The sequence below is a fragment of the Cydia splendana genome, chromosome 1 (assembly GCF_910591565.1).
Source record: "Cydia splendana chromosome 1, ilCydSple1.2, whole genome shotgun sequence".
Lineage (NCBI taxonomy): Eukaryota > Metazoa > Arthropoda > Insecta > Lepidoptera > Tortricidae > Cydia > Cydia splendana.
This window is the reverse complement of record NC_085960.1, coordinates 29,845,112-30,959,343: the sequence shown is the minus strand read 5'-3', so window position 1 is coordinate 30,959,343 and position 1,114,232 is coordinate 29,845,112. Positions and strand designations below refer to the sequence as shown.

Sequence of the window (1,114,232 nt, the reverse complement as noted above, 5' to 3'; positions counted from 1 at the left end):
GACGTTTGATTGAAATCTGCATTGGCTAGGCCAGATAGGAACATTCGGCTCGATTCGGAAAATGAATTAGATTTCTACTAGACTTCGACAAGTTACTATACGGATAATTTAAATATATTTGTAAGATAGATATGTCAAATTTGACGTTTCCGCGATTCTGGAGATCCTCTTGAACTATTTCGACAAGTTATGACTTAAATATCCAAGTCACTTCTAGTCGATATCTAATGTAGATCTAGTTGATCTCTAAATCGTCTCAAGATCTTGTGATTATCTCGAAATCCGAATAGGCCTGATTGTTATATTTTAGAGACGGTTTTGTCTTTTGCATGAATAGTGATATTATAGTGCGTGTGCATACGTGACTGGTGACAGTCAGTCGTGACTGAATGTGATAAATTGATAATCATTTGTGTAAAAATTTAATTTCACTCAGGGCAAAATTTTCTGATACTCTGGATACGTCAAAATAAGCAAATCAGAGGTTATATACATAATAGGACAAGATATATGTGGGACAAGTTTAACTTACTATGATTCCCTAGTTTCGGCACTTTGCAGAAAAAAAAATGTTAATAAACCATAGTCCACAAAACCTTATTCTGCATACAAGACTTGATTGCCTCTGAAACACCGTTTGACGGAAACATTACAGCAATTTTTTCCAAACAAATCCCAGCAACGTACTACAACGATAGCGAACGCAATTTGATTACTCACAAACTTTTCAAAGGCCAAAATTGCTCGGTCCGCGTAACCTAAATGGCAGCGAGGGTCTCTTGCGTCGATTTATTGTTATTGTTCAGCAAATCCGGCAGACGTGTCTGCGGTACAGATATATATTACTTACGAATATTTAAAAAAAAACGTTCGTTAGTCAATCTTTGTCTGGCGCCAAATGGCACGATAAATGCGGATTTATGATAGTGACGAATCGATATACCGATAGCAGCAATACCTATGCCATGCGCTTTTGAATGGTGGATGGCGACATCGCTGAAGTAACGTTTTTCTATTTGAAATGCATTAGGTACAATATGTGTAAATAATGTCAAGTTATGAGTTATGACCCATTTTGTGGTATCACTGTATTTATACAACTTGAGTGACGCTCTCCATTGTTAAAGTGCTGTTACTTCTGTCCGTCGGTTTCTTACTAATATCACAGAATAACTAATAGTACTACCGCTAATATACAATGCTAAGCCTAAAATTTTTTAGACATATTAGTTTAGGATTATATAGTTACCTCCCTATTTAATATATTTATAATTGTGTAGGTACTTCGTAGAAAAACTTATGATGATAATAAGTGAACCAAATGTGAAGAACATTTTGCAGCTCTGTAAACATTTGGAATAAGTTGAATGTATTTAAAAGCCCATCAACGTGCACACTAGCGCCACTGCTAAATAATCATGAGTATTTAAATTTAATGATAGGTATTTAAAAAAGGGGGCCGCTACGTACCTACTGTATTTTGTATTTAAGTACCTTTTGAATACATCAAACTAGTTTTTATATTACTGGATTCGTCAATCTATGCGTCCAAAGTTAAAACGGCCGTTTTTGTTTTGAGTTCATTTTTAAAATCGGCCCCCATTTATAAATATATTTCGTTAAATTTAAATAATCACGATTATTTTAGCAGTGGTGCTAGTGTGCACGTTGATGGGCTCATAAACGAAATGAGCATATAGTAAAATTGAAAGTTTCAAATAATGTTCAATATCATATTACTTACTACAATTATTTCGTAACATAAAGACTATCTTCACTTATTTGTATTTACCTGATTTTCCTCGGATAAAGTTCTTATTCTCGTTACAGCAACAGTACTGTAGCTTTCTGCGACTTCCTAAAGAGTACAAGACAAAAGTATTAAGGAGCTTCTGTTTTCAGATCGAGTTCTATTATATTCCGAGCTAGCCACCGCAGACTGCAGCATTTTGTATTTCCACTACGGAAATAACTTTTCTGTGCCCGTGTGGGATAACACTATCTGGCAGATTTTCAAAAATCGGATCTAGTTTCAAGTACCTACGCTTGCTGATATCGAGTCGTATAATTTTAAACCGCTTAAATTCTCCTCTCCGACAGCGTTGCTCAATTTCATGATTACGTAAGTTGACGATTTAGCGGCAACCCTAAACGCCGCCTGCACCTACTTCTGCAAATGGAGTCTCCGGCACTCGGGAATGAAAAATAAAGTGCAATTTACAAGTCGCAGGAAATCCGGATAATGCGCGAGTCTTAGAAGTTCCCCTTTGAAATCAAAACATCTTTTCTTTTCGCGGCTATGGAAATAAAGGCAAGAGAAATGTTCAAACAACTTTGGGGAGCGGAAAATGAAGACGGTAGTGTAGACGTTTTTTGGCCAAAAAGTATTTTTTGTTGCTGTTACTATATAGCTACATATATGGTACCTTTGATACAAAAGTATAATTCATTTCAGAAATTTAACATAAAAATTTCCTAACGTAAATAAATGGTACACATTAAAAGTTGGAAATTGACTCATAAAGGGTAAAGATATCGCGTATTGATAGATTATTGTTATCGTGCTGGTCACGCACAAGCACCATAGAAACATTAATTTTATTATTTTCCATATTCTCGCGCACTAAAATTCAAGGTAGAAACTGGTTTTCCCATAGGCTTTCCAACTGTAATGCGTGGCAATAGTCAATAGCTTTTCTTTTTCCAAGACCAACGAATTACGCTATATTTTTTAAGTCGATTAAAAAAGTAACGACAAGTAAGGACGTAAGCGCACTAAACCATAAAAACCGGTCAAGTGCGAGAAGGTATTAGTGTACCGAAAGTTCCGTATTTTGAGTGTACATATTTTGCCATTTGCAAGCGCCCGCCATTGCCCACAACGACATACCAAAAATTAGTACCGGGCACAGATCATATAATACTAGTACAGATACCCAATCCCATACTAAAAAAGCGCACCGTCCTAAGTATCTTATACTTGTAGCTAATTTTTTAGTTCACAGTGACAAACTAGATGGCGCATGGAGCTAACAAAACTCTTACAACAAACATGAGTTGAAATAGCGTCGAAACACCTCTCTTGCGACATCTGTTGTAGCTTTCATGCACTAAACCTACATATCACATTCATTTTAAGGTTCATTGTTACTAGATGGCGTTTCAGACATCGGCGACAAAATTAAAATCTATTTACATACTTTAAGTCAATTTACGATTATGAAATCAATTTGACATTTTTGTTTTTTTGGTTACATTTTTTGTATTGTAAATAGAAGTTTGATTGGGTACTTTAGTAAGGGGTCAAAGTTTCCTTATAAATCACAGGTCATGTTCTTATCGCTTACCTTGCTTCGGCACGACGAGCGTTCGAGTAAACCAGCATAACTGTGACTTTGAGATACACAATAATGCATAATCAAAGAGCGACTCTTATGCTGGATTGAAGTTATCTAGTAGGTACCTACGCATCACGTTAGGGCAAAAAGAACAAGGCATTGCGGTACGATCAGTTTTAATAAATAATTCTGGGCGCTAAGCGTTGCATTGGTTGCCGTGCACATGGCCTTGAGAGGCCCAAGGTTGCGCCGATACAAACTATTTGAAACGTTCGTTAAATAAAATTGTAAGTAAAAAGTATGCGCATATTAAATTAAAAATTTATATTGGTAAATAGATATATAATTATAACGCGGTATTGTCTTAGATTTATTATCAAATAGAAAAGACCATGACCATTTTGTGTCAAAAAGGAAAGGCCAACACTTACAACAAATACCTAAATACCTATGGAAGTGTCTCCTTAGACAGTTTACACACTCTTGCGGTTTCAGTATGTGGGTATAGTGTCATAAGCGCTTAATACCTAATCCCAATTTCAAGTGAAATAATCAGTTATCAGGCAAGTCGGTGCCACACGGGGTTAATGACCTCAATCATTCTGCTGATACGGATATGCAGTGGGCATTCCGGGATTCGTGTTATATTTTATATTAGGTACTTCCTACTACAATGTTTCTGATTTTAATAAATTAATGAAATATTTTTATATTACAGTACCCATAATAAATATATTAATGAACGTGGGTGAAGGTTCTAAAATAAACACTAAGCAAATAAATTTAAAATCACAACATGCGAACGTAATGGTCCGAGGAATATAAATAAACATATTTTCTAATAGAAATGGGTTAACAACGAATTCCTTATCATTAAACTCGAAAAGGATACACGACTCAAACAATAGAAAATCTCACAGTGACCTTCGACAAGCCAGGTAGTCGGGTAAATGGTTATTTATCATTTTAGATAAGTATATTTTGAACAACACTATACTTATTTAAACTTTCACAATTTATTCATGTATTTAAGTTTTAAGATTTACCTCCGAAGTCCGAAGAGGACGGCGTTGACGGCGGCGACGGGGCAACGCCGTCCTCGAAACGTCGAGGTAAATCTTGAATGACTTATAATTTATACGGAAAATTGAAACAATACGGTTAAAGTGTATCAATGATTTAGGAAAGTTAGGTAAGGTAGGTACCTATTTAATTTGTTATGATATCAAACATCAGAGGGACTACCATAACGAGCGAAATTTAAAGAAATTTCGATGTCGATGATAGGGCCTCCCGATTCAGAAATTAGGTTAGTTTAATTTGAATACCTACCTACTTATTATATGTTTAGTTAGAGGACGTTCAAAAAAGTAACCTTGACCTTCTTGAGGGGTCGATTTTTTTCATATTGAAAATTAAAAAAGAATTGTAAGTGTAATTAGGATTTCTTTTTAGAAAACAATCAACTTGTAACTTTCGAGTTCATTTCATTATGCTCAGCTCAACTCACCGAAAAATCTAGGTATCGGAATAATCTCAATGCTTCTTTTACTTCATTAAATAAAGAAAAAATATTCTTGTTCATTAATTGTTCTGGTTCTTGCCAATCCATTCAAACTATTAACCGATTTCTTAACCCTTATTTTGGCATTGTAACACCCGTGATACGTGGAACTTTAAACAATCTAGCAGGTTCACTTTATTATGTAATAAAATATTTTTCCATTAATATGTCGAGCTACCCTCCTTTATTATAGAAAAAAATAATGGACACAAGTGTCATTTTAAATTAATTAGTAATAATCAACATGGCGCCGCGGAAACAACAGATTTCGTTTCGCACTGAAAGTTTGGCACTTATTTCTTAGATACGTACTTATATATTTTTCCATAATCTACATTTTGATGCATTTACTATCTGTTAGGGCATAAATATTTACATTGTGGTCTAATCTAAAAACATTTAATACACAGAATATTTACATGAAACTGTTATGTAGTATATTTGATACATTGCCAAGAACTCAGAAGTCATATCAAAAGGATTGTATTACATTTAATACATTGCCAAGTTGTCATCAAAATAGGTTTACTACGCCGTAGCCTGTAGCGCGGAAAAATATGTTTATGGCAAAAAATGCTTCCTAAGTATATATTTTTTTTACTTTTTAATTATTTGTTTACTTTTCCTATTTTACACAACTTTTTTTTGGCGACTTTTTTGTAACTTTACGGGATCAAATTTTTCTTCCATGAATGTGTTCAGGTATTCGTAGATATAATTTATATTTACAGGTGTAATAGTCATCTGATGCTTTAGATTGGGTTTAATTAGCAATAAATGATGATTTCTGCTGCATTACATGTTTTATTTTTATTAAAACCCACATTGTTCTTCTAAATAGTATGTCGAGGGATTGGCATTGTATCAAATATGATACGTATGATTTTCCGAAACTGGAAAATATTGGATTTTTTCTTTATTTTTGAATAGTCTAGTATGCTCAATAGGTGACCAAAACTAAAAAAAAAATACATATTTAAGATATTTTGATCCCTGCAAAGATAAAGGTTTACGATCTGTCTGGCCTAGTGGGTAGTGAGTAGTGACGCTGCCTATGAAGCCGAAGGTCCTGGGTTCGAATACCGGTAAGGGCATTTATTTGTATAATAAGCACAGATATTTGTTCCTGAGTCATGTATGTTTTCTATGTATTTAAGTATTTGTATATTATATGTATCGTTGTCTGAGTAGGTACCCACAAAACAAGCCTTCTTGAGCTTACCGTGGGACTTAGTCAATTTGTGTAAGAATGTCCCTATAATATTTATTTATTAAAAATTTACTTCATGTTAAAAATTTGCATTTTCGTACAAAAGGCATAACACAATTTATTTCATAGTATTTTAAAATTCAAAAACGCTATACTCCTATTTGCTCTAAAAACAAATATTTACAGGCATATAACGTGCTTAATAATTTTCCGAATGAATATAGGTACAACGTATGTACCTAATACTTAATAGTTAGTTAATGTTTTAAATTTGACGTAAGTCGCAGGTATCAATAAAGCCTAAGATACAATTGTAAGTTTAACTTAGGTAAGTAGGGACAAAGGTATTTGGTAGAATGCGATAACAATATTTATATCTCATTCTGTAGTATAGCTGTGTCCCTATTTACGTAAGTAAAACTTACAAGTGTATCATATAGTGATAGAGCTTAGCGAAAAGAAACTGCATTTTTGGCAGAAAGCAAGCCGCTTTGCCCAGTGATACTAGGGACCAATCTGAATGATTTCATCCGAGGAAACACAAATTTCATTCACTAGAATTCAAGATGGCGGACCTTTTCCAAAATGGCGGCTGCAATATTTAAAAAAAATATAGACACAAAACGGCTGCACCGATTTTAATGATTTATATATCGATCAATTCGTATTGACACTTGTAATCGAATAAAAAATATGGCGTTTAAGAAATTAAAGATGGCGGCCGAATATTAAGAAAATTGTGTTTTTTTTCTTTAATTTTTTTCCTTCTAATGAAAATAACAACTAAATATTCTATATTATTATCACATATTCTTTCATTTATATGAAACCTGATAATATTATCTGCAAAATAAAAAAATAATCTTAACAATCCGTTGAGTAGTTTTTGAACTATACGCATTTCAAAAAGTGCGTAACTGCCGTCCGAAACGGCCCGCTCGCGCGGCTCGCGTCAAAACTGAGAATTTTGATGATTTAAGGCCAAGCCACACCGGATGCGTGTGCGTAGACGTGCACGTGCACGTACGCGTCCCGCTGCGTTGTAGAATACGAAAACTCATAAGAGAGGACACACCGCTTGCGTGACGTGTGCGTGACGTGCGCGTACGCGTGACTTGCACGCAACGCAGCTCCGACGAGACAAACCGGCTGCGTGCCGCATGCACGCGTCACGCAGCGGAGCGGCAACGTCGCTTCGTTGCGTGCAGTGATGACGTTGTATTTACCGGCGTTTCCTATGAGACGGCGAACCGAGCAGGTTCGGACACGCACCGCTCGGTGCTGCATAGGTGCTGTGCGTGTACACGCGCGGCTCTCTTGTATTTATTTACAACTCGGCCGGTGCGCGTGGAGGTTTTTATAATGGATTGCGAAACAAAAGAAAAACTTATTGAACTAGTGCGTAAATACGAATGTATTTATAACCAAAAACACAAAGATTATAAAAATTCGTCCTATAAAAGCTTGTTATGGGAACAAATTGGTGTCGCAATTGGAATAGAAGGTAAGTTTATGTTTTGTATTGTGCTATGCTATTTGTCTTGTGTATTTTGTGCGTGCGTCGTATAATAATTTTATTCTCGATTATCTCGATTAAAATAGGTGACAAATTTTTCCCTAATTGCAATTGCGGCATTAGGTGACCTTGCATTTGTACGACGCAAAGGCATTAATGCACCGCCTTCCAAGTTTTGACTCGTTCCTGCATTTTCGGGCAAGTTTTGACTCCAAGTCGGTTCATTTGGAAGCATTCGCATCATGTCGCCGTGTTTAATTCTAACAAAATTGTGCACGCAGCCTGCACGCAGAGCTGCAGCGTGCGCCTGCGTGACGTGTACAGCACACTGCGTTGCGTGCGCTGCGTTGCGTGCGCGTCCCCCGGTGTGACAGGGGTGCTGTGCACGTCTACGCTTACGTCGACGCACACGTGCTGCGCACGCAAGCGGTGTGGCTCGGTCTTTAAAGGTAAAAAAAGAACTGAAAACATATTTACTTTATTTATTGAGCTATAAATAAATAAATAAATTGTATTTCTGCTTATTATTTGTGACCATCACGGGAAAAGTTATGGCGGCTGGCGCTTACGTCGCTTAGCACCGCAATAGTATTGGAGCGGCGTTAATAATAGCGTAAGCGCCATCCGCCCTAAGGTACCTCTACCCGTGGGTTCAAATTTATTCCTCTTTATCATCTTCGTCCGATGTGGATGAACTGAAAGAAAAGAAAATTCATATGAAATCAGAACAATATATACCTAATATAATTAAATTAAATATATAGAGATGAACTACGCCAAACTAACTTCCATTACTATTTCAATGTGTGTAGTATTGAAATAGTAATGGAGGGGCGGGACAGTTTGGCGTGGTTTATCTATAAGTACCTTTCGTTTTTGCAGTTGCCTTTGCAAGTGCTGCATTGCACTGTACAGGGTAGACCCACTCTCCGACACGTGCAGCGCATTGTTTCGAAGCCTTTTTTACAGCCGCAATGGTCCAGGTATGATAATTCACGCCATCTCCCTGGCATCAGACCATTGCGGTTCTCAACTGCCATTAGATGACTTCCAACCCATTCCCTTCCAACATAATAAATCACCCCACCACCTTATTCGCGGATGATATATCCCTTGTTATATCATGTAAAGATGATCATGACTTGAAAAATCAACTGGACACTGTGTTAACGGATATAACAACTTGGTTAGCTGACCACAATCTACAAGTTAACTTCACAAAAACAAAACTGTTAGAATTTAAGCCACATCAACGTAGTGCAATAAATATAAATTACTCTTTTGAGGGCACCCAGTTAGAGCTTGTGGACACTTTCCCTCTTTTAGGCATTACTATAGACAGTGGCGTAGCTAGCATGGGTGGCACCCGGGGCGGAAATTGTGGGTGTCACCCCAAAATTCAATCAAAATTGTAAAATATGTATAATATTTTACACTTATAAAATCACGTTTATTAAACAGAGACAAGTGGCGGGAAAGAGGGGAGGCCTTTGCCCAGCAGTGGGACACACTAATAGGCTAAAGAAAAAAAAAAAAAAAAAAAATCACGTTTAATATTCCATAGCTCACAATTTACTCCATCGCTTTCATTTTAGATTCCATGAACTCTCAATAGTCCACACCCTGGCGGGTGTTGCCTCTGCGCGCGTTCTATGACACGGGCAAGAACAGCATCCGCTCGGTGTAACCCACATTTCATAAGTGTCATAAGGGTCTACATGTCTGGCCTGGGCTCCGCGCACGCCTCCCAAAGGTCCGAGTCATCATTGTCACGTGAAAAAACTTTTTTTTGCCAAGTGCGCGATTTCAAAGAGATTCTGTAAAATCCCATTTCACAATGAATTTCAAATAGTCCAGAGTCACCCAATTAGAAATAGTGACATAGCTTCTCAATTACAGAAATAATCACATAATAAAAAAAAACTTTCTGAATAAAAAACCTACGAGGCACCAACATATTATTGTTACATACCAGGAACCCCGAGAGATTTTAACCATGCATTTCTGAGGCCACAATAAGGAAAAAATACTAAAAGAGTTTACGTCAATTTCGCCAAAATAAAATTGTTTTTCGATTTTTTGTACATAAAATGTAAATGCTATAATTTGTAAAACTGACACCCAAAAATATTTTTTACTTATTTTTGTCAATTACAGAAATAATCACATAATTAAAAAAAAAACTTTCCAAATTTGCGAAACTTTCCACATGAGAATTTCTCGTTTTTCGATTTTTTGTACATAAAATGTAAATGCTATAATTTGTAAAACTGTCACCCAAAAATAATTTTAACTTTTTTTTGTCAATTACAGAAATAATCACATAATTAAAAAAAAACTTTCCAAAGTTGCGAAACTTTCCACATGATAATTTCTCGGTAACTTCTGAGAATGTTCTCGAGAACGAGAATTTATTTATTTATCGTAGTTTATACCATGAATATTCACGATAGTTTAGGTGTAGTATCCTTACCCCTAGAAAATTCCGACTTTTGGTCTACCGCTTCCGGTCAGAAAAAAGTATGACGGCCCGGCCAAACGGTCAGACCTAGGTGGGGGGTGCTCGACCAAATGTCATAGAGGGACCCTGGTAGTTTTTGACGCCGCCATGTTTTTTTTTCAATATGGACGACTTTTTTTTTAATTTTTTCAAGTTTGCACTAGCGCGCTGAAATTTTGGCCACGGAATCTCGGGGTCCCCTAAATATCTATGAAAAATAGTTTTTTTGGAAAAATGCTACAATTGCGGAAAAACTGGCCACTTTTATTTTGTATGGCAACTTTTAAACGGTGCGTGATAGGTGGGGGGTGCTCGACCAAATGTCATAGAGGGCCCCGAGATAAAACAAACTGCATTAAAAAAAAACAAAATGGCCGACTTTTTTTTTTATTTTTTCAAGTTGGTGCGAGCGCGCTGAGATTTGGCATGGCGGGAGATAGAGGCCTCTAGATTCCTATGACAAAAAATTTTTTTTGGAAAAATTCCAAGATGGCGGAACAATAATTTCCATGTTCTGAGAACATTCTCGAGAACGTTTCCGCTTTTTGGGAATGTTCTGCAATTTGTACATTGCTATGCTGGTGGTACTGGACTATGAAACTAGGCGAATTCCAAAACAGTTTATAGGACATTTTAGTCTTTAAATATGATCAGGAATATTCTGTCAAAATCTCTCGGGTTCCTCATGGGCATGTTGTATATTATTTCCTTAATGGCGGTTGTGCAATCTGCCACAGTTTTACGAATTTTTATAGATGGCACTACTGATGTTCACGGTCGGGTGTCACCCCCCAAATGGGTGACACCCGGGGCGGGCCGCCCCCGCCGCCCCCCCCTAGCTACGCCACTGACTATAGATACCACAATCAACTGGAGAGAACACATTAACAAAATAATGTCAAAACTAAATAGATTTATATACGCTCTCCGTAAACTGAAAATGTGTACAAATACAAAAACCGCCACGTGCGCCTACTATGCGTACGCACACGCTTGGTTGTCGTACGGTATAGTGCTGTGGGGAAACAGCTCAGATTCTATTCATCTGTTTAGGTTACAAAAGCGGTGCGTTAGAATAATTTGTAATATAGGCATGGGAGATAGCTGTAAGGATTGTTTTATAGAGCTAGGAATTTTAACTCTGCCATCAATTTATGTCTTAGAGGCGAGCATGTTTGTTAAAGGAAATATGCAATTATTTCCGCAACATTCGCGACCAGAAAACTTACGTCCACGAAATAAATTGGAAAGACCAACCTCAAAGTTACAAATGGTACATAACGGCCCGTTTGCAATGTGCGTCAAAGTTTATAATAATTTACCAGCTAACATAAAAAATGAAACTAGTATACCCAAATTTAAAACCCTGTTAAAAAAATATTTATTACAAAAGAACATTTATTCCACTGCAGATTTTTTTTCGGAAAACTGATAATTCGTCTTTTACTTCCATAACTAATTTAATGAACACTATAATCTCAGTGTATAATTCTAATTAATTTGAATGTTTGATGTTCATCCAAAATTAAAGATATGTATTATTGTATTATTGAAAATTAATTTTTAAATATGATTTGCACCAATTTTTAATGCTATATGTTGAATTTTTTATTTTTTTTTTATGCAAGAATGGTATTATGTAAATTATTAGATATAAGATATAGTTATAAGATTGCTATGCCCTAACAGGGTTCATGTTTGATCCAGATATAAAATACCTGAACACCTTGTAAAAACAACATGATGATGCAATAAATATACTGATACTGAACCCCAAGAGGATGGCAATGGCACAGAGGCATCATCAAGAATAAGGGCATATCACCCCATAACTGGCCTGCTTGATGTGTGAGACGGAGCGCGTGTTTATGTAATGCTCCCCGATGTTGGTGGGATGCTGGTTACCAATTTCTTTTTAGTAGCAAATAGCTCCTTGCGTACCAAGTTGTCCGACGAATGTGCTATTTGTGGGTCATATAGGTAGCAGGTGAACTTTTCCGGCATAGCCATGATTTCTTCAGGAAGGCTTTGTAATGACTGCGATATTTGTTTCAAAGCTGGTGTAACTTCAGGGTGTGACAACTACGTTTTGAAGCAAGACTTATTTCCTTTTGTATGGAAGTAAGAAGTAGTGTCACACCCTGTAGAGATCTTATGAATAGGAACACATGCGGAAGAAGCTGATGGCCGCATCGTACTTCACGCAAAAGATCAGGCAGAACAGGGAATTATGCGTATTTTGATTAGATCTTCCGATACAGATGTTTTGGTGTTATTGATATCATATCATATCATCAATCTTCAATTGATAGTGGCCTGCAAGAGTTATGGCTACTAACTGGGACTGCAAATAAACGCCGTTATATCGATGTTCATAAATAGCAAATACTTTGGGTCCTGACAGATCAACCGCTCTTCGTGGCGTGAACGCCTCTACAGGGTGTGACACTACTTCTTACTTCCATACAAAAGGAAAGAAGTCTTGCTTCAAAACGTGGTTGTTCCACCCTGAAGTTACACCAACTTTGAAAGAAATATCGCAGCCATTACAAAGCCTTCCTGAAGAAATCATGGCTGTGCGGGAAAATTTCACCTGCTACTTATATGACCCACAAATATCACATTTGTCGGACAACTTGGTACGCAAGGAGCTATTTGCTACTAAAAATAAATTGGTAACCAGCATCCCACCAACATCGGCAGCATTACATAAACACGCGCTCCGTCTCACATATCAAGCAGGCCAGTTATGGGGTGATATGCCCTTATTCTTGATGATGCCTCTGTGCCATTGCCATCCTCTTGGGGTTGGAAGTCATCTAATGGCAGTTGGAAATCCCAATGGTCTGATGCTAGGGCGATGTGGCCTGAATTATCATACCTGTACCATTGCGGCTGTAAAATAGGCTGCGAAACAATGCGCTGCACGTGTCGGAGGGTGGGTCTACCCTGCACAGTGCAATGCAGCACTTGCAAAAACAAAAGGTACTTATAGATAAACCAAGCCAAACTGTCCCGCCCTCCATTACTATTTCAATACTAAACACATTGAAATAGTACCTATTGGAGGGGCGGGACAGTTTGGCGTAGTTCATCTCTATATATTTAATTTAATTATTATTATATTAGGTATATTCTGTTCTGATTTCATATGAATTTTCTTTTCTTTTAGTTCAACCACATCGGGCAAAGATGATAGAGAGGAATAAATTTGAACCCACTGGTATAGAGGTACCTTAGGGCGGATGGCGCTTACGCTATTATTAACGCCGCTCCAATACTATTGCGGTGCTAAGCGACGTAAGCGCCAGGCGCTATACCTTTTCCCGTGATGGTCACAAATAATAAGCAGAAATACAATTTATTTATTTATTTATAGCTCAATAAATAAAGTAAATATGTTTTCAGTTCTTTTTTTACCTTTAAATCATCAAAGTTCTCAGTTTTGACGCGACCCGCGCGAGCGGGCCGTTTCGAACGGCAGTTACGCGCTTTTTGAAATGCGTATAGTTCAAAAACTACTCACCGGATTGTTAAGATTATTTTTTTATTTTGCAGATAATATTATCAGGTTTCATTTAAATGAAAGAATATGTGATCATATTATAGAATATTTAGTTGTTATTTTCATTAGAAGGAAAAAAATTAAAGAAAAAAAACACAATTTTCTTAATATTCGGCCGCCATCTTTAATTTCTTAAATGCCATATTTTTTATTCGATTACAAGTGTCAATACGAATTGATCGATATATCAATCACTAAAATCGGTGCAGCCGTTTTGTGTCTATAATTTTTTTAAATATTGCTGCCGCCATTTTGAAAAAGGTCCGCCATCTTGAATTCTAGTGAATGAAATTTGTGTTTCCTCGGATGAAATCATTCAGATTGGTCCCTAGTATCACTGGGCAAAGCGGCTTGCTTTCTGCCAAAAATGCAGCTTTCGATGTAAATATCGCCGTAAGCCCTACTACTAATAAGCCTAAGGATCGGTATTTCGCGGTGCACCACTAACCGACTCCAGTTTCATTTCAAACCGTGCATGCTGTTCCTGTCGCCCCTATTAGAAAGAAGTCTGGTTAGAATAGGAGGGCACATGACGGCACCACAGAATAACTAATAGTACTACCGTACAGAAAATTCACTCGTTCACAAAAGTCACATTTAGGTATAAAATTATACCTATACTCGCCGCCTGCAAGCAAAATTGAAACTTATATACCTACGTAACCGCGCACGAACCGTGAATCTTCCTTGCGCGTCGCAGTTTTATGACCGAGCTGTGAGCGTCGGCACAGGGACCACAGGGTTGAAACTTGACAAGTTTTTGTACCTATACCTACCGATTTATTATTTTTAAGATTAATATGTACGAATACTACGAATTACAAACGTTGATTCTGTAAACATATTTTTTTATATCCGGAGATAGTATGTCTGATTCTTCGGAAGTAGGTAGGTAGGTATGCCACAGCCGTATTCCTTTGAAAATATGTTGGTCAGTTCCTAATATTGTTTTGGGCAACCAATAATCATTTTAAATTGGTCTAAAGCGCTTTAGTTTTATGCAAACAAAACGAATTAGTTATCGAATTTGATTACTTAGTATTTATGTTATGTTTTAAAGTTTAAATTCACCTTTCAATATCGTCCGGAATTTAATAAAATGTTATTTCTACTTCCTTCACTTCCTTGTTCTTCAGACATCCGTAAACAGTACAATAACAACAATATCTTTTATACGGATTAGATCGAGATATAGGTTTCGAAGCCATTGTGTATTTTCAATTTTGCGCGAGCGCCACATCGTGCGAGCCGAGCGGCAGCCCACTGCCATAAACCGGCCCGCGCGGCGCGCCGGCCAAATGTACCTAAACTGCGTAGTGACACCCCCCTGACGGCACGCATGACTGGCGTTCTCGCCTATCAATCAATCAATCAATCAATCATTTATTTCAGGCATAAAAGCCCATATAATTTGTTAGTAATACAATATAAATTAATCTTAATATGCTAATGTTAGTAAGTACAAAATTAAAATAGAAATAATTATACTAAAATATCTTATTTAATAAATCAAAGACTGCCACATTCCAAACCACTTCCAAACACTACCGCTGTACGTGCATCAGCATCCAGTGGTGTTGGAACGGGCAGTCTAGCCTCTCGGCCAGCACACGTAACAAGCTGTTGGAGCTACCGCGCAACCGCCCCATCAGTGATATGTATGTACCTAGTTGTATAGTAGTTTACTTACGCACACAGGCGCACCTTATAAATCTGAGTGTGCAGTTTTGGTCGCTGTGCAGACGCGGTCTTGAGAGGCTGCGCAAGGTTGCGCAGGCGGCGATACGAACAATTTGAAATCGAAAATAAGCACATATTAAATTAAATATAAATACAAACCTATAGAAATAATACGCCGTATTGTCAGTTCAATACTATTACCACTAAAGGACTAATAATATAATCATATAATCGAGTGATATTGATCACTCGTAATCGTAATATTCGTATTACAAGTGATCAATATCACTTAAGATTCTTAATTTCGCTCATCTATTTCATAAATAGCATGTCATCGTTTTGAGAACCGGTCTGGTATAGTAGGATTAGTAGGTAACCCTGCCTATGAAGCCGATGGTCCGGGTTCAAATCCTGTAAGGGCATCTATTTGTGTGACGAGCACAAATATTTGTTCCTAAGTTTTGGGTGTTACGTACGTATATGTATTTTAGTATTTATAAAAACATATTTATATATTAAATACTGAGGTCTTATTGCTGTACTGTGAGATTTGACTTGGTCAATTTGTTAAATGGTGTTCTATCTAAGATATATCATTTTCAACAGACTATCGAGTAACAAAATCATGCGCCATAAATGTGCTCAAAATTAATAAATCGGCCCGTACTCCCCGTCGCGTCGTAGTCATGAGTGCAGTAAGTAATTGTCGGAGTCCGTCCGTCAAAAAAGTTCGTCTGAATACCAGCGGGCCCAGCGGTAGGCAGGCCCCGCGACCCGCGAACACCGAATATTGCATGGGCATCTTTCTCTTTTACTCATCGTAATTAGAGTGGCATCAGTCCTACCAAGCTATTTTATTAGTGTTATTTAAACGTCAAACTTCTATTAAATTATGAATTAAAAAAAACTCTTGCACAGTCTGTGCTATCAAAATCCCTGTCAATTTAGCTTGGTCTAACTCTCGAAGTCTTACAAACTTCGATTTTCGCGGTTAAAGCCGATCGTTGTTTACAACTTAACCCTTCGAGTGGCATTGTCCTCCTCGAGGTCTCTACGGTAAGTGGCGGTGGCCGCGAGACGGACAGACATAACAAGCCGGTTGAGTGGCGCAGCCATTTTGGAAAAATATACGTCAAGTGGCGGGGCCTCAACGGGTGATCATCGCGAATTTGGCGCGTGTTAGAAATATGACAGTTTCCCAAAAAAAATCTATGAATGATATATACAAACTATATATCACTGAATTCAGCATAAAATGGGTTATTTGATTGTATACCAATGAATTCTATTCTATTTATGTGAAGTATGCTAGACTTGTTCTAATCTCATATTACCAATTTTTTTCTACTTTCATGTAAAAATACGTATAGTTACGAAATAAAACAATTGATTGAAGAAAAAGCAGTCTTTATGACAAAACAATACATTTAACACGATTCACACAGTTTATTCCACTTTTTATCAGTGCGTATTCCGTTTGAATGTTCGCGGCTCGACGACGGTCGGCGCGTAATGGACTAGGTGGGGCAGGAACATCACGTCATTTCTAACAAACTTTGTTTTACGCGGGAATTCGACCGTTAGGGAATACCATCCTTGTTTATTGACGAATGCATCTTCCGCGCCATTTGTCCTACCGTTCAACCGGAGGTGCTGCCACCCGAAGGGTTAAGGAAAATTAATAAACTAGTGGCGCTGTGAGCAACGTGGTTTCCGGTAGGCCCTCTGTAGACCTCGCGAGCATAGCTTTAAACTGAATAAAAAAATAACGCTACGCCGTTTAGAATAATTTGGAAAAACTAAATTAACAAAAAGTTAAATAAAATATTGTATGCTTTGCACTCGCTTGATCAATCAAAAATACAAAATTTACGGTTGAGAATGTCTTTAGGCATTAAGTCCGCCATTTGTACTTTATTTCTGCAATAAAGATTAAAAAAATAAATAAAAATATAAAATTTAAGTGTAAAAAATTACAAAAAGTTCACACAATTTACTGGGGATCGAACTAGGTACCTCTATGCATCAAAGCAATTGTTTGCCAACTGCGCCAATATAGCACTTAGCTAAAGATACGAAATTTGGATACTTATTCTCGAGTACTACATACCTACTTATCTAAATACCACCTACACCAGCGTTACTAATTTTTACATTTTTGACAAACACTGTAAATATCTCTCAAAAAGAAAAAAAAAACTCTTATTATATTGATACGACTATTTGTTTCCGCCATTTTGAAAAAAAAATCAATAATCGAATCGAAAAAGAACTATTTTATTCTAGATTTTGGTCACAAAATTTGATAAGAATCAGTTGAGAATTGAACCGAGGAGAACGTCCGAACATACGAAATTTGGCCCGAGTTAAAACGGAGATCTTAGCAAACGCTTCGGTCAATAAAGGAGTAAAATGCGCGTTTGACTTGGACACCAAGCGAAATAAAAACTTGCATTATGTTTAAAAACAAAGCATTCATGTGTTTTGAAAGACATCGCCCTGTGATGTGAGTTTATTCATTTGTATTTTAACGTCAGGCAGGCCTACTTTAAAATAAGTAGGTACTCATTTAAATTAGGTATGTTTATTCACCGTACCATTTTTTTACATTTTATACTAAGTACTTAAATTCCGAAATTTATAACTAAAATGTAATTATTCTAATCTAAATCAAACTTCACATCATGTCTTAAAACGAAAATTAAAACGTAGGAAAAGAAACCCACACTCGTTTCGTTTTGGAATGATTAGGTACTAGAATCGTAGGTCTTACTAGAATCGTGGTGGCTCCATCTAGTGACATTATTCAATATTACTTCGACAGCTCGACATAATTGTCCTGCGCTGTTGCTCATAACGTAGCCAGTCGCAATATAATTGTGGTTTCAAATTTTGTAAATTATTGCATTGAATTCGTGTTGTTATTAATGTTTGTATTTCATTTATAATGATTTTAATTTATGACACTTTAAATATCTCTTAATTTATCTTAATATGTAGTATAAAAATTTCATAATGGCTGATTGTGACATTTAGCGCCATCTATGATATCGATTTGAGAATAATTATAACGCCTTCGGGATGGGAGGGCATGGTACCGGGTGTGATAAAACCATAATTTCTAACTTTAGTTTTGGTACGAGCATACGGCACCGCGTTATCTAGGTAGAGAGGTGTACAGGGGCCCACTGATTAACAGTCCGCCGGACGGTATCGGCCTGTCAGTTAGAACAAAATTTTGACAGTTCCGAACAACTGACAGGCCGATACCGTCCGGCGGACTCTTAATCAGTGGGCCCCTTAAAAGAGCACTGGAGTATAAATTGCATCATGCTTAAACATCGCAAATTCTCTCTTGATAATATTATTCAATCTACAAATAGTTCCCCTATCAGGATAGGATCTTTTTCGTCCCCCTATTTCAAATAACCTAAATTGGTAGTTATTTATCATATAACATTAGAACCTTTCTGATCTAGCGTAAGGCCTGAGTTACACTTGTAAGTTTTACTTACGTAAGTAGGGACACGGCTATACTACAGAATGAGAGATGGATATCGTTATCTCATTCTAACAAATAGCTTTGTCCCTACTTACGTAAGTAAAACTTACAAGTGTAACTCAGGCCTTGTATCGCATCGTACAGTCGACGTCAAAGATATGTTTACATTTTTGCACCTTACTCCTTTGTCATTGCGAAAAATGTAAACATATCTTTGACGTCGACTGTACAGTTGCTCTGTAGTCGCGCCTAGGTAAGCTATAGCTGTGCATGTGCTTACGAGATCGCACACACCGAAAGAGAAAGAGACAAGCTTATGTTTAACAACTACTTTATAACAACAAAAATTAATCAACAATAACAAGTTGGTAATGAAATATATGTGAAAGTATTTTTTGTGTATAAGTAGTATAACCTATCTACGGTTATGATATAATTTTATGTGGGTATATGGACGTTTATTACGCAAGTACGAAGTCGGACTCGAGACCCCAAGTCGGCTATCACCGCCTACAGCGATATGGGACCCTAAAACCAAGCGTCGCACAAACTCTCCAGAAACAGATACATATAAATTGATTGCTGGCTGACGGCCTGGGTTCTCGACTACAGTCGTTTACCATAATGGTTTTCTTTTTATCTCGGCCCGCGCCAATACCGCCGTTGTTTCCGACTTGTTAACGGTTATTTCGTGCACTTTCTCAGCGTTAGAGGATGAAATATGGCCTATTAATTATATTTTGTGGCTTGACCGTTTATCGGTGGGATTTTTTACCCAAGATATTGGGTGTACGTAATATTCAGTGTAAACCTAATAATAATAGATTTTTTAAAGGCGTGTACATATTATGTTAGTCAATTTAATCATAGCCGAGTCAATTTCATAGTTAATTTTGAAACAATGTCTTGTAATGTAGAAGAATTATAAAAAAAAGATCCAATATAAGTGATCTAAATAAAGTTATAGTTTTCACCTATTTTAAATTTTCTTATTAACTGCTATTATATTGCACACAATTGTACCTATCAAATTGCTTGAAGAGACGCCTGTCTATACTGGCTCTAGGTACCAACTCGTACGCTATACGCTCCAAAGTGTATGTGACCACGTGGCGTCTAGTGTGAAAGTTGGGCAATTACCTGTCTCCGCGGCGAGCGGACTGAAGTTCGCACTTTGTGGCCCCAACGCTGAATGACTTCACTGTAGATCACCTTCCTCTAGATCTTGCATCATAAGATTATTATGCGACTTAGACTGCATAAAATTTCATATCTCATTTCACTCTCACACGGACGTTCCTTTCCTTTTTTAATAGAATAACAAGATTATTAAATAATGGCTAACAATATCATGATTCGGGGTATAACTTGTCTTTGTGAGATAAGTATTAAGTATTCAAAAACTAAGAAATATCCGTATAAGTATAAGTAACTTACTCACTTTCTTATAAGTACTTACTTAAATACTTACTAGCTACTTCAGATTAGGCAGTAATGTAACGCCGTCAGGGTATCAACAGTCACCGCTTATATTATCGAAACCCCTAAAAAAGAGGCATGGCGCCTTTGCATTTTTGTTTACGACTTTTATACGTAACACATTATGTACACAATTCGTGTTACATGCTCCATCTAGTAGTCACTAGTGATCTGTGGTCCAAAGTTCGCCCTTGGTGGGTCCAACGCAGAATGACTTCACGCAAACTGGTAAAGTTTCTCCGATAGAATGTGTAATTATAGACCATGTCATTTAAGTTTTAAAACAAACAAATGCCCAAGAAACCCAATTTCGCTTATCATGTGCGTGTAGTGTGTAGGTACCTAATTAAATTAAGGTGTAAGTTAAAATATCGAATTATATTCTGTACTGGGTGCCTAGCCAAGGTGACAATCGTTTGCGCTAGGATAACGAAACGCTTTGTGTCTCTCTATCATCAGCATCACTCTTCCATATTAATTCGACACTTAACGACATTAAACGCAAACAATTGGCGTTTTCGCTACGCACCCTGTAAATCATGCCAATTATCAACAATTATTAATTATTGGTAATGCTTTGCAGTGTGTCAAAGGTTCATTGTATCCTACTATACCAGCAGGTTTAGGGGTCATTATCGCCGGCTGTACTTTATTGTAGACTGCCGTATAGGTACAGACGTCGGCAAAGATATGTTTACATTTTTCGCCTTACCACATGGCATGAGTAAGGAACAAAAGTATAAACAACTTCATCTTCCACTGTAGGTACTCGAGAACCTTGCTTTTAAGTTTTGACCTAAATAATCTAACAAACGAAAGTTAAAAAAAAAAACTTAGAAAAATACAGAATAAGACTAATACTTATTTCGCCAGGAAACGTTTTAGCAAAACTACAGGCAATTAGGTCTTTACGGCTCCTAACCGCGCCTAGCACTGCCTGAAATCCGGCCAGCAACGATCCAGGAACTTAATTTCCCTACCGGTACGTGTAAAATGTAATTGGCGGCCTCGTGTTTTCCAAGACAGGCTTGGGGTGTGATTACAATGACTTGCCGAACAAGGGCGGGACGAAGTATTTTTGGTAGACTTTAGTCTGCGGAGTCCTTTTGAAGACTCTACTCTAGTTATTTAGGCAATCATTGGGCTGGGCGGTTGATTTTTTTTTTAATTTATTAGAGGGTATTCTGTAGAAACGCTGACTGGACGTCGTGACAGTGGACATGGGGGAGAACAATCTCACACCTGAGGATGCCGAACCGGGCAAAGTGGAGAAGACTGAGCAGGAAAGCGGACCCCGGCGCCAGGCCGGGAAAACGCTAGGTCGAAGCAGAGGGTATTCTGTAGATAGTCGAGTCCTTCCTAGAGCAGACTCAAAGGTTCATTAGACTCATTGTTACGCAACTATTGATTTTGTTTCACAATAAAATTTGTAAGTATTACAGGGAAATCGTACTTTTCGTTAGGCAAATAGCTCTTATTATATTACGAAGTCTTACGCACTTAAGGGAGAGTGAACTTAAAATTGGGTAGCACCATACCTTTACTAGACTCGAGTAAAATGAACCTTCTGGCTGTGCTTGATTTATTAGTCTTCTTTTTGATTAGACCAATTTTTCATACTCTACACGGTACGACCGAAGGCGAAGCTTCGATTTTAAACCACCACACTCATAGGAAAGGTTAACACAACACTACTTTATTCTGGCGAGCAAGAGGCGTTAAAGCTAGCAAGGCAATTGGAACGATGGCCGGGTCGTTGCCGTTTTTCGACCACAAACCGCCGTCCTCGGCCGCTCGTTTGCCAAAATGACGGACGGACCTTTTTTATCTCGCCACACCGCAATTCGTTGCCGATCTCGACTTGCGATACACCAAACCCTGCATTTAAAATTCGTTTCCTATAAATATTTAGATAGCGACGTTAAATTTTGATGTCGATGCATTTAGATCTGGAGAATGATATAATTTTATGTCTTTGAAGCTGAGTGTGTTCATTGTTGGATCGAACATAAAATGTAATAATGTCGCGCTTCCCGGAGTGAAGTTCCCTACTCGTATTCAGAGATCGAAACTAAATCCTTTCCCGCGCTTCAACTCAAGGATTGTAGGACGATTCTTCTTACTTTCCTGTCGATATTGGCTGGGACGTAATGAATGTCTCGTGTAAGGATATTGTTTCCTTTTCCACGAAAGCAAGTTTTGTTCCTGCTCCGTCCAATTTCCTTCAATCTGTATACAGACAATGGGAGCCACAGACTGGAAGTGATTTTATTAAAACTTCAGAGCAGTTATAAAAATACAAACTGGAATAATTGAATGGGACAGGTAATTTCCCGTAAGGCCCTAGAGTTAGACCAAGATAAGTCTACAACGATTTTGATAGCACACGCAGTGCAAGAAGTGTGTCATAATACTCATAATTTCATTGAAGTTTGACGTTTAAAATAACACTTGCACTGCGTGTGTTATTAAAATCGTCGCAGACCGACAGATCTTGGTCTGACTCACAATACACTTACAATAACAGCTTGTATCACCAAAAATATAGTCAGAAATCCGGTCACGACCCTGTGGATGATGATTTATATGAAGACTAGCAGCGTCGCGTAAATCACATTTGTAGGGTAACCTACTTTTTCTTCAAGAGCTGTAAGGTCCGCTCCGTTAGTTTTAAGCAGGCGAAGATAATAAAAATGTTTGTCTTACAAGTTTAAAATCAATTTAATTTTGTATTAAGCAGAAGTCTGCAAACGTTACCAAAATGATTAAAAATAAAGAAAAATTGGAAAACTCACCGTCTCGGGCGAGTCTCGAACTTGCGATTTCGGGATACCAGCCCGTTGCTCTACCAATTGAGCTACCGAGACGCAGCCAAAGAAGAAGAAAAATAATTGTAATTCTTTTACGGTAGATGTCGCTAGGTTCCCCTCTAAGTCGCATATGAAAGATATGGTGGAAATATGCGCTCTCAACGTGGAACCAGTTCCGCAAGCCGCCCTAGTACGTATGCTCTCACACTATTGTGACATGCATCGCTCTATTTACGTGCACTCTAGTATCACTCTCTATTACCATAGAGATATAAAGTAAGAATAGTGCTCACTCCAGTTTTGGTATCAAAACGACTATTATTTTCGTAGTCGACATCTAGCATCGAGTAGCGGAATTATCAGTACCGCTACTCGATACTGATGTCTCTCGTGTGGCGACTCACGAAAATTGTATTGAACAACAATTTACAACTTATTTACAACTTATTTGCAATTTATTTTAGAAGCAGAAAGAATTGAAAATAGAGTTCCGGTTAATCCGGTTATAATATTAGCTGAAAAATGTTGAGAATTAGAGTTTTCGGTCGCTGCAACATCTATTGTCAAGTAGCAATACTGATAATTCCGCTACTCGATGCCTAGATGTCGACTACGAAAATAATAGTCGATTTGGTACCAAAACTGATGTATGGAGTGAGCACTCTATGTACTTTTTTCTCTATGCTATTACACACCGCGCGATAGCCGCGTATGATTATTTCCATTGCAGGTAAGACTTACTGTTGCATCCTTTAACAGCCGCCGACGGCGTCAGGCAATCCGCCCTGACCGCACCCGGCGCACTAACTAAGGCTTCATTTACATAGCAAACGAGCGACGAGCTGTCTCCAGTCAGGCGATTGCTCGGGTTAGGTTTTTTTAGAATATATACAGGTTTTAGGAAATTTAAGGTCGGAGTGAGGTGTGAAGGTGTGAGCGAGGAGTGAAATGACCCCTAGCCGCTCCACGTAAGGACGACAAGCATGAAGAATTTCGTACAATGACCTGCCATTTTCTATCTCTATCGTATGCGTATAATTATACTGCTGTCTCGCTAGGTGGGAAACGGTGGGTCAATGTAAGAATTATTCGTGCTGAGAGTCCTTACTTTGATCCGTTGACAGTGTATCGTTGTACGGTTAACTGACTAATTTTAAACCTTATTGAAAAGGGATAAAGTCTACCATTGGTCAGTCAAGTGTGTAAGTACCTACTCTCCAGCGAAGGCAATCTTCTTCCGCCCTGACCGCGCACCCGGTGCAACTAACTAAGACTGCATTACCATAGCAAACGAGCAAAATGCTGTCTCCAGGAGTCGGCGGTATTATAAAATCTTACCGAGTGATAGCGAAGCCACGCTATAGCCTTAGCTCAATTGTGGAAAGACGGTGTCTTATTTGTACAGCCGACTTTATGACGTCACAGCAACTACCCCCACCACTTTCGCGCTTGTCATCTCATATTTATGTTCAGGGCATTACACTGAATGAATCTATATCATATTCACCCATATCTGAGACGACATGAGCGAAAATCTAGTCCACGCTTTTCGTCCGCCTCTATTAATTAAACCTTTTATTTTTATTCCCGGTTGAATAGGAACTATTCGTCGCAATTATACAATATAATTTATTCTGTATAGTATTTGAACCTGTACGTGAACGTGGTATATGAAACGAATTATTTCAATTGATCAATCTACAATCAGTGGTTATAACAGATCTCGAGTATTCTCGAGGTTTTCTTTACACTGGTCTTCTTAAACACTTGACTTGCCAATGCTCCGTTAGCAACTGAAATTAAAGGCCAACGAGACATGTTTCTTGGGTTAGACCAATAATTATTCATAGTTTGCAATATGAACATTATTTAAGACTCCTTTGACCGAGAGTAAAATTATATATTCATTTTATAAGTAGGTTTTTGAAATTAAATAGGCACTTACAGCCTACTCATTATTCCGAAGTTTTTAATTCAAATAGAATCTACTGCTCGACTTCCAGTCAGTCAAGCAAGTCTTCTTATAACCAGTGATCGTACATTTTCCAGCATTTTTGGTGGAGCGGAGTGGTGTTAACGGAATTGGTATAAATAATTTCAACCCTAATGATTAATTAGCGTTAATTACGTTAATATTAACCTTAATTTACCATTTCAGTTGAAATTATCTGTACCAATTCCGTTAACACCACTCTGCTGCACCAAACATTCTGGAAATTGTACGATCACTGCTATAACAAAAATTTTACCCCACTTGGTATTTTAAGATAAAATTAGATTACTCAAAAGAACACCGCAATTTTCTTCAAACAATGAAATTGAATCTCAAATCAAAACCCCATTAGTAAAGTCACACAACAGATTCAGTTTCTTGAATCCACGACTTGTGTATTTATAATACATTAGTCTTCCGTCCCGGTATTGCGGCTTTTTATTCCCCGGGGACCATATTCATCTCTGAATAGACTTGATTAAAGATATCCATCAAGAAACTTTTCCTTTTCATATAATAAAGAGAGTATTATTTATATCAATGAGCCGTGGTTAAAAGAGAGTTCGTGATTGCTTTTTGATACATATCCTGAAACTTATTTATACAATTGTAGAAATCAGGGCTTGCATTTAGGTAGGTAACAACTTTGTATTATTAGGTTGTCTCATTAAAAATGAAATAATATATGAAAGAACGAGAAGAACGTAATAATACCGGTATTTTTTTATGGAACAAATACCGGTTTCCGACCCCGGTAGAAATGTCGTTTGTTCAGGTTATGCTTGACTAGGGGTTCGATTCTAATATAACAAGTCGTTATAGTTTTGAACTGGTTTTGACACGACCTAGACGATTCTCTTTTTCATTGGCGCGCCTCTCTCGTACGACTTTCACTTCAGTTTGCATGCACCAATCAGCGTGAAAGATCTTGAAGGTCGTATCAAAATCAAAACCGTAAGAATTTGTTAAATCTTAATCAGGCTCCAGTTTTCACTAACTAAAAAAAAACCCGGCAAGTGCGAGACGGACTCGCGCACGAAGGGTTCCGTACCAGAATGCAAAAAACGGCAAAAAAAAAGGTCACCGATCCAAGTAGGTACCCCGCCCGACATTGCTTAACTTCGGTCAAAAATCACGTTTGTTGTGTAGGATCCCCACTTAACTATATCTTTATTTTATTCTGTTTTTAGTATTTGTTGTTATAGCGGCAACAGAAATACATCATCTGTGAAAATTTCAATTGTGTAGCTATCACGGTGCGTGAGATACAGGGACGGACGGACGGACGGACAGACGGACGGACGGACGGACGGACAGCGGAGTCTTAGTAATAGGGTCCCGTTTTACCCTTTGGATACGGAACCCTAAAAATCCGATGTGATGTCATGCACCTCGTAGGTAATGTTATACATACGCTACCACTTTTACACGCGGTACTTTGTATTTTAAACTCCCAGATGACCTTTTTCATAACAATCTGGTGTAACTGTCTAATGTACTAACATTACTATATAAGTGCGAAAAGAATTACATTTTCGCACGTGTATTGTACAATGTTTTACAGTACATATGGCCCTTGAAATCTTTGACACAGGCACGTATTGTCCTTAATCCCGCCCTAGGGCGGTAATGTACTACCGTACGAGTAAAAGCTTTAGTTGGGTAATTCTTATTCTTATGCATTTTTTGTGTAATACGTAAGAATAGCATTTTTGTAAAAATAAGTAAACTATATCAATATACTTAGCAATTTACCTCTAGTTTTAGGTCAACCTATGTCCTAAGAGTATTAGAAAAATATTTAAAAAAAATTACAAGTGCGAAATGTCACGGACCGTGTCGTATGACTTCCCCAGATTTTGTGATATTTGATTTTTTTTTGGAAAAATATGAAGTGATTTTGAAATAAATTATATCAAATATAAAACCTAATCCTTGTTCTACAACACTGTTTAATAATTGTACGGATTTATAACGATTTTATATAATTTTAAACAACATACATTTTGTGATTAGTTTTCGCGTCACCACCGCGCGTGGTAATATAAACATGCGGTACTTGGTAGAAAATTATCTTTACTACTGGCAGCCATATTAAAGTTTTTTTAGAACAGTAACACTGTATTGTTGTCAGGTTTACAATTGGCTGAAGGGAGAAGCTTTGTCGAAAATTATTTATTTGTGTTCATTTGAAAAAACGGTCAACCTTAACGCGTCACCGCCGTGTTAGAGTTTTAAAAGTAAGTTGCAGTTTCACGTTATTGTTTGTAACATAAGATATACCTCATACATTGCAGATTAAGCTAATTATTAAATTAAACATTTGCAAAATCAAAGGAAATGTTTATGTAATATCGAACATGTTCCAAATTATCACGACCGTGGCCTCAAAAATCTGTCACCGCTACGGACTTTTTAGTCCACGTTCGTGACATATAGATACGTGGTCGTGTCATTCTTAATTCGTTTGATTAATTTAGAGGCACATACACTTTTTAGAAATGCATTTTTATTAGCTACAGATCATATTTTGCTATTATTGCCCGACTGCCAAAGCAAAAAAATAGTTATTTGTACAACAAGAGATCAAAGTTTGATATTTCTTCGAGTGCTTATTTTGAGTCCCGTGCAAGCGAAAGATTCTATAATATAGAATTCTAATTTAGAATCTTGAGCGTAGTAAGGGATTCAAAAGCGCACGAGATGTAAATAACTTTGATCTCGTGTAGTACACAAAATTTTTCACCCTAAGCAGTGAGAACATACCTAGAGGGACAGAGATAATAGAACCCAAGTATATCGAACTTGTATTAGACCCCGCATGTTGAAAAGATCACTTGAATGACATTTTGTCTCACTCAGTGAGCAAAATCGCATTTTGCTCACTGAGTGAGACAAAATGACTTAGTGAGCAAAATCGCATTTTGCTCACTGTTTTTAAGAAGCAAAGTACCCTTGTTCGAGCTGCTGAGGTGAAAATGTTTTTCGCTTGTATGTATGTATGATGTGTATCGAATTCTTTGTCACGCTCTACAGTCTTTATAGTTTGACGGATTTCAATGTCTGAGCTGTCATTAGGTTTGTCGTAGTCATATGAGTGACTTAGGCTATGTTAAAATAACTATAAAAATCAAAATAGCCGAGTTGGCCACCAAAATGTCGAAATGTCACGACTGAGGGACACTTTGTCACAACCGTGTTTATGTACTCATTTTATTTACCTTTCCTGAGGGTATTAAGCTATATGAATCAAAAAATTGCTTTTTGTATGAACTTTTGATATATGTAATAATATGTGAAAAATAAAAACGTTTATGAAAAAAAAAATTTTTGAACACAATTTAAGAATCACCCAGTTGTTTACGCTAAATTCATACACATAATGTGCTAGCTCATAAAAAAGAAAGCCTGAAACTCTTCATAGGTGAAGGCAAAATGCATATACGTATAAACTAACTTTGACCGTTGCTGAAATTTTTTTTTATATGGTCCGATCCGATATCGGATGTCGGATGACCCTTGGAGATAGACAGCTACTAGACAGTGCCCCATTGCATCGAGTCCTTTTATTTTTGCACTAACTTTCTTTTTAACTATAAACATTTATAAAATGAGTAAATATTTAAAATTTGGCTCCGTTGTAGTCGTATCCGACATCCGATGTCGGACCGGCTAATGTAAAAACGCTTTCAACAACATTTTATTTCCATGGACATAAAGGGCACTAATGGATACTAGTCCCGTAAACGGTATCGTTATGTTATAAATAGTTAATGTCTTTTTCTCGATAAGTGAAATAATGTTACTTTTACGATTACAAGCACGCCATCTTGATATTACCTACCAAAGTACTTAGTTTGAAACTTGAAACGCGAATGCTGTTATTGCGAGGTCTTTAGACGATAGGGTTTCTTATGTTTTACCCGAGTAATAATAAAACTTATTTATTAGTGTAATCTGTACTTTGCTCATGAATTTAAGAAACTTTGGACTTAACTTAAAAGAAGGAATGTGTCTTTATGCACGTTTCTTCATGAGACTTTCTATTTTTTAAATTTTGATGGAAATTACACACGAGTCTTCCACACTATGACTATGGGCCCGATTCGGATTTTGAAATAGACATCTATTAGACATCTTTTAGACATCACCAAGATACGATAACGATATGTTTAAGATCTAACCTTTCAAATTTGACATTTGCGCGATTCTGGAGATACTGTTGAACGATTTCCACAGGATATGACAGACGGCTCGATTCGGAAAATGAATTAGATTTCTACTAGACTTCAACAAGTTACGATACGGATAATTTAAAGATATTTGTAAGATAGATATGTCAAATTTGACGTTTCCGCGATTCTGGAGGTCCTCTTGAACGATTTCGACAAGTTATGACTTAGATATCCAAGTCACATCTAGTCGAAATCTAATGTAGATCTAGTTGATCTCTAAATCGTCTCAAGATCTTGTGATTATCTCGAAATACGAATAGGCCTGTTAGATCCAATTCACATCTAATAGATATCTTACTCTATCTAACGTAAAAGTGATATTGGTTTCCCGAATTGCGCTGCAAAAGAGAACTAGTTGATATCTAAACTATAACGTATCTAGAATGGATCTAGTACGTGTAATCTCTTGTGAATATCTTGAAGTTCGAATACGCCAGTAGGAGTTCTACACAAAAACTCTTCCATGAATTTACTTATCAGTTAACCCATTCAAAGCTTATGAATTGACGACTAGGGCATTCAATATTTACCAATTTTGTGTCCGGATATTACGAATATGTTTTATTTTTCAATCCACATATCCGCATAAAACGAATGAAAATCGAGTGTTTACTTTTTAGGTATTTAATAAAATTTACATGTTCCATCAGCCATAAAAATGCATGGCGACTTTATCAATGAATTCATTCATAATTTCTCCATGCAATTTCGCAGCTCTTTGTACTTTGTAGGTAAAATGTGAAATATCATCAAATTTAATGTCATAAACGATTTTCGATATACTACAACCAAATAACGTTTATTATCTATGCAGTAGCGTTAGACATTGAATGAGCTACTTTATTTGGTGCAGGTACCCTAAGTTATTATTACCTACAGAATTTTATTTGTTCAGCCATGCTTTCAAATAACTACAAAAGAGATGTTTTGGAAAATAGGTAGTGTGGTAAGGGACTGAGTCAGTCATTTTAAATCCCTTGAAAAAAGAAGGTAAACTTTTTTTGCCATATTGTGTTTCAAGTCAGCTTAGGTGGGTGAGAATAAGCCCCGGAAAGTAAGTGAAGGCAATTCATGCGTTCTTTTCGTTAGTAAGCATAAGTTACTTTGACTCTATTTATCCGTTTGGTTGGATCAAACTTTTAACTAGTCAAAATATAAGTATTTTTTTTTATCTTTACACTTTGACATATTATTTGCTACGCTGAAGATTTACAAGACTTAGGGCCACTTGCACCATCCCACTAACCCGGAGTTAACCCGTTAAACCGTTAACCTAGTGTAAAATTGTACTGGTAACCATTGTAACTCCAGGCTTAACCTTAAAAAAAGTTTAGGTACCTACTTGTATTCATCTTTCAACTAGATCATTGTTTTAACCTAAGATTTGTCCTCACACTCAAACAGCTTTCTCATAAATGCTGTAAACAACGCGTCCTAATGTACTTTTCACTTTTCTGCCACAGTTAGACGTAGTTACAGTACCTAACTTCGCACCAGTTTAACAAGTTTCGAGTCAGCGAGCCACGGACCAGAGCGGAAATCGAGCTTTCATCATCTCATCTGGATTTGATATTGCATTCTTTTTTGCACCCCGCCCTAATTATTTTAATTAAGAGTTTCGTTTCTCCACTACCTAAAAGTTGACTGGAAGTCTTTAGCGATAAGACCGGCTGTTGTTAACCTCTGTCTTTGTGTAGGTATGTTATTGTAGGTAAATTTGTTTTGAGGTTATGCAATAAAGAGGATTTGTATTGTAACAAATGTATCATTTAAATAAATAAATCAAATCAAAACAAGATATTAAACGTTCGAATGCCGCTCCGGTATGTGTACGACAGATTGACATGACATTCCAATCAGGCCGGTTGAAGCTCACAGAGGGTGTTTCGATATTGTATCGGTCACGTTTTTAGTTAGTCGGGATGGGGATCAACATTTAGATACCGAGGGACGTGAGAGGGTTAAATTTTTATATTTTTTCAATTTGAACAAATGTTCCAAAATAGTCGAAAAATGTGACACATTTTGTACAAACAAAACGTGGGTACCTATGCTATTTGATGAAGGAAATGGCGCCGTCTGCCAGGTGTTGCCTCTGCTGGTGTTAACACAAAATATTACAATACGCGTAAAGTACTAGACTATTGATAATACGAAGGAAATATATTAAATTCTACATACTAACCTACAGCACTTGAGTTATCAAAAAAAATTCCCACCCCCCAATTAAAGAAGCGCCCACTCAAAACTGCCTGCACGTCAAACCCCGTACTTTTTCATTAAACTAAAACGCTCATATCGTCAACGACGCTTTTACAAACTGCAATCTCCCCTTAATGGGAACAAATTTTAAAATACAGTTTCATAAAAACTAGTTTTGAGCTTCAGCTCCGCGTAGAAGGGAACTCATTACCGAACTCCTTGAGGTACTATTTCGGGTGAATAGGGGAGCAGCGTTGAGATAGCGGCGCGCTTATGAGAGATATCGCGACAAACGAAGTACCCCACCCTCCCCTCGCTAGATTGAAGATTGAAGCGAGCTAGCAACAAAACCTGCCTACAGACCTTATCCTGGCCTCTTTAAACTTTATGGATACTATCAGTTTTAGCGCGAAGTGCGGCTTTCTGCGGAGAGCTCTTTCGAGACAATCTGCGTGCTTTTAAGATTATGTAAGTGTTACACCCTGCTATATTTCAGCGATATAAATGTTGTCATGAGTTTATTAAGGAGATTAAGCCGAGTACTTTGTACCAACTGGCTCTGTTTTTTGTTTAATATTTGCCAGACAATAATTATGTCGGTTGTGAAATTGCTTTAAAGAAACGCATTTAACAGATTTTCAAGACCGAGTTGATCCCATAAGTGCTCCGACAACCAAGTGTTGTACAGATCTCTAAAAAAATAAGTTTAATATCAACTAGTGTGTGTCCAATTTTGGAAAATGGTGTTTCCAGGCCGCGCCGTATAAAAAAAATACCAAAATGATAAATTGTAAAATATTTTATGATAAAATATTAAAGCGAGTTCCTCATCTACACAGAACAGGTTTAACAAAAATGTTACGTACTTATTGCATTAAACCTTACTATGTTTTAGCTAATCCAACCGACCGTCACGACATTATAGAATCAATTCCAGGCAATCGCAGTAAAAACCCAAATAGTCCCGGAACTAACCCACCAGTTAATTTTCAGAAAGCAAGGGATATTCAAAATAGCGTCCGTTGCGGTTCGGGAAAATAGAGCGAGCAACAAATTGCAGCCCGACTAAGATAAAAAGGGCCCGTCATTTTGTTAAACGAGCCACAGTCGGCCAAATAACCAGACGGGGCGCGCTCACATCGCTGCTCTGTCTAGGCTGAGTGTTCTCGTCGCGTGCGCGAGCGGAGACCCCAACCACGCGTAACAGCCGTAAGGCACATTGAGAAACTAATTCTAAATTCAATTTTAAACATTATTCTCCTACTAGTGAAATTAGTTTCTTTTTTAGAAGTGTCAAAACGATTTTCCAATATGGAATTTATATGAAAACTGCTATAGTGACGTCACGGTCAAATCAGCTACTATCTAACATAGGATTTATTAAATTGAAATTGTGTCAAAATATACATGCTAGCTATGTTTTTTTAATAATTATTTAGTGCTTTTTTTCGTGCAGGAACGAATTTATTTTAAATACAGGAAACATCCCTATGGAATGAGTTTTCGAATGTCTATTTGTTTCGGTTGTTATGTGTGGTGGGGCAGAGCTGTAATCACACATTCATAATCTTCTGAACTTACTTTGTAACGTGACCTTTATTACTTTAGATCTGCTTTGTTATTGGGCGTATTACGTTGGCACTTAAATAAGTTATTTAACATAGAATTTGGCCCCCGAGAGTTTACTTTTTTTTTTAACATCGAAGGCGATCATCATTACTACTTATTATAATACATATTATAAAGCAGCATTTTTTTTACAATTTTCGGATTGTACCATACTACAATTCTGAGGCGGAGATGCATTCGTTGGTGGTTTTAGTTGGTTGGTGGTTATTCGGACCACGTGGCAAGCGGAAACGCATTTTCCCAAGGTTAAAAAAGTACATTTATAAAAAAAAGGATTATTTCCATGGTAAAATTTGTTGGTATGACTTACATCAATTTCACCTTACAGAATTATGATCAAACGTAGGTACCCTTATAACTCTTATAAGCCGTTGACGATGATAATGCGTAATCAGAGCTGGCTTGACTCATTCTAGCTAGGTAAGCGTTTGGAATGAAACCTAGGTTTCTGCTTCATTTCGGTTTAAAGTGACGTCTATTGTCGGCGACAATGATGGATTGGTGTGTGTCTAGTCTAGCATAGGATAGGATAGAACCCGGTAACATCTGTTATCTGAGAAAAACTTGCTTTTAAATGGGTTTCATTGACTTGGAGGTAAGATTACGCAGGAGCGTTATCCTTGGAAAAATCCAAGTTAAAGCTGAACGTCATTAGTAATAGCCAATTAGTGGACTCTCTGGTCTTGTAAGAACTGCCTCGGCGGTTTAGTTTCTCATATCGTGTTAAGTACCTATTGAAAAATCATGAAAATGGTTTAAGTATCCTTATGTTATAGTGATGACTGGGACTGCCTACCGTGTATGCCTCATTCTTTAAAACCGGGAATTTTTTATAGGGACATTATCAGTCATAATGCTGGATTTTTGTAAACTCAGTTACAAGATATTGTTAAGATGACTTTTCATATACGCTATACTTCAATATATTTAAGCCACAAATTTGTCAGTTCATTTGATGTGGTGTAAAACGGCGCCAAACATTTTGTGGTACCTTGACTTTGGCGTTGGCATCAATTATATAGAGTAACAGAGAGTAATATTCTGTACCTATGATGAATGTCGTCCCAGTGCCAATCAAGATAACTAACTTCCATATCGGAATACATATGCTTTACCTGTTCTAATAAGCTAATTCTAAGCTATGTCATGCTCTAATTTACAAGCTAACAGTACCTAGTAGCATTGGAAGATCAAAACTATAGTACAGCTGCTAGATACCAGTTAATAACATTAGCGACTGATAACTTACTTCAGTTGACGATCTTATTGTTAAATTCTTATTACTTATGAATGATCTGTATCTAATTACGATCTGTGTAATAACAATTTTTTTTATATAAATTGCTCTGATAATTAGCTTACGATGATATTGTATATTTGACTATCCATAAGTGCTTGTTGCTAAGCCTACTTGAGTATACAAATTTTGAATTCAATTGAGACTTTCATGTAGGTTATTTGCGTCATCTTTTCTACTGAAGCAATTAAACCTGCAACATAAAATTACTTCTAATCTCAAAAACCGCTAATTACGGCCAGCGTAACGATAAACTGTTATATTACAACAAATTACTTATCTGTGAAAATGTTATTATTGCGCTTTAATAACGTCGATACCGATTAAAATAATGACATTAATTTCTAGTATCAGTCGAGATGACGTTTTATTGAGTGTGTGATCAAAGGCCACAAAGGCGGCCATAACGGTTCCTGAACACATTATAGATAGCTTATAATACGTGTGTAGATAAAGCAGTGTACTTACGTGATTGTGCATAATTAGGCATTAAGACATTCTTTTTTTTATAAAACTCGCTTTAAGTTCGTTTCGTAAAACCACACTCGTATTTTAATGCCATTCATTATGTGGCGGCTACAAACTACTATTATAAACTGACAGCGACGGAAATCTCCCTAACCCCGCGAAATACGTAGCTACATTCCGACGTAATCCATTTTTGGAATGATCGGTTTGGAATTCGGAAACTCCGGTGCATTCAACCCGATCGTCGTAGATCGCAGTAGGTACCATGTTGCTAACTGGTACCGTAAGTTCGATGGACTCTATTGAAACTCTCGGCCTGATTCTAACTTTAAGATACGTCAATTAATAGATTTAGAAACGATATGGATTAGATATATGTCAGTGTCAAATGTGACCTTTCTTCAAACAAATAGGTACGTCACTTTTGACACTGGCACATATCGTTTTTAGATCTATTAATTGACGTATCTTAAAGTTCGAATCCGGCAGTCTGTATTTTGCTTTATGAGCTATGCAATGATGCAACCTTTGTTTGTAACATGATTAAGTTCGTGCTTGACAGTCAATATTGAACGGAGGAGACATATCGATGATGTGTCTATAAAAAAGCTATATTATGTATTTATTGTTTTTTCGTATTAACGATCGAATTAATATTCTTTTATTGATCATCCTTCTTAGGCTTGGGTTTTTATAATATTAATATAAAAGTAAAATATATAACAACACAAAACAATAAAAAAAATACTTATTAAACACATTTTAAAAAACCTAACCTAGGATGCCGTCAGCAGCGGGGCAGGGCCCAAGCTGCCGGTGGTCAGGGCCGCAGAGTGAGGAACCGACGTACTCTTTATACGCGCCCTGTCCAAAATGACCGCCTTCTACAGCTGAAAATTAATATTATTTTTACGTTAAAAAGTACCTAGTTTAAATGATATTATAAAGCATACATTTTCCAAGTTTCCATAAATAAAACATCACGTTCCCTATTTCATTTAAATTGAATCAATACCACAATTTTATCACAAAAACCACATAGTCATAACCACTCTGTAGCTATGACAAACTATAACAAAACATTTGAATGAAACTTAGTTCCCCCTTAATAAAAAAACTTGTAGACGTTCGCGAATATTCAAAGTTGGGAACTCACAAAACAAAGTGCAGGCGATGTGAGTGGAGTTCATTGTGTGGGCTGCGACAGTGCGCAGACAAAGAGTGGTATGAAAGGGCCTTTCAGCGCGCAAGTGTGCGCGCCGGATAACGCGGTAACCTCGTATGGGAGTTGCCGACAACGCATATTCAAAATAGGGTTAGACGGGATTTTTCTTTGCTTAATATGTTTTTTTATATGTAGGAATATTAATAACTTGCATATTGAGTTTAACGGTGTTTTTGTTGATTAGAAAGACTGTAGATATATGGAGATTTAATTTTAAGTGTTTGCATCTAGATATTTTCATTCCTATACAAATTACCTGACTTAATTAAATTTCTTAATTAAATCATATTCATATTTAGTTGCCACTTGCTGGTGGCATATGGCAGGTATACCGGATGTTTCCTGTAACAGGAGCAATAAATTAATTAGGCTGTAATCCTCAAACTGGCCTACATTTGTTCAGCAACTATTAAATATAACTTATGTTTTGATTTGATTCTAAGACGCAATGTATTGCAAATTTTGTTGTTTAAAGCGTGATAACCAATGTAAAGCACTCTGATGTCAGCGTAAGATAAAGGATTCATAATTTTTAAAAGTTGATCGTCAAAAATTATATAGTTTGAGAAGTATAACATATGTTTAAAAAATTTTATCGTGTTACAGGCAACACCCGGTATAGTTGTAATAAATTTCAAAAACGTATTCTTACCTAATTAGATACTACAACGAGTGTAACTTTATTTTAATAGGACTGCTTTCTTGATACCAAGGAAAGTATGTTCGGCAACTGCAAGTTGTCAAAATAACCTTTCAAATGTTCCTTTAGTAAGTGTGCGCGTCTGATAACAAGCTAGCCGGATTCACATAGAGAAACTTGCAAACAATACAGGCTGTGCAACATTTCCTCATGTTACATCGGTATACCTACATATCTGATATGATATGACTTTATTATTAAGGGGATTCCATGCCCCAATGACCTACGATCTGAATCCCTTAGTTTTCTAATGTTTTTGCAGCTTAACATATTAACAACAACGACTTTAAGCAATATAGTATCACATATTTACTTCAAAGTTCATTGTCTTTGAGATATTTGGCATCAAAGTTGAAAAATTTTAGGCCTAAAAACTGGTTTTCTGGCCATAACTTTTGTGTTAATTAGTTTAAAATTAAAACCCTAGACACGTTTTTAAAGACGTCAAAGATGAACCCAAATATGTAGATTTCGTATATAGGTATTAGATCTTTCACAGCAATCGAGATACTAAAAAAGGTTAAAAAAAACAGAAATAAATAAGTATTCATTTCTTTCAAAATCCGGAAGACAAAAATGGAGATAAAGATTGAAAAACCGATAGCCGTTTGCCTTATAATTCTATCTGTAGTGCAAAGGTAGGAGATATAATATACGATTCAAAACTGGTCAAAAAGTCGACGAAAACCCCTTAAAAGAAAGCTCTGTCAATACAAAGCTTGAGAGTCTCACGAACTCGTCGCCAAAAAGCCGCTCCCACACAATCAAAGTTACGCTTTTATTTTAAAACGTCATGCTGAAATAACATCACGGAACTTGTAAACGTTTTACATTAAAAACATCTACTTGCTTTATTTTCCATGTTTTATAATTCTTAGCAACAAAAACGAATACCAGACATACGAGTAAATATATGTTACTTGAATATCCATGCCAAGTTTTACGTCATTCCAGCAATTCGTTTGAGAATGAAAGCCTAACTTCAATTGTATGGTAGCGGCTAGGTTCGGCTAAAAACGTAGCACATTTGTGTATCTTTGCAGAAAAAGAGACCTTATGGCGATTGGAGGTTACGTCGCGCCTCATATTTATGAGAGCCTCGTTTTAGCGTAACCGCTATCCAATCAAAAGCTCCTTTTTAACCGACTTCAATTTCATAGAAGGAGGAGGTTCTGTATTCGGTTGTGGCTATGTTTTTTTTTTTTATGTATGTTCACCGATTACTCCGAGACCCGTGGGCCGATTTGACTAATTCTTTTTTTGTTCATTAGAAGGTACTTCCAAGGTGGTCCCACATAAATCTGGTGCTGTTCTGATGATGGGATCCATGAGGAATTGAGGGAACTCCTCAATTTTTAAATGCAAATGTATGGTAATTTGGGTGTTTTCTTAAGCAACTCGAGCATTTTCTCTCGAATACCATCAATTTGATGAAGTTGACCTGATGATGATGATTGTTTTGATGATAATCATGACGATATCTTAAAATGTAGGACGTTCAGCGATTACTTCAAGACCCGTGGTCCGATTTGAGCAATTATTTTTTTGTTTGAAGGGAACTGCCTCCAAGGACGTCCCACATTAATCTGGTGCTGTTCTGATGATGGGATCCATGAAGAATTGATGGAACTCCTCAATTTTTAAAGGCACATGTATGGTGATTTGGGTATTGTCTTAAGCAAATCAAGCATTTCCTCTTGAAAACCACTAATTTGATGGAGTGGACCTGATGATGATGATTGTTGATGATAATGATGATGATTTTATAAATGTAGATTACTCCAGAACCCGTGGTCCGATTTTAGTAATTCTTTTTTTGTTTGAACGAAGTTACCTCCAAGGTGTTCCCATAATGTTATTGGTTCTAATCTGATGATGGAATTCATAAGGAAATGAGGGAACTCCTCAATTTTTAAAGGCACGAGTAAGGCGACATCGTTGTTTTCTATAGTAACTCAAGCATTTCCTCCCGAAAATCACCAATTTGATGAAGTTCAACTGTAGCCTTACCACGAGTTTGACACTACATATTCGCTATAACGTCTTCGTAACTTTCTATACATCTCGCTCGCACTAATGGGATGCCAGTACGAGCGAGACGCATAGAAGTAAGTTATGCACACGCTAGCGAATATGTCAGTGTTAGACTTATGGTAAGGCTACTGAGGACTCGGGAAATGGCGGTTGAAGGGTTCGTGGTTCAGGCTTCAGGGTCGAGGGGTTCCGTGATATGGATTGATGTGCTGTGAGGTTGAGTGATCGGGGGGTTGAGGGATTGAGTCAGTGACGAAGACTCACGGGGCGGAGGATCGATTTTGTGTTTGTGCAGTGACAAGAATGATTTCGAATTTAGTGATACGCATTATTATGCTTTTCATTCATGCGTCACGCGTCACTCATAAGCTTTTAACAATGCCATAAAACTAAAAATGGAAAAATAAAAACTTTTACAAAAAAAAGTAAACCGACTTCAAAAAGGATCAAATAAAAAATTATCCGTTTTAAGTATATGCGTTACCAACTGATATGTTTGAAGTCGGTGCCAAGACAAATATTAATAATACCGGTCAAAAATAATCAGCTTTATATCTATAAATCATATTACAACTGTACTAATATTATAATGGTGAAAGTAATTCTGTCTGTCTCTTTGTCACCTTTTCGGCTAAACAACTGCCATGTTAACTGGTGAAATTTGCGATGCAGGTAAAAAGTTAAAGCCCTGTAGATGCATGGTCCTTGAATTGTTTTATAATTTGAAATCAGTTCTCTGGATAAGAGACGGGAAATAACTCAGTCCCAATCCCACATCTGTGTACTGACTATGGCCAGTTCGAAAATTAGTAAAAATTGCTCTTTAAAAAACATGTCAGCAATCGCATTAGTTTTATACTAGTACGGACAAACATGGTACGAACTCCGCCAAGGTGAATTGACAGTTGGTTCTTAGGTATCTACAGAAAGTATGATCATTGCTGTCGTGTAAGGCAATCTAACGTACATACATATAGCCACATTCTTATCAAATCGCCCTAGAAAATCAATTGGTATCCTTCAAATTTGTCTTGGCACCGACTTCAAACATATCAGTTGGTAACGCATATACTTAAAAACGGATAATATTTTATTTGATCCTTTTTGAAGTCGGTTTACTTTTTTTTGTAAAAGTTTTTATCATACACGACATTTCCGTGGACGAAGAATCAAGATGGATACCCATTGTATACATATACAATTAATTTTATTTTATATGTAAAAAATAAAACATAATATTTATAAACACATTTATTACCTGTCTTTTGGCCCCAACTATGAGCTCAATCTTAAGTAGTTCTATTAGGTATAAATGAGCGATCTAACATTAGCCACCAAAGAGTTCCACTATCCATTTTCTTGTCCCATTATCATCAAATTTAACCAAGTTTGACCAAATTTATATATTATATATTTGTCATCTGTATATTCAAATCTCTGCGGCTAGATGTAGGTTAAAATCGACTTGCGAGATTTCATTACATTGTCAGTTAGTTGCAAGTCAAGGTAATTGTTATAAAATGTTAATTAATTAACAAAAGGACTCCAATTCGTGCTTCATGCACGAAAATAATAGGGTGTTTCATTATTCCGAATTTTCGATTTTCATCTGACTTTGCTCGAATTCTTGTTCTAACTGATAACATAATATTATACGTTAAAAAAAATTAAAATCGGTCAACATTTAGAGGTTGCATAACATCAACAAAGGTTTTTCAAATAACCAATGACTCTACATCGGAGGGTAGAAAATTGTTTAAGCGGCTACCATCAAAGCGGAGAGTAGTGTGATACTGAACCTTCTACATATAAATAAATTTTAAAATTAGTAGTAAACTTGGATTTTGGTTACTCGATAAATGTTCTAATTAAGATTTTTCAGTTTTTCCACCTGTTCCCAAAGGAAAAGCGCTTTTATCGTGTTTTAGACGCAAAATTCAGTTTTCTCATTCGATTTTAGTATCAGTTCATTATATTTTGTCATTTTAGAACATAGTTCATTTTCACGCAATGTATGGGGTTCTCACTCTACCTTTTCAACTTGTGCAACCTTCGATTCGATTCTTTTGAAAATTGAAATACATATATAGTTTTTAGTGTGGGGAGACTCCATTGGTGAGCAAAGTCAGGAAATATATTACAACTTTTTTTTCTCCATACAAAAGTGAATCAGCCTAGAAAATAATTACCCTTAGTGTGTTATTAAATATGAATTTGTGTGTCAGACCACTAAAGCTGGATATATAAACATTGTTTTCCTTTGAGAAATTAACTGCATTTTAATTAACACGGAATAGTTTGCGTCACGAACGTGAGGTTTCCTACGCAGTTATCTCGCTGGGAAAATTGTTGAGGTTGGGCGGCATTTCTAGTGGGACATTTCAGGAAACATTTTAGCCTATTACTCCTATACGTAAGACTAGTGACCCGCCCCGGCTTCGCACGGGTTAACAAATTATACACTTAAACCTTCCTCAAGAATCACCTTTATTGATGGATGAAAACCGCATGACAATCCGTTCAGTAGTTTTTGAGTTTATTGCGAATATACAAACAAACACACAGACAGACGCGGCGGGGGACTTTGTTTTATAATGGCTCCTCTTCACGTTGGGTCAACGCCAACGCCAACGAGGGACGCAGCCATGAGGTAGTATGAGATAGCAATATCACTTGCTCCCTCTAACGCATAAATGCGTCCCTCGTTGGCGTTGGCGTTGGCCCAACGTGAAGAGGAGCCTTTAGGTGTAGTGGTTTAGTGGAGTCATGCGCTAGCAACTGATATGGTTGAAGTCGGTTCAAGCCAAATAGTTTCGGTACCGGGGTCAAAATTCTTTTCGTTGCTGTGTGTTTTTGTCCCCAAATAATGTGACGGAGTACAGCTTTTTATAATTATGGGATGAAAATGGAAATTTATTTTTTATTTTTTGTCATTTAAAATATAATCTACAGCTACAAAGACATGCGATAGCACTCGACTTTTTTTTTATTTGATATAAGACGGAAATACAAGCGTGACATGGTGGTCAGAAATAAGACAACGAAAATAATTTTGATCCACCGGTAATTTGTTTTTTTTTTATCGAGCCCCATCAGGGTCAGCAGGGTTTTGTCGCTTTTATGTTTTGGCTTGGCACCGACTTTAAGCATATCAGCAGCATAAATGCAGCTGACTGCATTGCTGCAGGAAACGTCACAAAGACACGAAAAATGTATTTAACATTAGACGTAAACAATTAAGGAACTGTTTTAAGGATGACTCACGCTAGACCGAGCCGTGCCCGGGCCGAGGAGACACACATGACATTTTCTATGACGGCTGATCGGTGATCACGTGGTGCTTTTCATAGAAAACGAAGCGCCGGAAGCGCCGGCCTGGCCCCGGCCCGGTCTAGCGTGAGTCATCCTGTAAGCGCCAAAAGCGCTAACGGTTTTGTCGTTCTATTCTATACGCGCTTTTAATTGAAAGCTGCCAGAAATGTTCTTTGTATACAAATCGGAAAAGAAACTCAAGAATTAGGGATGTCAAGACTTTCAATCAAGCTGCGTAAATAAATTAAAACGGATTTACAGAAACAAGCTTCGCAAAGATCCCTTAATTGGAATCATTTGTTCCAAAAGTCCGCTAAATGCTCCCCGAAGATGAAACTATTCATTGGGTCACAAAGGATAAACAAATGGGTGCCGTTCGCCTAACAAATGTGGGTGGTGGATGGGCCAGTGTATCGATAAGGGAAACTAATATGTCAAAACAAATTGTGCTTTCTTTGGCTTGCGGTGAGATTGGAAAGATTTGTTTTGTTAATGGAATCTGATGATGATGAATATGATGATCATCTCGGCCTGACAGAGGCAATCGGCCCGATTCGAACTCTAAGATACGTCAAATATTACGTCTAGATACGATATGAATTAGATATGTCAGTGTCAAAAGTGACGATTTTGTTTGAAGAAATGTCACTTTTGACACTGACATATCTAATCCATATCGTATCTATACGTAATATTTGACGTATCGTAAAATTCTAATCGGGCCTAATTTCGGCTTGATACTAAATAGTACGAGGACAAATGAAATATTCTTTTAGTCGATATCGATAAACTTTACCATACCAGACCACATGATACCAACACTGATTTAAAGTTTCACAATTTTTACTCATTATTATACTTACGGCTCGATTCGGGAAATAAATGAGAGGTTCACTACATATGAAATAGTAAAGATATCCAGTTCCACAACAAAAGGTACCATTGCCCCGGCTGAATATTGGCGCGGCGTTAATAATAGTGTAAGTGCCAGCCGCCATAAGGTACCTTTTGCCGGAACGTCACATAACTTTGCTATTTCATACCTAGTGAATCTCTAATTCATTTCCTGAATCGCGCCGCTAATCGCTTATAATTAAGTTTTACAATTTACCTCCGTCGTTTCGAGGACCCATCGTTATGTAAAAATATTATAATCGTGATTATATTAATATGAACAGAATTAATATTATTGCCACCATTTTGAACATTTTCCAAAAGAAATAATTGACAAAAAAACTATGTAACTATAGAACCAGCATACAAAATTTCACTAGAATCGGTTGAAAAATGAGACCTCTGGAAAAGAACATCCGGACATACAAATTCTTTTTTGGCCAAGCTGAAACGGAGACCTTTGCTTTTCGCTTAGTCAATTATTTTCCCCAGGAATCAGTAGGTAGAAAAGTAAGATTCATAGTCATAAAATATCCTGTCATAAAACATTCTCTTATCCGCTTACGATTACATAATAACATGCCTCAGAAGGGTAACTTGATCGTTATTATTGAATGTAAACACAAAACAATAGTTCGGGTAGTAATAATTTCCTTTTCACTCGGCTCACTCCTAACAAGGGTTTGATTCTAATGTAGACGCTACTGTTTATGTAGAAGTCTGACGTCATTATAAATAAATATTGAATATGTAGTTATGCAGTTAATAAGTTTGTGTGAGTACCTACTGATATTAGTTGTAAGATTAAAATGTGTCACTAACGAGGTTGATCCTTTGTTGGTTTTAAATAAAATGAATTTAATTTTAAATTAAATTTAATTATTACGATAGTACAATCGCCTGCGCTTGCGGTGTTCCAGTTGAGAAAACATTGCCTTAATCCTTACTACCTGCAAGGCGTTCAAACGAGTATCGCCCTAAGGGTTTCCACCGCGACCTCAGGCGATTGTACCTATTATTTAAAATTGTTTGTTTATTATATTTTATGGATAAACGACGTGTAGAAATAAAAACTGTACTAAGTATTAAGTATTAAAACATCATTTTATCGGGAAGAAATAAACAAACATAATAAAACAGTTACACCGTAACGATGTTTGTGGAGTCGGTGTATGCGGGCAAGTTTGCTGTGTACTAATTACTACGGCGATGGATGTCTTCATAAACGCCTTCCCTACATACTCAACAGCCTGCCCTCTGACATCAGACAGGAAGCCAATAAAGTAAAATTTGGTAAAAAGTTGCGTAGTTACCTCGTAAATCGCGTATAGTAATTGTTGAGCATTATTAGTAATGATAGATGTAAACGATTTTGTTATAAGAGAGTAGAGACTGCACGATCCCACAGTCAAACCGTGTAAACTGTTTTGTGGGACACTGTACTTGTATAAGCTGTATATTTTTATGTTAATAAAAAAAAAATCTTAAAAACCTACAGATAAAAAATTTGGCCAGATCGCCGTCAACGGGCAAGGTGCCCAGAAGGCTGGCCGTATTTCCCTGCTGTATGGCGATACTAATTCGCTGGGCGAAATAGTGGCCAGCCCTCTGGTCACCAGAAGCCTATTAGGCGCACCGAAAAGTCTTTGTACAGTCGACGCGCACTCCCCATGGCCCCAAAGTTTCGACACCAAACGCCGCAAACATGTAGCTGCTTCCCAGAGCGGCATATTTGCGGCGCTTGAGGCTTTCGGCTTTTCGCCGCCTTTTATCGGGTCTGGCGAATTTGTTTTGTTACCTATAATTCGGACATCATCATCATCATCCGCTGCAACAACCAGGAGTCCAATTCGGATTTAACAACTTGTTATAAGGTTTTTGATCTTGTTTTGATACGACCCTGAAGATCGTTCACGCTGATTGGTGCATGTGAAATGAAGTGAAAGTCGTGCGTGAGATACTCGCCAATCACGAAGATGATCATCAAGGTCGTATCAAAACCGTTACAAACTGATTAATTAAAATTCATCATCATCATATCAGCCAGAGGACGACTGCTGGACATAGGCCTCCCCCAAAGAGTGCCACAATGATCGGTCTTGCGTCACCCGCATCCAGCGGACTCCCGCGACCTTTACCAGGTCATCAGTCCACCTTGTGGGGGGTCTACCCACGCTGCGCCTGCCGGTGGTCGCCACTAGAGAACCTAAAAAAAAATTTACCTTATAATTTATTATTGGTATGAAACGACTTTGATATGATCAGCAGAGTGCCTTTTACGACTTGAATCGTAGTTTTCGCGATCGAAAAGATTGCAAACCGTAAGCGAGTTTAAAATCTGAAACCGCTCCTTTAGAACACTTTAATTATATTATTTGAGTTTGTGTTTAAAGTATGCAATCTCAAGGTTGTACTAATTACAAAACAACGCACGTCCATCCCGTTTCCAAGCAATTACCCTTCACTTTTAGCGTTTCAACTGTGGCAACTACAGTTACCGAGTCGTTTAACCGTGAAGTTCCGCCCGGAGATAAACGCGGGATGTAATTAGCAGCCTCGATAGTGGAGGCACAGGTGCGAATGTTAAATAGGACATAAATTGCCTAGGAATCGTTCATCTTGAATGTGGGTCAAACAGATCACTGTGTTATGTCTTTCCTGTAGACATACACAAGAGTTAAGGGCTATAAAGGTTAATTTTCTTATTTAACCCTTATCCACGTGAAAAGGTCCTCCTTTTATTTAAAGAACTATGATAAAATCATTACTTACATGCCCACAAGCTGTTAACTATTGCCCACAGGAGAGAAAACTAGCGTGTTATCGCGAACAGCACATTTTTCTCTCCTGTGTGCAATAGTTAACAGCTTGTGGGCATGTAAGCAATGATTTTATCATAGTTCTCTAAATAAAAGGAGGACATTTTCACGTGGATAAGGGTTAAATAAGAAAATTAACCTTTATAGCCCTTAACTCTTGTGTATGTCTACAGGAAAGACATAACACAGTGATCTGTTTGACCCATGTATCTGTTTAAACCTCGTAACGCCCAATGAGAATTGCAATGTACACCCATTTCAATTTAATTGGAGCCTTTCATTAACCGAATAAAGTACCACTACTTTTGTTTAATTGATTTCTGAAGCAAACGAATTTATCTCAATTTACTGTACGAGGATGAGCTCTAAGAGAACATTAAATATTATATCAGTTAACACATTCACTGCCAGCGACTGGGTTCTCTGTTCGTAGGCCCTTTTTACTACAAATAGGAAAAACCGTTGTATCGGCTACGCTCGTAGCGCGGTAGCTCGCGCTAGCAGTGAATGTTATGCTAACGCACTATCGGTGCGATTCGGGAAATGAATTAGAGATTCACTAGATATGAAACAGTAAAGATATGTGACGTTCCACGGCAAAAGGTGCCTTATGGCGGCTGGCGCCGCGGTTCGGGAAATTAATTACAGATTCACTAGATATGAAATAGTAAAGATATGTGACGCTCCACGACAAAAGGTACCTTATGGCGGCTGGCCCTTACGTCGCATAGCGCCGCAATAATATTGGAGCTGTGTTAATAATAGCGTAAGCGCCAACCGCCATAAGGTACCTTTTGCCGTGAAACGTCACATATCTTTACTATTTCATACCTAGTGAATTTCTAAATCATTTCCCGATTCGCGCCGTTTAATACTTTTAATAATCCTACATATAAATAAGAGTTACACGGCCCGATTCTAACTTTAAGATTTGACGTATCTTAAAGTTGGAATCGGGCCGACAATAACATGCGCAACATCGTAGCAGTTCGTAGCAAAGAGCCTCAATATTTCCTATTCAAAAGTGTCTAAGCAGCTACGCTCGCTAACATCACAATAAGCTATTACCGGCCGGATTCGAACTTTAAGATACGTCAAAAATTTGCTAAAGATACGACATGGATCGGATATATCAGTGTCAAACGTGACGTTTCTACTAAAACTTCACTTTTGACACTGACATATCTAATCTATATCGTACATAGACGTAATATTTGACGTATCGTTAAGTTCGAATCGGGCCGTAAGCTATTAACGGCCCAATTCCAACTTCAGTCAGTGTCAAAAACGACGTTTTTGTTTGAAGAAACGTCACTTTTGACACTGACATGGTCCATGTCGTATCTTTAGCAAAATTTTGCCGTATCTTAAAGTTCGAATGCTTCGTTCGCGAATTGCGCAGAACGCAGACCGAAGTTCAGTATTATCCCCAGACGTGCGCCACATCTCATGCACGAAGTCTTATTTAATATACTGCATAACTCAGCCCGAGGGGAATTAGTTACATTCATAGGGTTTCCATGACACTTTGCTGTAATAAAAGTGATGTGAGCATTTTTTCTATTAAAACTGTGTTATGTCAAATGAAATATACTTATACTATATTCCATATTTATTTTAAAAATGTTCTAAGAAGATGTTCTAATGTTCTTGTGTAGATTAAGAGAATAATAAGAATATATTACCTAATATACTCCTACCTTAAAGGCTGGCAACGGTCTTGCAACCTCTCCGGTCTTGCAGATATCCATGAGCGATGGTAATCGCTTACCATCAGGCGATTCGTCTGCTCAGTTGCTTCCTTTATCATAAAATAACACCATAAAAGCCACATTTTCATAAAAAAAATTACTGACTGAATTAAAGGAGTATTTTTCTGCAGGTTTAACATAGACATGACTCTAACAAAGAAACTTCTGTTTAAAGCAGTACAACGGTATTGTGACATGTATTCTCCGAGCTTTATTTTATTTTCTGTACCGTAAAATGGGGTGAGTAGGGACAAAAATGACATTCAAACCTCGATTAACATTTTATTTTTATAATTTATGCAAACGTTCCGACCGTTTGTATTTTAGTTTTTTTTTAATGATTTTAGGTAGTTCCATTTCATAACTTTAATGATAAACACAAAATCCCTCCTCACCCCGTAGTACCTCGTAGTTGGGGTGAGATGGGATTTCATACAAAAGGTGACTTTGAAACGTTGTTGAATCGATTTTTTTTATTATGATTATTATTATAGATCAATTTGTAATAGAAATACATTATTTACGTAGCAATAGCCTTTAAAAACCATCTCATCCCCCTGTCATCCCTTCTCTCCCCATTCATAACCCGACTCTCCTCGCAATCCCTACTCACCCCATTTTACGGTATATAGCACACCCCAACTTTTTAAAATACCAAGGTAAGAAACAGAGACGGGGAAGGTTTATTTACTTAGTAACCGGTTTATTTATTTAAATTATATACTACAGTAGCGGCTGCAGAGCGTATATTGAGTCATCTTTTAAGCGTGAAAAGTTTTAAATATACGTGCTTCCACAGCGCCGTAGATATAACAGAATATTGCTAAGGTACCTCTTTTCTTGTCATCTCTCGCCCAAAGATTTACCTTTCAGGGATTCCGCATTATAAAATATATTATGAACATCCGTTCATATTTATCGCTAGAAGTTAATTTATTATTCTCATAGGTTTGATGATCAATAGACTCAGTTTCGGAAAAAAATCAAATAGATGGTCAAAGGTAATGTGCATCCCCGCGGCAAATTAAAGTATTAACGTATAGTTATTACAACAATTTTCACAGATCGACCTAGTCCCACAGTACAGTTACATAACTCAAGACGGTCTACCAGGATTCGAACCCAGGACTTGCTGCTTTGTAGGCATGGTCACTACCGACTAGACTTCGTCATATAAGTCTGCCATGTTCTTGAAATTCCAGATGCAAACTTCCGAAACTAATATGGCCAAAGAAATGCTTGTTCTACAACAATAGTTGGTATAAAAGGTCACAAGAAAATATTGTAGCTACCTACATAATATCCGAAAGAACCGGATTCTTAAATGCCGCTTAGCTTTTCAATTTCATCAAATATCGGTGAATAATACAGAGCGAACTGTTAATTTTCACCAGCCGAAGAGGTATTAGCAAATGAAGTATGGAAACGCCAACGCATGAGGAACATGTGTCCAACATAAACTAAGTGCTCCGACACATGCTATATCACATATACTATTTGGGACAACAAACTGCATACTTACGTCACATGTTTAACATCTGTTAATTTTAAGATTGTGTTGTTACAAATAAATTATCTTTCATTTTCATTATTAGTGATATGTCTAATAGTCTACGTAGTATGTAGTATGTAGTATATCATCTGTAGCCTTGTTTCATTTAACCGATAATATCCAAATGCCGCTCCAGCGACTTTCTGCATTCTGCATCTCAATTACTTACCTTCTTTAAACTGTTTTAGTAGTCTCACGATTCACCGCAACTCTAAAAACAATTTTATTCTAGACCCACTTTACCCAGTTGCGAATCATTGCGCATTTTAATTAAAATAATTTTTCCAGTGGGAACCCAGTTATTTCCATATAATAATGCAAATAAAGCTGCTTTAAAGTGGCACTTTAGTTGGTTGTGTTAGTTTGTTGACAGTCTAAAATCCGAGCGAGAAGTTAGTTGGTTGGAGTCCGGCGCAGCCACTCCATCGAGCCATTTCCTGCGGCCGGGCGCGGGCGACCTTAGATTGTAAATCATAGATAGGGATAGAGGGAAAATCGCTGCTGTTATGAAATCGATAAATAATCTGATTTATTTTTTTGCAAGGAATGAAGAAGCATTCCTAGTTATGGGTATACTAAGGTGACATAAAAAAGTAACAAAATACCGTGTCCCCATCTTGTTGGTCGCTACTCAAGAACATACCTGCACAAGGTATTTATTACAGGTTCAGTCACATAATTATATTGATACTATATTGGTACATATTATAATAACAGTCCATTCGAAAAAATAAACAATATCACATAGAATACAAGTCTTAAACGGGTGATACTGCACACAGCCGGTTGAAAAAACTGTCGGCAGAATACTCAGTAAGTTTGTCTCTCACTAAACTTTCTTCGAGGAAGCTGAAAATATATGAGAATATTTCCTACATATAAAAAGTCCATTCTAGTCGCGTTGCCAACGCTACGTTTAGCTAGAGCCGATAAAGTTGAGCGAATTCAACACAGTTACCGCTCAACAAACGTGAAAGTTTTTACACAGATATTGGTAGAATCACCCAGTTCAAAATTTGTCACGAGTCGTATATATACGACTGGACTCAGTACAAACAGCAACAATCCTAACTGTATATCGGTGGACCTTATTACAAAAGGCATAAGGTCCACCGATGTACACTTAACAGCGTGGGCAATAGTACCTAGCTACTGTATCAGTAGGTATTAACACTTATTTATAATGCGCTCAAAAACGTAAGCGTAATACATTTATTTTAACTGAAATGCATTGATAAACAAACCAAACATAATGTTAAAATTTTATATCCCAATAAACGTTTCATTTAATTTCAAAGTAATTCACAATGTTAACATAGGTAATAAACAAATTAAAACCATATGCGTATACGTAAAAGGTATGCGTATTGGGCCAAACAAGGCATTAATTACATTATAATAACACTACTAGGAAGTAATGGAAGTTACATCATAATGTAATTATTACCTATAATAAATCATATTGCACAGATATTGACCACATTTGAAGGTACATTCGGGCATAGATTAATCATGGATATATTATGTAAATAATAATAAAAAAAGAACATTTTGAAGTCAGTAGAATTTTCGTCTGTCAGACAAAATAGCATCTCAGGATGACGTGGAGATGGCTACTGCAGCTGAATTGCTGTTTCGATATTACTGCTGCGGCATGTTGCAGGTGTGACACTCATTTTATCAAGGAAATTGACAGATATAGCGGCGATATCACCGCTGCTGCAGTTGATATGAATGTCACTTCAGCACTGCAACGTAGTGTTCTAAAAATTTGCCTTTTGGTCTTGAAACTCTGGGTTACCTATGAACCCACTATTCGAGTTTGATACGGTGATGAATTGATATTAATTTTATCGCATTTTTGCACACATAGTTACATTGGTGTGAGAGGAACACAATGATTTTAATATCAAATTTAAGATAAAATAAATATCATGTGTTCGCATTCCGAGTACGGCTACTGAAAAGCTAGTGTACATTTCATTAAAAGCGTAACGGACGTACGCCTATGCGTTAAAGCTCATTTTATATGGGTTTTTGAATAGCGCGCCAAGCGGGACGTTTTGCAAACTCAAAATCCCATAAGTAAAAAATGAGCGTGACATCCGTCACGCTATCGAATTAAATTTAACTAGGGGTCCTGTATTTCACAGTTTGTTTTTGTAACCAGTTCACGCGAAAATGTAAACTGTGCGATTAAAGGGACCAGCCAACGTTAACTATTCATGTCACACGTTTAAATTAAACGGGAAACTAAATAGAAGACGGCCATTTAATTGCCTGCACTGTTTGAATAATGTAAATGGGACATTGATGTAAAAAGCAATGGACTTTGTACAAATGTTTAAATACCCTACACGTTTGCAGATTCATTGTAACAAAGTAAAATAGTTGGTAGTATGTATTTTAGCATTAAGTCTGCCATTTGTTTGTTTTCATTATTTGTGCATTAAAGTTTATACAAATAAATAAGATTATCAATACAACAACACAACGACGATTATCAAAATAGTCAGCAACAGAAGTTGCTAAGCGGGCCAGGTGACGCGAGTTTATTGTTAAGAGAATAAGAGGTTACTCGCCCGCTTAGCAACTTCTCCTGCTGACTGTACAACAATACAAAAAATATTTATAAGGCGTCTTCATCATACCACGCAGAAGTACCTACTTAGTTATTTAACCAAGAATTTTTATTCTAATACTTACTTCCCATTGTACGTTTAGCATAATTATGATATCAATATTGATGTGAGGTATGTGGTTAAAACCACAAATAATATTCAAATAACACTCTCAAAATATAACTAAGCCGTTTCAAAACCGGCTCTTAAATTCTCTCGCATACTGCCATTCCATCGCGTCGCGAAATCAGTGTTACTCACAACCGTAAATAATTCTGATTGTGCAACGTAATATTACTTGGAGTGTATAAAGGAGAAATATGCGGTCGCTCGTGTTTTGTTTTAGCGTTTATAAAGCGGCCCGCTTTTATGGTTTATAGCTCAATAATAAAGCTCGTAAAAACCCACAGACCCTCGTTGTAACTTCCCCTGTTACACAATTGAGACATAGCCTTCGACTGAGTCCCCGGCCTTCCTTAAGGGACTGGAGTACTTATGCTTACATAGTTTTTTCAGCAACGGGTCCCTGAATTTTTATCTGATTGGCATGCCGTCCGAGAAGTTTTCCGAGAGTATATAGTGAGTATAGGCCAATCAAATTAGATTTTTTCAAAATATTAATTCACAGCAAGCTGGAATTCGTTTTAATACCTTCATTTGGTCCTAAATGCGTGTAATCCGAGTTATAAATTACATACTAATACATGTAACACAATATATCAAATACATACTGCTGATATAATAGGTACACCTACTTTCTTTTGGTTATGCCCTAATCAGGTGAAAATAAAAACACACCAAAAGAAAAAATAAGTAGGTACCTATTTGTACCTCGAAAGAATACATAATAGTCCCGAATATTATAAAAAGAAAGTGTAAAATACCATCAACCGGGGTGAATAGGGATAGCTGGGGGAATAGGGTCAAAACTTAAAATGTGAATAACCTGACAAATTCTTAAATAATACCCACACAAATTGTATCATTTGATTGAAAATAACATTAGATTTTGTATGATACTATTTTTGTGGGTAGTTATCACGAAATTGTCAGGTTATTTACATTTTAAGTTTTGTCTTTATTCACCACAGTCATCCCTATTCACGGTTGACGGTACTTATATAGTAGTGCCTCAACATGCATTACAGCCGTATGAGCTCTTAGAAAACTACAAATTAATATCTGTCGTTTGACGCGATTCTTACCTCTCTATCATGAACATTTTAAACTTCATTCAAATATGAACTCCTAATAGTACAGTTTTAATTGTCAAACAAATATTTCCAATGTAATTGTAATTCAAGAACAGAACTAAAACTAGTTTCCTGCCCAATTTATAAACGATCAAACTTTAGAAAACTAACAGAAAACTTGTATGGCTTATATAAACTGAATGACAATCAAATAATACATAAGAAGTGTGTTTACTACCTACTTACTACAACGCTCTCCCTGTTTATTGCGCGTAGCGTCCAACTTTGCACGCGTTTATTGAATTTTGCTATCGCTGCATGCAAATTAGGCTTCAGCTCGTACTTGCAACTTGCCGGCAACTTTGCGCAGAGATTCAGTTACTCGTTTAATATAATTTAAACATGAAACATGCGGTATGAATTTATTTTCACATTGCAGTTTTTCCCAACGTTTAAAGGAGTATATGTGTAGCTGATATCATAGAAAAACTGTTTATGATAAGGATAAGGATCTCTGTAAGAATGAAATGGCAGTTCTATAATTACCTTTTTTTAAATTTAATTGATTTTTTTTAAGTCAAAACTTCTTTAGCGGCGCTGTGCACTTTTTGAGGTGGGGAAAAAATGATAAACTCGAGACAGCGTAAGGCGTAACGCGTAAGGCGTCTCTCCTCTCTTTCTACCGCACGGCGAAAATGTATGCCTGAACCTGCTGTTTCATGTAGGCTGCGCAGGGCGCTTGCGTGACTTATGATATGTGTGACGGACAATGTCATTGTTTTTTGATTTAAATGCCATCTAGTGAGTTTCCCTCAAACTGGTACTAATATAACGGTAGTACCAGTAGTAACAGTGATGTGCTTAGGGGTTTCAAGTAATGCGACGATACAACGCTAGATGGCGTTAACCTCAATTATACATAGTGCTGCAGACATTTTACACTATGTGGCCCTGTTATTAATATACTGTCATTGAGTTTTCACTTCTGACGGCACTCCCGGAGTGCAACCCGTTGTTTTTTTATTTAATTTTTGAATACTTTGTATTTTATTTGACATGTAAATGAGATGTACATTTATCAATAAATCATCTGAAATCTGAAACCTAACGATATAATTAATAATAATCTGATTTAGGTTATAGTAATGTGTATCGTATGTAAGCATCAGTAGTTTACGACCACAACCATGAAAATTAAACCACAAGGAACGAGAACGAAAAAAGATTTGTTTTCCATCACAAATTAAGATAATGAGAAAAACAAAATTTAAAACGTAGAACGACAAATAAAATTCACACTTAACATATCGCCACTACAAGCCATATTGCCTTCATAAAGATGCATACGTCGTCATGGCAACTAACACGGAATGCGTTTGACAGAAAACGAATTTAATATAGCAGACGCAATATCAAGACGAAGCGCATAGGTGTGCACAGGACTTTAGTTGGCGCTCCGTTTACTAAACCTCTAAATGTAGAATTTTCGTACCTGTATTTGCGGGTGTTTTTTAAAACAATATATCTTAAGCACCGTCTAGAATCCTATTATAACTTCCACTTTGCATACTATGCAATTAATCATGTCGGTTGTTACTTAATTCCGAGCTGCAGCGCCCAAGGCAGTTTCATTTATCCTCCCAGTTCCATTGTGTTACTTTCTTAAACTTTACGGGAACTAACGATAATGCTAATACATCATTCTTTTGTTTTTGTTTTGAATTCGCCGCCACTCTTTTTGTTGTTAAATTAATTTATCTTGAAGTTTGGGACGTTGGCGTTGGATTTTGAAATACTACTTTACTTTTATTGATGAAAAAAAAAACAGACTACTCTATAATAACTATGTACAAAGAGTGAAAAGTAGTAAGTACCTAAGGTTTATAAATTCCAATACTAACTAGTATAGCAAAAAATTGTGACTTTTCCGAAATATTTCGAGTGCAAATTTCTCAAATTTGGAAAATTTCCAATGGCACCCCAGTTCCCACCACGCATAACAACCAAAACAGCCATTGGAATATCTGTTTGAATTAGGAATTTCACGAAAATATGGTTAAAAATGGCTGTCTGTTGCGGGTGTTATGCGAGGTGGGTCAGTACCTGTAGACCATTATTTTTCGTACACGAGACAAGCCACGGGTAGCAGTGAGACAGGACGAGCTGATAATGATTATTATTTTGACTGGTGTAGGAAAGCCGCGAGTATTAGGTACATTTTACGATCTATTGTTTTGCTTAAACAAAGGGATCGGTGTGATTTTAAGGCTTCCTTTTGTAATGTTAAAGTATCTCAGTGGACATAAAATTCCTGTACTTACCTACCTGATAAATACCTACTTACATGAAAAATATTTTTGAAACCGTAACTATCAGAATGATATATTTAAATCATGTTATTGTGCGGAAGTGAAATACCAGATAACTGAATGACATCAGTTAAATGTCATTCTAATATCAGTGTACATTCGAATTGGCCTGAAAGTCTCGAAAATGTAATTTTCAGTACGAAGATAACGTACGTTTAATCTTCAGTAAATGCATTTCACATAATCTCTGCCATGTCTTACTAGACCCACAACAAAACTTTAATAATATTTTCTACTAAAGAAACTCTATCTAGAATACTATCGTAACTAAATATGAACCAGGCGAACGTAGACTCACACAATAATGATGTGTCATTTCCAGAGAAATTATTTGAGACCCGCGGGAAATTTTGCTAGCAATATTTGAAAATAATAATGTCATTTAGAAAATAAATTCGTTTAAAATTGTTTTTGTAGTTATCATATTGGCGGGTAGACATTCACTACAAGGCATAGGATAGGATGTGGAGGTTTCCGCAGTAATCTTCAGCAACTCATAGTACACTGTCATCTTACTTCCCTGCAATGCAATCAGATCCTCAGTCCACCTTGTTGGAGACTATTTCTTGCTACCTACGTTCTCCGGATTGGAATCGTTTACTGTTTCAATAAATACTATCAATGCTGTAATGCCACACTACTGCTTTATAAACCATATCTCTTTTGCGTTCCAGAATATGAGAATACTACCGGCTACAGACTGCCCGGTTCGAACTTTAAGATACGTCTATTAATAGATCTAGAAATGATATGGATTAGATGTGTCAGTGTCAAAAGTGACGTTTTTGTTTTGTAGAAACGTCACATTTGACACTGCCATATCTAATCCATATCGTTTCTAGATCTATTAACTGACGTATCTTAAAGTTCGAATCTGGCCTAGAGAACATCACCAACAGCACGGAATTACAGAAGAACAGACGTCAGTAATATTTTCTCGTTCATAGCAATACTTGTGGCAGTATTTCCGTACAACAAAATCTACTCGCAGCAGGACGCATCACTAGCTACAGGGACATAGAGACGTTTGTAATACCTGCTCGATTGCTGGTAATTACCTAACGGTGGCAGTATTTTATCATGTACAGTCGCCATCAGATATATCGGAGCGGCCAAGGTGCTCACAAATATCGGAACACGCCTCTATTGTCAGGGCGTTAGAGCGCGTGTTCAGATATTGTGAACACCTTGGCCGCTCCGATATATCTGATGGCGACTGTACCTACCTACAACTGGCGGCAGCAGGGTGCCTCATTAGCTGCATGCAATTTCAGTGGACATATACTTCAGTAATATTGAATCCTTTATGGCAATCCTTGCCTGTGGCAATATTAATACTTACACGATTTTTTAAAAGGCCACTTTTTATAATCTCTAAATTGGCAGCGCTGTTGTGGTTATAATAGTGTACAATTGTACATCACTAGCGGCAGAGTTACAGAAGGAACTTGGGAAGAGACGTGAGTACCTAATATCTCATTGTTTACGGCAATACTTACACGTGGCTATATTCCCTCACAAGAAAATATCGCCAACAGTCGTGTGCATCACTAGCAACATGGAAATACAGAGGGGACGGACGTTTATAATAAAATCCTAATTGTGTACGGCAATATTCTCTCATTTGTGGGGTTCGTCACTAGCAACATTGAGTTACAGAGGGAACACGGGAACAGACGTCAGTAATATTTGCTCGACTACGAGTGTAATTAAGTGACGTGTTATAGCGTCACATGCGACAAGTATGTGAATAGAGCTCACATGTACAGTCAGCTGGAATAGCATCCGATAAGACAACGACTTATCTCTATTTGAGCAACTATTAGAGTGTGACAGATGTTTCTGAACGTAAACGGTAGATATAATTAATACATAACGGTAGATATTTGTATAGTTATTTGTTTTACAAGGGGGCAAAGTTGTTGTTTAACCGCTCGTGCTAATATTGATACCCGAGCAAGCGAAAATTTCCAAAATTGAACCACGAGCGTAGCGAGTGGTTCGAAAAATTGAATCTTGAGCGTTGCGAGTGTTTCAAAGCACGAGGGTTAAACAAAATTTGCCCCCGAGTGAAACACAAAATTTTTCACCACACCAACCCGAAGCAAATATTCAATGTAAAATATCATACAAAATCAAACCAAATCAAATTCAAATGAATGTTATTAAATATTTATCATCCAAAATCATCATTTAAAAGTCAATTCTACCAGCAAACATAAGAAAACAACTCAAAATTTGCATTTGATTACTTTGCCTCACATGTGAATTACTGATAGCAAAGTTGCACTTTTTTGAAGAGCAAAGTAAGCCTTTCCGAGCTGGTGTAGTGAAAAAAATATTAAAGTGTTGCAGATGCTTTTGGCGCACAGATACTTCACCGCGATCTGTAGGAAATGCAAACGTATCGATAACTTAAGTTGCATTTAAAGTATTTTAGTCACGGATTAAAATATGATAACTATAATTACAAACATTTGTATACATTTAGAAATGTAATATAAAAGCGTCCATTTTTTTCCAGATTTGGAATCTACCACAAATCTATGGAATAAACTTATTTACTTGTACATAATAATATTTAGATATAATAATAAAAGTAACTTTCACATTGACGACTCGAATAGGTCTAAGCCTAATCGATTCAAGCTAGTTTGAAATCACCGCTCCATTTTGTAAATTTACTGCTTTTTTCTACTGACAAAATATGTTAGACAGAAAAAATTATAAAAATAAATAAATGAAGCATGTTATGTGCGTTACCTATATCTCAAAAATGCAACATATCGCTACGACGAATTTTAGCAACATTATATACAGCGATACGCCACGAAACGTCTCACGTATAGTAATCGTTATACTCGGAAACGTCTCAAAATTAATATTTTTTGCGAATGAGTAGGTACAAAAAATTAATTTTTCACTTCTCATGCTCATAAAGTTCTAAGATGCACCAAAATTGATGTCATAGTGGTATCACATTTTGAAGATACAAGTATACCTACATAAGCAAGCATAAAGTGCGAACAACTACAGGGTGAACGCCAATAACTCGGAAGACTTTAACTATATATCAATACGATGAAAATTAATATTAATTTGCACCATTTGTGCAATTTTAATTTGCCCTGTGATCTTTTGGAACCAAATAATTTAATTTTGCCATGATTTGTAAACAGCACTTACGCGCTACGGTAACAATTTACAGCGAGATCTAGATATTTTTAGTTAATTAAGTAAGGAATATTTCGTAAACTGAGCGTTTTCTTAACTGTTTTTGTTCTAATTAAATTGGGATCTGTGTTAAAGTCGGCCATGTAATTCAAACCCACTCTGTATATGTATTGTAGCGTAGCTCGTAGAAGAGTGACATCGCTTTAAATAACGGATGTGGCTCGGCATAAAAATGAGTACACAACTCCAATTTTGTCATTTTAATTTAGTATTTTTTTGGAACAGAATAGCTCATTTCAGTAGCTTTTTCCCACAGGCATTGTTTATTTTGCTAAATATGGAATATCTTAAAAACGTGTTTGTTTTTGTCTGCTCCTCATACATTTTACTCTAATTAGGCATTGGGATATATGGTTAAAGGTCTAGTTATTCACCACCCCGTACACTGCGTAGCTTGTGGGAGAGTGACGATAAACATAGGGTTTTTAGAACATAATAAAAGCTCATGTCAGCATATTTTTAAATCAGTGCTCCATGCTTATTTTGTGGCTTTGTAAAAATCACAAATTAAAATATTTTTATAGAAAGTAGGTATTTTAATTTGTTCTTAGAGCATCTAGCTCGAATGTTAAACCAACATGAAGTAAAATTGTGTTATTCCAAAATGTATATTTTTTGGAACTGAATATAATAGTTTTGCTTTATTTTGATATTTTTGTCTATCAGCCATCAAGCTCTAAGTTCAAAGTTATCCAGGTTACTCTAGCCCACCCTGTATGCGAGCGTAGCGTGGGAGAATGACGTTGCCTTAATTATTAAACGCGCGTGGCCCGGCATAACAAATAGCTCAGTTAATTTATGCCTTCCGATCTTATGAGTGGGACATTAAAAGATCCTCGTGGGAAACTCTGCCGTAGTATAATTTAATTTGGAGAACGAATGCGTTAATTGTTTTGCGAGTCGTTGTCACCCAACACGAACAAAGGCTGCATTCGGGAAAGGAATTGCTAATTAGATTTGGTGCCGTATTCAAACGTAGACATACTGTTTCGCACCGCAAACCTTTAACGGATTTAAATGACGAGTTTGTGTCAAACGTTCTTATGTAAACACGACCGGTACGGTTACCATCAGTTTGTCACTGACATAAACGGCGTCGAGAACGTAATTTACTTTCTATACATCTCGCTCGCACTCGCATATTAGTGCAAACGGGATGTATAGAAAGTAAATTACGTTCTCGACGGCGTTTACGTCAGTGACAAACTGATGGTAACCGTACGGTTCTGACTAGCGGTAAAAATATGAGTAACCGGTTTAAGAGCGAGCAATACGTGCTTGCACTTCCTACACGAGGGTAGGAAGAAAAATGTACTGTTCGCGATAACACACTAGTTTTCTCTCCTGTGGGCAATAGTTAACAGCTTGTGGGCATGTAAGTAATGATTTTATCATAGTTCTCTAAATAAAAGGAGGACCTTTTCACGTGGATAAGGGTTAAATAAGAAAATTAACCTTTATAGCCCTTAACTCTTGTGTATGTCTACAGGAAAGACATAACACAGTGATCTGTTTGACCCCCGAATTCCTTAAGCGCGCGGTTGTTTTATGCGATAAACTCGATGCGTTTGTCGCACACCCATTTTACATTAGATAATCTAATGACACTTGTAGTAGGCCAAGTTTCCCCTCTGGATTGGAAGGTCAGATGACAGTCGCTTTCGTAAAAACTAGTGCCTACGGCAATTCTTGGGATTAGTTGTCAAGCGGACCCCAGGCTCCCATGAGCCATGGCAACATGCCGGGATAACGCGAGGAAGAAGATGAGGAGAATCTAATGACACTACATTTTTTTACGTGGGAAACGCATCGTTTCTCGTGGTTCTCGACGTGGAGATGTATCCATAGAGCGACTGGTGGTGCAGGGCAGAGTAGAAGGTACCCGAACGCGAGGAAGGTCGCCCATGAGGTGGACGGACCAAATAAAGGCAGCAATGGACGGCCCCTTGCACGAATGCGCTAAACGCGCAGCCGTCAGGGAGGAGTGGAGGCGAGCCGTCAAACGTGTCACAAAGGGGGAGTTCCAATGATGACCACGACCGCTCTGTCAAGAGTGTCCCATCAAGAAGAGAAGAAAGGCATCGTCATTTTTCCTACATTCAGCTAGACCGGGCTGGGGCCGGGCCGGAGCTTCCGCCACTTCGTTTTCTATGGAAAGCACCACGTGTTCACCGATCAGCTGTCATAGAAAATGACCTGTCGGACGTTAGTCGCTACCTACTCATTTTATGGGCTGATATAAACATCGACACATTTCATCATTTCAACTTAGCAACAAGAAAAATTGAATTTTACATATTTACGTAGAAACGGGGTCCGCTCATCAATTATGTTATATAATAAAAGATATATGTTGCTTGGTAGCAGGGAAATTCTACATCGTTGATGGATTATACGGGCAAAAAATTCGTATCGCAAAATTCACACGTTAAAAGCAAAGTAGATCTATAACGCGGACGTCAAGTAGACTTTGATAAAGTAATTTTGAGCCTAAACCCACTCCTGAAATTAGAGTTGCGAAACAGAATTCGTAAATCTAAATTAAAGTCACTTTGGTAATATCGGCTTCAACAATTTCCAACGATTTAAATAGCTGAAACGTAAAATGTAAAATGCAGTTTTTTTAGGTAAAACAAAGAACGAAAGTCGAATATACCTAGTTGCAGCAATGAGACCGGGGGGAAAAATAAACCGGGGCCAAATAAAAGAGTGTCTCAGCCTATTTCAAATGTAAATCTCTGTCGTTGTAACGGGTCGGCTCTCTTGAAAAATAAGACGTAGGTCGACGAGATTGTCGCTTCTTGCTTTCGTTGACTCGGAAAATTCCGGAGACGACGCTCAAGCCCTGTGCCGGATTTGCGTTGACTTTATGTTGTTCGAGGGAAAAACTTAAACAATGTACTCATGTGAGTGCCGCATGTGACTTCGCGAAACTCTCGAAACTTACTCTGTAACTACAACTGATTTATGTTGTTAACTCGGTGCTCATTTATGTTTAAAGAGCATGTTTATATTGTTAGTGTTTATGTCGTAGTTGGTTAACGACGCCCCTGCTCTGAAATAATTCGCGTCAAAATGTTGTCAAAGAAAAGAATGAAAATTCCTTATCACAAAGCAATTTGCAGCGTTTCCTAAACTGATATCCGAATATGATTCACAAAATGATACCAGTAACGTACCTACATATATATATTGGATCTTTTTCCCAGTCATTCGGGTAGTAATATGATTTACGTTTAATTTACCACGTCCCAATGCTTTAGAGATAAAATAAATTAATTTCCTCCCCGCAATTTCCGCGGGACATTGACTGCACGAAGCTTTTCAAAACATTTTTTTTTTCTCATTTGTAAGGAAATGACGGAATTCACTTGCTATATTTGCTTGTTTTTACATTAAGTTTCTTATTTACTTTTTAGAACTAGAACCTTTTGTATTATTTGCTAAATAAGTTTATATTGTAAGACCTATGTATTTATAAGTACTTTCTTATACAGATTTGCCTAGCTACATAGGATTTAATAACTACAGCTTGAGCACTAGAGGCTCAGTCGACAATAAAAGCCAGTTAGAGCAGTGTTTACCACCACGATACCCCGATAGATAACTCCACTAGTAGTTATCGGACCGCAGGCAGTAAGGCTAATTGGCAGGGCCGTAGTTACGGCGTTAGCTGCCCGTCCACTGGTCATAATCCCTTTGCAGCGCGAGCGAGAGTGACTTGTGGGCACAAGAGAACCTCGGTAGTAGAACCTCGAAATGTCTATGAGACGAACTGCATTAACATCTATACAAAAGCATAGATACCTAAATAGTTACCTACGGAAGCTTACATAAATCTCAATGACAAAAGTCAAAAAATATGAGACAAATATGTAATAGTGAAATACAGCCTTACAAACAGCTTGAACACAAAATACTGGTTAACATGTGACGTTACTGCCTTTTAAACCTCGCAAAAGTTTATAGGATACGAATAAAATTACTGTATTATTGGTATCTAAGGTATGCTATAATCTTTATATTATAGTTGGTAATTTTTTAACTATTTAGGTAACTTAATTATGTTTATCTCATCTTAACTACATTTGAGATCACACCTAAACTGGTTTCCCGACTACTAAACCTACTAAACCCTCGACTCGCCCGTATGTACTCGTTAAGCAATCGTAATGTCACGCCAGATTGGGAAAATTAACCTCTTCCGAGCGACCCAATTGGTGGCCTATGATTAGTTTGTAATTTGTGACGGGCCTTTGTGAATTGCGGCCGATACCGCAGTTAAGAGTTTCGGTTCGATCAACCGTGCCTACGTTAAATAGCATTGATTTAGGGAACAATGGATGATGTTTGATCGGCCAATTTTACTATTTATGGGTCGTGTGATAAAATAATAGGTTAGATACAAATCAGCCTCCTTTGTGTAGGTGGTGGGAACGATGTAAAAAGCAATATAAGAGAACAATACTATAATATTATTACCATAGGTAATTAAATAGCTTCCTGACTGTTTAACTAACAACGACCTAAATAATTTACAGAACAGACATGAAAATAATCTCGACGATAGAAACAATACTATTTTTTAATTGCACAAACGGGTCTACCGTGATATAATTTCATTGTTTTTACCTTTAATTCCGACGTTTCAGCTGAGTTGCACCAGCTGAAACGTCGGAATTAAAGGTAAAAACAATGAAATTATATCGCGGTAGACCCGTTTGTGCAATTAAATATGTGTACAAAACGCGAGAGTTTAAAGTGTTATAATATTATTTTTATTTTAGAATAACATTATTAAGAGTTATCGTGACATATTTACTCAGTCCTATACCTTTTCAATGACATTTGCATGTAAAATATTACATGCAATTAATGTTATCAGCGCGATTCGGGATTTCGGCAAGTAAGTATAATATATCTAATACTACCTCCCTATCTATTCTACCTCCCATTTTCTCGCCTGTAATTCGACTGTCACAAAGCGACGCTCTATTTTATTCCTGTTTTTACCTGACAAAACATTAGTAGTAAATTATTGGAGATTTTGTACTTAAAATTAATACCAAGAGTACAAAAGCTACATCCAGAAACGTCGGATCTGATCACAATAAATATATCGTAGCTAAGTAGTCCTTAGCGTTTATTATTTTAATCTCTCTCAGAGTTCAAAGGTTTAATCCTTCTCTTAACTGGAAGCAAGTTTAAGAAACAAAATTAAGTTTTAGTCCCCCACCAGAGAACTGGGATCACGATTAATCTTCATACTTTAGTCTCAGCAGCGTGGTGTTTGTATTTAAATCGCCTTATTTGTTGCACAACTGCTAGAATTTATAGGCCCTAAGGATTTGCATATTTTTCTGTTTTGACAGTTTGATTGATGTTCATTTAAAAACGGAAGGTAGCCATTGGATTGCGCTTTGTTCCAAGTTTTTATTCATCGCCTTTAGATGAGAATTGCGGCGAAGAAAAGTTATTTTTTCCTTAAGTGACGCCTCGAATAATACCGGGTGGAATGAGAAAAAAGATATTCTCACTATTTACCTATTTAATTTAAGAAACTACGTTAATATTGTTTGTGTGTAAAACTACTTACGTTAAGCTAACGTTAGCCAGTTAGGTAGTCTGTAAAAAAATATATATAAATAGCAAATATATATTTTTATTTTATTTTAAAATATGTTTTATTTGCTCTTAACAACATAAAATGATTTAATTGACGGCGAAAACCAATTAGTATGAAACGTTCGCTAAAGCACTCGCAGCTATATTTTATTCTGTAGGTATACTGGTATTTTCCGCTAATGTACTTACAGAAAAAAAAACGAAATATCAACTATAAATTGGATTCGTGCAGAAAGGAATTTAATAAATGTGTTTAATATACATTTGGGTAATAAACAAAATAAAATGTTTATTTATTTATTGATATTATTATTTATTATAGACATCAACGATGTTACATATCAAATATAAAACATTAAATTAGCTTATAATAATAATACAAACTATCTCTAAACTAAATAAACTTAAAATAAAGAGCCTATAAATAAAAAACGTCCCCCAAGTCACTGCCGATGGGCAGAAGACTGGCCGCATTGCCACGTTGTATGGCAATACTAATGCGTTGAGCAAAATACTGGCCAGCCCTCTGGTCCCTTGTGGCATCTATAAGGCACTCCGCTAAGGCGCTATAAACAAAATTAAAATGATATGTTTTAAACTTGAATATCTTTACAAAAAATGTTACAAACAACTACAGATTTTACTTTAATTTTAGGGTGCTATTGTACAAATAACGTGTTTATTGAACAAACATAATATAGGTACTTATAAATCTTATATGTTTTCATGCATGTTCTCAATTATAGCAAATTAAAATGTTACTACACTAATCATAATCTTAGTGTCAGATATAATGTTTCATATGTTTTATTTAGAAGGTAACAAAAATAGTTAAGTATATCCTGGTTAGGAATATAAAAAAGAAGGATATGAAATCAATTGTTGTTATTAGCAATTAATTTCTTTTAAATTGTCATTATCATTTGTGGGCGGACCCCGTGTATGGAAGACGATTGTGTTTTTTTTTAAATTCTGAATTCATTTTTGTATTAGGTAGGTAGGTACTTACCTACTTTCATTGTCACTTTAGTGTAAACACCATTAATTAGAGGTATATTCACATTAATTACTTGCCAGTTTGTTAATGAATTATTAAGGCAGTTCCTGGTCATTATTTACACTAGGCAGAATGTTTGATGGACTAAGTTCCGACACGGCTGCTCCTTGCTTGTTCATCTGATAAACAATAATAGGTAATGGGCTGGATTTTATACCTTGCGTACTGCCTTAATATTAATACCATGCCTACTAAAAGTAATAGTTAAACCACTCACTTTTTAAAAACAAAAGTAAAAATACATGTCGTGAATAACAATGAAATTCATGGCAATTTAGTTGCCCCGAAGTGAGGTTTTGAGTAGAAGACACACTCAACAAGTTTGCCGTGCCAGCCACTTATTAAAACTTTGTGCATCACTGTCTTTGTCCTTTTGTAGTCTAGTACTAAACGAATTTCCAACTTAGTAGTTGAAACTGTTTTGAAACAAAATAAAATATCAGATATACTGACTTAGAATAAGATTATCCGGTGTCCTTGGGCTTCTAATTCGTCCTGTGGGTGAAGTATTTCTCAAGTTGGTGTCCAAGTTTTCGCGAAATAAAAATTACAATTATATTCAGAATTAGAAAGAATACTTTGACGATTGCGGATGTACATTAACTGAGATTTTAATTACTGCGTTATATAACCGATATATATAATACTGTTTTTGAGTTAATGCTCCTTTTATTCTTATGGTTCACAAATATTTTCACGGTAAAATACCGATGGTACCTATCGCAAAATATTTAGAAAACTTCTGTATTTTTACTCTTTCTATTTCTTAATATTATTGTAGACGAGCGCACTGTGGAAACATTTAATTAACTTTGAGTGTCAAAAGCTAGACAAGTAATAATCGTTGATCACACTTGAAATTATTCGTGAACGCACGTTGTGTCACACACAACACAATACGCATTTTGATTAGTCACCCAGTAAGCGCTTCTCATTTGTGTACTTCGTAAATGTTGCAGTTGGCGAAATCGGATGCGAAGGATATGCAATCAAGCCCGCTTTAACTGTATCTGAATGGGCTAAAACGAGCCAACCCATGCACAATGCTGTTCTGCATGAGACTATAATTCCGTAACACTTAGGCTGGAACAATGTTACAAGAGCCGGTGATACCTACTCAGATAATACTCTGTTTTACTAAATGCTTACATTCATTTCACAGTGTTTACGGTTTAGTGAATGCCCATAATACCACAGTAATTAATTACTATTTCTCGCCGCAGAATGGGCGCGCGTATTAAATGATTTGCATTTTTGACGCTCGGCCCTAGCATGCGTCCCCGAGGCAAACATGGTCGTTAATAATAATGATTGTTTGGATCCCATGCACTAGTGTTATAGCTGGTATTCAACAGTAATCTGTGCGATTTGGCAGAGGGCCTAAGGCAGACCCAGCTACAAACTGGTGGAAATTAAATAGCGCATGAACTGACTCGGATAATGCATAGCGCTTTTTAAGATATCCATATTCACATTAACACTCTCAATGTGTCTGGGCCGACGACACTTGAAAAAAATTAGGAAGCCACGTATAAAAAATTGTGGTGCTATAATTCGTTAGCAGCAATAAGTAGGTATTTCCAGTAATTGGCCTGATGGGCAGTGCGTCAGCTAATTTCACAAAAGGCTATGGGAGCACTTTTAATAAGTCTAGAAATCTATTTCACACTTATACACATATTATTTAATCTTATCGTAACTTATAATTGAAATTTTCTAAGAGTATTTTAGCTACGCGAAACATTCATTTGTTATCAAACTTTGTGTAAGCAGTGCAGTCGGGACGGCGAACTCAATAATTGAATCTTGATCCGAGAGTTCGCGTCTATTCCCGTCACTAATCTCCTCGTTTAGCTACAAATACGTCTTGGCACGAACCTTGGCATGGAACCGCGGATTTAAGCAAAGGACGAGCTATGAAGCCTGTGGATTTTAGTAGGCGCGATTCAAATGTCTGCACATAATGGCTGACGCATTTGAAGAAAATGGCGCGACATTGCATGGTTATGGATACAAAATTAATGGCATAACATAAGATCAATAAATGGACGATCGATGTAAGGTAAAATTTAACTGTATTCATATTCAATGGTTTGGAGTTATAATTCCGCTACAGTCAATATATCAAATAGATAGTGGTGGCCATAGTGGCCAAAAATATAGAAATATCCCTATTTTTATATCAGTAAAGGTCTGTTACAATATGTGTATATTTGGCCCTTGCCTACCTATGTGATGTTGACTGTACCTACTGTTCTTTTAGAAAACCTCTTTTATAATGCAGGATATTTAATGCTGCGCTGTAAAGTCGAACGTTGAAGTTAGACATTTCAGGAAATTAAATTTTCAGATCGCGTCCTATTAATAATCACGGCAAACAATGAAAATGTTGTTTCACGGGTCACGGGTGACAGAAATTTGACTCGTTTCATGTTTCGATAGAAATGTCGACACTAAGTGGAGAGCAACTCAATAGATACCTACGAGTAATATTTGCTCGAACTATTCGTCGACCGACGAGGAGATATTGAATTCTCAGTAGCAATTGAAGCACATACAGTCATTCCGGGGTCATGATTCGAAATGATAATACTTACCTAATGGTGAAGATGGTATATGAACAACTTTTTCCATGGGACCAGCCATCAATATAGAGATCATAGTTCTTTCACTCATAGTATATATAGGCAAACACGGTGGTGGAAAGGGACCAGTTACAATACGATAGGTACAACAATCTCTAATCCTACTTGACAACATATAGCAACCGTAGTCCCAAATACTTTTTAAGACATTATTCGCAGAACATTCGGACTCCTACTTCAATTGCAAGAACCAAATCAATTGAAGTAGATTGACCCCTATCTACTCCAATTGATTTGGTTCATAATGGATTAAATAATGAAGTGATTAGTATCAGTGCGAAAATTCTCTGATATTTCTGATAGATATCCTCTAAAGCGAGTACTTAGGAGAGCCTATGTACATAATGCGGTTGCGATAAAACCGTAGGTCACATGTTCATACTCAGCCCGGACCGTATTACATTTTAAATGTTTTCACCTTTCTAAAATCTAATTCAGGTGGCGGATGTCTCTGTTCAGTTAAAATAACAAGTTGTTATTTTGAAATCTAAGTTTAAGCTTCGTCCATAAGGTGGCTGTATCCCATCCCCGAGACTAACAAAGTTACGAACTTGTCGGGAGCGAACAAAATCTAATTGTCAAACGCGTCTGTATAATGAGCTTCCCCTAAACTGCTTAGTAAGTTAAGCAGATATAATTAAGTATTATAGAAAGCATTGTCTTTAACTGGAGTTCGATATAATTACATAATAAGTCAAAGTGGAATTAGGATGAGCTGATTAAAATTAACCGTATTGATCCTACAAAGAAAATGTATTATTACGTGCGAAGAGTTAAATATAGAACACTCCGTTTCATTACTTTTGCGTGTACATATCTGACTATAGTAAATCTATAGTACTGTTTAATAATTTATCAAGTATCATCGTCAGTCAACACCCTCGTCTTCAGTATGAATATCTAACTGTAAGGTTTATTTCTAATTGTAATGAATTCAAATGGGTAGTTTTCACTGTTAATTAATTCTGATCGTAAGTGGTCGGCCGCTGCAACAATATGTAGGAATCACTGGGCTTGTTTGAGCCTCTAGGCGAAAGTAGGACGCGTGAAAAGTCATATGAAAGCTGCCAAGTGACGTTTGTTTTGCTATGTTGAGTTTTGTTCTCGATTCTTGAGGGTGTTAGAAGTGTGAGAACTTTATTAGTTAGAAAATAAATGTTATTCTGAAGTCATGTTTTTCATGCTGAAAAGCAAAAAAAAAGGTTAATCAATATACAAACACACACACTAACAAAAACTAACATAATTATAAACACGAATTCTATAAGTAGTTATAGGCACTGATAAATAAATCTTATTATAGTAAGTATGTAATATAAAAAACGAAGTGTATTGAAAGAAAATATTAAAAATAAACTATATTCCGCAGACTTTGTGCCAGCAAGACTACAATCTCCTAATGAATACAAAATGTAGCCATCTTGCCGCAGTACCGCCACACAAAAGGAAAGAAAAGGTCACAGCGGAACAGTGGCGGCGCAAAATGTGTCCCTTAATTCAATAAATTAAACAAGACGTGCCTTGTTTCAACTCGTAAACTTCATCCCATTTAATAATCGAGATGCAGTCCACGGCTTGCCTGCGTAATGTGGAAGTTGCGGTACTCTTTCAGTGCCATTGAATTCACTTGCCGAGCTCGAGTGAATTATAAGTCCGGTGGTAGTTAGCAACAAAATGTATGTCCAATTGCCATGAATTCATGTAATGAGTGGTGGCAATTAGACTCAACTGCAAATATTTTTCAAAGCATGGCCTCTCTCCCGGTACAAGTGAAAATAAAATTTGAAATCAACTATTTAGGTATTTAAGATAAGTACAGTTAAACTTCAAATCAAATCAAATCCCCAAAATATACCTATAAGTGAATTTTCCGGCTCTTTCAGGAAAAAATGGTACCTAATTTTATTGATTTATTTGTTGTGCCTAATCGTTTGATATTTTAAAATACTAGTCTGTTTCAACGCACGCACATGTGATATTTTCAAACAGATGAAACCGTAGCCAAGTTGAAGTTTATCGATAAACGCTAATCAAAAGTTAAAAACGTATCGGGGTGATAGATGCGAGCGAAAAATATGTAACAGTCTGAACAGTCATAGTTCATTCTTTAATTTAAATTTCATAATCATTTATTCAATGCATCCATGGTATTTTACAAAGGTGTTTAAGGTAATAAGTACAAACATGGACCCTACTAGGGTGTAGCATTTTACATATACATACATATTCTTACCCAGTGGGTAGTGGGTGAATATTGGCTTACAACTACAAAAGGAAGACAATCTTAACATTTTTCATTATTATACAAGTTCTATATTGCACACATTATACATCACATCACATAATCGAGGCTAAGCTTGATCTTCGAAGAATCAGAAGAGTTAGAAGAAGAGTCATTGACCTTTCCTACAAAAAAAATGTTACCCTCATTTTAAGGTCATACGCTAGCTCGCCTGAGCCTGTTCCCACGTATCCAATAAGAATGTGTTGCGAAGCCAGCAACAAAAAGCAAGTGCAAAGTTTACCCCGAGCGGCTCCAAGTTCTGCATCCATTGTCAGAGGTTAACACACTGTTAGGCCCACTTGCACCATCCTACTAACCCGGGGTTAAGTGGTTAAACCGTTAACCCAGTGAGAAATTGTACTGGTGACCATGGTAATTCCAGGTTTAACCGGTTAACCACGGGTTAGTGGAATGGTGCAAGTGGGCCAGATGGCTAAAGGTGTAATTCCATCTGTCCTATATTTTTGTCCAATGTGTATTTCGCCTCACATTTTTGCTAACCGAGAGAGTGAGACGCAATGACATTGGACAAAGAAATTGGACAAGTGTGTGCGCAAGAAATTGGACAAACCTTTATGCTAGGTTTTCTTTGTAGAGTAGGTACAGTACGGATGTCATCACAAGCTCAAACAATAAATTTCGCGCCTTTAAAAATGTTGTAGCTCTGAAGGCCGTGTTCAAACAATGTTCATCAGATGTGAAAGCGATACGATGCCGATCAGTCAGTGTCAAAAGTTACATCACTTGTAAAAAGAACTAAGCGACTTCCTTCTTATTTAGCAGTGCTTTGAAAAAATTAATAATAAAAATAAAATTGTAAATAAATTTGTGGTTATAATGTGGGGTAGTGTAGTATTTAAGTACCAATTCCATTGTTAATTAGAGGTGTTCGAAAAGTTCTCAGAATAATAAACTCATCGTTGATCCAATCTAATCAAATTATGAATATAAATGTAATTAGTTTTTTTTGGTGTGAAGCGGGGTAGGTAATCTTTTTGTGTCGTTTTTAACATGCAGTTACTCTTGACCATATAAAGTGTGCAAACAATGAACTATACGGGAGCATTTTTTTATTTAAGAAAAAACTTTTATTGGCAAAACGTATGAAGGTAATGGTGACGGATAAGAAAAAAATATGTACATACTCGTATTAAGTTTTTGCTACCCAACCCTAAAAATTGGCTTCGGGATCTGAAGAGATTTTTTTATATTTTATGACACGTAAAAATATGGTAAAAAATTATCAATTATTGTGTGTGAAACTATATTCACCAAACATAAAAACAAATACAATTTTGAATTTGATCTTCTTTAATTTTATTTTAATCGTACCTATTATGTCACTTGAGCGTTTGCGGCATAGTACTCAGGGTCAATGTTTCTCTTTGTATTGTCAGAGGAAATCTCTATTGTTTAACGGATGTATTGATACGATTAATAATATATATACTTTCCACGAATATAATAACTATAGGTTCTTCTTAACATGCCTTTTGCACGGAAGCTCACATAATAACCAATCAATTACGTCTTAAAATAGAGTAGCTCGAAACTGCTTCTTCGTAAATCTTATGGTTCGTTTCCAAGTGTACCCGTAGTCCCGTACCTATGCTCTAATGTGATGTGTGATAAATTGCTCATTGTTGCCGATGCACTGCAGTGAACTAGGTTACTCTCCTGAGTATTTTTACCTACTCTTTCTTCTTTTATATTCTCCCGTAATACTAGTTTAATGGATTTTATCTTATAGTAGAATATATTGTTATTGATTAGGTCAGAGTTATTGTTATAAATGTTATAATGCTACAAAATTAACTTTGTGTCAGTATTATTTACGAAAACGGGATTTAATAGCATATAATTAAGTTATTATATTATTTCCTACGTTCAAATCATCAGTACTCTGTACCATATGCAACACTATATAATGCTCGATTTTTATAATTTGTTTGCACATGCCAAATGTCTTTGTGAAAACCTATAATATCGTACTTATAGAAACTAAGATCCAAATTAAAGTAATAAATATTTTATACTAACGTGATAATTTCCGCCAATTTTATGAAAACATTGGACTTAAAAAAACGAAAATCTTAAAAGCGGTGTACAAAAAATAAATCTGGCTTAATCACGCCAACACACCATTATCGAAGCTGAGATATACTAACTACACAATTCCATTAGTATTATTTTAAATTACGTCTATCTATACGTACAACTTACAATTTGTAAGTTATAAGGAAATGTGCGACGATTCGAGCCAGTCCCGCTGAGCGGGGTTCCTGAATACACCCCCAAACAACCGTTTAACGTACCCGCATTTCATCATTGATTTTCCTCTGAGACATAATATTTTCGCTCGGGGTAATGGGCGAACGAAACGAAGGATAAGCAGGGAAGTACTGCAACTACACGGCGAGCAAAATTGCTCACTCGATCGCAGGGCTGGCGTGATTAAAAAACGTGACGTCACTGAGCACGTCTTGTCATGCAGCGAAACAAGAGTGAAAAAGGGGTTGTTTTTTTTAATTTTTTTTCATGAACCTGTAAAAGCTGTAGTGTTTTGCTTACATACGCATAGATATTATATCTCTTCTCAAAATGTAAATGATACTCTTAGGTAAATTGAATTTTACTCCGTGCGTTTATATCTTTCTTTAATATTAAACAATAAATAATAATTCAAAATGACACTTCCTATGTTGTCAATGGATGTTTCCCAAGACTGTCCATAAAAAGTTAAATTACTAGCCGATATTGAAAGCTTGATTTTTGCTCTTTTTGGAAGCAAATCCTTGCTCCTCATGATTTCCATTAAACCTAACTGCTGCATATATACGATTCAATTTCTGTCGCAGCCTCATACGCACTTTACGTAAACTTTGCGCTTGGGTGCGCAGTAAAAAGCCTCCAATTTTAAGAGCAACACTCGCAGCCCTAGCGCTGCGTGTCGTCGGTGATATTACGTCATAAATCCAAGACGCGCCGGTCGCTGTCGCCTGTCGATTATCGCGCGGGATTCAGGAGGGGCGATTCGGCCTGAGATCAGATCCAAGTTGAAAGCGTTAGCCATAGCATTAGGCTATGCTGTGTAGGTTTAAATAATAGAATAGAATAGAATGATATTTAGTATGACTATATATAACCCATGAAATTTCATGTGTTTTAAAAATCTCTTGAATTAACAAAACTTTACAAAAGACTCAGATCTCCATAAGAACTCAAGTATAGACCTACGGCTCGATTCGGAAAATGAATTAGATTTCTACTAGACTTCAACAAGTTACGATACGGATAATTTAAAGATATTTGTAAGATACGAGTAGATATGTCAAATTTGACGTTTCTGCGATTCTGGAGGTTCTCTTGAACGATTTCGACAAGTTATGGTTTAGATATCCAAGTCACATCTAGTCGATATCTAATGTAGATCTAGTTGATCTCTAAATCGTCTCAAGATCTTTTGATTATCTCGAAATCCGAATAGGCCTGTTAATGACTTGAGTCTGAAAAGCTGAGTCGAGTCTAAAAGCAGAGGACTCAAAGGACTCGAGTCTGAACCAACACTACCCGCTGAATCCCGTGGCACACACTCGAGTCACGCGCCGAATACATCCCATAGGTAATCGGATACGGGCTTTCAACGAAATTTTTGTCTCTCCGCCCAAATTGATGTTGAGTTTATGAAGCTCTGCCGGCGTGATAAGATTGCGTCCTTAATTTATTTACTGTGCATCGATCATTCTAGCCTGTAATTTAGCGGGAGAAAGAAATTGCTTTGTAATTAGTTTTTAGAGGATAGTGGATATATATTTTTGTAAGTAATTCGACCGATAATTTATGAAATATTATTAATTTAATTCTTTCAAAAATAATTAAATGGAGACTTCTTCTTTCTTTTATGGGATCCCATCCTCGTCGCCAATGTTGATTAGCTAATTAACTTGGTGTAATGAATTAATACGGTCAGATAATTTTCGATATGCAAAAGCTTTATTTTAGAACACACGAACAGAACATGACATTGACAGATGCTGTCTATAATGGCGGGAGACTGCTGCTGAGTTGCCAGCTCTTATACTTAATATATATACAACACGATCCTTTTCTTTTTTGTTAAACTTATTTGCCGAGAATTCTGCGCATAATATTTAGATTACTAATTATTGCAATTAAAATAATACCTAATCATTCACTTAAGGTGCAGTGGGTTCAGAAAACGGAGTTTTATAAAAGCCGTAGCTCTTTTTTGGATCACAATACGGCTGCCATACATTCAATTAGCAATCTTGAGGGCTTTTTCTAGGGACTTCCGCGATTCGAATCCTAAGTTTTTGACTTTTGCTCGATAGAAATCAATCACGAACATAGGTCTAAAACGGACTTTAAAGATTCGTAACAATTTGTGCACAAAAGATAAAAATATGAAACCTGCTTCTAATAACGCGCAAATTTTTGCTTGAGGGAATTCCACGATTACTTTTTTTTTAATTTAACATTAAATAAATAAGTTCAAAAACATGATATCAGCGGTCCCGTGCACGCAACTTCTTTCATTAGATGCCCGCTGAGCTTGAACGAAGGCGGTCGTATCGCTGGACGCAGTAAAGTGACACTTGGGTTTTGCAATTATTTTGACATTAAATCATATGTCATATATATTAAACAAAAAGTATACCAGTAGACAAATTGTATTTAAAAAAACAGGGTAAATAAATTATCATCACATGGAGCTCGAGTCTCATCTTAAATTTGATTTGTTGTTGTTTACGGGGCATAATGGTTGAAAGACGCAGTAAAATATCTTAAAACAATACGATTCCAATATCATTCAAGTAATTTGCTCCTTGAAACCCCGCTTAAAATGAAAAAAGTTTGAAGACTCATACTTACTGATTGGAATTAACTTTCATTATGCTGGTATTAATATTGCGTGATTTTAAAAACGTACCCATGTGACTTCTGTACGTCAATGTCAATGAACTGTGATGACAATTTTGTGATCTTGTATTTATGTTAGAGAACTTTTGATCTTCAAATATTACCTATTAATACGGAACGTTATGTAAATATTTCGTGTACTACTTGAAAATCTTGTAGTGGTACACCTATTTTGTTGCTGTGAGGTCCGCCTAGATGTATAAATGCGGTTCCGTGCTGTCCTGCAAACCTTTATGAAATTAAGAATCATAAATAAACGGCTATGGTCTAGCCTCAGTCCTAGCGAGTTTTTACGGCTTTTGAGACCGAGATATACTTACCTACGAGGCTTGCTGGCCAATACCGCTGCGGCCTGGTTTGTGTTTGTCTGTATGTATCGAGTGTTATACAAATTTACTATCAAATAAAACAAAGTTTATACTTCAATGATATTTTGTGCATTTTTAATTGTTTTTTTATACCACGTCGACGACAAACTAGCATACGGTCCGTCTGATGGTAAGCAGTCTCCGTAGCCTATGGACGCCTGCAACTCCAGAGGTGTAACATGCGCGTTGCCGAGCCTAACACTCCGCACCCTCTATGATAACTGGCAACCTTACTCATCGGCAGGAACACAACACTATGAGTTATTTTGGCTGCGGTTTTCTGTAAGGTTGGGCTCTGCTCTAGATCTGGAGTGACATCCGCTGTGTTGTGCCCTACCACAGTATAAAATAAGAATAATAATAGTATTTATTTGAAAGAAAAAAACCTTGTTAACAAATATCAGTATCCTGTTAACAAATATCAGTGTATAATACAATTTAAATTTTGATAATAGCATTTTAAATCATGCACAGGTATTTTACACATTATCATATAGAAAATTTGGCGTAGCTGTACAGTCAGATGCAGAGAAAATCAATCCACCAAGATGAAATTTTTCACCCTGCCAGGACTTTATCTTCTATACAATAAAAATGTAAAGCTGTTGGTTAACAGCTTTACCGATTTGGTTAAGCTGAACCGATTTGGTTAATTTTGGTATTGAATTATTTGTAGAAGTCTACGGAAGGTATGAACGGTGAGAAAATATTGAAAAAATCAGAGAAAGATAGTAAAAACAAACAATTTTGATTTCCCATACAAACTGTTCCTACCAACCTACCTGTCAAACATGATATCAGTCCTGTCGGTACGGTACACTCGATTTTACCCTTCGGGTACGGAACCCTAAAATGCAGCGTTAAATCCACTGACTGACTGATCAATGCAGAGCCGAAACTACAAATGCTCGAAATTTGACATTTGCACACCAGGTTACATTTGTAATGTGTACAAGAAATAAGAATCGATTTTGAAGGGTTAAAACGGAGATGAAAGTTTGTATGGGATTTTATTTTAAGCTAGGAACTTTCTTTAAATGGTATTTTATAAAAATAGAAGCAAACTAATTTCAGCGTTTTTAAAATTTCATCCCCTAAAAGGGTTAAAAAGGGGATGAAAGTTTGTATGGTGTTCAAGTTTTATTTTAGAATAGATATTAGAATTCAAGAAAAGTAATTCCATCGTTTTTAAAAATTCACCCCCAATCTGGTGAAATGGGGATTAAAAGTTTGTATGGAGCGAATCGTTTAATTTTTAGAAAAAAGAAAGGGATTTCAGCGTTTTTATTAGAGATGTATTCCCTAAGGGTTAAAATGCCTTTCAGTTTGTATATATTAATCCCCAATTTATGGTGAATAAACGGTTGAAAATTTGCTTCGGGAGCGAATTTTTGTTTTTTAATAGAGGGGGATGAGAGGGATTATAATATCTAGAACAATTTTTCTCAGGCCTGGCCGCAGACGTTTGGAATTTTCATTCGGTTTCCGCACGGAATGACAGGTGGGAACGGGACGTCGCTCTACAAATACATAGTGCTGTCTCGCGGGGCCAGGCTAATCCGTGACGTGCCAAAAGGAGACATAATATAGATAGGTGATACGAATTATTAATACAGATATGTTTATTTCCAAAAATGTAGTGATGAACATAGGTGGACAGTAATTTTGGATGATTTTAGTGGACGTACATTGAAGAAGCATGCAATTTTTTCTTATTACCTAGGTACTATATTAGTATGAGATCCGGTATACATGGTCGACCTTCACCGATACGTCTGATGGATGAAACTTATATTTTATGAAATAAAATATGTTCCAGAACATAAATAAATAGGGTTGCCTAAAGAAATATGCTCAAGGCTATTTTTAATAAATTTTTGAAAAAAAAAATCTTCAAATTTCACCGATTTGTCTGATGAACGAAATAAGTTCCAATGGAAAGTATACATCTTCTACAACATGAATCAACTAGGTTGCCTATCTTTTTCCGATCACTATTACATGGTTGCCGTGTTTAAACAGTTGAGTTTATATCGATAATTGCACTCATCTGTCTGACGCTTGAATTATATATCAAAATGATGGTAATTTTATTGCGAATACAGTGGTATAGGGTTGCTTGCGAAAATCTGGTCACAAATAAAGTTTGCCAGGATTTTAAATAAAATAAAAAGGGAAGAGAGATAACTCATAAACGGCTTAACCGATCAAGACTGTTTTAATTTTATTTGAATGAATTTATTAGACACTATTTTTACCATTTTTTTTATATTTTTTGGATCGATGGGTCAAAAGTTAGAAGGAAAAATCCTTTTTTTTTCTTAATGATTATTTCCGAAATGATTCACTTTATCAAAAAATGTTGTTTAAGGACCCGTATTTATTTTGAAAGACCTATTCAACAACACCCCCATACTAAAGGGTTGAAAAGTTAAAAAATATCACATACATTTTGTTTCGATAGAGCGATTATTTTCGAGAATGTTCACTTTATAAAAAAAAGTTTTTTAAAAAACCCTATTTATTTTACAAGACCTATCAAACGACATCTCACAACATAGGTGTGAAACGAAAAAACGAATAAAAATGTATGAGACCATTTTTTTGCGCTTATAGTGTAACATGTCGTTGGATACGTCTTTTAAAATTAATACGGAGTTTAAAAATCATTTTTTGATAAAGTGGATATTCTGCACTCTGGCGGTAGAACATTGCAGTATTATCCCCTATTATCGATATAAACTCACCTGTTTAAACACGGCAACCACATAATAGTGACCGGAAAAAGATAGGCAACCTAGTTGATTCACGTTGTAGAAGTTATATACTTTCCATCGGAACTTATTTCGTTCGTCAGACAAGTCGGTGAAATTTGAAGAAAAAACATTTTTTTTATTAAAAATAGCCTTGACCATATTTATTTAGGCAACCCTAGTTATTTATGTTATGGAACATATTTTCTTTCATAAAATATAAATTTTATCCGTCAGACGTATCGGTTAAGGTCAACCATATATACCGGATCTTAGACCGTAACTAAATATATACAAATGAAGCTAAGGTAAGTTATATAATAATAACATCATCGGAATACACATGAGTTCATTGAAATTGACATTGACTTGATTTTGCGCCTTATCGAAAGCCGTATAGAATAGAGTAGTACCTACTTACCTAAATAACGTTTTACATCTGACGACTTCTGTATTTATTCGGTTTATTTAGTACGCGTATCTCAACAACAATCAAATGAATTCGATTATTTACATTTAAGTACCTACGTCACGTGTGACATGAACAGACAAGGAAAGCAAGATAAAATATTATATTGTATCTGATTGTGTCTCTTCCTTCTTTCAATAGAATTTTTTTAGTTTCTCTTCCTCAAAGGAGGCCAGTGGTTAACACGAAACTCAAAATACTCTCATTTGCATCTTAAAATAAACAGGATGGGTCACTGACCTGGCCCAGTAAAGTGAGGTAGTGTGCGTGAAGTGTGCTTGTGTGTGAAATGGGGTAATTTGACAGAATCTGAAAATTTTCCATGGGCATAGCTCGCCTTAAATCGAAAGCACAAATATGAATTAAATTGTATTACCATATTTTCCAAAATGTCATTCTCATTACTCACAGAGGGATTAAGTGATTACGTGATTAGGTTTGTATGGAGAAAAAAGTAAGTGGATTAAATCAAATATATGTACGAGTGTGTGCGTTACCTTATCAATAAGAGACCTTTAGCCCATTGCCGCATTGAGCTAATGCGAAATTTTTGCGTTAAATGGATTAATTTTGACATTCAGAACGGGACGCGGGTCCCGTTGGATTTTTTGTGCAAAAATAATGTGACATTAATAAGCCCCGACCCTTTTGGCGACCGGCACGTTCGCATTTAGGCCGCTACCTATTCGTTTTCCCAGTGTGTACTCGTACAATTGTTCGTGCTTACGATGTTTGCTGGTAAATAAATTGTCGTCGAGAATATAATGCGTTGACGTTGGAATTTCTTCTATGTTTTAGAGAACGGTAATTATGAAATTATATTTGGCGATAATATGTAATCTAGATAAAATCCGGAAGACTTAAACCGTCGTCGAGAGGGTTCAAACACCTCTTAATAAATAATTTAAATTTACGCTTATAAAACAAAACAATGCAAATGATAGTAATTGGTTGAATGACGAGGGCGTTTTGAGTGATTAATGATTACCAATGTCTGTTTTATTACCAGTTAGACTTAAATTGAATTTTGAATGATGGTTCATCTCTTCTAACGGTTCTCTCTGGTTTTATCGTAATTTGAATAGCCTTCTAAGTAATTATTGCATTTATAAACAAAATAATATGCCTTTTTTTATTATATTATTTATTATACTTTTAATTTAAAAGTAACAAGTGAGCGATTCGACGAACTGTCGAAAAAATACAATAAGCTTTATTAAATAAAAAATCTTAATTACGAGGCCTACAACGTAAAGTTACCACCCGAATTCCGCCCATGGCATTTCTACAACTTTCTACTCTTAATACCTAAAAAGTTAATCGCTAACTTTTGATTATAGATGTATAGAATACCATCTTGCAAGTCCGAGTTGGTGGGTCTATAGTAATACAATAAACTATTATGAGTATAGTAGATAATTTAAAAAGACAGAACAATCCATTTTTTACCAGATTAGCAAAAAATCAATTAAAAGATAACGGTCTCGTTTTTGACAGGCAACATTGTGGTCATATTGTGGTCATTCCCGATGCGTCCTCGGTATGATTGAGGTCAAAAATAAATCTAATTCGTTATGAAAACAGATCCTTTTAGCTCTGGCAGGCGAAGGTAAAAGAAAACACGGTAATAACATAATGCACGGTGCCGAGCCGGTCCTTGAATTTCGTGAACAAACATGACCTGTTTTGAAATATTTTTTTCGGTTGTTTAGGGACAACATTGTTCCATTTTTTTATCCATTTAAATTGATTTCAAGGACGGATAAATGATTAAAAGGTAAAATCAATTACTAATTTACGTTGATAAAAAAAACGTGTGGTGACTATAGGACAACTTTCTCAACTTATTGTTTAAACACAATCCCTCTTAATTTCACTGATTGAGTTAATTTACGTTATATAACTACTAAGTAACATTGGATTTAAGATATATTAGATAATCCATTGGTTTTATTTATGTTTCAATTGTAATGGCTTCAAAATACTAATTTGTTAAATTTTCTAAGCCTACATTTCGTAATATTATGTTTCCCTTATGGAAGAGTAGAGCCAGCCCAAAAATTAATGACATATATTCCGAATATTATATTCAGGCAATGCAAAAATACAAGAAGGATCGAAACGTTTGCGAGAGGATTTCACTTATCTATATCTACAGCCACACATATCTCAACTCAATTCTGTTCAAATTTGAAACATGAAGCTCAGAACTTAAGAGTGTTTTTCAAATGGCCGGAATATGTGAGATAAGAGTTTGTGAAGTTTATCGATTTCCCTCCGCTTATTCCAACAGCCTTTATTTGCATTGGAGCGAAAATATTTAATCAGGCGTAAAATCTTAGCGTTATATAAGCTTTGTGGTATGTGTATGTATGTATTTGCGTGTGTGCATTACTAACGGTGAAAGGTTTTTATTACCTATACATACAATTGTACATGTACAATCGGAGGCAAAGTTGTTGATATAATCAGTCGTTGACACTAATTTGTAGGTCTAGGTATTACATTCTGATCATGTAAATTCCTGATTTGATCTGATTTATTCTACCATCTGTTCCTTTTTTGTCAGTTCATAGCCTACAGGGAACTGAGGGCCTACAGCCAACATAGAAAAATCGAAAATCATTATTATGCCTCTCTATCGCTCTTGCATATTCGAACGACAAAGAGGCAGCTAACGTTTTTAACATCACCCGAGCGTGTATCTCGCTTGTACATATTAGTATGATCGAGATACGTTGCGAGTTATTACTCGCAACGTATATCTACATTTAAAAAGAAAAAATATTTTTTCATGGCATACATTTTTCCTTGAGTTACTAATGTTACTATTCACTAAAATAATAGTCCAATAGTAGAATTTACATTCTTGCAACGCATTGTAAGCCACTAAATAATACATTCAAATTGCGTAAAATATGGTCTAGTTATACAGTTAATATCCAGAGAGGAAAAGGGGGATTACGTTTGTATGGAGTAGCATTTTTGAGCGATCGTCCTCTTTCATCTTAAAAGTACTTAGTTTAGTTCGCGGAGATTTCGTTCTTACATTTAAATCCATAACCTAAGTCATCCGGTATAAAAAACAAGTCTGTCATGGGATAACACGGGTTCACCGACTTTATCGGGGCCGTTTGCAAAAAAGTTATCCCGTGTCCCCCTGGAGCCAACCCGACCCGAAACTGCTAAAATTGACACGGACAGGCAGGGATATTAGTCTTCGCCGTTGAGATTGTATCGAATCTGTGTAGCTGTAGAAACGGGATCTCGATCTTATCGGGAATAAACGACGCGGTCGCACGATAGCTTTATTTCTAGTTTGAGATTAACAGATACCTAGAGTCCGTCCTAGCTAACTTTGCAGTTTGCACCACTTGAACAGAACAAATCGTCATAATACTTATACGTCACTATTTTCATAGTTTGACATTGTCACGTTTTGTCATTGAAGATGCTTGCAGAATTAGCCTGGTCCGACTCTAGTTTTTTAAATCTTTTATGATCCTCCATGATTACAAAATGTCAAAGGAAGTATACTTTTTTTTTTTTGAAGCGATAAATTTTATCATTTATTTACATACAATATATATATATACAGTGGTACTACTAAACGAAATTAATAACTAGCTTAAATCTAAAATAGGCCCTTGAGGCATTGTACCAAGGATGCTGGCGGCATTTCCTCGCTGCATCGCAATGCTGATACGTTGTGCGAGGTAGCCGCCAGCTCTTCGGTCACCAGTTACGTCAACCAGACGCTTCCCCAGCCTTTTTGGCGTCCACTCATAGCACGTCTGGTCTCATAGGAAATATCTTAAGGGCTTTGCCCACAAACTGTGAGATCGCGGGCTTTGGGGACGCCAAAAATGCTTTTAAAATTGCTTGCCCAGGCAAACAATTTCCAGACAACCCAAATTCACAAAGGAGTTGGGATAATGTTTACTGTGATTTAACTTACAATACTCTCCTAAACAACTGTACAGGTCCAGACCGCGCGAGGCTTTTGGCGGTCGGAGCCCGGGAAGCCGGTTACTGGCTACATGCCCATCCTTCGCCCAATACTGGTACTTTCTTGGATCCGGCCTCCCTTAGACTGGCGACTGGTTTGCGACTCGGGGTTTCGGTGTGTACGCCACACGTATGCTCTTGTGGCACGGACGTGGACCGACTGGGACACCACGGATTATCTTGTCAAAAAAGTGCAGGCCGTTTTTCGAGACATGCGTCGCTTAATGACATAGTCCGTCGGTCTCTTGCCACCATCAATGTGCCTGCTCTTCTTGAGCCGACTGGCATTATCAGAGATGATGGCAAGAGGCCCGATGGGGTGTCTTTAGTTCCTTGGAGCTTGGGACGGATGTTAGTGTGGGGTGCTACCTGCGTAGACACACTGGCACCGTCCCACCTCCAACGGACTACTGTAAAAGCGGGCGGAGCGGCGGAAAGCGCCGAAATTCTAAAACGTAACAAATGTAAGAGCCTCGGTAGAGAGTACCATTTTGTACCATTTGGAGTTGAAACTCTAGGTCCATGGGGTCCCAGCGCGCATAAGTATACTTTAAATTGCAGCGATATTTCACTTCTTTATTATTTCTTCGTTTTTTTATCTTTATAAAGAACTTCGCATTTTTTGCGGTAAAATTTTGAACTAAATTATAAGTATTGAACATGCTACATTGGATCATTCCATTATTATTCTTCAGCGGAGTTCTTTTTAATGCTAAAAAAACGAAGTCTAGGTACAATTTGAGAGTAAAACTGAGAAATTTGGAAAATGTATCGAAAGTCAACATTGACTGACTGCGAACATCAGTATTAATATCATAGTAGTAATTCACATAGCTTATTGTATTGAGCTTTGGTCAAAATATTCAATCAATGTTCCGTATTACAGCCCGCAGGCGCGTTACTCCCAACGCATAGTAACATAAAATTACATTCAATATCTTGGAATTTAGGGAGTAGCTTATGGATTAATTACCACGTCACCTTTAAATAAACCTATTAGCGCTTTAAACTCAAAGGAAAACACATGTGAGTTGAAGAACTTGGACACATTTTGAAGTAGGTACCTATAAAGTGTCCCTTTAAATGTAGGAATTTCGACCGGTCATCAAAAAGGTCATCACAAATCCTACAATGTCAGTTATCGACGGTGGATAACGCAGAAGTCAAAAGCAGCCGTAGGAAATTGGAATTGTTTGATATGATTGTCAAACAATTTTTTTGAGCACAAATTTACATAGCGAAGGATAACATAACATATAAGAACTTTAAATTATGAGTTTGGGATCGAAGATGATATCGAAAATTTCTATTTCTATTTTTTCTTTTCTATATGGATAATTTCATCCATATAGAAAAGTCCAATAGCTGCCTCTTTCCACAGTGTAATATCAGTATCCAATTCTGGCTCGCTTCTCCTCGGGTCACATTAGTAGTACTCTGTAAGCGTTGCTAATAAAATGCCAGGTAATCTTGCCCAAAGGCGATTGGATAAGGATAACTGATCCTATAAAGACTGAAAATTGACTGCTAAGACTGAAACCATAGAAAGCGGATTGATGTGGTTCCCGGTGGCTTGCGCAGTCTTGACTTAAACATTTCCAAATATTTTTCAACGGTTTAATAATTTCCATTACATAAATATGAGATTTTTATTTGTGTCTCGATGTTTTAGTGCCAATCAGTATTTTTAAATGTATCATCACGAGGCGAAGGAAAAAAATTACGTGTATACGTCTCCAACAAAATTAAAATGTGTGTTAGAAGTGTATGGCCCAAATCCTCTTCTGCAATGAGAAGAGACGTATTTTTAAAGTGAACCCTAACATCGAGTTTCGAAACACTGATATAATTTTAGGAAATAGAGGAGACCAACCGAATTAAACAATTGACTACAATTATATTTTTTTTTTACTTTCATATTAAAAAAATCTCAATATAAAAATATTCAACTGTAGGTACTCGCTTGCTAGATATCAAAGTTGTTATTAAAATAAAGCGCATCACCCGTGTATATGTTGCAGTCAAAAGTGTGAACTGGTCAAAAGAACTTTTAACCGACAAAAACAGGCAAAACTGCTTTTGACTGAGCATGTTGGTCAAAAGTAGTTTTACCTGAAAATCATACCTATTTCTGGCAGCAGTTTCGTTTTTAGGGCGTAGCAAAAAGAAATAACCCTAACCTACCTATCTCTGGGAACAGTTTCGTTTTTTGGGCGTAGCAAAAAAAAAAACCCTAACCTACCTATTTCTGGGAGTACTTTTGACTGATAGTAACAGTCACAATGACTATTAACCAATGATTTTCAGGTAAAACTACTTTTGACCATTATGCTCAGTCAAAAGCAGTTTTGCCTGTTTTTGTCGGTTAAAAGTTCTTTTGACCAGTTCACACTTTTGACTGCGACATATACATTGCGCATTTCACTCTCACCGCACGCACCAACTTTTGTTTCACAACTTTCAGTTGAACGCGAAAAATTCAGAGGTTTTCGTTCGTTCGCCACTCCGGTTGTTTGTAATGATAAAAATTTTGAGTGCATATTTCGGGAGTGACCTTTCAGTCAGACCGTTCTAGTTTATATTTTTTAGTTTTGAAACGCGAGAATAAATAACTAGAATAGAGTTTTCTCTGGAATGTAACTGAACATATTTTTTTACTATAATTCTTGAATTAAGATTTCTTATACCAAACTGCAATTGGGTATTTTTAATGTGTGGGCTCCTAACTCAACTATAATATTCATTTCGATACAGTTTAGTCAACTATAATAAAATTGACCAATCACAGCTCGCCGCGATCAAGAGGACGAAACAAAACCATAGCTCAAATTAATTATTTATTTTAGGTTGTATAGTAGAAACAATTGGTTCATAAGTCAGAAACGCGCATGTGACACCCTTAATATAGCAAAACCACTTAGCGTTGCTTGTTAGTCTCCATAGGCTATGGTGGCCAAAATCAAGAAAGAACTGTCTTAAAATTGAATTTAGCGCGGAGCAAGTACCAGGGTCTCGTGAGTTACGAAAAGGTGTCGTTGACCAACCCGCCGTGGGGCGCGGGGCGCGGCGGCCGGGTCGCGTACGAGTATGAAGGACATGAAGGTATCGCGGCTGTTCGCGTATCTTAGCTCTTTTGGTTTGTTTACCTAAATGATTCTACTAGTTTAAAGTATTATTTTTGTTGACGCGTAGAAAAAGTATTGTATACAATAGTGATATAATCAAGCTTTTCAATCTCGTACCTTACTTAGACAACTCAGCAAGCTTCGTTGTCTAAACACTGTACTCGACTGAAAAGCTCTCTATTATATCACGATTGTATAAAATACTATTTATTGCCATAGGTTTTACACTAATATGTATAATGTATAAGACATTAACGTATTGGATACTTGTGAAATAATGATACGTGGCAAGCGAAGAACTCTTATAAAAAATATAAAAAATCCCCTTAGAAGCACATGAGCAGCGAAAATAAAACGCTTTTTGTAAAATGTGCTTGTGAAAGGACTTTTTAAATTGATATTAATTTCCTAACTTTTGGGGACAGAGCAGTATTTAACTTACTAAGGCCCACTGGCACCATTCCACTAACCCGGGATTAAGCGGTTAAACCGTTAGCTTAGTGTCAAATTGTACTGGTAACCATGGTAACGCCAGGTTTAACCGGCTAACCTCGGGTTACTGGAATGGTGCAAGTGGGCCTTAGATGTTTTGACGCTTTGTAAGGATTCTAGCTTTAAAATGAATGAATGAAGTATATTTTTTTGTTCGTGGGTGGATCTCATTAATCACAAAATACTAAGGGAACAAACTCATGTGGATTATGGCCTGACACATTTTACGGAGCATTGATAAACGGAGTTTTTGCATTTTGCTGGCGCACTTGAAGTTGATTCTCATTCCTTGTATCCTGGTGTATCATCACGAAACGCACAACTGTATCGCTGCAAACAGTCGCCGCGTGCTCAACAAAAATCTGATAGGTAAGTACTTCTATGAATCACTATAAATGAAAACATGAGAAAGCAAACCCATAGCCATTATAAATGGAACAGACAAAAGTTTTCCATTACACTCAAAATCCGATCAAGGTATGCGCGCCCATTTGATTCCGAAGATAAGTGTGACACGGGACTCGAGTTAAAGGGGCGAATAAGATTGTTCAATCTTTGAAATCTCGTAATGGATGAAAACGACATCGCGAGTACAAACGGCCGTTTGTCACATCACTAATGGTGGAGAAAATCGGGAAAGTTCCGCTTCCTGACGCCAGTGACTACGTTTATTATCTGAGACAGATAAGCCACTCGTTACAATTTTCGAATGTAAAGATTTTTTTTCATTTTTGTACATTCGAAAAATGATTGTTCTTCCGAATGCATATTATAAAAGTCACGACCTCTCTGGTCAATGCACTGTAACGCCATAAGTATCAATAGTTATCTACTTTTTTCGCCAGAATAATACATGAAAGTAAAAAAGCCGACTTGCCTGTAAATTTCAAATATGTAGCTAGTCAGTAGTCGCATTCAATATTCTGTATGTAACTGATATTAGAGTGCATTGGTAGGTTACCTTTACTAGTATTCGGTATAGCAGTAAAGTACAGGTACAGTTGTGATGACTAGGTTTTGTTAACGAAGTATCAGAGCGGTTCAAAGGCTGAAAGCCTCGAGGGCGACTGACAAACATTGTTATTTCCATTCACTTTCAAAGGTAGGTAAAACGCACCTTCATAAACTAACAACAAAGATATACGGCCTGATTCTAATTTTAATACACCTACGTAAAAAAACATAACCAGGCATCGGCCTGATCTGTCGAGATATGTATTATTCATCACACTAATAGGTAGGTACCTACACACGTTTCAGAGTCTCACGACTTCTTACCGATGTGTTTTTCGAGTGCCTTGGCTGCTGTATACCTCTATGCCATGGCCTCGTGCCGTTAGACTGCACTCGAATAACGCATATTATGCCTCAAGTGAGTTCGATATATTTTACCGGTAATGGGACAGGCTGGTAAACGGTACTGCGATTAAGGGCAGGTTTACACTGCCTGTTACCGTCGCTGGATTGCACTAGCCACATTTTTAGCGACCTTGACGCTCGAAAAGGTAATCATGCAGTGGCCTTAAAAAAAAGGTAATGACAGGCGATAAAAATGGAAGTCCATAAATTGATTTATTTGCAATAATAACCTCATATAAACATTTAATTAGGTCGACATCTGCGTAATAATTAATTTAATTTAATGAATGATCCCACGGAGAGTAATCAGAGTGTTTTACGTGAAACGTAATGTAAATCAGTTTTGCGGTCCCCGTAAAGTTGTTTCAAACCAAACATGGACCCAATTTGTAGAAACGTAATTAAATAAATAAATACTAGGCGATTTTGATGCTAAGTGTTTAAAATTTTCCTAGGCACTGTAATCAGTTGTATCGTGATCAGAATCCGGGGACGGGTTACAAAGAGTCAATCACTATTTTTTGTAGATACGACCTCATAAAAACCGTGAAATCGAATATAAGTAAAGTCCATATTAAATATATGGACATATAAAATGAACTAACATGTAATGTAGGTAAATAACCTATCCATACCATTCGTTTTAAGTTTCTGATTGTTAAATTTTTGCGGGGAAGTAGGTAAGTGTAGGTATATATATATTCTGAGTGATTGGTATATATTCCAATGTAAACTGTTGTAAGTAATACTGAACTGATAATAAGCTAATTTTATTAAACACGGTTGAACGTATTTTAGTCACTCGCGCGACATGTGCGAGTGCGACATGACATGAAGTGGAGACTCTCCGAAACATGTCGCTGAGTGAGTAAAAACCGTGTAATTAGCTTAATTGGTATAATTATACCAAAAATTATTATTGTTATTATTTATATTGGTATTGGTATAATACTATTTAACTGCTACTTACCAACAAGATTATATAAATAAATAAATAATAATAAATAATATAGGACAATTTTACACAGATCGACCTAGTCCCACAGTAAGCTCAATAAGGCTTGTGTTGTGGGTACTGGGCGATGATATACATAATATACACATATATCTAAATACTTATTATACATAGAAAACATCCATAACCCAGGAACAAATATTTGTGTTAATCACACAAATAAATGCCCTTACCAGGATTCGAACCCGGGACCTCCTGCTTCGTATGGGTCACTACCGATTAGGCTAGGAGGCCGTCTATATAAATACTTGACTTTACCAACTGCTACACTATACCATCTCAATGACAATATATCGATCGAGAACTCAGTGTTCATAGTTGAATTATTAAGTTTCCTATTTGCCATCAACAGTCCAGCTTGATGCCAAAGCGTCTTTGTCATCGTAGATAGATTTTCATTGAAGGAGGCATAGAACGAGTCCTGTCTTAAAGACAGTAGCAAACTGTAGCGTCCTTCAAGAGTTAATTGAATAAGTTTTCAAGCTGAGCGTTTCCTTTGCGAAGTGGTCTTAAGAATGTTGAATAGCTAATGTTGTTTGTTTTTATACCTACAATTTTATTTTTAATTATTCAAAACATGTTAGTTATACTAGAATAATAATTTGGAGGGGTGATAATTACATTACGTATGTTTACTCTTTACAGAATGACGATAGAGGTGCAAGTACACATTGCTCGACACTAACTGACCCAGAACTTTTTAATACTGTTTAATGCTGCTCGAAAATGCAGTTGTACCAACAAATTTGATTCGCAGCTATACCTAATGGTCTATTTACGATTGAAAACTGTTTATATGTGTTCGAAGTCACTTGGGGTTCTAGTGCGATACACATTAAATTAGCCTAAGTCGCGGTTTATGTAAAACGTCTAGGTATCTAACGGCCCCACAGACCCCAGAGACCGAGTCGGAAGGAAGTGACGTAATGCCGGGGCCCGCTTCCGCTCCGCGTCGCATCCGACCGGGGGGAATTATTTTAACGCCAGTAAAAGCTTACATGAGCACCACTCACCAATTATATTAAGGGTTTCCAGTTCTTATACACTTGGCCTGCATTCCATCTTCATCTATTCAGAGCTTATGAAAAATTTGTATGGATTTTCCATACAAAAAGAACAGGGTATTCATAGCAACACGAGTATCTGTATTGCGATTCGGCTTATATTGCGTTATCATGGAAATTTCTACAAAGTATAAGCATTTTCTTAAGTATGGTTTCGCTTTAGCATTTAGCAATTTGTTTCCGAATAAATAGAAAAAAAAATACTAAAGAAAAATGTCCTTTGGTGCCCGGGGCGATAATCCTCTTAAGGTTGCATATTTAAACTCTGGAAATTAGGACGGTTGCCACCGTGACCGGGAAGCCGAGGGGTTATGGAGTCAGCCGCAAATTCTGGAGAGGTATGTTCCATTCCAGCCCTGAGCAAAGGGAGCCTCGATCAATTTTATTTGAGTGCATAAAAAACTTCATTTTACTAATACGGTTCCAAACCAAATACACAAATTAGGTATTATTCCGGAATTAACATTCAGGTTCCAATGTTAGACTAAAGGGCGCATTAGTAATATTCGTTTTCTCTTTTTAATTTTTTACTTATATACTTTGAATAGCAATGATGATAGCTTCAGTCTCATTCATCATATTTTTTACCGGAGTATTCCATCTGTGAAAGTGATTTTTGAAATCGCGGGAATTTGTTAATGGAATACATATAGTCAGCACTTTCATTTAAAAGCAGGGAATGTTGAATGGAGATTGCGGATTGCGCATTGAATGTGCTCGTCAGATGTATTTTAATTTTAGGTCATTGCTTCAAAAGTAAAATATGTTTTATAAAAATGCTCCAATTTTTATTAATAAACTCTGATGGATCTTTATGGTTATGACCGGGTTTTTATACTAATTGACACATTTGTTTTACGTATACCTACATCAGTGTCTACACAGTATAGGTATTAACAGATAGGTATCAAACAGTATTTTTATTATCTAACCGCAGGTTAGTGACATTTGAAAACTCAATTGTTTACGGTATTCTGGTGTAAATAATATACCTAGGATTTAAATTTAGATATATTGCAAATAATAATAGGGAACTTTCAGCAAATAAATACTTATCAAACGACAGGTATTTTCTTGTTTTAATTTTCTGTATTCTTATATTTATATATACCTACTGAAGGATTTCAAAACGTAGATATAATAAAATCCAGCAGATTTATAGCCAACATGCTATTATTCTTTTAGAATTTACCAAGACACGAGACCGTTAGTATTCAATGCGAGAAAATTGCAAGAAAAACGTAATAAAGAACCAGAATATCAAAACCTTAAAATATAAAAGCCCCTTTCTCCCGTTCGTAAAAACAGATACTTATTTCTATGTCGCTAAATTTATAGTCCAATAGCGCAAACAAAGGAATCGCGAGGTTTTTATTCTATTTCTTTATAAAGGAAGATGGAACCAATTCCTGCGAGATTTATGGCCGGGGCTATAATAATTTCATCTGACCTGGGAAAAGTATCACGTACATGTAACACGACGTCACTCCTAAACGGCTAGCCACTGCGTGGCCGCGCAATAAATAAAAAAGACGATTTACCAAATCCCGACATGACCCGCCGGATTTATACAGAGTGTTCGAGACGCAAACTTTCCTTGAGGTCATCGGAATTCGCCCCTCGTACGGACGATTGAATGTTATGGGCCGCGAGGAGCTCTCCACTTCTGAGTTATGGCTTGTTACCCCTGACATGCTTACGGCTACTGATTTAATTCAATGACTACCTGGTTACGGCACTAATCAGGTTTAGCTTGCTGGACTATTTTTAGTGCAGACTTGAATTTTTTGTGGTTCTATTTTTGTTTCAGAATAGAGAAAACAGTCGATAAAAAATACGGGCACTGCTGTGTTGCGCTTCAAATGCACAATTGGAAACTGCAATGCGAATATGTTAGGGGTTTGGTGCATTAAAATGTAATTGTGAAAAACATACTTGCATTTCCAGCTTGTTATTAAGCGAAAATGAAAAAGTGTCTTGTTTTAACAAAATTGGTATGGACAGTAATATAAAACGGATAAATCAATAGTATTAGTTCTCATTTAGATTATGTCACTGTTCCATTCATGACAGCAACGTGCTCAAAAATGTTTAAAACACATTTATTTAACTCACTGCAACAAAATCTTACAAATTTTATGATGTCTGAATAAAAATAACAATTAATAAGCTACGTTTATTCCCCTGTAGGTACATATTACCAGTTAAAAGTGCAATATAGGTCAATTAAATTCGCAAACTGTTTAATTTATGCGATGAATATTAAAATGATGTCCACGTCGATATTCGTATTTGCCATAAATAAAATATAATTAACAGCAAAACTATAAAATTAAATTAATATTAGAGCATATTTAATTAAGTACAAATATTTTAGCATCTATGAATTGTTAAATTATGTTATAGGCGAATAAATAATACACATATTTTGGAGTTTAACAGGGTTCGCTTGGCTATCACAGTCACAGAAAAGTAGTAGTATTTCATATTAATGTCTAAACATGTACAGAAATATTTAAATAAAGGCATACATTCATACACTCGTAAAACAACAGTCTTCCTGCTTAGTTCGTACGGTAATAAAACCAGCCATGAGCACGTTGGACCACGCTCAGTGCAGGGGTTCCGCAGACGCTTTGGCCACTAGGTACTATAAACAAAACTACAAATAAAAACATTAACAAAGTCGTAAAAGGCTCATTATGCGTAAACGCCAAACGGCCGCATAGCTCATTTATAAAGTGATCGTTCAATTTTGCAGCTGAGTCAAAACAGTCAGCATCAAAATAGCTCATCAAACTACGCGTCAAATTTAAAATAATTAAACTGGAATACTTTTGAACACGACCTCTCATTTGTAGAGATCTCTCATTTGGAAAAGTATTCGTCGGTGGCAGCTAATTTTGGTGCGTTGCCATTCGCTTCTATTGATGTTGACTGTGCCTACATGGAAAAGTTAAAAAGCCAAAACATATACTGAGAATAACAACTAACAAAGAAACAATATCTAGAAAAGATTGAACCCCTTTGCTGCCACGGCCAGGGCTCGCTTGATATACCCAGTATAGCCACTTGAATGCAGCCGAGAATGCGCCACTTGGCATGATCGTTTTGAAAGGAAAATGGACTTCGTACAGCATTCACGAGTTTGGTCACGTCTAGATTGCTCGTTTGAGTTTGTGACAGTGGATGTTTTGGATTCTACTTATTTTGGATTTAGTTTATAATTTTCCCTTTTTACGTGTACCTACATGTATGTACGTACTAAGCAAAACCTTATTACATGAGTTACAAATTGTTAGGAATTAGATTTAATCAAACGGGTATAAGTATAAGTACGTAATCTACGATTTGACGTGAGTACTATATCTTTTAAAATAATTTAAATTAAATTTGTAACTTTTCGTAACAATGGTATTGCAGCCATAGAACTTTTTTTTTGCATTCGTTAGCGTCGGAAACTCTGCTTTCACAGTTTCAAAGTTTCAAAAGTCTATTGAAAATAATTGATGGCGATTGGCAACCACGGATTTCTCCACTGCAAATATACCTAAAGGGGCCCACTGATTAACAGTCCGCCGCACGGTATCGGCCTGTCAGTTGTTCGGAACTGTCAAAATTTTGTTCTAACTGACAGGCCGATACCGTCCGTCGGACTGTTAATCAGTGGGCCCCTTTAGTACTTGTAGATTTAAAATCATCACGTACTTGAAAGATTGCAAATACTCATAGCCATATCGCGTGATTTGGTTTGCTAACCGTGTGAGACACACGAGCGCTGTCAGCGACTGACCGTATTCTATGCACACAGATGCTCACCCACTAGTTGGGACTTTCGTTGACTTAAATATTAACACAGTAGTACCTATTCTATGCTTGGTGAGCACCAAAAATGTGGCGGAGCGTGCCGCGACCGCTGCAGGGGTCCGTCGAGTGCGTCGACTTCTGGCCGAAGCCTCTCGGAGGTTCCGGAGCAAACTGCCGAATCCGACACAAAAGCAAACGATTCAACTGAGTCACGCCGTTCTGTCGCTAAAATAGTGGTTAGTTTTAAGTTAATGAAATAACATAAATAATTGTTAGTCTATAAGGTAGATTAATAGATAAGTAGCGCATCTGGAGGCCTAGCCAAAATGGCAATCGAAACTTAAATAATGTATAGAGATAGTTGTTTAGTTCAATTGAAGTTTTTAACTGTAATATTATTATTTTTTATTTTTATACATGTACATAGGTATTGTGGATGACATTCAAAATGTAATAAATCCAAAATAAAACTTTTTAGAACTATGCCCAGTTTCTATGAACCTAAATATCAATAACAATCCAATGAAATCTATTTAAAACAACCTGTGCAAGAGAGCTTGAATACTTATTTCGTAATTGGAGGATCTATGTGAGGTATCTACCAGTGTGTAGCTCTCGTTGTAGATAAGACCAATTTATACACCCGCTCCATGCGGACATTACGAGGAGGCGCGATAGCGGTCATATTTTGCGAGTGAAACAAAACGTGGGCGAAATGATAAAAATGTCCCGTTAAATTTCAAGTCGCTACGGTTAGCCGTTTGAAATAGCAAATTAACCATTTCACCTGGTATTATTTTTCCAAGAATCTGTTTCTAGGTAAATTTAAATACTATTATTATTTGTGAAAATGATTAAGTATTTATTTGAATCTATAGACTTATTACATCTACTTTCTGCGCTAAAGCGTGTAGGTAAGTAATCACATTTCTTATTATTTAATAAATCACGGTTTTTAAGCCGGGTCAAAAAGTTCAATCGCAATACATACTATTAGGCTTGAGTCGGTCCTGAACTAAGAACTATTAAGAATGAAATCCCATCAAGGACCGAAAGGAACTAAATCTTTTTGCACGCCCTTAATCGGTCTTTAGGTCCTTTACTTCAGTGGGATTCGAGAGCGCTTGACTGAGTGAAACGGCTAATGGACGGAACGAAATGGTTGTCAATGTCGCTGGCACGAGTGTGAACGAGATGAAAGAACGACGTGACACTCCTAAGCCCGTAAAATATGAAGGAAAATCAAATGTATTTCGATATATTTGACATTTTTTAATTATGTTAAGGTGTTTTAATTTTTAATACCGACACATCGTATCGTACAAGTTGAATTGTATTCAGTTACCAAAGATTGGAAAGAAACCAATGAAAATTCGACTCCTATTAATTCCCGGCTCTCAACGACCGAACTGAACTAAAGGAACTAAAAGACCGAACTAGTTCGTTTGACCGATTGACCGAGAGCGGAGCGCTCTCTGTAGTGACCGAGCAGGCACAAGCCTTATACTTATTTAGGTAAGTTAACGCTTCGTGGCAGTAAGTACCGAACGTAAAGTGACAATTGCAAATTGTACGCGGGCGAGCGCGAGTACGAGCGCATGCGTCTGTATGCGTGCATTACACACATGGCCCGATTCGAACTTTAAGATACGTCAGATAATAGATCTAGAAACGATATGGATGAATGACAGTGTCAAATGTGACATTTTTTCAAACAAAAACGTCACATTTGACACTGACACATCTAATCCATATCGTTTCTAGATCTATTAATTGACGTATCTTAAAGTTCGAATCGGGCAGACAGAAATACAGTCTCTCACGTCGCGGTTACGCACCGTCAGAGCGACGGGTATATTCACCTTGAAATCTCAAAATTGAGAACGCGCTCAGCTCCTGTTTCGTCTTTAGTTATTTGTACAACAAGAGATCAAATTTTGATATTTCTTCGAGTGCTTATTTTGAGTCCCGTGCTAGCGAAAGATTCTATAATAGATTCACGAGCGTAGCGAGTGAATCTAATTTAGAATCTTGAGCGTAGTAAGGGATTCAAAAGCGCACGAGATGTAAATAACTTTGATCTCGTGTAGTACACAAAATTTTTCACCCTAAGCAGTGAGAACATACCTAGAGGGACAGAGATAATAGAACCCAAGTATATCGAACTTGTATTAGACCCCGTATGTTGAAATGATATTTGACTATAAAGGTCACTTGAATGTCATTTTGTCTCACTCAGTGAGCAATATCGCATTTTCGCTCACTGAGTGAGACACACTCAGTGAACAAAATGCGATTTTGCTCACTGAGTGAGACAAAATGACTCAGTGAGCAAAATCGCATTTTGCTCACTGTTTTTAAGAAGCAAAGTACCCTTGTTCGAACTGCTGAGGTGAAAAATAATATTCCTAATAATCGGTACCGTGAAGCCCTTGAGCCGCCGGCTATTTTTAACTACAAGACTTACAATAGTTTGTTTTTCAGACATCGAATAATTAAGTAGTTCTTTTTTTTATAAAATCCTTCCGGAAAATGTTTCCTTCTAGGTATTTATTCTTCAAACATAGGGAACAAATGTTTGACCGGTAATTAAAAAGTAGTAATAAAAAGAAATAGGGGGAAACGTAATGCAGAAAAATGATCTCTAATTTACTTCCAATTTATTTAAGTCGTTGTAATACGCCCGTATTAGCTTCTATTCACTTAAGATGGCAATTAAGTACATTTGACCGCTCGCACCAAACGCATTTAGCATGTAGGTATTTTATTCGAATCAATAAGACGAAGTTTTAAATATCTCCAAGACAAATGGTAGGCAGCATATTATAAACGTAAATATTTTACAATGACAAAAGTCACAGTTAAGTTAAATTTGGATATAAAAAAATATTTTAGGTAAATAGGTAGGTACCAGATTTTCATTAAAATACTCTTAATTAAGAACTTTGAGGATATTCTCACTTAAGTCAATTTATTTTCGGGGCAGAAATAATAAATTAATTTATTTTCTCGATTGGATGGTAATAAAACGAAAATATAGTTTTCCGTAATTGATGTATTTGGATACCTTGATAATGATTTTCGTTTTTTTTTAGATAAGAAAGCCTGTGTAACTAACATTAAAAAGATTAACAGGATTTCCATATTCGTTATTTTTTTTGATTTGAGATATTTCAGAAAATACTACAAAGTTACTGTTAACGAAAAATTGTTTTTTGTTCAAAACAATGAAACAACATAACTTAAACAGTGGTTATTTGTGTATTTAAACCAACTAAAGGTATGCTATAAAGAATAGTGCATCTTCTCGCTGTTATTGTAATAAGTACCCATAGCGCCCTTAACCAACGTTGATCACACACGGGGAAACCAGTTGAAGTAACCCTCACGCAATATCCTGAGTACCTACACTTGAGCTGCGAGTTCCCCGAACTTCCTAGATCTCTCAGACAGTTTTGCTTACGGTACTTAATACATACTAGAGCTTAAACTAGAAATCCCTGAGTTAGAATATTGCAAACATCGGTACATAACGTATCTCTCCTTATTCGGTAGGTGGACGACTGGTGCTGCCCTCATGTTGTGGGTTTTTCTCCGTTAAATCTTATGGACTAAAAAAAATTAGTTCCAACCATGGTATAATAATATACTCCGCCTGGTACTCCATTCCCGTCTTTTCTAGGTCACCTAACTGACACGGGCCTACGTCATCATGCGACAGCGCTATATGATAATATGCGATAGCGCTATATATAGCGGCCATGTTGTTGTGACGTAGGCCCGTGTCACTCTGGGAATGGAAGACCATGTTTTATTAGACTATGGTTCCAACGGCTGCCGCTAGTATTAATGTGTGATTACGTGTGCTTGTGACAATCAGTGCTACTTAACTCTCCACCGACTTCGCACGTTGACCACCTAATAGTTATGTTTTATTGAACTTGATGTTTACTACTATCACAAAACAATTAAAAAAAAAACATGTTTACAAAAATCTAACAAAAATGTGACTGGTGTTGCCACTGGGTTACGCCTATAGTACCAATTTATTTAATTACTACATTTTCTTTTAGCACTGTAGGTACTTACCGTTCTTATAATCGGCGGACCGCCAAAATTCTAACGGTTTAATATTATGTTATTTACTTACGGTATACAGGTAATCTTGTTATACATAATTATTATTTCCCAAATAGACCCTAATATTAAATTATACTCTCAAAAATAATCAAGTGGGTGTAGATTGCAGACGGCTCTTACTAAAATTAGCTTTTAAATTTCCTTATTGAAGTCTCACTTCACGGATTTTAATTAAAATTCAGGTCAAGATGGTCAGAGGGGGGTAGATTCCGAGGTTGTCTTTAATTTTAATAATAAGTTTAGGATGCCCCGCGGTGATGCTTTAGTTAATACTCTGCCACAGTAAATTGCTGTAAAAATAAAATACCTAGGGATTGATAAAACCACCTATTTAAAAAAAAAATATTTCCAATATTAATAATTTTGACGCTCATTTGCACAATTATAGGTACCTACCTATTTGATTCTAAATAGGTTAAAATTTAACTTATATGCTAGCTAAAAGCTTTAAAATTACATTCATCAACAGAATATAATAATTGCAATAGTTAAGCTTTGTTTTTGCAAAAAAAAAATACATTCAAAATTTGGTGATATTCCTAGAAAATTAATTGAAAATTACGAGCAAGGATGCAAGGAGTTGCATACAAAATAATAAAGCGTGTCTGTCGGTAAGAGAAATGTTTTTTTTTTTGTTTAATCTTGATGAGTGAAAACCATAAACGGTAAATGAAAAGTACATTTTACAAAGTTGTAAAATATTTATAAATAACATTTGTAAAAAAAAATAGAACAAAATAAAATAAATAAAATAAAATAAAATAAATAAATAAAGTTTTATTTTCAGGCATCACGTACAGTAAATAGTACACCCATATCAAACTAAATATAAAAACTAAAATAAACTAAAAGCAAAGTAAAACAAGTTAAATAGTTAATTGTTACTATTTTTTGTTTTTGTTTCGATGTACTGAAAGCCAGTGCCTAAACATGTTACAAGTAATGTTGCGGCACACACACATGATGATGGTGTTATGCGAGCGGCGCATCCCTTCCCAGAAGGAAGCAATGCGTGCGCGTACCACTGCAAAGAAGTCAGGGATTCTGGCTTCCGCGAACATGGTGGAGGCACTGCAGGAACGCGGCAGCCCCATCAGTGTCCGGAATATATTATTATACTGCACACGGATGGCGCTGTACGATTTCCTGCTGTACTTGACCCACAGTTGACAGGTGTAGAAAGAGAGACAATATGCATTAAATAATGTACGTTTGACTCCCCTGCTACACCCGGCAAACCTGCGGGCTATCATGTTGCCACGGACAGCCAAAGCTCTTCTTTCGCGTTCCATGTCACTGTCGTCCCTCATGTCTTCCGTCAGTATATGGCCAAGATATTTGAACCGCTGCACAATACGTAGCTTCTCTCCATTTAATTTGACTTCCGGTATGTTATCCGGACCCCTTCCAGCCTTGAAAACCATCAGTTCTGTCTTAGCCACGTTGTAAATCAGCCCATGAGAATTAACATAATTTTCACAGACTGAAACCAGCTTTCTCAGACCCTTGATGGAGGGGCTGAGCAGCACCATGTCATCAGCGTAGCTGAGACTGTTCACACAGACGTCACCCACGTGACACCCGACTCCAGTGCTCCTCAGCCTCCCCATCAAGTCATTGACGTAAAGGTTAAAGAGGTCCGGAGAAGTAAGTCCACCCTGGCGTACCCCGCATTCTAATCTATAACTATTAGATGTCGTGTCGCCCCATTTCACACAGTTGGAATGGTTTCCGTACCAGCACTTGAACACGCGTACCAAGTCCTCAGGTACTCCCGAGCCGCGCATTTTACCCCACAGAATTTCATAATTCACAAGGTCGAATGCACGGCTAAGGTCGAGAAAGCATGCGTAGACCGAAGTATTGTTACTCACGTAATGGTCCACCGCATGTTTCAGACTTACGATCGCGGAATCGGTCGAGAGACCGGGACGGAAACCAAATTGCGCGTCGTCTATTCTGAGAGCCTTGAGTAGTCTGGGCTGCAGCAACCGTTCAAATATCTTGCCCACCACCGTTCCAAGGGAGATATCGTTGGTCGGTAGTTAGCCGATGATGACAAATCTCCTGTTCGGTTTTTGACAATCGGGACGACAATGGTATGTATCATGTCTGCAGGAAGATGAGAGTACCGCAGACACAAATTAAATAAAATAATGCTTAACTGTTTCAATATAAGAATACTTGTTAAGTATATAAATTCTTTACAAATTTAAAGTTAAGATTATGATTGCATAGGTATGTAATTCCATAAAAATAAATACATGATATTAACTCACATTTATAGACGTGTCTATCACGAATTTATTTTATTACCTTTATTTACCGTCGTTTCGGCACAGGTTTCGCGATAGACCCGTCTATAAATGTGAGTTAATATGTGTTCAAAACGCGAAGGTTTTAAATATAAATGCATGAGTTGTAATTGAAAGTACCCAAATCCCCATGCACGGATCTATAAAAATTTAGGAGTTACCTCAATTCCTCACGGATCCCATCATCAGGTCCTCAACCTCCTGTTATACGACCAATAAAATTGGACGGCAGAGCTCAGAATTATCGCTGCATATATTTGAGAAACCAATAGCCAAACCTGAACAGACCGCCTTTTTGACCGACTGTATAGTCCTTCCGTAGTTAAAACACTAGTTTACAATGAGCTCCAGGTAGCATTTCTATAAAATCGTTCCACCAAAGAGCATCCTAGGCTCTCGTATTAGCAAGTGGATTACACTGTAATTGGTTGGATTTTCCGCCATCGTCCTAAATTAAGTTTGAATTATTGTCCAAATGGTTAGCAATTTAGATTTGACACGTTATTTATGGTAATTGCCTGCACGCTGTTATCCTAATGGACTTGAATCAAATTGATTCTAATCCTGCACCATGAATTTATCAATGCATTATCTTCTACGATTGATGTTTCAGATTCCATGCCTAAACAACTGCTTAATCTTGGCAGAAAATAGAATAGATCGGACCTAAAATATTTTGACTAAGTTTTTTAGGAATAGTTTTCTTACAATCATGCAATCAATCAATTAAAACTACAATAATTTAATTAAAGCAAACATATTATCTTTAAAATAAATTCTCCTCACATTTGGCCTTCAAAAAAAAACACCGTCCCAAGAGCTGCCTTTCTACCTACCTACTCCCAAATAACATTAAAGTTAGTCTGAAAAAAAGTACGTCAGAGTTAAAACGCCGGCTCCAAATTATTATGTTAAAATGTTTTCCGAAAAAGGTTCCGAGTTAAATTGTTCCATTAAATCTTGTCCGTGGTCCGAGCAGTAATTAACCCCGGGTATTTATCATGTCCTGATATCCGGTAACAGACAGGAAACCAAGACCAAGTGCCGGAAATGGTTTTGTTAAATCAGGAAGGACATTGTTAGTGTTCTTGTTACGTTGCTAATTGACGATCTATTTTGTTAATGAATATTCTATCAGGGATTAATCGAAACCCTTTATATGAGATATGGCTTAAATAAGAAAAGTACCTGTTTTTTCTCTAGTTGTTATTAGATACGAATAGTAAATATAAGTACTGGATGAATCGCTACCCCATTTGTGTAATTGTAACCTGACTACAATATTTTCAGTGTTACTAGGAAATATGGACGACAGACTACCTAATAAGCAATGATGGAATTAATTATTAGGACTAACTATTAATTTTCCTGATATTTGTTAGATGTTGTCTTATAATGTGCCAACATTATGTAATGTAACTAATTTTGAAAAAGTTTAGGTACGTACGAACGGCTCCATAAATTAAATTCCCTCCATTCAATTTCTCTGAAGAGCCAGACCGGATATATACCGTTTCGAAAAAAAAAACCAAGAAATGACTTTTTTATCGCGGCTGGCGATAAGAGGGTATAAGCAATTTGACGTTCGGAAGCGACGGCGCCTATCTCAGGCTCCATCTAATGCTGCGGCCGCCTTGTGGTCTGCCGAGTTTCTAAATTCAAATAATTTGTTCTTACCCTTTCTGGGTGTATATACATATATATGTATACATATTTAAAGTCATCAAGTCATCATGAACTTTAATTCGTTGTTACTAAATATATATGGGTATATCACAAGAGTTATACAGGAATTACAAAAAAAAGAGGTACAATTAACATCAAAATTCACAGAAACTCAGGTCCAAGCAAAGTTCAAAAACTGCAGCTGCTGAGCAAGTTGCTCAGTATTTATATTCAAAAGCGCTTACTTGACTTCAAGTTAACTACAATCCAAACTTTGAAAACTTACTCCTTGTGCCGCATTATCTACTCTCAGTTGATATCGCTGCTGTATTGATAAGCTTTTATTCCAGGATAGAATTCTTTTTTACAGAAAATATTAATTTATCTTTGTATTTGTGTTCCAAAAATAAACGATAAAAGCTACTTGTATTAAAAACGGAAACTTTAAGGAAACTGATGATGTCAACGTTCTGAATATCTACTCTTGACGGCACCTATTTTATCAGAAAGTAAGTACCCACTTATATGTGAAAGCAGTATAATTATCTTTTGTAGGTACAAAAGATATATTTTAAATTCAGTATAGGGGAAGTACGAACAAAATGACAGGGTGTTTTGATTTTGAATCATATATCTTTATTTATTGTAACTATAATCAGTCTCATACATTGACAATCATCTTAGGTTCATTGACTACTAGTAATACAGTCTTTTAATTGAATAGGAACTATATCAAATTAAATATTAACAAATAAATGGACAAATCAAAAAAACCATTTTGTCCATATAGTATGGACAAAATGACACACTAAATACCTATGGGTATAATGACATACCAAAATTTTAAGAACAAAGCTTTGCAAATAAATCTTTTAGTCTTCTTTGAAACATCAGCACAAGAAGCGTGAGCCCAACGAAAACAACTCACGCATCTTAACCAGCTTTCTCCCAGCTTAGACCGCGAATAAAGATCATTGCAATAAATGCAGGGGCAGTCTTCTTCATCCTCGTTTTCGGCGGCAAATTCTTCATTATTAGAGCTGGAATCGATAGTCTGCAAATTGACGCTCCCGCGGCATCTCTCCTAGAGAGTGACAATCAAAAGTAAATAATCGAAACACTACGGACAAAACGACACACGTCACGGACAAAATGACAAACACTATGTCGTTTTGTCCAGCGTATAGGTATGTCATTTTGCCCAAATGTACACAACAAACATTAAAAATCATATTTAATTAAATCGATTGAAAATTGTATTAGCAGATGGTTTTTGTTCAATTTCTTGCTACTATTACGCGGCCTTATCCCCTTAATGGAGTAATTTTAATGGTATTATAATGCTCTGAAGTGTTATTTATAATTCCAATTCATATATAGCGGAACCTGCCTAATACGAATTCGTTTAATAAGATTTGCCGCATATTTCGCCATTTTTACCGGTTAGGTACTTAAAGTGGGTTTATATACATTGCTCTTCCGCTTTCCCGCTTACTCCTTTTTTTATTTATTGATCTTTTGGAATCGTATTAAATTGGCGCTTCAAAGCATTTTTACCTTAGAATTTTTACAGTCTCGTATTCATTAATTCATCTAATCTAAATCTTTGACATATAACACTGCACTATTTACCAGTATTTAACTATTCACTTAAACCAATTAGTGTCATCGATCTTGTTGCGCTGCAATAAAGCTGTCAGACTAATTAATTTAAATTCATTTACTCTTATCTTGAATTACACCACGCATCTTCGCGTAGGTTGAAGTACTTCAACTAGTTTTATTAGCGAAAACTGGAATTCTGAGGCCATTCAAGTGCGTATCGAAAGGGATCATCGGAAGCTTTGTTCTGGCGAAAGCCCGGATCTCACAGCGATCGCCGCTTTCAAAGCAGTGAGTGAGGTGACCGTGGTAACGATACTAGTGAAAAATAATAATAACTCAAATCACAATTTTATATCATAAGTCTTCAATTTTAGTAAATATAATATACAAATGTAACACAAAACTCACCATAAAACCGGAGAAATCCATAAATAAAATAAATATTTTTGGACACGAAACACGTTCTCACTCGTAACTTCAAAGAGACTGACCCAATGGCGCTGGGTTTCTCGCAGGATTGTAAAAATGGCCGCCGTCACGTGTTGTTATGTTCGTAACCTCGCTATAGCCCGCCAAATTCGAAATAAACCCGCTATGTCGTTTTGTCCGTATATGCCATTTTGTCCGTATTTCCCCTACGCGATATCACTTGATATTTACCACTTGCTTCGGTGAAGAAAAACCTCGCGGGGAAACCTGCATACATCTGCGAAGAAATTCAAAGGTGTATGTGAAGTCACCAATCCGCATTGGGCTAACGTGGGGACTATAGCCCAAACCCTCTCGCGAGTGAGAGGAGGTCTGTGCCCAGCAGTGGGACGTACAAACAGCAACACTCCTAACTGTATATCGGTGGACCTTATTACAAAAGGCATAAGGGCTACTAATGTGCAGTTAACAGTGTGAGCGATGGTATAGGCTGATTTATTATTATTATAAGCGATATAATCTGTTTCCATAGTTTTATCCTCTAGCCGCCCCCGCGTCAAAACTTGCCCAGACAAATGCAATTTTGATTTGTCAAAATAACGATTCAAATTAGAATGGAACGGGATACCTTTTTATAGGCCTCTGGGCGGCTAGAGGTTATTTCAGATCAAAAGCTCAAGCTTTGCACAGTGTTCGGGACTCATATCCTGTAGTTATTTGGTGTGGATCGCACGTGATTTACCTGTCCATTGCAGCAAAGTGGGAGCTTCCTGCTCGCGGAAATGAGGCGCCACGCTGGGACGCTGCTTTACCGAAGATTGCTCAGTAAACGTGGAATCCTATTTGAACGTCTTTAGCGGGTACAGTTACCTGCAAAAATGGTATCGTCTTGGGTCGTCCCATTCGTTTTTCGTCAAGTTCTTAAATTAGTCCTATTCTGCTTTCGTCACTCATTCTACATTCGTCACAATCGTCGGGGGCTTTCAATGTAGAATGAGTGACGAAAAGAATAGGACTAATTTAAGAACTTGACGAAAAACGAATGGGACGACCCAAGACGATACCGTAAAAATAATTATGTTACTCTTCGAAGGCCGCAAAAATATGTGACACGCACGATATGGCACCACAAAATATAAGATCTTGTCAGATATTTTTTCGGCCTTCATTGAGTAATATATTATTGCAGGTGACTGTAGGTACACATAAACGAATGTTTAAGGAAGTGATAATAGAGAAAAATAAATAAAATTCCTGCTTTGCTTTGCATTCATGTGAAATAATATGGTGCGGAGTTACACAGGAAATATCTTTCTAAAGAGACCGGTTCCTGTTGGATTGTAAAAATAACAAATTAGAATGAATTGTCATCTTAACGCCAGTTTGCACTTTAAAAGGCGGCGATAATTAATAGCAGGTAAAGTAAGGAGTTAAAAAATAGATGTCCTCAGAAAGGGGAGTCCATCATTAACCGTAGCGAGTGTTGACATATTTATATCAAAAACTGAATTAAACTGCGCTAGTAAATATCAACGCTTATGCAATATAAAAATACAAATATAAATTATTTAACAAAAAGGGGTTTACACCAGTTCATCCCACCGCGGAAAGTCTGCTGAACTCTCTCATTCCTAGACACAAGGGTACTGTGTAATAGCATACATTATATAAGCTTGTGTAGCTGTTGAGACGTTAAGCCGGTCGCCACATATTCCGGGTTCAATTTTCAGACTCATTGCCTCATCATGACGCATTTTTATTTTCATTTTGATCTTTATCTCATTAGACCTTCGCTAAATAATCATTTCCCACCAACTTAATTGACCGATAAAACAAAATCATCAAATCGGATAGTTGTTTATCTTCAATTAATTACGTACGCGGCCGCCATTTATCTAAATTATCACCCAAACAAGCGTCACCAAGAATGATATAAATCAAAAATAACATGAAAAATCCACATCGGAACCTTTTCAGAGCATGACTAATAGGCGCGCGTCACGGTACAGAAAACTTGAAAGTGGGAAAAAATACGGACCAGCTGTTCCAATGAAAAATATTCTGTCATTAATCATAAAGACTAAAGAAAGGCGACAGAGTTGGAGACGCTTTCCATCCGGCCTTAAGTTGTAAACATATTGCTTTCAGTGGGTACATACAGAGATACACTTGTATTAAAAACAGACGGTTGGTCAGGGGCCTAGCCAAGTGACAATGGTTTAAAGAAAACGCCAGTCGAAATATATATGGATCACACGAACTCGCCGCCAGAAAACTGCTTCCATATAATCGGAGGTACGCTCTCATTTTATAAGAACATACTTAAAGTGTCATTCTATAGAACTTGCTAACTATGTAAACAAACCGCCATATTGAAACTGTCACTAAATGATGATTTCAGTATGGCGGTTTGTTTACATAGTTAGCAAGTTCCATAGAATGACACTTTAAATAATTTTAAACTTGGCATGAACATTTACTGTACCTAACATATTTCTATGTCTGGTACTAGTTATCTTTACTAAATATTGACAAATAAAATAGAGCCAGTAGAAGACTCCTATAAGTTTGTAAATGATCACTCGATTTTTAGTCGAATCTGTCATCCCGATACATTTTTTTGCCGTTTGTCTTAATTATAGCTTAGTTAGAAATCAAATTTATCTAAGTTATGTAGTTACGGAGTTTAATAAAAATATGTCGCACGCAGGGAAACTCGTAGTCAACCATAATTACTAATAACATCTCACGGACCGTCTGGGTTAATACGCAGTGAACCTACAGCAGCTTCATAATTGTAATATTGATGACAATGACTTCTTGACAAAACAAGAATTTTTCACGTTCCTTCGGTAATCATAACTTAAAACATAATGATGATTCCAGTACGGATAGATATGATGGTCGTTCTTGTCTACGTGACAGCGTGATAAAACGGTGTCCGTCACATTCTAATTCTAGACAGTTATTTTATAACGTGGATAAAGCCATCCATAATAAGTCGGCAGGGAGTTTAAACTCGGCGATCTTTCGTTGTTTTGTCGTAGAATTTATATATAAACTTTTGATCCCTCATTTTCGGATCAATTTACGATAACATAAGAATTATAAACATTGCATTGTCACTGATAAATACATATATATTTATGCTGTATAAAATTTCGACCTGTCATTGGGAAGTGAGTTAAATGGGTTTGGATATAGGATATTACTATACATACAAGTGATCTCTTTTACTTTCTACGTATTTGTATCATTTCATGTGCATATAATTATGTTTTTTTTTTAATCAAATTTCTATAAAGTTATATACCTACTGAGTATAATTACATGAATTCTATAGTAATTTAAATTGTATTTTTCTAATTTACCCGTAATAATGCATGTTAATTATAAGATGTAATCATGTTTTGCAAAGATGTGTCCCGACGAGTTTGTTGCCGGTCCCATATTGGGATACCCTCCTCCAATTGAGGGGGGATTTAAATCTTCCCGAGGCAGAGATGTAGAGTTGGAGCCGGTATAGCTTTATTTGACGTTCATAAGCGCATTGTAATATGCCTGCTTGAGTAAACTATTTTTTTTTATATTTTATCTTTATCTTTTTCCTTGAGAAAAATGTATGATTGTTAAAAACGTGTCTCGGCATATACAATCATTGTTGTCATTATTCTTCAGCGTATAAAAACATCACGTCCAGTGAGGTACCATTTAAAAGTTCCATTTCGCAGAAACCCTTTTTGGAGCCTTCCAATCATGCACCTCTACTGGTTTTTACTGTCCATACGAGGCCACAGATTACTTACCTTAATTAGCAGATGGACCATTAAGTCAACTCGCGGTCACTACACATTTCCATTAATTTAGCACTTCAATTGCGTCCATGTTCGTTATTACACAATAGAAGTATTACAAATCTACTATTTCGGGTAATCTCGGTTTGCTGGACTTAAGCTGGCCATGCCTGCGCAGTTTTGCCTGAACAGTTCAACTGCACAGTTGAAGCTGGTTAGAAAACTGCACAGTTGAAAGCAGATGGCAAAAGTGCGCAGGCATACCCTTTTGTGTATGGCCAGCTTTAGGTATAGTACCTATGGTGTAAACTGTAATTGACCTGCGGTGGCTGCGGTCTAAATTTTACAGGTAATAGAGAAAATGTCCCATAATGTGGAGTCTCGTTCGGAGGTAGTTTATGGTACGAGACTATTATCAACCGTGGTTCGAGCTCGAGTCGAGTAATCAAGTACTGTCCAGAATGAAACTTTATTACAAACATATACTCTCTTTGAAGCTAAGGCTGCTCTCATTGTGGATGTGAACAGCTTTTGGCGAAATACCAGTCTTTAAATATTTGTGTCGAACTCTAGTAAAAGGTTCCACATTGTCGCTTACCATAAGGACGAGATTTACTTGTATATTTATACGAATAACCTATCAAATCGTCCTTATAGCAAGTGACAAATTGGGACTTTTTGTTTGGAAACTACACATTTAAGGGAAAAATTGTCTATAAAAACTGGAGCAATTAAATCAGACACAGAATGATTTGAATCGACAACCTAAAATAAGGTACTTAATTCACTAAAAGGTAGGTACAGTCAGCTGCAGAGATAAAGTATCCTCCTCCCCCTGCATAGAGGTTTGTATGCAGGGGGGACAGGAGGGTACACAATTAGAATTTTGCGAATACTTAAGCAATTTTGATACGTCGCACATCCTTTAATTTAAAAAGAAGATTCCATTCGTCATTCCATCGTATTTTGTTAGTCACCCACGTGCCAGCATCAATTCGACATTCATTATCATGCAAATTAAGCAAAACGAACCAAACGCAGACAAGTTGCAATACAAACCAATTTATTTTTCCCACTCAAAAGCGTTCGGAACTTAACGATTTAACTTCGCAATTTAGCGGATTAACTTCACGCAGCTAAAAGATGTTTAAATTTCCACTTTGCGGAAAAAAACACCCTTTATAATTATGACTAGTCATTAACAAAACTGGCGGAACATCAGGACCACAGTGTTTTGAGCTGGTATCAATTTTCGCTCCGCGGGATTTAATAGCAGCTTAAAAACAAAATTTGGAGTAAATTACGGAGAACTAAATGCCGGGATCGCTTTATTTTGGTGTAAACAGGGCGTTGTAATAATTGCTATTAAGTTTATGAGTGTTCGGAACTTGGTAACGAGTGTTACAAGTTTGGTGAGGCTGCCGCCCGGTGGAATCTAAATGGGTGTTTAAGGTAAGCCGCGATGCTCATCATAACTATTTTGAGGTGTCCAAAGTAAAACTAAGCTGTCTAGGCAGAAAGCTGCGTATTCGGCCAAGATTAAAAAAAAAAGGGACACTGCAGTACATGTATATGTAGAGTCTGTGTGGAAAGAGAAGAGTCGTGGAATGTATGGGGCCCAATACATTTCACGACTCTTCTCTTTCCGAACAGACTCTATATTTAAATATTTATACGGACCCCTTCCTGGCATATTTTCCCACCTCCGTAATACTTTCCCCGTCCAGATAGACCATTCTACACTATCTATCTCTGTTCTATTCTCTGTTCTATTGAGACCATTAAACACTGTATGTAAGTATGTAGTGCGCTTGGCACGCCAGTGACCCATCATGGTCTACGTCATTTTGATCAGTCTCGCCGGTTTAGACTTATGTATAGTTTCTTAAGAAAGCTTTTAAACCTTAAACTTAAAATTAAGTTTCAAGCAGAACGAGATGCTTAATACGACAATCGTCATCCTTTAGAACACTTTTTCAGAAAATTCAATGCATAATCCTTTTGGACATTAGGTATGCAGAGCTTATCTAAAGCATCTCATACTTTTGAATGTTACGGGAACTCGCAAATAAGTTAGCAATATTGCGATTTTTAGATGTTGAACATAATATATTTTTGATGTTGCATTTAAGTTTATTTATATCAAAACATCCAGCTTAATCCGCCAGAAGAAATTCAGGGAGCGATCGATCTTAGGGCCTACGATTTCTTGAATAGCAACTACGCACTGTTGCCCAAACCTGCACCATATGGGAAAGTTCCCACGAATGACTGATCGTGTGCCGTTGGTAAGAACTTGTGTCCTGATAGACTAAATTTGTAATCGACACAGATTTACAAAGTACATCGTTTAATGAATTTAGGGCCTTCTAAACCGTAAAGAACTCGAGTCCTAGAAGTCCTAGAATTATTATTTCGATACACTGAAAAAAAATTGCCGAACTAATTAAGTAATAACCACTGTATATATATTGTATGTAAATAAATGTTTTAAACTGCAATAACTTTGCATTGAAAAAAATTAAGTAAGGTCAATGCGGCCAATTCCGTCAACAAGCGTTTTTTTTTCTAAATCAGTACACAATTGGTAATTTCTAATTATTTATTTCTAACGTGGAATTATTCAAAAATTATTATTGCAAATCCTACACCGGAACATGCGACACAACTGAAAACCGCCGTGTCGCCGAAATCATTTTTAGCTTGTAAGATTTTTACTATTGTATGTATGTTAGTTTCTAAGGTATGTATCTATGGGCCTTAGTTGTCTGATAATAAATGATATTTAATTTAATTTAATTTAATTATTAATTGGTAAATTCCTCGACAGAGCAGCGTGCGGAAACTAAAAGCAATCGCTGCTTTGTCGAGGAATTTACCAATTAATAATAATCCTAATCTAATCCTAAAACCCATCCTGTAACAGGTAACACATAGGAGTTCGTAAGTTCCATTTTTTGTGTAAGTACATATTTACAACATAAATTGTATTGCTGTTATGCAAACATTTCATTCCGTGTATCAAAGAAGAGATAAGACGTTATTATATTTATCTGCCACGGCACGTGTCAGGCACGCCCGATGTTTGTAATATGCTTAAATTAGCCTCATGCTTAAACTTTTCTAGATTGCTGCAAATTATATACACAATCCTCTCTCACATAAATTTTAATATTGAAGTTACTAAATTGTAAACTCGTATTTATCTAATATTATTCATGATCCACCTTTCGCTATCTACCTGAGATACAGGATTTTCCTAGTTTAGGTAGAAGTCATACTATAAATAAGTACTTGATATTACTAGCCTGATGTAAATGTATACTTATGTTTCCTCTCTTCTTCCTCGCGTTATCCCGGAATCTTGCCACGGCTCATGGGAGTTAACTAAATTAAATTGAAACACAATTCCTTTGTAATATGAAGCAGATGAAAATAGTAAAAAAAAACATACATAAGAACGCAATGCATTTACTTTAGCCGAGAGTGAATCCTGCATTCAGTGCCTGGAATTTAAGTCTATTAAAAATCTGGAATAAACACAAACATTACGAGCTAAAAGCCTCCTATCTAAACTACGAAGTGCTCTGTTATGCAAAATGCAAAATACAAAGCCCCTGCAATTCGAGATTTTCGTAAATGTAGCCGTTTCGTTTCGTCACGAAACTTCTTGAAAAGTACATTAAGTACTTTAAAATAAAACAAAAAAACTGTATTTTTCTAGGAAGTATTGAAGAGGAAAGCAAAGTGACGTGAAGTGACGGCTGGTCTGGCCTAGTGGGTAGTGACCCTGCCTGCGAAGCCGATGGTCCTGGGTTCGAATCCTGGTAAGGGCATTTATTTGTGTGATGAACACAGATATTTGTTCCTGAGTCATGTTGTTTTCTATGTATATAAGTATGTATTTATCTATATAAGTATGTCTATATCGTCGCCTAGTACCCATAGTACAAGCTATGCTTAGTTTGGGGCTAGGTCGATCTGTGTAAGATGTCCCCTATATTTATTATTTAATTTATTTAAAGTGATGTGATACAAGGATAATTCTAGAAGGAAGGAAGCGAGTGCTTCAGTGCCCCAAGTCACTGAAGAGATAAATAATTTTGCTGCTATACTACGATAAAAAAAGAACATACAAATATACGTACAACATACCTACGACACAAACGTGTGTTAAATAAAAACAGTATTAAAAGATTCGTCAAGCACGTATTAAATTTGTATTAAAATGACTTACTGTACTTGAATAAGCAGGTTTTACTTTAGAACCAAACCGTTTTTTTGTTTGTCTAATATGTATTCATTTATTGTATCTGTTTATAGATACTTAATTAACGGTAAACTAGTTACGAAGCATTTTTATGTAGTGCCATTTAATGAAATAAGCTCATAGCTGAAACGGTTCTTTTCTCATCTTGAATTAAGTGCTATTTATGTACAAATGAAGTATGCAATCGTCTTGCTGCGGAGGTACAGGTCTTACCAGACTGAAAGGACTAAATTTAGCTTTTGAAGCAAAATGGTGCATTCATCTAAATGAATGACCCAATCCTACACTCTAAGCACGTGTGTCACACTTTGGAGCTATATTCAGAAATACGCAGTTGAATTTGAATATGATTTAAATATCTCTCACTTGCTGGTAGCCGAATGGCTTAGACGCATCATGTCTATAACTTGACAAATATGTACAGTAGTGCCATCTCCTAAAATTATCTGGGTATTTTCAGACGGCTATATTGGATATGGGCCTGGGGTCTGGAAACTTTATTCCAAGAGTGGACATAGGTTCTAGTTTTTATATGTTTAATAGATTTATTTCCTAGTTAAACTGAACATTTTAGAGGTAAACATTGGTATAAAAATGTCTGCTTCCGAATACACCTCGCTAAAGCTCTATTAGTTGATGCAGTTCCTGCAACTCTTCCTGTAATTTAAACTGCACTCGGAGATGTACCGACTTCCTACCTACCGAAAATTTATAGCCTAGTAAACCTAGTAAACCTAGTGATTTACTCGACTAAATAAAGTTTTGAACTTACGTCAAACGTTAGCTACATAAATTAAATATTGGTGAATAGTTCGTATTCACTTTGTAACTGTTTAGTTTAATCATACCTACAACAACTTATAATCAAACCATATAGAACATCAGGAATCCTGTTTCCAACGATTGAACATGTAATTCTATCTAACCAAATTGACAATTTGGTTATGTAATTTAATCTAAACTACTTAATCAAACATTGCCTATCATTACTTGTAGTGTATCCATATAGTAATAGTAATATTGCTTGAGATTCGAGGTGGTATGATTATACTCGTAGTTAGGAGACATTTTTATTTGGGCGTTTCTATTTAAAGTTGTAACAATTTTTCAAATGCATTTGGCTTCGTTATTTACTCGAGTTACAACTGCAATTTTTGAACCTCGTGCATTTAACTTTGGGAACAAATCAAATTATTTTATCAAATAGGTACATATTTTAATTTTTGTTTTTAAAGTAGTCAACTAGTCACTCTATAAACTGAAACTAGATATTATAGTACTTACTAAAGAAAAAAACGCTCATGCATTTAGCTTAAACAACAAAATAACAGAAAAACTAAGAGATCTCAGTTTTGTGCATATACCTAATGGACATAAAGACTCAACTACAGCATTGTCTTCCTCACATGCTTCTCAGAGTGCAAATCACGCTAAAGTTAATATTGGGGAGGTTACCACGTTCTGGGTGGGGTTTAAATATACCCCTACTCTATAAATAATACACAAGGAGCTCACAGACGTGAATATCTCACTCAGGCCGATGTTTAACATATAAATTGCTATCAATTTTTTTAGATATATTTGCGGGTGTTCGTGCGGAGATAAGAATGCGGTAGGTCTTTATTGGCTAAAATGTGGAGTGATATCCGCTCGGGTAGTCAAGGTCTTTCTGGAAATATGGTAAAATATACTCGATAAATGAAAAAAGGAAAAATTTCGTTTTGATATTCAATAGACGGACTCTTAGCCTATACATGCAAATACCAACTGGTGACTGAGATCATAATGCTAACTCCTTTGCCCTTGTTAAGACCAACCGAGATTGAAAGAGAGTCATTAGTGACCCTGCCTACGAAGCAGGAGGTCCCCGGTTCGAATCTAGGTAAAGGCATTTATTTGCGTGTTTATCACAAACGAGATAAGGTCTACAATATAAGGCAACCCATGCATGTAATGTTATATTGCTGTTAGTACCCCGTAATACAAGTTTACCACGGAGCGCGGTACAGAGTGGCCCCGTGTATTCGTGCCATAGGTATGGGTATGACAGATCGCTTGAGGCGTATAGTGCGGCCTCACGTTAAACACCCGATTACTCCAGTTTGATGGATTGAAGTGTAATGGCAGAGTGCTTCGGCTAATGGACGAATGGCTTAAAGTGGAAGATCGGGTAAGATGAATTATATATAAACTTTATCGTTCTCAGGCGTAATAAAAAACGTACCTACGTACTACATTTCCTTTTAATGTGCTCAAATACCTACATAACTTAACGTCACGTCACAATGGTTAAAGTGGGTACTATACATGTCTAAATGTTTATTTAATAAAAACAAGATAATTTAGAAAATAAAAAAACCCGACTGCAAAAAAGCTATCTTTAGAAAAAAAAAAAAAAAAAAAATTAATTACCAGACTGCGGGACGCAAAGGAGGGTAATGTGTTTATCTCTTATTTATTTATTTATTCCAAATGAAGTAATATCTCACCGTAAGCTGTAGCCTGTAAGTTACGCTTTAGGTCGTTAAAACTATCTTTCGAAGCAGAAGCACTCTGGGTTTGTCAATAGTATTTTATACAATCGTGATCTAAATGATCTAATGACAGCTTTTTCAACCGAGTACCGCGTTTAGGTCACGAAGCTTATTTAATTTTTTTCTTAGGTAAATTCTAATCAAATTTAATGATAAGGGAAACGTAAAAAATATAATTTAATAAATAGGTACTTACATAACGATATGACACCACTTGACATATAGTATGTCAACTTTTTATACTTGCATACATACATACATACATACTTAAATAAATACGTACGTACATATAGGCTTCATTATAATATTTTTATTTATATTATAGGATAGTCATTAGTCACATAGTCACATTGGCCTCCTTTGCGTCGTGCAGTGCAGTATTAATACTGAACAGAATTACTATAACTTTATAACGTTATAGATTTTAAATGGTCACTCTAAATGAAAAACTGTAAAAGAAACCTATAACTAATTTTTAAATACCTATTCAGTGATACCCCACTCGACATATTTCGTTAACTTTTTTTTTTTTTTTTTAATTTTGGCGTCTGGTTGTCGCCATATTGAATTTTGATTACTGTCATGTCTTTAGTGACACACGCAAAAGTAAGACGGTTCGATTGACGTAAGAATTATCAAAATCGGTTCACGCGTTTGGTCTCTGGAGTGCCACATAGGAACAAACATCCATACATACATACATATATAGGCTGATAAACACATTACCCTCCTTTGCGTCGCGCAGTCGGGTAAACATATATAGGCTGATAAACACATTACCCTCCTTTGCGTCGCGCAGTCGGGTAAAAAGAGCGGGTATTTTTTATGGACTCGCAGTCCTTTTAATTCAGAATTTCTACGAAATATTCCTGAATATACGCGACGCACCTTTTTGAATTTTGCGCTTTATAAAAATGCTAAAAAGTCGTACCATATACAAAAAGGTTGCTAAAGTATTACTCGTTTTTCTTCATAAAAACGGATGCAATTTTGAAAATACAACTGCCTACTCTAGCTAATTATTCACTACGTCCATATAAAACGGCAAGAGTATACAATTGCGTACAGGTAAGGTTGACGAAATACAAAATAAGCCGATCTTGTTCAAACTTGTTCGAGATATCGGCTCACTTTATATTTCGTCAAGGCCAGGCCGGTGGACAATGATGACTTTACTGCATTCTGAACGCGAACAAACTACATATACTTCTATCCTTTGTCTGTCTACTTCAAACCCGTGTAAGTAATGGAAACCTTCACAAATTGAGGTGTAATTTGAGCTAAAACAACAATAGGTAGCACTATTTATGCCAATATCGTAAAATATGTTTTCGACATAAAACATCACACATACGGCCTCAGTACCTATTTTTGTTATCTGTTCATTGTCTCATGTTCTAATATTATCAGGTTTCAGCAAGCCGTCGTAATGTCAAAACAAATGTGTAGACTGACACAACTCACATTATACTCGTATTTGCGAGCACGTTTCTTCGATATTGAATTTGTCACATTTTTCTCCATTGCCTCGAACAGGGTGTCATTCTGATCGCAACTGAACGCACCTACCTATTGAAAGCTCAGTGTTAGCGTCAACTTTAAAATCTTAAATTAGTATTTCCTTTCCTTCCTTTAAAAACATGTTTGGTGTGTGCACCATCGACAACTTTTCTACGGAGCTAAAAGCGTTCCTGAAATGTGACAATGACAATTTAGCATTCATATAAAGTTCTAGTAAAGGTAAATACATTTAGATGTAGCAAACAAGCTATATTATTTTGCTTGGCTATTTGGATGTTCGGAACAAGATTCATCATTAGAAAGGTCATTTAACTACCAATAACATTAAACCATAAATGAATAATTGTATTGTATCGTATTTTTTTATTTCAGACTTTGTTGTCCATAGGGTTATTAGTATTACACAAAACTTACAACTATGTTAGTAACAAAGACAAAACACTTAATAAAGCAATATAAACATTAAACTTATATGACTTATATGATTGAAAATGTGTAGGGGCTAGTACAAAGGACCAACTTGCGTCAAAAGCAGGAAAATTTTATGTTTTTGAGCAACAAAATAAATATGTTAATAAGTAATTTTATCTACTATACGTAGATTAACGGCACTCCGATATTGTCAATTTCTTATTTCGTCTTAAGAATTCTATACGCACGGAAATCCAAGTTTAACTTCTACACCTAAACGCAATTTAGAGCAATTGATGAGCTTGATTACAATCAAGTTTTCAGCCATTACTAATAATCTTAAGTAATTACCACCACCTTTTTCATACATTTTTCTTAGCAAAGTCATTATCCTGATGATACCGAGCATATGAAGAAGCTATTTGCAGTTAGTGCCATAGTTATACCAGCTTTCAGATTTTATCGCATGAGAGACAACAGATAACATAATACAAGAGATATGCATTTCTGAGGGTGGTATTCCACCTGTTCAATTTCTTGGTCCAATATTATTGCGTCTCACTCTATCATTAAGCAAAATGTGAAACAAAATACACATTGGACAAATATATTGCACAGATGGAATACCACCCTGAGAAGCAGATTCTAGACTCAGTGAGTCCAGGAGACCGTTCACACCACACATTCAAGGCTCCATTACATTTCTTAAAAGATGGACGCGCGTATTTATTTTGCTATCCCGCCCATGATGCAGGCGGTCAATGCCACTGTGCTAGCGGGACAGCGACAGCAATATAATTATGCGCAACTGTGCCAAAGACTAAGGGAGACGCATCCAGAAAAGACCCGAAGTGTCGGTACACTGCTGGCAGGAAAATGTTGAATTATTAGGGCTGCGTGATCGGTCGTTGTAGAGGAATTTGTCTTCCAGTTGATATGATGAAAAAAAACATATTTTGAAAGCCAAAACTTTTACGAGTACTTAATAAGTATGAATGTATGATAGTTGACTGTACCGCATATATTGTACTTTATTTAGTGATATAGATTAAAAATATTTATTAGCAAAGAATAAATTACAAAACGAAATTACGGAAACGGCATATCGCTCGCATCGTTCATCTATGAAAATGTCCAAGCGTACCCTGGCGCCAGGTGATGCTTGTGAGCCGATTCGTTCAGATAACACGAATGATCGGCATACGCTTAAATTGCTTTTAAAATTTCAATACATTTAGCTTCGCTGACTCGACGTCGCCGTAAGGTAAATATATTTTAGGTTAGAGCTTTATTTGGTAGGTATCGCTTATGCTCTGGTTTCCTAGCATGGTTTGTAATTTGACCATCATTGTACTACCATATTCTAAGAAATAAACATTTGTATTTGTATAGCGGTGCCGTCATATAGCGGCCGTCTCCATACAAATACTACGACATCCATATTTAGCCGTATTATTTAGTATGGAGACGGCCGCTATATGACAGCACCGCTATCCTAGGAAAACCGATCTTTAGTAGACGCGAGATATACTCGTACATACATAATTATCATTTGATCGGTGTTATCAATAAATGACTATTAGGACAGACGCTATTTGAACGCCGCCGTTCAGAAATCGTCATTAAAATCACATCAAAGTCGAATGAACTTCTTGCTCTGTACTTATCTGACTCTTTATTTATATGAGTAATAAAATTGATTATGAATCAACCTTAAAATTGATTAAATGGACCTAATGTAACTGAAACATTACACAAAAAAATGTATATCATGACTTTTGTTTAATATATAAATCACCTGTTACTAATGTGTGTGTTTTTTTTTCTTAGTATTATATATCGAATATCCCCGCGGTTTCAACTCCGTAGGTATCGATTAGTATATAACTTATTTGACAAAAATATATTACATCATTACATAGTTTAATTGTACCTTAAAATCACCCAACTAAAGTCCAAAAGCTACCAACTATGGTCTAAAACTAACTCAAATGATATATTCATTGAGGTGTGAATATTATTATAAATTCGCAGTGAACATTATCACAAAAAGAAAAATAAACGCAGGCAACACCAAAAATAAGATTGGTATTGGTACTTTTAAACTTTTGGTTTACCGTGGTTTTACGGTTTATGAGAACAGTTTGACAATAAAATCGATTGATGCCACGGTAAAAAAGTCATCATGCGAATTGCAATTTAGCTTCAATAGTTCGGTTACGGCCGAGCTCCGGCGCTCGTTACGGTCCACAAATTGCTGCACTAATATGATTACTCCTTCGTACTGCGGGGTTAGTTAAAAAGCTATAGTGCCAAGTGCACACGATAAACTTATTAGATGCTTAAGAAACAAAACTTTTTTGTGACATTTTTTTATTGCTGACTGTAATTCTTTTCATTTACATGTCTAAATATAAATAACTTCTCGAAATCTTTCTGAATGAACCTAAATTCGATGTGTTTGTGTTTTTCTACTTTTTCTAATGATGAGTTCCATTGGCTACCTTCCGATTGCATCATCAAATAAGCACTAAAGACAAATAAAAGCGTGTAAAAAGGAATAATCATTCCCATACTCATATATTTTATTGTATTTCATACAGAATTAAGTAATAATTAAGTATGTAATATAAATAAAGAATACATAGTGCAACATCTGTGCCTGAAACTGACAGTTGACCACGACATTTTGCCAATATTATTAACGACTGAAGAGAAGAAGAAGAAATTAATAATGTTAAGTTAGTATCTGACCCTGAACTGCAAGTTAGATGGCACTGTTGCATGAATGAGAATAATTTGAATTGCCCTATCAAGATATTTTTCAGAATATAGCATTGGGCTCATTTATAGTTTCAGTTGAGTAAGTTGTTGACGTTTTAGTGACCGGTATAAGCATGAATTAAGTAGTTGAGCCCCGGGATTTTACCGCAAGAGGATTCAGTCTACCTATGTAATTTCCCGTCCTATTTCTAAGGGATGGTAGGAATGGAATAGATTTCGGAAAACAAAATAAGCATTCTGTCTATCGGACAATTTAAAAATAGTTCGAAAATCGGTTTCCTAGAAATCATACGACGAATAATGCACGACCTTTCTAGTCTGAAAAAATAAACAAACTGTAGACTCGAAATTGTTCGCATGCTCTACCCTACCACGTAAAACAGCCGTAAGAGCCTTTGAAAAACCAATTTGAATATAGAATTTGTTACGTGCGGATACGGTAAAAAATTTACTGAGCTTTCCAATCGCTTTCACGTCTGTCATGCATTGGCAGCGCTTGGTGGGGAACTGAAGCGTTGTGTCAAGTATATTTTCACTTATTGCACGGATGCAGCCATGCAAAATAGAATCGGTTATTGTAATACCCATTGTATGCCCATTTTAATAACAGTTTTCAGAAAATATGTTGTATTTAAAACTAATCGCCATTTAGCTAATAGGAGTACATTCATGTACACCAGGCTTATAGGCTAGCGGCGGTGTGGAAAATTAACACTTTTATTGCAATACACAAATGCACGATTTTATGATCTGAGTCTAAGTAGTATTTATGAAAATTACCTTTACAATAAACCATACCTATATACTTTACAGTAGTCAACGTAAAATGAAAATATTTATGTTTGTTTATGTAAATAGTACTGATTGTATGTTATTTCAGGGCGTGAAAATTGGTTTGTCAGAATATTATAGATAAGTGTGTATTGTCACACACTAAAAATATTTACCAAATGTTATGATTACATATCGTACTATTTATCGAATATTGTGATCAGTGATAAATATAATATTTTAATTTTCTATATTTTGTAACATGATTTATACTAGAGACGCTATAGAGTGGTTTTATATATTTTCAACTTGTTTGAATCGTATATATGTATTGATAGTTATAGTTGTACGTAATTTATCAGCATTTTTATCGCTGACCAAAGGGTATCGTTGGGTATCGTTGAAAGAAAGCTGTTATCGCGTCAGGATCAGGATGCAGTTAGGCAATCATCATCATCTACAATAATTCACGTAACTTCTTATTGATTATCAACATGAAATCATATTGCACATGTTCCATGGCTCCTCTACACGATGGGCCATCACAAACATCATCACTAAGCTGGGCCAGCGTGTAGAGAGGATATAGTGGTATCGGATGGCTTATGGCACGGCGGGATGGCGATGGAATGGCCGCGGTGTCGGTTTTTCGTCCGCACATCAAAGGTAGTGGGCCAGCGATGGCGCGTACGCATCTACACGTGGCCCATTCCATAGTGCGTGCTCTCTATCATGACCATCTATCTGGTCCAGCGCTGGGCCATCGTGTAGAGGAGCCACCACGTGTGAAGTAGGTATTTAAAACGCTGACCCTCCCGCACCAATTTTCATCTAGCTCTGTGGAAATGTACTTCCTAAAACCAGCACCTAATTGGATATTCGATATCCAGATTTCGGACTGAAAACAATAGGAAGGTAAGGACGACTAGACAACACGAAAATGCTATTACGGCATTTATTACTAAAACAAGAGCTAAATTTTAGTTTCAGAGCAGTCTTATAACTTTGTACATTGCACATATGTAGCCTACAGCAAGAACCAAATTGTGAGTTTTCTTTTATAATTGACCGAAACGGTCTCCATTTTAACTCGGGAATTTTGCAATATGCTCTATAGGTTGCAATTCTGAACCGATTCTCGTGAAATTTTGTGACCAGATTCTATGATTAAATAGAGAGATTTATGCCGATCCAGTTTTTGGATTTTATTCAAAATGGCATAAAGAACTTAAACACCAATATGATCTATGGCGCTTAAGACCATTGTGAGTTCAAGTATTTTTCACATTTACGTTTTCTAAGCTTAACGCGAGGTTTACAGCTCACAGAACCACTAGTTTCTAACTCAATATACTAAGTTTAGTATATTGAACTACGCTCATTTATAAATGTCTTGAATCTGATGTACATAGAACTAACGACAATGTATTAAATTTTATATCGGTTAAAACTTCGAACTTCGCTTTCACTACCAAATTAAACTACGCAAAAGCCTCGTCAAATCTGGTGTTTGCCCACCAAATGTAGTAACACGGGATCTTAGTTGCGTTGGGTGTTTTGATCTCCACTAAACGAAGTTAGATGGAGTTCTGTTATTTATTGCCCGCTCGGAAAATAAACCCAGCAAGTACACGTTTCATCTGATATCGTGTCAGATGTTGAGAAATAAAGATTTATAGTCGGCTTATATGAGAGCGATTGGCAGGGATGATTAATATCTGCTAGATTATGTCGTAAATTACATACAAAGAGTTAAATATATAAAAATAAAATATTATTATTGACAAAAAGCAAGTATATATAGGTGTTGAATTCCCTGAATTCTGAGCTAGGTAAAAACCTGTGTTACAGAAGACAGTGTCCTCTCCCATGCTATATAGATAGTGATTATAAAGTCACGAAACGTCGCCATTGCATTACTAAATCGTTACTAAGGACAAATACATCAATAAAACTAAGAATTATTTTATACACAATTACAAATATCAGTATTGTGAGTATCTGACACCTGGTGAAGTACAAAGTATCTCTACAATGTTACAAATAAAATCCTACATTCATAATACTTTAAAACGTGGAAAACAAACATCACGCATCAGCGTCGAAAGAGACATCGGTTCCCTTTTGGGAGCGAGCACTGTTTATACTACGAAACGGCATGCTCCGTTCTTTACTGTTCGTAAATTTATATTTCATGGACAATCTTGATATAAAATGCAGTCATTAAGCCCAGGTTTTTGCCTTCAGGATGTTTTATGCGAAATCAATTCCCAGTAAAATGATACCTCTTGAAGTGTGATTGATACGCGAAACTAATAGTTGATCTTATTAAGAGGGAAGTACTGAAACGGACCAGATGATCTCTGTGTTCGTTCAATAAAGTTATGGCCACATAATTACAAATAAAGATGTTTTTACATAGAATGGAATTGTTGGGAAAAACAAATTTAGTCATAAAAATGCTCTTTGTCATCATTAAACTAATTAATTATAAGCTAGATTGTATGTAGAAATGTTTTATATAAACTGAAAACATAAATAATTAGATAGAAAGATATATGGTTTACATAAAACATTGTAGACATCACTTATGTCTAAGTGTGACAATATTAGTGTTCGCTTAATAAAATAAAAAACTTAATTTTGTTAATTACTATAAAACTAGAGGATTGATATACATAATTTCAATGTAAAATGAGTCATTATATGTGTATAGTACATAGGAATTTAATAATTAGTCGATCCATTAAAATAAATATTTTCAATATACACTATACACTAAAATGAGACTTGTACGAGCCCTTGTATTTCCAATATTTATGTATGGAGCCGAAACGTGGACAATCAAAAGCAGAGAGAAACAACGGATCGATGCCTTTGAGATGTGGTGTTGGAGGCGTATGCTGAGAATACCATGGACAGCTAAGCGCACGAATCACTCCATACTGTTGGAACTCGACGTGAAAGTGCGATTGTCCACAATCTGTGAACAACGCTTCCTAAGTTACTTTGGCCATATAATGAGAAGGGGAGACGAAAGTTTGGAAAGGTTAATCGTTGTTGGTAATACTGATGGCAAAAGGTCACGGGGCCGTTCACCAGCACGATGGACTGACCAACTCAAAGGCGAGGAACCATCTCAGAAATTCTATGACGTGGTGAGGAAAGCGATGGACCGGAATCGATGGCGAGAGTGTGTTCGTGCCCGAACAAAACCCACCAACCACGATCATCAGTCATGATGGATGCGATCAAGAAGAAGAAGAAGATATGGGATAAGCAAATAAATTGGAAAAATGAGAACCTGTTCTAGTTAATAATCATTAAAATTATAGAAGCATATCATGATTCATTTATGTAGAATGTAATTAAATAAGGCATTGAGATTTTATAATATTTTTATAAGCTAAAATTTACATAAGATTCTTGAGTGTAATTATGTATGAATATAGACCAAGAAAAGTCTAATTTTGTATGCCATTGTGAGATCAGAAGGATTTGGAGGATTAAGGGAAGTGTATTTTAGTCAATTTATATAGTATATTGTATATAAGGTGGGTCATTTAGTTAATAAATGATCATATCTTTACTAGTACTGATGGAATTTTGCAAGGAAAGTTCAGTTGTAAAAAAACATGAAAAATAGTGTTTGTAAATACTAAATGATGCAGTAGGAAAATAGATTATAAGCTTAAGAATTAGTTTTAGCCATAAATAATAGTGGAAATACTAGAAAATTCCACAAAAACATGCAAATAAAATGTTAGGTTATTTTTGTCCATTACATCAAAAGTATAGAGTTTTGATGGAAGAAATTTATTGAAATACGTAGATAAAAAATAAATACATCCATATTTATATATATAATCATCTAAAAACTGGTATTTTATTCAAAAAGAAAGAAAAATATTTCCCATAGGCAAATTTTCAGTATACAGGGTCATTGAAAAATGGACTTTAAATTCATATATATTAAGTTCAAATTTGCTTGCACGCCATAGTAAAAAAATTCGTATTAGGATTGATAGAAGAGTACAAAGAGATTTTAGGCGACGATGAGGACGAAGGCGACGTTCGTAACCAAGGAAACAAACAAAACAAAATAATACCAAATAATTAGGGGTATAAATAGAAGGGCCAAAAGCCTAGGAGGACATTCAGTCTACAGCAGCCAAACCAAGAAGAGCTCCAGAAGAAGAACTAAGAAGAGGATCCAGAGGAGCCCCAAGGACCGAAGCGGAGCCCCAGAGGAGCCCTGCGCAGCCTGGGACGTCAGCCTCCGAAGAAAGAAGACCTTCAGCGGAGCCCTGGCAGGCAATCTCCGAACATCTTCGAGCGACTTCAGCGGAGCCCTGGCGGGCATTCTCCGAACATCATCGAGCGACTTCAGCGGAGCCCTAGCAGGCATTCTCCGAACATCTTCGAGCGACTTTAGCGGAGCCCTAACAGGCATTCTCCGAACATCTTCGAGCGACTTTAGCGGAGCCCTAACAGGCATTCTCCGAACATCATCGAGCGACTACAGCGGAGCCCGAGCAGGCATTCTCCGAACATCTTCGAGCGACTTCAGCTGAGCATCTTGCAGAGCTACAAGGAGCAAGTAGCTGAGCATCAGAGCAGGTTCCAGGGAATCCTGAGCTACCCACTTCAAAGAAGCCTTCAAGTCTCCGGGTGAGTGTTTATATATTCATAAAGTAGTGATTTTTATTGATTTGAAAAACTTAATACTGATTTTTATTTTAGATTACTGTTGGCAATGCGAATTCTTTATTGTTTTCTATGATTTGCTATAAATAGAGTGACTTATAAAGTATGAATAAAATTAGAATGAAGCCTTGATTAATGAGAAAGAGTCTGGTATAGAAAAATATGCCAAAATCCTGTTCAGATTTCATGATGTGGTGAACAACGGATAGCTGAGCGATGCCGTAAGTTAGCAGTTGTAACAAAACTTCAACTGCTCTCTGTGTTCTATACCATATAGAATGAATTGAAACTTGAACAGTATATAATTTATTTATATTTATTTATTTTTGGGCTTTAATCTGGTTTTGTTTGTCGGGTAGATGTTTTCGAAGCATGTAAAAATTAGGGCTTAGATATTGTCTATCAGAATACTACTGCTTAAATAATTTACAGGGTCTGTGACGTCATGGAACCTTCGCTCCTACAAGACCTCACGTGAAAGAAATACAATTTAAATGATTCTTTTTATATTCAACTTAAGTATAGACTCATAGCTTTGCAATTTTATGTACATTAGCTTTGTTTTAATCAAAGTTTTTAAATATTTTAGATTGAGCTTTAGATTTTCGTTCCGTTTCATAACAAATCGCGTTGTTAGGCATACTGGTCAGTTTTTTTTCGTGGGATTTTTCTGCCAGTCCAGTAGGTTACAAAACCATAGTAGAGACTATTAGGGCTAGTTGTTAGGCAGGTAACATCATAGGGCTAAAAATAAATAAACCAAAATCAAAACTCATCATCCAAAATAGTATAAAGTTAATTTTTCCGTTAATAAATGTCTTAAAACTTATTCTGTTGTTTGCTTTAATAATATGCCTCTCTCTCTCTAAAGATCCTGAGTTACTACTCTTCGCAATGTAGATTCCTACCACTTGATCACAAGCCTGGCGAATTTAGTTTATAAGATAAGCCACACATGCATGAAGCCCTGGATTTGATAAGGTTAGAATAAGGATCTTCAATTATGGTAAGTATTTAGAGTTAGGAAAAATCTAGGCTAACTTTCAACTGTTTTAATTAAAAGGGTCATGAATTTTTGAGGGATATTCATTATAATCTTGGGCCGTGATTGTCTAGATAAGCATAGATTAAGGGGTTCGTTTCAGTACTACTTTACTGACAAAAGGTACTTGTTTCATACAAATTCCATTTCGGGAGAAAACGTTTTCCACTTACTAAGTCTTAACATATCACTTTAATTTTGATGTCGATCGATTCAGCATAATATAATATTCTTAGGTTAATAGATTTCTCTTTTTTTTTATAAAAATATTTGTTTTGTATTGCAAATTTTGAAAAAAGGAAAACCTATACTTAAACCTAGTTTTTCATTGTGTCAATAACATAGTAAAAAATCATGGAAAATGGAAAATATTTAGAAGTGGAAAAACGTTTTCTCTTTTTGATTGGACGTTCACGTGCTATTTCCCTCTTAAGTGTAGTAGCTAAATCTAGTGTAAGTAGTAAAATAAATGCCCAATTGCAGCACTTTTAACGTAACGATTCCACTCATCACTTTCAGAGTACCGTAAAATGGGGTGAAAAGGGACGAAATCGAAGTTTAAACCTGGATAAATGTTTATTTTTATATGTGGCACATTGATTTATTTACAAAAAAAGTGTTCCGGATGTCTGAATTTTAGTTTATCAATGATAATCTGTTAAATTGTTTCATTTGATAACTTTAGAGATAAACACGAAATAGTAGGATTTCATACTAAGGTGAGATTTGAAAATTCTTGGATCGACACTTTGGGATTATGAACATTATAATAGCTTGATTTGTTATTAGAATATATAATTTACGTAGCAGTAGCCTGTAAAAACCAACTCACCCCTCTGTCATCCCTCCTCACCCCATTCATAACCCAACTGCCCCCGTAATCCCTACTCACCTCATTTTACGGTACTTAAGTATTCAGTTCAGAGCATGTTTCTATTTCTATAATTTAATTATTTCTCACTAAGCACAATGCGCTCGATCGTGTATGGATAGCGACGAAGGATGTTGGTCACGACTATGTTACAAATGTATATAACATGAACTTATAAAAAAACATTGTTTTTGAAAGTCTTTAAAGTCAAAGCGAGTTTTCAAGGACTTAAAAATAACTTTTTAGTAGCTTTCCAAAATTCCCGAACAAAGAAAAAGCGGAATAAATAAGTTCCTATTTCCCGGAAACCCGAGTCCCGGTTACTCGTAGGCACTGTATAAAATCTCTTGTGACTACTTATGAAGAGATCTAAACGGAGTAAAGCAAAAAGTGGCAGACTAAGTATATAAGCGACAATTTGAGAAGCAATTCCTTTTTGAAATTTCTTTACATTCTTCAATAAAATGATAATGTCGAACGTAATTTATACATACATTAATGTAAAAATAACTATAGCTTTACCACATAACAGAGTCTGCGTGCGTATTGGGTTTCGCGTTAGCCTAGTTTTGGACTACGTCTAGTTTAAGTACCTACCTGTATTAATTTTAAATAATAAGGTACCTATAAAATCACTACCTACAAAAAAAATTAAAACCATAGTACCTAAGCTATAATAACTCCTCCCGAAAGTCCAGAATCGGTTTCAATGTCTTAACACGGTGACAAGGTTGAGTCCAAATATTAAGTTTATTATTAACTACCAACTATTCCTATTATCGCCAATGTTCATGACTTACTGTTATCCTTCGCCTTCCACTATCCTACCCTCCCGTCTAAATCTAAATAATGTAAAAACATTATAAAAATGACGTCATTATCCCCATCATTTTTCACTAGGAAGTAAACATAATAAATATTATGGAGTTTCTTTTATTCAGGAAGGCAATAAAGGCAGCCCACGTAAACCGGTTACAGTAATTCCCGTTGTTCAAACACCCTCATTAGAATGACATCCACGTTCATCACATTAATAATACAAAACGTTGCGGGCAAACTTAAGGATACACTGCTAACTTATCTATATACAAAATCCGCGCGCAACTAAGCTGAGACACTAATGGAACAACGTTAGATGTGATTACAAAAGTCTTATTAGTTCATTTGACATTATAACTGCGGCGACTAATAGAATGCTTTGATGGAATAATTTCCTTTACAGCTCAGGGTGTTAAGGGGCCCACTGATTAACAGTCCGTCGGATTTGATAGCCCACGCAGTGTAAGTGTTATTTATACGTCATAATTTAATAGAAGTTTGACGTTTAAAATGACACTTGCACTGCGTGGGCTATCAAAATAGCTGCAGACTTTTCACGGTCTGACTCTAATCAGTGAGCCCCTGTAATCAGTAAATATTACGTTGAATCACCAAGTCGATATCACGCTCGGAGTTAAAATAACACGGCAGATACTACGTTATGCGACTGAAAAAATACGGTGGCTGTATCGTGGATTCCACTCCAGTAAATAGATGTTTCACGCTGATTGCGTTGTTCGCATGAATTACTTAGAGGATAATTAATAAAATAAATAAATCTATGGTTTTAATTAGTGTTGAATAAATGATTGAGATAATATTTATCTCGTCCTGAACGTACACAGTCAGTTAATAATGAGATAATTTTGGTGTGATTTAACAAGAATTTGCGCTTATTGTTTTTCAGTGGAAAAGTTTTTTAGCTGACGTGGCAATTTCTACAAAAGAAATGTTATTTTTAGGAGATTTAGTTCTATTTTGTACACAACATTGGTGGATATTGCAAAATTATAAACTTACTGAAATGACCGAGGGTGACCGAAAAAAATCAGGAAAACGAATTATTTCGATAATGGATTTTAGCTTCATCAACGTTTCGCCTTTGAAGGCTCTTATATTGCAAATTTTGTAAATGTAGTTTCCGAAACATGATTTGCAAAGTTATATAACTTTGTAATGTATAGGGTGACTGCTATAGTTATTGGCCACTACATAGTAATTGGCATTTTCTAACAAATCAGAAAGAAACAAGCGAAAAGAAGTCTTAGTGTTAAGAGTGTCCAGTCGCCATCAGATATATCGGAGCGGCCAAGGTGCTCACAAATATCGGAACACGCCTCTATTGTCAGGGCGTTAGAGCGCGTGTTCAGATATTGTGAACACCTTGGCCGCTCCGATATATCTGATGGCGACTGTCCAATAACTATATAGCAGTCACCATACTACATTTATATTGGTGGTTCTTTAAATATTTTCTTAAATTTCAAAGATAAAAGTTATTCTTCCGCTGCAAGACAATGACCCCATGAAAGAAGATTGTAAGAAGTGTTTAAAAATGCTAATGTGCGACGATTCCGCCGGCTTTACATCGGTCGGATCGCGTCAATTTTAATTAGAGGGGAATCTTCCCAATCCTTTTGTCATTGGGTCCAAGATCCGAAACCATTAAACACGGTTCTGAGTGCTCGGCGGGTACATATTTACCAAACGGGTGTTCAGCCTGAGACACATCGCAGCACGTAACTAAATACTAGGGGAGACCGAGGTGAGTTTTGACAGAGGAAAGTTTACATCGTTGATTTTTAGGGTTCCGTACCTCAAAAGGAAAAAACGGAACCCTTATAGGATCACTCGTGCGTCTGTCTGTCTGTCCGTCTGTCACAGGCTATTTTCTCGGAAACTACTGGATCAATTAAGTTGAAATTTGGTACAGATAGGTAAATGAGTGACCCAAAGATGTTTTTTTATAATTTTAAAATACATAGGTTCGACGTTATTTAAGAAAATAGCCAAAAAATGACCATTCCCTCCCCTTTATCTCCGAAACTACTGGGTCTAAAATTTTGAAAAAAATACACAAAATAGTTCTTTACCTATAGATGACAGGCAAACCTATTACAAATGTGCAGTCAAGCGTAAGTCGGACTTAGGTACGGAACCCTAGAAACGCCAGTCCGACTCGCACTTGGCCGGTTTTTTTGGAATCTAATGACTGATGTTAGCGAGCTCGCAACAGTGTGCGTTTGTTAGCTCATAACTTGAACTAACAAACGCGCGCTATTGCGACCTAGTTTTTAGTTAATAGATTCCAAAAAATCAACGATGTCACAACTCTCCTCTGTCACAACTCATCTCGGTCTCCCCTAATATATGTAGGTAAGTAATAGCATTTTTTAAACGTAAGTAGCATGATGATACCTATGTTTTGAATCATTGAAAAACAATGCGACCTGCTCTAAGAAACAGAGAACAAAACAAATGAATTTGGTCAACCTAAATACACTAAATATGTGTAAGTGCTGTGACAATAACAAAACAGAAATTCTAGTTTAAAAAAAAAATTGATGTTTGTGCCTACCGAAGGGGATCCGTATACGTATAAATGCTTAGTCAAGTCCCGAATTGTCATTTGTGTAACAGAAACAATTATGTGAGCAAAGCCTTATTTACAAAGCCCTACGCTCCACTAAGAAGAGGTCTGCAAAATTTTAATGCATATAAAATGAGCGAATGTAGCTGGTGATTTTAATTATCATTTCTTATGAGCTCACTCCAGCCACGCGCACTTCCACAAAACGTAATGTTTCACCAGAATAACTTAATTCCAAGGCGCGAGTGTGTTCATACAATTAAGTGCTGCGTATGAATAATTCAAAATCATTATTTTATTAGAATATTTTGTTGTTTTTTCCCGAAGATATGGGTAAATTATATTCTATTACCTGTGTAGTTCGTAAAAAATATACCAGAAACACCAAGACATTTTATCGCCCCTAGAAGGTTTTGGTGCTTATATTTTAACGAAATTTTAAGCTTATAGTCGAGGCTAATGTCATCACGAGTATAAATAAAAGAATCTGTACAAAAATAAATAATTAAACCTCCGTATACACGAAAAAAATCCCTGTAATTTAACCTTATTCAGAGATGTCTCGAAATAATTAAATTAAGTGTATCTCTAATTCAGCGCTTATACAGTTTTCATTCGAAAATCAGGCCGCTGTTCCACGGTCCCTCGAGAGTTTTGCAAATAAATACTACGGTCCTTGCGTAAACAAGATCCGTGATTGCAGCAATAGAGTTGTAGATATATGGGACTTACCTGTATTTCTGTTCAAGGGTAACTAAACTACTTAATTGATTTACCTACTTACATGTAAATACTTAAATATGATACTAACTGCCGTATTAGAACTTCAAGATATTCACAAGAGACGACACGTACTAGATCCATTCTAGATACGTTATAGTTTAGATATCAACTAGTTCTCTTTTAGATATCAGCGCAATTCGGGCAACCAATGTCACTACGTTAGATAGAGTAAGATATCTATTAGATGTGAATTGGATCTTTAAGTCATATCCTGTGGAAATCGTTCAACAGTATCTCCAGAATCGCGCAAATGTCAAATTTGACAGGTTAGATCTTAAACATATCGTTATCGTATCTTGGTGATGTCTAAAAGATGTCTATTTCAAAATCCGAATCGGGCCCTTAGGCACTTGTATTTTGTATCGAACGCGTATTTATTTTGAACGTGAACGTGTACTGGCCAAACCGGCAAGCAAGCTTGATGCACTACAAGTCGTGTCACAGTCATATCATAACAAGAAATTATAAATCAGAATACTGCTTTTTAAAATACGGAACCTTCGAGCAACACGGAAGGGAGCCGGCATTCGCACTATTTCCCCTCTGCCGAGGTACAAGATTAGCGCGTCAATCTAATCTAGCGCGGGTAATAAAACTAGTTGCACTTGGATTTTTCACTAGACCGAGTCCAGACGCGCGCGTGAACACTGCTGCACAAAAATGCCTGTTTGCTCGGTTTTTTGTTATAAAAAGAGGTCGGGGACATCAAATTTACAAAAAGAAAGTGTTACATTTCACATGTAATATTTTTTTTACACATCATACGTTTAATTACATTCAAACACAATTATTATATTTTAGTCTCATGTAATTGTTGAATTTATCGATTTTGCTCGCTCAGTACAAATTGCGGATCGGTCGAGCGACAAATCCGACTTCTCATCTCTCAGAATACAATACATACTTCAACGAAAATGTGTTAGTGTGCGTGTTGTGACACTTGTCACTCGTCCGTACACAAAAAGAGATCGAGGTTTGCAAGATTTGTCTTTGACGTGTGTCATTTTCTATGTATTTGTGTCGTCATTACAGATTGAATTTTGTATGTAAGTGTGTGAGAAGTGCGACTGAGTGCACCTTTCCCCCCCGCGAAAAATGGCAGAAAGATTTGTGCGGTGAGATATCGCTTGGGCCCCTCCCTTCCGATGTGTCGGAAGCCGGTGTTGCTCGAAGAGTATAAAACTTTTGCGGTAATAATACTACCGAGATGTTCCTACAGCATGTTTTTAGGATTCCGTACCCAAAGGGTAAAAACGGGACCCTATTACTAAGACTCCGCTGTCCGTCCGTCCGTCCGTCCGTCTGTAACCAGGCTCTCTGTATCTCATGAACCGTGATAGCTAGGCAGTTGAAATTTCCACAGATGATGTATTTCTGTTGCCGCTATAACAACAAATACTAAAAAGTACGGAACCCTCGGTGGGCGAGTCCGACTCGAACTTGTCCGGTTTTTTTTACTATGCCTCAGTGACAGCAGTTTTTTTACTACGACTATTTTTATGTGTATTAGGCTGAAATGTCAAACATTGGATCGAAACGGATTCTTAGATTCTTACTTTGTTTTGTTTTGTTGGAGAAAACGAACGCAACCAAAAAAGCTTTTGAGTTACCTAGTAGCAAGGCTCGGAACCGGTTTATTCATCATACAAAAAATACCGGTATTATTACGTTCTTTTTCGATCTTTGTTTTATTATTTAATTTTTAATGGGACAATTTAATAACACGAAGTTGTAATAACTAACTAAATACATGATTCATTTCTACGTAAAGAGCATAAAATAATATAAAATATTCGGCTATTTCGGGTTTTACAAATAAACCGGTTCCGTTCCGAGCCCTGCCTAGTAGCGTCTACCGTGGTCAGTGATCATCTTGTATGTAGGTAATTACTAATTAATTAATACGCTTAACGTATATCATATGATTATACCTGATGATTAGGAAATTATTATAGTTATAGCGTAGTAGCATAATTAGCAATAGTAGCGGAGCGAGTAGTTGTTATAGTTAATTATTTCTTGTTATAGCGTGACCTGCGTAAAGCATTCGAAACACCTCGGTCGAATATCTAATTACTTCTTAACTTGTTAATACTGTAAAAAATCCTATTGTCTCAATTTCACCAATAGTTGAACCCAATAGTTGAATTTTGAACTGTATTTTGTAGCAGCAGTGGTGATTTTTGTATAAAAATAAGTGCCAATGACTTTCTTTTCAGTGCCAAGCATGAGGAAAATTTACCATTAACCATATGGGCAATATATTGACTTAACTTCTTATTTATTTCAGGTGTGACAGTTAATACAGTTACTGAAGCGGGACTTTTACTTTGTTAAACTTTAATGTAAAAAAATATTTTTTTATTTCATAGAAGTCACATGAAACTCGACCAAAACATTAAAAACCTTTTTTGTTTACAGTCTTTGTCTCAGTTAAAAAATATTTTGTGTGTATTCTTAATCAAAAATTGTATGTGCAAAAAAAAATATTATCGACGCTGGAAAGGAGAAATTGGTTAAGCGACACGCAGCTACCTTTACGAAGGAGCCAAAAAACTGCAAGACTTTCTAAAAAAAAAATCATTAAAATTCCTAATGATGACGTATTTCCTAAATTAGACATTTTATATGGTTATAGTGATGTATTCTACATTATCCTATTATTATTTTACCTTCAAATGAGTTATTTAAGAATTTAGTGTCGCTTAAGCAAAATGGTCGTAAAAATAAATTTAGGTAAATTTATCTTACCGACATATTTCACAAGAAATTAGTCAGGTAAAAAACTTCAAGGTAAATTTATTGTCAGAATTGATGGAGTAAAAACTATCTTATTGCCAAGTATGCTTATTTTATAGTCATGCAAAAAAGTATATACGTAAAAATTTCCAAAAAACAAATCAAGATAAATTATCTAACAGTTTATAAGGAGCAATTTCAAACTCGATAAGCTGCTTTATGCGACACATTCAACCTATGATACATCTACATTCTATGAGTTTTATAGTTATCAACCACAAGGAAGATTGTCATACCTACGCAAGTACGCATATAAAAAACACCTTTTAAGGAATTTGTATAGCTTTATTTCAAATAAGAAGTTATGTTAAGTTAAGTTAAGATAACAAGTGTAACATTTCTATTTGAGATCAAAATTGCTTAAAAGGGTCAACTTAATTATGAGGTACCATACCAGTAAGAATGGGAAATTTATATTAGAAACCAAAATAGGAAAAAGTATTATCTCGTGTTTTCATACCTTAGATTAATATATTTTTTTCCGTTACTTGGCATTTTCTGATATTATGAAAAATAACAAAAAAAAGAAAGTACTTAAGTTAAAAAAATTACTAGGTATCTATCTTCCAACAAATTTCAGGTAAAATGGAATAAACGACAAAAATTTTATATCTGAAATTAGGTAAATAAAAATAAACGCCAATAATTCACATTTGACAGTTAAGTAAATTTATCCATATGATATAGAAAGCTATTATTCGGTCAGGTAAAAATAGTTAACCGACAGTGAAAGGTTAGTTGTCATAAGGCAAAATTATCCAAGCTAAGGTTAAGCTGAACCGGCAAATAAGTAAAAAACTCTAAGGTTCATTACATCGAATAATTTTTCATCTAATCTCCACTTTTCAAAAAATTGTTGAAACCTAAGTCGCTTAGTAACTTAAATGTACCAGTGATTTTCCAAATCACCGACTGGATAAGCGACACTAAAGTCGTCAGATGGGTACGAAACCTAGTTCATTCGATGCAGAAAAATCTGGCGATTCCAACGATGTATATAACTAACTCAATATCTCTGAAAATGTCGCTTATCCAATTTCTCCTTTCCAGCGTCGTTATTATTATGGATTTTACTTTCAAATCATTGTTGTTTTATTTAAATATTTAATATAAGAGGTTTTATGGAAACAAAAATACGTCAAGACTACATGCTGAGTCTAAGTATAGTTTTTCTAGATCGTTGTTCTTAGCCAAGCTGAAGTTTTAGGAATAAATCATTGCGCAGACTGCAAAGTTGGAGGGAGCTAGCAGCAAATTTAGCTTTTGAACTAAAATTAATCGCCCGTTGAGAACAAACTAGTTTCTGTAATTGTTTCCTAGTCTTTGACCCTCCGTTTTGTCTCGACTATTGTAACTGTTCTGAATGTTTGATTAATAATAATTACTTTAATCGCCACCTATTATTGTCGGCCGCCGCTTATAGTCGGAATAACATAAGAATTTAATTTTGACAAACTATTTTGACATATTTTTCAATTAATGTGAAATTTGACTGGTGTTTCAAAAGGTCGCAAGTTCGAGTCTTGCCCGAAGCGGTCTAGTTTCTGATTTACTTTTAATTGAAAAAAAAAATGGTGTTGCTTTCAGACGTACATTTATCTTCTTGATAAAAAACATGATTTTTGGCAATTATCAATGTCATGTGAAAGGACGAAGCCCTCCAATATGTTTGATGTAGCCAAACTATATAAAGAAACACCTCCGACCGACCGACCGACGACCGGTCTGGCCTAGTGGGTAGCGACCCTGCCTGTGAAGCCGATGGTCCTGGGTTCGAATCCCGTAAGGGCATTTATTTGTGCGATGACACAGATATTTGTTCCTGAGTCATGGTGGTTTTATATATATTTAAATATTTATATATTATATAAATATATCGTTGTCTGAGTACCCACAACACAAGCCTTCTTGAACTTACTGTGGGACTTAGTCAATCTGTGTAAGAATTTCCTATAATATTTATTTTTATTTTAAACTAAATATGTTTGATGTAGCCAACCAACCTACAAAGTAAATTAATTACAATTCCTAAAACCTAAATAAAACCTTTTGATACGAGACAAAATGAATCTCTTGAATGTCTAGTTAGTCTGCGGAGCCTCTATTGACGACTGAACCTTTGCCTAGGCCCAATTAGGGGCGAGGGATGAGTACAAATTAAATTGTCGATTTCGTAAAACCGCCTTTGGGCTCGTGACCCTTTGCGCTGATTGCGGAATAGTTTTGTACATGTCCTGTTCAAGTGTAATTAAATTACTTTACTTGTGAAATGAAATGAAATGAAAATCTTTATTTCAGGCAATTAATGGCCCATACATAAATACCTTAAAACTAGCATACATATTATATAAAAATATATTTTATAACTAAACTTTAAAAAACTAAACACTACATATCACATTATGGCTGCGATGCATTACGCAACCTTATATATGATCCTTATATACTACTACTCGTACCTGTCTACCTACTTCCTCAAAGAGTGAAAGTCAAATATACGTTCACTTACTGGTTAAAAACTGAATGTAGATTGTTAAAGCAACTGAAATAATTAAAAAATAAACTCTTTTTTGCTTTGCTTTGCTTGCCGCCTGACATCTAGTTTTGATATCGTTTTCTTTTAGGGAGATGTGTAATTAATATAAAATATTATGTTATGTAACTTAGATACTAGGCTAGAATACAGATCAGAATATAAGTAAAGATTAAACGTCTATTCAAACTTCCAATCTTTTATTCTCATTTATTTATTTTTCTTCATAGGCTAGGTCATTTATAATATGAATATAAAAATAAAATACAAAAACACATAACAAACAAAAAAGAATACCTACATATAAACACATTATAAAATATAAAACAAAATAATATGCATGTATAATGGGCATGTATAATATTAAACATTACTTATAAGCGCCTTGGTTTATTAGACTGTAAGCTTATTTGTGAATAAAATTGAATTTTTATATGATATTACCAATTAATATGATTGTTAAACTTACTTACTTGCATAAAACGCTTGCAAATTATGAGCTAAAATGATCTCTTGGAATCAATTCTAAAAGCCATTTTTACAGGAAGAAGCGCCCTGAAAATTCAAAAAACATTTACTTACGTCCCTTTGATAAAAGCAAAGGCACTAGTTACAGAGCCGGAGCACTAGAATATACGCAAAAGTAGCATAAAGCACGTTTTCAAAATTTCACCTGCCATTTCCCTTCATACGGGAAGCATAGACTTGGATTGAAGCTGGTTAATTCGCAGTACGGCAAAATGGAAAAAAGAAATACAAAAGTATAAGCCGACACATTTTTCCGTTACATCAATGTGTTAAAAAAGGGAATCTTACTGCCTTACAATAAGGTATAAGTGGTATGAATATAGTAGCTTGGTAGTCGAGCACGTGAGCTTCATTTGGGCAAAGGGAGGTCAAACACTTAAACTCCGGAGATACAAGATTGCAGGCAAGTAGAAGCAAACGAAGCAAGGCTTCTGAATCGCTCGTGTGTATGGAGACTTATGAGGGTAGTCTTCGGGGTGCATTAATAAATCTTGCGGTTTTTACATGTCTGTTATTAAAGTTAAAAGATAAACCAAAATCATTAATATTTTGTTTTCTAAATCCATGCAGGTGAATAGAATAAAATTAACAATTACATAGAAGTATGGTGGTCTTTGTTAGTAATTTATGTACCTTAGGTTAAATGTTCGATTATCTTTTATAACGTTTGCGCTCATAGTGAAATTAACGAATACTTATATATAGTTACTAACCGGTTGATGGGGTTAATTGTTTTATAATCGGTAAATTAAATACGGAGCTTATTTAATTTATTCGTGCTAGTTTAGATTTATAACTTAAAAATCTTTCCCATACAAATAACAACGAAGTAATTTTATTATTGAGTGAATGCCCTTGTTTTCCGAGATTCACGATAGGTATTTCATGTTTGTTGAATCAACTTTCGTTTTCAGGCCAGACTGAAAAATTCCATTTACAACGACAGCTCGACAGTTATAATGAAGTTATGACCTACCAAACAAAAACAGGAATCATCAAAATCAATTCATGATTGGTGGAGTAACCGCGTAACCAATACCTATACGAAGTCGAATTAAGAACCTATACATTTTGTTTTTTTGAAGTCGCTTAAATAAATTGACATAATTATTTATCTTACAAATAAGTTTGCAAACTATTGAATACTTGTTATAAAACTATGTTCTACCTTTCTTGTGTAGTCGTTTTGTTATTGACCAGTGCACACAAACATCAAGAGGCAGTCATTGAAAGGAACGGAAAATGGTGTGAAAGTTGTCTGAGCTCCCCATCTCATTATAAAACGTAGTATCCCTACGTGATGTTGACATTCCTAAAGTATACGGCGAACCAATATGCTTATTGCGCTCTGATTAGGTAATAATACTACGAATTTCGTAGTTAAACTTACACTGGTCAGTCTTAATTGAGATCCCGGTTTGCGACGGGAAAAATAACCTGGGCAGATACAGCTTTTTACTTCTGCGATATTAGAGCGGCGCGAACCAACGCATCATCTATTTCTAAAGGCGTGTGAATACTCGCAAATACACGCACCTTAGTGCGTTGAATCGACTGCGTACTTTATCCCGACAAACGGGGAATAGTGTGGAATAGTGAGGAATGGTGCCACTATTCCTAAGCAAAGTAGCTTGTGTGAATGCGTATTCTGAGCGGAGAGGATGTGATGACGCATGTGTAATTTTAGACAATATGCAGACGAGCATTGTTGAAGCATTTTATTTATACTTACTAGCTGTGCCCGCGGCTCCGCCCGCGTGGAATTCGGTCTGTGTCAGTAAGCGGCTTATTTCTAAGCCTAATTTCTCTCTCTCTCCCCTGAAGGCGGAACTTGAAGTAAAGTTGACAGATGGATATGCTAGAGGACTGTAGTCCAGATAAAATACTTTACAATTAGGTACTACTAAATAAAACTACACTCCAAAATCAATAGTTTTTTCGCCCTTATTCAAATTTTACACGTGATTTAAACGACAGAGTAGTAGATGTACCTATATCGGACGATACAGTAAGGTATACGCGCGCGAGCGAAAGCGAAGCGGCCTGCCTGGCTAGAGCGCCACCCACTCACCGTGGTATTCTTCAGACTCCTGAGGAAGATCACGTGCCCCTTGTAACCTCAATGCGTTGCGAGACTTTCGCGAATGATTTTTTTCGAGAAGGCATGGTAATGCGTATAAAATGCGAGTCCCAAATCGTTTCACTCCGCAAACGACCAGTGTCGGATTAAGATATTTTGATGCCCTTAAGCATTTCTAGACCATGGTGCCCCCTCTCCCTAGGGTCATCGAGATTACATTGAATTTTTTTGGTAAGTTGAGTGACATTCATTGCCGCATTACATGCAGCTGAGAATGGAAATCAGTCACATAATTTTATCACGAAAATTGACAGTGCTGCAGCAGTAACGTTGCAACAGAGTAATGCTGCTGCAGTCATTATATGTTAGAAAGGTATATATAACGCGAGCGAAGCGAGCGCGAAAATTTTTCGATATAAAAACGCAATTTGATAGACAGTTGTAGATTTTTACTTTTAGTATGGAAATCAGTCACATAATTTTATCACGAAAATTGACAGTGCTGTAGCAGTAACGTTGCAACAGATGAATGCTGCTGCAGTCGTCATATCTTAGAAAGTAATTGAAAACGCGAGCGAAGCGAGCGCGAAAATTTTTCGATATAAAAACGCAATTTGATAGACAGTTGTAGATTTTTACTTTTAGTACCTATGGAAATCAGTCACATAATTTTATCACGAAAATTGACAGTGCTGTAGCAGTAACGTTGCAACAGATGAATGCTGCTGCAGTCGTCATATCTTAGAAAGTAATTGAAAACGCGAGCGAAGCGAGCGCGAAAATTTTTCGATATAAAAACGCAATTAGATAGACAGTTGTACATTTTTACTTTTAGTATGGAAATCAGTCACATAATTTTATCACGAAAATTGACAGTGCTGCAGTAGTAACGTTGCAACAGAGTAATGCTGCTGCAGTCGTCATATCTTAGAAAGTAATTGAAAACGCGAGCGAAGCGAGCGCGAAATTTTTTCGATATAAAAACGTAATTTGATAGACAGTTGAAGTACATTTTTACTTTTAGTATGGAAATCAGTCACATAATTTTATCCCGAAAATTGACAGTGCTGCAGCAGTAACGTTACAACAGAGTAAAGCTGTTGCAGTCGCCACCCGAATGTCACCTTTATTATATCTTATAATGTAATTGTAAACGCGAGCGAAGCGAGCTCGAAAATTTTTCGATATATAAAACGCAATTTGATAGACAGTTGTACATTTTTACTTTTAGTCCCAACCAAGCGCGAATCCAGGATTTCATACAGAGAAAGGATGGGACAGTTTTCTATCAGCCTAGCTTCGCATGGGGCTCGATATTTAAGGGTCTCAGCGAGGTTGTTTTCATACAGAAAAGATGCAAGAAAGCAGAGCTTGGAATTTACCAAGTGAATGTGAAGTGTGAGCAAGGCAGAAGGCCCAGCTGCGAAAAAGGAAAGCTTGGATTTGGATCCACGCCCAAGTGTAATTAAGGCAGAAGATCAACTTTGCCATAAGGCAGAAGACCTCGCATAAGACCTTACGCCGAACTGCAAGAGTGGCTTGAAATCGAATCTATGCATGTAATCACGACTCTTCTACTGCTCGCTCTTTGGCTTCACTCGAAAGCGCTACTTGATAGGATGCTTTTAGTTTTCGGCTTTCACGGGGCCCCTTATAACACTTTGACAGTTAGGTCTCAGGATCGCGGCTAAGGAGCAACTCGGCTTGGCCGACAAATCTGGCGTGCAAGAGAGCAAAATTCGCTATAAAATCGGTAACCTATGTCGAAAAAATCGGCTGGCCGCAAGCCCGAAAGCAAGATTTTTTTCCATGACTTTAAGGGCCTCCGCGTAAGGTCAAATCGAAAGCGTTGGAGATGTTCTTACGTACCCTCACTCTCTTACTTGATCCCTACGACCCTTCGTTATTAGATGGGTAATTGTACACGTATAAAAGTTTCATGTAGGTACCTACTCCACGACGACTGCAATGCTGATGCAGCCTGCGCGTTTTTTTGCCTATGATGGTTGGTTAGGTGCCCCCTAGACGTGGTGCCCTAAGCATGTGCTTATTTTGCTTAAAAGGGTTAATCCGGCACTGCAAATGACAGAGGTCAATGTTTTTTTTTTCAAAGTACCCACCTTAGTGGCCATTATTAAGTGCGAGGCGATACCTCCGTATGAATATGGATTTGATATGGGTGCGATATAATTACGATTAGGTATATTGATTTAAAATAATTATGCAATTATACGCGTGTTGATATGTGTGTTTATTTTACCACTACGTAACTATGTAAACTCATTTTTAGTTTTCTTGATTACTTAATGTTTACTCAGTTCCCCAAAAGAAGGCACTGTGCAATAAGGGGCAATTAATTTACTGTCGTTTAATTTTGTTGTAGTATTAATTTATTAAATCAACATAATTATTCAATTATTTTTGTTGATGTCCGTAACCCCTCTTCTAAACTTAGAGTTCATTTGGCAAAATCTTTCCTCGGTGGCTTATTCATGTCACAACGTATTAGATTCAGCGCCATCTGTTAGTTTACCAGGGTACTCAATAGTGGTAGCACATATTTGAAAAAAGTTTGCCCCTCCTTCCTAAGTAGCGCCATAAGATTCAGGGGCAAACTTAAGTCAATCGAGTGTTGTGCCTACCCCCCCTTTTAGGGGTTGAATTTTTATAGCCTATAACCTGGCCGGGAATTTTCTCGACAGATCTGTAAAGTTTTCATCAAAATCCGTTCAGCCGTTTTCACGTGATGCGCGTTCAAATAAACAGACAAACAGATAAACAGATAAACAGACAAACAGACAAAAATTCTAAAAACTTTTGGAACGTGTTATCGATTCTAAGTATCCCCAGCCAACTTTTTTTCAAATATCTTCCATGTACAGACTTTCGACCGTCTTCAGCTTTATTATATGTATAGATAGATAGATAGTTTGCCATATTGACTCAATCTTAATATTGTTCTCATTATTTAGTTTTAATTAAGATTAGGTTTGTTCATATATCTTCTGCAATTGTCATGCACCTAGCCAATTCGTCATAATATTTACGTAAATTGCTAGACCGATTTTCAGACGAATGTGTGTTCATTAGTATAGTGAAAATCCAAATACATACATTTATTGAAGTAAAACCTATGCTTATTATCTTCTCTAAGCCTCGACCGAGATAAATCGATATTAAGATAATGAACATAATATTTATAAACTTCACTTGAACTTAAACTAAGTACACTCTCGCTAATCCGCCACTAATGCTGACTGGCACAAGAGAGCCAGAATACTGGAAATTCTGCACATTTGTTTTGAAGTATTTCGTAGAAATACATTGTACTAAAATAATAAATTCAATAAAAAATTCGACTGTTATCTGGTTTTTAGCAATTTATAAAGAGAATTTGTAAGCGCAGATAGTAAAATTGGACATACGTATAAGTATAATGTTCATTTGCACCCCTGGGATAGCCCAGTCGGATGCCCAGCCCAGATTAATGTCGGATTACTGCATGTAGTTACCTACTACACCAGCGACAAGATTTCACTGTACCCATACACAAAGATATCAATATCATTAAATCTTTAGTTAAACTAGGTAGTAGCTGAATAGCTGATATTGATTTTGTCAGCACCGAATGACAATGATTCATATTTTGTCGAACATAAATTATTATGCCAACTAGACTGATTGTGCCGCTATCGGCGTGTAAATTGGCGTCAATTTGAATCGGTTTACCACTGGCATCATTAAATGCGCATTGATAATATTCGGCACATGAGTCTGTAGTATAGATTCGTAAAGTAGGTAGGTATTTTTTTTTAAGGGTTCCGTAGGTCAGCCGACAAAAACTTATTTTCTTAAGAACGCGTAGGGGTAACAAGCTGAAATTAATATCAAATTGGTCAGCTGTGAAAAAATCAAACTTGTTTATTATTTTCCATCATAATTTCACGGAAACGTACAAACGTGTCTTGCTATTTCAGTCAGTCTCTGTACAAAAAGTACTTGAGGTTGACTGAAGTAGCATGACAAATACGAACGTTTCCGAGAATATACGATGGAAAACAATTATGCACTACATGTACTTGCATTGCTTTCTATATTTCGTATTTGCAACAACGTCGGGTGCACGGAATATTCCCGTATCGCATGACGTCTTCACCCCTCCAATTATCCGGAGCCGCCTCCGCACACACCATCAAAGATAGTTGACATTGCGACGTCAAACGACGCTTCCGACACACGTCCTGGAGGCGCATTATTTGCGTCAATATCGTACAATGCTACTTTGTAATGTTTATTTAGCATTAGGGGATATTTCAGCTTTAAGCTTAAGACAGCTTTAACTTAAGACGGCGACGTGCGGATTTCAAAGAGGTCGTAGGTTCGAACCCCGGTTCATAATAATGGGTTTCTTAGATTTTGTCTGTCTGCTAAATATATTTTTTTATATTTTTTAACTGACTTCAAAAAAAGGAGGAGGTTATCAACCAGACCGGTTTTTTAATGTATGTTACTTTAGAACTCTGTTATCTCCTCATCCCTGAACCGATTTGAAAAATTTTTTTGTTAGAAAGTAGGTATATATATGTAGTTCTAAAGTGGTCCCTATTTTTGCCACAACCTATTTCTGATAATGGGATCCATTCGGAATTGAGGGAAATCCTCAAATCTTAATATTGCATTTTATCCTTTTTGAAGTCGGTCTTCTTTATTTTTAATTCAGATGCTCAGCGCAGTGAAGGAAATCAGCTTGTGGAAAAACGTTACTTTCCTTTCTGAGTTAAAAAATCGGATGGAATTCGCTATCGTAAAAACCAGTGCTTGCGTCAACTCTGGAGATTAAGTTCCTAAAATGCACTAACGGGAATAATGACCTAAAATGCCTAAAAACGGGAAAGCGCTAAGAAGAAATTTATAGATAAGTATACCTTTTTAAATTTATATATACACATTTTTGTTCACAGTTTGTCCGTTTTCAAGAACAAAGTTCGACAATTTTTTTTTTCTATAAATTGATAAATCACTTTCGTTACTTTTTGCGTGTAGTACACAATAGTACACAACTTAATAGGTTGTTCATAATTAAATAATCTACAATTTTTTGTAATAGTTTTCTTAGTAATGTATGAAACTTTAGGCCTATTTTTAGTTCATTAATGTATGACATATTTATAAAAGGTTGTTTGTTTTATAAACAAACTAGCTTTTGCCCGCGACTTCGTCTGCGTGGAATTAGTGACAGCAGCTAAAGTAGGTATAGCGCCTGGATAATGATAATAACAATCATTCAATTCGCGCATTGCTTACTTCAATTATTAGGCAATTCATTAACTCTTTCAATTCCACCCCCCTTTGCACTATCTTCAGGGATGATTTCCGACATAAAAACTATCCTATGTCCTTCCCCGGGACTCAAACTATCTCTATACCAAATTTCAACTAAATAGGTTCAGCGGCTTAAGCGTGAAGACGTAACAGACAGACAGACAGACACACTTTCGCCTTTATAATATTAGTATGGATAACATTAGAAAAGAAAACTTCTCTTATTGGAAATATCCCCATTATTCGCCATGGTTATAATACAACCCGACGGTACTAAAACTGCGACCCAAAAAAACTTACTCGACTACAATATTACGGCTCGGTTGGCGTGAGTTTAATGAAGAGCGTGTAAATTTTTTTTTGACAACCCTTTCATTGTTTTCTCGCGCTCCGCTCGCCGGCCAGCAATCTACAGGCTTATTGTCCAGAATGCGTTTAATATTTTTTTTTAATTAAGTACGTAGGCATAAACGGGTTAGTTCCTTTTAGATGTCACGCGACGAGCTCGTGACATGATTAAATGTTTTTTGCTATGTTTAACTAGGTATTTCTGAACATGTATATTTCCCATTCGAGGCAGTTTATTTTTAATATCTAACGGAATAAAGGTTAAATGGGTTGGTATATTAAAACTTAATTTATATTTATTTTTTTAGAACTTTTTTCATAAAATAAAATAAACGTCCTAGTGAGTGTATGATATTTTTCCATGAAAGCATACTTCGAGGAGAATTCATTTACATTTTATGGTCACAATTATAATCTAAAGCTATGGTTATAGCCAAATAAAAATCGTTTCTTTCATAAATAAAGCAATTGAAAACGTGACTAGACTGTGAATAACCTTTTTAATGTGTCATCGCATAGATCTGGAAGCGAATTCCAATTACATAGAAGAACAATGAAAACGGATAAATCTGTATGGAGTTCTATATATGTAAAGGGAACCGTTTTCACAAACTACACAACATTATGGCAAACTAATATAATGACAATTGAGAATTAGGTTATTAAAAGAGTCAATATAAATTGCGAGCAACACTCTTTAAAACCATAAATAAAACGTATTAAAATCAATTTTTGAATTTCTAGAGCTGAAACAAAAAGTTTGTGAGAGTCAAAGTCCCCTCCCAGCCCCCGGCCACCCTTTACTCTTAGAAAATTCTTCTTAAATCCAATTTATACCTATACTGAATCCATCGAACCCGCTGATTCTGCCTACAAAGCTCTAGCAAACGACGGATTTTTCTGAAGGACGACAAAATATTTCCGCTTTTCTCGTTCGTCGCAAAGGATTACGAAAACCGTCGTAAGGTTGGCATGATGAGGCCAATGAGTGTACATAAGCAATTTTGTAGACCTTTTTAACTAAATTACGCAGAAGAGAGTTTTTACTTACCTACTTTATTTTATTTTTGTTGTTTTATTGTAAATTGACCACCGATTGATCGTTGTCTCACCACATGGAAGGCGATGACAGAAATATGTCTAGTCGGTAACAACAGCCTTATCAGTGTACTTTGTAAACTAGGTAAACCTAGGGGGCTTAGGCAAGAAACAAATAAATTTTTTAATTCAAGAAAAATGGAAAAAAAACACCGATTTGGGCATGACTCAAACATGTGACATTTTGGAAAACCGGTCCAATAGCCGGAGCGAGTTTTTCCATTCCTTCCTTTTTAAGGGTTTGAAATTTTCACAGATGATGTATTTACGTTGCCGTTATAACAACAAATACTAAAAAGTACAGAACCCTCGGTGGGCGAGTCCAACTCGCACTTGTCCGGTTTTTTAATTTACACTCCTTACGCGGCTTACGCCAGTCTTTGTAAATATTTACTATTTTTTTTTATTAGCCTATGTGTGTGTCCCACTGCTGGGCAAAGGCCTACCCTCTCCCTTTCCAATCCTCCCTCTGCTGAGCAAGATCCCGCCAATCCCGCTGGAATGCATCCAGGTCGTCCCGCCATCTCTTTCTCGGTCTGCCTCTGCCACGACTACCCTGGGGATGCCAGCTAGTGGCTATTTTGGCCCATCTGTCATCATGCATCCAGCAGACATGTCCAGCCCAGTCCCACTTTAGCCTGGCGGTCTTCACCCCAACATCAACGACTCGGGTTTTGGAACGAAGCTCTGTGTTCCTCACCCTGTCAGATCTTCGGACACCCAAGATACTTCGCTCCATTGCCCTTTGGCAAACCTTGAGCCGGGATTTCTGCACCTCAGTTAGTGACCAGGTTTGGGCACCATAGGTGAGGATGGGCAATATTTACTATAGTTTAAAAAAATTGTAGTTTCGCTTGCACGTACCTAATGTACCAATCTGCTTGATAAAAAATAAAATGACAATCGACACAAGCCCAACGAAAAGAAATAAATGTATCGGGATGACAGGTGCTACGAAAAGTTTCCATACATTTGTCATCTTGGCTATTGGCAAATAACGTTATTAACTATTTATTTTTGTTATAAATAAATATATATTCTTTATTGCACCAATAAGTAATATGTAAAAAACAAAGAAATAAAAAAGACAGATAACAACAGGTGATCTTATCGGTAATAAATAATATATTTAGTGTGGTTAATGTAGTAAAAATTTAAGGTAGGTATAGTTAAAATGCTACAAATACTTAGTGAAATACGGAATCAAATGCTAAAAGCATTTCAATGGTTAAATTGAATGTCAAATAACTATTGAAAGGGAACCCAAACGAGCTAGGCAAAGAGCCCGCTCGACGCATTATTAGTAAGGATCCCATGTCATCCTAAGTCGGTCATTTGTAACTGAAATGCGACATATACGTGGAGAGATTCCCAGAAATGAGTCTAACATATGGAAGTGTTTTTTCAACGGCATGTAAGATTTCCACATTCCATGCTTCTAAGAATGTTAAAGTAAGTTGCGGGATATAAATAACGTTGATGAGGAAATATCACCGGTGCTTTGTGCAGTCTCACAAATCAGAGCAAAGTGCTGCCGAGGCGCGGGAAGTGGCTCCTTTTGATGGCTGTAATCTAAACTTGGGCTTTCCGCGGTGAATGAGTGACAGCTTTCATGCAAATCCATTTCTTTAAAAGAAGTGGGTTATTGTTACCGCTGGCTTCAATCAAAGAGAATAACTGTTAGGTATGCCTTTATTATTAGTTTTGAAAGAAGTTATAGGCAGTTGAAAGTTGTAATATTCATTAGATTTGGTCATGAAGGGTGTTGCCATATGTAAAGAAGTAATGGCTTTTACTTAGTAAAAGTATTTTACTAAGTCGAAGAAGCAAGATCCGAATTAAAGGATGACTCACTTTAGACCGGGCCGTACCCGGGCCGACGCGTCCGACATGTCATTTTCTATGAAGGCTGATCGGTGATCACGTGGTGCTTTTCATAGAAAACGAAGCCGGAAGCTCCGGCCCGGTCCCAACCCGGTCTAGCGTGAGGCATCCTTAAACCGAACATCTTTTAAGTCACGGGAATCATCTTACAGGTTTTTTTAATGTCGTGGTTGGCACATCATTTGAATATTTACGTCTTTAATTAATTTTTTATCTATCTAAATTCGAAAAGATCTTGAAACAAACAAATTCCGTTCAAGATATTTTTTATCCGTGTATACATCCGGTGTCACCCGGTGAATTGCCTACAGTTTCTATTTTCACGTGGCTATCAGTTTCCCGGCTCAATTACTGAATACATACTCGTGTTACTAATCAGTAGTAATCAGCCACGCTATGTGTGATCACCGCATCAATACGCTCGTTCGAATGCGGTCTGTTTAATATCGTTAGAACATTGGGCATTCGCACATTCTGATAGACTGGCCGCATTGCGTGTCGATTTCGCTTGAAGGACTTGTAGGTATTCTATTTACCCAACATTTTGGATCGTGTATCTCAAGTATGCTTCTTGTATAGTAATAATATAATTGGGTATTAACAATTGGACACCATGATTCGAGTAGTTTTGAGTTACAGTTTAAATAAATCGTTAAAAACTCATAAGAGTCGAAAGTCTTTCAAAGCGCAGTCTCGCAAAATTGAGTCAAGCTCTGAAGAATTTGAATATTTAGTCTTTAAAACAGTTCCCGTCACCTCTAATAATTTTAATATACAGTTAAGTATAGACAATGATTACTATTTCAAATGAGTTTCAATCAAGTGAACTTCCAAACAACACTTTGAAAATTAAACCCCCTCAATTAAGTACACAGGCCCTAGATTCAGGTAATCCGGTATTCCGTCTACCGGGCGCTTCAGAACAAAGCGGGGTTAAATATAAAAGTATTGTGATTTCACGTTGAATATGCAAGAATATTCATGGCTCGTTAGCGAGCGGCCCGGTCGTATTTATGTAAAATATCCCTATTAAATACTTAACAGATTTATATATTGAAATCAAAGGCATTTTGGAACATTTAAAAGCATAGCGCTTAAATGAAGCGGTTTGGTAATCAGCTTTTTGTGTTTATTGAGTTCATTGTTGCCTTGCTATCCGGTAAAATATATATAAAAGTATTAATCCTGTAGGGCTAAGATGGTCGCCTATTTATCGTCTGTCACCATGCCTGTCACGTTCTAACAAGTATTGTAAGTGCGAAAGTGACGCATGACACCACAGACGATAAAAAAGCGACCATGCTACCGCTGCTCACTGACTGACACTTTAATGCACAGCCGAAACTACTATAAAATGGGGTGAGTTGGGATTACGAGGGCAGTTGGGTTATAAATGGGGTGAGGAGGGATGGTAGGGGGGTGAGATAGTATTTTTAGACCAGAGTTATCACATTGTTACGTAAATACTTTATTCTCTTGAAAAGTCGAGCTTTTGTAATATTGTGTAAATTCTAGCAACTGTCCCATCTCACTTAATTCCTATCCTCCCTAACCCCGACTACGGAATGAGCTGAGATTTCCTACTAGGTATTTTGTGTTTATCGTTGAATCTATGAAATGAAACGACAGATTATCATTGAAAAACTAAAGTTCATACTACCGGAACACTTTTCAAGTATGTAAATCAACGTGCCACATATAAAAATAAACTTTTACTGAGGTTTGAACTTCGGATTTGTCCCAACTCACCCCATTTTACGGTACTACAGCTACAGGCTGCTTATATTTATATATGTGTAAAAAAGTATCAAGGGGATTAAATTATTAATAATATTTGAAGTAAGCATATTGATTCTTTGTGTGTAGACTATTTTTATCAAAAGAGAATTGCTTTCAAAATCCTTTCTCTAGAAAAGGGTCAAAAAGGTTTTTACATTTTGTATCGAGATTGTGTAAATTATATTATTATTTTAGTGAGAGGCTTAAAACTGAGTAGGTACCTATGTTGGCTTTTTATTGAAATCTGTATAGTTTTAGCGTTTTGTTTAGTCACAATTAAACATTATGAACGGAGTAGATAATTTGTATGATGAATAAAATGTGTAACTTCTTAAGGTACCTGAAACTCCGTATTTCACGAATATGGAAATAATGTAAACTGTTAAAAATAGGTAAATTCATTTGTGTATGTTTAGATACCTATCAAACATTTGAGATACCTTTCAGCCTTCATTTTTACGCGCATTACTTTCAAACGCGTATTCAAACCAAACTAAAAGTACATATATTGATTTAAACATTTGAACTAACACAAAAGTACATGCCTACATTATGCTGAATTCTATAAATCAATTTCGATTGGAGGGCATTCTTCGGCATTTTTATGAAACCATTATTGCGGCAGCTACAACGCCACGAGCACAATATTCAAAAGGCCTGACACATCGGTATTAAAACTTGATTGTGATTGGCGTCCAAAACCACAGCCTGGCTTACTAAGTAACGTTTGCATTCGACAAAAATGAATAATCGAATAAACGGTCGGATATTTTAATAGTTCAACAGCATTCCGCTGACAAAAATGGCATTTAAAATCAGTTGGTTTGTTGCTTCGAATTTTTTTTATTTTTAATCTTCTTGAAACTAATTTAATGAAGAACACGGCGATGGAATCAATATAAACTGAGAGACTTGGCAGTCAGCAGTAGTGGACGTGCGACATTGCTCTGCTTCTGAGGTAAAAATATCTTGAGTGGCGTCTCAACAAATAACCCACGCAAATTAAAATTAATCTCCGAATGAGAGATAATAAGCCGGAAACTCATATACACCTTCGTTATGGCATTCTAAAGGTTCTCTTGATCGCGAAAAACCGTGAATTACTTCCGACGCGTATAGTGCGTATACACGAGATTTTCTGTGACTTTTAGGACAAAATTTACAAGGACATAAGGAAGGTGTAGATCTCTCATTCTGAGTTCGACCGCCGTTTAATTTTACTGGGTTAAAAGTGGATCAACGATCTAGTAAACCAAGGTCTAGGTGACCAAGATAACAGAGAACCGTTGGATGAGGACAAAGCATAACCAGACGTTGCGGCGATCCTGTAGATACATTAGTAACATTCACGGTCAGACGGCCAATATATGTTCCGTGCACTATAATTATAAGTTTTTAGGGTTCCGTACCCAAGGGTAAAAACGGGACCCTATAACTAAGACTCCGCTGTCCGTCCGTCCGTCCGTCTGTCACCAGGCTGTATCTCATGAACCGTGATAGCTAGGCAGTTGAAATTTTCACAGATGATGTATTTCTGTTGCCGCTATAACAACAAATACTAAAAAGTACGGAACCGTCGGTGGGCGAGTCCGACTCGCACTTGTCCGGTTTTTAAGATAAACAACCCCTCCCAACTTTTGACTTCAAGAATAGTTAACTTTAAGTGCCTTAGCAACATCTTTTCTTTACACAACATTTCCACAGAAACCTTATTGCAACAATTGCGCAACCAAATGTTCTCTATATTAAAATTAGCACAACTGCAGAGCGTTAATAAGTGCTGTTGGTGCCTTGCCAAGGTCATGACAATCCCATCGCCTCTAATTAAGAAAATAAAAAGATAAGAGATACGTAACTGCAGTACTGGCGAAGTTCCAAATGATAACAGCTCCCACTTTGGCTAGATGGAGTCTTAACAGCGTGTTGTGGCGAAAAAACATTGGAAATGCCGTGCCGAATGTAAGGAAAGGAAACTGGTGCCCAATTTGAGTAGAGAAGGTGATGCTTATGTGGCTACCATTATATGCGCATTTCGATTCCAACTTGTACATTAAACTACTACTAATGGTGCATATTACTGGTGTGTATTAAATATATAACTTGTAGTATTTATGTAGAAATCTTACTTCGCTCTAAAGTTACGTTTTTTGTTTATTTCCACCGCATCCACTTTTCTGTTTTGCCCTATGGTTGACTGGTACAGAATTCCTATAGTGGCATTAAGTCCGCCTATTGTACTCTTTTTATGTGCAACAAAGCTTAAAATATATATATATAGGTACTTATATAGTATATATTTAAAGTTACACATGTTATTTTTGTGACTAAATTGACAGATCTTTTCACTTTTGAGACTATCACCCATCATTATAACAAACATACAGGCCTATTCGGATATCGAGATAATCACAAGATCTTGAGACGATTTAGAGATCAACTAGAACTACATTAGATATCGACTAGATGTGACTTGGATATCCAAGTCATAACTTGTCGAAATCGTTCAAGAGGACCTCCGGAAACGTCAAATTTGACATATCTATCTTTAAATTATCCATATCGTAACTTGTTGAAGTCTAGTAGAAATCTAATTCATTTTCCGAATCGAGCCGATAGTTAAAGCAAAACGCTCTTAACCGGTGGCGGTCGTGATGTTACTATTGAACTATCAGAAAGGCGACCAATCTAAGTACAAAATTTGATCCAGCTGCGACCTCGCCAATTAGTACAAAAGCGAGCCACACGTCACACTTTCACAAGAATCAAATTGGGTCGCAGGTATCAAAATGTACAGGCTTGCTTACAAAGTAGAACTACATTATTGGATTAAGTACTTATGGCGCTGGGCTGTCTGTATAGCGAAATGCATTATCCCGCCGTAGATATACGTAAGTTGGGAGCTCATAAAATTGCTTTGTGTTGTTTTACGGGATTCGTTGCAGCGGAACGAGCAGTTGGAGAAGATTTGTGTAATGTGATAGTTGACGAAAATGTGTGTAAAAGTTTTTCTGATAGCTGGCGACGCGGCGAAGAGTGTGTCGTGAATACGAAACTACTTTTTTATACCCGTACTACTAATTCTTGAAGTGACCGGAACTACATACACTTGACTGTCGGTCTACATACACTTGGAAGTCGGTTTTAAAAGAAAATAATGGTATGTGTGGTTACACATACCATTATTTTCTTATAAAACCGACTTTAAAAACTTTTATTTCTTAAAGTAGGCATTTGATTTCACTCGTGCTATACAATATCTATACCGTCATTTGGAATTCCTGGTTACTTCTTTCAAGTCAAGTGTATGATTTTCATCGTAAATAATTAAGCATTATTGTACTTAGGTACAAATTAATGCGCCCCATATGAACTGATACAAAATATATAAAATATCCGTAATTGTATCTAACACGTTCACTGCCAGCGACCCGCTAGGCGGGTTTTCTGTTCGTAGGCGCTTTTCTCTACGTACGTAGCTCACGCTGGCACTGAATGTGTTAATAACGGATTTTAATCCAATTTTCGTATTGATAATCCTTTGTTCAAAAAGTTTAGTTCATAGTTCTGGGTCAACGAGAAGTACCCTATCAATTTTGATTCACATGAGAGTGTCGAAACATACGTTTTTTACGGCATAAACGGCCGTATCTTTTCTTTACGTTAATTTAGAAGTTTGATTTATTCTCAGGTTCAATGGACCGTAGACTGACTAAGTATATGGTTTAAATTTCAACTCGATACCTCCACGTGTTCCCGAGATCTGGGTCTTGACAGACAGATAGACGGACGGACGGACAGACGGACAGATGGACGGACAACGAAGTGATCCTATAAGGATTCCGTTTTTTCCTTTTGAGGTACGGAACCCTAAAAATTGCCAAGTTATTTTTGGGCCACCTTGTAACTAAGCACGAATTGTAGGACGTTTATAAATAACACCACGAGTTTATAAAGTTTCATCACCCTTACCAATAGCTGATGAATATATCAGTTACATCCCAGTTAAAGTTTCCCGAGGAGGGTAACCAAGCAGGCGTGAAGGCCACGGTACGCGTTTCTATTGCAGCGAGTTGTGTTGTGATGCCTACAAACAAATTAATTCTGCCCGTCTCGGCTTTCACAAGTAATTATTTGAAAACAGATTGTGCCTGTCACTCGACAAAAGGTGTGTACAGAGTTTGCTGACTGTGCATTTCCTAATTCGCTAAATAGACTATATCTAGTCTTAGTCATATTTTAGATCTCACTATATTTTAAAATATATATTTTTAACTTTATAAATGCTACGTGCATTTTTTATAGCAGGTGACGTGTCTGTAGGTATGACCTGTATTTCAGACCGATCTAAAATAGGAAAAATAATGTACCTACATTCGTTTTTACAGAAAAGCAGCGCTATATGACTTGCCGAAGCATTATGCAACGTAGGAAATATTCTAGCCGCGCGATCACGTGATGTTTATGTCAACTTTACCCAGTCTTCTTCGAGACCACGGTGACAACGCCTTTCTCGAAACGTCGGAGGTAAATCTTAAAACTGAAATACACGATTAAATCCCGTTTTACAATTTAATAATGCGTAAACATTGTGAAGGTCTAAATCAGTGAGAATCCTTTTATTATAAAGTTTACACATCTCTAGCTAAATAAAGCGATCAGAGAATTAAATTTAACAAATGCGCAACAAAAGGCAATCGTTGCACCAAATTTAAATAAATGATTTTCATTGAGTGACAAATTATACATTGAATTTATTGTACAATTTGCATTTTATTACTGATTATATTTTACCACTTTTAGTTTAAACAAGGCATTAATGCCTCGGGCATTGATGAATAGTTTATACTGATTATTTAATATGGTTCATATTTTGATGAAGTCATTTTATATAGATTTCCATAGATTATAAGATATGTAAAGTAACTGGCATTGTATACAATTTTCACCATAACCAAGATGATGCAAAGATTATAATCGTGATTTATAGGTAGACTCATAACTAGGCCAAAATTAGTTTAGTACCTATATATATGCAAGCTGCATTAGAAAACAGAACGATGAAGTACTTTAAGATACCACCTAATTAATTTACATATTTATAAGAAATCTAATACTTGAATCTAATAATGACACCTCAGACGCCATTACTCACGACACCAAGACGTTATTCTAAGACATGTGCTACTAGTCTGTTCGAGAAACGGAAAACGGTGAAAAATAGAGATAATGCTCCTAAAAATACGTGTGATACCTCATTAGATTCGTAATGATGTCTAGAAAAATGTATTCGAAGCGTGTATTAGCACACAAAAAATTAGAAAAGTTATTAACAAAAAAAGGGAGAAAAAAATAGATTTTTCTTATTTCCCAAATATCTCAAAAAGTATTAATATTTAAGAAACCAAAAATTAATATTATAAAAGAGGAGGATATTTCCAATCAAACATTCCATACTTCCAGAACTGTATCTCCATTATTTATACTTTTTATTCAACGCTGAACACAGCCCTCCGCGCCTCATTTTCGGGAAACACGCGCGGCGTGAAAAACCGATTACGTAACATTAAATATAATTTTAAAGGTATTAAATATTCATTGAAAAATTTCAAAAAAATATGGTGTATTTGAAACATGTCAACAAATGTAATATTTGTAGAAATTTATCTTAAAGTTATTTTTTCAACAAGTTAGGCAATTGTTAATGAACAAAATTTTCTCGAAATTCCTTCTTTACTAAAAACGAAAAAAAAAATGTATAAATAACTATCTATTTCCTCGCTTTCTAGAGCTCTTCTCATATATATGCTTAATAAGATCACGTTATTAAATTTTTGAAAAAATTAAAAGTTTGGTTATAATATTGTTTTATATTTTACAATTTTACCTTGATTTTTCGTTTATCGTCAATTTTCTATGTTATTCTAAAACTTATTTTAAGCAAACTATTAACTTTATTAAAAAAATTATAATGTGATCTTACTAAGCATGTATATGAGCAGGGCTCTAGAAAGCGACAAAATTTTACAATAGTTATTTATACATTTTTTTTCGTTTTCAATAAAGAAGGATGTTCGAGAAAATTTTGTTGATTAACAATTTCATAACTTATTGAAAAAATTACTTTAATATACATTTATACGAGTAGTATATTTGTTAACATGTTTTAAATACACCATAACTTTTTTTAAATTTTCAATCAATATTTAATATCTTTAAAATTATATTTAATGTTACGTAATAGTTATTTCACGCCGCGCGCGTTTCTCGAAAATGAGGCGCGGAGGGCTGTGTTCAGCGTTGAATTAAAAGTATAAATAATGGAGATACAGTTCTGCAAGTATAGAATGTTTGATTGGAAATATCCTCCTCTTTTATAATATTAATTTTAGTTTCTTAAATATTAATACTTTTTGAGATATTAGGGAAATAAAAAATACCTACTTTTTTCCCCCTTTTTTGTTGATAACTTTTGATATTTTTTGTGTGCTAATACACGCTTCGAATACATTTTTCTAGACATCATTACGAATCTAATGAGGTATCACACGTATTTTTAGGAGTATTATCTCTATTTTTCACCGTTTTCCGTTTCTCGAACAGACTATACGCGCTTATCACGACAGTGTATCGTTTAAAATGTTTAAATTGATGATATCTGGGAGACCGAGCTTTACTCGGAAAACATATAAAAACTCAAAAATGCGCGTTTTCCCAGAGATAAGATCTAGCTAGATCTATTGATCGCCCCCGAAAACCCCATATAGCAAATTTCATCGGAATCGTTAGAGCCGTTTCCGAGATATATATGTCACTGTAAAAGCCCGAAGTACGACAAAACTTAGGATTTACCGGTAAAACCAATGTTTTACCGATGCCGATCGGTAACAGCCCGAAATATTAAATCTTACTAGTTTACTTCGGGCTTTTACCAACACTGATATGGTAAATCCTAGGTCTTACCACGGCGGCCGGTAAAGTTTGAATCATGCACTGATTCTCAACCCCTCCCGCTCAAACCCCCGTACACCGCACCGCATGCGCCGTTAAGTGGGTTAGGTTAGGTTTGAACTGCGATCCTCACAGAACCGAACAACAGTGGGTTAGGTTAGGTTAGAACTGCGAGCCTTACAGAAACGAAATGCTACTAGAAAAGTGGGTGGTTTTACCTCCTTTTCTACATAGTGCACCATCTACCATAATCTTTCATCGGGCCCCATAGAAGTCGGTTTTTTTTTCTTAAAAAATATTATCTAATAATCTCAAGAATCAGTGCATGATTCAAACTTTACCGGTCGCCGTGGTAAGACCTAGGATTTACCATATCGGTGTTGGTAAAAGCCCGAAGTAAACTAGTAAGATTTAACATTTCGGGCTTTTACCGATCGGCATCGGTAAAAACTAGGATTTACCGGTAAGACCTAGGTTTTGCCGTACTTCGGGCTTTTACAGTAACATATATATAAATAAATATACATATAAATAAATAAACAAGAATTGCTTGTTTAAAGGCATTATTATTAGATAGATTGATTGATGACGGTGCATGGCGTTAGAAGTGTCAATCGACTATTTGTATTATTCAATAGTAGCATAGTCTGAACGCTCATCGTCTCGCGTTGCAAAATCTTAGGAAAGTTTCCAACTTCTTTCAGTAGAGAGTACACAGACGAATAAACTTCGCCGTCTTTATTAAAACAAAATTAATTAGGTAATAAGGGATACTTGCTTCCCTTAGTATGGCAACTTATGTCTCAACTTTATTGATGATAAATGATGTGGTAGGCTTCCGTATATTACGTTTACATTGAATACGGTACTGCTACCCACACTCGAACCAACTCCTACGTTCTTAAACTCAATTTAACTTTTGATTAAATTAATGGGTTTCATCAATTAGATACTGACCTTGGTGTCATGTTCAATTTTGCTGACTAAAATTGGTTTAGGAACAATGTGTTATTTAATGATAGGTACTTAATATAAACTATACTGCAATATATAGGGAACTTCGAGCAACACGGAAGGGAGGCGGCATTCGCACTATTTCCCCTCTGCCGAGGTACAAGATTAGCGCGTCAATCTAATCTAGCGCGGGTAATAAAACTAGTTGCACTTGGATTTTTCACTAGACCGAGTCCAGACGCGCGCGTGAACACTGCTGCACAAAAATACCTGTTTGCTCGGTTTTTTGTTATAAAATGAGGTCGAGGACATCAAATTTACAAAAAGAAAGTGTTACATTTCACATGTAATATTTTTTTTTACATATCATACGTTTAATTACATTCAAACACAATTATTATATTTTAGTCTCATGTAATTGTTGGATTTATCGATTTTGCTCGCTCAGTACAAATTGCGGATCGGTCGAGCGACAAATCCGACTTCTCATCTCTCAGATTACAATAACATACTTCAACGAAAATGTGTTAGTGTGCGTGTTGTGACACTTGTCACTCGTCCGTACACAAAAAGAGATCGAGGTTTGCAAGATTTGTCTTTGACGTGTGTCATTTTCTATGTATTTGTGTCGTCATTACAGATTGCATTTTGTATGTAAGTGTGTGAGAAGTGCTACTGTGTGCACCTTTCCCCCCGCGAAAAATGGCAGAAAGATTTGTACGGTGAGATATCGCTTGGGCCCCTCCCTTCCGATGTGTCGGAAGCCGGTGTTGCTCGAAGATAGGGAATGATCTCTACAATTGATAACTAACTACAAATACATTTTACAGTACATGTGGTCCTATTTTCCCGCACTAGTGCGTAAAATAGCACTTTTCGTGCGTATGTCAAAAGTTTAAAGGGCCATATGTACTGTAAAACGTTGTACGATACACGTGCAAATAGGTAATTCGCAACTCGTGTCGATTTGAAACACTCCTTTTCCTCTTTTCCTCTTTTCCGCACTTGTATCGTAAATAACTATGTATTACCGGCCGCTTATGTGTTAAGTTCCATTTAGAAGTTTGTCTGCTGACAGTTTGCCGGAGGAGACAACCAGATGTGTAAGTGACAATAAAGGTTCCGTCACATAGGCGTGTTTTCGCCGCCCGCAAAACGCGCCTGTGTGACGGAGCCATAAAACTCTAAAATTCTTCTAGATTTGCCTAGTGATCCTCAGGTCTAAAGTGTTTGTCTGTCAGGCAAATAAAATATTCCGGCCTTTTTAGGGATGATATAGACAGTCAAACCCTGAAGCGCAAAAGGAAATTGGGTTCATAGGCCTCTCGTTTCATGGAATTCCTCACGTGAGTTATCCCTCGACTAAAAAAACAACGGGTTGCACTCCGGGAGTGCCGACAGAAGTGAAAACTCAATGACTAGTCCAAAATGTCTGCATCACTATGTATAATTGACCCATCCTCCTTTCTATTGAAAAACTTTAGTTCCAAATTGCTGGCCAGTGAGCTTAAATTTGTAGCGCTAATTGTTTAAAATTCGAATAGAAATTGTAAAGTTACCTTGCAGACCTCGCATCTAAATATATTTGGTCATGATATTTTGAGTTTTATTCACCAGTACTAGAGTTCACTTTTATTAGCGATTTCATCAAGATGTAGCTTTATTGGATTATATTGGAGTGATATAAAGTTAGAATGTAACTGTGAGATCCTCGTATTTCAGCCCGTACAAGATTAGAACATTGAGCTTTATTGCTTAATATAAAAGTCCAGTTTTAAATAATTGACCTGATTATGATACGTTATGACTAAAGTTCTTTGGTGAATAACATTGTCCGTCACACATGACGTCAGCGTGTTACGCTGTCTCGAGTTTATCATTTTTTCCCCGCCTCAAAAAGTGCTCAGCGCCGCTAAAGAAGTTTTCACTTCAAAAAGAAACTTTGAGAACCTCCGAATGCTCAAAATCAGATGCCGATGTGACCATTTTTAGCGTTTGTCCATCCACCCCCGAGTGAACAGTAACTTTGTCTTTCTCTCTATGTTTATTGGCTGATTGAGAAAGTTACGTGATTGTTTAATGTTAACTTGCTTATTATTATGTATTATTTATGATGTTCCTATTCCTTAGCATCTAATTATAATAACATACTATTTAGGTATTGATAGGTGTGTCGGCACATCATGCCTTTATATATTTATATAAACTTTACTGCACAAACATAGGAAAACGGCGAGCTTCATGCCTAAAGGCATTATCTATCAGTCAACCATTGTGCCAAACAAACTTAATTGTGCCTTTAGTTAGAACATACACTCGAAACTTAAATTATCTCTAAAGAAAGGTCATCTATCTAATTGTACGTACCGTAAAATGGGGTGAGTAGGGTCAAAACTGAAATTCATACCTCGATAGCATTTTATTTTTACATATGAAAACTCAATGGTGTATATAATAAGTGTTCCGGACGTTTGTACTTTAGTTTTTATTTTATTTTGGGTAGTTCCATTTCATAACTTTGACGATAAAGAAGAAAACCCACCTCACCCCGTAGTGCCTCATATTTGGGGTGAGAGAAGTTTTCATACAAAGGTGATTTTGGAAGATTGTTGGATTGATTTTTTTTATTATGCGTATTACTATATAGCTCCATTTTAAATTGGAATACATTATTTTTGTAGCAGTAACCTTACCTTCTCACCCCGCTCTCAAACCTTCTCTCCCCATTCATAACCCACCTCTCCCCGCGAAACCTACTCACCCCGTTTTACGGTAACGCACTGATAATAAAGAGTTCCTTATGAATGATCACAAAACATTCCTTGCCTACTTGTAATATTTAAAATCACTTTGAAGTATTTCAGTTAAAACAGAATTGAAGCTTTTAATATTGTTTTAAGTAAATAAAAGGACTTTTTTCTTGAAAATTCCATGACATCCCGAAACAATGAAATAATTAAAAGCTGTGAAAGGGTACATGAATATTTAATGCAAACCTACGGAGGGGCTGTTTAAAAGCATTTTATAAAGACAAGTCATCCTTTTTCTCGCGATAAATAAAAGAATATGATCCAGCAACCTTTTTAGGGAAACGATTTGTATAATTCTGGTTTTCATAAGATCCGTATGACGAGTAGGTATATTTTTTAGAGAGCCACATAGCAGTTCTACTTAGTGTCACCTTAAAGTACGTTAAGCGGCGGTCTGGTTGGAGTCATAATGTGGTTATTATTTGAGCGCGGCTCGGCACAGAGGTGCTGCCGCCGACATGGAAGCCATTTTGGCTAAATTATCGCTACTCGGCCGCGCCGCGACAGGCTTGCCCCTAAACTTGCACCGGATTAACAGAAAAATGTTCCAAGAAATACTTTTGAGAACTGCTATTTACACGATGGAACCGCTTTACAGATGTTTATGGGTTCTTGAGCTAACTTTATATTATTGTGTTACATATACACTTTTAGTAAGAAATACCGTGCGTTGAAAAGATACAAAACCGAAACGTACCTAAATGAACCCATAAGCGTTCCGTGAACAAAGTTTTGCACAGATCACTAAAAAGTACCTACCTACACAGAATCGGGCAAAGCGTATTAAAACAAGATTAAGTACAACAAATTAAAACAGAAAAAATAGGCCTTTCCGTTCTTGAATCTATATTACTAATTAGTTTAATACAGTAAAACTTGGTTAACCCTAGAGTAGTCGCGCCTCTCCGTGTAACGCGAGTGCTCGCGTAGGGAACATTTTGCCGCCCATAATTAACATGATGTTTTGTTTAATATAATAACTAAATCACTTCGTAATCATTTTTATGGGATAAAATATATCAAATACTGTTTGAAAAAGTAACTTTTGATATAATTTAATATTTAATAGTACATTAAAAAATAATCAGGAAATCTTAGGTATAATTTTTCGAATTTTAACACGGCCTTTGCCTTAGCGGACATAAAAAAAAGAAATATTGATATTTGTAACAAAATTAAACGTTTTGATTATCGTCTATATACATTTTAGCAAAACAGTCCTGGTACATGGGGATACAAAGTACGTTGCACAGTAATGCACTTATACTTGTTGTCTTTTTGGCCCTTCTATTTTCCTTGGACGGGCATAGTGCACATAATGTATCTTCTCTACCTGAGGGTTTATTTTGGTGTTCAAATGACACAAAACAGGAGATTTGGTTCCCCAATTGTTTTTGTAAAATATTCACGTGAGATCTTTTGATTATATGCGGTATCAGTAATTTCTTTCAAAAAGGTTCGTCAGAGTAACATGTGCTTAGCATGTGCAAGAATAAATAATAAATAATAATAAATTAAATAACATTATCTTGACATTATCTATTATTTTTACTTTGTTAATATCAAAACAATAATATTAAATATTGTTAATATAAAATTTAATAAAAACTATTAATATTTTGAGTTAAGAAAAAAAGGACCTCAAATTTTACTATTACGTGAGTAATTAAAACCAAAATATTATTTTGCTAATCCGCGAAAAGATAACGTGCTAGTCAATCAGTGCTAACGGAACAACCGTTTCCGTTGCCGGGCGTCAGACCGTCAACAACTCCTGAGGATGCCTCGTAGAGAGGCGAAACACGTGTCGAGGTTTATTCTTTTGGTGGTGGTTTGTTATATTTATTTGCGTATTTATTTTTGCGGTGGGAGGGTGGGAATATTAATTGCATGTAAAAATACGCAAGTAAGTATAACGGGTTAGCACTGATTGACTAGCACGTTATCTTTTCGCGGATTAGCAAAATAATATTTTGGTTTTAATTAGTATGGATTTCCGCAAAGTAACGCCTGATTCTATTCACTATTACGTGAGTAGTCGCGCGGTGAGCAATTTGCCGCCATACGCGACACAGCGGCAGCAACATTTGCTTCCTGCAGTCAACCACGCACTAAATTTCTCTAAATTTGGAAAATAGAGAGGTAAAGAACGGGGGGGGGGGGGCAGCTACTAGGACGCATGGCCTTGACAAACGAACCGTTTTTATGTAACCACAGTTTTTTCGCCAAGGGCGGCAAAATGCTCATAGTGCGAGCACTCTAGGGTTAATTGGGACCTGGATAAGTGAGAAACCTCCATAGCTGGAACTTATGCTGAGGTCCCGACACTTAGTACTGAATTTACCTCTGTTAATGGGACAAAACAAACCTCTATAAGGTTAAATGGGATAAGAGAAACTATGGGGCGAGAGAAACACTTGTAGGGAAAATAAACCGTTAGAAGATATTAATCTATATATTAAATGATTATACTAAAAATAACACTAATAGATAAACATAATAACTTAAAAATACTTAAGTTACGTACGTAGAAGGACTTTCCTCATACAGTCACCACACGGGATTGTTATGCCAATTAGGGTTTTTGCTAAATTGGATTTTCTATAGCGTAAGTATTGAACAACCAATTTAGCTAGGACCCTAAATGGCGCAACAATCGCGGAGCGTGATGGTAGGTACGATGTTTCTTGCCTCAAGCAAAATAAACTATGTTTCTCTTAGCCCACCTGACCTTATCAAATTCCATTGATTGATTGATTAACTGGAAATGACCATCGGGCGGAACGAGGCTATAACAGAAATTACCTCTATTAATGGAACCCACCGTAAATGAGACAGCTATTTTCTTAGCCCCTTATTCATAGACGCGCTACAAACCTCAATTACCTAGCTAATAATCGTTTGTCTTTATCTGTGGCCCGTAATAACAAACTTATATTTAGTTTCACCACTTTCACCTGACCGTTGTCTGTAATCAAATCTTGCAAGTTAAATTTGATCCACTTCCCGGTTTCCGATTGAGCTGAAATTTTGCATACATACGTAAGTCGGGTGACAATGCAATATTATGGTGTCATCGAGCTGATCTGATGATGGAGACCGGAGGTGGCCATAGGAACTATGTGATAAAACAACGAAACCTAATTGTGTTTGGGGTTTTTAGAATTGTCTCGATGAGATTTAATTGCCTGTGGAAAGAAAAGTACAGTCAGCGATAAAAGCTTGTACCAAAAATGAAATTTTTGCCAAAAACTTATTTTTAACAAGCTTTTATTAGGTCGACCTGTATGTAACTAACTATGTAATGGAATCTAAGGTAACTAATTTAACCATCTTCCAAGGATCGTAGCGTCATGAAAATTAGCAGCTGTATGTAGTTCTGAGGACAATACAATAATATGGTACTGTCGAACTGATCTGATGATGGAGACAGGAGGTGGCCATAGGAACTCTGTGATGAAACAACGCAACCTAATTGTGTTAGGGGTTTTTAGAATTGTCTCGATGAGTATTAGTTGTCTGTCGTAAGAAAAGTACAGTCAGCGATAAAAGCTTGTACCAAAAATGAAATTTTTGCCAAAAACTTATTTATGAATAAGGGGGTTACAGTTTTACCTAGCTATCTGAGATACCCAATATAAACACTAAACTATAGTTCCCTTAACTACCCAGTTATCCAAGTTTCACTGTATCTAGACAGGGGAAAGCATGGAGGTTTGTTTGAGAGAAAATGAGAGAAATGTTCCAAGAAAGCAACAACAATACCTCGTAGACCTGTCGTTTGCAACCTGTCGTCTTAGAAACGGGCGTTTTATTGTTTCGGTATCAAATGCATTTCAGTTTAATTAAACCTTTATTAATAAATGAGGTAACATTGTAACGTGCACTTAAACTAGTCAAGTAGGTACTGTCTAAATCAAGTTACATATTTAGTGGCAGCGTCACCGGCAAAAAGGCGTTTTTCACTGAGTTATTAATTTATTATTAGTGATTACAGAAACAAATTTTTACAAGAATTGTCACTAAAACAAGACCGATTTCAGGAAACTTTGTATGACATTTTAGTCACTAATTGCGGTCAAGAATACACCTTTAAAATATGTCGGGTTATTCGAACCCACGTATAGCCGGAACGTTGACCTCGTTTGCCTCCCTGGATATTGACATTATGGGAAATATTGTTCGTCAAGTTTTGTAAATATACTTGGTCAAGCAAATTTTGTCAGTAGAAAAAGGCGGCAAATTTAAAAAATGTAGGCGCGAAGGGTTATCGTCCCATAGAAAATTTGGAATTCGCGCCTTTTTCTACTAACAAGATTTGCTTGACCAAGTATATTAATTTAATCAACTTCACCGAATCTCACCTGGCCAGACTTTGGGGATGAAAATTGCCAGTCGCTTAAATTTTTTTAACACACACACACACGGCACATAAAACGGTTTAAATTAAGGACATGTTCATTGGGTACGCTTAAATTTAGCATTCTATAAATGAAACTTTTTAATTACTTTCGCGTTTAATATTCCTAAAATGTTTGCATCGAAAAGCCTCATTAAATACCAAACAAAAGTCAATTCACAATTTATTGAGCAGAAGTTTTCGCAATTTAAACTCAATAGGTATATTAATTAATTCATAGAATAGTTTGTAGTTATTTATTTTAAGATTAGTTTTATTTATTTTTAGATTTAGTTTTTAAGATTTATAGGTTTAATAGATTTAATTGTGTTTTAGAATCTCAAATATATTTAATAAATATGACAGACTTAACTTTGACGTACCAGTGACCAATCTATTTTGATTTTAGTTTATTTTATTTCTTACTGTGCAATTATTCTTGAGTAATTTAGAAACATTTTGCATGTTGGCTTTATGTCGACTGAATACTGCTCTTAAAATTGTTTTAAGACCGAATTGCATCGTATTCTGCATTTCTATTTCTATTACAGTTCTGTCGTAATATTAAGAGAGAGTAAGGTAGCTTAAACTCATCCAGTCGCTACCTTCTAAAGTCTCTAAACTATCATATTAAAACAGTCTATTTTAGAAATTATCCGACATTCAGAACTTACCCGAAAATACCTTCATGTTGATTGATACTCGTTTGTTTAAGAAAATACTCACTTTTCTCCTATAATTATTTCGCCTTTTTTCAACCAACTGTTTAATTTAAATAGCTCAAAGAGCAAGCGAGAAGATTTAGAGCCCATAATGACAAAGGCAGGCTCCGGCCAGGCCTGTGCTGCGGCCTCCTAGATGTAGAGTCATTACCATATCGTCGTTAAACCATCGCGGAATTTAGGAGAAACCATTAGGGGCGTTTAACGGCTTTTTGAAGATCGAATAACTGAAGAATAATAAGGAAATAGGCGTGTAAAACGTAAGGCCCAGTAAGCGGTATTCGATTATGTTTTTTAGCTTATGCTCTCAAGCTATCTTTGGTGAAACGTATATATAAAACGTATATGTAAAATGTAAAGTTAGAACAATTTACAATAAAAACATGTAGATTTGATACACAGTAATAGCTTAATTAGTATAATAATATAGCCAGTCAAATCCTTTACGACAATTTTAAAGACCCTGAACTTTTAATTGCAACGCATAAAAGTTTAACTATGTACATAATGAACCCTCAACATTGACAAACGTTATGGCAGATAAGACTAAGTTTGCGCGTCTATGAAAATATTAAAAATCTAAAACTCCATTTTTAAATAAGCTCTTGAGCGACGAAAACAAAATTCACAAGCGTGCATCTACTTAGAGCGAATAAATCGTCTGAATAACAGGACAAAGCGTCTCCAATGTGACGGTAGTTATGCGCTGAGCTTAAAAAACATTCTTTGTTTTGGCTGTCATCCAACTGCTTGTTAAAGGAAACTAGGTACTCGTGGAACCACCATTGTTTCTTGTTACTTACACAAAGGCACTTTGTCTTCAACTCGATGACTGTGAATGTATTCAATCGAAATAATTTCTTTTGCTAGAACAATTCGCTTTTAAAAGAAAATGAACAGCCAATGAAATGAGAATTGTGTAAGAAGATTATTAAATTTTTTCGTTGGGAAATTGTAACTGTGTTGGTATGTGTGTGTAATTTATTGAAAATTGAAAAGTTTCATTATTTCAATTGTTATTTTGACAAATTAAATCGTTAAAAGATATATAATTGATTTGCATTTGTGTTTATTGATTGTTTGTTTTTGTTTGACATTTGCATACCTATCATTATTATTTTTTATCTGGTTTTGTGTTTTTAATTTATTGGTGGCTGTGTTCGTGTGGGTCCAATTTTGCAAGCTAAATTTTACCCACTTCCCGATTTCCGATTGAGTTAAAAATTTGCATACATATGTAAGTCGGATGACAATGCATATTATGGTACCATCGAGCTGATCTGATGATGGAAACAGGAGGTACGGAGAAACAAAAGTAGGCCCCAATAAGAGTTTAATCATTATTTCAAGAAATAAGTTAAACATACAAACAAAGCTATTTAAACTAACTTTCTCTTAGCTACATTTTATTCTTACCTCGTAATAGCAGCTCGAAATGTAAATAAAGATACAATTCGCCGGTACCCTATTGTCCCGTACACAGTAATATAATTATGTGGGAGGGAACCGGACCATTTATTCATTTAAATGAGACAACAGCGAGCAGCCGAAGCCTTCCCTGATTGAATCTCACTCTACGAGTACAAGCCCGCTACGAGCGTCTCACTTGGCGAATTTGAATTTTATTCGAATCATGGAATACAATTTCATTGAAATCGGAATGGTTAGGATGAAACGTGGGGGACGCTAACGCAAACAACCCTGGTAAGCCAACAAAATCATGTATTCAATTTGTGTAAGGGATTACTTCTTATTTTACCGCAAACAGTTTACCAATATATTCCACTCCTATTTTTATCTTTTACAAATCCTTTACATTGCAAATGGGTCGGTGATATGATAACCAATAAGTATTCAATAACTTCCACAGCGTGATTTAGAATGAGTTTATGCGATTATCTATTCATTTCATACATTGGCTTCAATTATGAGTGTTATGACATTAGTTCCAGGTAGGTACAGTCCAAGGAAAGTCTTATGTATATAACTATACCTCTCGCGTCGAATAATGACATGGGCTTTAATGGGCGTAAAACCTACTTTTTTTTTAAATTAAATTAGGCCCAACTAAAAGAGATTTGAAGGAACGACATAGGAACCATCATTCGACGCGAGAGTCCATAAAAGTCGTGACTGTCGTGAGTAATATTTCCTCAAAATGATTAGTTCTCACCATGATATGTTCGATTTACTTGAGTAATACAATTTCAAAATTATGTTTATTGAGCGTAGTTCAGAACGTAAACATAATTTCAATATTTGCTGTATGCATGTGATTGCACAGACAGGTCTGTACTGCCCTCTTAAAGCAATTGGCGGTATCTCAAAAAAAAGCATTTTTGAGTTAGTTATACCATCGTCTACCTTAAAACATTCTGCATAAGGTGTACGAAACAAAAAAGTCGTATTTTATCTATAACATGACTAAAAACCGCAAAGAATATTTTGCATATCTCAATTTTCCCACAGTTTTCGAAGCCATTTAGCAGTAGTCTAATATTCCTAAGGTATATAGCAGTATATAGTCAATTACTGCCAAACTGCTACAAAAAACTATTTTTTAAGACGAACTATTAGAAGGCGAGTGACCGTATCTTTAGTTACGGCCAAATCGCTAAGTATTCTGTATGCAAGATACCTACTGTCCTTCGTGCAATTAGTACCTACCTATCTAGTAACTCATTGTCATTACGAATTGTTGTTAACACAGCGAGGAGAAATATTTGCATAATTCTTTGAAATTACCATTCATGCTTAAAAAAGTAGATTAAAGAGAATTAAAGTGACCAGCTTAATTGAACAGATTTAAGGTAAGAGTCATTTTTTATAATTAGCACTTGATAGAATTTCAATGGATCACAAATACATAAATACAATCGGAATGTTAGGTGTTTAGTGAGTTTCGTATATTTTATATAGGTTAATATTATTCGTTATGGGTATGAGTACGAAATACTCTTCGTCAAAAACAGATATTTGAAATAAAGTTAAAAATTAAAATTAAAGGATGTCTTAATATCGACCTATAAGTATTTCGTTTTTTGTGCTAATTACGCAGTATTAATTTATTTATACAAAACGAAGCGCCGGAAGCTCCGCCCCGGCCCCGGCCCGGTCTAGCTTAAGTCATCCTTAATAGATATGTATATTATATTTTATTTAGACGCACACGACCTTACGTAACTCTTACGTTGCGATTTTCGGGCCAAATTATTGAAAAAAAATATATTTCAGATTTACTATGTCTAGCAGGAAAATAAAAATGTTAATGGAGTTGGCCAGGAAAAATAAACTGCTCAGAGAAAGTTTAAAACTTCACAAAAAACTAAAGCAAGATATAGAGATATTAATTTATTTATTTATTGTCTTTGTTTATGTTATTGTTCATTTATTGTAAACTACGTGTATGTGAGGTGTGCAATAAAGAGTATTGTATTGTATTGTATTAAAATCAAAAGTGCTCCCACCTCCAAAGAAAAAGGATAAGCCTGCAGGTATATTCGAAAATAAAAAAGCGCAATATAATAAAATCAATGAAAAATATAATACCATCCAATAGAATGAAATTTTGGTACGAATTACCTGTATCCAGCGCATAGTTTCATGTCATCAAAAACATAGAAAATGATTTATTTTCTTTAAATTTTAGTTACAATTTCTATCTTTGACTATTAAATATATTATTACAATATACCAATATGTTTTTTGTATGCAATTCTTATTCATTTGCAGCCAAAATATATACACTTACTTTTGTAGGGAGCTTTATATACCGACGCTAAGGGAAACAGCGACAACTAAGAAATAAAACCTAATAATACGTAGCGTAATAGCGGTATCTCAAATAAACGACAAAAAAATAATATTTTTATGATAACAACCCTATATATGATAAAAAAAGACACATGATTATATGAAAATTCTGTCGCAGTTAAAATTAACTCACTCTATCGTGACGCGAAATCAATTTTCACGTTTTCTCAAATATCTCGAAATGTCTAAAAATTAGTTACCGCCAATTGCTTTAAGAGGGCAGTGTAGCTTTATTCAGAAATTTTGGATACGATGTATTAAAATAATATTAAGAACAAATTGGATACATGTGAAGTCAGACCATAAATAATTACCTCTAAGCATAACTTTTAGATGTTCGTTATGACAAAACATTAAAATTTGATTTTTAATTAAGGCTCCCTTGTAAAAAAAAGTAGGTAGTACATTATTGTAAAATTTATACAGTTACGTTTCTAAGAAGCGATTTCAAAATTAGACATAACGTTAAGAAGTAACGTTTAATATACGAGACAAATTGTAGGTGGGACTCAAAACTTTTGACGTGATAACGTCTTAGGGTAACATTCCATTTCCGACCGCAGCTGCACTACTAGTACGAACGCGTCGGTGTTATTGTCAATTTCCTTAGTACAATGAATGGTTGTGCTGCTGTCATTGGAAATGGACTGTCACCTTTATAAATCGATGAACATCGGTAGCATGCACGAAAAAGTGTCACGTTGTTGACAGATCTGCATGGTAACGTTGTGGATATATCTCCATGGTAACGTTACGTAATGTGAAGCTAATGTTTTCTTATGACGTTATCACGCAAAATTATCGTACGTAAACCGACTTTACAGACAACAATTTTTTTTTCGAACGAACGAATGGCACAAAGTGCCGTTTCTCGAATGAGTATTATGCGTCAAAACCGAAATACTCATTGATATTGTATTGTTGTTTTTTCAACCGTTCCTGAATCAAGTTCTTACGAATTAATGCAGTACGTATGAGGAAAACTCATTACGCTCCGAGTGATTACGTTATCAAATAGATATTATATGTACAGTCAACTGCAATAATATGTTACTCTTCGAAGGCCGCAAAAATATGCGACACGCTCTTATGGCTCTACAAATAAGATCGTGTCAGATATATTTGCGGCCTTCGTTGTGTAACATATTTTTGCAGGTGACTGTACTGTTAGTATACGGAATACAAGAGGCATATTATAATTTTTCGGTAGTAGGTAAATATAGTTCATATTATTTGGTATTTCGTATTTCCACCACCACCACCACCACCACCATTTACATGCAATATTCAATCACAGAAGAAGAAGCTTGCTATTCTTAACAATCGTGCATTCTGCAACTATGAAGAAAAAAGGTTTAAGTACCTATATTATAATTATGATGATACAAAATATAGCCGGTCAAACAAATTTGTCAGTCAAAAAGGCGCGAAATTCAAATTTTATGGGACGATAACTCTTCTTGTCTACATTTTTTAAATTTGCCGATCTTTTCTACTGACGGAAATTGCTTGACAGAGTATAGAAGAAATTTTCAATTTAATAGTCGTAGCTACAGATACAAACTGAAATAGGTCATACAGGTACTAAAGAAAAAGTACTGAATTCGAACCGGCATCTTCAGCTTACGCGGCTATAGCCCTGACGGCCTACCGCGAACTACGTTCGACGTGTTGCCTCTCTGACGCACTTGTAAATTCGTACGTAAGTGTGACAGGGAGGCAACACGTCGAACGTGGTTCTTGGTAGGCCCTCTGGACCTCTAGACTACGGGACCTCGGACTGATGTGGCAATATTTCTTTAATATATGACATCTGTGTGTTCTGAGGTTATGCAATAAATATGTTTTGTATTGTATTGTATCTGTACCTAACTCAAATATAGTAGTGTAGAGTTAGGCCAAGAAAAATCTGCAGCGATTTTCATAGCCCAGTGCAAGTGTTGTTTATACATCATAATTTCATAGAAGTTTGACGTTTAAAATGACACTTGCACTGCTATCAAAATCGTGCAGACTTTTCTCGGTCTGACTTTATCTGCTTAAAAGCACATAGGTATAATTTGTTTTAATAAATTAGTTTGATTTGTCCCCTAACTTGTACAGATACAAGTTTGAAGTCCTGATAGTAATCGACACACTGCACAGGGTCTTGTGTACAACTCCTCGGTCCCTCGGGGGCCGCGTCTAAGTTTGACCGCGGTAAATCTCGCCACAGTGGACCCCGAGGTCTTGTTTTAACGCAGAGACAGCTATACCCTGAGGACCCATCCCTATTTGTTGCTAGCTCTTACTCGTAATATTTGTCCCTCGTATTTATTGGGTGGAGTTTATTAGCTCGATAATCGCTCCCTGTGGAAAGCGGGCGATAAAAGTCTAAACATAAATGAAGTTTCATATTATAAAACAAATATAAAAAACTTCCAAAGTGGAAGTTTGTGTTGCGATAATTTTACTGTTCAACTTTCTGTATTAGGCACAGTATACTTACAAGGGCCGTTCAGAATTTTCTTTTAAACCATTATAAGGGACGTATTTTTAGCGTCCAGCGGGCTCAGCATGGTTCCATTTGTATCGACTATCACTATGCCCGTCACTTTCGCACTTACATACTTGTTAGAACGTGACAGGCATGGTGACAAATGATAAAAATGCGACGGTGCTACTAGGGCAGGCTAAATAGGAATTGTGTCATTCAACAATTCCATCATTTTTTCCCCGCATCTATCATACCAGTTCCGTTTTATACATGCATGCAGTAGTCCTCCACTTTGTAACCAAAACTACCACCAAGATTATCTCATGATTATGTTTTGGGATCCCTCTAAATCGCATATATCATAAAAACTGTCTTCTTCGACGAAAAACTATTTATACAAACAACTTTTTAAATATTACTTTGCGTAGATTAAATAGTACCTACATAGCTGACCTAAGAAAAGCATTCGCGCCGAAATTTAATTGCTGAAACAGGTAAAAAAAAACACCACGTTATGGCAAGGCGGACCCGGCGATGCGCACATCGCCTTAACGAAGGATACACGACAGCGACAGTACAAAAATGGCGGTGGCCGTCATTAAGCCGAGTGCCCTTACATTTAGCGCCGCGGCGCGTTAACAGCTACGGAAGAAGCTAAAAGCCTGGTTGCTACTTGCAAATTAGCCGCGCCTGCTGCATAAAACACGTAAGCTAAGAGATTACTTCCTATGCCATACGTTGGTTTTTAATCCGACTCACAATGCGCCAAACCTGCTCAAATTTAACCTTTATTCCAAAAAACATAAATCTAATTTTAAGCTGGCCATTTTTATCGACATGAGAGGTTGGAAAAGTTGGTTAGATTTGACATTTTCGCGGGGATTCAGTGAGGCGAGCCGCCCTAGTTACCTACATGGCTTTAGCTTTTCCGATTGTGTTCATGTTATTCGCTGACCCGAGACGCGAGCAGGTATGAAAGGCAATTGACTTTTTGGGAGTTAGACCGGTGAATGTTGTTAATACAAACTACGAGTACATTTTTTGACACATTTACATAGTTGATATTGTACGGAGCACTATCCCAAAAAAATAATTTAAGTAGGTACCCATTATTCCTAACTAGTTCAAAAAGATAGCTTTTTACAAAGAGCTTTAGGTTGTAAGTAACAATGAATGGTGTTGTTTGATTACATTCGATTTCGGCTTGCCCCATGACATACAAAGAATGCTGCCAACACTTCTGTTTTGAACATTGACGACTTCTTAAAGACTCCGCGCTATACAAGTTGACTTCAAATTGGTAATACAAAATCAATGCTTTAGATACATCTTCCCTTAATTAAGCCCCTCCATTAAGGGTCGGTTGCACCAAACTGTTCTTATCGTTAAAGAGTTCGCGAAATTTTTATGTATGGAAAGTTTCATAGTAAAGCGCCGGGGCGCGCCGGCTGACGTTGATCAGTCTGTCAAATGTGGTTGGTGCAACTGGCCCTTAGTCTCATGCTTTTAAAATAATCAAAAGTATTTTTTTATTTTTTTTTTATTTATCCAATTTTTTAGGCTTCACATGGTTATCCTAACACAATGATTAACAAAGAAGGTTAAATAATTTCAAAAGAACACTTTCCTCTTTGGTTAACAATCACCTGTCACAATATTTATGAAGTAAACGTGTTTTGATTAGTAATTGTCACTTGTTAATCGAAAATTAGATTTTCCGCAAGATTTTGATTTTACAATAGAATTTTAAATAAAACAATTCCTGAGAAACGTGTTACCGATTTTGCTACAAAAGGTGCCAGAGCAAAATTTAGAGAATCTCCATTTCCAGCAAGATGGTGCACCAGCACAGTTAGCTCTAAGAGTGCGATATCATTTGAACCAAGAGTTCCCTGGCAGATGTTCACATAGCCGCATCGAAGTCCCGATCTTCGCATGGCCGACTCGACTTCCTTTGTGGGGCGAAATTAAAAGGAGAATGTACCCACGGAAATCAAATACCCTTGATGAACTTCGCCAAAAGATAATTGAGGCTTTCAATTCTGTGAAAGCCAATGAATTTATTCTTGGCAGACTCAAAAATCTCAAGATCGATCATATGAATCAGACTTATGTGTCCAGGAAAGCGGTGGTCATATTGAACACATCTTAAAATACGTTTAGTTAAAGTAGGTGCACCACTTGTCTACTTATTGAAACGTAGATATTTTAAGATTGTGTTACATTCGGTAGATTACGTACATTAATAAATGATTTAATTTAAATTAATTCCCTTATTATTACCATTAAATGTATCAGGGTAAGTACTTAAGACTAAACAGCTTAAGGCCACTCCAGACGGGAACAGTTTTGCGCCAATCTGATTAAATTGTCTGATCAAATCAGGTGGTGTGGATGCAAACGCCAATTTGGCTCGCAGGTTCCCCTTTTATTCGATTGTTAGATTATGACCGATAAAATGGAGGCGCGGACGCAAGAATACTAATTTGTGACGATAGTATGCGCGTTTAGGGGCATTATTTTTAATTTACAGCGGTTGTCACCATAGTGATATCGATAATAGGGTATTATACTGTATTTAAAATTAATTATTTTACACCATGCATGAAATAAAGCACCAGAGCCTCTACCATCAGTTTTAACATTGACATAACGCTCACGTCTACGTAATTTACTTTCTGTACATCTCGCTTCCACTATTGCTCGCATATGCGAGTACGAGCGAGATGCATAGAAAGTAAGTTACTTAAACGTGAGCGTTATGTCAATGTCAAAACTGGTGGTAGCCGTACCGATAATTATTAGAAAAACACAGATAGAAGTTATTTTTAAACACAAGTTCTATTTAATTAATCGGATAGAAATATAAAAAGTAGGTGAGTTGACCGTGACGTCACGATGTAATGTTTCATATAAATTCCATAATAGCAAATCGTTTTGACAGTTCTAAAAAAGTAACTGATTTGACTAGTAGGAAAATACCCTATTAGTATAATTACTAACTTACACTGATAACATCGAGTGACAGGTATGACAGTTAGGTATTTGATGTGGGGTAACCACACTTCGGGACTTTAATTATTTGTTTTATTAGAAAATTAGCGATAATTCAATACAGCTAATTAAGTATAACTACTGTTTTGAAGCGCTGGTGGCCTAGCGGTAAGAGCGTGCGACTTTCAATCCGGAGGTCGCGGGTTCAAACCCCGGCTCGTACCAATGAGTTTTTCGGAACTTATGTACGAAATATCATTGATATTTACCAGTTGCTTTTCGGTGAAGGAAAACATCGTGAGGAAACCGGACTAATCCTAATAAGGCTTAGTTTCCCCTCTGGGTTGAAAGGTCAGATGGCAGTCGCTTTCGTAAAAACTAGTGCCTTCGTCAATTCTTGGGTTTAGTTGTTAAGCGGACCCCAGGCTCCCATGAGCCGTGGCAAAATGCCGGGATAACGCGAGGAAGAAGGAAAGGAAGTATAACTACTGTTTTATATAGGTAATGCGTTTAGTAATCTCATTTCGTATTACGTTAGTCCTCTAAACAGACGATCCAACATTTGCTTAAAGGTACTAAGTAGGCCTTATACATATCAAGACGCAGTCTACCTTTTTGATCCTGGCTTTGCCAAGGGAAATTGAGTAGTTATCCGCGAAAATCGGAGGGTACAAGCCATCGCCATGCAATTCCTTTACACACTGTTATTGAGATTAACCTCAAGGACTGGAATAACTAAAAGTGGTTACAACAACCTGAATTATGTAAACTAAATTGAAGTTTTCGGATACATGTAATAATAGTAGCTACGGACTGCGATTATCATCACACGCAGGATAATGATTGATAAAAACTATCCTATGTCCATCCTCGGGCCTTAAACTACAATTTTCATACCAAATTTTATCTAAATCAGTTCAACGGTTTAAGCGTGAAGAGATGACAGACAGACAAAAAGGAATCAGAGCGCCTGATGTGATGGTAGTTTTTTTTTTACTTTTGGCCTCCAATAATTATATTTTACAGTATAACTTTATTCGATCTAGGGGCGGACTTAATCTTTTACTAATTTTTAGAACCCCCTAATAATTTACAGGTCGCGTTTACCTCCAGTTTCATCTAGAACCTCATCATCATCTTCCTCGCGTTATCCCGGCATTCTGCCACGGCTCATGGGAGCCTGGGGTCCGCTCCGAGAATTGGCGTAGGCACTAGTTTTTACGGAAGCGACTGCCATCTGACCTCCCAACCCAGAGGGTAAACTAGACCTTATTGGGATTAGTCCGGTTTCCTCACGATGTTTTCCTTCACCGAAAAGCGACTGGTAAATATCAAATGATATTTCGTACATAAGTTCCGAAAAACTCATTGGTACGAGCCGGGGTTTGAACCCGCGACCTCCGGATTGAAAGTCGCACGCTCTTACCGCTAGGCCACCAGCGCTCCTCATCAGTCATCTATCATCAGTTTCATCTAGAACCTATAACAAATATAATAAATAATAATATAATAACCATTTGGAGTTGAAACTCTAGGTCCATGGGGTCCCAGCGCGCATAAGTTGTTCGCAGAAATCGCGAAGCGTCTGGTTGACGTAACTGGTGACCAAAGAGCTGGCGGCTACCTCGCACAACGTATCAGCATTGCGATACAGCGAGGAAATGCCGCCAGCATCCTTGGTACAATGCCTCAGGGGCCTATTTTAGATTTAAGCTAGTTATTAATTTCGTTTAGTAGTACCACTGTATATACAGGGTGTTTGGTACATCGTTTGCCAAATTAAAACGGCAGATAGGTTGAGTCATTTGCTATCTTCTAAGGCCTAGAAATTTTTAATTTTGGGCACTTTTTATTTTTCAGCTCTATGCCAATTTTTCGTAAATTTCAAATTTTTACTTACGCAGTAGTAAAAAAAACCATGGCCAATTTTTTTTTCTAGGCATGAGAAGATAGTAAATGACTCAACCTATCTGCCGTTTTAATTTGGCAAACGATGTACCAAACACCCTGTATATTGTATGTAAATAAATGATTTTTTCATATGTATAAACAATAAAATAAAATGTATAATAGCTTAATATTAATATTATGCAATTTTGTACAGGCAAGCGTCTAACTCTAAAAGCGTCTAACTTGGAGTCGAGGCATTACCAAGAAATCAAGTTATTCATAAACTAAAGTATTAAAGCAATATAATACATATTCAATGTGTCTCGCTTACACGTTGTGGTTGTGATTTAAGAGCAAGCGAGCTCGCAACTATTAATAAATGTTTAATATAATTTTATACATCTGCAATTACACAAATAAGATCTTCATATTTACTGCCGCTGTTTTATACATATTATTGGAATTTGTTTCTCCATTTTGGAATTCACGGGCCTACAAATCCCGGTTTTTTGATAGGCTTGCGTGGGGATATAGATCCAACACGTAGAGGCCCCTTGGAGAGCTTTAATGTCATGTAGAACGCCTGCTGGAACCCGTTCACAGGCGCAACAATAAACACCCATGAACCGGTCGCAGCACGCATTGGAACTATTGTAGAAAAAGTGAATAGTATACCGGTCTATAGATTGAAGTTTGGATGGACAATGAGACTGGGCTATTGTAGAGAAGTCCGGACACCTGCCATAACAATGCTACAACACGTTATCGAGGCAGGTGGTGACTTGCCGCTGACTAGATGGGCCCCTGCAACTGCCGCCGCGAAGACGACCAGGAGCAACATCGGTGTGAGCGGCTCAGGGTTGTCGAAAGGTGTGCGCCGCTTTCTACCCAGTGGCTGTTACCAGCCACTGTGCCAACTCGCGTCTTATGCATCTTTCACTTCCACCCCTGGAGCATATAGCTCTAAAGACTCCTCTCTGGACGGCCAATTAAGGCAAGCCAGAGCTGAGTCCTGCGGGTCCCCTTGGGGTCCACTCCGACCGACGAAGACACGCCGGAGACGGAGACCCTGACCCTATTAGAATTTATTATTAGGGCCGTGTTATATTAGTTTAGGAAAAATATGATTAGTTTTAGAAAAATCGTCTAATGCTATGATTACGAATGTGCAATACAAACAACGAGTCTAAATATCTTGTTTATTTGGCAGTTGCTTTAAGTATGCTTGGTTTTTCAATACTAACACTAAATTTAAATTATTTTGTTAATTACTTAATGACGCAGTGTGAAATGCGAACGAGATACTTTTACGATATTTGAAAATATAATACTTAAAATGGAACGAAATGAAGTAATGAAAATATTAATTATCCTTGTTTCTTCCTAGGACTATGATATGAGAGTTTTTGAGAAGTATGTAAAACTCAGGTCACATAGCAGCTTTCTGCTCGAATCGTTTTAAAGCTACGGTCTGAAATGCTAAAATTTCCATTTCGCGCCAACTGTCAAAGTTAATTAAACCGTCCAACGCATAGCTCAACTCACCAAAGGTATGATAAAAAACTTAGCTTTTAGTTTCAGTTTAATTGGCTGCCAATTTATGAGAACATTATGTTATTATATATACTTACCCTATATAATGTTAAGTCCCATTTTGAGGGCAAACTATACCTACTCAATTTTTTGCGTTAAAACTTTATTGCACTAAATTCTGTTAGCAAATCATAGAGCTAAATAAAAACCATCTTGTTCAAATAAACAGTTCATGTAAACATTTATTAAGTCGCGTAGGTATATTTGCATTGGACAAAAAATCGTATGCATAATATTTTTGTCTACAAAAAGTTCCCCAACATAAAAAAATTCTTGACGACGCTTCCAGATTTTATTAGTTATTTGTTGTTACCTATTTTTTATAAATTAACATAACTGTTTATTATTTAACAGTCAAGCCGCTACAATAAAACATAATTAGTATGTCTTATTTCAACTGTTTATTTGTTACGGTTTTCAATTCTATAGTGTTTTGAAGACAAAAGCGCGGGTATAAGGTTAACAAGGGTCCCTGTGGCACTCTTCGGGTACGTGCCCCAGATAACTTGCAGTAGCTATGTAGCTAAGCGTACAAGTTTCCCGCCCTGTTCTGGAATTTCTGGATTTGAAACATATCTCATTCCTGTCCTGGTCCTGGTAGGCTTCCGTAGCTCAATTGGTTAAGAGCAACACACGGATTGTGGAGGATGCGGGTTCAAGTCCTGCCGGAAGCGTAACTTTTTCCATTTTTTCCTTTAATATAAAATTTGGAATATCTCATTACAAATTATTATTTTCGGAATAGAAATCATTACCTATATATCTTAATAATTGTATACCTACTAAAAACAGATCATTACCCAAACTAGCCGCCAGCTTTAAGTTCGTTTTAGAAAAAGAGTTTAGGTAAATGTACCTACTGATATACTTTTTTGAGATACCTACGGGATTATCAAACTACACAACGGGACTTAATCGCGTTTTTAAGTTTTAAGATTTACTCCGACGTTTCGAGGACGGCGTTGTCCCCGTGGTCTCGGAGAAGACTGGCTCAAGTTGACATCAACATCTTCTAGTCGCGCGAGTTTTTCGAACTACCCGCACTTGGTCTTATTTATCAGTTTGAACGTTTTGCGCACTAGGGATGTTACTCTGTCGACACACAACACTAACGATATTCGATTTATCGACTGTCGATATTCGTTTCCGCTTACACCGCTTACTCGCGCGGCTAGAAGATGTTGATGTCAACTTGAGCCAGTCTTCTCCGAGACCACGGGAACAACGCCGTCCTCGAAACGTCGGAGGTAAATCTTAAAACTTAAATACGCGATTAAGTCCCGTTGTGTAGTTTGATAATGTTTAATAATCGTGAAAGTTTAAATCAGTGTTATACCTACGGGAATCCCAATAAGTTAGCTTCCTTTATTTCTGGCTGGATTGGAAGTAATCCCAAGGCAGGAGCTTTTGTCGCCGAGCATCTGCCCCAACATGCATAACAACGGTATGTGTCATTAGAAAACAAGTTTGAACTTGTATTATTTTTTCGCGCGAAAAATATGCGAAAAACGATAAACAGCCGGCGTAGCCAAGGTTACAATCGCTATCACCTCGACAACGAAAAGCATTATGTCTCTCTATTACTCTTCCATGTGACAGTGACAGTTGCGTTTCGATCGCTGCGGAGCGTAAGCGATTGGTATCTTGGCTACACGGCCAGTTGAATTAATTTCCGAATAAAATACGGTTGATGTTAAGCGTGGTGGCTCTCTTAAAAGAGCACTTAGATTTCTACGAAGAAACAAAAGAAACGCGTAAAATAAATGCAACACGAGCACCCTCGTATGGGTGCTACTGACAGAAAAATGTCACTAATGACTAATTGGCTTAACTTTTTAATTGCTTAACTTTGTGTCGCCCGCCTCACGGTAATCGCAGCTGGGCATGTGTTCCATTTGCTAGACGAGCGCACGTGGCAGAACCAGTAGATACATATGACCACTTTATAATTCAGCCCGAATTATAAGATTTTGTAGGGATATTTTCTCTCAGTACCTACCGAATAGGTACAAATTTTTGATTCAGGTTGGTAGTGACCATGATGGAAGGATGGAAGATAAAGGGGCCCACTGATTAACAGTCCGACGGACGGAATCGGCCTGTCAGTTAGAACAAAAAGTTGACAGTTCCGAACAACTGACAGGCAGATACCATCCGGCGGACTGTTAATCAGTGGGCCCCTTTAGAAGAGTTCTGGCCTGAGGGCCTGAGCCTTCATCTCTTTCTCATTAAGCTCGATATTTCTCGGTAAGCGTTTGTAATTACAACCCTGACCGAGGGAAAAGATCCGTGGGATTAATTTGCGAGGAATTAGCCGGTGAGGAAAGCTTTGCCGTAGGCTGTTAGGGTTCTAAGCGACACTATTTTCTCACCTAAGTACTGTCTGAAGCGTACAGCAAAGGTGGAGAGAAATTGAGGGGCGAAGGAAGTAACGTCTTCCCGCCCGACAGTACTTTATGATTTTAGCGACCGCTAAGCTCGGCGGTACTAGATAGATATTTTCATTATCAGATACAGAGGATCGCTACTGGTCTAATTTATATAAAGCAGATACGTCTTCGAACGATGCTACAATTTTTTTTTATTTAAGAAAAAAAAACCGAGCCAGAGCTGTCGGATCCGGGGTCCGAAAGGTCGCAAGTTTGACTCTTGCCTGAAGTGGTGAATTTTTCCATGTTTCCTTTAATTTAAAAATTTATCGCTACCTACTAGGTTAAAACAAAAACGTGCACAGTGTGTTAGCTGCCTATGCACATTCATACCATTTTGTGAGGACTTTATGTAGCAATATACCTAACACAAATTATATAGGCACAGTACACTAAGAACAGTAGTGAATCTAAGGCCGCTCGGCAAGTTATTTGCCTACTTTTGCGTTGGCGCTTAGGGTTGTCACTTTTATTTTTAGTTAAATATTATTTGCGTATTATGAGTAGCACTACGTTTCTATTTATTATAATATAATGAAATGTTCTATCAATCCATAAATGAAGTATAAATAAAACGCTTTTTAAATATTTACATTAGGAAATGGCAGTTATTAAACAAATTATAAATTCGATACAGAAAAAAAATCCTCCGGTTTCTGCATGTTCGGAACGTTTTATTGTTTGCGGTTCTTAAAGTAAATTCTCATCCTTACGTATAACTTTAGTAAAAAGGTTGTAGGGAAGCATGGGCAAGTAGGTATTATGAAGAATGACAAGTCCGGGTTTGAGGAGTCGTTATTGAGACACTATAATATTTTTTTACTACTCGTCGACTGTAATTTTTGAATTAAGATTTCATATACCAAACTGCAAATGGGTATTTTTAATGTACGGGTCCCAACTCAACTATAATATTCATTTCGATACAGTTTAGTCAACTATAAAACCATAGCTCAAATTAATTATTAATTTTAGGTTGTATAGTAGAAACAATTGGTTCATAAGTCAGAAACGCGCATGTGACACCCTTAATATAGCAACATCCATAGACTACGAAAACCACTTAGTGTTGCTTGTTAGTCTCCATAGGCTATGGTGGCCAAAATCGAGAAAATAACTATCTAAAAATTGAATTTAGCGCGGAGCAAGTACCAGGGCCTCATGAGTTACGAGAAGGTGTCATTGACCAACTAACGCGGTGGCCGGGGCGCGTACCAGTATTATGAAGGTATCGCGGCTGCTCCCGTATCTTAGCTGTATACTTTTGGTTTGGTTTGTTTGTATGATTCTACTAGTTTAAAGTATTATTTTTGTTGATTCGTAGAAAAAGTATTGTATACAATAGTGATATTCAATCTTGTTTTACTTATACTATTGCCTCTGTTCATAGTCATGATCAAAAAAATTAAGGCCTACCGTCAGAGCAGACAAGTGCGAGCGGGCGGGTAGCGTACTCGAATGCGCGCGATTACAGTCGCGGTACGGCCCACACTGCCGCCACCGTATTCCCCCGTATATTATGCTAATGTGTGCGTGGCAGCGCGTGCGTACACGGCGCCCGGCGCGCACGCACACATTCAAGCCGGCAGCGGCACATTTCTATGAAGATTCACTACTGTTCTTGTACTGTGATATAGGTATGAATAAATTAGTTTGTGCTCGCACTCAGTTGCTCTAACGCGGTTGAGCGCACGCAACTTTAACGTTTTCGATATCATTATGATACGTTTGAAATTTACAGACGAGAATAAGGCCCCAGGACTGATCACTTACTTACCTGCTAGATGGACCATGTGAGCATGTGACAATACGGAGTTTTAAACAGATTTCGACTTTTTATTTATGCTGATAGATATAGGCACTATTTTGATATGTACGCACTAGGGATGTTGCGAATATCCGCATCCCCATCCGCAACCGAGAACTTCCGCATTATTTTCAAAATCCGCATCCGCATCCACATAAAATGGATGCGGAGCTTAATGCGGATGCGGATGTCAAACAAGTCGGTACAGGAACATCTTAGCGACGGCGCAAGTGCTAGGTAATTTCATCATTACCTATAACGAAATCGTCTAGATCCAGAAAATTCGACCTAAAATTACAGTTTATTAAATATAACGCACCTATATTCTTGCTCAAATACTAAACGTTTCGTTTTTTTTAAACAAAAATTACTAAAATGTAATATTTGACGTTTTTTATGTACCTAATCTTGACATCGGCATCCGCGGATGTGAGTGTTTAAATATCCGCATCCGCATCTGCATCCGCGGATGTCGAAAAATCTGCATCCGCAACATCCCTGGTACGCACTTGAAATGAAACCCGACCCGTACCGAAAACCTTTCACCCAAAAACCACGTTAGGTCTGCGGGAATAGTTATGGCCGATTGTCAACCTGCAGAAATTAGAATCCGTTATCCTTAACTTTCAGGTATAAAACAGATACATGTTTGCCTTCTGTGTACAATACGTCTCAAGGATCTTTAATTTACCACTCAATACTAATTTTTATATTTGAACGCGACTGCTATTTTCAGTTGCGTCCTCGTTAGAATTACAAAATATCAATAAAAATTTACTTCAAAAAAAACTTTGGCATTGTACCTGTAGGTACAATGTCTTAAATTGCTACTAAGTTGTGTGGCGCGCGCTGGAGGAGGTACACACTTTACTTAGTAACCGCGATTCTTTGTAAATGTTTTACGATACGGAGTCTGGTAAGTATTAGTCTGTCCTAGTAAGCATGAGTGTAATAGATGGCGCAGCTGAAGTGTACAATACAGTATAAAGCAAACGGATGGACGCTTTCATAAACTCGACGATGTACAAATTGGTTGCATTCTGCAATATCATGGACGTACTTATATGATCACAAACAAGTAAAACGCGCGGTTGTTATTATGCGATAAACGCATAAAACAACCGCGCGTTTTACTAACATTTAATTTCGTACCTAGTTTTAATAAATTCATTAATTTCTTTGTTTTGCTTCTAGTTACATTATATCGTCACTCTGGTGCCCGATCGGAACTAACAAAATAATTTATGAGTGTTCACATATACTCATAAAAATATGACACACTTAATTTCGCAGTAAAAGAGCGCCTACCCGCTTTAGACGACTCGCGCCCATGTGGTTTAATGCATGGTCTAATAAAACATGGTCTTCTATTCCCAGAGTGACACGGGCCTACGTCACAATAACATTGCCACTTTATTTCAACATAACATGTTACATGGGTACATTATAGCTATGGTTAATAAGTTAAAATATTTCTTTATAATTTTCATTTATAATGTATTTTATCTTAAATTTTACAATAACACGTCATTTTTAATTATTCGTTAGCAATATCTTCCGATTCACGAAAGAAATTTCAGACGTTCGGGTAATTCTGTTTACATTACTGGCAACACAGGATAGGGCTGTCACATTTGACAATTCGGATCTAGATAACTTCATGCCCTGACCGTCATCCTTGTCGAACGCGTGTTAATTGTTATTTCCTTCTCACTCAGTGTCAGCAGTCGCAGTGTTTTCCAAACTTTTCACGTCGTAAGCTTGGTAATTAATGTGTAACTGTGAATTAGTTTTTTAAACGTTTGTCTTGTATAGATAAATAAAGTTTAATTTAATACATTAGATTTGTTTTATTTTACTATGTTTCTACATGAATAACTTAAAATTAATGCCGTTAAAATAATTTTCACCGTTGGTTAAAATTCTCCCACATTTTAAAGTTTGAGAACCTGTAAACAGCATGATGACGTAGGCCCGTGTCAGTTAGGTCATACGCGAATCTCGGAATAGAGTACCAGGCGGAGTATATTATTATACCATGGTTTAATGCACTTCCACAGAGCAACACTTTTAAATGGCTTCGCGGCCCGGCTAGTGTTGAAAATATGAACACAAACTAAACGGCTGATTGTTTATTTAGTTGGCTGGAGGCGAGACCGCAGCACTTTTAAAAAAGCTTAAACTTTGTGTGCTCCAAATAATGAACACCTGTTCTAATATGTACGGGTGTTGTTACAACTTTTCTCACTTAAAACTTGTATCAAAGTAAAAAGTGCCTCTTTTAACTTGGAAGGAATGTAACTAAAATTGACCTGGAGCGCTCACATTAAACTTTTATACAAGCCAGACACTAGCAGCAATTATGTAATGATATTACGCAGTGTAGCGATGGAAGTGGAACGCAGTAATGACAATATTTGTGTCGTTGTATAAGTTTTCCATTACAATTTTGTCATTTGTAAATATTGTGATATGCCCAGTTGTACTAAATACATATTTGTAACTTGTCACTTGTAAATTGTAATTGTAAGTTTCGTGGGATAGGCCCCTGGTCTGTAAGTATATAACACAACCTATTGCTTGTATTACTTATGATTCATTATGTATGTTCTGATAGGTATTTTAATCGCTTAATAAAACCTAAATATATTGTTTGATATGTAGATCAGACATTTGATTTAGGAGTTTCCGGATAAATACCATCAAAACCAAAATATAACCTCAAACAGGCACGCGTTCAAAAAAGCAACAACGGTATATTTTAATTTTAACTTTATTTGCTGCTGCAAATGAACAATATTTCAAAGGAAATTACCGACGTCTCTATTTTTGCCCCGCCTGCAGCAAAATAGGAGTGCTGAAAATAGCCGTGTTGTACCAAAGTTCACACTCAAAAATGCAAAGACTTTGCCGTGTTTCAAATAACGGGGCAGAATTTACTTGCCGTGAAAAAGCGGCTAAAATACACTACCTGATAATTTTTACCTGATAAACAACTCCAAGTAATTTACTAAAACTTCATTGAATTGTATATATAAATATTTTGAAGTGTATTTTATAACTTTTGTGTTTTATTTTTATTGTTAACTTGACGTGTATAAGTGCCCGTGTGGCCTATTTGCTAAATAAATGATTGGGTTTGAGTATAAGGGATATATTCTAAAATTTTATCACATCACATAACGCGCCGACGTGCTTACATGAGGATCCAGTAAGTACTTAATAGAAAAAAAAACGTCTTAAAAAATTTGAAATTCGTTATAACTTTATGTCCGCTGAAAATACTTTAACATTGAGTTAAGTTTCTTATGTTTGATTATTTTATATTTTAAACGAAAAAAAATTGCGGTAAGAATAAGATGGTCGGTTCCTTAACAATCTTGATCAGCGGCAATTCTTTGAAAAATACAACCAAGAGAAAAGAAGCAGTTTTTAGAAGTGAAAACTTCTTTAGCGGCGCTGTGCACTTTTTGTGATGGGGAAAAAATGTTAAACTCGTAACAGGTGTCACGTGACCGTAAGATTCGTAAGACGTAAGACGGACACGTGACCTGATCGAAAAACTGTTACAATGTCATGGAGTTTTTCTTTATTGATTTAAATGCCATCTAGTGAGTTTCCCTCTAACTGGTACTAATATAACTCGAGTACTAACAGTGATGTGCTTAGGGGTTTCAAGTAATGCGACGAAGTAACGCTAGATGGCGTTAACCTCAATTATACTTAGTGCTGCAGATATTTTGCACTAGATGGCGCTGTTATTGATATTTTGACGTGAGACGTAAGACGGACACGTGACCTGATCGAAAAACTGTTACAATGTCATTGAGTTTTCACTTCTGCCGGCAGTCCCAGAGTGCAACCCGTTGTTTTTTTTATAAAAAAGTTCAGCTTTTGACATGTTTAGAGGTAAATAGTACAGTTAAACAGGTAAAGGCAGATATTACATTATTTATAAAGACCGATTTTAATTTTTTCGTCGTTTTTTGTTGAACGGTTTGAAGAGGTCCTCATTCTGGGATACTTACAAAATCACATATGTATTTTTTCCGTTGAGGTTACCATACGTTTTTGTTACTCAGAGAAAGTATTTTTAATGATATACAGAGAAATTGTGGTTATATTGTACAGAATAGGGGACTCTATCTATCCACCAAATTGTATCGAAATCTGACGAAAATAATCGACAACAAAATAAAATCGGCCCATAAATAGTTCGCAAGCAAACTTATATTTTGTATGTTTTGGTATCATATCACGGCAGATATATCTTTGTCATCTTTTCAAGTCGAACCCATAAGCTATGTAAGTATGTTATACGGACTGAAAGGAGAGGGATCGGGGCCGGACTCGGGCAAACTCCGAGTTGCGATAACTCACTTATTGATCCTGTTTGATATTTTCCATTTATATAATATCGCGTTCGGATCATACGAGCTATTTGAAATCGTAATTGGACTATTTTACTTTTCTTATGGCCACTTGCGCCATTTACCTAACCCACGGTTAACCGGTTAAACCTGAAGTTACCATGGTTACCAGTACAATTTGACACTGGTTTAACGGTTTAACCGCTTAAACCCGGGTTAATGGAATGGTGCAAGTGGGCCTTAGTAGGAAAGAGGAATGTCAATATAAAATGTGATTTGCGATTTTAAAAAAATATTTATATGTATCTGACCTGACGCAATTTGATGTTGTTTTCTGTTTTGTTTATTCTCTAAATCGTTTGTATTCTCGCAGCGAAATTTGACAGACGCGTCCACATCCTACGTTGATCAATTGATCAAATATGTATATTATAAAGTATTAGGTACCGTGTAATTAGAGAACGTAAAACATATAACTATTTAGACCCAGCCGGGCTAGCACATAATTGGTTCCACAGAGAGTTATCTCAAAAAATTACGGTCACACGTTAGTGTGACTTTATAGTTTTTTGAATTAAGTAGCAGGCTCTGGAGATGATTCTCCCCAATGTAAAAGGTGCAGGCAAGCCGGGTGGTTCGATGTATGTTCCTACACACATTGAAACCGAAGCGTGCTTTAGAATACATACTTTATATTAAAAAAAAAAACTTTAGTTGCCACTTTTTTATTTGAGATCGAATTTTCGTATGTACCCTACTGATAAATTGTCACATAACTAGAGTTAGACCGAGGTCAAGTGTCAAATGTCATTTAAACGTCATCATTTTATAGAAGTTCGAAATATAAAATAACACTTGCACTGCGTGTGCTACCAAAATCGTGGCAGACTTATCTCGGTCTGACTCTACAAAATTAGAGATTGTAAATTGGCTCAATATGATAAACAAAGTTTTTAATGAATAATTTCTGGTGTGTGTAATTGTTCCAAAACTAGGCAAGCGACAGATTTGTTATAAGCTTCAATTTAACTTACACTTATAAATATTTGTTGTTACACTTCCAAAATGGTTTATTTACCCTTAACACACCGGCGGCGGAGCTTTGACCGGAAATGGAATTTAAACCCATTCTAATGAGAAAGGAAATTAAGGAAACTTTGACAGCGCCGCGTCCTTAAGCTGTCAGAACGAAATTAAAATAAAATTGTGGGTCAATTAGCCATCCAAAAGAGATATTTGGAAAAAGTGTAAGCTGGCCAGTGGCGTAACTAGGCGTGGCCGAATGGGGCCTTAGCCCACGGCCTCGCACTTAGGTGGGCCTCGCAAAGCCAACCTTTTTATTACCTTGGGAAAACACATTGAAAAGGGCCTCGCAGTTCCCAGTACAGTCGCCATCAGATAATTATATCGGAGAGGCCGAGGTGCTCAAAAATATTTGAACACGCACTCTAACGCGTTGACAGGCGTGTTCAGATATTTGTGAGCACCTTGGCCGCTCTGATATTATTTGATGGATCCAGAGTGTCATTGGGCATTAGTATGTCGACCACCGAGTTTACCTTACCTGTTTCTAGTCAGTATATGCCTCAATTAAGCGTGAAATGCACACACATTACTGGCACAAGATATTTGGGTAATTAATGGTTAGAGTTGTGATCGATACCGGTTTGTAATTAGTTTGGTTAATTAGCTATATGTATTAATTAAGCTGAGTTTGAATTATAAATTGTGCAAAATGTTTTGCTTATTGACACTTGTTTTTAAGCATCTAGCCTAGTAATATTGCGTTGTCATCGGTCCATCATACGCAGACATAGAGGTTTTTGTGGCAAAAAGGAGTGTTTGAGAAAATGAAACTACGATAAATTTGTTATCAGAGTCAGAAATATTATAGATTACAATTAAAAGATGTAACTTTTACTTGCTGTAAATTACCGAGGAATTTATTAATTATACATACAGTCACGTGTAAATAAAAGTAATGATCCTCACACTTTAGATTTTTCCCAGATAAGAAGTTTCAAACGGACCCTGCACTATAAGCATGTACATTAATAAAAGTACTATATGTATTGCAATACCTACTCTAGCTACATCTATTTCCAACTATCCCATTCCCGGTCGATTGTACCAGGTAATTATAACCGTGTTTCCACTGATGACAATCGAAACCAATATGGCGGATCACGCGCTTACATTCATACGGGTAATTAGTAAAATTGAAAAACAATCGATGATACACGATGTATTTTTGTAAGAGGGATTATTGAGCAATATTAATAGGATGCGCTGCACTACGATGTCTACGATACGTAATTAATCTGATAAAATGGCATACGAGGTGCTTCAAATTTGGAATGATCGATTTTGTTCTTGGCACTGAGCATCAGTGTTTTTGGGTCAAACAGATCACTGTGTTATGTCTTTCCTGTAGACATACACAAGAGTTAAGGGCTATAAAGGTTAATTTTCTTATTTAACCCTTATCCACGTGAAAAGGTCCTCCTTTTATTTAAAGAACTATGATAAAATCATTACTTACATGCCCACAAGCTGTTAACTATTGCCCACAGGAGAGAAAACTAGTGTGTTCGCGCGAACAGTACATTTTTCTCTCCTGTGGGCAATAGTTAACAGCTTGTGGGCATGTAAGCAATGATTTTATCATCGTTCTCTAAATAAAAGGAGGACCTTTTCACGTGGATAAGGGTTAAATAAGAAAATTAACCTTTATAGCCCTTAACTCTTGTGTATGTCTACAGGAAAGACATAACACAGTGATCTGTTTGACCCTTTTATATTCTTAAGAATAATTATTTATAGATCTTATTAATTAATCTTGTCACACATACTTATTGTACAGATTTATATCGGTACCGGCACCTATTGTGAAATTGATGCTGCTTTAGGTAATACAAAGGTGTTTCACGTAGCCAAACACACATTAGATACACAACTCACCACCATAACAGTTTTTTGCATAAAATATCAAAAGGTAGGTACGCTTTTTGACAGCATTGCCACTAACCTTTGCGCACAGGTAATTAATCTACATTATAAAACCCGAACGTCACTATTTCAAAAGCCAGAAACCAGTCTAACCTCAGTGGGTTACCAAACGCGAAATAGGTTGCAAACTTACACGCAAGTAATATAGAAAGGGGCCGTGATGATTCGGCCCCTAATGGGCATACACTCAATTAGGTTTTATTGCCGCAGCGCCGTTCAATTTAACGCCTACTGCGGCCTCGCTTGAGTACTTCTCTATATTTTTTTTATTGACATCGAGGGAGACGATGATTTCGTTTTCACTGAAGTAAATGTGACCCGGTTTGTATTCACCCGGTATTACTTAAATATAGTCGGGTATGAAACTCATTTTTTATCGGAAGGCGTTGATTCCTTTCAATGGAACTTGTTAACATTTTCGACTGCTGAGGGGAAGTTTACAAAAACATTTCATTGTATCGTACATCGTTAAATATTACATTTGACAGCTCAACAATTCATAACACCTAGTACCTACATAATTAACAAAGGTATAATAGTGGAGGATAATTGGTGATATACAAATAATATTTATTTGCTTCACTTATATCTTCAGAATCGCAGTTACTCTTTAAAAAAATATTTCAAAAGAGTATATCCATCAGGAAACTCGTAAACTTCCTACTTATATCATATTTACATTTGCACAACTACATTTGACTAGACTATGGTAATGGCATTATTGCCTACAAAGCTCTCGACTCTGATATTTAACCTCGGAAGTCCCCGCGTACTTGTACAATGTACAATACAAATTAAATACAAGTTATGAACTCTTATAGACATAAAAGAAAGTTCCAAATTAAAAAGCATAGAAATTGGCTTGGGTCTTAGTTACGAGGTTAATTACGGTAAGTATGAATAATTAATTTGTGTTTTCTAGTTTCTAGCTAAGTATCCCTGTATAAGCATAGAGTATGAGTGTGCAAAGTATTTTCTTGTCTAGTCTAGGCTTTGCTTAGGTTAATATGTACAAGCTTTTTTTTTTATTATAATAAACAATGTTAAACTATATTTACTAAAATTTGATCAAGTTAAAAGATATAATAAATAATTATTACGCATGGAGCTACATCAATTAAAAAAACTATGAAAATATTAAATAGCCTACACATTAAATAATAAATTATAGTTAAACGTATTTTTCATATATGAAAGAAAACCATTAGTATTAGGATCTTTGATGTCGTCTAAACTTCAAAAGTTGGTTGGCATCTTAAGGGGGCTTAAAACATCAAATTTAAAACAGATCTCGATATATAGGTATATCGACCCTGTGTCATCCACATTAGCTTTTCCTACCTGCTATATTATGTCTTAATCAAATTCTTCTATTTCTCAATTTACGATTGAGTATGCTCATTTTACACCGTATATCCATTTTCATCATAATATATCAAATAAAGCAAGGCTTTAAGAGCAATTTCAACATGACACGCTATTTAAAGCCAAGCCGAGTTCTGCGTTACTACGCACGCTCCAATATCATACGAGCCTCTTGTTTTTGTGAAGTGTATTGAACTGTCATTATTAAAGCAGGTACCTAATAAGATTGACATGACAAATCCCTATGTGTAATTCAATGTTAGTGCGTGTATTAAATAGGTATCGCCAGGAGAGTTGAGATGAATGATTATAGAGTACTAGTTGCAAAAACTTAATTGAATGAATGAATGAGTGAATGTGACATCAGCGCACGATATTAAGCTAAAAAAAAACCTTAGAGAAACTTTCTGGTGCAAGATGCAGTTGGCGGTTCAACTTACTATCGGTAGGTAAACAAATAATCTTTAAAAAAAAAGTAAAACCGACTTCAAAAAGGATAAAATAAAATATTATCCCGTTTTATATGCGCTAGCAACTGATCCGTTTGAAGTCAGTGCCAGTTAGTGTTAGTGCAATTTCTTTTTATAATACTGTCACGCAAGCGGTGGTGGCCGAGTGGACATGACGTTTGACTTTCGATCCGGAGGTCACGGGTTCAAATTCTGGCTCGTACCAATGAGTTTTTTCGGAACTTATGTACGAAATATCATTTGATATTTACCACTAGCTCTTCGGTGAAGGAAAACATCGTGAGGAAACCTGGATACATCTGCGAAGAAATTCAAAGGTGTATGTGAAGCCCCCAATCCGCATTGGGCTAGCGTGGGGACTATAGCCCAAGCCCTCTCGCGCATGAGAGGAGGCCTGTGCCCAGCAGTGGGACGTCTATAGGCTGAAATTATTATTATATGTTATACTAGCTGTGCCCGCGGCTCCGCCCGCGTGGAATTCGGTCTGTGTCAGTAACCGGCTAATTTCTAAGCCTAATTTCTCTCCCTCTCCCCTGGAGGCGGAACTTGAAGTAAAGTTGACAGATGGATATGCTAGAGGACTGTAGTCCAGAAATTTTTTTTTATAATTAGGTACCACTAAATAAAACTACACTCCAAAATCAATAGCTTTTTTAGCCCTTATTCAAATTTTACACGTGATTTAAACGACAGAGTAGTAGATGTATATCGGACGATACAGTAAGGTATACGCGCGCGAGCGAAAGCGAAGCGGCCTGCCTGGCCACCACCGCCACCCACTCACCGTGGTCTTCTTCAGACTCCTGAGGAAGAAGACGTGCCCCTTGTAACCTGAATGCGTTGCGAGACTTTCGCGAATGATTCGATTTTTTTCGGGAAGACATGGTAATGCGTATAAAATGCGAGTCCCAAATCGTTTCACTCCGCAAACGACCAGTGCCGAATTAAGATATTTTGATGCCATCAAAAATGTAAAAAAGTGCGAAAATTTTTCGATACTTATATAAAACGCAATTTGATAGACAGTTGTACATTTTTACTTTTAGTCCCAACCAGGCGCGAATCCAGGATTTCATACAGAAAAGGGATGGGACAGTTTTCTATCAGCCTAGCTTCGCATAGGGCTCGATATTTAAGGATGCAAGAAAGCAGAGCTTGGAATTGACCAAGTGAATTGAATTGGCGAAGTGTGAGCAAGGCAGAAGGCCCAGCTGCGAAAGAGGAAAGCTTGGATTTGGATCCACGCCCAAGTGTAATTAAGGCAGAAGAGCAACTTTGCCATAAGGCAGAAGACCTCGCATAAGACCTTACGCCGAACTGCAAAAGAGTGGCTTGAAATCGAATCTATGCATGTAATCACGACTCTTCTACTGCTCGCTCTTTGGCTTCACTCGACAGCGCTACTTGATAGGATGCTTTTAGTTTTCGGCTTTCACGGGGCCCCTTATAACACTTTGACAGTTAGGTCTCAGGATCGCGGCTAAGGAGCAACTCGGCTTGGCCGACAAATCTGGCGTGCAAGAGAGCAAAATTCGCTATAAAATCGGTAACCTATGTCGAAAAAATCGGCTGGCCGCAAGCCCGAAAGCAAGATTTTTTTCCATGACTTTAAGGGCTTCCGCGTAAGGTCAAATCGAAAGCCTACTTTGGAGATGTTCTTACGTACGCTCACTCTCTTACTTGATCCCTACGACCCTTCGTTATTAGATGGGTAGGTACTTGTACACGTATAAACGTTTCATGTAGGTACCTACTCCACGACGACTGCAATGCTGATGCAGCCTGCGCGTTTTTTTGCCTACGGTTTTGGTGTCCCCTAGACGTGGTGCCCTAAGCAAGTGCTTATTTTGCTTAAAAGGGTTAATCCGGCACTGCAAAATGACAGAGGTTAATGTTTTTTTTTTTTTCAAAGTACCCACCTTCGTGGCCATTATTAAGTGCTTAAAGGAGGCGATACCTCCGTATGAATATGGATTTGATATGGGTGCGATATAATTAAGATTAGGTATAATTCATGATGGAGAAAATTTATTATTTTAAATAATTATGCAATTATACGCGTGTTGATATGTGTGTTTATTTTACCACTACGTAACTATGTAAACTCATTTTTAGTTTTCTTTATTAGTTAATGTTTACTCAGTTCCCCAAAATATGGCACTGTGCAATGAGGGGCAATGAATTTACTGTCGTTTAATTTTGTTGTATTATTAATTTACTAAACCAACATAATTATTCAATTATTTTTGTTGATATTTGTAACCCCTCTTCTAAACTTAAGAGTTAATTTGGCAAAATCTTTCCTCGATGGCTTATTCATGTCACAACGTATTAAATTCAGCGCCATCTGTTAGTTTACCAGGGTACTCAATAGTGGTAGCACTTATTTGAAAAAAGTTTGCCCCTCCTTCCTAAGTAGCGCCATAAGATTCAGGGGCAAACTTAAGTCAATCAAGTGTTGTGGCTACCCCCCTTTTAGAGGTTGAATTTTTATAGCCTCTAACCTGGCCGGAAATTTTCTCGACAGATTAGTAAAGTTTTCATCAAAATCCGTTCAGCCGTTTTCACGTGTACGCGTTCAAATAAACAGACAAACAGACAAAAAATCTAAAAACTTTTGGAACGTGTTCTGTTATCGATTCTAAGTATCCCCAGCCAACTTTTTTTCAAATATCTTCCATGTACAGACTTTCGACCGTCTTCAGCTTTATTATATGTATAGAAGATAGATAGATAATACTGTCACACCCTTAAACAATGGGACAAAATAACAAAACAAATGTTGTTATTTGTAGGTACTTGTTGTTGTTAGGTATCTACCAAAATAAATTTACACGTCAGCGGGCAAAATAATTAAACAAGTCAAAAGATGTGTAAATAAATCGCGTTCTTAATAGAAATACGAGTAGTTCGCTCTGAATGCATTTCAGCACAAACAGCAGGAAAGTTATTTCACAAATTCGCGCTCGATTGGACTAGTAGGTACTCACGGCGCAGCGTTTCGAAAACTCCGAGAAGTACTCTTTACAAACTTTTCAATTGTATTTGTGCCACAGACTTTGTTACAAGTTACAAATTTGCTCGGATGAAAAAACAAAAATGAAAGAGTCATTCTTATTGATCGAATTGTTGTTAATAGGGATTTTATCTCTTTTTAAGTGATGAAGGATCTGCTGCAAATAATATCCTTTATTTTATTAACGAGCATGGTTTAGTACGAACAGTGAATATGTATTCACATAGTATGTCCCTCTTATTTATCTATTTAAACTTCGTTGCAGAAAATACAACAAAGTGCAAGAGTGATTGTCAAGAAAGTGGCATCGACAGGTTAAAGTTAATGAAAAGATATTTTTTGTATTTTTTTACTTTTAAAAATGAAAAATATGTTTTACTACTTCATTTAAGTACCCCATATTTTCAAAAGGGAACGGAAAATGAAGAAGTTATTTTCAAGACTTACAATACGGCTACCACCAGTTTTGACATTGACATAACGCTCACGTTTACGTAACTTACTTTCTATGCATCTCGCTCGTACTCGCATATGCGAGCAATAGTGGAAGCGAGATGTACAGAAAGTAAATTACGTAGACGTGAGCGTTATGTCAATGTTAAAACTGATGGTAGAGGCTCTATACATTGAACACAGGTTAAAGTTAAGCAGGTTACAGTGAAAAATATATTCTTTTTTATTTTTTCTCTTGAACGGATAATAATACGAATGTCTCACTTTTAGCATAGATGAATAAACCTTCATACAATATTAAAATGATATTATTACATTAGGCTCCATACCAAATTCGTAAAATATTTTTTTTTTTTTTTTTTTTTTTATTTATTTATTTAGGATCACCAACAGACAATACATCAAGAAAAAAGAATCAGTAGCTTACATAACATTAAAGGTAGACGTTTGTCCAATTATAGGTAACCACAGCTTGCTCCAGTATCTTAGGACATACAATATAGGTACATAGGACATTTAGACTTAAACTATTAATAAATAAAATTTAACAAATATATATATATATATATTTTTTTTTTAATAATCGAGACAAGTTAAAGTTAACATTCTGTTACAAACCCCAGATTCCTGCCTTGAACCACTTGTCTCTACGAAGCTACGATACTTGGGTCATGATGGTACCATCAGGGCTCGGAACCGGTATTTTAAAAAAACCCCGAAATAGCCCAATATCTTGAATTATTTTATGCTCTTTACGTAGGACTGAATCAAGTATTTAGGTAACGAGTTTGTATTATTAGATTGGCCCATTAAAAATTAAATAATAAACCAAAGAACGAAAAAGAACGACATAATACCGGTATTTTTGTATGGAGCAAATAACGGTTTCCGACCCCTGGGTACCATACGGTGGTTAGCTTGATACTTACCTAATATTTTGCCATAGTAATAATCTAAATAAAATTTTCTGTGTATGAGTCAGATGCAATACCGCGGATGTACAGGTTACAGTAAATATATCCTTGGACAAACTTCGTGCGTGAATATTGTTGAAAAAAAAATATAAGGCCCGTGCAATGTACATTTTTAAAAGGTATTGTTTAATAAATTGGTGCTTATAAAATCTAAAGAACTAAAACTGGAAGAGCGATGCTTTTGGACAAGACAGGTTACAGTGAAAAGTGCTCTTTATTTTTTATAAATATAAGTATTAAATAAAAATAAAAATAATGACTTGGCCTCGATAAGCATTGTTTTAGTTTATCTAGATACATTTTTGTTTCATATGAAAAAGAGCAAATAAACATACATTCAATTCAAAAACTCGATGACAGGTTAAGATGCCACTTTTTTGAGAATTACTCACAAATAGCAGACTTAATTCCAAATGCCATTATACACTTACATATCAAACACAGGGCTAAACAGAGATACTACGTACAAATCTTAAATATAATTTTAAAAAACTGACAGGAACGCAGCCATGATCTTAGCCGTCCTGTAACTCTCCCTTCTGTGTCGATTTTTCTTGAGTATTTATATTTTAAACCTCTTTGAATCTTCGTTCATGCTTACTCGACGCATATTTTAAACTAAAACCTGTTTATGTCGTCGAAAATTTAATGCGGGCTGAAAAATGGGCATAAATGTTAATCGATCCGTTAAATTTTGTTCGTGCAACCACAAAACCATAACATATTGGTTACAGCCAACCACAAGCTAGCCTAATCATAATTATAATCGCCATTTTGCACTGGTCTCTGTAACTTTTTTTTCGTAATTTTTTTCCAATAAATAATAATACTTAATAAGTTTTTGTGCTTAAGATTCGGTCGCAAATCCGGCTTAAGAAGAACCGGGTTTCACTGTACTTACCTATAACAAAAATATAGCTTAACATGAATAGATCTAGTTAAACAAAAGCTTGTCAAAAACGGTCCACGGTGGCTCGGCTTGTATGGAGAAGGGGTCATAAATCGATTTCTCCGAAAGTATCAAAGATATCCTCAAAATAAAAATATGTTCGTGTTTATTGTTTAAATATCTACTAAAAAAACAGTAATAAATAGTTTTACTTTGTATATTTTAGCATAAAAAAAATCTAACTGATAACAAAAAAATATGCAAAATACATACTATTTTAAAGCCTTATAAAAATACAATTAAAAAATAAATTATAACGTATTCTTGAATAATATAATAAAACAAATAGTTTTTATCAATTATATTGTAAAAATCTATATTTAAAATTAAAACTTATATATTTACAGAGATGCTAATATCGTACAAATTATACAACGCAAAATATTTTACGTCACGTGTCAGTCACCTTAAAAAACTAACCTAGGTCAACTAATACTTTAGATTCATCTAAAATGTATTTTAAACATCTAGTTAAATAAGTACACATTGTGACAACTATTGATTTTTCGTTTTTGGTAGTTTCCTACAGCCCGTCCCGTAATCATAGGGTTCGAATTTACTAGAAAATGATTTAAGAGATTCGTATTTGTCTTGGTGCGCGCACACAATTACTTTACCATACGAAGGTAAAACAGGATAAACCCGAAAATTTTATAAAAGTACGTAGTAACAAATTGGTGTATTGTTAGTATAGCTTCTGTGAGAAGAGATAGCACGTGCATCGTAAGGATTTGATTGGTCTCTAAATTAGCTAATATTCGTCAGGTTGTTGACTGCTGATGCATCCAAGGATGCTAGTGCTGCTAACCTTCTGCGTTTTGACCGTTTACTACAAGCCGATAATTCCTTTTTTCGCCATCTGGCTGAAGTAGAGGGTTCCGAATTGCCCGATGATGACGGTTGTCCCAATTCAATATTTAACGTCTTTTCAGTCACCTTATTTTTAATGGCAAATTAACACTTTGCTTCTCACTTAAGCAGTCCAAATGTTTCTTAAGAACTAAACACTTAGTTCCCGAAGAAGATTTCCAATAAAATACATGTCGACTACAAAAATGTACTTTATGATGCTATCCAAATTACTTGTATCCACATTTTCTACATCTGGCACCATTCCTATTAGTTGTTGTAGCACTTGACGACGTCTTTCTGTATCTGAACCACTAGTAGAGAGCCATAGTTCAAATACGAATCCCCTTGTAAAAGATTCGACGTACATATCACCTGAAAAAAGAAAGAAAAAGGTAAATTTCCATTCGTAATATTTTCGTAGTAGGTGCTACGCCTTGGCCTACGCAGGCGTAGCAGTCTTATAAATACTAAATAGGCAAATTGCGGCAGAAACAAGTTTATGGCCGTTAATCTAGAAATATCGAGCTTCAAAATAATGCTAATTTCGTATTTACAATCGTGTCTTAAATTAACTAAAAGTTTAAGTCAACAAATTATTCTAATCATGATTCATACGACTTTTTGCCGCGGCGTAGACCCAGTATTATGAATATATATTTTATTGTAATGCTAAGCAATCTACGTAAATCAAAACAACATACCTGATTCTTTAAGCTCCATATTAATAATAGTCACTAACATCACTATCTAGTCAGGAATGCACCACTAATCACCGATCACATAATGAGTCTCTGATAAGAGAGCGCGTACAAACGGGAGTTATGTTCACTTTCTAGGTTCATTATAGAATGAAGGTAATTACTTATACAGGATCTATTTATACCTAATTAAAGTACGTTTATCGGCAAATAAGAAACAGCCATTAGAAATTTAAAACTACCACATGCATTTTTTGAATCATGGCCTAAGGCCAGCCCACCGTGCGGTCCCGCAAGTAACGAATGTCTGGGAACTGAGAGTAAGTTTTAAAGCATATTCGGCGGGACAAACCCTTTCGCAATTACACGCTTGCTGTAAGCTACCGAATAAAACCACAGGTCGCTAGTTATCACTAGACGCAGCATATCATCATTATATCTTGTAACCGGACTTTTTTTAGCTTGGACGTCTAGGCGTCCTCGGGCCGATGCTCTAACGCCAATTCAATGACCTTCGATCTGAATCCCGTAGTTATCTAATGTTTTTTGTAGCTTATCATATTAACAGCAACGGCTTTAAGCAATATAGTACCCCATATTTACTTCAAAGTTCATTGTCTTCGAGATATTTGGCATCAAAGTTGAACAATTTTAGGCTAAAAAACTGGTTTTCTGGCCATAACTTTTGTGTTAATTAGTTTACCGTAACCCTAACACGTTTTTCGAGACGTCAAATACGAACCCAAATAATATGTAGATTTCGTACATGTAAGATCCTTCACAGCAAACTGTTAGGAAAAAAGTGTTTTTTTAGACAATGTTTAAACAATTCATAAATAAATAAGTATCTACAGACAATAAACGAATTATGAATTATGAATTATAAGTATTCATTTCTTTTAAAATCCAGTAGACCAAAACGGAGATAAAAGATTGAAGAACCGATAACCGTTTGTCTTATAATTCTATCTGTAGTGCAAAAAAGGAGATACGATTCAAAACTTGTCAAAAATCGATGAAAACCTCGGGTAACCCCTTATATTATTATTTTTTTACTAAAAAAACTACACTGTATTACATATACTACATAATTTAGCCAAACTGCATGACCGTTCCTTATTATCGACATACTGCGTAGTCACTGGACTTTAAACATATAGCCACCTCGCCACTATACCTTTCCACATCTACCCTCGAGAACGTAGCGCTCGCGACTCCACTCAGGACGGCCGGATAAGGCAAGCCAGAAGTACACAATCCTGTCCACCCACACTCCTTTCGGGTGACAGAACTCCCCAGGAGCAGCCAGCACTCTGGTACGTGGGGTCACTACTCCCCAACAGCTCGCCACAAGCTGCCCTGCGTTGACTGAGTGCACGGGTAAAACCAGCGGGCGATGGGGTCGTCACATCCCTACGCCTAAGTATTAGCTGTTTATTATTAGAGATTTGAAATTTATAATTAGGTAGCTTTGTCATATACGTCTGTGTATCACATGTCAACGTGTTTCAGTTCATGAGTTTTAATATTTGGTAATCTATGACACCGAATACAACCACCGCTGGCGTGGACGGTACTCGTTATACGCTAAGAAATTAACGAGATTACGGCTGTTACTTTAACGACACTTGTTTATTGACCACTAATCCTGCTCCGCTATATTTAAAACAAAAGGACGAAAAGTTTCCGTGCAAATCCAGAAATCTTTTCATTGCATTCGTAATACCTAAATTTATAAAATAAGTCATGAGTATTTTCGTAGCATCTGTCATCCCGACACATTTACTTTTCATTTGGCGTTTGTGTCCCAGTGAGCTGCGAAATTGCATGGAGAAATTATGAATGAATTCATTGATAAAGTCGCCATGCACTTTTACCATGGTGACATGGTACCATGGTACCTACATCTTTCATCTTGGCTAGGCTAGTCAACTGACAATCGTTTATCATGTAAGTATGAATGTATGGAACATAATCACGTGACTATTTGCTCACATCTGTTATACGGCGAAATTTTTAATTTTTAAATAATATGTCGATAAAAGAATGTCATCTCGGGAATTGTCATTATACGGGCGTTTTATTGACTTGACGGTTTGATCTGAACTATCTCTTCGACCGTTTCCCGTAAGGCATAGTACTATCAAAGAGAATAGATAGTATAGAGGGGTCCTGTCATAGTATATTTTGTAGTCACAGTAAATTTACTGCCATCTATCGATACACGACTAAAACTCAAAATGAAAACGTATAAAACTATCGAAAAAATTTATATATATGGATAAATGATTTTATTATTTTTATATCATTTTACCCATGTTCATTCACTGATACCTATGTGTTAAAATTGTTAAATATGAAACGGTGTCGTCAACGCCATCTATCCGACCATAGGCCAAAGGTGTGCGCGCCATCTATCCGAGAATGACTTTTTCTTGATTTCCGAGGCACGTTTTTTTCTTAGACTTTATTCATCTTATACGGAGTTACATATTATTATGTCTTTGGTAATATAAAGGGGGCTGCAAATAGGTAACTAGTTTCTAGTTTAGACGTATTTGTCTTTCTGTCTAAATTTATTTACTTTTTAAAGGCCCTGTATTTGCCGATATCCGGTTCATTACACTCACGAGGCACGCACACAGCCATTTTAATGAAGCTCACCACGCAGGTACAAAATGTACATCTGATTGTGATTTATTTCGGGCCCGTTTTCTCTGGTGTGGAAATTGAATTATCATTAAAGCTCTCTCGAACTCCGAGGCGGGTTCCATTATCAAATAAAATATTTATGAATATTTTTACAATTTACAGTTAAATGAATTCTTACCGAGAGAGATATCTCGCGAGGCTTGGAGAGAGATGAAAAACGAGGTTTCAGCTCTTTTTTATATTGCGATTTGTAAAGTCCTTAATTCTTCGCTTTGCTTACGCTCAACAGTTTTTCTTAATATTAAATGGCTGGATTTATATGGAGTTTTTAATATTAACGACTCGAGATGAGGGGAAATTAATGAAAATGAAACCTGGGGCACGAAGGATTCGGTTTATAATCAAGTCGAAGTGCCGGTTATCATAAATAATAACCAACTGACGGGAATCACCATTAATTAATGAGTTTTACAAAATATACAAATAGTTATATTTCTTTTTAACAGTGAATTCTTCTTTCAATTTAAGAGCTAGGCTCTTGTCGGTGCAGCGTGATGAAGTTGTCTCCACCTTGGTCGGTCCAAAGCCAGCCCCTTAGTGTCCTGGTACGACACGGCCCCTACATGCTCCTTTACTTGGCTCATATAACTCTTCCTTGGTCTTCCCCTCCCTCTCTTTCCATTTATTTTCCCTTCTATGATGTTTCTGATGAAGTGGTCGTGTCGTAGCAGGTGGCCTATCATTCTTCCTCTTCTATTTTTAATAACACTCATTAGACTTCTCTTTTCTTTCACTCTGTTTAGGACAGCTTCATTCGTAACTCTTTCAGTCCAACTTATTCCTTCCATCCTTCGCCAACACCACATTTCAAATGCTTGTAGGTATTCTTCATCTCTCTTATTTAGAGTCCATGTCTCACATGCATATAGTGCGATGGACCATATATATGTTTTCATAAATCTCTTCCGTATGTTTAAGGATATTCGTGATTTTAAAAGGTTTTTCTTCTTATAAAAAGTCTGCTTAGCCATTGCAATTCATGCTTTTATATCTGGAGTACATCTTGTGTCCTCTGTTATGATACTTCCCAAATATATGAAGTTCTTGACTTGTTCTATATTTCTTCCCCTTATTTTTATCTCACTCTTTATATTAGCTGTCTAAGACACTTCCATGAATTTAGTTTTATTGACATTAATTTAACAGTGAATGATACTCTCAAAATATACCTATTACGTTTTTTATATTTATTTAATATTTATTAAAGGCAGACTTAGGCAGGCAGGCAAAATATTTTACACAATTTATTGTATAATAAACTATGCTCTTTCGTTTGACTACTTTTCGATATTTTAAACATTGTAAGAGTTAGGAGCAAAAAACAAATTCCATACATATTCGAAAAATTACATATCTGTGAATAATATAAATCAAGTTGCATAGAAGTATATTCTATAATATAAATATCCAGAGAAGAAAATGGGGACCACGTCGTATGAAGAAGCGGTCACGTGACGTCATCCCCTTTCGTCATAATATGTACAATATGAGTAACATAACGCGGGTGAGTTCTCTGAACCGCCATAGCCACGCACTCGGCCGGGGTGTGGAGTGTGCTCGGCGCTAGGTACTCAAGTGCCGTTGTTCCCCGCTGTCCTCGCAGCGATAGCACACGCCACACGCCTCGACGCCGCACCTACTATTGTCGCTACTTAGCGAGCGCGGCGGTCGCTCTGAACCAGTCTGACTCACAAGTACACTTGCAAATATAAACAAGTATTATTATGTACAATATGAGTAACATAACGCGGGTGAGTTCTCTGAACCGCCATAGCCACGCACTCGGCCGGGGTGTGGAGTGTGCTCGGCGCTAGGTACTCAAGTGCCGCTGTTCCCCGCTGTCCTCGCAGCGATAGCACGCGCCTCGATTAGGGCTTGCATTCCGGAATTTCGAAATTCCGGAATCTCGGGCAAATTTTCCGATATTACAATTCCGAAATTGAGACCACTGAATATCGAAAATTCCGGAATTAGATTTTAGTACATTTACTATTGAAAATTGCCAAGAAACTAGACTATGCTGGTGGTATTATCCGTGGCTGACAAATGTCTGATGTCTAGCAACATGCATTAACATGCCTCATTAACTTAACCCATTCAGGGCCAGCGACTCAGCGTATGGGTCATGCTCAAACAGTTCCGCAGGGCCAGTGACTCACATGTGAGTCTTGGATAAATTCTGATTTAAACTTAAACGAAACGTAATTTGAAGTAATAACGTAAGTATCATATAAGCTAACAACCATTTCTATAAGGTATATTAGGTTAAAAAATTATAAACACGTATTTTTTAATGAAAACAGGGTCTAGAATATTCAAGTTTGGTTTACTATCAGTGCAATATAGTAAATATATTCTGACATTCTATTAATCTGTAATCTGTAATTACTGTAGATGAAGTGTTCGATATTGTTTAGTCTCAAGTGTTGATTTACTTGTTTTTGTTTAGTTTTAAGTGTATGTGTAAAATGCATTTTCAAACACAATCCTGTATTGTTTATGAATAAATAAATACTAATACTAAATACTAAATACTGAAATTCTAGATACATATGCGATGCAAGCAAACAGAAAAATCCATATTTAAAAAATACAAAAAATATATAATCTTTCAGAAGTTATTGTCATGGCTCAAGGTATGGGTCACCGTGGCCTGGCGCTACTTGTAAAAACTACTAATGTTTCCGTAGCAGGCTAAAATAAAGTTTATTTTTGCTGGTTTTAAAGCTTATTTCATGTTGAAGCTGTTTGATATTGTACCATTTTACAACCGATTACTGTTTGGATGATGGTAAGCCACATTTTGTAGGAACCAAACCGTAGTATAATAATATTTTGTTTTGTATGAGGGGGGTAAGGCAACTAGGATTTTCTCCCACTGTACTTTTATGTCATAATATTTGGTGATCGTTGTATTGTATCTTAGGCAATTACCTACTAACAATGATGTTAAGGTTCATTTTTTTTTCGTTTCAATATAAGACAAGGCGGTTGAAACAGTCATCACTAACTAATATGTATTGTATTACAAATAGTTTGTGACAAATATTTACAAGTTCTTTAAAACATCGTGGTTTCTACGGCAGATTAGAAAGTAAGTACTATAATACATTTTAAGTTCTCTATTGTTACTAATATAATGACGTTTACCAAAACAAAGATAAATAACCGACCAGGTGTAAGCTTATCGGACACACTTGGACAATAAACAAGGAATGCATCCGAGCGGCAGCGGTATTATCTTTCATGTGGTATTTGTCACAAGAGTTCAAGAAGTGATTCATCCCATCCCCCCTATTAGAGATGTATTTTGGAGTAACATGGGAAATATTATTTAGTCACGATTTATTCGTGGGCGACTTTATACTCCTCCTGTGCTGTTTAGTGATTTCGTATTTTGTGACCATGGCTATGGATTACCAGAATTTGAACCCGCCTAACCAAACTGCAGTAATTAGTTTTTTTTATAGGCACAGAAAAACTGTGGTTAGTAAAAATGTTGCATAATGCTGTTCAACTGGCCGGCTTCATAAGCGGCGATTTATTTACCGTGCGCGCCAGGCTCGAGACCCATAAGCTGAGTCATACGTTTTAGCTAAAGACGGTTTGTATGGTGGCCCGGCGTATTGTGTACGCTCAGCGGTTCGTGGCCATGAATGGGTTAACCATATTTTTTTTTACTTTTGATACTTGCTTAATCAAAGATATATTTACTTGCCCAGAATTCTATACCTACGCGAAACCTTTGAATTAAAATGTATAAATATTTGGATATCTTATTCTCAATGACAGATTTCGGATTTTATTATTTTACACTTAATAAGAAAAAGCAATCAGGAAATTTACTTGATGCTTCTTTTTCTCACCAGGCTGTAATGAAGCGCTAATGAAAACATTTAGCCCATTTGGTTTAATCTCAATAAGGCTTGCGTTTTGGGCACTAGTCGACAATGCGTAATAGGTATATTAGGTATAGCCGAATAAGTACTTTAATATGTAAATAAAAAACAACCTTAACCCAGGAACAAATAATCGTTATAGGTACCTTAACACAATAAATGCCCTTACCGAGATCGGAACCCCATCAGGACCTTCATCTACGTAAACAGAGCCACTAGGTAGTGTCTACGAACCCGTTATATTTAAACATTATATAAAATTAGACATCAAATGGTTTGCCAGCATTCGTAGTTTCCCCAAATAAATACGCCTATCATTGAAGTGAATAAAAGTGACCATAGTAATTAGGTGCTAAAATAAGAGGTGCAAAGACGGCACTAGGGCACTACTCAATTTATTAACATTTTTCGATTAATAATACTGCAAATTGAATTCCACTACAACAATACTAGCTTTAATAAACGTAAAGTATCAGAATTTCAAATTTTTTGTTGTTTTTTAATTAAAAAATCGAATAGAAATATGATTAACCCGAATTCCGGAACCAGTTCCTGAATTCCGGAATTGGGACCCAATATCGAAAATCAGTTCCGGAATTGGAAACAGTCCGATATTGCAAGCCCTAGCCTCGATGCCGTACTTACTATTGTCGCTAAGTACTAAACTTATCGAACGTTCTGATCCATTCTAATCACTTCCATTCAGAGATCTAACACAAGTATACGTAATCAAACTAATGGTGCATGTTTGTATTCAAGAGAATAGTTGGTTGATCAAAAACTTTTCAAAAAATGGTACTGCACGAAAGGAACAATAGCGAGTGTGAATTTGACAATTCCGTTGACATATTTTCGCAGTACTTGGACAAAAAAGATTATTTTAATAATTTAAATATCGAAAAGAAAACTAACTATTTAAGAGGCTTTCAGGGAAACAAATTATTTGGTATAAGTTGGATTTTTTTAAGATAACTGAATGTTGTCAAAACATTTATTGAGTAATATTCGGACACTTTCATAAACTCGAACTATAATCAAATATTTTCCATAGATATATCTCATTAGTCATTATCTACGGAGTAAAAAGTTGACTAGGTATATAGAAATAAGCCCAGTGCCAGTAAGAATGTTCTATTCGTGCCCCCCAATAACGATGATGTTTCCAAATCAGAGCCCTTGTACCTTGGCTAAGCCTTCATTGTCAACTCGCCTAAGCAAGGGGAATCATAGCCCTTATTTTTCATTCGTTTTTAAGGTTCAATTACCTGCAATGGGAACCGGAAACCCTACGATGCTTCTATTATGCAGCGTTATAACACCGGCAAATCGCACAACGACTCCCTGTTATAAGATACCCCACTCAATTGAGTAAGATGCAGAATTAAGTATGCTCAGGTTGCAAAATGAGAGTGTTTTTGCTAGATATACACCGGATATTCAGTTACTATCCGATATCCGGCCTACCCGGCCCCCATTTGATATCCGGCCGGATACCGGATAGTAACTTTGCTTGATTTCGGAGTAAACAAATTGGATTTAAAAAACAATCACGGTCATAAGTACTTACGTACGTACACTTGCACGCGCACTAATTTCGAACCTAGATATGAGTCCGCGCAAACGAAACAGGTCAAAACCTGCACAATGCGCACCTGAAAAACCGAAATGTAGATGTAGTTCAGCCGGTCGAATATTCGGCGGCCAGACACCGAATATTCGGCAGATGGTCAGGCCGAACATCCGGTATCCGGTATCCGGCCAAACAACTATCCCTTGCATCTCTAGTTTTTGGCTAATATGCGAGTACTTAGTATTAAGTAATAAAGTAGTTCTAACAATTACCTACGCACCTGTAGCCGAGCTGTAAGCTGTAGCTGCTGTATTTAGGTACATTTAATATTTCTAAAAGTTTGAACATCAGTTATAAAACTATGGAATAAAATTACATTTGTAAGATATTTTTGCTTAAAAAGTAAAAAGACATTTCTACAGAGGACCTCTGATGCTCGCGCGGGTTCGTACCTGGTGCAAAGGCTGGCCATCGCTATCCAACGTTGTAACGCGGCAAGTGTGATGGGCACCTTTGCACCCGGTACAACTCGCGGAGGTCTTTTAGATTTTAATATTTAGATATATTTAAGTTATTTTTATTTGATTTTATGTACCATTAACCTCTTGTATAAATAACAGTAGTATATTTCTACAACAATTGGTAACATAATTATTTTTGCGTTGTTTATTCTGTAGAATAAACATGGGGTGGTAGTGTTACATCTAGTGTAACTGCGTGATTAAATGTACTTATATACTAAAACGCAATAAAAGTGATCATAATAACCGATTTAATACCGAGTTTGTCCAAAGGGCTCATTCCACTTCATTCTAATGTAAAATAAATAGCTGCTTTGTTACTGCACACCATTGTATGGGGACCTTGCACTTTGAGACTATGCGCTGAAACTTGGCACAGTTGATTCTTAGCTAGTCTTGAGCAGATACAGACCGGGAGCCGTCGAGAGCCACCTCTCATTTAGTGAGGGGGGAGGGGGAAAGTTCGACGCTGCCGCGCTTCACTTGGAGCAACATTTCTCTAAAACTATACCTATTAGGGAATGTAATATATCATTTTCGGATAAATTAAGGATGAGGAATCTAGTTTTGGAACAAAAACAATGCACTTTCTAACAAAAAAAAGCATAAAGTAGAAAAGACTAAAAAACGTATTTTTGATTTTTTCATAATTACCAATTTTTTTTTAAAGTGTAGCAGGAATCTGAAAACAAAAAATACAGTCGTAAAGCTACACTTATTACGTTTAAGAAAATATATAGTTTAATATACAAAACTGTTGATAAATGGGAGATAAAAAATAATATTAAGCGTGGGTCAGAGTGATCTCAATACAAAATATTATGAATGTGGGAAAGTTACTTATAATTTGTTCTACAATCGTTTATTTTTCTTGTTTTTCGTAAATAACTCGTAAACGGTAGCCCACAGCAAAAAAATATCTTTTACGTAAATAATCTGTTTCAGATTTCTTATAAAATAAGTACTACTGTTTTTCGGTACCATCAATATTAAAAAAAATATTGAAGGAAGAAAATAAATACTTAGGTCCCCTTTTTTAGTCATTCGTAAATAACTCGTAAACGAAGGCCAATAGCAAAAAATTTTTTAGTACATGAATAATTTACATAAAATTTCCTACAAAAAAGGTCATTCGAACTTTTTCGCTAAGCTCAATATTAAAAACGATATTAAAGAGAGAAAATAAATTCTAAGGTCCCCTTTTTAAATATTGATCCTAGCGAAAAAGTTTGAATAACCTTTTTTGTAGGAAATTTTATGCTAATTATTCTTGTGTTAAAATATTTTTTGCTATTGGACATCCTTTACGAGTTATTTATGAATGACTAAAAAAGAGGACCTTAGTATTTATTTTCTCCCTTCAATATTTTTTTTAATATTGACCTTAGCAAAAAAAAGGAGCACTTATTTTATAAGAAATCTGAAACAGATTATTTACGTAAAAGATATTTTTTTGCTGTGGGCTACCGTTTACGAGTTATTTACGAAAAACTAAAAAATAAACAATTGTAGAACAAATTATAAGTAACTTTCCCACATTCATAATATTTTGTATTGAGATCACTCTGGCCCACGCTTAATATTATTTTTTATCTCCCATTTATCAACAGTTTTGTATAATAAATTATATATTTTCTTAAACGTAATAAGTGTAGCTTTACAACTATATTTTTTGTTTTCAGATTCCTACTACACTTAAAAAAAATTTGGTAATTATGAAAAAATCCAAGATACGTTTTTTTGTCTTTTCTACTTTATGTTTTTTTTTTTGTTAGAAAGTGCATTGTTTTGGTTTCAAAAAAAAATTCCTCATCCTTAATTTAACCGAAAATGATATATCACATGCCCTAATAGGTACAGTTTTAGAGAAATGTTGCTCCAAGTGAAGCGCGGCGGCGTCGAACTTCCCCCCTCCCCCCCCCCCACTAAATGAGACGTGGCTCTCGAGGTCTCCCGGTCTGTATCTGCTCATGACCAGCTAAGAATCAACTGTGCCAAGTTTCAGCGCATAGTCACAAAGTGCAAGGTGTCGTGCACTAACAAACTAGCTAAAAGAATAAACATCTCAAACAAACATATTTTTCTCAAACATGTAATGAAATGTCGTCACTCCGGGCGTTATATCAGGCTTCGAAGTATCACGTTTAGGGCGGAGCAACTCCAGAGAACTGTAAAGGAATTTCATACAAAATTTAAGGCCTAGGCCGGGAAGTAATTTTTTTTTTAAATTTCCATTTCACAGATATGTGTGACACCATCGTGGCATTCAGCCATTAAAGTGATAACACACTATCGCACCGCTTTAAAAAAAAAACTATAGGCAGTTTATGCTTTATGGTTTATGGTACGGTTTCTTTTTTTTTTAATCTTTATAGGGCTGTATCTCCTAAACCGTGCGTCGCAGCGCAAAAATAATAAAATGTTCGTTCCTCTGTAAGAAACCCTTAATTAATATTTAAAAAAAAAACACACAAAAAAGAAAAAAAAATAACAAAAAAAAACTTTATAATGCTGTATCTCCTAAACCGTACGTCGTAGCGCAAAAATAATCAAATTTTCGTTCCCCTTTCGGAAACCCCTTATTAACATTTAAAAAAACACAAGGAAAGAAAAAAAAGAAGAAAAAAGCAAAAAAAGATATTTATAGGGCTGTATCTCCTAAACCATGCGTCGTAGCGCAAAAATAATAAAATGTTCGTTTCTCTGTAAGAAACCCTTCATTAATATTAAAAAAAAAACAAAGAAAAAAAAAAACTTTATAATGCTGTATCTCCTAAACCGTACGTCGTAGCGCAAAAATAATCAAATTTTCGTTCCCCTTTCGAAAACCCCTTAATATTTAAAAAAACACAAGAAAAAAAAAATATATATAGGGCTGTATCTCCTAAACCATGCGTCGTAGCGCAAAAATAATAAAATGTTCGTTCCTCTGTAAGAAACCCCTAATTAATATAAAAAAAAAAACTAAAAACAAAGATAAAAAAAAACTAAAAATACTTTATAATGCTCTTAAGCCGTGTGTCGTAGCGCAAAAATAATAATATGTTCGTTCCCCTTATGAAGCCCACGAACTGAATAACCTATCACATTAGGACATGAAACAATCATAATCATCAATTTTTATTATTATTTCATTGCATGTTTAAGAAAAGCACTCTACATACCTCGGCGTGAAAAGGGGTTGTCGGCCTCATAACTATCCGGCCTCACTACGTTCGGCCGTCTATATGCATTCGGCCGGCAACCCCTTACTTCCCAGCCTCTGTAGTAATGTACTATTGTTTCTAGTATTATTGTTGTAAAATACTATAAATTGTAAAATGTGTCCGAGCTTTGATATTTCCCGCTATCACTGTTGATGCAAAGGGATTGGATGTCACGGCTTCATTTTTCATGTCAACTGGATTTATTTTATGCTTTGTTACAATGCCGTGTTGAAAAAAAAAACATTGCGTCGAGAGTGTTGCTACCAATAGCTCAAGCTACATTATCCCATCAAAGTATTAAATCAGGGACCTATGAAGTTAGCATTTGTGCAATTTTAATCCTATTTTTCTTTATAGCAATTTCATATTTCAGGAGATCAATCGATTTAAATTTAATCATTGGGAAAATGACTCGCGCGGGCAAGCATCAATAGATACCTACACTCTAGCTTATGTCGCTTGGGAAAACTAGTGCCTGGGCCCTACAGAAATTCATTAGTGTTTTAGGACTTATTTTATGGCACAATTCAGTTATTTTATTTTTGCGCTTCCCATTAAAAGTGACCCGACACTACACAGTCGGAAAACCAAACCGTAATACGGTTTTACATTATGATATAATGTCCCTACGTGACAAACAAGATTCCGAGGGCGAATTTTTGTCTACTATTTGCATAGATAGGAAACTTTGTGATTAATTAGCAACCGTTGTACTGAGAAATGGGGGCTGCGTCTGACCACTTCATTCTCCTTTGACAAGATTAATGGTGTTGCGTCACGCAACCAATGTTACTATCTGTCTGCCCGCTTTACTTCATATTAAAGTAACACCCTGTTTAGACTATGAGAGGGAAGTACCTACATGTGTAACTGTTAATGATGTTTATGTTTAAATGAGGATATCGCTACAGTGATTCCAGAGTAATATACTGTAATTAAAAATATAGATCGAGATATTACGTAGTTGGATAACTAGGTATACTATCTGTAAATAAATATGTAGGTATTAAATACCTACATAAAATTACAGCACCTTGTTTTCCAAATATTTGGTAAATAAATAAAACTGTATAAGTATGACGTAACTTTGGTTCGTACGACGATATTCCGCTTCATAATGAATGACCTGTAGGTTAATGATGGCCACAGATCAATTATGGTCAGGTAATGTGTGCTATAAAGTTGTTCAGAAAATTCCTTATCCCTAGAGTTAGAAAAAAATCGAGTCTTTTTAAGTCTCGATCAGTTTAACTGAATCCAGCGCCGTCACTTTTGCGCTTAAAAGATTTCGTTGCCTTTTGAGATGTGAATCAAGCTCTTTTTCATGTCAATGGAGCATGCCACAAAAAAAGTGAGGCGGAGGCCTTGTAACAAACCTCCATCATCAAATAATTTTGAATGTTAATCGTAACAAAAATAGTCGTCTTATCTATATAATAAAATATGTAAAAACCAAGCGTTTCAAAATTTTTGCAATAATAATGATATTTTCGCTAAAAATTTTAATGCTGAATTCTGTAACAAATGTAAGATAACATAATTTTCGAAGCAAGGAAAATTACTACAGTTTTATAAAACTTAAGAAACTAAAACCCGTTCTGAGCCATGCCGGGTCCAAAGGTCCCCATCACACTAGCAGCGTTACCCCGCTGTATGGCGATGGAGACCTGTTGGACAAGCCATGACTCAGAACGGGGGTCATTCCCCTTTTCTCTGAGGCGCTTTCCAAGCTCCCTGAAGAGGTCTCGTGCCTCCCGTCCCCAGGGCCCAGCTGTCTCGACAGCGACGGGCACGAAGTCGTACGTGGCTCCCAAGGCAGAGTATTTCTGTCGCTTATTTTTGGCGGCAGTCTCTGCCGCCGAACCTGCCAACTTTATAAATACATAATATGTAAAATGTATCAGATAATGTAAATAAATACTACAGTTTTATAAATGAGTCCACTCCCAATGACAGCAAAGATTCGAGTCTTTTACCGCACTAGTTAGGCCTGGCTCGTCCCACAACGCCCCTGACGAGGGGTGAACCTCGGTCGGAGCTGACAGATCGAATTATTATTTTCGTGTTATTTGACCAGTGGAACAAAAACTACCTCCTCCCAGGTTAGTTAGGGTTTTAATTGACAGCAGTACCTTTTTGTCGGTGTTTATTTATAAAGGTTAGGTTTGGTAGATTTCTATATACCATGACCGTGGATAACAAGCGCCCAGCATAGTGTGGGTTTTTGGCATTGACGTATATCTCAGGCGTTACGGGCACTAAAAACTAAAAGGAAATAAAAAACCGGCACTAACACGAAACGAGTCGACCAACAAAAACAATAGCACACTGAAAAGAAAAAAATAATTATTTTGTCTTCAATAACGCAAGTGAATACCTATGAACTATGTATATACATACTTCTGAAATCAATCACACAAATCTGCGTATTTATATATTTACAATCTGTTATTTTTGGAGTCGGTGCAGGTGCTTCACTAAGGTGCTCAAGTTTGTTTGAGGCTGGCACTGACTCCAAAAATAACAGATTGTAAATATATAAATACGCAGATTTGTGTGATTGATTTCAGAAGTATGTATATACATAGTTCATAGGTATTCACTTGCGTTATTGAAGACAAAATAATTATTTTTTTCTTTTCAGTGTGCTATTGTTTTTGTTGGTCGACTCGTTTCGTGTTAGTGCCGGTTTTTTATTTCCTTTTAGTTTTTTTTCGGCGGTTATTTTTTTTGTTAAAAAGTTTTTATTTTTTAATTTTCTGTGGCTATAATTTATACAAATTATTACATGCTTAATTTTTGATTACTTTTAAAATAGCTACCTACCTTGCTTTAGCTATGAACTGTTATAGTAATAATCCTACTTTAACTATTATTTTGTTCTGTAATATAAATAAATTACCCCTATTTTCCCACCGTTAGGGTAGGATTTTTTCCAAATTTTTATTATTATTACGACTACTCTGTAAAAGGTTATGCGTGGTCATACGTTACAATCGGTGAGTGAAAAAATCAATTATCCCCTATTTTCCTACCCTTAAGGTTGGATTTTTTTTTCCAATTTTATATGGGACCAACTTCGGGGTATACCCTTTCCAATAAAAAAATAATTATCAAAATCGAACATCTCTGTAAAAAGTATGCGTGGTCATACATAAAAAAAAAATATATATACGCGTCGACTTGAGAACCTCCTCCGTTTTTTTTTTCGTCGGTTGAAAATGGTACTAGTTCAGCGGTGTCACTCACGAATTCGAACCAATCGTGCAGTCTAACGCAACTAGTTGCGACCAATCGCGCACGTGATGCGAACTCATCAACCAATCGCGTCGTAGCGGTGTCACACCGCTGTACCAGTACCCCACTCATGCCCCATTCTTATTGCCCGGTTTGAGATAAGTATACGTCAATGGTTTTTGGATATTTGGGCGGCACATTAAATAAATAGAATACAAAATTAGCACCAGATAACTTTGCTACACATGTGGGTAAAATGCGTTCTCATCATTTTTTTAAGTACAAACAGAGCCTGTACGAGCTGGTATAGTGAAAATACATAACTCAAAATGCTCGAGCAAGAGTCGGTTTCTCGCCTGAGCTGTACTAAACTGAACTAGTGCGCAATAGTAGGTCAAATTGAGTGCCCGGTAGAAGATGGCAGGCAGCTGTGTACGAAGAGCTGTTTAATTAATAATTCCTAGCTCCATCAATTCGCTCTCATGCTTCGGCTCCGACAGGTGGCGCTACCTAAATGAGTAAGCACGCAGCACGGACCATTAAACGAAATCCATACGTTACCGCAATGTATTACCATGTGACTCGGCACAACATTCGTATTAATCACTCTGGTGTAATACGTCGAATGGTTTCGCATTCGTTATTTAATAACACTGAGGCGTATTCTGATTGCAATAACCGGTTGTTAATTTGACTTGGATTTTGTAATGGATATTTTCAGTCGGTGTCAGAAGTAATATTTTTTTCAACCAGAAAAGTCACTTTTAATACTGAGAGATCATATACCTAAATAGCAAATCCAGATCAAATGTAAATGTTGCTGTTATAACAATCAGAATACGCCTCAGGGTTCGAATAGGTGATGGTCGTTACGTCGTACATAAAAATCAGTTGATGTTTTTTGAATTACGACTGCAGATAAAAATGAATTTCAGTTTGTTCAGTAATATTTTTCAGATTCTGTTCGCTTTATAAAGCCCATGAGATGGAATGTAGATCGTTGGGAACGACAGTAAATATTTATTTACCACGCCAGCTCGTAATGACTCTCTTTGTACTTCAAAAACTGATAAGAAAGTTGCATTTTATCCACATGTGTGGCAAAGTAATCTCAAATTTTGAGTTTTTTGCTCATTGTTGGCTGATATAATTGACTTTTAAGTTTTTTGAATGATAAATATTTAATAAGAATAATGTTGATTTGAATTTAATTTGTAATTTTTTTCAGTTAAATAATATTTTCTTCACGTGTCTTCAAACAAAAACGTCACCTTTGACACTGACATATCCGATCGATATTATCCGTCTTTAGCAAATTTTTGACGTATCTTAAAGTGCGAATCAGGCCGTTTTGTGTTTCGAAGCACATATCGTAAAGAAACACTGAATTTCCTCAAGTTTATAGCATTAGTTCCGATTGGTAGTTAGGTTTAACTGAGTCAATACTGCGGGGAAGCTCGATCCGAGGTGGAGCCCAATTCAGGTTTAACTTGTAACGGTTTCGATACGACCTGGACGATCGTCTTAGTGATTGGCGAGTAAAGATGCAACGGATAGTTGTTTGGCCGGATACCGGAGATTCGGCTTCACTATCTGCCAAATATTCGGTATCCGGCCGCTGGAACTGTGCGCATTGTGCAGGTTTGACCTGTTTCCTAGTGAACGTTCGCGCTGACTTATTTCGAGGTTCGACATGAAACGAAAGGTGCGCGTGCAACGTGCAAGTCAGTTGACTGTTTAAATTGTTTTAATAGTTATTTGTTTTACAAGGGGGCAAAGTTGTTGTTTAACCGCTCGTGCTAATATTGATACCCGAGCAAGCGAAAGATTCCAAAATTGAACCACGAGCGTAGCGAGTGGTTCGAAAAATGGAATCTTGAGCATTGCGAGGGTTTCAAAGCACGAGGGTTAAACAAAATTTGCCCCCGAGTGAAACACAAAATTTTTCACCACACCAACCCGAAGCAAATATTAAATGTAAAATATCAAACAAAACCAAACCAAATCAAATTCAAATGAATGTTATTAAATATTTATCATCCAAAATCATCATTTAAAAGTCAATTCTACCAGCAAACATAAGAAAACAACTCAATATTTGCATTTGATTACTTTGCCTCACATCTGAATTACTGATAGCAAAGTGCAACTTTGCTATCCGTTTTTGAAGTGCAAAGTAAGCCTTTCCGAGTTGGTGTGGTGAAAAATAATAAACGAGTACGATTATGGCCGTGACTGTTTCTTAAATCCTGTTTACTCCGAAATCAAGCAATGCCGGCATCCGGCCGGATAGTAGGTCACTATCCGGTATCCGGCCGGATATTAAATTAATGGCCGGATAGGCCGGATACCGCATAGTAACCGAATATCCGGTGCATTTCTATTGGCGAGTATCTCACGCACGACTTTCACTTCATTTCGCATGCACCAATTAGCGTGCGCAATCTTCAAGGTCTTATCAAAATAAGATCAAAACGGTAACACTTTGTTAAATCTGAATGGGAATCCTAGAATCACTTTGCGGCGACAGCGGACCGCAGCGGTTAGGATTCCCTGTCACTTCGGGGAACGGAATATATGCGCTGATGCATACGCTGATAGCCGAGGTGTAAGGCGTGAGGCTTACAAATCGTATGTCCTGGTTCAATTCACGCAGCTACAATAGTTATTTATTTACAGGGCAAAGTTGTTGTTTAACCGCTCGTGCTAATATTGATACCCGAGCAAGCGAAAGATTCGAAAAATGGAATCTTGAGCGTTGCGAGGGTTTCAAAGCACGAGTGATACACAAAAATTTTCACCACACCAACCCGAAGCAAATATTAAATGTAAAATATCAATCAAAATCAAACCAAATCAAATCCAAATGAATGTTATTAAATATTTATCATCCAAAATCATCATTTAAAAGTCAATTCTACAGCAAACATAAGAAAATAACTCAAAATTTGCATTTGATTACTTTGCCTCACATGTGAATAAAATGCAACTTTGCTATCAGTTTTTGAAGTGCAAAGTAAGCCTTTCCGAGCTGATGTGGTGAAAATGAGTTTAATTGAACGTAAATAAAAGGTATTAAGTACAAATTTTTAAATTAAAAGAATAATGGAAGGAAAAATTCACCGCTTCGGGCAAGATTCCAACTTGCTACCTTTTGGAACACCGGTTCAAACGCTCTCAACCAACTAAGCTACAGAAGCTTAAAAATGGATCGCATTTTTCCGTTAATTAAAAAAATTGTAGTATCGTTTGCTGTCGTATGTTTCGTAAAAATTTGTTAATTTCACTTAAATTGAATTTCAATAATATATTATTAGAAATAAATAGCTATTTTTAACTTAGAAACTTATAATTGGACTTGACTGGCTGCTGGCACAAGCACAAATTATAACAAAGACAGTTCGGGCATTAAGTTCTGAATTAGCAAAGTCAATACAGAGATCTACTGGTAGAATCGCTCTGCGGTGACGGCGGACCGCGGCGCGGATAGATCCCTGCCACTTCGGACCAAGTTACTAAATAATACCTAATATAATGTTTAACCGAAATGAAACAGTTAGTGAAAATCATAAACTTAGATAACTTTGTTGTTAGGAACTACCAGGCCAATTTAATACAAAAGTTAAGGTACGATAGGATAAGAGAAACTTTGAGAAATTTTATACTGTTCCTCTTGCCTCGAGCAAAATAAACTATGCTCCTATTACCCAACCAAATCATTTTATTTGCTAGGATATAGCGCTACAGCCGTAGCTTTACAGTGAACGTGTGAAAAAAGTTTTACATTCGAATAAAGCAGCATCGTTAGATGTTTTAAAAACCGGACAAGTGTGAGTCGAACTCACCCACCGAGGGCTCCGTACTTTTTAGTATTTGTTGTTATAGCGGCAACAGGAATACATCATCTGTGAAAATTTCAACTGCCTAGCTATCACGGTTCATGAGATACAGCCTGGTGACAGACGGACGGACGGACGGACAGCGGAGTCTTAGTAATAGGGTCCCGTTTTTACCCTTTGGGTACGGAACCCTAAAAAGCAGCATCGTTAGAGGTAGGAAAAACTAAATGTCCGGTCCCATAATACCTAATACATAATAACCTACTACGATAGCGGTACAGCCTGAAATTCGGGAATCAGCTGCAAATGGTGTTAAAGGTATGAAAATCGGCACGATTAATCTTTAGGCCATTTGAATCAATTTGACCCGTAGCACCAAAAAAAAAGCAAACGGAAAGGAGTTATAACGACTTCTTTTTTTTTGTATGGAAAAATATAAAAAATTGTTAAGAAACCTATCGTGTGTGGTATTAAATGAAAGGGCATTTTGAGCCGGTTCTAAAAATATATCACATTGCTATATTTCCGTCACTTGCATTCAATTAAAATAAAAATAATTTTCAAAACATACCAAGTTTGGGCTCCTCCAGATACGAAACCGTTGAATTATTTTTTGTAAAATATACCTCAAGTAATACCCAATATCCTCATATCTAACACCAAGAAATTAATTTCGAAAATATTAAGTTTTAGTATTTTTAGACGCGAAGCTGAAGCAGATCCACCGCCACACTGTCTTCCCAGCGATACCTGGGCCGACCCACCGGAGGGCTACCAGTCGATCTTCCCAAGAACGCCCTCTTGACCGTCCTCTCCAAAATCCAAACAAGAACCAAAATTTAAGAAATTTCTTAATCAGAATTAGGCTTAAAGTTCTTTAGTTTATAGTTTACAGCTAGTGTACGGACAAGTGGTGGCATTTTGAACAGAGCGGGAAATGGAGTCGTTATTATCTACTAACTTTTTATGATTGAATGAATAAATTCAAATTTTATATGATATTTACTTTACTTATAAAATCTATTTCTCTTGATCTCTCACATTCAATCAATATACTTTTTAACCATATACAACAACCTTAATTAATTACTGGCCAAAAACTTTATAAACTGTAGATACGACAATATAATTTGATGTTGTCGATTTAGACAACTGTTTGCTATATTTGTTGTTGTAATACGCTAGGCTAATAATTGAAAACAGCACGACAGCAGAAATGTAAATGAAACAATATGAATGACCCACCAGAATCGTCAATTTTGAAGTGGATTGAACCATACGATAATCTTGTATAAAACTATAACAATAGCGTGTACTGTATATCATGTGAAATAATTGTGTTAGCACAATTAGGTAAACATCGCAGCAGATACTTGAATAAATAAATAAATAAACTTTGGCACTACTTGAATAAGAATTAAAAAGTGTAATAAATATGTTTTCGAAAAATCATTTAATCGTTGTTCATCAATCATAAAATGCACCTAGGCGACTCCATTTCCCGTTCTGTTCAAAACGCCACCACGTTTCTTTAAATAAACACGATTACAAAGGGGTTGAAAAAAGTGTTAACTCTTAATTCAGAGAGACTATAGCTATTTAAAGAAATGTTTATTTTTTTTACTTTTTGTTTTATTCACGTAAGGCTATAAACTATAAACTAAAGAACTTTAAGCCTAATTCTGATTAAGAAATTTCTTAAATTTTGGTTCTTGTTTGGATTTTGGAGAGGGCGGTCAAGAGGGCGTTCTTGGGAAGACCGACTGGTAGCCGTCCGGTGGGTCGGCCCAGGTATCGCTGGGAAGACAGTGTGGCGGTGGATCTGCTTCAGCTTCGCGTCTAAAAATACTAAAACTTAATATTTTCGAAATTAATTTCTTGGGGTTAGATATGAGGATATTGGGTATTACTTGAGGTATATTTTACAAAAAATAATTCAATGGTTTCGTATCTGGAGGAGCCTAAACTTGGTATGTTTTGAAAATTATTTTTATTTTAATTTAATGCAAGTGACGGAAATATAATAATGTGATATATTTTTAGAACCGGCTCAAAATGCCCTTTCATTTAATACCACACACGATAGGTTTCTTAACATTTTTTTTATTTTCCATACAAAAAAAGATGACGTCATAACTCCTTTCCGTTTGTTTTTCTTTTTTGGTGCTACGGGTTAACGGGTCAAATTGATTCAAATGGCCTAAAAGATTAATCGTGCCGATTTTCATATTTTTAACACCATTTGCAGCTGATTTTGATCAACCGCTACTACTATACCCTTCGCTGGGAAGACAGTGTGGCGGTGGATTTGCTTCAGCTTCGCGTCAGTAACTGGCAAGAAGTTGCGCAGGATCAAGACAGGTGGCATGCTCTCGTTTCGGAGGCCAAGATTCTCTTTGGATCGCTGAGTCAAATTATCATACGAAGTTGACATGACTCGAAGTGCACCCCATGCGCACCATTAAGAGGAAACAGGAGCTGAGTTTTAAATATTTTAGGTAAATATACCCGTCTCGCTAACGGAAGCGGCACCTAAAAGTAGTGCGATAAGGACAAGGCGAAAAATCCTGCGTAAAAATCTCAAAAATCGAGGTTTCGTACTCCTCTGTTTCCTCCTCCAAAACTTAACCAATCGTAACCAAATTTGGAAATCTAAATGATTATGAAATTATCTGTGTCGGACCGTTTTGCTTTTTTGGCTAATTGATATCAGTTTTGAATGCCACGCCTCTCATTGCGGCATAGTCAATTAGGCCATTTTTGAAGGGCTCTAGCGCCTTAAAAAACAAAAATATCAAAAAAAGCAAAACGGTCCGACACAGATATTGACAATATTAATTTGTGTTAAAAAAAAACAATGCTCTAGCTTCAAAAACCACGGAGGAAAACGAGGAGTACGTTTGTATGGAGAAATGACCACTCCCGTTGGCTCTTAAGCGCGAGCGAAATCCCTAATGACACGCGCGCGCGGTGGTCAGTCAAGGTTATATCAAAACAAAATGAAAACCATAACGAATTCTTAATCTAGAATCTGCTTCCTGTTGATGTTCAGTTGGAAATTGGAATCGTAGTGTTCGTGGGAGTCACTTCCCTTAATTTTCATTTTATGAGCGTGGAGTACTGATAAATTAAAAACGAATGCAAGCTTGATTATAAAAGATAATATAACATTGGCAATATATTTACATTTCCGAAAATGGACCGTAAATTTAGATCGAAACTCCCTCGAACTTGTTTAATTGCCCATCGTACGCAAAGTCCCTTAAAATAACACAATGGAGCTAAAATTGTCCGTATTGATGGCCGTAATATTAATCTCCCCGTAATCGGCGTGTTGTGGTGTAGCCATCGCCCCATCCGACCCAAATGAGAAAACTTTGATACCCTGAAACAATGCTGGCTTCGAGGGTCGATCAGGGCCATCAGGGCCGTCGATACAATTGCTTGCCGAGTTGATCGGTCTTTCTAAGGACTGGTTAGGTGATGACGAAGCAATAACGATAATTGTAGTTCCTATAACTTAACTGCCGTCAGAATTATTTAAAAGCGATTAAGGGATCCCACCAAACCTGTCCCTGTTAGCTCTCCATAAGGCACAATCTATACATATTGTAAAGCAAAAATGATGCTCTGAAACACCATCTTTTTGTATTTTCTCTTATGCAGAATTTTTACAACTAGTTATGAAGAAGCAATGAGGCTTGAATCGTGGATTTATTTTTACATATTATGGTACTTCAAAAGGTTTATAATGCGTTAGCAAAATTTTATGGTATTGGAAGTTTCATAGTTCACTGCTGAGCGAGTCCGCTAATAGTGGTCGGAGCAACTGGCCCTAAGTTTCATTTTAATTAATAACAAGGCATTTACGGAGTCTGTACTGCTTGAGTAGTGGGCTCGTTTGACAAAATATAAAACTTACGGTCTTTTTTTCTTGAAATTTACGCTTAGGTCAGAAGGATTTCATCGTACGCAAGTTACGATCCCAAAGGGTTTAAAATTGCGTTGTTTAAAAATCTCCTTAATCCAGCCCCCTAATCAAGGTTTGCAGTCAAAAAACGTTCTACTTTAGTAAAAACACAACCGAACCGGCTGCAGCCCGTACACGTAGCTCATTTCCTCGGTAATGGCGTTATACTCCGCCGCCATTTTCAATTTCCTTTCACCCCTTTCTGCATTTTAGGTAGATGTCCGTTTAGGCCGACGCGGGCAGCGGCGGCGCGGCGGTTGTAATTGCCCTATATGACGAACCTGCCGAATGACTTTAAATATACGTACTTACTATACGTTAATATATATACATATAGAGTGTATACTAATACGAAATTTAAAAAACCGGCCAAGTGCGAGTCGGACTCGCGTTCCAAGGGTTCCGTATATTACACAATTTTTAACAATCAGTGCCGGATTAAGATATTTTGATGCCCTAAGCATTTCTAGGTGCCCCCTCTCCCTAGGGTCATCAAGATTACATTGATTTTTTGGTAAATTGAGAGAAGTTCATTGCCGCATTACAGCTGAGAATGGAAATCAGTCACATCATTTTATCACGAAAATTGACAGTGCCGCAGCAGTAATGTTGCAACAGAGTACCTAATGCTGTTGCAGTCGCCACCCGAATGTCACCTTTATCATAGCTTAGAAAGTAATAGAAACGCGAGCGAAGCGAGCGCGGAAATTTTTCGATATAAAAACGCAATATGATAGACAGTTGTACATTTTTACTTTTAGTATGGAAATCAGTCACATCATTTTATCACGGAAGTTGACAGTACTGCAGCAGTAACGTTGCAACAGAGTAATGTTGCTGCAGTCGCCACCCGAATGTCACCTTTATCATACCTTATAAAGTTATTGAAAACGCGAGCGAAGCGAGCGCGAAAATTTTTCGATATAAAAACGCAATTTTAGTTTTAGTCCCAACCAGGCGCGAATCCAGGATTTCATACAGAGAAGGGATGGGACAGTTTTCTATCAGCCTAGCTTCGCATAGGGCTCGATATTTAAGGGTCTCAGCGAGGTTGTTTTCATGCATAAAATATGCAAGAAAGCAGAGAGCTTGGAATTGAATTGGCGAAGTGTGAGAAAGGCAGTAGGCCCAGCTGCGAAAGAGGAAAGCTTGGATTTGGATCCACGCCCAAGTGTAATTAAGGCAGAAGATCAACTTTGCCGTAAGGCAGAAGGCCTCGCATAAGACCTAACGCCGAACCGCAAAAGAGTGGGTTGAAATCGAATATATGCATGTAATCACGACTCTTCTACTGCTACCGATTGTTTCCCAAAGAATTACGCGCCATTATTTTTGCAAATTAGCTTTTGGACAGCTAAAAAAATCGTGTGGTAAAAACGATGTGTCTGTCCCTAATTTTAAAATTTGTTCACCTTTTTCAACCTGGCATTTTGGTGCCCCCCCTGAACGTGGTGCCGTAAGCACGTGCTTGTTTTGCTTATTGGTTACAAAGTCTTTATTAATTCAACCATTAAAGTCGACGAGTACAAAAAACTTTGAGCTAGCTCTCAATTTAACATATTTGGGTCAAACAGATCACTGTGTTATGTCTTTCCTGTAGACATACACGAGAGTTAAGGGCTATAAAGGTTAATTTTCTTATTTAACGTGTGGGCAATAGTTAACAGCTTGTGGGCATGTAAGCAATGATTTTATCATAGTTCTCTAAATAAAAGGAGGACCATTTCACGTGGATAAGGGTTAAATAAGAAAATTAACCTTTATAGGCCTTAACTCTTGTGTATGTCTACAGGAAAGACATAACACAGTGATCTGTTTGACCCATTTTTTTAAACATTATTTTTAATTTGACCTTACAATTACTCGTAAGTAGGTAAGACCGTTAAATATTTAAAATGATTATCTTATCAGAAAATTATCACCAATTACTCTAAGAAAACTACTACTCTAAGTAATCCGGCACTGTTAACAATGTATTTTTTATGTGAAACGTGAGTGAAATCTCTTTAAAAAATCCGTAGGGGTCGGATCAAAAACTGTAATTAAGTCCGACTCACGCTTGACTGTACATTTCTAATAGGTTTTCCGGTCATCTATAGGTATAGACCTATTTTATACAATACAATACAATACAAATACTCTTTATTGCACACCTCATTACAGAAAACAATACAAATAATACAGGAAGAAGAGGTTAAACAACAGGCGGTCTTATCGCTAAAAAGCGATCTCTTCCAGACAACCTTTAGGTAGCTTTAGGTAACTTTTATGTATTTTTTTAAAAATTTAAGACTTAGTAGTTTCGGAGATAAGGGGGGGGGAATGGTCATTTTTTGCCTATTTTCTTGAATAACTTCTAAACTGTTTATTCGAAAATTATAAAAAAAAAATATTTGAGATCCTTACAATAAGCTCTTTCATTTGATATGTAGCATGATATAGTTTAAAAAATTAAATTTTTTCATTTTTTCATTTACCCCCCAAAAGTGGCCCCCATGTTTAAAATTCATTTGTTTGCGTTACATGTCCGTATTTGGGTCACAAACTTACATATGTGTACCAAATTTCAACTTGATTGGTCCAGTAGTTCCGGAGAAAATCGGCTGTGACAGACGGACAGACAGACAGACAGACGCACGAGTGATCCTATAAGGGTTCCGTTTTTTCCTTTTGAGGTACGGAACCCTAACAATAGAAAAAGACTGCCCTGTTACGGCAAAACAGCGTAGGTATCTTATGACATATTTCCTACCTAGAATTCTAGATAGGTACGCTGTTTTGTTATAACAAGACAGAAGAGAGGAGAGTAACAAAACTAATAAATAACAAAAAGTGCCTATCGTCACGATACTCATGCCCATTAATTTTATGGAGAGTATTTTTGGACTATAATATCGGTTGAGTTAACATGAATTAACATCGCATAAATAACTTCTTTGTTTAAGTCTTTCTATTTTAGACTAGGAGCTCCTGCATTTTTAAGGGAAAACGTCGTTTATTCAGCGCATTAGTGTTACTTCGAGGTTGCACTGGAATTACCGACTGAAACTAATGCTACAGTAAAACAAACGCAAACTGTAATTTTACCGTTTTCAGGGGTTCCACTCTACAAGACCTACAATTTAATTATTTATATTGCCAGCGTTACTTCCTAATACATAAATTCAAACTGCGTTCACTTGGTTAAGATTTGTAGCACTAACAAATTGATAATATTTCATATTTTTATTACTTATTCCTCAAATCTAAATAAAACAATTTCGAGCGCAAAAACAGAGTGCATAGGATATATTATGGTATCTTAATTTATTTTCTATATTTCTGGAAAACGAATATGAAAGTAATTACCTAAAGTGAAAGTGAACGTCACAGCTTAGGGCCTCGGTGCAATATTGCCTAAGGATATTTATTTACCGTGGTCCGTGGTAATTCAAATATCTGAATATTATTAACTAAATTAAATAATCTTAATGCAGTTAAAAAACACTGTATAAACAATCATACTTAATACAACGGTGTCATATTTATTCTCTTTCGTACCTACCTGTGAACACATTAAGGCAAAATATTTAAAAAACGAAAGAATTTTTCTCGTATGGCAAAGGGCCTTTTTGCGAAGTCTCTCACTTGTTAAAAATAGTCGTACCCGGTCGTGACGTTCGTCAAACAGCCGCGTATTTCCTTTTAACCCCTTAGAATATATGTTTTCAACAGCGGTCAAATACCTACTTATTTTTCAGTATCCTGACGGAAAACCTTTCTAAAGACAACGTGGTTGACTCCTAAATTACCTATGTCATAGTTGTTGTCACATAGTAAACAGATTTAACATTCAGACGATCTATATTTTCATGGATTTAAAAGATTTAGTAATATTTCATACGCGCTGGTATATTATTACGTTCGAAACCCACTCCGGGTGCTATTAGAGATCCGTGGAAATATTAAAATGTAAGAATATAACTTTTGTAATGTTTTTATGAATATAGTAGCAAAGAGAATTTAGACTAGAGGAATATTGTCAAAGTATATGTACGAGTAGTCAGTACATTTACTGCCATCTTTCGACACAAATGATTAAAACTTTTAGAACGCCATTTGACTTTGATCCTTATTCTTTCACTGATATGTGTTAAATTTATTAAATATCAAAAAGTATCGCCTTCTACTCGAAGACAGGCCAGGTAGTAAAGAGATAGGCCATCTTTTCGAACGATGGCGCCATACCTTTGGCCTATCCTCTTTGATACTAGTAATATTGTCGACGATTACCGCCATAGTTACTCATGAAATATTGAACGGTAATTATATCACGTAGAATGAATTTAACATACACACATACGTTCCGAACGCCTTACACAGTTCGTGGTCAATGGAAGCCTATATGGAGGACAAATATATACACCACTGTCGAAATTACAATGTGCAAACTACCCACATACAAAATAGTTTTCCAAAAATTATATATTTTTGTCATAAAGCTCGTTATACATTACAACGATGTATTACGTAACGCTATTATACTAAAATTTCTACACCATTCAACAAATAATCTCGCAGTCCTGTCTAGCTTATTCCTTTATCAAGTAAATTGTTGTATGTAGGTAGAGTCAGACCGTGAAAAGTCTGCAGCGGATTTGATAGCCCACGCAGTGCAAGTGTCATTTTAAACGTTAAACTTCTATGAAATTATGACGTATAAATAGCACTTACACTGCGTGGGCTATCAAATCCGCTGCAGAATTTTGTTGGTGCGACTATACCTAATTATTTTCATTATACGCGATAAATGTAGTTATATAAGTACCATCAGTTAGGAAAATAAATTCAGACCGGGACGTCTTTAAGGAAAAATAATCGAAAAAAGAGTTAATACAAAATTAGTTTACAAAACAAGATATAAAAAAATGTAAGGAAAAATCAAGTTATATGTAAAACATTCCTATATTTACAAGGCAAAATATATGTACTCGTATTTTCAGACGTATTGAGATGGGGGTAATCCATCGAATCGAGGCCACCTGGATACTTACCTCACACAATTACATATCCCTCCCTGGATACTTACCTCACACAATTACATATTCCTCTAATTTGGTGAATACAGACCTCACAAAGTAAAAATCTAACGGCAACCTCGAGATACCAATACTAATTTGATAAATGATCAAAGTAACTACGAATACCGACAAACGTTAAGCCCTTCTTCATTCAAAGAAACAAGGGAGGTATTCAGAAACGTACAATAGTATACTAAACTTACTATAGTATTATTGCGTCGTGCACACTCTCAGGTTAAGTTCCATTCTTGTGTGCGCACTGATTATCGTCATACTCAGTATAATTAATATCAGACAAAATAAGACTGCAACTGGACAAAGAGGTATTTGCTGTATGCTGGATGGATATATGATAAATACAAAGACTGCCATGTGCCGCTCTCATCCTTCAGTTTTCTACGAACTTGATTCTTGCGATTCCAATGCTGCTATTTCCTGGCCCCTATTTCACCAAGCCGACATTTGTCAGTGACATATGTCGAGTGACAATTGTCAAGTGACAGGTGACAAGTGACAATTTCATAAACTGTTTTTGTATAGAAGTGCTTATAAACTTGACAGGCATTTAGTTACAATTGTCAATCTTTCATTTAATGACAATGATTTGATGAAACAAGAGTAGTTTTTATAAGTCGACATTTTTGTCAATTTGTCGGTAATTTTTGACATGAAATCGGAGCTGTGTCAGGCTTAGGTGACAATTGTAGTGTTTTCGTTGTTAGCAAACCCCGTTATTGGCAAACATTGGCAAAACTTTGTACCCTAAATTCGCCTTTAGGGTACAAATAAAAATCGCTTTAAATCGCTTTTAAATTCTTTTTAACAAGCATGAAATCATAATACCACTATAAATAGTAATTGTAGCCTACGAAGGCGTTTAGTACTTCAACATTTAGGATTTGGATTTGGAATAAGTCTCAGTATAGTTTTGATTAAGTTGGGGACCGGTAGCGAAATTAGGTATGTTTAGGTAGGTATTGTTTTTTTTAATAATTTACTTGGGCGAAGTTGGGCACTAACGGTAAAGTCAGAGTTTTGGTTAGAAAATGAATCTCCGCGAAAGCAACAGAGGTGATATTCTTATACAACGGAATATATAAAGTAGGTACGAATAGATTTCTGCTTTGACGTCACTGCACTTTGCATTTGCGGAAAAAATAACTTAAAAGTAACAAAAAAATAATTCTTTCACGCCTTATCAACAAATAATGTAGGTATACGCTGCATTAGATGGGGTTGGGATCTCAATCAATATCATGTTAGTGATGACAACACGGCACATTGAAAGCAATTAACGATCTCTTGTCAAGAATTGACAAATATATCGACTAGTAAAAATTACCCTTGTTTCACAAAATAATTGTCATTAAATTTAAGATGGACAATTGTACCAAAATACCTGTCATGTTTATATGAAATTCTATACAAAACAATTTACGAAATTGTCACCTGTCACTTGTCAATTGTCACTCGACATATGTCACTGACAAATGTCGGTGTGGTGAAACAGAGGTCTGTCATTTTTTGACAATTGTCGTACCTGTCGTACTTGGTGAAATAGGGGCCTGGAGAGCGATTCGACATTTGTCATGAATCGGTTAGGGATATGATCCGTCAGCTGTCAACAGTGACATAAGTGACATTTCTTCACCGAGAAATTCAAAAGCAGGGGTGCAAAACTCCTCCCTTTGGGCAAACTCGGCTCCATTCGGCTCAGCATTGCTTCGAGCAATTATTAGGGCAATTATTGACGTCCCTTTGCGTGCACGACCACAGATAAGATAATGGCTTGAATTTTGACAACACTAAATAACCGAAAGGGATGGTGCCATATATTTAGGAAGTTTTCTTTTTGTAGGTAAAGTAGTACTCTTATTCGGTGGCAAAATTAAGTAATTAAAATCTGGATTCCGCAAATTGCTACGTCAACGGCATACTGATATTGACATCAAATTTGTGTCATCTTATAAATACGTTTCTGAATAACCCTCAAGCTGTCTGGGAGGCAAATTAGTCTAATTTATCCGCAAAGGCACTACAGATTCAGAGCATGAATGTGGTGTTAATTCAGTATGTTGCTGAAAAGAAATTTGTTTTTGCCCGCAACGTTACTATGTTCCCTTTTTCATGATAGGAAAAGCTTTTTCTTTTTCGAATTTGGACCTCGTGGATGCATGGTTCGTCAGTTATAAATCAGCGACGGAGATGGGACTACGTAATTAGAGTACCGTATCACCACTTATATTAAAAATATAAATAAATATTTTATGTCATCTGTAGAAACGATTCCAGCATTTTCTAAATAAACCGACTGAAAGTAAAAAGATTATGCAAAAGCTACGGAACTCTTCATCCGCCGTTTATACCGACGACTGACTAACACCGGTATATAAAGCCAACTCTGCAAAGTTGAGCCACATTTAACCGCAAACATGTCTGAATTTACGAATTTCGAACCAATGTTTCAAGAAACGTATAAGTTCATACTGGATCGTATAAAGTCGAATCAGGTATTTGTGTTCTATTTTATTTGCTCTTGATTTGTTTTATTTTTGTTTGTAGGTAGATATTATCGTTTCTAGGCATTTTTGATAAATATTTAGTTTATGAGTGTGTGTAACTGATCTTCTGTGTTGCTACTATTCTGATGTTTAGAAACATTTCCAGGTGAAAAACAGAACTAAGACTTAGGTGCAGGCAAACCGTGATACCATACAGATTGGAATCCATCTGGACGGTTTTAGTATAGTAATGTAATCGTTTGTTTTTCATTGTGACTTCTTTTGGAGCTTAGATAGTGTCCTTTTGCAGGACTACGAGTTTACGAGTAAGATCTCTTCCTTAACCCCCATCCTCCCTATTTATGACAACTTCTGACCATTTGTTGAGAAATGCGTCAAAGAGTCCTCCTACCGAAATTATTATTTTTCCTCTCTTTCAGATTTATATAATGGATGAAGAGTCGCGGCGGGGGCGTTTGTGTTGGATTAAGTTGGTAGTGAACATCCTGGCGGCAATCAGCCACACGGCTGGCGTGTTAGAGAGGATCGGTCAGGGAGCTGACTTAGTACAGCTGTCCACTGATTTATCAGCTGCGCTTATCCTTTGGCAAGGTAACAAAAAAATAGGAGCGCAATTCGTTTTTTAAATAACATCATAATTAGTTTTATCTGATCACAGCCTTGTGACTTCGTTTATTATCATGCTGTAAGTAACAAATTTAGTGATTAACAATTAATTGCAACTTACGGTTGCGGAAGCTAAGATTAGTTTCACAATTTCTAACTACGCGAACGAAGTCGCGGGCCTTAGCTTACATAAAAATGACTAGACCGCTTAGTATGACTTGCATTGTCACGCGCGACTCCATACTTGAAATCCCGCTAGACATATGGAGTCGCGCGTGACAACGCAAGTCATGCTAAGCGGTCAGAATATGTCATCTTCTTTTAGCGTCCCTCTTGTACATACAACTCTGTTTAAACCGAAAGTTGCTTAAGAACTTCCTTGTACACATGGGATTGAATTGGCGGACCGACGATCAGCTGCGCCCGGACATGGTCGCAGTCAAACATGAGTACGTTACCACATTCCTCAGGTGGATTTCGGGTAAGAATTAAAATATATTGTTAATAATCGAGAGGCCTGGAGAGCAGTGGTAGGAAGAATAACCCATAGGAGTCACGTCCCTCAGACATGAGGTCACAACCACGAAGAAGACCCAAAGGGTAAAAAACGGGACCCTATTACTAAGACTCCTCTGTCCGTCTGTCTAGCTGTCACCAGGCTGTATTTCATGAACCAATGATAGCTGCTAGAGAGTTGAAATGTTCACAGATGACGTATCGCTGTTGCCGCTATGACAACAAATACTAAAAAAATAATATTTAAGTGGGGCTCCCATACAACAAACTTAATTTTGCCGTTTATTGCGTAATGGTACGGAACCCTTCGTGCGCGAGTCCGGTAGTTCACACTTGGCCGGTTTTTCTTCTTCTTTTATATTAATATAGGTGCTACGGAATAGTTAAATGTAAGTACTTATAAAAATATTTTTTCGGTAATTGCTGGTACTTTGCCTTCCTATTTGTAAGGTCTCCCGGAAACTAATAAGTATTATACCTATTTACCTAATAAGTAGAAAGGCTGTAATTCAAAAATTTTAAAATTGAATAAATTGTGACGATTCTTCACACTATTAATTCATAGGCCAATTACCAATAAATTATAACATGTTTCTTTATTGAAAAATATACATGTTCATCGCAATGCACATACTACGTAAGATTATTTCGTCGCCTCCCGACACGTTGAATGAATCGGAGACATTTTGAAGATTTTTCGATTTGCCGCTTCACACGCGGGCGGCGCGATTGATTGACTCCATGATTCGACGACGTAACGTTTCCCATTTATATGAAGATCTCCGGAGGGCGAGCGATCTCCTAGAAATGGGGGGTTCGAACTAGGGATGTGGGGATGAAACATGCCTGGAACCCTTGTTCGATGCAAATGGAAGATTTCCCAAGACAAGGGAACATTCGAACTGGAAGGCTTGGTCACTTTTTCTTTAGTATAGATGACATATGTTTCAGTTATTAATTTATATACATATAGTATAGAAGTGTGTCTATTTAAAAAACACAAATCAAACATATTTAATAAAATAGTTTGATTTTTTCTCTAAGTTGTAAGAACTTGCTAATTAAATCTATTCATGGTAAGGTGCCCGAAAAGACACTCAGCCGTATTCGAACAATGAGATACGTCAAATACTACATATTGAAACGATATGGATTGGATATGTCAGTGTCAAAAAGGTGTCAAAAGTGACGTGAAGAAACGTCAATTTTGACACTTGTATGACACTGACATATCTAATCCATATCGTTTCTAGATCTATTAACTGACGTATCTTAAAGTTAGAATCGGGCCGACTGCCTTTGCAGACGGCGTGCGGCAGTAGGAAAAATTAAAATCCCCCAATATATCTTTAAGCGAGCAATATTCCCAGGAAAAGCACGTCACTAACCAGCATTCCGTTTCTTACACGACACGCCTTCGTCATGTCGTTTCTAATTAGTTATTGTTCAGGAATTACAGTGGCGATGAGTGAAAGAGCTTTTTTATCATTATTTTCCGCAACAAAAATAAAACAAAGAAAAAGCAACCCTCTATTTTCTGTTTTCTGATGTATTTCCTGATCTGTTGCGCTGACAGCACTGCATACACCCGTACGTTCGTAAGTAATACGTAACGTTCGAAATTCCAGCGGAGCGGAGAAGAGATGTAGATTACAATACAACCAATGCTATTATTGGTTGAAACCTGCACGTCTGCTCTCATCTCCGCTCCTATCCGCCTCAATGCCTTTCCATTGAGCTGCTCACCTTGTGTTTTTCAGTAAAATTGATAAATTATCAACAGTGTGAACAATTCTTACACTATCTAATACAATTCATTTCTTTGCAGTTTTCTACAAAGCGGTAAATACGTACTTGTTTCTGTACCTAATGCCGCGTTTAGCGTATACAGCTGTGAAACATTTCATCTTAAAAGACAGTGTGACATTCGTGACGCCATTCTATGTGAAGATGCCATTCAAATTCGATGACAACTTCTTACTGTACAGCCTCGTATATTTGGCCGATTCTAAAATCTGTAAGTACTCCAAGGATTAATTGAACTTCTAGTAAATTCTCACAGCGAAATTCTACTAAACTACCCGACATTTTGTAATCAGTTTTGTTTGAGAGAGATAAAAGATTCTATCTCCATTGTTGAATTGGTACAATACGAGGGTTGGTTTGTAAGTTTTAAACAAATACTAGCTACTGTCTGCGACTTCTTCTGCGTGGAATAATGATGATTATAATTGATCAAAACTATCTTATATCCTTTCCTGGAATTCAAACTATCTGCATGTGAAATATCATCTAAATCGGTTCACCGGTTTAAGCGTGAAGAAATAACGGACAGACAGACTGAAGTCACGTTTGCATGTATAATATAAACAATAAGCAGGGATAAATAAATCCCTCGCATTTGCAATTAAATGTTTAAATATCGTGCGTAGTACCCGTCCACAAAACCACATATCATTATAGTAAGCACTATCACATACACAGCAGTGAGTCTGACATGGAACTCACGTGGTGAAAGTCTGGCCGAGACAATTACCCATTATGCACTCTCCGTTAAATCGTAGAGTGAAATCAGAAATGTAACTTGCTGCTATTACTACATAGGTACTCTGATGTTACATGCAGTTTTATATTCTGAAATAAAATTACCCGAAGGGCTATCCAAGATGTCAATCGTTTACGCTCCGTAGCGAACGAAACTCCAAGGCTCTGTTGCACTAATATGGAAGAGTGACAGAGAGAGAACCGTATCGTTCGCTACGGCGCGACCGATTGGCATTTTGGCTAGACACCCTGAACTGATTTCATAAAGAAGTAAAACCAATTTAACAAAAATACAATAATCGCTATTCAGCATTTTTCCCTACTTGGTTTTTTAGTATGACACTATAAATAAATAAATAAAATAATAATTTAATATAAACATTTGACAGTACAGGATGTAGGCTACCTAGTGACTTTCGACCTGTTATTCATGAACGCCGCCCTGCACCACCTCCGCGTGATGTTCGTGATGCTGCAAGACGACCTGAGACACGTGCATGAAGAAAGCGTTGAACAGGCGCAGAACACTTTGAGAAAAATCATCCCGCTTCACCAAGATTTACTGAGGTAAGCAATAATGAAATCACGGTAAACATTGCACCGTACATAGTTAAATACTCGTACAAGCTAATGAAAGCTGGCACTGAGACTTATTGATCACGTTAGTTGAGGACATACTTGTATAACTTGTATTGTTACATTTTCGTGTAAATCACGATAAAACTATCAAAAGTAATCTGCTTCAAATATATTTTATAATTATTGATTTATTTAAATAAAAACAAGACTGAGACGATGGATATGTCGAAAATCTCGAATCAAATACTCTTCGTCTGACTAATGAAATCTAAAATTAATGAAAAAACAAACATTTTTTATTTCATGAAGTCAAAGTTGGGCCCATAAATAGTAGAAGTTGTTGAATACCTATGACCTTCAGATTTGGTAAAATACTGATTTACTAAAGCTGATACTAACTTAATGACGTCGAGAGGACTTTATGTACGAGGGGCGTTCAATATATAATGAGAATGAGATGGAAACTCTTTAAATATTAGGAAAGTAAATACTGGCCAGTAAAGCTAATCTACCTAGATGATTGCCATGAAAAAAAAACTAACTGTTTTTTGTTTAAAAAAAAAAGTATGGCGATTTCTTTGCGATGCTATTGAGTACGTTAGCGAAAATGGAGAAAATTGAACTGCGCGCCGTTATCAAATACTTGTGTTTTAAAAAAAATTCTACGGACCAAGTCAATTTAGATTTACGGGACACTTTAAGGTCTAATGCTTCTCCGTATTCGACAGTCACACGTTGGTGCGCCGAATTTAGACGTGGAAGAACATCGACCATGGATGACCCCCGCTCCGGACGTCCTACTACAGCAGTAACTGAAGAAATTGTGAAAAAAGTCGAAAACTTAGTTTTGGCGGACCGTCGTGTCACGGTTCGTTTTATTGCTGAAAATGTAAAGATTTCAACGGGGAGCGTGCATAATATTTTACATGAACGCTTGGGTATGAAAAAGGTATCAGCGCGTTGGGTACCCAGAATGCTTACTGATACGCAAAAACAAACTAGAGTCGAGATTTGTCAAGAAGCTTTGGACCTGATACAGCAAGACCGGGAACTTTTTTTGGCGCGATTTATAACAATGGACGAAACATGGCTCCATTATTACGACCTTGAAACGAAACTGCAGTCTATGACATGGAAAAGGCCATCATCTCCAACTCCGAAGAAATTCAAGGTGGGCCCATCTGCCGGTAAGGTCATGGGCTCTGTTATTGGGATGGTAAAGGGGTCGTAATGATTGAGTATCTCGAGCATGGAGCCACTACCACGGGCACTTTATATGCCAAACAAATAGCAACATTGCGCAATGAGATCCGTGAAAAACGGCGAGGTAAACTCTCGAAAATTGTGTTGTTCCATCAGGACAATGCACCGGCACACAAGTCCGCCGTTGCAATGGCTGCAATACGTGATGTTGGTTTCGATATCCTTAAGCATCCTCCGTACTCACCAGACCTCGCCCCTAGTGATTTCTACCTATTTCCGAGATTGAAGGAATTCCTAAGAGGCAAGAAATTTGAAGACGACGACGCGGTAGTCGCTGCAGTACAAGATTTTTTAAGTACTCAAGATAAAACCTTTTTAGAAATGGAATTTTAAGTTTAGAAAAAAGATATACTAAGTGTATTATGCTAAAAGGTGACTTTGTCGAAAAATAAAATAACATTTAATAAAAGTTGTATATAACATACTCATTCTCACTTTTTATTGAACGCCCCTCGTACCTAATAATTTAAAATAAATATAGCCCTATTTAATATAATGCACGAGTATTGACTGCGCACGAGCTCGAAAAAATCGAAGGGTAGCTTTGCTCACCCCCAGCGATTTTGCGCTAAGTACACACTCCTCCCTCTGTCCCCTGGTTTCTAAAAACGTTATTCATAAACGTCTGTCAAATCTAATTTAATAAGCCCTGCATAATCTTTTATCCCTTCCGTCATTTTGACACCATCAGTGTTTGTAAAAAAGGGACAAATTTTCACAGAGATTGGTCCAATTAAGCACTGCAATAAATTAATGCCGTGAGTTAAAGTAAGTTAGCCTATTATACCGTTTCATATGCAGTAAATCTTTAAATAAATTATTTGATTCCATACAAAATAATTTGTTTTTTGCATATTATGAAATTCATCATATTAGTTTGAGTTTCTTCTTTTGATGATATTGTTACAGGTTGATGTTTGAGCTCAGCGACGCGTTTGGTGCCATTTTCATAATTCACTTGGCTTTCTTTTCTGGAACCATGTGCTTCTTTGGTTTTGCTGCTCGAGTAAGTAATTTCCAATAATAAATCCCTTTTCTGATTTTCAGAACCAGAGGTGGTTTTTAAAATTAGGTATCCTCTGGCACTAGCACGTGGTTATTTTTTCCTTCCGAATATTTAATCAAAGCATAATATATTAATATATTTGCCGAGGTCAACCCCCTTTATCATATTAAAACTCTATAAGCCTCAATTTGTTAATTTTCGTTTTACCCCTTTCTTACAAATACATTCGTTTAAATAACAGATTAAGACAGATAAATAGCTAATTGAGACTTGTAGCTAACTTTTATGAAGTAAAGAAAATATTTACAACTCAAGCGCAATTTTTAAATTTGGCGCCCAACGTGGGTCCGCGGCCGTGGTGTTGTTGATTTGATTGGGTTCACTAACGGTCGGTATGTATCACTAAAAATAAAAACGTTTGGCGGGTGGCGTTATTTATTTCGACAATAGTTGTTGGTGCAAGAACTCATCTTGCCCGCGCTCACGCAAGCGACTAGAAATTTGACCATTAGAACACAGCGGTAGTGAGGCGTCATACAAATCTCTACAAAACTGAAGCCTATTTCACAGCAGCGGGTAGGAAATACAAAATAAGCAAACCGGTGCAAAACAAACGCCATAGGTACACAGCCAGGTGTGGCATTCAATCTTTACAAATTGATTTTATTTCGACATCATTCGCAGTGCAGCAAGCTTTCGCTGCGCTACGTGTAATATCAAGTTCATATCGATATATATACTACGAATGCAGTTCCTAATCAGTGTTGGCAGTAATCATAGAAAAATATTTCAGATACATTGCAGCCCCGAAAGCATCAAAAACTTGTTCGCGGCAAATATAATTTTGGTTTGCATTTATACATGCTGTTATTATGGCCAAAATCTCACTGATGCGGTAAGTTTTAGTTGAAAATAATCTTACTTAGGTCGTCAATTTTTGTCTTGGCATAATTGTATCTAAATCGATTGTCTGTTGTCATCCACTTTTATCTAAAATAATCGTAGCCGATTTCGAAAACTTATTTACAAATTCATATATAAATAAACAATAGTCCTCCATGTCGTATCCGACAACGGAGACCTTTACATTTTTTTCTGATGAGCACGTATACCTATGGGTGATGACCCATATATAAATTCATAGAATACGCAACAATCACAACAATCCTCACGCAACAAGAATATGCAATCCTATTTGACCCATGTTGAAATTTGAATTCATTTTCAGAGTGTCGACATCGCTCAAGCGGCCTATGAAAGTCAATGGCATCTGAAGTCACAAGAATACAAAAAATGCATTCTTATCATCATGCTGAGGTAAGATAACTTATTATATCGAACACGGTGTCGATTTCACTACGAATCAAACGAAGGCCAATTTGGCGTTTAAGAACTATTGATTTGACCCTCATATAATTCGATACCTTTGGGTTCAATTGGCGTAAAGGACAAAATGCTAGTTTTCAGGAGAAGCGAAAAACTGCGAGTTTTTTTTTAATTTTGATATATTTTTGTTGTTTATCGAGCTATATTTTTGATGTGTATTAGAAAAGTACTCAAAATGTTAGTCTCTTTAACCTAAATTAGCAATCATATCTATAAATTAAATAGGAAAGAAGTTAATGTCCTTTAAAATTGGTCAAAAACAGTATCAATGTCCTTTCCGCCCATGAAATTTTTGATAATTTAGTGAACCTTGTTTAGTAAGGGGTCGTAAGGGACGTTATCAGACTATTTTATTCCAAATTTGGGGTGTATTAGTTACCACCCACGGTACACATGTTAACTGTTTTCAGCATAGTTTACTGTTACGAAGCTTTAAAATATATCAAACGGTAGTTAAATATGCTAGGTATATCCCGATTACAGTTGTTATTATTATTTTTCTTATAACATAGTAATAATAAAGAAAACACAATATTTTTAACCGATTATATAATAAAAAATAATTAAATGCTCAAAAAGTTGCTAACATTCGGGAATGAAGATAAAGTAAATGTCCCAGTGCTTAACACTAGCCGCCTTATATTATAACAATCATAACATAACAGCTTTTAATCATAACAAGGGAAGTATTAGATCCATTAACTATGATTAGAATTAGCATATCAAGCATTTGAACGTTTACTTAGTGAATAAACGTCCAAAGACTATAATTCAATACAGTAAGTTATAATAGGTAATAATACTGTTATTTTTTATTCCTTCTTCTTTATAAATTAATAAGCGAGAATTACATTAATGTCAATTTCACTTAAGAACTAAGAAATAAACTATCAGTAAACTCTAAAACTATAAATTACAACTAAACCCAAACTAACCTATAAAAACTAATCAAATAACCCACCCCGTATCGCCCCCGGCGCAAAGGTGCCCATCACACTTGCTGCGTTACCGCGTTGAACCGCGATGGACAACCTCTGCGCTAGGAACGATCCGGAGCGGGGGTCGAGACCCCTCTGCTGCAGGCGACGCCCCAGCTCCCCGAGAAAAGTTTTCGCCTCCGCGCACTAACACCCAGAAGTCTCCACAGCCAAGGGGACGAACAAGTAGTTCGTTAGCCCCGAGTACTTGTCCCTTTTTAGGGACGCCGCCTGCTCAGCGGCTGCACCTGCCGACCGCACAGTGCGGCCAAGGTGCGTGGCGGCAAATGTGCTGACGCAGGTGGCGTCCCACAAAAGGCACTTTCCTTTCTCCCACGGCACCAGAGTCAAACCGTCCGGCCTTTTGCCATCTGACCGACTAAGGCCCGGCGGCTCCAGCACACACGGGACGTTGGCTGACACCAGCGCCCTTCGAACAATGTCGTTCAACGCGTGGTGGCGTGGAAAATTGTAGCCGAGCTCAAGCAATGACACAAATAATTAAATTACGCACAAATAACCACTTCCACCGCTCAGGGACGGATAATAAACAGTCATAACATAACCCTGCGCTGATCAAGCTGCATGCCCAATGAGAATCGGGATAGTGAGGCGATGGGCAGTCGCTGATACACCTGTCTCGTTCTCCTAATCAACAAGAAATGCGAGTCGGAAAGGTACAGAGTGAATTATTTGTGTATAATTGCACAGGCTAGTACGTTGTCGCAGGACTATAAGAGATTCCACTGCGAGTAAAACAATGATAGTTGCGGAAAAAACACTGAACTGAGGTTTCATTACATTACATTTTAGTAGTAAAGGACCCATAAAACGATTTATTTATTTGGCATTATAGACCTTTACGCCCATGAACAAAGATAACAGCGGAAAAAACTCTTAGCGTAAATGTTTTCAAATTTAAGTGCAAACATTACATTATATTAATAAAGGTCCCAGAAAACGATTTATTTGATATTATTCACCGCTACGTCCATGTTATTTGTTTTAAATTTAGAGTTTAGAAACTAATTTGAGGTAGTAAAAGACACAAGTATTAGAAAAGTCCTTTACAACCTTGTTCACTTCTTATACTTATAAAAAAAATATTTTTAGACCGGGTCGTAAAGGGCAAGTACAATAATATAAATAGTAAAATATGTCCTTTACGACCATCTTGACCATACGATATGAAAAATCAAGACAAATGAAGGGCTTAAAGGACGACAAAAGACATGTAAGTCATTTACAACAATATTTATATTTAGCGGTAACCTTTACGATAATACCTTTGAACATTTAATTTGTAACTGGTCATTTACGCCCCTTGAGCTAAGCTGTTTTTGCAAAATCATAGTAAAAAATTGGGTCGTAAAGGTCACTTTTTAAGAGATATCGAAATTTTAACTATACAGAACGATAGCGCTTGGAATTCTGAACAAAACTGTATATATAACTCATTTTCGCCAAAATGTCCTTTACGCCAATTGAACCCAAAGGTATCGAATGTTCAGCGAGAATTAATGGTTTAGGAGAAATCATTCATTTGTATTCCTGATAGTTCGTGCCCACCTCAATTTTGTACTTTGATTATTTCAAAAAGTATGAATACATGTCGAATATACCCTTACAGAATTATGTCACAAAACCGGGATCTTCAGGAGATTTTATCTGTTCACATAGATATCAATATTTGAAGCCAAACTTCGATGACTTCTCAGAAAACTATAAATTTTCGTTGAACTCGGCCCTCTATCATACCTGGGCTTTCGTTTAATCGATACTGAACGCGACAACCTGTATCTTTTCACTTTGTATGCTTTATTTAAGCTTTCGTTTCTATTTGCGTATTCTTTTAAAGGGCTGGCATTGGCAACGAACGTAATGACACTGCTGGAGTTGCAAGCGTCCAAAAACTATGCGTCCGCTTCCATCAATCGCCTGTTTATTACTGCTGTAATATTAAAACATAGAAGGAACCTACATAAACTGCCTACATACAAGCATACATTTAAAGTGAGAGATTTAAACAATTGCCACACCTTAGTTTTCCTATTTTGTCAATTTCGTTAGGTACGAAAAACTTTTTTTCACTTTTTGAATCAAACGAAAACGAGGGCTAAAAGATTGGGTCTCAAATGTTTAGGAAACGATTTTCGTATTTTAGATCGACTTTCTATTCGCGTCAAGAACAGATTCGATGCCGAATTGCCGACGAGCGTGAGCCCGGCCTGACAGCCAATTAGGATATTTGGGTATTATTGTAATCTAATACGTACAAAAATATAATATATCGTAGAATGGGTAATAGTACTTGACGCTTCTCGTAAATATTTCTAGAGTTTCAGACATGTGTGCCTACGTCAAACACACCACGTATTTAAATGTTTCTCGTGCTCATTCTGCTCAATCTGACGAGAAAACTTCCTCGACAAAGTCAAGTTTGTTGCAGGTCGCAGAAGGCTCAGTACATCAAATCCACGAGTTTCAGCGACGTATCGTTGGAAACTTTCACCAAGGTACTTAACGCAGACGTCTGGCGCGATGCAACCTGTGTATTTAAACGTTTGAATTATTCCTTATGATGGCGGTAAATATGACGAGGAAACCCAATTAGCTAAACAAACATAATGAAGAAGACAAATCGCCAAACGCGAAATATGTGTCGTTGAGAAGTTCCGTTCTAGTCTCCATTAGCAGTTGCACTTCATTAAATGTCACTTATTGATGAAAATACAAAAATCCCATCACCAAAAGTAGATTTTGACAAAAATAGGCCAATTTGTAAGTATTCTTTAAAACAAAAAAATATAATTCCATTTTGAAATGATGGAGTTCAGAGTTAACAAACATTTAAAAAAACATGTAACCGAATCGAGAACCTCCTCTTTATAAAATTTCAGTCAGTTAAAAAGGAAATCTGTTAACTGTAACTGTTAAAAAGCATAACAAAAATACATCACGCTAATTCGGGCTATGTTTTGAGTTTACATATGGTTTTTTTATTTTATTTTTATAGGTATTATCTTTCTCTAACAAATGTAATTGTAATTATTTATCAAACTGACTGATATTTTTACGCAATAGTAAGTTCGAAAGACGTAAATTGTAGTCCGGAATAGGTACGTATTCATTATTATTCACAACGACGGGGCTTAATCGCATAAAATTCAGTTTTAAATTACCTGTAGGTACCTATTGGTTAAAAGGGGCCGTATGTCGGCAACTCGGCCACATGCAACAGCTCTATGACAATTTTATTCACTTGCCAATATTAAAGATTGGATATCTTAGCCTCGGGCTGTTTCCCTAGCCCGATATTAGTTAGTTCGAGCCACAGAGCTCTGTGCTCACTTTTTATTGCGCTTCTCTACAAAAATATTACATTTGAGAGTATTTGAACTTAAACGCCCTCGAGCTTTAAGCAAACGGAACTCCTTGGTTATTTGAAAGACATTAGAACCAGTTTTTTATTGAATGTGCTTGTCATTTTAGAATTTTAACATAGTATCATTTCATAGCATTATTTGCCAGCCAATGGTGAAATCAGTGTAATATACTGTCCTCAAATAACTTGCTTATTTTTTTATTTGCAAAGTTTATATTTTACAGTAAGTACCTACTTATAAAGAAATATCACCAGTTTAGCAACATCTGCTGCTGACTGTATTAGTTTCAAATTAAAAGCGATAACGAATTCCCTTGATTGATAAGTAAACGTACCCTTATCGAATCGAATACCGGCTTGTAGCCGTTTTGCCGCGGCGTTGACTAACTTTCAAGTTCTTAGAAGTTTCCCTTTGACGCCAAGGAACTTAGTTTTAATAAGGGACAACTTGTCAAAGAATATTATAATACAGTTTGTTTCCTACCTGCAGCTCTTATACTTTTGCATAATAAAATCAACGGCCAAGAGCATGTCGGGCCAATGGCCATGTTCAGTGTAAAGGGCTCCGTAGTAACCCGACCGTCAAAATAGGCAGCCTAGTAAATGAAAAAAATAAAAATGAAAATGAAACTATTTATTCAACTATCAAAAATGCAGCTAATGGAATATTTTTAGTTATTTTTCATTAAATATTTTTTTGTTATTATTTCACCACGTTTTCGGCGTGATTGATACATACGGGTACCTATATCCGTGCCAAACGTGGAGCTACTAACGATCACTGAGCTAAGCCGCGGTCAGACAGGCAGACAGGCGGACATGGCGAAACTACAAGGGCACCTAGTTGACTACGGGCCCTAATAAAAAAAGGGTAAAAATTAGGTACTCGTTAGGGCTCCGTACCCAAAGGGTAAAACGGAACCCTATTACTAAGACTCCGCTGTCCGTCCGTCCGTCCGTCCGTCCGTCTGTCACCAGGCTGTATCTCACGAACCGTGATAGCTAGACAGTTGAAATTTTCACAGATGATGTATTTCTGTTGCCGCTATAACAACAAATACTAAAAACAGAATAAAATAAAGATTTAAGTGGGGCTCCCATACAACAAACGTGATTTTTGACCGAAGTTAAGCAACGTCGGGCGGGGTCAGTACTTGGATGGGTGACCGTTTTTTTATTGCCGTTTTTTACATTATGGTACGGAACCCTTCGTGCGCGAGTCCGACTCGCACTTGCCCGGTTTTTTTTAAGTTACTCATGCTACAGAAGAAAGTAGCGGCTCCATTCGGGAAATGAATTAGAGACTCACTAGATATGAAATAGTGAAAATATGTGACGTTCTACGGAAAAAGGTACCTTATGGCGTCAGCCGCCATAAGGTATCTTTTCAGTGGCTTTTCCCGAATCGCGCCGTAGGGTTGAAGTTTTTTCAGGAAATAGTGTTATGTTCGTGGAAACGCGTATACACGTTGTTGTTCTAGTCGGGATATAGTGTTTGTATTTGTATTTTGTGATTCTGAAGTGTAGTAATCTCTTCCTTTTCAAATTACTTCATACTTCAGTAGGGTTGATGTAAAAACATTCGAATTAAAACCACCTTGATTTGCAAGAAGTAGTATCGAAATTATATATTATTCCTCATTGTAGTCGCGTCGAGGGAGTACCTAAATAAATTATTTTCTTTCATAATGAATTGTGTATTGATCACTTTCATTTATATCATTTCCAGATACTGAACGTGACTTGGTCGTTCCTGTCGCTCATCACTGAAGTATATGAAGCATAAACACCTAAAGGAAAACTACAGATCAGATACAATACTCCTATCGTCACCTTTACTGCTTAGGCCTGCCTGCTTAAGCAGTGTCAAACAGACATATTCGCTAACGTCTGCGTAACTTATGTACTTTCCATACATCTCGCTCACATGCGAGTACGAGCGAGATGCATAGAAAGTAAAAATGACGCACACGCTAGTGAATATGTCAGTGTCAAACTGATAGTAGCCGTACTTCGGTGGTAGGTCAACACTTGTATTTTATACCGATATTTTACCAACAGTCGTCACCTGAACACACGCTTAAATTTTATATAATGTGTCATAGTCTCGTTAAAAACATTATTAGCATTAAATAATAGCACAATAAAAGATTTTTCTTTATATTTAAACTTTTCCTGTTTAAAGAATTAAAATTAACCATAAAATCTTTTTCTATTTTTTTTCATACATAAGTTCCGACAAACTTCGTACGTGCTAGTACTTATCAAGATACAAGTGAAATGCAACTGGTCGCATGCAGGAATTTGTAGTTCATGACGTCTGATTGGTAAATTTCCATACAGGATAATGAACGGGACAAAGTGATCCTCGAGAGTAGTTTGTAAAGGAACATGGACTATTTTCTCTTTGTGTCCTACTTAACGTTAATACGCATACGGCCCAGGATTTAAACCAACGATTTCGGCTCAAAATCGCTCCTGTCACGGCTTATAAGCTTACTCGCCAAGCCGTCAAAATATAAATCCGAATACTGTCTGAATTTATGCACTACCCCGAAAACATGAAAATGTTGCACAAAAAGATCGTGGAGACTATGCGAAAACGTAATCGTATTAAAGGATTACTCCCTCCATTAAGATATGCTGTGCAATTAACCGGGTTCCCCGTACAGAAAAACTTGTTTAAAAAGAACAAGGTTCAGTGATTACCATGCCTCCCTACTAACCAAGAGGAAAAACTTGGCCTCATTTGGACCCACGACTTCTGGTTTGGAAGGCGCACGTGCCTTTTCCAAAGAAATGTCTAGTCTTGTAATGCCCACGGTCCACGGTCCTGATATCTGAACACGCATCTATTGTCAAGGCGCTAGAGTGCGTGTTTAGATATTTTTTAGCACCTTGGCCGCTTCGATACATCTGATGGCGACTGTACTTACAAGTGTAGGTACATGAATAATAGTATGGTACTTACATACTTACTAAAGTCTGACCAGGAATATATGATCACGCGCCATGTTGCAGAATTTCACTGGAACTTTTCTTTTTCATACTATACTGAACTTTCACCCTATACATGAGAATAACACAGCGCCCTCATGACAATGATCATATATTACTGGTAAGGCGTTACATACCAACGCGCGTTGACTACATCGATCTGTGTTCTAACAACTTCATCATAGTGGCAGCTAAATTTGCCTGTTAGCAACATTTAAATTGACATTTCCAAGTTGGGAAGTTAGGTTGACATGGGTTGACACGTTTCCGCCGCCCGGTTTCGGTCACTTCTCGCTGCAGGTCTACACACAATGCCAATTAATACGTGATTATCATGACGTACGAGAATTACATTGTGATAAAATGACGTGAGTTTGAGAAATTAATTTAACGTTCTTAGTAGGGTTTTACCAGCCTTTTCTCTACTTGACGTAAATAATACGGAGGGTGTATGAGGTTTTAAATAATGTTTTCTATATATATTTTTCAGAATTGTACAAAATTCGCCTTTTGTTAATTTTATTTTCAATCGTTTTAAAAAACAACATCACCATTTTCATCCTTCCTCCCGCTGTGAATACCCGTTCCACGCCAGGAGATTTGCCTCTATTTTTCAACCTTATATACCCGCAACATTGTTTTAAGGTTTGTCTTATACATATGAATGCTTTGTTAAACCCAAATAAATAACTTCTCAAGAGAAAAAAAATTAGTACGTATCAAAAGTGTGAACAGTCAAAAACTCAAATATTACTCAATAATCGTACCAGTCGTACAGAACTCTAAAATAAACATTGGGCGGAATATCATTTTCAATAAAATACGTGTTCATTAGCATGGAACTTATCGAGAGGGCCGGGTCGAGCTTCGTTACGAGATGGAAAAAATACATTCGTCTCCGCTTACGTAAACTTTTAATTGATAGGGGAAAGGAATTTACTCTCGTATTTTATGACAGCTGTACCTACTTTACCCATAGACTTTTGCGAGCTGTTTTTTACCCAACAGTGGCAAAAACCATACAGCTCGCTTGATAGTCAGTGGTACCAGTAGCTTAATAATACTTGCATGGACGCAAATTGCAGGACCTTTAAAACTTATGTATATCAACACTCCTTTTTTTATAAGAGCTCCATACTGTAGCTCCTGGAGAAAATCCCGCGGCTTTTTTCCTGCAATTTACAGTAGGAACAAATACCTACCTGGTTTTAAACATTTTTCATTAAGCATACTGCACTGTTTAGTATTGTATAACTTAAATTATTATAGCACACTTACTTCCTTATACGTACTTTAGACAATCCTGTTTATGTTTGTATGTAATACTCATATTTTGATGTCTACTAAATTCGTTTTCATGATTGTTAAGCGAAGCAAACTTTTTAGAATTTTTATTTTTATTATTTGCAGTGCATAGGTTCACATTTAAGTTAGGAGAAGAAACTGCAAAGTCTCATAACAGTGTCGGCCATAAACCGGGTATGCAAATAAATATTAAGTTTTAAACTGCGCCTGACAACAGCTTAAAGGGAAGTTTTCGCATTATTTTTGGAGAGGATACGGAAAGCGTTTTTCCATTAGCGGTTACGAAAAACTGTTATATTTTGAAGTAACGGAGAAACGGTTTAAATACATGTTACTAAACTGAAAGATAGAATGTTTATGTAGAAATTTTATAGATATAGAAAAATCGTAATATCGATACAAATATTTTCGCGTATCATTCTATACATGTCTACGTACACACTAGGTACACACGTAGAAAAACTCTCGCAACGCAATACAAAACTATTTAACGTTTCTCCCTGTTTCAGTTGCAGCACAGCCTCGAAGCAATTTGGAAATCGATCTTATTTCTGAAGTTTTCCCGATTCTAAAAGACCAAAAATTTTTTCGCAAATCAAAACGGTTACGTTATGTTTCATGCAAAACTTGAAACGGCTCAATTTTAATGCAAACCAAGTCCAGAGCGTAGCCAAGCACACCAACTCCTACTAAACAAAATAAGGTATTTTTTAAATAATTTATAGATTGTACCCGAGTACAATGCCATTAAAAAGGCTATTAGAAATAACAAGGTTCTTTATGTTTTTGAAAGTAGGTCACAAGGGCACGGAAACAATAAAATTTGATTTGGTTTATTGTTTAAAACATGTAACTTAGCTAAGTTTGATATCACGTTATATCTTGTTCAAGATAATAAAAATAAACCAACTATTATAGTATTTTTCATTTACCTTATATATATTATGTCATTTTGTGATATAAAAAAAACCGAACAAGTGCCAGTCGGACTCGCCCACCGAGGGTTCCGTACTTTTTAGTATTTGTTGTTATAGCGGCAACAGAAATACATCATCTGTGAAAATTTCAACTGTCTAGCTATCACGGTTCGTGAGATACAGTCCCGTTTTACCCTTACGGGTACGGAACCCTAAAAATCGAATCGAATGATAATACGAGCGTGCATTTCACTTGTACTTGTCCGTATATGTATTGGCGCAAGCGAGACGCGCGGGCGAATGATACCTACATGAAATAATAATTAAATAGGTACGAGTATATGAATGATAGAGCGCGTAGAAGTTTTACATAGGTGTACAAACTGCTACTAACCCTATTTTCTTTGTATTTATCGCAACAAAAACTATTAGGTACAGAAGTTTTTGTAATTTAAGGATGTCGTTTGAATTTGTATGGGAGCGGCTTTTTGGCGGCGGGTTCTTTCGTGTGATTCTTAATTGCTACAACCAGGTGTGTTTCTGAACAGAAGAAAACTAAACAGACTTTGCACTTAGTAACTACCAAACACTACTACTTATAAACACAAATACCAAAATGAACTTCAGTCGTTCTCGTTCAGTTAGTAAAGACAATTAAGCATAAGCGCTTTCACTATAATTTCTTGATAAGTTTTGGACATTGAAGACTTAAATCCTCAAGCTACACATACATCAAGAGAAGATTGAATGTAAACTTTACATAACACTGCGCGAAAATGGGAGTATTGCATTAGGTTAGCGGCGGGCAATTTGTACGTTTCAAGGAACGCTGGGCGGGTGGCGTCGCGCAGCTGGTGGCAGCTGCATCTCTAGGTCCAGACAAATACCGTTTTGCCTGAAATTTCCATCTCCGTGATATTTTTCACTCCCATCAAACTACATACCATAAAACTAACTACCGTAAAATGGGGTGAGTAGGTGCAAAACTGACATTCAAACGTCGATAACATTTTATTTTTACATATGCAAACTGAATGGTGTATATAATAAGTGTTCCGGACGTTTGTATTTTAGTTTTTATTTTATTTTGGGTAGTTCCATTTCATAACTTTGACGATAAACAGGAAATCCGACCTCACCCCGTAGTCGCTCGTATTTGGGGTGAGTTGGGTTTTCATACAAAGGTGATTTTGGAAGATTGTTGGATCGATTTTTTTTTATTATGAGTATTACTATAGCTCCATTTTAAATTGGAATACATTATTTTTGTAGCAGTAGCCTTAAAATCCCATCTCACCCCCCTTTCATCCCTTCTCTCCCCATTCATAATAAGCCATCGCTCCCCGCGAACCCTACTCCTACTCACCCCATTTTACGGTTTATACGGGCCAGATATTATAATGAGTAGTGATATTACTTTAAAGAAATGACAGTATTATAGTGACAGTGCAGTGATTGGAATGAAGGAATAATGACGGGAAAGTTTTTGTTTGTATTTTTTTATTTGCCCGTTACGGGAAACATTTATTTCGAGAATTATTTTTATAAAAAATTACACTTTGTGAATAGTTCAACTACTTCCGGTTTAATAAGACACAGCTTGCAGCCACACAGATTCTGAGTTTATTTCTTGTTAAAATGACATTTCTGGACCAGTGTTGACTGCTGACAGATCAAATCCATAACAGTTTCAGAACAAAAAAATAAAAAGCTCCTGCTCTGCTATAAATAATGAACAACGTGTAAAAATTTTTTAAGCAATATTTCGTTATTCACACAGACTAGTCAATATTAAAGACTGTAAATCTAGTTATAATGTTTCGACTTTGTTTGTGAAAACACGCACATTGACTACTCATAAGTCGGTAGTATTTTTTGATTTAATTTAATGAAGCTATTAGGTATACTCGTAGTGCTGAAATATTTAGACGAGTCATAAAAAAAAAACATGGTCTAAGTACATCGTAATAAATACAATTTCTCACAGCAGCCTAATAATAATAATTAGTTTTACTTTTAAAATATAAGCTAATATCAGCATTTTATGAATGTAAACCGCCGTTTAAAACTATGATACATTTCCTTTTGATTATGGCCAGAAAGCTTCACGATTTTATTTAATTAGTAATTAGAACTTCGTACACAGTTATATGAATCATGGAACTAAGACCACTCTAATGTGACGCCATCTACAATAATGATGTGAAACAAAACTTTGTTCAACCTGTTAGGCCCTGGTCTCCTATAAACGCCATCGGCCGCTTACAGCGTCTGCGTCACGATGCTTACTATAGAGATGTACTGTTGTGGTCTGTTTTAGACGTCGACGTCAGCGTCTTTTTTGCTCAAAAACGTTGACGCTGACGCCAGACGCCGCGTACAGCATAAAATAGGAGACCAGGGCCTTAGCAAACACGGCCTCCGTGACCTATAAAAAAAATTATTTGGTCCGGTATTAAATAGTAGGTCACTCAATTCAGCCGAAATTTGGTATAATTTAGATAACCGTTATGTTGAACAGCATTGTTGTACGAGTAGCACTTGCGAAACACATCATTTCCACACACATATATGCCGGGCCACACAGAAAACCGTGGCAGGTCATAGCGGATCCACATCAGTGATCGCGTAAGATGTGGTCAAAACGACAAATAAATAAGACCTCTGCTTCGTTAGGCAGGCTCACTGCCGACTAGGCTAGGCGGCTGTTAAACAGCTTACAGGGTGTAACCATTCAAAAATACACGGACATCAGAATGATGTAGGTATTTTAGTTATCGTGCATCTTGCTCGCGCAAATACATGTACGAGCGAAATGCACGATAACTGAATGACATCATTTAGATGTCCTTCTGACACTAGTGTACGTTCGAACTGTTTGATTAGTCTTTCTAGTTTACCTGTCTCTAGTATTGGCTTCATTTGCAGCCGACATTATGAATATCGCAAACAGCAGCCTTCTCGCATGCGAATTACCATTTATAAAATGCACGGCGAGTACGAAGTTGCATTTCAAGTTAATTTCAATTTGCGTAACGGACGTTTAAAATTAACGGCGAGACAGCTCTTCTCTCTTCATTTCAAAATGTACACGAGCGGTGTACATCTGCTCTTGTTGTTTAGCGCTTGCAGTTTTACTTTTAGGCTACCTACTTATAGTGAGTATATTTCCTAGAATAATTTGCGGATTAAAATTTGCGAGTACGCGGCTCGCAGCTGTCGTGAACTGCTGCTCATGCACTATGCTTGAAAATGGCCACCAACATTTCTGTCTCTCATGTCTCTCTCTATTTCCTTCGAAACATGTCGCGTGAGTGACTAAAATACGTGAGTTAAACCGAATTATACGTATTTTAGTGTTAGTATGACTCACGACAGTTTAAATTCGATGAGTACAATCGGATTTGTTTTTTTTTTATGATATAGGAGGCTCGTCGCTGAAAACATCGTGAGGAAACCGGACTAATCCTACTAGGGCCTAGTTTCCCCTCTAGGTTGGAAGGTCAGATGGCAGTCGCTTTCGTAAAAACTAGTGCCTTCGTCAATTCTTGGGATAGTTGTCAAGCGGACCCCAGGCTCCCATAAGCCGTGGCAAAAATGCCGGGATAGCGCGAGGAAGATGATGATGATAGGAGGCTTGTCGCTCATAGACATCCGCAACACCAGAGGGGTTGTAAGTGCGTTGCCGGCCTTTCAGAACGGTCCGGAAATACCGCAGGTAACAAATTTATTTGATATCACAATTTAGGACTCTATAAATCAATATCAATTAACTACATCATAAATTTTGAGATGTGGCCGTATGCAGGAAGGCGGCTAAATTTGATCATAGAAAAAGTGACCTTGACATTTAAAACAATATTTAAATTCCCGCGCACGGATCCTTGCCTAAGCATACGAGTGGTTAAGGTTATATTCTTATTACGAAAAGCATTACCGCGCAGCGTTGCAGCAACGGAAATTGGTCGATGTCAGTGTCAATCTCTGATAAAATGAGTGACCGAATTGAACGTTTCAATCACCACAGCAACACGGCAACGCCAGCAACTCAATTTATCAAGAAAATTGGCAGACATCGCCCGATTTCCGTTGCTGCAACGCTGAGGGCCTACCGCGAACCACGTTCGAAGTGTTGCCTCTCTGTCGCACTTGTAAATTCGTTCGTAAGTGTGACAGGGAGGCAACACGTCGAACGTGGTTCGCGGGAGGTCCTCTGTGCCGTAGACAGCCGATTGGCAGCGTGGACGTTCGATCGAATTAAGAGTCACACTTTGTGTCCTCTGCTTTAAGACTCGACTCTGTTTTTCAGACTCTATTCATTAAGTCGAAACTTGAGTCCGTATTGAAACCTAAGTGCCTAAAGAGCCCTTTAAAGAGAACTCAAATCCACATTAAATTCATCGGTTATGCACAAATCATTAAAAATTGAAATTTTTCCTTTGTGTTATTCGTAGATAAAACCTGTAATATTTTTTACGAACTCTTTATTCGAAGACTCGAGTTCTTTTAAATTGCACTCAAAAAACTCAACAAAGGACTCGACTCGGGACTTAAAAGACTCGGTAGTTTCATAAGCGCAGAGTCGCGTAATAACGACTGGAGTTCTTCAAGACTTAAAAGACTCGAGTTACTTATCAACTCGACTCCCATACCGTCGAAGTTAAGCTCTAATTTTAAAAATATATGCTTAAAATACTACTACAAAATAGCTACTAAAATGTGATTTACTATTTATTATATCGGCGTAGATAAAGAAACGAATGGAACAGATTTCCATGCATTTTTTATTCTTACCTCGGAAACAATCTATAAAAATTATGATATAGAAACGAGTTTAGTGACGCAGTTGTGGGTAAAAGCTAGATTATTGTATAGTTTTAAATAGAGATACATTAAATTCTAAAGCGTAAGAATCCTTTAGTAAGAATCTCAACGCTTTCCAGTCTAAGTAGGTCGGACGCAAATCGACGACAAAGGCACGGCACCGCCGTCACAGCGCTGACTTTATTGATAAATATTTTTAACCCTTTTCCTCATTTTGTCTGATTAATGGTTCGGAAGGATCATACCCTAAATCAGCGAGAAGAGAACTTTCCTCTACACTGGCGTCTTAAAGAAAAATGGCTTTAATGGTGTTACCGTTTCAAACATCGTTAGTCCTTTTTTCGTTTGAAAGAGCGACGATACAAGGGTGCCTATTCATTAAAGGAGTCTGTAGCAAACTTTAAGGGAGATTACATTGCGGGTTCGCGCTTGCAAAGTATCTGAATATATTATATAGTTTAAATAGTGATATACCTACTTACATTACTTATCTATCTATAGGTAGGTACAAAACATTACAAAAAACACCGGTCAAGTGCGAGTCGGACTCGCGTTCCAAGGGTTCAAGTCCAACTCACGCTTGACTTCACATTTTCAATAGGTTTTCCTGTCATCTATAGGTAAAGAACTATTTCGTGTATTTTTTTCAAAATTTTAGAAGCAGTAGTTTCGGAGATAAAGTGGGAGGGAGGAATGGTTGGACAGACAGACAGACAGTCAGAGACGCACGAGTGATCCTATCCTATAAGGGTTCCGTTTTTTCCTTTTGGGAACGGACCCTAAAAATTACCAAGTTATAATAGCGTCCTCGACCCTTTTATAAAAGGCTATTTACAATAATTCTCGTAATATTATTTACAGTCGACGTCAAAGTTAGGTGTAAAAGTGCAAACATATCTTTGACGTCGACTGTACAAAAATACTGCACAATCTTTGTTTGCATTTTAATGTCTTCTTTTTTTTAGGCACTTTTTGTAATCATAATTTAATTCGGAACCTTTTATTGAAAATTTTCTAGATGCCGTAGTTTCTAGTAAACTAATGTACCTATTACTTAATTATCAAAATAGTAAGGTTTAGAAGTTATTTCTAAATTTTCTAGATGCCGTATTTTCTAGAAAACGAATGTACCTATTACTTAATTATCAAAATAGTGTGGTTTAGGTTTTTATTCGTATTACTTTATCTGTGTCACTTCAGTGTCAAGAAGACTGAAGTAATGTCTCTGGACGTGCTCAGTCAACAGACACTGGTCGTCAGACTCGGCGAGGACCAGCTAAAGCAGGTTGACAAGTTCCGCTATCTGGGGAGCACGATAACCTCCAAGTGCGATCTTAATGCTGAAGTTAACAGCAGAATCGGGGCTGCGGCAGCAGCTTTCGGTAGGCTAGATCACAAGATTCTCAGCTCACATGACTTGAAATTGGCCACTAAGATCTCCGTGTACATGGCAGTCGTGTTGCCTAACCTCCTTTACTCTGCTGAAACGTGGACCATTTATCGCCGCCATATTCGTATGCTGGATCGATTCCACCTCAGATGCCTACGTAAGATACTGAAGATCCGATGGTCTGATCGTGTTCGGAACACCGAAGTGCTGCGTAGAGCAAATGTGGGTGGAATCGAGGTATACCTCATGCGACGTCAGCTTCGGTGGTGCGGTCACGTTTCGCGGATGAACGACCGGCGTGTGGCTAAGCACATCTTCTATTCTGAGCTTGAGGAGGGCAAGCGGAAACAGGGCGGCCAATTCCTTAGGTACAAAGATGTGCTTAAGCGTCACATGAAAAAGTGTGGCGTAGAGCCCTCGCGATGGGAGCAGCAAGCAGCCATGCGTACGGAATAGTGATGGGTCGTTACCAGTAACTTACTCAAAGTGGGAATATTCCCGGTAATGCTACCAGTAACATTACCCCCGATCGGTAACATTGAGAAACTTTGGAAAAATTATTAGAATTGTATATCTTTTTTCGTGTTAAATACTTAAATAAATAACAATGCTATTATTTACAGTCATATAACAGTCAAGGATTCTCTGAGAGAGTAAATTCCCAATGTTACCGGTAATATTCCCAATATTACCAGGTATTTTTCCATAGTTACTGGGAATAATACTATCTGGAAATAACGATAAAGTAATGCTTAACTGTGTAAAATTAAAGAAAATATGTGTATAAATCAGTTTAATTATTAAAATATAACAATCAACATTTTGTATAATAATGATTACAGTTTTATGTAAAATATTAATTAAATTATTTAAAATAAAATGAGCTTTGTACATTTTTTATAATAATACAGATCATGATCAGGTACACAAATCAACAACTAAAAAGTTACAAAAGAGCTTATTTACTATAATTTACATTAATAAAAATATTTTACTTTCATATTAAAATAGGGACACAAATCAACAACTATAAACTTACACAACAGGTTATTTAGTATAATTTACATCACTAAAATATTGTATATTGTTATTAAAATATTAATATTCAATCTGCAGATAAAACGTCATTAGATGTACTTGAATCTAAATCTTCCACATCTTCAACGTCTGAAAAATCATCTTCAGATTCAGAAGTATCAGCATCTGGAATATCCTCATTGGTCGTAATACTTCGGTCTATAGGTTTTTGTGATGCTGATTGATGAGACAATTTCCAGTTATGGGATATATATGTCAATTTTCCCACTCTGTTTGTCTTCAACCGATTCCTTCGTTTCGTATGAATGTTGGAAAATGTAGAGAAGGACCTCTCTACCGCTGCAGAGGTGGCAGGCATGGTTAGTATTTTAACAGCAATTTTACCTAAAGCTGTATGGGAAAATAATGTTTCCCACCATGTGACTGGCTCTGTAGTCGCTGCCATTTTCCACACAAAATCCTTTGCCCAGATGTTTTTGTGAGTCTTGTAGTCAGATAATTCCATTAATATATTAGTTGCTTCATTCCCAAAATTAAATATGATTTCGCATCCATCAACATTTTCTTGATCTGTTAATTGTCCTCCTTGATTCTTCGGGTCCAGTATTGTCGCTGCAAAATGGATAGGTTTCAGAGCATTTGCCTTTCGTTCTTCAAATTTCGCTTTTAAATCTGTTAAATTATTTTCAAGAAGATTTGTCGTTTGATAATTGTTAAGCAATGCATCTAATTCTTTAAATGCTTTGTAAACTAAGTGTACTGCGAAATAGTCCCCTTCTAGAATGAATATCCATTGGACTATGGGGTCTAAAAACCATTCCAGGCTGCGAAGCTCTGTCCATGTGTCTTCGTTTAATATTTTATTTTTGTATGGTCTTAAAGATGTTGTGGATTCATTTATTGTGATATTTTGTAAAACAATTTTTGATTTTATAAAACTTTGAAGGCATGCTAAATAACTGCCCCATCTTGTTCTAACTGGTAACTGAAGAGATGTATTGATACATTTTTCTTCCGCAAGTCTTCGGAATTCTGCTCCAAGAATATGAGATCGTGTAACTGTTTTTATAACTCTCACTGTAAATGCAAAAATCCGACGTATTTTCATGATTTTTAATAAGTCTCCAACAAATAAATGTAGGGTATGAGCCAAACATCCTGTCCATATAGTTTGTTCATATTTGTCGTGCAAGAGCTTCCCAAATCTGACCATGTTTGCAGCATTGTCTGTGACAACTGCAACGAACTTTGACGGGTGAAACTCTTCGATTATGTTTGTGACTTCTTCACATAAATATTCGGCTGTATGTCTTTGTTCCTTTGTTTCTATAAATTTGTAAAAGTATGGTTTCGGGGCAGAAAGAATCACATTTAAAATAGATTCTTTTCTTAGGTTAGACCATCCATCAATGGATAAGTGAATAACACTGGCTTGATTGATTTTGCTCACTATGTCACTCTGAACTTCTGAATATTCTTCATCTAATAGCGATGTAGCCAATCTCTTTCTCGAAGGCAGACCGTATGAAGGGTTCATCAAATGAAATGCTTCTTTCCATAGCGGATGCTCGAAATGAGAGAAAGGTGTGCCAGTTACATACATTGCTCTTGCAACAGCTTTATGTATATTCATCTGAAACAATAAGCGTCAAAAATATAATAAACGCCCTGTACATTAAGAGTACTAGTGGTTATATTCGCAATAAATAAATACCACGCTGTCCTGGCCATTGTTACGCTATGTCTGCGCTGTAGCTAGTCATATTTAAAAAGAATCACCACGCCTTTAGACAATGACCACTTCATAACAGTGAAAGAGTCGTGGTATTTATTTGCACATGGCCATTAACTTATTTTGTTTATATAAAATAAAAAAATAAAATGTAAATGATAGAAATATAATGCAATTATTCAGTATGAGTAGTCTATCGTTTCTAGCAAAACCATTGATATGGAATTTATGAAAAGAGAGTCAGTTTTTTATGGTACGATCCATATTAAGATAAAAATATATTTACCTGCTCATCTTTGTCCATCAATGCTGGTCTTACATCTCTTGTATGTTGCGATGTAGAGGCACGGTCACTGTCACTTGATAGTTGAGTGTCACATAATGTTGTTGATTTTTTGTCATATTGTCTAAAACTCTCCTTTACATCTTGGGGACTCTTTTTACATTTCAGAATATGACATGCAAATTTTGTTGCGTTTCGAAAGTTGTACACAACACTGCAAAAGTTGCAAGTGAAACTTTTTTTATTGTTTATAGTATTTTGGGTAAAATGACTATACACTTGACTTTTCGGCTTCATTGTAACATATCCAGTCCTCCATCCACTAGTTATCACCTTACCACAAATAATACGTTCACTCTAACCCGTGTTCTAGATAAGACTAACCCCCTGACTAGGGGTCCAGGTAACAATTGAGATAAGAAACAGATTGAGTGAAAGAGAAAACATATGCCAAGTGTGAAAGAGAAAGACATATTTATGTACCTACATAACTCGTTGTACTATGATAATAACTTTTTAACCTTATTTTATCTCATAGAAATCATTACTATCATCAGTTTCGTATGTTACCACCTTTTGGGAATGTTACTGGTAACATTGGTAACTTACTAGTAATATTCCCAAATGGAAACTTACTGGTAGCGGGAATGTTTCCGCAGCCCATCACTAGTACGGAATGGCGGGCTGCAATAAATGCCAAGATAACCGATTTTGAATCTCAGCGGCGCTTAGAGCTTGATGCCAAGCGTGATAGAATAAAAGCCAGACCACCTGCGGCAATACCCTATAACTATGTAAACGGTGTGCTCACATGCCTGCAATGTTCGCGAACTTTTACTAACAAGATCGGCTACATCAGCCACTTGCGAGCACACCAGCGACAGCAACGGAGTTGACAGCAGTCGCCGTGGCCGAAGTCGGCCGTGGAGTTATTATTATTCTCTTTATTTATTTTTCGTCTTACGTTAGGTTTGTTATAATATGAATATAAAAGTAAAATATAAAAACACTTACAAAACAATAAAAAATACATATAAACACATTATAAAAAACCTAACCTAGGGTGCCGCCGGCAGCGGGGCTTGGCCCAAGCTGCCGGTGGTCAGGGCCGCAGAGTGAGGAACCGACGTACTATACGCGCCGTGTCCAATTATTATTATTATTATTATATGTCTGTTCCATATCTCGGGACCATGGGGTCCCGGACCTTTGGGAGGCGTACGTGGGGCCGAAGCCAACAGCGCAGAGGCCCTTTAAGACACTTTAATCTAAAATCAAGGGATACACGTGGCGGATACCATCCCCGAACGCACAATGTGATACATCCGGAGATGGTCCCCGCCAGGTGCAAAGACTATTGCAGTGCAGCACTTTTGTGCTGCGATGGAAACTAAGGTCATAGGCTATTTGATTTGAATGTTGGATGGACTGGATATAGGGCTATGGGAGGAGACTAGCGGACACCTGCCGTGACAATCAGTCTCAAAATTGTATAAGACAGGTGGTGACTCGCCAACTCATTGAGTGGGCCCCGCAATGGCCGCACGCACAGTGCGACAACAGGGCAACACTTTGGAGTGGCTGTGAGGTTGTCGAGAGGTGAGTCTGCGGTAGCCAGATCCCGGTAATCCGTTCAAGGGCCGCCGGCGTTATGACATTTTACACTTCCAACCTGGAGCATAGGTCCCGCTCTTGCGACTCCACTCTGGCCGGCCAATCAAGGCAAGCACAGAGGCGAGGGCCTGATGAAAGTGCCCTCTGGAATAGGGGTCCGCGGTGTCGCCACTCACCGTCAGCTCGCCACAAGCTGCCCCCGCGGGGTTATTATTATTATTATTACTTTATCTGTCTGTATTTTGTATTAATAATTGATTTGATTTTACCTCACCCTAAGTATAAAGTTTCCTCTTTGTTTAAAAAGGATAATCCCTTACCTACGCGAAATCTAATATTCATCATTATGAATTTATTAATATTTTACGACATGAAGTAGCGATGAGAGTGGGTGTTAAAGAAAATGGATAAGATATTAGATACGCCACTCAGTAGGTAATATTTATTTCGCTATATATGCAATAATATAGACCTGACATATTATAAACCTGCTTTTATATAAAAAACCACCGCCGCGGTTCACTAGTTTAATATCTACGGTGCCACAGGCAGGCACACAGACAGACACACGCACGTAGTGGTCAAACTTGTAACACCCCTTTTTTACGCTGGGGGTTACAAGCGAAATATTACCACGGTTTGTAAAAGTTTAAATGAGACTGGAATAGCTAATTTATTTAACACTTTTCTTCGAAAATAAAAGAAAATCGTGAGTTCAAGCCTCGGTTGCACCTGATAGAGCAAAAAAAATATATACAAAAAATACAAAAAGAGAATGTACATAAATCAATATATCTTTTAAGATACATTGCCAAGAAAAGGGTTCGTAATTCTAATAAATGCCTGAACAACAGGAAGTTAAAGTTGGGCAGTTTAAGTCCCATTATTACCATTAGTAAATCTTAATAAAAAAATCACTAGTGCCAAATCTTTTAAATAGTCATTTACGTGCTATTTTATTTCATAAATACATACTTACTTTATTAAAACAACGTCACTTTAACGGGTTAACAAATTATAAATCTAAACCTTCCTCAGGAATCACTCTATTGATAGGTGAAATCCGCATGAAAATCTGTTCAGTAGTTTTTGAGTTTATCGCGAACATAAATACACACAGACAGACAGACGCGGCGGGGGACTTTGTTTTATAAAGTATAGTGACATACTTTATTAAAACAACGTCATTTTATTAACCCTAATGCCATCTAACGGAAACATTAATAAAAACTTTCCGCGACTCCTGAAACCACGGCATTCGTCAGAACTTTACAAATCGAGAGCACCATCTGGCGCAAGCGTGGGTAAACTTTTACCTCTGCTTCGCACCAATTTCAGGACGCACCCGCCCTTAGGGTTAGGCAATGTTCGAAAATTATTAATAGATGGCGCCACTAATACAATGAGGTTAAAACGCACGAAGCTCAACGCAGATGTCACTGTAGCAAGACGGGTCCAAGTAGGTATTAAGATTTCAAAATGTCTATAAACATCGAGTTTTTGTTATTTAATTGAAGGACCCTTTTATATAGCACAATTTATATTGTGTCAGGTCACTATTACCATACTTTAATCTAATATCAAATCTCAGCACAAAACAATAGGTACCTTAAATTCGATTATTTATATTTAATTGATGATCAAAATATGTATTGTATCGATCAGTCGCCCAATTTCACGGTACATCGTCTTTGTTAGCTAACTACCTATGTGACTATTACAAATAGGTATAATTATTATGATAGGAAAGCCTAAATTTTCCGTCACGAGGTTCGGAATTGTTCCAAAAAGCTTTTCTAATACATTCGGAATACTTTATTTATACGTAGAGATCTCACAAAGCGATAAGCCGTAAGCGATTGTCCGTTTAGACTTATGACGTCATCATTGTTCGTCGGGGTCTATTCGGTCCACATCAATGTAATACAGTCAGCATCAAAAGTAGCGCATCAAACTATGCGCCACAATTATCTACCATTCCTAGATAACACCTTAACCAGGCGTGGCTCACTCCGCGATTACGTCGCTTTCCACACCAATTTTGGTGGTTAGCCATAAGCCGCGCGTGGCGCTGTCGCCACCTAGCGGCCATATCTGTCCTGATCGTAACAGACGCGTTTTGTTAGAGTGAGTATTCTGTACCTACTTACCTAGTACTATTATTTATTCTGTGCCTTAACAAAAAGAGTATCTCCTATGTTTGAAGAACATCTATAATAACAGGTTTAAGAACAAATTTAAAAGCAGAAAAATTACAGGACAGTAATTTTTCCACTTTATATTTATTCTAAGCTTAATAGCATCGTTCGCACACATCGTTGTTAAAAATTAAATTAGGTTTAAGAACACTACAATAATTATCAAAAGAACTAATATTTGCTGTTACTACCAACTTCAGTATCTGAAAAAGGAGGAGCCTTTCAATTCGGAATTAGAATTTCGGTTAGAATGCACGAGTAATCGCGGTGATTCCTCAAATCTTTTAGGCATAATAGCGATTTTCGTCAACAAAATAGCATTGTTAGCCAACACAGCATATTTTTGCTTACCTACAGGGTAGCTCCATCCCTTGCATCATATTTCACGTGTATTTTTTGCAATAAAGAATTTTGTATTTATATTTTATGTTGCATACATAAAGAGCCATTTGATGAAGTGGAATTGCTGATGAAGGCCAGTATAACATTTCTCAACGTCAATTATTTTACTTTTTTGAGCTAATGAATTTGACGGCTTTCAAATAGTTCTGTGAAGTCGGTATTTTTTTTAAAGATTATTTACGGAAATAAATGTAATTTGTTTACAATTTTATATGTTCCATAGTGGCCTAATCGCAAGGCTATGGTACCCTTATTTACCTAACCTTATGTACCATTATAACTATTGGAACTAGTTTGATCTACAGATGTTAGACGAATGATTACAATCGACCTTCATTTAATGGGTGAAGGGTGCCGGAGTTTGCGAGTCAAGTTTAGTAGGCCAACATGGAGGCCAATTCGAAGGTACATCTCTGACAACAAAATGATATCTAAATGATGTTATTTAGATATCATTCACGCATGCATTTCGCTCGTACTTGTATGTACAGTTGTCGCGAGCGAGACGCACGAGCGAATGATAGAAAATATAGCATTAGATATACAGCCGTATTCGAACAATGAGATACGTCAAATACTATTTTCATTCTTTTAAAATTATGGCTTCAGCCCATTGGGGCTATTTCGCCAGTGTCAAGGTCGTAGTAGCAGGGTAAAACGATTGAAATTGTACGGTTAGTACAAGACAGTGTACGGTGATTTAGCTCTTGTAAAGCGATAGCGGGCTTTACAAGAAACACGTGGACAACCGGCCGTCGACTCCAAAATGATGGTTAAACGTGCTTCAAGATAAATTCTCCATTCACTGCACACTACCACATTAGTTTACTGTATAATAGGCTATCGATATTACACTTTAAACAATATTAATGAGCAAAAAAAGAATCAATTAATCTCGCCGCGTGCCATCAAGATGGCGCTCGAACCGGAAGTCACGTCAAATACTAGATATTGAAACGATATGGATTGGATATGTTAGTGTCAAACAAGTGTCAAAAGTGACGTTTTTGTTTGAAGAAACGTCAATTTTGACACTTGTTTGACACTGACATATCCAATCCATATCGTTTCAATATCTAGTATTTGACGTATCTCATTGTTCGAATACGGCTGATAGTTTTGATGTCAAAGTGTAAATTTGAATTGGCCTCATGTTCACGGCAGCGGTTATTTAGAGCCACCCCACACTAGCGCCTTTTGAGCGTCGGCGTCTAGTCAGCGCTACGGAAAATGGCGTCGCTGCGCAGTTGCGTCAACGCTGCGTCGACCAGCAGCCATAGAGTTGACTAGACGCCGACGCTCGGGAGACGCTAGTGTATGGTGGCCCTTAATATGCCACGCGTAGTGGTGTTTTAATGAGATTTTGCGTATGACTACATTTCAAAGAGAGATGCTCTCCCTGTGGTCTCTAGGATCATTCATTTTGTATGTGGAAAAAATAAGTAGATACGTTTTATTTTGGATGTTATGAAGAAAGTGTTCTTTTTATGTCGAACTTCAACTTATATTCCAACGAGATAAACTTTTATTTGGACACTTTTTTTTAGAGTTTAAACTTAAAACCTTATTGCCAAGCGAAATAAAACTAAAATATCAACCGTATTGTATTTTTCATCGTATTTATGCTAGTCTGAACATTTTTTATTTAATAACACGCTGTCACGGCATACTGTCATTTTACTTATCACATTATCTTCTTAGCCAGAGAAAAAGCTGCAGCTTTTTAAAGCAAGGTTGAGAGCAAAAGCACTTTAAGATTTTCAACGTCCGCGTATGAAATTGTAATAACGTCGCATTTTATTTATTTATGTTTTAATTTAATGCTTCAAATCGTTTTTAGTATTTCTCAAAAAATATAAACTCATAAAAACCATGGACTCTTTCTCTCTCTGTATCTTAAAAATGTTTCAATGTAGACCAACATTTTTTGTTAATCTACAAGTCAAGAAATACAGTTTTGTGTATTAATGTGAAAATGTATCAAAATATCTCCTAAGTAATCACTGTACTCATTCACTGTGACAATGATAAATATGATTTTGTAATTACACACCACATAATAGACGTTTAATAAAAAACTCTTGTACACTCGTATTTAGTTTTACCCCTTTTTAAAAACAGAAAGAAATTTAATGTAGCGTACATATATGCAAACACACATAAATAATTTATAAACAATAAATTACATTTAAACCAAGTATACCTAAATTTGTAAACAAAAACGCTCCAGCTCAGCATTATGCTACAGCTTAGAGGCTGCAGCATTGATTTTCACCTTGCTTGTTTTAATGTTTGTTTATTTGGGCACAAACGGTACAATAATACTTACAGATATTAATATTATTCAATACATGAACCAATGAAGTTGCCACTAACTACTAACACGTATACAAAAAATAAACAACTGTTTTGGTGCCAACCAACCAATAAACTAAATAGGGGGTATTACCGCAATGTTCTGCCGCCAGAGTGCAGCACTAGCACCCATCGTAAAACATAGAGTAACTTATACATACTGTGCCTTAAACTGTTTTTGACAAGTTTTCGCAGACCATAAAATATGGCATTGATACATCAAGGCGGTTTGTACGTGAAAATCGAAACTCAGCTATCTACCTCTTTATCGCTCGAATATGCAAGAGTGATAGTGGTTAGGTCTGTAAAAACAAAATTTCGACTCTCTCGTTTGCGGTAGACCCTTAGATTGTGACTGATTGGGGTAGTGGCGCCCCCTACGCAGAGTTTCGCGTAATATTCCCTATTATAAATTAATTTTTAACTAACATTAAATTGTGTCATCAATTCAATAGCTGTATTATATAAAAAATATAGCTATACTATTAATTTTGATAAAATAAAGCAGAATAAACTGGACCTCATTAAACTTTAAATCCCTACACGGCTTTAGCTGAATTTCAGAGTTACAACCTTCTAGCGCGCATCGCAACCTTGTACGGAGGGCGTATTAGCGCGACACTAGCGCTCCTCAGGCAGTTTTCCGTCGGGCCTTCACCACGCCACGCGTATACAATCTCCATTAAAAAAAAAACAAGTCAACGCACAGTGATGGGACCAAAAACAAGTGAAGTTAACGTTATTTAGTTGTGGAAATTGTAAATTTTCCGGATATCGGTAAGTGTTACTGTTTTATCGACTGATGTGCTTTTATATTTAATTGTTTATCGACTATCATTGGCCGATAATATTTAAAGTTGACCTGTGAAGATATCCGCGAGCTGATTTGCAGATTAATTTTAGCGTTTTCCATTAATTTGTTTGTTATTATATAAGGTAATGATATACAAGTATACACCGTGTTTTTTTTGATTTCCGTTAATTTCAAGGGTGTATTCCTGAGCTTAAATCAAGTAACTTTCTCAAAGACACCGATGTTCTAATTAAGTCCATTTCGGAGATAATCCATAATTTATTTTTTTCCTATAAGGCCTCTACAAGCGTGTACACTTGCCTTAGGGCCGGCTTACATATTGATTAGTGTTTAGAATGAGTTCATACATTTGCTACTAAACTTAAGTACAATCTCGGTCGATTGATGTACGAAATGACATTGATATGTCACAGATTTCAATTGTTTGGTTGAGTTAAATGTAATGCCCGTGTTACAACAACGCTATATGCTACATTTAATTACTTTTTAAACAAAAAAAAAACAAAAAAGAAAACAAAAAAAAATTTTTTTTTTGAAAATTAACTATGCCATTTAGTTCTTATAAACGTACTTAACTATACCCCGAAGTTAACGGAATTCAATAAAAACACGGTGTATGTGCAATATGTGCATATAAAGTCAGCATGATATTATTTTGACCACTTTGGCTGTCACTATCTATTTGATGCTGACTGTGCAACATATCTACATGCGGACACGATAATTTTTTTTTAAATCATTGAGTAAACCGAGTAAACCGCCGCTTAACCTCGGGTTAGTGGGAATAGTGGGATGGTGCAAGTGGCCCTAATAGTACTTTACAATAAGGAGATTCAAAAGTTTAGAATTCCGTGATATTCTAATCGACCTTCATGATAATATACCATATTACAATAGATACGCAACATAATTCCATAAGTTTTATTCGTTGATTTTTTGTTCAAAAGTAGTTGGTACGGATGGTCCGATAACAGACTGATAAGAAAATAAATAAACAATTCCTCACTTCCTTCACGTAATTCAATGGAGTCTAATCAAAAAAGCAAATAGAAACATTTGGATTCTAATACTGTTAGGATCTAGTTCTAATTGTAAGGGATCTCAACTAGGATAGGGTATAGGATTACAAAGCACTATTGTTAGTCTTTGTGTCCTTTATCTAAGACACAAAAGAGACTCAGGGAAAGAAATACTTGCTAGTCTAGATCTATCATGTAGTCTAGTCTAGATCTGTCAACGTCAAATGTCTATATCATATACAGTTAAAAACTACGTCGAGACCGACGTAGTTTTTAGACGATTTTACTCACAGCCTTATTTTTAGTAAAAGTGAATATTTTCGAAAATAATCGCTCCGAAAGGAAATAGAATGAATAAATACCTACCTACCTAGCGAATAAAGATCTTAAATTTAATTTGACTTTAGTAATTTCAAAACCGTAACTAGGTATTACATATATACATATATAGCCTTCGTAAAAAAAGTAACTAGGTATTACATATATAGCCTTCGGACCCGTTAACTTTAAGTGTACTTTAAGTTCTTTAACTTAAATAATACTTTTCCTTACGCACGCCATACTCGTATGTTATAATAAGAATAAGGATAGATCGGGCATACTTGAGACCACCACTGACGTCAAAGATTAGAGGAGGGTGGAGCCATAGTCTAATAAAACATGGTCTTCTATTCCCAGAGTGACAAAGGCCTACGTCACAACAACATGGCCGCTATATATAGCGCTATCGCATATTATCATATAGCGCTGTCGCATGATGACGTAGGCTTGTGTCAGTTAGGTGACCTAGAAAAGACGGGAATGGAGTACCAGGCGGAGTATATTATTATACCATGGGTGGAGCAACACATAATGTAGGTACATACAGCTACTCGGGAACTCTCAAATTAGCGCATTTACTTCGTTATACATAAACTTTCTAAGCTGAGTTTAATATCAATATCAACGAGACGCGACTACTCGTACTTCTACTTATTTTTCGCCCCGAAAGAACGCAGTGAAGGTAATTATTTAAACTATTTCTTGTGACAATCCTGCTACTATATTCTTAACTTAACTACTATGAAATAGTGTGGAACACCCATTTGTTTTGTGTATAGAAAATGTATGGTGTAGTACTTTACAGTTAAAATACAGACTAAGTATCTATACTTAGTTACAAAACGTTTAATGCCATGCAGCGCCACCAAGCTGTCGAAACGTTTAATTCTTCCACTGCGTAAATTTGGCGTATATCAGCCATAACTATAGAGTTTTTGATGGCTTTAAGAGTGTGAGTGAGTGTATTAGTTTCAATTGACAACAAAGACGTTGTAGTATTAGTGCATTTCAAAAGGTTAGGTAGGGTTGAATTAAACAATTTTCTCGATCTCCAATAAAATTTATATTTTATTACTTATGAGTAGGTAAGTACCCAAATAAATTATGTTTTTGAACTAATTTTATTTCTATGTTTTTTCTCGAACTTAAACTAAAATTATTAATTTGTTGTCATGGAAACCAATAAGACAAAGGGCTAATTTTTCCAACGATATTGCACTGATATTATCCATAAACTATCAATTGTGGATAATATCAGTCCAATATCGTTCGAAAAATGAGCCCCTCATGACCCTGTGCAACATATCGAAAGTGTACCGAATCATAAACAAGTTAGCAGTTAAAATCGAGACGTCAAAATACAATTACCAAACAAAGTCAAATGTGCCGTGCTAGTGGCTCTGCTTACGTCAAACCAACCCCGTTGTTTGTTCACTAAGTTTATTTTGCGAACGCAAATTCGAATTTTCGCCCGTCTACCGAACCCCCCAAGGAAAACCGACTAAGTAGTGTATTTAAGTTTGTGTTTAGTTCTTTGGCACGCCATGTTTGATTCAGCTCAGATGTTCACACAGGCCCACTAGCTCACTTACTGCGATGTTACAAACTATGAAAAATAAGTGGATTTTTTTTTCTTCTTCTACTCCTTCAGCGAGTATGCACCTGCTCTTGGACATATTCCTCTCCAATTATCAGCCCGATTTGCTGTCTTAATTTTTCAATGTCGTCATCCCTTCCATCTGGCTGGAGGTCACCTTCCATTTTTGTCACAATAAATGTACCTCAAAGTTAAATTAAGAGTTAGTACTGTTGGACATTTCGCGGTAGATGGCTGTTATTATTTTCAAGTGTGACCTTGCGTATCTAGCTGATCAAATAACACTATCACACTATCAGTTGGCAAACACCTAAATATTTGATTTCGTTGGGGTTATCTCGACCAAAATAATAGTCATTGGATGCATGAAGCGGTCTAATAAACAAAATATATTTAATTATACATTTGGTATAATTGAGTATTGCGGAGTGATTGACACATTTAATTTTGAATTTGAACAAATGTCACTATTCAGAATTTCAAATATGGTCGCTTTTTCCGGTCTAAAAGAGAAAGACTTCGTCACTAAACTTTATTAGGTTGGTAACACGTACCCTCCATTCCCTAGCGCGGGACGATCTAGCGCAGCGCAGCTAATTCTGGACCCTTTGCATAATTCAGGTGCGGGGGTAGATGTAACGTCAAACAGGCTTAATGCCCGTTTCGCACTTTAAGATACGTCAAATACCACGTCTAGATACGATATGGATTACAATTATGTCAGTGTCAAAAGTGACGTTTTTGTTTAAAGAATTTTAATATGGATACCTGGTGTCTGAAATAAATATTTTCATTTCATTTCATTTCATTAATTCCCTGGAATATTTTGATTTTATCAGATAGTCACAAATATCTCCTTTCAAATGTGAGATTAATTAGTGATTATACAACAAGCCCTTGGGAAATAGCAGCCAAGGTGGCACTCGTTAATCGAAAGGTAAATAAATAAATAGCCAGTAAATAAGAGAGGCTTTCCACATAGATATACGGTACTTTGACCCGCCTCTTGCTATCTCTATTGCACGAGCATAATTATATTTCTGTCAATCTCGCACAGTGGCATTGACAACCGGCATCATGAGCGGGACAGCTATATAATAAGCAACAGAGATAGGAACAGGCAGTTGTACGAAAATCTACGTGGAAAGCGTCTTTTCTTTACAATTTTCTTTTCGATTAGCCGTTCTTTGACTATTAAGGATGGTAATCTTCCCTTTTACTTTTAGTGTAATTACTTCGATAAAAACGGGAAATTGGTTCCGGAGCAGTCAAAAGTAAAGTAAAGCATTTAAAACTAATAAATGAAATGCGTAGGTAAGTAAGTAAACACTTTATTGTACGAAAAGAAAGGAATATTCATTATATCAGATAAGACAATGTCGTTTGTCTTTGTAATTGTGTTAACCTGTAAACAACGAGAAGATCCAAAATTTAATCATCTTAATAAATTTAATAAACTTAACATCAAACTTCAACTTAACTCGACTTAATTCTTCTTAACAGTCAGACTAACTTTCAAACATATCAATTTCCTCAGTAAGTTCATAGCAGTTGTAATTAATTTGAATTTTCCAATAAACAACTAAGGTTCTAATTTTGAACGTAATTGGTAGGGTCAATTTTCAAATAGGCATTTTTTGCTGTCAGTCGGCTAAAATTCGAAGTCCATAAGACTAAAAGAGTGGGTATGTATATATTTTCATTCAATGTATTATAAGCTTTAAAAATCATTTACAACTGTACCTAAAATATTATTAGTTTCTGACAAAATCGCATTTAAAGTTCCAAAAACGGCGAAATTTGCCGCTTTTTCGCGTGTCCCAGTGGCGGCATAGCGCAATAAAAAAAATCATAACTTTGGATGTAGGCAACGTATTATAAACAACTATTTATGTATTTTTATAAAGAGCATTTTGTAGAGAATTGATTTAATCGTATTGATAAATTAATGCGTTATTTAATAATACAAGGGAAGCCTTTTTATCGCTGTCCCGCGCGGCACCTGTTTTGTTATGACTTAAATATACCCCCTGTAATCTCCTTTGTTTATTGAATAACGGTTAGATTAAATTTACGACACAATAGTGCGGTTAGTTGGGCAATGGTTGGGCATCGATTGACATCGAATGTGGATGCGGAAACAGTTTAATTTATTTAAAAACAGGTAAGAATCTCTTTCGATATATTTTGGTACGACTACAATGACATTTGCATGGACGCTTAATACGTTGGTACATAGTTGAAATAAAAATGTTTATTTTATAATAATAGTTGCTAATAGAGTGTTAAAATATATAGTAAATATAAATAAGTGAATCGGTTGTATTGTGTAGTAAATATCGCTAAAAAATATTATTGGCGACATGTCGCGACATTTGTATGGCGACATTTATACGGCTATTTTGACCGTAAAAATGTCGATTGTGGCATACAAATGTCGACATAGTGTCATACAGATGTCGAGAAGGTGTCATACAAATGTCGTCAGGGTCTTATAAATGCAACAAAAATAATAAATAGTGGCATATACATGTTGATACTGCTATACAATGTCGAAAAAATGCCTTATACATGTCACAAGCGCCTTACAAATGGCTAAATAGTGCCAAAAAATGTCGATCTTTAAACGTCCATATAAGCAGCTAATAAGCTAACTATAAAAAGTACAGTGGTGCCTCTTACAGTATATTTTTTGTTGTTAAGTACCCTTCCTAAAACGATGATTATAAATCAGATTTTTCAGAAATAAAAAATTGCCATACAAATGTCGAAAAAACACCCTCTTCAAAAATTGACCCGGTACCACATTGTATCCAATTTTTTACCTAGAAAGTGAGCTGTAGATCCCGTGGACCCCCATGGATCCACCAGTTCGAAAATATTCTAAAAACTGAACCTAATACATAAAAATCGATATACTTAACTAATTATCAAACCTTACAAAATTTCACTTCAGTCGGTTGAGAAGTGCAACCTATAGGAGACCAGAAGCGGTATCATGGTCGCATTTTTACCACCTGTCATGCCATGCGTCACTTTCGCACTTACATATTTGTTAGAACGCGACAGGCATGGTGACAAATGATAAAGAGCCGACCATCTTAGCCCTACAGGAGGGCATACGAAAGCATTTTTACCCAATACAAGCTGAAACAGAGACCCTTTGTTCTCGCTCAGTAAACAATTTTCGTTAAACCAATTTTCACTCGCTCATTTGCCGTAAATATGTGGCTGTTGTAAATGTTATAATCAGTAAGCATTTTAATTTGTACATTTATTGCAAATGTGTACTCTTATTATGGCAGCATATTTTTCATACAAATTGACGACCGGTCTGGCCTAGTGGGTAATTACCCTGCCTGCGAAGCCGATGGTCCTGGGTTCGAATCCCAGTAAGGGCATTTATTTGTGTGATGAACACAAATATTTGTTCCTGAGTCATGGGTGTTTTCTATGTATATAAGTATGTATTTATCTATATAAGTATGTATATCGTCGCGCCTAGCACCCATAGTACAAGCTTTGCTTAGTTTGGGGCTAGGTTGATCTGTGTAAGATGTCCCCAATATTTATTATTATTTATTATAATTAACTGGTGTTCAATTTCGGTATTTCAGTTGTGTATATTTTTGCACGCATTTCGTCTGCCTAAAATTAATACTTCAATATACTCATTTCATATTAAATTACACCCCTCTTTAACCCCATTAAGGGATGATTTTCGATGACTATTGTATGTCCTTCCCTGTAGGCCAAGCACATGATTGGAGCGACAGTATCTCGCCGCGAGATAGAATACCCGTCTTTACCTAACTGTATTAATTAAAGAGGGACGGGTAGTCTATCTCGCGGCGAGATAATGTCGCGCCAATCATGTGCTATCCCGGCTGGGCTTCAAATTATCTCTATACCAAAGCGTGAAGAGGTAACAGATAGAGTTACTATTTATCACATTTATAATATGATAGTAGAGATATTTAGAGGCCCCCCTTTCAACAGCGAGACTGAAGCCTGAACTCGCCTCTTTGCCAAGGCCACGCTATCTCAGCAGATACTTGGAATCATTCCAGAGGGCCTACCGCGAACCACGTTCGACGTGTTGCCTCCCTGTCACACTACCGTACGAATTTACAAGTGCGACAGAGAGGCAACACGTCGAACGTCGTTCGCGGTAGGCACTCTGACATCTCTAACTGATTACGTAGTTGCCTAATACACAAATCAATAGAATAAGGTAAAATTCGCTCGACAGTAACCAAACTAGTTACTATGCCCCGACTTCTGCTCGTGGTGTATTAATACACCACGAGCAGAAGTCGGGGCATAGTAAAAGTTTTTAAAGGTGTCCTATATTACGCTTGCCATGTTCGGTGTGAATTATTTAGAATCTAAAGTAGGTAGGAATCTATCCCTTTGACTTTATAGTACATTTTGCAACGAGGGGGATATGTGAAATATTGCAAACGAGGTCTTTAGATTCACGGCAGCCGCAGGCAAGCGTGATGAAAAAAGCACAACGGAGCAAAATGGCGAAGGCAAACATTGAATCCTGATTGAAGCGAAGGGTTCTAAAGTATTATACCTGAGGAGGGATTCAAGAGTTAACACCCAAGTTGGAAATAATTTTGCTACCACGTGACACATATTACTGCTTTTCACATCACGTATGAGGAATTATTATGTTCCAAGATATTTTAAGCTAAAAAAATAGTATACATAAAATAAATAAATCGTGCCTAGAAGAGAAAATTGTCACTTTGATCCCACTTGGCAGGGAAGAAAAAGCCCTTTTTCGAATGGGTGACGTGAAAAGATTTAAGTAAAATAGTCAATAACATAAGTTTCAGTTTTCAAATTATAAGTATTATAACATAATGTGTGTAATTATAATATAAATAATTATTTATGATTTCGGTAATACTAGACTTAGGTACGATAACATAAGTTTCAGTTTTCATATTATAATTAATTTTTGAGGCGTTGTTTATGACATGCTCACAGCTCCGTGTTCACAGTTATTAAGGAACGCGATAGGTACAGCTAATGTTATTTCCAACGCTTGACGAGCGATACAATATGTGTGGGGTCCCTCTGAAAACGATTAAGTACAAAAGCAGCATTATTATACCTATTTAAAAGGACCAAAGGAAATAAGTATGTTTTGTTAGCATAGATACCTATTGTAAACTATTTTTATTTTGTTTTCATTTTTAGGGTTCCGTACTAAAAAAGTACAAAAGGAACCCTTATGGTGCGACTCTGTTTCTCATGGCAATACATACTTACTACTAAGTCGTATGAACTACAAGTTTCAAGATTGTATGTCATTGCTTATTTTAGAATTGAGAAGTAATTTTTTATTTATAGTTATGAAGGAATACGAAGGATTTCCAGGAACTTTCATTTTGGAAACAGAGAAGTTCGATCCCCGCACAAAAATATGAGAATTTTCCGAAAACTTTCATTGTGGAAATTTCGCAAATTTGAAAATTTTCAACAGTATGCACGACGCGACGCACACTCTCGCGCTTCGTCGGCTCTAAAACAGACTGTCACCAACAACATTTCCCGTCAAGGTGACCTTACTGGCTTTCAACCGTAGACGACCTCCGACTATTGTCAGTGTGACATCTGGCCCACCCTTTAGGGCTCAGTTACACTGGTTCAGTAGAATTAAGGGCCCTCTGTGCGCTAGGATTATAGAACTAAGGCGTCTGGCGCGTGGGACGTAGGCGACACGTCGGCGAGGCCTCCTGAGACATTCTGGGACATTCTATAAATAGATATTATTGCACTCCATCTTTTGAAAGACGACACTTTTTACTTGCTTGAATTATCCCTGGTCAAGCGTATCAAAATACAAACTGGAATTAAGGAGATCAGAATAGGAACGCAACGTAGGAAGACCACAAGGTGGAGCAAGAAAACAATATGGACTGACAATCGGTAAGATTGCAAGGAACCTCAGCAGTATACATCTCTTGGAATGACATAGCAGTGGGCGTCGTATATCGTTATCATGATGATTACGCATTTAGGTTACATATCCATTATAGGTTATTGGCTCAAAAACTTTTATGGACATCCCAAAGGGACCGGACGAAGGACTTTCCTACGTAGTACCTATATTATATAAAGGCATGGGATCTGTTTGAGAACCGAAGGTTAACGAAGCTTATAAGCTTCGTAACAACACATCAACACGTGCAAACTTTAATGATGACAAAGCTTGCCCGGGAGCGGCAATCGAAACATACAAATGAATCTCAATTTGATCTCGTTTTGACATCTCACGTTTGCACTTATATATTGGTGCGGGCGAGCCCTACAAATTATATCAAAACAAATGATCTGCACGAGTTTTTATTTTTATATTATATTTTTAATTCGTTCTTTTATTTTTATTTTCTTTAGTAATTAACATAGCTTTTAAGTTTATACCTACTAACAACGCTATGGATCAATGAAAAAAGCGTTTTTTTGTAAAGTCTTAACATATTCATTGCCATTAAGTTTTCGCTGTACGTAGCGCGAAGTCGCTACGAATAGTGTACCCGACTGTCGGGTTCTTGGCCCTGAATGTGTTAATGCCGCCCTTGCTGGCACAACGGTTGCTTAGTAATCGTAACATATGAAAATTAACGACAATCATAAACCACAAACCAGGCAAGAAATTTCAATTTAAATGTCCAATGATAACAAATGTGACTCATCCTTGAAGTAAACAATATTAACTAAAGCGCCACTTGCACCATTCCACTAACCCGGGGTTAACCGGTTGAACCGTTAACCCAGTGTCAAATTCTACTGGTAACCATGGTAACGCCGGGTTTAACCGGTTAACCCCGGGTTAGTGAGATAGTGCAATTAGCGTTTAGAGTGTTAGTTCAACCAACGAAATAACCCGACTGTTGACAAAGGAAGGTAAACTGAAGTGTGTGTACGTGTGTGTATACGATGATATGGTGGTCTTTCTCTTTTGCAAACCCGATAATAACCCAGACGGCTTGAACAACTTTGACGCGTGACGTGTCGAAACGAAACCTCTACAATATTACATATACCCTACTTATTTTCGAGTACCGACGTCCTGTTATATTTTACAAGTAGGTACGTAAAAGTCCTCTCTTAAGAGCATCAAACGAGTTCGGCGAACGTTTGAGATTCGCCGTAGCCCTACTGATCTTTGACAATTTTTAACATTTTCGTATGTTTATACTAGCTTCTGCCCGCGACTTCATCTGCGTGGAAAAACTACATGTCCTTCCCCGAGCCTCAAATTATTTCCATAATTTAGTAGTTTCATCTAAATCGGTTCAGCGGTTTAAACAGACAGACAGACAGAGTTACTTTCGCATTAATAATATTACTAGCTTCTGGACACGACTTCGTCTGCGTGGAATGATGATTGATAAAAACTACCCTATGTCCTTTACCCAAGTAACCTCTTAAAGGATGACTCATGTTAGACCGGGCCGGGTCCGGGCCGGAGCTTCCGGCGCATCTATATGAACGTTTTCTATGAAAGGCATCGCGTGATCGCCTGTCATGTCATAAAAAAGTAAGCGCCGGCAGCTCCGGCCCCGACACGGCCCGGTCTAATGTGAGTCATCCTTAATACTAGGTCTACTTCCATGCCGAACAAAGAGTAAATATAATAATGGACATTTTTTGGTCTAAGTAAGTGTAGTTTAATGTTTTTTGAGGAATTTATGAAGAAAGTCCTTTGTTATGTTCTTTCGCCCACGGACAATAGTCCTTTTTCAAATAATAGGGCTTTTCCAATGAACAATGATAAAATGTATTGAATAGAAACCAGCATAATATATATTTACTTAAGTAATTTCAAATGCCGTGAGCATTATAGGCACTTTTGCATCGGAAGCGATAAAGAACGGGTTTGACTAAATAGTTAGTTCGTGTAATTATTTGTAGAAAACTTTAAAATATTTTCTGATTCTACTAAGAGTTAAATACATGTATGCCGTAGGTAAAGTGTTTTCTATTCATCTTTATAGGTACTTATCTACTCTAAATACCTAATAAAGATACATAGGTATTTCGTTACCTACACGTTTCCCGGGATCTTTTCAGAAACATTTGTTTTTTGTGTAACCCCTAATATTGAACTCAGTAATAACTAAGTCTACTCCTGACTCCTGACTATAGTTACTCTTTAAAGCTAGTAGCAATGAAACTAGGTTAATGGATTAATATTATCCATAGAAACGTATATATTGAAGGAAATATTTATTAGGTATATATATATATATTTTTTATTAGCCTGGTTAAGTGTCCCACTGCTGGGCAAAGGCCTCCCCTCGCTTCCTCCACTCAACCCTGTCTTTTGTAGTTTCCCGCCAATCCGGATAAAATGCGTCCAAGTCGTCCCGCCATCTCCTTTTCGGTCTGCCTGCACTCCGGCCAGCACCATCTATGGTGTTCCGTGGGTCCCACTCCGTAACCATTTTGGCCCACCTTTCAGGGTGCATGCGGCAGACATGTCCAGCCCAGCCCCATTTAAGCTTAGCGGTCTTAACACCTACATCTACAACTCGAGTTCTGGAGCGCAGTTCCGTGTTTCTGATTCTATCAGTCCTGCGAACACCCAGTATACTGCGCTCCATCGCTCGCTGGCAAACCTTAAGTTTGGACTTTAAAGCCTCAGTCAATGACCATGTCTGAGCACCATAGGTTAGGATAGGCAGGATACACATGTCGATGAGTTTGCGCTTGAGACACAGGGGAAGGTCACCCTTCAGTAGCGCCTGCTTCTATTAGGTATATACTAGCAAAAAGCAGAGCTTTGTAAGGGCTCGCGGAGTTTTTCTACCTAAACGTACCGGACCGCGACTTTGATCCAATCCGAGGCTTGTTTCATGTTCGATCGAGTGGGTACGAAAGGCTCCAGTACAGTGGTCAAGGATGGTCCATGCCAAGCCATGCTTTGCAATGCGCAACTGTAGGCCTATATCACGTAGATGTTCACACAATGGTGCATATACATATACATGCATATACATACAATATACACAACAGCGGGTCTCTGATTGATATAAATCTATAAACTGAAGTCTTTTCATTGCTCCACGATAGTGACATTTTGTGCTATCAACATTTAATCAAGCGGTCAAAAATTCAAACTGTCAGTGATAAACTAAACAAACAATGGCAACTGATGTGTGAACACCACAGACCACGGTACGCCACGATTCCTTTGAAGTGTGCCAAAAAAACCGACAACTTCCCGATTGCCCACCACGGCTGACAACTGACTGCCAGTCGTCCGCCATTGTATATCATTGCATTGCCCCCTGTACACAATGGCGATGGCGTGGCATGGCCCATCCTTCTCCGCTGTGACCTGGAGCCTTAACATCCTACACGGTCGCCCAGTACCTTTTGTAAGGAAGACAACTGGCTTTCCTACATAATGTTAGGTCAGCGAGCCAATGTCCTTGAATTTATTTTTGCGTCCACACCACACAATCTGGCCACCCCACTATCCCGTCTGGACACCTACTGGCGGTAATCACGCTGCTCCGCAAATAAACACACACACACAGTTACACTAGGTACAGCCAGGGTTCAGCATCAGCTCTATCTTGGTTGGGTACTGCTCTTCTAAGTGCTCATTAAAACGTGTCAGATGACCAAAACAGCATGTGCCTATGTTGCACGTTGCACCAAACCTGAGTTCCACTAGGAACTTCCAGGGTTCTGGGTCATTTTGTTGACCTGCACGCCGACGACGTTGCAATTGGCGTGCAGTCGGCGTGTAGTTCCCCTGCAAGTTGCAGTCGTGTATCGGCCTTAAGTCACTGAAGTTTGTATTAATATGCTTTATATCTTTATTTATAATTTTAGCAGTTCCAAGCAATAGTAATTCATTAATTACGTAAGACAATTATTGCCAGTTTTTGACCCCCTCCCGCCCCTATGTAAGAATAATAAGAATAGGCTGACGCCCTCCCCCTCCCACCCCCTATATTACCATATATTACGTAAGAATCTAAAGGAAAAAATGAGTTCACGTTTGGTTTGTTTTAAATAGTGTTTATTTTCCATAAAAATATTTTTATGAATGTTTATTTGTACCTGTACAAAGGTACTTGAGCTCGTTTAAGCTAACTCTGCACCGTGCTTGATAGCATAGAGTGTGAAGTATTATTATTATTTTAAACGTCATAATTTCATAGAAATTAAAAAAAAATGCATCTTTGTGATCTTACGTAAGATATGAAAACCCCCTCCCTCCCCCTTGTAAGAAAAATAAGTTCGACCCCCCTCCACCCCAAAATCGTCTTACGTAATAAATTAATGGCGCCAAAACTGTTTCTCGAACTGAAAATACCCGATTTAAGTTTGCTAACACAACATGACTGATCAGTTCATCAGCGTCACAAAACATACGAGTAAATTGACCTCCGCAGTGAATATACCTACAGCAAGATTGATTGTTCTTTCTAGTAGGTATTCACAGAAACTTAATTGCTAAATTGGGAATCAAACTAAGCGAAGCGAGGTGGGTCTGATCCAAAATTTTAACCCACATCGTTGTTAATGGCGTAAGCGCCATCGACATTATTGAAATTGAAAACACCACATAGGTATCGTTGTCTGAGTACCTACCCACAACACAAGCCTTCTTGAGCTTACTGTGGGGCTTAGTCAATTTGTATAAGAATGTCCAGTATTTATTTATTCATTTACTACTAACGCCATCTGCTAGAGAAATAAATAATTAACATTAGCGCGAATGTTAATTCATTATTTTGCCAACAGATGGCGCTAGTAGTAATACAAAGTGTTATTACTTTATTTTATTTTATTTGGTTTATAAAATGATATTTTTATGTTCGATAACACATCTAGACATGAATTAAAATTACTATGTTAAATCTCAAACCTAACGGTGCAGTAGTTTTTCCGTAAAGTGTACCACAAGAATGCATAGTTTGTCGAATAGTAATAGGGCTCGCTTCGCTCGCCCTAATTAAAATGTATTTTATTATTACTTCCAAATTCGGCGATGGCGATGGCTTGTCCTAATAATATAAAGTAATTAAATTCATATATCTAAGTATTTAATTGCAAAGAAAAATGCTTATTAATTTAAATGTGTATCAAATAAAAAAAAGATGTTATTACCAATGAATCGAGAATTAACATTTATCTATTATTTTATTTATTTTAAAAGTTAAACCTTATTTATATTGAGTATTACCACTACAAAATACAATATTAAACAACTTGATGTTAAAGTATAAAAGGGAAACCACAGGGAAACGGATTTTCTACGAATTCCTTCTTTGTATGTTTTAAAAATACTTACCCGTCCAAAAGGCAAAGGTCAAAGCACTTTTCATTTCAAATATATCTCGAGTTGGATGAGGGAAAGTATAAAAGGCACGTGAACGTGACAAATGATCCCTTTTACATCACACAACACAATATATTATGTTTATGCAAAACACATTTGATATTTTAAGTTAGAATCTCAATAACTCTTTCAAAAGCAAGATTTTATACTCGGACTTGTAATTATAAAATAGTTTATCTGATCTGGCGCGCCTCAAAGCCGCTTCTAGGGTTGAGTCGGGAGCGTGGCTACACGCATTGCCTTCCCCCTCACTAGGCACACTTTTGGATAACGATTCTTTAAGAATCGCGGTTGCCTTGCGATTGGGGTGTAAGGTGTGCGAAGCGCATCGGTGCATTTGTGGGGTCATGGTTGAAGAAGACGGTCACCATGGCCTTAGCTGCATGAAGTGCGCGGGCCGTTTTTCCAGGCATCATGCCATCAATGATGTCATCCGCAGGGCTTTGGTGTTGGCCAATATTCCTTGCGTTTTGGAGCCTCCAGGGTTGTGCCGCACGGATGGCAAGAGGCCTGATGGTCTGACATTGGTTCCATGGCAGAAGGGACGATGCCTCCTGTGGGATGCAACGTGCGTGAGCACATTTGCGCCTTCCCACTTGAGTCTCACTGTCAGGTCTGCTGGGACAGCCGGCGGAGTATGCCGCCAAAATGAAACATGCCAAATACTCTGCCCTGGAACCAATGTACGACTTTGTCCCAGTTGCAGTCGAGACTGCAGGACCTTGGGCTGGGGAGGCAAGGGACTTTGTGAGGGATTTGGGTCGGCAGTTGAGGGACAGGGGGTGCGACCCTCGGTCCGGATCGTACCTGGACCAACAGATCTCATTGGCCATTCAGCGCGGTAACACTGCCAGCGTAATGGGGACATTTGAGCCAGGTACGATTCGTGACGGTTAGATATTGTTTAACTTAGATTTTATAATGACGAAGCCTGTTGCGGATATCACCCTTGGTACCTATGTTTGGGACGAGGCATGTTGGTGCTTTACATTTGTAGCCACCGGACGAAGCCTGCGTTGCGGATTTCTACGAACATATGTAAGTACATTAAGTGAAATAAGCTTGATATGTTCTAAATAAACTAACTTTAGACAATAGGATACATGTAAATAGTTTATAGTCTATATACAACTACATTATGATCAAAAACCGGCCCAGTGCGAGTCAAACTTGCGCCCCAAGGGTTCCATATATCGTATTTTTTTAACAATTTGTAAAATAAATATTATTATAGATTCTCACAATGAGCCCTTTCCTTTGATATACAGGGTGTCCCATAAGTGACACGTCACAATGACACTGGAGGTAGACCAGGCCAAGAGGACCCAAACCAACTTAACAAGACCTCAGTAAAAGTGGCACGGTTTTCGAGTTATTGCCAAATTAAGGTTTTTCATGAATTTTGACCGTTTTTAACATTGTTAGTGCCAGTGTGCACTCGGAAAGCAGGTCTCGAAGTTATTTTTTTTATGTGTACGGCATCATGAATAGTTAATTCAGGTAACAGAATAGGTATTTTATCGATAAACAATGTAAAATGCAAAAAAATACTGGTTTAATCTTGAATTAAATTCACAGTGAAACATTAATTTGGAATTTGACCACCTATCGTGAAAAAAAATTACTAGAAAAGTAATGAGCAAATAACGTCAAGATATTGAGCATGTTATGCAGAGAACAAAACCGTGCCACTTTTACTGGGGTCATGTTAAGTTGGTTTGTGTCCTCTTGGCCTGGTCTACCTCCAGTGTCACTGTGACGTTCCACTTATGGGACACCCTGTATATATAACACACACGATAACACGATCGAGTTTGCAAAACCTTTTTTTTTTATTTCAACTTAATTCGTCCAGTAGTTTCAGAGCAAATAGGTTGTGACAGACCCACAGATAGACGCCCGAGTGAGTATGAGTAAGAGTAAAGTTTATTTCCATTTAAAGTACTTACGTAACCCTAAAAATATTACTCGATAGTCCTGGACAAGACGGAACAGGGAACCTACCGCGAAAACTGAAATTCGCAAATTGCGGGAAATTATTAACCTTAGTAGATATTGTGAAGTAATCTTAATCAGTTTAGCGCAAACTACGTAATATTGTATTACACCTCTAGGTAGCGGCTACGACGTAGCGCTACGAGCGTAGCATAGTAGCTAAAGCAATACTGGATATGCTACATGCAACTCATGCAAGGTGCATGCAAGTCTTTTGCCACAGTCGACAACTAGCAATTTAAATAAAACTTATAAATCAATAAGTTTTGGCAAAAAAAAAACATTTTTGGTACAAACTTTTATTGCTGACTGTACTTTTCTTTCCACAGGCTACTAAGGGCTTATTTAGATTTAGAATTTAGACGGCGCGCGAACTCGCATGCGATTTTAGTTACATTGCGGACTGTTGGTTACGTCCAATTCAACCGACCGATCAAAAACCGCAATGTAATGAAACTCGCATGCGAGTTGTCGCATCGTCTAAATGAGCCCTAATACTCATCGAGACAATTCTAAAAACCCCAAACACAATTAGGTTGCGTTCTCTCTTCCTCTCATCTCGGCATCGGGGGAAAGGCAGCCTAAACGCGACATTTAGTACGTCATCGTCACATTCATTAAGTACCTATTGATGTTAAAATATCGAACGGTATCAAACTGCACTCGATACTTAATCGCGTATTTAAGTTTTAAAATTTACCTCCGACGTTTCGAGGACAGCGTTGTCCACGTGGTCTCGGAGAAGACTGGCTCAAATTCACATCAACATCTTCTAGCCGCGCGAGTTTTTCGAACTACCCGCACTTGATGGTCTTGTTTATCAGTTTGAACGTTTTGCGCACTAGGGATGTTACTCTGTCGACACACAACACTAACGATATTCGATTTATCGACTGTCGATATTCGTTTCCGCTTACATTTACTAATGACTAATGACTGGATTCCATGTGGAGTCCCGAGTGCAGTTTGATAATGTTTAATAATCGTGAAAGTTTAAATCAGTGTATATCGAACGGTGTTTAGAATGTGTAATTTTGATTTTTCAATGATACGACATTGGCAATTGCTCACGCTGATTGGTGAGCGCAAAATGTACTCGCAGTCGTGTCATTACTGTCATTAGGCATCTCGCTCGCTCTTGTTGAAACCAATTACAAAAACCGTGAGGTGGTAAGGTATTAGTCTTCTTCTTCCTTGCGTTATTCCGGCATTTTGCCACGGCTCATGGGAACCTGGGGTCCGCTTGACAAACTAATCCCATGATTTCACGTGGGGACTAGTTTTTACGAAAGCGACTGCCATCTGACCTTCCTACCCAGAGGGGAAACTAGGCCTTATTGGAATTAGTCCGGTTTCTTCACGATGTTTTCCTTCACCGAAAAGCAACTAGTAAATATCAAATCATATTTCGTACATAAGTTCCGAAACACTCATTGGTACGAGCCGGGGTTTGAACCCGCGACCTACGGATTGAAAATCGCATGCTCTTACCGCTAGGCCACCGGCGCTCTTCCTGAGGTGTTAAGGGGCCCACTGATTAACAGTCCGCCGGACGGTATCGGCCTGTCAGTTGTTCGGAACTGTCAAAATTTTGTTCTAACTGACAGGCCGATACCGTCCGGCGGACTGTTAATCAGTGGGCCCCTTTAAGGTAGTATCATAATCATAACTAAATTTAGATTTTAACAAATATTTTAAAATCAGAATGCTGCTTGTAGGAGTTTTATGGATTATTATTTATTACACTAGAGGTCATTAAGACCAAACAGTAGCATATGTTACTTTCATTGTAATTGCGCCGTGGGACTCACAAACGTGTCCTTGCAAACGTAGAGCCATATGTTATCTATGCTTACTTTAACATCGGTACTAATTAAAATAATTGTTTACGTCGTTCATCACGCCATATTCGCAAGGCAAACGCGCGTCTGAGGCGTATTGTGATTGTTACAAGTTATGAATTCGATCTGGTTGTCTTCAACTAGAAACAATCAGAGTTACCGCAAAATGTATGGAACGGTACAGCGCCATCTCGTTTAGATGTCAAATTCGAAGCACGAAATTGTCTTAGATTTTACACATCTTAATCAATTTAGTGACCCAAAAAAAAAACCACATAATAATAACAGCATAGGTACCTTCAGATCCACAGCACAGGCTTCGTCGTCTTAATCAATCAATGTATCTTTGGTAGGTACTATTATGGAGCAACCGAAATTCAAGCAGATTACGATGCTGTCTATGAGACAGCAAAATTGATTTCGCCAGTTTCAATTTTAGGTTCGTTACTAGTGTTCAGCATAGTATACACAAATTAATAAAAAAAAAGCTTTGTATTTCTAGTTAAAAATAGCCTGATCTGATCGAGATCGAGGTCAAACGTGTCTCCAGCGTCCTGAAGTGGCCATAAATACCGTGAGACCACGACCCGATTCATCCGTATATTCCCAATATTCCCATAGCACAAGTGCAGACCAGTAAGCGAACTAGTACCAAGTCACCACAAGATTTGAAACTCCCGAGCGTTATTAGTGCGAATTGCACGAACAATCTACATCAGACTGACTGACGTAACTCAGAAGTACTTTCTTCCCATATATACATCCAAATTTACCGATTAAAAATGGTTTGTTGCAACCGGTGATTCTGAACAGTCAACTCGCCCGTTCGATTGGAACGTGGCCCGTGCCCCGTCTGGGGCAGTAGGGATTAAGCTAAAACGCCCGCTTACGGGTATGATGTACTTTTTGGTACGTGGCTTAAAACTAGCCTTCTGGTGAAACTAGGCCTGTAACAGAGTTATTTTTATTGACATGCACTAGACATAAATAGAATACTTATTTGCTGTTAATATCAGCTGTTTGCATAAAGGGGCCCACTGATTAACAGTCACAGTAACAGGCCTGTCAGTTAGAACAAAATTTTGACAGTTCCGAACAACTGACAGGCCGAACCGTCCGGCGGACTATTTCATATTTCATCAATCCATTGTCTTCATAATATTTATGAACCAACAGCTAAATCAATAAAAACCATCAACTTACTTAAAATGCCCACATCTAATAAATAATAAAATATTTATAGCTTTATCGAATTTATGTATTTTTAGTCATGATGATCATGCAATACCTATTTAGGTACAAAAAACGGATCTGTTAGGATAGATTGAATGAGGAAAATGAATGGTTTTCCCATTTAAGGCAAAAAGGTGAGCTAGAAAGCCGTTGAAGCATATTTTTTCTGACTACGGCAAAACTAAAAAATAATAAGAAGGAATTTTAGCAAATAGGTACATATTGTATATAGGTGGGATCCGTTTGTACCTATATGGTAATTAGTAGTTTTGAGCGACTACACTTTTTAAAGGATTTCCAAAAATGTTTTGAACTTTGTTTCATCAAAGTAAAACCCGCAGTGTAGAAAGTTTTGGAAACGTTTTACTTCTTGAGATACCTAACTGCCTAAATCCTATTGGAATACATTAAGTTATTCTTTAATAGCAAAATTATATTCTAATACGTATGTAATTAAAATGGTAGGGCTTCCGAGAAAAGCTTTTTAAGTCGTTGCCGCCACAACAAAGCTTTACAATTAGAAGCCCTAAGCCTTAAGGGCATACAAACTCAAGGGCAACATGCTATGAAAGACCAGGTGGGTCTTACTTAATAAACGATTTGTATCACTTAATTATCGATACTCGTAGTAATGAGGCTTAATGAGGAGGATAAATTAATAAGATTAAAAGGAAATATTATCGGTGTCTTACTAACTTTAAGCTTGTATAGGATTCCAACAGGACCCTGTTACTAAGCTCCGTCAGTAGACTACATACAGTAGAATTTTAAGTCCTACCCATTTTGTACTTTGCCACAGTGACAATAGTGTGAGGTCTCTAGCGACTTTAATATTGATTGTCAATGTGACAAGGTATAAAATAGGTCGGAAATTAAATTCTTTACCGTACAATATAAATGATTTCTTCCGTGTTTTGTAGGGTTTCGTAGGTATACTTCAAAAGAAAAAAGTAATTCTTACATGATCATTTGATCACTTGTGTGTCTGTTTTTCTCTGCCACCTTACATAGAAAATTTGCTCCAAAACTATTGGACCGATACATACCTATGTATAAAAGTGACCCAAATACGGACGTGTGTAACTAAAAGATTTTTTTAATATCAGAAAGTTAGCGAATTTAAAGAAAGTCCTAAAAAGTACATAGGTATGTCGTGTGACAAATCGAAATGAAAGGGATTGTTTTTAGATTAATCATTTTGAAGTTATTTAAGAAAATAGGCATTTTATTTGTTGATAAATTCCTTGGGACTTAGCATTTCCTCTTGAAAACCATATATTATAGTCCTCGAGGAAATTGTAGTAACATTTTATTTATGTAAAAGGAGTTTTTAGACGTGATAAAGTTTATGTTGCACGTTAAGCAAAATGTGCCCAGCGGCGGCTAAATTGCTGTTATCAAGCAATTAACACGTCAGAGGCGATGACAAACCCAGAAATTAAGAACTTCCCGTCCCGTCCAGCAAAATCTAATTCCGTTTTAATTTCCTATCTAGCATACCCGTTCCATACATCTTTTTATTTACTAAAGCCTTACCAAGAGAGGATGATCGCGCATGTTTATAAGCTAGGCTCGGATCGGCGTGGACTCGGCAGCAAGCACCATTCAGTAGCTAACATACTCTTCAATGTACGCATTGAGTGACGTAAAAGTCGAAACGAGCTCGGATCGGAACCTTTATATTATTCAAAGTAGAAAGGAGTGATAATGTATGAAGGTCGTACGCTGTTAAGTCGTTTTCGAGTTAGCAGGTCTTGCTGGCCCGTCGCCTCGCGCATCGTCATCGATCGTATGCGCGCGCACCTCCGCCATTCTGCTTTCAGTACCGACCGGAGCCTTCAGTCGAATACTAAAATCGACAGAAATGTACCAAACCCGTGTTAACAGTGGCTTCTCTAAACGGAATTGATCGGTAGAAACAGGACCGTTGCGGTACAGGATCGGAAACTAAGGTCAGTGGTCTTGATCAGAGCCCGTCTCCGTGTCACGGTACGTGGTTTCTGCTAATCTTCAGAGGCCATCACTTATCGGGATTAGGTTTCCAGTGACACCATGTTAAGCTAACACAATTGAACCTCGGAATTGTGCATACTGCCAACATCTACCTATATTTCTACGTTATATGGATGTCTTAACGGAGTATACGAACCTACATACAAGATTAGGTATATCAGTCTATACTCGATACGTTGAAATTCATCTTGACTACTTCAGGGTTTTATTGGTGCGTTTTGTTTCTGTTTACTACACATACAAATAGGCAAATATAATGGGTACTTACATTCTAAATGTAATATTTACTTGCTGCAAAAACAAAGTAAAAGATTAATTTATAATTTAGGTATAACATAAGGCTCAAATTAAATAAGATTCATTTTATGCGATAACAGTGGTAACTGCATATGCCTCTGTCAGAATCTTTATGATCATGCCAACGTCAAAACTATTTTCTTTCCAGCAAATAAGATTCAAATTTGAATGTAGCCATACTGACCTTAAAAGCTTTATTCTACTGGAACTGATTATTGATTGAATATGACTGAAATGGTAATCATTAAGGACAAACATGGATAAACACCAAACGGCGTAGGTTATTACAATAACAATTTACACATAACGACCGACCCGTTTACATGATACTAGGTTCTCGTACTGTTTGGGCGAGGAATAATATGGAAATAGCGTAAGCGGTATTTTTTAAACTGTTGATTTACATACTCGAAATAAAAACTCACCTGCAATTATGTTATGCAATAGGACTCGTAACCGTTTCTAAATGATCCAAAATAATTGTGCGAATAGATTACATTTATGTGTAAATTTAAACATATTATTATCATAATTATCACTATTTTTTTAGAATAGTAATAATAATTGTATTTCTGAGTTTTTAGTCTCATATCTACTCTTTGGTTTTTAGTATTACAAATATTTATTCATATATATGGTACAAAAACAAGTCAAAAAACAATAAATAAAAATAACTTAAATTACAATTAAACTAAATACAAACTATTCTAAAATAAAATTAAACTAAACTAAACTAAATCTAAAAAAGGCCCCTGTGGCAAGGTCCCCAAGATGCTGGCTGCGTTACCCCGCTGAACTGCCAGACTGAAGCGTTGAGCGAGGTAACTGCCAGCTCTTGGGTCCCCAGTTGCGTCCCTGAGTCTCTTTGAAAGTTCTCCAAAGAGACTCAGGGCGCCAGGACCCCACGGACCCAGGGTCTCGACGCCGAAAGGAACAAAACAGTATTCGGCGCCGAGACCGCGATACTTCCCAACCTTTGCGTTTTCGGCCGCCTCTGCAGCAGCTGCCGCCCTCGCAGAGGTTCCGTGGAGATGTGACGGGGCCAGCGTGTCTACGCAGGTTGCATCCCACACTAGCACCCGCCCCAACTCCACGGAATCAAAGACATCCCGTCAGGTCTCTTGCCGTCACTTCTCAATATGCCGGTCGGCTCCAATAGAGCAGGCACATTGACCGATGCAAGAGACCGACGGATGATGTCGTTAAGGGCGGCATGCCTGGAGAAGCGGCCCGCGCTCCTCTGGCAGGAGAGACCGTGGTGACCTAACTGGTTTACGTCCGCACCGCAGGGGCAACGATGAGGGGCACACACCGGGATACCTAAACGGAGGCAAATCGAGAGCCGGAGCGTGTTGGGCTGTAAAAAAGTTCCGATTTTAGGAGAAGGATGCGCGCGGAGCCAGTGCCCTGCCTCTCTAGTGCCTACTGCCAAAAGTCTAGCTCTTTCCGCAGCGCCGCCGCACTGGTCGAGAAGGGTAGCTACAGCCAATTTACACACTGGGTCGTCCCAATTTTTTTGTGCCTCTGGATCTTCAGGGATGTCTTGACCGGTACACGCACGCAGCCACGCATTTTTTGCGTCTTCCACGCCCGAGACCTCATAGTTTGTGCGAAGGATTTTACCTATGAGACCCAACGAACTGTGGACCGACGACAAAAAAGCTGGCAAAGCTACACCAGACATCCTACGGATGCCTAAGCCACCGTGCCTGATGGGAAGGGACCCTTGACACCAAGTCCGGTCACTAAACTTAATGTTAAGGACTCTCTCTAAATTATTTTTAATTAAATCATCTACTCGCGATAAAAGATCTTGATTCTTCCACATGTTAACTTTGGAATGAAGAGACAAAATTTTATAATAGAGAGTGCATAATGGGGACTAATTTCGAGTAAACGATGAGAATTATCCTGGAATTTTGATACAGAATTTTGAATGTTATCAGGATAACTTTCCTCGAATATTGGGGATCCTAGGAGGCAAAGTGTACGTTTATCGAGAATTTTAATATTGGGGGCCAGCTGATTGAACCTTTGTATCAAACTATTGACATCGAGGACGTAGGAATCTGGAATATAAAGTTCGCATTTATCGAAATTTAAAGTTAGGCCGATGGATCTGAATTTATCGTTTATCAACGAAAGATCGCCCAGTACAGAGTCCACGTCACCTCCTAGGGTCCCATCGTCCAAACATACATTGATTTTTGATGACAAATTTTTAATTATTTGGTTTATACCTACACTAAAAATTGCCGGCCCCAGGGGATCTCCCTGCTGGCAACCGACTTCAGACGACAATTCGTTCGAACGATACATTAGTTTTGAAGGATCCCCATAGCAATGTAGTAGGTAATTGTATATTTCAGGGATGTGAGATTTTACCTCAGAAAGCAAAGTATCTCTGTTTAAAGAATTTTTTTTTTTTTTTTTTTTAATTTTTTTATCAAAGGCATATATACATAATCAATTGAATGCATTCTTGACATCGATTTTCAGTAAAACCTCACACTGTCCAGCCTCCAGATAAGACCGGAGGGCATGCACACTTGCACAGCAGCCTCACAGCCTCCCCTAACCCCGAAAACTAAATGAACAGATTCAAAAAATTTTTGCAGCTTTGCCAAAATGTACCGAACTGCTATTTTAGACGCCAAACGGCGAAGCGTTGAACCCACAGCGATTGGCCGTACACCTCCGTCTTTTTTAGTAAGTGCAATTAAATTTGCTCCGTATATAATGGGTACAACATCCGGGTGGACGCCGCCTGAGTACATACATAAAGTTTATTAATTTAGCAATGCATGCGATGAGTTGCACACCTGCATCTCCAACAGACGGGCACGTCAAATCCTTTAGGTGTTGAGGAGCCAGTCCGTCCAAGCCAGCCGCCGAACCAGTTTTAAAAGAAAGGACGGCGTTGTAAACATCGACGTCTTTGATGTGCAGGCATGACTCGGTCGGTACTGGGGGATCAAAGAAAAAGGGGGTTGCCGGAGCGGTAGGGTGCTTAGCCTGCAGGGCCAATAGCGTGTCAGGGTTGTCCGGAGACAACACATCACTAGAGAAGAGAAGGCGAGCGGCACTTTTAAGATCTCCGTCAATGATCTTATTTTCAATATTCTTATTTTTCCGATACAAAGTTGACGGACGGTCTTCTTGTACAAACGGCGGGACAGAATGGGGAGAGCAATTATTTTTAATTTTTTGCGTCAATGATAGATTCTGATCGTCGTCTTTAACATGTAATATGGTATACGGAAAAACAAGCAGGTTGTGCCAGTCTTGAGGTGAGTTTGACTCGTAGCACTTTTGTACCAGTTGTGCGAGGTGAGTCGCCACGACGATTCTAGCCCTGCGAGGGATCCGCTTAACCACCTCAACGTTGTTCTTCAGTTGGCTTAGCTGTACATGAAAAGGATGGGTATGACGAGCCGGTAGCGCATGACCTAAGTTCAGTGGGACATCATCTTGACTAACACAGGTGCGGTGAGCCTTGGTTTTGTGAATGTTCAAAGCCTTAGAGGTTAGAAACGATTTCGAACATAAATTACACGAATATGTTGCGGTAGGTTGGGATGCGGCTTGCATAGCAACATATACAAATATATATACGATTTCAAAACACTCTGACCTAAAAAATAATAATAATACTATCTCTAAATGCAAAGGAACACAGAAAAAGGGCACAACAATGACAGCAAAAAAAGAAAAACAGTGCTTAATAACATAAATATAAGAAAGAAGCAATTTAAAATCCCAAAATACCACAAAAATAGTACATGCACAACTGCAGTTAAAACGTTCTAAATTCACATTCAAATCTATACTTTTATTACTTCCATTTGTGTGGTTCCATGTGAATTCATGAAATGTCGTCCGGCTAAATGACGGTTGCAGAATAACTCCTGTGGCTCTATTTGGTGTATGTAAAAGCGCGTTGGCTGATCACAGATGCATACATAACCATGAACAGAAGCTTAGGCGATTGAAATCCGTAAGATTTTAAGTTATATGTTGATATTGACGATGGTCATAAGTCATGGTTTCGATGCTTCTCATGTAAAAATATAATAGATAGCACTGTGTGTTGTTACTTCAGTTTAAGTGTTTTAAAATATCACTGAGTTGATTTAGCACGATATTTTAATTATTTTCTGCGGAGTAAACAAATATACGTTTTCCTCTTGTCAATGTCAATCAGTATCACTACATTACACGACTTTTTGGTTTTAAATAAGGGTGTGACAAGTATTTAATATGATTATCACATACGCGTTATATAATATCTCAAAACATTACCCGTCATATTTTGTAACATGAAGACATTCTATCATCAATTTATCGGCTTTCGAGGCGCAATGTCGTAATTGGCTTGATGATATATTTTTCTTGTTCTGCGCGCTTGTGTAAACGGCTCTTAAATGTTTATAATTTTATGGAACAATACGCGTAAAACCAGACTATTAGGTATAGCGTTACACGGCCGTATAACTCGTCAAGAATTAATGTTCCGTAAAACCACAGTTTATATTCAGTAGTAATTTTCATTAGCTCTCTTCAGACGAAAGTGGAGGACCCGCTCAAAATCACCTTTTCATACGAACGTAGTCCTCATTTTCCTCTCCGGATATTAACATTATTTAATTACACAAACGGGTCTACCGCGATATAATTTTATTGTTTTATGTTTTATATTTCCGTTGACATTTGCTGGGACGTCAGTCTTTCCGTGACCACAGCTGGTGCAACTCAGCTGAACGTCTGAATTATAGGTAAAAATTGTGTAATTCAATTTGTGTACAAAACGCAAGAGTTTAAAGTGTTAACATTATTTATTGAATATATTTCGAATTTTTAATTATTATAAATGTTAGGAGCATTTAAAAATGTATATGAAATATGTTTTAGCTCCTAATTTTTACAATAGGTAATCAAAAAATCCAAAAAACTCAAACTTAGGGACATAGTGGTAATATACATGAAATTATGTAAAAATATTTTCCACAATGTAAATATCCAGCGAGGAAAATGGGGACTACGTTTGTATGGAGAAGCGGCCGTCCCCTTTCCTCTTAACGAGGTGTAGGCATCTCGCACGTGTTTATCGCGACCTTTCCGAATTACGCCTTCATACAAAGCTTAATCTATTTATAATTTTATGTTCTTATACTCGTGTCTTTTAATATGTGTGTGTATAAATACAATACAATACCATTTATTTCTCTCATATAAGCTTACAGTAGTTTACCAATTCGCTTACATGGTAAAATAGAAGATAAGACACATTAACAAATTATAAAATTAAAAGAAGTAAAACTCAATAACAGTAAAAAAAAAGCGTAGCCTATAAACATTAGGTAAAATTAAAATTAAATATTAACTACCAAGTTGAGTATGGTTTGATAAGGTCAATACGGGTTTGTGCGGCTTTCACATTGGGGCCTGTTTACACAATTACACATTGATTAGTGTTTATCGCCAATTCATACATTTGTTACTTGTTACTTGCGTTTAATGTCAAATGTAAGAACTGGCGCTACACACTAATCAATGTGTAAACAGGCTCGGGATAAAGGCCAGTTACACTTACCTCGCAGCCACACGGTATTAACCTTAGTTCCTTTGTACCGTAAATGTTAGTTATATTGGCATATAAAAAGACTTGGATCTACGCACTTATTGCTGAGAGGGGCAACGAATGAGATTTAAAAATAACAGGGATCAATAGGCGTAAATTCGCTGATCTTATTATCCTTCTTGAGAACGTCGACTTTTCATTGCTTCCAACGTAAAGCCGACCACTGACTAACAGGCCGCCGGACGATATCGGCCTGTCAGTTAGAGCTAAAATTTGACAGTTCCGAACAACTGACCGGCCGATATCGTCCGGCGGACTGTTAGTCAGTGGTCAGCTTAAGTAAAACACCCAATCTGTATCTAAAGGTTAAACTAAAACTAAACTAAAGATCAAGTTTATGAAATCATCCAAGCATACAAATGAGAACAAAAGTAAGCATAAAACAAGCTGTACCTGAATAAACATATCAAATATTATGCTTTACATGGATCGAAGAATTTGTATTCACGCAAATAAAAATGATATTGGGGATTGTGCGAATAAAAGAGCTACAAGAGAAGTCGAAACATTATTCTTTGAAGTTTCATTTCCATTTTTTAAGCATTACGTGTAAAGCCAAATCGTACTTTTACGGAATCTTATTGAGCAAACTTTTTTAAAGAAGTTGAAGATTTTCCGCTTTAAGGGCCTTACGAGTATAAAACAGGTTTCATTTTGCTATAACACCCGGTAATCTCGTTTTACTTTTTTGGACCTTATTCCACGGGAATAAGACATCAAATGTAAAGATATTTTTGACGGCGACAATACTGGCAAATGTCACCACGGAAGGTATTACGAGATGGACCTTTTCTTTGTTAAGTCTGATTAACGACTCAAACTCAATGGACTAACATCTTTCGCAATAGTACCTACTTTAAGTAATACTTTTATTTATATCCCGTTTAGCGTCTGTTACATTTGCTTTTGGCTCTTTTATTTGTTATAGCTTAATTTTTCATGAAATTTCTGTTAACGTACAGTCAGCATCATAGTAGTTAATGAAACAACGCGCCAAAAATATCTGTCACAGTTGAATTATTGTTCTACACATAGATACTTATCTCATCTCTTATTGGTAATTACTTTTGGCGCATATAGTCTGATCCGCTACTGTACCTACCTACCTCTTGACTCACATATACATGGTGTGTCTGACCATGGGGCTTTAAATCCAGGGCTTGATTTTACTCGCTAAACTAAGCTACTTTTACTATGGGACCAACCCTCAAATCGGGGATTTTTTTTTGGCTTTTCCATAGAAAACGTCGACATCTGATCAGCCAAAATGTATGAAAAAGTAAAAAAAACAACGGGTTGCACTCCGGGAGTGCCGACAGAAGTGAAAACTCAATAACTAGTCCAAAATGTTTGCAGCACTATGTATAATTGACCCATCCTCCTTTCTATTGAAAAACTTTAGTTCCGAAATTGCTGGCCAGTGAACTTAAATTTGTAGCGTTAATTGTTTAAAATTCGAATAGAAATTGTAAAGTTACCTTGCAGACATCGCATCTAAATATATTTGGTCATGATATTTTGAGTTTTATTCACCAGTACTAGAGTTCACTTTTATTAGCGATTTCATCAAGATGAGACTTTATTGAATTATTGAATTATATTGGAGTGATATAAACTTAGAATGTAACTGTGAGATCGTATTTCAGCCCGTACAAGATTAGAACATTGAGCTTTATTGCTTAATATAAAAGTCCAGTTTTAAATAATTGACCTGATTATGATACGTTATGACTAAAGTTCTTTGGTGAATAACATTGTCCGTCACACATGAGCACATGACATAAGTCACGCAAGCGCCCTGCGCCGCCTACATGAAACAGCAGGCTCAGGCATACATTTTCGCCGTGCGGTAGAAAGAGAGGAGAGACGCCTTACGCGTTACGCGTTACGCTGTCCCGAGTTTATAATTTTTTCCCCACCTCAAAAAGTGCTCAGCGCCGCTAAAGAAGTTTTCACTTCAAAAAAAAAATCTGAATTTCGGGGTTGGTGCCATAGTAAAAGTAGCTCAGTTTAGCGAGTAGAATCGAGCCCTGGATTTAAAGCCCCATGGTCAGACACACACAGTATAAGTACTGAAAACATGTAAGCACGTGTAGCAAAGCCGATAAAAATAAATACATCGGACTATTACTCTTCAACCCTTACACCCACGCAATCTATATTTACTACAAACATTTTGTACACAAGTGGGCAAAATGTAACACTCTGTACTTAGTCACATTATCCTTTATTAGCGTACAGGGGACCAATTCTGTTTTTATAATATGATATGGTGTTAATCTAATTTTGAAACGACCAAGACCGTGAACACCAACCAACGTTAGCGGCGCACGCTGATTGGTGCACGTTATCGCTACGACGTAGCACCACAACCGTAGCTTAGCATCAATCAGCATCATCGTATTTGTAACACATAGTCGTGTCAAAACAAGATCAAAACCATAACAAATTGTCATATCAGAATCGGCTTCTATGCCAACTTCCTATGAAGGGTATACAAAAATAGTACAGTTTGTAAAATATTTCATATATTTGGGCTTTTTTGTAAACTTTTAAAGCATTATACATGCTTTGATAACTATAATATAATCTTTTATTTTTCATTCATTGATACTTCAACTAAAAGTAAATAAAACCACTATAATCTCTTTGGCTAGTTTCAAACAAACTGGAGTATTCTCGGCTGGCTACGAATACGAGTATAAAAATACATATATTATGTTCTTATGTCAAAGGGACTAAAAATAGCTGTAAGCATATTAGGTATATTTATTTATGCATTTAAATTCAAAGCTACTTACACTCAAATAGGCCGCGAAAGCTCTTATACGAGACTTCAAAAGCGCCATTAAAGGCTGTATATAAACTTGATCTGGCACAGATTCAGAAAACCCGTCAGATGGAACGCTGCCACGGATTCTAATAAAATAGGTTTACGATTTCAAATGTATTTGTTCAAATAACTTTTTGTTTAATATTTTCGTTCAAAAATAGCCCAAATTGTCATCCGGGTGGCCAGGGTTTAGTATGATTTTAGTGCTCCGTACAAAACTTTGTGCACGGAGCTTCGGTCTTACAAATGGGTTAGTTGTTTTTGTAGTGAAAACTTCTTTAGCGGCGCTGTGCACTTTTTGTGATGGGGAAAAATGTTAAACTCGCGACAGGTCACGTGACCGTAAGATTCGTAAGACGTAAGACGGACACGTGACCTGATCGAAAAACTGTTACAATGTCATTGAGTTTTCACATCTGCCGGCACTCCCGGAGTGCAACCCGTTGTTTTTTATTGTGCGTGACCGAATACCTACCCTAATAATGAAAATTGCCCAGATATAACTGTTCAAATTAACTTAAAAAATGTAGGTATAGTAAGTTAAAAGGTGTCAAATGGAACAAAACCTTTTTAGTGCCCGAGTCTTTGCTGTATTTCAACCCCATAAGTACTCAATCAGGAATAGGACGTTAATATAGCCTTATCTTGGAATAAAGAATCTTTAACCGTATTATAACTCTGTCTTAGTCGAATCGACTGGAAATTTTATTGATTGTTGTAAATTTTTCATTATTTGTAGCATGAGTGGCTGTAATCAATTTATCATTTCAAAACTAGTGAATACCGAACGTTGTGAAGAGTTGAACCGAATCTTGCATTTAAGCCCCCTTGGCCTACGCACTCTGTATAGTAAGCTAATGTTAACTGAACCCCACACGACCCATTCCGGTCGAATAAAGAAAGCCTTCCGCATGGCTAAATGCTTTGAATACGAATTTCGCAAACATGACTGACATTTAATTCCATATGCGTTAAACATCTCGAAATGGTATTTTGTATGTATTTAGATATTACCCAGCAGCGTGGTATAGGACCTTAGAGCATTTAAGTAGTTACCAGAGACGCCTTGGCTGTCATTTTCTGTACAAAACAGTCTACCGATTTTTGCGGGGCAGGGGCACGTCAAATGTATTACTATTTGTACATGATTTGTACGTAACTGTTAGGTTTAAGATATCGGGTAGATGAGATTTTCACGCCAGCCGGTTGCACCCGGCAACAGCCTTGTCAGTCGGAATATAGCTATACGATAAACGGCCGTGTCTCATTTCTTGGCACCCTTTTCCCTCCAAAATAACAGTGGCGACGAGGATGAGGATGGGGACAAATAGCCATGTCAGATAAACATCAGTCCATACAAAAGTTTGCACAATTGTGCAAGGTTTTCGGCAGAGGGGTAAGCTCTTAAAAGCGGCTCCGGTTATTAATACTTTAAGTATAGGACATGTGCAGTCAATGATTTACGAAAGATCCGGTCCTGCAACCTGAAGCTTCTTAAATATAATTATTACTTATATTGTTATCCGAGATGGATCACCCATTTTAGAAAACGTGGTAACAGGATGAGCGCGAAAGATAAGAAACTACAATCATACAACCGACTGCCATCTATCCAATGAATACCGACTAACTACAATAACACGTTGCTACTTATTTTATTCACTTAGGCCCACTTGCACCATTCCACTAACCCGGGGTCAACCGGTTAAACCTGGAGTTGCCATAGTTACCAGTACAATTTGACACTAGGTTAACGGTTTAACCGCTTAACCCGGGGTTAGTGAGATGGTGCAAGTGGGCCTTAATCTTAGCTACCTCGTGCGACAGCCTATTCATTTTCAAAAACTGCATTCCACGGGGTTTCCGGGGTGTTGTAAAAATGCATTTTATTTCGTGTATTCGATTTTTTTAATTACTATTCTTCTAAGAAGCATTTTAGATCTTTTGACATAGAAAAATAAACTAACATGCTCCGTTCGCAATGTTCGCATACACATATTATGGCGCGCCATTACCGTTAACCGATCCCAGCACCACTCAGTAACTATTAACAATAAATAACAATAAAGTCACAACATTCATTCCCACAATATACAGTAGGTACCATTATATTTGATAGGATTAAGTTAAGTCGTTTACCTACTCGTTCGTACCTACATGACATTATATAACTATGAGTCACATTTTAATACGATCCAACCATAACGTGTTAAATTAAAGTCTAGACATAATCATAAAAGTCAATACACCTGATCACATAAAGGTACAATTTAACACGTAAAAAAAACTTACTTCACATACTTACGCGACTACGGCTAGCAGTTACGTATTTACCGGTCTATGTATGTTAGGTCGTTTATAAGCTTTGTTGAATGAACAGGCGACAAGTCTGTTAGAAGGTCTTAAACATGTAAGTCTAATTTTACTCCAAAGCAAAGTTAAACTAAAGGCAGATAAAAATGCGGTCTATGGCGTATGAAGCACAACTTACAAACATGTTACTTAACTTATAAACATATCACTGGATATCCCTTCGACATGATGGAACTTCTCTAGTGGTCTAATGGTTAACTGGAGTATAATTATGGTGTTGTTGCAGGGATGTCGCCGCTCATTAAACTGCTGCGGCGATGGCGCCGGCAAGCCGCGGGAGAGCCGACTGCCGAGGAGGAAGCAGGCGAAGAGGCGGGCGGATCAACAGGTAGTTAATGATTATTACCATAGTATACCTCAGTGTTGGCCGAAACGTTAATGCAATTGAATATTCTTGACCATTAATCAGTACAAATTGAACCGTCAACTGTAACCGTCCGTTACCGTTTACGGTTCAATTTGTACTGGTTAATGGTCAATTGCAATTAACGTTCGGCCAACACTGGTATACCTCCGCCACGTCACGGCGCAAACGCCAACAGCCATACATTGGATAAAACAAATCTGGATCCAGGATCAGATAGTAATTTCTTGTTATATTTATTTATCTATTACCAGATCATAACCATAATAAAAATATGTTTAACGAAAACTATGTTTAAAAGAGTTTTCTAGCAAATAATTTTGCCCGTAAACTGCTATATGAAATAATTTACGCTAGTCATAAACAAAAGGCCAGGTTCCATCGTCAAATCAAGTCTGTGGTGCCTAATTATTGTATTTCTAGGTTCTGTTGCCATCTGGATTAACACATCGTACAATTATAAAGTTTCACATCGATACCACTATTATTAGACTATTATGACATTTAACCGTTCGGTTAATCCTCCTTGCATATCACAGGCATCTTTTCTGTGTGCAGGATAACAAGCGCAATAATGTGTTTAACGTAAAACGTTTATGACACAATTTTCATAAAAATAAAGTAAAACAACTGCTATAATAAATGTATTGTTGTAGCATCGCCCGGCACCGAAGCGCCTACCGTCCCGGCCACCACAGAGACGATAGGCGAGAAGACAGCGGAGATCGCTCACAAGCTCAACCTGGAGACGTGGCAACTGGTTGCCATTCTCGTGGGTAAGTTACTTTTCTATTTATCACATCGGCGGCAAACAAGCATACGGAAAGCGATTACCGTTGACTATGGACCCCTGCAACTTTAGAGATGTCACATGTCCCTTTCCGCTCACTTAGAAAGCTCTTCCTTTCTTGAAGAACCCCTTACGACATAATATTATAATTATATACACTCAAGTTGATAATACAAACGATAACAGGAAACAGTTATGTAATAACGCCCTCGGGCGCGTAATTGGATTTGTTTCCGATATAACATGCGGAGAATTCTCTTCTAAATAGCCGCGCCTTTAGGCTGTTTGACAACGTTCATTATTTCAGTAACGGCTATTTTATTTAGAAAACTTAACATCACGCATTTGTTTGAACTACGCTTCCAGAATTACTTGAAGATTTTTATTAAATGACAATCATTTACTAGTTAGCAGGAAATCACCAGAAAGTAAATTGATCTAGTTCACTGAAGTCAGAATTCACCGTAGAGGCTGCGTCGCAAACAGTGATGTTCCAATAAATTTTAACAGAAGAAAGAAAGACAATATTTAAAACAGCATAACGTATGATACTAGAAAATGAAAGTTACTAAAAGCAAGACCAATATCACTTCTAAGAGACCGATAGTTATATATACTAAAACATTTAGAGACTGCAGCTTGTGGTTCGTCTAACCACAACGGGCTATTCCTGATTTTTAGGGTTCCGTACCCAAAGGGTAAAACGGGACCCTATTACTAAGACTTCGCTGTCCGTCCGTCCGTCCGTCCGTCCGTCCGTCCGTCCGTCCGTCCGTCCGTCCGTCCGTCTGTCACCAGGCTGTATCTCACGAACCGTGATAGCTAGACAGTTGAAATTTTCACAGATGATGTATTTCTGTTGCCGCTATAACAACAAATACTAAAAACAGAATAAAACAAAGATTTAAATGGGGCTCCCATACAACAAACGTGATTTTTGACCAAAGTTAAGCAACGTCGGGAGTGGTCAGTACTTGGATGGGTGACCGTTTTTTTTTTGCTTTTTTTTCGTTTTTTTTTTTTTGCATTATGGTACGGAACCCTTCGTGCGCGAGTCCGACTCGCACTTGCCCGGTTTTTTTTCTTATTTTTTTGAGTGCCATCTATCTACTTTGGAAATTATTCCAGTGATTTCGCTTTTAAAAAGCCTTTATGAATAGTAACCCAAAAACATTTTTGGTACCACTGGCGTAGATTATAAGCCAATATCTTCCCCCAACGGCACATCACTAATGAGTGATTACAACATCCAGGAGTCGCGGTGGTGGTCCTCGGCATATGCTTCTGCTGCATCAGACGATGTTTCCGCAAGAGGCGGTCCAAAGACGGCAAGAAGGGCATGAAGGGCGTCGTCGACCTCAAATCCGTCCAGCTCATCGGCTCAGCTTACAAGGAGAAGGTAAATGCCATCTGTTCTGACTAGCACTGTGCTAAAGTAAAGTATTGGAGAACTCTGATTGTAATTAACGGTTAAAGTGATCCGAAAGGGTGTTATTTCGGAAGTATGAATCGTTATTTGTGTTTGCACTATCTTTTAAAATAAATCCAAATATCACGACAAGTATTCAGAGAAACCCATTGTACAAAGTTGAATCTTTGAGAAACGAAATTACGTTCTGAGAATAATTACTTTTTAGAGAATTTTATTAACACGTGACGTGATTACGAGTTTTAATATGAAATGTTTTCATTGTGTTGAACCAATACAAGGCTACTTGTAAATTGAAATGATTGACATGAATTGGTTCGTCAAACCGATCACCTTTCAAGAAAAGAAATCAGAGATTTTTGGTCCTGATCAATAACACTGTTGTAAAACAAATATCGTTACAAACCGAACCGTACTCAGTTGGATTAGTGATTTAATAAAAATTCTTAGTTTTCATTTTAATTAGTAGCATTAATAATAATTTGTATTTCGCTTAGATCCCCACGGCAGCGGCACAGGCTAAGCCTAGTGTGGGGGTCACTGTAGGTAGGTACTGCTCCTCTGTAACATCAAGTTATGAAATAAATAAAATAAATAAATAAATAAACATCAGCAAACCACCCCAACAGTCCATTTTCAGATCTATTCATATTTAATGTAAGGCTAACAAGAACGAGAATCGGTTCGACTTCACTAATAATTTATAAGCAACACGGATACTCGAATGTTGTGGGCGTAGATTTCGCCATTCAGCCTACAAATTTTCTCGGACGGGAACAATCGCCGGCAGATTCGAGACGGATTGGCGACAGGCGATAGGCGATACCCCTGAAAGCCTACTGCCTATATAGAAAAATCGAAAATCGTTTTCTGCCTCTCTGTCACTCGAATAAGCAAAAGAGATAGAGAGGCAGATAACGATTTTCGATGCTGGAGATAGGCCCTCTATTTGTGTCTGCAAGCCTATTGAACGAGTTTAAAAACGTTTAGTGCGTAATCAGCAATATCAATACTTCCGTTTTGACATTATTAGACAAATCTTTAAATGAAACGGTATAAAATAAACTTTGTAAATAGGTGCTGCGAATTATCTGCAAATTTAAATATTATCTTAAGACTCAATGTGCAATAACATATATTATAATACATATAATACTTCTTATAAAAAGGGTAAACAATCTTAACGTGTGTTTTTTTAAATGATTACTTAATATGAAACCAAAAAAAAAAAGTAAAAAGTTAATAAGCTAGCCCAACAAAAAGAAGAGTGGCGATTACTCCACCGACAAGAGCATAGCTCTTAGATATTGATGATGATGATGTTGATGATGATGATGAAACCAAAAAAAATCAAATGATCATTTAGGCTATATATTTTTTACACATTTGTTGTGACTCAATTTTCAAAAGCCTTTTTAAGACACGTCATGACGTCAATACTGTTTACCTTTTTTCTAATGCTAAAAAAACGAAGTATACAACTGTATTATCCGCAAATCAAACTGATGAGTCGTAAAACTTGCATTCATACTTGCAAGGTAGTAACATGACAGATAATAATAATATGCCCCTAGTCATCAGTTTGGTTTGCGATTTTAAAGTACCATTGCAAAGGAACAAAGTTAAAGGGTTCATGTTATTTATAAGAAATGTGATTTTCATGTGAAATTTGCCGCGGGACGTGAATGTAGGTTCAGCCGGACATGGAGGAGCTCACCGAGAACGCCGAGGAGCCGGACGACGGCGACTCCAAGAAGGAAGAACAGAAACTAGGGAAGCTACTCTATAAGGTGCGTGACTAGGCCAAAGGGACGAGGCCCAGGTTTGCTAACTGTGTGGTATGTTGCTCCTGATTGTACATACCAATCATAAAATTAGAGAATACAGGAAAAAGGGAAAGATGCATGTGTCATTTACATACAAGCAACAACCTCATAAAATCCGTCGTATGTAGAATATATTGTTTTCCTGATAGCTATTTTAGAGCTAGCGTTCCGTTTTACGTTTCATTAAGGCTTCATTTACTGAGCCCGTAACTCATTTCGCCAGTAAACACATTACGATTAAGCGAGTTTATTCTATCATCAAGTGTCAGGCATGTTTACTTTATGTGTGTCCATCTTTATTAGACATCCAAAAGAATATTCCATTTATTTGTAGATATTTTGTTGAAATTCCATCGCATTAGCTACAACTAACTATTGAAGTCGCCATCGCTATTTTAATAAATACCGTAATATTCTTTCAGCTCGAATACGATTTCAACAGTAACAGTCTCTCTGTAACTGTGATCAAAGCAGAAGATCTTCCAGCTTTGGACATGGGAGGAACTTCTGATCCCTACGTAAAGGTGTACCTACTCCCCGACAAGAAGAAGAAATTCGAGACCAAGGTCCATCGGAAAACTCTCAGCCCCGTCTTCAACGAAACGTTCGTCTTTAAGGTAAAAATACATCATGTTTCTTTATCGGTTGTCATATAATATTCAAAGGGTACCAATTATATTTCGCGTCACGTGTGTGGGTGGCTGGAGATGACGGCGCCCTTAAGCCTACAATAAGCGAGTGTCTCGCGTAATATTTATATTTCTGTCCAGAGCGTTCCATACGCCGACGCGATGAACAAAACGCTAGTGTTCGCGATCTTCGACTTCGATCGGTTCTCCAAACACGACCAGATCGGCGAGGTGAAGGTACCGCTGTGTCAGGTGGACTTGGCACAGACCATTGAGGAGTGGCGCGAGCTGCAGAGCGTGGAAGGCGAAGGGGGGCAGGTGCGCACATTACACACACTGCCAGACGATAAGCCATACAACCCCTCATAACTCTTTTGTAAATAATTATTGCCAGTCAACAGTAAAAAAGGGTTTATACAAATTTTTGAAAGCAGTGAAAGGAACGCAGTTTTGGCCTGACTTTATTGTCCGAAATATCAGTAATGCTGCTTGATCTTACAAACGATTTCTGTTTTTCTTTGTATATTTTCCAGAATTCGTTTTCTATATCGTGAGTTTCCTAATTTTTGAACAACAAGACTTACAAGTAAACTATATTTTTTTTATTATTTGGGCTTTTAGTACCAATTAGAAGGTTGATTACTCAGACACGTGTGCTTCTTTTATCTAATAAGCGTTTTCTTCTAAAATGGGCTATATTTCTGCAAATGTTTTCTATAGGTACATGGTACACCCTATAAAGCGAAAAAAACGTGATTGGTAAAGTTAACAATGTTAACTCTTACACCCAGGTCACATCAACAGCGTACTGACTGATGTACGAAACACAAACTATATCAACATGTAGCACACAAAACTGAAAGGTTTTCATAATACATAATATAAGTAGATTAAGGATGATACAAAGGTACATAAGATACGGAGAACTATCGAGACTTTTATAATTTTTTTCTTAGCTTAGGCTGGACTGTCAAAACCCACTTAATGATTGCGTTTTGGCAGAACAGCAATATTTTAACTACTTATAACATCTTCTCAATGAGTATGCCACATACATGTAATTGGGCATTTCCAAATGACTAAAGCCGGAATTCACTGAAAGTTCATATTCATTGAAAGGACGATTTACATTTTTTGAAATCTTACTGCACTTTTTTGATAAGAGGAACCTTGACAGAGCAAACCTACTTCATAACCAATTCTGACTTTGTAATATTTTTTACTTAGTACCTACCATTGTCACTGGAGAGTCAAGGCACCTCGACGTGGATTGATTCGTCATTTATTTTTCTGATAAAATTAATTTCGACAGCAGAAATGTATTTACTTGGTTTTTCTCTTTTTCTCCATATTTTCTCTGCTCTGCTTGGCTGTGTTTGATTGTGTCCTGAACAATCTTGCATGCCGCTTCAAAACCGAAATGATCATTCACGTAAGTATTATTTTGAGACACATCAAGATATATATATTTGGAATTGTATTTTGAACACGTTATTACTTGGACAATATAAATACACAAAAGAGCTGCTTGTACATTTTTATGTTCAACAAATAATGTTTGGTTGAAGTTTTGACGCCAGAGCGGTCGCTGGCGCTAGGTTCCGCGTAGGACGGTAGGGCGTTACCTACTTTCGATCCACACCTAATTTGTAAGATTCACCTTATACCCGATATCACCTGTCGTACCATTTTTGATTTCGATTTCATTTGTTCCATCCAACACTTTGTTTTGGTTTTATATTGCGGCTGGGGAATGTGCATGTCCGTCGTCTCTAATTGTGCTCTTGTTATCTGTCTTGCCGATTAACGGACAACATGTTCCTTTAAGATTTACTGTCACGTACAAAATTTTACGTTCTTTTACGTGTGATATTAATGGTTTACCTTCGTCAAGCATTCTAAAAATGTCTTCAAAATTAATCGAGAAACAAGTTGTCGCGAATTGGCAAACAGTAGTAGATGGTGTGATTGGCTATACAGTGGGCACTGAAGTAATTGGCTATGTAGTTGAATATTATTATATATTGCTTTAATCACATTCGCATCCGTCCGGTATATACAAAAAGATATCCCATAAGCTACTAGAAAATAGCAATAGCAAAAATTTATTGCTATATATTAATGTATAATATATTATGAATTGCAGTATTATTATAATAGCGATCAAACCGCCAAAATAATATAATCTAACAGTAATGTACCCAATGCTGCAATGTCGTTTAAGCGTATGTCACCCTAAACTGTTGTGCAAATATGTTACAGGTCCATTGTCCGATGACTGAAGGATCATGCCTTACACAATGCTACCAACTATTTAAGTAATAATATGCATGTCTAGTGAAGGAACGAGTTATGTCCTGTGATCCCCTTAAAAAAATAATGTCCCCTACATTATTTTTAGGGGACAGAATTTGGCTATAGAAAATAGCGTATATCTTTACATCCCGACAAATGATACATTGTACTTAGGTACGTAAGTACAATTTCTTTAAAGTTATATACTTCTTTTTTGAGAACGGAACCGTATTGTGTACAGTTCTACAGTTTGTTAATTGGAGCTAACATAAATTGTTCAACACAATTAACTTGTATTCCGAATCTCGTTCCTTTATGTTTATTTTCTTAGTACCTACCTAGTAGAACTTACGCGTGTTTACAGATGTGTAATGGTTTTAAAACATTATAATTTACAATTTCACAGATAGTCTTATAGTGGTATAACTTCGATAATGATTTTCTATTTTAAAGTTATTCTGCAAACTCGCGTAACTTTAACAAGCTTTGACTTTAGATCAACACTTCACGACTGTGTTATTAATTGGTGTATGTGTGTTATGTACTACCCTACCCATCTGTGCCAATACATACTAAATACAAATATGTGTGCCTGGATACCTATTTTTCAGTGAAGAAAGTAACATAATATTATTGAACATTGTTTTATGGAATACTCTAATAAATTGAAGGACATAAATACATTTAGGTAAGTACCTCAATTTTGAAAATCGGTGTAACTATGAAATGTTACTTTCTTTATCCAGTGTGTTGTGGGTACTTTATGTATTTATGTATGTTTTGTACCTGTCTTAGATAATTGCGATCTGTTTCTAAAATGACTAGTCTTACTACAGATTAGTCTACTAAGATTTTATGGTGTGATAGGGTGCAATTAAATCTAAAAAGTAAATATTGTAACTTTCGAGTTGCTGAAAGTCACAGTCATAGTAACAATGTTCATTTTTCACCACGCATATTTGCCAGGTGTGGGTTTATTTTATTTTAAAAGGTTATAAAGGTGTGTCTGATATGATATGATCTGGGTGTCAAAAACAACAATTGGCTTCATTTCGGTAACAGATCGTAATAAGAACCTTCACTAAATGTTACAAATATTATACATATTATATTTATTATTTCAGCGGATATCTTGCTTCATGTATGCGAACGTTGGTGTTTTGTGTTTTGTCTCATAGTGTACCGAGTATGTTAAAATAATATATGTATCATGTTTATTTTTATACCTTAGATGGAATATCTATGTGCCAAAACGTTATTATGTAACGCAATGAAAGTGTCGTCAATTATGTCCGTATGACTAGCTGCAAACGTTGAGGCTATCTGCCCGTAGGCTGCGTCCTGGCACGAGACGTCGATACAGCCTTTCAATGTCGAAAATATTAAGAAAAATGTTTTGCTTTGTTTCACAGATTTTTTAACACATTTAACCAATCCTTACAAATGATCACTTTACGCACTTAAACCACACTGGGAACTTAACAGTAATATTAGCATCACACATTAGTATCCCGCATTGAGAGAGAAAACGAATCAATAAGGCCTAGTTTCCCCTCTGGGTTGGAAGGTCAGATGGCAGTCGCTTTCGTAAAAACTAGTGCCTACGTCAATTCTTGGGATTAGTTGTCAAGCGGACGCCAGGCTCCCATGAGCCGTGGCAAAATGCCGGGATAACGCGAGGAAGAAGAAGATTAAGAGAGAAAACGAATTACTTTTTTACAACACAATATTGAGGCACCCGTTTTTGCGCAATAAGCATTACATTGAAATACCTACGCATTTTTCGTAAGGTAAAACACAAACACCTCTACTGAATTGGACAAAAGAATTAAAGCAAAACATTCTAAAACATTAGAAAATCTGTATCGATATACCAATAAACATAATTAATGATACGCTTCTAGGTGAAACACGAGGCTACTGTTCTGTTTTTTTGTTTTGGTTGAGTGTCAAGGTATGAGCCCCTATGCCGCGGTATGGCCCGATTGTGTTACTACAGCTTTTACCCAAGTTCTGGACGTTATATCCCTGACACAACTCCCTCGTCTATCTTCCACAATGTCACATCCAAATACCAAACAGTTCCAAATGAGCAAGTGAGCGATGGATGCCTTCGAAATCGCTGGGTTCATTTTTAACACACGATGGAGGAATAATAACACTTTTAGAACATTTAAATATTTTTAGACTTAACTGTTTCAACAATGCATTTCATTAGTAACAACAAGGTTAACTTCGGTGAATTATCACAAAAAAAAAACGTTACGTTTTTGAAAATAATGCAAAAAAATAATATCTTTGATATTAAAATCAACACAATTACAAGTCATAACTGTTCTAAAATGAATAAAGTTAACTTGTAACATTTTTCTTAGTCGTACATTCGTTCAGAAACTAATATGGGAGTAGAAGATTACCGATAATGCAATTTCCAGGACAACAAGTTGGGAGACATATGTTTCTCCCTGAGATACGTGCCCACGGCCGGCAAGCTCACAGTCGTCATCCTCGAAGCCAAGAACCTAAAGAAAATGGATGTCGGCGGCCTATCAGGTAACCTTCGCTTTAACTTCCCACCCAATCTGTGTAACTCTCTTATAGCCTACAAACCACTATTGATAACACGCTGAAACCACTGGGATTAGGGTAACGAGTTAATCTTGTGCGTTTTTATATTTGCTTAAAGTTAGAACCCAGAATAGTTCTCATTGAGCATGTTTTAATTACAGTCACTTTCCCCTTTTTACATACCTACTACATGACATAACTCCTAGTAGATTAATCAAGTTTGTCCATTCTCACTTTTTAAACTAGATTGAACGCTTATAATAACTCCAAGCATTAACTGATTCATTATTTAACACTAGGCTTTGAACCACCATATCACTAGCATAAACCATACATTGCACTTATTAAGATCTAAAGAAATTAAACTGTATAAAACTGTCATTTCAATATCATTTATTTTAAACTTGGCGTTTCGTACTTATTTAAATAAGACTTAACTAGTCTTAGCATTTTCCGAAGTTTCTTTAGATCTGTCCTTGTGGCATAACATGTGTTAAATATGAATTTTTACGATGTTATAATGACAACTTTCTCTTTTTCATATCCCGCTCCGCTGGGCGACTACAGATCCGTACGTAAAGATAGCACTCATGCAAAACGGCAAACGACTCAAGAAGAAGAAGACTAGCATCAAGAAATGCACACTGAATCCCTATTACAACGAGTCATTTACTTTTGAAGTACCATTCGAACAAATACAGGTGCGAGCCGAGATTGGAACAAAATCGATGTCGTAGCGCCTCAAGCTTAGGCAATTTTGATATACGAGTTTAAAAGAGACAGCATTAATGTATTACTAGAAGACTAGTTCAATTTCAATTCTAGTTTATTTAGTAATACTTTGATGTCGTTGTTTCTAAGACTGAAACTGGCAAATACTGCTTTGTTGTAAAATTGCCTAAGTGATGCGCAGTTTGATGTTGTGTCATTGTTGTGAATATGGGTACACACACCACTTGCATCCAAGCCAATCCTACTCCTAACATGGACTGAACAAAATTTGCTTTCGGATTTTTCGTTCCTTTTTTTGCAAAGATGTGTAAACAGAATACTTAACAAAGTAAAAACAACTCAATATCATTAGAAACACAGAAGAAGACAAATTTTGGCAAGGAGGTATACATATTTTTTTTATAATTTCATTTGATGTTGTATCGAGAGACCCCAAAGACACGAACTGTGTAAACTTCAGCACATCATAAAAGGTTGATTTCTCTCGAAACTTTTTTAACAATCAGTTATCGAGATGTGCGTCGAATTAAAACTGCATCTTTGTTTCGTTTATGTTATTGTTGTTTGTGATGCTAGCTAGTAATTGACGTAGCAACCTCATGTTCTGTGTCTGTATCCTGTTATGCGTTCATGATTGTCTCTGGTCCTCTCTTCCTGCTCTCCTGCATCCTTTATCCTTCGTTTGAAGCCAACTTCGTTAGGACATCTATTAGTTAAATGTAAACCTTTTGCTGTAACTGGACGTCTCAGGAAAAGGTATCATTTGCATGAATCTCCTAATCAGATTGGCTTTGAATATCGCCCTCTGATATCTATACCCAAAAAAGTGGTGTTATGAATCTCCCCTCGTAACTGCATTACAATTTGGTAACTTCAGATTGTAATTACTTATGGTTTAAGGAATCCAGTCCCACGATCTTCTTCTGCTTCTATCTACGGCTTAATATTTACCTTTTTTTATACTATATTCCATATAATATTTATACCCACGGTAAGTTTGCGACAGACCCAGTAGCTAGTATTGGGCATGACATGGTACGCTTATACAATACATACTTAAATTTAGAAAATAAAAATATTATATAATAAATAATAAGCTTGGATCGAAACATACAATACTTATATACTAAAACATATATTATAATTTAATACCTAAAAATATAATCATCATTTTATTTTAATATTTTCTGGCTACATATAACTAGGTAAATCTAACATACTTTCGATCACTGCACAATCTGTCATAAGTTTCGAACACTGCATTATCTATAACACTGCCAAGCTCCTACATAGCTCACATTTATCATCAACTAATACATTAGAGACAAGTACTATGGAGTCTATGGATTTTGAAAGCACGACTAAGTAGGTAATCGATTACCAAACTTTCCATTAACAAAACTGTTTTATACAAAACGTGCTGAAAACGTTTTATTTACCATTTGAACATTAATCATTGACCTTTGCGCAGCATCGCGTGACCACAGAAAGTTTGAATCAATACATCTTTTCGTTTTAACGATAATGTTCACTCGCTACTAAGTATACTTACCCTTTTTTCATTAGTCTTAAATCATACCTTGTCGATGTTTAATATCTGAACTTATTTTATTTCATTGAAAAAGACAGTAAAAAGGCAAATAAATAATTTATGAACTAAATTAAAACTAACAACCCTAAATATACCTAAAATAAAACAAGGAATATAAAACTACTGAAAGAGGCCTCCCCGCGCTACCCCCGGCGCAAAGGTGCCCATCACACTCGCGAAATAGGTACTTTTAACTTTTTAGAAATTAAATAAAAACCTTAAGCTCATTTATTTCGTATCATTACATAATTACGCTCATCGTTGTTTTATCGCAGAACATAATATATTTATTACAAAGTGTTTATTGCTGTTCTGTTCAACGCTATATGAATTAATAGTTTTATATATCTACTTTATATTTTGCACGTATTTTCTTTCTAAATCCCTTTTATTAGTAACAGTGCCAGTATCGCACTTAGGTAATTTTGGAAAAGTCATTTTTAGTTAATATTACTTATCTTTATGTATTACTAATTATACATTCACAATATTTATGACACGCTATTGCTCTGTTACCAAATCTTTGCTTTTTTTATGTACCTATTTAATGCATCATTACCCAAATCCAATCCATACAAAAGTTGATTGGCTAATGTTGCTCGACTAGTGTTTTTCGCTAAAATAAAACAAAAAATTGCCTATATACGTCCCACTGCTGGGCACAGGCCTCCTCTCAAGCACGAGAGGGTTTAGGCTATAGTCCCCACGCTGGCCCAAGGCGGGTTGGGGACTTCACATACACCTTTGAATTTCTTCGCGGATGTATGAATGTAAAATGTTAGTCGAAAAACATCATAGGCAAATTCATTAGCGCTAATTGATTAACGTACATTTACTTGAATTGGCGTGAAATCACTTGCGTTATTTTCAGTGTTGTGAGTTAGGGCTCGCGCTCGATCAGGCCCAAAAGCGGACACAGGCTAAAAGCTTCTTTCAACTAAAAAAATGTTTTAGTCTTAACAACGTGAGCCTTTAAAGTTTGTGCCCCTTACTCACAATATTAGTTAGGTATCGACTTTTCGAGCAACAACTGTAACAAGATTCCGTAACCATTTTGACCTGAATTTATACAGTTTCTGGTAAGTCCAGCAATATTTGAGGGCAATTTTAAGAACATCGAATGCCGCGCCAGTATTACCTACCTACTGTAATTAAAAAATCGTTGCTTTAATATGGCCCTCTTTGTGACCAATTTTGAAGAAATTCACTTACATTTGTTGTTTGATGAGTCGATAAAGACCAAAAGATAACCGCATGCGAGATTCACGCCATTATATGTCGGAAGCCGAATATATTTTATATCACCCAACTTGTTCTTAATCGGACTGCAGAAAGTGAATCTAGTGGTAACGGTGGTGGATTACGATCGCATCGGCACGTCGGAGCCGATCGGCAAGGTGGTGCTGGGGTACAACGTGCAGGGCACGGAGCTGCGCCACTGGTCAGACATGCTGGCCAGCCCGCGGCGCCCCATCGCGCAGTGGCACACGCTCAAAGATCCCGACGATGGAGAGAAGAAGGACTAAGGTGTCTCAGGTACAATGTTGCTTCTATAGTTTATATTCTTATAGAATTATTTTTATTATACCAAACAAGGCAGCCACCGCAGCATATCGGCGCTCGCAACGGGTTATTCCCACTAGTTACCACCAAGTTCTTACCAGTGGTAACTACTGGGAATTTTTTTCCCACCTTTTACCACTGGTAACTACTGGGAAAAAAAATTCCCACTAGTTACCACCAACTCGGCTTGGTGGTAACTACTGGGAATTTTTATTCCCAGTAGTTACCACTGGTAAAAGGTGGGAATTTTTTTTCCCAGTAGTTACCACCAAAATATTGTTAGAATTCAATACTAATAAAAACAGTATAAATAGTATAGTATAAATGTAGCGTGCTGTAATAAATAATTATGTATCAGTTAGTGATTCAGTAAACTTCTTTAAAAGTGATCAAAAATATTAAAACAGTTTTACCGGTATAAGTGTAAAAACTAAAATAGAAGAGTCTCATTCTAGTTAAGTAGAAATTAACTTATTATCCGGATTCAATTTATCTTATTAACTGTAAATTGAATTACATATTTATACAAACGAACAACCAAATCAGTCAAAAACCGACAGAACTGATTTCGTTTTATTATTTACAGCTACTTCATTTCGTTCTATTATAACACGACGCAGAGCTGGAATATGTAGGTATTCATAATTCGTAGTTAGGCTAAATAAGTAAAGAGCATGGTGTTATTAAAACCGCTTAGGGCGCGCTTGGGATGGGCTGACTGCTCGGACTAACCAGCATAGGCTCGCATTCCAATTACGCTCGGGTAGTACATCGCTCGGTCATGTTACGCTGGTTGGCTCGATTGCATAAACACCCACGCTAGCGGGATGGTAATAACAGTCTACCAGAGGGGCATCAGTACTATTACTACACTTCGTATTAAGTTATTTTTAGTATTTAACTTTTATTCTTTTGGAAAATATGTTTATTGGAAGATCGTGTAAGTGATTAAAATCACATAAAACAACCTTAAATTGAGTACGTCGAAGGGGCAAGAGTGCGTCAGGCTAAAAGCAAAAATCAGTAAAGAGTAAAATAATCATTATGTACTTTATCTGATTCAAATGGCGATGGCGTGCGAATGCGAACGTCTATATAACCTGGTAGAGATGGGAATGTTTTCGTTTCGCATAATATTCACATCCTGTATGATGATGTCCGTCGCCCTCGTTTAATATAATGTAACGCGCCCGTGCCCACAGTTACTTCCAACATACTTAAAAGTGGACTGATTAGATTGTCGTATTCATTCTTTGGGCCAGGTAAAAAAGGATGAAAGTTTGGTGGGAAGTCACGTGTTTATTTTTAGCTTAGCTTAAATTTGTTCCAGTATGATTATCAAACTATGTCAACCAATACCATTCTTATCGGCCATAAGGGCTGGCAGTTATGCCGAACAAAGAATATTTCGCAACGGTCAGACACGGGCAACACGGCGGTTAAGAACAAAAGGGTGCGCGGTGCGCGCCACACTCGGTTCGGCCTTTTTGCACTCGTGTTATTTAATAAGAACAGCACAAAGGATATTTAGGAACTAAACGATTGTTTAGCAATTAGAAGGCATAGGTACCGCTATTATTCATATTTATATTGCGATAAACCAACCTATCAAATATGCATAAGGTATTATCATAAATCTTATTTCATTAATGTTGATGGTCCTACATTGTTTCGTACTTTACCGTGATAAATATTAAGAAAACTTAAAAACATCTATACCAAATTTAATTGCAAGACCACATTCACATTCCCAACTCTATCAGGTTTTATAGACGTTCGCATTCGTATGCCATCGCCATCAGAATCAGACACACAATTATTATTACATAATTATTGGTACATAATTATGATTTTACTCTTTTTCTGATTTTTGCTCTTAGCCTGACGCCCTCTTGCCCCTTCGTCGTACTCAATTTAAGGTTGTTTTATGTGATTATAATTACTTACACGTTCTTCCAATAAACATATTTTCCAAAAGAATAAAAGTTCAATACAAAAAAAACTTAATACGAAGTGTAGGAATAGTACTGATGCTCCTCTGGTAGAGTGTTATTACGATCCCGCTAGCGTGGGTGAATCGAGCCAACCAGCGTAACATGACCGAGCGATGTACTACCCGAGCGTAATTGGAATGCGAGCCTATGCTGGTTAGTCCGAGCAGTCAGCCCATCCGAAGCGCGCCCTAAGCGGTTTTAATAACAACCATGCCCTTTACTTATTTAGCCTAACTACGAATTATGAATACCTACATTTTCCAGCTCTGCGTCGTGTTATAATAGAACGAAATGAAGTAGGTGTAAATAATAAAACTAAATCAGTTCTCTAAATCGGTTTTTGACTGATTTATTTGTTCGTTTGTATAAATATGTGATTCAATTCACAGTTAATAAGATAAATTTAATCCGGATAATAAGTTAATTTCTACTTAAAAACTAGAATGAGACTCTTCTATTTTAGTTTTTGCGCTTATACCGGTAAAACTGTTTTAATATTTTTGATATTTTTTTAAGCAGTTTACTGAATTACTAACTGACACATAATTATTTATTACAGCACGCTACATTTGTACTATACTATTTATACTGTTTTTATTAGTATTGAATTCTAACAATATTTTGGTGGTAACTACTGGGAAAAAAATTCCCACCTTTTACCAGTGGAATAAAAATTCCCAGTAGTTACCAGTGGTAAACTGTGGGAAAAAATTCCCAGTAGTTACCACTGGTAAGAACTTGGTAGTAACTAGTGGGAATAACCCCTCGCAACTGAGGAGTTATGCGCGTTGCCGACCTTACAACTATTTATCCTTGGGAACACTGAAAACGTTAACCTTTTGGTATTCTAACACCGTTTTGTTTTATTAATTCAAGCGTCAACGTTACTAACTACATCGTAACTTATACTTACCTAAGAGACTTCTTAATTTTGCAGCGACTCGGCTTCAGTTTCATAAGTTTTAATTATGTAAATAGAAGTTTTAATTAATAGAAGTTAAAAAGTCGTAGAAAGACTAGTGGGCGGGTATTCTCTTGACGTTAGGTACAAAAAAAATCTTTATATAAAATATAACTTTTACCAATTGTAACAAAATTTATTATGCAACCAGCTTTTTTAGAAAGACGCAATTCTCTGGAGTAAATGTCCTTTGGAAAATCAGTTGCCTGATTAGTTATTAAGAATTGTGTGCAGAAAGTATAAAACTTATTTAAACTTATTAGATTCCTATGTAAATTAAGGTTTATAACGGTTTATTTTATAACTTACGGTTGCTTTCATAAAATGGCTGCAAATAGATTTCGTTTTACAGGATTTCATCGGTTTCCATAATGGTGATGAAGATCTACGACAACTTCGGAGAGAAGACGTACCATCATACAAGATCGAAGAGTATTTTAGTTCGTACTATAAATTTAAATATTTTGCTAGTTACAAAACTATCCAGGATAATTTGAATGAGAAAATATCTATATTATATTGGGTACGGTAATATTTTTCGCTATTGCGTCGGCGGCTATAAAATTGGCTGTTTAATGTCGTTCCTTTGTTTACAAATATGGCTTAATTAAGTAGGTGTTTACCTATTGGCTAAGTACTTTCAACAACTTACCCACATGTCTTTCAAAAGTTACCGGTAAACTTGCAAAGTCCTTGAATTCCATCGTATTCTAAAACAAAATCTAAATAGACAGAGCAGAGGAATGATGGCCGTACCGGATGAATGGGGGTTGAGATAAGTCATGACTATTGCAATAGATGTCAAAGTTTTGACTCCCCAGAAAATTAAAACTTAATATGAAATTGATATACCTAAGTATCCAAATTCACTTGAAAATTAATTCCGATTGGTTTAACGTTTACATTTTTTTACTTAATTAAAATCTAAAATGTGAAGCCGCTAAGACCTAGTCAAAAATGGACATTCATGTCCACGTAAATAATACTCGTATAAGTAAATTGTTGTGAAACCGGCGGGGATAGAGTGCGGAGTAGGGATCATAGTCCGGTAGACCCCCTTGCTTCCACGATAGCGTACGAAGTTTGCAAAACAGATGAAAGCCCTTCTACTGCGTTACGATGCGTCCAGATCTATGCGTAATATTCGTAACAGGATCGTTAACTGCTGCTGCGGCGATGGCACACGAGCGACGCATTCTCCAGTTTTGGACGGTTCTATACCAACTTAAAAAGCGGTATGGATATAATAATATAAAAACTCCATTAAAATCTACTACTTTTTAAATGGTGTGGTAGGTTTGTGAATTAAGCCTATTAGCACTAGCGTCTATGTACACACTGGCATCTCTCTCAATCGTAAAAAAATCTTCTTAAAGAGATAAATGTAATAAACGCTAGTACTAGGCATGGGAGTTTGGGCTTTCGTGTGACATAGTTTTAAGTGGAAAGATTCACTTGAATTGCCTATTTGTATATTTATTTCATGTAAAACGCTGGGTTGTGGGACAAAGACCTAAATAATTTTATTACGTAAATTAAATGCTATAAGTATGTAGTTACTTACCAAGAAACATTAATCCTGAAAAGCTTACACTTACCTGTAAGAAAATAGACAGGTAGCTCTTAACAAATGTACATAATTATATTACCTACATTGTTTTAGAGACGGGGTAACATGGGGTAAGTAATAGAGATACATACTAACAAAGAGAGCTTCTAAAATTATCTATCCAAATTAGAATAATGAACGTAAAACCTCGGTTCTTTCTTACTATACGTACAAAATGTATCAGTGGAAAAGGGACAGATGCTCCACGTCAACAATGTCGAGTAAACATGTGATAGTGTATCCCTGAGATGAAAAGATCAACGCTCCGCATTTAACACTTTTCAAGGCGGAGATTGTATGCGATGTGCTACGTCGTAGCCCGTAGCAAGTAATCCCGCATGTAGAGGAAAATATCGCTAGAGTTAGACCAAGATTTTGAACACAGTTTTTTTTTATCTGAATAAATCTCCTGAGAAAAACACCGTAAAATTTGATAACATCAGTGGTTTCATTAACACCTACAATGAACGGAGGCACAGCGCGAGTGCGCGACGCACGATATCGGTATCAAATAGCTATACTTTCTAGAATTTAAGGTCTCTGCCCCATCGACCTGGGGCCCGATTTTTGAATTCCGATCGCTCGATTTCGTCACTCGAGGCGGTGGAAAACGGAGAAATGCCAATTTTTGAAATACGAGCGATAGAAATTGGGAATCGAGTGGTATTGACATTGACCACTCGTTTTCAATTCTATTAGTAGAATTTCAAATTTAGAATTTGAAATTCTACTAATAGAATTGAAAATTCTGAATTTGAATGCCTAGGAGTGGAGATATTATTGAACGAAATACACGAAATCGAGCGGTCGAAATTCAAAAATCGGGCCCCTGGCGCTAAAATCTTTATGACGTACTATGACTATGTAAATAAGTTACATCGTGTTAAATTTACAACATTCTATTTTACTATCGTAAGTGTTATAGTATTGATACCCTTTTATTATGGTAAAGTTCCTCCGTGAACGAGAAAATCCTTATTGCATTTTTTTTAATTAGCAGAGCCCAGATACTTCTAGAACTTAAGTGCTTACACTCAATCGCCATGAAAATAGGTTTCATTGTATGAACATTCCTATAAATTAGACCTCGTTTCTTTGCCTTTGAGTGTAAAAAGGGTTCTGTAGAGTTTGCTCACTTGAGATCTCTATGCTAAAACTTGTACCAATCAAACGTATTTATCTAATTTAACTGACTACAAAAAAAATAACATATTTCCAAAAAGAAGCTACTCTCAGAATACATTTTTTGTTACTATATTTTTTGGATTATTTCTCTTTCTGCGAGGAACAATTAGGCCTATTGAATTTATCTTTTAATTTTAAGTCATTTCATAACATTCCCACAGCATTTAAAAAAAAGCCCATCAAAATAGTTGAATTTATAATTATGTTAGTTAATTCAATCTAGATAATTTTATTATGTTCGCGAAAAATTTCGTTCATAATAATTATTAATAATACATAGCAAATGGCGACTCAAGACCGTGGATCATCGAAACTAGTCAAACTTACTTATAGACCACGATAATAAACTTATAATATATTGTTAAATAGTTAGAATGTAATTATTGATCCCAGGTTACATGGTTAGACTGGTTTATTTCTATTTATTTTAATGTGTTTTTAATCATAAGTAACTATTCCATTTTAGGCTCATTACATCATATCCAACTAAACGAGAGGGATGCAGTTATATGTCAGAAAGAGAAGACTATATTTCTATCTTGCACTAATGTGGCTGGATCTCTTTATATCGGACAGTTGAGAGATATGTATTAAAATCTTAACGTGACGTCTGATAAGTGAATCAAAAATATAACTTATACCTAGCTAAAGCTTGACTGTTGTTGATCTCAAACGTATGTGTTATCGTGTATATAATGTAATCACATGTTAAATTTCACAATCACTTTATATCTATGTATAGGAGTAATGAGAGGGCTTCAAGTACATTAGCTGTGCACCAACACGAAACAAGTAGGAATAGACGAGGTTCCAAGCGAATAATAAATATAACTATTGTTAATATAGATTGTACAGCCGACCCCGACAGATTCACCGTACACACTTTACACAAAACAAAAAACCTTTTTTATTTCCAACATTTTTTTACTTCGGTTACGTTTATATTATATCGGTGTAACGGTGAATGTTTTGGGGTCATTCCTATTAAAATTATCAAGGCACGCCAGTACAACGGTCGGGCCTCAGTAGTATGACAATATGGACATTCAGCGCTATTTATGAAATTTTGTAATCGTAATGGTAAATTGCAATATGTGAATAATCTCTAATATTAAACAACACTTTGAAATTATAGGTGAGACATTTGTATTTTCAAGCTGTTTATGTCCGTGGTCTTATATAAAATGGGGACAATTATATCTGTCAACATTATTTCAAGTAGATGTATTTCTCAATACCTTTAAATTAAATATTGTACATGTTGGCATTGGTGTGTTGAGCAGTTGTAATATTACTTGCTGTTTGTTACAAAATTTAAAATTAAAATTTGCTGAACTAGAATTGTATAAATGTAACCAAAACTTTAAAATATAATTTACTGTAAACTTGATTGAATCTAAATTAAAGCAGGGTTTATCTTATATTCATTAACAAGTCATCTTGCACTGCACATAATACCCTATTTGCTGATTTCGTTTACATGTCATCAGTATTGTTATTGTAGCCCTAAAAAAGGTATATATATATATATTAGTAAAAATTGATAAACTTGTCATATCACTTGCCACTTAAATAAAAATCATTATTAATTTATGTTGCATTTGTTTACAGTTTTTGTAGAAATTATAGAATTTTGTTATAAAACATATTATAATTTTAACTAGAGTTTATATTAGTAATGAATTATGTAAGCTACAAAGAATGTCTATAATACATAATTACATAGATTTGTTGTTTTTCTTTAACACTAGCATCTGCCCTTAACTTGGTCTATGAAGAATGATGATTATTATTCAAGCATGAAGAGGTAACAGACAGAGAGACACAGTTACTTTCGAATTTATCATATATATGTAGGGATAGGGATAGACTTCCACCTATAGGATAGGGCAAACTTAGTGATTTCCTGGTTGAATCATAATACAGCTCAGAGTTTAATGTTTGCCCTACATTTTACCCCGACACCTGCTCAAGAAAACTACTAGCATTCCTACATCTAAAGTATGCCAGACCTAGTTGGCTATATGTATATTAACTGTAAAGCTTAGAATAAATATTAAACCATATTTTATGCATAAGTTTGGAGTACCTTATTGGCATGACCCAGAATTCAAACACAACTTTACGGTTCCAAAGTAGCAACTACAAATTTTGGATATACATAAATATTGATGATTATATCCAGTAAGCTCAATCGAATCATGAAATTCAAGTTACCAACCTTTGTCTCACAATGCCACAATCTGACTTCATCTTCAGGTATTTTGAACGGCCACCAAACCTTTTTCTGGTGAAATAAAGACACAAAACATTATTATTGCTCAATATTTATTGACAATAATGGAAATTTAAAGTACTACTTACATTAAAAATATATTTCCAAATAGTACTTACCTACTTTTTAAACTATTACAACCGTTTTTGGGCATTTTTATTTAATTTAGCACTATGCTGGTTTGCAGATGTTGCAACAAAAAGAAAACATATATAAGTTGGGATGTAGTGCACAGGTTGAAATAGAAACACCCTTTATTTAACTAGTAAAACAACAGTACCAACTAACTACTAGATACATTTATACACTTTAATACATTATAAATAGAGTAAGCTATCTGTATGATGACAAAGCCTGCGCTGTGGATCTGAAGGAATAGAGTAAACTATAACTAGTGCTGTAAATTGTAAAACAATATTATTATCAAAAATAAACATCATCTGAGGATGTAACAATACAAGACTTATAATACCAATATAGTATTTTACTCTGGTGCCTAAAATATTATAACTACCTACATCTCAAAAATATTTACCATCGTAATATCTTCGTTTCATTGTGCGGTATTTTTTTAGCATATACAAAGCCTCTATTTCCTTTACAACGTAGTGTCCATGTTTAATCATCATGTCGATCTTAGCCGGATCCGTTTCGTTGCTGTTCTTGGTGAACACGTTGTGCAGTCGTTTTCGAAACAGATCGTAGCCTTGAGGCCAATCGCGACCCAGGTACAACAGCTGCAAAAATATAACATATATCGCATCATAACTCACATAAGCAAATCATGTTATCTAATCAAAGTACCAATAACAATTTTGAAAACAAATGACGAAGCGATATAATATTTGTTTTAGTAAAACTATACCGTTTTGTAGAGATTGATTACAGCTGCTCTTTGCGATTGAGACATGTTTTGTTTTGGAGAATTCAGAACAAATAATAATAACAGTTAAAAGAAAAATAAGAGACTTAAAAGTTCATAGTCCAAACATCAACACAACACGGCCTGACATTGACAATGACAGATGACACTGAAGATAATAACAAATGGGCAATGCTGCCAATAGTATAAATCGCATGAGTTGTATTTTCCTAATTAAAAGTATTAAAACATCGTACAGCAAAAACCACGTGCTCTGTGTGCAAGGACCCTTTTGTTCCAATCGAAAATCGCATGAGATTTGTGGCAGGGTCTATAGAGCCCTAATATTTAAAAACTATATTTTGTTTTATTTTTATTGCCTATGGTGCATTTAAATCTTGGCGCTTGCTTCATCACGCGGGCCATCGGTTACTAGGCAACAAAATATAGTTTAGGTAGATTTGCATTTATTGTAAGTTTACATTAATTAGGTTTGCAATAAACTAAGGGATATAATTTACGCCTTGTGATGGCTGATGACGAAGAATTACCCGCATACGGTAAGTTTATATGGATTTTCATTATGTAGGTACCAATAATAAAGTTCATGAAATTCGCATGGTGTCCAACAGCGCCTGGTACATAAAAGTATAAGTATGCGATTGCTTTTCAACGTAGAAATAAGAGTGTTTAACCCTTTGTATGTATGTTGCCGCTATGGACTAAAGAGTCCATAGCGGCAACATACTTGCCGTTATACTTCAAACAAAAACGCTACTATAAGAATTACGGTTCGAAATTAAATGACTAAAAAGGAATATCAAATGGTTAAAGGGTTAACTAGATTGTTTCTATCGCAGACGGGGAAGAAGAAGAAGGATATATCGAGCCGGAAGATGAACACGTAGAAGAAGAATCCATACTCACAGAGTATGACCAGGATGATTTCTTCTCTGGGGCGGTCAATTCACCAGACTCCACTGTACCTCTTGATTTATTCGAGTTTGAGTATCCTTTGGAAAATCGTTGTTTTTTTTTCATACCTACTAATTTTCCATTGGTACCTATCTGTCTAACCGACAATGATGTAGCATTGATGGCTAGTTGCTTTCTCGTGTGCCATTTTCTCTAGGTATCCGAGGTAGCTTAATAGTGGAGTAGTATGATTTTGACTTCACCAATTATGCATACCTACTTTTATTACCTTTACTTCTTGACTCGGTCTTACCCAGACATTCTTACGGCTACGACTGCCATAAGTACTTCAATCTGTGCGCGTGTGATGAAACTGTGGTTTGTTGGGCGGCTGGCAGCATCGTCACGTTTATGGACGTCGAAACTAAGCAGACCTGGTTCCGAAGGAGCACAACTGGCGGCTCTATTGGACATATGACCGTAACAAATCCCTTACGCCATTATTATGATCCCTAGAATTTATAACTGAAGACGATTTCGAGTATCTGGACGTTGATTTCCTAAACCTAATCAGATTAGGTAGGTGTAGGTTCCAAGAAAAACCAGTCAAGCTATTGTATCTATTAGTTACATTAAACATTATAAAAATGTTACTTCTAGACTTACAGAACAGACCCCAACTACCGACTAGCCATAGCCGAGGGCAAGGAGGGCGACCGCGAGCCCCTGATCCTGCTGTACTTCTGGCCTCAGATGGAGATCGACGCCGTCCTACGCGATGGCACCACTAATGCTTACTCTATACTCGACTTTAGGTAGGTAGTTTAAGAGCTGCTATTCTTCAGGGGCCATTACACTAGTGTGTCGCTTACGGACGCTACACTTTAACCCCCTTATTAATAAAAATTAACAACCTCTTACAAACCGTTGTAGGTAGGTATATGTTTTTCTAATAAACCGAAATGTCAAAGCGACGGCGATGACCTAACCTTCAACTATCGACAGTTTGTTAGTTGACAAACGTTTACGATTATGAATAACACCATGAGCTTAACAATCTCAAAACATAAGTAACTCAGCTTCGTACTAAGCGTTCTCTGAAAAATTCAAATACCTACTTATAGTTTTCGGTATTGACACTTTAGTGGATAATCCAGGGCCCATATCCCTTATTCCAACGTCTTTAGCCCAGGGCACATCGCTGCATGATATCCGAGACTTTCATTGTCTCTATTTAGCCTATTCCCGGCCCCCTTTTTAATAATAAAAAGTGGTTAGTGGATATCAACCAGTGTATTGTACCTACTCGTTACTTCGACACATTTCATGAAGACAACAATAAATTTAATTACTTAAGTATTTTAATTTCAGTCCCGACGGTGAACTCCTAGCATCAGTAGGCAAGGAACCGGACTACAACATCACGATATGGAACTGGAAGCGACACAAAATTCTCCTGCGCACGAGCGCGTTCACTTTCGACGTGAATGCAGTTAAGTTCTCACCATATTGCCCGGGACAGCTGACCACTGCAGGTAATTGAAGGGCTCTAGGGGAATTCCACGAGTATGTCGCTTACGTAACGCAATTCTTATAATACTTCTGGAAATGCTGAGTAAGCGATATTGGGTCAGGTAATATTTCATGACTTGGCTAACAAATTGGCAGTATATTCTCGAGATTCACGTATTTTATTGAGGTAGCTGCCATACAAGGCAAAAGCGTTATGTAAGCGACAGTCTCGTGGAATGCCCCTCTAGCGCCTTAAAAGACAAGAATATCAAAAAAGCAAAACGGTCCGACACAGATATTGACAATATTAATCTCTGTTGAAAAAATCATTGCTCTAGCTTCAAAAACCACGGAGGAAACAGTCGAGTACGTTTTTATGGAGAAATGACCACTCCTGTTGGCTCTTAAAGGTGATCACAACGTCTGCGATGGTTGTAAAGCCCTATACCAGAGCGGCACCTTCTGTCTGCCACAGCAATCACAAATATGATGAGAGTCCCGAGGAGGAGGTCTGGCAGTACGGAGTCTTTTGTGTCTAAGATTCTCACACCAGTCCAACCAAATTATTCTTAAGTCTTAAACTTAGTAGTAGACAATCTTAAGCCCTAAGGTTTTTCAATCCGTAGAGTCGTTAAGTGTACAAGTTTTTTATAAAACTAAAATGCAAAATGTTCTATGTAGGTACTCTTTGTGAAGCAAACTTATATAACTAATGATTCAACGTAAAATAACTTTTCAGGTGCTGCACACATCAAATTTTGGAAAATGGCTCGCACATTTACCGGACTAAAGTTGAAAGGAGAACTTGGTAGGTTCGGTAAAACTGAGATTTGCGACGTGCTGGGCGTATATCCTATGCCTGATGAGAAGGTCAGTTGAATTTATTTCTTTTAGTTTTAACGCCCTAACGGAGGTCGACGACAAATGCAATTTCGCTTATGCTTTCTTTTTTTCTTATACTCTTTCGTGATATACTTAAATCCACCCAACATGTTGCCATTTTGAAAAATGCCTTTTTTGCGCACATATTGCAGATTTTTTCGTATTATTTTGCACTTCAAGCAGGCGTGGCTCACTCCGCGATTTCGTCGCTTTGCTACAGGTAGCTAATAAAAGTACATCCGTTCCACACCAATTTTGGGGAAAGACATAAGCCGCGCGTGGCGCTGTCGCCACCTAGCGGCCATATCTGTGCTGATCGTAACAGACGCGTTTTGTTAGAGAGTGAGTCTTCTGTACCTAGTACTATTATTTATTCTGTGCTTCAAGTAACTTCCATTTTACTACTTTACTTGATCCTTGTTCCATACCATGTACTTACCTATCCCGCCAGTGAAGACGACTGGCGGGAAGACTTACCCAGTACCCACTGCAAAACAGCAAAAGAATATTTAAAAATTAAATGCACTTCAGAAATTAAGTACCTAAATTGTTTTTGATGCCATGCAGGTACTCTCGGGCTGCGAGTGGGGCAACGTTCTGGTCTGGGAGGCTGGGCTCGTCAAAGTAGAAGTGACTCGACGTGGCAGAAAAACATGTCACAAGGGACCAATCGTTAGTATTATTCGCCTTTTTAGGGTTCCGTACCCAAAGGGTAAAAACGGGGCCCTATTACTAAGACTCCACTGTCTGTCTGTCTGTCTGTCTGTCTGTCTGTCTGTCTGTCTGTCTGTCTGTCTGTCTGTCCGTCCGTCTGTCCGTCAGTCTGTCTGTCACCAGGCTGTATCTCATGAACCGTGATAGCTTGACAGTTGAAATTTTCACAGATGATGTATTTCTGTTGCCGCTATAACAAATACAAAAAACAGAAGAAAATAAATATTTAAATGGGGCTCCCATACAACAAACGTGATTATATTGCCGGTTTTTTTGCGTAATGCTACGGCACTCTTCGTGCGTGAGTCCGACTCGCATTTGGCCGGTCTTTTAGTTACTTTCACTTAGTTATCCTGGGCGTTTTCCGCAAATCGACGGCCATGATAGGCACTGTACAAATAGGTACTTATACATTTTGCGCGTTACTAATATCACTGTGGAGTGTAGACTGTAGCTTTTCGTGATGTGGGGGTTCGTTGGGAGAAGCGTAGAAATCCGCCGCTGGAACGCGCTGGCCGCTGTGCTGTCTCGAAGTCCGCTATACCTCCATTTACCGGTATATGTGTTGTGTGAAATGAAAACACATATATTTGATTTATTCACTTGGAGAGTGTTCAGGCTGGTATGAGTGAAGCTCTCTTGATGTCTCTGATATCTCTGAATAAGCCGATGATGTGTTGTCATTCGGCACCCTTTTGAAGGGGTGCGAGTGGCCTCTTCCGCCTTCCGGCTGCGGAGGCTGTATCCGGTCGCGCCCCACCTTGTGGGGCGGTCGATCGCACGTCTTTTTGGGGACGGCTGTGTGTCCAGTGTGGGCCAGCTTTTTCGCCGCCGGCCGTTATCCAACCCCGCGACCCCTAGCCTGGTGATACCGTTTGAGCGGGGACACTGAATAAGCCACGAAACGGCTCTGCCTTATATAGTAAAACACAAGGCCGTTTGGTACCTTCTTCAACTAGTGGGTGTATCATGCAGAGTCAGTAATGTATATTTTTGCCAATCTCGTTAATTATAAGCACGTATGAAAGGAGCACGAATCCTAGACTTATAAATAGGTACAATATTAAGCACGTATGAAAGGAGCATGAATCCTAGACTTATAACTAGATATAAAACATTCCACGCAATTCATTTGACATAATATACGAGCACAAAGTAAAACATGATATACAAAAGTAAAAATAGTAACCTAAACGTAGAGACTAATTAAACACATACATGAACCCTAATAGCTATTTACGACAGTCTCCCCCACGTGTGTCAACACCGTCTTCATGCGCGGAGTAAATGGGGATAAGTCTAGAAACTGGGCGGCGGACGTCACCTGCGCGTGTGCGAACAATGGCCACTCTCACATGACCATCTGGGCCAGGAAATAGCTGGGCGATTACGCCTCTGGGCCACGTTCCTCGTGGCATGGAGCTATCCGCAATGATGACTACGTCACCTTCATGCAGTTTTCTCACGTTTTGGTGAGCACCGGGCCTGGGGAGGAGGCTGGGTCGGTATTCCCGCTGCCAGCGCCTCCAAAATTGGTCGGCTAGCGTTTGCGCTGTTTTCCACGAAGAGAGCGACATAATTGCGTCTGTGAAGACACCCAGTGGCGACATGGCACTTGATCGACCGATAAGAAAGTGATTCGGCGTCAGGGCTTCGATGTCTAAATCTGGATTCACTGGTGTCAGCGGTCTGGAATTGACTATGTGCTCTGATTCTAGCAGTAAAGTATGTAGAACTTCTTCGTGGGGTGCTCTTTCTTTCAACTCGTTGATGACGATCGCGTGGTTGCCGTGACTGTAGAGTGCATGAAAATGCTGTACTAATAACTTGACGAAATCTTCTTTTGCATGTAAAACAGGCATGTGCGTGTTTTTATCGATTCTAGCATTTAGTACGATGATTCCGTTTTTGTCAAGTTGTACAGCGATTTTGTATAGCGGAGATTTCTTCAGGAGTGGCCGCCCAGTTTCCAGAAGCTTGATTTCCTCCGGAAATGCAGCATGTTGACTCCGTCGGATTAGTAATATCTCTGCTAAATCTAAATGCCCCTTATTTATCTCTATATCTGTTTTCTTAGCGAACAATGCGGCTTTGAAAACCTCGGCGGCAACCAGAATACTAGCGGTGGCGCGAACTAATCGTACGTTATTAATAATGAACGATCGCCACGCGGGTGCGAGTGAGACGGGTATAGGCGAGTCCCAATCGGTCCCTGTCCACCAAACGAAACGTAACGTATCGCGATCTTGCTCAATTATTTCGATCTGTAAAGACTCTAACAGGTCGGGGCCAGCCAACAGCGCGCTGTTAAACGAACGTCTGTAAGCTGTGGCTGCCGTGTCCCAAACTAATCGCGTTTTCCCGCTTTGCGGCTGAAAAGTTGGGAAGTGCGCCAGAGGCCACGTCCGGGGTGCCTCGGGGGGCGGCGGCGAGTCCATTTTCTCCGCGTAACCTTTGTCGAGCAAGTTGTTCATATGCTTTGCATATTTGGCTTTAAGTTTCGCATCGCGGTCTAGCTTTCGTTCTAGACTGTACAGCCGTTTCAATGCTTGCGCTCGGTTATCGGGGAGTTTCTCGTCATCTGACCGCCAAAGTAAGCCCGAGTGATACCTTTGCTCCCCCGGTATCTTCTCGCAGGTGGCTTCTAACAAATCTAGCGCACGTTGGCCGGGGTCGGCCCGAGGTACCTTCTGCGAAACGCCTAATGATTCTGTCTCAGAATGTCGTTTCGCAAGTTGTAAGGCCTCGTCTTCCGCGGTATTAGGCTTTGCGTGCCCAACAAATTGTACCGCAGGTGCGATGCTGTCCGCAGTTTCGTGTATCGTCAAAGCCATTGCCGCGCCTTCGTCAAATAGCGCGAGGGTTTGGACGGTACCTAACGGTTCCGACACCTCTTCAGGAATGACTTTGAGACACGTCTGCGGCAGCCTAACATTGAGTACTGCAGGTGCCGCCGGGACACTATTACCGTTCGCGGATGCGGCCGCGCTTAATCCGTGTAATAGTTTATTATGTCCGGCTTCGCACTGACTCATGCCACACGCGACATATTTACATTTAAAACGCGTACGGTGACTCGCGCCTAAACATCTATAGCACAATCTAGTACCCTTCACCAAGTCCCATCGCTCAGATATAGTCGCGGCTAGAAATTTCGAACACTCGCTAACTTTGTGTTCTTTGCCGTTCTTACATATGGCGCACGCATCGCGCGAGACAGAGACAGACGATATCTCCCGCTGGGGCTTAGCTCCGGTTGACGCTGGCTTTTTTAAATTACCATCGCGGCGCTTTACTTGAGCTATAGTTGATTTACTAGTACGCGATCTATTTCCCGTATCACGTGTATATGACTCGTGGGGATCTGACTCCGAATCCGAACTATAGTCGCGAAGGGACGCGGGGGCGCGGGACCTAGCGAGAGCGTGGCTCGATCGACTGGGCTCGCGCACAGAGGAAACCGCGTTTCGTTCATTTCGCGATCTATCATACGTATCACGGTAGAACGCGGGGTCGCGAGACCTAGAGAGAGCTTGGCTCGATCTTCTGGGTTCGCGCGCAGAGGAAACCGCGCTCACTGCATTCCGTGACCCGTTAGACGTATCACGCGTGTACGTTTCGTGGCAATCTGCCTCCGAATCAGAACTAACGTCGCGAGAGTACGCGGGGGCGCCGGACCCAGCGAGAGCGTTGCTCAATCGACTGGGTTCGCGCACAGCGTTTACCGCGTTTCGCGATCTATTAGACGTATCACGGTAGAACGCGGGGGGACGAGACCCAGAGAGAGCTTGGCTCGATCTTCTCGGTTCGTGCACAAAGGAAACCGCATTCACTGCATTCCGTGATCGGTTAGACGGCTTATATCGGTTTATGCGCTTGGCCGCAGTACTAATTTCGTTAAGAAACTCGGAAATTGCTACTAACCCGGGTGATTCTACGTTAGACTGCCTGTATTTGGCCCATTCATAGCGCACTATCAGATTCAATTTATCCACGATTTTATTCACGAGCTCAGGCGCGTGCAAGTATTTCTCTTGACGCAAGGATCTAATGGTGGCGACGGCATTCGCTACATGCGCGGCGAATGAGGCTATATTCGAATTGTCTTCGGATAAACGCGGCATGCGTTTAACATTATGAATTTCCGTAAGAACAATCTCCTCAGGGTCGCCGAACTGCCGTTCCAGCGCTTCCATTATCTCGTACGGATCCTGAACTGTGTACATTATTGATTTTACGGCCGTCCGAGCTTCGCCCTTAAGTGCGCGCCTAATCCGACTGACGTTATTGACGGCACTAAACATGGGCGACGTATCTTCGAACTCTGCCCTAAATGATATCCACTCGGTGATATCTCCGCCGAATGCAGGTAATTCCGGCGGTTTATGGTACATTGGCGCGTAGGTACCGTGCGGTACCTCTACAACGCGCGGGGGTGGTCTGCTAGCCCGGTCGGCGGCTGCACGCGGCGGCGGCTGCGCGGTCTTTTTCGGCGGCGGGAATTTAACGTTTTCTTTCGCGACCTCGTGCTGTAACCTAGCTTGTCGTTCTACCCAACTTCTAGTACGTTCTTCGACGGTCGCGTCACTGCTGCCGACAGACTGCGCCTTCAGTTGCGCAACCTGCGGCCGTAAATTTGCAGTGACGGACCCTGTCTTAGAAGCTTCGACGGTCGCGTCACTGCCGCCGCGAGACTGCGCCTTCAATTGCGCAATCTGCAGCCGTAAATTGGCAGTGTCGGACTCGGTCTTAGCAACGACTAGACGGGCGTTATGAACCTCGAGCTCGGCCATTAGCACGGACAATTTATTGTCGCGTTCCCTAACCGATTTGCGATTCTTTAATTCGCGATTAGACGGCGCCCGCGACGGCGGCGGCGGCGCATCGGTGTCTTTATTCACTAGCGTATTCGACCTACTACGATTTACTACGGTGGCGTCTAACATCTCCGAGTGTACCGACTCGGTTCCACCGGTAGCATTCGGGTTGCCACTGGTGCCATTGCTCCACGTATTAGTCTCGTTGGACGTAGTCTTACCAGACGAGGGGGTAGGGGTATCCATGTTCGGTGCGGGCGCAGGTGGGCCCTTGGTGCGTGGTCGTAGGCTCCTTGCTTCCTTTTCGGACATCTTTCTGGCTGGAACCACTTCACTTAACACACGCGGGGGTCCCTAACTTGACCTGCCTATGCCTATGACTGACCGTTGCCGTGCGCAACGTCAGTGCCCTAAGCGTGGATCCCTCGTGGCACTGAATCTCCCGCAATGGCAAAGTGCAATGCCTAGAACGTTCGAAAGCAGTGTGTGGGCATCAACCATGTGACACATGCAACGAAAGTTGCCAGGACACGTGAGCGGAGGTGGTCCTACGACGCTGCACGGTCCGTCCGGCAAGCCGGTAAATGGGTTACGGAAAGGTATAGGGTTTGGGTCTAAACCGAAGCGAACTTCTAGGCTCAGCGCGTCCTTTATTCTTTCTTGCCGTCTGAGTCAAGCAACGTTCGCTTAAAACTCAGCGCGTACTTGTTTCTTTCTTGCTGTCTGAGTTAAGCAATGTCGCTTGAAACTCAGCGCGTACGTTTTTCTATCTTGATGTCTGAGTTAAGCTATGTCGCTTGAAACTCAGCGCGTACGTTTTTCTATCTTCATCCGGCTTCAAAAGGACCAAACTGTGGAGTGTAGACTGTAGCTTTTCGTGATGTGGGGGTTCGTTGGGAGAAGCGTAGAAATCCGCCGCTGGAACGCGCTGGCCGCTGTGCTGTCTCGAAGTCCGCTATACCTCCATTTACCGGTATATGTGTTGTGTGAAATGAAAACACATATATTTGATTTATTCACTTGGAGAGTGTTCAGGCTGGTATGAGTGAAGCTCTCTTGATGTCTCTGATATCTCTGAATAAGCCACGAAACGGCTCTGCCTTATATAGTAAAACACAAGGCCGTTTGGTACCTTCTTCAACTAGTGGGTGTATCATGCAGAGTCAGTAATGTATATTTTTGCCAATCTCGTTAATTATAAGCACGTATGAAAGGAGCACGAATCCTAGACTTATAAATAGGTACAATATTAAGCACGTATGAAAGGAGCATGAATCCTAGACTTATAACTAGATATAAAACATTCCACGCAATTCATTTGACATAATATACGAGCACAAAGTAAAACATGATATACAAAAGTAAAAATAGTAACCTAAACGTAGAGACTAATTAAACACATACATGAACCCTAATAGCTATTTACGACAATCACCTATCTCTATGTTTGTAATAAAACCTAAAACCTTAGAAATTTTCGACCTACTTCCTGGGCTTCGATTGACCTAGAACACACAATTCGAATCGCATTAAACTACCACCTAATAATCTGGTGATCAGAATAGAGTGCTGATGGTGAGACCAGTTGGGATTCAACGGACTACCTCAGTAGGTATACCCATAACTTTAGAAGTTAATCAACTTGATCATCTCAATGTATTGACTCTTCCAGATCCAATTCATGTTAAGCCCAGCAGGGGACGAAGTAACCACTATAGCTCGCGACGGTTGCATCCGCGCGTGGTACTGGGACACTGTGGAGCAGTCAGACCCACCTGAAGACGACCCTTTCGTGGAGCTCAACCCCGTAGCAGAAACTTGCGTATGTTGCAATATTTTGACACATTTATATTTACCTACTTCAAAAGAAGAGGAAGGAAGACATTATTTTATTTAATCTATGATCAAAATTAAATGTAAAATCTGGTATCTTCTGTTTTCTGATTCGCTGTTTTATCTTTTAGGTGCCTGGGTGCCAAATAATGTGTCTAAAACAACAGAAAGACTTTTATTGGTACGCTCAAGTGAGTTGAGAACATAATGACGACTATACCTACCTCTCGCGTCGAATGATGGCTCCTATGACAGTTAATTTTAATATGGAGTAGCTGTCACGTAAACTGCAGACATGTTTTAGAAGTAAAGCACATTAATTTATTTAGAAATGTGACATTTAAGTAATAAAAATACGGTAACAATATTTTCAAACATGCAATGAAATGTCGTCACTCCGGGCGTTATATCAGGCTTCGAAGTATCACGTTTAGGGCGCAGCAACTCCAGAGAACTGTAAAGGAATTTCATACAAAATTTAAGGCCTAGGCCGGGAAGTAATTTTTTTTTAATTTCCAGTTCACAGATATGTGTGACACACCATCGTGGCATTCAGCCATTAAAGTGATAACACACTATCGCACCGCTTTAAAAAAAACTATAGGCAGTTTATGCTTTATGGTTTATCTCCTAAATCGTGCGTCGCAGCGCAAAAATAATAAAATGTTCGTTCCTCTGTAAGAAACCCTTAATTAATATTTTAAAAAAACACACACAAAAAAGAAAAAAAAATAACTTTATAATGCTGTATCTCCTAAACCGTACGTCGTAGCGCAAAAATAATCAAATTTTCGTTCCCCTTTAGGAAGCCCCTTAATAACATTTTAAAAAACACTAGAAAAGAAAAAAAGAAAAAAAAAAGCAAAAAAAAAATTATAGGGCTGTATCTCCTAAACCATGCGTCGTAGCGCAAAAATAATAAAATGTTCCTTTCTCTGTAAGAAACCCTTAATGAATATTAAAAAAAAAAACACAAAAAAAAAAATAACTTTATAATGCTGTATCTCCTAAACCGTACGTCGTAGCGCAAAAATAATCAAATTTTCGTTCCCCTCTAAGAAACCCCTTAATAACATTTAAAAAAACACAAGAAAAGAAAAAAAAAGCAAAAAAAAGATTTATAGGTCTGTATCTCCTAAACCATGCGTCGTAGCGCAAAAATAATAAAATGTTCCTTTCTCTATAAGAAACCCTTAATGAATATTAAAAAAAAAACACAAAAAAAGAAAAAAAAATGAAAAAAATAACTTTATAATGCTGTATCTCCTAAACCGTACGTCGTAGCGCAAAAATAATCAAATTTTCGTTCCCCTTTCGGTGAACCCTTAATAACATTTAAAAAAACACAAGAAAAGAAAAAAAAGCAAAAAAAAATATTATAGGGCTGTATCTCCTAAACCATGCGTCGTAAAGCAAAAATAATAAAATTTTCGTTCCCCTCTAGGAAACCCCTTAATAACATTTAAAAAAACACAAGAAAAGAAAAAAAAAGCAAAAATATATATTATAGGGCTGTATCTCCTAAACCATGCGTCGTAGAGCAAAAATAGTAAAATGTTCGTTCCTCTGTAAGAAACCCCTAATTAATATTTAAAAAAAAAACTAAAATAAAAAGATAAAAAAAACTAAAAATACTTTATAATGCTCTTAAACCGTGCGTCGTAGCGCAAAAATAATAAAATTTTCGTTCCCCTTATGAACCCCACGCACTGAATAACCTATCACATTAGGACATGAAACAATCATCATCATCAATTTTTATTATTATTTCATTGCATGTTTAAGAAAAGCACTTTACATACCTCGGCGTGAAAAGGGGTTGTCGGCCTCATAACTATCCGGCCTCACTACGTTCGGCCGTCTATATGCATTCGGCCGGCAACCCCTTACTTCCCAGCCTCTGTAGTAATGTACTATTCTTTAATATTATTTCAATTAACCGAAAGACACTTGAAGGAACTGTCACGGGGACCATCATTCGACGCGAGAGAAAGAGAAAATAATCACATTTTACTCCTACATAGTTGCACATTTTGATATTCAACGATAGACATTAAGGTAACAACAATAAGTATAACACTTAATAATTTATAAAGCTAAATCTTTTGTCTCTATAAGGACGGCAACGGCGGCGTATGGTGTGTGGACACAGAAATCGATAAAATAGAATGCGCACACCGAAAGGTATACACGAGTCATGCGGGAGGTATCGTGGCTATGGCGCCGCTCCGTGGTTACCCTGTTCTTGTGACGGCTGGGGAAGATGGCGCCCTACACGCCTACAGGTACTGATTACATTAGATACTGATGTGCCGCTGGAAAGTTTCCAATTTCTTCAAGGGAAATTATCGAAAACTTCTTATATGATTGTATGGAAATTAATAGAAATTACCATGAGATTTTCCAGACATTTCCAAATACTAGAAAAAAATCCGCAACTTACACATTTGTCAACAATCATGACAGTGAGGATTGAAGTGACAAATATATATATCTCTAAATCTTACTTAAAATATTATATCCTTTCGTCCAAGAAGAGGACCCTTAGGAGCCCCCATCGTCTGCACTATTTTGAGTTTGATACTGTTTTAACAGCGATTTTTGAAAGACGACACAGGGAAGAGATAGTTCCAAAACTCTAACAAAAGAGTCTATTTTGCGGATTTTGTGTGTAAACTTCAGACTCTAAATATTGAATTGATATCATCTTCCTAAAAAGCTTTTTGTACATTATTCTACAGCACGGAGAACCATACTCTGCTAGCCAGATACGTCTTTCTGAAGCCTGTGACCTGCATGTTCTATCCTCCCATCGATGTAAGTTTGTGAGAATTATAATCTTTTGATCATATATTTTAGCTTTTGCTTCAATTCCACCGTTTAAAGTGATGTAAATATTTAAATAGAATTCGAATATTCTTTCGTTTTACAGCCCATGTAGGCTTCTCGTAGCTTGGATTAAGCTTAAGCCATAAAAAAATCTTCTTTCTTCATTGTTCAGGTAGACCCAACATCCCGGATAATCATGCTGGGTTTCGAAGACGGTATCATGCGCACGTTGCTGCTGCACCCGGAGAGATTGGAGTCAGTCACCAGCCAGATCAATATAAACGTGCATTCCTCTCTCACCATCCATAGTGACACCTCGCTGCACCCTGACGTCATCGACTTGATCTCGGTAAATATGTTACGAGAATCACATTCCTTCTTACCAGTCACTGCACCCAGAGTTCATCTACTTATATTTTGGTCGCAATCTCAAGGTTTCTCGAGGATTTTCAATCTCGGTGTCATGGATTCCATGATTCGAATATTATTAGGAGACCTAAGTTTATTTACCATTGTGCTTGAATTGTGGATTTTTAAATGTGACCCGGTAATCCGGTTTAAACATTCTACCTGGAACCAGTATTTAATTTAAATGGAATTACACATAAATTAGTATAGAGTTAGGAAATTTATATTTTAAATTAAATTATGCGGACAGTTTCATTCATATAGTACATGAATGTTGATGTGTATGTGGCCTCTCTCCGTGGTGCCTAAAATAAATGTAAATAGTATTCATTTTGAATGATTTCAGCTGCTTAAGCCACATTCGAAAGCCATAAACCAAATATCGATAAACAACCAGCGGACGTTATTGGTGACTTGCTCTAAGGACGAGACTATATTTATGTACAAAGTCAATCTGGGCGCGCCGTTCACTCTGGAAAGACTGGGGCTCATCAACACACCGAACAATATTGTGTATATGACTTGGAAACCGGAAGAGGTATTTAAGACTTTAAAAATGAGTTTTGATATCATCGAGTATGGGGTCATGGTTTATAGGAACATTTTATAATTTATAATATAAATCACATCTTTAATTGAACATGAAAATTTTAGGAATACGTGCTGCTGCTTTGCGGTCAAGTGGGATTTATTATGGAAGCTGTGCTTCCACAGATCCAAGTGCGAAAATACACAGAAATTACCACATTCAAACTGGATTTTGTTTCCTATAAGGAGATTCTCGTGAAGAAGCAATAGTAAGTCCATCAGAAGTGATCAATAAAGAGGATTTTGAGATAAGTTTTTGGCAAAACTTTCATTTTTGGTACAAGCTTTTATCGCTGACTGTACTTTACTTACGACAGACAACTAATACTCATCGAGACAATTCTAAAAACCCCTAACACAATTAGGTTGCGTTGTTTCATCACAGAGTTCCTATGGCCATCTCCTGCCTCCATCATCAAATCGGCTCGATGGTACCACAATATTGCATTGTTATCCAATTTATACATGCATGCAAAATTTCAGCTCAATCGAAAACCGGGAAGTGGATCAAATTTAACTTGCAAGATTTGATTACAGACCGACAGACAGACAACGGGACAGGTGAAACTAAATAAAAGCTTGTAAAAAAAATGTGATAGATGTAAATTACGTTCGTGTTTTGTTTAACAAAAGAAAAAGATTTTTCAGTGGTGACTCTGACTAGTACCGGGCACTCCCAGTGTAACAGTCCCCAACTAATATATAGGATCGCGGATCAGGACTGTAAGAGAGACTGGCGTACGATGGTTTATTGTGATCTTTGGAGGACGTAGCCCAGCTGATACATCGATGGTTACAGATTGATTGACTATATGATACATTTTTTGGTTTCGTGTCATTTTTATTATTTGGTTGGCAGTATGCGTCATCGCCCTTTCCCCGAGGAAGAAGATCTAGCCAGCATCGACGAAGAGGCTCTAAAGGCTAAGGACGAAGCCGCAGGCAAGGACGACGAAGACGAAGAGGAATGGATTGGGGAAATACAGCTAAGTAAGTTGTTCGTGAAACATAGAATATAATGTGAAACTGATTGTCTTGGGTCCTAATTTCTTACTTACGTAGTATCATTGATCCAACAAAAGTGAAGTCTAAATTAAAGAAGGCTTTTTTTAATTTTTGATTTGAAAGATCCTAAATTGTATAGAAAGATTAATTTCTTTCTATTCTTGTATTTATTTGTGATATATCTTTACAACTTGGGTGAATTTTTAAGTATACACTTATGCAAAACATTATAAAATTAAGTAAGTACCTATAGTTTTCGTGGTTTCCAAAAATGTTACAGTATCTTTCCTTCCTTCTCACAATCTCTTCTTCTTCTTCTAGTGGAAAGCGAAAGCATGCTAGGAACCACGATCACCTGGGCCGAGTACTGCGACGAAGGTATATGGATAGTTCAGAAAGGGACCGGTGCGTTGTTGCTGGTGAAGCCTGGTGTGAACAAGATCCTGAAATACGGCCCTATACCAGGTGCTTGGTGTGACGATATTACGACTTTGCAGTTTGTGTAAGTTTCATTTCAGTTCAAGTTCAACTTGCACTTTCGTATGCTCAAAATCTCGTGCTTTTTAGGGTTCCGTACCCAAAGGGTAAAAACGGCACCCTGTTACTAAGACTCCGCTGTCCGTCCGTCTGTCCGTCTGTCCGTCTGTCCGTCTGTCCGTCTGTCCGTCTGCCCGTCTGTCCGTCTGTCCGTCTGTCCGTCTGTCCGTCTGTCCGTCTGTCCGTCCGTCCGTCCGTCCGTCCGTCCGTCCGTCCGTCTGTCACCAGGCTGTATCTCATGAACCGTGATAGCTAGGCAGTTGAAATTTTCACAGATGATGTATTTCTGTTGCCGCTATAACAACAAATACTAAAAAGTACGGAACCCTCGGTGGGCGAGTCCGACTCGCACTTGTCCGGTTTTGATAGCCATAGCATAGCCGCCGAAAGCGTGTCATTGTCGCGCGAGTACCTATTTCAAAGGTGGAAGTTATATCGTCTCAAAAAAGGCAAAGACAGTTAATTCTAGAAAAAAGCGCCTTCGGCTCAAGAAAGCCGAAATTATACGAAAGAACCTACTGATGTCGTCCATGTATTATGAATAATTTTTTGCAGCTGCGATCATCGTTACTTGATAATAGGAACAAATACAGGCTACATTCGAGTATTAAGAATGCCTACAGAAGAGGAAGATTCAGACGAGCATCATTACATGACGTGGTTCACCGCTATGCAGAGACTGCTTAAGGAACTCAAAGGCCGGCGTTTGGCTAAAGACGAGGTAGGTATATTATAATTTATATCTAACATATCGTCAGGTGACAAGCAAAAGTAGCAAAACTCACTAATTACCACCACAAGTTCATAGCCATCTTCTTCAGTCGGTCCCTCAATACTGAGGATCGTGACATCATATCCTTCTGTTGAAGACCAGGTTCCTCCATAGGGTTCTGTTCCCCGCTAAGCGCATGGCCTCGTGCAGTTTTAATTGCATATGTGCCGTAATTTGAGCACACCATCTAGTAGGAGGAGGGCCCTGAGGTCTCGTGCCTTCAACTTTGCCCGTCATTATTACTCTTTCCAGGCTATCTGGAGAGCGTCGTGAGAGGTGTCCGAAGTATAACAGCATTTGGTCCTGGCATATCGTTGACAACCGGCGTTTTATGCGTAGCTCCTCTAGTATGGACTGATTGGTACGCATTGCCGTCCACGGAATTCGTAAAAGTCGGCGCCAACACCACATCTCAAACGCGTTAATACGCTTTATCATATTGGCTCGTTTGGTCCATGTCTCCGAACCATACAGAAAGATTGGGAAAACCAGAGAGCGCACAAGTCTAACCTTTGTCTGTCTTAATATACTACGATCCTTCCAAATCTTATCTAGCCGAGCCATAGCTCCCTTCTATATTTGAATCCTTCGAATAATTTCCTCGTCACAACTACCATAAGTGAGCCGAGGTAGGTGAAGGCACTGACACAATCGAGATCTTTTAGTTGTAAGCTTCGTGGAGGAGGGTTTTTCCGATACACAAACATCAGCTTGGTCTTTGCATGGTTGACGTGAAGTCCTAATTTGATGCTTTCGGCTTCTATTCGTTTGAACAATCGACTCATCTCCTCCTCATCGGAAGCCAAGAGCGTTGTGTCGTCAGCATAGCGCAGGTTGCATATCGTCTTCCCGCCAATCGATATGCCGCCGTCCCAGTTCTCGATGGCCTTGCGTACAATGTATTCGCCGTAGATATTGAAAAGCTTAGGAGACAATATACAGCCCTGTCTCACTCCTCTTTCCGGCTTGAACTGACCTGACAGCGTATTCTCGATGCGGACTCTGGCAGTACTTTCGGCGTATAGATTTTCTATGAGATGTGCTAAATGAGCGGGGACACCCATCTCAGAGAGCACGTTCAGCATGTTTTCCCATCTGACACAGTCAAATGCTTTGGCATAGTCTATGAAGCATAAGACGAGCGGTTTGTTCCATTCACGGCATCTCTCGATGATCTGGCGCACGTTGAAGATCTGCTCCCGTGTCCCCCGCCCAGGTACGAATCCAGCTTGCTCAGCAGGTATTTGCCGGTCCAAGAACTTTGCTAATCGCGAGTTTATAATGTTCAGCAACACCTTACTGGCATGGGATATGATAGACAAAGTTCTATAGTTGTCACACTTGAGCGTTGAGCCTTTTTTATGAAGAGGTATTACCAACGATTCAGTCCAGTCTCTTGGCCACTGACCAGTCCTCCACACCTTGTGTAAGAACTGTGTTCCCTCACTGCCTAGATTTTTAAGGAGACCCTGAAAACCAGCGCCGTGTCTTACAGACACTGCTTATGCTGAGCGGCATCCTATTTGGTGTACGTTTTTTTTGTACTTATTTAATTTGCTGTACCTAATGTATGTTTTTATGCCAAATAAATATTTTCTATTTCTATTTCTATTCTTTTTCTACTAGCACATATACCGTCAGTTCCTACGACATTTATCTTCAGGCGCTTGATGGAGTCTTCCACTTCGGAGAGAAGGATGTCCGGTTCCAGAGCATGCTCAGCGTCCCTTCGTACCAGAAGATGTTCAGGGCTTTCTCTATAGAGTTGTTCCGAGTACTCTTTCCATCTTTCCAACACTTTGCCCAGATCTGATAAAGTTTGTCCATCAGTGTCGGCTATGTGCCAATTTCTGGGTTTATAGTCGCGAGTAAGGATTTTGACTTTCTGGAACAAGTCTTTGGTATGGGCTGTTGCAGCATGGCTTTCAATTTCCTCACACAACGCATGAATTGAGTTATTCTTATCACGTCTGCATGCTCTTTTAACGCAAGCGTGTAGTCTGGAATATTCCTTCCTTGTCATTTCCGTATTGAGGCCTTGTTCTTTAAGAGTTCTCTGACGCTCAATAAGTTCCCATGTAGCATCAGTTATCCATGGTTTCCGGTTCGCTGAACTCCTAATAGCGGGGGTGACTTCTTTCGCTGTTTTTGACACAGCGGCCTTGAAGCTACACCAAGATGTCTCTGTGTTTTCAAAAGGATCCCTGACAACGTCCTTTTTTCTTGAGAGGCAACCTTTTATTGAATTCTCGCAAGGCACTACCGCTCAACTTTATGCATTTCCTGCCAACTGGCTTCGGGATACGCTTAAGATGGAGTCGGAAGTCAGCTACGAGTAGGGATTGCAAACCGGATTGATTTTCAATCCGGCCGGATCCGGCCGGATTTTGGCTCCAATCCGGCCGGATCCGGCCGGACCGGATCCGGTTAGGTATAAGGATATTAAAGTTAATTAAATGACATTTTTCAAGTTTTATGTTTTATATGAGAAACAAAGGGTATTTTTACAAATGTATTCATAAAACAACAATTTAAAGTTAACAAGACATAACTTTTTAACATAGTGTACTCGAGAAACTGAAAACGGCGAAAAATAGAGATACTAATCCTAAAAATACGTGAGATACGGTTCTGAAAGTATGGAATGTTTTATAGGAAATATCCTCCTCTTTTATAATATTAATTTTGGTTTCTTAAATATTAATACTTTTTGAGATATTGGGGAAATAAAAAATATCTACTTTTTTTGTTTATAACTTTTGATATTTTTTGTGTGCTAATACACGCTTCGAATACATTTTTCTAGGCATCATGACGAATATAATGAGGTATCACACGTATTTTTAGGATTAGTATCTCTATTTTTCACGTTTTCAGTTTCTCGAGCACACTAAATAAAATAAAACTAAGTATTAAAAAGTGTCACAATGTCAATCTCAATTTAAAAATAAAACTTGAAATCTAAGTCATTTATTAATTTCTGCTCTAATTTACGTTTACAATAAAATTATAAGTTTGATTAGATTCCAAAGCCTGTTAATGGGATAATTATGGGATGGGAATTGGAGAACTCCTTGAAAGGACAAGTTATCGTAACTGTTATTTGATGGAATTATTTTATAACTCTGATGTCCATTCTAATAACAAGATATTTTACTTTTAACCAAAATTATATAAAATGCGCTTCAATATTATCTTGCTTTCATTTTTTATCCGTGTACATAGTTTTATAGCCTAAATCACAAATAATTAAATAATTCATGAATAAATATTTGGGGACAATCTTATACAGATCGACCTAGTCATAGCCCCAAACCAAGCAAAGCTTGTACTATGGGTACTAGCTCTAGGTAGTACTACTAGGCGACGATATATACGTATAGTACATAGATCGACAAATACATGCTTATATACATAGAAAACACCCATGACTCAGGAACAAATATCTTTGTTCATCGCACAAATATATTAACCTTACCGGGATTCAAACCCAGGACCATCGGCTTCATAGGCAGGGTCACTGAATGGTCACTACCCACTAGGCCAGACCGGTCGTTACAAATGCCTTCCATAACATCTCCATCCTTTAATGCTTACTTCTAAGTATATAAGTAATCGTCGTATTGTGCCGATTTGTGCCACCAACATGAAAGAAGAGGAAATCCTCTTCTGTTCAATCATTGTCATATTAAATATGTTCTTATTTTACTAAATCTTTTGACTTTTTCATTCGTTCTTTATTCTGTTTAACTTCTTTTTTCCATCCGTCGCCTTTATCTCACCTAAAACGCACAGTGGGTGCTGTGTGCGGTCTTTTTTTCTATTTTCCCGGATCCGGTCTGGATCTGGTGATTTTAACCGGATCCGGTACCTCCTAAAAAGTGCCGGATCCGGCCGGATTACCGGATCCGCCGGACCGGATTGCAATCCCTAGCTACGAGCAGCTGGTGGTCGCTGCCACAATCGGCCCCCGGAAATGTTTTGACGTTGATAATCGAAGAACGCCATCTCGACTGAATCGCAACATAATCGAAAGAAGAAAAATGTACAGTTCGCGCGAACACGCTAGTTATCTCTCCTGTGGGCAATAGTTAACAGCTTGTGGGCATGTAAGTAATGATTTTATCATAGTTCTCTAAATAAAAGGAGGACCTTTTCACGTGGATAAGGGTTAAATAAGAAAATTAACCTTTATAGCCCTTAACTCTTGTGTATGTCTACAGTAAAGACGCGAACACAGAATGTTTTTGACCCGCCCCTCCCGGTGAGATCCAAGTGTACAGTCGTCGTGGGTGATGTTGGAAACATGTGTTCATAATAGTGAAATGATTCTCCAAGCAAAACTGTAGAAATGATTCTCCACGCTCATTCCTCTTTCCCAAACCATATTTCCCGAGGACTTCCGAGGAATCGCCACTCTCATCCCTCCCCACTTTAGCATTCAGGTCTCCTATAATAACTTTTATATCCTTGTTTGGGATAGAGCACAGAACTGAATCAAGGTCGTTATAAAATTCTGTAAGTTGTTCCTCTGTTGATGCTGAAGTAGGTGCATAGACTTGAATGACGTGTAGAGCGCAAGGCCGAGTTTCAAGTCTGAGTTTAATGATGCGATCACTCTTGGTTTCATATGCAGTTACCGATTTGTACAGTTGACGGGACACCATAAAACCAACTCCATTACGACTCTGCGTGCCGTTTCCGGAGATGAGAATGACATTGCCATTGTTAGATTCAAAATGACCCGACTGACGCCAATGTGTTTCACTCAAACCCAAGATGTTAACATTAAGTCTCTTCATCTCTTTCTCTAGTATCTCAAGTTTCCCCGGTTGGTGTAGACCTCTCACATTCCACGTTCCTATTCGTAGCCTTTTCTTTAATAACGGTAGGTGGTGTGTTTTATCAGTAGCATGATTTCCACTGGCTGCCTGATGTCGCACAGCACAGTGGCCGGTAGCCCATTTCACACCAGACACCCCGGACGTGCCGTGGCGCCGGGGGTCAGCCGGATCGCATGACATCAATCTACTGTTTATTGTACCTGGCATGATGTTTTCTTGGGAACATAGTCGCAGTGGTTTCCCGTTGCCTTCTGCACCATGCTTTTTGGGGTGATTTGCACCCCAAGGTTGATGAAACCTCTTCCAGCCGGTTGCCCGAGCTAGGTGTATGGTTATACCGCCATTTACTCGGTCGCCAGAGCCTCGTCCGTTGTCTAGCAGGGAGCACCCCGGCACGGTATACGCCGCGCCGCCGCCATCCGGCGCGGGCAGGTGAGTTTGACATTAAGGCCGGAAAGATGTTATATCCGTTCTCCCCTTACTCCTCATAGCCATAGTGAACCATATTAGTAGGTAGGTACTAAAAGAAGGTCGATTTTTGTTTAATTTTTTTTTAGTAATTAGTGACTTATTTTGCTTGTCATCTGACGATATTATCATTTAATCACTTATGCACACAACATATACCTACATTTATTTTTTCTACAAAGGTTAAATTCACAATCAACATTATAGAATCTGTCGTATCTTATTACTTATTTCCCTGTATCTACTCCAGCTACCTCTTATCTAAGAAATAATCTTATTTTTTAGGGTTCCGTACCCAAAGGGTAAAAACGGGACCCTATTACTAATACTCTACTGTCCGTCTGTCCGTCTGTCTGTCCGTCTGTCTACCTGTCAGCAGGCTATATCTCATGAACCGTGATAGCTAGACAGTTGAAATTTTCACAGATAATTTATTTCTGTTGCCTCTATAACAACAAATACTAAAAAGTACGGAACCCTCGAGGGGCGAGTCCGACTCGCACTTATCCGGTTTTATTATCATCTCCAATTAAAACGAAGAGGTTTCCAATCAATCTTCATATTACTTTTATTTTAAATTTGTTATGTTGCGTGTCTGTTTTGATGCTGCCACAAACTCGTTTTTACCTATTTCAGCTACAACCCACGCCACGCATCGACTTTATAGATCATTACTATCTGCCGATGCATGATCGGTACACTGGAACCATCACCTGTCTGGCCTTTAGTTCGGATGGAAAGTAAGGATATACCCCCTTATTCATAAACGTTTACTAAAGTTAACAAGCCGATAATAATCGTTTGTCCCTTTTGGGGGGGTTTGTCCCTTAAGGGACAAACGATTATTATCGGCTTGTTAACTTTAGGAAACGTTTAGGAATAAGGGGGTTAAAATTTATTCATTTACGGTTTTTTCTAGCTGTAACTCACCTCAATCGTCCTAGGTACCTCAGATTTGTGATACAATCACCACACGGGATTGTTATGCCATCTAGGGGTCCTGCTAAATTGGAAATTCTATAGCGTAAGTATTGAACAACCAATTTAGCTAGGACCCTAAATGGCGCAACAATCGCGGAGCGTGATGGTACATCGAAGTATTCTTGGTGATATTTAGTGATTGTAACATTTGTAACGCTACTCAATTCAAGATCACGTATAGTTTTGGGGCTAAGTATGACGCGGCCTCTGTCCTCCGTCCACCAGTTTTCACAACTTTTTTGGATGGTGATGATGGAACAGACGTCGAAGGGTGTTGAGGTCGCGTTGAGTTCACAACCAACATTTTTTTCATTTATATATCCGTTGTGTTTGGCTTTCCCGCTGTTTTCTCGTACCTGTCCCCCTGCCCCATCGTGATATTTTTCTGATCATAAACGATTACATGACGATTCCTATCTTGCATTGTAGCACATTATTTAAGTTCTGTATTTTCGCAACTGACTGACTTAATTATTTCAGACGATTATACACTTGCGGTGCTGATGGCAATATTTTCTCCTACATCATCAACTTCTCCGAACCACTTTTGCCAACACCAGAACTACCACCTGTTCCAGAGATGCCGGTATGACAGATTATATGTTAAAATAAGTTGATATAACTCAACAAAACAAGCTATATCAGACAGGACATTTATCATAGGGCCTATCGAAAAACTCGAAGTTCTATATTTCGTTATCTGACTCTTTATTATTCTTGCATATTCGAGCGATAGAGAGGCAGATGACGAGTTTCATATTCCGCGACCCCCTCTGGAATCTCTGGATCATATAACATGAAAGACTTTGGTAAGTATTATAACCGAGCTTTATTGCTTTACGCCTGTAGAAAACCGAGAAAGTAAGGGAGCCAAGCACCGTCGACGGTGAACTGATGTCGCATGAGCAGCTGAAGCAGAAAGAGGAATACGACAAGATGATGGCGATCGCCAACGCACACAAGAAACGAGTGCGGGACCAGCTGGCTGAACTCGCGTTTGAGTACAGCAAGCTCATCAAGTCGTATGTATTACTTAGATTCATATACATATAAAACAGTTAATATCTTCCAGCAACAACTTTGTATTATAGTAACCCACACTCTACGCGGCGTACCTACAGTGCTAACTTAGCACGTCTAAGAGTACAAACATTTTTGGTATTTGGTACTTCACCTTTATGGTCGCTCACAGACAAAACATCCTCCAGACTGAGCATAGTCGCGCTACCCCCTCTGCCACGCATACGGTAATTTTACTCCATGTTCGAGTCGAAAGTGTCTTTGTGTGACGTCCGTGAACTCGTTCGTCGTTTCAACGGACCGATCACGGCACGGGACTTCGCTCACCTCGTCCCGCGCACCCCCGCATTTTTGGCAGCATCGGTTGCATGAAATAATTGCTCTAAACTCCGTCTAGAGGATTTCTAGTCTATGTGGTCGCTAGCCTGAATACGGCTCATAGCAAGATAAGTTGGGCTGTTAATAGTGTTAATGAGACTTAACTCGCACCTTTAAATTTCCTCTTAGTATGTGTAGGTTACCTCTCGATGATGTCTTATACCCTAAATAACTGCTAAACATCAGATGATGTGTCATACATAAACCCCAAGCAACAAAATGCTTTGAGTCTCTCCGACAATGGTATAGTTGAAATTATCTAAGGTCATTATGTCATAAAAAAAAAATTCGGCTTACACCCTATTCTGTTAAACAAAAGCATTGGTTCTTTTATGCAGCGCGGTTAGCTATTACCGAATAAGCCCATTTAAAAAGCAATTTTACCATTTATATGGTTCAAATTCATATAGCGATCTAATTATGTTATGAATATTTACACAACCCATGTTTCAGTAACAAGCTCCTACCAGTATCACAACAAATCGACGTCACTCTGGACCCGAGGCCCCTAGTGGTGCAGGAGAACGAATTAGAAGTAGCTAAAGCCCTAACCATCAGAAAACTGGCGCACCAACTAGAAGCTTCGGATCTCGGTTATAAGAAGATGCACTCACGGAACATCATACAGTTGGACGTCTTTCCTTTTATTTTAAAGGCCATCAGGTTAGTTTTTCTCAATAAAAGTAAATAAACTTAGATTTAAATAAAATAAGTTAATTTCCAAGATAATTAACTATTACTTATCAATTTGATAGTTGAGATTCAGAGTTCAATGACCTGCTCTCGAGTTCAGGGAATCGCTTAAGTTCACTACTACAGGGTCATTCTCGCATTTCGTGCAAATCGGTATTATTTGCAATTTGCCAAAAATGTGATGGTGTTTTCGAATATCTGTTAATGCAAGGTTGTAACATAGGACCTAAAGTATATTGGCCCGCCATGAACAATTCTAAAAAGGTGGTTATTTTCTTTATATTTACAATTAACCCCCACTATTTTCATTCCTCTCTGCATGTAACGCGTGAAGTTAAACTTTGACCTCCATTTGAACCTTAAGATACTAAAAATAGAAAACTTGTTGTTGGTTCAGTAAACAAGTAATTTAGTTATGTTTTATATCCTATAATATTATACGCTAAGAAATTAACAATAAAACTATACAGCCTTATAAGTGATGGTCCAAGCAATTTCTTCATTACCGACGCGAGAAATGGATTAGCTATATTTTGCTATATAGCAAGGGTATATAGCACTTCCCGCGGATACAACACATTGTTCGTCAGTCAGTTGGCCGCGTGCTACCACAGCGGTCGTCCGTATGTTGCTTTTGACGAAAATACCTACGTTCTCTCGTGTCGGGAAGGAGTGTGGTTCAGATAAATCTTCATCGCCATCTAGTGATTTATACAGTAAGTACCAATTGTACATTATTAAAATTATACCTAATTGATGTGTTTTAGGGTTGCCTTTCGTGTGGCTTATTCTGCGATATCAAGGTCTGATATCAACCGACCTAGGCGACGAAAACTTCCAAAACTTCATTCATATCTGTTTCATTCATTTCTTTTCCTTCCAATATTGCCAGGGAAGGTAATGAACGAATTTAGAAGGTAATGATAATGTATATGAGGCAGTGCATTTAATGGAAAGAGGGTTAAGTTATTATAAATAGAATGTTGGTATAAGCATTTAAAACTATGTAATAATATATAGGGGAGCCCAACTGGTGATTTTTTGGATTTAACTAGAGCGCAGTAGATTAACATAATCTGCCGCTCTATATATAATACCAGTCCGCACTCGAGGACTGTGCTGAGAAATTTGACACGTTACTAAGAGACTAAGTGAGTTGGAATCATCTGATACCTGTCGACGATAAGGTAGAGAACGGGGCAAATGTTTGGAATAAAGGGCAGAAACTACAGAAACATAAACACAGGCCGATAAGCAATAATAGTGCCTCCGTCGTCAAAAGCGACAATTCCCAATCCGTGCGTGATAAATCTCAGAAAACTGATACCAGCAGTAAAAAGCGGTGTAAAATCCCTCTCAGGGCGGTGGACCATCGCAAGTTCATCCATCTGTGGAATATAGCTTGAGGATCGGAGGACATACGGGCATATCTGCTGTTATTCATGGTGCACTGTCGATGAACTTAAGCTCAAAGGGGACTCCAAGACTTTCAAAATAGGAGTACCCTTGACAATGTATGAATCCTGTATATTTCCAACTATGTAGCCCGATAATCGTGGTCATTTCGTAAATCCAACGTCAATGGGAGTCAGACAAAAACCAACCAGTAATACTTAGTTCGGAATCCTGATTTGAAACCTTCACTGGATCGAATTTACCAAAATGTAAGGGGTCTTAACACCAAAGTAAGTTTTTCGGGCTTCTATGCTGTTGGTCCAGACTACTTAGGTACCTGCATAAGGGGTCTTAACACCAAAGTAAGTTTTTTGGGCTTCTATACTGTTGGTCCAGACTACTTAGGTACCTGCATATATCTTAAAGGGGTGTTTAGAGCATTTGAATGGTCCAATACACTCCATGCTTAATCTGGTACCTACTCTCCACAAGTACATATCATCACCATTGGAAGATTTCACGGGTAAGACCGATCCCAAAGTCAAGGTATTCTTTTCTTTCAGCTTTAGCAAAGCTGTTTGAGTCCATACTCCATGGCACGTTGTCGAAACAAGTGAAACCATTATTCCTGTGCAACACTCAGAAACGGTCTGTGAAAACTAACCTGACCTTGGTTGACAGTGACACCATCTCAGAGCATCTGGATATGGGTATCCTGATAGACGTCCTGTATTATGATTTCCGAAAAGCCTTCAATCGTGTGGGTAACGATGTATTCCTACACAAACTAGACGCTATTGGGTTCAATCCACATTTGCTTAACATTTTTGCCAGTTATCTGCGTGATAAACCGCAGCACGTAACGACCAGCATGGCCACTTCGTACCAGATCCGTACCATACTCGTTCTGGTGACAGCCAAGATTCAATCTTGGGGCCTTTCATATTTGGAATAATGGTCAATGACCTGCCCTCGGTTATCCATAACGCTCGTTGTCTACTCTACGCCGACGATCTTAAATTGGTATATTGAATTGAGAAGGAGGAGGATTGTAAGTTGCTGCAGGAGGATGTTTCATCATCTCTGTTCCAATGGAGTCGGGGTAACAAACTGACTTTCAATGCGGCTAAGTGTCAAGTGTGTAGTTTTAATCAAGCCCTATTTCCTACACATGCTCAAGAGTCGTCTCAGTAAAGGATCTTGCGGTCATATTCGATACGCGGCTAACATTTCACGACCATATCAAAGCACTTGGTACTGTAGCTTCAGTAGATTAGGCTTTGTCACTCGCATTGTCAGAGAATTCCATGACCCTTGCCCCATAAAAGTTTTTTACAATGTTCTGGTCAGAAGCAAGTTGGAGGCGTCAGCATTAGCCTGGATCCCTTACGAGTCAACGTACATTCTACTATTGGAAAAGGTCCAAAAGAATTTCCTTAGGATGTATTACCTAAAAATATTTATTTTAGGAACCCTGGGCTTCATTTCTTTGGAGGTGAGGCACAACTTAAGCCTACTACTTTTAGCTAGTTGGGCTTTTCGTGGAGACTCTGGCTGCCTTGAACTAGTAGAGAGGCTTGTAAGACTTTTTGTACCGGACATTAGAAATATAACCCTTAGGCTTCTCCTGGTGCATCTCCTGTTAACTCATGAGTGCTTGAGATTTTGCGAGTTTATGGAGCTACGGTGGATGGATTGGCAGTCGAGTGTATTTGGATGTTAATTTTAAATTAAAGTATGTAGTTTCTCAGTGTGTTGGTGACAAGACTGATGTAGTGCTGTGTAATCATTAAATAAATAAACAATACGAAATACGTCTTCAATCACGTAAATTATGCTTGACAATCGCTACAAGCTAGGTGGTAAATCATAAGTCGCGATTGTCAAGCCGGAGTATTTGTTAAGTCGGCTGCACAGCGCTTAAGACACGTGATTTTAATGCTGTTCATTATATTAATGGTGTTAATTTTCATTAACTAAAGTTTTTTATTGCGATTTCATAAGTTTGTTTCATTACCCTCCACTGATAAAATTACCATCCATGCCCATTTCATTACCAGCGCGTAGTTCATTACCACCAGTCTTATTAAATGAAAAGGAATAAGGTTACGAAGGTGCCTTTAGCATAAAAGTGTCAATAAATGAATCCACAATGCATCAAAACCCAAAAATTTACCATTTAAAAGAAAATTTACAAATCGAGAGAACATCACCGATTTGCACGAAATGAGAGAACGACCCTACAGTGCTTCGACTGCATCGTATTTTCTTAGGCAGTATTATTATTAAATAGGTTCAGCAAACAATTTATTTTCACCCAAACAGGGCAATAAATATCCATTTGGCATCAAGTCTACATACTTGTTTTTACAATAAAGTATTCTATTTATTTTAGAGACCCTGAAGTCATTATAAGACCGCTGAGGCAGAAGAATTTGTCTGGAGATTTTATCACGCAACTCGAAGAAGTCTATAGGATGATGGCTGAAGCTGCTTTGCGGGGGAGGTAAATCGGAAATACTTTTGAACATATACATACTCGTATTCTTAAAAGTCTTGAATGACATGGTAGCAATTAAGTTTGGAAGAAAGTGCTTGTACTTGTCTTTTTTTACATTTCGCCTTATTTCACGCAAACAAGGAACCAAAACGTTTTGATACTAGAAGACTCGAAACCGATGTAAGTACAACATAGATAAGCTTGTAAGCATGAACAAATTAAACGATATGAAATACTCATTACATAATATAAAAAATGCTTTCCATATGTTTGCTGGCGCATGAAAATAACGCTTTACTCTGAAGTCATGGTGCGCTAACATCGGAATGCTTTTTGCTAATTATCTTAATCATAGGCTGATAAGTCACTCGGCCGTAACTACCCAATGTTCTTGTTGGGTTTCCTCCCTTTTGAAGAAAGCAAAATATTCAGAAGATTATTTCCTCAAATACGGCCATGTGAGTTAACGCCGTATTTTATTTCCCTGTTTAGTTTCTTTCGAGTCTAATAACTAAAACTATATGCAGGCGAGCAGAATCAGTATCCCGCCGCGCTGCAACCCGCCGGCAGTCGATGGCAAAGCCAAGAGTGGCTTCGTTTCTTCTTGGCTTGCCTCCAAAATACCCACATCCACTGAAGAAGGCGCTACGGAACTACCACCAGCGCTTGAACAGACATCACCTTCAGTTTATCGAAGTAAGTTATAGATAGTGTAATCTTCGTACGTGCGATTCCATATCACAGATACTAATTAGACCTAAAATGAAATGTAAGGGGTACACCGAGCTGATGCTGCCCTTGCCCGTGTCATGGGACACACGCATAGGCAGCAACCGCCAGGGTGTAAGTACTATTAATACTTGATGAAATCTAAAGTTAACTTAGGCTCGGTAAAAGCGATGGACTAAATAATGGGCTATGGGATAAAACACCGTACGCCTGCCTAATAAAACGGTATGTAATTTTACTTCCGGCAGATGGTAACTTGCCCCCACAATATGGGTTTCCACAAAAAGCGACTGGGAGGAAAAGGCAACGATTACCATAAACCTGCCCTAACCAATCGTCTCTGTTTCCAGTAGCCAAATGAATTGTGAAAATGCTGCGGTTTGCTTATGTAAATGCGTAAGAAAATATTTGAAATCCTGGTCACGGCACCAAATCAAAGGACTAACTATTTTGCCAGCTACTGAGGCATAAAATTGTTGTGATCAGATTGAGACATTTCATTTCACTGTTTCAGTGGCAAGCCCATCTTTCCCGCAAGCCCGATCCAAACGCCATGCCCCCAGGGGCAGAAGCTGCTCTAAAGGAAGCAGAGGCAACAATCGGCAATCGAGTGCTGAAGACTCATCCCGACTTTGTGGCGCCTCCGGGACATAATACTCAGTTGCGTGTATGCCTGCTTAGAAAAGAGGTAAGAGTCAAAGTTAATCAGTTAATCTATAAACTGAAATAGATAACATACCTACTCGTATGTAAATAAAAAGTAACTAACTTTTAAAATAACAGAAAATATTTAATAAAATCATGTGGTTTTTCCCTAGTTAGGCTAAGCTCTAATAATGGCGTTGGCAACTGTCAAAGATTTGATCAGTTGCGCTACGTACCGGTGAACTATTTATTGGTGTGAAACGTAACTAATAGTGCCAATAACCTTTTTCACCTCAGATATACGACATCAAACACGCGTTCAACGAAAAAGTGGTAGAGCTGCGTAATCACAAGGTCAATCTAGTGAATCACATGAAGAAAATCGGCGAGCGGCTGGCTGAAATACGACTCGAAATCCCACCGAAAATGGTGCGCCCTCCACCCGAAATTCCCACTATTGATGAAGACTTGGAATTCCCAGAGAAGAATTTAGAGGTAATTTTGTATAACAGTCATGTCTCCAAACGGTCTTATTTATTCTCTATTCTCTCTTTGTTTATCTCCTTTTATTTATTTCCAACGTCCGAACTTTTTCGACCGTCCGAACTTGAACGACTTTTTCGAACTACCCGATCCAAAATGCTAATTGACGTTGATGTAAGATTCCTTGTCTAAGTTTTGCAACGTGTTTAATTTAAATCATAAAGATTGGCAAGTGTAATCCTTTTTTTTAACCGAATAAGTCGAAGCATCTGGCAGATTACTTTTTTTACTTTTTATATGTAAATAAAATGTAATATCCTTGTTTTTAACTGGACATATCACTTCTAGGTAAAACCAGAGGTAAAACTCCCCACAACCAGAGAAAGGACCAGGTCTAGAGCTCCGTCAAAAGGTCCCTCCTTAACCTACCCGCAACCTCGAGTTCGTCAGCCAAGAGTTGCCAGATTCAGTCCTCTTTCCGGTAAGTTGAATTTATGTAAGTCATACATTTTCTATAAAAATAAAAAACCGGGCAAGTGCGAGTCGGACTCGCGCACGAAGGGTTCCGTACCATAATGCAAAAAAAAAAACGAAAAAAAAGCAAAAAAAAAAACGGTCACCCATCCAAGTACTGACCACTCCCGACGTTGCTTAACTTTGGTCAAGAATCACGTTTGTTGTATGGGAGCCCCATTTAAATCTTTATTTTATTCTGTTTTTAGTATTTGTTGTTATAGCGGCAACAGAAATACATCATCTGTGAAAATTTCAACTGTCTAGCTATCACGGTTCGTGAGATACAGCCTGGTGACAGACGGACGGACGGACGGACGGACGGACAGCGAAGTCTTAGTAATAGGGTCCCGTTTTACCCTTTGGGTACGGAACCCTAAAAAAGGTCAAGTGCAAGTCGGACTCGCGTTCCAAGGGTTCCGTGCGTTACCTACTTAATTTTTAACAATATATTTTTATATGTAAAACTTGAATGACATGTCTTTAAAAAATCCGTAGGGGGCGGATCAAAAAGTTTCGGAGATAAAAGGGGAGGGGGGATGGTCGGACAGACAGACAGACGCACGAGTGATCCTATTAAGGATTCCGTTTTTTTTCCTTTTGAGGTACGGTAATTTAAGCAATTACCATTTTTTTGCAGAAACGCGCCCTCTCGCAGCATCTTGGGAATTGTTCAAACCAAGGCAAGATATGGAGTCTACACCGATGGAGGTGGAAATAAGGGAAAGGCGTATCGAAAGGTCAATTTTACATATAATTATGGTCCCGGTGATAGTTCTATAAGAACGTTTGAAACGTTTCCTTGTATTTCGTTATACCTACGTATACTTTTCATTATCATTCATTGCCTCATGGCTCATGACAACATCATTAGGTAGGTACCTATTATGCATAAATAGGAATTCGTTGAACATCAGTTTTGTGGTAGGTAATTTCCGACTTCATCACAAATGGTGTCCAGACCTCTACCTACTGTGCGTTTCTCCAGACACTTCCTGCCTGTCGCCGCGGTATTTCTGGATCGATATGATATTCAAACCTTCAAAAAAAGAGCGTACTCTCATCTCAAACTCCGGCAACGCACTTGCAACTCCTCTAATGCAGGTTGCAGGTCTCCTTTGGCGACGGTAATTGCTTACCATCAGGCGATTCATCTGCTCGTTTGCCGCATAATATATCATGAAAACAGGTAGTTATTATCTACTATAACTACTTACTGATGCTAATGGGACAGAATGGATAAAAAAATATATGATGTCATTAACTCAATTCAGCATACCAATTCAACCAGGCACCTGTACGAGCAAGACATGCTGCTCGCAGACGCAGAGGCGGAGGTCCAGAAGTTCGACTCCCGACTAAGGCAGCTGCAGCGCGAACGAATCAGGGTCCAGGAGAAGAATCAACTCCTGGAACTGACACTGTGCCAGCTCCACAGGGAGATGAATGTGCTCAACCGGTTTGAGGCGCATGAGGATAGGCTGGCTGAGAGGGTCTACGTTAAACTGATGCAGGTGAGCATTTAAGTGTCTAAACCCTCTATATAAAGATACAATAACATGTTTCGCGCAGCTACGCGTGGAATAATACGACACGGAGGTTTTCTTGTTGCAACTGTAAATTACATCTTACATCATTTTGATATCAAAATGTACGTTGTGCTAATTATCCTACCGCTTCTAGAGCTCTGAAAATAAAATTATGTCAGATATTTTTACGAAGACCGGAGATAATATACCTAGTATTTAATGTAGGTATCATGTTCATTATTGTGAGTTTACATTTAGAGACTGACCGTATACATACTTATATACAGAAATAATTCACTAATACAACAGTTGGTAAGCGCCTCGTAAATTTAAAATTGTTCATGAGATAGTCTAGCTAGACAATTCAAATACCGAAGCGCTGCTCGACTTGTTAAATGTTTCAGTCACTCCCGTTCCGTAGGTATTAACGCCTAGCAATCATACATAATATACATAATAACATTTATCAATTTTATCATTGATGATAACAACGCTTAAAATATTAATCCTTGATGCAAATTAACTTACCTAAATATATTAGGTACGTGCCGTCCAAGAAATGATAAAGGATTGCGAGCTACGTATAGAAGAGCACTTTGCCGAGAAAGAGAACCTAGATGCACTCTGCCAAGAGCTACAGAGGCAGTTCAAGAAACTGGTCCAGGATAATAAATTCGCAGACTTTCTGAGGAGAATCTTTAAGAAGAAGTACCGTCCGCCGCGGGAAAGGGGTGATGATGGTGAGCTTCTTTACTATATTCACCTGATTTAAAATATCCTGAGCCTGTACCTAATACCTAATCATGCTTGGTTTCCCTATATTTATTTTGTGAACCATCTTTCTTATTTCTATTCTATCTCAATCTTTGTCTTATTGTACGAAATATAGAAGAATAACATCAACAATTAGCTTCCAGGGGCCTTCCCCATAAAAATCATTAAATGTGGCTTTACATCACAGAAACCCCTTGTGCCTATAGTGCCTAGCCTATAGGCCGCGCTGCAGGTGGCCGTGGTGTGCTGCGACCTCTCGCGCGCGTTCGATACCGCCGACCACCGCCTTATCGCGCGCAAACTAGGGCACTATGGTGTTCGTGGGCCGGCACTAGCATTACTTATGTCTTTTATGTCCGATAGATGCCAAGTGGTCGTAGGTGATGGCGGTCGCGTTCGGTCAGAGGAAATGAAATGCCTACTCAGGGTACCTCAAGGCTCGTGCCTCTCGAATACCCTATTCAGTATTCTCCTCAATGACCTCCCACAGGTCATAAAGGGCCCCAACATTTATATGTATGCTGATGACGTGACAGCTGTCGTCACAGGCGCATCCCACGAACAATTGGAAACAAACGTCAACAGTACCCTTCACCAACTGAGCCAATGGTTTAACGCGAACGGGTTGACCCTCAACAAAAGTAAGACTTTCTGGATGAAGTTTAGGCTTAACGGTCACGTGATCCAACGATCGACGGTGTGCGCCGGTGATGACGCTGTCCAGCAGGTAACCGAAACAAAACTTTTGGGTTTCACTATAGACAGCGGGTTACGGTGGGACGCGCACATCGACCAGCTGTGCGCCAAGCTGCTGGGGAGCGCGTGCTACGCGCTGAAGCGCCTCGCTAGTACTGCGACCAGATATGTCGTCAGGAGCTGCTACTTTGCCACAGTACACGCGTATATCACGTACGGTACCGAACTTTGGGCTACAGCAGCAGACTGGCACAGGGTATTTGTACTCCAAAAGCGAGCTGTTCGGGCAATAGCAGGTGTCCCTGACGATGTCTCTGCTCGCGAGTACTTTCGACAATTTAGCATACTAACACTTCCATCTTTATTAATCCAAAATGTGGCAATATTGACGCACAATAATAGCAAAGAGTTTGCAACTAAATCAGCTAACACAAAATATAGTCTGCGTAGCAATAAAAACGCGGGCCAGCTTGCCCCCGTGCCCCACAAGCTCGCGAAATCCAAACGATCAGTCTACGTCCTCGGCCCTCTAATATACAGTAAGCTACCGGACAGTATCAGGACTATCAGGGATGCACCTTCCTCACATGTATTTAAAAGCAAACTTAAAAAATGGCTCCCGCAGGCGCAATTTTATGATGTAAATGAATTAGTAAATAATAAATAAATGTATGAAATATATGTACAAATTGTAATACGAGTATCTACATTAATGCTGATGTTATTTACGAGTATACACTAATACTTATAATGATATGTTAGTTATAACTATAATGCCTTAAATGCAAATTTACAAACCGACTTGTAACGATGTTAATAGGTACTAATAAATATTTTCTTTTCTTTTCTTTTCTAGTGCATTATGGTCCTTTTTATCTGAAATTCCAACAGATTTTCTTATAGAAAGGTCCTTATTGCACATGACGCCACAAATACGAAGAAGAATAATGAAGACGTTTGACGTTGACATGTGTAACATATTTTTTCATCTCTGCTTAAATTTTAATTAGATAAATTATACTAAATTATTACGTATTTCATCTAAAATACCATTAAAGTATGCCGCCGCTTACAAGTACTAAACCGCAATGCGCGGGTTGTCGGGAGGACCTACCGGACGACCTATTAAGTACCATTAAGTGCAAAACGACAAGATGTCACAAACTATACCACATTACGTGTATTAGCGCAGTAAATTTAACCCATGTGCAAATTAATTCCTGGGTATGCCCAGTCTGCAAAGCCTCAGCCAAAAAAGGCGGTGATAACTCCCAAACGCCAGTACGAGGAAACATACCACCAGACGTGAGTCGGTCGCAGCTGCAATCAGACAATGTTACGGTACGTAATAAAAAACCTCAGTCCGCCTGCGGACTACACACATTGAACTCCAAACCTACAGATTCGGAGAAGCCACAGGCGCAGCTAGATAATACTTCTACACTAACTATAAAAGCTCCACTTACTCTCCCGGGGCCTCCAGACAATAACTCGGAAATCTCAGAATTAACTGCAGAAATCAGAGGCCTACGCTGTGAGGTGACTACGATTCAGTCCCAGATTAAAGAGGTACTAGACAAGCTTACGTTTCATACCGAACGCCTGGAAAATATCTCCAACAGAATATCTGACAACGAGACAAAAATCAAATCTCTTGAAGACCAACAAGCGCAGACTGCTGAACTCCAAGAGACAGTATCTAGGCTTCAAGCCCAGTTGAACAAACAGGAACAAGTTGCATTGAGAAATGAAGTTGAGATAGTTGGTTGCCCTGAAAGCTCTAATGATAATCCCATCCATATTGTATTAACTACTGCAGCGAAAATTGGTGTGACTCTCACTCACTGTGACGTAGATGCTGCTTGGAGGGCGGGTCCCCGCCTTCGCTCGGCCAGAACGTCGGGCATGGAAGGAGTTAATCACCGCATTCACCCTCGACCAATAGCCGTCCGCTTCATCCGTCGTGCGACGCGTGACGAGTTCCTTAAAGCTGCGAAGACTAGGCGCAATGTAACAACGGATGATCTCATTATGAATGACAAAAATCCCCAAAAGATTTTTGTAAACGAGCGGTTGACCAGAGAAAATCGACAGCTTTTTCGCGCCGCTAGACAACGGGCCACGGTCGCTAAATTTAAACATTGCTGGACATCTTCAGGGTCGGTGTATGTCAGGAAGCACGATGGTGCGGCTGCTATTCACATCCGCAATCCTCTGGACTTGGATCGTATTGCCGGGGATTCTAACAAAGAACCTGAGAATCCCTATGCTACTCCTGGCATCGGAAATGCTACGACTGCGACGACTGCTGACCATTCAGATCATTCAGAAGAGAAACCTGTGTGATTGCCTCCAATCCTCAACCTTTAGCGCTTTCTTAGGAAAAAATAGCCCAATATGTTCATTTTTTCTACCATACTCATTTATTTTACGCTTAATATGCACATTAATTATTCTAAAAAAATATATACAATTATATCTACACCCACTTACGTACACTCACACACCAATTATCATATACACACTCAATATCATAGGCTACAATTATATTTATCAAGTGCATCCGCCGCCGCAATACTGCAACAACCTCGCACTTAACCGCCGCTTTATTAAACCATGGCCGGACTAGACATAGGAAATGAACTTGACAACTCATTCCCTGTCAACTGCCATGTTGCAGAATCTGCGGAGCACTGCTCGAATATCATTAAACCTAATTTTTCTATCAAAGTTCTTACACTTAATATCAGAAGCCTTCAACACAATTTTGATCAGTTTCTTGTAACATTCAACCGACTACAGATACTTTTTGACGTTGTTGTCTTAACAGAATGCTGGCTGAAAGAGGGCTCGGTTATAGGACAGCTCGATGGTTACTCCTCTTACCGGACTGTAAGATCTCACAATCAAGCTAGCGGAGTAGTCGCTTATGTAAGGAAAAATTTAAATGCCACAGTCACCGAGCCAGTTATACAGGATGCAGACAGTCTTTTTATACATGTTCCGGAACGCTTTTCTTTGCTGGGCTTATACCGTTCCCCCTCTTTTGTAAATCCTATCCCATTCATACACTCATTAGATTCTTTCATTAATAATTACTCTCTAAATCAAAACTGCTTTATAGTTACAGGAGATATTAACATTAACATCAACTCTCCCTGTACTGATACCCATGCATCCGAGTACTTATGTGTTTTGGCTAGTCTGGGGTTTATGCCTGCAATTGATAAACCTACGAGGAACAACAGCTGTTTGGATCACTTCTTTGTAAGGTCAGTGAGGAATTTTGCGTCAGTGGTCTGTGTCTCTGACATTACAGACCATGACCTAGTTATGATCGGTATCACGGCCCCCGATAAGATTAATCACACCAAGCCATCCAGAACTGTGATCAGTCAGGATTTTGAAGCCATCGGAGCGGAGCTTAAAGAAGAAAACTGGCAGACGGTCACTAGTAAAACATCAGCTACTGAAGCCGCAGAAGCCTTTTACTCCATATTGACTAACTTAGTTTCAAAACATTCTTCATGCAGATCAGTAAGTAATTCAAAATTTATTATAAAACCTTGGATGACTCCAGGCTTGATTAAATGCTCTAAAGTCAAGGACAAACTACATGTCAATTACAGGAAACACCCCCAAAATGAAATAGCCAAAATAACTTATACTAGATATAGAAATTTTTATATAAGCATTTTACGAAAAACCAAAGACGATTATGACCGAAAACAACTTTTGGATAATAAAAAACACCCGAGGAAACTTTGGAGAATTATTAGAGACATATCTCACCTCAATCGGGATAGGCATACACCCCACGAACTAGCCACCATCAAGCCAAATTTTTCTGACTCTTTAAATCACACCAATGAATTCTTCTCTTCAGTGGGCAAAAACCTAGCAAATGTTATACTCACTGAAAAAAACACGAGTGAGGCCACACTTGCGACTGAAGTAGCCTTAGCCAACTCCCCTCTTAGATCTATTTTCTTAAATCCTACCAACGATGCTGAAGTAGAAAAATTAATCATGTCCTTAAACCCTGATTGCGCGTCCGGCATTGACAAAATAAGCACACGTATTTTAAAAAATCTAAAAAACTATATCGTCAAACCACTCGTACATATTTTTAACCTCAGCATTTCATCTGGTTCTTTCCCGGAGTGCTGGAAAGTAGCTGCAGTAGTTCCCGTTCATAAAGGTGGTGACAAGAGCTGCCCCGGGAATTATCGCCCTATTTCTCTTCTTAGCAGTCTGTCTAAAATGCTGGAAAAGATTATTAATAATCAACTAATCAACTTCCTTGAATCAGAACACCTACTCTCCCAAAGACAATATGGCTTTCGGAAAAAGAGATCTTCTGAACAAGCCGCCACCTTACTTATTAATCTTGTCTCTTCCTACCTTGACAGAGGAGAATCATGCGTGGGAATCTTCCTAGATCTGGCCAAGGCGTTTGACACTGTCTCAATCCCCATATTGCTAAGGAAGCTTGAACTGTTAGGCATTCGCGGTATCGCTTGGAACTGGTTCCAAAGCTACCTTACAAACCGGAAACAGTGTGTAAGACTCGGCACTTTAGTCAGTGATTCAGCCCCTATAACCTTCGGTGTGCCGCAGGGAAGCAATGACTTAATTTCTCTCCCCATCAATCAAGCCGAAATTATCTGCTACGCAGACGACACTGCTCTGCTGTTTCACGATATCTCCTGGGCACGTTGCTTTGCGGTAGCGGAGACAGGTTTGACTGTGATTGCCAAATGGCTCGCTAACAACCTGCTCTCACTTAATATTTCAAAAACAAAATACTTATGCTTTCATAAAACGGCTTCTTCTGCCCCCAACTCGCGGCCAGATCTCAAGCTTTCTTATGGCAGTGCAGAGGATGTCCCAGCTATTCACTCGAGTAGAATTCTCGATGTAGTTAGTAATTGTACCACCGTAAAGTACCTGGGCATTACGCTTGATGAAAATCTTAATTTCAAAAAGCACATCGAAGCGTTGTCTGCTAGAGTCAGAAAGGTGGTATTCATTATGAAGCTGCTACGAAATTGTGCTACGAGGGAGTTGCTTAAGCTTGTATACACTTCTATTTGCGAATCCATTCTATCATACTGCAATGGTGTGTGGGGTGGCTCCACGAGCTCTGCTCTGCTGCCTCTCGAAAGGGCCCAAAGGTTTGTGCTCAAGGTCATGCTCGGCAAGCCCCGGTGGTTTCCGACGGTATCCCTTTATAAAGACGCGGATGTTCTTAGTGTAAGGCAATTATTGATCCTACAAGTCGCAACTCACGTACATCAAAAAACCATAAATTCGGAAGAATACCTTACCCTAATCCGTAATCGAGTCTTTAGAATTCCTACGCCCATCACTAAAACCACATTCGCGAGGCGTCTTCCTAACTTCCTGCATCCGTATATTTACAATACAGTAGTAAAGGCATGCAACATATCTGAAAAGTCTCCTCTTGAAGCAAAATTCTTAATTAAGAACTGGTTGAAAGGTCTTAACTACAATCAAACTGAGATGCTGTTGAAGGTCATCACCTAATCACTTATAACATTCTCTGTAGCCTTACACACACTCGCGCACACACACACACACACACACACACACACACACACACGCGTACACGCACACTTTCTCATTCCTTTTTCTTTATTTGAATTTCATAATTTCATTAACCACCTATTAGATTACTTTTAGTTTTTCTTAACCTTAGCCTACGAACTGCGAAGTCGGCTGCCACGTTACAGGCTTGCCTAGTGTGGGGCCACAGGATACGTAAACAATTTGTAAACAAGGTTCTTTCAAATAAATATATTCTTATTCTTATTCTTATTCTTCTTATACCTTTTCATCTCTAGGTATACATATAATACCTGTGTCAAATCGATCAACCATACTTTTCAACATTTATTTTGTTTAAAGATTAGTATTACTATTTAGGCTTTGAGTACCCTTTCATTCTATTTTTAATTACTTCTCCTTATAGGTATTAAAATATAGCGTTCCTTTGTGATAAAAAGCTTCTCTATCGAGATCTACGTATCACGAACTATTCCGTAGATTTTGTAAGACAACGGAAATTCATATAGATAAAGAAGTTTACCTAGGTAATAATATCAACGAGTCTTCATTAATAATACAGAATCCGAATCGGAATCTGAGTCCTCATCTTCAAGCGAGGAAGAAGACGAGGGCAGTTTGGACAGCCGCGACATCGGACCCATACGGCTGGACCCCAACGTGTGTCCCGAGGGCTGCGACCCAGAGATCTACGAGAAGACCTACGAGCTAAGGACCACCAGGTACAATCACCAAAACGTCTTTACTATAGTTCGTTTTTTTTAGCATTAGAAATAAGGTAAACAATCTTGATGTGTCTTTTAATTGAAAAACACATTTAAAAAATAAGTTACGGCAAATATGTAACAATTATGAATCTAATACGATCATTAATATTCTTCTGCTTTCATAAGTAATAGCTAAGTATTGATTTTTAAAAAGCGTTTTTCAATTAAAAGACATGTCAAGATCGCTTACCTTCTTTCAAGTTCTTTCTAATGCTAAAAAAACGAACTATAGGGTGATGAAAGATTCTTTAGCCCTTCGGTTCTCCGTAACATCATATGATCCGGGTAAAGTCCAATATATAAAATACTTTTTAAAATAAAATCCTATTTTTTGGACTTATTGCAGACATAGGCATGAACAAGACATGATAGAGCAGGACCACTTAGTGGATTTGCTGCGAAAGGACATCGACGCCCACAATAAAGTGAAGCGCAAGCTGTCTGTGCAGCTAGATAAAAGGAAGAACGAACTGAGGGAGTTTATGGTATACATATACACATTGTCAGTAGCAGGTTCTAGGTAGGGAATGCTCCCGGTACTGAGTTAGTATGGCGAGAACCGGGAATTCCCGGTTCCGGTACTGTATTTGTATAGAAAAGCAGTACCGGGAGCATTCCCTATATAGTTCTAGGGATTAGGGATATTCCGGATTCCTGGATATTACAAAATGAAACACTTCCTCTTTAATTTTAAAGTAATCAGCATTCACAAAATCGATGCGGAATATTCAGATCCAACCAACGTTACAATTACAAGTAGGGGCTTCTCACTGAAATCTACCTAAACACTGTCAATCATACAGACATTTTTTCTATACTTAATTAAAGATGGAGCACGAAGCTCCTCTTATAGAAAATATTATTACAGCAGGATATATTTTGTTCTACAGTTGGAAAAACAAAACTGCATGAACGAAATCGACCAAGTGGTGATTCTTCGCTACGACCAGATCAGAGCTTCGGCTCTACGCGGCTGCTCGACTCCCGAGGGCCTGTCCAATACTGTCGTGTTTCCCGAAACCGTTCTCATGAGGTTGAGGAACAGGGTCCTGGAACTGCAGGATGAGATCAGGCTGCAGAAGCAGAGGCAGAAGTGAGTGACTATTATATTGCATCTGATGCTTTCACGTGTAGGTATATCTCTAGTATGAGTTGGAGCTTTGAGGATGATATTTGACTGCAAAAGCAAGGTAATGAATCATTATTCTCATTAGGCTAAGAAACAGGCGTTAAGACGGCGCTGAATGCTTCAAGATTATATGAAACAGTCAAACCAAAGGCAGAAGCCAGTGCTGCAATTATTTTTTCACCACACCAGCTCGGAAAGGCTTACTTTGCACTTCAAAAACTTATAGCAAAGTTGCATTTTATTCACATGTGAGGCAAAGTAATCAAATGCAAATGTTGAGTTGTTTTCTTATGTTTGCTGGTAGAATTGACTTTTAAATGATGATTTTGGATGATTAATATTTAAAAACATTCATTTGGATTTGATTTTGTTTGATATTTTACATTTAATATTTGCTTCGGGTTGGTGTGGTGAAAAATGGTGTGTTTCACTCGGGGGCAAATTTTGTTTAACCCTCGCTACGCTCAAGATTCCATTTTCGAACCACTCGCTACGCTCGTGGTTCAATTTTGGAATCTTTCGCTTGCTCGGGTATCAATATTAGCACGAGCGGTTAAACAACAACTTTGCCCCCTTGTAAAACAAATAACTATTACCACCGTTTTCGAAACAGTGTTCTTTCCTTAGGGATTTGTAATTTCTTATTCGTTTTCATTGCAAGAAAACTTAAAACTATACATATTTTTAGAATAAATCGAACACATCTATTCCGCATGAACATCGACATGAAAGCAATGGAGGCGCAAGCTGAAGAGATTAGGGCCGAGATGCGCGAAGTACTGACACACAAATTGGGGAAGCCGCGTAAAGTGGACAAGACGCTAGACGACATGCTGCGCCAGATGGCCAGGAGGCACAAGTTTAATGCCACGTTGGGAGTTATCACTCAGGTTCTGCAGCAGCTGAGGAATTGGAGGGTATCTAGATCTTTGATTAGCTATGCTACTACTTCACCAGTACTTCTAAGTATGTATTTATCTATAGACGTATGTATATCGTCGCCTAGTACCCATAGTACAAGCTTTGCTTAGTTTAGGGTTAGGTGGGTATGTCAAGATTGTCTCCAAATATTGTATTTATCAATTTTAACACTGTCACAGATCTTCTGACCTACGAAGGATAGTTTTGCTGGTGGTTCATACTCATGAAACAGATTGGTATCGTCGGTCAGAACTTTTATTTTTAATATTCTATGTGCTTTGTTTGTAGGACCGTCACAGCAACCTGGAGAAAAATTATCTAACGGTGATGAACGAATACTCGGAGCATCTCCGACAGGCGGCAGCGTTGCAGAGCAGCGTGTTGGCCCAAAAGGTACAAATGGTACAATGTTTTATCGTTTATCCTATTAATGATTTTTAAACTAATTTTTTTCGAAGCCACATTCTTCAGAGACATTTCACCGGAGTGTCGCTTACAAATGCTTCTCTGTTAACTTCTAAAGATGCTAAGAAACCGATTTAGAACTGGTGATACTCTGCTTGTGGCTCATTCATAAAAAAATCAAAAGAATAACTTTCGAAATTAATACTTATGTTGGTAGAATGCTCTTTCACTGTTCATAAATACTTTACTTGATTGTATTAGGAGCATTCCACGGGCTGTCCCGTACAGACGCATTTTATTTCCTGTGTTGCGAGTTTTTTTTTTCGGCATTTAAAGCAGGCCATTATTTCTCTGTGCATATTTTTGGCCATTTGTCATAGAAAAGGAAACTCTTATACCTGCAAATCTTCAGAAAATTCGCGATCTACGGGAAAACGGCAGACAATTTCATGGAATGATCCATCACGAGTACGACATCAAATGACACTAGCCAAAACAATCCAATGGTGAATGAATTCCTAGATGAATGAACAGTTGTTTGTTTTGGAGGACAGCAGCCGCGGGGTGCCTGTGAGATGGCCGGTGACTACGAGCCCGAGGTGTACCAGCGCGATGTGGTGCGTTTGCGCATAGTGCGCGCACAGCAGCTTGAACAAATCCAGGTAAAATCCCCCCTAACATACTTATAATATACTGACTACGACTGAAAAACCACACCTTCCTACCTATAAATAATAAATAAATATTATAGGGACATTCTTACACAAATTGACTAAGTCCCTAGTCTAGAAGAAGACTAAGTCAATAAAAAAAAAATAAAAAAAAGTCCCACGGTAAGCTTAAGAAGGCTTGTGTTGTGGGTACTCAGACAACGATATATATAATATACAAATTCTTAAATATAATAGAAAACATCCATGATGACTCAGGAACAAAATATGTGCTCATCACACAAATGAATACCCTTACCGGGATTCGAACCCAGGACCATTCGGCTTACCCACTCGCCACCCACTATGCTCTTGGCTCGGGTACCCACTATGCCAGACCGGTCGTCATATGGGCTACACCTATAGGCGACACACAACCATTTCGATTTGCCGCGGTGAGCAGAAAGAAAATTTTAACAATCGTTGCGGCAGATCATGGTGTCAGTGTATGCATAGCCTTAATTCATAGATAGAATAAAATCCATTGCCCTTGATTTGTAATTAACTGTACAGAATTCATTAGAGCTTTTTGAGAACATACTCGTAAATACTGAATTGGACAGCTATCCTAAAACCCTCGGACATTTAAGTAATTGACATCGTACCAACCATGAAAAATGTTAATGCAAATTTCACATTATACAACAAGACACTCCGCGCTGAGATTCATACTCTGCACCTGAAGCCGTTGTCTCCGCGCCCGCCTCTGCCGCCCGGTGCCCCTCCGCCGGATAGACGCGAACAGATCTACCTGTTCATGGCGCCCCGAACTATGGCCACGCCTAGGAAGAAGTACTTCCCCATGTAAGTGTACTGCAAACAATACTTTATCCTTACCAAATCAGAGAGAATGATGATGTTTTTTTTAAATATAAATATAACCGTTATTTTCATCTTTTATAACCTTTACAATAGATACATTAGAGTTATTAGACCAAAATACTACGTATTTCATCAATACATAAGTAATTGTACATCGATCCCTTGATCTATCAACATAAAGTTATGTATTAACCTTCAGGACGCCAATGACCGATATATCCGCACCGCAGGTCCAACGCCAAAAACGGATTAATCGGTCACAGACCACAGAGCAACATAGACCTACGTGCATATGCATAAAGTTGAATTTCAGTTTTCACACTTCGGTGACGTGCTTCCGAGTGACAGCTTGACACGGATTCGAAAAGGTTAAGAGATGCTTACCCGTAATATCAGCAGATCATTCAAAAACATCTTTCAGACATAACAATCTGCCAATTTGAAATGTGGTTTAACTGCTAAATGACTTGTTCAGAGAGATATCGACTGCATCAGCACCCTACGACGTGAACATCATGAAGCTTCTTTACGACGCGCTGGACTCGCTGCACACGTCCAGAGACGAGGCCACGCAGCTGATGCGGGAGCTGACTGCCGTGCTGCCCGAAGTGCTGTCCGGGTACGTGGACCATCTCTGAATCCTCGACGACAGGCAACAGGGATCGCTCAAGGGCATTATGTAGTTGCTGTACGACCTATAAGCGCTTGCTGGTATCTGTGTAATTTAAGTGGAAGAGCCTAACAAATGAAGTTGAGAAAAAATTCCACATAGGGGAGAATTGGGTAATGGGAGTCAGCGGGCAACCACCCACACATCAACGAATTACAACAACTACAGACGCGTCAACGGTGTCCCCGCCCCGCAACCTTGTCGGTGCAATAGGAGTCTGGGAGAGATATCAGCGATCATGGTGCCAATTAACACTTTTCAATCCCCTTTGTTTCAATCGATTTAGTTTTTATAAGTTGCTTTTTACTGACTGCTATTCAAAAGCATTTGACGTTAACGTGCAGGTATTTGTATTTATCTTTGCTTCTATCGTCAGAGCCAAATCTCGCTACGAAGTGGTAGACATGATGGTGAAGAGATGGCTTTCAAAACATGGAGGCGACCCAAGGCAGTACAAGAAGCAGGTCCGGGCCTACGACACCCTCGCCGCATTGGCTGACAAACTGCTGCGACAACATGTATGTGTATTGTGGGGTCCCTTTGTTTCCCATAAAGTTTTAAGTCGTAATGTATTGTTTGTCATATTATCGTTAGTCACAAAACTGAAACTGTTAACTTTTCAGGATTTTCGTAAGGCTATTCTATAGATAGGTTAGGTTAGGTTAGGTTTGTTTTATGGCAATCCTGAAAAGTTACGCGTTTCTGAGAAAAACCAATTATGACTAACGAAAATTCGGACAAACAATACATTATGACTTAAAACTATTTGGGAATCAATAGAGACCCATGTATTGTATATTAAATAAAGCTAGATAAAGCCTGACCAGTAATATATGATCACGCGCCATGTTGCGGAATTTCAATGGAACAAATTTTTTCATACGTATACTGAACTGTCAACAGCGCCCTCTTGACAATGTTAATTCTTATGTTACTGGTCAGGCTTTAGATTTCGTGTGGAAGGTGGTTTATATTGGCATACAAGGTGAATAGAGTTAGGCCAAGCTAAGTTTTCGATAGCATCTGAGGTGCTGTGCAAGTGTAAACTTCTAACTTCTATGAAATTACGTTTATAATAACACTAACTCTACCTACTTACTTATATCACATAAACTGGGTAGGTTTCGTAGGCAAGAGGCTTGATAGGTATTGATCCATCCATAGTGACTATAAAGGTAGACATTCCAAACTGTTCACAATCTTTTATTTAACTTGCAATTTTTGTGTGTATGTAATGTATGTACTTATATGTATGTTCGGGTCAAATCTTGCAAGCTAAGTTGGACCCACTTCGCACTTGCTAAATATTGAGCATCGAGCTGATTTGATGATGGACACAGGAGGTGGCCATACGAACTATCTAATAAAACAACGCAACCTAATTTTGTTTGAGTTTTAATCAAAAGTACAGTCAGCGATAAAAGCTTGTATCAAAATTAATTATTTGATAAGAAACGTTCCCTGACTTGACCTACAGGTGGAGACGTTAGAAGGGAGTGGCGGTCACGAAGTGATGGGCCAGCTCGAAGGCGCGCTGAAAGACGTCTCGGGCGAACAACTGCAGCCGTTGCGGCAGCGGCTCGGGCCTGCGCTAGCCGCGCTCTTTCATACAAGCGATATCGCTGATATAGGTATATAGACATCTCTACCCCACCACACCACAGCCATTGGAAAACTCATATAAGTGTTTACTGCTTTTTCGTAGGTATAGCAAATTCCAAAAAGGATTTTTAATGGCATAAGTAGGTACATGTCGTAAACGAAATTATCGTTTTAGCTCTAATACTAATTACCTTTAAACGACCAATTCTTGTTTATTTATATATATATTTCGGGGATCTCGGAAACGGCTCTAACGATTGCGATGAAATTTGCTATATGGGGGATTTCGGGGGCGATAAATCGATCTAGCTAGGTCTTATCTCTGGGAAAACGCGTATTTTTGAGTTTTTATATGTTTTCCGAGCAAAGCTCGGTCTCCCAGATATTACTACTTTTACCAGAGCCATTGTGTGATGAGTTGATGACCTCTTGTAGCGATAGCACCTTACTCCTATGTAATTATTTATTTATTTAAATCATAAATTCATAAATCCGACCATATATCCCTAAAAAATAATTTTCTAACGTATTGCAGCTACTAACGAAACCATGGCGTCCCTCGTCAACGCTCTGACGGGAGACGGCCAACCGCTCACCGCGACGTCCATAGACCAGATAGAAATATCTGAAGTGGTTGCGGATATCAAAGGTAAATTAGGATAGGGGACGACCGCTTCTCCATTCAAATTTAGTCCCATTTTCCTCTCTGGATATTGACATTATGTCTAATATTTTTAATCGTATTTTACAATATCGGATCAACACTCGTTAGGAAGACGACCCTTCACATTAGATCCTCACGCCGCATCAAGGGTAAATCTAGATATCACTAGCTATAATACGCGCATACCGTTCTCTTGCTCACACACCGGACCGGCGTGTGGATCCGGATCAGCGTGCTAGCCGCGTCAATTTCACTCTTTCGTTACAAGCTATTATTCACGTACAGATAGCACCAGAGAAGAATAAAGAATTTGGGGTCGCCCATTAATTACATCACACAAAAAATGTTTGACCTCCCCTCCCCACTGTGGGCTGAAATTCGGCTCTCATTGACATTGAAACCGAAGTTGTTATTTTTATGTTGTTTTGATTGAAATAGGTTTTGCTAGGCATTGTTATGGTAGGTAACCTATGAATTTTAGACGATTTGGAATGAAAATTGTCGAGTTACGAATTTTTTGAAAAAAATGTATGGAGCAGGAACAAGAAATCATTATTACCCAAGAACCGCAAAACAAACCGTGATATCCTCGCTGGTGGTTATACTATGCATTATTTGTGATTTTTTGGCATACTACATATATCCGTCACGGGAGCGGCTTTTTTTTTAATCATTAATTGTTTCTATGGAAAAAGCACAAAACCCAAAGGCAACATTTTAAGATTTTTTAAATTAAAATGGGTTTTGCTTAGTATGTTTATGCTAAGTTATAAGTTTCAGACGATTTAAGTCGAAAATAGTAGAGTTATGATTTTTTTTATGTATGGAGCCGGAACAAAAAATCAAAATATCTCAAGAACCGCAACAAATACGGTAATATCCTCGCAGATGGTTATACTACGAATTATTTATGACTAGCTGAGGTACCCGGCTTCGCTCAGGGAGCTGACATGAGAATTGTGTGGTGGTTGTAATAAAATAATAAACTTTAAAATATATTTACTACTACTTACTACTTACTGCCGTGGCGCAGCGACCCGAAGTGGACCTTGGCCTCTGACACTAAGGAACGCCATGCTTCTCTGTCTAGCGCCGTTTCTGTCCAATCGACGGCACCGAGCTCGTTCAGATCTTTCACGACCTCATCGCTCCAGCGATACCTAGGACGCCCAACTGGTCGTCGACCATCCGGATGGCGCATCCGGTTTTTAACTACAATACCTATACCTACTTCTATATGTAATTTTTTTTTATTTCCAACTCGAGAGCAACCTACGTATAGTTGACCGTGAGAAAAAAGTAGGCTAGAAACAGTGCTCGATTTTTTGGCACCCTATACATTTCCGTCACGGGTGCGGTTTTTTTTTTAATCCTTTAATATTAAATATTTTAATTATTGCTACGATTTTTTTATATATTTGATTACAACTAATCTGAAATTCATAAGTTAACAAAAGAATGCTGAGCAAACCCTATTTCAATCAAAACAACCTTAAAATGTCAAGGTCGATTTCCGTGTCTTTTCCAAAGAAACAATAAAAGATTTTTAAAAAAACCCGCACCCGTGACGGAAAAGTGTAGGGTGCCTCACAAATAATTCGTACTATAACCATCTGCGAGGATATTGCCGTATTTGTTGCGGTTCTTGAGATATTTTGATTTTTTGTTCCGGCTCCATACATTTTTTTTTAATAAAATCATAACTCTACCATTTTCAACTCAAAACATCTGAAATTTATAACTTAGCATAAACATACTAGGCAAAACCCGTTTCAATCAAAAACACCTTAAAATGTTGACTTTGGTTTTTGTGTTTTTCCATAGAAACAATTAATGATTACAAAAAAGAACCGCACCCGTGGCGGAAATGTATAGGGTGCCAAAAAATCACAAATAATTCGTAGTATAATCATCTGCGAGGATATTACCGTATTTGTTGCGGTTCTTGAGATATTTTGATTTTTTGTTCCGGCTCCATACATTCTTTTTGAAAAAAAAATCATAACTCTACTATTTTCAACTCAAATCGTCTGAAACTTATTAGCATAAACACACTAAGCAAAACCCATTTCAATAAAAAAATCTTAAAATGTTGACTTTGGTTTTTGTGCTTTTTCCATAGAAACAATAATGATTTTTAAAAAAAACCGCACCCGTGACGGGTCTATGTAGTATGCCAAAAAATCACAAATAATTCGTAGTATAACCACCTGCGAGGATATTACGGTTTGTTTTGCGGTTCTTGAGTAATAATGATTTCTTGTTCCTGCTTCATTTTCATTCCAAATCATCTAAAATTCATAGGTTACCATAACAATGCCTAGCAAAACCTATTTCAATCAAAAAAACATAAAAATAACAACTTCGGTTTCTATGTCAATGAGAGCCGAATTTCAGCCCACAGTGCTCCCCCTTGTCACACTTTTTCATAGGAAAAGTCGTTAATACGTACTGTCACACTTGGCATAAACCCCCTCCCCCTGTTGCTGTGACGTAATATGTGATGAACCCTTTTTGGTGATGATGGCTATAGGGATATTGCTTGAAGGCGCAACTTGTCTCAGAATATTTCGACTCGTTCGGGATTTACTTTCCACTTGTACAGACTATTACTTTCGTTCAGATTGCGGCGTGGAAGCCCCCGATGAGCATATCGAAGGTGTGGTGGAGATGGCCAGGGATTGCTTGAAAGCGCAACTTCTCTCGGAAGACGAGGCCAAGTCGTTGGAAGAGGAAGTCGAGAAGGCCCTGGTACGTTTTATGGCATGTTTGCTTTACGGCTTTATCTTGAATTCGGTTAGCTATCAAACTATTTTGTAGTTTAATTTTTTTCATTCCTAATTCTAATAAAGCAGGGTCTTTTCTGTTCCCGAAAATTAACAACATTGTATATTGTATCTGAAACATATACCTACACTGGGTGGATTTCATCACCAAAAATTTCACCATACAAAAAAATATTTTTTTTAAATGTTTAATTTAACACGATTCTAGCTGGGTAAAGTAATAGGGGGCTGTATATTGAGGATATTTATGGCATTTATACAATCATTTGTGGCTTATATTTGAAGTAATCGCTTTCGGAAAATAAAAACGCAAGATGGTGATGACAATCATGGTATGGTAATGACTCTTTTATAGACGGTAATGACACTGCATGTACGGTAATGACGATTTGGGAACTAATTTATATATGTATTCAAAACGTATTAAAAAAACAAAAACTTTTTTTAATTGTAAGGCTTTAGAACTTTAATAAACATTACAAATAACATGTTTTTGAACATAAGACTAGCTACATAAATTATTTTTAGAAAATTATAAAAAATACATTTTATTCATATAAATAAATATATAATAAGTATTTTTATTGTATAATTTTAAATAATTTATATTCCGAAATAGGCAATTTATGTATTCATTTATTTTTTTGGGTTTTTTCAATGTTAAATCATATTAAAAACATTGTACTCTTATTATCAGTTTAAACCCGCATCTTCTTTTATCTACTGCATAACTTGGTATTTATATCATATTATAAAATTGCTGGCTTACCAGTGAGCTTAATTTTTATGATATATTACTTTTTTTTGATAATTTGATTCATTGCATAAGTTTGTATTTTTGTTGTTTTATAAATTTACTTTAAAAATAGCTATAATGATTTAAATCCATATATATATTGTTTAATAGCTAAACATTAATATATAATCAGTGTTTTATAAGTTGCAAGACCCCTACTTGTAATGCATGTCATAAGTTACAAAATGTTAGGTATTGGGTCCGGTGACTACCCAATGGTATAATTATTAATTGCTGTAATTATATACACCAATTAATATAATATTATCAAAAAACATAAGGCCATTACGATAGTGAGCCAGTACCGTAGCCTATGGTCGCTTAAAACTTAATATATGTTGCTTGTTTAAATACTTTGTTTTAACACGACTAACATGCAATTACAGACTCTAAGTTGCACGATTTACATTATTAGATAATAAAAAATAAACATTTGTATGTTCTAAGTTCTAAGTGACCTAAATTTTGCCTACTTCAGTCAAAATGTCATTTAAAACTAACCATCCTCTAGTGTGAAAAAAATAGTCATATCTTCTTCTACATTTATAAGGTAGACATTATATAGTGTTAGAAGACATAGAGAACGTTTTTCAAACATACAGCTTAATTTCATAATGAATTATAGCAAAATAACTAGAAAAGTTTCTGAGAACCGTCATCACCATACACATGAAATCATCACCGGTCGTCATTTTTTCCCGGTGATGATGGGTATGGTGTTGACGATTTGAGAGTTTCTTGTTTTTATTTCTAGAATACGAATAATAGTAGTTAATGTCTATGGTACACAATAAACTTCATGTAGTTTGCCATTCATTTCAATAATTATTTCTAATATATCATTTGTAACTTTTTTAAACCAAAGCATAACGGTGATGATGCTCTGTCGTGACAAACTACGTTTTACAAATTTGTTCGTAATATTTCTCACGATTCAATGATGTGACTTTATAGTGAAATCATTTTTGGCATTCTATAATAAAGTGAAAAATAGGGCAAGGACCTTTAGCGGTATTTCGTTGTTCATACACGGAGATAAGCTCACATTGACATTACCATGACGGTGTTGACGAATATTCGTGACAAAATTTTAAATATTTTTAAATGTACTTTCTCGGTGAAGGAATTATTGCATATTTTTTCATGTGTTAAACAACAACATGGAAAAGATATAAGTAAAAGAAAAATCGCAATCGTACGATAGGTATGCTATAATTTTCACTGCAAACAAAAAGGTTCAGATTTTTCCGGTAGACGGTGATGATTTTAGACACATAAAACATTTTATATAAAAAAAACTATTAAGTTATTGGAGATGGTAATTGAAGGAACATTAAGATAATAGTTCTTAAAAACATATAAAAAAGTTGCAACTCGCACAACCTACTAGTTTTTTTTATAAAGACCGAACCATAAGTTTTCGCAGGATTTTGAAATCCACCCCACTACAACCTTGGTAATGGGGAAAACTCAGAAATTGCTCGTTTCAGTATCCCTAACTTTCGGGACATTAGGGACATGATGGGTGCGCTTTTATAGCGTATCGTATCTGCTTATTCTCGTACTTACTTTTTTCCCGTACATCATAATAGGCCCGCAGAACTTAATCAAAACAGCTTAGGTATATACAAGGTTTAATTTGTATATTTTCCAAACCCCAGAAAGAATCCCGATCCTCCAGCGCCTCTAGCAGACACAGCGTCACCACGGACCGCTCTACGCACAGCGGCATGGGCACCCGCACACCGCACAGCGAGCCCGGCTCGGGTGACCGGGGCACCCGCACACCGCACAGCGAGCCCGGCTCGGGTGACCGCAGCGCTTCAGCCGCAGGGAGCGAGCACAGTCTGCGGAGTCGCGCGCCGAGTGACAACAGCAAGACTAGCAAACGGTTCACAATGCCTAGCGGTGATGCTTCTGAAGCTGGGGATTCAGATCATGATCAATTGTAATGGGCTTAGATGGGATACGTATGTTATATTGTTTAGCAGGTATTTTATTTAAGACTGTTGGCACATTTATTTGCCTATATTATGTCACTGTGTTCTACTTTTAATTAAAACGCTAAAATATAAAATTTTATTTCACTTCATTCACTATTTGATAAAAATAATTTAAAAAGATTAAGAATATGGACGGATAAAGGGACCGTGCGCGTTGGAGAGTCTGCCATATTGTGGCATTTGTGGCCTGAATCGAAACAAATAAATTGTACATTGACACTTCATGCCTTCGAGCAACACGGAAGGGAGGCGGCATTCGCACTATTTCCCCTCTGCCGAGGTACAAGATTAGCGCGTCAATCTAATCTAGCGCGGGTAATAAAACTAGTTGCACTTGGATTTTTCACTAGACCGAGTCCAGACGCGCGCGTGAACACTGCTGCACAAAAATGCCTGTTTGCTCGGTTTTTTGTTATAAAAAGAGGTCGGGGACATCAAATTTACAAAAAGAAAGTGTTACATTTCACATGTAATATTTTTTTTTACATATCATACGTTTAATTACATTCAAACACAATTATTATATTTTAGTCTCATGTAATTGTTGGATTTATCGATTTTGCTCGCTCAGTACAAATTGCGGATCGGTCGAGCGACAAATCCGACTTCTCATCTCTCAGAATACAATAACATACTTCAACGAAAATGTGTTAGTGTGCGTGTTGTGACACTTGTCACTCGTCCGTACACAAAAAGAGATCGAGGTTTGCAAGATTTGTCTTTGACGTGTGTCATTTTCTATGTATTTGAGTCGTCATTACAGATTGGATTTTGTATGTAAGTGTGTGAGATGTGCGACTGTGTGCACCTTTCCCCCCGCGAAAAATGGCAGAAAGATTTGTACGGTGAGATATCGCTTGGGCCCCTCCCTTCCGATGTGTCGGAAGCCGGTGTTGCTCGAAGCTTCATGCCAATGCTAATGCTGCCCTCTTGCGAGCTACATCGGAAGCATAAACTTCATATTTACGCCTCGCGCCAAAAATCTGACGGCTCCATAGAGGTACAATAATATAGAGATGAAACGGGGGAGGGGCCAAACGACCGAACGAGATGCACTTATGGAACTTTCAGTAGGAGTAGCAGAGAAAGCGGTATTATTGCTTGTCCTTGTCACAGTCTCACCTTTTTAATAGTATGGATTATGGTGGGCAACAAATGAATTCGACCAATCACAGTGTCGCATTTGCGTATGTTTTGTCCCTCACGGAGGCACGCGTATACTACTTCTATACGATCCTACCTTCTATGGACAGCTCCTGTGCTGCCTCCTACAGACCCTACAGTTCATGCACGCTCCTTAACGCATTCACTGCCAGGGGGTGTGGCCTAGGAACAAACTTGTATGATGGTGAACCAGCGGTGAACGCATAATTATATGCGTTGGTGGCAGTGAATGTGCTAAGGGGTCATCCATTAATTACATCACACGTTTAGCATGTTGTGACAAGGGGGAGGGGGGAGTCATAAACTTTGTGACGTCACTTTAACTTCATCACTAACCGAAAATGTATTTAAATTATTTTATACGCTAATTATCATTTAAATAACAAGGTTTTCATAGGATAATCGTTTTTATTCGTTTAATTTTATTTCTTAATCTTTTGTGTTATAAAATTACTAATATTTCTTTTGGCTAAAATATTTTGATAAAATATTAAATAAATATTTGCCGATTTCGTTGAAGAAATGTGACGTCACACCAGGGGGGGGGTTTGCCAAATGTGACCAAGTGTGACAAGGAGGGGGGGAGGGGTAAGAAAACCTAGAAATTCGTGTGACGTAATTAATGGATGACCCCTAAATCAGCGGTCGGCAACAAGCGGCCCGCGGGCCGCATGCGGCCCGCGAACCTCTCACTTGCGGCCCGCGAGCCTCCCTGGCTAATTTGTATGTAATATTGACAAATGACAATGTCTGATAAAGTCATAAATATTACCAAAGTGCGGCCCGCGTCCACTTTGTTAACTGCTATGTGGCCCTTGGTTGCTAAAAGGTTGCCGACCGCAGTGCTAAATGATTAACAATCGCTTGTGTTGCTGGTTGATTATGATACAGGTAATGCGAATAATGTACGCCTTTCTTTTTAGAAGAAGTTTAGTACCTATAGAAGAAGTCTGATAGTTGCGCTAATGTCTTGTACTGTCACACCTGCCATGGTAGAAAAGGTCCTGCCGAACACCTTAACTTACCTATTGAGTCTGTTCGGAGAGCTGCTGTACGTTAGTCGTGGAATAGTAAGTATAGTGTTATAGGGTGGATTTCAAAATCCTGCGAAAACTTATGGTTCGGTCTTTATAAAAAAAACTAGTAGGTTGTGCGAGTTGCAACTTTTTTATATGTTTTTAAGAACTATTATCTTAATGTTCCTTCAATTACCATCTCCAATAACTTAATAGTTTTTTTTATATAAAATGTTTTATGTGTCTAAAATCATCACCGTCTACCGGAAAAATCTGAACCTTTTTGTTTGCAGTGAAAATTATAGCATACCTATCGTACGATTGCGATTTTTCTTTTACTTATATCTTTTCCATGTTGTTGTTTAACACATGAAAAAATATGCAATAATTCCTTCACCGAGAAAGTACATTTAAAAATATTTAAAATTTTGTCACGAATATTCGTCAACACCGTCATGGTAATGTCAATGTGAGCTTATCTCCGTGTATGAACAACGAAATACCGCTAAAGGTCCTTGCCCTATTTTTCACTTTATTATAGAATGCCAAAAATGATTTCACTATAAAGTCACATCATTGAATCGTGAGAAATATTACGAACAAATTTGTAAAACGTAGTTTGTCACGACAGAGCATCATCACCGTTATGCTTTGGTTTAAAAAAGTTACAAATGATATATTAGAAATAATTATTGAAATGAATGGCAAACTACATGAAGTTTATTGTGTACCATAGACATTAACTACTATTATTCGTATTCTAGAAATAAAAACAAGAAACTCTCAAATCGTCAACACCATACCCATCATCACCGGGAAAAAATGACGACCGGTGATGATTTCATGTGTATGGTGATGACGGTTCTCAGAAACTTTTCTAGTTATTTTGCTATAATTCATTATGAAATTAAGCTGTATGTTTGAAAAACGTTCTCTATGTCTTCTAACACTATATAATGTCTACCTTATAAATGTAGAATAAATGTAGAAGAAGATATGACTATTTTTTTCACACTAGAGGATGGTTAGTTTTAAATGACATTTTGACTGAAGTAGGCAAAATTTAGGTCACTTAGAACTTAGAACATACAAATGTTTATTTTTTATTATCTAATAATGTAAATCGTGCAACTTAGAGTCTGTAATTGCATGTTAGTCGTGTTAAAACAAAGTATTTAAACAAGCAACATATATTAAGTTTTAAGCGACCATAGGCTACGGTACTGGCTCACTATCGTAATGGCCTTATGTTTTTTGATAATATTATATTAATTGGTGTATATAATTACAGCAATTAATAATTATACCATTGGGTAGTCACCGGACCCAATACCTAACATTTTGTAACTTATGACATGCATTACAAGTAGGGGTCTTGCAACTTATAAAACACTGATTATATATTAATGTTTAGCTATTAAACAATATATATATGGATTTAAATCATTATAGCTATTTTTAAAGTAAATTTATAAAACAACAAAAATACAAACTTATGCAATGAATCAAATTATCAAAAAAAAGTAATATATCATAAAAATTAAGCTCACTGGTAAGCCAGCAATTTTATAATATGATATAAATACCAAGTTATGCAGTAGATAAAAGAAGATGCGGGTTTAAACTGATAATAAGAGTACAATGTTTTTAATATGATTTAACATTGAAAAAACCCAAAAAAATAAATGAATACATAAATTGCCTATTTCGGAATATAAATTATTTAAAATTATACAATAAAAATACTTATTATATATTTATTTATATGAATAAAATGTATTTTTTATAATTTTCTAAAAATAATTTATGTAGCTAGTCTTATGTTCAAAAACATGTTATTTGTAATGTTTATTAAAGTTCTAAAGCCTTACAATTAAAAAAAGTTTTTGTTTTTTTAATACGTTTTGAATACATATATAAATTAGTTCCCAAATCGTCATTACCGTACATGCAGTGTCATTACCGTCTATAAAAGAGTCATTACCATACCATGATTGTCATCACCATCTTGCGTTTTTATTTTCCGAAAGCGATTACTTCAAATATAAGCCACAAATGATTGTATAAATGCCATAAATATCCTCAATATACAGCCCCCTATTACTTTACCCAGCTAGAATCGTGTTAAATTAAACATTTAAAAAAAATATTTTTTTGTATGGTGAAATTTTTGGTGATGAAATCCACCCTATATTCTCATTGCCCAATTGGCTTATGGTTTCATTGCACCTAAATATCAAAATGCCTAAAGTATCAAAAATGCCCAATAAACTACTTAATATAGGTTCCTTAGAAAAGGGAATCCTAAAGCTTGCATTCGCGTTTATTGTTGTTATTCTTGCTAAGGCGTTATAATAAAAATAATTTCGATAGAATTATAAAGTTATAATAAAAAATCAAGCTACTTCATATTTATCAAATCTGTTTATTCCTTAGATTTTTTATTTTATTTCAATAGGTTTGTTTTTGACCCGCCAAGGGTTAACTTATTTTTAACACTGGCACTCAAAATACCGTTCCGTTCGTTACTCTGTATTTTTCTCTTGGCAACATTATACGTTTACTCGCGAATAATGTTTTTTCTTTCATAAATTTCGTTTCATTCATTCGTTTTTGTGTTGTGAAGACGTGTGTTAGCTTTGTATATATAGAATATTGCAAAATAGTTTATCGTTAGTGTTAAGCACACAGTTTGTTTGTGATTATGTGACAATAAACGAAAGTTCGGCTATTCATCATGTTGTGAAGTCACTCACTGTGTACGTCTCAACATCGTAGTAATTCGTGGTATTTACGAATGTATTTTAATTAGTGTATGGTCAGTGAGCGCTTCAGTGTTCTTTTATTTATTTGTCGTGAGTCGAGAGCAAACTGACACTCGTCGAAATATGCCATGTACGCTCCGGATCATCTCCGACGGAAGGAAGCCAGAGATGTTATGTATCGCAGTAACTCGAGTCTCGACTTGATATACGGCGAACATCCGTCCGGAAACGGGTTGCGGCGCGAGTATGGGAGTCACGGTTCGATCGACGTGATCGGGGGCGCGAGCGACAGGCTCCCCGCAATGGTGCACAACTACAACGTGACAGAGAAGGCTCAGGGCTTGAGCGGTGACACATCCGACGGCCCCACGCCCCGGGCCAGCGCCAGCCCGAAGCCTCGCCTCAAATTCAACAAGCTTTGGGGTGGCGCGGCTCCCACACACCGACAACCCATGGACGATGGATCACTCGACCGACCTGAAGGAATAAAAAAACAGCAGTTTGCTCACTATGATTGTCAATCCTTGATGGCTAACTTGAGTTATGCAGCTGAGATTAGAGGAGCACTGCTGAGCCGCAGGAGGAACACAACAACAGGGGCCTCGGCTGCTTCTCTTGCAACCCGGGGCCCTCCGCTGGGAGAAGACACAGTACCTGACATGGGGGACGGAAGATCAAATGAGTTGCTGGAAGCCTGTCCCTTCTTTAGGAATGAATTGGGAGGTTAGTATAGTTTGTTTATCATATTCAACCTACCCTTGAGATGAAGAGTATACAAATTTACAGTAGGGCCTCACTAGTCCAGATAGGTTAAAAACCAGCCATTGATGGATTCTATAGGTTTTATAATATTACTTTGATGAATCCAAGGATACAGATTACTAGCAGTAAAAAACAGTTAAGTTACTCTTTCTTATTTATATCTTCATACTTCTTTTTAAAGCCACTCTTAGTCAGGGAAGGAATTTAAAACTTGAGTCACTATCAAAGTAATTTTCTTGAGCCTGAGACTCTGGATTACAGGGATCACCGGATTAGCAAAGGTCCAGATTAATGAGGTTCTACTGTATTTCCCATTTTTGTAATAAAACATTTTTATTAACTGTTACTCCGTCCCATCAACCAGGAAACAACAGTAACATCAATAAACAAGTGGAGTTACAGTTGTCTTCAAAATATGGGCTATAATTAATAGAAAAATGCATGTTTGATTAATTAAAATTTTGAAATAAGACTTAATAAATAAAATCTGGTTTTAAAGAGTGACTTGGTAAACCATTATGTTATTTGTATGAATATAATTATTGGCCCATTTAAAGTCATTTATGACTAAATTTCCTCTGCATGATTACTTCTTTGGTGAAATTGATGAATTCAAAATAGCAGGAAAATATTTAATAACACCAATAAATATTTGCTAAGCTAATGCAGGCAGATAATTAGATAAACAAAAATAGCAGAACATGCAATGCTTGAAACCAAAGTATACAAAAATATCCAGTAACAACATATCATATTTCTTATCACAATTCAAAATGAATACATAAGTGTATGTTTAGTATTTGTCTGCAACATTAATAGAGCACCTAAAGTGTAATTACTCTGGTATTGGTACAGAGTAAGCATTACAACTTACTATGGAATGACCATTGTGTGGCTGAGAATCGGGTGACACCAATTCTACTCTCACATCTGACATTGTTCTCCCAGAGCTTGCCATTACTTCACTCATAATTATAATGGTTTATGGTCTTGTTGTTTACAAAATAATTTGGCTCTTTGCATTTTATGATCTTAGTAATGTTCATAAAAAGAAGCTTCACAATTAGACTGTTTTTTTTATGTTCTCACCTCAGATTTCATCATTGCTTAACCAACTTTTTTATTTTATTTAAATCTATGAATCCTCTTAAGAAGTACCTTTAAAATCTACTTTATGAACTAATGATCTTCCCCAAAACTACTCCAATTTTGTATTGCACTCTTTTTTCCTTGTTTTGTTTCCTTTGATTAGTAGTAATGGAGGATAGAAACCTTTACAGTGTCCTAATCTCTTCAAAAACACGATGAAATCATGCACCAAGGATACTTAATGAAAATATCACAATAAATTAACAACAAACATGTTAATCCAACACATGCTTCCATTGAATGATTCCTCAATTACCACAATCATGCGCAACAACCAGTGGAGCATCACGCTGTACACTCTGCTTCAATAATTCTATACAATTACATACGGAATTCTTCAATTTATGCACATAATTCAATTCACTGACTTTCTTGTAAATTGTGATACTAAGTTTTCATAATTATGTTGCTTAGTGATTTTCATGCTTCAAATAGCTCATAATAACATGTTATTTGTCAATTATGACATAATTTTATGGTGTCTCATCTCGATTTCCTCCTTTATAAGACATTTTTGATGTTCTCTTACATCATAAATCAGTCTTCTTTTCTTACAATCAGTGATTGCATGAATGAAGTAGTGCATTGCACTGATTGGCTCATTGATTGGTAGTAATTAATTACAACCATTACTGATTTATCTGCTGATAAGCAATCAAGTTTTTATCTGTGTGCGCTTTTCACATTTTGCAAGATTATCTTTTGTTTTTATACCTTCATAAACGGGAGAGCTCTTATCACTGTTGATAACTAGGTACATGTATGTTTATTCTCTTCTTCCTCGCGTTATCCCGGCATTTTGCCACGGCTCATGGGAGCCTGGGGTACGCTTGACAACTAATCCCAAGAATTGACGTAGGCACTAGTTTTTACGAAAGCGACTGCCATCTGACCTATGTATGTTTATTAATGAATAATAATTGATTTATAAGCATTTTTTTATTAATGCCACGCTTTCTTGGTCTCGGAAATGATAAGGCCACTACTAATTTTACTTGATTCAAAGAAGTAACTAAACTTACCCCCACCACCCTCAGGTTATGACCCTGTAATAGGTTTATAGCAAAAATATAAACAAAGAAAAGAAAGAGAGGTAAAGATTTAGCTTCCAATTTATGCGTAAACTACATTTTCATCATATGAGTCATAAAACAGGTTTAGGGTCATCAGAGAGCAATACACTTGCGAACATCACTCATAGTTTTCTGTGAAAGAATGAGAGACTGTTTACCTATTGCATAATTCAACTTAGTCATTTAGGCAGGGATTTTCAAAATGCCAATTAGTGTAAGGAAAAGTATTACTTACCTACATGTCCTACAGTATTGAGAGTATTAGTAATTGTACCTAAAACATAAATGAACGAATTACCTCATGCAGTGCAATCCTGAAATATATTTGTTACAATACATTCAAGAGTAGAAGTAGCTAAGTGATCCAGGATCCAGGTGTTTAAAATGTTTAAAATGAATGATAAAGTAATAGAATACAAGACTAGTTTCTGCCATGATTTTGTTTACCTAGAATGCCCAAACTTCATCTTAACCAGTGCAGTGGTTTATGCATGAAAACAGACACATACAGAGTTTATTGCATTTGTAATATTATGCAGTAGGGATGGCTACGTCCCAATCTGTCCCAAATGGAATTACCCCACCATACGATGGCAGCTTTAGTGATACTTGACCAATGTCAGTGTGATTGCTGATTGGCAACATGATAATGGAATATTTAATTGTGAAATGTATAGGTGCCATGTGCCCCTGTGCTCATGACAAACATTCATTGATTGTATTTGATGTGTATAGTTTAAGACAAATTCTTCAAAAGTGGTAATGCTCAATATCTCTGAGTACTCTCAGAGGCATTATTTTTTCTTAGTCTTAAACATCTTGGGCTATCAATGAATCTGTTGAACCACTTAGCCAGTTTTATATCGTTAACAAATACCTATAAATTTAATTTGCAACCCAGTCCTGGCGGACTAGCATGAGTTGTGTTCTCGCGCGCGGGTCCATACTTGAAGTCGCGCTAGATGTATGAAGTCGCGCGCGAGAACGCAACTCGTGCTAGCAGGTCTGTGTAATTCAAATCAAACCCTCATAAGTATTCAATAAAATTAAGTTTGTTGAAAATGTAAGTAATGCCTAATTGCTCATTAAGATTACCTGTCTTATTTTGCTACATGATACTGATAAGTTTCACACATTTAATTAACGAAGTGTGGCTTATCAATCACAATCACCAATAGAAAAACTTGTAAAAACTATATTTACATTGAATATATCTTTTCTCTTACATTATCTTTTGTAATTTAGCTAGCCATGCATCAAAACTAGATTTGTATGTTGATTTAAAACATATGTCATGCCATCATAAGATTTCTAATTTTTTGTGATTGCAAAGTAGGTACTCACGCTCACACTTATAATGAAGTGATATTGTGATGAAGAAAGTTACAATGTCAAGACTAATCTCTACTACTTTACTAAAATGACAGTTTGATTTTCCAATCAGCCTGATATTGTACTAAAATGATAGGGTGGGCAAAGTAAGGGTTATTTTCTTTTCTTAAGAAGATTCAATTAGTGATTAAACCAGAAAATTATTTGTTCCACAGGCGAAGAAGAGCGCTGCGTATCCCTATGCCGGAGGACATCACGCGGCGCGATCCCTGGACAAGCTGGCAGCTGGCACCGGCCTCGTGCGGCCTACGGCCTCTCCGTCCTCGAGTTTCCGCCTGGCCACACTCATTGGCGGCATGGGTGCCCGTTTGCGAACACCCTGACGCCCCTGCCCGTCGAGAGCCAGGATTTAGGAGCGCTGTACTATAGGAACTACTTCTATGGGCAGTGTAAGTTACAATATTAGCGCGGCCTACAGCCTCTCCGTGGCCCACCAGACCACATTCTTTGGTGTCATGTAATAAGAACTGCTTTAATCGTATGACATTGAACTGTAACAGATATAGGGAAAATCATAAAGGCATGTGCACACCGGAAGCGTTGTCCATAGACATTAGACATGCATGTGTAATGCAATATACAGATCCTTATGCGAGACGGCTCAACGCTTGCGTGACGTGTGCATACTCTGTCACCACAAGATTCTGTGAAAGCAGTGAAACAAGTATTACTTTAATGTGGATTACTCTTTGACATTATCATGGAGTATGCTCTCTGTACCAGAAGTCTCTGGGCCACTCGCTTGACGGCGAGATTTATAATCTAGGACCACTATTGTACTATCACGCTCCGCGATTGTTATGCCATTTAGGGTTCTAGCTAAATTGGTTGTTCAATACTTGCGCTATGGAATGTCCAATTTAGCTAGGACCCTAAATAGCTTACCATTCCCGTGTGGTGACTGTACCTACAATATAATATCCTTCTGCTGACACTATAAATACAAACATAAATTTATTGCAATGAATAGGAAGAAATCCATCCTCGATGTTTTTAAGTCGTAAACTATATAGAGCGCAAAATGCTATTGGGAAATACACGCGCTGAGGAAAAGTTGCGTGACCGCTGCTGTGGTTTTCATGATTAGTTAAGTATACATTAATACTAATTTAAACATGCAATGTAGTTGAAATTAGTAACCCTAATACTTACTAATGTTTTCGTTAAAAAGTGACACATATCTGCGTCACAACGGCTCTCCGTACAAATAAGCAGAATACTATTAGAAGTTCCTGTACGTCAAAATGATTTGCGGCAAAATTCACCTTAATCTCTTTATGCTATTGGTACATGGTATGCGTTGCGTAAAACGCGACGTATTCGTTTCGTTACGCATTAAGTTATGGATAGGCTATGTAATGTGACAGCTGACATCCGATTCTTATACAATACAACCATTCAATGTGTGCTTGTGTTTAGGATTAGGAGTGTTACATGCTGTGTATGAGCTCTGACCCTAAATGAGACATCTGTATTTTCAGTAGACCATGTAGGACACTTAGATTTGTAATTGATTGAAATTTTTTTATGATCTCACCGCAACTGCATCAAAATGCCTTTGATGCATGCTTTATGAAAATATCTGTTTAACTCTATTAATAACGACTTGAGGAAAAGTCCAGTTAATAATAAAAGTTCTGAATTTGAATTTTCTTTGACAGCTCACCAAAACTGGTTCGGCATGGACGAAACCTTGGGTCCCGTCGCGATATCCATCAAGAAAGAGCGAGTGGAATTAAGAAGGGGAGGTTCTGACGCGTCCGCGCCAGCGTCACAACTAGCGTGGCAGTATCGGCTCGTCGTCCGCACTTCCGAACTGTTGACGCTACGTGGGTCCGTGTTAGAAGACGCGTTACCTATCAAACCCAGCAACAATACAGCTACTTACAATACTAAGGAGGTGCTGGAGTATGTCGCTCCGGAGTTGCAACTGAATTGTCTCAGGCAAGTTACATTCATATTTCTATAAAACGGGCCAAATGCTACTACTGCAGTGCAATGTCCAGCAACAATTTCGATGCTTTAATTATCTACAATAAGCTACACTTATTTTCACGCTCGGTGAAAACACCACGCGCCTAGAATGTCCTGATCACGATACCGATAATCCCCGATCGCTGTATTTAATAACTAATTACTAACCGCTTTAATTACAGACTGGGCACCAACGGCAGCGGCGCCGAAGAACAACTCCTAAGACTCGACGAACAATGCGTCACGCGCCACTATAAAGTAGGAGTTATGTACTGCAAGAGCGGCCAGTCCACCGAAGAAGAAATGTACAACAACCAAGAAGCTGGCCCGGCCTTCGTAGAGTTCCTCCAGACGCTTGGACACACGGTCCGACTAAAAGACTTCGACAAATACAAAGCGGGTCTCGACAATCGCACAGACTCGACCGGCCTTTACTCCGTCTACACAACCTATCAGAACTGCGAGATAATGTTCCACGTGTCAACTATGCTGCCCTACACGCCCAACAACAGGCAGCAGTTACTCAGAAAGCGGCATATAGGCAACGATATAGTCACTATAGTGTTCCAAGAGCCGGGAGCGGCGCCGTTCACGCCGAGGAACATTCGCTCGCAGTTCCAACACGTGTTCGTGGTTGTGCGAGCGATAGACCCGTGTACGGAGAACACGCATTATAGCATAGCTGTGAGTCGGGCGAAGGAAGTGCCTTTATTTGGACCACCGATCAAGGATGGTGCTGTATATCCGAAGGGGGAGGCGTTTACCGATCTTCTTTTGAGTAAGGTGAGGCTCTTGGTTGTAGGTTGTAGTATGCATGTATTGTATATATTATGGTATACTTACTGTTTTATTTACAACTCCTGCCTCTAGCTTCAGACAAAATACAGTAAGAACCATTGAATATAGGCACGGACTACAAATCCATCGTTTATTATGTAAAATCTGCATGAAAATACATATTGCAATAATACTTTATCGAAACATCAGCAACATTCGGAGTGGCACTTTCGTTTATTGCATAAATACGAGGTTATTTATAACAATGCAGGAAAATGTTAAAAAGGTATGAATAAGTTTGGTATGTTTTCCAGCAATCATTAGGTATTTTGAGGATAAATATAAACTTTACTGTGTTTTCTGTAATTTTATGCATTCCACATATTATCAATCAACTCATGCAAAAGGGGCATGGACTAAGGCATGTTTAACGAATGTGTAATTTTGCACACTGAGGGCTCAGTTACACCAACCACAATCAACTTTTCATACAATATTTAGCGAACGCTAAAACGGTGACAAACGGTTTGGTGTAAGGTGCAACCGACCCTAACTGATCAGGGGACACGGTCATTGCATTGTCGAAAAGGGCATTGCCTCCCTTTTCTCAACGCGGTTCGTCGTATTGTCCAAACCTTATTATCACGATTCTTAGAAACGGACATCCCTGATGTAATATGATTGATGACTCAATTGTTTTTTAGGTGATAAATGGCGAAAACGCAGCGATACAATCACCAAAGTTTAGCACGATGGCCACACGCACGCGGCAGGAGTACCTCAAGGATCTGGCCAAGAACCACGTCTCCGCCACCACGCTCGAGACCGGACAGAAGTTCTGTACGTACCATCAGCCGCAAAAGTGCATGGCGACTTTTCATAATTTCTGCATCTTTTCGCAGCTCACTGGACATTGTTCATGATCAAATGAATCAATTCATTAACCGTTTGCCCGTTAAAGACGTCAACTGACGCGCGCTGTTACAGCCCAATATCAACCTTCGTGCAGTACGACAAAGTTCACTATGACGCGCCGCACACAATCGGCGTGGCGTTCAAAGTCGTCTGTTTGTCGGAATGCACTACAATAAAGATGATTCAAATTCATCTGATTATTATAACAAAGAAAATTTATTGTAATAGAGAGGTAAGGTCTAAGAAAAAACGTACCCTCCTTTAGTTGGACATCCAAAACAGATGGCGCTGTACTGCGCCATATGTTTTGCGGTGACTGAGTTATCAAACTTTTGACAATCGAGTTACCGCAAAATGTAGGGAGTTGTACAGCGCCATCTCGTTTACCTGTCAAATTCACGTGCACGAAATTGTCTTAGATTTCATACAATTTTACTCAATCAATATATCTTTGTTATGAATATCTAAAATAAAATAATCTCTCTATATTTTTATTATTTATATATTGTTCTATTGCAGCAATCTTCTCGTCGCTGCTCATGAAAAGTGGCAGCAACAACAACACGGCGGTGCTGCCGCGCCTCTACAGCTGTCCCAACGACGTACTCGTCGGCGGTGCCATGTGCTTTCACGTGAGTAACTGTCTGTCTCGCTCTAACCTTGCTGTATGAAGAGTGAACGACGTACTCGTCGGCGACGCCATGTGCTTCCACGTGAATAACTGTGTCCCGCTCTAACCTTGCTGTATGAAGAGTGCGGCAACAACACGGCGGTGCTGCCGCGCCTCTACAGCTGTCCCAACGACGTACTCGTCGGCGGCGCCATGTGCTTTCACGTGAGTAACTGTCTGTCCCGCTCTAACCTTGCTGTATGAAGAGTGAACGACGTACTCGTCGGCGGTGCCATGTGCTTCCACGTGAGTAACTGTCTGTCCCGCTCTACTCTTGCTGTATGAAGAGTGCGGCAACAACACGGCGGTGCTGCCGCGCCTCTACAGCTGTCCCAACGACGTACTCGTCGGCGGCGCTATGTGCTTTCACGTGAGTAACTGTCTGTCCCGCTCTAACCTTGCTGTATGAAGAGTGAACGACGTACTCGTCGGCGGTGCCATGTGCTTCCACGTGAGTAACTGTCTGTCCCGCTCTACTCTTGCTGTATGAAGAGTGCGGCAACAACACGGCGGTGCTGCCGCGCCTCTACAGCTGTCCCAACGACGTACTCGTCGGCGGCGCCATGTGCTTTCATGTGAGTAACTGTCTGTCCCGCTCTAACCTTGGTGTATGAAGAGTGAACGACGTACTCGTCGGCGGTGCCATGTGCTTCCACGTGAGTAACTGTCTGTCCCGCTCTACTCTTGCTGTATGAAGAGTGAACGACGTACTCGTCGGCGGTGCCATGTGCTTCCACGTGAGTAACTGTCTGTCCCGCTCTACTCTCGCTGTATGAAGAGTGCGGCAACAACACGGCGGTGCTGCCGCGCCTCTACAGCTGCCCCAACGACGTACTCGTCGGCGGCGCCATGTGCTTCCACGTGAGTAACTGTCTGTCCCGCTCTAACCTTGCTGTATGAAGAGTGAACGACGTACTCGTCGGCGACGCCATGTGCTTCCACGTGAGTAACTGTGTCCCGCTCTAACCTTGCTGTATGAAGAGTGAACGACGTACTCGTCGGCGACGCCATGTGCTTCCACGTGAGTAACTGTGTCCCGCTCTAACCTTGCTGTATGAAGAGTGCGGCAACAACACGGCGGTGCTGCCGCGCTTGTACAGCTGTCCCAACGACGTACTAGTCGGCGGCGCCATGTGCTTCCACGTGAGTAACTGTGTCCCGCTCTAACCTTGCTGTATGAAGAGTGCGGCAACAACACGGCGGTGCTGCCGCGCTTGTACAGCTGTCCCAACGACGTACTAGTCGGCGGCGCCATGTGCTTCCACGTGAGTAACTGTGTCCCGCTCTAACCTTGCTATATGAAGAGTGCGGCAACAACACGGCGGTGCTGCCGCGCTTGTACAGCTGTCCCAACGACGTACTAGTCGGCGGCGCCATGTGCTTCCACGTGAGTAACTGTGTCCCGCTCTAACCTTGCTGTATGAAGAGTGCGGCAACAACACGGCGGTGCTGCCGCGCCTCTACAGCTGCCCCAACGACGTACTCGTCGGCGGCGCCATGTGCTTCCACGTGAGTAACTGTCTGTCCCGCTCTAACCTTGCTGTATGAAGAGTGAACGACGTACTCGTCGGCGACGCCATGTGCTTCCACGTGAGTAACTGTGTCCCGCTCTAACCTTGCTGTATGAAGAGTGAACGACGTACTCGTCGGCGACGCCATGTGCTTCCACGTGAGTAACTGTGTCCCGCTCTAACCTTGCTGTATGAAGAGTGCGGCAACAACACGGCGGTGCTGCCGCGCTTGTACAGCTGTCCCAACGACGTACTAGTCGGCGGCGCCATGTGCTTCCACGTGAGTAACTGTGTCCCGCTCTAACCTTGCTGTATGAAGAGTGCGGCAACAACACGGCGGTGCTGCCGCGCTTGTACAGCTGTCCCAACGACGTACTAGTCGGCGGCGCCATGTGCTTCCACGTGAGTAACTGTGTCCCGCTCTAACCTTGCTGTATGAAGAGTGCGGCAACAACACGGCGGTGCTGCCGCGCTTGTACAGCTGTCCCAACGACGTACTAGTCGGCGGCGCCATGTGCTTCCACGTCGTGAGTATCACAGTAGGCCTTGTCCCCTACAAGTCTTGCGCGTTGAAGGCTCTGCCACCTTGCGGCATAAAATTATACTTGGCATTATTTCATTTCAAACCAAGGGCCCAACGTTTTCTGTTCTCTTTCACGGCGCAGCAACTAGTATCATTTCTCTCTCCTCGCTCTTTTAAAAATGCCGTTTGTCAAAAAAGGACAACCATACTGTTGAAAAGATGGACTTCAAATCAAGTGTTGCCTTTTTTGATGCGCCCAGGCTGTGTATGTGTGCGTAAAAGTGTATATGTGTGCTCTTTTAGGGTTGTGAAAAGTCGATTTTAATCATGTTATATATCGATAAACGCTACACAGCGGAACGAAATAGCGATTAATTGAAGCTTCAACATCTTCGTTAAACATAAACATAATTGAAATGCTAATGGATAATTAATATATTATAATGTAATAAAATAATTCAATTATTGCGGAACACATATTTTAGTAGGTATTTATGTATTTTAATTAAATATCTGAACTTTCCCTTGGTTCCCTGCTGGGGCGTGACGATAAAATTGTGATCTGATAACCACAATAAAGAATAAAAGCGTTTTTGTTCATTTTAGGTATCGTTAAACCTTTGAAGAAAAATTAAAATTGCAAGAAATGTCGATAGTTAATCGATATGACTTTATCGACATGGCTACAGCAAGGTGGGCCTCATTGTTAATCGTACACTAAACAAAAGTGGCAACAGTGACAGCTCGCTGAGACACCGTCTCTATATATTATAAGTCTATGTTTCAAACAACAGACGCTCCAACGAAAATTCAACGTTCCAACTCTATTGACGTTTGATTTTTGCCATGAGCAATTCCGCCCTCTGGTCATGTGTGTTTTGTTGCAGGTTCAAGTTCAAGATGAAGGCGCGGGCGGGGCGGTGTTGGACTGCATGCTCGGCGTCTCACCCGACACCATAGTGTTGGTGGAGGACAGCACGAGGCAGGTCATACTCGTCATACCGACTAACACGTTGTTAGGTGAGTTGCTTAGTTTAGGTTAATTTTTGTAAAGGATGGGTTAGATTAAAAAGGTTAAGGTTAGTTAGACGGTTTGGTCATTGACATGTTAAACGCAGTTTTAATTTAATTTTGATTTTGCGATTATTTATTTTTCGTTTTTATTGGGGAATACATTTTACAACAAAATATATTTTTCCTGTTAAAAGATACTATTTGAGGTTTGGTTTGGTTATAAGTAAGCATGTGGCGTGTCGTAGCGCGGCACACTGCGTGCCATGATCCCGGAAAGTGTATCTGGTCGGAACGTTGGACGGCAGCTGCCGATTGTTTTTACAGGCAGTTTGTCTCTGATCGAGAAAAAATCTCGTATCATCCAAATTTTAACAAAGATTTGTAGTTACTCATGTTTTTTTCTTCAGGTTGGGTGGTGAGCGGCGGTTGGACGCGCATATTCTACCACCGCGGCGAGTCAGTACGTTTACGCGACTGTCCCGCTCTACTGCGGCGCCTGGCCGGCGTGGCGCCGCCGCACGCCGAGCTGCTGCCCGAGCGGACGCTCGCGAGGGGAGCCGCCGCGCAGCTGGGTATGTACCTTATGTCGTAGCCATAAGATCTGTTGTCAATTAACAGACGACTGTATATCCTACCACTGCGGCGAAGCAGTACGTCTACACGACTATCCGGCACTTTTACACCGCCGTGGACACTGGCGTGGGGAGCCGTGGCACTGCTGGGTATGTACCTACTAACACCATCAGTGAACCTTATGTTGTTGCAACAAGGACTAGGTCAGTTAACAGTGGTAGGTACAGCTGGAAGTACAGGAAGTTGCAGAGACAAACTGACACCTGCAAACGAATTTCTATGCAGGGGTGGGGGGAGGTCAGTTATCGCTGCAGCTTACTTTACATGCGACATCCGAATCCACAAGTGCAATGTCAAGGCGTGCCTATCGCACCACCGCCTGACCCCTAGGAACGCCTTTGGCTTTGATCCTAACGTCCTGTTTACTTCCAGGGTTCCACGTGCAACCCGACGGGCTCATAATAGCGGTGGAGAGCGGCAGCACGGCGGACAAGGCGGGCGTGAAGCGCGGCGCGAGGCTGCTGGAGGTGTGCCGCGCCGCCGTCGTGGCGCTGCACCACGACCAGCTCGTCGACCTGCTCAAGACCTCCGATCCCGTCACGGTGACCTTACACACTACCTGACCTTTTACTAGTCCAATAATAACATTATACAACACTAAATAACCCAAAAGCGAACTATAACACAATAATAAACACTTATTGACACAGCAATGAAAGTCTCTCTGTATTTGCGGGCCCAACATATAGAAACACACCGCTTTTTGATTTATTTTACTTTATTTAGAGCCAGTTGCACCAAACCGTCTGTGACCGTTAAAGCGTTCGCTAAATTTTATTATATGGGAAGTTTCATAGATCTCTGTTGCGTGACGTTGATCAATCTAGTATTCTATTAACTGTCGGTGGTGCAACTGGCCTTTACTCATACATTGTTGTACAGGTGACAACAACAAACGCGTCCAGCTACAAGTGTCTCTGCGAGACGGCCGGGGAGGAGCCGACCGCGCCCGCGCGCGGCGACGCGCAGCGCCCGGGCCGCGGCCGCCGCGCCTACGAGCGCGGACACTCGCCGCCACGGTCGGACAGCTCCGGATACGGCACCGGTCAGTACCACAGACAGTAGCCCCAGCGTAACAACCATACACTGTTCCGGCTTCAGTCAACGACGAGAGGTAAGCAAGTGGTTTTCTCATCAGCTCCCCGCGGATGGTGCCTATGTGAAAACCCCTCGGTGCGGTCGCGGGCGGACGCGCAGTGCTCCGACCGCGGCCGCCGTGCCTACGAACACGGACGGTCGACACTTGTCAACAATACTCCGAACTTTGCGAGGTGATTGAGACCTCATCTATATTCGCTACAACAATCGTCTCGTAACTCTAGTAAGTAAAAAGGTGCTGGAAAATTACTAAACCACAAACATAATTCTGGTTTTACTGCATTTGATTCAATGAACGTTTCAAATTTCTGTCCACGAGTTTCATATGAATGTAATTATTTTAGAGTTGCATAACCTATTGAATGTTGTAACAGGTGGATCGGGTCGCAGCGCGCGTCGCTCGCCGCAGTCGTCGCCGACGACGGAGAGCGTGCGGCGGCGCTCGCACGACGCCTCGCCGCGGCACGCCCGGCACAAGCGCGCCTCCGCGCACGGCAGCCTCACGGTCAGTTCACGATTACACATGAAGGGGTAAAATGTATCATACTTGATGCTTCTTATCCGATTGCAGTATATCATAAGCTGTGATTTTAGTAGTATATTGGTAATTTTTTTTTTACTAGGGTACTGTGAGGAATTTGACAACCAAGAAGGAAGAAGAATGTCTTAGAGATCATTGTCCGTGTCGGGCCTCGTGGGAACAATTTTAATAGGGTCAACATTTTGATAAATTGTGATGTAAATGCTGCGTTTCTTTCAATTAATCTTTTCTTTGGTTTGAAAGACACTATTTTTGTTGGATAGGACATGAACGAAAAAACAGGTTTTATTATTAATGAATATGAGTTTGTCCACAATGTCGTACAGGACGAGTTAATGCGACTAATGGACGCGGAGCTGGGCGGCGACGGCGACAGCGCTCCGTCCGCGCCGGTCTCTACGCCGCCCGCACCCGCCGCACCGACCGCGCCCGGCCCGCTGCCGCTGCCCGACGCGGCCGCGCTAGACTGGGCCACGCTGGTGCACACCGCCACCCGCGCCATGCTGCAGGTATACCACAACTCCACTCCACCGCCCGCTACTAGAGTACGTAAGAGGCTGTAGCCAAGATGAAATAGAACATGCCGACCTCAAACTCGCAGCCACCTCAGTGGACACGAGACAGTTTTGTATCTCAGGACCGGATGCGAATCCTTTTCGATGCATAACAGCATGAGAATATCTCGTTGCAGTAAAGTACAAATTATCAACTATACTTGCCGCAAAACCTAAGTAGCGAGTCAGGTCATAATGTCATCTCTTTCACTCTTGGTTGGTCTTAACAAGGGCAAAGGAGAATACATTATGACCTGCCTCGCCACTTAGTTTTACGGCAAGTATAAATGTTGAGATGGTGGTGCCATCATATTTCTTCATATTTCATCATATTTCTTATCACTCGTTGCTACGGTTACGGTCTACAGGTGAATTATTATTTTCCCCGGGCTAGTAGCAGGAGATCTAAGGTCCACCACCTTGCATTTTGGAGACAGCAAACCGCTTGGAACAGGTGTTTCTGGGGGTGATCTGAGCTGATTAAGCCCGGTTGCCAAGAGGTTCCCCCCAGCAGGTGGGCAGGGGAGGGGGGGTAAAAGTGCCTCCGGCACGCCTCACTCTAAGCTTTATATCTGCATACGTCTCGCAACTATATCAAGTTTGGTGTCTTTTTCGTGTAATTCGAGGATGAAGAATTCATTTCTGTAACTAAATGTTCACTCACCCATACAAAAAAATCGTGAAATTCAAAATTCAAAAAAAATCTTTTAATTTTTTTTTTCGTAAATCCTCTAAAAAATTTAAACTATGAGGATTTGCTCTAGAAAAAAAATACCTGTGAATAGCCCAGTTATCCTACTATACAGAATAGTAAACTTGTCAAATTTTTTTTTTTCATAACTCTGTTAAAAAAAATGTTTTGTGTCGCGCGGCGTACCTGCATTGTAAGAGCGGTATGCAGCGTTTAGGATTTTTAAGTATGTTTGGATGATTTCTGATAAGTTGTTATTCTTCTGGTTGTAGATTACATTAATAAATTACTTCTGGACGTGATATATATACAAATAAAAATTAAATATATAAATAAAGATGTTGGGAAAACTTTCGCCAACAGAGTTAAGTATTATAAATGTGATAAAATTAACATTATTATTTGTATGTCTTTTTCATATCTCGGGACCATGGGGTCCCGGAGCTTTCCGTACGTGGGGACGAAGCCAACAGCGCAGAGGCCCTTTAAGGCACGTTAATCTAAAAGCAAGGGATACATGTGGTGGATACTATCCCCGAACGCACAATGTGATACATCCGGAGATGGTCCCCGCCAGGTGCAAAGACTATTGCAGTGCAGCACTTTTGTGCTGCGATGGGAACTAAGGTCATGGGCTATAGATTTGAAAGTTGGATGGACTGGATAATGCCGTGACAATCAGTCTCAAAATTGTAAATGACAGGTGGTGACTCGCCAACTCATTGAGTGGGCCCCGCAATGGCCGCACGCACAGTGCGACAACAGGGCAACACTTTGGAGTGGCTGTGAGGTTGTCGAGAGGTGAGTCTGCGGTAGCCAGATCCCGGTAATCCGTTCAGCAGGCCGCCGGCGTTATGACATTTTACACTTCCAACCTGGAGCATAGGTCCCGCTCTTGCGACTCCATTCTGGCCGGCCAATCAAGGCAAGCACAGAGGCGAGGGCCTGATGACAGGTCCCTCTGGAATAGGGGTCCGCGGTGTCGTCACTCACCGTCAGCTCGCCACAAGCTGCCCCCGCGGGACATTATTATTATTGTGGTGTTGTGGGCCTTTGAGTGTCGCATTGACCAGCATTGATCTATTGTGACGGCCCTTTAAGTTCATTACTAATGCCCGTTGCATCCAGAAAGTTCCAGATTCTTTGGGCCGTAATGTTTTGTACCTCATAGGGTTGCACTACGTGTCGCCCTAGGTAGGTACTTCTTTTTGACATTAGTAGTCCACAAGAACAGAGAATGTGCATTGCAGTCTCCTCCGACTCCTGACAGAACTTGCATGTCGCATCTTGTTTCTTGCCAATTTGAAACATATGTTTGTTCAACTTGCAGAGTCCAGTCAGTATTCTGGTCACCGCGTAGGTTTTGTGCCTTTTGAGTCTTAAAAGCTCCTTAGCAGTTTTGCTGTTGAACCCTTTGAGTGTTCTTGTCCTTTAACGAACTTCCACCAATCGATTGCTCTCGTTTTTTCTAAGTTGCTGAGCAGAGAATATGCATCTCGTTTTGTGCTTCCACAGAAGGGTTCTGGGCCGACCAGGGGTGTGTCTGCGCCCTTTCTAGCAAGTTCGTCCGCTTATTCGTTTCCGTTAATGTCGGAGTGCCCTGGTACCTTCTCACACTAAGTGTAACTTTGTTGGAGTAAGCCGGTGCATTTAGGTTTGTTTTATAGTTCTGGACTAGTTTTGAGTTTGACTCAAGGGATTCTAGTGCCAGCGGAGCAGCCTGGCTGTCTGAGTTGATGTAGATAAGCTGGTGTCTTAGGTTTCTATCCAGGCTGATCTCCGCACATTTGTTGATGGCGAAGACTTCTGCCTGGAAGATTGAGGCCAGTGTGCCCATGCTGACGCTAGCTCTGAGCTTAGATCTCTCACCATAGATCCCACATCCTACATCATTGCCTCTCTTGGAAGCATCTGTATACCAGATGTGGCTTCCCTCTTCGACGTACATTTGGTTGTTGATCCATTTGTCTCTAGGAGGTATTTCTACTGTGTACAGTTTGGTGAGATGACATTCGGTGTGTGTGTCATCAGTGGGCATGCTAAGGGCTCTATTCGCAAAAACCCAGGCCTTTAGATTGGTTAATGCCTGAGAGCGCCATTTTGGCCTGTTTAGCGTGCTTATTCTGTAGACGCACTGCTTGGCCTCCTTTTGCACCTGCCAGTGGAGTGGTATGATGTCCAGCGGTGCATCTAGGGCCGCTCCCGGTGTCGAGGAGTAGGCGCCAGTTACTGTTAAACAAGCCGTGCGTTGCAGGCTGTTTAGAGTGTCTATTGCTGTCTTTTGGCTGGTTTTGTTACACCAGACTGCGGAGGCGTAGGTGACAATTGGCCTCACTACCGCTGTGTATAACCACATAGCAATTTGGATCTTAAGCCCCATCTTGCTCCTGCCATTCGACAGCATGACCACATGGCCATTTTCGCTTTTTATATAATGTTTCTCAGGTGAGGGTTCCAAGTTAACTTTTGGTCAAAGGTGACCCCTAGATACTTGACCTCTGCCGAGAACGGTATTATTTGTCCATTAAGTCTTGGTTTTGTGAGTTTATCGAGCTTCCGTTTCCTTGTGAATGGTTAAATGGCTATTACAGTCTTGCTCGGATGAATGGACAAGTCATTTTCTCTACACCATTTGAATATTGTGTTTAGAGCTCCTTGCATTAGGTTGGATATTGTGTTGAGGCAAGGGCCTTTGACGATGACTACAAGGTCGTCGGCATATCCTTGTGTATCAAAGTCTTGGCCTGACATGATTGCACGAAGTTGGTCCACTGCTAGGGTCCATAATAGTGGGGATAGAACGCCTCCTTGTAGGCACCCTTTAGTGGTATAAAATTCATGCTCAGAGTATTGATGGTCAGAGTGGCTACTCTGTTCGAGAGCATGCTATGTACCCATCTGGTGGTTTCGTCTACTCCCTTTGATTTCATACCATTGAGTATGGTCTCTGTGGGCGTATTATCAAAAGCACCTTCAACATCAAGGAACGCACATAGAGCGGTTTGCTTTTCCTCTAGGGTTTTCTGCACCTTGTCAACCTGGTTGAAAATTATTTCGGCGACACGGCGGTTTTCAGTTGTGTCGCATGTTCCGGTGTAGGATTTGGTCTATGTTTGGGGATAGATTATAGCCCCTCAGCAACAGCCACCATGCCCTGCTGACTAGGGCTGGTCCAAACAACATGGTTATTGGGAGCCCATATGGACAAGCCTACCTGCGGCGGCTGCTGCTTGTTTAGAGCTTATTCGTTGCCGCTGCAAAACAAAATGCGCAGGGAGGTGCAACTGCGTTAAAAAAAACCTAAAATGCACAGTCCCATGGGCATGTAATGGCAATTACGAACAATATATATCTTATTTTAACCCGCATTTTTTGTCAAACATGTCCTATGTTAATTTTATCACATTTATAATACTTAACTCTATTAGCGAAAGTTTTCCCAACATCTTTATTTATATATTTAATTTATATTTGTATATATATCACGTCCAGAAGTAATTTATTAATGTAATCTACCACCAGAAGAATAACAACTTATCAGAAACCATCTAAACATACTTAAAAATCCTAAACGTTGCATACCACTCTTACAATGCAGGTACGCCGCGCGACAAAAACATTTTTTTAACAGAGTTATGAAAAAAAATGTTTGACAAGTTTACTATTCTGTATAGTAGGAGAACTGGGCTATTCACAGGTATTTTTTTTCTAGAGCAAATCCTCATAGTATACATTTTGTAGAGGATTTTCGAAAAAAGAATTTTGAATTTTTCTAATTTTTTGTATGGGTGAGTGAAAATTTAGTCACAGAAATGAATTCTTCATCCTCGAATTATACGAAAATGACACCAAACTTGATATAGTTGCGAGATGTATGCAGATATAAAGCTTAGTGTGAGGCGCGCCGGAGGCACTTTTACCCCCCTCCCCTGCCCACCTACTGGGGGGAACCTCTTGGCAACCGGGCTTAATCAGCTCAGGTCACCCCCAGGAACACCTGTTCCAAGCGGTTTGCTTTGTCTCCAAAATGCAAGGTCCCCTTAGAAAACGGGACCTTAGATGTCCTGCTATAGCGGAACAAAAACGACAAGAAATAGCTGTCCTACCCGCACACGAACATTATTTTTTCTACTCGTCGACTGTAATTCTTGAATTAAGATTTCGTATACCAAACTGCATTTGGGTACTTTTAATGTATAGGCTCCCAACTCATAGTAATATTCATTTCGATACAGTTTAGTCAACAACATGAAATTGACCAATCACAGCTCGCCGCGGTCAAGAGGACGAAATAAAACCATAGATCAAATTAATTATTTATTTTAGGTTGTAATGTAGGAACAATTGCTTCATAAGTCAGAAACGCGCATGTGACACCCATAATATAGGAACATCCATAGACTGCGAAAACCGCTTAGCGTTACTTGTTAGTCTCCATAGGCTACGGTGACTAAAACGAGAAAAAAACTGTTTAAAAATTGAATTTAGCAAGGAGCAAGTACCAGGGCCTCATGAGTTACGAGAAGGTGTCGTTGACCAACCCGCCGGGTCGCGGCCGGGGAGCTACGAGTATGAAGGTATCACGGCTGCTCGTGTATCTTAGCTGTATACTTTTGGTTTGTTTACCTATATGATTCTACTAGTTTAACACTTTCGCAACCGGGCAAAAAACGGCGCACTACCCCAGAAACCGGTCGTCTATATCTGCGTACAAAACAACCCGCTGGGCGGGTTGTCCGGCATCTGAGTAAAGTTTACGAGTGCCCGAGAGTCGGGTACGCGGTGTCGAATGTGTTAAAGTATTATTTTTGTTGACTCGTAGAAAAAGTATTGTATACAATAGTGATATAATCAAGCTTTTCAATCTCGTACCTTACTTAGGCAACTCAGCAAGCTTCGTTGCCTAAACACGGTACTCGACTGAAAAGCTCTCTATTATATCACGATTAGGGCTTGCAAATATTCGAAACTTTCAGGTATTCGAATATTCGACTTTTTCTGACGACATATTCGAATATTCGAATAATTATTCGAATATTATAAAAAATAAGAAAAAGAACGAGAAATCGGTTTATTATCGTTTTATTCAAAAGCTTATTTCACATATTGCTAAAACTAATGATATTTTGCAGAAATCCACTGAATTGACTAGATTTTATCATCCTACTATGAGATGTCCACATTTATAAAAACAAGTAAAACGCCAAAATACGACGTATTCAATATTTCTAGATAAAACTTTTATTATAAATGCGCCGTTGAGTGAAATAATATAACTTTAATCATCTAAACCAAACCTAGGTATGTAAGATATTTTTTTTAGTAGGTAATTATTTTCTGATTTAAATTAACTTGTAGTCACTCAGAGGCCTTAATTAATGGTCGGCTTAATTATATAATATTGGAATATTTAAGGGAAAAAGTTAGTTGACTACTGGATTATTCGTCAGCTAAAGGTGCATAGTTAGATTACCTAGTTGGGCAGGTTTGGTATGATCAAATTTGAGAATTGCGATAAGTGCGGGCAAGGTTTAGTCTTAATAAACAGAATGACCCTTTAACTTAAAACTTATGCACCGTAAAAATAACATACTTTTTGATTTCGTTTTCTTTCAAATTGAGTTAGGTTTCACTGTATTCACGAAGTCTATCGAGAGGAATACAGTAAAAATATTATTTCCTTCGTATTTGGGTACCTACCATTACTCATTCACTGTAAATACCCGGAAAACACACAGAAACTGTAACTGCAGCGGATTAAATAGATTTTTATAGTAATAAAAAATATTCGAATATTCGAAACCTGAGCGGCCGAATATTCGAATATCAAAACAGGCCGAATATTCGACAAATTCGAATATTCGAATATTCGAATTGCAAGCCCTAATCACGATTGTATTAAATACTATCACAGGTAAAGCTAGACGAAAGAACCTTTTTCTACTCGTCGACTGTAATTCTTGAATTAAGATTTCTTATACCCAACTGCAATTGGGTATTTTTAATGTATAGGCTCCCAACTCAACAATAAAATATTCATTTCGATACAGTTTAGTCAACTATGTATAATGAAATTGACCAATCACAGCTCGCCGCGATCAAGAGGACGAAACAAAACCATAGCTCAAATTAATTAATTATTTTTAGGTTGTATAGTAGAAACAATTGCTTCATAAGTCAGAAACGCGCATGTGACACCCTTAATATAGCAACATCCATAGACTACGAAAACCACTTAGTGTTGCTTGTTAGTCTCCATAGGCTACGGTGGCCAAAATTGAGAAAACAACTGTCTAAAAATTGAATTTAGCGCGGAGCAAGTACCAGGGCCTCATGAGTTACGAGAAGGTGTCGTTGACCAGCCCGCCGGGCCGTGGCGTGAAGGTATCGCGGCTGCTTGCGTATCTTAGCGGTATACTTTTGTTTTGTTTGTATGATTCTACTAGTTTAAAGTATTATTTTTGTTGACTCGTAGAAAAAGTATTGTATGCAATAGTGATATAATCAAGCTTTTCAATCTCGTACCTTACTTAGGCAACTCAGCAAGCTTCGATGCCTAAACACGGTACTCGACTGAAAAGCTCTCTATTATATCACGATTGTATAAAATACTATTATCACTGATCACATCCATATTATAAAACCATGTTTCCTTTTCGTCGTATCTAATATGAAATTATTTAACAATTTTATATCTCAGCAAAATGTATGACACCTTTAAACCTTGTTTCAGATTTGCGAAGAACATCAATATCCGTCCATAGACAACCCTGACCCTACGCTAGAACCTCTTCCAAGTGAACCGACCCATGACTCCTGGTCTGAACTACCGGTAAGTACATAACATTAGGGTTTGTTACATTAGACGAAACAAAATAAATGCACACTACAAATTAGCCTAAGCATAAGGGTGACTTCCTACATATATGGACGTAAGGCTTCGAGCAACACCGGCTTCCGACACGTCGGTAGGGAGGGGCCCAAGCGATATCTTACCGTACAAATCTTTCTGCCATTTTTTGCGGGGGGAAAGGTGCACACAGTCGCGCTTCTCACACACTTATGTACATACAAAATCCAATCTGTAATGACGACACAAATACATATCTTAAAGACAAATCTTGCAAACCTCGATCTCTTTTTGTGTACGGACGAGTCACAATCACAAGTGTCACAACACGCACACTAACACATTTTCGTCGAAGAATTTTATTGTATTCTGAGAGATGAGAAGTCGGATTTGTCGTTCGACCGATCCGCAATTTGTACTGGGCGAGCAAAATCGATAAATCCAACAATTACATGAGACTAAAATATAATAATTGTGTTTAAATGTAATTAAACGTATGATATGTAAAAAAAATATTACATGTGAAATGTAACACCTTCTTTTTGTAAATTTGCGATGTCCCCGACCTCTTTTTACAACAAAAAACCGAGCAATTAGGCATTTTTTCTGCTGCTGTGTTCAGTGAAAAATCCGAGCGCAACTAGTTTTATTACCCGCGCTAGATCAGTAATTGATCTTGTACCTAGGCAGAGGGGAAATAGTGCGAATGCCGCCTCCCTTCCGTGTTGCTCGAAGACGTAGGGTGTTAATAATACATTACTATAGAGGCCGGGAAACAAAGAATTGCAGGCCAATTAGATATAGGCGGATAGGGATATGCGACCCATGGTATAATAATATACTCCGCCTGGTACTCTATTCCGAGATTCGCGTATGACCTAACTGACACGGGCCTACGTCATCATGCTGTTTACAGGTTCTCAAACTTTAAAATGTGGGAGAATTATAACCAACGGTGAAAATTATTTTAACGGCATTAATTTTAAGTTATTCATGTAGAAACATAGTAAAATAAAACAAATCTAATGTATTAAATTAAACTTTATTTATCTATACAAGACAAACGTTTAAAAAACTAATTCACAGTTACACAATAATTACCAAGCTTACGACGTGAAAAGTTTGGAAAACACTGCGACTGCTGACACTGAGCGAGAAGGAAATAACAATTAACACGCGTTCGACAAGGATGACGGTCAGGGCATGAAGTTATCTAGATCCGAATTGTCAAATGTGACAGCGCTATCCTGTGTTGCCAGTAATGTAAACAGAATTACCCGAACGTCTGAAATTTCTTTCGTGAATCGGAAGATATTGCTAACGAATAATTAAAAATGACGTGTTATTGTAAAATTTAAGATAAAATACATTATAAATGAAAATTATAAAATTATAAAGAAATATTTTAACTTATTAACCATAGCTATAATGTACCCATGTAACATGTTATGTTGAAATAAAGTGGCAATGTTATTGTGACGTAGGCCCGTGTCACTCTGGGAATAGAAGACCATGTTTTATTAGACCATGATGCGACCGGCAATCCCATTTCTCGCCGAGATTTGTATAGTACTTTTCTCTAACTTGTAATGAAACATCCATAGGCGAGTAAGTATGAAGGTATCGCGGGCCTCGGCTGCTGTTAAAAACAAAAGTAAACCTTCTTTTGTTTTTAACAGCAGCCGCGGCCCGCGATCCCTTTACACGCCTAGGTGTGTAAGGCTGTATGAAATTCCTTTACATATCATCTTCAGTCATCGCACTGGATACATAGTATTTCCCGACCTAATTTGAGTGTCAACATTTCATTGCAAGTTTGAGAAAAATACGTTGTAAGATTTTTGCAGCTTGACCTTTTGAATTTAATCTTTGACATTGATGCTTTGATTGAGCTGTAATTTTCTCCCCGTCGTATGCCCTTCAGACGCCGTCCTACGCGATCAGGGCGGCGACAGATGAGACAGGAGTTTTATTCCAGTTTATCCCCGCCCAATTGACCGCGGCGGGGGACACGTGGGAATAGAGATCAACCATTATAAGCTCTCGTCTAATGACGCTCGCACACAAGATGAATAACGCTTTTAGGGTTCCGTACCCTAAGGGTAAAAACGGGACCCTATTACTAAGACTCCACTGTCCGTCTGCCCGTCCGTCCGTCTGTCTGTCACCAGGCTGTATCTCATGAACCGTGAACCTAGACAGTTCAAATTTTCACAGATGATGTATTTCTGTTGCAGCTATAACAACAAATACTAAAAAGTACGGAACCCTCGGTGGGCGAGTCCGACTCGCACTTGTCCGGTTTTTTTTTAATGCGTCTATAAGATTACTTTAAATGTAAGCGTAAGTGCTCTCGACACGTATCGCCTCCTTGGTTGTTGGAGCTAAAGTTATAATGTTGTGCAGACACCGGACGCTGCGCCGCCACCGTCGGCGTCGCCCCTGGCGCCGTGTGCGTGCGGGCTGGCGGCGCGCGTGGCCGCGCTGGAGGCCGAGCGCACCGCCGCCGTGAGGCACCAGCACCAGCTCGAGGAGGAGGTAGGCTACATTACGAGGATCCAATCCAGGGTGGGCCCGGAAACCTCAAACACGACCACTTTTAGATGGTAACGTAGAGGCGAAAGATTTTGGCTTACGAGTAAGACGTTGCCAGCTAATGGCCTAGAATCTAGTCCATCCCCCGCTCCCCGACCTCAATGATATAGGTAATTTGATGGGAGTAACTATGAATCGATGGTGCGGAGAAATTTGTACTTTGATGGTTGTATTTGGCTCCAACTTTTTTACCAATGGTCCTCCCACGCTTCTGTCTTATGACAGCTCTGACTCATTGTACAAAATTAACAAATCATAAAATCTCGTAGCAAAATTATCCTAGTTACAGACCTATAATCCAGTAACTTTGTCGAATTTTGTAACCTGGCTCTTTTGCGTCAAATCCAGTAGTTCTGATTTTTCGCAGACTTGTTGATGATGTTGGCCCAATGAATAATCTAAGTTTGTGACTTCGAGCGCCGAACGCAACTTTGTCAACCCTATTTTGGGGGGGTACGATCTTGTGGTTACCGGGCCAAATCAGCTTTGATTGACCTCAAAAACAATTGTGCCAACCGGCATCGCCTGAGACAAAAGTGTATACTCACTGCACTTACTTAGCCTACGAATCCAAGTTCGAAAAAATTATACATTTTGAAAGGCTTTATCTCAGAAAATATTAGATGTACAGAGACAATTCTAGTGTCTTATTGTAGCAAATTTAGTCTACTTTAAAAACACCCTAGGAAGTTACTATCAAAAACTAGAACTTTAGGGTTGTAATCGCCCATATCTAAAAAAAATTGCGGTAAGTATATTCGATTTTTGACAAAGTTGCGTTCGGCGCTCGAGGTCACAAACTTGGATTATTCATTGGGCCAACATCATAAACAAGTCTGCAAAAAATCAGAACTACCGGATTTGACGCAAACACAAAATGTATAATTTTACTGTATTACTAGAGGTGTTTCTTAAGGTACTGATATAACGTATTGTAACAGGTCCGTCGCTTACGTCGTCACAACGCGCGCCTCCGAGAAGAGAGCGCCCGCGCCGTTTGGCAGTTGCGACACTTCACGCAGTGGCTCAAACGGACCGTCGACCGGCAGTGATCCGGCGTCTCGCTCGCTCCCACACCGGTGATCTGCTGTCACGCTCCAACACGAGTGTACAAGTAACATGACTCGAGACTTAGGCAGCTGTGACACTTCCTGCAGTGGCTCAAACGGACGGTCGATCCCCAGAGTTCTGGCGTCTCGTTCGCTTATTCGCCAGTGGTCACCTGTCCCACTCCAACACGACGTCAAGTCACACAAATCGAGAACGCTGAGACAGCTGCGGCAGAAGCGGACCGTTGAAATGATGTCCTGTTTACTCAAACAGCAGTCATCTCGCTCCCACACCGGTAACCGCCCTTCCTGCTTTGGCAACAGCGACATACGTAAACTAGGTACAATTAACATATAGCAAACTCTACTCCTAGTACTTGGATGCCAGTAGTACCCTCACCATGAGTTTTAAGCGGCCTTTAACACTAGCAAGAGCGTCAAATCAAACGCAGTGCATCTCGCTTGTACCAATGTCAGTACGAGGGAGATATATTGTAAGTTTAAGCAGTCGCTAGCGAATATGTCGGTGACAAACTCATGGTAAGGATACAGTAGTACTCTTGCGTAAAACGTCGCAATCTTTTAAATTGTAACGATGGGTACATATTTATCGCTGACACAGTTAATTGACCATTCATAGACTTTACTTCGTTGCAATAAAGATTACGAATGGACTTTTAATTATTGTGTTAGTGCTATAAATACAAATGCGACCTGTTTCTAGTCACAGACTTCTTATCTTTACTAGTATTCTTGCCGTAATATGTGGCTTTGCAACAGAGAAGGGTTCTTATGCTTCATGTGCAATAAGAACCATTCTAACAGAATTCCTGTTGGAAATTCAGATAAAAAGACCCTTATTGCACGTGAAGCATAAGGACCCTTCTGTTATGGAAGGCCACATTGTCCTTCCGGATATGAGATTAGCTGTAGATACGTAACCAGAGCTATACGTTAAAACACAATGGTACAGCGGCGCTTATAGGGCTATTCAAGTTCTGTAATTCGTCTACAGTAGTCGATTCTATCTATGGACGAATATTTGCCCTTATACGACTGTAACAATTACTTAGTAACACAGAATAATACATTGTAGACGAATTAAGGCTCTCACTATAAAAAATTCAGCCTTAAAAGCTGATCAGAAATGCCTGATACAATTCTGTATATAATTAATATTATAATATGTATTTATCTATATAAGTATGTATATCGTCGCCTAGCACCCATAGTACAAGCTTTGCTTAGTTTGGGGCTAGGTTGATCTGTGTAAGATGTCCCCAATATTTATATTTATTTAATTACATTTATATGTATATTGGTGCGAATAAGTGGTGCTAATCCGTCGCTACAATAAATTCGTATCATTTAAGTGTTCTTACACTCTTTGAAGTATAAGTAATTTAATATGTAGACAGATTAGTTATCGTAACTGGTGATTACCTATCGATAATTTTTGATTGAATATTTGGACGCATTAAATGAAACTTCCTGCCTTGCACTGTGGAACGAACTGTATTTTTGGTAGGGCGAGGTATTTCTGAACCGATACGACCTTGTAGAAAAGAGCGTGCTCCCATCTTAAATGCTGGCAACGCTCTTGCAATCCTTCTGGTGTTGCAGGTGTCCATGGGAGACGGTAATTGCTTACCACCAGGCGTTTCTTCTGCTCATTTGCCTCCTATATCATAAAACAAGAAGAGTGAAAGGAATTTCAAAGAGATGACAATATGCAATAAACATACCTACTCTTGTATTGTTGGAGCTGTGTCGAATACAATCAGTTTGACGATAAGAGCAAAATGTTTGAAATCAAACAATAAATTTAAAAATTCGTTGCCTCGGACGAGACTCGAACTTGTACGATTTGTTTTTTGTACATTTGGTACGTTTATATTTATTTAACAGTTATTTGATAAATAACTTATTTGTAATCACTTCATACTTATTTATTGCTTGTGCTATTATTTACACAAAACGATTAAATTTCGTAGTGCTAAAATATTACCTTAAAATCTCTTAGCATGTATTCTAGAAATTATAGGCCTATCATATTAATATTATTTGACAAGAGGCGTTTTGCCTTAAAACTATCAAAATTATGGCATTATAAAAGTAGATATCGGGTTAGGGTATTATACCTGAACCCTATACTCTTCCTTAACTATTGTTAAACCATAATGGGTTGGATGTGCGTACCATACCTACGGTTAACGTAGTAAAATTTCTACCTTGTAACTCTAACTTGTTGTCAGGTCAGTCGTTTCTTAACAGGTCTCTCTAAAGTTGTTAAAGATGTATCAAGAAGTCCTGTGGAAGTCAGCTGCCGCTCCGTTAGAGGATTGAGGAATGTCAGCCACCAAACATATAGAAAAAAAATTGATATCCTCCACTCTATAGAGTGGTGGAATACGTCAACTGGTGATGGTCAGGTATTTATATCAGGGCCGGCGTATATTTTAAAGTAATAACATATTTATCCGGTATTCCAGATATAAATTGATTTTGCCAAACACGCCACGGCTCATTGGTTACGTTGTAAGGATAAACCCAGTAGGATAAAATCTCACAAATTGATAAGATTACAGCTTAACTTACCTGTTGACGCACCGTATTTAGATTTTCCGATGATTACATACTCCACAAAACATGTTTGTCTTAGGTAATTAGTAGAAAATAATTTTTAAATCCTAATCATGACGGTATAATTTTTAATCTACATGAGACAGTTTAATATCATGCTTAACTTTATCAAAATAATTAATCATTAATCAAGTACAATGTACTTGTACTGTTAATACATATGAATCGCGTAATCTGTTTCGTTCCAATACTTCGTCGCATTTTAATCGGTGCAAAGCTTCCAACATTAGCTTAAAAAAAACTATGGCCCACAGTCGGTCGTTTAATTGTAAGTGGTATACACCATGTAACTCCACATTTTACTACGACAACAATCTTCTTCAATGTTGACATATTACAATGCGGTTATAAACTGTCGGAATGAAAAACTTCCACGGTTCTATCCTTCACGTCTGACTCGAGAAGAAGCCGCACTTTTTTTTTTACTTGATAGTTTCAGCACAAAAGCGATGATTTCATTTATTCTCGTTGTACATACATCGGGGTCAAACCGGTTGTTCGTAAGGTTTTATATCATAGACCTTCGTTTGTCCCTTACCTACTGAAAGCGACACTGTATATTTGCCGGGGCGATTTTTATTTAGCTATCGATTTTTTTTCGTTAGATTTGGATTATCCTTATTATATTCTGGGCGGAATAAATACGAAAACACGACTCTTCCTGCAAAAAATGTTCCTCTTCCTTCCTCTTGAGTTCAGACATTTTGTAACTCAGTGGAAGATTTTGTAAGACATACGGTGAAATTGCGCTTATATTGTACATAGGGCTTATATTGTAGGGGCGAAGAACAGAACCCTATGGAGGAACCTGGTCTGTCACGATCCTCAGTATTGAGGGACCGACTGAAGAAGAAGATTGTAGAGGAGTGGCGAGGAAGTAGGGATCTTTATCTATCGATTAAAAGTTTATCGAAATCTGACGCATAAACAATTCGACTACAAAATAAAAATCGGCCCTGATGGCAGAATTTTCCGTAATTAATAAGTAAACAGTGCGCTTTACACTGGTGCTTGTTTACCTACGGGTAAGTAGGTACGCACCGAATCTATGACGCGTACTCCTATCATATTTTAATCAAACGTATTAGCAGATAATGGCATTGGTTTACTTATATATGTTAAAATAAAATTAATCACCAGCTTATAGCTTAATTATCGTTGCGTTTCGATTACCTATCTACGTTAGCTCAAGTCATATGAGATAACCTTTTTTACTGAATGGACTCGTTATATTTCAATTTCAATTATTTATTTCAGACATATTAAGCCCATATTATTTGTTTGTAATACAATAAAATTAATCTTAAGTTATAAGCGTTCAATGACACTAAATCGACCAGAAATCAAAATCATAGCTACCATACTTGTGGACTAAAAATATCCATCAATATATTCAACTTACTTGTGGCCTAAAAATATGCATCAATATATTCAATTTATGATATTTCTTAAAAAAAAAGAATATCAGTTCTAATCCTTTTATTGTAAGGATTTTATATCTAATAATTATCTACAGCATGTAATTACCGTTATGTAACTAGGATAAATAAGTATTGAAATATTTGTAATAATATATAACTAATTTTCTGTCAAATGGACTTAAATAGGATGTACTCTTGTGGAGCTTATCTCCACAACAATCGAAAGCCTCTTAATTTACAGTATATTTCGAAGGTATCTCACTAAGTATCTCACATACATATATAGTTAGATACTTAGTGAGATATTTATATCACACTAAGAAGTAGAATAAGCTATCTATAGTTGGTCAAGCAGATCTTGTCAGTAGAAAAAGGCGGCAAATTTGAAAAATGTAGGCTCGAAGGGATATCGTCTCATAGAAAATTTAAATTTCGCGCCTTTTTCTACTGACAGGATTTGCTTGACCATCTATAGGAATGAAACAGTGTCGCATTTGTTTTGAGTTCCATTTTTAACACGGCATATTCATATATATTATTTTCACCTCAGCAGCTCGAACAAGGGTACTTTGCTTCTTAAAAACAGTGAGCAAAATGCGATTTTGCTCACTGAGTCATTTTGTCTCACTCAGTGAGCAAAATGCGATTTTGCTCACTGAGTGAGACAAAATGACATTCAAGTGACCTTTATAGTCAAATGTCATTTCAACATGCGGGGTCTAATACAAGTTCGATACTTGGGTTCTATTATCTCTGTCCCTCTAGGTATGTTCTCACCGCTTAGGGTGAAAAATTTTGTGTACTACACGAGATCAAAGTTATTTACATCTCGTGCGCTTTTGAATCCCTTACTACGCTCAAGATTCTAAATTAGATTCACTCGCTACGCTCGTGAATCTATTATAGAATCTTTCGCTTGCACGGGACTCAAAATAAGCACTCGAAGAAATATCAAACTTTGATCTCTTGTTGTACAAATAACTATTGCCTGAAGGGCGTTAGCAGGTTTGAGTCACGAGCTATAGGTAAATAAGTTCTAATTAAACGTCAGCTGCAGATACTTGTAAGGCACAAGTTTCTCTGTAGCTGATTGATGTCATACAGATGTATGTATCTTATGAAATACGTGCCTTTTTACGCTTCAAACGAAGCGTTTGTGACGTCTAACGACTAGCATTTAATGTAAGATCTAACCTAGTTAATATACAGAATTGGTGCTACACTTGCAACGGAAGACATGGCCATCAAGCGGATTATAACCTTTTATTTAAATTACTCTGAAAATATACTTCTGTTTAAATTTAAAGTCTTGCTCATCAGATCCCTCCGCTATATTACTAGTTATTTTATACTAAAATAATACTGCTATGGTATGCAGAGGAACGACATACAACAGAAAAATTATACATGTTATCGTGATTTTTTTCTATCAAGCCAACTTTAACCTTATAAAGTTTTGGTTGGAGTCTGATTAAAACGTTTAAAATTTCTATATAAAAACTACAATTTTACGTTAGCCCATCATCTTTAGTTTTCATTGATAATTTTTAACTTTAAATGATCATTTAGGATCTAGACCGATTTAATATAGCTGTTGGTTTTTTTTTATTTGTCTATATATTTTTAAATGCTAGTCGTTATGAAGGCGTGGTTGTGATGGTGTTTGCGTGATGACGTGTTTGTTATTTCCTGATTGGGTAGTATATTTTATTATGTTGGGCGTTGTTGTTAAAATGTTTTGTTATCATATTTAGCGATTACGCCCACAGTACATAATTTTCTTAAATTAAGTAAAAATTACGTTGATTAAGTATCTATAAACTGACTGCGTACCTATGTACTTCCGTGGGTTTCAATTATTTTAAATGAAAACAGAAGTGTTTGTTTATATAGTATTTGTAATACATACGCAATTGCTGAATTATTTTTGTTTTGGACAACATTGATTAAAATCTAAGCCAGATTATGTATACATATGCTATCCGTATGATAGCTTATAATTAGGATAATTAATGGAATCTTATTTATAATAATCATACGTATGTATGTAATTGTACGTTAGTGATAAGGATATCCAAAATTGTAAGGTGAACACCAATTAGTTTAAGATTTTATAGCCGGCCGTATTTAATATAGAGGGACAGCATTCGAAAGTAGGACCTAAAATATACTAATTATGACAAATTACTTTTGAATGTGCGTATATTCTTAGCAATTAACATTTATCCTTTAGTAACCCGCTGGTTCCCTAAGTAGCGTCTATTATTTTGTTAATTTTAATTTAAAATGTCGTTTTCAAACACATGCTCTGAAACTAGGGAATCCAGCAGGCATCCAGTTCCGAAAGGGTTATATATAGGATATACCTAAAGATGTAAGATTAAAAGTTTACTGAAAATTACTTTATCGGTCTATGTCCTCTATTCTCTAAGATTATATTTCGTGCTGCGGCGCGATCCAATTGTCTTGAGATTATGTGTTTATTTATTTATCAGAATTGATTGTGTAAAATGTCGCACCGCATCACCATGCCCGATGGACTGAGGTGTACTAATCGTTGTAATATCGTCGGGTGACAAGCAAAACTCACTAAGTACTGTCAAAAATTTAAAGTAACAATGCACTTTATTACACTTGTAACACGGTTTATTGTCCAATAATTTCAATGGTGTTAGTTAGTGACTTTTTCTTGTCACCCGACGATATTATCTCTGTAAATAAATACAGTTTTAAAAACGTCAATCCTGCTTATATAATACAGAAATTCCGTTATCGGAGATCAAGTTCTTAATGTTATCGTGTTTGACCGAGGTTTTGCCTGAGCTTGTAATAGGTACATAATATAATATTATGTACTTGATCGTTGTCTATAGGTTTCAAGAAACATTCATAGTCACCAGACTAAATACGTCCCAGTGCTTGGCACATGCCTTCTCTACATGTACAAAAAATGTTTGTATAAAGTACCTCTGTATGCCTTCGCAGATGTAGGCAGGTTTCCTCATTAGATTTTCCATTACCGAAAGCAACAAGTAAACATTCTATTAAAATTATTCAATATATAGTGCGATGAATAAATATCGCTAAACACACCTCAGTCAAATCTAGATTAAGTACCTATTCGTAAGTTAAATTAATCGTTATTGAGTTTAAACCTGCCAAATATACTGTAAGAACTACGTACGCATCCTTTAAATTATAAAACACTGTCTGGCAATATCTAAACAATTCAACTTGAACCCTAACTTTTCATATTTACCACCAAGCCAGCCAGCCCTAGAGAAAACTAGCGAAACTCACAAAATCAGCTTTAGGTATCCTTCTTGTAACAACTGCTTAAACAAGAATATTCCGTACCTATACATTTTTCGGCTAATTAATTAGACACCTATATAGTTTTAACTATTAATTGGTAGCTGTTTTAATCAATGACAAAATAAGAAAAAAGGTTAATTTAGGTCAGCAGCTACGGATCAATAATCTTTACCCTTCCATATATAGTTTTTTTTTTATTAAACGTGTAAGCACCGTGTCTATTACTTCAGGTAAATATCTCAGTTATTAGTTATTTCTAGTAAAGTCAAGTGTAAAAATATTGGTGCCCACATTTTACTCAAAAATATGTATCATCTTGCTCTTATGTCGGTCGATTAAGAACTATGGGACATATTTTTAAGTTGTATGCAACCATATGTTTACACTTGACCGCACATGATTATTATGTAAATAGATACTTGATACGTAGATTTAATCATCATAAAATGAAAGCTTTATTAGTGTAGGCCTTGTAGACGCATTACATAGTTGTTAATGAAGTTAAAAGGTATCATATTCTATAGATTAAGATATAAATCAGTGCCTAGAATAGTTTTTCTTTCAGTTTAGTATTTTTTAATATTTATTTTTGTACTATATTTTTGGTTTTGTTGTGTATTTATCGTTGTAAGCTGTTTTGAATCATATAAATCAATTAGATTGAGTATAATATTAAATCATTAGGTGAGTAATAGATTGATAGATTCGTTGGTCTGAAAAGCTTTCCTGTTATGGTTTATGGTATACCTACGCAGTATGCACAGTCAGCTGCAGAGAATTGAAGTATTATCAAACTGTATTGTCAGTAGAGTATGCGTTGATCATTTTGAGCACTTTGTCCCTGTAGCTACTTCAGCCGCGGGCTGTACTTCTACAAATACAGACACGATTCTTTAGACATACGAGGGCTGATCCGAAAGTTGTTAGTTGCTCCGGCTCTACTCATGCGATTGCAATATGATTTATACCATTGTGAGGGATATTTCAATGCTAATTATGGCCATTATTATTTTTTTACTTATATGTTTATTTTTTATATAATATATTTTTTACTAAAAGCTGTTTTGTATGGAGTTATAAATTACGATTTTTTTCTTAGTAACTTATTGAATTTCGTATTGAAATCTTTAAGATTCAACTTATATTTACCCGGGTTTAATTATTCGGTTCCTTCTGCTATTTTCGATGTATAATGGATAAATAGGTAATTTTATATGATAAAGCACATTTTTTGAATAAGTATCTGAAATTACTACTTTTGATGAAATGACTCATTATTGACACCTATTAAGTCATAATTAGGTTTACTCAATCAAAATGATTTTTACGTAAAAAGACGATCGAGATTCGCAATTAGCAGCACCTAAAAAAATTATATGTTTTAAACTAAAAATGTTTATAAAATGATACCACATAATGGAGTCTCAATTACTAATCATCCTGGCTGCTGGCCATAGGCTTCGGCACGTCGCAGAATAAAATATTGAAAAAAAAACTATGCGTTTTCTAAAAACGAATTGACGTCACCTCTTTACATACTCAAATATCCCTCACAATGGTATAAATCATATTGCAATCGCATGAGTAGAGCCGGAGCAACTAACAACTTTCGGATCAGCCCTCGTAGTACGGTTCAGCATTATCGCGTCAAAAGTATCTACCACCCTCTAATAATTTAGTGTTACATGATAGTAGTGATGGTCTCCTTTAAATCGTAACAGTCTTTTTTAGGGTCCCGTAGCCAAATGGCAAAAAACGGAACCCTTATGGATTCGTCATGTCTGTCTATCTGTCACAGCCACTTTTTTCCGAAACTATAAGAACTATACTGTTGAAACTTGGTAAGTAGATTTATTCTGTGAACCGCATTAAGATTTTCACACAAAAATAGAAAAAAAAAACAATAAATTTTGGGGGTTCCCCATACTTAGAACTGAAACTCAAAAAAATTTTTTTCATCAAACCCATACGTGTGGGGTATCTGTGGATAGGTCTTCAAAAATGATATTGAGGTTTCCAATATCATTTTTTTTCTAAACTGAATAGATTGCGCGAGAGACACTTCCAAAGTGGTAAAATGTGTCCCGTCCCGTCCCCCCCTGTAACTTCTAAAATAAGAGAATGATAAAACTAAAAAAAATATATGATGTACATTACCATGCAACCTTCCACCGAAAATTGGTTTGAACGAGATCTAGTAAGTAGTTTTTTTTTAATACGTCATAAATCGTAAACCGCAATTTTATTATGTTACTTGCTGTTGCGGAACCCTTCGTGGGCGAGTCCGACTCGCACTTGGCCGCTTTTGTTAATTAAGCTATTAGAGAATGATGCTGACTGTAAAGTAATAAATACTCGTCCGTATGGCGTCCAAAACATCACGGAAAAAATGTAGTGCCTAGAAATTTTTCGGTGCCTTTAAACCACCTACCTACTTTCCTTATGATTAAATTTGTCAATGGGATCTCGGGATTCTAATAATGAGACACATTCTGATACGGGACTCGTATCAGAATGTGTCTCATTATTGATTACTATGTTTTGGCGGCCCTAAGACGTAACTCACGGGAATATATGTAGAACCCGGGTGTCTGTTAGAAGGAAGAATGATGCTGCGCTGCAGTGGCTTTGTTACCTTCGTGTGAATACTTAAGCCTTGGGCGTTTAAAAATCAATGCCTCAACTCAAGCAGAATTTTGCAGTTTTTGAAAAAAGCTTAGTAGAGAAAACACGCCTATAAGTATTGAACAACACTGACTGCGTTACTGACTGGCGACTGACCGTTATAAATACAAATCGGCCTACATCGTGTATTTGTCCATAGTCGCTTGGATTTAGTTATTGTCGACGTCCATTTAAAGCTTATGGCGACGTGTAGGTATATGTTCACTCGACACAATGTTTACTCTGTCTTATTATAATTCACATGTTTTCCGTGAAAGTTTCTTTATAAAGCCAGTTTTTAATGTTTTTGATACATATTTTTTTAGTTAGGTAATTTTACAAAATGTTAAGTAAATGTTAAGATTGATATATTGTCTTGGTCCGTTTGTACAATGTATGGATTATAAGAATCCTTCCCACCACTCGTGTAAGCGTAATTTATTCTAAATCAGTGCTTGCTTTACGTATCGTTAAGAATCTTTGTATTAATAACCAAAGCGTTAATATACAGCCATAATTTTGGATTTGTGAGTTGTATACCTACAGATGTATCTATTTGTTTATTCCCGGTGAGTTTGAAACTTTTTGGTGGCGCCATATGCGCTTAAATACATCAAACCATCCATCCATTGTAGTAACTTTCGGGAATTATTTTTGTTTTTGGTGTGTTATGACCTGTAAATCGCATATAGGGTAATTCGCCAGTAACTGGCCACCTTATACTAAAATGAATTCTATTTGTAGGTAAATAGAATTCATTTTTAGTTTAGGGCGGCCAGTGGCGAATTACCCTAATATTTATTTGGTTTTGGTTATCACGCGACGAATTTGCCGCCTGAGACTTGTGTAATTTTACAAATGTCTTAACAGGTGATCAAGAACTGGGGGTCTAGCCAAGATGACAATCGTACATCGACAAACGCCAAACGAAAAGAAAAAAAATATCGGGATGACAGATGCTACGAAAAGTCACGTGACGATTCCATACATTATTTTAATTTTCATAGACTTTTCTATCAACGATTGTCGTCTAGTGTGTGTGTGTGCTAGCCCTCAAGGTGCCTAGCCAAGATGCCAATCGTTTACGTCGTAGCGAGCGATAAGCGAATGTCTCTCTATTATGCCGCACCACAATATGGAAGAGTGATAGACAGAGATTAGTTTCGTTCGCTACGGCGCAAACAATTTGCAACTTGGCTAGACCCTCTGATCTATTTACTGCGCCGATGCCAAGTTAGTGAAGCAGGCTGTTGGCTAACCGTTACATTCCAATTGAATTAAGTACCAAAGGAGTTTAATTTTGAGATCTATATCTTACCTCAATCGTGTCTTTCTTGTTGTGCATAAATTCAACAAATACATCATAATTTTAATGTGAAACAAATCTTTTATTTCAACAGTCATTTACCCTTTACACTGTTTAACCCTTTTCCAGGCATAGTACGATTTATCGACCACATACGCGCCAATAGGATTTCAACGTTAGCATTCCGATTTAAGGTTCAAATTAGATTGATTTTCGGGAATATGTGTCTTTCCCTCAAATGAATCATCAAAGCTGGATTAACTGGAATATATTTGGATTTTTGGGGAAAACCTTGTAGATTGGTGCGGCCTGGAATAGGGTTAAAGCGTTCTTATTTTATTGAAATTTTCTTTCAATAAGTACGTATTTATCGTTTTTAGTAGAGCTGAAAATACTAGCATGCTCTTATTGAAAATAGTACAGTCGACGTCAAAAATATGTTTACACTTTTGCACCTTACTCCTTTGTAATAAGGCGAAAAATTTAAACATATCTTTGACGTCGACTGTACCATCGCCCACACTATTAACAGACAGTTCATAAACCTTATTACAAAAGGCATAAGGTCCACCGATGGACAGTTAAGAGAAATACCTTTCTAATGACCTAACTCTCATTTTGACGCGTAGTCCTTTGAAGGTTTGTCATTTTTGAACCTTAATACTTAATATTCCGTGACTGTACCTACCTGCCTGTACTGTATACCTATGTACCAATTAGTATACAGGGTATAACTTTTCTCAAGTCTATAAAAAGTACTTAACTAATGAATGAATGAAAAATAACACTACTAGCAAAAAGCAGAGCTTTGTAAGGGCTCGCGGAGTTTTTCTACCTAAACCTATGTACCGGACCGCGACTTTGATCCAATCCGAGGTTTATTTCATGTTCGATCGAGTGGGTGGGTATGTAATAAGTCAGTTAAGGCCGTAACACACTATCGCACCGCACCAAGGTCGCGGTACGGTGCGATAGTGTGTTACGGCCTTTAAGAACGCAATTATAAGTGATAGCAAGAAAGACAAATACTAACCGGACCCCGGTTGCTGTCAAGTACGCCTGTTTGTTACAGCTTTTACTTTGTCCATTAAAAACGTCTCCAGACGACAAAATCAAATTGCCAATATCATCCACACGCAATATACAATTTCATAAGCGCTTATTAGATCCTACACGGTCGCCCAGTACTTTTTGTAAGGATGCCAACTGGCTTTCCTACATAATGTTGGGTCAGCGAGCCAATGTCCTTGAATTTATTTTTGCGTCCACACCACACAATTCAGCGAAAATCTATCCCGTCTGGACACCTACTGGCGGTAATCACACTGCTCCACACATAAACACACACACACAGTTCCACTAGGTACAGCCAAGGTTCAGCATTAGCTCTATCTTGGGTCCTGCTCTTCTAAGTGCTCGTTAAGACGTGTCAGATGACCAAAACAGCGTGTGCCTATGTTGCACCAAACCTGAGTTCCACTAGGTACTGCCAGGGTTCAGCATCAGCTTTATCTTGGGTACTACACCTAAGTGCTCATCAAGACGAGTCGGATGACCAAAACAGCGTGAGCCTATGTTGCAACAAACCTGAGTTCCACTACGTACTGCCAGGGTTCAGCATCAGCTCTATCTTGGGTACTGCTCTCCCAAGTGCTCATCGTGACGAGTCGGATGTCCAAAACAATGTGTGTCTATTTTGCATCAAACCTGAGTTCCATTATACCTAATGGAACAATGGCAGTACCCTGCCAGGGTTCAGATCCTCTCTATTTTGGTTACTGCTTTCCCAAATGCTCATCAAGACGAGTCAGATTACCAAAACAGCGTGCGCCTATGCTACACACCACCTGAGTTCCACTATGTACTGCCAGGGTTCAGCATCCGCTTTATCCTGGGTACTGCTCTCCCAATTGCTCATCAAAACGAGTCGGATGACCAACAGCGTGTGTCTATGTTGCACCAAACCCGAGCTCCACTAGGTACTGCCAGGGTTCAGCTGCGTTCAGCATCACCTCTATCTTGGGAACTAACTCTCCTAAGTGCTCATCAAGATGAGTCGGATGACCAAAACATAATGTGCCTTAGTTGCACCAAACCTGAGTTCCACTAGGAACTGCCAGGGTTCTGGGTCATTTTGTTGAACTGCACGCCGTCGTTGCAATTGGCGTGCAGTCGGCGTGTAGTTCCCATACAAGTTGCAGTCGTGTGTCGGCCCTAAGTCACTGAAGTTTGTATTAATATGCTTATCTTTATTTATAATTTTAGAAGTTCCAAGCAATAGTAACACTAAAGGCGCCATTCATTATATAATTACGTAAGACAATTTTTGCCAGTTTTTGACCCCCTCCCTCCACTATGTAAGAAATAATAAGAATAGGCTGACCCCCTCCTTCTCCCATTCCCCTATATTACCATATATTACATAAGAATCTAAAGGAAAAATTGAGTACCTACACGTTTGGTTTGGATTAGTGCTTATTTTTCAAAAAAAATTTTTTTGAATGTGATATATGTACCTGTACAAAGGTACTTGAGCTCGTTTAAGCTAACTCTGCACCGTGTTTGATAGCATAGTGTGGAAGTATTATTATTATGTATTTTAAACGTCATAATTTCATAGAAATTAAATAAAAAGTCGCATCTTTGTGATCTTACGTAAGAACTATGAAAACACCCTCCCTTCCCCATGTAAGAAAAAATAAGATATGTTCGACCCCCCTCCACCCCAAAATCGTCTTACGTAATAAATTAAAGGCGCCAAAACTGTTTCTCGAACTGAAAAGTTCCCTGATTTAAGTTTGCTAACACAACATGATTGATCAGTTCATCAGCGTCACAAAACCAAAATTGACCTCCGTAGTGAATAGGTATACAGCAAGATTGATTGTTCTAGTAGGTATTCACAGAAACTTAATTGCTAAATTGGGAGTCAAACCAAGCGAAGCGAGGTGGGTCTGAATCCAAAATTTTAACCCACTTTTGTATTCATCGTTGTTAATGGCGTAAGCGCCATCGACATTATTGAAATTGAAAACACCACATAGGTATCGTTGTCTGAGTACCCACAACACAAGCCTCCTTGAGATTACTTTGGGGCTTAGTCAATTTGTATGTCCAATATTTATTTATTTTTTTACTAGTAACGCCATCTGTTAGAGAAGTAGATAATTCATTATTTTGCCAACAGATGGCGCTAGTAGTAATACAAAGTGTTATTACTTTATTTTATTTTTTTAGGGTTATAAAATTATATTTTTATGTTTGATAACACATCTAGACATGAATTTACATTACTATGTCAAATTTCAAACCTAACAGTGCAGTAGTTTTTCCGTAAAGTGTACCACAAGAATGCATAGTTCGTCGAATAGTGATAGGGCTCGCTTCGCTCGCCCTAATTAACGGTAGTTAGGGGCCCTATCAGTATCACACTAGCGATTTGCAAGCGACTTGAATGCGGGGCGAGCGCGCAACGAGTTCTAGGTCGTATCAAAACCATAACAACCATTTATCTGAACCGGGCTCTTGGTCTAATCAAAAGCAGTTTACAAGTATTTGTATTTATTTATTGTATTGTATACATGTACAGTACAGTGATGCATAAGAATACATGGTGTTAATTATATATCTTAGGAATAGTACATGCTACCCTGTGAGGGCATTACAATGACTTATTTCTATACTTATGTTATGTTTTGTAACATCTTATATGTAGTACTAAAGATTAATGAATAATGGTATTATAGAATTTAATTACATACATTTAAACTTATTCTCATTAATTATAATAGTATTTGTCACATCTAATTGAGTGTCTAGTCAATTTAAATATTTGTCATTAAGGAATTCGTCTATACTATAGTAGCATTTTTTAATCAGTAGGTCTACAAGCTTTTCCTTGAATACGCTATCTCTAATCTCGGTCGTTATACTGTGGGGTTATTTATTATATATTTTAATGGCTCTTACATGGGGGCTGTTTTGATACATTACCAAATTGCACGTCGGGACAGCTAGTAAATTTTTACATCTCATATTGCCAGCTACTAGATTTTTGCGCATTTCATATAGGTGTAAGTGTTTTCTTACAAACATGGTTGATTCCAATATGTATATGTCGCAGTCAAAAGTGTGAACTGGTGAAAAGAACTTTTAACCGACAAAAACAGGCAAAACTGCTTTTGACTGAGCATGTTGGTCAAAAGTAGTTCTACCTGAAAATCATACCTATTTCTGGCAGCAGTTTCGTTTTTAGGGCGTAGCAAAAAATAATAACCCTAACCTACCTATCTCTGGGAACAGTTTCGTTTTTAGGGCGTAGCAAAAAAAAATAACCCTAACCTACCTATTTCTGCGAGTACTTTTGACTGATAGTAACAGTCAAAATTACTATTAACCAATGATATCCAGTTTGATCCACTTCCCGGTTTCCGATTGAGCTGAAATTTTGCATGCATGTATAAATCGGATGACAATGCAATATTATGGTACCATCGAGCTGATCTGATGATGATGGAGACAGGAGGTGGCCATAGGAACTCTGTGATTAAACAACGCAACCTAATTGTGTTAGGGTTTTTTTAGAATTGTCTCGATGAGTATTAGTTGTCTGTCGTAAAAAAAGTACAGTCAGCGATAAAAGCTTGTACTAAAAATAAGTTTTTGACAAAAAAATCATTTTTTTTTTTTAATTAATTTCAAGGTTATGATTACTTAGCCAATTTGAAACGGACTCTAATATAGTTTTTAGGCGAGTATTACATTCCTGGTCGCTGGTAGTAGTGGTAGTATCAAATAGTATGGATATATCGTCCGCAAAAAGTATGCATCTATCGTTAATGGCCTTTGGTAAATCGTTTATATATGCAATAAATAGTACACAAGCATCCCAAAACGCTTCCCTGTGGTATGGAACACGTGGTACGTCGCATTTTGGATCTTATTTCTTCGATTTCCCCTGTTGCGTGGTTAAAGTATTCTATTTGCACACATTGTTCGTGGTTTTCTAAATAAGATTTAAGCCAGTTGTGTGCTTTTCCACGTATCCCCATATTATATAATTTTGAAAGCAATATTTTATGGGACACCCTATCGTATGCTTTGGTCATATCTAGTAGTAAGCTTACTCCGTATCTCTTTTGATTTATAAAGTCTAATAGAATTTCCTGTATAAATTTGTAAACTGCTAGCGTGGTTGAATGATTTTTCCTAAAGACATTTCCCACAAAACATGGCGCAGTAGCGTCAAACTGGGGGCATGTTTTTTTTCGTAGACTTAAAATCTCTCCTAAAATCAATATGTATATGGGCGGGACTGCCGGAACATTAGATACAAATTTATTTAGCAATTTAAATCAAACAACAAAATTACAAATACCATAAAAAGTAGGTAAAAGCATTTTTTGGAACGTAAGCTCCTTAGTTACCAGACGGTTTGCTGATGGGGGCTAAGCGAAAAAACCGGCCAAGTGCGAGTCGGACTCGCGTTCCAAGGGTTCCGTATATTACACAATTTTTAACAATCAGTGCCGGATTAAGATATTTTGATGCCCTAAGCATTTCTAGGTGCCCCCTCTCCCTAGGGTCATCAAGATTACATTGATTTTTTGGTAAATTGAGAGAAGTTCATTGCCGCATTACAGCTGAGAATGGAAATCAGTCACATCATTTTATCACGAAAATTGACAGTGCCGCAGCAGTAATGTTGCAACAGAGTATACCTAATGCTGTTGCAGTCGCCACCCGAATGTCACCTTTATCATAGCTTAGAAAGTAATAGAAACGCGAGCGAAGCGAGCGCGGAAATTTTTCGATATAAAAACGCAATATGATAGACAGTTGTACATTTTTACTTTTAGTATGGAAATCAGTCACATCATTTTATCACGGAAGTTGACAGTACTGCAGCAGTAACGTTGCAACAGAGTAATGTTGCTGCAGTCGCCACGTGAATGTCACCTTTATCATACCTTATAAAGTTATTGAAAACGCGAGCGAAGCGAGCGCGAAAATTTTTCGATATAAAAACGCAATTTAAGTTATAGTCCCAACCAGGCGCGAATCCAGGATTTCATACAGAGAAGGGATGGGACAGTTTTCTATCAGCCTAGTTTCGCAGAGGGCTCGATATTTAAGGGTCTCAGCGAGGTTGTTTTCATGCATAAAATATGCAAGAAAGCAGAGAGCTTGGAATTGAATTGGCGAAGTGTGAGAAAGGCAGTAGGCCCAGCTGCGAAAGAGGAAAGCTTGGATTTGGATCCACGCCCAAGTGTAATTAAGGCAGAAGATCAACTTTGCCGTAAGGCAGAAGGCCTCGCATAAGACCTAACGCCGAACCGCAAAAGAGTGGGTTGAAATCGAATCTATGCATGTAATCACGACTCTTCTACTGCTACCGATTGTTTCCCAAAGAATTACGCGCCATTATTTTTGCAAATTAGCTTTTGGACAGCTATAAAAATCGTGTGGTAAAAACGATGTGTCTGTCCCTAATTTTAAAATTTGTTCACCTTTTTCAACCTGGCATTTTGGTGCCCCCCCTGAACGTGGTGCCGTAAGCACGTGCTTGTTTTGGTTATTGGTTACAAAGTCTTTATTAATTCAACCATTAAAGTCGACGAGTACAAAAAACTTTGAGCTAGCTCTCAATTTAACATATTTTTTTAAACATTATTTTTAATTTGACCTTACAATTACTCGTAAGTAGGTAAGACCGTTAAATATTTAAAATGATTATCTTATCAGAAAATTATCACCAATTACTCTAAGAAAACTACTACTCTAAGTAATCCGGCACTGTTAACAATGTATTTTTTATGTGAAACGTGAGTGAAATCTCTTTAAAAAATCCGTAGGGGTCGGATCAAAAACTGTAATTAAGTCCGACTCACGCTTGACTGTACATTTCTAATAGGTTTTCCTGTCATCTATAGGTATAGACCTATTTTATGTATTTTTTTAAAAATTGAAGACTAAGTAGTTTCGGAGATAAGGGGGGGGGGGGAATGGTCATTTTTTGCCTATTTTCTTGAATAACTTCTAAACTGTTTATTCGAAAATTATAAAAAAAATATATTTGAGATCCTTACAATAAGCTCTTTCATTTGATATGTAACATGATATAGTTTGAAAAATTAATTTTTTTCATTTACCCCCCAAAAGTGGCCCCCATGTTTAAAATTCATTTTTTTACGTTACATGTCCGTATTTGGGTCACAAACTTACATATGTGTACCAAATTTCAACTTGATTGGTCCAGTAGTTCCGGAGAAAATCGGCTGTGACAGACGGACAGACAGACAGACAGACAGACGCACGAGTGATCCTATAAGGGTTCCGTTTTTTCCTTTTGAGGTACGGAACCCTAAAAAGTGTAAGATTTTGCCGTCACAAGCCATACTAGTGCGACATATGCAAGAACAGAACAAAACAAAACATGAACACGTCACCAGCCTTTCTTAACTTCGTTCCAACCGAACGTTCCATGACACTTACCACTTTTTTTGTTCCGCGTAGTACCTTTGACCGAATGACCCAGTCGGTTTGCTTAAGTATTTTCAATCTGTTAAACACACTTAAATCCAGAATAAAAATAAAAATAGAAAACAATAGTGGCATGAATGTCTTGAGGCAAAATAAGGTTCTTATCTTCTAATACGTATCTCTTATCTTCTAATCGATACGAGACATACCTATATAAATGCCCATTAATCTCCATTTGACCGCATAACGTCAGGTACCCAACCAGAACCATGCGAGCTTTGATTCTTCTCGCCCTTTTGGGCTTCGCTGCCGGTAAGATTATATTTATTTTTATTTAAGTAATTTTTTCCTTGCCAACTGTATCATAAACTCTGGAGACTTTTATGCAGATTTTTATGAATTAATAAAAATCAAATAGAATAGATAGTATAGACGGGTCCCATCATAGTAAATTTTGTAGTCACAGTAAATTTACTGCCATCCATCGACACACGACTAAAACTCAAAATGAAAACGTATAAAATTATATATTTTTTTTTTATATATATGGATAAATGATTTTATTATTTTTATATCATTTTGACCCATGTTCATACACTGATATCTATGTGTTAAAATTGTTAAATATGAAACGGTGTCGTCACGCCATCTAGCCGAGTATATTAGGCTAAAGGTGTGTGCGCCATCTATCCGAGAATGACTTTTTCTTGATTTCCGAGGCACGTTTTTTCCTTAGACTTTATTCATCTTATACGAAGTTACATATGTCTTTGATTAAAATATATAACAGTGCCATCAAAGTGGATTAAAAGGCTAGTCCAGACTGGACAATTTTTCGCACAACAACCTTCGATCCACTATGTTAGAAAGTCGTGAAATCCTTGTGTGAAATAATGATCGTGCTCTTTCTAAAGTCTCGGCACATCTCGGTGTGGGGTCAGAACAATTTAATAAAATTCAGGCCGGCTATTCGTCAACCGCCATAAATATTATAGGTACTTACAGAGAAAAAAAATTAATTGGTCAGTACCGTTGCTAATACTGGATCCCGTATCGCTAAACAAAACAAATTGTGGAGACATCCCTTAACTCCGACACAAAGATATGTAGGTACCTACTTAAGTATAAATTATAATAATTATAAACAATACATATGTGTCAGCCGTCATAATAAATAATAATTATGTTTTCAGCCGTGCCTAGGAACCCACAACGCATTGTGGGCGGCACTCCCACCACCGTGGAGGAATACCCTTACATGAGCAACATGCAATACGGGTGGTGGGGCATCTGGTGGAGTCAGGCTTGCGGGGGCTCCCTCATCAACTCACAGTCCGTCCTCTCGGCGGCGCATTGCTACTAGTAAGTAATCTAATCAACTTCATGTTTTGAACAGCCTGAGAAGAGGGCTTAATTCTTAAAAAAACAAAAGGCAAGATACAGTCGTTTGGAACAATAATTAAAAGACTGAACTAACAGGGTGCCTAGCCAACGTGCCAATCGTTTACGCTCCGTAGCGTAGTCATCTCTCTCTATTATGCTATAGAGACAGTTGCGTTTCGTTCGCTACAGAGCGTAAACGATTGGCACGTTGGCTAGGCACCCAGATCCCGAGTATAAAAGTAACTTGCGATCAGCGTACATCCGGCTAAAAACTTATCATTCCATTTTTAAGATCTAACTTCGCAGATAGGTACCATCACGCTCCGCGATTGTTGCGCCATTTAGGGTCCTAGCTAAATTGGTTGTTCAGTACTTATGCTATAGAATTTCCAATTTGGCAAGAACCCTAAATGGCATAACAATCACGTGTGATGACGATGACTGTACCTACATATCCACGCGAGTGGACACTCAATCGCTGTTTTCCTTGCTTCTGTGCGGTAATGCAATCATTTTTATTGTGTAGCGGCGACCGTGCTACCGATTGGCGAGTTCGCCTCGGCACCTCGCAGGCGTCGAGCGGTGGCACCGAGCACCAAGTGTCCCAGCTGATCGTGCACGCCGGGTACAGTGACAGAACCCTCGACAACGACATTGCTATCGTCCGCCTCGCCACCGCCGCCGTATACAGCAACAGCGTGGCTCCCGTCAGCATCGCTGGTGCCAACTACAACCTCGCTGATGGCACTGTAGTTTATACCATCGGATGGGGCACTCTCACCGTAAGTTAATATAGGCGATCTTGCATATTTTTTTCTATTCTCTGTTGCCGCTTTTCGGCTGTCGAACCGAAAAATAGTATGCACACCTCGGCCAGTAAATAAGATACTGGGGAAGTACCTCCACCTTACACAAAACCGCAAACAAATAACCCTCATAGTTTTGTGTTCCTGCCGCAGCCGGTGAGTAAGGTTGCCAGAGCTCAACGAGGGTGCAGAGAGTTAGAGCTCTCTGAGCTCTTATACTACTCTAAAAACGAAATCCTGCAGAAACCCGTACCCGCAAAAAACTGGACGTCAGTGGGAAAGAGCTCTTAGGGTTGGCAACGGAGTTGCAGGCGTACATGCTTATGTACGCTCTTTCCGTAGCTTTACGGAGACTGCTTACCATCAGGCGGGCCGTATGCTTGTTTACCACCGACGTAGTATTAAAAAAAAGCCTTAGATTCGGCCTTGGCCGGTAATTCCATGTGACCTGAGACATTTTTAACTTTACTGCCCTTGGTATGTAATGTACTATTTCAAACCACTGCTCGCAAATACGGCAATAGACGGTCTCAATCTTGATTAGAAAGTAATAGAGCTTAGTTGTACACCTAAACAAACAGTTCAACATTATCAGAGGAGGTCCGTCAATAACTCATGGATTCCATCATCAGATCAGATCCAAAAATATTATGGGATCACCTTGGAGGTAACTTCTTTCAAAGAAAGAATTACTCTTTCTAAAGGTCTCTGCCCACTACACCCTATCATACCATGACCGTAGTAGGAACGTGTCAGGCAAAAAAATACCTATATTCCTTGTATTAAAAAGTATGAGACTATGCCCACTAGCCGGTTCCGACACCGACCATACCCGTCGCGTGCCATACACGGACCGTCAAAAATTGTCGGCGAGGATATTTTGCCTCCGTGCCTGATACGTTCGCAGCACGGCCATGGTATGATACGGTGTAGTGGGCAGAGACCTTAATCCGATTTGCTACGTATTTGACGCACGAGCCCTCTCGGACCGCGAGGCCGTAGGCGGTCGCCCACGTCACCCACGCCTAGCGCCGCCTCTGTATTCTAAGTAGGCCTAGCAACGACCACTTTCGAATCGAGCCATAATCGTACTCTTCCATTTCCACCACTCTGTTTGATTTATTATGTTGGATTAAACTGTTAACTTTTCGCAGAGCGGCGGCAGCGCCCCTGAGCAGCTCCAGCACGTAGACATCAACGTCATCAACATGGACTTCTGCAAAGAAAGATACGCGTACCTGAAGAGTCAGCCCGGTTTCTCAAGCTGGCCCGATGTAACTGACAACATGCTGTGCGCCGGTATCCAGAACGTCGGCGGCAAGGACGCCTGCCAGGGCGACTCCGGCGGTCCTCTCGTCCACAAAGGCGCCACCGACGTCCTCATCGGTGCCGTGTCCTGGGGCTACGGGTGCGCCCACCAGGACTACCCCGGTGTCAACGCTCGCGTCAGCAGATACACCGACTGGGTCGTCGCCAACGCTTAAAAACGTAATACGAACAATAAAAACACTTTATTTATAATAATGAAACGTAGTTTTACTTAAGTACATTTATCCTTATCTGCCAATGAGACAGCTGTGTACCTATCTAATAAAACCGGACCCAATCCTAAATATAAGGTAGAGTCCAACGAAAGCGTTTCATACACCTTACTTAATTCAGTAACTGATGACAAGGACGCACCTATACATATGCCACACACACACACACGGTACGGTAACGGTACGGTTAGACACGGTAGACATATCTGTATCTCACTTCTTCGTGTTGCTGCGTCCCTGTCGTCAGTTGCTGAATTAAGTAATAAGGTGTGTGCTCTTAACCTTTGGTATGCTTAGGAGCAGATCTGCTCCATATATATTCAACTTAAACATGTATTCATTAATTTCATTATGATTGCAATATAAATGTCAAATTTTTGACATGACAAGTGATAATAACGCGACTATGATACCGCTGCAGAATTAGCTTGATCCGAATGTACTCATTTATACAGGGTCTCCAAAATGTTAACCCGTGGCCCACGGCCGAAGATTGTTTCCTTTTCGCGGGTTGGATTGTATAGAATCTGGCTCTTTTTGCTGGCCGGCTTGGCCGTAGTTTGGAAACTCAAAACCCAAATTATGACTTTTTAATTTTATCTTCCATTTAAACAGTTTAAAAATTAAACCAGTATCCGACTTTCAACTTAATCGGTCCAGTAGTTTCTGAGAAAAGCTGTGACAGACGGATAGATACACGAGTAATATCAGACCGTCTGTCTTATAAGAATAAGCAGCAAGGGTCGGAACCCTTGCTGCTTATACCGTTTTACCCAAAGGGTAAAACGGGACCCTATTACTATGACTCCGCTGTCCGTCCGTCCGTCCGTCCGTCTGTCACCAGGATGTATCTCGTGATCTGTGATAGCTAGACAGCTGAAATTTTCACAGATGATGTATTTCTCTTGCCGCTATAACAACAAATACAATACAACAACAAATAAAAACAGAATAAAATAAAGATTTAAGTGGGGCTCCCATACAACAAACGTGATTTTTGACCGAAGTTAAGCAACGTCGGGCGGGGTCAGTACTTGGATGGGTGACCGTTTTTATAGATAATGGTACGGAACCCAATCCTTCGTGTGCGAGTCCGACTCGCACTTGGCCGGTTTTTCCTTTTGAGGTACCTATTGGTACTCTAAAAATGAGAAACATCACATTGGAAAATGCAGATATGGATACCGAAAAGTGCAGGTAATAGGTAGTTATTTGTTTTACACGGGGGCAAAGTTGTTGTTTAACTGTTCGTGCTAATATTGATACCCGAGCAAAAGAAAGATTCCAAAATTGGAATCTTGAGCGTTGCGAGGGTTTCAAAGCACGAGGGTTAAACAAAATTTGCCCCCGAGTGACACAAAAAATTTTTCACCACTCCAACCCGAAGCAAATACCTATTAAATGTAAAATATCAAACAAAATCAAATCCAAATGAATGTTTTTAAATATTTATCATCCAAAATCACGGAAGAAAGAATGAGCGCGCCGCGCTCTTCCAAAAATAATCATTTAAAAGTCAATTCTACCAGCAAACATAAGAAAACAACTCAATGATTTGATTACAATGATTACTTTGCCTCACATGTGAATAAAACGCAACTTTGCTATCAGTTTTTGAAGTGCAAAGTAAGCCTTTCCGAGCTGGTGTGGTGAAAAAATATTATCGACACATCATTTTCTAAGAAAGCATCACGTGATCACCGAGGCTGGGAAGTGCCTACATATCTTTGTATAGGTAGAAAGTGTCAGACGCCTCGACTCCGACCCGGACCATTCTAGCGTAAATGAAATATTAGGGATAAAAAAGGGATAAGATATCTTGACTTAGATACTTTAAGAGTCACGCGAACCCGAAAGTTTTCGTTGCTAAAAATCATTGACGTATATCTGAGGACTGGCCTTACATGCAATAAGAATGGGGCATGAATGGAGACAGTATAGCGGTGTGACACCGCTACAACGTGATTGGTTGATACTTAAGTTCGCTTCACGCGCGCGATTGGTCTCAACTAGTTGCGTTATGGCTCCTCTACACGAATGGCCAACGCCGGCCAATCCAAGGGACGCATTTATGCATTAGAGGGAGCAAGTGATATTGCTATCTCAGTCTACCGCATGGCTGCATCCCTTGGATTGGCCGGCGTTGGCCATTCGTGTAGAGGAGCCATTAGACTGCACGATTGGCTCGAATTCGTGAGTGACACCGCTGAACCGTAAGGCCCGTCCTGTTATATACGTCAATGCTAAAAATAGTACCTAAATATGGGTACACTACATAATTCCGAAATATTTTATGCCGAATTTTAGAATATCGAATTTTATTATTCCGATTTTTAAATGCTCGACCCATCAAAATTCCGTAATTACCGAACGATGAAAATCACGAAGTTTTATATTTCCGAATAGCAAAACCGACGATTATTTTAAATTCCGAAAAACATAATTCCGAATATAACAATTCCGATAGTGAGAAACACCGAATTTAACATTTACGATTTTTGAAATCACGAATTCCGAATTGTCATTATTCCGAATTTTTGAATTCCGATTTGACTTGATTCCTATTTTAAATATGCCAATTTTTTAAATTCCGAATAACGAATTTCCGAATTTGTTGGTCACAGTTTTAACCTAACCTACACCTACTTTTCTAGTAGCAGTTGGTTTCTGTGAAGGTCACAGTTCTTACCTAACCTAACCCACTTTTCTAGTAGCAGTTGGTTTCTGTAAAGGTCGCAGTTCTAACCTAACCTTACCCACTTTTCTAGTAGCAGTTGGTTTCTGTAAAGGTCGCAGTTCTAACTTAACCTAACCCACTTTTCTAGTAGCAGTTGGTTTCTGTAAAGGTCGCAGTTCTAACCTAACCTAACCCATTTTTCTAGTAGCAGTTGGTTTCTGTGAAGGTCGCAGTTCTAACCTAACTTAACCCACTTTTCTAGTAGCAGTTGGTTTCTGTAAAGGTCGCAGTTCTAACCTAACCCACTTTTCTAGTAGCAGTTGGCTTCTGTGAAGGTCGCAGTTCTAACCTAACCTAACCCACTTTTCTAGCAACAGTTGGTTTTGTAAAGGTCGCAGTTCTAACCTAACCTAACCCACTTTTCTAGTAGCAACTTACTTCTGTGAAGGTCGCAGTTTTAACCTAACCTAACCCACTTTTCTAGCAACAGTTGGTTTTGTAAAGGTCGCAGTTCTAACCTAACCTAACCCACTTTTCTAGTAACAGTTGGCTTCTATAAAGGTTGCAGTTCTAACCGAACCCACTTTTTAGTAGCAGTTGGTTTCTGTAAAGGTAGCAGTTCTAGCATGTCCAAATGATTGCATTTTTTTGCAGATCAATTTTAAAAACAGCTGACCATTTAATTATTTCCCTTTTGAAAATCACGAATTTCATTATTCCGAGTTTACAAAAGATCGAATTTCTGAATACCGAATTATTTAATTTCCGATCGGTCAATGATTTATCGGAATAGACAAATTCGGAAAAAAAAATTTCGGATCTTTTTTAAATCAGAACTTTAAGCTTTCGTTCTTAAGACAATCGGATTTTAAGAGCCAACGGGAGTGGTCATTTCTCCATACAAACGTACTCCTCGTTTTCCTCCGTGGTTTTTGAAGCTAGAGCAATGATTTTTTCAACACAGATTAATATTGTCAATATCTGTGTCGGACCGTTTTGCTTTTTTTGATATTTTTGTTTTTTAAGGCGCTAGAGCCCTTCAAAAATGTCCTAATTGACTATGCCGCAATGAGAGGCGTGGCATTCAAAACTGATATCAATTAGCCAAAAAGCAAAACGGTCCGACACAGATAATTTCATAATCATTTTGATTTCCAAATTTGGTTACGATTAGGGAATGCAAATCGGTTATTTTCGGTTATTTTTTGTATGGAAATTATCGGTTATTAACCGAAACCGCGGTTATTTCCATACAAAAAATAACCGATTTGCATTCCCTAGTTACGATTGGTTAAGTTTTGGAGGAGGAAACAGAGGAGTACGAAACCTCGATTTTTGAGATTTTTACGCAGGATTTTTCGCCTTGTCCTTATCGCACTACTTTTAGGTGCCAATTCCGTTAGTGAGACGGGTATATTTACCTAAAATACCGTTACCGTATACCGTTTTGTCGACTAAATAGTGTTTAGTTTTAAGTTTATAAAATACATATGTATGTTAGTCTGTAAGGTATTTGTAATATGGGCCTTGTTGCCTGAATTAAATTTCTAAATAAATAAATAAATAAAAATAAATAAAATATTTAAAACTCAGCTCCTGTTTCGTCTTAAGTATTCGGAAATAGCGCAGTCGTGATTTTCTTCTTTCGTGGTTTTCAAAGTCGTAATTTCGATATTTCGGACGTATAAAAAATCGTGATTAAGAAAATCGAGGTTATGAAAGTCGGAAAAACATATTTCGGAATATTTGGGTGTTCCCCCTAAATATACCTAATAATTTATGTGTATTACAATTTCTAATTACTTTACTACCACACATAGTATATGTAATTGAATATTCAAGTCAAATTTCATGGTATTTCAGAATGTCATTTTAAAATCGGAGCGTAATTTCGATTGCATGGCGGTGTCTTTATTAGGTTCGTGTGTCTCTTAAACACCAGTAAGTAACTACATATATCTTAAGTGCAGTAATTAGTACCTATAACATTTTAAGCTGATTAATATTTGATAAGAGGTGCATTTGAGTGTATAAATAGAAATTACTTTTCACCTCATGCCAATAGCAGGTAGCTATCCAACTAGAGCCATGCGTGTTTTGGTCCTCTTCGCCCTTTTGGGCCTGGGCGCAGGTAAGCTGTCGAATTTTTAATACCTATTTAATTTGTCCATCTGTCCAATTTAGGTACCTACCTATTTAGAATCATTTTATTTCGTTACCTCACTTTAACACCATTGTGTAACCAGCAGACATCGTAAATCTTATAGCATTTTTGGTGCAGCGGAGTGGTGTTAACGGAATTGGTATAGATAATTCCAACTGAAATGGTAAATTAAGGTTAATATTAACGTAATTAACGCTAATTAATCATTAGGGTTGAAATTGTTTATACCAATTCCGAAAATTGGCTCTCCGCTGCACCGAAAATGCTATAAAATTTACGATGTCTGGCTAGCCAGCTACGAAATACCCAGTCAGTAATCGGCTAACCGGTAACCAAATGAAAGTGTGTATTTTTTTTACTAGTTTTTAACCAACTTTCGAATAGATTATGTGAGCATTTCCCAAAGTATGGGTGTGGGTCGCGAGCGAATATTGAGTGGGCCCTGAAAAGTGAAACTACTGGGTATCTGAGCGTTACAAATTGTGGCGTAAAGCCAATGGTGGTGGACTGTATTTTTGATGTACCTATTCTAACACTATGCTGACTTACAAGAAGGTAAACGGGCTTACCGGTAGTTTTGTGTTCTGCAGCTGGCAGAGGCCTCTGCGGGTTGATGGCTGCCTCCGATGTAACTCTCACGCACTTGAATTAAGGTTTTGCTGTTTCTTGCGAATTAGGCGATCATTTTCTTCGCGATTTTGCTGTGACCCTAAATCTATCAGTTGTTATTTTTCAGACCTTTTTTCCTGTGTCGCCGGCCATTAGCTCGCTATCTCTAATAAGTCAGTATAGCAGTATTAAGGTGGAATACTAAACACCCCCCCACCGAAAGCACTATGTGACTTTCTCATAATATGAAAAAAAAGAGAAAACAGAACTTGCACATGTATAGACGCGGAAAATAAAACATATGCAATTAATGAGATAAAAAGAGGGGATTTACTGAGTATAGGGCAGAGGGCACAGTTTATTAACAGGTCTCAAAAAGGTATTGTTAGCTCTTGTGCGCAGTATTAACCTTGCGCACAATGCCGTCTAAACCGGGTTGTGTTTGTTGGACAATTGCAAGTGGCCAACTGCAAGGAGAAACTCGGTCGTGCGTGCTTGACCAACACTAAGTCTCCTACTTACATTAATATTGGGAGGCGAGGTGAACCAGTTTGACATTTGCTGTAAGGTATGTAAATAATCTTGGCTCCATTTCTTCCAAAACAGTTGGGAGCAATTTTGCAAATATTTCCAACGTGATAGATGATTTACAGGTACAGACTGCAAATCATACTCTGGTACAGCTGTCAGACTCTTGCCTATCAAGAAGTGTCCAGGGGTTAGGACATTAAACTCATGACGATTATCACTAGCCGGCAGAGCGCATAATGGCCGTGAATTCATTATGGCTTCAATTTTACAGAAAATTGTTGTTAGCTCCTGAAAAGTCAAAGTACAGAATGCACGCTGAGCGCCGCATATATCGGGCTACGCCCGACTCCTTTGGAACACGTATAACGCTTTGAGTATGAGGGCACTGAAGGCGTCTTGGCAAGCGTACAGCGTGTCACGTACGTCGGGCTACACCCGACATTTTAGTATGAGAAAGTCGAAGATGCCTGGCTTTGGACCGCGTGTAGCGCGCCACATACGTCGGGCTATGCCTGACTCTTTTAGTAGGAGGGCGCCGAAGGCACCCGGCTTTGGCAAGCGTACAGTGTGTCACATATATACGACGGGGTATGTCCGACGCTTTGAGTATAAGGGCGCCGAAGGCGCCCGGCTTTGGCAAGCGTACAGTGCGCCACGTACGACGGGCTACGCCCGACGCTTTGAGTATCAGGGCGCCGTAGGCGCCCGGCTTTGGTAAGCGTACAGCGTGTCATGTACGTTGAGTATGAGGGCGCCGAAGGCCCCCGGCTTTGGTAAGCGTACAGCGTGTCGTACGTCGGGCTATGCCCGACTCTTTTTGTATGAGTTAGTCGAAGACGCCTAGCTTTGAACCGCGTGCAGCGCGCCACATACCGCGGGCTACGTCCGACTCTTTTAGTATGAAGGCGCCGAACGCGCCCGGCTTTGGAACTGGTACAGCGCGTACTGGTACGTACGTCGGGTTACGCCCGACGCTTTGAGTATAAGGGCGCCCAAGGCGCCCGGATTTAGGAAGCGTACAGCGTGTTACGTACGTCGACTCTTTTAGTATGAGGGCGCCGAAGGCGCCCGGCTTTGGAACGCGTACAGAGCGCCACTTACGTCAGGCTACGCCCGACGGTTTGAGTATGACAGCGCCGAAGGCGCCCGACTTTGTCAAGCGTACAGCGTGTCACGTACGTCAGGCTACACCCGACTCTTTTAGTATGAGGGTGCCGAAGGCGCCCGGCTTTGGAATGCGTAAAGCGCGCCACGTACGTCGGGCTACGCCCGACGCTTTGAGTATGAAGCGCATGCAAGATTTCGTAGTACAGGCCTCGACACCCATAAACAGTACTACAAGGACTTAAAAAGCATAGTTAGCACTGCCCTTTTCACCGAAAAGTCGGCCTTTTTCAAGTCTCGTATTAATCATAATCAAAATAATCCCCGACTTCTTTGGCAAAATATTAAAAGTAACATGCCTTCAAATTTCAATAACCCAGACCAGATTAATAATCATTTTCTAAATCTTCCAGGGGGAAGAGGCGTCACCATATCCAGTCTAACATATTATGAGTTCCATAGATTTGGCCCCATTAGTTTTAGGTTAAAACCAGTCGATGAAAACGCTGTTCTCAAAGTTATTAGACCTTTTTCAAGCAACGCAGCAGGTACTGATGGCATCACATTAAACATGATTGATTTAACTTTACCTAAAACTTTGTACACTATCACTAAAATGATTAATCAATCTATAATTTCCGGTATTTTTCCAGACGACTGGAAATCGGCTATAGCTAAACCAATACCTAAAACACCGGAGCCTACGGATTTAAAGGACCTCAGGCCAATAAGTATTCTCTGCTTCTTGTCAAAAGTCTTGGAAAAGATCGTTTGCCTGCAGTTGACTGCGTTTTTAGAAACAAATAATATATTGCCGAATAATCAGTCTGGGTTTCGCAAAGCGCGCAGCACAGCCACGGCCCTTCTGGACGTGATCGATGATGTACTAACAGCACAGGATAAGGGAGAAGCATCCATCTTAGTCCTACTCGATTTCTCCCGTGCCTTCGACGGCTTCGACACAATAAATGTCTCGCTGCTTTTGTCCAAACTTGCGTACTATGGTTTTGATAACGGAACAATAAAGTGGTTTGATAGTTATCTCTCGGGTCGTTCACAGAGAGTTAGGGCTGCGTAACTCTTCCGGATTGACAGATTTCTCTCTAAAAACCTTTGTAAATTGCGGAGTCCCTCAGGGATCGATTTTAGGACCGATTTTGTTTATTTTGTACGTGGCGGACATTACATGTTGCATAAAAAATTGTAACTATCACATGTACGCAGATGATCTGCATATCTACAAAACATTCCTTCCCCGAGAGACTGAAGCTGCCGTTGAGTTGCTAAATCAAGATCTTGCTCGTATCGTCGACTGGTCCGGACACTGTGACTTAGTTCTCAACCCCAATAAGTCCAAATTTATAGTGCTTGGTACTAAAGGCCAAGTTCAGAAGGTCACCAGTATAGACCCCAAAGTTTTACTTGGTAGGGATCTCCTTGAACGAGTCACCATAGCACGTAATCTCGGACTACTCGTTGACGAACAGCTACGTTTCGAACAACATGTACTACAAGCTGCTAAAAGCTGTTTTTATAGACTGCAAGTACTTTACCAGGTCCGTAAATACCTTAGTGTTGACATTAGAATAAAATTATGTGACACGCTTATATTATCCAGGCTTAACTATGTCGACACTGTCATTAACGGTTGCCTACTAGCTCACTCTAAGGCACTCCTTCAACGCATCCAAAATGCCTGCGCTCGGTTCTGCTTCCCCATCCCTCCACGGACTCACGTGACTCCCTATCTTAATAGTGGTAGGATGTTGAAAAAGGATGCACGACGTTCGTTGCATTTTGCGTCTCTGCTTTTCGGTGTTGTCCATCTTCAACAACCTCTGTACCTCTTTAACAAATTAAAGTTTTCCACCCGCCCGACTAGAGAAGCCATTCGACTTATCTGTCCGAGACACGGCAGTTCTGCTGCATTTCGTGGCAGTTTTCGCTACTCTGCCACGAAGTGCTGGAACAACATACCTCCGCCTATACGTAACTCCAAGACACTATCCACATTTAAACTCCAGTTTAGAAAATATCTCTTTAGCCTGCAATTGCCGTGCTCGTTGCGTCCCATGGATTTCTCAAATTGTCAGACGTAAAAGTTTTTTTACCAGAGTTTACATGAATTTAAACTAGATTTTTCAAATTTTCCAAATATGAGTATGATAAGTTCTATTATATTTCAACCTCTCAACCTCTTATAATGTCTTATACTATATATAATACCTACCCTTACCATCATAACATTAAAGCCAATTTGTAACTTTATTAGTAATTATATTATCTGTATTTTTAAATATTTTTCAAATGATTATGTTTATTTTTCTGCTTCCATTCTGCAATATTGTATGGTTGCCACTACCGTTAGGTAATAAGTTCTAAACTACCCTCCGGCCTGAGGCTCCACAGAAAACCAGCGCTGTGGTATTTATACCAGAGCATATGCTGAGTGGTGTCCTTTTGTAGCCACTATAGCGGCGCCAAATTTTATTTTAGTAGTTATCTTACTCCTTTTTTCTTTTATTTTTCACTTTGCTGGTGGACTTGTCTATTTTTGTGTAACATTTACTTTAACAATTACCCTGTATCTAGCTTTAAGTGTTTTAGTGAGTTCTTCTCTCTTTTTTGTAACTGAAGTGGCGCTGTATGTAGAAGGTTTTTACAATAAATGTCTTTCTTTCTTTCTTTCTATGAGGGCGCCGTAGGCGCCCGCCTTTGGCAAACGTACAGCGCGCTACGTACGTTGAGTATGAGGGCGCCGAAGTCGCTAGCCTTTGATAAGCGTACAGCGTGTCACGTACGACGGATTACGCCCGACGAATTGAGTATTAGGACGCCGAAGGCGCCCGGCTGGCTTTGGTAAGCGTACAGCGTGTCATGTACGTTGAGTATGAGGGCGCCGAGGACGCCCAGCTTTGGTAAGCGTACAGTGTGTCACGCATGTCGGGCTACGCCCGACACTTTTTGTATGAGAGAGTCGAAGTCGCCTAGCTTTGGACCGCGTGCAGCGCGCCACATACCGCGGGCTACGTCCGACACTTTTAGTATGAAGGCGCCTATAGGCGCCCGACTTTGGCAAGCGTACAGCGCGCCACGTACGTTAAGTGTGAGGGCGCCGAAGGCGCCCGGCTTTGGTAAGCGCACAGCGTGTCACGTACGTCGGGCTATGCCCGACGCTTTGACCATGAGGGCGCCGAAGGCGCCCGGCTTTGGCAAGCGTACAGCGTGTCACGTACGTCTGGCTACGCCCGACATTTTTAGTATGAGGGCGCCGAAGGCGCCCGGCTTTGGAACGCGTACAGTGCGCCACGTACGTCGGGCTACGCCCGACTCTTTTTGTATGTGAATGTCGAAGTCGCCTAGCTTTGGACCGCGTGCAGCGCGCCACATACGTCGGGCTACGCCCGACTCTTTTAGTATGAGGGCGACGAAGGCGCCCGGCTTTGGAACTGGTACAGCGCGCCATGTTTGTCGGGTTACGCCCGACGCTTTGAGGATGAGGGCGCCGAATGCGCCCGGATTTGGGAAGCGTACAGCGTGTCACGTACATCGGGCTACGCCCGACACTTTTAATATGAGAGAGTCGAAGGTGCCTGGCCTGGCTTTGGAACGCGTACAGCGCGCCACGGACATCGGGCCTTCCTTTTATTTTAATGAGTATCCCTTTCAATAATAATATTTAGTTTAATGAGATTAGCTTCTCTTAACATTTTTGTCAATTCTTACTTTCTTAAACTCAAACTTAAACCCACATGTTGCATATATATATTATTAATCGGCTATCACAGCCCTTCATTTTGATACCCTACTCGATAGGTGTGCACGATATTTTTTCTAAAAGTTGCGTATGGCGTATTAAGTCCGCCATATTGTTTTTATAATGACGTCACATAGCCTATGTCCCCCGGGATGACGTAAGGATTCTAATGATGTATCATATGTCTAAATCGGTTAAGGCATTCTATGTTTTTGGGCAGTCGTGTAAAAAGTTTGCCCCTCCTTCTTAAGTAACGCCATAGGGGCAAACTTATCTCAATCGAGTGTTGTGGCTCCCCCCCCCCCTTTTAGGGGTTGAATTTTTATAGCCTATAACCTGGCCGGGGATTTTCTCGACAGATTTGTAAAGTTTGCTTCAAAATCCGTTCAGCCGTTTTCACGTGATGCGCGTTGAAATAAACAGACAAACAGATAAACGGACAAACAGACAAATATTCTAAAAACTGTTAGGACGTGTTCTGTTATCGATTTTATGTATCCCCAGCCAACTTTTTTTCGAATATCTTCCATGTACAGACTTTCGACCCTCTTCAGCTTTATTATATGTATAAATAGATAGATAAAAATATATAACAGTGCATGCCATCAAGTGGGTTAAAAGGCTAGTCCAGACTGGACAATTCTTCGCACAACAACCTTTGATCCACTGTGTTACAAAGTCGTGAAATCCTTGTGTGAAATAATGATTGTGCTCTTTCTAAAGTCTCGGCACATCTCGGTGTGGGGTCAGAACAATTTAATAAAATTCAGGTCGGCTATTCGTCAACCGCCATAAATATTATAACACACTGAAATTTTTTTAATTGGTCAGTACTTAACCTTGCTAATACTGGATCCCGTATCGCTAAACAAAATAAATTGTGGAGACATTCCTTAACTCCGACACAAAAATATGTAGGTACCTACCTAAGTATAAATTATAATTATTATACTTAAACAATACATGTGTGTCAGCTGTCATAATTAAGTACCTATGTAGGTAAGTATACATTATAAATATAATAATTATGTTTTCAGCCGTCCCTAGGAACCCACAACGCATTGTGGGGGGCACTCCCACCACCGTGGAGGAATACCCGTACATGAGCAACATGCAATACGGGTGGTGGGGCATCTGGTGGTATCAGGCTTGCGGGGGCTCCCTCATCAACTCACAGTCCGTCCTCTCGGCGGCGCATTGCTACTAGTAAGTAATCTAATCAACTGAACTTCATGTTTTGAACACACTGAGAAGACTGCGTAATTTTATTCTTAAAAAACAAAAGGCAAGATAACAGTCGTTTGGAACAATAAAATTAAAAGAATGAACTAACAGGGTGCCTATCCAACGTGCTAATCGTTTACGCTCCGTAGCGTAGTCATCTCTCTCTATTACTCTTCCATATTATGCGATAGAGACAGTTGCGTTTCGTTCGCTACAGAGCGTAAACGATTGGCACGTTGGCTAGGCACCTAGATCCCGATCGTATAAAAAGTTAAAAAGTAACTTTCGATCAGCGGACATCCGGCTAAAAACAATTATCATTCCATTTTTAAGATCTAACTTCGCAGATAGGTACCATCTAGGGATTGCAATATTTGCAATCCGGTCCGGCGGATACGGTAATCCGGCCGGATCCGGCACATTTATCAAGATACCGGATCCGGCAAAATTCACCGGATCCGGTAAAGGGAATCAAAGCGCTAAAATATAAAATAACAGCTTAAAACACTGCTAAAATTTAAAAGCTCTCGCCAATATTCGAATTTTATCGCTCGCAAACAGCAACACAACTTGTTTGTTAGTTGACGCCAGTCTTCTAGCCGACGAAATATGTGTCGTCGTAGCGTTGAGATTTCCGTGCACCGTAAGTTATTTGGTTTATATTCAATGTATTGTGTTGTTACATTGTAATTTAATGTACATGTTCTTTCGTTTTATTTTGTACAAACCATTATAGCCCAGTTATAATAAGTGTTACCTGCATTTAAAATATAATGAATAAATATTTATAAAACATCATTCAGCACTTCAGTGAACTTAATTTAACTGTTAAATGTTTTGTTGAATTAAAAGTAATTAGAGGTATATGTGTTGACTTTTGACGACCGGTCTGACCTAGTGGGTAGTGACACTAGTGACCCTGCCTGATAAGCCGTGATCCTAGGTTCGAATCCCGGTAAGGACATTTATTTGTGTGATATTTGTTCCTGAGTCATGGTTGTTTTCAATGTATTTAAGTATTTGTATATTATATATATCGTTGTGTGAGTACCAAGTTACCAACAACACAAGCTTTCTTGAGCGTACCATGGGGCTTAGTCAATTTGTGTAAAAATTTCCTATAATATTAATTTATTATTATTATTTATTTGTTATTTTGTTTTTATTATGCTACTAAATAAAGCGGAAAAATGTAGTAGTAGTAGTAAATACTTTATTGCACAAAACAAGTACATAACACAGAGAGAATACCGTAAATGTGTACAAAGGCGAACATATCCCGTTAAAAATGTTAAATGTTTTGTGTGAATAAATGTTTTAATGTATACTTGTATAGGTATGCACGTTCATTGATTTTGTTTGCTCAAACTAAAATGGTTGAATTGAAAGCACCTTTTTGTGGGAAATCTGGGTTGGGCTATAGATATTTTAAGATAAAAAGAAGATTTCATTTGTGAGACTGATTATTGTAATAAGACTTAAATAAATAATAAATAAATAAATATCTATTATAAGACATTCTTACACAGATTGACTAAGTTCCACAGTAAGCTCAAGAAGGCTTGTGTTGTGGGTACTCAGACAACGATATATATAATATATAAATATGTACTTAAATACATAAAAAACAACCAAGACTCAGGATTTGTGTCATCACACAAATAAATGCCCTTACCCCAGTAAGGGCCGGTCGTCAAAACTTAGTGGTTAGTGGCCAAGACTTAGTGGAAAAGTATTAAAAACGTTGATTTTTGAAACTTAAAACAGCTGTTTTATTAATCCATTAAAAAATATCCTTAACTTCGCATAATATAACGCTAAAAAACATAATAAAATACGTGACTTGATGATTTTTTTATCCGCAATACCAATCCGGCCGGATTCGCCAGATTGAGGCCAAAATCCGGCCGGATCCGGCCGGATTCAAAACCAGACCGGATTGCAATCCCTAGTACCATCACGCTCCGCGATTGTTGCGCCATTTAGGGTCCTAGCTAAATTGGCTGTTCATACTTATGCTATAGAATTCTCAATTTGGCTAGAACCCTAAATGGCATAACAATCACGTGTGGTTACTGTAGGTAGGTACATATTCACGCGAGTGGATGTTCAATCGCTGTTCGCCTTGCTTCTGTGCGGTAATGCAATCATTTTTATTGTGCAGCGGCGACCATCCTACCGATTGGCGAGTTATCCTCGGCACGTCGCAGGCGTCGAGCGGCGGCACCGAGCACCAAGTGTCCCGGCTGTCCGTGCACGCCGGGTACAGTCCCAATACCCTCGACAACGACATTGCTATCGTCCGCCTCGCCACCCCCGCCGTATTCAGCAACAGCGTGGCTCCCGTCAGCATCCCTGGTCCCAACTACAACCTCGCTGATGGCACTGTAGTTTATACCATCGGATGGGGCACTCTCACCGTAAGTTAATATAGGCGATCTTGCATATTTTTTTCTATTCTCTTGTTGCCGCTCTAGTTGCCGCTTTTCGGCTCCGTCGAACTGAAAAATCGTATACACACCCCGACCAGTAAATAAGAGACTGGGGAAGTACCTTCACCTTACAGAAAACCGCAGACAAATAACACTCATAGTTTTGTGTTCCTGCCGCAGCCGGTGAGTAAGGTTGCCAGAGCTCAACGAGTGTTAGAGCTCTCGGAGCTCTTATACCTACTACTCTAAAAACGAAATCCTGCAGAAACCCGTACCCGCAAAAATCTGGACGTCAGTGGGAAAGAGCTCTTAGGGTTGGCAACGGAGTTGCAGCCGTACATAGGCTACTGAGACTGCTTACCATCAGGCGGGCCGTATGCTTGTTTACCACCGAATTGGTATAAAAAAAGCCTTAGATTCGGCCTTGGCCGGTAATTCCATGTGTCCTGACACATTTTTAACTTTACTGCCCTTGGTATGCAATGTACTATTTCAAACCACTGCTCGCAAATACGTCAATAGACGGTCTTAATCTTGATTAGAAAGTAATAGAGCTTAGTTGTACACCTAAACAAACAGTTCAACATAATCAGAGGAGTTCCGTCAATTACTCATGGATTCCATCATCAGATCAGATCCAAAAATATTATGGGATCACCTTGGAGGTAACTTCTTACAAAGAAAAAAAGAATTACTCAAATTCGGTTTGCTACGTATTTGAGGCACGAGGCCTCTCGGACCGCGAGGCCGTAGGCGGTCACCCACGTCACTCAAGCCTAGCGCCGCCTCTGTATTCTAAAGCAACGACCACTTTCGAATCGAGCCATAATCGTAGTCTTATTCCAATTCCACCTCTGCTTGATTTATTATGTTGGAATAAACTATTAACTTCTCCCAGAGCGGCGGCAGCGCCCCTGAGCAGCTCCAGCACGTAGACATCCACATCATCAACATGGACTTCTGCAAAGAAAGATACGCGTACCTGAAGAGTCTGCCCGGTTTCGCAAGTTGGCCTGATGTAACTGACAACATGCTGTGCGCCGGTATCCAGCACATCGGCGGCAAGGACGCCTGCCAGGGCGACTCCGGCGGTCCTCTCGTCCACAAAAGCGGCTCCGGCGTCGGCCACGTCGTCTTCGGCCACGTCGTCGTCGGTGCCGTGTCCTGGGGCTTCGGGTGCGCCCACCCGGACTACCCCGGTGTCAACGTTCGCGTCAACAGATACACCGACTGGATCGTCGACAACGCTTAAAAACGTAATACGTATAATAAAAACCCTTTATTTATAATAATGAAACGTAGTTTTACTTTTAAATACATTTAAGGCCCCATTTCTATGTAGGAACAAGCCATCCGTCTTACGGCTATGTATCTAATGAAACCGGACCCAACCCCAAATAGGTAGGTCCGACGAAAGCGTTTCATACACCTTACTTAATTCAATATTTGCATGACGACAAACGACAAGGACGCACCTACTCGTTAGACACGATAAACATATGTATCTTAACTTCTTCGTGTTGCTGCGTCCCTGTCATCAGTTGCTGAATTAAGTAATAAGGTGTGTGAAGCTCTTAAGCTAACTTTCACCGACTTGAATAGTTGAATAGAACAAAGTGTCATTATAAATGTCATTACAAATGGCATGCAGAATTAGCTTGGTCCGAATCTACTCATTTATACAGGATTTCCAAAATTTTAACCTGAGGCCCACGGCCGAAGATTGTTTCCTTTTCGCGGGTTGGATTGTATAGAATCTGGGCTCTTTTTGCTGGCCGGCTTGGCCGTAGCAAAGACATATGTAACTTTGGCCGTAGTTTGGAAACTCAAGACCCAAATTATGACTTTTTAATTTTATCTTCCAATACACAGTTTAAAAATTAAACCAGTATCCGACTTTCAACTTAATAGGTCCAGTTAATTTCTGAGAAAAGCTGTGACAGACGGATAGATAAACGAGTAATGAATGAATAATATTTATTTCAGGACTAGTCCCATTTATGTTAGTAACAAGTTAGGTACATACTTAAAATTAGTGTTAGAGCAAATTCAAATTCAATTCAAATAATTTAATTCAGAATAAAATTCCATATACATTCTATTAACAATAAAATTAAAATTAACTAAAACTATAATTAAATATGTTAGTAACATTAGGTAATTCTTAAAAAAACTATGTTAGCACACAAGATACAAATTGGTAGAGAAATATGAAAGAGACCTACCTACACTTAATTAACTTTATTTCCCATTTATTTCCCCACTGTGGTGTGGAGTTGAATCCATCAAACATCATCAAACATCAACATTTATTCAGCAAATAGGCCACAAGGGCACTTTTACACGTCATCATTGAATTTACATACAAGGAAAAATAATAACATCAACAATTTTATAAAATAAAACTAACAATTCAATCTAACGTACTCGTATTACAATTACTAAGAGATGTATATGGTCTCTTAATGTCGAATTACATAAAAAATACAGATACAAAACACAAAAAAAAATCTATAATATTTAGAGGTGTAAATGTCTCTAGGTGTCAGAACTATAAGATTATATAGTTTATCAAGTTATCCTTAGAGATGTATAGGGTCTCCAAGAGTCAATATCCTGTATAATTAATACATTCATTAAGAGAAAAGAAACATACGAGAGCAGAATGAGGCGTCTCACTGTAATTAATTAATAAAAATAAAGTTACTAAGTATAATAGCTTGTGTTAGCTTAAACAGACCAGTCTCCACAAACAGCACCCGTTCACGAGTATGACGCGTATCTCAGCCATCGCCTCCCTCAACCTTCATTCGGGAAAGTGGCGACCCGATCAACGACGCCACCGTAAGCAAAGACTTTTAAGCGAGCATGACATGTTCAAGCTACAGCATCGCCACAGTATCGGGGAGTCTCACCTCTAGGCCAGTTTTTGTAGGATGGTGTTCGTGGAGCCGCGCACACGTCTCATCATCGAGGCGGCCCGTTTCCTAATTACGGCGTAAAAGCCATCAATTTGCCGCTCCGCAAACATCGTGGAGGCGCTGCAGTGTCGTGGCAGCCCGAACAGCACCCTACACGCATCATTATACTGGACACGCAGGGCGCCGTATGCACGCTGCGTATATCTGACCCATTGGCAGCACGCGTAAAAAGATTGGCAGTACGCCCTAAAAAGGGTTACTTTGACTTTATCAGTACAACGTGCAAACCGCCGGGCCAGCATATTACAACGCACAGCCAGCGCCCTACGTTCCCTCTCTATATCAAGATTGTCGCTTAAGGCGCGGTGTGTAGTAAAATGCGCTTTTTGTCACCATATTTACAGACTTTTACAAGGATTTCATGCATTATTTTCTAGTATGTATAACTTCAGTCCTTGAACTATGTTATTGCTTGTCAGAAACACGACGGCTCATTATTTTCTCGATAGAATCTTAAGTTGAAAACATGCCTAACACTGTCTTTATTTCCTTATGTTAGAAGTACTACGTCGAAAATGTATATGAAACTTACTTCAGTCGATAGCTTTTAAGTAAATCTTCATTATTGCTTGTCCTTTTATCGATACGTTAATTTTTTCATTCATCATTTGATGAATTCAACATTTTGCCTACTAAATTACACCCTACGCGGCAATACCTTGCGCCCATTCCTCACGCCAGTACGCCCGTGACCACTGTCAGCGTCGGACCTATGCTAGTTTAGCGGACGTTTCATAAAATGGGTAATCACAGTATAAATATGCAAATATGTTATACACACAATGTTTTTCAACATACTTACGAAGAAAAGCAAAATAATTCTTAAATACGGTGACATTTCAGACATTCGTCCGTCATATTGTCATTTTATAACAAGTTGGGCAAAGGCACACACCCATCTAACCAATCCGGAATTCAGTCACGATTGATAAATTGTGTAAACATATTTTAAAAGGCTATAAAATTGATCAGATTGAATAATTTTTAAACATAGATATACAGGATTCAAATATGTGGGAGTGTTTAGTGTATGGTGGTAACCATTTCAACACTTTTAGTTTCCGAGGTACCTACATGCGTTTTTGTGGAAGTGGTCGAAAAATGGCTATAATGGTTTTGTGTTTAATTGGATTAGGTATTTACATTCTAAGGAAAATAAGTGTAAGTACAATTCTGCCGCCTTAAGGAAAAAAACCATAAGTGACAATTTTTGCGAAATTGAGTTATTGACACCCTCGAAATCAGGAAGAAAAATGTGATTTTTAAATCTAGCAGTTATTTCTTTAGGAGCTACAGGTTGAAGTTAACAAAGAGATAAAAAAAGACGAATTAAGAAAACGTCGTTTTTTCGTAATTGTTCATCATAAATCATTTTTTGTGTTTAGAATAAGCAAGCTTAGCGACCTGCTCATGAAACATAAAAAAACGGTCAAGAGCATGTCGCGCCATGATCAGTATGGGTTCCGCAGTTACCCGTACGTCAAAATAGTCTGATTGAGTGATTGCAAAAACTCAAAAACAGCTGGAGCGTTCAGGTTTGCTATATTTTTCCTTGAAAGTATACTAACCACGTTCACGACTTTTTCATATTTTTTGGGCATATGGTTCAAAAGTTAGGGGAACTAGACGGGAAAACACTTTTTTTCTTTCAGATCGATTATTTCCGTACCTTCACACCCCTCCCCCCTACACCCTCAGCACACCTGCTAAGCATGGTTATCTGGACACCACAAGGTATAACTGTGCGTCTTCCTTATTTTCACTACCTACTCGCCCGAAATTGAGTGCTAGAGTTAGACCAAGTCTGCAACGATTTTGGTAGCATAGGCAGTGCAAGTGTTATTCATAATTTCATAGAAGTTTGACGTTTAAAATAACACTCGCATTGCGTGTGCAATCAAAATCGTTGCAGACTTTTCTTGGTCTAGCTATATTAAATTTTTAATGTCTATTAGTAAGTACTATTTTTTGTCTCATATTAATTTGGTATCATTTGATTAGATTCTCAGTTTGTCGCGGTATACACTCATATTGTATATAATTAATAATTATTTACACTCACCGTCTTACCTACCATTTTTAATTTCATTAAGTACTCATCAAAATTCGAATTTGCTAATAAATCTTATTCAATATTAATTGCCGGAAAAAATCCCGGAACTGACAATTCAGGCCGCGTAGCCAAGATGCCGATCGCTTACGCTCCGTAGCGATCGAAACGCAACTGTCACTGTCGCACTAATATGGAAGAGTGATAGAGGGACATAATGCTTTTCGTTGTCGAAGCGATAGCGATTGTAACCTTGGCTAGGCCGGCAGAATACCGATGTCGTCAGAATAAGGACGTAGACGTGCTGCGCGGGAATGGTGCGGTGCGCCGCGCGGGGCGCCCGCCTGCCTGTTCTACCACGCGTCTGCTTCACCCCCTTGAAAACGTAAAACTCGAGTATAAGAGCGCCGTGACCCAGTGGCCTAAATATTTAAATTGCTGTACCTGTTTTAACGGCCCATATAACCATTCCAGTCGCAGAATCACAAAGTGGTAACTAAATGTCAGATGTGTCGTAACAGAGTCCACACAATGTGTCTAGAATTGTTTCGAAACAAAGTGTGGTCGCCGTGTCTACACTTTTCCGTAACAAGGTGTCGACACATTTGTGTGCACTTTGCGTGCGGTTTGCGACTAAATCTGACAGCAAATTTGTGACAGCAAATGTCAATATAAAATACCTCTTGAAAACCAAGGTTTGTCAAACTACTATTAGTGTCTCGTGTGCTCGTAATTCTAGTAAGTCATCATGGGCAATGCAAATGATAATAATCGACCGAAACCATATAAACACCCAACACCCGTCAACCTTTTACAGAAAAGTTTTTAAAGAAATTCAATAAGCTACTTAGGTCAGGCAACGAATGCTCCAAAAGTTGTAGAGGGAAATGCTCGGAACACAATTTTTGACTCCGTAACTCGGTTTGACAAGTTAGGAGGTGAACATATCAAAAGTCCCCGGCCGTAGCCCTTGAGCGGGGGGGGAGAGAGGGGGCTTTGAAGGTCCCATTTTCCCGTTTTTCGATTATATCTCGGAAACTATCATCTATCTATCATTATATCTCAGCGACATGGCCACTTATACAAAATGAAAGTTAATTTAATTTGTTACAAGTTTATTCAGTCAATTTTTTCGATATGTTGAATAGTTTTTGAGATATCCGCTCTTGAAAGTTTATTTAGGGCTCTCAATTTTATCTTGATATATCTATATCAGTGAAGGTGCTAGGCCGTGTTTGGTATCGTTTTCGTATAAATCTGGGGTGCTGAATCCATTTAAGATATCACATTGACACCATTCCACAAAATAAAAATAAATCTTTTTAGGGTTCCGTACCTCAAAAGGAAAAAACGGAACCCTTATAGGATCACTCGTGCGTCTGTATGTATGTCCGTCTGAATACACAAAATAGTTCTTTACCTATAGATGACAGGAAAACCTATTAGAAATGTGCAGTCAAGCGCGAGTCGGACTTAATGTACGGAACCCTTAATACGCGAGTCTGACTCGCACTTGGCCGGTTTTTTTGAAACTCTTCTTGACGCTTAACCGCTGAACCGATTTCGTTGAAATTTGGTATAGAAATAGTTTGCGTCCCGGAACAGGACATAGGATAGATCTTATAACCAAAATCATCTTTTGAAGGTGTGAAAAGTGGCGTGGAAATTTGTACGGGAAATCAATAACCGCTGAACCGATTTATATGAAATTTGGGATGGTCTACATCTTTGATTTAGTTAAAAATGATGAAAAAACATGACTTCAAACCTAAACTTAAACAGTATTCTTCAAGAAGTCAATTCTGAATTCCCCCCTACACCTCATTTCACACCTTTAAAGGATGATTTTTGAGATAACTTATTATATCCTGTCTCGGGACTCAAAATATATGTGTACCAAATTTAAATTAAAACTGTTCAGCAGTTTAAGCGTGAAGAGGAGTTTAAAAGAAAGTATTTTAATAAGTTTATATGTTTTTACTTCGGAATGGTGTCAATGTGATACCTTAACTAAATTTGGTACTGCGAATTTATACGAAAACGATACCAAACATGGCCTCGTAGCTTTACTGTTGTAGAAGTCAAAATAAAATTGAGAGCCCTAAATTCTTATTACTTGGCCAAACTTGTGTAGAAGGAAAAGGTAAAATAAAAGTCTTCGGCAGGAATATCAGACACAAATATATTTTTTTTTGCGTTACTATTTCATTCATCAAATATAAACATACCTTGATTATACTATTCTAGTGAGATCCTCATAGATAAACAAAAACATTTACTTAAAAAATTACAAGGTCGAAATGTCACGGAACTTGTGAGAGTAATATGTGAAAAATATAAACTTTTATGACAAAAAAAATCTGGACACAATTTAAGAATCACCCAATTGCGTCGAGGAATCATCTGTATTTTTGCTTGTTTCATTACCTCCTCGCTTCTTTTTTGTCCTTTGTATTCTGTAGCAATTTGTTAGATCTGAAAATAAAGATAACTTGCGTCGTCACGGATGTCGATTTATAGGTTTTAGGGAGTGCAGAATTCGAAAACGATGATCATTTTATAATCCAAGATGGCGGCTACGTATTTTGTCATAAAAGTGGAATCCAAAATAGTCATCATTTTCGAAATCTGCGCCCCCAGAAACCTATAAAACGACATCCATGACGACTTTTATGACATAGTGCATAGCCGCCATCTTGGAATCCAAAATAGTCATCATTTTCGAAATCTGCGCCCCCTAAAACCTATAAAACGATATCCATGACGACTTTTATGACATAGTGCATTGCCGCCATTTTTAAATTGAAAATGTTATCATTTTCGTAATCTGCGCCCCCCAAAACCTATAAAACGACACCCATGACGACTTTTATGACATAGTGCATGGCCGCCATTTTGGATTCCAAAATGGTCATCATTTTCGAAAGCGGGGCCCCCTAAAACCTATAAAACGACATACATGACGACTTTTATGACATAGTGCATGGCCGCCATCTTGGAATCCAAAATGGTCATCATGTTCGAAATCTGCGCCCTCTAAAACCTATAAAACGACACCCATGACGACTTTTATGACATAGTGCATGGCCGCCATTTTGGAATCCAAAATGGTTATCATTTTCTAAATCTGCGCCCCCCAAAACCTATAAAACGACACCCATGATGACTTTTATGACATAGTGCATGGCCGCCATTTTGGAATCCAAAATGGTTATCATTTTCTAAATCTGCGCCCCCCAAAACCTATAAAACGACACCCATGACGACTTTTATGACATAGTGCATGGCCGCCATTTTGGATTCCAAAATGGTCATCATTTTCGAAAGCGGGGCCCCCTAAAACCTATAAAACGACATACATGACGACTTTTATGACATAGTGCATGGCCGCCATCTTGGAATCCAAAATGGTCATCATTTTCGAAATCTGCGCCCTCTAAAACCTATAAAACGACACCCATGACGACTTTTATGACATAGTGCATGGCCGCCATTTTGGAATCCAAAATGGTTATCATTTTCTAAATCTGCGCCCCCCAAAACCTATAAAACGACACCCATGACGACTTTTATGACATAGTGCATGGCCGCCATTTTGGAATCCAAAATGGTTATCATTTTCTAAATCTGCGCCCCCCAAAACCTATAAAACGACACCCATGACGACTTTTATGACATAGTGCATGGCCGCCATTTTGGATTCCAAAATGGTCATCATTTTCGAAAGCGGGGCCCCCTAAAACCTATAAAACGACATACATGACGACTTTTATGACATAGTGCATGGCCGCCATCTTGGAATCCAAAATGGTCATCATTTTCGAAATCTGCGCCCTCTAAAACCTATAAAACGACACCCATGACGACTTTTATGACATAGTGCATGGCCGCCATTTTGGAATCCAAAATGGTTATCATTTTCTAAATCTGCGCCTCCCAAAACCTATAAAACGACACCCATGACGACTTTTATGACATAGTGCATGGCCGCCATTTTGGATTCCAAAATGGTCATCATTTTCAAAATCGGCACTCCCTAAAACCTATATATCGACACCCATCTCGACTTTTATGACAAAGTGTTTTGCTACCATCTGCATGCAAGACATTTCTATTATTTTTACGTACAAAAATGGCCCCCTGTCAACTTTCAATCGAGATTTAATCGATAATTTATTCGATTAATATTCAGATTAATTCAATTTCAATCTATGTTAGGTCGACTAAACTAATCGCGATTAAAATTTGAGAATTAACTTTTTTATTCCATTAATTAGTCGAATAAACAGTTAATCGATTAATGCCCATCTCTGACCACGGCATTTTTACACTTTGAGAATATCTGAAAACAAATCAACACAAGGAGCCATTTTGCAAATCCAGTAACTTTGTTATTACTTTTGACAGCGCGTGTCATGTGTCAACACAGAGTCGACACAAAGTCGAAACATTGCAACTACTTTGTGACTGCAATATTTCTCAGCCTTAAACCATATTTATACATCATAATTAACAAGTTTGGTAGTATGTAAAGCGTTATTTCTGTTATTTAAGTATAGTATACGCATCGAAGTACTAAAAATGCTTCAAATAATATAGTTATGAACACAGGCACTGAGAAGTAAACAATTTCATTTCCGGCTAAACTACAACAATGTGGTGGCGCGTTGATTATATTACACTTAGTTTATCAAATCACTCGAGCAGTTTAATTCCCCATAATAATTTAAGTCATATTGTAATATAAATGCAAACAATATATAATTACGTCTTGTAATCCGTTTAAGAGATGGCGTATTAATGTCACTTATTTTTATTTAAGTATTTTTCCATCTGACAGTTTCCATTTGACAGGAACAAAATGAACGAATGAACGAATGATTTTGGCATAAAGTAGTCGCAAACCCGAAACAATGTGTGCACACGGCGACCACACTTTATGTCACTTTGTGTCATGTGTCGACCCTTCCCCATTTCTGGTAACTGTGTCGACACGGCGACGACTCTGCGACTGGAATTGTGACCGAAACAGACGGTGTCGACACAAGATGTGTCAACACCGCGTCGTAACGGCGACTGGAAATGGTTGTATGGGGGGGCCCCATATAACCTGACAGGTGGTACATCGATATATGTTTTAGTGCCAGCCTTGAAAACCATGAACTCGCTCTTGTCTGCGTTCTATTTAAGCCCATGGGCCTCCGCGTATGACTCACAGATGCGCAACATTTTCTGTAACGCACTAATCGAGGGGCTGAGCAACACCATATCATCGGCATAAATGATGTTGTTTATGCAAACTCCGTCTACTGAGCATCCTACGCTGGGGTTGCTGAGCTCCTCGATGAGCCGGTTCATGTACAGGCTGAAGAGCCGAGGCGAGCTTAACCCCCCTGCCTCACCCCGCACTTCCGAGTGCGCACCCGCCCATTTAACATTGTTTTTCTGCCTGCTGTACCAGTACCTCATAATGGAAATTACTTCACCAGGTATGTTAGTCTCTTCCTTCATCTTTAGCCACAGCCTATCGTACGATAACAGGTCAAAGGCCTTTGATAAATCCAGATAAACGGCAAATAGAAGAAGAAGAAGAAGAAGAAGAAATACATTTATTTAACATCTGGGTATAGAATAACATACAGAACAAGTTACATAAACTACTTAGATGCTAAACAGGATCCCCACTCAGCATAATGCCACGGCAAGCCATGACGCTGATTTTCAGTGGGTACCTGACTTAAAACTAATCTACATCTAAACTAAAACTAGACGAGTGACAACACGCACTTCAACACAGATTACAAAATACAATCATACAATAAAAGAGGGAAACTACAACAAAAAAATAACTTAAATTAGACGGTAGTTTATCATTTTTTAGCAAGCTTAACGTTGCGGACTGTGAGATTATTGGGTAACGTATCATAAGCAAGCAGGCAAACAGAAAAGAGAAAATTAAGTGATTTGTTCGTTTAACAAGTATGCTCGATATTTAGATTTAAAAGTGTAAGGCGATTTCAGTGCACGGATAGGCGGCGGAATTAAATTCCAACACTTCGCGGCAGCACACCTAAAACTACCACGAAACGCAGCTGTCTGGTGAGGAGGACAGACAAGCTGAAGAAACCTTGCAGACCTAACCTCGTTGGACCTGGAGTTACGTGACCATAAAAGCTTGTTGTAGAGGTAGGATGGCATCTGTTTGTTGATAACACCGAAGAGCAAGATTGCTAAATGGAGTCTTTGACGAGTAGACATTCTTAACACACGATTTTGATTTAAATATGGCGTCACATGAGCTCGCGGCGGAATATTATAACAGAAACGCGCACAGGCATTTTGTACTCGCTGAATCAGCCGCTGCGTGCGCGACAATAAGCGCGGCCCGTACACTATATCGCCATAGTTCAGTGTTGAGAGCACCAGCGCCTCACACAGTTTAACTCTAAGCTCAACATGTAAGAATTCGCGTATTTTGTACAAGACTTTCAGCCGGTAGAAGCAGTTGCGTACTGTGTTCTGCACATGTGTTTCAAAGCGGAGTTCCCCATCCATGACGATTCCCAGATTACGCGCCTCCTGGACACGTTCCAAGGGTTCGTTGTTTATATGTACTAAGAAGTAAGATTTAGATATGTTATCAATTTGATTTTTAGACCCTAGAATAATGTATTTTGATTTTGTCGGATTTAAATGAAGTGAGTTTGAGTGTGACCAATTAAATACGCGCTCCAAATCCTCATTGAGCTTATTAATTTGACTCACGCAGTTTTTGCTGTTGCAATGAATATAAATTTGGAGATCGTCGGCATATATATGGAATTTGGAGTGCATAATTACACTAGTTAAATCACTGCAATATAAGATAAATAATAATGGGCCCAAAATGGAGCCCTGAGGCACTCCTCTAGAGACTGTGCGTATATCGGACAATCTGCTCTTACCATTAGCTCCAGGTATTTCAACTAGCTGTTTTCTATTGGTTAGATAGCTCGCAAACCATTTTACAGTACCAATATCAAAACCGTAGTACGTGAGCTTAGAAAGCAGTAATGAAATGTTAATGGTTTCAAAGGCTCTCGAGAAATCTAAGAGCGCTAATACAGGTGTCTTTCTAGCTGTGTAATATTGAACAGTCTGCTTGAGACTCAGGATGGCACTTTCAGTGGATAGGCCAGGTCGGAACCCGAATTGAGCATCATGTAAATGTATGTGCCTATCCTAAATGTCTGTCAAGCAGTCTGTCCAATATCTTAGCTATAACGTTTGCTAGTGAAATAGGCCTGTAGTTAAGCAACATAAATAAAATTTAACAAATAAAACTTAAAACTTAGGTAGGGATGTACCGACTAGTCGCTGACTATCCGGCCTCATTTGTAGTCGGCGGTTGGTCGGCGACTAGTCGGCAAAAATGGCCGATTAGTCGGCACTTTATAAGTGACAGAAAAACAAAGCAAAAAGCAATAAACAGCTAATAACAGCTTTTCACCTATTTTACCCAAATTTCTATTTAGGGTGCTTACGAAAACTTTAGTTCGAATTATTGACAGTGTGGTCGCTTTCTTATGTCCGGTTGTCGTATGAAATATACCTAGCCTTAGGTTTTTTTTAGCTTTACCACCTTTTTTGCCCTTACAATTTTTACATAGATGAATAGCGCGACGATAGGGGTAAAACGATTGTTTTTAAGTGCATTTGTACCGAACTTAGAGGAAACTAATGATCGACTAATCGGCTATCCGAGCGCCGATTATTTAGTCGGCTAGTCGGCCAAATCAATAGTCGGTACATCACTAATAAAAAGTAACTTGCGATCAGCGGACATCCGGCTAAAAACTTATCATTCCATTTTTAAGATCTACCTTCGCAGATTGGTACCATCACGCTCCGCGATTGCTGCGCCATTTAGGGTCCTAGCTAAATTGGTTGTTCATACTTATGCTATAGAATTTTTAATACGCCTAGAACCCTAAATGGCATAACAATCACGTGTGGTGACTGTAGGTACATATTCACGCAAGTGGACGCTCAATCGCTGATCGCCTTGCTTCTGTGCGGTAATGCAATCATTTTTATTGTGCAGCGGCGACCGTCCTACCGATTGGCGAGTTATCCTCGGCACGTCGCAGGCGTCAAGCGGCGGCACCGAGCACGGAGGGTCCCAGCTGATCTGGCACGCCGGGTACAGTCACAGAACCCTCGACAACGACATTGCTCTCGTCCGCCTAGCCACCCCCGCCGTATTCAACAACAGCGTGGCTCCCGTCAGCATCGCTGGTCCCAACTACAACCTCGCTGATGGCACTGTAGTTTATACCATCGGATGGGGCACTCTCTCCGTAAGTTAATATAGGCGATCTTGCATATTTTTTTCTATTCTCCGTTGCCGCTTTAGTTGCCGCTTTTCGGCTCCGTCAAACTGAAAAATAGTATACACACCCCGGCCAGTAAATAAGAGACTGGGGAAGTACCTCCACCTTACAGAAAACCGCAGACAAGTAACACTCATAGTTTTGAGTTCCTGCCGCAGCCGGTGAGTAAGGTTGCCAGAGCTCAACGAGGGTGGAGAGTGTTAGAGCTCTCGGAGCTCTTATACCTACTACTCTAAAAACGAAATCCTGCAGAAACCCGTACCCGCAAAAACCTGGACGTCAGTGGGAAAGAGCTCTTAGGGTTGGCAACGGAGTTGCAGGCGTACATAGGCTACGGAGACTGCTTACCATCAGGCGGGCCGTATGCTTGTTTACCACCGACGTGGTATTAAAACAAAGCCTTAGATTCGGCCTTGGCCGGTAATTCCATGTGACCTGACACATTTTTAACTTTACTGCCCTTGGTATGCAATGTACTATTTCAAACCACTGATGCTCGCAAATACGTCAATAGACGGTCTCAATCTTGATTAGAAAGTAATAGAGCTTAGTTGTACACCTAAGCAAACAGTTCAACATAATCAGAGGAGTTCCATCATCAGATCAGATCCAAAAATATTATGGGATCACCTTGGAGGTAACTTCTTACAAAGATAAAAAGAATTACTCAAATCCGATTTGCTACGTATTTGAGGCACGAGGCCTCTCGGACCGCGAGGCCGTAGGCGGTCACCCACGTCACTCAAGCCTAGCGCCGCCTAACTTTCGAATCGAGCCATAATCGTAGTCTTATTCCAATTCCACCTCTGCTTGATTTATTATGTTGGATTAAACTATTAACTTTTCGCAGAGCGGCGGCAGCGCCCCTGAGCAGCTCCAGCACGTAGACATCAACGTCATCAACATGGACTTCTGCAAAGAAAGATACGCGTACCTGAAGAGTCAGCCCGGTTTCTCAAGCTGGCCCGATGTAACTGACAACATGCTGTGCGCCGGTATCCAGAACGTCGGCGGCAAGGACGCCTGCCAGGGCGACTCCGGCGGTCCTCTCGTCCACAAAGGCGCCACCGACGTCCTCATCGGTGCCGTGTCCTGGGGCTACGGGTGCGCCCACCAGGACTACCCCGGTGTCAACGCTCGCGTCAGCAGATACACCGACTGGGTCGTCGCCAACGCTTAAAAACGTAATACGAACAATAAAAACCCTTTATTTATAATAATGAAACGTAGTTTTACTTTTAAGTACATTTATCCTTATCTGCCAATGAGACAGCTGTGTACCTATCTAATAAAACCGGACCCAATCCTAAATATAAAGTAGAGTCCAACGAAAGCGTTTCATACACCTTACTTAATTCAGTAACTGACGACAAGGACGCACCTATACCTACGCCACACATACACACACACGGTACGGTTAGACACGGTAGACATATCTGTATCTCACTTCTGCGTGTTGCTGCGTCCCTGTCGTCAGTTGCTGAATTAAGTAATAAGGTGTGTGCTCTTAACCTTTGGTATGCTTAGGAGCAGATCTGCTCCATATATATTCAACTTAAACATGTATTCATTATGATTGCAATATAAATGTCAAATTTTTGACATGACAAGTGATAAAAACGCGACTATTATGATACCGCTGCAGAATTAGCTTGATCCGAATGTACTCATTTATACAGGGTCTCCAAAATGTTAACCCGTGGCCCACGGCCGAAGATTGTTTCCTTTTCGCGGGTTGGATTGTATAGAATCTGGCTCTTTTTGCTGGCCGGCTTGGCCGTAGTTTGGAAACTCAAGACCCAAATTATGACTTTTTAATTTTATCTTCCATTTAAACAGTTTAAAAATTAAACCAGTATCCGACTTTCAACTTAATCGGTCCAGTTGTTTCTGAGAAAAGCTGTGACAGACGGACATACAGACAGACGGATAGATACACGAGTAAGTAATATCAGACCGTCTGTCTTATAAGAATAAGCAGCAAGGGTTCCGTTTTTAGGGTTCCGTACCCAAAGGGTAAAACGGGACCCTCCGCTGTCTGTCCGTCCGTCCGTCCGTCTGTCACCAGGCTGTATCTCGTGATCTGTGATAGCTAGACAGCTGAAATTTTCACAGATGTATTTCTGTTGCCGCTATAACAACAAATACTAAAAACAGAATAAAATAAAGATTTAAGTGGGGCTCCCATACATCAAACGTGATTTTTGACCGAAGTTAAGCAACGTCGGGCGGGGTCAGTACTTGGATGGGTGACCGTTTTTATAGATAATGGTACGGAACCCAATCCTTCGTGTGCGAGTCCGACTCGCACTTGGCCGGTTTTTCCTTTTGAGGTACCTATTGGTACTCTAAAAATGAGAAACATCACTTGGAAAATGCAGATATTGATACCGAAAAGTGCAGGTAATAGGTAATAGTTATTTGTTTTAGACGGGGGCAAAGTTGTTGTTCAACCGTTCGTGCTAATATTGATACCCGAGCAAAAGAAAGATTCCAAAATTGGAATCTTGAGCGTTGCGAGGGTTTCGAAGCACGAGGGTTAAACAAAATTTGCCCCCGAGTGACACAAAAAATTTTTCACCACTCCAACCCGAAGCAAATACCTATTAAATGTAAAATATCAAACAAAATCAAATCCAAAAGAATGTTATTAAATATTTATCATCCAAAATCACGGAAGAAAGAACGAGCGCGCCGCGCTCTTCCAAAAATAATAAAAGTCATTTAAAAGTCAATTCTACCATTTCTACCAGCAAACATAAGAAAACAACTCAAAATTTGCATTTGATTACAATGATTACTTTGCCTCACATGTGAATAAAACGCAACTTTGCTATCAGTTTTTGCAGTGCAAAGTAAGCCTTTCCGAGCTGGTGTGGTGAAAAAATATTTTCGACACATCATTTTCTATAGAAAGCATCACGTGATCACCGAGGCTGGGAAGTGCCTACATATCTTTGTATAGGTAGAAAGTGTCAGACGCCTCGACTCCGACCCGGACCATTCTAGCGTAAATGAAATATTGGGGATAAAAAAGGATAAGATATCTTGACTTAGATACCTTAAGAGTCACGCGAACCCGAAAGTTACGTTGCTAAAAATCATTGACGTATATCTGAGGACTGGCCTTACACGCAATAAGAATGGGGCATGAATGGAGACAGTATAGCGGTGTGACACCGCTACAACGTGTTTGGTTGATACTTAAGTTCGCATCACGCGCGCGATTGGTCTCAACTAGTTGCGTTATGGCTCCTCTACACGAATGGCCAACGCCGGCCAATCCAAGGGACGCATTTATGCATTAGAGGGAGCAAGTGATATTGCTATCTCAGTCTACCGCAGGGCTGCGTCCCTTGGATTGGACGGCGTTGGCCATTCGTGTAGAGGAGCCATTAGACTGCACGATTGGCTCGAATTCGTGAGTGACACCGCTGAACCGTAAGGCCCGTCCTCTTATATACGTCAATGCTAAAAATAGTTCCTAAATATGGGTACACTACATAATTCCGAAATATTTTATGCCGAATTTTAGAATATCGAATTTTATTATTCCGATTTTTAAATGCTCGACCCATCAAAATTCCGATTGTCGTAATTACCGAACGATGAAAATCACGAAGTTCACCCACTTTTCTAGTAGCAGTTGGTTTCTGTAAAGGTCGCAGTTCTAACTTAACCTAACCCACTTTTCTAGTAGCAGTTGGTTTCTGTAAAGGTCGCAGTTCTAACCTAACCTAACCCACTTTTCTAGTAGCAGTTGGTTTCTGTGAAGGTCACAGTTCTAACCTAACCTAACCCACTTTTCTAGTAGCAGTTGGTTTCTGTAAAGTTCGCAGTTCTAACCTAACCTTACCCACTTTTCTAGTAGCAGTTGGTTTCTGTAAAGGTCGCAGTTCTAACTTAACCTAACCCACTTTTCTAGAAGCAGTTGGTTTCTGTAAAGGTCGCAGTTCTAACCTAACCTAACCCACTTTTCTAGTAGCAGTTGGCTTCTGTGAAGGTCGCAGTTCTAACCTAATCTAACCCACTTTTCTAGTAGCAGTTGGTTTCTGTGAAGGTCGCAGTTCTAACCTAACCTAACCCACTTTTCTAGTAGCAGTTGGTTTCTGTAAAGGTCACAGTTCTAACCTAACGAATTTTAGAATATCGAATTTTATTATTCCGATTTTTAAATGCTCGACCCATCAAAATTCCGATTGTCGTAATTACCGAACGATGAAAATCACGAAGTTTTATATTTCCCAATAGCAAAACCGACGATTATTTTAAATTCCGAAAAACATAATTCCGAATATAACAATTCCTATAGTGAGAAACACCGAATTTAACATTTACGATTTTTGAAATCACGAATTCCGAATTGTCATTATTCCGAATTTTTGACTTCCGATTTGACTTGATTCCTATTTTAAATATGCCAATTTTTTTAATTCCGAATAACGAATTTCCGAATTTGTTGGTCACAGTTTTAACCTAACCTACACCTACTTTTCTAGTAGCAGTTGGTTTCTGTAAAGGTCGCAGTTCTAACTTAACCTAACCCACTTTTCTAGTAGCAGTTGGTTTCTGTAAAGGTCGCAGTTCTAACCTAACCTAACCCACTTTTCTAGTAGCAGTTGGTTTCTGTGAAGGTCGCAGTTCTAACCTAACCTAACCCACTTTTCTAGTAGCAGTTGGTTTCTGTAAAGGTCGTAGTTCTAACGTAACCTAACCTACTTTTCTAGTAGCAGTTGGCTTCTGTGAAGGTCGCAGTTCTAACCTAACCTAACCCACTTTTCTAGTAGCAGTTGGTTTCTGTAAAGGTCACAGTTCTAACCTAACCTAACCCACTTTTCTAGTAGCAGTTGGTTTCTGTAAAGATCGCAGTTCTAACCTAACCTAACCCATTTTTCTAGTAGCAGTTAGTTTCTGAGAAGGTCGCAGTTCTAACCTAACTTAACCCACTTTTCTAGTAGCAGTTGGTTTCTGTAAAGGTCGCAGTTCTAACCTAACCCACTTTTCTAGTAGCAGTTGGCTTCTGTGAAGGTCGCAGTTCTAACCTAACCTAACCCACTTTTCTAGCAACAGTTGGTTCTGTAAAGGTCGCAGTTCTAACCTAACCTAGCCCACTTTTCTAGTAGCAACTGACTTCTGTGAAGGTCGCAGTTTTAACCTAACCTAACCCACTTTTCTAGCAACAGTTGGTTTTGTAAAGGTCGCAGTTCTAACCTAACCTAACCCACTTTTCTAGTAACAGTTGGCTTCTATAAAGGTTGCAGTTCTAACCGAACCCACTTTTTAGTAGCAGTTGGTTTCTGTAAAGGTAGCAGTTCTAGCATGTCCAAATGATTGCATTTTTTTGCAGATAAATTTTAAAATTAAACAGCTGACCATTTAATTATTTCCCTTTTGAAAATCACTAATTTCATTATTCCGAGTTTACAAAAGATCGAATTTCTGAATACCGAATTATTTTATTTCCGATCGGTCAATGATTTTTCGGAATAGACAAATTCGGAAAAATATTTTTCGGATCTTTTTTAAATCGGAACTTTAAGCTTTCGTTCTTAAGACAATCGGATTTTAAGTATTCGGAAATAGCGCAGTCGTGATTTTCTTCTTTCGTGGTTTTCAAAGTCGTAATTTCGATATTTCGGACGTATAAAAAATCGTGATTATGAAAGTCGGAAGTCGGAAAAACATATTTCGGAATATTTGGGTGCTCCCCCTAAATATACCTAATAATTTATTTGTATTACAATTTCTAATTACTTTACTACCACACATAGTATATGTTATTGAATATTCAAGTCAAATTTCATGGTATTTCAGAATGTAATTTTAAAATCAGAGCGTAATTTCGATTGCATGGCGGTGGCTTATTAGGTTCGTGTGTCTCTTAAACACCAGTAAGTATCTATATCTTAAGCGCAGTAATTAGCACATATAAAATTTTAAGCTGATTAATATTTGATAAGAGGTGCATTTGAGTATATAAATAGAAATTACTTTTTACCTCATGCCATTGCCAATAGCAGGTACCTATCCAACTAGAGCCATGCGTGTTTTGGTCCTCTTCGCCCTTTTGGGCCTGGGCGCAGGTAAGCTGTCGAATTTATAATACCTATTGAATTTGTCCATCTGTCCAATTTAGGTACCTACCTATTTAGAACCATTTTATTTCGTTACCTCACTTTAATACCATTGTGTAACCAGCAGACATCGTAAATTTTATAGCATTTTTGGTGCAGCGGGGTGGTGTTAACGGAATTGGTATAGATAATTCCAACTGAAGTGGTAAATTAAGGTTAATATTAAAGTAATTAACGCTTATTAATCATTGGGGTTGAAATTGTTTATACTAATTCCGAAAATTGGCTCTCCGCTGCACCGAAAATGCTATAAAATTTACGATGTCTGGCTAACCAGCTATAAAATACCCAGTCAGTACCTAATCGGCTAGCCGGTAACCAAATGAAAGGTGTATTTTTTTTAACTAGTTTTTAACTTACTTTCGAATAGATTATGTCAGCATTTACCAAAGTATGGGTGTGGGTCGCGAGCGAATATTGAGTGGACCCTGAAAAGTGAAACTAGGTACTAGGGCATCTGAGCGATTATAATAGTACATTGTAGGAGAGGACGGAAAACCGCTAAGTGATGGACGAGTGACTTTGAGGGCCGACACGTTAGTGGAGGCCCTCAAATAATACGAGTCCATCTTTAGCGTTTCCGGCCGAGGCATTACATAGTGCTTTTCACGAATACTGCGAGGAAATAAATAATAAAATAAATAAATATTGGGGACATCTTACACAGATCAACCTAGCCCCAAACTAAGCAAAGCTTGTACTATGGGTGCTAGGCGAAGATATACATACTTATATAGATAAATACATACTTATATACATAGAAAACACCCATGACTCAGGAACAAATATTAGTGTTCATCACACAAATAAATGCCCTTACTGGGATTCGAACCCAGGACCATCGGCTTCGCAATAAATAAGAAAACATTTGCATAACTATAAGTACTAGCCCGCGATTTCTCTGGTAGCAAATTACTAGCCACTGCCTGTGCTGTCTCTTGAATTTCGATAGGCGTCAGCGTAAGAATATCATTTTCTTCACTAGAAGAACTCATTTTTATAGCAAGCGTAGATACTTACGTGTTTCTTGTATTTTTTAGTCAAACACAATTTACACTATCCAATTCAGTGAGTATTTTCCGATCCCGCCTTTTTTACTTTTTTTATCACTTTTAAGAGGCGTTTTTCTGTTGTTTGCTTCAAACCGACTCTAAACTTAGAAGCGTTTTTGCTAAAAAACCACAAACAGCTACAAAAGTACCTTAAAAACGCCTTAAGCGTGAATCGAATGAACTGACTGAATGAATGAATGGTCATTTCTTTTTTTTTTAACAAGAAATTGGTCCTATAAATAACCTAATTTTATTTTTGAAGGAAAAAGTTACGCCAAAAAAGACCTTTTATTGATTTTTATGTTTTAAATGATAAGCCCCCTCCAGACTATGCGCGTGAATCGCGGGCGAAGCGGCGAACACGAGTGTGGAGTCGATTTCGCTGTCTGCGAAAATCGACTACACACTCGCGTTCGCAGCTTCGCGCCGCGATTCGCGTACGAGTGTGGAGGAGGCTTTACTCATTGCTGTAGCGAACCGTCACCAATGACAGATGATGATAACAATGAAACATTGTAGTAGTGGTGGTTCAGGTGCTACAGCTATTGCCTACTTTCCAGCTTGGTTTTAGACCATCTATTGCCACATTTCCGAACAGTGGCGTGAAAATAATATTTAATGCCCCCGTTTTAAAGGTGGCCACTGACGAGCCTTCCAACAGTCCAAATAGCGTGGCTGCAATCCAAAATCGGCCCGTGAATGTCAAAAACGTACAATGTTTAATATTAGGATGCCGTCCATTTAGATGAATCCATTGTAACGGCATCCATTTGGAAGGCTCGTCAGTGGCCTGCTTAAGACGGCCAAGAGGTGGGTGGGTCCTGAATTTGGCAGTTTTTGTTAGGTCGGAATGGGAGTTTTTAAAAGTTAGGTAGGTACGGTCAGCCAAGAAAGTGGTCTACCACTTTTCGACTCTATCATCTGAGAGTACAGTCATCAAATGGACAATGACAGACAAAGTGGTCAAACATATCGGAACACATCCATTACTATGGTGTCAAAGTTGTGTTACGAGTTTTGGTCACTTTGGCCGTCACTACTTATTTGATGCTGACTGTACTATTTTGAATGGTTTACCTGCTCGTATTTTAAAATCTGTACCTTTTTCTTTGCCCACGGTAATGAAAATATGGTAAGTACCCATGGTAAGTACTTAATGTTAAGGACTCTTAGAATCCGTTAAGCTAACTGCACCGACTTTGAGAAAACTAAGTATTGTATTAGTGTCATTAATTAATAACGTCATATTTTCATAGAAATAACGATGACTTGATGACACTCCACACTTTGTCATTGCAAGTCTGTGCAGAGTTAAGTGGCCCACTGATTACCTAGTACCTTAAGGCCTCATTCCCTCGAGCGCTTTTACAACGCGCGTTAAAAAGCGCTTGAATCTGTCAGCACTCTAAATTCGATTTAACGACCAAGGCTTAAAGTCGAAAATCCAACAACGCTTGATAAAAAGCGCCACCGCCGTCGTGTGAATAAATCACAGACCAACACCTATAGACCGAGCTTATAGGACGACTCGCGGCCACCGCCCGTATGGTGTATAGGTCAAATATAAGATTGTTCGCGCGCCGCTCCGATCAGTTGCGCCCAAGGTTACGACCTGTTAGCAGTGTGCACGAGTCTAAGAAAATAAATCGTAAACTATTGAATTCATTGGGAAATCATGGGATATTGCAGCGTAAAATGGTCTGGCAAGTCATCTAAGACATCTACTTACGAAACAGATGGAATAACATCCCACAGGAAAGTCAAATTCATTATTTCATTGAATAATGTTTCTTGTCCGCGGGGTTCATTTTATACTGGTCGTAAGCAGAGGCGAAGTATGTCCGTCCCTTTTCGTCAACTTGAAAATGCAATGCGCTATCCCTTACCCTTTCGACTAGTGATGTGACGATGATGGTTTTTCAGTTACGGAAACTTCGTGCTTCGTCATACCGTATTGTACCATTTTAGACATAATATATACGTAATATGTTGTGTAAATTTTTTAGAATTCTCTAGGCCAGCGGAGCAGTTAGGCCGCATGTCACGAGATGGACCTGATGTTGAACTTCAAAGAAGTGCGAGGGCACTCGGTGTTGGTTTGTGATAGACATATGTTGTATGGGTTTTTTAGAATCCTCTAGGTGAGCAGTTAGGTCTCATGTCACGAGATGGACCTGATGATGAACTCCAAAGAAGTGCGAGGGAACTCGGTGTTGGTTTGTGATAGACATATGTTGTATGGGTTTCTTAGAATCCTCTAGGTGAGCAGTTAGGTCTCATGTCACGAGATGGACCTGATGATGAACTCCAAAGAAGTGCGAGGGAACTCGGTGTTGGTTTGTGATAGACATATGTTGTATGGGTTTTTTAGAATCCTCTAGGTGAGCAGTTAGGCCGCATGTCACGAGATGGACCTGATGATGAACTTCAAAGAAGTGCGAGGGAACTCGGTGTTGGTTTGTGATAGACCTATGTTGTATGGGTTTTTTAGAATCCTCTAGGTGAGCAGTTAGGTCTCATGTCACGAGATGGACCTGATGATGAACTCCAAAGAAGTGCGAGGGATCTCGGTGTTGGTATGTCTTAGACATATGTTGTATGGGTTTTAAAAGTTAGGTAGGTACGGTCAGCCAAGAAAGTGGTCTACCACTTTTCGACTCTATCATCTGAGAGTACAGTCATCAAATGGACAATGACAGACAAAGTGGTCAAACATATCGGAACACATCCATTACTATGGTGTCAAAGTTGTGTTACGAGTTTTGGTCACTTTGGCCGTCACTACTTATTTGATGCTGACTGTACTATTTTGAATGGTTTACCTGCTCGTATTTTAAAATCTGTACCTTTTTCTTTGCCCACGGTAATGAAAATATGGTAAGTACCCATGGTAAGTACTTAATGTTAAGGACTCTTAGAATCCGTTAAGCTAACTGCACCGACTTTGAGAAAACTAAGTATTGTATTAGTGTCATTAATTAATAACGTCATATTTTCATAGAAATAACGATGACTTGATGACACTCCACACTTTGTCATTGCAAGTCTGTGCAGAGTTAAGTGGCCCACTGATTACCTAGTACCTTAAGGCCTCATTCCCTCGAGCGCTTTTACAACGCGCGTTAAAAAGCGCTTGAATCTGTCAGCACTCTAAATTCGATTTAACGACCAAGGCTTAAAGTCGAAAATCCAACAACGCTTGATAAAAAGCGCCACCGCCGTCGTGTGAATAAATCACAGACCAACACCTATAGACCGAGCTTATAGGACGACTCGCGGCCACCGCCCGTATGGTGTATAGGTCAAATATAAGATTGTTCGCGCGCCGCTCCGATCAGTTGCGCCCAAGGTTACGACCTGTTAGCAGTGTGCACGAGTCTAAGAAAATAAATCGTAAACTATTGAATTCATTGGGAAATCATGGGATATTGCAGCGTAAAATGGTCTGGCAAGTCATCTAAGACATCTACTTACGAAACAGATGGAATAACATCCCACAGGAAAGTCAAATTCATTATTTCATTGAATAATGTTTCTTGTCCGCGGGGTTCATTTTATACTGGTCGTAAGCAGAGGCGAAGTATGTCCGTCCCTTTTCGTCAACTTGAAAATGCAATGCGCTATCCCTTACCCTTTCGACTAGTGATGTGACGATGATGGTTTTTCAGTTACGGAAACTTCGTGCTTCGTCATACCGTATTGTACCATTTTAGACATAATATATACGTAATATGTTGTGTAAATTTTTTAGAATTCTCTAGGCCAGCGGAGCAGTTAGGCCGCATGTCACGAGATGGACCTGATGATGAACTTCAAAGAAGTGCGAGGGCACTCGGTGTTGGTTTGTGATAGACATATGTTGTATGGGTTTTTTAGAATCCTCTAGGTGAGCAGTTAGGTCTCATGTCACGAGATGGACCTGATGATGAACTCCAAAGAAGTGCGAGGGAACTCGGTGTTGGTTTGTGATAGACATATGTTGTATGGGTTTCTTAGAATCCTCTAGGTGAGCAGTTAGGTCTCATGTCACGAGATGGACCTGATGATGAACTCCAAAGAAGTGCGAGGGAACTCGGTGTTGGTTTGTGATAGACATATGTTGTATGGGTTTTTTAGAATCCTCTAGGTGAGCAGTTAGGCCGCATGTCACGAGATGGACCTGATGATGAACTTCAAAGAAGTGCGAGGGAACTCGGTGTTGGTTTGTGATAGACATATGTTGTATGGGTTTTTTAGAATCCTCTAGGTGAGCAGTTAGGTCTCATGTCACGAGATGGACCTGATGATGAACTCCAAAGAAGTGCGAGGGATCTCGGTGTTGGTATGTCTTAGACATATGTTGTATGGGTTTTTTAGAATCCTCTAGGTGAGCAGTTAGGTCTCATGTCACGAAATGGACCTAATGATGAACTTCAAAGAAGTGCGAGAGAACTCGGAGTTGATTTGTAATAGGCATATGTTATTGGTCCATTTGAATATGTTTTCAATACAACCTTCTATGACCTTAATAAAACGGACAAAAGAAAATAATTGTATGAGATTTTGGCGACACTTTTTTCTCGTATCGAAAGAGATTGCGATTCTGAGTGGAAATAATATAAAAATTCTAAACTTTAAAATTCATGTTCTGGGTACTTTAAACAGAAATGCCCTAATATGTTAAGTAAACATTTCAGGTACATTGTTAAATTACTTAATGAAATATTAAATTACTTAATGAAATATTAAATTAATCAATATAATTATTTATTAAGTAAGTTTACTCTAAGTATTCTAAATTGGTAACAATTTTACCACAATAAATTTCGGTATCACTGGTAGCAGTACCCACTACCTGTAATGAACATGTCCCATCCCTACACTTACACGTGTCAGCGCGCCATGTTTGAAACGACCAATCGCAACGCCGTGAGCACCCCTCCCGCACCTCACAGTTTGGTGATTTGCGTCGGGAACAAAATGGCCAATATTAGGTTTCTAGAGGCGGTGTTCTGTGGAATAAATACACATGTATTATCCATTTGTGTCATTCAAAGGCTTTTTTAACGCGCGTTCTAAAAACGCTCGTGAATGAGGCTTAACAGTTCGCCGGACGATATTAGCCTGTGAGTTAATCCCAAAAGGCCACTAACAGTTCTCTGTCAAGTTCTTTTAGGGATGTGAAAAGTCGATTTTAATAATGTTACGTATCGATAAACGCTACACAGCTGAACGAAATAGCGATTAATTGAAGCTTCAATATCTTCGTTAAAAATAAACATAATTGAAATGCTAATGGATAATGAATATATTAATAATAAGGGCAGCTTGTGGCGAGCTGTTGGGGAGTAACGACTACAGACCCGAGTGCTCCCGAGAGTCGGTCAGGGTCTCCGTCTCCGGCGTGTCTTCGTCGGTCGGAGTGGACCCCAAGGGGACCCGCAGGACTCTCAGCTCTGGCTTGCCTTAATTGGCCGTCCAGAGAGGAGTCGTTAGAGCTATATGCTCCAGGGGTGGAAGTGAAAGATGCATACGACGCGAGTTGGCACAGTGGCTGGTAACAGCCACTGGGTAGAAAGCGGCGCACACCTCTCGACACCCCTGAGCCGCTCACACCGATGTTGCTCCTGGTCGCCTTCGCGATGGCAGTTGCAGGGGCCCATCTAGTCAGCGGCAAGTCACCACCTGCCTCGATAACGTGTTTTAGCATTGTTATGGCAGGTGTCCGGACTTCTCTACAGTAGCCCAGTCTTATTGTCCATCCAAACTTCAATCCATAGACCGGTATACTATTCACTTTTTCTACAATAGTCCCAATGCCTGCTGCGACCGGTTCATGGGTGTTTATTGTTGCGCCTGTGAACGGGTTCCAGCAGGCGTTCTACATGACATTAAAGCTCTCCAAGGGGCCTCTACGTGTCCCCACGCAAGCCTATCAAAAGACCGGGATTTGTAGGCCCGTGAATCCCAAAATAATTTAATTATTGCGGAACACATATTTTAGTAGGTATAGTAATCAGAGTTGGGCAAAAATTAACTTGAATAAGAATAAGAATAAAAACAGAAATTTTATTCTTATTCAAATCGATTTGAATTAGAATAATTCTGGCACTAGTTATTTTAGAATAAAATTAAGGTGAATAAATCATGTGACTTTTATTTTAAATGCGGAATAAAAAACAGAATAATTATTCTAGAAGTGGGCCTATTCTAACTAAGGTTTTATTCAATTAAAATGTTATTTAGAATTAAGTTAATTTTTGTTGTACAATTGGTTATATTTTGTAAGTTAATTTTCACCCTTCTATTTAAAAGTCGGATTGATTTGATATTTGTTACTTCAGTTCTTTAGTTTAGGTATAGTACACATTGAAGAGTTCCGCTATGCACTATCTAGTTTTATCAACCGATCAGGGTGCTTAGCCAACATGCCAAACTTTGACGCTCCGTAGAGTTGCGCATAGTCTCTCTCTATCACTCTTACATATTAGTGCGATAGAGAGACAGATAGCGTTTCGTTGTCGTAGCAGTCGTAGCGCAAACGAAAATCATTAGAGGGCTGTCCATAAATTACGTCATCGATTTTTAACGATTTTTGACCCCCCCCCCCCCCCCCCTCCCTAAAATCATCCAAAAATCATGCTTCGAATGACCCCGTTTCCTCCTACGTCATGCTACCATCATCTGATGTCCAGCCCCCCCCCCCCCCCTAATTTGAAATGACGTAATTTATGAATAGCCCCTAGGTACAATTTAGCTGTTTTTAGCGCTTTCTGTCTCTATCACTCTTACATATAAGTGCAATAGAGAGACAGAGATAGCGTTTCGTTGTCGTAGAGCAAACGATTGGCATGTTGGCTACGCACCCAGAACAGCTAAATTGTACCCAAAGATTTGGTTATTAAATTTAAACAAAAATTGACACCCAATTTGGGTGAATTGCACCCAAGGTGCCTAGCCAACAGGCCAATCGTTTACGCTACGACAACGAAACGCTATCTATGTCTCTCTATCGCACTAATATGTAAGAGTAATAGACAGAAAGCGCTTCGTTGTTGGAGCGCAAGTGATTGGCATGTTGGCTAGGCCCCCAGAAAAGCTAAATTTACGTAATGATTTGGTTATTAAAATAAAAACAAAAATTGGCATCTTGGCTAGGCACATTGGGAGCGTAGCCAACATGCCAAACGTTTGCGCTACGACAACGAAACGCTATCTTTGTCTCTCTATCGCACTAATATGTAAGTGATAGAGACAGAAAGTGCTTCGTTATTGGAGCGCAAGCGATTGGCATGTTGGCTAGGCCCCCAGAACAGCTAAATTTACCTAATGATTTGGTTATTAAATTAAAAACAAAAATTGTCATCCTGGCTAGGCACCTTGGGTTCGTAGCCAATATGCCAATCGTTTACGCTACGACAACGAAACGCTATCTCTGTCTCTCTATCGCACTATTAATATGTAAGAGTGATAAAGACAGAAAGCGCTTCGTTGTTGGAGCGCAAGCGATTGGCATGTTGACTAGGCCCCCAGAACGGTTAAATTTACCTGATGATTTGATTATTAAATTAAAAACAAAAATTGTCATCTTGGCTAGGCACCTTGGGTGCATAGCCAACATGCCAATCGTTTGCGCTACGACAGCGAAACGCTATCTCTGTCTCTCTATCGCACTAATATGTAAGAGTGATAGAGACAGAAAGCGCTTCGTTGTTGGAGCGCAAGCGATTGGCATGTTGGCTAGGCCCCCAGAACAGCTAAATTTACCTAATGATTTGGTTATTAAATTAAAAACAAAAATTGACATCTTGGCTAGGCATTTTGAGTGCGTAGCCAACATGCCAATGGTTTGCGCTACGTCAACGAAACGCTACCTCCGTCTCTCTATCGCACTAATATGTAAGAGTGATAGAGACAAAGCGATTCGTTGTTGGAGCACAAACGATTGGCATCTTGGCTAGGCCCCTAGACCAGCTAAATTGAACCTAATGATTTGGTTAGTAAATTAAAAATAATACGGTTACTAAAACTAAGCGTTATGCGACAGTCAATTTGTAAGATTTTATTCCATAAAATAGGTATAAATTAGACAAGAGACTTACTACTATTACATCTACCTAACTATACGTAATTAGTACCTATACGGTACCCGGACTACATTTTTATTCGTGGAATATTATTTCGATTAAAAATCATGATTATATTTATTTGATTAAGAATAAGTTATTCTCATTCAATTTTTTCTCATACGAATTATTCCCGACCAAAATTATTTGAATATTTTTGACGGGAATAAAATCGAGATGATTTTATTCCTACGAATTCTTATTCAAATAATGATTTTATTCTTGAATGCCCAACACTGATAGTAATAATAATAAATATTCTTTATTGTGCACCATACAGTTAAAAATACACAGGAAATTAAATGCACATTAAAAGCTAGGTAACAACAGGCGGTCTTATCGCTAAGAAGCGATCTCTTCCAGACAATCTTTCGGTAGCAGGTAACTACGGACAAGCTTACAACATTGAACGGGTAGGTATTTATGTATTGTAATTAAAACTCTGAACTTTCCCTTCGTTCCCTGCTGAGGCGTGACGATAAAATTGTGATCTCATAACCACAATAAAGAATAAAAGCGTTTTTGTTCATTTTAGATATCGTTTTTACCTTTGAAGTAAAATTTAAATTGCAAGAAATGTCGATAGTTTATCAATATGACTGTATCGACATGGCCACAGCCAGGTGGATTTACATTGTTAATCGTACATAAAACAAAGTGGTAACAGTGACAGCTCGCTTAGACTCCATAGTCTGTTCGAGAAACTGAAAACGGGGAAAAATAGAGATACTACTCCTAAAAATACGTGTGATACCTCATTAGCTTCCTCATGATGCCTAGAAAAATGTATTCGAAGCGTGTATTAAGCACACAAAAAATATCAAAACTTATAAACAAAAAAAGGGGGAAAAAAGTAGGTATTTTTTATTTCCCCATTATCTCTAAAAGTATTAATATTTAAGAAACCAAAATTAATATTATAAAAGAGGAGGATATTTCCAATAAAACATTCCATACTTGCAGAACTGTGTCTCCATTATTTGTAATTTTTATACAACGCTGAACACAGCCCTCCGCGCCTCATTTTCGAGAAACGTGCGCGGCGTGAAAAAACGATTACGAACATTAAATATAACTTGAAAGATATTAAATATTGATTGAATTTTTATAGGTACAGTGAAATTTTTTTAATTGGTCAGTAACGTTGTTAATACTGGATCTCGTATCGCTAAACAAAATAAATTGTGGAGACATTCCTTAACTCCGACACAAAAATATGTAGGTACCAAAGTATAAATTATAATTATTATAAACAATTGGTACATGTGTGTCAGCCGTCATAATTAAGTATGTAGGTAATAAGACTAATAAGTACCTATACATTATAAATATTTAATAATTATGTTTTCAGCCGTCCCTAGGAACCCACAACGCATTGTGGGCGGCACTCCCACCACCGTGGAGGAATACCCTTACATGAGCAACATGCAATACGGGTGGTGGGGCATCTGGTGGAGTCAGGCTTGCGGTGGCTCCCTCATCAACTCACAGTCCGTCCTCTCGGCGGCGCATTGCTACTAGTAAGTTAATCTAATCAACTTCATGTTTTGAACAGCCTGAGAAGAGGGCTTAATTCTTAAAAAACAAAAGGCAAGATACAGTCGTTTGGAACAATAATTAAAAGAATGAACTAAGAGGGTGCCTAGCCAACGTGCCAATCGTTTACGCTCCGTAGCGTAGTCATCTCTCTCTATTACTCTACCATATTATGCTATAGAGACAGTTGCGTTTCGTTCGCTACAGAGCGTAAACGATTGGCACGTTGGCTAGGCACCCAGATCCCGAGTATAAAAGTAACTTGCGATCAGCGGACATCCGGCTAAAAACTTATCATTCCATTTTTACGATCTAACTTCGCAGATAGGTACCATCACGCTCCGCGACTGTTGCGCCATTTAGGGTCCTAGCTAAATTGGTTGTACAATAGTTACTTATGCTAGTTATGCTATAGAATTTCCAATTTGGCAAGAACCCTAAATGGCATAACAATCACGTGTGGTGACTGTAGGTACATATTCACGCGAGTGGACGCTCAATCGCTGTTCACCTTGCTTCTGTGCGGTAATGCAATCATTTTTATTGTGTAGCGGCGACCGTCCTACCGATTGGCGAGTTCGTCTCGGCACGTCGCAAGCGTCGAGCGGCGGCACCGAGCACGGAGTGTCCCAGCTGGTCGTGCACGCCGGGTACAGTCCCAATACCCTCGACAACGACATTGCTATCGTCCGCCTCGCCACCGCCGCCGTATACAGCAACAGCGTGGCTCCCGTCAGCATCGCTGGTGCCAACTACAACCTCGCTGATGGCACCGTAGTCACTACCATCGGATGGGGCACTCTCACCGTAAGTTAATATAGGCGATCTTGTATATTTTTTTCTATTCTCTGTTGCCGCTTTAGTTGCCGCTTTTCGGCTCCGTCGAACCGAAAAATAGAATACACACCTCGGCCAGTAAATAAGAGACTGGGGAAGTACCTCCACCTTACAGAAAACCGCAGCCAAATAACACTCATAGTTTTGTGTTCCTGCCGCAGCCGGTGAGTAAGGTTGCCAGAGCTCAACGAGGGTGTAGAGCAGCGGTCGGCAACCTTTTAGCAGCCAAGGGCCATATAGTAGTTAACGAAGTGGACGCGGGCTGCACTTTGTTAATATTTATGACTTTATCAGACATTGTCATTTGTCAATATTACATACAAAATAGCCAGGTAGGCTCGCGGGCCGCAAGTGGGAGGTTCGCGGGCCGCATGCGGCCCGCGGGCCGATGGTTGCCGACCACTGGTGTAGAGTGTTAGAGCTCTTTCGGAGCTCTTATACTTACTAGGACTAGGGTTGCCAGATCGAAAGGCGCTATTTTCGGGAAAAAATATATATTTTTCGGGATTTTGGGGCTTAAGTCGGGAAATACAAACATTCAAATTAAAGTAATTGTATTAAAAACAACGATATTTTACATTATTGGCTCTACGTCAGCTCAGTACGGTTACCATCAGTTTGTCACTGACATAAACGCCGTCGAGAACGTAATTTACTTTCTATACGTCCCGTTTGCACTAATATGCGAGTGCGAGCGAGATGTATAGAAAGTAAATTACGTTCTCGACGGCGTTTATGTCAGTGACAAACTGATGGTAACCGTACTGGTCTCTCACCACGCGCGCGCTCGTGCTCGACGCGGGTCGCTCGCTCGCTCGACGACAGTTCGGAACTTAAAATTATTGCTTTATAACGAGAAGCTGTTTTTCGGGACACTTAACACTTTGTCGGGAATCGGGAACACTTGCTAAAAATCGGGAGAATCCCGCCAAATCCCGACCATCTGGCAACCCTAACTAGGACCGAACTGAACTGGACGTCAGTCAGTGGGAAAGATCTCTTAGGGTTGGCAACGGAGTTGCAGGCGTACATATAGGCTACGGAGACTGCTTACCATCAGGCAGACCGTGTGCTTGTTTACCACCGAAGTAGTATTAACTTTCGAATCGAGCCATAATCGTAGTCTTATTCCATTTTCACCTCTCTGTTTGATTTATTATGTTGGATTAAACTATTAACTTCTTGCAGAGCGGCGGCAGCGCCCCTGAGCAGCTCCAGCATGTGGACATCAACATTATCAGCCAAGTCTACTGCTCCGCCCAGTACGCATGGCTGAAGACCCAGCCCGGCTTCCAGAACTGGCCCGATATCACCGAGAACATGGTGTGCGCTGGCATCCAGTACCACGGTGGCAAGGATGCCTGCCAGGGCGACTCCGGTGGCCCTCTCTCCCACCCTGTTCAATCTAGCCACGTCCTATACGGTCTCGTATCCTGGGGCTACGGGTGCGCCCACCACGACTTCCCCGGTGTCAACGTTCGCGTCAGCAGATACACCGACTGGATCGTCGCTAACGCCTAAAACCTAACACGAAATATAAAACATCGTTTAAAATGAACCATCGTCATGTCTAATATAAGATATTAGTGTTCAATGCCTATAGACAGTACGTATATAATAAACGCGAGTTTATAATAAAACTTCGATTTTCTTACATCTTTTCCCTTTTCCCCATTTCCATGTAGGAGCCAATTCACACTTCTACCTTGTAGTCCGCCTCATTATGTAGGATTGTGTATGGGGGTCGCGGACTACGTGCCGTCCCATAGATTTATAAGGCATAGATTGAGTGTTCGTACATCCCTAGTGAAGCCATTTCAAGTGCGACGTCACGTCGCACTCGTGTCACCGTATTCGATCGGCCCTGGCCTCAAGGTCACGTCGGTTTGTGTCACAGAACACCGCCTCTAGAAACCTAATATTGGCCATTTTGTTCCCGACGCAAATCACCAAACTGTGAGGTGCGGGACTGCTCACGGCGTTGCGATTGGTCGTTTTAAACATGGCGCGCTGACACGTGTAAATGTAGGGATGGGACATGTTCATTACAGGTAGTGGGTACTGCTATCAGTGACATCGAAATTTATTGTGGTAAAATTGTTACCAATTTAGTATACTTAGAGTAAACTTACTTAATAATTATACTTATTGATTAATTTAATATTTCATTAAGTAATTTAACAATGTACCTGAAATTTTTACTTAACATATTAGGGCATTTCTGTTTAAAGTACCCAGAACTTGAATTTTAAAGTTTAGAATTTTTATATTATTTCCACTCAGAATCGCAATCTCTTTCGATACGAGAAAAAAGTGTCGCCAAAATCTCATACAATTATTTTCTTTTGTCCGTTTTATTAAGGTCATAGAAGGTTGTATTGAAAACATATTCAAATGGACCAATAACATATGCCTATTACAAATCAACTCCGAGTTCTCTCGCACTTCTTTGAAGTTTATCATCAGGTCCATCTCGTGACATGAGACCTAACTGCTCACCTAGAGAATTCTAAAAAACCCATACAACATATGTCTATCACAAACCAACACCGAGTTCCCTCGCACTTCTTTGAAGTTCATCATCAGGTCCATCTCGTGACATGAGACCTAACTGCTTACCTAGAGGATTCTAAAAAACCCATACAACATATGTCTATCACAAACCAACACCGAGTTCCCTCGCACTTCTTTGGAGTTCATCATCAGGTCCATCTCGTGACATGAGACCTAACTGCTCACCTAGAGGATTCTAAAAAACCCATACAACATATGTCTATCACAAACCAACACCGAGTTCCCTCGCACTTCTTTGAAGTTCATCATCAGGTCCATCTCGTGACATGAGACCTAACTGCTCACCTAGAGGATTCTAAAAAACCCATACAACATATGTCTATCACAAACCAACACCGAGTTCCCTCGAACTTCTTTGAAGTTCATCATCAGGTCCATCTCGTGACATGAGACCTAACTGCTCACCTAGAGGATTCTAAATAACCCATACAACATATTTCTATCACAAACCAACACCGAGTTCCCTCGCACTTCTTTGAAGTTCATCATCAGGTCCATCTCGTGACATGCGGCCTAACTGCTCCGCTGGCCTAGAGGATTCTAAAAAAACTTACACAACATGTTACCTATATATTATGTCTAAAATGGTACAATACGGTATGACGAAGCACGAAGTTTCCGCAACTGAAAAACCATCATCGTCACATCACTAGTCGAAAGGAAAAGGGATAGCGCATTGCATTTTCAAGTTGACGAAAAGGGACGGACATACTTCGCCTCTGCTTACTGACCAGTATTAAATGAACCCCGCGGACAAGAAACATTATTCAATGAAAAATGAATTTCGCTTTCCTGTGGGATGTTATTCCATCTGTTTTGTAAGTAGAAGTCTTAGATGACTTGCCACACCATTTTACGCTGCAATATCCCATGATTTCCCAATGAATTCAATAGTTAACGATTTATTTTCTTAGACTCGTGCACACTGCTAACAGGTCGTACTCGTAACCTTGGGCGCAACTGATCGGAGCGGCGCGCGAACAATCTTATATTTGACCTATACACCATACGGGCGGTGACCGCGAGTCGTCCTATAAGCTCGGTCTACAGGGGTTGGTCTGTGGTTTGTGTACACCTCCCGTTTAAAAATCAAAAACACAGGAAAAATGGTTGTTTGTGCATTGAATGGGTGTTACAACGCATCATATCATAAAAACAAACCGACTTACATTACATTTCACGCGTAAGTGAAAATAAAAATTGAAAAAAAAATGAAAAAAATATTTATTCAGTTTAAGAATTACTTATATAGTTGTAAGTGTTGGCGCCTGTTTTTAAGTAACAAATACCTGTGTTAAGAGGCACCGCTCTTCCTTAGTTGGTAATTGAACAACATGTCGTGACAAACACGAATATCTAATGTCACATTACAAATTTCCTAGCGGCAACACTGAACAGCGCCCTCTGAGTGGAACTGTGGTAAGTTATTCCAAAGTGGCAAGTTGTAAGGTTAAAACCAGTATGGCACGAAGCATGCGAGTGCATAAAAGTGTAATATACAGTGAGGAAGCCCACAGCTGTCCTGAGTCGTCTAAAGCTAAGTATTTTATGTTACTTGGTGCTCGCAGTGGTGGTATGGTTTCTCTATGCAATGATCTCCTTAATCGAAGAGCAGTAAGTTCATATGAGATTAGCTTGCCACGGAACCTGCCGTGGAAGCTATTCCTGAGACCATCTTAGGTAAGGCAGACTGGGTATCTCTGTCTGGGTATGACTTGACGCGCCCCAGCTTCCAACTCTGTCTGGGTATGACTTGAAGTGCCCCAGCTCTCGACTCTGTCTGGGTATGACTTGACGTGCCCCAGCTATCAACTCTGTCTGGGTATGACTTGACGCGCCCCAGCTTTCAACTCCACCTGGGTAGACTGGACGCGCCCCAGTGTGCGAGAGCCGTGGCGGCTTCGGCAGCACGGCTAGAGGTGTGTCGATGTACGGCCGTAGGCACACCTCGGCTCGGATGTTAGGCGTCCGAGTTATCCGACCATGTGTCGGCGGACTCCCCGCGGGGGAAGTCCTTAGAACCTTCATCTGGCCGGGTAAGATGGTACTCTTTTGCTGTAGAGATAATCGTATATGTATAGTAGGTGATGGTTGTATGAGAATGCCATATTCATGAGCAATTAAACCCACAGATTTCGGGGCGACACAACTAGCCGCCAATAAGTAAAGCGAAGCAGACCGAGGATAAAGAAACCTTTCTATGGTCTTTTTGCCATCCCCTACGCTGAGCTGGCGAACGTCGCAGTACCTTATTTTATTTTATATTGAAATCAGTCAAATTTTTATTCTTTTGGAAAATATGTTTATTGGAAGAACGTGTAGGTAATTAAAATGACATAAAACAACCTTAAATTGAGTACAACGAAGGGCCAAGAGGGCGTCAGGCTAAGAGCAAAAATCAGAAAAAGAGTAAAATAATAATTATGTACTTTAGATAAAGTCAGATCGCTATCAGATGATAGCGATGGCGTGCGAATGCGAACGTCTATAAAACCTGATAGAGTTGGGAATGTGAATGTGATCTTGCAATTAAATTTGGTATAGATGTTTTTAAGTCTTCTTAATATTTATCACGGTAAAGTAAAGGCCCTTAATACCTTATGCATATTTGATAGGTCAGTACTTTGAATGGTTTATCGCAATATAAGTATGAATAATATCGGTACCTATGCCTTGTAATTGCAAAACAATCGTTTAGTTCGTAAATATCTTTTGTGTTGTTCTTATTAAATACCACGAGTGCAAAAAGGCCGAGCCGAGTGTGTTGCACACCGCGCACCCTTTTGTTCTTAACCGCCGTGTCGCCCGTGTCTGACCCTTGCGAAATATTCTTTGTTCGGCATAACTGCCCGCCCCTATGGCCGACAAGAATGGTATTGTTTGACATAATTTGATAATTATATTTACCTATCGGGTGGCATGTGAGCTAGACCGAAAGCTAACGGATCGTGGTAGTTTTTGTCATTGTCTTATGACAACATTAGGATTAACCAAGATGCAATGAGAGTTGTGGTGCAGAGGGAGCATTAATTAGATAGCTTGGATATTATTATTACATATTTTCCAACATTGTTATCACATTGACCTAGTTGATGTTGGGCTTTATGAAGTAATTTGATCAATGCAGGTTTAAAGACGTTCGCATTCGCACGCCATCGCCGTCAGAATCAGATAAAGTACATAATTAAATTATTATTTTACTTTTTTTCTGATTTTTGTTCTTAGCCTGACGCCCTCTTGCCCCTTAGTCGTACTCAATTTAAGGTTGTTTTATATGATATTAATTACCTACACGTTCTTCCAATGAACATATTTACCACAAGAATAAAAGTTAAATACAAAAAAAAAAGGGTACGAATGATGCCCCTCTGGTAGTGTTATTTATTACCATCCCGCTAGCGTGGGTGTTTAAGCAATCGAGACAACCAGCGTAACATGACCGAGCGATGTACTACCCGAGCGAAATTGGTGCGCGAGCCTATGCTGGTTATTCCGAGCAGTCAGCCCATCCGTAGCGCGCCCAAAGCGGTTTTAATAACAATCATGTCCTTTAGTTATTTAGCCTGACTACAAATTATGAATACCTACATATTCCAGGTTTGCGTCGTGTTATAATAGAACGAAATGAATTCGCTATAAATAATAAAACGAAATCAGTTCTGTCGGTTTTTGACTGATTTGTTTGTTCCTTTATATAAATATGTAATTAATTTACAGTTAATAAGATAAATTTAATCCGGATAATAAGTTAATTTCTATTCAACTAGAATGAGACTCTTCTATATTAGTTTTTACACTTATACTGGTAAAACTGTTTTGATATTTTTGATCACTTTTAAAGCAGTTAACTGAATCACTAACTGACACATAATTATTTATTACAGCACGCTACATTTATACTATACTATTTATACTGTTTTTATTAGTATTGAATTCTAACAATATTATGGTGGTAACTACTGGGAAAAAAAAATCCCACCTTTTACCAGTGGTAACTACTGGGAATTTTTTTCCCCAGTAGTTGCCAAGCCGAGTTGGTGGTAACTAGTGGGAATTTTTTTCCCCAGTAGTTACCAGTGGTAAAAGGTTGGAAAAAATTCCCAGTAGTTACCACTGGTAAGAACTTGGTGGTAACTAGTGGGAATAACTCTGCTCTCACAGTGTTGTTCGTTTGATAGTAAAAATTTACCATATCTGATCGCTCGATATTTGTAAACGGCACGTAAACGGGTACGGCGGAGGCATAATTAATTAATTATTTTATTTTAAAATCTTTGTTTTAAAAACGTTTATTGACTTTGACGTACTGTGACATTATTACTCATAAATTATTAAGTATTCTATCAGACGGTTTGTTTTCAAAGAGGTTGTAATTTTAAAAGTAGGGTGACCACGCATTTTCAGAATTTGTACTTTTTTTTATTAAAATAAGTAAATAATGAATCATCGGCATTTCAATTAAAATATATACAGGTAACATAGCAATCGTTTACTGAGTCAGAAAAAAAGGGTTGGGATCACGACCCCGAAATCACACGTCGATGCTAAAAATAGTATCTAACTATACCTAATAATTTATTTGTATTACAATTTCTAAGCAACGAAAACTACTACCACACATAGTATATGTTATTGAATATTCATGTCAAATTTCTTGGTATTTCAGAATATTATTTTAAAATCAGAGCGTAAATTCGATTGCATGGCGGTGGCTTATTAGGTTCGTGTGTCTAAGAGACACACGAACCTAATAAGCCACCGCCTAATAAACACCAGTAAGTATTATCGTAAGCGCAGTAATTAGCACCTATAAAATTTTAAGCTGATTAATATTTGATAAGAGGCGCATTTGAGTATATAAATAGAAATTACTTCTCACCTCATGCCAATAGCAGGTATCCAACTATAGAGTCATGCGTGTTTTGGTCCTCTTCGCCCTTTTGGGCCTGGCCGCAGGTAAGCTGTCGAATTTTTAAGACCTATTTATTTAATTTGTCCATCTGTCCAATTTAGGTACCTACCTATTTAGAACCATTTTATTTCGTTACCTCACTTAATACCGTTGTGTAACCAGCATACATCGTAAATTTTATAGCATTTTTGGTGCAGCGGGATGGTGTTAACGGAATTGGTATAGATAATTCCAACTGAAATGGTAAATTAAGGTTAATATTAGCGTAATTAACGCTAATTAATCATTAGGGTTGAAATTGTTTATAGCAATTCCGAAAATTGGCTCTCCGCTGCACCGAAAATGCTATAAAATTTACGATGTCTGGCTAGCCAGCTACGAAATACCCAGTCAGTAATCGGCTAACCGGTAACCAAATGAAAGTGTGTATTTTTTAACTAGTTTTTAACTAACTTTCGAATAGATTATGTCAGCATTTCCCAAACTATGGGTGTGGGTCGCGAGCGGATATTGAGTGGGCCCTGAAAAGTGAAACTACTAGGGCATCTGAGCGATTACAAATAATATTGAATGCCCCCTTTTTAAGACGGCCAAGAGGTGGGTGGGTCCTGGATTTGGCAGTTTTTGTTAGGTGGGAATGGGAGTTTTTAAAAGTTAGGTAGGTACGGTCAGCCAAGAAAGTGTTCTACCACTTTTCGACTTTACATCTGAGAGTACAGTCATCAAATGGACAATGACAGCCAAAGTGGTCAAACATATCGGAACACATCCTTATTTCTATGGTGTCAAGTTTTGGTCACTTTGGTCATCACTACTTATTTGATGCTGACTGTACTATTTTGAATGGTTTACCTACTCGTATTTTAAAATCTGTACCTTTTTTCTTTGCCCCAAACGGTAATGAAAATATGGTAAGTACTTAATGTTAAGGACTCAATTAGAATCCGTTAAGCTAACTGCACCGACTTTGAGAAAACTAAGTACCTAGTATTGTACTAGTGTCATTAATTAATAACGTCATATTTTCATAGAAATTATGATGACTTGATGACACTCCATACTTTGTCATTGCAAGTCTGTGCAGAGTTAAGTGGCCCACTGATTACCTAGTTAGTACCTTAAGGCCTCATTCCCATTCATTCCCATATATAGCTATTACAACGCGCGTTAAAAAAGCGCTTGAATCTGTCCGCACTCTAAATTCGATTTAACGACCAAGGCTTAAAGTCGATAATCCAACAACGCTTGATAAAAAGCGCCACCGCCGTCGTGTGACACATGTATTATCCATTTGTGTCATTCAAAGGCTTTTTTAACGCGCGTTGTAAAAGTGCTCGTGGGAATGAGGCTTAACAGTTCGCCGGACGATATTAGCCTGTGAATTAATCCCAAAAGGCCACTAAAGGCCCCAGTACACAATGGGCCATCGCCGGCCACTCCAAGGGACGCATTTATGCGTTAGAGGGAGCAAGTGATATTGCTATCTCATTCTACCGCAAGGCTGCGTCCCTTGGAGTGGCCGGCGATGGCCCATTGTGTACTGGGGCCTTTACAGTTCTCTTTCAAGTTTTGGCCTGGCGGCTAACACAAATCGATAGTGTATGGCCCAAAGCCCCAACGTTGTCTGTTCTCTTTGACGGCGCAGCAACAAGTATCACTTCTCTCTCCTCGCTCTTTTAAAAATGTCATTTGTCAAAAAAGGACAACCATGCTGTTGACAAGATGAACTTCCAACCAAAGTGTTAACGTGTTTGGTGGTGTTAAGCTGTGTATGAGTGCGTAAAAACGTATACGTGTGCTCTTTTAGGGATGTGAAAAGTCGATTTTAATCATGTTATATATCGATAAACGGTACACAGCGGAACGAAATAGCGATTAATTGAAGCTTCAATATCTTCGTTAAAAATAAACATAATTGAAATACTAATGGATAATGAATATATTATAATATAATAAAATAATTTAACTATTGCGGAACACATATTTTAGTAGGTATTTATGTATTGTAGTAAAAAATCTGAACTTTCACTTTGTTCCCTGCTGGGGCGTGACGATAAAATTGTGATCTGATAACCACAATAAAGAATAAAAGCGTTTTTGTTCATTTTAGATATCGTTTTTACCTTAGAAGTAAAAATAAAATTGCAAGAAATGTCGATAGTTTATCGATATGACTTTATCGACATTACCACAGCCAGTGGATTTACATTGTTAATCGTTCATAAAACAAAGTGGTAACAGTGACAGCTCGCTTAGACTCCATATTAATCTGTTCGAGAAACTGAAAACGGTGAAAAATAGAGATACTACTCCTAAAAATACGTGTTATACCTCATTAGATTCCTCATGATGCCTAGAAAAATGTATTCGAAGCGTGTATTAGCACACAAAAAATATCAAACGTTATAAACAAAAAAAGGGGGAAAAAGTAAATATTTTTTATTTTCCCAATATTTCTAAAAGTATTAATATTTAAGGAACCAAAATTAATATTATACAAGAGGAGGATATTTCCAATAAAACATTCCATACTTGCAGAACTGTGTCTCCATTATTTATACCTTTTATTCAACGCTGAACACAGCCCTCCGCGCCTCATTTTCGTGAAACGTGCGCGGCGTGAAGAAACGATTACGTAATATTAAATATAATTTTAAAGATTTTAAATATTTATTGATTTTTTTTTTATTATGGTGTAGTTAAAACATGTTAACAAATGTACTACTTGTATAAATTTATCTTAAAATTATTTTTTCAACAAGTTATGCAATTGTTAATCAACAAAATTTTCTCGAACATCCTTTCTTTATTGAAAACGAAAAAAAATGTATACCTACTGTATCATAAACTCTGGAGACTTTTATGCAGATTTTTATGAATTAATAAAAATATATAACAGTGCCATCAAGTGGGTTAAAAGGCTAGTCCAGACTGGACAATTTCTCGCACAACAACCTTCGATCCACTCTGTTAGAAAGTCGTGAAATCCTTGTGTGAAATAATGATCGTGCTTTTTCTAAAGTCTCGGCACATCTCGGTGTGGGGTCAGAACAATTTAATAAATTCAGGCCGGCTATTCGTCAACCGCCATAAATATTATAGGTACAGTGAAATTTTTTTAATTGGTCAGTAACGTTGCTAATACTGGATCCCGTATCGCTAAACAAAATAAATTTTGGAGACATTCCTTAACTCTGACACAAAAATATGTAGGTACCTATAAGTATAAATTATAATGATTATAAACAATACATGTGTGTCAGCCGTCATAATTAAGTATGTAGGTACTTAAGTATACATTATAAATATAATAATTATGTTTTCAGCCGTCCCTAGGAACCCACAACGCATTGTGGGGGGCACTCCCACCACCGTGGAGGAATACCCTTACATGAGCAACATGCAATACGGGTGGTGGGGCATCTGGTGGAGTCAGGCTTGCGGTGGCTCCCTCATCAACTCACAGTCCGTCCTCTCGGCGGCGCATTGCTACTAGTAAGTAATCTAATCAACTTCATGTTTTGAACACCCTGAGAAGAGGGCTTAATTCTTAAACAAGTTCAAGTCGGACTCGCACATGAAGGGTTCCGTAGCAGCAAGTAACATAATAAAATTGCGGTTTACGATTTATGACGTATAAAAAAAAACTAGTTACTAGATCTCGTTCAAACCAATTTTCGGTGAAAGTTTGCATGGTAATGTACATCATATATTTTTTTTTATTTTTATCATTCTCTTATTTTAGAAGTTACAGGGGGGAGGACACACATTTTACCATTTTGGAAGTGTCTCTCGCGCAAACTATTCAGTTTAGAAAACAATATATGATATTAAAAACCTCAATATCATTATTGAAGACCTATCCATAGATACCCCACACGTATAGGTTTGATGAAAAAAACATTTTTGAGTTTCAGTTTTTTTTTTCCTATTTTTGTGTGAAAATCTTAATGCGGTTCATCAGAATACATCTACTTACCAAGTTTCAACAGTATAGTTCTTAATATAGTTTCGGAAAAAAGTGGCTGTGACATACGGACGGACAGACAGACAGACAGACATGACGAATCCATAAGGGTTCCGATTTCTGCCATTTGGCTACGGAACCCTAAAAAGGCAAGATAACAGTCGTTTGGAACAATAATTAAAAGAATGAACTAACAGGGTGCCTAGCCAACGTGCTAATCGTTTACGCTCCGTAGCGTAGTATTACTCTTCCATCTCTCTCTATTACTCTTCCATATTATGCGATAGAGACAGTTGCGTTTCGTTCGCTACAGAGCGTAAACGATTGGCACGTTGGCTAGGCACCCAGATCCCGATCGTATAAAAAGTAGGGATGTACCGACTAGTCGCCGACTATCCGGCCTCATTTGTAGTCGGCGATTAGTCGGCGACTAGTAGGCTAAAATGGCCGATTAGTCGGCACTTTATAAGTGATAGAAAAACAGGGCAAAAAGAAATAAACAGCTAATATTTTAACTTAAGTTTTTCACCTATTTTACCCAAATTTCTATTTAGGGTGCTTATGAAAACTTTTGTTCGAATTATTGACAGTGTGGTCGCTTTCTTATGTCCGGTGGTCCTTAGGTTTTTTTTTTATTTATTTTACTTTTTAGCTTTACCACCTTTTTTGCCCTTACAATTTTTACATAGATGAATAGCGCGACGATAGGGGTAAACCGATTGTTTTTAAGTGCATCTGTACCGAACTTAGAGGAAACTAATGATCTGGCCGACTAGCCGACTAGTCAGCCGACTATAAATCGGCCATCCGAGCGCCGATTAGTCGGCTAGTCGGCCAAATCATCCAATCATGTAGGCCAAATCAATAGTCGGTACATCACTAATAAAAAGTAAATTGCGATCAGCGTACATCCGGCTAAAAACTTATCATTCCATTTTTAAGATCTAACTTAGCAGATAGGTACCATCACACTCCGCGATTGTTGCGCCATTAGGCTCCTAGCTAAATTAGTTGTTCAATACTTATGCTATAGAATTTTCAATTTGGCTAGAACCCTAAATGGCAGTGTTGGCCGAAAGTTAATCCAAATTGAAAATGCTGGCCATTAACCATTATAAATTAAACCGTAATCTGTAATCGTCCGTTACGGTTTAAGGTTCAATTTATAATGGTTAATGGCCAACATTTTCAATTCGCATTAACTTTCGGCCAACACTGCTAAATGGCATAACAATCACGTGTGGTGACTGTACATACCTAATACCTATTTATGCGAGTGGACGCTCAATCGCTGTTCACCTTGCTTCTGTGTGGTAATGCAATCATTTTTATTGTGTAGCGGCGACCGTCCTACCGATTGGCGAGTTCGCCTCGGCACGTCGCTGGCGTCGAGCGGCGGCACCGAGCACGGAGTGTCCCAGCTGATCGTGCACGCCGGGTACAGTCCCAATACCCTCGATAACGACATTGCTATCATCCGCCTCGCCACCCCCGCCGTATACAGCAACAGCGTGGCTCCCGCCGGCATCGCTGGTCCCAACTACAACCTCAATGATGGCACTGTAGTTTATACCATCGGATGGGGCACTCTCACCGTAAGTTAATAGGCGATCTTGCATATTTTTTTCTATTCTCTGTTGCCGCTTTAGTTGCCGCTTTTCGGCTCCGTCGAACCGAAAAATAGTATACTCACCGCGGCCAGTAAATAAGAGACTGGAGAAGTACCTCCACCTTACAGAAAACCGCAGACAAATAACACTCCAAGTTTTGTGTTCCTGTCGTAACCGGTGAGTAAGGTTGCCAGAGCTCAACGAGGGTGCAGAGTGTTAGAGCTCTCGGAGCTCTTATACTACTCTAAAACCGAAATCCTGCAGAAACCCGTACCCGCAAAAAACTGACGTCAGTGGGAAAGAGCTCTTAGGGTTGGCAACGGAGTTGCAGGCGTACATAGGAGACTGCTTATTACGATCAGGCGGCCGCCGTATGCTTGTTTACCACCGACGTAGTATTAAAAAAACAACGGGTTGCACTCCGGGAGTGCCGACAGAAGTGAAAACTCAATGACTGGTCCAAAATGTCTGCAGCACTATGTATAATTGACCCATCCGCCTCTCTATTGAAAAACTTTAGTTCCGATATTCGATTATATTGGAGTGATATAAAGTTAGAATGTAACTGTGAGATCCTCGTATTTCAGCCCGTACAAAATTAGAACATTGAGCTTTGCTTAATATAAAAGTCCAGTTTTAAATAATTGACCATTATGATACGTTATGACTAAAGTTGTTTGGTGAATAAAAAGGAAACAGCAGGGGTTACGCGTTAGGTACGCGTTACGTTGTCTCGAGTTTAACATTTTTTCCCCACCTCAAAAAGTGCACAGCGCCGCTAAAGAAGTTTTCACTTCAAAAAAAGCCTCAGATTCGGCCTTGTTATTCCATATGACCTGAGACATTTTTTACTTTACTGCGCTTGGTAATGTACTATTTCAAGCCACTGCTCGCAATACGGCAATAGACGGTCTCAATCTTGATTAGAAAGTATAAATAGAGCTTAGTTGTACACCTAAACAAACAGTTCAAAATTTTCAGAGGAGTTCCGTCAATTACTCATGGATTCCATCATCAGATCAGATCCAAAAATATTATGGGATCACCTTGGAGGTAACTTCTTTTAAAGAAAGAAAGGTTTTTGAAAAAAAAAAATTTTTCCGTGCAAAAAAGCAATGACAGCACTCCCCTCCTAAGGGAATTTTTTTTTAGGAACTGCGGGTCAAAAATTTTCTTTTGACCTCTAGTATGCGTGTGCCAAACCGGCTAACCTGTACATCGTTTGCGGTTTTTTAAGTGACCAGGTAGGCTAGTAGGCGGCCGCCCACGTCACCCAAGCCTAGCGCCGCCTCTGTATTCTAAGTCGGCAACGACCACTTTCGATTCGAGCCATAATCGTAGTCTTATTCCATTTCCACCTCTCTGCTTAATTTATTATGTTGGATTAAACTATTAACTTCCCGCAGAGCGGCGGCAGCGCCCCTGAGCAGCTCCAGCATGTGGACATCAACATTATCAACCAAGACTTCTGCTCCGCCCAGTACGCATGGCTGAAGACCCAGCCTGGCTTCCAGAACTGGCCCGATATCACCGATAATATGCTGTGCGCTGGCATCCAGCACGTCGGTGGCAAGGATGCCTGCCAGGGCGACTCCGGTGGCCCTCTTGTCCACGTTGTTCAACCCAACAACGTCGTAGTCGGTATCGTATCCTGGGGCTACCAGTGCGCCCACTCTGACTTCCCCGGTGTCAACGCTCGCGTCAACAGTTTCATAGACTGGATCCTCGCCAACGTCTAAAACCTAACACGAAATATAAAACATCGGTTAAAATGAACCATCGTCATGTCTAATATATGATATTAGTGTTCAAAGTCTATAGACAGTACGTATATAATAAACGCTAGTTTATAATAAAACTTCGGTTTTCTTACATCTTTTCCCTTTTCCCCATTTCCATGTAGGAGCCATATTCGACTTACGATAACTGACGTACACGAGTTGATATCCCGTGGTTCAGAGGGCCTACCGCGAACCACGTTCGACGTGTTGCCTCCCTGACACACTTATATACGAATTTACGAGTGTGGTTAAGACCGGCATACTTTTTTTTTTACTTTGGAGTGATCTAGTTCCGTTAATTAATCACCTACGTTACAGATCATTTTAATCACAAATGAAGCAGAAACAATAGTTTTTTTTAATTCTTCGAGTAGACGGACTTTCCGTGTAGTTTAAGGGAAGTCCGTCTAGTAATGATACCAGCCAATCTATGGGTGTGTATATGTTCGTAGTCGAATTCCTAAAAATAATGGATCAAGACAATGAAAACGGTACTTTAAACTTGTTAATAGGTACCTATAGGGTTTAGATTCGAAATAAACACCATTTTTCTAATACAAAGGCAAGTCGCATATACTACGAAAATGGGGTGGTAAACCTTTCTTGGCAAATAATTACATGTAATTATTTTTTGGATTTCCGAAATAAAAGATCAATAGTAATTTTAAAATGTATTTTAGAGTGATTCTCACGAAAGTGGCATCGACAGGTTAAAGTTATAGAATTTTTACTTTTAAGAATGAAAAATATGTTTTACTACTTTTTATTCTTCTCCAACTCTTACTCCAAATTTTCAAAAGGGAACGGAATATGAAAGAGTTATTATGTGTTCCGTATCCACATCGGAGATCTTCATTGAGAGAGTAACGCGATCGGTGACCGTTAGATGCCGCTAGCGTCTATGTAGTCGCTCCGCCCCACGCCGTGACGTTGTTCCGCTTCCCCTCCCTGCAAACCGTTGCTCGCTTCCCGCTACTTGCCACCGCCATGTTATTGTTTCGTCGACCGTCTGACCGATGGTCCGCAAATATTTTTTGCGTATATTTTTGCAGCATGGTGCTTTAACATTTCCGATCGGCGGCGGCGGGGTTGGGTGCCGCGCTTCACCGATAAGGAGGTTTGGATTGTCTCGAACCATCCGGTGAGCCAGTTTAATGATATTCTAGTTTTATTGGCGTTCAGAAGTTACTTCGACACTAAAGGACGGTTCTCAGGCAGGTCGTATTAACCTGGGAGTACCTCGTGTCGTTAGTTGCGACGCGACAGGGGCTCAGGGGAGGTCGGCCCTCGCGCGCCGGCGCCGTCGACGTTCTTCTGCTGTCGTCCAAGGTGATCGCTCCTGTTGCTGCAGTCGCGGTGCGAACGCTTCCAGTCCGCGAGAGCAGTCGCGGTGCGGACGCTTGCAGTCCGCGAGAGCAGTCGCGGTGCGGACGCTTGCAGTCCGCGAGAGCAGTCGCGGTGCGGACGCTTCCAGTCCGCACCCGCTCCTCAGTCCGCGCCCGAGACGCCGGTGCGGGGTCCGCGGGACGCCCACTCCTGTTGCGGACGCTTCCAGTCCGCGAGAGCAGTCGCGGTGCGGACGCTTCCAGTCCGCGCCCGAGAGACGTCACACGCCCGCTCCTGTGGCTGCGGGCGCTTCCAGTCCGCGGGACTCCGAGAGACGTCACACGCCCGCTCCTGTGGCTGCGGGCGCTTCCAGTCCGCGGGACTCCGAGAGACGTCACACGCCCGTTCCTGTGGCTGCGGGCGCTTCCAGTCCGCGGGACTCCGAGCGACGTCACACGCCCGCTCCTGTGGCTGCGGGCGCTTCCAGTCCGCGGAACTCCGAGAGACGTCACACGCCCGCTCCTGTTGCTGCGGTCGCGGCGCGGGTGGATCGCGGACCTCTCGATCCCGTCCTGGCGCCAAGGTGAAGGCGGACCGCTTCTGCGTCCCGACTGCTCGAGTGGAAGGAAGGTAAGTTATGTGGAAGCAGAAACGCTACGAGTATAGCGACGATCGCCGCGTTGGCTGCCGTCCGTCATGACGTCGCTGGTGACCTACGCGCCGGTGGTGGCCACCACGATGGCGCCGCCGAGGGCAGCGGTGTCGCCGTGATGATGAGTGCAACTACGAGCCAGCCATCGGCCCGGCGCCTATCGAGCTGGCCGCCACGACGGCGCCTGTCGCCTCACGCACCTGAGCCTGGCTACGGTGGCCGACGCACCAGTGCCTCCCGAGCTGGCCGCCACAATGGCGCCTCTCGCAACACGCACCGACGCCATCCAAGCCGGCGGCGGCGGCCGTCACAACGGCGCCGCCCGCCACGATGGCACCACCGCCTTGCGCACTGGCGCCTCGAGCTGGCCGCCACGATGGCGCCTCTCGCCTCACACCAGTGCCTCCCGAGCCAGGCGGCGGCCGCCTCACGCACCGGTGCCTCCCGAGCTGGCCGCCACGATGGCGCGTCTCGCCTCACGCACCGGCGCCTCCCGAACCGGCGGCGGGGGCCGCCACGATGGAGCCGCCCGCCTTACGCGACAGCGCCTCTAGAGCGGGCCGCCACGATGGGTCCTCGCCTCACGCACCAGCGCCTCCCGAACCAGTGGCGGCCGCCATGATAGCGCCGCCCGGCCTCACGCACCGGTGCCTCCCGAGCTGGCCGCCACGATGGCACCTCTAGATTCACGCACCGGCGCCTCCTGAGCGGCGGCGGTTGCCATGATGGCACCGACAATCACGTCGATGCTTTCCACCGATGCTGCAACCACGACGATGTCGTCCCTTGCAATGGCGCCCATGTTCTGTTCGCAAGAATACCACCGCGAACTTACCTGCCGCCGATGCTGCCCACCAAGCTGCGCTGGGCGCCACAGTATCAGTTTTGTCCTGTCCACATGGTCCCATTGAGGTACGCAGGCGCCTATAGCTATGGTGCCACAGCACGAACAGACCGCTAAGCTCTTTTTTCGGTTAAGGAATCCTCCGGCGACGGCAGAAAAGGTTGTAAGGAGCTTCGTCCTGCGTGGCTCGACCGCCCGGAGTTGAAAGCGGTAAGATATGTACTCAGAGGAAAATACGTCGCGTTCCCGGGCTTCATAAAGGTGCTGATCGACGAGGAGCCGTGCCGCTTCGAGGTTCCTACGACTTCTCAAGGCCATGGAGTGATCCAACCGGAGAACAGCTAGCGACAAGGCCCTGTGCGACCGCTCCAAACCGAGGTGAAAGGCTCGAAAAGGTCTGCAGACTTCACATAATTATCTCTGCTTGCCAGGGGCGTATTTACCCTAGGGCCATCCGGGCCATGGCCCGGGGCGCCAACCCCACAGGGGCGGCGAAAGCCGCCCCTGGCCGATTACATTTTGTATTGGTTTTGGCGCCATTTAACTAATTTTTACTTCTTACTTTATTTTTGTCTTGTCAATTTCAAATTAACATAAATAAATAGGGATAGGCTGTATCAGGGACACAGCCACAGTGGTTTACGTGAAACGTTGCGTGGAAAGTTATTGCAAACGCCGCTTAGGGCCGCTTATAGGGACTCCATAGTGTAAAGGGCACTGCAGGCGCCCTGTATGACAGAGCGCGCTTCGCGCGACCTTACAGTGAGAGTGCGCCGCAGGCGCCCTGTAAATCAGAGCGTGCAGCTTACATTGTCAGGCGCCCTGAATGTAAGAAGCCTGACTTTACAGTGTAAAAGACCCCGCAGACGCCCTTTAGGTATGTCAGAGCTTTGCCCGACATTACAGTGTAAAGGGCGCCGCATGCGCTCTCTATGCAAAAGCGTTCTAAGCTTACAGTCTCAGGCGCCCTGTAGGTAAGTACCCGCTATAGCGCCGCGCGGCCATAAATTCTAATGCACTATTTGAGGAGATGAACATGTTGTACCAGGGTTAAAAAGGATCGTAAAGAACTGTTTTTACTTCATCCTTCTATACGAGGTATTTTGCGTCAGTTTTGTGTATTAATTTTCGCACACGGTGGCCTCAAGCAAGAGCAGTCGTAAAATTTCTGTAAAAAATGCCACATACGTGCATTGTTTTCGGTTATTTAGAAAAGATGCAATCGTCTTATGAAATACACCACTAACCCCATACTGAGCTAATTTAGTTAACAGGAGCGTATGATCAATCATCTCGAAGGCGCGCGACAGGTCGCAGAAGACTGCAGCGACCTGTCGGGCGTCCTCGAGGTGTCGCAGCACCCGTGACACAACATCCCGCGCAGCGTCCGTCGTCGACCTTCCCGGTTGGTATGCGTATTGTTGACTATTTAACAAACGGTTTGAAATGAAATGTTGCATCAGTCTCTTACTAAGTAGCTGTTCAAAAACTTTTGAAATGATAGGCACCAGAGATATCGGGCGATAGGATTTGGGTGAGTCATATTCACCTTTCCCCTTATAATACCCAGTGAAGTAGCGAGCTATCTCAGACATCTATTTCTATTGTCCACGTTAGCTTTCAGAACGATACTTGTTCATAAGCCTGTAACAAGTGCACTATGTGAACCACTATCGGACACTATGCCTTCTTCCAACGCCATTAATAGCGAGACCAGCGCCTCCCAAACCACCAGCTTGGGACGCGAGAAATCTACTTGCCCTAATTTGAATAGCCCTACAACGTTAGGTACGTTAGAAGAAGTACGATAGAAGAGCTGCCGCACTTTTGCTGTTAGCATCAGGCCGCAGGGTCAAAGTCATTACTCTACTACACTGTAGCCCGGGCAATTACATAGTTAACTTTCACGCTATTATTTTGTGTCCGAAATTCTGCTCTAAACCAGATAACGTGTCTTACCGACTGGACTCTTAGAAGCTCCGGAATAAAGTATAGACCCAGTAAGTAGGTAGTCTGGGTACGTCAGCTTGCGAGAATTACACAAATGTTAGGGGACACTGCGCTTATTTCTTTCAGCCACAGTCTCATCTAAGCCGGCCTCGCCTACGATTGCTTTGATCCACGATGTACTTAATAACTAAATTGGCTGGAAAGCTATCTAATTAGCGATATTTTGGCTTAAGTTAATTGGGAACACGACTCGCCGAGATTCTGCGGTACGAATGCGATTTCGAATGAGAAATCTCTCAAACCAGTTTAAGTCAGATTCGAACCTGGGATTACAATTTAAATTCTCAATTTCCTGTAATGCATCATTATAACGAGTCACTGTGATTTCGTGGGTTGCAATATGGCTTATATATATTTATTCTTTCTCTGAGTCCTATGACAGTAGGTGTAGCCCTAACGCTTGCGCGCCCGCTGACTCGCCACCAGGAGATAATAAACAGGTCTCAATGAAGATCTCCGATGTGGATACGGAACACATAATATAAAAATTTTACCTTCCAATAAAATTGATATTATGTTTCCTTTCCACATCGGAGATCTGAGTAATGCCTTCCTGACAGGCTACTAGGCTACTTTTATGCCCACGGTACTTCTCCTCAACAATGACATGGCGGTGGCGAGTAGCGGGAAGCGAGCAACGGTTTGCAGGGAGGGGAAGCGGAACAACGTCACGGCGTGGGGAGGAGTGACTACATAGACGCTAGCGGCATCTAACGGTCACCGATCGCGTTACTCTCTCAATGAAGATCTCCGATGTGGAAAGGAAACATAATATCAATTTTATTGGAAGGTAAAATTTTTATATTTTCAAGACGTACATACATTGAACACAGGATAAAGTTAAGCAGGTTACAGTGAAAAATACATTCTTTTTTATTTTTTCTCTTGATCGGATAATAATACGAATGTCTCACTTTTAGCATAGATGAATAAACCTTCATACAATATTAAAATGATATTATTACATTAGGCCCCAAACCAAATTCGTAAAATAATGGAGACAAGTTAAAGTTAACATTCCGTTACAATCCCCAGATTCCTGCCTTTAACCACTTGTCTCTTCGAAACTACGATACTTGGGTCATCATGGTACCCTACGGTGGTTAGCTTGATACTTACCTTACTTGCCATAGTTATGATCTAAATAAAATTTTCTGTGTATGAGTCAGATGCAATATATACCGCGGATGTACAGGTTACAGTGAAAATTACCTTAGGTGTGAGATTGTTCTCTTGCATGTCTGCTGTCACGACGTCCAGCCAGCGCTTCTTTATTTTTTATAAATATAAGTATTAAGGTTAAATAAAAATAATGACTTGGCCTCGATAAACATTGTTTTAGTTTATCTAGATACATTTTTGTTTCATATGAAAAAGAGCAAATAAACATACATTCGATTCAAAAACTCGATGACAGGTTAAGATGCCACTTTTTTGGGAATTACTCTTTAATCGTTTCTTTTAATTTACTGAGATCAGAATTTTCAGAAAAGTCAGGAGGATCTTTCGATACCTAATCAAATCGTTATAATATTAAAGTCGCAAAAACAGTTGGCAATTTCTGATTTAACGAAAGTCCGGCATATGATGGACTTGCCTCGTACATAATAGACGGACTTTCCAACTTGTCAAATTTTAATGTGAAAAATAGTGGAACGTATAATTACAAAACTAAGCCAATTTCTGATATTTTAAACACAGAATAAACATAGCTGGTTCTTATGCTACTTACGTACTTAGCTACTTTCTGATGCACAATCTTTTCAAAAACAAATTTAACAACAATTTTTCGAACGGCTGTCGCACTATGACTTCGATTCAAAAGTTCAAAACACGAAGTGATTTATTGAGGCGGATTGCTCTGAAATTGGTTGTCACAGCGCCATCTGTTTTAGAGTGAGGGAACTGATGCGAACAACTGCTTAATCGACTGGACTCCAAAGCGGCATATGCCTTCAAATTCTAAAGTAATAACGTGTTGACGGACTTTTAGTTTACGCTATATGCAAATGTTTATTTCTACTCTTACCTATGTTGAGTAGGTACCAAATAGGTATTTTTATGTCTCACTTTGTGTAAATAAGGTTGATTTGCTGTCAATTACGATAATAACAACAATTTTGCAACAATTATACAATTTTGTTAAAAAAAATATGTTTTTTACTTATAAACCATTACTCCCCTTTATCTGGCATGTTGGTTAATTTTTGGCAACCCTAGCTTCATTATAGAAAATGTATGAAAACAACTTCAGACTGTTACCAAACTTCGCCTACTACCCCGTTTTTTTTAAATAAGCCTAGTCTGGTGTAGTTAAGGTCCATAGTATATGAGCACATTCCAAGGAGATACGACTTAACATGTGTAAGTCACAGAAAAGAGAAAAGTAAGTATTAGCGGCAAGGCATGCCATAGGCGAAGATTGGGAATTATACCCAAACATCGCCTATTGCCTTTGGGGCCATTTATTACCAACTTAACCAATGAAATTCTAGGTTTTAGTGGTGTATACTGATAGTTCGGAGTACTAAAAAACATTTTTTCTTCTTAACGGGTTAAAATGCTTTCAAATTTGAGAGATTTTTTGGGAAAAGTGTCAAAATCCAGGCGAAGATACGAAACTCTACGGTACTACCGTACAGAAAGGAAACTTCCTACAAAAACGAAGTTTGACAGCGGTTCAGGGTCGAATCATGCTGTCCCTTTCTAATATATGGCACTATCCCTTTCGGCTATTTAGGGTTGTCAAAAATCAAGTGATTATGTTATCTGTGGTCGTGCACGCAAAAGGAAGTCAAGTGGTGCCAACCCTAATAATTGCTCGGAGCAATGCTGAGCCGAGCGGAGCCGAGTTTGACCGAAGTCAGGAGTTTCGCACCCCTGGTAATATGGCGGATTATAGGTACCTACGTCTGACTACGACATATCTAATGAAACCGGACCCAACCCCAAATAGGATAGAGTCCGACGAAAGCGTTTCATACACCTTACTTGATTCAGTATCTGCATGACGACAAACGACAAGGACGCAGGTGTATGAATAGCCCTTAAGCTAATGTTCACCGACTTGAATAGTTGAATAGAACAAAGTGTCATTATAAACGTCATTACAAATGGCATGCAGAATTAGCTTGGTCGGAATCTACTCATTTATACAGGGTCTCCAAAATGTTAACCCGTGGCCCACGGCCGAAGATTGTTTCCTTTTTGCGGGTTGGATTGTATAGAATCTGGCTCTTTTTGCTGGCCGGCTTGGCCGTAGTTTGGAAACTCAAGACCCAAATTATGACTTTTTAATTTTATCTTCCAAAAACAGTTTAACAATTAAACCAGTATCCGACTTTCAACTTAATCGGTCCAGTAGTTTCTGAGAAAGCTGTGACAGACGGACATACAGACAGACGGATAAGATATACGAGTAATATCAGGTGGTGAGGTGGGCCTTTTGAGGTATTGGTACTCTAAAAATGAGAAACATCACTTGGAAAATGCAGATATGGATACCGAAAAGTGCAGGTAATAAGTTACTTGTTTTACAAGGAGGCAAAGTTGTTGTTTAACCGCTCGTGCTAATATTGATACCCGAGCAAAAGAAAGATTCCAAAATTGGAATCTTGAGCGTTGCGAAGGTTTCAAATCACGAGGGATAAACAAAATTTGCCCCGAGTGAAACACAAAATTTTTCACCACACCAACCCGAAGCAAATGCGTATATACCTATTAAATGTAAAATATCAAACAAAATGAAATCCAAATGAATGTTATTAAATATTTATCATCCAAAATCATCATTTAAAAGTCAATTCTACCAGCAAACATAAGAAAACAACTCAAAATTTTCATTTGATTACTTTATTTGCCTCACATGTGAACAAAATGCAACTTTGCTATCAGTTTTTGAAGTGCAACGTAAGCCTTTCCGAGCTGGTGTGGTGAAAAAATATTTCCGACACATCATTTTTTATAGAAAGCATCACGTGATCACCGATGCTGGGAAGTACCTACATATCTTTGTATAGGTAGAAAGTGTCAGACGCCTCGAGGAGTCGAGGAGCCGTTTCCGAGATCCTTGTCCGATAATGTTTTTTTTTGACATGACGCACGAAGATTTAAGTATGCCAATATTTTTATATGTGTATGTCCACTGAAATCTCAGTCTGGTACATGGGTTAAAAGTCCCAAAGAAAAAGCCGAACTCTTCGCGCAACACCTTAGCAAAGTTTTTATGCCCAATACTAGCTCAATGACAGACTTCGAACATGAGGTGAAGGCTTCCCTGGAAAGCGATCAACAACTGTCACTGCCTATTCATGCTCCAAGAGAGCTAAAAAAGGCAATAACAATGCTAAGCAATAAGAAGGCACCTGGTTTCGACTTAATAACGGCAGAAGTTATGAAACACATACCTAAAAAATCTATTGTCTATGTGACTATGCTATTTAATGCCATAATGCGAATACATTATTATCCCAGACTATGGACAGTGTCTCAAATCTGTATGATACCCAAACCTGGAAAAACGCCTATAGATCCAAGCTCCTACAGACCAATTAGTCTTCTACCAATAATGTCAAAACTCTTCGAAAAGCTCTTCCTGCGGAGACTCAAGCCAATCCTAGAGAAAGAAGCTATCATACCCAACCACCAGTTTGGATTTCGAGAACAGCATTCAACAGTAGAACAAGTACATCGTGTGGTAAACAAGATAAAACAATCTCTGGAACAAAAGGAATATTGTGCTGCTGTGTTTCTGGATATCCAGCAAGCATTTGATAGAGTCTGGCATGATGGGCTGTTACATAAACTAAAAATGTTATTACCCAACTCATTTTATATGGTATTAAGATCTTACCTACAAGACAGAAAATTTCAGGTCAAATTTGGCGATGAAGTGTCCCAGTTGTACAGCATCAAAGCCTCTGTCCCGCAAGGCTCCGTACTGGGCCCTGTTCTGTACTCAATATTTACGGCTGACCTACCATGTAGTGAAGAAGTGGTAACGGCAACATATGCTGATGATACAGCCTGTCTTGCAAGTCACGTAAACCCGACCATAGCAGCTGAAAAATTACAAACTCATTTATGCAAGATAGAAGAATGGCTTGAAAAGTGGAGAATAAAGCCAAATGTGAGTAAATCAGTACAAATAACATTTACACTACGAAGAGAGAACTGTCCAGCCGTGAACCTGAGAGGAGAACAACTACCCCAAGAAACTTGTGTAAGATACCTTGGTCTTCACTTGGATAGAAGACTAACATGGGCCAACCACATCAAAACAAAGAGAAAAGAAGCAGACCTTCATTACAAGCGCCTGTACTGGCTGTGATCGGCCGACAATCACCTCTGACACTAACTAATAAAATGCTAGTGTATAAATGCATTATAAAACCCATATGGACATACGGGATTGAACTCTGGGGAACGGCCAGTAACTCAAACCTCGAAATTTTACAAAGGTTTCAGAATAATGTCCTAAGGGCTGTAACATGTGCACCATGGTTTGCAAAAAATACAGAGATACATGAATACGTAAATATTCCAACAATCAAAGAGGAAGTTAACAGATATTGTGTTAAATACAAAGAACGACTAAAAAACATACAAACGAACTTGCAAGGGACCTGGTAAACACCAATGACAATCCGAGTAGGCTGAAAAGGTGGCAAATACTGCGGCTGGACCAAACGCACTAGAAGATAAACTCATCAAAGTCAAGAGAGAGTATTTAAGGGAATACCTCTCAAAACCCTCAAAACGACAGAACATCTGGGGCCCTACCGTGAAAATCGAACGATAGAGCGCCATCCCACGTAAATTAGTTCGAACGAACCAACTGAAGCCTACCGGGAAACTCTTTCGTTTTGGCTTACGTCTTTCGAATCCATAGAATTGACCGACGTGAATGGAATGAACGAACCTAACGTTAAGTGTGCATCACACTTCACATCCTACGCTGGGACATTAAACCGGTAAATTAATAATTTACTTAAAACTGAGTTAGATATACTTAAATAATTAGTTTTACGTACTTATAACATACAATGATACTAAAAACCTTCGTAGAATAAGTTTTAATACCAATTTAACATTTTTTGCTGTTTGCCGAATATAATTTTAATAGATTAAGCAGTAGTGTCAAGACTGTCAATGTCAAATTCATTGTTTACTGTCTCATGGCTGTCTTGATGTCGCCGATGTTTGTCTGTTGTACCACATATTTTAATATTATAAAATTTGTATTTACATTGAAAAGGTAAGAAAATCTTTATCTTGTCTTTAAAAAAAACTTTCTAAGCAGAAGAAATTACCGTTATAATTGAAGTACTTGACGAATTTTTGAAACTATGTATCACAATGTACCTACTTTTGATTATTTTAGTTGCTTTTAAACATATAAATTACTTCCTAGTACCCGATGACTTTCGAAACTACATATGTAGTTTCATTGCATACTTTTGGTTACTCTCGCTCGACTTATGAAACAAATAAGAATAAGATACTTGGTAAACAGTGAACAGTTGTAGTTTTTACATAAAATAATTATTTTAGCAGTTTAAAGGATAATTTTCAATCTACCTATTATTAATATTTTCTCAAAAGTAATTTATTTTATTACTTTGTAAGTTCTTAAGGTCAAATAGTCTATTGATTGTCCGCGGCTCCTGTAGCCGGTTATTTTAGAAAAATATGCTCTAATTCATGTGTTTTTTTAGTTCCAGACTAGTGGGAATCACAATGGACCTACAGTGAGCACCCTGGCAAGGAATATGTTCAAGCTTATAGCTTCCAGCTATTGCTGGAAAATGGAAATTTCTATAATGATATGGAGGCCAACAAAGGTAGGCATTTTTACTGATTTAAATCACAGTAACGTTTCGTACTCATGAAACTATCCTGATTGTGTATGAGATAATCTACGATTTTCTTTCACTTTCATACTTTCTTTGAAATAAAAGTGTCTGCCCAACGCCAACTAGGTACATGGGTACCTACTTACCTAGATGCCAAGTAGGCTAGCTACATACTTATATATCCTATACGTCATGCTTTAAAGGTCTACAAATGTCTAAATTATAATAAATAAGAATCATTAGATTTGACATATAAACTTAATTTCAATTTCACACCGTTCACTGGAGTATGGTTTAATACAATAATTTGTATATATCTAAATATAATTCTTGTTTTTATTAACATTTCCACAGACTCCAGAGCATGTCTGGCAGCGCCTCATAGGGCTATCCTGCCCTCGACTCCCAGTCTACCAGCCGCGCCGGTCCGTCGCCTAATCACAACTCCAACCCGGTCAACCGCAACAGGAGCCACAAGAATGTGAGGTGGTGCTGGAGATGAAGGTGATCGAAGCCAACGACCACTTATACACCCGCGAACTGATGCGGTGGAAAAAACTTTGGTCTTTTTTTAACATTAATTTTATAACTTTATTTGCTTAGACTGATTTGAAATATTCTTTATTGAAAGTGTATAATGTATATAGAGATTTGTCCGATTTTTGTTAAAACAAAAAATAATAAAATTATACGCAAAGTATATTTTATTGAATTTAGCTATTTTTATCAGTACACGGAAGCGTCGCGACTATATCTCGCAGATCGTCGGGCAGTGGTCGAACACGTAGTTGGGAGATTTTCAATAAAAAGTTTGTCTTCACATTAACATTGTTTTATTTATTAATTTGTGTAAAAAAAATTTAACAATTTTACCAGGCTAAGGGTTAAGGGTTATATTTCCCACGTATGGCACTTCAAACATCTGTTCTATTTTTGATGAGTAAGACATTCAATTGTCATTTTCGAAATGTCAGCCTGGTAAAGGGTTAAAATTGTATAATTATATTTTAAATATTAATATAATAAAATTCGGGACTAACACATTCAGCACATGCACAAACAGGCGGCAAATGGGCAGAAGCTTCCTCCTCCTCCCTTATTGTCTACATTCGAAAAGAGTTAGTCAGACCAAGATATTAAGCGATTTTTATAGCACAGACGCGCAAATGTTATTTAAATACATAATTTCATAGAAATTTGGAATTTAAAATACACTTGCACGTTTGTGCTATAAAAATAGCTGCATACTTATCTTGGTCTCACTCTAATGTCATTTACATATTATTGACTAATCATTGACTATGTTTATTTGCACATACAAGAGTAAGAAATAAAATAGCCTACCTAACCTTATACAATTATTTATCATAGGTACATTTATAACCGTTTCGGTGCGGTTGGCACGACAGGCGTGTCATCAATGATTTCAACGTGTGGCGCATGACACGACAGGCGTGCGATCATATTCTATGGCGTAAGGCACGCCTGCCGTGTCATGAAATAATTGTTCGCCGCCACAGCCAAAAGTTTTCGAAGTTTACACAACTCAGATATAATATAACATTTAGATTTTTACATTACAAGTCTTATATATTTCGTTCGTGTGTAATTATTCCTTTACGAGTAACATGTTTGCTTATCGTTATATACTATACTACTACACTGATTGTTTTGTAACAAAATTCTGCCATGGAATTTTGAACAATACATACATCTTAAAAAATAAACACACGCATTATACATCTTTAAATTTTAAAGTATTCTATCTATCTATCTATCTTTGTATATCTACATCATTTATATCGATGGTCAAATATTCAGAACTATACTAGACAAAGTTATGCAATCATAGTTAATAACACAATCGGCACAATCTGTGTCTGGTTAAGACACATATTTTAAATCACCCAGAAACAAATGTAATTTATTGTACCTGCTAGGTATATTACTCCGTAGTCAACTTGGCCAATACAACTCTTAGTGCTGCTAATCGTGTATTAGTTTAACTAGCAGGTACAATAAATTACACAATTTATTCCTGTAAAGGAGGCGATTCAAATATATGTGCCTTATTATCCTTATGCCTTACATTAGCTTTCTAAGGTGAATTTAATAATTACCACAGCATGGCCTCATAGGAAATAAGACTAGTTTGCTAGCCTCTGCTTATATAGTAGATAAGTCTTAGTCTTCTTCTATACTACGTAGGTACGGGGCATTGGGTAATAGTTGCATTATCAGCTGGTAATGTAGCTCCTTGAAAAGCCGGCAGTGTTATTTTCATCGCCGTCGTCGGGAGTACGGTCTTCGCGTATAGGCACAGCACGGATCACAGATCAGACAGTAGTGGCCATGGTGGTGGTGTAACTGAAACATCATAAGAATTGGTATTAGAATTATTACTATACTTACTATGTACTAATATTACTGTTTGACATCTTCATTACATTACTAGGAATTTCATTATTATTTAGAACAGCGGTAGGCAACAGGCGGCCCGTGAACCTCTCACTTGCGACCCGCGAGCCCCCTTGGCTATTTTGTATGTAATATTGACAAACGACAATGTTTGATAAAGTAACACATATTAACAAAGTGCGGCCCGCTTCAACTTTTTAACTACTATGTGGCCCTTGGCTGCTAAAATGATGCCGACCGCTGATTTAGAATACTAATTTTATGATTCTTATTTTCTTTAGACGCTAGTTTACAATGACTTCGCCATTTTGAAAGTTTTCGACGTGTAATAGTTACATGTCGTTGAAGTGTCGCCGGGAAACAGACACACACCAACAATGCGCGTGCTATCCCTGTGGAAAGCGTATCTAAGTATAAGCCTATAGTAGGACCTATGCCGATGGTTGTTGGATCTGTCGGCGAATGAAACAGCTTTCTCGTCACCCCCCAATGCATATCTACACAATGGATGGTTAACTTCATAGCTACAGTCCAAAACGCAGACATATTCGCAGACAAGTGGCCGTCCCTACAACGTAGTATCAGGATTTTTTTAAACTCTGCCTATGTTACTTAATATCAGTTTTTTTTTAAATATCTAGGTAACTTAGTAATACATAATATGTATGTTAGAGATAGTTCGAAAAGTGTATACATATTTATGAATTTTATGATACTGACTATGTATTATTAACAGTATAAGTGTCTTGGCATCTTGCAGCTGTAAACTTATACTTAGTGTTTGCCTGAATAAATAAAAAATAATAAAGAACTGCAAATCAGTGTCCATAACACTAAGTTACCTTTTAATATCCCAAATGTTAGCTCTATAGTGGAGCGCGCCTTCTTTTGTATGGCGTTATAGCCTCGGGGATTCTTCTGCGGCGCCGCTTGCAGAAATCATAAGGTGTCCCGTGTTCCCGCAGTGGATACCCGGAGTCTTCTAAAATTATAATAAGCACATTATATTAATAGTGGGTTAATATCTGCCTAAAAACCATCGCTGGTGTTACGGAACCTTTCCTGAAGGCCGCAATGGAAACATTTATTTGTAACTAACACAAACAAACGAAGAGTCTCTCACCCTAAATGCATATACAATAAGCGGCAATTATTGCCGTTCTGTCAGGGATAATAATATAAAATAAGACACAATTATATTCCTATTATTTCCGTCCTCCACATTTTGCAACTAGAGTTAGACCAAGATAAGGCTGCAACGATATTGATAGCATGCACAGTGTAGGTAAGTGTTATTTATGCGTCATAATTTCATAGAAGTTTGACGTTTAAAATAACAGTTGCACTGCGTGTGCTATCAGAATCATTGCAGTCTTTTCTTGGTCTAACTCTAGGGTCATTCGAAATATTTCGTAAATAGTTTCCGTGATGAGCTAAACCTTTTAGCAGCCAAGGGCCACATAAGTACATAGTTGTTAACAATGTTGAAGTGGGCCGCACTTTATTAATATTTGTGAATTTATCAGATATTGTCGTTTGTCAATATTACATACAAAATAGCCAGCAAGGCTCGCGGGCCGGGCTGCAAGCGAAAGATTAGCAGGCCGCATGCAGCCCGCGGGCCGCCTGTTGCCGACCGCTGCGTTAAACCATTAATGAACCCCTGACGTAACATGTGCATCTATGTCTGTCTGTAGTACGTAGCTTCCAAACACACATACACTCACACAGGCTCATTGATCTTACTGTAGGATCGTTTAGTGTATGATTAAGAACACAATATATATTTATATAAATTATTAAGTTATAACATACCTACCTACGTAATGTACGCTGCTCGAAGTAGTCTTGACTAATGCTATTGCTACATATGAAGGCGTCGTGGGTTGCCCTGCCGTACGACGCGTCCATGTTCATTAACATGGAGTTGACTTGTTCCCATATCTGAAAACCGAACGTTACATAATGTTAATTTATATTTCACCATAGTACGAATTTAGTTAGCTTAGCTCCCTTTTGCTTGTATTGTACAATTCTAATTTATTCCTATTTTTTCAGTCATCCACATTTTACATCTAGCGTCATTCGACAATTTTGTAAATCATTTTTTCCATGATGCGCTAACTAAACGATTAATTGATTGTGTGTGTGTGTGTGTGTGTGTGAATTAATAAAAATGAACACACACACACACATACACACACATGCTGATTAATATTACTGTGGTATCGTAGTGCGTGATTAGAAACACCAAATATATGTATATAAATTATAACACATACATACCTAATGTACACTATTTCGCTGGTGCCACACATGCCAGCTGCTCGAAGTAATCTCGACTAACGCTGTTGCTCCATATAAAGGGGTCGTAGGTTGTCCCACCATACGACTTGTCCACGTAATTGATATGATCCCGTATCTGAAAACCAAACGTCAGTTGTTGTTAATTTCTGTTTCACTTTAGTACGAAGTTACAAAAAATGGAAGTCAAATTCAAATCATGAATATTTTAGAGTAGGTATACAGTAGTATACACATCTTCTATAAAGTCTGGAAATAAGTAATGTAAGGCTTAGTAAATTAAATAAATTAATAATCCATACTTTCATACTAATATTATAAATGCGCGTAAAAGTGTGTCTGTCTGTTACCTCTTGACGCTTAAACCCCTGAACCGATTTGGACTTAATTTGGTATGGATATAGTTTGGGCCCCGAGAAAGGGTTAGTTTTTTTCAATCATCGTCATCATCCCACGCAGACGATGTCGCGGGCAGAAGCTAGTAATTAATAAATATCTTGGACACGGCGCGTATAGTACCTACGTCGATTCCTCTCACTGCGGCCTTGACCACCGGCAGCTTGGGCCTTGCCCCGCTGCTGGCGGCATTCTAGGTTAGTTTTTTTTTATAATATGTTTATATATTTTTTATTGTTTTGTGATTTTTTTTATATTCTACTTATATATTCAAATCGTAAAAAACCTAAAAGCTAAGACACAAATCGACCTAGTCCAATAGAAAGCTAAATAAAGCTTGTATTGTGAGTACTAAATGAAGATATAATTATACAATAGATAGAATAATATAAAACATTCATAACTCCGGATCATATATCTGTGATAAACACAGAAATAAATACCTTTACCAGGATTCGAGCTCGAAAATTCCTCTTTCATTGACGGGGTCACTACCGACTGGGATAAGAGCCAGTTTAAAATTAAAATATTTTGGGATTAGAATAAACTGGTTAAGATTATTATTCCACAAAATTATTTTTACACACATGGAAAACATGAAATATACTGATCAATATATCAACCTCCTAACAGGATAAAGAGGCAATCTTTTTTTATAAGGTACACTAAAGAGACAACTTTCAAAACATTATTACAATAGTATACAGTAGTATAAATAAGAGGTAGGTTTTTTTATAAAATTGCCCTTCAAAACAAGCACAGAAATAGACAAGCTGTTTTAGCTGCTTCTATTAGACTAATAATAATAATATATCTGCCGGAAATAAAATTGCGTATCATTTTATTAGGCAGTCGTCCGTTTTATACCATTTATATCCCTTAGCCCAGTACTTATCATCACCATCGCTTGCACGCATTAGCCTAGTTAATTTTAGATACCATCAACTCTCAATAGTCCTTACACCCTGGCGGATGCTGCCTCTGCGTGTGTTCCATGACGCGGGCAAGGGCAGCATCCGCTCGGTTTACCCCTTACATTTCATTAAGTGTCAAAAGGGACTCACGTGTTGCCTACGGCTCCGCGCACGCCTCCCAAAGGTCCGGAACACCATTGTTCCGTGATGGAAAAGATATACAAAAAGCGGTCTTCATATTCCTATGGCCCATGAAGGGTCACATGTGTGCATCGAAAACCCCTGGAATGCAGAATGAAATTATTAGTACTTAATTTATGAAATATGATATAAGATTAATGTGCATTACTTCTAATGTACAATGTATGTATAACTATTTTTTTGAGAAGAGCCCTGCTAAGTATTTACTGAAATACTGGTTAAGTACTACTTAGCATCAATTATGTATATATGTAAACTTCTTTTAGAATTGGGTAGATACGTAATTATTGTATGTAGGTAAGATTACCTACATATAAGGAACACTGTGTATAGATAGAGTGGGGGCTAGAACAACCTTAACTGTAAATGTTTTATGTATTTATTTATTTTAACATTTCAATCAGGTAAGAAGACCCATATATTACAAATACAATTTGACTGGACAATTCTTCTTTTTAAACCCAAGTTTTTTTTTAACAATATCTATCAGTATATTTTATAAATTCATATTCATTCATGGCATATTAAGTAGTACGTGCCAGGTACTCACAGTATTATTTTATCTGATATGAGGTTATTATAAATAATGTAAACAAATTTCACTTACCCGGCTTTAATGATAGCCCATACTGATAAGACCGGGGTAATTTAGCAGTTGGACACCGCTTGCTGAGAAACAGGCATCCATTTGGTCCCGGCCCACTTCATCTTGATAATCTGCCTGCCATAAAAGTTTAAATGGAAAAATTACGTAGAAGTACACTACTTTGCGAACAACTCAGTTTGAATCTCGGCATTATTTATTTATGTGATGAGCACAGATATCTGTTCCTGAGTCATTTGTGGTGTGTTTTCCATGTGTGTATTTATTATATATCACAACATAAGCATTCTTGAGCTTATTGTGGGGCTTTGTCAATTTGGGTAAGATTGTCCCATAACATTTATATACATATATTATTAAATTAATATCTTCTGTATAATACAAAAATACATTCTATCAAATGGTATATTATTTTAATTAGATACTGACAGACACTACATAGCTTCCCATGAAGGTAGAACTTTGAATACTTGAAACATACATCTTGCAATGCTCTAGACCTTTTATTGTGAATGTTCAATGTTTTGACTATTTGATTAATGACTTACGAAATAATCTAAAACGTATACCTTATTGAACAGGGTCCTACAGCTATTTCGTCGTGGATGTGGAAATATGCAGCGTGGTATTTACAAACTCCGCGTCCAGAACTTTCACTTAGCGGAATTTTTCTCGCATTAGGCACCTATAGAAGCGGCTTGTTGCCGGATTTCTTCAGCCAGGTTCTCTTGCGACAGAAACATCTTTGTAATAGTTCACAAACAAACAGTACAATTTCACGCAGCACGACACAATCAACTATAATAATAAGATACACGAAGGGCATGATACCCTATTATGACAGAATGAAATTGCCAGGTCATGAAATTGAAAAAACAGGAGCACTGCTTTGAAACTGCGAGTTGATCGAGCATAATCCCCAAATATCTATTTATTCATCCCGCTGCAGTGCTCAAAAACCGAGGACATTCAAAATATTTGCAAAACAATGCGCGGATTCACTGCCACAAAAACGGGATAAAAAGCTGAAAGGTGAGTTATCTGGCAGCACTGTGATAAACGAAAGAACAACGTTAGCTCTTGAGGTAACGTGTGTTTTGACAGTTCTTTACGAATTTCGTGCTGTCAAAAACTCCGAAAATTGCGTTTCGCGGTAGGTCTATGGAACGATATTCGATCCATAATCGTCTTTCGAACGGGCCGCTCGATGACGGCTGTCTTCGCGGTAGCAAACCGTGTTTTATCTGTCAGAATTGCCCGCAATTGACGATTTTCGGTATTCGCGGTAGCCCCACTGATTATGGCTAAAACAGCCGATTGCAGATAAAAGGCACATAAAAAAAAAAAAAAAAAAAATATGTGTATGTAGTGGGAGGGTGTTAGTGGCTACTCATGCATGCATATTTTTTTATAGTGTACCTCTGCGAATAGTATAAAAAATAATGAGAAGAAAATTAAAATGTTTTTTTTTATGATGAAGTATAAGGACATGATGCAGGTTAAACATATTCATTTTGTAGTCTATTTTATTGTTGTCAAATATAATTTTGTTTGGTTAATCTAACTTGAACAGTTTACAAAATATTACACTTTCAATGATACACTGATTATTTTACATTATACCGAATAACTCGAAAACCAAAGAAGATCGAGGACTGATATTAAGCATAGAGAGTTCTTAGGACCTGCCAGTACACCACCTGAAAGAATGACTAAAACCGTCGTTGGGGGCACTTCTTGTTCGCTTAGCCTGCTAGACCCTTTCATGGTATTTCAGAACGTCATTTTAAAATCAGAGCGTAATTTCGATTGCATGGCGGTGGCTTATTAGGTTCGTGTGTCTCTTAAACACCTGCAGTAAGTATATCTTAAGCGCAGTAATTAGCACCTATAAAATTTTAAGCTGATTAATATTTGATAAGAGGCGCATTTGAGTATATAAATATAAATTACTTTTCACCTCATGCCAATAGCAGGTATCCAACTATAGAGCCATGCGTGTTTTGGTCCTCTTCGCCCTTTTGGGCCTGGCCGCAGGTAAGCTATCGAATTTTTAAGACCTATTTCATTTGTCCATCTGTCCAATTTAGGTACCTACCTATTTAGAACCATTTTATTTCGTTACCTCACTTTAATACCATTGTGTAACCAGCAGACATCGTAAATTTTATAGCATTTTCGGTGCAGCGGAGTGGTGTTAACGGAATTGGTATAGATAATTCCAACTGAAATGGTAAATTAAGGTTAATATTAACGTAATTAATGCTAATTAATCATTAGGGTTGAAACTGTTTATACCAATTCCGAAAATTGGCTCTCCGCTGCACCGAAAATGTTATAAAATTTACGATGTCTGGCTAACCAGCTACAAAATACCCTTGCAGTCAGTAATCGGCTAACCGGTAACCAAATTAAAGTGTGCATTTTTGTAAACTAGTTTTTAACTAACTTTCAAATAGATTATGGCAGCATTTCCCAAACTATGGGTCGCGAGCGAATATTGAGAGGGCCCTGAAACTACTAGGGCATCTGAGCGTTAGGTAGTTCCCATCAGTTTTTGAAGTGCAAAGTAAGCCTTTCCGAGCCGGTGTGGTGAAAATAAAATTTAATGCCGCCCCCCTTTTTAAGACGGCCAAGAGGTGGATCCTGAATTTGGTAGTTTTTGTTAGGTGGGAATGGGTGTTTTCAATGCCTCAGGCTAATTTAGGGCCAGATTTATAATTTATTTATTTGGTTATTTAATCTCTGTTTTAACTATTAAATTTAATAAGGTAAATGTTGTTTAATTATTGTTTTCAATGTAACTAAAGTTAGGTAAGTAAATGTACAATGACGGCCAAAGTGGTCAAATATATCGGAACACATCCTTATTTCTATGGTGTCAAAGTTGTGTTACGAACGATATATTTGGTCACTTTGGCCGTCAATATCTATTTGATGCTGACTGTACTATTTTGAATGGTTTACCCAATCGTATTTTGAAATGTTTCTTTTTCATTGCCCAATCATTTAAAATATGGTAAGGTTTACTCGGGTAATTCCGAATGTCGAAAACTGTCGGATAATTCCGAAAAGAGACTTTTATTATGAGGGAATTAAGGGTGATTTTCATCTAAATTTCGGAATTATCCGACATTCGGTAATACCCGAATACACCTTACCTACTTAATGTTAAGGCTGTTCCCGTACCCAAATGAAATCTACAATCGAGCCTCCCCTCACGCCACCCATCCCGCCCCTAGATACAATGACGATACAACAGCGCCACGCAAGAAGTAGCGACTTAAATGAACTAACAGGACACTCATTTGTAAAACGTATTACTAAATACTGAAAAAAAGCATGCTGCATCTCATAGATGGCGTTAAAGTTAAATTGGAAAAATAAATGAAACATAGTGCAAATTAAATATTCATTTTAATGAAGTCAACTCTTATTTCAATAATATTTAATTATAAGGGTAAATACAGTTTATATTTAAACAAATTAATGACTGCAAGTTTTCTATAATATCATTAGTTATTAGGTATACTGTGCAGGTATATCATCGATATTTATTAAAAAATTAGGGCATACCGATACAAGTGCGAAAAATAGGTAATTCGCACATGTATCATACAACGTTTTACAGTACATAATATGGCCCTTTAAATTTTCGACTCTTAGAATCCGTTAAGCTAACTGCACCGACTGACAAAACAAAGTATTGTCGTGTCATTAATTAATAACGTCATATTTTCATAGAATTTATGATGTCATTTCCACGCTTTTAGTGTAGTAAATAAAGGTAGTGGACCCCGCAATAATTCCTCAGCCAGAAAAAACTTTACAGTATGATAAAGTATCAATAAATAAAAAGTATTGTATAAATTTCCAAAGAATAATAATAATAGAATTAAAGTAAATACCTAAAGCCTTAAATCGTTAATATCTTTTTACGGAAAAATGCTCCGTTCAAACTTTCTTCACCAGACATATTCATGTAACGTATTGCAACAATATATGAAATATCAAAAAAATATCCCAGCAGAAATACTAGTATTAATAAAATAAAATTTTTTGGCGTGTCTTGGACCGGAAAATTGCTCAGTCTAATTTTTTCACTGGAATGCCATTTTATTGCCGTTTTATACCTACACAATAAAAATCTAAAAATTTTCCACTCTCAGTTTTTAATAGAATACATACATTTCGATACGCATTTTTTTTTTGATGTTTTTACCCACTGCGCCAAATTATATTCTAAGATCATATAAGAAGAAAAAAATGACAGAGCAATTTTCCGATGAAAATGAGCGCCAAAAAAAGGAAGTATAATAAAAAAATATTCTCATGTTTGACAAAACTTTTATATTTTTTTCTAGTATCACATACTAATACAAATAACTTATTTTGTAAAATAATTTTGGACTGAGGAATTGCTCGGTTCAATATATAATCAGATTTGTGTTTTTACCTAACTTAGGAGTGTTTTTTTTTTGGATATTTATAATGTTAGTCTCGGCTCATACTATACAATAACCAAGCTAAATTTCATCGACTGAGAAATTAATGCATGGATCTCCATACAACAACTTGCTTCATTTACTACACTATTGTCATACAAGTCTGTGCAGAGCTGATTACCTAGTACTACTATCTATTCTTTTTGCCAAAGACATATGTAACTTCGTATATTTAAGACGAATAAAGTCTAAGGAAAAAACGTGCCTCGGAATTCAAGTAAAAGTCATTCTCGAATAGATGGCGCACACACCTTTAGCCTATCCTCGGCTAGATGGCGTGACGACACCGTTTCATATTTAACAATTTTAACACATAGATATCAGTGAATGAACATAGATCAAACTGATATAAAAATAATAAAATCATTTATCCATATATATACATTTTTTGATAACTTTATACGTTTTCATTTTGAGTTTTAGTCGTGTGTCGATAGATGGCAGTAAATTTACAGTGACTACAAAATTTACAATGACAGGACCCCTCTATACTATCTATTCTTTTTGCCTAGTACACAGTCCGCCCATAGATATAATAATATACAGAGATACCTTCCAAGCGAGCTGTCACTGGGACCACTTTTGTTTAGTGTACGATTAACAATGTGGCCCACCTGCGGGCTCAGCACGGTTCCATTTTTATCGACTATCACTATGCGCGTCCCTTTCGCACTTACATACTTGTTAGAACGTGACAGGCATGGTGACAAGGGATAAAAACGCGACCGTGCTAAGCCGGCTGCTGTAGCCATGTCGATAAAATCATATCGATAAACTATCGACATTTCTTGCAATTTTAATTTTACTTAAAAGGTTTAACGATAACTAAAATGAACAAAAACGCTTTTATTATTTATTGTGGTTAGCAGATCACAATTTTATAGTCACGCCCCAGCAGGGAACCAAGGGAAAGTTCAGATATTTAATTAAAATACATAAATACCTACTAAAATTAGGTGTTCCGCAATAATTGAATTATTTTATTAGATTATAATATATTCATTATCCATTAGCATTTCAATTTTGTTTATGTTTAACGAAGATATTGAAGCTTCAATTAATCGCTATTTCGTTCCGCTGTGTAGCGTTTATGGATATACCTATAACATGATTAAAATCGACTTTTTACATCCCTAAAAGAGCACACATATACGTTTTTACGCACACATACACAACCTGGGTCTACCTAAAAAGGGGACACCTGGATTTGAAGTCCATCTTGTCAACAGTATGGTTGTCCTTTTTTGACAAACGGCATTTTTAAAAGAGCAAGGAGAGAGAAATGATACTAATTGCTGCGCCGTCAAAGAGAACAGATAGCGTTGGGGCCTTGAGTCCGCCGGAAGATATCAGCCTGTAGCCCGCTCCACACTCGTGCGCGAAGCCACGAACGAGTGTGGCGGGGGCTTTTGAGTTAATCGCAAAAGTCCTCACACTAACAGTTCTCGTTCGGGTTTCGGCCTGGGAACCAATTTTCGAATTACGACCGCTCGATTTCGTGTATTTCGTTCCATAGTATCTCCACTACTAGCTAAGGCATTTAAATTCTACTAATAGAATTGAAAACGAGTGGTCTATACCACTAGATTCCAGATTTTTATAGCTCATATTCAGAGGGCGAAATTGCTCATGGCAAAAATCAAACGTCAATAGAGTTGGAACGTTGAATTTTATCGACTTTTTCAGCTATCGATAAGTTCAGTCACCTTTTACATTTTATACGATGAAAATTAGTTCACAGGTGATTTGATTCCTTAGGTTGTATTATTGAAACTTAGGTAGTTTTAATAATGCAGTAAGTACTAAGTTAAGTAGTTTTTAAAATTATCGTTTTATATTGTCTTTTATTTAACCCTTAAATGCATGGTGTACGATGCAGCATACATTACAAAAATATCTACTTTTATACATAATTAGATAAAATCTATTTATTCCTATATATTATTTCAATAGTAAAACCAATCCGTTTTTTTACTTAAATTAATGAATATTTTAATTTATAAAAATTACATTCGTTTTAAGACGAAATGTCGGAAAATTCGAAAATATCCAGCGATTGATGATTTTTAGTATGTGATTTTGGACGTTTTTTTTTGGGGTTTGTAATTATTTTACATTTAAAAACTTTATCATAGGTGTATCTAAAATAGTGTATCTTTCTGATGGTAGTAAGATTTTTCATATGTCTCTTCCTGATAATTATATATTTACATAAATATGATTTATCCTATGCAACTTCTAACACTGATTTCGCAGTGAAAAATCGATGTTATATTTTTTTTACCATTTTTCCCATAATCAGTAAACAATTACGTAGCACATACATTAATTTCGGGCAAAAAGAAAAAATCATGCATTTAAGGGTTAAATGTTACTCCGTAATGTTCATATGAAGTCTATTATTGTTTGCTTATGGATTTGAGGTTACTAATTTTCATCGTATAAAATGTAAAAGGTGACTGAACTTATCGATAGCTGAAAAAGTCGATAAAATTCAACGTTCCAACTCTATTGACGTTTGATTTTTGCCATGAGCAATTCCGCCCTCTGCTCATATTTCAATAAGTTTTTGGCAAAAATTTCATTTTTGGTACAAGCTTTTATCGCTGACTGTACTTGTATTACGACAGACAACTAATACTCATCGAGACAATTCTAAAAACCCCTAACACAATTAGGTTGCGTTGTTTCATCACAGAGTTCCTATGGCCACCTCCTGTCTCCATCATCAGATCAGTTCGACAGTACCATATTATTGTATTGTCATCAGCACTACATACAGCTGCCAATTTTCAGGACGCTACGATCCTTGGAAGATGGTTAAATTAGTCACCTTAGATTCCATTACATAGTTAGTTACATACATGCAGGTTAGGGTTGCCAGATGGTCGGGATTTGGCGGGATTCTCCCGATTTTTAGCATGTGTTCCCGATTCCCGACGAAGGGAAAATTTTCGAAAAATAGCTTCACGTTATAAAACAATAATTTCATGTTCCGAACTGTCGTCGAGCGAGCGAGCGACCCGCGTCGAGCGCGTAGCTAACGTAGTGCCAATAATGTAAAATATCGTTGTTTTGAATACAATTACTTTAATTTGAATGTTTTTTTTTCCAGACTTAAGTCCTAAAATCCCGAAAAAAAAAATTTTTTCCCGATAATAGCGCCTTTCGATCTGGCAACCCTAATGCAGGTCGAGAGTTCCTATGGCCACCTCCTGTCTCCATCATCAGATCAGTTCGACAGTAGGTACCATATTATTGTATTGTCATCAGAACTACATAGGTACAGCTGCCAATTTTCATGACGCTACGATCCTTGGAAGATACCTTAGATCCCATTAGGTACATAGTTAGTTACATACAGGCAGTGGCGGATTTGCAGTCTTTGCCGCCCTAGGCCCCAGGCCCTGTAGCCGCCCCTTATCTTATCTTATTGTTTTCGGGGGCCCTTGCGGATACACTTCGACCCATAGGGATCTTTTGTGCAGTTACCCCCTAGAAGAGATCCGTCAACTACTCAAGAGCTTTTCCCACCATATCCATGTGTCGGATGATGGAGCTCATGGGTAGCGTTTTAAAGTCCTTTGGTTCCAGGTATCCTGCTCCAAAGTCCTTCATTCTTTGTCTGGCGAGGGCGTGACATTCACACATTAAGTGTCTTACTGTCTCTTCCTCTTCGCCACACATACGACAATCGGTGTTGTCAGAGTGTCCCATCTTGGCCAGAAATCCTTTGACCCCGTAATGGCCAGTAAACACCCCCGTTATGATTTGGAGTTGTCTTTTGCTAAGTTTCCAAAGCTTTTTGCTCCAGCCGGAGTCTATTCCTTGCATAAAGAGCTTTGCATGCTTTAGACCCGTCAGACTATCCCATTCTTCCTGGTGTTTGGTCTTGGTATGGTCTTTAATAGCCGTTGTGATGGTTCCCTGTGAGAGCCCCACGAATGGTTCCGGACCTATAAGGTTACTTACAGATCCGGCTCTGGCGAGTTCATCTGCATTTTCATTGCCTATGAATCCCTCGTAGCCGCCCCTTTCTTAGCACCCATCATATTGACTACATTTTGAGTTATTTCTTATTATCATCAGTGGATTTGTCACAATTTGCCGCCCCTAATATCTTGCCGCCCTAGGCCCGGGCCTACTTGGCCCTAGGGCAAATCCGCCACTGCATACAGGTCGGCCTAATAAAAGCTTGTTAAAAATCAGCATTTTGCCATTTTTCACCGATTTTCGAGTGACGAAATCAAGCGATCGAAATTCAAAAATGGGGTTCGGTAACTGTCAGAAGTTTGCATATATGGCGCCATCATAGCTTGCCCCTTTCTCTAGTTTAGTTCTATAAGATTTGGCTTTAAGGGCTGGCAAAATCCCATTAAAAAAAACAAGAATTTGACACATTTCTAGGAATTGACAGGGCAATCTATACTGGCGCCATCTGCTTAATACTTCAACAGGCCAATTCGGCTTTATCTACTGTGGCAACAGTAAGCAAGATGCCGATGCCGTGGTAATTTAAACGTTGCAGCAGCAACACCATGCCTACGTGTTGCTAAAGTATGAAGTGCTTTGGATTTTATGGATATTTACTATATTCCAGGGGTTCCCAAACTGTGCGCCGTGGCGGCCTGGGGCACCGTAGTAGAGAGGGGCCCGTTGAGGCAATCCTCCTCACCATGTTCCCTATCTATTTTGAATAGCCTACCTAGATTAGAGCGCCGCCGCCGAAATTTTAAACTCGCAAGTGCACCACTGACTGAAAAAGATTGGGCACCCCCGCTATATTTAAAATTACCCAGTTTTCGAAGTTATCCCAATGCACCTTACTAACAAGCAAAGGCTAAATACGCAGCACTTTCTGCCTGATTCCTAAGAAGGATAACGTTTTTGCAATGACAACCTCCTCCTTTTTTGAAGTCGGTTAAAAACTCAAATTCATTTAACTATTTGTATGCAGCGGCCCATAAAAACCCACAACGTATCGTGGGGGGCACTCCCACGGCAGTAGACCAGTACCCATACATGAGCAACATGCAGTACCATCTGTGGAACATGTTCTGGGAGCAGTGGTGCGGTGGCTCCCTCATCAACTCGCGGTCCGTCCTCTCGGCGGCGCATTGCTACGAGTAAGTTCAATACCGTTTCAAAAGTAACAGTTAGGTACCGCCTAAAACCATCAGGCTGTTTGCGGCATAAATTACAAGAAATATTTTTATCAGGTTAAGATGCAACGTCTAGTACAACTAGCTTTTTAGGGTACCGTAACCAAGATCTGTCTGTTCGTTTGTCCGTATGTCACAGTCATTTTACTCCAATACTAAAGCTATATTTTTATGAAATTTGGAGCATCATAGGTGTATTTTGTATGCCTCTACTTTAAGTTAAAAGTTAGCCCCAATAACAATAAAAAACCGATATACCATACCATACCTACTACCAACGCGATACGAGGACAAACATATTGAAACCGAGAAGACTTATGTACTCTAAATAGGTATTCAAAATATTAAAACAATGTATCTACTTATTTGTCAAAGAAAAAGTTACCACTAAGTTACCACCTATTTATGTACCTGTGATTAACGAATAAAGAATTGAAAATTGAAAGGCAAACGCAAAATTTATAAATAATAGTACAACCGAACACCTTATCCTATCATCGGTTTAGGACGTTTAGGTGTATAATTTGTTAACTCGTGCGAAGCCGGGGCGGGTCGCTAGAGTCGGACCAAGAAAAGTCTGCAGCGGATTTGATAGCCCACGCAGTGTAATGTCATTTATACGTCATAATTTCATAGAAGATTGACGTTTAAAATAACACGTGCACTGCGTGGGCTATCAAATCCGCTGCAGACTTTTCATGGACTGACTCTAGTAATAGACAAATACAAATCAAATCAAAATTAACGCTATTTACCCTCTAGTCTAGTGCATATCATATACAATTATTTGTTTAAATTGGAACTTTAATAGCTGTCAATAGAGTTGCCTTTAATAACTGCCTTATACCTACAGGATGGGCCAAAAGGGTGTTGGCAGTTTGAAAATTGAATTTAAAAAAAACTCGAACTTGCTCCACAATGTCGGCCGTTCTCTCAGAGGCTGGACGACGGACGTCCGCCAGGCATTATTGCTATGGTCGAGCTGTGGCCTATTTTATAAAGCTACAAGTTACAATTTACAAGCGGAAGTCTCGTTCTAACATAATATAGGGTTTGAAAGAGACTTCCGCTTGTAAATTGTAACATGTAGCTTTATAAAATAGGCCACTGGTTGTTTCAACCATTATGATCAATTTGCGTATAACATTAACCTTTACGTCAATGACTTGACCTTCCTCTTTAACCTTTACGTCAATGACTTGATGGGGAGGCTGAGGAGCACTGGAGTCGGGTGTCACGTAGGTGACGTCTGTGTGAACAGTCTCAGCTACGCTGATGACATGGTGCTGCTCAGCCCCTCCATCAAGGGTCTGAGAAAGCTAGTCTCAGTCTGTGAAAATTATGTAAATTCTCACGGGCTGATTTACAACGTAGCCAAGACAGAACTGATGGTTTTTAAGGCAGGAAGAGGTCCGGATAACATACCGGAAGTTAAACTGAATGGAGAGAAGCTGCGTATTGTGCAGCGGTTCAAATATCTTGGCCATATACTGACGGATGACATGAGAGACGACAGTGACATGGAACGCGAGAGAAGGGCTCTGGCTGTTCGTGGCAACATGATAGCCCGTAGGTTTGCCAGGTGTAGCAGGGGAGTCAAATGTACATTATTTAATGCCTATTGTCTCTCCTTCTACACTTGTCAACTGTGGGTTGGGTACAGCAGGAAATCGTACAGCGCCATCCGTGTGCAGTATAATAACATATTCCGGACACTGATGGGGCTGCCGCGTTCCTGCAGTGCCTCCACCATGTTCGCGGAAGCCAGAATCCCTGACTTCTTCGCAGTGGTACGCGCGCGTATAGCTTCTTTTTGGGAGGGAATGCGCCGCTCGCAAAACACCATTCTCATGTCGGTGTATCGCAACATTAGTTGTAATATGTTTAGGCACTGGCTTTCCGTGCACCAAAACGGGAACAAAAAATAGTGTAATACTATTTTAATTGTTCAACTTTTATTTTATTTTGTTTCTATTTAAGTATTTCTTTGGCTTTGTAACTTTAAAACTGTATTTTGATATGGGTGTACAACTGTACGTGTTGCCTGAAATAAAACTTTATTTATTTATTTTTATTTTTTTTATTAACACTTGGAACCTCACGTTAATCTCGTAAATGGTATTCCTGTCGATACACTCATCGTGCAGTAATCAACGATTTAGGCCCCGTTCGCACGGCAGCTTTTTCAACGCGCGTTAAAAAAGCGTTTGAATGACACAAATGGATAACCATGTATGTATTCACACGAAGGCGGTTTTTAAGCGCGGCGCTTTTTTATCGAGCACTGTTCGATTTTCGGCGTTGAGCGTTGGCGTCAAATTGAATAGACCATACGAAAATCCGTGTATCTGTTCTCACAAGCGTTGAAAAAGCGCCGGCGCTGCTGTCAGTTGGCTGTCAAGTGTCAATTTTTGGTGTCAATCGTCAAGATTTATTCTCTTTATTTATTTTTCGTCTTAAGTTAGGTTTGTTATAATATGAATATAAAAGTAAAATATAAAAAAACACTTACAAAACAATAAAAAATACATATAAACACATTATAAAAAACCTAACCTAGGGTGCCGCCGGCAGCGGAGCTTGGCCCAAGCTGCCGGTGGTCAGGGCCGCAGAGTGAGGAACCGACGTACTATACGCGCCGTGTCCAATATTACCGCCTTCTGCATCTGACCCTTGATCCAACCACCCAGCGAGAGTCTCTCTAGGTGTTGGTCGAGACTCTTCGCTATGAGACCGTTCGCTGACACAACTATCGGAACAATGATCGTCGAGTCAACATCCCACATGGCGGTAATCTCGTGAGCTAAGTCTAGGTACTTGCTGGACTTGTCCTTCTCGGCCTTCACGAGATTCTCATCATGGGGGATGGTGACGTCGGCGAGCACGGCCCGGCGCTGCGATCGGTCTATCAGCACGATGTCAGGCTTATTGGCGACAATAGTCCTGTCAGTGATGATAGATCGATCCCAATAGAGCGTGGCACGACCATTCTCGAGAACAGGCGCAGGTAAGTACTTGTAGTACGGTACTTCGCGGTCCACAAGGCCGTATAGAAGAGCAAGTTGCTGGTGAATAATCCTGGCTACGAGATTATGTCTGTGCAAGTACTCACCGTTAGCAAGATGAGAACAACCGGAAATGATATGCCTGAGTGACTCTCCGGGACGGCGGCATGCCCGACAAATGTCGACCGTACCGTCCTTCAGGATATATTTCCGATAGTTGTTCGTCATCATCACTTCGTCCGCAATTGCACAGGCAAAACCCTCGGTTTCTCCGAAGAGGTCCCCGAATCGTAACCAGTTCACCGACGCGAGCAGGTCCACATCGGGTCCCGTGAGGGCCTTGTAGAACCGCCCGTGTAGCGCCTTACTCTCCCATGCCGCCTTGCGATCCGCAGTACTTAGTACCACAGGTTTGCGCCAGTTCTCGTTTGCCAAGGAGAGCGGCGTGAGGTTCCTGTCTACTGCCACCACATCACGATGCATCCCACACTCGTTGTTAAGGAAATAATTCCTGAGATTGTACACCTCGCGGTTGTGGAGATCCTTGGCGTTTAGGAAGCCTCGGCCTCCACACTTCCGTGGGATGTACAATCTCATAACTGACGAGCGTGGGTGTAGCATGCGATGTGTGGTGAGCAGTGACCGGACCCTCCGATCCAGGGCGTCCAGCTCGGTCTGAGTCCACCTTAGTATGCCAAAGGAGTATGTGAGAAGAGGCATTACCCAGGCGTTGAAGGCGCGCACTTTGTTGCCTCCTGACAAAAGACTGTTAAGGACTTTTGTGAGCCGACTGAAAAAGCGCTCCTTCACCGACCGTCTAATACCCTCGTCCTCAATACCCAACGACTGTGACATACCAAGGTATTTATAGGTCTCTGATTCAGAGATAGACCTGAAAGACATTGTCTCAGAAAGTTGTAAATTTGTTGAATTTACAACCTTCCCCCGCTGTACATGCATAACCGCACATTTATCGACACCAAACTCCATGTTGATGGCACTACTGAAGACTTCGGTGGTTTTCAGTAGCTCCAACAAGCCTTGGGTATTTGGTGCAAATAATTTGAGGTCATCCATGTACAGAAGGTGAGAAATAACTTCACCCTCTCTCCGAAGCCGGCAACCTAGTCCCAAATCCTTCAGCAAGGTGCTGAGGGGATTCAGAGCTAGGCAGAACCATAGCGGACTCAGACTGTCGCCCTGAAATATTCCTCGCTCAATCCTTATAAAATCCTGTGGGCCAGGTCGGTCATCCCCGCCTCCTGGTTGACGAAGGACTGTGGTCCACTGCCCCATACACGCGCTTAGGAAGGCTCTCAAAGCTGCATCAACTTTGTACAGCTCTAAGACCCTCCCCAGCCATGAATGAGGCACCGAATCATAGGCCTTCTTGTAGTCAATCCAAGCGGCTGAGAGGGCCCCCCTGGTCCGCCGGATTTGTTGGCAGATGGTCATGTCTATGAGGAGGAGCTCTTTAGTACCACGGGACCCAACCCTACATCCATTTTGAGCAGAGGCCAAAATATTGTTTGCGACAATGTGCGCGTTGATTTTTGCTCTCAAAATGGATGTAAGGAGCTTGTAGAGTGTAGGCAAGCATGTGATGGGTCTGTAGTTCTTCGCTTCCGTGGTACTACCGGACTTATAGAGCAGGAAGGTGACACCAGTTGTTAAGGAAGGTGGGAGAGAACCAAGTTCGAGGGCTTGTTGAAATTGTGCTGCTAAGTAGGAGTGCGAGCATCGGAACCATTTTAGCCAGAAGTTGTGCAATCCATCCGGCCCAGGACTTTTCACGCTCGACAACACTCATCCAACTCCCCTCGGTGTGTCCGACAGGCACCGACCAGATGCTACGCCAGAAGTCATTCATGACAGTAGCATCCGGTGGCCGCGAGTCGGATGCACGAAGGTTGGTTTCCTCCCACTTTCGGTACATCTTCCTTTGGTCACTCTGGAAAAGACGATTCTGCTGGAATCGGTCCACACGCTCTCTGTAGCGGCGAATACGGTTTGCCCATGCATAGACTTTCTGCTTTAGAAAGTCGATGCGCTCCGTAACGTTGGCCATGTAGTCGCGGGGCCTGATATCCGTCCCCACGAATGCCTGGTTTACAAAGCGCATTACTCGGGGGCGATTGTTGCCCCCCCTGAAGCAGATCAGCTTTGCGATAAGAGTCCTAAAAGAGCTGATACGTCGCTCGATCCGTATTTGCCATGCGGGGGCACCTCCGGCGGTCCTAGGTGCACGTTCAGAGTCCGGAAACTTGACTCGTGCAACACGGCACGCCGCGATGGCTCCGCAATACATGATCGCGTGCGTATCATCTAAATCTTTACTAGTCCGCAAATATGGCTCTAGTAAAGCGTTTAGGGCTCCCATTAGCGCTAGATTGTGTCTATTCATAGGCAAACGCGGTAATCGTGGCCTAGTATCGGGTGTGGAGCGGTACCGCGTAATCGCCTCGTCCAGAGTCCTCCTCAGTTGCTCATTGGCTGTACTACCCACACTCTGCGCGAACTCCTCCTCGTCGGCACTGAGATCTACCCGCGGCGCCCCCGGTGCCTGGTCGGGTGCCGGCACCGGATCCGGCGACGTGGCGGGCGGATCCCGCGCCGAGGTAGAAGCTGCGCGAGCAGAGAGAGCCTCCAGGCGAAGCCGATCAAGTGTCGAGTCATCCAACCGCTTTTGCCGCTGGATGACTCGCACCTGATCCGATAGTCGTTGCGCAGTCACGTCGATGGTCGGTTCGAGGGCCTGAAACAGTGGAAGCATTCGGACACGGTACGCGCATAAGTTGGTTCCCCCCTCTGTAGCCCCATAGTAGGCGCGCATGACGTTCTCATTAATGGTTTGAGACCATCGCATGCGACGCACTACACCACCGGCAGCGGGAGCCGTGGGCGGGGCAGGATGTCCCGCAGGCCCCAAGCGTGCCGACAGCGGTGGCCGCCCGCGCCGCGCAGGTGGTCGTGACGGCGGTGGCGGCGGCCCGCACTCATCGCTCGACTCGCTGGTGTCGGGCGCGGTGGCGAATTCATCGCCCGACGACGATTGCGAGGAGACGGATGATGCGGACGGGGGTGGTGGGCGTGCGTTTCGTGGAGACGCTAGTTGAGCTCGTGTTTTGCTTCTCGTTTGCATTTTCTTTCACAGGGAGTTTTGTCGTACATGTTAGGACATCATATTCTATGGCCAATTATAACCCTTATATATATGTAATAGTACGCAGCAGTCTTGGGTTATATTTTTCATAAAAATAATGTAGAAAGCAACATGTAAATACAAAATCTAGAAAATAATTTGAGAAAATTTATAAAAACACGACTGACGTTGACAGCGTCATTTTTTTTTTTTTTTTTTTTTTCAATCGTCAAGATTATTATTAGTTTCACCTTAAAAATGTCAACTTATGCTTACAAATTCCTGAAATATTCAAGCTATATTCAAATAATACGTCGTAATAGCAAATAAAGTATGGCTTTGCTGAGATGCGTACGTGGCAGTACGACTCACAAGTGATTTTTAAGCGTTCATGAACACAAATATTGGAAACGGTAAAAAAGCGCCAACGTCGGGTTTTAACGCAACGCTTTTTAAGCTGTCGTGCGAATGGGGCCTTAGGGTTTTGGTAAAAAGCTCATACACAAAATGCAGGCTCCGTTCCTGTGTACAGCTCTATGCCGATTAAATTTCCACGAAACGAGGCGTATAGCAATTAGCAACATACCCCCCCCCCCCCGCCGCACCCCGTCAAGCGGTTTCGAAAAATTCAAGATTAAAACTACCAACACCCTTTTGGCCCACCCTGTATTATGGCTTCGTATGAACTAGATAGAGATGTGTAGGTATCATTAAAAAAAATAAAAAAGGATAATAATTGTTTTTTGTGATCCAATTATGAATTGGCGTTTTTTGTGTAGAGGTGACCGTGCCGACCAGTGGCGAGTTCGCCTCGGCACCTCGCAGGCGTCGAGCGGCGGCACCGAGCACCAAGTGTCACAGCTGAACTTGCATGCCGGCTACAACCGCAACACCCTCGAGAACGACATCGCCATCATTCACCTCGCCAACCCCGCTACTTTCAGCAACACCGTGGCTGTTGTAAGCATTGGCGGCCCCAACTACAACCTCCCTGATGGCACCCCAGTCACCACCATCGGATGGGGCGCCCTGTCCGTAAGTTAAACTAAATCTTTCATGCACTAAAACCATGAGGAGAGAGGATGACATACCGCTCTATAAGCTTAGTAGGACAATAAAATAGGAATAAGTTTTAGTTAATTTAATTTATTGTGTTACTAGCTGTGCCCGCGGCTCCGCCCGCGTGGTATTCGGTCTGTGTCAGTAAGCGGCTAATTTCTAATCCTAATTTCTCTCCCTCTCCCCTGGAGGCGGAATTTGAAGTAAAGTTGACAAATGGATATGCTGGAGGACTGTAGTCCAGATAAAATATTTTACAATTAGGTACCACTAAATAAAACTACACTCCAAAATGTATATCAGACAATACAGTAAGGTATACGCGCGCGAGCGAAAGCGAAGCGGCCTGCCTGGCTAGAGTGCCACCCACTCACCGTGGTCTTCTTCAGACTCCTGAGGAAGACCACGTGCCCCTTGTAACCTCAATACGTTGCGAGACTTTCGCGAATGATTCGATTTTTTTCGGGAAGGCATGGTAATGTGTATAAAATGCGAGTCCCAAATCGTTTGACTCCGCAAACGACCATTGCCGGAGTAAGATATTTTGATGTCCTAAGCATTTCTAGACCATGGTGCCTCCTCTCCCTAGGGTCATCGACATCACATTGTTTTTTTTTTTAGTTGAGTGACGTTCATTGGCCCATTACAGCTGAGAATGGAAATCAGTCACGTAATTTTATCACGAAAATTGACAGTGCTGCAGCAGTAACGTTGCAACAGAGTAATGCTGCTGCAGTCGCCATATCTTAGAAAGTAATTGAAAACGCGAGCGAATTAAGCGAGCGTCAAAAATTTTCCATATAAAACGCAATTTGATAGACAGTTGTACATTTTTTCTTTTAGTATGGAAATCAGTCACGTAATTTTATCACGAAAATTGACAGTGCTGCAGCAGTAACGTTGCAACAGAGTAATGCTGCTGCAGTCGCCATATCTTAGAAAGTGATTGAAAACGCGAGCGAAGCGAGCGCGAAAATTTTTCGATATAAAAACGCAATTTGATAGACAGTTGTACATTTCTACTTTTAGTATGGAAATCAGTCATATCATTTTATTACGAAAATTGACAGTGCTGCAGCAGTAACGTTCCAACAGAGTAATACTACTGCAGTCGCCACGCCAAAACGCGAGCGAAGCGAGCGCGAAAATTTTTCGATATAAAGAACGCAATTTGACTTAAAAAGTTATTAAAAACGCGAGCGAAGCGAGCGCGAAAATTGTTCAATATAAAAACGCAATTTGATGTTAGACAGTTGTACATATCTACGCAATTAGACTTAGAAAGTTATTAAAAACGCGAGCGAAGCGAGCGCGAAAATTGTTCGATATAAAAACGCCATTTGATAGACAGTTGTACATTTTTTCTTTTAGTATGGAAATCAGTCATATCATTTTATTACGAAAATTGACAGTGCTGCAGCAGTAACGTTCCAACAGAGTAATACTACTGCAGTCGCCACGCCAAAACGCGAGCGAAGCGAGCGCGAAAATTTTTCGATATAAAGAACGCAATTAGACTTAAAAAGTTATTAAAAACGCAAGCGAAGCGAGCGCGAAAATTGTTCAATATAAAAACGCAATTTGATGTTAGACAGTTGTACATATCTACGCAATTAGACTTAGAAAGTTATTAAAAACGCGAGCGAAGCGAGCGCGAAAATTGTTCGATATAAAAACGCCATTTGATAGACAGTTGTACATTTTTTCTTTTAGTATGGAAATCAGTCACATAATTTTATCACGAAAATTGGCAGTGCTGCAGCAGTAACGTTACAACAGAGTAAAGCTGCTGCAGTCGCCAACCGAATGTCACCTTTATCATATATAACGTGATTGTAAAAGCGAAAATTTTTCGATATAAAAAACGCAATTTGATAGACAGTTGTACATTTTTACTTTTATTCCCAACCAGGCGCGAATCCAGGATTTCATACAGAGAAGGAATGGGACAGTTTTCTATCAGCCTAGCTTCGCATAGGGCTCGATATTTAAGGGTCTCAGCGAGGTTGTTCTCATACAGAAAAGATGCAAGAAAGCAGAGCTTGGAATTGACCAAATGAATGTGAAGTGTGAGCAAGGCAGAAGGTCCAACTGCGAAAGAGGAAAGCTTAGATTTGGATCCACGCCCAAGTGTAATTAAGGCAGAAGATCAACTTTGCCATAAGGCAGAAGACCTCGCATAAGACCTTACGCCGAACTGCAAAAGAGTGGCTTGAAGCCGAATCTATGCATGTAATCACGACTCTTCTACTGCTCGCTCTTTGGCTTCACTCGAAAGCGCTACTTGATGGGATGCTTTTAGTTTTCGGCTTTCACGGGGCCCCTTATAACAGACAGACCTTTTGACAGTTAGGTCTCAGGATCGCGGCTAAGGAGCAACTCGGCTTGGCCGACAAAGCTGGCGTGCAAGAGAGCAAAATTCGCTATAAAATCGGTAACCTATGTCGAAAAAATCGGCTGGCCGCAAGCTCGAAAGCAAGATTTTTTTCCATGACTTTAAGGGCCTCCGCGTAAGGTCAAATCGAAAGCCTACGTTGGAGATGTTCTTACGTACCCTCACTCCCTTACTTGATCCCTACGACCCTTCGTTATTAGATGGTTACTTGTACACGTATAGAAGATTCATGTAGTAGTACTCCACGACGACTGCAATGCTGATGCAGCCTGTGCGTTTTTTTGCCTACGGTTTTGGTGCCCCCTAGACGTGGTGCCCTAAGAAAGTGCTTATTTTGCTTAAAACTAAAAGGGTTAATCCGGCACTGCAAATGACAGAGGTCAATGTTTTTTTTTTAAAGTACCCACCTTCGTCGCCATTATTAAGTGCATAAAGGAGGCGATACCTACGTATGAATATGGATTTGATATGGGGGCGATATAATTACGATTAGATATAATTCATGATGGAGAAAATTTATAATTTTAAATAATTATGCAATTATACGCGTGTTTATATGTGTGTTTATTTTACCACTACGTAACTATGTAAACTAATTTTTAGTTTTCTTGATTACTTAATGTTTACTCAGTTCCCCAAAAGATGGCACTGTGCAATGAGGGGCAATTAATTTACTGTCGTTTAATTTTGTCGTATTATTAATTTATTAAATCAACATAATTATTCAATTATTTTTGTTGATATCCGTAATGGCCCCTCTTCTAAACTTAAGAGTTAATTTGGCAAAATCTTTCCTCAGTGGCTTATTCATGTCACAACATATTAAATTGAACGCCATCTGTTAGTTTACCAGGGTACTCAATAGTGGTAGCACATATTTGAAAAATGTTTGCCCCTCCTTCCTAAGTAGCGCCATAAGATTCAGGGGCAAACTTAAGTCAATCGAGTGTTGTGGCTACCCCCCCTTTTAGGGGTTGAATTTTTATAGCCTATAACCTGGCCGGGAATTTTCTTGACAGATTAGTAAAGTTTTCATCAAAATCCGTTCAGCCGTTTTCACGTGATGCGCGTTCAAATAAACAGACAAACAGATAAACAGATAAACAGACAAACAGACAAAAATTCTAAAAACTTTTGGAACGTGCTCTGTTATCGATTCTAAGTATCCCCAGCCAACTTTTTTTCAAATATCTTCCATGTACAGACTTTCGACCGTCTTCAGCTTTATTATATGTATAGATATATATATATTGTGGGCGTATCATACTATCGGCAGCACATCAGAACCTTCAATCGTGGATGACGAGGGCCTTCAATGAAATACGATGTTCAACTCACAATCTTTACTGCACAAGACTCATTACAAATCACAGCACGCGTTACGTTTCTTATCTTAAGCAAACCAGTGGATTAGACCCAGGAGCCGCCACAGACGTCATATTCTCCCGTTCGTTCTCATCGTGCTCCTTCTGAAGATTGATTGACAGCATAACTTCAATTGTTCTGGACTGCAATTGTTTTAACAGCACACTCTATGACGTCTTGGCGGAACTGCGTCGAACGCCACTCAGGTGTACGTAACACCCTAGTGTGCTCTATTTGTCAAGGTTTGCATGATAAAACGCCTCTTGAAGGCGACAGATGGCACATTTCAGCCATTCTCCGACATATATATATTAAATAAATAAAGCCTTGTTATCACAGTGGTGGTGGACTCACAGTGGTCTTAAGCGCCTGAGATCCTATTGGTGCTTAAGTCCTTTATGCGAATCTCCGCAATTTAAAACATTTCAAAAAACTAAATAGACAAAAAAACTACTTCATCAAAGAATATGGTCACAAAATTTCACGACAATCGGTTGAGCATAGCGACTTGTAGAGGACAACATCCGGACATACGAAAGCAATTTGCCCGAGTTAAAACGTAGACCTACGCTAACGCTTCGGTCAATAAGTTTTATTCCATTTCCACCTCTCGGTTTGATTTACTATGTTGGATTAAACTATTAACTTCCCGCAGAGTGGCGGCAGCTACCCTGAGCAGCTCCAGCATGTCGAAATCAACATTATCAGCCAAGACTTCTGCTCCGCCCAGTACGCCTGGCTGAAGACCCAGCCTGGCTTCCAGAACTGGCCCGATATCACCGACAACATGCTGTGCGCTGGCATCCAGCACTACGGTGGCAAGGATGCCTGCCAGGGCGACTCCGGTGGGCCTCTCGTCCACCCTGCTGACCCCACAGACGTCCAAGTCGGTATCGTGTCCTGGGGCTACGGGTGCGCCCACCAGGACTTCCCCGGTGTCAACGTTCGCGTCAGCAAATACACCGACTGGATCGTCGCCAACGCCTAAAACCTAACACGAAATATATATAAAAAACATCGTTTAAAATTAACCACCGTCATGTGGACATAAAGATATTAGTGTTCAACGCCTATAGACAGTACGTATATAATAAACGCTAGTTTATGATAAGACTTCGATTTTCTTACATCTTTTCCCTTTTCCCCATTTCCATGAAGGAGTATTAGGAGCCATATTCGACTTGAGATAACTGACGTACACGATACGAGATTTGATATCCCGTGTCCCTGTGTTCGAATCCGGATGAGGGATTTTTTTTTTGTCCTAAGAGAAGATTTCTATATTTTGGTTCTTTAAATATAAAAGGTAATTAAATAGTTATTAAAATAGTTGGTCAAACCAATTTGTCAGTCAGTAAGAACCATGAAAACTATACTCATCCTTTTCTTTTGGGTGCTAGTACTAGTGTAAGACAAAGATAGTATGATTCTCTCTGTCTATGATTGAAATGAGACATGGTCTGGACTACTGTCTGGACTCCACTGAAGAAAAAGTAAGGTAATGTCTTAAGGCCCCTGTACACAATGGGCCAGTGTGGATTAGTCTGCGGGACGCATTTATGCGTTAGAGAGAGCAAGGGTACAGGGGCCTTTATACAATCTAAAGGCCCCTGTACATAATGGAGCAGCGCCGGCCAGTCCAAGGGACGGAGCCATGCGGTAGAATGAGATAGCAATATCACTTGCTCCCTCTTACGCCTATATGCGTCCCCCAAAATGGCCCACGCTGGCCCATTGTGTACAGGGGCCTTTATTTGAAGCCCGCTCTCCACTCGTGCGCGTATAGTGGTGCGAAGCCGCGAACGCGAGTGTGGAGTCGATTTCGCACATTAGCGAATTCGACTCAGCACTGCTCACCGCACTCTACTCGGTTCGCGGTTTCGTGCCGCGATTCTCGCGCGAGTGTGGAGCGGGCTTGACAATAGTTCATGTCACAAATGTCAAAATATGACAAGCAAAGAAAATTGAAAATAAACTTAACTTATAATCGTTGCAGGTCTTTTTTTGAATATTAAATATTCTAGTATATACCTTTTTAAATTTATTAATGAATAAATTTATGACTCGATGATGGATAATGGCACTCAAGGTATTAAACTATATTTTCTAGGCAGTGGTTTATGTCAGAACTTTTAAAAAATACAGTTGATTTTTACTTGTTGTTTGCATTCATATATTTTTGGGTTTCAGGACATTATAGCACTTCTACTTCAAATTCTGTGGAATCTCGTACAAGTAATATGTACATTTTACAAGTTAAACCAAGCAGTAGTGAAGGATCTTTACAAGCTGATGCTATTCCACTCCACATGCTTATAAACGTAAGAAAACAATTTAAAAATATTTTATTTCGTATTGTGCACGAAAGTTGAAATTATTACAATATCCTAGCTTATTGTATCAGAGTTGAAATTGCTTCAATGTTGTTATATCCGTTTGCGCCTGTACACGCCTAAAAGAATGGTACAATGATATACATAGTTGTTAAATATCTGTTACAGGGACAAGACCCCCAACATCATCAGTACTTTATCCCAGTAATACAAGGCAAACAGTTACAATTATTTATTGGTAAGTTGGTTTTGTAATCATGAACTTAACAGGTTTGCTGTGGCAATTAGAGTAACTCGTAATTAACCATACTTTGTATCAGGTCTTTTTGCCCCATGAGCATGTTAAATAAAATATTTGGTATGGCTTACACTGCTTTATTCTCAATCAATATGTGAGTAAACGTTAGATTTTACTTTAAGCTCATTAAACTAATTTTACGGGCATCGTCATGACCGCTACTCACTTAGTGCTTGAAAATGAAGACATAGGCTCTCCGGAACATGTCGCGTGAGTGACTAAAAACATGTGAGTTAAACCGTAAAATTAACTTAATGTTAATATGTCTCACAATAGTTTAAATTCAAGTTCATTATCTACATTAATAATTACACTTGCATCATGATATGATAAATCCTGAGGAATGCCGTGGCATTCCCAAGTTCACCTCAGCATGCCTGAGAACACATTGGCAATATTCCGATGGATCCCTTGCCGTGCCATGCGGATAGTGGGCGCCGGGCCTTATACTAAATTTATGTTTTATTCTGATGTTTACGGCTTAAAGCCATATAGAAAGCTACACATCCAATATTATTGTTTTATACATTTCAGATTCCCGAGAACAAGCTGGCACAAACACAGCAAACAATCAGTATTATAGTATTGTCACCGAGCCACAGACAGTCAACAATGAATTGCAGATCCCAAATAGTGACATTAGTGTTACATCCAGCCATGAACATATATTGCAAATTAAAACAGATGCAAAATGCAGTACCAATAAATTGTCTCAGAATGAAGACAAAATTAATAATACTAAAGCCTCACATAATGCTGAGCAGAAAAAGAGAGTTGTGCAAAAGTTTGGTAAGCATTTAGTATAAAAATAAACAGAGTTATGCAGCCCCCGGTATTCATGAGCGTAGGCAGGTAGAAGCAGAGGGGGCAGCTGGCCCATCTTGAGCTCAAATTGTAAATACAATGTATGCCCCTCTCCAATATCCTCGCAACAATTTCCCGCCCGCCTCGGTAACGCGACGCGGGCACATACGGGAACTATATATATGCCCGCTAGGACTTGATGGGAACAGTTTAATTCCTATGGTGCATTGGAAAGGTTTCCAATGTTTCCATTGATATGTGGTGTTGTGTTCAGTGCACATCGCGGACCTTGTGGCGCCGCCGCGGGCGGTGGCGGTGCTGCCGGGCGCGCTGCAGCTGCGGCGCGGCGCCGTGTGGCCGCGCGGCCCGCTGCCGGCGCGGGTGCGCTTCGGACCCGTACAAGGTATGCTTTAACGGTAGCCGTACTAAAGAAATTGGCCAGGTGTGCCATATTTTTCCTTATGCCTGTATAAGTGTTTTACTACGAGTATAGGTTGACATATGGTAGTAATAAATATTCCATTGTTCCAGGGATCAAACGCAATCTATCAACGGAAGAAGCAGAGAGCCTAAAATTAGCGCACAGCAACTCTGGCTCGCCCCTGTTCTTGCTGAAAACGGAGGACGGCACCCACACGCATATAGATGTTTCTGACCAGGGTAACTACTAACTACCTAATACAAATCTACATTATTTTAAGCTGCATTTATGCCTCACCATTTGCGTGGGGTAATGGACAGTTAGTCAGCCATGGGCTCGATTCTCAGTTTGGTCACAGAATAAATAATAGTACTACCGTACAGAAAGGAAACTTCCTACAAAACTGAAGTTTGACAGCGATTCAGGGACGATTCATGCTGTCCCGTTCTTTTGTATGGTACTATCCCTTTCGGCTATTTAGGTTTGGCTAAAATTCAGGGTATTATCTTACCTGTGGTCGTACACGCAAAGGGACATCAAGTTGTGCCAACCCTAATGATTGCTCTGAGCAGTGCTGAGCCGAACGGAGCCGAAAATACCCGAACGCTCTAGTTTCCTACCCCCGGTTTGGTTTTCTAATTAACACTTACAAATTACTCTTTATGTTTTGATTTTTGTATTAATTAGTAATATTCTTATGAAAAATTATTTGTCAGATAAATCAAATTGGCTAAGTTTACTACCGCTCGGAGACCAAAGCACAGCAAACGTGTGGCTTTACCAAGAGAACTACGAATTGTACGCGGCTACAATAAATACTATACCCGCCCGGGTGCCGCTTGCACTGGGCTATAGCAAGGAGTATGTGGACGCCCACAAGTTACCTGTCGAACAACCGGTGTTGGACCTTGAGGCAGGTTAGTAAGGCGTATATTTGAATGTATTCTTTTGATAATGAACAACCATAAATAATCTGGAATATAATAAAATATTCAGATCATAGTTGTCCGTGTATCTTTTATTATTATTTATTACAACATTTCACTTTAATACATTTAGTTTTAACGAAGATATTGTCTCACTGGAAAGGTGAAAGGTGCTACAGTTGGTTTTAAGTGTTTTAACACTAAAATCCCAACTGAATATTTTCTACAGCTGAACATTTTTCAAGCAAGCTTCGTGCCGCTGTAAACCGTCAGCTATATATTTAACAGCAACTGTCTTTTCAGAATTGACCGCAAAACATCGTCAATGGTGGTGCCACGAGTGTCAGCGGTCCATGTCTACAGCGGTGTTGTTACAGCGGCACATGGACGTTTATCATACGGTGAGTAACTTTAGCAGCACTGACGTTACGTCTTCAATGATGGTGCCACGAGTGTCAGCGATCCATGTCTACAGCGGCGTTGTTACAGCGGCACATGGACGTTTATCATACGGTGAGTAACTTTAGCAGCACTGACGTTACGTCTTCAATGGTGGTGCCACGAGTGTCAGCGGTCCATGTCTACAGCGGCACATGGACGTTTATCATACGGTGAGTAACTTTAGCAGCACTGACGTTACGTCTTCAATGATGGTGCCACGAGTGTCAGCGATCCATGTCTACAGCGGCGTTGTTACAGCGGCACATGGACGTTTATCATACGGTGAGTAACTTTAGCAGCACTGACGTTACGTCTTCAATGGTGGTGCCACGAGTGTCAGCGGTCCATGTCTACAGCGGCACATGGACGTTTATCATACGGTGAGTAACTTTAGCAGCACTGACGTTACGTCTTCAATGGTGGTGCCACGAGTGTCAGCGGTCCATGTCTACAGCGGCGTTGTTACAGCGGCACATGGACGTTTATCATACGGTGAGTAACTTTAGTAGCACTGACGTTACGTCTTCAATGATGGCGCCACGAGTGTCAGCGGTCCATGTCTACAGCGGCGTTGTTACAGCGCCACATGGACGTTTATCATACGGTGAGTAACTTTAGCAGCACTGACGTTACGTCTTCAATGATGGTGCCACGAGTGTCAGCGGTCCATGTCTACAGCGGCGTTGTTACAGCGGCACATGGACGTTTATCATACGGTGAGTAACTTTAGCAGCACTGACGTTACGTCTTCAATGGTGGTGCCACGAGTGTCAGCGGTCCATGTCTACAGCGGCACATGGACGTTTATCATACGGTGAGTAACTTCAGAAGCACTGACGTTACGTCTTCAATGATGGTGCCACGAGTGTCAGCGGTCCATGTCTACAGCGGCGTTGTTACAGCGGCACATGGACGTTTATCATACGGTGAGTAACTTTAGCAGCACTGACGTTACGTCTTCAATGGTGGTGCCACGAGTGTCAGCGATCCATGTCTATAGCGGCGTTGTTACAGCGACACATGGTCGTTTATCATACGGTGAGTAACTTTAGCAGCACTGACGTTTCGTCTTCAATGGTGGTGCCACGAGTGTCAGCGATCCATGTCCACAGTGGCGTTGTTACAGCGACACATGAACGTTTATCATACGGTGAGTAACTTTAGCAGCACTGACGTTACGTCTTCAATGGTGGCGTAACGAGTGTCAGCGGTCCATGTCTACAGCGGCACATGGACGTGAGTCACTTTAGCAGCACTGATGTTACGTTTTCGATGCTGGCGCCACGACCCACGAGGGTATTTTTGTCAAAAAATAGATAACCCATTCATATAATAACAAATCCAAAATATTTGTAATATAATTTTTTTGCAGGACAGCTTTTATCGCATAGCCCCAAAAACCGCATATGACGACTTTTGGATCCAATGTATATTATTAACATGTATAATATTTATACAAATGATATTATTGTATGAAATGTATCTTTCAATTATTTATAAAGCCTTTAAATTGATGTTACATACATTGGTCCGAACGTCATTAAAATCGAAAATTACCACTTTTGACCGGTATAAATATGTTTAATTCTTGTCTGAAAATAGCATTTCTAAAAAGAATATAAACATAATATTATAGTTTGTATAAGAACTCCTTAAAAAATGAAGTCAGTGCATGAAATAGGTTTGATACATCATAGTTTAGTATATTTAAAAATACTATTAAAGTAATATTTTCAATGGTGCTGCTATGTCTGCGGTCTCTTTACACGGCACGGACATTTTATTATTCGTTGAATGGGTTTAATAGTACTGACGAAACATCATAATGGTGTCACTAGTCAGATAGTGCCAACGATGCGTAGGAGTTTAGCAAAGTGATGATAATATCTTATCAATGGTTCCGCAACGTGTGTCAGCGAACCCACAACGGCATATGCACATCTATCATAAGGTGAGTAGGTTTAGCAGATTCGATGAAACATATTCAAATGGGATACTAGAGGTCGCTCTTTCGTTTATCATCCGGTGCGTATGTTTCGTAGAGTCCAGCGGCCCACGGTTTATAATTCGTTGTGTAGTTTAGCAGAACTGACGAAACATCTTCAATGTAACTACGAGTGTCAGCGAACCCACAACGGCACATATACGTATATCATTCAGTAAGTAAAGGCTTTACAGTCTTCCGTTTCGGTCCAACTATGAACATTCCAGGTTTTAAAAAGAAATATAAAAATATGCTCATATATTTTGACAAAATTGTTATATCGTGATTTACATTTTGAATTTTGAATTGTTGTGACGGCGTCACGCGATTGACATGTGATGTGACATGCTAAGAAAAAAGTTATTCTGTAAATCTTTATCAAACTCTTTACTCTGTACAATTAATTATAAAGTAATTTTATTTCTATTCATTATTCACATTACTAGCGTATCAATACTAGGCTAATATTAACATAAGTTAAGACGTAGGGATTAACTGTAGGTAAGTTATCAGTACCTATCACTTTTTATAATAGATAACATTTAGACATTTTATTGCAAATTAATCCCTAGATTTAATTAGAAATTATAATTATGATAACTACAAGCATAATAAATAATGATAATGTCTTAATGCCTTTAGGCATTAAGTCCGCCATTTGTACATTTTATTTGTATTTTGTGCAATAAAGTTTAAATAAATAAATAAATAAATAATGTTTTTATGAGCGTTAACCTCCCAAGGCCCAAGGTCCTGCCTATAGTACTTATTCAGTTTGATTTAATTTAAATCATAGTCAATTGGAACAGAGTCGCATTTGTTTTGTATCGTTCAATTTTCAAACTAAACCAAAATGCACTAAAGATTCAAATTTCAGTGGCATATTCTAGATTTTTCATTTGTACGGCTGGGCCTTGTGCGGATATAGCCAAGTCGTACGGTTTTGACAACCGTAACAAGTTGTGGGTTCTAACCGTCTAACCCCGGGTAATAATAATAATAAGATTAATGAGTTTCGCGCGACTATGACATATATCATTTGGTATACACCAGTTGCTCTTTGGCGAAGGAAAAATCGTGAGAAAGTGGAACGACACGCGATTATGTCAATTCGCCACAAAAAAAAATATATAAAGATATTGTTTTTTAGGAGGAGAAGCAGAGACCGCGCCGCTACCGATGTCTACACTGCACCAGGTCTTTCTGCAGATTGTTTACGTTAGTATAAATTATTTTGGGTTTTGGAGTTGTTAAAAGTCAAACCTTATCATTAAGCTAATTTTACGGTTAACGCATTCACTGCCAGGGGGCGTGGCCTAGGAACAAATTTGTATGACGGTGAACACACATGTGTGTCGGGGGCAATGAATGTGTTAAAGTCACGTGTTTTTAGGCACAGTCAGGTCTCCGAAACATGTCGAAAATTGCTGCATATGGAGTTAACATGATTATACCTCTTTAGATCAACATAGTGACGAGTTTGTATGAGGGAATTGTATGTTTGTTTGCCGCGTGGAGTTCCATGTACAATATACCTATGTCGCTTCCCCATCTTACAGTGAATCCAAAATGAGTACTTCACATGTTTAGTAAAAAATTTGTCGATGCAATACCTACGCCCTGAAAGTATCCTATATACCTACTTGATTTTTTTCCAGTTTAAGACGGCACACGGCACGGCATTGCACTAAGAAAGCGAAAGAAGACAAACATAATGAAATACAAGGTGGCCAGACTGCGAATGGTCTTCTGTAAGTACAACTTGACATGAACACAATTTACAAGAACTGAGAAACCTGTTAGGCCCTGGCACAGATCACCTCAAATACAAGTTGGAGCATATTACATAACTAGCGGTCCCCACACAGGCTCTCCGGTACTAATTTGAAGTAAGGAAAGGACGCTAAGCACATATATTTTCATACATTGACCCGCTATATCCTATCTCTATCGCACATGTATAATTATATTGCTGTTCCGCTCGCACAGTGTCATTGACCGCCGGCGTCACGGGCGGGACAGCTATATAAGTAGTGGCCTTACTATAGGTAGGTATAGTCTGTCGATTTATAGCAGGCCCCGAACTGCTAATCCTTTGTCTATTGTTAAGTAAAACCGCACGTGCTACTTACCTGCAAAAAAGGGTCTTAATTATTCTAATTGGCACCTGAGCCATTGAAACTAGTGTAGGTGCGCTCTCCGATAATGCGCCTTTGTTACGCATCTGGATGACACATTTTAGACTAGTTCGACTGGCCAGCACTCAGTAACCGTAGAGAATTACACGACCCTTTTTTTACACGTAGAGGCACGTGCGGTTTTACTTAACAATAGACAAAGGATTAGCGGCTCGGGGCCAATTACAAATCGACAGACTATAAGGGAGGGCGACCGCTTATTTTAGTTTCATCCACGCTTACGACATGTACTCATGTAAATTAAAATGAGTTCCAGGGATGATTATTGGCGATTTTAGTATACAATGGTGTAGGTTGCAATCTAGAAGTGCTGCTAGATGCGTAGCATTGTACAAGTATGTACCTAAAATCGCATCTTTGTGTTGTAACCTTGCGTTCTTCCTATTCCTACCCCTTCATAACGCGCATGGTATAATAATATACTCCGCCTGGTACTCTATTCCGAGATTCGCGTATGACCTAACTGACACGGGCCTACGTCATCATGCTGTTTGCAGGTTCTCAAACTTTAAAATGTGGGAGAATTTTAACCAACGGTGAAAATTATTTTAACGGCATTAATTTTAAGTTATTCATGTAGAAACATAGTAAAATAAAACAAATCTAATGTATTAAATTAAACTTTATTTATCTATACAAGACAAACGTTTAAAAAACTAATTCACAGTTACACATTAATTACCAAGCTTACGACGTGAAAAGTTTGGAAAACACTGCGACTGCTGACACTGAGCGAGAAGGAAATAACAATTAACACGCGTTCGACAAGGATGACGGTCAGGGCATGAAGTTATCTAGATCCGAATTGTCAAATGTGACAGCGCTATCCTGTGTTGCCAGTAATGTAAACAGAATTACCCGAACGTCTGAAATTTCTTTCGTGAATCGGAAGATATTGCTAACGAATAATTAAAAATGACGTGTTATTGTAAAATTTAAGATAAAATACATTATAAATGAAAATTATAAAATTATAAAGAAATATTTTAACTTATTAACCATAGCTATAATGTACCCATGTAACATGTTATGTTGAAATAAAGTGGCAATGTTATTGTGACGTAGGCCCGTGTCACTCTGGGAATAGAAGACCATGTTTTATTAGACCATGATAACGCGCTAGTCAGTACAGATGTAGTGCATAATTGTTTTCCTTCGTATTTTCTCGGAAACGTTCGTATTTGTCATGCTACTTCAGTCAACCTCAGTACTTGTACCCGTTCACGACACGTTCGTACGTTTCCGTGAAAATACGATTGTAAACAATTATGCACTACATCTGTAGACTAAAGCCTTATGATAATAAAGAAAATAAAAATACATAAATATTATAAATTATAAGTTTAACAATTAAAACGTTTTCTTTCCAGAGACACTTCAAAACCAGACGACCTCCCCGACCTACCCATCACCCCCGCCGACGACAGCCGCCTACCCTCCGACGAGAGTCTCCAAACCCTCACCAACAATCTAGACTTCTCCACGACCCTGTTCGACCCGGACCGCATCAACCTCGACATGTCTGGCAGCTCGCGGGAGGACTTCAACTACTCGCTGGGGCTTAAAGACGATATTGCGCTGGCGGCTGGGATAGATTTTGGGATTGACGATTCGTGCAGTAAAAAGGAGGTCAGCGCTGAATTTTATATTAGAAATTTATCATCGCGTGTCTATATTTTTCCCATTGCTAAATCCGGTTTTCTTAGGATAATTAGCGGTGCCGTCATAGAGCGGCCGTCTCCATACTAAATAATACGGCTAAATATGTATGTCGTAGTATTTTGTATAGAGACGGCCGCTATATGATGGCGTGACGACACCGTTTCATATTTAACAATTTTAACACATAGATATCAGTGAATGAACATGGGTCAAAATGATACATATAATAAAATCATTTATCCATATATATACATTTTTTTGATAATTTTATACGTTTTCATTTTGAGTTTTAGTCGTGTGTCGATAGATGGCAGTAAATTTACTGACTACAACATTTACTATGACAGGACCCCTCTACACTATCTATTCTCTTTGCTATTAGGAAACCAGGGCTTAAGCACAGCCGGCCTAGGCAAAGTGACAATCGCTATCGCTACGACAACGAAACGGTTTGTGTCTCTATCACTCTTCCATATTAGTGGCGACAGTGACAGTTGCATTTCGATCGCTACGGAGCGTAAGCGATTGGCATGTTGGCTATGCGGCCAGGTAACCACCAAAACTGTTTTGGACTAGATAAGACTAACCCCATCATATTTTTCCAGGTGAGAAAAGAAAACACGGAAACGGTGTTCCTAACCTGTAGATATTGTAATCAAGCCGTCATACGAGGGCGACAACGTCAGCACGTCAAGTGAGTATCTACTTTAATTCGTGTAGGTACATACACATGAACAATTGTAAATGTTCTAACGTATATACCTTACATTACAAATTTGGTGTCTGCTACTGCCTGACGATATTTAATCAACTGTAATTTCTAATCCAGACGTTTATCTGTAAATAGTGCAATAAAAGTGGAAGAAATTGATTAATTAATTTTCTACCGGTGGAGTTAACGGGCTACCCCACGCCAATGACCATCGATCTGAATCCCTATGAGTTTTGTAATGTTTTTTGTAGCTTATCATATTAACAGCAACGGCTTTAAGCAATATAGTGTCCCATATTCACTTCAAAGCTCATTGTCTTCGAGATATTTGGCATCAAAGTTGAACGATTTTAAGCCACAAAACTGGTTTTCTGGCTATAACTTTTGTGTTAATTAGTTTAAAATTAAAACCCTAGAAACGTTTTTAGAGACGTCAAAGACGAACCCAAATATGTAGATTTCGTATATGTTAGATCTTTAACAGCAATCTACATACGAAAAAAGTGTTTTTTTAGACAATGTTTAAAAATCTCATAAAAAAAGAAGTATTCATTTCTTTCAAAATCCGGTAGATAAAAATGGAGATAAAAGATTGAAGAACCGATAGCCGTTTGCCTTATAATTCTATCTGTAGTGCAAAAGTAGGAGATACGATTCAAAACATGTCAAAAATTGATGAAGACCCCAGGTAGCCCCTTAACGAAAATTGGATTAAAATTTCTCCAAGCTGTGGGAAAAAATGCTTTAGTAATTAAATGTACCTACATCACTTTCTGACAAAAAACAAATATACAGTGAATTAGTACAAAAATAAACTTATTTCTTCAAAGAATTTCTCCTTGACTTCACCTCGTTTAATCTTTTTTTTTTTAGGGCATGCACGGGAAGAAAGTTTCACTGTGGGTGCGGACGCGCGTTCCAATACAAGGACAAACTGGCACTACACATACACATAGACCACCCTAACCTGACTTCTGACCAGCGGAGACTGAAGGTGATATGGAATGGAACGCTATTTATTACCTTTGTATATTTATAGAGAATACTTTTGGATGAAGTAGGTTCTACAACTAACGGAACCTAGTACAGTCAACTGTAAAAATATGGGTGCACAAATCATCTCAAAAATATGTCCCATAGCTCTTATGTCAGCGAATTAAGAACTATGGGACATATGTTTGAATAAGTTGGCTACACCCATATTTTTACAGTTGACTGTACAGTTAAACCTGATTTTTCTTGTTGTACAGTCATCTGCAACAATATGTTACACAATGAAAGCCGCAAAAATATCTGATACGATCTTATTTGTAGAGCCATAAGAGCGTGTCACATATTTATGCGGCCTTCGAAGTGTAACATATTATTGCAGTACAGTTATTTCAGAATTAGTGCTTTAGTTTTGACGACATTAGCTATTAGTCTTGCGTGAGACGTACTTATATAAGGCGTCGCTTCCCGTCCAAATCTTGTATTGGGTTCCATGGGTCCAGACCCCAGATCCCAGATCCCAGGATTGTGCGAGTGTATTTCTAGTTGGTATCTATGTTATAAATATTCTGTTTATTTCAGAATAGTAAAGAAGATGAATTGCAATATAAATGTGAAACATGCAATCACAAGTTTAAGGTAAGATTAATAATCAATAATCAGTCCTTGTGAGATTTCTTTTTTAAACACTCTTGACCTATTTTGTACCGCTTAACTATTCATCAAAACTATTGGAACGAGCCTAAACTCAATGAGGTTGCGTTCCTATGGCCACCTTGATGGTACCATAAAAATATATTGTTATCAAAGTTACATCAGGTGTTGAAAATTGAATAAATGTTAAAATGTTGAGCATTAGGGTGGTAGGTATACCATCTATCCAATATGTATTGCATCTCACATTTTGCTTAACGAGATAGTGAAATGTCATTGCCATTGGACAAAGAAATTGGACAGGTGGAATATCACCCTTAACTAATGGAGATTCCTACAAGAATCACCATTACTGTTCTTTATTAACTTGGGTATTTATTTCATTAGCGGCGCGGTATGCTAGTGAACCATCTCTGGCGAGTCCACAAGACGGTTTCAACTGCAGTTCCTCTAGAGAAGAAAGTCCGGCATTACCCGTGCGTCACGTGCCCCAAAGTGTACCGGACGGCCGCGAAACGGGACAGTCACGTCAAGATACACCACCCTGGTAAGTGTTTCTGTAAACCATATCGCTCGCCCAATGTTACAGGGTTCTATGTTACATTTTCAACATAGTTAAAAGTCGACTTAATGTCAATATGACAATGTTCCAATTTTAGTTCGATAAAAATGAAACACCCACCCGCTCCAAAACCCGAGTCGTTGATGTTGGGGTGAAGACCGCCAGGCTTAAGTGGGACTGGGCTGGATATGTCTGCCGGATGCATGATGACAGATGGGCCAAAATAGCCACTAGCTGGCATCCCCAGGGTAGTCGAGGCAGAGGCAGACCGAGAAAGAGATGGCGGGACGACCTGGATGCATTCCAGCGGGATTGGCGGGATCTTGCTCAGCACAGGGAGGACTGGAAATGGAGAGGGGAGGCCTTTGCCCAGCAGTGGGACACACACATAGGCTAATAAAAAAAAATTAAACATAGAACCCCGTAATATTGGGCCAGTGATATCTAACGGAGCGATCTCGGTGAACCAAGGTGTTGTGCTCGGTGTTCTGTCACCCCAGGGCATCCCAAGAATGAGGTGCTGGCGGCTGTCTCTACGGCCTACATGCATATCCTGCAAAGGGGGAATCAGTAGCACGCTATGTCAAACATACACCGGAAAAGGTGACGCAACCAAAAAACTGTGTCGCTAAAACGATATTTGATTTTGATTAATGCGTTATAGGGTATTACTGGCCACCTGGCCCCAATTTCACCACGGTGACAGGTGCGACAATTGTAAAATCACTGTTGCTGACGTCACAGGCATCCATGGACTACGGTTACCACTTACCATCGGGCGGGCCGTATTCCTGTTTGCCACCATCATTGTATTATTTAAAAAAACTTTATTATATCGGAAAAAAACAGATATTTCTTTTGCGAAGTTTCTGACAATTGTCAAGATTTCGAAGAATTGTAGGTAATAGGCCTGTTGCAAGTAACAAAGAATCATGGAAATAATGGTTTCAACGAAACATATATGTTAATATGATTCTAAAAAATGGCCCAATCTCAGTATAAACTGAAGGATTATTAATATATTCAATAAAATAAAAGTGCAAAATTCTCCAATCGGCCATTTTTACTGAAACGCCAATCAGAAACGTTCCAAACAGTGACGTCATCAATCCATAACATATTTCTTAGAGCAACATAGACAACCTCATTGACCGAAATCTATACGTGGGCACCAAAGAGTTCGAAAGGTGCAAAAAAAATGTTATTTCGCCACTAAACATTTATTACGTCCAAAAAATATTATTACACGATATAAAGTAGATATCTATTTGTTATTATTTAAATAAAATGCTAAATAATACGATATTTCAACAACAAACTTTTTTAATTATTTGGCTGAATGGAACTATCATTGCCATGTCGGCTGTCGTAACTAGAAAAAATGAAAAATTAAAAAGTAAAACCGGCGTTCGGTGATTTTCACTCAAAATTTACATGTATCTAAATATTCATCTTAAACTGCAACCGTGTGAGAGTTTTTGTGTAAAATGAGTTATTGTGATAAATTTTGGTAATGTATTTATCATCCCTAATCGTAATATATGGTGCTGAATTAACAATATCATCGGATTCAAGGGAAATTCGTAACTGTAAGTATGTAAACAATATCTACCACCCTACCACCAACTAAATGATGACGTCACAAATGGCATGCGAGGCGTTTTCGCGCGAAGTTTAAACTAGGTATAATAAAATGCAATTATCTATGTTAAATCTTATGAGTATAACTGAAATATAGTGTTTTTCGGAACTAATACAAGTGTACCGACGATATTAAAAGGGTTTTCAAAATTTGTCATCAGGCCTATTCTTGACAGGTAATGAGTTATATGTCGGAATTTCGTGACAATTGTAGTGTTTCTTGTGACAATTGTCATAAACTTAGCAAGAGAAATATCTGTTTTTTCCGATATAATAAAGTTTTTTTTAATAAAACAATGATGGTGGCAAACAGGAATACGGCCCGCCCGATGGTAAACGGTAACCGTAGCCCATGGATGCCTGTGACGTCAGCAACAGTGATAATTTACAATTGTCGCACCTGTCACCGTGGTGAAATTGGAGCCTGCTAATAACTGGCCAATCTAAACTAAAAATGAATTCTATTCAACTATAAACAGAATTCATTTTAGTATAAGGTACAAAGGCTAATTTAGACGGTGCGAGAACTCGCATGCGATTGTAGTTATTACATTGCGGACTGTTGGTTACGTCCAATTCAACCGACCGATCGATAACGATCGACCGATTCGCGCGCCGTCTAAACCAGCTCTTAGGGTATGAATTTTGTTTATAGGTGAATAGAATTCATTTTTAGTTTAGGGTGGCCACTGTGGCCAGTTAGTATTACTAACAGGTGGGCAGTTATTGAAGAATTACCCTATTGTTTGCGCAGGTTTGTCGGTATCCGGCATAGGGACATCGATAGAAGGCGGGCTCGTGGCGTGCGCGCCGGCCGCGTGCAGCGCGTGCCCGCGCCAGTACGCCACGCGCGCCAAGCTGCTGCAGCACGTGCGGCTCCACCACCCCGCGCTGGTACACCACTATACTATAGCATACAAGTTCCATTCAATATCACCACACCACACTAGAAATACCACCACTGTGCGTTACTCCTTTCCAACGGTCTCCTATGAATTCCAGAAAGGTTCTTCTCCGCCAGTAGGTACTACTCGTGCACACACATAGCTACTGCAACCCAATATAGTTGGTGACTGGCCTCAAAGATTCGATTTGAGATGGAAGAAATCAACGTGTTGATTCGACCTTGCGACGTTTCGGAACACCAGTCCTATATAGCTCTAACCAACTCAGCTATCTACGCTTGCTCGACGCGGTAAATTTTTAAATTTTCTGTCAGTTATATAGACGTCTCTGTTTATTAGTACAAAAATCAAATGCCCATTACTGGCGGCTGCCATGCCGTGTCCAAGACTGGGGCTGGTCTTTATGGATAAATTTGATTATTATTTTTGCGGCTTTCGAAGAGTAACATATTATTGCAGGGGACTGTATATTCTATCGGCCCAATTCGTACAATGCTTATAAGATCTGATGTCACAGCGATACGATACCGATCTGTCAGTGTCAAAAGTGACATTTCTTCAACCAAAAAAATCACTTTTGACACTGACAGAACGCTATCGTATCGCTGTGACGTCTTATAAGCGTTGTTCGAATTGGGCCGCCAGTCGTGGGTTAAGATCTAATTCCAGTTTTGTTCCAGGCACCCCCGGTCAAGAAGAAAATACCGTTTAAATGAGAACTAACGACATGCCTATACTACCTACATCATTAGTCCGATTGGGGCGATTGGGAGAAAAACACACAATGCCATTATGTTATAAGAAAATAAAGTTTCTACATCAATAAATAAAAAATAAAACTACCGTTTCTTTTTTATCCTCCCTGCCGATATCTCTCGCAAATCCCCGGTATAAGGGGTCGTCCTCCCTTGTCAAACTTTTTAATAGGAAAAAGATAGGTCTTTAATAAGTACGTACTGTAACACTTGGCATGACCTCCCCCCTGTTGCTGTGACGTAATAAATAAATAAATAAATGAAAAAGGGTTGTAGGGGAGAGCGGGGTTAAACGTGCCGGGGGTAAGTTGTTCCGATGGGAATAGGAACGCAAGTAAACCATGGAGCGATTCGTATGATGTTTGTCGCGAAAAGTCAGACCACTATGCGATTGCAGGAGCTGTTTTCGTTCCTTCCATTACAGTAGAATAGTAGTTATGGAAAATAAATCAAAAACGAGGGCACAACTAACCCCACGGAAAATCCCATTTTTGCTTTGGATTTTTTTACTAACTGTTGATAGTACACAAAAAATAATCACATATTGCGACGAACTGCAAAGTAGGTACTATTTTAGCGTGTGTGAACCGAGATTATAATATTTGACGAATAAGTTAGAATTTTAAGCAACGGAACAACCAGCCCCATAACGGGGTTAGTTGTTCCGTTCCGACCTATCTCATGAAAAAAAATCTGGTAAAAAAACAGTTTAACGATGCACAAATCAATATCACTATTCAGAAACGCAAATAATCATTATTTAATATAGCGCAAGCGACATACCTTATTCATACGGCTTTCATAGATTAAATTTGTATTTTATGAAAATCGGCACGTTTAATCCCACTCTCCCCTACTGGTTTTTAATGGATCGGCAACGTTATGTGACACCCCTGGATTTGCCAGTGTTCATAATATAGTCAACGGTAACCGGTCACTGTCAGGTCAGGAGTTGGTACGGTATGTTTATTCTTCATCGACGTGGTTTAAAAAAAGTTTCGTAAACAAATGACTTGAGTAAATCACCCGATAATTCAACAAAATAAAAAAATAACAAAAAACACCGCTTGCTCAGTGGACCTATTAATTAATGGAATGCAATTAAACCTTAATTTAAATTATATACCTACCTACTAAAAAACCGGGCAAGTGCGAGTCGGACTCGCGCACGAAGGGTTCCGTACCATAATGAAAAAGAAAACGGAAAAAATGCAAAAAAAAAACGGTCACCCATCCAAGTACTGACCACGCCCGACGTTGCTTAACTTTGGTCAAAAATCACGGTTGTTGTATGGGAGCCCCATTTAAATCTTTATTTTATTCTGTTTTTAGTATTTGTTGTTATAGCGGCAACAGAAATACATCATCTGTGAAAATTTCAACTGTCTAGCTATCACGGTTCGTGAGATACAGCCTGGTGACAGACAGACGGACGGACGGACGGACGGACGGACGGACGGACAGCGAAGTCTTAGTAATAGGGTCCCGTTTTACCTTTTTGGTACGGAACCCTAAAAAGAACAATATTGTTGTCAAAAGTGACACGATGATTACACAAAGTTGCATAACATTAACTACTAAAAACAACGACATCTGACGATCACTATATATAAATGTTGATTTAAACTACAATGCCGCATTTGAGCCGCCTCCTTTGTCAAGACGAGATGCGAGTACCGATTCCATGTGCGTATGACGTGACTTCTCTAATCGATAATCGTTTGTCCTTGTCATCAGCTTATTGCGAAGAGAGACGAAAGATAATACGCTCGTGAAAACTCGCCGACCTGCATTGCGCATATACAAATTAGTGTTTGTGTATAATATATAAACAACAGATTATACTGTGACCGCTTAAAACCCCTCAAGTGCTCCGGAGTCCTATTTTAAGTCAGAGTTCGGTTGCGTACCTATGCCAGTGGACTGTTTGAAATGTGTGGAGTGCCCCATCATGGATTACTATATTCAAGAAGGCTATCTTCCTAGCGAATACGCTGAATACGACTTTGCTGAGGATGCATACGATTTTGAGGTTAGTTTTAATTACTTACTATAGACTTGATAGTTTTGAAAATATTTTGATGATATCAATTAACTATTTAATTGAAGAAAGACACTAGCTAAATGTTTATTTACGGTTTCATTTGATAACCCGTAGACTTAACTCAATAAAAAACGTAAACACAGAAAGATAACATAGGTAATTCCTAATTATTTCAAGGTAATTAAAAACGTTCATTGCTGCAAAACCTGATCAATAAAATACAAAACCTTAAAAAACATTTCCTCAAGTTGTTAACCATATCAATTAACTTTTCGTTAACAAAAACTTAATAACAACAAAAACATTGTTAAAGTTAATGTCATTGGCCTTCGATAGATGGCGCTCTTACACGTGACAAGTTACCTATAATTTTCGCAAATCGACAGATGGTGCGCTTAGTCCACGATCAAAACATTACATAAGTACATATTAGGTACCTGCATACAATCGTAATGATATTGAATAAGTATTTAACATGCAGATTGCAGAATAACAACAAACGCGTTATGGTTGCTAGGATAGTTAGTCATCGCGTTTTTGCGTCGTCAGCTGTCCGACTGAGCGGGTATTTTAGTGTGTCAGCGACGTCCCGGCTGACCGCATCGCGCGAACGAAACACTAACGAGTAAATAAATCGACTGTAAATAAACGCACAGTGTGATGGTGAGCGGTGACCGGTGCGGTTGCAGTGCGTTTTGTCGGCGACTGTTTTGCCGCGCTCGGCCGCCAGAGCCCGAGAGCCCTGAGGATGTCGAAGAAGAAGTGCCGGTTACTTTGGTAAATAAATAGGTTAACTGCTGCAATTAGGAATGTTATTATCGTAATAATTAACACCTGGAAAAATATTAATTTGAAGATGACTATATTATATGAATAGTCATTAATTATTTAGGTATACTTAAATCAGTAGCATAAACTAGTTAATTGTGTTCGATAAAAAATGTAGTAAAGGGCTGTGTTAACTTAATAATAATTATAAGCTTTGTTCAAAAACTTATAATCAAGTTACTAACTCAAATGATTCTATGTATTACTTGCCTTACTTATATTACCTTGCTAGAAAAAAAATTGCAAAAATACCTTCAAAGCATATTCCATACTAAAGTAGTACGAGTAGTATAGGTAATACATTATATCTATAGGTAATACTTACTTTAAGTTGTAGGCCTTCAAAACTAATCAATGTTTATTGATAAACAAATAAACAACAACCTACTGTCCTTATCTTAAGCACCGTATCGGCATGTAACTTGCCTTGAAAAAAGAAGTTCTCGTTTCGGTGAACAAAAAAACTGAGGCAAAAACTATATTTTCCCATCATAGTAGCAAACGAATACATATCGCGTTCAGTGGGTAATCGTAGTGCAAACACGGATTAGTGGTCTCTAATCGTCATGGTGGAATATAGTCAACACTTGAAGGTTAGTGCCTAATCGTAGTCGGTAGGGACAGTTTCTCAATCGTACCTAGTAATTTTAACCGTATTTTTCCTTGATTCTTGGCCTGAAGAACAATATAATGAATGACTAACCACACAAACAGCCACACACTGGGTTAAAAAGTAAGAACACACGATAATCAAAACATAAGTCCTTCTTCCTCGCGTTATCCCGGCATTTTGCCACGGCTCATCTCATGGGAGCCTGGGGTCCGCTTGGCAACTAATCTGACTTTGACCAACTTGACGTAGGCACTAGATTTAACGAAAGCGACTGCCATCTGACCTTCCAACCTAGAGGTAAGAGGTAAGCAACTGGTAAATATCAAATGATACCTATTTTTTTGTACATAAGTTCCGAAAAACCCATTGGTAAGGTAGAAGTACTAGTGCTCGACGCTGCACTAGTATTCGACATGGGCACTTTATGTCAAAGTGACAAGGATTAAATTTGAATACAGAAAAATCTTCGCCGTTCAAATTTAACCTATATTGCTTTGACATAAAGTGCCCATGTCGAATACTAGTGCAGCGTCGAGCACTAGTACTTCTACCTTAGTTGGTACTTGGTAGGTACGAACCGGGCTCAACAGCGTTTCTTAGAATCAAAACATAAGTGTTTAAACGTAAATGCAAGTATCCAGCAAAGATTGTTTATTTAGCTAGATAGTCTGAATTAACATTAATATTAACCTCGTAAAACAGAAGTGAATCGTAAATTCCAAGACCGCGGGAACCAAATGGCCTGCAAAAATAGATCATCACTGAGCGTTCATTAGTAAGTAGGTGGCTATATCTATCACATTATTTCTGACTTCTGATGTTTTTAACCCGGCGAACTTCAAAGAAAATGTGATGTCATCGTATCTATCTTTTGGTGGAGCAAATAACTATTTGGCGATATCCTTTGTTTGGATTGGGAGCTTTGAGGTGATTGATTTGATCGACAATTTATTGACCTAAGAAACTTAGGTCAATAAAACGACTAAGTGATAGAAATATAATTCGTTTATCGTGAACCATGGTAAAATCCATGAACGCATCCATGGAGTTCTTACAATTAGGAAGAAACACATGGGCACTTTAAAACTAATAAGTACCTACGGTATTTACCTCTTGCAACTAATGCACGTAGGTCCTGTACCTACCTACTTCTGGGCAACTCATTTTCCATATTTCAAAAAAACCCTAGTTGCTGTGTAACACAGGTGTCGAAGGGCAATAGGGGCACGCCCGAATATACCATTGTTTATAACATCAGTAACTAATAGTACCTATATTGAAAATGATCGATCAGCAGGTTTATCCTCTCTTGTCGACCTTGTCGTGCGCTATACATATTACCTATGAATCTCAAGTGGGTAATACCTATACCTCTATAGTTTATATGATATGATGTCGTAAAAAAAACAACCGAATTAAGAACCACCTCCCTCAGAAATATAGAAGACTAAAATAAATCAAATTGTTGTAACCTTGACTTCGTAGAATATTATAGCAAATAGCATATCGCTACATGACCCCTGTTAACCCGCAAGTTAACTTTGTGATTGTTTTCTTCCCCTTCATTTCTAGTAGTTCGTGAGTAGGCCGGTTTTGAGTACCTACCTATATACTTACGAAGTTACGACTGATCGTTTTGTAACACGCAACACGCGAGCTTTCCCATCAATTTAAGGATATTTCAAGATGAATGCCTGCTTCAATTAAGAACTTGCATCACCTACCTTTTACGTACTCACTGTATAGAGAAAAAGTAGGAAAGCGGAGCCTTGGCCTATGAAAACTGGAATGTTTCCTTGAATGTTGAAGGTGGGTCCCCTTAAGGGCCCAATATAGGGCTTATGGATTTTACACCCACATTGGAATTCGTACCTATGCAAATGCACAATGTTTCCCCACAATGTTTTCCTCCTCATTCACGGGTAAAATAGGTAGGTACCTATCAAAATTCAAATGATATTTTTCACACCACCTATTCGGAAAAGAGCTATTTCTTCCCTGCTAGGAGGGATCAAAGTGGCACTTTTCCTCCCTGCTAGGTGGGATCAAAGTAACACTTTTCTGTTCTAGCACACTATTTTTACATTTTTTTGCACATTATTTTTTTAGCTTAAATAATCTGTTTAAGCATCAGATTGTGTCAACACTGAGATTTTTTTATTTTCCTCATAGTTGATGTGAAAAGCAGTATGTGTCACACGGTATCAAAATTATTTCGTCTTGGGCGTTAACACTTGAATCCCTCATTACGCTCAGGATTCTACATTTAGAATCCATCGCTTCATTCAGGATTCAATGTACGCCCTTGACGGAAATATATCATTTTGATCCCATGTAACACAAACTACTATTACATCAGTCATCACACTCGCTTAGTAAATGTGAAATTGCACTCAGGTTTAGCGGGAGTTATAGAAAAAGCGTTCTCCCTAGGGAGTTATGAAGTTTCTAGTGTCATAATTAACAGTTTTTGACATTGGAAATGTCTTTTCGTTCGCTCCAGTATAGGGTCCGATTTCACGAAAAAGTGCGATCTCCTTATATCTCGGAAAGTTGTGAAGATATGATATTAAAAAATAGCTCAAAAGACGTATAATCACGAGAGCTGTAAGGTGCAAAAATAATTATTCGAGAAAGTCAAAAACGAAAAAAGTTATGGTCGAAATAGTGAAAATAAAATTCAATTTTTTCCGAATATTTGATTTTGGTGCTGTATAATTTGGAAACGAAGAATGATATCAAAAATTTGAGAAAAACGGCTCTGGACAATTTAGTCAGCTACAATTTGAGTCTAAAACAAAGACGATCGGGTTAAGGGTTTGCCCTGTAGCCTAACCTTAAAATAGTCAAAAAGTCAGAACGACATTTTTCACATGACATTTATGACTTCATGTTTCGCAGAGTTCGTTATCGGTGTTTGTTGTGAATTATCGGGATTATGACGGCAGAATAACACTTGCACTGCGTGGGCTATCAAAATCGCTGCAGAATTTTTCTTGGTCTAACTCTATCTATCCTGTTTGAGACGGGCGTAGATAACGCACTATTCGACAATCTATGCATTCTTTTGGTGGTGGAAATAGAGATAGAGGTAGAGGTAGAGGTAGATATAGAGGTAGAAATAGAGGTAGAGGTAGAGGTAGAGTAGGGAGCACAAACACAAAATAAAAACTTATACAGAGAAACATAAAAAAGAAAAAGTGCCACGAAATGGTCTCACCTCAGCATGTTGCTGGCGGCTGCTAGCAGATAGCTGATGCTGAACCCTGGCAGTACCTAGTGGAGCTCGGGTTTAATACAACATAAGCACACGCTGTTTTGGTCATCGGACTCGTCTCGATGAGCACTTAGGAGAGTAGTACCCTAGATAGAGCTGATGCTGAACCCTGGCTGTACCTAAAGGAACTCAGGTTTGTTGCAACATAGGCACACGCTGTTTTGGTCATCCGACTCGTCTTGATGAGCACTTAGGAGAGTAGTACCCAAGATAGAGCTGATGCTGAACCCTGGTTGTACCTAGCGGAACTCAGGTTTGGTGCAACATAGGCACGCGTTGTTTTGGACATCCGATTCGTCATGATGATCACATGGTAGAGCATTACCCAAGATAGCTGATGCTGAACCCTGGTAGTACCTATTGGAACTCAGGATTGGTGCAACATAGACAAACGCTGTTATGGTCATCTCTCGTCGCGTCAAACTGCTGTCAAGAAAATTTCATATCTTGCAGCAAATGGGCCGCTGCCGATCAAGACTCGAGTGACGATAACGGCGATGTGGCTACCACTTCTCGAGTTGACTACGGATTTGCCGTGTAATAATTTTCTTGTACTTTGAACATTAATATATCCTGCTTATTAATCGAAAAATGAAATATGTACCACGGCGACAATTATTCAAACTTCGATACGCGTGTGGAAATTTTGCAATTTGTTTGTTCACATGCGTTATGTCCAGGATACTTGTGTTAATCTAAGAATAAAATAATTATCATTCAACGTTGTAGTTTTATTTTGTAACTTTTTCCTTATCCATCCAGACTTTCTCGTCGCTCAGCGACAATATTTTTTCGAATTCCGTAGATTCATTTCCAATGTGCTCGATAGTCGTGTGAGGCACGAAATCTGTGAATTTTTTTCTTTATACTTAATTTTTGTATCGCAAGTGTGATGAAAATCATTTTTTAATACAGTTGCTCACAAAGTGCTACTTTACGTAGCTGTTTAGCGTGCGGAAAGTTGGTTATGTCGAACTAGTGCTTTTTACTTTTCCAATTTTTTTAAATTTATACTTGTTCCAATTCACGACTACTTATTGATGAGTGTTAATATTAGTTTCCTTTAAACGTCGTAATCAGCATAAAAACCTACTGTTAATGTAAGAATATGAAAAATATACATATTTCATATTTTAATACTTACCTCTTCATCATTATAACACGTTTATTTTTTAATATTGAATATTGAAAATTCCGTTCTTAATAAGGTGTCTGAATGGAACGGAATAGCTGCCAAACGCCCATAGATATAATATACTTAAAGACGACGTCTAAGCGAGCTGTCACTGTTACCACTTTTGTTTAGTGTACGATTAACAATGTTTTACTTATTTTTTCGCAACTGTATTAAAAAACGTCGTTCGATACACGTGCGGAAATGTCATTCTTCACTCGTCCCGAGTCTTCCCACTCGCCTGCGGCTCGTGGCAAGATATCTCGGTACTCGTGAAGTAATGACATACCTTCCGCACTAGCATCGAAATGTACTAGTGTGTAACTCGGGGCGTAATAATATTGCAAACTCGAGTCTATAAATCGCTCCGGCAAGCCGTCGCGATTTAACTTACTCTCGTTTGCAATATTCAACTTACGCCCCATGTGCACAATGTACTAATTTCGCACATAGGTTAGGTTCCACATTCGTTGGTACGAGCCGGAGTTTGAACCACGGCCGCCTCGGTTTGGAAGCCGCACGCCTCACCGGCTATAAGGTCTTTAACATCAATAATTCATTAGTGCCAAATGCAGACGACAGTAAAGGCACTCGACCTATTGTATTAAGCTGAATTTCCTCCAATACTATAATCAATGACTTATCATACATTCCGTCCGCGTGAGTAGACATATTCGTCGAGGTTTGTTCCTTAACAGGTGCCTTGTGATGATCTCACTGATGACGCTTGAGGTCAACATTAATTGCAACATACTTATTGAAATTACAACAGAGTTCAAAATTGAATATTTACTCTTGCGTAATAGGTACCCAACTAGCAAATCTATGTGCTATAAAAGTTGAGAGCACGTTTTTATTTTCGCTTTTTGGTGCTATAAACGGTGTAAAAACAGTCGAGTACGGAGTAAAAGTCCTGTAAGCGTTTACTCAACGCGAAAAGGCGCACTTATACAGACTAAAAGTGTTATAAAAATCGAGTAAGCGCTGTATAAGAAGCAAATCGATGCTGTAAGAGTTGAGTAAAAGTGGATAAAAGCACTTCTAGTGTTTTAATAGCAACGATAGTGCTTTTACTCGACTATTTGTTCTATAAACATTAGCAATAGGGCTTGCATTCCGGAATTCCGGAATTTCGAAATTCCGGAATCTCGGACAAATTTTCCGATATTACAATTCCGGAATTGAGACCATTGAATATCGAAAATTCCGGAATTGGATTTAAGTAGTTTTATTAGATTTTACTATTGAAAATTGCCAAATAAACTACACTATGCTGGTGTTATTAGCCGTCGTTGACAAAAGTCTGAAGTCTAGCAGCATGCTGCATTAACATGCCTCATTATTCTCATTAACTTAACCATCGAATTATTTACTTTTGATACATGCTAAAGCAAAGCCATAGTAGCCATACATTAACTTGCCCAGAATCCTACCTACACGAATCCTTTGAATTAAAATTTATAAACATTTGGATATTTTATTCTCAATTCAGAAAGAAGTTTCCTCAATGTATGATTTCGGCTATTGTAGTGTAGCAGCACATTAAATTCTGAATTAGGAACTAGTAAGGAAAAACCCAACTTGGAAAGCGTAACGTTTGTGTATGTAAAGGTTAAGTAATTTAAGTATGTAATAGGTATAGCTGAATAGTAGTAAATAGGTACTTTCATACATAAAAAACAACCTTAACTCAGGAACAAATAATCGTTATAGGTTAACCTTAACACAATAAATGCCCTTACCGAGATCGGAACCCCATCGGGACCTTGATCTTCGTAAACAGGGAGCCCCTAGGTAGGCTACAAAGCCGTTATATTTAGACAATAAATAAAATTAGGCATCAAATGGTTTGCCAGCAGTGCCAGCACTCGTAGTTTCCCCAAATAAATACGCAGTATCATTGAAGTGAATAAAAGTGACCATAGTATATAATAAGGTGCTAAAATAAGAGGTGCAGGACGGCACTACTCAACTGATTAATCTTTTTCGATTAATAATACTTCAAATTAAATTCCACTAAAACAGTACTGTCTTTAATAAACGTAAAGTATCAGAATTTCTAATTTTTTGTTGTTTTTTCTTAAATAAATCTAAAAAATCTAATAAAAATATGATTAACCCTAATTCCGGAACCAGTTTCGGAATTCCGGAATTGAGACCGAATATCGAAAATCAGTTCCGGAATTGGAAACCGTCCGATATTGCAAGCTCTAATTAGCAATTTACTATTACTCAGTAAAAGTGTTCTATAAAAGCAGCCGCACTGCTTTTTCTCAGCAAAAATGTTTCGTAAAGGTAGCCGGATTGCTTTTACTCGGCATTTTAAATGTGTAAGAGTGCAGTAAATGCTTTTATTCAACTAATATGTGCTAAAAACGATCTCAGGTAAGCGATTATATTTCAATTATTTGATTAAGTTTGAGGCCTAATCGTCTTCACGTGTCTAATAAAACAAAAAGGTACTTAAGTATTTTTTACTGCTGTCATCCATGACATTTATTTTTACCGTGATTGTGTACATAAGTTTTTACTGTCTGTAAGTACACGTAATACAGTAAAACCCAGCGCGAAAAATACTTTATTGATAAAACCAAAGGCACTGGTTCATATATATTCATGGGCCGCCTATTTTCTTAAATTTCAATAAAAAAATATTAATAAAAATAGGTAAAAATTTGCTTACACGATCTAGTTTCTGTTATATCTCATTAAGTCGAGTAACTGCGTTTACTGCTACACTTATAGCACATGATGTCGCCATGTTTATGGATTTATAGTCCGATGGCCGACTGCATGAAACCCTACCTGATAAAAAAATTGAAAAATCCTACTCTGTAGGGGTAGCTGACTTTTAGCAGCTTCAACTGCTCTTGGTCGGCCGTGGCTTAACTTGGCAAATTTTGCGCAGATGGCAAAAAAGTGGTACAAATATTCATCAAAAAAACAAAAGTGGTCAGCTACATCCTGTGTTGGCAGGTTCCTGTGTCCGACCGAATTTGTGGTACCAAGTGAGCTACAATTTACCTCATCGAAAAATAGAATGTCACTTGTATGGTAGGATAGCTGCCATTGACTTTTTTTTTAATGCGGACGGACTGAAAACGCTGTCAGGCTAAGGTGAGGCCGACCAAGACATATGTCAACAAATTTAATGTAGGTATTACAATCAGTTGTTTTGATTCTATTTTTCGATGAGGTAAATTGTAGCTGTCACGTGGTACCACAAATTCGGTCGGACACAAGAACCTGCCAACACAGGATGTAGCTGACCAGTTTTGTTTTGCTGTCCTCAAAGGCAGCTATCCTACCATGCAAGTTTCATTCTATTATACGATGGGGTTTTTTTTTATGAATTTTTGTGCCACTATTTTGCCATTAGCGCAAAATTTTCCAAATTAAGCCGCGGCCGACCAAGAACAGTTGATGCTACTAAAAGTCAGCTACCCCTACAGAGTAGGATTATTCTATTTTTTTGTCAGGTAGGGTTTCATGCAGTTGGCCACCGGACTATATTGAAACGTCAACATGGCTGACTTGTGCTGTTAATGTAGTTCAAAACTCTTTAAAAGTACTCTAAGCTGAATACATTTTGAATAAAACCTGTAAATACACTTCAGCTCCTATAACAGCGGTTTGAACCCCATTACCCGAATTATGATATAAGCGCGCTGTTACAGCAGCATTGTTGCCAAATGGTTATTTGATTGCTTTTAATAGGCTTTTATAGCAACAGAGAAGAGAGTTAAGTAACAGTTGTATTAAAGCGCCTTATTCAGACAATTAGCTAATATATAGCTGTTATATGATTTTAATAGAACAATTATGCTGAATAAAAGCGTTTATACGACATGATTATAGCACTAATTAGCGAAAATTGCTAAATAGTCGAGTTAACCGCTATTATACGATATATTGGTGCTTCAACAACCGTAACTCGGCTGTTATACGATTACAGGCTGAGTAAATCAATTCTTATACGACTATTTTGCTAGTTGGGTAATACTTAGGCAGGGGTATAGTATAGGTACTACCTAATGTATTTAATTGGATGCGCTGTCTGCCACAACAAGGCTTGTAAAATGGTCAATTTGTAGACGTTATATAAATTATATTAAAGGCACCCATCTTCTTTGCTCTTGAGTGTACGTGTGTAACAATGCACATTGTAATCTAGTTAATAATTTTCACTTTCCAAGAGTAAATTGAAAATGTTACCTTAGATACCTATTGCCAAGGTATTATCTACTTCAGCCATTCTCTAAGTGTGTTCCGCGGAACCCTAGGGTTCCGCGACACCCCTGCAGGGGTTCCGCAAGAATTTAGAACACTATGCTTTAGTCGCCTCGAAAAATTTTACTATGCAAAAAACACACATCTAAAAACTCTATTGTTTTATTGTAGGGTTCCATCATGTATTTCGCTTTCCAAAAGGGTTCCGTCAAAAAAAAAGATTGAGAACCGCTGATCTACTTATTAAGCAAATTGAACATTGTCTGAATATTTGTATATTGTACAAGCTTGTGTAGTGTGGAAATAGTATAGGCGAAACTGGGGTCAATTGAAACGAAGGGTCATTTGAAACAAGCTCGATAGTGGAGTCCCAAAAAGGAAAATGTTTGGCATTCGTGACAAACACGTAGTTAACGTGGCTATTATTAAAACCTCTTACCAAACAAATTAGATAAAAAATAAGAGCGGAGTAGTTAGTCAAAAACGTTCCAATTGACCCTAGTCTGCACCTAATAACTTTCTGCCAAATGTCTCTGGCGAAACGTAGCGTCTTTACGAGACAATTTACTGTGTCTAGCCTAATTGAGCCGACTAATAATGCAATAAAGCGACCTATCCTCCTAAGGCCCAAGGTCCTACCTATAGTACTTCTTCAGTTCAATGAAATTTCAATCATATTCAATTGAAACAGAGTCGCTTTTGCATTGTTTCTTTCAATTTTCAAACAACGCAAAATCAACTCTGTTTCTTACACTGTAGGTTCAAATTTCTGTGGCAAATTTTGGATTTTCAATTTTTATGGCTGGGCCTTAGGGGCTATTCATAAATTACGTCATTTCAAATTTGGGGGGGGGGGGGGTCTGGACATCGGATGATGGTAGCATGACTTAGGAGGAAACGGGGTCATTCGAAGCATGATTTTTGGTTAATTTTAGGGGGGGGGGGGTCAAAAATCGTCAAAAATAGATGACGTAATTTATGGACAGCCCCTTTAGGAGGCTATACCTAGCCTTAACCTACTCGTAGGTATTCTTTTAATTAACAGGCCCAATTACTTTAGTTGGCAGCTTTCATTACCTACATCTAATGAATTTTATGTTGGAGCGCCCACGGAATACAAATACATAATATGTTCTGTGGGAGCGACAGACATTTCACAGTAGGCTACGAAATAGGGCGTGTGATGTAAAATGTAAATGTCTACTTATATATACTTACATAACTTGGATTTTTGGCTAAATAGGTCGTACAAGTCATAGGTTATCGGAATCTGACTTTTTACCTATGCCTCCTCTAGGAAAATAATGCTATTTTACTATAGCATAAAGGTAGATACTAATTCCGAAGAGGATAAATGAAAGAAATAAAGGAATGAAAACTTGACGTGGAACGACTTTAAGTAGGTATCTCATTCAAATTTAAAAGATTTACTTAAAGTCGTTCTTAATAATTCGTCACACTACATAAATAATATCGATATCGGATCAGTTTGCTATATATGTGACCCACATGTGACCGATAAGAAAGTTACTTAGTTTTTCTACGATGTGGCAAAGATAAACAAACGTACCACACCTAAAGTCATTTAGTATGTATCAATTATGAAGTAAGCGCAAATAGATGACTAGGCACCGTTAAAATAATACAAGTTTACAGCACGACCGTTACAGTTGCTGCCTTCAGCCATCGTGTAAAAATTCAGTAATTCAGTACCTAATAAAATAATCGTAAGAATTTTGTTGCAAAAAATTTACCAAGCGGAAGTTAAGTAAATGGTTATCAATTGTTTTTGCTAATTAACTACAGACGGTTGATTGCGTTTAAAATAGGTACCTATATTTCTCGCTTTTCTACTTTGGTATTATCAAAATTATAACACTGGTTTTTGAAAGGTTAATACCCACCTGTGCCTATGTATATCATAAATAATATTTTTAGAACCTAACTGGATGAATTTTAAGATGGTAGGTATTCCATCTGTCAAATATGTTGGTCCATGTGTATCAGGAAATTAAGCCAATATTTTTTAATCAGCACTCGCGTCGGTTTGACCCATATCTTATCTCAAAAGAATTAGACGTAGGTAGGTACGTAACGCGTATCGATTGTAAATAAATAAAAAATATATTACAGTTCTCGAGTTCCAGTCGAATCTTATGGTCTTATCTTCCGACAGAATCGATAGTGAGTAACGTTTTATCTATCATGTTTCAGTGTCAGCTGGCCGAGGCCCGAGATGTCAAGTTCAACCAAACCCTCCAGGAGCCGTTGGCGGTCGGGACACATATTCTCTGCACCGGCACACCCACAGATGACTTACCATGGTAATTTTGTGAGTGATCTAATAATCCAAAACGGACATCGAACACTTGGGGATGAGTGATTATAAGCACAGGATATGGCCTTCCAGAAAAGTGATAAATAAAACTAGAAAATCTGTCATCATCATTAAATTCTTATAAAAATACATATAGTATATAGGGACCGTGCGCGTTGGAGGGTCTGCCATCTTGTGGCCTGAATCGGAATGATTAACATGTACATTTCCAAAGCAAGTGCTGCCATCTACCGTTCGTACGTTTTCTTGTGCATAGTAGGTTCTGCCGTTGTATATAGGCTACATCGGAAGCATAAACTTCACATTTTCATTATACTTAAGGGTGTTATTCCATCTGTCCAATTTCTTTGTCCAATGTCACTGCGTCTCACTCTGAATGTATGTGCTAATAGGCTGCTAGCTTGACTACGTCGCTAATTCAACCTCACAAATCGACTAAAGTACTTTTTGTAATTTTCAGTACACTAAATCTTGTCATTTACATTTCAGGTTCACAGTTAACATAGGATACGGAGACCCAAACAATGGTACAGGGGACATCGCAGTCCATTTCAATGTTCGGGTCCCGCAGTGCTACGTGGTGCGAAACACGCGGCGGCATAACAAATGGGGAATAGAAGAAACTACTGCATTTAGGTAAGATATATTATCAATGATTATGTACGTTTACACAGGGAGAACGAAACGACAGAAAGTTAGAGATTTAAGGAAAATAATCTTAAAACGTTTGTTGGTGGTATCGTGGACCAATCACCAAAATTATAACTTTTAGCACTTTTTGCTAGTTCACAAATAACAGATAGACAGGGTATCACACAGGGGAGGTAGGGGACCATTGGGCAGTCGAGAGGCTTGGGATCGGGGTGCCCGAGTCTCCCGACTGCCCAATGGTCCCCTACCTTACGTACTTGTAGTACCTATCGCTACTGTACAATAATTAGGGTACTTATAGCTTAATTAAGGCTAAAAGTGCCTACGAATTAAGGTCGAGGATACTTAATTACTATAATTAGTGAGTTGGTCTCAATGACTTTGATAGAGTACCTAGCTGAGGTGTTTACAAAGCCCGCACTACGCTTGGCACGAAAACTGGACGCGGAACCCGGGAAACATTCACTTGTTCTTATAAAAAAACCGTCGACTTAGAGCGGCGAAAAATGTGCGCATCGATTTAAAATATTTGATACGAGGCTTATCGCTAATGTGTTTTATTCTTGCGTAGGTTTTCCTTTTCATCATCATATTAAATACCCTGTAACATTTACATGGAAGTAGTGCTTAAGGCGTGCTTTTCCCGTACGAGCTAAGCGAACCAGTTTTTTGAATCCATCGGAAATATAAGAAACAATGTTTTAAAATTGTGAAAAAAATATATCTTATACTTAAGGATCTGGCAGATATGTTTTGGATCTCAAAAACATGATTAGATAAACTTTGCTCGATAGAAAAAAAATCCAAAGTTACGCCTTTTTTTAACAATAAATCAATCTCAGAGCTACAATACAAACTTTTTTGACTTGTTTTTTACATAAATGTATAGGTAATAAGATAATCTAGATGATTTGGATCACTTTGTCTCGGTAACATCATTAAAATAATTTCTATGTTTCAATACCTACTAAATCCGCAACCGCCATCACTCGCGAACGCACTTACGCCCTCTTCAGTCGCGCGGCAGCGCTTGTAGAGGACGGACCTGCGTCAGTATGTTCCGCGCGGTCACGTGATTTTACCATTTACAAACAATGGGAAACAAAGCATATGAAACGTAAGAAAAAGTCACTAAGTGCTATAAAAACACACTTTCTGCTAACAGAAGCATCTAATACTTTACGAGGTGCTTGAAAGCGCCTAGCTTTCCTACATCAACAGTTAAAATATTTCAGTATTTTCACTAGGTCAGCAACCAATTTCAATGTAGGTAAATAATATTATATTCCTAGATAATATAATTGTGAGTATGTAAGTATGATATATTTACAGTATTTCACCTTTACTGATATACCTACGTCCGATCTGCAAAATGATTATATTCCTTCGTGCTCTTTGACTCCTTTGAAAATCAGAAATTATTTATTTGGATTGATACAGTATGGGGATGTTACAATATATGTATAGTGTTACGCTTTTAGTATGAGGGTGCCGAAGGCGCCCGGCTTTGGATCGCATGCAACGCGCCACGCCCGTCAAGCGTGCAAATTCATCATCATAATCATAAATTTAAATAAATATAAAATGTCAAATTGAAATAATTGAAAAAATTACCCTAATAGGCATATCGCAATACAATTATTTAAGAACTAAATACATATCACTAATTTTAATATTTGACCACGGTCGACATGAATTAAATATAATTGAGAGTTCAAGGTGCCTACAGGCAGTTCATCTTGCGCTTGGTTGTATTAGTCTTGTTCGAGAAACTGAACACGGTGAAAAATAGAGATAATACTCCTAAAAATACGTGTGATACCTCATTAGATTCGTCATAATGCCTAGAAAAATGCATTCGAAGCGTGTAGTAGCACACACAAAATATCAAAAGTTATAAGCAAAAAAAGGGGGAAAAAGTAGAGATCTTTCCCCAATATCTCAAAAAGTATTCATATTACGGTGCGAGATGGGTGGGGGGTGCTCGACCAAATGTCATAGAGGGCCCCAAGACAAAACAAACTGCATTTAAAATTTTTCAAAATGGCCGACTAGGAAAAGTTACGATTTCCCAAGCACGCGAGGCCGATGGCCGAGCTGCGGGAATGAAGTTCTCGCATGCGGATCTTTTCTTATTATCAAAAGTACAACTTTATTTATTTCTCCCTTTGGAAAACAAACTACTACACAACAATAAAAACAGCAGGAATGGACTGCTACCAACAATGTGGGTTAGGTTAGGTTAGAACTGCGACCCTCACAGGAACAGTCTGCTACCAGAAAAGTGGGTTAGGTTAGGTTAGAAATGCGACCCTCACAGAAACGGACTGCTACCTACCAGAAAAGTGGGTTAGGTTAGGTTAGAACTGCGACCCTCACAGGAACGGACTGCTACCAGAAAAGTGGGTTAGGTTAGGTTAGAACTGAGAACCCTACAGAAACGGACTGCTACCAGAAAAATGGGTTAGGTTAATAGTTACAACAGCACAAACAACAGCAACAACAACACGTCAACAACAGCACCAACAGCAAACAACACGCGTACCGCGGGGCCCTCGGGCCCCGCGCACAGGGCAAAATCTAGTTAATATTATTAAAGAGGAGGATATTTCCAATACAACATTATATACTTGCAGGACTGTATCTCCATTATTTATACTTTTTATTCAACGCTGAACACAGTCCTCCACGCCTCATTTTCGGCGTGAAAAAGCGATTACGTAACATTCAATATAATTTTAAAGGTATTAAATATTCATTGAAAATTAAAAAAAAATTATGGTGTATTTAAAACATGTCAACAAATGTACTACTTGTAGAAATTTATCTTAAAGTTATTTAGGCAATTGTTAATTAACAAAATTTTCTCAAACTTCCTTCTTTATTGAAAACGAAAAAAAATTTATAAATAACGATCGTAAAATTTTGTCGCTCTTCTCATATAAATGCTTAATACGATCACATTATAATAGTAGTTTATGTGACTGCTACATAATGAAAGGCATTAAAATACGAGTGTGGGTTTATGAAACGAATGAAATGAGTTTCATAATAGTATCACACGAGTATTTTAATGCCTAATTATGTACAGTTACATACACTGCTTTATCTACACACATATTATAAACTTTCTATGATATATTCACTAACCTCATATTACAGCCGACATTGGGGCACTTTCCTCTCTGGCGGACCTCGCGGATATGAGATGGCGTCTCCGAAATATCTTTATCGTACATTTTACACGAAACTTTTGTTATAGTTACTTTAAAAACAACAAAACAAATTATTTTTTACTTACAAACTAATTAAAAGATAAACTGTACGTCAAATGGCGGCAAATGAAAACTTTTTTCACGCATGTCACGCATCCGTAGTTTTTTTTTTAATTCAAAGACAAACTAGAGTCGGGGTCGATTACCATATCGTCCGATACCAACTTACAAGCGAGATTTGTCAATATTGTATGCAATTGTCATTTGATTTCGAATAAAACGTCATCTCGACTGATATTAGAATAGGGGTCAAATCAAATTGCCTTTTTTTCCAGAGATGTTCGAAATTTGAATGTCATTACCAAATCGATTTTGATATAGTAATGAAGCTATTACCACATTTTCACAGATAAGAAATTTGCTGTAACAAAACAGTTTATCGTAATGTGGGCCATTATTTACGGATTTTGAAGGTATCATAGAGAGTTTATGATATGTGTGTAGATAAAAAATTTAATACGTTTTAAGACGCTATTTTGGGTTTAACACATTATTACGCGATCAAGATCATAAAAAAAAACATTTAGTAAACTTTACTAAATCAGATTATTTGTGAAGGGTGCGGAATACGGGGTGTGATTACAGGGAGTTCAAAATAAGTATTTTGTGTTATTCAGTCAGTTACGTGGTCTTTCACTATCGGCCTCATCTGAGAATTCAAAGTCGCTCAACGAGCTATGGAGAGGGCTATGCTCGGAGTTTCTCTGCGTGATCAAATCAGAAATGAGGAGATCCGTAGACGAACTAAAGTCACCGACATATACTGTGTGCATATTTATTTGCGTAATTTGACATCTGTCACTCACAACAGCAATAGAACGTAAAATGTCTCGCACATCGAAATCACAAAGGAAAACAATTGCACTACGAACGTTTACGTTCTACGTCTTTTTTTTAATTTTAGGGCTAGCCGGACACCACCTTTATGAATCGGTAGTCGTCTAAGTAAATCGATATGAATTTTTCATTTTTCTTTTAATAAAAATAAGGAAAAGGTGGATAATCAACTGTAAATATGGATATATTTATCGTCACCTAACAGACAACAAATTTGACACAGAAATAACATAAATAAACTTTAAAATAGATCCCCAGTTAGTTTAGATTTTGACGATGGGTGCGACCTACTCGGTCGGTGTACTAAATGCCTTGCGCGAAAACCATATAATTCTAGCTTTATTTAAATCGCAAATAAAAATTCATTATACGTCACAATTCAATACCTCAGTCTACGTGCCATCCAATCGTAATCGCTTGCTGTGACTATCGATTTGGGTTAGTTACATCTCTATACAGGATGTCCAGTAATTAATGGACAACCTTCTAACCATCGACAGGGCAGCTTAGGCTGGTCCAGAAAATGCACTTATAGGTCTAGTAAAAGTTTCGTGGTTTTCGAGATAATCGCACTTTTGTCTTTTTTACTAGTTAGCACCATACTTCACTTTAAACACCATCTAGGCCATATCTTTATTTGTAGAAATGTAAATAGCATGTGTGATACCATTTTAGAATCAGTATTAGATAAACTATTTTTAAGAAAGTTGGCCACTCTGTTCTCCATACATTTTTTTTTCACCACAAGCGACCAGACTTCTTGAAAATGTTATATATATGGGCAGGCCACATTGCGCGCAGAGAAGATGGCCGATGGTGTCGAAAAGTGCTCGAGTGGAGACCACGGACTAGCAAGCGCAGCGTAGGACGTCCACCCACAAGATGGACAGACGACCTTGTTAAGGCCGTCGGAAGACGCTGGATGCGGGTCGCTTCCGACCGGAATGGAGGTCCAAGGGGAAGGCCTATGTTCAGCAGTGGACGTCTTATGGCTGAGATGACGATGATGAGTCAGTTACAACTCAATTAAAAAAATATATATATAATGTACTTAATAAAATGTAGGTACCATCGGTGCACGAGTTTGACTCGCACTTAATTGAATTATTTTCTTGAAAACATTGTTTCGTTAAAATTGTGTGATCATTAAAATTGGTATAAAGTCGATAGGTATTGTAAACAATAATTTATTAAGTTAGGCAACAAAAGTATTGGAAATTGTGATAATGAGACCCACCAAAAACATTTTCATGTAAAATGTTGCCAAGAAGAAACCATAAGGCTTGCACTGACAAAAAGTTATCAGAAATTTACTTTGAAACTGTTTTTTTTTTGTTTTTAGAGCTTATAAATAAGTACTACTGATCAGTAACAACGTTTTAATTTCACGGCAGCGTTATTGAGTTAAAGGAATCTGTAAAGTAAAATTATTGATTAAGGTTAATAACCTTTATAAATAGAACCCTTAATTGACCGTCTCCTTTAAAATTGTTACTTTCCTTTAGGTACTTTAACTCGAACACGCTGTCATGAAATTAAAACGTTCTTTACTGATCAATAATAAGTACACATGTCTATATAAAAATAATAATTCTACATGAAATGATCAGAAATACGTAATGCAAAAAATACATACGTACATATACAATAAAACATTGATATAGAATAAGAACTGGATACCCAATCAGCCGCAAAAAATGGCCCCGCAAAAGTAACGTTAAAACAGATCACGCGTTACTTTTTCGTTTAGTCTTGTATGGACCGCTCAAATGTGAAGTTGTCAACAATGTCGTAAAATGGTCGTAAAAATATGCAAAAACAACAATGATAAAACGAGGAAAAAGCATGGAATGTATTTCTTTCGGTTAGTTCTTTGGATAGCATTACATAATTTATGTAATCTGGTGGTAATTTCATGATTTTGAATAAATTATTTTGTTAGTACCAAAGAAGGGATGTGAAGGAACAAAAATATAATGAGTCGATGTGAGGCCAATACTTTTTTATTTTTATATGGAATTCGTAAGATATAATATTATGTTTAAATTCAAGATTTCCAAAAAAACCTATGCGACGTGCAGAGTGGACTGCTATTATAGCAAGAGATAGGGGTGATGCAGTTTTAAACAAGGCACAACGGCACTTGTGTGTTCGGCGCATTTCCCTGTTTCCGACATATACACGACCAATAAGGGCTTACATCGACTAACTGTAAATGTTAAACCTGTCTGAACACAGTGACAACCACAGGATTTTTTTGATAAAGACCATAACCAATCAGTACCAGTAGCGACCTGAATGTCCCCGTGCACTATATTGCAAAGAACGAAAGTGCGAAGAGTATTATGTAGATCTAAAATACACAGTTATTTAATAAGTTGAATTTATTTCAAGGAAAATATAATAAATTTATAAATTTATTTTATGATAACTTACACGGGTTGTTACCATGAATTAATTTTATTTGAACTCCCGATCAAATTAAATTTGTTTCATTTATTACTTCGGTTTTTCTGTACAGTAATACCTATTAAAATGTACCAAAGGGACTCCATTCGTTCATTATTCTCGTTTGACGTTGTTTGACGTAAATACAAAGGTGAAGTTACGTTTAGTGCCATCGGACTTAAAGTTTTAACAGTGTTGGTAATAATGTTTACAAATTTGACACTTAATGCTTACGACAGTAAGTTCTTTTTCGTACAAAACATTTATCTTGACTCAAAATTTACGTAAGCGTTTTTATCATCAATGCAAATTTGCAGCTAATGTCATTCTGATCCACATTTTGTTGACATTTTTGTTCCGCTCTGTGTGTCTATTTCTAATATTAAGTCAGTGCAATAAAAACTCTAAAACGTGACCATTTCCCGGTCTAGTTAAAATACTGCCATCATAAGATCATTATACTGTGACCCGTCTGCTATGTTTACCGTGCGCGACGCGCGCTCACGATCTCGGCGAGCGGGTCGCGGGACGCGCGGGCGGGGCTTCACGGTTTGCCGCGCACCTCACCCCCTCAGATTCGTTGATGAGTCGAATCATATCGCCTTAAAATACCCCAACTTTTTTCAGATCATTTCCCTTCAAAATGGGCCGTCCGTTCACGATAGAAGTGATCGTGGACGAGACGGAGTCGTTCTGGGCGGTGGACGGGGAGCACTACTGCAACTACGCGCACCGGACGCCGTCGCCCGTCGGAGCACCCTGGCTGCAGGTAGCCGGGATCCGAGACGCAACGCTCAATGTGCAAAAAGCTGAATTGTACCCGATGCTGGCACCGCCTGCTGTAGAGGTGCTCTTTTCTTTTGTGTTTAAGGGACCTTTATCATATAGGTACCTAAGTATAAAGATCGCAACCCCCTAGTGTAGTGGAGAGTAGGGACTTTCTGCTGTTACTAATGTAGGTAGATACTGTAGGTATTGTTTTGTTTTACTTAATAAGCTTTCCGAGTCCCCATCACGACATACCTATCGCAATCGCAACCTCCCAACGACAGGTCCGAGAACACTATTTTGACAATGAGAAGTTTGTAATTAAAAAAACTCTGTATACGTACTACCTGTAGGTACGTGTACCTATTCTTACTTAGTATTATGTCAGAACGCGTAGTTTTGCATTTAACTTATTAGCATAGTCACGCAAGGTCGCGTGAAAACTGTTTTTCTTTGAAAAGTTTTACGATTCAGTTTTTGTTGTTGTGCGAACTGAAATGTTTGACTTTGTCGTTACAGGTCCCACTAAGACCTAGTTTAGATGCGCCAGCTTCGGAAGATGAACCGCTTTGGCGACCGAACATCACAGCTCTATTACCTAAAGGAATCCCACCAGGGTACCAACTAGTCATACATGGAAGGTAGGTACCTATCTCATGGCCACGGATATTTGCTTCATGTATAATTCTGTAAAATGTTGCTACAACGGCATCCACATCTTTCGCGCGAAAAAAGAGTTGACACTTGGTGCAGTCCTAATAATCTCAGCGATGTTGCATGTCATTTCGAATATACTTAAAGTTCGGTTTAGACTTAATTCCCGAGTTGCGTATGAAAGCCACAAACGGAATGTAAGTACTTACCATGAATTTTATTAACGTAAACTTCGAGGTTAAAAAATCGAGGGACGAAGTGCAAAATTGAGGTCTGCAACATGTGCACAAAGGCTTCACATATTATTACGAATATATATCGCTCGTTTCCAGGCTCCGGCCCATCCTCCACTCGTTCACGATCAACCTTCAGGACGCGGCGCGCGACTGGCCCGCGCCCAACACGCCGCTGCACGTGAACGTGCGCGCGCACCACGAGTCGCACCGCGAGCGCCAGCTCGTCGTGCTCAACTCTTACCTGGGCGCCTGGGGGGACGAGAGGAGGCAGAGGACGGCCACACTAGTGCCTGGTACACAGGTAAATAATAAATAGTTTAAGAATTGACACTGAATCTTCGTTATGTGAAAAGTGCATGGTGGGAAACCTAATAAACACAAAACTTTTATGTAGGTACCTACAGAATTTTCAATGTCTTATAATTCTTATAAAATAAAACCGATGTTTGACAGCGAATTACGTTGATCTCTAACGAATGGGTTATGGAGTGTAGAAGTAAACGTTACTTCTACACTCCATAGAATGGGTCACATGACATGGCGCGTTTCCTTTTCTTGCTCGTTTCATTAGACTGTGCCTTAATAACTGCTCGGAGCAGTTGTGAGCTTAGCGTGCGCAATTGATTCAGTGAAAATGATGAGTATTGTACACGGTGTGAGAAAAATGTAAACTTGTTTCGAGAGCACTTTTCAAACTATTTTACAGATATCAACTGTCAGAAATGAATGGGTCCCATAAAATTCCCACAATTGTTAGGTGTATTGTGCAATTTACGCGTCGCCGACCCTCTTGCTTTTCCTTCTTGAAGAACTTGAAGAAGATATGTTCACTCTCCTTATTGACGTATCATTATAAACCCCCAGAACACGTTCCGCATCCTGCACGGGCCGGGCGAGTGGTCGGTGTTCGCCAACGACGTGCTCATCGGCGAGCTGGAGCACCGCGCGGCGCCGGCGCTGGTGCGCGCCGTGCGCCTGCGCGGGGACCTGTTCCCCGGCGCCGTGTACCTGTGCCCCTCCTCGCACTCGCCCACCACGGAGGACTGGAAGGATGTCTCCAACTGTTGATGGGGGGGAGTTATGAACCGAAGGTGAAACAAAGTGGAAGATCTGAAGAAATAGGAAAAAGGGGTGCAGGATAAGTGCCTGAAACGAATAGAATAGAATCTTTGACATATTATTTTATAAGTGTACCAGTCATTGGAAATGCTGCCTTGCAAAGTAAATGTTTGGCTGATCAATAGAAGTAGGTACCTAGATTGTTATTTGTATTGTATTGTATCACTAACTTCTGATTTTTTTCTATTAACTAAGGCGTATGATAAAGTTATTGGTGTGCCTAAAGTTCTAAAAAACTGTTTACTCCTAAGATATGTTAGTAGGCATTTTAACGAGATTATCTATAAAAGAAATAATTGATTGTAATGTTTATAGGTCTTCCTAAATATTTGGCTTACGAGAGAGTATTACCAAGTTATTCAGTAGAATGCTTGATGCTATGCATTGTAAAATAAATTATTATTGCACATAATCGTTACCTAAGGAACACTTGTACAATTAGTCTAAGATATATTATGTAATTTATAGTTAAACGCATTTAAATATATGCTTAGTTATTATATAGTGAAACCTGGTTAAGTGGGACCTGGATAAGTGAGAAACCTCTATAGCTGGGACTCATGGTGCGGTCCCGACACTTTATCACTGAATTACCTCTGTTAGTGAGATAAAACGAACCTCTATAACTGGGATTCGTTGTTGTGATTTTATAGTCACATTTACCTCTATAATTTAGACAGAGAGTGTATTTTACCTCTTTTACTGAGACTATATTTATAAGATTACATTTTCATAATTGTTTTTTTTAGAATTCTATACGAATTACCTCTGTATCTGAGAGAACGACAATCTAAGACCTCTCTAACTTGGACTTTATTGATCTATTTCCGTATTCTTACTAACTCTTAGTCTATCCACAAATTCCGCATTTGCTTAATTGTGTCTAAACGACTTCAAGTTTCATTTAGTTACTTTATGTAGTTAAAACTATCGAAACGAAAGCTGAAATCTTGATAAGTAACAAGAATAAACAAATATTCATTTAATCAATTTCTAAGACGCAATGAAGTCCGTATCAAATTTAATTGAAAAAAATCTATCCTTTGGAAAATCATTCAAAATAAATTCAAAGAAATATTTAAACAGACTTAAAAAATAATTAGGAACAAGGATTATTTTACGTAAACATTTAAAGATAATTACAAAATACCTTATTAACCACCTCTATAACTTAGATATATCCTCTATTCTCACCTCTATTAATGGGACCCTCTGTAAATGAGACAGAAATTTATTTGTACCTGGCTAACTGAGAGCCTGGGTAAGTGGAATACCTCTTTGAGTGAGACAAATCTGCTCGTCCCTTGAAGTCTCACTTATCCAGGTTTCACTGTATATATTATATTATAGTTATTATTATTTACATTCACGATTAAATGAGACGTCACCCTATGTTGCTTTACAAAAAAATGCTCTAATTCTTGTTTATTAATTTGAATAAGTGGTGACCGTGGCCTATGTAAAAATATTAATTACGTTTTTTATGTTAGTATTAACAAATTTATATTTTTATATGCGCTAGAGAAGACAGACATAATATACCTATCCATGTAATAAATACAGAAAAGGTGTAGAGTTAGACCAAGATAAGTCTGCAACGATTTTGATAGCACACGCAGTGCAAGTGTTAGGTATTTTAAACGTCAAACTTCTACGAAATTATGACGTATAAATAACGCACTGCGTGTGCCATCAAAATCGTTGCACGACTTATCTTGGTCTAACTCTAGTGGTTCTCAATTACTCAGCTAATAAAATTTTGTTAGTAATTTATTCATGTATGATCATTTAAGAATAAGAAAACACCTTCATATATTGTTAAACTGTTTTGAAAATTGTTTTTCAATTTTGTCATTGTACAGTCAGCATTAAAATAGCAGACTACGCGTCAAAAGTAGGTATACCATTCTCTAATTGCTTAACAAAAGAGTCACGTATGTAGCATATTAAAATTTTTGAATGCGAACTGTAGAAATTATCACTATTTGTAAAGTATTCGGTGGTGGCAGAAACTTTTGGTGCGTTGTTTCATCCGCAGTAGCGATCAATAGTAATTGATGCTGACTGTACCTACAGACAGTCCATCCAGATGTTTTTTTTTTTAGTTCAAAATTAGGGGTCGTCCATTAATTACGTCACATGAATTTCTAGGTTTTTTACCCCTCCCCCCTCCCTGTCACACTTGGTCACATTTGGCAAACCCCTCCCCCTTGGTGTGACGTCACATTTCTTCAACGAAATCGGCAATTATTCATTTAATTTTATATCAAAATATTTTTGACAAAAGAAATGTTAGTAATTTTATAACCAAAAACTGATTAAGAAATAAAATTAAACGAATAAAAACGAATAACGTTTCAAAAACTTGTTATTTAAATGTATATTAGAGTATAAAATAATTTAAATTTATTTTCGGTCACTGATGAAGTTAAAGTGACGTCACAAAGTTTGTGACTCCTCCTCCCCCTTGTCACAACATGTCACATTTTCTTGACCCCCTCCCTCCCCCTAAACGTGTGATGTAATTAATGGATGACCCCTTAACTAAGTAGGTATCTCTATAAGAGTGTGGGAGCCTAGTATTTTACAAGCTTTTATTTAGTTTCACCTGACCGTTGTCTGTAATCAAATCTTGCAAGTTAAATTTGATCCACTTCCCGGTTTCCGATTGAGCTGAAATTTTGCATGCATGTATAAATCGGATGACAATGCAATATTATGGTACCATCGAGCTGATCTGAAGATGGAGACAGGAGGTGGCCATAGGAACTCTGTGATGAAACAGCGCAACCTAATTGTGTTAGGGGTTTTTAGAATCGTCTCGATGAGTATTAGTTGTCTGTCGTAAGAAAAGTACAGTCAGCGATAAAAGCTTGTACCAAAAATGAACTTTTTGCCAAAAACTTATTTTAAATGCTTACCATGTGCTTATCTACTGTGTACAAGAGGATGTTTTCTTGCTGCTACTGACACGGATTTCCAAGTAGACTATAGGTATCTATTTAGTAAAAAATATGAAGTCGTATTTTGCTCTAGAGTTCTAGATGGTCTCTCTACCCCGAAAAAAGAGATCTAAATTTGTTTATCTGCCTCTATACTTATCGCTCGAACATGCAAGAATGGTACACAGGCAACAAAATTTTCTCCTCGATTTCTTCGGAAACTTCTGCGAACTCGATTCCACACCCGCGCTCGCGCACGAGTGTGGAGGGGGCTTAAAGTGTTACCTACGATATCCATAAAACACTGTACCTATTGACAATAAACATATAAAAGAGCTACGCCTTTTCACTTAGTCATAATTTAGATGAAAACGATTTAGGTAGAGTCCGTCTGAGTTAACTTTGCACCGACTTGAACATAACAAAGTGAGGTAGTAGATATTTCACATTACTTGCCACACTTTGTCATTGCAAATGCCATGCAGAGTTAGCTCTGTTCGACTTTAATAAAACCTGATAGAGGCCCTACCGCCAACACCGAAAATCGTTAACTGTCTCTCTATCACTGGAACATGCGAGAGCGAATAGAGCGGCAGATAACGGTTTTAGATGTTGGTGGTATAATGTAGTAAATAAAGGTAGTGGACCCCGCAGTAATTCCTCAGCCAGAAAAAACTTTACAGTACGATAAAGTATCAATAAATAAAAAGTATTCTATAAATTTCCAAAGAATAATAATAATAGAATTAAAGTAAATACCTAAAGTCTTAAATCGTTAATATCTTTTTACGGAAAAAAGCTCCGTTCAAACTTTCTTCACCAGACATATTCATGTAACGTATTGCAACAATATATGAAATATCAAAAAAATATCCCAGCAGAAATACCAGTATTAATAAAATAAAATTTTTTGGCGTGTCTTGGACCGGAAAATTGCTCAGTCTAATTTTTTCACTGGGATGCCATTTTATTGCCGTTTTATACCTACAAAATGAAAATCTAAAAATTTTCCACTCTCAGTTTTTAATAGTTCTATAATACATTACATTTCAATACGCATTTTTTTTGGATTTTTTTACCCACTGCGCCAAATTATATTCTAAGATCATATAAGAAGAAAAAAATGACAGAGCAATTTTCCGATGAAAATGAGCGTCAAAAAAAAGGAAGTATCATAAAAAAATATTCTCATGTTTGACAAAACTTTTAGATTTTTTTCTAGTATCACATACTGATACAAATAACTTATTTTGTAAAATAATTTTGGACTGAGGTATTACTCGGTTCAATACATAATCAGATTTGTGTTTTTACCTAACTTAGGAGTGTTTTTTTTTTTGGATATTTATAATGTTAGTCTCGGCTCATACTATACAATAACCAAGCAAAATTTCATCGACTGAGGAATTAATGCATGGGTCTCCATACAACATCTTGCTTCGTTTACTCCACTAGTAAGCCTACACCTGCTGCTGTATGTAACTGGTTGACGGTTGAATTCTCGCTACGACTGTTCTATATTCTGTACCTCCAGTATATTATTATTAACCAGTTATAGACGGTCAAGCAAATCTTGTCAGTAAAAAAAGGCGCGAAATTCAAATTTTCTATGGGACGATATCCCTTCGCGCCTACATTTTTCAAATTTGCCGCCTTTTTCTACTGACAAGATCTGCTTGACCAAGTATATTAACCCAATTCTACATAATTTAATTACTTTCCAAATAATTTATTTATTTTCGAACGTGCCTGTTTAAGTGTCACTGACACATGGACATACAGCTGACTCAATGTCAATCATATGTCAATATTCCGATAACGTTTCAATTTTTGCAGTTCCTAATTTACAATTAATATTTAAAACTATTTGATCAAGTATTCTTAATATATTTACTTGCCTTATAAATAAGTTTTAATAAAATTGTAAATATATTAACAATCCAGCTAAACTTGACTAAATTTGTTACAGTATTCTAACATACTTATATTTCAAATACAAAAGTTGCGTACAACGAAAAAGAAACAAAACGTGGAAGGAGCCAACATCATTTGGCTTGTTTTATTTTCCCGTTCTTGACTTTGAGTATTTAAAAAAACGTTTTATTAGTACTGAATAAATCGGCTAATAACTAGATTTAATTAAAGCTATAGTTTCAGTCACCGTTTGTCAGTGTACTTGTATTAAATCCTATTACCAGTGTCGCCAGCGACGACAGACGTCAAAAGCCGGGTAGCCGATACATAACATCTCCAATACTCGTTTTGACCTTCTCAAGGTGACCGATACCGCCGCGCCGGCCAGTTCAGTCGCGCTCAGTCAGAGGACCGTCTCGGCTGCGCGATTTATAATTGAAAAGTCAAGATGAGCGTACAGTCAGATCACGATAAGCGTAAGCAGATCTCCGTGAGAGGGATTGTGGAAGTGGAAAACGTCGCGGAGGTGAAAAAGGCTTTCAACCGCCATGTTCACTACACCCTGGTGAAGGACCGCAATGTCGCGACTCCGAGGGACTATTACTTCGCGCTGGCGCACACCGTGCGTGACCACCTCGTCTCCCGCTGGATCCGCACGCAGCAGTATTACTATGAGAAGGACCCCAAGGTAATTGATATTTGCTAAGTCATGATGCTTTGTTTACTGTCCAAGATAGAGAAAGCTACCCACATTTTTAGTTAATTGACCATCATATATGTTAATAAGGCAATAGTTCAGGGGAAAAGTTAATTGAAATTGATGAGAAAAAAATTGATTGAAACAGGAATGTTCTAATGTTAAACTACAAAGCTACTTGAATTGAAAACTTACAACTTAAATTAGAGTGAGGGTGGATTTCAAAATCCAGCGAAAACTTATGGTTCGGTCTTTATAAAAAAAACTAGTAGGTTGTGCAAGTTGCAACTTTTTTATATGTTTTTAAGAACTATTATCTTCATGTTCCTTCAATTACCATCTCCAATAACTTAATAGTTTTTTTTATATAAAATGTTTTATGTGTCTAAAATCATCACCGTCGACCGGAAAAATCTGAACCTTTTTGTTTGCAGTGAAAATTATAGCATACCTATCGTACGATTGCGATTTTTCTTTTACTTATATCTTTTCCATGTTGTTGTTTAACACATGAAAAAATATGCAATAATTCCTTCACCGAGAAAGTACATTTAAAAATATTTAAAATTTTGTCACGAATATTCGTCAACACCGTCATGGTAATGTCAATATGAGCTTATCTCGGTGTATGAACAACGAAATACCGCTAAAGGTCCTTGCCCTATTTTTCACTTTAGTATAGAATGCCAAAAATGATTTCACTATAAAGTCACATCACTGAATCGTGAGAAATATTACGAACAAATTTGTAAAACGTAGTTTGTCACAACAGAGCATCATCACCGTTATGCTTTGGTTTAAAAAAGTTACAAATGATATATTAGAAATAATTACTGAAATGAATGGCAAACTACATGAAGTTTATTGTGTAGCATAGACATTAACTACTATTATTCGTATTCTAGAAATAAAAACAAGAAACTCTCAAATCGTCAACACCATACCCATCATCACCGGGAAAAAATGACGATCGGTGATGATTTCATGTGTATGGTGATGACGGTTCTCAGAAACTTTTCTAGTTATTTTGCTATAATTCATTATGAAATTAAGCTGTATATTTGAAAAACGTTCTCTATGTCTTCTAACACTATATAATGTCTACCTTATAAATGTAGAATAAATGTAGAAGAAGATATAACTATTTCTTTCACACTAGAGGATGCTTAGTTTTTAATTAACATTTTGACTGAAGTAGGCAAAATTTAGGTCATTTAGAACTTAGAACATACAAATGTTTTTTTTTTTATAATCTAATAATGTAAATCGTGCAACTTAGAGTCTGTAATTGCATGTTAGTCGTGTTAAAACAAAGTATTTAAACAAGCAACATATATTAAGTTTTAAGCGACCATAGGCTACGGTACTGGCTCACTATCGTGATGGCTTTATGTTTTTTGATAATATTATATTAATTGATGTATATAATTACAGCAATTAATAATTATACCATTGGGTAGTCACCGGACCCAATACCTAACATTTTGTAACTTATGACATGCATTACAAGTAGGGGGTCTTTCAACTTATAAAACACTGATTATATATTAATGTTTAGCTATTAACCAACATATATATGAATTTAAATCATTATAGCTATTTTTAAAGTTAATTAATAAAACAACAAAAATACAAACTTGTGCAATGAATCAAACTATCAAAAAAAAGTAATATATCATAAAAATTAAGCTCATTGGTAAGCCAGTAATTTTATAATATGACATAAATACCAAGTTATGCAGTAGATAAAAGAAGATGCGGGTTTAAACTGATAATAAGAGTACAATATTGTTAATATGATTTAACATTGAAAAAACCCAAAAAAATAAATGAATACATAAATTGCCTATTTCGGAACATAAATTATTTAAAATTATACAATAAAAATACTTGTTATATATTTATTTATATGAATAAAATGTATTTTTTATAATTTTCTAAAAATAATTTATGTAGCTAGTCTTATGTTCAAAAACATGTTATTTGTAATGTTTATTAAAGTTCTAAAGTCTTACAATTAAAAAAAGTTTTTGTTTTTTTAATACGTTTTTAATACATATGTAAATTAGTTCCCAAATCGTCATTACCGTACATGCAGTGTCATTACTGTCTATAAAAGAGTCATTACCATACCATGGTTGTCATCACCATCTTGCGTTTTTATTTTCCGAAAGCGATAACTTCAAATATAAGCCACAAATGATTGTATAAATACCATACATATCCTCAATATACAGCCCCCCATTACTTTACCCAGCTAGAATCGTGTTAAATTAAACATTTAAAAAAAAAAATTTTTTGTATGGTGAAATTTTTTGTGCTGAAATCCACCCGTGAAACCTGCACCTGTTATAGCAGAATTTAGTCATTGATGACGATGAGATAAAATAATTATAGTTATCTAAATCTGATATTTATGCTTAAGTTATTTTGTTTATAGTTCTAGTATTAAATGTGAATGCCTTAAGAAACATAATAATACTTAAACTTTTAAAACCAAACTATAACTATTTGGAACTATAAGTTGATAACTGAACTAAACTGTATGAACTGTCTGTATATTATAGAATTTGTAACTGAAACATAGAAATTAGTTGTCAATAATTAAAGATAAAACCGGAAAAGTGCAAGTTGGACTTGCCCACTGAGGGTTTCATACTTTTTTCAGTATTTGTTGTTATAGCGGCAACAAAAATACATCATCTGTGAAAATTTCAACAGGCTTTTAGCTATCATGGTTCATGAGATACAGCCTGGTGACAGACAGACAACATTGGAGTCTTTGTAACAGGGTCCAGTTTTTACCGTTTGGGTTAACCCTAAAAAAGACATAACACCTCCAGTGGCTATACTTTATTAACACAAATCAAAAATATTCAATGGAATAATTTGATCTACCATTAAAAACTTCATTGTTATATTTTGTTTACTGTGGCACTCGGCTTCTTAACTACAACCCTTAAATCCCAACAGCGCGTATACTACCTTTCGCTGGAGTACTACATGGGCCGCTCCCTCCAAAACACCATGATCAACTTGGGCATCCAAGGCACCGTGGATGAGGCCCTGTACCAGCTTGGCCTGGACATTGAGGAGTTGGAAGAGCTGGAAGAAGATGCTGGCCTCGGTAATGGAGGCTTGGGCAGGCTGGCTGCCTGCTTCTTGGATTCCATGGCCACACTCGGCTTGGCTGCTTATGGTTATGGTAAGTCATAAATTATTCAATTTTGTTTAATGCTTTTGGGTAGTGCATCAATTTTCAGCGTGATCATCTCATATCAAAGAACAATAGATTAGAATGTACAAATACGTATGTATGTCGATAAGTATTGTTTGTTGCTTTATTGCCTCTTAATTTGAATCCACTTGTGAGTTAAGTTTATTTATATTTTCTTGTAGACATACCTTCAAACTTTGGTCCTTTAAAAATGTTTCGTTACAAAAAAGCAGCCGAAAACACGTGCAATTAAAATCTGTATCATATAAATTATTAGTCATATAAAACGCGCTGCTGCAGAAAGATAAAAACAAAACATCAAAATTACTAAAATGTAGCTACTGAATTGGTTGGTGAATCGCACAAGTAGTCAAATAGTCAACATTCATATAAACTAATTGAGGCGGTTGACAACGGCCGTTGGCGCGCCGCCAAATCAATTGTGTTTTACCAAACTGAGGCTGAACATCTGTAGACATTTGATGTCATAGTCACACTAATGCACCCATTCAAATTATTCATGCCTGGTTAACAGGTATATATTTTTATTTAACTATTAATATTGCAAATGTTACAATTCATAGATTTTTTATTACCAAGCATTATAATAACAGCAGTTTAGGTACAGTTGTGTGCAATATAATAGCAGTCAGTAAGAAAATGAAAATTAGGGGAAAACTATAACTATAGATCAATTATATTGGATCATTTTTTATAATTTTTCTACATTATTTGACATTGTTTCAAATTTAACTGTAACCTTTACTTAAATAATATTGGAAGTAAAAAAAATATCATAAAAACCGGCTTTTTTACTAACTCTCAGAAATTCTTATAAAAAGAAATACAAAAAAATATGAAAGAAATACAATTGTGTACTATAATTGTTATTTAGTATCTTGCCTATTATTTCCAATCAAAGCTATACATCTAAACCCATGTCATCCAGAAAAAAAATACACATAAAACTTAGAATTGATGCACATGTACACCATTTTTATCACAACTAAAAAATAATCCGATTTGAATTTTATTCATAGGTAATGGTTTCTTTAAGTACGGAGGTAAGTAATAATTTGTCAGGGTGATGTGCGTTCTTAACTCACGTGATTCCTTTATCTCGTATTATGAGATTTTGCACTGTGATGTGAGTCATTCATGTTACTATCGTGTACTGTACACCTTGACCTCTTGACTACGCACCTGCGTGCTGCGAGAACGATAACGAGTTGGTGGGCATTCTAGATGACATATTTCTACAAATAACTTAGGCAATAATCGGTTTCAATGAAGTTGGTTGCCATGTGACGCCATGCTTGACGCCCGGAGACTTCAGTGCCGCCTTTAGGTTAAGCAAATATTTCAAAAGTTGCGTTCAGCCAGTTATAGCAGAGTGGAATTAATGTTCGTTGATGATTCCAAATGTCACCTACGAGTACTTATAGGTACATTATATGTTTCCCGTTATGGAACAAAAACACTTTATGATGGTTCGATATAACTTTTGGCGTCATTAAAAAAAGTTTTAATACTTATCTCATAAATGCACAGCGTACAGTCTGTCAATTGCTAATCAAGTAATCACCTATCTCTTTAAGTACCTAAGCAACGGACGAATATTTATTATATAATTATTTAGTATCTTACCTACGTAATTTAGTTACTATACGAAGACTAAGTCAGCGGAAGAAATGTTAATCAATGCTCAGTTAAATATGTTGCCGTTTGTACACGATCGGAGGTTTAGTTAGGTCATATCCATGAGTTCCATGACCTATTCGCCCTTTAGTGATTAAATTATTTAGGTACGACACTCGAGCGAGACGTGTGGCGTTCATGTTTAACAAATGCAATCTTATGCGAGTGGCCTGATTGCACGCTGCCGGTTGACGCTACGCTATTACCCGCCCGGCCAAACGCTCCACCGGATGCTCGCCACAGTCCTTACACTAAAATGATTGACAGTAAAATTATCCTACAGGTATAAGGTACGAGTACGGCATCTTCGCGCAGAAGATCGAGAACGGCGAGCAGCAGGAGGAGCCTGACGACTGGCTCCGTTACGGCAACCCGTGGGAGAAGGCCCGCCCCGAGTTCATGCTGCCCGTCAACTTCTACGGACGGGTCGTCGACACACCGCAGGGCAAGAAGTGGGTCGACACACAGGTAGGTTGATGACAGGTCGCTACGGCAACCCGTGGGAGAAGGCCCGCCCCGAGTTCATGCTGCCCGTCAACTTCTACGGACGGGTCGTCGACACACCGCATCAGGGCAAGAAGTGGGTCGACACTCAGGTAGATTGTCTAAGGGCGTCCGCTAGCTGGCGTGGGTGCACGGAGCGGGTATTATTGTAGGTAAAATCCGTCGCACGCGTCCGCGCCAGTTAGCGTTGCTTATACTATTTTTCGTTGACCCGCTCACCCGCTCCGTGCAACCGCGTCAGCTATTAGAGGACGCCCTAATAACTGTTGTAGGTTGTAATTATAGAAATACATAGTAAACATATTGGCTGAAGTGTCAAACATTTATGTTTAACTGTGCACATTGCGTAACCTGCCTCAATATTTTTTACCTTGACCAACCTTGACTTACGTATTCAGTCCCGATTGCACTAGAAAATTAACAATCCTAAGCCTGAACTCGTACATATAAAAATACTGAACTTTGTAACTTGCGCGAAATTTCACATACTCTGGACGTCCCGACCTTCAAATGTTAAAAAGAAAACTCGCACTAGACCAATACACACTAATGGTCTATTTTTACTAGAAGCCAACGACCTCACAGCGTGGTTATGAGTTATGATAACGTGGCGCTGTCGTGAGGCGCGAGTGGACAGTGAAATGAGATAACTTATCTGCTTATTGGTTATTCATTATTACGTCAGTATTAGAGGAAGTTGATCGCGTGTTTGATATGATATTATTGACATTTCATTATTAATGAATGCTTTCAGAGTTAATAAGGTCAATATTATATCGTCTTCCGGGGTTAAGGTGACATTATAATGGTCATTTACGATACAAGTGTGAAAAATAGGAAATTCGCAACGAGTGGCGAAACGACCGAACCGAAGGGAGTGTTTTAAATCGTCACAAGTCGCGAATTACCTAATCGCACGTGTATCGTACAACGTTTACAGTACATAACATATGGCCCTATAAACTATGGTACTTGGTTACGTAATGTGCTTCTTATAACACAGGGTGTCGTAATAGAGCATCAGATTTACTGTAAATATTATAACACATTTATGGAAGATAGATCTAGTCTTGTAGGGATTATTAGACTTATGTATGACTGATTTGACTTTGTGGAAGGGAACCCAAACAGGAACATAATCCTGTTCTTGTGTTCTTTTTTTTTATCGTAAGGCAATTCACTTATATTTTACTTGCTGCAAGGCTCTCGTATAGAATAGTGCAGTGTAGCAGCCAAAGTAGATTACTCTTTAGCACCACCCAGGGGACACGTGCGGGGTATCTAAGGTAATCTTCCCGCGGACGCGAGTAGTCATTAATGTTCTTATACTGCAATAGAAGCTATAAGTAACACCATACATACAAAGTTTCAAATCTTAACTTTGATCGACAATTTTATTATTAATCCTTAAAGCAAAGTCAATCAGTGTACTGGAGCTACTAAACAATTAAATGTTGCCTAGAGATTAATCCATGAGGGCCAAGCCTCATATTGTAACTAATTAAAAATAAATTAATAAATAACATGATTACTAAATGTCGGCAATTTTTAGCGATAAAAATTGATAAGCATTGAGTTACGTCTGAAATCCGCCGGTAAACGTATTGCACGAATAGAAAATGTTCAAGTACATATCTACTTTAAAAGATAATTTACCTAAGGCAACTAGTCCTAGTCCTAATAGTCTACTCTTTCTTACTTACTTTTCAACGGACAGTCTTTTCAGGGAGACCGGCGTACTTAGTGTTAGAAAACTCTTTCTGGTAAAAATTGTCACCAGGGCCCACCGTGAGGCCCCGCACTCAGCAGGGCCGGCTGAATTTAACAGGCTCAGAAATCGTTGCTTTAGGATACCATTAATGCCCACGAAAACTAGTTTCTGTAGACGTTTCAGTTCCTACCTAAAACCGTTCCTTTACAACAAGTTCTGCAAGATTTTTGACCTCCAAAAAATTACTGAAAGAGAAGTGAAAATTGCCGTGACTAAAACATGCTTGGACTGGAACTATCACGAGACTGAACGTTTCTTAAGAAACATTTATCTATAACTGAATCTATCACTCCCTCTCTATCCCACACCCATATTTACAAACACACACAGACACACACACAGAGAGACACACACACACACACACACACGCTCACTCACACATCCTCACTCACTTTAATTTGTAAATTTATTAGTTAGTAACTAGTTGTAAGCTTCCTCTTAATTTAGTTAATCTCTTCTTAAATGATTGAACCTAACTTTAACTTTTCCTTTTATACTAATTCTTAGTTATTTAAATGTCGGTAATATTTTCTGTAAAATTTTCTAATGTCAATTGCATTCTAGGAGCCCAAGTCACAGGCATAGCCTAGTTTGGGATCCACCTGTGTCCATGTGTCTGTAAGATCGTTTTCTTTTGTAAATAAAAACATTCTATTCTATTCTACTCTCTGCACAAGAATCAGGTTAAGTACGATTACGAAAGGCTAACAAAAATGTTTCAGTAAGCGTTTGTCAGTGAACAGTCGATTATCTGAAATGTAGATTTAAAAATAACACTGAATATCCTAAAATCTTTACGAACAAATAACGGAGTGTACCAATGTTTTTTTTTATCAGGTATATAGAAATAGAAATACATCACAGAGCAAGAAAAGTCTGCGGCGATTTTGATAGCCCACGCCACGCAGTGCAAGTGTTATTTATAAGTCACAATTTCATAGAAGTTTGACGTTTAAATTAACACTTGCACTGCGTGGGCTATCAAAATCTCTGCAGACTTTTCTTGGTCTAACTCTAGCTAGCTAGTAATATTTTATTTCTTCACGAGGTTTTACATGTATTAAATTACCTAAAAAGGCTAAGACTGTCTAGGGCACTAGGTCATCGAGATTCATTTCAAAGTAATTAACTCCTGACATTGAGATGGTTTAAAATAGCATGCGTGATTGTATCTAATCATGTCTAAATGCATCAAATTTTAAAGATTGTAAACGTAATAAGTATGGACCTATTTGTTGTTATATTCTTAGTTTAAATTACATTTACACAGTTTTAAAGTCCTACAGTGGGGTTCAACTAAATAGAAATCGGACGTTGTAGAGCCACTAGAGTAGGAGATGTATCGGAGCGTTAGATTACATGTACAGATAGTTTTGAGCATCTTTGTCGCTTCGATATGATGGCTTCTGTACTAGTGAGAATTATTGCATATTAGTCAAAATATATGCCTACGGGACTCTTGCCCAAAGGTGACAGCAGTATACCATATGGGGTCTACTATATGCTTTTAAATTTTCTTAGTATTCCTCGCACAAGAAGACTTGGCATAATACATAATAGTATTTTCTTGAGTACACACACTCACTCAGCTGGGCGGCTGAGATCGTCACTTGACCAAACGTCGTTTGACAATTGAGTGTCGCCACCAAACCGCTATAGACTGGTCTTATTTTTGTAAAATCCAATTTCGACTGGCAACTCATATTACTTTTTGGCAACCGGGTTTTTTAAGCTAATTACTAATAATTAGACCCCGCTGAATCCGATTGCCTAATCGAATTCTTGACCGGAAGTGAGATATTTGATATTAAAGGTCCCTTTTTTAGTTTTTCGTAAATAACTCTTAAACGGTGGCTCATAGCCAAAAATGTTCTATTACATAAGTAATCTGCATAAAATTGCCTACAAGAAAGATTCAGTACAATTTTTCGCTAGGATCAATATTCAAAGAGATATTAACACGGGAAATTTAATTATAATCACTTCTAAGGTCCCTTTTTAGTTTTTCGTAAACGGTGGCCAATATCAAAAAATGTTGTTAAACGATAATAATCTACACAAATTTTGTACAAATAAGATTTAGTACAGTTTTGGCAGGGGTCAATATTTAAAAAGAGAATAAAGAGGGAAAGTTAATTATAATAAATTCTAAGTTTCCTTGTTTTTAGTTATTCGTTAATAATTTGAAAAGTATGACCCTAGCAAAAAAAATCTTATACATAAATAATAAACATAAAATTTTCTACAAGAAACACGTAGAATACTTTCGCTAGGATCAATATTTAAAAAGACAAAGCAGCGGATAAGATAATTATAATCAATTTTAAAATCCCTTTTTAGTTTTTTGTAAATAACTCGTAAACGGTGTCCCATAGCAAAATAGGTTTTTAAGAATAAATTATCTACATAAAATTTTCTCCAAAAAACATCTTGAACATTTTACTCTAGGATCAATATTTATAGCGATATTAAAGGAAGAAAGTTAATTACAATCAGTTCACAGGTCACTTTTTTAGTTTTTCGTAAATAACTCGTAAACGGTGGCCCGTTGCAAAACAATATTATGGATAAATATTAAACATAAAATTGTCCACAAAAAAGGTTCTGTACACTTTTTCGCTACGGTCAATATTTAATGAGGTTTTAAAGGGGGTAAGTTAATTATAATCAATTCTACACATTATTTAAATTTCCCGTTTTAATAAGCTTTATAAATATTGATCCTAGCGAAAAGTGTTCCACATGTGTCTTATAGGAAATTAAATGTAAATTATTTATGTATCAGATTTTTTATTGCTATGGGTCATACTTTACAAATTATTTACGAAAAACTAAAAAAGGTGACATGTGAATTGATTGTAATGAACTTTCTTCCTTTAATATCGTTTCAAATATTGATCCTAGAGAAAAGTGTTCAATGTGTTTTTCGTAGAAAATATTATGCCGATTATTTATTTACAATAATATTAAGAACTTATTTTGCTATGAGCCTTATTTTACGAGTCATTTACGAAAACCTAAAAATAGGGACAACTTACCCACTTTAATACGTCTTTAAATATTGATCGTAGCGAAAAAGTGTACAGAACCTTGTTTGTGGACAATTTTATGTTTAATATACATGTATAATATTGTTCTGCAACGGGCCACCGTTTACGAGTTATTTACGAAAAACTAAAAAAATGTGACCTGTGAACTGATTGTAATTAACTTTCTTCCTTTATCTATTTATTTTTATTTTCTTTCTTTATCGCTTTAAATATTGATCCTAGAGAAAAGTGTTCCAGATGTTTTTTGGAGGAAATTTTATGTAGATATTTTATTCTTATAAACCGATTTTGCTATGGGACACCATTTACGAGTTATTTACAAAAAACTAAAAAGGGACTTTAAAATTGATTATAATTAACTTACCCGCTGCTTTGTCTTTTTAAATATTGATCTTAGCGAAAAGTGTTCTACATGTTTCTTGTAGGAAATTTTATGTTTATTATTTATGTATAAGTTTTTTTTTTGCTATGAGTCATACTTTTCAAATTATTGACCAAAAAATAAAAAACAGGGAACCTTACAATTTATTATAATTAACTTTCCCTCTTTATTATCTTCTTAAATATTGATCCCTGTGAAAAGTGTACTGAACCTTTTTTTGTTCAAAATTTTGTGTAGATTATTAACGTTTAACAACATTTTTTGATATTGGCCTCCGTTTATAAGTTATTAACGAAAAGGGACCTTAGAAGTGATTATAATTAAATTTCCCGCGTTAATATCTCTTTGAATATTGATCCTAGCGAAAAATTGTACTGAGTCTTTCTTGTAGGCAATTTTATGCAGATTACTTATGTAATAGAACATTTTTTGCTATGCGCCACCGTTTAAGAGTTATTTACGAAAAACTAAAAAAAGGGACCTTTAATGTCAAATATATCCGTTCGGATTCAGCGGGGTCTAATTAGGTTAAAAAACCCGGTTGCTTAAAAGTAATGTAATTTGCCAGTCGCGTCAAGAAGGAGAGCGATTTTGATTTTTTTTGTCTAGTCTACTATACTTAACGCAATACCAACTGGCGACTGTGACCAACCAAGAGTGAAAGAGATGGCATTATGACCGGACTTGCCACTTAGTTTTGCGGCAAGTATAACGTTCCGTTTGTGGCAGGTGGTGTTCGCGATGCCGTACGACAACCCGATCCCCGGCTACAACAACAACGTGGTGAACACGCTCCGCCTCTGGTCAGCTAAGAGCCCCATCGACTTCAACCTCAAGTTCTGTAAGTTATTTAACCTACTAACTGCTAGGTTTTTATACTTATACTTCGCTATGAACATTATGCAATAACATATACATACGTTGACTGCATCTAGTTTTCTCCATCAGTTTTTGATATATTTTAAGATTTATGCTATCAGTTTTAGACCACGTTTTGATGTCCGACATGGCCATATAAACCATATTCTATAAAAAAATATGTTTCATTCTGTAGGACTTGATCGTGCTCATGATATTTAGGCTCGACACATTTATCAAATTGACAACTTCATATTATTACCGGCCGTCGTCGGGTCACATGATCCGACCCGTCTGAGGATATGCGGAGACCACTTTCGGACAATATGCGCCGTTATAAACTATCGGCACGACCGCCTGGGTAGGTATAATTATGTATGAATACTGCGTCACTTGAAAGAAATGCCGGACTATTTATAGACATCACATTAATAGCGCAGCACAAACAACATGTGTAAACAAAAACAATATGAAAGTAAACAAACTTATTTAGAGACTCGAATATTTAAGTCTAAGGCATTTTAATTAGCCAGCCTAAAGAAATATTTTAGGACCAGTCGCACTAACCGCAATTAACGCAGTGAATTATGAAATATTCCATACAATAAAATTTAGCGAATGTTTTGACGATGACAGACGGTTGGTACATTAGTAACATTTTTTAACTTTCCAGTCAACTCCGGCGACTACATCCAAGCCGTGCTCGACCGCAACGTGGCCGAGAACATCTCCCGCGTGCTCTACCCCAACGACAACTTCTTCGAGGGCAAGGAGCTCCGCCTGCGCCAGGAGTACTTCATGTGCGCCGCCACCCTGCAGGACATCATCCGCCGCTACAAGTCCTCCAAGTTCGGCTCAAGAGAGGCCGTCAGGACCACCTTTGACAGCCTCCCCGAAAAAGTCGCCATCCAGCTCAACGACACCCACCCGGCTTTGGCCATACCGGAACTTCTAAGAATCCTCATCGACCAGGAGAATCTTTCCTACGAAGAAGCGTGGAAGCTAGTCACTAAATGCTGCGCGTACACCAACCACACCGTCCTGCCTGAAGCGCTGGAAAGATGGCCCGTCTCCATGCTGGAGAACGTCCTCCCTAGGCACATGCAGTTGATCTATCATATCAATTTCCTCCACCTACAGGAGGTAGAGAAGCGCTGGCCGGGCGATGGAAACCGTCTCCGCCGCATGTCTCTGATCGAAGAAGAGGGAGAGAAGCGAGTGAACATGGCGAACCTGTGCATCGTCGGCTCCCACGCCATCAACGGCGTCGCTGCTATCCACTCCGAGATTCTCAAAGCGACCATCTTCAGGGACTTCTACGAAATGTGGCCGGAGAGGTTCCAGAACAAGACCAACGGAATTACCCCCCGCCGTTGGCTGTTGCTCTGCAACCCTGGATTATCCGATCTTATCTGTGACAAGATCGGTGAAGAATGGACGGTACACCTTGAGAAGCTGCAGGGCTTGAAGCGCTGGGCTAAGGACCCCGGTTTCCAGCGCGCCGTGATGAAAGTCAAGCAGGAGAACAAGTTGAGGCTGGCGTCTTTGATCGAGCGTGACACTGGGGTTAAGATCAACCCGGCATCCATGTTCGACGTGCAGGTACGGTAACTGCCTAGTCAGCCAGATTGTCCCCAAATATTCCTTTATTCGTAAAACTTAGCAAACCTTTGTAAAATTCTGTCTCTTTCTAACAAACACAAATGTCTAAATGTCGGATTATCAACGACGTGCTAGACTTGACAAGCGTTTATGAATAACGCCATTATTATTTATAACATTGTCAGGTGAAGCGTATCCACGAGTACAAGCGGCAGCTGCTGAACATCCTGCACGTGATCACGCTGTACAACAGGATCAAGCGCGACCCGTCGGCGGCGGTGACGCCGCGCACGGTCATGATCGGGGGCAAGGCGGCGCCCGGGTACTACATCGCCAAGCAGATCATCGCGCTGGCGTGCGCTGTGGGCAACACGGTGAGTGCCGGCGACGAAACTGTTAACTGAAATTTCGTAAACGTAAAGCCACCACTGATCTAAGACATCCCAGATATTAAAATGATATTTCGATTGACAAATCTACTACTTAATCCAGCTCAAACTTTCTTGGCGACGGAACCCTTTTGAAAGCAAAAGATTTGTCAGAACCCCAAATAAAAAAAAATCGTTTGTCAAATTAACTGAGGACCAACGAGACCTGGTTATTGATTTGTTTTCGCTTTTTCTCGCGGAGCCCACACAGAGGCTTGCGGAGCTCTAGGGGTCCGAAGAGTACAGTTTGAGAATAGCTGACCTAATCTATATGGTGTCACACTGGTAATCTGAGTCATGATTTGGATAAACATTAAATTCAATTACTTATGGCAAAAAAAAAACAGTAAATAGTTATACAATGTAAATGACTTCCTCTTTATTTAATCTAGTCTATGATGGAGAATTTGCAGAAATTGTTCACAAATTCCACGCCAACAGCAACACACGAAACTAAAATTATTCACAAATTGCAGGTGAACAACGACCCTGACGTGGGTGACAAGCTGAAGCTGATCTACCTGGAGAACTACCGCGTGACCCTCGCCGAGAGGATCATGCCCGCGGCCGACCTTAGCGAGCAGATCTCCACTGCCGGTACTTTGGGATTTTAGTAATTTACTAGAGTACAGACCGGTCTACTTTGTAACATGGCGAGTCCCACCTCTAAGCAAACACCACGTGAATTTATACTCGGAATTCCCTTCAACCTATCGCGAGAGAAGTAAACCTCATGAGCTCTCGCAAGTTATCAACACCTGTAGAAGTCTAAGTAGCAATGTAAAGGCGTTGTGACACCATAAGGCACTTGCAGAGCGCTGTACGTCCTGTTTGCCGTATAATTACCTCGAAGAATGCTGTTCTAGAATCACAAGCAGTGTCCTTTTAGCCTCTTTTGTGCACCCTGATAACAATAAAAAGACCTCAAATGGCTCAGATATTCAAAATGCTTGACTGTACTGTGTCTATGACGTATACTGTGTCTGTGATTATATTCCATGACAGACTATGCCTGAAATAAATTTACAAAACAATATACCTATGTACCTGGGACGCCCGGTAGGGCGGAGGCCGATCGGACGTCCCAGGTATCGCTGGGGCGATGCGGTTGAAGCGGACTTGCGCGATCTCCATGCCGATAACTGGCGGGAGATGGCACAGGATCGAGACAACTGGCGTGTACTCGTGTCGGAGGCCAAGACTCATTTTGGGTCGCTGCGCCATTAAGTATGTATGTATGTATACCTATGTAACCATAAGCACTCTTCCAGGTACTGAGGCTTCTGGCACTGGCAACATGAAGTTCATGCTGAACGGAGCGCTCACCATCGGCACCATGGACGGCGCCAACGTCGAGATGGCCGAGGAGGCTGGCGAGCACAACCTGTTCATCTTCGGCATGAGGGTCGATGATGTCGAGGCTCTGCAGAAGAAGGGGTGAGTCTACCTTATGGCACTGACACTGGTCCAGGTACTGAACCTCCAGCACTGGCAACATGTTCATGCAGAACGAAGCGCTTACCATCGGCACAATGGACGGCGCCAACATCGACATGGCCGAGGAGGCTGGCGAGCACAACCTGTTCATCTTCGGCATGAGGGTTGATGATGTCGAGGCTCTGCAGAAGAAGGGGTGAGTCCGCCTTATGGTACTGACACTGGTCCAGGTACTGAGCCTCCGGCACTGGCAACATGTTCATGCTGAACGAAGCGCTTACCATCGGCACAATAGACTACGCCAACATCGACATGGCCGAGGAGGCTGGCGAGCACAACCTGTTCATCTTCGGCATGAGGGTTGATGAAGTCGAGGCTCTGCAGAAGAAGGGGTGAGTCCGCCTTATGGTACTGACACTGGTCCAGGTACTGAGCCTCCGGCACTGGCAACATGTTCATACTGAACGGAGCGCTCACCATCGGCACCATGGACGGCGCCAACGTCGAGATGGCCGAGGAGGCTGGCGAGCACAACCTGTTCATCTTCAGCATGAGGGTTGATGATGTCGAGGCTCTGCAGAAGAAAGGGTAAGTCCGCCGTTTTGCGCCATGAACCAACGTGGAGATAGAAGAATTTGGAGAACACAACCTCTTTGTTTTGAGCATGAGGGTTGATTAAGTTGAGGCGCTACGGAGGAAGGGGTGAGGTTTTTGACTGGCATGGTCTAGCAAGCGCCATGATAATATACTGCGAAATAGTGTTGCATTTTCAACTGACTTCAAAAAGGACTTTCCATTGTTTTTTATGGATGTGTCCAGATTTCTCGAAGATGGTTAGAGGTGTTTGGATTTTTTTTTGTTTGAGCCCCTTTTACCCTTATGCTTCACAGTTGGTACTTTACATAACTTATACTCTGTCAAGCCATTTCCGTCAGAAGAAAAGAGCGGCAAATTTAATAAATTAGTAGCGAAGGGTTATGGTCCCATAGAAAAACTGAATTTCGCGCCTTTTTCTACTGACATACTTGTTTGACCGACTATACTATTGTATAAATACATATTATTACCGACTATACTAAATATAATTTTTTCCAGCTACAACGCGTACGAGTACTACGAGCGCAACCCCGAGCTCCGGCAGTGCGTGGAGCAGATCCGCAGCGGGTTCTTCTCGCCGGGCGAACCGGGCCGCTTCGCGCACATCGCCGACGTACTGCTCCACCACGACCGATTCTTACATCTGGCCGATTTTGACGCCTACATCGAGGCGCAGCAGCGCGTCTCTGACGCGTATCAGGTACATACATATATCGCAGTAGTATGGTTTGCAGCGGGTTCATGCCGGGCCACTTCGCGCACATCGCCGACGTACTGCTCCACCACGACCGGTTCCTTCACCTGGCCGACTTTGACGCTTACATCGAGGCGCAGCAGCGCGTCTGTGACGCGTACCAGGTACATATATCGCAGTAGTATGGTTTGCAGCGAGGTCGCGCCGGGGGAGCCGGGTCGCTTCGCGCACATCGCCGACGTACTCGTTCACGACGACCGATTCCTTCACTTGGCCAATTTTGACGCCTACATTGAGGCGCAGCAGCGCGTCTCTGATGCTTACGAGGTAATTACATAGCTCGCAGTAGTATGGTTTGTAGAGGGTCCTGGTCGGACGAGCCTGGCCGTTTCGCCCACCTGGCTGATGTACACCACAGGATGCTTACATCGAGGCGCAATACATAATAGACTACACACTAGTATGCACTAGTCGCACTAGTATGGTCTGCAGTAGGTTCTTCTCGCGGGCGATAAATGTGAGATAAATGAATCATATCATACCTATTATAATATTATGAAGTTAGTAAGACGTTAGTATACGCCTGTACAGTGTGACACAAAGTTTATGTTGGTTTGATTTTTTTGCTATGTAGGTACTTAATAAAATATCATTGAAAGCACAACAGGATGGTTTGATACTAGCATATTTTCCGATTATTTTTTTTACTGTTGGAATAATTTATCTATAGTAAACTAGCGTATTAACTTATGCATTAATTCCAGGACCAGGCGAAGTGGGCGGAGATGGTGATCGAGAACATCGCGTCGTCGGGCAAGTTCTCGTCGGACCGCACCATCGCGGAGTACGCGCGCGAGATCTGGGGCGTCGAGCCCTCTTGGGAGAAGCTACCCTCGCCGCATGAGACAGTCTAAACGTCATTCCTCCCTCCATAGCCTCCAGGGTTACTTGCACCATCCAATAACCCGGGGTTAATCGGTTAAGCCGGAGTTACCAGTACAATTTGACACTGGGTTAACGGTTTAACCGCTTAACCCCGGGTTAGTGGGATGGTGCAAGTGGGCCTCAGCACCAGAACCAGTGTACACCAATATAAACCGTGTAATCTAACTTCGAACAAAAAATGAGCGGATCTCGGGTAAAAACAAGTGACGACACGATAGATTTAAACAGGTTTTCTAAGGAGTCGCCCGGGCGGACCGTCGCGCGCAAGCAAATGTGTTCGAGATTTTGAATTACGTACGAGAAATATAAATTGTTCGAAGTTGGACTACTGGGTCTAAAAGACACCTTCCTTATAACGCGTCTGTTACGATCAGCACAGATATGGCCGCTAGGTGGCGACAGCGCCACGCACGGCTTATGGCTTTCCCCAAAATTGGGGCGGAACGGATGTACTTTTAGCTACCTGTAGCAAAGCGACGAAATCGCGGAGTGAGCCACGCCTGCTTATACTGTGCCAGAACTATAGTTTGCAAGTCACTTGTCGGTCGACCATAGGCAAAAATAATCATATTGTTTGTTACTGACAAAACTGGTTTACCAGACTATAGTTAAGCGTATGAGGTGCTCGAAATGGCTAAAACACGCTCTTATTATCTTAACAATATAGTGTTCAGTTCATTGTGAATAAAGAAACTCTCTTATTAACTTCTGCTGCTGATTGTACAGATCTGGCAAATGCGAATTGCTCTCGAACTAACCTTTTGGGGTTCAATGTCCTAATACTACAAATTTTTAGTACAAATTACCTCAATATATTATATAATCTTAATTAAATGGAACAGAGTTGCTTTTATTTTGTTTCGTTCGATTTTAAAACAAAACAAATTCAACTCTATTTTCTAATACCGTTGATTCAAATTCGATTGCCAATTTTCCTTGTATGGTAGGCCGCTAGTGATTATAAGCGCAGGCGGTATATCGTACTACGTAATGAACGTGTGTTCGCGAGCCTTTTGCGAATAAATGCATTCGTCAGATCTGAACGTACCTACTTTCCGACATGGGAATAAAATGACGCTCAAAATGGATTCGGATGCTTCTCATGGTGCGTTTTATTATTCCTTAAACCACAGATCACGAGTGGTAATCTTATACTTATATCATAAAGATATAAAGGCTCTATAAGTCCTTAGTGAAAAGCGTGTCTTAAATTATTAAAATAAAATTAAAGGGTTTGCCACTTTATAACACCAACTTAAGACATGTTGAACATTTTCTAAAAGTAACTGCTTATCTGTATTGTTAGAAAATTCTTGCAAATTTTATCGTGTTTATAATGTTGGCTATATTTCTAGTCTTAACTGTATCTGTAGGCAAACTTTTTAGAGCAGCTTTTGGTGACCTTTTTACAGCCCTTTGACTCTATTACTAAAAATTAAAAAGTAAGAGGCTAAGAGCACTTTGAAACATCTGTTCCTTTCGTTATGTTATGTTATTTAAGTCATCGGTAAAATGAAAAACAAATTAATTTGCTAAAAACTTAAGTTGCCATCCCAGCGGGCCTGATATGATCGCGCGTCTGTCGTCTTTCGTTATAAATCTGTTTTTATTCTCGATGACAACAGTGACCGCCAATTTAGAGACTATTTGCTTGCACTCGATCAAATTGCGATCTTGGTAGCTATGTTTGATCCTTTTGAATTGAGTAAGAGTTGATTATAAGAAAACCTATTGAGATTGAAATATGGAACGTTATGGAAGTTATAAACACCTGTTTTAGACTAGGCAAAGTGCATAATAGATAGTTAAAGTATTTATATTCACTTAAATTATGTTTGAATGTTATTTTTGTACTAGTATGTCCGCGTAAATCTTTATGAGAATTTATTTATGTGCCATAATTAAAAGATAAATATAAAACTATATTAATTAACGATGTTATTTATATTGTCCAAATAGAACGTCGTTGTTTGCGATGATTGTACTCGGTATTTTATTTGATGGAGTGTGAGAAGACGAACTATAATATATAAAATGTATTTTAAACGTATTTTTTTTATATAAAAATGCAGTAAATAGTTAAAAAATAAACCAATAACGAGACTTCAAATAATCTTCTAAATCATTATTTTCTTTTTGAAATTGTTATTTTGTGTATGAAGTCAATATGAACAATTATTAGAAAAATAAGGTTATAATTAAATTTTAAGGATATTTAGGTATCGGTTGATAAAAAATATAGTATATCATAATAAATTACTGCCATATGTATTTTAGTGTGCTGTTATGTTACTCTGCAATTTTATTTTTAATAAACTATTAACATTATTGTAGTATTTTAATTTATTACCTTTGCTCTAAGTCACAAAATAAATTACAAAATCGATAATTCATTTAATTGTGATAAATTGATAATTGTAAAGTATGTCTAATGTTTTATGTAAATAGGTATGTTTTATAGGAGACGATAATTGCTTACCATGAAGCGATTCGTATGTTATATGCCTCCTATCCAATAAAACAAACTGCGGAAATGCGAATGTTTGTGTGAACAAACATATTGAAAAATCGTCATCCTAATCAGCCAAAATGTATTCTGAAGTCAAAACAGACAATTTTATTTCGGGGTGTGTCCAAAAGCAAAAGTTACTCAGTAACTATGACCTAATATTAACCTCCCAAAAATCCCAAAATATGGCTAGGTTGGAAAATCATCCTACCTAGCGTAGGTAGGATGGGAGGATAGGACAGGATATCGTAGGATTTATGACGTAATCAACGATCATCGTGCTTTGTGGCCACCGTTCGTTACCTCACCAACATGACCAACGACATCTATCGAGCCCACAAAAAACAAAAGGAGTAGGGAGTCCTTTTTTTTGGCATACATTATTGTCCATCTGTGCACGCATCCTGCTTGAATCCTGCGCGCGCAAAAGGGGGTCCTGCCGTCGGCCAAAACCGCAGCGCTTCGCCACTTTTCGGCAAAGATCACCCCTTCGTATCTGTAGTGTGCAAGCGAGCGGCACGCTCATCCTTCTCCCTCCACTCGTGTCATTGGCCGATGAATGTTCCTTGAATACCTACTCAACTCACTCCGCGTCGGTATCTCGGGCGGGTCGGTTGTTACCGCCGTCCTTTCGCGAGTGTTGTGCTTTTAAGTGTTGTGTGAGCTCCGGTATTACACCACTCCTTCCACACAGGTACGACCACGGATAGCTCCCGAGGGATTTCTTGCAGTGTTTTTATGTTATAAAATCCTTTTCTTTTCACGAATGAAGCCGGCCGGGCGAATATGCGCAAGCACGATCGATAACGATGTTGTCTTGTCCGTAGTGCCAGATTCGCCGTATCAATTTAATAGATATTAATTCCTTTGCACACACAGTGAGAGCTATTTTGTAAACTTACTGAAACAAAGTGAAGGTATATCCTTTTATTCTTCCACAATACTTAGCCGATTCGATATCATGAGCTCTGGAATCTACGCAGGACTTCAATTTTGACAGAGCCAAGGCAAACTGGGCTTAAATTGTCTAAATTGACTGCCAAATAGGTATCAATTCATCGATTTGGACACAGCCGTAATCAAGAAAATACCGTGGGTGGAACATTTGGGCATGTCGGTCAAATTTCGCTTTTTATCGATTCCTAAATCTCTTAGCACCTTAACATAACTTAGAAATCTGAATATTAATTCGGTCTTTTTATTGCGAATGTATTTTTTTATAAGCGGTAGGATGACTGTACTCGTATCAAGGTGATTCATGCATTCAAGAAATCCTTGACGGCACATGCTGTTAAGTTCACGCGACACAAGCTCGCCGTTTTCAATATTGTAACTTTGTAATTTTAAAAAACGAGTACCTACCTACCACCCCTGTGGTTATCAAATCACAAATAGGTACCGTTACGTTCGATTTGATAGGTAGTTGCATTATTAGGGACGATAAAGAAAGAATACCCAATGAACATCGAATGCGAACAAAATGGAACACTATTTAATCCGCCACGCCTTACTGTTTGTGTCGGTAATTTAGATAGGTACTGGACTGTCATGCGCTATATAAATAAACAACCCGAACCGGCCGGTGCTCTTGCTGAACTTTCGCTTTATTGGCTATAGTGTCTACAACTCTACATACAGAACAGATACCTACAAGATATACTTTGGCTATTACAGACTGATTCAGGATGGTAAATCAGCAGCAATATCAATTCTACTGTACTGGCTGACAAAAAGTGTCTCAGAATGGTTTTGTTACTTTGATTGAATGAGGTGTTAGGTACTTACCTACCGCCTAAAGGGGCCCACTGATTACCAGTCCGCCGGACGATATCAGCCTGTCAGTTGACCGCAAAAGGCCACACACTAAACAGTTCTCTGTCAGTTTTCGGCCTGACGACTTACACGAACCGATAGTGTGTGGCCGCCTGACGATTCCAGTCAGCGCCGACAGATATCCGCCGGACAGTCCGTGGCCTCGAGTCCAGTCAAACACACATCATGAGGTAGCCGGCCGGCGATCGACACACGTTACAGCATTAGTAAATTCTACTTTATTCCTAGTACTTAAGAGTTCATAGTCCCTAAAATAAGCATACGACTTTTTGTCTTCGAACATCACGGATCCAATACTTAATTTATGACGCTGATATTTGCTTGTAATTTCATTTCAGCCCGACCGTGTTATAACACCGCTTTATTTTTTTGTAGTGGCTAATTGATACTCCCATATCGAAATATCATAAAAAATCCAGGGTAATTTTTTTTAAGGTATCTGGGTAGAAGTCCCTACCTAATTATAGTATTTTTCAAATAGATTGAGTACGGTGAAAGGCTACATTGTATGGAGATAACAGCTGTCAGGCTGTCACCGTGCCCAAACTACCTATTTGAAAAACACTATAGGATGACTATAGGTATCATATCATAGCTACCTACATCCAAAATATGAAATGCGAATTTAAGTCTGTCAAAAAAATGATTACTTTTTCAAATTGATAATAATAGGTTTTTATTTTTATACCATAGCGCCGTGAAATTCACGGCGTGAATACAATTTGGTCACGCTACATTGCCTGTTGCCTGTCTAATTTTGACATTCGTCAACTTAGGCAGGTAGGTATTTACAGTGTACAAAAATAAAACAAAAAATAATCAATTACTTGCTTGCTTGTCTAGTTTGTCAATAGAGTCTGGCTAGCCAAAAATTGTTGACCATTAACGTATATATCTATGGACTGGACGTCACGTATATTTAACTTATATCCTTAGGTACCTACGTGTGCACAGAAAAATATTTTCTAGTATCAAAACTATAATTCCTACTATCCTACTACACAAAGTTGACCAGCCCAAGATTTTTTGAATTTCCCGCCAAACATTTGTGTAAAATTTCAGTAGCCAGACTCTATTACTTAGCGTTACTTATTATGATTTATTAGAGTCGATCTAAGGTAACGTTGCACCGACTTGAACAGAGCAAACTGAGGAAGTGTCATTATAAACGTCATGTTTTCATAGAAATTTTACATTAATGATGACATTCCCACACTCAGTCATTGAAAATGCCACGCCGAGTTAGCTTGGTCCGACGCTATCCCACTTTGCGAGTTGAAGCTTTCTGAGAACTCGGAGGATATTCAAGTTTCTGCATCTAAGTTTAGAAAACCTGTAGGTCCTACCTACCCACCTATGCATAAATCTTGAATAGTTATCTCGCGTTTATAACCAGTTACATTTTCTTAACTTCCAAACTAGTCACTTTATAGTCCTTTTTCATGCGACAGAAAAGTACGACGTAGTTTAAACCTTTGAAAATTTCTCATTTTGTTTGGCCCGCGTGACTCAATATTTTCATTATAAAACACATGCCTACGCGAGATCGAAGGTCGTTATAATTCGGAAGGGACCCACCCTCGCCCTTCTGGCCCACCGACCTTCCCCCATTTACCGACTGAGCCCAAAAGCGCGTCTCAGGGGTAACGAAATGTATAACAATTCGTTCATATGGAACGGTGAGACTTACATACGTATGTACATACCTGTAACCGTAGGTTGATATAGGCCTCGGATACTAGGAAGAAAGAAATGAATGGAAGGAATGACATTTCATCCGATGAGAAAAAGTATGGAGGTAGTACCTAAAGATGTAGTGCATAATTAATTTCCTTCGTATTTTCACGGAAACGTACGAACGTGTTTTGCTATGTCTTACTGGTGGAAAAAATAAGTACCGAGGTTGACTGAAGTAGCATGACAAATACGAATGTTTCCGAGAAAATACGAATTACAGCAATATGCACTACATCGGTAGAGTCGGACCAAAAAAAGTCTGCAGCGGATTTGATTGCTCACGCAGTGCAAGTGTCATTTATACGTCATAATTTCATTGAAGTTTGACGTTTAAAATAACACTTTCACTGCGTGGGCTATCAAATCCGCTGCAGACTATTCTTGGTCTGACTCTACAGTCTACACATTATCATCCATTCGCATCATTATTTCGAAAAATCCAAAAACTCCAAATTCATTTTTCCTTTTATTCAACGCGTCGTACGTGCAATTTTGGCCGTGCATTCTCTTTATAAACGCATAAAGGCTAATATATGTAGGTAATACTTGGTAGAGCCAGTATAAGTGCGCTGGACTGCGCATATATTTGTTACGAATCTCGAGGTCCCAGTTACACTGATTCCAACTTGCCTGTGCTCAATAAGTCACCAAAATTACATCCCTGAACACATGGCGTCGTTTTTTATAAGGCCTTTCGAGAGCAGGTGCAAAATGTCCCGAAAGCGGTTTTTGTGCGGTGGCGGCGGCAGGTAGACGCCCGCCTCCGGTACTATAACATTGATTTGAATCAGCTGCTGTTTACTTTACTGAGAGTTTTATGACTGTGGTGTTTGTACTCCTACGAATAGGTATACATAGTCCACTCCATCAAGAGCAATAAAAACGGGCCACTTTGTATGAAATTTACCATGTGTATTGCTCTTGAATGTTCTACTTAATTGTAATTCTGGGGCCTATACCACGAAACTTTACAAGTGTACAATTCGACAATATTGTTAAATTGTAAACAAAAATACGTACCACAATAATTTTACATATGTCACATGTACAATTCTACAGTTTACAAATATTTTGCATTTGAGGACCCGTAACACAAAACATAGAGGGTATGTCAAGATAACATACATAATTGTGACAAATGTTCCTCACTTAGTTTATGCTGAGAGTATTTCATTTTTATTGTTAAAAATACCTTACGAGCATAAATAGCATATCTTTTAACGTTGTCATTAAAATTGGTTGAAAATGTTTATGCAAGACAAAATTACAGTTTAATGCGATCGCTGTACGTCCTATGACGCCTAACAACTAATTCTTCTACGCTACTACTATCACTGGGACTGAAAATTTGAACGAAACCAAAAGTACTGCGGTAGAATGGATCTACAATACGAGGGCTGCTACTTATGTATCCGGAAACACAAAAAATAACAAATATCTATCTATAGTTATAAATGGTTATATTGCCTTTGTATTTGTCCACCAAGATGAATGATGCACTTTTGCATAAATGTTGAAACGACTTTTCATAGCACTTTTTCCATTCTGATCTTGGTAGACGGTGAGACGTGCATTTTGTACGCAAGAACGGCTCTTTCGCGAGTTTTTCTTTTTTTTTTAAGCCAAATGTTCATGTAATATCTTACAAATGCTCGTCATACTGTTGCCATGAGATGCCTCTATCTTGCGATATATACTATGACCATCTTGCATTATGAGTTCGTTCACAGCATCTATATTTTTTGGGATAACAGCCGATTTTGAGCGTCGTCCTACCGTAAATACCGTAATATACTACGACCACAATTTAACTCACTAAAACATTGACCTTCGATGGAACTAACTACCCAAAAGTCGAAAAAAGTCGATCCATGCACTATTTTTGAGTTTATCCACTCCGAACATCGTAAAAAAAACATCTGCACGAAAATTGTCACAAGTAAATCCGTTGAAGATGAAACAAAGAATTTTTAAAAATAATGCTATAATGTAAAACCAATTGATAGACATGTGAAACAAACTGTATTTTGCTTCCAAAGAGTTCCATGTTTATATGTTATATATATATTTTTAATATAGTTCCAGTAAGTGGCCCATTCCGGATACATAAGTAGCAGCCCTCGTAATTGTATAATGCTCTTGCAGCTCTTGACTCACGCCGAGAGAATAGTCAACTTGTATTTACATTTCCACAAATATGTATACCTTCTTCTACAATTAGTTGTAACACAAATCTTTTACGTACAATTGTTAATTACAAAGTTGTCAAATTTTCCGGAAAATTTCTTGTAAATTGTAATATTTTGTGAAACGCGTAATTGTAGATTTGTCGCGACAATTTACATATTTGTATAAATTTTCCATTACAATTTTGTCATTTGTAAATTTTGTGATATGCCCAGTTGTACTAAATACATATTTGTAACTTGTCACTTGTAAAATTGTAATTGTAAGTTTCGTGGTATAGGCCCCTGGTTGTACTTTTTTTATGGTGATGGATTTTAGCAATGTTTGCTTTGAAATATTTTTTCCAATGGTAAAGACATATTTATACTTATAATATGACAATTTATCAAAATACATAATACCAACATACTTCGGTACCTATGTAAAGTGAGTTCAGGAGGTTGTTGCTTGCATAGCGAATATGAAACTTTAATTCGACGGCTGCTATGACAGCTATGCGGATGTTTACCTTTTCCTCGCTATAAAATACTAGCACCAAAGTAGGCATGAAGAAGATAAAAAAGCACTCAATAGGTCAGCCAGAGAACTAAGAGCATTGATCAAGGAAAACGAAAACTACACACTGCAACAGAAGCTTTCATCTCTAACAGCGACTAAAAGCAATGACTATTCACTATGGAAAATAACAAAACAGTTTAAAAGACCACAAAAACCAATCCCTCCTATAAAAACACAGTCGGGAACGTGGGCCAGAAAAGAAGCAGAAAAAGCAGAAACCTTTGCTTTGCACTTAAGTCATATTTTCACACCTAACACTTCTATGTCCCCAGACACTGATAAATTAGTGGAAGAATGCATAACAAGTGATCAACAGCTGTCATTACCACTAAAACTAGTGACACCAAATGAAGTATATAACACCATCAGACATTTGGGCAATAAAAAGGCACCTGGCCCCAATTTCACCACGGTGACAGGTGCGACAATTGTAAAATCACTGTTGCTGACGTCACAGGCATCCATGGGCTACGGTTACCACTTACCATCGGGCGGGCCGTATTCCTGTTTGCCCCCATCATTGTATTATTTAAAAAAACTTTATTATATCGAAAATAAACAGATATTTCTTTTACGAAGTTTCTGACAATTGTCAAGATTTCGAAGAATTGTAGGTAATTCTTGACAGGTAATGAGTTATATGTCGGAATTTCGTGACAATTGTAGTGTTTCTTGTGACAATTGTCATAAACTTAGCAAGAGAAATATCTGTTTTTTTCCGATATAATAATGTTTTTTTAATAAAACAATGATGGTGGCAAACAGGAATACGGCCCGCCCGATGGTAAGCGGTAACCGTAGCCCATGGATGCCTGTGACGTCAGCAACAGTGATGTTTTACAATTGTCGCACCTGTCACCGTGGTGAAATTGGAGCCTGGCTTTGACCTCATCACTGCAGAAATACTGAAACGCATACCAAGAAAACCAGTTGTAGTTTTATGCATGCTCTTCAATGCTATCCTTAGACTGCACTATTACCCTAAACTGTGGAAAGTATCTCAAATTTGTATGCTGCCAAAGCCTGGGAAACCGCCTACAGAGCCTACTTCATACAGACCAATAAGTCTCCTCCCAACGATATCCAAGGTATTTGAAAAAATCTTCCTAAGAAGATTAAAACCCATACTAGAAGTGGAAAATATCATCCCTAATCATCAATTTGGCTTCAGGGAACAACACTCTACAGTCGAACAGGTTCACAGAGTTGTAACAAAGATAAGAAACACACTGGAATGCAAGGAATATTGTGCTGCCGTCTTCCTTAATATCCAGCAAGCCTTCGATAAAGTATGGCATGAAGGACTGTTATACAAGTTAAAAACAAGGCTGCCCAACTCATACTACATGGTCCTTAAGTCATACCTACTAGAAAGAAAATTCCAAGTCAAATTTGGCGAAGAGACATCAAACCTATATGACATTAAAGCATCAGTCCCACAAGGATCTGTCCTCGGCCCAGTATTATATTCAATCTACACTGCTGACCTGCCGGTCTCCGATGAAGTGATCACAGCAACATATGCAGATGACACAGCTTGTCTTGCAAGTGACAAAAAACCTGAAATCGCATCACAAAAACTACAAACACATTTGAAAAATATTGAACACTGGCTCGAGATCTGGAGGCTCAAACCCAGTGTAACAAAATCTGTCCAAATAACCTTCACACTACGCAAGGGAGACTGCCCACCAGTGACTATGCGAGGCGAACCCCTTCCTAGCCAAAGCTGCGCCAAATATCTAGGACTCCACCTCGACAGAAGACTTACCTGGGCCAACCACATCAAGACGAAAAGAAAAGAAGCAGATATCAAATGCAGGAACTTATACTGGCTAATTGGAAGACAATCAACTCTAACACTTAACAACAAACTACTCATATACAAATGTATAATAAAACCGATATGGACTTATGGAATACAGCTATGGGGATCAGCCAGCAACTCAAACTTAGAAATACTTCAAAGATTCCAGAACAAAACCCTAAGAATGATCACGTGTGCACCATTATTGGTCAGAAATAGTGAAATACATGAATACACAGAAATACCAACTATAAAACAAGAGGTAAACGAATACTGCAAAAAGTACAAAGAAAGACTTCAAAACCACTGCAACGAATTAGCCAGAAACCTGTTAAACGAACAAGACTACACACCGAGGCTAAAAAGATGGCACATCCTAGGGCTAGACCAGAGACAATAAGCCCCCACGTAAACTGGTGATGGTGCTCAGTGGAACACCACCCTAAATAACAACTTAAAAAAAAAAAGAAAAAAAGAAACAAACCATCTGATTATGGCTAGAACAGCCGTTTGCAGATTTACGTTGAAAAAAAAAAAAAAAAAAAACTACTTCAAAGTATCCTGGCGTTCTCACTAAACGTTATATACACGCACACGTTATATAACTTTAACTTTGACATTGCTATACTTACCTACCCAGTGTTGCCAACTCGGATTTTGAAAAAATGCTAGACTAATGTCTAGATTATGCCAAAATTATGCCAATTTTTTTTGAAATATGCTAAAAAAAATGCTAAAATGTCGCTTGAAAATAGACACTTAAAATAATATGGCGTCTAAAAGTATTCACTAAACAACACCGTACTTTGTCAGTAGAAAAAAGCCTGAAATTCAAATTTTCTATGGGATGATAATCCTTCTCGCCTACTTTTTTTAAATTTGTCGTTTTTGTTTACTAACTGAAATGGCTTGACAGACTATAGTTACGACGGTTACGAGTCTGCTGTTGTTTGACAATATAGGCTGGCCGCAGACGCACGGAATTTTCATTCGGTTTCCGGACGGTCAGGTGTGAACGGGACGTCGCTCGCTATACACATAACTATACATGTCTCGTTTGCACCTGACAAAATTCCGTGCGTCTGTGGCCAGCCTTATTGACCAAGTGAGCTCAAAATGCGAGCAAAGCTTCTCCGTTTCAGGCATATAACCGCGAACATCGAAAATAGAAAATTTCCAGCAACTATCTCTGTCAATCTAATTACGCCTTAATTGGAGTAAAAGAGGTAGTCTCTCGAAATTTTCATTATCCACGTTCGTGGTAGGCCCTCTGTAAATTTATGTAGGTATACAGTTTCACTGATCTTGTAGGTAATACCTACAAGATCAGTGAAGGCCAGTCCAGATGGGACAATTTTCGCCCAACCTGATTAAATTGTCTAATCAAATCTGCAAAACGGAACTCAAATATGTCAATCCACGAAAAAATCAGAGGTCAATTTAACTGAATTTATTTGCCATTTCAAAAAAAAATGTTCATATATAGTCCGTCGACATCCATCCGCCCACAACAGTCAAAATTCATATGAAAATATGAACCACATAAGGCGTTGGCGCATATTGTTGCTGCCAAGTTGGTGCAAACTTGGCTTAGGCTAAATTATGCTAAAAAATATGCCAGATGCTAAATGGAAAATTTTGGTGCTAGAGTGAGTGAAATTATGCCAGATCTGGCATCATTTATGCCAAGTTGGCAACACTGTACCTACCTACATAATGTTGTACCAATACCATAGTAGAACATTCCTTCCTTTCTTTAGAAATTGCTATCCTCGGCCGACGCTAAGCGGTATTTTATGAACGTCTACCTACACATCTTGTAAAACAGTATATACTATAGGTAGAGTACTCGATTCACATCTTTCTGCGTAGACTGGGGGAGGGGGTGGGGGTAAAACGGAATTCGCCGTCTCCACTTCCTCTCCCAGACAGCCCGTCGTCGTTCGATATTTAGCGGTGTCCCTTCAAAGGTTATATACTGGATTGTTGTTCCAATCACAAGCGAAGCTTTCAACTTAGATGGTCTGGTACATTAGATCTCAAGATCTAAAACAACTAAGCGTAAACGGAGATCAAACATACTTGTTTGACTGGAGCAAAAATGTATTCGCTTGGGAATTTATATGTGCTAACTAGGAATACTGAGCCTGTCCTTAGATCGTAGAGTAGATACATGTACTTATGTACCTATATATATTTCCGTTGAACAAAATTAGGTTTGGTCTACGCAAATTCAAATTGTTTTGACATTTCATTGCCAAACGTTCGAAAGACAGGTGGTATGAGTTGTATCTTTGGTAGAGATGGGCGTTCCGCGTTTTGGGCAACGAACGGAAGCAGAAAATTTCGGTCAGAGGGGACCCAACAGGTATTTTTGGACACAAAGTCACACTAAATGCGTCTGAATTTCGAACCGGGAGAGGTATATAAATGGAACCATACTTTGTAAGTCCATTTTCTGAAATTATTATCGTCCATCATCTGTCAATGACCATGCAATCAAAACGGCGTAGCAGGCGACTTCGAGCAAAGGCTTTCCTCGGCCTTTCTCTTGACGAGATCGTTATTATCAATTCCATAATTATGTTAAAGAAAAGTATAGGTACCTACATAGGTGCCGTAGAAACTAACGCTACCTCGCTTTACCCCTGGCTCTCCCTCTACGTAAGGTTTGATTTCATGGTAAATTTTGTGCAATTTTGTGAAGACATGTTAAAAGTACCTTATTATTTAATTTGAAGTATCTATAACCTGACTTTGAAATGGTTCCATCGTGATTCGGACTATGGCTATCAGACTAAATATAATGAGGTATATTACATAGCTTTCGTTCAACGGCGATGTCTGGAAACCATAAGCTTGCATTCAGTTTCTTCAAGTATACTTGTAGCATTATTAGCACAGTTTAAGTCTATTAGTGACTGCAGCGAGAAAATGAGGAAGTGCCACACGTCTCGTGCGTCGTTTCATGCGAATGCTAGGAATGTAGCGAAGTGCCGCAACGGATTGCAAATCATAAAATTGGAGCCTCATTTAAACAAATCGTAACTTGTTTTTAACATTTTGTTCGAGATGTCTACTCTAGTTTACATAATACCTCAGTGCTTAATACCTAGACTTAAGATAATATATTGAGTGCCCTTACAGGGTGTCATGTACCTACTATCCTCAAATTGTAACACCTAATGTAGTTATGAACATGACTGCAATTCAATAAAGAATAACTCGCAGTAATGCATCTCGCGTGTAATGGGTCGTACGATATTTATTAGATATACTTATGTTATAAAATAAAGCTATTAAAGCATATGCGCATTTAGAATTTATATTTTTTATACACACTTTTATCCTCATATCCGTTGACAATTGGAAGATACTTTGGATATTTTTTTACATAAAAATCTGGCTAACCTACTATACACTATGAAAATCAATTTTCCCCTAAATATCGGGATAACAGCGAAATTTGTTATTCCAGCCAATACCGCGTATAAGTTGTGAAATATAAACAGGAACGCGTCTCCATTTCTGGATAATGGAGGCCCAAAAATAACCTTCCGTCACTCCGCAGCCGGCACTCCTGCACAGCGTTTTATTAGTTAACCGACATTTTATACGGGTTTGGTGTTCTGCCGTGTACACCCACACACGAGTGGATTTTTTAGAAATTCAGAGCTAAATTACTATGGTCACTTAATAAATCAGCCGGCGTATTATGGGTAGTTTTATCCACGTGATAAATTAACTGTCACTTTTTAGATATAAAGTGACGAACACCGTTTTATCACGCTGCCACGTAGACAAGAATGACCATCATATCCGTACAGATTTTTTCATACAAAAAACATACAGGTGTCATAGACTTAGACAATTGTGGGGATGGACCTGGATGGACGGACGTATGGTTGTTTGACTTGTTTGGTAACACTACACTACACAAAACGGCAGAACGGATTTCGTGTTTGTCGGTATAGTTTATTATAAGTACCTAATAATTAAACACAGGAACCTGGAAACAGTAATAATAATTTCCTAATGTTTCGTGAGTCTAATGGCCTCTCCAAACGCCACCGAAACCGACCGATTTGAAATATGTACATTGAGGCATTTGATCAACCTATTTAGTCATCAAATATCTAAAATCGCATGCCATTCGTTGCATCTGTTGCTAGGTTTGTAGAATATGATTTCTATATTTTCCCTATGATTTTAATGAATCGTCATTATGCTAGCTATTCTGGGTAAGGTAAGTTACTTATCGTCTAACACCCTCTTCTGTATAAAAATAGTCTCAAAATTAACAACGAACGACCACTATCTAATTGTGTATATTACTTACTTACTAGCCTAGACGCTGACAAATTACTAGCTAGAGTGATGTCATCGCGAATGGGTATGGGTAATATGATGACATAAATGTCCAGTTTATGTTTTGTTTAGCACTTTTCATTACAATGTGTATTAGACATGGTTCATTGAGAGAATGACATGTAATATTTAACGCTTTTATATACACTCTTCGTATTTCGTAATTCTTACGAGTTTTTTTCAGGTTGTTTTCAGGTAGCAATAAGATATCTAACGATCGTCTTTGTATTTCAGGCATGTTACGTTACTAAATTTAGAGAGCACCTACTCAATTTCTCACACTTGTAATGTAAGCGAATTTGTAAAGGAAATACGCAATTACTTACAAAAGCAATATCCTGCCATAAAAAAGTACAACTATAGATGTCCATTAACTAAGCACAAAAATAAGGGGGAAGCCGTGTGGTACTCAAAATAAACAGTATAGCGTGACCGAACACTTGGGGTTCATGGTTGGGTGTTGATTGCCTGCCACTAGGTTCCTCAGATTGAAGCACACACGCAGAATAGACGACTTGTTATTATCAAGAAGTCTTTAAGTTTACACTAAATCTTATCAACGTTGCAAAAGAACTGACGAATCTAAAATATTAATGTAAAATTTTAACTTAATTTAACTCATTTAACGTAACTTTACCGAAACAGAAGCAAAAACTAAACAGCAAACAGGTAATAGAGTCCGTCTAAGCTAAAACCTAACCAATAATTTATGATTATTGTCAAGAGGGCGCTGTTATTCTCATGTACAGTTCAGTGTATGAAAAAAATAGTTCCAGTGAAATTCCGCAACATGGCGCGTGAATCGCGTGATCATATATTCCTGGTCAGGCTTTAACTCTGTACGGACTTTGAATTAACAATGTGCGGTAGTACCTAATATAATATAAACGTCATATTTTCATAGGAATTTGGCGTCTTTGTTGGCACTACCACACTGCCACTGCAAAATCTGTGTTAATTTGGTCCAACTCTACCTATGTTTATACGAGTATGAGTGGTGAACGTGAGTTTGTTACCGCTCCGTCTAGTGGTAAGTAATGATGTGTTTGGGCAAAGCCAAAGCGTAATGAAATGGAGTCGTACCTGCGGTGAAATATTCATTTGGACGACCTAGTTTTTAATGAATGCGGTGGTAGTGATAATGATAAGTTGGGTGGTTCTGGTGTAAAGTACTTAGTAAGTTAGTAGAGTATATAAAAGCTTTAATTACTTGTAAATACTTGAAGTCTGGTCAGTGGAAATCAGCGTGGAATTAGTCATAAAACTCATAAAATACTTATAATAACATTAATGGCCTGAGTATAGTTAAATTTACTTAATTCTAAGGTATCTATTTCTAATAGATACCTTATTATAAACACGAATATTTGTGGGATGGAATGGACGGACGTATGGTCGTTTGGTAACACTTTACTTAAATGCAAACACGGCAGAACGGAATTGGTGTTTGTCAGGTGGTGGTACTGGTGTTCGACGCGGTCCCAGTACCTACATGTCATCTTAAAACTTAACCTCTCGTGTGCCGTGATTATTTTTTTCTAATATTTTCCTCGTACGCGGATTCGCGCTCCGGCATACGACGGCTTAAGTCATTGTCAATAGAGGTGACAGCACTACTACCACCACTTACGTGTTACTTTGGGATGGTTATACGAGTTTTTTATTTATTTGATAGAGTTAGTTTCAAACTGCTAATTAGTTTTTTTAAAGCACCCAACTCATCCCCTGCTCTACTTTTGCTCTGACCGCAATAAACGCTGATTAAAGCATAAATAAATGACTAGCTCAGCTCAGTTGGTAGCTAAATGAGCTAACAGGCTTAATAAATAATGAAGCCTCGTTTTATCCGAGAAAACGATGCCACTATTTTCCTGTCCAAGCTCTGAATTTAAAGCGCGGTTGGATACCTTTTGTACTAATTGTAAGCCAATGCGCAAACTATTCACTACCAGAATTTATGAATTGTTTGTCAAGAATGAACATACCTTATTGTAAGATTCATAAATATTTGTGAAAGCAGAAACCTGGTGTCCCGTATCGTATACCAACGTTAAAACGAATAGGTAGAGAAGCTCATAAGTTTAACTCCCATAAATATGCTGCCAGAAATATGGTGGTTAAAGTATATTAACCAGCATATTTCTTATTGTAGTCTGAGTTTGATTCATTTTATATACATATCTAACTAGCAACCCTTCCCGGCTTCGCATGAGTTACACAAAACCTTAACAAATTACACAGTTTACACACCTAAACCTTCCTCAAGAAACTCTCTATTGATATGTGAAAACCTCTCTATTGATAGTTTTGAGTTTATCGCGAACATTCATAAGTACATACAAACAGACAGACGCGCCGGGGGACTTTGTTTTCTAAGGTGTAGTGATAGTGACAGGGAGTCGAGAACTCAGAAAAGTCAGAAGCTTAACTTCGTTTGTTTACCGACATTCGCAGGCAAATATCTACAGCCGCCATCCTTGTCGCATTTAAGTGCCAAATGTGCGGAGCCGCCTGTCTCGGCTTACACAGCCATGAAATTAGGCTGCCAAAAACACTGTTATTTGCTAAGTAAAGACGGAGGTAGGATTTGTATTCATTATCAAAGCTATGTATAATGAAATGCTAGTGGTTTAAAAAGCTTTTTTGATAACGGATCTTAGTTGTAACTCTTTTTACAAGGTCATTCTGTTTTGCCTGCATGTTTTTTGAAGTTAAAACTTATTTAGCGGCGCTGTGCACTTTTTGAGATGGGCAAAAATGTTAAACTCGCGACAGGTCACGTGACCGTAAGATTCGTAAGACGGACACGTGACCTGATCGAAAAACTGTTACAATGTCATTGAGTTTTCACTTCTGCCGGCCCTCCCGGAGTGCAACCCGTTTTTTTTTCTCATTTTTAGGTAAGTGACAAGTTTTGCCATTTTGTCCATTTTAAACTATTTGGGCTATGAAACAGTCCTGAATCAGCAAATCGAATAAAAAAGCGTATCAATATGCGTTCAATGGTTTATAGTTACTTTATAAACTATAATGCAATAAATAATCATAATTTATTATTGCAAATGTGCAAATAGGATGTAGTAAATTCTAAATAAAAATAGCAATTAACGTTTTAACGGAATTTAGTAATAATCGATTTCACTTCGGTTCTATTGGCACGATATTGTTTTCAACCATCGTTTCGCAACAATAAGTTAGCTAGCATAATGACTTTGGGTGGATGTCATATGTGCAGTCACCTGCAATATTATGTTAGTCTTGGAAGGCCGTAAAAAATATGTGACACGCTGTTATGATTATGACTCTACTAAAAAAATCGTGTCAGATAATTTTGCGGTCTTCGTTGTGTTACATATTATTGTAGGTGACCGTACATATTGCCAAATGACGATTGCATCTTTATTAGGGTCACCAAACCCAAATAGGGGTCACCAAAACCATCGCATTTTTCGGGACCACGGTAGGGCCACTTAATTCGCTATCGAAATAGCGAATTAAATCCGAAAAGATACCGAAGTATCTTTTCGGATAAAATACTCAATTTCTGGTCATTGCCAAAAACTCTATTATATTGTTAAAAATGGGGACGTTCCGAAAAAATCCGGATATCTGTCCTAAAACTTATGCACATTTTTCCTTAATTACGGCAAAATAATTACAATAATCTGACATTGTTTGTTCCAGATTCGGGCAGCGCCCGGCCGCAGCGCGGCTACCCCAGTTTCATTTTTGTTTCGTTACCGGCATTTTCCTTTGAGTTGAAGTGAAGTGTTGTGAAGTGTCGAAGTGACGGTGCTATGGCGTTGCCGGTGGCTCATGTGGCCCTCACGGCGCTGATTCTTATGGGTAAGTTTACTTCATAGTTAGAAGCTACGTCCAAACAAAATCAAGGAGCCAAACTGCCAAACAAAAAAACGTGTGTCGGTAAACTGGAGCAAACCTTGTGATCAACCCCGAGCTCAGTCGAGAGATGGCAAAACTAAATGTTCTTTTATAAGGTTCAGTTAATTGAATGTCAGTATCCTATATAGAACAGTCAATAGCGTTTTATGACACATTTCGGTATAGGCCCATAACCTACATATTACTCATTGCGCGGAGTACAGACCCCTCATAAAAAGCCCATCTTGTATTTCATTAGTATACGAGTACTGTGTAGTTAGTATGGTTGTTATATTATGGCCACAACACGTTGATGTCCCCAACAGATGGGCTGTGACTGTTGATGGCGCTAAGCTTGAACAAACACCCATTAAAACCAGGATGGCCATTCATTTAGCTTAATTTATGGTGTTTAAGAGCACAGGAACTATGACTTATATCCGATCCTGTGGCCCATAATATTTAAAGCATTTAGAATTTTCGATTTTTTTGACTAAATAGACTAGACATATTAGAAGAACAAATTTGTATTTGCCGTTTGCTTGAGTCAAATTGGTCTCTAAGATCTCCAATTAACTTCAATTACTTAAGTATACATTTCGAAAACAACTATTTAAAACAATGGATTCCCCGTGAGAAATTTGTATGATATAATGGAGTAATGACCGTATCCTAATCCTCTTTTGTACAAGGCGAGGATGTCTTGACCTCAAGCTAAAAGGAAAACCGCAGGAGATCTGTCTATGTAAAAAACAAAGAAGAATAAAAAGAAAGAAGAAGGAACGCAGTGAAAGGGTATATTGGAATTAAGCCAAAGATAATATACGTATCTTACTGGCTGAAATTGAAAATCACTTTCACACTTCGTAATTATTAGCAAAATCCAATGAACCAGAATGAACCAGCAAGTGGCCTGAAAATACGTAACTGACTACACCCTATACGGGCGAAGAAAATACGGGCGCTCGGCGACGGGGGTTACCAGACGTCAAGAATTTTCTTAACATGTCAATAGTTGTAATCACTTGTCAGGGATGCGGCAATTGGATATGTCAGAAACTTTTGACCTGTGTACCTAAATAATTAATACTGTTGAGAACCGCAATATAGCACGAAAAGCAAGAAAAAAGAAATCTCTTCACCACTTCTTCTTTTCGTGTCGAGGTTCCTTTTTTTATAGTTACTTAGCGCTACAAAGACTATATTTTTCCAGCGAATTCATGGGCTTTAGGTATTTTGTGCGACGGCGGGTCAGTTATTTTACTAATTTTGTTTAAACATAATGGATCTTGTCAGGATTTTTAAATTTCGCATGTGGTATCCCTGCTTGGGGGTAGCCACCCTGTGACGTCAGCGGTCGATACAGCCCGGCCACTGAACTGGATCGCACGTCACGCTGGCTCGACTCATTAAAACTGCGGAGTCTTCACTTACTTTATGAATTCTATTCAGTATTTCAATAAATATTATTCAATGAATGTTAGAAAAAATGGCGGAATTCATGAAAGGAACGACTATATACTCGTAAGTATATGTCCGTGTATGGTGTGGTGAAAAGGTACTTAGACTACACAAGTCGATTGTACCTACTCATTGTTTTTGTATGATAAACCTAGATAACTATACGTAGGTATAAGTAAGTGGGTTTATCAAAACAAAATAAACTCTTGGCAAATTAAATTACTGCTAAGAGTTGTAAGTGTATTCTAAAGTTGTTTCCAGTGTAAACTCCGTTTTTATATCCCGGATATTAAAATGACACTTCGGTTGGTCATCTGGGTCAAACACATTTTAGAAAAAGGTAGTTTCTGTGGACAATACAAATATGTACATATTCTATTAGTCTTATTTGAGTCACAAGTACTGAAAAAATATATACCCGGTCCCGTCTCATCTGTAAGGTGCAGTGCAAGTTTGGCTTTACCTAGATTCCCTTAGCGACGTCTACAAGAAGGACGCCAACCAATTAAGCACTATAAAATGTGTATGACCCGTCTGCCAATTCCAACAGTTATTTTAGTACAAAAGCAGAAAGATTGTACAGCTAATCGACTGTAATATTAGTTACAGAAATACATATACTTATTATTAAAACACACTCTTAGAGTCAGACCAAGAAAAGTCTGCAGCGATGTTGACAGCCCGCGCAGTGCAAGCGTTATTTTAAACGTCAAAATTCTATGAAATTATGACGAATAAATTAATAACACTTGCACTGCGTGGGCTATCAAAATCGCTGCAGACTTTTCTTGGTCTAACTCTAGTAATAATCGTTCAAAAACTTTAAAATTTTTCAATCAAAAGCCGAAGGAATTGAAGGATGAAATGATGCTTAGGTACATGATGTGTCATGATTCTTCTTTATTTAATTGTACATGTTTTAGTTATAAACTCTTGCTCAATCAATATTTCATCTCTGAAGTTCATGGTCCACCTCACTTGCAGTTTATTTGCGAACGCCGCGCGTAGGCAGTAGAGTTCGTATCGTAAACACACGGAACGTTGGCCTTTGAGCTGAGAGCTGAGGTCACGGACTTGCAGATTCTCTACATACCTATATACGAGCCAGTGTAAACAATGATCAGATATCTACCATACAGTCCTGCCTGATGTGTACGTGATTTTATAATTTCATTGCCTTTAAAGACTTTACAGACGTTGCAACAAATTGCATGCGATTTGAGATAGTTGCTGGCTAACTAGCAGCAACGAATTCAATCCATCGATCAAATGCCGAAATGTATTGCATATCGCATGATTATCCAAGACGTTTGTAGAGGCTCTAAAACGTCAAAAGCGTAGGTAGGGGTTGGGAAGTTATGTTGCAAACCTACTTAGTTATTTTAATATTTTTCTAATCAATTTCCAATTAGTGCAGAGTATGGCAAGTTTCTTGGTTACTTTACGTTTAGTTTACCCAAATCATTTATCGATGTTAAGTTGAGATTGAGACTGCTTAGGTATCTTTAGAGTCTATAATCACTAGGTTATTTTGCTTGGTCACCTTGGTTAATTATGCTGTCGTTATCAAAACAACATAATCGCTAACCATTACACTCATTAAGTACATGACTTATGGAGATTATGTCGGCGAGCATCGAGAGTCGCCCATGACATAACATCGGGTATTATCACATAAGTAGAGCCCGTAGACTGGAATGGCGTCACTTACTACGCAAAGGTAGAACAAATCACGACGATTAGTGGTTTGAAAAACTTGAGGAGCGTCGTCTAAAGAGACAACAACCGGCACCTCCAGCTAACGCCAAATTTACTTGTGACCGTTTTGTGGGAAGCAGTGCAGAGCCCGCATCAGTTTGTTCAGTCACAAGAAAAGATGCGAATCTCGGAATACACAGCAGCTGTAATAAGCATCTGAAGAAGATGTAAAGGCCCATGATGATGAGAGCCCGTCTAAGCTAACTTTGCACCGATTTGAACAGAATAAAGTGAGGAAGAGTGTCATTATAATACGCGTCATATTTTCATAGGAATTTGACATGAATGATGACATTGCCTCACTTTGTCTTTGCAAATGCCATGCAGAGTTAGCTTGGTCGACTCTATCCCACTTTGCGAGGTGAAGCTTCCTCAGAACTTGGAGGATATTCAAGTTTCTGCATCTTCGTCCGACTCTAGCCAATTGCTTATTTTTCCCCTCCCGTCAGTGCCTTAATTTATGTCGTGAATGTTGTAATAGTAAAAGATTTCATTACATTTGATGTATGTACATATATATAGGTATAGGTATGTATAAACAGTAGCAATTTTAACTTTATTATTTCGCTTGTCGGTTGATAAAATGTAGCTAATTTCATTGGTCAATTCATATCAATACACGTATAAGCAATCGAGAAAACTTGTCCGTTTTTGTTTGATTGTTAACATTGCGTCAGAATCAGAAGAAATGGGACGAAAGAAACCAAAATAGCACCCATGGCCATGTTTATTGTTATTTGAAACTGGGCGTTTGTTTTTCTTAGCGGCTTTAAACTAATGCAGAAGAGAATGGAATACACATCCGAATACTGCATCAAACTGGGTGGTAAGTTTGTATTTACCTAACAAATTAACCAATATAGAGCATTTCGTGGAAATATTGGACTATTGGATTCAGCGCGCTTTGAAATTTTACCTGTTAGTATTATTAAGTTTAGATACTTTTTAGATTGGTATTTTAAGATCATTTGTAGGTACCGATTTGCATAATCAAATAAGTTCAAATAACACCGAACGGACTGTTAAAAAATTAAAATAAATAAACGCAAAATTACTTCAAAATTTAGGCAGTTACCCCCTTATTCATAAAACTTTATAGGATTGATTTAGTTTAATTATGTTATATCCCTTTCTTACAAATACATAAGTCAAAATGACAGATAAGGACAAATGATTATTAGCTAATCGAGTTTTGTAGCGCGTTTATGAATAAGAGGGGTTAACCCCCTAACCCTAAAAGCTACACTCTAGAAAAACATTTTCTATGGCTACACAATTTAATGAAGTCATGCTAACACTAATTCCTCTTTTGAATTCAATGCCATAGGATCGGATTAAAAGTATAACTGCTGTTTAATTTGCTCTATTAAATGCAAGGACGAGAACTGGTTCATGAATGGCTGTCCAGGCCGAACTCTGTCAGGGGAAGAAGGGATTAAGTCCGAACGACACTCGGTGTATTCTCGCTGTGTTTGCCTAGCTAGTATTAGCTAGTGGAATATTTACATAGTGCATTGCGTTGCTTTGTGTGTTAAAGATGAATCAAATGACTCAAAGCTTAATGAATAGTAGTGTAAGAAGTTAGAACTAAACTTACGAACACCTTATTTGTATTTAACATCTTCACAATCTTCTACCGTCCATGCACAATTGCACCTAAGTAATACAAATTGGTTAACAACCTTGTAAGGATGATACATAAAGATTTTTAACGTCGGTGACATTTTGACACCGAGCGTTAGCGAAGTTCGCCGTTTCAGCTTTCGTATGTCCGGATGTTCATTTCAGGGGCCCGTTCCTCAAAATCTTGTAACTTGTAATACAAGCGGATGTCACATATATTCAATTTTAAGTTATGCTCGCGAGGTATACAGCTCACAGAGTCACTAGTTTAAAATTATTATAATCTTTTTCAGCGTTTAAAGTTGGTATTGGCACTCAGTCTTGTGTTTTTATAAGACTAAGAGTAACCTGGTTCCTCGAGTCTCGAGTGTCTCGACGCTGAAAAACGAAAACCCAAGACAAGCTATGATAGAGCACTGCCCTCTGCACGTGCCTACTTGCCTAGTGCATTGATAGCGTGAAGCCATGCACTCTATCTCTTTCAGTTACTTGGTAAGATAAGGATGCAGTGTAGAAGGTACCTTATGCCACCTTACCATACCTACATTTTTTCTTGCTAGTCTTCCGACGATGCAATGTGGGCATGAAAACATGCAAGTTCTTTAGGTAAGGTACCTATCCCTGAATGAGCCAATAGTCGGTTACATTGAGTAGTTTTTATGAAACGGTTTTGAAAGTTTCTAACGCACCATTTGCGTAATTTATTCTGCTTAACATAGCTTAATATATTCTGCGTAAAATGTTTTAAAAAGAATCCCAACTTAGAGCTGGAAAGCTGGAATTAAAATTTATCTCTAATCTCTAGTCCCTAATCCCTATGTAATTAAATGAAAGCTTGAGTTTTGAATATGGCTACCCGCATTTTGTTTTCTTCTATAAAATATGTATTTCGGTTCACAAAGCCAATCCCCAACATATCATATCACCTTAAGAGCGCTATTACATTTCGGCGTTGAGCGAGTTTAGGTATTTTACGCGCTGCGGCAGGCCGTGCGAGCTCAGTACGCCGATCCCTTCTACCACACTCGCACTACAATGATGGATTAAACATTCTTGATCCTTCGCGAAGCATATTGAAATCAACCATAACAACACTAACTGTACTTAACTTTTAAAGTTCTAAAACTGTTATTTGGTAAGTACGAAAATACTAAATGCAGTGCAAATGTACATAGGGGCTGTTCATAAATTACGTCATCTATTTTTGACGATTTTTGACCCCCCCCCCACCCCTCAAATCATCCAAAAATCAAGCTTCGGATGAATCTGTTTCCTCCTACGTCATGTTACCATCATCCGATGTCCAGACCCCCCCCCCCCCCCCCCTCCCATTTGAAACGACGTAATTTATGAATAGCCCCATACTTGTACTTATGAAGGTATATTACTCGAAAGAAATTATAGGTACCTACTCGCTCATTTACATGTTTCGTCATTGCATTTGGTACCTATAGGTTGTAAAGTTTGTATCAACGAGGGTTTAAAAACGAACTGGTACTGAGGATCTGATGATGATTAAGGTGGTCACGGATACCAATCAACCATGTAGTAACATGATTAGGCTCGTTTGATTCGTCTCAACAAGATCTTTGACACTGAAGATACACAGGGTCTGATGATGGAGCTGGAAGGTGGCCACGGGTACCAGTCTATCATGTAACTAAACAACTTCGTGTTTGGGCTCGTTTGATTCGTCTTAACAAGATCTTTGACACAAGACAGTACTCAGGGTCTGATGATGGAGCTGGAAGGTACCATTACCAATCAACCATGCAACTAAACCACATCGTGTTTAGGATCGTTTGATTCGTCTCAACAAGATCTTTGACACTAGGTGATACTCAGAGTCTGATGATGGAGCTGGAAGGTGGTCACCGGTACCAATCAACCATGCAACTAAACCACTTCGTGTTTAGGCTCGTTTTATTCGTTTCAACAAGATCTTTGACACAAGATAGTACTCAGGGTCTGATGTTGGAGCCGGAAGGTGGTCACCGGTACCAATCAACCATGCAACTAAACCATTTCGTGTTTAGGCACGTTTTATTCATCTCAACAAGATCTTTGACACAAGGTAGTACTCAGGGTCTGATGATGGAGCGCGAAGGTGGCGACGGGTACCTGTCTATCATCATCAGCTCCATCATCAGACCCTGAGTAGTATCTTGTGTCAAACATCTTATTGCGACGAATCAAATGAGCCCAAACACGAAGTGGTTCAGTTACATGGTAGACTGGTACCCGTGGCCACAGTCCAGCTCCATCATCAGACCCTGAGTACTAACTTGTGTCAAAGATCTTGTTGCGACAAATCAAACGAGCCCAAACACGAAGTGGTTCAGTTACATGGTAGACTGGTACCCGTGGCCACCTTCCAGCTCCATCATCAGATCCTGAGTACTATCTTGTGTCCAAGGTCTTGTTGAGACGAATCAAACGAGCCTAAACACGAAGTGGTTTAGTTGCATGGTTGATTGGTACCGGTGACCACCTTCCGGCTCCAACATCAGACCCTGAGTACTATCTTGTGTCAAAGATCTTATAGAAACGAATAAAACGAGCCTAAACACGAAGTGGTTTAGTGGCATGGTTGATTGGTACCGGTGACCACCTGCCGGCTCCATCATCAGACCCTGAGTACTATCTTGTGTCAAAGATCTTGTTGAGACGAATCAAACGAGCCTAAACACGAAGTGGTTTAGTTGCATGGTTGATTGGTACCGGTGACCACCTTCCGGCTCCATCATCAGACCCTGAGTATTATCTTGTGCCAAAGATCTTGTTGAGACGAATCAAACGAGCCCAAACACGAAGTGGTTTAGTTGCATGGTTGATTGGTACCGGTGACCACCTTCCGGCTCCATCATCAGACCCTGAGTACTATCTTAAGTCAAAGATCTTGTTGAGACGAATAAAACGAGCCTAAACACGAAGTGGTTTAGTTGCATTGTTGATTGGTACTGGTGACCACCTTCCGGCTCCATCATCAGACCCTGAGTACTATCTTAAGTCAAAGATCTTGTTGAGCCGAATCAAACGAGCCCAAACACGAAGTGGTTTAGTTGCATGGTTGATTGGTACCGGTGACCACCTTCCGGCTCCATCATCAGACCCTGAGTACTATCTTGTGTCAAAGATCTTGTTGAGATGAATAAAACGAGCCTAAACACAAAGTGGTTTAGTGGCATGGTTGATTGGTACCGGTGCCCACCTTCCGGCTCCATCATCAGACCCTGAGTACTATCTTGAGTCAAATAAATACATATAGAATGTCAGGTCGTTTCAAATATTTTTAATCCTGTCCGGTAGTTTATTAAACTGTACCATTATAAATGATAATACTATAAAAACGGTGCTAGGATCAAAGTCTCTCGTTGCGGTTTACACGCACACAGTATAGCGTTTTACACGGCGCCCGCCGCACACAATGATAAAAAACCTCGTCGTCGCCGTTGAAAATGTGCGGAGCCGACCGACACACGTCCTGCCTCTACAAGCTCTGCCGCGGCACTGAGCTGGCGCAGCGCGCGTCATCGGTAATATAGAGTAGTTTTCAAAAAATTGCCAAAAAATTATAGTAGAATTTCATAAACACTAATGTATACCAACAGTATAAGCAAACGTTGCAGATTGCTTGAGTATGAAAATGACTTCGATATTAAGTAGATTTTCGTAGGAATTGACACTTGTTTCTGAGAGAAAATCGAGTTCGTTTTACTTTGATTTTCTCTTTCTCAAAGGTATGTAGGAAAAATATAGTTTGATATGCCTAAAGTACAGGGTATTAGTAATACAAAATAGCCAGGTTTAGCAGAGTAAAATTCTCAACATTTCCAAATAAGAGCTCGCCATTCAGTGCTTCACGGGGTTTTTCGGAAACGACCATCAGAAAAAAAATCATTACTAATTTAATAAGTCCTTTTTCTAATATTTACAACGACATTTATAAAGATAAGAAGACGCTTTTACTGGAACAAGTACTCATTGTTTCTAATAATGAGCGCAAAGTCCTGAATTTCGTCGACTAGTATCATCAATTTTGCATTATTTCGACTTTTCTTGTAAGAGCGCTCTTAACTATAATCCTAAGTGGCTAAATCACGGCCAACTGCATTCGCTCAATACAAAGCGACAAATAAACTAATTTAGCAGCAATTTTTCAATATACGCGGGCGGTGAGGATAAACTTCTTTCCTGATATTAAAAGTCTTATGTGCAATTTCAAATTGTAATTTTACGTCGTTTTGGATTTGAGGTGTTGCTCACCCACATTCCCCACAATGTCCACGCACGGCACGATGCTCAGATGTTATGCAATGGAGAGGTAGGTGCGTTGCCGTGACAACATGAAACCGGAGCGTATAATTTATCTAGATGTGGGCGATATATTGGTACAAGGTGAAATAAAGCGTCGTGGTTTACTACGGTGGAACCATATGGTTTATCAACAGGAGGCCTACCGTAAAATGTAACTATTTTGCTCTTGGTAATTGTGCTACAACAGTTATGTGATGGTCTACTTTAAATCGGCATATATGTCAACATACCTATCACAATATAACAATTTTAACATTATTTTCAATATCGTATTTTGGACACAATTTACGGTACCGTCGGTACCGTATTCTCTGTCTATCCTCTCTAAAGTTCAGAATATCCATTCCTTATCCCTTGGGGATAGACCGGTAGATTTTTACTTGTCCATGCATTGTCTATGTACCTGAAATGTAACGCTACAGTAAATTGACAATTATTGTCAAGTTCATCTAAGTGAATAGAACATATTCGAGATGAGATCCAGTTAAGATGAATGATGATAAACAAGACGTCATGACGTGTCTATTTCATTTTAACGCAAATGTTAATCGGAATTTATACATTTATCGCGAATGGTTGGCAGTGAAATGGAAAGGTCATTTTCCTTTCACTAGGAATTAGTAATAAAACTGTACGTAAGGTCAGTTTAAAGAAACTATGATAATGTTACGTACGTGTTATGGTTAGGTTCACATAAAACACCACCACGCCGTTCGTTCGATGTACACCACGTTCTCATATAAAACGCAGCTCATCAAAAATTATTTATGAACATATGAAGGAGCATAGGAATTTACCTAGATGAGGAATAAATAAATAGTTCATATTTTTAAACAAACAATTGCGTTTGTGACAGTTTATGTTCTTTCAAAGCCCAGCAAGTATATTTTGAAGATTAATAAGTTGTGGTTTTAATTTTCAAAGTCTGTGCAGACTTGCAGAGTTAGCTTGGTCCGACTCTATTAAATAGCTGGGTCTCTTGTGGCCCTTGTGGGTGCCACGTAAAGGCCTAAGACTACATACTTCTGTTATCAGAAAGCACCGTGATGCAAGATCTCGCGATAAGATTCGGTAGCGGGTCAACGACCGCGACGCTTACGATGCGTATATGCGTGTGCGCAACGCACGTGCGCGAGATTACTTTAATTAGGACTATATCTATTAACATGCTCATCTAATTACGCTGTTTATTAACGGACTCCCATTGCTGTTTACTTTTTTTTGGGTTTCTGTCACTGACAATATTCAAATAGGCAGTACTATAAAGGTTTGCAACCTTAAAGGGGCCCACTGATTAACAGTCCGCCGGACGGTATCGGCCTGTCAGTTAGAACAAAATTTTGACAGTTCCGAACAACTGACAGGCGATACCGTCCGGCGGACTGTTAATCAGTGGGCCCCTTTACAGCCTTTTTGATCCACTGTTCAACTACTGAGCCAGTCACTACTGGCTAGGTACTTTATTTGATTTTAGAATCTGATCTCGCTGTCAAATGGAACGGGGTGCGGATCGGCATTCCTAAAGAGGCAGCCATCAAGACTAGCCGAACATTATTATTGTAATTTAGCTGAAATATATGAAAAGAATATAAAGAAGATCAACAATGTGCGTTTAATCATCTTCCACATCCTCCCTGCTAGGTCGTATCCCTTTACAGTAACAACAATGTTTAAATAAGTAGACAGTTAGTTACGTCTGTTAAAAATAATGTTCATAAATGGTTCATAACTATCCAAAGTCCCATTACGCTTCGTTCATTAAGCAGCTGTGCTTGGAATCCCGAGCACGCGCGTCACCACGCGACGCGACGCGTGCTTTGTTTGCCGGAATCCAAACATATCAGTTACCTGTTCCTGCTGGTCACGTTACTGCACTACTAATATCTACCTACTGGCATATCTTTATTGTGATATTACATTCAAATGTATCTAAAAAGTATGGTACCTATCCTATCCATTACTTTGGTGCGTGTTACTTGTTCAATCTATTCCAAAATTGTTAAATTAAAATTGTCGTTAATATTATGTTCATAGTTAGGTCACAGAATAAATAATTGTACTAGGTACAGAAGACTCACTCTCTAACAAAACGCGTCTGTTACGATCAGCACAGATATGGCCGCTAGGTGGCGACAGCGCCACGCGCGGCTTATGGCAAACCCCAAAATTGGGGCCGAACGGATGTACTTTTAGCTACCTGTAGCAAAGCGACGAAATCGCGGAGTGAGCCACGCCTGGTTAGGTTAAAATTTTGGTTTTACGGGTACGGGTAGGTACCCAATGTGTCTATTTGTGTTGTTCATAAGTTTAATTGAGACAGCAGTAATCGAATGCTATAGCCGTCAGCTCTTCGTATGTACGTTTTAGAAATGTTCAATTAAAATTTTAATTGAAATTGCTGATAAATAAAATAGGTCAATGTATTTTCAATTTACTGTCATTCACTCTGCCTTTACTTTTAAATGCCCATACATGCCCGTTAAAAAGAATGCTATACGGAGAAGACGAACGATAAGGGAATACAAAGAAAGTTCTTTAGTTTTATGAGTTATTAGTTATTACCGCTTCTTTGACTTTAACAGTTACATCCGAATCTTAAACAAAAGCGTGTAAATTCTATGCCAGTGATGAATAATGCAAAAGTGAATTCTAGTACACGGGAGATATGCATACGGTCGAGTTGGCGTAGTGCGCTCGGTCTCAATGGGGAAGTTCAACGCGAACTTCGGCGTACGCGAAGAACTTAAACCGTCTCGCGTCTTTCAGAATGCGGGGTGTTAAATTGCTACGAAAACAATCTAAGACTAGCGAACTTTGGACTTAATAAGTATTTTGGTGTCTATAGCTATATAGTTGATCTATATTAACCTTCTTTCTAAATGATCTAAACGACACCCCTACAAGGAACATAGCATTAATACTTTTGTTGCGAAATAAGTGCCTATTTAACTTCAGTTTTTAAACAAACGACATTTTATCAATTATCATATACTTACACAAGTCTTTAAGCTGCTTAAGTTTGACGTTTCATTAATTTCGGTCTGTTCTAAAAGAAATGGCGCCTTAACAAGAGATAAAATCCAACTTTTAACACGCAAAGCGGTAGAAATTTTACAGGTTCTTATTAGGGAAATATAGAAAATACTCCAAATTTTCTCTTCAACGTTCCATGAGTAGTGCCGTTACTATATAAAAATGATACTTCATTTAATCAACTTATAATTATGTATACTTAGGTATGTTTCAAGGTATTTATTTATTGTTATGAATGTTATGATTTTGAGGTTTTATTTATTTTAAAATATTTTTTAAAAGATACACAGACAATCCAGTAGCCGAATACCTACTAATCGGATTATACTACTAGACTCGCCAATTATTACACCTACCGAGTACCGACCATTGTTTAGCGCATCCTTATCGCCCATTGTTTTCATGCTAATTACATAATTACAATAATCAGACCTGACACTTCTGTCCGACTTCACACTTCTTTACTATTTATAAACCTAAAGTATAACCTAACTTAACAATAATGTATTTATTACAGAGGCCTGTAGTTTTTCTGTAGGCATACTCAGTCAATCATGCAATTTAGGTCGAATGAGAAACCTAAATGTTTACTGTTTAGTTTACCATCAAAAGATCTTTACAAACCCAGGCTTTAAATTGTCTTACGTATTTATTGGTCTTTCTATTCTTGAGTATTCATTGATTCATCACGGTTATTTGCTGGTATACCTATTTCTAAGGTATCCCCCGTGTTAAACTTACAATAAGTACATGCTCATTCATATCCATTCAACCACAAGCTTAGGGATTGAAAGCCGTGATACGGCCGATATAATATGAACAAAAGTACTTGTCTGTGTCTACCTCATCTACCTGCTGAGCACATTGTTGTCAAAGATTAAAGATGTCCCATTACAGTTTAATCCTGGGAGAACGAAGTAGTTTATTCATCTTTGAGGTAACTTAGCCTTTATTATAATTATTATAATGAGCCTGTTGTGTCCCACTGCTGGGCAAAGGCCTCCCCCCTCTTCTTCCACTCGTCCCGGTTTTGAGCTACATCTGGCCAGTCTCTCAAAAAGGAGTCCAAGTTACCCCGTCATCGCCGACGAGGTCTGCCGGATCCCCGGTGTGACTCGTGGGGCACCCACTCTGTGGTTAACTTGGCCCACAAGTCGTTCGGCATGCGGCAGACATGACCAGCCCAGTCCCACTTTAGCTTGGCCGCTTTTTGAGCTACATCTATTATCTGAGTTTTTGAGCGCAGCGTGGTGTTCCGGATGCGATCCCTTAGTTTCACACCTAATATGCTGCGCTCCATAGCTCTCTGGCAAACCCCGAGTTTGGACTTCTGAGCTTCCGTCAAAGACCAAGTCTGAGCACCGTAAGTGAGGACTGGAAGTATGCACATGTCCATGAGCCTACGTTTGAGAGACAGAGGTAGGTCTCCCTTCATGAGGTGTTTCATGGACCAATAGCTCTTAACTCTAACTTAGCCTAATCACTAATATAGAAACAATATAATCGTTTTATTTCTCTTTATGTCCGATTAATTAAAACCTATAATTTTTACAAGGAATAAAACAGCCTCCTTGAATTATAAGTTTAGACTCTAAACTTTAGAGTATAAGTACTATAAGTAGATTAAATACGTACCCGTAATGCATGCAATGCATCCCACTCTCAGGAAGAAATTTCGGTGAATTGGAACTTTAAGACAGTTTTTTTGGTTAAATAGAGTTATTGTTTTGTGGTAACGAAAAGATTTGCTTATTGTATTCGATGAACGTACAAACGGACAAAATTACACTTCGATGGATAATCATCCGAAAAATAAATAATACGCACAATGTATGGATTGGTTATGGATACCTTAGTTTGATTTAGATACAATTGAATGCCAATATTAAACTTAGACGGACGGAATAGTTTCAGATTGGCCTAGGTCAATCAATATAGGCTATCGGCTATCGCTGTGAACGGCAGTTTGCCTTGATAACAAAGTCGTTATGCACCGGATGCTATCGCAATACTATTTCATTGATAAGGTAGATTTCAGGGTGCTTGATAAGATATTCAAACAATTTGCTTAACTTGAGGATGAATAATTCATTCATAATGAAATACTTAATTAAGCTGTTTTTTTTGCCTTTATTTTTTGTATTCATTTATAAATGTTAACTTTCTTCCTCTTGTTTTTCTTATTTGTATAAAAAGTTATCGAATAAATTTTGGATACCAAATTAGTACGATAGAGCCTATAATATTTTGTAAAAGCCGTGATAAAGCTAATAGTCCTACCACTACCAGTACTACCACCAGAACCAGACCCCAGTAGGGCTACCGCCAATACCGAAAATCGTCAATTGCGGGCATTTTTCTCTGTCACTCTAATTACGCCTTCATTGGAGTAAAAGAGTAAGATCCCCGCAATTTGCGTATTTCGGTTTTCGCGGTAGCCCCTCAGACCTGATTCAATCTCGCTAAGCAAGTGTGTAAATCATTTCTGATCGGTCCATAGCTCTCGTACGCGAACATCTGTCCGCGGCGGCCAATCAGGAGCGTGCTGTGCGCGCATCTGTCGGGATGCCCGAGTGCCCAGGCGCACACCCGCGCTTTTTGTTTCCTTTGTTGCTATTTTTTGTCCTCGAGTGGAGGGAGGGATATTTGAAGGGATTAGTTATGCTAACAATACTGATTAATTAAGCTTGAATATTTGAATATAGAACCGTTTGTTTCCAAACAAGCGGTTCTATATTTTGGTCAGAGTTACCCAAGTACGTTGGTTGCACGTGATCACGTGGTAAAAAGCTAAAAACTTTAAATAGGCATACACTAACTACTGAGGAATAAAAAACACATAATTAAATCACATAATACTTACCTATATTGACAATCATCGTGGTTATTTCAATTAACCCAAAAAAGTAATTTCGTTTCAAATGTCACGCCTATCAAGACATACGTACATCTTTATAACTTGGACGTGATGAGCGAAGAATCAAATAAACACACAATAAAACTGTTCCCTAATTGGTTTACCGGATTAACGCGGCCGAGGCAATCGGCCTAATATAGAATAAGCCGTTATTGTTCTAACGGCTCTATTACCAAATGCCCCATTTGGGTTCACAATCTGACTCATGGAATTAGATACAACATGACATATGGTGAAGAAAACTATTAAAAATGGATGAAACTCATAAGTCGTAAACTTGCAATTTACTAATAGGTACGACTTAGAAGTAATTATTGAGTCTTTTGGAACCATCACTCAAATAAGTATGTAATGAATTGGTCCCAAAAGACTCGGAAATTGGACGTCTATTACTTAGATAATGAGACTAACCCTATTTTTAAGGACACGTGGCGTGAAAGAAAGAAGAAACTTGTTTGGCTTACAGAACAATCAGATGAAGCTTTCTATACTTGGAACCCTTAGACTGAAACTATTAAGTAACTTATCTTAAGAGATATCTACTTATGTATCTCTTCTATTTTAAGCGGACATAAATACAAGAGCTGTCTCTAATTACTACGGTTGTTTTACTCCGATTTCACCACACGGCCAATTAGATCCGGAAACATGAATAAAACGTTAACGAAGGCGACTTAATTGCTGTGAGTAATTGTCCTAGTATGTCACACATCTCGCAAGCTCTCCATATTAAACTTTGAATCGTATATTGTTCTGAAAACAGCTTTAATTCAAAGCGATAAGATGTATTATTTATTGCCACATCCTCGTAACAATTTTATTGGAACCTAGTTTCTAGTGAGGAGTATAGTACCTACTGTCTAGGCACAGACAACGGCTTTGGTATTTAATGTTCTTTGTATGAAAGAATAGACTCAGTTTCAGGTGTATCAGGAGTTCTCTACCGGTGAGGCTATTTACTATTGGTACCAAAGAACCGCTATCAAAAAGGTTGGGAACACTGATATCACTAAGCGCCAGTTGCGCCAACCACATTTGGCGGACTAATGAAAGCCCTTCAGCAGTGAACTATGAAGTTTCCTATAGTACCCAAGTACAATAATATTCTGACAGTGATATATGGTAATATCATACGGTTTGGAGCAACTGACCCTAAATTAGGTGTGTTAGCGGACTGGTTTATTTTAATATTTGCGAAACTCTCTTACCTCTGCTTAGCGCTAAAAAAAAGTACCTACTCTAATTTATATAATATAACTATTCAAGTAGACATCTTAAATTAATACCTATATGTTCTTATTTACCACTCTATAATTGACCGGAGCGTAGCGAAGGTCTACGTTTCGACTGGAGCATTTTGCTTTTGTATGTCCGGATGTTCTCCTCTACAGGTCGCAATTCTTAACCGAATCTCGTGAAATTTTGTGACTGGATTCTATGTCTAAATAAAATTTTTTTGTCCGTCCGGTTTTTTGATTTTTTTTTAAATGGCGGAGTCGTGATAGCTCGCGCCTAAACAAATAGTGGTATCGTTACTATACGAGTGTTTTCTTTTTGAGATATGTTTATAGATTTAATGGCCAAAAATTCAGAAAATTTATTTCGCTGGTTTCGGAGGTATTGAGATATGTATTTAATTTTAACTAATTTTAATTTGAGAAGGAGTAGCTAAATTTCGTCAACCCATCTAAGAACTATTTGGCTCAGTTTGAAAACGTTCGCTTTTTCTGTTTGCACAGAGGGTCTGGGTTCGATCCCCAGTAATTGTATGCTGGGATATTATAACTTTTTGTATTTTTTTACACATAAATTTCGTATTGTTTTTTTTTAATTTACTATATTTAAAGCTCTTAGCACCATGTTATTTAAAGCTCTGCTCGCGAGGTCTACAGCTCACAGAGCCACTAGTCATAATTTCTCCTGCAGCTGTAGACTTCATGCGGCCTAATATTAACGTGCTAAGTTAGATTCATTCAAATTCTCCACGGGCCAAGCCCAACAATCGACCACAACTGTTGTAAAATTCCCCCGCTTCATTACAAAGTAGGTCGAGATGCTGTAACTAGTGCAAAGGGTGCTGGGCTGTGGCTACAATGTGTAGGAAACGCCGTAACAATATATGCTTCCCATAGACTTTTACGCCATTTTTCTTCTAGCTAAATAACCGTGCTAAAAACTCTTGTCTCGCTACTCAATGGGTCGTTTGACTACGCGCAGAAATAAGCTTTGTGTGCACTTATGCTTGGCAGCATTTTTACGAGGACGGCAGTTAGTCTCTGTACATATAACTTTGAAAGGGATTCCTGAGTTGAACTTAGCTGCATAGCGTCCTACTAGCATAGTTTCCTTTGAACAAAAGAAGTGAAGAGGCTGCGGAATGTTTTCTGTACGATAATTCTACCACAAAGCTTCCTGTTTCATAACTAGAATAATGCTACGTTCAGAGTTGTAGAATTTACGAGTTCGCAGCTTCCTATTTAAAACATTTGCAGAAAATGAACATTTGTTTTAACCAATCTAATTTTTTTTACAGGATCAGTGCTAGCCGAGGATGAAACGATAGGTCCGATCTTCATGAAAGAACCCCCGAACAGAGTGGACTTTAGCAACACGACCGGCGCCGTAGTGGAGTGTGCGGCTCGAGGATCCCCTACTCCTGACGTCATCTGGGTCCGATCTGATGGTACCGCTGTAGGCGACGTGCCTGGCTTGCGACAGGTGAGAAATAGACAGACATATTCTAGTCTTAGAGCTATAAGAGCCATAGAACTGAGTGGACTAAAACGACCGGCGCCGTAGTGGAGTGATGCGGTGCGGCTCGCGGAAGTCGCGGATACTCCTAAAGTCATCTGGGTCCGATTTGATGACGTAAATCTGGTCTTAGACCTATAAGAGCCTTCAAACCGAATTGAATTCCAGTGATTTTACAGCAGTAACTGCTCGTCGTTCGTCCATTCTATATATCTTCTGGGTTGGTATTTCTGTACGCGATTCTACGCTTAGGTAACAAACCAAGGGATGGCCTATCGAAATCATCGAAAATATACCTGGTCTATATGTGTGTTACTTTTTTTATCGTTATGTTATGTATATGTTATGTAGGATAGAATGTAGACATTCTCTCTAAACCAGCTTTAAACATTCATAAGTTAATCGAACTCGGCACGGAAATTAATCTCCAAGTTGAACACATGTTCGGTCAATAAAGCAAGCCGACGTCCCGAGCAAGCGAAACGGCAAGCATTCGCTAATAATAGCTGACCCAATATGAGTCCGGAACGTGAGAACTCCATTTGGACTTGTATTTCCTAACGCCAGCTTTTCTTAACACTTTAATAGTTATTTGTTTTACAAGGGGGCAAAGTTGTTGTTTAACTGCTCGTGCTAATAATTGATACCCGAGCAAGCGAAAGATTCCAAAATTGAACCACGAGCATAGCGAGTGGTTCGAAAAATGGAATCTTGAGCGTTGCGAGGGTTTCAAAGCACGAGGGTTAAACAAAATTTGCCCCCGAGTGAAACACAAAATTTTTCACCACACCAACCTGAAGCAAATATTAAATGTAAAATATCAAACAAAATCAAACCAAATCAAATCCAAATGAATGTAATTAAAAATGTATCATCCAAAATCATCATTTAAAAGTCATTTCTACCAGCAAACATAAGAAACCAACTCAAAATTTGCATTTGATTACTTTGTCTCACATGTGAATAAAATGCAACTTTGCTATCAGTTTTTAAAGTGCAAAGTAAGCCTTTCCGAGCTGGTGTGGTGAAAATGTATTTCTGGAAGTCTCAACTTAGATAATTTTAGAACTGACATGTCTATTATGAGACTATTTTTGATAAGAATGCGGTAATATTTACAAGAAAATATAAGATTCAATACTCTTTCGAGCTCTTTATTAGCACACCTCAGTAATAGTAGTTTATGTGACTGCTACATAATGAAAGGCATCAAAATACAAGTGTGGGTTTATGAAACGAATGAAATGAGTTTCATAATAGTATCACACGAGTGTTTTAATGCCTAATTATGTACAGTTACATACACTGCTTTATCTACACCCATATTATAAACTTTCTATGATATATTCACTAACCTCATATTACAGCCGACATTGGGGCACTTTCCTCTCTGGCGGAACTCGCGGATATGAGCTGGCGTCTCCGAAATATCTTTATCGCACAATTTACACGAAACTTTTGTTATAGTTACTTTAAAAACAACAAAACAAATTATTTTTTACTTACAAATTAATTAAAATATAAACTGTACGTCAAATGGCGGCAAAGGAAAACTTTTTTCACGTATATCACGCATCCGTAGTTTTTTTTAATTCAGAGACAAACTAGAGTCGGGGTCGATTACCATATCGTCCGATACCAACTTACATACGGGATTTGTCAATATTGTATGCAATTGTCATTTGATTTCGAATAAAACGTCATGACCACTGATATTAGAATAGGGGTCAAATCAAATTGCTTTTTTTATTCAGAGATGTTCGAAATTTAAAATGCATTACCAAATCGATTTTGATATAGTAATGAAGCTATTACCACATTTTCACAGATAAGAAATTTGCTGTAACAAAACAGTTTATCGTAATGTGGGCCATTATTTACGGATTTTGAAGGCGTCATAGAGAGTTTATGATATGTGTGTAGATAAAAGATACAACTTAATGAAGAACAATTGATTAAAGATAAAGGCAGACAACAATTAACTGGACTCGAAATAAGGCAAAGGATTTCAATTACCCAACATGCGTAAAGTTTCGTTATTTAACAAAATGGAACCATCATTCAATCAATAAACAGACAACTGAAACTCACATAAGTAATTCTACTTTCGCTATCGGGGATGTTCCCTGCCTTTAAATAGACAAGAAATACGGAGACAGATCGATTAGATTAAGTCCCGATTTGTCTAGCCAAGAATAGGGTTTAATCTGGTTTAATCCAATTATAGTTCTGCTATTTTATTTTTGACCTCCACGGGTCATTAGTAAATTAATCTTCGGATAAGTCCGTTCATATTTAAATGCATGGAATATTTGTATTATTTTACAGTGTGTCAGTGTCCCATGGAACAACATCTGCCGGTTTCTAAACGTTGTAACTTACTTTCTGTTTATCCTCACCCTCATTATAAAGGATTACATTCATAATGTGTCCATCTAATTTTGTAGCTCGCTGTATAGGTATTGAGAGGTGGTCTGTATTCAGCAAAATAACTTAATACTGTAGATGTTACTCACCATTGTCCTCCTCCTCAGGTCCTGCCGAACGGCAACCTGGTGTTCCCGCCGTTCCGCGCCGAGGACTACCGCCAGGAAGTGCACGCGCAGGTCTACGCGTGCCTCGCGCGCAACCCCGTCGGCTCCATCCACTCCCGCGACGTCAACGTGCGAGCTGGTAATACATACAAACATTCATGCAATTATTTTGTTGTGAGGTATTGGTGTTTGGTTGGTGCCGTACGCTGCGATAGCGTCAGTGTATTAAGTCAACCATTTTGTTCTGTTTTGTATGGTGCAATAAAAGTTTAAATAAATAGGATGTACCTATTGTAAAACAACAAAATGTCTATAGAACATGACGATGTACGCAACGTATGGCGTCAACTGCAGAGGACTAAAGCCTTCGAAACACCGCACATGCAAGACTTGCGGTAATTCAAGTCAAGAGGAAATGTGACTGAAATTAACATTTTGATCACTATACTATACATAAGATTTTAGACTAGACAAGATTTAAAAAAAAAAGTTGTGTGAACAGAACGCCAGCTCACATTTTCTCTTTACGTCCTATCCAGGCGTAGAGTCCACCTTGGCGAGTCTACAGGGCGCAGTTATGCCTTAGAGGCAGCAAGCCTTATTTAGATCTCAGATCACCACAAAGCTCCGTCCTATAGAATCACGACCCATCTTGTGAAAGTACTTAAAGCTGGCAAAAGGACGTAGTGGACTTAACTATTTTGTCTGTACTTACGTCTTTTTGTCGCTGAAATTTTACCTGTAAGAGTATTAGTACCTGCCAGTACCATCAAAATAAGCATCAGCAATGCATTGCATACTATACTTACTTAAAGTTATCAAGAAGTGAAAACGTAGAAAACTAAATAAAGACTGCCTTAGCAAAGTGTCTGTTTAAACTATATGTTATCCAAATTAACGCCATTATTTCGTAATGTTGCCATAAAACAAGCAATCCACATACAGCATAAAACACTGTAACATCGTTCCTGTAACTCTGTTTAGATCCGACCAGTTCGCTACAGTAGTTTACAACTAAACATAGGCCGTTGTATAAACGAGCCAGCCAAATGAAAATGACTCCTACCTCGTCCTCTTACGGTCTATGTAAGTAACACGGAGAATCTAAAGTTACAGTAATTGAACACGTTTGAACTATACACGGAAGACCATTTATCAAACAAGATATCTCACTTCAAACATGCTCGGACCGTTGACTTATGACCCGCGGTCGTTTGTAACCTAATACGACTGTGACATGATAAAAGAATTATGTTTCATACTCGTATGGCGAGATATGCCGAGATAGGCCTACTTGGAGAAAGTTAAGATGCGATGTCACATTGCATGGATTTAGTGTCATATATTTGTACCTACGGGGAAAATCACCCGCCCGATCTAGCAGAATAACACTCAAAAATGTAACACACCGTAAACCGGGGGGAAAAGACACGATTTTCAACTTCAAGGACGATTTTCGCCAATAATCCAAATGACAAAATAAAAATTTTTGACATCATTTTATGAGTCTTGGTTAGTTTTTCAATTTTGCATTTGCGAAACCAATTTTGACCCACCCAATTCAGAGAAAATCAAAGAAAACTACCTGTTTTCTCCATACCCTCAAATCGGGGTCGATAGACACACGAAAGGGTTGAATAGAAATATGAAGTTTTAGTTGTCATAAGCATCGAATTTGGTTAGGTTAGGTTTGGTATAGTTTTTTTGCAAAAAAATGTTTCATTATAGAGAAAATTGGTGATATTATTTATTATTTAAATACTACAGAATTACTGATACCAGGAACAGAATTACTGATACAATATTACCAGGCTAGCTAACTTTAACTACGTTAATGTCACTACATTTACCGCTAGAACAAAGTTCAGACAGGCTTCATTTGTTACCTCGGTAAGGTCATACTTTAGAGTCATAAAAATCTAACTTTTACGTAGTTTGATTAACTTCTTTTGGTATCAATGTAGAGAATAAATAGTCTACTATATACGTATTCCAAAAAATCTAATTTTAGAGATGTACGTTTTTAAATATAACAACTTGAAAGAAAAAGTTCAAAATTTCTCTATTCGCCCCGCGTTTTTGTTGACCCCGTTTTACGGTAGTTCACAAAGTTTTCTTATTTTCACATCACGTCAAGAAGCTTTACTTAACTTTTTCTAAATTATGTATTGTTCACCTGTGCTCGTGTTGTTGACTAATAAAAAAAAAGCGGCCAAGTGCGAGTCGGACTTGCCCATGAAGGGTTCCGTAGCAGCAAGTAACATAATAAAATTGCGGTTTTCGATTTATGGCGTATTAAAAAAACTACTTACTAGATCTCGTTCAAACCAATTTTCGGTGGAAGGAAGTTTGCATAATGTATGTACATCATATGTGACGTCCCACGGTCAAAGGTACCTTATGGCGGGTATGGAGTTATGCATACCCCAGTAATCTACAATAAATAAGCTGTCGATAACACAAAAGATCAACCTTCTAGGTTGCGTAGTTACAGAGATATGATTTTTTGAAAATAATGTTGTGAAATTAGCAACTTTACGATAGAGAAGTTTTAAGTTTAGCCGCCTAAAAAACTATGTTCCTGAAGTAAGTTACATAGTTGACTACAAATAATAATACCTTATATATGTGAGATTAAAAAAATATTGCGACTTGTTCTGTAATGCAAATAGAAACTTTTGATATCGACTGATTTATGTGTATACTAGCCAATCTCTTGAAAATAAAGTTTTATTTCATTTTCACGATTGATTGCAATGAGCTCTCAAGATTTAAATTTTATCTATTAGAAAACGACACTGACAGACAGTTTAAGCAAAAAACAATACCGATTTAGAGGTGAAAATGTATTTTCTGACTTTTTCATATAAAATCACAAAATTGAATATTTTTACTTTTAATGTGACACACAATCAATTTTTCTGAGCACATATGAAAGAAATTCTGTCATTCAAATGAAATAAATCCTAAAACCCCAACTAAATACTATATTTAACCCCTTATGCCACTTTAAACTTACATAACAATAACAGTATTTGCTCCATACATTTACGAAAAGGTACCTTATGGAAATAAATCTAATAATACATCACTACAAAATATCAATCATATTACAGTTTATCTTTTATGAATAGAAAATATTAATTTACATTAAACTGCCCCAAATTTAATTAGTTCTTCGTCATAATAATCTTAAAAAAGACCAATAATTTGTATGTAATGAAAAGGTACCTTGTGATTAAGTTACATGATGAGGCATGATGATGATGGAACAGTTAGGATAAACTAATAATATTTTGGGGTTAAGATGGTATAAACCGTCTATTTCTTATCAATAATATATTTCGGTTGCTATTGAAGATAAGCGGCATTGAGGTTCAATGACCTCAGATATTCCATAAGGTAATGCGTCGGGTATTGGCATTTTTCAGCAAACCAATGGCTGATTTACTGCATGCGACCAAACCAAATGAAGATTATTCTAGTTAAGAAAGACTTGACGAGAGTAACTTTGGTATAATAGCAGGCTACTTGGATTTGTAATGTCGGTCGATGTACGGTTATAATATTTGCGAGGCGCCCCAACCAGAACTGAAATTATCAAATTAGTTTTGCAGAATGCTAATACAGTTCTCTACCAAACTTCTTTTCCCGTATTGACTAGTTTTTTTGGGAATTTTCAATCTTTTTTCCATAAGGTACCTTTTCTACTAAACTCTGAGACGACATTACTAGGCTTATAACTAACTTATAACAAAAATAAAAACAGGTAAACAAACGTTACGCATTAAGGTTTCAGATCACACAATAAAAAAAAATTGAGCATTTTTTCACCTCTTTACAAAACATTTCATATCTCCGAAACTAGAAACCCTCATAAGGTACCTTTTTCCGTGGAACGTCACATATATTTTGTTTAGTTTTATTATTCTCTTATTTTAGAAGTTACAGGGGGGGGGGGGGCACATTTGACCACTTTGGAAATGTCTCTCGCGCAAACTATTCAGTTTAGAAAAAAAAATATTAGAAACCTCAATATCATTTTACCTATAGCCATGAATACCCCACACGTATGGGTTTGATGAAAAAAAATTTTTTGAGGTTCAGTTCTAAGTATGGGGAACCCCCAAAATTTATTGTTTTTTTTTTTTCTATTTTTGTGTGAAAATCTTAATGCGGTTCACAGAATACATCTACTTACCAAGTTTCAACAGTATAGTTCTTATAGTATCTGAAAAAGTGGCTGTGACATACACGGACGGACAGACAGACGGACAGACATGACGAATCCATAAAGGTTCCGTTTTTTGCCATTTGGCTACGAAACCCTAAAAAGTAGGTAAATGTATTTCCCGACGTGTATTTCAATTTCAGAATAAACATACATCGTTAATCAACAAGCTCTGGAAACTACAGCTACAACGATAAGCCCTTGTCACAGCCACGGCCCTTGATTAGTAATCAAGTAACAATTGTCGATGCACTTTATTGGGCTGTCGCGCCGTGTCACGGCCCGCTGCCCTTCGGGGGGCGAACGGTCAATTAAATAATCACCTCGCGGTGAAGGACCGCCTATTCAGGCGTAGAGTGATGCTGTGCGTTTGTGATGAAAGGTCGTATGGGTCAGAATAATTTGTAATCTATGTATTGATAAATTTTAACTTAGCCCCAAAAGTTTATCTTCCTATGGTCAAGAAAATATTTGTTTTTTGCCAGTAAAGCGGCCGTACTTATGCTTGACGGCAACTCACCACAGGGACGTGGTGTTTGGTATATTTACTAGGGCAGAGTAATTCCTAACCTTTTCAATATTTTTACCAATGTGACGTAGGTATCAGAGAAACTGATTTTGGCTGCTAGAATTTCGTTTTTAATGAAAAACAGACACTTTACTAAAGGAACACTGTGTTGTTTTCAACTGTAAAAGCTTCAGTTGACAGACATGTAAATAAATGCAAATGTACTTCCACCCGTATTGAGTAAACGCGTCATGTAAACAATGCTATTTGCTGATGTAACACCCACCTGTTGTATAGCAAATGTAACTCATCGGCAGCGTGGAACTCAAGGCTACTGATAAGGACATTTTGCGATATTAAACATTACGGATATGATGGTCGCAGTTATCCTCGATAGCGTGATAATCGCAACGGTTGCTACTTTCTATCAAGCGGTGTTAGAAAGCGACAGTTGTTTTATCGCGCCGATAACAGCACCCATTATACGCTGTCAGGTTAGATTAAACTTTGATTTGAATTCGATAATATCGAAGCATAATAAAGACGCAAAGCTGCACCACCTTAATCTGCAGTTCTAATATGTACGCTACCTAAACAGTCAGAAATATACTGACCGACTGACACTGACTTGGCGGTCATAGAAATGTATAATATCAACAAATTTTTGCACAAGTTCATGTACTTATACGAAAAAAAACCACGGTGTATAGCTGCGACGGTGATTTTCCTGGTGCAGCGTTGCGTCTCTTGAATTGGAATTGAAAATATACATTGTTTTCAATATGTTATTGTAAAGTTTTTATTACAGGATTAAACTTATGAATTGTATGTGACTCATGAATAGTACAGTCAGTTACAGTTGAAAATTCGTTGTGAATTTACTTAGATTCATAATATTTAGATTTTACTATTCATGCAGATCGAGAAAACCATCTTAATTAATGGCAATAGGTGTGTTTTTTTCTAACAGGTTTTATAATATCAGTAATATTTGGGACTAAATTTATAATTTTCTTTGTGGTACAAAACTATTCAACAACGTTTGATGCTAGTTGTCGCCCAGCATTACGACACTGATGTCAACAAGGAGTACGTCATTATGGGCAACAGCATTGTGCTGAAATGCCAGGTCCCGTCGTTCGTCGCCGACTTCGTAGAGGTTCTCTCCTGGCACACCGACGATAACCAAGACTTCTTACCTGGCAACGACTACGGTTACTCTCTCGCCTTTTACCTCCTTTCTTCCTAATCCTCTAGGATTTCCAAATTTCTACGTCCACAGTGGTACAGCAGCAATACGAATCCGAAGTGAACAATGAATACGTCATCCGCGGAAACTCTGCCATTCTCAAATGCTCCATACCCTCGTTTGTAGCGGATTTCGTTAATGTAGTCTCTTGGCACGATGAAGATGGGAATTCTTACGCCGCCGCAGATCCTAAAGACAATGGTACCACTAATATATGTGCATACATGTCTCCGCATCCTGTTGCCAGCTTTCCATCCCCAATCATACCAATCAATAGAATGTCAGTAACCATAAAACCTTGGAGACGTTTATGGTCTTCCTGTTATCAAATATTATTATTCTCAAGAGCCTCTCGAATCCAAATTGTTTGTTCTACCTACTTATTTTAAGACCTCACGCGTCTTTTTTCAGTTGTTAACCAATTCTACGAAGCCGAGATCCTCACAGAGTACGTTATAAGGGGCAACGCGGCTGTCCTAAAATGTTCCATTCCCTCTTTTGTCGCCGATTTCGTGAAGGTAGAGGCGTGGATCGACGAAGAAGGAACTGAGATTACGCATTCCGACGACCTCGGTAACAATACCTCGCTAAACAATGAAGTTACCGCTTCCCGACGCACTAAAAGCCTGTCCCACACCTTTACCCGCTCATTTCCATCTAGGTGACTAATTGTTATTCTTCAGTCGTGTCACAGTATTACGTGACCGAAGCCGAAAATGAGTACGTGATACGAGGCAACGCCGCAATAGTCAAGTGCAAGATACCCTCTTTCGTGAGCGACTTCGTCTATGTGGAGTCATGGATAATGGATGACGGACAAACGCTCACCATTAACAATACACACTCGGAGGGTACTCCTTTCACGTCTTGCTTTTGTTACTTCTCACGATCCCATCCCAAATTCCTTTAACATTGTAAAAAAATAAAAAAATAAACTAATGTTGTCAGTGATATCGCAACCTTACGAGGCCGAGGCGGACAACGAGTATGTTATCCGCGGAAATGCTGCTATAATGAAATGCGAGGTCCCCAGTTTCGTGTCCGATTTTGTATCTGTTGAAATGTGGACCGACAGCGATGGACGATCTTACTTTCCCGGACATGAAGAGGGTAAATCCTCCAACACAAAGAAAACTCCTATCCTTAATCCATATTGTTTCTATTTTTGAACAGCTGTTCTTCAAGTTTATGAGGCTAGAGTCAACGACGAGTTCGTCTTGCGCGGAAATACAGCCATTCTCAAATGCATCGTGCCTTCTTTTGTCGCGGATTTTGTTCATGTCGTGTCGTGGACTATGGACAACGAAACTGTTACTGCTGAAGAACACGCGAACGTTAAGTCGGGTAGATAAAACCTGTAGATGTTAACCCCTATCCCTCCCACTATTTCGTACCATTTTGAAGGGATGAATGAAATTCTGCTTCCCAGTGGTGCATCAATCATACGAACCTCGCGTGATCGACGAGGATGTCCTGCGTGGAAACTCCGCTATCGTTAAGTGTTCAATCCCGTCGTTCGTGGCGGATTACGTCAATGTCGTGGAATGGATAACAGACGAGAAGTCCCTCTCTGCGTTTTCGTTAAACGGCTCTGACGGCAATTACGGTAATCGAGAGCGCCCGCCCGACCCCAATTGTCCCTATCCGCTCTCCACCAAATCCTACAGCGTTAGCAATGGCCATGTTGTAGTGAATATAATTTATAAATTCCAGCCGTTAACCAGTTCTACGAGTCGCAGGTGTACGACATGTACGTTATTCGGGGGAACGCCGCAGTATTCAAATGTCACATTCCATCGTTTGTCTCCGATCATGTGCAAATTGTTTCTTGGCATGATACGGATGGCGGAGAATATACTCAAAATGAAACTTACGGTATTACTTAATAATATATATCGAAAGAAAATATCCGTCACCTCCTGTCCTCTCTGACCACTTGTAGTTTATGCCAGGTTAACGTTGTCGTTTCAATATTGCAGTGGTATCGCAGGCGTACTCAGTTCACTTAGTTGAAGAGAACGTTCTACGCGGAAACGCTGTGATTGTGAAATGCCTCATCCCCAGTTTTGTAACTGAGTATGTCTCAGTATCTTCATGGATAATTTCGGAAGGCGAACAAGAAACTGAAATTAAGTTAGAGGATGTTGCTAACAATGAGGGTATTTTGTAGTTGTACCTAGTCAATGTCAATATTGTCAGTTAAGCTCCTAAAATCCTATCCCGTGTTGAACACATATTAAGTCGAAGTTTGTAAATTATTTTTTTCAGTCGTGAGCCAAGCTTACACAGTTCAACTAGTTGATGAGAATGTGTTACGCGGAAACTCCGTAGTTATGAAATGCCTCATACCTAGTTTCGTCACCGAATATGTATCAGTGGCTTCGTGGATAATTTCTGAAGACGAACAAGAATCTGAAATTAAACTAGAAGACATTACTAACAAAGAGGGTATTTTATAGTTAGTTCGCCAGCTTTGCTCCTAAAATCCTTTCCTGTTTCAACCGGATGTTTTGGATGTTATTTGCAGTGGTGAGCCAAGCTTACACGGTCAATCTGATGGAAGAGAGCGTGTTGCGCGGGAACGCAGTTATCCTAAAATGCCACATTTCTACTTTCGTCACGGAATACGTAAGCGTCTCTTCTTGGATTATATCCGAAGGCGAAACTGACAAATTGGAAATTAACGCCGACGCTGAAGAAACTAACTTGGGTATTTTTATCTAACAGCTAGTCGCGTGCCATCCTCCCATTTCCCTTGATCGTCGTTTGTCAGGTCGATTAAGTTGTCGGTTTATTGTTTATTAATGTGACAAGACAAATAACATTGTTTCAGTCGTGTCTCAAGCGTACACGATTAACTTGATGGATGAAAACGTACTGCGTGGCAACTCCGCCATCCTAAAGTGCCACTTACCGAGCTTCGTCACTGAGTACGTGACTGTATCTTCTTGGATTATTTCCGAGGGCGATACTAATGAGAAAGAGATTAGTGTAGAAGATTCAGCTAGCTTAGGTATTGTTAACTAGCAAAACAATCCCAAATTCCTGCCCGGATCCTACTTGAAACGACAAGTCAACGAGGTTTAAATAGGTTAGAAGAAAATTCTGCGTGTTTCGTGTTTAAAAAGTTGATAATTTATTCCAGTGGTGTCTCAGTCGTACACCGTCAATCTATGGGAGGAGAACGTTCTGCGCGGAAATGCCGCCATACTAAAGTGTCACATTCCGAGTTTTGTCACCGAATATGTCACGGTCACTTCCTGGATTATTTCTAAAGGGGATACAGATGAGTTGGAGATAAATTTAGAATCTGACGTTAATCTGGGTAAATAAGGATAGCTTCGAATCCACACACATACTTACTCCTAATCATTTCCTATTCCATTGTAGTATATTCATAGTTGCTTTTTGTAACTGGGGAGTATCTTCTCCAGGTAATGGGCAGATTGGGTAGTTAGCAGTGCAAATTTGTGAGATGCGAAAATTAGATGAGTCACGGTCTACCGTCTAAGATCTACCTCATAAGCTATGAATCATCGTCCTGTGGTTACAGTTATTACTGCGTAATATTACTAACCATATAAAATTACTTGTAAATCAAGGGCAATATTTATCGGAAGTCCTTTCCTTTTACAGTCGTATCCCAAGCTTACGACGTGAAATTCTGGGAAGAATACGTGTTACGCGGAAATGCTGCGATTCTCAAATGCCAAATTCCGAGTTTCGTTTCCGAATATGTGTCAGTTGCATCTTGGATAGTTTCGGAGGGCGAACAGGAGGACGAAATCAATATCGACAACTCATCAAATTTAGGTATTTGTTTGGTTGTATTCCTTTCCGTTCCCGAGGTTTCCCATCCAGTCCTTAACACTGTCGTCTATTAGTGTCGTGTCGTTGAAAATTTTTCAAGTTGACAGTGTAGGTATTGTGTTTTTGTCGAAGGGATAGATATATGGACAGGGATAGGGAAGGGATAGGTATGTTAAGGTTTCTTTTATAGGGTCAAAGATAAAAATGAATTGATATTTTAGAAAAGTCTTTGACAACTCGTATTATTCCACAGTGGTTTCACAAGCGTATGCGGTAAATCTAATGGAGGAATACGTTCTGAGAGGCAACGCAGCTATTCTTAAGTGTCACATCCCGAGCTTTGTTGCGGAGTACGTTACCGTAGTCTCGTGGATTATAAGCGAAGACGGAGAAGATGTCGAAATCAATCTCGACTCCGATCATGACTTAGGTACGAGTTTTTGCCGTCCTTGGCCTCCGTCTCCAACGATCAAGTCAAGTCTCTCCAATGGTGCATAGGAGTGTTCCTATTGGTTTCCCGTGACTCCATGGGCCTCACGGCCTACCTTTTCCTCTGATCCTCCTCCCTGCATGCTATGAAATTTGTAAGTAAGGCAGCCTTAAGCTGCGGAGCCATTAACAAATTATGAAATTGAATTCATTGATATAATTGGTCTATAAAATGGATTTCTACAATGTCTTATGAATTTTCAGAGGGAAAGTACTTAGTACTGCCGTCTGGAGAGTTACACATTAGAGATGTCGGACCCGAGGATGGATATAAATCGTACCAATGCCGCACGAAGCACAGGCTTACGGGAGAAACTCGACTTTCCGCTACTAAGGGACGTCTCGTCATCACTGGTGAGTTTTCTTATGTTCTATTTGAGGTGACGCTACAAATTCATTCACTATTATACGTATAAAATATATGAATACATTCCAATTACTTAACACTGTTTATAATGCAGTTTGTAATTCATATTCATATTCAATTCTTTATTGCTGGTAATGAATTCAGAGCGTCATGTTAATAACAACAATGTCGTTTTAATTAAATCTACGTGCCCAAGGTTTTTGTATTCATTATTAACGTACAATTTTTATTAAGAGTTTGGTAGCATTTTGAAGACATTGTTGATATTAAGTTTTATTTTACTTAATTAGTTGTCTTTGAAATTTATAGAATATAGTGCTGAATATTTCCATTTATATAATATTATCAATCAACATACAAACGGTAACAACTAAATTTAAACTACACAGCTTAAACAATCAATCAATTTTCAGCATGCAGCTGAATATTTCAATACAGTAGTGGAAATATTCTGCTTTAATTTTTCAATATGTTTTTTAAAGAAAATTGATAATCTCTGTCTGACTTTACTATTTCTGATAGCAAATATTTACCTTATCCTACTCGTACGTAATCAATATGCATACAGTAGAGATTATTAATTTTACTATTAATAGCGAAGTTTATACACACAAATATTTGTGTCTATAAACTTTTTTGTATTAAACGACTTGCCTGAATGTTGGGATAGGGTACCCTGCAGAGCCTTGACTCGCGTTTTCAAAATTAGGCGTATAGAGAACAGTAGGGGTAACTTCGCTGGTCAAAGTCCACTCTGGGTGTCAATACGTTCTGGTCCGATCCTTGAAAACCCGCCTTCTCCCAACATGTGCAGAACCCGTGGGTCGGGTGCCTCCCAAGTTCCCTAGCGCGTCGACCACCAGCGGGTTCCTGTTTAGCGAAGGCTCTAACATGGCAGTGCTGTGTCCTGCCCAGGCCTTCCCTGCGCCAATGTACCGGTAAGGACTCTTCAAATCTAACCCTTTACGTCCCCAGAGCCGGTAGGGCGCGTGCCTCCCAAGCTATCCACCACACAAGTCGGCGCCATGTACGTTACCACGCTGGCAGCTTCGTTTACATTGCAATGTCCCGCTCAAGCATTCCCTGTACCCCTCTTCAGGTAATCTTGACACACCAACTCTCTACCATCTATACATATTTCTAGAACCGGTTGGCCGCGTACCTCCCAAGTTTGCGACCGTACTCACTGGGACAATGTTCGAGGTTAAGAAAAACGAATCATACGCATTGCAGTGCCCTGCGCAGGCGTTCCCTACTCCATTATTCAGGTACTTGATCTTAACCATTTCACAATCCTCCCCTAGAACCGGTTGGTCGCGTGTCACCGAAATTTGCCACTTTATTGATGGGCACCTGGATGGGAGCTAAAGAAAATCATTCGCTTGCATTACAATGCCCGGCTCAAGCGTTCCCCGTTCCACTTTTCAGGTACTTATTGGTTACATATTATTGAGCTATGCATATTTTGTGTGTAGAACCCCTGGGAAAAGTATCACCGAAATTCCCCAATATCGATAAAGGGCGTCTTGTGGACTATCAGCAGAGCAGCAGTATCACTCTATTGTGCCCAGCTCAAGCGTTCCCGATTCCTCTTTATAGGTAAAACAATCATATTTTGCTACAGAACCTATGGGAAACCGAAGTTTCCAAGTCTAGAAAAGAGTCGTATTCAATTTCGAAAGTAACTAAACTCTGTCGGTTCTTTGTCCTGCACAAGCTTGTCCCGTCCCAATGTTTAGGTAAGTCTCACCACGCTAAAAAAATTATAAACATGTAATTTCCGATTCGTAGATCCCATGGGAAAAGTATCTCCAAAATTTGCTACCGGAGACGTTAGCCGATCGTTTATTGCAAACACGGGTAGCGATCTTCCGTTGATTTGTCCAGCTCAAGGGTTCCCTGCGCCGGCATTTAGGTAATTCAAAACTGTATCTCACGTTTTCTCTTGGACAGAACCGATGGGCAAGGTTTCTCCGAAATTTCCGTCCATGGAAACCGGACGCAGCTTTACCTTTTCTTCGAATACTTGCGTGACACTGCTCTGTCCGGCCCAAGCGTTCCCCACTCCATTGTTCAGGTACTTAGATGTCTGTTTGTCTCTCTAGAACCTGTGGGACGAGTGTCTCCAAAATTCCCTTCAATGGATAGCTCGAGGAGCTTCAGCGCTACTCTTAATTCAAGTCTGACTATCCAATGCCCTGCGCAAGCTTTTCCCGTCCCATTATTCAGGTAATTTAATTAGAAGCATGTCAGTAAGCGTTTATATATTCTTAGAGCCCGTTGGTCGTGTTCAGCCTAAGTTTACGACTGGTGACAAAAGCCGCGCCTTCGATGCCAACGGAGGAGATAGCATCACACTTTTATGCCCCGCCCAAGCATTTCCTGCCCCAATGTTCAGGTAATCCTCAGATAAAACATCCCACCAATGCGCGCTTATGTATATTTAGAGCCTGTGGGTCGCGTACAACCAAAATTCACAACTGGTGATAAACTTCGCGCCTTCGACGCGAACGGTGGCGAAAGCATCACGCTCTTATGCCTTGCACAAGCATTTCCAGCCCCGATGTTCAGGTATATATATATTTTCTAAACCGCAAACCATTTTGTAGAACCGTTGGGAAGTGCGGCTCCAAAAGTGGCAACTAAAGTGATTGACCTCACAGAAGAGTTATCGAATAATACCGTCACGTTGCTCTGTCCGGCTCAGGCTTTCCCTGTTCCAATATTCAGGTGATTTGCTATTGATATTGTCATGTCGTAGAATTCAGTAGAGAAAATGTCCATGTTTAGAACCCGTGGGCCGAGTTCCACCGAAGTTCCCTACTTTGGACGATAGTAGAGGTTTTAAAACATCAGTCAATGCAAGCGTGACATTGCTGTGCCCCGCCCAGGCCTTCCCAGTTCCTTTATCAAGGTAAAGACTAAACTGTTAACTCTTTCGTAGAACCGCTGGGCAGTGCTGCTCCCAAAGTGGCTATGAAAATGATCGACATCACAGAGGCGCAATCCAATAATACTGTTACATTGCTATGCCCGGCTCAATCTTTCCCTGTCCCAATATTCAGGTAATTCACAAGTATCGATGTTGTGAATCCAATAGAATAAATGTCTGTTTAGAGCCCGTGGGGAGAGTTCCTCCGAAGTTTCCCACTTTAGACAGTGTTAGAGGTTTTAGTACATCTGTCAATTCGAGTGTGACACTGCTGTGCCCCGCTCAAGCCTTCCCAGTTCCGCTCTCCAGGTAAATACTGAACTATTGGCATGTCTCTTTTTTCTTGTAGAACCAATAAATAGTGCTCCACCCAAGGTGCCTACTAAAACAATAGAGTTCGTGGAATTCAAAATGGGTTCAAGCATTACGCTGTTGTGTCTGGCACAAGCGTTTCCGGTCCCAGTGTTTAGGTGAGTCTTTAAAAATAACGCATTTGTTTTAGAGCCTGTCGGCCTGAAAGCCCCTACTTTCTCAACGGATTTCAAAATGGCGTGGTATGTTAAGAACGTAGAGCAAGGCTTCGCATTGCTATGCCCAGCGCAGGGATCGCCCGCCCCTTTATTCAGGTATTTCAGGTCTTTTATTGTTTTAGAACCGATCGGCTCCAAAAGTCCTGCTTTCTCAAGTGGATCCAAATTAGCGTGGTTTGAGATACATTCTGGTCAAGATTTTGCACTCACGTGTCCTGCTCAAGGGTTCCCTGTCCCTCTGTTTAGGTGAGGAATTATCACGATTACACTTCGATTCTTGCAAGTTCGGATCCATTCAAGATATAATCTTATTTTAGAACCCGTCGGATCGAAGTCGCCAACCTTTTCCACTGATAACAAATTATCATTATACATGCGGAAGGTAGGCGAAAGCCTGACTCTTCTTTGTCCAGCTCAAGCCTTTCCGGTCCCGATTTTCAGGTGATTACATGCATTTTTAATGTTTTAATTATAGAACCTGTTGGCTCAAAATCCCCTACGTTTTCAAACGACGTACAGTTCTCTGGAATCACTCGTAGAACCGGTCAAGATTTCGCTCTGTTATGCCAAGCGCAAGCGTTCCCCGTCCCAATATTCAGGTAAGAAAAACAATGATCCTAACATTAAGCTTAATTGGCAGAACCTGTTGGGTCGAAGGCGCCGACATTCTCGTCAGAGTTTAAAAGTACTACATTAACAAAAGCGGCGGAACAAGCTATTGTTCTCTTGTGTCAAGCTCAGGCGCATCCCACACCTCTGTTCAGGTGAGCCAATCATTTCTCAAGCGGTTTTTTTCTTTTCCTTCACTCGATCTAATCAGAACATCTGCTTCCTATCCAACGAAACCTATCAATTATAAAATTGAACCAGAATCAGTGGTACCCAAACCCGCATTCAGGTAGGTTCTGATATTAATTTTTATATACTTTTTTGTAGAGCCCGTTGGAGCAAAAGCCCCGTCTTTTTCAACTGACTCAAAAGGCAGTATATTTGTTAGAGAAATTGGAAATAGTTTCGCGTTACTGTGTCAAGCCCAGGCATTCCCCACCCCAGTGTTTAGGTAAGCTAACGTCACGTATTTTCTTACGCAGAGCCGGTGGGTTCCAAGCCTCCAAGCTTCTCCAGTGATTCCACTTTATCTGCGGTGATAAGGCATAAAGGTCAAGCTTTCGCAATGATGTGCCAAGCGCAGGCTTTTCCCATACCAATTTTCAGGCAAGTGTTGATACGATTCCTTTACATTTGAAACATATGAGTAACGCCAACATTAGTCTGGCGTATTTGCGCGTTGTACCAACTTGTTTGGTACTAACTGCTTCTTCTTTTATGCAGAGCCCGTCGGTTCCAAGGCCCCCTCGTTTTCTACTGAGTCTGATATCTCATCTCTAAAAAGACATGGAGGCGAAAGCTTTGCGCTTCTCTGCCAAGCACAGGCATTTCCTGTACCAATTTTCAGGCAAGTTCAACATTGTAATAATTTTAGCCAGGCAATTTTAAATGTCTTAATTTAACTCCTTCTGTAGAACCGGTGGGAGCTAAATCACCGACATTTTCCACGGAGTCAATGGGAAGTATATTTCGAAAACGCATCGGACAAGGCTTCGCTCTTCTCTGTCAGGCTCAAAGTTACCCTGCCCCCATTTTTAAGCAAGTAATTTTTTTTGAATTTTGTTATCAACTGTTTATTTTGAATAACAGAACCCGTGGGATCCAAAGCCCCAACCTTCTCGACGGATGCGCTTAGTACCACCTTATTAAGAACCCAAGGTCAAAGCTTCGCACTCTTATGTCAAGCTCAAGCATTCCCAGTACCATTATTCAGGCAAGTGTTTCTATTCCATTTCAAGTAAGGTATTACGTCAGGATAGACTTTCTTAAGCGTTGAATATGTTCCATTCCTCAGAGCCAGTGGGCGCAAAAGCACCAACTTTTTCCGGGGACTCTAAAAGTTTTACATTCGTCAAAGAGATAAAACAAAACTTTGCTCTCCTGTGTCAGGCTCAGGCGTTCCCTACTCCTTTATACAGGCAAGTTTTTCTTAACGTGTAACATTTCTTAGAACCAATCGGGAGTGTTGCACCAAGTATCACTTCGACGCAGAAGGCTGCGGTTCACTATTCACAAAACTCTGCGATGGCTCTCCTGTGCCCGGCGCAAGCGTTCCCCGTGCCGTTGTCAAGGTGCGTTGAATTTATCTACTTACTCTCTTGCAGAACCCACCAACAAGATCGCCCCACGGAGTGAGAAAAGCCGGAAATTTGAAGGTGGACAAATATTTTTAGTTTCTGAAACAGAGTCCGTCTATCTCACCTGCGAAGTATCCGGCTATCCCGCCCCCATATTTAGGTAAGCCCACATACCCTGAACTCACGAAAGATTTATCGAAATTAACTTTATTGTTTATAGAGGTATTCTTATTTCTCCGATACTTTTCCCACGGGGTTTATAATAGAGATCTGTAGGTTTTCAAGTATCCGTCCATTACAGAACCAACTAATAAGATACCACCTAGAAAAGATTCAGCCAAACACTTCGAAGGTTGGGAAGTTTTCGTCGTTTCCCAAGGGACCAATGCATACTTAACGTGTCAAGTCGCTGCATACCCGGCACCCTTATTTAGGTGAGTGATAGGTGTCAATTAAAAATTCAGAGTGTGGACTCTTGATTAATCTGAAGGATAAAATGTCCATTTGCGAGTAAACCAACGAAATGCGTACCTGTTGAGATTTGAACCCTGTCACGGCCGGCCGCCGATATCTCACGCATTCATTCATCACGTAGCCTCACCATCCCATTCCAATGTACTGATGTGCGTTGTTATTGCAGTCTGTTGCGGCGGCCGCTCCGCCCGCGTGACATGAAGGCGTGACTCGCGGCCGGCCGCGACCTTAAGGTCCCCAGCCAAAGTATAGAACAGCGTACACACCTGCCGGTAAGTGTCAGGGTGTTCTTGCTTTTATAAACGCTTCGATCTTTACTTTGTGCTTCGCGTAGCTCGCACATAACATCTATGTGCTTTCACGCGCTTTCGTTATTGTACCTATTTTAATTTAGTAGCCAAATCTGTCTGGGTGGTAGGGTTGAAGCTTCTCACGTCAACTTTATATGTATTTCTCTTTAAGAACCTACGAATAGTATCCCTCCCATGCTATCTAGTGGTCGATTACAAGAGTCTGAGTTGGGTGTCGGACGACAGGGGACGATTATGTGTTTGAGTCAAGGGTTGTAACTGGCCATATGCCTATTACGTAATATTAAGCTCATTTATCAATATAAAACTTACATTTTAGCGGTGAAGGAAAGCTTCCGGGAGCTTCCGTGCCAGTCGTGTGTTTACGTTCTTGATTTTCATTGAATTTCTGATAATGGTAACTCGAAGCACTTGATTTCATAGTCTAGTCTTTATCACATGTATCCACGATTTAATGAATTACTAATTAACTTAGTAAAAACAAAATAATAACGAGAATTTGCTTAGGAAAATAAATATTGTAAGGTTGTTGACGTTGACATTGACAGGTATAGGCACGGTGACGTCCAGGTATCGTTTTAAACCACAAGATTCAAAAAGCGTGAAGTTAGATGAAAGGTTACAATTATTAAATAATTAACTTCTATTATATGTTTAATACATTACTATAAAAATAAACATGAAATACTTCAGTACGGACACAATATTTGGAATCATAAAGGGAAAGATGTTAACTCAAACGTACTTTGTGCGTGTGTGCGTTAATATGATTTGAAAATAACTTCATCAGCATTTTATTTTAGTTATTAGATTATGGACCTTATTATGTAGGGCATAAGACTTAATTAAACAAGATAGGAATATAAATATTTTTCTTCTGGGTTCAGTCGCTATTTTTATGATCTTATTGTTCGGGTATGGTTCCGTTGGCTTTGCCAGATTATGAGCCTTAATGAGTGGGACATATGCCTTAGTAAACAAACAAGGATTTAAGATCTTTACTTCTAAGAGGATCATGTCGCTATTTTTACGACCGCATTGATAGCCTCCACCTTGCTAACATTAAACGATTATGAGTATTAATATGCAGGGAATAAGCACTTTCGAATAGTAAACAAACGGGGATATATGACTCTTCTTATTGAAGCGTTGAAACGGTTGTCGCCATTTGGATATTATATAAGGCTGAGCGGGCCTTGCGGATGGATTATTCATTCTCTGACTTCTGGCTAATAGTGTCCCTGGCTTTGGGCGTACATAGTACTGGTGGGTAAAGTTACGCTGCCACTTTCTCCATTTGGTTGAGTTTATTTGGAGCAATCTGGTAAATTTAATCTTGGAGATTGTGCGTCTGAGCTTAATTGTTCGAAGATAATAGCTATCTTTGTGGAATTAAGTTAGGACTTTGGCGGAGTTTCTTTGCTTTCTTTGTGTGTGGGTTTTATCATGAAGTTTTCTATACTGTGGTTCTGGATTCAGCTTTGGGGGTACAACACCGTTACAAAGCATGGATTCAGAATGGCAGTGTTTGAGGGAATTTCATGGTTTTGTTTTATTTTGTGTGGGGTTCTTTTGTAAAAGTAAACTTAGATATTCTCATACCTTTCTAAAGAGTCTTTTTGCTATTTTTAAAGCCAGATCATTGTTTGGACTGACAGTTTGTCCAGCTAAGCATTCACTCCGCCTAACGGTGTCAAAGGATTGAATGGTTAGGAGTCTTTGTTCCAAGTGTGAGAGAGCTTGGCATTCCCTTTTATATTTGCACAAGGGATGAGCATCTCACTGGTCTCAAAGTCCAGCTGTTTAGATGGATGTGGGGGCGTCACGTGTGCGCCATCCGGAGTAATCTGGGCCCACTGAAGTCGACAGTAATTGAGACTAGGTCTCCTATTAAATATATTTATCTATTTCGGTGCTCTGGTGCGTGCTTGTGCTGGTTGCAGGATGGGATTCTGTCATGATTGATATCATTTACTCATGGTTTAGGATATGGCAGAGTTTCTCTTGTGATTGGTATATGTGTGTGCTAGGGTACTGATCCTATTATATACATGGAATAGGGCCGGCTTACTTTCTGTATCCTAGCTTGCGAGCACAGAAGGGGGAGCTACACACTACACTGGCCTGTAGGTTGCCTTCTCGGTTTCGCCTGCCGAACTTGACAGCTTCTCGTAGGGACCACACTTGCGTATATTACAAAGCATTAGGTCGATGGTAAGAACGAACTATGCTTTGAATGTACTAGATTAGGGACAATGGGTAGGGATAGGGTAGAAGCACACACTCAATTTGTTATCTACTAGGGTTCCTTTTAGTTCTGGTCTATAAAATTTATATGGTTGATATATATTTCACAGTACGGGCTTCAAATATGGTATCATTACTTTAGAAGTCGTGCGGTAAGGTGATTAATTGTCTTAATTTCTTAGTGTTCTAATTTATCTGGGTAAAAAGATATTATATTAATTTTATCTAACACAATTCTGGTCTTCTGGAGTAGAAACGAAGTACTGGGTATTGTAATCAGGTTTCCAAGGTATTTACAAAACAAATTCTTTAATATCAAGCTGGGTTTAGGAACACAGACCTTTCTGAGATAGAAAATCGAAGAATGGTTTGTTTTAGGGACCCTTTGGCAGGCAGAAGTAATCCAGAGGATGTTTCGAGCTAAATATATCTACTCGTCTTGATATTCTTAGTCTTATAAAGTTTAATTTTTTTAAAACAAATAAACTTAGTACTTCGTTTATACCTCTAAAATCAGATTTACTGTTTATACTTTTAGTATGGGGAATGGAAATGGGATTAATATCCCTTAGCTTTTGAATGTAAAAAAGATTAATTTTGATGACTGATGAATATTTGGCACTTCTCTTCATAGTCATCTAGATACGCATAGGTTCCGAAGTGTTGGTAAAAGCCCGTCTGGCTAACAAGTTAGGGTAGGTGTTCCGACTAACCTTGTTGACTGGACTAGGAGCCCCCAGTCCTGCATCGAACGTGTGAGTAGCATCTTCGCAAGAAGCTGGTAGTTAATTATAATCTTGAAAAGTTAGGGTGTAAATGGGCTTATCCCAGGAATGCTACTTACATGTTATCCCGGAGGCTTAATAGGTGTGGCAGGTTTTTACCAACAAATTTTTTTAAACTCATTTTTATCAAGAATATATTACTTTCTCAATATTTAATATACTGCATTACCATACCATTCTAATATTTTTAGCAATACCATTCATATTTTACCTTAGAACACGTTGAATATGCTGCGACAATAACTTAATAAAATATTCCTGAAAATTTTCTTTAATAACATAATAAAAAAACATTCTCAGTAATAAAATCTCTATTTTAAGAACTAGGTAATAATAAAATAAAACAGAGTCCAAAATTTAGCTAGTACTCATTAAAGAATCTAGGTTTCCGCGGTTCACTTCGATGGGGTCCTAACTGCTAGCTAGACGATCACGACAAGGCCAAATTATAGGGGTAATTATTAAGGGGGGGTTTATTATATGTATTTATAAAGTGGGGTTTATATAAATATTTGGGGAAGGTACAGGGTTTCCGGTGCCGGTTTTCAGGTGGGTGACAGAGGATAGTCTATAAGTCTAATATTTTTGGTCTTTGACGTACTTTGTAGCGATTTTATCTGTGAATGTCCAAGGTTAAGTTGCCTGATTCTCTCCCTGAACTTGTTCTGTTTTGTTCCAGATGGTACAAGTTTATCGACGGCACAACAAGGAAGCAGCCAGTTACGCTGAACGACCGAGTGAAACAAGTATCAGGAACTCTTATTATCAAGGAAGCTAAGGTCGAGGATTCTGGAAAGTACTTGTGCGTGGTCAACAACTCTGTTGGTGGTATGTTTACATTTACATACATATACTTAAAATACAAAACTGTATGTATTTAAAATATTAACGTAAATGTTGTTCCAATGGCTCCTAATAACAAATATATCTATGTACTAATGCTTCTTACAAAATTTCCAGGCGAATCAGTGGAAACTGTCCTAACAGTAACAGCCCCTCTCAAGACGACCGTGGAACCAGCTACGCAAACTGTCGATTTTGGCAGACCCGCGGTATTTACCTGCAAATATGAAGGCAACCCCGTCAAGACGATCACCTGGCTTAAGGACGGCAAGGACATGAAGCACCACGACCCTCAGCTCAGGTAATTATGATATAAACTTACAGTTAAGGGTAGCAATAGTGCTGGATAATATTTTCAAAACGATCGTTGATCCATCCCCATAAAACTTCCACATCTGTAGACCTGCCGTGTCCACCTGCAAGTGAAGATCATTATTTATTTCTCGTCGTATGGCACAAGTACATAAAATATAGGCAATCTATAGAATGGGGTTTAAGAACGACAATGATATGATGTGTGATGTGTCATAAATGTTAGAATCCTCTGCTCTCCTGAGCAGAAATTACTTAATTTCTCATATTGACGGCTACAATGAAAGAATAACATGCAAGATCTTATTCCTTAGTCGATATAGCCGAGTGCATAAGCATAAATTATTATTTTGAAAATTTCATCTACATCTTTTTGATCTTTTGTAACTGAAACTCAGCCAAGCTGAAAAAGTTTTTGATTGTCAAAAACGTTATATTGTCCGCTCCTGATTGTTGTAACCTTGTTAATACATGTTTTTTAATATTGATTACAGGATCGAATCAGTGAAGAAGGAAGACAAGGGAATGTACCAGTGCTTCATCAGGAACGACCAGGAAAGTGCAGGAGCTAGCGCCGAACTTAAACTTGGAGGACGATGTAAGATATTCATATTTAATACACATTTATTTTTATGCAAATGAATGATAATGCTAAATGATAATTACCTGTTATTGTATAAGAAAATCTTTGAGACTCGTCTGTTAAATCAAAACTTTGACAATTACTGATACTACACATTGTGCATATACCCACTTCAAGTTTAAATAGACTTCTTATTTATTTTAAATATTTATTTCTTTATGGAACGTATATGTATAAGAGTAACAAGAACTAATTTCCGTCATGTTGTGCTCTACATTTAATCTGTTAGAGACTTCTGAGTCATGAAATTCTAAAAGTTAATGACTATCTGTTTCCGATTCCAGTCGAACCCCCCCAAATCCGCAAGAACTTCCAAGAGCAGACACTCCGCTCCGGCCCATCTCTACGTCTCCAATGCGTTGCTTCCGGTAACCCCACTCCTGACATCGCCTGGCTTTTGGACGGAGAGAAGTTATCCAGTGGAGAACGCCTGCAGATCGGACAGTTCGTTACTGCTGACGGCAACGTTGAGTCGCATCTGAACATCTCTTCTGTACACACAAATGATGGTGGATTGTACTCCTGCATCGCTTCGAGCAAGGTAATATTTTAGGAACAATCGCTCAGTTCCATTCCCACATATCCAATGCGTTGCTTTTATGCACACATTACTTCGTGTTATTATTTAGTGTCAATTATGTACCAACATTAAAGTAATAGGTAGTGCAGTAGCTAATAATCGAAGTCTATCAAGATAGTCTATTGTCGTTTCAGTTGAGTTAATAAAGTAAGAAGTAGATATTGGCATTGGGAATGAGCCAACCTAAAGCCAATTTGTCTGACATTCATACCAATTCATTTCAAGCAGCACGTTTTATGTTCCTTTTGTGTAAATTGTTGGAAGATAAACGGTTTTCCATTGTCAGTTCAGTTCGGGATCACTGAGTAAGAAGTATCATTAAAGCATCTAGATTGAATGTTGACCCGTTCAGTTACTTTTTAATATACAAAAGTGGCAAGGTGGCACCGAATTTGTTAACCGGTGTCAACCTATACACACTCGAGTCAAGGCTACGCGATATAACCAATGATAAAGAGCTAAAGATGTCAATGACTTACCCCCTTATTCATAAACGCGCTACAAACCTCAATTAGCTAATAATCGTTTGTCTCTATCTGTCATTTTGACTTGTGTATTTGAAAGAAAGGGATAAAACATAATTTAACTAAATCAGGCCCGTATAATTTTATGACTAAGGGGGTTATCCTCTAGCTAAAACAGCCGAGTCGATCCTCAACCTCTGTCTGTCTGTATGTCTCTTTCTTCCCGAGCGTCGCATGTCTTTTAGACCCTTTAGTAACATGTATGTTTGAAACTCCAGGTTGGCAGCGCATCGCACTCTGCCCGCGTGAACGTGTACGGTCTGCCGTACGTGCGGCCCATGAAGAAACGCCCCGTCGTGGCCAGCGACACCCTTATCGCTCACTGCCCGGTCGCCGGATATCCCATTGACTCTATCGTTTGGGAGCGAGACGGACGGTGAGACCTTGTTTTCTGCTATTTAAGAGAGCGATGAAATTATACATTTTTACGATTTGAAACTGGCGGAAATTATATACCTAATGAATCCATTTCGGGGATTAATAAAAAAAATATAGCCATATCATATGGTAGAGGTAAACCATTTTTAAAAAGAACTCCACTGTGCCACAGTGTTTACGCTCACATTTAAATATGTAGATTGAGAGGAGAGCATACAATAATCCAGAACTGGCTGGATGCAGGATGATCTTCCGTACAATTTGGACCCGGAATGCAAATCCTGGTGAAAACGCGTTCATTTTAAAATTGGTTTTATTTACTACTGTACTCTGCTTTTTAGCTCGACAGTGTTACAATTTCAAATTCCCGTCTCTAATCTAAAGACAATTGTACAACAGGTTAGACGAGTATTCTGTACTTATTGTTGTATTTATATCCAGGGTGCTGCCAATCAACCGCAAACAGAAAGTATTCCCGAACGGCACCCTAGTCATCGAGAACGTGGAGCGCAACAGCGACCAGGCCACCTACACCTGCGTCGCCAAGAACAGCCAGGGCTACAGCGCCAGGGGAACACTCGAGCTGCAAGTCATGGGTAAGTTCAACTACACAAAAAAACAGGAGGAACGTTCATTTGTACCTTGTTGCTGTCATTTTCTGACGTACCATCGGCCACACTGTTAATTGATAATTTGTGAACCTTTTTGCAAAATAAGGTCTACCGATGGTCGGTTAAGAATGTTGCTGTTGGTATATTAACGTGACAGTAACTGAGCATAAAATGAACGTTTTATGAACTGAGCACAATGAGTGTCATTTGACCCTCTTGAAGGGCTTTGAACGTTGACTGTAAAGTTATTTGGAGTCTTAAGTCTTCGGAAACTAAACTTTCTGTTACCCGATAGCACTATGTAAAACTTTTCAATTATTAGGACTGAAACGAAGGGGACCCCTTTTAATTGGTTATGCATAATACATTACGATATAGTACATATTTAGTTAATAAATCACTGCAATGTACCCTTAGAGTCAACTTTCAGCAGCCATTTTTTGTGTGAGCTAATAAAATTATCGTCTTTGCTAAGAATAATGAATGAATGTAAGAAACAATATCAAAACAAAGCAGTTACTTGAATAAGTTTCATAAATTTAAGAATTTATTAGCTCACTCATCAGCACAAAAGTAAGAAAAAGCATTCATACTTATTGCGTGTTAAGAAAGAAGAGTCAACCACTCATTATTTAGAACAAAAATAGAAAATAAAAATATACAAATAAATTCAATAACGAAAGAAGAAAACGGGCAACAAGAAAATTCATTAGAAGTTTGAACATCCCAACTAAAACAAGTTACAAAACAGGAAACCAGATAACTTCGCTCTAACACTTAAAGACCTAATCTAAACAGTGGTTGGATTCTTAAAAAAAGAAAAGAAAATAATGAGTGGAAGAATAAATCACAGAGTTGCCCTGTAGAGTACCTTAAGTATACAATTATTTATACGGGTCTACTCAAAGTAACTATTTCAATTCTCATCATTATTATGCGACTTTGTGTCTCTTCTTGTCGCAAAGTAAGGCCGTTGCAAATGTCACACTACACCACACACACACGTCACGTTAACAAAACATTTGAACTACAGTTTTTTTATTAAATCTTCTCTAACTCTGAAGTATTCCAAGCTAAAACATCGATGTTCACATTTTATGGAAACATGTTACAGCGGCTTTATTTTGCCACTGTTTATTAATAACCTTTCTTTCAGATTTTACATCAGTACGTTGAATAAAAGTGTATAAAAATGGCCAATGTTATTATCGGAGATGTTTATGCCCGCCAAAGCTACATCGTTTGCCACACACGCCCCGTTCCTCCGACAGTAGAACAAGTAGCTCCCTGTAGCGCGAGTCATTGCAGTGCCCCCGCAAATATCGCCCTTCGAGTTCGGCGAGGAACCCGCCAACGCCGGAGACATGGCGTCCATATCCTGCGCCGTCAGCAAGGGCGACCAACCGCTAAACATTTCCTGGTACTTCAACGGACAACGAGTCCAAAGGGGCAATGATTTCGGAATAGTGGTCGTGAACATAAATAAGAAAACCTCGATCCTAAACATAGACTCGGTTAGCGGGGTCAACAGGGGCTCCTACGACTGTGTGGCGGCGAACTGGGCCGGCTCCACCAACCACAGCGCAGTACTTAACGTCAACGGTACAGCTATCGGCTATCGAAAATTGCTTGTATCCTTCCTTTTCAAAAGTAGTTTCCCCTTAGAAACCCACTTTCACATGCTCCCCAGTCCCACCACAGATCACGCCGTTCGAATTTGGCGAGGAAATCCTGAACGAGGGTGAGACGGCGTCAGTTTCTTGCGTGATGAGCAAAGGAGACCTCCCAGTCGTATTTACGTGGAGATTTAATGGAGAGGAAATTAAGCCCCGCAATGCCCTCGGCATCGTCCTCACTACCATCAGCAAGAAAACCTCCATCCTGAACATTGAGCCGGTCAGCGCTGGTCACCGCGGCACCTACACTTGCGAGATCAGAAACCAGGCCGGGGAAACTAACCACACCACTCTCCTTAGTGTCAACGGTTCGCTTTTCTTTTATTAGATTTAATTAAAGAATCGCTTGTCTCCCACAGTCCCCCCTCAAATTTTACCTTTTGAGTTCGGGGAGGAGCCCGCCAACGCCGGGGACACCGCCTCAGTCCAATGCGTGATGAATAAGGGTGACTTGCCCGCCAATTTCTCGTGGAGTCTCAACGGGAAACCTATCTTCCACGGAAAAAGCCTGGGCATCGCTATAGGCAGCATGAGCCGCAAAATGTCGATCCTCAATATTGATTCCGTGAATGGAACCCACAGAGGCACTTACGTCTGTCGCGTTGAGAACGCTGCCAGTTCTACCAATCACAGCGCTACCTTGGAAGTCAATGGTTCTTCTTTCACATTTATATACTAATACTAGTGTAGTTTCTTAATTCACTCTTTGTAGTAAATTAGGCAGTAAATTATTATTCATCCTGTAACAGTTTTGCCCCAAATCTATCCTTTCACCTTCGGAGACGAGCCGGCCAACGCGGGAGAAATGGTCGGTGTGCAGTGTATGGTGCCGAAAGGCGACGCTCCTATCAACATAACTTGGCAATTAAATGGGCAGTCTTTAAGAGGAATTCAAGGAATAACAGTTACCAAGATTGGTCACAAAGCGAGTAGCCTGTCTATAGACTCTGTAACATCCATACACAGAGGTGTCTACACTTGCTTTGCCTCGAACGAAGCGGGTCATACCAATTACTCTACTGAATTGGCTGTAAATGGTAAATTTATAAAATAACGCAACAATGTAGATCTGACTGAGAATGCAACTTCTTCTGCTTGTATTGTCTAGTTTATTTAAATGATTTGTTCAATTGAAACCATTTTAGTACTCCCCCAAATCAACCCTTTCACGTTCGGAGATGAGCCGGCCAACGCGGGCGACACAGTCGGATTGCAATGCATGGTGGTGAAAGGAGACGTCCCCGTCAACATCACTTGGCGGTTAAACGATAGGCCGATATCAGAGACCCCTGGTATTTCGATCATGAAAATGAGCGCGAAGGCGAGTGGCCTCACTATCGAATCTGTGTTAGCCATTCACAGAGGAACATACACGTGTCATGCCCAAAACGCAGCCGGCCACACCAATCATTCTGCTGAACTCGCTGTCAATGGTACACTTCATGGACTCTTCAATTTTTTTTAGCTTTGTATTTTGTATGCCCTTATTAGTTCCAAACCCTAAAAGCCAGCCTCTTAATCTTTGTCCAATCTGTTTTACCTCAATCCCATATAGTTGTACCGCAAGTGACTCCGTTCGATTTCGGCGAGGACATCCTTAACGCTGGTGAAACCGTATCTTTAACCTGTACCGTGGGCAAGGGAGATTTGCCTCTGAACATACATTGGGAGCTTAACAATGAAATTCTGAATTCCGGCAACGGTGTGCTTATAATTAGAAGTGGCAAAAGAATTTCTATGCTGAGTATAGAAAACGTTCAACACGAGCACATTGGCAATTATACCTGCATAGCGGAAAACGAAGCTGGCCAGAGTAGTCACAGCGCAGTCCTCAACGTCAACGGTATACAATTCATGCAAACCGCTTCGCTTTTGTTCGCACGATTTACCTATTTTACAGTCACATGTATTTGTTTTTATTACCTTTCTGTTACGTACGACCACCATCCTTGGCAGTTCTTCCTCAAGTGGCGCCGTTCGACTTCGGGGAGGACACGTATAACGCGGGAGACACCGTGTCTCTGACGTGCACCATCACCAAGGGCGATATGCCGATCGAGATATCTTGGTTGTTCGACAACAAGCCCGTGGGGAATGGGGACGGCATCATCATTGCGCGCAGTGGACGGAAAATATCAATACTGAGCATCGACTCCATTCAGGGCTCCCACAGGGGGAATTACACGTGTGTGGCAAAGAACGATGCGGGCTCCGCAGCGCATTCCGCTCTCCTTCATGTCAACGGTACTATAATCCAAATTTTAACTTTCTCTTGATCGAATGATAGTCCTTATTTTTTCGTTATTTTCCTTCAGTTGCTCCACAAATTATGCCATTTGATTTCGGCACGGAACCCGTCAATGATCAGGAACTCGTCGTGGTTATGTGCACTGTCTCCAAGGGCGATATGCCTCTATCGATAAATTGGTACTTCAACGGCAAAGCTGTTAAGTCGGGAAGTAACGGAGTAGTGCTTACTAATACGAAACGCACTAGCCAGCTGACTATAGAGGCGGTCACGCACACAAACCAAGGAAACTACACGTGTGCCGTAGGCAACCAAGCGGGCACAACTAACCATTCAGCCGAGCTCTATGTAAACGGTACTTAATCGTAACTCGCGTAATGTTTTCCCCCAATACTCCTGATTTGTTCTTGCTTATTGCTGATTCCTCTCCTCTGTCAGTCCCTCCTCAGATCATGCCCTTTGAGTTCGGCGAAGAACCGGTCAATGCACAAGAAATGGTCGTCGTTACTTGCACGGTTACTAAAGGGGACCTACCCTTAAAAATAGAATGGTATTTTAATGATACCCAAGTAAGATCGGGAGACAGCGGGATGACTCTAATGAACTCGAGGCGTACAAGTCAACTTAGCATCGAGTCTGTTAGTCACCAGAATCAAGGGTTCTATTCTTGCGTCGTGCGAAATGACGCTGGCTCCGTAAATCACACTGCACAGCTATATGTAAACGGTATAAGTTACTTATATCTTTCCTTATTATTGCAACCTTTTAGTATTAGTGTACCTTTCTTTCCCCATCCTACTTCTACTTGTAACTTTGGCGGGTCATAATATTCATCACAGATAATCGTCATGATCTACGAGGAAAGAAGTTCAGATACAGAATAGTCATACTTCGTTGACGTTACATCATTTCAGTGGCACCGATTATAGCGCCTTTCGAATTTGATGAATCGGTATTTTTTGGAGAGGGCGTTCAAGTGATGTGCCACATTACCAAAGGGGACAGGCCGCTCGATTTCAAGTGGACGTTTAGTGGTGGAGACGTGAGTTCCTTAAGCGGGGTAAACATCATGAATGTTGGGGACCGGGGCTCGGTTCTTATAATACCCACCGTGACGGCCCAGCATTCTGGCATTTTTACGTGCACTGCCTCCAACATTATCGCCAGCGCTAGTCATCACGCCACGCTCAATGTTAAGGGTATCATCGCACTTTTCGTGGTAGCATATTGTGTCATGTTATGTTTCGTCTCTCCTCCCAAATCCTTGTAGCCAAATAGTGGAAACAAAACCCGCTTAAGACATTGTGCTCCCAGTGTAGATAAAAGGCAAGTTTGTTACAGTGGCGCCCATCATTTCACCATTTGAATTTGATGCGGCAGTTTTTTACGGCGAAAGTATCCAAGTCATGTGTCACGTCCCCAAAGGAGATATGCCGTTAATTATTACTTGGTATTTTCGCGATCTTCCACTGCAAAGGCAGGATGCAGTCATCATAACCAAATTAGGGGACAGGAGCACCTTGTTATCTATTCCGGCAGTGACAGAAAAACACTCTGGAAATTACACTTGCGCAGCGTCCAATACCGTAGCGAGCACTAACCACACTGCCACATTAAACGTTCAGGGTACACACTTTTCTGTAGATTCATTGTTGATTTTTGGTTTACTTTATGTTTTTCCCTCACCAGTTCCTCCGCACATAGTTCCATTTGAAGCCGAAGAGCAAGTCTTTGCTGGTGAATCTGTACAATTGACGTGTCACGTATCTAAAGGCGATACGCCCCTAACGATCACTTGGAGTTTTCACGGGGAAGACCTGTCTTCCCACCAAGGACTGTCTACGACGAAGATAGGCGAGCGCACGTCGCTGCTCAGTATATCTAGCGCCACTGCGAGTCACAGCGGCGAATACTCGTGCCACGCCGGCAACCATGCCGGCCTTGCCGTCCACTCCGCCTCAGTCAATGTCCATGGTATCCCCCATTCAGCCCGCTGCCTTAGCCTAAGCGCACGCTGCACGCTTGCCTGAATAATACCTAATATCGGCCTTCTGGATTATCAGTGCTGCCGCACATCGTACCCTTCGAGGCGGACGAATCTGTGTTTGCCGGTGAATCGGTCCAACTCACCTGTACCGTTTCCAAGGGCGACTTACCGCTCAACATCAAATGGCACTTCCATGGTTACGACAATGCTACTTCAGAACTTGGCATCATGACGACTAAAATGACATCACGCACTTCATTTTTATCTATCGCTGCCGTTACTGCCAGCCATAGCGGCAATTATACCTGCGTAGCCTCCAATAGCGCCGGCTCTACTAACCATACCACTATCCTAAATGTTCAGGGTCAGTTTCATTTTTTCATCATTATTATGGTTTACCATTTTCATGCCGGTTTTTCGCATCGCCGTCAGGTGTGTCGATAGAACCAGCCTGTATTCTATCGATACGTCTCCAGCGTCCGCTTGTTCTTTTCCACCATTTATTTTTGCCATCAATTTTACTTTTACCTCTTGTTATATTCGTTTATCTCATACGAGTACAGCCACACCGAAATTCTATTAATTAATATTATTCAAACAGCAAACAGTCTATCTGGATGATTTGCCTCATATAAGAAAAGAGACGCTTTTCTATACATGAAGTTTTGCGGTTCATCGTTATCACGAGAGTTGGGAACTAAAGAGAACGGACAATCGTCATTGTTTTTGTGTAAAGTTTTATAACTTCGATAGTTTGTTACTTGGTTGACTTAGGATGCATTCTTCCTGAAACAGTTTTGCCCCAAATCCACCCTTTCACATTCGGAGATGAGCCGGCCAACGCTGGCGATACAGTGGGCATCCAATGTATGGTAACTAAAGGCGACGTTCCTGTCAACATTACTTGGCTACTCAATGGAAAGCCTTTGAACGGAATTCAAGGAATTACGGTCACCAAGATCGGGCATAAATCGAGTAGTCTGTCTATTGACTCGGTAGCTTCCATTCACAGAGGTGTTTACACTTGCCTCGCTGCCAATCAAGCGGGTCATGCTAATTACTCCAGTGACTTGGCTGTTAACGGTAATTTTCCTAACACAATTTTTTAGCTGATTTAACATGAAAGTATTTGCCGCAGTATTGTCTTAGTACTTATATTGTTTTATGTCCATAAATTCCACCTATTTTTGTATTATCTATTATCCATGCTTTTGCCGTAGCAATGCTATGAACAGAGAACCAATAGTCCCAAAGAAAATCAGATAAAAATGTGTGCGAGTGTAGACTTCTACGTCAAGTCCATTATCGTTCCACAGGAATAATACGTTTCGTTTTAAATATTTCATTCATTATACCTAAATTAATCACCCTGGATACGATGAAATTAGGTATATAATTTTTGGTGAATGTTTCGATTCCTTCCAAATTCATATTTCTGGCCAATCTATTTATATAGTTCTCAAAATTGACCCTTAGTTGCACCGCAAGTGACTCCATTCGATTTCGGCGAAGACATCATGAATGCGGGCGAAACAGTATCTTTGGTCTGTACCGTCGGAAAAGGCGATCTGCCACTTACAATACACTGGCAACTTAACGACCAAGATCTGAATTCCGGAAACGGAGTTCAAATAAATAGAAATGGGAAAAAAATATCAGTATTGAGCATAGAGAACGTTCAACACGAGCATATTGGCAACTATACCTGCATAGCGGAAAACGAAGCCGGCCAGAGTAGTCACAGCGCAGTCCTCAACGTAAATGGTATACAATTCATGCAAACCGCTTCGCTTTTGTTCGCACGACTTACCTATTTTACAGTCACATGTATTTGTTTTTACCTTTCTGTTACGTACGACCACCATCCTTGGCAGTTCTTCCTCAAGTGGCGCCGTTCGACTTCGGGGAGGACACGTATAACGCGGGAGACACCGTGTCTCTGACGTGCACCATCACCAAGGGCGATATGCCGATAGAAATATCTTGGTTGTTCAACGACACACCCATGCGAAGTGGGGACGGCGTAGTCATCGCACGTAGTGGGCGGAAAATATCAATGCTAAGCATCGACTCCATTCAGGGCTCCCACAGGGGGAATTACACGTGTGTGGCAAAGAACGATGCGGGCTCCGCAGCGCATTCCGCTCTCCTTCATGTCAACGGTACTATAATCCAAATCTTAATTTTGTCTTGATAGAATGTTAGTTATGATTATTTTCGTTACTTTCCTTTAGTTGCACCACAAATTATGCCATTTGATTTCGGCACGGAACCTGTCAACGATCAGGAACTCGTCGTAGTTATATGCACCGTCACGAAAGGCGACATGCCCCTTTCGATAAATTGGTACTTTAACGGGAAACGCGTTAAGTCCGGAAGCAACGGCGTGGTGCTTACAAACACGAAGCGCACCAGCCAGCTGACTATAGAGGCGGTCACGCACACAAACCAAGGAAACTACACGTGTGCCGTAGGCAACCAAGCGGGCACAACTAACCATTCAGCCGAGCTCTATGTAAACGGTACTTAATCGTAACTCGCGTAGTTTATTTTCTCCCAATAGTTCTGATTTTCACATGCTTTTTGCTGATTCCTCTCCTCTGTCAGTCCCTCCACAGATCATGCCCTTTGAGTTCGGCGAGGAACCGGTCAATGCACAAGACATGGTGTTAGTTACTTGTACGGCTCTTAAGGGAGACCAGCCTTTGAAGATAGAATGGTATTTCAATGAAACTCTCGTGAAGTCGGGCGACAAAGGGATAACCCTTACAAATACAAAACGCACTAGTCAGTTAAGCATTGAATCTGTCAGTCACCAGAATCAAGGCTCTTATTCTTGCGTCGTACGAAATGACGCAGGCTCCGTCAACCATACTGCACAACTATTTGTTAACGGTACTTGCATCTTTTCTTTACCCCAGCCTTGAAGCCTGTATGTAGCGTTAGTAGTAGTTTTTCCCATCCTCCCTCCACTTGTAACTTTGGCGGGTCATAGCGGACATCACAAAAAAATATCACTGCGCAGAGAAGTGAAGAAGTCTTCGACGAGACGTAATCAAACTATACATTTTTAAAATTGCATAATTTCAGTGGCGCCAATCATAGCTCCTTTTGAGTTCGACGAATCAGTATTTTTCGGTGAGGGCGTCCAAGTGATGTGCCACGTTACCAAAGGGGACAGGCCGCTCGATTTCAAGTGGACGTTTAGTGGCGGAGACGTGAGTTCTTTGAGCGGTGTAAACATCATGAATGTCGGGGACCGGGGATCGGCTTTAATCATACCGACCGTGACGGCCCAACATTCGGGCATTTTCACGTGCACTGCCTCCAACATTGTCGCCAACGCTAGTCATCATGCCACGCTCAATGTCAAGGGTATCGTTGCACTTCTTATGATAGCTTATACATACTTGTGTGTCATGTTACGTTACGTTCCCCTCCAAAGTCCTTTAAACCGAATACTTACGTAAACAAAATTATGTGATTTAGTATAGTCAGAGACACGTTTGTTACAGTGGCACCCATTATATCACCATTTGAGTTCGATGAAGCAGTTTTCTATGGAGAAAGCATTCAAGTTATGTGTCACGTTCCCAAGGGCGACATGCCGTTAACTTTGACTTGGTATTTCCGCGATCTTCCACTGCAAAAGCAGCACACAGTCATCATTACTAAACTTGGCGATAGGAGCTCCGTGTTATCTATCCCGGCAGCAACTGAGAAACACTCTGGAAATTACACTTGCGCGGCTTCCAATACCGTAGCGAACACTAACCACACTGCCACATTAAACGTTCAGGGTACACACTTTTCTGTAGATTCATTGTTAACTTTTCGTTTATATTTTGTTTATTTTTTTCCTTCCCCAGTCCCCCCGCACATTGTTCCATTTGAGGCCGAAGAGCCAGTATTTGCCGGCGAATCAGTACAATTGGCTTGCCACGTATCTAAAGGCGACACACCCCTCACGATCGCTTGGAGTTTCCACGGGGAAGACCTGTCCTCTCACCAGGGAATATCTACCATGAAGATCGGCGAGCGCACGTCACTACTAATTATATCTAGCGCCACTGCGAGTCACAGCGGCGAATACTCATGCCACGCCGGCAACCACGCCGGTCTAGCTGTCCACTCCGCCTCAGTTAATGTCCATGGTATCCCCCGTTCCGCCCGCTGCTCTAGCCTAAACGCACGCTGCACGCTTACCTCAATAATAATCTCGGCCTTCTGAATTAACAGTACTGCCATACATCGTTCCCTTCGAGGCGGACGAGTCTGTGTTCGCTGGCGAATCAGTTCAACTCAACTGTCACGTTTCCAAGGGCGACTTACCTCTCAACATTAAGTGGCATTTCCATGGTTACGACAATGCTACTTCAGAACTCGGCATCATGACGACTAAAATGACCTCGCGTACCTCATTTCTATCAATCGCCGCCGCTACCGCCAGCCATAGTGGCAACTATACCTGCGTAGCTGCCAACAGCGCCGGCTCTACTAATCATACCACTATCCTTAATGTTCATGGTCAGTTTCATTTCTTCATCATTATGAGTTTTCATGATCATCCAGCAGCGCATCGGTGTCAGGCGTGTCGATGGAGTCAGCATGCGTTCTGTCCACACATCTGCAGCGTACGCTTGTTTTCTTCCACTGTTTAATTTGTTATAAGTTTATTTCTACCTTTTGAATTATTCATTCGTCTCATTCATTCACAGCGAACATTTTACCATTCAACGTTGACCGGTAATATTGTTTTTTGGGGAAATGGGGAGTCCGTCCAGATGATGTGCCACGTATCGAAGGGAGACACTTCTCTAGACATCTACTCATAAACTAGACTTAACTAGAGTTAGGAATTAGGAACCTCCACTAAAGTGTGCAACATATTTTCCGTTCCGATGTTGCCATCCGTGACTAGCGCCCATTGCTGGAACCGCCTTCTATATAACAGTACTGAAAGTTACTGGTACACAAATAGACTATTTATGTTAGGTAGCGTCAATTTTCGTTTTCTTTCTTACCGTCTCTTTTTACCAAACTTTATAAATATTGTTGCTATTTCATATTCAAGTGGTCCCTCACATAATCCCATTCGAAGTTGAGGAGCAAATCTTTGCCGGTGAGTCGGTGCATCTAACTTGCCATGTATCGAAAGGAGACAGTCCTCTTCAAATAACTTGGAGCTTTAACGATCACGAGATTCCGTACCATAATAATATGGGCGTGACGACGACTAAGTTAGGAGAAAAAGCGTCAGTGCTGAGCATTCCAACGGCCATGGGCCAGCACAGCGGGAACTACACGTGTACCGCCAGCAACCGCGCCGGCCGCGCGCACCACTCCGCGCTCGTCAACATCCATGGTACCGCACCGTCGACCCCTAATTCCCTACAAATGCACGATTAGACTTAACAATAGCTCGTTTTCTTTTTCTGTTTGATTAGTTCCTCCTCATATAATGCCATTCGAGATCGAAGAGTCCGTGTACTACGGAGAATCTGTGCAAATGACCTGCCACGCAAGCAAAGGTGACAGACCGATGACGATATCGTGGACATTTGAAGGGCAAGATCTTTCCAACGACTTAGGAATCAAGACGATGAAAATGGCAGAACAGACATCATTCCTCTCTATAGCTGCTGTGACGGGAGAACATAGTGGAAATTACACGTGCATAGCAAAAAACAGAGCAGGAGAGCATAGATACTCAACATCCCTCCACGTTAAGGGTACTCGTAGTTAATTGTTCCAGCATGTACCTTATAAGTTGCGCCACTAACTTTAACGTTTTTTTGCCAGTCGTCCCCCACATCAAACCTTTCGAATTGGACGAAGCCGTGTTTGCGGGAGAGTCGGTACACCTCGACTGCTACGTGTCAAAAGGCGACACGCCTCTAAATATAACGTGGAGCTTCCAAGGAAAGCCCGTTACGCGTAGGATGGGCGTGATGACGTCGTCCTCGAACGCTCGCGTCTCCGTCCTCGATATTCCAGCCGCAATGGGCGCGAACAGTGGCAACTACACATGCACAGCAACCAACCGCGCCGGAAGCGACAGCCATACAGCGATCCTCAACGTCATCGGTACCGTCATTAGCTCGAGTGACGCTTGCTTTCTGTTCAGTTCCTCCCGTGGTCCAACCCTTCTCATTCGGGGAAGTCGCCATGAATTCCGGCCAAGTAGTCACGGCTCCTTGCTCGGTTATTGAGGGCGACCACCCGCTGCAGCTCCGGTGGCTCTTCGATGATGAACCGATCAAGCCGAGGTCGGGGGCGACCGTGTTCCATATCGGAGAGCGAAGCGCTATCCTTAGTATCGGTTCCGTCTCGCACAAACACGCCGGCAACTACACATGTATCGCGGAAAACGAGGCTGGGATTAGTTTTCATTCCTCTACTTTGATTATAAACGGTGCATATTTTTTCTAAACGTTGAGATAAATATTACTTAGATTTTATTTTAGTAGTGATTAATTTCCCCTTTTTCGTTCTCTTCTATCTAATCGACTTGACTTATTTAAGTAGTGCGATTAATTGATGATGCATTCCAGTCCCCCCAAATATTCTGCCGTTTACGTTCGGAGAAAAGCCCGCGAATGTCGGCGAGTACTTGCAGGCGGCGTGCACCGTCAACCTCGGCGACCTCCCGATCACTATCTCTTGGACGTTCAACGGATACCCCATATCGCAGAGAAACAACGATTACGTTCTCACTAATTCCAAGCGCAGTAGCTTACTCATTATCGAATCTGTGGACGCGAAGCATGCTGGTTCCTATGTCTGTATAGGAGAAAATCGCGCGGGCCGCGCGTCACATACCACAGAACTAGTTGTTTACGGTTAGTTAATTTCTGGTAGAATTCCATTTAGTTACTAGATGACGTTTGCATTTCAGTTCCTCCCAAGATCGCACCTTTTGCCGCCGGTGACGAACCGGCCTTTCTCGGTGATTACTTTGCGCTCCAGTGTATAATAACGCACGGGGACCAGCCCGTTCGCATCGAGTGGACGGTGAACAATAGGTCCGCTCACTCCGTCCCCGGCTCGCGCGTCACTACCGTGGACCGAAGGAGCAGTGTGCTCACGATAGAATCCGTAGACGCCAAACACGCCGGTCTCTATAACTGCACCGCGACTAACGCCGCAGGCGTCGCCTCGCACACCACCAAACTCGTAGTCAAGGGTCCGAAGTATATATATTAAATTTCAGCCCATTACATCTTGATTCTAAAATTCTGCTTCATTTCAAGTTTTGTATTGTCCTAGTTCCACCATTGATAGTGCCGTTCAGTTTCGGTGAGGTGCCCATCAACCCGGGTGACGCGGTGCTCGTACACTGCCTGGCTTCCAAGGGAGACCTGCCTCTAGAAATCTCGTGGACGTTTAGCAGCGAAACTATAGAATCTAGTCTGCACCGAGACATCACGACGACGCAGCTCAGTCCGCGCGTGTCCGTGCTAACCATCACGTCAGTGAGCGCGAACCACCAGGGCAACTACACGTGCATCGTACAGAACGCTGCCGGCCGAGCCGAGCACGTGGCGACACTCGTCGTAAATGGCACGTGCTAATTGTATATCGGAAATGGTAAACAGGGACTAACATCACGGAACAGTGCCTTCGATTGACCTCCACACTGGCACCGCTCTTTCCGTCATTCTCACAGTCGCTAACATGCCTGCCACTGATCGATCTAACCCTATATTTCTATGGTTGTTTGCAGTACTGCCCCGCATAGTTCCATTCTCGTTCGAGACGCCGTTGTTCGCGGGGCAGGCGACTCAGGTCACTTGTTTAGTGTCCGAGGGGGACCAACCTCTCGATATTCAGTGGTACTTCGAAGGGCAATCCTTGAAAGAGAAGGCTGCCGTATCGGCCACCAAGATAGGACAGAGGGCCTCATTGCTTCTGATCGACCCGGCGGGATGGTCGAACAGTGGATCTTACACTTGTCTCGCGCGAAATGCCGCTGGCTTCTCCAACTATACCACCTCACTCGAAGTACACGGTATAATATGCATTCTTAGCACGAAGCTTTGCCTAAATACCTTTATAGTTCCAATATCGTCCGCTTATAGTCTGAATAGAGCGGTAAACAACAATATCCGATGTTGATGTTAAAGGTATTTTGTATTTCACGTCTTAAATATTTATGAATGTGGCTAAGATGCACATGTAGATATCCGAACACAGGCTGCGATGTCGTGGATCATCTAGGACAGACGTTGGATGTCAGTAGGAACCGGCTGCGGCTATCATCGACGAACCTCTACCTCTCCTCGCATCTCTTTATTATTTCCCTCCTTCTTCCCGGGTTCCTTCTGTATTTTCTGTTCGTTCATTTTATTTCAATATTTGTGTTGGGTTCGCGCTAACATGCTTGGCTTTCTTATGGCTCTATTGAAATACATTGCGTTGGCGTGGTCGAAATAGTCCAAAATCTGAACATTGTTTATTATTTTTATTAATACTTGCTTTTAGTCACTGCTCTTTTGTTTTACTGTTCGATTTAATAGATTCTTTGGACTTTTGACAAATAAAGTACCTACTATGTAAAATGATGTTTGAAAACTATGATATGGATAAGTCACGTCAACCGATTCGTTTCCCTAGAGAGCTTTTCGTTTGCATTATGCTTTTCATAATGAGTGTTGAGTATTATTTGTATATTTCCATTTATTTTATGTTATTAGTAGCTAGCTGCTTCATTAATGGTTTTGTTTTGCGTCATGTGCTTAGAATAAGTAAATCAACAAGCTTCTATAGTGATACATAATATACCTAAGTATATATACCGACTTTTAAATTGGTAGTTTATTCGCATATGCTGCAAAAGCCTTGGCTACGCTTTCTTGCGTTAGCTAGAAACAATACAAATAATTAAGATGTAAACAATTATATAAATAATTAATAAGTATCGGAATGGAAGCTTTCACATTACCAGATTGAATCATTGCAGTATTTTACGTAGAATTTTATTTAAAAAAAAAAACAATGTTTTAGATAACTACCAGAGCTATTAGTAGAGTATAGTTGAATTATCGAGAAGATGGAATTGCATTTGTAGTGGTTGTATGCTGATAGTACAAGAAAATAGAAAATTCAAATATAGAATGCCTGTAAACAAACAATACTACTACATATGCAATTCCACGCTCTCGATGATTCAACTATAGTTAATTTAGTCAGATTGACTACCAGTCGCCCACCTATAATTTAAAACTACAGGTACTGCCTATTTACATTTCTTGATAAATACAATGATTCAATCTAATTTGGTGGCATTGGAATTCAGAGTATTCGATGAATACTTGTGTTACATACATGTATTTAATTTTACGCAAAAGATAACAAACAAGTATTTGCCAAATACGAATAATTCATGTGCCATATCTTTGATGAAACTATTTCCTTAATACAAATCCAGTAAATATTGCAGATTTTAGTTTAACTTGGCAAATTTACAATACCATTTATCGTTCCTAAATTATTATTTATGGATTTGTATTAACAAGTCTGTTAAGCAGAAGCAAACATATTATTGATCCCAAGAAATACCTTCATTTTAATTGAATATACTTTTCTTCTTGAATTCATGTTTAACTTTAAATTTATACGAATTTTGAATCTCAAACTCAGCTACTATAATGAAATTAACTTGTCTAAAAAATCACAAAGAATCATTGCATGCACTGCACTGCACCCATAACGACGTTTGACGACAAGCTACAACTGTAAGTGCGATTTCAGTGCCCCCGCGCTGGATCCTCGAGCCCACCGACAAGGCTTTTGCCCAGGGCTCGGACGCTAAGGTCGAATGCAAAGCCGATGGCTTCCCCAAGCCCCAGGTCACATGGAAGAGGGCTGAAGGTACGTGCTCTTTTCAGATCATTTCTATTTTATTCCGTCAACTCAAATAACACAATAACGTTTACCATCTCGATAATAGAGTGAGTTGAGTGTACTGAGATATTGGTACCTAGTTCTATAGCTACTTTTGTGTGTAAAAAGGGCACCAATTCAAATAATTATTTGTTCTGCAACAAATATTTCATTTATTCATATTTACACCGACTAAATAAACAATATGCCGAAGAAACATTTCTACTAAAAACACTATTCTACTTAATTCATCTCATAATCAAAACATCTCTCTTTATTACAGGGGATACGCCTGGCGATTACAAAGACCTTAAGCCAAACAACCCTAATGTAAAAGTAGAGGACGGAGCTCTGTCGATTGCCAATATCCAGAAGACGAATGAGGGTTATTATTTATGTGAGGCTGTCAATGGAATCGGCTCAGGATTATCGGCTGTCATTCTGATCAGTGTACAAGGTAAGTGAACTTCTACAAGTAAAATGACATTATCTGTAAATATTGATGAGTTTATTTGAACTGTATATTGATTCATCTTATCTACCGTAGCTCCTCCTCAATTCGAAATCAAAATGAGGAACCAAACCGCCCGCAGAAGCGAGCCCGCTGTACTGCAGTGCCAAGCCAAGGGAGAAAAGGTAAGAACTGATTTTCATTCCTCTATTTCCAAAGACTATTTAATAATAAAGACTCCCATTGGACATTGGTCTCTAAAAGAAAAACTTGACAATAATCAGTCCATTCTTCCGCTAGACTCCCATCTAATAAACTCTTCGTTGGAAGTTTAGACGTAACGACGTCTGTAATATACGGAGTATACGGCCATTTTAAGATTCTAAACAAAGTACCGTGTCCGTGTTTCGTTTTAAGTTTATCACTAGTACCTAAGGGCCATCTTTTGCGAATCATATGATTTCTGATTTACTTCATGGCATATCATCCACAGCCCATTGGAATTATCTGGAACATGAATAACAAGCGTCTGGAACCCAAATCGGACCCCCGCTACACCATCCGCGAAGAGATCCTGCCCGGAGGAGTTGTTTCCGACTTGAGCATAAGGAGGACCGAGCGATCTGACAGCGCACTCTTCACCTGCGTGGCCACTAATGCCTTTGGCTCTGATGATACTAGCATCAACATGATTATCCAAGGTAAGCGATTGACTATCTCTTTTTCTTCGGTCGTTCCAGAATTTTGATGAAGACAAGTCCTTAAATTATTCTGTCCAAGTGTCCATCTGGTAAAAGATTTGCACCGTCGTGGTTAAAGTAAGCCAGTAAACCCCCAGACCTATTTTAAAACCACGACCTGTTTAACAGAGGTACCTGAAGCACCCTACGGCCTGAAAGTTCTGGACAAGTCCGGTCGCACCGTGCAGCTTTCCTGGGCAGCCCCGTACGATGGCAACTCGCCTATTAAGAAGTTCCTCATTGAATACAAGCGCGCCAAGGGAAGCTGGGATAAGGATATTGACAGGTAATAAGGTTTCTCTTAAATTGACCTAGAGTCTGTTCGGAAAGAGAAGAGTCGTGGAATGTACTAGCCCCATACATTCCACGACTCTTCTCTTTCCGCACAGACTCTACTAGTGGTTTATAGGAGCTAATTGTTTGCTGAGACGCTATATCTGATGGGTAATGGCAATTTTGTGTTCCGATTGACACCTTTTCATGGCTGTCTCCTGTCTCAAATTATCCATGTATCAAGTGATATCGAATCATTTTAGACTCGGTTCTTTCGGTCCTCATTGTGGTACTGGAGAATATGAGCGCCGGTAGTAAGTAGGTATGGTATCAATAAGTCTGGGCTGAATAACAGATTTACGATTCTCGTTTCATAAGTCTCATGCTGTTGTGTAATCTTCAGGGTACTGGTCCCCGGCGACTCGACCGAAGCCGGCGTGTTCAGCCTCCGCCCCGCCACCGCCTACCACATCCGCATCGTCGCTGAGAACGAACTGGGCACCTCCGAACCCTCGGAAACCGTGACCATCATCACTGCTGAAGAGGCACCCACTGGCCCGCCGCAAGACGTGAAGGTTGACGCTCATGACAAGCACACCCTGCGAGTCACCTGGAAGCCTCCCCCATCACAGGACTGGAACGGTGAACTACAGGGGTGAGTGATATTCTTGACATTTGTACCTAATTAAAGTAATATTTTGCTGAGTATTGTCTAAAATGTAATGTAATGTTATCTTGCAGATACTACGTTGGCTACAAACTGGCATCAAGCAACAAGTCATTCGTGTTCGAAACCGTCGACATTTCCAAAGAATCTGGCAAGGAGCACCACCTCGATATCATGAATCTGAAGTAAGTGTCAACATGAAAACACGTACTCACAGTAGACAACAACAATCCAGTAAATATGTACACCTCGATCAAATTCCTCACGGTCGTTTTGTCCCCAGAACATTCCACCAGTACGCCGTAGTAGTTCAGGCGTTCAACAAGATGGGTTCTGGTCCCGTGTCACAGGAAGTCCGCGCGTACACCGCTGAAGGCGCACCCTCGGCCCCACCACAAGACGTTCTCTGCACCACTCTGACTGCGCAAACCATCCGGGTCTCCTGGGTCTCCCCACCTCTTGCAGCTGCCAACGGACTGATTAAGGCTTACAAGGTCGTGTATGGCCCCAGCGACACGTGGTACGGTAAGTAACTGATTACCTCTGCCCCTGTTATTTTCTGGGTGCCACTTACAAATAACAGCAACGGTTTTTTTGCCTTACAGGCTGACTATCTCTCATGTCAGCCACTCACCACCCACCATCTCATGTCAAAATTAAGGTTACGACGTTTTAGATGCTGTATCTTTCTTGATAATCTCGCGCCAGTTGCCAAGAGGTAGCTTCTTTGGCTTTTATCAGTTAGGTACCAAAGTTAGATCAACATTTTTGTGTAAAGAAACAAAAAAAGACAAATGCTAATATTGTTTTTCCTTATAGATGAGAAGACAAAGGACACCAAGATCACAGCAAGCAGCGAGACTATCCTCCACGGACTGAAGAAGTTCACGAATTACTCAATGGAAGTGCTCGCGACGACCAACGGAGGCGATGGCGTCCGATCTGCACCCATTCACTGCCAGACTGAGCAAGACGGTAATTATACAAATAATCGTAATTTACATTGGAGATGAGACTCAGACACGTTGATCTGATAGAATTTCTTGTAGTAAATATTGAATTATCCTACGAGACTAAATAAGTAGCGAATTAAAATCTGGGTATCTGGTAATTGCCAGGTGCTTCAGCCGCTTAATTGATATGCAACATCTAAACTCAGAATACATCGTTAACAATTGAATGACTAATGCATTTTCTGTTTAGTGCCCGAGGCCCCTCGTGCGGTGAAGGCGCTAGTGATGGGCCCGGACTCGATCCTGGTGTCATGGCGGGCGCCCGCGCAGCCTAACGGCGTCGTCACGCACTACAACGTTTACACGCAAGCGCAGAACGCTGAGCCGCATCCTAATAAGGTAATTATTGACTCTTGCTTAAGTGAGAGCAGGCCGAAATAATTCAATCCAATAGGTAGGTACTACAGTTTATAAAATACTCAAAGCATTGCACAGCAGAGAAGACGCTTCTCCTTATGTTGCTTATTAAGCGAGAAGAAGCGGGCCAACAAAGTCTCAGCCGATTGGAAAAAATAGCATTCCCTGGACTGTTATGTACGAATATCTACGGATAATATACATTTATAACGTCACACATCGGCTGAAACAAAAATGTATGATTTCAGGTACCTGCATCACAGACCAGCTACTCGGCGACTGACTTAAAGGCTGGCCGGTACGACTTCTGGGTGACCGCTTCCACCATCATTGGCGAGGGACAGCCTTCTGGAACCGCCTCCTGCAGCCCTAGCGACAAAGGTACCTACGCTTTATTTTACTTTGACACTACTACTCTGGGTATCTTATAAATATATACAAACTCGCGAAAAATAGCTATTCAATGTTTAAAATCTTTATAATTAACGCCTTCTTCCTAGTTACTGAGGTACCTTTGACCCTCCGACGGGCTTACGAGTTCTAAATCATTGTAGGGAATATATTCTGTCTTGTAAAGGCTTAAAGAAAAAGATACATTATTGAGACTTACTCATAAACATTTGACATCCTACCAGACTGCGCCAATACGACTTGTTTTTTAGCAAATTATCTTATTATGTAGATAGTTTAGTTTTCATTCCAAGATCTTTTGTGTCTCAGTGCCCGCCAAGATCGCCTCATTCGACGAATCGTTCACCGCCACGTACAAGGAAGATGTGAAGCTGCCATGCCTCGCTGTTGGAGTACCGCCTCCCAATATTATCTGGAAGGTAAGACGAGTGATTTAATACCATTAACTGGACTCTAATTGTAAGCATTCATCAATATTTCTATGTGTTTCAATACAAAACTGTACCTATGTTTAGCAAAAAAAAGCCTTTAGGAATTAGGACAAAACCAGATGATTTAAGCTCATATGAAAACATGTTTACTTTTCTTTTTACAGATCAAGGGTCAGCCTCTAGATGCGTCCGAACGCGTCCGTCAACTGCCCGAAGGCTCCCTACAAATTGCCGGAGTAGCCCGCGAGGATGCCGGAGAGTACTCGTGCCATGTGGACAACCAGTTCGGAACCGACACCGTCACACACACACTCTCAGTTCTCGGTAAATATCCGCCCTTGATCTTCCTTATTTACACGTATCTATCTATCTTATACCTTAAAACGAGCAATTCTTGTTTATTTATTATTTATTTATACGTATATTTATTTATATTTCGGGGATCTCGGAAACGGCTCTAACGATTTCGATGAAATTTGGTATATGGGGGTTTTCGGGGGCGATAAATCGATCTAGCTAGGTCTTATCTCTGGGAAAACGCGCATTTTTGAGTTTTTATATGTTTTCCGAGCAAAGCTCGGTCTCCCTGATATTTTCAGAGTAATTAGAGTTACGTTCGGGAACTCAATCCAACTGGGAGTGATCTGAACACAAAATTGATTGAAAATGATAAATCATCATGTTTTCTTAAATGATTCAAAAACAGGAATCATTTACATGTAATTCTTATTAGATCGGTTGATGTCACTTGTTGCCAAGGCATATTTATTTTGCTGCCAAGTCATCTTATCTTATTGTTTTCGGGGGCCCTTGCCCTTGGCCCTTGCAATTACCCCTAGAAAAGATCCGTCAACTACTCAAGAGCTTTTCCCACCATATCCATGTGCCGGATGATGGAGCTCATGGGTAGCGTTTTAAAATCCTTTGGTTCCAGATATCCTGCTCCAAAGTCCTTCATTCTTTGTCTGACATTCACACGTGTTTTACTGTCTGCCATGCCAAGTCATCTTACTCTGTACTCTCCTAACCTGCTTTTTATTATGTAACAGCCCCACCATTCCCCCCGCAACTGAGCATCGCGTCCTCCTCCGTGTCGTCGCTCACCCTTCGACTGAAACCCTCCGACAACGCGGACCAATCCCCGGCCGCCGGCTACACCATACACTACAAACAAGAGTTCGGAGATTGGGAAACTGTACAGGTATAAACTCAACTATATTTGCGCCAAAATTTGAATAATTCTATTTTTAAAATGATCTGACCAATCGAGTGGCACTTATTATTTTCATTGAATTTCTTGCTCTCACTTGTGGCGTCCCATTAGCCATACGTAATGCTGTTTAGTTTTTATTGCTCCATCTGACAGATTATCTGTAGGTACGAGTACTTTGAGATATACCTAAGTGAGTTATATGTCGCTTGAATCCCTTATCTTATCTTTCTTTAGTATGCTTTCTTAAAAAAATGAAAATGACTTCTTATTTCAGATCCCAAGCAACACTGACACTTACACCTTGGAAAACTTGTTCTGCGGCTCTAGATACCAACTCTACGTTACGGCATACAATGGGTAACCAACTGTTGATTTTTACATTCAATTTAAGATTTAACCGCATTGGCATATTCCGTCAAAAGCTTAGAATATATACTACCCTGTTTGTTATTAAGTATGCTTTCCCAATATTAAGGTGCGTCCAGATCAGATGGGATCCAGTTTCGAAACGATATAATTAGGCATGTGCATAGTCTATATTCATCGCGATCGCTTCGCGAATGGCGCGAGATCGCAAACGGCACATTCTCCGATTCTGACCAGGTTAAGTCGTTGCAGTCTTGCTTTTATACTTATACTGGCGATATAACATCGTCGATGCTCGTTTTTAAAATATCACAAATAGGTTTTATATAATATTGAATGATATTTTAGTCTGCTTAAAATCATATGTGTAGCTATATCATATCTTCATTTCAGCATCGGCACCGGCGAGGCGTCCGACGTAGTGATCGCGCGCACCCGCGGCTCCAAGCCGCCCGTGCCCCGCGCCGCCGACTTCATCGAGGTGGGATCCTCCAGCGTCACCCTGCACTTGAAACAGTGGTTGGACGGAGGCTGCCCCATGAGCCATTTCGTCGTTGAGAACAAAAAGAAGTAAGCACAATTGAGTACATAATTACATTACTCAAGTGGTACTTACCTAGCTAAAGGTTTATACACCTTTCATCTATCTAGTTCCCTATTTATTGATCTGATAACTTTTTTGTGAAATACCTTTTGAAGACATGGACTTAAAACCTCGAAATGAATAAACTGGGTTTAACTGGGTAGGTAGGGATGGCTGGGTGGCTTAAGATAGCTATATATGTAATTTATGTTTTATTTCAATAGGGGAGCTGCTGAATGGAATCAGATCTCAAACGCTGTGAAACCAGGCGGAAACTTCGTCGTTCTCGGTATGTTACTAATAAAAGCTTACGTTAAATACCTAAATGAAAAGACCACCTTAGGGGCTGTCCATAAATTACGTCATACCCCCCCCCTATAATCATCCTAAAATCATGCTTCAAATGACCCCATTTCCTCTTACTTCATGCTACCGTCATCCGATGTCCAGACCCCCCCCCCTAATTTGAAATTACGTAATTTATGAATAGCCCCTTATTCGTACTTTCTCCCAAAAAAATCAACATTCATCTAATCCAATTTACTGTACAGTCACCACACGGGATTGTTATGCCAGTTAGGGCCACTTGCACCATTCACTAATCCGGGGTTAACCGGTTAAGCCTGGAGTTACCATGGTTACCAGTACAATTAGACACTGGTTTAATGGTTTAACCGCTTAACCCCGGGTTTGTGGGATTGTGCAAGTGGCCCTTAGGGTTCTTGCTAAATTGGAAATTCTATAGCGTAAGTTTTGAACAACCAATTTCGCTAGGACCCTAAATGACGCAACAATCGTGGAGCGTGATGGTCCAAAAATTATTTTAATCATAAACACGTTTCTCAACTTTATCTCAAAGACATAAGGTGCAAATTAGTGTGCACATTCATAAACCGTGTTTTGCAGATCTGGAGCCCGCGACCTGGTACGTCCTCCGCATCACGGCGCACAACAACGCCGGCTTCAACGTCGCCGAGTACGAGTTCGCCACGCTGACCATGACTGGCGGTACGATACACTACGATACACTAACTAGCATCTACTGGCTAACCGTACCTATACCACGACATTAACAGAACGTATCTTTATGTAGTTTGAACTGTCATAGAAACATCCGTAACGTAACAATCCGTGTGCATGTTAAACTTTTGTTAAAAGAAATAAGTGTTGTAAGTTATAATTTTTAGACTTATTTCGTCTAAAAAAACTAATCGCTCTCACAGTAGAGATATATAATATATCGCAATTGTCGCTAAAAACAACAGAATTTTTAATCTTTTCGAAACTGTTTTTGTTGAATAGGTATTGTAAGGACAAGTTACACATGGTTTACAATTTTTTTTAATATAAGTAGGTTTACTCAGTGCTATTGCTATATATAGCTAATAACTACATAAACGAGACGGCCTAAACCAGATATTAGGATATCGACTGCTAGGTGATTGGACATGAATACTTTTCTTATACTAAAAAATTAAATATATCGAAGAATCTGAACTCGTACACAATTCGTAGGCATTTATAAAACACGGCTTAGAAAAAATATTCATTTTATTTTATTTGAAATTAGGTAGGTAAGAACAGTAGATGTTAGGTTGGGTCTTTATATTTTTAGGTATATATTTTATGTTATTTTCTTCTTTTACGCTTAATTTGCATTTCTTCGTTGTGCATTTGTTTTTTCTTGTAAAACTTTACTTTCTGCTTATTGCTTTTTTCTATGTAGCTTGCTAACACTTTTTCTTTCTTTATAACTACTTTATTTGTGGCTAATTGGTTTTGGTGCTTCTAATAAAAATATTGAATGTGTCATGTGTGTTATTTATTATTTATTTCATAAAACCGTGTCCTGTAAATCGCTCATGGTCGCAAATAGAAAATACTTTCTTTTTCGAGGAAGTATAATATATGCCGGTTTACAAGCAAAAGGGACCTCTTTGTTGGGTGCAAATATGGCGTTATTGCACTGTAGAGTGTAGACGCGGGAATCGTCCATATGAACAATAGATAATGGTAACCTTTTCCTCAATTTATTTTTTACTATAAAAAAGTAAAAAACTTATTTTAAATTGGCAAGCGACATGCAGCGGGCACTTAAATGTAAAGTGAGTAGAATTAAATCAAGTTCATAAATTGGATTAAAACTACTGATATGCTCCTAATAAGGCCCAGCCATACAAATAAAGAATCAAAAATTTGCCACTGAAATTAAACCTATAGTGTAGGAAATAGAGTTGATTTCAAATTGATCAAAGCAAAAGCGACTCTGTTCCAATTAAATAGGATTTAAATTTCATCGAACTGAAGAGGTACTATAGGTAGGACCTTGGGTCTTAGGCGGCTATTAAAAGGTAAACAAGCTAGAAGAATGTTACTTCAATAATTCTCAAATAGGGTCATTTAACCAATGATTGGCACTAAAGAGTACCAGCCACCTATGCTACCCGCCAATAGCCACTTGAAGAGTCCATGGTACATATTGTTGTAGAGAACTCAGCTTTGATGGACTTTTAACGTTATTTTAGGACTAATGGGTGGGGTGTCGACAATAGGGTAGTTTACTTTCAAAACCGTGTTTTTGCAATGATATTATGACTAGGCGTCGTACTTTGCGCTCCTAACCGCGTTTCAGGTGATAGTGTGGATATGACTTTGTCGTGGTAAACGTACCTATATTTAGTTTAGAATCACGTAGTTTTATAGTAGTTAGTTTTCATTTATCATATCATAAATTGTATAAATTCGTACCTGAAATGCATCGCTTACCATGATTTTCAATATTCACTGCAATAATCTACTCTATCACCGATTGCGCAGAGAAACCCCGACGATTTAGTCGGTTTTTTGTCTGCGTAATCTTTGATGCGGTTTGAGCAGTACAATTTTATTTTATACCTACAAACGTAAGGTATGTCTCGCAACGTTGCTCACTCGCCTTATAAGTGCAAGCGAGAAAGCAACACTGCGCATATCTTTTAACAATTTGCGTTGCATTTCAGGTACGATCGCGCCCGTGCGCGAAGTCGGCGACGGGTCGCTGACCCCCGAGCAGACGATCAAACTGATCCTGTCGCACCTCAACCTGATCGTGCCCGTCGTCGCGGCCATCTTGGTTATCATCATCGCTATCGTCGTCGTTTGCGTTGTTAAAGGCACCAGAGATCACCACAAAGGTATACAAAAGTAATCTTTTTTTTAAAGGTACCGTCGCGCCTCTACCAGGCAATGCTGGTGATGGAAAGGAGCTGCCGGCTTGGATCAAAGCGTGGCTGGAGCCTGAGGTTTTGGTGCCGATTCTGGCGACTATAGTGGTGTTCGTAGTGGGTGTGGTGGTGATTTGCCTGACGCTGGCTAGGAGGAACACGCCGCACCGCCTGCGAGGTCAGAAGGACGTGTACGACTGTATGTATGCATGGAGCGACGCTTCATCTCTTGATTTTATCATCACATCCAGTCACAAATGTCAAAAACAGCGTATTTATAATATAGAACAGTCTCGTAAGCTGAATTGTCATGTCCTTGTTGCATTTCGACCGAAACGTCAAATTGAAACATATTTAAATGCTGTTGTTCTGCTCATTTGTTGTTTATGACATCTTGTGAAGTTGACTGATATGTTACGTTATAGTCAGACGCAAACAAATTTTAGCAGTTTTTCTGAAGACTCGAGGTCTCACTAAAGATACGACGAAGTCGGGGTCACGCTAAATTAAACAATGATTAAAGTGTGTACGTTAATTAAGTAGGTATGCCTATCACGTAACCATCATCAATCTGAATTATCTTTATTTTAAATTGACATCTTACTTGGAGTTCTTTTGATTTAAGTTCCAATCAAATTATTGTTGCTAGCCATCATGTATCCACCTTGTATATCATTAGAAGTGGCAACCTATTTTTATTATTTGAAAGCCATCGTTTTATATGATTTGCTAAATCATTTAATTGCCAGTTTAAGTGCCTATATAACGCTCTGCACTGGAGTCTTAAGTTATATGTATAGTCAAAACTAGGACTCCTGGAACGCTTACATGAATTGCAACCTTATAACACATTTTATAGTTTTCTGAACCGAATCCAAAATATATTCAAGCGTTCAATTAAATTGAATACCTAAATGCATTATCATTAAGATAAATAACAAGCAGTATGGTATGAATCCAAATAATAAAACTATTTTGGTTTGTACCTATTCTGACGAAAATAAGTAAGGTACAGTGGCGTTCAAAAGTGCATGGATAGATGTCGACCGTAATGCTTTAATATTACCGTTGAAACATGTTCATCCACTTTTGAACGTCACTGTACCTACTCTGAGAAATATGTTCACTAATTATGAATATTTTGGATAAATTAATTTCGGCATAATTATGGCTAACGCAGAAATCAAAAAACTTATCCCAAGTTGACAATTTAAATTCGAAACCTGTAGTAAAATCAACCTTACGCCATCCTAATAAAGTCCTCGCCCCAGACGACGCCGTGTACAACGCGTCCCAAGCGGCCATGGGCGGCGGCGGCGGCACCCTGGACAAGCGCGGCGGACTCCGCGACGAGCTCGGCTACATCGCGCCCCCCAACCGCAAGCTGCCTCCCGTTCCCGGCTCCAACTACAATACTTGTGACCGCGTCAAGCGACAGGCTGTCATCAGTGAGTACACACACATAGCCATAAAGACATTTCCATTTATATAATCCTTCTCTTTCAGATACAAAAGAACAACCTGTAAAGTTGAAAAGGGACAGGGAACCGAATTAAAACTGTTGAGAGACATACTAACATTGAATATTAATTTTACGGTTTAAACGGTTTTACTGGCGAAAAACAAGTGAGTCTAAACCGTAAAATTATTCAAGGGACAGGGAATTTCGAAATTCATCATTCAGGATTGCTTTCCACGAAACTGAGCACGATTGCAACCTCTTCAGTTCAGTGCCTAACTAAATTTAAAATTGACAATACGCACTTTTCTTATTTGAATCTTTTACACATATTTGATAATATTTTTTTAAAACACTCTTCTCATCACAGTAAATATTCACTCTATCAAAATAAACTAAAAACGAAATGGGTAAGTAAATGATTTCAGATTATTATGAACCTATCTGCACGAATTTCTCTCTTCGCTATTTCTTGCCTAGATATTCCTAATTTATAATTTAAGACAATAGTTTTTAGCAAAGGTGACAAGGTGGGTGACGGTATTAAAATGCGTACGTAGATGTCGTCCGTTGTCATTATGTCTGTTCATCCCCTATTGATTATAATTTAATTCTTCCTATTATGGTGTCCCCCTTACTTATGATATAATAAGTTCGTGCATTAAAGTAACAAAATTCATTTATCTTAAAATTCAAATTAAAGAAATTTGTTTACTGTAAACCTGTAGGTATGGTTCAAATTTCGCTGCACTTGACAAATATTTTTCTCTGATATGTTATCCTAAAGATAATTTTGATATTTAATTATACACATTTCTTTAATGCACAACAATATTCAATGTGGTTAATAAAGATCAGTGAATCGTTAAGTATTTTTATTAAAAATATATTTAATTTTTTAAATAATTCATCGATATGAATCTTTATTAGCCGTGTACGTCAGAACAACTCTATTTTTGTCTGTTCGATGTGTTTATTTTACATCGGGCACGCTTTTTATATTGTTTTAATAGTTCGATAGCATCTTTCTGGTTTTGAATTGACCGCGATTGTACACGATTTAAATTGCATCTTTATGCATTGTGATAAAGTTTATATTAGTTGACGAGATGCTATCGGACCGCATGCCCTCAAAAGAACCACGACATATCGCATGGATCAAGCTTATTTTAGACCAATCCTTGAGCTAGGACGCGGACGTAGCAATGGTTTCTAGTTCTGCTTCGCCGCTTACGTATTGCGTCTGATCGTAAATCGAGAAAATACGAGATCGTGATAATAAAACGATCAAAATGGTAGACCATTAAAGATCTCAGATATTTTGTTGGGTAAAATTTCAATAAAAACCACCGGGTGGTTTGTCTTAGAAGACAGATTAGTTCATGATCACCCGGGAGATCTTGGCAGGCGTATGATGGACGCGGATTTCGATGTAAATAATGATAGGATATAGAAGCATTCATCTTTCATTCAACGATCAATTTCAAAAAGGGACATTACCTTAAGCATGTCATTGTGATATCGTTTACCACGTCCACCATAGGTATTACGCTTGCAGCAGATTTCAATGAAGCCATTAACTTGCTCGCCTACCAAAAATTGCGACACCTAAATCATAATTTCTTGGATCGCATCGTAAGCGTCGAAGCTCAGATCCCTGCGTAGTCGTGGTTCCTAACCGGTAGTGTGGCACAGTGAACGCGCACTCGACGTGGGATCCTCGCCGGCACCACTACGAGCGCGTGCGCCGCGCACACCAGCGCCGCGGCTCCGGCGACACCATCTCCACAGGTGACTGACGCCAGGGTCATCGCCCGACTAACGAACACAAACTGACATTCTAATTATCCAGAGGGCCCCAGAACGCACGCTCCGATCGTGCACGCTTGACGCTAACGCCAACCCCCATACATTTGTATTAACCGATGTATGGAGGTCGGCGACTACGTCGTGCGTGGACGCTCGGAGCGTTCGTTTCGTGGCAGAGGAGTTACACGATCATCGAAGCGCACAGCTCTCTAGCCGGTCATTAGATTTTGTGGAAGAACCTGAATTTTTTGATGGTTTTCTACTGTTTTGTAAATTTTTATAAATCAAATGAAAATTATAATGTTGAGGTCATTTATCGAAAAGACGTCCAGACTCATTCAAAAACAAAATAACACGAGTCCTTTTTGACATGTCTATACGCTGTAGGTATATACGATGTGTATGGATGTATCTTGTAACAAGTGAACGGCGATCATACTGGTATCAAAAAGTAGTTACTAATGTCCAATTACATCTACATAAGATATACCAAATACCTACATGTATGTTAGTAGGGACATACATACTACGTATGATCTACAATCTTGACAGTTAATCACATAACTGACACAAAACCACTTGCAACTTAAGATGAAGTTGGACATTAAGACAGAATTGTAATAAGGTTCTAACAGAGTGGAGTATCGACTAACAAGCCTGAACCGTGAGTATGTGTATGTGTTTTATATGACAGTCTGCCTGGAAATAATATAAGGATATAATTTAAAGAATAGGCCCAACTTCAATAATTGAAAATGAAGTCGAACTGTTTGAAAATCTAGTTAATTCTGGACAGACTGATTTTAAATGTTAATTTATAATTAATTGCAACCTAGTTTTGCTTTTTTTCTAACCCAGTTATATTTTATTTGCTTCTCTTTTTCTGTATGATAGAATTAGGTAGCATGCGTTTGATCTAGATGAATTAAAAAAAATCGGTAACAGGTTTTTAATTTTCTTCTAATTACCTATTATATTTCTAAACTGTGTTTTCAGCATATTCAATTATTTTTCTATATATTATCACGCGATGGAATAACATGTGCATAAAACGAAAACGCATCTAATGTTGTAACTAAAATGCATTTGAATACCCTATTATTGAAAAAAAAAACCAAACGCACGATCACAACCTAACATAATTTCACTAAAAACAGCAAACACATTCGCGCAGAGACACTAAACAAACTTTAATTTCCACATAAGCGGCCTACTTATAAAACAACTATTTCCAGGCATGGAAGACGAGATCTGCCCGTACGCCACGTTCCACCTGCTGGGCTTCCGCGAGGAGATGGACCCGAGCAAGGCGCTGGCGTTCCCGCACGCGCACGCGCACGCGCACGCCGGCACGCTCGCGCACCCGCACCCGCACCACCCCGCGCACTCCCGCGCCGGCAGCCAGAGCATGGTGAGTGTATTCCAGGACTACACCTTTACGGTTCTATATCCATGTTGCCAATTTGAGTATGCTAGACAAAATGACAAAAAACTGCAAACTTTGATAACCCCGGACTGTGCACGCAGCAGCCGGCATGAGGTAAGTGTTTTAAACTGGCGTTACGTACTGCAGTGAGTTCAGGATAATTACAAAGCTTCGACAAAATAGGTCGACCCAAGCAAAAGTAATCCTGTCATTTTGTTATAAAGACGTTGATCTGTGAAATAACTGGAATGCTAAATAAAAAGTTATGTACGCAGTTGTTTAACTTGACTCAAAGTGACAATTGGTGCCGTGACCAGGATTCAGATATTATAACAATAAAAATGTGAGTATATATAGTAATAATATAATGTAACCTTTCTATGAACTTGGTTTCAGCCTCGCGCCAACAGCCGCTACGCCCGCAAGAACTCGCAGGGAGGACAGAGCGCCATCTACTCCACCGCGCCCGAGTACGACGACCCGGCCACCTGCGCTGAAGAGGACCAATACGTGAGTGATCGACATACTAACTCACTATTCAGATAATTTGGAGAAGGACGGAGATTCGTACAGTCGCCATCAGATATATCAGAGCGGCCAAGATATTCACAAAGATCTAAACAAAGCTTCTGTTGTCAAGACGTTAAAGTGCATGTTCAGATGTTTTTGAGCACCGCGAACTCGCGCTAGATGTATGGAGTCACGCGCGACAACTCATGCTAGCAGGTCAGACGGCAGTTGCTTTTGTAAACATCATATTACGCGCATTAAATATTCGCAAAGGCGCACGTCGGTTGGTATGCGTTCAGATGAGGAAGTAGAAACGGACAATACAGAACCTCAAAATTTAAGTTTTTTTTGCACGGACGGATCCACGGAAGAAAGAATGAGCGCTCCGCGCTCTACGGAACGCAAGCTCACGTTCCTCTTTAATATTTTCAAAGATGCTCAAACACTACTGGCCTGACATTCAAATTTGATTCTTACCTGTAAACAAATATGGTTTATTTCAGCGCGCCCGCTACTCCCGACCGATGTACGCCTGCGGCCCCGAGTACGACGAGCCCGCGTGCTGCCAGCCCGAGGACGAGCAGTACACCGGCGCCTACGGCACGCCCTACTCCGACCACTACGGCTCGCGGCCCAGCATCGGTGAGGAACCTCCACAGACAAGTCATCCTCCAGACAGAGCATAGTAGCGCTACCCCCTCTGCCACAAATATACGCTAGTTTTACTCCAGTTTCGAGTCGTGTCTTTGTGTGACTTCCGTGTTTTTGAACGGACCAATCACGGCACGGGACTCGCTTACCTCGTCCCCCGCACCCCAGTATTTTTGGCAGCATCGGTTTCATGAAATAAATGCTCTAAAATCCGTCTAGAGGATTCCTAGTCTATGGTAACCTCACACAGCTATCATGTCCACCACCCCCTAGTGACCCTGTCAGGGCACCGTGCGTGTTCGGAATGCCATCTTGTGACTAAAATCAAAAGCTTTAACTTGACATTGACACCACGCCAATGAGCAAGTGTTGAACCACTCCCTTGCGCTTTTGAGGGTTTGCCATCTTGTGGCCTAATTCGTAAACTTAAATAGGCTTAAATCTTAAATCGGCTCTAATTAAATCGGTTATTAGATATACACGGTCGCCGGGCCGGCCGCCGAGGCCAGTGTCATGAACCCGATGGCTGGCCATTTCCGTTAGTTTCATTCCCCTATCGGGACGCAGATTCTAGGTCCATTATAACCCCCTTATTCACAAACAATCCTCAATTGGCTAATAATTTATCTGTCGTTTTGACTTCCATCCTAATTTGAAGCATGTTCCATCCTAGACTGCATCGGCACTTACCATCAGGTGAGATTGTGGTCAAATGTTTACCTTTCTCCAATAAAAAAAGTGTATTTGTAAGAAAGGGATAAAACATAGTTTAACTAAATCAGTCCCTTAAAGTTTTATGAATAAGGGCCACTTGCACGATTCACTAACCCGTGGTTAACCGGTTAAACCGTTACCATGATTAGCAGTATAATTTGACACAGGGTTTTAACCCTTTAACCCCGGGTTAGTGCGATGGTGCAGGTGGCCCTAAGGGGGTAAGACGTTAAGTTAACCCGCCGTCTCGCTCAGGAACCCGCAAGTGCGGCGGGTCGCCCGAGCCGCCGCCGCCGCCGCCGCGCAACGCCGCCGCCGACAACAACTGCTCCTCCTCCTTCAACGAGAGCAAGGACTCCAACGAGATCTCCGAGGCCGAGTGCGACCAGCCCCGCAACTATCCCGGTACGTACTGACTCGTAGTAAACCTTACTCCACCGAGATAAGGTCTACTTTCGTTCACATTGTTACATTGAAAAATATTAAACCTTAATACGAAGACATAACGTTCGCCAAGTTGTGTTAATACAGCTTCTAAGGCCTTTTGAGGGCCGCTGTCCGCCGTGGTGGACGACGGGTGAAAACAACCGAGGCCTAGTTCAGTTTTGACATCATTAATATCCTGTCCTAGCTAGCTGCCGTCTATCCGAGTTTCCCCGTATTTGTCCTAGCCGACTAAGTCCCGATGTGCTTGAAAAGAACAAATTTAAATTGTATTTTGAACTTTATTGAAATGACTCTGGGATTTATGAGGCTAGTTTGGATCCGTGTGGGGTTCTGAAAAGCGTCTAATATCTGAGCTAAGATCTTCTTTGACTTTGTGTCAAATGAAATTATTTAAGAAAAGCATGTGAATGCAACATGCTTACTGAAACCAAATTTAATATATAGCACTGCTTCTGCCAGGGACACATCAAATTCAACAGATCTACCATATTTGTCATACTTCACACGCATATAAGTATGTAGTATATTCCGCTCAAGCTTAAAGCAAAATAGTCTACATTTTTGTTAACTAAATTTGCTACATAAACAAGTATGACAAATAGTTCCATTTCATTCCATCATATAATCAAAACTGACTGTTTGTCGACTCCTGAGTAACCGATATTAATCCTGAAATTGGTCCATGCGTCCTGGGTGTCGCCTGTACAGAAGACGGTAAAACTTTGGCTCAACTAGATTATCTTTATGTTTTAATACATTTGTGACTGACAGCATGCAACATTTGTCTCAGTAATAACAATTGGATACATCTAAGCTTCTCAATAGCGCAATTGGCTTACTAGATTTAATTTTCAAAATTTGTCTTGTCTCTCTATCTTCTGACTGTTTTGTGATACTGAACAAATAATCATGTGATACATAATTATTAATTATTTAAATAAAGATATTAAATATACATCTTATGTTTCGTATCAAATGCGAAAAGGAAGATGAGTTGTTCAGTTTCGCTAAATAGTCCAACGGGAATTTCTACGTTCTTCAACTGAATTTTCACAAATCTATTTTATGTGTATAGACGTGGTTGTGATAACTTATTTTTTAAATTGTTGTAGATTATAGTCCGTGTTTCAGAAGGCGGACTCGGTATCATTCATCCAATATGTTGTTATAATGGAAAATACTCGTAGTTTATTATTGAGAAATATTAATCCTTAGGATTTTGTACCTTAACAAAGACAGTATAAAGTCCATATACAGAAACACACCATCCAACCGTTTATATGTACCTACTACCTATACACTTTATCAAGATAATGATTAAAGTATTAAAAACAACTGTCCATCATAAACTAGAGCTAAAACCGTGGTGTAAACCTGCAAAAATAACGAAATTGATAGTCCACTTTTTTGGATGAATGTTGCCCGAGTCAGCCGTAGGTAGGAGGTAGCGTAGAGCGCGTCGTGACTTGTGTCTGTTGCAGTGAGGGCCCACACTGCCAAGGACGGCATGCACACCGAGGAAATGAGGAAACTCATTGACAGGTCAGTACTAGGCCTACACACACACACACATTCTCACTGTCACAGAAATGTTGCACAGACTAACGATTGTCCAACGTTCAAAAGGATTCAGCTCATTCAAAACATACATCAACGCGTAAAACGCGTCGTGTTATCATAATCTTACATGTTCTTTTTTAATTTAAGTAAATTATAGAAGTGATAGTATTTGAACATACAACCCCGCTACGAAGTGGCTCAGGTCTGATTTATTTATTGACCCTGCCTGATATTTAGGTACTACTTATTAAATTTATTCTACTTGTACCTAGATAAGTTTTGACTAACTTAAGTTGATCTTAAACTAGTTAAGGTGAAAGCATACTATTTTTACAGGTAATTTAAATTTCTGCCATTCATAATAAGTACCAGTACCAGGATTGCTTTTTAATAATTGATATTCAACCATATAGGTACCTACATCATTTTGGTATTTCCAACAAATTAAGCTAAAAAAAAATTCCGTGATTTTATTTACTTATACATTTTGGACATTAATGGAAATTAACCTTTACAAGAACACTAAACCTCAAGTTTTTTCACCAATGTGTTAGTGCTGTACACATGCGCACATATTCTCAATGTTTAATTGCTTTTCACATCACTATATCACAATGTACCATGTGAATTAATAAAATAATAATTAGATAACACATGTACTGAACAGTGAGCAGTTAACTAAGATTCAAATCAGACACTCTAACAACATACCTAGCCGGTTCCTTGTGTGTGCGCTTGCATACATAGCGTAGCGTACTAGTATGCATTACTAAGCATGTGTTATGTTCTGCATCCATCTACAGGAAACAGTAAGTCAAGTATGTGAACGATGTCTATGTGACCTAATTTGCCTGTTTATGTTCTAACATTATGTCGCTAACACTTCCAACCTTGTGCACTGAACTTATTTTGCAGATTGGTAAGGCCTTCTCATAACCTTGTTTTGATAATCCGTTGCCGTGAGGCATGTGTGATAATCATTTTAGCATTTATTCCTTGAAATCGGATGACCCTGCATAGTTACAGATAACTAGTTGCCCTGCTATCAAAAATTAAACCCCTGTCGTTTTAATTTTTAAACATTTCATATTAGCCTGCTATTCGCATTTTTATATGAATTAATAGTTATCACCTGTTAATTAATAACATAAAATGTCATCTTCATCGTTTGAGACTGGCATAAGACACGCTTAACTATAACCAATCGGTTTATTAACCAGTTATTGCTGATTTGTCACTTATATGTCCTGTGTTCTCCATAAGCTTACAATAGGTACCTTATAATATAAACGCCAGTACATAATGAAACCTAACAGCTATCGTTTCAGTACATTTTCTTACCGGTTAGGTTTATAAGATGTACTATTTTTTTTAATGTGAGAATGAGAATATTGTCACCAATTTTTGTAACTCACTTGTCCCAAATCACTCGTCTCAAATGTCTCGTACGGTCATCACTCATCAAGCTTGCAAAACTTCGTCATGAAATTGTTTTTGTAACGTGTTTGTAAATTTTCAGACCAGAAGCAACCACCCCAGTCCCCCAGCAAGCAGTCCACGGGCGGGGACTCACAGCCTACGATACTGTGGCAGTGTAACCTGTAGACCCGCTCCGCCCCGGCGGCCGCGGCACGCTCCACCACCCGCGCTCCATCCTCGCCGTCTCGCTGAACTAAAACTTTACGTTCTCCTTTCAATTGCTCATTATTTTTCAGTTCTACGCCCTCGAACTGCATTTCAGCGGTACGGCTGTGCCAAATTCTCAACGAGCGTGTCGCGTTTTATTTGCAATCAAATTTATCCCAACTTAGTTGGCCGGATTTAGTATTTATTTCGCCTTAGTTAAGCGCACGTCGGTGCCATAATGACGTTCTCGGTGCGGTGCCGCCGGGCCCCCTAGGACCCGCGCCGCGTCTAGTTACCATATGAAGCAGAAAATCATGGTTGTGCTAGTTATTTCAAATTGATATATTCGCTTGATAGTACGGCGGCGCGTATGTATTGAAATTGAACCTGTCCAATAGCGACGTAAATCTTAGCGACCTCCCTCCCGGCGCACCGCCCGCGCCGCTCGCGGCCGAGCCTCCACGCGATCTCACACTCTCGGCCGAGCGAGTGGCGTCTAGTACGAGTACTTCCACGCGTACGAGTACATCGATTTAGTCAACCTTATTTTAGTCTTATTTGTTCAGCTTAATTTAAAGAAAGCTTCGTCGTTTGCTGGTCCGGGGTGTTTACTCGAAAGTTTGGATTTAAATTAAGCTCAACACGTAATAATGTGATATTTTGTATTTTTATCCCATTTTTATGTTTAGCGCGAGGTTATTTTGTCCTCGCGGTTAGGTGTAGGGCTCCCCTCATGCTTCCTTTAATGTTATGGATTTCGTGATGCTTTTTTACCATTTACGTTATTGTATTGCCAACATTTACTTTGTAAATTGTATGATGTTTTTTTATTGTTTTTAAATTGCATTTAAGCATACACTACGTAGGTTAAGTCTAGATTTAAGCTTCTTTATTACTAATTAATCAACTTTTAAACGACTCGTGTAATCCGTAGCTAGTTAGTGACGTATGTGTTACGCAATATTATTAATGAAGTAAATTAACTAATCGACTCTAGGTACATACACTATTGTAATCCTCAACTAAACCGATATACAGGAACGTCGACGAAATGAATTTAAAGTATTAACTGTCAAGTTACACACTACCGACGCGGAATTTGAATGCTTCTAATGTTACTCTAGATAAGGTGCATTTTTACTAATCATAGTCGTAATTTAATCCTTCTATAGTTATTGGAAATAGCGTAAGACACGTCGTAACGTGTCGTGTGTAGGTGTTTCCTTATGTGTTGTGCGTCGCGTAGCTCAGTAGGTAGGTCCCGCGGCTTCCTCGCAACCAATTCTTCTATTAACCTTCCATATTAGCGAATTCGGTAAAGCTTAGTTAAAAAATGTGAACAAATTAAAAATTATAAAATTATTCAAAATTATATGGTAGCTTAATCCAAAATTATAATGTCGAATCGATAAACGTATAATAAATAAATACGTAGCGGTAATAAGTGGCTATTCTATCGGGGTTTTTGATAAGTTCGAAGTTCGCTTGCTGTGTTGTGTTCGCGGCCGCATTTTCTGTTTATTTTGAATTGTGCGAAACCGACGCTGTAGCAGCTAACAGTTTGTACCAAAGTGTTTGATTTGTGTTGAATAAACTACTCAAACGTCAACTACATATCGCTGTTTTATTTCGACCAACAAATAATTTACAGTAGTGACATGCAATAAATAAGAACTGTTGACATGTTCTACGGAGGTGTTTATTATACATATATTAAAGATGGTTCAGTTTATATAGAGTTAGACTAACGCTAATTGCCCGCTTTACGCGGACGCAGCCTTCACGATCTCCTCGGCGACCTCCACGGCGATCGCCGCCTCAGCCTTGGCCTGGAATAAATAGAGTTTATAAGAAAATTTGAAAATATTTAAATAGCAGTAGGGTTAAGATGGTGGTCTCTTTATCGTCTGTCACCATGCTTATCACTATCACGTTCTAACAAGTTTGTAAGTGCGAAAGTCATACATTACAGGACAGGCAATAAAACCGCGATCATGCTAACGCATCGGTCGCATTCTCAGAGTCGAAACGAATGGAGTTATGTAGCTTCTATGGCGTGAATATAGAGCTTTTTTATCATATCATATCATATCATATATTTATTGCATCCATGGTAAGTACACAGGTGTTACATAGGTAATACAAAGATGTTTCACATGGGCCCTGGTAGGGCACGGCGATATTCTTAAATCTAAGGATTGAGTTTGTATGTATGTAGGTACCATTAACAATATCTTATTTCATTTTAAATTAATAAATAGTTGTAAACATTATATAATTTTTACTAACGTCAATAGCAAATTATCAAATTATATGTCACTAAAAATAATAAAATTAAATATTCATGCTTAAAAAAATGTTAGGTGCTTACAGTTTATGTCAAAAATGTCAATTGGTATATAATGTTAATTTAAAACTAATGATTAAAATTCAAAATCGAGTCATGTCTAATAAGTATACTAAAAACTACATAATAATTACATTTCATCTTCCAAAAAGTCATTCAGATTATAATAGCATTTATTGATTAAGAAGTCCTTCAACTGCTTATTGAATAGCGTGTCTGATGTTTGCAATTTAAGGTCGTCGCTGATTTTATTGTAAATTTTTATTGCCATCATGTTTGGGCTTGATTTATGTAGCTTTAGTACAGAACTTATGGGTGGCGCCAGGTTATTCTTAAATCTACTTTCGAAACGTCGAGGACGGTCGGCAATTTTTGGGAAGAATTTTTTTAATATTGGCTTAAACCGATTGGCACCGACAATCCCCAATGGCTCCTCTACACGAATGGCCAACGCCGGCGAATCCAAGGGACGCATTTATGCATTAGAGGGAGCAAGTGATATTGCTATCTCAGTCTACCGCGTGGCTGCGTCCCTTGGATTGGCCAGCGTTGGCCATTCGTGTAGAGGAGCCATAACGTTGGCACCCTTACACGTAACAGGTGTAGGTTAATGTCAGAAACTGCACAAATTTTAACCCTATCACTAAGAAGTAAAGTTCAATATCATAAAACTCACAGTTCGTAATCATTAATGCAAAGCTTAAATCAAGATGGTGGTTAGTTCCTGATTCGCCGGATTCCTGTTTCGTCGAATTCCTGTTTCGCCGGATTTTCTTTAGGACGTCACAATTCACGATCCGAGATAAGAGAATCCGACGATAGGGATAGCGATAAATAGAAGATAGGGAACCTATCTGGTAAGTTAAGGAAACGTGTGCAACTTGCAACGGGCATAAGACTAGTTCTGTGTACCTTGTCCCCACTGGCGGAGCTGAGCTCGGACTGCGCCTTGCTGAGCGCCTCCTGCGCCGCGCCGCGGTCCAGGCTCTCCAGCGGGTGCGCCTCCTCGGCCAGCACCTGCAGTACACAAACCAATCAAATAACAAGCATAAATGGGCGAATCAACCTTTAGACTGACACTAATCTGTCACTTCAATTGAAGATTTTCCTTATAAAATATATTATATAATTTTATGTTATGCGTTAAAACATGCTCTCTGATGAACCTAAAATTTAGACAAATATTAAATTGAAAATGTGATTTCTTGGTAACTCCAGAGACATTTTTGTTAACACCAGAGACGTGAAAATGAAAAGTGTAGGTCTAAAAGTTGATTTGGCCAAATATTAAAAAGTTTAAAAACTTTCTTGATTTAATTTTCGTTTCGGTACAGGAGTGGAAAATGTTCCCAATGCTAACATGTCCATCTCTAAAAAAAATATACATGATAGATTGTCCTTGTAAGGTTTAAGCTCAAAAATCAATCTAATATAAATGCGAGGTTGAATTAAAATATTATTATCACAGTTCAAGAACATATTTTTAAGTTTAAAAAGTTGATGCCTTTGAAAAAGGTTTTAAGAATGAAATTCCTGCTTTAATTATATGTAGTTATTTATAAAACGGCTCGCTGCTGTTTTTGTTAGACATACCTGAACGGAGGAGTCGTCATTGACAGTGATGGTGCCAGATGACACAAAGATCTTGTTCTGTTTGCCGTCACTCTCAACCACTGTCACAACACCGGGTCGGAGGACAGCTGAAAACAAAAAATACCATACATAATAATAATATATATTAAGAGCACTTAATTGGTTAAAGCAACACACAGATTACAGAGGTTGCGGGTTCAAGTCCTGCCGGAAGCGTAACTTTTTGCATTTTTTCCTTTAACATAAAATTTGGAATATTCTTTTAACATGTTTAGTAGCTGGCCAATTATGATAAATGCCATAAAACTAGTGACACAGGAGAATGTCATCATGGTAATGTGTTAGCTTATTCAACCTTCCTCATTAGGAAACTATTTTTCAACCATTTGTAGACCAAATCCAATCCAAAACTTTGTGGACAGAAATAGTTATGCTACAGCAAGGTGTGCAATTAGGTGTGGTAAGGCCAAAGATGGCCATAAGAACCCAATAATATATTAATGCAACCTTTTTAATATAATCTTTAGAATTTTCTTCATGAGTGATGACTAAAAAAAAAGTGCAGTAACTTTATTTAATAGACTCAAGTATCAAACATGATTTTTCAAACAAATTTGTATACTTATTCAGAAACATACAAGATAAGAATACAAATTAATACTGAAACAAAGATCTGTAATGTCTTTAACTCATAGTGACCCAAGATGTATATCCAGGAATAAAACCTCATACACAAATACAATTTAAAGTTTTAAAGTGCTGAAGGCACACAGTCAATATAAACTAATGAAAATGAAGTTTTCAAAACCTTATGTACCTATAACTACTAATTTTTGAAATTATAACATATTGATAAAATAAATATGACATACCCAGTGTGGGGACATGCTTGGCCAAGATACCGAAAGATCCGCTGAAGGATGGCACATCAACCTGCTTCACTGACACCTTGTTGTAAAACACCTGCAAAATACATATACATAGTAGAACTAATACAAAATGAGCAGCAGTGTAATTGTTTTAACACACAATACTCAAATATATTTATTGAGAACTTTAATCTAAGGTTCTGTTAACAATATGCTAACAATTGCTAATCGTTTATTTATTTAAAAAAAAATATTTAAAAGTTATAAGATGAACATATTTGTTTTTAAGATTATTAATTATTAATTATTATTGCTAATCTAACTGCAGATAAGGACTTAATTGTGACATGAATGTTTTCGTTTAGTTTAAGCGACATGTAGATGGACGAAACAAAAATTAAGCGACATGTACCTTGTTACCAGCGGCGAAGGTGAGGGCCATCTCGCCCTCTTTGACAGTTTCTTTGGGGGCCTCCGCCGCGAAGGTGCGGACTTGGACCCTCCTGGCTGCGCCCCTCAACAAACCGCGGAGTGCCACAGACATGCTGCAAACACGAATAATATAATTCTGGCTACACACCGACAATAACTTGTTGGTTATAAAATTCACCGAATACTGAATATCTAACTTGATATTATGTAATGACATTTCTGTCAAAATTGAAGGGCGATTTTTAAAGAAATTAACCGTTATTGAGCAGAAATTAATAAATATATTTTGTAGGAGTTTAACTCACATTTAATATAGTTTATTTGTCTGTTCAAGGTGATTGCAAAATGGGAAGGTAGTTTTTTGATCCTTCAGCAAATCGGCACACGCTCCCCCGTTCCGATTGACTTTTCGTTGACAGACAAAATAATGTTGCTACTTGAAGTAAAGTCGTAATTTCGGGTAAAATTGTAACTGTGATAATACCAAACAAAACTTGTTTTACAATCCTATTAGCGAAAAAATATCATTAATTTTACTGGAGTATGGGTAAAAACTATTATGTCTGTCTAACTAGTGACTATATTCGAAAATCTTAATCTCACAAATGTGGAGTATACAATAATTAACTGGTAACACTGAGAGATCAGGTCATTTTTTTTGTTATAGTTGGTCAAACCAAATTTGTCAGTAAATAAGAACAAAAAAACTATACCCATCCTTTTCTTTTGGGTGCTAGTACTAGAAAAGACAAAGATAGTATGATTATCTCTATATATGTTTGAAATGAGACAGTCCTTTGACAAACTATATATGTGTTATAGTAGATTTATTTGTTTAATACATTCGATGAATTCATTACCTTAATATTTAGTGTAAATCTATAGTTGGTCAAGCAGATCTTATCAGTAGAAAAAGGCGGCAAATTTGAAAAATGTAGGTGCGAAGGCATATAGTCTCATAGAAAATTTGAATTTCGCGCCTTTTTCTACTGACAAGATTTGCTTGACCATTTATATGATAGATATTTATAATAATTTCATAAGAAAATAACTGTTTTTCAACTTAACTTAAATAGTTCTGGTCCAAAATAAGATAGTAGAATCCTCCAAAACATTTATTTTAATAATTATTCGATGAAATTGTCGACAAGTACGTGTATTTAGAAGCACAAATATATCTGTTAAGTAAAAAGATGGGTATATTTAACAGTATTCTTGGTGCAAAAGTACTTAAAGTAAATAAAATGAAAAATTTGTACGTACAATTTGGACTACGTTCAGTAAACGTCAATATGGCCAGTGTCACAGACGTCACTGTCAGTTCGGTGCGCGAACTGTCAAGTGTCAAAGGAATATTTGCCGCCAGCCAGTGTTATTTTTTGTAAAAGGATTTGTGCGTAAATTGCTCAAATCAATGAATAAATAAGTGTAAGTTTCTATTCTAATTAAGTGTCTATTTGTGAACAAATTACAATCGCAGCCTGACAGAATGACTGTCTCATATTCTCGTTAATTTTGTTTTTGCGCGTTTGCAGCATCATAATTCATGGAGAAACAACTATTGAAAAAGTTTAACCCTGAGATAGCTGCCAAGGAACTAACTCGGGTAGCGGAAACTGTAACTTGCTTAGAATGGTTTGTGTTTTTATGATTATATCTCTTCATAACATTTTTTGAAACTTTTAAACTATTACTTTAATAATGGTCTTCATTGATGCTCAGTCTTATGAATTTACTTGTGCATCAATTGATGCATTTTCACTGTAGTTATGAAACACCTACATAAAAGTAACTAAAACAATGCTTTAATTTCCAGTTGTAAATTTTACATTGTTCCGGAGACTGCCACTTGTGGGCACACCCTGTGCCACGGCTGCTGGATAGGGCGGCAGGCGTGTCCCGTCTGTGCGCTGCCTGTCAAGAGACGGGCATTGAAGCAAAATGCAGTTATCAAGAGATATACGGAATGTGTACAGAAAGCTACAGCATTGTTTGAAAAACAGTTTAACATCAAAAGTAAGTATATATAGTTTAAGTAATCCTTTTTGACAAAGGTTGACTATATTGTACAAATTAAATATATTTGTTTAGTAATATAACATAATAGATGTTAACATGTTATTGTTATTGTTTTTCAGTGGAAGAATTTGCTCTAGACCCGCTAGTTCAACCAATAAATAAGATAGATGAAAAAGACCCAAGTAAAACTGTAAAGGCATGGCTATGTGACTCTCAGAACCACTTCTCAGCCCCTGTGTCCACCCAGCTATCCACACAGGGAGAGGACCCTGCTGTTGAAGTAACAACATGCGAGATCCAAGTCCATACAGAATCAAAGAAGGTTCAGAGTCCAACAAAAGTGATACATGCACCACCTCCCCCCCAGGATGACTGGGACAAGATTGAGAGTGTTTCAGACACAGAAGAATTTTTAAAAAACAAAGAAAATTTTGGCCCCAACATAGACCCATTTCATCTAGATGATGATGAATACACAACAGATCATCCCCGAAGAAGTTCCAGAAAAAGGGAGCACAAGAATGAATCTAAACCCAGTGAAACCTCAGGGGATAAGCACAGCTCTAGTAACATAAGCATAGATCCTACTGACAAGTTAAACAAAATCAAGCAGAACTGGAGCAATGTTAAGAAAATGAGAAAAGAGTTCAGTAAGTTACATAAGAAGAATAAAAATAAACTAAATGTCTCAATAGAAATGTGTAAGAAATCTAAGAGTGCCATCAGCAACCCTGCCCCAAGTGTAGAGCCTGAATCTCAAAAAGTTATAATAATAGATGATTGTACACCAAAAATAGATGAAAAAGAGAAATCACCTGTTTCCGATAAAATAATTATTGACACTGATAATAAACATGATGCTGTAGATTTGAACAACAAAAGTCCAGGAAATGCATCACCAAAAGATAAACTTAGTTGTCAGGCAATGGATACCATTCAAGATATTGATAATATGTCTAATAGAGACCATAGAACTAACAGTTCATCTATATTAAATAATTTTAAAGGTTATGATGAAAATCAAAGAGAACCCGTAGAGACTGAAGTTAATTTAATGTCCAGAAGCAATATACCTTTTCTTAAAAAGAGTGCTTTGCAAACAGATAAACCTACCGATGATTCGGAAACCAATCCCAAAAGTACAGAGACAGACAAAGAAAATACTGTTCAAACAGTCAACCATGCTGTTAATGACAATATTGAAACTGATTCAGATGATATACAGATTACAATCAAAATTGGAAGTACACTGACTAATATTTTTATCAAGAAAAAGAAAAATGATGTTAAAGTGAAACTTAATACAGATCAGGAGGCTCAAACATTGCAGTGTATGGAAAAGGCGACATCTTGTAATTCATCTCCATCTGTTCCTAAAACTTTAGATGTACAAAACATTGAGATCAATATTGGTGGTGAGGGTGTAGTCAGTGCTGTTACACAGCAGACAAAATGCATTGAAACCAGTAATGATCAACCACCAACAACTAACAATGTGAAAGATAATTTAAATAAAACTGCATCAACTAAGAAAGACACTGCATCAGCTGAAACTATTCCTATTGAAATCTCAGCAAGCCTTGAGAAAGAACTTACTAAAATTATGGAATGTGATGATGAAGATGATAAAAATGAAGCTCAGAAAGATAAGACACAGGAGCCTCAAGAGAAAAAGGAAGATGTTCACAAAGTATCATCTACTTATACTCCTAATAAGGGCCAAAAATCTGAAGAAATGGAACTAGATGAAGACATGTTTGCCAGCGGATCAGTCAAAGAGAACAATGTACAACTCCTTAAAGCTACAAAACCGGCTCCATCTGAAATACTAATGCCTACATTGAGGCAAAAGAAACAAACACAAACACAGAGGCAGGCTGATAAAAGAAACAGAGAAAACGACGATGAGATGACTAGTAACAAGAAAATAAAAGTTACAAGTGAAATCTATGAAGATAGTATTGATGATATACATAACGAAGATAATAAAGACGAGAGTTCAATCAATTACGATTCAGTTATGGGCCAAGTGTTTGCCAATATTGATGCAGATATTGGGAAAACCAATAAAAGTCAAAGCATCATCGAAAGTCAAGATAAGACATTGGTTGAAAAACAGGCTGAATCTCAGGCAGTTATACAACATTCACAGCTACTGAAAACACAGAAAACTCAAAGGAAGGTGTTGGGTTTGAGTAGACTGGTCAATACTACACAGAACATAAAGAGTAATTTGCCACCAAAGGACAGTGAGAGCCTTTTTGCATTATCAAATGTGGACTCGCAAATTTTAACAGAGAAGGGCCATAATCAGGTGTGTATTTGGTTTCTTTGCAGTCTTACCTGATGAGAGGTGAAGACAGGTTCATCTTTAAGGTTCAGTAGGTAAATTTAAAGTTAACTAGTAGCGTATTCAGGCTTTCAAATTAAAATTAACCTCAAGAACGCCCTAAAGTCGTCATAAGTAGTGTGAGCATGACTACCTAGAACGACTTTAAGGCGTTTTGGCGCCGAAAACGAACATTCTATTTATATGTAAGGTTTACATTAGCTTACTTCTTCCCATGGTCATGGCGTGTAAGTGGCGAATTGGAATATGACGTATGGTGTTCCAAGTATTTACTAGCAAATAAAATTCAAGTTATCCCCTCTGGTCCCAGTACTTTGAAATATCTAAAACTTCTAAATTGGAGGGTTTTTTGATATTCTATGCTTTTTATGTGGAATCATGTAGAGTTAGACCAAGAAAAGTCTGCAAAGATTTTGATAGCAGACGCAGTGCAAGTGTTATTTTAAACGTCAAACTTCTATGAAATTATGACGTATAAATAAGCTGTGTGTGCTATCAAAATCGTTGCAGACTTTTCTTGGTTTTCTTGGTCTATGTAAGATCGCGTCCGTCGGACTTGGACTCTCCTCTTAACAAAAAGCTCATATTCCAGAAGCACGGCCCAGAGACCCAGGCTCACATCGAGAACCTCCTTACACCCGGGATGTGCCAGAACCTGACAGACAGCCACCACAGCCAGGAGGCTGGCCACAAGAGTCAGGAGGCCGGCCATAAGAGCCAGGAAGATGGACAGACCAGCCAGCACGTGATCCCTGCCACGCCGCAGGACCATGACTCGGATGCTAGTGTGTGTGAAGAGACACCACAGAAGTAAGTACTATGTAAAATTTTTTGATAGATGCATACTGCATATGCTGTATGCATCTATCAAAAAATTGCAATTCGATAAAAGATAAAGATAGTTTATTATTCAAGTAGGCATATTACAATGCGCTTATGAACGTCAAATAAAGCTACACCGAAGAATATTTAAATCCCCCGGATCCCCCATCAATTGGAGGAGGGTATCCCGGCGACCGGCCGAATTTATTTACTTAAACTTGGCTATAAAAGTGTAGTTTTTTTTAAATTCTACACTACAGATCAAGGTGATTTTTATCACATTTTTTTAGCACTGTTTGGCACTGTTTACTACTAATGTACTCATACATGATGGAGGGGTGCTACGCTTATAGTTTGCTTACTCTACATTCAAGCAAACTGAAAAACTGAGAACTTAAAAGTTCTGACAATATTGACATAACCAGAGGTCGGAATATTTCTTTACTATTTTGAATTATCTCTTTGATAAGCCTTAATCGATGAGTTGCAAACTGGAACAGCCATACTAACATAATATTCTCTCCGACTCTCGTGAGTCTACCTATACGTTACAAACTAACCTAGTACCTTATGTTTTTGTTGCTTTATTTTACAGAAGGCAATTTATATATAATAAGGAACCTCCACGTCTTAATTTAAGAAATATTTTTGTAATCTTATTTGTAAACGACTGTTTGTTTCTTAAATAAATAAATATTCTATTCACAGAGCTTCGCCATTCACAAGAAAATCCAACGCGGCCAGCGGCGGCCAACCCAAACAGACACAATCCCAACTGAACCCCAACGAGGCACAACTCATCAAGGAAATCATCAACATCTCCGACACCGACAAAGACACCACCGTCATAGCAAAACCCAAGCTAACCTTAGCAACGCCCACTATAAACCAGTTCTGTAACTCTGTCCAGCATAATTCTACACCAGTAGCTCGGAAAAGTCTTAATTTTGACACAGCGGAGAGCACAAATGCTACAAGTACAAGTAAGAATGAGTTCACGAAGCCAAGAACACCGAACGTAAAGTTTTGCGTGGCGGCTTCGTGTCTCACGTCGGCGGAGGTGAAGACCGTGGAACTGCTGTGTGCTAAGAGGGGGTGGACGTTTGTTAAGGAGTTTACTAAGGACTTGACGCATTTGGTTGTTGGGGTGGATGAAGAGGGCAGATCGCAGAGGTAAGGTTCATTGTAGAATAATTAACTTATGCTAATATAATATCTAGCTTAAAGTCATCTTATCAGCCTAAAGACTACTGTTAGACAGTTTAGATAAGGGCTAAGATTTGCACAGTGTTGTGATTTTCTTATAAGCCCATACCATTGGACGATATATATCTTTATACCAACATCATATGATGTCACTGGACACCAAGAGTAAAAACAACAGAAAAGTGTTAATTCAATACGAACCTTATTTCTAGAACCGTAAAGTTCATGTGCGCGCTGGCGGCGGGGCGGTGGATCGTGCGCTACGAGTGGGCCAACACGTGGCTGCGACGTGGACACGCCGCCGAGGTGAGAATAATTTACAGTCAGCAGCAGAAGTTGCTAAGCGAGCAAGGTGTTCAAAATTACCTTGACACGCTCTTATACTCTTAACAATAATGTCGCGTCAAGATTATTTTGAACACCTCGCTCGCTCAGCAACTTCTGCTGCTGACTGTATATGCAATAAATATGATATAATTATGTGGTGTGGTATTTCGGTGTTTCTGCCGAATCATACACCGGAACAGTCGATACAGCAGGAAACTATCTACAAAATATTTTTTCACTTTTAAGATTATTAGTATTATATGTATACTTATCAAGCCATTTACGTTTAAAAAAAAATGTAGGCGCGATGGGTTATCGTTCCATAGAAAATTTGAATTTTGCACCATTTTCTACTGACAAACATGCTTAACCGGCTGTATATTAGTCTGTAAGGTAATGCATCTAGGGACCTTAGTTTGCTGCAAATAAATGTTATTGTTTTTTTATTTTTTTATTTGGCGATTTGTCCGTGGGGGTCTTTTAGACCTTGACTGTACTTTCCGTGTACCCTCCACATTGCAGAAGGTTAGTTTTATGTCTAAGTCTCAATGACATTAATTTGAGAAGCATGTTGCTAACGATTGGCATACACAATATAAATATAACTTATAAATACAAAGAGCATACAAGGTAGCCAAACAGGTGGCATTTTGCCACGTTCAACTGCGCCTTAATTCAAATCGTACGAGCCACATGTAAAATACAATGTGGTTATTTTGTTACTGATTATGCCTATGCCCTTGAGTTTATATACAGATAGCAAAATCCTTGGACGAGATTTGATCGGTTGTCGCACTCGAGAAACAGTTTTATTCATGATTTCATTAGATTTATCAGAATGCCAGGGTGCCTTGCTAATCTTACTTAATTTTAAAGATTCGTTGAATATAAGATATGTAAACTCTGACAATAATCGTGTTTCGAATTTGACGAATAATGTAAATGTCGCTGTAGGGCACATTGTGCGGTAAGGCTGAAACTCTGTATGAGAAAAGATGTCTTGTGACAATTCAGTTACCACAAAACATACGGCGCCGTGCAGCGCCATCTACTTCATCGATAAAACTTTCGAGCACGATTTCTTCTTAGAGTGTTCCACGAGTGAGTCTTCCACCTATCCAATTTCTTTTTCCAATGTGTGTTGCCTCTCACATTTTGCTTAATGAGAGAGAGACGCAATGGCATGGGACAAAAAAATTGGACAGGTGGAATATCACCCTTAGACTTTACATCTCATGATCTTTACATCTGTACCACAGAATAAGTAATAGTACTACTGTACAGAAAGGACACTTCCTACAAAACCGAAGTTTGCCAGCGATTCAGGGTCGAATCATGATATCCATTTTTAACTTATGGCAGAGTATCTCTTTAAACTATTTAGGGTTGTCAAAATTCAAGTAATTATCTTATCTGTGGTCGTGCACGCAAAGGGACGTCAAGTTGTGCCAACCCTAATTGCTCGGAGCAATGCTGAGCCGAACGGAGCCGAGTTTGCCCGAAGTCAGGAGTGTCTCTCCACTGTCTGTACTACAATGAAATGGTTGGTTGATCAGGAGCCGTTCGAGGCGCTGGACTGGACGGGCGAGCCGGGCCCGCAGCGCGCACGCACCACCGCGCGCAAGCTGTTCGACGGCTTCACCTTCTTCTGCATGCCGCCCTTCAGCGTACTCAGCGAACCTGTGCTCAAGGTACACGGCCTTTTTGGGGTTTCCGGCACAGAATAAATAATAGTACTAGGTACAGAAGACTCACTCTCTAACAAAACGCGTCTGTTACGATCAGATATGGCCGCTAGGTGGCGACAGAACCACGCGCGGCTCCTAAGCCGCCCTAGCTAGCCACCGAAATTGGTGTGGAACGGATGTACTTGTAGCTACCCGTTGCAAAGCGACGAAATCGCGGAGTGAGCCACGCCTGTTTCCGGTTTAAATACCTGTTAGTTAGTTAGTAAGTGCTTCTGAGCATTTTCCGCAAATCGTATTTTGAAACGAGGTTGCGCTACTCTAACTACCCAGGCCCACTGATTAACAGTCCGCCGGACGGTAACGGCCTGTCAGTTGTTCGGAACTCAAAATTTTGTTTTGACAGGCCGATACCGTCCGGCGGACTGTTAATCAGTGGGCCCCTTTACAACTCCTGCTTTTAAATACCTGGAATTACACCAACACAATTGTGCCACCTTATACTTTGCATTCGACGACCGCAGTACGATGTGTATGAAACGCCGGACAAGTGCGAATCGGACTCGCCCACCGAGGGTTCCGTACTTTTTAGTATTTGTTGTTATAGCGGCAACAGAAATACATCATCTGTGAAAATTTCATCTGTCTAGCTATCACCGTTCATGAGATACAGCCTGGTGACAGACAGATGGACAGTGGAGTCTTAGTAATAGGGTCCCGTTTACCCTTTGGGTGCGGAACCCTAAAAACCAGTGTGACCGTCATATACTCTGCACAACTTACAAGTACTTATCTGAAATAATCTAAACATGACTATAAACATTCAGATATTTTTAAACAGCCTGTGCCTATACCTACGTGTTTTTAACCCTTTACCAGGCTGACATTTCAAAAATGACAATCGAATGTCAGTCTTACTCATCGAAAATAGAACACATGTTTGAAGTGCCGCATGTGGAAAATATATATCCCTTAGCCTGGTAAAGGGTTAACTGCGCCTGTGCCACGTGATGAAAAACAAACTGAGATTATTATGTCACGTTTCTTGTGATTAGGATAAAATTAAACACCTGTTTTCAATTTGCAAGAAAGCCTCTTTAGATTTTATGTTATCAACACTACACGATGATTTACGGAATTATGATTGATTTGTTTTAAAATTATTTAGGCACATGTTTTATGATTGTGTACTTATCAGTTCGTTGTAATTATTTACCCTAATATACCTACACTCCGTTTAAATCTGAAATGTGAAATGAGAGCCAAGTTCAATATTAAGAATACGTGTCGTTGTTCTGTGATGTGTAGAAAATCCTGAAATTATAAAGGATTTGACTTGGCTAATTTTTACCAACAAACCAAATTTTAGAAAATTTAAGTAACATAGATAAATATAATACGCCTAATAGCCTGTACGTAAAAACTAGGTTTTTAAACGTTAATTTATCAATAACTGTTTGAGCTACGTTTATAAAATTTTGTATTTTGGACAAGCTAAGAGGCTTGAATACATGTGCCAAATTTGATGTGTGTAGGGTAAGTACCTAAGTTTCAAGTTGTGAAGGGGTCAAAAGTAGCTCGAAATGGTTCGTGTAATATTACACACGGTTGCTGCGTCGCCAGTTCCTTTTTATTTGAACTTGGCTGGACACGCTAGTAGCGTGTCCAGATTAGAACCTTTCTTAAACCAAATAAAGCAGCATTTCTTTTGTTTCATTGCTTTCTCGAACAAACGAAATTCATCCTAATTTACTATATAACAAGGTTCAAATTGTAAGTAGCATTATTTTTGCGCGGAGCGAATACAAGTCAGTTTTTTTTATCAGGTGATGTTAGAATCAGCAGGCGGCCGCGTGGTGGCGTCGGCGCGCGAAGTTCAAGTGGAGGGTGACAACGTGCGCCTGCTGCTCGCCGAACCGGAACACACACAAGAAAATCAGTTCACATGTGAGTCATCATTTTCCTAGCATTGCATTGTGGAACGACTTTCGATTGTCGTAAACTTTGGGTGGGATAGTCCTAATCAGAATAAGATCCTTACTAAATATCATAGATTTTTGTAAACTCAGACAAAATAGGACAATAAAAAGTTTATTTATTTATTAGCCTGTTTAAGTGACCCACTGCTGGGCAAAGTTATCGTCGATAAACAGAAAATTCTTACGTCCAACCACAAGCGTCGTTCCACTTTACATTGTCCCGGTTTTATGCCGCAGCTCATGGGAGCCTGGGGTCACGATGTGTTTTGCTGATACAATGACCACCATTATGAAACAGTCCAAATTATTTGTTTCTTTGTTTACAGACCTGGCATTAAATCTAAACATCGTCCCAGTAAACTACGAGTGGGCGCTGAACTGCCTCGGCAGCTACACTCTCACGTCTATCCTCGACCTGATGCTGTGTCCCTCATCCCTGCTGCCTGCCGTCACTTCCAAATGGCCGCAAGTCCTTACCACACAAGAGTTTGACACTGTCACGGAGTCTGACTGACCAGGTGATGGTAGTGAAGCTTTTGAAAAGGTTGGATTGAGGACTATTAACTTCTTATTGCAGTGTACGTGTGTGTTTAAGCAAAATACACAAGGACATGTAATTTGTCAGGATGGCCGTGTCGGAGGCAATAAATATCGGAACATGACGCCATCTTAATGTTACCTTTACTAGCAATAGCCTAAGCGTTTCATCATCAGATCATCACTATACTAAATTCTCTCATTTTTGTTGAGTTTGGTTTATTATGAATGTCGTTATCAAATTATTTTTTGTCATTCCACGGCAGAAGTAACGCGAGTCATCATTTTATTAATTTATTCGCGTTTACGTTAGTCTTGCCCTGAAACGACAAGATTCACAAATATAGGTGTCAAAAGTACAAAAAACGCAGCGGTTTACACTTAAGATTTATTAAATAAGTGTTAATTGTTTATTCTTACGCTTAAATGCATACAATGACATCATGTGGTATGATTACATTTTCTTAATGAGATTGCACGTGTTTGCTTTTATCGTTTAATTTTGCAACGTTTACTTAAGTTGTTATGAAAACAGCAGGCGATGTTATTTCATTAAAATACGGGTCAATTGATAATAGTTCAGTTCAGTAATGTACCAGTCACCACACGGGATTGTTATGCCATTTAGGGTTCTTGCTAAATAGGGAATATTAGGCAAAGCTCTGCGTAGGTGGCACCTTTGTGGCACATACAGTAAACAAACCACATTGACACATCACACGTCACGTCAATCACATGGCCTACCGCGAAACAAGAATATTCGAAATTTCGTTATCTAATCTCTCTATCACTCTTGCATATTCGAGCAATAAAGAGGCAGATAACTAAATTTCGATTTTCGCGTTTCCCGGTAGGCCCTTGTTAACAAACCGCCTTGATGCATCAATGTCATATTTTATTGTCTGTGAAAACTTGTCAATAAACAGTTTAAGGCACAGTATGTATAAGTTAGTCTATGAATTTACTAGCGTAGGAGTGCTGCACTCTGGCGGCAGAACATTGCAGTAATATCCCCCATTGGACATTTTATAGCGTAAGTATAGAAAAACCAATTTAGCTAGGACCCTAAATGGCGCAACAATAGCGGCGTGATGGTACCTAATTACTAATTACTTTTATATTAAATAGATACATATAAAAATGAAATAAGAATATTGTTGCTTGTTTGTATTGCTCTTTAAGAATTAAAATAAATATAATAAGTAATTACCTTTAAGTTTATTTTTGTAGCCATCAAAATGCCTTAATATCGTACCTAATACACTCGAGCAAGAGCATCAAAGACGGCTCACTCTGTAAGAAGCATTTGACAAACCGATATTATACGCATCATAATCACAAAGTGACAGGTTCTTTGACTAGTTTAGAATACTGTTAAATTTACAAGGTGTATTTTAAAACTATTGTTAATATTTTTTATTAAGAATAAATGCATTTTTATCTTATTTTGCTTTTTAATAACAGATGCCGTAGCTACAGTCAGCATTAAGAGTGGGTACCTAGCGGATCAGACTACACATCGAAAGTAGGCTAGTAACTCAATAAAAAGAGATGTCTGTAAATGGATATAGTTATTTGTTTTACAAGGGGGCAAAGTTGTTGTTTAACCGCTCGTGCTAATATTTATACCCGAGCAAGCGAGAAATTCCAAAATTGAACCACGAGACAAAATTGAATCTTGAGCGTTGCGATGATTTTGCAAATAACTAATAGACTGTTACAGACGTTACAGATAAGTAATGTCTATTTATCCAGCCATTCTAGCATTGAACCCTCCGCAAAATAGCTCTCACTACAAGCTATAAGAAAACGATACAATTTGAAGTTGAAATGGCGCGCCTACACACCTACAGCCAGATGTAGTGCATAATTATTTTCCATCGTATTTTCACGGAAACGTACGAACGTGTCTTGTTATTTCAGTCAGTCTTGGTACAAAAAGTAGGTACTGAGGTCGACTAAAGTAGCATGCCAAATACGAACGTTTCCGAGGAAATACGATGGAAAACAATTATGCACATCTGTACAAAAAAATTGATTCACTGTGACCCACTCTCCCCTACACCTCAGAACTAACATCAAAATTCAAATCTGGAATACGAAGAGTAGCACTTAATATATTTTCTTAGCTTTTTTGAACAAGTGCGTGAAGGACATATCGTCGGGTGACAAGCAAAAGTCACTAACTAACATCATTGAAATTATTCGACAATAAACCGTGTTACAAGTGTAATAAAGTGCATTGTTACTTTATTTTTTTGATAGTACTTAGTGAGTTTTGCTTGTCACCCGACTATATGATTTACATCTACATCGGTGATAAGATTGGTGGTTTGTTGCGTGCCTTACGGTACCTATTATAGTATTACCTGGTATTACTCAAGTGTGCTAGTTTCTTCAGGGCTGTTTGTCGCAATTTTTACTTTAAATGGGCAGTTTCACCTTCAAAACCTCGGGATCTTGATGTGAAGTCAAGATATCGCTGTCCCAATATTACAGGGTTCTATGTTACATTTTCAAGATAGTTGAAATTCGACTTAATGTCACTATGACAATGTTCAAATTTCAGTTCCATAAAAGTGAAACTTAGAAACCCTGTAATATTGGGCCAGCGATATGATGACACAAAAAACTAAGGAGTCATTAAATTAGTCCATTAGGTTGTGGTGGGATCATGAAGTTTATTCTGTAGCGTTTTATTTAATATACCTACCTACCTAAACTTTAAAAAACAACGCTCAAAAATGGCGCGTAAAGAGAAAACGTGAATAACTCAATGAAGACGGCGCTGCAGTGAAAAAGTTCCACCAACAATGAGAAGTGAGTCGACTACCTCGAAAGGCTTAAAAAAAACCTATCTCAAAGCATCAACGCTCATAGTACAGTACGAGTAGAAAACGAAAGTATTAACCCAGTCCAGTACCTACCTATACTACAGACAGGCAACAACTAGAACCAGACAATAGAACACGTTCACTAAAGTGCCCTCAGTACCCAGTTGACTCCAGACACTCCAGTTAACTCAGTACTACGACCCTACGCACCTAAGGGCCACTTGCACCAGTTACACCATCCCACTAACCCGGGTTAATCTTTGTCAAAGAAATTGGACAGGTGGAATACCAAGCTAAGTAACCTAGCCTGGCAATTCTGGCTGGCTATTAAACCTTAGGGCCAGTTGCACCATCAACCACATTTGACAGACTGATCAACGTCAACCGGCGCGCCCCGGCGCTTTACTATGAAACTTTCCATACATAATAATTTAGCGAACTCTAACCTTTTCGACGCCGTGTCAAACACAAAAGCTGTCACGCGGACGCCACGTCACCGAAGTGTCAAAACTGAAATTGAACTTTATGCCTATGCACGTAGGTCTATGTTGCTCTGTGATCTGTGACCGATTAATCAGTCTTTGGCGTTGAACCTGCGGTGCGTATATATCGGTCATTGGCGTCCAAAAGGTTAACAATACGAACAGTTTGGTGCAACCGACCCTTAGTCTTTTACACACGTTCTGCCAAAACTCTTCCGTCGTGGTCGTAGTAGGTACAAAGTCTAAATAGTACTTTATAAATCATAATCCACTAACCGATAGTCGATAAAGTTGTTGCTCCAAAAGTCGCTTTTAAATTAAAACAAACTTTATGTTGTGCGTAATAAAGTTCATAATACAATCTCAATTTTTCATTAGAGAGATAGCGAATCACTTGGGAGTTGGGAGTAGGTAATGTTTTCCAAGTCTGTGAACTCTGAATCATGTTGTTATTGAGTAATTCCATAATTTGTCGTACGGTGTGATGAAATCACTTGTAAGGATACGTGGGCTTCCGTCAACGGCAACAGACCATCAGGGGTCCAAAGTTCAAGTATTGAGTGAGCAAAGTCTACGTGGATGTCGTGATGTGATGTGAGTGAACTTTGGTCAACCTGAACCTGAATCTTTGGTACCTACATGTATTGATACCATAGATGTAAGTAAATTGAGGTAGATATGGTACCAGGCGCACGATTGTGAGCCATTAAATATAGGTTCCGGAACCTATATTTAGTTAGGCGTATGGGTGACGCCAACCTGTCAAGCTGTCAAAATCGTTGGATCAATTTTTAATTTTGTCAACTATGAACGTCACACGTCTACATAAATAAAAGGTAATTGATTGATACCCATTTGATACCTATTTATTTTAAGAGTACCTAGTATAGTATAGTTGGGGATGAACTGTTGAGTTATGCAGAATAAGACGAGTATTAACCCTTTTCCAGGCATAGTAAGATAGGTACCCAAGTAACAATTTGTGGTACTATAGTAGTCGATAGAACGTTTCCTAAATACCGCCTAAGGTCCTATAAAAGACCTAGGAAGGTTGTATAAAGCCGAAATGGCGCATCTTATGTGCCATTCAGTGATATAGTAGACCTGTAGCAGTGTCAGTCGTGACGTTTTAGGTCTATAAAAGTGATGTAATGCATGACTCTTGTGCTAATTTGTTGTCAGTAACGCCATTATAGTGTTAATTTATAGTATAGTAGCATTTGAGATTCCATTATAGTGCTTTTTTATACTATAGTAGTATTTGAAATTCTATATTATTGTGCTTTTTATACTATAGTAGAATTCATAGTTCTTTTACTACGCAATTTGCTATCAAGTTTTCCATCAACTGTTGTGAGTGGTTTTGTTGTGTGTTTACTTCACTAAAACGGTACTAAGTAAAATGGTGATAAATAAAGACTATATTAATATGCGTCATTTAGATGTCGAATAATTCGGTCTTTAGTGCAAAAAGTATATGGGACGGAAGTTTTACCGTTAGAATAGTATTGGGTTAATGAGGAATTTTAAATGCCCCCTCTATTTATTTATGTTTTAAATAAAATAATTTAATAAAATATTATGATATTCACCATAGTTACTACTATACAGCCAAGAAGTAAATCCGACGCTTTTATAGGCTAACTATAGAACTTATGACGAAATATTCACCGCCATCATGATTAAAATTAGGGTTCCAAAAGAATTTTGCTGTAACCCAGTTGCACATACAAACTCTTAAGAAAAACATAGGATTTTTTTAAATTTGGATATAGTCATTACTGTTGTTTTCTTTTTCAGTGTGATTGGTAAAAAAATGTGCTTATTAGCTCACGATTTTATGCTTGTATTAAATCATTGATGATAAATCTGAACTACAATCACTAATATCACTGGGGTCTTTTTTACCAATTTATTAATAATATAAAAATATTTTGTACTGAACCACATTATGTGGCTTAGGCCTGAACTTATATAAGCAAGATATAAGTAGCCATTACAGATCAAATTTATCATTTACAAGTAGTCGTTTTCTACCTTTATGTATCTAACTCGGTGTATAAAAGACATAAAAACTCAGCTATAACGCTGTTGTCTTTTAAAAGAAAAAACAAAACCACTATACAACAGTTTTGTAATATAAAAGAGTCATTGTGACGTTTACAGCTATGAGATATAATAGGGATTTAAATACTACTAAAGCGCTTATTAACTCTATAAATATATGTCCCAAAAACGCTACTATAGAGCAAAACAGTTCTATAATAGTGTTCATATGACTACTAAAGTATTATGTACTGTAGCAGTGATCTCTAAAGCCACTATATCCTAAAATCGTTGTATAGTTGGGTTTTTGTCACTGTTAAAACACAAAACTATAGCGGCTTGCAGGGAACCTTAATAGCGCAAACTACTAAAGTATTATGTACTTTAGCAGTGATCTTTAAAGCCACTATATCCTAAAATCGTTGTATAGTTGGGTTTTTTGTCACTGTTAAAACACAAAACTATAGTGGCTTGCGGGGAACCTTAATAGCGCAAATTAGTTGCATAAAAGTGATTCCAAATACTATTATACAGTAATATTGCTCTATAATGGTTATATTTGAACCTGTTATAGTACACGCCTATAACGGCCCTATAAAATGATGTCGTAAACCTTTACATCAATTGCTTATAGAATATATTAGCTGTATAAGCCTATAGAGCAAAAAGGTGTTGTCAAACGCTTTTATACGACAGGTGGTCACCTCTGAAACCTTAATACGACGTCTATACAAGCTTTTAGCGATAAAAACTAAAATTATAGGACTAAAATGTTACTTGGGTAAGTACATATCGATCACATAAGTGTGAATAGAATTTCAACCTCAGACTCCCGATTTGGGTCAAATATGGTTCAAATAATTAAATTCTACTTTCGGAAAATATGACTCGTCTTCAATTGGATCATCAAAATAAATATGTAGATTTTTTGGTGCGGCCTGGAAAAGGGTTAAAGTACCTACTCATGGCTTCAGGGCTATTCACTGATAGAAAAATATCCAATATTGAATTTAAAAAAAATCACGAGAACCGGTTGGGAAATATGGGGCGAAGAACGGACACGCTTGGCTCGCGCTTCGCACTCGCTCGGTCGGTGAAGAAGTTAAACCCTTCTTCCAAAATAAAAAAACCGGGCAAGTGCGAGTCGGACTCGCGCACGAAGGGTTCCGTACCATAATGGAAAAAAAAACGGAAAAAAATGCAAAAAAAAACGGTCACCCATCCAAGTACTGACCACGCCCGACGTTGCTTATCTTTGGTCAAAAATCACGTTTGTTGTATGGGAGCCCCATTTAAATCTTTATTTTATTCTGTTTTTAGTATTTGTTGTTATAGCGGCAACAGAAATACATCATCTGTGAAAATTTCAACTGTCTAGCTATCACGGTTCGTGAGATACAGCCTGGTGACAGACAGACGGACGGACGGACGGACAGCGAAGTCTTAGTAATAGGGTCCCGTTTTACCTTTTGGGTACGGAACCCTAAAAATAGCTTTAGGGCTTTCTTACTCTTACGCGGATATGGCAACGGAAACGAAACATAGTTGAGTAAATCGGAAGTGAGCAAATATTCATTTTGAATTGACGTTAGGTACAGTCATGAAGAAAAATTTAAACTGAAAAAAGAATGGGTACAGAATATACATAAATATGCCTTAGGTCATGCGTACAAACGTACGTATACGTCGTTAAAATCTTAGAATAGAATTATCTACCGGGTAAGGCAATTACGTTGGAAATTCCGTTTGTTACATTTGTAAAAGTAAATGGGTCGTTCTCTCATTTCGTGCAAATCGGTGATGTTCTCTCGATTTGTAAATTTTCTTTTAAATGGTAAATTTTTGGGTTTTCATGCATTGTGGATTCATTTATTGACACTTTTATGCTAAAGGCACCTTCGTAACCTTATTCCTTTTCATTTAATAAGACTGGTGGTAATGAACTACGCGCTGGTAATGAAATGGGCATGGATGGTAATTTTATCAGTGGAGGGTAATGAAACAAACTTATGAAATCGCAATAAAAAAACTTTAGTTAATGAAAATTAACACCATTAATATAATGAACAACATTAAAATCACGTGTCTTAAGCGCTGTGCAGACGATCAAGCCGACTTAACAAATACTCCGGCTTGACAATCGCGACTTATGATTTACCACCTAGCTTGTAGCGATTGTCAAGCACAATTTACGTGATTGAAGAAGTATTTCGTATTGTTTATTTATTTAATGATTACACAGCACTACATCAGTCTTGTCACCAACACACTGAGAAACTACATACTTTAATTTAAAATTAACATCCAAATACACTCGACTGCCAATCCATCCACCGTAGCTCCATAAACTCGCAAAATCTCAAGCACTCATGAGTTAACAGGAGATGCACCAGGAGAAGCCTAAGGGTTATATTTCTAATGTCCGGTACAAAAAGTCTTACAAGCCTCTCTACTAGTTCAAGGCAGCCAGAGTCTCCACGAAAAGCCCAACAAGCTAAAAGTAGTAGGCTTAAGTTGTGCCTCACCTGACTCACCTCCAAAGAAATGAAGCCCAGGGTTCCTAAAATAAATATTTTTAGGTAATACATCCTAAGGAAATTCTTTTGGACCTTTTCCAATAGTAGAATGTACGTCGACTCGTAAGGGATCCAGGCTAATGCTGACGCCTCCAACTTGCTTCTGACCAGAACATTGTAAAAAACTTTTATGGGGCAAGGGTCATGGAATTCTCTGACAATGCGAGTGACAAAGCCTAATCTACTGAAGCTACAGTACCAAGTGCTTTGATATGGTCGTGAAATGTTAGCCGCGTATCGAATATGACCGCAAGATCCTTTACTGAGACGACTCTTGAGCATGTGTAGGAAATAGGGTTTGATTAAAACTACACACTTGACACTTAGCCGCATTGAAAGTCAGTTTGTTACCCCGACTCCATTGGCACAGAGATGATGAAACATCCTCCTGCAGCAACTTACAATCCTCCTCCTTCTCAACTCAATATACCAATTTAAGATCGTCGGCGTAGAGTAGACAACGAGCGTTATGGATAACCGAGGGCAGGTCATTGACCATTATTCTAAATAGGAAAGGCCCCAAGATTGAATCTTTGCTGTCACCAGAACGAGTATGGTACGGATCTGGTACGAAGTGGCCATGCTGGTCGTTGCGTGCTGCGGTTTATCACGCAGATAACTGGCAAAAATGTTAAGCAAATGTGGATTGAACCCAATAGCGTCTAGTTTGTGACTAGGAATACATCGTTACCCACACGATTGAAGGCTTTTCGGAAATCATAATACAGGACGTCTATCAGGATACCCATATCCAGATGCTCTGAGATGGTGTCACTGTCAACCAAGGTCAGGTTAGTTTTCACAGACCGTTTCACTCTGAAACCATGCTGAGTGTTGCACAGGCATAATGGTTTCACTTGTTTCGACAACGTGCCATGGAGTATGGACTCAAACAGCTTTGCTAAAGCTGAAAGAAAAGAATACCTTGACTTTGTGATCGGTCTTACCCGTGAAATCTTCCAATGGTGATGATATGTACTTGTGGAGAGTAGGTACCAGATTAAGCATAATCATAATCATAATATCTTTATTGCGTTCATGTTGGTACAAATAAATACAGGTGGAAACTTACAAAATTATGGCGCAACATGAGACCCTGTTAGGGTATTGCAAAACTATAACTAAAAACTTACACATAAAAAATCTATACAATAATAAATAATACAATTATTTTTGAAATGCATGCAGTGCATGGAGTATATTGGACCATTTAAATGCTCTAAACACCCCTTTAAGATATATGCAGGTACCTAAGTAGTCTGGACCAACAGTATAGAAGCCCGATAAACTTACTTTGGTGTTAAGACCCCTTATGCAGGTACCTAAGTAGTCTGGACCAACAGCATAGAAGCCCGAAAAACTTACTTTGGTTTTAAGACCCCTTACATTTTGGTATATTAGATCCAGTGAAGGTTTCAAATCAGGATTCCGAACTAAGTATTACTGGTTGGTTTTTGTCTGACTCCCATTGACGTTGGATTTACGAAATGACCACGATTATCGGGCTACATAGTTGGAAATAAACAGGATTCATACATTGTCGAGGGTACTCCTATTTTGAAAGTCTTGGAGTCCCCTTTGAGCTTAAGTTCATCGACAGTGCACCATGAATAACAGCAGATATGCCCGTATGTCCTCCGATCCTCAAGCTATATTCCACAGATGGATGAACTTGCGATGGTCCACCGCCCTGAGAGGGATTTTACACCGCTTTTTACTGCTGGTATCAGTTTTCTGAGATTTATCACGCACGGATTGGGAATTGTCGCTTTTGACGGCGGAGGCACTATTATTGTTTATCGGCCTGTGTTTATGTTTCTGTAGTTTCTGCTCTTTATTCCAAACATTTGCCCCGTTCTCTACCTTATCGTCGACACGTATCAGATGATTCCAACTCACTTAGTCTCTTAGTAACGTGTCAAATTTCTCAGCACAGTCCTTGAGTGCGGTCTGGTATTATATATAGAGCGGCAGATTATGTTAATCTACTGCGCTCTAGTTAAATCCAAAAAATCACCAGTTGGGCTCCCCTATATATTATTACATAGTTTTAAATGTTTATACCAACATTCTATTTATAGTAACTTAACCCTCTTTCCATTAAATGCACTGCCTCATATACATTATCATTACCTTCTAAATTCGTTCATTACCTTCCCTGGCAAAATTGGAAGGAAAAGAAATGAATGAAACAGATATGAATGAAGTTTTGGAAGTTTTCGTCGCCTAGGTCGGTTGATATCAGACCTTGATTTCGCAGAATAAGCCACACGAAAGGCAACCCTAAAACACATCAATTAGGTATAATTTTAATAATGTACAATTGGTACTTACTGTAAAAATCACTAGATGGCGATGAAGATTTATCTGAACCACACTCCTTCCCGACACGAGAGAACGTAGGTATTTTCGTCAAAAGCAACATACGGACGACCGCTGTGGTAGCACGCGGCCAACTGACTGACGAACAATGTGTTGTATCCGCGGGAAGTGCTATATACCCTTGCTATATAGCAAAATATAGCTAATCCATTTCTCGCGTCGGTAATGAAGAAATTGCTTGGACCATCACTTATAAGGCTGTATAGTTTTATTGTTAATTTCTTAGCGTATAATATTATAGGATATAAAACATAACTAAATTACTTGTTTACTGAACCAACAACAAGTTTTCTATTTTTAGTATCTTAAGGTTCAAATGGAGGTCAAAGTTTAACTTCACGCGTTACATGCAGAGAGGAATGAAAATAGTGGGGGTTAATTGTAAATATAAAGAAAATAACCACCTTTTTATTAGAATTGTTCATGGCGGGCCAATATACTTTAGGTCCTATGTTACAACCTTGCATTAACAGATATTCGAAAACACCATCACATTTTTGGTAAATTGCAAATAATACCGATTTGCACGAAATGCGAGAATGACCCAAATATGTATTGTCAAAATGTAAGGTAGGTACCTTCCCTATATTGGTACAGCCTACATATAGTTAACTTATGATTCTTATAAAATTGAAATAATACCATGGCTTCCCTAGGTACCAATAGCCCCATTTAATACGGTATACTTATTAAATTAAATACGAATCTTAGTTCTTCTAATCTTCAACCAGATTTTAAGTTTAGGAATTAGGACAAAATAGTCGCGCTTTTTTAACACTTTCCAACTCCAAGTTTTATTTAATACCTACCTACTTATAAGCCTAATATCATTGTATTACTAATACACTGCAATATCTGATTATTATCCTGCAATCATTAGCCTAGGTTAAGTAAGCCTTTAGAGATGACGTCGTTTAGATGATTTATCCATTTATCTCAATGATCTTCCCACGCTACACAGCTGCATATAGTACTATGTCGACTATGTTATGTTTAGCGCTAATCGTGACTAGCACGTGTCTGGTGGATGTGCCGCCGTGGACCGGGAGAGTTGACGTGTCGCACCATACATCGCGCCACTGCGCCCGCCGTCCAATCCTCGCGGCGCGCGCTGACGCGGCCCGCGCTGACGCGGCCCGCGCTTCGCTGAGGCTAGACGTTCGTTGAATCCCGCGGACCGTAAGCTCGGTTCACAGTCCAAACGAAACACGTGAAGTCGCCGGTATTCAGGATTGATAACATAAATAATTATTGTTAATCCTTATCAATGTTTGTATATAAATATTTAAAAGCTTACAGACATCGCATTTCAGTTTAAAGTGTTGCTTAACGTACATGTTTGAATTGAAAGTTAAAGAAGTGAATTAAGCGAACAGTTTGATTTTATTAAATAAGTATAGGTGAGTTGAGTTATCTATCATTTTCATTTTAGGTGATTGATCCTATCCTGTTGAGTTCTTGTTACAAAATATAGAAATTATAGGAGACAACCTTCAGTCATTACTATTAGGAATGAGAAAGTTTGATAAACGGTAGATATTTATTTAACTAAGTACCTATAGTGCAGTCAACTTTTTCTAACGCTGACCGAGACGAAGACATAGTGAAAGTTAGTGCTATACATACATATATTTTAATAACACTTTTTTTATACGAACATTATGATAATCAGCGGTACCTATGTAAGCAGTTTTTCTAGCCCACTTCGTTACGCTTAACCGAAGCTGCGATAAATGCATTATGTAAAAGAGGTCAGAGAGGATATTTCACGTCGAATTTCCACGTAGTGCATTATAATCGCCATAGTCACGTGTACCAAACGGTTTCAAGTTTCCGACATACCTACCTCGAGGTCTCGACCATACCTACCCTCTTCATGAACATAATACTGTAATCGCACTTATTTATTTAATTAAATACTTACATTAAGTACCAATGTATTAATTATTAGAAAACTAATATACATAGGTACGTATGTCTACACTCGACTACCTATATTATGAAATTATATTTTTTTTATTCTGTTATTTTGCAGGGTAGGTAGGTACTTTAATATTATTATATATTCCACATTTTAATATTATTTTTAAGAAGTCGTTTAAATTTTTAAATGCAGTAAGAATCAATGAATCAATAGATTAGGGATCATCCATTAATTACGTCACACGATTTTCTAGGTTTTTGACCCCTCCCCCCCTTGACCCCTCCTTGTCACACTTGGTCACATTTTGCAAATCCCTCCCCACCTGGTGTGACGTCACATTTTTGTTTTCAACGAAATCAGTAATAGTAACTCGGCATTATTTTTTTAATGAAAAAATATTTTTGGTAAAAGAAATATTAGTAATTTTATAACACAGAACCAATTAGGAACGAAAATTACTTCCAAAAACTCATTATTTAACTGTACAGCGAATAAAAAAATTAAATTAATTTTCGGTTACTGATGAAGTTAAAGTGACGTCACAATGTTTGTGACTCCCCCCTCCCCCATGTCACAACATGTCACATTTTCTTGACCCTCCCTCCCCCTAAACGGGTGACGTAATTAATGGATGACCCCTTAGATAAATAAATTTCTTTTGATTTGTTATGTTTAAAGTTAGTATTTTTCCTTGCGTTGGTGTGCTGAAAAATCTTGTGTTTCACTCGGTAGCAAAGTTTGTTTAAAAAGTTAAACCTCGTGCCTTGTACCCTCGCTACGCTCGAGATTCCACTTTTCGAACCACTCGCTACGCTTGTGGGTAATTTTGCAATCTTTCGCTGGCTTGTGTATCAATATTATTTTGAGGGAATAAACCCATGATTAAACAATCACTTTGTCCATTGTAAAACAAATAACTATTACATGAATAAAATGTTTTATGATCGTGACTGTACTTTGCAGTTTGTAGGTAATTTTGCTCATTGAAGTGCCTTTAACAATAACTATTTTCAGTCATAAAACTTATAAAAACGAAGTACCTAGCTATCTATAATTCTATATCGGCGCGTTAAATTAATAGCTAATAAATAAATTAAGTAGTTATAAATTCTGTTGAATAAAATAGGAAAGATTTGAACTAAACACAGAGTACCCGAAATTCAAGGTCAATCAACGACAACAAAGCCCTTGCTACACGGTCGCCGACAAGCCTTCTAACCGTCTGACCTTGGTCTGTCCTTGGTCAGTTTTGGTCAAATTTTGTTGGAAACAACTGTCTACACGGTCCGGGACGGACCAAGACCACGCGGTCTGGGGGCTTGTCGGCGACCGTGTAGCAAGGGCTTTATGCGCGCGTCGCTTTTCATCATTAATTGCGCTGTTTATGTTGTGTTGTCGTCATAATATGTGAAAATTGATAATGGATTTTGTAAGCGAAGTCGAAAATTGTCCCGAGAGGTACATATTATTGCTTAGTTACGGTTTATAGGTTATTTTAACAGCCGGCTAATGTTACGCAGGGGCGTATTTACCATAGGGCCAAGGGGGCCATGGCCCGGGGCGGCAGGTCGCAGGGGGGCGGCGAAGCCGCCCCCTTGCGGCTTTTTCTGGGCGCCTTTTATAATCAAACTTAGCTATATTTTTTTATTATATTTTAATTGACATTTAAATTAATAAACAAACGAACGCTTCAAACCCCACCAATTGCTAAAAATATCTACCAACAAGTACCTAAATTAAGCAACATTTTCGATCAAGAAGTATTAGTACGGCGCAGTGCCGAATTTACCACTAGGCTGAGTAGGCTGAAGCCTATGGCGGCAGATTTTAGGGGGCGGCAAATTTGGGTCAAAAAAATATTTTATTAGCTGTTCATATAGGGTCGACCAGAATTTTGTCGCTCCCCTATTTATTTGTAAAATTTAAATAACAAGCCTTGTCGATTTTGCCGACCTCTGTCATGTCAAGACCCTTTATATTGAGACAGACAGACGGCCGAACGGACAACAAAGTGATCTTATATGGGTTCCGTTTTTTTCCTTTTAAAGTACGAAACCTTAAAAATTTACCTACTATTTTCTCGAAAAAATTTCGCGCTCGCTACGCTCGCGTTTTCACTTACGTACCTAACATTATTTGTGACCCATCTGACTATATACATACGGGCGGTTCTTGTGTCTTCGTGGTATTGAATCTCACTAAAGTGTTCCGATCCCATGCCGAAACTCAGTACAGATAGAGTGCTTTCGATATCAGGTACAAATACAATACTTTTCATGACTTTCCAGCACCACAGAATGAGGGATAATGGTACGGCCTGTGTAATACGCATCCCTACTACTGTCGTCTGCATAGCAATGATTATCATTGATATGCAGCAATGACAGCACAGAACCTAGTGCAACGCCAGCGGTAATGTCCACACTATCGGAGCAGCTTCCGTCTACTATACGGCTCATGTGCGTCTACCGGAAAAAAAGCTAGCGATCCATTTGTATAACATAGTCCCTCGAGCAGACTCGATGCCAGACCCGACCGAACTCCTTAGCTATATCCAGCCTGATTGCCATGTCTCACCTTGATTCTCAATGGCCAAAACCCAGCAGTACCCACCGGTCACCGATCAGATCAGGCAAATATAACGAGGTCGCATCGTCATTGAGTGACAAAAACGGCCCATATAAAATAAATCTGTATCTAGAATAGTGACATTAGTGACGTCACCTTTCTGCACTCAAAAGAATAAAAAATTATCTACGTTCCACTATCAGCGGAGAGCGCCTGAATAGCTTAGCTCTTCTTAATATAGAAGCTGAGCTGACAAACGTTTTAAATTACGACAGCGTTATTGATGATTTTGTCAACCAATTTGTACATAGGAAAACAATGTAAATGCCTATGTGAGTAAATGGTAAATGTTTAGTTTTTTTTTATTTCACACTCCAAAGGTACTTGTTGCAGGTTTTTTTTTCTTAAATAAAATACTTTATCGTCACTGATGAAGGGGGGCGGCAAATCAAAATGGCCCGGGGCGCCAAATTTGTAAATACGCCTCTGATGTTACGATTTGTTTAGGACACGTAAAGTTGAAAAAATGGCTCCGAACGTGACGGACGTGAACGGTGTGCTGTTCGAGAGTGACGCAGCAACCCCTGACCTTGCCCTTGCCAATGCCCCGGTCCAGCAGGCTGACAACAGCCCAAGGATCTACGTGTGGCGAAACATCATTCTCTTCGCGTATCTTCACATCGCGGCGCTGTATGGCGGCTACCTGTTTCTGGTGTCAGCGAAATGGCAAACGGATATTTTTGGTAAGATTATCATACTCTCTTGGTTATCTTTTTTTTCCATATCTCTATTGACATGTAACATTTGAAGAGAGAATTTTTACGAGCAAAATTGATGGCGGGCCATATACTGTCAACACTCATTAATTTCTTTATTTAGTCACTTTCTCTTCTATATTCGAAATAAATGAATAAAAAGTAAAAACATCGGGAAACAAATTGTTTTACTTACTGCATTTGATTACATTATTATCACTTCACATGATATTATTGATATTAATGTTGTCCTCGAATAACACCATTTACTTAAATTCATGTTAAGCCCTTACAACAACTATGGTCTACAAGTTCTATAAGTAATTAAGTAACTAATTGTTCTTTTCAGATTTTTCTCTCATTTATGAAAATATTTCGCCTCAAAACTGCTTCATTCAAAAGCCAAACCTAAACAAAGATATGTATTCAAGCTAGATTAAATTTTGGACCATAGTAGGAAAATTTTGAACTACCTACTTATATTTTGAACTAAGTACCTACTTAAATTACCTTTGTCTGCAGCATACCTCCTGTATGTGGCGTCTGGGCTGGGCATAACAGCGGGAGCCCACAGGCTCTGGGCCCACAAGTCCTACAAGGCTAAGTGGCCGCTGAGACTCATCCTTGTCATCTTCAACACCATCGCATTCCAGGTGAGAACCATGTTTCATTTTTTTTAACCAAAACAACCTTTAGGTACTACCCAGGAATCTGCAAATTTTTAAGTTGATTTGATATTGAACTGCATATGGCTTGCTTATATTTTATATAGCCAGACCCAGACCAACCTAACTATGCACCAACTTTCTTTGTAGAACATATTAAAAGTCATATTTTCATAGAAATTTGATTTATGCATGCTGACACTCTCACAGTTGCAAACTCTGTGTAGAATTAGCTTACATAGTCTGACTATAGTTATTTTTAGATTAAAACTAAAAGTCAAATGTCTATGGTATAGGTACACGTTTTTAAAATCTATAATCCATCCCAGGCTAAGTTTTTATGCCAAGTCCTACATCAATTATGCCACTTCCATACGTTGCCTTTGAAAAGTTGGTGGAAACTTAACACAGACAAACTCTAAACACTGGCTAGATTCTGGACTGTCTAGAATAGAAGAATGGAAAGTAAGAGCAAAAAATTTAGTCAATTGGTGTCACAAGCGCATATTGTGCATATATTTTGCCCCTTTGGAACTGGATTAGTTTGGTGGAAGCTAGTTAAAATGCTTTAATATGTCTTAAGAGTCAGTACTTTAATTTCACGTGTGGCATTTTTTTTGTTCCTTCCTAATAATTCCTTTAGTTCACCAGTCCACTTCTTTTCCTTTGCCTAATCCCACGTTAGTTCGGGTCCTCTCACATTATTCTTCTACCGTCTGCGCCAAGATGACCTGTTTTAATTTGTTTTGTTGGGTAGTTGGGCTTTTTCCAATAGTTTGGTAATACTCATCCATCACGTCAGAGGGGACTGTTAGTTCACAGTCCACTTATTATCAAACAAACAATAGATAATGTACACATGTAGTGCATAATTATTTTCCATCGTAGGTATTTTCACGGAAACGTGGATTGCTATTTCAGCCAGTCTCGCTCGGTACAAAAAGTACTGAGGTTGACTTCATGACAAATACGAACGTTTCCTAGAAAATACGATGGAAAACAATGCACTACTTACATCCGTAAATATTAACGGTTCAAAGTCCTCAAACTTTGTTCGATACTTATTTTAAGTGACACGTCTTTCCTGTGTCAATAATTGCCCTAGAGAAGGCCAAAGGATGTTAGCCTTAGCTATATAAATACTAATTGTTTCGTGCCTGGAATTCGCTATGACAATAACTGATATCTACATGCCTGTTTGGGCTACAAGGTCTTAGACTATACACCATATGTATAGCTAGTTTAGACAATGAGTTATATTCTAGGGGAGTATTTATCGAACGTAATTATATTAGTACTTATAATTCTACTAGTTTCTGCCCGCAATTTCGTCTGCTTGGCACGATGATGATGATTGTTAAAAGCTATAAGTCCTTTCCCGGACCTCAAACTATCTCTATACCAAATTTCGTCGAAATCAGTTCAACAACGGCGAAGCGTGAAACGGTAACAGACAGACAGAATTAATAATAAGTAGGGATTAGGCCATGAACAGCCATTGCCAGGGAACTAATAAGATTAGTTTAATTCGGAGAAATGGGCCCCGCGCTTGACAACTTAGTTACCGCATAATGAACGAAGCTGAAACTCTGCAGCGCCTTCCTACTTCTAATAAAATTGGCATCTACAGTATTGTGTAGGCACTAGTTTACCCGTCTTATATGAAACAGTAAACGTACATTTCACTCCCTATTCTCTAATAATTTACTTGCCGTTAGTAAACCGTGGCAAAAAACCACGACAACTAAGGTCCAAGGGGCTATTTTCAAAATTCCTTGCTTTTTGCCATGGCTCACTAATGGACGGCAACCAAATTACAAGGTTAGCGTAGGCACTAGTTGTTACGAAAGCGACTGTCATCTGATCTTCCAACCCAAGCCTAGGGAAATAGGTTTTAGTGTGTGGTTAGTCTTGTTCCCTCACAATGTTTTCCTTCATTGAAAATTTACTAAAATGTAGAATTGTTTTATACATATGGTAAGAAAGTTTTTTTTTATGTTTTATTGAACTCTTGCCAGTGATTCACAATAATTCCTTTAGTTCACCAGTCCACTTCTTCTTTTCCTTTGCATAATCTTATGTCTCACCTTATCCTTCTGGGCCATGGCGCGGACGCCATACCTACGTTCCGAAAATTCATATTAGCAAGAGCTCGAATCCGCGCTCTATGGTTTGATAATAACACGCCTTACCGCTAAGCTAACAACGCTTAATATATTCCTTTTTCTATATTTTTGTCAATTGTTCGCAGGACTCCGCGATAGACTGGGCGCGCGACCACCGCATGCACCACAAGTACTCTGAGACGGACGCCGACCCCCACAACGCGACTCGCGGGTTCTTCTTCTCCCACATCGGCTGGCTGCTCGTCCGCAAGCACCCTGAACTCAAGCGCAAGGGCCAGGGGCTGGACCTTAGTGACCTGTATGCTGATCCCATACTTCGCTTCCAGAAGAAGTGAGTACACATTTATATTACAACATTCTTTAAAAAAAACAACCTACCTACAGTGTTGCCACAGCAGGACCAGTCTACGGGTGGTTAGGGCCACAGAAGAACCAATGTGTTATCCGCGCAGTTCCGTGACTATTACCTATCTCTAATTCCGAGAGAATCGGTCTGGGTACACCTCATAGAATTTTGTCTATTTGGACCATAGAAGGTAGGATCCTATAGAAGTGGTATACGCGTGCCTCCCTGAGGGACAAAACATACGCAATGCGACACTATGATTAGTCTAATTTTTTTGTTGCCCACCATAATCCATACAAAATTTACGGTGGGGAACAAAAAATATGTGAAACTGTGACAAGGACAAACAATAATAGCGCTTTCGCTGCTTCACCTACTGAAAAATACATAAAACTATCCCGTTCGGTCATTTTCCCCCACCCCTCATGCCAGCTCCAGTTATATCCTAGATTCATGATTTGTACAGAATTTGTTTTTATATGTGGTTACCACTTCCTTTAAGGCAGTAAACATTTTTTCAGATATATTAATTTAATGACATATATCGTGGGAAAGGCGAAATAAAACAAAACAAAATCCTATTGAAACAAACTCGATCCAATACAGGATTTCTTGAATAAATATCTAATTGAATAACTTCATGAATAAATATGACTATGACTGATTATTTGCTTACGTGGGACGAAATTATATTGGTAAATTTATTGGCGTTTATAGTCTTACTTGTGACTGCAAACCACTTATTTTGTAACTAAAAGCAGTCAATTTGTAATAAAGGTAACATCATCATTCATGTCTTAAGTACGTGTCATATTGTTGGACTATAATTTAAAATGGCTCTTTTGAACTTACGTAAGGAAGTTTCGTCATGCTCATTCAAATGGAGACAATTTAAGTCAATGTTTCAACTACTTTTGCTATTACAGCAGTTTACAAGAAATAAAAGCAATTTTAAGCCTTATTACGTAACAGGACATTTCAAATTTTTGTGGCAGATTTTGATATGATCCGGTTATCAGTTTTTGATAGGTATGATCCGGATATCAGTGTTTGTCTATTTTAAATTCACAATAATTGCAGTTTGAGCTAATTTTTACCTTATCGCCTTAGAATAAAATTCAGAATGCAGCATTAGATTATCGCATGGCAGATATACCAATGTTTGTAGATGTCGTTGCACAAGTGAAATGCAGAAAGTGCCAAATGATTTGGACCTAATCTTGATTTAGTAAGGTGTATAATTGCGCACGGGTTTACTTTCTAGACGTTGCATAGCTATTTTTGTTTTGATAACTTTTAGGTGTCACACGAACCCGCCGCCAAAAGCCGCTCCAATACAATCGATTACGCTCTGATTTTAATACGTCATGCTAATAAAAATACATCAAATAGCATGAACATTTACGTAACATACTCATATACCTAATATCTTTGATACTATGTAGTTTTCGTTGCTAAAAATTACACAAAGAAAATAGAGCGAGTAGAAGTTTTGCATTGTACAAGTTCTCTATTACAATATCTACCAACGAAAATTAGTACCAGACGTAGACATTATGTTTCATGTTCTTTTAGAATGAGAGCGTAAGGTAAACGTACTAGTGCTCGACATGCTAATCCCAATAGATGACACCCTGCTGTCACCTCTATTGACAATGACTTAAGTTTCAAGATGACATGTACTGGGACCGCGTCGAGCACCAGTACGTTTACCTTAACTCCGATTGTATTAGGTTAGGCAGGCGGCCGTCTGGCTTTTATCACGCGTTTAAGTAATCCGTTAAACTGAATAAATAAGCTGGAATAGGATTTCGGATTACGTCTACAGTCAGAATCAAATAGATTTCAAATATTTTATGTAGGGTTATTTACTTTTTTGTACCTAATTTGTACCTAAAAAAAATTACGTAATGAAGATAAGTGTGATTTTTTTTGGACGAATTTAACATAAAACTCGTGATTTGTTCCAGGTACTACCTAATCCTGATGCCTATAGCCTGCTTCGTCCTGCCGACGGTCATCCCGGTCTACCTCTGGAACGAGACCTGGACCAACGCCTTCTTCGTGGCCGCGCTCTTCCGCTACGCCTTCATCCTCAACGTCACCTGGCTCGTCAACTCCGCCGCCCACAAGTGGGGCGACAAGCCCTACGACAAATCCATCAAACCCTCGGAAAACATCTCCGTCTCCCTCTTCGCTTTCGGAGAAGGTTTCCACAACTACCATCACACTTTCCCATGGGACTACAAAACGGCGGAACTGAGCAGCAACCGACTTAATTTCACAACTAAATTCATTAACTTCTTCGCAAAAATCGGCTGGGCTTATGACATGAAGACGGTCTCTGATGAGATCATCCAGAAGAGAGTCAACCGCACGGGAGACGGGACCCACCAGCTATGGGGTTGGGGCGATAAGGACCACTCTAAAGAAGAGGTCAATGCGGCTGTCAGAATAAACCCTAAAGATGATTAAATATTAAGATATAGAGCTTCCTTTTACGGTCTGATTTAACATAAGTTTTTAACTTGCAGACACTCAAGGTCTGTTTTTAATTCCATAAGACTTAAAATGTAATTTTATTGCAAATGACTTAAAAATTACATAAAATGTCGTAACGGTCTTTAGGAATAAAAAACAAAACTAGTAAAGTATCTGAGATGCAACTTGGTGAGTGATTGCGATTTAGCGTATTATTTATTATATGTATCATGTATCTATAGAATTGCGTGATTGCTTCTGATACGTGGCTTTGTGATAACACATCAGTATTATAGACCACATATTGAATTTGCTTTCATTTATATTGCAGATGAGAAAAGGCTCATCAAAGTTGAGGATTAACATGTTCTGTAGACATGCGCGAAACAGTGCTTCAAAAAGTAATGCTACATCAAATCACTTTTTCGAAAACGTAATGGTACACTGAGATATCACATCACTCATCACTCGGTACATCGCCGGAACGCGAACAGCGCTAGGGCGCGCGCAACATGGCACCATCACAGCTATCACCTACATTACGCAGCGCATATCTACAGCACTGTATGGCGTCTTATATCGGCGCGTCTATCTATTACGCGTTCCGTTTTGTACCGTGACTCGGTACGCCGCGCCGGTGCTCGGTATAGCCGAAAGCATCGCAGAGCGAGAGCGAGCGAGCACTGAGTGCAAGTGCGAGCGGGATAACATAGCAATGATGGCATGTCGAGAAAACATGACGCTATCACAAGTGGCATTATACGTTACGCGCACTGTGTATATACTTGAACTGACCATTCATATCGGTGCGTCAATCTATATTGAATCGAATCTATTATGCGCGCTTCGCCCGATCGTTCGCGCTCGCGTAATGAGTAATGTTTGAAGTGATGGTTGATTTTTCGGAGTGATACGTAATGCCATATTACGTGTTCGAGAGATATCTCATTTGTGATATTACGAGCATTACTTACACATGTCTAATGTTCTGTCATTGTGGTTGCACTTTTGTGATTGAAAACTTCGAATTTGTATTTGGAATGCGAACGTATTAAGAGGATACCTCTTCTCAATTCTACAATCATTGAGCATTAATATCAATCCACTTTATAGCATACGATTTCATTCATTAATAACGTAATAGACTTAGAAACGCCTACAGCCTGTTTTTGTAGTCAAAAACATATTTTGTACTTCATTTTACCAGTTCATTCTATTTAGTAAAACTTTTCTTAATGCGTTTCTTTAATTAAGGTAATTTATTTTATTCCATTGTCAGAAGGAGCTAGTTTGTTTATGGTAGAGTTCATTACGCGTAATTACCAGGTTTTGTTTAATATTAAGGATATGTGGTATATAATAAGTTTTGTAATTTATGCATATTGTATGCACGAAGAGATTTGAGCCTCACCGAACTTAGCTGGCTCTAAGTCGGTGGTATTTTTTTAACTTCGCTAATTTTAAAGACGCTACTGCATTTTATATGTATATCTGTATCTGTAATATAAATATATTATAAAGAGATTATATAAGCAAATATTTCTAACTTGTAAGTTTTATATAAAAAGTAAAGCTTAGTGCAGTTGCGTCTTTATTATTTGAGAGTTGAGAGCGAATATTTGATACAATATGTATTGGACTGATGTGTGGAGATGTTTGTGATATTAGAGTACCATTTAGAGCATCGTTGATATGAAACTGCTGCTCAAAATAATGTATATTTTTACCAGCCCTATATTATGTTTGCATCTATGTCATGAAATCCATAAGCAAAATTATAAAAAAAACCTTAAATCAGAAAATAGTATAAATTTCCCTACAGTCAAATAGTATCAAAGTTTTTCTACAATGTAGCAACAGTAACACAATATTAACTAACCAAAGTTGGCTCTTATGTATTTGAAATAAGGTTTACGATATTTCAGTTAACCCCCTAAGACCCGATGTCCTTGTAGAAGGACAAAATCAAATTTAATTTTGAACTAAAATGACTCTGATACTTAGGTGTGTTCATGATGGTGTTGTATTCATATAAATATTGCATTGTATATGACTTAAACTCAGGTCATAAATGACAAGAGTTAACCCTAAAGTGGATACGAAGCCATATATGGCAGTTACAATATTCAACTCTAATTGATAGCTATTAAAATTCAAATTTAAACAAATCATTTTATATGACACGCAGTAAAGGGCTCAGACCTATTTGTTTCATATCAACGGGCTGGATATAATTAAGCCGAGCTAATAGCACATGCACGTATCCTCCGGGCCTCGCCCAAATTTAACGCACTCGACTCGGTGTTGTGAGTCTGTCTCTTTCATTTATGTTGTAGACATAGTCTTGTTGTTCTATATGTTAACTAAATTTTAAAACTAAATGAGTCTTTCAATATTCCTTTCACCTGTAATCATTTATACATAGGTATATGCAGTAGGAATTAAGTCAGAAATAGGAAATAATATAACAACGAATAACTTTCCAATAAATTTATTTGTACAAGGCTGAATGCGAATCTTGATAAAGTGCTTCGTAATTTGGAAATTTGCTCAAGCTGTTTACGACGTGAAGAATATTATGGAACTCTATGGTCGCCTTAGACTGGCTTAGACTAATGGTATTTAAAAAAAACTGCTAATTGCTCATAACCAATGGCAAGGCCAAAAGTTAATACTTAATCGATGTTTTTGCGGTGACAATTGAACGTTGCAGATGTAGAGGCTATCGCACTCTTTCCTACAATAAGTGGGCACCATCAGCAGCTCCAACACACGATATTTTAGGTACTTATTGCGTTCACATCGCTAACGAATATTCCATTGGATTGGACATTAGGTAACTTTATGAAAACCACCAACTCGTTCATAAAAATCAATTCCAAGTCGAAGCTTCGTGTAGTGTCTCGAGTATTTCACCATCCGTTTCTGGCAGTAAGCAAGCTCATAAAACAACACTATTTAAGCCTGCTGCTAAATGTTCTCCTCGTGGAACAAATCCTGCTCGTCGCATTTATCCGGCAGGCAGACAAAGAACTCTATGAGGTTCATGACGGGGCCCCGCGAGAAGGGGTTCTGGTAGCGACCGCGCTTGTCCCGCAGGTAGGGGTAGCGCTTGTAGTTGAACATCTCATTCGTGGTCAAGTTCATGCAGGCATGAAGTATCTGAAAAAAAATATTTTTAGAAAGCGGATAACTAAGTAACGTCGGAAGATCGGGTCAGGAGAAAACTGTCTGATATGAACAAAAACCTCTTCATTTTAGGGCGTCAATTCCTCCTACACACAGCATGCCTTATAGCTTGCATTAGTAGTCTAATGACTAGGACGAGGAGTAAAAAAATGACAAATACTTACAGAAGTACACGTAAGAATCCATCCCAGCGCGCAGAAAGTGAGCGCCTCGAGCAGTCCCAATAAATACAGCAGTCCAAATCCTTCAAGCAGAAGGCAGTAGCATGCGAAATATATGGACAGCGTGCAGTTAATGGCCACGCTCATGACGAACAGGAAGAACCACATGCGGTTTCGAACGCCGACGCAGTTGTAGATGAAGGGGCAGTGGTGGTCGAAGTAGGCTACACAGCGCTTGCAGATGCGACAGTGTTTGGCCCTGAGAACAAAAGTAATTTGTTATCAGACGCTGGATCTGGGGCCAGTTTTGGGGCTCTAGCGTGAACATCGTAAATATTAATTTCTTTATCCATCTATTTTCTGTGTTTTTCTATCAACCGAATATGAAAAACGATAACGATCGTTTTTAACGCTCGCCGTGTTCGCGGATGGTCCTCTTGGCCACTCGGTCTCTGGCCTACGTCAGTTTCGTAAATCATCATCATCAACAGCTTAAAAAGTCCTACTGCCTAGCCTCCACACATCGGACAGTCAAGGAAAAAGTCAAAGAGGAAGAAAGGAATGAAATACTTATTAGTTCTTTACTTTGGTATTTTTAGGTCGTACCTATTTACGATTAGCTGCGAATGCAGTATTCGCTAATATTCCCTTAATTATCTATGAGTTAGTTTATGTTTTGGTTTAGATTTTCCCATACCGCATTGCAGTTGTTCGTGCATACTGTATAAATTAAGTTGTCATGCCAATATAATTATGCTCTCTAAACTAAAGGATGATGTCAGCTCTGAGTTCATGAACGGTGCACCGACATATATGTCTCTTTGTCACATAACATAACATAACAAAGACTTAGGCAGACAACACAATAAACATCAACATTGTTATTTTTATTTGACAAGGACATGGTTCTCTTTCCCCATAGTGCAAGCTGCTGCTGCAAATGTAATTTTTTAACATCACGTCGGTGGCAAACAAGCCACTAATGGTATGGTTTGCCCATGGACGCCTGCAAATCCAGTGATGTCACAAGCGCATAGACAAGTTGCAGAACTTGTTATATTATCCTCACGTTTTAGTACCTTTTATGTAAGTAGGATATATACCTACATAAACAGAAATGATGGATTTTCCGCATGAGTGATCATTCATGCAAATCACTATGAATGTTTTAAAGACACGTACGTCAAAGAAGGAAATGGATCCATAAATTGGTACTTACTCACAAGTACCTAATGTAGGTACCTACCTACACTACATAGGTAAGTTATGAGGAAATCATGTTTGGAACAATATGTGCATGTAAGTAATAGTAAACAAACGAATCTAATACCTACTGTATTAGATTCGTACTTAAGTGCCCAAGTTGCCATACTAATTATATAGAAAAGTGGATACTTATGTTAGTATAATAGCGGTTCTGAAGCTCGAATCTTAATGTTTCCAAATCCCTCGTTTTGGAGACATTAAGACACCAAGCCAATTGGGAACACCGCTCCCAGCATGCTTAGTTCTTCTTGATTCTCTATACTTCTGACCCTACCTCTAATCAAAATCACCGCAAAGCAAAAAAATCTGATTTTATGTAGGTGGAGATAACAGTAGAATACCGTTAATTAAAGCTAGGAATATAGTGGGCCCTAGCACTCTGCCTTGAGGTACACCGTAATCTGTATTAGAAAACTCGATAGCTTCAATATTCACGCATGCGAACACACCGCTTACGACTTTTCGATCTCGGCCCTGTAGATAGGTATATAGAGCCAATCAAACACCTTCACTCAAATTCCGCTCGCGTTTTCTCAGGAGAATGTCGAGAATTGGTATGGAGACAGTGTCAAAGATCTAGGCGAGGTCCTATTAAACAGCAAGATAGTGAGAGATGTTACCTGAGCGGCCTCAGACACCGGCACGTGTGGCACAGCCGCGACAGAATGACGTTCCTCTTCCTCCACTTGTCCAGGTACGGGATCTGACGGATGGCGCGGTAGTAGGTGTCGGAGTTCTGCGGGATGTAGCCCGGGTCCCGGCGGTTGGCGATCACCCAGCTCAGCCACATGATGCCGTTCCAGTAGAGGAAGCAGTAGTGGGAGAGACGGAGGGTGTTCCAAGTTAGGGGGATACACTGTGGAAGAAAACATGTTGTGAATACAAATAAACCTAACCATGGGCAATTGCTGTGACCTGTCAAAGGCCTTCGATTATTAATTTAAGAGACGACATCCTCCTGGAGAAACCTGTCGTTCTAAAAGTTTCGTTGATTAGAATACCAGCTTGTTAAAAACTATGTAGAAACCGAAACCAATTAATAGACGTGCATGAACCCCTAAAATTACACAAGGTGACATGTGTACCACAAGGATCAATACTGAGACCTGTTTTATGTCTCATATATTTTGTAGCTCTTACAGCACCAAGAGCTCGTCATGTATTCAAGGACACTTACCCTAAAAACATACATAGGGTAACCCCACAGCAGCACCGATACAAGAAAGAACAACAGTGGTCCCTTCGAGTCCCCCGCGCCACCGAACAGCAGTGCCCAGAGTTCCGATAATGGAGGCATCCAGTGGGACTTCCGTTTCATTTCCTTCGTGAGGAGTTTGACCACCTCGGCGTGCCGGTGGCTTTGAGCCAGCATGAGGGGGGTCTTGCCGTTTTTGTCGCGAGGCTCGAGTTCTGCTTTTACCTGTGAATAATAGTCTGATTTTAGTCCTGAGCCAGAAACGATAAACGGCTGGGATATCCATGATAGTTTTAAATTATTATATTCTTCTTAAGTACACATTATTTATGCCAAAGTCGCCAAGCAGGCGTGCGTCATAGAGCAACCTTGACGCATCCTTAAGATGTCCATTAAACGTAAAAAAATGGAGGAAGAAAATTCCGCCATCTGAAAGCATGACATATTTTGGCTGAGTATTTAGCGCCTATTAGCTTGTACGTATAGTATCAGTGAAGGATCAGACCAAATTAAATAAACTAATGCTGTCAAGACACCCACTGAGAAGTTCGTACAGACAAAAGCAGTTGGACGTGGCACAGACACAGACGTCTACAGCCTGATACACAAATAATTACACAGCACTTGATAAACAAATAATTACCTTCTCACACAGCAACCTAACGCATGTCAGGTTCCCCGACAAACAAGCCAAATGCAGCGGCGTCGAGCCAAAGTTGTCAGTACAGTGTAACGGGACTCCCGAGTAAATCAGCAAACGGACCAAGTCGGCATGTCCCTTATACGCGGCCCAGTGAAGAGCGGTGTCTCCGTTGATGTCTGCGAGCCTGGTGGCGGCTCCCATGCCGAGGAGATAGGCTGCCGTGGCGGTCTTGCCGTACATGCAGGCGGTCATTAGGGGGGTTAGTCCTGGGGAGAAGACGAGCGGTGTGAAAATGTAACAGGTAAGAAATGGAGGTGGGGACAAAATGAAGGATGACGGCAATCAACTCAGGGTTGACTTGCACTAAACCATCTGTCATCGTTAAAACTATCCCTATATTTTTTTAGGAATTCTTCATAGTTCGTTTGCTGATACTGAGTGACGCTGACGTTGATTAGTCAAGTGTAGTTAGTGGAACTGGTCCTATGTTAAGGTTTACCTTTAAAGTCAGCAGCGTTGACTGCAACTCCACACTGTAACAGCACTTGCACCACTGAAGCATGGCCCTTTCTGCAGGCCCAGTGGATAGGACGTGGGCCCTGCAATAAAATAAATTCATATCAGCCTCCTATCGCCAGAAATAATAAAGCTTCATCTTAAATGCTTTAGCCATTTTTTCCTCTAACACCTAAAATCTATTAGGCTTCTCTCTATAATGAGACCCAAATTACATACCTCTCTCATTGGCTGCGTCTGATTGTCACTGACCTGAGTGCCCAGGCAGGACAGATCTACAGGCGCTCCCCGCTCCAGGAGATACCGCATAACTGCCACGCTGCCATCCAGCGCCGCCCAATGCGCTGGTGTGTAGCCATGTTGGTCACGAGCGCTGAGCACCTCCACGCCGAGCTTTTCGACTAGCCGCTCGATTTCTGATACTTCGCTGAAAGAGTTCACAGTAAGCACACATCTGAATTCAGAGCCTGAATTATTGGCTCTGATAATTTCCGATTTAATGTTTAGGTTATTTAGTGGTCACGGAAATCTGTCGATTCCATCAACCATATTTCTGTGACCAATCGTCATCAGATCTGAATATATCAGAGCAAATACACAATCAGATTATAAATGATGTTTCTATTGTGGCCCTTAGAAAGGTCATCGAAGGGACAGTCAGATATCTATTCTTTATCGTAATAAAAACCACAAAGAAAAGCAACCGCAACAATGTCGCCACATCTTGGCAGGCAGTAAGAATTTAGAAAGTCCACGAATTACCCTTGTAATAAGTAGCTAGGTGTGTATTTATTTAACACTTGATGAACTCTCTTATTAGAGAATGTACAAGACTTGTTAGTTGCGACTGGCACCAGCAATGGTGAGGGGAAAGACACCTCGGCCTCAGTGGTACCTAATGCCAAGTACCTACAGTTAAATAGTTTACCTGGACCTAACAGCCTCAAAGATCAGCTGGTGCAGGTCCGAGTGGTGGTAGCTCGTGATGGTGCGAGGGGGTGCTGCGGGCGCGTCTGGGGACATCGGCGAGCACGGGGGCAGGGGCTCCTCGGCCGCCATGGTGCAGGGGGGCGGCTGTGGCAGCGCCCACACGCCGCGCGCCGCCCCCGGGCTCGGGTACACCTATTTAAGAGCAAACGTTAATTGTACGGATACGATTTAACTATTATAAATTCTGTTTTTATCCGAGATAAGTACAAAAATGCCTGTTTGATTGCTCAATCTGCTAGTTTTGTCATATTCTGTCTATAGTGTAGTAAATGAAGCAAGTTGTTGTATGGAGACCCATGCATTAATTTCTCAGTCGATGAAATTTAGCTTGGTTATTGTATAGTATGAGCCGAGACTAACATTATAAATATCCAAAAAAAAAACACTCCTAAGTTAGGTAAAAACACAAATCTGATTATATATTGAACCGAGTAATTCCTCAGTCCAAAATGATTTTACAAAATAAGTTATTTGTATCAGTATGTGATACTAGAAAAAAATCTAAAAGTTTTGTCAAACATGAGAATATTTTTTTATGATACTTCCTTTTTTTGACGCTCATTTTCATCGGAAAATTGCTCTGTCATTTTTTTCTTCTTATATGATCTTAGAATATAATTTGGCGCAGTGGGTAAAAAAATCCAAAAAAAAATGCGTATCGAAATGTATGTATTATAGAACTATTAAAAACTGAGAGTGGAAAATTTTTAGATTTTTATTTTGTAGGTATAAAACGGCAATAAAATGGCATTCCAGTGAAAAAATTTGACTGAGCAATTTTCCGGTCCAAGACACGCCAAAAAAATTTATTTTATTAATACTGGTATTTCTGCTGGGATATTTTTTTGATATTTCATATATTGTTGGAATACGTTACATGAATATGTCTGGTGAAGAAAGTTTGAACGGAGCATTTTTCCGTAAAAAGATATTAATGATTTAAGACTTTAGGTATTTACTTTAATTCTATTATTATTATTCTTTGGAAATTTATACAATACTTTTTATTTATTGATACTTTATCATACTGTAAAGTTTTTTCTGGCTGAGGAATTCTGCGGGGTCCACTACCTTTATTTACTACACTATCTAGTCTGGTACTACAATAAATGATTAATTCGATCCGGTTCGAAGGACTAAAAACTTGGAGTCCGTAATGTTACTATGTATATCCTTTCGAGATGATTGTCATTGTCTCTATTGTCAGTTGTATTTCAGAAGTACCTAATTAATTCAATAATCGTAAATGTTATAGCATTTTTTGGTGCAGCGGAGTGGTGTTAACGGAATTGGTATAGATAATTCCAAATGAAATGGTAAATTAAGGTTAATATTAACGTAGTTAACGCTAATTAATCATTAGGGTTGAAATTGTTTATACCAATTCCGTTAACACCATTCCGCTGCACCGAAACTGTTATAAAATTTACGATGTCTGAATTAATTACTTCTGTAATATTTAGTTGTATTTCACAATAGAGACAATGACAATCATCTTGAGAGGATACCTATTACCGACTCCAATTTAAGTTTTTGGTCCTTCGAACCGGATCGAATTAATTATTTATTGTAGTATCAGACTAGACAGAATATGACAAAACTAGCCGATTGAGCAATCAAACTGGCATTTTAGTAGGTACTTATCTCGGATAAAAACAGAAATTATAATAGTAATTTAAACCAAAGAGCTTACCAAAGACTTTGACAGGTGACCATTTAACCTAATATAAATTTTAATCAACTACCGGTACGAAATAAAATCGCAGTAGGTATCCCCTGCGTGTTATCGTCTTTCATATAGCATATATAAGTACCTATATTTCTCTAGCTCAAAGACTCAATCATTGTAGGTACTAAAGTTGGTTATTTATGTCACACTACCATACCTTGCTGCTCACGGTGAGGCCTACGCCCCCCGCTACTGCGGACCCTTCGCTCTCCGCCACGGCCGATCCACGCGACACCCCTCCACAAACTACCCAGAGGTAGTAGGTACACTAGGTACCACACGCACTCCACACCCGTTCACTCGCACGGCTAGAACATTTAGCTATAAACTTCACTAATTAAGAAATAAGGTCACAGTTGACCAGCTGACAGCTGCGTTTTGCCACAAATTTATTGATTCACGCTAAGGGAAGTTCAGGCATGCGCCGATTGATGTTTAGGGAAACTTTCAAAAGTTTTGAAGTCATGAATGTTGTGATACCTATATATGTATAGATGGTCCAGCAAATCTTGTCAGTAGAAAAAGGCGCGAAATTAAAATTTTCTATGAGCCGACATCCCTTCGCGCCTACATTTTTCAAATTTGCCGCCTTTTTCTACTGACAAGATCTGCTTGACCAACTATAATTACGAAATAATGAAATATCCATATTATTTTCATTCTAAATTCCTATTGCTAAACGCTACTAAAATTTTTTGACAATAACTTATGCTGATGCTTTTCACAAAATGGCCATATTACGAACTATTATTAAAAGAGTTGAATAGCGCTCATAGAAATCGGTTGTTAAAAGTAGCATCAGGTACATCATATTTCTGTCATAATTAAACTGTTATATGAATACATTTACATAATAGTTTCTACATTTACCTAGGTAGGCGGTTAGGTCATTTACTGTCTAGTCTACATAGGTACCTATCACCTCTATGGGTATTACCTATAAGTACTTATATCACCATTGCCCTTTACCGTCTCAACATGATACAATGTTTACACAACTTTTATATAAGAATAGTAACGCTTTCCTAGTATTAAATGTAAATTAATTTCTTCTAACATTCTAACAATAGCCCGAAGGCCACGAACAGTATTGGGCCTAGGTTATCGCCGGGAGACGCCTACTTGTGCTTTCTCGTTTCGGTCACCGACACACATCATCGTCTCACTATCCTATGCTATGCGTCATCGGAGCACACACGTGTTATAAACAAGTATTATAAAAAGGCGTTTATTTTGTTATAATCGAATAGAACTTACGTCTTTTTTGAAATGTTACTGCAGTGTTTGCAGTACCGCAGTTGCCGCTAGCATTTTGTAGGTCGCGATGGCAGACACCTAGCGCCATCTAGTCATTGAGCAGTGTAAACTGATAAGATTGTATGGTGAGAAGATAAGGTGTATAAAGCCGCAAACACGCTAAGGTCAACCTAAGTGGCGATGGTTTGCTGCACCGGATTTGGCACGTAGGAATTGCAGTGGTGTCACGTACATCCATATCTATATAGTTGAGATAACTGTTTATCTATAATAACATTTGATAAATCAACCCTTTACCTATTTAAGTCTTTTCAGTGGGCTATCAAACTCTGCTTATCCCAATCAATTTTAGATGCCAGATAAAAACTGTGTTAATTAGGAGTAAGTATTCCTAAGAAGTAATTCTTATCACAACAACAAAAAAGTTTTAAAGAAAAAAAAAGAATCATAGGTAATGAGACTACAGAGAATTTACAAAATCTACAGTAGGTACATAATTGCAAATTTGTTTAAAAAAATAAACAAATGTTACCACCATACCAACCTTATTCATCATCATCATCTCAGCCGAAAGATGTACACTGCTGGACAAAGGCCTCCCCCAAAGATCTCCACAGCGAACGGTCATTCGCTGCCCTCAACCAACGGTTTCCCGTGACTTTAACCAGATCGTCGGTCCATCTAGTCTGGGGCTTTCCCACGTGGTCGCCACTCGAGAACCTTTCTGCCTCATCGGCCATCGGTTCTGCAAGCAATGTGGCCCGCCCACTGCCACTTCATCATCATCATCATCATATCAGCCAATGGACGTCCACTGCTGGACATAGGCCTCCCCCAAAGAGTGCCACAATGACCGGTCTTGCGCCACCCGCATCCAGCGGACTCCTGCGACCTTAACCAGGTCGTCAGTCCACCTTGTGGGGGGTCTACCCACGCTGCGCCTTCCGGTACGTGGTCGCCACTCGAGAACCTTAACCACACTGCCACTTAAGTCTGGCAATTCTCTGAGCTATGTCGACAACTTTGGTTCCAACCTTATTACATCTTTGTTTTTAAAGTGTAAGAAAAATGTATCATATTTAGGAAAATAGGAAATTAGGATTTGTCAAATTATAATGAGAAATTATAAAAAAAAACTTAAATAATTAAGAAGATAAATATATTTTATTTAAAAATAATGCATTTTGTTAAATATTGGTTACATTTATCCAAATAAGGGATACTAGAATAGAAATCAAAAGAGTGTCTAAAATTGTGAAAATGAACTTTAATTCAGCAAATTTTATACTAAATGTATAAATATGATATAATCTAGATCTCATTTTCACTACCTAAATAGACATCATGTTATAAAAAGTGTACAACTAAAACTAGTAGTTGATTAAACATCTCAATGTGGCTTATCAATTAGTAAGATCTTGTAAAAGCACTTCCTTTAAAATGGTTTATTATACTTAAATAATAGATAAAAATAATGAAGCTACAATAGCTCACAACTGATGTTGAAATTCCAAACAACAATTTTTCAATACAATCTTAAACGTCTAGTAAACTTGAAATATTTAACGAGCAAACTGAATAAATTATTATTCATAATAAGAAACAAACTTAACAATGTTGATAGCTCAAAGTAATATAATATTTTCAACAAGAGTCGCCAGACTTCACAAGGGTGTATGAGTCAAGAGTCAGATTATTTTGATGCGGTTTGTATATGCGGACCAATAATTGTTTTGTCTATTTATTACTGTATTGATATTGTAAATTTTTTTAAGGCTTTCACTTAGACATTATCTTTTTTGTGTTTTGAAACTAACAGAGAGAGGCTGAGAGTGGAGAACGTAGCCATTCAGGGCCTGGATGGCCATGGCGGCCTGGTCATAGTTTCGCATCGTCACAAATCCAAAGCCTTTACTCTTGTTAGAGTGGTGGTCTTTGATAATCTTAACTGACACTATAGCACCATACGGACCAAACAGCTGCCACAGAGTCAGCTCCTCCACCTCCGGAGCAATATTATAAATGTAGATAGACCATGTGCTTGGTGAGCTGTGATCTCCTATAGCACCCATATGATTAATCCAATGATAAGGTTTAACCAACGCGTTTTTAGTAAAGTTATTATTATTGTTTTTATGTTTATTAGGGTTAGTCTTATTAGCATACTTAACAGTTAAAGGGTGTAAAAAACCTGGCGGGGTGGTGCCATTGATGTTTTGGATGGCTCTTTCCGCTTCATATTGGTGTTCAAATAAGACAAAAGCTATGCCTGCGGCGATGCGGGAATTAACTATTTTACCGAATTGTGCGAAAAGACCGTGTAAGTCCTGCAAGGTGAGTTCGTTGGGCAGGTTACACACGTAGAGGTTCCAGTCGGCTTCCGGCTTCGTGGGCGGCTTCGCCTCGGGGTTTAGCAGCGCGTGCGACACTTTGAGCGTCTTGTTCTGCATCAGCAGGCCGTTGAAGGCCTTCCTCGCCTTTATGGCATCCTCTGCACTCGCGTACTCCACGAACCCGTATCCTCTGTTGGCTATCAGCTTACAGCTTTCCAGTTTACCCATTGTGGAAAACAGCGAAAACATCATATCCTGTGTCATGACTTCAGGAATGTAATTGACGATGAGTTTGGTGGGTGATTCGTCGGGCCCATATTCGATATTTTCATGACAATTACCGCCTTGACACGATTCCGACATTTTTTAATTGTTGTCGGTGAATGACATTTCAGCTGAATGTTGCCTTTTTTTTTTCTTATCGTTCAGAAATTGATCGACTTTTTTTTACACCTTTTTAAACCGGGCATACACACATATTCTACGACATATTTTCTGCACAAATCACAGTGTATTTTATTCTAGAAATTTATATATGCATACTTTGTCTTATAATTCGTCAATAAAACTGAACACTAAAACTTGCAATTTGATTTTGTTATGTTGGCCGAACTGCCATACCAAGGTAGAGGTTAGTAAGCAAGTTTGCAGCTTATCTGTGGCATAGGTGCGGTACTCCTTCGCGCGCAGTTTCAAGATGTAAAGCCGAAAGGAACCTATGAGTGCCTACGATATCATATTATTTTTTAACAATTTATCACGATGAAAAAAAAAAACGACAGCGTTGCACCATATCTATATAATTATATTTTCGTATAAGTACTGTTACATTCAAGATTTCAGTAAATTTTTTACATTATTTTTTTTATTAGCAGACTTGATTAAAGTCAGACTATACTTATACTGAAACACACCCAACTTATCAGTAGAAAAAGGCGTGAAATGCAAATTAGAAACTTTGGGAAGTCAACTAACTCTTCACGCCTGCATTTTTTAAATTATGCCGCTTTAATTTATAGAAAAAAAAAATATTTTAGATGACAGCAGGTATATAATAAAGCAGATTATACACAACATTGATTTTGCATAGTTATATTTATTAGTACACTGACATAGCTACACTGTTGCATATTAATAATACATAGTTCTTACTTAAAATCACAGCTATTGAGGGTACAACATTAGATTACATAACTAGGGTGGTATTCTGAAATATATAAAAGCAAGAAAAGAATCACAATTGAACTAAATAAAAGCTGGAATACGCAAGGTATTAAAACTATTGAACTATCCAGTTATATATATTATTTAACATCTCTTATAATTAGTAAAACATGCGTTGAAGCATATTTTAATGCGGTATGGTCTTTCTCGCCAAATAAAGAATTTATTTTGTCCATTTCGAAGCGTCGTACCTTCTAAAAAATACTCGCTAAAAGCAAAGTTTTTAAAAATGGATAATTTCTCAGTAACAATTAACACATTCAACACCAAGAACCCGACTGTCGGGTACACTGTTCGTAGCGACTACGCGCTACATACGACGAAACCGTGGCTACGCGCTACGAGCGTAACCCGTAGCACTTAGTGGTATTGAATGTGTTAATTTTAGCTGAACATACATGGGGTCAAACGGACAAACCGATAACTTTTAAGGCCTTAAAAGTTATGTTATCTATCATTGGCCTTCGATTGATCTATATTGAATGAGAAACCCTGTATATTACTTTTGTACGAAGTTGCTTGTATTTATAGAATAGATCCGAATAACACATACATATCTAAGTAGCACTTAGAGAACAATATAACATATTTAAGTACCTATTGTTTAAATATTGTTGGCTACTAATAAAGTAAGACCGCGAGGCGGAGGCCGAATAAGCGTTTAAAGCATTACATTTGAGAAAACGAGAGTTGAGCGTTATATTCGTACTGTTTATTTGCAAATGATTTTCACGTTGGATTTTTCTATATTTTTTTCCAGCAGCCCTTACTTTCCTACTTATATGATGATGTTTTGTATACATTTATTTTATTATACAATCATGCTTTTATGGTAAGTGTGACAATATGATCCAAATATATTTTTTTGAATTTGTTTAAAAAAAAAATCCAACTGCATAAAAAACATCATTATCATAACAAATACGATAATGTATATAAACATTGACTGAGGCGTATCGTATAGTACTACTATGTACCTAATATTATGCTAAATACTGTACCACATTCTAGTATAATGAATTAACAATAAGCATAACAACAATAAACATGTAAATCAACATACACCAAAGCAAAAAAATACCCAAGGTATTGCAAAATCTCAATTCGGAATGTTAACATTATCACATAATAATAAATAGAGGTACCTACACATAGAGCTCTACTTTAATAGTAATATAGACTTTGTGACTATCCAATATAATGCACGCTCGTACTTGTGTCGTTCTTAGAAAAATGAACCTTAGAGCGGGGCCACACTGGCGATTTGAGAGCGAGTTGAAAGCAAGGCGAGCGCGCAACGATCTCGCCGCGAGCACGCAACGACCTCGCTCCCATTACAGTATGACACTACGCAGCGAACTCGTTGCGCGCTCGCGGCGAACTCGCCTCACTCATCATTTCTCATTTCAACTCACTCGCAAATCGCCAGTGTGGCCCCGCTCTTAGTATGGCTTAAATATGTGGCTTTCCGTCAAAGAAATGTCAATATGCACATGAAGCATAAGGAACCTTTTCTGAATTAAAGGTCCATAGGTCCGTATTCCACCTGTCCAATTACTTTGTCCAATGTGTATTTACGTCTTACATTTTGCTTAGTGAGAGAGTGAGACGCAATGCACATTGGACCATAAAATTGGACAGGTGGAATACCCCCTTATGCACATGAAGCATAGGAACCCTTCTCCGATGGAAAGCCACATATGAGCGTTAGAAATACAAAAGTGACACTTTAAAATTAAGACAAGATGTTAGCGCCAACTGAGTAAAGTCTCTTTTTCTGAGAACGACACATTTAATAATTACTCTTTAATAACATCTCATAATTTGAATTTAAAATATAATACTTTTTTGTCAATAAGTCACGATTCAATTAAAAATAATTCATTTAACAGTTATATAATAATATAAAAAAGAAAATCAGATCTAAAATCTTGCTACATACAATTATTGTCATGATCGGGAAAATAAATAAATGTTTATCAAAATCTTTGGTTATCCAAATCGTCAGTGGACTTGCAGGCCGCCTTACCGCCAACATCGAAACATCGAGAATCGTTATCTGCCTCTCTCTCACTCTTGTATTAATTAGAGCGACAGAGAAGCAGATAACGTTTTTGATGTTGGCAATAGGCCCTTTGGTAAGGAGACCATAGATCAGGGTACATGATTCACTATGGCAAGCTCGAAACAAATGGTTTAAAAGGGCGGTATTCAAAGGTTTAGGTCAAACTAACCTATTGAATGACACGTCATGCGAATTAAAAAAAAAGCCCCTGACTATCCTCCTAAGGCCCAAGGTCCTACCTTAGTACTTATCTCGATGAAATTTAAACCATATTAAAATAGGAATAGAGTTGCAATTGTTTTGTTTCGTCCAATTTTCAAACAAAACAAAATCAACTCTATTTCCTGCACCATAGGTTCAAATTTCAGTGGCATTAGGAGGCTATAGTGAGCTTACCATCCACTTCATGTTTATTATTATTTGGTAAAACTCCTTCTAGATTCCGCCTCGTCGTTTTGTGTCAAAGTCGTAAGTTGAATTAGACGCGGCAACATGTTAAGCTGATACAGAAGCTTGAAATTGTACTAATCGTGAAATGACGTCATACATAATATCTAGTCATTTTAAGACCTCGACAGTTTACGTCATTTTACGAACCAGATACAGGCTAATATAGGGCTAAATTCATGAATGTTTAATTACAACACTTTTAATCCAAATGAGGTAGAGTTAGACCAAGATAACTCTGCAACGATTTTGACAGCACATACATATATGTATATTACTGTCCAAGTCACGTCAAAGTGTTATTTATACGTCATGATTTCATAGAAGATTGGCGTTTAATATAACACTTGCACAGTATGGGCTATCAAAATCGCTGCAGACTTATCTTGGTCTAACTTCAAAAAAACTTCCGCATACAGCCATATTACAAGTACAAAGAATTAGACCATCAGTACCATTTCATACCTTGTCACAGTGACAATCAATATGAAAGTTGATAGGGACCTCATACTATTGTCACTGTGACAAGGTACGAAATCAATTTTTAAACATGCAGATACGTCTGCGAGCGATATTCCAAATTTTCCATATTTTCCTTTAATATAAAATTTGGAAGGTACGAAATGATACTGAAAATAAATTCCTTCACCGTACAAGCTTTTAGGACGGCTACCGCGAAGATCGAAATTCGAAAAAGGTCTTATCTCTATCGAATTTAAAGCATAATTCAAGTGAAAGGACGCTGATAGGCAATATTCGAATTTCTATGTTTACATTAGCCCCTCTGATCTAGATACTCATTTCACGTCTTTGACACAAAAAGCTTTAAATACGTTAAATCAAACTTAGCTTTCCATCCAACCGCCTCAATGCAAAATATTGCTCACACTGGCATACGTGCCAAACACGAAGCCGGTCAACCCGAACAATATCAGCAGGAGGTCCTTGTACAGCATCCAGTTGTGGTTGCCGAGGTTGTCGGGCCAGAAGGTCATGATCTCGATGATGGGCGGGAAGATAAGCGCTAGGGCTGAGCTGCTGACGGCGCCCACTAGGGAAATTATGCCGCTTAGGTTCGGGATTAGTGCGGCGGCGGCGACTGTAAAAAAAAAACTAAATATAAATGTAAAGTCAGCGACGGAATACACACACAAATATATACTCGAGCGAACGTCTCATATACAGATGTACCTAGTGAATAATTCTTTAACATCGTATTTTCACGGAAACGGACGAACGTGTTATGCTATTTCAGTCCAGTCTCATTAGTCATTACAAACAGTACTGAGGTTGACTGTTGTAGGATGACAAATATGTCATTTGAAATAAAATAAATATTCTTCTCATTATTTTAATATAAGGTATGTTACTGGTCATTATCTAGGTACTATTAAACTTTATTGCATTTGAGTTCTTTTTTTTAGGGTTCCGTACCCAAAGGGTAAAAACAGGACCCTATTACTAACACTCCGCTGTTCGTCTGTCTGTTCGTCCGTCTGTCTGTCTGTCACCAGGCTCTGTACCTCATGAACCGTGATAGCAAGGATATATATGTACATATATATTTGTCACACGAAAGTTTCCAAGAAACACTACATCTGTAGATCTTTGATCTCTCTTCGCTTTCAACACATTCGCGAATCCTAGTGTGATAGGGCCCTTAAACCGGTACAGAGATAAAAAAAACTTAAGTAGGAACACAAAGGAGGCGTTATTCTTTTATGATTTTATTTAATTTGACGTCTACTCTACCTCTTACAGGTCAAATAAATCACTGATATATTATTCATAAATAAATTATTTACATGCACTTTCTAATGTTCCAAAGTTTGCTGTATGCTAACAAGCATACAAAACATCACCAAAAAGCAAACAAAACTAAATGGCTAATATTATTTGACACTTACATTCGTCTTAAATGTTCACTGCGTGGTGTCAACCACAATAAGTTTATTTTTTATTATTTTTATTATTGTAAACATAAACATCAATTTCATTAATAATGTAATAAACTATTATAACCGTTGCTATGCTTGCTGAGTCTCAGGTACATTACAAGGGACTTACCTAATTTATCTATAATATATACCTTAAAGCATGTCAGTAAAGTTCTGAATTACTTGCATACGTTTTCAAGAGTGCATTACTCTTAATGTATTTGTTTGCAACGCACGGTGGTCGAAATCTTCCACTCGGTAATCGGCAATTGAACTTTATGTATTGATACTCTAATGATTTATTTTATAAGTCAAATATTACGAAATTTATAATGTGCTCCTGTCGCATCCAGTGTAAGAAGCGTAATCTTAAATAGTAGAAACAAAATGCACCTAGTTACTCTATCGGATAGTCGAGGATACCTAGCATATTCTTTAGCGATGAAATTTGATGTTTGCCAAAGGTATAGATTGAGTAGAAAAGATAAGGAGATTTTTTTTAAGTTTTTTTTGTGTCTGATATCATATCTTACAGAAAGTTCATTATTATAAGGAGAGAGTATCTATATGAGTACAATCAACAAATTTATCACGGACGAATTCGCGAGCAGAAGCTAGTCTCAAATAATTTCAATTTCACTAGCCTTTACCCTACCCTTTTTGTAGCCTTTATAGGTTATCCCAAAAAAATGAAATTAAGACAATCACGACAGAGTCACTTCAATGACAACTCATTATCAACAAGTGGATTTTTATGTAGGTACATAATAACTTCAAATTAAATAAAAACTAGTGTCCGACCGAAGGTTCGGTTTCGGTTTCGGCCAGTTTCGGCCAAAAAAACATGTTTCGGCTGTAGTTTCGGTTTCGGCCAAAAAACGGCCGAACCTTTCGGCCGGGCCGAAACTTACGAAATGGTACTTCGGACAAAGACCAAAAGTTGGGGAATAAGTAGGACAACAATATTAATACATATCTATATATACTGATTCACGTATAGGTACAGAAATTAATTGGTTTATTATAAAACACAATTCCACTAATGAGAGCGCCACTGGACGGTCGACGCAGTCTTAAGAGGCTGTCAATACCTATCACGCGCACACTGTCTAATTGTATCGGAGTGAATGAGATAACACTGTCGCACGTAGCCGTTGGCCGAGTATCAGCTCGGCCCGAGTCGAACGATGTCTTTTTCGCTCTTATTCAGTCATTTTTCTATCTACCTCTAATGGCAAATTTTAAGCGAGACTAAAGGCTACGCTCAACTAGGGCCACAAAGTTGATTTTCTCAATAGTTAATATTTTGTGAAGCTGAACAGCTGACTATCGATTAAAACGAAGAAAAGACCCTTAAAAGTGTCCCCAGTACAGTTTTTCATACGAATGCTCGACCTTAGCCTCACTTTTTACCTCAATTTACCATTGGTTTGTGTTCCACATGTCCTCTACTTCAGCTAAGCCTTTGGCCTCGCTGCGCCATGCTCGGCCTGCGGTCTCGCTTTTTAATACAATGGACATTGGTTGGAGTCTGTGCTTAACTACTTATCCTGAAGCCTGAAGCACGGCTTTGACTTCGCATGAAAGTTCGCCTCACTGGGGCACTTCGGACTTTTAGGCCCAGGTGTAGATCGGTACCCGGCCTTGCGATATTGTTAACAAAAAATTTCGCGCTCGCTGCGCTCGCGTTTTTGGTTGGTTTATTGGTTGACCCTGTATCAACATGTTAGCTTGACTGGTGAATGAATAGAGTTAGACCAAGAAAATTCTGCAATGATTTTGATAGCATACGCCGTGCAACTAGTGCAATTGTTATTTATACGTCATAATTTCATAGAAGTTTTGACGTTTAAAGTAACACTTGCACTGCATGTGTTATCAAAATCGTTGCAGAATTATCTTGGTCTAACTCTAGTAATTTTCTTAAAAACCTGCTTAAATAACATCAATTTCAAGGACATTGGGTGTTGACAGCCCCATAATATGTGTGTAAAAGCGGTTTTATGACATTCTTTCAACGATTTTAACAAGTCTACAAAAGTTTCGGTTTCGGTTTCGGTTTCGGCCGAAACTAGAGCCAAAGCCGAACATTCGGTTTCGGTTTCGGCAAAAAAACATGTTTCGGTCGGACACTAATAAAAACACGATAAAATTATAAAAGCACCGACTAATAGTCAATTGTATGAAAGAACCATCAGTGCTGTAATACAAAATTCTTAAAAAAACCTCACTGATATCGGTTCATCCGTGTTAACTTATAATATAAAACCCATCAGACCCATCTAACTTATCTTGGGTTTACAAAAACCCCTCAAAGCTCAATCGCGTTTGGCAAGAGATACTTGTATGCCATCGAAGATACAATATACAATGTGAGATGGTCTGCAAATGGTTATTTACCTATACAGAAATTTTATCGTGTGAATGCATTCTTCAATCTTTGACCGCAAAACTGGCCAATACTGACCGATCCAGACCCGACCCAGACGGTTTGTCAATAAATATTGATAAGCAGTATTTTCCGCTAGTACCTATTAATTATTCGCCAGTCAATTAACGTGTCCCGTTGCAAATTGACAGGATGCTTCAATAAATCGCATTTAATAAGACGCAAGTTTATCTCGTATGGTATACGGAGTAACGATAATGTATAAATGGACTTTAGTATTTTCGTGCTCGCGGCACCCATTTGAAAAAAAAAAATCTTACCAAATCAGAGGTTAGGGCTTGGCAAAACTTTGAAGAAAGTAGCTAGTTGCAGTTGAAATCACGTCATAATTACTAATGTACTAAATAAAAAAAAAATAAGTTTTTTATATATTGATTTTTATTACTTTCTTTATCCTTCATTAAATTCCTAATTTAGATATTGCCAAATAACATTGTCAATTTTTTTGGTAATATTTGAAGTCTGCTTGAATTCTCCCCTCGGCTTTGTTGATCGAGTGATGCGGAGGCCCGCCGTTACTGAGCTTAAGTCGCGACTTGACGAAAGGCCAAGCCGTAGGCACGTACAACTATCGGACCTTATTAATGAGGTTTACAAATTGCCAGTTAAGATGGTAAATTTAGCGATACGCTCTGCCTTAACAAGTAGAGATAGATAAACCATACTAATTACTTACATGTGATAGTGATCAATACGAGTCTCGTGACGGATTCGCCGTGTTTGAGTGCATTTTCGGATGTCAGTCGCGACTTGACGACGGGCCACACGATGCCCATGGGCACGTAGAACTGCAGCCCGTACGAAAGGAATATGGACGCCGCCATCACTGCGCGGACGCTTTGTGCTAGACTGGAAAAGAAAATGGACAATTTAAACAAGCCCAGCACAGCAAATGTTTTGTCTCCTTTAATATTTCGTCCAATTGTCAACTTAATCTTAACCTTAACTGCCACGGTTAAAAACATCATAGATTATTTTGATAAGAAATATTTTTGGTTTACCTTATTTATACAAAGTTGTATGTTGTATGCCGTCGCGGTGTTGATGCAATATGGACCTTATTCAACTGAGATAAACTTACAAGTCGTTGGGCAAGTTCAGCGTGATGCTGCCAAGCACGTGTTCTCCATACTTCAGATACCCGAAGTAGCCGCGGTGTATAGAGCAGCCACTTAAATATGTTGATGCAATATATACCTTATTTCTAAACGATAAACTTACAAGTCGTTTGGCAGGTTGACCGTGATGCGGCCAAGGACATGTTCTCCATACTTCAGGCACAGTATAATAAATAGTACTAACGTACAGTATGGACACTCCCTGCCTCCCGTTGAAAGTGCCGCCCACCCGCTCTCGGTTACCTCAGTTACCGGCTGGCAAGGACGCGACGACGCGGTGCGCAGAGCGGAGGCCACGTAAAATATTCAAATATTAAACAAATATTTACAAAACCTATCAGATCACACTGAAAACAACAAAATATCTATATGAACAAAAAATCATGTTTTCAACTTACGTAATATTTTTGTGGCCTGAATTTCCTTACAAAAATTTTGTTACTTCGTTTAAACTGATTCAAAATAGGAAACTATTGTATAAATCGAGCTTAGATACCACCTTACAGCATAATACGATTCTTATTTCTTTCTAATACGCGCAATGAGTTTTGAGTCATTGAGGTCATCGAACTTGACAACAAAATGGCGGGAACCCTAGCACGTCTTATCTCACTCACACAAGCAAGGTACGCGTTCACCTACACGAGCTTAGACTGTGTGCGTAGGAACGAGTTTGTTTCATATATTTGATCGCCAGTGTCCGAGGTGTGCTTCAGGTAGCCGAAGAAGCCGACAGCAGTGTAGAGGGCAGCGACTATCACCTATGTTGATGCAATATATACCTTATTACAATGGGATAAACTTACAAGTCGTTAGGAAGGTTGAGCGTTATGCTGCCAAGGACATGTTCTCCATACTTCAGGTAGCCGAAGAAGCCGATAGCAGTGTACAGGGCAGCGACTATCACCATGCCAGTATTGAGGACTCCGTTCCAACCGCCGAAGTCTTCGGGCGTCTTCATGTTGTTCTCGAGCGGTAGAACCTGGAAAAATGGGAAAATTGGCATTTTTGGACATTTGTTTCATGTTCTGCTGATCAATTGAACTAATTAGGACCTAATGGCGTTATTCATAAACGTGTGTAAAGTCGGGTTATATTGACATACTGCGTACAACCTACACCGGTAACGCTAAAACCTTATAATTTGAATTACCGTAAACTCGGGTTACTTTGACCCAATGGAGGGTAACTTTGACCCCCATGAAAACCTCGGGTGTTATAAAAGGGTGTTATAAAAAATATAAAAACGTCAAAGGTTAGCTAAAACCAACCTCATGGCATATTTCCATAATTATAGGGCAATAATATAACCTGAACCGAGGAAATCTCAAGGGCCAAAGTTACCCCCCAGGGCTAAAGTAACCCGACCTTACGGTATATATTCTTCAAATGTTGTAGAGCTCCAAAAATAATTTATAGACATTCTACAGGGGTGAAACTTTTGAATGCCTTCTGCGCGGACGAAATTACGGACGGGAGCTAGTATAGTTAGATTATTTATTTATTTCTACCCACAACATACATGGCATTGACATAAAAACAAAAAACAAATAAAAACATGCAAACTGAATTACTAAAAATTTTACATAATGAAGCCATGTGACGTGGCAGAGAAAAGGCGGGGCGCCTTTTCTCTGCCAAGCGGCAAGCCACATCGCTGGTATTCTGCCAGTAGGTATACAATTTTTTTTTAATAGCCTATTTTGTGTCCCACTGCTGGCCAAAGGCCTCCCCTTTCTTCCGCCGCTCATCACAGTTTGGTGCATGTTCCCGCCAGTCGCTGCAAAAAGCGTCAAAGTCATCCCGCCATCTCTTTTTTGGTCTACCTCTGCCCCGGCTAATCTGCGGTGTCCATTCAGTAGCCACTTTGGCCCACCGAGCCGGGTGCATACGGCAGACGTGTCCCACCCAATCCCACTTAAACTTAGCGGCCTTAACACCCACATCTACTATACCAGTTCTGGAGCGCAGTTCGGTGTTCCTAACCCGATCGGTTCTGCGAACTCCTAGTAGGTATGCTGCGCTCCATTGGTATACAAATTATATTATCAATAAAGTAACACAGCGTCACATATTTTATTTTATTCTGGTAAAGATACTCATTGAGTTTATCTGCGTTAGCTCTAATTGAAATTTAATGATAAAAATCAACTTTGACCCGTAGAATAACTAAAATGATATTAATGTCACCTTCTGTACTAGTCTCGTCTGCAGTTAAAATTAGATTAAATTGTTTTTAACTTAAATATGACGTAGATAATAATAAAAAGTTCATTACAAGACATAATAACTATATCAGAGTGTCAATGCTCTCTTAGAGTAACAAAGGCTGTTTAATAACACTCGTCATAGATATTTACTAACTTTTTGTAATGTATTGAATTGAGTTCATAAGATATTGAAACCAGTCAGTTTTAAGATAAGAAGAAAATATGTAGGCGATCGAAAAAACTGGAACACAATTATTTTCCAAAAATATAACCTTGGAAGCTAAAGGTATTTCTTACTGCGTGGTTTTATTAAATTCTTATAGCGTTAAACTTCTTTTAGCCTGGAACTCCTCGGCGTGGAGCTGAGCTCAGCTTCGGCAGCTTCATTGAGTCTAAAGCACAAACTGCGGCCAGAAAGCTGGGCGTCCTAAATAAGGTGAAGCGATACTTCACACCTGGACAGCTTCTAACACTTTACAAAGCCGATTGTGTATGGAGTATTACAGCCACCTGTGGGATGGCTCAGCTAAATACCAACTCGCCGCTTTGGACTCAGTGGAGGGCTGGAGGGTGTACCCTTGTTTTGCCGACAAACTTTTCATCGAATATTATTTCATCGACAACGATTCATCGAAACGTTAGTACTAGTAATATTGTTTGGCGTTATTTTGTTTCATATACTATTTATTTCAATTTTTCTTAATGCGTAGAAATACTATTCAACGAATATTACTTGATCGCTAGTTCGTTTCAAATTATTTTAATTGGCACAACTACTTAACATTGCAATTCATTTGTTCGACGTATTACTTTAATACATTTTTATATGTCGTACTACACATTTATAAATTTTTCTGTTATAAGAATTTTAGATTTAGGTTAGGTTAGAACTGCGACTCCACACAGAAACGAACGGCTATCAAAGTCGGTTTAGGTTAGGTTAGAACTGTGACCCGCATAGAAACGAACGGCTATCAAAGTCGGTTTAGGTTAGGTTAGAACTGCGACCCCACACAGAAACGAACGGCTATCAAAGTCGGTTTAGGTTAGGTTAGAACTGCGACCCGCATAGAAACGAACGGCTATCAAAGTCCGTTTAGGTTAGGTTAGAACTGCGACCCCACACAGAAACGAACGGCTATCAAAGTCGGTTTAGGTTAGGTTAGAACTGCAACCCCACACAGAAACGAACGGCTTTTAAAGTAGGTTTAGGTTAGGTTAGAATTGCGACCCCACACAGAAACTAACGGCTTTCAAAGTAGGTTTAGGTTAGGTTACAACTGCGACCCCACACAGAGACAAACGGCTTTCAAAGTAGGTTTAGATTAGGTTAGAACTGCGATCCCACACAGAAACGAACGGCTATGAAAGTAGGTTTAGGTTAGGTTACAACTGCGATCCCACACAAAAACGAACGGCTTTCAAAGTAGGTTTAGGTTAGGTTAGAACTGCGACCCTACACAGAAATGAACGGCTTAGTAAGTAAAATTATTGTTACCAACCTATTTATAATTTGCCCAAAATGAAAATGGCAGCCTTGTAAAATTATATCTTCAAAATTAGAGCACATAGCTATAATCGCGCAGAGTGAGCCGACTGACGTGATTGCGTTTAGTTTCGATAACGAAATATTACAAATTGAAATAATTTTACGCGTAATAAATTTTATTAAATACAATCCAAAATGAAATAAGAAAACCCGTAAATAAATACCACGATATAAACTATATACAAAATAACTCAAGTACCAATTAAAAGTCCCCGATTTAAATTTACTACTATCGATTCTTCGACGCAATAACTTGTCGATGAAATGAAAATACTTGAAACGTTGTCTTCGAAATAACATTCGATGAAATGTCTGTCGGCAATTCAAGGGTAAACCCTCAGTGGAGCGCAGAGCCAGGAGGATGATTGGCGACAAGAAGCTAACGGCTAAGCTTCAGTCTTTGGCCCATCTGCGGAAAGTCGCCAGCCTGTCGGTATTCTACAGGTCGCACTTCGGGGAGTGTGCCCAAGAGCTACACGAGCTTATTCCACCGTCCCCATTCTACCATCGGACTTTTAGACGCACGGCCGGTTTCCATCCTTACTTGGTAGATATTCCACCAATTCGCACGAAGCGCTTTGCTTCTTCTTTCCTTATGCGCACTAAAAAGGAATGGAATTCCTTGCCGGCCTCTATATTTCCGTGTTCTTATAACCCGGCAACCTTCAAATCAATAGTGAAAAGGCACCTTCTGGGCGTGCTCGCTCCATCGTAGGCCACGTCTATGCCTCGGCTAGTCTGTGGCCATGAGTAAGCCCATTCATAATAATAAAAAAAAACCTATTTATTAAGTAATTTATAACACAAAACAAACCCTACGATATACAGACGTGAGCAGAAGAACAGGTTACTAGCTTACTACTAACATGTCCTAAACTAAAAACAAAGAGCATAACTTTGAAATCATTAGACTCGTTTCGAAAATAAATAATAAATAGGATATTAAAGCCATCACCTAAACTTGAACTAGCATCTAGAATTCTAGATACCGGCCTAATCACAGGAACTACATATCAGCCGTGAGGTTTTCGTTTTTATTTAACTTGTTTCGCCTTGGTCTACTAGATTCGTATACAAGGCCACTACAAACACAGCTAACCGCGTTCAGCGTAGTTTCATTGTTACGCAGTTGAATAATTCAATGATATTCAATACCCCGGTTCGCGTTACTGTTGGCGGAAGGATGCACCTACCCTGCCCTGCCATTGGTAGGGCGTTTAGAAAAGTTGGTTCCCACCGACTGGCTTGTTTTGAAAGACCTGGGGTGAGCGTAAGGTACACAAGAGGTACTGCAGGTATAGTATAACTACGCACATACTTTTAGTGCGCTATAATGCTAGATATAATATCTCGGCCCATTTTCAGTACATGGTTTTATTTGATGTTTAAAAAAAACCTTAATAAAATTAAGGTACGGCCTCAGTGCTGAGCGGAGCGGCCGTACGGCGGGGCGTACAGCGCAGGGCGCCAAGCTTTAATTGATTAAGTACAGCGTGCACTGATGCCGCTCTTATACGTTTTCATTTGTTTAAAACACAGAGACCGCGCCGTATACCCCTCTCAAGGGTCCATTTAATGTTCACACTTAGGGCCACTTGCACCATTCACTAACCCGGGGGTTAACCGGTTAAACCTGGAGTGACCATGGTTACCAACTTACCAGTATAATTTGACACTGGATTACCGGTTTAACGTGTTAACCCCGGGTTAGCGGGATGGTGCAAGTGGCGCTTAGACATAGATACTCACCACACCGATCCCCTCAAAAGCATAAATAGCAGTCCCGAAATACAGCGGCAGCTGATGCCAGCTCGCGAACGGTTTCACCGAATTCGTCTTCGGCAAGTCTTGCAATATGTAGTAGAACGTAATCAACAGCCCCCAAGCGGTCATTATGGAGGCTATCAGCGATACTGGGGTCAAATACTTCAGATTTTTCACCATAGCGAGGGCTACTATAGGTAGGAAGAGTAGAACTAAGTAGCTGTGAACGCTTAAGTTGATGTGGAAGAATCGAAATGTGTCTTGTAAGTTGGTGGCGACGAATAGGAAGTAGACGCAGCAGAACCCGAGTTGAGTTATGACGAGGAACACGTTGATCACGTTTCTGGAACAATGGAGGTGTTATTTGGATGGTGTTATGCGAATTGTACTTTTTAGTAGTCCTGCTATTTTTACGGTTAATCAATGGCCAACATTTCCATTACTTGTTCATACAAAATAGTATCTTTTGTTTGACTAAGAAACTATTATATGACTTATTACAGTTTACGATATAGTCTAAACTAGTCTAAAGCAATTAACACAGAAAATATCTTAGGACCCGCACTTTTTGACGAGCCTCTTAGGGTCGCGATATAAACAGACATTGCGAAACAATTAGGGTTCCTTTTCTATACTCTAAATCATAATTAGATTCCAAAAAAAGTAAGACAATGTTGCCACTTTTTACTAGTGCGTCTTGTATTTATGTAAAAATAAGTAAATAAAAGTACTTTATTAAATCGTAGGAGTAAAATTACCAATAAATAAATTATCTTAGCGTATTTATTTATAAAAAGGAATTTACTATTTTACAAACAAATTATTGAAGTGGCAACATTTTCTTACTTTTTTTGGAATCTAATTATGATTTAGAGTTTAGTAAGACTCATTTCATATTCGCATACCATATTTCATTCAATTGATGAGACCTTAGACTTGAATCTAAGCATTATATGGGGATTAATGTCTTCTTTAACAAGCTCATGTAAACCGCTTTAGTACCAATTTTAACAGACCTTGTATTGCCATGCTCTAAATAGCGCATTACGCATTAGAGTATCAGTTTAATATCTGCAGTAGGTAATAGATAAACCATGCCCATACTATAACGCAATTAATATAACATGTGCCGACCGCAATTAAAGCTGTTACCATTGACGTAACCATTATAGTCACCATATAATGGTTACGTCATGGTTGCATCGAGTAATGGAGTCTGCAAGGTCGAGGGGGGAAACACCCCCATCACTTCACAGTGTAAACTTAAACCAGTACCTAGCTCAACTACAACGATTAGGTGCAAAAAGTGGTGCTTAGCGCCGATTTCTTCAGAAACTAGGTAAGTATATTACACACGGTTGATTGTCACACAAACGCGATATAAATATTGGCTCTATTTTATTTGGAAACTTCGAACCACCTGCGACATACGACAGTTGCATAAGTACTTAACCCACTCTTGTGGCGGAACTCGGAATTCAGTCAGATTTAGACCAACTACGGACCTACTCAGTATGGAATCTGCTTCCCCTCTTGCTCTGCTTGAGGTCGTATTTAGCTTTTAAGTTATAAGTCGACGGTTACGACGGCAAATGATACCCTACTCATGATTCCATTTTAGAACAAATAACCTAAGTACCTATAGTTCCTATAGTTCAAACTAATTTAACGCTACCGCGTGCAATTTATTAAACGGTTTTATTTAGCTTCATTCCGTAAATTTGCAATCGATTTTTCGACCACTTCTACTTAACCGATTTTTCCTGCATACGATAGGGTCGATTTGGACCTTAAATTTTATTGCAGGCCAACCATAACTCGAGTTAAATTCTAAAATTAAGTGCCTATAAGGGCCTGCAGTACTGCTTACATAAGCATATTACTGTGTTCCTCTCTGTATACAGGGGGCGTATTGTGTGTCGGGGGTAAAGGACGAACGTGACTGAAACATATTAAATTCTTAATAAGTACTTTGACGTCGGCATTGCACGACTGAAGCGTGGGACGGTGGAAAATTCACTTTGTCATTCATGGGCTTCATGGCACATTGTGGAATGTTAAATAATTATTTTGTAGACTTAGCAATTTTCTCAGCTCCCGTTTTAATAAAGCTTTTTGTGACTTACGAAACGTTATCCTAAAATATACATGCAATAGAAATACATTATTTATTACAATTCTAAAAAAACGTGTTAGGTTTTTTTAATGAAATTGTTAAATGGACACGGAGCCAGGAGCGGTATTTGTATTAGAACGTATGTCACTTTCTGACAGCATCAGGTGATAATTATGCTTCCCAAACGAGACACAAACACAAAATCAAAATTAGACTTCAATGTAGAGATCGTTCTCAGATACTTATGGTTCATTCTTAGTACCACGCGAAGTATAGGTAGTTAGTTAAGAGCCAACGGGAGTGGTCATTTCTCCATACAAACGTACTCCTCGTTTTCCTCTGTGGTTTTTGAAGCTAGAGCAATGATTTTTTCAACACAGATTAATATTGTCAATATCTGTGTCGGACCGTTTTGCTTTTTTTGATATTTTAGTTTTTTAAGGCGCTAGAGCCCTTCAAAAATGGCCAAAATGGCCTAATTGACTATGCCGCAATGAGAGGCGTGGCATTCAAAACTGATATCAATTAGCCAAAAAAGCAAAACGGTCCGACACAGATAATTTCATAATCATTTAGATTTCCAAATTTGGTTACGATTGGTTAAGTTTTGGAGGAGGAAACAGAGGAGTACGAAACCTCGATTTTTGAGATTTTTACGCAGGATTTTTCGCCTTGTCCTTATCGCACTACTTTTAGGTGCCGCTTCCATTAGCGAGACGGGTATATTTACCTAAAATATTTAAAACTCAGCTCCTGTTTCGTCTTAATTTTATTCAAGATGTAAGAATGGTAGGAAAAATAAGGTTTCAGACAGATTAAATACGTTTTAAATTTTAGAATCTAAAAGATATCGCGCACGCGACCAAATCTCTTGATATTATAATAATTATCCAATGTTTATTCGTTAAACCTTCCATTAGAGCTTCCGCTTGGTATTTGAACTCGACGCTCGCCCCAGATAGCGTGGAATCTTTTATAATGGGTGTAACGATAGTGCCCTAGTACCCGATATTGTAATAGTAAACAGATTGCTTTTATCAGTTTGGTGTACATTTCGCTTAAACGGTTAGGGAGCAGACACGTTGACACCTATTTTAATATTTAATGTTTTTGAATGCTCTTGTCAAAAGTAAGAGAGAAACGATTAAAATATGAACAAAGTTGTTGATTTTCCGTTAGTTACTCATGAGCCCACGAGTTGCGCGGCCGGTTTTTTGGGAAACTAAAAGAACTACAATCATCTGGGCCACTAAGAACCGTACGAACATGCGTAAATTGTGAGATGGTTTGCACGCATGTGAGGGCTGTACGGTTAAGTTTCTAAAAATGCGATATTTTCACACGGAATAACTTCGGAAATTGCTCAATCTCATAATTTTGTAATAAGAACAATTTTTTTTTCATTTCCAAAATGAAATCTCTCTTTATTTCTTGTAAAATGATCCTGGACATGTAGGTTTGCGTGTTCGTACGACGACGTACGCATAATAGGATTCGTAAGCTGTGGTAGGACTGGTGATTTTAACGCAATCCAACACCCCCCCCCCCCCCCCCCCCCCTGCCACAAGATCACGCGATAATTATGATTTTTTTTATGGGGTATATACGCATATAAAATAGAGCGGATTATTTGATCTCAATTAAATTTTTGAGTAATATAGTTTTTGTCTTTCCCGCTTTGAAAAAAAATTACACGTGATATCATCTCTGTACCCCACATTTCTTACCCCCACCCCCCCCTCTAAACGATCACATGATTTCTGGACGACCCCTTAACACAGCACTACGGAGTAAATAGTAGTAAGTATTATTATAGCATTCATGATCTACTGTCCTAGGTTGCGATAGATTTAATCGAGATGACATTTCGCTTGCCTGCCTTATCTCTCTACAATTATCAGGATTTGATCTACCTGGCAACAATGTTGTCATCTCCTACAATGTCATTAGGTACACCATACAATAATTGAGACAATCGTTGTGTAAATTAGCATAGTAGATTAGTTTGTCACTATTTGTACACTGTACAACATATTTAAATGGAAAAGTTAAGCAGATCATGACCTATATTCACGTGGAAATTTTCATAACAGACTGTTATAGTAACTGATACGTGCCTGGAAGTTTGTTATCAGTTGTTCTATGCCTATATTAGCTATATATTGAATTCAAATGCCTGTAGTTATACATATACATATATATGTATTTTAGCCCAAATGATACCGGACAGAGTAGGTAAACAATTTTTCTGGTTTGATATGGACAAAACTGGCTTAAATGCTTTTGTTACTATCAATAAACTTTAACTCGGTCATTGCTACGCGATCTTTTGAGCCACTTAGACAAGACAAAGATATCTTAAAACAAGTAAAACTGCTGAAACATTATATGTAACTTGACTATAGATTTTTTCGTACAGCACCATTTCCTTTTCAGGAATCGTTTAAAAAGGCCCACATAAACGGAGGATAACCACTGACAAATCGACCGGCACCCAATGGGTGCTGGCATGGCATCAAAATGGCGACGTTGGAAGACACGGCACTAATATACCCACACCCACACCACACGCACACCATGGTAGGTGGCCTCATACTATTCTCCACGCTGTTAACTGCCAATGGGGTTGGCAACTGTCAAAGGTTTGCATAGATGGCACCATCATAGCTTGCCCCTTTTTCTATGAGATTCGGCTTATGGGCTGGCATCCAGGGTATTAAAAAAACCAAAAAATGACACAATACTAGGGACTGACATCAAGCTATGATGGCGCCATCTGTTAAAAACTTCCACCCCATTCGTAAACCTTATTTCAAAGACATAAAGGTTCACTAATAGTTTTATTTGTAGTAATAACTGATAAATCAATAACAAGATAGCAAACTACTCGAGATAGATCTCGAGATAGGAAACATTCCGCACATTAATACCGATGCAATGAACTAACCACAATAGCGCTCCGAATGCTCCGATATTCCGCAGCAGCGCTCAACCAATAACGGATTGTCAAGTCCAATTAGACATCTACAAAATGCACAACTAAATAGGTCTAAAACACTATGAACTAAGTTATATTTAACAGTTTGTTGCGATTTGCCTTTAACCCTTCGTATATCTAAGCACTGCAGATCAATTTAATTTAAACCTATTTAAACAATGGACTTAAATTCGTGCGCACTGATCAGTGATTAAACATACGAAGGGTTAATCACTTTGCAGTTTGTCAATTTGTTTGTAGAAAAACCACAAACTGTTATTTAATTGCATTAATTTAATTTAATGGATAACACAACTAGTCAATACTAGTTTTTTCCTGTATGGTAATTTTTTTGACGGATATTTTTTAATTGAAGCATTTATTAGTTAAGTGAGTAAATATATTGTTTTTTGGGAAAATTTTACAGATGACCGTAATAGCGGAAGTCAGAATTTAATCGTTAACATATAGGTACAAACAGCAACACTCCTAACTGTACATCGGTAGACCGTGGACCTAATTACAAAAGGCATAAGGTCCACCGATGTACAGTTAACAGTGTGGGCGGTGGTACTACAGCTAATCGGAAATCTACGCGGAAGTTTTACAGAATGGAATAATCAGTGTAGTGTAGTAACCTATTGATAAGAATACATTTAAATTGATCATTTACCTTACCTTTAAGTGATGGGTTTAGCAAATTAACTAAATTGGGAACCTAGCCATCAAGATGACATTGACAATCGTACATCGACAAATGCAATTTGCAAAAGGAAAATAATAAATGTATCGGGATGACAGATGCTACGAAAAGTCACGTGACTATGCATACATTATTCAAGTTTCGATTGGCGTTTTCTATCAAATCTTGTCTAAGCCCCCAGGATATAATTGACCTATGCTTTCGTAAAATCGGCGGTCCGGCCGTTCTTCTCTACAGGTGGTATTTCTTAACAGATTCTCGTGAAATTTTGTGAGCAGGTTCGTTTATTGGATTTTTTAGACCTTAGCTAGCCAGCCAGGTGACCAGGGGGCCATTTCTCGAACGATATTAGACTAATATTATTAGTCCACGAACTGTCAAATCGTATGGGTTGCCATGACAACACACTAAAAATATTAGACTAATACCGTTCGAGAAATGGGCCCCAGACCGGGGAAGGGCGAACAGCGTATCCGTTTCCGTGCGCCGCAGTAGGCGAGCGACTGTGTATAAGACTATTAAGACATATAATAATATAGGCACTTATGTCAACTTACTTCATTTTCTTAGCGTACGGCCTCAACGGCACCGGGCCGGACGTGAAGGCGTCCTCCACCACCTCGGGGAAGCCGAGCGCCGGCCGCTGGTTCCGGATGCACAGCTCGCGCGAGCACCGCACCAGCATGTGCATGCAGTGCGTGCACACCGCGCCCATGAACAGCGTGCCGAATACGCCTGTCAATGGGTTTCTGGTTAGCTTAAACACGATTTACTTAACCCTTTTCCAGGCATAGGATATGGATTTATCGACGACATACGCGCCACTAGAATTTCAACTTTAGCATTCCGATTTAAGATTCAAATTAGATTGCACTTTCGGGAAATTTTACTTGTCTTCAAATGAATCATCAAAGCTGGATTAATTGGAATAAATAAGGCTATTTAACTGATCACAAGATTTAGTAAAATTTAATACCAAAAAAATCAATTTACCACCCTAAAATAATAAATTATTACCACCCTAAATTATAACACCATTTTAATATGAAATGATTGCCAAATTTATTACATTTTACTATCCTATTAAAGGAAATGACACCAAACTAATCATTATTAACCCAAAAATAGTAAATGATTACCAAATTTCAAACCCCATTTTAATGTGAAATGATAACCAAATTTTTACATCTTGCTATCCTATTAAAGCAAATGACTCCAAAATAATCATTGTAAACCCAAAAATAGTAAATGACCACCAAAATTGTAACCACATTTTAATTAAAAATGTGGAAATATTTAATATATCGTTATCCTATTAAATTAATTAATCCACTTCGTCACCATTTTCTAGTAGCATTTTATTTCTGTAACAGTCGCAGTTCTAACCTAACCTTACCCACTTTTCTAGTAGCATTTCTTTTCTGTAAGGGTCGCAGTTCAAACCTAACCTAACCCACTTTTATAGTAGCATTTCGTTTCTGTAAGGGTCGCAGTTCAAACCTAACCTGACCCACTTTTCTGATAGCAGTTTGGTTCTGCAAGGGGCCACTTTTCTGATAGCAGTTTGGTTCTGCAAGGGTCACAGTTCAAACCTAACCTAACCCACTTTTCTAGTAGCATTTCTTTTCTGTAAGGGTCGCAGTTCAAACCTAACCTAACCCACTTTTCTAGTAGCATTTCTTTTCTGTAAGGGTCGCAGTTTAAACATAACCTAACCTACTTTTCTAGTAGCATTTTGTTTCTGTAAGGGTCGCAGCTCAAACCTAACCTAACCCACTTTTCTGATAGCAGTTTGGTTCTGTAAGGGTCGCAGTTCAAACCTAACCTAACCCACTTTTCTAGTGGCATTTCGTTTCTGTAAGGGTCGCAGTTCAAACCTAACCCACTTTTCTAGTAGCATTTCATTTCTGTAAGGGTCGCAGTTCAAACCTAACTTAACCAACTTTTCTAGTAGCACTTCGTTTCTGTAAGGGTCGCAGTTCAAACCTAACCTAACCCACTTTTCTAGTAGCATTTAGTATCTATAAGGGTCTTAGTTCCAACCTATCCTAACCCACTTTTCTAGTAGCGTTTCGTTTCTGTACGGGTCGCAGTTCAAACCTAACCGAACCCAATATTTTAACAGCATTTCGTTTCTGTAAGGGTCGCAGTTCTAACCTAACCTTCACTTATCTGATAGCAGTTCGGTTCTGTGAGGATCGCAGTTCTAATTTTCTAGTAGCATTTTATTTCTGTAACAGTCGCAGTTCTAACCTAACCTTACCCACTTTTCTAGTAGCATTTCTTTTCTGTAAGGGTCGCAGTTCAAACCTAACCTAACCCACTTTTATAGTAGCATTTCGTTTCTGTAAGGGTCGCAGTTCAAACCTAACCTGACCCACTTTTCTGATAGCAGTTTGGTTCTGCAAGGGGCCACTTTTCTGTTAGCAGTTTGGTTCTGCAAGGGTCACAGTTCAAACCTAACCTAACCCACTTTTCTAGTAGCATTTCTTTTCTGTAAGGGTCGCAGTTCAAACCTAACCTAACCCACTTTTCTAGTAGCATTTCTTTTCTGTAAGGGTCGCAGTTTAAACATAACCTAACCTACTTTTCTAGTAGCATTTTGTTTCTGTAAGGGTCGCAGCTCAAACCTAACCTAACCCACTTTTCTGATAGCAGTTTGGTTCTGTAAGGGTCGCAGTTCAAACCTAACCTAACCCACTTTTCTAGTGGCATTTCGTTTCTGTAAGGGTCGCAGTTCAAACCTAACCCACTTTTCTAGTAGCATTTCATTTCTGTAAGGGTCGCAGTTCAAACCTAACTTAACCAACTTTTCTAGTAGCACTTCGTTTCTGTAAGGGTCGCAGTTCAAACCTAACCTAACCCACTTTTCTAGTAGCATTTAGTATCTATAAGGGTCTTAGTTCCAACCTATCCTAACCCACTTTTCTAGTAGCGTTTCGTTTCTGTACGGGTCGAAGTTCAAACCTAACCGAACCCAATATTTTAACAGCATTTCGTTTCTGTAAGGGTCGCAGTTCTAACCTAACCTTCACTTATCTGATAGCAGTTCGGTTCTGTGAGGATCGCAGTTCTAACCTAACAACTATAAAAGTTATAGTAGCATTTCGTTTCTGTAAAGGTCGCAGTTCAAACCTAACCTACTTTTCTAGTACCATTTCGTTTCTGTAAGTGTCGCAGTGCTAACCTAACCTAACCCACTTAACTGACTGATAGCAGTTTAACCTACTTTTCTAGTAGCATAACGAAATGCTACTAGAAAAGTAGGTTAGGTTAGGTAGGTACTAGGTATGCGGTGCGGGGTACGAGGGGTTGAGTGGGAGGGGCTAGTAATTTTGGCATCATTTTATTTTATTTCGTAATATGTATACATTTTTTGGTAATCATAGTGGTTTATTGAGGTGAAAATATCGCATTAATTTGGTCTTCAAGATTTGGTGATCATTAATGATTTTTGGTGATCATTCAATATATTTGTTACTTGAATACAATTTTAAGTGCAGTCGTAATTAAATTGGTGATACTTTTGTATTTTTAGGCCTTATTTTTTTGGTGTTCAGTAATTTTTTTTGGTAATCATGATTTTTTTATTTAGGGTACCAAAGTATTTTTTGGTAGTCATTATATTTGTAGCCAATAAATAATAGTACTTACTATAGCTGGTCAAGCAAATCTTGTCAGTAAAAAAAGGCGCGAAATTCAAATTTTCTATGGGAAGATCTCCCTTCGCGCCTACATTTTTCAAATTTGCCGCCTTTTTCTACTGACAAGATCTACTTGACCAAGTATAGGTACAGAAGACTCATGACAAAACGCGTCTGTTACGGTCAGGACAGATATGGCCGCTAGGTGGCGACTGCCACACACGGCTTATGGCTAGCCACCAAAATTGGTGTGGAACAGATGTACTTTTAGCTACCTGTTGCAAAGCGACGAAATCGCTGAGTGAGCCACGCCTGCCCACACTAGTGCGGGAAAGAGCACTTTCCGTGCGTATGTCAAAAGTTTAAAGGGCCATATGTACTGTAAAACGTTGTCCGATACACGTGGGAATAGGTAATTCGCATCGAATTTCGTCTTTTCCGCACTTGTATCGTAATAGTTATTTGTACAACAAGAGATCAAAGTTTGATATTTCTTCGAGTGCTTATTTTGAGTCCCGCGCAAGCGAAAGATTCTATAATAGATTCACGAGCGTAGCGAGTGAATCTAATTTAGAATCTTGAGCGTAGTAAGGGATTCAAAAGCGCACGAGATGTAAATAACTTTGATCTCGTGTAGTACACAAAATTTTTCACCCTAAGCAATGAGAACATACCTAGAGGGACAGAGATAATAGAACCCAAGTATATCGAACTTGTATTAGACCCCGCATGTTGAAATGACTATAAAGGTCACTTGAATGTCATTTTGTCTCACTCAGTGAGCAAAATCGCATTTTGCTCACTGTTTTTAAGAAGCAAAGTACCCTTGTTCGAGCTGCTGAGGTGAAAATAACTATTTTGTGCCCCTAGAATCTGTGCGGAAAGCCTAGGTACCTTTAAATTACAGAAATCTGTAAATTCTCCAAAAAAATTAATTAACTAATTAAACTACACATAATTTAAGGCATTTTAAGAAAAGTAAATAAAAGTTGATAAGTAAATTTTACAACAGTGTATTTGTCTTCTAGGAATGACAAAAAAATATATCTAATACCTTTAAACGAGCAATTCTTGTTTATTTATATATACCTATATATTTTGGGGATCTTGGAAATGGCTCTTAACAATTTCGATGAAATTTGCTATATGGTGGTTTTCGGGGACGATAAATCGATCTGGCTAGGTTTTACCACTTTGCCCAGAGATAAGACCTAGCTAGATCGATTTATCGTCCCCGAAAACCATCATATAGCAAATTTCATTGAAATCGTTAGAGCCGTTTCCGAGATCCCCGAAATATATAAATAAACAAGAATTGCTTGTTTAAAGGTATTAGATACATACAAAAAACTCTTACTATGGTGAATATAGCATAACATGAACTGGGTAAATATTTATATTATGAGAGCATGCTTGCCTATTCATATATTTGTTCACTGATAATGGTATTAATGATAAATGGAGAGTAGCTTTAATAACTAGTCAGGGATAGATAAATAAGTTGGCTAACCAGTTCACTGTGATATATACTTGATGTAGCATATAATATACACAACTATATGTTGCAATGCTAAACTTGTTTTATTTATAATGAATTTGACATTTAAATTAAATTAGCTGTTTTGTAGATTTGTAAAAATGCTAAATTACATTTATATATAATATTTATTATAAATATATGATTTATAATAGGGGTTCCCAATCTTTATCAGTTCGCGCGTGGTGCACTGCAAGTTTAACATTTCGGCGTTGGCACCCTAACCTAGCTAGGCTATTCGAAATAGTAACCTAGGTAACATGGTGAGGAGGATTGCCTCGCGGCACCCCTCACACAACTACAATCTTAATCGAAAATGATAATAAAGTCTCTTCTGACTTTATGTGAATATTGGTGATGTTCACCTATATTATTGTTCAGTAGTTATAGTTATCTACATGTTTTTATACACACAAATATGTGCTGTATACACACAAACCAATACCTTATAGTGACAATACCTGGATACCAAAACTGCAACCAAAAATACAACAACAAAAAACTATAAGGTGTATTCGGGTATTACCGAATGTCGGATAATTCCGAAATTCAGATGAAAATCACCCTTAATTCCATCATAATAAAAGTCTCTTTTCGGAATTATCCGACGGTTTTCGACATTCGGAATTACCGTTGCCTAGAATTTAATAATGATGTAAATGTCGATGATGCGGATAAACTTATACGACTTTCTAGTTCATTGCAATAAAAAGAAACTTACCAAACAATAAGCCCGCATTTTTGAAGGCATCAGGCATAGCCAGAATCCCTGTGCCAATATTCCCTTTCAGCAAATGTATCATCGTGTCCAAGTTGGAGGTCGGGTGCTCCAGGTGCCGCTCCGAGGCCGGGCAGTAGTCCGCCTTTGGTTTCTCGTCTTTGATCGGTAATATTGCATCACTGGACAACTCAACGGCTTCCCTCTGAACCTCTGCATGCTCTATAGCAATACAGGGCCCTGTGAGAAGTGGTTGTTTTTCATCACTCATTATAATTGTGTTTCAAAAACTTTTTAATAGCTAAATTCCATTAGAATATTTTGCGCGACCGCTGCGATGCTATTTTCACGGCATGAAGAACCTATAAGTTTAAACAATCGTTTTGTGGACGAATTTGCATACACTTAATCGAGTTTGAATACTTTGTGCAGTTATTATCCGCGCAATTTACATAAATTAATTAATATTTGATCATCCGTACAAATCGGAGGACGAGCGTGCGTATTATGACGAAAACCGATAACGTCATTCCGTCTTGACTTCTCCCGTCACAGTCAATAAAATGCTAGTAGAATGCTTAAAGAATCGTTGATAAGATAATTGGTTATCACCAAATAAAATTGATTTGTAAGCGCCCATTCCTCATTACAATAATACAATTACATTACTCTCATTAGCGACTAAATCGAAGTTGAATCAAATTCGACAGGATCAAAAAATATACTCCTGTCAAATTTTATCTTGCATCCCTTTTAAGCGCTGTACATTTTGCTAAAGAGGACAAGAAAGCCCTATGGAAAAAAAAGATGTTCTGTATTACGACGTTCTGACGTCTAAAACATTAACTTAAATAGCTTAAAAAGAAGCTAGGTCCAAAACGTAGATTTGGTTTTTACATTGTTAGTAAAATCATGAGAATTCTTATGTATTAAAAAGGTTTAAACCTTTCGTTTAAAAAAAATATATTTTTATATAGCCTCAATATTTTAGTTAATACAAATAAATTAATATTTCCATAGCAAAAATACTACATAATTTAGCATGTCCAGTTCTATGAAAAGTAGTAAGTCCAATTCGGACTGGTATTTTGATTGACAATGACATTTTTGCTTTTAGTGCACAAGTCTAAAATTTATATTATTTCCCCAAATGTGAGGTTTAATTTGGTTGACTATTTATATACATAATGGGAAACGCAGGTAGTAATCATCCCAAAGAATGGCATAAAGATGCTGCAGCCAAACCAACAGGCGCTGGTCCATCTTCCCCAACCAAAGAAGGCGAGGCTTTTACGTTTGACAAAAAGGTAGACGATGATCGAAGTGGAAGAGATGACGACAATAACATTGAGGATGGGGCCCCTTATTATACCAAGGCCGTGCCTGAGAGCGAGGAAGAATTCGGTGTTATGCGTGAACGATCAAACACGTTGACTGAAGGCAGTAAATCTACGGACGAATCGAAAGTATTGCCCACTGTGTTTAGATGGGAAGGTGGTGGTAAACAGGTACTTTTCCGATAAAATTTTGGTACATACTTTTCTCTCCATTATTGATAAAATATTTGATTTTAAGGACAAAGTATAATGACGATTACTTTTAGGTTTTCATTAGTGGAACATTTACTGACTGGAAGACAATTCCTATGGTGAAGAGTCATGGAGATTTTGTGACCATAATAGACCTCCCGGAAGGCGAACACCAGTACAAGTATTTTGTGGATGGAGAGTGGCGCAATGACCCTACAGTGGTGAGCTATTATGATGTTGATTATTTTTGATCAATACGGGTAATTATGGCATACAGCTAAGTGTGGTCTTCATATTGGGAGGCCCCAATGTGTAGACAGGCGCCTGTGTAGATGGGCGTCTACACATTGATTAGTGTTTGTTGCGAGTTCATACTTTACTTACTTGCGTTTAGTGGCAACACTTACCCACATCAACCTCACAATTTTTTCGTATGCAGTATAAAGGGAAAAGAGTAAGTAAAGTTTAGTTTAATAAAAAAACAATGGTTGTCTAACACATATATTTACTTGTTTTGCACATATACATACCATATGTATATCATTAACTTGATGAACAATTTTGTTGAACATTGATATCTATCAGTAAATCAAAACTGAAATACTGTATGGAAATAGTCATGTGACTTTTCATAGCATCTGTCATCCAAATCATTCTTCCTTTTTGGCATTTGTTGATGTACAATTATCATCTTGGCTACACCCTCAGGACAGAAACTACAATAAGCAATACTCAGTAAAATAATTAATTTAATGGGCCATTTTGTGTTTACAGAAATTAGTTGACAATGGCATGGGATCCAAGAATAACTTGGTAAAGGTGAAGTTGTCAGACTTTGAGGTGTTCCAAGCTCTGGCCAAGGACAGCGAAGGAGTACTCAGCAGCGCCCAGACTGAGTATTCACAGGTAAATACTTGCCTTTTTTTTGCAGTAGAACCTGCTCAATGATTCCGTTTTTTATGTAAAGTATGTACAATGGTTGACTTGCGGAAAATGTCCAGAAAAATTAGGTAGTACCTTTACTGGCTTCATAATAATTATAATGCTTAATGCTAGCACTGTTAGTGAATGTGTTAAACGATTTTTTGTGGTTTTTCTGTCTTTTATCTTTGGTAAATTAATTTATTAAGTAAGTACTTCATTTATCTTGTAGATATTTGTGTAAACATTACACATGAGCGGGGATAAGGTTTTTTTTCCTTATTAAATTATTTGTTTGTTGATTTCAGGAAATTCCACAAGCTAAACCATGGGAGAAGGTATCAGGGCCGCCAATATTGCCCCCTCACCTATTACAAGTCATATTGAACAAAGATACACCACTTTCAGTAAGTAGTAATGTCCTTATTTTTTACTGCACCTATCAGAATTTAATTTGGATATTTTGTTTAAATAATATCATACCTACATGAAATACAACCAGAGGGAACTAAATATAAAAAACAACCGCACAATTACGAGTAAGACTCGCCCACCGAGGGTTCCGTACTTTTTAGTATTTGTTGTTATAGCAACAAAAATACATCATCTGTGAAAATTTCAACTGTCTAGCTGTCACGGTTCATGAGATACAGCCTGGTGACAGACAGACGGACAGTGGAGTCTTAGTAATAGGGTCCCGTTATTACCCTTTGGGTACAGAACCCTAATAAAAAAGGCAAAATTTAGACATTGCCGCATGCTATAGATGCTAAGTACCTATATTATATTTATTGACTACAATACTAATTATTAAAACATAAAATTGGACTGACCTCACTATTTTTATAGAGACAAAACTTCAATAAAAATATATTAATTATAGGCATTTTTAGCATATACTTACATTAAAATACAGCACCCTCAATTTTCAACTTTCAGTGAAATGCACTTTTTTTTTCAGTGTGAACCAACTCTCCTACCAGAACCAAACCACGTGATGTTGAACCATCTATACGCGCTGTCAATCAAAGATGGAGTCATGGTCCTATCCGCGACCCATAGGTACCGGAAGAAATACGTCACCACCCTTCTGTATAAGCCAATATAGGTCAAGGTGTCATGGTAGTTATAAAGGTGACAAGCCCCCATAGACGGATCAATTTTGTTACCAATATAATATAATCCCATCTTTCACTGCCGGTGACCCGCTAGGAGGGTTCTCTGTTCGAGGCGATTTTCGCTACATATGGGTTTTCCCGTGTTATAGGTTACGAACGTCGCGCTGGCAGTGAATCCGTTAAGGCTTGGCCACGCATTAAATTAAAATAATAACAATTTGAGTCCCAAACATACCTAATAGGCGTCACAAAACGTCCGAGGCGTTATACGCGTCCTTATAAGTCAATGTGTTGAAATCGATCAACATGTGTAAGAAATTTGATCGTCAATGGGGGTCTAAAGTTGTAACCTAGTACATGTATGTACAGGTATGTACAGTGGAACAATTTGACTTAAGACCATGAAAAATATGCGCCGCTTTGAATTCGTATCTACCGCTCTTGCATATTCGAGCGATAGAGACGCTGCTGGGTCCTGGCTATGGGCTCTATTGCTGAGGCAATAGAGTCTAAAATGAAAGTGTTTACTTTTATGCACTAGCAGCTTACAGCTACACTTATCCTTAAAGGCGAGCGTTACGAGAATTTTAGTTCATCATGGGAATTCATTTATCACGTTCAGCGGAATAACAGCGTGTGAATAGAAGGCCCAAAGATGGACGGACGATCTGGTTAAGATCGCAGAATAGCTGATACTGATATGATGTTATACTTTTATTTATTTATTTTTATTGCACAATGTAAAAATGGGAGACTGAATGCCTAAAGGCATTCTCTACCAGTCAAAAATAAGAAAATATTTACCCTATTTTTTGCAAACAACTGAAGGACATAATAAACTACATATAAAATACAAATAACAAGACTATAAATTATTAATATACAACTACATATTGAATATACTTTTGTGTCAGAGTCAAATTGTTTGAATGTACTTGCCTTTTCGATTTGTTCAGCAGTGTGCCTAGGTAAATATAATATTGTTATTTAGGTTTTAGCAATTAGACATTTACCCTTCACGCGAAATGTACTAACAGTATTCTTGTCATTGTTATAGTGTTTTTGCATTGGCAAAAACTTAGTCACAGTTCGCTAATAATAATAAGTCATGGATAAAGCAATATTTAAAATAGTTGGCTTGGTCACTCTAACAAAAATGGAGGAATTTAGAGTTATGTAAAACGCACATGCTATTTTTGTTCGTTTATCGACTTTATCGCATTCGCAACGGGTGAAATGATTAACCGTTTGACCGTCAACGACGTCATTCCACGTCGACGAAAGGTTGTGCCCCGGATTCTAAGACGTCTATATGTAGCCGTCAAGAATTACCGAAATATAATTATACTTAAATAAAATCTTACAAGTATGCTGTTGTACTCTATGTAGCTTTGATTTTTAATAGGTAAGTTTTTATGAAAAGTTATTAGCAGTGATCGTTAATTTTCCAACAATTTTGGTGCAGCATAGTAAAAATAAAGAATTTTCTTCAATTTTTTTCTAGGGAGAGGATTGGTTAAGGTTAATATTAACCCTAATTATCTATTCCACCTTGAGTAGGGCATACAGATTCTTTTAACCAACAATGCTGCACCAAAGTTGCTGGAAAATTAACGATCACTGGTTATTAGAAACTAACTCATATTTGTTGCTTATTGATCACAATATTTGATCAGTGATAGACTCCAACCACGCTATCAAATAATTAACGCCACAGGTACTCGACGTAGCACCTGCCATGAAAACTTAGTCTAGCCCGACTCTACTGATAGGTACTAGATGGAAAATAATGGCTTGGAAAACGGTTTTATGTCGGCGTGATATGACGTTCTTTGCAGTTAAAGGGTTAGCAAAATAATTTATTGATGTACATAATTGAACTTGAATAAAATTCCATTGTCAAAATATTAAGTGTGATGTGCCTCAACGAAGCCCAAATGATGTCTCCCAAGAAAGTTTATAATGTAAGAAATTCTATTTAATGATTACTTACTTTAGTATGAAATAAATTATGCGCGTCGGTTACATGCGTTTTGTATATTGCTCCCGTGTTTCACCCACAGATGTGCAAGTTGCGGAAAGTTTTCAAAAAGTTGGAACAGTTCTTGGTAATTTCAGGAAAATTTTACAGGAAACAACGGAGACTTTCATTTTGGATATGGAATCGATCTCCAATTCCCCATACAACCATACAAAAATATGTGATGTTTCCGAAACTTTAACCTTGTATGAAATGAAAAAAAAAATTAGGCAACTAATGTCCCATAGGTAAATATGTACCTTAAATACTTGCTTACATATCATAAACAAACAATAATTTTGCTCTGGCACAGCGACCCTGTCAGTAGAAAATGGCGAAGAGTTAACTTCCCATAGAAAATTTGAATATCGCGCCTCTCTCTACTGAGAAGTTGGATGTGTTTCAGTATAAAACTATAAAAGCCCACATTATGGCTATGCACACACCAACCCCTATAGACCGAGCTTATAGGACGACTCGCGGTCACCGCCCGTATGGTGTATACGTCAAATATAAGATTGTTCGCGCGCCGCTCCGATCAGTTGCGCCCAAGGTTACGACCTGTTAGCAGTGTGCACGAGTCTAAGAAAATAAATCGTAAACTATTGAATTCATTGGGAAATCATGGGATATTGCAGCGTAAAATGGTGTGGCAAGTCATCTAAGACTTCTACTTACAAAACAGATGGAATAACATCCCACAGGAAAGCGAAATTCATTATTTCATTGAATAATGTTTCTTGTCCGCGGGGTTCATTTTATACTGGTCAGTAAGCAGAGGCGAAGTATGTCCGTCCCTTTTCGTCAACTTGAAAATGCAATGCGCTATCCCTTTCGACTAGTGATGTGACGATGATGGTTTTTCAGTTGCGGAAACTTCGTGCTTCGTCATACCGTATTGTACCATTTTAGACATAATATATAGGTAACATGTTGTGTAAGTGTTTTTAGAATCCTCTAGGCCAGCGGAGCAGTTAGGCCGCATGTCACGAGATGGACCTGAATATGAACTTCAAAGAAGTGCGAGGGAACTCGGTGTTGGTTTGTGATAGAAATATGTTGTATGGGTTATTTAGAATCCTCTAGGCGAGCAGTTAGGTCTCATGTCACGAGATGGACCTGATGATGAACTTCAAAGAAGTTCGAGGGAACTCCCCATACAACCATTTCCAGTCGCCGTTACGACGCGGTGTTGACACATCTTGTGTCGACACCGTCTGTTCCGGTCACAATTCCAGTCGCAGAGTCGTCGCCGTGTCGACACAGTTACCAGAAATGGGGAAGGGTCGACACATGACACAAAGTGACATAAAGTGTGGTCGCCGTGTGCACCAGTGTTGCCAGGGCTCTGGAGTCATAAGTTACGTTTCGTTTCCCTAAAAGTCACGTTTTTGCTGCTCAAGTCACATTTTTATATTATTGTATTGTATGGGTACGTAAATCAATTTTGTTAGAAGAAATTCAGAAAATAATATATTTCACAAAAAATCTACTAACCTTTTATGATTTTTCCTCAAAAGGAAAAAACGGAACCCTTATAGGATCACTCGTGCGTCTGTCTGTCTGTCTGTCCGTCTGTCACAGTCTATTTTCACGGAAACTACTGGACCAATTAAGTTGAAATTTGGTACAAATTGGTGGAAATTAGTGACCCAAAGACGGACATGTAAGTCATGTAATGTAAACAAATGAATTTTAATCATGGGGGCTACTTTTGGGGGGTTAATGAGAAAGTTAAAAAATTAAGATTTACAATAACCCAAGAAAATTAGAAAAATCTGCGGAAATAATTCGTGTAGTTTTGAAAATTGGTATAGGTATACCTTGTGGTGTCCAGATAAACATAAAAAAAGTCCTCGAGGGTAGGGGGTGTTGTGCTGAGGGTGCAGGGAGGGTTAACGGTACCTTTTTTCTTATTTTTGCTCATATTTAATCTCGAATATATGTACTTACAAATAGCATTATAATTACTTCGGACAAAAGTTTTGTCATACAATTTCCTACAAATTTGGTTATGTTTAGTTTTACTCTACGATCAATACTTTAGGAGCTTCAGGCTGTTAAAGTTAAATTAGAGATAAAAAATAGACGATTTAAGAAAACGTCGTTTTTTTTGTAATTGTTCATCATAAATAAAAATGATAGTTTGGAGTAAGCAAGCTAAGTGACCTGCTGATAAAATATAAAAAAAAAAACGGGTTAGAGCATGTCGGGCCATGCTCAGTGTAGGGTTCCGTAGTTACCCGTCTGTCAAAATAGACATTCCCAAAAACTCAAAAACAGCTATACCGATTAGGTTTGCTATATTTTTCCTTGAAAGTCTTTACTAAGCTATGTTTTTATGATATTTTTCATATTTTTTGGACCCATGGTTCAAAAGTTAGGGGAACTAAAGGGGAAAACACAACTTTTTTTTCTTTCAGATCGATTATTTCCGAAAATATTAAGTTGATCAAAAAATGGTTCTTGAAGACCCGTATTCGTTTAAAAGACCTATCTAACGACATTTTTTTCGCTTTTACCCTATAGTGTGGAGTGTCTTGGATAGGTCTTTTAAAATGAATAAGGGTCTTTAAGGACCATTTTTGATCAACTTAATATTTTCGGAAATAATCGATCTGAAAGAAAAAAAGTTGTGTTTTCCACTTTAGTTCCCCTAGCATTTTAACCATGGGTCCAAAAAATATATAAAAAATCGTGAAAGTAAAACTTAGTAAAGACGTACTTTCAAGGAAAAATATAGCGGACCTAATCGGTTTAGCAGTTTTTGAGTTTTTGCAAATAGTCTATTTTGACGGACGGGTAACTACGGAACCCTACACAGCCTACAGCCCTACACTGAGCATTGCCCGACATGCACTTGGCCGGTTTTTTTTTTAATATTATATCAGCAGGTCGCTTAGGTTGCTTATCCTAAACAATTTTTTTTTATTTATGATGAACAATTACGAAAAAACGACGTTTTCTTAAACCGTCTATTTTTTATCTGTTATTTAACTTTAACAGCCTGTAGCTCCTAAAGTATTGATCGCAGAGTAAAAATGAACATAACCAAATTTGTAGAAAATTTTGTAATAAAACTTTTGTCCGCAGTAATTATAATGCTATTCGTACAGATATTCGAGATATGAGGCCAAAAGAAATGAATCATACACAAAAAAAAAAAGTACTACTATCAAACTAAATGACACCGTCATGTCAAGGTAACAAGTCTCATCTTGCCACGACTATTATAATAAACATGATGGTGGATGTAGGTGTCAGTGCAAGTGTCAACTTGGGTGCGTTCACCGCGTTCCTAAATAATACAAATGGTAGAACTAAACTTGTCCAAAATTCGACTAGCTTAAAAAGTCACAAAAATTGCCTCAAGATCGTAAGTCACGCACATGTCACACGAGAAGGCGAAAAGTCACGAAAAATGTGACTTTTGTGACCATCTGGCAACACTGGTGTGCACACATTGTTTCGGGTTTGCGACTACTTTATGCCAAAATCATTCGTTCATTCGTTCATTTTGTTCCTGTCAAATGGAAACTGTCAGATGGAAAAATACTTAAATAAAAATAAGTGACATTAATACGCCATCTCTAAAACGGATTACAAGACGTAATTATATATTGTTTGCATTTATATTACAATATGACTTAAATTATTATGGGGAATTAAACTGCTCGAGTGATTTGATAAACTAAGTGTAATATAATCAACGCGCCACCACATTGTTTTAGTTTAGCCGGAAATGAAATTGTTTACTTCTCAGTGCCTGTGTTTATAACTATATTATTTGAAGCATTTTTAGTACTTCGATGCGTATACTATACTTAAATAACAGAAATAACGCTTTACATACTACGAAACTTGTTAATTATGATGTATAAATATGGTTTAAGGCTGAGAAATATTGCAGTCACAAAGTAGTTGCAATGTTTCGACTTTGTGTCGACTCTGTGTTGACACATGACACGCGCTGTCAAAAGTAATAACAAAGTTACTGGTATGTTACTGGATTTGCAAAATGGCTCCTTGTGTTGATTTGTTTTCAGATATTCTCAAAGTGTAAAAATGCCGTGGTCAGAGATGGGCATTAATCGATTAACTGTTTATTCGACTAATTAATTTAATAAAACAAGTTAATTCTCAAATTTTAATCGCGATTAGTTTAGTCGACCTAACATAGATTGAAATTGAATTAATCTGAATATTAATCGAATAAATTATCGATTAAATCTCGATTGAAAGTTGACAGGGGGCCATTTTTGTACGTAAAAACAATAGAAATGTCTTGCATGCAGATGGTAGCAAAACACTTTGTCATAAAAGTCGAGATGGGTGTCGATATATAGGTTTTAGGGAGTGCCGATTTCGAAAATAATGACCATTTTGGAATCCGAAGTGGCGGCCATGCACTGTGTCATAAAAGTCGTCATGGATGTCGTTTTATACGTTTTAGGGGGCCCCAATTTTGAAAATGATGACCATTTGAAATCCAAAATGGCGGCCATGCACTATGCCATAAAAGTCGTCATGGGTGTCATTTTATAGGTTTTAGGGGGCGCAGATTTCGAAAATGATAACCATTTTGGATTCCAAGATGGCGGCCATGCACTATGTCATAAAAGTCGTCATGGATGTCGTTTTATAGGTTTTAGGGGGCCCCGATTTAGAAAATGATGACCATTTTGAAATCCAAAATGGCGGCCATGCACTATGTCATAAAAGTCGTCATGGGTGTCGTTTTATAGGTTTTGGGGGGCGCAGATTTCGAAAATGATAACATTTTCAATTTAAAAATGGCGGCAATGCACTATGTCATAAAAGTCGTCATGGATATCGTTTTATAGGTTTTAGGGGGCGCAGATTTCGAAAATGATGACTATTTTGGATTCCAAGATGGCGGCCATGCACTATGTCATAAAAGTCGTCATGGATGTCATTTTATAGGTTTTAGGGGGCGCAGATTTCGAAAATGATGATTTTGGATTCCACTTTTATAACAAAATACGTAGCCATCTTGGATTATAAAATGATCATCGTTTTCGAATTCTGCACTCCCTAAAACCTATAAATCGACATCCGTGACGACGCAAGTTATCTTTATTTTCAGATCTAACAAATTGCTACAGAATACAAAGGACAAAAAAGAAGCGAGGAGGTAATGAAACAAGCAAAAATACAGATGATTCCTCGACGCAATTGGGTGATTCTTAAATTGTGTCCAGATTTTTTTTGTCATAAAAGTTTATATTTTTCACATATTACTCTCACAAGTTCCGTGACATTTCGACCTTGTAATTTTTTAAGTAAATGTTTTTGTTTATCTATGAGGATCTCACTAGAATAGTATAATCAAGGTATGTTTATATTTGATGAATGAAATAGTAACGCAAAAAAAAAAAATATTTGTGTCTTATATTCCTGCCGAAGACTTTTATTTTACCTTTTTCCTTCTACACAAGTTTGGCCAAGTAATAAGAATTTAGGGCTCTCAATTTTATTTTGACTTCTACAACAGTAAAGCTACGAGGCCATGTTTGGTATCGTTTTCGTATAAATTCGCAGTACCAAATTTAGTTAAGGTATCACATTGACACCATTCCGAAGTAAATACATATAAACTTATTAAAATACTTTCTTTTAAACTCCTCTTCACGCTTAAACTGCTGAACAGTTTTAATTTAAATTTGGTACACATATATTTTGAGTCCCGAGACAGGATATAATAAGTTATCTCAAAAATCATCCTTTAAAGGTGTGAAATGAGGTGTAGGGGGGAATTCAGAATTGACTTCTTGAAGTTAATACTGTTTAAGTTTAGGTTTGAAGTCATGTTTTTTCATCATTTTTAACTAAATCAAAGATGTAGACCATCCCAAATTTCATATAAATCGGTTCAGCGGTTATTGATTTCCCGTACAAATTTCCACGCCACTTTTCACACCTTCAAAAGATGATTTTGGTTATAAGATCTATCCTATGTCCTGTTCCGGGACGCAAACTATTTCTATACCAAATTTCAACGAAATCGGTTCAGCGGTTAAGCGTCAAGAAGAGTTTAAAAAAAACCGGCCAAGTGCGAGTCGGACTCGCGTATTAAGGGTTCCGTACATTAAGTCCGACTCGCGCTTGACTGCACATTTCTAATAGGTTTTCCTGTCATCTATAGGTAAAGAACTATTTTGTGTATTCAGACGGACATACATCCAGTCGCACGAGTGATCCTATAAGGGTTCCGTTTTTTCCTTTTGAGGTACGGAACCCTAAAAAGATTTATTTTTATTTTGTGGAATGGTGTCAATGTGATATCTTAAATGGATTCAGCACCCCAGATTTATACGAAAACGATACCAAACACGGCCTAGCACCTTCACTGATATAGATATATCAAGATAAAATTGAGAGCCCTTAATAAACTTTCAAGAGCGGATATCTCAAAAACTATTCAACATATCGAAAAAATTGACTGAATAAACTTGTAACAAATTAAATTAACTTTCATTTTGTATAAGTGGCCATGTCGCTGAGATGCATAGTTTCCGAGATATAATCGAAAAACGGGAAAATGGGACCTTCAAAGCCCCCTCTCTCCCCCCCGCTCAAGGGCTACGGCCGGGGACTTTTGATATGTTCACCTCGTAACTTGTCAAACCGAGTTACGGAGTCAAAAATTGTGTTCCGAGCATTTCCCTCTACAACTTTTGGAGCATTCGTTGCCTGACCTAAGTAGCTTATTGAATTTCTTTAAAAACTTTTCTGTAAAAGGTTGACGGGTGCTGGGTGTTTATATGGTTTCGGTCGATTATTATCATTTGCATTGCCCATGATGACTTACTAGAATTACGAGCACACGAGACACTAATAGTAGTTTGACAAACCTTGGTTTTCAAGAGGTATTTTATATTGACATTTGCTGTCACAAATTTGCTGTCAGATTTAGTCGCAAACCGCACGCAAAGTGCACACAAATGTGTCGACACCTTGTTACGGAAAAGTGTAGACACGGCGACGACACTTTGTTTCGAAACAATTCTAGACACATTGTGTGGACTCTGTTACGACACATCTGACATTTAGTTACCACTTTGTGATTCTGCGACTGGAATGGTTATATGGGTCGGTGTTGGTTTGTGATAGACATATGTTGTATGGGTTTTTTAGAATCCTCTAGGTGAGCAGTTAGGTCTCATGTCACGAGATGGACCTGATGATGAACTTCAAAGAAGTGCGAGGGAACTCGGTGTTGGTTTGTGATAGACATATGTTGTATGGGTTACGGTGTTCTGTGTGGCTATGTAAGTACTTACGCAAATAATACTAAATTGATAAGTAGGTATTTGATATTTATTTTCATAAAGCTAATAAACATAAAAGGAACACATTACTTAAAACATACAATAAAATTAATTGTGATACAGTCAATAAATAATATTACAAATGGTTTGTTTAAGTTTCAAATTATTTTTCCATGTTACCCGCAAATTAATATGTCCAACGAGTTGCAAAATTTAACACGCACATTATGAGTGAATTAATTCATAAAGTGGACTGTATGCAGTTTTGCCACAGTGTCTTTGAAGAGCGTGGATAAATGTGACGTTATCTATAAAAAGGGACCTAATTGTCGATGGCGCTTACGCCATTATTAACGATGCTCCGATATAAATACACTGCCGCGCGACGCTGTGTTGCGTAACCGCCATCGACAATAAGGTCCCTTTTCATAGATAATGCCCCAAATAAACTAAGTATTTTATCATAACATTGTTAAGTTAACTCCTATCTACCTACATGAGGCCTCTGGTATACGACTAAACCCTTTGGGTTATTCCCACTAGTTACCACCAAGTTCTTACTAGTGGTAACTACTGGGAATTTTTTTCCCACCTTTTACCACTGGTTACTACTGGGAATTTGGGATTTTTTTCCCCAGTAGTTACCAGTGGTAAAAGGTGGGAAAAAAATTCCCAGTAGTTACCACTGGTAAGAACTTGGTGGTAACTAGTGGGAATAACCCAACCCTTTGAACACCACGCCTATCGTGCGCGGCGCGTCATCGTGAACCTTGTCAGAACGCACTAAGGTTGATATTGGGCTGTAGCCGCGCACGTCAGTTGACGTCTAAGGCGGTCAATGCGTTAATAACTTCTTAGGTACGTATAATACTCCTAAAGTAAAAAGTAAGTATACCTACTATATTATGTAGTATTGCTTCTTTTACATATTATATCGAGATAAATATACTGTCCATAAAACTCATCATACTTATACATGTAAGTTTGAGACTACTTCTAATACTGGCACAAGTATTAATTGAACTAATGAGTCACATATCCATATTTTATCTAGGTCAGAGTTTCTCAAACTTAACCCACGAACGAACCCCTTTTCCAAGCAGTTTTTAGGGTTCCGTACCCAAAGGGTAAAAACGGGACCCTATTACTAAGACTCCGCTGTCCGTCCGTCCGTCCGTCCGTCTGTCACCAGGCTGTATCTCATGAACCGTGATAGCTAGGCAGTTGAAATTTTCACAGATGATGTATTTCTGTTGCCGCTATAACAAATACTAAAAAGTACGGAAACCTCGGTGGGCGAGTCCGACTCGCACTTGTCCGGTTTTTTTAAAGTGCGAGCGAGCCAGTCATCGTTATCTATCACAGTGTGTTTTATTGCGAATCTTACAACCACGGCCGAACTCCCAGGGCTTCGCGTAGCGCACTTGGAGAAACCCTGATCTAGGAGTAAAACTTTTCTGTTACATGAGTAAGGGTTCATGGTATTCCATCTGTCCAATATCATTGCGTCTCACTCTCTCATTAAGCAAAATGTGCGACAAAATACCCATTGGACAAACCACCACCCTAAGGCGGTCTTCAAATTGGATGCGTATTCGCACGCCGGTCCGGTGTGCGAGCGGGACATAGCTATATACGCGCATAGCGCTGTCACGCACATATACCGGAGGGACGTGCGAATTCCCATCAGTATGATAACCGCGTAATGCGCACGCCTTGGCATAGGGAATCCGGGAGACTTGCCAGATGGAAGACAAACCATTTTATTAACCTCTTGAACGTCAAACGGCGCATCCATTTGCCGTGCCACTGACGCCACGGGGGGTAAAATTTAGTTGTGTGAATAAATGCCCACCTAAAAGTGGGGTGTTTTTCAGTAGATTTTCATCAAAAACCGATCGACGTCAAATGCCGTCTTTGGCCTCGTCACGATTTTGCATTGACGTCAATTGCCGTCTGTGGCATTCAAAAGGTTAAAAAAAGTGCCCAAGTCAAAATTATTTATATTATCAGCACTCCAATATCACCTAACGATAAGCGGGCATCACAACACATACATGCCAAAAAATACCTACTCAAATCAAGTACGCAAGTGTCCCGGACTCTCCCTACAATAAGCACCATTAAATTTCTATTTTATTAAACAATCACACTCCCTTTTAAATTTTACATGGAAACATTTCATGACCATTCTTAAAATACTTACGTATTGATAAAGAGATTTGGTGTAATTACTAACTTAAAAACTTTGGACTAAGATCTCCATAAGCGAATCAACATACATATTGTTTTCTAACGAAAACGTTAGATATACCTAAGTACTTAGCCAGAAATATTGAACTGTCCGTAAGCAGCAGTGGTACAGTTATTATAATGGCCGTTATTCTTTTGTTTTCAAGTGTCATCTAATCACTTTACTAGGTCCTCTCGCGTTGAATGATGGTCCATATTATGACAGTTGGGCACAGTTTAAAAAAATATTTAAGAAATATGTATTTACCGTATTTTTGTTACTAATGTAACATTTCTAAATAAATGAATATGCTAGACTTCCAAAAAATGTCTACAAACATTTTACATGACAGCTACAACATATAAAAAAAATTAACTGTTAAAGTCCATGAAAAGTCTGCATCGGATTCGATAGCCCACGCAGTGCACGTGTTATTTTAAACGTCAAACTTCTATGAAATTATGACGTATAAATGACACTTGCACTGCGTGGGCTATCAAATCCGCTGCAGACTTTTCTTGGTCTTACTCTATTACATATAACTGATTTTTATCACCATATATTTCGTTAGATAACATAATCACAGTAATCACACCACCTATTTCAACTTAACATATTGAAATAAAAATAACGTTAATTTAGATCTTTACAAAACCAATATTGGCAATAGACAGGAGACAACAAATAATCATTCAAATGAACAAGTAACAAACATTTTTTTAAACACTTTAAACTCTCGCGTTTTGTACACATATTTAATTACACAAACGGGTCTACCGCGATATAATTTCATTATTTTTACCTTTAATTCCCCGTAGACCCGTTTGTGTAATTAAATATTTTTTTAAAAGTTTCATACGAAGAAACACCCAAAAAATATATATTTTAACTTATAGTTAGTCAGTATCCAACGCAGATTTAAAACTTAAAGTTGAAATTAATTTCGAGATTAGATACTTAATACTCACAAAAATGCAGAAAGCATGTTTAAACTCACTAAAATTGAAAAATGTGTATAAATGCCTAAAAATATATATAGTTTCATGGAGTTAATAAATAAAAATTAAGTCAAATAATAAACCAAAATGCATGTCTAAAGTAAACAAGAGTATGAATATTAAAATGCATTATTTTAAAAGCGACAGCAGTTTCATAATACATCCCGTCTTTTTGTCCCGTATGTACAGTCAGTTACGGATATACCTGGACTATAAACCTTTCATATGTGTATGGTGGTCAAAAATTGTAGGTCCAAACCTCGGTTGTGATGTATAGAACAGAAAATAATGCAGAGATAAAATCCGGCCAGGATCTTTATCATACCTACACAGACAAGAGGTTAACGGTTAACCGCGACCCACTTCGTTCTTTCGTCTATTTGCCTTTTCTTAAATAAACAAGAGCGACAGAGACAAATAAACGATTTCCGATATCCACGTAGCCCCGAGTAGAGATGTGCGCCGATGGCAAAATCATCGGCGGCGGCGTCCGATGATTTTTTGACCGGCGGCGGCGGCGTGATCGGCGTGAATTCGGCGTGGCATAATTTTTGATACTGCATGAGAACGTGGGTGTAGATACTCTACATTAAAGCCTTCTGAGTATTTACTAAACTATCCAAAACATATTATGTGTGTTTTCTAAATGATTGCCGAAAATTATATCCCATCATGTCACTTGGCAACCATTTATTACCAATACCAACCTAACCGTTACCAACGGTATGTTTAAATATTAAAATAAGAAGGATACTTTAAAACACTACATTTTAGGCAGTATTTTTACTTACTTTGTAAGCGAAATACAAATAAAACACAAAAAAAATCTTTATAATTATGTTAAGTCCTAAATCTATATTGACTTTTCCCAGCCGCTGTCGCCTCATCTAGAATTTGTTACGAAATAATGATGAACTACATACTTTACATTTGTCTGAACTGAAGTTACAGAAATGTATGTTGTAGGACGGGGATGTGAGGGCGAAGACGAAAAGCCGACGTTAGGTACTTAGCGCGTGTATTATACAAACTTAGAGCTATTACAATGCTGTTAAGTCTTTACTTGCCGAGCAAGACCTAACGAGGTAGGCGCGAGCTAGGCTAGTAGGTTTAACTACGGCACAGACACTAGGATACTTCAACAGAGGTGAATGTATGTAGCGTGCGGTACCGAAGTCCCTACTTGCATTTCACCCAAATAATCCTCGGTCAATGTTGGAGGGTCATGTTTCTACGTCGTACAACCGTTAGCGAGATCTATCTCGATCGCGTCGCCATCTATTGGTAGACGTGGAGTTACATCGTGCAGCGCCATCCGTTGGTGGGTAGTGGTAGTAGTGTTACAATGTTAGAATAAAGATGGTCATAGTTTTCGAAAGTAAACGTCTCTGGCAGGTTGATTCGCTCAATAGAATGTAAAAACCTATAGGTATAGCTCATTACGAAACTTTAACCTGATTTTTATGTTGATTGAAATGTATATTGTTAAGTAAAAGAAGCTGATAATCATCATAAAATGACTAAGAATTGATCGTGTGTAATTTTAAATGAAATTGTATATTATGTGATAAATAAATCAAATTATATCTATCATATGATGACCCTTATGCGTGTCACCAGCATCACACGAGAAATCATAAAATACGCAATTATAATCGTGGTGACAGCTTGCTGGAGATTCTAAGAAGAAAATAGCATGTTTATGTCCTAGGATATGAACCTGCTATTTTCTTGACTTTAGTTCACTGATTAAATTGACAATCAAGAGACTATTGATGTAAAAAAAATGCCTTCTACAAAAACGCTGTGCGATTAAATATCAAATAATAACCTGAGATCCAGAAACTAGATCTTGTTTAAACTAACGCCAAATCGTTATCACGGCTAACACCGCAACGACATAAATGATGCTAATTTGGTTCACTGGCAAATAATAAGCGAAAAAGCATAAGGATCTTTAAATTATACCTCTGACACTATCTACTCACTACACAACATGGAATAAGACACGATAGGTATCAAAATTTCCCACGCCGATTATACGCCGGTCAAATTTATCGGCGGCGGCGGCGTGGAAAAATCGTCGGCGGCGGCGGCGCGGCGGCGCGGCGCACATGTCTAGCCCCGAGACCTCATATACCCAAGAACGCATACGTTCTGAGCCCCCTGTCTTTGCAACCTGTACTTATAAATGAGACAGATATTTTACCTATAATAAAAATCGAATCGCACCAACGTGTCTATTCTGAACGAGCTCAACATAAAAACCCGTCTATCTACTATCTGTCTCAGGAGAATCCTCGGCTTCTTTGGGCACTTGGCCCGGCGGGAACCCGACAGTCTAGAGAAGTTGATGATCGGTGGCCAGGTTGAGGGCAGAAGAGGCAGAGGCAGAATACCCACACGCTGGTTTGATGCCATTGAGGCAGTCACACGCGTCAAGTTCCAGGGCTCTATGCGGAAGGCAGAAGATCGGCCAGGTTGGAGAGCAATCCAAGAAAACGCAACTTGTGGCGGTCACGACCCTCAGTCATGAGGTTACGACGAAGAAGAAGAAAAATCGAAAGGAGAATTCGTGCAATACAAACTGAGTTTCACATTTTAAGTTGAGATTTGACCTAATTTAAAAATAAACCTAAGACTAACTTGTGAGGCGCACTCGCGTAATATATTCAGAGCTACAGCATGACCTTCCCTTTATTGTGCCCAACTCCAAACTTCTAGTGGTTATTTTGGAGTTTCTAAAAAACTCTGACGCTCGCCTAATCCCCTCACAATCCTGACAAAGGACCAAAAATGTCAGGGGAAATCCTGACGTAGGGCAACCCTATATGCGTGACCAATGTCAATGCAATCGCAACCTGTACCAATGCGACCAAAACGTCGTAAGCGCCGTAAAATGTGCCATTTTCAACCGAAAGGGTACTTATTGCCGGTTTTCAATAAGGCGTTATTTCCACTTACCTTAAATTTTCAAAACTACCGACAATGTGGTATCTTTTGGTTGAAAACGTCGCAAATTAATGGCGCTTACGCGTTTACAAATTGTATATAAAAGTTATACTCGCTCTAATTTCTTTAAATGTCGGCGGCTAGGTGTGACTCTTAACTAAGATCTAGAAATGCGAGGCCACGCTTTCAATATCAATGTTTAAAATTCATCCCACTTTTAGAATTATAAAATACAGTAGGTATAGGTAGCTACTGTTCAGTTCTGACTTCTTCTAGCAAGGGCTTCTGATCTTTATCCTTCATAGGTTCATTCATGATCGCATTATTCACTGGATTTTTCATATACATCCCCACCGCTACACTGACTAGACATATAGACGTCACTGTGCCCCAAGTGATCAAAATATTAAACAATAAATAACAAACTACCGCTGTTATAACCAATTCCAATGCACTGGCGTAAGTTTTCAATATAGAATTAAGATTCTTTAAGAAAAAGCTAGTCACTATACCTACAACGGCACTATTTACAATAATAAGTATCACAATAATATTAGCTAGCGAGCTAAAATCGTCAAAGACCGTATCTAGTTCGCCTTTAAGCATAAGTATGAAGAAATTACAGATTACTGAGTCTAGATACATGAACACGTTTTGTAGAAATATGTCTACGCTCGCGCCCTGCGTTTTTAGGAGATATTCGTTGTAAGTCCCGGCTAAGCATGAGCAGAAATTCTGGAAGTTGATGGATAGGAAGTAGATGTTGAATACTTGCGACCAGAGGTCGGTTTCTCCGGTTTTGGACTGGACTGAGGCAGCGTCGAAGTTCTTGAGTATGCAGCCGAGGGTCAGGATGCCCAGGGACACCCATTGCATTAACGTCAGTTTCTTTTGAAACAGACACTGAAACGAACGGATTGGCAGATTAGATTCAAGTCAATTCAAGAGCAAGAACAGGGTTGTACCATCAGGTAAATTGGTTGTTCGATACTTACGCTATAGAATTTCCAATTTAGCAAGAACACTAAATGGCATAACAATCCCGTATGGTGACTGTACATGTAAGTACAGTCAGTATTAAAAGTAACGGATCAAATAACTCGTCTAAAGTACGTCTCTGTGTATAGTGTATGTATAGAACATTTAGATTGTGAGATACTTTTAATCTCTAACTGTAGAGATATCTCACAGTGACCTACTGCTCTACTGCTGGGCAAAGGTCTCTCACCTTCCCATGGCACATGGCATGGCATGGCATGACAAAATCGGGCGTTATGGAGAACCATAACGCCCGATTTTGTGCTCCCTCCAGCCATTTGTAAAGGAAGGTGTCGAAGTCGTCTCGCCAACTTTTCCTGGTCCTACTCCGCCCACGCTTTTCTGCCGCCATTCACGGTAGGGAGGCACGCATAAAAATAAAAGCTCAACAATACGTACAGAAGGCTTACAAGACATGGTCATTATTTTTTCTGATGATGAAATTAATATTATACATCACCTCCTATGGGGGACGATCAAGCTGTTTGAAAACTGTATCTATGTGCTACGAGTGGAAATGTTAGTCCGCTGCGCTTCATACCTCTGGACTGTTGACGTTCTTCAAACACCAGATCGCTCTTGGTAAACCTAACTAGAGTCGCACCAAGAAAAGTCTGCAGCGGATTTGATAGCCCATGCAGTGTAAGTGTTATTTATACGTCATAATTTCATAGAAGTTTGATGTTTAAAATGACACTTGCACTGCGTGGGCTATCAAAATCGCTGCAGACTTTTCACGGTCTGACTCTACATACCTATAGCATTAAATGGCCCAGAATGGGAGAAGAAGGCGTTCTTTGAGTAAGTAGTAATCTACCTGGAAAAGTATAGCAGTGAGCACGACCCGGAACTGTAGTAGTATGTAGTACGACGTCGGGTCGTAGTGCGAGAGGTTCACGAAGGCCAAGTTGTTGTAGAAGCAGTACAGCAGCGACGGGATGAAGTACAGCAGCAGCAACTTGTAGTTCAGGGCCACAGCTCGGAAAATGTGGGGTTTTTCACTGTAACAAAAACTATTACTGTACTGTACCTATATATTAATTACTCTCTAATTAATAATTTTGACACCCGAAACTGTGCGTGAGATGTTATAGCTTAGGCTCCAGGCTGCTGCCCCTTTTGGCTCTAGGAAACCAAGCTTCAAGGTCGCCAAGCTTGTCAGGAGAAGAGCCAATCGCAGCAGAAATCATCAGTTTATAAAGTTTATTTTAGTTGTCTAATTTCCCTAATTAAAGTGTATTTTTTTTGTCTTGACAAGTCACAATTGCGGGTACAAAGAGCCATGCGAGCCGCGTTTTGTCGACCCTTGCCTTAAAAGCGCTTCTGATTTCGTGTGAAACCCAGATGCGTTTTTTTGTTAGATAAAATTTCACCTTACTAAGTTTTGTAATAAAAATAATATACATATCTGATTCCAATAGATAAAATGTGAACTTTTTGGCGTTGACAACTTAGTTAGATAAACTAAAAGTATACTAATACTAAATTACTTATTAAAATTTTCAATTTACTGTATGTTAGGGTACTATTGATCGTTATTAAATTCTACTCTACATATAAAGCAGCAACAACATAGGTAAGGTCACTGTGGGCAAGTCCGTCTACAAGGCAAGTCCGTCAACACGTTATAACTTTTGAATTTGAAGGCGTATGCGACTTTGGAGTCCAGTCGATTAACCAGTTTTTCGCGCTAGTTCCGTCACTGTAAAACAGATGGCGCTGTGACAACCAACTTCAGAGCAATCCGCCTCAACAAGTCATTTCGTGTTTTGAACTCGAAGTCATAGTGCGACAGCCGTTCGAAAAAAATTTGTTAAAAATAGTTTTTGAAAAGATTGTGCATCAGAAAGTAACTACGTAGGTAGCATAAGAACCAGTTGTCTTTATTCTATTTTTAAAATATCAGAAATTAGCTTAGTTTTGTAATTATACGTTCCACAATTTATCATATTGAAATTTGACTAAGTTGTAAAGTCCGTCTATTATGTTCAAGGCAAGTCCGTCATATGCCGGACTTTCGTTAAATCAGAGATTACCAACTGTTTTTGCGACTTTAATATTATAACGATTTGATAAGGTATCAAAAAATCCTCCTGACTTTCCGCATGATGTTACTTTATTAAATTTTGATCTCAGTAAATTAAAAGAAACGATTAAAATTCATTTTAAAATTACTGTTGATCTTTTATTTCGGAAATCAAAAAAATAATTATGTTTAATTATTTGCCAAAAAAGGTTTACCACTAGTAGAAGAGCCGGCCGCAAAATTTTTAACCGACTTGATACCACGATGAAATGCACAATGGTTTCCCAGAAAAGTTATGCTAAGTCCGAATTCGATAGTCTGCCACGGCGGAACTTGCCGAAAGTACGAAAAAGAAGGCCACTTCCGGTGCGAAAAAAGGGGCTGATTTAACCCATCTGATACCGAGATAGTAGTTATGGCAGCAGTTAGAAATTTACATGTAGACACAGAAAAGCGAAGTCTGCCACTATTTTTTTTGCCGGAAGTGCTTGGCAGACGCTCTCAAAGGTGACCATCGGGACCCCTAAATTAACCCATCTGATACCACCATGAAACCAATGCCAGTCGGTAGGTATGAACTCTCATGTCAGGAATATATAAGTCTGCCAAGGCTTTTCCTGCCGAAACACCATGGCAGACGAGATTATGTAAGCAAGGTCGCCATCGGTTACCCTACACTAACCCATCTGATACCACCATGAAACCAATTCCATTCGGTAGGTATGAACCCCCATTTTAGGAATATATAAGTCTGCCAAGGTTTTTCCTGCCGAAACACCTTGGCAGACGAGATTATAAGCAAGATGACCATCGGTTACCGTACACTAACCCATCTGATACCGCCATGAAACCAATTCCTATCGGTAGGTATGAGTCCTCATTTCATGAATATATAAGTCTGCCAAGGCTTTTCCTGCCGAAACTCCTTGACAGACGAGATTATGTAAGCAACATCCGCATCCGTGGGACCGGTATACGTGATTACTGTAGGCTTATTTATTACTTTATGCTTTTACATATTTGTATATTATTATGTTATTAATGAAATATGTTTATAATTTATTAAACCTATACCTAATACATTGGGAATTCATTACCTGCTTACGGCAGTAGTAGGGAGTAGTGGGTGAGTTCTGGCTCACTTAGCCAGGCCAACATATCTAACTACATTGCTGCGCCCATCAGGGTTTCATGTGCCATTTGTGTACCTACCCATACTCTTAAGTACTTGTAAAACCTTTAATGTACATGTGAATTGCAATAAATAAATACAATACAATAAATACAAAACAGTCCCTCCCCCTTTTTTTCCCTTGTTGAGGCCCTGCAACCTTACCTTGAACCCAACCTAATGTCATTGTAGCTCGAATCTAACCTAATCTATTTTTATTGCTTTTAGAAAATATTCTAATAACAATTATCTACTTTTGCAAAGTTAAATGTTGAATTCTTTATTTCGCAAAATGGAATTTTAATGTGACTATAATGTATGTGCAATCTACTTAGACACTGGGTTTAGAAATATAAAAACACACATTTTATATAGGATAATAAGTTTATTCAAGTAATATTCTGAACATATGTGACGTCCCACGGTCAAAGGTACCTTATGGCGGGTATGGAGTTATGCATACCCCAGTAATCTACAATAAATAAGCTATCGATAACACAAAAGATCAACCTTCTAGGTTGCGTAGTTACAGAGATATGATTTTTTGAAAATAATGTTGTGAAATTAGCAACTTTACGATAGAGAAGTTTTAAGTTTAGCCGCCTAAAAAACTATGTTCCTGAAGTAAGTTACATAGTTGACTACAAATAATAATACCTTATATATGTGAGATTAAAAAAATATTGCGACTTGTTCTGTAATGCAAATAGAAACTTTTGATATCGACTGATTTATGTGTATACTAGCCAATCTCTTGAAAATAAAGTTTTATTTCATTTTCACGATTGATTGCAATGAGCTCTCAAGATTTAAATTCTATCTATTAGAAAACGACACTGACAGACAGTTTAAGCAAAAAACAATACCGATTTAGAGGTGAAATAGTATTTTCTGACTTTTTCATATAAAATCACAAAATTGAATATTTTTACTTTTAATGTGACACACAATCAATTTTTCTGAGCACATATGAAAGAAATTCTGTCATTCAAATGAAATAAATCCTAAAACCCCAACTAAATACTATATTTAACCCCTTATGCCACTTTAAACTTACATAACAATAACAGTATTTGCTCCATACATTTACGAAAAGGTACCTTATGGAAATAAATCTAATAATACATCACTACAAAATATCAATCATATTACAGTTTATCTTTTATGAATAGAAAATATTAATTTACATTAAACTGCCCCAAATTTAATTAGTTCTTCGTCATAATAATCTTAAAAAAGACCAATAATTTGTATGTAATGAAAAGGTACCTTGTGATTAAGTTACATGATGAGGCATGATGATGATGGAACAGTTAGGATAAACTAATAATATTTTGGGGTTAAGATGGTATAAATCGTCTATTTCTTATCAATAATATATTTCGGTTGCTATTGAAGATAAGCGGCATTGAGGTTCAATGACCTCAGATATTCCATAAGGTAATGCGTCGGGTATTGGCATTTTTCAGCAAACCAATGGCTGATTTACTGCATGCGACCAAACCAAATGAAGATTATTCTAGTTAAGAAAGACTTGACGAGAGTAACTTTGGTATAATAGCAGGCTACTTGGATTTGTGATGTCGGTCTATGTACGGTTATAATATTTGCGAGGCGCCCCAACCAGAACTGAAATTATCAAATTAGTTTTGCAGAATGCTAATACAGTTCTCTACCAAACTTCTTTTCCCGTATTGACTAGTTTTTTTGGGAATTTTCAATCTTTTTTCCATAAGGTACCTTTTCTACTAAACTCTGAGACGACATTACTAGGCTTATAACTAACTTATAACAAAAATAAAAACAGGTAAACAAACGTTACGCATTAAGGTTTCAGATCACACAATAAAAAAAAATTGAGCATTTTTTCACCTCTTTACAAAACATTTCATATCTCCGAAACTAGAAACCCTCATAAGGTACCTTTTCCCGTGGAACGTCACATATGAGATATAGTAACATCATTACTTATTCTGTGTACAGTGGAGAAAACATGCAAGTTGACATTTTTCGTTTTAAAATAAAGATAAACAAAACAGTATTTGCCACAAACCGATGTTAAAAAACTTTGCAGTTGTTGGTTGGCATAATACCATCTCTTACAATTTCTCTTCATTAACATTTTATGATACCTTCCTGTTTTTATTTACTTAATTTAATTTTTTACTTTTTATGTGATCGGTACTTCATTTATTTTAGATTTTGGGCTAATATTAGTTTGTTAACCGACTTCCAAATCTCAAAGAAGGAGGTTATCAATTCGGTTGTATGTTTTTTTTATTTTTTTTATGTTTGTTACTCTATATCTCCGTCATTCCTGGACCGATTTTGAAAATTAGTTTTTTGATTGTATGTATATGCATACAGATTGGTTCCGTTTTTGTCAAAACCCAGTTCTGATGATGGGATCCATGAGGAATCGAGGGAACTCCTCAAATTTTAAACGCATACATATAGTGATTTTTGGGTTTTTATCATCAAATTAAGCATACACATTCAAAAAAGTGACATTTGATGAAGTGCAACTGCTGATGATGACCAGAACAGAACTCTTCAACCACGCATAGTTCACGTTTGGCGATTTTTCCTCTTCGTTATGTTTGTTAAGCAAGTCAAGTTTTAAAGCCACATTTTTGTCAAGCTCGAGTTCTAATGATGGGATCCATAAGGAATCGAGGGAACTCCTCAAATATTAAAGGCATAAGTATAGATTTTTTTTGTATTTTCATCATAAAATCAAGCATTTACATTAAAAACTGTCGCATTTGATGAAGTGGAACTGCTGATGATGACCAGAACAAAACTCTTCAACGACGCATAGTACACGTTTGGTGATTTCTAATTTCGATTTTGACTTGGACTGCGACCCGGACTCGGACCCAGAACCGGACTCATACCCGGATCCGGTTCGGACCCGGACTCGGACCCGGACTTGGAATCGAACTCGGACCCGGACTCGGACTCGGACACGGACTCGGACTAGGACCCGGACTCGGACTCAGACTCGGAACCGGACTCGGACTCGGACCCGGACACGGACTCGGACACGGATTCGGACCCGGACTCGGACTCAGACTCGGACCCGGACTCGGACCCGGACCTTGACCCGGAAAACCATTATAATTATTATTATTACACGTAAATTTGTTCACGAAGAAACCGTGTACCGAGTACCGGAGCACACGTATAATTCTTCAAATAAAAATGACAGCTTGATTTGACATTAAATCATATACGCACACGAGAAAGTATACCAGTAGATAAATTGTATTTCAAAAAATAGGGTACATAAATATCAGCTCGCGTCTCCTTTAAATTTGATTTGCTGTTATTTACGGGTCATAATGGTTGAAAACCTCAGTAAACTATCTTAAAACAATACGATTACAGTCGAATTTAAGTATTATGTTCCTTCAAATCAAAACTCGCTTAAAATGAAAAAAGTTTAAAGACTCATCCTTTACTGATTGGGATTAATTTTCATTTTGCGTCATTTTAAAAACGTATTTGACTTCTGTACGTCAATTAATTTTGATGACAATTGTAATCTTGTAATATATTATAGAACTTTTATCTTAAAATATTGCCTATTAACAGGAAGCGTTATGTAATTCGTATAAGTAATACCTGAAAGTCTTGTACCTAGATCTGTAATACCATGGATTGCGACGAATAAATGATTATGATTATGCCGTTCGTTCCGTCTATATGTATAATGCGTGTACGTGCTGTTCTCTGAAAATCTTCAAGAAAAAATAACATCTAGACCAGCACGAAGCACTAGCGAGTTTTTGCGGCTTTGGAGACCGAGATAAAGCTTACAGGCCAATACCGCTGTGGCCTGGTTATTGTTATGTATACCTATGTATCGAATGTTTTTAAAAAAAATTTACTATTAAAAGCAATGTTTTATTTCGATTAGGTCTACATTTTGTGCATATTGTATATCTGAAGTATTTTCGTACTAAACTTGAAACTTTCGTTGAAACTAAATAAAATAATTATTCCTAATATACAGTCACCTGCAATTTATGTTACACAACACACAACGAAGGCCGCAAAAATATCTGACACGATCTTATTTGTAGAACCATAAGAGCATGTCATATATTTTTGCGGCCTTCGAAGAGTAGGAACCGGTCATTATCACCAACTTTGCCCGCATTTAAAAAAAAACACGAATTTCTCAAAAAAAAAACAAATCGTAATTACTTTTTTTGCTCAGCACGTCCATTGTGATCAAACGCATCAGTTTATTTGAAGAAAAAATATTTTTATCGTGTTTTTACCCATTTTTTTGCGTTTTAGAGGGTGGGCAAAGATATCCGGAGTTTTCGCCAACATTGCCCACGTCAATTTGGTATTCAAATACAGCTCGTATGATGATGATGTCTAAGGATCACTGGTTTTGGGCAATCCTACCATTCCCTGTTAATAACTTAGCGATAAGTGTAAAAACTTTTAAATAAATTTGCTGGGCAATGTTGCCTACCCGTTTTTGCTCATTTCCATATAAGGCTCGCCTAAGCATTTTACAAAGGCTAGGGTTGTCACTTTTGATAAAATCTGTTACAATAGTTTAATGGCCAAAAATATGATATTTGCTGTGTTTTTCATTAGTTAACGGGATAAAACATCTAAGTAAAGGATAATAAGACAAATTAAATACATTAATCCAAATCAAAATTTATTAATATAAATTACTAAAAGACATAAACACGAATATAAAACTAAAACTAACTACAATTAAATTAACTAAAACTAAAAATTAAAAATACCTATCAAAATTTGGTGCCCTCGGGAGGGTGCCCAACACGCAGGCAGCGTTCCCGCGCTGGATTGCGATGGCAATTCTCTGCGCGAGAAAGCTGCCCGCGCGGGGGTCGCCCGTTGCCTCCCTCAGCCGTTTCCCGAGCGCCTTATGGAGCATCTGTGCACCTCTGCCCCACGAACCAAGCGTCTCGACGCCAAATGCGACGAATTCGTATTGAGCGCCGAGACAGCTGTATTTAGCTACCTTTTGACGCTCCCGAGTGTCCGCCGCCGCGCCAGCACGCCTGCTGGTCGATGGGACGTAGGACGCCGCTACCGTGTCAGCGCAAGTGGCGTCCCATACCAACGCACGACCCATCTTCCAGGGAATCAATGACATCCCGTCAGGGCGCTTACCGTCGTTCCGCACTATTTGGGGCTCCAGGGCGGCGGGAACGCCGGCACTGACGAGCGCCCTTCTCAGGATGTCATTGAGGGCGGAATGGCGAGACAGGCGGCCGGCACCCGAAGAGCAGGCGAGCCCGTGGTGACCGAGGCTATCCACTTCAGATCCACATGAAGCGCAGTTGTGGTCGGCGCAGACAGCAACACCATTGATTTGGATTAAAAACTATATTTAATAAATTAAAAATTAAATACATTATATATTTATAAACTTACTTTAGTGTACAAACATAACCTTATTTTACATGCGAAGTTGGGTAAATTAGATGAAAGTGACAACCCTAATCCGTTTTTGGTGGTGGGCAATGTTGGTATGGATGCCAAATCACCGGATTACTTTGCTCACCGCTAAAACTCGCTAAAAATTACAAATTAAAGATATCTTATTGATACTGTTTTAACACCCCCTGGCACTGATTAAAATAACCGACTTGGTTTCACATTACATCTCAAAACTTTTTGAAGTGAAAATTTCTTTAGCGGCGTGTAATAGTGCCCTTGCGGCCTATTTGCTGAATAAATGTTGAAGTTTGAAGTTTGCATGCCAAGTTTCGTGCTTTCTGCCGGATGGGACAGGATTTAGGATGGGTCAGACCAGGACCGCATTTTTGCAGGTTCATCTTTTATTAGCAAGTAGAGTCTCCATACTAAATCGAGCTAAGGAGTCGCACTATAAAGAAATATTGAACATTTTCTTTCAAGTTGATATACAGGGTGTCCATGCATTAGGGTATTTATATTCAATATTCAATAATTTATTCATAAAATCAATACAATTTTACACGTCAATGGTATTTAGAACCAGTATACAAAGTATCATAACAAATTACGATTTTTTTACTTTGGAGCAACCTGTATGTGTTAGTAGCTCCTGAGGTAATAAATAGTATGACTAGATTTTGCCCTGTGCGCGGGGCCCGAGGGCCCCGCGGTCTTCTTGTAGTTTGTTGTTGGTGCAGTTGTTTTTGTTGTAGTAGTAGTAGTAGTAGTAGTTTGTTTTCCAAAGGGAAAAAGAAATAAAGTTGTACTTTTGCTAGGACGAAAAGATCCGCGTGAAAGCACTACATTCCCGCAGCTCGGCCTGGCCTCGCGTGCTTGGGAACTCGTAAGGGACGCTCCGGGCCTTCGGCCCTACGCGGAGCTCGGCCTTCGTCCTTCACTGGGTTTCGAAGCTCAGCGTCGGGCCTTCGGCCCGCCGCTTCGCTTATTAAAACAGTTGGGAGGGTTGGTTTTGCTTCGGGGCTTAAGCGGGAAGTTGGAGCTTAAACACGACCCAATAGGAAAAGTGTCTTAGACAAGCGAAACGGCGGGCCGAAGGCCGAAGGCCGTAGGCCAACTTCCCCCTCTCGTGTGACGCTTCGGGCCTTCGGCCCTATGCGGAGCTCGGCCTTCGGCCTTCGCGAGCCTCGACGCTTTGCCGTCGGGCCTTCGGCCCGCCGGCTTCGCTTATCAAGACAGTTGACTTTGTAGAACGCTTGGGGGAACTGCATTCACGCAGCTCGGCCTTCGGCCTCGCGTTTTGGGAGTCGGGGTGGAGGCTCCGGGCCTTCGGCCCTCCGCCGGGGTCGGCCTTCGGCCTCCCGGCCTGAAGCTCGCCCTTCGGGCTCGCTTAACACACTTTTTGTATAGGATTTTGCTTTGTTCGTCATTCCCGCAGCTCGGCCTTCGGCCTCGCCCAAAATTACTGGGGGCGGGGCACGCTTGGATATTCGGGGTGAAGCTCCGGGCCTGACGGCCCTACGCGGGGTCGGCCTCCGGCCTCCCGGCCTGAAGCTCGCCCTTCGGGCTCGCTTAACCTACTTGGAAATTTGAATTTTGCCCTTGTCGCCCGCCATTTTGGATTTTTCCAAAAATTTTTTTTACATGGTAATGCTGGGCCCCCTAGCTCGCCGCATGCCAAATCTCAGTGCACTCGGACCAACTTGAAAAATTAAAAAAAAAAGTCGGCCATTTTGAAAATTTTTAAATGCAGTTTATTTTGTCTCGGGGCCCTCTATGACATTTGGTCGAGCACCCCCCACCTATCTCGCACCGTTTAAAAGTTGCCATACAAAATAAAAGGGGCCATTTTTTCCGCCATCTTGGATTTTTTCGAAAATTTTTTTCCCATACGAATCTAGAGGACCCCGAGATTCCGTGACCAAAATTTCAGCGCGCTAGGACAAACTTGAAAAAATTAAAAAAAAAAGTCAGCCATTTTGAAAAAAAATGGCGGCGTCAAAAACTGCCAGGGTCCCTCTATGACATTTGGTCGAGCACCCCCCACCTACCTCCCACCGTTTGGCCGGACCGTCGAACATTTTTCTGACCGGAAGCGGTAGGCCAAAAGTCGGAATTTTCTGAAGTCACGAGACCGCCCTCTATACGACCGTACCAAAGTCTAACACCACACGAACCTCCTTCTGGGAGAACAATCATTAGTGTCCGACCGAAACATGTTTTTTTGCCGAAACCGAAACCGAAACCGAATGTTCGGCTTTGGCTCTAGTTTCGGCCGAAACCGAAACCGAAACCGAACCTTTTGTAGACTTGTTAAAATCGTTGAAAAAATGTCATAAAACCGCTTTTACACCCATATTATGGGGCTGTCAACACCCAATGTCCTTGAAATTGATGTTACTTAAGCAGTTTTTTAAGAAAATTACTAGAGTTAGACCAAGATAATTCTGCAACGATTTTGATAACACACGCAGTGCAAGTGTTATTTTAAACGTCAAAACTTCTATGAAATTATGACGTATAAATAACATTTGCACTAGTTGCACTGCGTATGCTATCAAAATAATTGCATAATTTTCTTAGTCCAACTCTATTCATTCACCATCAGTCAAGCTAACATGTAGATACAGGGTCAACCAAAAACGCGAGCGCAGCGAGCGCGAAATTTTTTGCTAAAATATCACAAGGCCGGGTACCGATCTTCACCTGGGCCTAAAAGTCCGAAGTGTCCCAGTGAGGCGAACTTTCATGAGAAGTCAAAGCTGCGCTTCAGGCTTCAGGATAAGTAGTTGAGCACAGACTCCAACCAATGTCCATTGTATTAAAAAGCGAGATATTTCCTTGAGCGCTGGTGGCCTAGCGGTAAGAGCGTGCGACTTTCAATCCGAAGGTCGCAGGTATAAACCCCAGCTCGTACCAATGAGTTTTTCGGAACTTACAGGTATACGAAATATCATTTGATATTTACTATTTGCTTTTCGGTGAAGGAAAAACATCGCGAGGGAGCCGGACTAGTCCCAATAAGGCCTAGTTTACTCTCTGGGTTCGAAGGTCAGTCTGATGGCAGTCGCTTTCGTAAAAACTAGTGCCTACGCCAATTCTTGGGATTAGTTGTCAATTGGACCCCAGGCTCCCATGAGCCGTGGCAAAAATTCCGGGATTACGCGAGGAAGATGATGAGTTTTCTTATTATTCCTTTGCCCAGGCCCAGTAACATGCGACAGTGCTATCTCATTAACTCCGATACAATTTGACAGTGTGCACGTTATAGGTATTAACAGCCTCTTAAGACTGCGTCTAGTGGCGCCCTCATTAGTGGAATTGTGTTTTGATAATAAACCAATTAATTACTGTACCTATACATGAATCAGTATATGTAGGTACATATTAATATTGTTGTCCTACTTATTCCCCAACTTTTGGTCTTTGTCACATAGTTTAGTTTCATAGTACGAAGTACCATTTCGTATGTTTCGGCCCGGCCGAAAGGTTCGGCCGTTTTTTGGTCGAAACCGAAACTACAGCCGAAACATGATTTTTTGGCCGAAACTGGCCGAAACCGAAACCGAAACCGAACCTTCGGTCGGACACTAACAATCATGTCAATTAATCAGTCGTGTTGCAGCTTTAAATAAGATTAATTATTAATTATTAAATTATTAAATTAAATTAAATTAATTAAAACTTTCTTCGACCGTTTTGATTATCTTTTTTATTTATTTATTTTATTTATTTATTTATTTAAACTTTATTGCACAAAATACAAATAAAATGTACAAATGGCGGACTTAATGACATTAATAAGGGGCTGTCCATAAATTACGTCATCGATTTTTGACCCCCCCCCTATAATCATCCAAAAATCATGCTTCAAATGACCCCATTTCCTCCTACTTCATGCTACCGTCATCCGATGTCCAGACCCCCCCCCCCCTAATTTGAAATGACGTAATTTATGAATAGCCCCTAAGATTCTGACTTTTGACAAATGTCATCATTGCCGCACATTTTCAAACAAATTGTCAAAAGCACTGCCAATGATTAATACAGTATGTTTCTTTTTGTTGTCGATTATTGGAATTAACTTTTGTTTGATAATTTAATGTTTTATCTTTTGTTCTAATTAAAAAGAAATTACCGTTAGAGCATTTCTGAGAAGTAACCCTATGTGGGATTTCAGGGTTTGTCCAATGGCTAAGGTCACCCTGTATTTAAAAACGTAAACGTTAAAGTTTTTGGGATATATGTATAGTAGACTATTTATACTCCACATTGATACCATAAGAAGTTAATAAAACTGCCTGAAAGTTAGAGAGGACTATGGAGGAGATTACTGTTTACTAGCTTTTGACTTAACTCCTGGCCCCTGTTTCACCAACGTGACAGGTGCGACGAATTGTAAAATCACTGTTGCTGACGTCACAGGCATCCATGAACTACGGTTACCGCTTACCATCGGGCGGGCCGTATTCCTGTTTGCCACCATCATTGTATTATTAAAAAAAAACTTTATGATATCGGAAAAAAAACAGATATTTCTCTTGCTAAGTTTATGACAATTGTCACAGAAACACTGCAATTGTCACGAAATTCCGACATATAACTCATTACCTGTCAAGAATTACCTGCAATTCTTCTAGATCTTTGACAATTGTCAGAAACTTCACAGGAGAAATATCTGTTTTTTCCGATATAATAAAGTTTTTTTTTAATAATACAATGATGGTGGCAAACAGGAATACGGCCCGCCCGATGGTAAGTGGTAATCGTAGCCCATGGATGCCTGTGACGTCAGCGATAGTGATTTTACAATTCGTCGCACCTGTCACCGATGTGAAATTGGGGCCTGGCCTCTATTTCACTACGGTGGCAGGTGCGACACTTGTCGACATCACAGTTGGTACTGACGTTACAGGCCTCCATAGGCTACGGTAACCGCTTACCATCAGACGGGCGGTGTGCTTGTTTGCCACCAACATGTTAATAAAATAAAAACTCCATTATATCGCCAAATACTAAGTACTTATTTTGCGAAGCTAATGACAATTGTCACAAGAAACACGACAATTGTCGGTAATTCTTGACAGCAAATGAGTTCTGTGTAACACTATATGAGTAAAATGAATATAGGCGTGGAATCGAATGTATTTGCAGCCAACAAAATGCCAATGTTTGTTCAGCTACCTGTTCACCTGTTTAAATTGCTTATTATCAATTTAGATCCGGATTTTAAACCTGGCTGACATCGGATAGCCATTTATATTGATGTCAATGGTGTTGGTGAATATTTTAATTCATTCGGGCGAAAACCGGAAGGTTGGTTGGGTATCATAAAATGTTCATGGAGAGAAATTGTAAAGGCCCCAGTACACAATAGGCCATTGCCGGCCACTCCAAGGGACGCAGCCATGCGGTAGAATGAGATAGCAATATCATTTGCTCCCTCTAACGCATAAATGCGTCCCTTGGAATGGCCGGCGATGGCCCATTGTGTACTGGGGCCTTAAGATATGGTATTGTAATCAACAACTGCAAAGTTTTTTTTACATCGGTTTGTGGCAAATACTGATTAGTTTATCTTTATTTTAAAACGAAAAATGTCAACTTGCATGTTTTCTCCACTGTACACAGAATAAGTAATGATGTTACTATATCTCATATGTTCAGAAATTACTTGAATAAACTTATTATCCTATATAAAATGTGTGTTTTTATATTTCTAAACCCAGTTTCTAAGTAGATTGCACATACATTATAGTCACATTAAAATTCCATTTTGCGAAATAAAGAATTCAACATTTAACTTTGCAAAAGTAGATAATTGTTATTAGAATATTTTCTAAAAGCAATAAAAATAGATTAGGTTAGATTCGAGCTACAATGACATTAGGTTGGGTTCAAGGTAAGGTTGCAGGGCCTCAACAAGGGAAAAAAAGGGGGAGGGACTGTTGGCCTGGCTAAGTGAGCCAGAACTCACCCACTACTCCCTACTACTGCCGTAAGCAGGTAATGAATTCCCAATGTATTAGGTATAGGTTTAATAAATTATAAATATATTATTTCATTAATAACATAATAATATACAAATATGTAAAAGCATAAAGTAATAAATAAGCCTACAGTAATCACGTATACCGGTCCCACGGATGCAGATGTTGCTTACATAATCTCGTCTGTCAAGGAGTTTCGGCAGGAAAGGCCTTGGCAGACTTAAAAATTTCCGAAATGAGGGTTCATACCTACCGACTGGAATTGGTTTCATGGAGGTATCAGATGGGTTAATGTAGGGTAACTGATGTACACCTTGCTAACATAATCTCGTCTGCCAAGGTGTTTCGGCAGGAAAAGCCTTGGCAGACTTATATATTCATGAAATGAGGGTTCATACCTACCGACTGGAATTGGTTTCATGGCGGTATCAGATGGGTTAGTGTACGGTAACCGATGGTCATCTTGCTTATAATCTCGTCTGCCAAGGTGTTTCGGCAGGAAAAACCTTGGCAGACTTATATATTCCTAAAATGGGGGTTCATACCTACCGAATGGAATTGGTTTCATGGTGGTATCAGATGGGTTAGTGTAGGGTAACCGATGGCGACCTTGCTTACATAATCTCGTCTGCCATGGTGTTTCGGCAGGAAAAGCCTTGGCAGACTTATATATTCCTGACATGAGAGTTCATACCTACCGACTGGCATTGGTTTCATGGTGGTATCAGATGGGTTAATTTAGGGGTCCCGATGGTCACCTTTGAGAGCGTCTGCCAAGCACTTCCGGCAAAAAAAATAGTGGCAGACTTCGCTTTTCTGTGTCTACATGTAAATTTCTAACTGCTGCCATAACTACTATCTCGGTATCAGATGGGTTAAATCAGCCCCTTTTTTCGCACCGGAAGTGGCCTTCTTTTTCGTACTTTCGGCTAGTTCCGCCGTGGCAGACTATCGAATTCGGACTTAGCATAACTTTTCTGGGAAACCATTGTGCATTTCATCGTGGTATCAAGTCGGTTAGAAATTTTGCGGCCGGCTCTTCTACCACACCCCATTTTGGTAGTATATGCCGGACTTGCCTTTGTTTTATAAAAATGGTGTTTATTTCGAATTTGAACCGTATATTAACAAGTTTAAAAGACACTTTTCATTGTCTTGATCCGTTCTTTTTAGAAATTTGACTACGAACATATACGCACCCATAGATTGGCTGATATCATACCTAGACGGACTTCCCTTAAACTGCACGGGAATCCGTCTACTCGCCGAATTTTAAAAAATGGCATTGTTTTTGCTTAAATTGTGCTTGAAATGATCTGTCACTAAGGCTAAACTATTAATTATTAAATTCTTCATCGTATGCGATTACAAGCAGTAACATAGGTGAATAATTAACGGAACTAGATCACTCCAAAGTCAAAAAAAATAAAGTATGCCGGACTTCGCCACATTGATCTTACCTATATGTTTTATTAGAAAATACATTGTAAATTTAATGTGCATTTAACCTAGTGGTTATATTACGTACTTATCTAATTGCACACATTCGCTACAGTAATAGCTGATAGCAGGCTGGCAATTTACCATGTCATATGAGTATATGGGCATTGCCATGTTGCATTTACGCGGTTATCATACTGATGCGAATTCGCACGCGTTTCGGTGTATGAGCGTGACAGCGCTATGCGCGTATATACTGATGTCCCGCTGGCACATCGGAGCGACGTGCAAATCCGCATCCAATGTGAAGATCGCCTTAGTCTCGTATTTATTTTATTTGGACTTATGATGAATGATGATATAAAAAATATTTGTGGTTACAAAGAGGAAGACGAGGTTTAAAGTAGGTTGGTGTATTCAGGGGGCCGATTTTTGAATTTCCACCGCTCGATTTCGTTCGAGTTTCGAGTATTTCGTTCAATAATATCTGCAGTACCCGGCATTTAAATTCTACTAATAGAATTGAAAACGAGTGGTCAATACCACTCGATTCCCAATTTCTATTGCTCGTATTTCAAAAACCAGCATTACGCTGTTTTCCACCGATTTTCGAGTGACGAAATCGAGCACTTGAAATTCAAAAATCGCCCCCTGGGCCATCCTGTATATTCGGAAATATATTTATAAGCATGTAGATTAGCAGCACCAGTTCTAGATTAAAAGCAATTTTTGTTAAACCTGGTTATAAAGAGTATAGTTGCATTACTGTATCTAATTTATCTATAAGTACATGTTAGGAGTGTAAACTGATAAATGCATTAATTTTTAAAATAAAAATGCAAACCTGACTGTGAATGTGTTCAATAGTTAGTAGAAAAGACAGTATCTACATTGAATCTAATTGCCTAATGATAAATAAAAATGGCTGACCCAAGCATGGGAAAAACAATGAAAAATTCTACCCAAATTGTCTAAAGATACAAGTAATCAATAATTACTTACAATACACTTCATTGGGCACCAAACGGAATTTTACATGAAAAGAAATGAAATTGAATGGAATTTAACAGGAAGCTTTATGGATCTAAAGGTTCTCTTGATGTTTCTACAAAATGTCTGAATTGGGTAAGTAAATAACAAATTAATACTTCACCAACAACTTTACTGAAGATTTGACTATCTAACATAATATCTGATGTCTTTTGACAGAAATACAGTACCTATTCATGTCTCATTAACATAATATATATATATCTAATCAAGACTGCTACATCTGGTGCTGGAGATCAAAGGCACACAATTTTTTTTCATATTTTACTTCCCCTGCTTAAAAAGTAAAAAAAAAAAACATGTATATATTTGGTGCATTCCATTTATAGTAAGCCAGGTGGTTGAGAAATCGAGGATCATCCCAGTATTGATAAACCAACGTCTGGCAACCCTAACCCAATTAAAAGACTTTTTGTAAGAAATATTCAAAGAGAATCCAACTGGATGTGTCGTTTATTTGCTTGTTGGATTAACTATTGATACAATTTCATCTCTATTCTAGCTTGTTAGTAGGTACTACATTCACATGCTTGAAATGGATGCTTTCAATACAACAATAGTGATAGTATTTGTAACTTTAGTCATTGAAACACCAAAGCTATGACAATTTTGATAAATATTAAATATCTAAATTATTATAGCATTGGCATTTTCTTGTGAATTGGTAGTTCAGTAAATCACATGACTCTCCTAAGGCCATCCATCTTCTTCTTCTTCTTCTTTATTAGGGGCTATATAAGGCTCCAAAGCCTATGCATCACTGCGACCATTCCTGATCTATTGTGATCGCCACCTACTACAACTCTCGATCCAACCCTGCAACTTCAAATAGCTGCAGGATTCTTTTGGTCTCGAGAGACTTTACCTCCTCCGGGCGTAATATGTGTCCGCCCAAGATTAGGTCACGAGTATGCATTAGGCAAGGGCACTCTGTGAGGATGTGCAAGGGCGTCTCCTCTGCCTCCATGCAGAGTCTGCACCACCCTATGTCACGTTTCCCCATGGTGTGCATGTGCTTATTTAGGCCGCAATGCCCGGTAAGCTCCCTTACCAAGTTGCGCAGTTGGTTCCTAGACAGCGCGTTCGAAGACGCCTTTTTGCTGAAAGCCTTGATAAGGGGCTATTCATAAATTACGTCATTTCAAATTAGGGGGGGGGGTCTGGACATCGGATGATGGTAGCATGACGTAGGAGGAAACGGGGTCATTCGAAGCATGATTTTTGGATGATTTTAGAGGGGGGGGGGGGGTCAAAAATCGTCAAAAAACGATGACGTAATTTATGGACAGCCCCTAAGCGCTTTGGAATGGTTCAAACCTAGGCCATCCATACAAAAAAATGGTTTTGAATTTAAAATAATAATAGGGGAAATCAAGTTGAAGTTCTATTGATATAAAATGGAACAATATTGTTCAAATTGAAAAAAAAAACTTGATTTAACAATAGTTTTTTTTCCTTAAGGAAGAAAGTTAGAATACCTTAGGAGGATTACAGTAGATTCCATGTATAATGCCATTCAATCCACTTATTATTTACATTAGTTAAACTAAGGAGTAATCTATGGAAAATAATATTTGAGTAAATCAATACTAATAAACACATAATTGCTGCAGCAACGGGTTGATATGCAGATGCAGTATGATTAATTGCATTATAACAAATGACCACAGCTAAAGTGTTAATAGTATAACTGAGTCATAGTAGCCTTATAATTAAAGGACTCTGCTCATATTTTTGAAGTATTAGTCTCGGGAAAAATATAAATGCATCATACTTTCGTCTATACGAGTAGAGTGTGGCGGAAGCCACAAGTTTGAGCAGCTCAGTCAGAAACACCACCAGGGTTGTGTTATACGAATATCCTCCATTTGCGTTCTTAGATGCAGTCACGAGCACACCTGAAACGTAACACAAAACAAACATTCATGTTTGTAACAAAAAGTAAAACTCAATGTTCAATCGCCTATTGTCGTACTGTAGGTAAATACAAATTCCAGGAAAGAGGAGAGGAAGTATGTATCGATAACGCTATGGTACATTAAGTCTGAAGTTTTTGATAAGGACAAATAGCCTACAACGAATAGTGTATATATAATGATTATAATGAAACTTACCTTGAAATACAAATAATATTATGTACAAAGCAAATACAATAAATCCCTCTTTATTGGGGAATAAGTTTTGGAGTGCTTTCATTTTAAGTCCATCACTTCCCGTTCACACACTGCAACTAACTACAAAAATTAAATTTAAATTATTTACAGATCCGGATTTTCCGAAACGAGTCGCGAACTCGCAACTCGCGAAGGAAACAAAAACAAACAAATGAGCAAGATAGGAGACCTAGAGTGGTCCGAATTGAAGAAGGGTCTCGCGAAAAATATACTATGCCAATGATAAACTTTTAATCCGATGAATGAAAAAAAAAACAAATCAGCTGAAATATACTACTTTAATAAGAATTATTTATCGATAAATAAGATTTCAAGAAGTTTGTGATATTAGGTAAACAAAATTCAGCTATCACTTAAATCTAGCTTCCTTTACCATGTTTTGGACCGTGGTCATGTGACATGTCACAATGACATTTGTAGGTATTCAAGACATTGTTTTAACAGCCTTGAGCATCACATTTTTTAAGCAAATAATAATCGATTATTTTGCTTATTCTACCTTAGTCCATTCTGTAGTCATTTAATGACAGTTGGACACAGCTGACAATTTAGAACTGTCATACATGGCATTGATTTTATTGTGGTGTTGAAATTTCCCAAAAATGAAATAAGTAGATTGTTCATGAGCACGGGTGATATCTAACCAACCATCGCCATTAATATTATAGTTTCCGAGATTTAAGCAGTGGTTGAAAAACAACAATAGTGATTTGGGCCTGCCTATTACAATCACAATGGAAGAAGACGACAGCACTTGGTAAATAAATAGACGCAATTGGTTGTCGAATAATGCAGTTCTTTAATATCATACCTATGCTTAATATCATGCTAATACAATAAAGACATTTATCTTTCCCTTAATTATAGGTATATCGAGTATGACCTAATTGATTAAGACTTACATTGTATGACTGCACGGCAAGACATTTCTTATCTTTTTCGCTTCCGTGACGCGATAGGCAGTAAACGCGTTAAATTAAAAGTGTTTAATTACATTTTCAGGTTGATTGAACTAGAGTCGGCGCTTCTCGATGGATGCTCTGCTCACGAAATAAACATTCTTACAAAAGGTAAAAAGATTCCAGAAAGTCTGCGTCCTGACGTGTGGCTCCTCTGTCTCAACTGCCAAGATGCTAGCAATCAGTTATTGCTCTTTGATGAAATCTTTGATTTGACCAATCAGAATGAACTGAGAGATGATGTGAAGAAGTTTGTAAAAAGTCTGGGTAATGATGATGATGACAAGCTCTCAGTAATTTCTGATATTGAATCAATTATCACATTTTACTGCAAGTCCAAATCCATTCAATACACCTCCAATAATGGTTGGATTGAAATTTTATTGCCATTATTGAGTTTAAAATTACCAAGGGCAGATACATACAATTTGTTTGAAAAAGTGATAAATCTATACATTCCAAAAGGCTGTACCAAAAATGGTGTACCATTCCATATACTGCGATTGGTTTTACAATATCATGACCCGGAGCTGTGTTCATTCTTGGATACTAAGAGGATAACTCCCGAGCAGTACTGCCTGCCGTGGCTCAGGTCTCTCTTTGCTGGAACATGCAGTCTGGATGTCGTTCTCTTCATGTGGGACTTATATTTTCAGAGATCTGATCCCTTCTTCATTTTCTTTCTCTGTCTTATTATGATAATAAACTCCAGAGAACAACTGCTCCAAATGAAGAATGAAGACAAATCTGAAATCATAGAAACTATGAGCAGAATGCCGGCAGATTTGGAAGCGCCAGATGTTTCAGATTTTTGCTCATTAGCTCATTACTATTCTTTAAAAACACCAGTTTCATTCAGAGATGATGTCCTAGATGTATTGTTTTCAACCAACGGCCTTGAGATTAATTCAAAACTTTATTCTCAAGCCCTCTGTCTTCCAGTAGCAGTCCATGAACTGATAGAGAGTGCCACAGTAGATGCGTCAGACATTGATAGTGTTAAGTACTTCTTGGTTGATTGCCGGCCAGCAGAGCAATACAATGCTGGGCACTTATCTACTGCCTTCCATTTGGACTGCAATCTCATGCTCCAAGAACCTAATGCATTCAATACTGCAGTACAAGGTTTACTCAATGCACAGACACAGGCTTTGGCCGCAGGATCATTGGCAGCCGGTGAACATCTTTGTTTCGTTGGTTCTGGAAGGACAGAGGAGGATAGCTATGCACACATGGTGATAGCGTCATTCTTAAAAAGGAATACCAAATATATCTCAATGCTGGATGGTGGATTTGTAGCTATACATGACTACTTTGGTCCCCACATGACGGATTGTTTGGAAGAACACAACCCAGCCTCATGTCTAGTCTGTGCCCCGCAAAACAACAATGAAGGAGTTGAATCAAACCAAAGTAACACGAGAGACAATGCACCTGCTATACAGTTGTTTAGTAAACTTTCATCAGCAATGAAGGCTAAAAGCCAAGAAGTAAAAGGAAAGTTGATAGAATACATTGTGAATCCAAATGCTACTGCAGGCACAGGGGAATGGCATGTTTCTGCGAGCGACAGGAAAGAACAGAGGTACCGGAATGTTCCTCCGGTGTTCAGTATTAATGACGAAGATGATGATTCTCGTTCAGATTCTAGAAAGGACTTGACAGACTCAGATATTTTGGAAGAAACTGTGGACCTTAACACATTCCTAAAAGAGCACAATGTCGTCGATAATTTCTTGTGTCAAGAAGTTCTATTGAATGGTTACATGTATGACTCATGCCTAGTTGTTACCGAGACACATTTAATAGTTCTGCGAGACATTCCAAACAAGCGTGGCATGTACAAGGTGCTGTCTCGAAGGCCGCTGTCGACCATTGTGAAGATAACGGCGAAAAAGCGGCACCCAGAACTAATTACATTCAAGTATGGGGTGCCCGACGGAGATAACTTGCTAATTAAGGATATGGATCGCTTTTTGATACCCAACGCTTCGCTGGCGACTAAAGTGGTGTCTAACCAGATAGTCCAACAGTTGGACAGCAAATAAACCATTTGGATGTAGAATGATTCCTAAAGGTAATATAAATTCGCCTCAGTATTCGATTTCGAACCCAATTAGTGTATTATAAGCTTTATTGTTATTATTGTCCTTGCTGAGGAAAATCTAGAATTGGATCTTAATTTTTTTAAATTATTAAAGCATTCATAACTATTCGATAGTCTGCCTAACGAAATTTAGAGCACTTAGGTACTTTTTTATAAAATGTTTATGTGATTACATGGTAAAACACTCACTTTGCTTTCATTTGCACATATTTGATGTTAATTACTATTTTGAAACATAGCTAAGCTACGTATTTAATATTAAAACTAGTAACTAGTTTTAGTGCTTATGCTTAGTGCAAGTATATAAGTTCCTACTTCAGAATTAAACTTCAACCGTTTTAAAGCATCGAAAATGGGTACATAGGAATCCATAGGTATTTTCGTTTTTATTGTTTTTCATTGTAGTTACCATCCTTTGCATTAATAGGTAAAACTATGACTTAGATGTAGATGTAGATGTAGATGTAGTGTAGGGACGCCTGGCCGGAAGCAGGCGGGCTGTCGATCGCGTGTCGCGTTCATTCAGCCCGATTCCCTGGAGTCGGAGCTGCAGGTTACTGTCCCGGCGGCATTCCCTCACCATTCTCCTCAAATCTTCTTGTTTTCCTGCAGAACAGAAGGACATCTTTGAGTTCGACGTCCTTTAGTTCGTTCTCTTTTAGTGTGTCTTTGCCGAATGTATTATATCGCGGTGCCGCATACATAATACATTCCGCTAGTAGGTGTAAGCTAGTCTCCTCCTTACCACAGTGTGGACAGGAGGCATCTCTGCTAATCTCCATTATCTTAAGGTGTCTATTGAGAGTGTTATGACCTGTAATGATACCTGTCAGAAGTCTCAGACTGCTCTTACCTAGTTTCAGAAGATACCTGGTTCTCCTGTGATCTATGCCTTTGATCATCATCTTCGACTGTCTACATCCAGTTTCTTCTTCCCATTCTCTTTGTGCTTCCATCTCTTTTACCTTCTCTATGACTCCCTTCGTGACGTCCGCTGACATAGGTAGAGCCGGTTCCGGACCAATGTGATCCGTTTCCGCCCCCATCCTTGCCATCTCGTCCGCTTTCTCATTACCCGTCACTCCTTGGTGTCCTGGTACCCATGCCACCGTGACGCTTCTTCGTTTGCCTATCGAGTTAAGCTCCTCCCGACAAAAAACTATAACTTAAGTATTTATGAATAATTAACTTGAATAACCCCTAAGTACCTATTAGGTAACTCTAACAATTTATAACGAGTCCTTGCAAGTTTAAAAAATAGAGCGTTATGTGAATGAGAAATCAATAATTATTAAATTATTCAGTCTAATTATGCATTTATTTCGATGTGTCTATGTTATAAAAGAGTCTGATTGTGAATATTTTTTTATACTAGTACTTATTATAGCTAGTTCTCTTAGCTTGACTTTAGTTTTTTTAATATGTATATTGTATATTAACTGTACACACCTAATTTAAGCCAACATCTTGCGTCTACCATTCCAATTTTGCACAACTGTATTACCTATCTTCTATGTTAGAAGTTGTAACAATTTTAGCACATGTTTATTGAATTTACATGCTTTGTTATCACGAATACCAATAATAATCTATGAGCTAGCACTTCTACAATAAACCTTTATGTATCTATTAGACAGTAATATCTAAATATATATCTTTTTATTACCTACCTATATGTAATATTGTCAAGGGTCAGACACACAACCGTACATGAGATAAAAACGAAAAAAATCGTGTTAGACCTATTTCAAATTATGATTTGGTATGCGTAGTATGAGTTGTCGTGCTCATAGATGGCGTGGCGTTACAACTCTGTCAAAGTAACATTCATGATTTAAAGTGAGGTTTGTATTAGCTACCAATGACGTTGGCGTGAGCATAACATTTTTGCATATTAGATAATGGCGGTAAACAATCGCAGTCAATTATTCAAATGCTTTTAAATGCGAATTACTAGCAAATGTACAAGTGTATATTGTATTGAAAATTCTTTTGTTATGTAGAAAATTGTCTATGTCAGAAAATATAGCATACCTACACTATGATACGAACTATGTACATAATTATTAGGTACATTTTTAATTATTCAATAAATTATTCTTGCGTTACTGAGTTTAGACTTTTCATATAACTACATTATGAACCCTGTTTATTTTTATTAACTATACATGTTATTATGATTTTAGTTTCCTCCCACATCCCCCACTAACCCGGGGTTAACCGGTTAAACCGTTAACCCAGTGTCAAATTGTACTCTTGTAGCCACGGTAACTCCGGGGTCCTTTATCACCAGTGATCGTTAATTTTCCAGCAATTTTGGTGCAGCATAGTAAAAATAAAGGATTTTCTTCATTTTTTTTCTAGGGAGAGGATTGGTTAAGGTTAATATTACTGTTATTAACCCTAATTATCTATTCCATCTAGAGTAGGGCATACAGATGCTTTTAACCAACAATGCTGCACCAAAATTGCTGGAAAATTAACGATCACTGTTTATCACACATAACCACAGTTCAATCCGGGTGCAGTGCGAAAGAAGATAAGTAATAAGGTTATAGATTCAGGTGTGTACTTTACGAGTAGACAAAAACGGGCTCTGTTACCTGTTACTTTACAAACTTATATTATGACTTGCTACGGTCTCTGTACCTAATCAAATCCAGGCATTTCTGGTTTTCTAATTGAGTAAAAATAAGAATTATAGCATTATAGTCGGCGTTAAAAGCCCGTACCAAAAACAGATTGAGCTTTACTACCTACCTACTTACTTTTCCCCCCAAACCCCGAAAACTGAAAAATATTATGGCTCCGCCGTAGAAAACATGATCTATGTACCTATATCTGATTATCTAAAATATTTGCAACAGCGAATTTTTTTCGCGAATCGGGGTTCATTATCCCATTGTAAAAGTTGTATGACCTGCCTGTATAACCTTGTAAATATGGCTAACGGTCAGTGGTGTAGCTAGGCGTGGGGAAGTGGGCCGCGTCGTCCACGGCCTCGCGCCCCTAAGGGAGGCCTCGCGCGAGGCCCCTTCGAGCACACTGAAAGAAAAGGGCCTCGTAGATGCGATTTCGCCCACGGCTAGATTCTACGCCACTGCTAAAGGTTGAAAAAACACTGTACACAAGGAGAGGTGTGTACATTAGCGTAGGTATTTATAAAATAAAACAACCACTTTATTGTAACTGATAATTTTTTTTTAATCCTTAATTTAGTCATTAAGTTAGATGATTCGAAATGTTTAATTACATAGAGAGCCCTCAAAAAGAGTGGATAATGTAGACAGAGTTATTTACAAAGTTTTAAATATTAAGCTTAACACTAAACTGTTTGATATGTATCCGTTGCGATTCAGGCATCATATTAATAAATATACATAGATAGGTATTATACAGTTAGCGCCAAAGTTAGGTATCTATCTCTTGAAAGACAAAGTTGTGTCCGACCGAAACTGTTTTTTTTTACCGAAACTGAAACCCAAGGGTTTTGTTCTAGTTTTGGTTGAAACCAAGCCTTCGGCCGAAACATGATTTTAATGCCGAAAGTTGCCGAAACGGAAACCGAAACTTCGGCCCGACACTGCCGAAAATACAGTTTCGGGGCGGCGCGGCCGAAAGTATCGGCAGTTTGTTGGCCGAAACCGAACCTTCGGACGAAGAAACATGATTTTTAAATTTTCGGTCGGACACTATTTGAGACACAACTCTCTTCTATTTTTCAAAAATTTACAGTACCTAGCTACCAGTACTCGTGTAGGTACTGTAAATTTTTGTAACAATAACTCGTGTTCAGTTCAAAATAATTTCGAACTCTTGGTCCGCGCCCACGCAGATATTATTGAGGCTTACCTATTGTATTTCAGTTCTATCTAGTTTTTTCGTTGACTAAAATCACAAGTAGGTAGTGTAGGTACCTAATGACATGTTTGTTACTTATAATAATGCACTGATCATAGGATAGGTGCAGACACTATCGAACAGGTAATTATGTACCTATATGATTTTTTATATTGTCTTAGCATTAGAAAACACTTCACAGATGCACAGACAGAAAGCATGAGGTTATTTTATTACACATTTATGTAAATTTATGAAATAACATGTCTGAATGTCATATTAAGTGTCTGATAAAAACCTCGTGCCCTCGTGGCCTCGTCGGCTTGGACTTTCGGCGGCGGCGGCAACCATAGGTTGGAGCGAGAGCGAGACAGCGATCGGACCTTTCATTCCCACCTATGACGCGCAAAGTCGTGGCCGGGCCATAAGAAATGCTTAGCATATCGCTACTATTTATTTAACTTATAAAATATCATTTAATAAAAACCACAACGTCTTCTGCATTTTTATATTTCTATGAAAATTGTATACCTAACTAATTGATAGTGTCCAAGCACCTAGTGATTAAGAGTCACACGAACATAGCCGCCGCTATACAATCGAAATTACGCAATCATTTTAAAACTACACATTGAAAATTGCACATTCATGTAACATACCGATATCTATGGCTGGTACTAGTTTCCGTTGCTAGAAAATTGTAATAAGGTAAATATGGATAATTCCGTCATAGGGGCTATTCCGCCCACTAGCGTACAAATAAATTAGAACCAGTAGAAGTTTTACATACAAAACTTCTATTTGCTTTCACTCTATTTTATTTGTATAACCATTTTTAGCAACGAAAACTAGTACCTACCTACCTACCAGATATATTTTACTTTAATGTTCTTGCCAAGTTTCATGTCGTTTTAAAATGAGACTTTTATATGGGAGCGGTTTTTCGGCGGCGCGTTCGAGTGACTCTTAAGGTTAAATTTATCTTAGGTGTTAGAATTAACTATGTAAATCTTATGCTCAATGAACCATAGCTCTGATAACCTATTATATCATAAACAAATGAATGGCAGTCATTATCACATTACTTAGGAAGTGAAAATGTAATATTTTACAAGATGGTGTCAAAAAATCAATTTTCTAAATATTAGTATATCGGCGTGGCTAGTCATATTGAATTATTTAAATATTAAAGAGCAATGAATAACTATAGGCATGCGTATAATTTGTACACAAAATTAAACCTAAATTTTAAATAGGTACTACAGTTGTATTACTGTAAGTTCATAATTGACAGATAGTTTGTCTCAAAATATCAGTAGGTATGTACTCGTAGCAGCCACGTTTATGTCTAAATTAAGTATATACCTACACTTTCGGCTACGGCTGCCGTTTTTCGAAAAAAATCTCGAATCTAGGCATTTTTGTAACACATTCTTCCTTAGGAGCAGGTACGTACGAATACCTACTAGGTACCTAACACTCGGCTCTCCACAACATCCCATGAGCAAGTCCTTAGATTTTTTGGACATATTTATTATGTGGTTGATGTGGAGACACATATAGGCAATTTTAGGGCGAATGAATGGCAAACGTGCACGGAGTGGAGCACGTAAGATGGTCGAACGCTATGGCTTATTCCCACTAGTTACCACCAAGTTCTTACCAGTGGTGCGCGTTTTTCTACTGACAAGATTTGCTTGACCATCTATATTTTAATTTTTACACTTATACCGGTAAAACTGTTTTAATATTTTTGATCACTTTTAAAACAGTTTACTGAATCACTAACTGACACATAATTATTTATTACAGCACGCTACATTTATAATATACTATTTATACTGTTTTTATTAGTATTTAATTATATCAATATTATGGTGGTAACTACTGGGAAAATAAATTCCCACCTTTTACCAGTGGTAACTACTGGGAATAAAAATTCCCAGTAGTTACTACCAAGCCGAGTTGGTGGTAACTAGTGGGATTTTTTTTCCTAGTAGTTATACCACTGGTAAAAGGTGGGAAAAAAAATCCCAGTAGCTACCACTGGTAAGAACTTGGTGGTAACTAGTGGGAATAACCCAACGCTATGAAGAGGTCGGCTGCAGTCCACATGCCTTATGACCGCACAAAATGGAGACAAATCACATGTGGTCGCGATCCTCATGTCCGTGTGGTCCTCAGTAATAATGAAGGAACGAAGAAGCAGCCTTCTGAATTCCCTTCCATTGAATAGGCTTACGTTATATGTAACCTACTGCATGAAAAAAAACATTGATAGTGCGTAGATATGGTTTTCCAACAAGCACCAATAAGATATATATTTTTAGACTAATAAATAATCTAATATAACATTAACTATAATAAATTAGGTATATAGGCGTGATTATATGTATGTATGTATGTAAATTAGGTATTCCATAGGATATATTCGAACCCAATTCCAACCTAACTACACCATATTTTTTTTAGTTAAATCAGCTTGTATTACTGTATTCCTTGGTCGTACAAGCTGGATTAAGAATTGTTTTCTTAAAATATTATAACGTTTTGTAATTTTCCTAAGAAGCAAGAACTCTTTTCGCAAGACTCATTGGAGATGGGTTCTATATTCTTCTTACCTCTACCGAATTACCGATGAAGAATTGTATGTCAGTTAATTCCAACGAACGCCGTTGTCAACGAAAATAAGAATAAAATGTTAATATTTTTATTCCGCTTTACAAATAAATTTAAACATAGTGTGTAAAGTTATCGGTGAAATTATTAAAATAATCTGTTCGCAATCCTAGACTTTGTTTGCTTGACTGATTTGATTAGTGCCTCTACCATGAAATGAAATATTTAACAACACCCAATTAAAACTTTTAATCGACTCGTATCCAGGCAAAATGGTTCAATATTAATGACTCCCAGACATTACTTATTAATTTGCAAAAATATATTGAACGCGTAATTTTGTTCGCGAGTGAATACTTCTATTGAATAAGTGTTTGAAAGATGACGGTGACAGACGTTCAAGCCCTGAGCCTCTACCATCAGTTTTAACATTGACATAACGCTCACGTCTACGTAATTTACTTTCTGTACATCTCGCTTGCACTATTGCTCGCATATGCGAGTACGAGCGAGATGCATAGAAAGTAAGTTACGTAAACGTGAGCGTTATGTCAATGTCAAAACTGGTGGTAGCCGTACTGGTCTTTCGACGTCTACGTTCAATTCAAAGGTTAGTAAATCTTGTGCATTGAATTATTATTTTGGATTTGCCGCGTCACATTTTTCCGCTAGAATCCCATAACTACAACTGCAAAGTCATAGTACTTATATTTATTAATAACGCTTCGGAGTTTAGTTACAAACAGACAAATAATCTGCTTCCAAACATTTGTTTAAAACCTTTACATTCATACTATAAAAAACATTTCAAGTCATATGATTTTTTAATTTAAATATTATAAAAAACATTTCAAGTCATATGATTTTTCAAGTCATATGATTTTTTGATTTAATTCAAATACAGCTTTGTCAACAACTAACGGTGGTACCAAAGAGTTATTGATTGTAATAGAGAAGTAACGGCTAAGAAAAATCCGTTTTAGTTTGACAGATGGCGCTGTAATGCGCCGTATATTTAGTGTATAGCGCCTCTCGCGTATCAACTTCGAAGTACGAAATTTTCTTAGATTACTCGTCTAGTACTTACAATAACAAATCGTTGGTGCTACCGAGGTACTTACCAATCTTATCATTCTATATAAAAATAATAATGAAAACAGAACGCTAAATGAACGCCAGAAACATAAACCGCACCGTATCAACACTATTCATTTAACCAGTATTTACATATGCCTGCTGCGCTGCGGTTTCCTTACCTTCAAATTATTAGTTTAGTAGGTGGGAATAATCGTTATCACGTCTTTTTGGTGTTTTAAGTTATCTTAGGTATATTTTTATTTTCGTGATAACCCTTTCACTAAAATAGCAGAGAATAGTACCTTCATAAGAATAAAACATGAGGTCAATTCTATTTTAAAAATTTGTTAAGTGCGTGAGCTATCTCCAAGTTCGTATCGTGTCTAAATAACATCGAAACCGTAACATTTTTTTAAATATGAATGGGCCTCCTGGTACCTTTATGTTGTGCTGTTGTGGCAATTATTTATTCTGTGGTTATCGTTAATGGTTAGCATATCTTGTAGAGCCATTGTTGAAGCTCCCCTTTTTTTAAATCCGAGAAGTGCGACAGTTTCTGATAGGTATATTAATAATCAAAAATAGACGAAAAGAAAAACAAAATAAACTATGGTAATAAAAGCTGCTACGCACATAATTCACCAATGAAGTGCAATAAGCAGGTATAGTGTATGAAAACAGTAGCTAATTCTATTTATTAAAAAAAAAAGAAGATCAAACAAAATTTCTTATGTCGATTCTATACTTTCGTAAATATCCTACGAAAGCACCTAAACACTTAGTTATATTTGATATGAAATGTTTTGAGTTAAAATTATTTTACAAAAAACGTTCACCACTATTGGAATCTTCTTTCTCAGACGGTGAATAGATGTCTGGTTTAAGTTGGTATAGTACGTACCTACGATACGGACCTACTTTTACATTAATCAACGACAATCCATATAAAATTCGTATTTACTAAAATGTCATTTACAAAGGTTACCTACGTGCAGCTTTGACGTAAAAAAGTTAAAACGATAATGGTGAAACTATGATTCGCGGAACGGCCATGACTAATTACAGATGAAATAAAAATCTGACAAAATATTTACATGCAAAATCACGCCAACCAGGTTAAGTGAACGCATAAGTTTTTATCACAGCCCGTTTATTAAAATCTTGTCATTAAAGCTACATTTAGACTATGACGCGTGTGTCCAACATCAAATTAATATTGATCTAAGATCCGGTATAAGAAATATATACCCTCATCTGTTATTTACTAGTGATAAGGAATAAGCGTGATAGATAATTTATTCCTTAAATATTGTACACAAATTTGCTCACTAATTTAATTTAATTTTGTAATCGATTGTTGTATTTTTCTCATGTAAGTGAATAATTGAAGGGATGTTTACAAAAATAACATAACTGCTTAGAACGGTTAATCGTTTCAGGTGTCAACTAGTGTAGTCAGTTATGTTGTGTTTGTAAACATCCCTTCAATTGTTATTCTTATGAGAAAATAAAGATCTATAAACCGAAATATCACTAATAAGATGACGGTATTATATTTCTTATAACGTATCTCCTACTATATGTAGGTTAACTAAAACTCTGAATCACAATGGCAATAATATCGTCTCGTAACAATAAAAACAAACGTTGATAAGTAATAAAAGAACCCTTATGTAATAGCGTATTTTTGGCGTGTATTAAATTTCATTTAGCCGAGTACCTGACTTTATTGAGTTTCAGAGAAAATTCACCTCGAGGCATCTCAGTTTACGCAGATCTTAGATTAACATCAGAGATTACCGCCTGCCTCGCGTACGAAATCCGCTCTAGCGTTATTAAGCTCTGAACATGTTGTAAGTAATGTCTAGATATTATAAATGCAGGTTCACAATAGATTACAAATAATTTACGTCTACGTTAGGTTCATCAGCGATGGAAAAACATCGCCACGTTACGCCAATTTCCGGTGTAACGCGCCGGGCAAAATCTTTGGTTTCTGGTGTAACTTTTTAGGTCTAGCAGTGAAGGAACGTAAACTTGTGACACGCGTCATAGTGTAAACACTTCAGCATCAGGCGTGAAGCAACATCAGAACGGAGAGCAGCAGGGAGGGCAGCGGGCTGGCCGCGGCCGCCGCCGTCGGCTCCGGCATCGTCAGGTTGGCCGACGGCTGTGAGAATGTCGACGGCCGGATTGCGTCCACTGTGAACAGAAATAATTATTGGGCGAATTTCGGAAACACAAAATTAAAACACGACAAACGGGTGCTTTTGCTTGTTCAAGGAGACAATAACAGTTTAATCTCAGATCCTGCCCGTGTTCGTGTTCTGTTTATATAAAATTCTCAGGGATCATATCATAACACTTTTCTTAATGGTATTTATGTGTCTGAAAAGTTAGATTGGCTAGGATATGGCCTAGTCCTTTAGGCAAAGGTTTGAATTTAGATTCTTGTCGTTATGCCCCATTGTACACACAATTTTAACATTTTGGTAGGTATACAGCGTACGCCCGTCCGCATCCTCCGTATTTTGATTCACACACAATTTTCGAACACGCTCTCCTAAGTAGCAAAAAGGTATAGATCTAGCGATAAGAGAAATCATCAATATTACGGAATACGGCTTGACGTTTACTAAAATGTACGTAACTCCAATACCCATTAGCGAGCCGCGATCAGGCAATTTCTATATCAAACTCCAAGTACATAAAACTCGATTCATATCTCCGGCTGGGGGTATATTATCAAGCGCCCGCCGAGAGGGTTCTTACACAGATAGTGTCACATTATTTTCAAAGTTTCGTCCGCAAGCCCTTTCGGGCAGACCGAGGATTCTTCGCGCGATGAGCTATAAAGTACATCTTAGTTGCTCTTTTGGGGATATCTTGAACGCCAACCCTTGCTAGATTGTGATTTACAGGTTGTTTTCATATCATTCTGACAAAGGTACCCGTTATTCCTGAATAAAAGTCTAGAATTTACGAAATGTTTTACAATATTAAAGCTGCATCATTACCACACGTGATCACAGCTTCTTGCTTCATGTCATTCTATTCATTTTATTATTGCTTTGTGATGACCCCAAGTTTACAACTATCGCTGTTTATTTAACGTCTACGTTAATAGTATTAAAGCCGTACAAACAGGCCGTTAAGATCAGTAAAGAAATAAAACAACACTACTAAACAAATAAAACAACACTACAATACGATTTACAACCCATATAAACTTCCAAGCAATAAGGAAAATAATGTAACTGCCCCGTGCCCGTGGTTTCCCGCTTGCGTATTTGGCCGAAGAGGCGTTATTGATAATATTTGTGTATCCACCTAAAACAAGATCCTTGAATTTAAATAACATGAATATGGAATTATGGAACGATCGATTCCAGCCAGATATGCTATGCGTAGAAATTGTTAAGGTGCAGTAAGTTCGTGTTCTTCTCTCACTGAGCGTAAGCGCAAGGCGCAACAGTGGACTTATCTGGAAGTGCGTGCCCGTGAGCGAAGATATTGTTTTTTTTTAATTGTGTTTTAAAAATAAAAAGGTAATCGCTGAGTTCTCTCAAGCATATTGATCATATTATTGCTATATTTTATAAGTTCATGTAGACCACAGGTCGTTTGTGATTGTTTTTCTATCGAGCGAAAGTCATAAACTCAGGATTTGAATCGCTGAAGTCCCCAGAGAAAGGCCTCAAGATTGCTAATAGGTATGGCAGCCCGGGCAGCCGTATTGTGATCCAAAAAAGCGCCATGACTTTTTTAAATCCGTTTTCTGAACCTACTTACTTACTGCACCTTAAATTACAATAATAAAATAACCAACGCAGCGATATGTAGCCTCGGCTGTACAAGTAATAACAAGAGCGTTTTATGTATTATGTATTAAACTACCATCATTAACATTTTGAATAAAAGAGAGAAAATGCGCCAAATACGATCCATATATGGATTGGTGTACTAAATTTCGGGGTACTAAAAGTGCGGGACGATGAAGATATCTAGTTGCTACGCGCTTTGAACATAAGGGGTATGAGTTCATACCGCGTGGATACTAGAAACTCACCAATGACAGTGTCATTCCTCTGGTCCGCGAACCTATCGTGGATACTCCGGAACTCTGGTATAGTGCTGACACACGTGATCTCGAGCCGGCCGGTAGCCACCAGCTGCAGTTCCGACACCGTGACGTATAGCTCCCGGTCCGGCCGCGACCGGGTCCGGCTCCGGTGCCGCGACGACGCGTGGACGACGTTCGGCTCGTGTTCGTGCGAGTCGTGTAACTGGAAGTTTAAATGACCGGCTATTAGGTATAATTGTATAATATAAAGTGATGATGGCAGATTAGTAGTAGTAGTAAGGACAAAAACTTTCGAAGGCAGTGTAACGAGCACTGGAAAATATATGATCCAGTGACACAGTGGCGCGCGAATAAAACTTTATTTTATTTAGGTACTTAATCGATTCTGACCCGTGATTTTTTAAAGAGATAAGTGATAATAAAATGCAGATGGAGTGTTGGAGGGGTTGGAGGCAAAACAATTAGGCGGAAAATGTACCTATAGCTGTATAGCTGCAAAAACCTATCCGCATCTAAAAATACGCTAGGCAGTATGATGGCACTTACTTTGGAAATTTTCCACACGACTCAGTCGGAACCTCATGCGACAGTGGCAAGCGGAAAGTGATCATACGTTGGAGTAAGATACTTTTCGCTCCCATTCACGGATGTTCAGGCAGTAAGCTGAGGGCCTACCGCGAACCACGTTCGACGTGTTGCCTCTCTCTCGCACTTGTAAATTCGTACGTAAATGTGACAGGGAGGCAACACGTCGAATGTGGTTCGCGGTAGGCTCTCTGTAGTCCGGCGCGTGCGTGTGGTGTGTGCGTGCGTTGAGTCCTTGTGCGTGCTCCAGGCGTCATCTACTGTTCCATCTAGCACTTACTTTAGCATGCTCCCTAAGGCTGCAGCCGGGCGCACGCGTGGCAGCGTGTGAAGAGTGTGTAAGTGTGAGCAGCGGTGGCGGAGTGCTGGACTCGTGCTCCAGTCGCAGCCGTCGTCCGTTACGCTCGCTCATGGGCACGCGGTACTTGTGCGAGTGGGCCAGCAGCTCGTCAGTCTGGAGATGAAAATGTTACCTGAGACTGGAATCTGGAATTCCCAGAATACTACTAAAATGGCGACTCGCAGTTAGAATTCCTGAAACCTCTAAAAATGGATTTGGCTGATGAGATGGAATAATAAACATTCACGTTTTGTATGGTGCAAAAACCTTTTGGTTTTATCTAATGAAAAATTACTACGATTGCCCAAATGCTCAGGTTACGTAATATGTATTTTATGTATGCTAGTTCACTCTTCCCCGATGAGCATCAATGTTTCAAGAACAAAAAGGCTGCAACTGCTTGTTGCTGTTGCTTAACCAGGTGAACTAGTAAATTAGGTAGTCTATAAGGTGTTTCTGAGAATCTTCAGTTATTTTTGTTTAGAGCAAGAACAATGTCTAGCGTTCTTGCCATTAAGGGCGTAGTTGTGAATTTGGCTTCTAGAGTCCTCGGAAACGAAAAAGGTTGTCTGCTTTGCCGTTGATGAACTAGGTGATGTGTGGTGCGGGAAGTGCGGGGGCGGTGGTGCAGTTGGCTTGAAGGGTCTCTCTGGAGACGAGGTTCCGAGTCGGAAGGATTCTGAACACCAGAAGCTATCAATGTATGGACTACGAGTTATCTTTTTGCCGTTAGTTAACCAGGTCCTGTGTGAACTTTTTGTGAATTTTCCTGTGGAAAGTATAAGGGAAAGTGGAGCGTAGCTTTTGATGGCACGGTTTTCAATTGGCACGCAGGGTCTTCTCGGAAACGAGGTATCGCGTCGGAAGGATCAGAACACCAAAGAGCTATCAATGTATGATCGTGGCGAAGTTGGCTCATAGGGTCTCATGCCAGAGACATGTCAGAAGGATCACTAAAGCATTAGAGAGCTATTACAAGCTACCTTCTTGCCGTTGATGAACCAGGTGATGTGCGGCGCGGGGAGTGCGGGGGCAGTCGTGCAGTTGGCCCGAAGGGTCTCTCCGGAGACGAGGTTGCGCGTTGGGAAGTCAATGCGTGGGTGATGTTTCTGGGGATCTGCGGAAAACATTTTTTGATTATAAATAGACTGACAAGCTGCTAAGATGCAAGCCTTCGCTTTCGCTTGGTTAATTAAGTTAACAGTCGATTATTATCTAGTTAGTAAAAACGTGAAATATAAAAATAAAAATCTGCTTAGCTTTCGGGCGGTAAATCACACTTCACGCCATAGTTTGATTTAAAAAATCTAAGCGTTTTTGGTAAATTTACCTTAGGTAAATGAGAGACGCCCAAGGTAAAATATGTAACAAAGCATCTTCAAAGTATTCGGAAAATTACAGTCGCTCTACGGCTCAAAGGATTCCCGTTTGTTTATGTCAGGACTTTAATAGTAGGTACGCAGATTATTTTGTAAGTATCCGAGCCGTGAGGTGCCGTAATTACGGACGACTACGAAGGAACTTAAGAGTCTGAGCGATGAGTGTGAAAATTGGATGTTCATTGTCTTTCAATACTTTTTGAGCAATTAGGTGGAAATCTAATAATTCTGCGGGCTCTTAAGCTAAAAAGCGGTATTTCAAAAGCAAGTGAATTTGAAAATGGAACATTCAGATTAAGATTGTCAGGTACATTTTTGCATTAAATTTTCATTGAAAATACGTCCTTTTAGCTTAGGAGGGCAGTAATTCTGTTTTCACTTCTCATGCTCAAAAAGTGCACCTTTATGTCGTGCGTAGACGACATAAAATCGCATTTTATGCTCTAGAGCATAAAAGTAAAATTTTCTTCTAAGACTAAGGTAATCGGTCTCAACAGCCAAACAGTTAAAACATATTGCACAATTTTACTGAGCAATAAAATTGTGTAGATGACAAAACTTGTTATATTATTTTATTTTTGCTACAATTTATTAGAAATCCGTATTTTCTGTCATTAAATTTAGTAAATCACATAAAATAGGAGTCGATTATCGTTCAAAAATGCTCCGAAATGTTTGACTTGGCAGAAAACCAAGCGTTTGAAACTCTGATCACATGTTGAAAATTTAAAAAAAAATATTAAAAAGTTAGTTGGCGGGAATTGGTTATGTATTATGTTCTTTCGCTTTACGACAATTTCGTGATGTAAATTGCCGTGAAAAATATTATTTATTTTCCTCGCAATCGAAGTGAAAAGCAGAGTGTACAACAAGGGCATAAATGTCCATTTTTACCCTCGTCTACTATTTTGGTCTTCGCTTCGCTCAGACCAAAAAATTGCCTCGGGTAAATATGGGTCACTTTATGCCCTTGTTGTACAATCTACTATTACGCATCGCTTCTTATATAGACTGTCGACATAGCCTTGATATGTTTTTCGAACCTGAGCCAAACAACTATGTAGTACAAAAATATTTTTGATTCTTTTGAGTACGAGGGGTAAAATAGAAAGACTTTACTTTAAATTAGGTACCTAGTATCTGACATAATTATGTAAGTAACATCTACAGATAATCTGTCTGTATTAAGGTAATTTTGGTCGGTGATCATAGCGCTTAAACTCAAAGCTACCTACTTTAGATTCTATATAACGTAATGTACAACGTTTTTTTATAACCAAAAAATATGAAAGTGAACAGACAAGCTTGATGAAAAGGTTAGTTAAATTGAAAAACATGATTCGAGGTTTTTCGTTTCCCTTTTATTTAAAACAAAGTGACAAGAGCAATTTCTTAAGTTAATCTTCTTCCTTTGATTTCTCCAGTTATATTAAGGAATCCAGTTATATCTATATAACTAGCCTAAGTCTAAACCTATAAAGGTTTATACTTAGGCTAGTAATATAGACTATACATAATCCATAAGCAGAAACTCTAATTTTTTGCCTCATATATGAACTATTTACACTATATTCTGTCCTATTATCCATTTACACTCGGCTCTCAGGCTACAAGGGGACGCAGGCTTAACGATACCGTTAAGAATCGTCGTCGAGATTTACTGCTCTCAGAGATATTTGACGGAGATTGCTCCGGGAAACAAAACATTTTTACTTCATCATTTCTGTAGAGCAACGAAACTCGTTGAGAACGTTGAGATGAAGAAGTAGCTTCTGCCCGCGGCTTTGTCTATGTAGAATTAATACTTTTATATCAGTTCCAGCGTAAATTTCGGCCCTTCTTTTCTTAAGGGATATTCGAGTCAAAAAGGTTAAGGTTATGCTACCATATGCGTCGTCATTTCTGTGGACATCATACAATGTACGTATTTTAAAGTCTAATTTATTTACTTTAGAAAAATGTATCCAAATCGTTAACTTTTGTAATATCCACAGAAAAACCGTCGGTTTTCCGAAAATTTTTGAACTCTATCGTAAATATTGCAGTAAGTGTATCTACAAAAATATTGAATTAAAAATATAACGAATCCTTTTCGGTTTTCCTTCTCAAATATGTATATGTTTAAATCGTGAAATAATTGTACCTATACGTGATAAAGCTTAAAAAATGTGTATGGTGGACCCGGTAATTTGCGTGCCATGTGCCATAATACCTTGCCTACACGATTTGTCTGATATATGGTTTGAATCCTCTCATTCGTTCCCTGTACTGTAAAAGACACACGAGGGTGAAATTTCTTTATATTTATCGTTCTCATGTGTCTTCGGGTATATTTATGAATATTATTTGCAATGCTTTGCAATGCTTTGTCATATACAGGCAGCAGCGGAAGCAGTTAAGCGTGTGTTAGAATATTCTATGTACAAATACATAACATACGTAATACAACGTATGAAACTGACCTGTTTCTCTTTGACGTCCAATGTTGATAATATATGTATTACACTATTTAAACACTTGACACAACATCACGTGAATTTTACAGAATTTGTTATTTATGTGGGTACGATACTAAACCACGGTTGACAAGAGAAACAGTAAGTTAACCTACTACTAAGATTTGTAAACTACTTTGAAGTGATTATATTTTGTATTACTATTACTGATTAATAATTATGTATAACGGAGTTTATTGTAAAGATGTTCTAATAGTTTTATTCTGCATAATTCGATAAATGGACGAGGTACATGAGAAACTACTTCTGTGACGTCACTTATCGAATGACAAGTGGCATGATCAACCAGTTGCCAGGTAGAACTGGGTATAAAAGGGATCGACCGATCAATTATTGATCATTCTGCATTCTGCTTTGAGCATTCTACTTTGCGGTGCAGCACTGAGTTAATCATCGCCAAAGGAATATTGAAAGTTAAGTAAATACTATGTTGGTAGTTATTGTAATAATTATGTACTTACTTGATTAATTAATTAATGATTAATTAAATCATCTCTTACTGAATTATAAACTAATACCTAGTGATTGTGTTTAGAAGTTGTTGATGATAAGGTGAATAAATTGGATTATTTAATTTAATAAAACAGTTTTATTTTCAATTACATCTGTTTATTATTTTATATATCTTACTTATAACTTAAATAGTATCCAGTTATTGATTTAGCAGTTTTACATAATTATGAATCAAGGTAAATAAATAACTTCCTGACATGTTTTACCTTGAAAGTTAATATTGACTACTTATAAACTTTTGAGTTTTTAATATTTAATATTTAAAAAAAAAATTCATTTATCTAACATTATTTTCTAAAACAAAGTTACTTACGTAAATATAAGTGTTGATTTTACGATGCGAAAAGTTTTCTTGTAGCGAATCGAGCTCGGACCTTTGGCTTCTGAATAGTTATCGGCTTTCCCTATATGTACATAACATACACAATTTACAGCAGCAAATATATGGTATGAATCCGAGAACCATGCAATATACCTATAATAGCAATAGATACCTAGTCACAAAAGCCTTGGGTTTTCTATTTGTAAATATAACACTATGTCATGTTGGTATACCTACCTACCTACTCTTTATTAACAAGGTGGCACTTTCAGGAAGGATAAAAAAAGACGTTTACAATTTTGAATATATGGTAGGCTCAAAAAGTGTGAATAATGAATCACCTCATTATAAATGTATATTAAATACGAGTTATTTCGGCGATAGCCGACGACGTCGGTCACCCAGATATTTTAAACGTATGCGCCGACGATGGGCCCTCGGGAAATTTATCAACCGTTCGATTTGGGCTGAAAACCACTGAGTTATTAAACTGCTGATGGGTATTCCTGTCACGGATCCCAGCAGAATAACCTAGATTTCTTGATGAATGTCCCTGTTCCAAAGCTAATACCTACACTAGACTAGTTTAGACAAATGTGTAATAAAAAAAATATTAGGTACACATTCTATGCTGACCAAAGCCACTGCCGATCAAAGACCTCCCCCCTACCTCTCCTACTTTTGATATGGGAGCTACCAACTTACATTGATTTATTAATCATGTATTACAATTGAGTTGACATTCCCGATACTGACTTCATATATATAATACAATACAATTTATTTGTGTACACAAGCTAATTGCATAATTAGAAATCACGACGGTTTACCGCTTTATAGGTAGGTATAGATAGATCGGTTCCATTAGTCAATTTCCGAGGCCGAGTCATTTTGAATTTGCCATTATTAGCTTCCGGGGGTGACACGGCTTGCTGGAAACTAATACGTTACTTAACGAGCGATAGGCAATAATTACTGCTTCCTATAACGTTTTTTTGATGAATTTAAGGCTGCCACTGATGTGCTGTAAGATATTTTCCAAAATGGAAAACGAAATAGAAAATTTTCGGACACTACTCATATATAAATGTATGGGAGCCGAAATTGTACATTTCCATAATAAATGTTTACTGTGAATTTTTTTCTAAAATGTACTTGGACTTTTCCAGCTGTTTGGAAAGTTTCCGCAACTTGCACAAGTACTGTGTGGGTTTCATAAGACTAAAGATTAATTTGCATAATTAACATAGTTTATTCTTATTAAAAAAACAACAATATTTAACAGGTACATGAATAGCAAAACGTAAGATTATTCCTCAATTAACGACATTGTGATGGAGTTTCAAACTATAAATCTATATAAATCTAGTTCACATTATAAATGCAAGCTTATCCAATCCACATAGGAAGTCACTCGGGCAAAAGCAGACGGATGTCCCAGCTGACATCCGTCGCTAGCGACGAATGAGCTCACTCCGACCAAGACGTTTTGTCCTGCGTTCTGCACAATCAGCGGTCCTCCCGAGTCGCCTCGGCAAATACCTACCCCTCCTTGCCCGCAAGTACAAACGTTAGACTCGGTAACCATATTACCGTACACTCTAGAACATTCCTCATTTGTAATTATTCGAAGAAATACGTTCCTTACCATAGTGTTTATAGTAGGGTTAGTCACGTCAGAATACCTTCCGTATCCTGACGCGTACGCCCATATGTTGTGTAGATCGAAGTCTCTCCATGGTCCTATCGGCAGCACTATTGGCTGAACCGCGTGAGAGAACTGGATAGGCGTAGGAAGGTATAGAATAGCGACGTCGTTGGCGAGCGTTGCGGCATCGTAGTGAGGATGGGGCGCTATAGCTGAAGCACGTGTTCTCAAGCCACCGTGGTAGAGGAAAGCTGAACCGAGCACGACGGTGAAACTCCAGGCTTGGAAGTGGCCGTCGTTCCAGCAGTGAGCCGCCGTGAGGATCCTGGTGCTGGAGATGACGGAGCCCCCGCAAGCCGAGGTTTGGGGCAGCCCGATAAGGTCCATGATCAGCCCGGCGAGGTACGGGTGTTGGTAGACGGGGGCGATCACTCCACCAACAATTTTGTTAATGAGTATGATTTGTTCGGCTTGTCTTATTCTTTCTGCTTCTGGAATGCCCACCCTCCGGTGGTAGCCGGACCAGTCCGCCGCTTGGCCCACAGTGGCACACAGAAGAACGATCACAAGCGCGCGCATGTTGTTTCATTTGACTAGTCTGAGTGAATTCGATTATTTATATATCCGATTTAATCCTTTATCTTCCGTTAGACAGCTACCTGGGTTTTGGTCTTTCCAGTCTTAATCTGATTTTTTATTGCCTTTCAATCACGGATACTTGTATCATATCGTACGTTGTTTTGCAATCGAAATTAGTGACTAGACGGGTTTATTGTTTGTATTTTATCACATGTATTTTTTAACCAAGGGCGATTGATGCTATTGTTGCGCTTGCTTAGGTACTTGTATGTCTAGCTTGACGAATTGGTGTTAATAACGTCCCAAGGACCCACCAAGGATCGGCCGACCGTGCGTTGTCTTCATCCGACGGTTACCATTTTTCTACGGGGGCAAGCTTTTTTAAATAATCGATTGCCATCCCGTTTTGTTGAATGCCTTCTCAAGCTGGGTCTTACATTATACATGTATTCGTCATTCAAATATTACCCTTTTTCCATAGCGGATATTGGTTCTCAGGACAATGTGCCTCATTAACAGCTATGCGGAAACTTCCTCAGAGCCAATATGGGTCCACATAAATATTTTTACTAGTGGAAAAAAGTGTGTCAAAGATAGTGGATTTCATTTAGTAATTACGTCTAAGAAGTAATAGCTGGTAAGATACCATTTTTGTAAGACACTGTGGTATTGTAGACGAGAAGGTTAATTATATACCTGGCTTTTCGAGCGGTGCCCGTCCGAGTTGGATACGACGAATGACCTATTTCTCAAAGTCAGACCTCTTCTGTACTGTTTGTCCCGGAGTTGTAAATTTATGTTCTTTGTATCAATTCAATTTGTCAATTTGTGTAAAAATTTCCAAAATAAGTATTTATTTCTTTATTTTACCTACGGGGAAACTAATGGCTCTGGTTCTTTTGTTATTAAAGTTATTGGTCCGCGCTTGATGCACTACAAGTCGTGTCACAGTCATATCATAACAAGAAATTATAAATCAGAATACTGCTTTTTAAAATACGGAACCTTCGAGCAACACGGAAGGGAGGCGGCATTCGCACTATTTCCCCTCTGCCGAGGTACAAGATTAGCGCGTCAATCTAATCTAGCGCGGGTAATAAAACTAGTTGCACTTGGATTTTTCACTAGACCGAGTCCAGACGCGCGCGTGAACACTGCTGCACAAAAATGCCTGTTTGCTCGGTTTTTTGTTATAAAAAGAGGTCGGGGACATCAAATTTACAAAAAGAAAGTGTTACATTTCACATGTAATATTTTTTTTTACATATCATACGTTTAATTACATTCAAACACAATTATTATATTTTAGTCTCATGTAATTGTTGGATTTATCGATTTTGCTCGCTCAGTACAAATTGCGGATCGGTCGAGCGACAAATCCGACTTCTCATCTCTCAGAATACAATAACATACTTCAACGAAAATGTGTTAGTGTGCGTGTTGTGACACTTGTCACTCGTCCGTACACAAAAAGAGACCGAGTTTGCAAGATTTGTCTTTGACGTGTGTCATTTTCTATGTATTTGTGTCGTCATTACAGATTGGATTTTGTATGTAAGTGTGTGAGAAGTGCGACTGTGTGCACGTGCCCGCGAAAAATGGCAGAAAGATTTGTACGGTGAGATATCGCTTGGGCCCCTCCCTTCCGATATGTCGGAAGCCGGTGTTGCTCGAAGTACGGAACCCTAAAAAGAACTGTAGTCACGTGGTCAGGTCCTAATGACTATTGTGGACCCTAAAAACTGATGCTTAAGTTTATATCCCCAACATATAAAAACCTGGTAAATAAATTGAGAACCATTTCTCTTTTACGAGGGTTTAAGTTATAAATTAAAAAGATGTCGTTATCTATGGTTAAAATTATACATATATATGTACCTATTAACATAGTAGTGTAGTAAATAAAGGTAGTGGACCCCGCAGTAATTCCTCAGCCAGAAACAACTTTACAGTATGATAGAGTATCAATAAATAAAAAGTATTCTATAAATTTCCAAAGAATAATAATAATAGAATTAAAGTAAATACCTAAAGTCTTAAATCGTTAATAACTTTTTACGGAAAAATGCTCCGTTCAAACTTTCTTCACCGGACATATTCATGTAACGTATTGCAACAATATATGAAATATCAAAAAAATAACCCAGCAGAAATCCCAGTATTAATAAAATATAATTTTTTGGCGTGTCTTGGACCGGAAAATTGCTCAGTCTAATTTTTTCACTGGAATGCCATTTTATTGCCGTTTTATACCTACAAAATGAAAATCTAAAAAATTTCCACTCTCAGTTTTTAATAGTTCTATAATACATACATTTGGGTACGCATTTTTTTTGGATTTTCTTACCCACTGCGCCAAATTATATTCTAAGATCATATAAGAAGAAAAAAATGACAGAGCAATTTTCCGTAGAAAATGAGCGGCAAAAAAAGGAATTATCATAATAAAATATTCTCATGTTTGACAAAACTTTTAGATTTTTTTCTAGTATCACATACAAATAACTTATTTTGTAAAATAATTTTGGACTGAGCAATTACTCGGTTCAATATATAATCAGATTTGTGTTTTTACCTAACTTAGGAGTGTTTTTTTTTTGGATATTTATATGTTAGTCTCGGCTCATGCTATACAATAACCTAGCTAAATTTCATCGACTGAGAAATTAATGCATGGGTCTCCATACAACCACTTGCTTCATTTACTACACTATAGTCCACGCGCTCTTTAATCTAGCGCTTGCCATTTTATTGTTATTAATTACCTTTTAATCTACCAGATAAATTAAATGACTGATTAGGAAATTTAATTCGCTAATACTAGTGATATAAAACGTTGATCTAATTGATCAAAATAATAATTTGTTTTCGTAGACATTGTTTGTTTACTAAACTTTGTCATTCGATCGATCGATTCTATCTTGTCAAAATAGGTACAGTAGACATCAAATAGACCAAAGTGGCCGAATATATGACAAAAACCTTTGTTACCATTGAAGTAGAGTTAGACCAAGAAAAGTCTGCAGCGATTTTGACAGCCCACGCAGTGCAAGTGTTATTTACACGTCATAATTTCATAGAAGTTTGACGTTTATAACTTGTAAGTTTTATAAATACATAATAAGGTTTACTCGGGAAATTCCGAATGTCGAAAACTGTCGGATAATTCCGAAAAGAGACTATTATGATGGAATTAAGAGTGATTTTCATCTGAATTTCGGAATTATCCGACATTCGGTAATACCCGAATACACCTTATGTAAAATGTATCAGATAATGTAAATAAATGGGAAATGGTGTTGAAACTAGAGGTCCATGGGGTCCCAGCGCGCATAAGATGTTCGCAGAAATCGCGAAGCGTCTGGTTGACGTAACTGGTGACCGAAGAGCTGGCGGCTACCTCGCACAACGTATCAGCATTGCGATACAGCGAGGAAATGCCGCCAGCATCCTTGGTACAATGCCTCAAGGGCTTATTTTAGATTTAAGCTAGTTATTAATTTCGTTTAGTAGTACCACTGTATATATATTGTAAATAAATGGGATTACTTAATAATTAACATTAAAAATAACATATTAGGTACAGTTGTGCATGATTTTTAAAGCTTATAATACACAACTTGTAATATAAGGTTTTAACATGACTGTGAGGATAATGCAAGGAAATGTGGCAATTTGAGGTTATTTTATGACGTCCACAGGAAAGATGCATAAACTTAGCTCATACTAAAAAAGTTTTTGACCCTTTCTAGCTAAGCAGGTGCAATGTTCAAAATGGACACACACATATACTTTCTTTCTTTTAAAAGTTGTGCACAGGTAATTTTGCATAGTTTGCTTCTGCTGCTGACTGTACTATACACAAAGATAAATGTCCATCGGAAGACGTATTGCGCTGGCCGCGAATTCAGCCTTTGTCTAAAGGGGCCCACTGATTAACAGTCCGCCGGACGGTATCGGCCTGTCAGTTAGAACAAAATTTTGACAGTTCCGAACAACTGACAGGCCGATACCGTCCGGCGGACTGTTAATCAGTGGGCCCCTTAAGATCCGTCAGTATGAACAGGGCTTCATTCACAACGCCAGCCAGGCAAACTAATTAAGATAAGATAAGATAAAATAGTTTATTCAAGTAGGCATATTACAATGCGCTTATGAACGTCAAAATTAAAATATGATTACGCACAGGTAAACTAAGCCAGGCAAACTTATTAAGATAAGATAAGATAAAAATAGTTTATTCAAGTAGGCATATTACAATGCGCTTATGAACGTCAAAATTAAAATATGATTACGCACAGGTAATAGGTACATACGGGTCTCGCGCAGGGTGGTATTCCATTTGTCGAATATCTTGGTTTAATTTCATTGCGTCTTACTCTCTCATCAAGCAAAATGTGAGACAAAATACACATTGGACAAGAAATGAGACAGGTGGAATACCACCATAACGGCTATCCTTTACAAACAGCGCACTCCATGGGGGAAGGCTTAGTAACTTATTATCATAATCTTATGGTTGATAAATAGATTCTAATGGCGATTAATAATAATCTCATTGCATTTCTCTCGCACCAACATATACGTGTAAACGAAATGCGCTCAAATTTCATTATCAGAGTACGAATCGAATTATATAAATCTGAAACTGACTACTCCTCAGCAGAGGCGACTGCTTTGTAACCAAGAGGAACGACATCTCAAGTAATAGTGATAAATGAGCAGGCACGACGGTAATTCGCCAGCCAGAACATTAATAACTAAAAGCGGGAAGCGAGGACGAATTTAGAAAAGCGTGACGTCGGTTTCGTTAAAATTCAGTGTAAGTCACTAAGGGTGGTATTTCACCTATCGAATTTTTTTGTCCAATGTGTATTGAAAAAAATAAAATACATTTATTTAACGCCACAACATATTACATATAGAAAACAAAGACATACAGACATTAAAAAGCATTGGACGCTAAAATAGGATCCCAATCAGCATAATGCCGCGGCAATCCGTGGCGCTGGTTTCCAGTGGGGACCTGACTTAAAACTATGAGACGACAACACATACGCCAACGACACACAAAAAACATACATAAAAAAGAGAGACACTAAAGTTTATACATACTGAACAACAACAAAAGAAAAGAAAAAAAAAACTATTGCGTCTCACAGTTTGCTTAATGAGAGAGTGAGACGCAATGACATTGGACCAAGAAATTGGAGAGGTAATACCATCCTAAGACGGGTCGACATTCATAGAACCCAAAAATATAAACTGGATATTGTTTGCGTAGGTACAAATAAACTCAAGAGCATTGTAAACGGGGCACTAAATATATATAAATATAAATATAAAACATGAACTAGACTCAACTCGTGTTAATTAAGTGATTCTTCTCGTTTCCATATTTACAAGTTGATAAAGACATACCTTCTTGCTTGGGTCATCAGTTCCAGTTGGGTTCCAGTTTGGATACTGAACTAAATATAGTTGAATGAGGTATTGTAAAAGCATGAGCACAAATACTTAAAAATACTTTTCTAATGAAAAGTAATGTAATGTAATGTAATGAAGGAAAGCAATCGTAAACGTTAAATGGATGTTTTGTTGATATTTAAATATAACCAGGTGTTCGGGGCTGTCGATAAAAACCCGGCAGCTTGATAAATGGTCCGAATGAAATGGGAAACATAATTCCGAAAGTAAATATCTCTCGATTGCGTGTTCATGTAAAGAAAACTCTGATTGGTAAACGTCAGAGTTGCTTTTTCCTTATATTACTTATATTGGATATTTAGGAAGGGATCAGTCTAAATACAGCTTTGTTGGAAAAAAATGTAAGACGCGAGCTCGAGTTGGTCTTAAACGTGTTTTTTATCGAGCTTTCTGAGCATGTCTCGGAAGCTCGGAACTACCTCAATCTAATTTTAAGAATAAAATACGTTCTTTCATACGGTTCTCCAATCTGATTGAGAGATCTAAAAACAATCGTTTTCTATAACTTGGTTGCTCACTTCGAGCCTTAGCGCTACTTGCACCATCCCACTAACCCGGGGTTAACCCGTTTAACCGGTAACGCAGTGTCAAATTGTACTGGTACCATAGTTACTCCAGGTTTATCCGGTTAATTCCCGGGTTATTGGGATGGTGCAAGTGGCGATAGGCCTAGGTAACTTAAGTAACATTACATTGTGTTCCCCCTGGAATATTTTTGGATATTCACTAGGCACTAAATTAATATTTTAGCTATCGTAGCGTTTAAATCTCGAGTCATTGGATAGTATTTAGACGAATTATAGAAAATTGGTTTAGCATTTTTATAAGGAAAGTTGTCTGACTGGCTTAATTGAATCTGAACTGATTCCGCTCGAGGACGTGACTAGTAGTTTTATCAGTGAAAATGTTTTATAAACTATTTATTTTCTACTAGGTTACGAGGTATGGGGAGGAGAGGAGGGAGAGTATTAAAGGGCGCTTTCTCGAGCCGGACGCAACGGCCCATTTTGGCTAGCTGAACAAACGGAGTAGGTAAGCTTTGAGTATTATTTTAAGAGTACTTTTAGTAGGTAGGTAAGTAAGTAGAAAATACAAAAATAGTGATAGGTAGGAAAATATAAAAATAGGGGTAGGTTAAAAGTAAAATCAGAATTAGAGTAAACTGCCTGCAGTATGCAAATATATTTTGCAATTTTGAAATGAAGGAAAAATGTATCGCTTCCGTTGAGGCTGGAACTCGCGACTTCAGGAAACCCGCTGCCGCCGCATAAACCCATCAATATCCTTCCTTACACATACCTTTAGCCTCCTCCACACTCGTGCGCGAATCGCAGCGCGAAGCCGCGAATGCGAGTGTGGAGTCGATTTTCGCAGACAGCGAAATCGACTCCACACTCGCGTTCGCGGCTTCGCCCGCGATTCACGCGCATAGTCTGGAGGGGGCTTTAGAGGGGTATAGTCGCGGACGGTCTAGAACGCAAAATGACTAGTGTAATATTTTGCCTATATCCCTTTTAGTCTACATCGCGAACGGTCTAGAACGCAAAATGACTAGTGTAATATTTTGCCTATATCCCTTTTAGTCTACATCGCGAACGGTCTAGAACGCAAAATGACCACTTTTTTATATCACTAGGGTAGGTTAGGTTCGTTAGTTATCTTCAAATGGCCGAAGGCCAAACAGCACAGAATCGGAGCCCCGCGTAGGCATTTTTCGTTCTGGACCGTTCGCGATGTAGACTAAAAGTGATGTAGGCAAAAAATTACACTAGTTATTTTGCGTTCTAGACCATCCGCGAATAACCCCTTAGAGGGACTTGTATTTTACAAGCTTTTATTAGTTTCACCTGTCCCGTTATCTGTCTGTAATCAAATCTTGCAAGTTAAATTTGACCCACTTTCCGGTTTCCAATGAAGTTGAAAATTTTCATGCTTAGGTATACGTAAGTTTGGTGATAATGCAATATTATGGTACCATCGAGCTGATCTGATGATGGAGACAGGAGGTGGCCATTGGAAAACAATGGATTCTAATTGTGTTTGGGGTCGTTATAGCTGGTCAAGCAAATCTTGTCAGTAAAAAAAGGCGCGAAATTCAAATTTTCTATGGGAAGATCTCCCTTCGCGCCTACATTTTTCAAATTTGCCGCCTTTTTCTACTGACAAGATCTGCTTGACCAAGTATAGAAATGTCTTGATGAGTATTGGTTGCTCAATAGTTATAAAATAACTCGAATATACAACAAATTCATCTAGCCTTATACCTCGCCTTAAGGCCTAAACGTATAATTTAAAACCTAAATGTCAAAATATTGTAATACGAGAACTAAGTAGTCACGGAAGCAAAGCTCCATTAAATTTGAGCACTGTCCCTCGGCGACTAATATGAAGCCATTCAGTAGGTACCTAATAACGTTTCATTTTCGATTTTGAATAGCCTCAATCCATTCAGAAATCCCTGCGTACCGAGTGCCAGCCCTAGCCTGCCTCCTATTCCGACGGCCTACAGTCTAAACTTCAAGAAACCTAGTTTAGCCGAGTAAACTTGCTGTATTTGCTTATTTGCTATGCGCGTCATGGTTGTGCCTCATTGTGAATTCAAATGGACCTTTAATGATGTTGTTTTTGGTGGAAACAGAAATTCATCTGAACTTTTGATGCCGGCTTTGGAATTGAATGTGGTGACGTGGTATATGCACACATGTTTAAATGCGTACGTCATGTTTGAATAGAGATGTGGGCGCTTATAAAAAGATTAAACGTTTTCAGGGGAGCGAAACGGAGCAATTTGTTAAACTGAACAGAAAATTTACTGCACGCTTTTTGGAGACTTGTAAGAAATTATTTCTTTACTGTCTGTATAGGTCAAGTCAATGATGTGTACTGACGCGAGATTCGGATTAATATTTTTACCCAACTAAGACAAAGTTAAAAGGAAGGATAACTTTAATAGTGTCTATTGAAATTCCGCAACATTCTATCTGAAGTGCTAAAGTAGGAGATACGATTCAAAACTTGTCAAAAATCGATGAAAACCTCGGGGAGCCCCTTAACAGTGTGTATACAAGAAATGTATACAAAACGAGTAATATAAATTGTTATTTATTGTGACGGCTGGAGGCCAATAATAGAAAACGTGTCGGGCCCGACATAAATCTGGAATTGGAAAAGTGTTTGGCGTTTCAACGCCCACTACCAGGCTCCCGGAGATTTTTTCCCGAGATAAAAATATAACGGAATTCTTGTCTACGTTAGTACAGGTTTTCTAGTTTTTCCTAGTGTTATTACGACATTTGGCAAGGTGCGTCGGGGTAATTTCGAAAGCGGGTTAATTTGGAAAATGGCAAATGTCTATCAAACCCGAAGCAACTTTAGCAACACTTAGTTACCATGAAAACGCTTACCAAGGCATCTTGCTTACTGGTGCTGCTACAGTATAAATTGCTTCTAGTTTAGTAGATATTAAAGCCGGTCAAACAAGTTAGTCAGTAGAAAAAGGCGCGAAATTAAAATTTTCTATGGGACGATAACTCTTCGCGCCTAAATTTTTTAAATTTGTCGCTTTTCTACTGACGGAAATGGCTTGACATATTGACAGGTATATTAGCCATTTTCAATTTTTTTTGACCTTGCACCTTTCATATACCTAATAAACACGACACCTTGTATAACATTTTTTACTAAATAAAATAAATAAAAAATATTTTGCTAGATTTTTACCTGTTTCTTAGGTATGTAGATACTTTGTTGACACAATTTTATTCTATAGGTACGTACTTAGAGAAAATATTCGTAGTAAACCACCTACTATGTTCAAATGTGATATATTTTTGCAACGCTTTTCCTTCTTTTCATTGTCATCGTTTTAGGGGTCCCAACCCAAGGTTTATTGTCGTACTCCTTTTTGTGTTTTTGGAAGGGGTGGAAAAATATTAAAAGCTGCACCCAATGGGCGCTTAGTCCTCGTAACCATTTGCATATGTTTACGGTTATAATAAAATAAATAACCTTTTACCCATTTGCATAGATATGTTTGCGGTTATTTAATGTGCATGACAGTAGCGCCACCCTAGTGGGTGTGGGACATATTGCTTATTTGACAGTTGAGACCTGCCAAATGGTATGAAGATGTCGTCCCACGTGAAAGTTCATATTTTCACCACGTCGTGCGTTGGCGTCGTTTGTATTTCCCCCGCGACTAACTTCGCACATAGCCAATAGTTATCAGTGTTATCACTATTTAATTGTTGTTGTTCAAAACGTTGCACTTACTGACGCGACTGTCACAACTGACACAAGATAATACATTGCCGCTCGAATAATTTCAAAAACTAGTTCGATTTTTAGCATTAGAAAAAGACTACGCGACCTTGACGTGTCTTTTAATAAAAACGCTTTTTAAAAATCAGTAACTATTACTTATGAAAGCAAAATAATGTAAATAATCGTATATGATTCATAATTTTATTGTTTGTCATGACTAAATTTTCAATAAAAAGACACGTCATGATTGTTTACCTTTATTCTAATGCTAAAAACGAACTATAATTAGTATTATCATAAATAATAAGTATCATAACACCAACTAACTACATGAAAACACACGCTTCTTTAAATTTGCGATTGTATTCAAAATACACGTTAGAGAATTTGTAGCTGGTCTGTAGATTTCAAGTTTAGAAAGGAGGATTGTAGTTTGTAGTCATGTTCGACAGTCTCAACAGAATTAAGTAGTGGTTAGTTTAATCCAGGTTAGCCGTGCCTGTGTCTTGTCCGCAACAACTTGTCCAATTAGGCACTAACTTCCCGAACTAGTTCACATTCACAAATTGGAGACTGCGTTGCGATTTATTTGCGATACTTTGTGGAAGAATTTTAAGAAAGGGGACGACTGTTTCTCTATACAAACGTAGTCTTCATTTTCCTCTCTGGATATTCAGATTATGAAAAATATTTTTATCCAATTTAATGTATTTTACCAGCTGATAATAAAAATTTCATAAACAAACAATCGACTTAGTTTAGGCAGCTGTTGCGAAAGCTAAAAGATTAACTCAAGAAACGACTTTTTTTTCACTAAATGTTTCTTCTCGAGAGCAAATGCACGAGCAGTTACCTACTGCAAAAAATACCCAAATCAGGTCCATTGTCTATAACATTTTTAGATCTTCCCAAGATGTTTATAATCATTTCATTTCACTTATAAATAAATGTAAATTCGTATTGTACTGAATTAGTGCTAGTAATAAATTTAGCGTCCTAAGTCCTAATTCTGCCAGAGCAGTCCCGCGGCAGACAGTTTATTATTTAGCGCGAGTATTAAGTTGCTCGAGTTATTCGGGCTCCAAGTTACGGTTGAGGAGTAAGGAGTTTATATGGCTTCAGCCAACTTGCTCGGAGTTGGCTCCAAGTGAAACACGCTATATATAAGGATAACGCTCACATACACCTTTCGTGGATTATGTTTCAAGTTTTAGACAATTTTTTTCTAGAAAAAACTTGTTATCGATCAACGATGATAATGGCGTTAGAGGCCGGCTTGTGAATGATATGAACCTATTTTTAATTAAGTTAGAAACTAGGGAATCTAACAGCAATCAATAGGTAGTAGTTTAATGTGACTAATCGCTTATTTTACACGAAAGTTTTGCTATAAATAAGTAGTTTATAAATAACAAGAAAAACTAATTTCATACATACTAATTAGGTTTAAGATAAACTGAACGTCAACTGGAGGGTACTTAAATCGGTAAAGCCTGACCAGGAATATGATCACGCACCATGTTGCGGAATTTCACTGAAACTATTTTTTCATACTAAACTGAAGTGTCACCCTATACATGAGAATAACAGCGCCCTCTTGATAATCATCATAATATGCAGGAATATATAATATTGGAGCATGGTCAGGCTTTAAATGAAAAATACATATCACGTAACCGCACGTTTCGAACGTTCACTCTTTCATTTGTCATGATTTATTACCATCGCTTTCGATCTCCCAACTCTTCCCCCGCCCATCAAATCATGTCATGTCATGGGTTAAAAAAAGGGGAACTTGAAGCCCGCCAAAACAAATTGCAATCACGCGTAACGTCGCAAATCGTCCACGGAAAGCTTTTCTTTATTTGGTAGCGTCAGTGTTGTTAACTCGGAATTTTAAAACATTGCTAAACGGAAGGCGAGAGGTTGCTAAAATGTACTGTGGCCACATTTTTTGGGTGGAAAGTGTGGAAACGTACAAGGTATAACAAAAATATTGGGGACCCGTTTAAGGACATATTCGTTATCATGTTCAGAAGGGCTAAGATGGCCGGCTTTTTAGCATTTGTCACCATGCTTGTCACGTTCTAACCAATATGTAAGTGTAAAAGTGACACATGACATGACAGGTGATAAAAACGCGACCATGATACCGCTGCTGATTAGGAAAAAGAAGTATGTACCTATATATATATTTTTTTATGGGGCAGGTCGTCCAAGGCGGCCAACCATCCATACAAAGGCCAAATATTTTTCGCGTTCTTAATCAGAATACGACACCGAATATTCCCTTAAACGGATCCCCACTGTTTTTTTTGTGAGTGCCAGGAGGCTTCAAAAGTTACTAAATTCTACACCTTGTTGTCAAGTTGGTAACACTGAAGATAGCGTGCCATGTGTGGCTAAATGCGTTCTGAAGGTTCCGCTGAAGTCATTTATCACGCACGCACCGTCGCGTGAGCGAGACAAGAGATAGAGACATCCGTAGTATCTGTACACATGTAATCGGGTCAAACGGCGATGGGTTGGAAAGACAAATGAATATAGTCTGTCAAGCCATTTCCGTCAGTAGAAAAAGGCGCCAATTTAAAAAATGTAAGCGCGAAGGCTTATCGTTCCATAGAAAATTTGAATTTCGCTATTTCGACAGACAAAGTTGTTGGACCGGGTATATTAGAATTATAGTGCACCAAAATTGTGCGTTGATTGCGGAACCAAAGGTTTATTTTGTACTTTCGGTGAAATTATTTCCAAAAGTACCTATTCCCTAAATCACAAAATGCTCTAAGCAAACATAATATTATTTTTAAATAGTGTGGGCGTCAAGCCGAATGTTTTATGTATTTCTTATTGATTTTATGTTTATACACGGGGTAGAAACTTATCACTTTTAGTCCGCTTCATGGATAAACAATGAGCCACTTTCAGAACATGAGAAATGAAAAGTAACTACCATTCTCTAATAGCTTTACAAAAAGAGGTAAACCATAATGATAAAACAATTAGAGTGTGAATGGTATCTCTATCTGTACAATTAAAAGTACTAGTATTCCGGCCCGATTCGAACTTTACGATACGTCAAATATTATGGTATGGCATATATATGCTACGTCAAATATACGGCACATTAGATATGTCAGTGTCAAAAGTCACGTTTTTGTTTGAAGAAACGTCACTTTTTATACTGACATATCTAATCCATATCGTATCTAGCCGTAATATTTGTCATAATCTTAAAATTGAGTGCGTTGTTTTATCCATTACTCTTTCTGCTCATTTTACAGTAGCCATTAGATATATCAGAGCCGCCAGGGAGAAATATCTGAACATGCACTTTAAAGTATTCATAATAGAGGCATTGTTCAGATATTTTTCATCGCCTTGGCTGCTTCAATATATCCGATGGTGACTGTAGAATTATACACAAACCGTATGTCTTTGGATCGTGTTACGAAACGGCCTATATCCGTTGGCGAGTGAGTGCAGCGAGTGTGGCCGCACATTTGCTGCAAAGATTGGCTACGTCAGTAGTAGTAGTAGTAGTAGTAATCACTTTATTGTACACAACACATGCAGGTTTACCACCACACCACCAGCGACGCTCTCAGCTGTAGCAAAGCAGTCGCTGTAGCCGAAAACGGCTAGGAGATGATGAATGAATCCGTTGGATTAAATTTCGTCTGGGCCCTAGGCTAGCACCTCTTGTAATCTTGTATATTCATTAGTAATCTAGACAGGTGTCTAGAATGCCTGAAGGATAATCTGTCATTGCAAAATGGACCTAGCGCTCTTACGGGATTTGGGTGGGATAAGCAGCTGTCAAAATAACATTGCCAACGTCTTTGGGCATTTAAAAAAGCAAAATTTGTATTACAGGATGTATTTTTTCATTTCATTTCTCATTTGAAAATTTGGATCTATTATTTCGAAATGAGGATCCTCTGTTTTGAAATAAACCCTATAATTAAAAGATTTTGGATTATAACTTACAGGAAATTTTTCCTTAGAATAAACTACTGACTGTGGAGTCGGTGCATAGTTAAGGACCATTCATTTTCTGTCTCTCTCTCCCTCTCATCGTGTGGAATACATATGGGATCTAGAATAGTAAGTATCATCGACTAGTACAATTAGCATCTACATTCCTTTCCTATTTGGGATGGATAATATGAGAACTCACGGAAAACAGTAAGTTGCTTTTCGCTGGATTCCTTGGTGAAGATGGGCGTGTCTATGGAGACCTCACAGGAGTAGCTGCCGCTGGCCGCGAAGTCCAGGTTCTGTAGGATTATGGAGTTCTCCGTGGCCAGTGCGATCTGAGAAAAAGAAACTCGTTTAAGTTACAAATTTGAATGCCCCTATTAAGGCAAGGTTGGATACTTTATCAATTTAGCTGGTAAGTAAATTTTAATTTAGTTTACTTTACGGTTAGTATTTTTAGTAATAACAGTGGAATAGGAAACAGAGCCAGGAAGGAGTAGGTAAATTGATAAAGTATCCAAAATCTTCTCAAATTTTTCCTACGCTAACCAGGAAACAAGTCGTGCAGCGAAAACCCGGACTAGATACTTAAAACAGTTGTACCATCTTAGCAAACAAGTTTCCACGTCCGGCAGCCAGCCATTCCTTTGTACTTCCTCCATTTTTATTACAAAACATTTACAGCTCAACATTAGTACGGTCAGCACAAGAAAAACCATCAAAAGTTTACAGTGCCGTAAACTTGACCACGAATTCCATTTTCATGTTCGACATGATAAAGTCAGGAGGGGCAGGTTTATCCAGGCGGCTTAGCACGGTCGCGTTTTTATCCCTTGTCACCATGCCTGTCACGTTCTAACAAGTATGTAAGTGCGAAAGGGACGCGCATAGTGATAGTCGATAAAAATGGAACCGTGCTGAGCCCGCAGTTCCATTTTATTGATAAGGTCTCCGAGGAGTTATTTTCTCTAAGTACACAAACAAATAGGTACTCATGTACATAGCAACTAATTAATCGTAAGTAAGTATCGTGACAAAGAGTTAAATAGTTAGATTTAATATGGTAGCAAATATAAGTAGGTACAACATTTAGGTCTTATAATGATTTGTCATTTATATCTGTATTGAATAATCAAAATATTGATATTTATGCAAAGCTGCGTAATAATATCTAAGCGAATGCAGCTGAATGTTGTGGAATTACTTCGGAATTGCATTTTGCAACATAATTTACCCGTTAGCGGGGCGCAGATGCAAATGAGTCGAGTCATTTGCATTCACGGCAACAATCTGCGTAGTGACCAGTCTGTGTGATCAACTAAATTATTTGTAATATCGTCTTGTCCGTCCGTTCGTCACAGCCATTTGAAGCATATTACGAGTAGATGAAACAAAATGCTTAGGAAATATTTTTCTTCGAGCTTTGCTCTCGAATGAAACACAAATTATTCACTACACCAACCCGAGGAAAATACTACGTAGTAGGAAGAAAGAAAGAAGAAAAAAAAATACATTTATTTTCGTCAAACCAAACCAGTTAAATTACAAACAAGACATAGATCATGCAGAGACAAGACGTTAATCAGGATTATCAGGACCCCCACTATAAAACATTACAAATCAAATTAACGTTTAAATATTATTTATTATCATTCAAAATCATAAATTAAAAGTCAATTATATCAGCCAACATGAACAGACAACTCAAAATGCACATGTGGATAAAATGCAACTTTCTTATCAGTTTTTGAAGTCCAAAGAGAGCATTTGCGAGCTAGTGTAGTGAAAATATATATTTATTTTATTCGCTAATATCAGGCTAGCATATTATGCGCACAGGACTAAAGAGCGGGATTTACGTAGGTACATTACGAAATAGGTGACGTGAAATTTATTTAGTGTCATTAGTTTTACCAACTGTTTCACGTGTAATTTAATATTTTCACAATGCATTCATTTCATGAAAGCAAATCAATTTCGTGCCCTACGTGATTTTTTGGTGAAATTAGTGTTATGCAACTAATTTCACAGTGTAAATCCGACGTGAAAAACTGGTGTCGCGAAAGTGCCTGCGCTGTGCGGACGTGTAGCTTCGGTGTTGATGGGGTCACGGTCACTACGATAATGTGAATTTCACGACACTAATTATTTCACGAAATTACTTTCGTATATATCGAAATTAATTTCGTGAAACTAATTTCAACATGCATGACACTAATTTCATAATGTAAATCCCGCTTAAGTGATGTACATTTTAATAAAGGTAACACAGTAGAGATAACAGGTAAAGCAGATTTTATGCCGAGCAAGGAGCACATTACGTTAGCGCCCGCGTTAATGGAATACGCTGAAGGCAATAAGAAAACAAACAAGTAGGTTATTTTGATTAAATTGTAAAATGCTATAATGAATTATATGATACGACAATGGGATTGTCCCCATCCAAAGAAATCGTTCAAAATAACTTTAAACAGGATTAACATTTCAATAAAAAAACCAGTTACATGCTAGACAAAAATACCTTCTACATCATGATTTTTAGTATAGCTATAGAGCCATTGTCGGTAAAAAAGATAAACGACCGCCGATCTAGTTCGGAACATATTTTTGTGAAATTTTACGACTTTTCTAAACGGTTTCATATCTTTTGAACACGCAAAATGATTAGACAGCCTCATTCATAATATATTACATTTAATTTTCCCTAATAAAGTCCCACGGGACGGGAAGAAAATCTCACTTCCTGGCCAAGGCAAGACGTAAAACTTTATACAAACCACGGGCGGTAATTCGTAAAGCCCCAGATCGCATATTACATACACCTGCGATCTGGAGCATTTACGAATATGTATGTAATGTGCTATACTACTTGTACTAGTATACACTATGGCAACGTGGCTGCATTTAATTCTAGGCCATTCCTTGGTTGCATGTGCCGCGCGCGTTACTGCCGAGGGCGTAACAGGTCGAGCCGGCTTCCGAACACTGAAATTTAACGCTCAGCTCTTTTCCAATAACACTCTTTAGATTACCTATCTTTAAAATTTTATTTTTATGATATCTAGATATCCGATCCAGACATTTTTGCCCGGGCTGTAACGGAGACCTTACCTCTCGCTCGGTCTAAACGAGTACTTTATTATAATTATTAATATCGTATTAGCATTATGGGATATTCAATTTATACATCTTGTTTATAAAATAATAAATAGGTAATATCAAAGTTTCATATTATACTACTTTTTGGATTGTAATATGATATTGGCCTGTTACGTCCGCTACACACGCGACTCGAATTTCGAGTCAATCACTGAACTCATATTATCAAATCAAAACGGGGTCTTATCACGTAATCCAGGAGATACATTCCGAAATATAAAATGTGGTATCAATCTAATGAATACATGTAACTATACGGTCTAGAATCAAGCGTGACACAGGTCAAATATGATAACAATGTGATATGGCAACTTAAAATGCCGATGGCAATTAATGTACCAAACTAAAATTCCTATTATTTTATGATAGTTAGGTACAGTTTATTGTTATTTTAATTAACACGAATATTTGTGTACCTATGTGAGTTATTCTAGAGGACCAGGAACATTTTTCAAAACTCAGGTTTAACGCGGTGTGGTGCCAGGGCGGGTGGGAAATTACCTCGCCCACACCATTACCGCCTTGAGCCGCCTTTTAGGTGTGTTCATTATTACGTACACTCCGATACAATATTGCGTTCGTCTTGCAGGCATTTTGTAACAGAGAGTAAAGAGATGTTAAAGTATTTAATACAGAATGGTCGCGCACTACCTCGCCCCGAATGGATGTACCCCGCGGCAGCAAATTGTCATCGGATTGACCAAATCTCTGTCAGGATAGGTCAATCGATCACCTCCATAGTTAGTTATAAATACAATAGAACTCTGTTTTGTTCAAAATTCAACGTGTTGAGAGATTGTTCTTTTTTTTTGTTTCGAAATTATAAATTCAATAAAGATCACGTTTTTTCGGAATCTTCTTAAGTGAGTTTTACTGTAGGTACATGAATATTTCAGGAGATAACCCTATTCAACCATCTCTCTGTCCTCTACTGTTTTTTATACGTCAAATTTCACAATATGCGCCGCACGTCCGACCACGCAAACACACGGCCGGATTCCATAATAAACCGATGGAGCCCGCGATCATAACAGTAGGTACCTATGGAATTCTTGCTTACGTTAGGATATGAAGAGCTTAATGTTCTCAATAAAAACCGAGGTTTAAAACAACATGAATTCCGCGCAACTAAGGTTCTTAATACGAAGGCTTAAGGTCCTAGTAAAACGTCAGTGATTCGTTGTCTACTTGTATTTAGATAAAGTACAATTATGTGGAATGACGCGGCTTTATACCAGCTTTTTTACGGTGCCTTTTACAAAATTACTAAGGACAATATTCTTGACTATAAGTATGGTGGGGGTATGGAGGACTGACCCATACTGGTTATGGAGTGGAGCCAAACAACGACGGATGTTATTTGACTTTATTTTGCTTTAAGAAATTTTAAATATACTTACCGTGCATGTACATAAAAATACCCAAAATTAGCAAACTAGTCAATCAAATACTGCATACATACATATATTACAATGATCCAATGAAATTGATAAAATTTTGATTAAGTACTGACTTAGAAAAATAATACTGAGTAGTAACCTAATTTAATTATTTCCGGGGTCAACCCCTACCGTATCCTACTCCGCCATACTCATATAGAATACTTAAATATTTATCGTGCTTAGCTTTTCCTTATCCTATAGCTTTCTCGGTTGTTGTCGACTCCTTTGCAACCAAATTAAAATAATACGGCCACCTTCAAGTTCAATTATTTTTAGAAATGTAAAAACGATTACTCCGTAGATGTAAAGTGATGTGAAAGATGAGTGACATATTATGTCATATGTCAGTCAAAACATGATTTACATTACAAAAACTGAGAGAATTCAGTTAGGTAATTTTTCTACAACTAATATTTTCCAAAGTTCGAATATGAATTAAAATAACGTACCTACATCTGTGTATGTTGAAGATCTTATTGTCTATTGTGTATATGTCGCAGTAAGATAGATAAAGCCGTTATATAGTTATAACCCTAGGGATATAATTATATGACGTAACATAGTTATATGAAAGCGTTTCATTACTATCTTACTAGGTATATAACTATAATACGGCTTTAGTTTAGTGATATAGTTATATTACTGGATTAAGTTTAGTGATATAGTTATATTACTGGATTATGTTTAGTGAAATAATTGTAGGTAGGAGTGCAGCGGTGCGGCGGAGGTATAGTTATATCCCTAGGGATATAGTTATATGCCGTATAATACGTATTATAATCATATTCCTAGTAAGATAGTAATATCTTACTAGGAATATGATTATAATACGGTACTTGACTAAACTAATGTGGTTAAATGGTTATAAATCTGCCAGGGAATCAAAGAAAACAGTAAGTATATTCGTTTTTATTTTTATTACAAAATCAACTTTGTTGGTTGCAATTAGTTGTAATACTTTTTAGCAATATTACGTAAAAGTACAGGTCGATTCACGAAAGCTGGCGCGAGATTTCTACTGAGTGACAGCTATTTTCATTAAAATTCTGTCAAATCTCGCGCCAGCTTTCGTGAATCGATCGCAATGACTCATAAACCCTTAAAAATAGCAGCATGAAAATATAATATTAAGATACATCAAATCCAATCCAAGATACATAAAATCTATTGAAAAAATGAACAGTATTTCACCATATTTTTAATTTTTGTTCTTACATGACGCGGAATTATGACATCTAGAATTACATAGTACTGAATGCTTCTTGCAGGCGCTTACTAGGAATATGATTATAATACGGCATATAACTATAGGGATATAACCCTAGGGATATAACTAAATCTCCGCCGCACTGCCGCACTCCTAATACCTACAATTACTATCTTACTAGGAATATGATTATAATTCGTACTATACGGCATATAACTATATCCCTAAGGATATAACTATACCTCCGCCGCACCGCTGCACTCCTACCTACAATTATTTCACTAAACTTAATCCAGTAATATAACTATATCACTAAACTAAAGACGTATTATAGTTATATACCTAGTAAGATAGTAATGAATCGCTTTCATAGAACTATGTTACGTCATATAATTATATCCCTAGGGTTATAACTATATAACGGCTTTATCTATCCTACTGCGACATAATACAAAATACAAATACAGGGTAAATACCCGAGACACTTCCATCGCATTAAATATTTAACATAATATACTAACCCAACCGAATACATTTACGTACTTTATTGATTATCATGAATCAACGGAGCTTAACGAAAAAAGGGCGGTTTGAAGATAAAAGAGGACATTACCGTAAACAGAAACAAACTGTTCCGTCCGATTCCGGAACATGGCCGCCGCTCACTGACCGGAATACTTAATTAATTCCGGAATTTTAAAATATCCCTTAAGTTCACGATTCACTGCGGGCACTCTGGTATTATATATATTACTTACGGTCAACTAAATTGAATTCTGTGCTACTTTGAACCTTAAACCGATTTGCAAATTTAAAGAATACGACATCGATTTGACATTTGTATTAGTGTGACAATATTGAAAGCTCCGTAATGATTAACCCCCTTTATGCTCCGTAATGATAAACTTTACGAGCCTGATTTAGTTAAATTATATTGTATCCCTTTCTTATAAATACATAAGTTAAAATTACAGACAAAGACAAACGATTATTAGCCAATTGAGGCTAGTAGCGTGTTTATGAATATTTAAGGGGTATGTGTATTATTTATCAAAAAATGATTTTTACTTTTTGTCTGATTTGTTTTTTTTTTGTTTAATACAAAGTACCTATCTATTACGTAACGATACATACGCGTACGTCAACATAAGCTACTTAGTTATTTTCCATAGCTAAAGGACTTTCGAAAAACTGGAGTGGAATCGGTGACTACCCAACCCAACGCCATCCGTTTAATAATAAAAAAAAAACAAATTTTATTTTACGCTTCACTCAAATCAAGCCACAATAAAATGCCAAGAAAAAAGGGAAGTAAAAAGTTAGACGACGTTAAGAATTGCAGCAGCTTGAATGTGCAAATCTTGAGAAATATTGTATGCATTTTTTACTTTTGAAACCACCACAGCTAGAAGACGGCTTAAGGAAATCTTTTCATGAAGTAAGTAGTTAGTTATGGAGTGGACGTGCTTGACGTGATGTATTGTAGACAGTATTAATATTATAAGTGTATTTTCAACGTAATTAATCAGGTAAGTATTACAGTTTTTAAACACCAAGGCAATGTTTTGAGCTACCGTGCGTCTTAGAATATTAAATAAAGCTCAGAAATATGTGTGTCGTCTTACGCATACATTGATTATATTTATTATAGTTTTTGACTGATGGACTATAAATATGGAATTAGGTTTCAGGGCTTTATTATTCTAAGTACGACAGTCGTTGTTAGGAAACAATTATCAAGATGGCGAAATAGAGGCTAATTCTCCATATGTAATGTGATAGTGACAGACGTCTGATTATTCACTCACTATCGCTGTCACGTTGTCGTGTATGTTGCTCTAGATATGAGTCCGTCCCATTGCATTAGGTATACACATGAATTTGACATAATTAATGTAGGCATACACAATAACAATCAACAAGATAATTTGGCAATGAGTTTTGTAAAAAAATCTCAATTAATTATTATAAAAGTCACACAAATTAGTTTTAAAGCCCCTAGCTTTCTATCTACAGATTAAGTATAAGTAGCTATTTATATTAGATAGGTACATATAGATTACTTGTCATATTTTTATTTTAAACTGTTTGTCTATGAAATTATCCCTCTTTATTTCTGTTATTTTAACTATGCTCGTAGAGATCTATCAAAATCAAAATCAAAATCAAAAATATACTTTATTCATGTAGGCCTAGCAACAAGCTCTTATGAATCGTAATTAATCTTAATCTAATTATCAGAGCAATTTATTGATGTTAATATTATTCCATAATAAAATTGGATTATTATACATATCAAATTTAACACTAAGAATTTCACAAAAGGATCGTCAAACATTAAAAAGATTGTATAAAAAAATACTAGTCTAGAATTTCTAGAATAAAATCTAAATGTCAAAAAAAAAAAAAGAAAAAAGAAAAAGCATATAGTAACAAAAGAAGTAGATAGTATTACATCGGAATATCCATTTCCTCATCAATAATCAAATATACCTAATAAATAAACAATCATTTCGAATAACAATTAATCCCACGTTGTAATATCATTCATGTAGTGTGTGTGGTATAATAAGCTTTAGAAATAAGTTTACGCTTTACATAATTCTTAAATTTATTAATAGATAATTCAGTAATATGGTTTGGAAGTTTATTATAAAATCTTACACAATTACCCATGAATGATTTTTTAATTTTATGGAGCCGAGTGAAGGGCACTGCGAGCTTATGTTTATTTCTAGTATTAATATTATGAATTTCACAATTTTTCCTAAAATTTACAATATTTTTATGTACATACAGAATATTCTCATAAATGTATTGACAGTGCACTGTCATTATGTCAATTTCCTTAAATTTATCTCTTAGTGAGTCTCTATGGTTCATTTTGTATATTGCTCGAATAGCCCTCTTCTGCAGAACAAAAATGGTATTTATCTCTGAAGCACCGCCCCACAGTAAAATACCATATGCCATAATGCTATGGAAGTAACTAAAATATACTAATCGAGCTGTTTTCACGTCAGTTAACTGACGGATTTTGCTCACTGCAAAAGCTGCAGAGCTCAGTCTATTCGAAAGAGTAGCAATATGAGGACCCCACTGGAGTTTAGAATCTAAAGTTATACCAAGAAAAACTGTACTATCAACTAATTCCAATTCCTCATCCTTCACAATGACACTTGTTTGCACATGCCTTACGTTACTACTAGTGACAAACTTAATACATTTAGTCTTTTTCTCATTTAACAATAAATTATTAACATTGAACCAATTTACTACTTTTGAAATGGCATTGTTTACATCATTGTAAGCTTGTTGCTGTCGTTTGACTTTGAAAATAAGTGAGGTGTCGTCTGCAAACAATACTATATCATGGTGGGTCTTAACAAGGAATGGCAAGTCATTTATGTAGATAAGGAACAGGAAAGGCCCCAATATTGACCCCTGTGGTACACCCATAGAGACCAATGACCCAGGTGATCGCTGTCCATTCACATCGACCCTTTGTATTCTACCATTTAAGTAGGACTTAAGTAAATTCAGTGCCGATCCTCTAACTCCGTAATAATGAAGTTTCCTGATTAATGTTTCATGACAAACACAGTCGAAGGCCTTAGATAAATCACAGAAGACACCTAAAGCATCTCGTGACTCCTCCCAGGCATCGAAAATATGCTTAATTAGCTCAACACCGGCATCGGTTGTTGAGCGACCCCGTGTAAAACCAAACTGCTTATTATGCATCAAATTATTATCGTTAAAATGTCGTACTAATTGAGAAAGAACTAATTTTTCAAAAATCTTGCTAAATGTTGGTAGCACAGATATCGGTCTAAAGTTAGTGGGGCCAGAGCTGCTACCAGATTTAAATAAAGGAATTACTTTACTATGTTTCATTAGATCAGGAAACTCGCCGCAATCAACACTGTTGTTAAATATAACTATCAGACGTCAGTATGTGGCTTTTGTAGGTTTTTTTTCCGTATTGGTCTGAAATAGCTGCTGGGGTTTTTTAAAGGCTACAAATATAATGACCACCAAAAAATACTTTGGTACCCTAAATAAAAAAATCATGCTTACCAAAAAAAATTACTGAACACCAAAAAAATAAGACCTAAAAATACAAAAGTACCACCATTTTAATTACTGCTGCACTTCAAATTGTATTCAAATACCAAATATATTGAATGATCACCAAAAATCATTAATGATCACCAAATCTTGAAGACCAAATTAATGTGATATTTTCACCTAAATAAACCGCTATGATTACCAAAAAATGTATACATATTACCAAATAAAGTAAACTGATGCCAAAATTACTAGCCCCTCCCGCTCAACCCCCCGTACCCCGCACCGCATACCTAACTTACCTAATCTACTTTTCTAGTAGCATTTCGTTATGGTACTAGAAAAGTAAGTCAAACTGCTATCAGTTAAGTGGGTTAGGTTAGCACTGCGACCCTTACAGAAACGAAATGGTACTAGAAAAGTAGGTCAGGTTAGGTTTGAACTGCGACCTTTACAGAAACGAAATGCTACTATAAAAGTGGGGTAGGTTAGGTTAGAACTGCGATCCGCACAGAACCGAAATGCTACTAAAAAAGTGGGCTAGGTTAAGTTTCAACTGCTACCCATACAAATACGAAATGCTACTAGAAAAGTGGGTTAGGTTAGGTTTGAACTGAGACCCATACAGAAACTAAATGCTACTAGAAAAGTGGGTTAGGTTTGCTATCCTATTAAAGCAAATGATTCCAAAATAATCATTCTTCTAGAAACGACATGCTACTAGAAAAGTGGATTAGGTTAGGTTGGAACTGCGCCCCATACAGAACCAAACTGCTATCAGAAAAGTGGGTTAGGTTAGGTTTGAACTGCGACCCTTACAGAAACCAAATGCTACTAGAAAAATGGGTTAGGTTAGGTTTGAACTGCGACCCTTACAGAAAAGAAATGCTACTAGAAAAGTGGGTTAGGTTAGGTTTGAACTGCGACCCTTACAGAAAAGAAATGCTACTAGAAAAGTGGGATAGGTTAGGTTTGAAATGCGACCCTTACAGAAAAGAAATGCTACTAGAAAAGTGGGTTAGGTTAGGTTTGAACTGCGACCCTTGCAGAAAAGAAATGCTACTAGAAAAGTGGGTTAGGTTAGGTTTGAACTGCGACCCTTACAGAAAAGAAATGCTACTAGAAAAGTGGGTTAGGTTAGGTTTGAACTACGACCCTTGCAGAAAAGAAATGCTACTAGAAAAGTGGGTTAGGTTAGGTTTGAACTGCGGCCCTTACAGAAAAGAAATGCTACTAGAAAAGTGGGTTAGGTTAGGTTTGAACTGCGACTCTTACAGAAAAAAAATGCTACTAGAAAAGTGAGTTAGGTTAGGTTTGAATTGCGACCCTTGCAGAAAAGAAATGCTACTAGAAAAGTGGGTTAGGTTAGGTTAGGTTTGAACTGCGACCCTTACAGAAACGAAATGCTACTAGAAAAGTGGGTTAGGTTAGGTTAGAACTGCGACTGTAACAGAAATAAAATGCTACTAGAAAAAGGTGACGAAGTGGATTAATTAATTTAATAGGATAACGATAATTATATTAAATATTTGCACATTTTTAATTAAAATATGGTTACAATTTTGGTGGTCATTTACTATATTTGGGTTTACAATGATTATTTTGGAGTCATTTGCTTTAATATGAGATCAAGAATTAAAAATTTGGTTATAATTTTACATTAAAATGGACTTCTAATTTTGGTGGTCATTTACTATTTTTGGGTTTACAATGATTATTTTGGTGTCATTTTCTTTAATAGGATAGCAAGATGTAAAAATTTGGTTATCATTTTACATTAAAATGGGGTTTAAAATTTGGTAATCATTTAGTATTTTTGGGTTAATAATGATTAGTTTGGTGTCATTTCCTTTAAAAGGATAGTAAAGTGTAATAAAATTGGTAATCATTTCACATTAAAATGGTGTTATAATTTTGGTGATCATTCATTATTTTAGGGTGGTAAAATAGATTTTTTTGGTATTAAATTTTACTAAATCTGGTGATCAGTTAAATAGCAGCCTTTTTTAAATAAGTACCTTATAATATTGTGATACTGAATTAAAGCATCTGGTTTGTCTCTAAATTATTTCGTTACATTGTATAGGTAAGTAGTTATATGTGCGTCAAAAGTCCATATTTATTTTGCATACCTACTTACTATAGAAATATTTAAGTGTTTAAAATCATTAATTTATTTGCTTAAAAAAGGTGACAAAAAACTGTGAAAGCTGAAGTAATAATATACTGACCTAATTCAAAAATATAAGTTATGAGGGCCGAATCCCAGTGGACCCGTGACTGAAGTGGGTCAACTTAATAACTATAAAATTTAACTCTAATTGAACACGTCAACAGAATGATATATTTAGGAAATGGCACACGGGTTTAAGAATAGGAAATATGGATTAGCCGAATATTATGCTAACTTTTATCATGAATATCATGATACTCGTATCGACGATGCTATCGAACGGTATGTCACCAAAATAAAGAGTTGCGATATTATATATTTTTTATAAGTATGTTAGTGGCTATCTAGCAAAGTATTTATTGCCAGAAATTGAATAAATTTATTTCAATTCTTTTTATACTAAAGTATAATTAACAAAACTATAAATAGTAAGATAGCAAGTAGTCTAGTAACGGTTATGTTAACTTATGTTATTTATTTATTTAAAAAATTAAATCAGGCAACAAGCCCCATATTACAAATACCTTACAGACTAACACACATATGTATTTTGTAACCTAAAAACTAAACACTAGTTAGTCGACGAAACGGCGATGTTATCCACTGGTCCGTCTCATGAAAGCTTGTAACTTATAAGGTCCCTATAAAATGTAAGTCTCTTTCTAAGAAAAGTAGTTACGGGTATGAACCCGTGAAGATATTCTTACCTACACTTTTATAAATGTACAAACAGAGGAACGTTTAGCATGCCTTGAATAAAAATATGTCGCAAGTTCTTCAGCGTGCTTGGCATGCTAATACTGTCACGTGCTCTATAAAGTATAAATATAAGGAGTAAATTGACTTACAGGCCAAATCGAACGTAAACTGACGTCAGAATATAAATTGATTTGTAATAAAGTTATTTATTACTATAAAACAGTAAACTTATTTCAACGTTAATAAAAAATATAAAATCCAATGAGTTTTAATAAGTTAAGTAAATAAGTACGAAATGTCATTTGATATTATCGCAAACTTTTCAGTGAATGAAAGTAATGTGGGGAAACCTGTACCTAAATTGAAATTCAAAGATGTATGTGAACTTGTGAAGTACTCTACCCACTTTGGGCCACCGAGGGGAGGGGCCTTTAGCCAGCAGTGGGAGGAATGCAATAAATCGAATCCCATTGTTTGCTATAATTATTGAAAGTCATAATGTAATGATTGTCAGATTATCATTAGTCATCATTCTGAAACCGTTAACATTTCAAAATTTTCGTAAGGTTAACCTATAGATAGGTTAGGTTAGGTTTGTTTTATCGCAATCCTGAAAAGTTACGTGTTTCTGAGAAAAACCAAATTATGACTAACGAAAATGCGGACAAACACATTATGACTAGGTACATTATGACTTAAAACTTTATGGGAAACAATAGAGACCCGCAATATATATTTAAGCATACATATAATGTGTGGGTTCATTTATATTAGACGGCCTGTACGAGGTTAGCACACTGCTTTGATTTCATTACTGTGTTTCCACTGCAACTCTATGCAGCTCTAAGCGCGAAATGTATTCATTTTATTTGCCAAACTCAATAAAATGGTCGTTTGAAAGCTGCTAAAAGCCGGGCTGATGTAGTTTAGTTTCAGAAGTAGGTATAGTCGTTTATGGGTTACCGTAAAATGTGCATACATTGCTCCAAAACTTGATACAAAATACGAAATTATTATTTTTTAATTATTATATATATATATGTAGGCAAGTTTGTATATATGTATATCCCGATTTAAAAAAAAGACCATCACTATTATCATGTAATTTGAACGAGGCTGTAATATAGTTTTCATATTTATATAAAAAAAATAACCAATTTAATTTGAAACCATCTCTTTGGAGGTTTCAAATTCGACTAATATTTTTTTAATGTATAATGTTGTTATCTCGAAACTCCGTCATTTATACAAGAGTGTATACCCCATCAGGTGGTCCCATTTATATCACCATAAGACGCAAAAGGGTCTCGTTCCATGACGAATGCAATTTAGTAGAATAAATGAATTAAATACTTACACAAATATCAGTTAAGAACAGCAGGTAACATTTTGCCTATATCAGCGTTTTCCCGATTGTACCCAGTAAAGTACCCAGATTGTTGTAAAGAAACATATGACCACTCTACGCTGTAAGTTAATGTAAGTATGCCTACGTTAGCTTGAACACTAACAATTGCAACTCACAAGGAAAACTTGGCCTTGTGTGCCGAAAACTTATTTATTGGTAAGCACATATAAAATGACTTTTCTTGCCAGTTGTTGGTTGATGGTGGCAGGTAGAGTCAGTCCATGAAAAGTCTGCAGCGGATTTGATAGCCCACGCAGTGCACGTGTTATTTTAAACGTCAAACTTCTATGAAATTATGACCTATAAATGACACTTGCACTGCGTGGGCTATCAAATCCGCTGCAGAATTTTCTTGGTCCGACTCTAGGTAATTAATTTTGGTTTGCCAGGATTTAAACCAAACCAAATATTATGAAAGTCGCACATCTGAATCAAGCCACTACTATAATAACTTTACAAGTTAATTTTGTCACCACCGTAGTATAAAACAAAAACCGGCCAAGTGCGAGTCGGACTCGCGCACGTAGGGTTCCGTACCATTACGCAAAAAACGCAAAAAATCGGGTTTGATGTGTGGGAGGGGCACTTAAATATTAATTTTATTCTGTTTTTAGTATTTGTTGTTATAGCGGCAACAGAAATACATCATCTGAAAAATTTCAACTGTTATGATGGTACATCAGCTATCACGGTTCATGAGAGTAGAGAGAGAAGTCTTAGTAATATGGCCCCCTTCGGGTACGGAACCCTAAAATGCTACACTTTTTATTGACATTTAAAAATGCTCCGATCCAGCTATCTGACATTGACTGACCCACAAAGCAAACGCATCGTAATCAATATGTTTCACCCACATTTCACTAGGTGTCAGTGTCGAGCAATACGCGGGAAGTATTTTTCAATACGTATGTACGCTTCATCCATATGAAATGAAGCCGAGGCCCGCCGACCCGAATTTGTTTTGTAAATGTTCCACTACCGTTTTATTTTATGGGATTCGGAAGAATCTATTTCCGTGTCTAATAAATATGAGCGTTAACGTTCAATCTGAACCGTTACGGATAGGGTTTGGGTGAACCCGAACACAAGTGGACCGGCGTAAGTAATGATCTAATTTATCGTTTTGGTTAATTGTTTTGTACTGTGCTGATACAGGTTGCCCCTGTCTGTGATCTGTCTTCTTTTGAGATAGGTACACTGTGCCTAAATTACCTTTTAATCACATTTTATTTCAACTTCTTTTTGTGCCATCCACCATCTACTGCCCAATGCCCTTCAATACCTATAATCTTTAAGATAACTCATGTAGCAGCAGAATTTCAGTCGATATGATGATGATTAGTGTCCGGAGTAGCGGTTGCAAATTTCACACAGAAGGTAATGGAGTCACCTAAGTATTTTTATGATTAAACGAATAACGATTAAATGAATAATTTTGCATAATAATTGCTATAAATGATATTGCGAGCATACATAATGTAATATGTTTTTATATCAAAATATTAGTCACTACTAAAAATTACTAGAATAAGAAGTAGTACCTGCCATATGATATATTCTTTTCTAGACAATTGAACTACAATTGAGGACTGGAATTATGTGTTCGAGGTCCTCCTCACAGTCTACAGTTAAGTGCGTATCCATGTTATAAAATGAGTGGACTATGGCCACTTGTTCCTGGTTTTTCGGAGTGAATCGGTTTCTTAATTTATTGAAGATCCATTTATGAGTGGAAAATGATCACTCTACATCTACCGATGTCATGGTTGCATGTTTTAGGACTTGTTTATAATCTTATATCAACATCTGAGTTTCTATCTAGAACCAATTCGAGTTTAATTTGCACGGTTTCACTTCCTTGGAGGCTTAAAATACCTACTCCTAACTATATCTATTATCAGAAAAGTTATTTCTATCGGAATTTTAGTGAATTCTAATTTTTCTATCGATTCTGGTATAATTTCGTAACACTTTAAGTTTTAAGTACCTACTTACTTCCAATTTACGAGTACCATACTAAGTACTTTAGGTAAATGAATAATTTATTTATTCAATCTTAAAAAAATAATTGTAAAAACGACTCCATTACCCTCTGTGTGAAATTTGCCACCGCTACTCCGGACACTAATGATGATTTAAACATTTGTAATTCTAATTCCCCAAGTCACTTTCGAATAAAAGGGTGAAACAAAACAAGTCGGAACATCAATCGAAGTAATCAAGCGAGTAATGATTAATTTGGGTTAGCCGTTGATTTATTGTCTTGCCCTTAATTGCGGTAAAACACGAAATTATCAGCATGAAACTTAGATGTGGTGGAACGATTTATGTGTGCCGAGCACAGATCCCTGTTTCCCATTAGACAGAACATATTTTATATTTAATTTTGGCGATAAGCCGAGCGATAAGTGATAAACTCATATGAACATTTCTTCAGCGGATCCTCCAGGAATAAGTAACTCTGGATTGTTTTTACAGTCACACTCCAAACCCACCTGTTTGTGGTAAATGTCTTAAGCTGGTCTTACATATTATCTACTTATACATATTAAGAAATTTGCCTTTAACTTACCATGCCACTTAAACTAGAACAGTCAAAGTTTACGCACACAACAGTTGATAACCACAGAAACGAATATTGAATATGACCGAAGTTCTGACCGTCTGTCTGATTTTTAAAATTTGTTCGTTTTTATGAGAGTATCGTATATACGCTTTGTGATCGGGATCTAGCCTGAGGTAATCTATGAGTGGACGCACGAATAAAGGAAAAGGTAATGTGTATGTGGCTTGAACCCTCTACTTTAAATCTTTTATTTTCGGTTTTATTACACTACAACCTGTGGCATTTTGCTTATAATGGCATTGTGCTTACATTACTGAAACTTCACATTAGAGCTGGAACGTATAAGGGACGGTGACGCAGCGTAAACGCAGCGGGCATGCACACACGCCAGTACCGCTACCACAGTTTTGACATTGACATATTCGCTCACGTCTACGTAAATTACTTTCTATACATCTCGCTTGCACTATTATGCGAGTATAGGCGAGATGAATAGAAAGTAAGTTACGTAGACGTGTGAGCGACTATGTCAATGCCAAAACTGGTGGTAGCGGTACAGGTATACACGTTGGGCCTGCAGCGCCTGTTGTGAAGTTCCCGTAAGCTTAGAGTAGTTTCCGGTCCCAGGTGTATTGGAGCGGTCATTCAGGTGAAGCGACGCCGACGCAGCGCAGAGCGCTAACTAAAATATTATGTCTTAAGGGGCTACCACACGCCAATGACCTTCGATCTGAATGCCTAATGTTTTTCTAATGTTTTTTGTAGCTTATTATATTAACAGCAACGGCTTTAAGCAATATAGTATCCCATATTTACTTCAAAGTTCATTGTCTTCGAGATATTTGGCATCAAATTGGAAACAATTTTAGGCTAAAAAACTGGTTTTCTGGCCGTAACTTTTGTGTTAATTAGTTTAAAATTAAAACCCTGGACACGTTTTAAGAGGCGTCAAAGACAAACCCAAATATGTAGATTTCGTACATGTAAGATCCTTCACTGTAAACTAGATACGAAAAAAGTGTTTTTTTAGACAAAGTTTAAAAAAATCATAAAAAAATAAGTATTCATTTTTTTCAAAATCCGGTGGACAAAACCGGAGATAAAAGATTGTAAAACCGATAACCGTTTGTCTTATAATTCTATTTGTAGTGCATTAAAAGGAGATACGATTCAAAACTTGTCAAAAATCGATGAAAACCTCGGGTAGCCCCTTAAGAGCGTTATCACAGCTTTGCCGCGGGCGCACTACGATCTCACGTAATAGCTTTAGCCTTAGCTTAGCGTGCGTACGTCTTAACGCAGTACACACGCAGTGAAAACGGAGCGGTGTACAGCATTAGGTAAATGTCGAAATACTTACGTTGAGGACGGCGCCGGGCGTAGTGAAGTTCCGGTACGGCGGCTTCCGGTCCCGGATGTACTGGAAGATCTTGGTCCCGTGCCGCAGGAACACCACCTTGTCGAGCAGGTGCGGCGGTACGTCGTGCACGCAGCGTAACCGCACCGAGCCGCCGCGGGCCGCCCAGCGCTCCATCTGGAGCTCCACGCGGACTTCGGTGTGGCCCCGAGCTGGAACAAGGAATATTGGTTAAACACTGGTTAAACCTGAAGTTACCATGGTTACCAGTACAATTTGACACTGGGTTAACGGTTTAACCGGTTAACTCCGGGCTAGTGGGATGGTGCAAGTGGGGCTAATATGTCTGGTTCTGCTATAGTTGGGTACCGGTAGCGGATTGGGTAGCGGGGTGCCGCTACGTGTGGTACGAGTATAGTTTTTATTTTCAGAACAATTGCTTGTGATCCTTGTTGTGATACAAATAACAAATATAAGTCCAATCATATAGAGCTTCGAGCAACACGGAAGGGAGGCGGCATTCGCACTATTTCCCCTCTGCCGAGGTACAAGATTAGCGCGTCAATCTAATCTAGCGCGGGTAATAAAACTAGTTGCACTTGGATTTTTCACTAGACCGAGTCCAGACGCGCGCGTGAACACTGCTGCACAAAAATGCCTGTTTGCTCGGTTTTTTGTTATAAAAAGAGGTCGGGGACATCAAATTTACAAAAAGAAAGTGTTACATTTCATATGTAATTTTTTTTTTTACATATCATACGTTTAATTACATTCAAACACAATTATTATATTTTAGTCTCATGTAATTGTTGGATTTATCGATTTTGCTCAGTACAAATTGCGGATCGGTCGAGCGACAAATCCGACTTCTCATCTCTCAGAATACAATAACATACTTCAACGAAAATGTGTTAGTGTGCGTGTTGTGACACTTGTCACTCGTCCGTACACAAAAAGAGATCGAGGTTTGCAAGATTTGTCTTTGACGTGTGTCATTTTCTATGTATTTGTGTCGTCATTACAGATTGGATTTTGTATGTAAGTGTGTGAGAAGTGCGACTGTGTGCACCTTTCCCCCCGCGAAAAATGGCAGAAAGATTTGTACGGTGAGATATCGCTTGGGCCCCTCCCTTCCGATATGTCGGAAGCCGGTGTTGCTCGAAGATATAGAGACAATAATATAAATGTAGAGACATTTAAAATATAATTCTAAATATAGAACAGTAACAGTATGTAAGGGAACACCCACAGGCAACGTGTAAACAACCACTTGACACCTTCCGCGTGTATTTACACCCGCGTAGAGTAACAAATAATAAACCTACTTTATAAGTAGTATATTAATAATTTTATTCAATTTGACCTCAAGCAGGCGTGGCTCACTCCGCGATTTCGTCGCTTTGCTACAGGTAGCTAAAAGTACATCCGTTCCACACCAATTTTAGTGGTTAGCCATAAGCCGCGTGTCGCCACCTAGCGGCCATATCTGTCATAATCGTAACAGACGCGTTTTGTTAGAGAGTGAGTCTTCTGTACCTACCTAGTATTATTATTTATTCTGTGCCTCAAACGAAGCTTATTATCATCGACATTAAATAAAATAATAAAAAAGTATTCATCACAGTCTTATTGTTCTACACGTATATAAAAGGACTACATCTTATTGTTAAGCTATTAATAGTACATTATTGTCGAGGCTCGGAAGTAGCTACTTGCAGGCTGAGGCTTGAGGATTCGTTTTAAACGGACGACCTTGGGAGTCCGTTTAATTGAATCCGAAGCCAGCAAGTAGCCTTCCAGCCGAGTCATATATAGTGCTTTTCTCAAAAATGGTGCAAGAAATATAAATATCATAGATATATTTTACAAAAGCAACGTTCTTACGTATATATTTTCACAGGAAAAAGTAGAAACAATTGAAAAAATTAGCTTTGCCGCCTTTTTTTTTTTTTTATAAAAAAATAGAAGTGTATTTTTCTGCCGAAAATACGTCAACCTATTTGAGACAGCTAAATAGTCGCGGTACTAATCATGTGTTTGGCTTTGGCTGTTTAATGGGCCTGTGCCTTCATTTGATATGGCCATTTCAACTTTTAAAAAGTTTGGAACTCGACAAATAATTGAATTTGTATGCTACATTGCGGTCCCAAAATCGAGACTGCAATGTTTTTAACTTTTTAATTTTTGACTGACCATAAACTACGCGCTTCGCGACTTATTTTTTAAACGGCAAAGTCGACTTTGCCGTCCATTTTTGAGAAAAGAATAGTAGATACTTTTGACGTGTAGTCTTATCCTTTACTTTTGATACTGACTGTACATAATAGTGTTCGTTCGAAACAGGAGGCGCCTTATTTAGTTTTACCAAAAATATTTTCCGATGCAATATTTGATCACGAGAATTGGAGCGAAGCAATTTCTTGGATACGTGACAGAGATCGTATAAAAGGACAACACTCGCAATAGGTGAAGACTAGAGACGAATGAAAACCTTTTTGATGAATCTGAAGAATACTTCATTTCGTTTATTCTTTATTCAAACAAACACAAGTATAAGTTTACAGTTACCTTTGCCAAGACATTTATACTGTTAATACATAGTCAGTATCATGGATATGCGAAAAGGGAATAATTAATATCATAGAAAATCTTTCATCGATTCTGTCGATTGGAACAGGTCGACGAGGTCACCAACTTCTTGATGGCAGACCATAATATAAATATCTTAGAGTAAGTATGAGACCCCTTTCTGGCCCTCTGACCTGTGATCCTTGAGCCACAAGCAAACAATAACGGTGTGTAATCAATCTATTTTTTGTTATTCAGCAAGCCAGTCCTGTTTCTAAAATTCCAAACTCTAACAAATGGCGACAAAAAACCAAGCATCGTGCATTCATTCCGTCCATCCCTGGTGAATACATGATTTGTCCGACAAGCAACGGGGCTTCAAAGTCAACAACTTAAATCTAATTTGTTCGATTCACAATACCAACTGGAGCATAGGGTTTCTTTTATTTACGTCCGTGTGCCTTTATTTTATTTGATTCTGAAGGATACGTTGTTGAAGTCGACCTGTATTTCTTATATCGCGCTGATGTTATTTTTTTGAGATAATAAAATATGAAGTCGTACGCCAAGGTGAACAAGGGTGAACATCTGCACAAGGTACGAATAATCCAATGCGGGGGTTGGCTTAAAGATTTTGCATGGTATGGTAAAGGCAGAATTAAACTGACTGCACTTTTAGCTGCAAGTTAAGAAGCAAGAGTTCTTTTTCATGTCTCAATTTAGCGCTTTAGCAAATGGGATATAAATTTAAAGAAGGCAAAGAATTTCCCAGTAAGCTTATGGTTGCCTTTTCACAGAGATAATCACCGTAATCCATTCTCTTCTATTATTATACCATAAACACTATTGATACACTAAGCATATATAAACTAGCTTCTCCCCAGACCTTCGTCTAAGCTAGAAATAGTACCTAGGTACTTTGACATATTATCCCACGTAAATAGTAAATTCCACTCCCGTATTAAAACACTACCCTATTTTATTTCCTGGGACCATTTCATCTATAGACAGACAGTCACATTTATAATATTAACAGGCATATAAGTCTTCCGCAAATAGTTTACTATTTCCACCATAACATAGGCACTTACAAAACTACTGAAACAAATTCCTAATATACATTAGGTCGTCCCGGGCTCATCGCCATCGCTTAGGCGGCTTATTTAATTATTTATCCCGCCGGGAGGCAGCGTGCCCTAGTGCCATAATTTATCAAACGTTGTCCACGGTGAATAATAGCCCACCGGGCGATAATGCCGGCATTACACACTAGATATTTAATTTGTAGGGACATTAGTCTGGGAACAAAGGTATGCTGCAAGCGACGTATATGTAGTTAAACTGATGTTATGTTTAAGGCCAGTGTATTGGGATAAACACAACAGAAAATGCACTTGGAAATAAATAAATAAAATAAGTACCTCTTAATATTCCTGTTTTCCTGATTCTTCTTTGTCGTTATACTCTTTGCAGAGTGTCGTGGTCAACTGCTGAAATCAGGCACAGATGTTGCTTGCCGTACGATTTCTCCTGATTCTTGATTAGGGACTCGTAATTATGTTTTGGAGATTAATAGTCTTAAAGGGTCATCGGCGTAAATACATATCCATTATAAGAAATATTTTCAAAAATTATGGCAGGTGCGTGATAAAAATAAATAATAATAGAACAATTATTATTGTTATTAAAATATTTTCATGATGATTGAAGAATGTGAATTATATGTTGATATATGTTTTTAAAGTAATATTTAATTATAAATCACGCTAACGGCTCGATTCTGAAAATGAATTAGATTTCTACTAGACTTCAACAAGTTACGATACGGATAATTTAAAGATATTTGTAAGATAGATATGTCAAATTTGACGTTTGCGCGATTCTGGAGGTCCTCTTGAACGATTTCAACAAGTTATGACTTAGATATCCAAGTCACATCTAGTCGATATCTAATGTAGATCTAGTTGATCTCTAAATCGTCTCAAGATCTTGTGATTATCTCGAAATCCGAATAGGCCTGTAAGTAATACTGAATTAAAGAGGTTTACTTAAATAAAAGCTGCTCGGTTTCTAAGCATCTCTACGTCAACCCACGTCTTACATAATATTTTAATATTACCAACATAATGGAGTTGATTTCTTTGAAGGCTTTTCCTACATTACGGGAATCCTGGTATATTCTAATTGGTTTTATCTGAATAAATGAAATATTTATTAGACGACTCGTGTATAAGAAACACGTGTATAAGGTTCGTGTTTGTATCGACGAGCTACGTGTTGAATGTACGTTAATATTCAAACGTTTACTTCCTTAACGGGCGTAACAACGGTATGTAACATTCAAAAATCAGTTCGAAATTGTATTTTATTGCTTGAGAATACGGTGAACAATTGAATGAGTTTTCGAATGTGACATATTGAGTTAATGCGTGGCGCAATCAATGTTTGAACGTTTAGTATTTATTTTTGTACTAACTGTCATTATACATACGCGACTAAACTGAATAGTTTTATTTTAGGTAGTTAATCCATTTAGTGCCACAATACATTTTAATTAAGCTGTGAGGGACCTGGGAAAACGCTTGCGGGATAGGGGTTGCGATCCTAGGTCTGGTTCGTACCTGGTCCAGCGTATATCGTTGGCTATTCAGCGCGGGAACGCCGCTGGGATTTTGGGGACGTTTGTGCCGGGTACTTACCGGATTAGGATATAGGTTTATGGCTTGCTTGTGTTTTGTAATGACCAATTTCCTTTTAAATTTGACGATGCGTGTTGCGGATGACATATGTAAAAGTATACATTTTATTTTGACGAAACCTGAGGTGGATAAGCTATTTGTATGATGACGAAGCCTGCGCTGTGAGTCTGAAGGTACCTATGCTGTTAAAATTATGTTTTTTTTTTGGGTCAATAAATCAACTTTTTTTCTTATATTTTCTAATTTCAGTATGCCCTAAGTATCCGAGTTATTAATTATGTCTCTCAATGCTAATTGAGTTATTTTCAGTTGCCATTTATGAGTTTTTGACTTTAGAGGAATAAGATCTGATGAATTAATACATGTCAATACTAAAAAAAAAAATTAAGCCTCTCTAAAGGTTCTTACTTCGTTAATGCACGAAGGCTGACGATTCGGGAGCTGAGAAAGCGCGTTGAGCACTTGGCGTCGCTGCGCGTTCGACGTGTTGCCTCCCTGTCACACTTACGTACGAATTTACAAGTGCGACAGAGAGGCAACACGTCGAACGTGTAGGTAGGCCCTCAGGATCTCATTTCGTTTCTTCGAAAGTGCACTGTACGTGCAGACTACGAAATAATGTGCTACGAAATCCATCGTTGTATCGCTACAATGGATCCCGTACTGTGCAGTCTACGATAATCATATTCGTAGCCAACGAGCGTAGCTTGCCTACATGTATTTGCGTTTATTACGTTACTAGTTACTACTGTGCCTGGCTGGCCGATTCTCGTTTATCTATTTGTTATGGTTTTCAACTGGTTTTGATACGAAGTTTTTAAGTCTGAATTGGGCTCCTGGTGGAATAATTTGTTAACGTTTTCATCTTGTTTTGAGACGACCTTGACAATGGCTCACGTGACTTGCAACGGTACGATGCGCGGTAACACGATTACATTGAAGTATTTTTACTTATTTGTAATATATTTAGTATTTTTCACAAATAAAGCACATTTTTTCTCTTTGACATGTTTATTTACTGTTCCAAATCATGACAACGACAAAAATATTTTAACATAGCTAAGGCTTAAAAAGGTAACTAATGCAGTCTTGTAAAGAGTCCGCAACATAACGTGAAATGCCTAACAACATTACAACGAAATTCGTAATTCAGAATCGAATGATTTTTTTTATTTTAGCAAACATATTATAAAAATATATTTTAAAACTAAACACTTTAAATCACATTATTAGCTATGTAGTTCTTACCTATTTCTCTAGGATGAATTTCCAAAAACAAAGTACTTAATTGTGTTTCAAAGAAAAAAAAGGGGCGTTCCATGCATTAAGTCTGAAACAAAATAATATCATCTTCAAAGTAAATTTTACATCCCTACAAACTCACACAAAAACACTTGAAAACGAATGCAAATGTAATCTTGGCCGCTAGGGTGTAGATCTGCATTAGTTGCACAGCGCCGCGACATTTCATCTGTACCTACTTGTTGCAGGCTAGCTCGTAAATTGTAGAAATCGTAAAACTGCCAGCGACCGAATGTTTTACGGTACGCACACTTTCTTGTATTCCCTAATGATGTGCGAGCCGTGGGCTATAACCGCGAACACCGAAGTTCGCAAATTTCGGGCATCTCTCTCTGGCACTCTAATTACGCATTAATTGTAGTATAAGAGAATATGCCCGTGCATATAACTCACTAGCGATCCGTCCCGGCTTCGCACGGGTTAACAAATTATACACCTAAACCTTCCTCAAGAATCACTCTATTGATAGGTGAAAACCGCATGAAAATCCGTTAAGTAGTTTTTGAGTTTATCGCGAACATACAAACCAACACACAAACAAGCAGACGCGGCGGCGGGGGACTTTGTTTTATAAGGTGTACACCTTATAAAACAAACTCCCCTGCCGCGTGATTTTGAAATTATATCTACATATTTAATATTCTATGCAGGTTTAGATTACAGAATTTTAACAATTTTAACTTATCTTTCGTATTTCTTCCATTACATTTCATTTTGCATAGGTTAGTTTAGTGGTTAACCTTTCAGATAGAAGGGGGTGACCGCTATTCAGTACTTTGCCGTATAACACTTTGATCTTTTAGTTTCTTTATATTTGAAGTAGATAGAGGGATGAGGGACGATGTTTTAATTAAATTAGAGTAAGTATAAGTAAACAGAACCATGTGGTCTAAAATATATATGTACAGAGGTATAATGTAATGAATCAAATTACATTTTACGTTTAATTATGAAAGTCTCACATAGAATCAGGTTTTACAGAACAGGCATATTTTTCTTCCTTCGATTAAAGTATGATCAATTCTGGCAATTACATTTCGTCTATTATGTTTACAGTGACAGACGAATAGAATTAGACCAAGATAAGTCTGCTAGCTTTGTAGCTAACCATCATGGTGGCAATAGATTAATTCCTAATAATAGAAAACCCAACCGCATAAACCATAAACGCATCACGCCGCTTGCATATATTGCATATTCAGGCGCATTTTCATTGCGACTGATTTCGCCGCTTTATGCATAATGCTCGTACTGCCTGGGATCCACCGCCGTAAATTACAGGGATGACAGGGACAGACCTGTGGCAGTGGCTGTCTTTGTCATAGGGATATGGGACTCCTGCAATAATTAAACAGATATGATGTGGCAATCTATTAATTACATAATGAGTTATCAGTTTAGTTTGGTGTTAGTAGTATTTAGCAGTTTAGCATACAAAACTTTACTCGCTCTAATTTTCTGTTTTTAACCAATTTTAGCGATAAAAACTAGTACCAGGACCTAGATATTATATGTTCATGACAACTTTCATGTAAATTAAGCATATCGTTTTAAAATAACAGCGTAACATTGTACAGGAACTGCTTTTTGGCGACTGGTTCGTGTGACTCTTAAAATTATTCTCAACTAAAGAGTATCAACCACTGGAGCTAAATACATCTATAGGAGGTGTTATTCGTTTACTATTAGGTGGACTGTTTGCTTGTTTCACAACAAGCTTATTAAATATCCATGATTTAAGTGCAGATTTTATAAATTAGAAGCCGGAATCGGCCCCCAGCTTACGTAGCTATTCTCAAAGCGGTGTTTATTCTGGATTCACTTCTGTTGTATGCAAAGAAAGCAGATCGGCGACACGGGCGGGCGTCCTTTAAATTTCAAATTGGGGCCGAAATAGAAAACGAACAGCGTCTTGTTCCGTTGTATTGGGAGCTGTGTTGCAGCGAGGTGCTAGTGGTTGGTGTCTTACGATGTATATTGTACATTGTACCCACACGAGACGACTTTGGCTTCTTAGTTTTAGAAAATAAAAATATCTTGATAAATAAACGTACTCGTGCTCGACGCGGTCCCAGTACATGTCATCTTGAAACTTAAGTCATTATCAATAAAGGTGACAGCAAGGTGTCATCTATTGGGCATAAGCATGTCGAGCACTAGTACGGTTACCTTAAACTAAGGAGTTTTCACCTGAACTCTACAGGTAGGTAATGTTAATTTTCGTGTTAACCCTGTACATATTTAAGTATATTTAATTACACAAACGGGTCTACCGCGATATAATTTCACTGTTTTTACCTTACATTCCGACGTTTCAGCTGAGTTGCACCAACAGTGGTCAAGGAAATACGGGAAGACGGAAGACGGAGAGACGGGTATTTCCGTGACCACAGCTGGTGCAACTCACCGGATTTTAAGGTAAAAACAATGAAATTATATCGCGGTAGACCCGTTTGTGTAATTAAATATGTGTACAAAATGCGAGAGTTTAAAGTGTTACTTAGGTAGGGTTTCTGGTTTCTCGACCTTTTTTATTTTTCGAGGCATGGGAATTCTCGACTAGGATTTCTCGAGTATCTCGAGAAATTTTGAAAGTTTCAATAAACGCCATGTTATTTTAAATTTTTTGCTTTATTACAAATCAGACTCATAGGAGTCGTAGGTAAGATCAATGATCAAACAAATGACAAATTTATAGCTACCAAAAACTGCACTTAATAATCAAAATTCGACAACAAAAAGACTAGGTATAGGTGCAGGCGTGCGCGCCGGCGATGTGATATTATGCTATAGTGTATTTCTTTAGGTATTTAACAAAATGTAAATAAACCACAATATGGTATTTTATAAGGCAAGAATATTCAAGTTTTTCTAAGTAATATGAATACGTACTCAACGTACCCTTGAAGCTGCTTACATTGTGCTATTTTGCTAATAGGAATATATCAGGATGATTTGATTTATCAATAGTAAGTAATTTAGTTTTGTAATATTTTGTTATTACATGGCCATATAATTCGTTTTTAAGTGTAAAAAGAAAATAAGCGATCTTGGCGTGTATTTTTAATGAAAAACACTTTTAAAAAATTAGTCACGACAAATATGTAAGAATTGTAAATCATATACGATCATTTATATCATTTTGCTTTCATAAGTCACACTAAATTTTTAAAGTGTTTTTCAATAAAAAGACACGTCAAAATTGTTGACCTTTTTCTAATGCTAAAAACACGCTTTATAGTAATAAACCTAATATGAGACAAATTATTTAGACATGTAAACTTTACATGACTTTACTACCTTTACATTGTAAAGGTAGTAGTTTAAAAGTAAAATGGATTAAAGCAGTTCTTTATTTGGTTGGTCAACTGATATTAGGTAGGTATCTGAAAATGTAAAAAAAAACATAGTTTACATTTATTTAACTGCTTAAAGAAAGACACATCACGCAATTTACGCGTGTTTCTTGTTACTTATCACAAGAGATTTATTTCTCGAGTTCTCGAGGCATTGAGAATTTTTTTCCCGTCTCGACGAAGGACAAATTTCTCGAGATTTCTCGCCTCGAGAATTCTCGAGCAGAAACCCTATACTTAGGGCATACTGAAAATTCCTGGAACTGGCCACTTAGAAAAAATAAGTCGCCTCATATATCAGAATCCAGAAACTTTCAGTACCTATGGCCCACGTATAACCCTGCATGTATTTATTATTTATGCCAGTAAATACGTATTTATGCCACGGTAACCATATCCCTTAATCGATTTCCATTGTTGATTAATTATTGCGGTGACATTTCCAGCCCGTTCACAATAATCGTAACCGCAATCAATCTACATTCATATTTTGTTGATTGTAATGTTTCATTCAAGATAAACAATAATTTCAACCATCATAGATATACGTTGCCGACTACAAACGCAAGGTTGTGAAAGACAATAATATAAACATAATATTATGTCAACAAAGACAGATTTTCCAATAAGTTAGGAGTGGTCAAAATGGCAATGACTGTCACTAACTCTTCATTAGACAGTCAATCAGACCCTGGGATTCTTTGGGATGCAACCAAACAATCACTAAGATGTGGCGAAGGAATTTGTAACAAATTATAGTTTTATTTTAGATGTAAATCTAGAATTGTAAAGCCTAATAGAGAAGTAAAATACAAGTGTCCTATATATACACGGTGTAACATGAGGAAACCGAATAATTTTAAGAGCGTATTCCTGATCATATTTAGAGACAAAAATGTCCAATAAACTTTTTTGAAATTCGCCTAGTTTCAGAGATAATATTAATTTAAGAAAAAACAAGTTTTTATTGTTACATAGTGTAAAAGGCCTTTTTGATGGTGATGTTGCTGCCATGGGACGTAGTCTAAATATCCTTATTGATAGATGTCAAAAAGTGACAAGTAACACTTTGCAAAAAGTAGGTTTTACGAAAAAAAAATGTAAAGATCAATTTTAAGTGACAAGTTTACCAATAACATTTATTTTTTATGCACAAATACATTCAAAAAAATGAAAAAACAAAACAAAAAAAAATTTTTTTTTGGCGATTTTGACTTAAACTCATATTAAATTTTTTCCTTCTTTTGACCTCAGAAATGCGTGGTTGAAATTATTCGGTTTCCTCATGTTACACCGTGTATATTCTCTTTGGGATATACCATACCAAGAAAGCTCACGGAACTTGTTTGCATTACCTACCGATGCTAGCGAATATACGAAGGCGCATACACTTACTAAACATACTCCAGACCTTCAGCTTCACGGAGTATCGAGATTTAGCTGCAAATTGAATATCAACATTGGGACTTAAGTATCACGTCGTGTACGAGTTAAGTTTGCTGTGATGCTAGCTTAAGGTTGCTCTAAAATACTTGGGACTCGGTAAAAATACCTTACTTATTTAAGTAGGTTCATTAATTATTTAAGTAGGCCAATTAATAAGTGAGGCAACTGGCGAACCGGACTGAGGTAGACCAAAAAAGAGATTTATATTTAAAGAGATTTAAACATAAACTAAAATATTTAGTTATAAACGTCAGTATTTTAAAACTGAAACTCATTTATACCTACTTAGTTACAAAAGCTTCTGAGTTACAAAAGCTTCTCCGAAACCATTAATTTTGGCTCACTATCACTGTTGAGTGACATTTCGCTATTATAGACAAAGGCATATCAACAATACGTGTTAACCATATAAACGGGAGTCACACAACTCACACAAAACGGAAAGTCACAGTCGAGGTAACCTTAATTACAATAAGTTTTCATAAACGTCTCGCTCACGGCCGCGGTGGAACCACGAATAATAGCCCGATTATTCTGCTCAATGGCTCAAACGGCTTCTGAGATGTCACATACGGAATACTCGTGCTAGGGGTGGGCTCACGTTTTTTCGCCATTCGTTAAAATTTTCGCGTTAAACTACAAAAAGTAGAAAATATACGTATTTTGGAATGATCTTTTTTAAGGATCATGCCAAAGGAAGTGACATGTACGTAAGTTTCGATTTTATCGTGCCTATGTCGCTCGTGCAAACTATGAAATGACATAGAATAAATAAAAAAAACAATACTCGTACATAATTAACTTAACTTTTGACAACTTGACGTATTTTCGACACCGAATTTTAACGACATTTTAAACAAAAAACCGCAGTCACTTACACAGTACTTAATATGTTTTCTTGCAATAAAAACGGATGTAGTTACTAAGAATACAATTACACTATATCCCGGTTTTCTCTTGAATGTGATTACACTAATTACGAGCACCGTTTCGTGAAACGTTAGTCTGGCCAGATTAGTCTGGCCGCCTAAACGTGGCAGCGGCAATTAGCGGCGCGACGAATGAAATTCCGGCAACACACAAAGTGTGCTAACAATAAGATACTTATTTTTGGAACTTGTATTCGAAATATTTAATTACACAAACGAGTCAACCGCGATATAATTGTATTGTTTTTACCTTAAATTCCGACGTTTCAGCTGAGTTTAACCAGCTGTGGTCACGGAAAGACCACACTGGTGCAGTTGCATCGGAAAAAGTGACATGCTCTCGTTTTGGAGGCCAAGATCCTCTTTGGATCGCTGAGCCATATTAGTTAGTTAGTTAGATTCTGCGCCATTTCCTGCCAATTATGGCGTGAGTTTAAAGTGTTATATTGTATTCGAAATGGTTTTTGGTAAATCGAGACATCACATTTGTTTTCAGTTTGGTGTTACTTTTGCTGTGTAATGAATGTAATATTTTAATACCTATACTTACACCTTTATATGAGAGTAGATAAATGGGAAAAATGCGACATGTTGTGCCACCTAAACGGCTTAAGAACGGATAGGTACGGCTTAAAATTTACATTTGAAAAGCATGTTTATGTTTATGTTAGGTATAGCTTAATGGGATTTTCCATCGTCCACCACCACCAAGTGAGTGTATTAAATTGCGAGTATTACAAATAACGTAAACATTGCACGAGGTACACAGATTTCTGATGTACTTTTTGTCGTGTAAATACACTAAAAATAATACACTCTAAGAATTTTTTTTGAGTAGCATCCCTGCCCCCGTGTCCCAAAAATCTAGAGATGCGTACCTACACAAAGTTATGGCACAGAATTGTAAATATAATGTCCCGTGTAAATGTAACGCGATCAGTCGTAGGTAATGCTCGTGTGTACGTGCGGGCAAAATTGACTGCCATGCTTTTATTACACTCGTACGCAGTGAGGTTGTAAACTGTGTTAGCGAGCGTTTCAGGGTTTTGACTTTCTCTATCTCACACTGTAGTTTCTCAAGGGACTACAGTATAGGATTCTTCAAAAAAGGTACAGGCTAAAGCGTACCCGACGCGTATGCATCATCTGTGGATTTATATTTACAGGCCTAAATAGGCTACAGTAGGGGCTGTCGTATGTACGGTTTTGAAAAAATGGGTAACATACATTCATGCAATGGTATTACGGAACCCTATAATTATAATCTAAAATCTCGAAATCCGGGACTCATTCCAGACTTTCGGTTTCGAGGGCCAATATCGAATTTCAATACCGGTACCTATTGAGAATTACTCAATATTGCATGCCTTTTTATTTAAATAACAGGAGGGTCCGGTGAGATAAGCTTTATTTGCTTTGTAGTAAAATATAACGGATCTATAAATATCGAGTAGGTAAGGTACCAATAAAAAACTTTTAGGTACAAACAGCTATTATAAAGCTATCTTCGTTTGAAAAGCTTTAAATGGTCTAAGTTACACAACAAAAGTCGTGGAAAGCGGAGCACTGTCTACAGACAATGAAAGTGTCTTGAACTAAAATAAATTGTGGAAGTCTATTCTAGTGCACAAAAACAACAAAATATTTTCTTGACTCAGTCTAGACTTGAAAGAAAAAAACAGTTTTAAAGTTTCACTTAATATTAAATTGCTTCAATGTTGGATGACTGGCGGGTGCACGAAATCAAGAATTAATGTAAAACGGTAGGTAGTTGGTATTTACCAAATTTTGGATGAAATGGACTAAAAATAAAATTATAAACTAATGCTTTTAACGTATACTTTACCTGGGCCCTTAGGTAAATACCTGTCAAATACTTATGGTTAATTCACATATTTGGCGATGGTAATATCAGGTGCAAAAACATTGCCTGCGATAAAACTTAAATAATGTGGTTGAAAAACTTAAATGATTAACTAGGTACAGCACAATTTTAGATTTCAGTACGTAATTGGTTTCTGCTGGACGCTCAATGCAACTTTTTTGTGTTAATGCTTGCATCTCCACAGGTGCCCAGCGCGTTTTCATTATTTATTATCTTAAAAAAACTGTTCCACATGTATGAATATTAAAAATAATTCTACCTCCGGCCGCCCCACGGCATCTAAGTATGCCGCCTCTCGACCTAAATTTTGAGACGTACCAGGCGGATACGATCTGTTTTTGATGCAAATACTTACCTTGTGTGGCCTTACTGGGACAACTGTTGTGCATGCGGGTATTGTTTTCTGGAAGGAAAACGTGGGAACGGCGGAATTACGTCCTGAATACATGTAAATAACAGCTTCTCTCGTGTTGCCGTTTTTCCGGGTCAACTGTTTTACGAGGAAAGAAAAACTAAAGCTTATAGGTGTGCAAGGCATCTACCGTTGGCAGTTTACTATCAATAGTAGAATTTTATATTTAAAATAAATAAGTAATCAAAGATTTTTTTCACCTTAGCAGCTCAAACAAGCATATTATGACTGGTATGTAACCAGCAAAGTAAACAGAAGGCCATAAAAATAGCGAAATAATAAGGCTCCCTATGTCGACTTCAGAGCTTTCAAAATACCAGCGTTATTGTTCTGACATGGCGATACGGCATAATGGCGGTATTTAATTGTTCAATAGGTTTACGTACATATATTGGTATATATGTGCACGTAATAAAATAAACATACCTATAGTCTGTTAAATAACAGAAATGAGTGATCCAGGGTAAGATATCGTGGCTAGAAATACAAAAGATAAGAACAATTCATGGAGTCGAAGCAATTTACTGTAACATGCGATGTTATATTTAAACGTTTGGAAACCGGTTCAATGGATTAATACCCTTTTTTCTCAGATGCTATTTCAATCAACGTTTTATACAATTTCAATCAACGTTTTACTTACTTATTAATTTTTACTCAGTTTATTCAGACAACAAAAATGTGCAAAAATGTTCTTCTTTATAAAGAAAATTATATTTATTCTTTTACTTTTGCCCAACTATCGGCCTAATGCCTCGACGATATGAGCCCATGAGATGTTACTGTCTTTGCCTTGCGGTGCGACATTACTGCCTGATTAAATATTTGCATTATTATAAATTACCATGAATACCTGCTTATACCTAATGTGAAAAAATTATAATATCATCTTTGCTTTGTATATTTATCCTTAGGTACATGTTAGATTAATATGCTACCTAAGTAAAATACAATATTATAAAACTAAATGTTATGTGTGTGTATTGTCGTGGAAGATAAGGGGAGAGGCCTTTGCCCAGGAGTGGGACACCATTATAGACTAGCAAAAAAAAAACCACTGAATAAATAATAGTACTAGGTAAGTACAGAAGGTTCACTCTCTAACAAAATGCTTCTATTGCGAGAGATACAAGCGCAAGTGCAGTGTCCGTTCCGTAGCGGTGCGCGGCAATCTACTATGGCTACACTATGGCTACACACCAAAATTGGTGTGGGCCGCATGTACATGTAGCGACGCGACGAAATCGCGAAGTGAGCCACGCATATTAATGCGTATGTCTCCCACTCGCATCTCTCCGTTTTTAGGGTTCCGTACCCAAAGGGTAAAAACGGGATCCTATTACTAAGACTCCGCTGTCCGTCCGTCCGTCCGTCTGTCACCAGGCTGTATCTCATGAACCGTAATAGCTAGGCAGTTGAAATTTTCACAGATGATGTATTTCTGTTGCCGCTATAACAACAAATACTAAAAAGTACGGAACCCTCGGTGGGCGAGTCCGACTCGCACTTGTCCGGTTTTTTATTACACGTCGTCGGTAATACCAGTGTTTCATTGTCAAACACCCACGCCGGGTAATGTTCTTAATGGATACGCCCTTTATGCTGTGAGGATCAACATTTCATTCATTTCTGAAGTATACTTCTACCTACTTGTACCTATAAATAAGCGAATATGGAGCATTTGTAGATGGTTATTTATATACCTATATAGTTAGCTGCAGAGAAACCTTTCAAAAACCTGTTGGGGGCAGACATCTAAACCTTTGAACCGATTTAGATGTCATGAAGATACTGTTTTAGTCTCGGGAAAGGTCATAGGATAGTGTTCAATCCGGAAATCATCTCTTAAGGGGGTGAAAATTAGGGTGGCATTTACGATGGCAGTGAGATATGGGAGAACTTATTATACGCAGACGAAGTCGTGGGAAGCTTGTCAATAAGCAAAGTGAGGTACAATCGCCCTCACTGTTAACTGTCCATCGGTGGACCTAACTGTACATACATCGGTGGACCTTATTACTGAAGGCATAAGGTCCACCGATGTATGTACAGTTAGGAGTGTTGCTGTTTGTAACTACTGTTTTAAGTTCAGAATATATAGGTATTGTTAGTCGCGTCGCGTGTTTATTTACTCAGTTTGAGTTGCCAGCCGACAATTATTTCAATTATATCGCAATTCAAACTGGACATAAAACTGCTGGTATGTACGTACTAACCATTGGTATTACTGGAGTTATAATATGGTTAGGTACTTTTGATCCCATGTTAAGGCTAATAGTACTATGCTTAAACTAGTTAATACCGCTTGATAGGATCAAATTTACTAAGCGATACGACCTTCAAGAAAAGAGCATACTCCCATCGTAAAAGTCGGCAATGCACTTGCAAACTTTCTGGGGTGACAGGTGTCCATGGGCGACGGGAGTTGCTTACCATCAGGCGATTTGTCTGCTCGTTTGCCTCCTATATCATAAAAAAAAACTACTAATATGAAGAAAATATGGAAATCTGTGCTTGCCCCTTCATTCAACAGTCGTAGATGTTTCTCCATAAATACATGCAAACTCAGCTTCGTATTTGCTATAAATCTAGGTTGTAGCCAGATTATGAATTCAAATGAGATCGGAAAGCCCCCAGCTGAGGATTTAGCCGCTTCTGCCGCGCTAAAACAAAAACGTCCTATCTAGTAGCAACTCCCATAGAAACATACGACGTTTTGGTTTTAATAGGCGATGCATCAATACTGTGAACAGGTGTACAATTCAGGACCTTATTCCCTGGTATTAAGTGCCAAGACGAATGCTTATAGTCAGACATGACTTTACAGCTGCATGTCCGGTCAATACGGGCTGAGCTTAAGACTCATGAATACCTTCACAGTAGTTTAAAGGAAACATTTCTATTCACAAAGTATTGGGAGTCTAAACTTTACCTACAGCGCAACGTATAAAAAGCAGACTTGGGTGACTAGAGAATGCCTTATTGCTTTAAAAAATACGTAATCTGTGGGCCCCTTTAGAGTGGCCCCAAATATTTCGTTACCAAAACTCACTAATTACCACCACAAGTTTATACAGCCATAGATAACCGTATTAGTACCTAAACAAGCAAAATTTTTGTTTATAATTTTTTAGTAATTAGTGAGTTTTGGTTGTCACCTGACGATTTATTTATTATTTGCACTTGTAAAATGTAATTTCTGATTGTACTTTGAAGTATAGCATGCGTGCTTACCTCGCGTTAGGTAATTTTCTAATTTTTCTTTCAGTCGACACTAGCAAACAAAGCCCGATTACCATAACGCTATGCAGACTAATTTATGCAGCTAAACCTAGGCCAAGTCCATTGAATTTCAGAATTAGCAACAGATTTTACGTTGTGATTACCCAGCGTACATGGATAGTTTTTATAATATGGCTAATGTATGTAATACATGAGCGGTCGTACGTACAGCAAAACATGGTCATGGTCACCCTACACTAAGATACGTTATGTCTCTCCTCCTTCTGTTAGAATGATTTTAGGATTCAATTGTAATACCGCCAAGTAGCAATAGTACTTATGAGTACAGAGCCATCTGTGAAATTGGGCAACTATAAAACTAAATATTACTACATTTAACAGATTAGAAGAGGTAAATTCAGGTACTTAATGTCTTAATTTTCAGACAAAATAAAGAACTAATTTAGTTGTCTGCGGCAGCTCGACTGTGGATGACGGGAGTCATATAGCCATTTAATTGAATTATTTATGTCAGTAAAGCTCAAGCGATGCGCTGAATGAATATGGATATAGCATAGCGAGGTTTAAGGATACTATATCCGGATATGCACTGAATATTTAGTTACAGTTTAGCATAAAGCGAGTTAGATTCCTTTTATACTAACTAAATTAAGTGAATGTAAACATCATATATATAAAATTGAAAAACCAGAACGGGATAAAAAACGAGAGAAGAAGCGAGATGTCGCCTTACAAATTTCTAAAAAAGTTTTGACACGTTTCTCAAATACGACACACGTATGATAAGAAAAAACTGTTCCAATCTATTATCTAAATATGAGAATATAACTAGAGCATAAAAACTACCGCTTTCGATGCGTATTTAATTTACAATAAGCAAAAGAAATTTTCATAACAATCTTTATTTGACGACGATCGGCCATCTCTCGGCAACACTCGGTTGTTTTCGTTTCGGCGGTGCTACAGACTAGACCAAATTATTCGTAAGTTAAAGTAACCTACATTATGTTTGCCATGTTGGTATACAGTTATTTCGTTTTTTTTTTACCTGAAGTAAAATATAAAGTGCTGTCAACCTCGAATCTCAACGTTAGTGTGCCCATACGAGTGACATATGCCATATATGACTTATCAATCAAATTAATATGATCATATTATTTATAATTTTATGTGTATTTTGTTGTTTTAAATTTCTTTTTGAGTTATATTATTCAGATTGACTTTCACGGCTTCGGCAAACATTGCCATGTCCGGGGAACGGGCTGTAAGTGCATATTACTATGCACTTTTATAATGTTACAGTTATAATTACGACCGGTCTGGTCTAGTGGATAGTGACCCTGTCTGCTAAGCCGATGGTCCTGGGTTCGAATCCCAGTAAGGGCATTTATTTGTGTGATGAACACTAATATTTGTTCCTGAGTCATGGTTGTTTTCTATGTATATAAGTATGTATTTATCTATACAAGTATGTATATCGTCGCCTAGTACCCATAGTACAAGCTTTGCTTAGTTTGGGGCTAGGTTTGATCTGTGTAAGATGTCCCCTAATAAAAAAAAAAAAAAAAAAATAAAAAAATAAAAATAAATAATGAATGTAGGTAGATAAAGTGCATGACTGCATGTTTAGATATTTTTGAGCGACCTGATGATTATAAGCCAATGTACAGTCAGCAGTCAGCCAAATATCGTAATTAATATAATTTTGTTGCCATAGAAATAAGGTGTGTTACGATATAGTGGCGAAATATTGAGAGACCAAAGCGGCTAAGTTTCAGTGGCTCGAACACTTAGAGATAATGGGAGAGGACCGTGCCGTGAAGTGAGCGTACCTACTTGGGACAACAAAATGGGAGACGCCCGAGTGGACGTCCTAGGTACCGCTGAAACGACGTAGTTGCTCAAGATCTGCTCAACCTCGGCCATGGCGACTGGCGAGAGCTATCGCAAGACCGAGAAACATGGCGTGATCTGGTGTCGGAGGCCAGGACTCACTTTGGGTCGTTGCGTCACCGTAGCCGTAGTAAGTAATGTTAATATCCAGAAAAGGAAATAGGGACTACCTACGTTTGTATGAAAAGGCGATTTATGGGCGGTGGTCTTCCATATTCGTCTTAAGGCGGAAATTAATCTAAGTAATGAACGTATTTGCAACTAGGCTTATAAAAATAAATAATATTTTTTTGTTGAACCAAGTTTTAAATAAATACCTACGTAGATGAAAAAATACCATCTTGCCTTTTCGCAATGAAAAATTTGCGAATTAATAAGTTATCCAAGTAACGGCTACAAATAAGAAATCCCTATCACAGTTATAAACCCTGGCAGGGTTGAATACATAATAATGTCGGTATTTAACTAAACTGAAGACAAACTCTTTATTTCATTTACGCGAGCGGAGCTGCGGGCCCGTCTAGTTATATCTATGTATTTAATACAATTTACAATGGAGTTATGTTTGAATGCTAGTTATTTTACTTTATTAGGAACACTAAACAGATATCGTACAATATCATGGGTAACATACAATTGCACATTATGGCTTAAATCTAGCACGAGATCCAAAACAAGTGTACCTACCCTACACAGCATGTTTTACAATTAAGCGGAAATATTACAAACTAATTAACACCATATTATAGCTACAGTGAAAAATATCAGAAAAGCAATAGTTGCGGCGAAGTTACGTAGTTTTGCCAACCCTAATTAAAAATGAACTTCAACATTTATAACGGGTTAGTCTGCTACCAATAATGGGACTATACAGTACATCATTCGGTAGATACACTGTTGCACTTTATGTGAAAGGAATAAGGTACACATGTTTACGACACTGACGGTACGAAAGGTCACCTGACACGAGCATTCAGCTGAATATTTAAATGCTGTGTTTACGGACGGAGCGCGGAGCAGAATAAATGATAACGCCATATTGGCGAGTTTGGGTCATGTAAATTAATTTTTTACCGTCTCTAGAGATGTGAAAGCCACAATTTTGTACGATGCATTTAAGTGCCCAAAAATAAATTATTTTTTAATTATTCGACTGCGATTTTATGCCACTTCAGGGTGTTTCTTAATCCTATTACTTTGGGTATTCGATGTTTAGACAAGATTTGTTTATGCCTCGGAAATATATAAGACTAGAGACCCGTTGCGGCGTCGAAACGCCGCTAGAATACAGGAATTCCAATAGTGAAAGGAGTAGTTAGAAAACTTTTGAATAAATAAATACCGACTTCAATACAGATTGAAACGCAAGACTCGGTAAAAACCACTTGTTTGTTAATTTTCTTAATAATTACTGAACCGATTTAGAATTTTTGAAATCGATTCATAAACAAAGGGGTTCTGCGCGAGCAAAAATTAAAAAAAAGACAGCCGAATTGAGAACCTCCTCCTTTTTTGAAGTCGGTTGAAAATGAAGCCAACTTATCGATAATAGCTATTAGTATGGAGCGTATTCAGCGGTCAGTAAGAATACCGAACTTTAACTATCCATTGCTGACTATTAGAGGACTCCTATGTATATACCTAATGAGAATTCATAATTTCATGAAATTTTGCGTTGATTGATTAGGTCGCAGTGGCTACATAAGGGTCAAATTTAATTTTCACTCGTCAAATAAATAATAAAACAAACGTTGGAAAATAATTAGAATGTGTTGAGATACTGAACAACTAAATTATAGGAAAAAGGAAAACATAGGAACATTGGCAGAGACAAACATAGACACGGTAAACTTTGTTTTGCTGTAATGTAATTAATTAATTATCCAGGGAGGAAACAGGGAAATACGTTTGTATGGAGCAGCCGTCATCGTGACAACACATACGAATTTCACTTTTATTTTTTAGTTCAAAACGAAGAGCTCTACAATAGTTTTGCAACGCTGATTCAAGCTACCTAGACTGTGAATTTCCGCTCGGGTACTACCGAGTGCAATTTTGAATAGAGTTACTTGGTATCTTAATCTATTCGAACATATTCGTATGCAGTGCTAGAGAACACATTAAAATAACTATTTCAGGTCACCTAATTCCACCTACCAGCATACGAAAGATTGGATAAACTATTACTTAATCATGAAACTCGGCGCGGTCTTCAACCACCGAAGTGTCGTTATCGTCAGAATTAGAATTATTTATAGGTTTTGATTTCCGGTGGTATTTCCTTTTCGTCATGCGCCGAGGCTGAAGTCTCCGATGTGAGGAGGAGTGTTTCGTTTGATATTATCTCGCTCAGGTCTTCTGACGAAACCTAAAAGAATAATACATACGTGTAAACGTTTTAGGTGGGTTACTTACTGATACATTTATCCATTTTAGACAAAGAAAATGAAAAGTATAGTATTAATTAATTCTCTAATATTTTTATTTTTGAACTGAAAACTTATTTAGGCGCGTTAGGCACTTTTTTATATGGGGAAAACAAAAACACGACACCAGATCATCCTTCAAAAATATGTCTGCGGTCTTATGGGCAAGAGTTGTTTAGAAGAACAGCGTATGTATTTGTATGTATGTATGTTGTATGGATGTTGTATGGATGTTGGATGGATGTTGGATGAATTTTGGATTGATGTTGGATGAATGTTGGATTGATGTTGGATCGATGTTGATTTATGGATGTATGTATGTATGTATGTACGACAACGACTACGACGATGACGATGATGATGATGATGAAGATGAGTTTTCGGCACCCCCAGAGTGCCACTGTCTTTTTTTTACAACCAAATTGAGTCAATTGCATATAGATATGATGATATGTAGATGGCTTTAAGATATGTCTCAGATAGCGAAGCAGTCAAGAAAACCTAAATAAAATAATATATATTAGTTATAAATGTCTTTCCCATCACGGAACAATGGTGTTCCGGACCTTTGGGAGGCGTGCGCGGAGCCGAAGCCAACACGTAGAGGCCCTTTTGACACTTTAATGAAATGTAAGGGGTACACCGAGCGGAGGCTGCCCTTGCCCGTGTCATGGGACGCACGCAGAGGCAGCACCCGCCAGGGTGTAAGGACTATTGAGAGTTGATGGAATCTAAAATGAACTAGGTTATTGGGTGAAAGCGATGGACTAAGAATTGAGCTATGGGGTAAAAAACCGGACGCCTGCCTAATAAAACGGTATGCAATTTTATATCCGGCAGACGGTGACTCGCCCTCACAAGATGGGCCCCCACAAAAAGCGACATCTAGGATGGCTCAAGGGCAACACCGGTGTGAGCGGCTCAGGGGTGTCGAGAGGTGTGCGCCGCTTTCTACCCAGTGGCTGTTAACAGCCACTGTGCCAACTCGCGTCTTATGCATATTTCACTTCCACCCCTGGAGCTTATAGCTCTAACGACTCCACTCTGGCCGGCCGGCTAAGGCAAGCCAGAGGCAGAGAATCCTGTTAAAGTTAAGGTAGGGCAAAGCTTGGCTTATCGGTGATGTCTTATCGGCTTAAGTTATAAATATTATTAATATTATTGATATTATTATACTTCCGTTCCAGTTTGGAAATAGGTCGCTATCCTGCTTTTTTGAGTCCTTGTAGCTCTAACAATTGTCGCCTGTAGAAGAAATCGTGAAATACATCATTTAAAGTTATAGATTTGCTAAACGAACACACCACATTTTAATAAGTTTGTGAACAAATAAACTTACACACAAATTTCTTCTTTGGAAAGACTGACTTAAATTATTAATAATTCTTGTGCCTCTTGGAGTTTCACAACCACACATTTCACAAAAATTAAATGTGTCTGAAACAAAAATATTATATAAATATATGGAGAAAAACCAGAACACATTATGATTACCTACTAACCGTTTCGATGCTTTCATATTTAAATAAAGTGATCAGTCAGACGCCAAGCTGATGATATTAACGTAACATGTGAATCAATATGAAGAACTAAAACGATTTATTACATACATTTGACTCATAATCAATGTATAGGGCAAACCTTGGCTTATCGGTGATACTTGGTAATTCGGTGATACTCCGTTATAATCTTACACAGTTCTCACCATGAGGAAATGCGAGCTATAAAATCATTGGCAGCTGTCAGTTTTGATGCTTGCAATTGGGTTGGCAGCGATTTAATTGCTTACATTTCAGCATTGTAAGCTCTGCGAAAGATAACAACCCATTATCACCGAATTACCAATTATCACCGATAAGCCAAGCTTTGCCCTACCTTAACTTTAACACCTTTAGGTGTCGTTGGTGTGGAACAACTAAAGATGCACTTCCATCTTTAGTTGTTATTGGTATTCCATCATATCAGTTGGAATTTGTATTTTACTTTTATATTCATGTTATAAACGACCTAACCTAAGATGTAAAATAAATAAAGGAAATAATTTCAGTAAAATAATATGGAAATAACGAACGTTGACACTTCAATCGACAACTTTTTTTGTAAAAAATACATTGTAAGATACGGTCCGAATTGCTGATACGTGTCTATTTGTCAACTATAGTAGAAATTCTTAAAAGTAAAATAATTAATTTTGCGTGATAATCTGTGTATTTTTTAGTTCATTATTTTAATTGTACAATAAAATACCTAAAATATAGTATTTTTATCAGTTTTAATAAATCTTGAACATTATTTTTATTAATTAATTATTAAGAATTCATACTCGTACGTGGTTTGGAACGATGCGTTCTGACTGAAGTTTTTCGGGGGTCTATTATAAACCGTCAATATATCGTTGAATGTCGTTTGAACTTTTTTTTGTCTGTTTCTTTTTGCTAACAGCGTGAAAGGGACAGAGATAATAGAACCCACTATTTCGAACTTGTATTAGACCCCGCATGTTGAAATGACATTTGACTATAAAGGCCACTTGAATGTCATTTTGTCTCACTCAGTGAGCAAAATCGCATTTTGCTCACTGTTTTTAAGAAGCAAAGTACCCTTGTTCGAGCTGCTGACGTGAAAAAAATATATAAACAAAATCTTATAAACTATTCACGCAAAACAAGCGCTTGCGCGATGTAGGAACCGTTTCGCACGCAACAAAGACATCTTTCGGACGCTTAATACAACTTTCGTATCACGATTTATGCATGAACGCTAGAGAAATGAATGAAGGTCATTACGGGTGTTGAGGGCATCAGTCGGCGTCGGTGCGCCGCGGCGCTCGAATCTATCAGCCAAGATACGCGTATGAGCGTCAATATTTTATGACCGAGCCAAATAAGCCGATATCTATCGCGTATACCTACCCCTGAATTGAGCGTCTCATATTGTATGTGCTCGTAAATGCTGCGATGCTTCTTTGATTCCCTGAGTAAATAAATAAATACCGGGGTCAAACTGCACATCATAATCAGAGCGCCTACCGCGAAAAACTAAAATCGAAATATCGTGGTCTGTCTATCTATCGTACAAATATGGAAGAGTGATGGGAGGCCGATAACGAAATTACGTTTTTCGCGCTAGGGTCTCAGTTCAAATTCCTCAATCATACTGATGTTATCTTAGAAATGAAGGCAAGTTTTTGGATCTTAGCTAACACAAAAATAAGTTTAGACATAATCAGTCTTATGGCATACGCGGAAGGTTTACTATAGCTTTAGCTTGATTTCTTATATTACCTTCCTATCTTACTGTTAGTGTTCCCTTTCTGTTTAGATAGGGCTTAGGGATTTAGAAAGGTTATAGGGCCGGTGCTTAGTTGACAGCGCCCGCGTCAAGGTCGGTAGTAATGTCGCAACAGTAATGTAGTTGCCATCCGAATGTCACTACAAAGCTGTCTTTTATGTCATCCTTCCTAATAATAGCATAGGTAATGTTGAACAAGTTCACACTATCAGATCGTAATTACATTTACCTGCCAAAAAGTTCGCTAGTCTGACAGCGCTCTTAGACACGGAGCCGTGAGCACTTACTCATACGAGGCCCCTTTAATTATTAGTGTAGTAAATAAAGGTAGTGGACCCCGCAGTAATTCCTCAGCCAGAAAAAACTTTACAGTATGATAAAGTATCAATAAATAAAAAGTATTGTATAAATTTCCAAAGAATAATAATAATAGAATTAAAGTAAATACCTAAAGTCTTAAATCGTTAATATCTTTTTACAGAAAAATGCTCCGTTCAAACTTTCTTCACCGGACATATTAATGTAACGTATTGCAACAATATATGGAATATCAAAAAAAATATCCCAGCAGAAATACCAATATTAATAAAATATAATTTTTTGGCGTGTCTTGGACCGGAAAATTGCTCCGTCTAATTTTTTCATTGGAATGCCATTTTATTGCAGTTTTATACCTAGAAAATGAAAATCTAAAAAAATGACCATGTTACTGTACTATTTTCAGAAATTGCCTTTTAACTCGCTGTGGAAAATTTCTCTATCCATTTTATTTACTGAATTAAGTTCACAGTTGTCTTTCTATTCAACTATAAAAACATCCAAAAAATAACGAGCGTATTAAAAACTAAACATATCGGGAGCACTGTGTAGGGAGCGGGGTGTACAAGGGATGATATTTCTTTTGGATATTTTGGATTTAAGTGTATACGTGACTACTTAGTACATATTTAAAAAGAACAAGGCTGAGAAATTTTCCACTCTAAGTTTTTAATAGTTCCGAAATACATAAATTTGGGTATGCTTTTTCATATAAGAAGAAAAAAATGGCAGAGCAATTTCCCGATGAAAATGAGCGACAAAAAAAGGAATTATTATAAAAAAATATTCTCATGTTTGATTTTTTTCTAGTATTACATACTGATACAAATAACTTATTTGGTAAAATAATTTTGGACGGAGGAATTACTCAGTTCAATATATAAACGGATTTGTATTTTTACGTATAAATACCTAACTTAGGAGTGTTTTTTTTTTGGATATTTATATGTTAGTTTCGGCTCATACTATACAATAACCAAGCAAAATTTCATCGACTGAGAAATTAATGCATGGCTCTCCATACAACAACTTGCTTCATTTACTACACTATATAGCCCGGTCACGGCTTAGCGGCGGTTCTTCTCCAGTCACCGTAGAAAAAATTGTCTCAAAGTCAGTCAGTCCATGGTGACAATCACTTGCGTCACCATCGAATCGCTTTGTCTCTCTCTATCACTCTTCGATACGATACGATCATTTATTGATAAAAAATATTTTTTCGTTTGCTACGGAGCGAGCGTTAGCGATTGGTATGTTGTCTACTACGGGGCCAGATGCGCCGAATTATAACTAGAGAGTCCGTCTAAGCTTACTTTGCACCGACACGAAAAAAATAAAGTTAACATACAAAGTAAAGTTAGCAAAGAACATATTTTGACATTAATGGTGACATTACCACACTTGCCATGCAGTGTGAAATTTTATATGAAGGTATAAGTACATATTATAATTAAATGTCCTAGTTTCCTGTGTTTGATGTCAGTGCATTTCATACAAATATATGCACAAGTAGATTGCACTGCTAGCACCTAATTTTAATATGCAGTGTGCTTTGCACAGCTGCAATCAGTGTGTGTGTGTGACATTCCAAGCGAGATATGTACCTACATATTGCTCTATTCTATGTCTTTAAGGTGCAGGGGGACAATTTCGACTGCGGGGAAATTTCAACTAATCGAAATATCTTACACATTTTACATTACCTATTAACTTGAGTGCGAGAACCCGATAGCGAAAGAGATGTTTTTCGCTATCTGGACATATATGGCACTATTGTTAATATTGTAAAACATGGAAGATATTTCGATTAGTTGAAATTTCCCCGCAGTCGAAATTGTCCCCCTGCACCTTAGATAGACTTATGAATTTAGTTATACAAAATAATAGACTGTGACCACGCTAACTTTGCTCAAACTTGTCAGTAAGTATGCAAACATAAGATCCCTATAAGCTACATACTTGACGTAGCACTTGGCATGAAAACTTAGTCTGATCTGACCAGCCGTTAGGGCAGAAAGAATCTAGAGGTAAAATGGCGACGAACTGGAGAAGGATCCCAATAAGTTAGGTTAGACCTATGACTAGTCAGGATAGCAGGTTATCGCTGAATGAATGCTCACACGTTTTTTGTTGATATGACGCATTTCGCTCCAAACCAATGTAGATAGCTTATACTCGTACTTAGAGCCGTTCGCGTTGGCTAACATATGTACATATTGAGAATAGCTTATTTTGAAACTAGGTCGATTTGCGTTTTAGATGGTTTCGTCGTAGGTAATTGGTTTTCTTGCATCTACAAACTGTCACGTTTAATCATAATGAAGCGACACCTGGCTATAATAGTGGTTATATGTATGTTCCACGTTCCACGTGATATTAATTAAAGTGTTTGCCAGCACTATTCTCCGGGGACAAAACTTTAATAGCTAAGCGACGTATTAAATAACGCTGTTTCGTCCCTTGTGCGAAAATTAACCTATTTTTGTATGTTTTAGCAACGCGTGTTTATGTTTATGTAATAAACATTTGCTTTCATCATTTTTTAGAAAAACTATTTTTTGCTGTTTTGATTTTTAGAGTTAGTCTGGGTCTATACCCAGACTGATAGAGAAATGAAATTATTTTAAATAAAATCAACAGCCAGTAAATATTTATGATTCTGTTCAAAGCGAATATCTAGTGCGAGTAGGGTTACCAGACGACAGGAATTTTGGCCGTTTGTCCGGAATGCAGCCGGAACACGAAAATGTCAGGAATTTTAGCGAATTAACAGACTTTTTTATTACGGCTAGCCATCCCCCCTCCCCCCGGTCGTCGTTATGAACGTCAGGAAAAATATTCGCAAATCAGGAATTTTGTCAGGATATTCCAAAATTGGATCTGGTAACCCTAAGCGCGAGTGAATGTAAAAAGATACAAAGCTTTATCGTGTAGTAAGTAAGCGAATAAATATATTAATACGGCAAATACGACTAAGTCAACCCAGAGAAGCCGAATCAATTTGGTTCGGGCTCCATTAGATTACCGTCCCCAGCTATTTGACACATACAACACGTACTTCACATAACAGAAAAAGGTTCAATTTACGGTCTACGTGAACGTCGCTTACATCTATTTGGATTTCGGTTGTCGCAGCGGTCTAAACCTTCCGTTGAATAGAGTAAATTAATGCCGCGATTTGTGCAGTGCTAGTGATTGCATACTATTTTGAGGTTATGAAGTAACTAAAAATAGTTGACGGGTCTATTTTTGCCCGAAATAAATAGGAAATCATTATTGGGATGGCTTGAATTTGTATTGAAAACGTTAATGTGCATTTTTCACGAAAGTTATAAGGCCCGGTTTAACGTGAGTCATCCTTTATACAGTATTAGCAAAGAGAATATACATATAGTATAGAGGGGTCCTCTCATAGTAAATTTTGTAGTCACAGTAAATTTACTGCCATCTATCGACACACGACTAAAACTCAAAATGAAAACGTATAAAATTATCAAAAAAATTTATATATATGGATAAATGATTTTATTATTTTTATATCATTTTGACCCATGTTCATTCACTGATATCTATGTGTTAAAATTGTTAAATATGAAACGGTGTCGTCACGCCATCTAGCCGAGCATAGGCTAAAGGTGTGTGCGCCATCTATCAGAGAATGACTTTTTCTTGATTTCCGAGGCACGTTTCTTCTTTAGACTTTATTCATCTTATACGAAGTTACATATATCTTAGGTATTAGGTAATACACATTACATGCAATAAACACATTTAGAATAACATGTTTACCCTTACCTTGACAGACAAATAAGTACATATATAGGTACCTATGTATCATCATATGCAAACAGTTTCGCTAACTTCAATATATTAGTGCCTCGGACGGTTGAATTTTATAGTAGCGTTGCAAGCGTTGCTCAATGGGATAAATTAAGCTCGATTTGTTCACTAGTGGTTGGGCAAGTTTGTACTTATGAGGTTATAAAATGAGGTAGAAAACTCACACATTTGATGGATATGTACCTGCAAAAAAGAAAATATACATTTATAAAATTTATGTTTACAATAAACAATAAAAAAAAACAAATAAATATGATGCTTATTGCCACCTACCCAGATATGAGGTACCAGGCGTTTTTAAAATAAATATAAATAAAATAAATCATTAACAATATCCTTGGCATTTGAAAATAGTATTTAGTGCAACAATTACCTACATAATAAGGGTTCTGAAAATTCAAGGGCTTAATATGCCGTTAACATATAATATAAACGTAACGTTTTTAGGGTTCCGTACCCAAAGGGTAAAACGGGACCCTATTACTAAGACTTCGCTGTCCGTCCGTCCGTCCGTCCGTCCGTCTGTCACCAGGCTGTATCTCACGAACCGTGATAGCTAGACAGTTGAAATTTTCACAGATGATGTATTTCTGTTGCCGCTATAACAACAAATACTAAAAACAGAATAAAATAAAGATTTAAATGGGGCTCCCATACAACAAACGTGATTTTTGACCAAAGTTAAGCAACGTCGGGAGTGGTCAGTACTTGGATGGGTGACCGTTTTTTTTTTTGCTTTTTTTTTCGTTTTTTTTTTGCATTATGGTACGGAACCCTTCGTGCGCGAGTCCGACTCGCACTTGCCCGGTTTTTAACCTCAAACTAAACCATATGGAAATATCGCAAGCCTCAATTCTCGCTTTTTATGTGAGTTATCGATATTAAAATTGAGGTTAATCCTGTAATGATACATCCCTGCGCCTGCAGTGCTTGTTGGGAATCGACACAAAAACAAATGCTTTCGAGCGAAAATTGAATTCGGGATAATAAATGCAGTCAGGGAGCATGTTCCCGACTCGACTTTGAAAGAGTTCCCAACTTGGAAACTAAGGTGCGGAAAACTTGTTGTAACATAGGAGTTTTCCGTTGTTTTGTTTAACTAAAGGTTTGTGGACGGATTTTATTGTTAAATTTGTTAGACAGGTGTACAAAATCATGTACGTGCAACTAATCTGAGGTAAGTACCTAATCTTAGAACGTGAAACTTATAAAGTGATTATACTAGTGTTCTTTTATTGCGTTACTCACTTTCGATAATTGCTTTAATTTGGACAATTCCCACTTAGAACACTTTTGTCTCGGAATAATTAATGTTTTTCGTGACGGGTGAAATACTTTATCGTATATCTTTTAGGACCTGCGTTTTTTTTATTGATAATTTCCTAAAAGTTTGTTTGATGAAAATTAAGTCGTCTCAACTCGTACCGTGCTAACAATAGTGCTACAAGACTTACTAAACTAAACTAAGTAACTAGACTTATTAAAGTAGTCGATTGACAAAAGTGATTGGCTGATTGGGCGCCGAGCAAACATTGCCTGACAACCACGTCTTGTACCCAGGTCTCACAGAAAGAGCTTAAAAGCAACTAAGCTGTCCTTTCAATTTTAACTTTAAAATAGCAATTTTAAGGTTGAAAATTTAATTGGCTCTAATAGGATTATATAGGGGAGTAAGGGGAGAACAGCATCAACATCTAGCTTGCCCTAATGTCAACCTCACCTGCACGCGCCGGATGGCGGCGGAGGCAAATCGGCTTCCGTGGTGCTCCCTGCTGGATAACAAACGAGGCTCTGGCGACCGAGCCGTGGCGGTATAACCATACACCCAGTTCACTGGAGGAGGCATTCATCGGCCTTTTGGTCTAAATAACCAATAAACGAATGAGAGGAGAGCAAACTCTGGTACAAATCAAGCGTGGCGGTACGCTTTGAGGCAGCAGCCCTGCCATCAGCCTAGGGCACTATGGGCTAATAACCTGTATGCCCGAATCCATTTTTATTACTGAAACTCGAATCAAAAGAAACCGGACTGATAAAACTCTAACAACCTTCGGCATGAAACAATGGACAATGATTGGTTGCTGGAATGTAAGAACCTTGAAAGAAGAAAGTCGCCTACACCAACTTACCAAAGTCATGCGTAACTATAAGCTTGAGATTCTAGGCATTACAGAGACCAGATGGAAGGGGTTTGGGGAGCAGCTGGTGGATGGGATGACATTTGTCTATTCCGGCAAAGATGTCACTGAGAAACACGAATATGGCGTAGGATTCCTAATGACCGACAAAGCAAAGAATAGCTTGTTAGAATGGCATCCTGTTTCGGACCGCATTATAACAGCTCGTTTTCACTCAAAAGTAAGAAACATCACGGTTATACAGTGTTACGCGCCAACAAATGCAGCGGACGCAAGAACGAAGGACAAGTTCTACAGCCAACTCCAGGCCACACTACAGAAAACAAAGCGCCAAGATATTGTTATATGTATGGGAGACTTCAATGCCCAAATAGGAAAGAGCAACTCGAATATTGAACCGTGGATAGGCAAGCACGCGGAGGGACACCGAACTGAAAACGGTGATAGGCTCATAGATCTTTGTTGCCAAAATGACTTAATAGTAGGAGGATCTATATTCCCACACAAGAAATGCCACAAAGTGACATGGGTCTCACCTAATCGTCGCACGGAGAACCAAATCGATCATGTTATGATAAGCCGAAAGTGGAGAAGATCTCTTCTAGATGTCCGAAATAAACGAGGGGCTGACATAAACAGTGATCACCACCTAGTTGTCGCCAAAATCAAACTTAAAGTGGCAAGCATCCAGCAGAGCTTTAAGTCAGCAAATCGCAGGTTCAATATCGAGGAGCTCCAAAAATCCCCCACAAGGTTACGTTTTCAAAACGAACTCCGCGCGCGTGGCGAGAATATAAGTGAAACTCAGGTTGCCCTGGAAGAACATTGGAACTCCGTTAGAGACGCTTTTCGGAAAAGTTGCGAGGTTGTGCTCGGATACGAGCGAAAGCCAAAGAAGCAGTGGATCTCAGGAACCACTTGGGATATGATCCAGGCAAGGCACGAAAAGAAACAACGAATTAACTCCGCGCAGTCCGTAGAAATTAAGGAAGAGCTAGCGTACGAGTACTACTTATGCGAGTCAAAAATCAAGCGCAACCTCAAAAAAGACAAACGTACTTGGACGGAAGCGATAGCACAAAAGGCGGAGCTGGCTGCGTACTCAGGAAATATGGGGGAGTTGTATAAGTCTGCAAGGACTCTCTGCAATAAGCCTATCGCTGACAAACCACTGAAGGACGCAGCCGGAAAGTTACAGGTAACTCTGGAGCAGCAGCTTTGTACATGGCGAGAGCATTTCGCTGAGGTGTTTAGGGCCCCGACTTCTTTGGAGACTACAGTCGTACATAGCCAGATTCTGCCCGATATTGATGAAGACCCTCCGAGCATAAGCGAGATCATCAAAGCAGTTACTACGTTAAAATCTGGCAAGGCACCCGGTAACGATGGGATCACGGCGGAAGCTCTGAAAGTGGATGTAAATCTCACCGGTGAAATTCTCGAGCCACTACTGACGCGCATTTGGGAGCAAGAGCAGGTACCAACATCATGGAAGGAAGGCATTATTATAAAACTACCCAAAAAAGGAGACCTATCCCAATGCTCTAACTGGAGGGGTATAAATCTGCTACCCATTTGCTCTAAAGTGCTGTGCAAGATCTTACTCTCGAGGATGGCAAAAGTGATTGACAGCAAGCTCAGAGAAGAACAGGCAGGATTTAGGCCGGGGCGTTCATGTGCGGACCAGATCAACCTCTTGCGAATGGTCCTAGAACAATGTCAGGAGATGCAGTGTGAGGTTTTTACCCTATTCGTGGACTTTGAAAAAGCATTCGATAGGGTAAAATGGGCAAGCATATGGAGGGTTCTGAAGCTTAACGGTGTGCCAGATAAGCTGATCAACATTATCAAAGCACTCTACCATGGATCGTCGTGTAGAGTGCTCCACAAGGGTAAACTCACTGAGAGTATAGATGTCACAGCAGGCGTCAAACAGGGTTGTTTGCTCTCCCCACTGCTATTTTTGATGGTGCTCGACGACGTGATGTGCAGGGTTACCAGCAAAGGTCGAAGAGGCTTGCCTTGGACATCTCAAAAAGACCTCGAGGATATCGACTTTGCAGATGACCTCTGTCTTATAGCAACCACGCGTGAGCAACTCCAAGACAAGGCGGAAGATCTAGCAGAGGAGGCTGAAAAGGAAGGATTGCGCATTAACTACAAGAAAACAAAGGAAATGCGCCAGAATACCACCGATTCAACTCCGCTGCTGATTAAGGGAAACCAGATCGAACAAGTGGCGAGCTTTTGCTATTTGGGCAGTATTGTCGACCAGAGTGGAGGAACGGAAGCTGACATTGAAACTCGAATAAACAAAGCCCGAGCTGCATTCAGCCAGCTTAAACCTGTGTGGAACTCCTCTATCCTAACGAGAAGAACTAAAGTGAGGATCTTCAACTCGAATGTAAAGGCCGTGCTACTGTACGGGTGCGAAACCTGGTTTGTCCGCAAAGACCTAATGACAAAACTCCAAGTGTTTGTGAACAAATGCTTAAGGCAAATCCTACGTATCTTTTGGCCTAACTGGATCACAAACGCTCACTTATGGAGAATAACCGGACAAGCACCCGTACACAAGGAGATCCAGACGCGGAAATGGCATTGGGTTGGGCATATCCTCAGGAAACCTGACACCCACCTATCCAAAGTGGCCCTGACCTGGAAGATGCCCGGCAAACGGAAACATGGTCGCCCTAAATCTACTTGGCGCCGTTCTGTGGAGCAAGAGCTGGGTGTATTGGGGATGGGGTGGGAGGAGGCTACCCAAGCTGCCCAGGACCGGAGTCAGTGGAAGAAAAAGATTCGAGCCCTACACCCCAGCAGGGGGTAACAGGATGGAAAGAAGAAGAAGAATAGGATTATATGAACTTTATGGATGGGATTTACCCCACAAGAAGCTAGAAGAATCAGCCTCAATTCAGCCCGCGGCAATAGTGAATTGATTAAAATGAAAATGGTGAATGAAACTTCTGTTTAGTTCCGAAAGCTAGATTTTTTAAAATGAAAGTCGTTTGACAATAATTTTATGATATACGATTAGTTATAACACGGATTACACACAAAATGTAAATTTCAACATACAAAAAACCTAGCTAACTTTATGCTTCTAAGTCTCATCTCTAAAAATATCTTCGTTTTCTTGTCAAAACTGCTCCCTCACGACACATTTTTTGAGAGAGCTGCATTGTTTGTCTATCAATCTGTTCTATAAAAAACACGCATCCTTATTCAATAAAGGGAAGTAGGTATAGTCCGGGCAAGAAACTGTCCCCGAGGTAATCATGGATTGGACAATGGCACAACTTGGCAGCTTTAAATAGTCTCGGCAGTCGTCCCGGCTGCAGGTGCCACTGAAATAACCCGACCCGCCCGTGATTAAACTATTGTGGTTTGTGGGTTAGTTAATTGAGAATATAATAATTGATCTTGTATAGTTTTAGACGAATGAGATTTAGCCGGAGATGGATCCCAGCTACAGAGCATAACATAAGTAGCTTGTTTGAAAACTTTGGGTTTTCTTGCTAAACGTTCATATTTATAGCGCAATAGTTGAAGCCCTTTTTATAAACATCGTAACTAAGGTTATATGAATACATTTTTCAGATACTGATCCACTTATTTCCCGCGGTTGGTAACGAATTTAATTGAGCGCTGGTTGTCTAGTGTCTCTAGAAGGTAGCTGAGTTTTGGCACTAAAACTAGTGTATATACCTTTAACGTTTTTACCCTGTTAACATAATAGAAATCAGCTCCACGCAGCAACCAGTCCTTAGCTAGCCATAATAACTTCTTACCAACTGCCTTACTTTAACGTTAGACCTATAAATGAGCCTTTACGTAAAATGGGATAAGTGTTATTCTATCCGTGATTACGACTACTTATTCTCAAAATGTTACCGTAAGTTACAAAGCGTGGAAACCAGCCATTATTTTCACAAACCTCCAGGAAACCAGCGCGGCATAGGAGTGACGTGCCATTGGGTGTATAAAAAACACAACGTATAAGTTAAATAAGTCTGGATGCTACCGGAGAGCCCCTAGAGTGCTACTCTGGCGCTACGTTTGAACAATACGAGTGTGAGGGTACTGGCTTAAAGTACAGTCAACTGCACCGTATGAAGAGCTCGAGATGCCTATTACAAGGAAGTTACATTTTGTTTCTTTGTTTATTGTTAAGTATGTAGTTCGGTATGCATCCTTTCTCTTGAAGAGTGTTTTCGAAGATATTGGAGTATAAAAGTGGTTCGCCGACTGTTAATCAGTTAGTTTAAAATGGGTACATTTTGAAGTGTAGGTACATTGTACAGTGTAAACACTGCTAGAAAATCTGCTTTCAAATCAAATCAACTCGCATCCGAATCGGTTTACCCTTTTAAGAGCTACGGTGCCACAGACAGACACACACACATAGCGGCCAAACTTATAACACCCCTCTTTTTGCATCAGGGATTAAAAACCAAATGATCACGTAACCAGTTTCATTGTGTTCCTGAATGAAACAGCAGTGTATTACAACTTTTATTAGTTCATGGAGTATTTTACTTCCCGCGGGAAGTAATAATTTCCAGAAGTTGTATAGGATTGTGCAGGTAACAGGAGAGTGCTAAATTGTAAAAGCGTTACAGGTTAATAACGGTGCGCTGGACATTGTTATTGTGCATATTAATTTTGACTCTACGGGTCATAAAAACGCAAAAGAACAAAGTTGCTCCTTCTGTTCCCAGAAGCACTTTCTAGCAACGCAAAGCACCCACCAAAGTATCTACTTTATTATACTTGAGTGTATTTAAGTAATGCTCTATCCTATAACTAACTGGGTATCCGACAGCTTATTTGAACACAGTTCGGAACTGGGTCAGCTTCAGTGCTCAAATACTTTCCCCGAAATAAAACGTGTGTTAATCCACGCGGCCATGTATGCAAATCGGCGAACTAGCCGAGCTGTCAATGCGGATCAAATTAATACCATTAGAATAAGCCGTTCATTTGATTCATATTTTTATTGAACTTAATTAACTTCAAAAATGTGTACCTATTTGTTTATCTATAAGAACTAAAAAAGCTGAGTTACCTATGTAAGATGCTGCTTGCTTTTTAGTCATGTCTTGCACGGTGAACATTGTTTTTATCGTATACCATACGTGCGAGTACTATACCACAGTAACACCATGGTACCATAATAATATGGTGGTACCATACATCGTACTGAACTACTTTTACTATTGGTCCAATCCGTATGTTGCAAAAAAATTGGCAGTTGCTTACATTGTAGCTAATCAGGGATCGATGATTTCTATGCGTATGAGTATCCTCACTACACCTACCTATATATTGTCCGATACGGCTAAAAATTAAAAACAAAATACGCTGAATAATAGTAGCTATCTCTAAGCTTTTTCGTGAACATCCCTTAGCTGAACCATAAAAGACTTTATAAGCTCCATACACACCCGACTTTTTCCTCCAACAATCAGCCAAAGAGTTCCGAAAAAGGTATCACGTAACGAGAACTTATTGCGCCTCTGTGTCGAGCTGATAGAGGCAAGAAATATGTCCACACTAAATACACGGCCCAGTTTTAATCTTATCACGTTTGGCGGGTCCATAAAGACAGACGAACTAGTACATACTAGTACGTCTGTGAAACGTTTTTCTATTCGCTTTCATTTCGTCCATTTGCAAAGTGGGACGGCGTGTGCTGCTATAAATAAGGAATGTCTTTTAAAAGGCTAGCTTTCGCACCGAAACGGCTATACCTTGGCGGATATAGTGGCTGACTTATTAAAACCGGCCAAGAGCTTGTAGGATCATTTTCAATATGGTTTTCTATACTTAACCATTTGTATCGCTCGACAACACATTAAAGGCATGGATGTAAGTATACTGGGTCAAGCAAATCTTGTGAGTAGCAAACGGCGGCAAATTTGAAAAATCGCGGGTTAGTAACACTGTGTTCGAATAATTCGAAAATCGCGTGTCATCTGTATTTTATCTGTGGAATGTGGATCGTGAATGACAGCCATCATCTTGTTTGTTTACATTCTGAATCGTTTCTATTAGTTTCTATATCAAGAGATATTTCTGCTATGTCACCATTAAATATACCAATAATATATATTAAATAAGATTGTGCATGAACTTATGCAAAGCTAAGGTGCCTGCAATGCGCACAGTGCCAACTGTGAAATCGAATAAAATATTAAAATCCAGTAGGACATCTACCTGCGGAAGCAATGATTTTATTTTATTCATACATTCTTGTTTAACGGCATAGCCTGCTTCTAATTTTATTTTGAGATCTTCAAATTTGTTAATCATTTTTATTATCATCGTTTTTACACCACTTTTAAATTGTCCGTCCGTATTAATAATAACAATTTCAAACATTTTCAATAAACCGCGAGTGACAATTTGAATTGACGTACGTAGGGCGCGCTCAGCGGCAAAAAAAGTTTTGGTTCGATGTACATTGTACATTGCTGCTTTTCTTAGCGCAATACTGCTCTTTGAGTGTTGCCCTACTTAGTTTGCTTTACATTGCTACTGACAAGATTTGCTTGACGCACTATAAAAAGAGGTAGATATGGTACCAGGCGCACGATCGTGAGCCATCAAATATAGGTTCCGGAACCTATATTTAGTTAGTCGTATGGGTGACGGCAACATGTCAAGTTGTCAAAATCGTTGGACCAAATTTTAGTTTTGTCAACTATGAACGTCACACGTCTACATAAATAAAAGGTCATTGATTAAAGGCCTGATACGAACAATGTTTATAAGAATAGTCACAGCGGTACCTACGACACCGATCTGTCAGTGTCAAAAAACGTCACGTTTGACACTGACACATCGTTATCGTAGGATTCGTAGGTACCGCTGTGACTTCTATAAACATTGGTCGAATCGGGCGGTAATAGTCCTAGCTATATCCTAGCCGCCGCAATACAAAGTTACACACTCATTTTCATTCTGAAATAACATGAAATTTGACATGAACAATTGAACATTCATATCGTTTTAAATATGTAGTTGCATTTTAATTAGTGTCGCAATGTGCAAAAAGTTGATATAATCACGCCATGTACCCATAATGGTACATTGTGTACAGAATGCTTGTCACCCACTGACCAGTACGGATATTATGATGCTCGTACTTGTTCACGTAATTTCGTGTCATGTCAGTATTTTTCAAGCGCGCGTAATAAAGTGACACTTTTATCACGTGCATAACGCTATCCATCATACGGGATGTTTCATAAAGGGACAGAGTATTTTGGGTCAACAGGGTAATCGTGTAACTTTCGAAGCGAGCGTTCATGCTTCAACTGTGATTGGATGATGTTTGACATGAAAGGCCAATGACAAAATATCGTCGGCGGGGCACAGCAGTTGCTCCTGCCAAGTCAAGCAAACAAAATTGATACATTCGTACGAGTAAAGTAAGGACGATAAGCACAAAGAATTTCGTACATTGACACGCCATTTCTGCTGTCCCGTCGTGATGCCGGCGGTCAATGTCACTTTGCGATCGGGACACAAATATAATGTTGATGTCAACTTTAGCCAGTCTTCCTCCGGGATCACGAAGATAATGCCGTCTTCGAAACGTCGGAGGCAATTTTAAAGCTTAGTTGGGTATATTAGTTCCGTCGAAGTAATTTTTTTTTTCTTAGCCTATTTGAGTGCCCCACTGCTGGGCAAAGGCCTCTCCCCTGGATCTCCATAACTCCCGATTTTGTGCTTTTTCCGGCCAGTTGCAAAGGAAGGTGTGAAAGTCGTCTCGCCATCTCCTGGGCCTACCACGCCCGAGCTTCTTTACCGGCATCCAGTTGCTGGTTATATAAAAGGTATTGGCAGTAAATAATAATGCGTGAAAATCGTGTAAGTTTAAACACTAGAGTTAGTTCACTGAGTACTAATTAATACTCAAATGCTTGCATTACATTTATATTTTAATAACAGTTGCAGAAAGTTATGCAAGCGAAAAGCGGCCAACATCGCAAAAGGGAACCGCTCCAAGTGCAAATCTGCGAAGTTTGGCTGTTACCAACTTTAGTATTTTATTATTATGAAAAAGAGAAGTTACATTCAATATTGCTACTTATCTGCCAAACTGGATAGCAGTTTATACCTGATACGGACACCCAGCGACTATTTTAGTACCTACGTACCTAATAAGTTAACATTTTATTATATAGAATCGTAGATATAGTTTAGTAAGTAGTTAGGCTAGAATAAGGCATTAAATAGGTTCATAACGCAAGGTCACTGCGCGTGCGAAGCGGCAGGGAATCGTTTTGTCCTTGACGCGCTGAAAGAGACAGCGCCATACTACCACTATGTTACTGTCGCTTTTTTCTATAATAAGGCTTTTAATTAATATGAAAATGTTATACATTTTTGTGGAATAACATATTTAATGCCCTAAGTGTCGTAATTTTCTAAAATATTGTATATTCTAAGAATTATTAACAAAAAACGCATTTTATGTCATTTAAAATCATTTCCGGCTAAATCAGCTTTAAGATTATATAAATACTTAGTTTTCCACAACTTTTAGTACAATAATTGCCAGGTATAGGTTTATAGATAAATAATTAATCACATTAAAACAATGCACTAGTCACTGTTGAATTTGCTGGACCTTATGTCCTTGTAATAAGGTATACTATATTAGTAGTTAGAGAAATTTCTTTTGATCTAGTTTCCAGAACCTTCTACGGCATGAAAGAGACAGTAGAAATATACTCGTATGTTAGAATAGTAAGGCTGCTCCTGCGCAACCAACCCGGTTCGTTGGAACATTCTAGAAATCCACCGGAAATGGATATCTAGGATACTATTTGTGACGTTTATACAATAAAAGTGCAATGCGAACTACCTGCAAGTCGACATTCTGTTGTCAACTGTCACGGCGTACAGGCGGGTCGCGGAGCACACCTGACTGACCAACTGAGTTTTATTTATCACCTTGTAATACAACAGAATCTAGACGTCACAATGGCGACGAGGATGGGATACTGAGCGTAGTGAGGGATTCAAGTGTTAACGCCCAAAGTGAAAATAATTTTGCTACCATGTGACCCATACTGCTTTTCACATCACATAATATATGTATAAGGAAATAAAAAATAAAAATAAGTTAGATTAAAGAACCTAAAGTCTTAAGAGTTTAAACCTAGAGTCTTAAGAGTCTAAAGAGTTAAAAGAGTAAAGAGTCTAAAGAGTCTAAAGAGTCTAAAGAGTCTAAAGAGTCAGTCTAAAGAGTCTAAAGAGTCTAAAGAGTCTAAAGAGTAAATGGTCTAAAGAGCCTAAAGAGACTAAATAGTCTAAATAGTCTAGAGTCTAAAGAGTCTAAATAGTCTAAAGAGTCTAAAGAGTCTAAAGAGTCTAAAGAGTCTAAAGAGTCTAAAGAGTCTAAAGAGTCTAAATAGTCTAAATAGTCTAAAGAGTCTAAAGCGTTTAAAGAGTCTAAATAGTCTAAAAAGTCTAAAGAGTCTAAAGAGTCTCAAGAGATTAAAGAGTAAATAGTCTAAATAGTCTAAAAAGTAAAGAGTCTAAATAGTCTTAATAGTCTAAATAGTCTAAAGAGTCTAAGGAGACTACAGAATCTAAGTTAGAGTCTAAAGATTGTAAGAGTTTAAATAGTCTAAGGAAGTCTAAAGGGTCTAAGGGTCTTGAGAGTCTGAAGAATCTAGAGTCGTACATGTGTGCAGTAAACAGATTTTGTTGAAAATAATTATAATAAAACAAAACATTTTCCGAATAAATGTAAAAAATTCTTCCACCGAACTTAGAAAGTACCTACTACAGCTGGTAGGACCGTGGGCCTCGGGAAGGTATGGCTATGCTTAATAATTCTGCCGCGCCAGCAATGATTGCGCGGTGATCGATTACATTTGGAAACTCATGAAATGCTTACCTTATCCTCCTTAAATAAGTTCTTTATTTAATTATTTAAACGAGTTTTCAAATGCAAGTACCGCGGTTATGATGGTGGGGCGGGGTTGCTGATGCCGACTATGGTGTATTTAAAATAACTAACTAGACATTGACACAACCTTGCCTATGAATATGAAAACTAGAAAAGTCGAGTTTCATAGGCTGAAAAGACAATGGTATTAATGTATAGTTTATGCAAGATACGAGTTCCGTATAAATAAATACCTACAATTGGAGTGAAACCTAAGTCCGAATAAGGAAATACCATTGGAGTGAAAACTCCGCGAGTGCTGCATGGGATATCGGCCCATGTAGTGCAAATGATAAGTTCTTCAGAATTAAAAATAAATATAGCTCAGGAAAAATTCCATAAAATTTAAATTGTTAGTAATATGTGACTATAATTAACGTTAAGGAGTGAAACTCAGGTTATTGTCACAAAGACTCGTTGAACTTTAATGTATGTCTTGGGGTCCAATCCTATGTATATGTGTCTACCTGTTCTGTTTGTTACACGTTAGGTTACTTCGATAACTCCTTAAGTACAGAAACTCGGTAGTTAGAAGGTACTTACCTAACGCACATGTTCCGTGCTTACTTACGGATAGTATTACAATGATGTCTTAATTGTCCTTTAGAAAGCTTTAGAATGTGCCTGAGTGTCGTGTGCCTGCTATCTGCGAGCACTCTTCCAAGTACGCACGTTTCAGAAGCTAGCGTAATGGACATTTTTAAAGTTGCTGTCGACAAATTATAAGAATACTTTTCGCAAAAACAGAGTTTGTATGAACGATTCGTGTTTCGACTGATGCAACAAGAATTATACTTTGGAAATTTCTAATCTAATCTATTCCTAATGATTCTAAATGTGATTTCAATGCGGAAAATTGAGCCTCCGCCGATCTAAAGGAAAATATTGAATCTAGGGGTTTCAGTTACAATAAACAAGTGATTATGGGAACAAATTTGATAAAATGTTAGGAGGCAACTGAAAGAGTTTTTGGGCAAACATAACAAACAGGTAGACAGGATTGCGATAATGGCGCCGCCTTCCCCCTAAAAGATAAAATGTGCCGGCATGTGATAAATGTGCCTACAAAGGCCAATTCAAAATGCAAAGCTGCACTAGGACTAAATGAGTACCGATAAAAGTCGACGGGCCGACTAAATTAAAGTCCAAAAATAAATAAATTACCTAAAGCCAATCAACTAATTTTAGTGCCAAAAGAAGACAATAATTTTAAAAATAAATAAATTACCTAAAGCCAATCAACTAATTTTAGTGCTAAAAGGACACAATAGTAATTCTATAAATTTACAATCAGGTCAAAGGTCAATTTAAGGTAAATAAATAGACGCTGGGTCCGTCACAATGCCACACATTGTGTAGGTATCTAAAGTAAATGCTGAAAAAATACAAAGTACCAATCAGTGACGATGCGTGAAACCTTGCACTCCCACTGCGCTACTTTATATATGTCTTGTTCCTAATAGTGAAAACATACACATACGAACATAGTAACCAAATCCGTAAAATGGACGGCCAAGCGATGGCGTCAATATCGGACAGTTACCCAGATAGAGATGAGTTATAATTAAGTGTAATAAAAAGGCACGTTAGTGGGAAATTTATACTGTGTACGTATAAAAACGTAAGGACCAGACGTGATCTTGATTGCACCAAATTGCAGTTGCCTAGTTGAGGTTGAAACTAACAAAATCAAACAAACCTTGTAAATTGAGGTTGCAGATCGAGCCTCTATATTTGCAAGAGTATATTATCAAAGAGTTATTTACTTAAGTCGCTGTTTAATTATCGTACAGGTACTAAGTACCAAGTATGAACTAAAACCCAAAATGGCCTAGGGTTTTATTAAAGCAACGGAATAATAATAAAGTAAATCTTCGAACAATGTACTCGGTGAAACCGTGTTCATGGTAATGATATTCCATTGGTTCCTTGTAAAATATACATAATTAGAGTTAAACAACATATGCCACCATCAAAATGAACATACACAGGTGCTAGTTTTGCTCTATAATATATCTGTAAGTAATTGAACCTAAGGGAAGCAAAATGTCTATAAAAAAAATATTAATGTGACTGTAACCATGGTCAAATTAAGGCTGTGTATATTGTAGTCAAGGGCTACTGTAGACTATAGTCAATGCTAAAATCAACTTCCAATTGTAAGCAGGGATTAAAGTTGTTTTCATAACATAAATAATATCATTCATTGTATAAGTAACATTAAGTTGCTAGATTAACAGTACAGTCGATATACCATACTTGAATATAATTGAGGTCAATACTGTATTCAGCAAGTATTATAATTAAAAAACGGTAATAAAATAATGTATCCAATGCAATTTATAATAATAACGGTCAAATATGTAGGTACCTACATCATTTTACCCGAGTAATAGAAATCTATTTGTATAGATCATGGTTTGCGTAAATAACATACCAGTACACAAGTAAAACTAAATAGGTTGTGATATCTGGTATGACTTTTTACCTTACTTAACATTGGACCATTTACGTATATTATAAATTGCATTATATCTATATATTATACTATATTACCTATCAAACAGCCAAGTAAAACTGAGGAAATCAGTTGTTGCCAATAAATAATGTACATGTACGAGATGTTATTGGAATATGTTACCTGTATGTTACAATTTTATTGGAAATTCACGAAATAGGTATTAATTGTGTGAAACGTGTACATAGCTTGAACGCTAATGAAAATACCTAGAAAAGTGTAAGCATCCAAAGAAAATATGTATCAATTAAGGTTAAACTCGTAAGATATTTAAACCTCGAGTTATTATCAATTTGAATAAAAGAAAGCAGACTCAAAATTCAAAACTGAAAAAAGGAGAAGGAAAGAGACTGATATTGTAAAAGTAAAACCATAATTGTATTAAAACACTTTATTACGCTAAACAAGTACATAACAATAAGAGAATAGAATAAATGTGTACAAAGGCGAACTCATCCCGTTAAAGGATCTCTTCCAGCTGACCGCTAAGCAACTGAGAGAGATACTAGGAATAGTGTAAATATTCCAAGGTTATATTGTTAAAAAATGTTTATTGTTGAACTGTTGAGAAATGAATATATCCACACCTCGCCGAGTTTCTTCCGCCGGTTCTTCTCGGGTCTGAGGTTAACGCTGTTTTCCGAACCGGTGGTAGTATATCGGAATTAGAATCTAAATTAACCTAGCAGTTATAAGATAAACAGATGTGAGATGACTGAACTATTGTTGCATGGCTAACGCATAAAATAAAATAAATAAATCATTATAAAAAGGAAGAGATGTGACGTTTATACAATAAAAGTGCAATGCGAACTACCTGCAAGTCGACATTCTGTTGTCAACTGTCACGGCGTACAGGCGGGTCGCGGAGCACACCTGACTGACCAACTGAGTTTTATTTATCACCTTGTAATACAACAGAATCTAGACGTCACACTATTGGCTAATTTTTCCCCAATTTTTTCCACCCATATGGGATCAAAATTGCGTATATAAACTAGAGGCGCCGCTCGCGCCAGCAGTGCATCTTCACCGGTTAGCGAGTAAATATTAATAATTTCGGGGTTACTCTGTCCGGAAAGTTCTGGATTCTATTCTAGTTTATTCTAAAGTGTTCAGTGGTTTAAGCAGATTTAATTATTTTTACATATAGACTTAACTTAGTGTGTTATAAACAGGCTGTGGTATTTTAGTAGTTTCACAATTAGAAAACGCATAGACTTACTTACCTTACTTAATGTCTTCTATTCAGTGATAACGATAATTATAGACAATTTTTTTTTTTTTTTTTTCAATTTTTTAACAAGCAGATACGTCTGCGAGCGATATTCCAAATTTTATATTAAAGGAAAAAATGGAAAAATTTACGCTTCACTTTTTACGTTTCGCTTTTAATTATTTGGAATATCGCTCGCAGACGTATCTGCTTGTTAAAAAATTGATTTAGTATGGGTTAGCACATTGTTACTGGTGAATTCTCAATGAAACTTGAGACTCCGGTGCCGTTAAAAGATGTAATTGTCTTTCGGTAGATGTCGCTATACGCCACCCCAAAGGCGTGTTTACATAAAGAAAGGAATGGAAAGATTTGCGATGTCCGGTAGGCTTCCGTAGCTCAATTGGTTAAGAGCAACACACGGATTGTGGAGGATGCGGGTTCAAGTCCTGCCGGAAGCGTAAATTTTTCCATTTTTTCCTTTAATATAAAATTTGGAATATCGCTCGCAGACGTATCTGCTTGTTAAAAAATTGATTTAGTATGGGTTAGCACATTGTTACTGGTGAATTCTCAATGAAACTTGAGACTCCGGTGCCGTTAAAAGATGTAATTGTCTTTCGGTAGATGTCGCTATACGCCACCCCAAAGGCGTGTTTACATAAAGAAAGGAATGGAAAGATTTGCGATGTCCGGTAGGCTTCCGTAGCTCAATTGGTTAAGAGCAACACACGGATTGTGGAGGATGCGGGTTCAAGTCCTGCCGGAAGCGTAAATTTTTCCATTTTTTCCTTTAATATAAAATTTGGAATTATAGACAATAACAATATTAGTGGTGTTTTCTTTAGTATCCCGGAAAGTAGTAGGCAAGAAGGTTAGGACTTCGTGGGTGCACAGACTTGCAGCCGGTAAAAGTATATAGGGCTATACCGAAGAGCACTCAACTGAGTTATCGAAGAAGTTAGGTTCGAATGTGGGCCTACGGGGTTCCGGCCCCGTGCATCGCCTACAATACCTTTCCTCGCTGTTTCATCGTCAGCCTGCTGAGGCGGTCTTCACATTTTATGCGTATCCGCTCGCCGCTCCGGAGTGCGAGCGTGACATCGGTATATATGGGAATAACGCTGTCTCGCTCATATACCGGAGTGGAGGAGCTGCAGCGGTGTGATAACCACGTTCCATATACTAGGAATCCTCTAGACCGAGTTTAGAGCAATTATTTCATGCAACCGATGATGCCAAAAATGCGGGGGTGCGCGGGACGAGGTGAGCGAAATCCCGTGCCGTGATTGGTCCGTCCAAAGACACGGACGTCACACAAAGACACTTTCGACTCGAACATGGAGTAAAATTACCGTATGCGTGGCAGAGGGGGTAGCGCGACTATGCTAAGACTGGAGGATGTTTTGTCCGTGCCACGTTCTGTAGAAAGTTGGATCAAATAAACCACATATGTGTTCAACTGCATGTGCTTCAAATATGTGTGTATCTATACTATCTATTGTACCCCATAATACGAGAGTAATATGTATTGTTTTCTTCTATTATATGTTGAAGCGGCGCCAAAATAAGTACCTACTGATGCTACAGGCGTACATGTCTCTAGATATTATTTACGAGTATTTGCGCTTCCTATAGTAGTTTATGTGCCTGCTACATAACTAAAGGTGGTCACTGACGAGCCTTCCAACAGACCAAATAGCGTGGCTGCAATCCAAAATCGGTCCGAGAATGTCAAAAACGTACAATGTTTAATATTAGGATGCCGTCCATTTGGATGAATCCATTGTAACGGCATCCATTTGGAAGGCTCGTCAGTGGCCTGCTTAAAGGGATTAAAATAGGAGTAGGGGTTTATAAAATGAGCTGGAAGTGAGTTGCATAAAAACTTCACACAAGTGTTTTAATGCCTAAATAATTATGTATGTACATTATACGGCTTTATCTACAGCTACACACATATTATAATCTTTCTATGATGTATTCAGGAAGCGCATGTTACGGACATTGCGGCATTTCATCACACAGTCAATAAAACTTCATTTCGACTTATCAGTTGAGGACCAGAAATTAGGTCAATTAAAATTCCTTTTTTTAGAGATGTTCGGAATGTCTACTGAGAGACGTTATTATTATGCAATAACAAGTATGTACATATTAACATTATCACTATTTATCACACATGAGAAACATTTGTTTTTTTTTTTATCTTTATGTATCCTATGCTGGCCGTAATTATTCAGACTATCCGTCTATCCATTAAAATAGTATAAAAACCGCAATCGGAGAGCGCATTTATTCATCGTTGACTCGACTGTGCATGTCATTAGCTTCATAAACCATGATTTAGTTAGGTCACAGTATCGCCAATGGAAGAATAACATTCTACATTAATGACGCAACTGACGGGTCGTTTCTTGTAACTTACGACCACTTAAGGTGCAGTGGCTACAGCCAGCAGAGTTTTTGAAAAATCGTAGCGCTGTTTTACATCATAATATTGCCAAGAAATATGAATAGGTATCGTAAGTTCATTCTCTACCTCTCTTCCTAACTTCTTTAATTAGAAACCTGATTAGGTAAACAAATTTCGCTCGATGGCATAAAAAACATGAACACAATTTTGAAAAAAGCGACTAAAAATCCGCAATGTTACTTATTTTTGATCGAACACATCGATAACTCTTTTTTTTTAAATAACTAAAAATAACAATTTATCTATAGGTAAGGTATACATTTATAACATTAACAATGATATCCGCGAATCCGGGCACGCACGGTCGGACAGTGCTCAGTGAGCTGTGTTCGAAGAAGGACCCGGAACTCACTGCACCTTAATGGTGAAGGAAGTGGAAATATTAATGATATTATTGTTGTGTCATTTATTGAGCAGCGCTAGAGTCAACATCGTAGTGGTTTCGGTCTTATTGTAAAGATTACGTAATATATTGGTAAATTAAATATATTAAGAACGGGTCGGGTTAATATGTCTGTGTCTCACGGAAGTTTTGTTATTATTATTAAATATTGATAGATGTTGGAATTATTCCGTAAATTTTATCTTTTCTGAGCTCTCTGGGTACTTACCCTAATTTAATTTAATACAATGGTAGAAATAGGTAGTCGTTTGAATAGAAACAGTTAAATTAAAATACACCGTAAAATATGAAGACTTCTTTTAATTTAAAATAATAGATGTTAGTAGAAATAAAATCTAACCCTTATCTATATACGGTAAAGTGCTAAATATCTTCGTATACTTAATAAATAATCCAGCCCATATACGTTCCGCCCATGCGGGCTTGTTCTATAGTCTCCACGCTGGCCCAATGCGGGTTGGGGACTTCACATACACCTTTGAATTTCTTCGCAGATGTACGTAGATTTCATCACGATGTTTTCCTTCACAGATAAGCTACTGGTAAATATCAAATGATATTTCGTACCTAAGTTGCGAAAAACTCATTGGTACGAGCCAGGATTTGAGCCCACACGACCCCCGGATTGACAGTCGGATGTCAGATCCACTCGACCACTACCGCTTTTTTCATGTACGAGTATGTACTTATCTATTTACCTAAGTACCTAAAGCTTTTAAAAGATTACTCGTCCATAGTACCTAAGTGATTCGGATAAAATAAAACTTCCTCAAAAACAATTTAACTAATGGGACCTGAAATCGCAATTAATCCGGCTCCATCACCGCCTAATGCAAATAAATTCGCGCGGTGTAGCCGGTTTTAATTCGACTTTCAAACAAGACATTAATCATCAAAACAACGGGCCGAGCGAAAAATCCAACAATAACATTAAGGTACATTTACACGGCGCACACCTGTAGGGGACTATGGGGTATTTTAGATTGAACACCGTTCTACAGGCGGCGACTGCTGGCATTTGTAAAATATAACTTTGATAGCTATACCATGAGTCATATATACACGTGTGTTGTGTGTTACATCAAACAAAAGTTATTAACCCTTATCTTAGCAAGCCTCAAAATATCTTAAATATAAAATTTTTTTTAGTTTTTGGTCAGCTATTGAGCATACTACACTATTAAAAAATAAGGAAAAAAATCCAGGATTTTCCAGTTTCGGAAAATCATATGTATCATATTTGATACAATGCCAATCCCTTGATAAACTAGTTACCTACTTTTTAGAAGAAAAATGTGGATTTTAATAAAAATAAAACATGTAATGCAACAGAAATCATCATTTATTACTAATTAAACGCTATCTAAAAACATCAGATGACTATTAAACCTGTAAAAATAAATTATATCTACGAATACCGGATCACACGGAAGAAAAATTTGATCCCGTAAAGTTTCAAAAAAGTTGTCCAAAAACCGTTGTGTAGGATAGGAAAAGCAAACAAATACTTCAAAGATTAAAAAAAAAATATTTGTACTTAAGTGGTATTTCTTGTCGTAAACATATTTTTGCGCGTTACGGGCTACGGCGTAGCAATAATGCTACACCGTACGAATATACGTCGAAAAACATTAAGTACTTAAAAAAAAATCAAAGTTCAATAACTAAATAATACGACAACTAATATGACATATTTGAAACATGTTTTGTAACCCCACAAATACAAAAAAAAAAATCATGTAAATCTATTTTGACGACCACTTGGCAATGTATTAAATGTAATACATTCCTTTTGATATGTACATATAAATGTACATATCAAAAGGAATGTATTACATTCTTGAGTAAGAGTTCTTGGTAATGTATCAAATATAATACATAACAGTTTCATGTAAATATTCTGTGTATTTAATGTTTTTAAATTCGACCGCAATGTAAATATTTATGCCCTAAATGATAGTAAATGCATCAATGCATCAAAATTTAGATTATGATAATCAATGAAATAAGTGCCAAACTTCCAGTACGAAACGAAATATGTTGTTTCCGCGGCGCCATGTTGATTTTTACTAATTAATTTACAATGACACTTGTGTCCATTTTTTTTTTCTATAATAAAGGACATATTTATGGCAGAAATACTTTGTTAGGTAATAGAGTGAACCTGCTAGATTTTTTAAAGTTCCATGTATCACGGGTGTTACAATGCCAAGATAAGGATTAAGAATGTACTATGATTTAATAATACCTACATCATTGTTTATAAAAATAATGTCGTCCTTCCCCGATTTCGGTCGATTTTTTGCCGAGACTCTCGGCCAGAGGCTCTTGACGGGTGCGTACAGCCGTCATACCACGCCTCGTGTGGGTGTACCCATCCTAATTTAGCATGGACGAGACCGGCGTACCGGCCGGATGGGAGCGGTATTAATGAGCGAATGTCGATGGGATCCGACCGGATCCCGGCTTTAAAAAGATAGGTTACATACAACTTCATAATACGAATTGGTGGGTTCTGAGGCTGTAGCTTATAGGTGAAAATACAGACTTACCACACTGGCATAGAGATTAAAAATGGTGCACATTAAAAAACATACAATAAGTATTTTGTACGCACCAACTCACACGGTAACTGGATTTACCGTGCTGGGTTACACATTCTAAGCAAGGTTCTCAAAAACATCTGAACTTGCACTTTAAGAATTAAAATAATAAGAATTAAGGATAATTTATTGAGAAAACCTTATTGCTAATGTTATGCGTGAACTTTAACATTTTTCGTACATTGTTATGTGCGCCTGAACTAGGAATATAATCCTGTATCTCAGGCAAAGAGATAATATACTAATTTAAAGAACAATAGAGACATAAATGGGTATTGAATTATCTTACACTTAGTAACCAAGTCTTGCTGTGTCAGTGTCTATAATTAAGGGGCCCACTGATTAACAGTCCGCCGGACGGTATCGGCCTGTCAGTTGTTCGGAACTGTCAAAATTTTGTTCTAACTGACGGGCCGAGACCGTCCGGCGGACTGTTAATCAGTGGGCCCCTAATATCTATAAAGTAGGTCGATCGTGTTTATTTTATTACTACGTTGTTATATATTAGTTTACCTTAAAAATAGTTCCGAGGCAAGAATTGCTTTTTGATAGGTTTATGGTTAGTAGGGCAAATTAAACATAAGGTACCTATTGATGGGTAAACAAAGCACTTATTGATGACTATTCTATACAAACATTAAATACTTAAGTATGAAAAACATTATCGATCTATACGTCGATAACAAATGATAATAACTACAAACCAACTAGTTAGGTATACTTAGACAAACAATTAAAATTAACAGATAATCTTTTAGCATGTACTTATTAGCCCTCGCTTTTTTTTATTTTTTTTTAATGGATTTTTATTGAGCTGGGCAGCTAGTGCCATAATCAATGGAGTTTATGTACCGTCGTTTGGCTATTTCCTGACGGGATTGTCAGGGTCCCCAGTTTTATGACCATTGGGTTTTTTGAAGAAGGTTTTTTAAGTTCTTATATCTGACTGTAGTATTTTTCAAATAGCTTGGGTACTGTAACAGCCGTCATCTCGATACTTATCTTCGTATGGTGATATTTTAAGTTTAGGTGACTAATTGATGTCAGTCTTTTTATTTTTCTTGTCTTTAGTTCGTAAATAATGTAAACGCGGCTTAGCTGGTTCAGTAACAAGAATCCTTTGTAATAGTTTTGTACGGTGAGTTTTATGAAAAATGGTGTATCCATATTTATATCCTGGTAAGTGGTAATTTAATTACGTAATTAATAATGTCAGTCGATCGACGGTTACATTTTTTAAATATGTGCAAACGTCTCAAAATTTGTTTTTAAGATTTGGGTGATACGCACACATGCAAATTTAATTAGCTCGTCTACATTACAGATCTTATTCCTTGTCCTATCCTCATGGCTGAGGGATGTGACGAATGTGGACATTTTTCACCAGTGCTCTCCAAGCCGCTCTGTCTTGGGCCCAGTGCCAGGCGTGGCTCGCTCCGCGATTTCGTCGCTTTGGAACAGGTAGCTAAAAGCACATCCGTTCCACACCAATTTTGGTGGCTAGTAATAGGAGATCCCACATATGGTCGACCTTCACCAATCTGTCTGACGGATGAAACTATGAAAATATGAAAGAAAATATGTTCCAGAACATAAATAAATAGGGTTGCCTAAAGAAATATGGACAAGGCTATTTTAAATAATTAAAAAAAAAATATATTTTTTACGGCAAATTTCAATTTGTCTGACGAATGAAATAAGTTTCAATGGAAAGTATACAACTTGTACAACATAAATCATCTAGGTTGCCTATCTTTTTCCGGTCACTATTATGTGGTTGCCGTGTTTAAAGTTAAAGAGGTGATTTTATATCGATAATTGCACTCATCTGTCTGACGCTTGAATTATACATCAAAATGATGGTAATTTTATTGCAAATACAATGGTATAGGGTTGCCTGCGAAAATCCGGTCACAAATAAGGGTTGCCAGGCTTTTAATTAAAATAAGAAGGGAAGACTTTTAGCGATAACTCATAAACGGCTTAATAGGCATGTCGACATTTTTTTAGAACTGTATTCATTTTATAGATAGACACGTAATTATTACAAAAAAAATATTTAAAATTTTTATTCATTAATTTTAAACACTAAATCGAGCTTAATTAGTTTAGTGTTTAAAGTTTGAGCCTAAACGCTCCAAGCTGTCACGTGACGTCACGAACAGATAAATAAACAAACTGCTGCCCAAATGTCAGTCCTAGCGTAGATCAAAAGCTGTAGTATTTAATTTAACTCTCTTTCTAAAAGATAAGTATTACGTAAATATATAAGCTAAAATAATGAATAACTAGTTTTACATGTCTTATGCAGTGCCTGTGTGTAAAAGAACAACAATCAAGACCCTAAAGTACTTATAAAACAAATATTTGTTACATGATACTTACGTTGCAGTTACGAATTTTGACTTGAATGATATTGTTAATTGCGCACTATATGTATATACATGTTACGTTCAACGATGATAAAAGCATTTCAAAAATTAAGCACAATAACTGATTTCACACAAAAACACTTACAGTTACAATTTAAGATGAATTATTATGATACAACTAAGATTTTGAATGCAAATATAGCGGAAGCAGATATAACTTTTTTAAATTTATTTTTTTTTGTTTCCGACAGCCATCGTGGCAATGATAGTTCCATTCAGCCAAATTATTAAAAAGATATTGGTGAAATATCGTATTATAGATGGTCAAGCAAATCTTGTCAGTAGAAAAAGGCGCGAAAAACAAATTTTCTATGAGACGATATCCCTTCGCGCCGTTTTTTGAAGGTTTGGGTTTTTTGAAGAAGGTTTTTTAAGTTCTTATATCTGACTGTAGTATTTTTCAAATAGCTTGGGTACTGTAACAGCCGTCATCTCGATACTTATCTTCGTATGGTGATATTTTAAGTTTAGGTGACTAATTGATGTCAGTCTTTTTATTTTTCTTGTCTTTAGTTCGTAAATAATGTAAACGAGGCTTAGCTGGTTCAGTAACAAGAATCCTTTGTAATAGTTTTGTACGGTGAGTTTTATGAAAAATGGTGTATCCATATTTATATCCTGGTAAGTGGTAATTTAATTACGTAATTAATAATGTCAGTCGATCGACGGTTACATTTTTTAAATATGTGCAAACGTCTCAAAATTTGTTTTTAAGATTTGGGTGATACGCACACATGCAAATTTAATTAGCTCGTCTACATTACAGATCTTATTCCTTGTCCTATCCTCATGGTTGAGGGATGTGACGAATGTGGACATTTTTCACCAGTGCTCTCCAAGCCGCTCTGTCTTGGGCCCAGTGCCAGGCGTGGCTCGCTCCGCGATTTCGTCGCTTTGGAACAGGTAGCTAAAAGCACATCCGTTCCACACCAATTTTGGTGGCTAGTAATAGGAGATCCCACATATGGTCGACCTTCACCAATCTGTCTGACGGATAAAACTATGAAAATATGAAAGAAAATATGTTCCAGAACATAAATAAATAGGGTTGCCTAAAGAAATATGGTCAAGGCTATTTTAAATAAATAAATAAAAAATTTTTTTTTTACGGCAAATTTCAATTTGTCTGACGAATGAAATAAGTTTCAATGGAAAGTATACAACTTGTACAACATAAATCATCTAGGTTGCCTATCTTTTTCCGGTCACTATTATGTGGTTGCCGTGTTTAAAGTTAAAGAGGTGATTTTATATCGATAATTGCACTCATCTGTCTGACGCTTGAATTATACATCAAAATGATGGTAATTTTATTGCAAATACAATGGTATAGGGTTGCCTGCGAAAATCCGGTCACAAATAAGGGTTGCCAGGCTTTTAATTAAAATAAGAAGGGAAGACTTTTAGCGATAACTCATAAACGGCTTAATAGGCATGTCGACATTTTTTTAGAACTGTATTCATTTTATAGATAGACACGTAATTATTACAAAAAAAAATATTTAAAATTTTTATTCATTAATTTTAAAGACTAAATCGAGCTTATAATTAGTTTAGTGTTTAAAGTTTGAGCCTAAACGCTCCAAGCTGTCACGTGACGTCACGAACAGATAAATAAACAAACTGCTGCCCAAATGTCAGTCCTAGCGTAGATCAAAAGCTGTAGTATTTAATTTAACTCTCTTTCTAAAAGATAAGTATTACGTAAATATATAAGCTAAAATAATGAATAACTAGTTTTACATGTCTTATGCAGTGCCTGTGTGTAAAAGAACAACAATCAAGACCCTAAAGTATAAAACAAATATTTGTTACATGATACTTACGTTGCAGTTACGAATTTTGACTTGAATGATATTGTTAATTGCGCACTATATGTATACATGTTACGTTCAACGATGATAAAAGCATTTCAAAAATTAATCACAATAACTGATTTCACACAAAAACACTTACAGTTACAATTTAAGATGAATTATTATGATACAACTAAGATTTTGAATGCAAATATAGCGGAAGCAGATATAACTTTTTTAAATTTATTTTTTTTTGTTTCCGACAGCCATCGTGGCAATGATAGTTCCATTCAGCCAAATTATTAAAAAGATATTGGTGAAATATCGTATTATAGATGGTCAAGCAAATCTTGTCAGTAGAAAAAGGCGCGAAATTCAAATTTTCTATGAGACGATATCCCTTCGCGCCTACATTTTTCAAATTTGCCGCCTTTTTCTACTGACAAGATTTGCTTGACCAAGTATATATAACATTTTCAATAAATATTTTTTGTACGTAATAAATGTCTATTGTCGAAATACAAAAATTCATACAGTTTTTGAACATCCAAACTCTTTGGTGGTGTCGTATGGATTACGGTCAGGTTTGACGACTTGTCTGTGGTGTTTCTCATGTCATGACGTCACGCGCTCCGATTGGCGTTTACAGTCACGTGATACTGGGCATTATTTTAAATACTTTTGATTATTAATAATTAATTTATTACGCATATTTACACTTGCAAAATATGATTTTCAGCATTATAATATTCCCTGCTATGGTAAAAAGATAACATGTTATATATTCGCGATTCATGTCAACATGCCTATTGATCAAGTTTGTTTTAATTTTATTTGATTCATCATCCTGGGACAACCTGTATATATTTGAATTTTTTTTTGAGAAAGTTTTTTGTGTTCTATGTATAGAATAGGTAGGTAGGTTCTATGTGTAGAATGTATAGGATAGGTTGAACCCTCGATTTTTGACTACCACACATATGCAAGGTTAACTAAATAAAAGCTTTTAAAAAGTAGGAAAGCCAGAATGTAAAGTTAATTGCACGGTTTAATCCTCACCGTGGGATCGTTTTGGTACCCCTAATCCGATTACAAATGCTAACTGAATATAGGACACAATGTGTTTATGGCACAGACCTCTTACCTACTCGATTATGCATAAAAAAACCGGCCAAGAGCGAGTCGGACTCGCACACGAAGGGTTCCGTACCATTATCTATAAAAACGGTCACCCATCCAAGTACTGACCCCGCCCGACGTTGCTTAACTTCGGTCAAAAATCACGTTTGTTGTATGGGAGCCCCACTTAAATCTTTATTTTATTCTGTTTTTAGTATTTGTTGTTATAGCGGCACAGAACACCGCCTCTAGAAACCTAATATTGGCCATTTTGTTCCCGACGCAAATCACCAAACTGTGAGGTGCGGGAGGGGTGCTCACGGCGTTGCGATTGGTCGTTTCAAACATGGCGCGCTGACACGTGCAAGCGTAGGGATGGGACATGTTCATTACAGGTAGTGGGTACTGCTACCAGTGATACCGAAATTTATTGTGGTAAAATTGTTACCAATTTAGTATACTTAGAGTAAACTTACTTAATAATTATATTGATTAATTTAATATTTCATTAAGTAATTTAACAATGTACCTGAAATTTTTACTTAACATATTAGGGCATTTCTGCTTAAAGTACCCAGAACATGAATTTTAAAGTTTTAAAATTTTTATATTATTTCCACTCAGAATCGCAATCTCTTTTGATACGAGAAAAAAGTGTCGCCGAAATCTCATACAATTATTTTCTTTTGTCCGTTTTATTAAGGTCATAGAAGGTTGTATTGAAAACATATTCAAATGGACCAATAACATATGCCTATTACAAATCAACTCCGAGTTCTCTCGCACTTATTTGAAGTTCATCATCAGGTCCATCTCGAGACATGAGACCTAACTGCTCACCTACAGGATTCTAAAAAACCCATACATCATATGTCTATCACAAACCAACACCGAGTTCCCTCGCACTTCTTTGAAGTTCATCATCAGGTCCATCTCGTGACATGAGACCTTACTGCTCACCTAGAGGATTCTAAAAAGCTCATACAACATATGTCTATCACAAACCAACACCGAGTTCCCTCGCACTTCTTTGGAGTTCATCATCAGGTCCATCTCGTGACATGAGAGCTAACTGCTCACCTAGAGGATTCTAAAAAACCCATACAACATATGTCTATCACAAACCAACACCGAGTGCCCTCGCACTTCTTTGAAGTTCATCATCAGGTCCATCTCGTGACATGCGGCCTAACTGCTCCGCTGGCCTAGAGGATTCTAAAAAACTTACACAACATATTACCTATATATTATGTCTAAAATGGTACAATACGGTATGACGAAGCACGAAGTTTCCGCAACTGAAAAACCATCATCGTCACATCACTAGTCGAAAGGGAAAGGGATAGCGCATTGCATTTTCAAGTTGACGAAAAGGGACGGACATACTTCGCCTCTGCTTACTGACCAGTATAAAATGAACCCCGCGGACAAGAAACATTATTCAATGAAATAATGAATTTGACTTTCCTGTGGGATGTTATTCCATCTGTTTCGTAAGTAGATGTCTTAGATGACTTGCCACACCATTTTACGCTGCAATATCCCATGTTTTCCCAATGAATTCAATAGTTTACGATTTATTTTCTTAGACTCGTGCACACTGCTAACAGGTCGTTACGTTGGGCGCAACTGATCGGAGCGGCGCGCGAACAATCTTATATTTGACCTATACACCATACGGGCGGTGACTGCGAGTCGTCCTATAAGCTCGGTCTATAGGGGTTGGTCTGTGTATAGCGGCAACAGAAATACATCATCTGTGAAAATTTCAGCTGTCTAGCTATCACAGATCACGAGATACAGCCTGGTAACAGACGGACGGACGGACGGACAGCGGAGTCTTAGTAATAGGGTCCCGTTTTACCCTTTGGGTACGGAACCCTAAAAACGATTTGTCAACCAGAAACGTCACTTTGGACACTGATAGATCATATAATCATATCCTTTACAAATCCATATCAAATTACAAACATAATAAAATACAATGCAATACAAATACTCTTTATTACACACCTCAATAGAAGATATAAATAAATAAAACAGCAACACAAGTAGGTACAGGTAAACAACGGGCAGTCTTATCGTTAATACCTAAGCGATCTTTTCCAGGCAATCTTTAGGTAGCGGAAATTAATAAAATACGCCTCTGGGTCACTACAGTCAGGGTCACTACAGTCAGGTCACTAGTATAGTTTAGTATACTTAGTATATAAAAGCTGCGTTCTCACTGCGTTCGAGCGCCCTACCTCAACAAAAATGAGTGCCTTGAGAGAGATTTTATCCCTTGTTTAACAATCTACTATAGTATTCAAGGTATTCATTCACGTTGTATCGAAATCAAAGTGGTTTGCTATACAACTTCACAGAAAAGGCAGAGAATCTCTGATTCTGTGATCTTCTAGAGTCTAATGTTATCTGAAATGACGCACAGTACTCCATAATCGGAGTCTGTGGATGGTAGGTACTCTATAGTTTACGGTAAGTTGGTAACTGTAATTAACATCGGTAGGGAAAACTGCGCGCTAAACAACTATTAACTATGTTATATTGGCCCGTCAAGCGAAAGCCTACATTGTTTCATGAGAGTAGGGTTGCCAACATGTCAGGATTTCCCTGATATATCAGGATTTTTGGTATTTTACCAGGACTGTTAGGGTGTTTTTAGAAACCTAAACTAATCAATAGAAGCTAGCTAATATTTTGGAGTAGGGTAGAGGAAAGCGAAGATTACGCGAGGTGTAAGTATATCGTGGCACGTTAAGGGGCTAGTATAGCTTCTTTATTAGTAGTTTTTTGTATATTTGGCATGTGTTTTTATTACCATTAAAAATATTTTAATCTTGAATAAAACTTGAATATCGTTTGGAGAACCGGCCATCACGAGTATGTCAGGATTGTAAGGATGATAGTTAGAATATTTTTTTTTTCGTTTTATAACAGCCCTAAATTATGATTATGTAATCACAGAAAAGGGCCGTACAACGACCTCAAAGACCACGACTATTCTGACAAGAGTACTTATACGACTGAGAAGAAGAAGAAGAATCACAGAAAAACTCTAATTACTAGGGATACTGATTCGTATATTAAATATAATAAACCGTAATCTAAGTTATCTCTTAAAATGCTACATAACATCTAACGACCTCACATAGGTACCACTTCTTTCCTTTTTTACTCTTTCTTTTATTTCACAAAGAAAAGCTCATGTTACATAATAAGTATTGTCAATTTATTACAGTGTGCACGTTCTAAATATTCACAAACCAATGAAATTGTGTTTAAGCAGACAATTGTATCTGAAAAGCTAAATTAATGTGTACGTAATACTGATATAGTAGGGTTATCCGCTAAGTCCTAAACAACCAAAGGCGTGAGCTTCACTGTGACCGTGCCGTGAGTGCGTAATTTCGTAATATGTGAAAGAAAAGGAATACTACTTTATGTACTTTTGGAAAGATTCAAATTAGAATGAAATAGAGTGTACATTGTAATGCGTCGATAGGGCCTTACGAGGATAGAGAAGGTGATAACAATGATATTTAAATTTCAATTTTCGATGTTGGCTTTCGGGTCGATTTGCTCAAAAAAAATTTAATATAACTTGGCTCTATTCAAAATCGTAGAAGTTGGAGAAATCTGTATTCGCAGCGTATCACGCTCACACCAATATAATATATATATTATACCTATATGATTTTTATACCTACTTAACACTTAAATATAATTTAAAAGTGGGCGAATTCACTATCTGGGACGAGACTTCACTTCACTGGGACGAGACACTTTGGATCTCTAGCCCATCGGCATCGCTCTGCCATGAGACTTAACTCCATGACTTTTTCCACCATATCGCCATAGGGAGGCGCTTAGCGACATGTCGCTATCGTTTATGTTATGGTATCGTTTGCAGACATATCTGCTTACCAAATTAATTAAGTTACCTACTTGAACAAGATGTAGGACGTAGCGGAATCAAAAAGGGATCAAACTGACAACTCATTAATGATTACCATAGTGTATTAAGTATAAAGTCTCATAATTAGGAGCGGTATACGAAATACAATGAATACACTTTGATTTGATATAGATATCATATTAATCCCAGTGCTACAAGACCACACTTTTAACAGTATTTATTTCCCAGGGAGATACACTGGGAGTAATGTCATATCAATATGAAAATTGTACATTTCGAATGCCGTTCCAGATATTATGAACCTTTGATTTTATGCCTTATTATAAATTCAAACATAGAGCTTAGTACCTATAATATTCGCCATTGTCATTTCTATGACGCAGAATATTTAACTTGATCCAGAACACCCTGCATTGTTCCCCAGGCTGTTCTGATGATTCAACAGAAATATTTCGTAGCCCTATAAATTAACCATGACATCACTTTGACCCTCTTCGAGGGATGAAGTGAAGGGTTGCGTTACGTCTAAAGGTTTATTGATGAATGGTGACATTTACGCCTCGACAATTCGGAATCTCTATGGCTCTATGACTTCTGAATTTAACCGACTTTAAATTTTCCATGGTAGATGTTCTTGATTTGCCGAGATTTTATTTTATTTGAGAATCGTTTCGATTATCAGCCGTTTATAGATTATTGTTTGACTATAATATATCTAACCTAACCCTTACTGACTATCTGAATCTACGCCTGACCAAAAAATTTTTTTAACTGACAAGAAATTCCTATTTCAAATTCGACACAATCAGGCGTCGAATTTGAAAACATAGTTACTAAAGGCGGTTAGTTTCTCAATTTATTGCTCATCATTTTGCGTAATGTGCTTTCCTGTTCAAATGCCTCTTATTACTAGGTATTTTATACATGAAACAATAACATTTCTTTGTTCGTCTTTTAACTTATTATAATTTCCATGTCAGCGTATTCCTAAGATAGTAATAATAAGATGAAACAGCGCAAAGACGATAACATGAAATTTTCCAACAATCTCACAAATTAGTTTGAAGCAATCTTGAAGTAAGCGGTACATTCCTTGCAAAACTAGACAATTTCGGAGACGAGTCAATAATAAAGATAGACAATCTCCATGTAAAGTCGCGTTTGGCTTAAATAGAACGCACTACGTTTAATTTCTTGCGGTTTTAGAACCGCAATAAATGTTATGTACGGCATGCTTCATAAGCGCACGCACATGACTGAAACCGCAAGAAATTAGACTGACACCGCAAGAATTTAATCGCAGTGCGTTCTACTTAAGCCTTTGTTGTAATATGTGTCGATGTCTACTCTCTCTACGTCCCTCTTTTCTCTTATCGCTAGATTATAAGAAGCTATGGTGAGATTGTGTTCATTGAAATTTGAATTTGAAAAAGGCATGTTTGTTTTTGAATTTTGACACTTTACATAACTGGTATCGTCTTGGGTCGTCCCATTCGTTTTTCGTCAAGTTCTTAAATTAGTCCTATTCTGCTTTCGTCACTCATTCTACATTCATCACAATCGTCGGTGGCTTTCGATGTAGAATGAGTGACGAAAGCAGAATAGGACTAATTTAAGAACTTGACGAAAAACGAATGGGACGACCCAAGACGCACATAACTTATTTTCAAATATACCTTTGTCATTACAAATATGTGGGAGAAACAGAACTTGTATCTTTCAAGTTCTGTTTCTCCCACGTTACACTGATATGCATTTATCCAGCATACTCACGGAATATGGAACTAATATTCGCAAATGAGACGCTAACAACAAAGATTGCGTACTCACCTTTGCATTGATCGTCTGCATTATTTATTTGTCAGCATTTAAGCTAGGTACAATAACAGAATGCAATTTAATCGGATAGGGGAAAGTTGGCGTCAGCAATCGTCAGTCGGGGATATGGGTGGCATTCCGAAGGCGCGTCGAGTGGAGGCGAGCTAATCACTTGAGTTTATATTATTGCAGAAGGTTTCCGGACAATTGGAAAAGTTTTCAAAAACTTCTATTGGAAAAGTTCTCATAAATTTCGAAAAAAGTAAAGTGTATTGAGGTGGGGGTTACTTCGAAAGCGGGATAGCTTTGAAAATGGCTAATATCTCTTAATATAAACTAGTAACACTTTCTACTGGAGCAACAGTAACCGCAATGCCCTTCGTTGCAGAAGCATTAGTATTGCTATTAAAGTATGAAGAGCTTTTGGTTTTATAGATATTTAATTATCATTTTCAAAATTAACCTGATTTCAAAGTTACTCCAATGCAATTGCAATTTTTCAAACTTTTTTCGGTACATTAATAACCTAACTACATTGGTACCTAACTGCAAATGGGATGGTCACACATGTTATATTTTATATCAAAATCTAGTTAATTTATCAGTTTATCACGATACATTTTTCAAATTCTACAAATCTGGACGGAGCTTTAAATGACACATAGATGTCACGGATCAGGCGGCCTAGCCAAGGTGACAATCACTTGCGCTTCGACATCGATTCGTTTTGTGTCTCTATGACTCGTATCACTCTTCCTATGAACACTAGAACGCCATTCCGATCTTTGTAATGCAATGCCCTCCCAGCAGTCAGTCGGTAAGTAAGTAAGGTCGGTAAGTAGATCAACTTGAGCAGCAGCGTCTGGAAGACCTAGATGCTAAGCGTCATATCCGCAAGACGTGACCTAAGCCCTCCTACACATACACCCGCAACTCGACTGGACAACTCCATTGCGCATCGTGTGACCGCATCTTCAAGACAAAGTTTGGTTTTGCGAGCCACATTAGGGCATTTCATAATCATTCATTTCACTCTTCCATATTAGTGCGACAGTTGACAGTTGTGTTTCGTTCGCTACGGAGCGATAGCGATGGCATGTTGTCTACAGGGTCTGGAAGTTTTATTACACTGGTTCAACCAAGATGTCGACTAAAACGTGAGTGGCCATTCTGGCCAATAATAACAAAAATGGAGAAACAGCTCCTAGAAAAGTTTATTTGAGAAGGTGACGGGTAGCACATCCCTCGGTGATTCTACGGAAGCCCCTACTTTGACTCATGCGTAACTTGTTTACTTTGTTCCACGATATACAGGGATTACAGGGTACCTTATTTCATAAATATTTCGACTTTTCCTCGTTCGAGTAATTGAGCAGAAAAGTAACAAACGTCCTAACACCTCATCAAGCTTATGCTAGCATAAAATAGTAAAAACTGCACCCCGGTTTGGTATCGGATAGATACATAAATATTTAGCTAGGCGCAACATTACCTAGCGACACGTCTTTCAACATTACCAGACAGCGGAAACCTCATACCGTAAACATTTACACCGAAAAACGACATTAAACGAAACACAAACATCGGATACACATTCATCTGATCTCTATGTCTAAATAGTCTAAAGAATGTTTTCTCTCTCCTCCAATTCAAAGATCCGTGAGTACAAAGGAGACATTGATAGCTAAAATCGCTGACGCAGCGTTGTCACTGTGTGCCGTTATGTAAATTCAGGGGATCGTTTACTCGACGAAAAACGCGTTATTGAGAGATTCATGAATCCCGACCAACTTGAGCGGTGATTTGATTAAGCATCTCTGTATCTGTACCTATCTGTTTGAATCTAGAGAAATATGCTAAGATTTTGTTATTGATTAATTTGATTTTATGGTTATTCTTACAATTTCTCGTATAGTAATATTTAAATAATCAAGCAATCAAAATATATGAGTTTTATGCCATAATTAGAGTCTGTTCGGAAAGAGAAGAGTCGTGGAATGTATTGGGCCCCATACATTCCACGACTCTTCTCTTTCCGCACAGACTCTATCGTAAAACACATTGTGTTTACGATTTATGTAATAAAAATATTTGCATTTTTGTTCCCAATTTCATATTTGTATATACCACCTATTATTCGATAATGCAATCAAGTACCTACCTACATAATTATCTACAGTCAGACAATTTATATATCTTCAAAACATACCTAATGTGTTTCAGAAAGGAAGTAATTTATTCAATAACAAAACTTATACAACCTATTATTAAAATTATGTATAAACTAAATAAATTAAAACTAAAACTAATAAAATAAATAAATAAAACTTACCCACCTACCTTAGGTCCCCCAGGTCTGTCCCCTGCGGAAGGGTGCCCATAAGGCTGGCTACATTCCCACGCTGAATAGCTATGCCTATTCTTTGGCCTAGGAATGAGCCAGCCCTAGGGTCACCCGTGGTTTCCAATAGTCTTTTTTTTAGGCCCTTAAAAAGATTGTGAGCGTCACGACACATGTGTTTCTAAGAAGCACTTTACAAGTCTACATAAGTATCCAAGCTAAAAAACATATCGACAAATTGAGAACCTCCTCCTTATTTTGCATTAAAAATGTAGTAGGGAACGAAGTGAAATATAAATCCACAATACTTTTAAATGTGCACACACTTCCCTTAGCCAGTTACATTCCAAGTAGTAAACCCGATTATGAAACTCGATTCCGGGAAGTTGTAACACAGCGGGAAACAGCTTTTAATGCATTCTCATGATTTTAATCTTGGCTCTGCACACTAGCTTTTGCTTTATTTAGGTTTAAATTACTTTATTTTAGAGTTCAGCATTTTAAACAGCATTTTTTTGAATATCATTACAAGAAGACCTAGTCATTGTATGTATCATTAGAGTATCATTACAAGTAGGCATTGTACTGATTTAAAAAGAAAGTAGGTTAGGAATTCGACTGATTTTATAAGTATTTTATACCAATTGGTAAAAAATAAACACATGAGCTATTTTCTCGGTGTCTGTTTGTCCGTCCACCGTTGTTACCCTTTCCTTTGACCATTCTCATCAAATAAATTTGATTATTGAAATATGTTATTAATTATTATAACTGACATTTTTACTCCGCGATGCGCAGCTATGAACAATATGCACGGACGGTTCGATGGGCAGATAATATTATTATGTGGGTCGGATGGTAATAAAAAGCAGCGAAGCATTCAATTGCTACTACACTAGGTAATAAGGTTAACAAGAAATTACGACTTCGATTATAAAGAAAAAACTGCATTCAAAAACTTAAGTATGTATAACAGGCATTTAAAGTTTTCCAAATAAGCAGCTAGACTAGTTAGTGTTTAAACCAACCCAGTTATTATTTTATAAGTAAATTGTAGCAACACTTGGAAAAATGCATGCTAATTGTTCCAGCGCCTCGTTATTTCTGCACCTACGAGATATTTCAAGCAAGTAGGTCAGTCGAGGTTTCATTTATTAAGAGGGACCGAAATTCACTTATTAACAGTACTATTCATGATACAAATATTTACAGCATTTACTAATAAAATAACTATCAAGAATAAAAATTAAACTTCGAAATGCCGACAGGTACCCTTAGCCAGCTGTGATCGAAGTTGAATGTAAAAACTTCGCTTCCTTTCACTGCGCTCGCTGGTTAGAAATAAAATAAAATAAACATATCAAGGTGATTTTGTTTAAATGTAGAGGTTTAGAGCTCCACACGATTATACTGAAACTCTTTAATCAACTAATCACGGGTCTTTCAACAATGCTGTACCTATTCTTGGTCAGAACGGCGTCAACAAAGCCAATATTGTACACAAATACCACAATATCCTTGTAGAGATACTCGGTTGGTTCAGGCCATTTGCATATATTTATACTATTGGTTCTTAAATCATCCGTCACAACGCACCCTCGCACATCTCTCGTCGAAACTGTCGGTAGATGTTGAGGCATACCTAAATATGGTGTGCACACTGCACAACTTGTGAATATGTTCAGCTCTTACTTTCTTAGTACTAAGCGATTTTCAGTCAGGTCTTGGTATTGAGCCTGACAAAGGACAGTGTAACACTGGCCTTAGAGTGCAGTTGATAAATGTCGCACAACTGGGTCAAGCGGGGAATAAAGTGTGAATGAACACTTCAACTTTTATTACTTCAATATTCATGCTTTTATGGATTTAGGGACTTATTGCGCTCAGCGTGGGGACATTGGGATTTAAATGATTGAGGATAATTTATATGTGTATTTTTCACATAGTTTGGGGACGGAGACAGCTGTGAAGCTGTTATCTCGGTACCATTTTTCATTTCAAGTAGTAATGTTATAAATTGTGTGGAAAATAAAGCTGCAACAACTTTCGTAGTAGAATGTCCAGCATGCGTGGAGGGCGCGAAAGATTCGCGAATAGCGCGCGAGCTACGACGCATACACCAGATGCACGGTATTGCATACGGAAGGATACCTTAATGCAAAAGGTGTCACGTATAAAAGGAGTAGTGTCTCGTATACAGGATGTGTAAAGTACAGCTTTCAGTCATTTATGAGCTCAATGTTCACACCTTAACGGGTGTTTAGAGGCCGATGGGCGATAACGCACGTACCGATAAGCGAGCGGAAATTGCTCATGAGAATGCCATTTTAGTATTTAATACGACAAAGTTAGTAAATGTGATGTGACAAATTGACAATGTCCCGTAGAAAGAATATTACTACTGGGTAAAATCACACTGTGGTAAATTTTAATTCTATTTTTTTGGGATTTAAACTGTTTTTTTTTTTTTTTTTTTTAATATATATGATAATTTGATGAAAGTCCCTGTGTTCGAATATACCGTCGGTGCGAATAAAAAATCCCTATGTGTTTTTTTTAGATTTTTTGATTTTGCCATATTTTAATTCCTTTTTCAATTTCCCGTCGACCTATATACCTAATTTTTTTATTAGTTTAGAAAATAACTAACAAAATTTGTACAAAAAAATAGCTAATGTGATTTTTTTAGCACATAACGAAATTAAATGCCTTGTTTTCCGTCGAAGGTGATGGCGATTATGTTGCACATGGCGATTTGATGACCCTAAAATCCGCTATGTATCATTTCTCGTACTACGTTACTTTGGCAACAAATCGCTATGTGTAAACTTTACACATGACGATTTTAACTGAACCAAATTTAAGTCGCTATGTAGCAAAATTCTGGTTAAAATAATTAATATTGTATAAATTTACGCAAAAAACTGTTTATTTTCTTCATAAGTATCAGGTAAAAGTAAAACCATTGATCTACCAGAAAAAAAAATACGTGTGTAACAAATATATTACAAACAAGAAAATAAACAGTTTTTTTTGTCTTTGAAAAGTAGCTAAAAAATACATGGCGATTATTTTATTCGCACCGACGATACCTACTATGTCCTGTGTGGTTAAAAGCTTCGCCTATCAAAAGTACCTATACCTACCTAGTCTACTGGTGAACATTAGCTACCTTCGTAAATCATCTTTTATATTCTATCGTAAGAGAATTTTACTTATCTCAATAAAACACAGTAGACAAGTTAATGATGAATATTATGATGAAACTTATCATCCGATGGTGGTATGTGGTAGACTTGAATACATACCATAAAGTACCTAAGTCCTAAACCTCACCAGAAACAACGAATCAAATGTTACAAGGTATTACAGCCATGTCACTAATACAGTCGACTTCACAAACATCTTAACAAGCCAACGCTAAAAAATATATTTATAGTACATATGGCCCTATTTTCCCGCACTAGTGAGTAAAATAGCACTTTTCGTGTGTATGTCAAAAGTTTAAAGGGCCATATGTACTGTAAAACGTTGTACGATACACGTGCGAATAGGTAATTCGTACGCAACGTACACGTAACGTTAACGTGTATCGTACAATGTTTTACAGTACATATGGCCCTTTAAACTTTTGACATACGCACGAAAAGTGCTATTTTACGCACTAGTGGGGGAAAATAGGGCCATATGTACTGTAAATAACTATTACAGTGTTAGTGTAAATATATATTTGAAACGTTGGCTTGTAAAGATGTTAAGTGAACTCGACCATACATTGTGAAGCCACGAGCTGTCGAAAAATAGTCCAATTACTCATCAGGTCTACAAGAAAAATGCGGCCCTACTCCGGTCATTCGTGTGCATATTTTATGTTACGTTTGCATATTTTATGTTGCATGCCCTCCGTTGCTATTAGTTTAATTTCCCTAATGGATTAATGTAGTTATTTGTCACAATTGAAGCGTTTTCATTTCTAGGTAGTCGCCACGAGGGTACTTTCAAAACTGGATAAGTAATTTAGAAAAATGTGATGAGTAATAAACTTATTAAGAAAAAGGAAATAGCGCTAGAGGTTTAATGGAGTTACTTATAAATATGCTATAATTCTCAATTACCTATAATCCTTTGTCTTAATCTGTCATTTTGACTTGTGTATTTGTAAGAGAGGGATAAAACATGAATTGACTAAAAGAGGCTTGTGACGTTTATACAATAAAAGTGCAATGCGAACTACCTGCAAGTCGACATTCTGTTGTCAACTGTCACGGCGTACAGGCGGGTCGCGGAGCACACCTGACTGACCAACTGAGTTTTATTTATCACCTTGTAATACAACGGAATCTAGACGTCACAATGGCGACGAGGATAAAGAACGTAAGAAAAAACAAAAAAATCGATGTAGTTGCTAAATAACCGACAAAAAGTTATCAGTTTGAAATAATTTTTTAATAAAAGGGAGGGAGACGAATGACCCAAATAGCACAGGTATGATGGACCCATTGTGGACTTAATTTATAGCTCTGAGCACATAAACATCTTTATAAGGTACACTTCTGGTATTTAAACTATATTTTGATCGAGAAAAGAACTATTTTTACGCTAATATTATTACTATAGGGCACATTTCAACGTCTTATTCAGTTTAAATACTATTAAATGCTTTTACCTTTCCAAAAAACGGGTCGGTGAACAGAAATTAAGCCAAATACAGTAAAATAAGTTATTATAAAATAGAAATAAAACTTTTATAGCGACTGTGTATTTAAGGAAGCGTGTAAAACTATAATTAAGTTATAAGTATAATAAATAAACTGTCGCGCATATTGCTGTGTAGTGCTGAATATGTCTGTTCACCGGTAATTTACTACAGGTAACTAAGTATACCAACGTGGTGCTGTCTGCGTTAACGGTTGTTGAAACAATATCTGGGTGCGCTGTAGTTTATTATTAGCTCACAAATGTATCAAATTAACGACAAATGCTTAATAATAGTTCACATAATAGGGTTAATACTTTTAACCAGAAGTTATCTACCTAAATAAATAATAAGTGTACGCTTTATTTAGCGTCAGACTCAATAAAAATCAACAGATCATCTGCTATACAACATGGTGCTACTTAGCTTACGTGTGCTAGTTAGATATGCATTTAAATTATTTAACCAAATCAGCATAATATTCTCTGGGTCTTGTTTCTATAATGCAAAAGGAAAAATAAGTAAACAAACTGATACTGTCGGTGAAATTTGTCGTAAAGCTTAAGCTTAATACGAGTATTCTCCAAAAATGGAATACTTTTATGGTTGTAAATGTTGTTGTGTTAATATTGCACTCACCCTCCTGGGGCCCAGCCATGCAAGGAAAAAGTCTGAAATTTGCTATTGAAATTTGAATCTATAGTGTAGGATTCAGGGTTGATTTTGTTTTGTTTAAAATGGAACGAAGCAAAACAGATGCAACTCTGCTTCAATTAAACATTAGGTTGTGTCGCTAAGGAGCAAAATGTCATGGTTACGGCGACGGCGAACATTGAATCCTGAACGAAGCGAGGTATTAAAATGGAATACTGAGCGTAGTGAGGGATTCAAGTGTTAACGCCCAAAGTGAAAATAATTTTGCTACCATGTGACCCATACTGCTTTTCACATCACATAATATATGTATAAGGAAATACAAAATAATAATAAGTTAGATTAAAGAACCTAAAGTCTTAAGAGTTTAAACCTAGAGTCTTAAGAGTTTAAAGAGTGAAAAGAGTCTGAAAAGTCTAAAGAGTTAAAAGAGTAAAGAGTCTAAAGAGTCAGTCTAAAGAGTCTAAAGAGTAAATAGTCTAAAGAGACTAAATAGTCTAAATAGTCTAGAGTCTAAAGAGTCTAAATAGTCTAAAGAGTCTAAAGAGTCTAAATAGTCTAAAGAGTCTAAAGAGTCTAAAGAGTCTAAATAGTCTAAAGATTCTAAAGCGTTTAAAGAGTCTAAATAGTCTAAAAAGTCTAAAGAGTCTAAAGAGTCTCAAGAGATTAAAGAGTAAAGAGTCTAAATAGTCTAAAAATTAAAGAGTCTAAATAGTCTTAATAGTCCAAATAGTCTAAAGAGTCTAAGGAGACTACAGAATCTAAGTTAGAGTCTAAAGATTGTAAGAGTTTAAATAGTCTAAGGAAGTCTAAAGGGTCTAAGGGTCTTGAGAGTCTGAAGAATCTAGAGTCGTACATGTGTGCAGTAAACAGATTTTGTTGAAAATAATTATAATAAAAAAAACCATTTTCCGAATAAATGTAAAAAATTCTTCCACCGAACTTAAAAAGTACCTACTACAGCTGGTAGGACCGTGGGCCTTGGGAAGGTATGGCTATGCTTAATAATTCTGCCGCGCCAGCAATGATTGCGCGGTGATCGATTACATTTGGAAACTCATGAAATGCTTACCTTGTCCTCCTTAAATAAGTTCTTTATTTAATTATTTAAACGAGTTTTCAAATGCAAGTACCGCGGTTATGGTGGTGGGGCGGGGTTGCTGATGCCGACTATGGTGTATTTAAAATAACTAACTAGACATTGACACAACCTTGCCTATAAATATGAAAACTAGAAAAGTCGAGTTTCATAGGCTGAAAAGACAATGGTATTAATGTATAGTTTATGCAAGATACGAGTTCCGTATAAATAAATACCTACAATTGGAGTGAAGACTCCGTGAGTGAAACCTAAGTCCGAATAAGGAAATACCATTGGAGTGAAAACTCCGCGAGTGCTGCATGGGATATCGGCCCATGTAGTGCAAATGATAAGTTCTTCAGAATTAAAAATAAATATAGCTCAGGAAAAATTCCATAAAATTTAAATTGTTAGTAATATGTGACTATAATTAACGTTAAGGAGTGAAACTCAGGTTATTGTCACAAAGACTCGTTGAACTTTAATGTATGTCTTGGGGTCCAATCCTATGTATATGTGTCTACCTGTTCTGTTTGTTACACGTTAGGTTACTTCGATAACTCCTTAAGTACAGAAACTCGGTAGTTAGAAGGTACTTACCTAACGCACATGTTCCGTGCTTACTTACGGATAGTATTACAATGATGTCTTAATTGTCCTTTAGAAAGCTTTAGAATGTGCCTGAGTGTCGTGTGCCTGCTATCTGCGAGCACTCTTCCAAGTACGCACGTTTCAGAAGCTAGCGTAATGGACATTTTTAAAGTTGCTGTCGACAAATTATAAGAATACTTTTCGCAAAAACAGAGTTTGTATGAACGATTCGTGTTTCGACTGATGCAACAAGAATTGTACTTTGGAAATTTCTAATCTAATCTATTCCTAATGATTCTAAAAGTGATTTCAATGCGGAAAATTGAGCCTCCGCCGATCTAAAGGAAAATATTGAATCTAGGGGTTTCAGTTACAATAAACAAGTGATTATGGGAACAAATTTGATAAAATGTTAGGAGGCAACTGAAAGAGTTTTTGGGCAAACATAACAAACAGGTAGACAGGATTGCGATAATGGCGCCGCCTTCCCCCTAAAAGATAAAATGTGCCGGCATGTGATAAATGTGCCTACAAAGGCCAATTCAAAATGCAAAGCTGCACTAGGGCTAAATGAGTACCGATAAAAGTCGACGGGCCGACTAAATTAAAGTCCAAAAATAAATAAATTACCTAAAGCCAATCAACTAATTTTAGTGCCAAAAGAAGACAATAATTTTAAAAATAAATAAATTACCTAAAGCCAATCAACTAATTTTAGTGCCAAAAGGACACAATAGTAATTCTATAAATTTACAATCAGGTCAAAGGTCAATTTAAGGTAAATAAATAGACGCTGGGTCCGTCACAATGCCACACATTGTGTAGGTATCTAAAGTAAATGCTGAAAAAATACAAAGTACCAATCAGTGACGATGCGTGAAACCTTGCACTCCCACTGCGCTACTTTATATATGACTTGTTCTTAATAGTGAAAACATACACATACGAACATAGTAACCAAATCCGTAAAATGGACGGCCAAGCGATGGCGTCAATATCGGACAGTTACCCAGATAGAGATGAGTTTTAATTAAGTGTAATAAAAAGGCACGTTAGTGGGAAATTTATACTGTGTACGTATAAAAACGTAAGGACCAGACGTGATCTTGATTGCACCAAATTGCAGTTGCCTAGTTGAGGTTGAAACTAGAGCTCCCGATACACGTGTTACACGCTGACACGGGTACCCGTGTTCTTAAGCCCGCCGGGCTTAAGAACCCGAACTACACGAACCCGCCCGGATTCGGAAACGTTTACACGGGTACCCGTGTACACGGGTACACGGATACACGAAATAACGGATCTTATTTACCCGCCGGTTCGACCCTTCACTCTCGTGTAGCGGAGATTCGTGCTATGAAGACATACGATTGAATATGCGGAAGGTTAGGAAGATTCGATTACCTACTTTGCAGTTTTACTGGATTGATTTGTAATGTCAATAATAGGTAGGTAAGTACAATTTGTTTCAATAATCATAAGATTAAAATTAACAATATCTCAGTAACCGTTGACTTCATTGTTGGTATTTCAGTTTCTTCATTGATGTAGTTTTTTGATAATTAAAGTAAACCTAAATACCACCACCACCATGTTACCATTTGTTGGGACGTCAGTCTTTCCGTGACCACAGCTGGTGCAACTCAGCTGAAACGTTGGAATTAAAGGTAAAAACAGTGAAATTATATCGCGGTAGACCCGTTTGTGTAATTATGTGTACAAAACGCGAGAGTTTAAAGTGTTATATAAACCTAAATGATTATTTAATACAAAAGTAAATAATAATAATAATAATAAATTTACAACTTTCTGAGACAATGTCTTTCAGGTCTATCTCTGAATCAGAGACCTATAAATACCTTGGTATGTCACAGTCGTTGGGTATTGAGGACGAGGGTATTAGACGGTCGGTGAAGGAGCGCTTTTTCAGTCGGCTCACAAAAGTCCTTAACAGTCTTTTGTCAGGAGGCAACAAAGTGCGCGCCTTCAACGCCTGGGTAATGCCTCTTCTCACATACTCCTTTGGCATACTAAGGTGGACTCAGACCGAGCTGGACGCCCTGGATCGGAGGGTCCGGTCACTGCTCACCACACATCGCATGCTACACCCACGCTCGTCAGTTATGAGATTGTACATCCCACGGAAGTGTGGAGGCCGAGGCTTCCTAAACGCCAAGGATCTCCATAACCGCGAGGTGTACAATCTCAGGAATTATTTCCTTAACAACGAGTGTGGGATGCATCGTGATGTGGTGGCAGTAGACAGGAACCTCACGCCGCTCTCCTTGGCAAATGAGAACTGGCGCAAACCTGTGGTACTAAGTACTGCGGATCGCAAGGCGGCATGGGAGAGTAAGGCGCTACACGGGCGGTTCTACAAGGCCCTCACGGGACCTGATGTGGACCTGCTCGCGTCGGTGAACTGGTTACGATTCGGGGACCTCTTCGGAGAAACCGAGGGTTTTGCCTGTGCAATTGCGGACGAAGTGATGATGACGAACAACTATCGGAAATATATCCTGAAGGACGGTACGGTCGACATTTGTCGGGCATGCCGCCGTCCCGGAGAGTCACTCAGGCATATCATTTCCGGTTGTTCTCATCTTGCTAACGGTGAGTACTTGCACAGACATAATCTCGTAGCCAGGATTATTCACCAGCAACTTGCTCTTCTATACGGCCTTGTGGACCGCGAAGTACCGTACTACAAGTACTTACCTGCGCCTGTTCTCGAGAATGGTCGTGCCACGCTCTATTGGGATCGATCTATCATCACCGACAGGACTATTGTCGCCAATAAGCCTGACATCGTGCTGATAGACCGATCGCAGCGCCGGGCCGTGCTCGCCGACGTCACCATCCCCCATGATGAGAATCTCGTGAAGGCCGAGAAGGACAAGTCCAGCAAGTACCTAGACTTAGCTCACGAGATTACCGCCATGTGGGATGTTGACTCGACGATCATTGTTCCGATAGTTGTGTCAGCGAACGGTCTCATAGCGAAGAGTCTCGACCATCACCTAGAGAGACTCTCGCTGGGTGGTTGGATCAAGGGTCAGATGCAGAAGGCGGTAATATTGGACACGGCGCGTATAGTACGTCGGTTCCTCACTCTGCGGCCCTGACCACCGGCAGCTTGGGCCAAGCCCCGCTGCCGGCGGCACCCTAGGTTAGGTTTTTTATAATGTGTTTATATGTATTTTTTATTGTTTTGTAAGTGTTTTTATATTTTACTTTTATATTCATATTATAACAAACCTAACTTAAGACGAAAAATAAATAAAGAGAATAATAACAATATGCATAAGACGCGAGTTGGCACAGTGGCTGTTAACAGCCACTGGGTAGAAAGCGGCGCACACCTCTCGACACCCCTGAGCCGCTCACACCGGTGTTGCCCTTGAGCCATCCTAGATGTCGCTTTTTGTGGGGGCCCATCTTGTGAGGGCGAGTCACCGTCTGCCGGAAATAAAATTGCATACCGTTTTATTAGGCAGACGTCCGGTTTTTTACCCCATAGCTCAGTTCTTAGTCCATCGCTTTCACCCAATAACCTAGTTCATTTTAGATTCCATCAACTCTCAATAGTCCTTACACCCTGGCGGGTGCTGCCTCTGCGTGCGTCCCATGACACGGGCAAGGGCAGCCTCCGCTCGGTGTACCCCTTACATTTCATTAAAGTGTCAAAAGGGCCTCTACGTGTTGGCTTCGGCTCCGCGCACGCCTCCCAAAGGTCCGGAACACCATTGTTCCGTGATGGGAAAGACATACAAATAATAATAATAATGGTGAGATTAATATTCGCGAATAAATTATTCGCGAATAAACCATTCGTTTAGAATTTCGAATAAGAAATTAATTATTCGAATAAATTACACGAAGGATTTTTGTAATACACACTCAGATGGCAAATCTGAATAGGTATGCAACTGCAGCGTATTTTAGAGCCAAGGAAAATTTTGGGAAAGGCCCCAACTGACCGTCGCCATCCATGGTGGGGAGAAATGGGAATTGTTTATATGCAGCGCCTATTCCCATTTGTACCCGGCCGGGACAAGTGAGAATACATCCGATATTTGTGTAAAATATTATTATGTAGGGTCTATCCATATGTTCCCCGCGGAGATAAATGGGAATTCACCCATTATTGGTAATTATTAGTAATATGGGAATACACCAATAATGGGCGCATTATTGGTGTATTCCCATTTGTCTCCAATTCACGTGACCTACGCCATGCACGAGGCGGGGACAAATGGGAATGTTTATATGAATTTTGGTGTTCCCATTTGTCCCCGATATTGGCGTTGCCATTTGTCCCCACCTCAAAAGATTTCTATGCAGCGTCTTTCACTCTTTCCCCATAAGTTTCTCGCGGGAACAAATGGGAATACACTCTTTATTGGTGTATTCCTATTTGTTCCTGCCCTACGTGACCGCCGCCATACGTGAGGTGGAGACAAATGGGTACGATTTATATGCAGCACCTATTCCATCAGTTCCCGACGTAGACAAATGGGAATACATCCGAAAATTGTGTTCCCAATTATCCCCACCCCAATAAGGTGGGGAAAAATGGAAAATATTTTTATGCAGGGTCTTCACATATGTTCCCCGCGGAGACAAATGGGAATTCGACCATTATTGGTAATGATGGGTGCATTATTTGTGTATTCCCATTTGTCCCCGATTCACGTGACCTACACCATACATGAGGCGGGGACAAATGGGCATGTTGTATATGAGTTTTGGTGTTCCCATTTGTCCCCGATATTGGTGTTCCCATTTGTCCCCGAGGCGGAGTCAAATGGGTACGAATTATATGCAGCACCTATTCCATCAGTTTCCGACGTAGACAAATGGGAATACATCCGAAAATTGTGTTCCCAATTATCCCCACCCCAATAAGGTGGGGAAAAATGGAAAATATTTTTATGCAGGGTCTTCACATATGTTCCCCGCGGAGACAAATGGGAATTCACCCATTATTGGTAATGATGGGTGCATTATTGGTGTATTCCCATTTGTCCCCGATTCACGTGACCTACGCCATACATGAGGCGGGGACAAATGGGAATGTTTTATATGAGTTTTGGTGTTCCCATTTGTCCCCGATATTGGTGTTCCCATTTGGTGCCGATATAAAAGATTTCTATGCAGCGTCTTTTCCCAAATGTCTCTCGCGGCGTGGACAAATAGGAATTTTTCCGAAAATGGTGTGTTCCCATTTGTCCCCACACCAATAAGGAGGGTACAGATGGGAAATATTTATATGCAAATCCTATCACTTCTGTACCCGGCGGGGACAAATGGGAATACATCCGAAAATGGTGTGTTCCCTTTTGTCCTTACATAAATAAGGTGGGGACAAATGGGAAATATTTATATGCGGCTTCTTTTCCTATATGTTCCCCGCGGGGACAAATGGGCATACACCCATTATTGGTTATAATGGGTGCATTATTGATGTAATCCCATTTGTCCCCTATCCACGTGACCTACGCCATACATCAGGGACAAATGGAAATGTTTTATATGCAGCGCCTATTCCCATCTGTTCCCGGCGGGGAACAATAAGAATACACCCGTTAATGGTGTGTTCCTATTTGTCCCTGCTTCAATGAAGTGGGGACAAATGGGAAAGATTGTTTGTCTTTTCCCACATGTTCCCGAAGGGGACAAACGGGAATACCCCCATTATTGGTGTATTTCCAGTTGTTCTCGCCCCACGTGACCGCCAATACATGAGGCGTATTCCCAGTTTCCACACCTCAAATCAACCAACCAGATAAACCGATAGAAAACATTTTCTTTTTACTATTGGGATATAAAACAGCTAAATAGTTATTTTGTAAGCTAACTATTCGACAATATTATTCGCAAATAATTTATTCGTGGGCTATTTTATTCGCCGAATAAATTATTCGCGAATGAATTGAACACGAATGATCATTCGAAATAATTATTCGTCATTCGCGAATGATTTGGTAATTCTCATTCGTAATTCGTCATTCAAATGAATTTTGCCCATCTCTGACTGAAACTACCACGAACGGAATATGTTATATTTTCCTTTAACAAAATCGCATTTTGCTCACTGTTAGCAAAGCAGGGTGCTTTTGTTCTTGTTCGAGCTGCTGAGGTGAAAAATAAATTAAATTCGTACAACACATATCAATCACATTGAACATCCATATATACATTACTACAATCTCCGCTACACGCCAAGGACGGGTTAGGCCCGCGTGTATTTAAGGTCCGTTTCGCCGTGTACACGGGTACACGGGTACCCGGATACACGGATCTTAATTACACGTGTGCACGACTACACGTGTAGAACGGGTCAGAAAACCGTGTACGTGTAGTTCGGAAACGGGTACCGAACACGTGTACACGAAACCCGGACACGACCGCGAGCCCTAGTTGAAACTAACAAAATCAAACAAACCTTGTAAATTGAGGTTGCAGATCGAGCCTCTATATTTGCAAGAGTATATTATCAAAGAGTTATTTACTTAAGTCGTTGTTTAATTATCGTACAGGTACTAAGTACCAAGTATGAACTGAAACCCAAAATGGCCTAGGGTTTTATTAAAGCAACGGAATAATAATAAAGTAAATCTTCGAACAATGTACTCGGTGAAACCGTGTTCATGGTAATGAAATTCCATTGTAAAATATACATAATTAGAGTTAAACAATATATGCCACCATCAAAATGAACATACACAGGTGCTAGTTTTGCTCTATAATATATCTGTAAGTAATTGAACCTAAGGGAAGCAAAATGTCTATAAAAAAAATATTAATGTGACTGTAACCATGGTCAAATTAAGGCTGTGTATATTGTAGTCAAGGGCTACTGTAGACTATAGTCAAGGCTAAAACCAACTTCCAATTGTAAGCAGGGATTAAAGTTGTTTTCATAACATAAATAATATCATTCATTGTATAAGTAACATTAAGTTGCTAGATTAACAGTACAGTCGATATACCATACTTGAATATAATTGAGGTCAATACTGTATTCAGCAAGTATTATAATTAAAAAACGGTAATAAAATAATGTATCCAATACGGTCAAATATGTAGGTACCTACATCATTTTACCCGAGTAATAGAAATCTATTTGTATAGATCATGGTTTGCGTAAATAACATACCAGTACACAAGTAAAACTAAATAGGTTGTGATATCTGGTATGACTTTTTACCTTACTTAACATTGGACCATTTACGTATATTATAAATTGCATTATATCTATATATTATACTATATTACCTATCAAGCAGCCAAGTAAAACTGAGGAAATCAGTTGTTGCCAATAAATAATGTACATGTACGAGATGTTATTGGAATATGTTACCTGTATGTTACAATTTTATTGGAAATTCACGAAATAGGTATTAATTGTGTGAAACGTGTACATAGCTTGAACGCTAATGAAAATACCTAGAAAAGTGTAAGCATCCAAAGAAAATATGTATCAATTAAGGTTAAACTCGTAAGATATTTAAACCTCGAGTTATTATCAATTTGAATAAAAGAAAGCAGACTCAAAATTCAAAACTGAAAAAAGGAGAAGGAAAGAGACTGATATTGTAAAAGTAAAACCATAATTGTATTAAAACACTTTATTACGCTAAACAAGTACATAACAATAAGATAATAGAATAAATGTGTACAAAGGCGAACTCATCCCGTTAAAGGATCCCTTCCAGCTGACCGCTAAGCAACTGAGAGAGATACTAGGAATAGTGTAAATATTCCAAGGTTATATTGTTAAAAAATGTTTATTGTTGAACTGTTGAGAAATGAATATATCCACACCTCGCCGAGTTTCTTCCGCCGGTTCTTCTCGGGTCTGAGGTTAACGCTGTTTTCCGAACCGGTGGTAGTATGTCGGAATTAGAATCTAAATTAACCTAGCAGTTATAAGATAAACAGATGTGAGATGACTGAACTATTGTTGCATGGCTAACGCATAAAATAAAATAAATAAATCATTATAAAAAGGAAGAGATGTGACGTTTATACAATAAAAGTGCAATGCGAACTACCTGCAAGTCGACATTCTGTTGTCAACTGTCACGGCGTACAGGCGGGTCGCGGAGCACACCTGACTGACCAACTGAGTTTTATTTATCACCTTGTAATACAACGGAATCTAGACGTCACAAGGCTTATAAGATTTTATGAATAAGTGGGTACATGATTGATTAGGTATCTTAGTAAGCATTAAACTAAAAGCTCTCTTCGTTCCTTACCCCTGCGAAGATAAAAGTAGACTTGTTACAGAATAGGATTCAAGGGCATTAAAACCATTTCAGATCCCAAAATGTGCGATTTACTTCAACCGCCTGCAATTTAGTTTTTCAGTAAGATTACGGGCTAGCCTGGGATTGAAGGGGTTTTTACTAGAGATGCCACGAATATTCGTCAACTATTCGGTATTCGGACTATTCAGACATTTTTGCCGAATATTCAATATTCGGCCGAATGTTGCCTACTTTTCGGCCGAATACTGAATATCTGATGCACCTAGCTCTCTAAAAAACTACACAATATAAATGACCAAAACTGGTAGGTATATTTAAAATGTATTCTTGGAAAGTTGTTAAATACGAAGATTTTTTGATAATATAAATAGGTATTGTATCATTTCAAAACTTATAAACTAAATGCAACCCCGCTGGATTGCAATACTAATGCGCTGTGCAAGGAAGCTGCCAGCCCTACGGTCTCCAGTCACATCCACCAGTCTCTTTGATAAGGCTCCGATAATTTTATTTTTTTGTTGATTATATTTTTTTTCAGACCCATGATGGGTCTGATTGACTCTTAACTACATTCATTAATCTGTTTAACAAAAAATATATCGTAGTAAACGTTGTGTCAAAATGTTCGCATGTCATACCGAATATTCGGCGCTTCGGCCGAGAGAGGGGCCGAATATTCGATATTCGGCCAAAACCACTATTTGGGGCATCTCTAGTTTTTACTGCTCTAAAGAACTAAGTGGATCATTATTCACAGATGCTTTTTTGGTAATGCTGCGATTAAGTATAATATATTTCAGACTTTAGTGTTATTTGATGGCCTCTATAACCCTGCGGCAATACCAAAAAGAAGGGTCATGACTTTAATAAAGATTTTGATTCATTCATTCATTTACCAGACTATACAGGTGGAACATTTCTAGAGACTGAGCTGAAAGGATAACGTTATCTAAGTGATCTCAATCGAGTTATTATAATCGTAAAGCTGAAGTAACAAGTAAAACAAAATCACTAAAATGAAATATTTTTATATCAGTGACAACCCTACAAAGATATTTACATTTTAAATTGACACATGTCATGTCATACAATAGGATCTACTTGCTAGGGTTGTAACATACAGATTTTTGCACTAATGTTTAACAAACTGTATCTCTAAAACGGTTAGAAATATTAACGTGATTAATAAGTGAAAAATAAAGTACGTAGCCTAAACAATTCCCCGTTTGCGTAAAAGTCCTTCGTTCTGTTCCACCCGATATACATATATGTACCTAATATAATGTATGGGGGTAGGCATGTCTTGTTCCACCTTAGCTATAATTACTGAACTGATTGATGAGTCATTATTTACAAAATATAGGTAAGTCTAATTATATATGTACGAAGGGCGTGATGGGGGACAAACAAAAGCAACAACAACACGGCGTGGGAAAAATGTGAACAAGCATACGACCCGCCTGATGGTAAGCAATTATCGTAGCCTATGGACATCTGCAACTCCAGTGGTATACATGCGTGTCCTGCACACTCCTTTTATGAAGAACCCTATAGGTACTCTAGTCCCACGAGGAAAAACCTCGGCAGGCAATATTCATACCATTTGATAGTTGTCAGTCATCAGATAACCAATGTGTCCCGTACCCGCTAGGGCGGCGCCACATTCATCCACAAAGCGAATAGCTTGCTACCGACTCAATGCATTTTAGGAGCAGAAAGTGCAATAGGTCTACTTTAAAATTTTAACCAGATTTGGCCGAGTACGTATAAAAACTTTCGTTAACATTCTGTTAAAGACCATTAGGGTTTAAGCCGCCGCCAGGCTTTTCTCATTAAACCTAAAACCGGCGCCTTCGAGACTCTAGACACTATTAACCTTTTAGAGTAATGCTACTGCGCGGATTACCTCCCACGGATTCCACTTTATGAGGTAAATATAAAGTACCTAACTAACTAACAATAACTTAATTTTGTACCACCACCGGTATTTATTTAGTATTACTTTTTTATTGGCATATTTTTTGGTCACGCTTGGTATTAAAAGAGGTATTATTAAGTTTACTGGCTGAATTTACGATTTTGGCATTAACTATTATGATGTGAATAACATTACATCATGTATGTAAGTAAGTAGGATATCCATGGAAGGTTATAAATATAGTAACATTGTAAACTTTTTACAATGTAGTTATAATAATTAAAAATTAATTCATTGTGATTCAACGTAAGTTGTAAGGTCTTAGGACGGTTAGTTTTGATTCACTTCAAACCAACCTGTATATGCAGATATTTGACTTTTGAAACATATTTTTACCGGGTCTATTGCGATTATATCTTCGGCCACGACCAGTGCCACCTGCGTCAAAACATTGGAAATAAAGGTATCAAAAAAATATGTGTTCAAAACGCGAAAGTCTTATATTATGTTATATTTAACTTTTATCATTTATTTCTTTTTACGACTGCACAGATTGTATAATATGTTTACGTGAATGAATTCAACGGCTCCAGTCGTTTATATAATATGCTCCACCTAGTAGCCAAGTCTATGTGCTACTGTAATCTCAAGTGTCAAAGGCGATGGTATATTTCATCCAGGTGACCTACATAGCAAGAGGACTAGCAAATAATTTAGGAGCGCCAGGCAGCGACAAAATATTAAGATTTCTGAAGTGCAAGCTCTCTTGGGCACCGTCATTAGGTTATGAATGGGATTTGATTTTGAGAAAACAGCTCGGCGCAATTTATTTGCGTGCAGTTTGCTTGCATTTATTTTTTGGTTACAAACATATATAAAGTTTTTCTTACAATTTTTTAAACAAATTTTGAAACCTAAAAAACTAGAAATTAAATTCCGGATGATTTACGTTATGCGGCTTCGTGCTGTGTCCCACATGAGTTCAGTACGGCTACCAGTAAGACACTGACATACGAGTATTCGCTAGCGTGTGCATATACCTCTATTACTTTATTTTTTATGCATCTCGCTCGTCCCTACTCTCATATTAGTGCGAGCGAGATGTATAGGAAGTAAGTTAGGTACGCAAACGTTAGCGAATATGTCACTTTTGGTCGGCCTTTTCTTACGGCCTGTACCTACTGCGTCTGGAGCATTGAACGAATTTATTAAACGTTTGTGATTCGGCATTTTACTTTTCGGTTTTTGTATTCTCATGACTAAAAGTCACACTAAACACATTACATTACAAGAAAAGCAAAATAATGCAATGATATTTCTAACATAGCCGAAGTTGTATTAATCATTAAATCCTCTCGTCTTCCTTTATGTGTATCCAAAATTCTCATATCGCTATTTGTCCATATTAAATTGTCTTTCACCTGTTAGTGTTTGATCCTTTCGCATTTTCTCAAAGGTTAGCTGGAAGAGATCCCTTTTAGGGATAAGTTCGCCTTTGTACATAACATTTTTATTTTTGTTTTGTTTTGTCCGTTTTATGTAAACCTGTTTATGTGCAATAAAGTGACATACATACATACGTAAATGATACTACACTGAAGTATCTGAAAATCACGTCAAATCACGCAACCTTTCAAAATTTCCTTTACGTTTTTGAGATCTCAGCTCTTTAAAGGCGATCACTTACTTCACTTAGGAGCCCTTTCAATACTCGACATGAATAGGAACCCTTTGAGAAAAATACTGCAGCTTCACTCATAGGCACCCGTCAATAGAACCACTTTAATATTCCAAAAATTGGTTGCAAATTATTCTTGGATTAAACTGAACTTGCCGTGGTAGCCGAGTGGATATGACGTCCGACTTTCAATCCGGAGGTCGCGGGTTCAAATCCTGGCTCGTACCAATGAGTTTTTCGGAACTTATGTACGAAATATCATTTGATATTTACCACTAGATTTCGGTGAAGGAAAACATCGTGAGGAAACCTGCATACATCTGCGAAGAAATTCAAAGGTGTATGTGAAGTCCCCAATCCGCATTGGGCTAGCGTGGGGACTATAGCCCAAGCCCTCTCGCGCATGAGAGGAGGCCTGTGCCCAGCAGTGGGACGTATATAGGCTGAAATGAATGAATGATGAATGAAAACTGAACTTCGAAATTATTCTCTATCGAGCCTATTTAGGTATTTATCTCCTTAGGTTCTCTTAAGGAGATAAATACCAATATCCAAAAGAGCGACCATATGTTCGATGTCGACAGTACCTATTTACTCGTATGTTGTATGTTGCACCGCGTGTCTTAAGTCATACATATCGGAGAAGGTCGCTAGAGAATAACCCCTTTCAATCAACTGGTGTTACAAGATCGACTGCAGCTCTGGGAGTCTCTATATTGGACAGTGGACTAACTTTACGGTGGATAGTGATGGAGCACATTGTTTGTCTTAATTTTATGGTTATAAAGTTAGATTTTACTAGGTTAGAATGGAAGATCTTTAGTAGGTAGGTATTTAGTGCGTTTTCATATAGCCCGATCCGATATCGGATGTCGGATACGATTACAAAGAAGCAAAAAGTATCTTTTTATATTTTCTATACATTTAATTATTGTTTGTTGTTCAAAGAAAGCGATAATATAAAAACGGACGGACAATATGAAAACGCTATTTTAAGGTGCTCGGATACAGTTGTGCTCCAAAGCCTCCGAAATTATAAAAACATTGAATTTTTTAACTGGGATCATGGGTTTTAAATTTTTTACTACGCGGAATGAAGTCATCAGCATGTTGTTGATTGCCAACTCGATTGTATGTCAATGTAGCTTCAGGAAGCCACATAGAATTTACGAATTGATCTTGAGTTGATCTCATTTTGATATATCACGGCAGGAAATCAATAACAGATCTTTTAAATTTCAATGTCGTTGCAGTTTATTTGCGCCATAAGACATTTAAGACCACACTATTATAAAATGATCCCTACTAATGTTATTAATGCGAAAGTAACTCTGTTTGTTACATCTTCACGCATAAGCCGCTGAACCGATTTAGATAAAGTTTGGTATAGTTTGAGGTCATGGGAATAACATGAGGTAATTTTTATCAATCATGGTCATCATTTCACGAAGACGAAGCCGTGGGAAGAAGCTAGTTAAGTACGAGTATAAATGTACTTACCTACAACAGTAGGTATTTCCGTATTAGTCTTAATTATGAACAAAACGACTGAAATTCATCCCTCTATATTTCAAAATGGCTGCCGCTCTGGCTACAAAGTTTATAACCCCGAACTAGGCGTCCGGCAAGTGTGAAAATTTAATTGGCAATAACTTGTATTTTCCTGAAAAATGTTTGATAGAATTCGCAAATTGTTGGCATTTTACAATTAAATATATTATTCAGTGAGGGTTTATTTAGTAAGCGCGTATTTTTAACAGTTGCACATATTCTTCGAAATCATCTTAAAAATTAAATGCATATATAACTATAAGTCATCTTTTCCGGTTGATTAATTTGCAATTATTTCCACTCAATATAGGAGAATATCGCGTATAAGAGACGTCATTTTTAACCCCCAACGTAAAAAGCGGGGCGTTATATGTTTGACACCAATGTCTGTCTGTCGGTCTGTGGCATCGTAGCTCTCAAACGGACGAACCGATTTCGATGCGGTTTTCTTACGTGAAAGCGAGTATAGTTGCGGTGGTTTGGCAGTAGTTTGAAGAGTCTCAGCTTTTTTTCCAAAATGATGTACCTGAGGCATTTTTCGCATAAATTGGTTTTCAAATCTTATGATTAGCGCAAGGGGGTTTTAGAATTTTTTAATTTAATACTTAATTATAGTATACAAGGACACTACAATTGAAACGTCTATTTTTAATAAAAGTGAAAAGTATATAAGAATAAGAAGAATAAGGCGTAGGGATGTAACGACCCCATCGCCCGCTGGTTTTACCAGTGCAATCAGTCAACGCAGGGCAGCTTGTGGCGAGCTGTTGGGGATTAGCGACCTCACGTACCCGAGTGCTCCTGGAGAGTTCTGTTACCCGCAAGGAGGGTGGGTGGGACAGGATTATCTGCCTCTGGCTTGCCTTAGCTGGCCGGCCAGAGTGGAGTCGTTAGAGCTATAAGCTCCAGGGGTGGAAGTGAAATATGCATAAGACGCGAGTTGGCACAGTGGCTGTTAAGAGCCACTGGGTAGAAATCGGCGCACACCTCTCGACACCCCTGAGCCGCTCACACCGGTGTTGCCCTTGAGCCATCCTAGATGTCGCTTTTTGTGGGGGCCCATCTTGTGAGGGCGAGTCACCGTCTGCCGGAAATAAAATTGCATACCGTTTTATTAGGCAGGCGTCCGGTTTTTTACCCCATAGCTCAGTTCTTAGTCATCGCTTTCACCCAATAATCTAGTTCATTTTAGATTCCATCATCACCATTTAACGTTCTAAAGAGTAGAATATAGTCATAGTCATATAGTTTATTGTTATTATAAATAAATAATCATCTTGTTTGGTAAGCACTTCCCCACTTATACACTGACCTACAAAACGTGCATACCTAAGATACAAGTAAATGTTTACTTAGTTTAGGTATTGTTCAAATTTCCATTAGAGTTTAGAAAATACATATTTGTATCGGTATTAATATTGTTAAATTGATCTGTACCTATCTTAACCTGAATCCATGAATTACTAGTATTTAAGTATAAATTGTATAATTACCATTGTATAAATCAAATTAGCATAAGTTTTAATGAATAAATATTATCTTATCTTATCTTATCTTATCAACTCTCAATAGTCCTTACACCCTGGCGGGTGCTGCCTCTGCGTGCGTCCCATGACACGGGCAAGGGCAGCCTCCGCTCGGTGTACCCCTTACCCCCCATTTCATTAAAGTGTCAAAAGGGGCTCTACGTGTTGGCTTCGGCTCCGCGCACGCCTCCCAAAGGTCCGGAACACCATTGTTCCGTGATGGGAAAGAAGAATAAAAGTTAATAAGTATATATTATGGGTTGAGTGAGACCTAAACCCTCAATAATACATAGCGTCACCGGACCCAATGCTTTTAACCAATTAAGTTAACAGGCGCCCACCATGGCCACCAAATCATTCTTCTCACATATCCGAAATCTAATAATTTATATTTACCACGCTTCCGGAGGGGTTGACCGAAAAAATCAATAGAAATGAATATATCTTAAGGCTCCTTTTTTTTTATAAATTATGTATACAACCTATAACTCTATGCTGCTGTTTAGTTATTTACAATTGGGTATGGTTATTGCTTATTGGTTATCTTATGTACACAGTTTACAATTAACAAATACTTTACGTTACTTTACTTTAGATAATAAATACAAAATTAATAATCTAGTACATTTTAATTCTGTTTGTGAAATGAAGAATATATTTTTTTAACTCTATGAATGAGGTACTCAGGCTAGACTAGACTTATCCAATCTTAAGGTAGGGTAGACTTTTTTTCTGTGTTTAATGTTATAGGTAGGTCCTCGCTTTCAGTACCGGTACCCACCGTATTGCAGTCGGCAGCATTACTGCATCAGTATCGCAGTTTGACATTACTGCCGACTGCATTACTGCCGCAAATATCAAAGTCTTGTTGCTGCCCGATTTTTAACCTTTGCGGCAGCTTTGCAGTCGGCAGTAATGTCCCGCTGCAATACTGCCGCAGTAATGGTGGTCTAGTCTGAATCCGAACGGCACCTTTATTGTAATCTGCTTCTGACGATATCCACCATACGTAGCATACCTACCCTAGTTGCATTGAATCGGACTGGCAAATAAGTTTTTGGCAAAAATTTCATTTTTGGTACAAGCTTTTATCGCTGACTGTACTTTTCTTACGACAGACAACTAATACTCATCGAGACAATTCTAAAAACCCCTCAATTAGGTTGCGTTGTTTCATCACAGAGTTCCTATGGCCACCTCCGGTCTCCATCATCAGATCAGCTCGATGACACCATAATATTGCATTGTCACCCGACTTACGTATGTATGCAAAATTCCAGCTCAATCGGAAACCGGGAAGTGGATCAAGTTTAACTTGCAAGATTCGATTACATACAGACAGACAACGGTCAGGTGAAAGTAAATAAAAGCTTGTAAGTACCGTCGTACATGATTCGAACGAACCCTTTGCCTTAAAAAACGCCAAACAAATCACTTTGTAGGAACATTAGTTACAAAAAAATAATTTAAATGTTTATAACCTACATTAAATTAGGGTTCATGAGGATTTGGTCCACCCTGGCCACTTTTTCGTTTATTTCACTTGTTAGTTTCTGAGTGAGTGGCTGAATCAAGTTGTATCAGCTGGGTGGTTAGCGGTCGCGGGCAAAGTTGAGCAACAATAAATACGGCGCTGCAACGCTCCAACTCTCGACGAGGGCAAACTTGTGTTTCTCAATTAATTCCAACATTTGCATCTTGCTGTGAATACGTGGGCAAATATTTGTATTTTGGTGTTTATAAACTGTTTATAAACAAGTAAATAGCATGCACTTATTGTTTTTAAATACAAACATACTACACGTGTATAAAGGTGACGTTCGGATAGCAACTGTAGCTGCAAATAGGTGCCAGTCAATTTCCAACGACAGCAGCACTACCATTCATTGTACTATGGAAACTGACAATAACACCGACGCGTTCGTACTAGTAGTGCAGCTGCGGTCAGAAATAGAATGTTACCATTATTGTGGCGGACCTGACGAGGTCGCTGCGTTCTAATGCAGTAATGCAGTTACTAATGTCACATTAATTAACAGTTAATGTTAACATAAGACGTGACATCACATTATGAATGTTAACGAAGAGCGCGATGTACCTACCTAATATGAAAAAAAAAAAATCCTATTGTTTTTTGTCTATCATATTTTGGGCCACCTGTATTTATAATTTGACTATAGATTCCAGTCGGTACTTAGAAATTCGTGCATTAATTAATTATTAATCTAATTAGAAAGCGGCGAAACAGCAGATAACATAATTAACAAGAACCACAATAAGAATAATAAAGCAACGTGCGTTAATAAATATTTTAACCTCATTAGGAATCAACGTTTTCGGAATGTGCTCCAAAGGAGCTGTAAAGGCAAACCCCCTTATTCATAAAACTTTACGGGCCTGATTTAGCTAAATTATGTTTTATCCCTTTCTTACAAATACATAAGTCAAAATGACAGATAAAGACAAACGATTATTAGCTAATTGAGGTTTGTAGCGCGTTTATGAATAAAGGGGTTAACCTTTACGGCGCTTAAGAACATTTTGAAATTAAAGGCGGACTTAATGCTAAAGTTTTATCATATAATAAAACTTTTGAAACGAATTAATTAATTATTAATTTTGCATGTATAAGGATTTAATAAAATTTATAGTTTATGATGGTTCATTTTGTAAGTAGGTAGTTTTTGCACAGTGTAGTTTTTCCTCAGTCACCCGTTGACCACGAACGCTGTAAAGGGTTCGAAACGTCGGGATGTAGTATGAATTCAATATACGCGATATAATCCGTAATATAATAAGTTTTGTTTCATGAGTTTTTATCATATATTTTACATATATATGCAAACACACTAACACAGACACTTTGGGAAAACTAGTTTTAACTAGTGAAACCGCATTGTCACACAAATTAAATTTTACGGTAACATAATATAATGACAAAAAATATAGTCAGGATTTTTGATGGTAGTCTATAAAATGTTTAGGTACTTAACTTATCTATATTTTAGGCAGGCAGCAAAAGAATACCTAGTACTTATGGTCGGTGCCCCAACTTAAGTAAGGTACCTATAGGTATCCACGTCGCCATACTAAAAAAGTGGATACTTATGTTAGGGAACTTACGAAATAGGTACTAGTGTTTAACTTCTATCCACTAGGCTGAGTTGTTAATTAATTACCTACCTACATTTTGATTAATAATTTAATTTATTTGTGTTAGGTTACCGCATACCTACATCCGCGAAGAAATTCAAAGGTGTATGTGAAGTCCCCAACCCGCATTGGGCCAGCGTGGGGACTATAGCCCAAACCCTCTCGTGCTTGAGAGGAGGCCTGTGCCCAGCAGTGGGACGTATATAGGCAATTTTTTTTTGTGTTAGGATAAATCATTATTTTCAAAACCTATAGGTACATTATATTTTGTTTTTATAATAAACGGTAATATGACAGTGATCTTACTAAAATGAAGACCCTGTATGTAAGCAAACTTCACGAAGGATATATTTCTCAAATGGAACAAGGAAAAATGAAGGGTACAGAAAACACCGAAGGAAAGTAAGGTATCTGCAAAAATGTATACATTTTATGGCATTCCCCATTGAGTCGGCCATGTTTTAACAAGTGGCAGGGGACTGAGGAAACCCGTACAAGTTTATGAATTCATGAAATGTTAATGTGTATGCTCCCTTACGTCTGTGTTTCTTTCAGGAGCGGTTTGCATCTTTAGGGGGTGTAAAATGCTACCTTTTCCTATTTAATTGTTTTTTTTCTTCATATGAATGTTGATAGACATCAATGCAAGCTGGGTTTTTATATTAACTACCCAATCATCTTGATGCTCTTCCAATTAATGCATTTATTTTATAAATTGGAATAATCTGTCATTTTAGTCGAAAATTTATATTAAGTATTTTTTGACATATATAAAAACAAGGTATAGCATATTTTATAGCGTTTTCAACTCCAGAAGAGCGACATCCAAGTTGCAGACCCTTTAAAATATAGGTACTAGAATACACTGTATCTAATATAGTTCCTTCACTAAAACATTTTGGTATATGTTACACAGGTTAGTTACCTATCCTTTATTTCAATAAACAAAGTCCAACGAACTCGCCGCCAAAAAGCCACTCGCATACAATCGCAGTTACGCTCTCGTTTTAAAACGACATGCTTAAATTACATGGTATTGGGCATGAACATTTACATCATACATCTACATAAATATGTCTGGTAGGTAGGTTCTAATTTTTGTCACTATAATCTGTATCTTTAAGTATTTAAATAAAAGTAAACAAAATCTACCCTCAAATGGCTCGTTAAGCCAGTTGAGGGTAGATGAAAACATTACACGATCAAATAATGTAGGTTAAAGTCAGGTCGTTCGGTGACTGATCCAGGCGGTTTTGTAATTGATCGGTTAACCAATAAATGTTATAACTACCCGAAAATGTACAAATTGTTTGTTTACTTTTATTTAAATACCTAAAGATACAGGCTATAAAAATAATCATACAAAGAAAATAGAGCGAGTAGAAGTTTTGTATGTTAAACTAGTACCAGACATATATATTTGTTACTTGAATATGTGACTGTTAAATTAATCCCACAAAAGGTAGCGCAGTATTCTGATTAAAAATCTGTTAAGGTTGTCTGGGAAGGGTTGTTAACCGCTCGCGCTGGAGCTTGCGAAATGCACTGCGCGCCGTGTACACACAGGTCCTATCATAACAATATCATAACTTTTATCAATTGGTTAATCAGAATACCGCTCCGACTATACATTAAGCACTGTTTGCTTTATAGTATAACAATTATAGCAAACAGGGGTAAAGTATTCCGTTGTGTGTTCATTAAGTCAGGTATGCTGTACGAAACCGTTTATAACGTTTTGGGTTAATTGTTAGATGAATGCCTTCCGTAGTAGGGTGGCCTCAAACGTTAGAAATATTCTATGGAATGTTCCGAATTTAACGGAATAAAATAAAATATATTATGTGTTCATTTCTACAGATTTAGATTCGTCTGTAGTCTCATGTATCTGTATTCTTAGGTATGTGTATTTCGATAGGTATCTCATCTTCTACTGACGTAGTACGAACTCTTGTATCTTGTTTTGGATATTAAGCTACACATAAGATAAAATATATAAATGGTAAGTTTAACTTTAAAAACATACCGAAAATATTATAGATATAATACTATAGATTTAGGTAATCTGCAACTTTATTAAATAATATGCCAACGAAAAAAAAGTTTCACTAATGTTAACGTGTGTGGTAACCCTACTTGTGGTGGTCGCGTGAGGGCGATGAAAGAAACAACTAACGAATTAAGTAACCAGATTAAGAAACGTTTTTATGAGAATTTTATTAATAAGTCGATTAGAAAAAATATTTCTATGAAAATATTTCTTGGAAGTTTGCTTTTATTCGCATATAAAAATGGTATCAACAATGAAAAACAACAATAATAAAAATGGATTAACAGTTTGAACCATATTAATAATAGTGCTTTTTTAAGAGCATCAGCTAGAATTTAAGCTCACATTTAAAGCTGATGTCGATGTTATTACATTGCTGACATATCGATACTAATGAATGTAATGGTATACTGTATAAGAAATAATACGACATAAATGTACTCGTACAACGTGTACCTACACCATAATGCTTCCCTTTTACAAATTTTATTACTAAACGCTAAATAATACTAATGAGTTTATAGGTGTAGTAAAATATAAACAGAAATGGATCTTACTAGTCCACACCATTATTTAAACAAACATGTAATGTGTTCACATTTTTCCCATATCGAGCGCGATCATCGCTTTTCTTTCCCCTAACCTAAAGTTTTGTACAAAGCCAATTGGCCCGAAGCAAGAAAGAAGTAATTTTTATGCAACACACTATAAAAGAAAGCGAAAGGATCGGAAAGTTTCGTTTTACGGCACCTATTTATAGAATCGGATCCACCCGCAATCTACCGAGCCTTGAATGATGATTGTTTTATGAGGTAGTCGTAAACGCAAGTGTTGCAGGGCCACATATTCTCAATGCCTGCATGACCACGAGCTATTCGAGGTCTCGCCAAAACAAGACGTCTCGCTTACGTCCACGAGGGTTCATCATACATAGCCGTTAACCACTATACGAGTTATAACCCGGGAGGCGATTGGTCATGGAAATCTGTTCCTGGCTTGCGGTTAAAAGTAACTATACAGTCGGGCGTACCTATTCTTATTGTAATATCAGGATATGAACTGTCAGTGTCAATAGTGACATTTCTTCAACCAAACAACACACACACACAACACTGACAGATCCATATCGAATCCAGATCTAATTCATACCCTGATATTAAAATTAGAATACGTCTGTGTGAAATCTAATATAGTAACTAAGGAGAGCGCTTGTTTACTGGTTTTCGCAAACAATATAGTCTTCTGCGCTTGATAAGCATTGGAATAACACCCAGGGTCGGATAGGCTATCAGGTCACGCGAGGGATATTACAACTGTTACAAGATATCCGCAATCGAAGCATTGCGTATGGACGGATAGTGAAAGGGTTAAAATTGCCAAGTTCGCTACAGAGGACTCGTTTGGATTAAGTGTACAGCTTTCCCTTGGAATGTTATAGCTTTCCCTTGGTTTTTCAAAGTAGTTTAACCCTTTACCAGGCTGACAGTTCAAAAATGACAATTGAATGTCAGTCTCATCGAAAATAGAATACATGTTTGAAGTGCCGTATGTGGGAAATATATATCCATTAGCCTGGTAAAGGGTTAAACCGAGGGCTTACGGCAAAAAACGTATTCGATATTTTTCTATATCAATATGTGTAAGTACGGTGCATTAAAACTTCTGAAAGCTAACACTAAAAAAGTTACCTATAATGACAAACAACACAAATAAAATAACCAACTTTATCGATAGGGCACTTCCTCGGCTTAAACTATTAAGTTATTTATCAGACAAATTCAAATAGCCCACGCGCCCCGTATCGGAATTGGACTGCCGGTACATTTCCTACATTTTAATTTATTTAGTGGGTCGCCTCTCAATTTACTTTCGAACATGGCATCTTAGTTATGCAGTCACTTCCAATTTAAACTTTATTTTACATGAGACTAGGTTAATTTTCGTATGATTTGGTTAGATTTAGTAAGAGTTTGTTGAAAGAAATAGTAGTATAAGTTGTGGGCGTCGACATCTTGAAATGAGATGTTATCGCACGGCCGGCCAAATTAAATTGCTTTCAGGGGCGCAATTAAACGTTGTTTTGTGACAGCTAGGAATGTCGCCAATCTTGTGAAATATTGCTCAGTTATATTCATTTGTCTAAGTAAGTGGTCAAGGAGCTCTAGAAAGATTGCCTGTATTATGATTGCCTGATTACTACCAGTACTATTTTTTTTGTATGGTTTTATATATTTATTGATGTGTATAACGTAGGTTATTGTTCAGGTATATAATATCAAGTAGTAGGAGCGGATTTGAATGACGTTGTTGTTTAGTAGACTCACTGACAGCTGGCTCGATTCGGAAAAAGAATTAGATTTCTACTAGACTTCAACAAGTTACGATACGGATAATTTAAAGATATTTGTATATATGTCAAATTTGACGTTTCCTTGATTCTGGAGGTCCTCTTGAACGATTTCGACAAGTTATGACATAGATATCCAAGTCACATCTAGTCGATATCTAATGTAGATCTAGTTGATCTCTAAATCGTCTCAAGATCTTGTGATTATCTCGAAATCCGAATAGGCCTGTGAGTGTTAAAAGGAGCGTTAAGCGAGTAAATTAGAAGGAAACAAAAGATAAGGCGCGCCGCGCGGAACTTGTGAAGGAAGATATAGCCGTCGCGCAGATTTTTACTTTTTATGTCAATTACTCTGAAATTATACTTTTGTTTAAAATTTTGCTCGTCAGTCCCCTCAGTTTTATCACTAGCTATTTTAGTTATACTAAAATTATACCGCTGTGGTTTTTGGTGTACCTCTAGGGTGACGATATACAACTGAAAATAAATGAAACTTGATATGATTTCGTATTTTATTAGGGTTTTTGTTAAAATTTGTCCTTGCAGCAAATATAGTCTACTTTCCGTGGAAATTGTTTCATTTGCCCTATGACTAGAACGTGTAAAAATAATAATTCCATATAAAACAAAAATTTTGCGTTTGCCCCCTCGTAACAACAGTGTCCGTCACTTTCAACTACTGCTAAAAGTGACGGTTGTCCATATGACTAGCTGCTTTCTAAATGAGTCGAATTTGGATATTTTCGTTATCAGCTTCCATCATAAATCAGATTTTTTATTAGTATTTTTCATTAAGTTTTCTTATAAATTTTGTTGACGTTACACTGCCACCATTAATTATAAAAAAAGTTGATGATATTGATGATTAATAAGATTTTCTAAAATAGAACAAAAGGTGAAATAATAAAATACCTACGTACCTAGTGATTTGCTCTGAACAAAAATCTCGAAAACTCATAAATTAGCATTCGTATGGAAATTTGATCCTAAATATTGCGTAACTATAACTACGCGCGCTACGCCTTCGGGCCCTTCGGCTTTGTTAAGTCTAGAACTACTAAGGAAGATAATAGGGTAAAAGTGGGATACATGCCCCGGGGGTATAGTTGCCTTGATTGCAATTACTCTAGTTTCGCGAATGAAATAAATGTTATTTTATTTATCTATCGACAGACTTAGTTGTAGTTGCAGCTACAACTAAGTTGACCGTGTTGCATATCTCTGTGCAATTGCATGGGACGGCTAGGTGCGATCAAAGTTTTTGCGGGATAAATATCCTCTTTCTCGACGGGGCATCTATCCTAAATACGTTTAGGATAGATGCCCCGTCGATTTACATGGATTAGGCAACTATCCCATATACGGGATAGTTGTCCCAAAATTTAGAGGTTCGCAATAATCGCCAATACTCTGGAAGTATCAGATAATGTTTATTCCTTTCATAAAATTGAAGATAATAAACCTAAGTACCAACCCGTTTTACAAATAAGGCATCTTGCTTTTTGTACTAAGAGATAACAAGTAATTTCAAAAAGTGGAGCATCTATCCCACTTTTACCCAATGTGTTAAAAAAGTACTCTTAAACGCTTGGATTTTGGTGTTACAAACTCGGTCGAACTATCCAGCCTGGAGAAGTGGACCCCGATAACAATCCAAACAACGCATTCCATAAACTTAATACCAATACTCGTAAACATTAAGTGAAGTGCAAGTGCCCGTAAACCGGAGGTCGCAGCCTTACTTCCTCGAGGGGACACTTCTGTTTCAATTCTTCGAAAGAGTCAGGCAAAAATTGTGTTAGGTAACACATGTACCGAGAAACGGAGGCGTCCGTGGAAACTTTATTGCAAATGATATTTTCTAGTACGGTTGTGGGTTGTGGGTTATATAGGACTAGCAATTTGGGGAGAGACGAATGATGAAAGAAATTACAGACAAGAATAAAGAAAGTATAGAGATGAGACTTCTACTTTTAAAAGGGCGTAATTGACATAAATTTGAAACGGACAAAGAAAATAAAGTCCAAAAAGTAAGTCTTTAGGTAGGTAAGTACCTAAGTAGGTTAACTTACTTACAGCAAACTTTGCTTTACAAATAAACGTGAAGACTTACGGTAATAAAGATAGTTACAAAGGTATTTACTTTACGTATAATAAAGCAACAAAAAACTTCATAATTTATGCTCATTAATATTTAGTTTAAGGGCCTAGCCTAGGGGCCTATCCAAGAGGGCAAACGTTAATCGAAACGTAAAAATATACCGGGATGACAGATGCAAAGAAAAGTCACTTGATCATTTCTTATATTGTTTCACTTTCTTTTGGCGTTTTCTATCAACAATTACCTATAAATAACTTGGCTGAGGCCCCCTGGTAATCTTCTAAAAGTCCCAAGACTTGGTAGTTAATGACTACTTGTAGTAACGAACTATTACGAGTATGTGCATAATGCTTAGAGCGTTTAGTAACTGGAGACGCCTTGGCTTGTAATTTTCTGTACAAAACAGTCTGCCGATTTTTGCGGGGGAAGGGCACGTCAAATTTATGGCTATCTGTATATGATTTGTACGTAACGTATACATATAGCCATGTCAGATAAGCGTCAGTCCATACAAAAGTTTGCACAACTGTGCAAGGTTTTCGGCAGAGGGGTAAGCTGTTAAAGGCGACTCCGGTTTATTAAATGCTCAAAGGCCTAATGCTACCTTTACTCCTGACCAATCCTTTATTACTCCTCTTATCAATCTAAATCCACATATAAATTGAATAACATAAATCACTAAAGGACATAACCATTAATATTACCTGCAGAATAAAAAGCAGAATAACTTGGCATTGTGCTCACGGGGTTTAAATCATGTCAGACATTTTGTTCATTCTATGCTTATTTCGCTGCTTAATGTTTGGTCTTTGCAAGTGAGGAGATTAAAACTGATTTATTGTAGGTAGGTACTACCACAGAAAAAGTAATAGTAGGTATCTACGACCGTACAGAAAAGAAACTTCCTACAAAATCAAAGTTTCACAGCGATTCAGGGACGAATCATTTCACTTTCTTATATATGGTACTATTCCTTTCAGATATTAAGGGTTGTCAAAATTCAAATCATTATCTTATCTGTGGTCGTATACGCAAAGGGACGTCAAGTTGTGCCAACCCTAATAATTGCTCGGAGTAATGCTGAACCGAACGGAGCCGAGAATGTCCGAAAGGAGCAGTTTCGCTCCTCCGGTACTACTAAATATTTCATTTCTTACATTATTCATATGAACGTTATTATCATATAACTCGCTGTCTAATCCACCATCCATCAAAAGTACGGAATTTATTATTACTAAAGTATTTTTTATTTTTATTTCATAGATTGACAGAGCTGGACCGGACTGGTGATGATGATAAATTGGCGTCAAATGAAGGTTTGGTTATAGTTTAATTTGTGAATAGAGTTTTGCTTCTCTCTTAGGTAGATTATAATACAATACATAGGGTTGATTTAGACGGCGCGCGAACTCGCATGCGATTTTAGTTACATTGCGTACTGTTGATTACGTCAAATTCAACCGACCAATCAAAACCCGCAATGGTATGAAGCTCGCATGCGAGTTCTCGCATCGTCTAAATCAGCCCTTACTCTTTATTGCCCACCTCATTACAGCATACAAATAAATATACAGAAAAGAAGAGGTTAAACAACACGCGGTCTTATCGCTAAAGAGCGACCTCTTCCAGACAGCCTTTAGGTAGCGGCTTTAGGTATATTATAATTTTAATTTACCGTATTCACTGACCTACATATTTCGTCCACCTCGAATTTTACTGCCGTATTCGAACTTCAAGATATTCACAAGAGACGACACGTATTACTAGATCCATTCTAGATACGTTATAGTTTAGATATCAACTAGTTCTCTTTTGGAGCGCAATTCGGGCAACCAATGTCACTTTTACGTTAGATAGAGTAAGATATCTATTAGATGTGAATTGGGTCTCTAATTCATATCCTGTGGAAATCGTTCAACAGTATCTCCAGAATCGCGCAAATGTCAAATTAGACAGGTTAGATCTTAAACATATCATTATCGTATCTTGGTGATGTCTAATAGATGTCTATTTCAAAATCCGAATCGGGCCCTTAGTATAAGCATTACCAACTTAGACGTAATTGCTGCAATTTTAGAAATCCCATTAATACAAAAATCGAAGGCGGTTGACCCAGTTTTTCCCTCTTGTGGCTAAAATCCGACACTTGGGTAACAATAGGCAGCTATGTGTGATAATGGACTGAATTAGAGGTAGCCTCCATTGTTCTACAGAAGCTCCTTTTTCTCTTTGTTAAGATTGCCTAAAATACCGCGTAACCGAGTTTTATAGGGCGGGGGAAAATTTAGGGTTACACGAGTTAGGTTTCTAGCTTTTTTTGTATTAAGGGAGCGAATTACAAAATTAATGACTATGGGATCACCTAAGTATATCCGTCTGTTGGTCACCGTTGTGGGTAATATTAGGAATCGGTATAACTATCCTTCTTCTTCCTCGCGTTATCCCGGCATTTTGCCACGGCTCATGGGAGCCTGGGGTCCGCTTGACAACTAATCCCATGATTTGACGTAGGCACTAGTTTTTACGAAAGCGACTGCCATCTGACCTTTCAACCCAGAGGAGAAACTAGGCCTTATTGGGATTAGTCCGGTTTCCTCACGATGTTTTCCTTCACCGAAAAGCAACTGGTAAATATCAAATGATATTTCGTACATAAGTTCCGAAAAACTCATTGGTACGAGCTGGGGTTTGAACCCGCGACCTCCGGATTGAAAGTCGCACGCTATTACCGCTAGGCCACCAGCGCTTTTTTAGGAATCGGTATAACTATAAAGGTAAGTATTCCTTGTTTGATTATTAACGTGTCTCAATACATACCAACCGTAACCGGCATATGGTTATTGTACAGAAAGTTTTCGTTTAAAGCTTTTTTGAGATTCATTTATTTCTGAACTTCTGATTTCCCTTACATAGCTACTCAGAATTGATTTGAACACTCTCGAGAAGAATAGTTATTTGTACAACAAGAGATCAAAGTCTGATATTTCTTCGGATGTTTATTTTTATATTTTCCCGTGCAAGCGAAATATTATATAATTTAGAATCTTAAGCGTAGTAAGGGACTCAAAATACAATTTTGCTCACTGTTTTTAAGTAGCAAAGTACGCTTGTTCGAGCTGCTGAGGTGAAAATTATTTTTTTATTACTTTTGTAACTGAGATATTGAAATCATATTACGAACTTAGTTGCTTAAATCGTTTTGCCAAGTAGATTTCACCGCTCAGCTATATCAACGGGCCTGTATAGATCGTCTAAAACAGTATTATGCTTATTGTTACCCAAAACATTTCTATGTTTTTCGTGCTACGAATACCGAAATATCCTACAGTCTTGGAAACTCTTAGTGCAATTACCGTCGCTCTTCTGTTTGGAGTAGGTACCATTTATTAGCGTTAAGCGAAGATCCAGGGCAGGTAGCTAATTCGGATGTAATCGAACCGCGGCCGCCGCGAGCGACCAGTTAAAGTACCGCAAACAGTATTACAACTTAACCTAATCAGCGCAGGTTGATGCAGATTTATAGAAGCAGCATAAATAATTGAGAATTTGGTTGAAAACGGAGGATTTTATGACCGGCTGTCGTGTATGTTTAATGCATGGCAACCGTATCTGACATTCGAAAACTTATTCAATTTTTTACGGTATTTTGGTGCAAAACAATACAAGTCTGAATTGGTTTGCCAATGTACATATCATTCGTGGACGACAAATCGTCATAAAGTCATTATTATCGTTATCGTCGAAATCCCGTCGTGCCAGGCCCGGAGCTTCCGGCGCATCGTTTTCTATGGAAAGCATCACGTGATCGCCTGTCATGTCATAGAAAAGTAAACTCCGGAAGCTCCGGCCCGGACACGGCCCGATCTAACGTGAGTCATCCTTTAAATGGGTAACTACTATTACTTCTGCGCTTATCACTTCATATTATCGTCAAACCGAAAACAATGTCAAACGAATCAACATGTTAACATTGCCAGTCAATGGAATCAAGTTAAAATACTGTTTTCAATATTCACCGTTGCGGTAGCAGTGCAATTTTACGCCTACCCAGCCACGTTCGATAACAAATCAGATTACTTTTCAAAACTCGTACATGAATAGTTTTGTCAAAGTAAAAACTACCTTATGCGCTTACAAGAAGATTTAGTTTTTGATAGAATCGCGTTGCGTTGTGTAAGGTTGGAGAATTAGTGGTTGAAAATGCTTTTAATACTGCATCGTGGTTTAGCGGTTGCTGCTGCTATCGCTTGGAACGGTGCATTATCTAAGGAGGTATATAAACATGTACATATTAAGTACATTAATCCATTCAATTTGTCTACCACCTGCACCATAAACTGTGATGACTTACGGACAGACAGCGTTAAACAACATATAGTATCCGAAACAGCAAGTGTACCTCGTATGTAAATTCTCGCTCGAGTGTTTCGTTTAATTTTGAGACTAGTTTTAGTAGGAGCTCAACTAGCTCCTCGTCTTAGCTCTTACTTAGTTATAAGTTATTATGTATCTAATAGCATTAGTATCTTGAATACGAAGTTGTGGGTTTTCTGTACTGTTTACTATGATTGCAACAAAATTGACTATCTCGTAGAAAATATCGAGGTCTATACAGCCAGAATGTATGTGCCAACCAAATTGATTGTATAGGAAAATCTAGTTCAATAGATGAGCAATGACGACGACCGGTCTGGCCTAGTGGATAGTGACCCTGCCTGCGAAGCCGATGGTCCTGGGTTCGAATCCCAGTAAGGGCATTTATTTGTGTGATGAACACTAATATTTGTTCCTGAGTCATGGGTGTTTTCTATGTATATAAGTATGTATTTATCTATATAAGTAGGTATATCGTCGCCTAGCACCCATAGTACAAGCTTTGCTTAGTTTGGGGCTAGGTTGATCTGTGTAAGATATCCCCTAATATTTATTTATTTATTTCATCTATCACTATAAATTAGACAGTTAAAAATATATGTATACAATGGAAAAAAAATACAAGTTTAAAGTTACGATAAAAATTAACTTTTTTTTCCTTCCAAAGTGGAAAAATTGTACCATTCCTTACATTTTATTGAAAATTTAATTTTACAGCAACTGTATTCATAAACGCAATTTCACCATCAAAATATAAATTTTCCTGTTTTATATACTTCGTCGTGTTGTCGACGTGATCGTGACGTCACAATAAAGTACTGGGGGCGTTTCTTGCGCAGAGTACGAACATCAGACTTTGACTGTCGTTACTGGCTTTCTAGCCTATCCAGTAGCAACTATACGACCACTATTACTTGACTTACAGTCGTCATTAGACTCATTAGATATGTAAATAGAAGCGGCCGAGATGCTCAAATATATCGCGTTCAGATAGTTGTGAGCACCTTGGCCGCTCTGACATATCTGATGGCGACTGTATGCCACTCTCCAATACACCTAGGATTGGAGTGGTTTTCTATGTAGTAATATATCCTTTGTGTTGAGTTAGGTTAACTGGATTAACAAAGTTTTCTCTCGACGGAAATGTGCCTCGAATTCGCAAGTAGGATTAAATTAATGTTTAAACCACGCCGTGCGAGTTAAAATGTTGCATTTCATTCATAATGTTTTTTAACTCTAATGCATTACACGTGTCCTATGTACGAGTCATACATTACAAAAAAACAAAAAAAATAAGGATGACTCACTGCCGTATTCGAACTTCAAGATATTCACAAGAGACGACACGTACTAGATCCATTCTAGATACGTTATAGTTTAGATATCAACTAGTTCTCTTTTGCAGCGCAATTCGGGCAACCAATGTCACTTTTACGTTAGATAGAGTAAGATATCGATTATATAGATGTGAATTGAATCTCCTGTGGAAATTGTTCAACAGTATCTTCAGAATCGCGCAAATGTCAAATTTGACGGGTTAGATCTTAAACATATCGTTATCGTATCTTGGTGATGTCTAAAAGATGTCTAATAGATGTCTATTTCAAAATCCGAATCGGGCCCTTACGCTAGACCGGGTCGCGGCCGGGCCGGAGCTTCCGGCGCTTCGTTTTCTAGGACAGCACCACGTGATCATCGATCAGTCGTCATAGAAAATGACGTGTCGTACGCCTCAGCTCGGGCCCGGGCCGGTCTACCGTGAGCCATCCTTTAATCCTTCAACATTTACTAGGTATGTTTCAATGAACTCCTCTCTTCCTTTGTCAAAATTAGTACTATGAAATATCATTATTTCTCCTGTGGTAGTAGACTGAAATTTGAAATTATGCTCAATTTAGATATGTTACACACTTAAAGTAATTCACCAATGTATCCAACTTAATCAGAACTTGAAACCTAGTTGTAGTAACAGATTTAACCTTTATGTACGCAAGTAAAACTACACACAAACGCGCCTAAAAGGTAATTGAGCCTCGCAGTTCCAACCCAATCTCGGGCTAAATAATCAAGGCAATCCAATCGTTACAACTTACAATATTTACACTGCGACCCGGAGCTCTCCCTAATGCGTAGGGCAGTTCACAAGATTCGTAGTGACCCTTATACGTCGTTCCGGTGCTAGGCGACTAGATTGACTAAGCCACCTGTCCCTTCTCCATTTACATGTGCCCAATTTAGAGCAGACGTTATGACTTGATGTCTACGTCATGGAGGGTTGTGACGTCAGAACATGGGATAAAGGGAACCAGTGTCTATGTAGGGGCTTGCAGGTGTCGGAGGCGTATTAACCTGACACCATTAATTATTTATAACAAACCGGGTACGTTCTATGTGTAATTACTTTGGCTCACAACCGTCAATTAACAGTAATGTACTTAGAATAATTATATTAATTTGCCACGGATATATGTAATATTGTTTTGTCTCTAATGTGTGGATGTCTTAAAGATTATTTGGTTTGTATTTAAAATACAACGGAGTTTTTTTTAATTTTTACTTTTTGGATATATTTTTGAAGTTTTCTACTGACCTTAATCTGATAGGTATATTATTTAAACGTTTTATTGGGGTTTATTTGGTTTTTGTGTCTGATCTACACAAGAAAATCAAAATAAATAACAAATATAATAGGCGTTCACATAACAATGGTGAATAGGAATTAGTCAAATCACTTTTAAAAATTATGGTTGAAAGATGGCTTGTGCGTTTAAAATTTCGTCCTATTATTATTGCAAACTAGTAGAACAATACCTACCTAATTCACCCTCATAAACATAATTAAAGAAAATGGTTGTCTGTAAAGTCGGTTTACGGACGATAATTTTGCGTGATAACGTCATAAGAAAACATTACCATTACATTACGTAACGTTACCATGGAGATTTGTCCACAACGTTACCATGGAGATCTGTCCACAACGTGACACTTTTTCGTGCATGCCACCGGTGTTCATCGATTTATAAGACGTTATCACGTCAAAAACTGAATGTAAAACGACGCTTAATCTTAATAAAAATATGTAGGACTGTAGGTACCTTCGCTATAAAACCTTTGATTATTAGGTACAGTCACCTGCAATAATATGTTAGGCTTGGAAGACCGCAAAACTAAGTGACACGCTCTTATGGCTCTACAAAGAAGATCGTGTCAGATATTATTGCGGCCTTCGTTATGTAACTTACAAACGAGAAAGTCAGTTACAAAATAACGTCAAATACTATAAAATATACCATTGACGTAAAATATTTACATTTACGAGTACTTTCGACGTCAACACCATATTTATTAATTATAAAAGTTAAAGGAAATGAAAAATGTATTAGGAAGCGTGGCGGCGACTTGACACTCTCTAATTAATGTTACAATGTTTTCCTATTAAAAGTAAATAGGTGCAAGTTAAAAGGCCTGAGTTTGCGGCCGAGTCAGCTCGTAAAGAAGACAAGGTTCGGGCGGGGATTCTCAGGATTCTGGGAGGAAAATATAAAATCCACGCTACCTAAATACAGGGCGGCTAAAAAATAACTGCATTTCCGTTGCCAAGGAGGCTTTGGGACTATATACTGAGCAACTTTAACTATGGGACCAACCCCGAAATCGCAAAAAAATATTTGGCCGTTTCATACATTTTGGCTGGTCCATTTTCTATGGGAGAGAATTTTTTTCGCGATGTCGGGGTTGGTCCCATAGTAAAAGTTGCTCAGTATAATCCCAAAACCTCCCTGGCAATGGGAACGCTGTTATTTTTTAGCCACCCTGTATACTTATTTTATGGCCAACGCGTACGCAGGAAAATATACCTACCATGAAATTCAGACAGAATAATCACAGCAAAGTTGATACATGCCAAAACATATTTATTCTCTGGTTCTATGTAACATCTAGACGTGTCCTTTTTCTAACTCGCTATTAATATACATCGACATGTTAACGACTTACCTATGGCTTGTGCGGTCTAATAAATAATAGGTACGTAAATTGAATTTTAATTACACAAAACATAAAATAATAAGTGTGACTGATACCATGACCTACATGAAATGTTATTTTGTGATACAACTGTTTTAGTGTACCTAACCGTAGCAATTCAGGAAAGTTTATTTTCTAAGTTATCTTAGTTGGGAGTCAAACTCAGACACTGGAGATCAAACAGGGCTGCCGGTGCCTACCGGCTGCGCCAACAAGCTCATTTTGAAACTGAACATAATGGTATTAAATTGTATATTTAATAATTATAACATGATATAATGCGAATAAAAGTTAGGTTAAAATATTTTGACCGTCATTTTATTATATTTTTAAAACAAAGTTCTTTGTCAAGCTTTTGAATTCTTTTATATTAACAAAATAGAAAAATAATGTATGCAGACAGAACTCAATAGGAACAACGAAAGAAATACACGACATTGCCAATTAAAAAAAAAACGAAGAAAATTTGCTTCTGTGGGCATCAAAGTTGCTTTATTACTGTTTCATATGTCAAGGTTTGGCCTCATATCGGCGCTTAAATATTGTTAACGCAACTTATATGACCCGTGTTATTACTTATATTATTATATTATGATACGCGGTTTTATCCTGTTTTAACGCGTTACGTAAATAAATGGGATAGATACCCTATTCGTAATGGTTCTATGAGTACATAGTAAGTACTAGTATAATTATATTTAACTTTGCTGCCGAAAACGGCATTGTCTTTAAGTTTTTTCGGCCTCCATGTGGCAGCCCTACCCTCGTGCAAATGTCAACACGCTGCAAAAATCCGTTGGAGGCGAGGCTCGGGCCCCGTCTTTGTAACATTTTCTAATTTAGGCGGTTATATTATTTACACGCGGTACACGGCTTTGCTAGTAAAGCTTTGTGGCCAGGAACGTTCTTCTTGGCTTAGCTTCTTAAGCATAAAACGAGTTAGTAACATTGAATGAACTTATTCAAGAGTAAGGTTGTGTATTTGGAAATAATATCAATAATAAATTGGATTGGATCTAGATACCTACTTACTTAAATATCGCAGAAGCTATAATTATATGCATGCAAGCTAGTTTACCCAACTAGTATTGAAATTAGTATCACAATACAATACATATTAATATTGCATTTTAACTAAGTAGTCTCTAAACAAGCCACCAAATTAAATTAATTTAAAGAATTTCGTCATTTTTAACAGCTTGTTCCACAAAACTAGAAAACTTGACAAAAGGACTTAAAGATTGTTGATAATTAAGACCTATCACTTCCCTAGTGCGTAACAAGGTATATGTAAGTAAAATTAACAATAATCGCATATATTATTATGTGAACAGGACAATAATTAAATTACATCTCATGAAAAAAGATCAGACAGTATGCCAGGTTTTATTGAACCAATTCGACCGGACATTACTGGAGATTAAACGCAAAATTATATGGATTAATATTGGAATTGAGTTTTGCATTAACATGGAGGGTTTTATTACTTTTTATCCTTTTGACAGCTATCTTTAATTATTTAACTTAAATAGCTGGAGCTTAGTAATTCTAATCTGGGCCAGTTGCATTCTAGGGAAGCTGGTGCTGTCAAACTGCTATTTGAGTAAGCAATAATAAAATTTGACCTCGTACACAAGTCTGATCTGCTTTTGCTATGTACAAATCTGATAATATTACTGCTATTAATACTAGCAGATGTGATTACTTGTCAAAATAAGTAGGTAGGTAAATAAAATAAATAAATATTACACCGATCGACTTAGCCCCAAACTAAGTAAACAAAGCTTGTACTATTAGTACCCACAGGCGACGATATACATTCTTATATAGACAAATACATACTTTCCATAATTCAGACCGGGATTCTAACCCGGGAGCCGGGACCTCATGCTTCATAGGCAGTCACTACCAACTAAGCTAGGAGGCCGTTAATAAGCCATACATCTGTATAATTATGTAATAAAAAATGTAGTGTTACAGACACTTTTGAACGTGAATTGTAAAGATTTACTTCTGTTTGTAAAATGTAGTTGGTAGTAAATACTTTGGTCTAGGTACTATTTCTGCTAAATTCCCTTTAACAGAAAACAGGGAATTGCGTAAAAAATGTTTTTAACCAATACAAATCCCCTTCATGTTAAACGAAACAAAGTGTCCAATTATTAACCAAATGATGTAGCATTACTCACTTTATTTAAAACAAGTCGTTTCGAGGTTCTTTGCATTAATTTCCGCTTTAATTTTATTAGGTAGCGTCGGTAAATCATGATAACAGTGATAATCTCGCGAATTATGAATACTAAATAACGCTATTAGCCTATTACTTTATTTGCTTAGGGATATCAAGGGCTTTTCACTCAACAGGGGAGTTTTAATTATAATTACGTTTATGGAAAGAGATTTTATGTATATTTCACGGGAATAAGACAGGACTAAAAGGTATAATAAACATTATTTTGATAGGTGCGGTAAATACAACATTTGACACTTGTGCTGGCAGTATTTATTCGCTAATAGCATAGTTAAAATAAATATATACATATTTACCTTGAAGTATGTACCTACTCTTAATATGAAAGTGAGCTAGATAGAACGATCAACCACCAAGAACCACCAAGGTAGATTGGATACAACCATCATCTCCTGGGAATTCACTTACAACAGACAGTTATACATTACGAGCGGACACGTCTTATTTTTATATTTCTCGTCTAAAATAATCACAACAAACAGCGGTGCGGTGATAGAAAGCGGCCATTGGCGTCATGTCAAACAATTCTTCACAGAAGAGCCCATTGTACAATCGGTAAAACCCACACAAAGAGGCCACGTTTCTCCTTAAAGGTTCCATGCCGCTTGAGAGTTTGGGATCGTCGACGATTCCTACAGCCCGCCTTTGGACTAAGTCGAAGTGGAGGGAGTCTAAGTCTAAGTGTAATTACACGCATAAGAATTACTGTCTATAGCGTTAATTATTGGCACGTTGTCTAACTGGCCCTGTTCGTAACTGGCCCCGTAGACAACATGCAAATCGCTAGCGCTCCATTGCGAACGAAACGCAACTGTCACTGTCACACTTATATGGAAGAGTGATAGAGAGACACAAAGCGATTCGATGGCGAAGCGCAAGCGATCGTTACCTTGGCTAGGCCGCCAGGTCGCGTAGCCAACATTCCAATCGCTAACGCTACGTAGCGATAGAAACGCAACTGTCACTGTCCCACTAATATGGAAGAGTGATAGAGAGACACAAAGCGTTTCGTTGTCGTAGAGATAGCGATTGTCACCTTGGCTAGGCCGGCAGAGTCGAATGCTTGCCTGTAGACGGGAAGGGTCTAAAGATCGCTGTGTGAGATTGGGAGCGCATTATGCAAAGTATCCTGTAGGCCCGGGAGTCGATATCCACCGCCAAGAATAATTGGATCCACCTTGTATCAATTAGATTGGAGGTTCGAGGGTGGTTCGGAGTCGTTATAGAGCTCTACATCGTTTGTGTGAGCATGACTGGTGAGAAAGTTTGAAAGAGGCTTAGAAGATGATTGGAAAGGAAATATATTTTTATAATAATTATGCATTAATCCAGTTTTGAATCACATTATTGTCACAATGAGTACCCTGCAAACTAAGCTTTTCTCCGTATATTTGAATAGACATTAACGGATACAAATAAATTATTTCCCAGCTAGAAAATTATTATCTACTTACTTAGGGCCACTTGCACCATCCCACTAACCGGGGTTAATCGGTTAAACCTGGAGTTACCATGGTTACCAGTACAATTTGACACTGGGTTACTGGTTTAACCGGTTAACCCCGGGTTAGTGGAATGGTGCAAGTGGAGCTTAGGTATTTAAAGTAAGTAATTTAGGCGTAAATTTAAATCATAGATATCTTTTGGTGGTTAAAAATACCAATATTACCCAATCAAAGAGTCTCTACTCATCCACGCGGTAAAGCCGTGTTTTCCATTCCCCTGAATTCAGATAACAGTAAAGCTTTCAACTATAAAACAATGTAAATTTAACGACAATTTAAGTTGGCCGGTGTAAAAATTGCTTATTTCTCCCGTTCCGCCGAAACACCGGAGCGGAAATTGCGAGGAAATAATTTGAAAGTTTAAGACTCGGGACGTTATTGTGTAACATTGTAAAGAGAGGTAGAAATTACAAATAGTACAAGAGATACTTTAGGTGACAATTATTTGATAATCGTCGTTCAAATACACGCGTTATACATGGTACAGTCAGCAATAAAGCGTAGCACAATTTTATTTTTAACAAACTTTTTATATACCGACATTCTGGGTAGTGGGTATGTTTTGATTAGATAATATTATTTACTTAATAAGCCTATTATTAATTTTACTTCAACGGAACTTAATCGCGTATACTTAAACTTTAAAATTACCTCCGACGATTTGAGGACGACATTGTCCCCGCGTCCTCGGAGAAAGACTGGGAAAAGTTGACATCATCATCTTCTAGCTGCGAAGTTCCGTTAAAATGAATAATAATGTGTGAAAATCGTGAAAGCTTAAATTAGTGGTTAACAATAAGCATGTTTTTATTCAAATTCAATACATCAAGGGAATTGACAGAGACAGCGGCAGCAGTAATTCTGCAAAAATATCTTTTACAGCACATATGGCCCTATTTTCCCGCACTAGTGCGTAAAATAGCACTTTTCGTGTGTATGTCAAAAGTTTAAAGGGCCATATGTACTGTAAAACGTTGTACGATACACGTGCGAATAGGTAATTCGCAACTCGTGTCGATTTAAAACACTCCCTTCGGTCGTGTTTTAATTTATCGCCACTCGTTTCGAATTTCCTCTTCTCCGCACTTGTATCGTAAATAACTATTTCTTTCGGCCGCACAGAATACACTCGCTTCTATAAGATAATTACACGGTTTCACTCACGTATTTTAGCCACTCGCGCGACAATAGCGTAGTGGATGACTCACGCTAGACCTGGCCGGGTCCGGGCCGTTCGTTCTCTATGGAAAGTAACACGTGATCACCGATCAGCCGTCATAGAAAATGACATGTAGGACGCCTCGGTCCGGGCCCGGCCCGGTCTAGCGTGTCATCTTTTAGTATGACTCACAACAGTTTAAATCCGACCCCTCGCTTCTCGCTTATATTTGCGGTATACAGTCAGCTGCCTTAAATCCCAGTGTTACTAAGTAATACGAAACTAGGAACATTTTTGCTCACAAAGTTTGCGGCCCACCTTTCATCTCGTTCCGGGGATTACACCAGAGATTGTGCAAGTTAAACGTTTAATCTGGCAACTTGTGTTAATGGCTGCCAGCGACCTCTGCTATATGGACTACGAGAGTGAGAAAGTTTAAGAAAGATGCATGGAGTTTAGTGTTGGTTCTAGTTTTAGTTGGTAGCTTTGTTTAATTTGAAACGGTCTGGTTTTTAGGGTTCCGCAGCCAAATTGGTACATCATTCGATAGGTCTCTAAAAGTTACATTATGGTTTCTAAAGAGGTTTTTTTAATATGTGAATACTTTTGAAAATAATCGCTTTGAAAGTAAAAAACTAAAGTGTCCCCCTCCCCTCTAATTTTTGAGCCGGGCGTACAAAAGTATGAAAAAAACAGACAAAAAGGTTTACAGGTGAATACTTTCCACGAAAATGATTTTGAACATGATCTGAGCCCTTAGGTATTGAGTTTTTTTCCAAAAAACATTGGATGAAAGCCGGATACTCCCTTGCCCCACGGGAGTAGGTGGCTGATAAAAATATATATTTCTCCTGCCTCATTTGACGTAGCGTAGCTTAAAGATGTGAATGAACTTTCACTTCCGCGGATATAGAAAACACGTGTACCTACTTAGAGCCACCTCATATTAACCTTTCAATTCACATCAACTTGTAATTGATCGATTCACTGCCCAAGAAGTTTCACTCGTAAAAGCTTTCCTGTTTTGTTGGTCTATGGAAAGCCCTCACTGATCCCCTCCTTAATGGTCACCGCACACATTACGACCTCCTCGCGTGTGCCCGTCAATGTCATGTAGTAATAATAACTATACAGTGATTTAAGAAAGGTAAGGTAGTAATAACTACACAGCGATTTAAAAAAGGCCTTTTCTATTCGCTTATTTATGAAACTTTGGCACAATATTAGAATGTTCCAGTTCCAAAGAAGATTCAGTTTCGCACATAGCCACATTCACAATATTTATTTTTATCTTTATATCTTAGTGTTTGAATATGGAGACCTAAGGCTCGTGAAAAATACGCGAGTAATACCATGAGTTATGAAAACCGTCAAATTAATTTTTATTATAATTTTCGCATTATATTGAAACATTGAGAAGGCCCGTAGTTACGTCAAATATGAGCGAATCGAACACGCAAAACGAGAATAATGCAGGGCGATTAGTTTGTGTTATGGGGAAGATAAGATTCTTAAGGATCCCCCACGCATGACCTTTGATCTGAATGCCTTAGTTTTCTTGTTTTTTGTAGCTTGACATATTAACAGCAACGGCTTTAAGCAAGCATCGTGAATCATTAAGAGAACTTTTCAAAGAAATTAATATTGTAACTGTAGCTTCCCAATACATATATCATAGTATTATTTATGTTGTTAAGAATCTAGACTCCTTCACTAATAATTCTGATGTCCATAACTATAATACTAGAAATAAAAATAAGCTTGCTATCAAAAAGTTTCGTGTTCGTAAAGTACAAAAGTCATTCGTTGGGCAATGCATTCATTTTTATAACAAGTTACCTGAGGATGCTTTAAGATTACCTTTTCCAGCTCTTAAGAATTACCTAAAAAGTCATTGATGTTGAAGGCTTATTACAGAGTCGAGGACTACTTGACAGACAAACATGCATGGTCCAAACCAGAAACTGTAATAAAAACAAGTAGCAATTAAAAGCATTGTATTATGTGTAGAGTTATAGGTGATGTAACTAGACGCACTAGCTGATCTAGTTAACATAAATAATGATTGACACAGCTGATTAATCGATAATATTTTCATAAACTTTAAAACCTCAATTATTATGTACAAATGTTAATTAAAATAAATACATGTAAGTAACTATAATGTATGCATTCAGTAAATTAATTTTAAATAAAAACAAAACATTCTCACGAGAAATCCGAAACAACAAACAAAAAACTTAACAGAGTCAAGTTTCGTAGTGGGCCATTAATCAGAAAAAGTGATTCGCTGAAACCAAAGAGAATGGAATGTGTATAGAGAATGACTGTCGGTGAATTTTGTAGTCGCGAAGGTTATGCTGCCATCTGTTGACGCAGTATTGAAACTAAAGATGAAAATGTATAAAAATATCGTAATGTATAAATAGATTTTTATTAATTTTGGATCGTCATGTGCTTTGATCCGTGTTTTTTTACATTGATGTGAGTTAGAATTGTTTAATATCAAGGGAGTGGCGCCATCTGTTAGAGAGTAACTTTGTCTTGATTTCCGAGGCAAGGGGTTTCTTTTGACTTTACTTGTCTTATGGGAATCACATCTCTTTGCTAAAACTACTCAAGATTGGTACTCGAGTTTAAAGGAAATAAATAACAAAGATCTTATATTGAAGTGCGCCTAACGCGTCAAATGCGTCAAACGCGTTTCGTTAATGTCTCTTATGGTTATAAATACCCCCACGCCAAGCTGGGAACTGGTTATTCTATTTTTGTCCGTCGGATTGTCACGATCTCTGGCTCGCCTGTAGACGTTAAAACAAAGGTGTTATTTTGACGATTGGATGTTTGACTTTACGTAGCTACTATGCTGCTTTTTGTCAGACTGTTCAATTGTTAGTTCAGTGTAAATACTTACGTGTGTTTTGGTGTTTTTTGTGTTTTAGAGCCAGATTAGTGTCTGATTGCACGGTCAATCAACCGGAAACGCCTAACCTAGCGGTGATAAACAGGCTTTTCCGGGAATCCAGTAGAGTGTTAGGTCCAGGTCGCGAGAGGGGCCTGGCGTCAACCTTTTTACCTACACAGGTGACGATTATACCTCTTACGTTCTCTTCACGGTCTGACAGAGGGATGTGAGGATCTCACGTGTGGATCATTAAGAGTAATCTTTACTCACTGAAATCTGTTGGTAATTGAAGAAGCGTGGTCTTGTTATATATATTTATATATTCACATTTTATATTTGGAATAGGGCGCCTTATTCGTCAGTACCCTTGGCTACGGCCTACACTGCGGAGGGAGGCAATCACACAGACACTAGGGTTTGCAATACCTCGGTTTTGTCGGCCGAACGTTTACAGCTTAAATTAGGGTCCCTCTTACACACACTCCTCCCTGTAAAGATAGAGGTTCGCCTCTAGATTTACACATTAGAATAGGGACATTGGGGTAGAGTTAGGGTAGAGTCATTATTTGGGAGTTAGGGTTATTTATTATTTCTTTCTTTATTATTATTTATTCTCTCACATATATTTTGGTTACACACAGTGTTAAAATCATTAGAATGTTAACTGTTTTAAAATACAGAATAAAATTAAAGTTTAGTTGTAGTAGCATATGGATGGGTTACTGAGGCTCGTACATTAGATATGATTTAAAGGTAATACATTATTATATTGGGTGAGATAGGGGAACAAAGTTATTTGAGGACATACTAAATAATTTTGTTATAGGGAGCTAGTGACAGGCGAAGCAGTTCACTAGTGACAATTTGAGCTTTTCTATATCGGGGTAACTAAGGGTATTAAATCATGTTTAATAGACGATTGCTTCAGTATTCCATACATTTATAGTAAGAATATCCAGATGAGTTTCTTGGCGTTTCTTCTTGTCTGAAAATATTTTCCTTTATTTTCCTTTTATATCCATTCGCTAACCTAGCTAGGGTTAGCGAATGGATATAAAAGGAAAATATAATTACAAACAACAAGGGCTTATACTACTGTTCATGGTAACTGGTCACGGTAGGGCTCGGTAGGAGATAAAATCTAAAAAATATAATTTATTATTTATTCTTCATATGATTTTGTTTTTCATACGATAGTGTTATAATATATAAATTACAGTAGCAATATTTACAATTACATAGGGTATTTTAGGGGTAATATTTTGAATCCAAATCTAATCAGTCTGCGCATAAAAGACGATGGGTACTAAGGTTCACAATGTATTAATTTCACTAGACGATCACATGGCCAAATTAATCTATTTTTCTTAATTTATAATCAATTCTGGTTGAGTTCTATTAAAGTAGATTAGTTAGTAGAGGGTTAAGGTACAGTGACTCAGCTCAGATAAGAAAGCACATCAAATTTTATGAAGGCATCTCATGACAATCAGTCAGATACATATAATATGTATTCTCATTTCTTTTATTGACTTTATTTTCTTTTACTTTTGTAAGAATTTGATATGTTTTCTGAAAGAGCTACGTATTTGTATGATTTCATGTACATATATGTTTTTTTTATCATGTTTATATAAAGTTATATACTTACTGAGTATAATTGCATGACTTCTATAGTAATTTAAATTGTATTTTTCTTATTGACTCGTAATGCATGTTAATTATAAGATGTAATAATGTTTTGAAAAGATGTGTCCCGCCGAGTTTGTTGCCGGTCCCGTATTGGAATACCCTCCTCCAATTGAGGGGGGATTTAAATCTTCTCGAGGCAGAGGTGTACGGTTGGAGCCGGTATAGCTTTATTTGACGTTCATAAGCGCATTGTAATATGCCTACTTGAATAAACTATTTTTTATCTTTTATCTTTATCAATATAGTATCCCATATTTACTTCAAAGTTCATTGTTTTCGAGATATTTGGCATCAAAGTAGAAAAATTTTAGGCCAAAAAACTGTCATAACTTTTGTGTTAATTCGTTTTAAACTAAGACACGTTTTTAGAGACGTCAAAGACGAACCCTAATATGTAGATTTCGTATAATAAGTAAGATCCTTTACAGCAATCTAGATACGAAAAAAGTGTTTTACTAGACTATGTTTAAAAAAATCATAAATATTCCATTTCTTTCTAAATCCAGTACTAAAGAATGCAGATTAAAGATTGAAGAACCGATCTATAGCCATTTGTCTTATAAATCTATCTGTAGTGCAAAAGTAGGAGATATGATTCAAAACTTGTCAAAAATCGATGAAAACCGCAGGTGACCGTGAATCGGAGGACGCAATATAGAAGGGGAAAGAAGCTGTACCGATGATCCGACGTCGTATTTGCTGAAGTGTGTTTAACTGCACTCATGTTGTGTCCGCGCAAGTGTTAACGCAAAGGACATAAAATACTGCTAATACACAATTCGCTACTTCCACCTCAACCGGACTCGAAGACTACTCGAAGAGAGGCCTACGCTCAGCAGTGGGCGATAAAAAGCTGATATGATGTGGATGATGATGATGATGACATCAACCGGAGAACGGCACACCGCGTTCTCTTAACTAAAGCATACTCTTACTCAGAATGACTCTACACACCGGTCTTTGTGTAGAGGCTTTGGGAGACTATGACCTGCAATGGATGTTTTTGGGCTTACCTGATGATGTTCTTGTATATATCTTTCGCATCACTAAGAACGAGATGCAGCGCAAGTGATGACAAAATGACAATGAGATGGAGTCCACATCATCTCACTAGTTCACTAGTTGAAGTCCGTTTTCGGTTTTTGTGCTCTAACTAAAGATGCTTTAACTGCGATAGGTACTCTTTGCTGTTCACTGGTGCATTGTGTTGTCCTCCTCCTTGCGTCGTATTCCTCAATATTGAGGGTCGTGACCTCCCTTTTCTATCACTTTCTCTCTTACGATCTTTCTCCATCTGTTTCTGTCTTTTGCGGTGTGGAGAGCCATGTGAACTGTGGAGTCAAGAGGGGTGCGGATCTGATCAGACCAACATATTGGACTGCGTCCACATCCAGGCCTTCTCCCATCCACTTTGCCGGTCACAATAGTAGTTTGTGTTACAAGGGATCAAAGTGATATATTTCCATCAAGGGCGTACATTGAATCCTGAGAGTAATGAGGGATTCAAGTATTAACGCTCAAGACGAAATAATTTTGATACCGTGTGACACATACTGCTTTTCACATCAACTATGAGGAAATTAAAAAATCTTAGTGTTGACACAATTATTGTTTCAAAATATTATTCAAGCTAAAAAAAGAATGCAAAAAACAACAAAAACAGGGTCCTAGAACAGAAAAGTGCCACTTTGATCCCCCCTAACAGGGAGGAAAAGTGTCACCTTGATCCCTCCTAGCGGGGAAGAAAAAGCCCTTTTCCGAATAGGTGATGTGAAAAAAGCTTTTCGAGGTTGGGGCATTGTATTGTACGTCTTTGTAATAAGGTTTACAAATTGTCAGTTAACAGTGTGTGTGATGGTACAGCCATAGCTTTACTTGTAGATAAGAGTGTTAGTAATTTATAGCACCGGTCGTTGTCATAAATAATTACGATCTCATATGAATCAGTGCTCTTTATTAATGTATGAATTCATTTCAACGGCGGCTATTATGTGAACGCTGGGTGTCGGGGACATTCCAAACAATTACAGACCTCGGGCGACTTGCTGGTTAGAATAAAGTTTTTTTTAATAATATACTTTAGTACCGTCGCCCATGGATACCTGCAACACCAGAGGGGTTGAAATTGAGAAAAAAAGCTGACTTATAAATCATCATCAGATTGGTTCTTCACCCAAATTGTATCCCACAGAAAGAAATATAACCCCCAAAAAGCAGGGTTTTGTTAATTCGTTGCGGGATTCATATATCAATCTCAACCGATATTGGCATAAACTATGCTGCCCCAGCACTTAGATGGTTGGCAATCCTTAACTGTGCGTTTCGCCAAAAACTTCCTGCCTCGCCCAACTAAACTGTGGAATGAACTGTCGCCTGTGGTATTTCTGGAGCGATTACAAACATCAAACCTTCAAAAAAGAGCACAAGAGCGTTCTTCGATTACGCTTTAGATAACTGTCATGGGTTTCAACATACACTGGTTCACTAGAAAACTCAACCATCCTGTGCTCACACGACCAATGGGAATAGTGCATTTCGAAATTAAACGACATTCAAATTCGGAACCTAAGATCTGATCAGTACCTAGGTAGTAGGTACAAAAATTCTATAAAAATGTTGAACTTGCCTCGGTTTTCTGTTTCATTTTACGTCACCTTTCTAATTTTATTAACAGATAATGATTGATAAACCTCTTTCTCTCTTTAATGATGGAAAAATTCTTCGCAAAGGCTTTTGAATCACCAAATAATAAGATTCTTGACATAACCCAATTGGCTGGAGAAAAGATATTATAATAGGTTGAATATTTACAGGATTTACTTAACTATTTCCCTTAAGTATCTTTTGTCCCTTAAGTATGTTTATATTTAGGTTACTTTTATTAGGCTGATTTTAAGTAAATATGTAATAATTATTATATTGCACAGAAAACGAGACTTAAAATAGCTAAAATTTAAAAGAAGAATGTTATATTACGACAGCTTTAAGATTATATTAGCAACTGGTAGTTTTGCAAAACGGATCGGAATAACGTAGATTAAAATATGGAGGACTTTTGGAAGTTTGCATCCCTACCATTCCTAGAGTAAAGTTAAAAACACTGCAAAGACACAATCACGATTGAACTCAAATTTGCAATTTCATACACCGCTCGTATTTTTAGCTACAGTTTCCACATAGGTAATAAAAACTGTTGAGGTATTTGCAAAAATGCTCTTCAATCGTTTTGGAAGCTCGAGCTGCAAAACGCTTCCAAAGCCCCCTGTCTAGCGTTGACAAATGAACCGCTTGCCGACGTGCAGCGTTTGCAAGTATTGACGAAAATATTTCCATTGAATTTTGACGTGGGAAATAGCATACAATATTAATCCTACAAAATGGGTTTTGGACAGCTCTGAAAGCTAGTTAATGTTTATCGCTAATCTCGTAGGTCGCGCTTCACATCAACCACTTAAGGGGCCCACTGGTTACCAGTTCGCCTGACCATATCAGCCTGTCAGTTAAACGCAAAATTTGACAGCTCCGAACAACTGATATCGTTCGGCTGATATCGTCCGGCGAACTCGTAATCTGTGGGCCCCTTGAAATTATTAGTAAAGTTTAAATGTTGTAGGTAGTAAAAGAAAACAAACAACAAAATAGTTACTGTCTTTTTATTACTTATTCATCTTCTTCTTCCTCGCGTTATCCCGGCATTTTGCCACGGCTCATGAGAGCCTGGGGTCCGCTTGACAACTAATCCCATGATTTGACGTAGGCACTAGTTTATACGAAAGCGACTGCCATCTGACCTTCCAACCCAGAGGGGAAACTAGGCCTTATATTACTTAGGCTTTTTATTACTTATACATATATCTAATAAATATTTAAAATATGCTACAATATATTAGCAGTAGTTATTTATCTTCGATGTTTTGTTGTTCACTAACAGATAAAGTAGGTACCTAAGTTTTTACCCACCAACATCCTGTGATCCTTATTAACAGTTTAGTCGAATAAAAGCAAAATCAATTCCAGTTTTCAGTCAAACAATAGATATATTTTTTATCAACGTCTACCTTGTTCAAGTTACGTGATATCAATTGACTTATTTGACTTTCAATCGCACTTTTAATGATTTGTCTCAAATAACTGGTTTATGTAGGATATTTCCTTCGTATCAAATAAATCAAAGTCGAGTCGGTCGGGCCTCTCTCTGTTGGCTCTTGTTACATTTAATTGCTTTTGAGAGCATCTTATTCGTCCTAATGCTACATGTGGGACGAGTATTCGTAAAAGATGCTTATAAAATATGTTTTTTTCCTGAATGTAAATGTAACCGCTCAAGTATAGGTACGGGAGTATAGCTTTGTAAATATTATTCCCTTTTGATGTTACACCTATTTTAGCACAATCGGATTAGGACTAACCTCGAAATCTCTAGAAGAGTCCTGAACTTTGTTGAACCTGAAGTACATACGTATGTTAATTAAAGGTCTCTTTTTCATGTCCACACTATTTGACATTTTGGGACCTCGAGGAACCGCCACCATCTTGGAACATGAAAAAGAGACCTTTAATTAACATACATACCAAATTTTTAGTCCTAATCTGATTGTGCTATTTATTAAAATGCTCACTCCATACATAGATGTTATCTAATTAAAAAATTTAAGTTTTACCAAACCTTGCACCTCTCGTACAACCAAATACAAATAGAAAAGGTAGGTGACCTAAAATAAATGAGCCCTTAATTCTTTATCCTTAAATTGTACCTGTTAAAAGAGACAATAATCTGATAATATATATGTATAAACCAAGGATTTAGAAACAAAAACTCAAAACTTTCCGCCCGTCCATGACTTTGACATATAGGAATGTTCTATTATGTGGGTCTCAAGGGCACAGTAAAGTTACAACTTTGATTAGTGTAAATATAACGCTCAAATGTTTTTTACCGCTGTCATGCTATAAAAGGATCATTCTTAGGGAGGCGAATAGGGGAATTTTCGGCAATACTCGAGCGTGGCAGTTTAAGATATGAGAGATACCTGAGACCTAATAGAATAACCTTGTAAAGTATTTAGCTCTATATGTAGTGACGCGCGCCTAGGATAGACGATCAGATTAGTAAAAAAAAATGGATAGTCTGAAATACTCGAGCGCCTCAGATTAAGATATTGGGGGTTGATTTTAGTGTTTAAAGACTAAATTTAACTAATCTGACGATAAGTCCTTGACGCCGCCGAGTTATAGGGTCGCGAACTTGTAAAAAAAAAACGTTAATCCGGCATTCTCGAGCGCGATTTTTTTATTTTTTATTTTGAAGAATATAATCTAAAACTTACTAAAAATACAAAATCTGCCGGTTTCCGCATGACCGGAAGTGTGGAGGAGCCATTTCGTCTTCCTAAGAACGCGTTGCGGCATATAAGTCGCGAACGATACATTTTACAAAAAAAAAGTTTAAATAAACAAAAAAGGTAATTTTATTTTACACAAAAAAGGTCTCTTTACATTTTTGTCCAAAGTTAAAACTTTTTGACTTGAAGCATCATAAAAACTCAAACTCCCGGTTTTTTGAGTATATCTCGAAAACTGAGGGTGTTAAAAAAAATTGATATGAAATAACGATGATTAAATTATGTGACTTTTATTATATCTCAAAATTTTTTTTTTTCTAAAGCTTCTCGACAATTTTCGTGGACTCGGAAAAAGTTACGCGTATCTGTATACAAAAGTATTATTAACATGTACAGTTTCATGTATGTATATTATTCAATAGCCTGTTGATCCTCAAATTGTTTTTTGGACGTACCGTAAGTTCCCCGTTTTATCAAGGAGAAAGAAAGGAAAAAAAAAGAAACCAAAAAACCTTTTTCGGTCAGATTAAGAGAACCCACCAACATTTTTGTCAGATTAAAAAAATATGCTTTCAGGATACCGAAATAAACCTCCCCTATGAAAATCTGACGCGCTCGAGTATTTCAAAAAAACTTTTTTTTTTTGTATTTTCAAAAATTCATCGTAACTTATCGTCACGCCGAAATCGTCAGTTTTTTTAAAGGAAGCTTCCTTGGGGCCTACTTAACACCCCTTCCGAAAATCTGACGCACTCGAGTAATTTTTTTTTTTTTGCATTTTTGACTACTTTATATGCCTACCCCCACCACGCAAACCGGCAGATTAGTATACCGTTGTTATCAGAGGCACTCGGGGCATACGTAGTATGAATATCTGACGCGCTCGAGAATGCCCAAGTAACTGTTTTTTTTAACATTTTTGAAAAACCGTACACGCCAAACCCACCGCTAAAATGGTTTTTGCCATACGAGCTTTTCTTTTCGAAATTATTTTATCTTTCGATTTTGATAGGTCTCGACGGCGCCGTTGAATTACGCCATTTAGCTACCTCGCCTCCCTAACTATAAGTAAAGTTTTTACTGAAATATCTGACTGAGAATCTGGTGTATGGGCTTAAAAAATAAACACAAAACAAATGAAAAGTACGATACTACATACGCCAGTAAGTACATTGTTAATAAATTCATTATAAAATCTTCTCCAACCTTTTCCCCGCGGAAACAAAAATCCGTACACATTAAATTTGGGGTTGCAAGGGTTACACTACACTACACATTTATTTTAAAGTAATGCGGTGAATTAACTGTATAGGTATCCTTCGGTAATGTTTCGATGTCGATCTGACTCGGGTATTCTGTGCAAGTGTGCACGGGTACATTGCACGGTACCTACACGAGCACCATGGGATAGGCATATAGACGCCGATTCGAACTTACACTCCGATATTAAAATGATGTCATTGTCATTCGCGCGTTCTTTTCGCTCATACTTGTTCGTACATGTATTGGCGTGGACGAGACGCACCCCGGCCCGGCGAATGATAACAAAATGACATCATTTTGTTACCATTAAATTCGAATTGCGCTCACGATTGAAGTGGGTGGAGTATTCAAATAGAATAATATGTGTACACTCGGATAGCACTTTGTTGTTTCTCTTTTGTCAGTTTATTGTAACGTTTGCACTGCAAACAATGATGCGTATGACACTTTTAAATGGACTCACATTTGTAAAATGAATGAAAACATAAAAAGAGAAGTTGCTAATGTCAGTTATTTCAATTAGGTACCCACCTACCTATAGTCGCCAATATCAGAGTCAATGAGTAAAAGTCTAAAAGTGCATTTTCCGATATTAAGCTAAGCTGAGCGCTAACTCGTCTAAAGTATAGCGTGCCTAATTTAAATTTACAAATTACAAAGCATTCATATTTCGCAATCAAGTTCTCCTTTCATGCCTACCGGGTCAAAACCCAAACAAACTTTAATGACTACGCCTCAAATAGAGAGATTAGGCCGTTAAATTGAGACATTTGCTCAACTTTCGGGAACTCTTAATAGAGTTACTTTAGACATCAGATTTTACAAACCAATTCCAATTCTGTTCCACGTAGTGACGGATTTTGAGGGTTAGACTTCGGTGTTGCAAAACTCGATCGACATGCTCGCTATTTGAGATTGAGTTTTAGAACACATATCGGTTAAAAAAATGCTATCATATTTTAGTAACATTATTTTCAGGTACCTAATTTAACTAATAGCTATTTACTTGTATACTAATTTAATCATATTAATTAAGTAGGTAAATTAGGTTAAGATTTTTGTGTTTATATAACCTTTGTAAATATTTCTATTATATTCTTACTTATTTGTAGGTAGGCAATGAGGGATCTTTGCGTACAGATTTTTGAATTGCTCTTTGTGGAGACAATGATATCAGTTAATCAACAAACTTTGAAATGCAAGATAAATAAATAATACTTACTTAGTTCCTTGCTTTGCCAATTGGCCGAACAGGATGTTACAGTTACAATAAATTTGTAACCTTACCGTACACCCTAGCGTTGTGTTACCAATTCTTTCCATTCAAGTTTAATAGGAAATCTCTCAGTGCAGTTTCTTCCAGTATTTTTTTCAATGCAAGTTCCTTCGCCTCCTTGTTCGACTCTAGGTCTATTTAATTTATTTCCGTTCGCATCATTATATAAATTGTACACGACACAACTATAAAATGTTCGATCCTATCTCGCCTTTTAGCATCTAAAATAATTATCGGCCCGATTTGAACTTAAAGATATGTCAATTAATAGAAACAATATTTATGGATTAGATATGTCAGTGTTAAATGTGACGTTTCTTCAAACAGAGACGTCACATCTAATCCATATCGTTTCTAGGGGCCCGATTCCGATTTTGAAATAGACATCTATTAGATATCTTTTATACATCACCAAGATACAATAACGATATGTTTAAGATCTAACCTGTCAAATTTGACATTTTGCGCGATTCTGGAGATAATCTTGAACGATTTCCACAGGATATGACTTAGAGATCCAATTCACATCTAATAGATATCTTACTCTATCTAACGTAAGAGTGACATTGGTTGCCCGAATTGCGCTGCAAAAGAGAACTAGTTGATATCTAAACTATAATGTATCTAGAATGGATCTATTACGTGTCGTCTCTTGTGAATATCTTGAAGTTCGAATACGGCAGTTTGTCTATTGACGTATCTTAAAGTTAGAATCGGGCAGTATATTCATTCAATTTATCAATAATCTGTGCGACAGCAATACGCAGGTGACAGTGACATGTGTCCTTGACGTCGCGTCGGCGTCGCTATGTCGCATTACATTTGTCGCTCTAATTAAGACACGTCATGACAACGGCAGCAACTGTCACGAAACAATTCGCGTACTATTGCGTGCTGCTTGCGGCTAATTAAGGATGACTCACGCTAGACCGGGCCGGAGCTTCCGGCGCTTCGTTTTCTTTGAAAAACAAGCAGTGGCGTAGCTAGGCGTGGGCGAAGTGGGCCATCGCCCACGGCCTCGCACTTGCGGAAGCCCTTTTTAATTATTATTATCTGGGGTATACACATCGATAAAAGGGCCTCGCAGATGCGACGTCGCCTACGGCTTTCTTTTGTCAGAGGTGGAGGTAATCCTCATTGGATACTGCCGGCCCGGTATCCGGCAGCATGCCCGACTCGGCCGCGTTGGAGATTTTTCTCCCAGCCGCCTACGGCTAGATTGGTCCACGCTACGCCACGAAAGCACCACGTGATCACCGATCAGCCGTCATAGAAAATGACATATCGGACGCCTCGGCACGGGCCCGGCCGGGCTAGCGTGAGTCATCCTTTAACCGTGTTTTACTTAGTTGGATTTTTCATGGATAACTATGCAAATTGCTTAGCGGAAATACAAAACCGACATGTTGCGAACACCCTTGCGTGCTCCCTCGGACTTTTTTAATTAAACTAACTGATTAATTATAGGACCTCGTATCTTGGTTAGCGGCAAAATAGAAAACTCTACCTTGTCCAGTGGAAATTTAGGTTTATTTTTCTACTGGATGATGGCTAAAATTACAGGTATGAAATTTAAAGCGTAGTATTTCTACTGTTTTTGTTTTGGTGACACGATGTTGCTTATTGCAAATTAAAAAAATAAAAACATAGACGGCAGTAACTCTAAGCACCATACTGGGCTGGCTGAGATGCAGGATCAGTATCGCCGTTATACGCGCCACCAGCATGTGTATCCGAGGCACACGCCACCGGTTTAAGTCCACCGCCAGGTGGCTTGGGTTCGACGACGGTGCCGCCCTTCCACACATCGATTGAAACCCCTTTTCTACCCTACCTATGTATTATCTAATCCTTTGCCTATGTATTACTTATGATTGTACTTTTAAATTTATTAATGAAATTCTTGTTGAAATGTATGTTTTTTATTGTTGATTAATATTATACCTTTAAAAAGCCTAATTTACTTGTAATATTTGAAGAAATACACCAACAGGCCAATTCAAACGTTCACTCAACTGCCATCAGAATGATATCAAAATTATGTAATTTAGACATCATCTGATGTCAGTGTACTTACGTATGGGTCTCTAGCTATTCATATTCTTCAAATATTCAAATGCGTATTTTCTTTTAGATTGTAGATAGGTATTTATACCTAAATGACTCTCGAGTTGTTATAAATTATAGGCGTAAAGATAAAGATATCATTAGCATCACTTACAGGCTGTTGCTAAATTTAGCCAAATTATTTGAAATAACACAATTAATTATAATAAATAGCAACCATTATTATTATCTAGCGTGTCAATGGGAAATTATAAAATAAATCATGATTTCTGTAACCTCCTCCTACCGTATTCAATAACTGAATCCTGAACAGCGTGGAACCAGCAAATAATAGATATAAAAACCTGATTAAAAATACATCTCACCTGCAATAACCCGACCCAGCAGCAACGTGCTGAAGAGGATAGAGAGCACCCGCCGTCTCTCTCGCACGACCATCTTGCCGCGGCTTGTCACCTCGTGTCAACCATACTCACTACACTCCACTGCACTCAATTCACACCCATTCTTGAATGGCACTCAATGTCATTCTTGAATGACACTCAAAGTCATGTCGACGTGACACTTTAGTTTATTTTCGCGCACTTTCTATTTTACTCTGTTATCTGTGGAAACAAAAGAGTTTTATGAAAACAAAATTTAAACTAGCTTAATAATAGTGAGTCAACACAAACAAAAGGCTACACACAAATGGGGTTATTCTTCTGTGAATGAAGTTTATTGAATGAAGTCGGATATAATTTAATTAGCTTTGCATTCGCTTAACTTCGTTGCTCATAAATAAAATAGTGTATTCATGAAACCTATTCGCACGTGTATCGTACAACGTTTTACAGTACATATGGCCCTTTAAACTTTTGACATACGCACGAAAAGTGCTATTTTACGCACTAGTGCGGGAAAATAGGACCATATGTACTGTAAAATATTATTCTGTTTATGAAACAGATAGTGGTTTGGATAGTTTATGTTTTTACATGAAGATTCGATCGTTTTGTTTCATAAACAGAATAGTTATTTACGATACAAGTGCGGAAAAGAGGAAATTCGAAACGAGTGGCGATAAATTAAAACACGACCGAAGGGAGTGTTTTAAATCGACACGAGTTGCGAATTTCCTATTCGCACGTGTATCGTACAACGTTTTACAGTACATATGGCCCTTTAAACTTTTGACATACGCACGAAAAGTGCAATTTTACGCACTAGTGCGGAAAAATAGGACCATATGTACTGTAAAAATATTTCCTGTTTATGAAACAAAACGACTCCCTTCGGTCGTGTTTATTTTATCGCCACTCGTTTCGAATTTCCTCTTTTCCGCACTTGTATCGTAAATAACTATTTCGCATAATCTAAACGCGGCGTTAATATGTAAATATTGTATATCTAAAAACGTTTATTGTATATGCTTAATTGCTTATTTAGATGACATATATTATATAGTACTTAAGCTAATCATGTGATTTTATATTGTAAATTAGAAAAATAAAATCTAGACCCTTATTCATAATAGGGGTCCGTAAAGCCTGATTTAGTTAAATTATGTTTTCACTTCTCATGCTCAAAAAGTGCACCTTTATGTCGTGCGTAGACGACATAAAATCGCATTATATGCTCTAGAGCATAAAAGTAAAATTTTCTTCTAAGACTAAGGTAATCGGTCTCAACAGCCAAACAGTTAAAACATATTGCACAATTTTACTGAGCAATTAAACCGACCGACCGTTGTAGAAGACAAAACTTGTTATATTATTTTATTTTTGCTACAATTTATTAGAAATCCGTATTTTCTGTCATTAAATTTAGTAAATCACATAAAATAGGAGTCGATTATCGTTCAAAAATGCTCCGAAATGTTTGACTTGGCAGAAAACCAAGCGTCTGAAACTCTGATCACGTTGAAAATTAAAAAAAAAATTCAAAAGTTAGTTGGCGGGAATTGGTTATGTGTATTATGTTCTTTCGCTTTACGACAATTTCGTGGTGTAAATTGCCGTGAAAAATATAATTATTTTCCTCGCAATCGAAGTGAAAAGCAGAGTGTACAACAAGGGCAAAATAGTAGACGAGGGTAAAAATGGACATTTATGCCCTTGTTGTACAATCTACTATTATCCTTCTCTTACAAATACATAAGTCGAAATGACAGATAAGGTCAAACGATTATTAAATAGCTAATTGTGGTTTGTGGCGCGTTTTTGAATAAGGGGGTAGGGACCTACTAACTTCTTAAATAATCCAAAATTGCAATTGATTGCTTGCTAGTGTACAAGTTAGAGAATCGTTTATAAAAACAAAACTCAGTTTACGCACATTTTATGACCAATAAAAGTTCCCTGCCAACCTTTGGACGTCGAAATAAGGCAGCGAAATGATAAGTATATTTTATAGCTTCCAGTATTTATTAGGAATCCTTGCACTTTACACGAAAAAAAGCTTAAACAAGTATCAACTGTAATACCTTCATTATAAAGTCTAAAATACCTTAGCAATTGATGTTTTCAGAAGTCGTTATTTGGGTTTCGTTGCCATTATTCACGTGTTTCTACTTGCGGCAATGACTTATGGCACAGCAAATCTGAAGCACCAAGTTCACAAATTTATAAGCTAAGAGATGACTCTTATCATAACTGTATAAGGTCTATTATTGTTTGATCCGAAAAATGGATATTAGTATTTGTAATGAAAATTTACGAGCTACTTTTCACATGTGATAATATGCAGCTGACATTATTATACACATTGTTGGTTGCATATGAGTATTTTATTGTTTTGCATTATCATAATGGAGCTTTCATAAGGAATTACTTTATTTGGATTGGGTTTAGATTGGTTTTATGTTTTTATCAATAGGAAACTTATGAAATTAAAAATTAAAAAAAATTAAAATTAAAATTAAAAATTAAAATTATTTATTTTCGTAAAATATACACGTGTTTATAAAGTAGGGGATAGTGCTGCCCGGTAAGCAAAATTTGCCTGTGTTGGGCAACACCGCTCTTCCTTAATTAACAGATTGTTACACGAAAATTTCAAGTACTAGTTTAAGTAAGTCTAATAGTATAACATATGGATACAATTAAGATCATATATAACAATTGTTTATAGAACTAGGTAAATATCTGGGTTGTCAGACATGCAGTAATAAATAAAGGAATAAAGGAGCCAGTAAGTGTGTGTGTGTGTGTGTGTGTGCGCGTGTGTGTGCGCGCGCGCGTGCGTGTGTGTGTGTGTGCGTGCGTGCGCGTGTGTGTGTGTGTGTTTGTGGCTGTATATGTATGTATGGATTGTATGTATTTACTTAGTTTATAAAGTTGATGTGTGAATCTCTAGTAAGTTATTAGTATCTGGTTAGTTTTGTAAGTCTTCTATTTCATTGTAGCTTTTTGATTTTAACCATTTTGTAATTGTTGATTTGCAATCGTAGTAAAGTTTTGGGTAAATATTTAGGCACCCATTTACTTTGTTGTAAATGTGACTAGACTTCAAATTGTATTGTGAGCGTGCAAACTTGGTTTTAGTTTTAGTTATATTAGCAACGTTTTTTATTGTCCTTCTAGAGAAATAGTCGGCACTGTAGGAAAGGGTTTTATGTTTTTTTAAAGTAATTTGTAAAATATATAGTTTTCTTATTGATAATACGTCGCTTAGTTGGTATAATGATTCTGTAGGGTAACGGATTTTTTAAAAATACATTGTTTTTAAGAGTGCATGCTGAGCTCTTTCCAGACTAATGAATCGCGTTTTAGCCGCCCCACCCCAGACAGGTATACAGTAAACCAAGACAGACTGTACCAGGGATGTGTAAATCTCTGTTAGTATATTCCGTTGTTTTGACGGGGCTGTTTGTGATCTACCTGGTACAATATGCCTTAGTGTCCTGAAAATCCAGTGCAGCTTACGGACCCTATTGATTAGCTGGTCAATGTGAGTGTACCAATTTAGGTGCTCGTCTAAGGTGACTCCTAGGTATTTAATTGTTGATACTTTTTCAATGATTGGGCAGCTACAATTTTTGAGATTCGTACTGTCACAAGTGTGGATTTTGAGATTTACATCAAAGTTGGGTTGTGTGAAATTCGTGATGCTGAAACACATGTATTTTGTTTTATCTGTGTTAAGCGTTAACAGATTTAGTTTTAACCATCTAGAAATCTGAGCTAGACCCTTTTCAGCACTTGTTTTCGCTTCCATCCAGGTTTTACCGGAGAAGACTATGGCTGTATCGTCAGCGTATGAGAATACTTTAGTATTAGTTATTGCCATGTCACAAAGATCGTTTATGTAGGCCAAGAACAGTGTTGGTCCTAAGACGCTACCCTGCGGAACTCCATACGATACATGCTCATCGTTGCTAACATGCACACCCAGCTTAACTCGTTGCTTCCTGTCCGATAGGTAACTTTTAAATAAGGACAAAGCAATTTAAATGGAAGTTTCGTAATTTTTACAAGTTTAAATATTTATAATTTCCTGATGACACCATAATATTCTTGTGTATCATTATTATTCAAAAAATGTGGAAGATGGGGAAGTGGAACTGACGTCCAACTTTCAATCCGGAGGTCGCTGTTTTCCTTCATTGTATCGCTATTCGTATTCGTATCAAATAATATATATCGTACATCCAGGTATCGCTGATGCGACATGGTGGAGGCGGATCTGCGCGAACTTCGAGTCAACAAATTGGTGAGAGGTCGCACAGGACCGAGAAAAGTGGCGCTGTCTTTTCTCGGACGCCGCGCCGTCTCATTTTGGGTTGCTGAGCCAACGGAGTAAAGTATATAAGTAAGTACATAAGTTCCGAAACTCATTGATACGAGCTATGGTTTGAACCCGCAACCTCTGGATTGAAAGTCGCACGCTCCGCTTGGCTACCAGCGTTCTACGTAAGTTTATGAATGAATCCATTAGAGATAAAAAAGTTATAGCCATATTACTACTTCACGAGCATAGTAGCTAAAAAAAAAATCAGTTTTAGATCCTGCAGGCGGTCGTAAAGCAGAGATCGCTCATGGTCTTTATTGCGTCCGTTACGGCACTCTGGACAATTGTTTTTTTACACTGTCTGAAGGCACTTTAGATTTACGACTACACGAAAAAACCTTGTAAAAGTTTAACTTTTTGGGAATACAATACGATGAGTGAATTTTATTTAATTAATACTTAGAGGTAAGAAACAAAGTTAATAAAATTATGTAGTAGCAGATACAATTTGTTCTATTTCACAACCGCGAGGTCTATTCAGATTGAGGTCATTTCGGGTTAAATAAATTACTATTTGAATAGACCTTTTATAGTTCTAATCTATATACAAGTATCTTTCTCTGAGTTACGATGATATATGGTAGTTTTGTAACTTAACAGAACATTTGGTACATGCTTTCTTGTCCCAAATTCAAATAAAAGTTGTTCCCTGATGCAACTATGTATCTCTCGGACAGCTAAGCGGATACTAATGCCGCTTTCCTTGCGGAGTACCCTCGGAATTCAATTTTAAACTTATTGTTCCGGTGGAAAAGGAAAAACTTTTTTGCCTAACGAAAGGGCCTAACAAATTATACTACACACAAAAATAGGCCGTTTTGTACTGTGCAGCTTTATATAAATTGTTGCTCCAATCTCCATATTTGCCGTAGTCGTAGCATTAGCTCTACGGTGAATGTATTTCGTAGACCCTTGAAGCTACTACGATTGTTTACTACGAGTTGCTACGAGCCTTCGTGCATTCCGGTTTTCGAGCAAGCATTGCTATTTATACTTGAGTTTCGTATTAAAAGGCTGAATACTTAATTTCACCAATGAGAGTTGGAGGTTAAATTTGAAAATCTATATAAAATAACAAATTAAACGAAAGTTCGTTTGCTCTACTCTAGGGCAAATTTATAATGTAGTAAGTACTTTATTGTATAAAATCTGGATTTAATCACTATTGGTCGGAGCTGGATACCAGCCAACGTAATCGTAATTGAATTTTTCGTATAGTACCTCCTCACCCGTCACCCGGTGTCACGACACCTTATTTATCGTCTTAGAGAAATGACGCTACAGTGGAACACACGACACAGACAAGTGATATAAGCATACAATCAATATAGACCTTCCTTTAAATTGGCTTTGCAGCAGTCGGGTAAAAATAGTTATTTGTGTTCCAATGTGGCAAAGTTTTTGTTTAAGCCCTCGTGCTGATAATAACCGAGAAATGAAAGATACCAAAATTTTACCATAAATAAACGGAGCTAGTGAAAGAAGTGGAATCTTGGTAAGGTTAAACAAACTTTGGTACCGAGTGAAATACAAAAATGTTCACAACAGTAACGCGAGGAACACATTAGCTGTAAAAGATTAATTTTGTACAGAATGGAGAACCTTGACGAGGAAACGAGGAAGAAGAAAAAACAAACATTAAGAATCCAATTCAAATGAATGTAATTGATTTTATATCATTCAACATACATTATTATTGTTATTTCATAACTTAACAGTTCATCTTATCTACGAGCCAACGCGAGGAAACAACAAAAAATGCATTAAACTACTTTGCCGCTGAGCTCTCTTCACTACTTTTAGTAGTAATAAAGAGAGCTTTTATGACTTTTAGCTGTAGCTTTTTCAAGCGAGTGTGATGAAAAACATTTTATTTCTACATATTTGTATATAGCTTTTGTGCTTCGTCAATAATTCCACTGTTTTCGGTTGATACAACCAGCGCTAAATATGTAATGTGAGTCGAAGGAGCTTTGTAGCCATCTTACTCATAATATTTCACAAAAAACTAAGTTTCTAATTCAAGTAACTAAGCGTGTAATCCTAGAAATATTATTTTCCTTGGTACTTTTTGTTTTCGTTATCTAAATCTCTCTAAAACAAGAATGAAAAACTTAAGAAGAAACCATTAAAAAGTGCTTAGGTAACTGATTGTTTTCAAGTAAAACTTGCAGTAGTTGATCACTTGCCTTGAAATCATTAGGAGCATGTTTTACACTAATGACTTTTTGATTGGTCTCGTGTTAACGTACTCGCGTACAGGCATATTAAACTGACCTACCTTAGTTAAAAGAGTTATTTTTTGGCAAAATTAAATTTTTTGGCGAGATTTAGTTAAATTACATTAATAATACATACGTATAAATCGGAAAGGACTGGATTGGAAACAGATATTTTGGTGGTTGGTTGATCGAATTTTCTTATACCTTTAAAAGAGAAATTCATGTATATATATTTATTTATATATTTCGTGGATCTCGGAAACGGCTCTAATGATTTTATACGTTTTCCGAGCAAAGCTCGATCTCCCAGATATTGTTATGTAAAACTATATCACTATGTACACCTTATAAAACAAAGTCCCCCGTCGAGTCTGTCTTTCCGTGTCTGTCTGCCGAGTTCGCGATAAACTCAAAAATTACTGAACGGATTTTCATGCTGTTTTCACTTATCAATAGAGTGATTCTTGAGGAAGGTTTAAGTGTATTAAAAGAGGTTTTGTGTAACTCGTGTGAAGCCGGCGCGGGTCGCTAGTAACAAAACAAGCCGAAATGCGGCAGCTAGCGTGTATGGTGAAGTAAAACTCCTGTATTATATTCTGGCAACGCCCTGTTGCTCGGTCACGCGACGTCCAATTGTGTAAATGACCATACATACATACAATACAGGTAAGTTTATACAAACCCAGTAATTCAGGAAGGCCTTGACAGTGGCCTGTTATAAATAAAATTCTTTGTTCTGTCGAAGGGAGTGAACGGCCTTAAAGCATTTCACAATTAAAACAAATTAGAACTTGGCTTGTAATATAGAATAATAGGGAATAATTATCCTTTGTCTATGCTTATACTTTATGAAATGAGATTCGAGATAGGGATAGAAGTAATTGATCCCTGCTGATATTATAAATGCGATAGTAACTCCCCCTAACCCCTACCCCTAGAGTAAATTTCATTAGATTTTGTGACGAGCCTTCGCGTTTGCGTTATGTCTAATCTTGTATGGGATTTTGAACAGCGCCGCGGGACGTTTTGGAAACTCAAAATCCCATACAGAATGACACTTAACGCAAACGCGTACGTCACGTCGTCGCGCTATCGAATGAGATGTACATAAGTACTCTATAAAATAAATAAAAATAAAATAAATAAATAAATAAATATTATAGGACATTCTTACACAGATTGACCAAGTCCCCCAGTAAGCTCAAGAAGGCTTGTGTTGAGGGTACTCAGACAACGATATATATAATATATAAATACTTAAATACATAGAAAACAACCATGACTCAGAAACAAATATCTGTGTCATCACACAAATAAATGCCCTTACTGGGATTCGAACCCAGGACCATCGGCTTCACAGGCAGGGTCACTACCCACTAGGCCAGACCGGTCGTAAGGGTAATGTATGTCTGTTCCCTCTTCACGCTTAAACCGCTTAACCGATTTAGATGACATTTGGCATGGGGTATTTTGAGGTAGGAAATAGAATAGTTTTTATCAATCATCATCATCAATCAGACGAGATCGCGGGCAGAAGCTAGTTATGATATAAATTGAGACTGGATTTATAGATAACAATCAGAACTGTTCTAGAATAGAATTGTTTCTAACCGGGTGCTGCAACACGTGCCGTGCCGAAGCCAAGGGGCCAATTCGAATGTACCCTTGATAACAAAACGATATTCTAAATGATGTCACTTAGTTGTCAATCGTGCGTTTGATTCACTCGCACTTGTTCGTACATGCAAAGAGAATAGAGTGTATAGAGAGTCACTGTCATGGTAAATTATGTAGCCACAGTACATTTACTGCCATCTTTAGGCCAAAGGTATGGAGCAATCTTTTCGAACGATGGCGCCATAACCTTTGGCCTACTGTGGAATAGATGGCGTTAATTTAAATATTAAAAAATTAACACATATCCGTGAAAGAATAAGGATCAAAGTCAAATGGCGTTCTAACAGATTTAATCTCCTGTCGAAAGATGGCAGTAAATTTACTGTGGCTATATAATTTACTTGACAATCCGTCTCTATTTCAAATTCTCTTTGGTTAACGCGAGCGAGACGCACGCGCGAGTGATAACTAATATCACTTAGGTATCGTTTTGATGTTAAGTGTGGGTTGGCCTCTCTGTAATTTTCGTTGCAATATCCCGAATAGGTGGTACTCGTAAAACGGTATATTTTACAGATGCTTTCGGCTCCGTACGTGTATTCCTCCATAGCGATTGTGCTGGCGATAAATAAGCAGAGCAAGTGTTAACGACAGCTGACCTAGTTCGAGCAAGGTGCACCAGGTTTTGATACCTTAGCTTGCCGAGGAATCACATGTTATTAATGTTATTATACAGCGCAATAATTGTTAAGTAACTAATTATACATGTATATATATATGAGACGGGTCACTTCTGGATGAGATTAGCTCAGGACCGGGACAAGTGGCATACTAGAAGAGAGGCATATGCTCAGCAGTGGGCGATAAAGGGCTGATATGATGATGATGATGCATATGAGACGGCCTGAAGAGCCAGAAATAGTACACGGGTGTAGTACACGAGAAGTAAAAATAAAATAAAAAGCTTTCAAATTTAAATATTAACTACCGCTACCAAATGGCAATTTGCTGACGGTCATTCTCAAAAAATATGTCTTCGGTCTAATCGCCGTGACCCATATATTTTTGAACAAATTGTGTGAAAGAAATGTGAGAATGACCCCTGACAGGTGTGACTGAGTGGTGTTATGTGAATATGTTCGTGCATATTTTACATTCCTTTTTCTCACCAGGCATATTACATACATCTGCTTATGCTAAGCGAATAACTAAGTATATGGCTAGTTATTTCCTAACCAGTTTTCCTTTTAGGTGCATTCGGGTAACTTCGAAAGCCGAGTAATTTTGAAAATAGCAAATATCTATAAAAACGGAAGCACTTAATACTGTAGCAACATTTCCACATTTCCACATTTCTAGCAAATAAATTTCTATTTCTATTTCTATTTTTTTTCAACACTTACCGTAAAATGGGGTGAGTAGGCGCAAAACTGACATTCAAACCTCGATAACATTTTATTTTTACATGTGCAAACTGAATGGTGTATATAATAAGTGTTCCGGACGTTTGTATTTTATTTTGAAAACCCACCTCATCCCGTAGTCCCTCGTATTTGGGGTGAGTTAGATTTTCATACAAAGGTGATTTTGGAAGATTTTTGGATAGTTTTTTTTTTATTATGAGTATTACAATAGCTCCATTTTAAATTGGAATAGCCTATAAAAACCCATCTCACCCCCCTTTCAAACCTTCTCTCCCCATTCATAACCCAACTCTCCCCGCAAACCCTACTCACCCCATTTTACGGTACCTACGCTAAATAATGCAACGCTTATACCAAGGCAACTTGCTTATTGTTGCTACAGTAGATGCTTCTCTGAAAATTACCGAGCTTTCAAAGTTACCCAATGCATCTTATATCTTCTTCTTCCTCGTTCGCTCATTGCTGAGGATCGAGATTCGAGATCACATGTGATATGTCTCTATTTTGTGCGGTCATAAGCCATGTGGACTGTCGCCAACCGACCTCTTCACAGCGATCGACCATCCCATACGAGCCCCACCCCCAGTTTGCCATTTATTCGGCCTAAAATCATATATCTCTCCACATCATGCATTGGAGACCGCATAACATGCCCGAAGAATTTAATGGGTCGCTCATGGCATGTTGTGGAGAGCCGAGCGTCTTATATATAAACTTTATATCGGGTCGTCTAACGAGATGCGCTAGGCAAGTGATCAGAATAGCGGTAATTTATTAAGGTTTGCTGAACGCCCGGACGGAGCGGTCACCGACTAACGAAGCAGGGAATAAAACGACACACCAATTTACTATACAACGACACTTTTAGAGAAAGACACGTTCGATAGAATAGTGCCAATGAAACCGTGAATTTATTTCACAGTTTCAGTGCCACGTTGTAGGATGTTTATAATAAGAAAATAAGGTGAATTAAATATGATACTGGCTGGGATTATGGAAAATAAATAAACTTGATAATAATGACAATGAACATTGCTACCAAACTATTTTTATTATTGTGACCGTGTTACCAACAGCCTTATCTTAATTTTGATGTATTTTTGAAGTAAAAATTTAAAAAAATTGTATGTAGGTACTTAATATTATTAGTTTCGTAAATTAGATGCTAGAAATCACAATCAAATTATCCGGTGCAACAGTTTTTTTTCAAATCGTCCTAATACAACATACCTAACGCACCTCGCTGACACCAATATACTTATATGTATGGACGAGATAGGTAATAGCTACATAAGTACCGTGAGTGATTTTTTCACGAGTAATGAATGTTGATCGTAAAATGAAAATTATGAAAATCGCCGAGAAGACACATTCTTAGAAATTAAGCCGCCAAACTGCGACTTTTACGAAAACTTTAAGTTATATTTTAAAACAAACATTTATAAGAACTCTCATAAACATCACAGATAAATCTAGACAAACAAGTGACCTTATCTCTCAAGCTATCTACCGAACAACCCCAGCGACACTCCAAGTTATCAAATACCCTCCGCGTCCTGCATAAAACAACGAAATGAAATCTCCCTGAAACATGAGAGGATATTCATACAGTTGTTGTGGCGATATGTATCTATTAAACCCAGGACTTGTATATAAAAGGGAGATGTATCTTTATATACTCGCAAGTACGTGAACCCATTACCACGTAGGACGTAAAATACGACATAAATGTGGGAGTTACGACGCAGTCCGCTCTATTGCCCATATAATGTGTCGCGATAAATTGAAATTGGCATTCCTCACCTACGTACTGATTGTGTTTTTTATTGGTCTCAATTGATGTCGCCAATAAATGGATTATTATGGACGCATTCACTGCTGGACACGATTGACCGTAGGTAAAGTTAACGTTATATACTTCTTGCATGCAATTAACCGTGATTGTACGCCACATAATAATTATAATAACGCAGGAGGCAGGAAATTTATTCTGATTGTTGTAACATATTCATCTGGATTTCTTATGGATATGATCTGTCAGTATTAAAAGTGACATCACACAGTGACATTTTATCCACCAGAAACGAATAATCTGTTCTTACAATCTGATTATCTCCAGAACTTAAAAACTTGCTTCCAATGATACGTTTTACTGTTTAATTTTGAAACACAACAAACCTATACAATGCAGTCATTGTCTTTGAGTTTTAAGAAACGAAAAAAAAATCACAAACGTCTTTTGTTTTTTCTATTTAGATCTTTTCCTTTATTGGCGCCCAACGTGGGGCACAATTATTTGCATATATTAATTTTCGCTTGATTTGTTGCTGAAATACAGTAAAAGCCACATAATGCAATTTTTCATGTATAGTACGCCTTTTTACCTTGGTCCCTGCAACTAATTTTCAAAAAATGTCTACTGCTATTGCGCGTTCCCGCTTGACACACGCCTTTGGCGTGGTCTCTTCACATTCTTCTTAAAAGTACTGTATTGCTTGATATTACCCAAAAAAGAACTATATTTAGCGCTACAACTACACGTCTTAAGGTACGTATTATGACAACAGCCCTTTTATTTAGTACCGTGTGTGTGTAGTGTAGTGTGTGTAGTGGATAACACACAATTAATCAATGTTCCAAGCACTATTGACAAATCTCTGATTTCTTCGTATTGCTAATGGGTAGGAACGTGCGATGGGTTTGGTATATACATTCGATAATAACCTTAAATTTAGACGTCCTGTGACTTGACTTTAGCTGATGCTCGGAATGCATGGGGTAGGTACTATTTTTATGTATGTACTATAAGAAAATCTAATTGATTTCACTCAAACTGTATTTCTAACTACGTTCTAGCGTCTGCTTAAACATAACCGAATATTAAGTAATGGAATGTGCTTATGAATAAATCTAATATAAAATGGGATTGCGGTAGGATTCGCTGTATCTTGACTCTTAAACGAATAAAATACTTGGTAAAGTAAGATTGCACATCGCCGTATAAGCCCGCAACATCTATTAATAGCTTGGAGGATATTAATAGGCGCAAACTCTGGGCACGTATGAATATTAAATGAAGCTAGCCTGATTTCGAACTTATTTGTTCTGAACTTCGTCAGAAGTTGTGTTATCATGGAAAGGGTCGTGGGTGGGTAAGCCATACCATTTACGGATTCTGCGAAAAGTAATTCAATCTTTTTTTTTACGAATCTTTAGTGTCTAATCCACGTGTTTTGTGTAGGCTGCAGGATCTCGTTTAGGTAATAAATAAACGATTAGACACGTATAAAACGAAAGGTAATATTGATACATATTTTTTTACGTAAGTATACAAATATCGCTCAACATACAACATATATGTTGAGCGATATATTTTGGCCTTTTCTGAATAGGTACCGAAATATCATAATCACTTGTCGACCTGTCAAAAAGATTTATTTCGTAATTCGTTTAGACGCTATACGAAACGAAGTATTTGCTTCCTTGTGGAGTCTGTATAACTACACAAGTGATTTTTAACAGGGTGATAATTTGCTATCCGAACGATTATCCTCTAAAAATACTCTTTAACGATGTCAGTAAAATATACATAGACACATTAGAAACGCTTAACTCATAACACCCTTATACTCGTACTTAACAATGTGAGAATTAGCAACATATTCATACGACAGATGTGCATAATTTACTATGTGTGCTTATTTGTGGTAAACATGTCTACCTTACGCAGATACACATATGATGTAAGCAGATTAGAAGATTAAGATCGGCCCTAGGACCATATTCTCGTGCGTGCATTTGACGTATCGAAATGATATTAAAAATGTCTCGTTTGAGTTCGCTCGCTCTAGATGCTTAGTTACATTTATGTGAATGCTTCTTATTGAATTGGTGTTACGAGTATATTGGTATTACATTCTGAATGTATTTAAGTCTATTCTGTGATGCGAGTCACGGGTATTCCGGTACATAATTAGTGAGTGACCTACGTAAATATATAATAATATGAAGATAGAAGTTAGTTCACTAGCACCAAGAGGGTGAGACACATCTTGGACATTCATACACTCAAGAATAAAGAAAACGATTTCTTTTTAGGGAAATTTCTCAAGGAAAATATTTTTTTTTTTCAATATTGAATAGGTAGTGATCAATCCATTATCCAAATATATGGAACCTTTACCTATTTATGAGAAAAAGAAGAATAAATTAAAAGTTAGTTTTTGGTTAATCGACCATTCGGTTTAGTCGACAAAATGCTACTTTATTTATCTACACCTATGTTAAATCAAGTAACTTTCTCAAGGACACCTGTATTCTAATTTACTCGATTTCGGAGATAATCAATCTTCTTCTTCTTCTCCTAAGCTTTTTTCCCATCATCTGGGGTCAGCTCTCCTTGTCTGTCTTTTCCATTTTTCCCTATCCTGCGCTGTTGCTGCGTCCATCTCGGTCTCCTTCAGATCTCTCTGGACCGTCGTTAGCCAGGTGGCGGGGGGTCTTCCGCGGCGACGCGTCGTGGTGGGTAGGCTTAGCGCTACGTTTACCATGTGGTCTGTAGGGCGGCGGAGTATATGGCCATACCATCGCAAGCGACGTTCCTTGACCTTGTCAATGATGGGAGCGAATCAATAATTTATTTTTTTCAGAAAAGGCACGAGCTTGTACACATGCCTTACACGTGATACAGGGTGAAATGTTGTTGCATTCCTAACGTCTAATGAACGCCCCTCGTGAGTTCTAACTGTATTACAAATATTGGTTTTCGTAGCTCCTAGTGCTCCTACACGATAGTCTGCTTGTAAGCAAATACACATATGTACAGTTATACCTACATATGTATGTGTAACATCGACATTGAATATTCAAGGAAAATACTAACCTACCAATCAAATAGTCAACCCTATCATTTAGTTTAGTGTAAGTAGTATTTATAATATCATTAATTTAGTTGTAGGTACTTATGATGAATACCAAAATAAGTTTCAATGTCAAATAAGGTAAGTGTTAATAAGGTATTTTTATTTTTTCTTACCTTTGATATGAACTTGCAATTTTGTTCATGGTACTACGAGTAGCGAACATGGACGCAAAATTTGAACCCATTCACACTTATCTATAAAAGTATGAAATTTTGAAAGAAAACAAGCTTAAGGGCCTTGCCGGGCCTTGTTTGGCGTATGCATACCTGCATACGCCAAACAAGGCCCGGCAAGGCCCTTAAGCTTGTGTTTTATTTGTAAATGTTATCAATTTCATTATTCAATAGATTTATTTCGTAGGTAACATGGGATTCCAAGAATAGCTAATCTGTTAATCCTACCAATATTACCCAAAAACACTTGTTTGTTTTAAATTTGTGTTACATGGCACAAAATGGACCATCTCTGGACTGGACTTGGTACCAAAAAAGCCATTTGAAATAAAAATACTGTAAAAACATTAGGAAATATTCAACACTACCCCCTAGATTTCCGCTGAACCGTTTGCAGCCGGAAATATGGCAGGAACTTTTAAAATATTCTCACGCGAGTTTTACTGAATACTAATAATGAAGCTATTTTAATATGGAATAGTTTTCACAGGCTACTGACTTGATGAGCTTTTTTCATATTATAATATTTTCAGCATACTTTCGATAAAAAGTCTACAGGAGTGCTAAAGTGTTTTCGAGTTCTCGAATTGAAGTGCATGACTTTAATTTGGTGAAATGGTGTATAGAACCGCAACATCATGAAAATATCAATTAACATAATTTAATGTACTTTACAATGAAGTAATTTATTCAAAACGGTCTGGTTTTCATAAAACAGATCTGTATTTATTACCAAATGATTTATATCTCTAGATCGCCATTTATATAGAAAATTTTGGCATATCACTAGCAGCAGTTTAAACAATTCTATGCGCATACTCGTAGCTATAAATTACTTTTAAACTGCATTTCATTTTAAATATTTGACTAAAAATGATCAATGTATCATCTAATTATTGCAACCGGGCATCTCCCAATGTCAAAGTTGTAAACACAACCTAACTTTATTGTACTAAAGTTGAATTTAAATTGAATAGCAATAGCGACCCGAGTATGCCGAAGCTATCGACTTGGTATGCAGCTCAGGTAGGCCCTTACTAGCCATGACGTATTCACAGAGGCTGCGCGAACGCGGGCAAATAGTTAACCTGCACCAGTATTGTAATACACTTTCAAGATATATTATTATTTTATATCGATATCTTAAAACCGGGTTCACTAACCCTTCCCTTCACTAACCCTTTGTCACTACAAAGGAGGCTTCTATGATCAAGCGAACATCTTCAAGTCTTAAGGTTATAAGTAGAGCGGTAGTTTTAACCCTTTACCTACGGGCTATTAAATCGCTCCGTCACCGCCCAATACGGGCATGTTTTGGCGAGAGTCAGCGGTTAGGCATAATTTCACTTACTTGTAACTTTTGAAGTATTACAGCTACACACTTGAAACTTCACACACACAATAAGTATAATGTGTTTAATCAATAAATAATCACTTGGAGTAATAATATTCACTTGTTTTTCTGCTATCAAGCAATATACCAGTCACTAAGAAATTGAAGATTTTTAAGTTACTACTCGCGGATTTCACAAGTTTACGTTTAAGAACATTAGTTTATAATATACTTAACACAAATAAACACTTAAATAACGATAATTATGAAAATAATGCATAAATATCAATCACAAAAAACGTTGCACTAAAACAATTTGCCACTTATGGAAAATAGTGATGTGCGTCTATCGACGCATTTGTCGATATATCGATAACCTAGTAAATGTAAAACTGAAATTTAACAAGTTATGATTGTGGTGAAATTATTATTAGGTACAATAGCACCTAATAATGATTTTATAACATGTTAAATTCCAATATTTTAACCAAAAACGGTAAAAAAACACTAAAAATAACACTCCAAACACTCCCCCGCCATACTCTCATATCGACAACAAGTCGATGAAATTTGAAAACAACACTATTGTCCGCCATATTGAATTCAATTATTAGCACCTCTGCAGTACGGGTGTCAACTCCAGTTGCCAGCAAAAAAGCGGTAATTTTAAAATTATGTTAATGTCAGAGCCATCTACCGAAATATTATGATATTTTTTTCTTTGTATCTATACTAATCACAGTGCATAATGTGACCGCTATTACCAAGCCACAAGGTCTCGTTTTGTTTAAAAAAAATGTTGAACACGACCATTACTTCGATCAACTATAGTTGACACCCGTACTGCAGCGGTGTTGCCTTACTGGCAACTCTGGTTGACACCCGTAGGTAAAGGGTTAAATGAAAAGGGTTTCATACGGGTTAAAGAGTTATTGGGTAAAGGGTAATTGAACTGACAAGATAATTCTACTATTGGAGATGTAAGTGGACAGTTGTCTAATATGCACTATTGTAAGACGGCGAGCTTCAAGAAGGAAAAGACTCAGGAACTTTAATATCTTTTATTTACTGTAATAACTAACAATTACTATTAAGACTATTTATGCTATCAGCTCACAAAATTTCAGTTATAATTTTAGTAACCAACAAGCGTGGCGTCTGTCTCTGCCAACGTCTACTGTCTCTCTCTAAAACTCTAAATTCCCGCCGGCCGGCGTCAGCGGACGGTGCCTCAAACTATGGCGCCACTGTGACGTATGCGTTGGCGGAGACTAGAATATCGATAACAATTCAAATACTAATTAAATTATTACGAACATCAATACATTACCAAATTAATGATAAATCTTAGTATATTAAAAGAGTAATTCTAACAATTCGGCCATCCGCAACATGTACACGCCCCGTGTACAAGAGAAGTAAATTGAGCCATTGATCAATATCACAAAATCATTCCTAACAGGCCGCCACAATATATAATATTACATAGCTATAATCTTTTACATTTTGATGTTATACGCATATCTAAATAAAATATTATTATATAACCTTATGAAACCGCAATAAATTTATCTAACCACGAAATTAGTGGTACAAGTCGCTACTACCTTGAAACCACCTCAATCATGGCGCAGTCCAAGTCTCGTCTACCTTGAGCCTGCCCCTACTGACTCTATATAAAACTATCAAATGCGGTACAAGTCACTTCTACGTTAAAACCGCAACAAACTTATTTAACCACGAAGTTAGTGGTACAAGTCGCTACTACCTTGAAACCACCTCAATCATGGCGCAGTCCAAGTCTCGTCTACCTTGAGCCTGCCCCTAGTGACTCTATATAAAACTATCAAATGCGGTACAAGTCGCTTCTACCTTAAAACCGCAATAAGCTTATTTAACCACGAAGTTAGTGGTACAAGTCGCTACTACCTTGAAACCACCTCAATCATGGCGCAGTCCAAGTCTCGTCTACCTTGAGCCTGCTCCTACTGACTATACAAACTTTTCAAATGCGGTACAAGTCGCTTCTACCTTGAAACCGCAACAAACTTATCTAACACTACACAAGTTAGTGGTACAAGTCGCTACTACCTTGAAACCACCTCAATCATGGCGCAGTCCAAGTCTCGTCTACCTTGAGCCTGCTCCTACTGATTCTATATAAACTTTTCAAATGCAGTACAAGTCGCGTATTTCCTCTTATCTGTCTTAAACATATATACGACATTCACTGATTCTCGATTCTGTAACAATATTAACCTTTTAGACGCCAATATATCCGCACCGTGGGTTCAACGCCAAAGACCGATTAATCGGTCACATATCACAGAGCAACATAGACCTACGTGCATATGCATAAAGTTCAATATCAGTTTTGACACTTCGGTGATGTGGCGTGAGCGTGACAGCTTTTGTGTTTGACACGGCGTCGAAAAAGTTAATAATACTTTAAATCTCTAAATCCGGGCTTTGTACAGTACAATATAACATAACATAACTGTCAGAGTCCCCCAGAGAGTTGAAAACATGCAATGACTGAATATTATAAAAGTGTCTTTGCGATGACTGCAAAGTTCCTCACAAAACGTCAAAAGAAACTACGATACAAAAGCCTACAAACTGCCTTGTACTGTATTATTGCGATGTTGATATAAATCCTGTACCCCCTGTATTTCACAAACACCTAGTATACATCTCTAAGTTTAATTCAAACCCAAGATAATCTACACTTCCACTTTGTGTTTAAGTGTCAGTACCGCATTTATAATAATTTTAGAACCAATCCTATAATAATACTATTATAAATACTTAGATATTGCAACATTTTGCATATAAACTGACGTTAGTTTACTAGCAAAGCAAGGCACTGTCTTTGTTTGTATAATTTGCTAGCTGTGCTTTACACTGAGATCATACCCAGATATGATGACCATATTAAAAGTAAAAACCGGCCCATACATATAATTCCTAGCAAACATGTGCACCAACGAACTGGCTCACTTCGTACTGCCCGTAAGAAGTAATTAATATAAATATAAAAGTCGATGGATCATACGTAGGGAAGGAACGTCAAGGGCGCGTTAAGGCCTGTGTACATCGGATGTGCGTACGTAGACACGCGCTCTGGCCTTTATTGGCCTTAGGCCCGGAGTTATTGGCCAAATTCGAATTTCTCATCGGGAATCGCCAAAGTTTGTATACCACGCCTATTATTATCATCAGTCTTTTTCGGTTTAAAGGTCTTTATTACTCAAAAGAATGACAATTATTCACATAAAATAAGAATATTCACAACAATCAACTACAAAATTAAATTAGTGAGCAAAATATTAAGTATAATCGTGCCCCGCTAGTAAGTAAACGAACAGATTGCGCGAATGTAAAGAAAAGAGTATGGAAGTGGCTAAATAAGTGCATGCATTCAACTACGCTCCGGGTGTGGAGAAGGTGTTTTTATTGTACTTATCTTCATTTATTTATTTATTTTGGTACTGAAATAGATGTCAAATATTAAATAAAAAGTGACGAAGCCCTCCAGAGTGGTAAAGGCCGGATACAGTAGTGGACTACTTTAAAAAAAACACAAATCAAAATATTACTTAAATAAAATGTTCCCAAAGTTGTGTATTGAGGTAAGTACTATTTGCAGCTTAAGTAAATAAGTTTTTATATTACTAATTTATACAAATTATATCGTTTAATTATTTACTAAGTATTAATCAGAAAGAACACCTTTCGAGATATGAAGGCATAATTACTGCTTATGCTTACTATCCTTTTGTACTACGAGTTGGACAAGTTAGAATTATATTGCTCGATGTTTCCTCGCTCCCGAACTCAAAAAACACTCGCAAGCTATTTAACCAACATCATTATATATTAAATATATTATTCGCTTAAATGTATTAGGTAGGTACTTAGCTAATTTTGTATCAGTCACTTTTACACGTACGCGGTTATGATGTTTTGATAGTGTCAAAGTTCTTATTGTTATTTGTCCGACAATTTTCGGTGGAGTGACCATGACGCATGCATTTGCCACATTTTAATACAGGTTTAGGACACTGGGATTTATAATGACCGTCTTCTAAACAATTGAAGCACTTTATCGATTTATCACTACTATTGGGTATGCTCTTATTATTATTACCTAAATCTGATTTAACCTCGGTCCTAGCTTTAGCCTTTTGATCGCCATACGCACTATTCTTGGCGCTCTTTAAGAAAGGTAACAACTGATCTGGACTACCGAAACGAGCCGCCTCAGCCCCTAAGCGGACACTACGATCATCTATGCCGAACACTAAACAATCAACGGCTTTCTTGCCAGTAATACCGCAACGGTTTAGCAACATTATCTTGTCATAAAAATATTCCTCTAACGAATCATTAAACCTAGCACGCTTTGCGAGCATTGTCGTAAGTAACTGTCCATGATTATCATCGCTAGGAAATGCTAGTTTTAATTTATCCTGCCATTCTGGCCAGGAAAACATAACAGTCGAGAGGCCAGCGTACCACTTTTGAGCTAAACCTTTAAGTTTTGGTAACGCAAAGTGAACGGTTTGACGATCGTTCCAGTTATATATAACTGCGCATTCGTTCACTTTGTGTATCCTCATCGCGATTGTTTGTTCCTTACAAGATGGATCAAATTCTGGTATTGTATTTTGATTCGACAATTTTTCATTAGAACCCTTATCACCAATGGTACGCAAAGCCTCTACTAGTTGTAAAATTGTAACATTATTACTGGGAACAGGCAGAGTACTCGGAGACTCCCGTACAGGTCCGCTCTCGCGTACAGGTCCGCTCTCGCGTCGGCCCCCTTGTAGCGAGGATGACACGGCCGCAGCCCTGCTGTGAGCCCATCGTCTCTCGCTACGCTGCCGCTGGCCGCGCGAGCGAGACCTGCTTGGACGACCGTGCCCCCGGTGACTGCTACGGCTGCGTGTCCGACGCCTGTCGCAGCCATCGCTGCGGGACCGGCGTCTGCTGGCACGCTCCCGTGTCCGCTGACTGCTCCGGCTGCGCTGCCGTCGCGTGCCGCCACGTTGACTGCGCGAACGGTAGTTACTGGCTCGGTCGCGTGTCCGACGTTTGCTTCGACTAATACGCGAGCGACCACCTCCTCGTCTTTCTCCATGCCTGGTCCTGCTGCGTGACTGGTGCTCACCAGAAGGTGGCGTCGTCAGTACACGCGACCTTCTCTGCTCGTGCTCCATTTCCTGAAATATACATTTCTAGCACAAATTTCTGTCTTTGAACCAACATAAAAACGACGGTGGCATGAAGCAACAAGCATTATAAGAGATACACCACAAAACCCAACATACACGGCATAGAGTAACAGTTTTATTTAGTACTACTACGTAGGTAATTATATAAGTATATGTATGTAGTCATATGTAAAATACAAGAAACCCATACACAGAAAAATGATTTAGTAGTTCAAAACAATTCCATAGTGTATATAACATAATTAATGTATTAATATTAGCAAGAAATATCATATTATATCAGATTTAATTGAATAAATAACTGTTTGTAAATAAACAAGAATTTATCCCTGTTTAACAACCTTGCTTTTTGTTTCGTAATCAAACACAAAAAACTTCAATACTTGTATTGTAAATTGCCGTTAAAAATAATAAGAATAATAAAGCAAAAAGTGCAAAGAGAGAGAAAAAAATACGGCTCATTTTACACCTAATATACTATTTACTAAGTTCCATCAAATACCATAATAAATACACCATGTATAGTATACATTGTATGCAAAAGAAAAATAATGGTAACAATAGTATAACTATAAAATATCAAATTGATTTGTATCTTTTATTTATCATATTTATATTTTTGCACTTATAAACAAGTCCGCCATTTTCACTATCATATAAGTATTGTGCAATAAAGTTTACGACATAAATAGATAGATAAACAAAAAGCATTAAAGTCGTAAACGCGTATACTGTTTTATTGATGGATTTAAAACCACTGAACACAATTTAAACCAAACTATTATCATAGAATCACACCAATACTTACTTACGTTTTATTATTTGTTCAAACCACTGGTTCGACTCAAGGAGTGGATACTTACAACTCCTTTACATCCCTTTCTTCTGAATTGTAAGACGGCGAGCTTCAAGAAGGAAAAGACTCAGGAACTTTAATATCTTTTATTTACTGTAATAACTAACAATTACTATTAAGACTATTTATGCTATCAGCTCACAAAATTTCAGTTATAATTTTAGTAACCAACAAGCGTGGCGTCTGTCTCTGCCAACGTCTACTGTCTCTCTCTAAAACTCTAAATTCCCGCCGGCCGGCGTCAGCGGACGGTGCCTCAAACTATGGCGCCACTGTGACGTATGCGTTGGCGGAGACTAGAATATCGATAACAATTCAAATACTAATTAAATTATTACGAACATCAATACATTACCAAATTAATGATAAATCTTAGTATATTAAAAGAGTAATTCTAACACTATGGCTTCCAAGACCTTAGAAATGGGAGTATTGAAATAGAGCGAAATTCTTTAAGTAATAAAGGGTTGGGTGATTTCGGGAGAGGGATAACGACGACACTAATTCCGTTCCCCAATACACAAAGTGGTCACACACCGGATAATCTAGCTACAATAGGCACAGTATGTAGTTGGTTTTCACAGTTGTAAGCGGCAGCGTCAAGCGGATTTTTATGGAGCGTTTTTTGTAGAGAGTCCTCTGTCCACTTGTTCTCGGCAAGCAATCAGAATGACACCGCTGAATCGCTGAGCCTTCTATCCATCGCTCGACCTAGTTCCTAAACTGCATCCTAAATCCGATTTTCTCGAATAAAATTGGGAACGAAACTTTTCTGAAACAATTTCCCTTCGTAAGTGAATAAACATATATTATGTTGTCCGGTCCTTCGAAAACCCTTACAAAGGTTCAAATATGAATAAGTATATACATATATGCTTCGAGCAATACGGAAGGGAGGCGGCATTCGCACTATTTCCCCTCTGCCGAGGTACAAGATTAGCGCGTCAATCTAATCTAGCGCGGGTAATAAAACTAGTTGCACTTGGATTTTTCACTAGACCGAGTCCAGACGCGCGCGTGAATACTGCTGCACAAAAATGCCTGTTTGCTCGGTTTTTTGTTATAAAAAGAGGTCGGGGACATCAAATTTACAAAAAGAAAGTGTTACATTTCACATGTAACATTTTTTTTTACATATCATACGTTTAATTACATTCAAACACAATTATTATATTTTAGTCTCATGTAATTGTTGGATTTATCGATTTTGCTCGCTCAGTACAAATTGCGGATCGGTCGAGCGACAAATCCGACTTCTCATCTCTCAGAATACAATAACATACTTCAACGAAATGTGTTAGTGTGCGTGTTGTGACACTTGTCACTCGTCCGTACACAAAAAGAGATCGAGGTTTGCAAGATTTGTCTTTGACGTGTGTCATTTTCTATGTATTTGTGTCGTCATTACAGATTGGATTTTGTATGTAAGTGTGTGAGAAGTGCGACTGTGTGCACCTTTCCCCCCGCGAAAAATGGCAGAAAGATTTGTACGGTGAGACATCGCTTGGGCCCCTCCCTTCCGATGTGTCGGAAGCCGGTGTTGCTCGAAGCATATATGTGTCTGTTAAAAATATCTACTTATGTATAGGTACTTAGTTACAAATAGTAATGGTAGTCTAAAGGCTAGTCTAATCGAATTTCACCGGACGTAAAAGTGCCCATCACACTAGCCGCTTTAAGGATGACTCACGCTAGACCGGGCCTTGCCCGGGCCGAAGCGTCCAACATGTCATTTTCTATGACGGCTAATCGGTGATCACGTAGTGCTTTCCATAGAAAACAATGTGCTGGAAGCTCCGGCCCGGCCCCGGCCCGTTTTAGCATGAGTCATCTTTTATGTTTCATAGCGATGAAAAACCCCCGGCACCCTGTCGTTTCAAAATCGAGAGGTTCGAAATTAAAATTATTTTATAGTGCTCCTTTTTTCTGACCGCAGCAAATTCTGCGGTGCCATTTAGGGCCACTTGCACCAGCCTACTAACCCGGGGTTAAGCGATTAAACCGTTAACCTAGTGTCAAATTGTACTGGTAACCATGGTAATTCCAGGTTTAACCGGTTAATCCCGGGTTAGTGGAATGGCGCCCTTTTGACCGATGGTCCTAGTTTATGCTTGTAAATTTGTAATTTTTATTTTTGTATCTATCTCAGCCTTCTAAACCGTTTGGTTGAGGTTCTTTGATGAACATCGCTTTAGTCCTGATCACGTCTACAAATCGTCGACTTTGTCACGGAATTTGGCATCCACGAAACTTGTAGCGCTTCTAAGATTAATAACTAGATAATCGTTTTTACGATACAAGTGCGAAAATTAAGAACATAAAATATTTGTAAAAAGGATGAAATAACTCAGACAAAACCTAAAAATACATTCGCATTGGTACTTAAATACGAATTGAACTTGTAGAATATATTAGTTGTAGTACTGGACTAAATTTGGGTGGTTTTACTTTAATGTGGGTACCTATGATTGTGTGTATAATACCTGTCAATCCATCATATCCACTCACATTTGTTCATGAAATGTACTAACTACCATGTCATTAAAGTCTTAGATAAATTTTGTCCATTGATTAATAGTTATTACTGAGGGTTACTGTTCAAATTCTTAATGTACTTTTAATTAGTGTACATCACACTTACCCTCCTTACTATTTCACATTTTAATATATAACCCCGTGTAAGCAAGAAAACCGTTAAACGAATGCACAGCCATTAATATCGAGAGAGTAATCGTTTAAAAACGATAAATCCAAAAAACTCCTAATACATAAATATTTACCTAATGCTTCCAACTTAGGTACGCAAACAGTAAAATCACTTTTATCATGCAACCTCAAAACACTATCACCTCACTTGCACTCTCACTCCACTAAGTTTTTGTCGGCAAGTTAGGGTCCACTTGTTGAAGGCATGGCGGGTGCTTGTACGTTCGCGCGCTCGGCGGAGCGTGGGCGACTGCGCTCGCCCCTATTCATTGAGGGGCGGCGTTACTACGGGTACTCGATTACAACTCGCATCCTTAGGATTTAGAGCCACCCCACACTAGTGTCTCCCGAGCGTTGGCGTCTAGTCAACTCTAACGGCTGCTGCTCGACGCAACGTTGGTGCAACTGCGCAAGTGCGCAGCGACGCCATTTTCCATAGCGCTGACTAAACACCGACGCTCAAAAGACGCTAGTGTGGGCTAAAACTCTTAGGGGCAACTATGTATCCTGTATGTGCAGTGGTTCTTAACCGGTGGTCCCTGGTAGCATCTGATGTGGTCCACGAATTCATAAACAGAACAACCCTTCGTTGATTCTTAATTTTCGCTAAAGGTTGTCGGGAAGAGATCGCTTTTTAGTTGCTGTATTAATTGAAATGTTTTCTGTATTGAGGTGTGCAATAAAGAGTATTTGTATTGTATTGTATTGGGCTGTATTCTTCATAGATACTATCTCACAAACAGCACCTTCGATAATTATTTGTTATCCTATATTAACTGATACCTGCTACACTTAAATGGCCTAGCCAATAAAAGAATATTATTGTTGCCGTTTATAAAGTTTTAAATAAATCTAAGTTGTATCTACTTGCATTAGCTCGAATTGGTCAAAAGCATGGTTGTCTAGTCATCGTTTAAAAAAAGATAAAGTAAAAGACTAGGCCCACTTGCACCATCCCACTAACCCGGGGTTAAGCGGTTAAACCGTTAACCTAGTGTCAAATTGTATGGGTAACCATGGCAACTCCAGATTTAACCGGTTAACCCCGGGTTAGTGGAATGGTGCAAGTGGGCCTAATAAAATAAAAGTATCGTGCGAAATGAATTAATTACGCAGTACTGCCAAAAATGTTGCCTAAAAACTGTATTTTCAGCAAAATCTAAAGAAGGCCGCTAAAGTGATCGAAAATCCGTGGTTCCCCGCGGCGGCCTGTAGGTGTGATACTCGTACTTTGTAACACGTCAGACACTCTTAAAATTATACTACAAAAATACTATTTTAGGAAGCTGAATGTGTTTGTTTTAAACATGAGGAAATTAATTAGAATAGAATAAAATGGAATAGAATAGAATGTATTCGTAAGCACAAACAAACGAGACAATACAATAATATAAAAGAAAACACAAAATAAGATTAAAGTGCCACGAAATGGCCGGATCTCAGCATGTTTCTGGTGGCTTCCAGCGCTGATCTTCCGATGAGACCATCAAGTGATAAGAATCGCTGAAGGTAACAGACAAGAAGATTAAAAAGATAAAAATAACATACAGGAAACAAATAGTTAAATAAGAAAAAATGCAGTTTGCCTACATATTTTTTGGTAAAATCTTACACAGATCAACCTGGCATGGCACTAAACTAAGCAATGCCTGTAAATACTATGGGCACTAGGCAACGATATATGCACATCTAAATAGATATTTACACACTTAGGTATAATCCATATTTAACTGAGGAACACACAGATAAATGCCCCTACCGGGATTGGAACTCGTGACCTCTTACTTCGTATTCAAGATGACTCGACGTCACGCCATATCCTTTTTTTTTTTTTTTTTTTTTTTTTTCTTTTTTAATAATAGAACACAAAGTACAGTGTTACCTATAATTAAAGTTTCGCCAAACTGTAAAACAGTTTGTTGGCGATGCGCTCAATTAAACTAAAAACAACAACAGTACTTAGGTAGGTAATAGGTATCATATAACAAATATCAACAACACACAACTGCCTTCCAGCCTGTAATAAACCCTATTTCGACGCAATGAGTACCTACGATCTATTTCAGGTCGAAATAGGGTTCATTATTGGATGCAGTTCATTAGTGCACGCAGGTGCGTGAGTAGTCTTTATTTACATAATTTTTAGAAGTTACTATTATTAAAATTATATTATAATTATGTTATGTATGTTAGTTTATTTGTAGTTTTAAATGCATTTGTTTGTTTTAAGACTAAGTTTTATGTATTTGAGATCTTATACTTATCTAGTAACAGTTTTTTGAGTTGTAATTTCAAACTGCCTATTCTTAACTTACTTTCGTCCAGCAATAATGGGTATTCATTATAAATCTTTGGAATAATATATTCTCTTGTTCTTTTTCCGTAGTAATTTTTAACTGAAGGTTGCAATAGCTTAATTATTTTAGTTGATCTAGTAGTACGTTTACTTATTCTTTTGTCCCCTTCTTCTTCCATTTCCTGGCTTTACGCCTCCTCTTAAGTAATCTGCGGTTCAGGGATTAAGATTAAAATCAGTGTTTACACAGCGCGCGGTAGGATACTTAGGCCCGACTTTAAGTGCAGTTAGAAGTACTTTACTTTTAAACTTCAGTATAGAGTCTCTTATGAGCTGTGAAGTTGCCTCGCTTCAAATAACCCTGCCCGTTTCAGGTTTAACAATTTGTTATGGGTTTCAACTGGTTTTGATAAGACCCAAATGAAAAAAAAACTAAATACATTGTCACTTTTATTCGATATCTTTAACTTTATTTAATTTAATGCACCACACTGCACCATGTCTGTTTTATCATATCAGCTGCCTTCTCGCCGATCATAATCGCTGGTGCGTTGGTGTGCGCTGCCGTTGGCCGGGGGATCACCCCCGAGTCTACCACCCTCAGCCCGTCGATCCCGTAAACTCGCAACTCGGGGTCCACCACCGCATTGGGGTCATTCGGTGGCCCCATCCGACACGTCGCTATCTGATGGTGAAGACTTATGAGAAGCGTCCTGATAGCACAATCCCAATAAGCATCCGATCCTGGCGCCTCATTCTTACACTGAGAATAATAAGCCAGATGCAACTGTCCACCATACTTCCTAAAAGGCTCTGATTGCCCTATTTGGATCACCGTCTTAACAGCTTCCTTCAAAGTCGCTAAATCCCGAGGATCGCTTAAGTAATTACCATGCATTATTGGATGAGAGAAGGGATTGGTATCACGAAGCTCTAAATAGCCTTTGGATTTTGGATGCAAAAGCATTGGAACGGCAGACCAAGTGTCGCGCCCATGCAAGGGAGCAAAGGCTTCGTTGTAAGTTTTGTCTTTAATTTTCCACGCTCTTCTAAGGAAAAGGCCATCATCTAAAGCTATGGAGCCTGCCATGGAAATTAGTTCAATATCAGGCACTTGCTCAGGATCATCCGACTGTGATGTTTTAATATATCCGATACCTTCAATCGAACCGATACTGGAAAGTGGCCCTTCGCCATATGTAAACCACTGTATTAAATTTTTCACTTGCAAAACTTTTGCAATCGTCAGACTTGCGTTGTTCCTGCTCAGTGGAAATACAATTCCTGGGAACGCTACGTGATCATACAACGTCCTTCCTACGGGCAAGTCTTTAATGACTGGTATTCCAAGGGACTCTAAATGCTTTTTAGGGCCGACTCCTGACAGCATGAGAAGTTGAGGTGAAGCGATGGGACCGGCTGATAGAATCACCTCTCTACGACACCTTACTGTGTATTTTCTTCCATTCCTGACGTATTCAACGCCGTAAGCTCTCTTGGTCTTAGGTTCAATGAGGACTTTAGTGACGGTCGTTGAGGGAAGGATGTGCAGGTTCCTCCTACGTTTGTGGCCATGAAGATAGGCTTTAGCGGCGGTGACACGATGTCCGTAGTGTGTAGTGGTTTGCACGTATCCGAAGCCAAAGCCGTCTGGTGAGTTATAGTCGACAGTTGGGTAGCCCATTTGCCTTCCAGCTTCCAAAAACGCCTCGACTAACCCAGTTCTGTAAACAGAATAAAATATTCACTGGGTATGCATTTCTTGATTTACAAAAATGAAAATGAGTGTCTCTGTCTGCGTGTCCAATTTCCAGATTACTCCGATGACAGACATTTTGAAATACATACTAATATGAATGCTAAATTGAAATTCACCTGAAAGACATATTCTCGACGTTAAGGGGGCCCTCTTCACCGTGGTATTTAGGGTGTTTAGGCAGCTTCCTCAGATCTGCCTTCTCAGCCTTCATGTAATAAGGCACGACATCTTTATATGACCTGAAATGCAATTAACATTTTTTTTTATTCTGCCCTCATAGGCATATCAATAACGAAAAAAATGGAATTTCAAGATAAAGAATTTAAGGTACGAGTATATATCTGCATAACATTGATATATACTGATACTGCATAACACAGTGTACGGATACTGTGTGTTGCGTGTCGTGCCGTGGACAATAAACATTAAACTTTAACGGGTAGCTGCAATTTCTTTGCCTACCCCTAACATTTTTATAAACTAATTTCGAGTAGTTCAGTGTTGTTTTATTTATATCTCCGTTGACATCATGGTATAATAATATACTCCGCCTGGTACTCTATTCCGAGATTCGCGTATGACCTAACTGACACGGGCCTACGTCATCATGCTGTTTACAGGTTCTCAAACTTTAAAATGTGGGAGAATTTTAATCAACGGTGAAAATTATTTTAACGGCATTAATTTTAAGTTATTCATGTAGAAACATAGTAAAATAAAACAAATCTAATGTATTAAATTAAACTTTATTTATCTATACAAGACAAACGTTTAAAAAACGAATTCACAGTTACACATTAATTACGAGTACCAAGCATACGACGTGAAAAGTTTGGAAAACACTGCGACTGCTGACACTGAGCGAGAAGGAAATAACAATTAACACGCGTTCGACAAGGATGACGGTCAGGGCATGAAGTTATCTAGATCCGAATTGTCAAATGTGACAGCGCTATCCTGTGTTGCCAGTAGTGTAAACAGAATTACCCGAACGTCTGAAATTTCTTTCGTGAATCGGAAGATATTGCTAACGAATAATTAAAAATGACGTGTTATTGTCAAATTTAAGATAAAATACATATAATTGAAAATTATAAAATTACAAAGAAATATTTTAACTTATTAACCATAGGTATAATGTACCCATGTAACATGTTATGTTGAAATAAATTGGCAATGTTATTGTGACGTAGGCCCGTGTCACTCTGGGAATAGAAGACCATGTTTTATTAGACCATGCGTTGACATTTTCTGGGACGTCAGTCTTTCCGTGACCACAGCTGATGCAACTCAGCTGAAATGTCGAAATTTAAGCTAAAAACAATGAAATTATATCGCGGTAGACCCGTTTGTGTAATTAAATATGTGTACAAAACGCGAGAGTTTAAAGTGTTATATTTCTAGTTGAGTTTAAGTATAAAAATATATATTATAAAGTACAAAAGCGCTGTGAACCGTTCCTTTCATCCTTTCTTACAAAAGGTGTGTGCCGGATATTTATGTAAGAAACCCTTTTTTCATAGGCGCGTTCCTTTGTCTTATTGAAATAACTTTAATGATGATTAATGCTCGAATGTTATAATTACACTGACATGTAATAGCAATTAATTACTTAAATTACTTATACATTACAATTATTTTCACATTTTAGATATAAATCACTTCCTGGTCTGACACAGCATTGATTAACATAGGAAATGTATCAGGGCAATTTGCATGCATTAGCTTACTATTACCCTGTGGAATGCGTACAAGTACCTACCTGACATGACATGGATTAAATTAAATCGGTAGTACTAGGTCTAGGCAGGTCTTGTGGGCATTAAGTTAGAGTAGATGGCCTATTTTATATAAAGTTTAACACTTTTGTTTTTTAATTTTGGAATTTCAATGTTATTTCTACTCAGAAGCACAAGCCCATTGAAAATTCCCATGATTTTTTTTTATCCTTCCATTGTGTTACCATTAGTATATAAGAAAGTCAACTTATAGTACCTAAGTTAAATAAAAAAAATCTCATACTTTTTAAACGTCAAACCAAATTGCACCCGTCAATCCGGGTTACCGAAGGGGTGCACCAAGGTACTGTGCTAAGTCCATACCACTTCTGCCTGGTGATGGATGCACTCACTGAACACTCACCACCCATAGTTCCCGTCGGCAGCGATCCTGTCCCAGTCCTGCGGCCGTCCGCGGGTGTATATCATGAAGTTGATGAGACTCGTGCCCCCCACAGCCTTGCCGCGGGGCCAGTAGCAGCGGTTGTTCTCGCTCGCTGAAGTTTAAATAATTCACTCACCACCCATAGTTCCCGTCGGCAGCGATCCTGTCCCAGTCCTGCGGCCGTCCGCGGGTGTATATCATGAAGTTGATGAGACTCGTGCCCCCCACAGCCTTGCCGCGGGGCCAGTAGCAGCGGTTGTTCTCGCTCCCTGAAGTTTAAATAAACACTCTTCAAGAGGAGGCTTACGCAATATTGTAGTTTAACATTTCACCATTTTTATACGTTTTAATCTAGGGCAAATATATTTACAAGGGCAGGCTCTAACCAAAACCTTATAAAAGATTAAATTTGGCTCGATATAAAAAAGATACAAAAACCTGTCTAATTTTCATTTATTTCAGTTGTAAATATATCGTTACCCGGTGTTTCGTAGCAGTATAATTTTAGTAAAAAATTGATAGCCGAGGGATCTGACGAGCAACATTTTTAACAGAAGTATATTTTTATTAGTTAGTATAGGAAAAATTCACCACTCGAACTTACCTGTTAAAGATAGAAAATTCTTACGGTTCTCTTTGGTTTTGTCTGTGTTTTTTTCTTTAATTTGTAATAATAATTAGCCTTAGAACTGCGACATTCAAGTAAATTAGTCACATTGCAGAAAGATATTCGAATTAATTTTGGACCATAATTGAGAGCATTTAGACTACCTACATATAGTTGGGTGGTTTTGCGGTACCTATACTCTGTATCTTTAGGTATTTACACGATCAAATAATGTCTGGTTAAAGTCAGGTCGTTCAGTGATCGATCCAGACGGTTTTGTATTTGGTTGGTTAATGTACAAATTGTTTTAAATACCTAAAGATACAGAGTATTACTGCATTTTTCCCAAATGTATAAAGTGATACATAATAATTATTACCTGTGCATATGCCAGGCTGCGGCTCCGCCTGGTACGGCCACGCATACTCAGAGATCGGCCACTGCGCCGCCAGCATGGGAACCTCGGTGAGCAGGCACTCCGGCTTCCCAGCCTCCAGCACCAGTACCATGGGTCGTGTCTTCTGCTTGTCTTCGGACAGGCGGGACGCCAGCGCCGACCCTGCTGAACCAGCGCCGACGACGATGTAGTCGTATTCGTCCAGCGGTTGGCTGTAACCTGAAAATACTCTATAGTTTTATTATCCTACTTACATGCGATGGTCGGATGACATTGCAAAAATCGCTGGCCAAAAGTGGACTCTAACAGCACAAGACAGATCTAACTGGCACTCTCTGGAGGAGGCCTTTACCCGAGAAGGGGTTCTTGCTTCGTAGGAATATGCATAGTATTTTAATTCAATTTTTAATTTAATATTTGTGAAAATAATGACATTTGATTAACTATCATAATTATAATGTTTTTTCCTCTTTAAACTTAATTTAAACTAAATAAGTTGACTTTGTACTAGTTTGCAAGAAATAAAAGGCTTTTTTATTTTTATTTTTTTATTTTATTTTTTTATTTTTATTTTTCTTTTTATTTTATTTATTTACCTGGAGTTAGCTTAACCTTTTGACCGCCAAAGACGTCAACTGACGCGCGCGGCTACAGCCCAATATTCAATCTCGCATTCCAGCAAGGTTCACGATAACGCGGCGCGCACGATACGAGTGACGTTCAAAAGGTTAAGATGTTCTTTTCATTTAAACCTTCTTACCGCTCAGTCATTTCGGCACATTTTGTGTATATTACCATTAAATAATTAGAATTACGCAACAAGTATATTTCGTATTTCTTAGACATAGTTAAAGTGCTACACAAAAGAATAACATCCACTTAAATTTCTGTTATAGTGGGAGAATAAAGTTACAAATAAGTATTTAAAAGTAAAAAAATTGAGATGAAAGCGAAATCGTCTACTATATTTAGACTGCTTTTCCACCACTGAAATTAAATGAAATAAACAAGTCATACACACATCAACCAGTTCTATTAAATATTTAGGGAGATCTTGTTCAATTAGACCAATTAAACATTATTCAATCAATCAACAGTTAATATCTATGAAAACCGTTTGTTGTATCTCAATAACACCTTCTAATAGCCCAGCCAAACTCAGTTGTGAAACCAGCAGACTTGAGTAGAGTAGAGTATACTTAATTGCTGTCAATGCTTTCTTTAGGTGCATTATTACATTTTTGTCTTGTCATATTATAACATCCACAAAATTATATATTGTAAAATTCAATAAGATTAGGTAATGTATAGCTCGTTAGTGGTTATTTAAATCTTGATGGTTAATTAGGGTCTCATTCAATATCTAGAACAGAAATTTTGGTCCACAGACTTTTTTTAAATCTCTGAATTACTGAATCTCTTAACTATCTCTCTACTGAAGTATTTTAAAATATAAATAATAACAATTATTTTTTTGTTAATCCACTATTTGGCTTTAACGACACCACACAACACCTTGGTAATAATTAAAATAAGTTGGGCGAAAGTTAAACGTACAAAATAGTACTTACTACCTGTCATTAATATTTAAGCCTTTAGGTACAATACAGGCTTATAGTTCGTTTTTTTTAGCATTAGAAAGAACTTGAAAGAAGGTAAGCGATCTTGACATGTCTTTTAATTATTGAAAAACGCTTTTTAAAAATTAGTAACTATTACTTATGAAAGCAGAAGAATATAAATGATCGTATTAGATTCATAATAGTTACATATTTGCCGTAACTTATTTTTAAAATGTGGTTTTCAATTAAAAGACACATCAAGATTGTTTACCTTATTTCTAATGCTAAAACAACGAACTATTGTAAGGCGAAAATGACAAAACAATAATCTTTTTGTACTGTATTTTTTTAATGCAGAATTTTTAGAACTACCTATAGGTAGAGAGGCAAAGAGGCTTGAATTGTTAGATTAAAAAAACTGGATCGTTAAAGGATTAGAAGGTTTTTCATGATTTGTCTTTTTGTATTATATATTTTTAATGCAGAATTTTAGAACTATAGGTAGAGAGGCAAAGAGGCTTGAATTGTTAGATTAAAAAAACTGGATCGTTAAAGGATTAGAAGGTTTTTCATGTTTTGTCTTTTTGTATTATATATTTTTAATGCAGAATTTTAGAACTATAGGTAGAGAGGCAACGAGGCTTGCAACGAGGCAAAAGGTCAACATCACTGACTGGACTTACCTTTGGGTAGAGGATACTCGTCGCGGAACAAGTCAAGCGGGTTGACTCCCGGCGTAGTAGGGATCCCGATAGTGTGCGTCATCATATCCAGCACGGACGGTGCCTTAGCGGTCGGCGGCGCCCACAGGAACCTCCCAGATCTAGCACTGTCGTTGGTTACTGACTGGACTTACCTTTCGGTAGAGGATACTCGTCGCGGAACAAGTCAAGCGGGTCGACTCCCGGCGTGATAGGGATCCCGATAGTCTGCGTCAATATATCCAGCACGGACGGTGCCTTAGCGATCGGTGGTGCCCACAGGAACTTCCCAGATCTAGCACTGTCGTTGGTTACTGACTGGACCTACCCTTGGGTAGAGGATACTCGTCGCGGAACAAGTCAAGCGGGTCGACTCCCGGCGTGATAGGGATCCCGATAGTCTGCGTCATCATATCCAGCACGGACGGTGCCTTAGCGATCGGTGGTGCCCACAGGAACTTCCCTGATCTAGCACTATCGTTGGCTGCTTGAGGTTGCGAGTAGTTTTGGACATTCTTCACTATTACGTCGTCGAAAACATGTGCGTTGGTGCTTATTAAGGCTATGAACAGCACTATGGCAGACTTTTTGAGCTCGTTCATTTTTGCTGGAAAGGAAATAATACATGGTATAATTAAAATACGGAATACAATTTACTTTTTTATTTTAGTAGGTATTAAACAACAAAATTAAATATAATTTTGTATTGATAAGCAGATTAAGTGCCTAGACGTTTACTGAGATCGATAAATTATAATATTAACAAAAAAAATTGCTCTCGTGTTTTGGTAACCATATTTTTGTTACTCTTAGATATTTATGGTGTTATTCATAAACGAACTACAAGTCTCGATTAGCTGGCTATGAATCGTTTGTCTTAATCTGTCATTTTGACTAATATATTTGTAAGAAAGGGATAAGACATAAATTAACTAATTGAAGCTTGTAAAGTTTATGAATGATGAGGTTAGGAATACCATAAATCCAACTCATTTTCTTTTTGTAATAATTAAGCTAAAATAAACATAATTTATTTGAATATTCTTACTTACCCGATGAAAAGACGATCAATAATATGTTTTACTTTCACTTTTGTTTAATGTTCATTAAAGTCTTACTTTAAATAATAAATAATGCAAATTAAATACTAATTTAATTATTAATATCTTGTGCGCACGTTGGAAGCGGAGCGTCCGTCGTCTGCGCAAGTCACGCTGCGCTTGCGACTCCTGCGCTGCGCCTTGACCGCGCACTTGAATGTACCGCTACCCTGTACCCAGGGACTCGGCCTAGCATGGACTAACTTTAAATGAAATCTGGAAAAAGTAGACCTATTAGAAATTTCCAAGTTTGGCATTTCTTAAAGTTCCGCATTTTACAAACTTTTATTTAGTTTCACCTGTCCCGTTGTCTATTTATGTGTCGGTTTGTAATGAAATCTTGCTAGTTTTATTTTACCCCCACTTCCCGGTTTCCGATGAAGCTGAAAATTTGCATACATAATATTTAAGTCTGGTGATAATGCAATATTATGGTACCATCGAGCTGATCTTATGATGGAGACAGGAGGTGGTCATAGGAACTCTGTCTGTGATAAAACAACGCAACCTAATTGTGTTTGGGGTTTTAAAAATTAATTGTCTCAATGAGTATTAGTTGCCTGTGGAGATAAAAGCTTGTACCAATAGTAGTAGATTGTACAACAAGGGCATAAAGTGACCCATTTATACCCGAGGAAATTTTTTGGTCTGAGCGAAGCGAAGACCAAAATAGTAGACGAGGGTAAAAATGGACATTTATGCCCTTGTTGTACACTGCTTTTCACTTCGTTTGCGAGGAAAATATACAAAAAATCAAATATTTTAGGTTATTTTAACGTATTTATTCAAGACTAAAGAAAATTGTTCTTGGGCCGGTCGGAGGCGCGGGGCACGCCGATCGGGAGAGCGCCGGTCGGGGGCGCGCCGGCAGGGCTGGCAGTTTGTATGGCAGAATTTGGACTTTATTGCTAAGTCAATAAGGGTCGTAATAGATGATTTTACTTTATGCTCTAGAGCATAAAATGCGATTTTATGTCGTCTACGCACGACATAAAGGTGCACTTTTTGAGCATGAGAAGTGAAAATTATCATGTTTAACAACTAACTACGGGTAGCGTAGATTTCATTTTGAAATACAATATGATTTTAATCGTTTTTTATTCAAACCAGCCTAACAACTTTAATTTCGAATTGTCAACCACAAGGTTTTAATTTTACTTTTATTAAAACTAAATGAAATAAATAAAAAAAAAACATAGTAAAACTTACTAAATACTTAACCTAAACGTAAAAAAATTGGCCTAAATCACCAGCAACCGACGAGGTGCCCACAAGGCTGGCCGTATTTCCTCGCTGTATAGCGATACTAATACGGTTTAAATTACAATTTAAGATAAATATATTCAAAGTCAAGACCTGCCACGACAAGTAGGTAATTATTTAGAATCGCAAATATAAAGCTTTCTGAGGAAAGTACATGCCTAATTATCTGATTCCAAGTATCTGAATGGTTTCATGCTCATGTGATGATTGTATTGTAATTACGCATTCTTCACGCATATCAGCTTGTGGTCGATGATATTAGCGTTGATGATCATGATCAATGGCCAGCTGTGTTGCATAACCGAACGTCTTCCATACTACATAGGTGTGTTAACATTTTTCTTGACTTTGATCGCATCGCATATATATAATTAATGCAATCTATCCAATTCATAGCGTAAGACGCGTATTATATACCGTCAACCGGGGTGAATAGGGATGGCTGGGGTGAATAGGGACAAAACTTAAAATGTGATTTACCTAACAATTTCTTAAGAAATACTTACCCAAATTGTATCACTCGATTGAAAATAATAGCAGATTTTGTATGATACTAATTTGTCTGGGTAGTTATTGAGAAATAGTCAGGTAAGTCACATTTTAAGTTTTATCCCTATTCACCCCAGCTTCCCTATTCACCCTGGTTGACGATACCTATGATACTTTTACGTGATGTCGGACCGATACAACCTTCGAACCTTCAAGAAAAGAGCGTACTCCCATCAGTAGATTCGTCTGCTCGTTTGTCTCCTACATCATAAAAAAATGACAGAAATATACTCAACGTGTCATAGAATTTTTGTATGACATTACGATTATTAACACCTAATCAATATTGCTGCGAATTTCTTTCGATGACTTTTCATTTTGTATGTATAAGAATCCTTATTTCCAACGACCAGATCATGCTAGTAAGTATAGCTTGCAAATTGTTCTTAAGTGTAAGTAACGTATTACCATAATGCAATACCTGTCAGCTAGGGTTCAGGGAACATTCAAGAATGCCAACTTACAGGATTTTTAAATTTTAACAAAAACCAGTGTTGCCAGGGCTCTGGAGTCATAAGTTACGTTTCGTTTCCCTAAAAGTCACGTTTTTGCTGCTCAAGTCACATTTTTATATTATTGTATATTGTATGGGTACGTAAATCGATTTTGTTAGAAGCAATTCAGAAAATAATATATTTCACAAAAAATCTACTAACCTTATATGATTTTTCCTCAAAAGGAAAAAACGGAACCATTATATGATCACTTGTGCGTCTGTCTGTCTGTCTGTCCGTCTGTCACAGCCTATTTTCACGGAAACTACTGGACCAATTAAGTTGAAATTTGGTACACATATGTAAATTAGTGACCCAAAGACGGACATGTAAGTCATGTTACGTAAACAAATGATTTTTTTAGCTTGGGGGCTACTTTTGGGGGGTCAATGAGAAAGTTAAAAAATTAAGATTTTCAATAACCCAAGCAAATTAGAAAAATCTGCGGAAATAATTCGTGTAGTTTTCAAAATTGGTACAGGTATACCTTGTGGTGTCCAAATAAACATACTAAAAGTCCTCGAGGGTAGGGGGTGTGCTGAGGGTGCAGGGAGGGTTGAAGCTAGGTACCTTTTTTCATATCTCGAAAATATATGTAGGTACAAATAGCATTATAATTACTTCGGACAAAAGTTTTATCATAAAATTTCTTGGTTATGTTTATTTTTACTCTACGATCAATACTTTAGGAGCTTCAGGCTTTTAAAGTTAAATTAGAGATAAAAAATAGACGATTTAAGAAAACGTCGTTTTTTCGTAATTGTTCATCATAAATAAAAATTTTAGTTTGGAGTAAGCAAGCCAAGTGACCTGCTGATAAAATATTTAAAAAAAACCGGCCAAGAGCATGTAGCGCCATGCTCAGTGTAGGGTTCCGTAGTTATCCGTCTGTCAAAATAGACTATTCGCAATAACTCAAAAACAGCTATACCGATTAGGTTCGCTATATTTTTCCTTGAAAGTCTTTACTAAGCTATGTTTTTATGATTTTTTTCATATTTTTTGGACCCATGGTTCAAAAGTTAGGGGAACTAAAGGGGAAAACACAACTTTTTTTCTTTCAGATCGATTATTTCCGAAAATATTAAGTTGATCAAAAAATGGTTCTTGAAGACCCGTATTCGTTTTAAAAGACCTATCTAACGACATCCCACACTATAGGGTGGAAGCGATAAAAAATCATCCCCGCTTTAATGTAGCCACCATAAAAAATATTTTTTCTAGTTTATATTATTAAATTTGGCATGAATATATAAATTTGTTACACTTACAAAGTCGTAAAATATAAACTAGAAAAAATATTTTTTTAGGGTGACTCCCCTACATTAAGTGGGGATGTTTTTTCTTTTGCTTTAACCCTATAGTGTAGGGTGTCTTGGATAGGTCTTTTAAAATGAATAAGGGTCTTTAAGGACCATTTTTGATCAACTTAATATTTTCGGAAATAATCGATCTGAAAAAAAAAGTTGTGTTTTCCACTTTAGTTCCCCTAGCATTTTAACCATGGCTCCAAAAAATATTAAAAAAATCGTGAAAGTAAAACTTAGTAAAGACTTTCAAGGAAAAATATAGCGAACCTAATCGGTTTAGCAGTTTTTGAGTTTTTCCAAATAGTCTATTTTGACGGACCTACGGAACCCTAGACTGAGCATTGCCCGACATGCTCTTGGCCGGTTTTTTTTTATATTATATCAGCAGGTCGCTTAGCTTGCTTATCCTAAACTATTTATTATTTATTTATGATGAACAATTACGAAAAAACGACGTTTTCTTAAACCGTCTATTTTTTATCTTTTATTTAACTTTAACAGCCTGTATGTTTTGTTCATTTTTACTCTGCGATCAATACTTATAGGAGCCTATAAGTATTGATCGCAGAGTAAAAATGAACATAACCAAATTTGTAGAAAATTTTGTGATAAAACTTTTGTCCGAAGTAATTATAATGCTATTCGTACAGATATTCGAGATATGGGGTTAAAGAAAAGAATCATACACTAAAAAAATAACTACGAGTACTACTATCAAACTAAATGACACCGTCATGTCAAGGTAACAAGTCTCATCTTGCCACGACTATTATAATAAACATGATGGTGGATGTAACGTCAAGGTGTCAGTGCAAGCGTCAACTTGGGTGCGTTCACTGCGTTCCTAAATAATACAAATTGCTGAACTAAACTTGTCCAAAATTCGACTAGCTTAAAAAGTCACAAAAATTGCCTCAAGATCGTAAGTCACGCACATGTCACACGAGAAGGCGAAAAGTCACGAAAAATGTGACTTTTGTGACCATCTGGCAACACTGACAAAAACTGAGTCGCCAATAATACCCCATTTCTTGGATTAAACAATTAAGTGTCTGATGTCCACGAGTTAAAAATAATACATACCTACATAATAAGAGGTGAAATTTATATAAGTACCTAATTTTGTTTACATAGTAATTTTCACATAGTTTTTGTAAACAAAGTCGTGTTAGTTAAACAACAATTGTAAACAAAGCGTACGTTGTACGACATGCAATTCATTGCGTTTGACTAGAGAATTTTAAACATGTTCATTTTACTTTTATTTTTTGAAGTGAATACTTCTTTAGCGGCGCTGTGCAATTTTTGTGATGGGGGAAAAATGTTAAACTCGCGACAGGTCACGTGACCGTAAGATTCATAAGACGTAAGACGGACACGTGACCTGATCGAAAAACTGTTACAATGTCATTGAGTTTTCACTTCTGCCGGCACTCCCGGAGTGCAACCCGTTGCTTTTATTTTAAGAAATACCTATTTCGTACCTACACTAAGTGTTTTTCAAATACCTATCTATACGTTGCAAATCCTTTTTAATCTGTTTTTACTACCTACATTTAAAGTTATTCTTTTTGAAATTTGTTTTTTAATATAATTCGTCCATTCTTATAATACTGCCACTAGCATTGTTCTCATAAACCTAGTAGGTATATTATTCACTCAGTTTAAAAATTTAAACCCGTATAAGTACTTAAATGAAATACTATATAAAAAAATACATAAAAAGTAGGTACCTACCTACTTATGAGGAAAGGGGACGGCCGTTTCTCCATACAAACTCCGTAATATCCAGAGTGGAAAATGAGGACTACGTTTGTATGAAAAGGCGATTTCGTCTTAATTATCTTGATTTCGGTCGTAGACATGCGGAAATCGGAATGACATTTTATTTGTTTTTCAACAATTCAAGGCTAAACTTTCACTAATAAATACAGCCAGTTTTCTAACTTTCGTAGAAGCATAACTTATTATAATCCTTCAAATTTTTCCATCTTGTCTATCTTTAAATATAAGAAAATCATTGAAATATAGTGTCTTGGTGCAATAAAAATCGTATGAGTCTCAACGCAAAAAAGTGTTTTTTCATTAAATATTGCAGGAAAAAAAAACCGCTTGAATATAGGTACGAGATAGGAGATACTTTAATGGAAGCTAATGAAGTCCGCGATCTTGGCGTAATAATTGATAGTGAACTTAAATTTAATGCTCATATCGACTATATAGTAAAGAAAGCTGCTCAGATGCTTGGATTTATTAAAAGAAATACCACTGGTTTTAAGGATCAAAAAACTAAAATAATTCTTTATAACACGCTAGCACGCAGCCATCTCGAATCAGCCTCAATTGTTTGGAGTCCTTTTTATCACATACATTCGCAACGAGTTGAGAGCATGAGAGGGCTTTCACAAGATATCTTGCTTTTGAATAAAATGCAGCAACCTGCTTGAGAGAATCTGCATAACTGCACCTCATAATTATCCTCGGCGTCCCATAACGAAACCTTTCTCGGTGCCAGTAACTAGGACCAACCTCGGACTGCAGTCTCCCATGGTAGGAATTTGCGCTGCTTACAATGCCTTTATAAAAGAAAGGGATGACATCGACATTTTTCATGACCGTTTGCCCGCGTTCAAAAACAAAATAATGGGCGAGAAAAATAAAAACAAGTAAATAAGTAAGTAAATAATAAATAATTTTATATCTTGTTGCTCATTCTTTCATTATAAATTAAAAAAGAAAAAAAAAGAAAAAAAAAAGATCCGTGTTGTTTGTAGTTTTATAGTTATAATTAATTAGTATAATTCTTAGATTTAATTGTATAGTTTTAGGTTAAGTTTGATCTCACTGTAACACTTTATCAATGTTATGTACTCCATAATTGTCATATGTATCAGTATTTATTACCTTGTAAATGTTTTTAGCGTAAGTTATAATATGTATGATGTGGTTGTACTTTAATAAGTAAACATAAACATAAACATAAACATAAACATAAACATAAACATAAACATAAACATAAACATAAACATAAACATAAACATAAACATAAACATAAACATAAACATAAACATAAACATAAACATAAACATAAACATAAACATAAACATAAACATAAACATAAACATAAACATAAACATAAACATAAACATAAACATAAACATAAACATAAACATAAACATAAACATAAACATAAACATAAACATAAACATAAACATAAACATAAACATAAACATAAACATAAACATAAACATAAACATAAACATAAACATAAACATAAACATAAACATAAACATAAACATAAACATAAACATAAACATAAACATAAACATAAACATAAACATAAACATAAACATAAACATAAACATAAACATAAACATAAACATAAACATAAACATAAACATAAACATAAACATAAACATAAACATAAACATAAACATAAACATAAACATAAACATAAACATAAACATAAACATAAACATAAACATAAACATAAACATAAACATAAACATAAACATAAACATAAACATAAACATAAACATAAACATAAACATAAACATAAACATAAACATAAACATAAACATAAACATAAACATAAACATAAACATAAACATAAACATAAACATAAACATAAACATTGAAAGTTTTATAGTCGTAGAGTCTCAACTTTTACCTGTATTGGGCTTAGTGGGTATCGAAGTCTAAATTTGCCAAAACCGGTTGGACAACTGTAAGCATAACAAACGTCGGGTCACTAAACTTATCATTGTGTCTACAAACTATTTACTATTGTAGGTACGTCACACGGTGTGTGTGTTTGGTTTTTGCGGTTAATCTGTCGCCGAAACCGGTACTTAGTATAAAATGTAGGTCAAACTTGCGCAGACAGGGGATTTCTTAGATATTTATTAAGAAACTAAGTTGTCTTATAAATTTTTATCCGATATATTCCAATTTAAACTTGCAAACATTTTGTTTTACGCTTGGTGCGGTAGGAATGCGATATCAATTTTACTATAATGTGTCTGTTCGGTAGACAAACATTCTTATAGTTTTGTCATGTCTATCTAATACGTCCGTCCGCGCCTGAATGATTTCTAGCCGCAAGCGGTAATTATCTATTTATGCTTGATACATGATTTAAATTTGATTTGGTTTGGATTTGTGTAACTAAATTTGAATAATAAATAATGATCTTTTTGGTTTTTCACTCAAATTCCTGACATTTACGTATTCCGGCCGCATTCCTGACAAACGGCCAAAATTCCTGACGTCTGGTAACCCTAAGTGCATGAGTCGCCGATCACGATACGGCTACACATGCACTGCTAGTGCCTGAAAATTTAGAGCTGGGGTCTCCCAAACATGTCGAGCGAGTGACTAAAATACGTAGAAATTATAAACCTAGATTTTACAATGTTTTTTGGAATTATTGAAAATCGCAGTAACAGTTAATATTTATTTTATTTTTATTTCAAACAAGTTTAACAGCATAACAGTAAAAATACCAAACCAATGCTAAATTTACACAGAAAATTTAACGAAAAAGAAAACAATATACAATTCAACACAAATAGCACCAAGCATCTGGACCCAAGTAGCCTAAGAATAGCAATAGGCTTGAGGCTTGGGTCCAGAATATGTGTTTCCCACACATGTGCCTGCGGCAAAAGCGTGGACCAGCTGGGCCGGCATGGCCTCTCTTGCGCAAAAAGCGCCGGCCGCATGTATCGCCACGGCACTATCAACGATTTGGTCCGTCGCGCGCTTGCCACCGTCTCTGTGCCTGCAGTTTTAGAACCAGTGGGCATGGCTAGAGATGACGGCAAGCGTCCCGACGGAGCAACGTTAGTGCCGTGGAAATTAGGAAGAGCCCTGGTGTGGGACGCGACGTGCGTTGACACCCTTGCACAGTCCCACATCGGGGCGACTCGCATCCAGGCTGGCGCTGCGGCTGACCAGGCCCAGATTCTCAAGCGCCGCAAATACTCGACCTTAGTTAACGACAATGAGTTTGCGGCGCTCGCAGTTGAGACTCTGGGACCTTGGTCATCCGACATGAAGGCATTCATGAAGGCTTTGTCGGCGCGGCTGGTCGACTCCACAGGGGACCGTAGGGCTGGCGCGTACCTCTCTCAGCGTATCGCCCTAGCGGTACAGAGAGGTAACGCCGCCAGTGTAATGGGGTCCATGCCGCAGGCCGAACTTTTAGACGGGGCATTTCTTTTATGATTGGGTCCTTTATAGGTTTTTTATACTGTATTTATAGGTAGTTTAAATTAGTACTAATTTATTTATTTAATTTTTAATTCTAGTAATATCTAGTTTAGTTTAAGTTAATTTTAATTTAATTTATTAATTTGATAATATTTAGGATAGCGAATTTATAATGTATTATTGTATCCAATAAAATTTACTTACATCACAAATTATAACATTAACTTCTCAAAATAAGTAATTGGGTGAATCAACTTTTTCTTGTCACTCGTTGCCATGGTTACGGTCTCCTGGGTCACTCTTAAAATACTAGTTTTTTCGTATTTAAATGAACCAAACTTGATTTTTTGGTACCAGTTATAAGGCCTTTCCATAATGGGGCATCTACTAAGCATGTTTATAGAACATGGTACGGCAGTTCTTCTATCAAACTATGCTAGTATTGTCTCCTGGCTGATAGGACAGAATAACAACAAGAAATAGTTGATCGACCCAATTAGCACATTTAAACTGTAACCAAGCTTAAAGAAAACTGGTACCTACGGTATCCTACACTGAGCAAAGCCCGATATGATTTAGGCCGGCTTAGTGACTACGTAAAATAATTATGTATTTACTCACGTGTATTTTCACAATATACTAGTACATCAATAACTTATTTTTTTCAATGTTTTTCTATTAAAGACGTAAACAAACTATTTGCACACCTGTTACACATACAATACTGAATATCAATTTGTATTAAAGAAAAACATTTAATTTAACACGATAATAAATAGTTTATTGTAATTATGTGTATGGCAAACATACAAGGCTTGTATTACAAGCACCCAAATCGAGCTTTAAAGGGGCCCACTGATTAACAGTCCGCCGGACGGTATCGGCCTGTCAGTTAGAACAAAATTTTGACAGTTCCGAACAACTGACAGGCCGATACCGTCCGGTGGACTGTTAATCAGTGGGCCCCTTTACAGTTCGATCACTTCACTAAGTCCGAGAAAGCGAAATGTCACGTTTCCCTTTTCGAATCCAGGATTTTCGTATTTGAACTATAATTATTATTATTATTTTGAGCCTATTGTGTCCCACTGCTGGGCAAAGGCCTCCCCCCTCTTCTTTCCATCTGGCCCAGTCTCCAAAAAGGAGTCCATGTTATCCCGCCATCGTCGATGAGGTCTGCCGGATCCCCGGTTTGACTCGTGGGGTACCCACTCTGTGGTTATCTTGGCCCACAAGTCATTCCGCTCCAGGTCCTGTAGTACCTGTTTGAAATGTAATTTTATATTATTAATAAATGATGATTATGATTATAGGGTTCTTTATGAAAACAGTGTTCAGATTTTGATAAGAGTCCGAGACGCGCATATGGTAACCCGTAGAGCCAGGGTCGGAGTCAGGCGTCCATACCGGCCGGTCCATGTCGGCAACCGATTACAATATATACACCGTTTTCTTAATATAATTATGTGATATTAAAGACAAAGAACTATTTTGTGTAGTATTTTTTAATTGTAGACCCAGTAGTTTCGGAGATAAAGGGAGGGGGGGGGGATGGTCATGACAGACAGACAGAAGCACGAATGATCCTATAAGAGTTCCGTTTTTTCCTCTTTAGGTACGGAACCCTAAAAATCAAGCTTTAGCTGGAAGAGGTTCCCATAAACTTATGCTTTGTTTAGGTTTAAGGTATGACCAAGATGGACTGCATCCCAGCTGTAGTGAACGGTGACTGCGCTGTCGATATGCAGTCGGCTTGCTGATCTCAAAGTACAGTACACGTACACACGTACAGTGTGCGTACAAAGTACCTACACGTGCCATCTGAGTCAGCCCTTATTGGCCCCTACAAGATGGCGATGGGAAGCCGCAGCACGCTCCCATGACGATCACAATAGTTTTATTACCTACGCAGCGGCTTTTAAATGTATTAATAAATTTGTATTAACAACTTGCGCCTAATTAACCTTTGTTTTTAAGGCACTAGGGGACATCGCCAGTGTTTAAGCACAATTTTTTTAAACATTTAACTACCTTAGGGCCACTTGCACCAATCATTAACCTGGCGTTAACCGGTTAATCTTAGAGTTACCATGGTTACCAGTACTATTTGACCGGTGTAACCGGTTAACCCCGGGTTAGTGGGATGGTTCAAATGGCGGTTAGACTGAACTCATAAATGTATTTTTGAGCGTACGTACCTATCGGTTACTTCAGTGCATTAACCAGGTAGGTACTATGTAGGTTTTACGGGTATTTTAACTTAGACTTATTTTTCTAAGACATAAACCGGCTTTCGAAGATCTATGTACTGTAAATGAGCATGTCATTTTAAAATGAGAGCGTACCTTCGATTGTATGGGAGCTTCTTTTTGGCGGCGGGTTTGTGGGACTTTCAAGCATTAGAGCGAGCGATGTTTACTGCGAGTAAAATCTCCCAGACAACATTCAGGTAACATAATCGTAAAAAAAAACCGGCCAAGTGCGAGTCGGACTCGCGAACGAAGGGCTCCGTACCATTTCGCAAAAACGGCAAACAATCACGTTCGTTGTATGGGAGCCCCACATATTTATTTTATGTTGTTTTTAGTATTTGTTGTTATAGCGGCAACAAAAATACATCATCTGCGAAAATATCAACTGTCTAGCTATCACGGTTCAAAGAGTTACATCCTGGTGACAGACAGACGGACGGCCAGAAGGACAACGGAATCTTAGTAATATAAGGTCCCGATTTTACTCTTTGGGTACGGAACCCTAAAAAGACACGATACGAGGTGCCTATAAATACCTTCAGTTCAGTCACTTAACACCTACTAACTCTTATCTGCATCTATAGTTCGTTTTTTTAGCATTAGAAAGAACTTGAAAGAAGGTAAGCGATTTGATGTCTTTTAATTGAAAAACGCTTTTTAAAAATCAGTAACTATTACTTATGAAAGCAGAAGTATATAAATGATCGTATTAGATTCATAATTGTTACATATTTGCCGTAACTTATTTTTAAAATGTGTTTTTCAATTAAAAGACACATTAAGATTGTTTACCTTATTTCTAATGCTAAAAAAAACGAACGATAGTACTCGTAAGCACGTACAAGTGTATGGATAAGGTAAAGTTCCTAATGGCGTGAATGTTGAAGTAGTTGCCAACTCTACTAGGTACTTTGTTGGGATAATTTCCATTAGTTAAGGAGTTTCATCATCATCATCATCATATCAGCCAGAGGACGTCCACTGCTGGGCATAGGCCTCCCCCAAAGAGTGCCACAATGTCCGGTCTTGCGCCACCCGCATCCAGCGGACTCCTGCGACCTCCTGTGTTAAGGAGTTTACTATAGGCTAATTAAGCAAAGGGTTTAATTGGCTATTAATTAGCCTGTTTTCAATTGACTTCCGAAACGTTTTATTTGCTTCGGTATTATTTTAAATACGAGTAGTTTTTTGTCCAATACTTCGTTTTTGTTACAAGCTTTTAACACTGACGGGACTTTTCTTTCAACAGACAATACATTAATACTCGTCGAGATTTAATCTAACATAATCTAACAAGCCAATCCGAAAGGTTTGCGTAGTTTTATCACAGAGTTCCTATGACCACCTCCGGTTTCGCTCATCAGCTCAGCGCGATGCACAGAAAACCGTCTTTTCAGCAAAATCTAAAGTGATCGAAAATTCGTGGTTCCCCGCGGCAGCCTGTAGGTGTGATACTCGTACTTTGTAACACGTCAGACACTCTTAAAATTATACTACAAAAATACTATTTTAGGAAGCGGAATGTGTTTGTTTTAAACATGAGGAAATTAATTATTGCGTGGATGCCATTAAAATGTAATGCTCAGTTTCAGCGTATAAAGGTTGCCTACATATTTTTTGGTAAAATTTTACACAGATCAACCTGGCACTAAACTTAGCAAGCCTGTAAATACTATGGCCACTAGCCAACTATATAATGTACATCTAAATAGATATTTCCAAACTTATGAATAATCCATATAACTGAGGAACATACAGATAAATGGCTATCGAGATTGGAACTTGTGACCTCTTACGGCGCGATTCGGGAAATGAATTATAGATTCACTAGATATTATTTCATATCTAGTGAAAAGATATGTGACGTTCCACGGTAAAAGGTACCATTGCCCCGGCTGAATATTGGAGCGCCGTTAATAATAGCGTAAGCGCCAGCCGCCATAAGGTACCTTTTGCCGTGGAACGTCACATGCCTTTCATATCTTGTGAATATCTAATTCATTTCCCGAATCGCGCCGTTACTTCGTATGCAAAATAACTCGACGTCACGACATTTCCTTTTGTCCCTTTCTTCTTCCATGTCCTGGCTTTACGCCTCCTCTTAAGTAATCTGCGGTACAAGGATTAAAATGAAAATCAGTGTTTATAAAGCGCGCGGTAGGGCACTTAGGCCCGACTTTAAGTGCAGTTGGAAGTACTTTACTTTAAAACTTCAGTATAGAGTCTCTTATGAGCTGTGAAGTCGCCTCGCTTCAGATAGCCAGGAGCCCAATTCAGATTTACCAATTTGTTAAGGGTTGAAACTGGTTTTGATACGACAATAATGAAAAAAAAAAACTAATAATATGTGACGATTTTTTTTTCAATAACTTTATTTAATTCAATGCACCACACTGGACCATGTCTGTTTTATCATATCAGCTGCCTTTTCGCCGATCATAATCGCTGGTGCGTTGGTGTGCGCTGCCGTTGGCCGGGGGATCACCCCCGAGTCTGCCACCCTCAGCGCGTCGATGCCGTACACTCGCAACTCGGGGTCCACCACCGCATCGGGGTCATTCGGTGGCCCCATTCGACACGTCGCTATCTGATGGTGAAGACTTACGAGCAGCGTCCTGATAGCACAATCCCAGTAAGCATCCGATCCTGGCGCCTCATTCTTACACTGAGAATAATAAGCCAGATGCAACTGTCCACCATACTTCCTAAAAGGCTCTGATTGCCCTATTTGGATCACCGTCTTAACAGCTTCCCTCAAAGTCGCTAAATCCCTAGGATCGCTTAAGTAATTACCGTGCATTTTTGGATGAGAAAAGGGATTGGTATCACGAAGCTCTAAATAGCCTTTGGATTTTGGCTGCAAAAGCATTGGAACAGCAGACCAAGTGTCGCGCCCATTTAAGGGAGCAAAAACTTCATTGTAAGTTTTGTCTTTAATTTTCCATGCTCTTCTAAAGAATAGGCCATCATCTAAAGCTAGTGAGCCTGCCATGGAAATTAGTTCAATATCAGGCACTTGCTCAGGATCATCCGACTGGGATGTTTTGATATATCCGATACCTTCAATTGAACCGATACTGGAAAGTGGCCCTTCGCCATATGTAAACCACTGTAATAGATTTTTTACTTGCAAAACTTTCCCAATCGTCAAACTTGCGTTGTTTCTACTCAGTGGAAATACAATTCCTGGGAACGCTACGTGGTCATACAAAGTCCTGCCTACGGGCAAGTCTTTAATGACTGGTATTCCAAGGGACTCTAAATGTTCTTTAGGGCCGACTCCTGACAGCATGAGAAGTTGAGGTGAGGCGATGGGGCCGGCTGATAGGATCACCTCTCTACGACACCTTACTATATATTTCTTTCCATTCCTGACGTATTCAACGCCATACGCTCTCTTGGTGTTAGGTTCAATGAGTACCTTAGTGACAGTCGCTAAGGGAAGGATATGCAGGTTCCTCCTGCGTTTGTGCTCATGAAGATAGGCTTTAGCGGCGCTGACACGATGGCCGTAGTGTGTAGTGGTTTGCACGTATCCGAAGCCAAAGCCGTCTGGTGCATTATAGTCGACAGTTGGGTAGCCCATTTGCCTTCCAGCTTCCAAAAACGCCTCGACTAGCCCAGTTCTGTAAACAGAATAAAATATTAATGTTAAAATGCATACCCATTCTTTGATTTACAAAAATGAAAACTGCGTGTCTCTGTCTGTCTGCGTATCCAATTTCCAGTAATGTTACCAATAATGTACCTACCAATAATGTTTGACACGAATAAAGATTATTTAGTTTTAATTTGTGAACTCGTGTCAAAGTGTAGTTTCTGAAGTGAATACTTACAAAATAAGGAGGCCATCACCCATATATTTATTTGATGTTTACATAATTTCAATTTCATTGCGCATGCGACTTTACTGTTAATATATATATATACATTTTATTTAAAATTTTAAAGCGCCGCGCAAATTTCCAGATTACTCCGATGACATTTTGAAATACATATAATATGAATGCTAAATTGAAATTCACCTGAAAGACATATTCTCGACGTTAAGGGGGCCCTCTTCACCGTGGTATGGAGGGTGTTTAGGCAGCCTCTTCAGATCTGCCTTCTCAGCCTTCATATAATAATGCAAGACGTCATTATATGACCTGAAATTAAATAAACATTTTTTATTATTTGCAGGTAAAAATGTTTGCATAAACTTTTGATTTGAAATACCGCTAATTGGCTTATGAGGGCAAAATTATTGATCAATAATTTGTATGTATGATCAATAGAACCATAGCCCGGTTTTTTTCGAGGCAAAAACGTACTAGTTCTAGTGATTAATTAAAATATCTAGTCAAGTGTTATCGGTATCGATAGCAAGAAACACAGACAAAACATCCTCCAGACTTAGCATAGTCGCACTACCCCCTCTGCCACGCATACGGTAATTTTACTCCATGTTCAAGTCGAAAGTGTCTTTGTGTGACGTCCGTGTCTTTGAATGTGTGCCAATCACGGCACGGGCCTTCGCTCACCTCGTCCCGCGCACCCCCGCATTTTTGGCATCATCGGTTGCATGAAATAATTGCTCTAAACTCGTTCTAGCTAGAGGATTCCTAGTCTATGGCAAGAAATGTCTGAATCAGGGCTCTCGAAACCCCGGCCTGTTTCAATCCGGCCCGCCGACAGCGTTCCAATCCGGAAGATTGAATTAAAAATCATTTATTTACAAACAATTTAGTTATTAATTTGTTTTAAGTAGTAATACCACTGTATATTTATATCTTGTTTGTAAATAAATGTTTTTTAATTCATATTATTATTAATTAAGAGTGTTATGTTAGTACCTTTATTATTTATTTGCAAATCCCTTCAATTTATAACTGTAAATAACTGACTGATATTAACTCTAGGCACAATTAAACGGCGCGAGAACTCGCATGCGACTTTCAGTACTTTGCGTTATTTGATAGATCGTTTAAATTGATGTAACCTCAATGGTCCGCAATGTAACTAATAAAATCGTATACGAGTTTGCGCGCCGTCTAATTGAGCCCTAATTCACTCACCACCCATAGTTCCCGTCAGCGGCGATCCTGTCCCAGTCCTGCGGCCGTCCGCGGGTGTATATCATGAAGTTGATGAGACTCGTGCCCCCCACAGCTTTGCCCCGAGGCCAATAGCAGCGGTTGTTCTCGCTCGCTGAAGTTTAAATAAACACTCTTCAAGAGGACGCTTACGCAATATTGTAGTTTAACATTTCACCATTTTTATACGTTTTAATCTAGGGCAAATATATTTTCAAAGGCAGGCTCTAACCAAAACCTTTAAACGATTATTTGGCTCGATAAAAAAAAAACACAAAAACCTATCTAAATAATTTTCATTTATTTCAGTTGTAAATATATCGTTACCCGGCGTTCCATAGCAGTATAATTTTATTAAAAATAGGTAGCCGAGGGATCTGACGAGCAACATTTTTAAAAGAAGTATATTTTTATTTTTTAGTATAGGAAAAATTTACCACCTCTGGCAAGACTCGAACTTACCTGTTAAGAGCTCGGTTAGACGATGCGAGAACTCGCATACGAGTTTCATTTTACATTGCGGGTTTTGATCGGTCAGTTGAATTGGACGTAACCAACAGTGCGCAACTGCGCAATGTAACTAAAATCGCATGCGAGTTCGCGCGCCGTTTAAATCAGCCCTAAAGATAGAACATTTTTACGGTTCTCTTTGGTTTTGTCTGTGTTTTTTTTCTTTAATTTATAATAATAATTAGCCTTAGAACTGCGACATTCATGTAATTTCGTCACATTGAAGAAAGATATTGGTTTTACGGTACCTAACTACATACATTTTTCTCAAATGTATAGAGTGATACATAATAATTATTACCTGTGCAAATGCCGGGCTGCGGCTCCGCCTGGTACGGCCACGCATACTCCGAGATAGGCCACTGCCCCGCCATCATCGGCACCTCAGTCAGGAGTCGCTCCGGCTTCCCAGCCTCCAGCACCAGTACCATGGGTCGTGGTTTCTGCTTGTCTTCGGACAGGCGGGACGCAAGCGCTGAGCCTGCTGAACCAGCGCCGACGATGATGTAGTCGTATTCGTCCAGCGGTTGGCTGTAACCTGAAATAGTTAACTCTATAAAGTAAGGAAGATAAGCACGAAGAATTTCGTACGTTGAACAGGCTGTTCACTATCGCACGCGCATTAAATTACATTGCTGTCTCACCCATGATGCGCGGTCAATAACACTGCAAACGGAACAGCATCATTTACTTAGGCTGTTTTTTCACAACAGCAACAAATAAAATAAACAAGTCATAACGAATTGAGTATTATATTTAATATTTAGAGCGATTTTAAACAATTAGTCCAATTATAAATTATTCAATCAATTAACAATCAATATACCTATGTAAATCGTGTATGTCATTAACGCATTTTACTAGCCCAGCCAAACTCCGTTAAATCCGTTATGAACGTTGTGTAACTAGTAGATTTGAGTGGACGTTAGTAGCTCGCAATGCATTCTTTAGGTGCATTATTACATTTTTGTCTTGTCAGATTTACTTATATGCATAAAAAATATTGATATTGTTATACTCTGAAGTACTTTATCTCTGAATTATCTCTCTACTACAACATTATTAAAAAAAACATTTTGGGCAATTTTTTTTCTTAAGCTTTTATTCGGCTTTAACAACAAACACCACACAACAGCTATTAAGGGGCTACCCGAGGTTTTTATCGATTTTTGACAAGTTTTAAATGGTATCTCCTTTTTTTGCACTACAGATAGAATTATAAGACAAACGGTTATCGGTTTTTCAATCTTTTTCTCCGGTTTTGTCCACCGGATTTTGAAAGAACTGAATACTTATTATTTAATGAATTTTTTAAACATTGTCTAAAAAAACACTTTTTTCGTATCTAGTTTGCAGTGAGTGTCTAATAAAACACTTTTTTCGTATCTAGTTTGCAGTGAGGGATCTTTGACGTTTCGAAAAACGTGTCCAGGGTTTTAATTTTAAACTAATTAACACAAAAGTTATGGCCAAAAACCAGGTTTTTAGCAATTGTTCAACTTTGATGCCAAATATCTCGAAGACAATGAACTTTGAAGTAAATATGGGATACTATATTGCTTAAAGCCGTAGCTGTTAATATAATAAGCTACAAAAAACATTAGAAAACTAAGGGATTCAGATCAAAGGTCATTGGCGTGGGGTAGCCCCTTAATAAAAACGACTTGAATCTTGAAGATACGTAAGTGAAAGTTTTAGCCTTTATTACATACAATTACACGCGTCATCTATGTTATGTTATGTTAAATTAAGTGAAAACAAAAAACCTGTAAAATCGTATTTTTGTATTTTAATTTAATGCAAAATATTTAGCACTATGAAGCGGCAAAGAGGCTAGAATTTGTAGATTTTCAAAAATCTGGTCAGTTAAAAGTTTTAAAAGGTTTTTTTTTTATGTCCCGAGATATCAGTCAAAAAGGTCAACATCACTGACTGGACTTACCTTTGGGTAGAGGATACTCGTCGCGGAAAAAGTCAAGCGGGTCGACTCCCGGCGTGGAAGGGATCCCGATAGTCTGTGTCATCATATCCAGCACGGACGGTGCCTTAGCGATCGGCGGCGCCCACAGGAACTTCCCAGATCTAGCACTGTCGTTGGTTACTGACTGGACCTACCTCTGGGTAGAGGATACTCGTCGCGGAACAAGTCAAGCGGGTCGACTCCCGGCGTGGCAGGGATCCCGATAGTCTGTGTCATCATATCCAGCACGGACGGTGCCTTAGCGATCGGCGGCGCCCACAGGAACTTCCCAGATCTAGCACTGTCGTTGGTTACTGACTGGACCTACCTACCTTTGGGTAGAGGATACTCGTCGCGGAACAAGTCAATCGGGTCGACTCCCAGCGTGGTAGGGATCCCGATAGTGTGCGTCATCATATCCATCACGGACGGTGCCTTAGCGGTCGGCGGTACCCACAGGAACCTCCCAGATCTAGCACTGTCGATGGCTGCTTGGTGTTGCGGGTAGCTTTCAACATTCGCCACTACATTGTCGTCGAAAAACTGTGCGTTGGTGCTTATTAAGGCTATGAACAGAACTATGGCAGACTTTTTGAGATCCTTCATTTTTACTGAAAAGGAAATATACATTATACCATATATATATATAATGAAAATAGGGAATACAATTAACATTTTTATTTTAGTAACAACAAAATTAAAAATTATTTTGTATTGATAAGCAGATTAAGTGTCTAACCGTTTACTGAGTGAGATTGGTAAATTAGTACATTAATGTAAGAACAAAAAAATTGCTCGCGTTTTTTTGGTATATTTTTGTTACTCTTAGATATTTATGGCGTAATTCATAAACAAATTACAAGTCTTAATTAGCTATGAATATTTTGTCTTAATCTGTCATTTTGAAATAATTGGGTTATACCATAAACCCAACTTCTTTTCTTTTTGTACTAATTAAGTCAAAATAAAATTAATTTATTTATTTTAAAGAATATTATTACCTACCTACTTATATTACTTACCCGATGAAAAGACGATCAAAAATATTTTTTACTCTCACTTTTCTCTTCAAAGTTTATTAAAGTCTTACTTTAAATAATAAATAATGCAAAATAAATACTAATTTAATTATTAATATCTTGTGCGCACGTTCGAAGCGGCGCGTCCGTCGTCTGCGCAAGTCACGCTGCGCTTGCGACTCCTGCGCTGCGCCTTGACCGCGCACTTGAATGTACCGCTACCCCGGTATGTCGGACACAAGGACTCGGCCTAGCATGGACTAACTTTAAACGAAACATGGAAAGGTTATTAGAAATTTCAAAGCTTGGCAATTATTAAGGTTCCGTATTTTACAAGCTTTTATTTAGTTCCAACTGTCCCGCTGTTTGTGTCGGTCTGTAATCAAATCTTGAGAGTTAAATTTGACCCACCGTTTCCGCTGAAGCTGAAAATTTTCATAGGTACATACATAAACTGTAAGTCGGGTGACAACGCAATATTATGGTAGGTACCGTCAAGCTCATCTGATGATGGTGACAGAAGGTGGCCATAGGAACATAAGTATATTATGAAAACAAAAAATATTAATGTGACTCCAAAATTACGAAAACAAAGAAATTTATTATAAAGTAACATCACACTACTTAATTGCGATGTGAAATGCGAAACATTCACTCGTCTAATTTAACTTGCTAACTATATGATTCTATTTATTGACCAAACAAAGGCTTTGTCTCTCAAAGAAAAGGGTCACTCGGCAGTTCGGATTATCGAGGCCCTACTGTATAACTATTCAAACCCAAGACCTGTACAACAAGAAGGTATTATTTAGCATTGCAAATATAGAGCTTTCTGAGGAAAATACATAACTGATGACAAGTGTCTGAATTGTCCCATGCCCGTGTGATGATTGTATTGTAATTACGCATGCTTCACACATATCAGTGGTCGATGACATTAGCGTTGATAATCATGATCAATGGCCAGCTGTGTTGCATAACCGAACGTCTTCCATATTAAATATGTTTACGTCTTTCTTGACTTTGATCGCATATATAATTGGGTACTTTCCTCTACTTTAAATTTCTCTATAAATTATTACACACTGTGCACGAAATAAAGCACCAGATAATTATTAGAAAAACAAAGATAGGAGTTATTTTTAACCACAATTTCTATTTAATAAATTGAATTGAAATATAAAAAGTAGGTGAGTTGACGTCACGGGTCACTATACACATTTTCATATAAATTCCATATTACTATTAGCAAATCGTTTTGACAGTTCTAAAAAAAGAAGCTGATTCGACTAGTAGGAAAGTAGCGGATTAACATGTACTGATGATACTTTTATGTCATGTTAGACCGATACAACCTTCTATCTTTTTACTAGAGCGTACTCCCATCTTAAAGGAAATCAGGAGATTCATCTGCTCGTGTCGCTCCTTCTACATATATGACAAAAATGACAGAAAGACACTCTTAACGTGTCATATAGTATTTTTGTTTAAGATTGCGATTAGTAGTTTTCAATGACTTTTTATTTTGTAGGTATAGAATCTCTATTTCCAATGACCAGATCATGCTAGTATAAGTATAGCTATAAATCGGTCTTAAGTGTATTACCATAATGCAATACCTGCCAGCTCAGGTTCAGGGAACCTTCAAGAATGCCAACTTACAGGATTTTTAAATTTTAACATAAACACTAAACAGTCGCCAAAAATACACGATATATCTTTAATTAAGCCAATTATATTTATGATGGTACTACGAGTAAAAAATATTACATAATATGAACAGAGGTGAAGTTTATATATTTTTATTTACCTAGTAATTTTCTGGGATTAAATAATTTAATTTTCTTTACATGCTTTTTATAAACAAAGTCGTTTTAGTTAAAAATAATTAATAGGGCGTAGGTTACATGCAATGCATTGAGTTTGACTAAATAATAAATAAAATAAAAAGCCCATTTATTCCATAACCAACTTAAGCTATAGGTACGCATTAAAAATAATACAGTTATAATTTTGAACTAATTAGCTAACATAAAAATAATTAATTTGAATCTACATCTTTAAAAAGATCTTTAAAACTAAGTAGGTTTGGACCCCTCTCGGGTAAAGGCCTCTTCCAAATCATGCCATATATCCCTGTCTTGAGCTACTTCCTGCCAGTTGTTTACTTTTCGTTGTAAGTCGTCTGCCCAACGAGCGTTTGGTTTGCCCTGTCTTCTCGTTCCTTTTGGTCTGGTCCACAGCGTGACGATCTTAGTCCATTTCTCTTCGTGCATTCTTGCCACGTGACCAGCCCACTTCCATTTTGATCTTAATGCGTATTCTAGAGCATCAATGCATTTTGTTTTTTGTCGTATATGGTCATGTCTAATTTTCTCGATTAATCTTATATTTAATATATTTCTTTCTATGGCTCTCTGACATTTAGCAATTTTTTCTTTAGCCTTGTATGTAAACTTCCAAGTCTGACTCCCGTATGTAAGTGTAGGGAGTAAACACTGACTGACTTTGAGTTTGACTAGAGAAGCTTAAACATGTTAATTTTAATTTAATTTAATTTAATTATAAGGAATACCTATCTCGTACACTAAGCGTTTTTTCCCATATAGGTACGTTACAAATATTTTTAATCTGTTTTACTACCTACGTTTAAAGTTATTCGGGCTCATTCCTTAGAAAAAAATTGTTTTTTTAAGATATTTTGTCCATTCTTATAACGAGAACATGCCACTAGCATTGTTCTCGTGAACCTACTACTATCACTCAGTTTAAACTTTAAGCCCGTATACTGAAATGAAAGACTAGTTAAGAGCGCTATTACATTTCGGCGTTGAGCGAGTTTAGGTATTTTACGCGCTGCGGCAGGCCGTGCGAGCTCAGTACGCCGATCCCTTCTACCACACTCGCACTACAATGATGGATTAAACATTCTTGATCCTTCGCGAAGCATATTGAAATCAACCATAACAACACTAACTGTACTTAACTTTTAAAGTTCTAAAACTGTTATTTGGTAAGTACGAAAATACTAAATGCAGTGCAAATGTACATAGGGACTGTTCATAAATTACGTCATCTATTTTTGACGATTTTTGACCCCCCCCACCCCTCAAATAATCCAAAAATCAAGCTTCGGATGAATCTGTTTCCTCCTACGTCATGTTACCATCATCCGATGTCCAGACCCCCCCCCCCACTCCTCCCATTTGAAACGACGTAATTTATGAATAGCCCCATACTCGTACTTATGAAGGTATATTACTCGAAAGAAATTATAGGTACCTACTCGCTTATTTACATGTTTCGTCATTGCATTTGGTACCTATAGGTTGTAAAGTTTGTATCAACGAGGGTTTAAAAACGAACTGGTACTGAGGATCTGATGATGATTAAGGTGGTCACGGATACCAATCAACCATGTAGTAACATGATTAGGCTCGTTTGATTCGTCTCAGCAAGATCTTTGACACTGAAGATACACAGGGTCTGATGATGGAGCTGGAAGGTGGCCACGGGTACCAGTCTATCATGTAACTAAACAACTTCGTGTTTGGGCTCGTTTGATTCGTCTCAACAAGATCTTTGACACAAGACAGTACTCAGGGTCTGATGATGGAGCTGGAAGGTACCATTACCAATCAACCATGCAACTAAACCACATCGTGTTTAGGATCGTTTGATTCGTCTCAACAAGATCTTTGACACTAGGTGATACTCAGAGTCTGATGATGGAGCTGGAAGGTGGTCACCGGTACCAATCAACCATGCAACTAAACCACTTCGTGTTTAGGCTCGTTTTATTCGTTTCAACAAGATCTTTGACACAAGATAGTACTCAGGGTCTGATGTTGGAGCCGGAAGGTGGTCACCGGTACCAATCAACCATGCAACTAAACCATTTCGTGTTTAGGCACGTTTTATTCATCTCAACAAGATCTTTGACACAAGGTAGTACTCAGGGTCTGATGATGGAGCGCGAAGGTGGCGACGGGTACCTGTCTATCATCATCAGCTCCATCATCAGACCCTGAGTAGTATCTTGTGTCAAACATCTTATTGCGACGAATCAAACGAGCCCAAACACGAAGTGGTTCAGTTACATGGTAGACTGGTACCCGTGGCCACAGTCCAGCTCCATCATCAGACCCTGAGTACTAACTTGTGTCAAAGATCTTGTTGCGACGAATCGAACGAAGCCAAACACGAAGTGGTTTAGTTGCATGGTTGATTGGTACCGGTGACCACCTTCCGGATCCATCATCAGACCCTCAGTACTACCTTGTGTCAAAGATCTTGTTGCGACAAATCAAACGAGCCCAAACACGAAGTGGTTCAGTTACATGGTAGACTGGTACCCGTGGCCACAGTCCAGCTCCATCATCAGACCCTGAGTACTAACTTGTGTCAAAGATCTTGTTGCGATGAATCGAACGAAGCCAAACACGAAGTGGTTTAGTTGCATGGTTGATTGGTACCGGTCACCACCTTCCGGATCCATCATCAGACCCTCAGTACTACCTTGTGTCAAAGATCTTGTTGCGACAAATCAAACGAGCCCAAACACGAAGTGGTTCAGTTACATGGTAGACTGGTACCCGTGGCCACCTTCCAGCTCCATCGTCAGATCCTGAGTACTATCTTGTGTCCAAGATCTTGTTGAGACGAATCAAACGAGCCTAAACACGAAGTGGTTTAGTTGCATGGTTGATTGGTACCGGTGACCACCTTCCGGCTCCAACATCAGACCCTGAGTACTATCTTGTGTCAAAGATCTTATAGAAACGAATAAAACTAGCCTAAACACGAAGTGGTTTAGTGGCATGGTTGATTGGTACCGGTGACCACCTGCCGGCTCCATCATCAGACCCTGAGTACTATCTTGTGTCAAAGATCTTGTTGAGACGAATCAAACGAGCCTAAACACGAAGTGGTTTAGTTGCATGGTTGATTGGTACCGGTGACCACCTTCCGGCTTCATCATCAGACCCTGAGTATTATCTTGTGCCAAAGATCTTGTTGAGACGAATCAAACGAGCCCAAACACGAAGTGGTTTAGTTGCATGGTTGATTGGTACCGGTGACCACCTTCCGGCTCCATCATCAGACCCTGAGTACTATCTTAAGTCAAAGATCTTGTTGTGACGTATAAAACGAGCCTAAACACGAAGTGGTTTAGTTGCATTGTTGATTGGTACTGGTGACCACCTTCCGGCTCCATCATCAGACCCTGAGTACTATCTTAAGTCAAAGATCTTGTTGAGCCGAATCAAACGAGCCCAAACACGAAGTGGTTTAGTTGCATGGTTGATTGGTACCGGTGACCACCTTCCGGCTTCATCATCAGACCCTGAGTATTATCTTGTGCCAAAGATCTTGTTGAGACGAATCAAACGAGCCCAAACACGAAGTGGTTTAGTTGCATGGTTGATTGGTACCGGTGACCACCTTCCGGCTCCATCATCAGACCCTGAGTACTATCTTAAGTCAAAGATCTTGTTGTGACGTATAAAACGAGCCTAAACACGAAGTGGTTTAGTTGCATTGTTGATTGGTACTGGTGACCACCTTCCGGCTCCATCATCAGACCCTGAGTACTATCTTAAGTCAAAGATCTTGTTGAGCCGAATCAAACGAGCCCAAACACGAAGTGGTTTAGTTGCATGGTTGATTGGTACCGGTGACCACCTTCCGGCTCCATCATCAGACCCTGAGTACTATCTTGAGTCATATAAATACATATAGAATGTCAGGTCGTTTCAAATATTTTTAATCCTGTCCGGTAGTTTATTAAACTGTACCATTATAAATTATAATACTATAAAAACAGTGCTAGGATCAAAGTCTCTCGTTGCGGTTTACACGCACACAGTATAGCGTTTTACACGGCGCCCGCCGCACACAATGATAAAAAACCTCGTCGTCGCCGTTGAAAATGTGCGGAGCCGACCGACACACGTCCTGCCTCTACAAGCTCTGCCGCGGCACTGAGCTGGCGCAGCGCGCGTCATCGGTAATATAGAGTAGTTTTCAAAAAATTGCCAAAAAATTATAGTAGAATTTCATAAACACTAATGTATACCAACAGTATAAGCAAACGTTGCAGATTGCTTGAGTATGAAAATGACTTGGATATTAAGTAGATTTTCGTAGGAATTGACACTTGTTTCGGAGAGAAAATCGAGTTCGTTTTACTTTGATTTTCTCTTTCTCAAAGGTATGTAGGAAAAATATAGTTTGATATGCCTAAAGTACAGGGTATTAGTAATACAAAATAGCCAGGTTTAGCAGAGTAAAATTCTCAACATTTCCAAATAAGAGCTCGCCATTCAGTGCTTCACGGGGTTTTTCGGAAACGACCATCAGAAAAAAAATCATTACTAATTTAATAAGTCCTTTTTCTAATATTTACAACGATATTTATAAAGATAAGAAGACGCTTTTACTGGAACAAGTACTCATTGTTTCTAATAATGAGCGCAAAGTCCTGAATTTTGTCGACTAGTATCATCAATTTTGCATTATTTCGACTTTTCTTGTAAGAGCGCTCTTAAAAATAGATAAAAAATAGGTACCTAACACTTAATTTAATTATGTATCTTGATTTCGGTCGTTGGCATCCGGAAACCGGAATGACATTTTATTTGTTTTTCAACAAATCAAGGCTAAAGTTTCACTAATAAACACATCTAGTTATACATTAACTTTCGTAGCAGCATAAATTATTATAATTCTTAAAATGTTTCCATCCTGTCTATTTTTAAATAAGAAAATCATTGAAAGTTTTGTAGCCGTATAGTCTAACCTTTTACCTGTATTGGGCTTAGTGGGTATCGAGGTCTAAATTTGGCAAAACCTGTTGGACAACTGTATGCATAACAAACGCCGGGTCAGTAAACTTAAAATCATATCTATTGTGTCCATAAACTCTTTACTATTGTACGAGTGTGTTCGTATTTGTTTTTTTTGCGGTTAATCTGTCGCCGAAACCAGTACTTAGTATAAAATGTAGGTCAAGCTTGCGCAGTCAGGGGATTTCTTAGATATTTATTTAGGAACTAGGTAAGTTGTCTTATACTACTACTACTATACTATAATTGAGTTAAGTAAGGAAGGAGTGGTAGTTACCACTCCTATATCTACTTATCAGTTTTCTTACCAAAACGCGAGTTATTTAGTAGTCGACATCTAGCGTCAAGTAGTGGATTTAACAGTTCCGCTACTTGATTCTTAGATCCCACCCGTGGACTTGCGATCGGTATGCACATGTAGCTGGCTTACAGACCTCAAAACACTAAGGGGACCCATGTCATCAGAGTCATCTCTTATTGACCCCTACAAGAAGGCGATTGGGTAGCCGCTGCACGCTCCCATGACGATCACAATAGTTTTATTACGCGGCGGCCTTTAAATGTACATATTAATACATTTAAAAATTAACAACTTGCGCCTGATTAACCTTTGTTTTAATGCACTTTAGGTGACATCGCCAGAGGCTTAAACACAAATTGAAATTTTTTATAACAAAACTTCCGTGAGACACAAACATATTAAATATATTAAGAACGGGTCACTCACGTATTTTAAGTCGACATATCGAGCGTTTTTCGACTTAAACACGTGAGTGACCCGCGTTCTTAATACCTAAACAAATTGAAAATTTATTTTAACCGGGCCGCCTTAAACTTAAACCATTTGTTAAATTTTGAGCGTAGGTAGGTAGGTACCTATCGGTTAAGTTTAGAGCATTGACTTATTTTTCTAATTGTAAAACGTAAACCGACTGCAATCGCAATTTGGCGAGGAATATAATATAAATTACAAAATTGTTGTGTACTTTATGATCAATAATAAAAAAAAAATCGAAGATCTATTATTTCTTGTAAGTATTTTAACCTTTTCGACGCCCTGTCAAACACAAAAGCTGTCAGTCGGACGCCACGTCACCGAAGTGTCAAAACTGAAATTGAACTTTATGCATATGCACGTAGGTCTATGTTGCTCTGTGATCTGTGCCCGATTAATCGGTCTTTGGCGTTGGACCTGCGGTGCGGATATATCGGTCATTGGCGTCCAAAAGGTTAAATGAGCAAGTCGTTTTAAATTAAAATGAGAACGTAACTTCGATTGTATGGGAGCTGTTTTTGGCGGCGGATTTGTGGGACTCTGGAACATTGTTGATGGTTTACTGCGAGTAATATCTCCCAGACAACATTCAGGTAACATGGAGATAATCGTAAAAAAAACAAACGATACGAGGTATTAATGTCGGCGGCCGATCGTAAGATCAGGCATATCGTGAAACGTGAAAATCTTTGACTCGTTCCCTGAGTCGACGGAGCCCCGCTACGCGGGGCTCCTATGTCTGGGCAGTTTACCCTTCGGGCATCTGAAGCAACCTAACGAACCTATCCTACCTATGTATTGGTTTAATGTGACTATCGTCAAAACATTACACAGGAACATTACGATCTGCCTGATCTTACGATCGGCCTACGACATTAATACAACACCTCCATGTTAACTCACTTAACACCTGCTAGTTTACCTAACTCTTATCTGCAACTAGTAGGTAGGTACTCGTAAGCACGTTCAAGTGTATGGATAAGGTAAAGTTCCTAATGGCGTGAATGTTGAAGTAGTTGCCAACTCTAAAGCGTCATAAAGTGTTAGGCGCTTTGTTGGGATAATTTCCATTAGTTAGGGAGTTTACTATTGGCTAATTAAGCAAAGGGTTTAATTGCCCAATAGTTAGCCTGTTTTCAATTGACTTCCGAAACGTTTTATTTGCTTCGGTATTATGTTAAATAGTGTTTTGTCCAAAACTTCGTTTTTGTTACAAGCTTTTAACACTGACGGGTCTTTTATTTCAACAGACAACAGACTAGTACTCGTCGAGATTTAATCTAACATCTAACAAACCCAAACCGAATGGTTTGCGTAGATTTATCACAGAGTTCCTATGACCACCTCCGGGTTCGCTCATCATATCAGCTCGATGATACCATAATATTGCATTGTCACCCAACTTTCGAATCTAGTTTATAGTTGGTCAAGCAGATCTTGTCAGTAGAAAAAGGCGGCAAATTTGAAAAATGTAGGCGCGAAGGGATATCGTCTCATAGAAAATTTGAATTTCGCGCCTTTTACTACTGACAAGATTTGCTTGACCATCTATAATAAAGACTGATAGCCTCCTTACAACGCTGCGAGAATCGTCAATGTGGCAGGAATAAAAATAAAATAGGAAAAAGGCACGCATGGAACGCGGTGTTGCATGGAGTTTGTTATAGCGTCATAGTTCTTTGTTAATGATATACTGTAAACTTCTCTCCTCTATTCTCTTCTATCATCTTTTTACTCCTTCTCTCTCTTTCTCGCTCCCTTCATACTTGGCAGTAATGGCAGTGTGGCGGCCCTTCAGGCCGCGATACTGACCACAATCACAACAAAAGCTGTAACTGGCCCCAGGAGAGGCCAAACAGCGTAAGCCATGTTATAAATAAAAGCATGGTGTTTGTCCGTCTTGAATATTTACTAATCTTTGCCATACCATAAGTAAGTTGATTGCGGGCCCCAAAAACAGATACAACTAAGAAACAACAGTAGGTACCTATGTAAGGGACGGACGGGCAATGACCTCTGTGGTCTCCTTACCGATCAATGTACTGCTATTTACAAACCGGCTGTGCCGTTAGCGTACAGTAAGTTACCAAAATACTCGCGGACGCTCATTGTACTTACAACTATTAACGTATCTCAGGTGACCGCGTGTACTCATACCAGCAGGTATTTGCCGTTTTGGTCAACCGATTGAATTCATTGTACATGATGATGATGATGATGATGATGTAGGTACATTGACATTAGGCTTAAGACATAGGTAACATGTTTTAGGGCATTCCACCGTTACGTAATCGACATTTGCACTAATTTTTGTTTTACTTTCCAAGCTGGCACTTTTTTGGCTTGTCTTTTTATTGTGTATTATTAATATCATCGCCGCTTATGTTCTTAAAAAAACTTTATCTACATCCATATTAACCTTCCTATAACACACATAATTATTCAGAATCGATAAGCTAACGGCCTAAAAATATTAAATCTGTGGTTGCATCGTAATTTTAATTAACCTAATATAACCAATACCTTAATTACATTTAAATTTGGAACATCTATGAGAAACAAATACATTTTATTTGGCCTCTATTCTAATATATCAGTCAAGATGACGTTTTATTCGTAATTAAGTGTCACAGTTGAAAACAATTCTGACAAATCTTGCATGTTACTGAATATCGAACGTTAATGGCTGTCGGTCCCGACTCTAGTTTGTCTCTGAATTAAAAAACAAGTGACAAGTTTGCATTACCGCCAATTTGACAATTAGTTTGTCTTGTAAATTCTAAATATAAAATTAGAATAAGTACTTTGTTTTGTTGAAGCCATGGTCTTCCATTCCCAGAGTGACACGGGCCTACGTCACAATAACATTGCCACTTTATTTCAACATAACATGTTACATGGGTACATTCCCTAATAGCATTTTCTTGTAGGGATTTTGTTGGGCCTTTGTTTACGTATTAGTTGGGCAACCGTTATATTTGGCCGTACGATTTGCTGGAGGGCCCTCGACAAAGGCCCTCCCGAAGATTCCCAACAGAGGGCCATAAGAGTAATTTTTTCGTTGGGCCTATTTAAATAAATCATACAATTATTCAACGGTGGTGGTTTTGGTTGGGCCGTGGTTGGGCCTATACACAGTTGTTTGATGGTTGGTTAATTGTTACATTTGGCCGTACGATTTGCTGGAGGGCCCTCGACAAAGGCCCTCCCGAAGATTCCCAACAGAGGGCCATTAGAGTAATTTTTTCGTTGGGCCTATTTAAATAAATCATACAATTATTCAACGGTGGTGGTTTTGGTTGGGCACTGGTTGGGCCTATACACATTTGTTTGATGGTTGGTTAATTGTTACATTTGGCCGTATGGCTTGCTGTAGGGCCAACTGCAAAAAAATAAAAAAGGGCAATTTTTTCGTTGTGCTTCTGTTTGCAAATTCAACAATTACCCAACGGCAAGTCAGGTAGGTCGGTAGGTAGTCGTGCACCAGGTTGAAGGCCCAACACAGCTTGTCCCACAAAGGGCCAACATTGTAACTTTAACGTTGGGCCTTGTGTAGGATTCTTACAATACTACCGTAGGTAAATAGTTGTGTAATTTATAGTGTGCCTACAGTCTAATTATGTAAATATGGGCTTTTGTTTACGAGTCCTACAGTTACCCTACGTTAAGTAAGTGGTTGTGTAATACGACGTTGGGCCTTTGCTGATAAATATTACAATTACACTACGTTAGGCATTGGTTGTATCCACATGAAGGCCCTAGGCTAGGCAGCAGTTGTTGTTAATCTTCTCTGTATCGTTCCAATTTTAGTATATGTACTGCCGAAGCAAGTACACTTACTATACACTCTAATTTGTATATATACTAACCGCACTTCGAAACTTCGTAAGCGAGATTTATGTTTTTTGAGATTTAAATTGAGAAAATGTTGGAAAATACAATTTTTTAAATTTATGTATAAACTTTATAGTTATAGCTATTAGATTTATAAGTTACTTTTAAAAAATATTATGATTATATCCGGAATAATCGAGAAAATAACTATAACTTCGATGTTCGGAGACAGTAACGCCATCTAGTGACGCCACAAGCAAACTCAACTGGTATTGTTGGGCATCAGTACCACAGCCAATGTTGGTAAATGCGATATTTGTGCTCACTGGGCCAACGAATGTTATCGTTGTTTAGCCACCGGTACCAAAATACACAAAGGCCCATTGTTAGGCGTCAGTGCCACAGCCAATGTTGGTAAATACGATATTTGTCATCATTGGGCCATCGGATGATATCTTTGACTAGCCAACGTTACCAAAATACACAAAGGCCCATTGTTGGGCATCCGTGCCACAGCCAATGTTGGTAAATGCGGTATTCGTCACCATTGGGCCAACGAATGTTATCGTTGTTTAGCGAACGGTAGCAAAATACACAAAGGCCCATTGTTGGGCCTCAATGCTACAGCCAATGTTGGTAAATGCGATATTTGTCGTCATTGGGCCATCGTATGATATCGTTGATTAGCCAACGTTACAAAAATAAACAAAGGCCCATTGTTGGGCATCAGTGCCACAGTCAATGTTGGTAAATGCGATATTTGTCATCATTGGGCCATCGGATGATATCGTTGATTAGCCAACGTTACCAAAATACACAAAGGCCCACTGTTGGGCATCAATGCTACAGTCAATGTTGGTAAATGCGATATTTGTCGTCATTGGGCCATCGGATGATATCGTTGATTAGCCAACGTTACCAAAATAAACAAAGGCCCGTTGTTGGGCATCAATGCTACAGCCAATGTTGGTAAATGTGATATTTGTCGTCATTGGGCCATCGGATGATATCGTTGATTAGCCAACGTTACCAAAATAAACAAAGGCCCATTGTTGGGCATCAGTGCCACAGCCAATGTTGGTAAATGCGATTTTTGTCATCATTGGGCCATCGGATGATATCGTTGATTAGCCAACGTTACCAAAATACACAAAGGCCCATTGTTGGGCATCAATGCTACAGCCAATGTTGGTAAATGCGATAGTTGTCGTCATTGGGCCATCGGATGATATCGACGATTAGCCAACGTTACCAAAATAAACAAAGGCCCATTGTTGGGTATCAGTGCCACAGCCAATGTTGGTAAATGCGATATTTGTCATCATTGGGCCATCGGATGATATCCTTGACTAGCCAACGTTACCAAAATACACAAAGGCCCATTGTTGGGCATCCGTGCCACAGCCAATGTTGGTAAATGCGGTATTCGTCACCATTGGGCCAACGAATGTTATCGTTGTTTAGCGAACGGTAGCAAAATACACAAAGGCCCATTGTTGGGCATCACTGCCACTGCCAATGTTGGTAAATGCGATATATGTCATCATTGGGCCAACGAATATTATCGTTGTTTAGCCAACGGTACGAAAATACACAAAGGCCCATTGTTGGGCATCTGTGCCACAGCGAATGTTGGTAAATGCGATGGTGGGCCAATACAAAATTAATGTTGGCTACGGAACGAACCTCATCCCAACGTTTTCCCTACCGTTGGCACCGTGGGCCCCAACGAAAATGCTACTAGGGTTATACCTATGGTTAATAAGTTAAAATATTTCTTTATAATTTTATAATTTTCATTTATATGTATTTTAGCTTAAATTTTACAATAACACGTCATTTTTAATTACTCGTTAGCAATATCTTCCGATTCACGAAAGAAATTTCAGACTTTCGGGTAATTCTGTTTATACTACTGGCAACACAGGATAGCGCTGTGCACATTTGACAATTCGGATCTAGATAACTTCATGCCCTGACCGTCATCCTTGTCGAACGCGTGTTAATTGTTATTTCCTTCTCGGTCAGTGTCAGCAGTCGCAGTGTTTTCCAAACTTTTCACGTCGTAAGCTTGGTAATTAATGTGTAACTGTGAATTAGTTTTTCAAACGTTTGTCTTGTATAGATAAATAAAGTTTAATTTAATACATTAGATTTGTTTTATTTTACTATGTTTCTACATGAATAACTTAAAATTAATGCCGTTAAAATAATTTTCACCGTTGGTTAAAATTCTCCCACATTTCAAAGTTTGAGAACCTGGAAACAGCATGATGACGTAGGCGCGTGTCAGTTAAGTCATACGCGAATCTCGGAATGGAGTACCAGGCGGAGTATATTATTATACCATGGTTGAAGCTTATGATAACAATCTAAATAAAGCAGTGTATGTAACTGTACATACACTAATATGCCATAAAATACTCCTGTGATCCTTTAATGAAACTCATTTCGTTCGTTTCATAAACCGACACTCGTATTTTAATGCCTTTCATTATGTAGCAGTCACCTTTATGCAACTGTAGTTGCACGCTGTCACCCTTATTTTATCATAATAATAGAGGTCACTGTAAAATATCAATCATGTGAGTGGATAAACTACTAGTTATCTATACCTGCAAAATTTAGAGGAAGGTTAGCACAACATTCAATATTAGCGCCACCTAGCGATTTCGGCCATGACTACGCTAAAACAAAGCGAGGGAAACATACCCAAAAGTTTTCCTTTATCACGAAGCGTTTTGCAAATGCAGTCAGAAGTCGTTCTCGGATTTTCCGTTAGATGGCATCATGGCAGTATACTTAAAACAGGATTGAACTTATTTCTAGGCTCCGGAATAGTACAGTCAAGTGTAAAAATATGGGTGCATATAACTTACTCAAAAATGTCCCATAGTTCTTAATTCACTGACATAAGAGCTATGGGATATATTTTTGCGTATCATGTGTGCACACATACACTTGACTGTAACAATGAGAAGGGCGTCTTTATTGTATTTTTTTATATTAGTTCGGGGAAAAAGTTCGTTCGTAATCTAAGGGGCCCACTGATTACCAGTTCGCCGGACGATATCAGCCTCGGAACTGTCACTTTATAGGTGTAAAGTCATAGTAAAAACTCTTTGGTTGTTTGTAGGTATCTGGCTGGTTTAAACCATTCCAAAGATTACATTTATAAAAAAAAATAACAACTGTTTGCCGTCATTTTCTATTGTTTTCCTGTCCGCTAAAATAAGGAAATCTAATTTCACAAAAAGGAATAATAGGGAATAATGCGACACAAGCTTTGAAAGAAGTTTATGACGTTTAATGGACTTAACGCAGTGTCAGAAAATTTGTTTTCAGTCCGGAAATTTTTATGTCGAAGATGAAGCTTTAGAAGCGCTTCTAGCTGCCCTGTTACGGATAGTCGGTGCCATTTTTGAAAAAGTGTGGCGTACGGGTAAGTGTGATTGACCTTCACATTTAGGCCAGTTTATAGGGGCCGTAAGTGTTGGAGGGTCACTTTACGCCAAAGTAAGTGCTACCATCTACCGTTCTCGCACGTTTTCTTGTGCATAGTAGGTTCTGCCATCTTGTGGGCTACATCGGAAGCATACACTTCACATTTACCTACGCCTCGCGCCAAAAATCTGATGGCTGTTGTGCTACCCCCTACAATTCATGCACGCTCCTACATTAATTGGTGTCTATTGCAAATTCATACATTTGCTACTTGCGTTTAGTGGCAAATATATGAACTGTATATAATAGTATTTTCGAACTCGATGGGTACCTACGCATGACAGGTATCATTTCAATACAATTTTGCGGGATTTGTCGTTTACAGGTTATAAATGATATGGAGATGACACCTATCCTACCCGATTCCTACCCATTGACTATAAAGTACTTACTATAGAACGTATTGAACTTAGATTAGAACTTTAAGATACTTACGATTTAGATAAAAAATGGTAGTTTGAGTCTCGGGAAAAGTTTTGCCACGGAAATGTTTTGAAAAGGTGCAGTGGTCTATGGAACTACTAATTATAGGTACGCATGCGTAGTCGCGGGCAAAAAACTAGTACTTATCTCATACTTACTTTTCTTGATAGATATTGAACAGCAGCTCCTGTGAATTATCTATATAACGAAATACAATTTTATCCCATTCCTCAAACACAACAGAAAGGATATATCACTCACGACACTCGTGCGTCCGAATTAATCCCATAAAGTCACCTTCCGTACTGGCGTGCTGAATTAAAATGACGTATGTCACGATGAAAACGTGTGGAGATACATCTATTTAGTTTAGCAGGGTTATGCCTTATCGGGAGCAGCAGTGGTGTTGTTCTCTTGGCCTAAAGAGTTGAACGCTCACGATGGAACCCCGTTATTAATGTTGCAATTATTTGAAAAAAAGGGTTGGCAAAACTGTCTAAATCCGTAGTAGTTTACCGTAGCGAACTCAGACTTCACCGTTGGTTCACAACTAGCATAATTATTTAATTTTAGGAAAAAAAATATATCCATTAAATTATTCACAATAAATAGAGCTGCATAAAAATAATTTTAAAATACTTAATAAAATAAAAATTCTAAAATGACCTGACTTTGCCACCCGTCCCAAACTTCGCCTTTTTATTATGAAAATTATACTAAAACTTATTCCTAATTGTTGAATTACTAAACAAACGCCCATGATACTAAAGTTGTGTACTAAATGCGAGTTTAGGATACCTACGTATTTTTGCCAACCACTATTTTCAACGACCTGCAATATTAATTAAATAACGGGGTTTGCTCACCATATACCTAGCTAGCTATTAGTGAATTGAAACGGTATAAGGAGCTTAATTCCATTGCACTAGACTTACATCCACCGAACGGGATATGGACCGTGATTACCTTTTGTATTGTTTTTTAGCTCCCAATATTTCAACGCAGTTACATGCATCTTGTTCATATCCCGGTCGATATATGTAAGTCTAGATAAACTAACCGTAAATCATTTAAAACTGTTATTCCTATTTTGTCTTTTAGTTCAGAAATTCAAATTGCGTTCGCAGACATCACTGTTGAAAATTTGAAGTAATTAGTAGTAGGTAGCTCATTTTACTGATAATGAAACAGCAGATTTGAGACTTCATATGGATGGGTTCTGAGGTGATAGTCACAATACTCATTTTGTCCTTTTTTGTTTAAAATTTGTAGTCAGTATATTTAGTTTATTTAAAATTTAAATCAGTTAAGAAACTCCATATTACAAATAACTTAGTTATCTTCAGACTAACATACATAATATTATATGTATTTTATAAACTTAAGACTACTTAAGTAAATACTATTTATGCAACAAAACGGCGTGGCTCCGTTGAATCGGCTGATCTTGTGTCGGATTATGGTTAGTCTATATCTGTGATGTGATGTAACCCGAGGTTACAATTAGTGGTTATGTTCGAGTCGTCTGAGCTCTGTAGGCAGTAGAAATGTGGCCAGCGCTTCCACTGCTATGATCAGCCTACGTTCGATCAACGATTCGTCCCCAAATTTACTGCTTAACTTCCAAACCTCGTATCTATTGCACGCGTTTTATACCAAAATAACACTAATACTGGCTAAATAGAGCCGACAATTCCGTCCTTCGAGCGTCGTATAAGAGATTGAGAGAAATAGTGGAAATGAAAATAGTAATTGGATTTTTAACGTGTTCTTATTCTGTATTTTGATGCTTGCCGTGTGAGCACACGGAGCCTGATTTTAAAATGAACCTTTTCAATTCGAGTGCTTTTACTGATATTTCTTTTGTTTTAGTTTTTATTATTTCTCGTTTCTAGCCTGTGCTAGAAAAACTTCATTTATTTGTGAGCAGAAAACAGTCAGTTTATAAGCATTTTTTTGCTTTGAATCACAATTTAGGACTTCAAAAAGAATTCGATAATAATTATGGTCTAAAGAATATTCGGAAAGGAACTTAAAACGGGAAATACACTGAAATATTAGCAAAAGCTGTGTCACTATGGTTTGAGCCTATAATAGGTTTTACACCCCTTAAAATGTGCATATTTTTTTAGAATCAATTGATAGGTAACTACTCGCACTCTTTTACAAGCTTCAAAAGCTTTACTTTGTATAACATTACTCGTAGCGAACAAACCATAAGAATTAGAGCGCTAGTTAACACTTCACTCTGTAGAAGTTGAACGTCCTTTAAACTAGGTATTCTAACAATAAACAAACACGAAGTACCTGATGGTCCGAGAGCTAGTAGACATTTTAGAGTAGGTATTTGAGGTAAGCTGAAAATTTATCATATTTACTCTAACGCAGAACTGCAGGTCTGGCTGCAGGGTATATATTTTTAAAGATTTTTTTTTGGCCATAAAATGTTCTGGCATATTCTTTATATTATTTACCTATTTTATTTTAACTTATAATAAATGACAGATCGCTTCAGGATCAATTTTTGGGGTAATAAAAAAATCTTTAAAAATTTAAGGGTTGATGCAGTCCCGATAGCCTGCAGCCAGACCTGCAGTTCTGAGTTAGGGCTCATTTAGACGATGCGAGAACTCGCATACGAGTTTTATTACATTGCGGTTTTTGATAGGTCGGTTGAATTGGACGCAACCAACACTCCGCAATGAAACTAAAATGGCATGAGAGTTCGCGCGCCGCCGTCTAAATCAGCCCTTAGGCTATGATAGGAATTAGGATACAAATTTTCAGCTTCCCTCAAATACCTACTCTAAAATGTTGTCAGCTCTCCAGCTATGATATGAGACTGCTCTTCTATTAAATATGAACGGGTCCGCAGCCCCGGCGCACTCCACGTCTTAATTACGTAGTAGTTCAGTATCTTAGAGACAACTCAAACGAAATGTATGGTAGCATGACTTCAGAGAGGTGAATTAGTGTTAATTAAAATATTCCTAGTCCGAAAGGCTCCCTTTGACCCAAGTCGCCTTTGCAAATGCTAGCAATTAATTACTGCATAAATTACTGGGGTAATAAATTCAGCAGAAAGGCATACGTTAAGGGAATTTCTGCGGCTGCAAAAGGCTGTGTGTTAGCAATAGCGAGGGAACTAAGCCAAAATCATATTTTTTACACTAAATATTACCAAAATTGGCTTACCTAAACAATCTTTACTTTATCTAATCAACCATTATTAATATAAGATCGTTTGGACCTTATTTCTGTGGTCGTATTTTTTCCGAATTTCAATTTCATTTTATATATGACGGAACTTCATGAAACAACCGGGAATATCATCAACGCATTCATTTCACAAAGTAACATCCATACCAAAGAAATTAAGCGCGACATCGATACAGGCTGGGGTGATGACAATTTGATAAAAATAGGAATTTGTGCCTTTGCCAGGCAGAATAAAATGCGGACCGTTTTTAGGGTCGATTCTACCAAACCGTCTGTCACCGTTAAAGCGTTCGCTAAATTTTATTGTATGGGAAGTTTCATAGATCTCTGCTGCGTGACGTTAATCATTCTGCTAACTGTGGTTGGTGCAACTGGCTGTAGGGTGTAACCCATGTAGCTCCGGTTAAGCTAGCTGCTAGAATATTATACTTAAAATATCGACCTTGGTTTATTAGATTCAATGTCATCAACGCTTGAGCTCTTACTAAAGATTGAATCTTATAGACTTACGGCCCGATTCAAACTTTAAGATACGTCAAATATTACGTCTAAATACGATATGGATTAGATATGTCAGTGTCACAAGTGACGTTTTGTTTGGTGAAACGAAGTAGTGCTATGGGTGTAACACTCGGAGGCTATAATGATTTTGTAAATTAAGTATTTTAAACAATTTGTCTCTAAATCTGCGCCTGTGTTTGCTACCATCAATACCTATAAATTCCAGAAAGATAATACTACATTTTAAATATCGGGATTGTTATGTATTGTTTATGAGTTACCCTTTGAAAGATTTTCCACACGCTGTAATAGGTCAAAGTAAGTATAATGTATAAGTATGTATACGTTCCTCAAAAACCCAGCTACAATAAAATTTATTTCTGCGAGACGCCAGTGTTATAAAATATGGCTGAGAGCTATTCCAGCGAGAGTGACTCATAAAACCCTTTGCAAGTGGCCCTTCCGAATGAAAGTTTTACAAAAGTCAGCCCCACAGCACACTTTTCCTTTTGATATATAACTCAGACCACAGAAAATGTAGCACATATTAGAACGCAGTAGGATTTTTAACATACAGGAAAAAACTCTATTCAGAAAACAGGGTTTTTACTGACAGCAAGATACTTTACTTCCTTGCGCTTTAAGGTTTTGTTGAACTTGGTGAATAAGTTCTGCCGCGCATAGCATTAAGAGCAGTAACGCATTTTGAAATCTATTTCAATTGTAGAACATATCGTAGAATTACAAAGTATACAATTGAATGACATTTCAAGATGAGTTTTACTGTTACGCGCGGCAGAACTTATTTACTAAGTTTAACAAAAGCTTAAAGCGCAAGGAAGAAAAATAACTTGCTGTCAGTAAAAACTCTGTTTTCTGAATAGACCGTATGTTATGCTAAGCGCGGCAGAGTTGGCTAGGTTTGATTTGGAGGAGGCTGCAGTGAGGGTTCTGTGCTTCCCGACATTCTCGAGTCTTGAATGTCTGTTGCTAAACTTATACGGATTGTCGATAATAATATCAACGCCCATTTATATCTCATAAGAAATTAATTATTTTCGCTTATCTATTGTTCTCTTCGTCAGAATAGATTAGGAGTGTACTGTGGCTCTCGTCCATATGTCGAGGTCAGAGGGTTGAAGTAACAAGTAGGTCAATCTACCGGTGACACAACTTACCCCGACAAAGGTCTGCAAAGGCACCGGTTACGAACAAAGGCTGACATTTTGTTTTCCCTTTAAAGCTCACATGTCAACGCCCTGATCGACACTGGCGTAACCCTTTGGAGGTATTGAATGTTAAAACAATTTGATTGCATTATACTACAGCGCCTATAACAATCGTATTTCAATGAACGCGCCAATCGATATACCTAAATTAGATAAAGGTAAACGAAACATTGGTGTAGGTATAGTGTAAATAACATTATTTGCGGTATTTGACACATTATGACTGACGTATATAGAGATGTAACTAACGCAAATCGATTGTCACAGCAAGCGATTACGATTGGATGGCACGTAGACTGAGGTATCGAATTGTGACGTATAATGAATTTTTATTTGAGATTTAAATAAAGCTAGAATTATATGGTTTTCCCGCAAGCTACCGGTCGGTCGGTGTATTTAATACACCGACCGAGTAGGTCGCACCCATTGTCAAAATTGAAACTAACTGGGGATCTATTTTAAAGTTTATTTATGTTATTTCTGTGTCAAATTTGTTGTCTGTTAAGTGACGATAAATATATCCATATTTACAGTTAATAATCCACCTTTTCCTTATTTTTATTAAAAGAAAAATGAAAAATTCATATCGATTTACTTAGACGACTACCGATTCATAACGGTGGTGTCCGGCCAACCCTAAAATTAAAAAAAAAAAGACGTAGAACGTAAACGTTCGCAGTGCAGTTGTTTTCCTTTGTGATTTCGATGTGCAAAACATTTTACGTAGTATTGCTGTTGTGAGTGACAGACGTCAAATACCGCAAATAATGTTATTTACACTATAACAGATCAAGCCGCAAATTATGAAAATATATACGAAATAGCTATGTATTGTTTATTTACAACACATTAGTCACATTACACAATGACACAGACATAGGTAGAATTATTAGGTACCTATTTACCTACACAGAAAATGAAAATATTTATTTTAACTTAAATCGTAACAGTTCGTTCCGTATCAATTTTGACTGACAGCAAAATTTTTTCATAACTTTTTTCTTAAACAAAAAACGAGCGTATTTCGCTGCGGCACGTAATGGCTTTTCGGCCAGTGTGCGCACCAATGAGGTTGCAATGGTTTTCAGCACGTCGCTTGCAATCGGTATGACAGGGGCAACGAAAAGTGACGTGATCATTTGCATACATTATTTAAGTTTCGTGTGGTCTATAAGGTCATGTTGGGTAAGAGAAACAGTTTATTATGCTCGGAGCAAGAGGAGGAGTACCTATGAGAATTCCCTACAAGAGTGATGTTTTTCTTGCCGCAATGTTTCACTCACCCAAACTAAGAACTTAATCATTTAAGAATGGCCAGGTGGCTCGAAGTGCAAACAGGTTTCCCAATTTCACTTAAGGTTATATGCGTGACGGGCTAGAAAACGGCTTAACATTAAACGGGTTTTTACAGTTAGATAATACTTTATCCGTCACTCGCTCGTCGTCGACTGGATGATAAGTTTTAGTCAGTTGATTCGGTTTATTTTAAGGATCAAATGTCTATATTGGACATTAAAGCAATACGAATTTACGAAACAACAGTCAACCTGTACACAATGCACAAAAGGCCCCTCATCTACTAAACGGTATGTGATCGTGAAGTATCACAATCACGATCACGAAGCCGTCTTCAAGGATAGAAAACAAGTTAATTGCTATTTTGAAGGAGAAATATTGAATTTAAAATATGTATACTCTTTATGTTTCAATAAATTGAAAGTTAAAATAACAATACTTAAAATTTGAAACTTAGAGGTCTTGTATTAATTTATTTTGATTACCTATTTCCATATTTTTATCACCAATTATTTATTGTGATATTTGTGATAAATTGCTCATTTTCCAAGATTTTGTTATAAGTATAATTCAACATGTGTCATCATCCCTATTGTCCGTCACGGTCGATTCTCCGACTGTTCTGACCATTCATTGAGCTTGCCCCATTGCCCTTTGAGTGACTTTGACCCTTCTTTATGACGTCCATTGTAAGGAATCAAATTACCCTTGTCTTAATGACAGTACGTGACAAGGCTCCCATATTGTCCACTTATGTGAAAAGAGGCGCTGGCCGACGTTCAAATACTACTAATACTATAAATGTGAAAGTTTGTGTGTTCGAAGTTTTCAACGGCTGAAGGGATTTTTCTATTAACACAGGTGATCAATAACCTAGAAAAGTACAGAGTTTGCTATTTACTACGAGAGTACTAAACGGGAGAGGGTGGTGGCAGTTTAACGTCTCCTATGCAGACGAGATCGCGGACAGAGGTTAGTTTTACTATAAGTAGTTACGAAAAGGTAATTTTTACCTTAGGACTTGTATAACGTTGGCACCATTCAGCCAAGTACGGCCAAGATCAAAAGTCGGTCTGGGCAGTAGACAGAAATATGAGAACACAAAGAGAAGTGTATTAAGGAGGCTTATTCAGATAGCAATTCATTGTTATTTTCATTAACATATCTATGGTTTGTCACCAGTCGACAGCATAACCGTTTCAAAACAAGAAATTACTATCTGAATATATCTCGAGCCCGTAAAAGCGTCTAGCTATATTTGTTATTTTGGCAACGTAATAAATTTGTATGACTTGATAAAATATATCCTTGAAAAAAGATGTGACTTTTTTTCGGTACCTGGTCAGAGCCCAAAATCTGCACTTAAACAGTTTGTTAGTAAAACTTTTGCGGACACTTCCGACCCTAAAGCAATCAGTGCTGCCCCAAAAGCTTTGCGGACTTTTGCAAAAGCTCATTTCCTTTGGGATCATACTCGCTGCTACACACTGATAAATAAAACAGGAATTAACTTGTCCAAACTAGTGGAAGCTTGGAAATCCGAAACCTTACTGAAGAAAGACAGTTTGTTTGCTGGTGAGCGGCGTTTACTTCACTTTGGATGAGGTAATAATCATACCGGGGTTTGACGTGTACAACTTGGTTTGACGTTTTAAAAGCCCGAGGACAAGTGAAACTTACTGTAAGTTGATGTCGATAAAATTATGACGTAAGACAATACATGTGGTTTTTTTATACAGGGTCATTTCTGGGTCGTGATCCAGAACCACTTTTTATGACTCTGTAAATGATCCACATTATCTTAATAATATTTGATTACGAGATAATTAGTAATTTTTTTCTTATTTTTCAAGTAAATTTAATCTTATACTAAGTAATCATGGTCACCCTATGACTTTTGACATACGCTGCATGGAAAGCGACAAGACGTCACAGATTGAGTAGGGTGACCAACAAGTATGCAAAAAAATTTTTACTTGCCATCTGAAAAAATATCGTCAATATTGGTGATAAGATAAACAACAATTAACAACATCATTAGGCTCATCTTTGAATTCTGTATATGATGTCTTGTTCTCTTGCTACCGAAATCACCTGTATACCTACTGTACTGAATAATTTTAATTATTATTCGATGTCATTTTAATTATTGTTACCGACTTTATTCTTATTGCAGCTGTTAATATCAGATATTAACAGTTGCAATAAGAATAAACTCTTAATTAATAATGTTACTTTAAAGATGAGACATATTTTGTTATTATGATTATAAAAATTGCTTGTTATCGATAACGATAATAACTGAGTCGATATTTAATTAATCACCAGCAGCACTGGTACGTAATGCCCGCAAAACCGGGAGATGTTAATAATTTAAAATGAAATTAATTTATGTCCAGGTTCGCGTCGGTGAACTGTATAGGTACTTATATAAAATAAACCAATTCGTTGTCTTTGTAAAATAAATGACTCGATTAATTGTGCAACAAACAGAGCCACTGCTAACGATACCTCAATTCTGTGTTTAATTAATCTCGACGCCCGAGGCAGCGAAGTTTTTCATAGGTATTTTCGTTTATTATTTCATATTTACAATTGTCGTGATATTCGCAAGTATGGGAATTTAATTAAGTTTAACTAAATTGCTGTACAATAAAGTAAGTTTGGCATATTTGTTTCCACTTTATTTTATGTACAATAGAATGATATATGGATTAATGTAGTAAAACTGATGGCCGAATCCAATTCGATCCAATCCAAATCCTGGAACCTGAACCCTTTCGTAGAGTTAGTTTTTTTAAGTGCCTAAATGTTTCATACTTAATGTTCCTACAATTCAGAGAACTTAAAAAAATCTAATGATTTTCACGGAACTTAGTTATATCTTAACAATAAATTAGAACCTTATTGAAATCTAAATAAAATAACACTAACTTCGCCACCCTTCCGCAACTTCGCCTTATGATTTTTTTATTATGAAAAAAATACTAAAACTTATTGCAAATCAAAAATGTCGAATGCTCGTGCGCCTGAGTGCGCCATGATACAAGTTAGAGTAAAATTATGATTGAATGCTAAGGCGAAGTAATTAAAAGGCAAATTAAGGGTTTCCAATTTTTGCCGACCCTTATTTCATTGATAACGGGCTTTGGTCACTACTGACTAGGCTAGGAGGCCGTGGCAAAACACACTTATCTACTCTCGATCCCTTTTCTGTCACTTAGAGAAGACAACTCGCCGTAAAAGCAGTTTCACTGTACTTTGTCCCAGCGCTCGATGTCCATGCATTTTGTATGGATTATTGTAACTCCTCTCAACGTGGAGGCACATAAAATAATAATGTCTCCGGTTCGCTGCTGCTTCGGGCCGCGTGTCATCTGTATTACATGTAGTACATTTCGGGGTACGTTCCAGTAGAATTCAGAGAACGGCGGGCGAGTTAAAAACTCTGTCGAACTATACGGCTACCACGAGCTTGTCACTGACCACTGACATATTCGCTAACGTCTGCATAACTTACTTTCTATACATCTCGCTCGCACGAATATGCCAGCTCGAGCGGATGCATGGAAAGTAAATTAAGCACACGCTAGCGAACATAAGTAAGTCTAATTTGAGGGGCAAGCCGAAGTGAAGAGTAAAAACCGGAGGGTCACTTTTGCATAGGTACATACATTTAAAACTTACACGTAACACCACTTGACCTAGCCTCGCTAAACGCTGATAGAAAAGAAAAAAATTAACATTTCCATATATTATTTCACTTTTATTGGCACTTTCTATCAATGATTATCACTTGGCTAGCCCCCTTTTCTTCGAATTTAAAATTAAATTTACACCGGTCACCCTACAACTCGACTCGCACCAATCAGAACCCTTGGTCCGTACATTTCAGGGCACGTACGCGCGACGTGTTTTCTGTTGCCCGCGTTACCCCATTTCCGCGGGAGTGCTATTAGCAGAGATCACTTACTAACTAGACCATGGGACCAAGATGACAAACGTTGATAGAAAACGCCAATCTAAACTTAAATAACCAAGAGAGAGAGATTAATACCTCCTCTCTGTGGTTTTTAACCTTTCGGTCACAAGGGACCACTCATAAAATTTTCATATTTCCCAAGGACCACAATTTTGAAGTATACCTACCTAAATCTCTTCTTCCTCGATTCCTCATGACTGAGGGTCGCGACCACATGAGGTCGTTATTTTGTGCACCAAAGCTCTCCATTCTGCACGATTTTCCGCCTTCTTAATAATAGGCGCCTGTGTAGATCCCTGGCAGGCCTTCTTTATACAGTGTCCACCCAGCGGGTTGGTAGATGTCCACTACCCCGTCCTCCATCCACCATGCCAACCATAATGCGCTTTTTAAGCGGCTTCCGTCTGGCCACGTGTCCAAAGTAGTTAAGGATCCGCTGGAGGCAAATGGCTGATAAACGGCACTGGATTTTCAATTCCGTCAGGATTGACCTACCTAAATATTTATGTCATAAAGTGAACAAAAAGTCGACCATTTCAGGTGCTTTTAGGGGCCTACAGTGGTCCGCCGACGACTGAAATGAAGACGGAGCATACGAGTTAATTTGCGTTCACCCTTATTACCAATATAACCGTTGATTTTACTTATATTTACGTTTATGGGCGTATAATCTGTGTATCAACAAATATTGAGTACTTGCCTTGTGAGGATCCGTTTATGTAGGTATAAGAAAAAATCAATTGCTGCTTAAGCTCACTCTATTTCACTGAAAAGCTGCTCATGTCAGTTGCGATAACGTTTATGAATTTTACAAATTTCTAAGAAGAAAGAGAAGAGTCGTAGAATAAAAGGAAATAAATACATTCTACGACTTTCCGCATGGACTTTATAAATTGATTCAGGACTGAAAGCTGTGGCCGCAACGTATAGTATAGTACGTGTGGTAGTATATTCCAAGTAAAAGCGCGTATGTGTGGTAGTCTTTCTAAACTTTTTATGAAGCGGAGTCTACGTATGTTAGTCTATGGCTATCACAGACTTATCGCGAACTGTACTAACTTGCCCTGATTACCCCTTATTGCCGCGCGATCGCGGGGGCTCTCAAACAATTACAAAACTCTTGTTTGTGTTAAGACTTTCTAATCAAAGATCCGATGGGACGTTTGCTGGGTTGTTTTAGTGAAAATGAGGACGGTCTAAATGGACATATTTAATTACACAAACGGGTCTACCGCGATATAATTTCATTGTTTTTACCTTTAACTCCGATGTTTCACCCGACCCGTAACCCCATAAACCCGTACCCCCCCCACCCGTACCCGTAACCCCGTAAACCCGTACCCGTACCCGTACCCGTGGGGGGGTAGACCCGTTTGTGTAATTAAATATGTGTACAAAACGCGAGAATTTAAAGTGTTATGGTCCAAATGGAGTTTTATTAGACAACGTGTTCACTGCTCTTACCTATAATATGGAGAAGGAATTATGCAAATAACCGGACAAGTGCGAGTCGGACTCGCGCACGATCGCTCGTACCATTACGCAAAAAACGGCAAAAAAGGTTTGATGTATGGGAGCCTCACTTAAATATTTATTTTATTTTGTTTTTAGTAGTTTGTTGTTATAACGGCAACAGAAATACATCATCTGTGAAAATTTCTACTATGTCTAACTATCAGGATTCTTGAGATACAGCCTGGTGACAGACGGACAGTGGATTCTTAGTAATAGAGTCCCGTTTTTACCCTTTGGGTACCGAACCCTAAAAATGAATCGCTTCTTAGGCGATTCCCTAGAAATAAACACAAAGGCAAAAGGCAAGGGAACTGCAAACAAATTTTGAACAGTCTCCAAATAATCAGAACATCCTGTGGATTAACACATTCAACACAAGCCTTATTAAGCTTACTGAGACTCTTAGTCAATTTGTGTGATAATGTTCTATAATATTTATTTATTTATTTATTCAACATGTTTCATCATAAAATCATAATAATATTATGACGTTCCACGGGAAAAGGTACCTTATGGCGGCTGGCGCTTACGTCGCATAGCATCGCAATTTTATTGGAGCGGCGGCGGCGGCGGAGAGTTTGCTGACCGCCATGGGCGTTAATAATAGCGTGAGCGCCAACCGCCATAAGGTACCTTTACTCGTGGAACGTCGCATATTGTTTTAATGACAATGGGGAATATTCGGCGCTTAAACTGAATAATTCGGCCGAATACGAACATTGAAAAGCTTGCCCATTCTCAGTTATTTTCATCGGCCGGCGTGTATTGCAAATACGGAGTGTTAGCGTAAGGTACATGGACTCTACTTTTATTTTTATTTCAGTTTTATACCCATTATATAATGGTAGAGTAAGCGGACTCTACTTTTATTTTCATTCCAGTTTTATACCCATTATATAATGGTATAGTAAGCGGACTCTACTTTTATTTTCATTCCAGTTTTATACCCATTTGATAATGGTACAGTAAGCGGACTCTACTTTTATTTTCATTCCAGTTTTATAGCCATTGTCATTATATAATGAGGGAGTAAACGGACTCTACTTTTTATTTTAACGTAACGTAACATCCGCATCCGCGGAACATCCGCATCCGCATCCGCATAAAATCGATGCGGAGCTAATGCGGATGCGGATGTCGAACAAGTCGGTACAGGAACGTCTTAGCGGCGGCGTAAGTGCTAGGTAATTTCGTCATTAACTATAACGAAATCGTCTAGATCCAGAAAAGTCGGCCAAGTTACTGTTTATTACGGCTACAAATATAATGACCACCAAAAAATACTTTGGTACCCTAAATTAAAAAATCATACTTACCAAAAAAAATTACTGAACACCAAAAAAATAAGGCCTAAAAATACAAAAGTACCACCGTTTTAATTACGACTGCACTTCAAATTGTATTCAAATACCAAATATATTGAATGATCACCAAAAATCATTAATGATCACCAAATCTTGAAGACCAAATTAATGCGATATTTTCACCTAAATAAACCACTATGATTACCAAAAAATGTTACCAAATAAAGTAAACTGATGCCAAAATTACTAGCCCCTCCCGCTCAACCCCCCGTACCCCGCACCGCATACCTACCTAACCTAACCTACTTTTCTAGTAGCATTTCGTTATGCTACTAGAGAAGTAAGTTAAACTGCTATCAGTTTGAACTGCTATCAGTTAAGTGGGTTGGGTTAGGTTTGAACTGCGACCCTTACAGAAACGAAATGCTACTAGAAAAGTGGGTTAGGTTAGGTTTGAACTGCGACCCTTACAGAAAAGAAATGCTACTAGAAAAGTGGGTTAGGTTAGGTTTGAACTGCGACCCTTACAGAAACGAAATGCTACTAGAAAAGTGGGTTAGGTTAATTCTGAACTGCGACCTTTACAGAAAAGAAATGCTACTAGAAAAGTGGGTTAGGTTAGGTTTGAACTGCGACCCATACAGAAAAGAAATGCTACTAGAAAAGTGGCTTAGGTTAGGTTTGAACTGCGACCCTTACAGAAAAGAAATGCTACTAGAAAAGTGGGTTAGGTTAGGTTTCAACTGCGACCCTTACAGAAAAGAAATGCTACTAAAAAAGTGGGTTAGGTTAGGTTTGAACTGCGACCCATACAGAAACGAAATGCTACTAGAAAAGTGGGTTAGGTTAGGTTTGGTTTTAACTGCGACCCATACAGAAACGAAATGCTACTAGAAAAGTGGGTTAGGTTAGGTTTGAACTGCGACCCTTACAGAAAAGAAATGCTACTAGAAAAGTGGGTTAGGTTAGGTATGAACTGCGACCCTTACAGAAATGAAATGCTACTAGAAAAAGGTGACGAAGTGGATTAATTAATTTAATAGGATATAATGATATATTAAATATTTGCACATTTTAAATTAAAATGTGGTTACAATTTTGGTGGTCATTTACTATTTTTGGGTTTACAATGATTATTTTGGAGTAATTTGCTTCAATAGGATAGCAAGATGTAAAAATGTGGTTATCATTTCACATTAAACTGGGGTTAGAAATTTGGTAATCATTTACTATTTTTGGGTTAATAATTATTAGTTTGGTGTCATTTCCTTTAATAGGATAGTAAAATGTAATAAAATTGGTAATCATTTCACATTAAAATGGTGTTATAATTTTGGTGATCATTTATTATTTTAGGGTGGTAAAATATATTTTTTTGGTATTAAATTTTACTAAATCTGGTGATCAGTTAAATAGCAGCCGTTTATTACATATAATGCACCTATATTCTTGCTCAAATACTAAACCTTTCGTTTTTTTTTAAATAAAAGTTACTTACTAAAAACGTTTTTTAAGTACCTAATCTTGGCATCCGCGGATGTGAGTCTTTAAATATCCGCATCCGCGGATGTCAAAAAATGAATAGAGACAGATACAATAAACATGTATTCCGATATGATAGTAAGTGCGAGGTGCCACAGTGAGTAACTATTTAATGGGGTCGCAAATTTATATGTTTTATACACAAGAAAGGACGCTTATTCTGTAGTTAGTAATCGAACGAGCGAGCGAAGCGAACGAAGTTCTTACATTCGACTTGGGATACGCGGCTGGCTAGGGGCACGTCCCGGCATTTCGATGTTTTTAAGCTGAACTATCAGAGGATAGTTTGATACTCAAGAACTTAAGTAAATTTGTTCTAATTTAAAAGAAATTGGGTAAACGTGTAGATGAGGGCATTATATTTTAGTCATTTAATTATGAGCAGGCTCGATCAAGGGGTTATTGAGCTAGAAGAGCTTAGAAGGCTAAAAAGCTATTTGTGAGGGGTCTTGCTATTCTGTTCATCTTTTTGCAAGAAAGTATGGTCCAGTTTGGTATCAAATGAAAGTGCTCGGCTTGCAGCTTGCATAATATCGTTTTTAAATTTACCATTTTGAAATAATTAGCAAGATAAAAATAAACATAATAATAGGTATACTTGGTCAAGTAAATCTTGTCAGTAGAAAAAGGCGGCAAATTTGAAAAATGTAGGCGCGAAGGGATATCGTCTCATAGAAAATTTTAATTTCGCGCCTTTTTCTACTGACAAGATTTGCTTGGCCATCGATTTGTCCTCTTCGTTGTATTTGTTAAGCAAGTTAAGTTTTTAAGCCACATTTTTGTCAAGCTAGAGGAGGTCTGATGATGGTATCCATGAGGAATCGAGGGAACTCCTCAAATCTTAAAGGATTGCGTATAGAGATTTGTGTATTTTCATCAGAAATATTGGCGATTCCAAATTTCGATTTTGACGGAGCTGGCCCTGGAGCCAGACCTGACCCGGATCCGGGCTCTTATCTGGACCTGAACCCGGACTTGGACCTGGACTTGGACCTGGACCAAGACCTAGACCTGGACCTCGACCTGGGCCTGGTCCTGGACCCGGAACTGGTCCCGGACCCGGACTCGGACCCGGACTCGGACCCGGACTCGGACCTTGACCCGGAAAACCACTGATACCTAAGCTAAATAAACCACTATGATTACCTACCATAAATGTAGGTATAAAGTATAATGATGCCAAACTTACTAGCCCCTCCCGCTCAAACCCGTACACCGCACCGCACGCGCCGTTAAGTGGGTTAGGTTAGGTTTGAACTGCGATCCTCACAGAACCGAAAAAAAGTGGGTTAGGTTAGAACTGCGAGCCTTACAGAAACGAAATGCTACTAGAAAAGTGGTTTTAGTTAGGTTTGAACTGCAATCCTCACAGAACCGAACTGCTATCAGAGAAGTGGGTTCGTGCGGCTAAAACTGCGACCATTACAGAAACGAAATACTAGAAAAGTGGGTGGTATTACCTCCTTTTCTACATAGTGCACCATCTATGTACAATAATCTTTCACCGGCCCCCATAGAAGTAGGTTTTTTTTTCTTAAAAATTATTTTCTACTATTTTATGTCGAACTATACGAGTAAGTAGGTGCAACAAAGTCAATCGCTCTATATAATTTTTGGCAAACCGCGAGTTCTCAGTTTGGGGCGAACTACTAGTATATTTACTGACAGGCTGATAGCGTCTGGCGAACTGTCAATGAATAGGGCTCTGGGCAAACTTATATCAGACAGTTGCTTGCGGGCAACCATACGGCGGATAACTGACGACTCTCAACTGCTAGTCTGTGGTCGCAGAGGTGGCAGCAGGCCATAATCGCTTAAGGGGCCGACTGATTACCAGTTCGCCGGACGATATCAGCCTGTCAGTTAAAACGCAAAATTTGACAGCTCCGAACAACTGACAGGCTGATATCGACCGGTGAACTGGTAATCTGCGGGCCTCTTTATGTATGTGGCAGTTATTGACCTAGGACGTCAGGCCACCCGAAGGCCAGAGACTGCAGGGGGACTGTTAATCAGTGGGCCCCTTAATATTGCATACAAATTATTTAACCGTCTAAATGGGGTTTTAGTAGGTTTCTTTAAATGTGAAAATAAAAAGATAAGGAAATATCAAAGAATAACAAACTCCACGCCATTTTAATATGAACTTTATTAAACCTTATCGAAACTTTTACATCGAAAGTTAACAGAAGGGAAATTTAAACTTTCCTTTTAATATTTTACTTGATTAACAGAATCTTGAAGTTGATTAATTTCTAAAACACATAAGTGCTTTATGTTGCGCCCATATTTAAAAGACATAGATTCAACCAAAAATATGTATACTTACACGACGGAATAATATGGCAAGTAGGTTACCTATGGTATACATATTTTAGTTATTTGGTCATCTCGATATCTTTTGTCTTATGTACATATGTATAGTTAAAGCTCATCAAATTAACTTAATTAAAATACGAAAGTTAATCACTAGGTACTTACAAATAAATGATTTTGCTTAAATAGTAAAACACGAAAGGCGAAATATTACCTTTGTTTATTTTTTTGTTACTGCTACGCACGTAATGCAACATCCCTGTTATTCATTTATTTCATTCTGAGTTCAGGACATCAATTCTGATTTATTATTTTGTTACGGTTTGGTCTAGTGGTTGACCTTGACCAGACCTTGACAGTAGGATCAATAGTTGACGCTGATTGGTGCGATCAAAATGCACTTGAACACTTCTGGTCATTAAACACCTCGCTTAAGCTAGTTATTCGCGGACAGTCTAGAACGCAAAATGACTAGTGTAATATTTTGCCTGTATCGCTTTTAGTCTACATCGCGAAAGGTCCAGAACGCAAAATGCCTACATCATTTTCGTCGTTTTATCTTTAAGTTAGCGATGTCGACGGAGCCCCGCTCCCGCGGGGCTTCTATTCTGTGCGGTTTGGCCATCGGCCATTTGAAGATAACTAACGAACCTAACCTACCTAGTGATACACAAAAGTGGTAATTTTGCGATGTAGACTAAAAGCGATATAGGCAAAATATTACACTAGTCATTTTGCGTTCTAGACCGTCCGCGACTATACCGGTTTTTCCGACACAAAAACGTCTCTGTACTAAGGTAAACGTACTAGTGCTCGACATCCTAATGCCCCATAAGTGACACCTTGCTGTCACCTCTATTGACAATGACTTAAGTTTCAAGATGACATGTACTGGGACCGCGTCGAGCACCAGTACGTTTACCTTATAGTGATTAATTAAAGATTGACTTCAGTGTTATCAATATCGATAGCGAGCAATTTCTAAGTCATGGTAAAAGATGTGACTCATCGTTGAAGTATACATTATTAATTAAAAGCGTTAGTTCTTCTAAACATTAAACCAAATTGCATCCGTTAATCTGGAGTATGATCATAACAAGATCAAAACCATAAAAAAATTGAAAAACTGAATTGTCCTCAGAACAGCGAAAACGTTCAGAATACCTTTCAGGAATTCTTATCGGATTTCTGAAATAAAAAAAACTCCCGGTGTTCGATTTTACTGAGGAACTGAATGAGAAAGGCTTCTGTTTTCAAATTAAAATACTCGGAGAATAACAATACAGACGAACAACAAGAACTCATTACTTTACATTACCAAAACGTGTTAGTTTGCCATTCATGTAGTACTTGATATCACGATATAGGGGAGGCCGAGGTAAGTTGCGACAGAGGAGAGTTGTGACATCGTCGATTTTTTGGAATCTATTAACTAGAAACTAGGTCGCAAATAGCGCGCGTTTGTTAGTTCAAGTTACGAGCTAACAAACGCACACTGTTGCGAACTCGCTAACAGTTAAATTAGATTCCAAAAAATCGACATCACAACTCTCTGTCACAACTCACCTCGGTCTCCCCTACTTATAATTATAGGGTGTGTTGGACGCACTCTTTCAAATTTCTAATAAAAATTATATTTAGTCTTAAAATAATAGTTTTGAGAGACATTCAGTTTTTTGACATTTATAGCATATTTGGTAGGATTTAGGAAAGTTTGAGTTTCGTTAGAGACCCCATAGCTACTAATACTGCCCTCCTAAGCTAAAAAACCGTATTTGCATTCAATTTTCATACAAATTGAATGCAAATACGGCTTTTTAGCTTAGGAGGGCAGAATAGTGTCTCCGGCGTCAGCATCTAGACAGCTCTATGCTGCCGTCCTAGTCTAAAAGGCAGTTTTTCGACAAAAGCTAGTTTCGAGATAATCGCAAAAAACCAACCCAAACATCTTTCTTGAATTTCTACGAAACGGAAAAACTTTTTCCATTTTTTCTTTTTGTATGTGGTAGGTATATATATGTACTTATTTTAGGTATTTATAGTATGTTTCTAAACAGCTCAGTTTTTTTTAATTTTATAAAAAACACTTTAGATTAGTATTAAGCTTAAAAATGTGTAGGTCGTACTAGTCAAGAAGGCGGTAAACATGCGTTATACGGCGTTCTAACTTAGTTACGAAGTAGAAACTAGGTAAAAACGCCGTATATGTCACATGCTGCCGTTTTGCTTAGTAACAATTAATAATTCCCACTTGAAATCCTAAGTTAAAAGACCGTATAGCAGCTATTCGGCCTTTTTGGTTAGTATACTAGGAAAAATTAAGATTTTGTCCAGATTTTCGACTAGCGTGCTAGTGTAAAAAAACGTATACCACCAAAAACACTGAATATACGGTTTTATAGATTAGTATTTATGGAAGAAATGGGAATAAAAAATAGACACGTAGTTTAAATGTTTATTTATATACGAACAAAAAACGCCATACTACTAGGCTATTATTAAAAAAACGAGATCCAGCGATTACTTTTTGGATTATAATCTTAATTACCATACAAAATTAACACATAAATTGGGTTATTCCCACTAGTTACCATCAAGTTGTTACCAGTGGTAACTAATGGGATTTGTTTCCCAGTAGTTACCACTGGTAAAAGGTGGGATTTTTTCCCCAGTAGTTACTACAATTTTGTTAGGGTTCAATAAAGCCTCTATTTTTATAGTATTCTACTTATACTGTTTTTATTACTATTTAACTATAACAACTTGATGGTAACTAGTGGGAATAACCCGATTTATATGTTAAATTTGTATGGTAATTAAGATTATAATCCAAAAAGTAATCGCTGGACCTCGTTTTTTTAATAAAAGCTTAGTAGTATAGTGTTTTTTGTTCATATAATAAACGACATTTAAATTGTACTGTAAAAAAATGTTGGTGGTAACTACTAGGGAAAAAATCCCACCATTTACCAGTGGTAACTACTGGAAAAAAACTTCCCAGTAATTACCACAAAACTGAGTTGGTGGTAGCTACTGGGAAGAAAGGTGGAAAATAAATTCCCAGTAGTTACCACTGGTAACAACTTGGTGGTAGATACCTAACTGGTGGGAATAACCCCATAATATGTACAAATTTTTAATGTGTACAGTCTTTCTGATTTTATTTGTATCATAGGCTTGATTTACTCGACTCTACTAATGACATTACATGTACTTCTAATGAGCATGAGCAACGAAACTTAAAAGAGTCCGCAATAAGCTCAGCCGAATTATTACTTCCCATAAAAACGGAGATTCGTACTCATTTTAAAACAACGTGTTGGATTGTATTATTGCACATACAATAACATAAGGTATATCTATACCAGTACCTAATTAGTTTATATTCCAACAAAACTAATGAAATAGAGGAAAAATAAGTTTTGTATGAAAAACTTATATTCGCTGTATTTTTTTTATTATGGTATCTGAAGCTACACATTAATTACAGGCATAGATATACCTTATCCTTTAGTGAGTACAAAGTTTTAGAGCAATCTACCTGAATCGTTTTAAAATGAGAGCGTAACTACGTTTGTATGGAGATCCCAGCTTGCTGCTGACTTAAATCTTAGCAACCATCTATCTTTGTAGGTGACCAGTTTTCGCATACACGTAACTCACAATAATACATAATGATTTACCGAATTCGTGGCATCTCTAATAGTTATTTTAGTTTGTTATCAATAGGCATCGAATCATCGAGAGTTTCATCGCACGGTAAGACGTTAGCGAGTTGTGTAGTCTACATTAGCAATAAAATTAAACTCGTATTAATTCCTGCACATATTCTGTCATTTATTTAATTCTAAAACGCATTTTAGCGGTTGTACCTAATTAAAAATCAGATTCAAATTTTAATAAAATTATTTTTCTATTACATTACAAACTCATAGCTTTTACTATTTTAACATACAACTATTACCTAATACACAAACATACCAACTTATTTTAAGATACATATTGTTTTTTATAAAACCCACTTAGGTATTTAATGGCCTAATATATATATAACTCTCAGTTGGTTTTTGGATGGACCCAGGTTCCATACAAAGATGCCCATGGTCCTTTGTCCACGTTATCTAAATACTTAGGCGGAAAATGTTATTCTGTCCATAAGAATTCTCATTAAATTTCCCTTTAAAACATTTTTCAATAAGATTTAAACTCTTCGTAATGTCAAATACCTACTTGGCTTATAGGGAATTAAACCCGATACAATTAGCTCTAATATAAATTTGATTTTATTTAAATAAAAGCAGTCAAACCGTCGAATGAAAAAATAAAACTTAAACAACGTTTGCTGTAGAAAAGTACGTATGAACAATTTCATCATCACAAACTACGCTAGAAAGACGTATTTGCTGTCGAGCGTAAGTATTTGCGAGGCAATTTTAAAGTATATACCTTGATAAAAATGATAATACTCGAAGGTACTGATTGTAAACACTACATATTATTGATAACATATGATGGTAATGCAATAATAAAGTATTTTTCTTACTTTGGCGTTCGGTCAATATTTCGCGCGCAAAATGCCACCTCCGCTCGCATACCGGCAGCCACAAGCCTGCGCTTGCGGCTGACGGCTTTTACTTAGCATAAGGGTGTCTTTCGGCGCGCGGGGAGCATGACGAAGGTTGGAGCATATACTGCGTTATAGACTAGTTAGACGCACTTTCAACCATTATAAAAGTTTGTTTGCGTTTAATACGACGTCCATACAAAATAAGAAGAACGTATAACATTTATACGTTTCTAAAGACTATTATGGTGACGTAAAAAAGTTAAGTGATACTAGGCTTAAATGACGTATGAGACATTAAAACAAAAAAAAATACTATACGATTTTTTAGACTAGTATCAGATCTAAAATTTTGCTAAAGATCCTAATCTTAAAGCGCGTATAGCGTCTTTTACGTATTTTTAGCCTAGTTTTTGGCTTATACGTTATTTTAGGCTAGACATGGTGGATAAGATTTTACGCAAACCAGAGCGTAAAAAAACGTATAGCTGCATATACGTTGTTTTAGCCTGGCTTTGTCAAATAGTCGCTTTTTAGACTAGGAACGCTTAGAAAATTAGTGCAAATACGGTCTTTTTACGATATTTTTCTCGAAAACTAAGCCACTTATCGGAAAACGGGCCAAAGTGGTCGATGCATCTTGATCTCTACATTACGAATATCACAAAAAGTCAATTTTGGCAAAATGTCGAAAAACTGCCTTTTAGCTTAGGAGGGCAGTATGGCTGCTGCTCGACACGACGTTGACGCAACTGCGCAGCGACACCATTTTCCATAGTGTTGACTAGACCCCGACGCTCAAAAGACGTTAGTGCGGGGTTTCTCTTCGACAAGGCGAGGGGCAGAACGTAAAAACGCCTAAAAATCCAGTTGTTCCAAGAGAAGAGAAGGAAATTTTCATTAGCAGTGTTCCGATGTTAGTTTTTTTTTTGTACAAAGTTACGGAGCCGGTAAATCATATAGCGAGTTTTATTGTGCCCTGATTCGTTTATAATGTGTTATTAATGGCATCAGTAAATATTTTTGGATAAAGCATTAACCTTCATATGTGTGCTCTTCAAGCCTCGGCTGTGTTTAAAGAGCAGAAAAATTCACTGTCGGAAAAAAGAAGTCAAAAAGAAGTCTAAATATTCTGTCAGTCCGTATATTGGTCGTTCTTATTTACGAGACAATGTGATAAAACGGTATCCGTCACTTTATATTCCGCGGTATTAAAAAGTGACAGTTATTTTATCACGTGGATAAAGCCATCCATAATAATGCACTTTATATAGACAAAATGTTAAGCTCCTGTGAAGATATTTTCTGATGACCACCATAGAAATGAAAATAGTACATTTCGATGCTAGTGCGGAAGGTATGTCATTACTTCACGAGTACCGAGATATCTTGCCACGAGCCGCAGGCGAGTGGGAAGACTCGGGACGAGTGTAGAATGACATTTCCGCACGTGTATCGAACGACGTTTTTTAATACAGTTGCGAAAAAATAAGTAAAACATTGTTAATCGTACACTAAACAAAAGTGGTAACAGTGACAGCTCGCTTAGACGTCGTCTTTAAGTATATTATATCTATGGGCGTTTGGCAGCTATTCCGTTCCATTCAGACACCTTATTAAGAACGGAATTTTCAATATTCAATATTAAAAAATAAACGTGTTATAATGATGAAGAGGTAAGTATTAAAATATGAAATATGTATATTTTTCATATTCTTACATTAACAGTAGGTTTTTATGCTGATTACGACGTTTAAAGGAAACTAATATTAACACTCATCAATAAGTAGTCGTGAATTGGAACAAGTATAAATTTAAAAAAATTGGAAAAGTAAAAAGCACTAGTACGACATAACCAACTTTCCGCACGCTAAACAGCTACGTAAAGTAGCACTTTGTGAGCAACTGTATTAAAAAAATATTTTACAGTACATATGGTCCTATTTTCCCGCACTAGTGCATAAAATAGCACTTTTCGTGCGTATGTCAAAAGTTTAAAGGGCCATATGTACTGTAAAACGTTGTACGATACACGTGCGAATAGGTAATTCGCAACTCGTATCGATTTAAAACACTCCCTTCGGTGTTTTAATTTATCGCCACTCGTTTGGAATTTCCTCTTTTCCGCACTTGTATCGTAAATAACTATTGTAGGTTCAGCATGGACTACCTATAGCTAATCATATTACTCGTATTATTTATTTGCAATTTTAATTAAGTACCTATTCTGGGTATTCGCAATACCAAGAGTTCAAATATAAAGAATTAACAGTAAGCGTAGGAAGATATTGCCTACAAAAGAACATTTACGTCGTCAAATTAATTTAATAAGGCAAGCTATACATATTTTCAAGATAAGTGTAATTTTGGAAAATAGGTACAAAGAATCTGACAATTTCGCGCAATAAAGGCATACCCAATTTATTAAAAGAATGCTGTATGAAGTTTTAGAACACGGTGCAAAATTAAATTAAATTATTTGTAAAAGTGTAGTTAACAAGAAGATGGTTCAAAAAACGAACCAGCAGGCGTATTATGGGTGGCTTTATCGACGTGATAAAAAAAAGTGTAAATTTTTAACACCATGAGATTAAAATAGGACGGACACTGTCATTGTCATTTTCCGTTGTATATACTGTAAAACCATCCATGTATAGTCCAGTACTAACTACAACTATAGTCCATAATCAAATTAGGTATTTTGACTATCATAAAATAACTTCATGGATCACCGGAAACTGCCAAAACGACTATAGGAATACAGCAATTAAGTATACGTTTTTAAGATTTATTTTAATTTGGATTTAAAACAAAAAAGCCTATTCAGTAATTTGTCTGCATCACAGGCCACATCATAATTAAACTATTTATAAGTATAGACATATTTTTTACCTAATTGTCAAATTTTGAACACAACATTACAAACATTTCATAACCATTCATAGTATAAATTAACAACAGTACCTTACGAAATTCATATTTTAAAAACAGTCAGAGAAATAGGGCTTAGTTATAATAATCTTTGACATTCAAACGAGTTTAAAAAGTTTGAAATATGAAACAGTCAGAAGTAGCACTGAAATAGTGAAGCTGTTGCGATGATCTCTCAGAGCGGGACATTCTGTAATAAAAGATAATAATTTAATCGTACAGTCAATGCAGGTTATTTTAAATGCTGAGGAAAAGGGAAGTCACGTGACTGCTTCCCTATACAAAGGTAGACCCCATTTTCCTCTCCAGAATCTCTGGATATAAACATTATAGAAAATATTTTTTCGCAATTGAATGAATGTCAACCATAGCTATTTTGGTTCAATTTAGTTTTCGCTCCTAACTCTCAATACTTAAATCGCAAAAGACAAACGATGGGATGGGAACAACTTTGCCGCCTTGTAAACCAAATTACTATACCATAATGTCAATATCCAGGGAGAAAAATGGGAACAATAGAAACAGTTGACAAGGGGAAACCACAATCAAAGTACATTATCAAAATATTTTACATTACAAGAATAAGTGTATTTCATGTATTTTTCATGTCATGTTTTATTATAGAAGTAAAACGAGTTGAATATGTCTTGAATTATTGACGTTCAGACAACAACATATAAGTATTATTACTACAAATAAAAATCGTCTTAAACGTTTATCGTAATACGATGTTTTTACTGCTGCGACGTCTTAGTCCGGTAGACTCTCGTATAGGCCAGTCAAATTAGATAAAAAAAGCGTTTTTAAGAATGTATTCCTAGCAAGCTGGAAATAATTTTATTGCTCAATTATACAGGAACCTCGGATTATACGCATTTAGGACCAAATGAAGGTATTAAGACGATTTCCAGCTTGCTGGGAATTAATTTCAAAAAATCTAATTCGACTGGCCTAGTAGGAGACTTTGACGTGTTAAAATTAGTTTTGAAATAGACGACGTCAGAAATAAAAGTACATTTTTTGCCTTAAAAGTCTGGTGCAAAAGGGTTAAGTATATATCTTTGACGTTGACCGCACCGAATAAACTGAACTGAAGTTATAATCGAATGACCGTAGAAAAGGTTTCACGTGTTTCTATCGTGCCGCATATCCACTGTAGTATTAGACTAAGAGCGTTTTTACATTGTCCGATCCGATATCGGATGTCGGATGACTTTTGGAGAAAAACAGCTGCTAGAAAATGTCCTATATGGCATCAAACCCATTTTTTTAGATTAAAGCTTTCTTTTGAACATGAAACAAAAAAAATATGTAAAAAAAATATAAAAAGGCACTATTTATATTTTACTTCTTTGTAGTCTTATCCAACATCTGATAGCAAATCGGACAATGTGAAAACGGTTTAGAAATAATCATGTTTACTTACTATTAGTGTGCCTCTCCTGTGGTTTCACCACCTCAATAGCTGCGCTGTAGGCCGTTGGCATTAAACCTGAAACGATTTGTTGCTTGTAATATCTATAACTCCTTCAATTTACATCCATGGTCAATATATCCGGACGCTTTAAGCCGATAGAATAATGTTACATAACTTATTTTTTATCCTTTAGCGTTCCACGGTCCCACAAAATACAAAAAAAAAATACTACAGTCAACCATAGGGCTAAACGGAGACATAAAAATGGTGCAAGGAGAAAAGTAAGAGAATTTAATTTGGAACTCTACCTTCAATGAAATTTAAATAATTTTAATTGGAACAGTTTTTTAATTAAGACATTCTTTTTGTTGCGCTCGATTTTGGAACAAAGAAAATTCAATTATATTATGTATGTAATAGGTACTTATTGATTCAAATGACAATGCCAAATTGTCTTGATGGTGAGCTGCTAGAGGTAAAAATATTTTCCTCCTTTCTGTACAAATTTTAACTCAAATACAGTAGCAACACTCGCAACCACAACACATAGTAGAGAGTGGTCCGATAGTAGAGGGTGGTCCTGTCGCTTGTTTGCAGAGTCAAGAGTCGCACACTGTTCCTTGGACCACACAACCTCGTCATCGACTCATCTTGGTTCACGAAACAAAGAGAGTGAGGACTAGAGAGTAGTCCACTGTACTCACCAGGATAGTAAAGAGTTGTGCGATTAGTCGTATAGTTGGCAGGCAGCAGGGTCCCCAAAGTCGAGACAGCTCCAGGTTAGATAAATAGAGATTGAGAGATACAGATAGCTGGGCGAGACTTTACTCCACTATACTCACCAGGGTAGTACAAAGTGGTTCGATTAGTAGTATAGTTGGCAGGCGGCAGAGTCAGGAGACACACGAACTGCTCCCACGGCCGAGACACGTCATCATCGTGCACGATGGCTGTGCTGGTAAGCGAGTACAGGCCCCACGAGTCCATCTCCGTTCGGGTTTCCACCTGCTTTAGTGGGTTTCTGGGAACAAGGAGATTAGGTAAGCACTGCAGCTTACCGTTCATCTTGCGTATTTAATTTCTCCAATGAACAGCTAAATTTTGTTGCGATTGTGTCAGGTAAAGTTACACCAAGAAAATAATGCAGAGATTTTGATAGTCCACGCAGTCCAAGTGTTATTTTAAACGTCATACATCTACTTGATATAATTTTGCGGGCACTTTGGTGTTTCATTAGTTTTACTTCGAGAAAGTTAGATATTAATAGCAGAAGAGATGTAAAATTCAAAGAATAATGTATTTCAATGTATTTATTAATGATTCCCACCGAACCGGCGGAGTCGGCGCGCATTTCACATTTGTACGGACGCGACCGGCTCCGGACGGACTCCATCACTTCTGCCATACATAATGTATATAGGCACATTAAAAATGCGCTCTAGCGCGGCCCGACACCAGCCTCGAATTACACAGCTGAAAGAGATGACGATACTACATTATACAGTAACTTTGACAGTCAAAAGTTGACGTTCGACAATTAAGCTTAAAAACACCGTGACACGCATGGCGCGATGATCAATTCTGGCCGCGGCCGTCATCGTGAATCATCTAACGAAGGGTTTCTTAAACTTTTTGCAGTAATGGACCTCTGTCAAAAAATATTTTAGGAAAATAATATATTTACACTTCTCTCTTCTCGGTCTCGTCAAGTGTAGGTACTATAAGATTTCCTAATAAGTATGTTTACAGTAACTGAACTACTGTGGACCCCTGATAAACATGCTACGGACCCCTAAGAAACCCACCCACCCACTTTAAGAAAACCTGATTTAACATGAGTCATCCTGTATACAGTTATTACATTTCATAAGTCGATTTCACACAGCTTGGGTTTGAACAAGAAATAAAAATATACATAATTATATGAACACATTGTAATTTCCGAGACACTTTAAATCTTATGAATTAGATAACAGTTCGTTTGATGTTTTTTGTTTTCTATAGTACAATACAAGTTCTTGTCTACGTGACAGCGTGATAAAACGGTGTCCGTCACTTTCAAACGCGCGGTGTTAATTAAAAGGTGACGGTTATTTTATCACATGAATAAAGTCATCCATAGTACGCATGCAGGACAACCTGTAGGTACTTGGCCACAGTGTCTGACAAACTAATATATAAGTGAAAGGCAGGAAATATGTCTCAATGCCTAAAAAACGATACTTGATACTTCCTTTATTCTACGAATTGTGTTATAGTTTTCAGACGTTCCTTCTCAATACAAAACAAATGTGTATCCTAGAGATCTGTCTGGCGAGATCAAAGATTGCTGTCAATATCACATGTCCTTTGTAGTTTTGTCTTTGCCTTATGTTTGATTTGGAGCTCTACTAACTAGAATAATAGGTAAAATGGCTATAGGATATTCAAATAAAATCGACTCATTTATTTCAACAGTTTAATGTTTCCCTTTTGATGGTTGAACGTTGATTCGCGCCTTCCAGCAAGTCAAAGTCTGGAATTCCGTGTTCAAAGATACGATAGTCACATACACGCCATACCTCCTGGCCATCTTGCCTTGAAACGTATGCTCCAATTTATTTACATCCACCTTTACCATATTGTACTTTCCTTTCTTGAGTATGCACTTCTTAGAAAAAGGAATCCCCATTGCATTAAATATGGCTTTAACGGCGAAGCTATCACAGTTCATGTTTTTTAATTCATACAGCCATTCTACACCTTTTGGTGTTTCAAATCCGTATTTCATATAAGCGTTGTGTCGCTCTTCTTTGAAATCTTCAGTCACATCAAAGAATCCTCTTAGGTAACTTACTCCTTGGCTGTTGTTATATATTTCAACGTGAACATTATATGGGGCAACTTTTGCGTAAGGCAGAACCGGATCTGTACATGCTTCTATGGATAACCATGAAGAAACGTATTTTTCGGAGGCAAATATTTTATGAAATAATAATAATATGGCAAAAGTTAAAAGTGTTACGTTTGGTTTCATTGTGGTTTTAGTATAAAATACGTGACATGCCTACCTTAAGTACCTACCTCATTTACTAGTAATGATTGCAACAAAATTACGATTGTAATGATTTGTTACCGTTTATATAGGGATCGCCATTGATCGTAGGTATAAAAATGTCTGCGGACGAAAACTTCATTTGTTTTCCAGTAATAAAAATCAGCAAAAACCTTTTTCTACAAAACTGAGTTTTCACAATAAAGCGATTAGGTACTATTTAGTATTAAGTTTTTATAGATACTAGTTTTTATATGCTTAAGGGATGGCTAGTGCCCTACTGAAAAAATATGGTTTTAACTCTTGGTCTTCCTACTGCTCGACTCCACCGGTGGGAGGAAAATATTCACTTTACTCCTTTTTTTAAGTCGTTAAAAACACTTCTCTGTACTGAACCCGCTGCCAAAAATAACATTAATATTTAAGCTAATGTGATTTATATCGAAAAACAGAAATAATTAGGTAAATTATATAGTCATAACCATAAGCCAGACGTAATCGAGAAAATTATCGCGATAAGTGCTCATCCAAACACGTCAATCACACGCGTAGGTACCTACTCGTTAGGCATAGTCTATCTACCTACATCTAAAATGTAATATTATTAGTACCTACTCATTTACATAATACGGTCCAAATATACCTAAACTAAAGCTAAATCAACTGTTTCTTTTGGTGAAACAAAAGCAACAAGGCCCTACTTAGCATTTTGCTGAGATAAAATCTCTAACTTTGTTACCAATTCGTCTTTGATTCGTAGTTAGTTAGAGCTAACATGTAAAAAAGTTTTAAACTTCAAGCAGACTACGTTGTTTTTTCTTATAGAACAGCATTTGATGAAGTAGATTAAAGGCTTCGTCACACAGGCGCGTTTTTCCGGGCGGGGCGTGAGCGGAGCGCGCCGCTTTTACATACAAAACGCTCACGCCCCGCCCGAAAAACGCGCCTGTGTGACAGAACCTTAAATATGTACCTTGCCTATGAAATCTGAGTAGATATTAAGATTATTAATTTTGTCAATACGGTAAACCAGTAGTTCTAGAATTAATATAAGATCTGTTGTAAAATTAACTTAAGGATTAATTATAATATTTCTAGTAACAATATGTTTTACCTACAGGATTTGATTTCTCTTTGTTACACTTATTGGTCGTACGACATAGCCTAAAATCTAAATACTAGCGCGTAGAATAGAGGCTTTTGGGATGGAACTTATAGCGACAAGTGCCAGCAGTTTTCTCATGGCATTATACATTTATACAACTCACCCTTTAGAGAGTATTGTCATGGTCGGCCTGGGGTACAAATCCTCCGCGGCGCATGTGAGTGTCACTAAAAACACGTATTTTTTCTCCTGTACGAAGTGGAAATTTTTGCCTGGACCTGCAAATAGGTATATATATACATTCAGTATGTTATGGTATGTTACTTCATAGGTAAGGGCATTTATTTGTCTGATGAGCGCGGATATTAAATATCTGTGCTCTTTGTTCCTGACACATGGGTGTTTTCTATGTATCTAAGTATTTATTAATTATATATATTGTTGTCTAAATACCCATAACACCAGCCTTCGTGAACTTACTTTGGGGCTAGTCAATTGTAAATGTCCAATAATTATTTATTTATGTTAAATATAATGGATGACCGTATAAACTTAGACGGCAACCTTAAGAGTTTAAAAGGGCCCACTGATTAACAGTCCGCCGTACGGCATCGACCTGTCAGTTAGAACACAATTTTGACAGTTCCGAACAACTGACAGGCCGATACCGTCCGGCGGACTGTTAATCAGTGGGCCCCTTAACGTACGGCGCGGCACAGACTAAAGTTACGTGCGTTGCCAGCCTAGGCCGGCAATATGTTGTGTGAGGTTCTATTATGGGCGCGTCTCACTAAAGCTCCTGCAACGATATGTTTCGTAGTTATATTTATCACAAACTTAGGGTTTGCAATCCGGATCCGAAATGTATGAAATTATCCGGATCTGGATCCGGATCCGCGGATCCTCCCATACATTTCGGATCCGTCGTGCAAACCCTACACAAACTCAATACTCAATAACAACATATTCTCGCATTTCAGAAAAAGTAGACAACATATAAAACACCTATTTTACTTATAGGTACTTAAGTATCTAATAGCATCTACAATAGCATGTAAATAAATGGGCCCTTCAGAGGATATCGGTAAACAGTAAAAACTTGTATTATCCATTTGATTATCATCGAGAAAGAATGGATGTCGTAAAATTTCCATACAAAAATAATAAGGAGGGTGCAGAAAATTTATTAGTTATGTGTCTAGGAGACATGTAAATCGAGTCTAGGGGTTCCATTTGACTTGAGAAAATAATAGAAGGAGACGTGACTATCAGAGTATTTCTTTTAAATCGCTGTTGTTTATGCTCTACTGTACGATACAATTTTAAATGACAGTGTCATAAACCGAATTGAAAAATTTGACATTTTAGCAGTAAAAACGTATGGTAGCCACGTCACCTTCTGCCTATTTCACCAGTCAAATTGGGCCCTTGATAGGTATCTGAAATGTTTTTTTTAGCCATTCTTTCACTGTTTCTATTGCACCGTATGCGCCGCCGTGCTACTATTTTTCCATTGGGCAACATAGGTATTCGTAGTAGGTACAAAGGAAAAGCGTGCATAGAAAACAAACGTGCTCCATTATGACTCGGAAAAAAATGTGAAAAGCTTTTTAAAGTTAAAAGAAAACAACAGACTAAGTACGTTATTAATATTTATTCGCGATATAATTGGGAATGGAAAGTACTGGCACTGCCAAATTATATGGTCCGAACATGTTTTGATTTTTCGTGATTAATGAATAAACAAACATCCAAACATGAAGGTACTACTAACTACAGGGTCCTGCTTAAGGGGCTCAAAATCTTGACTGCTCGCGATGTTCCGTAACAAAAGGTACTTTAGAGCATGGCCGTAATTCAAGAAGCTTTGCGTGAGATATACGACCTTTTTTGTCGTAGAAAGACACAGTTTGTAATATTTCTATGTCTTAGATAGGTACTTATCGCCGTGGCCACGAAATGCACAGTCTGAGCGTGAACGCCCGACACTGACGCCGACCGTCATAATACTCGTAGTCAAACAAGAAATTGTAGAAAATTATTGAGGGCGCTACTTCCTATATAACTGTCACATTGTTGACGTAAAATATGCTTAAATATGGCAACAATTAAGTATGTTTTTTTTTTAGTTCTGTTTTATTTCATTTCTACTATTTTATGTCGCACTATACATTTGTTTCCAACCATTTGAACGCCACGCCTATCGTGTGCGACGCGTAGTGTTGTGAATACCGCTCATTTCGAGGCTTAACGCCTCAAAGGCGGCAAAGACGATTTCTTACATCCATACGCGTAAAATAAATAAATACAATTCTCAAATATAGTCAAGTCTTCAAGACTTACGAGTCTTGAGGGCTCGAGTCTATAAGCCTTGAAATAAGCGTTATTCACAACACTGGCGACGCGTCATCGTGAACCTTGTCAGTACCTACAAAGGTCAGTTGACAGTTCTGCCCTCCTAAGCTAAAAGGCAGTTTTTCGACATTTTGCCAAAATTGACTTTTTGTGATATTCGTAATGTAGAGATCAAGATGCATCGACCACTTTGGCCCGTTTTCCGATAAGTGGCTTAGTTTTCGAGAAAAATATCGTAAAAAGACCGTATTTGCACTAATTTTCTAAGCGTTCCTAGTCTAAAAAGCGACTATTTGACAAAGCCAGGCTAAAACAACGTATATGCAGCTATACGTTTTTTTACGCTCTGGTTTGCGTAAAATCTTATCCACCATGTCTAGCCTAAAATAACGTATAAGCCAAAAACTAGGCTAAAAATACGTAAAAGACGCTATACGCGCTTTAAGATTAGGATCTTTAGCAAAATTTTAGATCTGATACTAGTCTAAAAAATCGTATAGTATTTTTTTTTGTTTTAATGTCTCATACGTCATTTAAGCCTAGTATCACTTAACTTTTTTACGTCACCATAATAGTCTTTAGAAACGTATAAATGTTATACGTTCTTCTTATTTTGTATGGACGTCGTATTAAACGCAAACAAACTTTTATAATGGTTGAAAGTGCGTCTAACTAGTCTATAACGCAGTATATGCTCCAACCTTCGTCATGCTCCCCGCGCGCCGAAAGACACCCTTATGCTAAGTAAAAGCCGTCAGCCGCAAGCGCAGGCTTGTGGCTGCCGGTATGCGAGCGGAGGTGGCATTTTGCGCGCGAAATATTGACCGAACGCCAAAGTAAGAAAAATACTTTATTATTGCATTACCATCATATGTTATCAATAATATGTAGTGTTTACAATCAGTACCTTCGAGTATTATCATTTTTATCAAGGTATATACTTTAAAATTGCCTCGCAAATACTTACGCTCGACAGCAAATACGTCTTTCTAGCGTAGTTTGTGATGATGAAATTGTTCATACGTACTTTTCTACAGCAAACGTTGTTTAAGTTTTATTTTTTCATTCGACGGTTTGACTGCTTTTATTTAAATAAAATCAAATTTATATTAGAGCTAATTGTATCGGGTTTAATTCCCTATAAGCCAAGTAGGTATTTGACATTACGAAGAGTTTAAATCTTATTGAAAAATGTTTTAAAGGGAAATTTAATGAGAATTCTTATGGACAGAATAACATTTTCCGCCTAAGTATTTAGATAACGTGGACAAAGGACCATGGGCATCTTTGTATGGAACCTGGGTCCATCCAAAAACCAACTGAGAGTTATATATATATTAGGCCATTAAATACCTAAGTGGGTTTTATAAAAAACAATATGTATCTTAAAATAAGTTGGTATGTTTGTGTATTAGGTAATAGTTGTATGTTAAAATAGTAAAAGCTATGAGTTTGTAATGTAATAGAAAAATAATTTTATTAAAATTTGAATCTGATTTTTAATTAGGTACAACCGCTAAAATGCGTTTTAGAATTAAATAAATGACAGAATATGTGCAGGAATTAATACGAGTTTAATTTTATTGCTAATGTAGACTACACAACTCGCTAACGTCTTACCGTGCGATGAAACTCTCGATGATTCGATGCCTATTGATAACAAACTAAAATAACTATTAGAGATGCCACGAATTCGGTAAATCATTATGTATTATTGTGAGTTACGTGTATGCGAAAACTGGTCACCTACAAAGATAGATGGTTGCTAAGATTTAAGTCAGCAGCAAGCTGGGATCTCCATACAAACGTAGTTACGCTCTCATTTTAAAACGATTCAGGTAGATTGCTCTAAAACTTTGTACTCACTAAAGGATAAGGTATATCTATGCCTGTAATTAATGTGTAGCTTCAGATACCATAATAAAAAAAATACAGCGAATATAAGTTTTTCATACAAAACTTATTTTTCCTCTATTTCATTAGTTTTGTTGGAATATAAACTAATTAGGTACTGGTATAGATATACCTTATGTTATTGTATGTGCAATAATACAATCCAACACGTTGTTTTAAAATGAGTACGAATCTCCGTTTTTATGGGAAGTAATAATTCGGCTGAGCTTATTGCGGACTCTTTTAAGTTTCGTTGCTCATGCTCATTAGAAGTACATGTAATGTCATTAGTAGAGTCGAGTAAATCAAGCCTATGATACAAATAAAATCAGAAAGACTGTACACATTAAAAATTTGTACATATTATGGGGTTATTCCCACCAGTTAGGTATCTACCACCAAGTTGTTACCAGTGGTAACTACTGGGAATTTATTTTCCACCTTTCTTCCCAGTAGCTACCACCAACTCAGTTTTGTGGTAATTACTGGGAAGTTTTTTTCCAGTAGTTACCACTGGTAAATGGTGGGATTTTTTCCCTAGTAGTTACCACCAACATTTTTTTACAGTACAATTTAAATGTCGTTTATTATATGAACAAAAAACACTATACGACTAAGCTTTTATTAAAAAAACGAGGTCCAGCGATTACTTTTTGGATTATAATCTTAATTACCATACAAATTTAACATATAAATCGGGTTATTCCCACTAGTTACCATCAAGTTGTTATAGTTAAATAGTAATAAAAACAGTATAAGTAGAATACTATAAAAATAGAGGCTTTATTGAACCCTAACAAAATTGTAGTAACTACTGGGGAAAAAATCCCACCTTTTACCAGTGGTAACTACTGGGAAACAAATCCCATTAGTTACCACTGGTAACAACTTGATGGTAACTAGTGGGAATAACCCAATTTATGTGTTAATTTTGTATGGTAATTAAGATTATAATCCAAAAAGTAATCGCTGGATCTCGTTTTTTTAATAATAGCCTAGTAGTATGGCGTTTTTTGTTCGTATATAAATAAACATTTAAACTACGTGTCTATTTTTTATTCCCATTTCTTCCATAAATACTAATCTATAAAACCGTATATTCAGTGTTTTTGGTGGTATACGTTTTTTTACACTAGCACGCTAGTCGAAAATCTGGACAAAATCTTAATTTTTCCTAGTATACTAACCAAAAAGGCCGAATAGCTGCTATACGGTCTTTTAACTTAGGATTTCAAGTGGGAATTATTAATTGTTACTAAGCAAAACGGCAGCATGTGACATATACGGCATTTTTACCTAGTTTCTACTTCGTAACTAAGTTAGAACGCCGTATAACGCATGTTTACCGCCTTCTTGACTAGTACGACCTACACATTTTTAAGCTTAATACTAATCTAAAGTGTTTTTTATAAAATTAAAAAAAAACTGAGCTGTTTAGAAACATACTATAAATACCTAAAATAAGTACATATATATACCTACCACATACAAAAAGAAAAAATGGAAAAAGTTTTTCCGTTTCGTAGAAATTCAAGAAAGATGTTTGGGTTAGTTTTTTGCGATTATCTCGAAACTAGCTTTTGTCGAAAAACTGCCTTTTAGACTAGGACGGCAGAGTTGAGGTCAAAGGGTTACTCAGTGCACGTTCAGAGCGTGCGTTCTGTGTAGCGATGTGCCGTTCTCGAAATTTTCCCGAGAACAGAGAAATCTATAAGAAACATTCTCGGAAATTTCTCGGAAATGTTCTTTGAGAGTTTTACCCTTTGTCGCAAAAGCGATGAATTCGCTGAATGTATAATTTTACTGTATTAGGAGTAAAACAACACAAAATTGCCCAAACAAGTCATTTGAGGCACAAGGTCTAAACTTAACAAAAGTAAATATGTTATTCCATTAAAAAAATTAAGATTGTTCATAACTTATTTATGCTAATAAGAGAACGTTCTCGAGAAAGTTGGAAATTTGCCGGAAATTTCTTCGGAAAGGAATTCTCAGAAACGAGAACGTTCTCATCGGCACATCACTAGTTCTGTGGCTATCAGGTAAGAGTATACTCACTGTAGACGAGCATGGAGCTGGTCTCTCGATCCTCCTCCTCAAACGTGGATACCACGCACGTGTAGTTCCCACTCAGGTGCGTCGAGGGGTTCACAATTTTTATGGCTCTGTACGCTTGCAGCGGTTCCTCTAGAAAAAAAAATATATCTGAAGGGTGAGATATCACTTAGGGCCACTTGCATGATCCCAACCCGTGGTTAACCGGTTGAACCTGGAGTTACCATGGTTACCAGTACAATTTGACGCTGGGTTAACCGGTTAACCCCGGGTTAGTGGGATGGTGCAAGTGGCGCTTAGAAAGCCTATAGGTACGTTAGCACTCACTGCGAGCTACGTATTAACGAGCGATCACTATTAGGTATATGGGTAAAACATCGATAGAGTCAGATCTAGAAAAGTCTGCAGCGATTTTGATAGCCCACGCAGTGCAAATGTTATTGATACGTCAAAATTTGATAGAAGTTTGACGTTTAAAATAACACTTGCACTGCGTGGGCTATCAATATCGCTGCAGACTTTTCTTGGTCTAACTCTAATTGAGTTTATCGATATAAAAACTCCCTAAATGTCATTTAATTTCGCCCCCAAAAATCCAATGTCTGTTCATTAAGTCAAGTGCCTAACTCGAAGCAATTTGGGTTATTTTTTATTCCATTTGTATCAAGTGTAATCAAAATCATGAACCTATATAATAACTTAAAATTGTCCGTAGTTCAGAACTTCCAGTAAACACTAATGACACACGAATACCATTTACCGTCTATCGCTGTCAAAGTGGGTAAAACGGTATGAATGCTATAAAAAGGTATAAATCTAACAAGTGTCATTAAACTTATCCACTTATCAACTAAGTTTAAGTTAGAAATGTAGACAAATGACACATTATCCAACGACCATGTCATGCAGTAAATCGTTTAACGACTATCGCTGTCAAAAGTGGAAAAGACGTCAAATCAATAAAAATTGTACTAAATGTTAGTTTTACCATCATTTAACTTTTAGAGGCCTATAAAAAGGTCTCCCGTTCCATTCTAATTTGAATCTTTATTTTGACAAATCAAAATTGCTTTTGTATTGGCAAGATTTGATGTCTGGACGGATAGAGGACAACCATATGATTTATAAAGTCGACCATCATAGCCGCTGGGCTTGTCTCGCCTCAAATTAACTTTTCGAGTGAAAAAAAACTTCGGTGACATTGTAATTTAATATACCTAGTACAGTACTACCGATAGTACTAGGACTTCTTGTCCCCGAGGACAAGGTGATCTAATGATACAGCAATATACTGTAATAAAAAAACCGGGCAAGTGCGAGTCGGGCTCGCGCACAAAGGGTTCCGTACCATAATGCAAAAAACGGCAAAAAAAAACGGTCACCCATCCAAGTACTGACCCCGCCCGACGTTGCTTAACTTCGGTCAAAAATCACGTTTGTTGTATGGGAGCCCCACTTAAATCTTTATTTTATTCTGTTTTTAGTATTTGTTGTTATAGCGGCAACAGAAATACATCATCTGTGAAAATTTCAACTGTCTAGCTATCACGGTTCGTGAGATACAGCCTAGTGACAGACGGACGGACGGACGGACAGACGGACGGACGGACGGACAGCGAAGTCTTAGTAATAGGGTCCCGTTTTACCCTTTGGGTACGGAACCCTAAAAACGAAACCTTATTAAATTTCGACTCACTAAAATCGTCTTGAAGAATAGCTTAAGGCATGTCAATTATCTGATCCTTGTACCTAATATTTACAGTTTTATTAATCTACATAAGGTAGGTACAAGATCAGATGTATAAAAACCGGGCAAGTGCGAGTCGGACTCGCGCACGAAGGGTTCCGTACCATAATGAAAAAAAAAACGGAAAAAAATGCAAAAAAAAAACGGTCACCCATCCAAGTACTGACCACGCCCGACGTTGCTTAACTTTGGTCAAAAATCACGTTTGTTGTATGGGAGCCACATTTAAATCTTTATATTATTCTGTTTTTAGTATTTGTTGTTATAGCGGCAACAGAAATACATCATCTGTGAAAATTTCAACTGTCTAGCTATCACGGTTCGTGAGATACAGTCTGGTGACAGACAGACGGACGGACGGACGGACGGACGGACGGACGGACAGCGAAGTCTTAGTAATAGGGTCCCGTTTTACCTTTTGGGTACGGAACCCTAAAAACCATCTTATCTGCAATTTAATGAAGATAACAAGAATATACCTTCACTACTAATCCCAATAAGGCCTAGTTTCCCCTCTGGGTTGAAAGGTTAGATCCCAGTCGCTTTCGTAAAAACTAGTGCCTACGTCAATTCTTGGGATTAGTTATAAAGCGGACGCCAGGCTTCCATTAGACATGGCAAAATGCCGGGATAACGCGAGGAAGAAGAAGAACAACAATAATGTACCTGTACCTACCTACAAGACTTATTATTAGAGGAAATTTCATCATACGACTGTTACTCACCAGATATTCTAAAGTTGAGATCGACCTTTCCTTTCAACAGGCCTATGACCTGCGGCCGCATAGGCGGTATCCACTGGTATACCAGCCCCGAGGCTCCGTTGAAGAACCACTTCATCATGAATCCCGGCAGGAGTTCCGGGGCGTCGTGCTCGCAGTCCAAGATAACGTGGTCGGTGCCGATCTCGACCAGGGACGGTACTTCTAGACGCTTTATGTTGACTGCTACACATTCTGCAACAGGCATTTCATGTAGCCTTCTAAGGCCCAAGGTCCTACTTAGGTTCTTAGGTACCTAGTACTTAGGTACTTAGGTACCTAGGTACTTCTTCAGTTCGGTGAAATCTAAATCATATTCAACTGGAACAGTGTCGCTTTTGCTTTGTTTCGTTCAATTTTCAAACAACGCAAAATCAACTCTATGTCCTACATTATAGGTTCAAATTTCAGTGGCAAATTTTGGATTTTTCATTTGTATGGCTGGGCCTTATGAGGATTAGTACAGTCGCCATCAGATATAAGCGGAGCGGCCAAGATGCTCACAAATATCTGAGCACGCAGAGGCAATAGAGAGAGTAAGAGGTAATAGAGATTGTCGAGGCGTTCGAGTTCGAGTGCGTGTTCAGATATTTTTGAGCATTATGGCCGCTCCGGTATATCTCACGGCGACTGTATAACAGTTATACAGTCGTCTTCCTCACGGACTAGGTCGCTAGTTACTAGCGACCTAGTCCGTGAGGGATTTGCTTACTCATTAATGGCATTTTTATGGAAATTTCAACCTGCCATTTCATTCCCTTGTTAACACAGGTATGCATGTTTTTGCATGCATAGTTTTACCCTCGACTGTATGGAGATGGAACGGTATAAGTATTCACGATGAGAGGTTGTTTGTTTGTGTGTTTGTGCAAACAAATGAATGTTCTCTTTAATGGTTGTTGAATATTGTTTTCCAAGACTTAAAAAATCTTGTTGAATATTGTTTTCCAATATTTGTATCACGTGATCTTAGATCTTAGATAGGATTATTAAATTACTATAGGGATTGTGTCTACTCACAATTCATATTCCATTACAGTCTTGTTAAGTATTTCAATCAAGCCACTATATTACTCATTCAAATAAGGCTATTTACTTAACAATGTCTAGGATTCTAACATTAACATTCTAGCCTCATTACAAACGCAATATCGTATTCTCTATCATCTGTTGTCTAAGTAGTCACCCAAGCCTACCACAAACAAAATAATCAATACCATTCTAGTATGCAAATTGAACACTTAGTCTGATGATGATGTTCAGGTATTCGTCTTCATATCGGGCGATATTCACGCTCATGAATAACGCATTTTGGTGAATATAATGTATCACTGTCCCGGCTCTTAGGGAAATTGGACTGTGCTGAAATCGCATGTCGACTCTGGACAGCAATTTGTGTTACTATAGTCTGTTTGTTTAGGTATTTAAAAAAGAATAAATAAAATCTACCCTCAAATAACTTCTTAAGCCAGTTGAGGGTACTTAGATGAAAACATTACATGATCAAATAGTGTAGGTTAAAGTCAGGTCGTTGAGTGACAGATCCAGGTCATTTTGTATTTGGTTGGTTAATCAATAAATGTTATAACTACCTAATACCCGAAAATGTAAAAATTATTTGTTTCTTTTATTCAAGTACCTAAAGATACTCGTACAGAGTATAGAATAAGTTTCTAAAAATGTAAATTTAGCGCGGACTGTATATTACGCTATGAAAGTATTATACTCGTCAAAACGAATCTAATATGTATGAACAACCTCGAGGGTTTTTTTTATATTTAACGATCGTACGTCCGTTCTACTGCCTTCTAAATTTATCATCACATTAATTCCATGGGGCCAAATTTTTGTATTGCTATTTGGATTAAAACTTCAGAAGTTTTTATAGGTATCAACATGGTCTACCTTAATAGAAAATATTAAGAAATAATTGACTTGCACAATTTTATTACTGTACATTTACTTTTACTTTTATTATATTTATTACTGTACATTTTTAGTTCGTTATTTCTATTTAGCTCAAACTGAAGTTTAAACAAGCTCGTTAAAATTGCCCAAATATTTATAATTTGCATGCACGGAGGTTGGAACTTCGGGCTTATAGATAATTTTTTAACTTGGCTTCTAGCGTATCCAATTAAATATTTACATTGTTGTTGAAAGCATTATATTTTTAACAATAGTAACAAAAATAATTATCTACTTCGATTATTGAACACAAAGTATAAATAGACTCTAGTCTGCTCTAAAAGTCTCGAACTTTCATTATCGAAGCTAAACTAAACCAAATATTATGTACAAGATGTTGAAAGTCAATAAGGTGTATTCGGGTAATTCCGAATGTCAAATAATTCCGAAAAGGGACTTTCTCCTATTATTATGGAATTTCGGGTAGCTAATTTGTATCTGATTTTCGGAATTGTCCGACATACGACTCTGAGGAGGCAGGGTTGGGGACAGTTTAAAAACTTCTACGCAGACGACGTCGCGCGCAGAGACTAGTCTTTTAAATACACATTGTTCTTTGTTCGAATTAATAGTGTCGTGTGTAAAATTGAGTCAAAAGCAGTAAATAAAGCCCATGAAAATTAATGTATGTATAGGTACGTACATAAAGGTTAAAACCTTTAATTAAATTTTAAACCCGATTCATATAAACTTTGACAACCGGTAAGGCTTGTACGTTTCCCACGAATGTTAATTAATTATTTTGTTTCAGTTAAAATTCAACGCTTCGTATTGAAAGGTCAAATTTGTACCTATTAATAAAATTATCATGAATCTGCACGAGTAATAATAAAATAAGGTATATTCCCGCGATAACACGATTAACAAATTTAACAATAACACGATTTCCGTTTTAATTTGATTTCGAGAATAGGGATATTATGTATTAAATTTAATATTAGGTATCTAGTAAATAGCCAGTTGCTAAATTAATTAAAATAAAAGAATAATAGGCAGAGTGCCTCGGTAATTTGGTCACTAACACTTCTACATGTACATAGGTACTTCGACTGACACTTTACATCACTAATTAGGTTCCTTACATTTTAATTAAAATAAATAGTAAAAAACTAAAATTAGCACAATGAATAGGGTATTTTCCTACTAGTCAAATTAGTTAGTTTTTTAGAACTGTCAAAACGATTTGTTAATATGGAATTTATATGAAACATTACATCGTGACGTCACGGTCAACTCACCTACTTTTTATATTTCTATCCGATTTATTAAATAGAACTTGTGTTTAAAAATAACACCTATCTGTGTTTTTCTAATAATTATCTGGTGCTTTATTTCATGCATGGTGTAAAATAATTTATTTTAAATACAGTATTGTCTTGACACCTACCTATACATCTAGAACTATCCCGAGTTCTAGGTTTACACTCAGCATCGAAAATAACGTCAAAAGTGTATTTATCTATGTGTAGAACAACCTCATTATCGTTTGAACCCCGGAAAAATAAAAATACTTTTATAAAACTTCCCATAATGTTATTAATAAAAAATATTGAAAATGTTGAAAAATGTTGAGCGGTTGAAACGCTCATAATTTTTGGCGCGAATTCGACATAACTGATGACGTCACTCGATGTGAACGCAACTGACGTTTGCTACTTAGTGGCGAGACAGGTCATAATGCCATCTCTCTGAATACATGAAACAACGCAGTATTTATCTGCCACCGTCGAATACTTTTCCAAATAGAGATATATATAGTTATCAACTATAAGTTACCTATACCTTTCCTACGAGTTCAAAATCTGCCACAGGCTAATTATTCCACATAGAGACACAAATTTATAATAAGCGCTGGTGCGGTGCCTAGCGGTAAGAGCGTGCGACTTTCAAACCCTGGCTCGTACCAATGAGTTTTCCGAACTTATGTACCTACGAAATACCATTTGATATTTACCAGTTGCTTTTCGGTGAAGGAAAACATCGTGAGCCTAGTTTCCCCTCCGGGTTGGAAGGTCAGATGGCAGTAGCTTTCGTAATAACTAGTGCCTACGTCAACTCTTGAGAGTTGTCAAGCGAACCCCAGGGTCCCATGAGCCGTGGAAAAATGCCGGGATAACGCGAGGAAGAAAAAGAGAGACAAATCTGTTTTTGTTAAGCTATTAGAGAACTTATAAATATTTTATAATACTACTTTTAAATACTTCTACGCCTAATCTAATACGCTGATTTTGATGCAGACTACATTTGAGTAAGTGGGTGATTTATAATTATTAAATTATCTACAGGTATCGCCACCGTACCCCACAGCATAACACTTATTATTTATATGTTTAAATATTTCATTTTTCCCCAAAAATAAGATTTAACTCGTACCGGCCACGCGCGGGTAACCCAACTGAAAATACTCTGAAAAAGCTTTATTTACATTTCAGTGCTCATGAAGTGGTTGTCATAAAAGAAACAGCCAATCATCATATGAAATTACCGCGACATGAGACCTTTTTAATGTAAGCACTAGTATAAAAACAACAGCATATTTGACCAGCGCCGCTATATCACTGAGCAGTTTTATTTATGTGAAAACTTTCTCTGCGGCTTAAATCCTGCATTTGTTTCGAAATTCCTATACGTATTATAATGACTGTGGTGAAATAATGTGCAAGTTTAATAAATTAACCGTTTCTCTGAAATGACCGTTTAAATATCCATCCGAACCAATATACGGTTTCAGTTTTGGCGAAAAATCATGAGAATATTCATATAAAATACGTTTTCAGCTATAAATATGTAAGTATGCCGTTAAATAAAATGGTATTATAAACTGAAATATATATTTTATGTATAGGTAGGTACTAGTGTGACTACTTAAAACACAAATTAAAATATTTAATAAAAGTACTTAAGGTAAACTTACTAGTGCTCGACATGTTAATGCCGAATAGATGACACCTTGCTGTCACCTCTATTGATAATGACTTAAGTTTCAAGATGACTTGTACTGGGACCGCGTCGAGCACCAGTACGTTTACCTTACCTACTTATTTCAATTCAAATATGGTTGGTATCTCAATACGAATATTATAAACGTTAACCCTATGTACGACCTGCGTAATTTTTGAAAAGTGGGAATGATATCTTTTTACCCCTCAAATCCCACCGGCTCGATATCAGGCAGACTAAAAACGATCTTGAAGTTATTACTTTAGTATTGAATTTTGGGACTCACTGCTGACCCATTGTATAGTCGATTGGGATATAAGGGATCCATAAATTTTATTGACTTAATCGACCGCTATCAATTGTAACCTTATTATTGAGAGTGACTAATTATTATATACTGGCCATTAACTATAGCAGTCACCCCACATTAGGCTTCGTAATTAAGAGAAACCAGAGAAAGTAAATTATTTTTGTCTGAGGGTAACATAAATTCCCTAAGTATAAGGGTAACATAAATTCCCTAAGCTGCAGAGGGCGCTACGGTGCGGTTACCTGTCTAATTCAAACGCTCCTCTCAATATTCAATAATTTAATTATTTAAACATACATTCCATAATCTAATTAAGTGTTAAATAATTCACATATAGTTATACGTTAAACTTACATATAAAACAAGGAAAAATATGGCCCCTCATGTGGCAAAAGTGGCAGTAAATGCGGCGGCCGTTACAAGGTTGGTGGACACTATTTCAAATTTAAAAATTGAGATCTGTGACATGAAAAATCAGATAAAGGGCTGTTATGACATTATACAAGATCAGCAAAAATTACTTACATGCCAAAACGGATATATCCAACACATACTGCGCACTGTCACACACAACAACACAGAACGGCCAGACGATGTCCCGTATGATCTACTCAATGACTCCGGTCCTCAGGGTTTTATATGCATGGGTGACGATCTAACAGTCGCATCAGAGACCGTGGTGTCGGCGTCAACTGTTCCAGTGAGTCCCGTGTCTGATAGCTCTGTGACCATGAGCCCAGCGACTTCAAGCCCTGTGCCATCCGCCCCTATGACAGCTGACGTGATTACGAAAAAACTTTCACCCGTCGCTGACGTCGTTGAAAAGCGTAGCAGTCGCTCGCGTCGGTATGCTGCCAAAGTCAAGACCTCACAAGGTCAAAAGGGCCCTCTAGGTGTCAACAGCGTAGCTGATTCTGTGCTACCTGCAGCGCCACTTGCACCTGCTAATTCTGGGCTACCCGCAACGCCACTTGCACCTGCTAATCCGCCCCAAGCTCCGGGCACCAGCGGCCTGCGCGCAGCGGCGCCCAGGGTTGTTAGTCTGCACGTCTATAACCTCAGCGAAGATACCACCGCTGAGGACGTCGTTCACCACGTCCAGACACAGATGGAGATCCCAGAACCAATGTGCCAACAACTGGTTGTCACCCGGGGTAACTACACGTCGTTCCGCTTGGACGTGCCGGCTGATAAGGTGAAGGTCGCGAGGAGTACGGGTAATTGGCCGGACGGTGTTAAGGTACGCTTTTTCAATGTGGTGCAGCCAAAAAACCCCAAGGCACAACAAAGCGCATTGACTACCAAATAGCACACAAATTTATTGTTATTCACCAAAATGTAAGATCTGTTTGCAGTAAAACATCACTACTAGAACTGTTAATGTGTAACACACGACCAGATGTACTAGGTTTAAGTGAAATTTGGTGTCGTAAAAATGAGATTGAACGCGTAAAGTTATGTGGGTATGCACTTGCAAACTGCTACTGTCGAACGCGCGCCGACGCCCATGGTGGGGTATCGCTATTTATCCGAGACGGGTTGCACTATAAAAAACGCAACGACCTGCATAGCCTATGCGTTCAATATCACATTGAATTTACGGCTATTGAAATTCCTCGTAATAAGTTGATTATTATTGTATTATATCGAACATGTAATGGTAATTTTGACATTTATTTAGAACATTTAGAATTATTATTGTCTAAAATTTCTGACGAAAATAAAAAGTTTCTTATAATTGGCGATCATAATGTAGATTATAACTCGGACAATAGATTAAGGCAGCAGGTCGATGACGTACTTAACAGCTACGGCTGCGAAAACACTGTGACGTTTCCGACTCGCGTAACCGCTGACTCCGCGACATCCATTGACTGCGGAATAACGAATTGTACTCGCGAACTCCTTAGTGTATCGTCAGTGGACACCGCCATTAGCGATCACAACGCGCAACAGTTTGTTTTCACTATTGAACGAGGACTACAAAATACCAAACCAAATGACATAATTGAACGCCGGCTATTTAATCATGAATCAATTTATTCATTCTTTTGGGACATTTCTAATTATAATTTTGACTTTATATATGATAATACTATTGACATCGAGTGCAAATTTGATAAATTATTTAATATTTTGTCATTCTATATAAATTTACATTTCCCGGTTAAACAGATGCGGCTAAAAAAGAAAAAATCCGTTCCATGGGCATCTGACAAGTTGTGTGAATATATCCAAAAGCACAGGGATCTTCATGAGATACGACGACAATATCCTGATAACCAGCTGATATCTGACTGCATTGATCACTACTCCCAATTAATAAAATCTGAAACACTAAGAGCTCGGCGGTCATTTATCGAAAACAGACTGGGGAAAAGTAAAAATCCATCAAAAGAAATCTGGAAAGTCGTAAACGAAGAGATAGGATTAAAAACAAAACCCCAAGTGATTTCGTTAAAAAAACAGGATACAAATGCCGTAATACCTCATGAAGAAATCCCAAATGAATTTAATTCGCATTTTCTTAATATTGCTACAAAATACGTAATAAATAGCGATGAGTCACTGTCCAAACGATATGTCAGTAAACACTTAACCAAATCTATTTTACGAAAATTCGAAGCCCCTGTAGTTACACGTGACCTCTTGGATAATACAATAAAATCAATGTTAAAGACCCGTACAACAATTGATGTTTATGACATGTCATTAAATATTATTTTAAGTATTTGGCCGATTATTGCGGATATTTTGGTGATTTTAATCAACTCCATGTTTCGAAGTGGTACGTACCCAAATGTGCTTAAAAATACTAGAGTCTGCCCGGTGTTTAAGGGTAAGGGAGAGAAGGATGACGTGAACAACTACCGACCAATAAGTATAGTACCCACGATCTCAAAGATAGTGGAGTCCATTTTATCTTCTAGCCTGATGGCATACATGGAAAAACACGACCTGCTCACTGATAACCAGTATGCGTATAGGCAAAAACGGTCAACTACAATGGCAGCACACAAAATAATTGACTCAATTATTACGGGCCTTGATGAGAAGCACAAGATGGCAGGCATACTGTGCGACTTATCAAAGGCGTTTGACGTTATAAACCACAAATTGCTATTAGCCAAGCTAAGTCTTTACGGAATTGAGGGTTATGCACACAAATTGTTCACGTCATTCTTGTCGGACCGTAGGCAGGTGGTGAAAATGTCCACGAATGGAAAATCACAAATCTCAGACACAGGCCACGTCAACTTGGGCATCCCTCAAGGGTCAGCGATCGGCAATACCTTATTTCTGTTATTTATTAACGATCTTCCGTCAGCAATAACGAGCGGCATACCAGTACTCTTCGCGGATGACACAACGGTAGTCGTGAGGGCCCAAACCCATGAACTGCTTGCTGAGAAAATCCGTGAGGCATGTGATCAGCTACAGTTGTGGTTTTCGTCGAATGGGTTGCTCTTGAATGTCGCGAAGTCAAATGTGATGATTTTTTCAGCTCGTGGCACTGCAGTACCTTCGTGTATTACAAACGGCCCAATGCCATTGTGTTCTGAGAGCAAATTCCTGGGCTTTACGGTTGACTCGAACCTTGGCTGGAAGTGTCATGTTGACCAATTATGCAATAGGTTGAGTAGTGCTGTCTTCGCCATCAAGAAACTACAGCCACTTATATCACGAAAAGCCCTGAAGGCTGTGTATTTTTCCCATTTTCATTCATTAATATCTTACGGGACGTTAATATGGGGAAATTCCACAGATTCAAAGCGAGTCTTGATACTTCAAAAACGGGCGGTTCGATTGCTAGCTGGAGTCCAAGCCAGACATTCGTGTAAGGAGCTATTCAAGCAAATCGGTATAATGACACACTACTCACTTTACATATCGCTCCTTGAGAAACATAACGTCATTATCCGAAAAATGGGGTTTTTGAGTTAGTAACGCCATCTAGTTCATATAATCGTAACGCACGCAATACGGAGACACCTATCGCCCTAGCTCTATTAGAACCGCCAGAGGACGGTAATGTCGTTATGGCGAATAGAGGGAATAGGCGCCTGCCTCATAGGAACAATGTCATTAAAAGGAAGAAATTTGTGGAAATTTGTAATTTTTTGCTTAGTGACGGTTTGCTATGAGATTCAATGGTAAGTACGTCAATTTTCATAAGAAATAGTGTATCTATACGTACTATGTCACTTTGAACTTATAATATGGTATCAAAATCAAAACTCAATTTTAAGCAATATTGTACTTTTCCCTTTAAGGACACTTGTACTTTTGCATTTTTTAACGTTTTGAAATAAGTAAAGTGACATTATACCTATAATGACAGTATTACTTAAAACTCAAAGCCATAATGCTAACAAAAATAAAAACGTACTGTTCTTTTTCTTTAAGTGACATTGTGATTTTAAGAAACTGACGGGAGTTTTAGCAGGTCGTTCGTCATTATCTGTGTAGTGTCAATTTGCTAGCTTAGTTTACCATAGCGACACTTGGTGTGCTTAAGTGAAAAATGTCGTTTTAAGCTTAAAGCCACTACAACTGGTACAAAACGCTTATAACGGTGTGGTTAATGAATGTCACTCGTTGTTTAATGTCACTGTGTTGTATTTGTTCAATAAGGTTCATAATGGGGTTGTATTATGGGTACCTACTAGACGATTATTTATAATTAGATAGATATAGCCACATTACGAGCCCTATTGAACTAACTGTGTATGTGTAAGATTCCCATATTTATTTATCCCATACAATATTATTTATGTGTTGTGTGATACTTTTTCATTCATCAAAAATAGCAAGTTATTTTTGAGATGTCTATTATGTTCCAATTTTATTTCTGACAAGGTGTCACAAAACACACATTAATTATTATTATCACTACCTATTAATTACCCATAAAACTATTGTTCTGTTACAGTAGAAAATGTCTCAACGCAATTCAAGACAACAAGGTTTAAAGCTATTTTATTTAATAAAGTTAAAACTACTCTTTTAGTTGATACTGTTAATAAAGTTAATTATACTGACGATTACGAAGAATTCGTACCCCCTTCAGAAGAGCTAGTTCTAATAATGTAATGTGTCGCTTGTGAGTTTTTTTGTTGTTGTTTTTCCGGGTTGGTTTCATTTTTCTACTGGCTGTTTCTAAAATATTTATAATATTGTTATTTTGAATTTGAACTTCTGAACAGGGCCGTCTTAAACTGTGTTGGGGCAAGAATTTGAGGCCTCTTTGGAAACTAAAGAAAGCGAATTAAACTAACATTTCTCTACCATGCTCTCCTATTTTTTATAGGTAATCAAATCAAAATGTTAATGTCTTTCCTTCGAGGCCCCCTGAGGATGGCCCTGGGTACGGGCCCCGTGTGCCCTTACGGTAAAGACGGTACCGCTTCTGAATGTGTATTTGTGGTATATTCTTAGAAGGTGTCAAAATTACTTCTTAATTCTAAGTTAAACTGATCGTGGTTACAAATAAGAGTGTCTCTGTTTAGGTGTTTTACCTTTAAGTCTTAAACTTTATTTTTGCTCTCACGGGTCTGTGATCGGAACTAAATTTAAACCTATTGATTGTACGTACCTACCTACATAAATAAATCTCTATTTAAACTTTTGTTAATAAACTTGTGTAATTAAATTTTATAAGTAGTCAATTTCGTGTGTGATATTCCGCCAGGTGAAGTCCAGGTCCAGCGACTTTGAGGTTTTTTGAGAAAGAAGGAATTACTTACGTTCATGTTTTGACCAAAAGCAAATGGAATAGGCCGAGAACTACGGTCGTTTCTGCTGCCAAGGCCATATGTGGTCCAACTATGTCGGCATTATCCAATCTGTGCTTGATCTGACTTTAGCGTTGAAATCACCAAGGACAATGGTCCATGTTTCCAGCTTTTCGTCGCTAGATTTAATTAGGGGGTCATAATATCGTAATGATCTTCAATCTTATCATGGCAATGTGTAGATGTTGATGCGTAGGTTTTGATTGGGGTTAATGTAGACTTTGGGATTTGGGATATACTTAACGTCACACTGCAGCCACCTTGTCGGAGTAATTTGATAATCCGACAATGTTGTCCTTCCACTTCTTTTTGATGACAAACCCTACTCCATATTGTCCGCTGGCTGTTCCAAAATGGTAAACGGTTCACGCCCTCTCGTCGAACTTCTGACAACCCCACAACGTCCCATTAATTTCTTTTATGCCGTGTTTCAGTTCAGGGAGACGCTCTTCGTTTATCAAAGTGCGGCCTTTATAGGTGTTGAAGTTATTTTTTCTTGCATGGGTCATTAAAATCTTTTTGTGGGTAGGATCTTCCGTCCGGGGATTCTTAGCACCACTTTTACAGGGCACTTAGCGCCGTAACGAGGAGTCGTACATGTCAAATGAGATTGGACCATAAGCCCATCATGCTGGTCCAGTGCAGGTTGGTGGATCGCCAAAGGCTCGTTTGTTATTCAACAGGGTGACCACGAGCAGGAGAGGCTGGCTTGGGATCCGTAACATGACATTACGGCCCCTTACATCCCATCCCCCGATTATTATCATCCCCTTTGTTTATTTACTTTGGTAATTTTTGATCGTAAAAATATGGCCAAACAAAACAAGCTAAGAATACTATAGTTTTAAAGAAAAAATAGTCTGGTTTTCTTATTTTTTTGGGACTGAAAGTCGCTTACTGTAATAAATATTAATTGGCATCTATGTAAAATGGTTCTACTTGCGCTTTTTCATTGAAATAAAGGTTAAGTTACGTCAAATAACTGGATATAGTGTCACTTTTCCAGAAATTTAATTAATATTGCGAAGCAGTCATGTGACATTAAGCAAAAATAAACGGAAAAGTGACATTACAATTTTCTTTTAATTGAATTATCTCAGAATTTAAACAAAAAAACCACAGTTTACTCTAATGGCTAACAAGCTTAGTTAAAAATCTAACAAAACATAACAAAATAATCTTACTTTTATCACTAATACGGCAGTTTTAGACGTTTGAAGATTTCGAAAATGTTAAAGCTCTGTACCCAAAAAACACGTTTTTCGCTTAATGACACTGTGTTTCTCAAGGAGCGATATTTCAAGTATTAATGTTTGTAAGAAATAATTTGCCAATGTTCAAACGTGTCGAGGTTGCGGGCAAACAGCTCCGATCCACGGGTAGACTACGCACAGTGCCGCGTCGCATGGCACTTTCAGTCAAAAATCCGAGGGTGATTGGACCAACGTACTATGAACGTCTACCTGCAAAATTGCGAACTGAACCATCTGACGAAACATTTGAACGCCAATTGAGACTCTTTTTATTGGATAATCCATTATATTCTGTAAATGAATATATGGAAATGACATGTAACACAATAAACTGAATGTAATAAATTTTTCTTTGACCTATATTTCATTTTTATTTTTATTTGACGATCATTATGACATATCCATGCTTACTGTATTGACATTGTTTTTACATTTTATATTATTTGACATTGTTAAAAATTTAGTTAATTAATTGATTGCTTATAATAGTTATAATGGTTTTTAAATTGTGTACTTATTGCTTGACATTTGTATAATTATAATCAATTCTTATTTTCCTACTTGACGATCATAATATAAATTCGTATAGATTAGTGTAAAATAATTTATATTGTAATTTCATATTATGAAATAAATAAATCTATATCTAAATCTATAGTATAAGTCACACCCGTAAAGAAGTATCACCCATTAAACAATTATCGAAACGAATTCAATGTTTTTTTTATTATCAATGCATATTATTATATTCGAATGGCTCTACCATAAGCAACAACGGGTCCTGTGAGACGGAAACCCGCAGAAGAATCGGAATGGCCAAGGGGGCCATGGCGCAGCTAGAGAAAGTATGGAAGGACAGAAACATCTCTACCAACACCAAGAGCACCTTAGTTCGGACTCTAGTCTTCTCCATTTTCACATATGGCGCAGAGACATGGACCCTTAGGAATGCTGACCGTAACCGAATTGATGCCTTTGAGATGTGATGTTGGAGGAGGTTGCTGAACATACACTGGACAGCGCGCCGCACTAATGCATCGATCCTTGATGAACTGAACATCACAACCAGGCTGTCTACTATTTGCTTACGCAAAGTGCTTGTGTATTTTGGCCACATTGCTAGGAAAGACAGTAATAACCTAGAAAAGCTGGTAATCAGTGGTAAAATCGAAGGCGATAAATCGAGATGCAGGAGCCTAATGGACAGGCCAAATTCGCTCAGCCCTTGATGCAACGCTCCACGGTGCCCTACATTCGGCGACGGACAGAAAGAGGTGGCGGCAAATTGTCAAAGAGAAACTGTTCCCTAGAAGTGGCCACGACCCTCAGTGATGAGGAAACCGATGCAAGGAGGAGGATATTCGAATGAAAATGTAATCCATAAAACATTTCAGAAAATAAAATTTAAAACCGAGAATCAGCCCCCACGCAACTTTCGCCGACACAAACAATCAAAAACACATCACACTTAAAACAAATACGCACTTGAGCACAGAACCAGCACCACCAACTTCGCCGAATTCATTTCAACCCGATCAAACAAGTTCAACAAGTCCGGCCGAGTCGGACAAGTCGTGACAAGTTGGAATTTAGAGCGTCTGCGGGACGCCTGACCGCGCCTGCCGAGTCAGTCGGACTGAAAACTTTCAGAGAGCACTTGGCTTTGACAGGGACGCATGCGTGCTGAAAAGTTTCAGCTGTGGCTGAAGCGAAGATTAATGGTTATGATATATTATTCTACTTTTACAGGGTGACATTTATGAGTGAAAATATGTATTTTTCTAACAATTACAATCACTGTTACATTTTAATTAACTCGTGTATATTTTATTTTAATTTGTAATTTAAGAAACAATTCGCTTAATTTTTTCTACATTTTTGGTCACCCTAAGAGCGTTTTCACATTGTCCGATCCGATATCGGATGTAGGATCCTATATCCACGTACTCAGGGCGCAGGGGCGCCGTCTTTAGCGGTCACGCACACTACAACAAACATTATGCCTACACTGGCACCGATAGGCAATATCGTATCCAAACGAATAGTCATCGCCTATCGGTGAAAGATAAGTCGGGCCCTGGAGGAAAACTACCTTAAATCCTTAAGCTGGCTCATTTTACTTAAAGGAGACATTCCTTTATTTTTCAAAAAAAAACAAAACTGAATTTAAAGATTTTTTTAAATTCGCTTATCTCGACCGGGATCGAACCGAGTAAAACTTCCAAAAAATAAACACTCGCTATTTTTTAGGGTTCCGTACCCAAAGGGTAAAACGGGACCCTATTACTAAGACTTCGCTGTCCGTCCGTCCGTCCGTCCGTCCGTCCGTCTGTCACCAGGCTGTATCTCACGAACCGTGATAGCTAGACAGTTGAAATTTTCACAGATGATGTATTTCTGTTGCCGCTATAACAACAAATACTAAAAACAGAATAAAATAAAGATTTAAATGGGGCTCCCATACAACAAACGTGATTTTTGACCAAAGTTAAGCAACGTCGGGAGTGGTCAGTACTTGGATGGGTGACCGTTTTTTTTTTGCTTTTTTTTTTGTTTTTTTTTTTATATGGTACGGAACCCTTCGTGCGCGAGCCCGAATCGCACTTGCCCGATTTTTTGTACTAGTCGATACAGTTAATGTTAATGGTAACATTTCTCCAAGAAACATTAGGTCTTACACTCGTCTGTCGTACAACATATCCATAAAATCGAATATTTTGTACTCAAGAATATTTTTAGACAAACGAAATTGAAGAAAAAAATAAAAATCTTTGAATGCAGTTTTGTTTCTTTTTAAAAATAAAGGAATATCTCCTTTAAGTAAAATGAGCCAACTTAAGGATTTAAGGTAGTTTCCCTCCAGGGCCCGACTTATCTTTCCACACAGTCGCCTGGCACCCATAGTATAACTTATAACTTACTAACTAACTTATAACTATAACTTACTAACTTATAACTTTTTTTATACAAGCTTACTTTGGGGCTGGGTTGATCTGTGTCAGATGTCCCCAATATTTATTTAATTTTATTTTACTTCCATACGACATCCGATATCGGACCGGGCAATGTGAAAACGCTCTCACGCCACATCATTTAGTTATCTCATTTCTCTTATTAATTCGAGGCTCGGAAAAACGCCCGTCATTTTGGAAACATAACGCTGTTCCGTACGTCTTTCTTATACCAACGCCAACGATGAAATTATGCCCCAATGACGTCCGTAGACTGTGAACAAATATTTTCGACTCATAAATGGGTCGTTATGTTATGGTTATATTTTCATTTAAATTGACGGACGTTTTTCCGAGCCTTGCTTATTATCGATATTCAAAAGGGGGTATTACTGCAATGGTCTGCCGCCAGAGTGCATCATGGCGGTTTGTTTACAGAGAGTCTACCCCGAAATGCGAAAATCGAAATTTCTTTATCTGCCTCACTATCGCTTGAATATTCAAGAGTGATTGAGGGGCATATAGCGAAATTTCGATGTTATTAGCGCCCTCTACGCAGAGTTTTGCGTAATATTCCCTAATTGACCAATTAGGTAATTATTGTCTGGATTTACAATGTTGTCAGAAAGTCAGGTAGGGTGTCTCGGAATCAGGCCAGTAGGGTGTCCATATATATGGATATCAGCACTTTAAAAAAAATGTCGTTACCCTACCCTAGGTACTGAACAGGTAACGTATTCACTCGTCCCATAGTCTAATAAAACATGGTCTTCTCTTCCCAGAGTGACACAAGCCTACGTCACAATAACATTGCCACTTTATATAGCGCTATTGCATATTATTATATAGCGCTGTCGCATGATGACTAGGTTTGTGTCAGTCACGTGGTCGGAAGAGAGTACCAGGCGGAGTATATTATTTTCATCACACTTGCTCGAAAAAGGTCTTATTTCATGCAGGTGTACTGAAGGACAAAGGCCTATATTGTTCCCGCGGGAGTTATAGATTCTGAAAAAAAAAGACATATCAATAACTCACGAGTGAGTTATGGCTTTTTTTTTAATGATGTCACTAATTTATACGATTAAAGTAGTTTTAAATGAGCTTTACATTGAAAATACTGACGTTTATAAATTGTTTTTTATGTGTATGTTTAAAAATATTTAATTTGATTAATTTAATAGCCGTTTAAATAATTATTTACACAATGTTCGATTATGGCTGAATCCGGGTGGGTCTGTGCCTTCGAATCCTAACCTGCCAAAACAAGACTATATGGCGGACGAATGTTTGAAATGTCACCGTATTTAAGAATTATTTCGCTTAAAGTTTAGTTTTTTCTTCGCAAGTGTGATGAAAAACATTGTGTGTAACTCCGGGGGTAAGCATATTGTAAACTCGAGTCTTTAACTCCCTCCAGCCTGCGGCTGTCGGGAGTTATAGACCTCGTTTACAAATTCTCGCTTATCCCCCACGTTGCACAATGTACTATATACCATGCACTCGTATGCTTTAAGGTGTAATTGCGCAACGCAATGATTAATCGATTGAATTGGAATCAAATACGAGTTTATTGCTAGTTGCTAATTTCTTTTGCCCTTTGCTATCAATTGATAGTGAGATTAATTATTCTCACGAGTACTTTTCCATGGTGGTACCTACATAATATTTATTTAGCACCGTAAAATCATTACACATTTTCTACCACTATCCTTTACATGTTCTAGGGGCTAATTTAAACTTTTAAACTTTCACCTTAATCTTTTTATCTCGACATATCAATAACATATTAGAGTTCGATTTTTAAAGTTTTAATGAGCCTCCAGTCGAATCGAACCATTATTGTGCAGATGTTCTCGGCTACGACTGCTACGAGAGCTATGCCACCGTAGCTACATATTTATTTAGTTATGTACGTAAAATGTAAAGCTTTAAAACGAAAGGAGACGAAAGTTTCTCCATACAAACGTAGATCCCCTTTTCCTCTCTGGATTTTAACATGAAAGTATTGTGAATAAAACATATCGTCAGCAGACTATATCGCGATGGAAAGACCGTCAGCTGATCCCTTGAAGGCTGTAATATTATTGGTCATGGAAATCTGTTCCTAGCTCTCGGGCTATAGACTCCAACTAAATTAATGCATTGTTTTAAAAACTAAGAGAGAATGGATATTCATTCAAGCATCCTCTGAAATGTACGAGAGAGATACATCAAGTAATCACTTTGGCTTCCCAGAGGGGTAGATATGCATGACGGATATTTACTTGTCTCCATGCTGACACTGACACTGCATCGCTTCATTCAGATGTATGTATATCATCGAATTAAATAATGTTCATGTCTATTGTATATGTCTATTATATTATATTTAATTTAAAGAGTTAGACCAAGAAAAGTCTACAACGATTTTGATAGCATACACAGTACAAGTGTTATTTATACGTCATAATTTCATAGAAGTTTACGTTTAAAATAACACTTTGCGTGTGCTAAATACGAGTATCAAAATCGTTGCAGACTTGTCTTGGTCTAACTCTATCTCTTTTCAATTAAAATTTATAGGTTACTTCCCGTTGACCTACGAAATTTCTATCTATTGGAAAATATCTGGAAACTAAAATAAGTTAAAGTACGGAACCCCTCGGTGGACAATTAGTCCGACACGCATTTGTCTGATTTTTTATTTGTTTAACAACGGGATACAGCTGTTGTTTAACCCCTCGTGCTAAGCCGTGTATACCTAAGCTAGCGAAACATTCCAAAATTAAACCATCAGCATACTTTGCTACCGAGTGAAACACAAAATTTTTCACCACGCCTTAAGGCGTGCTTTTCCCGTACGAGCTAAGCGAACCAGTTTTTTGAATCCATCGGAAATATAAGAAACAATGTTTTAAAATTGTGAAAAAAATATATCTTATACTTAAGGATCTGGCAGATATGTTTTGGATCTCAAAAACATGATTAGAAAAACTTTGCTCGATAGAAAAAAATTCCAAAGTTACGCCTTTTTTTAACAATAAATCAATCTCAGAGCTACAATACAAACTTTTTTGACTTGTTTTTTACATAAATGTATAGGTAATAAGATAATCTAGATGATTTGGATCACTTTGTCTCGGTAACATCATTAAAATAATTTCTATGTTTCAATACCTACTAAATCCGCAACCGCCATCACTCGCGAACGCACTTACGCCGCCTTCAGTCGCGCGGCAGCGCTTGTAGAGGACGGACCTGCGTCAGTATGTTCCGCGCGGTCACGTGATTTTACCATTTACAAACAATGGGAAACAAAGCATATGAAACGTAAGAAAAAGTCACTAAGTGCTATAAAAACACACTTTCTGATAACAGAAGCATCTAATACTTTACGAGGTGCTCGAAAGCGCCTAGCTTTCCTACATCAACAGTTAAAATATTTCAGTATTTTCACTAGGTCAGCAACCAATTTCAATGTAGGTAAATAATATTATATTCCTAGATAATATAATTGTGAGTATGTAAGTATGATATATTTACAGTATCTCACCTTTACTGATATACCTACGTCCGATCTGCAAAATGATTATATTCCTTCGTGCTCTTTGACTCCTTTGAAAATCAGAAATTATTTATTTGGATTGATACAGTATGGGGATGTTACAATATATGTATAGTGTTACGCTTTTAGTATGAGGGTGCCGAAGGCGCCCGGCTTTGGATCGCATGCAACGCGCCACGCCCGTCAAGCGTGCAAATTCATCATCATAATCATAAAGTTAAATAAATATAAAATGTCAAATTGAAATAATTGAAAAAATTACCCTAATAGGCATATCGCAATACAATTATTTAAGAACTAAATACATATCACTAATTTTAATATTTGACCACGGTCGACATGAATTAAATATAATTGAGAGTTCAAAGTGCCTACAGGCAGTTCATCTTGCGCTTGGTTGTATTAGTCTTGTTCGAGAAACTGAACACGGTGAAAAATAGAGATAATACTCCTAAAAATACGTGTGATACCTCATTAGATTCGTCATAATGCCTAGAAAAATGCATTCGAAGCGTGTAGTAGCACACACAAAATATCAAAAGTTATAAGCAAAAAAAGGGGGAAAAAGTAGAGATCTTTAATTTCCCCAATATCTCAAAAAGTATTCATATTACGGTGCGAGATGGGTGGGGGGTGCTCGACCAAATGTCATAGAGGGCCCCAAGACAAAACAAACTGCATTTAAAATTTTTCAAAATGGCCGACTTTATTTTTTATTTTTTTCAAGTTGGTCCGAGCGCGCTGAGATTTGGCATGGCGAAAGATAGAGGCCTCTAGAATCCTATGAAAATAATTTTTTTTCGAAAAAATCTAAGATGGCGGAAATAATGGTCATTTTAATTTTGTATGGCAACTTTTAAACGGTGCGAGATGGGTGGGGGGTGCTCGACCAAATGTCATAGAGGGCCCCAAGACAAAACAAACTGAATTTAAAAAATTTCAAACAGGCCGACTTTTTTTTTAATTTTTTTCAAGTTGGTCCGAGCGCGCTGAGATTTGACATGCGGCGAGCTTGGAGGCCCAAAATTACCATGTGAAAAAAATTTTTTGGAAAAATCCAAAATGGCGGCGGACACGGGCCAAATTCAAATTTCCAAGTAGGTTAGGCGAGCCCGAAGGGCGAGCTTCAGGCTGGGAGGCCGAAGGCCGACCCCGCGGAGGGCCGTCAGGCCCGGAGCTTTATCTCGAATGTCCAAGCATTCTGCCCCCCCAGTAATTTTGGGCGAGGCCGAAGGCCGAACTGCGGGAATGACGAACAAAGCAAAATCCTATACAAAAAGTGTGTTAAGCGAGCCCGAAGGGCGAGCTTCAGGCAGGGAGGCCAAAGGCCGACCCCAGTGGATGGCCGAAGGCCCGGAGCCTCCACCCCGACTCCCAAAACGCGAGGCCGAAGGCCGAGCTGCGTGAATGCAGTTCCTCCAAACGTCCTACAAAGTCAACTTTCTTGATGAGCGGAGCCGGCGGGCCGAAGGCCCGACGGCGAAGCGTCAAGGCTCGAGAAGGCCGAAGGCCGAGCTCCGCGTTGGGCCGAAGGCCCGAAGCGTCACACGTGAGGAGGAAGTTGGAGCTGAAACACGACCCAATAGGAAAAGTTACGATTTCCCAAGCACGCGAGGCCGAAGGCCGAGCTGCGGGAATGAAGTTCTCGCATGCGGATCTTTTCTTTCTATCAAAAGTACAACTTTATTTATTTCTCTACCAGGCGGAGTATATTATTTTCATCACACTTGCTCGAAAAAGGTCTTATTTCATGCAGGTGTACTGAAGGACAAAGGCCTATATTGTTCCCGCGGGAGTTATAGATTCTGAAAAAAAAAGACATATCAATAACTCACGAGTGAGTTATGGCTTTTTTTTTAATGATGTCACTAATTTATACGATTAAAGTAGTTTTAAATGAGCTTTACATTGAAAATACTGACGTTTATAAATTGTTTTTTATGTGTATGTTTAAAAATATTTAATTTGATTAATTTAATAGCCGTTTAAATAATTATTTACACAATGTTCGATTATGGCTGAATCCGGGTGGGTCTGTGCCTTCGAATCCTAACCTGCCAAAACAAGACTATATGGCGGACGAATGTTTGAAATGTCACCGTATTTAAGAATTATTTCGCTTAAAGTTTAGTTTTTTCTTCGCAAGTGTGATGAAAAACATTGTGTGTAACTCCGGGGGTAAGCATATTGTAAACTCGAGTCTTTAACTCCCTCCAGCCTGCGGCTGTCGGGAGTTATAGACCTCGTTTACAAATTCTCGCTTATCCCCCACGTTGCACAATGTACTATATACCATGCACTCGTACGCTTTAAGGTGTAAGTGCGCAACGCAATGATTAATTGATTGAATTGGAATCAAATACGAGTTTATTGCTAGTTGCTAATTTCTTTTGCCCTTTGCTATCAATTGATAGTGAGATTAATTATTCTCACGAGTACTTTTCCATGGTGGTACCTACATAATATTTATTTAGCACCGTAAAATCATTACACATTTTCTACCACTATCCTTTACATGTTCTAGGGGCTAATTTAAACTTTTAAACTTTCACCTTAATCTTTTTATCTCGACATATCAATAACATATTAGAGTTCGATTTTTAAAGTTTTAATGAGCCTCCAGTCGAATCGAACCATTATTGTGCAGATGTTCTCGGCTACGACTGCTACGAGAGCTATGCCACCGTAGCTACATATTTATTTAGTTATGTACGTAAAATGTAAAGCTTTAAAACGAAAGGAGACGAAAGTTTCTCCATACAAACGTAGATCCCCTTTTCCTCTCTGGATTTTAACATGAAAGTATTGTGAATAAAACATATCGTCAGCAGACTATATCGCGATGGAAAGACCGTCAGCTGATCCCTTGAAGGCTGTAATATTATTGGTCATGGAAATCTGTTCCTAGCTCTCGGGCTATAGACTCCAACTAAATTAATGCATTGTTTTAAAAACTAAGAGAGAATGGATATTCATTCAAGCATCCTCTGAAATGTACGAGAGAGATACATCAAGTAATCACTTTGGCTTCCCAGAGGGGTAGATATGCATGACGGATATTTACTTGTCTCCATGCTGACACTGACACTGCATCGCTTCATTCAGATGTATGTATATCATCGAATTAAATAATGTTCATGTCTATTGTATATGTCTATTATATTATATTTAATTTAAAGAGTTAGACCAAGAAAAGTCTACAACGATTTTGATAGCATACACAGTACAAGTGTTATTTATACGTCATAATTTCATAGAAGTTTACGTTTAAAATAACACTTTGCGTGTGCTAAATACGAGTATCAAAATCGTTGCAGACTTGTCTTGGTCTAACTCTATCTCTTTTCAATTAAAATTTATAGGTTACTTCCCGTTGACCTACGAAATTTCTATCTATTGGAAAATATCTGGAAACTAAAATAAGTTAAAGTACGGAACCCCTCGGTGG

At 38.1% G+C, this 1,114,232-nt stretch overlaps 27 protein-coding genes, 3 long non-coding RNA genes and 4 other non-coding genes across 97 annotated transcripts; 19 read left to right on the top strand and 15 right to left on the bottom strand.

Moving 5' to 3' along the window:
* Nucleotides 1-23,149: 23,149 nt before the first annotated feature.
* On the bottom strand, nt 23,150-23,221 carry Trnat-ggu (transfer RNA threonine (anticodon GGU)). Its single transcript has one exon. It is a non-coding gene; the product is annotated as a tRNA-Thr (tRNA).
* Nucleotides 23,222-178,326: 155,105 nt separating this feature from the next.
* Trnas-gga (transfer RNA serine (anticodon GGA)) lies at nt 178,327-178,399 on the top strand. Its single transcript has one exon. It is a non-coding gene; the product is annotated as a tRNA-Ser (tRNA).
* A 49,954-nt stretch (nt 178,400-228,353) lies between these two features.
* Nucleotides 228,354-242,735, top strand: LOC134793309 (odorant receptor 85c-like). 2 transcript variants are annotated; one of them, XM_063764859.1, is made up of 10 exons: nt 228,355-228,641; nt 229,073-229,244; nt 229,585-229,740; nt 231,604-231,792; nt 232,709-232,886; nt 235,071-235,167; nt 235,961-236,062; nt 236,396-236,484; nt 239,980-240,046; nt 242,645-242,735. In XM_063764859.1, the coding sequence occupies exons 1-10, from the start codon at nt 228,564-228,566 to the stop codon at nt 242,699-242,701; spliced, it is 1,185 nt and encodes a 394-aa protein (XP_063620929.1). In that variant the 5' UTR covers nt 228,355-228,563; the 3' UTR covers nt 242,702-242,735. The 2 variants fall into 2 exon arrangements, with proteins under 2 accessions (XP_063620931.1, XP_063620929.1); XM_063764861.1 differs by lacking the exon at nt 231,604-231,792 and having other exon boundaries at nt 228,354-228,641.
* Nucleotides 242,736-283,967: 41,232 nt separating this feature from the next.
* On the top strand, nt 283,968-316,593 carry LOC134793103 (synaptotagmin 1). 4 transcript variants are annotated; one of them, XM_063764653.1, is made up of 11 exons: nt 283,968-284,125; nt 295,557-295,658; nt 296,351-296,470; nt 297,738-297,883; nt 299,611-299,703; nt 300,162-300,356; nt 300,510-300,686; nt 305,108-305,216; nt 305,799-305,932; nt 308,886-309,090; nt 312,425-316,593. In XM_063764653.1, the coding sequence occupies exons 2-10, from the start codon at nt 295,559-295,561 to the stop codon at nt 309,078-309,080; spliced, it is 1,269 nt and encodes a 422-aa protein (XP_063620723.1). In that variant the 5' UTR covers nt 283,968-284,125; nt 295,557-295,558; the 3' UTR covers nt 309,081-309,090; nt 312,425-316,593. The 4 variants fall into 4 exon arrangements, with proteins under 4 accessions (XP_063620723.1, XP_063620704.1, XP_063620714.1 ...); XM_063764634.1 differs by having other exon boundaries at nt 305,099-305,216; XM_063764644.1 differs by having other exon boundaries at nt 299,605-299,703.
* Nucleotides 316,594-317,554: 961 nt separating this feature from the next.
* LOC134803765 (electron transfer flavoprotein regulatory factor 1) lies at nt 317,555-318,146 on the bottom strand. The gene is made up of 2 exons (XM_063776637.1): nt 318,007-318,146; nt 317,555-317,878 (listed from the first exon to the last, which is right to left on the bottom strand). Exons 1-2 carry the CDS (start codon nt 318,049-318,051, stop codon nt 317,663-317,665), a joined length of 261 nt encoding a protein of 86 aa, XP_063632707.1. The 5' UTR covers nt 318,052-318,146; the 3' UTR covers nt 317,555-317,662.
* A 282-nt stretch (nt 318,147-318,428) lies between these two features.
* On the top strand, nt 318,429-371,401 carry LOC134792737 (cilia- and flagella-associated protein 44). Its single transcript, XM_063764040.1, has 42 exons — nt 318,429-318,563; nt 318,864-319,011; nt 319,236-319,398; nt 319,579-319,733; nt 320,290-320,453; nt 321,170-321,300; nt 321,880-321,984; nt 328,516-328,665; nt 328,808-328,867; nt 330,795-330,961; nt 331,418-331,493; nt 331,678-331,854; nt 332,260-332,451; nt 332,568-332,710; nt 333,361-333,491; nt 333,828-334,008; nt 334,599-334,764; nt 340,764-340,867; nt 341,589-341,694; nt 341,958-342,130; nt 342,960-343,169; nt 346,990-347,100; nt 347,622-347,790; nt 348,338-348,511; nt 348,766-348,963; nt 349,300-349,432; nt 350,105-350,204; nt 350,756-350,978; nt 351,535-351,733; nt 358,615-358,774; nt 359,166-359,304; nt 359,710-359,912; nt 360,637-360,865; nt 361,158-361,262; nt 361,829-361,936; nt 362,634-362,788; nt 363,282-363,425; nt 363,853-363,994; nt 364,954-365,107; nt 365,614-365,727; nt 368,366-368,493; nt 370,986-371,401. The coding sequence occupies exons 1-42, from the start codon at nt 318,533-318,535 to the stop codon at nt 371,274-371,276; spliced, it is 6,312 nt and encodes a 2,103-aa protein (XP_063620110.1). The 5' UTR covers nt 318,429-318,532; the 3' UTR covers nt 371,277-371,401.
* Nucleotides 366,570-368,149, bottom strand: LOC134803712 (uncharacterized). The gene is made up of 2 exons (XR_010146014.1): nt 367,671-368,149; nt 366,570-366,660 (listed from the first exon to the last, which is right to left on the bottom strand). It is a non-coding gene; the product is annotated as an uncharacterized LOC134803712 (long non-coding RNA).
* A 4,593-nt stretch (nt 371,402-375,994) lies between the features above and the next one.
* Nucleotides 375,995-402,762, top strand: LOC134792727 (signal-induced proliferation-associated 1-like protein 1). Its single transcript, XM_063764029.1, has 15 exons — nt 375,995-376,995; nt 380,804-381,037; nt 382,310-382,592; nt 382,805-383,405; nt 384,104-384,239; nt 384,834-384,946; nt 387,906-388,038; nt 388,440-388,604; nt 389,038-389,207; nt 389,548-389,710; nt 390,138-390,268; nt 390,631-390,813; nt 398,283-398,381; nt 400,806-400,937; nt 401,936-402,762. The coding sequence occupies exons 1-15, from the start codon at nt 376,401-376,403 to the stop codon at nt 402,044-402,046; spliced, it is 3,249 nt and encodes a 1,082-aa protein (XP_063620099.1). The 5' UTR covers nt 375,995-376,400; the 3' UTR covers nt 402,047-402,762.
* An 18,324-nt stretch (nt 402,763-421,086) lies between these two features.
* On the top strand, nt 421,087-453,701 carry LOC134793050 (trypsin CFT-1-like). 4 transcript variants are annotated; one of them, XM_063764591.1, is made up of 4 exons: nt 421,087-421,186; nt 436,484-436,652; nt 452,217-452,472; nt 453,356-453,701. In XM_063764591.1, the coding sequence occupies exons 1-4, from the start codon at nt 421,144-421,146 to the stop codon at nt 453,683-453,685; spliced, it is 798 nt and encodes a 265-aa protein (XP_063620661.1). In that variant the 5' UTR covers nt 421,087-421,143; the 3' UTR covers nt 453,686-453,701. The 4 variants fall into 4 exon arrangements, with proteins under 4 accessions (XP_063620661.1, XP_063620647.1, XP_063620666.1 ...); XM_063764577.1 differs by lacking the exons at nt 452,217-452,472; nt 453,356-453,701 and adding exons at nt 438,835-439,090; nt 440,001-440,370; XM_063764596.1 differs by lacking the exons at nt 436,484-436,652; nt 452,217-452,472; nt 453,356-453,701 and adding exons at nt 422,068-422,236; nt 422,784-423,039; nt 424,218-424,564 and having other exon boundaries at nt 421,138-421,186.
* LOC134793094 (uncharacterized) lies at nt 452,667-907,401 on the bottom strand. Its single transcript, XR_010144494.1, has 3 exons — nt 907,329-907,401; nt 452,816-452,905; nt 452,667-452,722 (listed from the first exon to the last, which is right to left on the bottom strand). It is a non-coding gene; the product is annotated as an uncharacterized LOC134793094 (long non-coding RNA).
* LOC134793076 (trypsin CFT-1-like) lies at nt 469,148-471,721 on the top strand. Its single transcript, XM_063764603.1, has 3 exons — nt 469,148-469,316; nt 469,884-470,139; nt 471,358-471,721. The coding sequence occupies exons 1-3, from the start codon at nt 469,213-469,215 to the stop codon at nt 471,688-471,690; spliced, it is 693 nt and encodes a 230-aa protein (XP_063620673.1). The 5' UTR covers nt 469,148-469,212; the 3' UTR covers nt 471,691-471,721.
* On the top strand, nt 477,654-484,971 carry LOC134798380 (trypsin CFT-1-like). The gene is made up of 4 exons (XM_063770799.1): nt 477,654-477,699; nt 480,982-481,150; nt 482,962-483,217; nt 484,639-484,971. Exons 1-4 carry the CDS (start codon nt 477,657-477,659, stop codon nt 484,969-484,971), a joined length of 801 nt encoding a protein of 266 aa, XP_063626869.1. The 5' UTR covers nt 477,654-477,656.
* LOC134793099 (uncharacterized) lies at nt 502,958-504,725 on the bottom strand. The gene is made up of 3 exons (XR_010144495.1): nt 504,106-504,725; nt 503,540-503,653; nt 502,958-503,013 (listed from the first exon to the last, which is right to left on the bottom strand). It is a non-coding gene; the product is annotated as an uncharacterized LOC134793099 (long non-coding RNA).
* LOC134793073 (trypsin, alkaline C-like) lies at nt 505,530-525,169 on the top strand. Its single transcript, XM_063764600.1, has 4 exons — nt 505,530-505,573; nt 512,999-513,167; nt 520,130-520,385; nt 524,825-525,169. The coding sequence occupies exons 1-4, from the start codon at nt 505,531-505,533 to the stop codon at nt 525,155-525,157; spliced, it is 801 nt and encodes a 266-aa protein (XP_063620670.1). The 5' UTR covers nt 505,530; the 3' UTR covers nt 525,158-525,169.
* Nucleotides 526,139-541,482, top strand: LOC134792717 (PR domain zinc finger protein 10-like). Its single transcript, XM_063764020.1, has 17 exons — nt 526,139-526,258; nt 526,360-526,490; nt 526,671-526,740; nt 527,335-527,589; nt 527,879-528,007; nt 528,136-528,264; nt 528,742-528,942; nt 529,255-529,352; nt 532,527-532,594; nt 533,035-533,127; nt 534,945-535,203; nt 535,842-535,930; nt 536,822-536,942; nt 537,521-537,577; nt 537,980-538,139; nt 540,550-540,689; nt 541,381-541,482. Exons 1-17 carry the CDS (start codon nt 526,237-526,239, stop codon nt 541,414-541,416), a joined length of 2,058 nt encoding a protein of 685 aa, XP_063620090.1. The 5' UTR covers nt 526,139-526,236; the 3' UTR covers nt 541,417-541,482.
* LOC134792702 (galectin-4-like) lies at nt 543,303-566,877 on the top strand. Of its 2 annotated transcripts, none has more exons than XM_063764001.1 (7): nt 543,303-543,487; nt 555,836-555,945; nt 556,449-556,595; nt 563,798-564,017; nt 564,458-564,579; nt 564,925-565,129; nt 565,693-566,877. In XM_063764001.1, the coding sequence occupies exons 1-7, from the start codon at nt 543,368-543,370 to the stop codon at nt 565,894-565,896; spliced, it is 1,128 nt and encodes a 375-aa protein (XP_063620071.1). In that variant the 5' UTR covers nt 543,303-543,367; the 3' UTR covers nt 565,897-566,877. The 2 variants fall into 2 exon arrangements, with proteins under 2 accessions (XP_063620071.1, XP_063620079.1); XM_063764009.1 differs by lacking the exon at nt 543,303-543,487 and adding an exon at nt 544,073-544,276.
* Nucleotides 571,095-588,709, top strand: LOC134792697 (glycogen phosphorylase). The gene is made up of 10 exons (XM_063763988.1): nt 571,095-571,491; nt 574,474-574,705; nt 576,699-576,883; nt 582,852-582,963; nt 583,654-584,582; nt 584,768-584,956; nt 585,487-585,607; nt 586,282-586,447; nt 587,543-587,744; nt 588,503-588,709. The coding sequence occupies exons 1-10, from the start codon at nt 571,252-571,254 to the stop codon at nt 588,650-588,652; spliced, it is 2,526 nt and encodes an 841-aa protein (XP_063620058.1). The 5' UTR covers nt 571,095-571,251; the 3' UTR covers nt 588,653-588,709.
* On the top strand, nt 591,601-689,288 carry LOC134792746 (cell adhesion molecule Dscam2). Of its 50 annotated transcripts, XM_063764473.1 has the most exons (42): nt 591,601-591,886; nt 607,367-607,528; nt 625,207-625,391; nt 627,959-628,097; nt 633,750-633,911; nt 638,450-638,599; nt 640,887-641,010; nt 648,757-648,905; nt 649,038-649,221; nt 649,727-649,830; nt 650,160-650,416; nt 651,198-651,355; nt 651,799-651,953; nt 655,601-655,731; nt 662,202-662,406; nt 667,633-667,752; nt 668,048-668,221; nt 668,312-668,400; nt 668,709-668,916; nt 669,085-669,241; nt 669,632-669,883; nt 669,970-670,080; nt 670,179-670,420; nt 670,715-670,870; nt 671,099-671,247; nt 671,514-671,646; nt 671,986-672,095; nt 672,272-672,431; nt 673,157-673,308; nt 673,595-673,677; nt 674,080-674,256; nt 674,494-674,558; nt 675,176-675,277; nt 677,269-677,442; nt 678,744-678,920; nt 680,627-680,722; nt 681,976-682,151; nt 682,563-682,676; nt 683,180-683,318; nt 684,297-684,446; nt 685,970-686,030; nt 687,568-689,288. In XM_063764473.1, the coding sequence occupies exons 2-42, from the start codon at nt 607,480-607,482 to the stop codon at nt 687,644-687,646; spliced, it is 5,958 nt and encodes a 1,985-aa protein (XP_063620543.1). In that variant the 5' UTR covers nt 591,601-591,886; nt 607,367-607,479; the 3' UTR covers nt 687,647-689,288. The 50 variants fall into 50 exon arrangements, with proteins under 50 accessions (XP_063620543.1, XP_063620183.1, XP_063620362.1 ...); XM_063764113.1 differs by lacking the exons at nt 633,750-633,911; nt 640,887-641,010; nt 655,601-655,731; nt 662,202-662,406; nt 677,269-677,442 and adding exons at nt 638,010-638,186; nt 644,562-644,694; nt 665,149-665,442; nt 677,471-677,671; XM_063764292.1 differs by lacking the exons at nt 633,750-633,911; nt 640,887-641,010; nt 655,601-655,731; nt 662,202-662,406; nt 677,269-677,442 and adding exons at nt 638,010-638,186; nt 639,427-639,550; nt 665,149-665,442; nt 677,471-677,671.
* LOC134793083 (ATP synthase subunit delta, mitochondrial) lies at nt 689,280-707,869 on the bottom strand. Of its 2 annotated transcripts, none has more exons than XM_063764617.1 (6): nt 707,862-707,869; nt 692,896-693,028; nt 692,487-692,577; nt 691,615-691,721; nt 690,934-691,038; nt 689,280-689,503 (listed from the first exon to the last, which is right to left on the bottom strand). In XM_063764617.1, the coding sequence occupies exons 2-6, from the start codon at nt 693,025-693,027 to the stop codon at nt 689,438-689,440; spliced, it is 501 nt and encodes a 166-aa protein (XP_063620687.1). In that variant the 5' UTR covers nt 693,028; nt 707,862-707,869; the 3' UTR covers nt 689,280-689,437. The 2 variants fall into 2 exon arrangements, with proteins under 2 accessions (XP_063620687.1, XP_063620682.1); XM_063764612.1 differs by lacking the exon at nt 707,862-707,869 and adding an exon at nt 693,221-693,337.
* Nucleotides 694,269-704,478, top strand: LOC134792992 (uncharacterized). 3 transcript variants are annotated; one of them, XM_063764505.1, is made up of 10 exons: nt 694,275-694,343; nt 694,451-694,550; nt 694,732-694,931; nt 695,054-697,248; nt 697,877-698,094; nt 698,815-699,279; nt 699,525-699,618; nt 701,196-701,330; nt 703,151-703,271; nt 703,630-704,478. In XM_063764505.1, the coding sequence occupies exons 2-10, from the start codon at nt 694,462-694,464 to the stop codon at nt 703,815-703,817; spliced, it is 3,705 nt and encodes a 1,234-aa protein (XP_063620575.1). In that variant the 5' UTR covers nt 694,275-694,343; nt 694,451-694,461; the 3' UTR covers nt 703,818-704,478. The 3 variants fall into 3 exon arrangements, with proteins under 3 accessions (XP_063620568.1, XP_063620584.1, XP_063620575.1); XM_063764498.1 differs by having other exon boundaries at nt 694,269-694,550; XM_063764514.1 differs by having other exon boundaries at nt 694,269-694,550; nt 703,161-703,271; nt 703,630-703,790.
* On the top strand, nt 715,286-725,365 carry LOC134792686 (acyl-CoA Delta-9 desaturase-like). Of its 3 annotated transcripts, none has more exons than XM_063763972.1 (5): nt 715,286-715,560; nt 719,160-719,395; nt 719,930-720,060; nt 722,324-722,529; nt 724,515-725,365. In XM_063763972.1, exons 2-5 carry the CDS (start codon nt 719,179-719,181, stop codon nt 725,017-725,019), a joined length of 1,059 nt encoding a protein of 352 aa, XP_063620042.1. In that variant the 5' UTR covers nt 715,286-715,560; nt 719,160-719,178; the 3' UTR covers nt 725,020-725,365. The 3 variants fall into 3 exon arrangements, with proteins under 3 accessions (XP_063620042.1, XP_063620032.1, XP_063620024.1); XM_063763962.1 differs by having other exon boundaries at nt 715,286-715,564; XM_063763954.1 differs by lacking the exon at nt 715,286-715,560 and adding an exon at nt 717,430-717,542.
* Nucleotides 727,501-735,111, bottom strand: LOC134792677 (uncharacterized). Its single transcript, XM_063763941.1, has 9 exons — nt 734,872-735,111; nt 732,924-733,117; nt 732,248-732,422; nt 731,979-732,078; nt 731,480-731,745; nt 730,819-731,061; nt 730,262-730,497; nt 728,379-728,634; nt 727,501-728,187 (listed from the first exon to the last, which is right to left on the bottom strand). Exons 2-9 carry the CDS (start codon nt 733,052-733,054, stop codon nt 727,996-727,998), a joined length of 1,599 nt encoding a protein of 532 aa, XP_063620011.1. The 5' UTR covers nt 733,055-733,117; nt 734,872-735,111; the 3' UTR covers nt 727,501-727,995.
* On the bottom strand, nt 737,219-738,759 carry LOC134792665 (ELAV-like protein 1). Its single transcript, XM_063763930.1, has one exon. It carries the CDS (start codon nt 738,665-738,667, stop codon nt 737,762-737,764), a length of 906 nt encoding a protein of 301 aa, XP_063620000.1. The 5' UTR covers nt 738,668-738,759; the 3' UTR covers nt 737,219-737,761.
* LOC134793008 (proton-coupled amino acid transporter-like protein pathetic) lies at nt 742,462-765,424 on the bottom strand. Of its 2 annotated transcripts, XM_063764535.1 has the most exons (7): nt 764,766-765,424; nt 759,421-759,598; nt 753,053-753,410; nt 748,407-748,526; nt 747,508-747,563; nt 747,103-747,275; nt 742,462-743,139 (listed from the first exon to the last, which is right to left on the bottom strand). In XM_063764535.1, the coding sequence occupies exons 1-7, from the start codon at nt 765,031-765,033 to the stop codon at nt 742,907-742,909; spliced, it is 1,386 nt and encodes a 461-aa protein (XP_063620605.1). In that variant the 5' UTR covers nt 765,034-765,424; the 3' UTR covers nt 742,462-742,906. The 2 variants fall into 2 exon arrangements, with proteins under 2 accessions (XP_063620605.1, XP_063620596.1); XM_063764526.1 differs by lacking the exon at nt 747,508-747,563 and having other exon boundaries at nt 748,351-748,526.
* Nucleotides 765,884-770,353, top strand: LOC134792655 (5'-AMP-activated protein kinase subunit beta-2). Its single transcript, XM_063763919.1, has 5 exons — nt 765,884-766,270; nt 766,366-766,512; nt 767,066-767,197; nt 767,521-767,619; nt 768,174-770,353. The coding sequence occupies exons 1-5, from the start codon at nt 765,950-765,952 to the stop codon at nt 768,318-768,320; spliced, it is 846 nt and encodes a 281-aa protein (XP_063619989.1). The 5' UTR covers nt 765,884-765,949; the 3' UTR covers nt 768,321-770,353.
* Nucleotides 782,999-804,283, bottom strand: LOC134792648 (UDP-galactose transporter senju). Its single transcript, XM_063763908.1, has 4 exons — nt 804,091-804,283; nt 803,751-803,874; nt 785,681-785,864; nt 782,999-784,728 (listed from the first exon to the last, which is right to left on the bottom strand). The coding sequence occupies exons 1-4, from the start codon at nt 804,170-804,172 to the stop codon at nt 784,075-784,077; spliced, it is 1,044 nt and encodes a 347-aa protein (XP_063619978.1). The 5' UTR covers nt 804,173-804,283; the 3' UTR covers nt 782,999-784,074.
* Nucleotides 804,752-809,328, top strand: LOC134792639 (TBC1 domain family member 23). Its single transcript, XM_063763894.1, has 2 exons — nt 804,752-804,907; nt 805,153-809,328. The coding sequence occupies exons 1-2, from the start codon at nt 804,885-804,887 to the stop codon at nt 807,155-807,157; spliced, it is 2,028 nt and encodes a 675-aa protein (XP_063619964.1). The 5' UTR covers nt 804,752-804,884; the 3' UTR covers nt 807,158-809,328.
* Nucleotides 816,767-858,744, bottom strand: LOC134793019 (uncharacterized). Its single transcript, XM_063764548.1, has 6 exons — nt 858,535-858,744; nt 840,649-840,784; nt 820,745-820,878; nt 819,702-819,875; nt 818,822-819,038; nt 816,767-816,954 (listed from the first exon to the last, which is right to left on the bottom strand). Exons 1-6 carry the CDS (start codon nt 858,706-858,708, stop codon nt 816,824-816,826), a joined length of 966 nt encoding a protein of 321 aa, XP_063620618.1. The 5' UTR covers nt 858,709-858,744; the 3' UTR covers nt 816,767-816,823.
* Nucleotides 825,862-826,743, bottom strand: LOC134793039 (brachyurin-like). The gene has a single exon (XM_063764567.1). It carries the CDS (start codon nt 826,716-826,718, stop codon nt 825,867-825,869), a length of 852 nt encoding a protein of 283 aa, XP_063620637.1. The 5' UTR covers nt 826,719-826,743; the 3' UTR covers nt 825,862-825,866.
* Nucleotides 904,373-904,445, top strand: Trnas-gga (transfer RNA serine (anticodon GGA)). Its single transcript has one exon. It is a non-coding gene; the product is annotated as a tRNA-Ser (tRNA).
* Trnas-gga (transfer RNA serine (anticodon GGA)) lies at nt 904,684-904,756 on the top strand. Its single transcript has one exon. It is a non-coding gene; the product is annotated as a tRNA-Ser (tRNA).
* Nucleotides 907,402-1,010,383: 102,982 nt separating the features above from the next.
* Nucleotides 1,010,384-1,017,228, bottom strand: LOC134792629 (glucose dehydrogenase [FAD, quinone]-like). The gene is made up of 5 exons (XM_063763884.1): nt 1,017,107-1,017,228; nt 1,014,844-1,015,080; nt 1,013,837-1,013,969; nt 1,011,811-1,011,933; nt 1,010,384-1,011,659 (listed from the first exon to the last, which is right to left on the bottom strand). The coding sequence occupies exons 1-5, from the start codon at nt 1,017,189-1,017,191 to the stop codon at nt 1,010,414-1,010,416; spliced, it is 1,824 nt and encodes a 607-aa protein (XP_063619954.1). The 5' UTR covers nt 1,017,192-1,017,228; the 3' UTR covers nt 1,010,384-1,010,413.
* A 14,432-nt stretch (nt 1,017,229-1,031,660) lies between these two features.
* LOC134792622 (glucose dehydrogenase [FAD, quinone]-like) lies at nt 1,031,661-1,037,182 on the bottom strand. Its single transcript, XM_063763870.1, has 5 exons — nt 1,036,834-1,037,182; nt 1,035,193-1,035,429; nt 1,034,364-1,034,496; nt 1,033,332-1,033,454; nt 1,031,661-1,032,932 (listed from the first exon to the last, which is right to left on the bottom strand). Exons 1-5 carry the CDS (start codon nt 1,036,916-1,036,918, stop codon nt 1,031,687-1,031,689), a joined length of 1,824 nt encoding a protein of 607 aa, XP_063619940.1. The 5' UTR covers nt 1,036,919-1,037,182; the 3' UTR covers nt 1,031,661-1,031,686.
* A 40,363-nt stretch (nt 1,037,183-1,077,545) lies between these two features.
* Nucleotides 1,077,546-1,106,036, bottom strand: LOC134793029 (uncharacterized). Its single transcript, XM_063764560.1, has 7 exons — nt 1,105,772-1,106,036; nt 1,091,985-1,092,215; nt 1,089,516-1,089,644; nt 1,083,373-1,083,487; nt 1,079,913-1,080,091; nt 1,079,080-1,079,145; nt 1,077,546-1,077,843 (listed from the first exon to the last, which is right to left on the bottom strand). The coding sequence occupies exons 1-7, from the start codon at nt 1,105,809-1,105,811 to the stop codon at nt 1,077,752-1,077,754; spliced, it is 852 nt and encodes a 283-aa protein (XP_063620630.1). The 5' UTR covers nt 1,105,812-1,106,036; the 3' UTR covers nt 1,077,546-1,077,751.
* Nucleotides 1,106,037-1,114,232: the final 8,196 nt, after the last annotated feature.

Excerpts from the sequence above, each read along its gene's own strand:
- LOC134792622 (XM_063763870.1), bottom strand. The coding sequence starts at position 1,036,918 with ATGATGACACAGACTATCGGGATCCCTTCCACGCCGGGAGTCGACCCG. Across the intron at positions 1,033,455-1,034,363 it reads GCTGACGGGAACTATGGGTG|GTCATATAATGACGTCTTGC; the intron begins GTGAGTGAATTA and ends ATTTAATTTCAG. Across the intron at positions 1,032,933-1,033,331 it reads GTCGAGAATATGTCTTTCAG|AACTGGGCTAGTCGAGGCGT; the intron begins GTGAATTTCAAT and ends TTCTGTTTACAG.
- LOC134792702 (XM_063764001.1), top strand. The coding sequence starts at position 543,368 with ATGCCAGTGGACTGTTTGAAATGTGTGGAGTGCCCCATCATGGATTAC. Across the intron at positions 543,488-555,835 it reads AGGATGCATACGATTTTGAG|TGTCAGCTGGCCGAGGCCCG; the intron begins GTTAGTTTTAAT and ends ATCATGTTTCAG. Across the intron at positions 564,018-564,457 it reads TGGCACCGCCTGCTGTAGAG|GTCCCACTAAGACCTAGTTT; the intron begins GTGCTCTTTTCT and ends TTGTCGTTACAG.
- LOC134803765 (XM_063776637.1), bottom strand. The coding sequence starts at position 318,051 with ATGTCTCAATCGCAAAGAGCAGCTGTAATCAATCTCTACAAAACG. Across the intron at positions 317,879-318,006 it reads TAATCAATCTCTACAAAACG|CTGTTGTACCTGGGTCGCGA; the intron begins GTATAGTTTTAC and ends ATATTTTTGCAG.
- LOC134792697 (XM_063763988.1), top strand. The coding sequence starts at position 571,252 with ATGAGCGTACAGTCAGATCACGATAAGCGTAAGCAGATCTCCGTGAGA. Across the intron at positions 571,492-574,473 it reads ACTATGAGAAGGACCCCAAG|CGCGTATACTACCTTTCGCT; the intron begins GTAATTGATATT and ends AAATCCCAACAG. Across the intron at positions 584,583-584,767 it reads CATCCATGTTCGACGTGCAG|GTGAAGCGTATCCACGAGTA; the intron begins GTACGGTAACTG and ends TAACATTGTCAG.
- LOC134793039 (XM_063764567.1), bottom strand. The coding sequence starts at position 826,718 with ATGCGCGCGCTTGTGATCGTTCTTCTGTGTGCCACTGTGGGCCAAGCG.
- LOC134792639 (XM_063763894.1), top strand. The coding sequence starts at position 804,885 with ATGGAAGAAGACGACAGCACTTG. Across the intron at positions 804,908-805,152 it reads GAAGAAGACGACAGCACTTG|GTTGATTGAACTAGAGTCGG; the intron begins GTAAATAAATAG and ends TTACATTTTCAG.
- LOC134793029 (XM_063764560.1), bottom strand. The coding sequence starts at position 1,105,811 with ATGAATTCGGCGAAGTTGGTGGTGCTGGTTCTGTGCTCAA. Across the intron at positions 1,083,488-1,089,515 it reads CAGCTCCATGCTCGTCTACA|GTCCAGGCAAAAATTTCCAC; the intron begins GTGAGTATACTC and ends ACCTATTTGCAG. Across the intron at positions 1,077,844-1,079,079 it reads ACAGGAGAGGCACACTAATA|AATGTCCCGCTCTGAGAGAT; the intron begins GTAAGTAAACAT and ends CTTTTATTACAG.
- LOC134792992 (XM_063764498.1), top strand. The coding sequence starts at position 694,462 with ATGGAGAAACAACTATTGAAAAAGTTTAACCCTGAGATAGCTGCCAAG. Across the intron at positions 699,280-699,524 it reads GAAGAGGGCAGATCGCAGAG|AACCGTAAAGTTCATGTGCG; the intron begins GTAAGGTTCATT and ends CCTTATTTCTAG. Across the intron at positions 701,331-703,150 it reads TCAGCGAACCTGTGCTCAAG|GTGATGTTAGAATCAGCAGG; the intron begins GTACACGGCCTT and ends TTTTTTTATCAG.
- LOC134792677 (XM_063763941.1), bottom strand. The coding sequence starts at position 733,054 with ATGGCGGCCGAGGAGCCCCTGCCCCCGTGCTCGCCGATGTCCCCAGAC. Across the intron at positions 732,423-732,923 it reads TTTGAGGCTGTTAGGTCCAG|CGAAGTATCAGAAATCGAGC; the intron begins GTAAACTATTTA and ends GAACTCTTTCAG. Across the intron at positions 732,079-732,247 it reads TGTCCTGCCTGGGCACTCAG|GGCCCACGTCCTATCCACTG; the intron begins GTCAGTGACAAT and ends ATTTTATTGCAG.
- LOC134793309 (XM_063764859.1), top strand. The coding sequence starts at position 228,564 with ATGTCTGAATTTACGAATTTCGAACCAATGTTTCAAGAAACGTATAAG. Across the intron at positions 232,887-235,070 it reads CTTCACCAAGATTTACTGAG|GTTGATGTTTGAGCTCAGCG; the intron begins GTAAGCAATAAT and ends ATATTGTTACAG. Across the intron at positions 235,168-235,960 it reads TCTTTGGTTTTGCTGCTCGA|ATACATTGCAGCCCCGAAAG; the intron begins GTAAGTAATTTC and ends AAAATATTTCAG.
- LOC134793073 (XM_063764600.1), top strand. The coding sequence starts at position 505,531 with ATGCGTGTTTTGGTCCTCTTCGCCCTTTTGGGCCTGGCCGCAG. Across the intron at positions 513,168-520,129 it reads TCGGCGGCGCATTGCTACGA|AGGTGACCGTGCCGACCAGT; the intron begins GTAAGTTCAATA and ends TTTTTTGTGTAG. Across the intron at positions 520,386-524,824 it reads TCGGATGGGGCGCCCTGTCC|AGTGGCGGCAGCTACCCTGA; the intron begins GTAAGTTAAACT and ends AACTTCCCGCAG.
- LOC134792727 (XM_063764029.1), top strand. The coding sequence starts at position 376,401 with ATGTACGCTCCGGATCATCTCCGACGGAAGGAAGCCAGAGATGTTATG. Across the intron at positions 388,605-389,037 it reads GGGAGCCGCCGCGCAGCTGG|GGTTCCACGTGCAACCCGAC; the intron begins GTATGTACCTTA and ends GTTTACTTCCAG. Across the intron at positions 390,269-390,630 it reads CCGCGCACGGCAGCCTCACG|GACGAGTTAATGCGACTAAT; the intron begins GTCAGTTCACGA and ends AATGTCGTACAG.
- LOC134793019 (XM_063764548.1), bottom strand. The coding sequence starts at position 858,708 with ATGGAGCGCTGGGCGGCCCGCGGCGGCTCGGTGCGGTTACGCTGCGTG. Across the intron at positions 819,876-820,744 it reads GGTTCATCAACGGCAAGAAG|ACTGACGAGCTGCTGGCCCA; the intron begins GTAGCTTGTAAT and ends TTTCATCTCCAG. Across the intron at positions 816,955-818,821 it reads GAGGAATGACACTGTCATTG|TGGACGCAATCCGGCCGTCG; the intron begins GTGAGTTTCTAG and ends TTCTGTTCACAG.
- LOC134792686 (XM_063763954.1), top strand. The coding sequence starts at position 717,505 with ATGGATTTTGTAAGCGAAGTCGAAAATTGTCCCGAGAG. Across the intron at positions 717,543-719,159 it reads GTCGAAAATTGTCCCGAGAG|GACACGTAAAGTTGAAAAAA; the intron begins GTACATATTATT and ends CGATTTGTTTAG. Across the intron at positions 720,061-722,323 it reads TCAACACCATCGCATTCCAG|GACTCCGCGATAGACTGGGC; the intron begins GTGAGAACCATG and ends AATTGTTCGCAG.
- LOC134792629 (XM_063763884.1), bottom strand. The coding sequence starts at position 1,017,191 with ATGATGACGCACACTATCGGGATCCCTACTACGCCGGGAGTCAACCCG. Across the intron at positions 1,015,081-1,017,106 it reads CGAGTATCCTCTACCCAAAG|GTTACAGCCAACCGCTGGAC; the intron begins GTAAGTCCAGTC and ends GAGTATTTTCAG. Across the intron at positions 1,013,970-1,014,843 it reads GCAGCCTGGCATATGCACAG|CGAGCGAGAACAACCGCTGC; the intron begins GTAATAATTATT and ends TTTAAACTTCAG.
- LOC134792737 (XM_063764040.1), top strand. The coding sequence starts at position 318,533 with ATGGCTGATGACGAAGAATTACCCGCATACG. Across the intron at positions 321,985-328,515 it reads CATGTCACAAGGGACCAATC|ATCCAATTCATGTTAAGCCC; the intron begins GTTAGTATTATT and ends TGACTCTTCCAG. Across the intron at positions 363,995-364,953 it reads ACAAACTGCTGCGACAACAT|GTGGAGACGTTAGAAGGGAG; the intron begins GTATGTGTATTG and ends CTTGACCTACAG.
- LOC134792665 (XM_063763930.1), bottom strand. The coding sequence starts at position 738,667 with ATGTCGGAATCGTGTCAAGGCGGTAATTGTCATGAAAATATCGAATAT.
- LOC134792746 (XM_063764060.1), top strand. The coding sequence starts at position 607,480 with ATGGCGTTGCCGGTGGCTCATGTGGCCCTCACGGCGCTGATTCTTATG. Across the intron at positions 638,600-644,561 it reads GGGACGTCTCGTCATCACTG|AACCAACTAATAAGATACCA; the intron begins GTGAGTTTTCTT and ends CGTCCATTACAG. Across the intron at positions 649,831-650,159 it reads ACTTAAACTTGGAGGACGAT|TCGAACCCCCCCAAATCCGC; the intron begins GTAAGATATTCA and ends TTCCGATTCCAG.
- LOC134793050 (XM_063764577.1), top strand. The coding sequence starts at position 421,144 with ATGCGAGCTTTGATTCTTCTCGCCCTTTTGGGCTTCGCTGCCG. Across the intron at positions 421,187-436,483 it reads CCTTTTGGGCTTCGCTGCCG|CCGTCCCTAGGAACCCACAA; the intron begins GTAAGATTATAT and ends TTATGTTTTCAG. Across the intron at positions 436,653-438,834 it reads TCGGCGGCGCATTGCTACTA|CGGCGACCATCCTACCGATT; the intron begins GTAAGTAATCTA and ends TTTATTGTGCAG.
- LOC134793008 (XM_063764526.1), bottom strand. The coding sequence starts at position 765,033 with ATGAGTGATGAAAAACAACCACTTCTCACAGGGCCCTGTATTGCTATA. Across the intron at positions 759,599-764,765 it reads AAATGCGGGCTTATTGTTTG|GCGTATTCGGCACGCTGTTC; the intron begins GTAAGTTTCTTT and ends ACCCATTGACAG. Across the intron at positions 743,140-747,102 it reads CGTATTGATCACTATCACAT|TCGCCGCCGCCGCACTAATC; the intron begins GTAAGTAATTAG and ends TTTTTTTTACAG.
- LOC134793076 (XM_063764603.1), top strand. The coding sequence starts at position 469,213 with ATGAGCAACATGCAATACGGGTGGTGGGGCATCTGGTGGAGTCAGGCT. Across the intron at positions 469,317-469,883 it reads TCGGCGGCGCATTGCTACTA|CGGCGACCGTCCTACCGATT; the intron begins GTAAGTTAATCT and ends TTTATTGTGTAG. Across the intron at positions 470,140-471,357 it reads TCGGATGGGGCACTCTCACC|AGCGGCGGCAGCGCCCCTGA; the intron begins GTAAGTTAATAT and ends AACTTCTTGCAG.
- LOC134792717 (XM_063764020.1), top strand. The coding sequence starts at position 526,237 with ATGATGGATAATGGCACTCAAG. Across the intron at positions 528,008-528,135 it reads GCGCTTCGGACCCGTACAAG|GGATCAAACGCAATCTATCA; the intron begins GTATGCTTTAAC and ends CCATTGTTCCAG. Across the intron at positions 540,690-541,380 it reads GGCTCCACCACCCCGCGCTG|GCACCCCCGGTCAAGAAGAA; the intron begins GTACACCACTAT and ends GTTTTGTTCCAG.
- LOC134798380 (XM_063770799.1), top strand. The coding sequence starts at position 477,657 with ATGCGTGTTTTGGTCCTCTTCGCCCTTTTGGGCCTGGCCGCAG. Across the intron at positions 477,700-480,981 it reads CCTTTTGGGCCTGGCCGCAG|CCGTCCCTAGGAACCCACAA; the intron begins GTAAGCTGTCGA and ends TTATGTTTTCAG. Across the intron at positions 483,218-484,638 it reads TCGGATGGGGCACTCTCACC|AGCGGCGGCAGCGCCCCTGA; the intron begins GTAAGTTAATAG and ends AACTTCCCGCAG.
- LOC134793103 (XM_063764629.1), top strand. The coding sequence starts at position 295,559 with ATGTCGCCGCTCATTAAACTGCTGCGGCGATGGCGCCGGCAAGCCGCG. Across the intron at positions 300,687-305,098 it reads TGGAAGGCGAAGGGGGGCAG|GACAACAAGTTGGGAGACAT; the intron begins GTGCGCACATTA and ends TGCAATTTCCAG. Across the intron at positions 305,217-305,798 it reads GGATGTCGGCGGCCTATCAG|ATCCGTACGTAAAGATAGCA; the intron begins GTAACCTTCGCT and ends GGGCGACTACAG.
- LOC134793083 (XM_063764617.1), bottom strand. The coding sequence starts at position 693,027 with ATGTCTGTGGCACTCCGCGGTTTGTTGAGGGGCGCAGCCAGGAGGGTC. Across the intron at positions 692,578-692,895 it reads CCTTCGCCGCTGGTAACAAG|GTGTTTTACAACAAGGTGTC; the intron begins GTACATGTCGCT and ends TGTATTTTGCAG. Across the intron at positions 691,722-692,486 it reads CAAGCATGTCCCCACACTGG|CTGTCCTCCGACCCGGTGTT; the intron begins GTATGTCATATT and ends TTTTGTTTTCAG.
- LOC134792648 (XM_063763908.1), bottom strand. The coding sequence starts at position 804,172 with ATGAAAGCACTCCAAAACTTATTCCCCAATAAAGAGGGATTTATTGTA. Across the intron at positions 785,865-803,750 it reads CTCTACTCGTATAGACGAAA|TGAAAAACCCCACATTTTCC; the intron begins GTATGATGCATT and ends TTTTTGTTACAG. Across the intron at positions 784,729-785,680 it reads TCACTGCTATACTTTTCCAG|TGTCTGTTTCAAAAGAAACT; the intron begins GTAGATTACTAC and ends CGTTCGTTTCAG.
- LOC134792655 (XM_063763919.1), top strand. The coding sequence starts at position 765,950 with ATGGGAAACGCAGGTAGTAATCATCCCAAAGAATGGCATAAAGATGCT. Across the intron at positions 766,513-767,065 it reads GGCGCAATGACCCTACAGTG|AAATTAGTTGACAATGGCAT; the intron begins GTGAGCTATTAT and ends TTGTGTTTACAG. Across the intron at positions 767,620-768,173 it reads ACAAAGATACACCACTTTCA|TGTGAACCAACTCTCCTACC; the intron begins GTAAGTAGTAAT and ends TTTTTTTTTCAG.